This window comes from Leopardus geoffroyi, chromosome B3 (assembly GCF_018350155.1).
Source record: "Leopardus geoffroyi isolate Oge1 chromosome B3, O.geoffroyi_Oge1_pat1.0, whole genome shotgun sequence".
NCBI classification, from domain to species: Eukaryota; Metazoa; Chordata; class Mammalia; order Carnivora; family Felidae; genus Leopardus; species Leopardus geoffroyi.
In genome coordinates, this window is record NC_059337.1 from 61187026 (window position 1) to 62337279 (window position 1150254).

Consider the following 1150254-nt stretch of genomic DNA (forward strand, 5'->3'; position numbering starts at 1 on the left):
GGTACATAACTCGATTCACACAGAAATGTAGGCAATGCCACCTTGGCTTAGATTGGGTTTGGGAAGACATAATGAGACAAGGATGGGAGGGCAAGAATGCAGAGTCTGGTCTGGTTCTCTAGTCAAGAAATTGGTCAGCAGATGCAGGGGTAACCTCAGCCAGGGAATGAGGAACCATCACCAGGATTGAATCTGGGAGCCAACCAGACTGAGGAGTTAAGGGCCATTCCTTGACTCCTGACTCCTTGACTCCTGACTCCAGTTTGGCTCTTAATCCTAGGTAAGGAGGGATCTGAGTCTATTTCTACTGCATTCCCATCCCATCTCCAACCCTGGCCCAAGATGGCCAGAAACACATTTCTAGGTCCTGAGGGTGGCCAGTTTGGAGGGATTTGGCCATAAGAACACAGCTATGAGCCCGATTCATTCTGAAGCTGGGCAGAAACACAGGAGCAGGAACATCATTCCTCAACTTGTCAAACTCTCTCACCATGCAAAAGAAGAAAAGGGTGGCCACCAAGGTTGCCATGTATGGCTGTATAGGCTATATACTGCCCAACTCCAGGGGGTGCCATTCATATGAAGTGATGATATGAATTTGCCCCGTGGGGTTCTACCATAGGGCAGCCCTGGGCCCATAGTCTTAGCTGAATGAATGTGAGAAACGAGGCTGGTTCAAATATTAGGCCCCTTGCTTCTTCAGATATATCTCCAGACATTCACAAGAGTCTCCTACAGAGAAAGGGAAGAGGTGCGGGGTGGGGTGGAGGGGTAGGGAAAGAAAGAAGGAAGAAAGGAAGGAAAGGAGAGACAAAGAAAGAGAAGAATGAAAATAATTTTTCTTTTTTTTTAAGTTTATTTATTTATTTTGAGAGAGAGCGAGAGAGCTTGTGCACAAGTGGGGAAGGGCGGAGAGAGAGAATCCCAAGCAAGTTCCACGCTGTCAGGGTGGAGCCCAATGAGGGGCTCAAACCCATGTACCGTGAGATCATGACCTGAGCCGAAATCAAGAGTTGAATGCTTAACTGACTGACCCACCCAGGTGCCTGGAGAAGCATTTTCTTCAATCATTGGCTGGCACAACCCTGGGAGGTGGACCTCAGGTATTGGTAGGTGGCTGGTTGGCATGGGTGTACCCCCACCTTCTCCAGAGCTCAGGCCCTGCAGCTTATTGCCTCTCTGCTACTCCATTCTTTGGCTGAGAGTTTAAATGGAAGCTCCCTCATTTCAGATGGAGTCATTTTTGGAGAGGAGGAAAGGAGGATTACTTGCATTACTCTGCGTGTGTCCATTTCCCCCTCGACACTCCCTCTATGGTGGGGGAACATGGAACAGGGCAGGGAGTCCAGGACTCTTCTCCTGGGGCTGTCCTGCAACTCAGTGAGATTGATCACCAGAGTTTAGGGTTGGGGATTAATTTTTTTCCATTAGGACAACTGAGGCACAGGGAATATTAAGCAATTAGGAGCCCACACATATTAAAAACCTTTGACTTTAGTCAGAATTTGGCTTTGAAAAAATATATATAATAGAAGGCCATTTAATTAGATTTTTCATTTTATCTATCTATCTACCTATCTATTGAGCTTGTGCCTGCATGCTTGAGCTGGGGAGGGGCAGAGGGAGAGGGAGAGAAAATCTCAAGCAGGCCCCATGCTCAGCATGGAACCTGACACGGGGCTTGATCCCAGGACACTGGGATCATGACCTGAGCTGAAATAAATCAAGAGTCAGATGCTTAACCAACTGAGCCACTCAGGTGCCCCTAGACGGTTTAAAGGTCTAATTGCTGAGCTTTGGCAAAGTAAGTGATAAAAGGAGGCAAGGTTTGGGGGAAAGTCAGAGAAAGATTGAGAGAAGAAAATATGAGAAAGGAAGAGAGGCAGTCAGGTGGGCAGGGGTGAGTAGGCTGTGGAAAGGAGGTGGGCAATTGCTTTTGAGACAGTCTCTGGCTGCTTAGCTGGTGTTTGTGAGTCTTCCGTTGCTCTTTAGCCTTTGACCTCAGAGTGGGTCCCAAAATGTCACACAGTAGAATCACTTGGGGAGTTTAAACAGTACAGTTGTGTAAGCTGGGCCTGTTCTGGTCTAGCAGACCAGAGGTCTGTTCTACCCATTTCCACTCAGTCCTCTGGACTCAGGCTGAAGGCTCCACAATAGGGCCCAGGTACCCCTGTATCTCTGGTTCAGGCAGGTATCACCTAAGCCTCCTGTTTTTTGCTTTCTCATTCATTTTCCTTTCCTCCACTATCCCCTTCCGCTAGTATGAAAGTTCTACTTTCTGTTGCTAGAATGCTGATGGTTTCCCTTGTAAATTTTATTAAACTATAATTTATAAATAATATAACACACCCATTCTAAATGTATAGTAAATATACAAGATTAAGTGTATGGTTCAATGAATTTTAACAAATTTACAGGCACATGTAACCATCACCACAATCAAGATATGGAACATTTCCAGGAGCACCTGCGTGGCTCAGTTAAGCATCCAACTCTTGATTTTGGTTCAGGTTTGTGAGTTCGAGCCCCACATCAGACTTCCATGTTGACAGCACAGAGCCTGCTTCTCTCCCTCTCCCTCTTTCTCTCTACCCCTCCCCATATGTTAGCGCCATCTGAGTTAAAGGAGCACCATTCACATCAATGCAGTGAAAACAGGTAGTTTTTAAGATCCTACTGGAGAATTTAAATTGAAAAATGTAATAGCCAAAAGTTAAACAAGTCTCCAACAGATGTATAAGGAGCTGACTGGATACAGAGAAATATTATATTTGTGAACCAGAAAGCATGCAAAGAAAATGCCCCAAGAACACAGCACAAATGAAAAGACAGAATGTGTAAAAGGCAAGTTTAGTGATATAGAGATTCAATTCAGATACTTCTATATTCATTTGAAGGGAATTCCAGAAAGAGATAATGAAGAAGAGTAGCATTTTGATAAAATTGGTAGATAATTTCTTAGAGCATCAAAAAGACACAAATTGAGAAATTGAGAGAGCTCACTGATAATTCTTTTTAAGGTCATACTTTAGAAAAATCACGTTTTTGAAAGTCAAAGACAAAGAGGAAGCCCTAAGAGTTCAAGACAAATTACCTACAATGGGATGAGAATTCAACCAACATCAGATTGCCTATCAGCGATATCAAATCAAGAAGGCATTAAAATCTGAGTAAATGTAAGTTTGTGTCAAGAGTTTTATATTCAGGGGCGCCTGGGTGGTCAGTCAGTTAAGCATCTGACTCTTGATTTTGGTTCAGTTCATGATCTCACAGTTTGTGGGATTAAGCCCCATATCAGGCTCTGTGCTGACAGCACTGAACCTGTTTGGGATTCTTTCTCTGCCTCTCTCTCTGCCCCTCCCCTCTTCACACATACACACACACACACACACACACACACACACACACACTCTATCTCTCTCAAAATAAATAAATAAACTTAAAAAAAAAGTTTTATATTCAACCAGACTATTATTTGTGAACCAGGGCAAGCAAAGAACATTCCAGACATATAAGAACTCAGAAAGTTTACCCCCAATAGACCCTCCATTAAATATCTATTCAGTTTTGAAATCTAACAGAAATAAAAATAAAGGAAGAAAGGAGTTATGAGAAGCTATAATGGGCAAATAAGTAAGTAAAACATATTGTAAAGTTGAAATAAATATTTCTATTTTGAAGTTTTTAATACATGGGAAATAAAATTCAAGTAAGAGCCCAAGGTAGTTTGTACAAAGTTTGGGTGGGTGGCGAGCCAGATGTAGGGCAGAAACATAGAAAATGTGTTAGCATGCTCAGGTTCTTGTCTTATTTGGAGAGAAAAAATGGAGATTGACCGGCTTTTTAAAAGTGCTCTTTAAAAATAAAAGTTGAGGGGCACCTAGGTGGCTCAGTCACCCAGGTAACCATCTGACTTTGGCTCAGATCATGATCTCGTGGTTTGTGGGTTCAAACCCCACATTGGGCTCTGTGAGTATACAAGAATTGAGTTCATACCATGCATACTTTTAGACCACAATGCTATGAAGCTTGAAATCAACCACAAGAAAAAGTCTGGAAAACCTCCAAAAGCATGGAGGTTAGAGAACACCCTACTAAAGAATGAATAGGTCAACCAGGCAATTAGAGAAGAAATTTAAAAATATATGGAAACAAATGAAAATGAAAATACAACAATCCAAACACTTTGGGATGCAGCGAAGGCAGTCCTGAGAGGAAAATACATAGCAATCCAGGCCTATCTCAAGAAACAAAGAAAATCCCAAATACAAAATCTAACAGCACACCTAAAGGAAATAGAAGCAGAACAGCAAAGACACCCCAAACCCAGCAGAAGAAGAGAAATAATAAAAATCAGAGCAGAAATAAACAATATAGAGTCTAAAAAAACTGTAGAGCAGATCAACGAAACCAAGAGTTGGTTTTTTGAAAAAATAAACAAAATTGATAAACCTCTAGCCAGGTTTCTCAAAAAGAAAAGGGAGATGACCCAAATAGATAAAATCATGAATGAAAATGGAATTATTACAACCAATCCTTCAGAAATACAGGCAATTATCAGGGAATACTATGAAAAATTATATGCCAACAAACCGGACAACCTGGAAGAAATGGACAAATTCCTAAACACCCACACACTTCCAAAACTCAAGCAGGAAGAAATAGAAAGCTTGAACAGACCCATAACCAGCGAAGAAATTGAATCAGTTATCAAAAATCTCCCAACAAACAAGAGTCCAGGACCAGATGGCTTCCCAGGGGAATTCTACCAGACATTTAAAGCAGAGATAATACCTATCCTTCTCAAGATATTCCAAAAAATAGAAAGGCAAGGAAAACTTCCAGACTCATTCTATGAAGCCAGTATTACTTTGATTCCTAAACCAGACAGACACCCAGTAAAAAAAGAGAACTACAGGCCAATATCCCTGATGAATATGGATGCAAAAATTCTCAATAAGATACTAGCAAATCGAATTCAACAGCATATAAAAAGAATTATTCACCATGATCAAGTGGGATTCATTCCTGGGATGCAGGGCTGGTTCAACATTTGCAAATCAATCAATGTGATACATCACATTAATAAAAGAAAAGATAAGAACCATACGGTCCTGTCAATCGATGCAGAAAAGGCCTTTGAAAAATTTAGCAACCTTTCTTAATAAAAACCCTCGAGAAAGTCAGGATAGAAGGAACATACTTAAAGATCATGAAGCCATTTATGAAAAGCCTACAGCTAATATCATCCTCAACGGGGAAAAACTGAGAGCTTTTTCCCTGAGATCAGGAACACGACAGGGATGTCCACTCTCACCGCTGTTGTTTAACATAGTGTTGGAAGTGCTAGCATCAGCAATCAGACAACAAAAGGAAATCAAAGGCATCAAAATTGGCAAAGATGAAGTTAAGCTTTCACTTTTTGCAGATGACATGATATTATACATGGAAAATCTGATAGACTCCACCAAAAGTCTGCTAGAACTGGTACATGAATTCAGCAAAGTTGCAGTATACAAAATCAATGTACAGAAATCAGTTGCATTCTTACACACTAATAATGAAGCAACAGAAAGACAAATAAAGAAACTGATCCAATTCATAATTGCATCAAGAAGCATAAAATACCTAGGAATAAACCTAACCAAAGATGTAAAAGATCTGTATGCTGAAAACTGTAGAAAGCTTATGAAGGAAATTGAAGAAGACATAAAGAAATGGAAAAACATTCTGTGCTCATGTTGGAAGAATAAATATTGTCAAAATGTCAATACTACCCAAAGCTATCTACACATTCAATGCAATCCCAATCAAAATTGCACCAGCATTCTTCTCGAAACTAGAACAAGCAATCCTAAAATTTGTATGGAACCACAAAAGGCCCTGAATAGCCAAAGTAATTTTGAAGAAGAAGACCAAAGCAGGAGGCATCACAATCCTAGACTTTAGCCTCTACTACAAAGCTGTAATCATCAAGACAGCATGGTATTGGCACAAAAACAGACACATGGACCAATGGAATAGAATAGAAACCCCAGAACTAGACCCACAAAAGTATGGCCAACTAATCTTTGACAAAGCAGGAAAGAATATCCAATGGAAAAAAGACAGTCTCTTTAACAAATGGTGCTGGGAGAACTGGACAGTAACATGCAGAAGATTGAAACTAGACCACTTTCCTACACCATTCACAAAAATAAACTCAAAATGGATGAAGGACCTGAATGTGAGACAGGAAACCATCAAAACCCTAGAGGACAAAGCAGGAAAAAACCTCTCTGACCTCAGCCGTAGCAATTTCTTACTTGACACATCCCCAAAGGCAAGGGAATTAAAAGCAAAAATGAACTATTGGGACCTCATCAATATAAAAAGCTTCTGCACAGCAAAGGAAACAACCAACAAAACTAAAAGGCACCTGACAGAATGGGAAAAGATATTTGCAAATGACATATTGGACAAAGGGCTAGTATCCAAAATCTATAAAGAACTCACCAAACTCCACACCCGAAAAACAAATAACCCAGTGAAGAAATGGGCAGAAAACATGAATAGACACTTCTCTAAAGAAGACATCCGGATGGCCAACAGGCACATGAAAAGATGCTCAAGGTCGCTCCTCATCAGGGAAATATAAATTAAAACCACACTCAGATACCACCTCACACCAGTCAGAGTGGCTAAAATGAACAAATCAGGAGACTATAGATGCTGGCAAGGATGTTGAGAAACAGGAACCATCTTGAACTGTTGGTGGGAATGCAAACTGGTGCAGCCACTCTGGAAAACAGTGTGAAGGTTCCTCAAAAAATTAAAAATAGACCTACCCTATGACCCAGCAATAGCACTGCTAGGAATTTACCCAAGGGATACAGGAGTGCTGATGCATAGGGGCACTTGTACCCCAATGTTTATAGCAGCACTCTCAACAATAGCCAAATTATGGAGATAGCCTAAATATCCATCAACCGATGAATGGATAAAGAAATTGTGGTTTATATACACAATGGAATACTACGTAGCAATGAGAAAGAATGAAATATGGCCTTTTGTAGCAACGTGGATGGAACTGGAGAGTGTTATGCTAAGTGAAATACGTCATACAGAGAAAGACAGATACCATATGTTTTCACTCTTATGTGGATCTTGAGTAACTTAACAGAAGTCCGTGGGGGAGGGGAAGAAGGGAAAAAAAAAAAAAGAGGTTAGAGAGGGAGAGAGCCAAAGCATAAGAGTCTCTTTTTTTTTTTTAAGAGACTCTTAAAAACTGAGAACAAACTGAGGGTTGATGGGGGGTGGGAGGGAGGGAAGGGTGAGTGATGGGTATTGAGGAGGGCACCTTTGGGGATGAGCACTGGGTGTTGTATGGAAACCAATTTGACAATAAATTTCATATATTAAAATAAAAAAAACCAAATAAATAAAAGTGCTCTTTAAAAATAAAAGTTGAGGGGCACCTGGGTGGCTCAGTCACCCAGGTAAGCATCTGAATTTGGCTCAGGTCATGATCTCGTGGTTTGTGGGTTCAAATCCCACATTGGGCTCTGTGCTGATAGCTCAGAGCCTGCAGCTTGCTTCAAATTCTCTGTCTCCCTCTCTCTCTGCCCCTCCCCAGCTCATGCTCTGTCTCTCTCAAAAATAAACATTAAAAAATATTTAAAATAAAATAAAAATAAAAGTTTAAGTATTAAAAGCTTAAGGAGAGCCCCAAACTGGAAATAATCCAACTTTCCATCAGCAGGTGAATGGATAAACAAACTGTGGTATGTCCACAAAATTCCTATTTAGCAATAAAAAGAAATGAACCACTGATACACACAACAGTGTGGATGAATATCAAAAGCACTATGTTGAGTGGAAGAAGCCAGACACAAAAAAGTACACACTAGATAATCCCATTTATACAAAACTCTGGAAAGGACAAAGCTGGTCTGTAATGACAAGAAGCAGATCAGTGGGCACTGGGAGCAAGGGCGGGAGATTGGTTGGGATGGAACCCAAGAGAACATTTTGGGGTGATGGAAGTGTTCCATATCTTTTTTTTTAAAGTTTATTTATGGATTTTTAAACATTTTCCTGATTGTCCTGTGAAATATCTACCTGGGGTAAGTTCTCTGTTTCCCCTATTTCGTAGATGTTGCCTTCTTTATATATTTGGTAATTCTTAGTTGTAATCTCATCTCAAAGGGTTCTATTCTATCTATAAGTGCTCTAGGTTGTGATGGCTCCTGGTTGTCATTGGCCATGCAGTTGGCAATGGTGGCCTCTAGGTGGCAGTGCAGGGTCAGGGGAGGAGATGGAAACAGTGCAGTGGCCCCGGGAGTGAGAGCCTTGAAGCAATGCTTCATCCCCTATGATCTTACAGCCAAGGCAAGGATGGCACCACCATACCTCTCAGGCTCCGATTTGACTTCTTATTTAGGGTTTCCTCAGAGTTTCTGATCCTTAAACAGCTCCCTTTCTTGTTTTGAATCATGGATTCTGAATTTATTAATCTGTTTTATCTTTTCCGTTGTTATTCTGATGAGTTTGGTGCTGGTGGTAAGGAAAATATTACAAAGGAGAATTTCCAATTTCAAGAAGAAAGAGGAAGGACAGGCTAAGATCACTTCCCAATATTAAAAAAAAAGTTTAGGGGCACCTGGGTGGCTGAGTCGGTTAAATATCAACTTCGGCTCAGGTCATGATCTCAGGGCTCGGAAGTTTGAGACCTGCGTTGGTCTCTGTGCTGACAACTCAGAGCCTAGAGCCTGCTTCGGATTCTGTGTCTCCCTTTCCCTCTGCTCCTCCCCCACTCATGCTCTCTCTCAAAAGTAGACATTAAAAAATTAAAAAAAATAAAATTTGATGATTTTTAATTGCCCAGTACATTTTATGAAGTTGTCTTTTAAAGAAACAATTTAAATTAACTATTGCACATCCTAAATAACGAAGAAATTTTAGCCATTATTATTACGCAACATTTTATTCTATTAACAATAGCTGAGTTTTTCTGACCACCAATGTATTTTTCAGTCCCCAAATGCGCCATCAATCTGAATTAATGTCCTATCTTCCGCGGGACCAATTGGATCGGACACATTCAAGGGTAAGGAGCCTCTTGGTCTGAGAGCTGCCGGCCTCACTAGAGCTCACAGAGGCCACTTGAAAGGTTCTGTGTGGGTGGAATGAAACCCGGTGTGTGACGTGCTGAGACTGTGCCTGGCACACTGTCTGTCCTCAGTACATGCGTGTTACTCTTCTACACTGGTACTGAGTGCTCTGAGCTGCTGAAGGTGGCCTCTTGGCTGTTTGTAAATGATTTGGTCCTCACCGCTCTGTACACACTGCCAGGTACATATGAGCAGCCTGGCTCAGACTTGGACTTGTTGCCGCCACACTGCTGGGGTGGAGGTGGCTGGTTATGCTGGGCACAGTGACCAAACTTCTGGTCCCAACCCTTCCTGGGCCAGGGGAAGGACTTGGTCTTTAGGGATGTTTCACTGGACTTGCTCCTCATCCTTGCCCCATGGACCTGCCTCATTTCCTCCCTCTTCCCGGCCTGGGAGAAGGTGTTCCACCTTCGTGTGTCCCTGTGTGCACATGTATGTGCTTTCTCCTTGTATTAGCTGCACCAGAGGCCTTGGTGGTGCTGGCCGACCTCCAAGACGTGAGGGAAAGGCCCTTGGATGGGAGCCGCCCAGAGGGTGGAGGTTCCAGTCTCACAAATCCCTGCCTTGCTGAGCTGGCCATATCACTGCCTCCACCTAGGGAGCAGGTATCTTGGTCAAGAGATGGGCTTGGAGTGGAGCCGGAGCCAGGGCAGGAGGGCTGAAAAGATGAGCCAGTAGCCAAGGGCAGGGCTTCCCCACTTCTGGGCTGCTGTTTTCTGATATTCCTGAATGGGAGACATGGGGCTCCTCAGCACTCTAGGTGGCTGGCAGAGCCTGGGTGTTTGGAGCCCGCTCAACCATTCTCCTCGAGCTCCCTGCAGACATTGACCCTAGTGTGCTCAATCGGTGATGGTACCAAATAGTGTCTTAGATTAAAGGAATTGGAATTATGGGCCTAAGGGACCACCTGGCCTTCCTCAGGCATAACATTCTTGAGTTAGGATTGATCGGGGCGCCTGGGTGGCGCAGTCGGTTAAGCGTCCGACTTCAGCCAGGTCACGATCTCGCGGTCCGTGAGTTTGAGCCCTGCGTCGGGCTCTGGGCTGATGGCTCAGAGCCTGGAGCCTGTTTCCGATTCTGTGTCTCCCTCTCTCTCTGTCCCTCCCCCGTTCATGCTCTGTCTCTCTCTGTCCCAAAAATAAATAAACGTTGAAAAAAAAAAAAAAAAAGGATTGATAGCTGAGGCGACAGCCTTCACACAGGCCTCCTTTGCTGGCCCCGCCAGGCTGGCAGGTGCATCTACAGAGTTTCATGCTCAGTAGAAGCCCTTGTGGACCCCTCTCCTGATCTGTGCCTTCCTCTGAACAAGAACTACTGCAGGCAGGCTGCCTTCTTGAGTCTCCTGGTGTCCCATATGATGGCCTACCTGTGACCAGGGCCACTATCCTGAGGTTTCTTGTCCCATTCCCAGTCTGTACCTGGCTTCTGGAGCCCTGATCCTGGAATCTAGGCCTGACCTGGGATCTAGCTTCTGATTGGAATTCCCAGAGAAGGCTTGCTGTGGGGTCAGGCTGACCCTAGGGAATCAAGAATGAGAGGCAGTTTGGAGTCCCAGGGCGAGAGACCCCTTTCATTGAGGGACAGTATGGTCAGGGGCTTGCCACCACAGCCTGCATCAGCCTGAGGTTCTGATGTTTCCCAAAGAACATGGTCCATTAGCAGGTAGATATGCCTTCTATGGTCTGAAGATATAAATTTGGAAATCACCAGTGTGTACATGTTACTTAAAGCCAAGGGACTGGAAGAGACTGTTAAGTGAATGAATATAGACAGAGGGAAAAAAAGGAAGAAAACAAGAAGTTTAAGAACTGAGTTGTGGGGACTCCAACCTGAAGATGTCAGGAAAGTGGTGAGAAGCAGCCATGGTAACTGAAGGAGAGCAACTGGTGAGGTAGGAGAGATACCAGGCTAGTGCAGTGTGCAGAAAGCCAGGAGGAGAATGCACTTGAAGGAGGGGAGCATCCCTGACAGCATCACACGCAGCTGAGAAGCTCAGTAGGGAAGGACAGAGGACCCATCTTTGAACTAGCAATGTGGGTTCACTGGGTGCCTCGACCAGCAGTTTGGCAGAGCAGTAGGAGAGAAACCTGACTGGGTCAAGAAAAAATGGGAGGAGAGAGATTGGTGACAATATAGGTAAATCTTTTGAGGAGCTAAGCTGTAAAGAAGAACAAAGAAATGGGGATGTAGCTAAAGGGAGATGCTATGTGGGGAGCAAGAGTTTGGGTTTTGACACTTGAAGGATTACTGTATGTTTAGTCACTGATGGGTATGATCCAACAGAAGAAAAATTGGTGTTGTGGGAGAGAGAATGGAAATTTTCTGAATGAGTGTCCTTGAGTAGGTGAGAGAAAATGGAACCTAGTAGACAAGTGGGTGGTTGGCCTTAGGAGATAGGTGACTGACCTCCAGTTACCGAAGGGAAAGCTCCCCTCTTTTTATCACAAACTCTTATTTTTAATAATAATATATTTATATATCCTCTAGTGAATGCTTATTTTGTGCTACACATCTTACATATGTTTTCTTTTACCTTCACAACAATTCTATGAGGGAGGTAATATTATTATTCCTGTTTTACAGATGTGGAAACGGAGGCTCAGACAAGTTACTTACCCAAGAACACTAAGGTCACAAGTAACCAGGTCTTGAACTCAGGGCTTAGTTTTTATTCCTACACCCAAGCAATTAATCACCATACCACTGTACATTTTTGAGCACTTACTTTTTAGCAAGCTCTATTTTGGATGTGGATGTGGAGAACATTAGGAGAGGTGCAAGTTAAAGAAAAGAAACGAAAAGAAAAGAAAAGAAAAGAAAAGAAAAGAAAAGAAAAGAAAAGAAAAATACTTTGCACCTGGGGAACTTTCAATAAAGCTGAGAGGCCTGGTAAGGAAGGACTGTGGACCCCCCATCACACTAGCAATGTGGGTTCATTGGGGCCCTCGACCAGCAGTTTTGTAGAGTGGTAGGAGAGAAACCTGACGGCTCAAGAAAAATGGGAGAAGAGATTAGTGACAATATAGGCAAATCTTTTAAGGAGCACACCCTTCAGCCCCATAGTGGGTTGGGCTGAGCCTCAGGGATAATATGTTGGGGCGGGGGGTGCAGGTATGTGAGTATCTCACACTGACTGACTGATGTTATACCCAGGTCCCAGCCTCTTCTGTGCCCCTCAGCCCCACCCTCACCTGGGTGAGGACCGTGACTTAGACAGCTGTCAGGCTCCCACCCACAGGCTCCCCTGAGAATTACATAAGGTACTTCCTGTAGCCCATGGGCCCACCCTAGGCTAGGCCCAGAGCCAGCTGGGAGAAACCCTGCTCAGTCCTGGGGCAGCAAGGTCCAGCAGGCTGTTAGTCACCAGCACAGGCTGTTTCTGTCCAATCTGCAGCACAGCTGAGAATCCTCCCTCAAACAGGTATCGGCTTTGGGGCCAGCCCCATGGCCAAATTCCAGGGATAGGACCTCGGAACTTAGCCGGTGGAAAAATTGAGAAGTCATTCGACAGTTTTTGTAGGAAGACACTCAGGGCTAAGAACAGAGCTAGTCCCTGAGGGGTGAACAGCCTGGTGCTGGCTACACATGTGAGGAGAAGAAAAGGAAGGGGTGGGTGTGTTATGCACAAGAATATTTCTTTTTCTAAAAATTTTTTTAATGTTTATTTATTTCTGAGAGAGAGAAAGAGAGAACATGAGTTGGGGAGGGGCAGAGAGATAATGAGGACAGAGGATCCAATACAGGGCTTGAATTTACAAACTATGAGATCATGACCTGAGCTGAAGTCAGATGCTCAACCAACTGAGCCGCCAGAATGCCCCACACAAGAAGACTTCCTGAAGGAAGGGGCCCAATTGGGTCACAGAGGACAGTCAGAGGAGGGGAAAGGGAACATCAGGGTGAGGGAGCAGTAGGTAGGGAAGAGGTCATCCTCAGGGAATGTGAGGAAAGGAGGTGCAGAGAACAGGAAGGGCCAGGCGGTAGAAGGCCTGTGAGTCAGAGGCAGAAGGGTTTGGACTCAATAAGATCCACAAGTCAGAACTCCTGCACATTCTCCATTGAGGGTGCATGTCTGTGTGACAGGGATAGGAAATAAGGCAGGGGTTCAGAAGATGGAGAGTGGAGACAAGGAAGCGTCTTTGAAAGCCCTGTAAAGGGGGAGAGTTCAGAGGGAGACAGCGTGGAGAAAACACAGGTCTCAGACTCCTTCTAGAACGACAGGAATATGGGAATTTGTGACACATCAGAGACTAAAAGGAGAGGAAAATCGCAACATGGTTCTCAAGGTGGGCCTAACACTAAAGGAGTGATGGTGTTGAGGGGAGACCTGGTGCTGGAAAGTTCTGGATGATTTGTCAGTTATCAACTTACTATCTCTTAGGGTTCCAAATGGTGCCCCCTAACTTTCTATGCCCTGTGATTGACAACAGGATTCCCCTAAGCATCTCTCCTTTAGGGCCCGCACGATGTTAAGCTCCTGAGTAGAGGGCACAGGAGAGACTCTCCTGCTATTTTTGAGGCTGGGGACCAGGTGTGGGGGTAAGAGCACCCAAGGGGCCTGCCCAGGCCACAGGCCCAGATGACAGCCATCTCCAAACTCATAGCCTCAGCCTGGCCATAATCTTTCCACAACCTTCTTAGTGAGGAAATCAGAACCTCTGAGCATGCAGAGGTCTCCTGCCCGCACTGGTGCCCAGCCCCTGCCTCACACCCACATCACCAGTTGCTGGTCACCTGCTCCCCATTTTAAACTCTGGAGCAGCACCTACTGCTTGCTGGGCAACCCCAGACCCACTCTGGCCTGGCTGAACCAGCAATCTTGTCTGCCATTGGGTGGGCTGAACCCGCCTTCTCCAACAGTGTTAGGGGACCATACAAAGTTTCTTTACATCTTAAGTTACTCCTTTACCACAGCTAATAATTCTTTATATTATAATGAACTACTCTTGATTGGACCTACTTTCTGTTTCTGGTTAACCAGGATTTTGCTTTTTTGATTAAAATGAGAAAGCGTTTATAGGATATGATGAGACCTTCTCATTTGGTCCCCTATCAAATGAGCTCACAGTGCCTTTGAGAGGAATTGCATAAAACACTCCCTGTGGACAAGCAAAGTACAAAGCCATTCCTTTTCTGAACCAGCAAATTGTAGAAACATCTCTTCTGGGTGGATAAAATACTAAACATACCCCTTGTTTAATTCCGACCCAGCCCCATGCCAAGGCACCAACTTGATGACTATAGCAAGAGCTGTAGATTGGCCTCCACTCCTCCCACAGCTGGGTGCCTTTGTGCGGGGTAGTGGAAAAGAGCAACAAAGACTGGGGAGAAGGTAGATTGGGAACATCCAGGTCTAGGGGAGAAGAGGATGGATGGATGGATGGATGGAGAAGTGGACAGACTTAGGGGAGTGGGCTCAAAGGGAGAGCATCTGTGCACCAATGACAGTGCCTATCAGTTGTAGAAGAAAGACTGTCCAGACAAATGAGTAGGGTGGCCCATCCAGTTGGCCATCAGCCCGTGTCCTCATCCATCCTAGTATTTGGACATCATTACTCAGCAAAAGGAGAGGCAGCTTTTGGAATACTCACCTTCTTGTTCAAGGAGCTTGTTTCCAGGATTTATCAATCAGCTCTACCTCCTATATTTCTCATAATTAAGCCGATCCCAAGGAAGTTCTTTCCCCAAGCCCATGCACCCATTACTTACTTTGGTTTTGCAAGTCAGGGCATGCTCTGTACCTTGGTATGCCCAGTCTGCAGCTGTCTCTGAGTTCCGCCCTTACCCACGTCCCTGCTCCTCTATCTGAACTCCTACTTGATTTTCATTGCTTTGGGCAGTCTTTCCAGATATTTTATAGGTTGGGATTCAAATGTCTTTTAGTTTCATCAAGAGGGTTTGTGTTTCTGTTATTTTCTTCCATTGCTTTTGGATGATTTCCAAAGGGAAGATACTGAATTTACTGTGTACCATTTTAAAATCTTGTAAGGTTTTTGAAGTTTTGTAAATGTGGTGTGTATGAAATAGTATCTCTCTGTGGACTTAATTTGCATTTCTCTAAATACTAGTGAGTTTAAATATATTTTGTGTGTTTTTTGGTATTCTGGTTTACTCTTCTGTGATATGCCTGGTTATATACTCTGACCATTTTTCTATTCAGTTCTTTGTCTTTTTCTGACTGACATTATATATATATATATATATATATATATATATATATATATATGTATGTATTTTGATCTAATACATTTTGGCTAAATGTGTTGCAAATATTTTCCCTCGGTCTGTGGCTTGTTTTCTCAACTTTAGAAATTCTCTTTTATTAAAAAGTTTTATCTTCTAATGTAATCAAGTGTATAATTGTTTTCCTTAATGGCCTATGTTTCTTATTTAAGAAATCCCTCCTTATCCTGATGCTGTAAATATCTAACTCTTTTTATTTATTTATTTATAAATTTTTTAATGTTTACTTATTTTTGAGAGAGACAGAGAGACGGAGCATGAGCAGGGTGAGGGGCAGAGAGAGGGAGACACAGAATCTGAAGCAGGCTCCAGGCTCTGAGCTGTCAGCACAGAGCCTGACATGAGGCTTGAATTCACCAGCTGTGAGATCATGACCTGAGCCGAAGTTGAATGCTTAACCGACTGAGCCACCCAGGTGCCCCTCTAATGCTTTGTTTTTAAAGTTTATGTTATTATTTCTTTTGAGAGAGAGAGAAAGAAAGAGAGAGTGCGCGCGCACACACACACACACACACACACACACACACACACACGAGTGCGAGAGGGGCAGAGAGGGAGAGAGAGAGAATCCCAAGCAGACTCTGCACTGCCAGTGTGCAGAGCCTAATGCAGGCTCAAACTCACAAACCATGAGATCATGATCTGAGCCGAAGTCAAGAGCTGGTCACTTAACTGATGGAGCTACCCAAAAGCCCCTCTAACTCTTTGTTTTTAAAATCAAAGGCCTCTAATTAAGTTCTAGTAAGGCAACTATCCTTCCTGTTCTTCTTTAAAATTTTGTTGGCTAATTGCTTTCTTAGCACAGTGGACAGCACCTCAGTCTCAAAAAATTTTCTTGGCTATTATTGTTTTTTGGTCCTGCTGTATAAATTTTAGATTTAGCTTGTCAAGTTTCATTGAAAAATCCTCTGGGGCTTCATTTGGAATGAAATTAAATGTATAGATTATTTTAAAAATGTTTTTTTAATGTTTATTTATTTTTGAAGGAGAGAGATACAGAGCACTAGCAGGAGGGGCAGAGAGAGAAAGGGAGACACAGAATCCAAAGCAGGCTCCAATCTCCAAGCTGTCAGCACAGAGTCCAGCTCGGGGCTCAAACTCACAAACCATGAGATCATGACCTGAGCTGAAGTCGGATGCTTAACTGACTGAGCCACCCAGGTGCCCCAAGTGTATATTTTTAAAATTAAAAATTAAAATTAAAAAATGCATAGATTATTTTTTGAAAAAATTGACATCTGTAGATATGGAGTCTTTCTATGAAGAAACATAGCATTTTTTTTTTTCCAATTTTTAGGTCTTTGCTAATGCCTTTCAAATACACAGTTAAAATTGTGTCCATTCCTTGAATGCTTGGTAAGACCTGCCATAAAACAATTTGGGCCTTGAGTTTCTCTTTTGTCAGATTTCTTTTTTTTTAATAAGATGTTTCTTTTCTTTTTAAGTTTATTTACTTATTTTTGAGGGAGAGAGGGAGAGAGAGAGAGAGAGAGAGGGTGCGCACGAGCGAGCAACAGAGAGGGAGGGAGACAGAATCCCAAGCAGGTTTTGCACTGTCAGCACAAAGCCCGACATAGGGCTCAAAACTCACGAACCGTGAGATCATGACCTGAACCGAAGTCAAGAGCCAGATGCTTAATGGACTGAGCCACCCAGGCATCCCTCTTTTGTTAGATTTTTAATTTTTAGTTTATTGTTTAAAAAAGACATTGATGAGGGGCGCCTGGGTGGCGCAGTCGGTTAAGCGTCCGACTTCAGCCAGGTCACGATCTCGCGGTCCGTGAGTTCGAGCCCCGCGTCAGGCTCTGGGCTGATGGCTCAGAGCCTGGAGCCTGTTTCCGATTCTGTGTCTCCCTCTCTCTCTGCCCCTCCCCCGTTCATGCTCTGTCTCTCTCTGTCCCAAAAATAAATAAACGTTGAAAAAAAAAAAAAAAAAAAAAAGACATTGATGACTAGGGAAACACACAGTATTGGATAAGAGCTAGAGACTCGAGTAAAAACTCATGTTTAGCTTGATATAGATATTGATAGAAAGATATAGAAGTAATTATAGATATGGGTATATACATGGCTTGATATATATCATATACAGAGGTTTATATATACTTGTACATATAATGTATTAAATATATAACATATTACACACACATAAATTTGAGTAACAAAATAATACCATATTTATAATCCAAAGCATAAAATAAGTACTCATAAAGTCATACTGATACAAATAAATGATTGAATAAATATATCAATGGGAGAGAAGAGACAAATCTATTTCCTATGCAGAAGAATTCCAAATGATTTATATAGATAATCCTTGCCAAAGGAGATGGAACATAATTCCCCATCCCTTAAGCATGGGCTACACTTAGTGATCAAAGAGTACAGTATGAAAAGGGGGAATAAAATAAGTCACGATAGAGAAAATTGACAAATGTTACCTCAGCCAGGTGATCAAGGCCAATAGCAACAATGGAAAGACATGTTGATACTATGTACCCTTGATTTGATGTGAGGAAAATGGCATTTACCTCTGTGGTCTTCCTCCCCAAAAGCCATATCCTTAATCATGAGAAAAACATCAGACAGGCTTTAATCAAGGGACATTCTACAAAATACATGACCAGTATTCCTTAAAACTGTCAGGGTCATCAAAACCAAGGAAAAGTCAGAGAAACTGTCATAGACTAGAGGAGGCTAAGGAGACATAATTTACGAAATGTAATGTCACATCCTGGATGGAATCTTGGAACAGAAAAAAGACATTCAGTAAAAACCAAGGAAATCTGAATAAAGTATGGATTTTGTTAATAATAATGGAGGAATATTGGTTAATTAATTGTAACAAATGTCACATAAGATGTTGATAACAGGGAAACTGGGCACAAGGTATATGAGCACTCTGTACTATCTTCCCAACTTTTCTGTTCTAAAAAATGAAGTTCATTTTTTTTAAAAAAGTAAGTTTATTCTATGTTTCCTTTTGGAAGTGTGTTTCATATTTTTTAAATCATAGATTTTTAAAAAACATATTTTTGTAATTGATTTCTAATTATTTTTGCATCTTGGTGAATGAAAGGATGTTATCTGTATGCTGTCTCTAAGATTTTTGAGACTTACCATAAAGCTTTGTTCATGATCAGTGTTTAAATATTCCATTGTGGGGTGCCTGAGTGACTCAGTCTGTTAAGCGTCCAGCTTCAGCTTGGGTCATAATCTTGTAGTCTGTGAGTTCGAACCCTGTATCGGGCTCTATGCTGACAGCTTGGAGCCTGGAGCCTGCTATGGATTCTGTGTCTCCCTCTCTCTCTGCTCCTCCCCTGCTTGTGCTTTGTCTCTCTCTTTCAAAAATAAAAAAATTCTTGGGGCGCCTGGGTGGCTCAGTCGGTTAAGCGTCCGACTTCAGCTCAGGTCACGATCTCGCAGTCCGTGAGTTGGAGCCCCGCATCGGGCTCTGGGCTGATGGCTCAGAGCCTGGAGCCTGCTTCCGATTCTGTGTCTTCCTCTCTCTCTGCCCCTCCCCCGTTCATGCTCTGTCTCTCTCTGTCCCAAAAATAAATAAACGTTAAAAAATAATGAATAAATAAATAAATAATTCTTAAAAAAATTTTTTTTCCATTGTGCTTGAGAAGGTGTATTCTCTAAATTTTGTGGCTGTAGGTGGTATATCCATGTCCAGTAGATAAACTTGTTAATTGTTTTATTCAAATCTTCTATATTATTTTTTTAATTAAAAATTTTTTTATGTTTCTTTATTATTTTGAGAGAGAGACAGTGTGTGAGCAAAGGAGGGGCAGGCAGACACAGAATCCGAAGCAGACTCCAGGCTCTGAGCTGTCAGCACAGAGCCCAACGTGGAGCTCAAACCCCAGGACCAAGGACTGTGAGATCATGACCTGAGCTGAAGTCAGGCACCCGACTGACTGAGCCACCAGGCACCCCAAATCTTCTATATTCTTAATAATACTTTGTATGTTCTTACATTTCACTTGTCATCACTTTGTTTTGTTTTACCTCCTTTTTTTAAATTCCCCATGTTAGTCATCATCATAATAATTATTTGTAGAGTCAATATTTTGATTTACTATGTACTTCCTAACTTATTTTCCCATATGTACTTTTTGTGTGTCATCCTTTGTTCTAGTTCCTTCTTCCTGGAGTAATTCTTTAGACATGCTTGGTGAGGGTTGTTTTTGGTACATTTTTGTTGTTGATCTGGTAAGTTCTTCTTCACATAATACTCCATCCTGAGAAATAGTTTGCTGTGTTAAAGTCCTAATTTGGTAGTTTTTCCCTTTTAGCCTTTTGAAGATATTTTACATTCTTCTGGCTTCTGTTACTGCTGTTGAGAAGCCCACTTCAGCCTAATTGTCCATATTTTTTTGTAGGTAACTTATCTCTTCTTCCTGAAAGCTTTTAACACTTTTTTCTTGTATCTTTGATATTCTGTAGTTACCACTACAATGTGTCCAGGATGAATATTTTTATTTGTCCTCCAGATTTGTAGTGATTCCTGGATAATAGCTTATAATACTAATAATAGCTAACATCTATTGATTGTTAGCTCTGTACCAGGCACTATTTAAAGTACTTTAAAATGTGAACTCATTTCATATTCACAACAGTACTATTATCACCCCCATTTTATAGGTGATTTAAGTATCTTGTCCAAGTTACATAATGGTTAATGTTGAAGGTAGGATTGGAAACTGGGGTTCTCCCAGGGTTTCCCATGGGCTTCATGAGATCATGAATTGCTTTTTTGCTTAAGTCAGTTGGAGTTCGTTTTTTTTTTTTTTTATGTTTATTTATTTATTTTGAGAGAGAGAGAGGGAGAGAGAGAGAGAGAGAGAGCGAGCAGGGGGAGGGGCAGAGAGAGAGACAATGCCAAGTAGGCTTTGCACTGTCAGCACAGAGCCCAATGCAGTGCTCTTTCTAACGAACCATGAAATCATGACCTGAGCCAAAGTCAGGAGTCAGAAGCTTAACGAACTGAGCCGCTCAGGTGCCCCTGGAGTTTGGTTTCTGGTATTTGCAACTGAAAAAATCCTAACTAATCCATTGGGCAACTGGGTGGACATCACTGCTTACTGAAATAGGGAACACAGGAAGGAAGTTTCTCCTTTGGAAAAAGTAGGCATGTCCCCCTGGGTGTCAGAAAGTTTTAGAGACATCTCTGGAACTCATTATTGATGTATCCCCAAATATTTCCTGCCCCTGGGGGCTGGCAATATATTGTGATGTGTATTGTAAGTGGTTTATTATTAATGACAAATCATTAATGACAAAACATTCAAATATTTTCTTTATTTTTATTTTGAATAAAATTATTCATGTACTTAGTATTTAAAATATCAAATAGTTTTACAAAGCTTTTGATGAAAAAAAATTAATTTCCTGTCCTACCCTACCCACCTAGCAGCAGCTGCTTAGAATTCTTTTAGCTTTTTTTTTTTTTTTTGGTATTTACCACCATATTTCTAAACAACAATCCTCATACTGTTACTTCTTGATTTTTATTGTCTTTTTACTATGGAAGATAAGAGTTTAGTTCTGTTATCCTACCCTCCCTCAATATTGTTATAATTTTTGGTTAATATATATTGTTTATATTAATTTGACTATGTAGTATATGATTATATTTCTTTTAGTCTTAACTTTTAGTTTTCCTTGGAGTTAATACTTGCCTTTCTTTTTCATTTGCTTAGTTTTCTATGTTACTATCCAGAATTTGTCCTCAAACTCTCCACCAGAAGTATAAATCTCAATATGTCAGGTGGTTCATCAATTTCATTATTTTATCCTCTTTAACCTCCTCCTCCTTTTGATACTTCCTTGATGTCCCAATTTACTGGTTGCCTTAGAGGTAATATCCTGGAATTTCCCTTCAGCATGCTTCTGGATATTCCCTTTGACTTGCTTTTATGTTGGATCCACTTCCTTCCTCTTTGGTGGTTTATTCTCTCATTTTGGTGGGACACCAGCTATAGACCAGCAGCTTTGGCATCACCCCAAGAACTTGTTAGAAATGATAAATCTCAGACTCCACCCCTGATCTACTGAATCAGAATCTACATTATAACAAGTTCCCCAGCTGATCCATGTGTACTTTAAGGCTTAGAAAGCACTCTGATAGCTCATAAGAAAGGTAAAAATAATTTGAGAACTTGTATTTTTGTATATACCTATATTCTACTTTCACTTTTAACTGATAGTTTGGGAATAAAATTCTAAATTGGAAGTCACTTTCTGTCTGAATTTTCAAGGTATTTCCCATTGTCTTCTAACCTCCAGTGTTGCTGTTAAGTTTAATTACATTATAATTTCCAGGTTTTTTGTGTGTGACCTTTTTGTGTGTTTTTATATTAAATATTTTAATAGTATTTTTCGTTGTATTTTTTATATGAAATTTATTGTCAAATTAGTTTCCATACAACACCCAGTGCTCATCCCAAAAGATGCCCTCCTCAAGACCTTTTTGTGTTTTTTATTTACTTTTATATCCAGGTTTCTGAAATTTTATGATAATGCGCTTTGGTGAGGGTCTTTGTTGTTGTCGTTGATTATTATTCCATGTATTCAATGAACCCTTTTAATCTGGAGACTCTCTGGTTCTCAATATTTGTTGCTCAGTCGGTCATGATCTCATAATTTGTGGGTTCGAGCTCCTCACGGGGTTCCATGCTGCATGGAGCCTACTTGGGATTCTTTCTCTCCTTCTCTCTGCCCCTCCTTGACTCATCCATGTGTTCTCTCTCTCTCTCTCTCTCTCTCTCTCTCTCTCTCAAAACAAATAAACATTAAAGAAAAAAAATTTTTAAAAAGAACAGTTTCACCACATCTGAAGATTCCCTTGTGCCTCCTCTCAGAAAATAATCCCAAGCAAAAGTAACCACACTTTAACTTCCATCACCAGAGATTAATTTTGCCTGTTCCAGATCCTGGTAATCATAGATCCTGGTAGTATATAGTCGTCTGTGTCTGTCTTCTTTTACTCACTATTATGTCTATACTGGTACTTTGTTTTCAGTTGCTGGTCTTGTCTTCTGATTCACCATCCTTTTGTCTCCTCTTGGCTCTCCAGCCCCTCCCATCCCTTCTTACAACCCAGAACCTTCTCTGCTCAGCCTCCTGAAGGCTATGGGGTGATGGACCCATGCTGGGATGGCTCCTGTTGATGGGTGTGCACAGTTTCCTCCCTAATTATCCACAGTCGGCTCTTTGAACTTGGGCCAGTTGTACAGCTGCCACCCCATGCAAACATGGGCTCATTGTTCTGGAAGCTAAATGATGTGTGTAAAAAGAGTATGTATGTGTACATTCATGAGAGATCCTAGTCCAGATTCCTGGCTCTGTCATGGATGCATCCTTTGACCTGAGCAAGTCTGTTTCTCTGTCTCTGTTTCTCATTCCCCCAAGCCACTTTGATCCAACAAATACTGAGAGCTTTTCCAGGGTCAGCAGATTTTAGGCTGGTGAAAAGGAGACTCATTCTGACTTAGCAGTATCATCCCTCCACACTGGTGTGCCCCTCACTGCTGAGCTGCCTGTAGTCAGCCTGCTGCATGACCGGCTTCCCTGCCCCCACTGCTCCTTGCCCTCCATTTACATAAATACTAACATTAAATATATGTGGTCAGCATATGAACTAAATAAAAATATTTAAAATAAGAAACACTATATAAAAGGTAAATATTTAATAATAGAAAGTTGACAGAGACCTAATATTATTTGATATTTTTTAGAAGTATGTTCTTAAGAAACTCAGAATGTCAAAGTTATTATCTTGGAGTCAAGAGCCAATAATCCCAGTGCTGGAGAAGCTCTTTTGGAACCTATATAAGTCAATGTTAATTGACTGTTCAATTAAAAAAAAAAAAAACCTTTCAAACTTTAAACTTCCAAACTTCTAGGTTTCCTCTGAGTCCCTCAAATAAGGCCAGCTCTTATTTGATAACTTTGAGGCCATCTTACTGAAACTTGTTAATTATCATTTTATATAGATCATAATATTTTAATATCTAGCTATGTTTTTTATCCCAAAGATTAATCCCAGATTTGGCCATTGGCCAAAGAGGGGGAAGATGAGCAGGAGGAAGGGTCAAAACATTAAAAGCACATTTACATATATATTTAAAATCCTGTTACATGAGAAAAGATATCAACTGTAGCTGTGGCTGAGGAGCATGATGAGGGCCCAGGCTTGACCCCCAGCGCTCAGTTCCATCCCAAGTTACTCACTGCAGCTCCCTTGGAGCCTGAGGGAGGGAAGTGTTCTTGGCACGAGACAGAAGTCTCAGGGGCTGCCCTACTCAGTGGCAGGAAGGGGTCAAGTTGGCTGGGACTCCAGGCCTTGCAGATGGCATGGTATACCATATACCCCTCCTGAACCCAGGCAAGTTAATCATTGTCTCAGGGCCCTCCACCTTGGGATCGTTGGTTTGCTGGGTGTTTGCAGGAAAACTATCACATTTCAGATGAGTCAGTGCTGGGTGGAGAGAGAAGAGTAAATTTCATAGGAACTCCTGGTAGCAGAGCAGGACAACTGCAACTCTGGATGTGGGGTCTGGGTAGGGTTCTCACATGAAATCCAGTGGTGGTCAGGGGGTATTCTCTAAACCAATGAAGTTTAGAGAAAGGTTTTTCTTCTACTGAGATAAACTAACCCAGAGAAACAAAAATCATTAGAGGGTTTATTCATGCTTACAACAGTTTAGTTTTGACTTGTGTTTTGGAATGTATAAAAGACTTATCTTTTTAAAAAATTTTTGCCATTTGCAACAACATGGATTGAGCTGGAGGGTATTATGCTAAGTGAAACGAGTCAGTCAGAGAGACAGATATCAGGATTTCACTCATATGTGGAATTTGAGAAACACAACAGATGAACATAAGGGAAGGGAAGCAAACATAAGATAAAAACAGAAAGGGAGGCAAACCTTAAGAGACTCTTAAATACAGAGAACAAACTGAGGGTTGCTTGAGGGGAAGTAGATGGGGGGATGGGCCAAATGGGTGATGGGCATTAAGAAGGGCATTTGTTGGGATGAGCACTGGGTGTCATATGTAAGAGATGAACCACTGGGTTCTACTCCTGAAGCCATGACAACACTGTGTGTTAACTAACTTGAATTTCAATTTTAAAAAAGAAAATAAATAAAATTATGAGCTAAAATGTAAAAGTTACAAATATGATAAACTGAAAATGCTCACACATATCTCCAGTGTGTGGAAGGTTTATGAAAAGAGGAATCCAGGAAGAGAAGACCAATATGGAGGAAGCCAGGTGGGGGAGGCAGAGAAGTCCTGAAGGGAGGTTGGTCCAGGTACATTAGTAGTTCTTGAGAAATGTTCTTATTGGTTAACTTTACCCTGAAGCTCATGTACCTGCTACCACTGCCTCCAGACAAAGTTATTAGCTGAATAATGTTTGTTTATAGCTCTTCCACGGCTCTTTATTTTGAAATTCCAGAGGCTCTATTCTAGGTCAGATACCTGCCCTACCACTCCAGAACCTGCAGTGTAATGTCCCAGGTTCTGAGACACCGATGTGTTCCATTGGCTGAGAGACATGGAGTGGAGGACAGATTTATGCCTGACAGAAGCTTCCTCAGGTGGGGATCAGTGGGACATCGTAGGCGCTCAGTAAATATTTGTTGGATGAATGAATGGATGGGCTGGGTAGCATCCTGCCCATTGCTTAGAGAGAGGCTTATCCAATCCAATAGCCTTAGAATGGAGAGAACGACCAGTGCTTCTTCCCTGTTTGGTTTTGAGCAGTCCTGGACAGGAAATGGTCCTTTCTCTTTTGTCAACAGAGTGAATAACCACTTCCTCGTGAGGCAAGAGAGACCTGACTGTGCCTTGCTCTTGACATGGTGGTTAGTGCTGAATGCTGAAGCATGTGTCATCCCTGCCTTACACGATATATCTTGCCACCTGTCCCACCACCTGCTTCAGGACTTTTGCCTGGAATTGAGACTCAGCTGAGTATTAGCTCTGTCTCCACCTCCACCCCTGTCAGGTGCATCCTCTCCTCTATGACAGTGTCATTGAGTGCTTTTCTAGGGGAAGGGAAAGGGAGGGGAGTGACTGAACCCTTCTTCCCTGGAGTTAAAGTAGGTAATGGAGGAGCTGAGACCCAAATGAAAAACCCAGAACTAGATCTACTCCCTCAGGCAAGGCTTGATCCAGGGATTCTCTTATGCTCCTCCTTGCCTGCACTTTTGCTGGAGAGAGACCATATCATAAATGGTGGTTAAGAATACTGCCTCTGGACGAGATCCCCAGGGTGATCTGGAGGTAGTCCCTCAACCAATTCCTGCCTTAGTTCCCTCATTTGTAAAGTGAGGATAATAATAACACCTGCCTTATAGGGTTTGGGGGGGGGATGAATAAATATGTTACATATATATATTTATATATATGTATATATATAGTATATATATAGTATATATGTATATATATAATATATATTATGTATATATAATATATAATATATAATAATATATATAATTATATAATATATAATAATATATGTATGTATATATATACATATAATATATATTATATATATATATATATTTATAAAATGCTTTGAACAATGTGATATGTGACCTAGATCCATGTTCCAAGGAGCCTGAAGTTTGATACAAAATTAGGTGCAAAAGTATTTATTTAGAATGATAAAAGAGATCACACAAAAATAAAAATTTTAAAAGGCTGATAAATGCCAAAACAGCACAAAATCTTAAAAATAACATACTATTTATTCTAAAAACTGCAATTAACCTCTATACCTTTCCCTTTGCTGTTTGGTTGCACACTCTTTGATTCTTCTTTATTCAACACCAATTTTGTAATATCATTTTCTTCGTAGCAAATAGAAAGCAATCTTCCCTCTAGCCTGGTTGAGGATTTTTAAAAATTGTTAGTCATAGGGTAGTGGGATGGGTTAAAATAAGTGATGGGGATTAAGGAGTAGTACACTTGTTGTGATGAGCACCAGGTGTTTTGTCGAAGTGTGGAATGGCTATATTGTACACCTGAAAATAATATCACACTATATATCAACTAACAGGAATTTAAATAAAAACTTAAAAAAATTGTTGATCTGGGGTGTCTGGGTGGCTCAGCTGGTTAAGCGTTGGACTCTTGATTTCCGGTCAAGTCATGATCTCATGGTACATGGGATCAAGCCCTGTGTCTGGCTGGGTCTGTGCTGACAGTGTGGAGTCTGCTTGGGGTTTTCTCTCTCTCTCTCTCTCTCTCTCTCTCTCTCTCTCTCTCTCTCTCTCTTTCTCTCTCTGCCCCTCTTCTGCTTGCTCTCTCTCTCTCTCTCAAAATAAGTAAACTGAAAAATTGTTGGTCATATAGTTAATTATCGATAGTTTCTTTCTGCTTCACTTCTCTTCATTGGTAGTCTTATAAAACTTAGGATTGTTTGCAAATTTGGGAAAACCTCTGATTTAGTCACTATGGCTCTGTAACAACCCCCTAAACCTAATGGTATAAAACAGCAACAGCTTTATTAGGGTTATAGATTCTGTGTGTCAGAGATTCAGAAAGTGGGGCTCCTGCATGGCTCAGCCAGTTAAATGTCCAATTCTTGATCTCTGCTCAAGTCATGATCCCATGGTTCATGAGATTGAGCCCCCATGTCAGGGTCTGTGCTATCAGTGTGGAGCCTGCTTGAGATTCTCTCTCTCTCTCTCTCTCTCTCTCTCTCTCTCCAAACAAACAAACAAACATTTAAAAAGAAAAATTCAGAAGGGGCACAGGCTGGTGGTGACTCTACAGTTGGGTTGGAACCATTTGAAGGCTCATTCATCCCCAGACCTGGACCTGGGCTGGGGAATTTGGAGACAGGACTGCTGAGTCCAGTCCCCACTCATGGCCTCTCCACAGGGGTTGGCTTCCTCCCTGCAGGGCAACTTCAGGAGGACTTGGGCATCTCATATGGCTCTCAGCGGAAGAAGCTGCCTCACATTTTATGACCTAACCTCAGAGTTGAGCAGTATCAAGTTCCTTATCTCCTATTATTTAGAGAGTCTGCAGTCCAAGATTCAAGAGGAGGGGAATTTGCCCCCATCTCTTGCTGAGGGAGTATCAAGGTTCTATCTAGAAGAGCATGGAGGATGGGAGATATTGTTGCAACCATCTTCAGAAAAAAAAAATCATATCTGCTGCATCTTTCAAGCGTCTCTTATACCTGAGCTATTGTAGATGTGCTCATTAGAATAGGAATATGGTAACTTCCATTTCTTGAGATTTCTATCAGATAAAGGAAAAAAGACATTCCAGACATTAAAAACATCTCTGTTAGGAGAGGCTCTGTTTTCATCAGGTGTCAATGGAAGCTAAATCTTTCACTTAGGATTTTATATGTCTTGACTGGACGAATTTTCCACAGACTAGTGTCTGGCTTTGTGTATTTCACATCTTGTTTCTCTTCCTCTACCCTATTCTTCTTATACCTCAGAACAACCTCCAGTCTTGTACCTCTGTGTCACAATGCCAGATGAGTCCGCACAGTGGGAGGTGGGAGTATTTTTGGAAGCTATCCTAAACCACAAAGGTGAACAGTAACTTCAGTATACATGAAACTGACTACAACCCACATAACTATGTCCCAATAACTCAAAATTAATTTTATCTCTAACTCACCTTCTCCTTAGCCAGATCCTAAAAATACTTAGTCACATCAACGTGAACAGGAGAGATGAAAGAATGGGAAACCAGAGATCTCATCCAGTTGTAGTTTAGAAAGCTTACTTTTGCAAATTTTACTAATACCTATGAGTTAACACAAAGACCTAGTGCTGGGGTCCTCTCAGAGCCCTGGATGGGCATGTGCAAGAGGAGGGCCCAGTGTAAGCAACATTAGCTTCACAGTAAACCCCCCTCTGCCTGCATATAGTAAGAACTGCTTAAGCATTAACTATTATTGTTGGCTCCATTTTCTGAAAGCCCTACCCTTGTGGTGGCAGGATGTCTACCATCAGTAGCTCCAGATTCATATCCTGCCAAGTTCTTGTGAAGCAGGAAAGACAAAGCGCCTCTTTCAGTACTTCACGTACCAGGATTTCGTTTGTACCCACTTGAGTCATGGGTCCAACGAATTGTACACCTCATGTTGCATTCTTGCAGCTAAAGGTGGAAGAATACTCCCCACACGGTGGGGGTTGAGAGTAGGGAAGGGGCTGTTTTCACAGAGGCAGTTTGGGAAAATTAAAGGGTCTGTGCATGCTGAATAAGAAAAAAGATGTCCATTTCCTGTGAATGTAGAGCAAACTCTGAGAAGAGAGAGCGGAAGGAAAGGGGAAGGCCAGCAAAGGAGAAGGGATGACAGAATGGAAAATGGAGGTGTCCAAGGTCCTCTCCAGCTTGGCAGCTTGGGTAAAGGCCTGATAGACTAGACAGGCATGTCCATCCTCCGAGGATCCCACTGGCCTGGGTGAGCACCATGTGGCTTTAACCAAACCCTGCTGTGCCTGCTGGTCCTGTTTCAGACTGACTGGCCCCAAGTGTCCTCTGCCTGTCTCCTGTCCTCTCACCCTGACCTTTGTTCCTCTTGGTCCACCTCTCCCTGTCCCTGCTCCTTAATCACAACCTTTGCAGGGAGGTCTGGTGTGGGGAGATCAGCAGGACTTGTGCCAACAAATTTGCTTCCTGGTTCTTGGTCCCTCCCTCTTCCCACTTTGAAAAGGAACTAAGTAAAATGTTAAATCTTGGCACATAATTCATTTTCTTTTGTCCACTCTGAACTCTGTGGCCCCTCTATAGACCTGCTCCAACAAGGTAGTCACTAGCTATGTGTGGCCACTCTATTACACTTCAAAGGTAGCTAGTCTGAACTAAGACATGCTATAAGTTCTGTGAAAACTGGATAGCTACATGCAAAAGAATGAATCTGGACCACTTTCTTACACCACACGTAAAAAGAAACGCAGAATGGATTAAAAATCTGAATGTGAGACCTGAAACCATATAACTCCTCAAAAAAAACACAGGCAGAAAACTCTTGGATATCAGTCTTAGCAATATTTTTTGGTGTCTGTCTCCTCAGGCAAGGGCAATAAAAGCAAAGCTAAACTATTGGGACTACATTGAACTAAAAACCTTTTTCACAGTGAAGGAGACCATTAAAAAAACTGAATAAGAGAAGATATTTGCAAATGGCATATGTGATAAGGGGCTAATATCCAAAATATATAAAGAACACATGCAACTCAACACCAAAAACACAAACAATTAGAAAATGGGCAGAAGACCTGAATAGGCATTTCTCTAAAAAAGACGTTCACAAGGCCAACAGACACATGAAAATATGCTCAACATCACTCATCATCAGGGAAATGCAAATCAAAACCACAATGAGATACCACCTCAGACCCTTCATAATGGCTAATATTAAGAACACAGAAAACAGCAAGTGTGGGAGAGGATATGGAGAAAAAGGAACCCTTGTGCACTGTTGGTTGGAATGCACATTGGTGCAGCCACTATAGAAAACAGTACAGAGGTTCCCCAAAAAATTAAAAATAGAGTTACCATACAATCTAGTAATTCCACTTTAGGGTATTTAACTGAAGAAAATGAAAATACTAATTAAAAAAGATACATGCCTACTTATGTTTTTTACAGCATCATTTACACTAGCCAAGATATGAAATCAACCTAAGTGTCCATCAACAGACAAATAGGTAAAGAAAATGTGGGGTGTGTGTGTGTGTGTGTGTATGAATATACATATGAATATATGTGGTATATATATACATGAATATACATATGAATATTATTTAGTAAGAAAAAAAAGAATGAAATCTTATCATTTATCATTTGGAAAAACAGAGATGGACCTAGAAAGTATTATGCTAAGCAAAATAAGTCAAGACAGAGAAAGACCGATACCATGTGATTTCACTTATATGTGGAATCTAACAAACAAAATGAATGAACAAATGAAAGCAGAAACAAAAATCATAAATACAGAGAGCAAACTGGTGGTTGGGGCGGGGGTGGGGGGTTGTTGGGAGGATGGGCAAAATAGGTGAAGAAGATTAAGAGGTACAAACTTCCAGTTATAAAATAAGTAAGTCAGAGGGATGAAAAATACAGCCTAGGAAATGTGAACAAAAATATAAGCTATAAACTGTAAAACACGCAGTGGATTTTGAAGACTTAGTATGAAAGAAATGTAAAATATCTCCTTAATAATTCCATATGTTGATTATAGTTGAATCGATAATACCTTGAATGATTGGGTTAAATAAATGCATCGTTGAAATTAATTTCTCCTATATCTTTTTACTTCTTAAAATGTGGCCACTAGAAAGTTTAGTAAGACATATGTGGCTTGCATGACTTTCCTATTAGACAGTGCTGCTCTAGGCCTTTTTTCCAGAAGCATTCTCATGTCCGCATACCCACGTAATTCTGCACCTAATCTCAGGAACTATTCAGAGTGCCCCAAGTTCCATCCGTGGGCCCTAGCTCAAGCTGAGAATCTCTGAGTCAGGAATGCCATGGTTTTTACCAGGCTCAGCATCAACCACACCATACTGCACAGACGAAGTAAACTGAGCACAAAACTCTCCTCTTAGTCCAAAGAGCTGAGCCCAGGGACCCTGTCCTCTGGGGAGGTGGGGGTGCCTGGCCCTGCCATGCATGTGTGGAGGGCTGGCACTGGGGGTTACCTCATGGTAGGTGACGCTTCAGCTCTGCCTCTGTAGCTTCCCCTGCCAATCTGGTGGTTCCAGATGAGGTCCACATCAGTTCAGGGAGATGTTTATTCACTCAGCGAGATGTGTTTTTCAGGGATGGCTCTGAGACTGGCCCTGGTCATGGAGGGTAGGTGGGCTCCAGGCTAGGCTACGTCCAGCCTGGGGAAGGGGACACAGACTTCTAGTCCAGAAAGCATAATCCTGGGCTCTGCCACTCACCAGCTGTGGGTCTTTGTGCATTGCTTCATGTATGACTCACTTTGGAATAAGTTGTGCTTCATTCATAGCTGTCTACGTTTTACATTGACTTTTTCATTAGATTTTATAGCTGGCTCATACAAATTAGAAATATTTCCCATTCAATTATTTTTCACTTTTTTGAGACTTATTAATTTTCTTTTTCTTTTTTTGCCAATTCTGTAATAATACCTTTTAGATCCATTTGTGCTAAGTTAACATTAATTCAATTTCACTTGCCTTGAAAAACAAATCATATTGTTAAATGACATAGTGAACTGACAGTGAAAACACCGAATTCACGTCCTTTTAGGAGAACACTTCGTGCCACTGTGTACACTGAAAAGTTTAAACAGGTGACTTCACAAAGTCTTCTTCTGTGGTATCCATAGTCTAAGAGTTTCCTGCTTTGTCTCTCTTACCTTTATGTGGTAGGTTTGCCATTTGAGTCTAATGGAAGTCCCCTAAATTCCTAGGATTAGCCAAAGGAAGGGAGTGAGGGTACAGTTGAGGGTGAAGGGCTTAGAACCAGAGTCCAGAGCCCCCTGTAGCTCTTCAGGTTCTGCACAGGGCCGGCCACCCCAGCATCCCCAGGATCCTGGCGGCAGAGAGCTGCCGAGGAGGTCTGGCCTCTTATCTCCTCTCATATGCTCAGCCTTCCTCCCTGAGAGGCTCATCTGGCTCAGGCTGGGGCTGGGCTGCAGTTGCCACAGTTCTGCCCCTACCCTGGCCCAGACCTTCAGCCTCAGGGGAACCAGCTTCCTGCCACTGCTCCTAGGACTTGTCTCCCCTCCTTGCTGCATCTGCAATTCTGATGCTCCATGTCTGAAAGGGGTGCTCCACCTGCGGGCCCTGGAGCCCTGCCAGAGGTTTCTGGAGATGCTGGTTGGCCCAGCCTCTTGGGGAAGAGGAGAAGGTGCTATGCTAAAGGAGTGACTTGGGGGGGTGGAGCCCCAACCTGTTTATAGGATCATGGCTCCTCGGAGCCTGGCAGATTCACAGTCCCATTCCCTTGGAATAGTTGCTGCCAGCCAGCGAGGGAGCTGGCATCTTGGGAGGAGCTGGAGCCTGGGAGTGTCAGTATGGAAAGACTGACAACTAGGGGACCACCTGGCCATCCTCACCAGGTAACAGTGTTGCCAAGCCCTTGGGCATCGCTCAGGGCAGGGCCTGGGGCCAGGGTGCATTCTGAGAAGCCTGACATAGCTAACACCGAGGTAATTCTGACCTCTGGCAAAGGCCTGGGTCCCAGAGCTGGGGTCTCAGCCTAGGCAGAGGCCAAGGGTGGGAAGTAGAAGGTAAGGGGTTCTGTGTTTGGGGATGGGGAGTGGGTGGGGTGGATAGATGATCCACTCTCATAAAAGTAGAAGGCCTGGGAGACCAGAGCCTTCCCTCTCCACTGTGAGTGATCAGCCAGTAGCCCCCTTAGAGGCTCTTACCCTCCTTCCCACAAAAGCTCACAGGCTGCATCAAAGAACACAGTGGCTACGTGTCACCAGAGGATACCCCCACCAGGCCCATAGTTCACCACTGCAGGTAGTGAACTTCTTGGAAATGGTTGGGGCCAAGGGACCACCCTGTGTGTCTCAGGAGGTCTGCCAGGCCAACTCCCCACCCGCTGCCAGTTACTTCCCGGGCCCAAGAGATGAGGCTGCAACCAGGCCAAAGAGGTCTATAAACGACTAGCCCCACTCCTTCCATGTGCTTCCCCTTAGCCCAGATTTGTCTTCCTCTGCTGTGGACCAAGGCCAGAGGGACTGGCTCCTCAGGTCTCCCCTGGTGCCCCAGGCAGTGGCCATGACAGGGGCTAAGTGTGCTAAGCACACTGTCCTGAGGCATTTGCCTCATTCTTCAGACATTGCCAGGTCTCTGGAACCTTGACCCTGAGACCCAGGCCTGAGTCAGATCCAGTCCAGCAGTTCCAGACTGGTGTTTCTGCAGAAGACTTGCCTGACTCAGGACAGGGACCAGGCAATCTGGGGAAGGATAGAGAGACACCCCTCCATTGAAGGATGACACCCACTGCCCCAGCCCGTGTCAACCTGAGGTCTAGAAGACCACCCCCTCCAAGGTGGACATTAGTGAAAACGCCTTGATGGGGGGCTGGGAAGAACCCAAGGCTGCAGGAGCTGGTGGTGGAGGGTTTGGACAGCCCGGGCTCAATCTGCTCCTCCCGTCAGGAGCCTGAGCCCCTGAGCCTACAGCCTCCAGCTGTGGAAGTTTCTGAAGTATCTGTCTTCATCCTCGTCTCCCTGGGAAAGGCCAGGCATCTTTTCCTGCTACCCTTTGCCTGCTCTAGGCCCAGCCCAGGGGCAAAACAGAAGCTCAAGGTTCAGTGGCTCTGGGAGCTTGAGTCGGCCCACATGCCTGGAAAACACCTTTCCTGCAGCTGATGTTGTTGGGACTGACTGAGTCCCCAAGACCAGACCCTTTACCCTCAGCCTTCAAGTCGGCTCCTGGGGCAGCCTCAGTAGCGGCCTCACCCAGCGTCTTTCCTGCTGGAAGAGGGAACTGGAGCCTGCCCTGGCAGCAGGAGCTGAGCTGGCAGGACAGGCGAAGCATCCAGGACTTGCTCTGGAACGTGCCTGCTGTGAGATCTGGGAGCATCAGCTCAGCATGACTCAGGAGACACGGGGCCTGAGGCTGTTCCTGAAGTTTCCAACCTCCCTCTCTCCAACCTCCTCTACCACACAGGTCCCTGGGTGCCAACAGGGGGAAAGGCAGCCTGCTCATTTTTATCCTCCTGATGAAGACCCCATGGTCACAGATACTCCAGACCCCTATATGGGGACTCTAGCCCCCTTAAACTTCCTTGGGCCATATCTCCTGTCTTGAGCCGGGGTCAGCACTGAGTCTCTCCATAGGGAGGAGGCTGGAGGAGGCGCTGGGAGAAACAGTGGCTGACACTCTCAGCAGGGAGGTACTCCCAGGATCTTCCGGGAAGCTGGGCTGGGGGTTCTTGCTGGAGAAGCTCTCCATAAGCATCCAGGGTCAGTCATCAATTAAGGATTGATGGGATGATTTCAGATGGGAGGACATTTCAAAAGGGAAGGGGAAGCCGCAGTGCCCTCAGGAGAATCCTATTAGTTAGTTCAATATTCATATTGGTCTAAAACAAATCTATGAAATTCTGCTGTCTATATATCCACAGGGCAGTGGGGGAAAGTTGCATGCTTTTACAAAGAAGCAAAGTCCTGGGAAGGTAGAACAGCACAGGAGATATGAGCTCTGGCCTTAAAGATCTGGGTTTGAATCCTGACTATGTCACCTACTAACTCTGTGACCTACGGCGAGTTGACCTTTCTGAGCCTCAGTTCCCTCATCTGTAAAATGGGAGGAAAGCAGAATACTATCTTGTACTATCTTAGGAGGTTGTCAGGAGGATAAATCAAGTTGGAATACATAACATGCTTAGTACAGCACCTAGAAATATGACAAGCACTTAATAAACAGTAATAAGAGCAATTATCTGGAAACTTTACTTTTTTGCTAAGCATTCTACAGGTGTTAACACATTTAGCCTCTACTAATTCCACTACATATGAGGAATTGGAGGCACTGGGAGGTTCAGTGACTTGTCCAGGGTCACACAGCAAGTAAGCAGAGGACCAGGGTTTAGATCCAGCTATCGTGGCTGGGAGCCTGCCTTGACCACCCCACTGCACCTCCCTCAGTAGTAGCTAGTCACTGTAATTACTGTCACAGCCCATCCTCTGGTGCTCTGCAACATTGATGGTTTTAGGTGTGACAAGAAATAGGGTTTCACCCTGGAAAAATATCCCGCCAGGGAACAGTGGGCTTTCTGAGATTGAGCGGCTTTTGGTGACCAGAGAGAGAAATGGGCAACAATGCTCAAATTGGGCACGGTGACTGGCTGGAGAGGAGCAACTGGGGACACTTAGAAGCCCCATGTGGCTCTAGAGCAGCCCACAGGCTGTGGCCTCGACAATGAGGGGGAGCAGGGGCTGCCTCTGTCCTTGCCCTGTCCTGGAGTGGGACATGGAAGCACAGCTCCCTCCTGGGCCCCAGGACCCCAGCCAGCACTTCCTCTGTCCAGGCAGTGATAGAATCTGGGTGCAGGGAGGACATGGAACCAGGTGTCTAAAAAGCCATGAAATGTCTACCATTTATAAGCTCTGGCTTAAGGCGTGTAGGGTCAAAGTGTTGCTAGTGTCACTGGAGTTAAGCCCCAAGAAGGGAGAAACAAGAGGCCTTGCAGGGGGTTCGGGGTCGGGGCGGGGGGGGGGGGTTGGATATCACGTATGCTCTGCCAGAAAGCTGACAGGAATGACAAAGATACTCAGCATGAAGGCGCAGGACAGTGATGTGGGGACCCACAGGGTACTGGTCCTGAGCGACCCTGCTGTGGCCCATTGTCCTTTAAGTTTCTCTGTGGGAATAGAGAGCTGGTCTGTGGACACTGAGGCAGCCCCCAGCAGGCAGCGTCTGTGCAGAGCCGAGATGGGCCCTGGCAGGAGACTTCTGGATCACGGGCACAGAAGGGACTGATGGTGGGAGGGCACAAAGCAAGAAAGCTCCTTGGTGTCATCGCAGCACTATCTCCCCACCACATGAGGCCGAATGTCTATCATGCAAGCACAATGTCACCTCTACCTCAGCCCGCAGGGACTTGCTGTAAGAACCTTGAGCAGGGTGCCCAGTAACAGCTCCATAGCCAGGCCTCAAGAAGAACAGAAACCCTAGGCACCCGGGATCTAGGCAGTGGCAAGGCCCTCAGCAGTAGGGATGTGAGGATAGCCCCCGGGTGCCCTGTCCCCAGCAGGACTCGGTGCACCCTACTTGCCTACTGCTTGTCCTTCACCACCTCTGCTCCTTTTGCCCCTGTGCGCTTGTGCCCACTCAGTTCCTTCTTCCTCCTCACTGGGCTTTTTGTCTGTGGGCTAATGTGGCCTCCCCAGTGCCTTAGTTCACAATGGCCTCTTGCTCATGGTAATGGCCTGATGCTCTTGGAGTTTCCTATTTCACACTCAAGAGAGGGTGAGTGCCCATGGCTGTCACAGATGACTGGGCTTCCCAGGGCCCAGCCTCCCTGGTGTCGAGTCTCATGTCCTGTCCAGAGGGTTGAGGGGTGCTGAACAGCAGACTCACATGCTTCACCAAAGGGCTGCTCTCTCTGGGGGCCCTGGGTGGGGGGCAACCCCAAACTGACATGTCCAGTGTGGTGGCCATTCCTTGGCCCTCATTTCCCTGCTTTCACCACCGCACTGTGCAATCCTGTCCCTGAAGGGGAGGGGATCCCACAAATTCCACCCCCTGGGTGGCCTACCATGCCTTGACTGCTACAGCCTGGAACCACAGCCCCGAGGACAGTGGTGGGCACAGGCTATTTGGCCCCAGAATGCCATGCAGCATCATGGAGCATCTTAGGAGAAACCTCAGCACAGACTGGTGGGCTCAAGTTTGGGCAGGAAGGACTGAGTAGTCTGTTATTTCTCTCCAGGTGGAGGCCTCTGCTTGCTGGAGGCTTACTGTGAAGGTCCTGGAGGCCAGGAACCTGGGCTGGGCTGATCTGTGTGAGTAATAGTTTCCTGGGCTCCAGGGGTGCAGAGATGACCAGACCCTATGGGAAAGGCCCAGGCGAGAACCTGGGGGCTGGGCTGGTTGTGGCAGGAATTTGGTGAGTCCCCTGGAGAGGAGTATAAGGAATTCTCTCTGACACTGTTCTCTTGATGTTGGCAGTGAGTGAGGCAGACCCCTACGTGACCCTACAGCTGCCCACTGCACCTGGGACAAAGTTTAAAACCAAAACAATCACCAACTCCAGGCATCCTGTATGGAATGAGACCTTCAGTTTCCTGATCCAGAGTCGGGTCAAGGTAAAGGCCAGGGCCACCCTCCTAAGGACAGGCTATATCCTTCTTTTGGAACACATTTCCCTCCAGGGCTCAGTCGGAGACACTGGGGAGGTATCTTTGTTCCCAGCCTGGATATGGCTGTGTGGAAGAGAATGTGTGACCCAGCAGCTGGCTGTGAGTCTGACCTCTGGCAAGTTGCTGGTCCTCTCTAAGGCCATGTGTGGAAGGGAGACAGGAAGAATCCCTTCCTGATGGGGTTGTTGTGAGGTTAAATGAGATAAATGCATGGAAGCTCCTGGTACATATGGTGCCCTGGGGGACCAGCAAGCTGGGGTGGCGGTGGGGGCGGCGGGGGGTGGGGGGAGGTTGGAGGCGAGGAAACACTGAAAGGATTTTATTTTTTATAAAAAACAATTAAAGGGTGGGGGAGATTAGGAACTTTGCTGGATTTCCTTTTACTGCTTTGAAGTTTTACTATCCTTTTTATTTTGAAGTACAAAGTATGGAGGCATAATAATCTTTCCTGACCCTGGACATCAAGTAAAGTTTCAACAGGTGTGAAGTACAGTAATGAGTAAATAATGTGTCAAGTTGCTGTTCTCGGGTCCCTAGAATATTCTGGAGCTAAACGTCTATGATGAGGACCCAGTCACGGAGGATGATGCCTGCTTCAAGATTCTCTATGATGTCTCAGAAGTCCTCCCTGGCCAGCTGCTGCAGAAGACCTTCTCCCTGCGTCCCCAGGTGGGTGGGGGATCCCCTTGGGCCCCACCTCTCTCAGCTCCAGGCTGAGGAAGTTACAGTTTTGCCTATCTATTGGGATGCTGCTGGGTTGAATTCGTTCTGGAAAGATGGCAACCCCACCCAGAGATTGACACATTAATAGGAAAGGAAAAGGCTTAACTAGACTGTTACAGACTGAATCACTCTGTGGAGGGATTTTAGTCATCTATGGGAGGAAGGTTTCAGTGGTGAACAACTTCCTAATGTCCATCAAAACACAGCTCAGGGTAACTAACTCTTGGGGCAGTTGTGGGATCCATCACTCCTGCTCACTGCCTCTGATCTCCTGTGGTACCCAAGTCCTGCTTTATGAAGGCCTCTGCTCTTTCTCCAGCAGGTAAGGAGTGGGAAGGCAGGGTTCTGGGGTCAGATTCCCCACAAGAGGAACAGGAGATGGGCCCTGAGTGTCCTTAAGCCTCTTTAGGCTTGTGCTCATCCCTCTCTTCAGCCCTGCCAAGAAGAGAGAACTGCTCTCTGCAGACTTATCAGCTGTAGGTAACTTGGGCAGGTAGACCATCTTTCCCTAAGCCTCAATTTCCTCATCTGTAAAGTGGGAAGAATTGTTATACTGTGCATCCCTGAGACACTGCTCGAGATGAGACAGTGCGTTGTCAAAGAACTGTGTCAACTCCAAAGATAAGTGTAAATGTTGATGACTTGTTTATCTTTGATTTCAGGGACAGGAGGAGCTGGACGTGGAGTTCCTGATGGAAAAAACGTGAGTAACAATCACACAGTCTGGGGAGTGTCTCAGGACCCAGGATTTATTTAGGGAAATGTCTTTGACCCAGATTCTCCATCCCTCAGTCCCCACCCCTGCCAGTCTGGGTGAGGGGTCTTAGAGGAAAGTCACTGCTTCCTTGGCCCCACTGTCCCTTTCTTTCCTCACCTTGCACTTTTCAGAAGCACCTCCCTCATGAATGGTACCTAGGGCTTAGGGTCCCTCAGCATCTCCCCGGGGAGGCCCCAGGGAGGCTGGAGGCTGGCCTGTGAGGGGACAGCGCAGTGCAGGGAGTATTCACCTTTGCCAGGCTGAGCTCCCGATGTCTTAATTTTTCCAGGTCAGAACGCCCAGAAGACCTCATCACCAACAACGTCCTTGTGGTAACCACTCTCCTCAGGCTTGTAAGGGCATCTGAGGGAGGGGCCCCAGAGCTGAAACTAAGGTAGGAGGTGCAGAAGGGACAGGCAGGGACAGAGGCTTGTGGTACTACCACCCCTGGCCTCCCAGCTAGGTGGTTACCAGGGCTGTGATCAGGGGCTGGGGCTTGGAGGGGCCAGGGCCTTCAGGGAATATGGAGAGAGAGAGTTTGAGGCTCTGCTGAGAGGAGGTTGTAGCCCAAGGCTGGATGGCTGAGGGAGTGTTGGGGGAATTTTAGGTGTTCCTGACAGTGTTGTCACCTGTGATGGACTTAAGTTCTCAGCCTTGGAAGGTGGTGAGCGAGTCATGAAGGCCAGGCCAGGCTGGGGTGTTAGTGCTGAAGTAGCAGAGGCTCAGAGGGAGTTTCCAGTGTGGTTGCTTCCAATATGGGGGCTCTGGGATAGCGTCAGGGGGTCAGTCAGCTCCTCCTTGAGACACTGGACAGTCCTGGTCAGCTCTTCTAAAACAGAGCAAGCTCACAAAGCTGCAGTGGTAACCAATGCACTTTCTACTCAAAGCTCACAGGTGAGCAACACAGCCATGACCTGGGAGCAGGGCTGGGCCTAAGGTGAGGTAAGGCACATAGAGTCCCGAACTGAAGAAAGCATTTACCCTCAGGGTTGTGCAAGTGCCTGTTTGATGGGCTAGTATCACTTTTACAAATGCACGTTAAAATCATCATACCTAGGCAGCTGCTTTTTATCTGAGTGATGGAGACCAGTGGTGGGTTGATAAAGTCAGCAGGTCTACAGGAGAGCATCGGTAACAAGAGCCGGGTGGACTGTGGGTGTCAGCTGACAGGCATTACAGAGAATGAAAGGTATTACAGGCTCATTTGGCCAGCAGGTCAACAGGAGGACAGGCTGGAGGTACCTTCATTGTTAACATTGTAAAAGCTTCTCCAATCATAGACCAGTGGTTTGCACGCTACTGTTTGGGGGCGGTTATGGTAGAACACACTCTCCAGATTGAGTCCAGAGAAACACAGAGAAGAAAGAACGGTGTCTGAGGCTTGGGTGACCTTTAAGGATCTCCGATGTTGGGCAAATCTAGGAAAGCTGGGGGATAGGGTGTGCGGGGTGGAGATGGGACTCTCCTGGCTGCTCCAGAACACCTGACTTGGCAGTTGCAGCAGATTAGAGGTGTCTCGAGTCAGGGGTTCTGCCTCCAGTCCCACTCTGGCCCTCACTTCCCGTTCTGCGTGTGGTGGATTTGGGACAGAGGGGTTCTGAGAGCAAAGCCAAGGAGACCTCAGCTTTTCCTCCAGAGCCCCCTGCCCATGATGTGGTCTGCCCCAGGCCCGAGAGCTGTCATGCCTGGATATCCATCTGGTCAGCATTGGGAGCACAGCCACGGTCACAGGTGAGGCCTGCTCAGAACCAGGTCTGGCTTCTGCCTGAGGGTGGCTCAGAACCAGGTCTGGTCTCTGCTAGATGGGGTGACTGGAAACCTGTACAGAGTGGGAGGTGAGCAGCCGAGCAGAACTTGCCTCTTTCTTCTTGCCCGCACTGGACAAGGGCAACAAGTCTCCTCTAGGCAGGAGGGTCCCCTGACCTGGAGGAGGCTATGTAGCAGGAGGTAGGAGTCCCATGGGGGTTGTGGGGCCCAGAAGACTGGGGAGGGCTCTTTCCAGAATCCTGTCTACCGGCCCGGGGTTCCCAGGCCTTGGCCATGTTCAAGCAGCACTGCCGATTTCCCTGGGTCCCTGCCGGGATTCCTGGCTCTTGTTCCACTCGTGCTAATCTGCCCATTTTCTCCCTAGATCAGGATGAGCTGGAGTTGGTGCTGAAGGGCTCATATGAAGACACACAGACCTCTGCACTAGGCACAGCATCCTTCCGCTTCCATTACATGGCAGCCCAAGAGGCAGAACTGAGTGGGCATCTGAAGGTAGGTCTTTGCTTTGGAGCTCTCCCAGCCTTGGGCCAGCTCCAGCTGTTGTGAGCCCCTCTCAGGCCAACACCAGGCTCCGGTGGCCTTGCCAGCCTCCCCCAGTTAGACACTAAGCCCTTGGCAAGACAGGGAAATCACCAGGAGCCTCAAGTGGGCATGGGGGCTGTTATGCCTTGTCAGACTGTCTGAACTTTTCAATGGCTCCTGCAATGATGCTTTTAGATTAAAATCCCATATCTGTGCCCACAAGGCCTGGCCCTTGCCCACCTCTGTTGCCTCATCTTGGTCCACGCTCCCCCTCTTTATGATGCTCTAGCCATACTTGTCTCTTCTTGCTTTTCTAACATGCCAAGTGCTTTCTCTCTTCTACCTCTGACTCCTTTCAAGGCTGCCTGATCCTCTACTTCCTCTTTCTCCTTTTAGATCTCAGCTCAAATAGCACCTCTTCAGAGAGGCCTTCCTTGACTCCCCATCTGAAATAGACCCCACACACCCCACCTTTGGTTATTGTATCATATCACACTGCTTATTTCCTTTACAACATTTTTTTTCCTTTACAACACTTACTAATATCTGTTCATTACCCAATTCATTATAAATTCATACCATAATTCAGTTAGAACCATAAATATTAGCAGGAATTTTTATAATTAGTAATTGTAATTACCATAATTATAATAATTATAAATATTGTGATTATTTTCATATTATCAGAGAGGGACTGTGTCGGGATCACTCTCTAGACACTCAGTAAGGATTGGCTGAATGAATGAATATTTCCCTCCAGAGGTTGCAAAGGAATGCCTGGACTTCAGACAAGTCAGCTGAGCACCTCACTGTGCCTCTAAGGTCCTTGGCCATGGGAAAGGAGGTGACCATTAACGTTCCTGCTACAAACGTAAGTGGCTTCAACTGGATGGGAAGTGCCAGTGAGAATAAAGATGGGGAGCCCAGGCCTCCAGGGTCTACCCACTTTCCCTCCAGGGTCTAAGACAGCCTAGTTCAGTCTCTTGCTTTGATTTCAGGCCCCCGAAGTGAGGCTGCAGCTCAAGACTGAGGGCTGGTAAGGGACATTCATATCTGTGGGAGACAGTGAGGGATGATCATGGGGCAGGGGAGAGCTGTGCAAAGGCTGGCCTTTGGGGATGGGAGAAGGGAGGTTATTTGGCATCTGTTGTGGGCTTGGCCAACCGGTGGCTGAGCTATGCGGTGTCCCCTAACTCTTGGATCCTCTACTGCCCAGCCCTAAGGAGCTGGCTATGCACCTGGGCTTTGATCTGTGTGCAGAGGAGAAAGCTTTCCTGAGCAGGAGGAAGCAGGTGGTGGCCAAGGCTCTCAAGCAGGTCTTGCAGCTGGACAGAGACCTACAGGAGGATGAGGTTTGGGGGTGCAATACCTTGGAATGACCTTAAGGAAGTACCTGATTCCTATGCCCTCCCTAGACACTCTAGTCAGCAGACATGGGAGTGGACATGGAGCGGGGTAGGGGGTGGTGGTGAAGGGGGTAAGCTCTGGGGTTCTCACTCTCTTTGGGGATCTGTCCGGGGCTGAGATCTGTCACTTCCTGGGGGAGGGGCTGGGTACTAGCTCTAATCCCAACTCCAATCAGGCCCTGGCCATGAGGTCCCTTCCCTGGAGCCAGGAAGTAGTTTCATCCTGAGTCCTTGCTAAGCCAGCCTATTTTTGTGTGTGGTCCAGGTCCCTGTTGTGGGCATAATGGCCACAGGAGGAGGTGCCCGGGCCATGACGTCTCTCTACGGCCACCTGTTGGCCCTACAGAAGCTGGGCCTCCTGGACTGTGTGACCTACTTCAGTGGCATCTCAGGCTCTACATGGTGAGGGCCCTGGGGACTGGAAGACATAGATGATCAGGTCCCAGAGGGGAGTGGAATAGACACCAGGGGAACCTTCTCTGTGAGGAAGCCACATGGGTGTGAACAGTCCGGTCTGATGGGTGCCAAAAGTGACTTTCTCAAAAGGGAGGAAGTAGATGTTACAGAGGTCCTGCCATGGGAGAGGCATTGTAGGACATCATTCCATGCTACCGAAGAGGTATAAGGCAGCTGATTCAGAAGGAGCTGGGTTTGAGTCTCTGCAACACCACTTCCTGGGCAATTTATTTCCTCTCATTCTCAGTTGACTCATCTCCAAAATGGGGGTAATAGTAGTACATACTTCATAGGACTGTAATGGGACAGCCCAAGTAAAACACTTAACATGTATGATAAGTACCAGGAACTCCAAATTGGTAGCTCTCTTCTCTTTAATTGTTGTTACCTCATTAAATCCTTATAACACTCCCTAGGGTAGTTTCTCTTACTGCCCCTAACGCATAGATGAAGAAATTTAGATGGAGCGATACTATCTTGCCTGAAGACACCACTGCCTCCCTGTATCTGACTCTGCCTATGATGAGGTGGGGCTTTTCACTGTTAGAGATTCACTCCTTTGAGTCTTACTGAAATGTGACTTTAAGGAGTAAAAGAAGAGTAAACTCTGAGGAGTTTAGGTGATAGCTGTTGACATGCAGCATCTTAAAGGGCTTGAGGACAGGCCCATGAAGATGGGTGTAGGGTCTAGATCTGTTCAATACAATGCAGTAGCTGCTAGTTACCTGTGGATAGCAACCACGTGAAATATGGCAAGTCCAAACTGAGATGCATTATAAAATACACAAGGATTTTGAAGACTTAGTTTGAAAAATACAAATTTATGTCAATTTTTTATGTTGATTACATGTTGAAATTACAAATTTTAGATATATTGAATTAAAACATATTATTAAAATTAATTTTTACTAACCTTCTCTTTTTCAAAATGTACTTACTAGGAAATTTCAGATTACTTATGTGACTCACATTATATTGGACAGCGCTGATCTGAGAGAAAGCCCTGAGACACATTCTCAGGGATGGGCAGGGCCTTAGCTGCAGGAGTGCCACGTTGGGAGAAGTGGGAGGGAGGTGTTGCAGTGACCCAAGCTGGGCCTCCGTCTCCCTCCATATTGTCCCTTTATTCTCCCAGGACAATGGCCCACCTCTACGGGGACCCGGAGTGGTCACAGGGGGACCTCGAAGGACCCATCAAACGTGCTAGAGAGCACCTGGCCAAGAGCAAACTGGAGGCCTTCTCCCCAGAGCGCCTAGCAAGCTACTGCCGGGAGCTGGAGCTGCGGGCTAAGCAGGGCCACCCCAAGACCTTTGTGGACCTGTGGGCTCTCGTGCTGGAGTCCATGCTGCATGGCCAGGTAGGGCACCTGCTTGCCAGGCAGGGCATGTGTGCACCTGCGGGACCAGGGCAACCTTGCAGTTAGTCGTGTGTGCGTTTCCCACAGGTTGAGGGAGACGGGGATCTGTGGTTAGAGGAAGTAGGAACCACACTGTCTCAGTGTCTGCCCTACTTTGGGATGCTGCCTTTTTGAATCAGGCTATTCTTCAGTTCATTGCCACAAAATAGAAATGTATGGATCTCTCAAGAGCTTAGGGACCAGTCAATGCCAAAGTCAGTTCGGCAGTGAGACGAAAGTCTCACATTATGTTTGGATGTCAGAGAGATTGCTTGAGCAATTTTTATTTTATCAATACTGCAACATAGAATGTATTCTTCTTCTATATCTTCATGGCAGTGTTAAACGCACAGACTCTGGAGCCAGATTCCCTGGGTTTAATCTCAGTACCTCTTACTAGCTATATGTTCTTATGCAAGTTACTTAACCTCTCTGTGCCTCAGTTTTCTCATTTGTTCAGGGGGGATGAGAGAGAGCGGAGATTTAGTGAGAACAGTTCTTACCTCAAGGCATTGTGAGCATTCTGTAGTGCTTTGGGATAGAGTAAGCATTAAGTATTAGGTATTATATTTCTTTACTGTTATTGTAACACCATTAAGACAAAACTGAGGATATACATTTTTTTTTTACATTGCTTCTTTTTTTTTTAAATTTTTTTAATGTTTATTTCTGAGACAGAGAGAGACAGAGCATGAGTGGGGGAGGGCAGAGAGAGAGGGAGACACAGAATCCAAAGCAGGCTCCAGGCTCTGAGCTGTCAGCACAGAGCCCGACGCGGGGCTCGAACTCACAAACCGTGAGATCATGACCTGAGCTGAAGTCAGTCGCTCAACTGACTGAGCCACCCAGGCATCCCTTTACATTGCTTCTTTAAGGAAAGTTTAGTAAGTCAACTGTTAAATCTTACATTAACTGATATTGAAATCAGTGATTTTTTTCCCACTATTGTTTTACCACATATAATTATGCAAATGTTTCTTTTAAAGTATGTGGAACAACTAAAACACAAAAGGTCAGCATTCATAATTAAAAGTAAACTATCAAATATATTAGCAGAGAAAGGATTCTTGTCTTTCTTATTTTTGGGAATCAGGAGTTTGACCAGGAAAGATTTTTTATAAATGAATGAGTGCCAAAAATGGCTTTGCTTTGAATTTTTCTTTAAATGTTATTCTTGCTGGCAAGCACAATGCTATTTGGAAATTACCAACCATTCTTGTTTTGTATTTATTAGTTTAAAAATATTTATTATAAAAATCAGTATTTCTTATTTAAATATTATGATAATCTTCAGATTATCAAGATATAAAAATCCTGAAAAGAAAATGCATAAAGCAGAAAGAATAATGTAATGAATATGCACAATCTCGCCAACCAGCCTCAGAAATATAATGTTACAGAAAGAGTTGAAGCCCCCTGTGGCTCACTCCCCAGTCCCATTTCCCTCCCACCCCAGAGGGAACCACCATCCTGAATTTGGCTTTATCATCACACTCATATCTTCGGTCTTACACGTTATTGTATTGTATAATACAAAACATAAGTACATAACATACTTTACTTTTATTGTTTATCGTATTATACACCTTTTATTATACATCCTTAAGAAAAATATAATGTTACTTGCACAAATGGTTTTGTACAAGTCCCCTTGTGCACAAATGTTAGAGATTCTCTGAGCCTTGAAGATACACACCCAGCAGTGGACTTATCAGGCCATTGGGCACATGTATCGTTTGCTTTCCTACCTATTGCCAAATTGTTCTCCAAACTATTCTCCAAAAAGCCTTCATTAATTCACACCCTTACCATCAATGTATCATGGTTTCTTTTTCTTACGTGCTCTTTAAAATTTTAATTTTTTGATCATTTTATGGGTGCTGTACAAAATTTTGTTATAGCTTTCCATTTCCTTGATATTGATATATTTATTAATTAATAACAATATTAATAATTAAGAATATTTAATATTCAATAAATATTTAATTTAATATTTAATTTATAATATCTAAGTATAGAATAGAATATATAAAATATATAAATATAAATATAAATATATAATTTAATATTTAATAAATGTTTAATAAATTTAATAATTAATAAATAATAATTAAAATATCTAAATATAATTTAGATATAAAAATAATAAATATAATATTTAAAAATAATAATTAATATTAATATATTATTATCCATTTCTGGATATTAATCCTTTATCAGTTCTATTAGATTTTGACGCATAGTTTTAATATAATCCAGTGTCTCATTATGTTCTTTGTGGTTTGTGCTTTTAGGGTCTTGCTAGAGAAATCTTTCTCCCTCCTAAAGTTATAAAATCTCTTCCTATATACCCTTATTAAAGTGTTAAAGATTTGTTTTCCACAATTAGGACTTTAATCTACTCAGAATATGTCTTCAAGTATTATGTGGACTTGAATCCAATTTTTTTTTCCTATATGGATAGCAAACCTTCCTAATGCCACTTGTTGATTCTTCTTTCTCTACAAGTCTGCATTGCTACTTGTCTCACTTGTCAGCTCTCACACACTCACGGGACCCTTCCTGAGCTCTCTTCCATTCGAATGGGGCCGATTCCCTGTGCCAACACTACCCTGGCTTAGTGACTCCACATTTGTAGTACATGCCGGTATTTGACAGGGCTGACTTACCCCCACCTGCCACCTTGGTTTTTCTCAGAATTGTCTTGGCTCCTTTTGGGCCTTAGCTCTTCTATACGTGTAATGCAATCAGCCAGTCAAGTTGCATGGGAAAATTTTTGGAATTTTTATTGAAATGGCATTAAATTTATAAAACCAATGTAATTACTTGAAATGTTTTTATTTTATTAATATATCCTGTGTATTGTTTAGGTCTGTTATTTAAGTTCATGTTCTGGTGTGAAGATACAGGGTTTTATTAGTGGCTTTCCCATCTGGTGGAGGTATAGTTACTATAGAGTTGGGAGAAGCTTCTTTTAAGTTTATTTATGATGTGCTATAAAATGCAGTTTGATCTGAGGCTATAAAGAACACTTTTATTTAATTACCCTTTGATTCTCCAGTAATGACTTCGTGCATGGTTTTATGTACAAGGTTTATAGTCTTTTTTTAAAAGACAAACTTAATAAGGTTTTGGGGTTTTTGGTTGGGTTTTTTTTTTTTTTTGGTTCACAGGAAAAAAATCTTATGATATTGTTGAACAAACAATGTGTCCTTAAAAATGAGCACTGGTGTGGTTTTAAAATTTTTATTTCAATATTAAAGCTTTTCAAATAGTCTTTTTTTTTCTTAGTTATCATGCTTTATCTCTTAAAGCTAACATTCATTGTATGCTTTTTAAAAACTTTTTAATGTTTATGTATTTTTGAGAGAGAGAGAGAGGGAGTGCAAGCAGGAGAGAGGCAGAGAGAGAAGGAGACAGAAGATCCGAGGTGGGCTCTGTGCTGAGAGCAGAGAGTTTGATGTGGGCTCAAACTCACAAACCATGAGATCATGACCTGAGCCGAAGCCGGACACTTAACCAACTGAGCCACCCAGGTGCCCCCATTGCATGCTTTTTAAAATAATTATTTAATCAGAAAAATGTAGTATGTATTTCAAATTTAAGTTGCTGGGTAGAAGCATTTATTATCTCCCTGCTATACCAATCCATGGCTCCAAAAGTCATTTTACATGTCAGAAAATAGAACTCCATAACAAATCACAGTTTCATTAATATTAAGTATTATTAGAGAAATAGTATAACCTGAACTTTACACAGAACGACGTTATTAGTCTACACGCTTCTATAATATTGTCGTGGTTTTGTAAAAACCTGCTTGAAAATACACCAGTTATAATCAGTGCTTTTCAAACTATGCCGCTTACACATTTTTCTTTTATCTTTTGTTGGCAAGCACTGAACTGCTTAGAATCTACTCACCATTCCTCAGGAAGAAACTCAGTTTTTCTCACGTTTTCCTGAGTTAAGAAGGTCTTACGTGTTTTTCTTCAATTCTAGACAGAAAGACTTTGCCTTTAGTTCCGCCCCCTCCATCCCCCCACCCCAGTGCAGTGCCTAGACCACATGAACCCATGGCCAACACTGCACTCAGCTTCCACACCTCAGGGAGACTCCTGAGTCATCAGAGTGGTGCTCTGAAGGGTTGGGGATGCTCATTTGGAAACTGGGGGTCTGGAGATCCAGAGGCTTGCCACCACTTCCTGGTGAGCTATTAAAAGGAAAAAGAGGGGTGCCTGGGTGGCTGTCAGTTAAGCATCCTACTCTCAATTTCCACTCAGGTCATAATCTTACAATGGTGAGATTGAGTCCTGCATGGGGCTCCATGCTGGGTGTGGAGCCTGCTTGGGATTCTCTCTCCCCCTCTTGCTCTGTTCTCTCTCTTCCAGTCTCTCTGTTCCTCTCTCTCTCTCTCTCTCTCAAAAAAAAAAAAAAAAAAAGGAAGAAGAAGGCTGGGTATTATTTCAGGAGATGGTGGAGTGTGCTGACCCTCTCCCCCAGGTCAGAAATGGTTCATCTGGAGTAAATAAAGGACACATTTTCCCTCATCGTACAAGACAAAAGAGCAGACAAACAGGATGCCTAAATAAAAAGAAGAGAATTGGAGAATTATTACCCTTTGAGAAGGGAAATTGCAGGTATTGATCAAGCTCCCCCTCTCTTCACTACATACACACTTCACACCTGAGGGACTGACTTGTACGTATGACAAATAGTGCCAGGGGCTTAAGCTGTATTTGGGGATTCTTCCTGTGGTTTCCCTAGAACTCAAGTCCTATTGGGCACTAGTGCAGAACTAGGGGAAAAGATGATGCATCAGTGACAGAGGGCTGCAGGGGGAAGATGGGGGTACACCGGGCGTGTGGGGGGGCAATCTCCTCACTGGAAAGGTAGGGCTAGCATCCTGGGACGTACATCTGCTGATCATGAGAATCACCTGGCGAGACCAAAGAAAAAGCAAATTCCTAAGTGGTTTTTGCTGATTCTCAGGAGGAAACCCAGGAATCTGTATGTTTAATTTAGCACATTCTCCAAGTAAATCAGATCATAAGGGCTGATAGGGCAGTTTGGGAAACCCCTAGGTCTGGCTACTGAGTGTGGTGCCTTCCAGTTCAGAGGGCCTAAGAGAGGGACGGTGTGTCTGTGTCTGGCAGAAGCAGCCAAGACCTGTGGAAGCCTCATTCCCCAGGTGGGGCTCCAGCCAGCCACCGCCATTAACCTTGCTAATGCTGGAAATTAACCCTATTTGCATCCTTGGTCCGGGATAGAGGGAGACCTTTCTGTGCTCCTAGAACTCCGTGAGGCTCTGCGGAGGCTCCTCAATAAGGCGAGCCACAGTCCTTGCCATCAAGGCAGAACTTGGAGTTTTATTGAAGATAAAATTGGAAACAGAGGCAAGACTAATCAATCAATGGGGTACAACTTCAACTGTGCAAAGCAGGAAAGAAGGGGGTGAAGAGGGAGAGGCAAGGATGACCGGAAAGCATTTTGGAAGGGCTGAAACTTGAAATGAATTCATGTGAATCTAGAAGGGGCAGCCCATCCCCCGACAGAGCTTACAATGTGTACTGAAAGGGGATTCCTGTGTCCTTTCTGGAAAGCAATGTGTGCCTTTGTGTCCATGTGTCAGGGTCCACATCCACTCCACCCTTCAACCCATAAGGATGGGGCCAACGGAATCATAGGAGCAGGGGTAGGGTATTGCTGTTGACACGGTAGTCCTTGTGAATAGCATTCTTTTGAGACATGTGCAGTGCACAACCTCCATAGTCCCCCATGGTGACCCTGAATCTGGTCAGAATATGGGGGTGGGAGTGTAAACTGGATGGGTGCACCCACCCATGCCACCCAAATTCCAGCGGGGAGCTGCCTCCTCCCCCTCAGCCTATGCCTCCAGAATGCTCCCTTCCTCGCTTAAGCCCTCATGCCTCCCACCCCAGGTGATGGATCAGAAGCTGTCGGAACAGAGAGCTGCACTGGAGCGGGGCCAGAACCCTCTGCCCCTCTACTTGAGCCTCAACGTCAAAGAGAACCATCTGGAGACCCTGGACTTCAAGGGTACAGTCTTTAGTCCTGTCCACACTACCCTCCAACACACACACACACACACACACACACACACACACACACACACACACGTATGTGCATACCTCCTATGCACCCAGCAGGCCTTCAGAGGATTGAAACAGGAAACTCCTACACAGAGTGCTCAGCCTTCTGGAAGGGAGGAGGTTCTGATGGGCTAATGAGCCAGGGAGCAGAGCCACTCTCCTGGTTGTGGGGTAGTGGGGATGTGGTCAAGGGGCTGGGTGGAAGAATGGTGAGCCCAGGAGTCAGCCAGGCAGAGAGGAGGCTAAGGCCTGTGTGGGGGGCAGTGTCTTTGGCCCCTGTCAGAGCTGGGGCTCTCCTCAACCCACTCTCCTCTCATTCCTGCCTCTTGCTCCTATTCCTACAGAGTGGGTAGAGTTTTCACCCTATGAGGTGGGTTTCCTGAAGTATGGAGCCTTTGTCCCTTCTGATCTCTTTGGCTCTGAGTTCTTCATGGGGCGGCTGATGAAGAAGCTCCCTGAGTCCCGGATCTGCTTTCTGGAAGGTGAGTGGTGGTCACTCGGAAGATTCTAGCCAGTCCTGGGCCAGGCCTCATTGCCTAGACATGATTCCCATACTCGGGAAACTGGAGGTGGGGGAAACTGGAGTTGGGCTGTGTGGAAAAGCCATTGCAGGGGCAGCCCACCTGACTCCCCTCTTCCGTCCCCACCCTCGAGGTGATGGGAGGCAGGGTGCTGAGTCTTGAGGGTGACTTCGGTGGGGGTTTGACCTTCAGGTATCTGGAGCAACGTTTTGTCCCTGAACTTGCTGGATGCCTGGTATGACCTCATCAGCTCTGATGACACCTGGAAGCAGCATGTCAAGGACAAAATTAAGAACCTGGGTGAGAAGGGGGGACAGTGCAAGGAGCCTGAAATGAGTCTACTTCCTCTTCAGGTGCTTGGGGGAGGGCACTATCAGAGGGGAGGCAGGGCCAGGCATTTCCAGGCCTTTCACTGGACCAGTGTCTTTCTCTGAACCCAGAGGAGTCTCCTGCCTCCGTGAGGACCTCCTCACGGCTGGAGGCCTCCTGGCTGCAACCCGGAACAATGCTGGCCAAGGCATTTAAGGGCTTCCTGACAGGCAGGCCGCTCCACCAGCATAGCCTCAACTTCCTTCGGGGCCTCCAGCTGCACCAGGACTACTATAGCCAGAGAGACTTCTCTACCTGGGCAGGTAAGGGCCCCTGCCGTGTATCCCCAGGTGACAGGCTTAGGCTCCCAGGTGGAAATGGACCATGGCTAGGACCGGCGGGGGACTTGGGGGGAGGGGGGGGGGTCATAGCATTCCCTTCTGGGGTTGGCCTGCGGAAGGTCTTGGGAAGGGCTGGGGTGGTGTGTGCTTTCAGGGAGTGATTCCAGAAGTTAGAAGGGGACATGGAGGCAAATGTAGTATGAAAGGTAGATGATCTGTGGTGGAGAGGCTGCCTCTGACTATCACTGCCTCCCCGATCAGACTGTGAGCTAGACTCCACCCCTGGTCAGCTTACGCCTCAGGAGCCACAGCTCTGCCTGGTAGATGGCGGCTACTTCCTCAACACCAGCTGTCCCTCCATGTTCCGGCCAGGCCGCAGACTGGACCTCATACTCTCCTTCGACTACTCCCTATCCTCACCCTTTAAGGTGCTTCTGGTTACCTCATGGGAACCCCAGATACTCTCGTCAGCCAGGCCATGCTCCAGGGGCAAGCAAAGGGCCACTGGGCCACTGGCCCTGACTTCCTGAGTCCCCAAGGGGAAGGAAGGGTGTCAGGCTCTAACCCACAGACTCCTGCCAGGGTCCTTGGTTGGGAAGGGCTATGAAGGTGCTGGGGCCCTGGGCTCCCAGGACAGGCAGATGGGAGGTAGCTCACCACACCCTCCTCAAGAAGAACAGCTAGACAGAACTGGGAGGAGACCCTGGCCTGTCCACATCCATCCCCTCAGGCCCCCCTGTGGGGGGGGGGACCTAGGAACAGAAGTGGGTCCCCTACTGAGGCTCTCTAGGCTCTGGGATTTGAATAACCCAGATTAAAAAAAAAATTTTTTTTAATGTTTTTATTTATTCTTGAGAGAGAGAGAGAGACAGCATGAGTGGGGGGGGGGGGGGGAGGGGAGCAGAGAGAGAGGGAAACACAGAATCCGAAGCAGGCTCCAGGCTCTGAGCTGTCAGCACAGAGCCCGACATGGGGCTCGAACTCACAAGCCGTGAGATCATGACCCGAGCCAAAGTCGGACACTCAACCGACTGAGCCACCCAGGTGCCCCATAAATAACCCAGATTTGAATCCCAAGTGGGAGCAAAGATGCTAGGTCTATACCTCACCTAAAGATTTTAACCAAACAACATTGCAGACCACTGGAATCCTTCGCCTCCCTCCAAGGCACTAGACCCCACACGGGTCAGAACCAGGTTGTCTTGACACTGAGCAGTCAGTTTGGGCTAGAGCTATCCTAGCATTTTCAAGAGCACTGACCTGGGATGACCAGGAAGTAGCTGGTTCTCTTTGGGCCCCCCTCTCCGCAACCAGACGCTGCAGCAGACTGAGCTGTACTGCCGGGCCCAGGGACTGCCATTCCCTCGAGTGGACCCCAACCCTCAGGACCAACACCAGCCAACAGAGTGCCACCTCTTCTCGGACCCCACTCACCCTGGTACCCCTGTCTTGCTGCACTTCCCACTGGTCAATGCCTCCTTCAAGGACCACTCAGCCCCTGGTAAGGCATCCCTTCCCTTCCTAACAGCCTGGCAGCCTGGACCCTCAGAGGCACTGCCTGGGTCCTTCCCAGCACTCCTGTAGCCAGCAAAGGGAGGGGGTCTTCAGGCTAATCCCACCCAGTTTTGGACATGGCAGTGTGCTGACTTCTGTTGTGGGTGCCGCATCCTCACAGGGGCTCTCTGTTGGCACAGTCACTGTGATGCTGTCCTCTGTCATGACCCCAGGCACCCCTCCCCCAGCCTCCCGAGCTACACCTGGGCTCCTCAGCAGCCCTGTTCCGTGGTGGTGTGTGGGAATCCCTGTACCAGAGGTCTGCGTTGTCCCCGTCTGCAGCCATCTCCACCTGTGCTTAGGCCCCACCTTGTTGGACCGCTAGACAGCCAGGACAGAGAGGCCCCAGGCCCCTTGCTCTCAGATTCCCCTGAAGCTACCTGAGATTTCAGTTGGCTTCTGCCCTCCCACCCCAGCCCAGCCTGCCGTCTTTTCTCAGGAAGCTGGGACTCCACTCTGGGGCCCCTGAAATGTAAACCCTCATCACAGGCCTTCCAATCCTCACCTCCTGCCAATGGGTCAGACCTTTAACTCCTTCTGGTGGGAAAACTTAACTTCTGCCTTTGTACGTTATTCCTGGCTTGCTGGTTCCCATTCTAATTCCAAACCTTCCAGCTCTACCCTTAACAGGCTCAGCCCACGTTGCGGAATTCTCTTTCTCTCTCAACAAAGACTGGTTCTTACAAAGCAAAAATCCCTTTGGTTTTCAGACTCTTGGCTGAATCTTTCACTGACCTGACTTTGTTGTCCCACTGTTTCCACCTTGCCCCTGAAGGTGATACAGAGAGATACTGTGAGGTTCCCTTTATAGTGGAAGTGCATTGCTATGAGGAAGTGTGGGGAGCAGCAAACCCTTCAGATCTCAAAATAGTGCGTTTATATACTAGCCACATTTATATTTCTGGGCAAAGGACACAGGGCAGAGGAAAGCAAGGAGCCCCTTCAGTGAGGAACAGCGCCCCCCTGTGCCCAGTCGCAAGGCTTCATTCTGCCCACCCCTGGAGGCCTCTGGGTCCTACTCCTAACCCCTTCCCTCTCCGGACAGGTGTCCTACGCAGCCCCACAGAGCTCCCAGCTGGCCAGGTGGATCTCACTGGGACCACCTCACCCTATTCCCTATTCAACATGACCTACAAGGAGGAAGATTTTGATCGCCTGCTGCAGCTTAGTGACTACAATGTACGGAACAGCCAGGATGCCATTCTGCAGGCCTTGAGGATGGCCGTGAAACACCGGGCCCTGGGGGCCAGGCCTCCAACAGCACAGAATTAAGGCTGCTCAGGGACCCGGCACCCTGAAGACCCTCCAGGGGCTGAGGGCTTAACCCGAGCACAGCTGGCTACAGCCACAGCCCTCCAGCCCTCACCGGGCTGGAGTTCTGGGCTGTCCCAGGCCTGGGCTTCCTCGGCAGCCAGTCTCACGACCCAAATTCTCCCTCACTTTCATCGCTGGCTTGAGAGGAGCTGAAAGTGAGCTCCTCACCAGACCAGAGTGTAGAATAGCTGGTCCGACCGGACAGAAGTGCACGTGTGATTACTTTCATGCTGAGCAGAACAGATTTGGGGTACAGGCTTGAGGCTTGAGACTAGGAGTGGGGACAAGCAGGGCAAGGGATGGCCTGACTGAGAGGTGGCTCTGGCATCAGGAATCACAGTATGTCCTGAGAGTCCCCTCTTCGTCCCCTCCTCCTTTTTCTCATCCTCCTTTTATACTCTTTGTAAGCAACTTTAGTGAGCTATAATCCACATACCACATAATTCATCCATCTGTAGCATATGACTCTGTGGTTTTTCCTTGTGTGGCTTCCACCGTCATCATTTTGAGAAGATTTTCACTTCCCCGGAAGGAAGCCCCTCATCCCTTAGTTGTCAACGTCAACCCTCCCTCCCCAGCCCTAGGCAACCACTAATCTACTTTCTGTCTCTACAGATTTGCTTATTCTATTTCATATAAATGGAATCCTATCTTTTGCGTCTGGTTTCTTTCACTTAGCCTAATATGTTCAAGATTGATCTACATTGTAGCAGGTATCTCTGCTTCACCCCTTTCCAAGGCTGAATGCAATTCCGTTGTGTAGATGGCCCAACTTCACCTAATGGTCATTGGTTAATGGGCCCTTGGGTTGTTTCCACTTGTTGGCAGTTATGAATAATGCTTCTATGAGCAGTCATATACACACTTGTATGTGGACAGTGTTTTTCATTGCTTTGCATGTATACCTAGAAGTGAAATTGCTGGGTCTTGTGGTAATTTTCTGCTTAGCCTTCTGAGGAACCGCCAGCTAGTTTTCCAAAGCTGCTGCAACGTTTTCCATTGCTGTCAGCATTGCACGAGGGTTCCAGTTTCTCCACATCTTTGCTGACACTTGTTATACTCGTTATTTTCTGTCTTTTGCATTTTAATTGTCCATGTGGGTGTAAAGTGGTATCTTGGTATCTTATCAGCATTCCCCTAATGGCTAATGATGTTAAGGCTCTTTTCACATACTGTCGGCCTTTTGCATTTCTTCTTTTATCTGTTCAGATCTTTTTGCCCGTTTTGACTGGATTATGTATCTTTTTGTTATTGTCAGAGTTCTTTATATTTTCTACATACAAATCCCTGATCCCTGATATATGATTTGCAGGTCTTCTCCCAATCTATGGGTTGCCTCTTCACTTTCTTGATGATATCCTTTGAAGCATGGAAGTGTTTTTTATTGTGATGGTGCCATTTATATTTTCTTTTGCTATTTGTGCTTCTGGTGGCATATTTAAAAAAACCATCGTCGGGGCGCCTGGGTGGCGCAGTCGGTTAAGTGTCCGACTTCAACCAGGTCACGATCTCGCGGTCCGTGAGTTCGAGCCCTGCGTCGGGCTCTGGGCTGATGGCTCAGAGCCTGGAGCCTGTTTCCGATTCTGTGTCTCCCTCTCTCTCTGCCCCTCCCCTGTTCATGCTCTGTCTCTCTCTGTCCCAAAAATAAATAAACGTTGAAAAAAAAAATTTAAAAATAAATAAAAAAACCACTGTCTAATCCAAGGTCATGAAGATTTACACCTATGTTTTCTTCTAATAGTTTTATAGTGTTAGCCCTTACATTTAGGTCTTTGGTCCATTTTGAGTTAACTCTTGTATATGGTTTGAAATAGGGCTTCAACTTCACTTGTTTGCATGTGGATATCCAGTTATTCCAGCACCATTTGTTGAAAAGGCAGTTCTTTCCCCACCGAATTGTCTTGACACCCTCACTGAAAAATCAGCTCTCTGTGAACGCAAGGGTGTCTATCTATGCTCCTTTCATGGATCTGTTTGTCTATCCTGATGTTATACCACACTGTTTTGATGGCTGTAGTATGTAGTCCATTTTGAAATCAGCAATTGTGAGCCTTCCAACTTTGTTGGGCATGAATAAGGGTTAAGTAACTTAAACTCAAACGTGCAAAGCCAGCACTGAAACTGGAGATTTCCTTTCCTTTCCTTTCCTTTCCTTTCCTTTCCTTTCCTTTCCTTTCCTTTCCTTTTCTTTCTTTCTTTCTTTCTTTCTTTCTTTCTTTCTTTCTTTCTTTCTTAATACTTACTTATTTCTGAGAGAGAGAAAGAGAGAGAATGAGTGGGGGAGGAAGAAATACTTCAGGAGAGAGAGGGAGACACAGAATCCTAAGCAGGCTCCAGGCTCTGAGGTGTCAGCACAGAACCTGACGCACGGCTCAAACCCATGATCTGTGAGATCATGACCTGAGCTGAAGTTGGACACTTAACCAACTGAGCCACCCAGGCATCCCTGGAGGCTTTAAAATCAAGCCAGGCTGTCACACCACACTGCATGTTTGGGTACTTACTTTATGGCATGTCCTACTGTACAATGAAGAATTAACCATACCTGAACAGAGGTCAGGCCTTTGCTCTGGGCTACTGAGCGGTGATCTCTTCATCCCTTGAATGGCCTGCCTGACAGGAGTGTCTTTGTTTGCCTGGGAATCTGGCTGCTGCACAGCCTCATAGTGTGATTTGTGATGGGGACTCTGGAACAGTCGGTATTAGTTGCTGCCTCCAGAAGAACTGGGACTAAAGCCATGAGCCTGACAGACCAGTGGGGTTGGAGACCAAAGTCAGCCACATGGGCAGTATGTGATCAAGCCCCAGGAAAAACTCTGCACAAAGGCTCAGGTGATTCTCCCTAGTTGGTAATATTCTGTGGGTATTGTCGCACACTGTGGTGGATGAGGGCAACACCGTCGGGTCCATGACTGTGTTGGGACGGCATGACTGGGAGCTCCGTGTTTAAACCCCTCCTAGACTCTGCCGTGTGCATCTCTCCCTCTGGCTGGCTTCAGTCTGTACCCTCTCACTGTCAAATAAACGGTAATTGTAAGTAGAGATCTTTCCTGAGTTCTGTCAGTCATTCTGGCCAATTATCAAAGCTGAGGTGCTGGGGACCCTGGAATTGGTAGCCAGCTGATCTGAAGTGAGGGTCATCCCGGGACCCCTGAACTTCCAGCTGGTGTCACGAGGGCTCTCTTGTAAAGGGGATGTTCCCTCAAGCTGCAGTTTGGTAACTCCCTTGCAAGTGGGGTCGGAAGTCCGGGGCAGACTCGGCAGTCTGGAGGACTCTTCCCTCAACCTTGAGGTTTGGCCGACTCAGGGCACCTATGTTCTGGGGACTGACAGGGACACAAGTAGAAAAAAAAAAAAAAGAGAAGAAATAAAGAAAGACTCGTTCCATTTGGGGAGCTTTCGCTAAAGCCAGAGAGAGCCAGAGTTCTGTGCGTCCCAGAGCTGGCTGGACTGAGGCTCAAGGCCACCCCTGATGCATGAGTGTGCATGAGTGCGTGTGAGCAGGTTTGTCTCCCACTGCCACCGCCCCCCAACTAGCTGCTGTTACCCCAGGCTCCCTGATTACCTGAGGTCTCATCAGCCCCATCCTGATCCGAGTGAGGCCTACAACTCAGGCAGCTGTCAGGCCCACCCACAGTCTCCACGTGGATTGTACAAGGCTCTTCCTGCAACCTGAGGGCCCCTCCTGGGCAAGGCCCAGACCCAGGGCTTGTCTCAGGGACAGGAAGGCCCTCCAAGCTGCCTCGTCACTGCTCCTGGGTCTGTGCTGGCAATCTGCTCTCTGACCAACACGGCTTGTGGCAGTGGGGATGCAAAGAGTGAACTGAAGGATATTTTATTTTCCTGTTAAATTTGATTTAAGGTATAGACCAAATGAGAATAATAGTATAAAAGTAATTGCTTGATAAAATTCAACACAAATGTAAGATTTATGAAAAGCTCTTAATATGTTAGGAATGGAAGGGCATTTACTTAACCAGATATAGAGTATCCGTGATGCTTAATTCTATGTCAACTTGGCTGGGCCACAATGCCCCGATAGTTGGTCAAACGGTATTCCAGATGTTTCTGTGAAAGTGTTTTGGGGATGAGATTAACATTTAAATCAGTGGACTTGAGTGAAGCAGATTACTCTCCACGACATGGATGAGCCTCATCTAATCAACTAAAGGCCTTAATAGGACAGAGACTGACCTACCATAGCAAGAGGGAATGCTGCTGGCAGACTGCATTTGGACCCCTTGCCACTCTTCCCTGAGTTGCCAGTCTGCCAACCTTCCCTGCAGATTTTGGACTCACCAAGCCTCCATGATTGTGTGAGCCAATTCCTTACAGTAAATCAATCTCTCTCTTCCCCTCTCCCTTCCCCTTCCTCCTTCTCTTTCTCATATATATGTTTATATATGTATCTCCTGTCGGTTCTGTTTCTCTGAATAACCCTGACTAACACAGTATCTATTAGAAAGAAAAAACCTGCCCTGTCATCCTGAATGGTGAAATCCTAGACTAATTTCCATACAGTTCAGGAAGACCAGGATGCCTGCCAACTCCATTTCTTTTTTTTTTTTTTTTTTTTTTTTAATTTTTTTTTTTCAACGTTTATTTATTTTTTTGGGGACAGAGAGAGACAGAGCATGAACGGGGGAGGGGCAGAGAGAGAGGGAGACACAGAATCAGAAGCAGGCTCCAGGCTCTGAGCCATCAGCCCAGAGCCCGACGCGGGGCTCGAACTCACGGACCGCGAGATCGTGACCTGGCTGAAGTCGGACGCTTAACCGACTGCGCCACCCAGGCGCCCCGCCAACTCCATTTCTTGATAACTGTTTCCTGGAGCTCATTTCTGTTTCTGTGGGCTGGGAGTCCAGGCATGACATAACTGGTTCTCTGCACTCAAGCTGTGGGCCAAGCCATCACCGGCAATCAGCTCAAGGCTCAGCTGGGGAAGGGTCTGCCTCCAAGCTGACGCAGGTCAAGCCGGCAAGACTCAGGTCCCCATGGGCTGTTGGCCTAAGGCTGTCTCCTGGTTCTCTGTCACTAGGCCTGTCCACAGGGCAGGTCACAACACGGCAGCTGGCTTCATCAATATGAGCAAGCAAGGAGAACCACAGAGGGGGCCCGAGGGACATTCTAGGGAATGAAAATGACCAAACTCTGTGACAGATCAGATTCAGGGATATAAGGGCTGGGGGTGAAGATCCAAAGAAGATGCTGAAAGAGTTTGCAGCCTGAAAGAACCGTGGGTGGTGAGAAAGATGAGGAGCTTTAGACTTTTGGGCTTTGTGGTGGGCTTGGTTTAAGAAACTGTCCTGTGGGGGGGCGCCTGGGTGGCGCAGTCGGTTAAGCGCCCGACTTCAGCCAGGTCACGATCTCGCGGTCCGTGAGTTCGAGCCCCGCGTCGGGCTCTGGGCTGATGGCTCAGAGCCTGGAGCCTGTTTCCGATTCTGTGTCTCCCTCTCTCTCTGCCCCTCCCCCGTTCATGCTCTGTCTCTCTCTGTCCCAAAAATAAATAAACGTTGAAAAAAAAATTAAAAAAAAAAAAAAAAAAGAAACTGTCCTGTGGTGAGTTACCTTACAGGAATGTGGTCAGAACCACAGCCTGGCATTTTTGAGCATTAAACTCGGCAAATGCTATGGAGAACGGGAGCAACAAATGCTGACCCACAAAGTTCTAAGGAAGTCGGGCCCAGCTGTGGTTTCAAAAGGCACAAGGTAGCAAGGAGGAGAGTGACCAGGCTTCCAAAACCCACACAGTCAGAGTTCACAGGCCTGACCAGATCTCAGACCTTTTAGCTCATCACTCTTACCAAAGATAGAGAACTAACACCTGAGGATGTGATGGTGACTTGTCCAAGGTCATGTGATAGGTTCAGGACACTTACTGTTTATCTTGTGGTCATTACCCTTCTTTTAGGAATGGTACCCATTTCCTTGTGAGGCTCACCCCTCACCCCCACTCAGCCCACGAGCTTAGGACTCTCTCCCACAGCTTTCATGCCACGGTGGGCCTGTGGCCTGGTCTGGCCCTCAGAACAGCATGCTGCATTCCCCTGGCCACAGAGACTGGCTTAGAGGCAAGTATGTGGCCAGCCAGAGAGACACCAAGAAGCTTTTTTAGGGCTACAGAGGTGGGCACTTTCTCCCACTGGACTTGAGCCTGGGCAGATGTGAGGCCAAAGTGAGTGCCACCATCTGGCCCTGAGGAGGGAAGAGCCTGTCTGAGGATGGAGGGAAGACAGGAATCAGGCTCAGAGGTAGAGACACTGTGCTGTGTCACCAGTGTCAAGTCCAAGTTTAAATCAGTCCCCTTCCTGACTGTTCAGTCATTCATTCCAATGAATTCCTCCCCCGACCCAGCCACCATTTTTTGGCCTAATCTCACCTGAGTGGGGAGTTTTGTTGCCCACAGTCATGAATCCTAACTAATATACAAGAAGAGATAGTTTAATGGAGAGGAGAATGTTGGATTCAGAACCCTGAGGTGGGAGAAGAAGTAGGCCTTTGCTTCTAGGCAATCAATGAAGACTTTTAGGATCAGGTATATTCCCTAGAGTAACACGTGCACACATGCCCAGGACACATATATGAGACTGTGGCAGCACTATTTATGGCACCAAAAAGCTAAATCCAAATGGCCATCAATAGGGGAATGGATAAATAAGTCAAACAGTAGAATACTATACAGCAAGGAAAAGTAATGAACTATGGCTTTGCACATTGACGTGGATGAATCTCAAAAACGCGACATGGAGTGAAAAAAGAAAGTCCGATTACATTTGGATTAGTACCCAAATATCGAAAACTTGGCAGTATATTACTTAGGGGATATATACATCCGTAGTAAACATACAACAAGAGTTGGGAAAATGACAAACACAAATTCGGATTAGTTGTTATGCTTACAGAGAAGTTATGATTACACAGAGACACACAGGAGCTTTAAAAGCGTTGGCAATATACTGTGTCTCCAGCTGGAGTGGTAGGGGTGGTGAGTACTTGGGCACATGTGTTTTACGACTTTTGACATCAAATATGTGAGTGTGCATGATATATATTCTTTTGTATTATGAAACATTTCATAATAAAAATAAATAGAAGAGCCAGGATCAATATCCGGGATGCCATCATAGCAGCCAACAGGAAGGTGTTTCCACACCTGATCTGGCAGCTCACGAGCTGAACATTTCTAAATGTTTGCATTTTCTTGTTTAATTCTCACACTACCCCCATGAGGTAGGTACTGTTCTGAGAAGTAAGTTGTGGGGTGAGAGGTAGGTACTGTGCAGGTTGGGGGGTAGAGAGTCCATGAAATAACTTGACCAAGTCTACAGAGCCAGCAAGAGAGGTAGAGCCAGGATCGGAACCCAGGACTCCTGCAGAAACCACATGCTGGGCCACCCCGTGTACTGCCAAAGCCCATCCTTGGAGGCTGAACAAGCCCCCCATAATTCTCATTCCCAGTGCTGAGCTCTAGTAGCTACTGGATTGGCAGACATGTCACAAACCAGGAGGCCTAAAGAATGTCTCATCTCCCCACAGGCTCTAGAACAGCTGAATCTGTGTTGCAATTTGGGTCCAAACTGCCCAGGACTGGAAGGGAAAGTCACCCTGCTTGAGACTGAGGGAGTTCCTGGGACCTGGGAACTTCAGTGCAAAAATGTGGAAAATCCGAGCATACTAGGAAAGGTTTGTCATCCTAACACCTGGTCACGAGCAGTAAGCAGGACAGAGGACAGGCTAAGCAGACATTGTGCTGATGCAGGGAGCTGGAGAAAACACCACATGACTCTTGACCTTTAGGTGTATTAACCCATCCACTAGTACAACATGACCCAATAAATGTCTTAAGGCTCTACTGATAGAAAAATGTGTCCCCCTTGTGTAAATGGACAAGAGAAAGCGGGAGTGCGTGTCCCTCCCTCATCAGCAGAGAGAGATGTGGGAAGAAGAGCTAGAAGCATTTGCCTCCCGCCCGAGAGCCACAGAAGGAAGCACAGGCTCTTCTCCAGCTCCAGCCCTCCTTAGGGACTGGTCCGGTCTAGAGGGAATGACCCTTGAGTGAGCCATGAACAGTGAGGCGCCTCCCATTGTAGAAGGCGCTAGAGACCAGGATTGTGGGAAAGCTCTGGAGTCTTGAGAGGATTATTGGATTTCTGTTAGTCTGTTTTCTCAACTCTAAAAGGAGACAATAACCACGTCATAGCCTTGCTGTAAGGATTACACAGAACACTGTATGTGATGAAGTTGCTCTAATATCTTGACACACGGGTACTCAATAAATGAGAGTTGTTATTTTTAATGTTTTATCGTTATTTTCGACATGGATCTGTATCCTGATTGTGAGATTAAGACGGAGCAGTTTTATTTATATAAATGTCTCTGGTTCAAGTCAAAATTACATCCTGGGTTGTGACACTTGATACAATGCTTGGTTTGAAAAGCAGACAATTAACTTCTAAGAGGCATGGTTACAGTTCAGGCAGCCACCACCAGGGGACTTCGTTGCCCGATGACAAAATAAATAAATAAATAAATAAAACTAAAAATGAAAAGGCATGAAGTCGTAAACTGGAAAGTACACAGAGCATACTCATCACTCTGTAAACCTTTGCACAAAATATGCTTTACAACCTTAACTTTCTAGTTACTTTTCCACGATTAACTGCCCTAGCTCACGCCCCTTTATCTTGCCACATTTTCACAACTTACTACCCTTTGTCCAACTTAGTCTGTAAGTGTTTGGCTCTATTTCTTTAGATCTTCATTTTTCTTGTGAGGGTTCCCTTGTACATGTTTTTTTGTTTTTTGTGTTTTAACCTATTTCAATTTGTATTTTTCTATTGTTAATTTGTCTTTTTCCTTTTTTTTTTTATTCAAGTGAGTATAGTCTTGGCTTCAGGAGTAGAACCCAGTGATTCACTCATCTCTTACATATGACACCCAGTACTCATCCCGAAAAATGCCCTCCTTAATGGCCATCACCCACACCACCCACCTCCCCTCTAGTAGCCTTGAATTTGTTCTGGAGCTCCAGCCAAGAACTTAAGACAAGTAGAGGAAAATCTCGTCCTGCCCGCCACTATAATAGGCAAATTTTCATGGTCCACTGAAAAGACTTGCTTCTAATGAAAGTAAATAGAAAACCAGCTCAATATTATTCTATTGAAAAATCGATCAAGAAATTAAATTGGTTTGATTGAATCTGCTCAGAAAAGTACTTTTTTCCCTTTCTTATTTAAAATGTTAAATTTACATAAATTGATGTATTGTTATGTAAATTTAAAAATACATTCCCATTATAAGCAACTGGAACAGGACAGGGATATAAGCCTCCCCTCCCCTTCTCTGATTTCCATTTCCCACTCCTATTATCAATTTTAGGCTTTTTTTCATAAAACATTTTCTTTTCTTTTTTTAAAAGTGTTTATTTATATATTTTGGGGGGTGGGGTAGTGCATGAGCAAGCATGAGCCAGGGAGGGGCAGAGAGAGGGGAAGAGAAAATCCCAAGCAGGCTCTGTGCTGTCTGCACATAGCCCCACACCGGGGCTAGATCCCACGTACTGTGAGATCATGACCTGAGCCGAAATCAAGAGTCGGAGGCGCAACAGACGGAGCGACCCAGGTGCATTTTCTAGAAAAAATTCATCAACACTAGTATACTTCTCATTAAGATGCTTATATTTAACAGAACGAAGTCAAAACTTCCTCCACATTGTAAAGCAGATGCATGTTAAGGCCACACAGCGGGGCCACATGTGTTGTCCCTAGTAACTGCCTCAGTTTATTCTGTCACCGCTCGCCCTTAAATGCTGTTACGTCTTCGAATCATCTTCCACTTTCCCACTGTGTCCTTTCTCATCAGCATTTAGCAAGTCCCTGTCCTGGGCGGCACACTTTGCCCAAACACACTCCTTTCCTTAGATGAGGGAGAAGGCCACACAGGCGGAAATGAGCACAGCAAGACCAGCTGTAATGGGTGGGGGCGGGGAGCCGTTATAAATATTTAATTGTGGGGGCGCCTGGGTGGCGCAGTCGGTTAAGCGGCCGACTTCAGCCAGGTCACGATCTCGTGGTCCGTGAGTTCGAGCCCCGCGTGGGGCTCTGGGCTGATGGCTCAGAGCCTGGAGCCTGTTTCCGATTCTGTGTCTCCCTCTCTCTCTGCCCCTCCCCCGTTCATGCTCTGTCTCTCTCTGTCCCAAAAATAAATAAACGTTGAAAAAAAAAAAAAAGTACCTATAAATATTTAATTGTGTATATATTTAAGTTTAGAACACATTTTCTGTTAGGAACAATGCTGATCTAAGCCATTCTGGGCCAGCATCACCAGGAACCCTGGGCCACGCTGCAGCTCAGGGGAATGGGATCTTCTGCAGGACTGGTGGGGAGGGGGCCCAGGGGCCCTCAGGGGTTTCTGGACACAAGCTGCCAGGGCAAGAACATGTGTTTTGGCAGAGGTTGAAGTTCGTTTGCTTGCCTTTTATTTGTAACATGTAGGAGGTGGATTTTGCAGGGGACTAAGCAAGGGAAGCCTGGAGACATTCTTTATAAAGATTTCTTTTTATTTATTTACTTATTTTTGTATACAGAGAGAAAGTGCAAGTTGAGGAGGGATAGAGAGAGAATCCCAAGCAGGCTCGGCGCTGTCAGCAAAGAGCCTGATGGGGGGCTCGAACTCACAAACTGTGAGATCATGACCTGAGCTGATGTCGGACGCTTACCCGACTGAGGCACCCAGGTGCCTGTTACAAACACTTCTAAAAGAAAAACACATTCAGATACTCCCTGACACAGATCTGGGAAAGGTGTGAGGGCTGCTCTGGTCTGCTCACCAGGGTGGGGAGGGGGAGCCCCACCAGCACTAATGCCCCAGAGGGTCTGCAGGGAGGGGCTCCAGGACTCAAGTATAAGCCACCATAGTGGCTGGCAGTTTCAACTACTGTGACACTAGGGACACTGCCCAGTCACCTTCTGACTTGTTTCTTTTTTTTTTTTTTTTTTTTTGCCAGTTTTATTGAGATACGATTGACAAATAAAAATTATATATACTTAGGTTGTTCAAGGTTATTTTTTTTTAGCATTTATTTTTGAGACAGGGAGAAAGAGAGCATGAACAGGGGAGGGTCAGAGGAAGAGGGAGACATAGAATCTGAAACAGGCTCCAGGCTCTGAGCTGTCAGCACAGAGCCCGACGCGGGGCTCTAACCCACAGACCGCGAGATCATGACCTGAGCCGAAGTCGGACGCTTAACTGACTGAGTCACCCAGGCGCCCCTCAAGGTTATTATTAAAAGGTGTACAATGTGCTGCTGAGGATCTAGTGTTGTCTTCCCTGATAAACTTCCATCCTCCCTGGTGGACAGGGGAGGAAGGACACCTTTGTAAATGTATGTCCTGCTTTTAGGCAAATAAGGGGAGGGCAGAGAGCTTTTCCTGTATCTGCTTCTCCTCACTTGCCTTTCAGCTTGAAATAATCCTCATGCCATGTGGCAGATTTGGGGTGGGGAGAGGTGTGTGGAAATTGTGCTACTCTTCAGCACAGACAGAAAAGTGACACTTTACACAGGACTCTAGTCAGTTGGACTGTGGTCTGGCTGCTGCTGGGTTTCTTTCCTTTTTTTTTTTTTCTTTTCTTTAATGTTTATTTTTGAGAGAAAGAAAGAGAGTGTGAGCGGGGGAGGGGCAGAGAGAGAGGGAGACACAGCCCGAAGCAGGCTCCAAGCTCTGAGCTGTCAGCACAGAGCCCGATGCCGGGCTCAAACTCATGACCTGAGCCGAAGTCAGACACTCAACCGACTGAGCCACCCAGGCACCCCTGCTGCTGGGTTTCTGATAGTGCTGTTTAGGCCAGAGACAGTCTCCACTGGAAAACCATGGCCTCGGAAAAGAGAGACTTGAAACGGGGGAGCTCATGGGGTATCCCAACTAGAGAGCATGCTGGATCGCTGAGAGCCAACACAGAGAGAGATGAAAAGACACACATTTTGAATGTACAATCAATTTTTTTTAGAGAAAAAGAGAGAGTGTGTGAGTGGGGGAGGGGCCGAGAGAGAATCCTAAGCAGCACAAAGCCTGAATGACCACTACCCTGGTCATGACCTGAGCTGAATCAAGAGTCCAACGTTCAACCAACTGAGCCACCCAGGCACCCCTTGAACGTACATTTTATTTTACTTTTTTTTATTTATTTGAGAGAGAGAGAGAGAACGAGCAGGGGAGGGGCAGAGAGAAAGGGGGACAGAGGATCTGAAGCGGGTTCTGCAAGGACAGCAGAAAGCCCAGTTCAGGGCTCAAACCCACGAACCGAGGATCATGACCTGAGCCGAAGACAGACACTTAACCAAATGAGCCCCTGAATGTACGTTTTAAAGCACTTGTAAACAGAACATACCAAGGGTTTGGGTTTTGTTTTTAGTTTAGTGTTTTTATTTTTACCATGGAGCTATGATGCATTCTCTTTCAGCTGCCAGACACAGCATCTGTATTAAATCAAAGAAAGAGCTCAAACAAGAGACAGATTAAATTATTAAATTCTCTTCTGGGTTGTACCCCCCTCTGTCAGCCCTGAACACCAGGCCAGGTATCTATTTTCGGGGCTCAATAAAGAGATGCAGGGGTGTCAGCCACGAGCCAGAGAGTGACTTCGCCTCCATCAGGGGCCAGACAGCCTCAGCCACTTCACCTCCAGCCCTGCCTCCTCCTGCCCTCCCCACTGACATATTGAGTTTCACAACGTTAAAAATAGCTGCTGAGCTGTAAGAAGCTATCTCTGAGCCTGGATCCGAGCTCAGAAAGGCAGGCCTCCCTTAACCAAGAGCCGCCCTAGGTGAGCCTAATTCTAGCTCCCTCCAGGCTTTTCACACAGCACAAGAACAGTCTCTTCGCCAAAATAGGTCCGGAGTGGTTGAAATATTCACAGAAATGTGGGATTCTTTTAGCTAAGCCCTGACTTCTTTCACCTCCTTAATAATTCATCAGGCTTATTTATCTTCGGGAGGAATCCAATGGCATTGCTTCCACGTTCTTGCAAAACTCCCTTCAAATTTCCTGAGGATGTTCAGACACCTCGCCGTGAAGGACTAGCCCCACCTCCACACAGCCTGTGCTGAGCCCCAGTGAAGGGGACGCTGCCTTAATGACTCTCCAGACCTCGGAAGGCTGTCCTGGCCTGGGAACTGATGTGTTTGCCCCACAGGAGCTACAGGGGGCTGAAGAGAGCAGGTCAGAAAGAAATGTCAGTGAGTTTGAGCACACACAGGACCTGGAAACTCCCAGTCTCCCACCTCTGCTTCCCACGGCCCTTGGGGGCTCTCAGGTATGTCTGCGTTCCTGGCTAGAAGGTTCCTAGCTCCTTAAATTTTACCCCGACTTTGCTGGCTCCGAATAAGATCACCTGCATCACCATAGAGTTAAGAAGCTGTATTTTTGTTGATTTCCTTCTTTCCCAGAGGAATCCCTTCACCCCCACCCCCCCTCACCTGTCCTCACCTGCCTCCTTGACCCCAAGAGCTGTTAACTAAAACAACTACACCTGTTACGGAGTGCATTCCAAGTGCCTGACGCTCTGCTGGGGAGGGATTAGCATTTCTGTTTGTTGATGCGACCGAGGCTCAGCGGGATTGAGGTCACACACCTCGTCAGCCCAAGGGAGACCTGAGCTGGAAGATATTTCTATTAACACGGTCCCGAGGAGAGCGGACAAGGACCTAGCAGGGTCTCTGACACAGAGTAGGTGCTCAAACTGCACAATTAGCACCGTGGCAGAGCAGGGTCATAAATGTTGGGGAGAATGTGTAGATTTGGCCTTCCTGAGGAGCCCCACCTATCGGCTAGTGAAGAGAAAACCTTGAATAAGTAAGTCCCGTTGGTAATTTAGTGGGCTACAAAAATTGAACAGTGTCTGTAGGTAATTCTCAGTGGATCCAGATCTGCCCACCAGCTTCTACTCTGGGTGAGTGTGTGAGCTTCCTACAGAGGCTCAGTGACTGGAGAGGAGTCAAGGTTCTTGTATCCTTCTGGCAGCTACATTCTCAGCAATGGTGCCAGGCTGACTTCTGCAGCCATAAGCCTCTTCCTCCTGTGGGCCTGTACCTCGCTCATAAGGAGCACTGGTCTCTTTGCCTCCTGTAGGCCTTTCTGTCTCTACCTCACCCTCTTTCTGGCCCCAGCTTGGTGGGTCCATCCTGGGCCTTGACCCTGGGTTCACTTGCCTGGCCCCGATAGGCCCCACATCATAGCTGTGGTTGTCAACCAGCTTCCACCACGCAAGGCGACTGAGGGCTGCTGGGGGGATGACCAATCCTCCCAATCCTCCCAAGCATACCACTCTACCTCTTGACCAGGCTGACTGCCCCATACAATCACCAGGACCCCTGCCAGTGACTCCTCTCAGAGTCACAAGTGAAGAGTGGTCAAGGCTCCCACCCTAGTGCTTCCCTCAACCTCCCTGCCCCACACCCTTCCCACCATTCCTGATACCCTTCAGTCCTTGGGGAGTACCCACCAGTTTTCAAATAGCTCCTCATCTGCCCCCTGTTCTAGTCCTTGAAGGGTTTCCCTCTAGGACCACCATATGGATTAGACCTTTGTCTTTCTAGATCCCCATTAGAGGCCAGCATTACTAGGTAGCACATTGTCATCCAACAATACTTCGGCAAAAATCAGTTTATCGGACTAGCTTTGAATCAGTTTTCAGAGTACCACTTCCTGCACTGGATTCTTAGGTAACTCTTCCTGTGGCTTGTTATGCCTCTCTCGTCTCGAGAAGACCAGGAACCACATCTGGAGCACTTATTCATTGGCTGAACCAATATTTATTGAGCTCCTACTGTGTTCCCAGTGTTGTTCTAAGAGTGGGAGACAGAGCCCTGAGCAGGTCAGACAAGATCCAACGCTCCTGAAACTTACATTCTAATGGGGGAGATAGACAATAAGTAAATAGATGACTATTTCCATGTCACAGATAGCAGAACAAAATATGTGATAATGAGGGACTGGCAGCAAGGAGAGGACCTCAGTAGGATGGTAACATTTGAACCGAGACCCGAACAATGAGAAGAATGGTGGGAAAATGTTCCAGAGAGAGCAAATGCTAAGGGCAAAGGCCCTGTTGAGATGGGCACAAGGTTGATCTGTTCTGGAAACAGAGAGAAAACCAGTGTGTCTGGGGCAGCAGAGATCAGGGAAAGAGAGGGAGAAGTTGGTGGTAGAAGATGAGGTCAGAGTCTTAGGCTGGCCCAGATGCTACGGAGGTGGCTCTCGTGTCATTCTGAAGCAGTGGGAAGCCACTGAAAGGTTTTAATCTGAAGTTCGACTTTGTTTGATTTGTGTTTTACACGGATCACTTTGGCTGGTCTGTGGAGAATGGGCTGCCTGGCAGACAAGAGGGGACCCAGGGAGACAAGTGAGGAGGTTTTAGCTGCAGTCCAGGAGAAAATGGTGAAGGATTGATTGGTGGCAGTGGACAGCAGAAGTGGACAGATTCTGGATTTTTCTGGAGGCAGAACTGACAAGACTTACTGATAGACTGGATGCTAAATAAGACATCAGTGATGTCTCCTAGGTTTTTGCCTTAGCAAGTGGGAGGTACACTTACTCACAAAAGTGTGAAACAGGTTGAGGTGGAGGGGACTGGAGGTTTCTGTCTCGGACATTTGTTTTTTTTATGTTTATTTATTTATTTTGAGACAGAGAGTGAACAGGGGAAGGGCAGAGAGAGAGAGAGGGAGAGAGAATCCCAAGCAGAGAGATTTCAGCACTGTCAGTACAGAGCCTGATGCGGGGCTCGATCTCATGAACTGCGAGATCATGACCCAAGCAGAGATCAAGAGTTGGACGCTTAACTGACTGATATACCCAGGAGGCCCTTGGAAGTTTTAAATTTGAGATGCCTGGGGCACATGGGTGGCTCAGTAGGTTAAGCGACCAGCTTAAGCTCAGGTCACGATCTTGCAATTCATGAGTTCGAGGTCCGCATCGGGGTTTGTGCTGACAGCTCAGGGCCTGGAGCCTGCTTTGGGTTCTGTGTCTCCCTCTCTCTGCCCCTCCGCTGCCCCCTCCTGCTTGTGCTCTGTCTCTCAAAAAATGAATAAACATTAAAAAAATAAATACGTAAATAAATTTGAGATGCCTGTTATTTACCCAAGTAGAGATGTCAGGTGGGCAGCCTCAGGTACTCAGGAGATAGAGTAGGAAGATAATCCGTTTAATACATAAAGCAGAGTATAGATGATTTTTAAAGCCACAGAGCTGGATGAGATCTCCAAAGGATGGGATGAAGAGACGGAAGAGAAGAGGCGTGAGTTTGTGAGCTCTGCTTCCCACTTTCGGGATGCCTGGTGGAGGCAGAAGAGCTGGCAAGGGGGGGCAGACAGAACAGGCAGCCAGTGAGACCGGAAGAAGCCAAAGAGGAGGTGGTGTCCTGGGAGCCCAGAGACTTTCTCTATAAATGTCCCACCCTATCATCAGAGTAGGTTATCAGTAAAAAGCACAAATTTTGTGCCACGTATTCATGTCTTGTCTGGCATAGACCTGGAGCATTGAGAAATGGGCCACTGCCTGGCCAGCTGGCTGGCTGCTGGCCTAGGAGCCCACACAGCTCTCCTTATCTCTGACATCAAGGCTGATACCTCCTGGCTCCAGAGGCCTGGCGAAATCGGGCCCCACCCCTGCTGCTTCCCTGCTCCTGTCACATGCCCTGTGGCCCCGTGCCCACCCTTCTCTCCTGGCAGGGCTCACTGACTCGGTGCCGCCCGGTGCCGCCTACCTGGCATGAGGCAAGCTCATTCCCAGCTCTTCTCCTGGATTCTGCAGCTTCCCCTCCTGGAATGTTCTCCCTTCCATCCTCCTGCTGCCTTTCCTTTCAGGCCCAGCTCAGGGCTCAGTTCTCCAGTCTCTCCCCACCTGCCCTCTACTCTGCTACTTGGTGGATCGCCCTTCAGGACCACCTCTATGGTTACACCTTTCCTGGCCAGGTGACTGAAGCCCACTGGACGCCCCTGCTCTGCCCTTCATATCTAATCCATCTTCCTACCGTGTAGGATCTGCCTCGAAATCCCTCTAGCATCTCACCACTTCTGTCCATCTCTGCCCCTCACCCTGGCCCAAGGCACCATTTCCCATCTGAACCACCGCAGCTCACCTTCCCACCTCTAGTCTTGTCCCCTCCATTCCCCACACGGTAGCCAGTGATTTCCTTCACATCACTTCTCTGCTTAACATCCATCAGTGGCATCCAATCCCTCAGGATAAAATACCGAATCCTTACCAAGTCTTTCAAGGCCTCATGTGATTCAGCCAACTGCCCACCTTCCCAGACATTTCTCACCCAATCACTCCCTACTTACGATGCTCCAGACACACATGTTCAGCTCCTAGATGCGCCAGCTTTTACCACCTCTCGGCACCTTGCACGTGCTGTGCCTGCAGCCCACACGGGACGAACTCTGATCTGCCTTTAGGTTTACCTTAAAGACTGTTTCCTCCAGTGGGGCGCCTGGGTGGCTCAGTCAGTTAAGCATCCGACTTCGGCTCAGGTCATGACCTTGGGGTTTGTGAGTTTGAGCCCCGCATCAGGCTCTGTGCTGACAGCTCAGGGCCTGGAGCCTGTTTCAGATCCTATGTCTCCCTCTCTCTCTGCCCCTCCCTAGCTTGTGCTCTCGGTCTCTCTCTGTGTCTCAAAATTGAATAAATGTGAAGAAGAAAAAAAAAAAAAGCCTGCTTCCTCCAAGAGGTCATCCCTGACTCTTCCCACAATCAAAATCAGGTACCCTCTGCTAGTGTCTTTTTTTTTTTTTTTTTTTTTACGTTTCTTAGAGAGCAAGTGGAGTAGGGGTAGAGAGAGAGGGAAAGAGAGAATCCTAAGCAGGCTCTGCATTGTCAACACAGACCCTGATGTGTGGCTCAAACTCATGAACCGTGAGATCATGACCTGAGCTGAAATCAAGAGTCGGACACAGGGGCACCTGGGTGGTTCAGTTGGTTAAGCATCCGACTTCGGCTCAGGTCGTGATCTCGCTGTTCATGAGTCCAAGCCCTGCATCGGGGTCTGTGCTGACAGCTCAGAGCCTGGAGTCTGCTTCAGATTCTGTGTCTCCCTCTCTCTCCCCTCTCCCGCTCGCACTCTGACTCTCTCTCTCTCTCTCTCTCTCTCTCTCTCTCTCTCAAAAATAAACATTAAAAAAAAAAAAAAGAGTCAGATGCCTAACCGACTAAGCCACTCAGGCACCCCACTTCTAGTGTCTTTTATAGCACCCTGTGCTGTTCCTTGATCAGACTTATCACAATTTATAACTATAAATTCCTTTCTACTTCCTTGCTCATTGCCTAGCAACTGTACATCATGGAAGAGCAGGTGCCGCATCTGTTTTGACACCCAGAACCTACAGCATGGCACCTAGCACTAATAGGTGCTTAAAGCACATTGCCGTCAATGAACAAAGCTTTCTTTGACTTCTCCAGCTCCAACTGATCTGTAGGTTCTTTGCCTTCCAAGTGCACTTATAGCTGGTTCTTCCCAATTTATTTGTTTCATAGCAAAAGCAATAAAAATAGCAATAGCTATAATTTGTTGAGGTTTATGACATGCCAGACTCTGCGTGCCAGGTATGCATATGTGCGTGTGCATTTCTTGACAACAATCCTGCGAAATAGGTACTATTAACGTCACTTTACAGATCATGAAAATGAGTCTCAGAGAGATAAAGTAATTGCCTAATGCTACCCAACTAGTCAGTGTCACAGCCAAGATGCAGATTCAAGCCTCTCTGACTCCAAAACTCTTCTTTCCTCTACATTTGTCTGTTGGTGTTGTCTCTAGCTGGCCTGTGAAATTTTGTTGCTGTTGCATTTTGTCAGTGGCCTCTTTGCTTTGTGGTGGTTGTTGTTGTTTGTTTGATGGCTGGTTTGGTTTGGTTCTGGTATCTTCCACTTGTACATTGCAGGTGCTATGTTAATACCTGCTACTTATGAGGGTGTGTCGGTGGGCAGGTGAGAGCTGTGCAGGACAAAAGTTCTGTATTTCTGTCAAAGTCGCCCTGCAAGGTGAGTGCCAGGGCTGGGTATAAGGTTGGTGGAATGGATGGCCACCCATAGACCTTGACCTATGGGGGCCCAAAGGTCCACTTTCCCCTAATATCTCCCCCACCAGGCCAGGCTGGCCCTGCCCCTCCCTCCCCTCTTCCTAGTGAAATTCCCACCACTGGAGTTGCTTATATGCATGACTGTCGGAAGACCTCTCCCATAGGCTTGTCAAGTAGCTGCAGGGATTAACAAACTGTCCCCTGGATCTAGGGCAAGGCTGGATAGAGAGTTACAGAATCTCAAAGCTGAAACAGACCATCTAGATTCTAGAGCAATTTCCTGCACAGCAGAGGAATCTCCTCTGTGCAAGTACCCCTTGGATAATTCCAGCAATGGAAATTTAATACTTCCCATATGACTAAGTTCTTACTTACACTGAGGTCAAGTCTACCCACCCACAAAGGCCCATTTCCACCATCAGGCGTGACACATCAATGCAATCCTTTTCTCTAATTGACAGCTCTTTTCATACCGTGAGTCAGTTCCCATATTCGGCAGTTTCAGGACCCTGCTGTCCTGGGCTCTACTATCTGCTTCGGTTAAGTTTTCCATGAGCCATGGCTTTGCTCTCTGCCTTATCCCTTGGTGGATGGCCCAGCTGGGGGAAAGAGGAGGATCCAGATGGTGAGGTGGGAGGAGGAGGAGAGGGCCTCTGAGCACTTGAAGAAAAATTCCTCCCCCGAACAGACCTGCCTGACTTTGTCCTTACTCAGTGCTTCCTGTTGCTCTCAGAGAATATGCATAAAAGAATATACCTATGTACTTTTTACAGTTAACATATGCAGATATCTAGTATGGTGACCTGGCACATAGCATGAAATACAGCAGTTTTCTTTCCCTGTCTCTTTTTTTTCCTAAACATATAACATGTTATTTAACATATATCATTTTATCTATTTACCTAACATACAATAATTCTACTTTTTCTAAAAGTTGGTTTTCTGACTACCAAGAGCATGTAACACTTGTTCAGTGTAGACATTAGAAAAAATTTTAAGTTTAATAAAGAAAATAAACATTCCCAATAATCTCATCATCCAGAGATAACTTCTTGAAGCCTTGATATATTTCCTTTGAGTTCTTTTTTCTACGCACATACATACATAGAAATCGGTATTATTTACATATACATATATGTATACATGCAATATTGAGCTCGTATTGTAAGAACTTTCCTACCTATCAGCAAATGGTAATCATTTTCCTTTGCTGTTAGAAAAAAAAAGATAAAAAAAATGGCTACAATTATCACACCATCCGAGCATGATCATATCTGCCAATTTTTGATGCTATGAGTATTACCTCAAAGCCTAGAAAATATGCCATTAATATCTGAATTACAATGATTCCTCTCTCCTCTTTGCCAGCTTGGCAGAGAGATAGCACTATTTCCCCAAGATTCCACTCCAAGCAGCTCAGAATTCCCAGGCTGGTGTCCCTGTCACTGAGACAGTTTCCCTCTCACTTGTCTGCTGACTCTAGACTTCTCCTCAGAGGTATCTCTGCTGACTTGCCCAGACTAAGGAATGCACCTGCCCTGACAGGATTAATGAAGAGAACCCCCCCCCGCCCCCAGAAAAGTTACCTGATTACCAACTATCACCTGGTAATAAGGTTCTCTCAACCCCTCCACACAGGGAATCTGTTCCCCCACAAATAGACCCATCGTAGCAAGGTGAGCAAAGGAGTCTCAACATTACTCCTGTACCTTAGATTCCAATAAACTAAGCCCTGAAACTGAGTCCTAGACACTGGTCCAACCTCCTCTCATCTTTATGGGCATTTCCTCTCTGGGACTCCCATTGTCCTTCCTTGCCATCTGGCCTCAATGGTTTTCTTGAAGATCTCCTCAGTTCATCATATACATTTCAATAATTTCAATACCCAGTGGAAAGAGGTTAGGGTCCCAACCTTCTTTTTCCACCAAGAGACTTCTTTGCTCCTACTTAAATTTATGGATGCAATGAGATTCCTAAGGAAGAGAGTACTACCCAGCTCCACTCAGCAATGTCCGAGGCCCAAATGCCATGGATATATTAAGGAGGGGATGATTGCTATCTCCATCCATCAATGGCTTCTAAGTCACAGCCCTTGTTAGGTTAAATAAACAAACAACAGAAATGAAAAGCAGTTACAGAAATAATGCTACATCGAACATCACTGAGGATTTGTGTAAGAGTTTATGTACAATAAATTCCTAGAAATAGAATTGCAGAATATAAGTTCATGCAGGTTTTAAATATTAATGAAGATTACCAAATAGCCCTCCAAAAAGTCTATGCCAATTTACATTCTATCAACAAAGTCTTATAGTCTTCCCCACACCCTGACCAACGTGAAGCTTTATTGTTTCACCCCTGCCAATCTGATAAATGAAAAATGGAATCACTTTGTTGTTTTAATTTACATTCTTATTATTAGTGGTAATCTTTTATAGGCTTATTGCATATTCCAATGATCCCAACTTTGTTGAACATTAGAATCACCAGGGAAGCTTTTAAAAATCTCAATGTCTTTTGGGATGAGCACTTTTGGTATTGTATGGAAACCAATTTGACAATAAATTTCATAAAAAAAAAATCCCAATGTCCAACTCACATGTCACATCGATTATATCAGCTATCAGGGAGCCAGGCATCAATATTTGTTTAATGATCTCCAGGTGATTCCAGCATTTACCAAAGTTGGGGAGGTACTGAAATATGCATAAGTACCATGATGTTTGTATCTTTTATCAATTTTTCTATTGCATTGTTTGCTTTTTAATATTTATTTTAAAGAGCTTTTTCTTTACTGGGAAAATTACCCCTTCATGAAATTGACAAATATTTTTACAAATTAGCCTTTTATTATTATTTATGGTTGTTTTGACACAGAGAAATTTAATATGTATGTGGTCAGAATTATCAATTTGTTTCCTTCATTGCATCTCAGTTTTGTGTCTTGTTTCCTAACTAATGATGATAAAGCAATAACTAATTTATTTTAACGTAAAGAGTAAGGTATGGATCCAGTTTATTCTTTCTCCAGATGGCAAAATAGTTACTTTTTTTTAGAAAGTAATTTTCCAACATAATATCAAATAATCCATCTTTTCCCCTATTAATTTGTAATGCTATCATTTTTTTCACATGTAAATCTCTTATTTATTTTGCCCGAGGTTTACTTATTATACTTTCATTGCTATTATACATGGGATCTCATTTTCTCTTGTGGTTATGATTTTTATAGGAAAATTTACAATTTTTTGATTATTTTTTAATCAGCCATCCTTATTATGCCCTAAGTTCAAACAGACATGTACATACACTCTTTTTATAGTTATCTTTCTTTTTCTTTTAAGTTTATTTATTTATTTTGAGAGAGAGGACACATGAATGGGAGAGGGTCAGAGAGAGAGAGGAGGGAGAAAATCCCAAGCAGGCTCAGCACTGTCAGTGAGGAGACCGATGTGGGGCTCTAACCTATGAACCAAACAGTGAGATCATGACCTAAGCCAAAATCAGACGCTTAACTGACTGAGCCACCCAGGAGCCCCTATAGTTCTCTTTCTAATGACTGCATAGAATTTAATCATAGGAATATGCCATTATTTATTAAAATATCTACCAATATTGAACTTTGGGATGATTTTCCACTCTTAACCATTAAAAATTTAGATACAATTAACATTTTTAAGCATGTAGTATTTTCTTCTCTCAGTGTGAGTTTCCAAGAGTAGAATTACTTGGGCATAAACAATTTTATAGCTTCTGATAATTCCTGTTGTATCCTGATAAATATTGATGGTGGTTGGTTTGACTATGGTGAAGGAGGACTGAGGCAGGGGAATCAATAGAGAGTCCCAAGAATATGGGTAAGAGAAAGTAAAGGATCTTGAAAAGATGCCCAAGATTACTAATAATCAGGAAATACACATTAAAACCACAATGAGATACCATTTCATACCCACTGGATTAACAAAACTCAGAAAGTCAGTTGATAATCCTGGGTATACACTAATGGGAACCCTTTTCCATGGTGGTGGGAGTAGAAATCAGTAAAAATACTTTGGGGAAAAATTTGGCAATATCTAGTAAAATTGGTGGTAATATACCTTATAACTAAGCAATTTCTACTTCCAGAGGGATATACACTAAAGAAACACAACACATACAGGAATGCTGTAGTGTTTTTGGCGCTATTCTTCATTGAATCTAAGGTACAACATTCACTAAGGGAAAATATCGCCAATTAAAGTATAACCCATTGTTGTTTTTAAAAAGATTTTTTTTTATGTTGGGGAGCCTGGGTGGCTCAGTCGGTCATGATCTCACAGCTCATGACTTTGAGCCCCTCATGTGGCTCTGTACTGACAACTCAGAGCCTGGAGCCTGCTTCTGTGACTCTGTCTCTCTTTACCCCTACTCTGCTCATGCTCTGTCTCTGTGTCTGTCTTTCTCTTTCTCTCTCAAATGTTTATTTTTGAGAGAGAGAGAGAAAAGGAGAGAGAAAGAGAGAGAGAGAACGTGAAGGAGGGAAGGGGCGGAGAGAGAGGGAGACACAGAGTCCGAAGCAGGCTCCAGGCTCTGAGCCGTCAGCACAGAGCCGAATGCAGGGTTCAAACTCACCAACCATGAGATCATGACCTGAGCTGAAGTCAGATGCTTAACCAACTGAGCCACCCATGCACCTTCCCATTGTTGTTTTCAATAAGTATCTCTTAATTCAGAGATTTTTAAATGTGAAAAACGCATGCCTTAGAATTGATGAAATACAGTAATAGCAAAACTTAGATACAACTTAAATGTCCATCACACAAAAGATGCAGATAAGTTGTGGTGTACTTTACAGCCATGAAAAATCAAGGAGCAAGATCTATATTTGCCAATATAGGCAAATCCTGTAAACATAATATCTGGTTGGGGGAAAAAAATCCAAGTTTACTGTAGAATGCATATCCTTTATGTGATACCACTTATATAAAGTCTAAAACATGTAAAGTGATACCAAATAGAAATACAGACATATTTAGAAAAGAAATAAAGAGGGGCGCCTGGGTGGCTCAATCGGTTGAGTGTCCCACTTTGGCTCAGGTCATGATCTCATGGTTCATGAGTTCTAGCCCGACCTTTGACTTGCTGCTGTCAGCACAGAGCCTGCTTCGGATCCTGTCCACCTCTCTCCAGCTAACTCTCTTTTTCTCTCTCTCTCTCTCAAAAATAAATAAACATTAAAAAAAATTTTTTTTTAAGAAAAAGAATAAAGAAATGCCTTGGAATGATGGCTAGAAATCCAGGGTTGTGGTTCTCCTCTGAGGAGAGGGGAAATGACTATGTTACCACTGTTTTATTTTTTACTCTGAGTAGTGGATTCATAGATGTTTACTTTATTATTCTCTATACATTTTGCATGTCATAAAATTGCTTAATATTTTTTTAAAAGGAGAAACTGAAATTATAGGCTAAGCTAGGAAGATGTGCTTTGTGGGAGGCTGTTTTATTTGGACTGGGAAGCAATTTCTTCCTCCCTCCTTCCATCCTCTTGCAGCTGGATGTCTTTGGGTTAAAAGGTCATCCCAAAAGTCAAATGTTGAGCTCATTTGTGAATTCTTATCCCAGCCTGCTTAGGATACTATTTCCATTTCCTGTGGTCCTTCTGCCACCTGCTTCTTCTTATGCATTGTCTCGTGGGCCTGCCCCATCCTGCCTGCCTTTCCCTTCCGTCAACTCAGCCTTACTCACAGGTTGAGGATGGCTGCCTGTTTCCAACCCTAGCCAGGAGAAGGGGTGAGCTTCCTCTACCCCAGCTCTAGGCAGCAACAGTAACCAATGCTCTTTTCCATCCCAGTTTACCTGGTGTTGAAATGGAGTGGTGAAGGCGATCATCACTCCTCCCGTGACTAGGAAAGGCTTTACCTATGCTGGGGTGTCACAAAGGCAATAGGTATGTGAGTGGGAGGTAGATGTATTATAGGGTTGACTTGCAGAGTCAAAGACCAACAAGAGACCTCTGTAGATCCTAGGAACAAGGGGAGGGATTGGGGCAGATGAGAGAAAGAACTTGGAAGAGTTCTCATCCCATTTTCCCCCAAACAGTCCCCTGAAGACAAAAGCACAGACGTGTACCTCCCACCCTCAATGTGTCCTGGAGGAGATTTGGTTTTCCTAATGTGAAGGCATAAGGGACTCAGTTCAGGAGACAGAAGAGGACACAACACTGGGGTAGTTCTCCCCTCCCCTCTCCCTAATGGAGAGTCCCAAATAGAGACTTGCCACAGAGGTGGTGGTCAGGTGAATTAGCCAGAACTCCTTCAGCCACAAGTGCAGAATAATGGAAGCTGGATTCAAATAAGCATAAGATGGGTTGGGTGTGGGGATGCCTTTATTGCCTTGTGTAATTGGTAAGTCCAAGGTATATGAGGGCTTCAGGCATGGCTGAATTTAGTAGTCCAGAACACATTCTCAGAACTTTCCCTTTTTCTCCCTATCTCTCAACTTTGCTTTTTCTATGTCAGCTTAGTTTTTTTTTTTAATTTTTTAAAAAAACTTTTAGAAGAAAGAAAGCATAAGTCAGGGAGAGGGAGAGGGAGAGAGAGAGAATCTTAAGCAGGCTTCATGCTCAGTGCAGAGCCCTATGCAGGGCTCAGTCCCATGACCCTGGGATCATAACTTGAACCTAAATCAACAGTCTGACACTCAACCAACTGAGCTACCCAGGTGCCCCTGTGTCAGCTTAGTTTCTTATACTGAATCCTTCCATGTGGTGACAGTAACTCAAAGTTTACATCTTCCTTAGAGTTCATATCTAGATAAAAGAGTAATAGCTCTCGTTCCCTCCATCTCACTAATCTCCATCACTACCACCACCACAACCCCACCCACCCATAATCCTAAAAATAAGAAGGGCGGGGGGGGTGCGGAGATCTAATTGTTCCTGAACCAATCAGTGAATCTAAGAAGTTGGGGATACACTGGTGGTAGAGGCAGGCACTTCTGAGGAAGGAGGAAGATTCCCCATGATAGACAGCTCCATAAGATCCCCAGTGTTATTTTATCAGATGATGGGGAAAGGAATTCTAGGGGGCATTATGTCCATATACTAGGATCCCATATACAGACTCAATCACCCCTTAACCTCAGAATTGGCTTGAATATGTGAAATTGTTCCATATAGATTTTGTTCATATACTACAAAATAAAATCAGAATGCAATAAAATTATTTCCTCTCAAATAATTTTAAAGCCTAGGAGTGCTTATAAACACTCATAGATACAAATAATTACAGACTGCAGGTCTGGCATGCCAGGTATGTGTCCGCTTTAAAAAATATTTTCAAGAAAAGTTAAAAATAATCTAGCCAATCATCCTAGTTTTCCCAGGTTTTAGCACTAAAAGTCCCTTGTCCCAGGAAACCTCTCATTCCTTGGCCAACTGGGTCAGTTGGTCACCCTAAGTGTGTCTTTAGTTATTGTTTATAGCAGACAGGAGCTGAAGGCGGCAATCCAGGTACAACAGGGGCCTGGTCTGGACTCTTGGAATCCAGAGTCCTTCCCTCTGAGGATCTGCATCACCAGAAAGAAGACTGGAACACCCTACTCCCACTCACCAGACCCCTACAAACGCATGCGCACAGAGGGAGGGGGGAGGTGGCACCTGCACGTGGCAGGAGACGGCTGCAATGCTGCCAGCTCCCAGGCACTGGGGACAAGAGAGGCTTAAGCCCAGCCCCCTCCAGGGCCCACTGTGGACAGAGCTGGAGGACCCAGCTAGCAGCAAGAGGCACCTCTTCCAGACTGCTCCCAGGCAGGGAAAGGGCTCCCACCCCTCTCTGCTCCTCACAGACCCAAGGGTCCCTTCTGCCTGCTGTGCTTGGCTCACCCACTTCTTCAGGCTCGCCCAGGCACAGCCTAGATTATAGCAGTCAGGCCCAGGGGCCAGCCCCAGCTCCACCTCCAGGAATGCCCTTTGCCCCAGTGCATCCTCCTGGCAGCTCCCCTCTGCTCTCCCAGGTCCTGGAGCCCACTAGCCACCAACCAGCCAAGGCTTGTAAGAAGGCGGGGCAGGGCAGTGGAGGGCAAGAAGCCAGGTGGGAGTGCCCTGGAAGTCACCGCAGTGTCAGAGAGCCAGCTCAGCCACTCTCCACTTCCTCAGTGCAAATTCTTTAACTCAAACCCTGATCACTACCTCAAAATCATCCTAGTTCTCAGGGTACTTGGCCTGAACCAGCTATAAGGCTTACATGAACCCTTGAGTCTGGCAGGGCAAGCAGGGCTGAGGCTGTGGGGACAGCTGGAAATGGGTCCTTAGGGTCACATTCCAGGACCCCCAGGGGCAGATGACACTAATCCAGGCTGGTGTGACAGGACTTTATTCTCCAGTTAGGGTTCAGGGTCTCCCCGCAAGAGAGAGCACATGTGCATCCCCTCCCAAAGGCACACACCACACTCCTCACACTTTCAACTGGGGGAAGGGGTGGTAAGAGGAGTCACCAGCCCTGGATCCTGCTGAGAACAGGCCACAGGCTCTGTGTTCACTCACCCCCAGCGTCCTCCTCATGTCTCCCATCCCCCTCACCAAATATCAGTCTATTTTTAGTCACTTTCAGCGCTTCTCTGACCATATCCTTGGTTGTTCCTCATTTCTGGCATCAAACACACTGTGTTTACACTTTGGGGTCTATCATAGCTTATTCAGAAGGACACTGAGAATTCCCCATTTATTCTCAGTCTGAACTGGTGCCCAAGCATGGTGAAGCCTCAGTAGGCAGCACGGCAGGCCAGACCCCTGAAGGCAGCAGCCAGAAGGGACGCTGAGGCTCCCTGGTTCTGTGGTCTTGCCGTAGCTATGTCTCAGACTCACTGGAGATAATGAAAAGATACAGACTCCAGGCCCCACTCCTAGGATTCCAGACTCACTTAGTCCAACCTCCCATTTTACCGAAGAGGAAAGTGAGGCCCAGAGAGAGGCATCCATTTGTTTTGTATCATCCTGCAGAGCTGGAACTGGAGCCCACAGCTCCTGGTTTCCAGTCTAGGGCTCTGTCTGCCACCCCACAGCGCATGCCTGAACACTGACCTTGAAATCAGTAGGGAGCGAAGGCTTTCCTCAGCTGTGCTGGGACCTGTCAAACCCAGGAATTAGTATGAGGACACCTCTTGCTCACAGACCCTCGCAGGCCAACACCGCCCATCCCCTTGTCCTCTGCCCTGAGACGTGGTGGGGAGTGGCTCTCGGGAAGTGACTGCAGAACCTTGGTTCAGGGGCTTGACCCAGATGGAATCTGTGGGGAATTATGTTCCTCTGCTAGAACTGGGCTGTAACCAAATTCAGTCCAAAGACAGCACCAGTGAATGGGATAGACTCGAACCATCGGATACAGTTCTTAAAACAATGGCACCAGGGGTGCCTGGGTGGCTCAGTCAGTTAAGCGTCTGACTCTGGCTCAGGTCATGATCTCACGGTTGGTGAGTTTGAGCCCCGTGTCAGGCTCTGTGCTGACAGCTCAGAGCCTGGAGCCTGCTTCAGGCTCTGTCTCCCTCTCTCTCTGCCCCTCCCTTGCTTGTGCTCTCTCTCTCTCTCAACCTCTCTCTCTCTCAACCTCTCTCTCTCAAAAATATATAAATATTAAAAAATTTTTAATAAAAAAATTATAAAACAACAGCACCAGTCCAAGCTCACCCTGACACATTACTTCATAGCTGAATTTGGTTGAACCCTCCCCTAATCCTCTCCCTGTGGAGTCTAGGGTTCCCCCTGCCACCACCGTGCCCTGGTGGAGGAGATGATGTCAAGAGACTTGGCAGAGTTTGGGGGATGCTTGATCAGCCATCTTGGGACCAAGAAAAGTGAGGGCCACTTGTCATCCCTCTGTGGGAGAAGCCAGGAGCTCCCCACCCCACATATCTGCCCTGTGGGTTTTCCTAGGCTTGGCAGAAGAGGCTTGTGGGAGAGTAAGGCAAAAGGGAAGTGTGCAGGGAGAGGAAGAAAAGACTTACGAGCCTGCTCTGGATTCCTCCCCCTCCTCCATAGACAAGCAGGTCTTTTTCTTTCCCAAGTCCTATCCTCTTAGGTCCAGAGTAACAGCTAGAAAATCTGAGGCAGTCTGCATGGCACTGGAGCCCATAGGGCATTCGGGTAGGATGAGACCCAGCAGCGTTTCTCACAGGTGAAGAGGGAGAGGTATTTATCAGGGGCCTTTTGTAGACCATGGCTTGCCCTGAGGGGCCACACTAGGCTGATCAAAGAGGCACACCTGCCTTCCAACTCACCCAAACCACACGGTCCTGATGGTCACCTGTTCTACCCATAGGAGCAGGATTTGCTATATTTCTTAAACACCCTCTGCTCAGAAACTTTCCATGAGTTACCACTGCCTACAAACAATCGTGACTCTTGTACTTGATATCCAGGACTTACTTTCATCTCCTTTCATCTCCTTTCTGAGTCTTCATAGCCTTGCTTATGCTGTCTCTCCTGACACAAATGCCCTCTCCTGCTTTATTCATCAGGTCCCTACCCTTCCTCCAAAGGCAAGTGCAAGTTCTTCCTATGCCACGCAGCCTCTTCTGACCTTCCCAGCCCTGGGTGGTCATGCTCTCTGAGCAGCATATCTTCACACCTCTGTTCCTCGTACATGATAGGATCATCCTGAGACCACTTTTGTGATCTTCCTGTCTCACCCAATTAGTTTGTAGCTCCTTGGGCAGGGATGATGTCTTGGTATCTCTGATATTGCTGTGTATCACACCTCTTGTGGCAAAACCATCGCTAACTGAGGGTCAGCCACATGCTAAGACCTTCATCCCAGTTAGTCTCCATAACCACCCCACGAGGTAGAAATCATTATGCTTTCCATTTTATAGATGGAGAAATTCAAGTTTATAAGGATAAATTTACCCAGGTCCATGCAGCTAATATGTGGTAGAAGCAGAGTTCAAATGCAGTTGTGACACTTTAAAGCCCAGACCCTTAACCAACTATACCATGTTCAGTCAGGTTTGAGACAATGTCAGTGTTATCCTCACAGAGGTAAACCAGTGACAAAAAGTAAATGCAGTGTAGAAAAGGCTCCAGCCAGTTTTGTTATGTGAGAGAGAATCAGGAGCTGGAAAATAACACCTGTCATCTAGTTGAAACAAGAGGCCACAACTTTTAGTAGCAGGAACTTCCCAAGATTGAGAAATGTGGAGCTGTGGATGAAAGTAATTTGAGGATGCAAAGCACTCAGCTGGACCTTCACATTTTGTTACCAAGAAGAAGAACGGAAAATACTTGTGAGCCAGGCCTACTGACAGAACTAAGGATATAAGTATTATCTACATTGGGATGAAGGTTCTTTCTTATAATGTTTTTAAAAATATGTACATATTTTTATATGTTTATTTATTTTTGTGAGAGAGATAGAGAACAGGGGAGGGGCAGAGAGAGGGAGACAGAGGATCTGAAGCAGGCTCTATGCTGACAGCAGATAGCCTGATGTGGGGCTCGAACCCATGAACCTTGAGATCTTGACCTGAGCTGAAGTCAGATGCTTAAACAACTGAACCACCCAGGTGCCCCTATTTCTTGTTTTGTTTATGCTTATTTTGTATCATTTTGTATCTCCTCATCATAAAGTGGACCCACGTCTAGCTTGTTGGCCAGAAGTCCTGACACATCTCAACATATTAAGACACATCTCCCAACGTGTATATTGTTAGAGCCAGAAGTTCTGGAATCAGACTGACTTGCATCCCAGCCCTGTCACTTATCATGGTGACCCCAAGCAACTTACTCATCCTCTCCGTGTTTCAATTCTTTTTTTTCTTTAATGTTTATTTATTTTTGTAGGAAAGAAAGACAGAATGTGAGCAGGGGAGGGGCAGAGAGAGACACACACACAGAATCCAAAACGGGCTCCAGGCTCTGAGCTATCAGCACAGAGTCTGACATGGGGCTCAAACTCACCAACCACAAGATCATGACCTGAGCCGTAGTCAGTCACCCAACTGACTGAGCCACCCAGGCGCACCTCAATTCTTTTTTTAGTGAGATAATAATAATATCTACTTCATAGGTAGAATAGACTTTGTCACTTTTTATACATTCAGCAAATGTGAGCCATTTCATTTCTGTTGACATCTGCGTAATATTCCAGTGTGTGAATGTGCCCTAGCAATCAAACCATTCCTTGATTGGTGGGGTTAGGTGTTTCCAGATGATGAACAAGACAAGCAATGTCTCTACCCTTAAAGGGTTACAGGCTGATGGAAAGAGGCAGAAAGAATAATTGAACAAGATAATCCAAGATATGATACATTAAATCAAATCAAATAAGCAGAGTGACTCAGAAACACACAGGTGGGCCAGAGGCATACATGTTACGGAGGGTGGTCAGGCAAGAGCTGCAGGAAAAGGACATTTGAGCATATCCATGACCATGAAAAAGAGCAGTAACACACAGAGTCAGTGTCAAAGACTTCAGGAGGGAACAACAAGTGCAGAACAAGTGCAGAATCCCTGATGTGGGAAAGAGCTTGCCATGTTCCGGGTGTGGAGGGCCAGTAGAGCTGGAACTCACGTGTGAGGGGAGGAATGGAACAGATGTGAGCAGCCAGACCACACGGGTCCTTCCAGGGCATGGCAAGAAATGAGAGCAACCAGAAACTGGGAGGGTTTTACTCCGGGTTGCAATATCATCTAGCTGGTGTTTTTAGGAGACCACTTGTGCTCTTCTGTAGAGAATGGCTTATAGGAAGGCAAGAGAGGAAGCAGGGAGACCAGGTAGGCTAATGCAGTTGTTGCAATGAGTAAAGGCAAAGGCTTTCACCAGAGCAATGGCAGCGAAGCTGGGGAAAAGCTGGAGAGAAAAAATTTCCTCTGAGGATGTGGAGTGTATCCTCCTTGGTCCCGTGAGCCCCATACTTGCCCTCATGATTGGTTCTTATTTCCCTGTACCTACATACCCTTCTCCATTCTCTCCTCAGAAAGGCAACCATTATTCAACTTTCTCGGTGTTTTCCAATTTATTAGCTGCAGTGAAATCTCACTGGTGTTTTAATCTGCATTTCCCTGATTACGGATGATTTTGAGCATCTCCTCAAACGCCTGTTAGCTTTGTGGGATTGCCTTCCTACATAAACTGCAGGTTCAAATCTTTGGTCTATTTTTATGTTGGCACAGCCATTTTTTGTGTGGATTACATAAGAATTCTTTGTATATGCTACATAGTGATCCTTTGGTGATTTGCAGATGCATTGCAAATATCTTCTGTCATTCTGTCAACTATCTTTTAACTTTTTCTGCATGTTCTGAGTTGACAGAAATCCTTAATCCTTATGTAGAGATTTAGAAATTTTTTGCCTTATGGTTCCTGGTTTCCAAATGTTTAAGAAATCCTTCTTACCCCCCAAAATTGATTCTCCCACATTGTCTTCAACTAGCCTTATGGTTTTCCACTTCATGTGTTGATCCCATTTACAGCCTATTTTTTAAATATGGCAATAATGGGGATGTTGTTTAATTTGTTCTATTTAGTAAGCCACTCAGGTCCATGTCATCTGTTAAAAAGCTATTCTTTTCCTCTTGATTTGTGGTGCCAATTTTATCATTGATTAAGTTCCATTAAATATCAAGGCATGTCTCTGATCCCTCTATCTTTGTCCCATTGGTCTTGTTCTTGCGCCAGTGACATACTATTTGTCTAAGTGTGGCTTTGTACTTTATCTTAGAATCTGGCAGGCCAAGACTCTCTTCATTACCATTATTTTTTAATGGTGAGTTCATTATCCATGGATATTTATTAAGAGGAAAATATTGGGGATATATTTTAGAGGTAGTGCTTTTCTTGTGATATTTTTGCTTTACTGAAATTTTGTTTCTATATATTCACATCTGATAATACATCTTTATTGGCTTCTAGGCTTTGTACCTTATTTAGGAAGATTCTCTTCATCCCAATATTATATTAATGTTGTCTAATACCTTATTGTAACTTTTCTATGGTTTTATTTTAATGGTTAGATTTTTAATTAGTCTGGAATTTGGTTTTTGTACAGTTATAAAGTTGGGATCTAGTGATTTTATTCCAGGGCAAGCTAGGTTTTCCAATAACAAATAGTCCATCCTTTCATCCCTATCTGCAAGACTTCCTTTATCATACACTAAAATTCCATATATACATAGGATTGTTTCTGGGCTTTATTTGCTTTGTAGAAGGTATTGGAATCCAGAATTTGTTGACAAAGAATGGATAAGCATTGGATGCATTGGAGCAGAATGGCCAGTTGAAGGGATGGTTACAAAACTCACTGGCAAGCCAGGTGTAAGGGGCATGAATCCCTGAGAGGCAGAGGAGGATGAGAGACAGAAGCCACTGATGGGATGGGAAGGAAGGGACAGGCACTGAAGGCATCTTGAAAGGGGGAAGGTGAGGAATTCATCCTTGCTGGGTCCTTGGGGGAGTCACCTCACTTCTACCTGGCATGGAAAGAGGTCCCACAGATACCACCAACCAAGTTTCATCCCTGCATTTGGGCCTGGTCAGCCCTGTGTTCAGATCTCACCCTCAGTTTCACAAAATCACTTTAATATGTGGGCCAGAAAAGCCGGTTGTGGGGCCTCAGGCAACAGCGCAGTCAGGAAACTCCCAGTGTACCCAGCTGGGCAACCGAGCTGGCGAAGTCACCTCACCGGGCCCCTGAATGAGCCTACCACTAGGCCAGAGATAGGGATCAGATGGGTGGGGCGGGAGCATCCTCTAAGCTGTCCTGAGACAGTCTGGGCACACCCTCTCTGCACCTGGCTTCCCAGGAGGGAGAGCTGGGGACACCTGTACTTGACCCTTTCCTCACCAAGGATTGAGGCAATTATTATTTTTTTTCTCCTCCTAACATTGGGAGCCCTGACCATGGTGTCTCCTCCCTGGAGTCCCTGCTCACAGCTCCTAGGCACCAAGCTGTGGGACTCAGTGGAGTTAGGAGGGAGGGCACCTTCCCCCCATCTCCTCAGATGCCCAGAAGGGCATCTCTGAGCCATGACCTTGATAAGCTGAAGAAAGAGGGCTTTCCCAGATCATGGCTGTGCTAATCCTAAAGTTGTCAGGGTCCAGGATCTTCTTCTTGCCACCCTGTTTCCTTGGACAGCCAGGTGGTATGTTTCTGGGGGTGGCAGACTGCTGACCCCAAGGGCCAGAATTCCCTGCTGGTTCCTGCATTTCCAAGATCTGCAGGATCTAACACGTCTAGACCCCTTGATGCTAACACGTCTAGACCCCCTGTTCCCCATCTGCCTACCCGCCCTAACCCCTCCCCATGCAATCCCAGCCACAGCAGAGAGGTGTCCAGAAGGCGGAGCTCTGAGTCAGAATATAAATTCCCAATCTTGCCACCCATCTGGAGAGCTGACACGATGCTCCAGAGGCAGATGCCCGCCTGGCTCTCCCACTACCTACCAGACCTATACCAGGCAGAAGATGGCAAGCCTTCATCCCCCTGCGCCGTGGAGGTGAGGGAGCAGTGCTGGGTAGGTGGGGCAGAGGCTGAGGGCAGGAGACAGGCACAGGGAGGGCTGGGAGCATTGTAGACTCCGGAGACATAGAGCACCTAGGCTCAGCAGCCCTTCCTAGCACCTGGGGACATGGTCTGGCCCAGCTGGAACTCCTGGGGGGATGGCCCAGCTGGGGTTACCCACAGGCTCGACACTGTGCTGTGGTGTGGCCCAGAGCCATCTGGGGCCAAGACAGCACCTGGATAGATGGTGCTCAGCACTGCTAGGGGTGGATCTACACTTGCCTGTCCTAGCTGTGAGTGGACATTTACCCTACGGTCATTCTAAATTGCCATGCCTTGTGAGTGTGTGTTACAGTATCCCATGAGGACCCGTGGCATTGCCAACCTGTCACATTAGCCGCGAAGCCCAGCTGGGTCTGTGGTCAAGACTCCTGGGTCCATCTGATTCCTCATAGCCTCGTAGAGAGACCCTGGGTTCAAGGAACGGGTTGCCAGGGCTCCAGACCAGCTCCACCTCAGCTTTCCCATTTACCTCAAGCTTCCAGTTTTCCATAGGCACACCATGGCCAGGACTTTCAGCAGCAATTTCTTCCTCATTCCCCTCCTCAGGGTTCCCTCCCCCAGCCCACACTGAATCACTGAATGAGACAAGTGATGCCCTGAAAGTGTCTTGTCCTTTTGGGGTGGGAGATGGAGACCCTACTCAGCCTCCAATGAGCCCAAGGAGGGGAGCTCTGAGCTCCATGGTGCCTGGTGCCCCGCTGCCCTGGCCAGGATAGACATCACCTCCTGGGATGTGCCACTTTTCCCCCACAGCACCTCAAGGAGCTGGAAGAGCCTCTGGTCAGCGCATGTTCCTGCCTCCCCAGTCTGGATGAGCCTGTGGAACCTGGGCTGGGGGAGAGCTTCCACAGAAGGGACAGGGCGAGTGAAGCAGCTGAGGACTGCGCCTGTCCCTCTCAGGTCCCAGAGGGTGCAAGGCTCAGAGCTGGACTTCTTGCCATGACCTGTCACCTAGCCTGTGTGATTAAAAGGGAAAACAGCATGGTAGCTCCTCCCGGGAACCCCCTGGTCTGGGATGTTGCTCAGATTAGCTGGGAAACGTTCTGAGGTCCCATAAAGTCCCCATCCCAATGGTGTCGTCTTAGGGAGGGCCCACGCATCCGGGGAGGGATCACCAAGCTGTTCGGGGCTCTGATACAGGTGTTGCAAGGAACAGGCTACACCCAGCTCACTGGGGAGGAGGAGGCGGCACCGCCAGCCACGCCTGTCCTGAGAAGCCCTGGGGACAGATGGCCCACAGGCTCCCTGTGCGCTGTCTTACCCTCTCCCTCACCCCAGACCTCATGGGCTGGTTTAGTTAGGGTGTGCCTGGCCCGGGGATGGGTATCACACCCACCACCTCTGAAACAGGGTTGTCAGACCCTCTCCCCAACTCCCACCCCCACCTGGGAGCCTGTCCCTGGGATCCCATCTGTAACCACTCTTCTGACTAATTTGTGGTGACAGCTATACCTGGGGTGCAGGGTAAGCCCTGAATTGAGAGCCAAGGGCCTACTCCTGCCTCTGCTATTAAGTAGTCCAGTGTGTGACCTGGAGCAAGCTTTGAGCCATTTTGGTTAATTCTCAGTGAGAGCCAGCCTCCGGGTGGATGGAAAGTGTGCTGCCCTGTGGTCAAGTGGATCTGCACCTGAGTCCCGGCCCTGCCATTTCTGGGCTGTGTGTCCCTGTGTGAGATGCAGTGTCTCTAAACCTAGTCTTGTCCCCTACAAAGTGGGGATGGCAGCACCTTCCCCACAGTGTGGCTGGAGGGCTAAACGAGAGCAGACACGATGTAGCCAGCACAGGCTCAGGGCCTTGCATGTTGGAGGAGGGTGGTGAGTTGTGCTCCCCAACCTCTGCCAAGGTCATACCTATAAAGATGGGCATGGGAAGGGGTACTATTGACTTGCATAATAACCAGTCCTGAGGGAAACATCTTTTCCACAGGAGATTCCCCCTGTCCTATGTAGGTCTCAAGGGGGAAGTAGGGTCCTGAAGGGATCAGCCCCAGGAACCAAGGCCAGGGAGGAGGCTGGAGCTGGAGTCGTGTGTGTGACCGCAGCCTGAGTAATAGAGCCCTTTCTCCCACATGGCTTCCCTGAAAACTAGCAGGCTCGCCCTCCCTGTAGGTTATTAACATGTCCGAATACACTTCTGCATTGTTTGCCAAATAGTTTCTGCCTTGAGCTCCAACCCCCTGAGTACTCCCTGCTCCTTACCCAGGACCCCCCAATGGCCCCATGAACCGAAGGATTGATGTGCATCCCTGCTGCAGGGCTGCGGTCCAGCTGGTATGGTTTCTGGCTGTGGCTATGATTTCATCGTGATAACCAGCCAAGGTATCTTGTCCGAGGGACAGGCTTATCCAAGTCCCTAAAGTGGTTACCCTTACCACACTATAACCTGCCCCATGAACTTGCCATAATGTTGCCGGTGTCTGGCTCCCATCTGCTTTGTGCTTTGTTCTCTTGGATCTTGGTAATTGGATCAATTATCTCTGGGGCCATGAAGTTTTGCTTATCTCTAGCACCACTCCAGTTCAGCTGGTTATACCAGGAGCAAAATATTTACATTCATTTTTATCCAAGAAGGTCATTTTTCTCAGACCTAGTTCTTGGAATCATCTGGGCCCAAGACCTGAATCCCATGTTCCCACTGCCTACCTCTCAGCTTGGCCCCTCTGGGCCGTCTCCCAAACTCCCTGCCAGGTGCTGCGTCTCTGCTGGCAAAGATGTCAGAGTAGTTTGTAGAGCCCTTTGGAATTGAGTCTCTCCTGCAAATTCTTGAGCTAGAAGTTGTGATTTGAGACTCAAGGTAGACCACGAAGGAGCCCTCTAGGCTACTGGGAAGCAGAACTCCTCCAAGAACCCTTACACTTCGGTGTATACTGGCTCTTTAAAAAAAGAGAGAGGGGCGCCTGGGTGGCTCAGTTAAACATCCGACTCTTGGTTTCAGCTCAGGTCATGATCTCATGGTTTGTGAGTTTGAGCTTCACATCAGGCTCTGTGCTGACAGCGTAGAGCCTGCTTGGGATTCTCTGTCTCCCTCTCTCTCTGCCCCTCCCCCACCTGTGCTCGCTCTCGCTCTCTCTCTCAAAAGAAATAAACTTTAAAAAAATAAAAAAGAAAGAGATCATGAAACATATTGGCAGAAATGTAGCCAATAAAAGCATTACTGGTAGAAGGACTACCAGAGTTTGGGGATTATTGGAGGGCCTTGAGGGAATTCAGAGTGAAAAGAAGAAGCTGTTAGGAAAAGAGGTTCTAAGAGGAAAAGATGAAGGAGGAGGAGGTGAGGGCCAAGCAGCACATGTCTCTGCGTTGAAAGTTAATGGTTGCTTTCCTTTTTAAAAAAAAATTTTATGTTTATTTTTGAGAGAGAGTGTCAGAGTGTAAGCAGGGGAGGGCAGAGAGTGAGGGAGACACAGAATCTGAAGCAGGTTCCAGGTTCTGAGCTGTCAGCGCAGAGCCCGATGTGGGGCTCGAACCCATGAACCACAAGATCATGACCTGAGCCAAAGTCAGACGCTTAATCAACTGAGCCACCCAGGTGTCCCAAGTGTTGCTTTCAAGTAAGATGACAGCATGATCATGATTATGAGCAACAGGCTTAAGAATTAGAACTGGATTCAAACTTGGGCTCCTTTGATTCTAGCTGAGTGCCCACCATCAAAGGACTTGGTCTCAGATTCGCCATCTGTAAAGCGAGGCTAATAATAACTGCTTCGAGGGGTGTTGGAAAGATTGAGCAATACGAAACATAGAGATCACACACACACACAACGCTTAGCATGTGGCACACAGTCAAGGGATAGTAGCTGGTGTTGTTAGCCTTGCTGAGTTAGAATGCGAAGAGATGGTCAACCTCACCGGAAGGCATCAGGGTTAGATAGCGGAGGACTTTCCCTGGGAGGCAGGGAGACCTCGAGTGAGGTGCTGCGGGAAGCTGTGAGTGCTCATTCCCTTCCAGACAAGACACAGGGGGGTCAGGCAGGGCTATGGGCAGCCCTCCTGGAGGCAGAAGAAGGGCTGTGATGATCGAGAATCCTTCAATACTAGGGAATGTCCCTGAGGACTGACCCTTGCCTGAGCTGAGGCCTCTGGTGGCCCACATTTGAACTCTGGTTGCCATCTGAGAAAGTGGGCCACTGGGAACAGGCTTTGCCAGAACTGCTCTCCTGGGTGAAAACTGACTCCTGCTTCCTCACAAGATCATACCAGGACACTGCTGCGCCAGCTGGGGAGTGAGAAATGAGGAGCCCATCATGCCCAGAGTGGGTATGGCCAACAGCCACAGCCATATTTCCAAAGCCAGGAGAGAAGTGGTGTATGTGGCCTTTGCCTCGAGCCACCCAGCTCAAAACAGAATCTTGTTAGATCAAGTTATGGGCTGTGAGGATTTCCAATATTTCAGAGTTAATCTCACAAAAGGATTCCTCAGACCTGTATAGGACTGTCAGTTTGGCTTTTGTTCTGATTCAGAGGCAGCTGTTGGGAACTGAGGAGGAAGGGACCTGAAGTCTGACTTACACATCTATCTCAGGTTCTAAGTAGCAGCCTTCCCAGGCTTCGTTCTATTGTTGCTGTTTAGAATAAGCCCCAGAAGAGGCTGGAAAGACAGACATCAAAACGTGGACAGTTCCCCTGACAAGAAAAAAAAAATAATTGTAACTATGTGTGGTGATGGACGTTAACCAAACTCGTTGTGGTAATCATACTGCAGTATATATGTATATCAACTCATCTTGCTATATACTTAAAACTAATACGTTATATCTCAATTGTATCTCAATTTAAAAAGATAGCAATACCTCAATCATAGCAAGATAGCAGGACCTCAAGGTCTTAATGAAGGTTTTAAAATGTAAGGAAGGGGTGCCTGGGTGGCTCAATTGGTTAAGCATCTGACTTCGGCTCAGGTCATGATCTCACGGTTTGTGGGTTTGAGCCCTGTGTCTGACTCTGTGCTGACAGCTTGGAGTCTGGAGCCTGCTTCCGATTCTGTGTCTCCTTCTCTTCCTGTTCCTCCCCTGCTTGTGCTTGCTCTCTCTCTCAAAAATAAATAAAGATTAAAATTGTTTTTAAAAATGTAAGAAAAGTGACAAATAGTAAATATTCAGTAGATGTTAGTCATTGCAATATTATTATCTCTGATATATAACCAAGGCAGATAAACTATCTTTATACAGTCTGAGTTGAAAATAAAAGTGATTATAACATTTAAAAAAAAAAGTGAAAATAGTGATCTCTCTGAGTGGTGGGATGCTGGAGACTCTTTTCTTTTTCTTCATACTTTTATGTTTTTCCCAAAACCCCAACAATATTTTAAATAGAGAAGAATTGCATATTCTTAAAAAGGTGTAATATGATTTTGGCAACAGGGCAAACTATGTGGAGCGTGAAAGGTCCTAACTCACAGGCCTCTTTTTTTTTTTAATTTATTTCTTAATTTATATCCAAGTTAGTTAGCATATAGTGCAACAATGATTTCAGGAGTAGATTCCTTAATGTCCCTTACCCATTTAGCCCATCCCCCCTCCCACACCCCATCCAGTAACCTTCTGTTTGTTCTCCATATTTAAGAGTCTCTTACGTTTTGTCCCCCTCCCTGTTTTTATATTTTTGCTTCCCCTCCCTTATGTTCATCTGTTTTGTCTCTTAAAGTCCTCATATGAGTGAATTCATATGATTTTTGTCTTTCTCTGACTAATTTCACTTAGCATAATACCCTCCAGTTCCATCCATGTAGTTGCAAATGGCAAGATTTCATTCTTTTTGATTGCTGAGTAATACTCCATTGTATATATATATACCACATCTTTATCCATTCATCTGTCGATGGACATTTGGGCTCTTTCCATACTTGGGCTACTGTCAGTAGTGCTGCTATCAACATGGGGGTGCATGTGTCCCTTCGAAACAGCACACCTGTATCCCATGGATAAATGCCTAGTAGTGCAATTGCTGGGTCGTAGGGTAGTTCTATTTTTAGCTTTTTGAGGAATCTCCATACTGTTTTCCAGAGTGGCTGCACCAGTTTGCATTCCCACCAATGATGCAAAAGAGATCCTCTTTCTCCGCATCCTCACCAACATCTGTTGTTGCCTGAGTTGTTAATGTTAGTCATTCTAACAGGTGTGAGGTGGTGTCTCATTGTGGTTCTGATTTGTATTTCCCTGATGATGAGTGATGTTGAGCATTTTTTTCATGTGTCAGTTGGCCATCTGGATGTCTTCTTTGGAGAAGTGTCTATTCATGTCTTTTGCCCATTTCTTCACTGGATTATTTGTTTTTTGGGTGTTGAGTTTGATAAGTTCTTCAGAGGCCTCTTTAAATAGGGTCACTTGAGGGGCGCCTGGGTGGCGCAGTCGGTTAAGCGTCCGACTTCAGCCAGGTCACGATCTCGCAGTCCGTGAGTTCGAGCCCCGCGTCGGGCTCTGGGCTGATGGCTCAGAGCCTGGAGCCTGTTTCCGATTCTGTGTCTCCCTCTCTCTCTGCCCCTCCCCCGTTCATGCTCTGTCTCTCTCTGTCCCAAAAATAAATAAACGTTGAAAAAAAAAAAAAATTTAAAAAAAAAAAAAAATAGGGTCACTTGGTCAGATGGAGGAGTTCCATGCATCTTCCATGGGCACAGGCTGGGAGTGGATGGTAAACAGATTCCTCTAAGCCTGGTTAAAATTCTCAGGGAAGGGGCTTCAAATCATGAGATTCAAACAGGAGAAACATGAACAGAACAGGCATGAAGCCATCCCTTTCCAAGGTGTGCTGGCTCCTAATGAGGTGAGAAGTAAGCCCCTCACCTCAGCAGTCTTGGGGACCAGCAGTGTCCTCAAGAGCCCAGAAATGTGGACTGACTGTGAGGAGGCATCTTGGGTCTGAGCAGTGGGAGCCTGTGTCCAGCTTGAGCTGCTCTATCAGTTGTCATCACCTGAAGAATGAGTCCACTGTCCTCTCAACCCACAGGGTGGGGTCTCTCCATGCCACCTGCTGACAGTGAAGGTCATCCGGATGAAAAATGTCCGGCAGGCTGATATGGGTGAGTATCCGGTCTTCCCTCCTTCTCTGCGTTATGGGGCCTGGAAGGAGTCCTGCCCTGGCTGGAGAAACATCAGAGGTGTTTGTGTGGGGGGTGGGGGCAGGGTGTCTGCTACACTCAGGTTGTATTTCAGACTTTGGGGTTGATATCATTTTTCCAGGCCCCCCTCCTAGCTGTAACCTTGGCACTACCAGCCCCTGTAGGGTTCCTGGGTCTGAGAAAACTGTTTGCCTCACTCTCTCCTCCCCACTCCCCACTCCCTAACACCCATTTGTGGGACCAGCAGCTTCTCCCACACTGGGCACTTCTTGCTTCTGCATGCGTTTACGAGCTATTAGGGGTGAAGAAGAAGGAGAGCTCCTTCTGCTAGCCTAGTCTCCGTGCCCCTGCTCAGCACATGGATCCCAAACTGGGTTCTGGGGTTCATGGTGGAGGCCACATGGCACCAGCTCTGCAGTGTAGCCCCATGGACGTGGTTTGACTCACCAGCACTGTTTGTGCAGTGTTTTCTTACAGTCTTGACTTCACCCTCATCCCAGCCCCTCCTGCATTCCTGGTTATGGGGGCCCTGTGAAGTGTCTGGCTTCAATAGGAAATCAAGGCATCTGGGTGGGCTAAATGCTCCCCTCATGCTTGTCTTTTCAAGAAAGCAGGAGAGCCCAGATCCCCGTCCTGTGCTCCCCTCAACTTACCCCATCCAGAGAGAGGCTTAGCCCTCAAGAAGGAGAGAGCTCTGTGTCAAGGCCCCCTGGCTGTGGGGGTGTCCGCACTCACAAGAGCCACCAGGCTTCCCCAAAGCTCCATTTTACTCCCACTGCCCTCACCCTGGGATTCAGCTAGACTCAAGAGCCTCAGGGGGGCAAAGAATGCCGACAGCCATGACACCAAGTATACATTTTAATAAGGGAAGACTTTTACACCCAAAGTGATTATAGACTAGTAACAGGAAATGGCATTCTAACTTTGTCACTGTAGAATTTAGACCTGGAGGAGGACATTGAAAGCCGGGAGTAGCTAAGGAAGGCTGCTCTGAGGGCCTGGGGTCTGAAAGGGGCAGGGCATGGGCATCCAGAGGTCCTGGGAGCCCCATCTGCAAGAGGGGCAATCCTGAGGGAGGTAGAGGAGCCACATGACACCTGTGGCCAGTGGGGGTGGGGAGGGAGAAGGGCAGGCCTCAAAACAACATGTGCTCCTCCCACAACCTGAGGGTAGTGCTGAGGCCCACTCTGCATGTGAGGTCTAATGATTGCCTATGGTGGAAGCAGTGTTTGATTCCAGGTCTGGACTCTGGGGGGTAGAGGGAGGAGGAGCAGGGGAAGGAGGCTAGGGCCAGGCAGAGAAGGGATGGGGATCCAAATGATAGGGCACCTGAGTTCTTGAGGAAGGGATTGCATGATTTCCTGAGGTCATATGCAGATTGTGCTGAAGCATAGGTGGGGAGAGGCTGACTAATTTGCTGGGAAACTGTTGTAGCAATGCAGGCAGGAGTGTGTACAACAAAGGAGGGAGGGCCCTGGGGCTCAGGGCAAGCTAAGAGGGCACGAAGGACTCCAGCTGGACCCCCTGGAGGGCATGGTGTCCAGAGCCCATGCCAACGGGGGCAATTGCAGCCAGTGTCCAGTCGGGCCTAGCTTTGTCAAGAGGCTGGCAGGAGGCCCAGAGACTTCTCCTCAGGCTCCTTGGGACCTCCCAGGCCACCAGAGAGTGATCTGAAGAGAAGGGTTCCCTGGGTCCGGGGCCTGGCCACCTCTTTTGCCTTTCTTGCCAATGCCACCGTGGGTCACTGACAGTTCACCCACCCCTGGGCAGAGTTCACCCACTCCACCCACCCCGGGATACCCACAGCTTGCATATGCCCACAGCTGCACTCACCTGCCTCCACTCCTAGGGTGTGTGTGTCCCAACCCTTCGGGTCACACAGGTTGCACGCTCTCGTGGCATGCCTGCACCTGTGTGTGCAGACCTTCCCTTTGTCCAAGCCCCTTTCTTCTGTCTTCTCCTGCCACACCCATCCTCTACACATCCCAGAGGTGGGGATATGGGAGAGCAGGCAGCCAGACAAGAGGGCTGAGGTCTGGCTCCACCACCCTCCTCTTCCCCTTCCCCACACACCCCTCTGGCACACAGCTGCCTTTGGGGGTTTCCAGGCCCCTTTTGGGAACCCCTTGTTGTTTATGTTTCTCTCATTTCTCCTGGGGAACAGGGTGGAAGGCAGACATGGTGTCTGGGGGCTCTAGCCTGGGGCACGTTCCTGTAGACTCCACAGTTGACCTGGGCTGGGCTCTTCTGCCACCTTGCCTAATGAGGTTTGCAACTATCCTGATATCTTCTGGGTCCTAGATTACTCCTGCCCCAAACTTTTCCCTTCTAGCTTAGATCAAAACTGAGATCCACTCTGGTCCAGTCCTCTAGTGTCTGTCTGAGTTTCCTATGATTTCAAGGAGCCTGAAAGGGATGAGATTCAGTGATGACTCCCTTATCAAGGTACGCTCTGGCCAGCCCTGAGCCAGGACTGGATAGAGTGGACCTAGAAACCTCCTAGCTCCCAAGAGGTGTTATTCCTCTTGGGAAAAGAAAATTAAAACTCAAACCAGTACCCCAAGGGATGTGAGGCAGGTGTCTCCAGAGGTATTAGGAAGACAGTGTTCTCAACATCTGTAGATCTCACTGAGTCATCTTTGCCACCCACATTCCAGGAAAGGAAGCATGTCATTCAAATGACCAAGCCCTCTGTCACTCTAAGAGGAACAAGGATCAAAACCTATCAATGCCTAGGAAATCCCCTGCAGTACCTGAAATACTCAGATTGGGTCAGTGTTGCTTAACTCTTCTTTATTGCCAACATGCTGGTCACTCTCCTTATAGTCAGATAATGATGCCTGCTCCAGATTATCATCCAGGCCCCAGGCAGCCTTGCTCCACCAAATCATCTCTCCCTCCCCAGGATTTCACTCTCCTTCCCATTCTTGTGGAAATAACTGAAAAACAAATCAGTGCTTGAAGTGTGGGTGTCTGATCAATCCTGTCTCTTCCAGTATTTGTATCTTAACTAGAGATTTAAACCTTAGGCCAAAAATACTGAGATTTTATTTCATGGGCTTAATTGGAAAAGCATAGACTGATAATAGGAAAGGGATTTTGGAGGCAAAGGGGCCTTTACAGGGTCAATCAAATCATGCTAAGCAGATAGGTATAGAGTTGGTGGGGTCCCTGCCTGCAGGTTCCTACTGTACGGGAGGCAAACCTGAGGAGAATGTTTCAGGCTGAGGAGGAATGACGAATGTCCAGGAAAAGCCAACAGAGAGGTCCCGGGAGATCCTGGGGAGTCTCCCTATAGACAATTGGACATCAGCTTACATGCCTATATCTGTGGTGCCTCAGTCCAGAATTTGATACTGTGCTCTAAAGCAGGAAGTTGGGCTTTTCCATTCAATTCATTTATTCAGCAAATGTCTGGCAAGTGCCAAAACACAGAGTCCAGGCCTTCTTGGTGTTCAAGGTGCAGTGGAGACAGATGTTCTGACCTGCATTGTAGTGTGGTGTAACCAGAGCCCTGCCAGGAGAGGAGAAGAGGCTCTAAGCTAGGAGGAGTACCTGGCCCAGAGGTGGGGGCTCAGAGAAGGCTTCCAGAAGAGGCTCTTCCTGAAATCTGAAGAGGCTAGCCAGCAGAAGGGTGGGAAATGGCAGCAGAGGTGATGGTGGCCTGCACCAAGGCAGTGGCAGTACAAGTAAGAAGTGGGTGGTCTGGTGAGATCAGAGGAGTTAAACTGATGCCATGTGAGAGCCAAGGACAGCACTTGGTGTCTGGGCCAGACACCTGAGTTGACATGAGGAGGAGTAGGCTGGGCACAGAGGGGTCATCATTTTCTCTGCATCCCTCTGGGTTTTGGTCATTCTTTGCCTCTGGATTATCTGATTATGGCCTCTAAAAGCAGTGTCATCTTACCTTTATTGGGTGGGAGGAGAGCCATGAATTCCAATTCACTGAATGGCCAGCCCTCAAATATTAATCAGACATTGGAGATGAAATCAGAAGCTAGGGATGCTTATGATATAAACTGTGGTTCTTACCTCTGATAATGTTCTCAGTGTAGTGACAGCATGAGACCAGTCAGTCCAGGAGGACATTACTAATAATAACTATGAACTAGTTTGGATCAGTCCTATCAGAACAAAACTCCTATCTTCATACTAGCTTCACCAAGTAGAGGACTCTCTGACACTGGAGATTGTATTGACTTTTATCATTTCCTAAAAATCTGGTGTGTGCCCTGGGAATTTCTCCAGCAGATTGCCAGGAGAGTGACAAGGCAGTCATGGCACCTCTTCCTCCCTCCTCCCAGGTAGAATGGAGGGAGGGAACCAGGCTAGGCTGCTATTTTTTTTTTTTTTTTTTTTTTTTTTTTTTTTTTTTTTTTTTTGCCCTATGCCTTCTGCTGTTCCAACTAGAAGACCTGAGAAGCATTCCTCTACTTTAGGAGAGACTTTTAAGAATAAAGCCTTTGTACCTTCTCCAGAGCACATACAGTAATATCACCCTTGGGTTGTTCATTTCAAATGAGAAAAAAGAAGAAAAAAAAAAAGATACGGCCTCAGATGTGAGGGCTTCTTGGGTCACCTTCCTCATGCTGGGAGACTCGTGTAGGTATGAAGAGCCTGGTAGCTGCAGTTGAGACATTAAGCCATATTTAAATTGTGGTCCTTGCTTCTAGATTCTCCTGAGAGGGAGACAGAATCTGAAGCAGACTCGGCACGGTCAGTGCAGAGTCTGACTCGGGGCTCGAACTCACGAACCATGAGATCATGACCTGAGCCAAAGTCAAAAGCTTGACATCTGAGCCACCCAGGTGCCCCAGACTGTGCTCCTTCTAATCCTTGCTTGTCACCAGCCCAGAGGAAGAGTAGAGCCCTACTTTGGTTTCCCTGGTACCTTGGCTAAACAAGGGTTAAACTGGATTTTATGGGGCTGGTTCTTCAGCTCTTCCCTTGGCAGAGGAAAAATTGTGTGGCCATACCTTGTCCCAATCTAGCAAGCATTTGCTCAAAAAGCTGGGGTGCTTCTGAAAAGAGCCAGAAGCCTTCAGTGTCCATGAGAAGAATCCAGTGGGACCTGAATCCCCCTCTGTGAATTTTCTAGCCTGCAGGCTGTAGCCTTCTCGAGACCTCTGGGACAAAGGTCTCTGGAGATCCAGACCCTTGAGTCAGGAGGGTAGACAAAGGCTAAAGCTGAGACAAGGCCTTGCTCTGGAAGTGACTTGCCTGAAGTTTCCTTCTGATTCTACACTCTCCTCTCTGGCCCCGGGTTGATTCCCCAGTTTTCCCCCCAACCCTTGTCTTCCTTGGACAGTGAGCCAGACAGACTGCTTTGTGAGCCTTTGGCTGCCCACCGCTTCTCGTGAAAGGCTGAGGACTAGGACCATCTCCAACTGCCCAAACCCAGAGTGGAATGAAACCTTCAGCTTCCAGATCCAGAGCCAAGTGAAGGTGAGACTTGGAGGACAACACCTGTCAGCCCTGCCTACATTTCTGCTCCCCTCCATGACTGCTTGTCCTTCTGTTGCTTATGTGTCCTTCTTATGTCTATTTTCCTCCCACCTACTTCTCCTCCTCTTAGCAATCCATCTTTCTGCTCACCCACTCCTTTATTAGACCTGCCTCATGTTTTTCCCTCTGAGTCTACTTATCTTTCTACCTTCTTTCCTTTCTCTCTTGTCCTTCTACCTGATCGTTGCTGGAACTTGGTGCTCCCTGCCACAAAACTGAGTGTGCTTCCAGAACATGCTCCAAGTAGGAAACTAATGGAGGGGAAGGGCCATTCTATTCACTAGGTCTAAGGCCAGTCTAATTCCAGCTGGAGGGTTTACACTATCTTAAATCCTTTTTAGAAGGCTTTATTATTTCTAATTCCTTGAGTGTCCGTTCTTTCCTTTGTTGAGTTGTTTCATGGTGTTGGCCTTCCTCAGATATATGATGATTCTAAGTTGCGTTCGCATCTCCTATGGGAGAATTCTCCCTTGAGCATCCCAAGCAGAGTGCTCTTAAAACAAACTTGGCTTCATCATGGAGGTATTGACCCCAGTCTTGGGATACTTGAGGCTTGACATCTCCAGCTTACTGCTTCCACATTTTAGGATGATTCCTTATTTCTGGTTCATGATGAGTCCTTTTAACTTTCAAGAAGGACTTTATACTGTTACTATAAAAATATCTCTTCTATCATATATATGGTTTTGATAACCATATCATATATATGGTTTTTGGCATGGGCTCAGTTTGCCATCTTGAAAGCAGAATTTGAACTTCCTTTGTCTAAAGAGCTATGGGGCTGTTCATATGAATATGTGGGGTTGGTTGTGGGGCATGTCTGTGTCTCTAGAAAATCTCATTCAGTAGGGAACCTCCAGACCACCTTATGTCCACCTGGTAGGGACCAAAGGGGAAAACCCAGCCCCAACCCACATCTCCCAGGATCCTTGGAACCAGAGACCTCAGAGGCTAATCCATGTCACCCAAAACCACTGACCTCAGTGTTCAGCCAGATGACAGGGCAGCTGTTCAACTCTTAACATAGCTTTGGGACCACTCATAAGGCCTTATTAGGATCTGATAAACCAAAGTATAGAGTTCAAATACCTCACCCCAAGGCCATCAAGTGTGAGAATCACTGTAACCTGTCACATCACTCCCCTGGAGTGTTAAGGTGTTAGTTTCCCTGAACTGGGTTTTCTAGTTTTCTAGTAATTAATGGGCTGTCTTCAGCAACTGGGGTCCCAGTGCTGAACACAGTCTATGGCTTGGGGATGGTTTTGCTTGTTCTGCACTTCCATCATTCCCCAAGGTGAAATGACATCCCTCACACTTCACAGGCCCTTCTCAACCTTGCAAAAGAGCAAAATTATCCAGGAGAATCAGAGCAGAGAGTCAGGAAGTCTTCGGAGAGTTGGAAAGGAGGGTATAGACACTATCCCCCACCAGCCGAGTTCATTTTCCTACAAAAGTCTCTCATACCTGGGCAGGGAACTGCATGCTGTTCCCCAGACCTCAAACCCACCTCCTTGCTAGGGAATGGGTCCATGAAAACACAGTAACCAGACTTGCACCCTCCCTTTTCCCCTAGAACGTGCTGGAGCTGAGCATCTGTGATGAAGACACAGTGACACCAAATGACCACCTGTTGACAGTCCTCTATGACCTCACCAAGCTCTGCTTCCGAAAGAAAACCCATATGAAGTTCCCACTCAACCCAGAGGTGGGTGCAGGTGTCCAGTCCCTCAACCTCCTGCCTCATGAGGAGCAGCTGGTTATTTCTATGATGTCACTCTATGGGCTTCTCTCTGTCACCAAGTGAGGAAAAGATAGTACTGCTGGGTCAATCCCAGTGCTATTCTTACTAGTTGTGTAACCTTGCAGAATTTATTTAATTCCTCTGTATTCTGTTTCCTCATCTATCCAATGGCAATGATGATACCTACCACTTAGGGTCGTTGTGACAATGAAATGGGAAAACATGTTTAAGGCACCTAGCACTGTTCCTGGTACAAAATGGAGGTGTAATAAGTATTGGTTCCCTTTCTTCCCTCCGAGTCCTGCTGTTGGGATGGCCCAGGGAACAGGGGACAGATGAGGGAAAAGAAGAGTAAAGCTGAAAATCAGAGAAAGAGCTGGAAAAGACCAGGATATTACCCATTCAGTCATTCAACAGAACTTTATTTCCTACTATGTTCCAGGCACTGGGAACACAGCAGAGAATGAGTATCCTTGCTCTTGCCTGAATTACATTCTGGCAGGGAAATTAAGGTCCAATGAAGTCACAACTTCCTGAAATTATACAAGAGGTGGGAAGGAATAGATGAAGGAAGGAGTCCCTATCCTTCAGAGTTGAGCTTACAGGGGACAATAGTTCAGCTCTCTTTTGCCCAAGGTGCTGAGCCCCTTGGGAAGTCAGGAGAGCAATGGGAAGTGGGGGGTAGAAGCTAAAGGGGCATGTTCTGGGGAAGACAGGTACAGCCCCAGCTCACAGCTGCCTTCCTTTTATCCCTCTGCCAGGGCATGGAAGAGCTGGAGGTAGAGTTCCTGCTGGAGGAGAGGTGAGTAGGTCCCAGCCCCGTAGGACCCCACTGAAGTCCTCACTCCCCAGTGGCTCCAGGCACAAGCATTTCAGAGCCTAGTCTGCCTTTTTGCTGCCCTGCCCTCTTCCACACTTACCCCTGACACCCCACAGGGTGCATCAGAATCGCTTGAGGGCTTCTAAATACTATAGGTGCCCGGGCCCCACCCCTACTCACCCTATTCTACTGACATCAATATGGCTTCAAAGATTAAGAATTCTGGCCAAATTGCCTGCCTCAGCTCCCTTGCATTCCTGAGAGTGGCCTCTGGGAAGAATCCCTGCCACATGGTGATGGGGCCTCGTAGATGCCAGGCTGAGAAAGAGGTCAGGACCAGGGTGTCTCATCCTCAACCCCAAATTATTAGAATAAGCTCCCCCAAACCCTGGCCTGAAGCAGCCTCTCCCCCTCTGCACCCAACTCTAGAATCACATCAAGAGGATGCTCAGGCCCAACATATGGGGTTATTTCCCAACATTTTCAATTAGGAAAATGACCCAGGTCTTGGAGATATGACTATGCTGGGAACTCAAGTAGAATTAGGCCCCAGAGCTGGAAGATAGGAAAGAGAAGAGGACAAAGAGAGGAGGGGGGAAGGGAAAGGGAAGGGGAGGGGAGAGGTCTGCTCAGGATGGTAGTGTGCCTTGTGATTGGGCAAACTGGGCAGCTGACTCCTCTCCATAGCCTTGGTAGAGCTGAGCACCGCACCCTCCCCACCCCACTGCCACCCCTGCCATCTTAGGATCTGCAGAGGAGCAGGGGGAGGGTAACAAGAAGGCTTATCAAACTCCACTCCAACAGTCCTCTGCCTAGGGGCTCTTGGAACTCTTTGGGGTGCCTCATTTCCCATCAACAGCTGATTGACAAATCAAAATCAACTGTTTCCCATTGAAGAAAATCTGGGCTCTCTCCTCCAGTTCTTGATTTAACAAGACTTTTAGGGGGGAAAATTCCTTATAGCTTGCGAAATGAAACATGTCACAATTAGTAATAAGAGTTGATCTGGAGACACAGTCATCTTGGGCCTAATCTTGGCAAGGGAGGCTGTGGACTCCCCTAGACTAATTGTAACCTTGGAGGCTTATGTTCCTGACTTTATAACATGAAGACATTTCATATTCACCAGGCCCCTCTCTAGCTGGGTCATAAGTGTTTGTTAAATGCATTAATTAAATAAAGCGCAGACAGGAGAATGGGTCATTTTTGCCACCAGAACTATTTACTGCATCTGTTGCAGCTGGTGAGCTCAAGCCCCTCCCTGCTGTTACCTATTTACCCTCATAGTTCCTACAGCTGGGCATAAAGAAGCATTATCCCTGAAGAAAAAAAAAAAAGAAAGGAAATAAAGAAAGAAAGAAAAGAGGAACTCTTTTCCTTCCATCCTATACATCTATTTTTTTCCTATTCTATTTAAAATGTTTGCCACTTTTTTCCTTGACAACCCGCAGAGCTAATGATTCTTAAGCTGCTATTTTTCATAAATTTTCATTATTGACCCTATTTACATTTTTTCAACACCTTTGTGAGAAACCAGGCAAGAATGCTATAACTGACAGGGAGTTCTCATTTTGTTTTCCAGTCCCTTTCCACCTGAGACCCTCATCACCAACGGCGTGCTGGTGGTAATTGTCCTTCCAGGTGCCTGTAGCTCCAGAGGCCTCATATGGCTGCTGCTCCCAGGGGAACAGAAGCTGAGCCCCTGTCCTGGAGGCCGCCAGGAGTCAGACTAACTAAAGCAGGCCAATGGGGGGCTTGGATGGGTGGGGCAGGGACTGGGCCCCTGCTTCTGGGGAGGAGGGAGCTGGGGCATCCATACCCTGGCCCAGCATCCTGTGTCCCGCAAGGATGACCTCTCCCCTTGGGAGGTTCCCCAGTAAAAGCACCCACTTGGAAGCAGCCTCCTCCCAGAATCCGTCTCTGTCCCATTTCCCCCCAGCTCCGATCCCTCTATAAGCACAAGCTCAGTATTTAAAAGATTTTCATAATTCAGCTCTTGGTACAGACATCTCAGTTAAATGCATCTCAAGACTTAGGATTCAAGAAGATCTCCCCCCACTCCCCCACCACCAAATCAGCCTTTGGGAGTTCATGGTAAAGGAACTTGACTTTTAGAAGAATGTTTTGTTGGAAGTTCTCACTTCCAAAGCTCACAGTGCAATGTCCCCTCTTTTTATTTTGGACCAAATCCCTCAGGTTCCATCCCTGACCTGTAGCTGAGAACATGGCCCCTAGTAAACAGTGACCCTACATCCTAGATTTTTCAGGACAGCTTCATTTTCAAACACGCCATCTCTTAAGGAGATGAGAAACCTTGACTGGGTTCAGAAAATGTGGTCAGCACCATTGTTCCCTGGAGTCAGCCCCAAATCAGCCCAGCGCTGAATTTATCCCCTCATTCTTCATCTCCTCCCTTTGGCCTGGCAGAGGGAGGACGCAGCTTGTGACCAGATGGACTCTCCCTTCCTTTGTTTCAGTCTCGACAAGTCTCCTGCCTAGAGGTTCATGCAGAATGCAGGAGGCAGAAGAAGAGCAGAAAAAGTGAGTCCTTTGACCCCCGCTGCTGCAGGGGGGTGGAGGGGGGAACAGGTAGTCTTTCTTCCCACCGCTGCCCTAGGATCAGTCAGGACTGAGCCTGGCTGGGACTCCTCGGGATCACACCACCCTCAGGGGCCATGAACCCCGCCCCCTCCCCTGCTCTGGAAGGAGCATGCTCTTCCAAGTGCCCACATGACCCTCAGAACCTCTCAGGCCTGATGAGCGCCCTGGGCTGACGTCAGAGGCACATCCCTGCCCACTGTGCCCACACCGGTCTGCAATGCACTCCTGCCAGACCAGGGGTTCCTGGGTCAGGCAGGCACTGGCAACACCTAGGGCCCCTCTAGCTGCACCCCTTCCTCTGGTCAGATTATAATTCATGGAGGGTCCTAGGATTTTATGGCTGGCAGGGACCAAAGAGATCCACAATTACAAGACTCTTCAGTTCACCACGCCACCCCATCTCACCCATTCAAGTCTTCCAGTCCTGTCCCAAGAGAGGAGAGCAGCCTGGGCACACAGACATGGGGAAGGGTGGGGGAGAAGGACCCACACGCCCGAACGGGCAGTGCGGTGAGGTCCTGCTTCCAATGTAGTAGGAGGGGGACCAGTCCAGAGGACTCAGTATCTCAGGGCTTTCTGGGAACCTCATTTGTCAGCACCACACACAGCCTTGTTAATTGCAGATTCCTGGGATCTGCGTGGCCCTACAGAGTAAGACTCTGAGGCAGTTTAACCAGGGCCCTCGATGCTTGTAAACCCCCGTCCTGAGTTCCTCCAGCTCGGCATTTTCCTGATCCAGGCTGGGGGTGGGGGAAGGGGCTTCTAGGGGCTCAGGCCCGTTGTCCTCTCTTCCAGTGAAGGACCTCCTGGTGACAGTAAAGGAGTCCTTCGAGCACACCCAGCGCGTCTCGCACTGCCAGGAGCCCTGCTGCCCGAACCTGGCCTGCTTCCACTACCCCAAGTATTTCCAGCCCCAGATGCACGTGGAAGTGCCCAAGAGCCAGTGGAGCTGTGGGGTACAGACCAGTGGCAGTGGGGGTGGCGTAGGGCACCGGTGCGGATGGGGCTGCCAGAGGAGTCCCTCACCCCCCTCACAGAACCCGCCTATCCTTCCAGCCCTGCTGCTGCTGTGCGCGCAAGAACAGCCCTGTCTGCCAGCCCCTCGATTGCCTTCCTGACGGCCAGGCGGTGACCCTGCCGGTGGTAAGGGCCCGGGTGTGAGAAGGGGCCCCTGAGCAGCCTAGCCCGAAGCTCCTGCGGCAGACAGATGGGGAGAGCCTGGGGGGCGGTGATGCGTGGGGGTCTCTCAGGTGGGACAGAGGAGTTTTGGAGGAGTAGGAGGCTGTAAGCTGCAGCAGGGAACCAAAGAGAATGTGTAGAGGCTGAGAGAAGGATCGCAGAGGGAATTCAGAAGAGGGAATGAGGGGAGCTTGTGCGTGCATGTATATGTGTATGTACCTATCTGTGTGCACATGTGTGTGCTGAGTCAAGTCGAAGTGGACAGTATGGTGAGACTCCACTTTGTTAGTTGGGACCACTTGGCTCTAAGTTGTCTCTGCAAAGCTGTTCATCTTTCACTTCCCAGGGTGAGAACTGTGAGTTACACGTGAAGTCTACACCCTGGTAAAGTACCCTCTTTCTGTCTGCCCCTCTTATTCATCTTAGGGGGTAAAATGTGGTTTTGAATTGCATGTCCATGATGGCTAAGGAGGTTGAGCATCTTTTCATGGGCTTTTTGGCCATTTTTATATCTTTTTTGGAGAAATGTCTCTTCTCCACATACTTTGTCCATTTTTTAAAATTGGTTATTTACCTTTTATTGCTAAGTTGTAAGCGTTCTTTTTATATTCTGGATATAAGTCCCTTATCAGATATATGATGTGCAAATATTTTCTCCTATTCTGGAGGTTGTCTTTTTACATTCTTCTTGTTTATCTGGAGAGAGAGAGAGAGAGAGAGTGAGAGAGAGCAAGTGAGCGAGAGCGAGCATGCATGTGCAGAATCTTAAGCAGGTTCCATGCCCAGTGCAGAGCCCAAAATGGGGCTCGATCTCACAACCGTGAGATCATGACCTGAGCTGAAATCAGGAGTTGAATGCTTAACCAACTGAGTCGCCCAGGCACCCCTGTCTTTTTACATTCTTGATAATGTCCTTGGAAGCAAAGACGTTTTTAACTTTGTGAAGTCCACAGTGTATCTACATTTTTTCTTTTGTCACCCGTGCTTTGGGTGTCAGATTTCAGAAACCATTACCTAATCCAAGGTCATGAAGATTTACTCCCATGTTTTCTTCTAGGGGTTGTATACTGTTAGTTCTCACACTTAGGTCTATGACCGATTTTGAGTTATTATATACATTCAGCAGGAAATAGGGATCTGGCTTCATCCTTTTGCATGTGGATGTCCAGTTGTCCCTCTCCCATTTGTTGAGAAGACTATTCTTTCCCCCTTTAAATTGTCTTGGCACCCTTGTCAAATATCAAGTGACCATTTACAACTTGATTAGCCCTTGGACAAGTTATTTAACGTCTCTAGGTCTTAGTTTTTCTCATCTGTAAACTGGAGCAAAACCAAGAATACTGTCCACTCTTGCCTTGCTCTGAGGATCCAGTGAACACGTGTCCAGAGAACACATGTGAAGTACTCAGTGATCTGTCTGACAAGGGGGACACTCAGCAAATATCAACTGCTGTTGTTTTGTTATTTAGTTTTTGTCGAGGCCAAGGAAGGAGTTATTTCCTCACAGTTGTGTCTCTAGGACTATGCTTGACATGGAGGAAACACAATGGCAGAGCTCCCAGGCTCTGCCTTCCAGGACATGTGATCTGGTTAGTGAGTCAAGCTGCTAAGTAAGATTCAGGTCAGAAATTGTCAAGGTCCCTTCACCCAGAGCCCCTGGGGAGCTGAACCTGAGAATACAAGAGATGTAAGTAGGCAGATGGAAGAAGCTTCTGGTGAAGGCAAGGGCTGCACAAAGGCTCAGAACTGGGACTACTTCTGGGCTCTGAGAGTCAACAGACCTCTTCTAAGAAGTAGTAAAAGGTGAGGTTGGACATACCAGGTAGGGTCTTGACTGCCAGGCCAGGAGACTGAACTCATCCAGGGCAGGGATGTGATAAAAATAAGGCAACTGTTTGACATGCGGAAGCAGCTCCTGCCCCACCTGCCTTGTGGACCTGTAGGGGTGATAGGGTAACATCAGGACTATAAAGGGTTTTTGTCAGTTTCACAAACACACAGAAAGAGTATTAACTTCAGGAGCAGGAAGAACTTACCGAAGAATGAGAGCTCCACAGGAAATCCCTTACTGTAGAGCCTGGACCACAGGGATTGGCCACAAGGATCTCAGGGCTCCTTGTTACCCACATCTGGCCTCAGGTTACCTGGGGGTAACCTCAAGTAACCTGGTGGTATCCCTCAAGATACCGGGGGAAGCCTTTCTGGAGTTTCCAAATCATGCTGAGGAGGCAGGGTTTCATCGAGTCCTTGATTTTGTCGAGGACCTGTTTAGAGTGCATCACCTAAGGCTTTAGGGGCTGCTCGTTTGTCAGTCTCACTAAGTGCTGAAGGCAGAATGGGAGTTAAGCACAGTTAGCCCCATTTTACAGATGAGAAGGCAGAGGCCCAAGGTCACAGAGGTGGTATAGGGCAGAACCAGGCTTCAAGCCTGTGTCCAACTGACCCCAAAGCCATGTCTTCTCCATAGTAGTGAAATCTATAGGACCACTTAGCTGAGGCCCTCTGTCCCCGTAGCCCCCAGACGCTTGACGTGCGGCTGGGCTTCAGCCTATGCCAGGCAGAGCTGGAGTTTCTGCAGAAGCGGAAGGTGGTGGTGGCCGAGGCACTGAAACAGGTGTTGCAGCTGGAGGAGGACCTGCATACGGACGAGGTGGGTAAGCAGAGGTCTGCCGGCCCGGCTTAGTCCCCCTCTGAACTGAGCTGGTCCTTCAACACTGCTCCTTGCCAGCCACCCTCCAAGCCCTCCTTTGCCCCAGGGTGGCCTTGGCACTGCCTTTCCCGGGTGCCCAGCTGAGGGCTGTGCTGGAGGTGATTCAGTTGTGTGTTTGCAAAGGGAAGGGAGGGCAAAGCGGAGACAGAAGGGAAGGAGCCCCAGTGGCCCCTCCCCATGCACTAACAGGTCCTGAGGTCCTTACACAGGGACAAAATGGCCCCTCGCGGTCAGGAAACATCTGAAGCTCTAGCACCTCCCGCCAAAAGGCTCTGGGCTCTTTGTTCTTCCATTCTCCCTCCCCGCAAACATGCACAGATACAGGACCTCCAGAAAGAACAGCAGTCAGAAGCCTCAGAGAGGCAGCTTCCCCTCACTGGGCCAGCTTCTTCCCATGGGGCAGACAGTGTGCCTTTGTTAGAGCCTTTGTCATCTTGCTGGTATGGATCAAGGCCCACATCCCCCTGGGCAGCAGGTCACCCTGCAAGTGCGGACTCCTGAGGCTGACCCTGGGCGAGAGGATGGAGACCTCATGCCTGCGGAGGGCTGGGATGAGCCTTGAGGCGACAGAAGGATCTTACAATCCCCACTCAAAGACAGAGTACGTCTTGGCAAAGATCCTCCTCCCTGCCCTCCCATCTTTAGGGAAAAACTGCAAGGCATCTTAATCCTATATAAAGCCAGAGGTGACACCCCTGCTCCTTCCCACATCAACAATTCATGGATTTCTGCTGTTATCAGTTATAGTATACACTGAGCACATACTGTGTGCCGGGTCTGGGCCTGGTGTCCTAATATCATGTGCTTCTCCGGAGGAAACCATTAGGGAATCACACACTAGCTGGGTTCTGAAGCAAGTTACTCAGCCCTCTGGACCCCAGTGTTGCCGGCTGTTAACTGAGGACTAGACTAACAGCATTAAGAACTCTTCTGGCCGTGATGTTCTGATTGACCAAACTGTGTGAGGCTTCAGACCCTCACCAACTGTTGGTTTTGGAGCAAAGATCTAATCCTAGACCTACCGGGTGGCCCATCACTCTGAAAGGCCGTTTTCAGGCCACCCAAAGCCTCACTCTGGCTGTCCGTAGCCAGCTCTGCTTCCTCCATCGTTCTTTCTAAGCATTTGTCTGTCACTCCATGTCATCTCCCACCCAGCATTGCCTCAGCAGTCTGCCTCTCTATGCTCCCAGGTACCATTGATAGCCATCATGGCCACTGGGGGTGGAGCAAGATCCATGACTGCCATGTACGGCCACCTGCTGGGGCTGCAGAAGCTGAACATCCTGAACTGTGCCAGCTACATCACTGGCCTGTCAGGGGCCACCTGGTAAGGAGCTGGGTGCCACTGTCTGGTGGGGCCCAGAGAAAGCAGTAGATGGGCTGGCCTGGGGTCTCTGGTGAAGCTCTCCCCACCCCAAGGTAGAGGGACTCACAAAGACTGGGCAGCTCTACCACTTAGAGCTGTGTGACCTTGGGCAGAGGCTCGACTTCTCTGAGTCTCAGTTTCTGTATCTGTAAAGTAGGGATAACAATGGCACTGACCCCATGGGGTAGTTGTGAGAGCCTCTCCCAGTACCAGGTACCTTGAGGCTGTGGCAGGGACCCTGGAGCACGGTGGCCAGCTGTGAGTGAACCACTGCTGCCACTGACCCCATCCTGCCGGGAAGATGCTGTGCCCTCTCCAGCCATGCCAAGTATCCCAGGCTGGGTGGAGCTGGCCCAGCTCTGGCTGCGCACACTTCGGCCCACCCCCCATCCTCGCCCCTCCCTCTGTCCTGGCGGCTTCCTCAGGCTCCTACCTCCTTGCTCTCCGCTGATGAGCAAGGAGAGCGAGCCCCCCAAGGTGAGGCCAGCGTGACATCCACTTCTCCGCGGAAGTCACAGTTCCTAGGGCCCACGATGCTTGTAGAAGCCCACAAAAATGTTTTACTTTCTTTTAAGATCAGGAAAAAAAGAAGAACTTCTAGGATGAAGGAAATGTTTTAATAAATAACATTATTATATTTGTTTTTATACAGCAGTCATAAAACATAATTTTTAATGTCTTTATGGTGGAAGAGGCTCACTGATGCCATAACACAGCCCTGGTCCAGGGCGGCAGGGGCCCCGTGACCACAACTGCATTTTCTGTCAGGGACTAATGGGCGTCTGAGCCCTCATTGTCCCAAGCTGGGCCCCTCATCCTGGAGGAGCTCTAGGTAACTTTCATTTGAGCAGTGGATATGAACTTGCCCTAGGAAAACCAAGGGCTGCTGGTGCATCAGAAACTCCGAGGCTTCAGCCCAGATGGGACAGAAGGATAGCTGACATTTATTGGCATTGCCCATGGGTGGTACATTAAGGAGATAAATCCTGCTTCCATCAGGGTGGAGGGGAAGCTGTATCCTCCTGGCCCTGCTGGGCCAAGCAGAAGACTAGGAGGAACTTAAGGGGAAGGGGGGCAGGGGGGAAGGTCTCCTGGCCTGGGGAAGCACTGGAAAGTATTCTTTAAAATCAATCAAATAAATTTTTTTAAAAAACAATTAGGGGCACCTGGGTGGCTCAGTCGGTTAAGGGTCCGACTTCAACTCAGGTCATGACCTCGCAGTTCATGAGTTCAAACCCTGCGTCGGGCTCTGTGCTGACAGCTCAGAATCTGGAGCCTGCTAAGGATTCTATGTGTGTGTGTCTCTCTTTCTGCCCCTCTCTCGCTCATGCTCTGTCTCTCAAAAAATTTAAAATTTTTTTTAAATTTTTAAATCAATCATTTATAATGGTTTTGAAAGCTTTTTAAACATGTAAAAGTAAGAATGAATCTTATGGAGAGCAGGGTTCTTTTTGTTGATGAAATCCCTTGACTAACCCCCACCTTCCCAGACCAGAAACAAGCCCTGTGAAGGAAGAGGCCACTGCTCAGACAACAGTGAAGCCACAGACAAGGTCCCCCGTAGGATATGGGGTTCCTGGGTGCTGTCCTAACATAGACAGAAAGGTTGGGTCCAGGCCATGAAAAGGCAAAAACCCAGGGCTGGGGGGATCCCTGTGTTTGTTTCACTCTTTTACCACTGCCCACATATAAGTTAAGAAGAAGGGGAAATAAATCTTTAGCCGGCATCATAATTATGGGAATTAATGTGGCAGAGTGGAAAGAGTCCAGGGTTTGGAATCAGCCACGCCTGGGTTCAAATGTTGGCCTCACCGCTCCGCGACCCAGCCCTTACTTTGTGCCAGCTACTGTTCTAACCACTTTAAATTGCATGAACTTGTATAATCTTCACATTAACTCTGTGAGGTTAGGTACAATTATCATAATTCTCTCCATTCCACAGATGGGGAAACTAATGTGAGGTGCAGTTAGATAACTTGCCCAAGATGACACAGCTAGTGAGTGACAGAGTCTGGGTTTGAACCAGGAAGACCTGGTTCCAGAGTCCTCGCTTTTTTTTTTAATGTTTATTTTCTTTATTTTGAGAGAGGGAGAAAGAGAAAAAAGAGAATGCATGGGGGAGAGGCAGAGGGAGAGGGAGAGAGAGAGTCCCGAGCAGGCTCCATGCTGTCAGTGCAGAGCCCAATGCAGGGCTTGATCCCATGGACCATGAGATCATTATCTGAGCTGAAATTAAGAATCAGATACTTAGCCAAGTGAGCCACTCAAGTGCCCCCAGAGTCTTCTTTCTTAAGCAACATGCTCTACCTGGCATGTGGTAGGCAGTCAGGAAAGGGTGGCCATTGTGACTATGAATAATAATGTTCACCCCTTTCCTCCAGGCTTCTGACCTGGTTGGTCAGGGTCTCCCGTGACCTGTCCACCTTCTCTCTGGCCAGGGTCTGGTGTTGACTGGTCCAGGGCTGGCTCAGTTCTCTCCCCATGCCTATCTGTCTCCAGGACCATGGCTACCTTGTACCGTGATCCTGACTGGTCCTCCAAAAACCTGGAGCCGGCCATATTTGAGGCACGGAGGCATGTGGTCAAGGACAAGATGCCTGCCCTATTCCCAGACCAGCTCTGCAAATTCCAGGAGGAGCTTCGCCAGCGCAGTCAGGAAGGCTACAAGGTCACCTTTACAGATTTCTGGGGCCTTCTGATTGAGGCCTGTCTGGGGGATGAGGTAGGTACTCAGCTTCTTCTGGGGTCCGACCTGCCCTGGCTGATGTCCAGTTCTCTTTCTTCATGAGGGGGAGTCTGGACTTCCATTTCAGCGGAAGGAAGTTAGGTTAGACCTGCAGATTCATCTTTGGACCGTAGGAAGCATGAGGTGCCCAAGTGCACAATGGAAGAAGACGGTGGGATTGTTTACACATACCCTGTGAGAGTATGACTGAGACCCTCATGGTGGGGATGGTGTAGGTACAGTCCTGCAGAGAACAGCGTGTCTTCTGAGAGCCACGCGAAAAACACCAGGAGAGAAAATGGGGAGGGACCTGGAGGAGGCTGGCGAGTCATCAGACTGTGATACAAGTCTGACCCCAAGTGGAGGAAAGAGGGAAGAAGAGGTGGGTGGAAGCATCTTAGACTGCTGGTCCAGAAGGTTCAGCAAGGCTCTTGGAGAGTCTTCTGGACAAGTCATCTGTCAGAGGAGTTTCATGCCCTCCATGGGTGTGCATGGGCCTGCCTCACTATCCCTGATGTCGGTCAGGGGCTGGGAGCAGCCCAGTGGGAAGTGTGACCCCAGCAGAAACTCAGTCATGGATTTCAGAGCATAGCAGCTGAGGTCCTTAGTTGAAGATCTGCAATGCTCCTTCTCATGGCTACCACACGGAAGATGGGCCCAAGGAGGTTCCTTCTACCCTGAGATCTAACAATCAGAGCACTACATGCCCAAGAAGGGAAGCAGTCTGTGCTGGGGCTCTCAGATGCTGTGAGAGCCATGTGGGTGGTGGTAGAGCAGTGGCATCCCCTGGGGTGCTGTGTTCCTGGACATCAGGGTGAGCTCACAGCCGGACCCTTCCAGCTGCACAGGCCCCAGGGAGGAGCCAACTTTGGCTGCTGCTTGGCCCTAAAGCAGAACTTTCCACCCAATTTCTATCCAGACCCGTGGTTCTCTGCCCTGCTCCCAAAGGTATCTGAGGAGTTCTGAATTCAAAATAGAACTTGCCAGGAGACAGAAGGATGGAAAATTATTTTCTAGGAGGCTCCCTCTTCCAGAAAACCCAAACTATTTGAGAAACCAAGGATTACCTGAATCCCATCTTCAGAATGCATTCATTCCTTCGTGTTTTTCTGTCAACAAAATTAAGTGCCTCCTGCATGTCAGGGGGTTCAGAGTTGAGGCACTCAATAGCTTTTTTTAAAAATGTTTATTTATTTTGAGAGAGAGAGAGAGCACAGGTGCCAGTTGGAGAGGGGCAGAGGGAGGAGAGAGAATCTCAAGCAGGCTCCACACTCAGCTCAGAGCCCAACACGGGTTGGGATCCATCAGCCTAGGATCCATGAGCCTAGGATCATGACCTGAGCTGAAATGGAGAGTTGGATGCTTAACCAACTGAGCCACCCAGGTGCCCAGCGCTCAAAGCTTTTGATGGATCCCACCCACCGTCCCCCTCTTGATTACCCACCATCTAATCTGTCCTTATGATGCAGGCAGAAGCTGAGGGTACTGGCTTTCGGATTCAGGCAGGATGGGGTTTAAATTCTGGTCCTGCTCTGTGCTGTTCCTTAAATGGGAATTATCTCAACAAGTGGTAGTTAATAATTCTAACTCTACTTAATGCCCCATGTGCTGAGGAGGAAAAGCACCAAGGCTTTTGACAACAGAAGTATGAGTGTTGCCTGGCGTTTGGTGTGGGAGGAGCCCAGTTTCCCCGGAAAGCAAGTCTAGGGTTGATGTTGGGAGATCTGTGCTCCTCCACTCTGGCCAAGGCAGGAGGCTCTTTCCCTTGGGACTGGCTTCTTCTCTGAGGCTATAGTTTTCTGTACTTCCAGGACAGTCAGCTCTGCCGTGCCCAGATCTCTGGGCCACTATGACAGGCACCCTGCTTGCCTTTCAAGGGAGGCCCAAGTGTTATTTGTCCCACACATATGTTTACCACCTCACGCAGGTTCAATGGCCTTCACACACTTGAGTAACCGTGGATGGCCACCTAGCAGGCAGCTGCTTAGGGTCTAGGGTCAGAGCCTGGGCCTGTAAGACCTCAACTGGCCTTGTCTATACTGGCTGGTTCATTCGGGAAGTGGCCTGTGGCCCTGGCTGATCTGCAGGTTCCCACTCTGATTTTGCAACACAGATCTCTGGGGACTAAGTGGGACTGTGGCCCATCTAGTGCACAGTTTTCCAAGCCTTTCATTTAATTTTTTTTAAAGCAGCTCTTTTTCCCCTCCCAAACAAATTTTATGAGAGGCATGCCAAGTAGATAAGAAAAATGGACTTGCTCGAGTTAAAGTGGGGTGGAAATTATGGGAATGAAGAGGGACAATGGTGGCCTTTTCCATCCCTACCTTTTTATTCTCTGGTCCTTGAGACACAAGGAGAACCCTGGGACTCCCAGGAACAGCCCTAAACGGCAGATTCAGTCCCACTCCTGTCCATATGTCTGGGATGGTGAATAGCCCAAGCGTGGGTGAACATTCTACGGGTGCATTTTAAGAGCAGCTTTGTCCGGTGTCAGCTGGGACCTGGACAGAGGTCTGGTGGGCTCAGGAGCCAGGAAATGGTCTGCTGGAGGTCCAAACTGTCCCCTTAATTCTGCACTGCCTCCAGGCGGCTTTGCTTCTTCTCCTTAACCATTTCATCCCCTTCCCCCCCACCCCCCACAGAGAAATGAATGCAAACTGTCAGATCAGCGTGCTGCTTTATCCCAGGGCCAGAACCCCCTGCCCATCTACCTCACCATCAATGTCAAGGATGATGTAAGCAACCAGGATTTCAGAGGTAACACTGGTGGCTAGAAATTTATAAGGGGGTCCCTTCTCAGCAAGCAAAGGTACCCAGCACACATACCCCGCCGCCATAGTTTTGCCAACCTCTACATCAAAAGACTGCACTGACAACTGAAGAAATTGACTTTACTACCCCTTCTGTGTAGATGGATCAGTCTGGTGGGGTCTTGTGGCTTTTCTAGGAGCAGAGGTTTAATGGATAGGGAAGAGGTTCTACATATTTCTTAAGCTGCCCAGAAGGAGGGACTCTAGAGACCTGCCCTGTTTCGAGGTCAGTTGTGGTCTCCTTTTATCCAATTTGGTGGAGCAAATGAGCCATTGCAGGCTACAAAGTAGAGTCGTGCCCTGCCGGCAGAGGCTGGTCGCGGGCGCCCCCATGTGCCCTGCGAGGGAACTGCAGCCTCCCTGCCCCAGGCCCCACGAGGTCCAGAACCCCGTAGAAGCGGTGAGGAGGCGGGGCGGGGTTGTCCAAGCCTGAGACTGACACCCTGCCCTGTGGCTTCGTGTGCAGAGTGGTGCGAGTTCTCCCCCTACGAAGTGGGCCTGCAGAAGTACGGCGCCTTCATCCCCACTGAGCTCTTCGGATCCGAGTTCTTCATGGGGAGGCTGATGAAAAGGATCCCAGAGTCAAGGATGTGCTACATGCTAGGTGACTCCTGGCATCCAAGGTCCAGGGGCAGGCCCTCCCCCACCGCCCTCCCCATGCTGGGCAACCCCCACCCCCCCCCCTCCCCGCCGGCCCCATGCTGGGCAGGCCCAGCCTTTGAATTAGAGGAGTGACAGGGAAGCCTGCTCTGTTCCCCCAGGATCTCGTCCTGGGTGCTGCTGCCGATTTGGGTTATCCTTGAGCATGTGACCCTCCTGCATTTGCCAGCAAGCCCTCATCAGTCCCGTGTGTCCAGCTGCACTGTGGGGAGAGGGAAATCAAAGTCTATCCCACCTCCTGAGCAGCCTGACTGAAAGGGAACATCAAGGCCAAGGTGGAAGCAGTCAGTGTCTGGGTGGGGGCTCTGGGATAGAACTGCTCACGGCTGGCCTTGGTCCCTAGGTTTGTGGAGCAGCATCTTCTCCCTGAACTTGCTCGATGCCTGGAATCTGTCCCATACCTCAGAGGAGTTTTTCCACAGGTGGACGAGGGATAAAGTGCACGACATCGGTGGGTGACCCACTGGCTTCCCCTGTTGCTTGGGCGATGGGGTGAGGGAAGGATCACAAACTGAGGACCAGTCCACCTGCCATGTGTTTTAGCATCACCTCTGGTTCGCAGAGATGAGAAGGCAGCTAGGGTTAGGTCTTCCCTGCCCAGAGGGGAGAGCCATCGAGGCCTATTCACAAGCTTCAGGGGCCAGCTGTGGCCTGATGGGGGGTGGGGGAAGGGCTGGCAGAGTGGCACGGTGCCCAGGAGAACTAATGGGTTAGGGATCTATGAGCAAAGTTAAAGGTGGCTCTTCCAGATTCCCTATCCTCTCTGGGACCCCGCCCCCCTTGCCTGTCATCACCCCTCATCTCCATTACGCTTCCCCTGTTCTCTCGCCTGGGTCCTCCTGGCCAAGGCCTTAAAACTTAGGCAAGGAAGGTATGAGCTGCACTTACAGTGGCTGCCCTCTGGGTGCCAGGTAACAATGCATGGCTTCACCTGGGCCATCTGGGGACCCCAGGTCTTGTGACCTGCCTTCTCTCCTCCCTCTCCCCTGCAGAAGATGAGCCGCTCCTGCCTGAAATCCCCAAATGTGATGCCAACATCTTGGACACCGCGGTGGTGATCCCAGGGTCCTGGTTGTCCAATACTTTCCGCAGCATCCTCACCCATAGGTCCTTCGTGTCTGAGTTCCACAACTTCCTGTTGGGGCTGCAGCTGCACACCGACTACCTCCAGAACAGCCAGTTCTCCATGTGGAGAGGTAACCCGTCCTGGCTGCTTGCCTGCCTCTGCTTGGATAAAGGGGAAGTGCATGTTGAGGCTGCCCTGGAGAAAGGATGACAAAATCCCCCTGACCACGTTCATCAGGTTGGGTGGCAGTCTATCCCCATGGTGTATTCCGTGTTTGGTGAGGCTGTGAACGGTAGGTGGAGCGGTGCTCCTATTTAATTAGTTGACTCTGTACAACAATTTCAGCACGTAGAAGCTGGGACCCTGGTGGGGAAATGTGGGCCCTGAGTTTCTTCAGTTGTGCTCTGGGGGTACCTTTTAGTGTGAATGGCGCCTTAGAGGTGGGCAAGGATGGCCCAGCTCAAGAATCCCCCACATGGCGAGTTGGCAGAGCCAGGTCTTAAACTGTGGTCGTGCAATTTCAACTCAGTGCATCTCCCAGCGCCTCTGAGGCTCAAAGATTGACTTGCCACCATCATTTGTATTTTACTTGCCCGCAGCCTGCAAATGGCTGCTTTGGCCTGGCCTGATGATCCTCATTCTCACTGTCCGGGGCAGAAAGGACAGCTCTGAGCCCAGGGTCTGTACTGATTTATAGGGTGTAAACCCTGTAAACCCTATAAACCCCTGCAACCCCACAAGCAACGTGGCTGAGTCAGAGTAGGTTTTCTATGTGTATCCCATAAAAGATTTGCAACAGCCCCAAGATAATGCCGTTCTTCATCAGTCCACCCCAACAGGGCACTGTGACTCACCAGGCATCCTGGCTGCAAGTGGGAGGGTGGGAGGGCCAGTCCCAGGTGAAGGAGCTCCAGGCAGGGTATTAGGTCCCTACCAGGTGACTGTGACCATCCTGAGATCATGGTGCCAGTGCATGATGGTAACTGGATATCTTGGCTTTCAGACACGGTGCTAGATACTTTCCCGAACCAGCTGACGGGGTCCGTGAACCATTTGTGCCTGTTGGACACTGCATTCTTTGTCAATTCCAGCTACCCGCCCCTCCTTAGGCCCGAGAGAAAAGTCGACCTCATCATCCACCTCAATTACTGTGCTGGGTCCCAGACAAAGGCAAGTGTAACAGAGAAAGTCTGCATGAGCAGAGCGCTGTGCCCCTTCTGAGACAGGCCACTGAACGAGCCCCATGAAGCTGGGAAATGGGAGAACACGCATTCCCCACAGGCCCAAAGACTTAGCATCGGAGAAACTCAAGCTTCTGTGCCTGATATGAGGTTGGCTGTCCAAACCTCAGGGGAGGGCAGCCAGCTGACCTCCACATGCAGTGTGAGGTTTAAGTAGATTCGTGGAGCGAGTTCTAATTTTATTTCTGAGCAATTTTATTATCTGAGCATTTGCTGTATTTGGCAATTCTTAAGCTGCAAAAAAAAAAAAAAAATTTTTTTTAAATAACCTTAATAGAGTCCAGTCAATTCTAAAGTTTTGTACCATTTTGAGAGCTTATGATGTCCTATTTTCAAAATAATCACATTGCCCCTTTCCCTAGAAAATATGACCCTCCATGTAATTATATTAAGAACAGGGGATTCCAGGGGCGCCTGGGTGGTGCAGTCGGTTAAGCGTCCGACTTCAGCCAGGTCACGATCTCGCGGTCCTTGAGTTCGAGCCCCGCGTCAGGCTCTGGGCTGATGGCTCAGAGCCTGGAGCCTGTTTCCGATTCTGTGTCTCCCTCTCTCTCTGCCCCTCCCCCGTTCATGCTCTGTCTCTCTCTGTCCCAAAAATAAATAAACGTTGAAAAAAAAAATTTAAAAAAAAAAAAGAACAGGGGATTCTGATACTCTCAGCCCACTTGCTCTTTCTGTGACATCATTTTTATAAAGATGCTTTTTCAGAGTCGGCCCTTTGCCAGTTCCCAGGGCCATGCACATCGCACAGGAGCCTGACCAGACATGGCTATGCCTGGTGTGGCTCCAGTCACCCTCAGGCTGCCACCCCCATCTACCCAGGTTGTGTTTGGGTGAAGCATCATTGAAAGGGCTCCATCCACCTTCAGAAGGAGCTTTCACTTGGACACAGACCAACCTACTGCCTTAGGCTCTTTGTTCTAAAAATAGCACAAACAGGCAGAGTAGTTGGAGACCTGAGTAGTTAGCAGGGGAAATCAGGAAGCTGGATCTAAGAAGTTCATGTTTCTTACCCACCCCCACCATTCCTAATACTCAAACATGTCCTCTTGTGATATTCCAGCCCATGAAACAAACCTGTGAGTACTGCTCTGTGCAGAATATCCCCTTCCCCAAATACGAAGTGCAAGAGGGGGACGAAAATCTCAAGGAGTGCTACCTGATGGAGAACTCCCAAGAACCTGATGCTCCCGTCGTGATTTTCTTCCCACTCATCAATGACACCTTCCAGAAGTACAAGGCCCCAGGTAAGCCACCTCTGAAATTGGCTCCCACCACCTGCTAGCCTTGGGCCAGGAGCTCCTATCTTTAGACTTGTGCAGTCTTTTGACTTTACTAACAGGAAAGCCTGGCTTAGCTCTAATCTGAGTCAACTGTGGCTTTAGGAAGAAAGAAAGGCCCCCCACCCCTCCATGAGCCAGCAATGCCATCTTCTACTCTTTCAGTCATTCAGCATTTATTGACATCCAACTGTGTGCCTGGCACTGTGTCATGCCTGGGCGGCCTTAAGATGTGCAAGTCACATCTCTGCCCCTGAGGAGCTTGGAGGTGTGCGTGTGCGTGTGTGTGCATGTGTGTGCACGTTTTCATGCAGGTGTGTGCGCCCGTGTGGGCTGAGACAGGCCATAGGGAGAGATGCAGAAACAAGTCATTACAACCTTCCATGTATAGCAAGTGCTTCTGCCACCTCCAGGTGTGGAGAGGAGCCCCGAGGAGCTGGAGCAGGGCCACGTTGACATTTATGGCCCCAAAACTCCGTATGCTACCAAGGAGCTGACATACACAGAGGCTGCCTTTGACAAGCTGGTGAAGCTCTCTGAGTACAACATCCTGAATAACAAAGACAAGCTCTTTCAGGCCTTGAGACTGGCGGTGGAGAAGAAGAAACGCCTGAAGAGCCAGTGTCCCTCCTAAGTCCTAGGGAGCCTCACCGATCCTGTGTCTGCTCCCATGGTCAGAGGCACGGAGCCCATCAGGGCTGACTGGCCCACACACCAGCTCTGCTCTCTGGTGAGGGGTGCAGGCAGGCTGGCCCTGGCTTTCTATCAAAGAAATAAACATTTTTAAAAGTTGAGAGAGAGAGAGAGAAGGAGACAAAGGAAGATAACACAGACATGTGTTGGGATTTTATACCCAAGGCATTTTTTTAAACCTTTCCCTGCAGGGAAAAGGGCCCAATAGCCACAGGCTCCCACACATGTCCAAAGTGGCCTGAAGAAGAGGCTAGTTCCTAAGAAACTCGGCCTGCACAGTGGAGCTCAAAGCCCTCTCGACTCTACTGCTCTCTGCCTCCTGGCACGGAGGGCCTCCAGGAGTGCACAAGAGGACCTGAGGAACACTCTGTGTTCTCTGGAAAAACAACTTTTTAAATTTAAGGCAATTATGTTCTTGTGATTTTTATAGGCTATGATATTTTGTGGTTTTCATTTTTATGAATCAGGGTATTAATAGATGCCGTGATGCTAGAAGATCTAGACAGAGTGCTAGATATCCTGGTCTCTTCAACAACAAAGCCAAACAGGTGACTGATGGGTTTCAGCAGCCCCCCTGCAGCCAATCAGAGCCCCAGGACTGGTGATTCCTGAGATCCCAACCACGCAGCCCCATCTGGGCCCCCAGCTCCAATGAAATGCCAGGCAAAGCCCCAGTCTACAGCTCAGGTTCACGGAACAAGGATCTGGGATGCAGCTGAGGGACGTTTGAGTAGGTAAATGGATTCAGGCATCAGGCTGGCACTCGCTGACCAACCTGCTCCAGGAGCACTGCTGAATTCTCTTATCACCTTCCTCTCTGGTTTCCAGATGGGATTATTTATTTCTAAATGGGATTCCTCTTATTTATCATGTAAACACAATGGCCAGCACGTCCTACCTCTTGGAGAGTCACCCCCAAAAGAATGAAACTAGGAAGGATCAACCTTTAAAGGACTAGGTTATCCCTGAGGAAGAAGCCCGTCCTTGTAGATGGTTTGCAGATAAATCACTGGGGAAAGGCCCAGGACACAGAAGCCCAGTCAAAGTATCCAGGTCTCCCATCAGGCTGGGAACTTGACTAAAGAACTGTATAACCTGAGCCATTGAGATGTCCAGGCCGATGGAAGGTGTGCCCAGAAAGGCACGTGGTCCCAGCAAACATGGAACATAGGGCCCTCTTTCTTGGCCTCTATGCTCCCATAGGCAGTCCTCTGGTTGTTAGGAGATGGGTGACGATAAGTAATGAAAGTTTAGAAAAAGCAACTTCCAAAATACATCCTTGGTGGGCCACTGGTTAGAAATGCAGAACCTCAGGCCCCACCCCAGCTCTGCTGAATCAGAGTCTGCATTTTAAGGAGATTCTCACCTCCTCTTTGCTGTCCTTCCCCCAGACCCTCATCCCCATAATGGCTACACATATTAAATTTGAGCGGCGTGGACTCGCGCCATACTCTCCTATAAGCTGGGAAAGCAGGAATTAATCAGCTCACCTGAACCACTGGTAAACAAGGCTTCCAGACCTGCAAAACCGGTCCCCACCCAGATAATGCCGACCCGGACGCCACCTGTCTCCTCCACCAGAACAGCCAACAGCCTCCACTTTGACATCTTTTCTTAACATCTGCAGCAAACGGGCTCTCCTTAAATTAGCAGAGTAGGTCAGGCCACAAGACCTGTGTGTTATAAGATGAAGGCAGCCCTGCCTTAGATTCATCAAAGTGTGAGGCTTATAAAACCATTGTATTATTTGAGCACAGAATAAAATGGCCATGTGAGTAAACGCCGTTGACTCACCTTCATTCATTATCTGGTGCTGCAAAACATGCCTAACTCCTGCCCTTGTCCCCGCCTGGGCTTCTCACACACCAAGGCCAGCCTGCCGTGAGAAGGCCACCGTTTCTTCTGTTTTTAGAAGCCATGTCGGCAACCAATGGGACACCGGCTCTCGCTGCCTGGTGCCCTTTGAGGTTCAGATGGTTTCAGGAAGCACTGAGTGAGCAGAAGGACAGGCAGCCGGCCCCAGCTGAGCACCTACGGAGCACAGCGGTCACTAAACAGCCTCTGCTTTCCAGGAACTTAGATTTGAATTGGGGCAGGGCAGGATGGGGTGGGGGGGGGGGGGACGTGACAAGATTTTTATATGAATTTGAGAAATTAAATAGTGACTTCACTTCTGAAACAATGCCGGCAACGTCACAGAGCAGGAGAGGAGCCAGGACCACACAAGGGATAAGGACAAAGTGTTATAGACCCTGACAGAGGCAAGGGTACAGTGGTGGGGAGGCCAGGGAGGCTCCCTCCTCAGACCCCCTGCTCTCTGTCCGTCATACACTTAAATAGAAAAAAATTAAAGTCCTCTCTCCCCCAGTGTCCGTCCCTGCTTGTCTCCCCTTTACCTTCCCAGGAGACCGGCCAGGATGCCATACTGCCATGCAGCTCAACCTGTCCCACGGCGGATGTTTTCTGTCCCTATTTCCCCACAAAAACACTTCTCCCCAAGGTCGCCAATGCCCTAATTACCAGATACACTGAGCCAAATGGCACTGGCCCTTTACAGGCCTTATCTTACTTGATTGTTCTCAATATTTGCCACCGCAGACCACTCCTCCTTCCTGAAACCCTCCCTTCCCACGGCTTCCTTGCCAACAACCGTTCCATTCAGACCTGCCTGCAAATATTTATCACCCTCTCGCTACATGCCCGGTCACTGTTGTAGGCCCTGGGACAATGAAAACGATTAACAATTGACCCCACACCTCAAGGAGCTTCCTTCTGGTCCCACGTAGGAGGGCTTCATAAAAACAGCACCTTGCAAAACAGAGGGAAAGTTCCATATTAGCTGCGTACACACGGGGCACGCATTAAGGGTTGCCAGCCAGGCTCCCCCTAGAGGGAAGGGGCCAGATTTGCTGGACACCCATCCATCTTGGATTTCTTCCCACGTTTCAGCCCTTCCTCTGGTCTCACCTCCCCTGCTCTCCATTAACTGCTGGTATCCCCTCGGGTGCTCTCCTCAGCTCTCCTCTCTGTTCGCTCCATACTCTCCTTAGGCAAACGCCTCGACACCCAGGACTTCAATTACCACTTCCATCTTGAAAATTCTCAAACCTTTAGCTCTAGCCAAACCAGTTTCCTAAGTTCTTGATTCATATATTCAAATTCCATACCAGTTAGCATTACTTTTTTTTTAATTATTTATTTATTTTGAGAAAAAGTGTGTGTATGAGCAGGGGAGGGGCAGAGAGAGAGAGAGAGAGAGAGAGAATCCCATGTGGGCTCCACGCTGTCATCACAGAGCCTGACACAGGGCCCCATCTCAGGAACTGTGAGATCGTGACCTGAGCTAAAATCAAGGGTCAGGGGCGCCTGGGTGGCTCAGTCGGTTAAGCGGCCGACTTCGGCTCAGGTCATGATCTCGCGGTCCGTGAGTTCGAGCCCCACGTTGGGCTCTGTGCTGACAGCTCGGAGCCTGGAGCCTGTTTCAGATTCTGTGTCTCCCTCTCTCTGACCCTCCCCTGTTCATGCTCTGTCTCTGTCTCTCCCTGTCTCAAAAATAAATAAAACGTTAAAAAAATTTTTAAAAAATAAAAAATAAAAATAAATAAAATCAAGGGTCAGATGCTTAACCCACTGAACCACCCAGGTGCCCCTACTTTTTATTATATAATCAAAAGATCAAAAGTTAGAGTGACTTAAAGAAGATAGAAGAAATTTATTCCTCTCTTTCTTATTGGAGACCCAGGCTCCTTTCAGCTCGTCTGCCATCCTCAAGCTTGCCTTCCGGTCCAATACGGCTGCTGGAGCTCCAGCCATCCACAATGAACACACCAAACTAGCCCTGGTCTGCCTAGCTCTGAATTTCTTTCCTGTGACAGAAAGTTAAACTTTTATCTTAACAAGATAATGAGAATTACCAGTTGTTCCAATTATCTGTTGCTTAGCAAACAAACAAAAACAAAGCAAACAAAAACCCATAATATCATGGCCTAAAATAACCACCATTTTATGACACCCACAGATACTGTGGGTCAGGAATTCAGAAAGGGCACAGCAAGGACAACGCTTATACATGTGTGGGGCCTCAGCACAAATGACTTGGACTGCCTGGGGAGGACTCAGATGGCTGGAATCTGGAATAGCTAGAGCTGAAGGATCCGCCTCTGAGACAGTACCTTCATTCACAGGTCTGATGCCTGAGGGGGGAGGGCGGAGAGGGATGAAGGACAGCTTCCATTTGATTGACTGTAGTGCACCTTCATGTGACCTCCCTAGTATGGTGGTTTCAAGATAATCAGCCTTCTTAAATGGCAGCTCAGGGCTCCAAGAGTGATGTCACACAGTGGCAGGTGCATGGCATATTGTGACCTGGTGTCAGAAATCCCATACCCTCACTTCCACAGTAACTCTATTGGCAGAAGCTTTCACAAGCCAGCCTAGATTTAAGGGGAGGGGACAAAGATCCATCCCATCTCTTGATAGGAGGCATGTCAAAAAATATATGTGGCTATATTTGAAATCCCAGCCTGCAATAATTGAACCCTTAATGTTGACTTTCCCTCTCTTCCACTAAATGAATGTCACATTTTGGGTTCTATTACTGCAGACTCCATTTCCAGTAACAAATTCAGTGTTAGTTAGGACCTACTTTCATCTCTGACTAGGAGAGACCTGACAAATAGTGGCTTAAACACATGCCTATGAAAGAAGCCCAAGGGAGGCAGTCCACGGCTGGCACGGCGCTTCCATGATTCATCCCGGATTCTGCTCCTTCTAGCTCTGATTTACCATCCCGTACATAGTCCTTGGTCTCATAGTCCAAGATGAGCTCTGCAGCTCCAGCCATCATAACTATATCCCAGGCTACAAGAGAGAAGGGGAGAGCAAGATTGAACACTTTTCTTTCTAAAGGAGACTTCTTGCAAGTCCCACACATCCTTCAGGTAACATAGCAGCCCGCAGAACTTGGTCTTATGATCATACTGAATTGCAGATAGACTGGAAAATTTTGTTCTTACCTGGGCAGCAATGGGTCCAGCTGAAAATGAGAGTTCTGTTTCTGAACAGAAGGACAATTTAGAGGCAGCTGGCAGTCTTACTGCAAGTACCTACTGGACATCTCTACCTGCATGTCCTATAAGCTATATCTCCAAGTGGCAGCAGTGACCTGGCTAAGTGGCCACAGAGAAAGGAGAGATGTGTCTGGGAATGAAGGGGAATCTTCCCAGGCCACAGTACCTCCTCTAATCTCTTCAGCATGTGTCTCTCAGGCCTTGAACCACTCTGGAATTTAAAGTATCAGAATAAGACACTGGACTTGGTAGGCATTTAGAGCCAATCACTGAACACAATCTGGAGCAAACCTCGTGAACATCAAATTACCAAAAACAAGACGAAGGGAAAAAAAAAAGCTTCCACAAGAATTACAGTTAAAATTTCAATATAATGGGGCCCCTGGGTGGCTCAGTCGGTTAAGTGTACGACTTTGGCTTAGCTCATGATCTCACAGTTTGTGGGTTCAAGTCCCACATAGGCTCACTGCTGTCAGCACAGAGCCTGCTTCAGTACCTCTGTCCCCCCTTCTCTCTGTGCCCCTCTCCTGCTCATGCTATCTCTCTCTCTCAAAAATAAACCTTAAGGGGCGCCTGGGTGGCTCAGTCGGTTAAGCGCCCGACTTCAGCTCAGGTCACGATCTCACACTCCGTGAGTTCGAGCCCCGCGTCGGGCTCTGGGCTGATGGCTCAGAGCCTGGAGCCTGCTTCCGATTCTGTGTCTCCCTCTCTCTCTGCCCCTCCCCCGTTCATGCTCTGTCTCTCTCTGTCTCAAAAAAAAAAAAATAAACGTTAAAAAAAAATTTTTTTTTAATAAATAAATAAATAAACCTTAAAATTTTTTAAATAAAAATAAAGAAATAAAGTTTCCATATAGCAAAGAGAGTTGTTGAGTCTTACCAAAATATTTATTTTAAGAATTATTTAATTTTTTAATGTGTATTTATTTTTGAGACAGAGAGAGAGAGAGAGACAGTATGAACAGGAGAGGGGCAGAGGGAGAGAGAGGGAGACACAGAATCATGACCTGAGCCAAAGTCAGATGCTTATCCAACTGAGTCACCCAGGCACCCAAGAATTATTTAATACAACAAAAATCCAGGTAACTAATGTCACTCTCTGTAAAACTACCTGAAATAAGATTTAACCTGAAAAAAACCACAATTGGATTCATTTGAAAAGTTGACTGAAATTGGGATTGTTTTAGTCTGAAGAAAGAAAACCAGGGGCACATGGGTGGCTCAGTCAGTTAAGCATCCGACTCTTGGTTTCAGCTCTGGTCATATCACAGCCCTTGAGATCAAGCCTGGTAGTAGGATTGTCTCTCTCCCTCTCTCTCTGCCCCTCCTCCACCTTCATATCTGCTCTCTCTCTCTCAAAATAAACAAACTTAAAAATATATAAAGGGGCTCCTGGGTGGCTCAGTCGGTTGGGCGTCTGACTTCGGCTCAGGTCATGATCTCAGGTCATGATCTCATTGGGCTCAGTGCTGACAGCTCAGAGCCTGGAGCCTGCTTTGGATTCTGTGTCTCCCCCTCTCTCTGCCCCTCCCCTGCTCATACTCTGTCTCTCTCTATCTTTCAATAATGAATAAACGTTAAAAAAATTAAAAAATATATATATAAATATATACATAATATATATATAAAATATATATATTATATATATATAATATATATATATAATAACTAGAAAGAGGATCACAACTTGCAAATGGACGCAAAATGACTATTCTGGGAAGCACCAGTCTCTCTCCCACACCACCGAGGACAGATCAAGAACACAAAAACCAGGGCTGCAGCTTTATGAAGACAGAGAAGAAAGAAGAGTAAGACATTATGGTGTGTCCTCTGGGCCAGGCTCTTTCAGAACTTTTATTGTTTTTAAAGATTAAAGGCAATAATTTTTTCTTCCTTCAAATTTATTGCTGATTATAAAACAAGAACATGAGGGATGCCTGGGTGGCTCAGTCAGTTAAGTGTCTGACTCTTGACCTCGGCTCAGATCGTGATCTCGTGGTTCGTGAGTTCTAGCCCCACATCGGGCTCTGCGCTGACAGCATGGAGCCTGCTTGGGATTCTGTCTCCCCTTTTTCTCTGCCCCCTCTTTCTCTCCTTTAAAAATAAATAAATAAACATTTAAAAATAAATAAATAAAACAAGAACATGATTCTTGTGTAAAATCTGAAAATAAAAATGCTGAAGTGTATCAAGAAGAAAACTCAGATCATTTATCATTCCAAAACCCAGAGATCATTATTATTTTGGGGTTTATCCTTCCCAAATTTTCCTTAGATGCCTTAATTTTTTTTATAATAGTACAAAACTGCTATAGATTCATTTTTTTAATTGTTGGTAAAATATACATAATGTAAAATTTGCCACCTTAACCATTTTTAAGTGCACAGTCCAATAGTGTTAACTATGACCACATTGTTGTGACCGCCTGAATTTTTTCGTTTTGCAACACTGCAGCTCTATACCAAGGAACAAGTCCACATTTCCTCCTCCCTCCAGCCCCTGGTAACCACCATTCTACTTTCTGTTTCTGTGAATTTGCCTATTTTAGATACATCAGATAAGTGGAATCATATACTATTGGTCTTTTTGTAACTAGCTTATTTCACCTAGGATCATGTCCTCAAAGTTCATCTAGATTGTGGCATGTGACAGGATTTCCTTCCTTTTGGGGACTAAATAATATTTCATTATATATATAGCACATTTTGTTTATCCATTCATCCATCAATGGAAACAGGTTGCATCCACCTCCTGGCTATTGTGAATACTGCCTCTATGAACATGGATGTGCAAGTATCTCTTGGAGATCCTGCTTTTAAATTGTTTGGATATATACAGATATATACCTAGAAGTAGGATTATTGGATCATATAGTTCTATTTTTAATTTTTCAAGGGATCGCCATATTGTTTTCCATAGTAATTGAATGTATTCACTTCTGTAATCTGCCTTGTTTACACTTAAAAATATATTCTGTGGGGCGCCTGGGTGGCGCAGTCGGTTAAGCGTCCGACTTCAGCCAGGTCACGATCTCGCGGTCCTTGAGTTCGAGCCCCGCGTCGGGCTCTGGGCTGATGGCTCAGAGCCTGGAGCCTGTTTCCGATTCTGTGTCTCCCTCTCTCTCTGCCCCTCCCCCGTTCATGCTCTGTCTCCCTCTGTCCCAAAAATAAATAAACGTTGAAAAAAAAAAAAAAAAAAAAATATATATATATATATATATATATATATATATATATATATATATTCTGAGTATTTTCCCAGGTTATTAATATTCTTTTTATTTGACACAGCTTTCAGAGGCTGCATAGGAATCCATTACCTATCTAATTAATCCTCCATGGGGGAACATCTAATTATAGCTTTTCACTCTTACAAGTGTTATGCTGATAAGCATTCTTTAGATAAAGCTTTACATTGATTATTTCCTGAGGATAAAATTCCTGAGTCTAGAAGTATGAGCATTTCTAACAACTAATAAAGGTATAATTGATATACAATAAATCATACATATTTAAAGAACACAATTTGATTAATGTGGCCAGGTGTATACAACTGTCAATCATCACCACAATCAAGGTAATGAACAAATCCTTCACCCTCAAAACTTTTCTTATGCCCTTTGTAATTCTTCCCTATGCTCCTCTGCTGCTGGGTCATGTGATAGGTATACGCTTTACTTTTTAAGAAATCACCAAACTGGGGTGCCTAGGTGGCTCAATCAGTTAAGCATCCGACTTCAGCTCAGGTCATGATCTCACAGCTTGTGAGTTTGAGCCCTGCGTGGGGCTCTGTGCTGACAGCTCAGATTCTGTGTCTCCCTCTCTCTCTGCACCTTCCAGCTTGTGCATGCATGTGTGCTCGCTCTCTCTCTCTCAAAAATAAATAAACTTAAAAACACCTTTTTAAAATTGTCAAACTGTTTTCCAAAGGAGTTGTATAATTTTACACTTCGTTATCAGCGTATGACGGTTCTAGTTGCTCCACGTTGTCACCAACAATTGATACGATCAGTCTTCTAATTTGGGCATTCTAATAGGTAGGTAGTAGTATCTTGTTGTAGTTTTAATTTGCATTTTCCTAATGACTAGTGATGTTTAACATCTTTTTATGTGCTTATTTGCCCATACATCTTCTTTGGTGAAGTACCTGTTCAAATATTTTTTCCATTAAATTGAATTGTTTTCTTACTGTTGAATTAAGAAGGTCTTTTTATATTCCAGGTACAAGCCCTTTACTATAGATGTGACTTGAAAATATATTTTCCTACTCTTTGCCTTGTCTTTTTATTCTGGTAACAGTATCCTTCAAAGGTCAGAAGTATTTAATTTTGATGAAGTCCAGTTTATTAATTTTTTTCTTTTATGGATCATGCTTTTGGTATCACCAAAGAAACCTTTCCCTGCATAATGTCATAAAGATTTTCTACTATGTTTTCTTCTAGAAGTTTCATAATTTTAAGTTTTACCTTTATGTCTATAGTCATTTGGGGTTAATTTTTATATATAGTGCAAGGCATGGATCAAAGTTTATAGTTTTGCATGGGATATCCAATTGTTCTAGCATTATGCATTACAAGACTTTCCTTTATCCATTGAATTGCTTTTGTGCTTTGTCAAAAATCAAATGACTATATATGTGTGGGTCTATTTATGAACTCTATTCGTTATCATTTTACCAATACCACCTGTCTTAATTTACATAGCTTTATAAGTCTTGAAATTAAGTAGCGTAAGTCCTCCAACTTTGTTAATTTTTTCAAAGTTATTTTGGCTACTTTAGGTCTTTTGCATTTACACATAAATTTTAGAATCAGCCTGTCGATTGTTACAAAAATAAAAGCCTGCTGGGATTGCACTACATCTATATATATTAGTTTGGAGAAAATTGACATTTTAACAATATTGAATCTTCTGATCCATAAGCATGATATATGATATATATCTCTATTTATTTAGGCCTTTTTTTATTTCTCTCAGAAATGCTTTGTGGTTCTTAGTGTATACACCTTGTACAGTTTTTATCTGATTTATCTCTAAGTATTTAATATTTTTGAATCTATTACAAATGACATTGATTTTTTTTATTTCACTGTCCAATTCACTCCCATTATACAAAAACATAGCTGATTTTTGTATATGTATCTTCTATCCAGTACCCTTCCTAAACCCACTTATTAGTCCTAGTAGCTTTTTTTTTTTTTTGTAGGTTCCATAGAATTCTCTACATAAATAGTCATATCTTCTGCAAATAAAGACAATTTTACCTCTTCTTATTTAACCTGGAATACGCTTTGCTTTTCTGGATACTGGTTAGAACCTCTAGTGTAACATTAAATCAGAGTGATAAGAGTAGACATCTTTACTTTGTTCCTAATCTTAGAGAGAAAACATTCAGTTATTTCACCATTAAGTATGATGTTGCAGAAGACTTGAATGTGCATTTTCAAGATTTTTGATAAGTATGGACTCCAGAAAAGTGCCAGTTTGCACCATATCCAGCAATGTCTGAGATGGTACCTTTTTCTACACTCTTGGCAACATTAGGGATTGTCTTAAAAAAATAAAAGTCTGCCATTCTTTTTCTTTTTTAACTTTATTTATTTTGAGAGAGAGAGAGAGAGTGCAAGCAGGGGAGGGGCAGAGAGACAGAATCCCAAGCAGATTCTGTGCTGTCACTGTGGAGCCTGACTCAGGGCTCGATCTCACGAATCATGAGACCATGACCTGAGCCAAAATCAAGAGTCTGACCCTTAACCACCAAACCACCCAGGTGCCCCAAAAGTCTACCATTCTTAATGTTACCTATTTATTTTTAATTTATGTTTCTTTGATCATTAATGGAGGTTAGCATTATTTAATGTTTGTTTTGTTAGTTGTCAATGTCCTCTGCTCATTTTATAATGGAGTATTCATTTCTTTCTTAATAATTTTATGGTAGCTTTTTAAAGGTCTAATATCCTTCATTAAATATATTTCTTATATATGCCTGGCAATATTTTTCCCAATTTGTCTTTTGCCTTTTACCTTTGTTTATGAATTTATTTTTTATATATACTATTTTTAATAGAAGTTTTTAGAGCAGTCTTAGAATCATAGCAAAATTGACCATAAAGTACAGAGAGTTTCCATGCACCTCCTGCCTCCTCAGTACATAGCCTCCCACTACCAATATCCCACACCACAGTTCATTATAATCAATGAACCTAGTCTACACTGACACATCGTTATCGCTCAAAATCCATAGTTTACTTTAGGGTTCACTTTTGGTGTTATATGTTCAATGGGTTTGGACAAATGTATAATGATATCTGACCACATTTACATTATTGTACAGAATTATTTCACTACCCTATAAATCTTCTTGTTCTTCCTATTCACCCTTCCCTCTTTCTGAACCCCTGGCAATCACAGATCTTTTTACTGTCCTCATATTTTTGCCTTTTCCAGAATGTCACATAGTTACAATCATACAGCATGTAGCCTTTTCAGATTGTCTTCTTTTGCTTAGTAATGTGGATTTAAGGTTTCTCCATGTCTTTCCATGGCTTGATAGAGTGTTTCTTTTTAGCACTGAATAATATTCCATCATCTGGTTGTACCATAGTGAAGTATACCTAGTACAGGACATTTTGGTTGCTTCTAAGTTTTAGCAATTGTGAATAAAGGGTTATAAACATCCATGTGCAATTTTTGTGCAGACATATGTTTTCAACTTATTTGGATAAATACGAAGGGGTGCAATTTCTGGAGCATATGGTAAAGAGTATGTTTATATGGGTTTGTTTGTTTGTTTTTTAATACACTAAAGCTTTTACTTGTTTGTTGACAAACCTGTCAACCTTTATCTTCATAATTTCTGTGTTTGGTTTTGATCAGAAAAGCTTTCCCTTTCAAAATTTTATAAATCTTCACAAATACCTTCTTCTAGTAGTTCTATGGTTTTCCTTTATTTTCACATTTCAATCTTTGTTTTATTTTGACATGAGACAATATCTAAGTTCATTTTCCTTTGGCTTTCTTTTCACTTCCCTAGTTACATACAGCTTCCTCTAAATATTTAATCCACACAGCAACTCCAAAGGATTTCCCACTTTTACAAACAAGGAAACTGAGGCAGAGAGGTAGCTCGTTGCATTTAAAGCCACATAGCCATTAATATATGTAATCAGGATTCAGACCCAGGTCTTTTGATGCCAAGTCCTGTTCTCTCTTCACCACAGCACTCGCATTCAAAGTATAGCCCATGGACAAGCAGCATTGGAAACACCTGGGAGCTTATTAGAAACGCAGTCTGGGGTCTCAACCCATGCCCCATACCCCGGAGTCAGCATCTGCATTTCTATCAAGTTAGAGAAGTACTATTGTGCATCATACTCCCCCAAATTTAGGGTATGTCAGAATCACCTGGGAGCACTTGTTGAGCTCCATCCCTCCTCAGTATTTTAACTCAGTGGGTCTGGGGGTGATGACCTGAAATCTGCATTTTAACAAGTATCCCAGGTTATTCTTATATGCAGGTGGCTCCGTGGGTGACATTTGAGAAATGCTCTAAAACAACTGAGAAATATTCTCAAGCTGTTGCCTAGAACGCCAAAAGTGATGGCTGATTGCTTCTCCCAGTCTCGATGTTGATACGTCCTTTTAATCTGGAAACAGAGACAACTAAGAGGTAACAGTAACTCTTTTACATGTCAACATGTGGTAATTAGGTGGTAATAATGAGGATGATGATTAAATCTTTAATGTTACAGAAAATCAAATAAAGAAAACTAAGGGCAAGAGGCCTTCAATTCATCCAGAACTTAGCGGAGGCAGTGTGAAGTAGGAGAAACATCTACCCAAGCAGATTGGAGTCTTCTTCCCCTTAGTCAAATATTGTCAGTATGTCCTTGAGTCAAGATCTCTTCACTAACAAAATATGTAAATAATAACCTTCCAGAGAGTAGAAAGAACCTGTCTGTCAACTTTCCGAACTTTTGTCCCCAGTATCATAAGCCTGGGAAGAGTAAACTTCCTAGGAGACTCAGCAGCCTCCGGAGGCTCATTTTTGCCAGCTCAGATTTGCCCGGAAGCCGACGCCACCTGGCCAGAGGTGGGGCCCCGGCGACCTAAGGGGGCGCTTCCGAGACCAGTCTGAGCCCCGGGGCTGTGGAGACACCCTCTCCCCGCCAGTCCGCCGACGGACTCCGTCATCAATAATTCATTAAGAACCTCCTCTCCATTGGCTGAGACGCGCTGGCAGCGGCCCAATGAGGAAGGACTAGAGAGAGCCTTCTGAATAGTAAACGAGCTGTCGTGACGCAGAGACCAGCGATTGGCTGCGACTGCGCGAGGCGGGGCCAGCTCGGGCGGCGGCGAGAGGGGCCGGAGCAGCTCAGTGCCAGCCGGGGAGGGTCGAACCCTGAGCGGGGACTGAGCGCGGGGTGTGAGAGGGTGGGCGAGGGGAGCGAACCGGCGACGGGCGGACCGGCTGCATCAGGATGTTCAGCTGGATGGGGCGGCAGGCTGGCGGGCGCGAGCGCGCGGGCGGCGCGGACGCAGTGCAGACGGTGACTGGGGGCCTGCGCTCGCTCTACCTGCGCAAGGTGCTGCCGCTGGAGGAGGCGTACCGCTTCCACGAGTTCCACTCGCCAGCGCTGGAGGACGCCGACTTCGATAACAAGCCCATGATCCTGCTGGTGGGCCAGTACAGCACGGGCAAGACCACCTTCATCAGGTAACCCGCCCCGCCGGCTCCTCAATGCCGCCGGGACCCCTGCTCCCACCACCTAGGTGCTAGCGGTCCTCAGCACGTGTGCGCGTGTTGTTACCAGCGTCCCGCCGCCCTCGGACATCCTGCAGCGCCCACTTCCCCTGTGCGGAATCCCCTCGCTGCTGTTTCTCCCTCCAGCTACGGCGTGACCTCAGGTTCCCGCCCCTAGCGCGGTGCCCAGGTGCCCGCAGCCTCGCCCCGGGGCGCGGCCGCCCCAGAAGGGGCTGGCTCTACCCCACGCTGGCAGGAAGGTCCCTGGAACCCCTTCACTGTGTACTCTGAGCCTTCTTTCCTTGCTCTTGTTAAGGCACTCCTCTGGCTGGCTTTATCCTGTCACTGTGGCCTGGGGACCCGGGGAAGGGAGGGAGAAGAGCGAAGCTATAATAAGCATCTTCTTGATGAGCGAGTGAGGCCTAGGGCTAGAAATGGGGACAGAGGTGTGGGGTATCAGAATGGGCTCTTGAGTCATAGTTGGAGAATTAAGCCCCCAGCGCATGACGAATGAATGAATGGCAACAGTAGAGTGTATTTCCAGTGCCCCTTTCTTTTGAGGTCCTTGCTTGCCATCCCCCAACACATTGTTGGGGCCAGTGGGTAGAGAGGCCGCTTTCATTCAGCTCTTGCACAGCCTCGCCTTTATCCGACCAAAGGAAGTTAGCTGTGTGTAGCAGCCCCAGCTAGCGCCCAGTGGAACCAAGGGGGAGTGTCATATTACTATTCGTTAGTTTCCATTCCTTAGGTGGGTCATTCCTTCCTCCCTTGACAACTGAAAATATTTGTCATGCTTGCTCTGTCTCTAAAAACATGGGGCGCCTGGGTGGCGCAGTCGGTTAAGCGTCCGACTTCAGCCAGGTCACGATCTCGCGGTCCGTGAGTTCGAGCCCCGCGTGGGGCTCTGGGCTGATGGCTCGGAGCCTGGAGCCTGTTTCCGATTCTGTGTCTCCCTCTCTCTCTGCCCCTCCCCCGTTCATGCTCTGTCTCTCTCTGTCCCAAAAATAAATAAACGTTGAAAAAAAAATTAAAAAAAAAAAAAACAAAACAAAACAAAACAGTTACTGTGCATGCGCTAGGGTTCAAATCATATAGCTTTCTCCGAAGCGATTTTTGTTGGGAAATAATTTACATTGAAACAACTTGCCTTTTGAAGAGACTGTGTTACTTCTAAAGCAGAAGTAAGATACTTTTAAGACTTACTTTCTTTGGTTAGGAAACTTGTTTTCCTGGGTTAAACCCTGTGTCAGTTAAAACAAAGTGACTAATCATTTAAGGTTTGGGTCTAGGGTTTGGGAAACTGTAACAATCTCATCATTATTGATGTTCAATAGATGTTCAGAAAACTGCATCTATATTTGGATATATGCCATTTCTATTAAATAGCGGCCTCTTTTTCTCCACTCCAGTGACCTAAATAGTTCCTACAAATAGAGTACTTGTCACTACAGGAAATATGCTCAATCCAGACCTACAGATACACTATGAATGAAATGAGCAAAGCAAATATACTCTATGGAAATATCGTTCTAGATAGTAAAGTGAATGTAAAGGAAGACTGAGGGAAATAATTTTTAAGTTGATTTATTTGGTGCTTATTAATAAAGTGAAAATAGTATTCAGTATATCACCCCAGACACTCAAACCATAGAATTGTTATACTCACTGGTACCCTGAAAGATGACAAACAATACCTTTAAGGTCTTAGTAATATAACCAGTTTTTAAGTATATGGGAAAATGAAGTATTGTGACTGACAAGAGTGGGAGGTGGGCCTTTTGAAATATACAGGTCAAAGATAAGGAGCTAGCATTGTAATTACAATAATTGCAGACATTAGCAGTGACATATGCACAGCACCCTGGGCAGCTCCTCCTGTCTGTCTCTGCCATGAGGCTTTATTGTGCTGTGTGTGATCAGGGAGCCCTGTTGGTGCTGTACCCACCTGGATGTGATGTGGCCATCTCTCTGCTCTTATAGCCTCACTCTTCTTTTTCATCATTTGACGGGAGCTTTGTGGAATAGCTAAGCATAGTTTTAAGAAGGATTTTGAGATTTGACTCCTGGCAACATCATCCAAATGGACCACTTCTCAGGCACTGGAGCCATGTGCAACCTCAGGGTGAAGGAGGAGTCACCTTACCAAGAAGTCACTTGCTTTGGAGACCTTCCTTTACCTAAGTGACTTTGTCCTTAGGCAGTAGGCATAAACTGGACCTGTGAGGTTAGAAGGAAATCAAGGTGGACGGGAAGCTTGGTGAGGCACCAGAGACCTGAGTTTGGTTTCATAGTGGAGCTAGGAGGAAGAGATTTAACTCCTGGGAGGAAATCCCCAAATGAAAGGGCAGCTCCTCTCTAGAGCCTTCCCTGGCACTGGGAAGCAGAGGGGATGGCCCAGGGTGCTGACGATCCTGGATCCTGCTTGCATCCATGGCTGTCTTTTCTCTGAAACTGGTCAGTGGCTGGATTGTTTGCTACTAGCCATTGAACACTAGAAGTTCATACTTGGCTGTGGGATGCACTTATCCACATAGTAAAAGATTCTCATCCACTTGGCTTCGTGTATATCCCAAGAGGTCACTGGTAACACACAGCCTGCACTGATAGGAAGGAAACTTCTCTCATTCTAAAGCCATTCAGCAAGGCTTTTGGTGTGCATTGCATACCTTTACTAAAACTGTACTCTTCCTTCCTTTTGTCCCATGACTGGGAAGAAGTAAGAGCTCCTCTAAAACGTGGTGAGCCAGAACTTCGTCTGGAGTGAGGAAACTAAATGTGTGCCTTGTTCTAATAAAAACGTCTTCTAGATGGGGTGGATGAAGAGCCTGAGTGCTAAAAACTACACTTATTTTTGGATGTGTATGGAGGGAGAGTTGGTAGACCCTCCTAACATGGGTCACAAAACTGGCCCAGAAGGAGACTTCAGATGTAATGGAGCTATTTGTCAAAGTCTCCTTGGATAGAAGCAGAGCAGCTGATAAACCTATTGTCCTATTGACAATTTTATTTCTCAGAAGACAGAGAATGCTATGAGAGAAACCACGGGTGCTCACTCTGCCTCTAACCAGCAAGAAAGAGTTGGCCAAAAAAGGAGAAGAGACTGGCATGGGGGAAAGTGGCCATGTTGTCTTAGACTACATAACAGCCAAGGAAGGGTGGATATTGGGCTCAGTCAGACTTGCATCCAAAATCTGAGGAAAACAGATTTCACAGGTTCCCCTAGAAAATTCCTGGGCCCAGCTGATGTGAAGGAAGACATTTCCACTGAGAAGATGTGAGGCTCACTGGAAATCAAGCCATGGTTGCATATTTTGGTTTCAAAGAGCTCCATTTTGTCTCTTCCTCCTATATCCTGTCCCTCCCAGAAAAATTTATTCTAATGAGGAAAAAAGAGGGAAGTCACTCAAGAAACTGTATATGCTTTAAAAGGGTAGAGCCCAAAGCAAATTAGACAAGAGAAAGAAATAGAAGGAATGTAGATTGGAAAGAAGTAAAACCATCTCTTTCCACAGAGGATATGATCATATGTATAAAAAATCTTAAGGATTAAGGAAATCCTAAAAAAAAAAAAACTTTTAAAATAAGGAAATTCAGCAAAGTGTTAGGATATAAGATCAATATACAGCATCAGTTATATTTCTATGAACTAGCAATGAACAATCTGAAATTAAGAAAATAATTCCATTTATAATATCTAAAAGAATAAAATATTTAGAAATAAATTTAACAAAAGTAGTGTAAAACTTATGCACTGGAAACTACAAAACTTTGTTGAAAAAAATTAAAGAAAACCTAAAACAACAACAACAAAACACAGGAAAGACATCCATGTGCATGGATTGGAAGACTTAATATTTTTAGAAGAGCAGTACTGCTCAAAGTGATCTATGACTCTGTGCATTCCCTACCAAAATCCCAACTGCCTTCTTTACAGAAATTGACAAGCTGATTCCAAGATTCATTTGGAAACATGAGAGATCCAGAATAGACAAGACAGTCTTGAAAGAGAACAAAATTGGAGTTCTCATACTTTCTCATTTAAAAGCTTGCTACAGGGGCGCCTGGGTGGCGCAGTCGGTTAAGCGTCCGACTTCAGCCAGGTCACGATCTCGCGGTCCGTGAGTTTGAGCCCCGCGTCAGGCTCTGGGCTGATGGCTCAGAGCCTGGAGCCTGTTTCCGATTCTGTGTCTCCCTCTCTCTCTGCCCCACCCCCATTCATGCTCTGTCTCTCTCTGTCCCAAAACTAAATAAACGTTGAAAAAAAAATTAAAAAAAAAAAAAAGCTTGCTACAAAGCTACAGTAAACAAGACAGTATGATAGTAGCATATGGATAGACATAGAATGACCGAATAGAATCAAAAGTCCAGAAATAAACCCGTATGTCTGGTAACTTTGTTTTTCCAAGGGTTCCAAGACAATTCAATGGGAGAAAGAACATTCTTTTCAACAAATGATTGATGGTGGACAATTGGATATCCACTTTGCAAAAGGCATAGAGAGTGATGGCTAATGGGAACAGGGTTTCTTCTTGGGGTGATGAAAATGTTCTGAAATTAGATAGTGGTACTAGGTGCACAACTTTGTGAAGATACTAAAAGCCACAGAATTGTACCCTTTGAAAGGGTAAGCTTTATGGTAGTATATAAATTATATCTCCATTAAAAGTAGCAAACAATTCAGTCTTCCAACAGTTCAGCATCCTGTGATTTCTTTAATTTCCATAATTCTGCAGTTAGTTCCAGTCAGGTAATTTCTGCATCTGTATACAATAATTTAAAATAAAAATGGTTGCCAGAAAGAAGGCAAGCCAAAAAAAGTGGGAATAAGCTAAAAGAACACCTGAACTGGGACGCCTGGGTAGCTCTGTTGGTTAAGTGTCGACCCTTGGTTTTGGCTCAGGTCATAATCTCGCGGTTTGTGGCCCAAGCTGGGCTCTGTGCTGACAGCATGGAACCTGCTTTGGATTCTCTCTCCCTCCCTGCTCCTCCCCCCACTCTTCTCGCCAAGATAAAGAAATAAACTTAAAAAAAAAAAAAAAAAAAAACACATGAAGGAAAGGAACTGAGGAGTAGACATGAAGGAATTGAGAGTACAAATAGCTATCACACAATCCCCACAATATGTTTTTTCCCCTGTATATTCTTGTCAGTGTATAAACATGTTCATTCTTCTCAACACTCAAGTTAGTAAAATCAAATTATAATATTTTCCTATAAAATGTTTGATAAAGTAATTGTGTTTTAAAACTTTAAATATCACTTAAATATAGTGTTCCTAGAGGGGAAAGAGGGCATGAGTTGCATATGCAAGTGTGGAAACAAAGTTTATGGACAGTTTGAAGCATTAAGAAGCTGGTGGCCGGGAAGGCAAAAATGCCTTGGGCAATAAAAGGCCTTTTTTGGTAGGATTAGAACAAGAAAAAGAATCAGGAAGTGATAGACCCACTTCTTGGGACTCTTGCTATAACTTTCACAGAAAGCAGAACTCGTCAGCTGTTAGTCTTTTTTCTCCTTTTCTCTCAAAAACAAATGATCCAGAGACGGGAAAGGGAGCCCTGTGGTGTTTGAGGGGATTCAAGCCCAGAGGACGAGGAACCCTCCAGGGGCTGCACAGGCACGGCCCAGTAAATACCCAGGTCGGGGAACAGATGGCAGGGCCATTTAGCAAGAACATGTAGTTGTGCTCAAAGAACTGTATTTGGTACTTTTTAAGAAGTTATGAAGAATATGAGGAGTATCAGAAAACTTGAAGCAGAAAAATGGCCCCATTTTCAGAAAAAGGGGAGCATAGATTCTATTAAAGAACAAAGCTCTACTTCATCCCTTTGATAAGCTCTAGACTCAGTTATTAAGGCAAAGAGAAGTGAAGGCACTCCCTAGGAGTCAGCCTAGTTTTACCAAGAAAATCCTGTTAAGGAAACACCGTGAGCCCAGTTTAGCGGTTTTACTGTCAGCTAGGCACTGGGGCCCCTGGAAGCGATAGTCTTCTCTGCCAAACACCATGCCCTTTGTGGATCTTTCTGAAATGCCGACATATTTGATTTTTACAGAAGAATGGACTATCTATAATATATAAGATCATACGTGTATATCCTAGTGTCCATTTATTCAAATAATATTGGTTTCCAGGAAGGGCCTGGCTATCCCAGAACTTAGTTTCATGGGGAATATGGATAAGAATCCACAAGCTATTAGGGCTCTGAGTGACAAGAGCTATGACACTAGAAGTGCAGGCTGGGATGGGGGCATAGGAAGGACCCTTCATTCAGGCTTGGAGGTTGGAAAAGGCCTCCCTGATGACACAGCCTAAAAGCTGAGCCCTGAGGAATGAGCCAGAATTAGCTGCCCAAACGAGACCAGGAAATGAGGGCAAGAAGTGTCAACGATGAGGCCCAGGTTTCTTGGATAATTGGGTGGGCAGTGGAGCTATTATTCACTGAGATGTGGACACAGGGAGAGGATGAGTGGGGGCATAATTTGAGTTTACATTTAAACCCATATTGAAGTGGACACCCAGGTGTAGAGTCCACGAGGGGTTGGACATATGGATCTGGGAGTAAAAGGAAGAGTTACTGTGGAGACACGGGGACAAGGCACCAGAGAGGTGGAGTCACTGCCAGAGAAAGATGGGAATTTGGAGCCATTGTAGGGCTCTTTTCCTTGTGATTAACAGAAGCTCAACTGAAAAGGGCTTAAGTAAAAAGGTATGTTGTCTCATGAAACCGATGAGACCCGGGTGTGCTGGTTTCAGGCCTGGCCTAGGACTCTGAGTGGCACCATCTGGTCTCTGTCTCTCAGCTCTGCTGCCTTCTTCATGTTGGCTTCCTTCTCATGGCAGTTTGGGGTGGGCATTTGGCCATCTCCAAATCCAGACTCACATTCTGCCAGCTCAGCAACCCCAAGGGGAAAAAAGGAACCTTTTTCCCAACGGTTTCTGCAACAGTCTTAGGTTTGAGTCTCATTGATTAGCCCTGGTATCCATCCATGAACCAATTCCTCAAGCCAGGGGAATGAAATACCCATGCCTGCAGTGGGGTGGTCAGCCCCCAAACCATGTGGACTAAGAGGGGGGGAAAGGTGGCTCCTTAGGGTGCTGCTACAAAAAAGAAAAGCATTTGCTCAACAGATGAGACGTCAGGCAGCCCTCACAAACGCCACAGAAAGAGGGGGCATGGTCAACAGGGTCAGATGCTTTTGGGAAAAGGGTTGAAATGGATCTAGTGGATTAGCCATCAGGAGCCAGGGTGACCTTGGCAAGAGCCATGCCAGTAAGTGGTGGTGATGGAAGCCAGGTGGCGGTGGGTTGAGGAATGAGTGGGAGGCAAAGTGTCAAATATAGAAAACTCTCAGCAACTGGGTACTGGAGGGGAGGAGCCGTGCCCTGGTCTGGGGCATTCCAGTGAAAGCCTATTATAAGTAGATGGAAGGGGCCTATAGAAAGGGAGTAGCTGGTATTTCAGAAACCTAAGAAGGGGCAGGACTCAGAGCAGGGGAGTGGGGGTGCCAGGACAGGGTGAATGTGGTATCGGTGGCAGTAATCACATCTGGCAGACACTGCAGGTTAACCTCTTGTTCACTTGTTACATCATCTACCTGACAAATGGCAGCCATGCCACAGGATTAGGAGAAGTGTAAGGGGAAATGTATTTTGTTTTTGTTTTTGTTTTTTAATTATGAAATTCTCTTCCTTAACTCACATTTAGAAGCTTACTTCTAGAAGACATTCAGTATTTTTCAAAACCTTGGAAAAGTATGAACTAGAATGCTACAGTTCCTGGATCTGGCTGCTGGACAGAATCACTGGGAGACCAAAAACAGATTCTAGGGCCTTAATCCAGACCCCCTGAATTGGAATCTCTGTGGGAGAGGGTCAAAAACCTATTTTTGTTTTGGTTTGCTTTTGGTTTTTATAAACCACCTCTCAGAGTAATTCTTAGGTAGTTTCCTGCAGGAAATATTTGGGAACCACTGAAAGACAAAGGTTCAACTAATGGAATCATGATAGTTGAACCATTTAAGCTTGAGAAGTACATCAGTCTCAACCCAGAAGAGAGTCTCACTTTGATGGCCCTTCTATGGCAAGTGGTCCAAGCTCCATCTGTTCACATTTTTAACAAATGACCTAGGTGAAGACATGGAAGTCATGCTTACAAAACTGGTAATTATGCAAAAAATGCAATTTACTAAACAGCCCTTTTCGCTTAATATGATATGATAAACTTTTTCTTAAGTAATCTTCAGAAATAGCTTTCATGACTGCACCCTAGTCTATCATACAGCTTGGAACATTGTTTCTAATTTTCTGCTATTATCTATAATATTGCAGTGGACATTCTTGGCTTGTAAATCTTTGTGTATCTCGTTTTTTTTTTTTTTTCCTGTTAGAAAAAAGCCTATTCTGCTGAGTATGAATTACTACATCAAAAGGTATAAATATTTTTCAGGTTTATATATATTCCTGATTCTATATATATATATACATATACATATATATATATACACACATACATACATACACATATGCATATATATAACATATAAATAATACATGTTTTACACTAAAACCTTGGTTTGCGAGCATAACTCCTTCCAGAAACATGCTCGTAATCCAAAGCACTTATAAAGCAAAGCTAATTTCAAGAACCATTGGTTCAGTTGTGATCATGTGATATTCGGCATCACATACTACTTGTGTTGCAAGACATCGCTCGTTTATCAAGTTAAAATTATTAGAAATCTTTGCTCATCTTGCAGAACACTCGCAGAACAAGTTACTTGCCATCCAAGGTTGCACATGAAATAGAACATTGCATGTTTTATTCTGACTATGTCTATATACATATGTTCCTTTTTCAGAAAAGTTATTCCAAATTAGACTCCCACCACAGAGTCTAATATGAAGATTATTATTTCACCAAACTGTCAGTAAAACTATGCATTATTATTAAAAACAAATAAACGTGATAGGAAAAAATTTTTCTTAATTTGCCTTTTTTTTTTTTTTTACTGTGAAGTTGAACTTCTAAAATGTGTAGCCATCATCTCTGTTTCTTTGAGAGTTATTTGTGAACTTTGTCCAATTTTCCTTTGGAGTGCTAGACTTTATCTTTTTTTAATTTTTTTTAATGTTTATTTATTTTGGAGAGAGAGAGAGAAGGGGCAGAGAGAGAGGGAGGTGCAGAATCTGAAGCAGGCTCCAAGCTCTGAGCTGTCCACACAGAGCCTGATGCCGGGTTCCAACTCACAAACCGCAAGATCATGACCTGAGCCAAAGTTGGACACCCAACCAACTGAGCCACCCAGGTGCCCCAACTACACTTTATCTTGTAGATATTTAAATGTTTTGCTCAATAATGGTTCTTAGTCTTTTGTCATAATTATGTTTTTCCAGTTTGAGCTTTGCCTTTTTAATTTTTTATGATCATTTTTGACATGGAGATATATTTAATATTTGTGGTCAACTCAAACACTTTTTTCCTCTTTGATGATGTCTTTGATGTCCCTGGAAAATCCTTAAATATTACAGAATCCTTAAATTAAAAAAAATCTTTCCAATAGTTAACTCTTTAATCCACTTGGAAACACAATGAGTTATATTGGGATCTCTTGGAACCTTTCTCTCCTGTTGTGTTGTTCTGTTGGTAGATTCTTATGCCCAGACCATATTGTCTTAAGGATTGTCATTTTAAAACATTCTTTAATTAAATGGTAACACAGAACCTTCTGATCTCATTTCTCTCTATTTTCTAAATACTGTCAATCATCATTTCCTGTTATTCTTTCAGAAGAACTTTAAAACTACTTTATTAGATTCTTCCCAGAAAATCCCATTGGGATCCATTTGTATTGGAACTGCATTTATCCTGGTATTTGCTCTTCCCAAGCAGGAACTCAGCATGGCTTTTACTCAGACCTTTTATACCTCTCAGAAAGGTGTTTGATTTACTCATATAGGTTCTGTATACTCTTATTAATGCGTTCTTAGGTGTTTTATATTCCTTCACTCTTAATGAATCAGATTTTTTTCCTTTATATTTTCTAGATGGGTGCTGCAAGTATGCAAGATAGCTACTGATTTTTACACATTTTTGTTTTGTGTCTGTTCATTTGATTGCAGTTATTCTGACATTTTCAGTAGATTCTCTTGGGTTTTCTAGATAGACAGCTGTATCGATTATATTCATGATTACTTTTTTTCCTCTTCTGTTTCATCTTTTATTGTACTAGGAAGCCACATCCATATCAAGCTTCTAATTGTGATGATAGTGCTTTTGTTATTTCACCCTAAGATATGATGTTAGTTATTGGTTTAATATTTTACAAATTAATCACATTAAGAAATTATCTTTCTTTTACTAATTTGAAAAGAATTTCACTTGAAAAGAAAAAACTAGAACAGATGTTGAGCTTTTTCCTTTTACCTTTAACCCTGTGTTCTATGAAAGGCAATTATGGGAGATTGTTAATAGGTGTTCAAAAAGGGTTCTATGGTTAAGTAACTTTGGGAAGTGCTGTGTTCTATAGCCTCCTCATGTAGTTTTCCAGTGCTCCCAGATCAACCTAAACAAAGTCTGTCATCACATTCATAAATTACAACACCGAACATAGAAGACACTTAATAGATCTTCATGTGTGAGCAAATAAATGACTGGAAAAATTAACAGGACTATAAAAAATGGAGAAGCATGTTGCTTTTTATTCCAGTGAACCTCCACTCCCTTTCATCTCCTTCCCTTTCTTTCCTTCTCTTTCTCCTGCCCTCCTTCCAGAATAGCATAGAAGGCAGACCTGAGTAGCTCCGGGTACAGGCACATGTTAGACAGCAGTGTGCCTTAAGCACATCTCAGCCCTGCGTGGTTTAAATAGCATTCATAGCTGGAAAAATAGAACTGTGTAACAGCTTTATCCAGCAAATTCCAGTTTCTTGATCCCACAGGCTAATGTAGATTCCTTCGTAGGCACAGCAGTTTCAAAGATGATGTCATCCGAACAAGCAGCCCTGGCCGTAAGATGTCCATGATTTAACTAAGGGAAAAACAAAAATGAAAATAAAAGTTAGGTTTTACACTTAAGGAAGACATAGAGTTTTAAAATGGAAACGAGGCTTGGCCTGGCTTAGTTTTTCAGTAACTCAAAAAGATTAAAAATTTGAACGACGTGAGATGTTTGTGATACTTATCTCAGCATGATTTATAATAGCAAGAAATGGGAAGCTATATCAATGCCCAAGAGTAAGGATACAGGAAATTCATCTGAGAATAGTATGTAGCCATTAAAAAATTGTTTTCAAGTAATTTCTTTTTGTTTTAATTTTTTAACGTTTATTTATTATTGAGAGACACAGAGAAACAGAACATGAGCATGGGAGGGGCCGAAAGACGGGGAGACACAGACTCTGAAGCAGGCTCCAGGCTCTGAGCTGTCAGCACAGAGCTCGACGCGGGGCTCAAACCCACAAACCACGAGATCATGACCTGAGGCAAAGTCGGACGCTTAGCCAACTGAGCCACTCAGGTGCCCTGTTTTTAAGTAATTTCTGATGGCACAAGGCAAAACTAATGGTGAAAAATCTAGATGCAAAAGTATTTAAACATTTTGATCCCAATTTTATAAATAAAAAATTACATTCACAGAAAACTGACTGGATGGAAATATATCAAAATGTTAGAAGTAGTCATCATCTTGTGCTAATGCGGTCTCATGCAAGCTGCTTACCTTGTCCTAAGCAGGGCTAAAACACCTGCTCCAACCACAGTGAGGCTGAAGAGATAAAACACGTGTGAAATGCCTTATAAACAAACTGTACAGTGTGGTTTCATAATAATCTGTTGTTTGGTGGCGTCCAGAAGTGGTGGTGGTGGTGGTGACTTACTAGGAAACCATTATATATTCTTGACCATTTTATAAGACTTTTGCGATAACACATTTGATTCTTCTCTCTTTTCCATTTCTTGGTATTGAGCATGAAGATAAACAAAGGAAACTGCTTTAGAAACATCATTTCTAGATTCAACACAAATCAAACTTGAAGGACTAACCCTTTCTTTTCGGTTACTCTCCTAGTGAAATGGTAGATGGAGTACTATCAATAAAGAACACATTATGTAAAGCTTTCCAACACTTACTCTAAACTGAAATGTATTTAAACTCACAGGCTTGGATTTTAAAATAAGAAAATACAACTGCTTCTCCACTGAACTGAAAAGCTGTGCTTTATATATTTCTTTCACATCTATAAGGCTGAAAGCCTTAGTAACTAATACTCAAAAGAAAAAAAAAAATGACTGTTGCAGTTAGTTGAATGCTCTTTTTAAAAATGTCCCAGTCCGGGGCGCCTGGGTGGCGCAGTCGGTTAAGCGTCCGACTTCAGCCAGGTCACGATCTCGCGGTCCGTGAGTTCGAGCCCCGTGTCAGGCTCTGGGCTGATGGCTCAGAGCCTGGAGCCTGTTTCCGATTCTGTGTCTCCCTCTCTCTCTGCCCCTCCCCCGTTCATGCTCTGTCTCTCTCTGTCCCAAAAATAAATAAACGTTGAAAAAAAAAAAATTTAAAAAAAAAAAAATGTCCCAGTCCAAGGCACCTGGGTGACTCAGTCAGTTGGACATCCGACTTTGGCTCAGGTCATGATCTCACGCTTCCTGGGTTCGAAGCCTTTGCACTGACAGCACAGAGCCTGCTTCGGATTCTCTGTCTCCCTCTCTCTGCCCCTCCCCTGCTCGCAGTTTCTCTCTCTCTCAAAAATAAACAACAACAACAACAAAAAGTCCCAGTCCTTATCAATGAACTGAACGCTTAAACTATCTACAGATGCCAATGTATGCACAAACATTCCTAAAAATCTCATCATGACACAAGCCATTTCTCTAGATTTTGGTTTGAGAATTTAAAAATAATGCTCGTTAAACACCCCAAATAGATGTGGCATATTACTTTTTAGAATGCTTACTTGAATGGTTACTTGAATACTTACTAAAAAGTCTTAGACTTGTATATCTGCTATGATTCACAGAGCTCATTCCTGTAACCTGTTGCAGGCTCACTCAGCCTCTCAAGCTCTGATTTCGCACAGGTAGTGCTTTTGCAGGACTAGTAAGAAATCTAGGTTCTACAAAGCCACTTAACCTACACAAGCCTTAATTTTTTCCTTGTAAAATGGAGATAAAAGTAGAACCTACCCCATAAAGTGCTTAGGATAAAATAGTCTTTTCAGATAAAGACTTCACATAACAAGTCCTCGAAAGTTAGGTATACAGTAGCCGCCCCCCCCCCCCAACCCCTTATCCACTCTTTCACTTTCTGTGGTTTCACTTAACCGCAGTCCAGAAACAGATGATCCTCCTTTTGACGTATGGTACTAATGGTGTGTCACAATGCTTGCGTTCGGTCACCTCACCTCCTCTCACATGGGCATTTTATCGTCTCATGTCATCACAAGAAGGGTGAGAATAGTACAGTAAGATATTTTGAGGGAAAGAGAAAGACCACATTCACATAATTTTATTACAGTTTAATGTTATAACTGATCTCTTTTATTATTTGGTATTTTTGTTAATCTCTTACTGTTCCTAATTTATAAATTAAACTTTATCATAGGTGTGTGTAACAGGAAAACACATTGTGCAGATAGGGTTCAGACATGCACTGAAGGGCTTGGAATGTATTCCCTCTGTAAGGGGAGACTACTGTCTTACTAAAATAATTAATGCCTTTTCTGTTATCTTAAGGATAAGTCAGAACCTAGACAGAATGCCTGGATGAATACCCAGGGGAGACAAAATTGGCAGCTAGAGGGGCGCCTGGGTGGCTCAGTCGGTTAAGCGGCCGACTTCGGCTCAGGTCACGATCTCGCGGTCCGTGAGTTCGAGCCCCGCGTCGGGCTCTGGGCTGATGGCTCAGAGCCTGGAGCCTGTTTCCGATTCTGTGTCTCCCTCTCTCTCTGCCCCTCCCCCGTTCATGCTCTGTCTCTCTCTGTCTCAAAAATAAATAAACATTAAAAAATTAAAAAAAAAAATTTGGCAGCTAGAGTTTTGGAAGTCTATCATTGAATAATGCACCTTGTTTGTTTGTTTTCAGTTGTTCTTAAAAAAAGATTGAAAGGTTTTATTTTTTTTTATTTTTTTAAACGTTTATTTCTTATTAAGAGATAGAGAGAGACAGAGCATGAGCATGGGAGGGGCAGAGAGGGCAGGAGACACAGAATCCAAAGCAGGCTCCAGGCTCTGAGCTGTCAGCACAGAGCCCGATGCGGGGCTCAAACTCGCAAACCATGAGATCACGACCTGAGCCGAAGTTGGGCACTTAACCGACTGAGCCACCCAGGTGCCCCAAAAGGTTTTATTTTTTTAAAGTAATCTCTATACCAAACATTGACCTTAACTCACAACCCCAAGATCAAGAGTTGTGCGCTCTACTGACTGAGCCAGCCAGGCACCCCATTTTTAAGCCCGTCTTTGAGAAGAGTACTTTGAGGGACTTTCATTGTCCTGAAGATTTATTTTCCCCTTGTCACAAGTGACATTTTTTTTCCTATGACATTAAAAATCTTTTTTTTTTTTTCTAACGTAAGCAATAGAAGGAAAAAGACTCTGTCCACATATGCTCTCGCATGAGATCAGCTCCTTGAACCTAGGCTGGGCCAGTGTGCCCAGGAGACACTGGGACGAGGCCACGCCGTGGTCTTCCACAAACAGGGACGAGGAGATGGCAGATCTCCCATCCTCCCCACCAACCCCTCCCCCCAGCTACTTGGAATCCCAGTTGTCTGTCTTTTTCCACGTTGACGGCTTGGCTCGAGACTCCTGGAGTAATCACCACTGGAAGTGGCAGCCATTTCTGAGAACACAGGAAAAGGAGAACAAGGTGGAGCCTGGGACAAAAAATCCATCTGATGCACAGGATGCCTGTGCAGTGGGCTTGTTGGCTCTGAACTACAGTGAGGTGATGCTCTTCTAGAGTCTTCCTGTGGCCTCTTGTTCCTTTGAATTCTTGTTTTTGCAGATAACACCACCAAGTCCCCGGAGCTTATAGCTCTGAGAAAGCCTCTGATATGTCAAAGTTTAACACAGCTGGTCAGCCTTGTGCCTGTGGGTGACCTGTTTTTGTACATCGTACCTCGGGATCCACTCAGACTCTTCAAGGTGGCTGGTTTTGTACCTCATCGCTTTCTTCTCACGTTGTTCGTGTCGGATATTCTGTGTTCTGGTTGTTCTTAGTTCCCTCACTGCATAGGATTGTGCCTGCCTGCCCGGCAGTGTGACATAAGTGTATCTGAGTGTCACCACCCTCCAATGTAAAATTCCTGTGGGAAGTCAGCTTAGAGTGTCATATATTAACTCATGTATCTGACAGGTCCTACATAGGGTTGTATGGGGGCTGTGTGGAAGCCCAGAGCAATGGGGCTGAGCCTGGTGTAAAAGCAAAAGAGCCTCAGGCCAGGCGGGAGGAGCCCCAGGTTCCAAGCCCTGCACAGAGCGAGTCTGACCAGCAAGTCATTGCCTGCTCTAATCCACAGGTTCTTCATCTATAAAGACCCAGGGTTGAGCCAAATGATTCCTAAGAGAGTTTGGGGCTCCAGAGTTCTGAGTATGTGGATCGTGCGCCCTGAAGGAAATGTCAGCCTATCAGGAAAGAAGAGATAGGCCCACAAATAACACCAATCCCAGGTGCTCCCAAGAGAAGGGAAGTTGGGGAGTGGCCAGAAAAAAAAAAAGGTCCTGGAGTGCTCAGGGAGGGAGGACTGCCCACAGGAGGAGATGTTTTGCAAAGTGACTTGACAGAGTAAGTAGGATAGAGAGTAGAGACCCTGAGACATGATTCCCTGCCAAACAGAGGGAATGAAATAAGGGAAGTGAGGGGCAGAAATTTCCCTGGAAGAGACTAATCAAGGAGGGAAGAGAGCCTATAGTAGTTGAGGAGCAAGAACCCAGAGGGCAAGGCAGAAGGGGGTGGCTTGTGGGGGGAATGGAAGTCATCCAGGAAGGACTGGGTTCTTGGTGAAGGCTGTCGGCTTAAAGTGGTGCTTTAGAAAAGGAATCTGATCTTGCAGGACAGATGGGGGAGAGGGAGGCTGGGAGGCAGCTGGGCAGAACTAAGTGGCCAGAGTCCACAGGAGGTGTGATGAGGAGGCAGAAAAGTGAGGGACGGAGGCCAGAGCCAGATGGCCACCTGGATGAGGGCGAGGAGAAAGCTGGTCGGTCCCCAGACACTGGTTCTGCACCTACTATGTGCCAGGCACCATGTTAGATGCTAGGATATGGTGGTGACCCAGACGAACGAGGGCCCGTCTCTCAAAGTGCTCCTAACGTCCCGGGACAGTGACATGCCAACGAGAACATGACAGAATGTCAGCTACTGATAAGTGCTCTGAGTAGGTAATGGGGAGGTGGGCAGGGGGACCAGACTGGAGAGGCTACTCTGTCAGGGTAGGGAAGTGCCATGTGACATGCAGATATCTGCAGGAGGGCCCTCCAAGCCGTCCTGAGGTGGGAATAGCATTGGCCTATTGAAAAGGTGGTATAAAGGCCAGTGGAATCAGACACTCAAGCATGCATTACCTCATCCGTGTGCCAGAAATTGTTCCAAGCAAGTGCGAAGCATTAGTGAACAACAGAGACTAAAAGCCCTGCTTTCCCGCAGCATAACTCTACCAGGTGGACATAGGGAATATGAAGTCTTAAATACAATAAGTGAACTTTATATTATGGGAGAGCCATGGAAAGAGAACACAATTTTTTTTCCAAGTTTTTTGCTATTATAGATAATGCTGCAGTGGATATCTTCGCACAAAAATCTTTTTCATGTATCTGGGATTTTTCCTAAGGATAGATTTCAAAAAGTAGAACTATCCCCATTTTAAAGGCTTTTAACACAAAGTATCAAATTTCTTTTCAGTGAGGTTAGACCACCTGATTATATATAAAGGTGTTTATTTTACTACACCTTCACTAGTGTTGAGTATCATGAGCTCTTTCAGTGTTAATACATTATGTCTTTAATTGGTATTGCTTTCATAATGAAATTAAACACTGAATTTTGGCTGTTGATTATCTGTGGGAGAAAGTATCACTAAGCGAATTAACAATGTAAGCAAGCTATACAATACCTCTTCCTAGTTCTGCTTCTCTGCTGTAGAAGGCAAATATTTCTTTGTCAAATATATAACAAAGTATATTTAAGTATAGTTGAAAAATAATGTATTAAAGTTCCGTCTGGTAGGGTTGCTACTTAGGAAGTTCTAGCTCCAATCACATCATGACTTGAAAGTAAGGGGGCGCCTGGGTGGCTCAGTAGATTAAGCTTCTGACTCTTGGTTCCAGCTCAGGTTATGATCTCACAGTTTTTGCGAGTTTGAGCCCTGCATTGGGCTCTGCACTGCCAACACAGAGAATCCGCTTGGGATTCCCTCTCTCTCTCTCTCTCTCTCTCTCTCTCTCAATCCAACTTGTGCTGCTGTCTTTGTCTCTCTCAGAATAAATAAACTTTTAAAAAAAAACAAAAAAAAAAGAAACACCTGCTTTTCTTTTTTTTTTTTTTACACCCACTTTTCTTTAAACAATTTCATACTTTAGGGTTTTCACTGAAACCCCTGTTATTCCAAAGTTAGTGGGGATTCCTGTGCTTCTATATAAACAAAACATCAGGAAGTGTTTAAGACTCTCCTTGGCGATGATGGCCTGACTTATACACCTTTACATGTGAGTTACTGCCCCACTGAGGACCCATAGCTGAACTACAGCATCCCTTGGCCCCTCCACCCCTGCCTGAGCCCCATCCTCACCCCCCTGGTCCTGGAGCTGGAGGGCCCTCCCCCTGCCCATGCCTAGGAAGGCTGTGAGAAGGGGCAAGATTGCAGAGAGCCCCCCAACGTGGAACTCAACATCGGGTTTTCCCCCAAAAGGTAGTGCTACAGTTCTTGACTGCTTTGTCTATTTTATCCGTGTGTGTGACCTTTGCAGCCTATCTTGCAAGCCAGCCATTGCTGTTAACGTTGATTCTATGGGAAAGTGCCTGTCAAGTTTCAAACCAATACTTGAACATAACCTTTTTGTGAGAACTGTGTGTGCTGCAGGGAGCCTGGTGACACTGGCTGCTGTTCTTCTAAGCCCTGGCTCCTCTCCTCGGTCATCCTCCTTCCTCTGTCCCACAGATCTCAGATCTCCTGGCATATAGCTTCATCCAGGCCATGGGGCGTTGAAGTCTAAGTGGACTTGGGAGGGGTGTGCTCTGGACTTGAATTCTAGCTCTGCTGATGAATGACTTCAGACTTGAGATCCCAGAGGAGCTGTAAAATCTAAATTCCACATTCATGTGTGTATGTGAAATCCACAAACTCTACGTACACTCTACAAGTGCTGGAGTTTCACAGAACGTGAGATGCTGTTGCTGACTTCCACCAGTATTTCTAAGATTTGTGAGGAATTTCACAAGAATTTGTAAACATGAACATTTCTGTTCCTAAGCGTATTTATTTATTAGTCTACTAGGTGCCTGAAAAAGTTCTGAAATTATTTTAAAAAATTAAATTTGAACATGTTCTGAAAAGTAGCTCCTTCTCTGTGCAGCTTTTTTCTAGGGAGAATGGGGAGAGCTGGCCCCTCATTGTTAGGGCAGCCCCAGGACCATGCCGGAAGACAGCTGGGAGAGCTCTTATCTCTCACTTTTGAGGAGATACAAGATGGTGCTGCCTGTGGCCAGTGCCACCCTCTGCCTGAGGGCCCTGAACCCCCCTTGTGCTCCTCATCTCTGAGCAAACCACCAGCTCAAACCCAGGTTTAAACATTACCTGGAGATGGGGCGTCTGGGTGGCTCAGTGGGCTAAGCGTCTGACTTCGGCTCAGGTCGTGATCTCGCGGTTCTTGCGTTCAAGCCCCACATCAGGCTCTGTGCTGACAGCTCAGAGCCTGGAGCCTGCTTCAGATTCTGTGTTTTCCCTCTCTCTCTGCCCCTCCCCTGCTCATGCTCTGTGTCTCTCTGTCTCTCAATAACAAATAAATGTTAAAAAAAATTTTTTTTTAATTAAACATTATCTGGAGACAGCACAAGACCTGGGGTCCACCTGCCTACATACCATTTCCACTGAAACACTTACTGTGTGACTTTAGGCAAGTTGCTTAGCCTTTCTGATGCCCCAGTTTTCCCAACTGTAAAATGTGCCCACCTCAGAGTGTTACGGGGATCACAACACTCAGAACAACTGAACAACTGTGCGTGTGGAGGGCCTTTGTACTCCACATAAATAGTGAGTATTTGGTAAATGCTGTGCTATTATCCGATTGTCTTTTCACATTTCCTCAAAATGTAGGGGACATATTTAAATGTTATCTATTCTGGTGCTCCACAACTTCACAGGAAGATAGAAACTTTGGATGACATTGAAACTAGCAATGAGATCAATTAGATGTTTAGAATATAGCTTGCTAAGATCGCTAAGCAATTTCAATTTTGTTGACATAAAAAACGTAAGTCTCAGGGGTGGCCTAATTTCTTATTCTTAGAAAGATGGCAAAATTGTGTTGGACAGTTGGTAATGCAGTTCCTTCTATCCCTGGAAATAAAATCACAGGTTCTGGGCCAAAATTTGATCAGTCAGGACATTTATTCTTAATTTTACTTTTTAAAGTTCATTTGTTTATTTTGAGACAGAGAGAAAGCATGAGCAGAAGAGGGGCTGAGAGAGAATCCTAAGCAGGCTTCGCATTGTCAGCGCAGAGCCCAACAAGGAGCTCGAAACCCATGAACAATAAGATCATGACCTGAGCTGAAACCAAGAGTCAGATGCTTAACCGACTAAGCCACCCAGGCACCCCTAGGACTAGGGGCCTAAATGCCTAGGCACTCCAGGCTAGGACCAAATAGATTGTTGGCTGCAGGATTGGGGAGCTGGAGAAAGTTGTGCAGGGCGACGGATCATCTCCCTGGAGGGGCTGGGACGTGGCTCTGCCCTAACCACCTCAAACAGGGATTCTTCTCCACCACTCCCCACCCCCCCCCCATTATTTTTGACAGTCACTGTGGAGTGTTCTCTGAAGCTGTTGCATTTCCACCTGTTGCTTGGGAATGAGGGAAATGTATTCCAAAATACTCTTTTCTTCATGTTCCTCTTGGTTGCAAAGGAAGGAGGGAATAGTGTTTGCTCACCTCCCTGCCTTAACTACTCTTTAGTGTGTTCCTTCCTCGTGGAAAGGAAATCTTGGTCGCCAGGGAGGCAGGGAGGGGCTCTGAGTGGCTTCAGCTGAATGAAGTGCTGGTGGTGGAGGGGAGCTGTGTTAGGGCTCAAGCATTTCCCACAGAAAGCAGACTTTCCCCACCACTCTACTTCTGGCTACCTTGCCACAACCCCAGCCAAATCACTGAGCCAGTCTTTGGCCTGTATCACATGGGTTGGTCTTCTCAGCCCCCTAAAATAAGAGCCCTCAATGATATTTGCTAGGCCCACTGTGCGCAGTTGTACAGGTTAAGCCACGTGAAGGCACTTGGGCAGAGGGGCATGTGGGGGCGAGGGTGGAATCCAGCTAGCTTGCCAAGCTGTAAATCCTAGTGCAGGGCTGGGTCTACCTGGAGGAAGGAGCATCTTTTTCCAATTCGCACATAAGGCTAGTAATAGCCCTGGCAGTATTTAATCTGAACCCCTGCCCCCTGCCTCCTTCAACCCCATCGCCCATAGCAGCCTCTGTTGCTGCTGAATTCTTTGGAGATCATCTTCCATGGCCATGACCTCCAGGAACCCAAGGGAGCTGTAAAATGCACAAGGGAGGATGTGACGGCTACAGTGATTGGTAGTGACAAGGAGGGAGAGGGTTCATTATTTCATTCACTACACTGAGTGCCCTCTGTGGGCAGGTGCAGTGCTGGGTGCTGGGAATAGGCATCTAGCCATAGACACGGGCCAGCCTGCAGGGGCCCACAAACAGTGAAGTCCAGGACCCCTGGTAAACACTATGATGGCTGCAGGCACAGGGTGCCCTGGGCCCACAGAGGTGTGCCCAACACACTGGAAGGACAGGAACGCTTCCCAAACGGAGGTGGTCCTGAGCAGGCTCTAGCAGGATGCAACAGGAGCTGGCTGGGTACACTTCCCTGGGGTGGTGCCTATGGTGCCCATGGAACCTGAAACGGGAATTGTGCTAAGGAAAGGTACATTTTCAGAAGCTCCTGGAAGTCTACAAGATGTCTGACCTGTTACAAAGCCTCTTATAGGGGTGGGGGGAGACTTAGGTTGTAGATTTTAAGCTTTGAAAATTTGTCATTAGTAAAAGAGTAAAATGCCAGTCATTCTCCTTTTCTTGGGGTCTATATTCCTAGGGCTTTAAATGATTATGTTAAAAATTGGTAGCCCCAGGAAGCTTCCTGGCCTCTTGCTTTGTGACAACATGCCAAGTTTCTTTTCTTTTTCCCTCCCAGATACTTACTGGAGCAAGATTTCCCAGGCATGAGGATTGGCCCAGAGCCCACCACCGATTCCTTCATCGCTGTGATGTACGGGGAGACTGAGGGCAGCACCCCAGGCAATGCTTTAGTCGTGGACCCCAAAAAGCCCTTCCGAAAGCTTAGTCGCTTTGGAAATGCTTTCCTGAATCGGTAAGGACCAGCAAACTGCTATCTTTGGTCAACCTTTGTTTAAACCTTTTCTTTGAATTCTTGCCAATTACATATAAAGGTTCAAAAACAGAATGGAGCATGTCTGTTCTAGAACAGAGAAGCTATAGAGAATATGCTTATTGTATTCAAATATTTGAAAGATTATCATAGAAAATGATCATTTATTACCCATTCTGGGTAGCTTCAGAGGACAGAGCTAATCCCCAGGATTAGACATTATAAGGCTACACAGTACAAGGAATAAATTTCTAATAGTTTCAGCTGCACAGAAATGGATCCAGTTGCCTTGTGAGGAAGTGAGCTCCCCATCACTGACAATGTTAAGCGGTTGCTGCATGGCCACCTCTCAGGCATGGTATGCTGGGGCGTCCTGCACAGAGAACCTAACCCAGATGACCCCTGGGTTTCGCCTGACCCCCACATTCAGCCTGTTGATTATTCCAGGACAGGTCACCTTGCCTGCCTGGCTGCCCCTTAGGCTTCTCACTCCCTCACTCTGAGCTGCTTCCTTACTCGTTAAGGCAAGGGCAGGGGAAATAGAGGCAAAACCACACGAAAAGTTCATTTTGTTACTTGCTCATGATATTACAGATGTGAAGTCATGGGACACCTCGGATTCTGTCTTAACTGGAGATGAGCTTTATTTATACCACTCTGTACCCTTCTCCAGAGCTCCCAGTGATACAGAGGGATGTGGAGGCAAGAAGGTGTCCTGGAAGCAGCTGTGCGCTCTTGGACATGACCTGCTCTTCTCTCCCTCTCCTTCCTTCTCTTTGTCACTCCTAGCTTTTTTTTTTTTTTTTTTTTAAACCTTTTCCCTTTCTTCTCTCCTGCCATACCCCTCACCTCTCCCTTCCCTCTTTTATGAGTCTCATGCCTTAGACCGGTTACTCTGGGGGAGTGGTCTTGTGGGGGTGCCAAGCCAGGGAGGGGTCATCTCAACCCCTTTAGGAAGAGCTGACAGACAAAAGTCCTGAACTATACTTCTTTTTAGGTGGTTTAGAAAATAAGAATAAAGGCTTCTAGCCAACTGCTATCCTCCCAGAGGCTGAGGCACCCATCACCCAGCTCCAGGAGGCACCATTCACAAGGACTAGGGGATAAATTTGTGCCCAGGCACAAAGAGCCCAGGTGGCTCTGCCCAGGTGCCTCTGGGAAAAACTGGGCTCCACTGGCTTTCTTATGCTCTTATCACAGATTAAAGGAGGCATCCAAATGGCAGCCAGGGAGCATGGCAGTGGGATAAATAGAAATGCACAGATGATGTAGATGGGCTCACAGAGAAATTCCATCTTACTGCTGACAGTGGTTTACAGAATACTGTCCAGATGATTTTTTCCACCTGCAGGATGCTCTGGGAGGGACTTCCTCCTCATCTCCAGAACAGCCTTGGTTGCCACCAGAGCCTCTCCTGGGGGAGAAGTAGGGGTTAGAACCCAGGTGGGAGAACACCAGAGGGTCTCCTGAGACAATTGAGGGGAGGTGGGGCAAGAAGCTCCCCAATCAGGGCCTCCCGGGGCATCCTGGTCAGAGAGCAGGCTACAGCCAGGCCTCCTGTCTCAAGACTGGCCCCAGATGCTTCCAGAGGCCTGGAAAGTGCAGGGCACAAGGTCCTTCTCCATGGAAGATTGCCTGGGATCCTGTGGTTTCATTCCCACTGCCTTTAGTCTTACTCTCTTTTTGCCCAACAAAGGCTTAAAAAAGAAATAAGCTGCCACTTTTTTCAAATTACTATTTTATGGAGTCCATATTCACAAAGGAAAACCCTGGAAGAATGGCTGTTGGCTTGTTTTCTTTTGGCAGATGATTTACTTTCCCAACAAATTTATCTTTTTTCAAGTCCTAAACCTACAGCAGATATCTGAGTATGGAAAAGAAGCACTTAAGAAAATTTGGGGGGATTCCTGGATGGCTCAGTCATTTAAGGGTCTGACTTTTGATTTTGGCTCAGGTCATGATCTCATGGTTCATGAGATCAAGCCCCACATCAGGCTCTGTGCTAACAGTGTGGAGCCTCCTTGGGATTCTCTCTCTCCCTTTCTCTTGCCCCCAGCCAACTTGTGCTCTCTCTCTCTCTCTCAAAATAAATAAACTTTTTTTTTTTTTTAAAGAAAATTTTGAATGGCAAGGTCCATTATCTGAGATTTAAAACTTTGCTGAAAATAATCCATGCCTTATATAATCAAGTGTTAATTAAATTGAGAATACATAGAAAACTACTAGCAAATAATATATGGCATTTACTGGGTATCAGATATGGTACTTTACTTGCATATTAGCTGTAAATCGTCACCATAACTCTGTGATATGCATGCTGCTGTTATCCCCAATGTAGACAGGGAGAATTGATGCCTAGAAGTTCATCTAACTTCCACAGGGTCACTCAGCTGATATGCGGCAGTGCTGGGATTGGAGCTCAGGCCATATGGCCGAGAGTCCCAACTAGTGACCACCGAACTGCCGAATGGCATGACATTTGGACTGAGAATCACTGCCTGCTGCTCCCTAACTTTTAAGGCTGTCCCTAATATAACCCACTAACCATAATGATAAAAGTGATGACTATGTCCCAAATTAGAGATAAATGATTTTGTATACACTACTTTTCCTGCGTTGATAAAACAGTGCTACCATGGCTGTTTTACAAATGAGAAAACTGAAAGCAAAGAAGTAAAATGACTTACCCAAGAAAAGGCAGAGGCAAGATTAGAATTCAGTTTCCTCTTCCCTCCTACCACCCTCCACCTCATGAAGCACTGGCAAAGAAGTTTCTGTTCTAGCCATGCTGGTGGCCAGGCATATGTGAGGCTCACGTGTAAGGGATGTACCTCATCGCACTTAAGAGTAAACTGTATGACTAAGACATAGCCACACAACAGTGCTGTTGTTTCCCCCAGGCTTATGTAAGAAAAAATCAATTTGGGGCACCTGGGTGGCTCAATCTGTTAAGCCTCCAACTCTTGATTTCGACTCAGGCCATGATCTCTGGGTTTATGAGATTGAGCCCCACACTGGGCTCTGTGCTGCTAGCACAGAGCCCGCTTGGGATTCTCTCTCTCTCTCTCTCTCTCTCTCTCTCTCTCTCTCTCTCCCTCCCTCCCTCCCTCCCTCCCTCTCTCTCTCTCTCTCTTCCTCCCCCTCCCTCCCTCAAACTAAATAAACATTTTTTTAAATCAATTAGCACAGGGTGCTCAAATGTATGTATGTAATTACAGCATCCCTATGGGAACACCAGCAAGGCTAGCTGTAACGGCAGGCAAACTTCTTTTTACACAGCATACTTTCTGGGAACGAGGTCAAAATAACCGTACTTAGTAGGAATGGGAATTGGTTGTCCACAGGGGAGAATTTTTTCCCTAGACCCACCAAGCAACTACCATCACCCACGGGATAGGTCTCATTACCCTGGCCCTCTCACTATGGGGCATTGGCTTGAAGATATGCCCCCAAGGGCATCTTTAAAAGAGGTTAGTTAGTACTTCACAAGGTGACACCAGCCTCAAAGCATTAAGCAAGCCAGTGCAGCCTGCGTTTCAACATGTAAGGCTGGTTTCTAAGAAAGCAACAGAGGGGCTACGTACACTTTTGAGAAAAGAAGACAAATTCCCAGAAGGCAGCTTCAAATTATAGAAATTCCGTACTCAAACAGTAAAAGGAGTTGAGTCTAGAACAACAAGAGTTCTATGGAAACAACTTAAAAAAAAAGAGAGACAGAGCGTGAGCAGGGGAGGGGCAGAGAGAAGGGGAGACACAGTATCCGAAGCAGGCTCCAGGCTCCAAGCTGTCAGCACAGAGCCCGATGTGGGGCTCGAACTCACGAACTGTGAGATCATGACCTGAGCCCAAGTCGGACGTTCAACCGACTGAGCCACCCAAGGCGCCCCTGAAAACAACTTCAATGCAACATTCTGAAACTCCGCCATGCTACCTTACTTTCGAGAGGGATTCCACAGTCAGGCCTGTCGTGGAGCTGCTCCGTGGGAATGGCTCCACAGCCTGTTATCAGGAGGCAGTTCCAGCTCACACAGGAGCAGATGGACAACCAGCCCTACCCGAGGGCACGAGTCCTGGAAGGCTCCAGGGTATTTTGGTCAGTTCTAGAAGTGTCACATTTGGCATCTGACATTTCCCCCCAACCAGTCTGCTTTTGAATTGGATGTTATGTTTTTCCCTTAATCTACTTTTCTAAACAGGGTGGTTTGGGTTTTTTTTGTTTTGTTGTTTGTTTGTTTGTTTGTTTGTTTGTTTGTTTTAGTCCAGATAGCTGCAGACATTGTTTTTCGTTTAGGATCTAGTTTAGTGTTAATTTTAAATTGTAATCATCCACAGGCCGCCTGGGTGGCTCAGTAGTTTAAGTGTCCAATTGTTGGTTTCGGCTCAGGTCATGATCCCAGATCAAGCCCCACATAGGGCTCTGTGCTCATAGCACAGAGCCTGCTTCGGAGTCTCTCTCTCTCTCTCTCTCTCTCTCTCTCTCTCTCTCTGCTCTTTCCCTGCTCATGCTCTCTCTTTCTCAAAATAAATAAACTTAAAAAAATAATTGTAGTTATCCACAGAAGAAATTCTTAATCTCATTTACTTCCTCATTGCCTCTGTTTCCTTTTGAAAAGTAACTTTTATCAGTGGCCCTAGGGATTTTGAGCTAAAGGAATCTGAAGGGTACTTCTGTGCACCCGTCCATTTAGCCAGTCCTGATGATGGTGGTGATAAAAACAAAAACCCCACTATCTCACATTTGCATGATGATTTAGCAATAATAGAATACTTATGTGTAATTTTGGACTTATATTGTATTTTTTGCCTCTCTGTAATTAAATGAGACTTTAGCAGTGGAGGTTTTTGTTTTATTTTGTTTTGTTTTTTAAATATATGAATGTTACATAGTCACTTAGTCCCATTGGGAGTTTTTTTTAACAGATGTAGTTCAAGTATACAGCATCAGTCCAGATACAAACTGGCTCTGTCAGCTAATTTAGCCTCAGAGATTAAGGAAAATAGACTTTTGCCAAGAATCACCAGCAAATTTGTTTGTTTTTTTTTAATCTGAGTGATTAACTGGCTTTGTTTGTTTACTTCTTTGTTTTATGGCATGCTTATCCATAATAATCCCCCTGAAGCACTTCCCATTAATCTTTAACCTCAAGATTTGTGGTAGCTGCCAGGTCATTAACCGTAGTTCTTCATTGGCAGCTGCCTGTACGGCCTGGTCCTGACATTCCAGAAAACCAGTCTTTCTCCCTGGACTCAGGCAGACTTTCCCAGCACTCATGCATTGCACCTGGCATTCCCTGCTGTGGGAGTCAGGAAAGAGAGGCTTGGTTTAGAAAAGTATCCACCCTTAGGTTGGACCACATGAAATTGCCAATATTCCACCGTCTTTTACTTGTAAAAGATGTAAGTAATTCTGTAACAGTGGTAATTCTGTAAGATTCAATCTAAGAGGTAACTGTGGGCTTTTTATAGTCTGGATGTGAAATTCTTCCTGGGCAGTGGAAGGTTAGATCAGCTGTTTGTGATAGGACCATGTAACAAGAACTATGATATTTTAATGTAACAATTATCACCGGTTGGTTGTCAAAGTCTTTTCGTGTCTGGTGTGCTGTTTACTACTGTTTACTGGTGTGCCCTACTCTAACCAGTGAGTGAGCTGCGGTTGAAGAAGATGCTTTGAAACTGCACGATACTCTCTGCATTGTCAGCATCCATTTATTTGAACCTGATGACAACCTGGGAGTTCTCTGGCTGGTAGAATTGCTCAGACACCTAGAGCTTACAACATGAGTAAGCAAGGGCTTCTGCTTCCAGGCCCTCCAGCAGTGGGCCCAGAGCAAGTCACAAGGGAGCCTCGGGTGGGGAGTTCCAGGGCTACAGCACGTCACTCCCTTGTTTTGGAATGTCGCCCTCTATGATAAGGCACACAGCAGTGGCTCAAATGCACGAAATGCTGGTAGCAGCCTAGTAGTCGAAAACCTGGGCCTGAGTCCAAACTAGTGGGTTAGATACCAGTTCCATCACTTACAGCCATGTGACTTGGCATGTGCCCCAGTCTCCTCCTGCGTAAATGGCAGTGCACAGCCCCTACCTCTCAGGTTGTGGCAAGGATTAAGTGAGTTAATGTCTACAGAAAGTATCTAGAGCATTGCCTGATACATAGTGAGTGGGCAGTAAATGTTTGTGCCATTTTATTATTACTGTGACTGCTAGATATCACTATATTGCTTGGAAACCAAAAGCAGCATTAGGGCACTGCCTGGTTCTTTTTAAATATCGATCATCGAATTGGAATGCTAGCATTTAGAGGCAACTTAAAAATCTCTGATCCTCTCCCTTCCTTGGTTTACTAGGCAACAAGACCTTATAGCCCAGACTATTCCTTTATCCAGCCCCCTTTCTGCTACCCCTGAGCCTTTGGGGTGTGGGAGTGGCAGGGAATGGGGGTCAAGCACAGGGTTTGGGCTCATCCTCCCCTCCTCTTATCAGAACAAGATGCATCAGGTCAGCCCTGAATGAGGAAACACTCCGTAACGGCTTCTGTGAGGCTCCTGGGCTTAGCCAGCACATGTCTGTGTCTTTTGTGTGAAATGTAGAAAGCAAGGCACAGGTACATTTATGTTAGTCACTCTGGCAAGGGTAGGAAATCCATCTTGGGATAGCAAATCTGTGATTGGGAACATTTCAGCACACAAACATAAGCAAGAAAGGCCTGACAGAGGGCTGACGAGAAGACACCCAGTAAATAACCTTGTCTTTTACCTTCCTTTCTTAAAGCTTAAAAGTTAGACAGGATTGTTGTAACAGTGTTGCATTAGGGTTTTTTCTGGTTACAATATAATTATTTAAGAAAATATGTGTGGTTCCAACCCCAGTGTATGAGGCCTGCCCCCACATGGGGGTCTGAAAGCTGACTTCTGCTCTGTGCTCCCCCCTACTTCCCCACCCCTGCCCCCCACCCCCACCACCATCACCCAGTCCCTCCCCCTCCCCCTCCCCCATGAGGCTTCCTTGCTTTCTTTCATGGAGTGTAGTCTGTTTTTACACACATAGCCCAACCATGCCCTCTCAGGATGCTCCTGGAGAGCTCCCTGCTCCTCTCCGCCCCCCCATCTTCTCCCCCCTCTCCCCTGCCCCTCTGCTTCCTCCCTCCTCTTCCCCCTCCTCCCTTTTTCTGCAATTACCCCTGTGGGCCACTCAGCCTGCTGTCTTGTTTATTGTGTGGTAATGTCACCACATCTGACCGCATCTTGGTTTGTGGCTCACAGATTTTGTCTCTGCTATTGAGTCAGGAGGCAGGGGAGTTGTCGAAAGTTTGTCACTTTGCAGAGAGGGAGTGGACAGTTTATAAATTTTGAATCCCTCTGTTAACTTCACACTAGAATCTAGGGGTTTTGTGTTTCGGAAAAATTGATATTGAGTGTGAGCTTGTGGTTTTGGAGAAAGGTGAGCCTCTCACAGGAATACTTTACGTAAAATAGTTTCGCATATGTGCGATTCTTCGGCACTGTCAAATACCTCAAGCCGTCTAATAAAAAGGAAGGGACTGTGGTAAGAGACTGAATCGTTACTGACAAGAAACGCGGTCTACCGCGGATGTGCTCAGAACTCTGTTCCTACCTCCATTCTAAAGCATTACATGCGGTGGTTTTCTTTTTTTTTCTTTGTGAACTTACAAAGAACAAATGCTTCGTGATCTCTGTGTACTTTATTCTCATGGGTCTGCTCTCCCAGTGTTGGGCGGTGGGATTTACTTACAGGTCTGGAGGATGCACGATGGGCAGGAGAAAATCAGAAATGAGGGGCTTTTCTTAAATTAACTTGGCCCTTTATTTTTAACGTTGTGAGCTTTTTAACTTTATGGAATCAGTTCCACTCAGCTGACATCAGAAATATTAGTCTGTGGTCTCCAGCCAGCCATGCATTAACGATATGACCTCAAGATGTCATAACTCCTTTGTGCTTCAACTTTTCCAGCTGCAAAATGATGATAGTATCTTTTCCTACATTTTCCTGGGCTGACTTGAAAAGGTAGGAAAGAATGTGTAGGAAACTTGTCCTGAGCACCTTCAAAACAAGCTGATTTGAAATGTCAGTAATTGTACCTCTTGCTCAGGACTGCCCACCCCTCACCATGCGGCTGCGCCCCCACCCTGCCCATGGGGCTGTGCTAACCACGTGTGCACTGTGAAGGCCAGCATGGCATCCCTGTCCTGCATTCCCAGCATATTTACTTTCTGAGTGATCCCACCAGTTCCCCTGAATGGAAGAATTGAGCTTTCACAGAGGGTTTTCCAGCTTTCTGCCCACACAGATCCAGAAGTTAGCCATTTACAATACAGGAAAAGGGGAGGCACTCTCTCTGCAGTGTCTGCCTTAGAACAGACACAGTGCGTACCAGAGAACCACCTTGAGCCCTGCTGCCTGGGTGAAAAAGTATCAAAGTGTTTCCTTCCGCTACTCTAGAGTTACTCAGTATTACAGCTAAAAAGGACCTCACCAGTCCCTGTCCAAGTGTCTCCATTTATACATAAGGACACAGGCCCAGAGCTGAGATCTGTCCAGGATCCCACAGCAAATTTCTGACAAAGCCTGAGCTGAGCCTGCACCCAGTCTTCTGACCCACAGGCCATATTTTTCTTCCACTCCCCTCTGCTTCTGTGAGGCCAAAACCAGGGCAGCTGACAGCAGAAGGATTGGGATGAGAAGGAAGAGATGGTGACAGGCAAGTGAGGGCCAAGGAAAGAGGCTTGAGACGCTTGGCCAGGACTCTTCCCCGCCCCTGCCACTCTGTCCACTCTTAGGGTATCCCTTGGTTTCCAAAGCACGTGGAGGATTTGGGGTATTGCCCACAGGTGCTTGCCCTGTGCTGGGCCTGAAGCCTTATGGGCACCGGCCTGGATGCTGAGCCCCCAGGCCACTGTCCCAGTAGGGAGTGGGCAACAGCCGGGCAGGGAGCTTGGACAGTGGGCAGTGACCCTGGAGGAGTCATGAGATTCCCCGGGGAGGGAAGCCCGGGATGTTTGGCCAAGGAGCAGCCTGGAGAAGGGGCAGGCGAGGCTGACGGGCTTGGGTCAAGTTAACCTAGGGTTAAGGCCCAGCCCTGAGTGATGCTGAGTAAGTTACTTACCTTCTCTGATGTTAACAGGAATTTCTTCCTCAAGGGGTTCCTGTGAGGAACAAATGAGATGATGTTTGTAAACATCTATGTGTTCAGCAAATGTCAGCTCAAATCAGAATTAACAGTTAAGGATCTGGTGGCTGGTGGCAGCAGGTACCAAGGCACCTTCCCACACCTGCCCAAGGGTCCAGCATCCTGTCCCCATGGCCCCAGTGGAGGTGCTGTCAATGCCCTGCAAGTTCCCGCTGCAAAGACCATGTCGGTAACCTTGAGAGGCCAAGGAACTCTTCAGAGCTCAGAGATATGTAGTTTCTGATCCCGCCTTTGATCCCTTTCTTCCAGATTCATGTGCTCCCAGCTGCCCAATCAGGTCCTGAAGAGCATCAGCATCATCGACAGTCCCGGCATCCTGTCTGGGGAGAAGCAGCGCATCAGCCGCGGTCAGTGCCCACCCCTGTCCCAACCCTCCTCTGCTGCTGCTGAGGCTCGCTATCATGCCAGGGGAGGGTTTCTGTTTCTGTCGGATTCTGTCTACCCCACCCCACCCCCCCAACCGGGATGCCTCCAGCAGCCCTGGGAAGCCCAGGTGTCCAGAGCTGTAGGGCTCCGAGAAGCCACCAGGATGCATGGCATCAAAGGTTCTCATTTCAACTGAAAAGCTTTCTGGTAATCTCTTCGTTCCTTTAAACACTGCCATTTGCCACTAGTGCCTACCTCGTGTAAATCTTCTCAGAGGGGACATGCATATCACTACTAACCATTCCCTTAGACATGGAAATAAAGAAGGTAGGTAGTCACGGCCAGGGAGAGAAGCCCTTCCCCTGCTCGTCCTCCCTTCCCTGTTGGCACATGGCCGGTGGCCTCTGTGGCACCCCTGTGATGAGTCAGCCCTTATTGGTATCTGTGGAGCCAGACACTGTGCTGCATGCTGGGGATGCAGCAAAAACAGGTACGGTTAGTTTCTGCCCTCAAGGAGCTAATGTTCTAATGAGGAAGACAGATGTAAATCGAGTCGTCATAGGGAAACAGAAAATGAGACCTGAGGGGTGCCAGGGTGGCTCTGTCAGTTAAGTGTCTGACTTCGGCTCAGGTCGTGATCTCTCAGTTCGTGAGTTCGAGCCCCGCCCCGGGCTCGCTGCTGTTAGTGTAGATCCCGCTTCAGATCCTTTGTCCCCCCTCTCTCTTTGCCCCTCCTCTGCTTGTGCTCTCTCTCTCTCTATCTCAAAATAAATAAATAAACTTAAAAAAAAAAAAAAGAGAGAGAGAGAGAGAACTGGAATAAGTGCTCTGAGATGAGGGCCTTGTGTCGAGGGTGGAAGGGGACCTGGCCTGGCCTTGGGGTGTTGGGAAAGATGCCCCATGGAAGGGACATTTGAGCCAAGACCTGGAGGGTGAGTAGGAACTACCTAAGGGAGGTCTGCAGTGGGGAAGGAGAGACTAGAAGGTGTTCAGAGATGAACGGAGGGTAGAAAATGCTTGTGAAGGATGGTGAATTTGGGCTTCTTCAGCCACCTGAAAACAAGGCTGAGCCCTAACCTTGTCTAGCCCTGTGCACTGTGGTTAAACAGATGGGCCTGCTCTCTCCCCCGCCCTCCTGGAGAAGGGGCCATCAGGGGCGACCCCGAGGACATAGCTTGCTCACAGTGAGGAGATGCCTGGCCGGGAGGGTGCTAGGTTGGATTCCCGCAGTCACAGAGGCAGGTCAGGTGCCCCTGGCCCTTGAAACAAAGTCTAGTCCTTCAAGGCTTTGCTAGGAGGGAAAAGACAGAGCAGATGAATTGCTGCTTCCACTTGTCCCTGATAAGTCTTCACAACTCCTTGAATAGCAAGTCAGTAAAACTGTGTTTAGAAGTGCCAGTGCCAGGGTTGAGTGGTGACCTGTCTGGGGTCATGGCCCTGGGTTCTGGCCAGGCAGTGGACTCCCCCCGCCCTCATGAAGCAGAAGTACAGCTACGTAGGCTGCGGGGACACTCCCAGGAGCTAGAAAGCAAGGTCCCGAGATGGGTAAAGAGAGGCTCCCAAGGTCAGCAAGCCCTCCTTTCTCATGGCATTTCAGGAATGCTGACTTTGCAGCCTCCACGGACTCTCAGAGAGCTCGGGACCGCTTTGCTGGGCCTTCACCCATTCAGTCAGAGACTCCGTGGGCAATTAGGCCTCCCTGAGGCCTCCAAGTACCTTGCTTATAGAAAAACCCAGCATAATACTATTCTTTTCTCATAAATGTCTGTTACTTATATTTTCTGTCATAAAGGTAATGTTTGTTATAAAGGATTCAAGCAATGAATAGGGACATACAAAATCTGTCACAATTGACCATTGTTACTGGTGTTCTCCAGCTCCTTAGAGACTTTTTCCTGTGCATATACGAACATATTATTTTTAACAGAAATGCGATTTCCAAGCACATTTTCTACCACTTGATTTTTTGCTGTAATGGTCTTTCACAAACATCATTCCATGCCAGTATGTCCAAATTACTTTATTCCTCTTAACAGCTGTTTCGTTTCCATCAAAGGGACATAACATGGTGTATTTAACCAATTTTTGGATCTTGTGATGGCTAATAATCTTTCACTGTTACAAATAGTGCCACAGATAGACATCATTTTTGTACCTTTGTGCCTCAATGCCAATAGATTTTTTTTTTAAGAGCCAGTTTAGGACCACTCCTTTGGCACCATAAAAGTTGCTCTGCAGATAAAATGTTTTGTTTTAAAACGAAAATAAAGCAAACCCGTGTCCCGCAGCTTTTCTGGCCATCCATGTTTTACTGCATCTACCACTTGGCCAATTCTAATCACCCACATTCTTCAGGGTTTCTTCTTTGCTGAGCAATTACAAGTGTCTTTCAGACTATAGATTCTTTATAGTAGTGTAGCGTGGGGTGATGCTTTCAGGATGCTTTGAAGACCAGTTCTTTTTAACACTTTATAGGAATCTGATTCATATCCTGGCCCAGTACTTCCTCACATCCTGTGCACAGAAATAGCACATACGGTTCCAAGCGGGCAGTGTTCAGGCGGACCCTGCCACCCTGACAGATACAGCAGCTGGTGGGGAAGGACCGAGAGCTGCAAACAATGACAGCGTTCTGCACTGTGGCTGAAGTTCCCAAGCTTGAGTACCAGACTGTGTTTGGGACAGTTGGTGGCTGGAGTCAGTTTCAGCACATTAACTCCAAAGAGTCTATACTGCTTTAGAGCTGCTTTAGCTGACACTTTTGCAGACAGTGCTACATTCTGATTCAGACTCCTCCTGCTTCCATCCGTCCAGCTTCATAAATCACACCACCACCTTCACTGGTCGCTTATGTCAACATTGGATGAGGTGGCAGATACAAATTGTGACCCCGCAGGACATTTGGAACATCTGCTATTGACTTTATTAGCGGGGCTTTGACTTCCTTACGGCTGTTTTGTCTGTAAAAGAGGAAAGGTAGCAGCTGCTGTGCCTTCTCCTTGTCCCTTGGTGCAGTTGATGAATTAACCCTCAACAAGCAGGTCCCACTTTAGGGGCTCAGTCATTTAACCCTCTGACTCTTGATTTCGGGTCAGGTCGTGATCGAGCCCTGCATCAGGCTCTGTGCTAAGCATGGAGCCTGCTTGGGATTCTCTTTCTCTCCCTCCGCTCCTCTCCCTCACTCACGCGCACTCTTTCTCTCTCTGAAATTAAAAAGAAAAAAAAAAAGTCTCTTTAGGTGCGTATCCATAATAGCAGTGCGAAAACAGCCACCGTGTGCTGAGCTGTATGTCTGCACCAGGCTAATCCTGGGGGATTTGCTGTCTACGTTAAACCTGCTCATACTCACACACTGACAGAAGCTCGGCCCTGGCCAAGTAAACCGCCCGTGCCCTCACTCCCCTGGGAAAGCAGAGCCTTCCAACGATCACGAGAACTCTTTCCCCAGCTGCTAGGCAGATGGGTGACTGAGCTTGACATCTGGGGAGTGAACAGTAAACATTGTTGACAGGGTGCTACTTCTGGAGAATAGGCTCAGAGGATGGGTGCTTCAGGCAGTCGCCAAAAGCTGAAGATGTTGTGGGTCCACCCTCTAGCTGCAGGGCTCTGCAGCCCTGGCTGAGAGTGAGAGCACGCTGGGTAGGCGGTGCGGATGCGGGGGAGGCGGTGAGGGGCCGGTGACTGCTGAGCACCCCCAGGAAGACGTGCTGACTGTACCACACCCAGAGATCTCCCCATCAGCATAGGAAAAGGCCGATGGCAGATGGAGTGGTGAAGCATTGTGCTACCTTGCTGGGAGTTGAATGGGAAGGCGGGACTAGAACTGACAAGCTGGCCCCACATCATCATTGGCATCCTCCAGGAACCCCCACGGTGTTGCCCAGGCGTCCAGAGCTCTAGGGGCCAGATGGTCAGTGAGGGTGCAGCTCTAGGAAGGAATCCTGATGTGTTAGTGGTGATAGCAAAAATGGGGACTCTCGACACAGGGTTCAGTAATATAATCTCACCTCACCCGCAGCTCCATTCTTCCTGGCTCATTCCTGTCTCCTGACATAACTCTGGTTCCCTTGTATCTGGTGCTGAGTAGAGGGAGAATTGTGATCAGAAGGAGGACATAGTGTTCAGTAATGGCTCCTCTCTAAGCCAAAGTCGTAGGTGACGGGAAGAAACACTCAGCATTTCTACATGACAGTTCATATTTTGTGGTCTCAGGTTTGGGGCAAAACATGGCAGATCCACTCTTATGTCAGAAGTAACTTTTACCAAACAACAAGTGTTGGCGAGGATGTGGGGAAAAAGGAACCATCGTGCACTATTGGTGGGAAGGCAAACTGGCATACCCACTGTGGAAAGCAATTTGGAGATTCCTCAAAAAATTAAAAATAGAACTACCCTACAATCCAGTAATCACATTACTGGGTATTTACCCAAAAAACACAAAAACACTAATTCAAAGTGACACATGCATCCCTATGTTTATTGCAGCATTATCTACAATAGCTAGACTATGGAAGTGGCCCAAGTGCCCATCAATAGATGAATGGGTAAAGAAGATGTGGTGTGTATATATACCATGGAATATTATTCATCCATAAAAAAGTATGAAATCTTGCCATTTACAACAACATGGATAGAGCTAGTGAGTATAATGCTAAATGAAATAAGTCAGAGAAAGACAAATACCATATCTTATATGTGGAATTTAAGAAACAAATGAGTAAAAGAAAAAAAGAGAGAGAGAGAAACCAAAAAATAGATTCTTAATTATAGAGAACAAACCAATAGTGCCCAAATGGGGGGATGGGTGAAATAGGCAATGAAGATTGAAAGAAAGAGAGAAAGGAAGAGGGAGGGAGGAAGGGAAGACAGAAGGAAGGAAGGAAGGAAAGAAGGGAGGAAGAGAGGAAGGAAGAAAAGGAAGGAAGGGAGGGAAGGAGAGGAAGGAAGAAAAGGAAGGAAGGAAGGAAGGAAGGAAGGAAGGAAGGAAGGAAGGAAGGAAGGAAGAGGTGACCTTTACCAACTAGAATGTGCCTCAGCCCATCCTTGTCCTCATCAGAATCTTAACACCGGTCCTAGAAATCAGATCACTGGACCCCTTGCCTCCCTGCTTGGTTTTCACAGTAAAACAAGAATGTACAGTCAATATTTGGGGGGAGTGTTACCTAAATCTGTTTGGAAGCTCTATAAATAAAACCCACCAGGATAATTGATTTTGAAACAATATTTAGTATACTCCATATGGAAACCCATTATCCTTCAGATGTTCCTTGGTTTAATTATAGTTAGCAGAAAATCTTTAGGAACAAAGGATTGAGTTCCGTGACTAAACTGTAGCTTTCTTGGCTGACATAAAGAATATCCATCATGCATGGATAAAAATGTTCTGATATATTTATAATAATTTTATGCTAATCAAGTAATAGCTACCTAAAAGTCCTACAAGCTTTTCCTGATTCTTTTCTTGTAGCCAATAAAAGAATGTTTGGATTCTCAAGATTTTCTAAATTATTTGCTTGAAAGGTATGAGTAAAATGTGAGTCGGGTCACTTTTAGGAAACATCTTTTGCCCTCATGACAACATCCAGGTTTTTGACTTTATGTGATGAGAAAAGAGAGCACACTTACCCACACATCCTTATTTTCATTCCTACTCTCTTATTTTTCTGGCTCCTGGCCTGTTTACTTTCCAAAATACTGTTTATTCATGCTGAACCTAAACATCATCTAGGACTTATTTCTAGACGTGGCATGAACACAAGTGTGTTCCCAACTCCTGGTACAAACCTCTGGGTTCTGGTTCTCATCATAATGTCCCGGTCTGAGAAGGAGAACACTGTGAAAGAAACCTAATGGAGCATCTGGTGTACTTGCCCATCTATTTAGCGTGTAAGCATGCGGAGGCTCTGTTTTGGCAGTGAATAATTACCCCTGTGATTTCCTGAAAGCATGAGGTTTTGTGATGCCTTCAACAGACTTCACTTTGGTAAACAAAAGTAACACAATTGTCCTCTTTTAACAATTTACATGACTCTAGGGGTGCCTGGAGGACCCTAGGGTGGCTCAGTCGGTTAAGCGTTGACTCTTGGTTTCAGCTTAGGTGAAAACTCATGGTCCATGAGTTTGAGCCCCGAATCGGGTTCTGTGCTGACAGTGTGGAGCCTGACTGGGATTCTTTCTTTCCCTTTCTCTCTGCCCCTCCCCTGCTGTCTCTTTCTGCCTCTCTCTCTCTCTCTCTCAAAAATGAATGAATGAATGAATTTTTTTAAAAATCTAAATAACCCTTAAAGAAAAAACTCTTGGTCTTAATTTTCCAACAAATCTATCTGTTCCTCCAGGAACAGCACCCTGTCAATGAAAAATCTGAGAGTATCTTCTTCTGATGTCTAAGTCCTTCACTGTATAAGCCTTTCTCATTATAAGTCAACAAATACAACTGAGTAGATAGGAAAAAATAAAAGGGCAGAAAGTGTCCTGCTAGTAAACAATAAATTATGGTAGTACATTCAACAGAAGGAACCGAACTGTGCTTCAAATAACAGAACAATCACATTAGCTTCAAAAATCATTGACTGGTGTTTTAGTATTTACATACAGACACCCTTAAGTCCTCTTGATTTTAGCAACGTAAAGGAAGGCCCTCAAGATTAAAAAAGGCATCTGAAGACATATGACAGGATATGTGAATAAGCAGTTTCAAGGGTCTGACAACTCAGCAAAAGCTCCCAAAACATAATATCACAAAAGAACCCACAGACCCAGGGAAAGGGGATGTGCAAATCCAACCTGGAATTAATTAATAAAAGTGCAGGAAAAATAGCAAAGGTACAAACAAACTGTAATCAAGAGCGTACAGACACTCCTATTTAACAGGCCTTTGGAAGTTGGAAGACAAAAAGCCAGATTTTGAAGGTGGCCCAAGAAAGGAGAGAGAATATTTAGGGCTGCCTGATAAAAATGACTTCCTCTCTCAGGCTTAGGGACCCACAGGGCCCAGGGGGACAACAGACACATACACAAGAGGAAGGAGTCTTTTCCCTAAAAGAATGAGATATAGCTCAGGAGCATCCCAGCTTTTTTGCAACACCAGAGACTGCGGTGACATGAGCTCACTGGACATGTGGCCCTCATAGGTGCTATTCCTGTCCCCAACTCCCCACGCCATGATTGATGTAGGGCTTCTTGATTTTTTGTTTTGTTTCTTGGGGTTTGGGTCTAACCACAGTTCATGCTCTCTTAGGTCCTCTCCTTGTCCACTGTGGCTCCTCCCAGCTTCAGGGCATTCCCAGGCTTCATCAGCATGTCCTTGGACCTTCACCCTTGGATCTAGAAGTTGGGCAGAGAGGGCTCAAGAAAGAGCAAGCTTTGAGGCACACCAATAGAGACTGCCCACTAGATTGACAGCAGTTCATTAAGGAACAAGTTCCTCTGAGATGTATTAAGCTCTTATGTGCCGTGAACCAAGCTAGGAACTGAGAGCATAAAGGTGAACAAGGTACGCCCCTGCCTGGAGTGGCTGCTGCCTAGTGTGGTCAGCCAGCCAGTCACTGATGCACCAGATTGTCACCTCAATACACTTACTACCCATTCAACCAACGGCAGGACAAAAAATGGACATGGTCACTGCCCTTATGGAATTTAAATTCTGATGGGAGGGTCTGATAAGATCAGCAGGTGGGTGAATGAATAAATCATTGTAAATAGTCATGAGGTACAGGAAGGAAACAGATGAGACACCAAGTTCAACAATAGGGGCTGAGGTAGAGCTGCCCTACTCTCCAAGCTGACTATGGCTGAAAGCTCAGAGGAAACCGGTCTTCCGAGTGGGGTGGGGCAAGGTTTTACAAGTTTGTACTGACCACATTGTCTATTCAGATATGTCCCACCTGATATATAAGGAATATATAATATAATAGATATTCAGCTGTCAGATATTTACACATGGATTTCAGTTCCTGAATATTCATGTTTTGTTTTATTTTATTTTATTTTTTTCCCTGAGGTCTCTTCTGTTGCCTACATCAGCCAGTCTGTAAACCCAGAATCAAACAAATCACTTTCCTGGGTCCAGTCAGGGGACTGAAGTCCTGAATGTAGTATAGCGGGAAGCCTGGACAATCGAAACGGACTCCCTGGGTCTAGTTCGGCTCAGCCATGTACACCACTTGCATGGCCTCAGGGAAGTTGTGAGTCTCTCTGTAAAAGGAGGGTAACAGTACTTCATGCATCATGTTGTTGTAATTGAGTTAATACATAGAAAGCAGAAAACGATGCCCCACCTAGCACACAGTAAGTGCTCAATACATGTTAGCTGTTATTACTCGCATCATATTATTACATTATTGTTGTTGTTACTGTTGAAGGCCAAGGAGTTTTCAAAGGCTGAGTTTAATCAGCCTTTATATTGGTTTATATTGGTTTCTCACCTCTTGAAGTCTTCTGTCTCATAGAGTAGGACAAATTTTTGTCAAGTTATCTGAAATGTAGAGTTTGCTGTTTGGGGACTGAATATTCTATTTTTAGATAAGTGTTCCTTTTTCCCCACATACCTTGGTTATTTTATTGACGGTTAACTTTTAAATTTTGAAACCATATGTCCTTCTAGCCATAGAGAATAGATAGCACTCTAATTGATCATCCAGTTTAAAAAATATTAGATGAAAGAGAATTTTTTTATTTTTTTAAAGTCTATTTATTTATTTGGAGAGAGTGATAGAGAGCATGTGTGAGTGGGAAAAGGCAGAGAGAGAGAGAGAGAGGGAGAGAGAGAGAATCCCAAACAGGCTCCATGCTGTCAGCATGGAGCCCAACATGGGGCTCAGTCTCACCAACTGTGAGATCAGGAACTGAGTTGAAATCAAGAGTTGCATGTTTAACCAACTGAGCCACTCAAGCACCTCTGATGAAAGAAAATTTTAAAATAACAGACATTTTGTGTGTGTGTGTGTGTGTGTGTGTGTGTGTGTGTGTGTGTGATCTTTTTGATATTTTTTTATTTTAGAAGAAGTGATGGTAGGGGCACCTGGGTGGCGCAGTCGGTTAAGCGTCCGACTTCAGCCAGGTCACGATCTCGCGGTCCGTGAGTTCGAGCCCCGCGTCGGGCTCTGGGCTGATGGCTCGGAGCCTGGAGCCTGTTTCTGATTCTGTGTCTCCCTCTCTCTCTGCCCCTCCCCCGTTCATGCTCTGTCTCTCTCTGTCCCAAAAATAAAATAAACGTTGGAAAAAAAATTAAAAAAAAAAAAAAAAAAGAAGAAGTGATGGTATAAAAAGTGATGGGTAATGTTAGGGGCATGCTAGAGATATTCATTTAACACACATTTATACAGATTATACACGAGGTGCTAAGCACTGTCCTGGATGCCAGGATTCAAAATGAGTTAGACACAGGCCTTGGCCCGGATGCTCATACTCATTTGGGGTGGATGGACCTGCAAAGAAACCACTCTGATCCTGTGTGTTACAGGAGTTCTGGTAAAGAAGTTCAATGAGTAGGGGACCCCACCACCCCCCCAGTGGGTAGTGGACGGTAGGTAGTCAGTGAAGCTGCTAAGAGAAAGGATACTTCTTCTCCCTCTTCCTTTGTTTTTTTTTTCTTTTGCATTTTCTCTCTCTTTTTTAACAAGTAGTGGTTTTTTTATATATTTAAATATTTTTAAATATTTCTTATATATGTTTTTTATGTATATTTTTATAGTTTTTTTATATATTTAAAAAGTTGTGCAACCATCCCCACAACCAATTTTAGAATGTTTCCATCACCTCAAAAAGAACTCATTGTACTCATTAGCAATCACTATCAATTCTTCCCCACCCCCTAGACCCTGGCAACCACTAATCTACTTCCTGTCTCTATGGATTTGCCTATTCTGGACATGTCATGTAAATGGAATCAAACAATATATAGCCTTTGTATCTGGCTTTTTTCACTTAGCACAGTGTGTTCAGGGTTCATCCATGTTGTAATGGGTATCAGTATTTCATTCCTTTTTTATGATCGAGTAGCATTTCCTTGTATGGCTCTGTGACATTTTATGAATTTATCAATTGATGGACATTTGGGTTGTTTCCACTTTTCTGGCCATTTTGAATAATGCAGCTATGATTATTCATGTACGAGTTCTTGTGAAAACATACATTTTCAATTCTCTCGGGTATATACCTAAGAGCAGAATTTTGGGGTCATATTGTAACTCAATGTTTTGAGGAATGGCTCAGTTTTCCAAAAAGGCTGCATCATTTTACATTCCCACCAGCACAATATAAGCTTTCCAGTTTCTCTCCATCCTCATCAACACTGTTGTTTTGATTAGAAGCATCCCAGTAGGTATGAAGTGGTATTTCATTGTGGTTTCAATTTGCATTTCTCTGATGGCTAATGATGTTGAACATCTTCTCATGTGCTTTGTTAACCATTTGTAGATCTTCTTTGAAGAAATGTGTATGTAGATTCTTTGCTCATTTTTGATTGGATTGTTTGTCTTTTTATTGTTGAGTTTTAATATTCTTTATGTATCCTCTCTACTAGTCAGATATTGATTTGAGAATATTTTGTCTCATGTCCTGGGTTGTCTTTTCACTGTCTTTATGGTATCATCTGAAGCACAAAATTTTTTCATTTTAATGAAAGCTAATTTATCTGTTTCGATTTTTGTCACTTTGCCTAACCCAAGCTCATGAAAATTTAATCCTATATTTTTTCTAAGAGATTCATAGTGCTAGCACTTACATTTAGGTCATTGGTCCATATTAAGTTAATTTTTATTTATGGTGTGAGGTTGGGGTCCACCTTGATTATTTTGCATGTGTGTATCCAGTTGTGCCAGCACCGTTTGTTAAAAAGACAATACTTTCCCCCATTGAATTGTCGTGGCACCCGTGTTGAAAATCAGTTGGTTGTAAGGCACCTGGGTGGCTCAGTCAGTTAAGCATCTGACTCTTGATTTAGGCTCAGGTCATGATCTCATGAGATTGAGCCCCACGTCATGTTCTATACTGGGCATGGAACTTACTTAAGATTCTCTCTCTCCCTCTACTGCTCATGCTCACTCTCTCTCTCTCAAAAAAAAAAAAAAAAAGGACAAATCAGTTGGCTAGACCTATGGTTTATTTCTGCTCTCTCAATTCTATTTCATTGATCTATATGTATCTCACCTTATGAGACAGCACTTCTTGATCAGAGCTTCCAGGTAAGTCAGTGAGTTCATCAGCCAGCAAGTTCAGGGCCTTATGAGATAGGGTATGGACACAATGAGGTGATGGAGTGAAGCTTTTACCACAGCACCTGTCTGGTTCATAGTCAAGAGAAAGGTAACCGTGGCTGCCCTTCCTTACTATTGTTACCCTCTCCCACGCAGCAGAAAGGGTGTGTGCAAGAACAGGGGAAGATGTGTGAGCCGGGGTCCTTTGGTGGAACATGAGTTGTGCATGTGGCTGGAACATGGGAGTGTGGTGAGTGGGCACGTGTGACAGGAGACTGGGTTTTGTCCTGAAGGCCGCACGAAACACTGAGGAGTGTGAGGTAAAGGGTTGGTATGTTAAAGAATTCTGTAGAAGAGAACATATGTCCTCATGAAGCCATTTTTATATTTAGAGCTTGAGCTCAATGACTTGTTTCAGAGCTTTGTTTGAATTTGGCAGACAAAAAAGTGTCCATCCCCAGGGAATGGGGCTGACCACCGATGATTTGTTGGCAGATCCTGTTTGCTGGCCAGTGCTAAGGCCAGTTGGGGTGTGAGGTCTTGGACATCACTCGTTTCTTGGGCCTCCAACAGGAAATCCTGGTTCCTTTTTGTTTCGGGGAAGTTTGCTGACAAACGCATTCATGGCTCCTTTTCCGCCGCTGCCACAGGAAATTCCACACCACAAGTGTTGCTGCTTCTGTCCCTAATGGGAGCCCGTCATCACTGTGACTCAGAATGGCATTTACCAAGCCCTGGTAACTATTTTTAGTTTTTATGAATATTTTAAATGCACACTGGATCGTGAGGAACGACTGCTTCTACCAAAACTTCAAACCTACCTAGTCTTTGAAATGAAAAACAACTTTTTTTGGTGGAGAGAAGGTCACTTATCTTACTATCCTGTAGAGAGCAACTCATGATCATCAAACCTTTCATAGACGTTGGGATACAGAGGTTAATCAGAGAAAAGGTTTGCTCCTTACTCTTTTAAGTAATAATAATAATAATAATAATAGCTAATACTTACACAGTGCATTGTAAATTGCTTTCCATATAATATTAACTCATTTGCTCCTCACGAAAGCTCTATGAGGTAGGAACTCTTATCATATTTCATAGGAGAGAAGACTGAAGCACAAAGAGGTAAACGGCTTTCCAGAATGGTGGTAGCTTGTCTCAAAAGAAGCCTCATCCTCCCACCACCCCCACCACCGTGAACTGTACCTCCACATATTCATGCCCTCATGTAGTCTCCTCCCCTTGAATCTAGGATGGCCTTCGGACTCACTCTTTGAGGGGAATTCAGCAAGAGTGATGCTTCATGACCCCACATCTAATTCAGAAGTCCTGAAAGTTCCAGCTGGATCTCTGTGCAGCCAACTGACATCTAAAAAGTCTAACCACCCCAAAACCACCATACTGTGAGGGAAGCCCAGACTAGTCACATGGAGAGGCCAGGAGGCTCAGGTCACCTCTAGCCTAGCTGAGGTGTGAGGGAAGAAGCCATCAAGGACAACTAGCTCAGGTGAGCCTTCAGATGGTTCCAGCCCCAACTACCATCTGACTATCACCTCATGACACTCCTCAATCTAGAACCACCCAGCTGAGCCCAGTCAACCCTCAGACCTGAGAAAGTAATAAGTTGTTGTTTAAGCCACTAAGTTTTTTCTAAGTTAGTTTATTTTGAGAGACAGAGAGACAGCACAAGTGAGAGAGAGAATCCCAACCAGGCTCTGCACTGCCAGCACAGAGCCAGATGCGGGGCCTGAACTCATGAAACTGTGAGATCACTACCTGAGCTGAAACCAAGAGTCAGATGCTTAACTGACTGAGCCACCCAGGCAACCCCTACGCCACTTAGTTTTAAGGTGACTAATAATCAAAACAGCTAGTAAGTGGCTGATTCAAACCAGACAGTCTCGTTCCAGACTGTGTGCTTTTAACCACAGGAGACAAGGATACAAACCAGGAGAACATCTCTCTCAATCTCTCTCTGTCTCTCTCTCACACATACACACAAACACACGCACAAGAAGGCAGCACTGGGGAAGGATACCAGATGGGCCATGTTTTTGTAATTGATGCACTCCCCCTACAAACAACAAACCTCCTAGGTTTTTTACCTTCAGCGATTTTTGATGGTAGTCTTTGGGAGACCCCGTACACACTGCCCTGCATTCTCATTCAAAGGATAGTAGAAAGGGAAAGAGGTTTCCTTATATTGAATGTTTGCCATGCACCAAACTCTGCTGGGTTCCTCCTGGTCCATTTCTCCTTTTTCTTTTTCTTTTTTTAAATATTTGTTTATTTTTGAAGGAGAGAGAGACAGAGCATGATCAGGGGAGGTGGCAGAGAGAGAGGGAGACACGGAATCCAAACCGGGCTCCAGGCTCTGAGCTGCACAGAACCCGACGCGAGGCTTGAGCTCACAAGTCACGAGATCATGACCTGAGCTGAAGTCGGATGCTCAACCGACTGAGCCACCCCATCTCCTGGTCCATTTCTTAAGCACATACTATGTGTCAGGTATCAGGCACTTTTAATAGAACAAGATAGACCCTGTCACACCTTCCTGCAGTCTACACCAGGGAGGGCGATGGATGAGCAGAAATACAAAACAAATGCAAGCTCAAACAAAGACTTGAAGAAAGTAATTGCTGAGTCCCACAGCAGGGGTGATCCTACTTTAGATGGGGAGTCAGGGGAGGTGTCTCTGAGGAGGTGGCATTCAGGCTAAGACCTAAAGAGTAAAAGGACTAGCCTGGCAGGGAATTGGAGGAAGGGCATTGTAGGCAAAGGCCAAGGGTAGGTAAGACCTGACAGGTCCAGGGAAGGCTAGAGGCTCGTTAAGTAGCCAGGAAGTGGTGGGCATTGAGGTGGTGGGGGGGGGGGGGGGCACTGGTGTGAGCTGTTGGCCTGAGGGAAGCACATGAATTTTATTCTGAAAGAAATCAGAAGCCATTGAGGGATTAACTTTTTTAACCTTTTCTTGATTACCTAGAATTATTGCTCTGAGCGTCCGGGAGTTCTTGTACTGAGCAGTAACAGAACCAGCCCTGGGTCTGCCACTCCCCTCCTTTGGGTTTGTTTGGTTGCTTGGTTTTCTCTTCCCTGGTTGTCATGGTCATTTCTTCTTCGGTGGGACCCGTCCTTAGGTCACCATCTCTCCATCCCCCTTCTGCCCTGGAGTTGATGAGTCCGAATGATGCAATGAAGCCCTCCTGCTGGGATACTCAGGCTCCAGCGAACTTGTTAACAGGCTACTTCTGGCCTCAGCACAAACAACATGGGGGAGTGTGCAGTGGAGCTTGGAAAGCAGCCTGTCCAGGAGTTCTGGGGCAGGCAGATCCCCACTTTAGGAATCTGCGGTGGTGCTGAGTCTGCCCTTTCCTGTGTGCTCTGCTGCCCCCAAGCCAAGTGAAAGAAGGGATGATTACAAAGTTGGGAAACCTACCAAAATGGACTTGAGTTGTGCCCCACATTTATGTTTCAGTGTGAACGCTGCCCTCTCGGAGGCCAGGATGGAGGATGGGGTGGGGGTGGGGTCCTTGGATGGGGTGGGGGCAGCTCAGTACTCAGCTGGGCTCTGTAACTAACCAACATCCTCCCAGGCGAGGGCTTTGAAAGGAAGCGGAGGTAACTGCCCGCCCCACCGTGGTCCCTGGGCGACCCGGTGACTGCTGTTGCATTAGCCTCTTAGGCATCTGACAGGGAGTCCTGGCCTGACACTGCTGTCCTCTGCCTGTGCCTTCACTCCATGTAGGAGCACCCCCAACATCTCTAGACTTCTTTGAAAGTTAGGAGTTTTAGGAACCTCTAAAGAAAAATAAAGAAGAGATTTCTCATTTACATTTTCAGATGTTCAAAAGTTACTGCTATAATAAGGACATTCTTTTTTAATTATTTTTTTTTTTTAATGTTTATTTACTTTCGAGAGACAGAGCATGAGCAGGGTAGGGGCAGAGGGAGACAGAGACACAGAATCCGAAGCAGGCTCCAGGCTCTGAGCTGTTAGCACAGAGCCTGATGGGGACTTGAACTCATGAACCACAAGACAATGACCTGAGCTGAAGTTGGATGCTTAACTGACTGAGCCACCCAGGGGCCCAGTGAGGGCATTCTTGTTATGTAACCTCCATCCTGATTGTTATGTGTGGGAAAAGCCCTCTCCCCACAGTCACTGTGCACCAAAGGAGACCCCCAGACTGGAGGGTGGGAGTGATAGATTGAAAATGAAGGAATAGGGGCACCTGGGTGGCTCAGTCAGTTAAGCATCTGACTTTGGCTCAAGTCATGATCTCATGGTTTGTCAGTTCGAGCCCTGCATCGGGGGGGGTGCTCAGAGGCTGGAGCCTGCCTCGGATTCTGTGTCTCCCTCTCTCTCTGCCTCTCCTCTGCTCACACACTGTCTGTCTGTCTCTCTCTCTCTCTCTCTCTCTCTCTCTCTCAAAAATAAATATTTTTAAAAAAAATTTTAAATGAGAAAATGCAGGATTATAGGTGAAGGTGGAGCTGCATAGTGAGGAGCAACACTGGCTTGTGACGTTTTTCCACTTCCCTTGGCACTTCTACTTACCAGCTGGGTGACCTGGGCAAGTTATTCCACCTCTGTGAGCCTCAGTCTCCTCCTCTGTAAAATGGGAAGAAACATACTTTCTTCACAGAGTTAGATCTTGTGAGGGTCTGAATAATTGGTGTAAATACCTAAGTGTTCCACAGACTTTAGTAATGAAGCATGCATTGTGCGAGAGGCCCCAGAGTGTGGCCGGAAGTCAGGTCTCACGCACTGGCACTAGGCGGCTAGGCCTGTTGAGCCAGTGGATGTAGACGCATGCTGAAAATAGGGGCATTTTTGTTTCCCAGGGAAGCAGAGAGGGAGGCGGTGTGATGCAGGCAAGCTGTCTGTGGGCCCTGGCGGAGGCTGACCTCAGTTCAAATCCTGGCACCCCCACTTGACTGTGGGTTCCTCAGTTCATGCTTTTATAAAGGGACCAAATTCTCCCTCCCAGGGCTGTTTGAGGATAAAGTGACATAACAACTATTAACCATTTGGCAGTGGTTTAGCTTTGTTCGCTTCATGGAATTAATTGGGCGGTCCCAGAATAGATGGACGGAGCGTGCAAGTTAGCTCGGCCACATGCTCCGACGTTTTCCCAGGGAGAGCTGATAGTGGCAGGTACTGGGACTCAGTCCGGCAAGGACCTTGCTTTTCCAGGAAACCAAAAACGGAGAGGGAACGATAAAGGAAATATGTGAACTTGACAATAGGCCTGTGGAAAGAATGCCAGGGGAAGGCAGCCCAGGAAGGGAGCTGGGAAAACCTGCTGAAGACAGTGACCTGGACGAGGTGTCCTTTTGTGGCCAAGGGCCCCGGCTCTTGTCACTTTTCCAATTCTTTTCTCCATAATCTTCTTTCTGGTATCTGGGGATATTTCTCACACCCTCCATGACATAGTTTCCTCTAGAAACCCCCACTTCACCAGGATTATTTTAGCCTCTTTCACAAAACCACCTCCTGCTTGAATCCAAATCACAAAGTAAAGTGCAAATCAGACCATCATTCAGCATTTCACCTTTCTGTAGTCTTCTTCAGTATAGTGCCATGTTGCACAAGTGTGTATACATATTTGAGATGAAAAATTCAAGTTTCAGGAAGTTAGATGGTGAAGAGTGTCCCAGCCACACCCCCAGTTCCTCTTCCAGAGCAAACTCTGCCAGCAGTGTCTCGGGGTTCCTCCCAGAGCAGGAGAGTCCTGTATGCTGCTCTGCACCAAGAATTTTCCACTTAGCAGTAAATCTTGGAGCGCGTCTGTGTCAGGACCTTAGAGCTGCTTCTTTTGTCCATCGTGTAGATGTGCCCAAATTAACAGCTGGTATCCTCTTGACGGATGGCATCCAGACCATTTCTGATCATTGGCAGTTTGTTACAAACAGTGCTGTAGAATATAGTTTTGCACACAGTGCAAATATATAGTTTGTTGCACAGTAGGGTGCAAATGGAACTATATGATACAAAACAAACAAAAAACAAACAGACCCTTAAGTACAGAGAACAAACTGGTTGCCAGAGGGAAGGTGGGTGGGATATGGGTGAACTTGATAAAGGAAATTAAGAGGTACACACTTCCAGTTCTAAAAACTGGGCGCCTGGGTGGCTCAGTCCTTTGAGCATCTGACTTCGGCTCAGGTCACGATCTCATGGTTCTTGAGTCTAAGTCCCACATTGGGCTCTCTGCTGTCAGCGAAGAGCCCACTTCAGATCCTCTGTCCCTCTCTCTCTGCCCCTCCTCTGCACATACACGCATGTTCTCTCTCTCTCAAAAATAAATAAACCTTTAAAAATAAAATAAGTCACAGAGGTTAAAAGTACTGTATGGAATTGTCAAATCACTATGTTGTATACCTGAAACTAACATAATGTCAATTATACTTCAATGTCATGTCAATTATACTTCAATTGAAAAAAAAAAAAAAACAGATGCACTTCTAGTAGTGAAATTGCTGAATCAAAAGGAACCGTGGTCTTTTTACTGTGTTAGCTGGTGACAAAATGCCTTGTCTAGAAGATGTACCTCTTCACATTCCCACCAACGATACAAAAGTGCCTGTTTACACCACACACCCTCCCCAACTCAGGGCATTACTGATTCCCCTCCCCTTATCTTCCCTTTATCTTTGCATTATCTAATAGGTAAATGGTATCTCATTATAATTCTAATTTTCATTCTTATTATCGGTGTGGTTGAGCACCTTTGCATATTTACAAATATTTTCAAGGTATTTCCTTTCTGGAGGCATTTGACCATTTTGAAACAGCGGTGGGTAACTACGTGTACTTTTATTTAATAAAATAATTGAACCATTTTTTAAGTAAGGAACTCAGTGTGGATTAATATGGTCCCCACTGACTTGATCTGTCTTTCTATCTGTGACATAAACCCAGAAATAACTACCTCTGGGTAGTTTGGCTTTAGGAGCAGGTTAGCTGATAATTTAGCTGCTGGCACTGGCCTTCATGACTGGCTGTTGTCCAAATGCTCACAGAACACTCACGCAACACTGGAATTGTTTAAAAGGAGGAAAAGGGCAGGGCAGGGTATCGAGGGTCAGAAGTGGCTTGCAACTGTTTGTTGACCCCACCAGTTGTCATATTCTTGGTTTAACATTTCTCTTTAGAAAATGGTAGGTTGGAGAAATATTGTCTTTTTGCCCTTCTGAACCACGAAATGACAAGATGTATTGTCGAGGTAGGAGCTGTGTTTGTAAATATTTAGCCTCATCACACGTGGGTGGAGACTGTGTCTTACTGGCATTTTGCCTCCATTGGAAAATGAGGAATGGGCAGTCTCCATGGGTGTGACACTTGATTCCTGGATTCTCTTACTTGTCTTATTAGAAGGTTGGATCTGATGATCTCTTAAGCGTTCTTGAATGCCTCCAATTCTGTGATTTTCCTCTGGTAATTTCTTCCAGCCTAGAGTTGTTTGCAGTTGGGTGCCAAATTAACAAGTAACAAGTTTTTAATTAATGATTATTTTGATGATTAATGGTAATTTTATCATTAGATGTAGTCACTGAGTATTCCTATAGCCACCTGAGTGGTTTTACATTCTTATGCTGGTAATGTAACTAGCTGATACCTAGTATAGTTAACTTAAGATCTGGAAAGAATTCTTACTTTCTATATATATCAGATGGGATCAACTAACCCATCTGATATATATAGAAACTGAGGCCCAGCAAAGTGAAATGGCTGAACCAGGCTCCAGAACTTGTAGGATTTTTTTGGTCAATTTTCAGCAAATTCTCTCTGCAGCAGAGAGCCTAAAATGCCTCATAATGTTGCTGTCTTTTTCCAGGGCTCATTCCTCTTTAAATGGACCTGCTTCTTAACCTAACTTTTAGCCTGATAAGGAAAACAAGACATGAAACCCAATTTTCCCTTTGACTTGGTCACATGACCAGATGCCACAGCGTTCATCAGGCCCAATACTCAAATGGAACCTTTCTCCATTCCCCACCTGTCTGCCCTATGGTGTGATCCTTGATGTAAGGAGCTTCAGGGTCACATGGCCCCCATCTGTCCCATCGTTATCTTTACAACATCCCCAGAGGAAAAAGAGACAGGCTATGAGGTTAGCTTGTTTATTTTAGGAGGAAACAGACCCTGATAAGTTAGTTCACAGAGTTTTGGACTAAATTCCAAAGGAAGAAGGAGTTGGGGGAGGAAATAGAAAATAAACAACACCAAGCCCATCCAAGGACAGATTTGGTCCTTGATTTTATTTAAACTGTGGAATGTTCAGTGGCCAAACCCCCTCAGGCCAGGCACAGGAAAACAGGGAGCTCTGTAACCACAGGGATCTTCTTGTAGCCAGTTGTAGTCTCTCAGAGGTGGCCACTACCAGCTGAACACTTGGAGATGAACACTCCTTGAACTTCCACAGTGTGTGCAGATATGGAGGCCATGGAGTTTGTCTGTTTCTCTTCTCTGGCTATCTTGTTGGTTCTCCAGGACAGGGTTTAGTATCAGCCCCTCCCCACCCCCAGTGGGAGCCTGGACCCCCACTCACTGCCGACCCCTTCCCCGCCCCTATTTACCCCCAAACCACTTGCACATCTGATCAGCTTTGTGGAGAGAGCTAGGGGTGAAAGGAAATGGAGAGGCCAGCAAGAGCAAAGTGTCTGTGACTCCTCTCCTTACCAGCTTGTTTCCATGGCTCAGGCAAGTACAGCTGATGGAGGACTGCCTCTTCCCCCGGAGGTTATGTGTAGTGGCAAAAGTACTACTTCACCCACAGGCCTTCTTGAGATGGTGATAGGCTGGAAAAGGCTAGAAATCCAGACCCTAGCTAGAAACGCCATTATAGAAGAAAAGGAAAACCTTCCTTAGTAATATTGTTATCCGAGTCACATATGGACAAATAATTTTTACAGTATGCTTATTCTTATTACAAAAATAATATATATTTATTGTAGAACACTTATAAAACTACTTTTAAAAATATCACAAAGGGGCGCCTGGGTGGCTCAGTCGGTTGAGCGGCCAACTTCGGCTCAGGTCATGATCTCGCAGTCCGTGAGTTCGAGCCCCATGTCGGGCTCTGTGCTGACGGCTCGGAGCCTGGAGCCTGTTTCGGATTCTGTGTCTCCCTCTCTCTGATCCTCCCCTGTTCATGCTCTGTCTCTCCCTGTCTCAAAAATAAATAAAACGTTAAAAAATAATAATAATAAATAAATAAATACATAAAAATATCACAAAGGGGGAGCCTCAGTGGTTCAGTCAGTGAAGCATCTGACTTCAGCTCAGATCACCATCCTGCAGTTCATGAGTTTGAGCCCCACGCTGGGCTCATGGATAAAAGCATAGGCTGTGAGATGCAAGTGCCTGGGTTTGAAACATGGCTCTTAGGAAATAGCTGTGTGACTTTGGTAAGTTATTTAACCTCTCTGATTCTCTGTATCCTCACCTGTAAAAGGGGGACAATAATAGCACCTGTTTCATGGGGTTATTGTGAGGATTATGGAGAGTGTGCTAATAGAAAGCTCTCAGGGCAGTGCAGGAATATTGAGAGAGCTCAGTCATATTGACTGCCGTCTTTAATTTTTTGCTATCATTCTGTACCTACCCCCAATCACATTTTCAGAAACAGCCTTTTCCAGTTGCAGAGTAAACTCAGCCTGGAAATGATACAAGGACTCCTTGCACATGTTTAACTGAAGTGGCTGCTATTGTTAACAGTGACTATTTTTGAAAAAATATATTTAATACCTGAGCAATCCCAGATATCTGATGTTTATTTTGAGATGATTTGTACTTCCTACAATTAGTAACAGCTCTTTTTTTAGAAACTCACAGAACTATTTAAGCAACTAAACCCTCTAATGTGCTAAAAATCAGTTACACTTCTCATTCAAGTTAATTCACTTTGTTAATCAGATTTATTTTACTGTTTCATATTTTATTTATGTATGTATGTATGTATGTGTATATATGTATAATGTTAAAATGCAACCCACCCTCTTAAATTTTGAGTGTTCAGTACAGTATTGTTAACTCTGGGCACATCTTATACAGCAGATGTCTTAAACTTACTCCTCTTACTTAACTGAAACTTTGTGCCCCTTGATTAAGAACGTCCCATCCCCCTCCCCTGCACCGTGCCCCTGGCAACCACCATTCCACTCTATGATTATATGAGTTTGGTTATTTAAAAAAATTTTTTTTCAGTGTTTATTTATTTTTGAGAGAGAGAGAGAGAGAGACAGAGCATGAGCAGGGGAAGGGCAGAGTGAGAGGGAGACACAGAATCCAAAGCAGGCTCCAGGCTCTGAGCTGTCAGCCCAGAGACCAGTGCAGGGCTCAAACTCACAAACTGTGAGATCATGACCTGAACCGAAGTTGCACGCTCAACCGACTGAGCCACCCAGGTGCCCCAAGTTTGGTTATTTTAAATGTTTTTATTATTATTATTTATTTTTGAAAGAGAGAGAGAGAGAGAGTGAGTGAGCAGTGGAGGAGCAGGGAGCGAGGGAGGGAAACACTGAATCTGATGCAGGCTCTAGGCTCCGAGCTATGAGCACAGAGCCCAACGCAGGGTTCAAACTCAGAAAGTATGAGGTTGTGACCTGAGCCAAGGTTGGACACTTACCCAGTTGAGCCACCCAGGCGCCCCAAGTTTGGTTATTTTAGATTCCTGATGTAAACAAAATCATGCAGTATCTGTCCTTCTGCGAGTGACTTATCTCAGTGTAATGTCTTCCAGCTCCGTCCATGTTGCAGAATCTCCCTTTTTAAAGCCGCATAATATTCTGTTGTATGTATAAACCACATTTTTGTTATCTGTTCGTCTGCCAAAGGACATTAAGGTTGTTTCCATATCTTGGCTATTATGAATAGTACCGCAATAAACATGGGAATGCTAATATCTCTTTGAGATCTTGATTTAAATTCTTTTGAATTTAATTCTTCTGAATCCCCAGAAGTGGGATTGCTAGATCATATGGTAGTTCTGTTTTTCATTTTTTGAGCAATAAACCAAATTTCTTGAATACCTACTACATTCAATAGTAGGTACTGAGTACTGGGTATACAGTGGTGAATGGAATGAGAGAGTCTCTGCCCTCATAGAGTTTCTGTCTTATAATCACCAAATAAATATATCATTGGGAAGTATAAGGGTTATGAAAGAAAAATCATTGGTGCTATAAGAATACATCACAGGGAGGGGCGCCTGGGTGGCGCAGTCGGTTAAGCGTCCGACTTCAGCCAGGTCACGATCTCGCAGTCCATGAGTTCGAGCCCCGCGTCGGGCTCTGGGCTGACGGCTCAGAGCCTGGAGCCTGTTTCCGATTCTGTGTCTCCCTCTCTCTCTGCCCCTCCCCCGTTCATGCTCTGTCTCTCTCTGTCCCAAAAAAAATAAATAAACGTTGAAAAAAAAAATTAAAAAAAAAAAAAAAGAATACGTCACAGGGAACCTGATTTAGATAGTACAAAGTATCCTGTGGTGGGCTTTTGGGTTCCAAGCATGATTAAGACTTGGCCCCTGCTCTCAGGATGCTTATAATTTAGTGCAGTGGATGGGCTGCAGCAGAACACATATCTTCTTCTCAGGAAGAAATGGGGAGAGAGGATCCATTCTACTCAGGTGAGAGAAGGTGTCCCAGAGGGAAGTGACCCAGAGGGATGGGTAGCTGGAGATGGAGAAGGAGCAGGGCATTTGGAGCTAAAGAAAGTCTGGGCAAAGGTGCAAAGGCAGGGGGCTGCAGAATGCTTTTGGAGAACAGCAAAGAGCCCAGTGTGGTTTATGGGGAGAGGAGGGTGAGGTTTAGCAAGAGCCCCTGAGAAAAGGCCGGAGGGGTAATGTGGTGACTAGTCATGGAGAATTTGTAAACATTTGATCTAGAAGGAATCAGGGCACCCAAAGTTTTGGAGATTGTCTCTGAGTTCTGAGAAGGGTTGGGAATCATGTGAGGACGAGATTGGAAAGGAAGGATCCCGGGGACAAGAACTACAGTTAAGAGGCACCACCGGCACATTGACAATGGCTGTGTGGACAGTCTGTGCTAGACAATCGACTAAGTGCTGGAGGGACACAGAGATGGATATGACACCTAAGGGACTTCTGGGAGAGAGGCTAGTGTTACACAAACAAATCAGCCCAGTAACAGCTGCAGTAGGGATATGAGGGACCTGGCATTTGACAGGAGCTGCTAGTTCTACAAGGGGCAGGCCAGTGCCCTGCCAAAGAGGAGAGGTCTGTGCAGAGTCTTGGGCCATGTCCAACTGGGCAAGTGGCCTTGCCCACCCCAAGAATGGGGCCAGGGGCATGGGCAGGAGGAACCTGGCCTCAGTTCTGGCTGTCCTGCATTATCTTGCGTCCTTTTATTGACACACATCTTGTTTAAAACTCATGTAATTAGCAACTTGGCTCTGGGAAGGAACTTAAGCATTTTTTTTTTCCTGTTCTATTAAAAACAGACTGCCAAATTTGTTTTCTCAGGGCCCCCGCCCTATATTTACCTGAGCCAGGGGCAACTGTTCTAATCTCAGGTGTCATTTCCTGGTGGGTGCCTTCAGATGGAGACCATGGTTTCCATGGGGGCTGTGATGGAAGCCCCTGATTGGATAGAAGTGGCCCCTTCCTTCCTGCCCCCTCCTTTTGTTCCCAGAACATGGAGCCAGGATGCCAAGCTGGGATCTTCCACAGGACAAATTCTCTTTCTCAGCTATATAGCTTGTGGGTCCCTTTGCAAATAGAAACTACATTTTTAACCAGTTGGATTGATGACATCTCTTGTTTTGTTCTAGACGAATAAAAGTTCCATTAGAAGGTCTTATAGAATTGATGGGGCACCTGGGTGGCTCGGTTGGTTAAGCGTCCAACTCTTGATTTCAACTCAGGTCATGATCTCACAGTTCATGAGTTTGAGCTGTGCTCAAACATTGGGTTCTGTGCTGACAGCACGGAGGCTGCTGCAGATTCTGTCTCCTGCTTTCTCTGCCCCTCCCCCACTTGCTCTCAAAAATAAATAAACATTAAAAAAAAAGTCTTATAGAATTGAAATGTCTATAATTGAATGAATAAATGTTAAAAATACATTGAGCACCATGGGACAAGTCTGTTATGGTATTGATTCCTGTGCCCTTCATACATACTCATTAATACACACATACATGCACTACCCCCACATGCACACACACACACACACACACACACACACACACACACATGTTTGAATGTATCCCAGGGTCTGCTGCATTCTACCTAGCTGGAACAGATTCTCATAAACTCAGAGCATTCTCATCCCTGACCCATCACCGTGAGAAACTTTCTTATCACCTTGGCCAGAAGGTAGGACACTTGTGAAATTACACAATTCTCAAAGTTCCAGTGGATGAGCCAAATTTTACAATAACCTCTCTGGTGAAGACTGATTTCAACCAAAGCATAGGGCTCCTGCTTTAGTTAAATTCAACTCATGCCCAGCAAGATGCACTGTGCAGTCCCCTTGATGAACAGATTTCAACTTCCTTGTCCATTCAGCAGTTTTTGGAGATGTGTATCTTTAAATAAGTTTAGCAGCCTTGAATTTGTTCTCTCTTCCTTCCCTTCCTTTCTTATGCATTTATTTATGTCAGTTTGATTGAAGTATAACATAATAATGCAGTCATTTTGATTGTACAGTTTGGTGAGTTTTGACCAATGCACACCCGTGTAACCACTGCCATCATCAAGGAATAGAAACTTTCCATCCCCCTGAGAAGCTCTTCTTTGTCTGTGCCGCTTTGCAGTCAGTCCCAGCCGCCCTCAGCCAGAGGCAACCACTGATGTGCTCCCAGTCACTGCAGCTTGGCTCTGCCTGCTCTAGAATTTCCTATCAGTGTGTATTCTTTAGCGTCTGGCTTCTCTCACTCAGCATGGTGTTTCTGAGATTCACCCGAGCGGCTGTGTGTCAGTAGCTCATTCCTTTTATTGCTGGGCGGTATTCCACTGTACAGTTTATCCGTTCACCTGCTGAGGGACATTTGGATTGTTTCCAGTTTGGGGCTATTATGGATAAAGCTAGCAGCCTTTGTTCTACAGACATATGTCCCTCAGCAACCATTCCAAGCACATCCTGGACACTTGATCATTATTAGTTCATCCACTTTTGACTTTTCATTTAAAATGTATTGTTAAATTTCAAAGTGTTTATTGCACTTCTAAGTTCCAGAGAGAGAGGTGTCCCAAAAGGTTGTTTAAAGCCAGTTTGGGGAATTTGCAACAGTTTTCCACAGAAAACAGTCCTTCAGGAAGCATTTGCTGAGGGCTGGTCTTGGTGAGCACTGTCTTGGTACTGTAGAGAGCAGAGTAAAAGGGCCCCGACCCTTGGGTGATCACAGCCCAGTGGGGGAAACACCTGTGACCTCAGATGGTACAGTTCTCTGGAGAGCTACAAGACCTTCTCAGGAGCCCAGGAGCTGGGGGTGATTTTTCAGAGGCAAATGTTGGTCTGAGTCAGAGCTGTGGTATTTCCACTCAGAAGTGGGTGCCAGGTGGAATGGGCTATCTGTAAAAAATAACAGTGCATGTCTGGACCAAAAACAGTCAACTCCAAAAGTAAAGACACTATGTAGGCCAAACAAAATAGAGCCGAGGGCTTTGTTCAGTCTCAAGGCCACTGGTTTTCAACTTTGTTTTTTAAGTGGTAGCTCTTTCCCAGACCCCCTTAGCATAGTGTGGCTGAACTCTAGTGATGATAGCGACCTGACCACCCTCTGTAACAGAATCTTCGCGAAAATTCATTACTCTCCCCTCACTGGGTCCAGTGTATGCTCTGGTTATCCCGGCCAGTCTGGCTACGCACAGGACTTTTGTAAGCCAGGGAGTGTCTGTGATTAGAATCATAGCTTTATTTTAGGAGCAACTCAGGGCCTTTAAGACCAACTGGTAGAACTCCATCTGTTTCACAAACAAGAAAAGAAAGGCCTCTGGATCTTTGAGGGTCCAGCAGCTCTACAAAATGTGGGCAGTTCTGTGCTCAGTTGTGTCTTTCATTAGCTGTCTTCTGAACACTGATTCTTTCACTTGGCTCAAGCATCATTGCCCTGTCACCTTTCCCCTAATTAATTGCATTTTCTCCATGGCTGAAGACTATGCTTTGTCCCAACCAGGCATCCTTCAACATTTATTATGCTCCCACCATGCACCTGTTACAAAGGTCTTTTAAATAACCAGTAGAGGGGCACCTGGGTGGCTCAGTTGGTTAAGCGTCCGACTTCGGCTCAGGTCATGATCTCACGGTTCGTGAGTTCGAGCCCTGCATCGGGCTCTGTGCTGACAGCTCAGAACCTGGAGCCTGTTTCGGATTCTGTGTCTCCCTCTCTCTCTCTGACCCTCCCCCATTCATGCTCTGTCTCTCTCTGTCTCAAAAGTAAATAAACATTAAAAAAAAAATTTTTTTTAAAAACCAGTAGATAACTTGAAAGCTTTTGGAGAGCTTTCTAGATGTCAGAATGATTCTAAATGTCTCTAGTATGTTAACTTCAAAGCCCCATGAGGTATGTGGATGCCATTATTAGCCCCATTTTTACAGATGAGGAAATGAAGCACAGAGAGGTTAAGTAACTTGCCCAAGCTCACAAAACTAGTAAGTGATGGAGCCAGGATTAGACCCCAGGCAGCTGAGTCCAAAGCCTGTACTTTTTTCTTTTTTTCCAGCTTTGTTGAGGCATAATTGACAAAAACTGTATTTATTTAAGATGTACAATATGATGGTTTAATGTACATATATAGTGAAACGATTACTACAACTAAGCTAATTAACACATCCATCACCTAGTTACCACCTTGTTTCTAATTGTTTAATTTGCATCAACTTTACATAGTATAGAAATATGTATTTGCAAAAACAATAATCTTGATGAATATAGTCATAGTGCCTACTCTAGACTTATGTGAAGATTAAGTAAATGAATATATGTATACTGATGAGAACAGTGCCTTAGTAAGCATATTATTAGCACTAGCCATTATTATTATTGTCTATAACTTTCCAACTGTGATCACTCTTATACTTATGGTTAAAGCAGAAATATGCATGGCCCTCTTTACAAATTGATCATAGAGTTTCCTATCATTAATGATGTATTGACTTGTCTATCTTAAATAACTTGTAATGTACTCTCACAAGTTCAGTAAACAAAACCACTAGGTTATTTTTTTAAGTTTCTGAGTAATGATTTGGTAATACAAAATCATGCGTATAAGCACATAATATTCTCTTAGAAATTATAGAATGAGGAAATCCATATATATACTATCATCAGTAAATTTCACTGCAGTTGTTTGGTTCTTTCCGTATTCTTTGCTGGTGCCTAGATCTTTCCCCCACTGGAAGATAAAAACAGGTTAGGAAGGGGAGCCTCAAAAATCTTTTATCATAAGTGAACGACAGTAAAAGAAAAAAATCTGACCACTGCCTTCCCTTTGTTTCCTATGAACTGCTTTTGACTCAGGATTTATTGTTGTTGTTACTGTTTTTAATTGGAAGCACTTTGTCAGCAGATTTCTTAGGACACCTGAAACTAATATAAGATGATGTTATATGTCAATTATATCTCAATTTTTTTAAGTTTTGAAAAAGAGTAAGGCCAGTACAAAGCCCATACTCTTAACCATGTCTTGTGCGACCATGAGGAAGACATGGCCCCTGCGGCTAAAGAATTTATGATGCTTTGAGAGAGACCCATACATCCATCTGATTATAAAGTGTAAGCAAGAGGTTCAGGGAGCTCAGATGAGGAAGCAATTGAGTTCACCTAAAGCAGGGGTTGGGGTTGGGGGGAGGGCACAGAAACAATAATAAAAGTTTATATTTACTGAGAGTTTACAAAAGTCCCAACATTATACTGAGCATATTAAGAGCATTTTCTCATATAATTACTCAACAGCTCGATTTTACAGATGAGAGAATTGGAGCTTAAGGAAGTTAAGTAACATGGAACTGAATCAAGGTTTGGCCAGGTGTATTTGAAGGATGATAAGGATTTAGGCTAGATTTCTAGATCCTAAGCCAGAGGGGAAGGGCTCACCTGGACTAAGGTCCAGTGTGAGCAAAGACAGGATAACTTTCCTAAATCTAAAAATCCATCTTAGGGGCGCCTGGGTGGCTCAGTCAGTTGAGCGTCTGACTTCAGCTCAGGTCGTGATCTCACGGCTTGTGAGTTTGAGCCCGACGTCGGGCTCTGTGCTGACGGCTCAGAGCCTGGAGCCTCTTCAGATTCTGTGTCTTTCTCTCTGCTCCTCCCCCGCTCACACTCTGTCTCTCAAAAATAAATAAAAACATTAAAAAAATTTTTTTTTTATTTAAAAATCCATCTTCAAATAAGCAGATTTAAATTCCATGTTTCCTCAATTCTGTGATGCACCATCTAACCATCTATTGGTACCTTTTTAGAATAAAAAGAAACTACTTTAAATGTGTTTTGCTGACCAACAATAATGTAGACATAGCTGTACCATCCCATGCCTTGGTACTCAGTCCTGAAACTGCCAAACATGGCAATCATCTGGAGGGTTTGCACAATGTACATCACCAATTCCAGCCTCAGGGATTCCGATTCTGTGCTTTTAGGGAGGGGTCTACAAGTCTAAACTTTGGCAAGCGCCTTATATGAATCTAATACAAGAGCACATCTTGAGAATCAATGATCTATAGATCCTTCTGAGTCACTTTTCCTTCAGCGGGCAGATTCAATGACATCATTAATTTGAAGTCATTTCTTTAAAATCAGCTGGAATGTGGCTCTTGGGTGGCTCAGTCAGTTAAGCATCTGACTTCGGCTCAGATCATGATCTCACTGTTTGTGGATTTGAACCCCGCGTCGGGCTCAGTGCGGACAGCTCAGAGCCTGGAGCCTGCTTTGGATTCTGTGTCTCCCTCTCTCTCTCTGCCCCTCCCCCACTCACACTCTGTCTCTCTGTCTCTCAAAAATAAATAAGTGTAAAAATAAATAATAGAAAACTTTTAAAAAGTAAAATAAAATCAGCTGGAACTTTTTGGTAGATAGGTACTTGGTGCCTATCTTAAATCACAAAGAATAATTGAGCAAGACCTATTCAGCCTTAAAAAGGAGAGAAATTCTGACAAATTCTACAACATGGATGGACCTTGAGGACATTGTGCTAAATGAAATAAGCCAGTCACAAAAAGACAAATGTCGTACGATTCCAGGTATATGAGGTACCTAGAGTAGTCAAATTCATAAAGACAAGCAAGATAGAATGGTGGCTGCCAGGGCTGGGGGTAGGGAGGAAAGGGAAGTTAATGTTTAATGGATACTTAGTTTCATTTGGGGAAGATGAAGACTTCTGGAGACGGGGATTGCACAGCAATGTGAATGTGCTTAATGCCAATAAATTGTACACTTAAACATGGTTAAAATGGTAAAATAATAATAACAACAAGTGTGTATGGAAGAAAAATGAGCTGACCAACCTCTCCCAGCTGTGGCAATTCTTTGCTTAGTGACACTTAGTGTCTGAGACACTTAGTGATTTCTTCACCTTTGATTATACTCCCTAATATGTAACAAATAATCCTTTCACACCTGCATAATGACAAATAGAATACAGTTCTATCTACCTGTACCTTAAGTTTTCCTCATTACTTTAATTTTTTTAATGTTTATTTATTTTTGAGAGAGAGAGTGCGAGCAAGCTAGGGGCAGAGGGACAGGGAGACACAGAATCCGAAGCAGGCTCCAGGCTCTGAGCTGTCAGTACAGAGCCCAACGCGGGGCTTGAACCCACGAACCATGAGATCATGACCTGAGCTGAAGTCGGACACTTAACCGACTGAGCCACCCAGGCACCTCTCTCCTTGTTACTTTAAAACAAGAAAATGTGGCCATGCAGCCATTCCTCCAAAGATGAGTAATGGCTTCACTTACAGTAAACTTACATCTGGCAGCTCTATTCCCACTAGCTTTTTATTTCAATGAAGTATTGGAATGATGTCTTTGATTTATTTATTTTGTGTGTGTGATTTTTGCCTTCTTTTTTTCGAAATGAAGATTATCTTTATATTTTTTTAATATAATTTATTGCCAAATTGGCTAATATACAGTATGTAAAGTGTGCTCTTGGTTTTGGGGGTAGATTCCCATGGTTCATCGCTTACATACAACACCCAGTGCTCATCCCAACAAGTGCCCTCCTCATTGCTCATCACCCACTTTCCCCTCTACCCCACTCCCCACATCAGCCCTCAGTTTGTTCTCAGTTTGTATTTAAGAGTCTCTTATGGTTTGCCTCCCTCCCTCTCTGTAACTCCCCCCCCCGCCCCTCCCCCATGGTCTCCTGTTCAGTTTCTCAAGATCCACATATATATGAGTGAAAACATATAATATCTGTCCTTCTCTGACTGACTTATTTCATGGGGTGATGTCTTTTAAAAAGACATTTAAAATAACTATAGGAGCCCAAATTTAAGTGGAAGTTTAAATCCGTGGTAATGTCAAGGCCAGCCACTCAATCCGGGTGGTCCTTGGAGGAAGAGATGCGTGTCTCCATGGCTGAATTCGCACATGTGCCAGTGGTGACAGTAAGGGGAGTGGCAAGTCTCTCTTGGCACTGATTGTAAGGGTATTTCTGAATAGAAATACTCACATGTGGAGAAAATTATGTACCAGCCATGGTTTTTGGTAGCAAATCAAAGAAGCTAATTCTGGCTACCTGAGGCAGAAAAGGAAATTTGCAGAAAATCAGGTTTTTCACCGAGTTAATGGGTACATCGGAGAGCTAGTCTCGAAAACTAGCTTAGGAATCCACCACCACTGGACTGTCAACTCAGCTCCTCTGCCATGAATAAATTCTCATTTTCCCTGTGGCTTTGCATCCTTCTGTCAAGATTTAACACCCCCTCTGGTGGAAGGAGATGACTCTCTGGTTCTAGATCACCTGCCTGTACCGCAGACTGCCAACGAGTGGGGCAAGGGACTGTCTGCCACACCTTCAGCTTCTGTGATGCGCGGGGGACCCCACCCCTCCCAAGAGGAAGGGTGTTCAGCAAAACTCAACTTGCGTCCACTCCAGTGTCCACATGCAGCTCCTTCTAGTGGTCATTTCCAAAACATCTTACCTGACTACCAGGGCATAGCATCATCACTCACCTGCTGAGGGTCTCCTACCTGGGGTTTGGGGCTCTCTGGCACCCAAGTCTGTCTCAAATGACAGAACCACTTTGGGAGGCCTTATGTTCTGGCCCTGCAGGGACAGAGCTCAGAGTGAAATCTTGGCTCTGACTCCTTACATACTACAGTGTGACCCCGTTCAGTAGGTCTTTGATCTTCCTCTGTTCTAACCTGACTACTGATAGTGATCAAAATAAACTCTGGCCCACATTCTGACAATTACCTTTGCCTTCCTTGTCCCCAGGGAATCAGGGAGTGCCACCATGAAAGACAGAATAGAGAAGTGAAAAGCACAAACGGGAAATATACAAACATGTAATGATGATAAACAACCATATATAGGGCGGTGCTTTCCTCTGGGGGATGTGCTTGGGGAGGGGTCTACTGGGGGCTTCAGCATTTCTGAATGTTTTGTTTTCCTTATTAAAATTGTGTCTGAATCCTTTCTTTCTTCAACTACTCCCCTTACACCTGTTCTTCAAATTTATGGAAACTTTAGTCAATTGGCCCCCTTTATTTTTGAAAATAGATCATTCCCTAGACACATTCTTACCTACCTCAGATCCCTCAGAGTCAGTCAGTATCCCAAATTTGGTATTAATATTTTTGTATGTTTATATAGTATGTATCCATTGGCTCTTGAGTATTGCTTTGTCTTTTTAACATTTTAAGTGAATGTTATCCTACTGTACACATTCTTTTGAAACCTGATTTTTTACTCACCAGTCTTTTGGAGATTGGCCTGTGTTGACAAGTGAAAATCCAATTCATCCTCACTGCTGTATGAGTATTTTGTAATATAAATAAAGTAGACTTAAATTCTTTAAAGTATCTGAAGCAAACAAGGCCAAGTGTCAAAATTTATTAAAGTTATGGTTTGGGTATATCAGCATTCATCATATTGTTTTCGAGACTTTTATGTGTGTTTGGGAGTTCTCAAAATCTATTAAAAGGGGTGATAGTAACAAATAGGAGTCAGGAAAGTTGCCATCTGGGCTTTAACTGGGCTGCACTGAGACTGAGTCCACAGCTAATCAGACTGAGATTAAAAATAAACCTGGTCAGGATTATTTTATTAAAAATAAAACTGGCCAAGTCAGTCAGTTCAGCGTCTGACTTCGGCTCAGGTCATGATCTCCCGGTTCGTGGGTTCAAGTCCCGTGTCAGGCTCTGTGCTGACAGCTCCGAGCCTGGAGACTGCTTCGGAGTTTGTGTCTCCCTCTCTCTCTGACCCTCTCTTGCTCATGCTCTCTCTCTGTCTCTCAAAAATAAATGTCAAATTAAAAAAAAAAATTTTTTTTTAAATAAATAAACCTGGTGGCACTAGTCTCCTCTTATTTGCTTTTCATGGGCCTCTGCCTCCCCAGGGAGATGCCCAAAACAGGCCTTGACCATGGCCTGTGAGGTGTGTTTCTGTAGCTGCACGATTTGGAGTATACTGGCACATGGCCAAACTGAACTAAACAGAGTCTGTTGTGGGCCTAGCCATTTTTAAAAAGAAATTGGCAAAAGACATTTCACACAATGGCTGTGAGACATGATTTTTTTTTTTTTTTAATATTTACAACTTACTTAAGATATAAATAGTCCAAATGATAAATACTGGTCAAAGTTTGGGGCAGGCCAACCTTTGGCCTCCTTAACACTCTTAAAAACTTAGGAGAAGATAATTCTTCTTTTGTTGTGCTTACTAGACCCCCCATGAGACCTCAAGTGGCCCCCGGGTTTTCTTCCTTCACCATTTCTGCTTCTTTCAGAAAAGTGAGACTTTGGTAGAAGGGAGAACTTTTGACCCAGGGCCTGTGGTTTTACAGAGCCATTGATCAAATTTGCCATTCATCCCCAGGACTGTACCAGGTGAAATGAGAGACTCGTGGGGACTAAATGAAATGACAGATAAGGAAGTAAGCGATGCCCAATCAAAGTGCCCATGAGCACCTTTACAGTTCCTGTTTCTTCCCAGGGAAGGGTTCCTAGGGTCCTCAGCATTATCTCCTGAATGCATCCAGCCCCAGGGGACTCATGTGAAGTGATTTTCAGTCCATGGAGCCTCCACTGCCTCCTTGAAAGGAAGTGCTTTGTCCTTGGCAGCTGCCAGAGAACCAGTGAGTCCCCAGCTCTGCTAGTAAATGCGTCTTCTGAGCAGTCGGCCACACTGACGTGCCCTTCTCTCCACCTAGGCTATGACTTCTGCCAGGTCCTACAGTGGTTTGCAGAGCGAGTCGACAGGATCATCCTGCTGTTCGATGCTCACAAACTGGACATCTCAGACGAGTTCTCGGAGGCCATCAAGGCCTTCCGCGGCCAAGATGACAAGATCCGCGTGGTACTGAACAAGGCCGACCAAGTGGACACGCAGCAGCTGATGCGCGTCTACGGGGCCCTCATGTGGTCCCTGGGCAAGGTCATCAACACACCTGAGGTCCTTCGAGTCTACATCGGCTCTTTCTGGGCACAGCCCCTACAGAACACTGATAACCGCCGGCTCTTCGAGGCCGAGGCCCAGGACCTCTTCAGAGATATCCAGAGCCTTCCGCAGAAGGCGGCCGTGCGTAAACTCAACGACCTCATCAAGCGAGCGAGGCTGGCCAAGGTGAGCCAAGGAGACACGGTGGGCAGCAGGGGATGCTTCCCATTCTCTCCTCTCTAAGGGAAGGTGGGGGTGGGAGAGGTTCCATTCTAGGGGACCTCAGGAATGGAGCACAGAAAAGGTTAAGGAGGGAGCCTCAAGATCAGTACGTCTGTTTAGGTTCTGGCTCCTAGTCTGTGGTCTTAGGCAAATGAGTCAACCTTTCCAAACCTGTTTTCTCATCTGTAAAATGGAGCCAGTAAGAGCACATCATAGGGTGCTTGTGAGGATTCAGGGTGACCGGGCTTGCAGAGCACACAGGAGGGATCGATGAACTCACCACCTGGAAGCTGCTATTTTCTTAGCCCAATGGGAATGTAGCCAGCTGAACCAGAGGGGTGGCATTGGTGGGACCAGTATGGTGCTGAGATGCCAGCATTAGTCACCCTGGGTCTAAGGCGCAGAACCAGATGTTACTGCCTGGAGCCAAGCAGGAAGCTAGATTCAGCCTGGCCCACGGAGTGTGCTGCTTTGGGGGTGGCACCCCATCCCCATTCTGGCTGGGAGCCTGTAAGCATGCCCACCAGGCCTCTGGGCTCTTCTGCCTCGTAGCTGAACCTTTCAGCAGCCCCAGGGGTGGGTACCCAACAGGGTAAGTGGTCATCTGGTAACCACCCTCGAGTACTGTCATTGATTCTGTCACGTCTCTGAAGAGAGAACAGCACATGACTCCTCTAAGAAAAAGTATGGAGAAAAAGATGGTTCTTTAAAAGTTGTGTGCACATTTCATAAAATCATATTCCTTTGGGACGCCTCAGTGGCTCAGTTGGTTAAGTATATGACTCTTAATCTCAGCTCATGTCTTGATCTCATGGCTGTGAGTTCTAGCCCCATGTTGGGGCTTTAAAAAAAAAATCCTATTCCTCTACTGCTGGAAGTGCCCCCAGAGTTTGTCTAGTCTCAATGATCATCAGAAGCACTCTGGAGCTTTAAGCAATGTAAATTCCCAGGCCCTGACCAGGAGCTTCTGATTCAAGTGTGTCTGTGCATGTCTGTGTGTGTATATGTGAGTGTGTGCATGCGTGTGTGTGTGTGTGTGTGTGTGTATGTGTGTGTGTAAAGCTCCCCAGGTGATTATGATAATCAGCCACATTTTGAAGCCAGAGGTCTATCCACTCCTGCAGTTTAGAAGGACGAGGTAGAATAAGCAATTTCTCCAGCGTCACCTAATCCATGAGTAACAACACTAGAACCAAAAGACAGCCCTCCTGCTCTCAGCCTCGCCCTGTGCCTTTGTCGTGTCCGCTGAAACCAGTCCACAGGCCTGCCTCTCCAAATCCACTCATACCCTGGTCAGGGTACTTCCAGCTTACTTCCCCTTTGTCTTCTGGTGGCAAAGAAACCATGTCCCCTCCCTTATCCTCTTGCTGCACAGAGAGTGACTTCTGGTCTGGCCTTGGGGTCCAGCAGGCCAGCCTTTTAGAATCTATGACCCCTTGCCTCATTCAGTCTGTATTGCTCAGCACCCCTGGGCCGGGACTGGGGAGCCTGGATGGTAGAAGAGGAGGCCCCAAACCCCCCATTACAGAGTGGTGAGCTGTGTGCTGATTGAGGTGTGGACACCGTGCTCTGAGGAAGGGGTTTGGCCAGGAAAGGCAAGAGGCCTTCGCTGAGGGTGACAGGCGGGCAGGCGATCGGCCTTCTAACGCCTCCTCATCATTGCCCAGCAGCCTCTATCTTCATGCCAGGATGCTCACCCAGCAGCATCTCTCTATAGCCAAAGAGATGCCTCCCCGGTTGCTACAGCTCCACATGTAGGACCTCCATCTGCTCTTTTTCTCTCTGCTTGCCATCACTCCCGGTGCATGCTCGCACAGACTCCTGGATCGCCCAGCTGATCCCCAGTTACCGTGCACCTGAGAGCCATCATTCTTTATCCTTTCTTCCAGGCTGCTTCCTTTCTGGAGCTCTGGCCACTTTGTTCCAGTTCTGCAAGGCAGTGGTGCTAACCAGTTTGTAAATCCACTTATTTGCAGCTTTGCTGGTTTCTCTTGTGTGCTAGTCCTGGGCCTAATGCTTAGTGGCAGGAAGTCTGTTTTTTCCCCATTTGGTAACCCCTTAGCATGTGATATTTCTCTTCTTCAGCTGATACAGCTGAACTTACCCTTCAGGATACACAATACCCAACATTATTTTATAACCAAAGCAGAGATATCATGTGATAGCTTTGGAGATTTGAAGATTTTTTTTAACTATTTATAAATGCCCATGGACATTTCTATTTTACCAGTCACTGCTGAAGGCCTAGTGACTCAAGACACAGCTGTATTCGGTCACATAAATAAATAAAGAGCAAAGAGCTCACTGGGCGTGCCAAGTGCCTTGGGACTTCTCTGCCCTCCTTGAGCATCAGGCCCTCTGAATGGATCAGCGTGGCCATAGAATGCTGCTCTGTACTGACACTGGGAATAATGAGAGCCTTGTGTAGATGCAGGGGGTGGGGGGCAGGGGCGGTCAACTTGCTGAGCTTACTTCTAGGAAAAAAGCTTGTCTTTTTTTTCTTCCTAAGAATAGTATCTGGCTTGTTCCTTTTCATAAAGGAAAATGTGTGAAGTATGGATGTTTCCAGGCTGAGCCTCTCAGTGCCAGTGTGCTGGGCGGTACCATCCTGTGAAGGGGGACAGGAAACAGTTTCAGGCAGATAAGAAGCAGAACTCAACACAGTGGCCTTAGCCACTAACCAACGTCATCTGCTTTACACCATCTGCGATTTTATGGCCATTTGTAAACTTGTTGCCTAAATGGACAAGGAGTCAGTCGCCTGAGTTTTTCTCTTCTCAGTGTTTGTATTTCAGGAAAACGCTCTTTGATTTTGGTATATTGATCTTTATTTCTCTTGATCCGGTTTTGTAAGCCAACCTTACTGAGGGTCTGCAGTATTCCAGAAGCTCTACAATTTGTATTGCATGTGTTATTTCATCTGATCCCGCCAATAACTGCACAAAGCTGGGCATTATCTTTGTTTCTCATGCAAGGGAACTGTAGCTCAGAAAGGTGAAGTAACTTGCCCAAGGCCTTACAGCCCATAAGTTGTAAAATATAAATTCAAGCCGTAGTTAGTTTGACTCCTTGGTCTGGAAACCATTTACCTGAAATGCGGAGTGGACAACATCTATAGCTTCTCATCGTGTCCTTGCTTTCTGCATTAGTCTGCCATTCTGTGTATTCTATAAAATTGTTTATCCACAGGAAACCTGCAAAGTTTAGAGGTTCATCAAGCTGACAATTTGAAAACATGCGAAGGATAAGTTTTCAGATGTCACCTAGGAGATGTCAGATCTGGGTTGGGGTGTGCCCTGTATCTATTTATAGAACACCTTAATTCAACAGAAGTCACATCCCATCCAGAAGTAAAGAAGTGTTATCACTAATGTCCTGCTGGGTTCCACAGTGATCAAACTCAAGGTGTCCTAAAAAGGACACTTTAATAATTGAAAAATGGCACTCTTATCAAAGATCTCTTGAAATGTAATGGTTTCCCTGCTTCTTCTTAATATATATATTTTTTTCACAACTCTCTATTTCAAGGAATGAGAAAACCTTAGAGTGGGTTTTTTGGTTAACCTCAAAGATCACATCTTCATGATATCAGTAGGCATCCTTTTTTGAAGACTGTTTACAATCTAAAATGCTAATCAAAGCTCATTTCATGATTCTTTGGGCTATTTTGGGAAAGCCCAAAAAAGTATTTAAAAAATATAATTCAGTTTTATTCAGCTATAATTAAAATAGCCAAAGTAGGGAAATTAGGCTCTTGCAAACAAATCCCAAATAATAATGCTTATGGAATAAACGAACAAAAATAAAAAGTGAGGACTCCACCCTTTATAAACATTGCCCAAGAGTAGGAAAAGTTCCCACCCCTTTACAGATCTTCACCCAACAACAAGAAAAAAAACATTTAAGGAAGGAACAGCTAAAAGTGAGAAAGAAAAGGAGAGGTCAGTGATTTTCAGGGTTCACCCTAGCTCTGTGGCACTTAGTTTTGTCTTCAAGGCATGTTCTCCAGTCACGTGTAAAACCCAGGGCCCAGCTTTCCAATCTGTCTGCACTGCCAATTCCTTCTGTAGAGAAGTTAGATGTTTTGAAATTCGCCAAATGGACCCAGGCTAAGGTGTGAAAATCCTTCTACGGTGGCCGATGGCGACCCACTAATGCTTAGCCTACCAAGGGACTTTTAAAAATAGCTCCGTCAGCTGTGGGTGTGTGTGTCAGTATTTGTGTCCATGTAGGGAAGCCTGTCTCTTTGAAGGTTGACCTCAAATGAGTGAGTGGATGGGCCCCCTTGAGTCCCCTTTAAGCTGTTCAGAATCAGGTGCTATGGGTGCCAGCTTTGATTGCAACAGACTAACAAACCCCCTGCTCCATGGGAACCAAGAGCTGCCTTTTTCTGCCTCTTACAGTCTCACAGTCTTACTACCCCATGGGTCCACCTTTTGGGTCTCTACTGCATTAACTGATTTTTTCTATATCCCCATAAACCCAATTTTAAAATATGCTGATCCCCTGATGTTAAATGCTCTATGCAAGTTTTAAGCTGGGCCTACAAAGATGCAGGTCTCCAACAGGTTGTGTTAGCTAACAGATGAGGTCACATAGTATGACCTACACATAGCGTGGAACCATGTTCTCCCAGCCTGAATCCTCCCCTCCAAACTGCTCCCCAAATTCCATGAGGATTTCCACTCCTACTGACCATAAGCACTGGAAGCTTCCAGCACTCGCTGCCTGGGGTTGCCCTCCACACCCAGGATGGATATATCCAATATCACTCTGAGTACCTGCTTCTCCACCTTGGATATATATATGAACACTTGTCACTGGACACAGTTAATGCAATTGTAGCAGAGTATATATGTGAACTAGATATAACCCATGTATATTTAAAGGGAAAGACATCTCGGGGCACCTGGGTGGCTCATTCGGTTAAGCGTCTGACTTCAGCTCAGGTCATGATCTCGCAGTCTGTGAGTTCGAGCCCTGCTTGGGGCTCTGTATTGACAGCTCAGAGCCTGCTTCAGGTTCTGTGTCTCCCTCTCTCTCTCTGCTCCTCCCCCATTCATGCACTTTCTCTCTCTGTCCCTCAAAAATGAATAAATGTTAAAAAAAATTTTTTTTAAATAATAAAGGGAAGGACATCTCTTTTTGCTCATTGAGTTATAGCCCATAAAGAAACTGACACTGTGATCCACTTGATCTATCCTCAGTCATCACCATTGGATGAAGTGGGGCTTTCCCAGTTTTACACATAAGAATGTTCAAAAGCCAACCAGGGTTCAATGTCACTGACTTGTGAATGAAGCTCTTGGGACCCAGATTCATCCTATTACTATTCAAATACATAGAACTTATTAATATTTCAGTAACTATTAATAACTCAGTAAGAGTTTATTCATTATTCAGTAAGAACTAAACAACCACAAGCCTTCTCTGGCATTACGAACCCTCCAGCTGTTGGTCTTTGGCCATTAGGCAATAACAAGCAACATTTTTACTCCTCTTTCTGGTGTATCCAAATCCATGATCTCTTTTGATTCTCATACCAACAACCCTGTGAGGTAGGAGTTATAACTTCCAGTCTGTGCATGAGTAAGCTGAGGTGGAGGGCTAGAGTCACCTGGCATTGCTCAACAAGAGGCAGGGGTGGCAGGGCGTGAACCTGGCCTTCTAGCCCCAGGTCTCATCATGCCTCTCCTTCTCCTCTTTCTCTTCCCTCTTGTCTTTCCTGTCCCCCTTCTTCTCAGTTAGTTTTCTGTCATTATAAAGAGGAAAATATTTCAGACTGTTTCCACCTCCTTCCCCAGGACCATCGCCTGGTCTGGCCCTCAGTCCTGTGTTTATCTGGAAAGACTTCTTTGACACAGAAGGGCAGGAATGAGCCTCCAGGCTGTCCCCTCTGTTTACCAAAAGTCTTTAGAAAATTACAAGGTGCCATCCTGCCAGAAGAGTGCCGTCTTCACCCACATCCTATGTGGTGTTCATAGTGTTGTGTGCCATAATATAGGCATGTGTGTGTGTGTGGGGAGGGAGACTAAATGCCCTTCCCATGGTGTCCCTGGGAGTTAGGGACAATCAAAAGCCAAAGTTTTTGGCTCAAGCCAAAACAAAAGCCTCAAGTCGCAGTTTCCCACACTGTTGTCCCATAGGACACAGTTCATTTTCAATTCCAGATTTCCAACACCTTTAGTAACATTTTTTAATTCATACCCACAGAAAGCAATTAAGTCTGTAAGGACAGGAATGAGACAGTTGAATGCCAGTGCCGGCTTTGCACCTCCTAACTGGCTCTGTGACCTTGAGTAAGTCATATGAATTTCCTGGAACCAGGAGTTCAGTTAGGTACAGGGGGTCCCTTCCAGATTTAATGTTCCATGACTCTAAGGATTATAATTTACCTTATGACTTGATAAGCTTCTTAAAGGCAGGGCCCGTACAATAGTATCTGACCCTGTGTTATTGTCTTAGGATGTCCATGGAAGGGCAGGAAGGGTTGGCCATGCAGAGGCAACACAACAGGAGACTCTCACAAAATAGGCCAGTAGAACATTCTGGAAGTGGAGGTTGAGGCTGAGAGCAGACTGCAAGCATGAACAAGGTACCTGATGGTCCTGACTCAGTGCCAGACAAAGTGGAAGGAGGAAAGAATGGGGGCCTGGTGCAAGAACCGGCCAGTTCCTGTCAGGGCACCGGAGGCCTGGTGTCCAATGGCAGCCCATCATCCGGGAGCCTTGGTCATCAGCCAATGAACACCATGAGGGCTGAGGTGAGAGAGCAGGTGCCAGGCTGTGGGTGGAGAACTGTGGCAGGTGCACATCACCCAGAGTCAGGCCAAGTGAAGCAGTGTTAGAAACTGGTGCCAATCCTACTGGAGCTGGGGGCTGCGTGGGGAGTCAGCCTTCCCTGAGCAGAGGCCTGGCAACTCAAAAGGCTCACCTTAGGAGGTAGTGAGGGAAGCTTGAGGAGCCCTGCAGGGGTCTGACACAGCCCCCGGGCTGGGATCTGGGGTGGGGTTCCGTAAAAAGCCCTGGTAGATAGTAGACTATGCCGCTTGGGACCTCCTGCTTCAGTTGGGGCTGGTTCCAGAGTGGGGCAGGCCTGCGCATGGAAGAGAGAGGTATCCATAGGCCCAGTCCAGAGGTTCCAGTAGGACCGAGGCCAAGGAAATGACACAAGGATGGCTGGTGAGCAGCTGGTTCTCCACTGGAGTGTGGCAGACCCTCCAAGTCCTTCGATGTTAGCCACGGCCTTACCCCAACCCCACCAAACTGAGCCAGACATTCATTGTCCAAGGCGGGGAAATTACTAGTCTTACCACTTATTCATCATACCCTCAGGAATGCAGCTAAAGTCCAACACTCTAAATAAAGGATTCCCAAATTTGGGGTTTCTCTATCCCAAAGAATCATGTAAAAATTTTAAGCTGTTTTAATGTGAAAAAATAAGTAAATAAGTTTACTTGTAACAGAAAGGTTCAGACACATCTCTTCTCATCTGTACTTGTGATCAGTAGCCAGGCAGGACACTGTGTGTTTCTGTTAAATGCCCTTTATATAGATGGGAAAGTTAGCATTGTCTGGTCTGAGCATGTCAGCGTTTACATTACATACTTATTTTAAGTAGCAGAATGTTTTTGGCTGTGCCCAGTGTGTGTCCATACACAGAGGCTCTCAGCTGAGCTAGAGGATGTCTCTGCTTATCCCCTTTATTCAATTTCCATTCTTCCACAAGATTACAGAAGTCTGTTTTCTTTAATAGGATTTTCCCTAGCTGCATAGTCATTTTCTTTTGGTAATCACTGTTCTGCTTTTCATCCGTTCCTATTTTTAGTTATTTTCTTGACTTCTAAATTACTCTGTAGAATTCTGATACACAAACAGAGGTTTTGTAATGAACATTTCTTCACGTCCTAAAGTTGGAAATCAGCAGAAGAGTGGAAATGTTCAGGGGACCTGGGTGGCTCAGTCGGTTAGGCACCCAACTTCCACTTGGGGCATGATCTCACAGTTCGTGAGTTCAAGACCCTCACTGGGCTCTGTGCTGACAGCTCAGAGCCTGGAGTCTGCTTCGGATTCTGTGTGTCCCTCTCTCTGCCCCTACCCTGCTTGCACTCTCTCTCTCTCAAAATTAAATAAGCATCTAAAAAACTTTTTTTAAAAAGGGACACCGGGGTGGCTCAGTCAGTTAAGCGTCTGACCTTGATTTGGCTCGGGTCATGATCTCACGGTTTGTGAGTTGGAGCCCTGCATCGGGCTGTATGCTGATAGCACGAAGTCTGCTTGGGATTCCCTCTCTCCATCCCTCCCCCGCTCATGCAATCTCTCCTTCTCTCAAAATAAATAAATAAACTTAAAAAAAAGAAAAAAATTTTTAAAAAGAGTGGAAATGTTCAGGAAGGGGGTGACACAGCCAAGCAGAGCCATCCAAGCTGGGTTCACCACCCCTTGGGTGCAGTCCTGGGCCTGCTAGTGCCAGGTGATCAGGGTTTATGGAGCCTCCGCCTCATTTCCCCAGGGGTTCCTCTCCTAGAGGAAGGTGGTCCTATGCAGCTAGTCCTGTGCAGAAAAGAGTTCAGTGCCATCTTTTTTTTTTTTTTTTAAGATTTTATTTTTAAGTATTCTCTATACCCAACATGGGACTCGAACTCACAACCCCAAGATCAAGAGTTGCATGCTCCTCCGGCTGAGCCAGCTAGGCTCCTTCAGTGCCACCTGTAGAGATCCCGGAGTTCACACCCTCCATGGGGAGGTTACAGGAATTCTCTCATCTCACTGTCCACTGGGTACAGATTTCCATGCAGATTAACTATTTACGTCAGATCAGACATTTACATCAGTCTTCAGTTTCGTTTCCTGGTGCTCCTGGGCACCAGCCCTGCTGAAACTTTCTTTTAGGTCTTGTGGTTAATCACCAGTCTTTCAGCCCAGGCGCCACCCACCCTGCTCACTCTCTGCACAGACGCAGACACGGAATAGCCCCTCAGGCACAACTGAACTGTGCCAGAGACCTTCCCCAAGCCTGTCGCCCCATCCTATCCCCATGCAAGCACCACCAGCCCACTTAGGAAGCAGGGCACTCATGGCATTATTCTGGCCTCTCTGGTCTCCCAGAAACGTCATCAGCCCATCAGCACCACATTAGGTTAGCCAATGCTCATTCTAATCCTACACAGCTCCTGGCATGTGCAGTGGTCTACTTCCCTGCCTCTGAGATGTGTAGCAGCCACATACACGGCACTGCCCCAAATACGGCCCCTGTTGTGTTACTGCCACACCGCCATCCATGCTCTCCCTCTCCTGGACAGCCACAGCCCTCCTACCTGTCTTCAGGACCCAGTTTAGGTGTCATCTCTTCCTGACTCTCCCCTCCCACAGCCCTTATCTGTCACATTCCACTTCCTGAGGTCTTTTTCTGGCTCCTCCCCATCCCGGTCCTTCTCGGGGCGGGGGGGGGGGGAGGGGGGGCGGTTCTTGGCTCACTTTCCCTCAGTGGTCACAACCATTCCTGTGGCTCTGGTCACCACCTCTGCTCCAGCTCTCAAATCCAGCACCCAGACCAGCTTTATCTGGAGCTTGGGGCCTTCTTTCCAGGCACTCTTAGACAGCACCATCTGGGGGTCCCTCATGTACTCACATTCTACATGCCCAGAAACAGACTTGTAATGTGTCCTTTGTGTCTCACCACGTCCACCACCCTCACCCCCCGCACCCAGATCCTTACCCTCCTGTCCTGAGGGCTGTGGCCCTGAATATGGGAGCCTGTTATGTATTATGATGCCATCTGGTTTGTCTTTCTGGTACAGTTCTAAGTAACACGTCCTTACTGACATATACCCCTTCAGGTACATGCCTACATTATTAGCCACCTGAAGAAGGAAATGCCAAGTGTATTCGGAAAGGAAAACAAGAAGAGAGAGCTTATCAGCAGATTGCCAGAAATCTACCTTCAGCTGCAGCGAGAATACCAGATTTCTGCCGGGGACTTCCCAGAGGTCAAGGCAATGCAGGTACTGGGAGCCTATTGCAACATCAATGTGACCTTGTCTGGCTGGTTGCTGGGTCCACATTAGGGTTTCCTGGTTTAGGATAGAGAACGCCATGAATGCATCTTCCTAATGGTGATCCATGAGAACAGGCTTCTGAGAGTAAAGCAGAGATGGCCTGGCCCCCAAAAGTAACCAAAAAGGGACACATTTCAAGAAGTAAATTTAGGTCACATGAAAAAATCAGATGAGCATCCCTCTCAGGCCATGTGTTGGCATTAAGTAACACCTGTTTTGGGGAATCCCAGAACCTTAAGGTAACGAGAGCTGCCATTGACCTCAGAAGTCACCCCAGGCAGCCTCCACAAGCCTGCGCTGCGAGGCACTGTGGTAATACATGCTCAGGCAACAGTGCTTCTGCAGGCTCAGAGCCCTAATCAGAGTTCCGAGGGCTCCTGGGGCATGGCTGGCCTTCCCTGGGCACAGCAAGTTGTGCTCACTAAAGATTGTGCTTACGAGTCAGCATTGGGCAACTTTGGGCCTGATTTTAGGGTCTCCCTGAGTTGTGCCTGGGCAGCCCCAGATGAGCCTGAACGGGTGCTGCATTCAGCCTGGCCTGACCAGTGCGTCTACCGCCCTGCCGTGGTATTAGATATACACATCGATGCTGACCATATCTTCCCAAGTGAGGCCACCCACCTGGCTCCTCACAGAGCCAGACTGACCAGCTTTTTTCCACTGCAAGGACCTGTCTGCACTAGAGGCCACAGTCCTCTCTGGAAAGCAGACCAGGGAAAGAAAACCCACGTTGCCCTCTTTGACCCCCTCGTTTTCCCACATTTGGTGGAGATGTGGATTCTGAGAAATATGACTCTCACAGGAGGAAAACGAGTCTGCAAGTACAGTGAGGACTTATGGGGACCCACCACGGGGGCCGGTTGGGACGTCTGTGCCCTGCTTCAGTGGGTGGAGAAGGCCTGACCTGCCCCGATGGCCACCGCCTTGTGGGAACATAGGCCTGGATGGTTCACGAGAAGTTGCAAATCTAGATTTGTGCGTAAAGTCCCCTGGTTTTCAAATTTTAGCTCAAACTTTCAAAAAGTACTACATAGGCCAAACAGAGCATCCCTGCAATGCTGGCTGTACCCTGGAGATCTCTAGTTCTCTTCTTTTGCCTTGAGCCACAGAGGAAGACAGGGCTGAAAAAAGAGTCGTTGGAGATATACAGCTGGAAGGTGGACCTGTGAGCTGCCTGGCTGCCTCAGGAGGGCGTAGGAGAAGGAGAGATCATGGAGTGGAGGCAAAGATCAACAGGCATCAGGAGGGGAAGCTTTGACCTTGAGGAGTTTTTAATGTAAACTTTCTGTAAAGGACACATTAACATAGGAGCGGGTCATCCTTTTGTGATGGCAGGGCTCAAGGTGCTAAGTGCATGTGGAATATATGCTTTGGACAGATATGACTTAGCTCGCTTCAGAATAAATCCAGAATATCTTTTTTTCTTCCTGGAATGAAATAGGTATCCCTGTACTCAGAGGAAGAATTGGGTTTTTTTTTTTTTTCCAATCACAAGATGGCTGGGCTACTGGGGCCTCTGGAGCAGACTTCCCAAGCGGGTTCACCTTCACACCCTTGGGTTATGCCCTACACCACAAGACCAAACTGAGGGGACATGTTTCCTTGCATCCTTAAGATATTTTTAAAAAAATTTTTTAATGTTTATTCATTTTTGAGAGAGAGAGAGAGCATGAGCAGGTGAGGGACAGAGAGACAGACACACACAGAATCTGAAGCAGGCTCCAGGCTCTGAGCTGTCAGCACAGAGCCTGATACAGGGCTCAAACTCATGAGCCGTGTGATTATGACCTGAGCCGAAGTTGGACACTTAACCGACTAAGCCACCCAGGCGCCCCACATCCTTCAGATATGTTTAAAGGAAATTGGTTCCTTGACTGAAATGAAAGCTATGAATAAATACATCATGTGTACTCTGGCCTAATGGGGCTTCTGTGGCTCATTAGCCTGCCACCCACAGGAACATGTTGCTCCAAAGACCTGAGGCACCACTGAGCCCAGCAGGAAGCCACCGTAAGCCTCCTTTCAGGAGCTGCAACCTGTCCCCAGAGGAACTCCCATAAAGCAGGTAGCAAACCGCTACTGGCCATGTCAGAGGAAGCCCAGGCCTCTCAGCTGGAGCAGAAGGGCAGTCCTGAGGAAGAAAACAAGGAAGCCATGCGCCCCTCTTCTAGCATCTCAGGAGAGGCCTTAGCCCCTTCATTAGACACCTGAGTGCCTTAGGACTTGATGCAAGGAGTGCCACCTGACAGGTATCCTCATTCACCTGTGTTCATTCACTCAGTCACCAAGAAATATTAAGTCTACCATGGCCAGGCACTGTTCTAGGTCCCTGGAATAAATCAGTGAACAAATAACAAAAAATCCCTGCCCTGGATTACAGTATTTGCCACTGACTGTGGCCGGCAATGGAGTTTTGGCAGCAAAGCCTCCTGTTAGGACATGTGCTCTTTGTTACAACACTAACGCTGTTGCGCTTCCAAGCAGTTGATTTATTTATACAGTGGCCGTCTCCCTCATAAGGCTGTAGCTCCATGAGGCATTCAATGATCCATGTCTCGTTCACTGCCATACCCCCAGCACCTGGGATGTAGCCGGTGCCCAAAGAACAGGTGTTAGATGAGCTCACTGAGAAGTTAGTGTGTGTTTATATCATAGCAGGCGGTAGGGTAGTGAATTTCTCAGACCCTGACCTAACCCAGAAAGCCACAGGGCCTATGAATAGACCAGCAGTTTTCAGGGCAAGCCCCTGGAATCTGGAAGGGATTCCTTCATGGGAGAGTGGCCAGGCCCTGGTCACACCACCCCAGTCCCTTCAGGGACTCCTCGAGGAACAAGGCAGGCCTGGAGCCCATAGGGCATGCTTACCACCGCCTGATACTTCCAGCTAGTTTGCTGTCACCCAGGAAGCTTGGGGGGCTTGATGGTGTGGGTCAGGGCCTCTGTCATCTCTGAGTCTGTTGAGCATCTGACATCCCCTTCAACACAGGTGTTTAAGCTCACATCAACTACATCTGGGACAACACTGGGGACCTAAGTGTGGAGATCACTTTTTTATGATCTTTCCACATCTCAGGGTCACTCAGAGAGCTCGCCGATGCCAGCTTTAAGTCTCTGTTCTCCCTGTGCTCTCACAGACCAGGCTGGCTGGGGTGACTCTTAGCTGTAGAGATAAACTGAGTGTATTGTGAAGGCTTTTGCCCAGTGCTGGGAGAGGCCCACGACCTGCTGGTGAAGCAGCCTGTTGCGGGGGAATGTGATTTACCACACTGATAGGTGCAGACTGGAGAATGAGGAGAATGCTAGCAAAGCCACTTTTATTGCAGACTCACTTGTCCTCGGAGAATTTGGCCCCCTCAGCTGATGAGGTGGCAGCGTTTCAACAGCAGAGGGCAGCAGAGCCGTCCCCACCTGCTCAGCCCACCTGTAAATTGGAGAACTGCTTCTAGTGAATTCTGGGAGGAAGTGGGCAAGAGATAGCCCAGCGACAACTGGGCTGGGAACTGACCTTTGTAGCTTGGGAGGGAGAAGTTCCAGGATCCAGGGCTCAGTGGCTTTGATGGATACAACTGTTGAAGGGTATATCTTTAAATTCCCCAGTGTGTATTCATCCCAATAAAAAGATTTCTGTTTTGGAGAGAACTTGGTGGAGTGGCAGAGATGGCAGTGGTTTAACTTGTACCCCACACTCCCTGGTCAGGCCTTGGGGGTGAGGGGTACCCCAGGGATGAGAGTTTAGGGTTGATTTCCTATGTGCCCTCCGGGCAAGGGTGGCTGCTTGCTGTTACTTCCTGTCCACCCCTGCAAACATGTGGCCGTTTCTTCTTGCCAGCTTTCCAGAGGTTTATAGTCGAACCCTGCAGGCGGGTGGAAAGTTCAGGCAGACACCGCCCTCATTCGTCTGCTTGGCCAGACACAGGAGCTTTGTGTGCGCTCAGAGCTCAGGCTCATTCATGAGGAAATAGGGTAGGTGTCTGTGCACCCAGGGGAATCCAGACTTGTTTACCCCAGCAGCACTCAGATTTTTGTGTAGGCTGCCTGCTCTCTCCTCCTGGGCTTTCTCTTCTCAGTTCCCCCAGCTGACTGAGATACTGGCCATAAGAGCCCAAAGAGTTGGTAACATTGTTTAGAGCTGGTTTTGGGGTGAATTGCAGGTGACCACGGTCTGTCAGTGAGGATAGCGACACACAAATCAGAATGTGTCTAGAAACCAAGCCCACACCACACTGAGACCTGATGGCCCCAGAGTTTGCTGAGAAGAGTGTTGGAGGCACCTCTCTAGAGGTCTGTCAAGCCGTTTGGCTTTCAGCTCTTTCCCTCCATCTGAAGCTCAAGGTTCTGCTTCTAAACAACAGCACAGGATGTCTGCCCTGCTGGTGCACTCTAGAGACCACAATTTTGACTCTCCATTGGAAACAACCTAAATGTCCAACCACATGGGACAGGGTAAAGGCAAAATGGCCCAGCTGTACAGTTCAATATTAGATAGCTATTAAGATGAAGAATAAGATTGTATAAAAGTTATTATCACAGAAAGATGAGATACATTTTTTCTTAAAAATCCAAGTTGTCAAGCAGTGTGGTCTTAGTTCAGTTAAAGAGTGTTTGTGTGTGTGTGTGTGTGTGTGTGTGTGTGTGTGTGTGCATGTGTATATATATAAAAATGGCTAGAAATGTGTGCTCAAAAAACATTAGCAGAAGTTATTGCTGGGGGGCATCTGGGTGGCTCAGTCAATTAAGCATCCAACTTTGGCTCAGGTTATGATCTCGCGGTTCGTTGGTTCGAGCCCTGCATCAGCCTCTGTGCTGACAGCTCAGAGCCCGAAGCCTGCTTCATATTCTGTGTCCCTCTCTCTTTCTGCCCCTCTCCCGCTTGCTCTCTGTCTCTATCTCTGTCTCAAAAAATAAACATTAAAAAAATTTTTTTGAGAAGTTATTGCTGGGTGATAAGAGTTATAAGTGATTTACATTTTTTGTCTATCAGTTTTTTCCCAAATTTTTATAACAAAAAGGTGTGATGTTTATGATTGCACAAAGTTTTGCTTTTTTTTCCCCCTCCCTGCCTATCACATTACTTCTCCCCAGAATAGTCAGGTCTGAGGGGTATATGAAACCCCTTTTACTCAAGAGTCTCCCTGCCTCATCTCTAGAAAATTGTACACCTGGATGGCCCCTTGCTGGCCTTCTAGAATTTTCCTAACAGAAATACTTTACATAAAGTCCATATAAAAACTTGCATATCTAGAATTTTCTGCATTTATTTGGCAAAACTGCTGTTGAAGACATTTTTCAAAGATCATAAAAATCCACAGGTAACTCTCACAATTCAAACAAAGTTTGTTTTCTTGCAACAAACAGGTGGTTTGTTCCCTCAGACAATGAGGGGGTGTGCCCCCCAGCAACCTGGCAGCTGAGGAGAATAACTTTTCTCACCTTAGATGTCTGATGTAATGGTCCCTTTCACCTCTGTCTTAATTACTTAGCTTTTCCATTTCTTTTTTTTTTTTTAAGATTATGTATTTTAAAAGAGAAAGCACATAAGCTGGGAAAGGGCAGAGAGAGAGAAGGGGAGAGAGAAAATCCCAGGTAGGCTCTGTGTTGTCAGCACAGAGCCCGACACAGAACTCAAGAACCAAGAACAAGCATCCAGTGCTTCACCAACTGAGCCACCCAGGTGTCCCTTAGCTTTTCCATTTCTAATGACTTTCTTCTATTTCATGTTACCATATTTTCACTGTAAGGTAAGCCAAGTCCTTCTTGAAAGAAGGATCTAAAAAAAACTAAAAAACTAGAACGTTCTCCCTCTTTTATAGCATAAGCTCCCTGAGGGCGAGATTATGGCTCTTCATGGTTATATTATCCCCAGGCTCCAAAACAGGGCCTGGCAATAACAAATGCCCAGTAAATGTTGGATGGGTCAATGGAGAAAGGATGGATGGATGGGTGGATGGATGGATGGAAGAATGGATGGATGGATGGATGGATGGATGGATGGGTGGGTAACCAAGGAGAACCAGAGTAGGAGGGACTATTTCTACAGAGCTATCCACAGGGCTTGTGTGGCATCTATAGTCAGCTCTCCTCCAAATCAGGCAATTGTTGTCCTAGGACCCTCCCCAGTGCACATGTTTCTGCACTTCTGTCTGCTGATGGGCCTGTTCTCCTGGGTTGTGGAGCCTGGACCTGCCCTGAGCTGGCTGGTGATACTCAGCTCTATTGGCTGGATTTCCATTCGCCCTCCCCATCTCTACTCTTCTCCTACTTAGCAGTTTCAACTTTTACTTATTTGTACCTTAAACTACATTTTTTTAACTGATCCAAAACCAAAATCCTTAAATAATTGTTTTACCTAAATCAGTCCCTCTGACAAGCTTCATGTTACAGTACAAAGAGCATTAGTCAAGAGGCAGGAGCCATGGGGTCTAGTCCACCCTGTGTGCTGTCCGTAAAACAGAGTTATTCAAAGTTGCCCTTCCTTACTCCCAGCATTGTTGTAAAGATCAACAGAAGTGTATCATAAGATCACCTTAAAAGATAAAATGCTAAATCTCTAGAGCACTTAAAAAAAAAAAAAGGCAAGGTGCCCCTGCATGGTTCAGTCGGTTTGGAATCTGCCTTCCACTCAGGTCATGATCTCACGATTCATGGGTTCAAGCCCCACATTGGGCTCTATGCTGTCCTCTCAGAGCCTGCTTCAGATCCTCTCTCCTGCCCCCCTCTCTCTGTCTCTCTCTCTCTCTCTCTCAAAAGTAAATAAAAACTTAAAAAAAAAAAAAAGGAGGGGTGCCTGAGTGGCTCAGTCAGTTAAGCATCCAACTCTTCGTTTTGGCTCAGGTCATGATCTCACAGTTCATGGCTTCGAGCCCCATGTTGGGATCCATGCTGACAGTTCAGAGCCCGGAGCCTGCTTCGGATTCTGTGTCTCCCTTTCTCTGTCTGCCCCTCTTGGGCTCATACTCTGTCTCTCCCTCAAAAATAAGTAAACATTAAAAAAAATTTTTTTAATTAAAAGGCAAGGTTGAAGGAAGGTTACCTAAAAGCCCTAGGATTATCACTTGTGTGGCCACCAGCCAAAGATTAGCTACCATTAAAAAAAAAAAAAAAAAAAAAAAAGTTGCATTCCATGTATCTTGTTTCTTATTCTGAAAACCGCTCTTATATCTGGTAAATTCAGATGTGGGGTCCCCACCAAAGAGAAAGCTCTGGAACAGCCCAGGAATGGGATGTCTACTTAGAGGAGAATTCTGCCTCCAGCTATCCTACTCCCTATCTGCTTCCTTTTTTTTTAAGTTTCAAGTTTTTATTTAAATTCTAGTTAGTTAACATATAATGTAATATAGGTTTCAGGAGTAGAATTTAGTGATTCATCACTTACATAGAACACCCAGTGCTCATCACAAGAGCCCTCCTTAATCCCCATTATCCATCTAGCCCATCCCCAACCCACCTCCCTCCATCAGCCCTCAGTTCTCTATTGTTAAAGTCTGTTTTATGGTTTGCCTCTCTCCCTCTCTTCCCCCTCCCCCCACCATGTTCAACCTCAACCCAATCTCAGACGCCTCCAGTTACAAAAAAAGACTAAAAACAGTCCTCTCTGGAAAAAGCCTCGCCAACCTTTATGTGGGTAGAAGACACCCCTCTGTCTCCAATGCTCTGACTTACGGGAGAACAGATGGAGTTAAAGGAGAAGGCAAGTCTACTGGCCAATACTCTGAAAGTGACTGGTTGGGTACCAGTAACCCAGAGGATACCAAAAGAGACTGATATGATTCATTACCATCGGAAACGAAAGTGATTACGACAGCATTTATGTACACACAGGGTCTCCTTTCAAGTTTATGATTCCCCCACAAGACCTCAATTCTCATGCCCCCTCCCATCAAGGCAGAAAATCAGGGCAACAAGGAGGTGATAGTGATAAGTCCTTGCTGTGAGAGCTGTTTGTCAAACACCTCTCTCAGTCAGTCAGTCCCTGGAAGGCGGGTTCAGTGCTTGGAGGCAGGGCCACTGGCTGGCCAATATGCTGATTTTAGCATCATGCTTCTCAGTATCCTCATACGGAGTCCAGGACAAGTCATGCTGTAGCTTGCAGGTGCCAAGGAGGTCATATGGACAACTTGTCCCCTTTGGAGAAATAATAGAAAAATACTGCTGACCACTCTCCCGTTTATAAAGGTAATAAATGTTGCCAGGTTTTTTTTACTATATTACAAGCTACATGGTGCAAGTCAGCATCTCTGCGAGCATCTTCCAGTACCTTCCTGGCTTGTTCTTATAAATGTTGGATTTGCTCAGCTACGACTGTTATTTTGTTGGTGGCATTTGCTCGGATGACTTCGTCAGCCTCCTCGACCCGTAGCTGGCTGAACTCTTTGGTCTGCGGGGACTCCCCCTGACTGCCCCAGCGTTTTGGCGTCCCCCATGACAACAGCCGACCCTATCTGCTTCCTGAAGAAAGGGCATGTGACCAAGTTGTGGTTTTTCCTTTTGCAGGAACAGCTCGAGAACTACGACTTCACCAAATTCCACTCGCTGAAGCCCAAGCTGATCGAGGCAGTGGACAACATGTTGAGCAACAAGATCTCGTCCCTGATGCACCTCATCAGCCAGGAGGAGATGAGCATGCCCACGCAGCTCGTGCAGGGCGGCGCCTTCGACGGCACCACCGAGGGCCCCTTCAACCAGGGCTACGGGGAGGGTGCCAAGGAGGGTGCCGATGAGGAGGAGTGGGTGGTGGCCAAAGACAAGCCCGTCTACGACGAGCTCTTCTATACCCTGTCGCCTGTCAATGGCAAGATATCGGGCGTCAACGCCAAGAAAGAGATGGTGACATCCAAGCTGCCCAACAGCGTCCTGGGCAAGATCTGGAAGCTGGCAGACTGTGACTGTGACGGCATGCTGGACGAGGAGGAGTTCGCACTGGCCAAGCACCTCATCAAGATCAAGCTCGATGGCTACGAGCTGCCCAACAGCCTGCCCCCCCACCTTGTGCCCCCCTCCCACAGGAAGTCCCTGCCGAAGGCCGACTGAGGGGTGGGCCGCTCACAGGGCAGGCAGCGGGGGGGTAGGCATCAGGGACCTGTGCCTGAGGCCCGTGCCACTGCTGACTCACTGACCCTAGCCAAGGCACTGCCCTCTCTGTGCCTCAGTTTCCCCACCTATGGAATGAGGAGGGCACACACTGGACACTAGATGAGGTTCTTTCACCTTTAAAATTCCCTGAGTTTCTATTAAAATATTGGGAGGAGGGTGTGGATAAGGAGATTGAAGGGTTAAGAAAAAAGAGAAATTGACCAAAGAGTACTCCGAGGCCTGGAGAGACCTAGACGTGGAGGCGGGCTGTGCACAGCCAGACAGCCACAGAGTGTGAGCCGGGGGCTTTTCTGGAGCAGGGGGAGCCTTCCGCACTGGACCACATCATTGTGCACCTGCCTTGGCCCCTGTCTGTCCCTTAGAGGGCACCCAGAAGGAGCAAAGTTGATCTTATTTATTTCATTTCCTGTTGTATTGAGAGTGGAAAACAGCAGAGCACAGAGCGTTTCTGCTCTCTCCAGACCGCCTACCAAAGAGAAGACTGCTTCCCCTGGGTGTGAAAGGAGAGTCCCCTTTGCCTGTGTGCACCCCCGTCCCTCCTGCAGGCTCTAGCAGCACAGGCAACCAGGCCAGCAGAGAGCATTTGTGACACCCGACACCCCCCTGACTAGCCCACCCAGAGCTCCCCCAACCTGGGCCCTTCCCAGCAAAATTGCATTTGGTTAGGAATTTGGAAATCAGAACCTTTATTAGCCCTTGGCAAGATTTCTAGTATTCAAATCATGCTGGAGTCTGAAGGTTGGCTTTTCTTACTGGTCTGTCCAGTAATTTGTAGCAAAGTCTATTTATCATATGCAAACTATAGTAAAGGAATGAGGTGGTTCTCTGTAGTCATCAGTTAGTGTGGTGAAAGGTCCCCAAGGCCCCTTGGACGATGGCAGGATTTAAATTCAGCAAAACCATGTCTTGGTGCCTGCAGCTTGCTCGGTCTAGGGACACAAGGGAACGAGAGGTGAGCTTGCCCCAGGGTGTCAGGTAGAAAAGGTCATTCTCTAGCTTTAGACGCTATTTTTATAAAAAAAAAAAAAAAGAAAGAAAGAAATAGGCATCTTTATTATGTCCAGTTTTTCTTTCTTACAGGAAAAGCCTTTATACAAACAGGATGGCATCTTTCATATGAAACCTTTTTCTTTAAAAGGCTGTGAGGTTCAAACCATGCATGCCCCTCACAAGGCAGGATTGGGGCACATCCCGCACGTGGGTTCCTGAGTGTTCTGTCTGAGTCCTGGTATAAACCTCTCTGGTCCACACACTCCACTGCCTGTCAGATGGAAGTGGTTAATGCTCACCACCACCTTCCCTCCTTCGTGGGCTGCAGTTTGGGTATTCATTTCATCATTATTTACGCAATTAAAAAAAAGAGAGGCGCAAAATGGTGATGGCTGCACGGCATGGGGCCCCACCAGCACGGAAGTGAAATGAAGTCAGAACAGTCCCGCCTGAGCCTTCCAAAAACCACATTTTGTTTTTCTGATGTTACCTGTGATATCAGGGTCAGAAGTGCAGAATTAAGAGTCCATTTTTTTTTTTTGGGGGGGAAGTATTTATCCAGATGCCAGCCCTCGCACTCCCTAGTTCACTTTTTAAATAATGTCATCTTAAGAGAAATAAACTCATAATATGATTTTTAGTCTTAATGAGCACTTTTAAACTCATTAGAAACATAGAGGTTTATAATGTCACTACTCTCATATTAGCAGATGGGTTGGTGAACGCGTGAGGACTGCCCCAGGGTGTACCCACAAGGGAGCCCACCAAAGGGCAAAACAGAAAAGAGAGAATTCATTGGTCCAAAGGTTTAGAGGTGCCAAGGTTAGCTGATTTTCCACTCAGAACTATCCTGCTCCTTTAATCTTCTCAGTTGTCATATATAAACACATACACATACATACACCACATGAGTATGTGTTCTTGACACTTGTCAACATGCATATATGCAGATATGGCCAAGTGTCGTCTATGGAGAGACATACGGGAAAACTATATTAGAGGACCAGCAGACTGAGGTGTCTGCTTTCTACAGGAAAGGAAACTTCTCTTGGTGGTGGTGTGATCCCTACCCCATACGCTCAGGTGGGACAACATCAGGCAGCTGCATGCTTTCCCTGCTGAGAAAGAAAAAAGAAAAGAAGTCACATGCTCACTTTTCTTAACATCTCTTACAACATGAAGTCAGTCATCACGAAGAGTTGATTGGAAAGAGCAATGTCCCTGGAGGACATTAGGGATGGCTGCTAAGGCTGAGGACCCGTATCTTCCCAGGACCTGCACAAAGTTCCCGGAGTCTGTGTCCAGAACCTCTCCTCGTGCAGCAGGGCTGGGGGACGGCAGAGCCCTCCCGAATCTGTTCACACTGACCCAGCACGTGGCCCTCCCCACACCACCCAGTTTTCAAAGCACCCCCTCCCCGGAGTGTCTGCAGCTGGGCGGGGTAGTGGAGGCAGGTAAACTCTAGCACTGTGACACTCCCCACGTTCTCCACAATTCCACGGCAGAAACTCTGCTTTCACAAGATGCTGCATAACACAAACCTCTGCAGCCTTGAGTTCAAGAGAAAAAGCAAGTTCAGGCTGATCCTCCCGAAGACATCTTCCAAGTCGTAAGCCTACTAATGAGGCCCTCCTGAACCTATCTGCAAAGAAACATTGCACCAAGACCTATCAAAAACCTCCAGTTTCATGGCGACGTGGGGACGCCCAACCTGCTCCAGCCTCAGGCTCCAGCCCAGCATTGTACACCGATACCTTCCTTACTGCGCTATGCAGGGCCCAGGACTGGTCGCTCTTCAGTGGGGAGGGCCGTTCATTTAGCTGGCCCCCATCCCTCCAGGGCTGGACTGGGTTCCCCTTGGAGCCCTTGTCATTATGCAGCTATCACATCTTTGGATTTGGAGGCGTGACTCCTCCTGCAGGATGGCGGGCCTTTGAGGAGCTGAATTCTTGTGTGTCCGGGACTGGGTTTCCAGGTGGGTCAGAGAGCACATGAGGAGAAGCCAATGCCTCCCGCCCTCCTCTCGACCCCTGCTTATTTTCAGCCCACTGGAGAAGCCTCAGCAGAACCGTGGCCCCACTGCCGCTGAGCACAGCCCTTTTTCATGTTCCACCGGTTCCCCGGGGGAGCCGCCTCTCCACCACACCAGGAAGGTCTCGTACCGCAGTCCGTTGTCCAGCGTGGGGTTTCACCACCAGTCATGGCCCGACTGCCACCACTGGGACCTCCCCACTTTGCACCATTACACGCCTTCGGTACTCCCAGAGCAGTACCCCAGACGAGTTGTCTTGAAGGAAAGGAAAGCATTTAACAGCGGCACTGTATTTCCTCCGTGGAATGTAGCAGAGAAATAACCTTCTTAGGACAGATAAACACTGAGTTTATCCAGGTGAACGTGGGCCTAATTTAAGAGTGTATCAGGGGGGCGCCTGGGTGGCGCAGTCGGTTAAGCGTCCGACTTCAGCCAGGTCACGATCTCGCAGTCCGTGAGTTCGAGCCCCGCGTCAGGCTCTGGGCTGATGGCTCAGAGCCTGGAGCCTGTTTCCGATTCTGTGTCTCCCTCTCTCTCTGCCCCTCCCCCGTTCATGCTCTGTCTCTCTCTGTCCCAAAAATAAATAAACGCTGAAAAAAAAAAAAAAAAAAGTGTATCAGGTTACATGTCAATTAGCCAATGCAGTTAATACACAATGCTTCTATTTTTTTTTTTTTTTTTTTGTAATCCTGTTTCCAGGTGTCAAATAAAAAAGGACACAATCTGTTGATCAATAAACTTGTGAAAAATACGCTAGCTTTCCTCCATTGGCTCTGGCTTTCCCGTGACTGTGTGGCAGTTGTCTCAGCAGTAAAGCAGGGATCCAAGGCGTTAGGGGGAGGGTGCATTCCTGCTGCGCACCATCCCTGTGACCCCCAACTCTTCCCATGTCCTCTAAGCCAGGACATTCCCCAAAATGGGCCATCTTTAGCCAGAAAGCAACTCCATCTGCTCCCCAGCAGAGGTCAGGTCCAGGACCAAGCCCCAAGTGAGGATGACTGGAAAGCTGGACTGGAGGAACCACAGAGACAGACCCTTCCGAGGCTAGGGAGGGCATCACTGAGCATTCTCAAAGGAGAGAGCACCTGCCACGACGTCCTCTCCAGTTTGGAGGCAAGTCCCTGCGCCTGAAGCTGCAGTAGTGCTAGGGTTGGAGCCCCCTGGCTGGCACTGTTCCTGCCTCTTGTCACCTCACAGGTGCAGATACACATCCCCAGAGCAGACACCTGGGTTTTTCCTGCTGTCACCCATCTACCCTTGTGGTGACCCAGACCTGGAATTTCCTTCTCAGAGCACTCCCCCACTCAGTCTGAGCCACAAGCTTTGGGTGAAATAGACCCCTCTCCAGGTGGGTCCCAACTGTCTTGAGCCAATTAGAGTATTTCATCCTCTGGTCACAAATTCAGGAATGGACATGTGGCTCAATTCAAGCCCATGAGAGCCAAGCCCCTCAGACTTCCCTTCCAGCTCTTGAGGGGGTGTTCTCTCTTTGAACCAGGCAATGTAAAGAAGCAAGCCTATTGGTACAACAATATAAATGGCATTGAGAGGGGTTCCCAGAGACTGGGGACAGGGGAGAGAGGTTAGGCTCGCAGCAACCACCCTCTGGATCAAGAAGGTGAAGGAAACCTTGAAAAAGGCAGAGGGAGTCCAGGCCTGTGGTGGCCTCATTTGAACTGGGGATCAAACCTCACCTGGGGCGACAGAGTGCCTAGTCCTAGTCAGTTAAGTGTCAGAGTTAATTTCAGCTCAGGTCATGATCTCATCGTTCATGAGATAGAGCCCCAAGCTGGGCCCTGAGCTATCAGCACAGAAACTGCTTGGGATTCTCTCTCTCTCCCTTTCTCTCAGCTCCTCCCTGCACTCTCTTGCGCTCTCTCTCTCTCAAAATAAATGAACGTAAGAAAATAAAAAATAAACTCCTCACCTAAAGTCCTCCTCCTGCTGACATTTCAGACCTCTGGGCCAATACATTCCTTTTATACTGTTTACATTTGACTTGAGGTTTTAGTTATTTGCAACATGAATAATGCAAAACTATGTACTAACAAGGGATTCTCATTTCAGCAGGGGCTGCAATCAGTTACAGCAAAAGAGGAGCCAGTGCTTGCTGCACGCACAGTGGCTTAGCCGCATTCGAGCTCAGGAGGAAGAAACGCAGTTCCCCAGCGCCACTCAACAACCGAATATAACCACCTCTATTGAGCTCTGTGTGCAAAGCATCATGCGCTCCAGCCTGCCCTCTGGTGGTCACATCATACAAGATGCCCCAGGCCAAGGGTCTCCATAGGAGGAGAAACAAGCTGGGAAGGAAGGGGCGGGTGGCAGAGAACCTGCTAGAAGGAACAGGATTTTAACTGGGGCTGATAGGACAGGAGAATGTGGACAATGAAAACAGAAGGGACATTCTAAGCTGAAAGAGCAGCTGAAGCCCAGATGTGGGCAGGCAAGCTTTGGTCCTGTTCGGGCAATGGGGAGTCTTTTTTTTTTATTTTTTTTTTTTTAATTTTTTTTTTCAACGTTTATTTATTTTTGGGACAGAGAGAGACAGAGCATGAACGGGGGAAGGGGCAGAGAGAGAGGGAGACACAGAATCGGAAACAGGCTCCAGGCTCTGAGCCATCAGCCCAGAGCCCGACGCGGGGCTCGAACTCACGGACCGCGAGATCGTGACCTGGCTGAAGTCGGACGCTTAACCGACTGCGCCACCCAGGCGCCCCCGGGCAATGGGGAGTCTTCATGGGTATGAGCAAGGCTGAGTTCTGGGAGGTAAACGGGGGGGGAGGGCGGGGGAGGGCGGTGCATAGGCTGATGTGCAGGCAGAATGATGAGTCAGGGGACGGTGATGGGGCCCTGCAGGGGCAGTGCAGGACGGGGCAGGAGGGTAGACCCTGGAGCTCTTGGGGAGCATGGAGCACCCCCCACAGAGGACTGACTGGATCTGGGGCTATGAGCGAGGAAGAAGCCCGGGCTCATGCCAACATCAGGATGCCAGCCAGTGGCAGGAGGGACCTCACAGGGGGAGGGCAGTAGAGGAGGAAGCTCCTCCCAGATGCAGGGGAGCTGCCCACCCCCCACCCTCCAAGAGCACCATGTCTCTCACTCCCAGCCACGGGCCTGAGGTTCCAGGGTGCTTTGTCCTGCTCAACTGTCAAGGGCAGGCTGCCATGCTGCTCCTCTCATTGTCCTTGGCTGTCAGGGACAGTGGCCTGAGCCTCTTCTCAGAGTCTCCTGGGCTGCTGGATGAACCTACAGACACCCACCCCAGACCAGTGACTATTACCCCAAGTTTAGCCAGACATTCTGTGAAGCCACTCAAATTAGAACTCTCTGGCATGCAGTTCAAGATTGCTCAGGGAAGGAAAGAGAGTTGCCAGCAGGCTCCCCCCGCCTCCACATCTCATGCCCTGAGCCATGAGCCATGAGACTTAGCCAGTTCTGTGGAAGCACAGGTGCTGGGGGCCTCACCGTGAAGCTCCAAAGAGTGAACATTGTGTCTCTGGCTTTGGAGAAGACTGTTATTTCCACAGCCTTTGCAGCTCCAAGTTATTCCTTCCCAAGAGGAGAGCTCACTTCAGAAAGTGGCCCCTGGGCATGAGGGAGCACCCACCATTCGGCCCTGGGCCAGGTCAGGGCTTGGAAAGCCAAGCCCAGAGTCCAAGGACTCTCCTCCATCTATGGTGGCATTCCCCTGGACAGGATGGGAGGGCTATGGCTCAGCATCCCTCCCATCCCACCCCTGTGGGTGCTCACAAAGAGGCCCTGCAGGGGTGCAGAAGGGCAGTCCCAGACTGTGGGTGCAGAAGCTTCTGACCAGAGGCTCTGCCATTTGGATGCCTTTTACCTGGACTGTAACACCCCCACGGCACTCCCACCCAGAGCCAACTTGAGGCCCATCCCATGGGCCTCTGCATCTTGACAGCCAGGACCCCCACCTGACATTGGGGGCATCTGAGGTGGGAGGAGGATGAAGGAGGAGATCCTGGAGCAACAGTCTGGAGCATTCCTGAGCCACCCCCTCCCAGTCTGGGCCATGCCCTCTGGCAGGTGGGAGGACAATGCCGGCTGTGTGCCGTCACCCCTGCCCCACTCGCTCAAGAGGAGGGCCATGGCGTGGCCCCAGCTCCAGCCTTGGCCTCTCCTGTGGTTCTCTCCCTCCCCTGCTATCTGCCATTTCCATCCATCCAGTAGGGTCTCCTTCCAGGCACAGACAACACCAAGGTGAGCAGTTTCCTGTTTCCTTTCTACCTGCGCTTTTCATCCCAAGGGGCAGCAGCCCATCCCTGTGGTCCCAAGAATCTGGAAAGTGGGGGGGGGGGGGGGGGGGGGGGCAAAGGGCTCAGAGGCACTCAAGTGCAGGGCACCAGCTGGGAGCCCCAGAACCTTACCTGGCTGGGCCCCAAGTTGCAACCCCCCCACCATCAGATGTGGGGACAGTTCACGCTCCTCCTCCAACCTCCATGCCCCTCAACATCTCCAGCTTAGAGCAATATCCAGTGGCCTCTTGTCCCCATAAGGCTGCAGGCCCCAGGGCTGGTCAGCCTCACAGTCCCCAGCAGCTCCTTGGGGCTACAGGGTGCCTGAAGCAGGGGACCAGCCACAGAGCCCCACGGTAGTGCTCCCAGCCCTGTCCCACCATGGACTCCGCGTATGAGATGAGCCACATTCGCAAGCTCCAGGCACAGCACATGCGGATGCAGGAGAAGACTTTCACCAACTGGATCAACAACATCTTCCAGCACGGCCGGGTGAGTGTAGCTGGCTGTGTCCCACAGCCGTCCTCTGCTGTCCCCCCAGCTCCCTGGTCAGTGGCCTCTGGGGGCCCACTGTGAGGTCATCTGGCTGAGACGTCTCGCAGACCCCAAAACACAGATGAGTCCGGTGCTCCTTCCTTAAGGAAGACCCTCTGGGCTGTACCTCCCAGGTCCTGGGATAGGCCAGACAGGTGAGGGGGGCTGACCCTGTGCCTCTTCCCCACCCCTCCCAGGTGGGCATCAAGATCCAGAACCTGTACACAGAGCTGGCCGATGGCACCCACCTACTGCGGCTGCTGGAACTCATCTCGGGGGAGGCCCTGCCACCCCCCAGCCGGGGCCGCATGCGAGTACACTTCCTGGAGAACAGCAGCCGGGCTCTGGCTTTCCTCAGGGCCAAGGTGGGCACCGGGGAGAGGGCTTCTGGGCCAGGTGCTGGGGTGGGCAGCAGGGACAGGCTGCACTACCAGATCTTCTTTCCTGGGCTGGCCAGGGCAGAGCAGAAGATCTGGAGCCTGAATCCGGGAATAGCAGCTAGGATACAGAGATGCAGAAAGCAAAGCCCTTCCTTGAACAGTACTGCCAGCTTAGAGGGCCCCAAACCGGTGGGAGCAGAAACAGCCTTCATCCCCGTGGGCGGGACTGAAATATGCTGTTGACTGAAACGAGGGAATCAGAGAATTCTCAGCAGGCAGATTCCGTGTACTTTTAACTTCTCCTTTCCTAAATAAGGAAATTTACCAGGCAAGAGTCATGGTAAGTGGGCCAGCAGATCCTGGATGTGGGGTTGGGGGAGGCAGGCTGAGGGTAGAACATAGGAGAAGAACCCTGGAAACTGAGCCAGGCAGCAGAGGGTGCAGGTCTTCCTTAGAGAAGCTGGATCACTTAGCAGCGAGGGACCACAGCACACAGGAGGGAGGCAGAGTCTCCTGAAAGAAAGAGCCCAAAGAAATAGTCACTAAAAGGAGGCAAAAGCTCCAGGGACATGGAAGGACCCTCATGGCCAGTGTCGGGGGCTGGACAAGGGTCATTTATACTGAGAACCAGGTTGGGAAGCCCATAGGGCTCCTGGCCTCGGGGACTGAACCCATGAGGTGGCTGTTCCTGGAGGCTGCAAGCCACTGAGCTCGAACTGGCTGGGCTGAACCTGAGTGTCACTTAAGTCCTGGGTTGGAAGTCATAGCCCCTGGGAGCCTGGCATGCTGGAGAGAGGCCAGGGAGGTAAGAAACCAAAGCAAATAACAGGGGCGCTGCGGTCCCCAAGCACAGGGAGGAGCAGACAGCTGACAGTCACAGAATGCCATGCTCTTTTTGGCCCCAGGGACAATGGCCTGTGAACCAGCCCCCTCCCCTCCAGGTACGTGGGAAGAGTAGGAGCCCCATGGCCCTCATCAGAGGCTCTGCAGCTCCCCCCGAGCTTTGATACATAGCATGTCACTGATGCATAGTCTGTGAAGGTGACAGCTTGCCTCCACTGTACATACTGTTACCCCAACACAGGGTTGATGAGTAGCAGGATGTGGGGTGCACTCATTTCTGGAGACCTTGTCATTTGCTGGACACTCCATGCCAGGCTCTGGGGACCACAATCAGCAAAGCCCAGACCCGACTGCAAGGGGTCTGCAGTTTCAGGGAAGACAACTGATTTTAACCCAGGTCACCGGGCGCCGGTAAATGTTTAACAATCAGCTCTCGGGGCAGAGGGAATAAAAGCCCTCGTTTGTAGCACTTGCCGGTTTCTGTGGCATTGATACCCCCACCATGGCTGATTCCAAGCTACCGGCGGGGTATCACCAAACACCAAGCGGGAAGATCAGCCTTCCCAAGCTGGTATGAGCAGACTCCAACACCCCACTGACCAGATGCTCCAACTCCAACCCCAAGCTGAGGTGAGCGCAGAAGGGCTCAGGTGTGCCAGGAGAAGGCTGAGCATGGGGTGGACCCTTCAGAGACCAGACAGACACAACAAAGTGTACGCACGGGAGGACCCAGGGATGCAGCCTCAGCCACCAGGCAGGTGGTTGGCCGAAGCCAGCTTCCCGCCAGGTCTTATGGGAGTCTCTCCTCTTCGTTCTCCATTTAATGCATACTTATCCATTACCCACTATATGCCAGACGCTCTGCTAGGGAGACACCAGGGAACAAAACCAAGATACCCACCCAAGCGGGGTGAGGGGGCCAAGCATGTGTGTTTGAGCGGGAGGAATTAGTCCTTGGGTTGTGATTTTGAATAAGGTGGCCATTGAAAGTACCATTGAAAAAGTGCTGTTTGATAAAGACTTAGAAGAAGAGAGGGAAGTAGCCATGTGGCTACTGGGGGGAATATTTTCAGACAGCAGGGGCAGCCAGTACAAAGGCCCCAAGGCCTGTGCTAACAATCCCAAGAACTGCAAGAATCCTACAGTCCTCGGAGCCCTGGGATCCAGGAGAGGAAGATGGATCCAGAAGGTGAAGGGGCCCAGGTCCCGTGCAGCTTTGATGTTTATTCTGTTCCTTTCTCCCCTCATTTGCTCCTCCTCCCTGTCCATGTGGCAAGATCTAGGGCAGCAGGTTTTCAACTTTAGTGCATGGGAAGAACCCGAGGTGTTTGTCCAAATGCAGAATCCTGGGCCCTGGCCCAAGAGAGTAATCGGTGGGGCCTGGGAATCTGCCGTTTTAACAGGAGATGGAACACTAATGAAGAGGGCTGAGATTGAAGTGGGAACCAAGGACCCAAGCACCCCCTGGAGATTCCAAGATGCCCTAAGAGGTGGAGGCAGACAGCTGCTGTGGTCTATTGAGTTCATGTATTGACTATTTATGACTCCTTATTTCCAGCCCCCATGGCTGAACCACCGATCTTGGCCCGTGTTTACCTGTAGACCACACACAGGGAGTTCCCCACCCCAGTGGTCCAGCCCAGTTCACCAGGCTGGGGTCTTTCGCAGGACGACTTGAGTCCAAAGCTGCAACCATTTAGAAAAGCTTCACCTGCCTCACCTGTGCCCTGCCTATTTTTCGCTTGGGGACGTCCTGGGGCAGGACAGATTCCAGGACCCTGCCATCTGGCAACAGGTGCCCTGGACTTTAGGTTACTCTGAGACTCCTCTGGCACACGGGCTTCACAGCTGAGCCCAGCCAACTGTGCCCACAGGTGCCAATACCCCTCATTGGGCCAGAGAACATCGTGGATGGAGACCAGACACTCATCCTGGGACTCATCTGGGTCATCATTCTGCGTTTCCAGATTTCCCAAATCTGCCTGGACAGGGTACGTCCCAGCCCCAACGCCCAGCCACCCAGCCCAGCCCCAGCCTCCCCTCAGGTCCCTGGGGACAGAGCTTTTCCACCTGACTGTTAGGGTCCCCACAGCAGACCCTGGCATTCACACAATTAATACCCACTCTTCAACCATGGGCAAAGGATTGAGAATGTCAGAGAGACTGTAATATGTTGAAGTGACAACTAGGTTCACAAACTTCAGTCTGGGACAAGCCATTCACAAGTAGGGGGTTGAGGTGACTGCCAGTGCCTGCCTTTCCTGGTGACAACAGTGCCAGTTCCTGACTGGTTGTTCCCTACTTGGCACCGAAACCCTGTAACTTCCATTACACCTCTAATATGCTGTTGGGAGAAATTAAACATGTGGAGGGCATCCCAATCCCAGAAGTTTCCAAATCCCCAGTCACCTGAAGACCAAAGACACCATCCCCTATCCTCCTCTGTTCTACCTTTTGTTTTCTCAGGACTGAATTGGAAAGAGTAAAAACATAAAGTCCTTATATTTATCAATTTTCATAACTTTTCCAATTGGGGTTTCCAAAACCCCACCTAAGACTCAATTCCAATGCGTTAGAAAAGCCAACCTAGAGGATGAAATCCGAATGAAAAGAAGCCACAGATCTGGCTCAAATCCCGGAGGACCCTGAAGCCCATGATCTGACTGTGAGCCCTGGGAGAACAGGAGATTTGCCTGGCTGTGTCCCCAGAACCTAGGGCCTATGTGATGACTGAATGGATGGATGAATTTCTAGCTGGCCTCAAGCCCTTTCACGTAGCTACCCTCTCCTCCTCGGTCCCCCAAGCCAGCTCCAGGTGCCCCAGCTGCCCTTTGCTTGGGGGGGGGGGGGCAGCAGGTGCATCATCTCCTGACCAGTCACCCTGCTCCCTGACCGCTCAGGCTCTGCTCCCTGAAAAACAGACATAATTGGACCAGGTTGACTCTGTTCCCTCCCATGCCCATCCCTAGAACCTCTCCTAGTTTGTGTCTGCCAGCCTAGTCCAGCTGCTTAGGGCATCTGCTCTAGACCTGGACACTTCACCCTACACTGCTGCCCACCCAAGCTCTGGGGCCCTAAGGGCAAGAGAGGAGATGCAGCCTGCCCTGCTTTGATATTTTGAGTTTATAAATAGGAATTGGTGGAGAAGTGGAGCAAATGAAAGGAAGCACGAGTTGGGGGAGGAGGGGAAGGGAAGGAACTTTGGGGTGTGAGGGAGTGGGGGGAGGAGAGTACCACTGAGGCAGGAATGGAGGCTGGAGGGGGAGTAGAAGGGAGAAAGGAGGTGGGAAAGAAGCACTGAGAAGAGAGAGGGTGGGGCAGGGGTGGGGGCAGGTGGACCCGAGAGTACAGAACAAAGGAAATTCTTAGGAGGAAGAACAAGAAGGGTGGGAGGGGATTGAAACCCGGTGAAGATGTCCTTGCCCAGCGTGAAGCAGCAACACAGACTCTGCCCTCAGCAGCCGTGTGAGGCATCGAGGCGGTAGACGGGTGAGCTGCCAGCCTTTCCTGGTCAGGCCAGTCCCTGTCCTGTCGGTGGAGGGATGCTGGGGAGCTTCCTAAATACTCCTCTGCACCTCCTCATGTCATCCCTAGAGTGGAAATAGTGCCGGCTTCCTAGGGCTGCGTGCGAGTGGTGGAGAGCCCTGTGCATGGGCCCTGGACCTGGCTGGAAGGCAGCCCAAGGGGACCTGGAGCCAGTCTAACAAACCCCAGCCTCAGTTCCCTGGGACCCAGGGTCAGTTAGCACAGTGCCCCACCCATCAGAAGGGCCGAGAAACACACTTCTTTGGAAGAAGAAGCTTTCTCTCTCAGCCCCAGTCCCTGCCCACCACAAATGAAATCAAGTAAAACCAGGTGCTCCGAATAGAGGGCAGTCTGCACCTGCCTCCAGGCGGCGGGGGGAGAAGGATCACAACCAGGCCTGACCCGCCTCTCCGGCAGCCTGCCGGCTCCACTGCCTTCTCAGCTGTCGCATGCTGACCCACCATCCTGCCTGCCCTTCCAGGAGGAGTTTGGGGCCAGCGCAGCCCTGCTGTCTGCCAAGGAAGCTCTGTTGGTCTGGTGCCAGCGGAAGACGGCCTGCTATGCCAATGTCAACATCACCGACTTCTCCCGCAGCTGGAGTGACGGACTCGGCTTCAGTGCCCTTATCCATGCACACAGGTGCGCGTGAGGGAGAGCAGACCCAGCACCCTCCCAGCCCGACCTGGCCTGAGGCCGGCTTCAGCCTCCCTTCTGGAGGCCTTCACCACCAAGCCAACTACCGAGAATGGGTTTAGGTCCTCAACCTGCTCATCTCCCACATCCCTCTGGGCCCTGAACCCTGGGCCTGGGAGTAGAGATGGCTGATGGCCAAGGCCCTCGCCCTTTCCTAGGAAATCTCATGGAATTGGCCAGGTTTGCCTTGACCCCTGCCTTTCTCCAATGTCTGTGTCATCGCTGACTCTATTCTCAGTCCTTTCCCTCGCGAGTACCTGCCCTTTTGAGCTTCTCCCCCTACCCACAAGCCAGGCCCCTGAGCGAAATTAGCCCTCCTCTCTCTACAGGTGCCCTATTCCTTCATTAGGGTCTCAGGTTACCGGCAGGGGAAACCAATACCCGGGTGGCCAATAGGAGCTTGCTTGCCTTTGTAACAAGTCCACTTAAACCCAAGCAGTAAATTTCTCTGGTGACGAGCTTTGCCTGCTTTCTGTCCAGGCCAGACCTGCTTGACTACTGCTCCCTGCGTCCCGAGCGCCCACTACACAACCTCGACTTGGCTTTCCGCGTAGCTGAGCAGGAGCTGGGCATTGCTCAACTGCTGGACCCCGAGGACGTGGCTGCTCTCCAGCCCGATGAACGCTCCATCATGACCTACGTCTCCCTCTACTACCACCACTTCTCCCGCCTGCACCACGAGCAGACTGTCCAGAGGAGACTCGCTAAGGTTGGTGGAAGAGCAGAGGTGGCCTCGAGGAGAGATGAGCATGGGCTCTGGAGTCAGACCTAGGTTTAAAGACTGCGTCTGCCACTTCCTAGTTGTGTGGCCTTGGCCACGTCCCCTAACTTTACCGTGCATCCTCTGTCCATTGGAGCCCATAATGCTTGGGGTGACAGAAGGCTGCTATGAGTGCTTGGGAGTGTGAGCATAGTGCCTGGCAAACAGGGAAAGCCAGGTGAGCACCATCCGCTCCAGTCCCTCCCCTCTCTCCCTGCTTGTAGGCTGTTAAGCCCCTAATGAGATTGAAAAGCTCAGAGAGCCAGACTCTGCAAGGACAAGCACAGAAGCAGCTGTGCTGGGCGCAGTCCATGTTTTCGGGGCTCTCATACTCTCTGGGCACGGCGGCAGGCATGGAAGCCTGGGGAGGCTGTTCTCAGGGTTGGTGTCTCGGTTGGGCATGGGGGAGAAGATCCAGGCCAAGGGCTCTGAGCTGTTTCAGGGATGTGGGGGCCTCAGGAAAGGGAAAGGTGGCTCAGAAAAAGAATAGTACTCCCCAGAAGTGAGGCCAAATGGGGTAAAATAAGATGGAGGAAAGCAGGGCGGGTGCCCCACACTCCTGGGTCTAAGTGTGCAATGCAGGCAAACCTGATTCTCTGGGGGCTGGGAGGACCCCACTTTAGTGCAACCTCAGCTAGGGGAAAGAGCCTCCACCCACCTGGGCAACCTTGGCAGTCACCGAGCATCCAAAAGGGGAGCACCTCCATTCCAGGGCCTGCCCCGAGGTGCTGCCCGAGGCCTTCCCGTGCCTCCCCCAGATCCTGCTTCAGCTCCAGGAGACAGAGGAGCTGCAGACCCAGTACGAGCAGCTGGTGGCCGACCTGCTGCACTGGATTGCGGAGAAGCAGGTGCAGCTGGAGGCACGGGATTTCCCAGACTCGCTGCCTGCCATGCGCCAGCTACTGGTGGCCTTTGCCTTCTTCCGCACCCAGGAGAAGCCACCACGGCTGCAGCAGCGAGGGGCCACAGAGGCCCTGCTCTTCCGGCTGCAGACGGCACTCCGAGCCCAGAATCGCAGGCTCTTCCTGCCTCATGAGGGCCTGGGCCCCGCAGAGCTGTCCCAGCGCTGGGCAGTCCTGGAGCGGGCAGAGGCCTCAAGAAGCCAGGCCCTGCTGCGGAGGATCCTACAGCTAGAGCGGCTGGAAACCCTGGCCCGGCGCTTCCAGCGCAAGGCAGCCCTCAGGGAGAACTTTCTGACAGACACAGAGCAAATGTTGGACCAGGCCACAGCTGCCGCCCCGCCAGCCAGCCTGGCCACAGTGGACGCAGCTGCCCAGAGACTGGGCATGCTGGAGGCCAGCATCCTGCCCCAGGAGGGACGCTTCCAGGCCCTGGCTGAGATCGCAGACATCCTTCAGCAGGAGCAGCACCATGGCTGGGCAGATGTGGCCTGCAGGTGAGCCTGGGGTGCAGAAATCATCCTCAAAACAGGCTAAGGCCTTCCTATCCCTATGTTTACCTGTGCCCATTCCTGGCCATAGAGGTCTGATCTATAGGTTCAGGGCTCTCTTTAAAAGATCTAACTCCCACTGATGCCTGAAGTTCCAGCGCCCTCAATTCACCATTTTTAGTAAAGCACTGCCCTTTCTAGATATTTCTTATCAACTCATTCACTGAACAAGTATTTGTTGTCTACTACGTCCCAAGCACAGTTCTAGGCACTGGAGATTTAGTAGTGAGGAGGAGAAACCATAATGCCTCCCCTCACAGAGCTTACACACTACTAAGGAAAACAGACAAATTAAAATAGATATATAGTACGTGCAATAGTGATTTTTAAAAAAATGGTAACAAGATAGGGGATTATGAGGTGCCAACATGGGGGGCGGGGGTTAGATCAGGTGGCCAGAGGAGATTGACTTTTGAGCAAAGACCAGGAAGAAGCAGAGACCAGAAGAGGGGGCCAGCTGTAGAGATACAGGGACACACTCTACCAGGCATAGGGAAGCACATGCTTGCCATGTTTGGAAAATAGCATGGAGGCCACTGTTGGTCAAAGTGAACAAGTAGTGGTTGAGGTCAAGGAGGTACAGGGGCAAAGGGTGGGGGTAGAGATCATGCTGGGATCTGTAGGACACAGTAAAGATGGGATTTACTCACAGAAGGATGGGGAATTCAACACGGGAGGGCTGGAATAAAGGAGTGGCACAATCTGACTCCTGTTCGACAACGATCGTTCTGGATGCCATGTCAGGCACAGACTGAAGGGACAGAAACAAAGACCACTTATGCAGCTATTGCAATAATCTAGGCCAGAGAAGCAATGCAGGTGATGAGAAATGGTGGGATTTTGCATATATTTTGGATCCAAGAGGATTTACAGACAGATCAGATGCGGGGTGTGAGAAATTCAGTTATCAAGCCCTTTAGCCCAGGCACCTAGAAGGATGGAGTTGCTATCATTGGAGATGGAGATTGGAAAGGTTTGGGGGCCCTGAGCCACACAGACCCTCCATCTAGCTTCTCTGCCTGTGTTTAAGAAGCAGGAACACAGTGCCCCGACAGCCATAGGCTAGAATGCTCCAAGCCCCCAGTCACTGGGCTCAGGCTCCTCCATGACAGCCAAGCACCCCCACCAGGTGTAGACCCCAAGGTGGCTTCCCTATCCCAGCCCAGTGAAGACCCCAGCCCACCCCTTATTTTCACATCCTCTAGGCAACTGGAGATCACTGGGCGCTGGGAGCGACTCCTTCGGCGTCTCCAAGGGCAGAAGAAGCAGATGGCAGGTCTGCAAGCTGTGCTGAGCCTGCTGCAGGAGGTGGAGACTGCCTCCAACCAGCTCAAGGAGCTACAGGTGGGCCCTGGACCAGCAGGCCCCTGGGTGACACAGCACCAACACTTGTGATGACCCAGCACTCTGGGACAGCAGTGATCACTTGTCCATCCCTGGCCAGGTGCTGGCCAGCTCCACGGCCTGTGGGCAGCAGCTGGCTGAGACCGTGGAGCTGCTGCAGAAGCATGACCTGCTGGAGGCCCAGGTCTCAGCCCACGGGGCCCATGTGCGCCATCTTGGCCTCCAGACCTCGCAGCTGGACTCCTCCCTGGGTACTACTGTGGAGGTGCTGCAGGCCAAAGCCCAGGCACTGGCCCAGCTTCACGGGAGCCTGGTGTCTCTTCTAAGGGCCCGGTAAGAGCTCACCCAGCTCTCCTACCTTCTCTAGAACTTTTCTGGAACCCAATTTACCTCCTGCCCTGGTTAAAATACTGCTGACTTGGCAACTTCCTCCACATTGACCTTCACCTCTAAGTCTTCTGTTCCCCTGTTGAGTTATCAGGAAAAAGAAAACTCCTATCTAAGGGGGAGTGTCTGAGCCTGGAGGGGAGCCCCCTCCCCAGTCCCTTTGGTGCCCCTTGCCATCCCTCAGGCGCACCTTGCTGGAGCAGACCCTGCAGCAGGCAGAGTTCCTGCACGACTGCGAGGAGGAGGAAACCTGGTTGAGGGAGCACGAACAGCTGGTGGAGGATGAAGCCCTGGGCCGGGACCTTAGCCAGATCAGAGCAGCCCTGCAGAAACACAAGGTCCGTGTGACCCTGGGCCCTGCCCCAGTCCCCACCTGGCCCTTCCCTTTCCTTCCTTCACCCAGCTCTGCACCCTGCCAGGCCCTGGAAGCCGAGCTCCGCCACCACCAGGCCATGTGCACTGATCTCGTGCGGAGGGGATGCGACCTGGGAGCCCGCGGGCACCCCACGCGGCCAGACCCCAGGGAGCGGGCCCAGGCACTGCAGGGCGCGTGGCAGCGGCTCCGGGCCTCCACAGCCAGGCGGGGCGCTCGGCTGCAGGCGGCTATGCTCGTCCAGGAGGTAGTTAGGCTGCGGATGCGGGGGGCCGGGCAGGCGTGTGGGGTCGGCCCGTGCCCAGCCTGCCCTCCTGCCCGCAGTACTTCAGTGATGCGGCTGACGCGGCCTCGTGGCTGCGGGAGAAGCAGTCGGCCCTGGAGAGCGCGTCCCGCGGGCGGGACCAGACGGCCGCAGAGGCCCTGCTGCTGCGCCACCAGCGACTGGAGCGTAGCCTGCACGCCTTCAGGACGGAACTACGGCGACTGGACGAGCAGGCGCGGGCGGCCACAACCCAAGTGTCGCTTACCGTACGTGTGGGACAGCAGGGACCCAGAACTACAGGCCTCCAGCCCCAAATGCACACGTGGTCTGAGCACTATGCCCCGTCTCCCGAGACCACACACAGAGAGTGGAAATGGGAGGGCTTTTGTGGGCCCTGACCTGGGAATCTTAGCTTCCGGCTTGGGGTGCCCCACCCCTCCTCAGCAACTTCTTATTGGCTGCCCCAGTCCGATTAGTGGAATCTTGTCTGCATGCTTGTAGAAGTCATCCGAGGATAGTTTGGTTTTGCTCGTGTTGCCCACCAGTTTCCATGCATTAATCGGGTTCCTCCTGGAACCACCCCAGGTACAACCATTGGCCCCACCCTGCCAAGCCTCGTGTTTAGGGGAGTCTCCTCTGGACACACTGCCCTGTGTCCTGTCAGCACAGGTGGTATCTGCCCTGAGCTCTCCAAAGGAAGGCCCGAGGAACCTCCGGACCCGGAGTGAGGTTTCCTGCCACTCTGGGCCCCCAAGCACTCAGAAGATGGTCCTCTCCGCTGAGCTTGACCCTGACTTTGACCCTAACACCATACTCCAGACACAGGACTGCTTGAACCAGGACTATGAGGGCCTGGGGGCCCTGGCAAAGGTAAGTAACACTTCTTGTTCAAGAAATGTTCGTGGGAACACCTACTCTGCACTGGACCCTGAACCGGGAGTCCAGAGACAGAGCAGTTGACTGGACATGCTCGCTGCCCCCAAGGAGTTTACACAGGCAGAGGAGAAACAGGTCATTAGATGGCGGTGGGTGTGATGGAAGCCCAGGTCAGGCTGGGAGTCAGGGAGGGCATCTCTGAGGGGAGGCCATTTAGGCTGTGACTGGAACAAGGAGAGGTTGAGAGCAGGCAAAGCCAGGGGGAGGGCAGGAGAGATGGGGGAGACCATCCCCTAGGCAGTACCTATCGCCAGGCAGGCAGGAGGTCCTGGAGGAGTAAAGACCAGAGTGCCTGGAGCCTGGAAGTGAAGCTGGGAGTGGCAGATGGCTGGAGGAGAGCCTGGAGGGGAGAAGGGCGGGGCTAGGTAGAGCCAGGTCCCACAGAAGTATGGCTTGGACCTAAGAGCCAAGGGCTAGATCAAAAGAGCACACTCTACCAGGGCCCTTGACCTGATATGAAGCTCTTGTCAGCTTCTTCCCCTGGACCTCCAACAGAGGGCGCAGGACCCAGCAGTGGGGCAGGGGCCTTCTCTTGCCCTGGGGGGAAGGGTATGGGGACCTGCTCTGAGTGCCCTAGGGGGAAACTGGCCCTTGGCCCAACCTCTGGGCCGGCCTCTCCTCAGCACCGCAGAGCTCAGTTGGAGGAGGCAGTGGCCCTATTTGGCTTCTATGACTCATGTGGAGAGCTGCAGTCATGGCTGGAGAACCAGACCGCACTGCTCCAAATGCGGCAGCCCCAGGCGGATGACTTGGAAGCCACACGGCTCAAGTATAAGGTACTGCCCCTGTGGAGCCAAGGTGGGCGTCTTGGCTGCTTGGCCCTGCGGCCTTTCCATATTCCTGTCCTTCTCCCTCCCCGCCTGCTCCTGCCTCTCCGTTATTCACTCCTGTGTCCCACTTCTCCCTGTTAACTGTAGTCCTGTCTGGGAAGAACAAGCAAGGGATCTGGCCTTGAATTATTTTGTTTTTATTGAGGTATAATTGATACACAACCTGATAGTAGTTGGAGGTATGCAACATAATGGTATGTCTGTGTGTATTGTGAAATGTACCCCACAGTAAGTCTAGTTAGCATCCATCCCCACACATAGTTACAGAATTGTCTTCTTGTAATGAGAACTTTTAAGATGGATTCTATTAGCAACTTTCAAAAATGCAACACAGGATTATTAACTATAGTCTCCAAACTATATATTCCATCCCCATGACTTACTTACATCATAGCTAGGAATGGGCACTTTGTGACCCCCTTTACCCATTTCACCCACCGCCCACCTCCCCACTTCTGACAGCCACCAATATGTCCTCTGTATCTATCTTGTGTTGTGCTTTTTAGACCCCACATACAAGTAAGATCATACAGTATTTATCTATCTCTGACTTACTTAGCATAATGCCCTCAAGGTTCATCTTTTGTACAGTGGTATATATGTCTATCACATTTGGTTTTAATTTTGTTTTTTAATGTTTATTCACTTTTGAGAGAGAAAGAGGGAGCATGAGTAGGGGAGGGGCAGAGAGAGAGGAGGACAGAGGATCCAAAGTGGGCTGGTGAGCCTGGTGTGGGGCTCTAACTCACGAACCATGAGATCATGACCTGAGACAAAGTCAGACGCTCAACCAACTAAGCCACCCAGGCGCCCCTCTTTTTTTTTTTTTAAGGTTTATTATTTATTTTGAAAGAAAGCATGTGTACACCCACCAGCTCTCAACCAGGGTAGGAGCAGAGAGGGAGGGAGAAAGCAAGAATCCCAAGCAGGCTCCCTGATATCAGCACACAGCCAGACTGGGGGCTCAATCTCACAAACCAAACAGTGAGATTGTGACCTGAGCTGAAATCAAGAATCGGAAGCTTAACCAACTGAGCCGCCCAGGTACCCCTTTGCCGCATTTTCTTTGTCCATCCATCACTGGACGCTAGGTTGCTTCCATATGTTGGCTATTGTAAATAATGCCTGTAGGAATATGCGGGTATAGCTATCTTTTCAAATTAGTGTCTTCATTTTCTTTGGATTAAATACCCAGACGTGAAATTGCTGAATCATAGGTTGGATCTATTTTTCATTTTTGAAGGAACCTCTGTATTACTTTCCATAGTTGCTGCACCAGTTTATATTCCTACCAACACAATGGCTTCCTTTTTTCCACCTTCTTGCCAACACTTATTTCTAGCCATTTTTTAATCTTTTATTTAAGAAAAATTTGTTTAACGTTCATTTATTTTTGAGAGAGAGACAGAGACAGAGTGTGAGCCGGGGAGGGGTAGAGAGAGAGGGAGACACAGAATCTGAAGCAGGCTCCAGGCTCTGAGCTGTCAGCACAGAGCCCGATGCAGGGCTCAAGCCCACAAACTGTGGATTATGACCTGAACTGAAGTCTGACGGTTAACCGACTGAGCCACCCAGGAGCCCCTCTAACCCTTTTTTTTTTTAATTTTTTATTTATTTTTGAGAGAGAGTATGCACAAGCTGGGGAGGGACAGAGAGAAAGAGAGAAGTTCTGAAGCCGGCTCCACACTGACAGCAGAGACCCCAACATGGGGCTCAAACTCATGAACCATGAGATCATACCTGAACCAAAGCTAGATGCTTAACCGGCTGAGCCACCCAGGTGCCCCTATTTATAGTCTTTTTGAAAACAGCCATCCTGACTGGTGTGAGGTGACATCTTGTTGTCATTTTGATCTGTTTCCCTGATAAGGGGTGATGCTGAGCATCTTTTCCTGTGTCTGTTGGCCACCTGTATGTCATCTTTGGAGAAATGTCTATTCAGGTCCTCTACCTGTTTTGCAAGCAGATTATTTGTTTTGGGTGTTGCATTTATTGTTGTGTATGGTGTAAGGTAGGGATCCAGTTTCATATTTTGCACATGGCTGTCCAGTTTTCTCAACACCATTTATTGAAGAGACTATCTCTTCCCCATTCTTGGCTCCTTTGTCATAAATTAATCAACTGTATGTGCACGGGTTTATTTCTGGGCTCTCTATTCTGTTCCACTGATCTATTTGTCTGTTTTTATGTCAATACCACACTATTTTGATCATTATAAATAATTACTACAGTTTACTATAGTAAACTATACAGTTTGAAATCAGGGAGCATGATGCCTTAACTGATGTCTTGAGAAAGACTTTTTTTTTCTCAAGATTGTTTTGGCTATTCCACACAAATTTTAGGATTTTGCATTTCCGTACAAATTTTAGGATTGTTCTATATCTGTGAAAAATGCTATTAGAATTTTTATCAGGATTATAGTAAATGTATAGATTGCTTTGAGTGGTTTAGACATTTTAACAATGTTAATTCTTCTAATCCATGTGCACAGAATATATTTCCATTTGGGGGGGGGGGGTTTCCCAGCTTCTTTCATCGATGTTTTCAGCGTACAGGTCTTTTATCTCTTCAGTTACTTATTCGTCGGTTTTTTTTTTTTTAATGCAATTGTAAATGAGATTGTTTTCTTAATTTCTCTTTCTGGTGATTCATTATTAGTGTATAGAAATGCAAAATATTCCTTTATATTGATTTTGTACCTTGAAACTTTACTGAATTCATTTATTCTAACACTTCGTTGGTGGAATCTTTAGGGTTTTCTATATATAATACCACGTCATCTGCAAATAATAACAGTTTTACTTCTTGCTTTATAATTTGGATACCTAGCCTTGAATTTTTAAAGGGCCCTCCCAGCCCTTTAAGGACAGAGACCCCAGTCCTTCCAGAGGGATGCTGCTCAGACACCTGCACAGCAGAGCATATCAGGTCATTTGTAGTCTTGAGTGCGGTGTGGGAAGAGAAGAAACTCACTCAGGGCCTGGGTCTTCCTTTCCCCAGAACTTCCTCACTGCCCTGGCTGTGGGAAGGGGCTGCTTGACTGAGGTCAGCAGCTCTGCTGAGCAGCTGAAGCAGAGATGTCCTGAAGATGCCCCCAGAATTCAGCAACAGCAGGAGGAACTGAGCCAGAGGTAAGACGGAGGGAGCACAGAGCAGTGGGGACAGGCTGGATGCTTTGCCCGGGCCTGTGCGCCTGCTGAGGTGCCTCTGGAGATGCCAGGAGGAAACACCGGACATGTCAGAGACAGGGAGGAGAGGGCATAGGGACAGGCAGCCCGGCAGCAGCTATTGTGTGAACCCCCGGCTGCGGCCCCAGTATGGCTGTGGAGATGTCCCTGTGACAGAGACATCCCTGTTCGCTCTGCTCAGGTGGGGGCAGCTGGAAGCCCTGAAGAAAGAGAAGGAAATGCAGCTGGCACGCACCACGGACGTGTGCAGTTTTCTGCACAAGTGCAGATCCACACAGGTCCAACTGCGAGACCTGATACTCCGGCTGGAAACCCTGGAGCTGGGGCAGTCAGAGGACAGCCACCGTGTCCTGCAGCTGGCCCAGCAGAAGATGCTGGCACTGGAGAGAAGCGTGTACCACTTGCAGAGGATCACCATAAAGTACGGCCTGGGTTCGGGCCCTGGGAGGCAGGGGAGGACTGAGCAGGGTTGTGGCATGAGGAATGGGACCGAAATTGGAGCACAGGCTGGATGTGCTGTCTGAAGGGCAGGGGCGCAGGTGGGGACACGGCGTGAGAAAATGCTCATGGGGAAAGGGCAGGCCACACGGGCTTGCTGTCCCACGGTGAGGGGGAGGCAGGAGTGCAGAGTCAACACCACTTTGCCTGGGGACTCCGAGCCTGGACACCAGGGCAGGGCACTGACTGGGCCGTGGGCCCCATCTCCCAGAGCTGAAGAGGCAGGCCCCACAGAGAATCAGTGCCTGAGAGGACAGGTGGAGACACTGCAGGCGCTGCTGGAGCAGGTACAGCAGCACGTGGCCCGACAGGCCAGGGCCCAGGCCGAGGCACGGACACGGCAGAGCTTCCTACAGGACAGCCAGCAACTGCTGCTGTGGGCAGAGGGCGCCTGGGCTCGGCTGCACAGCGAGGAGAAGGCGGTGGACGTGGCCTCGGCCCAGAGGCTGCTGATGGAGCACGGAGACCTTCTGGAGGAGATACGGCTGAAGCAGGAGAGGTCCGGACGGGAGGCGGGATAGGATGTGCCTCAGGCTGGCTAAGGCCTGTGGGGACAGGACATCAGAGAGGGAGAGGCAGGAAGCAGGGCATCACTCAGGGTTGTAGTCCAGGCTGGTGTCCAACAGGTGCTTGGGGCAGGCTTTAAGGAGGGGGATGTAACCAACTGGTCCGGCATCCTGAATGCTTCAGGGAGGGACGCGGGGCAGAATCTGAACTTGCTGGAAGGTTCTGTCAAGTGTAGACCTGGCCATACCCCATCCAGGTGAACTTGATGGATTGTTTGAAATCAGGACAGCCTAGTCTCCCAAGCAATTCTGGGTAACCAGAATGGGAACCCCTGGAGTCAGATGGCTCAGGACCCCCTCCCCTCCCCTCCTCCCCTCCCCTCCCCTCCTCCCCTCCCCTCCCCTCCCCCCCCCCCCCATGGGACTAAGACACCCAACTTCTCAGCATGGCAAGGCCTCTCCTCCTGCAGGGGCAATACTACAGGTCTTCAGGCAGGCAGAGTCACCCAGTACAGTCTACAGGCTGTGCCCTGCACGAGAGACCCTGACAGGTAGCCAAGTGGTCACTGAATCCATCCCGTCCTTTGTGCTCAAGACTCTACGAATGGTTCAGGGCAGCATCAGCTCAGAGGAAGTGGAGCCTTCAAGCTGTGTGCCTGTGGGCCCTTTCTTAAATACTCATGGGCTGGCAGTGGCCTTGCAGTCAGGCATGTATGCGGTTTGAGTGATTTTTCTACTTGACTTTGCATCGGCATTGGGATGGTCCCCCAGAGCAAGTGTGTAACAAACTGGGAGCAGGGAAAGTATTGAGACCTCAGTAGTGTGCTAGGCCTGTTACATTCTGTGCATCACTAGTGGGCCAGGGCACAGCTGCCCCATGGAACAAGTGAACCAGGGGTCTAACCGGCCTCAGACCTCCTGCCAGCTACCCTTCTATCAGAGCTCCAAAATGAATGACCCAGTGAGAGGGGAGGAAGGGGGGTGAGAAGGAGATGGGGTATGACCTTCTGCCTGTCATCCTGGATAGGCTGCGGCAGCTGGAGGCCCAGGGCCAGCCCATTGCAGCCTCGGACTCTCCGGACTCCCAAGAGGTGGCCCGTGTTCTGAGGCTCCTGAGCCAGCGAGGCTGGGGACTGCAGGCCGCCTGGGAGCAGAGACGGCAGCAGCTGCAGGAGGGGCTGGAGCTGCATAGATTCGGCAGAGATGTAGATGACTTCACTGCCACTTGTGCCAGCCACAAGGCCTTCCTGCGGCAGGGCCACCTTGGGGTAGGAAGTCTGGAATACAGGGCTGCGGTGATGCTTCCCCATCACTGGAGGGAGCTTTGAAGTCAGTAGGCAGGGGTGGAGGGGTGCTGGCGGCCCTGGGATGGCAGTGGACAATAGGGTGCTGACCCCTGTCATCCCAAGCGTGACCCCAGGTCTCTGCACCCCCAGGAGGATGTGGGGGAGGCCCAGAGCCTGTTGCAGCAGCACCAAGAGTTTGGACACCTGCTGGGAATCCTTGGGCCTCGAGCAGAGGCTCTGCGGGCACGTGGCGAGAAGCTGGCCCAGAGCCGACACCCTGCTGCGCGCAAGTGAGCAAGGCCGGTCTGGGCAGCGCCTACCACCCTTTTTCAGCCTACAAAGCCTGTCACCCTGAGGCCGGGGGACAGTGTGGGGAGTGGGGGAGCGGCAGGGTGCACCCCGGGCTGCGGTGGGCCTTAAAGTGGAGCCCTCCCTAGACCCTCCCCCATTCCACCCGGCCTCCAGGGTCAGAGAGCAGCTGCAGAGCATCCAGGGACGGTGGACCAGGGTCCAGGAGAGGAGTGAGCAGAGGAAGAGGCAGCTGCTGGCCTCCCTCCAGCTCCAGGTGAGGGGGCCAGCCCAGGTGCACGAGGCCTCCCCAGGAGGAGTGCCTAGGAGTCTATCACTGCACTAACAGTTGTGCGCTCTACAGAGCCCTTGATAGTTTCCAAAGCGTTTTCCCACATGTTAGGTCCTTGACCCTCATAGGGCTTCTTGTGAGACAGGCATTATGGCTCGGATTTTTCCTGATGAAGAAAACAAGCTGAGGCCACACTGTTCAGAATCAAGACTGGACCCGAAGTCTTGATAGACCTCCTTGCCATCCCTCATCTGGCTGTGCCCCTTCCCCATCATTTCTGGCCGCACTCTAGGCTCATGCATGGGCCACGGGCACCAGCTGCAGATCTAGGCTCTGCCAGATACTTGCTCAGCCCCCATAGGGGCTCAGAGCTGCACCAGTCCACAGGCCTCCTCTACCATAAGCCTATTAGGAGAGAAATGATCACACATAATTTGATGTGAGCTGGGGGAGCAGGGACTGCTCAAGTGCTCCTCTTATCTGGGCACAGGACACCATGGGGCCCAGGCCATCAGTCCCCAGGCATCTTCCTACTGTGAGGGAGTAATGTGAGAGAGAAACATTTCCGTCCTGATCGCAGCTTCCCTGTCTCCACATGGGAGCAATAACCCCACCCACCCCCCCCCCCCCTTGCACACTAGGATTGGATTTGGGCCATTGGGAGTCTGTGAGACCCCTCCCCCTCAGCCCTGGTTGTAAGACCTATTTTCTCCTTGTTCTTGGGCAGAAATGGAAACAGGATGTGGCAGAGCTGATGCTGTGGATAGAGGAGAAGGGGCTGATGGCAGCACATGGGCCTTCCCAAGAGCCCAGCAACATCCTGCAGCAACTCAAGCTGCACAGAGCAGCTGAACGAGCGCTGCTGGCCACCTACGGGCACATGGAGGCCCTGCAGCAGGTGGGGGCAGTGGACACAGGGCACAGGGCCTCCTCCTCCTCAGACTCCCAGCCCAGAATTCCCCTTCAGATTCTTTACTGCTACCTCGGACATAGGATCCCCCAGATTCCTCCTCCGCTTGGCTGGGTACCTCTTTGTCTTGGCATCCAAACCAGCCCAGAAAGTATCCATCATTTCTTCCCCACCAACCTCAGCTCAGCCCAGCCCAGCCCACCCCCAGCTCCTAGGGCAGCTGCAATGCCTGCTACGTCTACCTGAACAAAGCCTTCTCTACCATAGTCTGATGCCTGCTCCCCCCACTCCCTCTGCTCTACTTGGTGGTATCAGAGGAAAGCCCTCTGACCTCTGTCCAGATCTGGGGCCACATGAAATTCTTGAGCCCTGGAAGCCTGTGGAACGCAGCCTGTAGCCAGCTACCCCTTCCCCCACCTCTGCCACCTGGGTCCAGCCTGCTGTGGCCGCTCATGGTACCAGCAACTCAACGAAACTCCCTTGGTCTTTGCGTCCACCCCAGGTTGGGAGACAGCTGTTGAGCAGCAGGCTCCATGCCCAGGAAGATGTGCAGGGCAGCCTCCAGGGCCTGAGTAACAAGTGGGAAGAGTTGAAGCACAAGATGGCAGAGCGTGGGGACCAGCTCCAAAAAGCTAGGCAGCAGGCCCAGCTTCTGCGGCTGCTGCAGGTCAGCTGGAGGGACAGGGCACGGGAAGGAGACTAAGCCTGCACTGAGCCAGGCAGGGTGGGAGCAGGCAGGACAGGAAGGGGGTGGGGGGAGCTGCGGAGCAGGAGTCTGGGGTATTCTACTAACTCTGGATTAGTCCTGGGAAGTCCTGCAGTCTTAAGAGGCCTCTAGCCTATGGCAAGTTGAGCCTGGCTTTGCCCTCCTGTAGGCCAATATAGAATCGTCTCCTGTGTACCCCATGTGTGTGGTCAGCGCAACTTGCATCCCCGTGGAGGAAGAAGCATGAGGGGGGACAGGAGTGGTCATGAGGCTCAGGGGGAAGGCGGGAGGTGGACAACGGTAGAGTCAGCAGGTCCTCGGTGCATCTGTTAAGCTGCAAGCAGCGTGGTGTCAGAGTCCACGAACTGGCATGCCGGTACTCCAGAGCTAGTGCAGCACCTTGCACCTTCCTCAGGATGCCAAGGAGAAGATGGAGCAGCTGGAGGGGGCTCTGCAGAGTGCAGAACCAGGGCAGGACCTGGGCTCAAGCCGGCGGCGACAGAAACAGCACTGCCAACTGGAAAGCGAGAGCCAGGCGCTGGCCAGCAAGATGGCTGCCCTCGTCGCCCAGGCAGAGCGGGGACTCACCTCCCAGACCGTCACGGAAGAGACCCAGAAGTACCTGCAGAGGTACCCGCCTGCTTGTTCCATCTTCACTCTGCTGTGTGCCACCCCCACCATGTGAACGTGAGGATTGATTCCACCCAGGGAGCCCTGTGGTGGCATCTGCAGGACCTGAGGTTCCCCAAATCTCTGTCCCTTACGAGAGGGGTCGTTTCTGGGATAGGAAGACCGGAGACCCCAGCTAGCCATACACACAACCCCAAATCGGAAGTTGTACAGGTCATCTGGGTGAAAGCTTGGGCCTTGAGCCCTCTCCAGCCGCTTTCCCCTCACCAGTTCAGGCTTTGCCCCATCCCTACTTTGTTCCTCGTGAGTCCCTGGCTGGGCTACACAAAGCACCGAGGGTCTTGTCCCCATCTGTTCCCAGCATCCGCCATCTCTTCTGTGTCCACCCAGATTCGAGTCCCTGCAGGAACATCTGGCCGCTCGGCACGTACAGTTGCAGGCCTCACTTGAGCTGTACCGGTTCTACCAGCTGAGCGACCTGGAGCTCACTTGGGTGGCTGAGCACATGCCCAGAGCCAGCTCCACCAGCTCCACCAGATGCTTGAATGGTGCTCAGAGACTTTGCCACAAGCATGAGGTAGTGCCCCCCGTTTTCTCCCGGGATCCCTGACATCCCATTCCTAGACCTTAGAAGCCCTCTGTCACTGCTCAGGGTGTCCTGGTTTCCAAGTCTCTGCCCTCAGTTATCCCCTGCCCAGCAGTGTGGTCTCGGTGGGGCCCGGAGCCGCATCCACGGCTCCGTTCCAGGCACCCCGTGACAAAGGGAACCCCAGAGGCGGCAGCTCCTCATGCTGTTCTGTAGCAGGTGCTCCAGGCAGAGGTGAAAGCCCACCAGGGACAGGTGCAATGGGTGCTGGGTTCCGGACGGAGCCTCGCAGCCTCGGGGCACCCCCAAGCCCAGCGCGTCATGGAGCAGTGCCAGAAGCTGGAAGGCCTCTGGGCAGAGCTGGAGCGGACATGTGAGGTGCAGGCCCAGTGCCTGCAGCAGGCTGTTGCCGTCCAGCAGGTAAGATGCAGAGAGCTCGCAGGATCAGGGGAAGTGGCAGAAGGGAGGCAAACTCTGTGAGTGAGGTGTGCAGGACTGGGACTCTTGGGGCACTGGGTCAATGGTGAGAACCTTGGCCCAGGAGGTTGGGTGGTCCCCATGTAGGCACAGAACCCTCTTTGTGCTGGCTGCTGGAGAGCCTGGCATCACGTCCACAAGGGGTGGTGGAGGGTCCTATGTGAGATCGTCAAGGTGAAGTGGCTTAATTCTTGGCAGTATTTTCTGGCTGCATCAGAGCTGGAGGACTGGGTGAAGGAGAAATGGCCACTGGTGAGCAGTCAGGACTATGGTGGAGACAAGGCAGACACTGCCAGGCTCATTGGGAAGCACCAGGTACCATGTTCCAGGCATCCCCCGCACAGTCTGCACTAGGGTGTCGATGAGCCATGAGGAGAGGGTTGTCACATTCCCAAAAGGCACATCTACTACTAAGAGGCACAGAGCCCTGCTCTTGCTTCCTGACAACACGGCCAGTTCCTTTCCTGCCCAACCCCAAATCATGCAAGACCCTTGCTCCTCCCCCGTGCTCCCTTTCTTCAGAGGCAAGACTTTGAAGAACCCCTGCCCCCCTTCTGTAGTCCCCTGACCAGTTTATACCCCTGTAACCTCAGGATTTCTCTGCCTTCTCTTCTTCCTCTCTTGCCCCAGTACTTTGTCCTCGCTTGGGGTCACCTGTTCTAACCCTCTCCGTGTTTTCCACAGAATTCTCCCTCCCACACTTTGAATGTCATTCTTTGAATTAACTAAATGCCCTCCCGAAACCTACCTTCCCCCACAAGCATTCTCTAGTTAAAGGGAGAGAGGCCTGGACCACCCTCCTCCTTCCTGGAATCGGACTCTCAGGGTCACACAGCATTAGACCCTGCAGCAGTGCTGGCTCGGGATGGCACTGAAACGTCCTCTTATCTGGGCATTGTTTTCTGTATAGCCCTCATGGTCAGTGTTTCCGTGTCCTGTGACTGAGGACTCTCAGCCATTCTTACGGAGTGTGCCTGGAGCTGTGACCTCGTGGAGCTTTGGTGTCCCAGGCATCCTGGGCAGCTCACTTACCTCTTTCCATCTGTGTAGACTGTATTGTTGGGGTCTAGTACAGGGCCTCCTGTGCCTGTGCCCTCCCTTCCTTTTAGACAGCATTTTACCCTTTCCCTCCAATTACCCAGCATTTACCCTTCCTTGCTAAATAGTGAGCTCTCTGAGGGCACCCTCATGTCTTCACTTTGATGGAACAGTAAGAGCTCCATCAGTATCGGGTAGGTAGATGGTGGACACATGGCTGACAGATGGGTTGGGGATGAATGGATGGGTAGATCATCAGGTGGGTAGATGGGTAGATGGATGGGTGTGAGGATCAGTGGGGGAACAGATGGGTAGGTAGATGGATGTATAGATGAGTGAGCCACCCAGAGCCACCCTGAGCTTGGCACGGGTCCACGTGTACCGGCAGGCCCTACAGCAGGAGCTGGTTCTTTATTGGAGCTCCATGGAGAAGCTTGACCAGCAGGCCCACACCCTCACTGGCCCCGGGGCCCCTGAGCAGCTGGAAGTGGTGCGGAAGAGGCTTCGGGAGCAGCTCCAGGCGCTGCAGGCTTTGGCAATCACACGGTAAGGGGCACCGTACCCACTCTGAGTACGGGGAGTCTAGCCACAGTTGACTGTTCCTGTACTGTGACCCTGAGTTGGAAGGAACCCATGGCCCCAGGCCCACGGAGACGCGTCAGATGAGTCCTTGTTGTGTGTTACTCACCTCCTTCCATCAAGTCCTCAGTGAGGGCCAGTGGAACTCAGCCCCTAGCTCCCTACGCTCTGTTCTTCCCCACATGTGCGCCTTCCGCTGCCCTGCACTGTCCTTCTTAGGCTGGATTCTTCCTGAATCCAGAGCCACAGGCTTGGGCAGAGACCACGAATAAACTCTTTCAGATTCCCTCCTTCAGCCCGGACAGCTGCCCCGGGGGAATTATGCAACTGACTTGTGGGAACTACGGGCTGTCCCTACAGGGGCCGGGAGCTGGAGGGGACTCTGAAGCTGCATGAGTTCATGGGAGAGGCCGAGGAGCTGTGGAGCTGGCTGGCTAGCCAGAAGCAGGTGGCCAGGGAAGGGGAGAGCCTCGGAGAAGACCATGAGCACATCCTGGTGAGAGAAAGGCCAGGGCTCGGTGGATAGCCTGTGGCGGGAGACTGAGGGCAACGGGACAGCCTGACGGGGCTGTGGAGAAGGGGGCCGCGAGGGTCATGAGCCCTGGCTGAGGACAGGCCTTCTGAGGAGAGTGTGCGGGCACAGTGGCTGTCCAACCCCTCTTTGCCCGACGACGGTCATGAGGCACTTGCTTCCTGGGCTGCTTGCTGCCTCCCCAGCAGGGGACCACTCTGTCACCCACTCCCTTCTTGTCCTCAGCACCTCCGCACCAAGTTTGCAAAGCTTCAGCACCAAGTAGAGTTGGGTGGACAGCGGGTGGCAACCTGCCAGCAGCTGGTAGAGAGCCTGCTGGAGCTTGGGCACCGCGCTGCCCCCGACGCCCACCAGAGGCAGCAGGACCTGCAGTGAGTGGCCAGTGGGCTAGGCCAAGGGTGCGGGTTTGAGGGGAGCGAGCGGTGCGGGCAGTTTCTGGAGTGCAAAGAGCGGGTAAGATGCTCTGGGGCCATGTTGGCTCTGCCTGCCCCCAAGGAATCTGGAGAGGGCGCCGGTCCCAGGGAGGCCGAGTGAACCCCGGGTGCCCATGGCCTGTGGAGGGAGGCAAGGCTGGGTGTGCAGGTCAGGGAGTCCTGCCCAGACCCCCAGGGACACTTTTCCAAACCACTGGCTCCCAGGACTCGGGGTAGGAGCTGTGCAGTCTGCCTACCTGCCACCTGGCTCGTGTGCCCCACCCCCTGCAGCCTGTGGCTTTGAGGCAACGCCATGATTTGTCCATGACCCCCAACATGGACACTGGCCATGGTGGAAGCCTTAGGAGCTCATTGAGAGTGGGCTGAGTAAATGAAAAAAGGAGAGAAGATGCAGCCTCTGCCCTCAAATATTTATAATTTGAATGAAATACTGAGACTGGAATATACGAGGTGGAAGAAGTACCACAAAGCATAGAAATCAAGTAGTAAGCATGGCAGCGGTGAAGGGCTGAATTCGTGGTAAAGCTAGAAAGGCTCCGGGAGGCAGGTTTGCAGGCAGGCCCCGTGGCAGGGAAGGGTGTTATAAAGGGGAGCTTTGGGCCAGTCCTGGGTGCAGCCCAGAGAAGAGGAGGGCTGAGCAGACTAGCTAATGGTGGAATGAGATGCCAGGCCAATGGGTGACCTCCTACTGCTGTTCCACATGCCTGGGGACAGGGCTTCCTGGTCAGAGCTGCGGGAGCTGACCCAGGCCCAGGGCCACCGGCTCCAAGATGCCGAGGTCACCCTCAGAGTTCACAGAGATCTGTCGGAAGCCCTCAGGCAGGTCCAGGTATGAGCCTGAAGGGAGGAAGAGAATTCTTTCTAGAAGTGGATCCGCCCCAGCCTCGGTGCCCCACCCTCTGTTCCTGATGACCTTGGCCATCTCCTCTCCTCAGGAGAAGACCACAAGCCTCCCCAATGATATGGCCTCAGACCTGCGTGGGCTGGAGGCCCAGCTGAGGAGACACGAGGAGCTGGAGCATGAGCTCCTGGGCATTGGGCGGCAGGTGAGCCAGCCTGACGGCCTCTCCCACTCAGGCCCCTACAGGCCACTCAGGCCTGCCCGTCTCTTCCCCTGGGTTTTCCCCACTCCCACGGGGCCTCCCCTTGGGCCTACCGTGCATGTCCAAGCATGGCCCAAGGAGGAGTCTGCGGGCCAGGCTGACCCTTCAGCCTCTAGGAGGACATGACCCTTCCCTCCGTATGCTCCACCCTGACCCCAGCTGCAGGAACTGTTGGAGACTGCGAGCAGGGTACAGAAGCTGGGTCGGGGACCCCAGGCCCATGCGGTGCAGCAGAGGCAGCAGGCTCTGGTGAAGGCCTGGGAGGCCCTGAAGCTACACACGGAGCAGCGCAGGACTCAGCTGGAGCGGGCGTGCCTCCTGGCCCGTTTCCACAGATCAGTGAGGGCTCCTTACTCTTGGGCAGTGTGTGTGTGTGTGTGTGTGTGTGTGTGTGTGTGTGTGTGTGTGTGTTTGTGTGTGTGTGCGCGCGCGCGCTTGCACGCACGCATGTATAATGGTGCATGTGCATCATAAACGAGGTCCTCCAGCTCTAGAGGGGAACCCAGTATGGACATGAGTTAGAAGAGCATCAACCTATCTATTTGTGAGTAGCTGGAGTTTGCAAAACATCTGTACTTTGTGTCACTGACCCTTCTTCATCCACGCAATGAGATGTTTGGACAAAGATCCAAGGTCCCTCCAGCTCTAACATTGTGTGTGTACGCACATCAACAGAAGGCAGTTTATAAGTATTAAATTAGAAATCCAGAGGACAAGGTGAGTGGCAAGAGGTCATGGTGCCAGGGAAGGCTTTGTGAGACAAACGAGGCCTTGGCCCTTGAAGAGCAGGTGAGTTTGGAAGAGAAGGGAGGAGAAGGAGTTTCTAAGCAGGAGGGGCACCAAAAGCAAAGGGTGATGAGTCTGGCAAATGTAGATGTTTAGTGGACCTGGAAGGATTAGGTTGGATGACAGCAGAGGAACCTGGTGACAAAAGGCCCCATGAGCCTCACCTGAGGCTCTGACCTGGGACAGCTCAGTTACTCTGATGTATGAGTGCATCTAGGCAGACTGTAGTTGGGCCTCAGAGCCCGGTTCTCTGCCACCCAGCCCAGATCTCACCCCACTCTCCCCCTCCATCTCTTGGGGACCCAGGTGCAGGAATACACCTCCTGGGCGGCCAGAGTGTGGCAGGAGCTGCAAGGAGAGGAGAGCTCCCGGGAGCCCAGCAGTGGCCTTCTAAAACTCGTCGCCCACCAACAGCTTCGGGCAGAGCTGGAAGCCCGGGAGGAACTGCACCAGAGGGCCTCCGAGCTGGGCCAGCAGGTGCTTCTGGCTGCAGGGACACCCATCAAGGAGGTGGGCCCCTTTTTCTGATGCTCCCCAGCTTGCCCTGACCTAGTCTGAGCCTGATCACCTCACACCCTGCCCCACTGTGCCACACTGGCCTCCCTTCAGCGCCTTCCCTCAGGATCTGCTTCGATCTTGTCCATGCGGCTCTCCCCAACGCAGGCTTCCCACATGCACATCCCCAGGTCCAGGAAATGCTGCAAGGCTTGCAGGATGAGCGGGAACAGATGTTCCAGGCCTGGGAACAGAAGGAAAAGAAGTTACAAGCCATGTACCAGGAGCAGATCTTCCTCAGGAAGTGTACCCTCCTAGATCAGATCCTCACGGCCCAAGAGGCAGGTCCCCCTCACCCTGTAGCACACATCCCCATGCTCCCTCCTTCCTGCTTCCTCTCCCTTCCACTGGCTTCCTTGCTTCCCGGGACCCTGGCTTTTTCCCTGATAGGAGGCCCAGAGGCTGTGTGCTGCCTTAGCACAGATGGCTGCAAATGGGGGTGGGGAGCCCCAGCTGTGTGGACAGTCCCTGAGGGCCTCTTTGACTTTTCCATGGGCTGATCCAGGTCTCCCTGAAAACCAGTGCCCTGGGGAGCTCAGTGGAAGAGGCAGAGCAGTTGGTGCGCAAACACAAGACCTTCCAGAAAGTTCTGACTGCCCAAGACGAGCAGGTAATAGATTCAAAGAGAACTTGGCATGGTCAGAAATTGGGGGTGACTGGAGGGAAAGGAGGCAGAGTCCAGGAACTTTGGAGAGTTGTAAATGGGGGACACGGAGTGATTGGTGCATACCCACAGGTAATGTTGATGTATGGGGGCAGCCTGTAGGAGTAGGGGTGCCTGGTTGGAACTGACTGAGCAGAGTTGGATGAGGGCCACACAGCAGGGATACCTGGCTCCACATGACTTGGTCACTGTGTAGCTGTGGGACTTGGTTCTGGCTTTCTGGGAGGACCAGCCAGCCCTGGGCCATGTCGGGCTGAGGGAAAGGCTTCCCTGTGAGCCTGCCCTTGCTTCAGCCTCCCAGTGTGAGAAAGCAGTGCACTGTGTCTCCGACCCTGCCCCGCAGGAGGCAGCTCTGTGTGAGCAGGCGAAGACCCTTGGGGGTCCCAAGGTGCAGGATGGGCTCCGCACAGTGCTAGAGCATCGGGCTCGAGTGAAGGACCTGGCGGAGAGCCGGGGACGTGCCTTGCACACCTCTCTGCTGCTGACTGGCTTCACCACGGCCGTGACCCAGGTCAGAGGGCCACCTCCAACCCAGTGCCTTTTGCTCGGGCCACATTTTACAGCGTACAGATGACATTCACCTTCATAGGTTCTTTCGGGCCTCACCGCACACCTTTGATAAGGACGCTGAAGTTTGGAAGGTCAAATGGCTTTCCCAGAGGCCTTGCTGGGACCCAGGACATTTAAGAGACACTATGAGCAGAGACCCCACTGCTTCCTGAGCTCGTGAGGGCTAGGGCAAAGAGAAGAAAGGAGGAAGGGGCAGGGAACCGAGTATCTAGGGCCTAGGAACAAGCCAGCCTCACCTCCAAAATGAGTTCCCACCCAAGGGCCCTGCCCACCCCTTCCCTGGGGTGGGGGACCAGCCGGGCCTGGTACGCGTCTTCCTGGGCTAGAAGCACTGGATCTCATTTCCCAGGCACTGCCTAGCTCAGCTCTTGGGGCCAGCAGCCAACTACCTGGGCACAGCTGAGAGTAGATATGCGGGACAGCTCTGTGGACTGAAGCAGTATCAGCATTATGTGACATGTCCCCACCCCCACCAGGCTCAGGTCTGGATCCAGGAGCGAGTCCAGCAGCTGAAAGAGCCAATCCGTCCTGGGGACCTGAAAGATAACTTGAGACATCTGCGGAAACACCAGGCCTTTGAGGCTGAAGTCCAGGCCCACGAGGAGGTGATAATCTCTGTTACCAAGGTAACAGCCAGGCCCTTGGCCCCAGTCCTACCCCAAAGTGTGGACTCTGGGTCACCAAAGGGAAAGGTCTTAAGCATGGGGAGGGGCGACAGGCAAGCTCTCCGGGTGTCCTGTCTTCCAGGATGGCGAGGCTCTCGTGGCACAGAGCCACCCTCAGGTAGGAGAAGTCTCCCAGACGCTGCGGGTCCTGCAGGAACACTGGCAGAAGCTAAGGCAGGCAGTGGCTCTTCGGGGCCAGGACCTGGAGAACAAACGGAACTTCCTGGAGTTTCTGCAGAAAGCAGACCTTGCAGATGCCTGGATCCAGGAGACGGTGAGATGCAGCTAGGCAGGGACAGAGCTGAAGGTGGGGCTGAGGGGCTGACAGGTGGGGGTGAGGAACCCCAGGCCTGCAGCTCCCTGGCTTGCCGATAGGTGGGAGCCCCAGCAGGAAGTCCCCCAAATCTCCACCTGCCCCAGTACTGCCCCAGGGGCTGGGCACACGTGGGGCTGGGACTCAGAGCGCCTCCCACAGACCCTCACCCCTCGGCCTCGGCAGGAGGCGATGGTGGACATGGGCGACCTGGGCCAGGACCTTGAGCACTGTCTGCAGCTCCGCAAGCGACTCCGCAAGCTCCGAGGAGTCTGGGCCCAGGTATGGGGGCCCTGCGGGGCAGAGGTCAGCCAACTCATCCCCAAGGGCCACTTAAAGGCTCAGAGTAGTGACCCCGTGTGGGTCTTACCCAGCTCGGTGCTTACTATCTGCATGTGCTTAGCCAGGCCCCCTATCTCACCAAGCCTTAGTTTCTTCATCTTTAAAATGGGGATAACACCTGCCTCCTAAAGGCATGTGGAAACTGACAAACTCTGAATAAATCCTGTAGTCTGGTTAATAGTTGTAACGTCTAGGGACACCTGGGTGGCTCAGTCAGTTAAGCGTCCAACTCTTGGTTTCTGCTCAGGTCATGATCTCGCAGTTTTGTGGGTTCGAGCCCCAGGTTGGCAGCACGGAGCCTGCTTGGGATTCTTTCTCTATCCCTTTCTCTCTGCCCCTCTCCCACTCGCACTGTCTCTGTCTCTCTCAAACTTAAAAAAAAAAAAAAAGTTATAATGTCCATTTCCTGGTTTTCATGTTATGCCACAGTTATATAAGATGTTCCCCTTGGGAATAGATGGGGGAAGAGTACGTGGGACTTCTCCATTCTACTTTTGCAATTTCCTGTGCATCTGTAATTACTTCAAAATAAAAAAAAAATGCATGTGTGCCTGCAGGTAGTGGGTAATCCTTCAACTGCAGCTGCTGGGACCCCTCATTCAGCCCCTCACCTTCTCCTCACTGCACCCCCCACACACACCCCAAAAATCTATTTCTCTTATGTGGAATAGATGAAAGAACTTAGGCAAATGTAGTCCTGCTCAGGTGTTAGAAACCAAACATGCTAACCTCCTCCCTCTTGAGGTAAGTGTGTATGACATTTGACAGGCTGCAGTGCCCCAACCCATGCTGCCCTTCTCTGGTGATGGAATTCACAGCCACCTTGACAGACGCTGGGGTAGAAAGAGGGCCAGAGAGACTCAAGGAGCTGGGCTCAAATCCTGGCTCTGCCACAGATGAGCCACGTTAGCCTCTAAGCTCTGCTCTGGCGTCTGTAGGAGAGGAACCCCCTTCCCTGCCCAGCTTGCATGAGATACTTCCTAGGGAAGTGCTTTGGAAATTTAAGCTCTACGAGCTGCTTTTCCTAGGGGCAGGACACCTGCAACCCTCTCCCTGCCAGGGACCTCTCCCCCTGGACCTGTAAGCCCCTCAAAGTGTCAGAGCAGTGGCAGCCTCAGCCTGGTGACTCCTAGGGGTGGAGACACTCCAACACCAAGAGGCTCACGCTCACCATTTCATTCCACCCCTTGCTTCGCTTTTCTCATCCTGAGAAGCTGTGTTTTAACTTTAAAGCTTCTGTTAGTCACCTCATGCCTGCCCACCCACCCTGCCCAGTTCTGACCCAGGAACATATTTTCTAGCCTTAGAGATGACACCGGGGCTGCAGGCCCCAAGTGCATCTTGCTCACTGCACCTGGCATGGGGTGCAGCTGTCTCCGCTCCCCAGACGTGTTGCTCCTCGCCCTCTCTCGGGCCCAGGCAGCCCCTCCACGCGCTGACTGCAGTGCCAAGGCAGGGCTCAGGATGGGTGCTGCCAGTGCCTTCACCCCACAGGACACAGTGGATGACACCCACATCAGGAGCATCAATGACTTGTCCCGGAAGCTCCAGAACCTGTGCCCTGAGCAAGTCAAGACCGTCTGCCAGCGGCGACACCAGCTGAACAACAGGCCAGTCCTGGAGCGGGAGGCGGTGGGGCTAGGAGAGGGAGGCAGGGGCTGGAGGGCCACCTGACTCAGCCTTCCACCCTCCTTGCCAGGTGGAAGAGTTTCCATGACAACCTACTCCGGTACCAGCAGCAGCTCGAAGGGGCCCTGGAGACACACACATTGTCGGGAAAGCTGGATGACCTCACTGAGCGGATTGGGGAAAAGGTAAGTAGTGAAAGACCACAGCAGCCGCCTGGGGGCACGCTCACCGGGAATCTACATGTGTCTCGCCTTTGGTCTCTCTCTCTTCAGCTTGGGCTACTGGAGGGAGATACTGCTAGGGGTCCGTCACGGTGGGGGTGGGGCTGTGCCAGGGGCTCTCAGGATGTCAACTTTGGGCCCCAGAAGCCCCCATTGCGGGCTTGGAGGCTGGCCCACCTGGCTTCCAGAAACGCTGTGAGTCAAGAGGCCAGAGCGCCACCACCCCCAACACACCCTTCCCTCTGTTGTCCCTGAGCAAGTGCAAAGCATGCAGGAGGTTTGCCCCGGAGCCCGTCAGCAACCACGGAGAAACGTGAGCTAGATGCTGCCAGAGGTGAAAGTGAGGTTGTGTGCCTCCCAGGAAGTCCCGTGTGGCACAGATGGTGCCCTGTTCTGGGCCTGCAAAGGGCTCTTGCCTTGCTGTCCTTACTCCTGCAGTTCCTGCCCTAGCCAGCCAGGCCTGTCCTGTCTGTCCATGCTGTCTGTCCATGCCTAGCTCTCCCCAGAGGCATATGAGTCACAGGAGGCTCCCCCCACAAACAGAGATTACTAGATCAGAAGAAACTCCATCCCCTAGTCTCTCCTGGGAATCTTCCTCCTTCACAGAAGGAAGGGGCCTCTGGTCAGTTGAGGGCACTGGGAAGGGAATCAGGCTGGGTACTTGCTTTTCACACAGAAACCCCACAGCCCCGGTGACCCACTGCATTGAGGGAGGAGCGGGGGCAAAGGCGAAGCCAATAATGCTGCTTTCCTTCCCAGGCCGCCCTGGTCCAGGCCCTGGACTGTGGGAAAGATCCGGAGAGCGTGCAGAGGCTGATACGGAAACACAAGGAGTTGGAGCAGGAAATGGGCCTCATCCAGGCCCAGGTGGAGGTGTGCATCTGGGTATGGAGGTGGGCCCAGGCCCGGGGTGCCTCCTCTGTGGGACGGTGGGTGGGCATATAGAGGGCAGGAGGGCTTCGGTACCTGAAAGCCAGCAGAGTGGGTACACCCCCTGTTGGCTGGGGCCCTCCTGCAGCCGGGGCTCCCCTGAGTGCAACCTGCCTCCCTGCCCCAGCCCCTGAGTCTGACTTCCCCCACAGTCCCTAGAGTGTGAGGTGGGCCGCCTCTGCCAGAGAAGCCCTGGGGCAGCCCATAGCCTCAGCCACAAGCAGAGGGAGATGATGGACAGTTGGTGGCAGCTCCGGAGTGGGGCCCAGAAGCGGTACAAACCCCCAGGCCTCTTTGTCTCACTGCCCTCACAGACTCAGCCCCTGCAACATCTCAGTCTCTACTCTCCCCGACCCTGGTTTCCCCTGAGTGCCTTCCTCCATTCATTTCGTATAACCGCTGGTATTGTCACTCTATTCGTTCCCAGCCCGTGGGCCCTTCTCTGGCTAAGGGGATTTAGGGATGGAAAGCACATGTGGGTGTGGGGGGGAGAGGGGCTCCAAGGCCCCAGGACTAGTGGATGAACCCTGTGAGCAGGAAGGAGTCACTGGATGCCTTGCACCAAGCCCAGAAACTGCAAGCCGTGTTACGGCACTTCCTGGTCTGGGCCCAGAGGCTTCGGGCTGAGATGGATGCCCAAAGCCCCCCCAGCAGCCCTGCAGAGGCCCGGCGCATGATAGCGGGGCACTGGGAGCTCAAGGTGAGGGTCAGGATCCTGGGACCTTGCCTCCTCCCTGCCCTTTCCCGTATACTCATCCCAACTTTCCCTTGGGTTCTTTCTCCCTCACCTGCCTCTGCCTTTCTCCTCTTCCATCCCACCCAGTCTGCTGTCTTCCCGCCTCTCCCCTCCCCACTGGGCCTCCTCCCTCCCACTCATGGAGCCTCAGCCTCCCGGATCTGAACCTAGTCTTGTTACAGGCCGAGCTGGACTCCCAGAGAGACAGCATCAGCCTGGCCCGAAGCACTGGGCAGCGACTGCTTGCAGATGGGCACCCATCCACCCCCGACATCCTCCAGGCCCTGGCTGGTTTAGACCAGGAGGTGAACACCCTGGAGAGGGCCTGGCAGGGGCACCAGCACCAGCTGCAGCAGGCCTTGGAGCTCCAGGTAGGCAGTCTCCATCCTGCCCCCACCCCTGGGCTGGGCGCTACCCCCATTGCCCCTGGTCAAAGCCAAACCCAGAAAGGCTGCCATACCGGGGCCTTTTCCCAGCACCTAGCAGCCACCACTCAGCTTGCACAGGCAGCTCTTGCCTGCCATGGACTCATTCTGTTGAACCAGGTTCTTGGTCCCTGGTCTGTCTCCTCTGGGCACAAATAGGTCCACCTGCAGTGATTGGACCCTCTGCTCACTTCCTTTTGCCTTTTCCTTTCTTGACAGCTGGTTCTGAGTTCTATGGAGCAGGTGGAAATTTGGCTCTGCAGCCGGGAGGACTGCCCAGCTAGTGAGGGTCTGGGGGTAGGTGCCGGCAGGAGTGAGGGGGCTTTACAAAAGCAGTGTTAGGGGTCACGTCAACCAGTGCTGTCTAAGCTCCTCAGGCCAAGGAGGGGGTCACTGAAAAGTTTGTTCCCCATGCATGTTTGCAGTTCTTGTGTGCCTGGGGCTAGGCCCCACGGGGATGTCATGGGAGCTTAGAGGGTGAGCCTCTGGCCTTAGACCCATTCTTGCCTCCTTCCCGCACTTCTCACCTCTGCCCTCCTCACTCCCTTGTACCGAGGTTTGCTCTTCCAACCTCTGTCCCAATCCCTGCGGCAGGCGAACCTGACTCAGGGGAGACCTCAGAAAACCTGGGGGCTAGCTTGTCCTGCACTGACCCAATCTTACCGGGAGTGCAGAGGAGGGAGCATTCCTGTTACATGAAAAAGCTCTACCTGCCTGGCAAATTGTGACAGCGGCCCTCATCCCTAGTACCTTCCATGGCTGAGAATCCCTGTCCTAAAGCCACATCCGGCCTTGGGGAGTTGGAGGGGTGTGTTGGGACAGAGTGCTCACCGTGTGGGTGAGTGTTTGGTGTAGGTGGGAAAGCAGAGAGCTTGGGATGGGAGGCGCGGCCCTGTGGACAGAATCCACTTCCCTGTTCCCGCCAGGACCCTTCGGCCAACGTGGAGACCCTCCTGTGGAAGCACAAGGTGCTTGAGCGGGGTCTGGAGGCACAGGCTGAAAAGATCAGTGCCCTGGAGGCCGCAGCCCACAGCCTGCAGCGGGGTGGGCACCCAGAGGCGCAGAGGGCCCTGGGCCAGTGCCAGGCCCTGCTCCTGAGGTACCTCTGGTTCCGGGCTGTGGGTGGGATAAGCCCCCAGCACTCCTGCCCAGCACAGCATATGGTCACCCAGGGGAGATAAAAGGGAGTTGTACAAAGAAGGGTGAACTGGGAAACCAGAGAATTGCCACATGAAATGGGACACGAGCACAGTGGTTAGGCGTTGGCCTTGCAGGGCTGGGTAGTCCCAAGCTCCTGTGTGTTGCCCACTCATGGTGGGACTGGGGCAGATTCCTCACTGAGTCCGGGGTCTACAAGGAGGGGGTAACTGTACCTGCCTCTGAGGGTTGTGGTGAGGACTGAGAAGGTACCCCTGATACCTGAGCACGGCACCTGCCACTCAGGCAGGTTGGCAGATTTCTGGTGTCCATTTAAATGAAGCTGGGCGGCGGGCAGGGCATCTGGTGGCTCAGTCGGTTAAGCGTCCGACTTCGGCTCGGGTCATGATCTCACAGTTGGTGAGTTTGAGCCCCATGTCAGACTGTGTGCTGACAGCTCAGAGCCTGGAGCCTGCTTCGGATTCGGTGTCGTCCTCTCTCTCTGTCCCTCCCCCACTCACACTCTGTCTCTGTGTGTCTCTTTTTCTCTCTCAAAAATAAAAAAAAATTAAAAGTGAAGCTGGCACAGTTTGAGACACAGGCTCTGCCTTTTTTTCCTCATAAAAGCCCATCTGGTTCCTCTACCTCATCCAGCTTCTCAGACTTTTAGATCAAGAGAGATTGGCCCAAAGCCAATGATCTCATTTTAACTTAATTCTTTAAAACCCTGTGTTCAAATGCAGTTTGTGAGGTATCGGGAATTGGGACTTGAACATAAGAATGTGGGAGACGCAGTTCAGCCCCTAACAGACACCAGTGAAGACGGAAGTAGAATGGCTCTCCATTTCAAAGGAGACGCCGGCCTCAGGGTGTATTGATACATAAGAAGGGCTGTCACAGGCTGGAAAGGCACGCACACACCCCAGCCCCAATGAGAGGACCTGAGGACCCACGAGACCCTCCTCCTGGCAGGAAAGAGGCACTCATAGAGCGAGCCGCGAGCCGTCGCCGCCAGCTGGAGGAGCTTGGGCAGCTGCAGACTTTCCTGCAGGACTCCTTGGAGGTTGGCCTGGGGTTGGGGTGTGGGTCGTGGTCGTGGGGGGGAAGGAGCCACCCCCGGGAGAGGGCAAGCCCAGAGGGTTGGGTCAAGGGGAGAGCCTGAGGCAGCCGAGCCTGGTCCTCCTTATGTGTCCAGGTGGCCACGTGGCTGAGGGAGAAGGACTTGGTGGCCCTGGACGAGGGCTGGAGGAACCCAGCTCTGCTGCAGACACAGCTGTGGAAGCAGAAGAGTCTCCAGGCTGAGCTAGACGCAAGTGTCCACCACCAACAAAGGCTGCAGGTGGTGAGGCCCTGGGGGTCATGGGACGGTCTTGCAGGCCAGAGCACGGGGCGACCCCACAGAACCCCGGCAGTGGCTCTGAACCATAGTAATGGATGGCTGACCTTCACTGAGTGCATTCTGTATACAACCACCATGCTAAGCACCAAAATGTAGCGAGAAGCAGAAGCTTTCCTGGGGCACCCTCTCCAAAAATAGTGCCTTTTCAAGATTTTTAAAGATGATGTTTTGATGGGATAGTTTTTAAATCTCTCTGGGAAAGACATCAGGGGACAGAGAAAGGCACAGCTAGCAGTCCTGTGGGTAAACGAGTCAAAGTGTAGCACCTTTTCCATTTACCGTCTCCCACCTAGAGAGCGCAGGTCCTGACCCCAGGCTGGCTCCCTGTCGTGTTAAGCGTCCTGTTAAGAATTTTTAATATTATAAACAAAATATTTAAACAGAACAACCACTGTCATCCCCATCATATGGATAAGGAACACGAGCTCAGAGAGGTTACAGAACTTGCCCAAGATCGCACAGCTAGCGCGCAGCCCGTAGCCCTGAGGCTGGCGGTGGAAGCCAGCACAAGTCCCAGGGCACCGGCAGTGCTGGGTCCATGAGGTGTGCCCTGTGTTGCTGTAGGAGGGGCAGAGGCTGCTGCAAGAGGGCCACCCAGCCTCAGAGACCATCCGGGAACGGCTGCAGGAGCTGGGAGAGCTCTGGGACAGGCTGCAGGCCAACAGCCGGAGGAAGGCGGCCACACTTCAGGAAGCTTGCGAGGTGGGCCCTGCGAACCATGGTGTGCGTGGGGGAGGCACTAGGCCTCTCCCTCTTGTGCCCACCTCGCACTCTGCCCCAGGCCCTGCGTCTCCGGCGGAGTGTGGAAGAACTAGAGAGCTGGCTGGAGCCTGTGGAGGTCACGCTGAGAGCCCCCATCCCGGGCCGGGACCAGCCCGGGTTGGACGAGCTCTTGGGGGCTCAGGGCGGGCTGGAGGCGGCAGTAGACAGGCAGGCCGGGCAGGTGCAGCTACTGCTGGGCCAGGCTCAGGTCTTGACGCGGGAAGGCCACTGCCTCGCCCCAGATCTGGAAGACCGGGCCCAGAAGCTGCTGCGGAGGTAGGTCCGGGCACATGCATCCTCCTCCCTCCCCCTTCCTCCCTGCCCTCCAGCTGCTCTCCTCCGGGCTTCCCCCCAACCCCACACTGAGGGGCATGGAGTGGGTGAGCTCTGGGCCACAGTCTGGTGCTGACACTGATGACCGTGGCCCCTACCTGCCCTGGCCCCACCTCCACTGCTGCAGGTTTGAGAGCCTTCAGGAGCCCCTGCGGGAGCGCAGAGAGGCCCTGGAGGCTCGGAGCCGCCTCTCGCAGTTCTTCAGGGATGCTGAAGAAGAGATGGCATGGGTGCAGGAGAGGCTGCCTCTGGCCGCCACCCAGGACTGCGGGCAGAGTCTGAGCGCCGTGCGGCACCTGCAAGAGAAGCACCAGGTGTGGGAACCATCCCCCCCCCAGAGCAGGGAGGGGCTGCCCTCAGATTGAGCCCACAACTCAGTCAGCCAGTGGTGCTTGGAGCTCTGTGCCTCTGGCGGGGCTTTGGGGGTACCCTAGGTTCGTTGTTGGCCATATGGACAGGGAACAATTTGGGGGCAGGTCTGTGGGAGACTGTGAGGCTTCTAGCACAACTCTGGGGCCCCCTGAGGAGCGTCCAGTAGCATCCTGGTCATGTTTTCCTCCGCCTCCACAGAACCTGGAGAGTGAGATCAGCAGCCACGAGGCCCTGACTCAGGCCGTGGTGGACGCAGGACACAAGCTAGTGCGGGCTGGGCACTCGGCCTGTGACGTGGCTGTCCGGGTACAGCAGCTGGAGAATGCCATGGGCTCCCTGCGGGCACAGGTGACGCAGAGGCGGCTGCTGCTACAGCAGGCTCAGGAGGCCCAGCAGTTCCTGACGGAGGTGAGGGGCCGATGTGAGATGCAAAAGGGCAGGGCCTGGGCATGAGGACACCCGGAGCGTACACAGGCCTGGAAGGTAACCCCCACGTGGGGCTTCAGGCTCTCTGTGCATCTTCACTTACCTGCACTAAGTGGTCCCCTGCCCCCAAGCTGTCGATGCTGCATGTTATCCGGAACACAGGCCCCTCCCTGGGTTCGGTTTTAGTGCATGTGCCATTTCTTCTAAACCAATGACTCTCAGCCGTTGCTCTGTATCAGAGTGACCTGGAATCTGTAAGAAATGCCGGTTGATACTCCGGTTCCATTCCAGACCAAACCAGAAATCTTTAGGGTTGAGAGCCAGGCACAGAGAGTGTAAAAGCTCTCAGGTGATTCCAGGGTGCAGCCAGGGTGAGAACCCCTGCTCCGAAAGTCGAGGCCATGAGCTCCAAGCGGGGAGCCCTGGAGGCCAGCACCCAGGGAACACCTCCTCTGTGCCACGCCAGCTCCAGGAGGCAGAATCCTGGCTGGAAGAGCAGGGCCGCGTCCTGGACATCGAGGATGTGGGCCAGAGTGCCGAGGCCACGCGCGCCTTTCTGCGGCAGCTGGAGGCCACCACGAGGGACCTAGAGGGGTTCAGCGTGCGAATTGAGAGGCTACAGCAGACAGCAGCTCTCCTTGAGAGCAGACAGAACCCAGAAAGGTGGGTGGGAGCCAGGCCCACCTAGGGCGGGGTGCAGGGAGGGTGCTCCCTATAGAGGGACATGAGGGAAGAAGGGCTCCAGCTGGGTTGTCCTTGTTGCCACAGCCCCAGGGTGCTGGCCCAGATGCGGGCGGCGAGGGAGGCCCATTCGGGGCTGCTGCAGAGGGCGGAAGGCAGGCGGCAGGGTCTGCAGGAGCAGCTACAGCTCCACCAGCTGGAACGGGAGGCCCTGCTCCTCGACGCCTGGCTGGCCAGCAAGGTGGCCACCGCTGAGTCCCAGGACCACGGGCAGGACCTGGAGGCTGCCAAGGCAAGTCACTCATGAGCAAACCTGGGAAGAGTGGATTGAGACTGCTGAGCAAGGGCAAAGAAAGTGTGCACTTGGGTGAGAGGGAGGCGAAGGGGTAAGCTGAGGGGAAGTGGGGAGTCTCCGGGCTCTGGGAGGATCCCTAGGGAACTAGAGCCAGAGCCCGGGGACTTGAGCCACTGCCTCAGTCGGTACTGATGAGGGACCTGGCAGGTACCGCCCAGCCCTTCATGAGGTTCAAGTGCTCCTGGACACCACCTCCAGAGTGAACCTCCCTGGCACTGTATTCTCGCAGGTGCTGGAAGAGAAGTTTGATGCTTTCAGAAAGGAAGTTCAGAGCCTGGGCCAGGCCAAGGTGCAGGCCCTGAGGGAGCTGGCAGGCTCCCTGGAGCTGACAGCACGCAGGCACAAGCCCCAGATTCAAGCCCAGAGGAGTCGCATCGAGGCGACTTGGGAGAGGCTGGACAGGGCAATGAAAGCCCGCACACAGGTGAGTGCACCGAGTGCACAGATACTCCTGTCCCTTTTGCCTGAGCCAGGGACAAGCAGGCCCGCCCAGGGGTGTGTGTGTGTGGGGGTGTGTGTGTGTGTGTGTGTGTGTGTAGAGGGAGGTAGTTGCCTCTAATCCCAACACTAAGCAGACGGGAAGTCTCAAAATCTTGCACCTCCACGGCACCCCAGCCCTCTCCACCAGTTTGGTTTCCTGCTGGTGCAGTTCATACCTCCAGGGAGAAACAGAACGCGGGTGTGGCCGGCTTCAGATCCCCTCAAAGCCTCCCTAAACACAGGCTTCAGGCTTTAAGATACATCCCACGTTGATCTCTCCTTAACCACTGGCACTTAGCTGGCTCCTGCGGCACACTCCCTCGCTCTCCTAACCTACGTGCCCCGTGTGATGGCTTCACTGTTGTTTCCACAACCAGGGTCAGCCACAGCTGCTTCTGTGAAAGCAGCCTGCCCCCAGAGCCCCCGACAGCCTCGGCAGCCTCCTGAGCTGACCGTCTCCTCCTAGCCAGCCACTCCCTGAAAACCAAACTCCTCCCTCCTCCCCCGTGGATGGACCCATCCCCTCCCCCGCTGCTTCAGAGGCCCCATTTCTGCCTTTCTGGTGATTTGTACACCGAAGACCCTCTTGTCACAGAATGCCCCCTGAGGCCCTGCCATGTCATCAGTAATGTCATACATTCATTGAGCACCTGTCACACTGAGGACGTTTTCTGTACCTGGTGGTCATGAGTGAATCACCAAGCCCACGGTCCTTGTTAGTTATGTATTTATTTACTTACTTATTTTGAGACAGACAGAGCGAGTGTGAGCAGGAGAGGAGCAGAGAGCAAGGAGATGGTGTCCCAATGTCAGCATGGAGCCCAACATGGGGCTCAAACCCTTGAACCATGAGATCATGACCTGAGCCAAAACCAAGAGTTGGACACTGAACCAACTGAACGACCCTGGCGCCCTGATCCTTCTTATTTAAAAGGACGTGGCCCACAAGGCCATGTCTCCAGCGAGATAAGGTCCTAGGAATGAGCTCAACTCAGAGCAAGCCCTCTTTCCTCTCACAGAGCCTGGCCACAGCCTGTGAAGTTCTTGGCTTTGAGCAGGAAGTGGCCCAGCTCCAGGGCTGGATGCAGGAGAAGGTCACCCTGATGGCGAGAGACATCTGTGGCCACAGTCTGTCATCGGTGCAGACCTTACAGCAACAGCACAGGTGCCTGGAGGTGAGGGCCCGTGCCCGTTGTCTGCCCCTCAGAGCCCTTCCCTGCAGGTGGTGGGTAGGGAGCCCCCAGAGGGGGGAAGAGAAGGCCCTCCCAGCCGGGAGATGCTTGCCCAGGTGGTGGAACAGAGTGGAGTTGGCCTGGGAGAGTCCGGGAAGCGGATCAGGACTCCTCAGAGAGGATCAAATGAAGAGCATCCATCGGGCTGCCAGGGTGAGACCTGATCATGCGTTCTGGTGGCAGAGGGAGCTGGCAGCTATGGAGAAGGAGGTGGCCCGGATGCGGATGGAGGCCTGCAGACTGGGCCAGCTACACCCTGTGGTTCGGGTGGGCCTGTCTGAGCAGCTGGCCAAGATGGAAGATGCCTGGGCCACCCTGGACGTGAAGGCCCAGGAGCAGGGTCAGCAGCTGGAGCAGGCCGCCCGGGGCCATGCCTTCCTCGGCCGCTGTAGGGAACTGCTGTAAGTGGCACCCTGCCCTGCTGTTGGCTCAGCTCTGCCCTGCGGGGTGGGGGTCACCCCAGCTCTTCAGGGAGCTGGGTTCCCCTGTCCCGTGCCCAGCTCCTGCCCTGCTTCCTGAGGCTTCCCTCCCAGCCCTGACAGCAGCTTTGTCTCCCTGCCCCCAGAGCATGGGCTCAGGAGAAGCAGGTTCTGGCTTCATCACAGGAGCTGGCTGGGGACCTGGTGGGGGCCGAGCAGCTCTTGGTGCAGCAGGAAGAGCTGGGGCAAGAAATCAAGGAATATTGCCTTCGGGCCCAGGACGTACGGCAGGAAGGACAGCAGCTGGTGGACAGTGGCCACTTCATGTCCCCCGAGGTATGAGCACAAAGGTGGGCCAGGGGTTGAGCTGGGGAGGGAGCCCAACAACCCAAGGAACCCCTAGCAGGAACGGAAACCCTCAGGAGGAGAAGGCAGGCAAGGGAGGCAGAGAGGGGGAGGGTCTGGGCCTTTCCTGGACCTGTCTGCTGGGCACCAGCCCCGCCGTGCCTCCGGGCTTCTGCTCCAGCGTCTGGCCCACTGCGCCACTTCCCACCAGGTGACAGGGTGTCTGCGGGAGCTGGAAGGGCAGCTGCAGGCACTGGCAGAGGCCTGCGCCCTACGCCAGGAGCGCTGCGAGGAGAACTGGGGCCTGCAGAAGCTGCGGCAGGAGCTGGACCAGGCCGAGGCCTGGCTGGCCTCCCGAGAGGGCCTGCTCCTGGACCCCAACTGCGGGGTGAGCCAAGGTCCCACCGTTGACAGGCTGCTTGATGGCAGCTGTGGCCAAGGGCAGGTCCTAGTCCTCCTCTGCTCCCTGAACAGCCACGCCAGGCTGTGGACGGGGAGGGTGCGGCTCTTGGTGCCCCTTGGAGCCGGGCCTCACCCTGACCTACTTCTCCCCAGCACTCGGTGGCCGATGTGGAGCTGCTGCTCCATGGACACCATGACTTAGAAAAGTCACTGGCAGCCCAGCAAGAGAAGTTTGCCCAACTGCAGAGGGAGACACAGGTGAGTGGAGGCTGGGGTGAGCATACACTGGGATCTAGGGACCTGAGGACTGGGGGTGGGAGCATCCTGGTCTTAGCCTGAGAGTCGGGACCTCCCCAATGAACGGAGCCCATATATCTGACCCCCCAGGAAAACCTGTTCTTTGCCCAGCCAGCTGCAGGGCCCTGTCACCTCCATGTCCTGGTAGGTTAGAGCCCCACCATGGACCAGGATGACAGGGAAGTCTCCTGAGCTGACGCAGGAAGAGAAGCCCAATGAGGAGATAGGGACTCTCCAGGTGGGAGGGATCCGGGGTGGCAGAGGCTGATCTGGCTCACCTTACTCCCCTTTCCAAGGTGGAACAGAAGCTGCTGCAGCAGGGGACAGGGCTGAAACCCAGGAGTGCTGGCCACTAGTTTACCTCCCTCCAGCATAGGCCTCTCAGAAGCTGGGGGCCAGTACAGCTGGCTGAGACAAGGGACCTGCAGCCAGGTGTCCCCATTGGGTCACACACACCCTTGGCCACCACTCTCTTCCTGGAACGTGCAGCCAGGCAGCAGGAGCCCAGTGGGGCTGGGGCTGTAGGGGTAAGGCCCACACCCCACAGCCAGCGCTGAGGCCCTGGGGGCTGGGGACACCGGGCAGAGGAACCGAGATTCCCCAGGAATGAAGTGGTCAAAAAGGGGTAGATTCCTAGCCCACCTTCCAGAGGGGTCCTGTCCTCTGTTGCTGGATGTTTCCTGGGCCCCTTCTTGCACTTTCAGGATGCAAAGGGTGCCCCCACCATGGAAGGATTTTTGGAGCTCAAGCAGCAACGGTCTGCAGAGAGGCAGGTCAGTACCAGGAGATTCCTTCTCCAGGCAGCTCTCCTCCACAGAACCACTTGGGCTTCGAGGGGCCATCAAGGCGTGGCACCCTGGCCCCACACCCCTGAGTCTTAAGACCGTTTCATTCTTTTTCCTTTATATATTTTATTGAGCAATTTGTACACCCAATGTGGGGCTTGAACTCACACGCCCAAGATCAAGAGTCACATGCTGTACCCACTGAGTCAGCCAGATGCCCCAAGATAGTTTCATTCTTAAGACACCTCATAGCTTCTGCCCCCCCGGGTGGGGAGCGAGTCCCTCTTCCTCCTCTTCCTGGTTTCCCTACATGTCATTCCCTGGCTCCCTCTTCCCCATGGACACCTTGGACCAGTCCAGGACTTTGCTTGGGAGCCTCTGGAGATAGACGGTCAGGCTGTGATAAGGCCAGGCTACAGCCTCCCCTCCACGCTCGGCTGATGTCACCTCACCCCCTTCTCTCCACAGCCCAGCTCAAGCCCCTGGGATTGCTGCTGTGGGACCCTGGGGGGCAGTTCCCTGAGCCTCTTCTGGGATAAGAAGACTGCAGCAGAAGTACTGGGCAGTGGAATACAGGTGAGGCAGAAGACAGAGAGGCCCATGGAGAAGAGTGGACATGGCCATTGTGACCCCTCTCGCCTCTCTTCTCAGAACGTGGCCCCCGTGGACACCCTTGATCTCACAGGAGCCCAGTGTGAGAGGCTGAGGTACTGGAGTGGCAGGAAATATGCTTTCTCCATAAGGTGAGGGCCACATGGAGAGACAGACAATGGCCCCAAGACATCCTGACCCAGCAGGCACAGCCTCACAAGAGCAGCCAAGAGGCTCGAGGTAGGGGGTCCCCCCCCATGGGAGGCAGAGTTTTGACCCATGGCTCTCTGCCCAGCAGGCTGAGCAGTGGGGTGGAGATCCCGTATGCAGCACCATCAGAACAGCATGCCTGGAGCTGGCATCGAGTCCTGAGTGGCACGGCAGGTAGGCACCAGGGCAAGCCTGGGGTGGGACTTGGGGCACAGATTCCCTGGACCCCAGGCTGTGGTTTCCTACATCCTCTCAGGCTATAGAGGTACGATCCTCTCTACAGCCGGAGAGGTAAGTGAGACTTTGAGAAAAGATACTAGGAATTTAAGGCCCAGAAAGGGTAAACAACTTGCCCAAGATCACACAGCTAATTTGTAGTAGAAGTAGGGCCATCTTTGACCTGTTGGCTGCCTCCTGGTCCTTTCCCACCCCCTTTGTGGAGTGTGCCTCTCTAACATCCAAGTGTTCCTAGGCTTGTTGTGCGACCCTGGGACCTTCTCGAACCTTTCAGTTCTCAAATAGCTCTGAATGTTCTGCCCTTGGGGTATCTACGGACAACGGCCAAACCCACTTCTATCACAAGGGATGCCTGGGAAGCACCCCTGCACCGGGAATCTCTTGGTCCATGTGGTTTGACAGGCTCCACCTGGACAGTGTATTCTGGTCATGTCACTGCCCAGGTGGGAGTCCCTTCCTGTTCCTCCCAGTCTCTCTGGGTTCTTGGCTCCATTCCTCAGTCTCTGGCCCCCTGGCATCTCTGAGCCTGTCAAAGGGATCTTGGATCTCCTCCAGGCTGAGCCTTTCTTAGCCCACCTGCGCTCAGCCTTCTAGGAGATGGGGTGCACTGGGAGGCCTGCACCACCCCTCCTGGTGTGTACAGAGCCTCCTGCAGCAGCTGTAGCTTAGTCTGTGTGGGCTGCTTTTCACAAAAATACCAGACTGAGCAGGTTACAGACAAGAACCATTTATTTCTCACAGTTCTGGAAGCTGGGAAGTCCAACAGCAAGGCACCAGCCGACTGCATGTCTGGTAAGAGTCGTCTTGTGGGTGTCCTAGTTCTTGCTGTGTCCTCACTTGGTTGAAGGGGCAAGGTTACTCTTTGGTCAGGCCTCCACCCTCATGACCTACTCACCTCCCAATACCATCACCTGGGAGTTCGGATTTCAACAGAGATGCAAACGTGCAGGGAAGTGTGATGTCTGCAGAGGGCCTAGCATCTGGGCCAGGCTCACCATTGTTCTCTCTGTGCTCTGCAGCCCACTGTCTGAGCCTGGTGCACCGAGCCAGACCTCTGGGCTTCACTGTTGAGCCCACTGCTGAGAGGGCGCCCAAGACAGCTGCCTCGCTCAGGTAGGACAGCTGGGTATACGGGCAGATGCGAGTCCTGAGCCCCATCACTGGCACAGATGCTGCCCTCTCAAGCCCAAGAGCCAGAGACTCAGACCTGCACTGCTAGGGTGAGGGGTAACGCCCATATTTGAGACCCTCAGCAATAGAAAACCCTAGCACCCGCCTCACCTGGTGTAAACCTCTGCTCACTCAGTAATGGCAACAGAGTCCAGGCCCTGAGGCTCCTCTTCCCCACAGCTTCCAAGGCTGGCCCCTGACCACCTCAGTGAGGGAGCCGCATGTGAGTGCCGACGGTCAGCTGCAGTCCATGGAGTTGCTGCAGGCTGCTGGCCTTGCCCAGGAACCTGCCCAAGGCTCCCACTGCCTTTCCTGCCCAGGCCGAGCCCAAGGTACAGGCCCCTCAGGGGTCCCTTTGCACATGCTAGAAAGCCTGCCTGGCTCTGTCCTCCGGGGCTCCCACCTTTCTCACCCCTTGGTCTCCTCTTCCTAAGACAGAAGCCATGTTGCAGGACAGCCGTACCCTGCTCTCTGCCTGCCCTTCCCTGCTCCAATGCGAAAGGAAAGCCTTACTGTCCTAGAGTGGGCCAGAAGCCAGGCGGTCATGCCCGTGCACAGAGACAGACCCCACCCTGTTGGGCTTGAGGGGCACTCACAGCACAGGGGAGGGCAGCGGCGGGTATGGTCTCTGGCAGTTCTGCAAGCCTGTCCCACAGGGCCCTCGGGCTCCACTTTAGGCTTCAGAGCACATGTTGCTGAATGAATAGGCTTCATCCTGGATGGTGGCTTCTAAGGCTACCAGGGCAATCATTTCTTCTCCTGTGACTCTAGCCCCATGCTCAGGACAGGGCCTGAGAATCACTGGGTGAGAGCAGACACAGGGAGCTCGGCCACAAGACCCAGTCCTCTCCCTTATGCCTCATACCCCACTGTCACTCCTGCAGCTGCCTGTCAGCTTCCAGGATCCACGTCAACATTAGTTCCAAGGGAGGCCAGAGCCCTTGCATACCAGGGCTCGACAAAGATTCTGGGGAGGCTAGGCCCTAATTTCACTCTGCTTCTTTGTTCTCCCAACAGGTCTGGGCCCTGAAGCAAACCCTGAGATGGCACCAAACCTCGAGGCTACAAACAAGGACAGCCTCTAGGGGAACAGAATGAGACGCTGCTGCCAGGCCCCTCAGGACCAAATTTTGGAATTGACGGTTCCTTGTTAAGAGGCAGCCTTCACCAAGGTCACAACTTGCTGAGGTTATGCCATTAGGACTTGCCTCTGGCTCCTCAGATCCTGGGGGTGGCCATCCCCACCGTGGGACAGGGGTGCTGTGTCACTGCCAGGGAGTCTGCTCACCTGTGCTCGGCCAGGGCTCCAGTAGCAGAGACTCCCTCCACCACCACCCCCACCCCTGCCCAGGCCAAACTGGCCGCCTCCCTGCTTGGAGAGCGTGGCTCCAGCAGGGCAGACATGGCCTTCTCTTCAGGGGAGGTTTGGACTGACCTGCTGTCTAGCTCGGTGAGGTACCCCTGGGGAGATGTTCAAACCAGTCCTTGCTATGTGCAACCAGGAGCATGGAATGACCTGTCTCTTCTTGGCAGCAATGACAGATAACCCATTAACATTATATGATCCTCTGTGATACATAAACCGCTCTATTTTACTCTGTACAACTATTCAAAGTAGCAAGGGAAAGGGTCACATGGCTTTGAACACTTTCGCAAATATGGCCAGTAACGGCCCCCAGGTCTACCTCTGGCCACCTCTGAATGTTCTCCTTGAAGAGGAAACCACCTCCAGCCTGAGGAGACAGGGCTCTCAGCCCTTTTAAAACCCTCAACCTACCTGCAAGTATGTGGAGAGGGTGCTGGTGGCTGCAGGGCCCTATCTGGGTAGGGCCAGGCACATATCTTGGCGGAGCCCCTCAGAGCGCAAGGGGGCCAGGGCAGGGCCATCCAGGCTGCGGAGGCTCTGGAACAGTTGGTGATGACGGTCTCTGCCCGACTCACCCAGAACACCCAGGTGGACAGGGAGTGAGTCTGACAAAGTGTCGGGAGGGAAGTGGGGAGTCCCGGCCGGGGCAGCGCCATCACTAGGGCCGGTGCTGCCGGCGCTTCCGTTGCACAGCTCCACGCAGGGCCTCCAGCAGCTGCTCCTGGTTGTTGCAGATGTTGTAATGTGTCAGGTGGAGCAGCTTGTCCATGTCCTCCGGGCTGTAGGTCAATTTCGAGTAGTGGTAGGGACTGTTGGATGAAGACAGGTTCACCTCTCCGGCCCCCTTCTCCTCAGGTGTCCGTTGGATGCCTAGTGGAGACAGTGTAGCAGGGCAGGGACAGGACAGGCACTGGGGATGGGGGGGGGGGGTGCACTGTGGAGAGACAGGATGGAGGGGCTCACCAGGGGCCGAGTACTCCCGGAAGGAGGCATCGACCAGAGGGAAGTGCAGCACCGCTGGGGCATCAGGGCGGTCTGGATCAGAAAACAAGCAGCACTCCGGAGGCTGGCGCTGCTCCTCTGGGCTGGGGGAGATGGGTGGGAAAGGGATGCCCTGCTCCTGGCAGAGCCGGCCCAGGAGCTGCAGTTGCTGCGGGGCAGCAGAAGTGGTGTCAGATGGCTGGGCCCCAACACTGGGCCAGTGGGGGTCAGCTGGGATGCATGGGACCTAGACACCAACTCAGACCCCCTGGCACTGGGCCAGACTGAGGAAGGGGCTCCAACCTCTCAGCTGCACGGGGCTGCTAACTGCTCCCAGGTTCTGCAAAAACCTTCACCGGACCAACACAAAAACTCAGAGCAGAGGGATCCAGAGGTCTAGACTGAATGGGGGTGGCAGGTGCCACAAAGGGGCATCACCAGCTCCTTCTCCATCTGGCTTCCTGAGCACAATAAGTCCCCCTGGTGGTAAATTCACAGGATCCACAGTTCATAGGACACTGTTCACAGAGTGTCACAGCCCCTAAGGGAAGCTGGACCACATACTGGCCTCCAAGGCAGACATCCCCAGAGGCAGGAGCCAGGATGTCAGGCCAGGCCTAGGGCAGCACGGTCTCCCACGTCTGCCCCCAGCTCACCTGAAAGGCTCCTTGGAGGTTGTAATCCAGTGACAGGATGAGGTCCACATCCCGTGTGGGCCGCAGAAGGGGCGGGAAACTGGTGTTGATAAGGTAGCCAACATCCAGCAGGCAAAGATGGGGCTCTGCAGGTGTCAGCTGGTTGGGGTGCCCATCCAGTTTGGTGGCTGGAAAAGTTGAGGGAATGGGGTGGAAAAGCAGCTATCATTGGTGCTAAGACCACCATATCCCTCTGGCCTAATGCTAGCTCCTTGCTACTGGCAGAATCCGACTCTGCCCTCTGGTCTCTCTTCTCTCCCACCAAAAGTAGGCCTGTCACTTCCCAAGATGCCACAGATGGGCCCTGATCCACAAATGAGAGGAAAAAGAGTAGCTGGTCCAAGCAGCCCAGTGAACTAAGCTCAAAGGAGCTTGGGGCCCACAGGTTGGAGAGTGTGGATGTCTGGACCAGGGACCCAAAGCTCAGGTGGTCATGGGCAGACCGTGGAAAGCTGGGACCAGAGAGAGAAGAGATACCTTTCCAGGTGGAGAAGTAAGGCTGTTGGAAATAGTCTTTGTGGAACTGAAGACCACGCAGGAAATTATGTGTGGCCTGGGCCAGTGGGCGCCGTGTCAGAAGGTCAGTAAAAAACTCAACAATCTTGCCGGTCCCCGTGGGAGGCTCTTCTATCTTCAGAAGAGGAACCTGTTCCTTGTCTGCTCAATTAAGAAGGAGGAAAGTAGGGCATCTTTTAGGAAATTGGGACCCCTAAACTTTTACCCCAGCTTCTGTGGACTCCCAAAGGCCTGAGAGCCACCCCCACCATCCTCCAGATCCAGCCCCTGTGGGGGCCCTCTCCACTTGCTCACAAGGAGCCCAGGCACCCACCCAAATTGGCCTGATCCTGTGCCCAGCGGTCCCAGAACTGGCTGGGCTCTGAGGCCCAGTATAAGCTGTCCTGGAGGCTGGCTGCATACAGATTGCTCCAGATACCTGAGAAAGGGGACACAAGAGGAACAGAAAGGACATGAGGGGGAGAGAGCCCCCACCCAGTCACAACCTGACTCTTGCCCACGGCCCATCCTAGACTGGGAAGCATCCCCATGACTGAGCTGAGGGTGGGTTTGGGGGGAGGGGTGCCTGCCATCTTCGCCAGGCCCGTTCTCCCCTCTCTCTCCACTTCCCTAACCTCCCAGGCCTCTCACCTTTCAGGAAGCAGATTCGGGACTCAGGAAGCCGCTTGGTCAGGCGCCCCATGAAGAACTCAGAGCCAAAGAGCTCGGAGGGGATGAAGGCACCGTACTTGGGAAAGCCAACCTCATAGGGGGAGAACTCACACCACTCTGCGAGGAGACCACACAGCTTCACTGCGGGGCTCAGAACTCCAGGACCCTCAACCACCACGGGCTTCACACCAGGGAAGCCTGGGGACCTAGAGGCTCAGGCTGGTTACAGGCACCCTGAGCATGAACCTAAAGGCCCCACCCCCATCCCAAAGCCTGAGTGACTCTGGTGGGATGATTAATAATCTCTGGAAGGCAAGGGACCTGGCCCAGAAGGGGAGGGTGTAACACCCATCTCCTACACACAGGCACGGCACCCTGCCAGCTGCGAGATCACACGTCTCCACTCCGGGCTACTCACCAGCAAATTCAAAGGTGGTCAGGTTCTTCTCCTTGGTGTTAAGGGCACAGTAAATGGGCAGAGGGTTCTGGCCTTGACTCAGGGCCTCTCTCTGGTCTGAGAGAGTATGGTCATGGGGCTGGTAGAAGGAGAGGATTTGAACCTAAAGTTGTGCTTTCTGGTGCCTGGGGCCTTTCCCATCTCTGCTGCCCAGGGCGGTTCCCCATCTTTGAACCATGCCCTGGCCACACACCCGCCCCCCTGTACCTCATCGTGCAGCAGGGCCTCACTAATGAGGGCCCACAGGTTGGTGAAGCAGGGCGGGTGGCCCAGGCGGGCACGCTCGGCCAGCTCCTGCCGGTACTGCTGCAGCTGGCTGGGAGCAAGCACGCCCAACTTGCTCTTGGTCACCTGTGTTTTCAGTAACTCGGTGGGCCCTGCCAGGTCCTTCTGAGACCATTCTGGGTCCTCGTAGAGGTTGGCCAAAGCCCTGGGAAAGCCAAAGCCCAGGAGGTCATCGCATACCTCGGACTCTCTATCCTAGAACAACAGACTAGCAGGTACCTTCCAATGGTCCCCCCAAGCACGTTCCTCTCTGGCACATCCTTTCTCCCAGTTAGGTCGGAGGTGCCTATGGGGTCCACAACAGCCTTACGACTGCCACCCCCAAACTCCTGCACTCAACGTGCTGCCAGCTCACCAGGTAGAGCCAGAGGCCCCTGTGATGTAGGAGATACAATCCAAGAGACCCAGCTCCTTCAGGCCAGCCAGATGCCCATACAGGGAAACCATCGCCCGGATCCCACCACCAGTGGCCATAACAGCTACCACGGGAATCTGGAAGAGAGGATAGCCAGGTCAGTCAAGGTCTGATCAGGGCTGTAGTCTCCCAAACATCCACCCCTTTCCCTCTTATTAAGAGAAGTCATTTCCCTAGAAGGTGTCCCAAGCTGATCTGACCCCAGCAGGCTGCCCTCAGGCTACATGGCTCACTGATGAGTCAGATGGGACCCAAGTCCCAAAACCTGGACCAGACCAAAAATCAAGAAACAATGAGAAAGGGGGTGCCTGGCTGGCTCAGTCAGTTGAGAGTCTGACTTCTGGTTTCGGCTCAAGTCACGATTTCACGGTTTCATGGGTTCAAGCCCCTTGTTGAGCTCCGTGAGGACAACACAGAGCCTGCTTGGGATTCTTGCTCTCTGCCCCTCCCCCACTCACACTGTCTCCATTTCAAAATGGATGAATAAACTTAAAAAAAAAAGCGAGAAGGAAAGCTAGCCCAATGGGGCAGCTTATAAGCTCCAGGTGCCTCATGCAATGCTCTGCATTTGATGGCATCAGGCTGCCAAGAACATCAAGGGAGAGGGAGGCACAGCAGGGCAGGTAGGTAAGAGGCAGGGCCAAGTTCCGGTCTGGTTAGGAAACATTCAGCTCTGAGCTCGAGGAAGACTGAGGATGCCCATCCAAGGCAGCCCAGCCCACAGACCTCATCTTCCTGTAAGTCTTCATCCAGTTGCAGGACCTGCTTCAGGGCCTTGGCCACCACCTGCTTCCTCTTGCTCAGAAAGGCCTGCTCCTCGGCACAGGGCCCGCAGCCTAGCCGCACAGCCAGCTCCCTGGGTCTGGGTGGGAAGGAAGGAACCATCAGGCAGCTCCCGGCCTCATTACAGAAAAGGAAGCCGGGTCTGCCTCACCTGAGAAGCCCACTTCTCAATCTCTCTCTCCTCTCCCCAAACGACACTCCTGCCCATGTCTGGACAGAAGCGTGACATGTGTGGGTATGATGGAGAGAAGGTGCACCTAGACCCAGGTGGGGACACTTGGGGAATGCAAGAAAATGGATTCCCACAACTATAAATGCTGGTGCCTAAAAAGGCCCCCGGGTGGGACCCACCACCACAGATCTACTTCCACCTCTCAGCTTCTCTCCATTACCCACCCAAAAATGACTCCAGCGGAGACAAGAAACAGTGTTCCCACCTCTTTGTGGCTAGTCTTCCAGGCATGTGAAGAAAGGCCAGGGTGGGTGACTTCTCTTGTCTCATGAAGATTATTAGCTACGGTCCACCCACAATCGCCACCACCCAAAGGGAGCATGATTTCTCTCTTGTGGCTTCCTGGCCCTCTCTGTGCCTCAAGTTCAAGTGCAGGTGCCTGCCTGCTCTCCCCCACGCCCTCTCCCCGGGACTAGCCGGCTCTCACCCGTCTTCTTTTCTCAGCTCCACCCTCATCAGGGGTTCCTAAAAACCATGAACACTTCAGTCACAAAAGTTGGCCACCATGTTCCTCTCATCCTGGCCTGAGCCACACCCCATGATGCTCCCATGCTCCCTCGGGCCTCCGGCCATCTCCAAAGGGACAAGGTCTGAGGCTTCAAGGCACCTCTGCTCAGAGGACCCCTCTCTCCTCAGAACCTGGCTCAGCACTTGTGCAAGGCATGGCCCTAAGACTGAAGCTCCTACCACCACAGGCCCCCTATAAGGCATGGGGCCCAGCCCTGCCTATGCTTCTGGCATTCTTCCTCCGGGTGATCAAGTACCTGGGACGTAGGGAAGACAAGCCTCACCACCTGGCCAGAGGGCAAGGCCCTCAGGGGCACCTTCAGGTGCTCTTGGGGGGTATCCTGTAGGAAGGATGAAAGAAAACCTAAGAATCACTTCTGTTCCAGCAGCCATCTCACCCATTGCCCCAGGGAGTGACAAGCAGCAGCAGGAAGAGGGACAAGAGGCCAACCTCGACCCCATACTCTTCCCAGTGTGCCTGATTCTGCCAGGGAGTGAGGGGGTGAGGGGCTCAGCATGAGCAGAAGGACCGGCTAGAAGAAAGAGGGAGAAAGACTCTGCAGGCCCCACCTCAGCAGCACACTACCTGCAGATGAATATCCAGCTCCTGCTCCCAGCAGGCCGGGCAATGGAAGCAGAAAGAGCCAGCACCCACAGCAGCCTCCTGCGGACCCTCACAGGACCCAGGAACCATGAGCTGAACTCTTCCCCCGGACTCTGGAAATAGGAACCAGAGCAGAGGGGCTGGGAATAAGATCCTGGCCCACAAAGGCCCAAGAGTGTCTTGCACAAGGGGCCTGAAGGGTACTTCCCCCCCCACCCCGAGGAGGAGGACTGGCACAGGCCAAGGCTCAGAGATGGAGCCCCCATCACAGCCTCTCCAAGGACGAAGGGGACACCGGTCCTGGGGAGCCCCAGCATGGATCTGCCCCTAATCTCTACCACTGCCTATGAAAGTCTAGGGCAGCTAATGTAAGGTCCCTTCTAAGATCCCCATAGAAAGAGGAAGACAAGGGGCACCTGGGTGGCTCAGTTGGTTAAGCGTCCGACTCCGGCTCCAGTCATGATCTCACCGTTCATGAGTTCAAGCCCCAAGTCAGACTCTGTGAGAACAGCTCTGAGCCTGGAGCCTGCTTCAGATTCTATTTCCGTCTCCCTCTGCCCCTCCCCCACTGGCACACTGTCTCTTTCTCAAATATAAATAAACATTAAAAAATTAAAAAGAAAAAAGAAAAAAAAGAAAGAGGAAGACAAGGGCAGAGGGCTGGGGGTTATCTTGGTAGGTGGGAGACTTACCCTTCCGGTCCCCTGCCTCCTCCAGTCGAACATGCAAGCAAGAGAGCTCCCGGGCCTGAGTCATTAAAAAAGCCCCTCAGACTTGAACCCCTGCCCTGTTAGAGGCCCCCACCTCCCAGTACCCTAGTTTTGGTCCTCAGCACTTCATTACCTTGGCCCTGAGTCACCAACCATTTGCCTGAGGTTGTATCCTCTTAAGGAACCAAAATCCCAGGGACCCCCCCCCAACTCAGTTCTACCCACGAATCTCCAAGGGAGGCCCAAGCTTCAGGGAGGGGGATAGCAGATGCCATGAGGGAGGAGCTTCGACTTACCACCAGAATGCCATTGGTGACAAGCTGCTCAGCACAGTCTGTCCTGAAAAGGACACCAGTGACCCTCAGTGCAAGTCCAGGCTCCCAGGTTCTCACCCCTCAAAGGGCCACGGCATTCCTCTACCACCACTGGATGTCTCAGAGGGAAGGGTGTCAGTTCTGGGCACGCTCTGGGTGCACTGGACTCTGCCCTTCCCCAAAAGAAGCACTCCCACCCAAGAAGTGCCCAGTGGCCCCTGACTCACAGTCTCTGTAGCCAAAATTCAACTTCTAGCCGCTCCTCACCCTGGAGAGAGGAAGAAAACAAAGTTAGAGAGGTTGAGGAGTGTAAGTGTAGATTTCAACACACATGCCAAGTGGGGCTGCTGGGGCCTGAGAGGTGGTGAGAGCCAATGTCCATCTCCACCCTGCTCTGTCCACTTTCTGGGTAGCTCCCAAAAGCTGCCCTTGGTTGAGGGGCCAAGAAAGAGGGTCAAGGATGGGATTATTCCTGTGGACAGCAACTCCAGGCTGACAGTAGCCTCTGGATGCCACGGAAGCCTGGACCACTCACTGGAAAAGAGGGCCATGTACCCAGCTCCCCTGCAAAGGATCTCCCCTCCCTGGGCTGAGGCTTTCCACTGCCCTGGGCACAGCCTTGCCTGAGCGCTCAGTGAGAAGCTCTCTCTGCGGAACTCCCCAGCCCGCAAAGTCCCCACGTCAAATAGCACCGACAACACGGGGTCATCATTGGTCAGAAGGTCCTGGTCAAAGACTTGCAGCTGCACCACATTCTGGAAGGGAACAGAGTAAGGGGCTGCAGGAAGGAGGAGTGGGATAGGAAGGTGAGTGGGGCCATGGCAGAAAGCAAGGGCTGGCAGGGACAACGGGCAGGGCAGGGGCTGACACCTGGCCCACCTTGAGCTGGCTGTGGATTCGAAAGCGAAAGCTCTGATTCCAGATGGGGTTTCTGCTGTTCTTGACCGTGCGTGTCTGCAGCCTATGGCTAGAGGCCGTGGGCAGCCACAGACTCACATAGCAGTCAGAGGGGGTTACTGCAGGAAGAAGGGACAAGTGCCTGCTGACAGCCAAGAGCCTTACCCAGCCCAGCTTCCCAGAGTCCATGACCTTCCATTATAGGCAGCCCTGGGAGGCCTGGAGACCCTCAGAATGGGACTGAGTCGGGAGGCAGGAAGAGCAAGAAGCTGAGGCACAATCCCACATTCCACCCAGCACCTCCTCTCGGCACCCTCTCCAGGACCCTTGCACGCCCAGCCCTACTTGTATCTCTTCCCACTGCCCTGTTCCAGTCTGAATCCAGTTCCAGAACCACTGTCCTCCCTGGGCCCAGCACTCACCTAGGTCCTTCGAGGGCAGGCCACAGGCCTGCAGGACACGAATGGTGAGCAGGCAGGTCCCAGGCACCTTTGCCTGCAGAGGAGGGACAGGTCAGGCTTGCTGCAGGCTGCTGGGCCCAAAGCCAACAAGGGCCAAAGAAGAAGCCAGAGTACCCCCTCCAGGACTAATTCTGAACCAAAGGGATCAGCCCTTCCCAGCCACATGGCTGCCCTCCACCCATCAGAGCTCTAAATGGAAAGGAGGCTATGGTATCTACTGATGATGCCTGCCAACACTTACACAACACTCTGGGCCAGCGCTGGCCCAAGGGCTTTATGTACATTAACTTCTTTAATCACACAACTATGCTGTGTGTAGGGACTAATTATGACCAATCCCACAAGGAAACTGAAGCACAGAAAGACAGAAAGCCTACATAGTCACTTGCCTGAGGTCCAGGGCCAAGACTGCACCAGGACGGCTCGACTCATGCTCTCTACCCCACAGCTTACTTGCTTCTAGCTACTGGTTTAGTGTCTTTTAAATCTTTCCACCCCACATTTCCAGCTACCCCTTGCTAAGCTGCCTTGAGGCGGTCTTAGTTGGCAGGAGGCCCGTGATGGGGCGGGCAGGGGGGAGGGGGAAACAGCAGAATGTAAGGCTACAGAGGGAGGGGAAGAGGCATGTCAGGACCCAGCCTGGCCATGGGCCCCTTGGTGGGGCTGCTCCCCTGGTTGAGCAGCTTAAACGGAGGCATGTTCTGGTTAAGCAAACCCTGTATCTGGAGAGGTAGAAGTGAGGAACACAGAGTTGGTTTTCAGCCTCTCCACCCCTGGCCAGGACTCAATTCTGGAAATGGGCTCTCTGCTTGACTATGAACAGCAGTTAGCAACTCAGACCACACACAGGTTTTCAAGTCCTCCAGGTGCTACAGGTCAGGCTAAAGAGGACCCCCAAGCAGGTCCATCCAAACCCACAAGCATGAGTCTAGGGATATAAACCATGGCAAGTGTGCCAGGAAAGCCTGTGCCAACTAATCCTGGCCTTCAGCCCTGCCTCAGAAGGGTCTTGATGGATGGAGTTGAAGGGCAGAGCCGGGGAAGCTCATCTGTCAGTGTCTGCCCTGGGGCCCCCACCCTCCAAGCAACTGAGTCAAGAGCACCTGAGCAGCCACTTCCTTCTGGGACCCCAGGACAGTAGCCCAAATCCATGGCCCTGAGAACTCTGCCTGGAGCCCATCTCTAGGGCAGGAAGAACTCAGGATGATCCTTATCCCAAGACCCAGCCCGTTCCCTGGCTTCTGCTCACCACCCTGGACCAAGTCTGGCAAACTCCCCTCTCTACACCTGGGGAAACCCACAGCTCCTCTTAAGAATCAGCATTAACCAGACCCCAGAGGGAACAAAGGTCAGCCTGGGGGCCCAGGGCCCCAGCAGGTCTTACCAGAGCCATGAGACAGACAGTCCTCAAGAGCCACAAATGACAGGCAGTGGGCGCAGGACCGAAGACTGTCGGCTTTTTAACGCAGAGCCAACAATGTGCCAGTTGGCCCCAAGCTCCTCCCTGGTCCCTCCCAACCGCCTCCGCTCCACCCAAGCCTCACACTCACTCCAGGACAAGCCACTTGTCAAGGAAATGAGGAACCTTAAACCTACATGGCCCCTGTAATGGGGGCCTACCACCCATGAAGACCCATTCCCTCTAGGTGTTACCATCAGCACCTACCCCACCCAACCCTGCTCTTGTGCCTGGACCTAGAAGGGCCACTGACATCTGGAAAGCAGGGAGTGGACCCAGGGCAGCACCAAGTGGATAAGCCTTGTCCCCTGTCACAGGGTCTTTCACAACCTCCGGTGCCTGTAGGACAGGAATGCCCGGCCCTGACTGAAGCACTTGGCTAATGTGAAGCGGGTGCCCCAGGTCCATCACTGCCTGGCAGGGGCGAGGTTTGTTTCACGAAAGAGCCCTCCCAAGCCCCGTGCCTGGCTGCCTCCACCCTCGGCGCCGGGTGGCTAGGATGATGAGGCCTCTGAGTGGCTCTCCGGGAAAGGGGCTCTTCCAGGTCTGGGTTGGTGCAGGGAGAGAGGGAGTCTGAGTGTGTGGAGACCCTGAGGCAGGGATGGGCAGGGGTTTCTGTCCCCTCCTACCTATGCTTGTTGTGGAAGAAATAGGGGTGACCCTCGGCACCAGACCCCACCAGCTTCCCTGGAGGTGGAGGAGAGCAAACAAGGCCAGAGCAAAGCTAGGCACAGCTTTAGAGGCCGAGACAGGGAGGTCTGCACCAGAGTTAAAATGAGACCTGCTTGCCCTGAGAGGGGCTGCAGTGGCTATCATGGGAGTTGGCAGCAGAGGTCCTCAGTCCCAAGCCTGGACCCAGGCCTCACCCCCAATCAGGGTCACCTTGAAATGTTTACCTGAACCTTCCAGCCCTCACCAGACCACAGAAGGCAACTTCAAGAGGGAGTCTCAGCAACATGAATCAAAGCCACCTTTTATTGAACACTTATTCTGTGCCAGCCCCTTATGGTCCTTAAAGATCTCTCTCCAAGCCTCACAACACCCCATGGGGTAGGACCCATCATTGTCTCTTTTACAGACAGGACACTAATGCTCCAAGGTGGTAAGTCGCCCACGGTGCTGGTAAGAGGCTGCACCAGAAGTCCCACTCCTCCTCCAGTACAGGCAGCTGCCTCACCTGTGTGGTAACTTCCTGGGAGCTCACACCCAGACCTGCCTGGCACCTCCTGGACTTCCAGATCACCTCCCCAAATCCTTCAATACAGATTCCAAGCTGAGCTGGGCCAGGAGTCAGCAGACTCTGACTCCAGTTTGCCTCTGGAAGTGACTTGGCCTGGGAGGGACACGACCTTTTCCACCACTTGTCGTTGGCAACATTCACCAGGGTTCCATCAGTCGAGGCCTGAGGCCTTAGTGAGGGAGTCAAGCAGCTGGAAGTAACTGTACTTAAGGTCATACTCCATGTCATACCAGTAGTTCACTGTGGGGAGAATGGAGACCTCAGCATGAAGGTCCCCCTCCAAACCTACTGCCTCCCAAACCCATCCCCCAGCAGCCCTACTGGGCAGCTCCTCACCAGCAATGCAGCCATGGGACTGCTGGACGTGGTGGAACCACAGGGCCGGCAGATAGAGCATCTCACCGGCCTGTACGGTGCAGTAAAGGGCCCGGGCCTGACCGTAACTGGGGTACCGGGCCAGATCTGGAGCCAATGGGTCCAGTGGGATCCAAGGTACCTGGGGATACAGTGGATGCCAGGGAACAGTCCCAAAGCCCCCGGCCCTCCAGCTCTGTCCCTTCCAAAGGTAAACACCATGAGCTCTGCCCTCTTCAGCACTGGGAAGGCCCAGACTTAGGGATTTTTCAGACTAAGGTGCCACCTCTCCAGCTCTTTTGTGCCTTCTCAGAGACACGGTTCCTACCCTTCTCCCTCCCCAGGTCCCAGGAACAAGGCAGATACTTTCTCCATGGCCTCTTCATCCACCACGTCAAAGGAGCCCTCTTCAGTGAGGTGGTAGGTTGCTGGTGTGTATAGCTCTGAAACCAGAAGGAGAAAGGTACAGGGACACTCAAGTGGCCTGCAGCTTGCCAGTTCCTCCCCCTTGTTCCCTGAGTGCAGTGGAAACACTGTGCCCACACTCCGGCCTGGCACACCAGCCTGCCCAGGGCCCTTGCTGCCCTCCCTCTACTTTGGGCCACCTGTCCCCCAGCCCCTGAGGGCTGAGTCCCCTACCATAGGGGATGAAGGGCCGGTCACTGGGTGGATGTAGCAGGAAGTGTTTCTCTCCAGAGACCACGCAGTAGAGGTTCTCATAATGGTCCTTATGTACTGCCAATACAAAGGCCCAGTGGGCAAGGTTATGAGGGGCAGGACACAGGAGGGGACAAATGACCATAAGACAGATGTGACAGGTGGTATAACAGAAGATCACACAAAGTCAAAGCCGGCTCGAGGGGATGCCAAGGAGTCAGGCAGAATTCCATCAGGGACTTGACATTTGCTTGACATTCATCTCTACCAAGGGGGGAATCCAAGCAAACAGTTTTCCTGAGTTCACCCCGACCTAGCTGCCCTTCAGGAGAGCTTTCTGGAGACCTAGAAGAAACAGTCTCCTCCACGCCCCACTGCCATGGGGACCCTCCCCAATCTGAGCTATCAGGAGGCGCTCTGTTATACCCAAACCTCAGAACCCCAGAATAAATCTTAGAAGACAGTCAAACTTCCATCTAGACCCAACCTTCCACTCTTGACCTCCTCTTCCCTCCTCCCCCACCTCTGTATTCCCCTGATACCTACAGGATGTCACTGCAGCCACATCCCCCAGCCAGAAGTTTACAGCATCAGGCATCTTTCCTGCAGGTCAGAGGTAAGAGATCAAGTCAAAAGGGACCATCCTCGAAGGCCAGGCTGGGAATAACCACCATACAGTGATGCTGGACCAGAACCTTGGGGGAGCCAGGGAGCTCACAGGGAGAGAACAGAGAGAAGGGGCAGAGGAGGGCCAGCTCCAGAAGGAGCCTCCTGCCCTGTGGCAGAAGAAGGGTGACCATGTCCAGTAGTTCAATGCAAAGTCGTGGCCTGGAGGTGCACCTGCGTGGCTCAGTCAGTTAAGTATCCAATTCTTGGTTTCGGCTCAGGCCGTGATCTTGGAGTTTCATGAGTTCAAGCCACGTGTGGGCCTCTGCACTGGCTGTGGATCCTGCTTGGGATTCTCACTCTCTTCCTCTCTCTCTGCCCCTCCCCCACTCACGCTGTCTCTCTCTCTCTCTCTCTCTCAAAACAAATAAATTAAAAACAAAAACAAAGTTGTGGCCTGGAGACTTGAGCATTTAGTGCATAGCACCTGAACCTGAGGGGCCAAGAGTATGGGCCAAGTCATCACCAAAGAAGCAGCAAGCAGGGCTGACTCCTGCTTGTCCTTCCCATTTCTTCCCTGCCCAGCCCCTGCCTCCACTCACCCAGTGCCTCGGAGGCCCAGGGCACGTGGGACTCTAGATCAGGCAGTAGCTGGGGCAGCTCGGTGAGCAGGTTGGAGCACTGCTTCTGCACGTAGAGGACTCCTGGGTGCTGGGCCTGGCCCTCTAGCACATCCAGCACGTAGCTCAGGGGCAGGCGACGCTCAGCAGGCATCATAAAGCGATCCCCTCGTACAGCATCCGCATAACCATCAGGGGTCACAGCCACACTCACCTCTATGGAGCCCACTGTGGCTCTGGAGGAAAGGACTTTCAGCCCATGTCCAAATACCGCAAAGTATCACCCAACATCCCCCCTGGGGCAGCCCCCACCTGAGATATGGGAAGGACCACTTCTGCAAAGCTGGCCAGTGCTGCAGGGCGTTGCGGATGATGCAAGGCCTATTGGGGCAGACCCAGTCCCGATAGAAGTGGAGTGGAGTGGGGGGCTCATCCAGGTAAGGCACAGCAAGAGGCACACTGAGCTCTGAGAGAAAGAAGGGGTGGGGGTAGGGTGGGGTTATGAACCCAACAGCACCCAGTTGCTGCCCCAATGCCTGTGTAGAAGATGCCCTCCCTGGGCAAGACACACTACTATCCCTGGATAATGCCCATTGATGACCAAGGGACCCTGGACAACCAGGAACTGAAAACTGAGGAGAGCATTTAAGGCAGAAAGCATGAAGCACCCACAAACACACCAGGATGGACCAGGGGATGGTGCTCAGCCCACAACCCACACCCTCCTTGGGACCATGTCCAGCCCTATACAGTGAACCCCACAGCTTTCCCACTCTGCAGTGTCCAACCTCATGGCATCCATTAGGAAAGGGAAACATGGAGGCAGTACATAGAACTCCAGAATGAGTGGTGCTGAGGCCCCAAGGCCACAGGCTGGTGTGGGTGAGTCAGGCTCTGGAAAGCACCCTCCAACAGTGATACTTACCAAGCTCTCGAATGTATTCAGTACTTGGTTTAGCCAATGGAGAGTATCAAGGGATGATCCTATTGTCATCTCAAGAAGATTACAACCTAACTGTGAAAACAAGATGCTACAGGAAACCATAGGAGGAAAAGTAAGGGCTGAACTGTGTTTTTGATCTTCCTGAACAGCATCACCATCCTCAGGAGATCCAAGGCTACCATGTGCATTTATAGTTGTGCAGTATGCCATCTGCACAGATGTCTATAGCGGCCCTGTATCACTTCTCACAAATCTATTCTTTTTGGCTCTTCCTTCTCCCTCACTTCTGTCCACCCCTATGGATTGTCTCTAAGTCCTATTGATTCTACCAACCACCCCCTCCTTCTTTCCTCTGCTGGTATCCATATTCAAATAACCTCCTTTGGGCCCTCAAATGTCACTTCAGTGAGGTTTCCTTCCCTGGCCACCCTTTTAAACTGTAACCTGTCCCCAACAATCCTACACTTCTTCCTTTTTTCCTTCTTTCATTCATCACCACCTAACATACTATATATCTCACTTATCCAAATTGTTTATTGATCTCTCTTGCTAGAATAGAACGTAAGCTCTATGAGGGTAAGGATGCAAATCTTGTTCATTGGTATACCCCCCAGGACCTAGAATAGTCCCTAACACACAGCAGGTGCTCAACAAATACTGGCTTAAAGGTTGAAACAAAGTCTCCAACATCTCCTGACGGGCTGATCGCTGCAGTGAACTAACTGGTTTCCTTGGGGTTTCATTCCACTCCCTCTCAAAGCATCCCTCACCCTGGCCCCCATCATCTTCCTAAAATACAATCTCATCTTGTCATACCCCTAGTTAAAAAAAAAAAAAATCCTTTGATGGCTTACCACTACTCCTTACAAATTATAATGTGCCTTGGCATGCATTCAAGGTGATACATGATCAGGCCCAACCTACTTTTCCAGTCTGGTTTCCTCCTGTCTGGTGCCTGCCCCTTACCACACTCTCTACTCAGGTGGTGCCAAACTTTGTTCCTACTGCTCCCACAAATGGGAATGCCTTTCTCCTGGCTTCTATAAAGGGTACACAGGGCTTTGCTTTGTTTGTTTCATCCTTGAGATCTAGCCTGAATGTCTTGGCCCCAGTGGGCAGCCACTGCACTAATTTTCACCTCTGAGGTCTCCATGCCAGTCATCTTTGCTTTACATTCAGTTGAAAAGTAAATGTCTTTAGCTCAAAAATCAGAACTGGGTGGGAAGACCCTGGTAGGCCCAAGAAAACATAAAAGGGAAGAGCTGGAACATGTGCTTGCTTCACTGGCCAGAGAGGTAAGATGGTACCTGCCAAGCAGATAAGGGAGCAAGGGAGAGCAAACTGGCAAAGGGCCTTCCCAGTCATGCCAGTCCATCAAAGCAGTCATCTTGGGAGGGTAATTTGGGGCTCAGTAAATCTATTATTCTCACTGGAATTCTTTTTTTTCCCACTGGAATTCCTAAAATGCGTGGAAACTGCCTTTCTTTTCACCGTTTGTATTTCCTGCCATTACTGAATTTTTACTGCCTCACCAATTAAAAGACTTCCTGTAGATAATGACTACTGCTCCCTTCTGAGGCGTTGATGTGAGAGAATTTCAAAAGGGATTCAAACAATTCCTTTGGCCCAACAATTCTTCTGCTAGAAATTTAACCAACAAAAATATTCACACATGCGCAGAATGACTGCTCCAGGCACACTGGCATGTTCCAGGTTCCAGGTTCACTGTTCCATGAATTCACCAGGCACACTCCTACCTCAGGGCATTTGCCCCAGTGCCCTCAACCTGCAATGCTCTTCTCTCAGATGTCTGTACAGCTCACTCCCTTTCTACAAGCCTGTGCTTGAATGTGGCTTTATCAAGGCAGCCTACCTACCCTGACCATCTTATTTCAACCTATATCCTCCACTCAACCCCTGGCCTGAGAACTCTTATTCTGCTTTAATTTTTTCCCCCACAACACTTATCTTCTAATCCATTTCTTCTACTATATAATTTACTCATTACTCATTTAGTGTGACTAGGGTTAATGATCTGTCTCCTCACTTGGAATGTAAGGTATGGGAGGGCAGAAATTTCATTCACTGATGTATCCTAAACACATTGATCAGAGCCTCACACATTGAGGTGCTTAGTATTTGAGGTGTTCCTAGTATTTGTTGCAACACTAGCAAAAAGACAGACTGTAAATGACCTAAATGTCTATCAATAATAGGCTAATTCAGTAAATTACCACAAGTACACAAGGTGAAAAAGATTGCGGAAGAAGGATATGCGGTGGTCTTCAAGATACCTAATAGTGCAAAAAAGTGTTTAGCAGACTAATAGTTGTAAACAGAAGGGTAACATATATATTGCTGCGTGTGTGTATGTGTAGATATAAACATTATTTCTGGAAGGATTCAAACTGGGGCCTCGAATGGGAGGGGTGCTTACTTCACATTATAAATCCGTTGCTTTTTAAACCTTGTGCCCGTGTTGTTAATTAATGGCAAAACAAAAAGCAAAAAAAACAAAAAACAAAAAAAAAAAAAAAAAACGGAAGAGAGGGAAGGAGCAAAATAAAAACCAACCAAGGGAAGAGCCAGTGATTACTTGTACAGCTGCCGACAATTTTCCCAAAGCTCTGCACCACCTTGGAGAAGTCTGTTCCTGAATAAAGCGTTCCAGCTGGGGTTCTGAAAGGGAACACCTGACCACCTCAAGACTTCACGACAGGCAACAGAAGGCTGCCCCATTATTCCGGGCGGGTTGACCGTGGGAAATACACCAGGGTGAAGACTGGCCCAAACCTTGGGAGTAGAATCAAGACACACCAGGAAGCCACGAGGACCTGCGAACACCGGAACAGGGGAGCTGAGGACCCAGCACGGGGGTAGGAGCGAGGTTGGGGCAGACGAGTGATCCGAGTGGGGCCAGCAACGAGTTAGGTGCACGAGCGTCTGCGCTCCTTGAAAACACGAACTAGGGGGAAATGTGGTGTCTGCGGCCCAGGAGGGTCAGGGCGCACCCGACTCCGGACTCTGCTTCCCCACATGCCCAAGGTCCCGCCCACGTCCTGAGGCAGCCCGGCGGTGGACGCAAGACGGTCGCAGTCTCTGCGCGAACCCACTCACCCCTGGCGGCGGCCGGGAATTCTCGTAACTCCCTCCGCACCGCGTCCAAAGCCGCCTCCGCCATGACGCCGCCGCCGCTCTGCGGCCACGCGCTCTCCCCTTGAGACCCCGCCCCGCCGCGCCCCGCCCCCGGCCGCGGAGCCTCGCGGCCTCGGAGCGCCATCCTCTCCCCCGCCCCCAGCGCACCCGGATTCTGCTAACCAAGCGGCGGGAGAGGAGCTGTGCTGTCTCCAGCCTGCCGCACTCGCTGGCATCCCAGATTTAACAAATGATTGTGTTTATTGATGAGTTCATACATCAATACAAATGGACGAGTTAAAAACGGCCCCTGCCCCGTGAGACCTCGGGAGGAGGGAAGCGCCCATGGCCTGAACAAAGTATAAAAGTTATAAATAAGGAGGTTTTCAAAACTGGGTCAGGGCAAATCTGTTCGGGGCGGGGGGGGGGGGGGGGGGGGGCAGTTGCCGGTGGCCTCAGACATGCAGAAGGGGACGGGCGCCGGCGGCCACAAGACCCCCTCTCCCACCTAAGCGCTCAGCTGAGGTAGGGAAAGGGCGGCCACCTTCTCACAAACCTTAGCGATAGTGTTAGCTCCCTCCTCTGAAGGACTGGTTGGCTGAGGATCTCCAAGAGCCCAGACTAGAGGGCCTGGCCTGAGCCCTCTTGGGGCTGATCTGTGGCTGTTGTGCCGGTTGGGGGAGTGGTAGTAGACTTCTAACCCTCACAAGGGCAGCTGCAGCCCTGCCAGGGTCCACCCTCAGCTGCAGGGGTTCTTGGGGCCAGGACTTCTTTGCAGTGTGGTCATGCAGGTGGTAGTAGTACAGAAGGGGGGGTGGGGTAGTGAACTAGGTTTCATCTGTTCTGGTGCACTGATGCAAACAAGAGCGGGGCACTCTACAAAAACCACAAAAACTACAAAAACTAAGTTGCTGCCTATTGACCCAGCAGGGTCCCAGGGCCTGTCCCTGGGAGAATAGGTTGTTGTGGCCTGGAGCTTCAGGAAAGCTACACTGACTTACCTGAGGCAGAGGGAAGCAGCAGGGCCCAGAGACACGTGTTCTTCACCCCAATTCCTCAACCACTGCTTCACTACTTGGTCCTACTCTACCTTAGCCCACTGTACCCTATCTCCTTCCCCTCACCCCTAACAACTGCCCTTCTAATTCTAATCTACCCCCTGCACTCTACTACGTACCTGTCCCACCTACCACCTTTCCAATGTGTCTCTTGGCCCCTTCTGCACTCCCATGTGCCTCCCCCTCCCCTCAACTTCCAGCATCCAGAGCATCTTGGGCGCCCAGCACTGCGTTTGAGGAGGCTCCTTCCACCTGAACCAGGAACCAACAAGCCATCTCACATCAGCTAGGTTGTGGACACCAAGAATCCAGAATTCAGGTTACTACATTCCAGTCCTTTTTGTGCTCCTTGATAGTTCCATATGAGCCAGGGTGGTGAAGCAGGAGTAGTACACAAAGGGAAACCAGGCACACATCAGCCAGCCAAGTACTCTAGCGATAAACACTCAACTTGTGTGTGTGTGTGTGTGTGTGTGTGTATGTGTGTGTGTGTTTGTGTGTACAGTTCTGTGGCTAAGGTCCTTAGAAGGTGGGCTGGTGCCCTGTAAACCATGAGAGAAGTTCTAACACAGGCTTCTGACTGGGCATCACTCAGGATGCAAGGAGAAAGTGGCCTCTGGGTCTAGGAGCCTGCTGGGGACAAGGGTTGGGAGGATAGGGAAAACCAAGGGGCTAAGAAGAGGAGGCCAGGGCTTTATGTTTGCCCAGCAGAGGGCTTTACTGTCCCGCAGCAACATCCCACAGCTGTCTCCACAAGTTCTGGCCAGAAGAGAAAGGGGGCACAGGGAGAGAGATAATGCTAGGGCTCTCTTAGAGGGGGGATGGGAGTGGAATGTGGGGGTTCAGGCCTTGACACCAACTCAAGCCTCCTGATGGCTAGGAACGCCCTGGAGGACTAGAGGGCTCTGCCCTACACAACTGCCAGGAAGTGGGGAAAACATAACCCCCTACTCTGGCAGCCAGGGGAGTACAGCTGGTGTGGGAAGGGAAGTGGAGGTAGATGTGAAGCTCCGCTGTTGGCTGAAGGGCACTGAATGCCACGTGGCCTCTCACTTCCACCCCACCAAATACCCTGTGTGTGCTCCACCCCAGGGAGCTGATCCCTGCAGTAATTTCAAATGGCTTCTAAGAAGAGAGGGCCAGCCCTTCCCGATTTCCCCCAGATGGGGCAGGCTGCCCTCCTACTCCTCACAGCACCAAGATGACAAAGATCTAAGACCTACCCTGCATGAGCCACTGAAGGGGCTGTGGAGGCAGGGGTTCCAAGAAAGTGAGGCGACAGGGAAATAAATTAATAAATACAGGGGCCCCATGAGGAGTAGCTGGGAAAACTGCTTTCCCTCTGAGCACTGATCCCTGCGATCCACTCCAAGCATCCCCACAGGTTTTGGAGAGTGGAGCAGGGGCTACAGTTTGGAATAAGGGAAGCATTCACTTGGAATACGATTCTGGAACTAGAGTCTGCGTTCCATGCGCCGCTCCACAGCCCGAAGCAGCAGCTCTGAGTATTGCTCTAGCAGGGCCTGTGTTTGCTCAGCCCCCACAGCCCCAGGGCTCCCACCCGGGCTGCACAGCACTGCGCCAGCCAGGGCCTCTAGCTCCTGCCTCACTGAAGAGAAGGTGTTTCTGAGGAGCTGGGTGATGCGACTTTGCTCTGCTGAGGGCGTCTTGCAGCCAGCCACCTGCAGGAGGACCCAGGAAGTGAGTTGGAGGAACAGTGGAGGAACACCCTGTCAATGGATGTATAAAGGGGAGGGGCCCCATCTGGGTCTAGCCTGCCTCCAAAGAAGGCCCTGCTGGACTGCCCCTATGTCTAAGTTGGCCAAATAGTTTTTGAATATGACAAGGGATACAATGAATAATTATACTGGGGCAACAGACATAAACTGGGATGGTCCTGAGCAAACTAGGACAGATGGTCTCTCCACCCTTACCCCCCAGTCTGAGAAAGTCTCCAGCTCTTAGGGCCAATAGGTCCGCGATTCAAGAGCCCCGGCCTAATGGCCTTTACCTCCCTCAGCTACTCTGCCCAGAATGTTCTTGATTGCTCCACCCATCTGTCAGTGGAAGAGCCTTAGCATGGTTGTTCGGGATACACAGGTAGCACTCTGTCTCCCCCCACGGTAGGTGCCCAACACGTACCAAGTGGTAGAGCCGCACAGCCTGGCGTACATTGCCCTGGAGCTCTGCCACAAGTTGTTCGCACTGCTCCAGGCTCACTGCTGGTTCTGGGAGAGACAGATACAACTCAGTTATGCCCAGCAAAGCTGCCCTTTCAGGCCTCCCACCCAGAGGTCACTGTTTGCAGGAGAGGCCTACCTGTAGGATCACACCACCTCTACTTGCCCACTGTCCCTTTTCTTGCCTCCTTCCTCCCCAACAACGCCCCTCCCCCAAATACCACATAGAAAGCAAGGTCCAGAGAGGAGGGCCAGCCCCAGCCCCAGGGGCCAGAAGCATTGAAGGGGCAAATGGGTCACAAGGAGAGCGTGAAGATTGGCAGGCGCGTCTCACCATCAGGGGTGTGACTTATGGACTGAGACAGGGGCAGACAGGACAAAAACACCAGAGGCTGGATGTACAGAAATGGGATGGAGCCAGAGAGGAGACAGCAGAGACAGGAGAAAGAGGATGGGGCAGGAGATGAGAGCTGGAGAGCTGTGCACACCTGAGTCCTGGCTCAGGGCTGCCCCTGGCCTGGTGCATTCCATGGGGCTGGGAGTCTTCTCAGGGGTTGGGGACTGCAAGTTCTCAGGGCCTCGGAAGAGGGGACTGACCGGCAGTTGCTGGCCACAGGGGCTGTTGGGCCCAGGCTGAGCCTGGCACTCTGTCCTAGGCTTGGGAGGGGCACCCTCCCCCAAACAGGCCCGCCTCTCAGATGTACTGTGAGCCTTTCCCAGGCCTGCTGGGGAGCCAGGCCAGTCCACCTCACCAGGGGCCCGGCCCTTGGTAACAGGTGAGAATGTGGCCAGGGTAGGACGATCAGGCAGTGGCTTTGGAATGTCCAGGACCAGGTGAGCCCGGCTGGGCAGGGCTAGCTTGCTGAGCGGTGAGACTCTAATGGGAGCAGGAGCTTGAGGTTCGGCCGCCAGCCCCAAGTTCTCCCCAACAGAGATGCTGCGGGAGATCTTGGCCATGGAACTGGTGGTGGGGTTCTGGTAGGAGTGAGGCTGAGAAAGACGGCCATCAGCCTGTGGCAGGGAGCGCAGGCCCGCGTGGGCTTCCATCTCCCGTAAGAGCAATGGACCTGGTGGAGGGGCCTCATCTGCAGAGAAGACAGAGATATACAGGTCAGGTGGTGAGGAGGACATCCCAGGTGCAAAGACTCAGCTCCCTAAGAGTTGCTATGCCCCACACATACCCACTAAGGGACACTCAGTGGCAAGCACAGTGACACATCAGAGCTAAATCAGGCCCTCCTTCCTCTAGCAAGCTCATGCGCTCCACACTCCCCACACCCTGGAGTTGAGCCCCCCAGGCTCCTCACCTTGTGGCACCAGGCTCTGCACAGACTGGGCTTTCTGGAGTCCACCCAAGGGGCTGGCTGCAGTCACTCTCTTGGGAGACCAGCTGCTATCCGGGTTGAGACGGCGTCGTGGCAAAAGCACAGGAACTGCTTGCTGGGGGCCACCATTTCCAGGGGAGGGCTCTGCCTCTGGGGGTGCTCCTGGAGGACTGGCACCACTGCCTCTCAGCTGCTCACCCGAAGCCTGCAGCATCTGGACTGGTCTCGATGGCAGCGCCAGGCTTGAGGAAGATGGAGACAGTTCCCTACAGGGAGGAAATGTGGAAGAAGGCCCAGAGGAGGCTTAGGAGTCCCCTTTGCCAACATGAGGAGAAGCGCTGGGAGAGAAGGAACGGCACAAAGCCAGCAGGCCAGTCGTCCCAAACTTGGGAGTGCAAAATACTGTTGAGCATGGGAAGACAGCAGCCTTGGAGAGAGGAGGGTGGCATGCTGCCCCAGAGCCAGGACTGGCCCTCTGGGGAGGGCCGGGGGGTCAAGTGAGCCAGAACTCCTTATAAGAGAGTAAGAGCTGCTGTGGGGAGAGGTACCTGTGTGGGGGGGTCTGCACTTGCAACAGGAATCGTGAAGAGATGCTCCGAGACTCTGTCCTCTCTGGTACCCGGACTGGGCCCCCTGCCAGGGTGACAGAAATGATGAAGTGAAGCAAGCCCTGGTGCCAGATTCTGCCTCCCCTAGAAGGTAACCCAGGGCATGGCCTACCCTTGTACCCTCCCTCTCATCCAGGCAAGGAGGGAAGGAGAGAAGACTACAGTGACCACATACTGGCCCTCTGACCACACCTGGAGCAGCCCCATTGGCCAGAGTCTCAAAGTGCTGTTTTAGAAACTGCTCCTGGTCTGGAGTATGGGGACTGCCTTCCTGTAGCCCATAGGAGCCAGTGCCTCCCTCTTCTTCCTCCTCTTCCTCATCACCCTCGGCTGGCTCTTCAAGGTCTGAGGAAATGCCATCCACACTCAGGGGCTCCGTGCTCTCAGAGTCTGGATGTGGGGAAGGGACAGAAGCATCATGCTGCACCAACCTGTCGCCAGAGCCTCCACTCCCACCTCAGTCCACTGACCTCCCTCAAAGCTGCAGCCTCACCTTCGTTGGGGTGCTCAGGGCTGGAAAGGCGGCTGCTACTATAATCCACAGAGCAGGCACTGTCAGGGCTGTGCTTCTCGGAAGCCCTGCTGCCTGGATACACTCTTCCCAGGGTCCCTCGGGCTGGAGCCTGCACCTGGAACTCACTTTCAGGAGGGCCAGCAGGGGAAAGAAGAGGAAGTTAGCAGGGGTGAGCAGCCCCACCAGACACCTGGCTTCCTTCTCCCCAACCTGTGAGTGGGACTGGGGATGAGGCAGGGGCGAAGTGGCAGGGAAGCCCTGAGTATCCTGGGCCAGCCCTCCCATATAAAGAATGCACAGGAAGGGAAGACTGCGTAGCCTCTGAAGTCTGATGAGGGAAGGACCCTTGCCTGGTATCCAGGGTGGGACTGTCACTCGGCTCCGGGTAGACAATACCATCTTCGATGGGTGCAGGCTCCAGATCTTGGGCAAAGACCCCTTCCTCTTGGGACAACAATCGAATAATGTGGGGGCAGGAACAGGGTTGGGAAGCCTGATGCCGAGGGGGCTTTTTGTTCTGGGAACACACAAAGGGGAAGTACTGAGGATGCTGACATGAGAAAAGGTCTGAGAAAAGAGGTGGAGGTGGGCAAGGATTTGGTGTGTATAAGTTCTGGGGGAAGCTGAATATTCCAACTCTGAGGATAGCTCCAGCTACTGTTCTTGAGCTTCTGGAATAACAATATTCTGTCACACTCCAGGCTGTCAACCTTCAGCCACCACTTAATATCATGAGCCCTTGAAGAAACCTGGCCCAGGGCAAAGGGTACCACCCCAATCACCACACCACACAACCTAGCCAGCCTGAACCTTTGCAGTCCAGGCTACCAATGTGCCACAGGAGCAGAGCAAGCATAGATGGCCCAGTGCTCAGGCCCCAGCTGTTGGCATAAGTCTGCCTAAGGCTGCTTGGAGATCTCTAGGTTGCTGGGAGAAAGCTGGCTCACCTGGCTAGCATGTGAGGTCTCAGGAGGGACCTGCTGACCATGTTTCCCAGGGCAAGACGGGGTCATGGCCAGCAAGTCTTGGCTAGGGTCTCGAGGGCTTGGGGCCAGTGTCTCCAGCTGCCGCAGGTCCAGCATGGAGCGGACACTCAGCTCGACGCCTGGCTGAGCCCAGCGGCTCCTTCTTCTGGGTCCTTGATTGGCCACAGGAGCTGGGGCCAGGAACTCCACCGTCTCCTGTGCCTGGTGTGGGGCAGGGGAGGGGGAAGTTAACAACCACCAAACAATAGTATCAGTGAACACTCATATATCACTTACTGTGTGCCAGGCATTTTATTTACATGTGTTCGCTCACTTAATCCCCACAACCACCTTCTGAAGTCAGTAGTATTATTCTCCGCATTTTTACAGATGGGAAAACTGAAACACAGGGGACTTAGATAACCTGTATAGTCCCACAGACAGTAAGGGCCTGCCTGCAGGTTACAGCTCAGGTAGTCTGGGTCCAGAATTCATGTTCTTAGCTTCACTCTATGTCCTGTCTTAGATGTTCTAGTCTCAGCCTTCGCCCGGTGTCATGGACACCTTGGAGCTGGGAATCTCTACAAAATCCCTTACTCAGAAGACAGTTCTAAGTCCATTCACGGCACCAAGGACAAACCAATAGTCCAGCCTTGAGCCCCTGGCCTGGTCAGAAGGCACCAGAGGCACCATGCCACTATTATTCCATGGAGCTGCTGCTAACAATGAAGGCACTGCCCCTTGAAGTCTTGATGTGGCCCAAGTGAACGCTGGGCTGCTGTGGGGCTTGCTCAGAAAGTCTGTATCCGCCTCTGGCTGCCCTGAAGTAGCTGCCCAGTCCTCTCACAGCCCTTTCCCTCCAAATAACTACTCTGGAAGTTCTGAGCTTACCTCCTAACGTGGGGTCTTTAAAACTAGTTCCTCCATGCTCTGGAAAACAGTGTGTGGAGGTTCCTCAAAAAACGAAAAACAGAACTACCCTATGACCCAGAAATAGCACTGCTAGGAATTTACCCAAGTGATACAGGAGTGCTGATGCATAGGGGCACATGTACCCCAGTGTTTATAGCAGCACTTTCAACAACAGCCAAATTATGGAAAGAGCCTAAATGTCCGTCAACTGATGAACGGATAAGGAAGATGTGGTTTATATATACAACGGAATACTATTTGGCAATAATAAAGAATGAAATCTGGCCATTTGCAGCAATGTGGATGCAACTGGAGGGTATCATACTAAGTGAAAAAAGTAGTTAGAGAAAGACAGATACCATATATTTTCACTCCTATGTGGATCTTGAGAAACTTAACAGAAGACCATGGAGAGGGGAAGCGGGGGGGAAAGTTACAGAGAGGGAGGGAGGCAAACCATAAAATATTCTTAAATACTGAGAACAAACTGAGGGTTGATAGGGGCTGGGGGAGAGGGAAAAGTGGGTGATGGGCACTGAGGAAAGCACTTGTTGGGATGAGCACTGGGTGTTGTATGGAAACTAATTTGACAATAAATTATATATGTATATAAAAAAACTAGTTTCTCCAGATTTCTATTCTCTGCATCTTTGATTTTCTTGAATTTCAGTTCTTTTTTTTTTTAATGTTCATTTATTTTTGAGAGGGTGGGGGGCAGAAAGAAAGATAGATAAAGGATCCGAACCAGGATCCACAGTGACAGCAGAGAGCCCGACACAGGGCTCGAACCCATGAACCATGAGATCGTGACCTGAGCCGAAATTAAGAGTTGGACGCTTAACCAACTGAGCCACCCAGGAGCCCCTCTTGCAGTTCTAACAGTTTGGCTCGGACACCCCTTTTCTACTCCCCACCTCAACCTGTTCTTTGTTCATGTTTACTCCTAGGCCTCCAGACAGCTGAACAAGTGGAGCACTTCTTCTAGTGGCGACTCACCCCTGCAGGCCACCCCACCCAGACTGCAGGAAGGAGACCCCTAGGCTTCATCATCTGTAACCTGGGACCAGTCAAGCTGCTCAGACTCTCCCACAAGGCCCTTTCTTAAACTCAAGGGGTGCAGCACGTGGGCAGGCCTAGAGAGCCCACTTTCACCTTCCTCTGCCTCTTATAACCTTGGAAGGGCATTATAACGATGGTGACTCACCCGACTCATCTCCCAGTGGGACAGGCTTCGGGGCAGGACTGGGCCAGGCACTGAGGCTAGACAGAGACAGGCAGTCAGAGAGAGTATCTCCAGCCCACCCATCCAGAGCCCTGGCTCCACATCAGCCCATACCTGTGTGGCCACAGTGATGCTCTGACTTCCTCAGCTCACCCTGATCTCACCCCCACAGTACCAGAAAGGGCATATCTGGCCACTGTGCCAACTGGTGCCTCTCTGGCCCTACATGAGACTTTCACACACCTGGCTCTTTCTTGGTACCCTTGGCAAGGATAGGCAGAGCTGGCAGTTCTTCTTCTTCAGTGCCTTCATCTTCTCCCTCCTTGTCACTGTCTGATGACAGAGCTGGTCCAGGAGACAGCATCGATGGGGCCTCATGCCTAAGTCCAAGACAAGGAAGGTCATGGAGAGAGGAGACTCAATGCAGGTAGAGGCCAACCTTTATGGGTCTTCAAGTAAGAAATGTGTGTTGGGGGGTACAGGAGTTGGGAGGTACAGGTGAATGTCAAGTCCAGAGCAGAAAGGAGTAGCACGGAGATCACAGCAAGCTGTCTAGATGCCCACCTACCACTCGCCCATAACCATACTCTGTTCTCACCGGTTAGGACCCGCAGCCCTTTGGGGAGAAGATGGTCCTTGTGGCTTGCCCCCTCGCTGACGCTGGCGCAGCTCGGCCAGACGCTGCCTCATGCTGATGGTCATCTCAGAGCTCAGGCGCCACACAAATATACAGCTGGATAGAGCCACAGAGTTGGGTGAGGGAGAGGTAGGGTAGGACCTGGGGTAGGTAGCACACCACTAGTTCCCCTTCCTCATGGGTTGTCAAGAAGACCAGGGCCACCCTCTAGCACCACATCAGGCCCAGCCAAGAAAGACCCCTGCTCAGCCCTACTTCCCAGAGACATCACTGATGTGAAAAGAGGGGAGGGAGCTGGGTATATGTGTGGCACAGAGGAAAAATCTGTGTCTCAGGGAAGCTGGCTTCTGCTCACCTGTCCCCTGACACAGAGATGAGATGTTTGCAGTCATTACTAAACTTCATGCCAGTGACAATCTCTGTGAGGAACAAAGAATACAGCCTATGAGCCACTCTAAAGTCCCCGCCAAGCTTCTGTCCCAACAGTGGAGGTCAATGGTTGGTGGGAGGGGTGGGGCGAGTAGCTCTGCTAGGTCCCCAGAAACTAAAGGAGGAAAGAGTAAAGTTCCAGCCATAGATTATTGGGGCAACACTTACCTGAGTGGCCAAACATGGTGGCCACACACTCGCCTGAGGAGAAGTCAAAAATGGAGAGGTTCTTGTCAGAACAGCTGGTGGCGATATAGATCCCTGAGGGGTCTGTCTGCACCTGAGGAGTGGGACACACAGCTGGCAGAGGACAAGGGAAGCACCAGTCCCTTTCCACCCACTACCCCTGTCCTTCCTTTCTCTGGTCCAGAGCCCATCCCGCTGGGCCCTTACCTTAATGAGAGTGCCGTCCTCACCCTGTGATCCTTTAAACAGCTTCTTCTGCTTCCCACTGCTGATGTTGAAGATCCTGTAAAGAAACACTCTTGTTCACATGAAGAAGAGGCCACAATCAAGCACCCCTGGATGACAGAGACCCCAGCATTCAGTCCCAGCCCTGTTCTCTCTGAGAGCCACTCCCCAACACCAAAGAGGCTACCACCTCTTGGGTAAGGCAAAGTGCTCTTTCTACAGGCTCAAGGGGTACAAAGTCCTAGACAAAAAGACAGAAATGGGGAGACAGCTGCTTAAAGCTGACCCCTCAAGTCACATGGGTGGAGGTCACAAAGGAAGGTGGTTAGATGGTTTGAGAAGGGGATGCCCACCGAATATTTCGGTCCTGGCAGCCGATGGCCGTGTACTTCCAGCTGGGCTCCACATCCATATCATAGAGGGTCGTCTTCCGTACCACGTGGTGCGTCCGTGTAAACTGTACTCCATCTCCGGACTGAAGGGGTAGAACACGTGGGCTCACTAGGCCCAGAGAGCCCGGCTTTCGCCTCCCTTCACCTCTTACAATCTCAGCTCAGGGAACGACTGAGATTCCCCAACCACTGCCCTATTCAGGGAAGCCCCATACCCTCACCTTCTGTGCAGTTCGGAAGTAGATGCTCTTGTCTGCTCCACAGCTGATCATGCGGACTTGCCCATCGCTGGCTATGGAGGAGGGGGGCCTAGCTATTACCACAGCTCTTACCACAAGGGGGCCAGCCCTTCCTCTGCCTTCCCTCCATACTGCCCCACTGCTGAACTATTCCACATGACCAGGACAACCAATTAAATCAGGACACTTCCTCCAAACCTAAGCTTTCTGTTCTCTCTGTCCTCAGCCAACCTGGTTGGCTCACAGTCACCTAGACTGATAGTCGACATTCCACCTGTCTTCCCATCCAGCTCCAGGCCTCCCAATTGCTGTCCCACACATCCTTGCGACTGGCACACCCTTCTCATGGAGGCAGGAGATAGGGGTGGAGGATACTGGTGGTAGGTGGCAAGATGTGTCTCAACTGCCCTGCCCCCACCTGCAAACTTGACAGCAGTGATGGAGGATGAGTGCTCGTCCAACGTCTGCTGCAGGCTATATTCACGGCCAGCATCTAGCACATGGATGAGCCGATCCCGGCTCGCTGACGCCAACAGCTTCAGACCTGGGGTTGAAAGAACTCTATCAGCCCATGAGTGCCCAGAGCAAACCCCTATGTGGGCCCGGCAGAAGGACCACAGGAAGTGAGCCCCATAACTCTGATCCAAGTGAACCATGCAGCAGGCATGGAGCTGTCCTCCTCTAAACCTGCAATACCAAGTGATTCAAACGATGTTCAGTCCCGCATCCAAGAGCCAGGATGGACGTAAGTGGCACTAGCAGGACTGGAGGGGCCCTGTGCCGTTCTGGGCTAGATCCCAGGCATCCTTCTTACCTGTGTCTGGCTTAGAGTACTCCAGGCATAGAATTTCTGAGTCATGGGCCTCCACCTTTAGCATCTCACTCAGGGACTGCAGCTCGTGCACTCTGCAAAGATGAGAGGGAAGAGGGTGTTGACAGGCTACCAGAGGAGAGGCTCACCCTCAATTCTCTGCTATACCTTCCCTCTAACCTGTTTTTAAAATTGTATTTTTATTTATTTTTGAACTTTTAGGTTTAGAGAAAAATTGCAATGAGTATAGAGAATTTTCATATTAACGGCAGTTCAAATACCAGAAGCAGAAAATTTACATTGGTACAGTAGTATTAATTAATTAATTAAAGATTTTATTTGAATTTCACCAGTTTTTCCACAAAGCCTTTTTTCTGGATCCAAGATCCTATCAAGAGTCCAAATTGCATTTAATTGTTGTTTCTCCTTATCACCTGTAGTTGGTGACAGTTCTTCAGTCTTTCCTTATCATTCATGACCTTGATGCTTTTGAGGAGTATTGATCACTCTTCAACACTCTTTAGAAAAGTATTGACTACTCTGTCCTACATACCTCAGTTTTAGTCTGCTTGATGTTTTCCCATGATTGAACTGAGTTTATGCACGTGGGGCAAGAATACCACAGAAACCATGCTATGTCCATCTTAGCACATATTATGGGCTTCATGAGGTTGACATGAAGATGTTAAGTTTACTCACTTGGTTAGGATGGTTTCTGCTGGGTTTCTTCATTGTAAAGTTACTATCTTTTCGTGTATATAGACATCTTGTTCCCCAATCTTTCAGAGCCAATTTTTCTAAAGCTCTGTCCTTCAGGACCTAACTCCCTCGGCCTGTGCAGTGGGAGGCAGTCAGTACCACTCCAGGCCTGGCATTACCTGAGCGTGCCTACACGGTCCCCAGAAGCTAGATGCTGTCCGTTGGGGCTGATACACACAGAGCGGATGCCCACACGGGGATCCATCAGGGACCCATCAGCTTTGTCTCCTCCGGGTAGCTCGGTGTCCAGCAGGGCCTGAGTGTTCCCATCCACATAGATGATCTTAATGAGGTCCTAGGGGAGCATGTCAGAATAGCAGGTGAATTAGGCAGGCCTGACCTAGTACAGCTGCAAAGGGAGAAGAATGCTGGACAAGATAAACCCCTGGCTCAAAGAGCCCAGCCAAACCAGAGCTGGAAGGGACCCAGTTCCTGAGAAGGGGGTGTGAAGGCTGAGGGGATGGGGGCATTAAGTAGGGAATAGATGCCCTAAGTCCTCAGGGCTCACATTGCTGAGGATGTTTCGGTGCAGGGTGGAGCCGTGTACCCCGGAGCTCTCTGTGTTCCACAGGCGGATGGTATTGTCTGAGGAACAGGTGATAAAGGAACTTGGGGGCAGGCAGGCCTGGTTACTGTCCTTCACTTCAGGGTAGACCTGAGGGGCAGAGGGAACAAAGTCAGATCTCCATGTAGAGGGCAGTCCTTTACCTGCCCAAGGAGATGGAAGGGAATGCGATTGAAGAGAGGATGCTGGCCAAGACTTAGCCCAGTGTTTGTTACATAGGAAGCAAGCCATAACTATTAGATACTCTGTATTATCACTAAGGGCAAAAACCTTAACAAGCTCCCGCTATGTTCCAGGCACTCTTCTACATCCCCCGCTTATATCATTTCATTTAATCCTTAGGACAACTGGAGTAATCAGGTACACCAGTTTACAGTTGAGGAAACTGAGGTTCAGTCAATTTCAGTAACTTGTCCAAGATCACCCAGCCCAGGATGAAGCAAAGCTAGGGATAGACAGGGATACAATGGAAGAAGCCTGAGATACATAAGCAGTAAAATTCAAGCTCAATCCTCAGGACCCATGAAGATATGCGGATACACAGGGATGTTGCTGGAGAAAAAAGGAGGCAGCAGGAATATGAAGGCATCCTCAGGGATCCCCACCTCCTGCCCCACAATGGTACCCCAGCAAACCTGGTCAGTCCCAAGCCAGCCCAGCCCACATACCTCCACACTCCAGACGCAGGAGGAATGATACAGAGCTGAGTACACCTTGCCCACTTTCTTGGGGTCCCTCACATCCCAAACATAAATGCTGTGGTCGTTGTATACACAAGACAGCCACTGATTAGTAGGATCAAAAGTCAAGGCAATGGTGTCTGGATACCTGGCATTGGCCACTCCAGAGAAGAGGCGACTGTGGGGAAGAGGACAGGGCAAACAGTGAGTAAGGAGCTGATGAAATGGAGGACTAAAAAGAATGAAAACAGAAGCCAAAGAGCAAAGGAAGGAGCAGAGGGAGCATGAGGAGCCCTCTCCAGACCTGCAGGGGGCAGCTGCCTGAGAAAGAAAAAGGTCTCTGACAGCTGTCAGCCAGGAGGTGACCCCTGACCCGGCACTAGTTGTTGGACCTCGGTGTTCTCGTGATGAACACAGTGTCAGAGAACACGAAAGTCAGACAAGGTACCTCTGCGGCCATGATGGAACAGAACAAAAACAAGACCCCTCTGTAATTGTGTCTGAGGACGGATAAACACACGTCACTGTATAAACCACAAAAATGACCGTACATTTCCATTCCCATCTATCATGATTGAATGCTACTTCTTTACCAATTACAGCTTTAGCCCCGTATCTTCCCTTCCACCTTTTAGATAAAAATTATTACGAAGTCTAATTGTAGAATTGCCTGTACTTCCTGACAGCATCTAACCAGAGCAAAACTTCAACACCTTGAACCATTCCTAAAATCATCTAATACAAGCCCAAATCTTACGATAAGCCCTACCTACCCTCCCCCCTTCCTAAGACACTCGCCGGTTTCCCACGGTGTGCAGCCTCCTTGGTTGCAACTAGTATCAATAAGCCCAAAGCTGTTGGTCTACAGAGGTGGTGCTGGCAATCATGGGGGCACTGATACACTCCTCAGTTTGACTCCTGAAGCACAGCCAGGGAAGGCTGGGCCCAAGGTGAGGCTCTGAATGGAGGCAGGGGGCCCACACAGCTCACCTGGCCTCAGTGACGCTGGCAATGTCTGTCCCCAGGGCGTGGGGCCGGGGCAGCGTGCTGAGAAAGTGCAGGTTAGAGGGGTTGAAGAGGCGCACGGTGCCATCAGCACAGCCACAGAAGATGTAGTCTTGGCTCACAGAGATGCAGTGGGCCACAGTAGTCTGCAGGCAGAAGGGCTCAGGTCAGCAAGGGTCACCTGCCCAACCCCTCCTCAAGAGTCACCTGCCAAGAGGAAGGACCAGCCAAGGCAGAGGCGAGGAAAAAGCTCCCCAGCAGCTCTGGCCTGAGCCCCTCAGCTGTCATCTAGAGATACCCCTCCCTCCAGCAGCAGGTGGCCAGAGGGCCTACAGCCACGTGCAATTGGGGGATGGGAGTCAGGGACCCTTCTAAGGCACGAGAAGTTTTGGCAAAGAGGACAAAGAAGGAAAAGCCCAGCAAAGAGAAAGAAACAGCATGAGAAAGACAGGAGGGTCTAGGTACCACTTACTGTGAAGCTGTCTGTATTCTGAGAAGAGGGAAGCAGAGGAAAGAAAGATGGAAAGAGAAAGCAGAGAGGAGGCAGTTATACAGATCTCCAAGGGCTGGAACTAGGCCAAGCTCTGGCTCCCACAAGCTTCTCTCTCCTGGGGTCCCCTCCTGCATGCGTGAGGGCCTAGACCCTGGTATGGAGCCAGAGGCATCAGATCTCCCCTGAGCTTACACACGGGCAGCCCCTACCCATTGGGACAGAGGTGCTTACTCTCAGCTCCACCCACTTATCCAAAAGCCTCCGATCGCTGAACTCGCACAGCAGCCCTGAGGACGTGATGCAAAAGGTGCTGTCGGCCTTCTTCCCTCGGCCACAGGCCACATCAGTGAACAGGTTGTTTCGCAGCTCCCCCAGCAGCCCTGAGCGGCCCAGCAGGGGCACAGTGGCGTTCACCTGTGGAGACACACCACAGTTGCCACCTGTCCACCCCAGAGCCTGCCCCTGCAAAATAGACCCTGGGGAGAAGGAGGGGAAGCAGCAAGGCCCCCTCACTCTTTGAGACTACTCCTTGGCCCGGACAGCATCTGACTCACCCAGAACTTCTGTATGGCCGCTCGGTAAGCAGAGAGGGGCCCAAGTGAACAGGGTCTCCTGGGGTGGGCTGAGCAGGCCCTGGCTCTGGGCCACTTCCAGCCTCAGCAGCTCACCTTTGAGGTCTTACTGTCATCGAGGTACCAGAATTTGATGTGCCGGTTGCCTGCAGTGACAAAGTAGCTGCAATCTTCAGAGAAGGACACTGCTGTCACCCGACTGGACACCTTATTGGAGGCCACCACAATGTTTTTCTGGAGGGAAAGCCAAAGGAAGAATCAAAATTCTGCCTCTTGGGGCTAAGAAGAAAGAGGTTTAGAGGAAGGAGGAGGGGTTAGATAGGATTTGTACTTAAAAAGGGCTCCTTTCCAAGATTTTTTGGTCAGAAAAAGAAGGGAGAGAGAAGAATTTCTTTCTAGAGCAGCTGAAGAGATTCCTTTCCTCCGTAGATCCTCAAAGGCATAAAACTAGCCCCTTTCTACCAATACACCTGGCTACACAGTTTTTCTTTTCTGCTTCAGGCTATTTTCTAGAATGAGACTGAGATTAGCAGAGTGGAGTGAAGGGGTTCAGATCAGCAGCTTCCTGGCTCCCTGACTGGTCCATGAACTCCCATGAGGCTGTCAGGCCAGCCCACCCAGTCTACTCACCTTCCAGGCCCAGACATTGACAATCATGTCATGCTGGTAGCCCACGGAGACAATGTACTTGGCGCTAGGGGAGAAGGCCACACAAGCCACGCCATATTTATGCTCCTGCAGCTCCGCCACCTGGCTATGCTCAGCCACGTCCCAAACCCGGACGGCAGGCATGTGCCCACTCTGCACGGAGGCAAGAACTGGAAGTGAGGGCCAGAGGCATACAGACTCCCCAAGCCTTTCAGGGTGGCGGTTCTCATCCCCCGCCCCTCCAGCTACTCAATAAAATCTCTCTAATGACCCCTGGCCAAGAGTCAAGAGGAGAGCGCTATTATGGGGCAAAGGTATTTTAAAAAACATGATAAATATCTCAGGACAATGATCATCAGGAAGAAAACAGCCCAGATTTTGTTCAATATCTGTGTCAGGGTGTGCACCTCTGTATTTGTTCAAAACTCCTTGAGTGATTCTTGATGGGTCTCCAGGGTTGAGAACCACTACCACTCATGCCTATTTCTGCCTCATCTGCCTCCCTGTAAGCCTGAGAACACAGAGGCATCCCTCATGTGCCCAGCAGGGGGCCTCTGGAGATAAGGAATATTTTAAGGCAGTGGTTTTTCAAAGCCTGCTTCCCAAACCAGCAGAATCTGCACTAGGCAACTCGTTAGAAATGTAAATTTTGGGGTCCCATCTCGGACCTATAAAGTCAGAAACCCTGGGGGCAGGCCTGACAATGTGTACTTCACCAAGCAAACCAGGTGATTCTCACTCAGGTTTAAGAACCACTGTTTTCAGGCAGAGCAAAGACTAGGATTTAGCATCTGTTCAGGAAGCCAAAGTGCCAGCAGCCCTAACGAGGCCTAGGATTGTAGCTCTCTGCTGAGGCCAGGCCACCCACCCACCTCAGAGGACTACAGCCCTCGTTCCTCACTCACCTCTCCAGTGACCAGGTACTTGCCATCAGGAGAGAAGGCCAGGGCAGTGATGGTTTTCCTGCAGGATATGAGGCAGGCTCAGATGGGCACTGACAGCCTAGCCTAAACCTGGCTCCCACAGAGTCCCCTCAAGAGGCAAGGTGAGCAGACACTAATGGCACACATAGTGGCATTTTGCTATCTGATCCTGGGCCCAACCAGGTCCCAGTCCTCAGACCCTCAAAGACCCCAGACAGTGCCCTTTTCACAACTCCCAGGAAATGGAGGTGCTCCCTGAGGGCCCAGCCCCATTTACCTGGAACTGTTGAGGATGTGGTGCTGTTTGTGTTTCCGGGGATTGAACAGCACGACCACACACCTGAGGAGATAAGGGAGACAACAGGCTTAGCTCCAAGCCACAGCTCCCCTAGGAGGCACCCAGGCCACCTGGGAATTCCCATCACTCAGCACAGGGAGCTGTGGAGTGCAAGTTGGGAGGGGCTCTGCTTGCTACTGAGGGCAACTGCTTTCTGGCAACCTCTTCTTGCTTCCCTTCCCCACTCACAAGGGCCTATCTCTGCAGCCCCATGAGGGGGAAGGCTCCCTGGAAGCCTATCCCACCAGGTCCCAAAATACAGTAACATCTCTGGCCATACCCACAAAGGGCAGCAAGGACACAGGCCTTCCCACAGCCCTTACACAGAGCCCAGGAAGGGGTGCAGGAGGGAAGAGCACACATGATTTGAGCACAGCAGCAGTCAGTTTACAGGCTTAGAGCCACATGTATGACAAGAGTTTGTACTCCAAGGAGGAGTAAGGCCTCTCATGTGTGAGCCCACATGTGTACCTGGCAGGAGCTGGCCCCATACTCTCTATGTGCCAGATGAGGAAGGAGGTGGGAGGCAGGAGGCCAGAGCCGCTGGAAGGCTCAGTAAGACTAGGGAGAGGGGCAGAGAGAGCCCAAGAAGGCCTGGGGAGGCCTGTTCAGTGCCTCGGAACTCCTGTGCCCAGCCCTGAGAATCCCCTGTGGCAAAGAGCCTGAGAAGGGCACTCCAGACTGCCAGAAGACAATCTGGAACTCCGCCCGCCTGCCTGCTGTGCAGAGAAGGGTGGGAGTACCCTCTCTGACTAGGCAGCAAGGTTGGACGGGATCAGGTTCAGACTGACTTTCCAGAGGCAGTTCCAGAGAGGAGGCCAGGTGACAGGAGTCAAAGCAGGAAGCCCGAAGCCATAGGCAGGCAGTGCTCTCTCTTAGGCTCCTTGACTGTCAGCAGGCCTGGGCCCGCTGCCCCTTCCACCTTACTACTTCATGAGTACTGTAAGTAGCTGACAGGAGCAAGCCTGAAGCCTGCTACACGGGGAGACACTGAGCAGAGGGTGACATCCCCCAGACCCAACCTTGTTTAATAGGAACTCCAATGCCTGCTAAAACTTGAAGCAAAGGCAAGTACAGGCTGCTAGTGAGTGCTTGGCACGTTAGGCTCCATAAACCACTTCAATATGCAAATTCTACAAGTAATCTCTGGGGTCACCAGAATCTCTGAGGTACTAGATATGCCCAGAACTGCCAGGCTGAGCAACAAAGCCTTGGAATTCCTGAGTCACATCATCTTCTCTTCTGACCCCTTCCCCAAATCAATCCTCGCTGTTTGCTTTCTCCTTCTCTCCCCATCTCCTCATCTTACCTTGTTCCCTTTTCTTCATTCCTTTCTCCTTTCTCTCTTTATACCAATCTCTAGTCTCCTGCTTCCCTTGTGCAATGCCATGTCATAGGGTTTGAAATATATGACAAAAGTCAAAGGCCCTTGGAAACTCTGTGCCGCATCACTCTTTCTCCCCTGTTCCCAAACACACACACACACACACACACACACACACACACACACACACACACACACATCCATGCACACTTGCCTAGCTTCTGTTACGGGCAGTCCAGGATACAGGGAACCTAATTCCTGCAAAACAGACTCATAGAACCTTAGAGCTGGAAGGAAGGACGGAAGGAATTAAATGCACTGTGCAGAGCGCCTGGGTGGCTCAGTCAGTTAAGCATCCAAATTTGGCTCAGGTCATGATCTCATGGCTCATGAGCTTGAGCCACACATTGGGCTCTGTGCTAACAGCCCAGGGCCTGGAGCCCTCTTCAGATTCTGTGTCTCCGTCTCTCTCTGCCCCTACCCTGCTCACACTCTGTCTCTCTCTCTCAAAAATAAATAAACATGAATTTTTTTTTTAATTAAATGCACTGTGCTAGGTGACTTTAAACATCACTGAGTCCAACCCTCCAGGATTTTGAGATGAGGAAACCCAGGCTCAGAAAACTCCTATAGAGAGCAGATCCAGGACTCCCAGGTCTCCTGACTCTCAATGCTCTTTACATCAAACACACGTGAGTGTCTGATCTGATCATGTCACTCCTGGACGATCATCCCTGGGGGGCTTCCAAAACCAAACTCCTTAAAGTGCCCATGAAGGCCCTGGGTGGTATGACCCCTGCCCACCCTTCAGCTTCACCATGAACCATGTTCCAACCACATTCCTTCACTCTCTTTAACTTGCTGTGCTCCTTTGCAAGAACTGTTTCCATTATCTAGAACATTCTTCTCTCCCTTTTCCAACTAGTTAATCTTTAGTCCTCTTTCAGATCTCAGGTCAAATGGCCTCAGTAAATGCTCTTGTAGCAAGTAGAGTGTATCAATCTTTTGTAACATTTATCACAGCTGCAACTTTACACTTATTTTAACGACCCTCCCACCAGATTGTACATTTCGTGAGAATGAGAACTGGGTCTGGTTCTGCTCACAGCTTTGTCTCCTGTGCCTAGCAGAGGCTGCCCTATTGCAGTTGTTCAAAAACCACTTATTAAATGGAAGAATGCCTCCCCTGGTCCACTAGCTTGGTCTTCTGGGGCATCCGTAGGCCCAGCTCTCCCTACTCCATACCCTGCCTATCTTCTATGGAGGGAGGGACTGAAGACATCTGGATCCTCAGAGGCAGTGTGGGGCCAGAGGGGCACTGTGGGCTCTGAAGGTAGATACCAGGGTTCTACCCCTTGCTCTGGCATGTACAGCCCTGGGACCCTGGGTAAGGCACACTCCTGTTTACTTATCTATAATAAAGGAGACACTCAGATCTAGCTTATCAGACTTCTGTGAAGATTAAATGATTTTTTCTGACACAGAGTAGGAGCCAAGCAAATGGCAAATGCTAATATTACTATTCCTTAAGCATGGAAAGGAAGCTGAAAGGGGGCTCCTGGCAGTGGGGAAAGAGGTGCTAAGAGACTATGTCAGGTTTTTCCTTTGGAAGAATGGAGGTGAGTCCTGTTAGGACCTCAGTAATGGTAAAAACTTCAAAGGAAGCTTTATTTTTTGTTCTGGGAAGGCAGCCAAGAAAGGAGAGCAGGATTAAGCTTGGGGAAAGAAAATATCTGCATCTTCATTCATTTAAGGGATAACAAGCTTAGAAGGTAGCAAGGAAAGGATGGGGAAACATGGAGAGAAATCACCTCAAGTGTCTAGGACAGCAGCAGAGAAGCATGGAAAGAAAATGGAAGTGACATCTCCTGGCTAAGTTAAGATGCACCACACAAGAGTTTCAGTGAACTCTGAACATGAACTTTAAACATGAACTCCTTTAGTAGCCGGTCCTCTGCTCTCCACGCAGCAGGGCTCAGTAATAAGAGTTACCATTTATCAAGCACTTTCTAAGTAGCAGGCACTCTGCCAAGCAGCCTAGATGTCTGGTTTTAGCTAATCCTTACAGCAACCTTGTGATGCTGGTACAATTATCCCCACTATACAGATGGAGAACCGAGATCAGAACAGTGAGGTAACTGGCTCAAGGCCACTCAGCTAAAGCTGAAGAGAGTCAGGACTCCAGAAGCAGTGCTCTAAGGAGTGCAGACTGCAAGTGAGTGGAGGAAAGAAGAGGAAAGTGAAGTTGAAGGTGAGAGAAGGGGAAACACATTGACCTAACATGCACGTGCTTGGACAGGAGCCTGTGAGAAAAGGGAAAGAAGAGTGGGGCACTTTGAGGGGAAAAAGGATTTGGGCTACAGAATTTTTTTAAAATCAGAACAGGGCAGATGAAAACTATAGCAGTTATAGTTCCAAGTTCATAGATTTAGATATTTGGATTTTAATACTTTATTCAGTGTGCAAAAATTCACACACACACACACACACACACACACACACACACTCACTCACTCATATGTACACCCTGGCCTGCCACCATCATGAAAAGCCTAGCAAGTTTTCCACCCAACCGATGTTTTCTAACTTTCTTATTATCTGTGCCGACCTACTGAGGAGGCCTGTCTCTGGAGGCTCATCTCTCTAGCAGGGACTTCTAGTCTGACTGGTTACAGGTTACCTAGCTTTCTGATAGCTATACATAAACCATGGCAAAGGGCTTCAGCTGAGGGCTGATCTGACTCAACCTGACCCAACACATATTCCAGCTGACCACACTCCAAATCCAGAAAAGGTAGGTGATGAGGGGTCTATGATATGCTTTTGAGTTTTCCCTTAAACCCATCATCCTAAAGCTGCATCGTGACTTTCCAAGGGCAGTGCATTGGACTGCTTAAAATGCTTTCCAAGTCACCAAACACAAATTCTGAGTCTTGCTTGACCACGACATCTTGTTTCCTCCTCCTGGCAAGTTCAGCTCCGTGGTGGGGGAAGGAAAGACAGCAGCATGTGTGTGTAAAAACACAATGTAGAGAGAAAGATTACTGACTGTGAGGCAACCCTTCCCTTCTCTAACACCCCCTACCCCTGCCATACACCATACACACACACACACACACACACACACACACACACACACACACACCCCATTAGCCTAGAAAAATCTCAGGTACGTCATTGAGGAGCTAAGCAAAGGAGAGAAACATGCAAGAGATAGACAAGCGATAGACCTCTAAACTGAAAATTTTAATTATTCAAATATGGAAACCTCCCAACATAGAGGAAGAAAGAGACCAACCCCATGGTCACAGCTCCACTTGTGGGGACAATAACGCAGGTGCTGAAATGACGGCAGAACTTGGCAAAGACATCCAAGGTTCCCACTAGCCCCACTGGCTGAGGTCCTCCCAACAACACTGATGTGGGAGCCACCTCAGTCTTCTCTGACCTTGAGCAAGCTCCCCATCTGCAGGGAAGAAGAGGGTGGGGTGCAGTTTGCATCAGTCTTTGGCCCTCTGCCTCCGGCCTCCTGGGCCCTTGACCTCGCCCAGCACAACAGGCAGTCATTTTCATGTGTGCCCTTGCAGCACTATTGGCTAGAATCCATGACAAGGGTTGGGCTGGCCCAACCGCCTGCCTGAGTCCTGTAATGAAGAACCCCAGGGTGCAGGTGCAAGGAGACAGTGAGGCCTCAGTCCCCTGGGGCCTCAGCCCGGGAGTCACGTGGTGGAGCACCAGTACCAGGTGCTGGGCCCACTGCCCAGGAACTCCTCTGAACCAGAAAGGGCCAAGCCCTCAACACACCCCTTCTCTGGACAGGTTCAAGCCTGCTGCCATCATGAAAAGCCAGGCATTCCCACAGGATCCACCTCCTACCAACCATCCTCCAGAAGGCAGAAACGAAAGAACCGTGGGATGAGCAACGAACACAGCAGCACATACAGGGAGCGGGACACAGTAGATTCGAGCAGTGACCCTGTGCCTTAAAGTTCTTTCAGACCAGGTAAAATCAGAGGGACAAGAGGTTCTTCAAGGCTAACTCAAATGTCACTCTCTAGCCTTATTTAACATTACAACCTCATACCCTACCCCCATTCCCTATTCCCTTTCACTGCTTATACTTTTTCCAAAGCACACATCAACCTGTAATATTCTGTAAAGTTAACTTTTTGGGAGGGAAGAGATCTATCTGCATCACTAGATTGCCAGCTCAGTGAAGGAGGTATTTTTGTCTGTTTTGTTTACATCCCCAGGGCCTAGAAGATAGGCACTCAATAATTTTTATTTATAGGCACTCACAATATTTGTGAATGAGTGAATACATCTTTAAGTCAGTAGCTATCAGATTTCAAAGCCAAGGAATCTCCTGATTAGCAGAACTGAGAACTAGGGACCTGGGGCAGGTACATGGTTCTCCCCTACCCTAAGGTTTTAGGGCTGACACTTGAGGGCAGCAGTATGATGGTGGAAACAACAAGAAAACTGGGGTCAGGCAGACCCATCTACTAGCATACTGTGTGATCCTGGGCATATTCCTTAACTTCTCTGACCTTCAGTTTCCTTCAGTTTCATCTGTAAAACAGAAAGAATAATATCTACCTCATGGAATTGCTGTGGAAACTGAAGAAGACAACGGACAGAGTTACCAGCATGGTGCTGCTGTCCCTCTTCTGGAAGGGTACTCTGGTACACCATTAACAAGGAAAGCACTATCCAGGGGGTCAGCACTTACAACAGGAACCCCAATTATGGCATCTCATACACGACCTGCTGGGCACTAGTGATTCATTAGGGTCCTCAGCCAGGAATGGAATTATAAACTGTCCCTCTGGAAAACTGTATAGCTTTAATTACTCTAAGAGATAATGAATGAGGGTGTTTCCGAAGGCATCCTCAGTTATGGTCCTCTTTAGGTACTTGCAATCCAATACCTTCCAAAAAAGTAATCCTCTTAGGCCAGGTCATGAGATCCATTGGCATCTCTGTTTCTGGGACATTTTACAAGTCCCTCCTCAAAAACACGAGAAAGGCTTGATGGTAATAACCCAGTGAATAACATGGTTACCTGTGTAGAGCTACCAGTGCATTTCTCTCTACCCAGAGGACTCTAAACATATCCCCTTCTGGAACAAAAGGTAAATCTCCGTGGGCTGCAAGACTTACAAGCCAGGTCAAAATGCAGTGTCTGACCACCTTTCTCTCACTCGTTATGATCTAGCCACCACTGCCACTGCTCAGCTCCTCAAACAAGTGAGTCGATCCCTCCTTTCCCTGGAACCTTTGCACTAGAGATTTCCTCCACCTGGTCCACACTGGTGTCAGATCCTCATGTGTTCATTCCTCTTTGTCATTCAGACAGCAGCTGCATTTTACCTCCCACTGAGTTTTATCCACCCAGTCTTAAAGTAGCCCCTTGTCCGGCCCCATCCCCCGCCACACAAACCACTAATCACTCACTTACTCTCCCTTCCATCACTCAGCTTTACTTTCTTCAGAACACTTACCATCTCTGTGATTATCTTGCTCATTTATTTGTTTACATGCATATTGTCTGCCTGTCCCTCTTGAACCTAAACCCCACAAAACAGTCACCCTTCCTGTTCTACTCATGGCTATATACCTTGTGCCTGGAATAGCACCTGGCCCAGAGCAGATTTTCAACAAATATCTGCTGAACAAATGAATGAAGGTATCTATGACCAAACCATTTGAGGAAGAAGTAAGGGACCTCAGTTTCAGGTGTGAGACTTACAGAACAACCAGAAGACTGGCAATGAGGAGACTGATGCTTGTGAGTGCCCCTCACACACAAGACTCACATCCACCAGGGCACAAAGTCCAAGCATCTTCTCTCGTGGCCACCTGGTCTCTCCATAGTCCCACACAATCCCTGGCAAACCCTCACTCAGGGCTTGCCACAGACAGTACAAAGGTACTTCTGTGCTCCTTCAGCTGAGATGCCACTAGAACACAGTTCAGGGAGAGATTTTTGTGGTTTCATACCTGGTCCAATGCTTTGGAGCTGGGGACCTCAGCATAACTTCCAATATGGGCTGAGGGAATGGAGGGTCTTCTCAGGAAATAGAGGTTTCCCCTCCTCCTCCCCAGTTAAAGCGACCAAGAGTCCTCCTCTGGGCTGCTGGATAGAGCAGGTTATCTTTCCAGGACACCCCCACTTCAGTAGCTGCCCTGCCCAGAGCAGTCACCCAGGCCAGACCCTGAACTTTGGCATTGGCAGTCAAGGGAAAGCCATTCTCAGAACTGACTGGCTCCCACCGTGGCAATGGGGACTATGCTGGGCTCTACAGCCCCTAAATCCTCCACTAGGCCAGAAGGGGCCCAAGTCAACTATGGATGTTCAACTAAACTGAATCCCTCAAAGAGGCTATCTGGGGACCACTTGGCCTCCTGCAGCAGGGGAGCTCGAAGTGTGACAGGTGAAGGGTAGGCTTTCTGTGGAGAGAACAGCAAAGGGAGGAGGACTCTGGAGAAGAGAGGCAGGAGCCACTAAAACTGAGGGGTCTCTACCCAGAGACTTCACCCACCTCTGCCTGACACACATCCCCCTCCACCCCACCCTCTTGGAGCTGTTTCATTTCCTTTCAGAAAACTTTGTTTTGGTTTGATATTTGCCTCTAGGCCTCTGGGAGACTTTTCTGAGCTTTGTTTTTCTTCTTGTTTCTAGGATACCTGAGCAGCTCCTAGAGCAACAAGCACAGTAGGAACCAGAGAGTGGGGGTGGGGTTAGGCTCACCAGCTAGGAAAAGAAGAAGGGAAAGAGCCTGCTTGGCTCACATACACTTTGGTGGCCCCCAGACACCCCAGAGCAGCAACGGGGAGCTCTAGCCCACAGCAAAATGAAAACATTCAAAAAGACGCCATTTACAAAAGGAGAACTTGAAGTTCTAGGAATGTAGAAGGTCAGGGAGTAGATCATGGCGATCACTGTCCAGGGCTGGCCCAAGCCTAGCACACTGAGGGAACCTACTAGATGTCACAGAAGGGAAGCTTCCATACACCACCTGGAAGGCTAATGACTGCCAGGCACACGTGCCAGGCTGGGACCTGCCCACAAACAGAAGCACACATCCTTAAAGGCACCAGGCCTGGAGACAGGGGCATGGGGGAAAGAGGTGGGGAGCAGGCGTCCACAACCCCTAGGGCAGGCACGCGAGGCTCAGCACGTACCAAGCAGCAGCCCAGGTCTTTCCTGCCTACCTCACATCCAGCCCCAGCCCCATCTCCAACAAGAAGGAGCCCAGCTTTCCCAGGCAGGGGCAGGCATGGGTGGAATCCCCCTGAGGCAGGCTGCACTGGGTAGGCAGCAACAGAGGTCATTCATCAACTTGCTTCTGGTCAGGGAGAAGGAGGCCAGCTCAGCCTCTACAGAGTAAAGCCAGTGTAGCTCCCACAGCACCCCCACTGCATACATCAAATGCCAAAGGGCCACTCAGGAGAGACACTGGCCTGAGGACTCAGGGACAGAAGTTTCCCTGGCACAGATTGAGATGCCCATAAATTGGGCTCTTCTCATTCGTATGGCAGGCAGACGGCTACACGAAAAGCAACCTTTAAAAATAAGCAGAAAGTCAGATCTTCCCCCACCCCATGCCATTTTAAGATTAAGAGCTCTGTAGTCAGACTACTTGGGTTGAAATCCCAATACAGACACTCACTAGCTGTGTGACCTTGAGCAAACCGCTTAACATCTCTGTATCTTAGTTTCCTTCTCTAAATGGAATAACAGTATCAACTTTACAGGGTTGCTCTAAGTATTAAATAAAATCATTCCTTGCAAAGTGCTTAACAAAGTGCCTGGCACAGAATAAATTTTTTTTTTCCTTTTTTTTTTTTTTTTTTTTTTTTTTTACTGTTTATTTATTTATGAGAGAGAGACAGAGACAGAGTGTGAGCTAGAGAGGGGCAGAGAGAGAGGGAGACAGAATCCGAAAGCAGCCTCCAGGCTCTGTGCTGTCAGCGCAGAGCCTGACACAGGGCTCAAACTCACAAACCACGAGATCATGACCTGAGCCAAAGTTGGACACTTAACTGGCTGAGCCCCCCAGGCGCCCCCAGAATAAGTTCTTGATAAAAGTAGATTTTGGATGAGATGATAAAACTAAGAAAATCACATACTGGTACAAAAACTACAAGAGTTGCTGTGGAAATCACACTGGGAAACTTGGCACTCCCCAAGCTGACAGTGGGGGAAGAAAGGGAGACCAGTGTGGCCTTCCCATTTTTGTGCTCCCACGCCTTGCTGGAAGGAACAGGGGTTGACAGAGAGACCCAGAAGCAGCAAAGTTGCCAAGCCTCCAAAAGAAACACTTCTGCAAAAGCCTAAAGAAACTATGGCTGGGGGGTTCCCATCTGCAGGAGCAGAGGAGTAAAAAGGTGGCAAGGGAAAGAACACCAGCCCCAAAACTCCACCTTTATTTCTTCCTTTTTTTTTTTTAATGTTTATTTCTTTTTGAGAGAGAGAGAGAGAGTGCAAGCAGGGGAGGGGCAGAGAGAGAGAGGAGGGGGCAGAGGATCTGAAGCAGGCTCTACGCTGATAGCACAGAGCCCGATGTGGGGCTCGAACTCATGAGCCGTGAAATCATGACCTGAGCCAAAGTTGGATGCTTAACCAAATGAGTCACCCAGAAGGCCGAACCCTACAGCTCTCCCATGGCACTGACATCTCTCCAAGTGATGAGAATGGGCAAATGTTCAAAGCAGTACTTTTCATAAAATAGCCAGAAAGTCAAAACAACCCAAGTGCCCATCAACTGATGAACAGAAAAAATGCGGGACATCCATTCAATGGAATGTTATTCGGCCATAAAAAGACAAAGTACTGATACCTACCATGACATGTATGAACATTAAAAACATTATGCTAAGTTAAAAAAGTCACACAAAGCCAAATATTCTACTTATATGGAATGATTCCACTTATATGAAATATCCAGAACAGGTAAATCTATACAGACTCAAAGTAGATTAGCAGTTGTTTAGGACTGCAGGTCTTGGGGGTAAATGGAGAGTGACTGTTAATGAGTATGTAGTCTTTTGGGGGTGATGAAAATATTCTAAAATTGACTGTGGTGATGGTTGCACAACTCTGTAGATATGCTAAAAAAAAAAAACCACTGAATTTTACGCTTTAAATGAGCAAATTGTGTGGTACATTACAACTCAATAAAGCTGTTTTCGAAGGTGACCAGAAGGTAGATATTAAAAATGGTGTTGGGAACTGCGTGTAAGATAAAGTGTGACTCTGTATGTGTGGGTGGATGGCCAAAAAGCACGACAGGATGGCAACAAGGACAACATTCAACAGAGAGCCTTTACCTGGCCCTGTAACTCCTTTACAAAAGTGGTACCAAAACAGTAACCAGGACACGTCTCCCAAAAGATACCAAAAACCCCTGCCCACCCTCACTGGTTTATTAGCAGGGCTTTAAACTCCCATGCAATAAGACTTCTTCCAGAGTACTTACTTACCCAGCTGGGTAGGCAACTAAACCGGATCGGGGATCGCAGGCAAGTCCTCTGCCTCCAGACACTGTTATTCCAAGCACCTTCTCCAAGGTCACCTGTTAGAGCAAGACAGAGAAGTGACACATGGACAGAGCCAAGTTGGGAAGGAGGTACTGAAGGTACCCACGACCGTCCAGCAAATGCCGACTGCTTTCTTCAAGAGAATGGGGCCACTGACTTCTCCAGGTTCTGGTCTGGCCACAGGCCCCTTGATCACATGGGGAACAGCCAGTGTGTACCGAAGGCTTTTAAGAGGGCTCACTCTGTGGGGACCATGGGAAAGAAAATGAAGCGCGAAAGCTCAGCTCATGGCCACAGAGGAACAAGCACTCCCCCAATCCATGAAGGCTCCATTTACAAGATAAAGCCGTGGGTCCCCACACTGGCCTCTTCTGTCTATGAGATTCAGAGGAGGTTACTAATCTTTGTGCCTTGGCAGGCATGAAAGAAAGGCTACTCTGCTCCACCAAGAGTCAGAGGAATGTTAGGTAGCAATTAGGTGACTCATAAGATCCCTGATCTTTGCATCCCATCGTGTTCTTCCCCTCCATCAGAGAACTGCACCTCCCCCCACCAACATCTGCCAGTTCATTCAGACTATGCGCCTGAGAGACAGAAACATGGTTTAATGCTGTGTTTTACAAAGCACAGATGTTCAGAGTGCTCTAATTATTATTATTAAGCCACAACTCCCACAGAGATGCAAGGGATATATGTGTAAAGTGCTCAGAGATTCTGATAGGACATGGCCACATGGGACATTCACAATCACTCTCACCATCCATACTGTTACCCTACACTGGCTACAGCCCCGGGGCACACACTGGACTAACCTCAATTAGTTCACTGGCCTTTCTGCTAGATGATCCCATGGGAGATTCAGGCTGCCCTGGAGCCTCTTCTCACCCCACCTCACTCTCTGCTACAGAACATCTTGCTTGTCACTCCAGGTCCAGTACCCTCTAGTACAGTCTGGGCTCGCTGCACTGGCCCTCCCCAGACATGTCCTTGGTCTCTCCATTGACTCAAAGAGATAGGCATCTGAATGCAGAAAGGTCATGTAAACAGGCTAGACTGTGCTCTGCTACAAGTCTCGGAGGCCTTAGGTGGTGTGAACCAGAAACACGTCAGAGGTGTTTATGTCTGTAGCAGGGTGGTCTACTCCTAGTCCAGGGCAGTTTCTAGAGAGGGGAAACCCAGAATCAATTAGGTGGCTTTAGGATCTCTCCTCCTCTCTTATCGTCTCAGCTGGAGAATTCAAAATCCTTCTAGAGGGATGGTATAAATTCTTATCTCCAGGGACCATTTTAGTTTGAATTAGTTGGAAAGAAATCCCCTATGGTGGCCAAAGACCAAAATAAATCTCCTAGGACATTATAGTTAAAGCCTATTCCCCAGGAAGGTCCCCAAGAGTCTTCTGTGCTTCCTGGGGATGTGGACCAGCAATTCCAATACATGTCTACTCACCGAAAGAGGCAGTTTATTCCCAGGGCACTATACCAACCCACAGCCACCTGCCAAGCACCACACTTGTCAGTTACCATGGGCCTACCTGAAGCACTAAACCTAGTGTGGGATAAATTAACTGTCCCCTACTCTCTGTGTTCTTGGTCATTCGCCCTACCTTATGCCTCCTTCCTCACTTTTTCTCAGCTTCATGATGCCCTGGCACCCAGTCACCTTTCTGAACGGCCTGAGCAGCAAGCAGACTGACTGGAGAGCACAAATACCCCTGGGGAAGTCCAGGGGACACTCAGTTCAGGGCACCACTCCCCATCCTGGCACTGTGCCTCCAGCTAACCCAGAAGGAGGGGTTCTCAGGAACATCCCTGCTGTACCAACTGCTTACAAGAGAGAGAGAGAAGAGAAGAGAGAGAGGAACCCAAGGCTAGCATTACCCACAAAAATGGAAAAGGTCAGCAGGATCAAGTGCAGTGAGCTAAAAGGCTGCTCAACTTCTATTCTCTTCCAGTGAATCATTTTAGGCAAGTCCTTTGGATCCAAATTTGCATCAATCCCTCCTTTATGCCTCAGCTTTGGTCCCAAAGAATCAGACCAGTCTGTTGATTCTCAGCTTTCCTTCCCTCTGACAGGAATTTGGGTAGGTGTTTTGTGGGCAGATGATCCAGCTCCACAGAAGATTCATTCTGAAACTAGCTTGGACTTTTCAACAGCAAGCTAAAGCAGGAAGGAGATGTAAGTTACTCACACCTTTAAGACCAGTGTTGGTCAAATATTTTTTGGCCACAAGCCACAGTAAGAAAGACAGTTTATGTTATGGCCCAGTACATAGATATATGTACATGTGCGCATGTGCATAAAAATGAAATCAAAGTTTCACAAAATAATACTTACTCTTATTGCATGTGATATACTTTATTTTCTATTACATTCTATTTCATTACAAAATTATTCTGGTCATGGCCCACTTTATTGATTTCATGACCTACAAATGGGCTGGAAGCTCCAGTTGGAGAAACCTGCTACAGACCATCTTTTCCCGCTGGGCCTGGGCTCCAGGCTCTGATCTCTGGCAACTTTGTGTTCCTCACGCACTTTCCTCCTAGGACTCCTGGCAGTGGGACAGACATCCGGGCTAGGAAACCCCATGCGCAGGAGTTTGCCTGGGCTCAAAAGTTGGCTTGTTTTCAAAGGATTTATGGTTTTTGGCTTTTTCTGACTTTCTGAACAACCATCCAAAAACAAAAAGGCAGTTTCCTTTGGCTCTGTGGAGTGGGAGGAGCAGGGGAAAAACATTCAGGGGCATCAGCTGGTTTTTATTTTATGTTCTAACTCAAACCAGCTTCCTGTTTGCAGGGAGGTTTTGGGCTGAACTCCACTTTCAAAGGATTTCAGAGAGTCCAAGGCTCCTGCAGGGCCTCCAACATCTAGGCTTATTTTAAAAGGCCCAGCACAACGGAAATTATAAATGGACTGTCTCCCCGTCATAACCTCCATATCCTCTCCTTCCAAAAAGGTGACGCAGCTCCCTTCTACCATAACAAATGACAGACCTGAGCGCCCCCTGCAAACATACCACCAGCTAACCACACCCAAGTTCAAGCCAGCTTCCACTGGCTCACGACAGCTGACGGTGCACTTCCTTTCCCACCTCCTCTTTCAGTGACAGCACGTTGACAGCTTGAAATCAACACAGCGGGAGTACTTACACCATGAAAATCAGCAAATTTACAAACCAGGGCTCTTTTTTGTCCCCTCAGAGAGGCTATAAACATTCAACAAGACACCACTAAGTTCAGGTCACTGTTATCTCTCACTTGGGCTACGGCTATAATTCCCACGTATTTTCTCTCCGCTTCAGGCCTTGCCTCCCAGAGTCTTTTTCTCAATATGGCAGGCCACAGTGATTCTTTTAAAATATATGAGATCACGTCATTACTCAGCTCAAAGCCCATGGGCTTCTCATCCTTAAGTTCAAATTCAAATACTTTTACCCTGTTTATAAGACCCTGAATCATCTGGCCTCTGGCTCCCTGTCTGACTTCGTTTCCTTCACCCTCCCCCTCTTCCTCCACCTCAGCCACCCTGGCTGCCTGAAGCACCTCAAGCAGATTCTAGCTTCAGGTTCTGCATATGCTATTCCCTCAATTAAAATGCTCTTCCCTTGCTTGGCTATTCACACAGCTAATTCACGCAGGTCTTTGCTCAAAGGTCTCCTCGTAGGAAAAGACTTTCCAAACTAGCTTTACTGTTATCACTCTATACCTAACTTACCCTGTTTTATCTTCTTCATAGCACTTAGATTCAGGTACAGACCCAACACTGATTATATTTCTGTCCACATACTTACCGTCTGTCTTACTATGCAGATGAGGATGAGCACAAAGGGAGCTTAATGGTACAGGTATTTCATTTCTTAAGCTGATGGTGGGCACACGTTCATTCTACGATTCCATATGTCTTTATTATATGTCTTAAGTATTGCATAGTAAAATTTTTTAAGGAGTCTTTTTTTATGTTTATTCATTTTTTTTGTTTGAGAAAAAGAGAGAGAGAGGGAGAGAGAGAAAGAGCTAGAGTGTGAAGGGGGGCATGGCAGAGAGAGGGAGACACAGAATCTGAAGCAGACCCCAGGCTCTGAGCTGTCAGCACAGAGCTTGACGCAGGGCTGAAACCTGCGAACCATGAGATCATGATCTGAGCCGAAGTTGGACGCTCAGCCAACTGAGCCACCCAGGTGCCCCACATAGTAAATGTTAAAAAGAGAGAAAAGATAGGGTCTAGGACGTGGCATGGGGTTCAGTACCTCACGAGCAACATCATTCTATAATTCACACCCTTGACTTTTCTCCTTATCCTTAAGCAATGGTGTTTTGACACTTACCCAACAATGTTGGGGGAGAAGGTACAAAGAACTCAAGAATATGAGTTTTTGTTTGATTTAGGTTTCTCACTTAAGTGCTTCCAAGACTGCACACTTTTACAATGTTCTGACATGCCGCTTCCAGGGGAAGCTTTCAAGGACCACTGTGTGTATCCCTTCTCCTGACTGCTAAGCATGGCAGCAGGTGATAGGCTAGGGCCCCCTCAGCCTAGGGCCCTGAGTAACTTTAATGAACAAAGCCCCTGTGCTGATACACACTGAATATGAGCATGAGCAAGAAATGAGCTATCTGTTAAGTCAGGGAGATTTTTGAGGTGATTTTGTTACCACAGCATGACATAGCCTGGCAATTTTCATACTTTTTGGTCTCACACACTCTTTGGTTTCTTTATACTCTTAGAAATTATCAAGGACCCCAAAGAGCTTTTGTTTGTATCAGTATATTAGAAATTATAATGAAAATATTTTAAAATATTTGTTAACTCATTTTAAAATAATAAATCCATACATGTTAATATTCTTATTAAAAATAACACTATTTTCGGGGCGCCTGGGTGGCTCAGTTGGTTAAGCATCCAACTTCGGCTCAGATCACGATCTCACAGTTCATGAGCTTGAGCCCCACATTGGGCTCTGTGCTGACAGCTCACAGCCTGGAGCCTGCTTCTGATTCTGTGTCTCCCTCTCCCTGCCCCTTCCCCACTTGTGCTCTGTCTCTCTCTGTGTCTCAAAAATGAAATGTTAAAAAAAAAATAAAAAACACTGTTTCCAAAACAAGAAAAAAATTCAGTGAGAAGAGTGGCACTATTTAACATTTTTGCAAATCTCTTTAATGTCTGGTTTAATAGTAAACAGCTGGATTCTCCTATCTACATCTGCATTCAATCTGTTGTGATATGCTATTCTAGGTGAAGATGAAGAAAATCTGGCCTCATTTGAATATGTAACTGGAAAAGGGGGGAATCCCATAGATCCCCTAAAAGGGGACGCCAGGGATTCTCAGACCATACTTTAAGAACCAGTGACCTAGTCCCTCGTGAACACTATAGCATTCTTCCACGTAAGGAAGCAAGCTCACTGGTGTGAGAGTTGCGGCCTCAGCATCACTTCAGAAACAGAGGCAAGGAAGAGGTCCTATGAGAAAATAGCTATCCTCAAAGTCTGGGGTGGGGCCTAAAGTTCTAACAGAAAATTCAGCTATAAACCCTCACAGCCCAAATGCCAGTGAAACACAGCCCAAAAGACACACCAGTCCAGGTAACTGATTATGTCCAGTGACTTGGGATACGACTGCTCCAGGCAGCTGGTACCCTGACACAGCCACACAGTTCTAGGAATACTGCTTCATGCACAAGTAAAAACTCAGAAGAGAGCACCCACGTCATAATCTACAGTGATCTCCTCCACATGCAAAACATAGCCTAGAAGCAGAGAAAATACTCAAGATGCGACCCAGCCTCTGCTTTAGCAGGTAGAGAGTGTTGAGATGGAGGAAAGCCTACACCAACCTGAGACAGGGTGTCATCTGTCCCCAGAAGTGAGGGTGCAGGAAGGCAGAATTACTAGAGATATACTGCAAAGGAGGGCTTGAATGCCCACCACTCCCAGCATGTACTAGGCAGGGCAGTATTGTATCCTCCTGAGAGAAAAAAGAAAAGCAAAATTATCCCTCAACTTAATGAGATAAAGGGATAACTTCATAATAGCCTATTCCCAAGAGAGAAGGAAAGCCTAAAGCCAACTGTTTAAGTGCTCTTCTGGCTCTCATTAAAGTAGATGGAAAAAACAGGTGGCTCAAAGGCAATAGACAGGGCAGTCACTCATACTAGATAGAATAAAATTTTCCAATGTGCAGATTGCAGCTTATTAATGAGACTCGAAATTGACTGATTTAGTGCGTAATGAATAAACAGAACAGAACACAAAATAGATCCCATGGCATGTAGTAAGGGCAAGTATTGATCATGAAACTTTTGTTTAGGGATGTGTGTGTTCTGGGTCACAATATAAAATGTATTTCTTGGGGCACCTGGGTAGTTCAGTTGGTTGAGCGTCAGACTCATGATTTTGGCCAGGTCATGACCGTCGGGCTCCATGTTGAGCATGGAGCCTGCTTAACATTCTCTCTCTCCCCTCTGTTTCTCTGTTCCCCCTGCTTGTGCACACACTCTCTCTCTCTTTAAAAAAAAATGTATTTCTTAATGTGGGTCACTCTCAAAAAAGTTTGAAAATCACAAGGATGTTATGGGAGATCCTAAGACGAAGAATACGTAGCTTCTACCCTCTACTCTCAAAATCCATTAGGGAAAATATAAAACAATCTGGTATGTGATAAGGGTCATAAGAAAGATTTATGTAAAGTGCTCAAACAGGAGGAAAAGAAATGATTTCTGAACAGGATCAGGGAAGGGAAACAAGGAAGCTTTCTTGGAGGGTGAGATGGTATTTGACCATGGCCTTGCTTGCTGTGAGGGTAGGATCTTGACAGGTGGAAATACAGAGAGAAGGAATTCTCAGTAGAAGAAGCTGCATGAACGAAAGTTTGGCAGAAGGAAATGACAGAGCAGGTGAGCAATGATGAAAGCAGATTGTGTTAGGAGAGTAAGTCAGGAGAGGTAGACTGTAACCAGACCAGGAAAGGCCTTGAATGCCAAACTAAGTGGGGTTATCAGTAGGCTCTGGGAAGCCACTGAAGGGTATCAAGCTGGAGACACAATCAAAGCTATGTTTTGGTGATGATGTATATGAGACAATACAGGCAGGGAGCCCAATTAGAAGGCTGTTACAATAGCTCAGATGAGAAGTAATGAGGATCTAGACTAGCATGAAGATAGTGAGAGCAGAAAAGACATGATGGATTCAAAAGTAATAAAGCAAATAGAATTGGCAAGCATGGCCACCACACAACTGTGAAGGAAGAAGACAGAAGACTCAAATTCTGAATCTCAGAGATAGGGAACATGAAAAGAAATGGTGCCAGGATCAGAAAGCAGACCTGGGTCTGGACAAAGGAGGAAGGATGGGAGCCAATGATGTCTGTTTTAGACGTGCTAAATCTAAGACACTTGAGGGATATTTAGCAGGAATCACAAACATTCACTTTAGCAACATAAACATGGAATTAAATGCTTGGGAAAGAGATCAGGGCTAGAAATGGGCATCTCAGAAATACTCACATGGAGGTGAAAACCATCACTGAAAGTACAAGAGAAGATGGGAAGGGAGAGAGAGGCTAAGGACAGAACCATGGAGAACACCTATCTTTAGAGTAGGGATGCTAGGCAATTAGAGAGAAAGGAGGAGACCCAGGAAGCCAGGGAAGGGGAGAGCTCCCAGAAAAGAGGGGTAGTTGATAGAAGTGCCAAAAAGAAGTGGAAGAGGCACAAAAAGGACTCTCCAGACTCTAGAGCCATCTGCCACACGGGTGGCACACAGCACAAAGTCCCAAGAGGCCCAAATCTCTAAACACGTGATCCCAGGAATCCTGGGCAGGGCCGTCTAAGCTTTTCTACTCACTCTCTCTCTTTCTCTCTCATCCCTAGATCCGATCAGTCCACAAGAGCTAGAGTAGAGGCACTAGTCAATGGAAGATCCAGTCTGTGGAACCAAGACAATGGCACTGCTAGAGAAGGGCTTCTTGCTTGAGCCCATGAACTAATGACTCGTTTGGATTTGCTCTTCTTTTCTTAGTGTGAGAGGCCACTACAGGGAGCCTTCGATGGCAAGTCAGCAGCTGCTCCCTTAAGAAAGACAACTAAGAGGCCAGAGCCACAAAAGACCAGGGTCATCTAGGATTTAGCTGATCTCAAATTGGTAAAGAAACTCCAGCAACTGGGAGGAAGTCGATCTCTGTGTTTGTTGCCACGTTTCGTTGCCACCAATTTCTTTTTTCCTCCTTCTCTCTTTCCCCACTTCTCAATCCCACTAATACAAGTTATAAATACCTGAGTTAGAAGTCATTCCAGCCAAACCATGGGCTTGCTGTTTCTATAAACAAGCATGTCACAGACCTGTCCATGGCAGAGCACTCTCCGCCTTTCCCTCCCTTCCCGCAGGTTAAGAATAACTATGCTTGTCTCTTGCCCACACACTACACTCTAATCTCACAAAGCAGATTCTCAACCAGATTCTGAGAATTGCTGCTTATGTAAAAGCCACAGAGGAAGCCCAAGGCCGACGGGCTTTGTGCAGAGACTTAGCCAGCTGGACGGAGACCCAGTGACTAGCCTGGGAAGGGGGGGCGGGGAGGCGGGTATCATGCCCAAGCTCACTCACTCCTGCTCCTTCAGAGTCCAAAGTGCCATCTGGTCAGAGGCAGGAAGGGACACGATGGCCACTCCAAGACTGTAGAACAGATCTTGCCTCTTCACTCTGCTCCCGGTCTCTATCCTGTCTGGCTGATTTGTAGTTCCAATGTCTGTACCACAAAGGCTCCCAGAAACAAATAACTTCCAATATGACAGAAAAACCAGGCTCCCAAGCTTAGAGTTCAGCATTCGTTGGAGCTGAGCCAATTCTCTGGTGCTGGGATTAAAATAGCCTCAGCTTCTAGGAAGGTAAATCTGCCACCGCTTGGGAGGAGGTGACCTCTAGCCATAAACCCCTGAAGACTAGAGAACAAAGGTTCCCAACACTGGCCTACCGATAGAATTACTCATAGGGTTTAACAGGGTTTTTTTGTTTTTTTTTTTTCAGATATCAATCCTGCCCTATCTCCATCCCTTGCCTCCACAAGATTCTCAATCAATAGATATAGACTTGGGTTTGAGAATCTGCATATTCAAGCTCTCCAAGGGGCTCTAATAATCAGGTAGGGAACTCTCAAATTAAAGCATTTTGCCTTCTTATTTCCAAATTTCAGTCCCTCCTGGGACTAAGAAGGAAACAACGTTCCAAGTATTTTCACAAGAATAGCCAGACCCAAGGCACTTGGGTGGCTCAATCAATTAAGTGTCTGACTCTTGATTTCAGCTCAGGACATGATCTCACGGGTTTGTGAGATCAATCCGCTGTCAGCACAGAGGCTGCTTGGGATTCTCTCTCCCTCCCTCTCTGCCTATCCCCCACTGGTGTTCACTTGTGCTCACACGCGTGTACTCCCTCTCAAAGTAAACAAATAAACATAAAAATAAAAGAATATCCAGACCCATGGGGTGTGAATGGTCTTATGCAGAGACAGGATCTACAGCTGTAAGAGCTATCCTTTGCTGAATGTGTACTCTGGGGAAGAACTGTGCTAAGTACTTTACAAGATTATCTCATTGAATACCCTTGACAAGTTTTTGTTTGTTTGTTTGTTTTTCTTTTAAGTAAGCTCTATGCCCAACATGGGGCTTGAACTCATGACTCCAAGATCAAGAGTTGCATGCTTCAGCCAGCCACCCCATACCCTTGACAACTTTATAAAGGACTAGTATCTCCATTTATAGATGAAGGAATCAGGTTAAGTAGTGAGTGCAAGAACCAGGATTTAGATCTAGGTCTGTCTGCCTGGTTCCAGAAACTTTGGTGATCTGAGGAGGAAGTTCAGTTTCTCCAAAACCACCAAAATGGTGCAATCTGTGAAAGAGTAAATGAGAAGTCACCAGGGGCGCCTGGGTGGCGCAGTCGGTTAAGCGTCCGACTTCAGCCAGGTCACGATCTCGCGTTCCGTGAGTTCGAGCCCCGCGTCGGGCTCTGGGCTGATGGCTCAGAGCCTGGAGCCTGCTTCCGATTCTGTGTCTCCCTCTCTCTCTGCCCCTCCCCCGTTCATGCTCTGTCTCTCTCTGTCCCAAAAATAAATAAACGTTGAAAAAAAAAAAAAAAAAAAATGAGAAGTCACCATGCCTTTGTGGTAGCATCAGGGACAGGTCTGAGAACCAAGGAAGAAGGCAGAGGGCACAGGATGCAGAGGGCAATAAGGTCGCCTCCTGCTACCTTTAACATATTTTAAAACACTAGCCAGTCTTTTTTTTTTTTTTTTTTTTTTAAAGTAGACTCCATGCCCAACATGGGGCTTGAATTCACAACCCGAGATTGAGAGTTGCATGCTTTACTGACTAAGTCAGCCAGGCATCCCTATAAATTAGCAGGTCTTGGGGTGCCTGGTGGCTCAGTCGGTTAAGCGTCTGACTTCAGCTCAGGTCATGATCTCATGGTTCATGAGTTTGAACCCTGTGTCAGGCTCTGTACTGACAGCTAGGAGCCTGGAGCCTACTTTGGATTCTGTGTTTCCCTCTCTCTGCCCCTCCCCTGCTTGAGCTCTCTCTCAAAAATAAACATCAAAAAAAATTTTTTAATTAGCGTGTTTTATCAGCAGCCAAAATGGATCTAAAAAATGGGTTATGACCTCTCCTCACTGAATGGTGGCAAAGAAAAAGAAACAGAGGTCTTCCAATGTCAGAGTATCCCACCTGGTCACAGCTTGCTCATGTCCAGCCAGCACTAGAACCTACAGTCAACATGGACAGCTGACACTCACTTCCCAGGCAACGGACATTACAATATCAGAAGCAGGAGAATCCAATTTCGTATGCAAATGGCGGACAAGGTGAGGGCAGCATCAGACCTCAAATCTGAGTTCTGGAAACCAGGGCCTCTAGCTAAAGCACTCAATTATAATAAAACCATCAGCATCCACCCAAGTTCAAAGAGCAGCTCTCTCTCTCTCCCAGTTATCAGCAAGGCAAGGATAGAAGGTACCTCAGTTTAAGCAACGAGAACAAGGGAAAAAAGTTTTTTTCCTCTCTAGAGTCAGTCCTCTCTACAGCAAGACCAGAACCACAAACAACGCTTTGTGAACTAAAAATCTGATCATCTGAAGAAGGGTCTGATCCCTCCTCATTCACCAACTCTACACGCCTGAGTTTTCTTAATCTCATGGTTTCCAAACTTTGTAACCAGGGAAAATACTAACTGTTCCTTATCTGGACTAAGTGTGCGAAGTGAATGCGTAATCTGGGTCAAAAAGGAGAATGGGGAGAACTCTTGGTACCCCGGTAATCATGCCAACTTGTGCCATGAGACTCCCCTGGGAAGAAAGAAGGTTTCTTCAACATGTTATTCTCTATAAAACGCTCACTTCCTTTCCAATCCAAACGCCAACACCCTGGATTAGGCCTTCAGCACCACATTCCTATATATAGCAATGGCTTTCTAATCAATTTCCTTACTGCAGACCCTGTCCTCCCTTCCCTCAACCTGTCAGAATAATCTTTCTATAGCAGAGCTTCGATCATGTCCCTCCCCTGCTCAAAAACTTTCAATGGCTCCTACTGCCAACTAAATAAATTATAAATGTCTTAGCCTAGCAACCACAGCTCTCTGTGAACTGATCCTACCTTTCTTCTATTTCCTACTACTCATCTATATGAATCATGTGCATTTGTCAATCTGGATTATTCACTATTCTGGAAAGGTGCTTTGGGGCTTTAGTTTACATTCTTATTCTACCGGGAATGCCCTTCCCTTCCACCACCCCCTACTGAAATCCTACCCTTCCTTTCAAGGACCAGCTCAAATATCACATCCCCTGTGACTCTTTGCATGATCACCCTGGCCAGGATGATTCCTCCCTCATTGGTACTCTTACAGAAGCACTTAATTTGCATCATTCAGATGGTATGTGCTACTTAGTACCTTGTACAGAAGTTCTTTATGGATCTGTCATCTCTCTCCTACTAGTCTCCTGGGAGGCAGAGGCTGTATCTACAACTCCATGCTTATAGCACAGCGCACAGTGTTTACTATGTATTTGTTGAGTCTATTTTTAATACTTTAAAAATATTTGTGAAAAGTCTTCGATTCATCTTACCCCGTAAGTTCTTTAAACTCCTAGAGAATTCCCCATCTCTCACAGCCAGCCCTAGAAGGTGGAGCAGGAAGCAAGATTTTGATACCTTTCCAGAAAGACTGGGGAAGGACTGAGTGGAATAATCCATGTGCTTTAAATGATTACAAACAAAACTGTTTTGTCCTTGACTTCAGTAAATACACGCACGGCATGGCTCTTCACAAATCTGACTTAAATTATAATTAAAGACTAAGCCTAAAAACATCAGAGATAACTTTTTAAATAAAAGTGATAATATTATTATTTTAAAAGAGTTTTACCTGTCCTTTATACTCAGAAATGGATGTAGCTATAAGCAGTTGTTCTGGATGTTGAAATTATGAATTTGTTTTCTTCCTTATGTTTCTCTATACTTCTTGTGTAAAAAATCTTCTCAGAAAGCACATGCACTTCAGAAAGTATTAAAAAATATTTTGTTTACCAAAGCTAACCAAGGAAATATTTCTGGAAGATACAAACAATGGATTTCAAATTCAACAAGTTAATGATGAATTTGTGAGAAAACATTTTTATGTCCTGTTATTACTTAAAAAAAACCCGAGTTTATTATTATTTCACATATATTTTTCACATTTGTGCATAATTTTGTGCTTGAATGAGCATAGATTTTTAAATTTAAATTTTTAGATTTAAATATGAAATACACATGTTTCAATTAGAGGATTTTATCTTTATTGGGTTTTTTTCTACTTACAAAAATAATACAGACTCACTGTAAAAATTTCCAACATTACAGAAATATAGAAATGCAGACAGTGAATGTCCACGATAATCTACTAACCCTCCCTGAGGTAACCAATATTAACAACAGTTTGGTATTTATAGCCTCACTTATTTTTCTATGCATATACTAACATACATGTTTTAACAAAAATATAAATAGTCATTAACATAAAAGACAGTTATACAATTTGCTTTTTGTCACTTAATATATCTTGAATACCCTTTCACATCAGTAACATCAGTACATATAGACTGACCTCTTTCCAGGAAGGTGAAGGTATTTCATTTTATGATGTATCCCAATGCCCTACTGATGGTTACTTGAATTATTTCAAATATTACACTATTGTAAATAACACCAAAAAAAAAAAAAAAGCAGTTATATACACGTTTGTGTGGTATGAATGTTTGCATAGAACAGATCCCTAGAACAGATCCCAGAATTGTAACTGCTAGATCAAAAGATATGAATCTATTAACTCTTTTCTTAATGGATATTACCAAACTTCCCTCTAGGAAGGCTGGATCAGTGTATGCTCTCACCAACTGTGGAAGGGTACGAATGCACTTGTTTCCCCACATCTTCGTGGATATCTTCTTTAAGTAAACATTAAAGAGAATATTTCACTCTTATTACATTAGACACTTAAAACAATGGGTTATAAAATTAACACATTTTCACTCTGCCTTTGAATTCTTAGTCCGAAAGGAAGCTCTAGGACTAATTCATTTCCTGAATTATTTCTCAATACAAATGAATTGGCTCCCAAAGAAGAAAAAAGTTATCTTTAGAGAAGCTATTGCTCTTAAAAAATATGCTCATCACTCCAGTGGTTTCTCATCAGACATAGTAAATTAGGTAAATTAGGACTTTCATCCCCATCCACCCGTGGTTTACTGGTTTGACTTTTTTAGTTCCCAAAACTCATATTCATAGCCCTGAAATAATAAATTACACAGTCGTTCGTATAAAAAAAAAATATTTGCAAAGCCTTCCTTTTGGTCAGGATTGTTAATACAAGTTAGAATATTGGCAAGAAAAAGGTACTGAGGATAGGTCACAATAAAAAGCTACACAGGGAGGATGATTCAATGCTGGAACAGAAGAGGCTGAACCTACAAAAAAGAACTTCTCACAAATGGAAACTTGAAAGAATAAAATCTTGCCAGAAAATTGGAAAAAAATTCCTTAATATTCTAGAAATCCATGGACCCTGATAATATTAGCAACCCCTTAACAGCTATAAACTTATTTAGACCTTACTATGTGCTTTCACATTCATTAAATCTCCTTTAATCCTCACAACAGCCCAAGGAGGAAGCCATCAGTATTCTAATTTTACAAATGAGAGAGAAGCCAGCTCCCTCCCCCACACATGCACACACACGCCTGACTACTCAATATACGGCTGGCTCAAGGAAATGCAGCACGGGCATCACTTGGGAGCTTGGTAAAATTGCAGAGTTCCAGGGTAGGCCTGAATCTGAATCTGCATTTTAACAAGACCACTGCCTCTTGCCCCTACCCACTCCTCTGTCTGCACATTAACTCTTAGAAACCATGTTCGCTAGCCAGTTCTGGGTTTGCTATGAGAGAAAGCGTCTAAGACAGCTGCTGTGGGGGCTTTGCAAAAACCCTGGGGAAGGAAGGACATCATGAGGAGAAAGGACGTGTTTAGAAAAGTCCGCAACAGGTTATATGTCATATGAAAACAATCTTAGATGTTGTGTGCTTTCCCAAACAGAACCTGACCAATGAGCATCAGGGTAACTAACAGAGGGAGGCCCACAGCCTGCCTGTTGCATACTTAGTTCTGACAAGCAGCTGCTTGCTTTTCTCCAACGCAGCAGTTGAGAGGTGGCAAGGGTCAGAGTTTCTGAGCATGCTCTGAGCTCCTCCCCCATGATCACAAACTGCCTGTGGGCTGCCCTCCACCCAATCCACCTGGCTTGGGGCTTCCTCTCCTCAGACTAACTGGGGCAGCTGCAGGAAAGCATGTATTAAGATCCCATGCTTTTTTACCCATGATGTTATCATCACTGCCTATTTGAGAAAAGAAATCAAAATAATACAAATTTGAGACGAGGTGAGGCAAAACACTTGCTCAAGGAACTAAGCAACCTTGGAGCCTTTCAACCAGAGTCAGGTGGGCAAATGACCTCATTTTTGCTCTTTTTCATGTTCACTGAACTCCATTTGGCATCATCCAGGTTGGCTCCGGCACGTGGCATTTTTAGATCCAGTTTTTTCCCCATAGAACATAGGCATTTCAACTCCGCGATTCTCCACAGCTTCAAAGATACGGTCAGTTGTGAGTAGGGACAGGAACAGGAATAACAAAGAGGTGGAGTACAGAGAAAAAGAAGGAGAGGTCTGGGGTAGGTAGAACTAGCAAGTAATCAGGAGTGTGAGCTACACAATCAACTGCCAACTAAGGGCAAGACAGGTTCAAGGGCCATGAATCCCACACACCCAAACGAGCAAGGCATCTGTTGGTCTCCACTGCACTCCCCCACCTCGCTCCAACCCCAGAGAGAAGCAGCAACTACTTTCAGCTTAAGGTCATCTAATGCCGCTAAACTGCACCCTGTCAACTTGACATTCACGTACCCACAGAACCACAAGTTGAACTGTTCCTAACGGTACCACAAGGCAAGGAGTGGAAATCGGGAGTTGGGGTGAGAAGAAAAGCAAGGATGTAGAGGTATAAAGGAGGGTTACCAAGGGATGACTCCACAGCAGTCTGAGATATTCATTATATCAACTTTTATGGGGAAAGTTGGGGGAAAGGTGTATTTTTTCAGGTACTGCCCTTTTCCAAGCTGAACGCAGGGTGCAACTCTTGGCTATAGCAATACTAGGCATACTTATATGCTCAGTGTCACACTGTGCACACGAAGACTCCCTGGGAGAGGCACAGAATCAAGATTAAGTGTGGGCTGGGCATCTGGGTGGCTCGGTCAGTTCAGCATCCGACTCTTGATTTTGGCTCAGGTCATGGTCTCACAGTTATAGGATCGAGCCCCACATCGGGCTTGGTGCTGGCAGAGTGGAGTCTGCTTCGGACTCTCTCTCTCTCTCTCTCTCTCTCTCTCTCTCTCTCTCTCTCCACCCCACCCCCGCTCATGCACATGTGCTCTCTCTCTCTCAAAATAATAAAACATAAAAAATATATATAAAGAAAGAAATTTAGAAAAAAAAAAAACATTAAGGTAGGCTTTGTAGTTGATAGCCGAGGTCTGAATCCTAGTCCCGCCACCTACTGGCTATGTAACCACCAGCTACCCACCTAACCTCTCAGCATCAGTTTCCTCACCTACAAAATGGTGACAGTGACAGTGTTTATTGTAGGGTGATGTAAAACATGAATGAGATAATATATGTAGAATGCTTAGCACAGTACTTACATAGCAAAAGCCAATAAATGTTAGTCATTATTACCACTACAAGTATTATTATTTCTAGTATGATTTTAGGAGAGTAAGATAAGGAAAGGAAGCACTGACAACAGAAGTTGGAAAAAGTGGTTCCAGTAAGCACACTGCCTGAGAATGTTGAATAGCACAAATTCATAACAGATGGGGAAAAAAAAGAAACTTGAAAAGCAAAAACATAGTCAAGATCAAGACCTTGGGATTTAAGTTAAAAAACCATATTAGGGGCACCTGGGTGGCTCAGTCGGTTAAGCGTCCGACTTCGGCTCAGGTCACGATCTCGTGGTCCGTGAGTTCGAGCCCCGCGTCAGGCTCTGTGCTGACAGCTCAGAACCTGGAGACTGCTTCGGATTCTGTGTCTCCCTCTCTCTCTGACCCTCCCCCCCATTCATGCTCTGTCTCTCTCTGTCTCAAAAATAAACGTTAAAAAATTAAAAAAAGAAATATATTAACCACATAACACATAAACCTCATCTCCACCCTCACCTACCTTGATGACACTGTTAGCATCACATCCTCAGAAACTGCCAACACCTTGGTAGTGCTCCATTTCTTGACTTTGGGTGGTGATTACGTGGGGGACTATATTAGAATTACATACAATATTATAATAGTTCACAAACTTTCCTGTATCTGCGATACTTCATAATTTTTTTTTAATTTTTTTAACGTTTATTTATTTTGAGACAGAGAGAGACAGAGCATGAACAGGGGAGGGGCATAGAGAGAGGGAGACACAGAATCTGAAACAGGTTCCGGGCTCTGAGCTGTCAGCACAGAGCCCGACGCGGGGCTTGAACTCACGGACCGCAAGATCATGACCTGAGCTGAAGTCGGACACTTAACCGACAGAGCCACCCAGGCGCCCCCTTCATAATTTTTTAAAGTGTGTTTTGTTTTTGAAGTGCCAGCACCTTTAACAGGGTCAGCTGAGTGTATGGGGAAATGAGCAGAGGCACCACTAAAGGAATATCAAACTCAAAGCCTGATGAGATATATGGGAAGTTAGAAATTGTAGGGCGCTCAGCATGAATGAGAAGCAATGTTCAAATCCAGGAGAACCTAAGAAACTCCCTTCTCAGGATTCCTCCACAAGAGAATGTGACACAGTGGAAAAAAAAAAAAAAAATCAGCCATGTGGTTTCACTAAGTGTTCCAAGATCTTAAGTAAATTTAAATCTCAGCTACGAAAGTAGGGGCAGGGAAGGGAAACCATCTTCAGCTTCATTCCAGTTTTAGGAAGAGATTAAAGTATATAAACTTAGAAATCTAGTCTAAAAAAAAAAACACTGTTTTATAGACCAGAGAAGCAACAAAAAGCATTACAAACATTCTGTGTGATAAAATGAGAGGGGGTGGAATTTATTCCCTAGAAGTCTAAGATGAGATACCCATCCTGTGATGTGAACTCAGTCTTCTGTAAGTGCCCTTCAAAACAAGAGGAAAATGATATAGCCAATTAAGAAGCATTGTAGACTTGCTGATATAACTGTTGGGAAGAAGGAAACCAAGGTGTGGGAAATGTGAACACTCAAAAATACCAACCCTAAAGATCCACAGTGCCCAATGTGTCTGTCATACTCACTTTATTTCTGGCCCTCCCCTACCGGAGCTTTCTTTTAATTTTAAGAGGTAACAGAAGTTAAGGTAAAACCTACAATGTGCACTCGATTCAGCAAACATCCAAGCAGGTGGGTTCTCACTGCACAACTCTACTGACAAGTGCTGTAAAAGGAAGCTGACAGAAAACCTGGCCTTGTCCGGCATTAAACAACGGAGCCCAGAGGAGAGACTTAACTTGTAGCAGTGGGAATGTGATGTATAATACAACAAATCCTACTGAAAACACCGTAGCTTGTTTTCTTACCAACATTGCAGTCAGCCATAGAGTAAAACCAACAGATACTCTGAGAACAACAATGCAACAGACCACGTTCCCAGGGAGGCTTAGTTTGAATAAACAAAGTCCCAAATTTCAAGCCCTGGACTGTCTTCCAAACAAAGGGGCAGTGATAACAGCCACAAGCCCAACTTTAGATTCAGTGGGTTGACAGAGAGGTCACAGAAGTCAGGCTGATGGCTCATTTCTACCAACATTTTCTCACGAGTCAAGAAATGAAAACACACAGGTGACAATGAGAAGACAGAAGTGAAGGCAGAGAAATCCCAATGGCCCCAAAGACATTCAAAATATGGGCAGGAAATAAGACAGTGACTCAAACTGATCCAACAGGGGACACCTGCCTTAAATTACAAGTGAGGGGGGAAAAGAAACTTGGAAAGCAGCAGTGCCGTCAGACTCTGAAATGAGTGAGACCAACTAGATGAGGGAAGGCTTTGCAAGACAACTTACATCCTGGGCTATTTTAGACAGCAAAGGAAGAGTTGGGCTGGTGAGAGAAGAATCCTCTCTCTCTCCAGTGAGAATCACTTTGAAGGCTGAGGGCAGCTGCAGGCACCGGAAGGAGAAATGAAGCGGAGATCAAAGGAACAAAACCAGGAGAACACCTCACACTTTTCATTGCACGCCACCTGTTTTGAGGATCTCAAGACACTTTACAAGCCTTACTTGAGGAATATATCAGTGACAGAAGACTCGGCAAGAAGTTGCCCAAGGTCATTCACAAAGGCTGGTGAGCGGCAGGGCTCCTGCCCACAGGGGCCCTCTATCCTTTGTCATCTAATTGTAGGTGGGGAGCCCAGGGAGTGTGTATTAAACACTAAAAACTCTGGGTTCCTATGAGTGCCAAGGGAAGTGGGTAGTGGAATGGTGACATAAAAAACTGGCCAGGACTCAGGGATATTATCATAAAGTTTCCTATTCCTGCCCACAGAGGAAATTCCTGCTGATCTGTCTTAGTAAGGCAATTATCAGTTCCTCATATCTGACCCTACAACAGGGCAGTTCTCTCAGATCTATCTCTGACATAATAGTTTACAGAGCAATCCGTCTAAAAGACACAGTGGAGATAACTATTCAAGGAAAAGAATATACTTAATGGACTAGCTTTCTATACCCTCAAGAAGCCTCAATGAGGACTTGGGTATGAAGCCAACAGACTTCAGGGTCCTAGCACTTAAGCCAGGGGTTCGTAACCCAGCAGTGGACTTCTGGTGGAGCTTAATATATCCACAACCACTAAACTCTATTCCCAGAGCTTCTGATTCCATATAGCTAGGATGGGGCCCAGGAATATGCATTTTTGAAATGCTGCACAAATATCCTATCTCACTGCTGTCCTGACTCCTCTCCTAAGTCGAGAGCCATCAAGCTTGAACCATTGATCCATGAATGCTTTGAAAATGAATATGCTTCCCCACCACCAAGGAGGCAGATTAAAGAGTCTCAGGACTGGGGCACCTGGGTGGCTCAGTCAGTTAAGTGTCTGACTTTTGATTTCGGTTCAGGTCATGATTTCAGGATCATGAGATCAAGCCCCACGTTGGGCTCTGCATGGACAGCATAGGGCCTGCTTGGGATTCTCTCCCTCCCTGTCTCTCTGCCCCTCCCCCGTTTATGCTTGCACTCATGCTTACACTCTATCTCTCTCAAAATAAATAAATAAACTTAATAATAAAAAAAGTTTCAGTACTAATACCTGGACTCAAACACTAAGCAAAAGCGAAAATTAGATTATTGCCAGTTTTTTCTCTTCCATGAAAATCCCCTACACAAACTCTTCTTAGAGCCACATATGAAAAGGCTCCACCATACAATGAGACATGAGCAAATTGTGGGGAAAAATGAGACAGAGAAAACATTAGAGCTGTATCCATAAAAACAGAGAACTAGAAGAAAGCTCCAAGTCATCTTACCCATTGTTTTCAAAGGAATAATACATACCCCAGACTGGATAAATGGCTATTAAGGAGGAGGAGGATTTCAAAACCTCTTCACTTACTTTTTCAAAATCTAACGGCTCTCCAGCACAGGCAGTCCTTTTGTAACCCTCAATGAAATCATGCCTGCTCGGCTTCATTCCATTTCTGTCCTTTGTTAAAACAGAAAAACGACCCAGCTCCTTCCACATAAAAATCTTCCGGAAGCTTGAAGAAAAGAGGGGGAGGGCTAGCTCCCCGGAGCACACACATGCTGAAGGAAAACACAGCCTCAGCTGAGATGAAAGGCAGAACTGACAACTGTACAGGATTTGAAGCTGCAAGGTGTTTACAACTGATAACTTTGAGTTACACTTCATCGAGACTCAGCAGATCTGGCATAAAACCTCAAATTACTCTTCTCCAATTCTATCTCAGTGCAGAGACTTCTTTCCCTTAGAGAAAGTTTAATACAAATCCCAGCTCTCAAGTACCCATTTCTCAATCAATACTCTCAACCCCCATTTCTACTGGCTTTCATTTCAAGCTTCTAACCATATTTAAGCCACATTTTCAACTAGGTCTCTCCTGAATTAAAAAGTCTTTCATGAGCACTACCTTCTGCATATATGTACTTCCCCTTCTCACTTGGGCTCTTCACTCCTAAATAGGCTACATCTCTACTTCTTTTTCAACATTATTCCTAATTTCAATTTCTCTTTAAAGAGGTCACAAATCTGCTCCTAATTATTTCCTATTCTTCTGGAATTCCACGTTTATCCCCACTATATTTGACATCATTCATTTATTCTTTTCATTCATTTATTCATTTAGTATTTACTGCATACCTGACACTATATTGTGATGTGAAAGAAATAAAAAGCAAGGCCCTTGACCATAAGAAATACAGATACACAGGGGCACCTGGGTGGCTCAGTTGGTTAAGTATCTGACTTTGGCTCACGTCATGAGCTCGCAGTTCATGAGTCTGAGGCCCGCTGTCAGGCTCTGTGATGACAGTTCAGAGTCTGGAGGCTGCTTGGGATTCTGTGTCTCCCTCTCTCTCTGTTCTTCCCCCACTCACACTCTGTCTTTCTCTCTCTCAAAAATAAATAAAGATTAAAAAAAGTAAAAAGTAAAAAGAAAGACATACAGGGGTGCCTGGGTGGCTTAGTTGGTTAAGCCTCCAACTTCAGCTCAGGTCATGATCTCATGGTTCATGGGTTCAAGCCCTGCCTTGGGTCTCTGTGCTGACAGTTCAGAGTCTGGAGCCTGCTTCAGATTCTGTGTCTCCCTTCCTCTGCCCCTCCCCCACTTGTGCTCTGTTTCTCTCTCTCTCTCTCAAAAATAAATAAATATTTTAAAATTTCACAAAAGAAAGAAAGAAAGAAAGAAAGAAGAAAGAAATGAAGACATACATAAAAGAACAATTAGAGATTGGTCCCAAGGTACGGGGCTACTCAGAGAAGGCTCTATGGCTCCAGCAAATATAGAGTTGGATCTAAAAGTAAGTGGAGAATTTGGTGAAAAGGCTACTTTAGACAGGAGGAACAATATGACTCAAAGCAGCAGGCTATCTGAGGTAAGAGCTCCATAAAGGCCCTCTGTCACCACCTTCTTTGCCCCATACAACCATCCTCAAAGGCCTATGTCTTCTGGTCTTCAAATTTTATTTCAGAGTTAGTTATCTGTGAATCACAAGCTTTCTGACGGCTACCATGATTACCCACAGCCAACGCACATTAGAGCAGCTCACTAAGCTTTATACATCAGATCCTAGATGGACTGCTACAGGGCAGGCTTTTAGAGTCATCTTAGGTAGAGTCTTCAATAAGGAGTGGGGGGTGGTCAGGCAACTGTAGGGTCCTAGGCACACAAAGACAGCAAATACTTTTGGGTGCTAAAAAAGAGACATAAGCCCTCTTGCTGTCAGACTATTCAAGAGTCATTCAACTTCAGCTAAGTATTCCCCTCATTCACAGCTCTAGGACAAACAAAGCCATTTAAAACAGTCGGAACCACTGAATTCCTATTTGAAACAGGGATGTTTAATGGTGATGCCACAAGGATTCTCTTTTTCACTGTCTTCCTAGAGAGTTTCTCCTCCTCTCTTGCCTCAGGACTCACAGTTCAAGCATCCCAAGCTCTCTGAAGTCTTTCCTAATTGCCCTAAGCTGATCCCTCCCCTGTGCTGCCCTTAACACCTCTAGGCTTACTTCTAAGACAAGCACTCAACATGCCATGTTGTAATTATTTGTTTGTTTGTCTGACTAGCCACAAGCTCTTAGAATTATTATTTTTTTAAGTAGGCTTCCCGCCCAGGGCAGAGCCCAACACAAGGCTTGAACTCACAACCCTGAGATCAAGACCTAAGCTGAGACCAAGGGTCCCTTAAGGTACTGAGACATGCAGGTGCCCCTAGCCACAAGCTCTTGAATGGCCAGGATATTTTACTCATCACTGATTCCACACATAACAGGCACACAATAAGCATTTGTTGAATGCATTAGTGATGAGTGATACGGGAAGTTTTAAAGAATGGTGACAGTACCTTCTGGATTCCAGACCAAAATTATAGTAAGTATTAACACTGAAGAATAAACTCCCATCATACATTTCTACTACCTATACCACTCTTGGCCAGAAAAAGAGGTCAAAAGATATGAGAAGATTGCTCTAATAGTGGTAGTCACTGTCAAGTTATCAGGCAAGAATAAGAGCGTTTGCAGCACTAAGAATGATCCAACATAGTAAGTGAGTGAACACTGTCAAATCTAAGACAGTGTCTAAGTTCCAGGCACATACTCCTACCTCTGCAGAATACGAACAATGAACTCCTATTAGACTCCTAATATAGGTCACTATCTCCACTGCCATGGAAACTTACAGCCAATTTCAACTGAATTGAAACATCCTGCTGAAACATACAGGAAAGCTGTTTCCCCTCTGACCAAATCCAAGTAAGGTTCTGCTAAAGGATAGAGATCTGAACTAAGTCCTCCCACAATCCTGCCATGTTGTACATTAGCACTCTAAATCATTCCTCACTGGCTTTATTCATCTCTGAAGAGATACAGGCGAGGCAGTAAAATGCTGCTGTCTCAAATGCCTCTCCCTGTAGCAATCCTGCACCACACAAGGCTACTGTGTTTATAGGCTGCTAATATGACACAAAAGTCTAATCTGATCCTGTGGGAACAAAGTCCCAGATTCTTTTAGGGATTAAATGAATTTAGTCTACTTTTGTATTCCCAAAATTGTGGAGGCTCAACAAAGTTGAAGAAAGCATAAAGCCAATACTCAGACAAGTGAGGGGATGGAAAGGGACTAGGCCTCTGAGGAACTTCTGCGGCAGGGTGGGATGTGGCTCTTGGCAGAGAGCGAATGAGATAAGCAATGTTCAAGGACAAACCAGGAGGTCTGTTTTACTGGTAGATACCAGGCTCCTTGCATGTTATCATTCCTAAGAAGCCAAGAGGCTCCAGTTAAATTAATTTAGGTTTCTAGAAAAGGCAAATAAATTTGTTTTGACCCCAGGCAAACGCATTTACCAAATCAATTCCTCAAACTAGGTGTTCATTCTGCTACTCCTGTCTTGCATAACCTCAGCTGTGACACTAACACCTGCAGCTACATTAGTCACAACTCAGCCCTTCACAGGATATGTGGCCCCACTACCCTCTTCCAAGATGGGAAACGGAGTCATCAATTATAAACTGGCTTCCCCAAGCACAGACTTAGTTTGTAGTGAGGCCACAACTGAATCCAGCTTGCCTTCCTCCTATTCGTCTTCGTGGAGAAATCTCACCATGCCCACTGCTGCTTCCTTTAACCTAAAACCCAATCATTGTTTTCTTAAGGGGCAGAAATGGGCACACTTGCTCCTTTAGAGCCAACAGGAGCTTCTAGTTCTCCTCTTTCCTAAGAAAGAGGAAGGCAAAAGAGGAACACGGAGCAGAGGAGGGGAGGCTTGGAAAGGGGTGCCTCCCAATACCAGGACTCACCTTGGAGCTGAGGTCTTCTCGCCGGTTTCCTGCCTTACTCCTGCGTAATTTGATGGATGGGGATCGAAGTAGGTTCTTGATCCGGCTGGTAATGGTTGACCCTTCCACAGCCATCATGATGAGGAGCCCCAGGGGACAGTTCCTGGCCCAATCTTGGGACTTGTCTCAAAAGCAGCACTGCCTTCCCATTCCACAGGTCCTTCCAGTATGCCCTCCCACTGACCTGAGATGGCAGAGGCCACCTTACCTTCTGCCTAGTCGTGTCTGCAGCTATTATCTTTAGGTATTACCCTCTCCCTCTTTCTCATACCTGCCTTCTAGCACCGCGCTGTTTGTTACATCTGAAGGACAAACCCATGAAAAAGGTGGGGGGGGGGGGGGGAGGGGGAAGCCTGAGCTGCGAAGAAATGCCAGGCCCACGCCTGCCAAAGGCGTTTAGCCGGAGGGATGGGATTGGCCCTAGCAGGGCTAGTGGTTGGTCTGGTCCCCGTTAATGCCCAACTGTTCCCATGGCAACTGCGGTGTCTAAAGAAGGAGGCCGCCTAGGCCACTGAGGAGTCCCGCCGGGGGCTTTGGACACCTGAGCTGGCGGCCGTGGGGACACTCGGCGCGGCGGGGCTCGCTGTGGCCCGGCAACCGGTTCTGCCACGGGAGCCTCCCTCCCCCACCCCGACCCTTGGCCCTCCGCAGGAGACTGGACCCTTCTCTTTCACTTCCCTCAGCAGCCCCAGCTACTCGCCAGCGCCCCCGCTCGGGCCCAGCCTCACCAGCCCCAGGGCGCGGGGGCCACCCCGCTCACAGCGCCCTCAGGCATCGCGCTCGGCGATTTCAGCTCCGCGGCGGCAGCAGCAGCAGCAGCTATGGTGGCACGAACGGCTCAAAACGCGAACTACCGCCTGGGCCAAGCTACGGGCTGGTGAGGCGGAGTCGAGGCGAGGGGGTGCGGTCTGTATCCAGGAGGGCGTTCTGAGAGTGGACCAGTAAGGCTTATGGAGGCGGAGCCAATGAAGCTAGGAAGCAGTGACAAGACTCGAGAACTAAGGGTTCCGCACAGGGCAATCGCGGGTATCGCTCCTAAAGGAAGGTCAACGAACGTGCCTTCAGAAGTGAGACAACCAGCCTTTTATGGTATTATCAGGCCTCGTCCTCCAGAGAACAGCACTTCCCTGAGTCCCAACAAGACATTAACCACGCCCCCATGGTGCTGCGGTTGGCATTTGAGAGGCCCGAGAGACCTTAGCCAAAACCAACTCCTTGCTCAAAATTACAAGATTGAGGTACAGCTTTAAGGGTCTGCTCCCATCGACCCCAAGTGCTGGGATTTAAAGCGGTTAGAATCGTTTCTGCTCACCGCCTTCCCGGCGCGTAGACCTGCGTGCAAATGACTCCTGAATAGCTCTTAAGATCGCTAAGAAGTGTTTTGAACTGGGCAACCTGATTGGCCATGATCGAAAAGGGGGCGGGAGATGACAGCCATGAACTGAGCTTCAGGTGTGCGAGGGAAGGGAGAGACAAGTGAATTTGCCTGTGAAATAACATGTTTCCTTTAGGCTCCAATGTCTCACCACGCTCTCCCACCTGGAGTTAACAGACTTTCTTGCTCCAGATCTTTTATTTGTTCATGTCAAGACTTGCTCCTTTTCCCTAGTACTGTTGCTTTGGCGAGGTCACTGTCAAGCTTGTTGGCACTATATTTAGTGATATATTTTTTTCGAGCTCATCCTGGGGGTGCGGAGTGGCGCGCGCACAGAAACACTCATATTATTCCATAGGTGTCTCAACCTGAGTTTATTTCCTAGAAGCCTTTTGGCCTCATTGCTACTTCAAGAAATTACCTATGGAAAGGTTAATGTGAGCCAAAAGACTTGGGCCCCAGAGAACCCGTACACGGATATGTCTCACCCTATCCAAATCTTTGGAACCCCTGGGGGAGATGACATGTCAGCAAAAGGATTAGGACCCCTAAACCCATTCCTTGTATAGCCATTTGGCAGAGGTATGCGCTTGTGTGTATGGTAGCCATGTACTTAAAAATGAGATCTGCAAAGATCACAAGTTGAAACAAAAATCAGGAAAGGCACCTAGATGGCATGAGGTTTCCTACCCTTCCACTACACACAAAATGGCATTTTCACATTTACTTCTCAAATCTGAAGGAAAGAAGCAAGGGTCAGCCACCAAGAGTATTAAATGGGGAGTTGGTTCTTTAAATTTCTTGCTACTTTTACCTCCAAGGGGGTAGCAGCCAATGTAACACTAATAAATAGTGCCACCTGCTGTCCTTACTTGTGTGCTACATGCCCCACCAACTGCTGCCTCCACACTCAAGAGTCTCCCTAATTCTCTCCAGATTTTTGTGTCCACTATTGGTTTTCTCACTTACCACTTGTGGCCAGGTGAATGGGCTTACAAAGTGTCATTGGTCATTTCCTGTCCAAAGGTACCCTGGTTTACCCCCTTAGAGAAAATGTTCCCCAAATTACTCTCATCTGAAGCTCAAGTTGTAGAGGCAAATCCAAGCTAATTTCATTGTCTAAAATGATCGAGGTGATAAAACTGAGAACAGTGTAATGAGATATTCTAAGTCTAGAATCTGGGTACTCCCGGTCCAAGGCCAAAACCACATATTATCAATTCTTCACCATTTAGTACATTTGTCTAGGTACCCTGCAGCTTCTGAATAGTCAATATGGGAATAGGATCTAGACTGTTCCCATGCTTAATTCCTCAGAAAATAGCAGGCCCAAGTCCAGTGTGAATAAAACCATTCTTCCCTTTTCTCCAAATAATTCCCAACCCACCCTCCAAATGCAGTTGACCCTTATATTAAGTATTTCACCATCCATACACTATTTCACTTTTTATTCTGCTTGTGTATGTCCTAAACATACATGTTTGTCAGATTTTAAAATTCTGTCTGGGAATGGATGTATACAATTGTCTGTTTTGCACTATGCTCATTAGATCAGATTTTAAAATTCACCCTAGGCTTAACATGCAAAAAGGTGCAATTATAAGACCCTGGAAAACTAACAGGCTAGAGTAAACATTTGCTCATCAATTCAATTATTTATTGAGCACCTTTACATGCAAGGCACTGTCGGACAGCTGAGATTGATGCTTGCAGTTGGAAACAGAATGGATCTCAAAACAATGCTTCCAAGACTGCTTTCTTATTTAACAAAATCTCTTCTAATAGCAGAGTTTGTATTGATAGAAGAATTTAGTAGAACTTAGATTTGTCTCAAAATTCCCAAATCATTTTGTGGTTTAGCCTTCTCACCCTCCACACACGCCTCCATTACACTATTACTCAATGGTTGTATATCTCTGCAGAGCAGTTCAGTCAGTTATGCCTCAGCTTAAAAGTTGTATATATCAAATTATTTCCCTCTTAGTTTCAAAAATGCATTTTTGACTGATCTTTTTTTTCTCCAAATGGCAGTGAGTCTTGTATACCTCAGCTTTAATCTCCTCTGTTTCCAGCCATTCATATTTATGTAAAATTTCATTAGAGGTAATACAACAGTAACATGAAGTACTGATGCCCTTACAACCACTTTCTTCAAAATCAACCATTTTGTGCAAGAAATGTACTCAGATTCTTGTTATCCATCATTCTCTACAGAAGTACCTGAAAATGTGCAGCCTACTCTATGCATTGTTTTTTAATGTGGGCATGAGGAACAAGGGTTATCACCATTTTTCAGACCCATCTGCAAAGTGCATTTACCTCTCAATTCACCTGATCCCATTCCTTCTTAATATCTAAAACCATTAGAATTAGAAGAGGAAAAAAAAAAAACAAAACAAAACACTGTACCATGTGATCTTAGAGTAGTGCAACGTCTAAAGGACCCCTTTAATAAATAAAATCTTTCGTAAATCGTGATACTAGTTAACATATATCTTGCTTTAAAAACATCTGTCCTTAGCCCCTGAGATTGTGTTTATGTCCTGTTATTCTCGAAGGTAACAGATATATTACCTTGCACACATTGGTATTATGAGGCTAGTCTTTCCTCACTGTTGAACAACTTCTTGAGACGAACATTTGCTGTCAATTTGTGGAAATTTTTGAAGTCTCCATGTAAAACACGCTACAAGGATTAGCAAAAATCTCTCCAAATGGCAGGTCAGAAACTTTGAAAACAGTAAGGAATTCCTATGATAAAATTACTTCAGTGGTACCTCTCTCAAATGACTCCAGGTATTAGATTTCTCTACTCCAACTCAGCACAAACCTCCCAACACCAAGTCCTCCTTTCATTATTATAACTGATTTATTTATTTCAAGTTTATACATTCTGCCTTCCACTCACCAAACTTCTGTTCTTACGTTTCTAAAAAAATAGTCATTTTTCAAAAGCAGAAAAGGAAAGATATATATTTAATATATAAAAGAAAAGGCTAAATCTGACATAATTATATTCTTAAAAACATTCCATTTATTTACAGATGTATAAAAAGGCGAATTATTGGTCTACTGAGATCATGCTTCTTATAGTGTTAGGGTGAGAGCTCACTATCCTCCCAGTTCCTCAACTCCTCTCACTCAACTACATCTTTCACAATCACACATGTCATTTTCATAGATCAGTTTCTCTTGGGGTAAGGTTAAAGGGTAGGAGTTTTTGGAGATTTGAGATTTCTGTCAAGACTGCCGGACTGTTCTGAAGATAGAGCCCTCCTTCAAATTAGCCTTCACAACTTACTCGTTCTAAGAGGTCTTGAAAACACCATTATCCTGGGAGTTTGTAATGACATCTGCAGCCTTCTTGCAGACCTGGAATCATCTCTCATTTCCATCTTTGTACATCTCTCATGAACAGAGTCAAATATCTTTGCATGAAGAACTGATTATTACCTCTTTACTTTCTTCTAAAAAGGGAAAAGTGTTCAGAAGCAGAATGGTCCTTCTTTTCCTGAGGATTATTCACTCACTTGCCTTCTCCTTGGCTGACCCTCAAAAGCCATTAACAAGAGCCTTGGGAAGTCAGGAGGAAATATGAGGACAAGACAAGCAAGTTAATAATGGGAAACTGCTATACCTGGATTAAAATACTAGGATCTCCAAGGTCAATTATTAGCAGGGGAGACAGGTGCTGGACTCCTTGGCTAAGGCATTGAATGAACTCTGCTGGGTAAATAGTGGGAGGGATAATGAGAAGCTAAGGGGCACTCATTACCTACTTCAAGCTTCTTCAGTAACTTTTAGAGGAGGGAAGGTTGAATGCTGATGAGCAGGTCTAGAAAGGCAAGTAGCACAATAACAACAAAGAATTTGCTCCCACTGCAATTGCAGAGGAAATTTTTCCACCCTTTTCAATCTAATTACCAGAGTTACTAGAAAGGGAACCAACCATGGAAGTACTAATTCACTGGCTAGAACTATTCCAAAGCTGGCCTCAACAACCTATATCTGAAGATCTGCTGAGTGGGATTTGGCATAAAGAAGGCAAGGGGGATGTAGAAGAAACAGCATCACCTAGGCACAGCCCAGGCACTGGAAGCTCTTGTGTTAGTGTTTCACAACACAAGCAAATCCTGTCAATGAAGACAGAACAGGGGTTACATTCCAAAATATAATTATTTAAGAAAGGCAAAATGCAGCAGCTAAATCCCAATCTATACATTTTCAGAATAGTGATTCTTGCCCCCAGGAGTTTCTAAGAGACCCCTCAAGTGCACCATGATTATTTACAAACTAGATAGGAAACATCATTTCTATACTCAATACAAATCTCATCTTCTAGGTTGAAAACTTCAGCCTTTGAGAAATCTATGAAAACAACTATACAAAAATATAAATATCTTTATCTTTACAGGCTGTCAGTCCTTCATACCCTGACAGCTTACGAGTGAAAAAGCTCTACAGATCATTGAATCCATGGTAGCAGGTAATAAAAAATATATCTTGTGATTCAAATACTGCCTCATTTCCCTGGTAAAGAGTGCCTACTGTGACTTTTCTTTCCTTTACATCCTGTGCAGGTAAAAGTGAATGAAACCTTCAAGCACCAGGAGGCTGGTTTGATTTGGGAAATATCCAGCCCCACAGTTTTTTTGTTTTGGCCACGGTCTCTGGTCTGGGCAGGGAATGCTTTTCATTCTAGCTGTCTCTTGAGTGATGTGATATGTGAAAAGGGGAGGGCTCCCTCCATGCCTACTTCCAAAATATGTATCCCAGGTAGAAACCCCTGGTACCGTGAAATGTCTTTTCAACACTCAGACAGTAAGGGAGAGCTAGTATTTTAACATCTGAAAATAATCACCTCAGTAATAAAAGTTAAAAGCATTCCTACTTTACCAGAAGGCTTGGATTTGTAATTCTGATTGAAAGATAAGGAAATGGAAGCTACTTGGGATATGACAGAAGAGAATATTTTGCTGAATGACACAAAGCATTTCACTTTGGTATTCCATGGTACCCATCCTCTCTCACCCTACTCGAACCACCAACTAAAAACTCTCTTCTGGATCCTTTGCCCGAGTGCATCACATTCCTTGGATTTCAGACTTAAGCCACATAAACAATAGCTATCCACTACAACTCAGCCCATAACAACTGCAAAGTCTCAAGCAGCTTTTTCTCTGGGAGGGAAGAACTAGGAACCACTATGGACCTAGAGTCTTGTTATGAATTCCTTGGGTAAGAGGGGCACCTCGTGTTCAGTAATGGATCACATCTTCTTAGAGAGGATGAGGAGACCCAGCACCACAAGTGAGGTAACACATTTTAACATGATCAGAATTTCATAGTAGTAATTTCTTATACCGAGGTCAGCACCCTACCCCCCTTTCTCTACCATCATCCACTGCATCAAAGTCAAGGATCACAGTTCCATGACACAAATAAACAGATGCCTACAGAGAAAGGAGGTTTCCCTCATAGCCTGGCTTCTGCCTGAGGACAGGAAAGTTCATTTCCCTGCAGAACTTGGTGAGGCCCCAGAGTTGCCCAATTTGGCCACAACAGGTGCCAATGTAGGCATCACCTTGCTCTCCCGGCATTCCTGGTCATTCCCTGTTAAGTTCATTTTGTGTCCAACTTTGGCAGCTATAGGTGCCAAACAAGGCATCACCTTGAGACCCTGACCATCTGTATCACTAGAAGGATTAGCTACTTTTAAACCTAGAGGTGCTAACTTTGGCATAGGCCTCCACAAAGTATCTGTGCTGTTGTTCTCTAGGCCAGCCTTCATGTGTAGGATGGGAGGTGAGGACACATTTTCAAGCTCTGCAGGGACACCAGAAGTACTCTTCCCTCCATCACTGGCTTTCCTGTGAGAAAGGAGGGAATCCTTTATCTCAGAGTCGATAACAATCTTAAGGACATCTGGCTCAGACGCTGGTTCTGCAAGTTGTTTTTCATTCTCAGAAAAGTCATCATCTTCCAAGTGCAAGAGGAGAGGACTGACAGAGTCACTCTCCCCTTGTACATCAGGCAACTCTTTCAAACCAGTTCCCAAGTGGCCAACCTGGAAAGTCGCTCGGTTCCCAGGAGGAAGTTTACTGATAAAAGCCCGTCGAGCATCCCCTGGGAACTCTGTATCCATAGAGCTGGGCAGTTCAGCCAGGCTAACAGAGTCATCATTTAGTTGCTGATTAAGAAAGGCAATCTCATTGAGCAGAGAAGTCAGTGTCTCATCAGTATCATCCTCATCTTCCATATTAGTTAGCAGTTCGCCGGGATCCAGCGCTGCTTCCTCTATAGCTGATGCTACCTTTCTCAGTTCCATCTCTATACTGGAGTCTTTGAGATCTTTCATCTTCAATTTATGAAATGTGGACTCCTTTGGCTTCAGTTTCTCCCGTCTAGATTCACACTCTTTCCATTTATATTGAATACCTCTCGTTTCACCAGCAATCTTTTTGGGTAAGAACTCTTGTGCTTCTTGCATACTGGAAACATCAACTATTTGTGGAAAACCAGAATCTTTATTTGCCAGAAAAACTGGTGTTGGACCCAGTGCCACTCTGCCATCTCTATGGCTGCCTCTGGAAGAGATTCTACCCGAATCTTCAAAGGAGTTATCTTCATTCCTGACAGTACTTTTCAGGTGGTCAGGTGGCTTGCCATCAGGAACTTCATGAGGATATTTGCTGCCACCCATATCTACCAAACCTCCCTCTGTGGCCAATGATGTCACATTAACAATTCTTGGCATCATAAATAAGTCGTCATTTTCTGGGGGGGGAAAAAAATTCATTTAGTTCTACAGCAGTAAGCATTCCTCTCTCATTCATACCCAATGACCTGAGATCTCTCAGAAAGTTGGTAGTCAAAATTCACCAGTTTACTTTTATCAAAAAGATGAAAGGAACTATTAGTTCTTCAAATTATGGAGACCTAGCTTAACAAGAAAATAGGTAGGGGCGCATGGTGGCTCAGTTGGTTAAGCGTCTGACGTCGGCTCAGGTCATGATCTCGTGGTTCATGAGTTCAAGCCCCGCGTCAGGCTCTGTGCTGACAGCTCAGAGCCTGGAGCGTCCTTCGGATTCTGTGTCTCCCTCTTTCTCTCCCTGCCCCTCCCCCACTCATGCTCTCTCTCACTCACAAAAATAAACATTAGGAAAAAAAGGAAAAAAAAAAAACAACCTGATAAAATAGGTAAAAGGACTAACCAAAGGACTGCTTAATATTCTTTGATATTAAAAGTTTTATTTAATATTTTATAGGAAAGCTCCCCGGTTAATTCTTTATACTGAGGCAGACATGCATCTTGATTCTGTTCACCCAATTAACTGCTACTCTGAGGGAAAAACGAAGCCTTAGAGGCAGCACTGTAAAAGAAAAGATGACCACTCCAGAATGAGTTTAACAATATTAGTACTGATAAAGATACCCTTCTGCCTTAACAGAAATTTAGGTGCCTGAAACCTAAATCATCAAAGTGAGACTTCCTTTCCAACTCTACTCCTTATCCCCAAAAGGGAGTCATGCTCAAACTGAATCCGGCTGGTAACCTAGGAGTGCACCATCTCAGAATACCACATAAGATTGATAAGTATTTGTCAACGCCAAAAACTAAACAATGACTCCTCATCTTCCTTTTACTTTCAAATATTTTCAGTGTTTTTCCTACTCAGAATTAACTAAAAATCACAAAAGAGTTCCCAATCCCATGTTTAAAAAAGAAAAAAAAATCAATAGAGCCAAACATGTTCTAAAAAGAGGGTCAGGGGCACCTGGGTGGCTCAGTCAATTAAGCGTCCGACTTCAGATCAGGTCATGATCTAGCAGTTTGTGGGTTCAAGCCCCACGTCGGGCTCTAGGCTGACAGCTCAGAGCCTGAAGCCTGCTTCAGATTCTGTGTCTCCTCCTCTCTCTGCCCTTCCCCTGCTCATGCTCTCTGTCCCTCAATAATAAATAAATGTTAAAAAAAAAAAAAAATTTAAAAAGAGGGTCATCTCTTTCCAAGGCAAATGCAAACATAAGAGATCTTATCGTTACAGAACACATTCAAAGGCTTTCTCTCTCACAGTGAGATATCAGGGATTAACTTTTTTACTACCCATAGAGGACAATACTTACAACATACCTGATTGAGCCACAGCACTGGTGGCAGCTTGAGGCTTCAGATCAGTTTCTAAGAGAGCAGGAGAAACAGTTACCACTGGTCCTGAGAATAAAGGACCTTTTAAGGTGAGCAATTGCCCTTGCGGAGTCATCACGATGTTGGCAGAGGTGTGTGGAGTGTTAGAGGGTGAGGTATTTTCTGTAAGGAAAATGAGAAATTTGTTAAGGATAAAAGGTCTGCAATTCATGCTAGTATAGCCTAGAAGCCGAGGCAATATCCCTAAAACCACACATTGACTTAAAAGTCAAAGGGTAAAATTTCAAATTTAGTTAGGGTGCCTCAACTGGGAATTTATTTTTTGACCACTTTTCACTGTGTAATGGGTTATCTGTCCACGGATTCTCCCAAGGGACAGAACTTATGTTGAGGAAAAGAGCTAAGGAACCACTTTTTCAACAGAATGGTCCCAATAGTCTTGACAGTGAATCAGGATAAAGGCATGCAAAATCCTATCCCCAGGCTTGCTTTCCTTATACACCTCTAACAAAGTACTTTAAGTTTCTAGCTCTCAAACCTCTAGCTTTTCCATCTATGAAATGAGGTGGACTAGACAAAATGATCATTAAAATCTTTTCGCAGCAATAACATCATTTGAATCTGCAATGTTAAAACTAACTCATATTTTAGTATCCATCACTACTTTTCTCTTAGATATCCTGGTTGATAAAATGGGCCACCCAAAGAGTAAAAAAGGATACACTATTCTCTAAGAATATAAACAAGTAATATAAAATCAATATAGCCTCATTTCCAAAATCAAGATAGGAGAGAACAAGAACTTAAAACCAATTTACTTTTGCTCCTTAACAGCAACTAATTGATGGGCAATCTGATGAAAATGGAGCCTGACTCAACAAAATTGATTTTTTTTTTAATTCCAATTTATTAGTTTCAGCACGACAAATAAAGACCCAAACTTCCTCAACTTGTGAACAGAATTACGGGGAAATCAAGAGTTTACGTATTAAAGTCTGAAAAGATGACAACTTAAAAAAATACTCACTGAAACATTAGAATAACCTGACTGCTATCAAAAGTAGGTTTTACAGGTTACCATAACTGGTAACTTCTTAGGATTTACTTGAATGTATAAAGTTAGAAACTAAAATCTAATGTGGTTAATATTTTTTATACAACCCATCTTTAATTCATTTGATTAAATCTAAAATTATGGCCAAAAAAAGACTCCGTCCACTGAATTAAACTGATGTTCACCTACATTAAGAAAAGCAAAACATGTCCCTCCTACCTGTGGCCTGGTCTCTTTTTCTGGAAAGAATCAAAGGTTTCCCCTTCCTGTTATTTATAAACATCTGTCCAACATCTACAGATGATGCAGAAGATCCTTCCTGCTGTTTGCTAATTCTGGCAGACACATCAAACTCATCTGATCCCATCTTCTTTTTTCTTTTTTGTGCCTCTAGTGCTTGTTGTTTTGCATAAATATACTCTAACTTCTTCAGGACCACTTCTTCTGTCTTACCTATAGGTTGATAAGGAATAAACCATCACACGGCTCATTATATGACCCCACATAATGAGAAATAGGGTCAACTGAAATCCAGTTGATTTAACTATATTCCCCAAAATTATGGAAAGCAAGAATGATTATATTCCAGAAGAAACATCTCACCTAATCAAAAGGTAACTCTACTGTTAACTCTGGGAACCAAGCCATAAACTAAGTAATATCTGAAAAGTCTACTAAGGATTACTCCTCACTAAAGACGTTATATTATATTCTTTACCAGAGATCATTCACATATCTCACCTGAAAGAGATGATACTTTCCGTATCAAAATATTCCGTTTTCGAGTCAGGAGATTTTTCTGTCCTATCAATTTGTCTGCCTGATCTGTTAGTCCCTGAATTTCGCTGAATGCCTACAAACAAGAAATTAATGTCATGTAAATTGATTCGCTCTTTCCTAAGAACAGGTAAGGCCTACTCAATTTCTTTAATGAAAAAAGTCTGACGAGTATTTTAGAAAACTTTATAATGTCATTTGAAACAATTCTTGATGCTTCGGAAACTTATCTGTTAAACTGCAGGAGGTTTTCTGGCTTATTCTTCTAAGAAACATGATTATTTCCAAAGAGCATCACTGAGTGGTTCACAGGTATTTCTACTACTACAAGGAGATATAAAACATTTTACTCTGCTTTGATTTTAATCAACTTTACTTTCCTTTTAAGATTTTATTTTTGAGAGACGAGAGAGACAGAGAGAGAGAGACAGAGAGAGAGAGACAGAGAGAGAGAGAGAGGGAGGGAGAGATATCAAGCAGGGGAGGAGCAGAGAGAGGGAGACACAGAATCTAAAGCAGACTCCAGGAGCCCAATGCAGGGCTCGAACCCACAAACCAGGAGATCATGACCTGAGCCAAAGTGGGATGCTCAACCAAATGAGGCACCCAGGCGCCCATAATAATCAACTTTAAAATCACCTCCTACAGGGCATGTGCATGGTGGCTCAGTCAGGTAAGCATCTGACTCTTGATTTCAGCTTAGGTCATGATCTTGAGGTTCGTGAGTTCAAGCCCCACATTGGAGCACAGTGCAGAGCCTGCTTGGGATTTTCTTTTTTCTTTTCTTTTCTTTTCTTTCTTTTCTTTCTCTCTTTCTTTTTCTCTCTCTTTCTCTCTCTCTCTCTCTCCCTCCCTCCCTCCCTCTGTCCCCCCTACCCCGCTCCTGTTCCCTCTCTCTCAAAACAAACTTTAAAAAAAAACCTTAATGGGTGCCTGCGTGGCTCAGTCGATTAAGCGTCTAACTTTGGCTCAGGTCATGATCGCATGTTCAAGCCTCGCATCGGGCTCTGTGCTGACATTTCAGAGCCTGTAGCTTGCTTCTGATTCTGTCTTTCCCTCTCTCTCTGCCCCTCCCCTGCTTGCAGTCTGCCTCTCTCTCTCGCTCTCTCAAAAATAAACAAACGTCAAAAATCTTAAAAAATAAAAATAAAATCACCTCCTAGTCTAAGTAAAGTCTGGCTGAAATAACTGTGTTCTACAGGAATATGAATGTTTGCCTTATACTCCTCCAACTTCTACTCAAAAGCAATTTAATTACCTTAGATATTTCAGATTTCCTTTTAAAATGGCTGGCAATTGTTAAAAACTATGTTAAAATATCACTTACATTGTGCTCTTCACTGTAGTAAACTGTTCTAGTGCTATGGAGAACACCAAAAGAGATTCAACTCTAGAGTCAACTAGAGTTTCTGACTTAATCTGAAGTAAAGATAGTTCTGCCGATTAAGAACTTGACTTCCAATAAAAAAACTTTGACTCAGCAGCTTAAGGGTTCTTCCCCTTACAGGATTTGCTGGGAGTTCACTAGTCCACATTCAAATGTTAAATACAAGCTCTACTTCAATCTCCCTCTTAGGGTGATGATTCTCTTTCTCATAGTAGCTCTAGAAGATTCTCTTAGTCAAATTCTCGTTTGTCGGTCATTTATAGAGAACACTTACCCTAGTGAGAATGAGACTTTTGGAAACCTTAGAAGAATGAAGCAATCCCAATGTAATCTTCAATTTCTCAAAGAGATCCCTCATTTCACCACGCCGGCGACGCTCATTGGCAGTGTGTGTCCGGCGATAATAAGCAAAAGCTTCTGCTTCTTTCTGTAGTTTTTCACTCCAGTAATCAGGCTTCAGTTTTAGAGGAATTGGTGGAGCCTATGCAAACAAAAGATAGCCACCTGATTATCTTTCATTTGTACCTGCCCTCTTCTTCCATCCTAAATGGCTCTGTTCCATACCAGATACCCACCATCTTCTGTCTGGACTATTGTTAACAACCTTTCAATACTGGTCATCTTACTATAAGTCTATCCTGCTGCAAATCTAACTTCAACAGTGTAAATCACTTTTCAGCTCAAATTTCAATTGTTCTCAAATGAGGAAGAAAGTGAGGTGAGGGAATCTAAAAAAAAGCTTATGCAAGTAATTTATTATTAAAACTTTTTTTCATGACACAAATTACATAAAAATTTCAACAGAATCTTAACTGATGGAAAACAGGTTTAAAATATTTTTCTTAAAAGCTTTAAGATCGTTTACAATTTGGTGATGGATCAACTATCATTCTTCTTAAATCACCTTTCTCTCCAACCATTCCAAAGTGCGAGAAGTTTCCAAAACACACTATGCAATCTCACACCACTTTGCCATTACACAGACAGATGGTAGCTTGCACCCATTCCTCCCACCCTATCCTCCAAAACTTAACATTTAAAAGTCAAACTTTGCATTTTTCAGCAAAGTCTTTCTTGACCCTCAGTATGCCTTAGACTTCTTTCTCTTATTTATTCTACTTCACTTTTACAAGTTACTTATCACTGAAAAGAACAGACGCATATAGGGTTTTAAATATAAATATTTGAAGAGCTTATAATGAAAACCAACTGTGCCCTATACATGTATCTGGATCCTTAAAAACAACAACTTTCTGTTTCTTTTAGGCTTTTTCTAGTTCCTAAATCTATACTCTATGTAAGAAACAAGATAAGGTTATTCTTTTTTTTTAATGTTTATTTATTTTTGAGAGAGAGAGAGAAAGAGACAGAGCATTAGTGGGGAGGAGCAGAGAGAGAGACACAGACACAGAATCCGAAGCAGGCTCCAGGTCCCAAGCTGTCAGCACAGAGCCTGATGTGAGGCTCAAACTCATGAGCCATGAGATCATGACCTGAGCCAAAGTTGGACGCTTAACCAACTGAGCCACCCAGGTGCCCCAAGCTTATACTTTCTAATTTTCAATGCTATCTATCTACTCTCTGCTATGCACAAGATTTAGCTCACACCACTGTCCCACCTCTTACAATCCCATCTTCCTAATATAGATGTATCATTAATTCTAATTCTTCTCTTGATCCCTTTGTAACTTGAGTATAATTCTATCTCAACTTCTCATCAACAGTGTCTCTTTGTAAAACGAGGATATCAAGCACTCATATCCTTCCACGTCTTCTTCCCTCTATTTCTCTTCTCTCTTTCACCTTCCAATTTGTCATTTCTACTTACACATTTTTTCAAAACTGCAAGTCTTCCATACTTTATTCACAGATTATAGAAGTTTGAAAAAAATTATTAACAGTGGCCACCATATTAAGACAATGTGACTACTACTCAAAGCGAGTAATAATGACATTTCCTGTCTTCTACAGTTTCTTGGTTTTGTTTTTCCCCTTCTGATGTCTCTAATTACCCTTTTTTTTTTTTGACACCGTTGGCCTTTATCACAATCCAGATAGTACCCCAAAACTCTTATATAAAATCATGGTCTCTCTAAAGTCAAACTCCTTGTGCATTATATAGTATGGGAAAATAAAAAGATACAAGATAGAAAATTAATATCAAGTTTAAATATAGCAAAACACTACAAATGATTTACACGTAATAATAATTAGGGTATAAACAATGGCTTGTGAATACAAGCTATAATAAAAATTCTTACACCTGAAAATATTTTAGGATGAATGAAAAAATACAATATAGTAATACATGCAAAATTATTACAATAATGTAATTTATGTATCCCCCCCCAAACAAACCCAGACTAATCACCCAGTGGTTTCTGAAAAGACTTAAATACCACTTTCCACCTCAACCCCAATCTCCAGAATTGTTTTTACCACTTAAATCAAAAAGGCAGAGTAACAACTGGAAAATGGTTTAAATAATCAAAGTCTGTTTCATTCATAATGTTAGTACAGATAAAGAAAAAAAAAACCCTTGATTAATTATGGTATAATGACGTCTAAGAAAAGCAAAGGAGGTTCCAAATTTAATGGCTCCATGAATTGCTACCCATCATTTCAGAGAATAATTTTTTAGGATACTGAAAATCATGAATCTCAACAAGAAAAACTGCCATGTTTTTTTTCACATCACACAGAGAATTAAGAGTATAGGATTCGTTTTCAAGTAAGCACGTCAATTTTCATCAACTCCATAACCATTTTAAATGTTCTAGAATATTCTATCATCTGGGAGTAGTAGAAAATTAAAAGGGGGGGAAGCATTTTAATACTATAATTTCATTAAGAAAAAGGAGCAGATTCTATTAACTCACTGGTAAAAAATTGCCATGAAAAAAGTCATAGCTAATATAACTAACGTTATTTTAAACCCTAATGACAAATGTTATCAATTTTATTAGATAATTGTCATTAAACATACTGTAAATACCTTTCGACTCCTTTCAGCAGCTTTTTCATCTGCAGAGATATGGGTACGGCACCTAGGTAAAGACAATATTTTCCAATGTCTTACTGAAATAGTAACCCAAGACCTATTTCACAGCTACACTAAACAAAACCATCCCAAATTGTTTAAAGTGTAACCAGCTTCTTTTTGCCAAGGCCCTATATATATGTGGCAATATAATTTAATTCAACAGTATGCTTTTCTTCCTCTGTGCCAAACAGTCCCTACAATTGCTAATTACTTTTTCAAACACAAAATATTTCATACATACAAAACTGTATCAACAAAATACATAATGAACAACCAGGTAACTACCACCCAGCCTGAGGAATAAAACATCTCAAAAATACAGGAGATCTTATGTGCAGCCCACCCAATCACATTCCTTCCTCTCTTCTTTCTCATAGGTGAACACTCCCAAAAAGAGTTTTTACCATGCATAGCTTTGCAGTTTTACTAGTAATGTATACCTAAATAAAAAATATTATGCAGCACTTTAAACATTATACACTATAGTGTATCTTTCTTTTTTATTTGGGGTGGGGGGGGGGATGCAGGGGAGAGGGGCAGAGAGAAAGGGAAAGAGAGAATCCTAAGCAGGCTCTGCCCTGTCAACACAGAGCCTGATGTAGGGCTCAAACTCACAAACCAAGAGATTATGACCTGAGCCAAAATCAAGAGTCAGATGCTTAACCAACTGAGCCACTAAGGCATCCCCCCCAATATAGTGAATCTTTCTTCATGTGATTTCACTCAACATTACATCTAAGATATTGATACACACAGTTCTAGTTCAATCATTTTAACTGCTATACAGTATTCCAAAGTGTGAATTTTCAAAGTGTGAAATTTCTTTTTCAGAATTCTAATAGTTATTTAGGTTATTTCCAAATTTACTCAATGGCAAACAATACTGCAACGTACAGTCCCATGCATGCCCCTTTGTACATACGCGTGAACTTTTCCAGGGTATACATACCAAGGAGTGGAATTGCTGAGTGGAACAAGTGTGTGGAAGTCAACTTTAGTCATGTCACACTACTCTCCAAAGTGCACCAATTTACATTTCACCTGCAGTATGTTCCCATCGCTCGACAACTAGACACAACAGTACTATCAGAAATCGCAATTACTTGCTAACCTTATGGATCTGAATTAATGAAGCCACTGTGATTTAACATGTATATCTCTAATTACTTGTGAGTTTGAACAAATTTGTATGTGTTTATTGGCTATCCGGGTTTCCTCTTCTGTGAACTGCCTGTAATATCCATTATGTACTTATCTACTCCATCAACTTTTTCTTAAGGACTTAAATAATTATTGCATGTCCTTGATACTAATCCTTTGTCAAACATGTACTGCAAATATTTTCCTTAGTCTGAATTTGTCTTTTCACTGTTTTCATGGTGTGCCGAGAGAAAATTAAATGTTTACCAATCCGCTCTTTTACAGTGTGTGCTCTTTGTGTACTATTCTTTCTCTCCATTTATTGAATTCATCTTCAATGTCTTGCAATAACATTTTATAGAAGTTTTACAAAGGTTTTGTTAATACTCCCTAACAGGTTTTCTGTTACTATTATAAATGGCATCTTTTGGATAACATGTTTGTTGCTCATGTTCAGAAAATCAGTTTTAGTATAATGAACTTCTCTCTAGCAATACTGCTAACTTTAAATCTAATTAAATTTTTACAAGACTTAAACTATTTCAATCTTAACCAGTAGGCAAATGAAGTAGCCTCCAAATAGCTCTGGAATGAAGAAAATTACTAGGCCTATTTCTCTATCCTTACACCTTCTCAGCATCACCAGAGACAAAGAATTACTCTTTCTCAACTCAGGGCTAGTTTACATCATGAATGAGATAATAGGAAAAAAGCACAATGTCTGGCACACAATAAGAACTCCTATCTTCTTTTCCATCGTTCTCTCACACCCCACAATCCCCAATACAAGGCTTACTAATGGAACAAACTTTCCTGAGCAAGTCATCATACTGTATTTTGGTCTCATCATGTGAACAGGTAAAAATTTTCCTAACCGTATCTTACCTGTTCAACTAGTAAAGTAACCAAATTTAGAATTTAATTCCTATTCTTAAAAGATAAAGGAACTAACCTCTGTTGAGTAGTCCGCTAGTGTCAGTTACTCCAGCTGCATATATTATTCTTATAGAACACTTCAAATTGGGAGCATTTTCCTCATTTAATCAGTAAAAACTCTGATTCAGATTAACGACTTGCCCAAGCTTAAATAGCTACATACAAAACTAGTATTTTAATACCAACGTGTCAGGCTCCAAAAACACAGGTTATTCATATTCACACATGGTCTTGTAGCAATAACCAAGGCAAGTTAATTACCTCTGAATTCCAGCTCCCTCCTCATCTACTAGTCAGAAAAAAGCTAGAGGAACAAAGGAACCAGGTCAGTTACCCAGAGTTCCTAAACGGAACATTTAGTTTTGTTTATGGTCACAAAAACAGTAACAAAAAACAAAAATCCAAAGAGAAATTAAGACTTACGGCTGTTTAAAAGTCTGCGTTTGGGCAGCTGTGGTCTTCATGTGAGCAACATTAATATCCTCAGAGAGCTCTTCCACAGTCTCTATGTCCACCTGCTCCTCATCATCCTCAATGTACTCTACACAGTTATTCTGAAATAAAGCATTCCAAAAGTCAATAAAATATTGGGAAGTAAGCACACCTAAACTTTTCAACTGAATGCTCCCCTTATAAAATCAACCAGGGCCCAACACTGACTTTATACCATGAATACAGGTGATCCTAAACTTGTTAATAGTAAGAAGGAATTAAGTTATGAAGACAACACATGTTAAAACTAACAACCAAGCACTGCATTAAAAATCATAGATACAGGGGCGCCTGGGTGGCACAGTCGGTTAAGCGTCTGACTTCAGCCAGGTCACGATCTCGCGGTCCGGGAGTTCGAGCCCCGCGTCAGGCTCTGGGCTGATGGCTCAGAGCCTGGAGCCTGTTTCCGATTCTGTGTCTCCCTCTCTCTCTGCCCCTCCCCCATTCATGCTCTGTCTCTCTCTGTCCCAAAAATAAATAAACGTTGAAAAAAAAAAAAAATCATAGATACATACTAGACAGACATTATTAGACTATATTGATGCTTCAGTGTTATTTCTAGCAGAAAAATTCAGGTTACAGAAATATTAAAGCTTCATAAATCTTAGGATTAATGAGCAATAAAGTAAAATCTGGTGAGTGGAAAAGGATAAACGAGAAAAATTCAGGTTCTATTTTAAGAGTGCTTCAGGACTGGGGTGCCTGGATGGCTCAGTCATTTAAGCATCCAACTTCAGCTCAGATCACGATCTCACGGTTCATGAGTTCAAGCCCACATCAGACTCTGTGCTGACAGCTCAGAGCCTGGAGCCTGCTTCAGATTCTGTCTCTCCCTCTTCTCTATGCCCCTCCTCTGCTCACGCTCGGTCTCACTCTCTCAAAAATAAACATAAAAAAAAAAGAGTGCTGGGGCGCCTGGGTGGCACAGTCGGTTAAGCGTCCGACTTCAGCCAGGTCACGATCTCGCGGTCCGTGAGTTCGAGCCCCGCGTCGGGCTCTGGGCTGATGGCTCAGAGCTTGGAGCCTGCTTCCGATTCTGTGTCTCCCTCTCTCTCTGACCCTCCCCCGTTCATGCTCTCTCTCTGTCCCAAAAATAAATAAACGTTGAAAAAAGAAAAAATTAAAATAAATAAATAAATAAATAAATAAATAAATAAAAAATAAAAATAAAAAGAGTGCCTCATGGCTAACCCCGTATCACCCACAAAGACAGACTCAATGCAGATATGAATAGAGAATGTAGCCCAGTCTTCTAAGCCTCTCAATCCCGCACAAGGATAGCTTTTGAAGAATTTCAGGTACTGAAAAACCCCAAGCTTGTCATACTTGATAATACAAAAAAAGAGTCAATCAGTAAGCATTTATTGAGCACCTATCATGGAAGCTTATTGTGTGTTTTATGTAAACAGTAGAACATACGGATTTTGGAATCTACAGATATTTTTAAGTCCACCTTTAAAAGTAGTGTTTACTATGCCAGAAACTAAAGCAGGAATATGTTATAATTGTAGTATACCTAAGAGACACAACTCAAAACGAAGCATCCCAATAACCTCATTAATTCTGTTTACACTTGATGGAAAAATTACTTACCCCCATGAATTATAGGTTCCATAAGCTGATAGACACTAAATGCAAGTCATCATTTATGTTTCCCAATTTAAGCACAATTTCAACAATGTATATTGAATTTAAACAATGCAAATAATATATATTAACTTTAGGAAGCTAAATCAACAGTGTCCTGACAGAATCTAAAGAGTTTGAATAATAATGTAGGTAAATGCCTTATATTTAAACTGAAGAATGTCTGCCTACTGCATGACTTTAACTGCAGGCTTTGTAAATAATATCCAATAAACTTCACAATGGAAGACTGAAATTAAATAGACTACTCACTACTTTCCTTACACTATTCCAATATAATAATCACATGCACAAAGATATCATAACGTGCCACACAAGTGCAAAAATACAATGTAGAATTTCGATTTTAGAGATCATTTAATATAATGCCCTTACTCTGAAAAAGGTCACTGTACCTTGTATGTCAGATTCCCTGTTAGGAAATCCAAGCAATGCCACCCTTGATTAAGACACAATAAAAGTTCTATTATAAGTCAGTTTTACTGATAGCAATAGTTTTCACTGGTTTTAAAGTTGGACTGTCTTTGGTCTGATGCTTACCCAGGCTGACTTACAATGGGAGAGTCTGCAAAAAGCAGAATTATAATTCTTAAACTCAATGAATTCAGATTCTTCAGCTACCTGTCCTCAAAAAAGATGAGGCTACAGATAGATAAGGCAAATGTATATACAATCATCTAATTGTAGAGCTAGATCCTCATTTTACAAATGAGACGACTGATGTACAGAAAAAACCAACATAGGAACATTAGAATAGTTAAACATTTTAGAGTTTTAAAATAGGAGTCTTTTTGTTATATTTTATCTGCATTAAGGCAGTTAGGCATTAACAGAGAAAGACCAGATAATACAGAGGCTGAATCTCATGGAAGTGAGATTCTAAAACAACCAACTGCATGAAAATCACCACAGAGGGCCATATTATCTGCTCCTAAAGAGAGGGACACAGTTTAGATTTGAGGGCACCCTATAGGCAGCTGGCTATAATATCCTTATGTTTTACATCAAACCCCACTGTCAGGCATCAGCAAATCAAAGCTTGCCACCTCTTTTTGTAAATGAAAGTTTCATTGGAATACAGCCACACTGTTTCACTTAGTATTGTGTATGGCTGCTTTCATGCTATAACAGCAACTGAGCAATTCCATCAGCAAGCCATCCAGCCTGCAAAGTCTAAAATGTTAACAATCCAGCCCTTTACAGAAAAAGTTTGTCCAACTCCTGCCCTGTATCATACTGCTTCTCACTTAGGTAGGATTACAACCTTAAATAGGAAGCCTACAAAAATGGCTTCAGAAAAATTTTGTGAAATTATAAAGGTCATATTACAAAGGAAGATGATGCAAATTCAGAATATAAATTCTAGAAACTAATTTTAGGAGATAATTAAAAAAGTAACTGAAGGCAAGGTTATATTAAAATATTGCATGGTATTTTTCATTTTTCTCCAAAAAGAAAAACATCTCTCTAAATGCAGGTAGGTAAGTTCTAAGGTCACCCATTCAGTTTTTTATATGTCTACCGGATAGGCTATAGTCACTTCACATGGAAAATGTAAAAAAAAACTGAGAAGAAATGAGAGCAGTAGTTTTAGAATTTCTTTTTTTTAAAACCTAACTTGAAAGGGACTCTCAAGCATCTATCCCCCAAAGGAATAAGCCAGCCTTCCCATACTAGTAGACAAGTCTCAAAGAACAATATAAAATATAAGCTCAATAAATGTTACCTGACTGACACAGCCTAAAAACTATAAAGTCATTTAATCATAATCTAAACCTAGGCATCCATTTCAATGTATCAGGTCTTAGTGATCTTCTGGGAAAGCTACTGTCTCTAATAAATCATTTAAATTCTTGAGGTTTCAGTCACAACAAAAATGGGCTCACCACCTTTTCTACATCATCAACCTCCTCACTCTGGTAGTCAGAAACAACATCCACAATCTCATCAATAGAATCATCGGTTTTCTCATTCTCCTCTTCCTCGTCCTCCTCTTCCAAATCCAAAACAGTCAAGTCGGCACTGCTTCGTCCACCATTCTTCTCTTGCTTTGGTTCTATCTGTTCTCCTGACAGCAGTAAGTGACCCTGAAAACGTCCTTCCCCTCTGCTCCCTTTTGTAGCTCTCCTTGGAACAATGGAGAAGGCTGTAGGACTAGAAATCCTACTCCAAGAATCACATTCAGTTTTTAAAACTCTGACATTTTCAGTAGTTCCACTTTTTCCAAGTAAATCAGAGATGCTTTGTTCTTGTTGAAACACATCTGAATTTTCCTGACAAGTCTTTATTTCTTTAATTAACTGCTCATCTGCCTCTTTCTTGCATTCTTGCTTAGTTCCAACACATTTCTGAGTCAAAGGGCCCTTCAGGTGTTTTCTCCACCTCTCCCTAATACTGTCCTTCTCCAGAGAGTCTCCACATCCCTTCTCCTTGGCCTCTGGCTGTGGATAAGACTGCTGCTCCCCAACTTTGCTCCCTGATAATTCGAGCTTACTTTCTTCCTTAGAGATGACTGGAAATTCATTTGAGTTTTCCTCTGGATTTTCTAACCCTTTCTGCTGTTCCACTTTCACATCACCAAGTTTTTTAAGCTGTACATTACTTGCACTTTGGACTGTCACATTGCTGGCTTTTTTGGAAATGGTCTTAACTTCTAGAACAGTCCGTTTTTCTTTGGAACTCTTATGATTTCGAATCCCAAGCTCTTCATCTCCATCTTTATAGTCTTCACCTATGTGTGACCCAGTGATATAGGAGTGCTCAGAAGGTTTAACAGTTATAGGACCTTCTTCTGTAAAGGATTCTTCATCCAAATTATCACCTCCATCTCCTAAAGAATCACTCAGGATTTCTACTGAGGCAGCAGCTCCTGAGTTTTGCTTTATTATATTAGCTTCAGAATCTATAGTTTCTCCTTCTGACTGCAGGGCCTTCTTAGTTTCCTGCTCTCTTTTTAAAAAGCTTGTTTCATCTTTCTGGTCTGCACTCTGGGACTCTTTCTTCATCTGAAGAGAAGCAACATGTTGAAGAATGGAACTGGGAACAGGCTTTTGTCCAGGGAGCTGTAACAAAGCAAAACTACCAGACTGGAGAGGAATAAGACTGGCTGTACCAACAGGCTGCCCTCCTGAGCTATAGGTTATTTTGGTTTCAGAGCCTGTTTTACTTGCAAAGCTCTGTGGTTCAGGAGGGGAAATCCTCAGGGTCAATGTACCAGACTGAGACACAAAACTAGGTCCCGAAGAAAGCAATGATGGTGCCTGAGTGATAACATTCACTGCTGGAGAAGACCCAACAGCCTGAATTACAGGATTCATAACAGAGAAAGCAGAGGACGAAGCAGAAGATGGTGGAGTCTCTGAAGGTTTGGAAGGAGTGGGTAACCGGATTCCCATCACGGAGCCTGGTAAAAGGGGAAGAAAAAAAAACAAAACTTTTTTTAATTACCACTGCCCACATCAAGACTTACAAGTGCTTTTCTTTCCGGACAGGTTAACTCTGAGACTAAAAAATCTTAGTGTACTAACAAGTCATATGGCTAAATGATTCCACCAAAGAAAAATTCATTAGAAAGATCTCCAAATTTATACCTGGGTTCCGAAACATGACAGGCTGTAAGTTGGGTTGAGTATTAGAGCCTCGAAGTTGATGCAAAGGGAGGAGCTGAACAATCTGCCCATTAGGATGCCTGAATAGATTCATTCCACTTGGGCTCCTCACAGGTTGCAAGACCATCCGATGCCCCTGAAGTTGTGTGTTTGGGGCAGTTCTAAGAGTAGGAGAACCTTGCTGCACTGGAATCAGCAATAATCGAGGTCCAGTACGTTTCACTGTGTTAGGAGAGACGTGGGGAGTAGCCACTGGAATCTGAGGGGCATTTTCTGAAAAACAAGAAATGAAACATCAGAATTTTCCTTTAATACATGTAGCAAAAAATTATTATGACATGGGATCTGACCACCCTACAAATAAATTCTAATATGAATTATATAGTTGGTGAAATCTTGTACCTCTATCATATATTAAATAATCTCATGGCTGAGAACAATTTATCTTAAAATCTAATTATCAACCAGACATTATAGGGCCTTATATTCAAAATGGTAAATTAAAAAAAAAAAAAGCAAGCAAGCATCAATTGTCATGAAGTGCATTTACAGAGATAATGTCTCTGGCCTAACGAAAAACACAGCAGGCCTCTAAATCTGGATTCCCATTAAAGTTAAACAGATCATTCAGATAAAATTCTCTTCTTTAACCTTAAAATTCAGGCTGTTAACACACTTACTGGACTTATGACTTCATTTCCTAGGTCATACTCAAGTAAGATAAAGTCAAGGACTAAAAGTCATGAGGTATAAAAAAAACTCCTTGGTTTTTAAAATTCACTGACAAATAACCAAAGTGTAAAGATATGTGTAAATTATTTTTCAAAAGGAAAAAAAAATACATACCCCCCCAAAAATGGAATGAAATTAAGAGAGACATCAAAAAAGCAGGGATATAGAGCCTGGTTAGGAAGAGGCAAAGGAATAGTTTTAAAACAAACAGAAAAGGCAAAAATTTAATGCAGAAGATGTGAACTTAAAAAATGTTCAAACCATTGATAGTATCAAAAGATGCACTTTAATGTTTAGAAGAGATTATTTAGAAATACTTAAGACATGGAAAAAAATAGTAGGGATAATCTACAGACAGATTTTTGGCTATGGGGATAAAAAGGTAGAAATAACAGTAATAGTAAGCATAAATAAAACCAATTTTACATCACCAATGAAATTAGTTTAACTTATTTAACATTAATAAATATTTTCCTCAGTTCATCACTAATGAGAAAAATCAACAAACCAAACAAATCACCTTAACATGTGATATTCTATCAGATAGGCGCTCTGCCCATAAAACATATCAAACTTCTAAAAGAAAGTTATGCTCCAAACATTTACAGGACAAATTATACAGAAGATCCAGAACTACTCGTGAAAATGAAATAAAATGCAAAGACCAAACTGTTCATGGCAGAAAAAGTGTGCAATTTAAACAAAAAACATCTATCTCATGTGAAGTAAGAAGAATGTTAAAGCATTCTTAATTTCCTGACCTTTTCTATTCAAGGTACATTTCAGAAAGTGATTCAAATCCAAAGTACTCCAGACCAGGGACTGAAAGCAGCCTTTAAAATACACACACTAAATATGTGATTGTTTATTCAAATGCAGGTGAGGGTGAGAAGGGAAAAGAGAAAAAGAAGGGAAGTTAAATGAAAAAGTCACAGATGTCTAAGTGTCTGAGTTGGGATCCTTTTTATGAGCCCAGAACAAAATTACACACACTTAGAAGTAGCATTTATCTGAGTCCACTCCATTTAAAAAAAGAGCAGACAAGAAAATTTGTTAAAATTAATTATTTCCTCAACTGGTAGTAGAGAAAGTATTTTTAGGTGGTATATGAATATAGAATAACACCATATCACATTGTGAGAAAGTAATTTTTCAATTTTAATCTGATAACACACAGAAGCAAACACCAGTCTTTGATATCACATCAGCATTTTCTAGCTTTCTTCACTAACAGAGAGAAAGAGTGCAAGCCACATGTTAACAAATGGTAGCTAGCTAGAATGTAATTCTTTTTATTATTATTGTTTCCAGGGTATTTATAGAGTTAACCCTATGTTACCATAAGTAATGTTAGTTTCCAATTACAGAAAAATTGCTTTTAAAAATATATTTAAGTAAACAAAGGAGTTAATTTAAATAAAAATATTAATAGTAATAGTACAAATGAAAATCAGAGCAAAATACATGAATGTATATTCTGAGTGACTGAAATCTGAGAATGAACTACAAAAAGCTAAACTATAGTTTCATGACAGAATTAAAAAGAAAGATCAGAACCCATACTGTTTAGAAAATATGATAAAATGACAAGATATAAACCTTGAGATTCAGCAGGAAATTAAAACAACTCAATCAACAACGATCTCACTTCCGAAATTACCTATTAAGCTAACCAGTTTTTATATGTTTACATGTGGGGAGAAGGCAGAAGACAACAAATTTAATACTGTGATTCAATTAAACTTTGAAAAGACCTCCTTTCTATAAACTAATTCCAAAGTCACTTCATTTCTGAACTATCAACAGAAATTTGGACCATGTCAATAAAGGCAGTATTTAATAAGAAAAATATCAATAACCAAGACAGATTTACTGCTATTTATTTCCCCTTAAATCTTATAAAGTCTCTCACTCTTTTACATAGTAATTCTCTTTGAGTCCACTAAGAGAATCATTTATTTTAGCTGGTTGACTTAGGATTCAATTAGGAAATAATAATTACGAAAGTATAGGATAGTCCTATTTCAAATTCACTTAACCTAAGCCAACGTAAGAAAAATTTTTAACTGAAAAGCTGATAAACATCTAGATTCCTAAACAAATAAATATGCCTTATTTCAATCTCAATCGGTTCATATACAATAATAAGTAGTAGAATAATATCAGTAGTATATGAGAGTTGGGATGATTCACAAATGACTTTTACTAAGCAAAAGGACCTAGAATTTTAATCTTATTCAAGGAGAAAAAGCCCTTAGCTTGGCTGAAGCCTGGGAGAAGCTCTCTGATCTCGCTTTTTTAATTACAAAGAAGCACCACCCCCCGAAAAAGGAACACCTACATTAGGGTTACTCAAAAGATGTGCACTCCTAGCTCTCAACACACAGCAGTGCACCTCCTCCTGTGCCCAACGTGATGGCTGCTCTACTGGCTCAGAGCTCAACTTCCACATACATTATTTCAGTATCCTTCAGCCAACATTTCCATTACAATATTTTTTAGTATTTTTATTCTCCTGGGAAAATCTCCAACCCCAGTAAACCACATGTCAAGGCTGTTCAATTTATCTCCAAAATAAAGTTGGGATGCCTGGGTGGCTCAGTCAGTTAAGAGTCAGACTCTGGATTTCAGCTCAGGTCATGATCTCACTGTTTGTGACATGGAGTCCCATGTCAGGCTCTGTGTAGACAGCATGGAGGATGTTTGGGATTCTCTCTCCCTGCCCCTCCCCAGCTCTTATCTCCCCCACCTCAAAATAAATAAACAAACAAACATTAAAAAAAAAAAAACAACCATAAAGTTAAACACAAAGCTGTATGGTAAACCAGCTAGTAACATCTAGGCCTTACCTGGTCTCTGGCTCACTGGTGGACTCCCATCAATTCCCGAGAGTATAATGGGAACAGAGCCCAGAGATGAAGTTGGTGTGGTCACCATGGAGGAAGATGCAGCTGTGGTCACCACGACTATGGAGGTGGAGGCAGTGGAAGCAACAGGAAGAGTTATAGTTGGAGGAGATGCTACCAAAGACTTAGGAAAAGCAACTGAAGCCACAGGGGTAGTTATCCCAGTCGTTTTGATAAGGTTCACAGTGGCTGTAGACTGGGTAGGTGTTACAGGGGTGCTGGCATTAGTTTCAGAAACCTCAACAACCCCTGCAGTGGTGGCACCAGAAGAATAAGTAGTTTCTTTAGTTCCCACGTCAGAAATAGCAGTCATAGGTGTCACAGCAGTAACATTCTCTAAAAATACTTGAGGAGTGGTAGTAGTGACAGCAGCAGTCACAGGGCTGCACACCTGAACTGGCTCAGAAGAAACCACAGGTGTGACGACCATTACTGGAGAAGGTCTGATACTGAACTTCTGTGGCCCTGTTAGGGGTTGGGGTGTGCTAACTCCAGGTATCTTCTGCTGCAGGGCTCCAACTTTACTCATCACAAACTGTGTGAACACACCACCAGGAGAGGGTCGAGCCGCTGCAAATAAAAATTTGCAGGTCAAAAATCTTCAGTTCTCATACTTTATCCTCTTAGTGATTGTGTTTATCAACATTTATTGTGCACCACTGGGTCAATTTCTTACAGGTACTACCTATCTGCAATATACGTGCCAATTTCCGCCCACAAAAATCAAACACTTCCCTCAACCCAAACCAAATCTTTATAATACTAAGAAAGGAATTAAAATTGTGTGTTCCTGCTAAAATTCTTTTGCCTATGCAATAAAGCCGAACTGCCAGGACACTAAAAAGATAATGTACAGCTCACAACTTCACCATCTAAAACAGTGAAGAAAGTTAAGATTTTTTGCCCTAACTCTAATTTTAAAACAGGTTTCCACCACTTCCTCCTGTCCTAGCACCTCCACCTCTTTATTATTGCTATCCTCTTATTAGACAGTTACAGTTTACACATTTCTAAAATGTTTAAAGACAGTTTCAAAAGAGGGCAAGATAGGACTGAAAATCACCAGTAAAAGCTATTTTTTTTAAAAGGTAAAATGGGTTCTTTTTAAGGCATACAATGCTTGTCCTCCATCTTCACACAACTCCAGCATTCAGCCAGAGATTTCAATTTCCCGTCAGAGGAATAAGAATACAGAACAGAAGCTTTTACTTAATAATCCTAAATAGAATTGAAACAACAAAAAGAAGAATTCAATAAACTGACTATATATACTCTAAATACTGAAAACACAAATGCTTTCAAAAAGGTAATTTATTAACAGATTCTAGCACTGAAATGTTAAACAAAAGAGGTTTTCATTCATTGAACAGGGATGAATACATTAAAGCAACACTTCCAAGCTTCTGTTTTACAAGAACCTTTTATTCTAAGCCTATACCACTAACTCAACCCACTTTGATTTGCTAGCCCCCTGGTTTCGTAAGTTCAAGGAACATACATATGATTGGTTACAAAAGTACCAGTGCCCATAAAAGAAACACTGAGTTAAGTAGTTAAGAGTATGTTTTGCTTTTTTAAAAACAAAATTAAAAATCTAAGTCTTTTCTATATTTATACAACCAGTCTAAAACTTGGGAAATAATTTTAACCACAATTCAATTTATCTAGTATCATAGGTCATCAGGGAAGTTACCAAAAAGAAAAAAAATTCAGGCAAGACAGACATCAAGAATAAGAATAATGCCAAATTCTACATTTCTCTCATTTTCACAAACTCCATACCTGTATCCACTGGTCAAGCACCAAGTCACAAGCCTTTCTAAAACATACATACAGTCCAACTTACCAATTGGTCTTTTTGCCGGGACAAATGCCTTCAGATTCTTCCCAGGGCGATTTGTTGTAGCGCCGGAGGAGGATGCCGTTTTGCAATTGGATGTTGAAGGCAACAGGGTACGTGGTTTCCTGGATGCAGCCACCTTGGCATTGGATGCTACCTTGGAGATGACAGTACTGAGGGTTGAGAGGTCCAGGACTGAGGGTCGCAACCTGCCTGTGATATAAGCAGCTAGCCTATTGGCTGGATGCAATGCCCCCATCTGTCCCAATAGCAACTTAGCCTGCGGGTAACTCTTACCATTAACCTGAAACAAGTGGCAAAGAGAAATTCTGTAAAGATAAAATTCTCTTGCTAACTTATCTCCCTTGATAGGGGTTTCATTTTTACAAGGTTTTAAAAGTCTATTATTCAGATGTAAAAGGAAAAAGAAATGGACTTTTTCCACTTGTCATATAATCTGAGTTATTAGAAGGTGAAAAAAAAAAGCTGCCATCTGATATTCTGAACTAATCTCATCTTCATTTTGGGTAGTTTGGAAACAGAATCTTAAAAACTCATCTTATCTGCTCTTACATATGCGAGAGATACAATTAAATCTAATGAATCATCCAACTGTTTTACTTAATACGCAATTCTGGCTAAACTATTAACAATCAGCAAAAATTAAGTAACTGTGTTTCACAGAATCTCTCTGAAAAAACCAGGGAGGCATAATGAAGCCCTCTCACAAGGGTCCTTTCAAGCATCCTTCATATTTGCAAAATAAACAGTGACTCTACTTTTAAGTTATAAGAAAACCATCGTTATAATACCTAAGCCACAAGGTCCCCTCAGTTTTCAAACTCAACTTTGAAGATATTGTCATCTCTTGAACAAAACTTGAGCTCAAGATACATGCTAGGAGAAACTCACTTATAACTTTAAAAACAATCACTGAACCATCAGAAGAAAGTTATCAATAACTGAAACAAAGATTTTTCATTTCCATGGAGTGACTGGGTGGCTCAGTCAGTTAAGCATCTAACTTCAGCTCAGGTCATGATCTCACAGTTCATGAGTTCAAGCCCCGTGTCGGGCTCTGTGCTGACAGCTCAGAGCCTGGAGCCTGCTTTGGATTCTGTGTCTTGCTCGCTCTCTCTCTCTCTGTCTTTTTCTCTCTTCAAAATATAAACAAACATTTAAAAAATTAAAAGAAAAAAAGATTTTTCTCTACTGCCTGAGTTGATACTGCCCATCTGGGGCAGCAAGATTGTTTTAAAAAATAAAGAACATAAACTTCCCAAGTTTCTTACCCATGTTCTCAAAGTCCTAGACTAGAGAAGACATCCTCTTCTGTCCTTCCTTCCCATCATTTAAAAGGGAGAGAGGGTGAAGTGTGGTGGAGAAACTCCTAGTCTCTAAATTAATAGGAAATCAGCACAGCAAATAGCTAAAACAAGCCACTCTCTCCTCAAAGACACAAAATAGTTTCTTCACTATGTACATGAAACTGTGATTATTCCCATACAGATTAGGAACACCTCTGCCTTGAGTCTGACAGAAAGAAGGTGATCTTTCCAGACTAAAGGAAACTTTACTATCATTTTTCAGGGTTTCTAGAGGTCTAGGGCAGATACCCCTATTTGCTCCTTTGGGACTTGCTCTGAAGACTATTCAACAGCTTTCCCAAAGTCTCCATTACAGTGACCTGACTGCTTATGCAAGTTCACATTTTATGATGGCTGTCTGAGTCCTAGACAGGAGAGGAGAACACAAATCTCTATACCTTTATTTCAGTGGGTCAAGTCTCACTAGAAATGAGCTCAGGTAAGTCTCTGTTCTCAAAATTATCAATGAATAAATAAACGAAGAAGAAAACACTGTTCTTATTATTAGGAGTTTAAGAAAGACCAACAGAAGCATTTATGTAGCACCATCAAGAATAAACTGCAATAAGAGGTTTTTAATTAAGTCTATCAGTCATATTATTAACGAAATAGTCCTTAGCCCAGGGAAGTGGTCAAGCTAGTAAAGTCAAGTAACCTTATCAGCAAGAATGTCATATACATTTGCTACTCTGATATAAAAGTGCATTTAATGTTACTGAGCAAGGAGAAAACCTTTTTACTATAATTACATTTTAATTCAAAACCTCTCTTTGCAAAGATTTTCTAGATGCCAGTGTACTTTTACTAACATAACCTGCCTGAATTACTAAACAGCAAGGACCTATTTATATTACACAGTGATTAGCAAAAATCCTATGGACCAAATAAAGGGAAAAAAAGTAAACTGTGGCTCAATTTTTTTTTTAATTTTATACATGTGAGTGACACTCTACAAAATTAAAATCTTCTCCAAGTTTCTGAACATATACTGCTACTAAATACCAATTTCACCCTGTTTTGTTTTGAAAGCTATGTGCTAATAATAATAACAAAAAACTAGACTGAACCCCTTACTATCCTTGCTTAGTTGTCAAAGTATCACTAGATCCCAAGGAATAAAGTTGTAAGAGTAGGAACTTTCTAAGACTAGACCTAAAATCACAAGCTAAAACAGGGCTCTACATTTCTATTTGTAAATGTGCCAAAAATTCACTCTAGGTATGCATCTAAACTAGGCCTATTACAAAAAGAGAAGATTTTGTCACCCAGTTCCCAGGAAATGTAAAGATAAATGATATAAAGCCCACTAAGGGCTCTGAAAAATCAAGATGTTACCTAAGTAAAAAAAATGTGCTACATCCAGATTAAAGATAATTCTCACCTGGATAAGCCCAGATGTGCTTGAACTGGGTTTACGCTTATAGGCCACAAGCTTCCCTGCAGGAGAGAGCCCTGCATAAAAAGGCAGACCTTTGCCTCCATGTAATCTCTCCCTTACTGAATCCAGGGCATCTGTCTGCACAGGAGAGATATCATCCATTTTCCCAGGGGATAATGGACCATCAGGAGTCTCTGATCCAGATTTCTCAGCCACATCATCTTGGTCTTGACATGATGGCATAGAGATTTTCACACGAGAAGAATAAACAGGAGGGTTCTTCTCACCCCGGCTCTTTCGCTGAGAAGCCAACTCAATGATGAAGCTGCCCACCTTAAGTGATTGTGGCATGTTGCTATTGATGTGCTGGGATAAGATGCTCAAAATCTTGTTCCGATCCTCCTCCCAGTTGCAGTCTGAGATGATTTCTATCAGTTTAGTGGGACCACCTGGTGACCTCTGATGCACATAGGAGGTAGAGGACTCTCCTTCATTGCAGGAAGACTTCCAGCTTCTTTCTGATAAAGAATTGAAAGATACTTCTGCATCACAGAATTTTGTACTGAACTTCGAAAAATTCTTATTTTCCCTGAGTTCTCAGAAAAGTGCCAAGGGCATAGAAATTGAACAAGTTGCCCAGTGTCTGAATCCCACGTACTTTCAGCGGTAATTTAACACTCACAAATTTGGGACTTTTCCAAGAAGAAGAAGTATTTTAGAGAATCAGACTATGAAAAGATACTCTGCTGTCTGGGGTCTCCAACAATTTTTTTTTTAAGTTTATTTTGAGAGAGAGAGCGAGCGAGAAAGAGTGAGTGCACGCATGCCCAAGCGGGCAAGGGGCAGACAGAGAGAGGGAGAGAGAATCCCAAGCAGGTTCCGCACCACCAGTGCAGAGCCCTATGTAGGGCTTGAACCCACAAACCATGAGACCATGAACTGAGCTGAAGTCAGACACTTAACCAAGTGAGCCACCCAGGGACCCCTGCGGTCTCCAAAAAAAAAGGGAGTCCCACCTTGAGACTGTTCTGAAAGCTGTGACTTTTTTTTTTTTTTTAAGTTTATGTCTTTATTTTGAGAGAAACGGAGCATAAGCAGGGAAAGGGGCAGAGAGAGAGTGGGAGAATCCCAAGCAGGCTCTGCACTGACAAACACAGAGTTCAAACTCACTGCGCAGAGCCTGACACAGGGTTCAACTCCTAAAACTGTGAGATCATGACCTGAGACAAAACCAAGAGTCAGAAGCTTAACCAACTGAGCCTCCCAGGTGCTCAAAATGCCATGACTATTATGTAAGAAAGTGTTATCTTGCAAGCAAAGCATGACCCATAACCAAGGTTAAGAATATTTATAGTTTACTGTTCTGCTATCCATATAGCAAAGATACTTGCAAGATGTTTTATAACATGTGATGGGTAGAGTCAACCCTAAAGAACAGCATAAGAGAGAATATTGTAGTTTAAAAAAAAAAAAAGTGAGGTCTACCTATAGTTTCTACTGCAAATACTTCTGAATTACTTCTGTGCCTCTTAGATATGATTGCACCATTTCTACATTGTATGCAGATCATTCAGGTACTTATATTCGTAGCAACATGTTAACTGGATGTCTGTTTTACTAGACATCTAGATTTCTACAGCAGAGCCTCCCAACCAATGTGCTCATTACAAGTATGTCAGGATATAGATCCCCTCAGACTTCAAGGTGGTTGTGTTCTCAAGCAGGTTCTCTCCACCCCAGCAGTCTTTTCCACATATCTCAATGTGGCATAAAAACATTACCATTTTGTGTATCAAGCCGTTTAAAAAAAATCGTTGGGAAGTACTGCTGCTAGTGTCTGAAGTGTTAAGAAGCAAAACTAAAAACAAGTAGGTAATGCCATAGCCACTACCTCCCATTACAGTAATTCTAGCCTTTGGTAGATAAATCAGTAATATTCCCTCCTTTCTCCCACTGTAGCAGCTACTGAGAGCCTGAGGGAAATTTTCAATAATGATGCCAATGTTGCTGAGGCTTGGAAAGAGGTTTAAAAAACCTCATCTTAAATGTCTCTTGCAACAACCCACCAAATCAACATGAATGAATTTTCTTAGGAGTGATAAACAGACCAAACAATAGGAAAACACTTATCTATTTTTAATAGAAAAAAAGGGGTAGGTAAAAATATTCTGGATTGGTACTTCTGGTATATGTCCCCCTCCCCCCACCCACAATTACTCTAAAATGAGACTTAATTTTCATACAGACCTTGTGATTTATCAGAATCATCCTCTAGGTCACAGGTGATTGGTTTCAAGGGCTGCTGTTCAGAATCAGGCTCCTAAAGAAAGGAATAACACAAATACTTCAACACATAATTTTATCAATAGAGACAAGAACATAAACATTAAATCTCTCAAAGAAGCCTGAAACAGTGAAAGATTTTAAGTGGCAACAACTTCACATCTATATGTACAGCTGCATTACTATCATTATACAACCCTCAGCAAAAACAAGTATTGCTCTCTAATGTCCTGTGACAGTGACTGAGTCAGCAAATTTACACCACACTTTATAGTGTATTGCAGTAAAGAAGGAAAACTATTTAATGTTTAATGGAACAAGTTTCAGTTATTTAGAAAATTCACTAATGCAGAAAGATATAAATCCAGGTAATTACAGATAAATAATTTAATAAAAAACAAATGTTTGAACTTTTAAAAATTACTTCAGCATCAGAAAGACGAGTACTTTAAATAACTTTAAGGGACTATTCTCTAGAACAGATACACAGAGAAACAAATTGATAAGCACATCATGTAAGACTTCTCTGCCCTCCAAGAATTACTCTAAATTATTCTGATAGCAAGGTAAATTCTAATACCAGCAACAGGTTAACGGAACTTAAAAAGACAAATTATGCAGTAAGTAATTCACCTTTACACTACAGTTCTCGGGACTAGACTGACATGAGCCCTGTTGCTGCAATGATGGGGATGGTGATGGTGACGGTTGTCTCTGTTCCTCTTTTTTCCGTTCGTATACTCGAACACGAGCACAAGTCATCATACTTTCAAAGTACAAGTAGACTGGATCCTTGTCCTCTTCCCGAATCTGTAAATTCCATACAACAAAACATTCCATATGTTGGAGGAAAAAAATATGCTAGACTCCAAAAGGAAAAGGATGTTTTAAACTTTCTGCTACAACATTTGAAATTTTTAAATGTAAATTTTAAGAAGTACAGTTATTATGGGCTGTATCTTGGAAAGTCAGAAAGGATTTGATTCTTTATCAAGAAATGTGACATTCCATTAGAGTAGCACTTCTCCAATTATCTGCAATGAAGGATTATTTCTTAATTACCAGTCCAACACAGACTGATCCTTTTGTAAAATAAGTTTCTAGAAAAACAAAAGATACGCAAAATACAAGCCCAAGTTGTTTAGTATTAGATTTAATACACATAAAATTACTCTATCAAGTTGCTGTTAAGTTTCTAAATATTTACTCTCATTTTCTAGACGTATTTCATCACACTCATAACAAATAGTTTTGGATCAGCACTGAGACCAGCACAGAGACCACACTGAATAGCATTGTACTAAAGCATCTTTCATCAATTTAATGGACTGGGAAGACTGAAATGGATTTAATAATCACAAATGCTTAAGCTCTTAACAGAACCATCAGCTCTTTGACCTATCAATCTTCATAGTCCTATGCCAACAATTATTTTAAATCTTGAACTTTACTGTTACCTGTATATTAAAAAAATAGCCTTAAAAAGATGAGTTATTTCTTAAAACTTTTCTTAATGCTTTCCCACTAACAATATGTAGTATATCTGAATTAATTATTCTACACTATTGGAATAAGAAGTTTCTTCAGAAGGCTTTTTTTCTCCCTCTCCCTTAAAAATTTGCTGGTCATGTTTAAAAACAAAACAAAATTGGGGCGCCTGGGTGGCGCAGTCGGTTAAGCGTCCGACTTCAGCCAGGTCACGATCTCGCGGTCCGTGAGTTCGAGCCCCGTGTCGGGCTCTGGGCTGATGGCTCAGAGCCTGGAGCCTGTTTCCGATTCTGTGTCTCCCTCTCTCTCTGCCCCTCCCCCGTTCATGCTCTGTCTCTCTCTGTCCCAAAAATAAAAAAATAAACGTTGGAAAAAAAAAAAAATTTAAAAACAAAACAAAATAAAAAACCCACAACTTTTTATGATCTTCTTGAAGAGAGATTTGGCTATCCTTAAGAATTACTAGCATTCACTCTACTTTTATGACATCTCTGTGCCAGCAATTAGGCTGATTAAATCAGAAAGACCGATGGCTTACAGACATATTACTTGAAAGCAAAATGATTCACAGAATATAAACCAAAAATATGGTTGAAATCCATTATCTTTACAAACAATTTTTGTAGCTTGCAATAAAAGATGAAACTCTGGGCTTACCACAGGATTGGGTTTGGGAGTATATGCCCGTGCAGGTTTAATTCCAGTGAGCAGTTTGCCCTTCACAGTAGTAGGTAAAACTTCTGGCTGAGGCAACAACAACGGCTTCATCGGCTCAATGACAGAAGGCGTTGGGATATAAACTGGCTCTGGATCTACTTCACCTTCTACTTTCACCCATAACGGGTAATGTCGAACAGGCTGTTCAGGCTCTGTTTCACATATAGCTTAACAAAAAGAAGAATGAGATTTCAGGTGCCTTTGGCAACAGAAGTCCACAGGCAACGCCAAAACAAAATGTGCTACCTCACAGAAAGCAGTAACTCATGAAAACAACCTAACAGATGCCCCCTAAAAAAATCTTTAGTTGTCATCATACACCTTAATTTATTCATCTATTAACCAAGTATTTGTTGAATACCTATTTTAAGTCAGATACTGTTTTAGGCACTAGAGTGAACATAGGTAGCTATGAGGAAAACAAAGTTCTTGCCCTCACAGAGTGTGCAATCCAGTAGGAGAAAACAAATTTAACATTTAATATCAAGCAATGGTAAGCACCACACCAAAAAATATAGCAGGGTAAGGAATGAAGAGTTAACAGATGCTATTAGATTTAGCATGATCAGAAAAGGCCTTCTGTTATCCTGGAAAAATCATTCTATACTACACTCTTTAATTTTATAAATAAAACAAATATTTATTGAACCTTACTCCGCACCTATTCTAAACACTTAATTATGTTTTAGCTCATTTAATTGTCACAACAGCCCCAGAGACATTATTATTCCCATTTTGCCAAAGCTGAGGTTAAGGAGTCCAACAACAAGAGGCAGAACCAGGATCAAACCCAGTCAATCTGGTTCCAGAGACACAGCTTGTCACTGTGCCCTCTGGTAACAACATGTATTCAAAAGACAGCCTGATCTCAGCAAAGAAACAAAAATAGATCAATGGAAAAGCAATGGAACCAGAGATGAAATCATACTGTCAAGAAGGTCTACACAAAGTAAAACATGTATCATTACTTAATCAAATTAAATGGAGGATCTAGGTTAAGAGGCAACCGGCTTTTATTCTCTAAGCAAACTTCCCATTCCCAAAGATAGCAGTAGAGAAACCAAAATTGTATTTTGCATTTTAATGGTCAGTCCTCAGAGAGAATGTAGCTGGTTCCAAACCTAAAATCCAAAATCTTTGCCTGCAGTAACATAAAACGTGACTGAGTAGCATTCACATTTAATTCAAATATTTAGCTCAGGGCGGCTGGGTGCCTTAGTCGGTTCAACAGTTAAACGTCCGACTTTGGCTCAAGTTATGATCTCATGTTTTATGAGTTCAAGCCCCATATCAGGCTGAGTGCTGACAGCTCAGAGCCTGGAGCATGCTTCAGATTTTGTCTTCCTCTCTCTCTGCCCCTCTCCCCCTCAAAAATAAGTAAACATTAAAAAAAAAAAATTTAATCAAGTATTTAGCTCAATTTATCTTTCATAATAAAGCAGAAATCGAAATTGCAACCTGATTTCATAAAGTATATTTGTTGTGAATATTAAGACTCCCCTAAAAAACAACTATCTAAAGGGTTCCTAAGGCTAACATCATTCAGAGCATAACCACAAAATGTTGAGTATGTAGAGGTTAAAACAGAATAAAATCTTCAGAGCTAGAAAGTGATTGACCCAATTATCTAGCTAGTTATAGCTGTTTCTGTGTAGGTAGATAAGGTTAGGGATCCCGGAGGAAAAAAGAACAGACATGGCTTTCTTAACATAAGTCATTTTAGGGCCCCACCCATTTTTGTGATCTATGCCATATCAGCATTACTTGTCCATGCACACTTCTTGCAGAATTTCCTACGGGTTGGAATTACAAAGAAACGCAAAAACCTCATAGTTAAGGATTTTAAGGGAACAAAGTGAATGCAAAAGCTGGTCTCTACCAGACCAGGAAACAGCTGAACTGTATCAATGGTAAAATTCTCAGTGCTGTTTCAAAAGTAAACATTGACCTATAGCACATTCTTGAGTTGTTTTTGCAGGATTTAAACCCCTTTGAGCACTCTGAAAGCGGACTAACTGGAGCAGAGAATTGATGATGCCAACCCTTGCTGACCCTCATGGCTTCAATCAACTAGGACCTGGATTCTGTCCATGAAGGGTGACTTTTACCCCAATTCTATACAGAACTCTCCTTTGTCAAGCCCCATTCACAAATATGCATGTGCCCTTAGCTTAAAACTTACCCAATTTTGTTGTTTGAGTGGGCACTACTTTAGGAAACATACTCTTGCTGTTCTCCTTACCTGTTACAAGTAAAACCTTTTCTTTCCCTGTTCTTTGGCCTGGTTGTGTCTTTTGGGTGGACAACCAACAAGAGGCAAACCCAGTTTCAGGTAACATCTATTATCCAACTATTATAACCTCATTCATTTATCACATAATTCACAAAGGCTTCTAACACCCAAGTATTCATGTATTTCAATGTCTACTATGTATCAGACTTTGCAGGTACGATAATGAACAACAATGACAAAAATCCTGGGCTTCATGGAGCTTACATTTAAGTTGGGGGAAGACAGCAAGACAGGCAATAAACAAGATTAATAAGGAAAATATGCTGGGTTGTGGTATGTGCTTATGAGGGGGGGAAAAAAGCAGACAGGAAATAAGTGGTAATGTATAGTGATTATTGTAGGACTATGTATTTTGAGGGAGGAGTGTTGCACTTTTCAAAAGGGTAACCAGGAATGCCTTCACAATGGAAATGGGTATTTACAAAGGCTATACCACTAATTTGATAACAACTTTATTGTTTAGTGTTGCTAATTATTTCATATACATATTAATTCTATTATAAAAATAAAAGTGCCTTCAGGGCAAACACTATAGACTTTGACAGCTTTCAATCTCTTTAAGGATTTTTTAAGCCTCTGTAAGTAAGGATTATACTAAGTAAAGGTTCCATTTCAACTTTTTCTTTTGAAAATGGCTACAAAATAGGTAGCACAGAAGTTCAGAAGAAACTTCTTAAAATATTTTAAGATATCTTAATTCCTCATGGAATTCAAAGACAACTCTAAAATTTCAAGTGCAGACAAAGGGGAAAATGGTGTGCTTATTGTAAACAAGAGAATTCATAAAAGGAGCTGATTGGGAAGGGTAAAGTTCAGTTCTGTTCAGGACATGAAAGACTGAAGTGCGAGCAACATCATCAAATAGGGCACACAATAAAAATCAGAAATGCTGAGGTACCTGGTTGGCTCAGTCCCAAGAGCATGTGAGTTTGATCTCTGGGTAGTGAGTTTGTGCCTCACATTGGGTGTAGAGATTTCTTACATGAATAAATAAAAACTTTAAAAAATCAGAACTGTCAATGGCAGAGACCACATCTGACGTCATGAAAATGGACAGACTCCCCACAAAGAACAAATCAATTCCTCATACTTCATCAGCCCACTGTCCACTTGCTTCCTTTACACAGCTTGGAATCCAAGATAACAGTACTTCTCCGCTCCCCTTCACAATATACTAGTGATCCTCCTACCCTTCATCTGAAACTCAGGAGAAAAGGAGCTACCAAAGGCAGAATTAAGGGGAGAACCAGAATGGCATATATCCAGAGCCAAGAACAGAAACCTGTTATCAAGAAAAGTGATATCGTATCCCCTAATTTCTATTCAAATACCTCCTAATGTTACCTCACCAAGGTCTCCTAGCATTATCACTGTCTTCCAGGTTCTCAATAAGCCTTTCTTCAGGACACTTAAAACATTATGGCACAATTGTTACTGTGGCACTTAAAATTACAGTAAATACATATCTATATATTTACCACATACCTGTTTTGTCAAACTGACAGTAACTTCTTAGACATGGGACTTCATTTTAATTGTATCTTACCTCCTGTCACTCTTAGCAGGGACCATAGCAGTTGCGCCATAAATGAACAGTTTTAGATACAGAAGTCCTAGAAAACTGCTATGCTAAGTCCTAGAAAACTGCTATGCTAGTAATCAGCATACTATATTCCTCTCCCTCCATTTTTGTATGTGTTTTAAACCTTTTTATTGTGAAATGTAATACCCAATTAAGTGCAAAAACAAGGTATATACAACTTAAAACATATTAACAAATATATACCTGTGTTAACACTATACAGGTCAAGAAATGAAATACTGCCAACAACCCCAGGAGCTCTTGCATGACCTTTCTCAGTCACAATTCCTTTCCATAAGAGAATCACTTACATGATAGCCTCCTCTCTACTTTCCTTTTTCAAGCCAAATAACACACCCCTAAATATCACAGCTTAATTTTGCCCGATTTTGCAAGTTATATAAATGTGACCACAGAGATATATTAGTCTGCCTACACTTCCTCTTCGCCCAACATATTATTTGTAAAATGCAACCATGCTGTTCCAGCTACCTATGTAATTATTTTTACTGTCATGTACTACTCTGATTATTCATACTATTATCCATTCTAATGTTATTAAAATATCTGGGGTTGTTTTCATGTTTTAGCTTCTATGAATCATGGTACTACAATCCTAAAAAAAGTACTTCTGCTGATTACTTTGCAAACAATTAAATCTAGGGCATGTGAATCATCAACTTTAGAAAATATTGCCAACTATTTTCCCAAGTGGTTATACCAATTAACATTTCCATCATAAAATTTTAATTTTAACTATTCTGGCAGGCATGCCATGGAATCTTGCTGTGGATTTGCTTTGTATTTCTCTGACCAAGAATGAGATGTTCAACATCCTTTTTTATGAAGTACCTCTAAAACTCTTGACTATTTAAAAAAAAAAAAAGTTTTTTTTTTAATGTCTATTTTTGAGAAAGACATTAGGAGCAGAAAGAGAGCGACACACACAGAATCCAAAGCAGGGTCCAGGCTCTGAGCTGTTAGCACAGAGCCCAATGCAAGGCTCGAACTCACGAGCTGAGAGATCATGACCTGAGCCAAAGTTGGACGCTCAACCAACTGAGCCACCCAGGCACCCCTTGACTATTTTTTATGGGACTGTTTAACTCTCATTAATATAGACATCTCTACATTTTCTGGACATAGGTCCTTAGTCAGATATTGCAAATATCTGTTCTCTCACTGTACCATACATTTTCACTTGCTTAACATCCTAAAGACATGAATTTCTCATTTTTAACTAATAAAGTGTATTAATCTTTAATGATTATTTTCTTCTATTAAACTGAAATCTTTTCCTAATGTGAGATCATACATATATTCTCGTATATTACAAGAGTTGGATTATTTAGCTTTTCACAATTAGGTCTATAATTTCACAGACATTATTTCTATGTATAATGAGTAAATAAATGAAGTTTTGGCTTTTTCCCATGTGGATATTCAATGAGGCTACTACAGTTTTAAAAGATCATCCTTTCCATATTCCTCTGCCATTTCCTCCAAATTAAGTGTCCATATATATACCTGAATCCACTGTATCCTCTCCATTCTGTTCTACTGACCTATTTACTTTATACTCAAGCCAGCATCACCCTGTACTACATGTGGTCATTTTATTAGTTTTGATATCCAATACAGCAAACTTTCCCACCTTGTCATTGTTCAAGATTACCCTGGCTTTACCCTGGCTATCTCTAGGTCCTTTGCATTTCCATATAAATTTTAGAACTGGCTTTTCAAGTTTCACATAAAAAACTCTGTCAAGATTTTGATTAGATTGTAATGAAATTACAAATAAAAATGAGAAGTGACATCTTTATAATATTGTTTCACTTGCTACCCACCCCTGAAAATCAAGAATGGGTGTTAAGGGGTGCCTGGGTGGCTCAGTTGGTTAAGCGTCCAACTTTGGCTCATGTCATGATCTCATGTTTCCTGAGTTCGAGACCCGCTTCGGGCTCTGTGCTAACACCTCAGAGCCTGGAGCCTGCTTCAGATTCTGTCTCTGTCTCTCTCTCTCTGCCCCTCCTCCGCTCACAATCTCGCTCACTCTCTCTCAAAAATAAACATTAAAAAAAATAAAGAATGGATGTTGAGAGGATTCTGGGAAGATGAAAGAACAGGTAGCACTAGGAAATCTGCCCATTTATAAACAACTGCACAGGCAAAATCTGCCTAATGTAACTATTCTGGAATCCTAGAGTCTATTGGAGGCTTGCAACTTCCGAGGCAAGACTTGGGACAGTAAATGGTCCTTAACTGTGGTCAATTTCAGTTCTTAACACAGTAGTAACTGCCCATTCCCCATCTTCATTATCTCTTCATTCATGTCCAGTCACTTAGCAGGCAGCGGCACGTGTGTTCCTGAAGTAGCCTGCACAAAGCTCGAGGGAGCCAGAGTGGGCAAAGAGAGTCCTATCCTCCATCAGGGGTCTATGCTCTGACCACTGATTGCTTCTGATCAGAGGTGCAAAGAGGTAGGTAGGCAGCCACTATTGTTGCACCTCCCCGCAATACTGCAAGCCCTTCCCCTTCTGTCTTAAGTGACTTCCAGGGAACCAGCACCCTTCACCCCCATCAATTTTCACTTTTTCCCCTTTGAAGAGCCAGATATTAAAGACAAGGACATTCAAAATCAACTGCAAATACAAGAAAAATTAGATAGTGACAATGCATGCCAACAAAAAGGCTCAGAGAAGATCTGAAAACACAAGTTTACATACACTTCAAGATGATCATTAGCACAGACTACCTACAACAATCAAAACAAAACAAAAGCAGTAACAAAATAAATAAACCCTGGAAAGGAGGAGAATCTGATTCCAGAATTACCACATTATTAGATTCAAATGTCCAGTGTTCCAATCACAAAAAGACAAATATTGAATGATTACACTTAGATTAAGTACTAAAAGTAGCCAAATATCATAAAGACAAAAAGTAAAATGGTGTTTGCCAGGGGTTGGGGGAAGAGGGAAATGGGGAATTATTCTTTTCAAGTGTTCAGTTTCAGCTTCAAAACATAAGGAAAGTTACAGTGATAATGCTTGTTACACAACAGTGTGAGCATATGTAGTACCACTGAACTGTGCATTTAAAACTGGTTAAGATGGTAAAGTTTATGTTGAGTGCATTCTATCACCATAAAAATAAATAAAAACAGAGGTGTGCCTGGGTGGCTCAGTCAGTTGAGTGTCCAACTCTTGATCTTGGCTCAAGTCATGATCTCACGGTTTGTGAGATGGGAGCCCCATGACAGGCTCTGCACAGACAGTATGGAGCCTGCTTGGGATTCTCTCTCTCTTCCACACTCTATCTGCCTGTCCCCTGTTTGCATGTGTGCACGCTCTCTCAAAATAAATAAACTTTAAAAAAAAAATTTTTTTAATGGATGTTGAATTGTCATCAGCTTTACAGCATTTCCTGATATAAAATTTCTTTCATGTTGTTAATGTGTTTTGAAATATTCTACATCATTTTAAATAACACGGTACCCATTCGTAAAGGTATATAAAACTTTAACACAGATTGTACAATAAATTCCATTTTTCAGTATTCAACAGCCTTCAATACTCCTATATAAGTAAACCTATTTTTTTTTACAGTTTTATTGATAAGTTTAGTACCACATATACAACATGATGAACTGTGACATACATATACTCCTGTGAAACCATCACTACAATGAAGATAGTGAAGGCAACCATCACACCTCCAAGAATTCCTTGTAACTGTAATTGGGTAACTTCTCTGTAATCCCTCCATCTTTCCCTCTGAGTCCAAAATCCATCCTAACCATTGTCCAGGCAACCACTAATCTATGTATTAGTTTCTATTTCTTTTTTACACAGACGTAATAAAAATGTTAACTTTAGGGGGTGAGATTGAAGCCAAGTGCTTATCATTCAGTGTAATTATTCTAAGATTGATCTTGTTCCTGAGTGTGTATCAATAGTTTTTCATCTTATTGCTGAGTAAGATTCCATTGTTTCTATCTATACCAATGTCTTTATCCATTAACCTGTTGATGAACACCTAGGTTGTTTTCAATGTTCTTACTATTACAGATAAAGCAGTTATGAATACCTATATACAAGACTTCATGTGACACACACTTTCACTTCTGTTGAGTAAATACATACAAATGAAATGACTCCATTGTTTGACAGACATATTTTTAACATTCTAAGAAACTAGCAAACTGTTTTCCAAAGTGACTATACCATTTTACATTCCCACCAGTTATGCACAAGAGTTCCAAAGGCTTATATTTTCATCAACATTTGGGATGGTCACTCTTTGTAACATTAGCCAGTTAGTGGTATATGGTAGGATCTCCTTGTAGGTTTTTTTTCTGGCTGGGTACAATAGGCTTTAATATATATAACACAGTATATAACATGGTAGGGATTCCCTAAGCCCCTCCTCTTCTTCGGGGGATCAGAGGTGGAAATTGTACAGACATCGGGAGATTCTCAGCATCTTGGGGGATGAGTTGGGGCAAGGATTCCCCACCTCTCTTTTCTAGATCTTGCTGGAGCTATTGGTCCAGGAGGCTCTTACTCCTTAGAAGCCATGCAGACCATAACGTCTACCACTCAGTTACCGTAGCCAAATTTATTCTCGTAACAAGAAATGAGTCTGGCAAAGCGGTCAATCATGGCAATGTTACCCGTAGCATCAAAGGTGGAAGAGTGGGTGTGAGGGTTAAAGTTGCAGAAAACAATCTGGTCCTCAGTACAGCCCAGGTTGCCCTTGAAAGGAGGCCCTCTGATACCTGTTTACACTGACTTTTCCCATCCTGTCTTGGGGACACAGCTGTCACTACACCAGAAGATGTAGCTATCTGTTGATCAGGGAGGAGGGCTACCTTATGGTTTTAATAAGCATTTTCCTAATGATGACTGATGACAACCATCTTTTCACGTGCTTGATCTAGTGTCTATATATGTTAAGTGTTTCAATTTCCTATTTTTTAAATTCTGCTGACTGCCTTCTTACTGAGTTTTTTAAGTATTCTGAATGAGTTTTAAGAATTCTTTATTATAGATACATGTCCTATGTTGGCTGCATGTTTTTTATAGTATTTCTCTTAGTTTATGGCTTCTCTTTTATTGAACAGATCTTCTGAAGAGCAAGTTTTTTTCAATTTCATTACACTTTTTGACATTTACAATTGTGGTTTTGATGTCCTATTCTAAAATCTTTATGAGCCACAGGTCACAAAGGATTTTTTCCCTTTATTTTCTTTTAGACATTGTATAGCTTAAAGCACTTATATTTAATTTAAGACATTAACTTTTAGATCTTGAGCTAATTTTTATCTATAATGTAAAGTTACGATTGAGGTTCTCTTTTTATTTTTGGAGGCAGGGAAGGGCTGTTTCTAGCTATCCAATTAATTGCTCCAGATCCACCTGTTGGGAAGATCATTATTTCCTCATTAAAAGGACTCGGAATTGTATCAAAAACTCACTGGTCTTGTATTTTTGTGTAACAACTTTTGAATTCTCTCTTCTGTTCCACTGATCCTTATGTCTTTTTTTACCCAAATTACTTTTCAGCTTTACAGTAAGTCTTAAAATCAGATAGTCTAAGTCTACCAACTATGTCTGCCTTTATCAAAATTGTTTAACAAATGACTATTCTAAATACTTTACTTTTCCATATAAATTTTATAAACAAGTTGCCAATTTCTAACAAGAAAAGCCTGCTGGGATTTTGACTGGAATAGCATCAAATTTAAATATTAATTTGTGGAAAAGTCTATCTTACCAAAAGAGTTTTCGGATGTATAACAACAGTCTACTCCTCCATTTATTTAGGTCTTTTAAAAGTGCTCTCAACAAGGTTTTCCAGTTTTTAGTAAAAAAGTCTTAGGCAACTTTTGTCAGCTTCATATTTAAATGTTTGAGTTGTTTGGATGCTATTCTAAATGGTACTTTTTATTTCAATTTCCAGTTGTTACTACCATATATATAAATATACAGTCTACTGATATTACTGTATGCTACAAACTCGCTAAACTAACACAGTTCTAATAGGTTTTTTGTAGATTCCTTAGGATTTTCCTGTCTATGAATAAAGCCAATTTTACTTTTTCCTTTCCAATCTGGATACATTTTCTATTTCATGCCTTACACCACTGGCTGAGACCTCCAATATGGTATTAAATAGACAAGGCAAAAGAAGACATTCTTCATCATTTCTAATCACTGGAAAAAAGCACTCTTTCATGATTAATATGTTGCTTGTACAGGTTTTCATAGCTGCTCTTTATCAGACTATGAAAGTTTCCTTCTATTCCTTCTATAATCTTTACATATGTTCATGAGAGATATTACTCTGCCATTTCCTTGTAATGTCTTTTGCTGGTTTTAGTTTCAGGGTAATGCTGGTCTCATGGAATGAGATAACTTTATGAAAGCATTTGTATAAGATGGGCATTACTTCTTCCTGAATGTTTTGACAATTCATCAGTGAACGGATCTGGACCTAAAGTCATTACTGTAGAGTTTTTCCCTACAAGTTCACAAGTATGGGGGCAGGCAGTTACTTATTTCTTAAGTGAGTATGGTAGCTTTGTGTCTTTCAGAAAACTTGTCCATTTCATCTAATTTACTGTCATAAAATTGTTCCTTTATTAAACTTTGAATGTCTGTAAGTAATATCATTTATCATTTCTGATACTGGTAATTTGTGTGTTCTTTTTTCCTAATCAGTCTGGCTACAGATAGCAATTTTATTGATCTTCCCTTTACATAGGTAACTTGTAGATACACATCTCCAACAAAACGCTGGGTGGGCTAAGAAAGCAGGAATGCCATGTTTTATCCTTTCTCTTGGTACCACCCACAGTAGCTAACTAAGCACAGTACCTTCACATCATCAGCATTTTTTGACCAAACAAAAGCATAAATATATGATAATCAAGTGAAGGCCAAATTTCAAAAATCATACTGCATACAGTAGGAAAAAAACATGACGACTTTTAAGTCAGACAAACTTGGGTTCAAATCTCTACCACTCCCTTAAAACCAAAGTGACCTTGGGGAAGGAGTTACATAAACTCCCTAAGCACTCAATTAGTGTATCTGTAAAATGGAAAAAACCTTCTTATAAAAGGTTGCAAGATTTAAATGATATAAACCCTATCAAGTGCTCTGCATAAAGACTGTTTAATAATGGTAATTTCCCTCTATTCACAACAATGGATTAATGGACCAATATTAGCAGAAAATCTTTAAGTCTACTACAAGGGGAAAAAATGTATTATTAAATGCCTCAATTTCATGCATTGTAAATATTAACTTTTAACTTATACATTAGCTACAGAATGAATACATAAACATGAAAAATCTCAAACTGTACAAAAGGAAACAAAAATGAAAAACAAGTCTTACACCATACCCAGTGTCACATCCCTACAAGTGATTACTTTTACATTTGTGTTCCGTTTTGGTGGTTATTACAGTAATCCTAAATTAAACATTTTGTCCTCAACTTCATGATTTAGCAGTAGCTAAAGACTCAGTGTGATGAAAGATAAGGAAATTAGCTTCCTAAAACTCTCAACTTGTGTCTGCTACACTTTTACTTTATATTGCTAATTTCTGTTCTAAAACTGTATTTAGACTTTTAGATATTCATTTATATCAATTCTAAAAACAAACAAAAAAATCAATTAGCTTACAAAAGTATGCCTATGTGATTAATCCTTGCAGAGTCAACTAATGTGACTGATTCCCTCAGCAGAGGAAATGTACTTCTATATTACTAAATTTGTTCACCTGATCCAGATGAACAGATTCCGTTTTCCTCTATCCTTCCAGACTGCTCAAAATTCTACCAAAAAATATACTGATTTTGGGGAGTCTGAGTGGCTCAGTCCATTAAGTGACTGACTCTTGGTTTCAACTTAGGTGACGATCTCATGGTTTGTGAGATAGAGCCCTGTGAGTGTGCAGCCTGCTTATGGTTCTCTGTCTCCCTCCCTCTCTGCCCCTCCCCTGCCACTGGTGTGCACATGCTCTCATTCTCTCAAAAAGAAATAAACTTAAAAAGAAAAAAAATTACTGATTTATAGTGGAACCATAATTTTCCTATACAAACTTTAACTTCCAGTGTTAATTGCATTTCCTTAAAATATCTACTGAAATGATAATATATCTTTTTTTTTTAAGTATGTTATGGTAATGATGAACTATACTGTTTATTTTCAAATGTTAAATCATTTGCATGACCTTCACCTAACAATGCATTATCCAAGTTATTTTTTATTTTGAGAGAGAGTGCAAGCAGGGGCAGGGCAGAGAGACAGAGAAAGAGAAAGAGAATCCCAAGCAGGCTCCATGCTGTCAGCACAGAGCCCAACTTCGGGCTCAATCTCCTGAATCATGAGATCTTGACCTGAGCCAATATCAAGAGTTGGACAGTTAACCAATGGAAACACCCAGGCATGCCTTAACCATGTTATTTCTTAAAATAATCAATTACCTCCTTAAAGATAGTTTTCTCAGCATCTTATTATTTTCCACTTTATATCAGACTAGTTGCTTCCTTGTCTTGCTATGTAGTTGTCATCCTAAGATCATTTTTCCCATCTTAGACGGGGTCCATTCTTCACTAAAGGTCATCTCCTGCTTCTTGAATTTCTTTTTCATTTTCCAGAGCACAACTTCAAGAAATTCCAAGAAGTTTCTAAGAAGCCAATCTCATGCATCATTATATGTTTTAATATATCTTTTTTTGTTTTGTTTTTTAACATTATTTATTACTTCTTAGAGACAGAGCACGAGCATGGGAGGGGCAGAGAAAGGGAGACACAGAATCTGAAGCAAGCTCCAGGCTCTGAGCTATCAGCACAGAGCCCGATGCGGGGCTCAAATTCGCAAACCGGTGAGATCATGACCTGAGCCAAAGTTGGACACTCAACCAACTGAGCCACCCAGGCGCCCCATAAAATATCTTTAAGCACAGACTTGATTTATAATTTTGTTGGCTGAGAGCTCTAAGTTGAACATTCACCTGATCCCCACCCGAATCAGGTTTTCAAAATAATTCAAACATCCAGTATAACAGCGTGGTCCAAAATCTGGAATGTATACCAAAAGCAGTTCTAAGAGGGAAGTTTATAGGAACACGGGTCTACCTCAAGAAGAAAAATCTCAAACAATCTAACTTTTACACCTAGAGGAGCTAGAAAAAGAACAACATATAAAACCCAACCTAGCAAAAGGAAGGAAATAAGAAAGAATAGAGCAGAAAATAAATGACAAAGAAACTCAAAAAAAAAAAACAAAACAAAAGAACAGACCAATGAAGCCAAGACCTGATTCTTTGAAAAGATCAACAAAACTCATAAACCTCTAGCAAGACTCATTTAAAAAATGAAAAAATTAAAAAATGACCCAAATAAGCAAAACTGATTAAAGGGGATAAATAACAATCAACACCACAAAAATACAAACAACTGTATCAGAATATTATGAAAACTTACTTGACAACAAATGGGACAACTTATAAGAAATGGATAAATTCCTAGAAACGTGTAACCTACCAAAACTAAAGCAGAAAGAAATAGAAAATTTTAAAAGCCCAGTTAACTGCAATGAAAGTCAATCAGTAATCAAAATACTCCCAAAAAACTAAAATTCAGTACCAGATAGCTTCACTGGCTAATTCTACCAAATGTTTAAAGACTTAATGCTAATTCTTTTCAAACTATTCCAAAAAATATAAGAGAAAGGAAAACTTCCAAATTCATTCTATGAAGTCAATTACCACCCTGATACTAAAATAGATAAAGATACCACAGAAAAAAGAACTACAGGCCAATCTGTCTCATGAATACAGTTGCAAAAGTCCTCAACAAAGTATTAACAAACAGAATCAGATGATATATTGAAAACAAACATAAACCACAGTCATGTGGGAATTTATTCCCAGGATGTAAAGGTGGCTCAATATTTGCAAACCAATCAACATGATACATCACATCAATAAGACAAAGGATGAAAACCATTATGATCATTTCAAAAGATGCAGAAAAAACATTTCACAAAGTACAACATCTATTCATGACAAAAACTCACAGCAAAGTACATCTAGGGGGAACATATCTCATAATAAAGGCCTTATATGAAAAACCCATAGCCAATATCGTACTCATTGGTGGAAAATTGAGAGCTTTTCCCCTTAGGTGATGAACAAGACAAGGAGGTCCACTCTCACCACTTTTATTCAACTTGGTGCTAGAAATCCTAGTCTTAGCCACAGCAATTAAGTAAAATAAAGAAATAAAAGGCCACTGGGGCACCTGGGTGGCTCAGTTGGTTAAGCGTTCAACTTTGGCTCGGGTCATGATCTCAGGTTCATGGGTTCAAGCCCTGCATCAGGCTCTGAGCTGACAGCTCAAATACTGAATGAAGCCTGCTTAGATTCTGTGTCTCCCTCTCTCTCTGCCTCTTCCCCACTCACACTTGGTCTCTCTCTCTCTCTCTCAAAAATAAACATTAAGGGGCGCCTGGGTGGCGCAGTCGGTTAAGCGTCCGACTTCAGCCAGGTCACGATCTCGCGGTCTGTGAGTTCGAGCCCCGCGTCGGGCTCTGGGCTGATGGCTCAGAGCCTGGAGCCTGTTTCCGATTCTGTGTCTCCCTCTCTCTCTGCCCCTCCCCCGTTCATGCTCTGTCTCTCTCTGTCCCAAAAATAAATAAACGTTGAAAAAAAAAATTAAAAAAAAAAAAAAAATAAATAAACATTAAAAAAATTTTTTTAGAAATAAAAGGCAGTCTGGGCGCCTGGGTGGCTCAGTCGGTTGAGTGTCCGACTTCGGCTCACGTCATGATCTCGCAATTTCTAAGTTTGAGCCCCACATCAGGCTCTGTGCTGACAGCTCAGAGCCTGGAACCTGCTTCCGATTCTGTGTCTCCCTCTCTCTATGCTCCTCCCCTGCTCACACCCTATCTCTCTCTCAAGAATAAAGAAAAAATTAAAAAAAAGAAAGGAAGGAAGGAAGGAAGGAAGGGCAGTCAAATTGGTAAAGAAAAAATAAAAATTTCACTATATGCAGATGACAGGATACTATATATAAAAAACCAAAGGACTTCATCAAAAAATTACTAGAATAAGTGATTTTAGTCAAGTCACAAAATACAAAACCAATGTAGAGAAAACTGTTGCATTCCTATATAATACTAATGAAGCAGCAGAAAGTGAAATTAAGAAGAGGAATCCAGGGGCACCCGGGTGGTTCAGTCAGTTGAAAGTCTGATTTTGGCTCAGGTCATGATCTCGTGGTTTGTGAGTTTGAGCCCCATATCAGGCTCATTGCTGTCAGCACAGAACCTGCTTCAGATCCTCTGTCCCTGTCTCTCTCTCAGCCCCTCCCCTGCTTGGGCTCTCTCAGAAATAAATAAAACATTTTTTAAAAAAAGACAACAAATCCACTTCCATTTGCACCAAAAACAATGCAATATCTAGGAATAAACTTACCCAAAGAGGTGAAAGCATCTAACTCTCGATTTCAGCTCAGGTCATGGATCTCACAGTTCCTGACTTAGAGCCCCACATTGGCCTCTACAATGGCACACAGAGCCTGCTTGGAATTCATTCATTCTCTCTCTCTCTCTCTGCCCCTGCCCCCAGTTCCCACACACTCTCTCAAAATAAATAAATAAACGTTAAAAATTTTTTAATTAAGTGGGAATGCAAGCTGGTGCAGCCACTCTGGAAAACAGTATGGAGGTTCCTCAAAAAACTAAAAATAGAACTACCCTATGACTCAGCAATTACACTACTAGGCATTTATCCACAGGACATAGGTGTGCTGTTTCGAAGGGACACATGCACCCCCATGTTGATAGCAGCACTATCAACAATAGCCAAAATATGGGAAGAGCCCAAATGTCCATCGATGGATGAACAGATAAAGAAGATGTGGTATATACATATACAATGGAGTATTACTCGGCAATCAAAAAGAATGAAATCTTGCCATTTGCAACTATGTGGATGGAACTGGAGGGTATTATGCTAAGTGAAATTAGAGAAAGATAAAAATCATATAACTTCACTCATATGAGGACTTTAAGAAACAAAACAGATGAACATAGGGAAGGGAAACAAAAATAATATAAAAACAGGGAGGGAGACAAAACAGAAGAGACTCATAAACGTGGAGAACAAACTGAGGGTTACTGGAGGGGTTGTGGGAGGGGGGATGGGCTAAACAGGTAAGTGGCATTAAGGAATCTACTCCTGAAATCACTGTTGCACTATATGCTAATTTGGATGTAAATTTTAAAAAATAAAAAAGAAAAAGAAAAAAAATTTAATAAAAAAAAAAGAAAAAACAAACAAACTAGATGTATCATAATTCCAGATTTCAAGTTATACTACAAAGCAGTAGTAATTAACACAGTATGGTGCTGACATAAAAACACATAGACAGCTACATGTCAAAGAATGAAACTGGACCACTTTCCTAAACTACATCACAAACAAAAGTAAACTCAAAATGGATTAAAGACCTAAATGTTAAGACCTAAAACCATAAAAATCCTTTAAGACAATAAAAACAGTAATTATCAGCTGTCGCAAAACTTTTCTATATATGTCTCTTGAGGCAAGGGAAATAACACAAAGTAAACTACTGGGACTACATCAAAATAAAAAGTTTCTGCAGGCATCTGGGTGGCTCAGTTCGTTGAGCAACCAACTTAGGATTTTGGCTCAGGTCATAATCTTGTGGTCGTGAAGATAGAGCCCCACGGCAATCTCTCTGCTAAGTGTGGAGCCTGCATGGGATTCTCGCTCTCCCTCTCTCTGCCCTCTCTTGCTCACGTTCTCTTTCTCTCAAAATAAATATTTTTTAAAAATAAAAATACAGTGGGGCACCTGGGTGACTCAGTCGGTTGGGCATCCAACTTCGGCTCAGGTCATGATCTCACAGTTCCTGAGTTTGAGCCCTGCGTTGGGATCTGTGCTGACAGCTCAGAGCCTGGAGCCTGCTTCAGATTCTGTGTCTCCCTCTCTCCCTGACCCTCCCCCGTTCATGCTCTGTCTCTCTCTGTCTCAAAAATAAATAAACATTAAAAAAAATTTTTCAAATGTAAAAATAAAAGTACAATAAAAAACTTCTGCACTGCAAACTGAAAGGCAATTTACTGAATGGGAGAAGATAACTGCAGATGACCTATCCAATAAAGGGGTTAGTATCCAAAATATATAAAGAACTGATACAACTCAACACCCAAAAACTGATACAACTCAACACCCAAAAACCAATAATCCAATTAAAGAATGGGCAGAAGACATGAACAGACATTTCTCCAGAGAAGACATACAGACCATGGCCCACAGACCATGAAAAGATACTCAACATCACTCATTATCAGGGAAATGCTATCAAAACTACAATGAGATATCACCTCACACCTGTCAGAATGGCTAAAATCAAAAACACAAGAAACGAGGGTTGAAGATGATGTGGGGGGAAAAAAGGAACCTTCTTGCACTGTTGGTGCAGCCACTCTGGAAAATAGTATGGAGGTTCCTCAAAAAGTTAAAAATAGAACTACCCTATTATCCAGAAATCATACTACTGGTATTTACCCAAAAAATACAAAAATACTATACAAAGGGACACATGCACCCCTATATTTACAGCAACATTATTTACAACAGCCAAATTATGGAAGCAGCCCAAGTGTCCTGATGAGTAAAGATGTGGTATCTATATATATATACAATGGAATATTATTCAGCCATAAGAAAAAATGAAATCTTGGCATTTCCTAGATGGAGCTAGAGAGTATAATGCTAAGCAAAAGAAGTCAGAGAAAAACAAATACCATATGATCTCATTCATATAGAGTGTTGCTAGAATGTCTTTATCTTCAAGATTAAAAAAATACTAATACATTAATAAATGGACTTAAAAATAGGTAATATCTGCAATTATTTGATGGGAGATTTATACTAGGGAATCTTTTCTCCCCCATATGGCTAGCCAGTTGTACCACTACCTACTGACAATAAATCCTTTCCTACTGGCTTAAAATGTCACCTATAATTTAGTAAACTGAAAAATATTTACATTTGGGTCTTCTTCTAGTCTCTGCTGCCTATTTTATAAACAGTGCCAGGCTATTCTAACTGCTATTTCAGTGTTTAAATAAGATACTGCCTCCATATACCTGAATAATCTTTATAAAAATAAGATTCAAAAGGTTTAGAATGAAATACAATATAGAATTATTAGTTTAGTTCTACCTATATCTCCTTAATGAGTTTTCTCCCATTTTGCACTTACGGCAACCCTTTTCCATTTCAAAATAACAAGAGTAAGTTACAGAAGCCACATAAATATGAAAACTGTGTTATCTGTAGAATTTATTAGTTTGGTTTCTTGGTTAATGCATTTGCCCTGTGTCTTATCCTTAACTTTAATTAAACTCCAAAAGCCAGCCAATTATCATAGTATTTTTTGTTTTTCCCACTGGTATAGAACATTATTAAGAAACATGACTTACTATGCTCTAGGAGCCATCAGTTTTCTTGTACTGTTAGGGAAGATGAGGAAAGGAGAGAAGGTATTTTTGTTACGACTGTTATGAAAAAGGAATAGAAATAAGGAAGAGTTCTTAGAGGTGAAATGTTACTGAGACCAAAGCCAAACAAAATTATACAGGAAAACTAGAAGACAAAGAAATCTTTCAGTCTGTTTTGAAAAAAGACAGGTAAGGAAAAAAAAAAAAAAAAACTATGGATGATTTAGAGGAATTGTAGAGGAAGAAAATGAGGAAGCAAAGAGTCAAACAAATGATGGAAAAAAGTATCTCGAAAGGACATGAAATTTCAGATTAAAAGATTCCACTGAATAGCAGGCAGTAATAACTTTAAGAAGATTTTATCTAAACGCATCCTTCTGACATTTGTACCATTAAGAATAAAGAAGGGGTGAGGGGCGCCTGGGTGGCTCAGTCGGTTAGGCGGCTGACTTCGGCTCGGGTCATGATCTCGCGGTCCATGAGTTCCAGCCCCGCGTCGGGCTCTGTGCTGACAGCTCAGAGCCTGGAGCCTGTTTCAGATTCTGTGTCTCCCTCTCTCTGACCCTCCCCGTTCATGCTCTGTCTCTCTCTGTCTCAAAAATAAATAAACGTTAAAAAAAAATTAAAAAAAAAAAAAAAAAAAGAATAAAGAAGGGGTGCCTGGGTGGCTCAGTAAGTTAAATGTCTAACTTCAGCTAGGGTCATGATCTTGCCGTTCATGAGTTCGAGCCCCACGTTGGGCTCTGCACTGACAGTTCAGAGCCTGGAGCTTGCTTCAGATTTCTGTGTCTCCCTCTCTCTCTGTCCCTTGCCTGCTCACACTCTTTCTCTGTCTCTCAAAAATAAACATTAAGAAGAATTTTTCTTTTTAAAGAATAAAGAAGATATCCTGAACCCTTTTAAAGGGAAACCACTTTGCCTAGGAAGGATTCAAAATCAATTTGAGGGGGATGCCTGGGTGGCTCAGTCAGTTAAGCGTCCAACTTCAGTTCAGGTCATGATATCACAGTTTGTGAGTTCGAGCCCCACGCTGGGCTCTGTGTGGACAGCCTGGTGCCTGCTTTGGATTCTGTATCTCCCCCCCCACCGCCCCGTCCCTCCCCTGCTCATGCTTGCACTCTCTAAAACAAATAAACATTTAAAACAAAAGAAAAAGAAAATCAATCTTAGGGGCACCTGGGTGGCTCAGTCAGTTAAGTGTCTCACTCTTGATATCAGTTCAGGCCCATCTCACATTCCATGAGATCGAGCCCCACACCAGGTTCTGTGATGACAAGCACAGAGCCTAGCCTGCTTAGGATTCTTTTTCTCCCTGTGTGCCCCTCCCTTGCTGGCACTCTTTTTCTCAAAAAAATAAATAAACATTAGAGAAAAATCCAGTGTTGAGTATGGAAAAATTGGCACTATCCAACTAATGGTAAATGTGTTCTTGGTACAACCCTAGAAAGATCTATAAATCTTTAAAGTTCTCTGTCACAGGAATTCCACTTTTTTTTTTTTTTTACTTTTTTAATGTTTATTTATTTTTGAGACAGAGAGAGAGGGAGACACAGAATCGGAGGCAGGCTCCAGGCTCTGAGCCATCAGCCCAGAGCCCGACATGGGGCTCGAACTCACGGACCACGAGATCGTGACCTGAGCTGAAGTCAGACGCTTAACCGACTGAGCCACCCAGGCGCCCCAGGAATTCCACTTTCAATAGCCTACCATGAACACGAATGTTCAACACTGTACTGTTTACAATAAAATACAAAAAGGCTAAATGTCCAAACAAAAGGACTATAATATGAAGCTATTAAAGCTAAAATTCTAATATAGATCTATACTTGTTGATACAGAAAATAGAACATAACTTTATGATAGCAAATTTATAAAGGTTATAATACCACATACACAGTAGTTTCATTTCTATAGGACCCTATGTATGCACACAAGTGTATTAACAGAAAATCCTGGAGGAACATACACTCAAGTATTAAACATCCACTGTGATTGACGTTTACACTGATATGACAAGCAATAGCAAATGTAAATATATACTGCCAAAAAGGGGAGTGTCAGTCCCCTAATAATCTAAGAAGCAAAAAAAATCTTCGGGGCACCTGGGTGGCTCAGTCGGCTGAGCATCTGACTTTGGCTCATGATCTAGTGGTTCAAGAGTTCAAGCCTCACAGTCGCTCACTGGGGTCAGCCTTTCAGCACAGAGCCCACTTCGGATCCTCTGACCCCCTCTCTGCCCCTCCCCGACTCATGCTCTCCAATAAATAAATAAACAAACAAGCAAGCAAGCAAAAAAATCTTCGATTACATGGCAAACTTATATTCAATATATTTGGACAAAAAAATACAGGAGAAAGGAAAAAATCAAGGATGGTATAATATGTAACTTGGTGGGTCTACATATTTTATGAAAAAGGAAAAATCAGCATTTCAAAATAGTATGTAACGCTTAGAACTCAATTATGCCCTTCTCCTATCCCCAAAACTCCTATCACATGGTGAATAGCTCCAACAAGGACCAGAGGCTTCTTGCAAATTTCTTCTTTTAGAAAATAATGAGATGTGTTAGTTGACTTCATTGTGGTAATCATCTCACAAAGTATACATGTGCAAACTTTCATGTTGTACACTTTAAGTACATGCAATTGTACTTGTCAATTATACCTCAATAAAAGCTGGGGTGGGGGGGAATGGAGAGAAAATTATGTATTATACTGATCACCTGTATACTGAAAGAACACGGGAAGAGAAGGGAAACACAATAACGGGTGAAACTTAAAGGCATTCTGAAGTCCAAATGAGAGAATGATTCAAATTTAGCACAAAAAACCTATCCACAAAAGAAAAACTGTATTTAAGAAATTATATTTAAGAAAGATGTGTGTCTGTGCCCATGTGTGTTTATGTTATCATATAAGCCACAAAGAAAGAACATTTAAGGATGAGAATTTCTCAAAATTCTTACTAGATCACAGATTAAAGGGTTAAAGTAACAGTATCATTTGAAATAAATAACCAACCTTTTCTAAAAAATGAAACTATAGTGTTTTAATTCTCAATTAATACTCACTGTATTCCAGCTTCTTTCTCCTCTTTTTCTCTTTTAATTGTTCTTCCTCCTCCCTGACTCCTTCTTCTCTTTCTTCTCTTTGCTCCTCTCCCAAAGCATCATAAAATACTGGATCACGATGAGCAGCCTTCCTCTGGAAATGTTTAGATTTGGATCCTCCTTTAACAAGTACAACTTTTCTTTTCAAACAAGTGCATCCGAACATGCAGTCTGGTCGGCGGCAGTGAGCAGGCTGGCGCTTCTCCAAAGCTAGACTGGAACACACGCAACCCAATCGACAGAAGTCATTGTTGCATGGAGGGGCTCGTTTCCTTATGATTGTGTGGATGGGTTTAGTTTTGAGAGATGCCTAAAGTTAAAACAGAAAATTGTAAACTGATTAAATCATGCTCCCATACCACCAACAGCTTACAAGTCATATATTGGTCTGTCTTTTCAGACTCTGAATACTCAGTATTAATGGCACAAGATTGGCAGATTTAAAGGACAAAACATGAATGTAACCAGGACTCTGAACAATCTCTCATTTAAAAAAAAATTTTTTTTTAACGTTTATTTATTTTTGAGACAGAGAGAGACAGAGCATGAACAGGGGAGGGGCAGAGAGAGAGGGAGACACAGAATCCGAAACAGGCTCCAGGCTCTGAGCTGTCAGCACAGAGCCCGACGCAGGGCTCGAACTCACAGACTGCGTACAATCTCCCATTTTAATGCATAGGAGAGACAAGAGAATATTTTAATTAATTATGAGCCAAAATATCAACAATGATGAATTTATTCTCAATAGAAACTACACATAATATTCTAAGGCAGAGGTTGACAAGACCCACAGGCAAATCTGGCCTGTTTCATAAATAAAGTTTCACTGAAACACATAATGTTTACAGTATAACAGCAGCACAGAGTCGAGTAACTGCAAAAGAGTGTGTATGGCCTACAAAACCTAAAATATTTACTCCCTGGCCCTTTAAGGAAATAGTTTGCTGACATGTGCTTTTTAGTAACTAATCAAAAATGGATAGAATAATATGTGCACAACTGTCTTTCAAAATGATTAATAATAAAGGGCACATTGTGTATTCAATCCCAACATCTGATGATCTTCAGGTCAGGAATTTAGTCACAGAATTTAAAAATGAAAGGTAAGGTACACAAATTTCATGACAAAAAAATAGTCACTTGCTATTGTACCATTTCACATGCACCAGAGGCTTCTAAAATAAGTGAATCAATAATAAGTGAAAAAGTCTTAATATAAAATTTTATAAAACTTTTATAAAAGCTTTTTCTCCATAGGTTTATAATATTTTTTTAATTTTCTGAAATGTAGTATGTTTTAAGGAGAACTTTCAAAGCTGTTTTAACACAATAAGCAACTGTACTTGCCCACATGCTAGAATATGAAATTAGAGACTTTCAGAATGGCCACATGACTTTATATAGGAGAGACACATCATCCAAAACCACAAATGTACTGTCTCCCTCTACTGGCAGGAGGGGATCTACACTGGGGTGTCTAGTTAGAAAGAATAATAAATATGGAAGACAACAGAATCTCCTTATTTATCACTAAGGTAACTAAATGCTGATCCTCCTGCCATAAAGCCCAGCCCCAGTGCCCCACACTAACCTAATTTTTCCAACCATAAACTAATATGCTTCTGGGAAACAACAGATACTTACTTGAGCAGTAAGTAGAGTTGTTAAGGATACATCTGCCCGCTCTTCAGTGATATAGGTCCTTGGTTTTCCTTCCCAAAGTGCACAGTCTTCCAGGTCCATTAGCTTCACTTGAGATTTAGACAAGCCTGCAGGGCGAGTTCCCTGTTGCTGCTGCTGCTGCTGCTGATGTGCCTGCCGCAAACTAATCTGCTTTGGAAATGTATTTTCATCTAAAGTTGGCACAACAAAGTTATTCACCTGATTTTCTGAGATAGTACTTGAAGAATTCTTGGCAGCCTTATCTCCTGGAATCACATGAGCATGTTTCTGCTTTGGTGAAACAGGGTATGGTAAAATGGATTTATAAGATGATTTAGTTCGGCCACTGAAAGTTGCCTGTTTGTTTTGAGACTTTGTCTTTCGAGAGGCAGGGGGCAAAGAATGAGGCTTCAAAGAATAGGAGGTAGAAGGGGAAACGGTAGATTGCTTCTTTAGTACACTGTCAAGTGTTCGTACATAGCTGGTACTCTTGGTGGGAAGCTGGTATACCACAGGAGATGTGGGAGCATTAGAAGAGAAACCCATGCTTGTTTCCATCAGCTTGCCTTCATTTTCCAAGTACTCATCAAGCTTATCACTGCAGAAAGCAGAACGGTTTTTCAGGGGACCCTCTGAATTTCCACCTAGAAATAAAGAGATGCAGATACTTTAAAATAGGGCCAATCTTTAGATCTCTAGGAAAATACACTTAAAAAGGCTGAGAGCATTAAGTTACAAGCCACTGAATCTTCCAAACTATCCCTCCTTAGAAGGAAGAAAAAAATATAAAACCAAGTGAAGAGATTGAATCATACATTAATTACATTAAAATCTGTTACCCAAAATTATCTCATTACATATATTTATCATTAATTTTTGTGAAGTGCTAACAATAGTAATAATTAACTGAAAGATAAGAGTCTACAACTTTTGACAACTTATAACCTTGAGAGAAACCACACTTAAGTAAAAACATAAGAGCAAAAAATGTATGTAAATCAAACCTCAAGAGAACACCAAAAGATTAACAGATTAACAGATTGCAGTACCTGCAAGTGTAGTAGACAGACAAGCATTATATTATTGTAACAATGTACAAGAATTCAAAGATGAGAAAACTATTTTGGACACAGGGTAAATTTATCTGGTTAGAATGTAAACTGCAAGTAAGAGCAGTGGGAAAAGCACTAAAAAAGATCAATACGCATATAGTCAAAATGTTTGGATTAGAAGTTTACTTGGAAATGTAATGTTTTAAGGAATCACTCTACAGCTCTTAAGTACACAGTTATGAAGTAATATTTGAGAATGATACTTACCAGAACTGCAGGAGTTACAGAAAGGAAATGCAATTTAAAAAGGGTACAGGGATTATTTAAGCCTGACATGGCTAGGGATATGGAACATGGGAAGGAACAGAAATCAGCAAGACAATTATTTTCAGTTTATCTGAAGCATGTAAAGAAGAGAGGATGAAAAACAACCATGACTTAACTTATAACACAATGCTTTGGCCACATGTTTCAGAACATATTTGCAATTTTTTTAAAAAGCTGATTACCTTCATTCCTAGATGCAGAAGCACTATGGAACTTTCCTCTCCATCCCTTGATTTTGGTGAAGTCATTGGTCTTCCCTGTCCTAGAAACAAAGGGAAATCCAGCATCTATAAAAGAAAAAGTAAAAAAAAATGACCAAAATTCAAACCAACCAATATTTAATATCTAATTAGTTACTAAGGCTATTTTTAAATTTATTTTGAGAGAGAAAGTGTAAGTGCAGTAGAGGCAGAGACAGAGGAGAGAGAGAATCTCAAGCAGGCTCTGCACAGTGTGGGTCTTGAACTCACGAAAAGTGGTATCACTTGAGCTGAAATCGAGTTGGATGCTTAACCAACTGAGCCACCCAGGTGCCCCGAATTATTCACTAAGACTTAATCTGAAATGTATAAACCATTAAGACTACACCACTAGGTAAAAGATTTAGAATATCATCCTAGAGGTGCACACACTCTCTCTCTCAAAATAAACATTAATAATAATAAAAAAAAAGAATATCATCTTACATGTCTCTAAACAAAGGTAGTTTTTTATTTATATCAAATGTTGACTTTACAAATGTTACACACTCACCAGGAGAAGCAGGGTTGGTTCCTGTAAGGTTCCAGAAAGGAAAGCTAGTGGCTGGAGCCAAAGGTAGCTGTACTCCCAAGTATTTAAGATCAATGCTCATTGTCGGATCCACTGAATTCAATTTTAAGCCCACTACAAGAAAAAAGAACCACAAATCACACTGGTTGGTTTTGGTTTTGTTTCTTTTTAACTTTTGGGGTGGAGAGAGGGGATATTACTAGAGATAAAGGGATAGAGGGAAGAGCAGAAATGAAATAAAATCAAAAAGTGGCAGACAGGCTTTAAGGTGACCCATGATCCTCACCTCCTGGTATTACACATTTGTGTAATCCTCTCCTCTCCTCCCTTGAGTGTGGGTAGGGCCTGGGCTTTATTTCTAATAGGCAGAATGTGGCCAAAAGGATAGGAAGTGTGTGAATAGTGTGTATGTGATAATATGAGTGCATGTTACTAAAACTGCAATGATATAAATTCTGCCAACAACCTGACAGAAAATGAAAGGAGATCCATCCCCAGTCAAGCCTCTGATGAGAAACCAGACCTAACATCTCAATTAAAGCCTTGTGAGACAGGAAGCAGAGGGCCCAGTTAAGCCATGCCAAACTCCTAACCCAAAGAAACTGGGACAGTATATGTGCTAACTTTATGGCAATGTGTTAAGCAACAATAGATAACTAATACATAAACATAGTAAAATTAAGATCATTTGTGCTTTAACCCTTTGTGATCCAGAGACTTTCTAGGGCCTTTAACACAAATTGGCCACATACTAAGCTTCTGGCCTGAATTATGGCTGCAAATCCCCTAATTATTATCAATGATACTAATGGTTAACTGAGCCTATAAATATTATGGCTTATTTGTGGTTACTTAAGAGGCAATCTTTGGGAAAGGATTTATTTAGCATATCCTTTTATAATTTTGTGGGGTTTATCTGCTTAACATATTAGATCTGAGATTTGTCCATGTTGACAGATTTATCTCTAGATCATTTATTTTCAGAGCTGTACACTACTCCAGATTATGAATATATAGTACTCCTAATTTATTCATCACTCTACTGGAGATGAGAATTAGGTTGTTTCCTATTGTTTTATTAGAGTACAGTTGACAATGTTACAATACCACTAACTGTATTTCTTATGCTGTACTTTTCATCCCCATAACTTACACATTCCATAACTGGAAGCCTGTATCTCACACACCCCTTCGTCTATTTATTTCCTACTTCTAACAATTATATTACTGGGCACCTGGATGGCTCAGTCAGTTAACCATCTGACTTGACTTTGGACATGATCTCACAATTCATGAGTTCAAGTCTGGCATCGGGTGAGCTCAGGCCCCACTACAGGTGGGCCCTGCTTCTCTCTCTCTCCCTCTCTCTCAGACTCTCCCTCACTTGTACCTTCTCTCCCTCTCTCAAAAACAAAAAAAATTACAAACAATGCTTTACAGTGTAATTATACATTGTGTACAAGTGAACATGTGTGAGACCTTCCCTAATGCATTTAGCTTTTCCTTGTGGCATGTGCCCAGGAATGGAATTGCTATATAATGGGGTCTGTTTATCTATCAATTGTATTGAATGTTGTGAGTGCTCAACATATTTGTGGCTGCCCAAAATATTTTGAATACGCTTCCTCTAGCAGATAGTTTTACCCATTAACTCCAACCTCTTCAAGGCAGGTATTTTAAAAACTCACTTTACAACTTCCCTTGCAGTTTGCATGCAGTCATGTAACCCAGGTTTTGCCAATCAGGTGTTCCCATGAAAGACCTCAATTTAGGAGAGAACACCATGAAGAGATACTCTGCAGAATTGTGTAAATGAGGGCAACAGTGTTTGCCCAAGAGTTTTTAAGTTTGTTTTTTGAAAGAGAGAGAGAGAGAGAGAGAGAGAGCGAGCGCACACCAAAAGGAAGGAGCAGAAAGAGACAGAATACTAAGCAGGAGTGCAGAGCCTGATGCAGGGCTCGAACTCACAAACCTTCAGATCATGACCCAAGCTGAGATCAAGAGTCAGACGCCTAACCAAATGTGCCACCCAGGTGCCTCTGGCCAAGGATTTTTTAGAGGTAAAAGCAAGCAAGGTCCTAGTTATAAGTATACTGTGTTCCGTGTCTATATTGAAATGGTGGTGATTGTCCATTGTTGTGGGACTGCTTATATGAGCAGTCTGCAAATGTACTGTGAGCATTTTTCCTGACTGGACAGTCCTAGGGGTCTGTTTCTCTGGCCTTTCAGAAGATTCTGTAAATCATCTGACACTTCTTAATAAATTCATCTATTTCATCTGTAGAGTGGAGTCTGATATTTACTGCTAAGAAGTTTAATGATACACTTCTTCTGAATCCTTCTGGTGTAATGGCACATAAGAAAATGATTAATTATACAAACTGGGAAAAACCTTGGGATGCTTGTAGCTGGAGGCAACTAGCTCTATAGTTATTAATTACCCTTGGTCATGCCTGGCCATTCTGAGATCACTATTTCAAGAACATATTATCTGTCATAAATCATAGATAACCTTGTGCCAAAATGCACTAGGTTAGGAACTTGTGTACTAGATAATGCCAAATTACTTTCAATTTACACGCCTTCCAGTAAGTAGTGCATGAGAACTCTTGCTGATCGTTTCTCTACAACATTTGATATCAGTGGACTTAAAAAAACTTGTTCCAATCTTTTGCTTTAAATTTATATCCTATTATTCTTAAATATGTACTCTTCTGTTACTAGTGACAATCTTGTAATTTAGATTTCCTCATTTGTGAATTATTGGCTTCATATTATTGTGGAGAAAAATGTTTACCTTAAATGTTAACAAAACTGAAGTAGTTCAAAGTATTAAGTATTGTAGTATTGTATTGTAGTAATAGCCATTAAAAAAGTGATGGTACAGGGGCACCTGTGTGGCTCAGGTTGAGCATCGGACTCTTGATTTCGACTCACATCATGAACAATATCACAGTTCCTAAGATGAAGCTCTATGTTGGGCTCTACGCTGACAGCACAGGACCTGCTTGGGATTCTCTCTCTTCCTTTCTATGTGTGCCTTCCCCTCTCACACACGAGTGTTTTCTCTATCTCTCAAAATAAACAGAATTTTAAAAAATTTTTTTATTTTTAATATTTATTCATTTTTGAGAGAGAGACACAGAGTATGAGTGGGGGAGGAGGAGAGAGAGGGAGACACAGAATCTCAGCAAGCTCCAGGCTCTGAGCAGTCAGCACAGAGCCCAATGTGGGATTCACATTCACGAACTACGAGATCATGATCTGAGCCGAAGTCAGTCACTTAGCTGACTGAGCCACCCAGGCATCCCTAAAAAATTTTTTTTAAATCATAGGTACAGGTCTCCAAAAGGCTTACATATTACTGGTCCCCTAAAAGGTGAAGGCATTAGATAGGTTATGAGCCACAAATTCTTATGGCAACTTGGGTATCCTCCACACAGAACTTATCTGAACAGAAGATTGCTAGATCGCGATTCTGTTTTAGTTTAAGTCCAATTCTTTAAAATTAATAGTTGTTGTTTTAGTTAATCACATGACATGATAATATTAACATCAATAAAATATGCTTTCCAGGGTCCCTGGGGGGCTCAAGTCAGTTAAGTGTCTGACTTTGGCTCAGGTCATGATCTCATGGTTAGTGACTTCAAGCCCCACATCTGTGCTGACAGCTCAGAGCCTGGAGCCTGCTTCAGATTCTGTGTCTCCCTCTTTTTTTTCTGCTCCTCCCCTGCTCGCACTCTATCTGCCCCCCTCTCTCTCTCTAAAATAAATATTAAAAAAAAAATTTTTAATAAGATATTCTTTCCAGAGGCACCTGATTGGCTCAGTTGGTGGACTGTGCAACACCTGATCTCAGGTTTATGAGTTTGAGTCCCACTGGGTAGGGAGATTGTTTAAAAATACAATCTTTAGGGGCACACGGGTGGCTCAGTTAGTTAAGTGTCTGACTTCAGTTCAGGTCATGATCTCACAGTTAGTGGGTTTGAGTCCCGTATCGGGCTCTGTGCTGACAGCTCAGAGCCTAAAGCCTACTTTGGATTCTGTGTGTCCCTCTCTCTCTCTGCCACTCCCTCACTCGCACTCTCTCAAAAATAAACAAACATTAAAAAAAGAAAAAGAACAAAAAAAAAAAACTTAAAATAGGGGCACCCTGGGTGGATCAGTTGGTTGAGCATCCAACTCTCGATTTCAGCTCAGGTCATTATCCTGGGGTCAGGGAATCATGCCCCACATCTGGCTCTGCAATGAGCATGGAGCCTCCTTAAGATTATCTCTTTCTCTCCCTCTCTCTCACTCTTTCTCTCTTTCACTCTCGAGTGCTCTCTCTCTCTAAAAAAAAATAAAAGAAATAAAAATTAAAAAATAAAATATTCTTTCCTCATGTTTCTAACAAATCAGGGAGAAATAAGAATAGGAGTCAAAACAACTGGTTTCTAATCTTGTGTTTGGGCTAAATTTCTCTTAGCTTTTGCTTCCTCATCAGTAAAATATCAATTCACCACACTGGGTTTTATGTTTTAAGTATTTACTGCACCTTTTCTATGAAATACTCTGTAATACAAATGGTAATAGAGATAAAAGACATTTCCCAAAATTCAAAGAGCTTTCAAAGTTAAAATAGGGTAAGTAAGTCCTAAGAGAGGTAAGTAAAAAGAAATGACATTTGAAAAGCCCAAGGGAATACAGTAAAATTTTACACAAGGTTTAACACTTAGGTTAGAATAAGTAGAATTAACTAGGAAAGGTGGGAAGGGACAGCAGAGTGGAACCAAAGAGCAAGATACTGCCAGAAATTCAAATGAGAACTGAATCCTAAAAATGGATGAAATGAGATACCCCAGTGCTTTGAGAGAAGAGAAAAATACTCATTATTGCAAAAAAAAAAAAAAAAAAAAAAAAGCCAGAACAGCTGCCTACATTGATGGTAAAAAGAAAGGAATTAAGTTGATAAAAAATGTACCCACACAACCAAGTAGGTAGACATGCAAAATCTAGACCCACACAAATTTAGAAACTGTTTTTCCTCTTTTCTTGTCTGTGTTTACTCGTATCTTAAACTTCCACCTACCCCCAAAAGAGACAGCAAGACCTAAAAACCACAAAAAGTGCACACCTATTTTAAATATGCGTATCAGGGGCACCTGGGTGGCTCAGTCGGTGAAGTGTCCAACTTCAGCTCAGGTCATGATCTCACGGTTTCTGAGTTCGAGCCCAGAGCCAAGAGCCTGGAGCCTGCTTTGGATTCTGTGTCTCCCACTCCCTCTGCCCCTTCCCCACTCGTGCTTTGTCTCTCTCAAAAATAAACATTAAAAATAAATAAATAAATAATAAACGTATCGATTTTTAGTCATAAAAGTAGAGAAGTCAATGGCACAGAGACAATGTTCAAAGTAATTCCCAATTTAGCTTACCTATACTATCCTGAAATGTTTGTCCTGCAAGAAAATCCTTCCCCAATTAACACATACATGAGACCTATAGACTTAGTTGGTTTCCTATAAGATTACATTGCATAACATAAATAATTCACAGAAAGCATATCTCAAAAAAAGCATAAAATTCTTTCCACATATGACATTTTAAACTAAATTATACTCCTAAATGTTTTTGCTTTTTCACCAGATTAGGAGCTACTTCTTAAAAACATATCATCACACCATTACAAAAAAAGACTCATAAAGACAGAATTGAAAAAAAAAAAGCTACACTTTAGGTTCAAAGGCAGTCACCTAGGGTAACCTGTAGTTTAAAAAGAAAAAAAAAGCCTGCTCCAGCTAAACCAACTAAAATATAAAGTACCCACAAAAACATACTCAAGAGGAATTAACTCCTACATAACTAAACGACACAGAAAAGAAAAGCAGATATATAGGGGAGCCTGGGGAGCTCAGTTGGTTAACCATTCAACTCTTGATTTCAGCTGAAGTCATGATCTCATGGTTCCTGAGTTCGAGTTCCACATCAGGCTCCAAACCATCAGCTGCTTGCGATTTGCTCTCTCCCTCTCTCTCTGTCCTCCCCTGCCCCACACTTCCTCTGTCTCTCTCAAAACTAAACTTTAAAAAAGGCAGATATATATAAAAGAAAAACTCCAATTAACCATTAATTAACACTACACTAAGAATGTATTTTTAACTAAAATCGAAAGTCATAGAGCTCTAGAAAGACTGCCATAAAGGAATTTAACATTGTAACTGGCAAAAATTAATATTGATATGATAAACAGGTTGCAACAACATGGATGGAGCTAGAGTATAATGCTAAGCAAAGTATGCCAATCAGAGAATAACAAATACCATATTATGTGGAATTTAAGAAACAAAACAATTGAGCAAAGGGAAAAAGAGAGAGAGAAAGAGAATTTAAGCAGACTCTTAAGTATAAAGAACTGGTCACCAGAGAGGAGGGGGATGGAGGGGTTAATTAAATAGGTGATAGCGATTAAGGTGTGTACTTGTACAATGCATTGGATGATGTATAGCATTGCAGAATCACTAAATTGGGACACTTGGGGGCACCTGGGTGGCTCAGTCAGTTAAGTGTCTGATTTTGAATTTGGTTCAGGTCATTACCTAACAGTTCGTGGGTTCAAGCCCCATGTCGGACTTGACACTGATAGCACAGAGTCGGCTTGGGATCCTCTCTCCCCTCTCTCTCCAGCTTGTGCTCTCTCTCTCTCAAAATAAACAAACTTTTAAAAAGTTTAAATAAATAAATAAAAGTTGTACACTTGAAACTAATATAACAAAGGATGTTAATTGGAAATAAAAACTTTTTTTAAATTGGAGAAAAAAGATAAATCTCTGGGGCAGAGGAATTCCAAATAATTTATCCACATACTCCACCCTCAAAAAGCAGAATATGGGGCGCCTGGGTGGCTCAGTAGATTAAGCATCCAATTCTTGATTTCAGCTCAGGATATGATCTCATGGTTCCTGAGCTTGAACCCAGCATCTGCCCCTGCACTGAAAGAATGGAGCCTGCTTGGAATGCTCTGCCCCTTCCCCTACTTGCCTTCTTTCTCTAGCTCTCTCAAAATAAATAAACTTAAAAAAAAAAAAAAAAAAGGAAGTGGAACATCATTCCCCACTCATTAAATATGGGCTTCCCAGTGACTTCCTTCCAAAGGTCGGTCAATGGAAAGGTCAATGATAAATCATGTTGATAAAATGTACCCTTGATATGATGGGATGAGAATGGCACTTCACCTCTGTGATCTTCCTCTTATGAACATATAACCTCAGTCTAACCATGAAAAAAATTCAGATGAATCTCAATGGAAGGACATGCTCCAAAATATTTGACGAGTACTCCTCAAAATTTTCAAGGACATTAAAAACAAAGAAAATCTGAATAATGTCCCAGCCAAGATTCTGAGATGACATGAGGACTAAAAGAGATTTCCTAGATGGAATCCTGGACCAAAAATGTAAGGAAATCCATATGAAGTATGGACCTCGGTTAATACTAATATATCAATACCATGTCACTAACTGTAACAAATGCACTATACTAATGTTAAATGTTAATAACAAGGAAAACTGAATGAACAGTATATGGAAACTTCTATGTTCCTAATTTTTCTACAAATATAAAACTTACCTAAAATTTTAAAAATATTAAATTGACATAAAACTGACTTGGCAGAATGAATGAGAAATGCTTCTACAAAAAGTACTTTTAAAGGTCAAAAACTGATGATAATTTCAGTTTGACAAAAATTAAATCAATTTGGATGTAGTGAAGACAGTATAGGAGAGACAAAAATATAGTTCTGTGGAAAACAAAATTAAAACTCTTATTTCAGCAACAAAACTAACACCAAAAACGGTAACTAACACCTTCTCAGGCTTAATATGTCTTCCACAACTTCAAAGCAAGCTCAAAAGTCTTTTCATGTTTTTCAAGTTTTCAGCTCAGAAAGATTTTTTAAGTCCTTTTGTTATAACAAGTAATGAAGGGCCCCTGGATGGCTCAGTTGGTTGAGCATCCACTCTTGATTTTGGCTCAGGTCATGCTCTCAGGGCCCTGAGATCAAGCCGGCATCAGGCTGCATGCTCAGCATGAAGCCTGCTTAAGATTCTTTCTCCCTCTCCCTCTCCTCTGTTCATACGCACATTTTCTCTCAAAAAATAAACAAAATTCTTAAATAATGAAACTCCACAGTTATTAGAAAAGCAAAGAAATATGACATTATTTAATTGAAACTTAAATTGTTTGAATCATCAATTTCTAGAAAGGGACCTTTCTGTGGGGACAGTGCAGAGACTACTTGGGATGTCCTCTCTCCCTGTCTGCCCCTTCCCCGCTCTCTCTCTCGCACTTGCGCTCTCTCTCAAATAAACTTTAAAAATGTTTTTAACTAGTAAAAAAAAAAAAAATCTAGTATCAGCTTCTATCATTTAGAAATTGAGCATCACTATACAAATATGCTGACTTCAGTCTACTGAACAACAATCTACAGATGGGACTGCCCCTTTAGAAGAGGCACCTGTGGGGCACCTCGGTGACTCAGTCGGTTAAAGCATCTGACTTCTGCTCAGGTCATGATCTCACGGTTCATGAGTTCAAGCCCCGTGTTGGGCTGTGCTGACAGCTGAGAGCCTGGAGCCTGCTTCAGAGTCTGTGTCTCCCTCTCTCTGGCCGAACCCGCACCACCACCACCACCCCGCCCGCCCCCCTCCCCCCCCACCCCCGCCCAGCTCACACTCTGTCTCTCTCTCACAAATAAATATTAAAAATTTATAAAAAAAAAAATAGAAGAGGCACCTGTGCTCTAGACTGCCACAGTCCAACCTCATCCACAAAATGAGGCTTCTTTCATTTGGGTAACCTGCTTAGTTTCCAGGAGCATTTGACTCTGAACCCCCAACACCGAGAAGAAAACGTTAGATTTGACTACAATGCATGTTAGGGAAGGAAAAAAACTCAAATCTTAACCAACCAGGAATTAACAGGCAAACAAACCAAAGCAAAAAGACCAGCAGGTAGCACTGAATATACTTACCTCTAGCACTAAGACTAAAACAAAGGTAAGGTTGACAGGTATTTATACATTATCAGAGTACATAACTAACAACAATAAAAAAAAATCCAAGTAGAAGGAAGAAAAAAATACAAGATAAATTAACTGACAGAGATTAAGAATATTAAATATAACAGCAGAAATGAAAACTGACAACAGGGATGGCCTGGGTAGCTTAGTTAGTTAAGCAGACTTTGGCTCAGGTCATGATCTCACAGTTCATGGGTTTGAGCCCTGCAACTCTGCTGTCAGCATATACCCCACTTTGGATCCTCTGTCCCCCTCTCTCTCTTTGCCCCTCCCCTGCTTGCATTCTCTGCCTCTCTCAAAATCAGTAAATAAACTTTAAAAAAATATATGAAAGCTGACAATAAATTATAATAAATGTTATTTACCAGTAAGACTATGATTTGACTGTAACTGTCGATTAAAAATCCATTGTACCTAGTCCTTATCACTTGGATTGAGATTTGCACACCTTAAGATCACACTGTCACAAGGAGTCTCATATTAAAGCAGAAGTTTTTCAAGTATTATGAGCTAATTTACAAATTGAATGATCATTTCATAAATCATTTTGTTACCATATAATGCTTAGACTCTCATATAAATGATGTGCTATATAATGTAAATCAACTAGACGTTCCTTTGAAAGGAAAACTAATAGTCAAAAACTGAATAAACTACTCCAAGAAGCACACCTAAAATCAGATATACAACAAGCTAAAAAACTGAGGCATGGCTTACAATCTTTCATTTACAGGGTAAATGGAAAGTCAGAGTTACTATGATGGTAATGAATACACAGTAGTCCCTCCTAATCCACAGGGGATGCATTCAAAGACCCCCAGTGGATGCCTGAAACCACGGATAGTACTAAACCCTACCCACACATACATACACAATGTTTTTTCCTATACATACATATCTATGATAAAGTTTAATTTATAAATTAGGGACAGTAAGAGAAAACAACAATAAAATAGAACAATTATAACAATAAACTCGAATAAAAGTTATGTGAATGTGGTCTTTCTCAAAATACACTGTGCTCAACATTCTTCTTGTGATGATGTTTGATGATAAATTGTGATGAAGTGAGGTGAATAAGGTAGGTGCTGTACCACAACATTAGGTTACTAATGACCTTCTGACGATACATCAGAAGGAGAATCATCTGCTTCTAATAAGTGAAACCATGGAAAGAGACTGCACATAAGAGGGGCGAGAGGGATTACTGTAGTAGATTTCATTCTTAAAATACAGGATTAAAGGGCGCCTGGGTGGTTCAGTTGGTTGAGCATCTGACTTCGGCTCAGGTCATGATCTCATGGTTCATGAGTTCGAGCCCCGCGTCAGGCTCTGTGTGGACAGCTCGGAGCCTGGAGCCTGCTTCGGATTCTGTGTCTCCCTCTCTCTCTCTGCCCCTCCCCAGCTTGCACTCTGTCTCTTCCTCTCTCAAAAATAAATAAACATTAAAAAAAAAATTTTTTTTAATACAGGACTAAGCAACATAATAAAAGCCAAAGACAATTTATTACAATAAAATATAACAGTAAAATTTTTAAAGTCCCAAGCAGTACATAAAATACACAAAATATGTTTACAGCCACACAATGAGAAAGTATTCTATTTACACACTTAAACATATTACTAAGTATATAAGTAGAACCCTGCCCTCAAAAGAAAACACACATAAGCAAAAACAACTAAAATTTACAAATGAGAATGAGGGAAGAAAATATGGAGTTATAAGACAGAGAAAAGAGAACACTTTCTTACTATGATACATTATTTACATGCATAAGATATGCTTCACAGACAGTATCTTCAGAGTTGGAAAGATTTTTGTTAGGATAAAAAGCATATTGACATGTTCTTAAGAGTAAGAATCAGAGAAAAACACAAGCTGAGAGAGGCACTAAAAGAAATGAAATTAAGGATGGGGGGAGAGGAGTAAAAACAGGGAAAAGGGGGAAGGAGAAAAGGGAAAGAGAGAGAGAGGAGAGAACAAAATTGAAAATTGGCTTGTATATTTTTTTAGACAATATTACCTTCTTGAAGACCAGGATGTATCACCTGCTTGTGCCGCAAGGCCTTCAAATCTTCTATCAATTCCTTTTCCAACTGGGAAATTCTTGCTCTGCAACCTACTCAGAAAACAAACAATGACATAAGCTACTATATATTAAAGAAAAACTAACATTTTATCTTTCATTTCTAGAGCCAAATCGGAAGTATCTCTCCTTTTATACTATTATATATACCTGGATCATTTGTGGTTGATGCCTGAAGACTACAGGGTTCTTCAGTTGTGCCATCAACTGCATGAATATCGAGAGCTTCCTATATTTAAAATAAGAAAAAAGTTCATATCATTTCTAAAAGTTTAAAAGTAAACCAGGAATGTTTTTTGATACTTCTGGTATTTTCTAAATGTTCTATACTAACAGTACTTAAATGATCAGAAGGAAAAGAAGAAGTCAAAAACTCTGAATATGCTCAGCTGACATAAAATGACGTTTATGCCAATTTACATACTGATTTCCTACAGTTTATATATATTGCATACTCAGCAATTAACAAGGAAAGAGGAAAAGACCAGCTAAAGAGAATTCAACATCTCTGTAAGCCAATTTTGAAATACCAGTCTCCTAAAAAGACCTAAAAGAAAAATAATCTAGTTGAAGAGTTGGGAGTAGAATAAAGAAACTATCCATGTGTGAGACAACAGTATTTATAAGACCACATTTAGTTCTCCGGGGGTACTCTGTTATTGATGAGTATCAGAGGATGGGGTATCCCAAAAAATTTAGTCAACTTTTCACGTATTTATGCTTTTTAAAGTCCATGATAATGTAAATGCCACAAGGATCCAATGATTTTTTAAACTCCAGCTAAACACAGTATAAAAATTAAAAATTGAGATATAAGTATACATAATCATTTAAGTCCATTCAAACAAAATATCTTAAGTGGTGCCTTGTAATAAAACCGAACATTTTGCAGATACTCCTCTCCGCACACATATACCCTCACATTAATAGCTGCATTTGAAAGAACTAGATTGAGTTATTTATCAACTAGTATATAATTCAAGAATCACTATTTGACCCTAGAAGGAAAGCTGAAAATGATCTTACCTTTGATTCAAAGGAAACAAAGAGAACACCATCCACATCTTCCAGATCAGGCTTCACATCTGGAAAGGTAATCCCAGGACCTATAGGAGTGGTCTTTGTAGAAGGTAAAGACTTTCCTGCGTTTTTAGGTGGTCTCCCTGCCTTAGAAAGTTTCAATTTTCGTGGCCTTCCTCTTTTTCCAGAGACATTTGAAGGGGTATTCTGATTAGCACTCACAACCTTGGTGACTGTTGAAATCTTAAGCATAGTTGTTCTCCTTCTGCCCAAGTCCTCTTTTCCGAAAAATGAGTCTCCAGCAGAATTCTTTGAACTGTCAGGTATTCTTTCTGTGGTAGTGCTGTCCGATATCTCAGGATATTTCCATTGAGGCTCTTTAAGTAAGGGATACTTCTGTACCACCCCAAGTTCTGGTGAATGTTTTCTAAGATCATTTTCTGATTCCTTGCCTAAGCAGAAGTCAGTCTCATTGGAATTTTCAACGTATGTAGGCAAATAGTCTAATTCTGTCAGTACAGAAGATTTATCTTTTCGAGATGTGGAAAGTATGTTATCAGGGAGCTCAGAAATCTTCACTGTGCTTTTAGTGACAGCACAGGGCTCCAGATAGACTACTGGCATCTTTCCAGCGTCTAACTTGAACATTTTAGCTTGAGCAACACCTGATGGGCTATTGGGTAGCCATTTAGAAGACGGATGGTCAGCTTCTAGGTTATCAACTTTATTGTGTCTCTTTAGCTGTTTCTCTAATATAGGATCATCATCACTGTTTGAGTATACATCTGTTTCTTCATCTGTCTCTTCTTGTTTTACAGTTACCCCTTCTGGGCACTCAGCAAGCTCATACTCATAATCATCTACAGGTTCCTCTTTAATAACAACATTGAAGTTTCCATCCGGGTCTAATGGTGATGTTACATGGGAGCCGTCTTCAAAATTGTTGGCAACAAGACTGAAGAGACAGGGGAGGGAGGTTAAAAAGGGCAAAATTATCAGTAAGACTCAGGAGTAAAAAAGAAAGACTACTGGAAACCAAGCAACACATAAGATTTTATGAGCCATTCTTCAAAAAAAAAAAAAAAGTGTAACTTAAGATTCTCAAAAGCAGTTTACCACCATCACACTTTTACAATTTTCATCAATTTCTCATAAAAAATATATAAAAATGAGTACAGTATCACTAAATCAAAACTCAGATATAACACTTATTTTTCAAATACACTCAATTTTGAAAGTCAGCTGGCACTGACCCAAAATTAAATTCTAGAACTAATCGACACATCAATTAACCACTGACAATAAAGAGCAAACCAGTGTCCACTACAATTAAGAACTGCAATATGGGGGGGGGGGGGGGGGCGGTGCCTGGGTGGCTCAGTCCGTTAAACGTCCAACTCTTGGTTTCGGCTCAGGTCATTATTTCACAGTTCGTGATTTCAAGCCCCATTATCATGAGTTTGAGCCACCAACTGGATGGGCCCTGTGCTCTCAGCACAGAGCCCACTCTGGATCCTCTGTCTCCCCACCTCTCTCTGCCCCTCCCCCGTTCACGTGTACCCTCTCAAAATTATACAAACATTGAAAAAAAAAAAAGAAAGAAATGTGGGGCAGCTGGATGGCTCAGTTGGTTAAGCATCCAACTTAGGCTCACATCACGATCTCACATTTTGTGGGTTCAAGCCTCACATTGGGATCTGCGCTGACACCTCAGAACCTAGAGCCTGCTTTGGACTCTTCGTCTCCCTCTGTCTCTGCCCCTCCCCCACTCATGCTCAGTCTCTCTCTCTCTCTCTCTCTCAAAACTAAAAATAAAATTAAAAATAAAAATGAATCGCAATATAGGGGGCACCTGGGGTGGTTCAGTCACTTTAAGAATCTGACTTCACCAAAGGTCACAACCTCATGGTTCCTGAGTTCAAGCCTAGCATCAGGCTCTGTGCTGACAGTGAGGAGCCTGCCTGAGATTCTCTCTCCTCTCTCTGCCCTGACCCTACTTGTGCCCATGCACACGCTCTCCCTCTCAAAATAAATAAACTTTAAAAAAAAAAAAAAAAAAAAGGAATTGCGACATGGGGGCAACTGGGTGGCTCAGTCCCTTGATCGTCCAACTCCTGATTTCAGCTCATGTCATCATCTCAGGGATGTTAGATCAAGTCCCACATCAGGCTCCATGCTGGGTATGCAGCCTGCTTAAGATTCCCTCACTCTCTCCCTCTCCCTCTGTTCCCCCCTACCCCTCCACTGGCACTGTCTCTCTTAAAAGGGAAAAAAAAAAAAAAAAAAAAAAAAAAAGAATTGCAATAAACAACAGGGAAGTACTTTCAAACTGCTTGATTTGTTTTGGGATAAAATTCATAAAACATAAAACATAACAGGGAGCATGGCTGGCTCAGCTGGTAGAACATGTGACTCTTCATCTTGGGGTTGTAAGCTCAAGCCTCATGTTGGGTGTAGAGATTACTAAAAAATAAAATATTTAAAAAAAACATAAAACAGGGGCGCCTGGGTGGCTCAGTCAGTTGAGCGTCCGACTTCGGCTCAGGTCATGATCTTGGTTCGAGCCCTGCGTCGGGCTCTGTGCTAACAGCTCAGAGCCTTGAGCCTGCTTCTGATTCTTTGTCTCCCTCTCTCTCTCTGCCCCTCCCTGGCTCATCCTCTGTCTCTCTTTCTCTGTCAAAAATAAATAAATGTTTAAAATTTAAAAAAACAAAACAAAACATGACATTTTAACCATTTAATAATGTACAAGCCAGCAGTATTTTTTAGTATATTCACAATGTTGTTGCCAAGTTATTTTCAACTTTGAAACGGAAAAACTCACTTTCAATGTAATGAATCAACCATTAACTCTTCCTAAATAAAAGGTTAGGGTAGCTGAAGTCAAGTACATACGACCCAGGTAAATTCAGTGTTTATAATTCATCACAAAAAAAAAAAAAAAAAATCATCTTTTTACTTTCCCCCTCCTATATGCAATGAAAGCATATAAATTGTACCAATGTATCTTGAGAACATGTTAATACTACTCACTAATCCAATTAGAGTCACTCATCTTGGTAAAATTTTTCATTTATCTCAAATACACAAAAGCAACCATAACAACAATGTACAGTTATTCATTTCTTGCACAACTTAAGATCTTGTTTGACCTTACTCAAAAATCCTTCAGTGGAAGACTTCCACTTCCAGTGAGAATGCAGAAGATTACAAAGATAATCACTTGTCTTAACAATTAGAAAACACCAGATAAATTTAAAAAAAAAAAATCTTTTTCTTCTTCTTCAAAGGCAATGAAGACCTACAGTCACAAATGCAAATAAACTGAATTCTAGACAGGGACCAGCCTTCTCTAGGAGACCCGCAGATTACTACTGCTTTCAACCCTGAGTACCATTTACACTGCCTGAAGCAAAAGTGAAGGAAGAAAAAGAGCAGTCATACACAAAGGATCTTTAGTCTGACACAGAGGAACTAGTCAAACTTTCAATGCCTGAGAATGGGCAGACTAGAATCTAGAGAAACCCAAACAGAAAACTAGTCCTTATTCCTACCAATTACCACGCCCCCACGCCCGCCCCCAGAAAAACAAGTGGTGATGCAGAAGCTGGCCTGAAAACTGAGAACCTACAGTCTCCCAGCACTTAGATTCCAAGTTCCTATCACAGAGGAGCACAATCCTTTCCTTAAAACATCTGAATCCATGAATGAGCTGAAATTTATTAAGCAAATCACCTAAGGGGGCCTGGATGGTACAGTGGACTAAGCATCTGACTCTTGATTTTGACTCAGGTCATGATCTTGTGGTTTGTGGGTTTGAGCCCCCACATCGGGCTCTGCGCTGACAGCTCGGGGCCTGGAGCCTGCTCCAGATTCTGTGTCTCCCTCACTCTCACTAGCCCTCCTCCACTCGTGCGGTCTCAAAAATAAATAAATATTAAAAAAAAAAAAAAAAAAAGAAGGATACCAAAAAAGGGGGGGGGGGTCAAAAATCTGAGGGACAACATCAAATGACCTAACATACTAGTAATTGCACTTTTTAAGAGGCATTAAGAAAGGAAAGCATTTGGAGAGAAAAAAGAACAAAAAAATTCCAAAAGTTGGGGCGCCTGGGTGGCTTGGTCGGTTAAGCGGCCGACTTCGGCTCAGGTCATGATCTCACAGTCTGTGAGTTCGAGCCCCGCGTCGGGCTCTGTGCTGACAGCTGGAGCCTGTTTCAGATTCTGGGCTCTGTGCTGACAGCTAGAGCCTGTTTCAGATTCTGTGTCTCCCTCTCTCTCTGCTCCTCCCCTGTTCATGCTCTGTCTCTCTCTGTCCCAAAAATAAATAAACGTTAAAAAAAAAAAATTTTTTTTAAATAAAAAAAAAAATATTCCAAAAGTGAAAGTTTTTTTTTTTTTCCCAACGTTTATTTATTTTTGGGACAGAGAGAGACAGAGCATGAACGGGGGAGGGGCAGAGAGAGAGGGAGACACAGAATCGGAAGCAGGCTCCAGGCTCTGAGCCATCAGCCCAGAGCCCGACGCGGGGCTCGAACTCACGGAACGCGAGATCGTGACCTGGCTGAAGTCGGACGCTTAACCGACTGCGCCACCCAGGCGCCCCCAAAAGTGAAAGTTTTAACCCACAGATCCAAGAAGCTCAGCCAATGCCAAGAAGAATAAATACAATGGCTTTCAGAAAGCCATACCTAGGCACGTAAAGAGGAGGCTGCCAAAAATTAAAGATCAAGAGAAAAACCTTACAAACATCAGAGGAAAAATGACACGTTATGGTAGAGAAACAACAGTAAGATGTTGTTTACTTAAAGACGTTATTTACCAAAAACAATTTAAGTCAGAAAACAATAGACTGATACCCATCATAAGGTCATGAAAGAATCAACCTAATGTTCTGTATCCAACAAAAGAAGACTTCAAAGATAAAGACATTTTCTAACAGCTGAAACAAGTCAGACTGTACAAGAACTACTGCCTCCTAAGGTCAGAAACAAGATAAGGATGTTAGTTAGCTCTCGCAACTTAGACTCAATTGTGCTAAAGGCCTCTACCAGGGTGATCAGGAAAGAAACAGAAATAAAAAATATCCAGACTGAAAAGGAAAAAGTGAAATTCTCTATTCACAGATGACATTATTTGTATGTAGAAAATACTAAGAAAACCACTAAAACACTACTGGAACTAATAAATGAGTTTAGTAAAACTACAAGATCCAAAACTAATACACAGACAGACATTATTTCTACAAATGAGAAACAAATATCACAAACGCAAGAGAAAAAAATTCCATTTACATTTACAATAGAAGCAGCAAGATTAAATTACTTAGAAATAAACTGAACCAAAAAGTATAAAACCTGTACAAAGAAAACTAAAAAACACTTTTGGAAAAAATTAAAGACAACTTTAATAAAAAAAAAAAAAAAAAAATACCCTGTGTTTATGCACTATAAGACCTAATATTGGTACAACAGCAGTACTCCCTAAAAGGCGATCCACAGATTCAACACAATTCCTATCAAAATCCCACCTGGAACTTGTATAAAAATCCAAAAGCTGATCTTACATTTCATATGAAAATGCAAGGATCTCAAAATAACCCCAAAAATCTTGACAAGTATGAATGAAGTTCTCTAAAACTTGTATTTCCCAATTTCAAAACTCACTATCAAAGCTATAATAAACATAACAGTGTGACGATACTGGCATAAGACTAAACACAGAGCTCAAATGAACTTAATTCAGAGTCTAGTAATGAACTGCACATTTATATTAAGTGATTTTCAACTGCCGAAGGTGCCAAAACAATTCAGTGGGTAAAGAATGGGCTTATGTTATTCATAGTAGCTAAAAAGTAGGGGGCACCTGGGTGGCTCAGTTAAGCATGTGACTCTTGATCTCACAGTAATGATCTCACTGTTCAGGAGTTCAAGTCCCATGTTTAGCTCTACAAGGATAGCACAGAGCCTCTCCTTGGGATTTTCTCTCCCTCTCTCACTGCCCCTCCCCCACCATATCTCTTGAAATAAACTTAAAATTTTTTAATAAAAATAAAAAATTTTTAAAATTAACTAAAAAATGAAAATAAAGTAAAAAGTAGAAATAGCCTTAATGTCTATGAACTGATCAGTGAATTAAGTAAAATGTGCCATACCCATACAAGATTATCGTTCAGAGATAAAAGAAATGAAGCACAGACACACACCAACATGGATGAACCTTCAAAATGTTATGCTAAATAAAAGACCACACATATTATATAATTCTACTTATATGAATGTCCAAAACAGACAAATCCATATAGACAAAATGGGGACAGTTGTGTGTGGATGGGGTGGGGTTGAGAAGGGGATGCAAAAAAAAAAAAATGGGGTGTGATGACTAACAGAGGGCAAGGAGTTTTCTTTTTGGGGTGATGAAAATGTCCCAAAATATCTGGTCATGGCTGTACAATTCAACTGAGTATACTAAAACCACTAAACTGTACACTTTAAAAGGGTGAATTTTGGGGCACCCAGGTGGCTCGTAAGGTTAAGCGTCCAAGTTCAACTCTTGATTTTGACAGTCATGATCAAGCCCCACGTCAGGTTCCACGCTGAGAGTGGTGCCTGTTTGAAATATTCGCACACACGTGGCATGCTCTCTCTCACTCACTCCCCCCCCCCACCCTGCCCCTATCCCCAGCTCAAGTTCTCTCTCTCTCTAATTAAAAAAATAAATAAATATAAGAGTGAATTTTATGGCAGTGAGTTAATCTCAATTTTTAGGAAGTTAAAAATATACACTAACGGAAGTTCTTTGAATGGACAGGAAATGAACCAATGTGAAAATGGATCCAAGAATGAATGAAAAATAGATGTGAGTAAATATAAAACATTTGTTATTTAAATGACTACTGACTGTTTAAAGCAAATAAAGTAACAGTGTTTGAGGAATTTATAACATACATAAAAAGACACAAATTATAAGAACTATGCTTATAATTAGCTCTTCAAGTCCTGCTATAATTGAATTCCACTTTTAAAATAAGGACACACACTATAATCTTTACAAACACTGCAATGCACTGAACTGTGTCCCTCTCAAATTCTTATGTTAAAGTTCTAACTCCCAATATGATTGTACATAGTCTTGAAGATGTAATTAAAGTTAAATAATGTCATAAAGATAGGGAAAGATCTCTCCCCACACTACATTAGGACAAAGCTGGAAGGCAGCGGTGTACAAGCCAGGATGAGGGCTTTCAAAAGAAATAGAACCCTGCCGGGGCGCCTGGGTGGCGCAGTCGGTGGGGCGTCCAACTTCAGCCAGGTCACGATCTCGCGTTCCGTGAGTTCGAGCCCCGCGTCAGGCTCTGGGCTGATGGCTCAGAGCCTGGAGCCTGTTTCTGATTCTGTGTCTCCCTCTCTCTCTGCCCCTCCCCCGTTCATGCTCTGTCTCTCTCTGTCCCAAAAACAAATAAACGTTGAAAAAAAAAAATTAAAAAAAAAAAAAAAAAAAAAAAAAAAAGAAATAGAACCCTGCCAAACCATTCTCTTGGTTCCAAACCAAGAACTGCTGGAAAACTAATTTTCACTGTTTAAGCCACAGTTGATGCTATTTTGTTATGTCAACCTGAGCAGACTAATAAAACCACTTCTAAAAATGGAATTGTCAAGATGTAATACTTAAAAACTAGCCATATTAGTGATAAAAATAAATGTAAATGAACAAAATAACCTAAATAAAAGTCAAAAGATTTTAACAGTGAACAAAAAGTTCCAACTATAAGCTGTTTAAACACACACACACACACACAATTTGAATATAAGGACAGACAGAGACAGATTTAAAGTGAAAGAAGGGAAAAGGTAAGTCACGTCAACAAAATGAGAAAGCCAATGTGGCTCAATAACGTCAAAGTAGACTTTAAAAATAATTATCATCAAAGATAAAGAGGAACCTTGTAAAAGTTTTATGGATTCAACTAATCCAAAAGACAAGAATCCTAAAGTATATATAGCTTCAAGATACTTGAAGCAAAAAATTTTTAGTACTGAAAAGAAAAACAGACAAGTACATGACTTTGGTGGGAGATTTTAACACACCTTTCTCAGTAACCGATAGGACATACAGACAAACAGACAATTAAGGAGAAAGAAGAAATGAACAATACTGTCATACTTACCTGAGAAAACTACCAAACACTACGTAATACATAAATTTTCAAGCGTGCACTTAGTATTTTTTTAATGTTTATTTATTTTTGAAAGAGAGAGAGAGAAAGAGAGCAAGCAAGCAGGGGGGTGGCAGAAAGAGAGGGAGACACAGAATCTGAAGCAGGCTCCAGGCTCTGAGCTGTCAGCACAGAGCCTGACGTGGGACTAGAACTCATGAACCACAAAACCATGACCTCAGACAAAGTCACTTAACCAACTTAGCCACCCAAGGGGCCCCAAGAGTGCACTTAGTATTAACCAAAACTAATCATATGCTAGACAATAAAGCAAAGATATGATAAATTTGTATTTCAAAGGTTTTAAGTTACATGTTCTCTAACAAGAGAATCAAGCTATAAATCGATACTAAGTATCAATACAACGTATCAAAATTTGCAGAAGGTACCTAAACCAATGCTCAGAGGAAATTTTATACCTTTAAATAAAAGGTCTAAATCAATTATAATAGTCAGGGGTTGATAAACTTTTTTGTGAAGTGCTAGATAGTAAAAATGTTAGGCTTTGAGGTCCATACAATCTGTTACAACTCTTCAACTCTGCTACTGTAACATAAAAGAAACACAGACAATATGTAAACAAGTAAGCACAACTGGATTCCAAATCATGGACACCAAAATTTGAATTCTAATTCGTTTTCACAGGTGACAAAATATTACTCTTCTTTTACTTTTTCCCTATTTAAAAATATATAAATCTTAGTTTGCAGGCCATATAAAACAAATGGCAGGCTAGGTATGGTTCTCGAGGTCTTAGTCAGCTAACCCCCATTCTAACGTAACACAGGCAAATTAAACCAAAAGCAAGTAAAAAGAAGGAAATAAAAAGGGGGGGGGAGGGGGTCAATGAAACAGAAAAGAGAAACTGAATTTGTGATTTGAAACCTGCCAAAAAAGAAAACTCCATGGATTCCCTGATGAAATCTAACACATAATGAATAATCTTGCACAAACCTGGGAGAATACAACAGTTTACAATTTATTTTTTAAGCTTATAAATTTATTTTTGAGAGACACAGAAACAGTGCAGGTGGGGGAGGGACAGAGAGAGAGAGAGAGAGAGAATCCCAAGCCAAGCTCTGTCTGAACATCTGTCTGAAGTCTGAAGTTGTCTGAACTTCTCCCTTGCAAAAATTTCACTTAAGTGGTGAAAAATGGCTTTTTCTTTACTTGTTTAACAGCTTTATTTATAAATTATGTAACATAAAATCCACACCTTTTTTCAAATTTCCTTCATCTATTTTACCCATCCCCCCACTAACCTCTCCTTGGCAACCACCAGTCTGTTCTCTATATTTAAGAGTCTGGTTTTTAGGGGTTTTTTCCTTCTACATTCTTTTCTGAAATTCTCTTTCTTAAATTTTGAGTGAAATCATATATTTTCTTTCCCTGATTTATTTCACTTAGCTTTATATACTCTAGATCCATCCTTGTTATTGCAAATGGCACAATCTCATCCTTTTTTATGGCTGAATAATATTCCATTGTATGTATTTACATCTTTATCCATTCATCTTTGAATGGACACTTGAGTTCTTTCCAAATCTTAGCTATTGTTAAGTAATGCTGCAATAAACATAGGGTAGCACATATCTGTTGAAATTAGTATTTTCATTTTTGGAGGGGTAATCCAATTTTGGGGGGTAATCCTCCAATAAAAGGATTAAGGGATCATGTGATAATACTATTAAAAAAAAATTTTTTACAAACTCCATACTGTGTTCCAGAGTGGCTGCACCAGCATACATTCATGTCAACAGTGCACAAGGGATCCTTTGTCTGTGTATCCTCACCAACACTAATTTCTTGAAACACTTTCTTACACCATACACAAAAATAAACTCAAAACAAAGACCTAAATGTGAGACCTGAAACCATAAAATTGCTAGAGGAAAACAAACACAAGCAGTTATCTCTTTGACATCATCTCAGAAACATTTTTCTAGATACATCTCTGTTGGTAAGGGAAACAAAAGCAAAATTAAACTACTGGGACTACACCAAGATAAAGAGCTTTTGCACAACAAAGGAAATCATCAACAAAATAAAAAGACAACCTACAGAAGGGGAGAGGATATTTGCAAACAATATACCCATTAGGGGTTAATACTCAAAATATATACAGAACTTTTACAAGTCAACACTAAAAAAATAGTAATCCAATTAAAGGTGGGCAGAGAACAGGAACTGACATTTTTCCAAAGAAAACCTACAGATGGCCAACACAAGAAAAATGCTCAACATCACAAATCATCAGGGAAATGCATATCAAAGCCATAAACTTATCACCTCACACCTATCAGAACGGCTAAAATCAAAAGCACAAGAAATAAAATCCACCCGTTTTAAGTGACAACTCAAGGCTTTTTAACAAATTTATAATTTTGCAATCCAGTTTCCTTCATCTTTTTTTAAAAGGCTAATAAGCAAAACAAGCCCTCTTTTTCCATTCCCTGTTATGTCAATTTTTAAATAAATTCATATAAAAATGTCATTCTCTATCAATTAATTAAGGATTAACATTTAATGAAAGTTCTCTAATTATCTTCAATTTCAAGATAATAACTTCCACGATGTAGAAAAAAACCTGTATTTTCTTTTCCCTTAGTCACACCACCTGAATTTTGTTTTCAGTAGCAGAGAACTTCATGAAGCTAGATGTTGGCTGTTACTGCAGTAATTGCTTTCACGTTTTCCTGGGAAATTAAACTTGTTCAGTTAGAAAGGTTCTCAGAAAGGATCTCTCCTTATCTTCCAATAAAAACTTTATGCATAATGCATGAAAATTTGTCTTGGCGGGAGGATTTTGCAAAGAACCCTGAAATTTCATACTTCTAAGAAGCCTCTATCCAAATAAATTAGGTGAAAGATTATTTAAGCAAGAATATAAGCAAAACCAACAATTTGTACAATTTAAAAAAAGGATTACTTTTTTGATAATAATCAATGCAACAAATAAACAGGATATGTGCCATTACTCTGAAACACATTTAAAAAGCTGTAAGTGCTATAGATAAAACCAGTCAACATTTACTGAGCACCTAAAACATGCCATTATATTTTCTTGGGCACAGGGATTATTGCCAGAACAAATAAAGCACAGTCATTACATTCAAGGAATTTACACACCAGTACAGGAGACATACAAGAAGACAACATGTTACTTAATAGATGCTATTATAAACATATGTACAAGTAACTACTGATGCACCTTAGAAGAAACTATAACAATGCCTTCCATGAAACTGGTTATTAGATTAACAGAAAAAAGAAATCCACTGGAAAATGGAAATGTAAAATGCAGAAGAAAACAAAGAGCTCCTAGAAACTGAAATCTGGGTTAGGGTGCCTGGGTGGCTCAGTTGGTTAAACGTCCAGCTCTTGGTTTTGGCTTAGGTCATGATCTCATGGGTTCAAGCCCCACATCAGGCTCTGTGCTGGCAGTGAAGAGCATGCTTGGGATTCTCTCTCTAGCCCCTTCCTCCTCTGCCTCTCCCCCACTCACGCTGTTTCTGTCTCTCCCAAAATAAAGAAAGAAGGAAAAAGAAAGAGAGAAAGAAAGAAAGAAAGAAAGAAAGAAAGAAAGAAAGAAAGAAAGAAAGAGAAAGAAAGAAAGAAAGAAAGAAAGAAAGAAAGAAAGAAAGAAAGAAAGAAAGAAAGAAAGAAAGAAAGAAAGAAAAAGAAAGAAAGAAATTAAGAAATTGAAATCTAGGGTGCTTGTGGCTCATTAAGCAACTGACTCGATTTCGGTTCAGGTCATGATCTTACAGTTCTTGAGCTGGAGCCCGCATCAGGCACGGTGCTGACACTGGGGAGCCTTCTTGAGATTTTTTCTCTCTCTCAAAATAAATAAATAAGCTTAAAAAAAGAAAAATCAGGGGCTGCTGGGTGGCTCAATCAGTTAAGCGTTCAACTTTGGCAGAGGTCATGATATCAAGATTCATGAGTTCGAGCCCCAAGTCCAGCTCTGTGCTAACAGCTCAGAGTCTGGAGCCTGCTTTGGATTCTGTGCCTCTCCCCCCGACCCCCACTCATGCTCTCTCTCTATCTCAAAAATAAACTTTAAGAAAAATTGTTTTTAAATAATAAAATTTTTAAAAATAATAGAAATCTGATTTTTTTTTAATGTTTATTTATTTTTGAGAGAGACAGAGACAGAATATGAGTGGGTTGGGGCAGACAGAGAGGGAGGCACAGAATCTGAAGCAGGCTCCAGGCTCCAAGCTGTCAGCACAGAGCTTGACATGGGGCTCAAACTCACAAACCATTGAGATCATGACTTGAGCTGAAGTCGGACGCTCAACCGACTGAAGAAACCATAACATGGTTGTAATCATGACTGTAATAAAAACTTCAGTAAGTGGGGCCCCTGAGTGGCTCAGTCGGTTAAGCGTCGGACTTCGGATCAGGTCACGATCTCAGAGTTGTGAGCTGGAGCCCCGCATCGGGCTCTGTGCTGACAGCTGAGAGCGTGGAGCCTGCTTCGAATTCTGTATCTCCCTCTCTCTCTGCCTCTCCCCTACTTGTTCTCTGTCTCTCTTGCTCTCTCTCTCAAAAATAAATAAAATGTAAAAAAAAAAAAAAAAAAAAAAAAAGTCTTCAGTAAGTTAGATATTAAATCAAGAAAACCTCATGTAAAGTAGAGCAAAAAGATAATGACAGGGAAAAAAAAAAGACCATATAAAGTAATCCAGGAGATTGAACATCCAACCAAAAACTTAAGTGGAAAATTTACCAGAATAATAATACTAAATATGTTCCTACAACTAAAGAACATGAATTTGATTTAAAAAAACACAGCACACAACAATGAGAACCACACCAAAGCTTATCAATGTGAAATTTCATAATATGAGAGATCAACAAAAGATGTTAAGAGCATCAAAGGAGCAGGAATCAAAAGGACATCAAACTTCTCAAGGCGGGGGTTGGGGGGGACTGGCAGGCTCAGTCCCTAGAGCACGAGACTTTTGATCTTGGGGTTGTTAGTTCAAGCCCTACACTGGTCACAGAGCTTACTAAAAAAAACCTCCGGGAATGCAAGCTGGTGTAGCCGCTCTGGAAAACAATATGGAGGTTCCTCAAAAAACTAAAAATAGAACTACCCTATGACCCAGCAATTGCACTACTAGGCATTTATCCACGGGATACAGGTGTGCTGTTTCGAAGGGACACATGCACCCCCATGTTGACAGCAGCACTATCAACAATAGCCAAAGTATGGAAAGAGCCCAAATGTCCATCGATGGATGAATGGATAAAGATGTGGTATATATATATATATACATACATACATACAATGGAGTATTACTCGGCAATCAAAAAGAATGTAATCTTGCCATTTGCAACTACGTGGATGGAACTGGAGGGTATTATGCTAAGTGAAATCAGTCAGTCAGAGAGAGAAAGACAAAAATCATATGACTTCACTCATATGAGGACTTTAAGAGACAAAACAAATGAACATAAGAGAAGGGAAACAAAAATAATATAAAAACAGGGAGGGGGACACAACAGAAGAGACTCATAAATATGGAGAACAAACTGAGGGTTACTGGAGGAGTTGCTGGAGGGGTTGTGGGAGGGGGGATGGGCTAAACGGGTAAGGGGCATTAAGGAATCTACTCCTGAAATCATTGTTGCACTATATGCTAACTAATTTGGATGTAAATTTTAAAAAGTAAAAAATAAAATTAAAAAAAAAAAACCTTCTCAACAGGTAACTGGAACACAAGGACACGTTTTCAAGCAAAGAACTCTATACCCAACCAAATATATAAAGCAGGAGGATATAACAAAGTTACTTTTCACCATGCAAGAAGAAAACTAAGGGTTGAAAAGGGCAAAGCAAGTTGAAAGGACACTACTATTTCCATCAGAAGTGATTTTATTTAAATATTCCAAAATTCTACGTACCATACATTCTTTCTGAGGGAACAAAAAGATGTACTTGACCAAAAAAAAAAAAGAGAACACAAAGCAATAGAGACAACTGAAGATACAGGAAATAGGAGGACCTATACAAAACAATGTTAAATGCAGAGTCAGCAGGATGACAGCAAAGTGAAATCCCGAACCTTTACAGTCTCAGAGAACAACTAGTTCAGATTGACAAAGGCAGACAAGAGCAACTCAAGATAGTATTCAGGAGACAAAAAAAATTTTACGTTAATTAGATGAAAAGTGTGTGCGTGTCTAAGTAAACTGAGAAATTTCAAGTTTAACTTAAGAATCTGAAAAGAAGTGGGGCGCCTGGGTGGCTCAGTTGGTTGAGCGTCCGACTTCAGCTCAGCTCATGATCTCACGGTTCGTGAGTTCGAGGCCGCATCGGGTTCTGTGCTGACAACTCGGAGCCTGGAGCCTGCTTCGGATTCTGTGTCTCCCTCTCTCTCTGCCCCTCCCCTGCTCATGCTCTGTCTCTCTCTACCTCAAAAATAAATAAAAACATTAGAAAAATAAAAAATAAATTTTAAAAAGAATTTGAAAAGAATTACCACTAGGCATATAGAAAACTAAGGGAAAGAAAAAATATGGTAACAATTACTAAAAAACAAAATTATACAAGAAAATGTGTTTATGATATACTATTTGGCTAAACAGTATAGAAAATTTATATCACAGCATTAAAAATGGATATTTTTGTGACAACTGTACTGACAAGGGAAGAAAAACTGAAAGACTTGGATAACATGTAAATATGATAATTAGTTGGCATTGCATATGATTTAGACAGAGACAGATATCACTAGAAATGACTGCAAGTGAAAAATCAAATTTCCTTTAGGAAGAACTCTAGGGGGTAAAGAGGAATGAAGCAAGAGAGTGTCTTTTTCACCATGTGGTTTTATTTAAGCTTTTTAAACTATGTGTATATACTTATCATATAATGAACTTGTCTGGTCTTCATCCAGTGTTCCTAACACAGAGTTTCTATAAAACCCTTGGAAATTCCTAAGTGATAGAAGAGTCTTTGCTAGGGGAGCCTATGTGGCTCAGTCAGTCGAGCATTCAACTTGATTTCCACTCGGGTCATGATCACACAGTCCAGGGATGGAGCCCCACATCCCACATCAGATGCTCTGGGCATGGAGCCTTTTTAAGATTCTTTCTCCCTCCCTCTCTCCCTCTGCCCCTCCCCATGCATGGGTGTGGGCACTCTATTCTTTCTCTTAAAAAAATAAATAAATAAAAGTGTCTGTATTATTCATGAGCCCACTGGATCACACTTAAGACTACGCTAATGAGGTAACTCAACAGTGAGGTCCTATAAAGCTTCATGATGGGGACTGGTCACTAGAAGGACCCACCCTGTGATTAGAGGATTGGGGCTACAAAGCAACCTGACCTGCAGGGAGGGGAAGGGCGCTGGAGAGATTAAGTTCAATCACCTGGCCAGTGACTTAGTCCACACCTACTTGAAACCTTAACAAAAGCGGACACCAAAACTCAAAGGCGTTTCCTAGTTGGTGAACACATCCATATGCCAGGAGGGTGACACACCCTACAGGTCTCCTGGGGAGAGAGCATGGAGGCTCTACATTTGAGACCCTCCTGACCTCACTCTCTATCTCTTCATATGAATGATTCTAATCTGCATCCTTTATAATAAACTGCTGTCATAAATACAGTCCTTCCCTGAGTTCTATGGAGTCATTCTAGGGAATTAGTAAGCCTGAGGGTGTTCATGAGAACCTATGAATTTGCAGCCAAATGTTAAGAAGTCCAAGTAACTTGGAGACACCAGTTAAGGCAGCTATCTGAAGTAGGGGCAGTCTTCTAGGGGACCATGTCTTCAAACTTGTGGAAACTAACACCAGCTCAGTTGTTAATGTCAGAACTAAACTGCAGACTGTAATAGTTGGGGTTGAAACAAAATAATACTATTTTTACTTAATATTTTCTTTTAAGGCAATCAGTAGACTCTGAAGAGTTAAACTGAGAAATAACAGTATCCAATTACTTTTAAAAAATTAAAAGTCTGACAAATAAGGGCAAAACTGGAGGGAAAGGCATTCCAACATTTATAAGAATAATGTCTGCAATAGAAACAAAATAATAAACACATCAAAGCAGGTAAGAACAATGACTAATTTTTTTAAAAGGTGGAGTAGAGTAGGACCCTAGGTGGAATCTAAAAGTCAGGCAACTACCATTACAAAGCTATACTAATTAAAACAACATGGGTTTTGCCAAAGGGTAAACAAACTAATCAAAGGGGAAAAATGGTGTCCAAGAAAAACCTCTCACATCTATGATCACCTGAGGAATCCCAATGGCTGGTAAGTATATAAAAAGATGATCAACTTTACCAACTTAGCAAAATGCAATTTAAAACCCCAATGCTCCAGCTTTCAGCACTTCTAAATATAGTACTAGAAGTTCTAGCTATAGCAATTAGGCAAGAAAGAGAAATAATATACATTCAATTTGGAAAAGAAATAAAGCTATGTCAATTCATAGATAACATGATCTTATATATAGAAAACTCTAAAAAATACACACATAGCAAGAAAATCAATAAATTCAGCAAAGCAAAGGATACAAAAATCAACATGTAAGAATGAATACTTTTTTTTTTTTTTTTCCAACGTTTATTTATTTTTGGGACAGAGAGAGACAGAGCATGAATGGGGGAGGGGCAGAGAGAGAGGGAGACACAGAATCGGAAACAGGCTCCAGGCTCTGAGCCATCAGCCCAGAGCCCGATGCGGGGCTCGAACTCACGGACCATGAGATCGTGACCTGGCTGAAGTCGGACGCTTAACCGACTGCGCCACCCAGGCGCCCCATGAATACGTTTTTATACTGAGCAATACACAATATAAAACACAGCAATTTCCTTTTCAAAAAGGAAATTAAGAAAACCATTCTATTCGCAATACAATCAAAAAGGATAAAATACAGGGGCGCCTGTGTGGCTGAGTTGGCTAAGCTTCTGACTTTGACCCAGGTCAGGATCTCATGGTTCCATGAGTTCAAGCCCAGCATTGAGCTCTCTGCTGTCAGCACAGAGCCCGCTTCAGATCCTCTGTTGCCCTCTCTCTATGCCCATCCCCTGTGCTCTTCTCTCAAAACTAAATAAACATTTAAAAAAAAAAAAAAAGCAAGAGTAAAATATGTAGGAATACATTTAACCAAGGAAGCAAAGACTTTTTTACATTAAAAAGTATAGAGTAGGGGCGCCTGGGTGGCGCAGTCGGTTAAGCGTCCGACTTCAGCCAGGTCACGATCTCGCGGTCCGTGAGTTCGAGCCCCGCGTCAGGCTCTGGGCTGATGGCTCAGAGCCTGGAGCCTGTTTCCGATTCTGTGTCTCCCTCTCTCTCTGCCCCTCCCCCGTTCATGCTCTGTCTCTCTCTGTCCCAAAAATAAATAAACGTTGAAAAAAAAATTTAAAAAAAAAAAAAAAAAAAAAAAGTATAGAGTAGGGGCATCTGGGTGGCTCAGTCAGTTGGGCATCCGACTTCAGCTCGGGTCATGATCTCACAGTCCGTGAGTTCGAGCCCCATGTCAGGCTCTGTGCTGATAGCTCAGAGCCTGGAGCCTGCTTCTGATTCTGTGTCTCCCTCTCTCTCTGCCCCTCCCCCGCTCATGCTCTGTCTCTCTCTGTCTCAAAAATAAATAAAAACATTACAAAAAATTAAAAAAAAAAGTATACAGTATTGCTGAAAGAAATTAAAGACCTAAACAGTGGGGTGCCTGGGTGGCTCAGTCAGTTAGTTAAGCCTAAGACTTTTTCTGCTCAGGTCTTGATCTCATGGTTCATGGGTTCGAGCCCCACTTCGGGCCTGTGCTGACAGCTTAGAGCCTGGAGCCTTCTTTGGATTCTGCGTCTCCCTCTCTCTCTGCCCTTCCTCTGCCTCTCAAAAATAAACATTAAAAAAATTAAAAGTGACCTGAATGGAAAGATATCCCATGTCCATGGATTGGAAAACACAACACTTTTAAGGTAACAACACTACCCAAAGCAACATGCAGATATAGTGTAACAATTATCAAAAACACAATGGTCTTTTTTGTAGAAGCTGAATTTCATACAGCATTTCCAGGGATCTCAAATAGCCAAAACAAGCTTGAAAAAAAAGAACCAAGTTGGGAAACATACTTCTCTATTTCAAAGCATACCACAAAAATTACAATAATCAGGGGCACCTGGGAGGCTCAGCTGGTTAAGCATCCAACTCTTGACTCTGGATTTCAGCTGAAGTCATGATCTCACAGTTCATGAGATCAAGCCCCACACTGGTTTCTGTGCTGAGAGTGGAAACTACTTAAGATTCTCTCTCTCCTCTCTCAAACTAAATAAAAATGAACTTTAAAAATTTTTTACTTAAATAAAAAAAGGTGAACTGAGGGCAAACTGTTCAAATTCATTTTTAATTGTGTTGGGTGATTATGATTAGACTATGGTTGGAAAATCAGTTATTATAGACAGCATTCACCAGTTACAACTATAAAAATACCACAGTGATAAGCAAAAACTGAAAAGAACTTTCCCTTGATAGAAAAAAACAAGACCTGGGGCACCTGGTGGTGCAGTCAGTTAAGCATCCTATTTTGGCTCAGGTCATGATCTCATGATTCGTGAGTTCAAGCCCCATGTCAGGCTCTGTGCTGACTGCTCAGAGCCTGGAGCCTGCTTCAGATTCTGTCTCCCTCTCTCTCTCTGCCTCTCCCCCACGCATGCTCTCTTTCTCTCTCAAAAATGAACATTTTAAAAAGCTTTTTTTAAAAAAGAAGAAACAAAACTAAATTGAGTAGCATTCACTCCAACAACAATTCTTAGAAAACACAAAGCACTGACTTGTCCATAAACAAGTCAAGGGAAACTCATGAACATGGGGATTCCAAACTCAAAGAATAGTAATTGTTGATAGGATTTGTATTCAGTGAGAAAGGGAAGGTAAAGGAAAAATACTGAGCTGGGATTTATTTCTGCCAAACTTGTGCTCCAACATTCCAAATAAGGCAAGTTTCTGGGTTTTAGTTCCACATGTTAGGAAGCTTGGAAGTTGCCACTATGTCCTAAACAAGTAAAATGCTAAACAGACTGAATAAATCACAACTCTTTTTGGACCCATAAGAGAGGTGAAGACACAGTGGCAAACTACTGAGATAGGTGAATACAGGGGGTCAGGGCTTTAGTAGAAGACAGACTGACAAGTAAAAACCCATTTTGGGAACCAGCACTGGAGTAGAAAAACCTGAATTATAACCAACAAATTGCTAGAGGCTCAGTGTGAACAAATATGAAAGTTAAAAACCCCAGTGGAACTCAGTCACAGAAGGGCCCTCACACTTTTATGAGTTTTACCTCCAGGAGCTAGACCAGGTGCTCACAGTAAATATCCTCTCATGAAGAAAAGAAAACCCAGCAGTGCAGGAGGAAGCACTCTGTTCCTAACAATGAGGCTTGACCTCTAGAGAAATTAGTTAACCAGAGCCTAACCTACTAAGTTTTTATTAGAGCTTAACTGACCTGGGAGAAGAGAAACACCCAAAAACTGCTACTTTAAAAAGATCAAAAAAATCAGTAAGCCCTTAGCCAGACTAATAAGAAAAAATAAAAAGAGAAAACAAATTACTACAATCAGAAATATACAATGTGATAATAAGAGTATATCACTACAGATACCATGGACATCAAGAAAATAATAAAGGATACTTTGACCACAAATTGGACAAACTAGATGAAAACGGACCAATTCCTTGAAAAAAAACAATCTGCCAAAACTCACACAAGAAATAGGCAATCGGAATAGGCCTCTATTAAAGAAACTGAATCAATAATAACCTTCCAAAACAGAAAGCACCAGGCCCAGATGGGTTCACTTGTGAATTTTCCCAATTACGGAAGCAATTAAATCAATTATCTAAAGGCTCTTCCAGATGATATACAGAGGGAATAATTCTAACTCGTTCTCTGAGGCCAACATTACCCTAATACCAAAACCAGACAAAGACATTCTAAGAAAATGACAGATTGTCATCTCTCATGAACAGACGCAAAAACCTTTAACAAAATAGCAAAATGAATCCAACAACATATAAGAAGAATTATACGTCATAAGCAAATGGGATGTATCCCAGGTACACAAGCCTGATTCAACATTTGAAAATCAATTAATGTAATCCATCACAACAGACTTAAAAAGAAAATTCAGATGACCGTATCAGTAAAATTGAAAAGAAGCATCTGACAAAATCCACCACCCATTTATGATTAAAAACTAAGTAAACTAAAATTGGAAGGAGATTTTCTCAACTTGGTTAAGAATATCCATTAAACAAAGCTAACATCATATGAAATATGAGAAACTAGAACCTTTCCCAAGTTCAAGGATATCTCCCCTCACACTTCAACATCATACTGGAAATCCTACCTAGTACAATAAAACAAGAAATGAAAATGAAAGTAATATAGACTGGCTGGGGAGAAAGAAAGAAAACTGCCTTGGTGTGCCTGGGTGGCTCAAACGGTTAAGTGAAGCCTGGATCCGGCTTCAGATTCTGTCTCCCTCTTTCTCTGCCCCTCCCTGGCTCACACTCTGTCTCTCTCACTCTTTCTCAAAAATAAATAAACATTAAAAAAAATTTTTTTTTAATAAAGAAAACTACCTTTGTTCACAAATAACATGATCATCTAGGTAGGAAATCCGAAAGGTTAACAAAAAACTTCTGGGATTACTAAGCTATTATAGCAAGGTTGCAGAATACAAGGTTAATATACAAAAGAGCACTCTCCTATATACCAGCAATGAACATGTGGATTTGAACTTAAAAAGAATTTGGGGTGCCTGGGTGGCTCAGTCAGTTAAGTGTCCAACTCTTGGTTTCAGTTCAGGTCATGATCCCAGGGTACTGGGACTGGGCCCCATGTGGGACTCAGCACTGACAGCACAGGGCCTGCTTGGGATTCACTCACACTCTCTCTCTCTCTCTCTCTCTCTTTCTCTCTGCCCCTCCACCACTCACTCATGCTCTCACTTTCAAAATAAACTTTTTAATAAATAAAACAGAATAGACCCCCATAAGTGTGGTCACCCAATCTTTGGTAAAGGAGCAAAAAACAACACAAAAGAGCAAAGATCACCTTCTCAACAAATGGTACAGGAATGGCAGGACATCCACATGCAAAAAACTGAATCTAGACACAGACCTTCCACCATTCACAAAAAATAAGTTAAAATGGATCATAAACCGAAATATAAAACACAAAACTGTAAGATTTCTGAAAGATATCATTGGAGGAAGCCTACAGGACCTTGGGTATGATAACGACATTTTAAATACAACACCAAAGGCAAGATCCATGAAAGAAATAATTGATAGGCTGAATTTCATAAAATAAGAAAACTCCTAAAAAATAAAAAAACTACTCTGTGAAAGACAATTATCAAGAGGATGAAAAAAAACAAGCCACAGAATGGGAGAATATATTTGCAAAACTCACATTTGATAAAGGACTGCTTTTCCAAAATATACAAAAAACTCCTAAAACTTAAGAAAATGTCTAATTTTAAAATGGACTACAAGTGCGCCTGGGTGGCTCAGTCGGTTAAGCATCCAACTTTGGCTCTGGTCATGAGCTCACAGTTCATGGGTTCAAGCTCCACATTGGGCTCTGTGCTGACAGCTCAGAGCCTGGAGTCTCCTTTGGATTCTGTGTCTCCCTCTCTCTCTGCTCACGCGCTCGCGCGCGCTCTCTCTCTCTCTCTCTCTCTCTCTCTCAAAAGTAAACGTTAATAATAATAAATTTAAAAAAAAAAATCCTAAGCCTAAAAATTCTCAAACTCTAAATCTAAATGAGCAAAAGGTTCCCGTTGTGAAATCCCATCTAATTTGCCTATAATTCTAAATCCTGAACCCAACTGATACTCATTACAAAAAAATAAGCTGTCACTTCACAAAATGTAAACACTATGGTATATTTTATAGTAGCTTGCATTTATCAATATCTCAAGTCAGCAGTCCACACAACCAATGTTTAATCCAAAATATTCCTTTTTATCTCTAAGAATAGAAAAGCTGTTAACCTACCTTTCAGTAACCTCTTGTTTCAATTGAGGAACTTCACCCAATGCTGAATCAATATCCATGAAGCCAAGAAAGTCCCGTTTTATATTAAGAGAAGCCTTCTCCAAACCCTTGCCTGATGTTTCATGACCCCTTGATAAAGGATCTGAATCTGTTAGCTGTACCTCTGACCCCTCACCTTCTATAAGACGGACCCGCTGACCAGGAGAACTGGGAACACTATTACCTTCCTGGTCAGAGCTGTTCTTTTGTTTTCCATCTCTCTGGGGCTTACTATTCAGCCCATCATCCCGGAACCCTTTAGCAAATGGATTGTAATCTATTTTCAGCTGGGTAATCTGAATGTTCTGATAAGCTGTTACTGCAAAGAATTCAGTCTGTGGGAAGGTAAAAGTATGGACACCAGGGCCATTTAATTGTATCACTTCAGTAGCCTTTTCTGCAGGCACCAAATGAAGTCTTGGCAGGTAGCGATGCATAGAGTGCAAGATGATATGCCCTTCTTGGTCCAGTGTGTTGTTGGTAAGTTTAAGTTTATAGAAAGATACTGGTTGATGCATCCAATAATGACCTGTGGAGGGAGATTCTGGGTGAATAAAAACCCTCCCCAAAACATGGGGCTCAGCCTTCCCACTTGGTTCCCACCAGCGACCATTCCACTTATAACGATGATTATCCACAGGAGATATATCCATGACAAGAATATACTTCATATTTGAATCTAAACCTGTTATCCAGTAACGACAGTATGGAAACATGCGTCTTCCCTGCTTGGTCAGAATCATCTCTGTGCTTCGATGATAGAATTCATTCCACATACTATTGTTATCCAAGGTGACAGTGATTCCTCCCACAGTACAATCAGCTGGAAGGCAAATCTTCCCTTTAGACTTTCCTGGTGATGACACACTGCTAGCCAAAGCACAGGCATCCCGATTAGTAACCAAAATTCCTTGATCGGTTTTGCCATTTCCTGGTTGTTTTAGGATGACAAAGAAGGTAGGTGCTGCTCCTGCCACTGTACCACCATCTTGATTAGCCAATAGAATCTGCTGTTTCTCCTCCATGATTCCAGGGGGAAACTCAGTAGTAAGATAATTGTAGTCACCACATAGTCACAGCAGACTTCCCAGCCTACAAAACAAGCAAAACAAAAAAACAAAAAAACAAAACCACTTTAATTAAGTAAACGTTTATTTAGTTAAAAATACAAGAATAATTATGCTATCCCCAAAACATATTCCTAAACTCTTTCAAGACTTTGGTTCTGCCTTTCTATCAATGTACTGACATTCACTTTGGATTATTGAATTATCTTTTTAAAATTCATTTTAATGTAACTACAGTTGACCCTGGAACACCTCAGGGATTAGGACCACCAACCTCTCCTTCCTGCATGCACAGGTGAAAATCTATATGGGGGTGCCTAGGTGGCTCAGTCAGTTAAGCATCCAACTTTGGCTCAGGTCATGATTTCACAGTTCGTGGGTTCAAGCCCCACATCAGGCTCTCTGCTGTCAGTGTGGAGCCTGCTTCGGATCCTGTATCCCCCTCTTACTTTGCCCCTCCCCCGCTTGCACTCTCACTCTCTCTCTCTAAAAAATAAATTAAAAACGTTAAAAAAAATAATAAAAGAAAACCTGTGGGCGCCTGGGTGGCGCAGTCGGTTAAAGCGTCCGACTTCAGCCAGGTCACGATCTCGCGGTCCGTGAGTTCGAGCCCCACGTCAGGCTCTGGGCTGGTGGCTCAGAGCCTGGAGCCTGTTTCTGATTCTGTGTCTCCCTCTCTCTCTGCCCCTCCCCCGTTCATGCTTTGTCTCTCTCTGTCCCAAAAATAAATAAACGTTGGGAAAAAAAAAAAAAAAAAAAAAGAAAACCTGTAACTTCTGACTCCTCAAAAACTCAATCACTAATAAACCATGGTTGACAGAAGGCTTACCATAATATAAACAATTAATATATTTTGTATATGTATTATATAGTGCATTCTTACAGTAAAACTAGAGAAAAACTAATCATAAAAGATAGAAAAGACATTTGCAGTACTGTATTATATCAAAAAGTGTACAAAAGAAAATACCCGTGAAAACGTAATGTCAGAATAAGAGACATACATAATTAAAACCATCCTGACACTTTTTTTTTACCCCATCACACCAGCAAAAGTCAAAATTTGGTAGAGGTGTTGGAAAGGGTGTAAATCAACCAGCATTCTCATCTAACCAGATGCTGAGACTGTAAGACAACATAATCTCTATGATACAGGGCAACATGAAAATATCAAAACTACAGGGGTGCCTGGGTGGCTCAGTCAGTTGAGCGTCCAACTTCAGCTCAGGTCATGATCTCACAGCTCGTGAGTTCGAGCCCCATGTCAAGCTCTGTGCTGACAGCTCAGAGCCTGGAGCCTGCTTCGGATTCTGTGTCTCCCTCTCTCTCTGCCCCAACCCACTCACATTCTGCCTCCGTCTCTCTCAAAAATAAACAAACATTAAATAAACAAATAAACAAACATAAACAATGTATAAGTTTTATGGACTCATACTCTATAAGATATATTAAGAGAAAAATGTTCCAAAGAATTATAGGTTATGTTACACTTCTTGATAAAATTAAAAACAAAAAGCTAAAGAAAGAATAGAGTATGTATTTGCTTCACACATACATACTATTTATACAGATAGAAAAAGAACTAGTGTTGGCTATATCAAGGGAAAACTGGGTGGGTGGGAAAAAACATACTGTAACACTGTAAATTTTTTACCTTGTGAACATACAATATATTTGAAAAATAATTAAAATTAGTCCTTATTTAACTAAAATCCCACATATAAGGGGGCATCTGGGTGGCTCAGTCAGTTAAGTATCTGACTTCAGCTCATGATCTCACAGTTCGTGGGTTCGGGTCCCGTATCAGGCTCTGTGCTGGCAGTTCAGAGCGGGGAGCCTGCTTCATATTGTCTGTTATTATTATTAAATAAATGAATAAACAAAGAAACATTAAAAAAATGAAATGAAATAAAATAAAATCCCACACATATGATTTCATTTATATGTAATGTCTAAAGCAAGCAAATCTGCAGAGATGAAAAGTAGATTAGTGGTTGCCAGGGGAAGGAGAGAGGGATAACTGGGACAACTGCTAATGGGTATGGGGCTTCTATTGGGGGTGACAGAAATGTTCAGTAACTAAAAATCTGTGAAGTGTACCCTTTAAAATGGTGAATTTTATGTTACGTGATTTATGTCTCAATAAAAAGTTATACAGAAATGTCAGGTTGTTAAATTCAACTGATGTGTTCAATTACCTAAATATTCTACAAGATATAAAGTTATCTCTAATTAGCATTTACACAAAAAAGATGCTACATCACTACTCCTGCATAAGTGGGTCAGTAATTTTAATTAATCAAATCAGCCTTTTATTGATGCTACTCACTTTAATTAAAAAGTCTAATTTTATCTTTCATCAGAGCTACTGACAAGCAGCAAAATCATATGATCTGAACTTTACCTCTTTTTAGAGAACTGGCCACATGACCAAAAAACTTAAAATATTCACAATTAGCCTAAGGATAATAGATATTTTAAAAGTCAAGACTTCAAAAAGGTTGGCTACTGTTTCCTATTATGGCTAAATATAAAAATAGAATCCCACTTCCTTACACTAAAGCACTAATACCCAGGAAAGATGAAAAAACAATTTCTTCTCTCATTTAGAGCTTATTTTTTTAAGAGAGAAAATTTAGGGTCATTCTTTTCAAAAGCTGCCTCAGGCTTAAGGCAATTAAGTTCACTGGTTTCCTAAAACTAGTAAGTTTAGGCAGCATCAGAGATTGATAAAGCAAAATAGACCTACAAGTAAAAAATAAGGGGACTATAAAATTAATAAAGCTTAGGGGCGCCTAGGTGGCCTAGTAGGTTAAGCATCCAACTTTATTTCAGCTCAGGTCATGATCTCACGGTTCATGAGTTCGAGCCTCACATCAGACTCCAGGCGCTGACAATGTGGAGCTTGCTTACGATTCTCTCTCTCCCTCCCTCCCTCCCTCGCTCTCCCCCCCCACCCCTCTCCCTCTCCATCTCTCTGTGCCCAACCCCCCCCATGCATTCTCTCAAAATAAACGTTAAAAAATAAGGCTTAGAAAATTCACAAAAACTAATACCTCTACAAACGCATATAATTCAAACTGCAAATTCCTATACTTAGTTGATAACGTTCAAAGTTTTTGTTTTTTTTTTACAAACCACCATTTTTGTGAGCAATTATGTAAAACATTCTTAAGTACATTTACTTAATACAACTAAGAACTTAGTGGCAAAGAACTACCTAAACATCTTTTTAGATATTCCAAACCTATGAATATTAAAAAGGGTTTAGAATTTCTTAAACATTACCGTCTATAATACTAAAATTAAAATCTTGGTTTTCAGATTACAGGTAAAACTAGGGCAAAGAAGTTTTAACTAGTGCTTTAAAAAAGCACTCTTAAAAATCTATGACATGTCAAATATTCAACTGACAGAAATCCCATTTAGTGTTACAGAATGCATTGAAGTAAATTTTATGCTAACTTCACATAAACACATTTCAGATTTTTCCTTTTGCCTAAACAAAAAAAAAAAAAATTAAGTACAGAAAAGTCAGCCCGCCCTATTTCAACTCTGTGCACAGATAATATAATTTTTTTAATGTAAAAATGTGTATGAAAACAGGAAAAATAATTTTCAGACTTAGTGATTTGTCCAAGTTGTTTTTTGAAAAAACCTTCCAATCAAAGTATTCCATGAGTTAGTTAAAATGCATTAAAAAACCAAAGACCTACTTTATGACCAAAACAATCTCCGTTTATTTATTTATTTATTTATTTATTTATTTATTTAGCTATACACTGCTACTGATATGGGAGAAAGGAATTGAGTTCTTACTCCATACCAATCTTTTTCTTGTTTTCTAGGTAGGCTTCATGCCCAGGGATGAGTCCAATGAGAGGCCTGAACTCAAGACCCTAAGATCAAGATCTGAGATCAGACCAAGAGCCTGGACACCTAACTAGCTGGGCCACCCAAGTGCCCCTCCATACCAGACTCCCAATATAAGCATGCCTATTCTTCTGGGATACTATATAGGATCTTATAATCAAAGGATAGTCAATTCAATATATTCAGCTATTTCAGACACATATATAACACTCTAAGGCTTTAACCAACTACAAAACTCAAATGTACTTTAGGAAGGATCAGGTTACTCATGCAGAAATAAATCTATTCCCAGCAAGATTTTTAAAATACCTTATATCTGGCTCTCTAAACACTTTAAGGAAGACAATTACAAAAAACAAAACAAAACAAAACCTCAGTTCAACTTTTCAATATCAAGCATTTATCTACGTAATAAAATTATAATAACGAGCCCAGGAAGTAAGTTTAGTTGTGGATGGCAAATACTCTAACATTCTGAATAAGTCCCATCAGAACACACACACACACAAGCTTTCAGAGAGAATGTTGTTTTCAGGTAAGTAATGTGGCAAGTGCCATAAACAAACTGTTACAATTTCAGAGTCCCTACCCTAAACGTCTTTTCACTAGTGACCTCTTGGGGAAATGTTTAACTACAAGAGCCATGACCCTCCTGCAACTTACAAAATACAACAGTTCATTAGGTAGTTACCCAATTCAATGATTCATGTACTGCTCCCTGCCCCACCCCACTCCCCCCACCCAAATAACACCCAATCAAAATACCATTACTTTTAAAAAATGACAGCAAATGGTGGCAAAAACAGTAAAATAGCCAACCACTAATTCTTCACCATTAGGTTGATTTTAATAGTTATCTCATTAGTAAGAACTTACTCCAGACCAAACAACATCCTGGGCATTTTATCATTACCACAGCCCTGTAGTAAAGGAAATCGCAAATACTACCTGAAATGCTTTGGTGTTAAGGCAAGAACTGTATTTGCCTAAGAGTATGCCCCCTTCCTTCTCTCCCCAAATACCATTAGTTAATACTAACTACAGGAACATTTTCTATTCCTAAGAATGGTCCTTTAACAACAAAGGGTTAGCAAGTTCTCAGGTCCCAGCAGTTACATAAGCAGAATTTGAAGAACTTTTATGGCAGAAACGGATAGTATCAAACAGCCACCCTGTTTTGAGTACCCAGGGCACTGAATTTACTCGTCTTAAACATGTGTTTTCTGTTAGCTGAACTCAACCCACTCTACTCACATAACCGCTGGAAACATAACCACATTTGGAAGAAACACCAACACTGACCCCATACCCTTGTAAGTGAAAAGGGCTCCTGCCAGTCCCCAGGAAGAGCAGTCGCCGTCGACTATCAAGGGCCCACAATCACCGCTTTTTAACTGCAGAGGCCAGCTGGCCGACAACCACGTGAAAAAATGCCGCAAGGAAAGCTCTTCCGGAGAAGACTCCCGACAGATCACGTGCCGCCGGCCGGAACCTGCCGAACGCTCCGCGGGATCCAGTCGCATTCTGTTACCGTGGAGACTACAGAACCAGCCACCCGGCCCTCTCGGGCCAGCCCCCTTCCCAGCAGTCGTCACGCCGCCTCCAGGCACTTTCCCTGCAGCCTAGCCGCGGCGTCGTGCCCAAAAAGAAGAGGCAGAACAGGCAGTATTTGCCAGGGATTACACCGCAGAAGCCTGAGAAGCTTTACAACACCCACTGGTGGCGCGCGGGTGGGCGCGAGAGTTCTCTTCATCCACGTGTCTGCTTCGGCGAGGCGAACCCTGGGAGTGTGGTCTTCCCTCAGAAGAAGGTGTACTTTGGTCACTCGCGTTCTGCCATCAGTCACCCCCTCCTTTGAGACCTCCCTCATCCCCCCTTCTTGCACCCTCCCCAGAAGGAGGCATCCCCGGGGTTCCCAAAGCAAAGCAAACATCTTCAAAGACATTACCATTTTCCACTCTTAATCCGGTATGAAATGATCTCTAACTTCCCCATACTCTTCGCACACACGTCCCTCAACTTTGGTTACTAGCGCTCAAATAAACTTAGTTATATCCCAGACCCACCTACCACTGAAAGCAGACACCTACTTGACAATTTAACAAACGCGGGAAACCTCATAAACAGAGAACTAACCAAAGGCTGCCCACGGAGGAAAAAGGAAAATAACACCTGCTCTTCCCACCTGTTTTCCCCGCCCTCATTTCTGCACTTACTAGCCACCGGTCTTTGTTTACCGAGTTCCCACTCCCGTACGGCTCACTTCCTCGCCTTCCTTACTAAACTCACGCGCGGTCCTGCCTCAAACAACTTGCCCGGAAATTACAAGCTAAAGAGACGTTTACACAGGTGTCAAAAAGCTGCACACAGCTCCTTAAAAAGCGACGTCAGCACCGTTTTCCTCAGAGTTTTTTGAACCCCGAGACCTGAGCTCTAAAATGCAAAGCGCACAAGCAGAGCTCTCGACCTAAAGCCCCGCGCCGCGCTGAAAGTCATCATGCGGAGCGTACCATGCGGTGCGGCACCCCACGCACGCGAGGGCAGGGCCGCGCCAAGGGCGCTTCTCACCCCGCCCGCCTCGTGGCCGCTCTCTCTGGCGTCGATGTTACCAGTGAGTTTGCTGCGCGACGCGGAAGTGAGGCCGGGGACGCGCGCGAGGTGACATGCGCAGCCTCGCTCAGGGGGCCACAGGCGCGCGCCAACGGCGCCCCGCGCAAGGCCGGGCCTGGCTGGGGCGTGCGAAGATCGCACAAGGAACGCTTCTCACGCTGTTCAAATCCACAAGCGCTTCAAACTCTCGAAAAACTCCAATCGGGCCAGTAGTAAAAGGACGCCCTCCACCCAGGCCCGAGAGTTACCGTGCGGGGCGTGGCCGGCCTCACCCGTAGTCCTTCACATCCCGCTGGGGGCGGGTTATTCTGTTCGGTTCGCACACCGTGTGTCCGCTCCAGCTGAAGAGCCTGCGCGCGCACCGGACGTCCACGTCACCGCGCACGCGCTCCTACCCGCTCAGAGCCCACCGCGCAAGCGCAAAAGGAGGCGCGAGCAGCACCTCCCTCGCCCCTCCCCCAACACCAGGAGGCCAAACGGCCCCGGAGCAGCGACAAGACCCTTGGGACCCGCCCCTGGAGCTGAAGCCGCTGGTTTTCCGGGTCCCAGAAACCGATAAAAGCCTAATGAAGCTTCCAGAATCAAGAAAGGCGAGGGAGGAAGAAGGCACCCCAATTCCCTCAGCCTCACACACGAAGGCTTCGTGAAAACCGTGAAACCTGCGCCCGCGGGCTTTCTCAAAAAAGTGCCCTCCACCGTTTCCCTCGGGCTTCTCGGCAGCCCCGCCCCTGCCGCACCCAGCCCCACCCACATCTGACTCCACAGCCCCGGGGGGCTTCCCGAGCTCATCAAAAGAATCCGTGATCGTCCTCCCCAATGTGCTGTAGGTTTGGATAGCGCCAGACCGTCGGGAAACCTTGAAGAAAAGACCGAGACGGGGGTGGTTGAGTCTGCAATATCCACGACCGAAGAACACTAGGAAAGTAGGAAGGAGACTGAAAACTCCGTTACCAAATGGGAAAGGAAGAAGAGTTGCCACTAACTTGACTGATCTAAAGATGAAAGCTGTCCTAATAAAACAGTAAAAGGTGGAAACAAGAATTTTGCACCACAGATTAAGCTTTCATGCCTGTGTTTTCAGTTTTTGTTTGTTCAAGATATTTAAGCTATGAAGTGCAAAGGGAACACTGCTGAATATTATGTCAGGCCACTGCTGAACTAATAATTAAGGAACAGTATTTCTCCCAAACTTCAAAAATTATTTTTTCTTCCCTACCCCTTATCAGCCACTCTTTCTTCTGAGCTGCTAACACTCAAGTAAAAAGGGAGAGTTGTTTAAACTTAGAAGAGGCAAAATAGAAGTCCGTAGTTAAGAGTAGAAATTGTGGTCCGTATTTCCAAACTATTCTTTCACTCTTAGAAGAATTAGCAAGAATTGGGAACATATTAATTGCTAGATGACTTAATACAAAACACTATGAAGAATGAGGGATTTGAAAGAAAGGAGCCAAGAGGAAGAGGCTTATCCCAACAGGACTGATCAGAGCTGGACTCCAGGCATATTAGGAAGAAGGGTCTTTTTTCTCTTCATTGGGCACTCCCTCTGCTGCACCATAGGAAGAAACTTCTGGAATTAGTATGGACTGGAAAATGTGTAGGCTAAAGATTACAGGCTTCTGAAGATCCTCTGAAATCCCCATTCAGGCATTGTCAACAGCATCATGAGCACAACAAATGAATAATATGCAAGATCCTAGGCAAAAGTGAAAAGTGCCAGTTTCTTTGACACCTTACTCCTCTTCCCTGACCCCAAAAACCTCTTTTCCTGCCTTGTCAGAATCTCCCACTTCTTCCAAGAATACCTTCCTCTCAAGGGTCTAAGGTTTCCTCATACAAAATTAAAGTCAGAAATAAAATATGTTGACTTAGCATTAAAGCATCTGATTCTAAGATGTAAATGACTGATTACTGGTTAACAACTATATGCAGTGGTAGTTACATCCCAAAAGAGACGAGTTAACATAAGTGGTATCACTCATTGGAGAATCTCAGGAACATCTTGGGAGACAGGGAAAGTGGAGATTTTCTTCCTCCCTACAACAAGCAAACATTATGAAATGCCAGATCTTTTCAAACCACCAGCATATTTTGAAGATTCAGCACTGGATCTCCTAGTGGAAAAGATAAAACTACCCATAGTTTTTTCAAAGTAGGGTCTGCCTAACCTGTAAAGGTCTAGAGATGTACCACCAAGAATCTGAGGGGTGCCTGGGTGGCTCAGTTGATTAAGCAACCGACTCCTGACCTCAGTGCAGGTCATGATCACAAGGTTGTAGGATTGAGCCCCACATCAGGGTCTGCACTGAGCATGGAACCTGCCTGGAGTTTTCTCTTTCCTCTCACTGCTCTCCCCTGCTCATGTGCACATGTTTATGCTCACACACTCTCTCTCAAACTTAAAAAAAAAAAAAAAAACAGGGCAGCAGGTGCCTGAGTAGCTCAGTCGGTTAACCATCTGACTCTTGATTTTGGCTCAGGTCATGATCTCACCTTTAGCAAGGAGCCTACTTGGGATTCTCTCTCCCCCTCTCTCTCTCTCTGCCCCTTCCCTGCTCATGAGCACATGCACTTTTTCACTCAATAAATGAATAAACATTAAAAAAAAATCTGAGAACTTATGTTGTTTTCATTTAGTCTAAAAATGATACTGCACACCATTTCAGTGGGCCATTTTTGGTTTAACATGCTAGTACCAAGTAACCACTTCTTGGTTGGCTTTTTCAAGTACCTTCTTAAAACGGCTAAACTCAACTTTTAAGGCAGTGTTTCTCAAACTTGGGTCCTTGGTTGTATTCTTTGGATAGATAGATATATATAAGAACTTCTTTTGGGGTGCTTGGGCAGCTCAGTTGGTTAAGTGTCCAATTCTTGATTTCGGCTCCGCACATGATCTCATGGTTCATGGTAATGAGCCCCCACATCAGGCTCTGTACTGGCAGTGAAGACCCTGCTTGAGATTCACTCTTTCCTGCTTTCTCTGCCCCTCCCTCACATGAGCAATGTCTCTCAAAATACAACAACAACAAAAAGAACTTCTTCCTTTAAAGGGCATTTTTATATAACCCAAGTGTTTAGAGTGCCAAGCTAAGTAACTGCTAAAGCTGACACTCCAGAGTTTCACCTTGCTATGAAAATTCTCTCATTTCAGGCACCTGGGTGGCTCACTTGGTTAAGCATCCAACTCAGTTCAGGTCATGATCTCATGAGATCCAGCCTCCAGTCAGCCTATTCATTTACAGTGTGGAGCTTGTTTGAGATTCTCTCTCTCCCCACTCCCCACCCCCACCCCACCCCACCCCCACCCCACCCCCCGCTCTGGTGCTTTCCCTCTAAAATAATTTTTTTTAATTTTTAATTTTTTAAATTTATTTATTTTTTGAGAGACATAGAGCACAAGTTGGGGAGGGGCAGAGAGAGGAGACACAGAATCCAAAGCAGGCTCCAGGCTCAGAGCTGTCAGCAGAGAGCCCAACACGGGCTCGAACTCACAAACCGTGAGATCATGACCTGAGCCGAAGTCGGACACTCAACCGACTGAGCCACCCAGGCACCCCTAAAATAATTTTTTTTTAATTAAAAAAAAGAAATTCTCTCATTCATCATAGCTCACCCTTGTTCATCCAGCCTAATATAAAAATCTTTCCCTTGGTTTCCCTTGGTTGAGCTTTCAAAGATATTTTACTAAATATTAAGGGAGGTAGGGACAGAGAATGCATGGAATATAAACACAAATTTGATCCGAGATTGCTCTATAAACACAAAGGCCCTATTCCACTTACATGCACATTTTTCCTATTCAAGTATTTGAATGCCTTGTATATGCTGAGGATAGAGGAAAGACTAGCATTTCATGCACTGTTCAGATGTGTAAACCAGAACTCTGAAGAGTCGGCACAACTTAACAGGATCCACTTTAAAAAATAACAAACTATACTCCTTATCCAATCTATTCATATCCAACTTACTCAGTTCCAGTATCTACTAGTGACATACTTCTCTCAAAATGACTAAAATCTTCAGTCTTGAGCATCTTAAATCTTTAGACCAAACCATCACCCACACATACCCCAAAATCCCTGGGTTGTAGTCTTATTTACAGTATCTTAACACAATAAAAACCAGCTACATACAGACTAGTTTACAAAAATGGCTTTTTACAAAAAAATTCCTTCACTAGCAATAAACTTGTGTAGTAGGCACAAGGGAAAAAAAAAGAGAATCATACTAGCTTACACACAACCCCATCCTTGCCTACCATTTAGCACTGCAACTAAAACCAACTCCTATCTAGGGGCATAATATGATTAGCTCCAATATCTGAAACCTGGACTAAGGAATTAAAAGTGGCAAAAAGTGGGGCGCCTAGGTGGCTCAAACGGGTAAACATCCCGACTTCAGCTCAGGCCATGATCTCACTGTTCATGAGTATGAGCCCTGCGCTGAGCCTGGAGCCTGCTTTGGATTCTGTGTCTCCCTATCTCTCTGCTCCTCTCCCACTCACTCACTCACTCTCTCTCTCTCAAAAATAAACATTAAAACAAAAATTTTGTTTTAAAGTGGCAAAAATCCTGCCTTCAAGGAGCTAACAATGTACTACATAAAAAGCTTTAAAACTTTCTTAACCAGCATAGTAATGTGATGAAAAGCATGTTTTAAAAAATGATGAGAGACGTTAAGGATGTAGAAGAGGATAGGGGCGCCCAGGTGGCTCGGTTGGTTGACCATCCGACTTCGCCTCAGGTCATGATCTCACAGTGGGTGGGTTCGAGTCTCACATCAGACCCTGTGCTGACAGCTCAAAGCCTGGAGCCTGCTTCAGATTGCGTGTCTCCCTCTCTCTCTCTCTGCCCCTCCCCGGCTCGCACTCTGTCTCTCTCTGTCCCTCAAAATAAAAATGTTTTAAAAAAAAAAAAAAAAAAGGATGTAAAAGAGGATAGAAATGTGACAGAATGTTATCAGCATTCATTAAGAAATGCCATTTCCCCTTGCTGCCTCATACCTTAAGCCCACATAATCATGTTCTTCACCCTCTGCTAAGATCTTCCCAGTGCTTCAACCCTAACTGCTATTTACCCACCCTTCATGCCTAAGCTAGGTCACCTCCTCAGAAAACTTTTCTTAACCTCCAAGATCAGAGGTGGTCTCCCTGTAACACGCTTTCACAGTACCTTATATTTCTTTTAGCACCTACCACAAATCTAACTATTTTTAAAACTATGTATTAATTAATGTCTTGCCCACTAGACTGTTAGATCAACTCTATTCCAGTACCTAACAATGCCTGAAACAGCAAACACATATTATCTGTTGAATAAATGAATATGAAACCACAGGTCCCAGTTTTCCGTGCAAGTATCAAATACTGACTGAACGTCCAACAATTTAGGGTCTGGAAAACAGGATCATAATATATCATTTAACCATACTCATGTTACATATGCAAACAAGCATTCTGCTTTGACCAATGTTTTCCAAAGGGGTACAGTTGTAATTAGAAAAAAACTAGTACCAAAATAATAACAACAAAACTAGTATCACTGACTCTCACCACAAATTATTTCTCCTTAGAGAAATGGATAAATATTTTTGACAGATACTTGGAGATAAGAATATTTTCCTAGGAAAGTCTAATTACTTATTGACTGTTTTTTGCCCGAATGGTGTTCAAATGACTATTACTCAGAAAACCAACAAAGGCAAATTCTTTGCAATGGAAGAAATATTTTGATTCTATAATTTACCATCTGATAATAAAAGCAACAAGTTGTAACAAAGACTGCCATCTGTATATACTCATCTACAAGAAAAAAAAAAAAAACAGTAAATATCTTCAGAAATAAAGAATACCTTGGAGGGGCACCTGGGTGGCTCAGTCAGTTAAAGCATCCGACTTCAGCTCAGGTCATGATCTCGTTTGTGAGTTCGACCCCCACATCAGGCTGTGTGCTGACAGCTCAGAGCCTGGAACCTGTTTCAGATTCTCTGTCTTCTCCCCCTCTCTCTGCCCCTCCCATGCTCATATTCTGTCTCTCTCTCTCTCTCTCTCTCTCTCTCTTCTCTCTCAACAATGTTAAAAATTTTTTTGATTAAACAAATAAAATAAAGAATACCTTGGTGAGGCACCTGGGTAGCTCATTCAGTTAAGTGTCGGACTTCAGCTCAGTTTCATTAAGAAATGCCATTGCCCCTTGCTGCCTCTTATCTTAAGCCCATATAATCATGTTCTTTACCCTCTGCTAAGATCTTCCCAGATGCCTCAAACCTAACTGCTATTTACCCACCCCTCATGCCTAAGCTAGGTCACCTCAGAAAACTTGTCTTAACCTCCAAGATCTTGCGGTTTGGCCCCCCCATCAGGCTCTGCCATTAGCACAGTGGCCACTTCAGATCCTCTCTCCCTCTCTCTCTCTCTTTCTCTGCCCCACCCCTACTTGTGCTCTCTTTCTCTCTCTCAAAAAGAAACATTAAAAAAAAATTTTAAGGATACCTTAGTAAAAGTGAATTTGTTTTACTAAGACCTAAAAGAAAAATGTCAGAAATCGGTAACATAAATGAAGTTTAAGAAGCTAGTTTCAGGGGCATCTGAATGGCTCAGTCAGCTAAGCCTCTACTTTTGATTTCGGCTCACATCATGATCTCAGGGTCCATGGGTTCTAGCTCCGAGCTGGGCCCTGCACTAACAGTGCAGAGCTTACTTAAGATTCTCTCTCCCCCTCTCTTTCTCTGTCCCTCCCCCACTCCCACATGCATGCACACATGCTCTCTCTCTCAAAATAAACTTTAAAAAAAGAAGCTAGTTTCAGATGAATTACAAAATAAAAAAGAATGGATCTAAAAGAAATATAAACAATAAAAGATGTCTACCTACTACTAAGCCCTTAAAAGAAACATCTTATCTAGGAAAGCATAAAAGGAAAAACAGGAAGAAATTTACCTAAGCTTAGAGCTGCATGGAGATTTAAAACACACATGAGAACTTACAAAAACAGAAAGTAGAACTACTGGCCAAAGAGGACTGAGAGACAGCAAGTAAATTTCACAGCTGGAATCAGGCAAAAATAAAGAAGCCTATGACAGAAAAAATCACTGAAAAACTGTCTGCAAATGCATGTAAAAGAAGCCATACTTACTTTACATGAAAGACCATAATGCTTCAGAGAAGTGATCTATGGTCAACACAGCAGTTCCTAGACTCCTGGGACATTACAGATCAGTAAATTTCCCCTCAAAAAAGATTTAGTTGGGGAGCCTGGGTGGCTCAGTCAGTTAAGTTTCAGACTTTTAGTTTTGGCTCAGGTCACAGTTCATGATATGGAGCCCCACATTAGGCTCTCTACTGTCAGTCCATGGGGCTCCACACTACCCTGTCTCTCCCCCTCCCCCGGTCATGAGCACGTGTGCAGGTACACACGGTGCTCTCTCAAAATAAATAAACTTTAAAAAAAATGTTTAGTTGACCATCAAAGGTGACCGAAATTTTTATGCTACAAAGTATCCTACCTACTATTACCATTCTTTCTTAAAATAATGGGTATTTTAAGACCAAAAATCTAGGAAGTACAGCTCATAATAAATCTTTTATTTTTAATAATTTAGATACATGAAAAATTTACTACATTGTCTTTATTTCATGATATACTATTGAAAACTATGCAGCAAGTATTTAGAAATAACTGCTGGCCATCAGGGTCCCTAGATAGCTAAGATTTGGTCTTCTGAGAAAAAATAACCTACAAAAGGCATAGGATGGGGTATAAGTCACCTTACCAATAAATTAAGAGTCAGCCTCTCCTCATCAGTAACAGAAAAGAAAAGGATGTTAGCCAGGAGATACAGCAATCCACACTAAAGAATAGCCACACGATTAGCAAGCTACTGTGAGTGTGTGCTGGGGAGGCAGTTGGGGGGGGGGGGGAGGGACATTGTTTCTGAAAACAAGATGATAGTTCCTGCGTGGTAGCAAGATGCTAGAACATTGTCATAGCTACATGAGAACAACGTAGTGAAACCAAGAACCAAGGTCAGACTGAGTGAACTTCCCAACTAATCACTACATACTTCAAAACTGTGGGACACCGGGGCACCCGGATGGCTCAGTCAGTTAAATGTCCGACTTCGGCTCAGGTCATGATGTTGGGGCTCGTAAGTTCAAGCCCGGAGTTGGGCTCTGCACTGACAGTGTGAAGCCTGGAGCCTGCTTTGGACTCTGCATCTCCCTCTCTCTCTGTCTCTCCTCTCCACGCTCTCTCAAAAATAAAAAAATAAACTGTGAGACACATAGTGGCTCATTGTGGCAAAAGAATAAGCAGGTTAAGCTATACTTAGTTTAAGTTGGGCTTTAGGCATATCAGAATATGGGAAAACGGTGGGGGGGAGGTTGCATTGTTTTACCTGAAAATTAAACCTAATGGGATTTTCAATATGACTTAAAAATTAACACCGTAAAAGGATTTTATAACCTTTATGTTTATTAAAAAATGTTAGCCATGATATAACCACTGGAGGGCAGGGAACACCTGTTAAAGAAGAGGAGAAAGCTGTATTGAAATAGAGAATATAAAGATTATTCAAGCACCTTGAATACATTATCCAAATTACTTATACAGTAAAATCTTGGATTGGAAGTAACTGGTTCTGCAAGTGTTCTGCAAGATGAGCAAACATTTCTAATAAATTTTAACTTGAAAAATGAGCAGTGACTTGCAATACGAGTAGTACACAATACCAAGTGTCATATGATCACAACTGAACCAATGGTTCTCTCTCTCTCTCTCTCTCTCTCTCTCTGAGGGGTTACGGGTGATCATCTCCCATGCTCGGATGCTCAGTCTCACGCCGCAGTATTTGACAGAATTCAGATTTTTCAGGACATTAGAAGGAGTGCTCACAACTGCCACTAGTGTATTTTTTGTCGCTTCAAAGCACCTATGGACAGTCCTTTGCTTTTCCATACAAGAGTAAGCTTGGGAATGCTTTGCTTCAGTCTAGGTCAGGCTGCCTACAGACCGAGACCCTTTCCTCTGCTGTCTTATTGCCAGTTACATTAAATACAGTATATGACAAGAGTTTATTAACACTGTACTGTAATCAACATCTGTGCAAGCGTATACAATGGCCCCCAGGCAGAAACAGGTTGAAAAGGCGGTAAGGAGTTGATTACAATGGAGCTTAAGGAAGAAATCATCAAGAAGTAGGAATAAGGTATTATGCGAGTAGCCGAAATTGCAAGATTTTAAGAAGTCTATGTCTGAATCTCATCTGCAGAGGAGGAGGAGAAAAAGGCGGAGGAAACCCTCACTTCAAATGAGATTAGGGAGATGTGTAAAATGTGAGAAATGGTACAAAATTTTGTAGAAAAGCACCACCTGAATAAAAAAGCACCACCTGAGTAAGACTGTAGCAGTGCGAGCAATGTGTCTGTTTAATGACAATGCAATGTCACATTTCCATGAAATCCTCAAAATGAGGCAAAAGCAAGTGTCACTGGACAGGTTCCTTGTTTAAGCTGCAAGAAAAAAAAAGACTCCATTGAGCCAATAGATAGCAGTGATAGTTAAAGTCATGCTCCATAGTAACCCTCCTCTCTCTTGTCTCCCTCACAGCAGCCATGAGGGTTTTCAAAGGTATGTGCAGGTTAATTTATTTTTCTTTATATTTTGTATTTTCAGTATCATAATCATTTTTATAGGACTATTTTTGGGTTCTGAAACAAATCATCTGAGTTTTTGTTATTTCTTATGGGGAAATTCACTTTGATACACAAGTGCTTTGGATTACAAGCATGTTTCCAGAATGAATTATGTCACAAACCAAGGTTTTACTGCATATAGACCATGAATCATAGAAATTACACAGAGACAAGATTTTTCATCCCAAGACTTAGTCCTACCCAACATTCTCTGGGTTATCTAAGCACAAATAAAATAAATAAGGATACAATCAGCTTAATAAATATTTGTTAAGCACCAACTGGGCACTGAACAAGGATTAAAGGAATGAATAAAAATAAGTCCCTTCAAGAAGCTCAAGTTCTAGATAAAGACACACTATGATCACATTGCAATACTGTTGTTAGCAGTTTGGAAAAAGCCTTCTAGAAATACTGTAGGAACACACACAACCTAGGGAATCTAGGAAGGTTACAAAGAAGAGTGGACTTTTGAGGCGGGTCATAAAGTAAAAATAAAGTTAATGAGAGAGAAAAGGAAGCATGGCAGGTAACATCTACACAGTCAGTAAATAAAGAACTGTAAAAATTATCCAGAATTTGGAGATAGGACTGCCTGTATAAAACACCGAAGTACAAGTCAATGCAACAGGTAAGATTAGTACCATGTAGAAGTAACCTACACTGTGAAACGCAATCGGACACTTAGGAAATATTTATTCAATCTACAACTACATGATGCTCGTGATATACATACATTCACTCAAACATTTATTTTTTTATTCAAGTATAATCAACGTGCAATGCTGTATTAGTGTCAGGCAAACAATAATAATGATTCAACAATTCTATATACATTTCTCAGTGCTCATCAAGATAAATGTACTATTAATCTCCTTTATCTCTTCCACTCATCCTCCCACACACCTCCCCTCTGGTGGCTCAATTGGTTAAGCATCCGACTTCGGCTCTGGTCATGATCTCACAGTTTGTGGGTTCGAGCCCCGTGTCGGGCTCTGTGCTGACAGCTCAGAGCCTGGAGCCTGTTTCAGATTCTGTGTCTCCCTCTCTCTCTGCCCCTCCCCTGTTCACACTCTGTCTCTGTCTCAAGAATAAACATTAAAAAAAACAATTTTTTTTTTAAAGAGTCTGTTTTGGTGCACCTGGGTGGCTCAGTCGGTTGAATGTCTGACTCTTGATTATTAGCTCAGGTCATAATCTCACAGTTCATGAATTCGAGCCCCACTTCAGGCTCGAGGCTGGCAATGCAGAGCCTGCTTGGGATTCTGTCTCTCTCCTTTCTCTCTACCCCTCCTGAACTCTCTCAAAAACAAAAGTTTTTTGTTTTTTTTTTTAATAAAAAGTCTAGGTTTTGGCTCTTTTTTTTTTTTTCCTGTTTGCTCATTTGTTTTGTTTCTTACATTCCAAATATGAGTGAAATCATATTCTATTCGTCTTTCTCTAAGTGACTTACTTTACCCAGCATTAAACCTCTAGGTCCAGACATGTTGTTGTAAATGACAAGATTTGATTCTTTTTATAGCTGAGTAATATTCCACGTGTATGTTTGTGTGTGTGTGTGTGTGTGTGTGTATACATATATACACCACATCTTCTTTATTCATTCATCTATCAATGGACATTTGATCTTTACTCTGTACTGTCAAATATTTATCAGGGTACTGAAAAGAAAAACTATAGAATAGAAGCATGGTGGAAGGAGGAACTGTCACCGAGGTATCAAGTAAGGCTTAGTGTTAAAGGATGTGCAGAAGGTGACAAAGCAAAGGAAAAGGCATTCTAAACAGAGAACAATTTGTACAAAGGCACGCTATATAAAAGACCAGAATATTCACTAATTCCTCAAGTCAAACATTTATTGAGCATTCATCATGTATAGATCTTAGAACACAAAGACAGACTTTCCTACTCTCAAGAGCTTGCAATTAATTATCAGAAACCCAATACTCCTATAACAAATCATCAATAAACAAAAACTAAAGCAAAACGAAGAATCCTATTAGTAAATATGGCTCTCTGCCCAGGGTACAATGAAAACACAAAAACAGGGCAGCTAAATTAGACTGAGGAAATTAGAGAAGAATTCTGAGAAAGTAAAAATGAGTAGAAATTAGTAAGGCATGAAAGAGAACATGCAAGGTAGGTACAGAAGAAAAGCATTTGAGACAGAAAGCAGCCTAGGTGAAGACAGAGGAACTAGAGAGGAAACACATTCAGGAAGCACAATTACTGTAATATGGCTACAATTAAAAATGCCCATGATCTGTAGAGAAGCAAAGGTATAAGGACTAGAAAAGGCAAAGGGAACCCTATTTATACAGTACACCTAGCAATCAAGAGTTGGGAACTTCATCTTATAGGAAAAAAAAAAAGAGTCATCCAAAGGATTATAAGATATAGGACATACTCAAACTCATGTGTTTTAAGAAAATTACCTGTGGCCACTGCTTAAGATGATGTAGACCAAGGCACCTGAGTGGCTCAGTCAGTTAAGCAATCAACTCTTGATTTCAGCTCAGGTAATGTTCTCACGGTTTCAGGGTTCGAACCCCACACTGGGCTCCGTGCTGATGGTGCAGAGCCTGCTTGGGATTTTCTCTCTCTCCCTCTCTCTGCCCCTCCCCTGCTCATGTCTAAATAAATAAACAAACTTAACAGAAAAATTTTTTAAAAATTTTTTCTAATCCAAATGTTTCACTCCACCTCCATTGCTGCCACCCTAGTCCTAAATGTCAACAGCTTTTACCTGGACTACTGCAACAGACTCTTTCCCCCACCCAATGGACTCAACTTGATCTCTAGGCATTCATTCTAGCTCTTCTCTAATCCATTCTCCACACAGCATCAAGTGACCTTTTCTGAAGATAAATCAGTTCATGCTGTCTCTGCCATTCATAAGCTTCCATTAGCTTCTCATTTCATTCAGAGTAAAATCCAAACTCTATAATATGGACTACAGATCTCTGTATTCACATCTTTTGTCCCCCTAATTTACCTTACTTCACGTACAATAACCTTCTATTTATCAAATACTCCAAACACTTTACTACCTCGGGCCTTCGCACCACCTTTTCTTTTACCTGAAATGCTTCTAATCTCCACAAATCTTTACCTAGTTAACATCAATTCATCTTTCAGGTCTGTCTAAATCCAACTTTTGTAGCAATGGTATCCCTACTCCCAAATCTAAATTCTCTCTCACAGTACCCTGTTCTGTTACTTCAGGACCTTCATCAATATATATATTTAGGATCATTTAATGTCTATCTCCTCCACAAATAATAAAAGCTAACATTTACTGTGCATTTTACACATATTAAATCATTTAATACTAACAACCAATGAAGCAGGCACTACTATTATCCTAATTTCAGAGATAAAACTGAGGTATAGACAGATTAATTTACTGTTAGTCATAAAGCACTAAGGAGTCATAGTTTGAACCCAAAGTTCACGCTTTTATTTTTTTTAATTTAGAAAGAACATATGGGCAAGGGAGAGGGACAGAGGGAAAGAGAGAAAGAATCTCAAGCAGGCTCCATGCTCAGCGCAGAGCCAAACTCAGGGCTTGATCCCACGACCCTGGAATCGTAACCCAAGCCAAAATCAAGAGTCATATGCCCAACTGACTGAGTCATCCAGGCATCCCCGAAAGTTCATGCTTTTAATCACTAGGCTATAGAGTAAGCTTTGAGAAAACAGATGATGTCTGTTTTGTTCAACACTATATACTCAGGGGAACATAAGCTGGTGCAGCCACTCTGGAAAACAGTATGGAGGTTCCTCAAAAAAACTAAAAATATAACTACCCTATGACCCAGCAATTGTACTACTAGGCATTTATCCATGGGATACAGGTGTGCTGTTTCGAAGGGACACATGCACCCCCATGTTGATAGCAGCACTATCAACAATAGCCAAAGTATGGAAAGAGCCCAAATGTCCATCGATGGATGAATGGAGAAGAAGATGTGGTATATATATACAATGGAGTATTACTCAGCAATCAAAAAGAATGAAATCTTGCCATTTGCAACTACGTGGATGGAACTGGAGGGTATTACACTAAGCAAAATGAGTCAGTCGGAGAAGGACAAATATCATGACTTCACTCATATGAGGACTTTAAGAGACAAAACAGATGAACATAAGAGAAGGGAAACAAAAATAATATAAAAACAGGGAGGGGGACAAAACAGAAGAGACTCATAAATATGGAGAACAAACTAAGGGTTACTGGAGGGGTTGTAGGGGGGTAATGGGCTAAATGGGTAAAGGGCATTAAGGAATCTACTCCTGAAATCATTGTTGCACTATATGCTAATTTGGATGTAAATTTTTAAAAATAAAAAATAAAATTAAAAAATAAAAAACACTATATACTTAGACCCTGTGTTAGATATAAAGCATTCACATATTTGCAGAATGAATAAATTAGTACATAATTAAAAGCCAAATGATTATATTTAGAGGCATATGTGAGAGGGATAAGAATAAAATGAGTTAGAGGCAATGATGATTGTGTCAATGTTGGACATGCTGAATTTAAGGCAGCTTAGGACCATCTTAGGTCACAACTTAATTAGAAGACAACAGGAGCACCTGAGTGGCTCAGTCTGTTATGCGCCCAACTTCAGCTCAGGTCATGATCTCCTGGCTCATGATTTCCAGCCCCACATCCGACTCTGTACTGACAGCTCAGAGCTTGAAGCCTGTTTTGAATTCTGTATCTCCCTCTCTCTGCTCCTCCCCTGCTCACACTTCATCTTTCTATCAAAAATAAACAAACATTTCTAAAAATTAATTAGGAGACCACAGATATCTACAGAGTCCAAGGAGGAGCTCTGGCGAGGGATATGAACATCCCAAACTGGTATGCAAAATTTGGGGTACGTGTGTACTTCTCTGGGGAGAAAGATCTATCTTTAATTCTTTTTAATTTTTTTTAATGTTTATCTATTTTAGAGAGAGAGAGAGAGAGACCGAGTATAAGTCAGGAGGGGCAGAGAGAGAGGGAGACACAGAATCTGAAACAGGCTCAAAACTCTGAGCTGTCAGCACAGAGCCTGACATGGGGCTTGACTGGGGAACAGAGAGATCAAGACCTGAGCCGAAGTTGGATGCTTAACTGAATGAGCCACCCAGAAGCCCCTCTTTAATCCAATTCTTAAAGAGATATGTAATCCCCCAAGTATTTAGGAACCACTGATCTGAGTGGAAATGTCTAATAGATATTTGATATGTAAAGGTATGAACTTTAGTTATATACAAAGTTTTAGGGAGTAAGTGAAGCCAGGGATTTGGAAAAGTTCGTCCAAAATGTATATAGTGAAAAAAGCTCAAAGGGTTAAGGTCAGATTCCTGGGAAAATAAACATTTAGAGGATAAACAGTATAAGCAGAATCAAAGAAGGGGCACCTGGGTGGCTTAATCGGTTACCCATCTGACTTCGGCTCAGGTCATGATCTCAAGGTTTGTGAGTTCAAGCCCCACATCCGCTCTGTGCTGACAGCTCAAGACATGGAGCCTGCTTTGGACTCTCTCTCTCTCTCTCTCTCTCTCTCTCTCTCTCTATCCCTCCCCTGCTCACTCACTCTCTCTCTCAAAAATAAACATTTTCTTTTAATGTTTATGTTTAATGTTTATTTTTGAGAGAGAGAGAGAGAGAGAGAGAGAGAGAGAGCGAGCAGGGCAGGGGCAGGGGCAGAGACAGGGAGACACAGAATCCGAAGCAGGCTCTAGGCTCTGAACTGTCAGCAAAGAGCCCAACACGGGGCTCAAACTCACAAACCGTGAGATCACGACCTGAGCTGAAGTCCAACACTTAACCAACTGAGCCACCCAGGCGCTCCCAACATTAACAACAAAAAAAAATTTTTTTAAGTAGAATCAAGGGAGGAGGAAGAGAAGATGTTACAGAAATAAGAAAAAAAATAGGTGAGAGTAGCTTCACAGAAGCTAAGGAGGAAAGAATGTCTCAAAGAATAAGAATGTGTTCAAGGGAACTACACATAGTTTCGTGGATTAAAATAAAAAGTAGTGGGGGCCTGGGTCGCTCAATCAGTTGAGTGTCTGACTCTTGATTTGGACTATGATCCCAGGTTCATGGCAATGAACCCTCCATTGGAGACTGCTTACGATTTTTCTCTTTCTCTCTCCTGCTCATGTTCTCTCTCAAATAAAAATAAATAAATCTAGAATAGTGCAGAGTGAGAAAGACAGGTTTGCAGTTATGGAATAACTGTTCCTTACTGTTACGGAATCAGTCACCAGAATAAAAGGTATGGCATACAGTACATGCTCAATGGTATTATAATAGAATTCTATGACTACAGTTGGTGCTCACTTGTGGTGAGCAGAGCATAATGTATAAACTTGTCCAATCACTAGGTTGTACACCTGAAACTAATGTAACATTGTGTATCAACTAAACTTCAGTAAAAAATAAGTAAATAAAAATAGCCCATGAACAAATTAGAGTATGCAAGAGGACATCCAGATTACCAGTAAGTAAATGGATATCAGGGTCTAGTGCTCTGGAGAGACACATATGAAGATATAGACTAGGAAATCATTGATGTATTTGGAAGAATTATATTAAATTAAATTGTTCAGAGAGCTCATCTGGAGGTGGCACTCTAATCAATCCATAAATGATCTTAGGGGAGGATGTCTTACAAAACTCCCAAAATTGTGAGAATTTTGTGTAATGTATGTATGGTAGCAATTTTCTAGAGCGAGTCCATTAAGATTTTAAGATTTTCAAAGGAGTGTATGACCTCCCCCCAAAAACGGTTAAGAACCACCAGAGCTGAAAGAGAAGAGGGGCTAGCAAAAAAGTAAATCTGGAGAACATCAGCATATTTTTACCTGAAGCTCATCAAATGAGATTAACAAACCTAAAGAACTAAAGTGTACAGGAAGAGAGTCTGCAAGGAACTCAGAAAATTAAAAAATAAATTTGGTATTATATACACTATATACGTATTTCTCAAACTTTTTTGTGATTCAACGTGAAAAATACAACCCTAACAAAGTACACACACAGATTACTGAAGTAATTTTCAAGTAACCTGGAATGACACAATATGACACTAACTTCCTAAAATGTTCACCACCTAACAACAGGGGAGAAAAGATTGGTGTTTATAAAAGGTAGGTTATTTAAGGGTCCTGGCCTTTTGTTTCTGCTTGTTAGTTGTTTGGAAGTGTCTCTGATAATTAGACATTTATCTTTAAGTTAATGTTTTCAGTAATTATATATATGTAAAACTTTTTATACTTTTTTCCTCAAGAGCCAAAACTAATACGACCCCTGGCTTCCCTATTTCACTAGTTTTATTTACCCTTGATCTATACTAATTCTCACTACTGGAAAAAGAGAAGTGATGGGAGGGTAGACAGATAAGGTTGAGCAATAATAACAGAAGAAACACCAAGACTCCAAAGAGTAACGGTATTTCTCTGAGTAGGATTTCTGAAATGCACATTTTAAGGGATTAAAGCTTTAAAAAGAAGGATAACAGCAGACACACCAAAGCAGTTCCATGAAGTGGTTAACAACAAAGATTCTGGAGTCCCAGTGAATCCCAATTCTACCACTCCCGATTGTGTGACTTAAGCAAATTCCTTAATTTATTGGTGCCTCAGTTTTGCATCTTTTTGTTTTAATGTGTATTTTTGAGAGAGAGAGAGAAAGCAGGAGCATGTGCAAGTGGGGGAGGGGCAGAGAGAGGGAGATACAGAATCCAAAGCAGACTGGAAGCTGTCTGCGCAAAGCCCGACGTGGGGTTTGAACCCACGAACCTTGTGATCATGACCTGAGCCAAAATCAGACACTCAACCAATTGAGCCACCAACGCAACTCTCATCTTTATTTTCTTTTAAAGATTGGAAGTAATCCTCTCAAAAATAAATAAACATTTGAAAAAAAACTACTTAGGCGTGCCTGGCTGGCTCAGTCAGTTAGGCATCCAACTTCAGCTGAGGTCATGATCTTGTTGTTCTTGAGTTCGAGCCCCACATCAGGCTCTGTGCTGACAGCTCAGAGCCTGGAGCCTGCTTCGGATTCTGTCTCCTTCTCTTTCTGCCCCTCCCTCACTCACACTCTGTCTCTCTCTCAAAAAATAAATAAACATTAAAAAAAACTATTTAAGGATTTTAAGTAATTTCTATACCCAACGTGGGGCTCAAACCCACAGACCACAAGATCATGACCTGAGCTGAATGAAATCATTTAACTGACTGAGCCACCCAAGTGCCCTTGTTTAATTCTTAACAAATTAACTTGTAACTTTAAAAATATTAGTCACATACTGTATTTTTAAATTTTTTTTTTTTTTAATGTTTATTTACCTTTGGGACAGAGAGAGACAGAGCATGAACGGGGGAGGGGCAGAGAGAGAGGGAGATACAGAACCGGAAGCAGGCTCCAGGCTCTGAGCCATCAGCCCAGAGCCCGACGCGGGGCTCGAACTCACAGACTGCGAGATCGTGACCTGAGCCGAAGTCGGACGCTCAACCGACTGAGCCACCCAGGCGCCCTGAGTCACGTACCGTATTTTTAAAGCAACTACATAAAATAAACTTTTAAAAAGATCAGTCTAAGGGGCACCTGGATGGCTCAGTCGGGTGAGTCTCAGGTGGTGATCTCATGGTTTGTGAGTTCAAGCCCCCATCAGTCTCGATGCTATCAGCCTGTCAGCACAGAGCAGGCTTAAGATCCTCTGTCCCCTCCCCTGCCCCCTCCCCATTGTACTCTCACAAAAATAAATACAAAAAAAAAAAAAAAAAAAAAGGATTAGTCTCAAGAAAGATTTTGCACTAGAAAACTTAGCACAACAGATTGAAAAGTCAAGATTTGTCAAAAATCACCACTCTAGGGGTGCCTGGGTGGCTCAGTTGGCTGAGCATCAGACTTTGGCTAAGGTCATGATCTCACAGTTCGTGACTTCCAGCCCCACATCGGACTCGCTGCTGTCAGCACAGAGCCTGCTTCCTATCCTCTGTCCCCTTCTCTCTGCCCCTTCCCACTTGTAGTCTCTCAAAAATAAACAAACATTTAAAAAAAAGAAAAAAGAAAAGAAAGTTAAGAGTCTTCAAAACTCACTACTCCAGGGCAGCCTGGGTGGCTCAGTAGGTTAAGCGTCCAACTCTTGATTTCTGCTCAGGTCATGATCTCACAGTTCTTGAGTTTGAGCCCCCCATCAGGCTCTGTACTGACAGTGTGCAGCCTGCTTGGGATTCTCTCTTCCCCTCTCTCTGCCCCACCCCTGCTTATTCTATCAAAAAATAAATTTTTAAAAAAATCACCACTCTAAGTTGATGTACAGAGAAACAACTGTGTCTTTTACTTGCATCATATGATGTACGTATATTTAAATATTTTTCTACAATAACCAAGACAATTATATATAACAATTTATAAAAATTGTCACAGAACCCTAAATTTAAGTCTTTTAAATTCATCCTGAAAATTAAAGTTGTTTTCTCCATTCTCCACTTAAACTTAAAATGTCTTTGGGTTCCTGGGTAGCTCACTTGGTTGAGCATCTGACTCTTGATTTGGGCTCAGGTCATGATCCCAGGGTCATGGGATCAAGCCCAGCATCAGGCTCGCTCTCGCTCTCTCTCTCTGTCTCCCCCTCCTCCACTTATACACACTCTCTAAATAGATAGCTGGAAAGATGCCAGCCAGGCAGAGGACATCGAACATCACTGTCCTCCTCCCCTTCAAACTTTTCCCAAAGCCCCTCAATAAAATGGTTTGATCTCTCCCCCCAAAAAAGTCTTTTAATATATAGATTGCTAACAGACACATGAAAAGATGCTCAATATCACTCATCATCAGGGAAATGCAAATTCAAATTACAGTGAGATATCACCTCATACCTGTCAGAATGGCTAAAATCAAAAAACACAAGAAACAACAAGTGTTGAAGACAATGTGGGGAAAAAAGGAACTATTGCACTATTGGTGGGAATGCAAATTGGTGTGGCCATTGTGGAAAATAATATGGAGTTTCCTCAAAAAATTAAAAAGAGAACTACCCTATGATCCAGTAATCTCACTAATGGGTATATTTACCCAAAGAATATACAAACACTAATTCAAATGAATACAGGCACCCTTATGTTTATTGCGGCATTATTTACAATGGGCAAACTATGGAAGGAGCCCAAGCATCTATCAAGGGAGGAGTGAATAAAAATGTGGTATATATAGTAATGGAATATTATTCAGCCATAAAATAGAATTAAACTTTGGCATTGGCAACAACATGAACAGAGACAGAGAGTATAATGCTGACCAAAAGAAGTCAGAGAAAGACAAATGCCCCATGAACACACTCATATGTGAAATTTAAGAAACACAGCTAAAAAGCAAAGGGCAAAAAAAAAAGAGACACAAACTAAGAAAGAGACTCTTAACTATAGAGAACAAATGGATGGTTAAACAGAGGGGAGGTGGATGGGGGTATGTGGAAATAGGAGATGGGATTACAGAGTACACTTATCATGATGAAAAAAAATTAACAATAGACAGGCACAATTGGGGGGAAAAAGGTTTTATTCACAAAGGTTTAAAGCCATTAACAATAAACTATCCAGAAAACATCCTGTATATAAAATTCTTCAGAAATAGTTATTTACAAAGTAATTCCAACTGGTGAAAAACCAGGACCCTGTAATAATTCAGTTGCTAAACTTCCATGAATTAGATATAATCTTAAAGTTCTATCAACAATAAATATTCTTTAAAGAAAAAAAAGATTTTATTTTTTTAAGTTAACTCTGTGCCCAATTTAGGGTGTGAACTTACAACCCCAAGACCAAGAGTCATATGCTCCACCAATCAAACCAGCAGGGCGCCTCATCTTTCAGCAATAAATATTCTTTATGAATAAAGAGAATTAAATAAATAAAAACATAAAATACTAAAAATTTAGATAAGGGGCACCTGGGTCGCTCAGTCAGTTGAGGGTCCGATTCGGCTCAGGGCATGATTTTGCGGTTGATGAGTTCGAGCCTCACATTGGGCTCTGTGCTGACAGCTCAGAGCCTGGAACCTGCTTCAGATTCTGTGTCTCCCTCTCTATTCCCCTCCCCAGCTCATGCTCTCTCTCTGTCTCAAAAATAAACATTAAAATTTTGTTTTTTAATTTAGATAAAATATCTTTTAAGAAAATCAAGAAAATAGGAAATCCATATAATTGCTGTTTATTACCAAAAAAATCAATAAAATAATCAAAAATCACTTTCATTTATACAGCTAACTTCATCAAAACATAAACTCGCATTTGTACTGATTCTTATCTTTCCAAGGCGTTGATTAATCTAATGCACCTCTAACAGTGAAGCTAGTAATAGTCTATCAAAAATACATTTTTAAAAATTAACAGTAAAGAATGAACAACCAGGGCACTTGGGTGGCTCAGTAGGTTAAGCACCTGGCTTTGGCTCAGGTCATGATCTCGCAGTTCTTGAGTTCAAGCCCTGCATCACGTTCTGTGCTGACAGCTCAGAGTCTGGAGCCTGTGTCTCCCTTTCTCTCTGTGCTCCTCCCCTGATCGTGCTCTGTCTCTGTCTTTCAAAAATGAATAAACATTAAAAGAATTTTTTAAAAAGGGTGCCTGGGTGGTTCAGTGGGTTGAGTGTCCGACTTCAGCTCAGGTCATGATCTCATGGTTTGGGAGTTCGAGCCCTGCATCAGGCTCTGTGCTGACAGTTCGGTGCCTGGAGCCTGCTTCCAATCCTGTGTCTCCCTCTCTCTCTGCCCCTCCCCAACTCATGCTCGAGCGCACGTGTGCGCGCGCTCTCTCTCTCTCTCTCTCTCAAAAATAAAAACATTTAGGGGCGCCTGGGTGGCTCAGTCGGTTAAGCGGCCGACTTCGGCTCAGGTCATGATCTCGCGGTCTGTGAGTTCGAGCCCCGCGTCAGGCTCTGTGCTGACAGCTCAGAGCCTGGAGCCTGTTTCAGATTCTGTGTCTCCCTCTCCCTGACCCTCCCCCGTTCATGCTTTGTCTCTCTCTGTCTCAAAAATAAATTAAAAAAACGTTAAAAAAAAATAAATAAATAAAAATAAAAAAATAAAAACATTTAAAAAAATGTTTTTGAAAAGAATGAACAATCACTACCACACACTTGCACACAATAAGAAGGAACAAAGTATTATTTGGTTTTCACCCAATCCTCATAAAGGATTTTGTACGATACCTATAAAAGGAGTATATCTAGTTTTCCTAAATCATCCCTGGGGATAAACTCCATCTACTTACAATTTCATACCACTCTAGTGAAGTTTCTACAACCTCATAATTTGTTAAGAATTGTAGAAACTGAAAGTTACAAATATAAAGACTTACTCATTTTCTATCTTGTGCAAAATCAGTCAAAATTAAAATTACAAACAAAACTAAAATAAGTACATCCCTTAAATTTATTCTACATTTACTAGTAAGTCAAAAATCTTAAAACATTTTTCTTATGGGGAAAGAAAATTCCTATTTGTATAATATTTTCACATAAAAAAGCCTACAATTAGAAACTCAGAAATCTAAGAGGTGAAGAGAACAAAAAACACAAAATTGTGGGGCACCCAGGGTGGCTCAGTCAGTAAAGAAGCCAACTTTGGTTCAAGTCATAATCTTCGTGGTTTGTGAGTTCCAGCCCCACATAGGGCTCGCTGCTGTCAGTGAGGAGCCTGCTTTGGATCCTCTGTCTCCCTCTCTCTCTGCCCCTCCCTGACTTGCTATCTCTCTTTCCCGCTCTAAAAAATTAATAAACATTAAAAAAAACAACACAGAGGCACCTGGGTGGCACAGGGTTAAGTATATGACTTTGGCTCAGGTCATGATCTCCCAGTTTGTGGGTTTGAACCCCGCATTGGGCTCTCTGCTGACAACTCAGAGCCTGGAACCTGCTTTGGATTCTGTGTCTCCCTCTGTCTCTGCCCCTGTCCAGCTTGCACGCTCGCTCTCTCTCAAAACTAAACATTAAAAAAATAATAAAATTAAATTAAAAATTAAAATTTAAGAACACAAAATTGTACAAGTCTTTTCTTAAATAAGTAAAAACTAAACTACATAAACTCTTATTAATCTCTTTGTCTTTTCTTTTTTCTCTTCTAAGGAACTATCAATCCTGACATAAACCAGTTGAAATGGTATGATTTAAGGATTGTCAATAAGATAAGAATGATTTATTTCTCTCAGAGACCTAACTCCATCAGCATGATTTTCCTCCCATTAAACTTATTCTTTTGGGTTAAGGGAGAAGTTGGCAAACTGTTACAGCCCACAGGCCAAGAGCCTGTTTTTGTTCAGTCTATGAGCTAAGAATGTTTTTACATTTTTAAATGGTTGTAAAGAAATCAAAAGAATGTTTCATAATGTGAGTTATAATTCAATTTTTTTTACTTAAAAAAAATTTTTAATGTTTATTTATTTTTGAGAGATAGAGTCCAGCAGGGGAGGGGCAGAGAGAGGGAGACACAGAATCGGAAGCAGGCTCCAGGTTCTGAGCTGTCAGCACAGAGCCCAATGTGGGGTTTGAACTCACGAACTGTGAGATCATGACCTTAGCAGAAATCAGACACTTAACTAACTGACCCACCTAGCCGCCCCATAATTCAATTTTAAGTGTCCATAAATAAAGTTTTATTAAAATATTGCCACATTTATTTATTTACATATTGTCTTTGCTGCTTTTACAAGGGCAAACTTCTGTATTTACAAAACCATATATGGCATTCTAATGGTTTTGTGCTGCTGCTCAGAACACTACTAGAAATAACAGTGATGAAGGTGTAACTTGAAAGCTTCCCAAGCACTATACTTACTGCCATACATATTTTTTAATGTTTATTTATTTTTGACAGACACACACACACACACACACACACACACACACACACACACAGCATGAGCGGGGGAGGGGCAGAGAGAAAGAGAGACACAGAATCTGAAGCAGGCTCCAGGCTCTGAGCTGTCAGCAGAGAGCCCAACGCAGGGCTCAAACTCACAGACCCCGAGATCATGACCTGAGCCGAAGTCAGACGCTCAACCGACTGAGGCACCCAGGCGCCCCCATACATTTTTTTTTAATGTTTATTTACAGACAGAGCTCGCTCAAGAGAGAGAGCACATGCTCATGCGCATGAGCAGGGGGGAGGAAAAGGAAAGAAAAGAGAAAGGAGAAAGAGAAATCCCAAGCAGGCTCCACACTGTCAACACAGAGCTCAACACTGGGCTTGAACACATTAACCATGAGATCATTACCCAGGCAGAAATCATAAGTAGGACGCTCAACCAACTGAGCCACCCAGGTGCCCCCATTTTTTCATTACTAGAGCATACCCTTCATGTCAAAACAAGATAAAAAGTGAGCTTCAAATATCATAATACAATGAAGTACAGATAATTTTATTATCAAATTAGATAGCAAAGCATTATGTTTATCATGCAATGCCACCACAGCTGTGCTGAGAATATAATCTATCTACATCAACATTACCAGACTAAGCACTCAGCACAATATTTCCAACTCACAGGAAAACACAGTCAGAAAAATTAGAAAATTTAAATAGTAGATCTCATCACAGCTGAATTTCTTCACAAAAATAAAAATGAAGATGCAATCAAAGTAAACTTCTGAGTGGCTCATTTGTTAGCCAAACAAGGAAAGCATCTTATATCAACAGTGAGTTAATTAAATCATGTTTGTAGCAGCCAAAGAAATGCATCTATAAAAATAAATTTATTTAAGATTACAAGCCTTTTGGCAAGAATAATAGCTCTAAGAGTTGAAGACAGTGGTAGCTGTGTCAGTAAAAAATATATATATATACTCTAGGGGCGCCTGGGTGGCTCAGTCGGTCAGGCATCCAACTTTGGCCCAGGTCATGATCTCATGGTTCATGGGTTTGAGCCCCACATCGGGCTCTGTATTGACAGTTCGGAGCCTGAAGCCTGCTTCGGATTCTGTGTCTCCTTCTCTCTCTGCCCCTCCCCAGCTCGCGCTCGCTCCCTCTCTGCCAAAAATAAATAAAAACGTAAAAAAAAAAAAGATTAAAAAAAAATTCTATAGATTAAGAAACAGGGCACCTGGCTGGCTCAGTCAGTAAAGCATCCAACTCTTGATCTTAGGATTGTGAGTTCAAGCCACACACTGGGTGTAGAGATTGATTATTTATTTATAGTAATTTATAAATAAATAAATAAGTAATCACACTATCTCAAGGCAAATGATTTTGAGTCTTACCTTGGTTCTTGATGAATCAACAAAAGTTACCAATACTTCTCAGTTATTATCATTTATTTGAGATGTTAATACAGTAACTAATTGAAGTAATTAAGTAATTACAATTAGCTTGTATGAAAAATCTGCATGGAACAACAATAGGCAAGAATATTTTCAAAGATTCTGGGACAACACTAATTCAGTACAACCTGAAGTAGAATCAGCTAAGATGAATTACAGCTGATGGTGGTAAAAATACATGTGGGCAGAAAAAAGTCTTAACTGGACAAATTTACAAAGCTCATGAAAATTTAGGGTGTTTAAAGCCTACAGTTATTCACTGCAATATTCACCAGAAAACAGTCTGCAGAAAACACCTATCACGTGTTACTCAACCAGTAGTATCAATAGTTAACGCTGGTGAGGAAAACAGTTAACTTTGTTCTCATGGACTTAACTGTCCTTTATACCATGAATTTTTGTCAGAAGTAGAAGATGAATATCCCAATTGCCTTACCATTAAGAAGTTGGCAGGCTTAGCAGTGGTAAAGCTTTACTACAATTTTTTCTAGTTGAAATTTTTCTGAATGAGAAAACTACCCTTAATTACTATTACTGAACACCAAAACAGCTTTAAAAATTAACTTTTCCTGGGGCACTTGGGTAGCTCAATCGGTTAAGCATCGAACTTTGGCTCAGGTCATGATCTCATGATTCATGAGTTTGAACCCCGCATCAGGGTCTATGCTGACAGCTCAGAGCCTGGAGCCCGTTTTGAATTCTGTGTCTCCCTCTCTCTACCCCTCCCCTGCTCATGCTGTCTCTCTCTCCTTCAAAAATAAATACACATTACAAAAAATTAAAAATGCAGCTCTTCTCAAAGTCATTTAAAAAAATTAACTTTTCCTACAGACTTGATAATGTTTCTCAATAAATTCAACCTAATATCAAAAGTGATTACCTGCAAAACTTATACTGAAACAAAGTCCTTTCAATGAAAATTAACATGATTTGAATCACCAGTAATGTCAAACTATATACATATACCATGCTGTCGAGTTAAAATAATATGCAAGATGTCCATTCCCATGCCACACATCTGTTAGAATGATTATCATCACAAAGACGAGATAACAAATGCCACCAAAAACGTGGAGAAAAAGGAACCCTTGTGCACTACTAGTGGGACTACAAATTGACACAGCTACTAGGGATAACAGTATGGAGGTTCCTTAAACTGAAAACAGAACTAACATATGATTCTGTAATTCCATTTCCATATACATATACATTTCTAGGTATGCATCTGCACCCCATGTTCACTGCAGCATTATTTATAATATACATGATAGGGAACAACCCAAGTGTTCATCAACAGATGAATGGATAAAGAAAATATGATACATACTTGAGTGTGTGTGTGTAGACTATATACTTGTGTGTATGAATACTATTCAGCCATTAAAAAAAAGAAAGAAATCCTGCTATTTGCAATAACATGGATAAACTTCAGCACATTACTTTAATCAGTCAGATAGACAAATACCATATGATAATACTTATATATACTTGTTAGTAGCTGTCTTTTTGGTTATGGCCATGTTAGTGTGAGTGAAGTGGTACCTTATTAGGGTTTTGATTTGCACTTCCCTAATCACTGATGACTTTGAGCATATTTCCATTTGCTTTTATTGACCATTTGTATATCTGCTTTGGTGAAATGTCTATTCAAATCCTTTCCTGATTTTTGAATTGGCTTTTTTGGCTGTTGTTGAGCTGTAAGAATTCTTTATATATTCTGGATATTAATCCACTATGAGATACATGATTTGCAGATATCTTCTCCCATTTTGTGGACTGTCTTTTCAGTATCTTAATAGGGTCCAAAAGCGAAGGTCATGAAGATTTTCCCTGTTCTAAAAGTTTTATAATTTTAATGCTTATGCTTAGATTATATATGTTTTGAAGATTTTAAGTAATCTCTACACTCAGCATGGGGCTCAAACTCACAACCCCAAGATCAAGAGTCTCATGCTCCACCGACTGAGCCAGCCAGGTGCCCCTAGATCACTGTTCTGTTTTAAATTAATTTTTGTATATGGTAGGAGGTAGGGGTCCAACTTCATTCCTCTGCATGTGTATAGCCAGGTGTCTCAGAACCACTTCATCTTCTGTGATCAAGTATTAATAAAGTATTTCTTCATATTTTGGGTAGTAGAACATTTCTTCATACTTTATAAACTGGCCTAAGCTCTCATTCAAAATATTATCATATGAAGTGAATACAGAAGGTACTATTATTATTGGAATATTAGATTTGGAAGGTATACCATATAGATTTTCTTCAATCCCTCTTTTTTTTATAAATGTGGAAACAAAGACCTAGAAAAGTTCATTGATGTCCAACATTGTATAGCTATCAGTTAATGATAATGCGTTAACTCAAGGGCTCCAAACGTCTTCTGTAGAGGACCAGATAATAAATATTTTAGGCTTTGGGAAGCAAAAGGCAAAATAGGGTATTATGTACGTACTTATATTAACAGGAGAAAAAACAAATTTCCACAAATTTTTTATTAATGAAATTCAAAATATAACCATATGTATATGTGTATATACACACACACATACGTATATATATGTATGTGTGTGTGTGTGTGTGTGTGTGTATATATATATATATATATATACACACATATACATATGGTTATATTTTGAATATATATACACACACACACATACATATATATGTTTGGTAATAGATGAAAACATTATGATACATGAAACTCAATCATAAAGGACCTCACATTGTATGAACCTATACAGATACAAAGTAGAATAGTAGTTGCCCAGGGCTGGGAACATTGGGGGAAATAGAAAGTAACTGCTAATGGGAATAAGGCTTCTTTTTGAGGCTATGACAACGTTCTAAAATTGACTGTGAGAATGGGTACACAACTATGAATACACTTAAAAACCACTGGCTGTGTACTTTAAATTGGTTAACTTTTTGGTATGTGAATTATATCAAAACTTTTTTAAATCACAGAAGTTTTATAAATAAATATTTAACAACAGAATACTAATGTCACAAAATTCAAATTCAAATGTCATATCATCTTAACTGCAAGAAATGAATTACAACACTTCTCTAGACTGAACTTTATTCATTTGTAAATTCTCATAGTGATTTTAAGGTTAGTGAGAACTTCAAGACAATTAAACAACGACCTCCAGGTTGCACCTAAACTCCTTAGCTTTAACATAAACAAGACCTCAATATTCTGGATTCACCTTTCTTTCTTATATGCCCTATACTTTACCTGAACGTTTTGCAGTTACAATTTCCACTACTATAGCATCTTCTCCCTGTCTTCATAGTCTATCAACATCATTCTCCCTAATCTCCTCCTACAGAAATCTTCTCATTCTTAGAAGTCTAGTGCTGTCATGGAGCCTATCTGGATGCCCTTGCTGACATAAACAATGGCCTTCTTCTAAATAATCTAGTTCTTGCCAGATTGATCAACAAAATCACAGCTCCCCCTTAAGGTAAAAGCTCCACCAACAGCCCCCTGCATATTAAGGAGCTGTATTGTGGCCTCTTATTTCCTGTTATCTCCTAATCCCCATATAAATTCCACACAACCCTGGCACACAGGCATGCACCTGACCCAAAAGGTTACCAATCCTGCAGAATGGCCATCAGCCTAGGAGAAAAGAGCTTGCTAAGAGCTTAGACCAACAGATATGACAGACAGATTCTCTTAGATGCAAATGCACTCTCTCTCTCTCTCAACTGAATAGGAAGCAGTAGGAGGGACTTGCATAGGTAGGAATCAAGAAGAGAATCTGAGCCATTTCCAGAGAAAAGTACTTAACAGAAAGCATACATGAGATGACACAAGGTAAGGAAAAGCATATACAAAGAAAAGGATGAAGTCAGGGGATGAATGAAACAGGAATGGTATAACCAGAGACCAAAAGAGACATTAAGAAAACCCAATAGAGGAGTGCCTGGCTGATTCAGATGGCAGAGCATGCAATTCCCGATCTCAGGGTCCTGAGATCAAGCCCATGTTGTGTGGAGAGGGGACAGGGGACAGGGAAGAGAGGAGTGGAGAGGAAGGGGTAGAGGAGAGGGAGAGGGGAGGAGGGGGAGGGGAAGGGAGGAGAGTAGAGGAAAGGAAACTCTAATGCAGGAAAAATGACAAATTCACACGCTGAAAAGGCTATAAGAAAATATATTCTCTATAGCTTCAACGGATTCCTCCAGTTCCTTAACTACATATATTCCAGTCTGTCTGAGGTGTGGATCCAAACTGTTTATCCTGGATTAATTATAGCATTCCAGGCTCCCTTTTACCATGTGGATGTGTGAAATGAACATCCAGTTCTTAAAGAAATCCAAATATGTCTTTGTCACCTGTGATGGAAAGAAGCATAACATACACCAAAAACAAAAACTAGGTTTATTCATCTAAGGAACTGCCAAAAGTACCTGCAACTGTGTCTTTAACAAAGCTCAGTAATGACTGCATTTGTTGTAGAAATACTAACTTAACAAAATCTCAGATATCCAGATTATTCTAAAACAGAAGCAATCTAGACCTAGAGGAAAAGTCAGACATAGAAGACTATTCCTCTGTACATAAAGGGGTCCAAAGCAGGAGAGATACTGATCCAAACCTACAAATACTAGTCACCCAGATACAGGCAAATCAGGGCATCACATTCCCCTAGCTATAACTAGATCAAAGATGGACACATGGCTCACCTTGTCAATGACAGTCAAGCATGGGACTTTTGAGTTATTGGATGAAGAGAAGTTCTTTCTACTACACCAGAACTGGAAAGACAACAACTAGAGCTATTTTAGTCACCCTCCTGCTATATGAAACCTAAAGATCAAATCAACACATAGTGGAGAGCAGATCTGAATTCAGAAAAGGAAAGAGACTAGGTCCTGGTAACAACATCAACATCATCTAAACTACCAAAGCCATACCTGAAGTCAGTGCTTTCCCTAGACTTTTCAGTAACCTAAGACAAAGTATTCTCTTTTCAAGCCAATTTGGTTTGGGTTCTTGGTCACTTGCAACCAAGATTCATAATTCATAAAGAAACTCTCCTGGGGCACCTGGGTGGCTCAGTCGGTTGAGCATCTGACTTAGGCTCAGGTCATGATCTCACAGTTCGTGGGTTCAAGCCCCTCGTCAGGCTCTGTGCTCACAGCTCAGAACCTGAAGCCTGCTTCAGATTCTGTGTCTCCCTCTCTCTTTCTGCCCCTTGCCCACTCACACACGCGTGCTCTCCTCTCAAAAATAATAAATATTAAAAAAATTTTTTAATTAAAAATCTCTCCAAAAATCCATATTCATTTCTCTTTAATTTTAATTATTTTCAAAAATTCTAGCACATTTTAAAATAAAAAAGTAGGGGCACCTGGGTGGCTCAGTCGGTTAAGCATCTGACTTCAGTTCAGGTCATGATCTCACAGCTTGTGAGTTCAAGCCCCGTGTCGGGCTCTGCGCTGACAGCTGAAGCCTGCTTCAGATTCTGTGTCTCCCTCTCACTCTCTGCTCCTCCCCTGCTCACACTGTCTCTGTCTCTCAAAAACATTAAAAAAAAAAAATTATTTTTAAATCAATCCGAGTCACAGCACCAAAAAAATATATATACTAAATTAAATTTAAAAATTAACCCATATCCCAACATCCTAAAACCATAGTTATTCATTTCCATTTGCTTCCAGTTTACATACACAAGCCATTCAATTTTAAACTGAAAATCACTCTATTCTAAAATGATCCTTGTCACGACATCCACCCCAGCATGGGCTTATAACCTTTCTACAAGCATCATGGGAATCCTTGGACACAGCCAGCCCTTGACCACATTCTTCCTGGAGCCTTTACCTAACGAGGGACTTCAACTTTGTTGAGGATATGAAATCTCTCACCCAGAATATGGCCTTTGTTACCCTTACCATTAACTTTATAAAAGCCTTTATCACCTCTATGCGATCAAGTCACATATTTTAAACCAGTTTCAGTATCAAAATAATTTGTGTCAAAGTTCAGACAAGTGAGCCCAATCAAAAACTTCCAACATGCAAAGGCAGTAATATCCCCACCGTGATCTACCTTTCTTGTCTAAATATCCTCAGCCCTGGTTCCTTCCATAATATCACTTGCCCAAATCTTTTCCATTATGCCCAAGAAAACAATCATTCTCTTGTTACCAAATCCCAGACTCCCTCAACCTTTTTGAACAATGTTCCTTCTACTTATTTACCTTCACTTAAACCTGGCTCTCCCATCAAGATTTTCTCACAGCTCTCTCTTTACTGCAGTCCATACCCCCACAGAGCCAGCAGTGATTGGCACTCACTTGCCTCTCTACTGCAGCTTCCAGATCATGATTATCCTCCTTTATGGTCCCCATGTTCCCCTCCTTTATGGTCCCCCCATGGGACCCCATGTTCCAGATATATCCTCTCCTCATCACTAGTATCTTCTGATCCTTTAGTCATAACTCCTCATTGACTGAGGGTCTCAAACTCACAGACAGAGAGATCATGACCTGAGCTGAAGTCAGATGTTTAACCAACTGAGCCACCCAGGCACCCCAGGTCACCACAACTTCATAATCATCAAGTCAAATTAACATTTTTCCTGTCTTTATTTTTCTCTTGTTTTTAAATTTGTTTTTAATGTTTATTTATTTTTGAGAGAGCGAGCGTGAGCAGGGTAGGGGCAGAGAAAGATGAAAACACGGAATCTGAAGGTTCCAGGCTCTGTCAGCATAGAGCCCAATGCGGGTTTCAAACTCACACGCATGAGAGATCATGACCTGAGCCAAAGTTGGATGCTTAACCAACTGAGCCACCAAGGCGCCCCCATTTTTCTATACCAATGTACTGTATTTGGCACTGTTACTGTTTCCCTCTTAAAATTTTCAACTCATAAGCATACTGGCTGGCATATGGTAGATACTCAAATATATCTTAATAAATTAATAAGGGTACAAAATGAAACAATACCATGAACTTTTCTGTCAAGAGAATGAGTAAGAGTCAATATCCCATGAAATGTTCATGGCAATTAACTGCAACATCAAGGGCCAAATCAGACTAAGCAACATCTATCAATAATGGAACAATTAGCTCAATTATATGGTTTTCTCCAGTCATCCCCAGCACTTAGAAATCATAAACAAAAACCCAGAACTGATGATAAGCAAGAGCAAAGGAATGGAAATGGTAACTGAACTTAGAGTGCTAAGAAAAGCACAAAGCAAAGTTTTTGGGTTTTTTATTTTTTTTTTTTACTAAATACCTTGTGATAGACTCCCTACACATAAAAACTATACCTGTAGGGGCACCTGGGCAGCTTAGTTGGTTAAGTGTCTGACTTCAGCTCAGGTCATGATCTCATGATTCAGTTCATGAGCTTGAGCCCCACGTCATGCTCTACACTGACAGCATGGAGCCTGCTTCAGATTCTTTGTCTCCCTTACTCTCTGCCTCTCTCTCTCACTCTTGCTCTCTCTCAAAAACAAACATTAAAAAAAAAAAAAAAAAATACCTGTACCTGTGTTAGAAATAAGCCCACTGACCCAATCAAAGGAGGGACATGAAGACTCAGAGCACAGTGAAGCGAGGCTTTAATCAACATTCTTGCAAGAGCTGGTGTCTGATGGACAGGCATACTCAGGGCAGTTACAACAATTTATTTCCTAGCATGCAAGTCCCTCCCCTGGTTCCTCACTGGCTGAGTACTACAGAGATCACAGCCTAACTCAAACGTCACCTATGCCCATGTAAGGTAAAACGTAGTCTGATTGGAACAAATGTACATTCCCTGAGGTGACACAGAGACTTTCAGTCCCTCTTCCATTTGTTCTTTGGCGCATGCTCATAGCAAAGCCCACTAAAATAAGCCTGAGAAACAGAGAGGGGGAGAAGAACCAGGAAGTGAAGTGTCTAAAGGTTTGGGACTTGGGGCGCCTGGGTGGCTCAGTTGCTTAAGCATCCGACTTCAGCTCAGGTCATGATCTCACAGTTCGTGAGTTCGAGCCTCACATCACGCTGTCAGCACAGAGCCCACCTCGCATCCTCTGTCCCCTTCTCTCTCCCCTCCCCAACTCGTGCTCGCTCGCTCTCTCAAAAATAAATAAACATTAAAAAAATTGTTTTAAGGTTTGGGACTCTACTGTGGGCGGGACTTGTACATATTTCCAATAGGTTGTAAACCCACTGTTAACTAGATAGCACAGCTTTTATTTGGTATTTCTGAAAGTGAATCATCTCCCCTACTTCTCACACCTATATGCCATGAGAACACAGATAAACTGGAAAAGAGCTAAGAATAAATCAATCTGAGGCACCAAATTCTTTTTTTTTAATTTTTAATGTTTATTTATTTTTGAGAGAGAGAGACAGAGTGCGAGCAGGGGAGGGGCAGAGAGAGAGGGAGACACAGAATCCGAAGCAGGTTCTAGGCTCTAGGCCTACTCGGGGCTCAAACTCACCAACCATGAGATCATAACCTCAGCCAAAGTCGGATGCTTAACTGACTGAGCCACCCAGGCGCCCCAAGGCACCAGATTCTTAAGAGTTCATAAAAACTTGAAGTTTTTTCAAAAGTTTTTTTCCCCATTGAGGCATTTTATTTGCACGTATGTATTACATCTTTAGAAAAAGAATCCCAGGATTTTCCCTCCTGTGTGTTTTTGTCTTGCTTCTTCATGGTCCATGATGCCAGCTGAGGGTGTCAGTACAATGAAACCAAACTGGCGGAATGGGAGATTATTCTGCCATCTTCTAGATCCTTGAGTTGTAAGTCAAATCTGGGGCTGATCTCTCCACACTTATTTAACCTGCCTGTGAGGTTCACAACAATTTTCCCAGCTCTGTGATCATCAATGATTTCAAGTTCATTAATGTAACCATGCTTCAGCATCACCATTAGAAACCAAATGACTTTGGAGCCTGACATAATAAGAACCTGGTGTTGGCCTCTCTTTTCAGCATTGTTAATTAACACTGTTAAGAGCATCTGCCAGAACATTCATGTGCATCATTATGGTGGCACAGAAAAATGGTGGAAAAAAGCTAAGCACAAATAAATCTGAGGCAACAAATCTTTTAAGACTTCATAAAAACCTGAAGTTCCAGTTTTTTCAAAAGTTTTTTCAAACATTTTCAGAAGTGAACAAGCAGAAGACACACATGAAAATTCAGAATTTCTGCCTTTTCATCCCAAACTTAAACCATTGAAAAATTCACTTTGTGTTGTTTCTAGGTAGATTTCTTCCCACACATTTTCCAAGAATTATTCCCACCATCAACATTTTAAATGATTTCAAGTGCTAATATCAGCAGCAGTTTTTATTAAAACATGTTCCTGCCTTGCAAAGAAACCTTTCCAGCTAGAAGACAAAGACTGAGAGGCCTAAGACTCTCACATTTTGGTCCTACAACACCAGAATCCTCAGCACCTTCTTGCTATTTCAAACATTCTGATTTAGTAAGCTTTATATACTCTATACTTTGAAAAAGCAAATGCCTTTCTCAAAACACTTTACTAACAATAAGCCATAGTTTTGTATAGCATTTTAAGCTTCTAAAGCATTTTAACATATACTTTCTTCATTTTTAACTCACATTCTCTATAAAACAGTCAAGGCAAGCATTAATATTCTTTTACAATAAGAAAACTAAAACCTAAGTTTTTCACTGATTATAATAAATCACATAGCTAAAAAGTGGCAATCAGGCATAATCACCTCCAAATTTTCTCTCTCCTAGTCCTATTTATCTCCATCCTATCCATCTGAAAGGAAAAGGTATCTCTCCTTTCTAAAACTAGTCCCCTACCAGACCCTTAAGCCTAGAACCCTCAACTGCTCACAGAATCAACTAACTCCTTTATCCAAACCACAATATCTCCCTATCCTGTAACTACATCTACACATTCTATACATATGTTCAACTCTTCCCCTTAAAAAAAAAAAAAAAAAACCTCAACTCTTCCTATCCCATAAGGTGTGACCCAATCTCTTTCCCTGCCAAACCCTTAAGAGTTGTACTGCATTTTCATCTCTTCACTAAAATATTAAAGGTCACCAGTGATTTTCTAGTGGCCACATCCAATAACCGCTTTTCAGTTATTATCCTTAGGTGTTCAATCTTTGTCCTAACCTAAATGACACTACTGATCACTCTACCCCTCCTAAAACTTGCATCACTCCTGGACTCTTGCTATGTCCCTCTCTCATTTTCCTACCACTGACTTCCTCTTTAACATCATTTGCAAATTACGTACCTACCTGTTGGTTCTCTTCTGAGGCCCTCCCCATGGTCCCAGCCTTTTCTCTTTGGCTAAAAACTCCCCCTGAACAATCTCTGCCACTTCCATGCCCTCAGTTTCTAACTATAAGCCTATGATTTCCTAAACTCTATGGTCTTAACACACCCTTTCATTCTTTGAGGAGAAAGCTAAAAGAAAACAGAAGTGATTATTTATCAAATCTCTGGGCAGGAAGGAGAAGATAGAACCATTTTCTAAGCTTAGAAACAAAGAAAATACAGATTTGACTGCATTAAAAATTTCAAGTTCTGTAAACTAAGACAAACAACATGGAAAATAAAGAAAATATACACATATATACTAATTATATACATCCATAAATCTATAACTTTATAAGTAAATGGCAAAATAAAGAAGTTTAGAAAGCAAGCAAGCTATTTTTAATTTTATTAAGTTTATTTGAGAGAGAACAAGCAGGGGAGGAGCAGAGGAAAGAGGGAAAGAGAGAGAATCCCAAGCAGAATCGTGCTGACAGCATGGAACCCAATGGGGGCTCAAAATCACAAACTGTGAGATCATGACCTGAGCCAAAATCAAGAGTCCCACGCCCAACCGACTGGGCCGCCCAGGTGCCCCACTTTCATAAAATTTTAAAAATGTCTTTGAAACCCCCCAAATCAAGAATTAGTACTATTCTAGGGGCGCCTGGGTGGCGCAGTCAGTTAAGCGTCTGACTTCAGCCAGGTCACGATCTCGCGGTCCGTGGGTTCGAGCCCCGCATCGGGCTCTGGGCTGATGGCTCGGAGCCTGGAGCCTGTTTCTGATTCTGTGTCTCCCTCTCTCTCTGCCCCTCCCCCGTTCATGCTCTGTCTCTCTCTGTCCCAAAAATAAATAAATGTTGAAAAAAAAAAAAAAAAAGAATTAGTACTATTCTAGATACATTTCTACTCATGTTCTAAAACTGCATTTGGCTTGTGTATATGCATGCATGTGCACGCAAGTGTGGTCTTATAACTTTGACAACCAGCAAGCTGATAGAGCTCGTCTACGTGGACTATCTACAGATTTTTTTAGTAGTCACAAGAACAAAGGTAACCAATATACAGAGCTTGTCTGGTGAATCTTCATTCTATGTTTTCTGGACAAACACACACAGTTCGTGGTAAGAAACATTCCTTATTCCCTTGGCTCAAACATTGCTGAGCCTGGTGTCAATGCACACATCTGGAGTTCCCATCTCCTCCAAGGCAAATTTATGGGTCTTTTTCAGGGTCCAAAGGGCACACTTTTTTTTTATTTTTTTATTTTTTTTAGAGAGAGCATGAGCAAGGGAGAAAGGGATAGGGGGACAGAGAGAATCTTAAGCAGACTCCATGCTCACTGCAGATCCAAAGGGCATACTTCTTGAAGTCCACTCCATGAATGCACTTGTTAATGGTGATAATGCATTCTCTGGTCACAACTTCATTGATGGCAGAATGGCCCTTCTTATTCTCAACACCATTCCTTGCAGGAGCCATTGTGCCAGCCCCCGTCAGAAAGGAAGAGCATGAGGTATTATTGCATTAACTTTTTAAATAACATTATGCTATGTTCTTAACACTCAAGAGTCACCTCTACCACATGTGAGGCACTTTTATAGGTACCAGAGGATACAAGAGTCTACAAAATAGATAAAAGTCACTGTCCCGCCCAATGTTTATACAGGATTCTAGTCTGGGGATAGGGAGAAGAGACAAAATTAAATAAAAAATATATACGTTAAATGGTGACTAAGTGCTATGGAAATGATGTAGGAAAAGGAGATTAGCAGCATTGCAAAGGGTCATAAGTTTAAACATTGTGGTTAAGGACTCACTGAGAAGGTGACATTTGAATAAAGAAGAGAATAAGCCATATCTCAGAGAATATTCCAGGCAAAGGCCTGCAGATGGAGGCTTTCCCGGAGTGTTTGAGGGATAACAAGGAAGCATTAAGGCTAAAGAACAGTGTTAGAGAGGAACAACAATTGAAAATGAGATCACATAGCTCCTGGGTTCAAGCCTCTCATAGGGCTCTGTGCTGCTGGCTCAGAATCTACAGCCTGCAATAGATTCTGTGTCTCCCTCTCTTCTATCCCTCACCTGTTCACACTCTGTCTCTCTCTCCTTCAAAAATAAAAAATTAAAAAAAATTTTTAAAGTGAGATCAAAGGAGTAATGGGGGGGAAGACGAAGCAGATTACCTAACGTCCACTATAGGCCCTGAGTATCTCTGCACATATTTTCTGAGTATGCTAAACCACAAGGCTTAACTGCCCTCTAATTCTAAGCCATTTCTGTAAGCTATTCACACACACAATTAATAAATTAAGTCAAGACAGGGTAATCACAGCTTGACTACCGTGTGACTGCTTGCCCCAAGGGGGTGATTTGGAGGTAGAAAAAGGTCAGAGTTCAGTTTTGGACAAATTTAAAATCCTATTAGGCATCCAACTGGAGATGCTGGGTAGGTAACTGAATACAAGACTCCAGATTTAGGAGAAAAGGCCAAACCTGAAGATACAAATTCAAAAGTCGTTTGTGTAAGAGACTAAATAAGCTGAGGAAATAAAGTTTTCTTATTTTGAATTTATTTTTTCTGTAGTTTTTCTTTTCTTTTTTTATTTGTTTAGAGACAGAGAAAGCACACAAGCAGGGTAGGCAGAGAGAGAGAAAGAGACAGGGAGGGAAGGAGGGAGGGAGGGAGGGAGAGAGAGAGAGAGAGAGAGAGGGAGAGAGAGAGAGAGAGAGAGGGGGGGAGAGAGAGAGAGAGAGAGAGAGAGAGAGAGAGAGAGAGAGAGAGAGAAAGAGAATTCCAAGCAGTGGAAGCCCTGTGGAGCCCTACTCAGGACTCTATGTATTCACCATGAGACCGTGACCTGAGCTGAAATTGAGTCTGACACTAGCGACTGAGCCACCCAGGCACCCCTCTTTTTATTTTTTTCTTTTCAAATTTTTATTTCAATTCCACTTAGTTGGGACGCCTGGGTGGCTCGGTCGGTTGGACTTCGGCTCAGGTCATGATCTTGTGGTCTGTGTGTTCAAGCCCCGCATCGGGCTTTGTGCTGACAGCTCAGGGCCTGGGGCCTGCTTTGGATTCTGTGTCTCCCTCTCTCTCTTCCATCCCTGCTCATGCTCTGTCTCTCTCAAAAATAAATGATAAAAAAATAATAATAAGTAAATAAATTCTACTTAGTTAACATACGTGCAATAATGGTTTCAGGAGTAGAATTCAGTGATTCATCACTTACATACAATACCAGTGCTCATCATAACAAATGCCCTATCAATTCTCGGTAGGAAATAAAGAATTTTTTTTAAATTTATTTCTTTTTAGGTTATTTAGAGACAGAGACAGAGAGACAGCGCATGTGCGCACGTGCATGACGGGGAAGGGGCAGAGAGAGAGAGAGGGAGAGAGAGAATCTCAAGCAGGCTCTATGCAGCCAGTATAGAACCTGACTCAGGGCTCGATATAACAAACTTCAGATCAAGACCTGAGATGAAACCAACAGTCAGACATTCAACCAACTAAGCCACCCAGGAGCCCCAAAATAAAGTTTTTTTTTTTTAAGATGATAATCAAGGTGTGAGCCCTGAGCACTCTAACATTGAAAGGAGGGACGTAAGGAAGAACTAGCACACAGCAAGAAGGACAGACCCTGAGACAAGAGTAGAACTAGGAGAATGTGATGTCCTGGAAAAGCAAGTGGGGAAAATGGTTAGGTTCAAGAACAAGAAAGTAATTAACTGTGGCAAAGCTGCTAACAGACCATGTGGAATGAGGAATGACTGATGGATTTAGCAATGTAGAGATAAATGGTCACAAAGTAGAACTCTACAGGAGCAGTGGGGACAAAAGCCTAACGGAATTTAAGAAAAAATGTGAGGAGATTAACTGTAGACACAAGACAGGAGTTTCACTCTAATTAAACACACATTTCTTGGGACACCTGGGTGGCTCAGTCAGTTAAGCATCCAATTGCAGCTCAGGTCATGATCTCACGAATTCTAGCCCTGTGTCAGGCTCTGTGCTGACAGCTCAGAGCCTGGAGCCTGCTTCAGATTCTGGTTCTCCCTTTCTCTCTGACCCTTCCCCACTCACACCCTGTTTCTCCTTATCAAAAATAAACATTTAAAAAAATTTTTTTTCATTTTTTTGGGGGCACCTGGGTGGCTCAGTTGGTTAAGTGTCCGACTTAGCTCAGGTCATGATCTCACAGTTGGTGGGTTCAAGCCCCGCATCGGGCTCTGTGCTGACAGTGCGGAGCCTGTGTGGAATTTTGTCTCCCTCATCTCTGCCCTTCCTCCACTTGTGCTATCTCTGTCTCTCTCAAAATAAATAAATAATCTTAAAAAAAAAATCTTTATAAAAAATAAAATGTGAAGGGATACCTACATGGCTCAGTTGGTTAAGCATCCTACTCTTAGTAGCAATTCAGGTTATGATTTCACGGTTTGTTTCGTGGGATCGAACCCTGACTCAGGATCTGCGTGGGATTCTCTCTCTGCTCCTCCCCACTCATGTGTTCTTGCTAGCTCTCTCTCAAAATAAATAAATAAACTTTAACAAAAATAAAAACGTTTAAGATAAACACTATAGATCTCTAGAAAGGAATACATCAAAATGTTAAAGCAGTGGTTATATTACAGCATTGTGCGATTAAAGCTGACTTCAATTTTTTTTATAATATTCCTACATTCTTCAAATGTTCAACAGTAAACACGTACAGTTTTACTTAATAGTTCTTTAAATGTTCATATCCTCCAACCAAGAAGCTATATCTAAGTACTGCTCCCAAGGAAACACCCCAAAACTTAAAGTTTTACACACCAAAAAAAATTTAATTTTTTTTAATCTTTACTTTAACATAGGCTCCACACCCAATGTGGGGCTTGAATGCACAACCCCAAGATCAAGAGTCGCATACTCTACTAACTGAACCAGCCAGGTGCCCCTAGGCACCAAAATTTTTATTATGGTTTACCAAAACAGTAATATTAACACCCAAGTTTCCAATAGTAGGGAATAGTAAAAGTTTAAGGTATGTTTCCTCAATTTAGAAGGATGTTGGTTAACTGGAAAATGCTTATATTAAAGTGTTAACTGAATAGGGGCACCTGGGTGGCTAAGTTACTTAAGCATCCAACTCTTGGTCTCAGCTCAGGTCATGATCTCATGGTTCATAGGATTGGGCCCTGTGATGACAGCATAGATCCTGCTTAGGATAGAATCTCTCTCCCTCTATCTGCTCCTCCCCTCTCTCTCTAAAAAAGTTAACTTTAATGTTTAAAATGTTAACTGAATGTTAATAAAAACTGAACACACAGTGGACTAGTCAGATGTGCTTCTCTCTTTGCCCACCTAATCTCCTCTAAAACAACAGCAAAATTATTTTCAAAAGGGAAAAAAGATGGGGCACCTGGGTGGTGCAGTTGGTTAGGCATGCACTATTGATTTCAGCTCAGGTCATAATCTTGAACATGAGTTCAAGCCCCGTGTTGGGCTCTGCACTGATCATGAAGAGCCTGATTGGTATTCTCTCTCTCCCTCTACCACTCTCCCTCTCCCTATCTCTCTCTCACTCAAAATAAATAAATAAACTTTAAAAGGGGGGTGGGGGGGAGGTGACAATGAAGACTAAAGAAAGATAAAGAAGAGACAAAGGATTATTAAAGGACACAACAAATGACGTCAACAAGTCTTGTAATGTAGAAAAATGTTCCAGTGATTAGCAGAACAGAGGAAGAGACAAATTAAATGCCTGGCAAGGGGGGTACCAAAAATGAACAAGCCATTTTACCCGATTGAAGAAATGTTTGAAAGCAACTGACCATTCACATTCTTTCATTTCACAAATGTTTCCTAAGTGCCTACTAGGTGCCAGATTCTGTAATATGCATAGAGTATAAAAAGTGAAAAAGTTCTTTAAGGAGTTCACCTCCTTATCATCTAGATTTTCATTCTGAAGTTTGTAAGCTTAGGCTAACATTTTGCCTGTCACTTAAATGTATACTGTCAGGAAGACGGAAGAAATTTTGCATTGAGCACACCAACTCTTTCTAGCTAATTCCAAAAAGTGATACCAAATGTCACTGCACACTTCCTCTGGAGGTACACAATTATAATTGATCAGATTACCAGATGTGTTTGGCAACCCTTACAATGACTCCGTATTTAGATTAAAAATGTAACTATTGGGTGCCTGGGTGGCTCAGTCGGTTAAGTGTCCGACTTTGGCTCAGATCATGATCTCACTGTCTTTGAGTTCAAGCCCCACATTGGGTCTGGTGCTGACAGCCAGAGCCTGGAGCCTGCTTCAAATTGTGTCTCCCTCTCTCTCTGCCCCTCCCCACTCTCTGTTTCTCTCAAAAATAAATAAACATTAAAAACAATTTTTTTAATGTAGCTATTAACACATTATTCAGTGCTTTTAGTGTTAACTGCTTTGGGCTTTCATGTTTCTAGAGATATTTATCATGTATTTCTTTTTCTATTTTTAAAGAGAATGAGTTTTTTTTTCTGTTTATTTATTTGATAGACAGGTGCAGAGACAGAGGAGAGAGAGAATCTTGCAGGCTCCACACTGCCAGCGCAGAACCCAACGTGGGGCCTGATCCCACAAACCTCGAGACCATGACAGGGGCCAACATCAAGAGTACAATGTTCAAAATCAAGAGTACGATGCTCAACTGACTGAGCCACCCAGGAGCCCCTATGACGTATTTCTTTTAGAGAAAAATTAAAACTTGATATTCTATCTTATGCAAAAGTGTAACTGACTTCACTCATCTTTTTTTTAATTTTTTTTTTAATGTTTATTTATTTTTGAGACAGAGAGAGACAGAGCGCGAGTGGGGGAGGGGCAGAGAGAGAGGGAGACACAGAATCTGAAACAGGGTCCAGGCTCTGAGCTGTCAGCACAGAGCCTGATGCGGAGCTCGAACCCACAAACCGTAAGATCATGACCTGAGCCGAAGTCGGACGCTTAACCGACTGAGCCACCCAGGCGCCCCTTGACTCATCTTTTTATCAGGTGAACCACAGCAGAAAATATTTCCATTCAGAGTGACCATGAGGTTATGGGACTGCTAAAGTGAGCAAGTGAAGGGCTTACATTAGTATCATTAAAGTCCATCTGCATCAACGAACTGGAGAAAGCAAATAGAGGTTAAAAGCAAGGTGACCACTATTAAGCATACCCCTGGTCAAAACTGGAAAATATAATAAAAATACCTCCTACTGGGAGAAAAACAAGGAAAACAAATACAATGATAATTTTCATCTTCCAGATAGAGATTATGTAACATTTGGATAATTTATAATGGTGATAATATCATAAAAAAAATCTACATGAAAAATTAGAGCCCATCATCCCAACTAAGTGGCTTCCTATATTATAACTTAATAGTTAATGACAATCTTCTAATAACAAGGTAGTTACTACCACTATTTATATCAACATGTCATAAACTAAGTGGTAGTGATATATTATCAAGAGCCTTTGCTTATACCCAGAAGACAACGGAGAGATTTACTAGATTTACTAGATTTACTAGATTTAAAAATTTACTAGATTTAAAAACCCTGGTACAGGGTTGCCTGGGTGGCTCAGTCGGTTAAGCGTCCGACTTTGGCTCAGGTCATGATCTAACAGTTCATCACGAGTCTTAGCCCCACATCAGGATCTCTGCTGTCAGCACAGGGCCTGCTTGGGATTCTCTCCTTCCCTCTCTCTCTGCCCTTCCCCAGCTCACATGCACTCTCTCTCCCTCTCAAAATAAATAAACTTAAAAAAAAAAAAAAAGTGGTAGTACACATGATCATGGATGGGAAGAACACTGTTAAAATGTCCATACCATCCAAAGCAATCTACAGACTCATGCAATTCCTATCAAAATACTAGTAATCAAAACCACAATGAGATATTTACCACTTCATACCCATTAAGACTATAATCAAAGAAACAGAAAATAACTTGCTTGCATTGGCAAGGAAGTGGAGCAATTCTAGAACCTTGTGCATGGCAAATGGGAATATAAGATGGTACAGTTACTGTGGAAAACAATTGGTGATTCCTCAAAAAGTTAAACAAAGAATTACCAAATTATCCAGCAATTCCATTTCTGAGCGTGTACCTAAAAGAACTGAATGCAGGAACTCAGACACTTCTACTGCAATGTTCATAACAATATTATTCACAGTAGCCAAAAGGTGGAAACCACCCAAATGTCCACTGATGAATACCTACACAAAATGTGGTATATCCATACAATGGAATATATTCAGCTTTAAAAAGGAAGAAAATTCTAACACGTGCTACAACAGAAATGAATCTTGAAGCCATTATGCTTAGTAAAATGAGCTGGGCAAAAAAGGACAAATATTTTATATGATTCAATTTATATGAGATACCCAGCAAAGTCAAATTCATGGAGACAGAAAACAGAATGGTAATTGCCAAGACCTAGAAAAAAAGAGAATGGAAAATTAGTGGTTTTAATGGTCACAGAGTTTCAGTTTGCACAGATAAAACAGCTCTGGAGACAGATGGTACTGATGCACAATGATGTAAATATTTTATGTACTATTAAAAATGGTTAAATTGGTAAATTTTATGTTTATCTACCACCAAAAATAAAGAAGCACTGTAGGTAAAATTTTAGTAAAATTGTGAAGATAAGGACTTTATCCTCTCCTTTGAAAAGAATCTGGTATAAGGATCAGCTAAGGTTAAATAACCTTTGTAAAGAATGAATAAACCATACTGCTGCAAATTTACTCACCCACCTCAAAGAATGATCCTGTATGTTTCTGAAATTTTATTTCAATACAAAGTTTGTTAAATAAATGAATTCTTTTCATCTAACCTGTGTCCATTAACTGTCCTGATTTTCTTTTTATATATACATATATGTTTATTTATTTATTTTGAAAGGAGGAGAGGGAGAGAGAGAATCCCAAGCAGGATCCACACTGTCAGTACAAAGCCCAAAACTCAAAAACCGTAAGATCATGACCCGAGCCGAAATCAAGAGCCAGGCAGTCAAGAGCTGAGCCACCCAGGCGCCCCTGCCTCATGCTTTTTTATAATGTTGATCTATTTTGAGTGAGAGAGGTGTCCTGATTTTCAAGATAACCCACACAGTGGTCTCAAAAAGTCCCTTCATCTTTTATTTCCCATCATTTCCTGCCATAAATACTCCCCTTCGATCATACTTTATACTGATCTTGCTCAGTAGGTTAAGCAACCAACTCTTGATTTCGGCTCAGGCAGTGATCTCAAGATTCATAATAAGCTCAAACCCTGCATCAAGCTCTGCACCAGCAGCATGGAGGCTGCTTAAGATTCTCTTCTCTCTCTCTCTCTCTCTCTCTCTCTCTCTCTGTCTCTCTGTCTCTGTCTCTGCCTCTCTCTCTCTGGGCCCTGGGTAGCTCACTGCGTTAACTGTCTGACTTTGGCTCAGGTCATGATCTCACAGTTCTTGAGTTTGAGCCCCCTATCAGGCTTTCTGCTGTCAGCACAAAGCCTGCTTCGGATCCTCTGTCCCCCCTCTCTCTGCCCTCCCGTTTCTGTGCTCTCTCTCTCTCTCTCAAAATAAATAAACATTAAAAATTTTTTAAGAAAAAATAATTTTAAAAATTTTTAATGATTTGTTTAATGTTTATTTATTTTTGAGAGACAGAGCATGAGTGGGGGAGGGGCAGAGAGAGAGGGAGACACAGAAGCTAAAGCAGGCTCCAGGCTCCAAGCTGTCAGCAGAGACCCAACCCAGAGCTTGAACTCATGAACTGCGAGATCACGACCTGAGCCAAAGTCGGAGGCTTAACCAGTGCACTGAGCTACCCAGGCACCCCAAAAATAATTTTAAAAATTAAAAGAATATGCTCAGGAAAAAAAAAAATATGCCAGGCAAACTCTTTCTTTAAAACCAAGTAATGATTTTATACTATGGTGATAGCAAAAAACAATGAAGCAATAAGGGAGGTTGCTTTAAACCTGGTTATCAGGAAAGACCTGAGAGGTGATTTAAATTGTGAACTGAATGACAGGAAGGAACCAGACTTAGAGAAGAACACTCAAGGCAAAGAGAAGGTAAGTCCAAAAGGCACTGAAGTGAAGACAAACAGCCCATTCAAAGAAAAGAAACAGCTTGTGTGGCTACACCTTAGAGAATGAAAGGAAAGGTGGCAGGAGGTAAGGTTGCAGAGATAGGGAAAGGTAAGATCATGTAGCATGTTGTAGACCACAACAAGGAATCTGAATTTTAGAAGCCATATTTTAACTATCTCATCTCTGTGCTTTAATTTCCACTCTCACTTCTTTGGGGGGGGGGGGGGACTTAAGTTTTTGTGTTCTTTTTTTAATGTTTATTTATTTTTGAGATAGGAGAAGGAGAGAGATGGTAAGCAGGGAAGGAGCAGAGAGAAAGGGAAGCAGAGAATCCCAAAAGGTTCCCCACTGTAAGAGGAGAGACCTACTTGAGGCTCAAACTCCCGAACCATGAGATCATGACCTGAGCCAAAATCAAGAGTCAGACTCTTAACCGAATGAGCCACCCAGGAGCCCCTCCACTCTCACTTCTCAATTTCAGCCCTTACTGCCTCACTTCAGGACTATACCACTATAATAATCTCCTAAATCTTCTTCCTAATTTTAGCTTCTTCCCACTCTAACCCATTCTTATCACTACAGCAAAATCAAACATTTTTATAAAAGCAGTGTTACGCATTATCACTCTTCTGATCAAAAACCTTCCAAGGGCAACAAGATAAAAACACCCACTCCTTAGTCAGAAGCTCAAAGTTCCCTGTAACAGTGCCTTAATGCTCTCCCCTTCTCTAACTGTACCTTCTATCACACCCCTAAACAAAATCTCATTCTAGCCAAACTGCTCCCTGACACTACATGTGTTTCCCACCATATGACCTTAGTTCACAGCATTCATTCTTCCACCTCCCCAAACTTCATACCCTTGACTCTTCTCTAAATCACCATTTTTTTCTGCAAAGTTCTACCTAAGTAGGGAGCAAGAAAGAAGAAAATTCCCACTGAGGAAATAACAAGAAGAAAGGCACAGAAGCTTGAATATGTACATGATAATCACACACACAAAAATAGTGTCTATGACTAGGTAAGGAAGACATGGTGAGATATAATAGGAGATAAAGCCATTCAGCAGGCGGGGTAAGAATGCTGTGACCTTATGCAAATTATTTAACCTCTCTGGCCTTCAGTTTCTTCATGTGCAGAAAGAAAGCAGTAACAGTGCCCACATCACAGTATTGTGGCAATTTATTCACTCACTCAGCAAACATTTCCTGAGCACTTACTCTGTACGCCAGCATTGTTCTATGAGATGTAGAAACAGCAGTGAACAAGACAGACAAAAATCTCTGCCCTGTGGTACTTAAATGTTAATAAAGGAAACATCAAACAAGCAAAATAAATATATGATATGTTATCTAGTAATAAATGCTACAGAAACCAAAAAGAAAAGAGGGAAAGGGAAAAAAAAGCAAGATTTGAATCAAGACATAGAAGAATTGAGGAAACAAGCCATGCAGGTCCAGACAGAAAACATCAGAAATGAAAGGGCATGATCAAGGAAAAACAAGGAGGCTAAGGAGACAGGCAGAGTGGAGGGTAAATGGTAAAAGATGGAGGTCAGAGAAGTTAAGAGGGGACCAGGTCAACATAGAACCCTACAGGCCACTGCAAAGATTTTAGCTTTCATTTTGCTAGAAATAGGAAGCCATTGGAGGGTTTTCAGCATGACATAACCTGACTTTAACAGCATTTTAACAGCCATCTCTGATTTAACAGCACCTGTCTAGCTGCTATTTTAAAATTATACTATAAGAAACCAAGGTCAGGACGAAGAGACCACTTAGGAAATTAAATTAGATAATGGCGCTTAACACAATGCCTGGCATAGAAGTAGGTTATTTTTCCAGGAATGGGGATGAATTTCTCACACCTTTGGACCAAACACTAGTAAAATAACCAGCTGAATTTAAAGCTGCTGACGTTTTAGTGTAAGGCAAATGTATCTCATAATCTTAAGCTCATCAAAATTAAAACCTTTTGTTTAAGTTTATTTACTTCTTTTTGAGAAAGCGAGCAAGCTAGCAAGAGAGGCAAAGACAAAATCCCAAGCAGGCGCCGCGCTACTAGCGCAGAGTCCCAAGCAGGGCTCAAACTCACAAACCATGAGACGATGTCCCAAGCCAAAATCAAGTCAGATGCTTAACCAAATGAGCCACCCAGGTGCCCCCAGAATAAAAATGTTTAAATGACAGACGCTTTTTATGATTCCCTATTTCCCATAAAGACAATGCAGAAGAAGTCTGATCTTATCCACGTTTACCAGCATGCCACTCTAAAGGCAAATGTCATAAAAAAAAAAAAAAAAAAAGAAAAGAAAAATTTAAGGAGAATTTTAGGAAATAAAGTATGCTTCTATATAAAAATATTTCAGTTTAACCGACTGAACCACCCAAGTGCTCCAATAAATTAATATTATTGATCAGTGAAGTATTTCCGTTTTCCCTCAGTTTATTAGATTCCTTGGGATTACATATTGCTATAACTTTCTGACTATGCCACCTAATCACTGACATAATTGTTTTAAATACATCAAACTTAATCACAGCATTGGTAATTTTTATGCATATTAATTCATAAAGGTTTTCCATTCCATTAATGTTACCTCCAAGAAAAATAACCTGCTCAAATGAGTTATTTAAAAATATTGTTATCAGTAGTAAATAAATGAAATATGTTCAAAAAAATAAAAATATTTCAATCTGGAAAAATCTGCTATTTCAAATGGCACCAATATTGGTTACCTCTATTGATCTAATTATCTTAAATTCTCAGAGGCAATATAAAATGCTGGGTGCAAGAACTGGCACTATTTAAAATAAAAAGGCAGTTATAACACCTTAAAACAACTGAAAAGTAACATCCAGTGCTGAAAAGCTTTCATTTTGAAAATATACATACACTTAACAGCTTTGAAAACACTATGACATTAACACAAATAATCCTGGTAAGAGGTCACCCAGCGGGGAGAAAGGTACACGTGTACTCTGACCTCTCTAACTCAGGGAGTACAACTTGAGACCAAATTCTATGTGACTCTTATTTTCTCTATTTTCCCTAGAGAGAAAGGGCTCAGGGCTATAGGACTGTCCCATTCCCATTCCTTTACCTTAAAATCTTCTAGTAACAAACACTTCAAGCTATCCCGGACTTTGTCTATGAAATCAAAACTCCACCAAAAAAAAAAAAAAAAAAAGACTCCACACCATAGGAATCCTGCCAAAACCACTGAAAAAGGCATTTCAGTTTGTAAAATGATGATTACATCACCATTTACTAAGTGCTTACTATATGCCAAGCATTGTTTTTAGCACTTTACATTCTTAATCTCATTAATCTTCAGAAAGGCCTGAGGTAGATTTTATTATCCCTATTGTACTGATAAGGAAAGTGATGAGAATTTAAGCAACCTGTTAAGAGGCATTCAGACGGGGGGGGGGGGGGGGGGGGGGGGGGGGCGGTGGCAAAGGGGTGGGGGGGGGGGCGCCTGGGCGGCTCAGTGGATTAAGCATCCAACTCTTGATTTTGGCTCAGGTTATGATCTCAAAATCATGAAATTGAGCCCCTCGTAGGTCTATGGGTGCGACGACAGTCTACGGAGCCTGCTAAGGATTCTCTCTCCCTCTCTCTCTGCCCCTCCCCTCTCAAAATTAATAAATAAAAACTTCAAAAATTCTGAAAGAAAATGACTTCCAACCTAGATTTCTATTATTCTATCTTCATGAATGGTAAAGGTCTATGATCAGGGTCATCAAACTACTTGGCCTAGTGTTTGTTTGTTGGTTGGCTGGTCTAATGTTTGTTTTTGTAAATAGTCTTACTGAAACACAGCCATGTTCATTCACTTATGTATCACCTATGGGTGCTTTTCTGATACAAGAGAACAGTTGAAATGTTGAGGCACAGACCCTCTAGCCCATAAAGCCTAAAATATTTACTATCTGGTCCTTTACAAAAAAAATTTGCCAACCCCTAGTCTATGAATATAAAAATCAATGACAACCAGGAAAATGGAGGGCCTATAGGAGTTGACAAGAATTTGAATATAATGTTGGGAAATCAGAATAAGACTATAATTCGCATTTTCCTGGGAAAAAAGAGGTTTGCAATGTCACTTGAAGACAGTGCCCAAGAGATCAGTTTCTGATTTTTATACAGGTACTTACCTCCTGCCTTTTCAGGAATTCTGAAGAAGGCCCCTAGGAAACATATAGTCATCATTAAATTATTTGGAGAATAATTGTAAAATGTGTAAATTTCCAGAGGTTTTATTTCTTTTATTCTCTGGCTACCCATCTTTTAAATTTTTTTTTTTTTTTTAAGTAAGCTCTATGTCCAATATGGGGCTCAAACTCACAACCTCAAGATCAAGAGTTACATGCTCTACCGACTGAGCCAGCCAGGCACTCCAAATGTTCTACTACTTATTACCACTTCTAGTGAAAGTGAATAGGGAAGACAAAAATACATGAAAGGCAAGCTGGCCAGTTCTAGTGTATCAGCAAGTAAACACACTGGGGAAAGAGTTAGCAATTCTTATAAAATGTATTAGGAAAACTAAATTTTTTTCTCTTAAAGATTTTATTTTCAAGTAATCTCTATACTCAACATGGGGTTCAAACTAACAGTCCCAAGATCAAGACTCACATGTTCTGAGTTAGCCAGATGCTCCTAGCAAAACTAAAATTTTAAATACCAACAAATTAAGTTCAATATAAGCCAACAGTGGGACACATCTGCAAAAAACTCTACAATGGAGGTATGGCATCCAGATCCTGAGAGGAAATAATTCCTCTATATGCTAAACCGGCTTGCCTAAATCTGGACTAATATATTGTTGGGGGCATCATCTTTTTTAACATTTATCTTATTTTTTTATGTTTTATTTTATATTTGAGAGAGACAGAGAGACAGAGCATGAGCAGAGGAGGGGCAGAAAGACGGAGACAGGATCTAAAGCAGGCTCCAGGCTCTGAGCTGTCAGCACAGAGCCTGATGTGGGGCTCAAACCCACAAACCATGAGATCATGACCTGAGCCAAAGTCAGACCCTTAACCGACCAAGTGACCCAAGAGCCCCTTTTAATGTTTACTTTTGAGAGTGAGAGAGAGCGAGTGTGTGCGTACACACACAAGGGGGGAGGGGCAGAGAGAGCGGGAGACACAATCTGAAGCAGGCTCCAGGATCTGAACTGTCAGTGCGACACGGGGCTCAAACCCACGAACTGTGAGATCATGACCTGAGCTGAAGTTGGACCCTTAACTGACTGAACCACTGAGGTATCCCTTGGGGAATCATGTTTTAAGAGGACCAAAGGAGGTCAGTAAAGGTGGTGAGAATATGCAGACCCTACAATGTATTAAACAAAGACTGAAATCATTGAGGGGCACTTGAATGGCTCAGTCAGTTAAACATGGGACTTTAGGTCACTATCAGGTCACTCACTCAGGTCACTCAGGTCACTATCTCACGGTTTCTGAGTTCCAGCCACAGGTGAGGCTCTGTGCTAACAGCTCAGAGCCTGGAGCCTACTTCAGGTTCTGTGTCTTCCTCTCTCTCTGCCCCTCCCCTGCTCACACTCTGTCTCTCAAAAATAAACATTAAAAAAGTTTTTTTTTTAATCATTGACAATTTTCTTAGTTTTTTGTTTTTGTTTAATTTTAATAAGCATTACCAGAGCATTAAACATTAAAGCCATTAATTCATTAAATAATCAACAAGTATTTATTGAAAAACTACTATAGGCCAGGAACTGTTCTGGGACAAAAATCCCTCACCCTCTTAAAGCTTACTTTCTAGAGAGGAACACAGAAAATAAAACAAGAAATAACATAATTTCAGATACCTACAATCTTACCACTAACCATAACTCTGAATTTCCATATGCACATATATATTTTTTATATATATTTAATTTTTTCATAACTTAAAGCAATAATCTTGGCATTTGGGGTTCTACTCTTCATTTACCATTAATTTGAGAACATATTTTCCAAGTTGCTACAGAGCTTTTAATTTGTATTTTTTTTCTTTTTTTTTTTTTTTTTTAAGGAGGCTTCAAGACAGTGTGGTGCTTGAACCCACAACCCCGAGATCAAGAGTCAGATGCCCTATCAAATGAGCCACCTGGGCACCCCTGTATTTTCTACTTTTAATACTACAATTTACTAACTATTCCTCTATTCTTTCACACATGTTATATCCAGCCTTTGCTGTATGTGCAACAAAGGACCAGAATGGCCATCACTTCCTTCTCCAGAGGAATGTGGGCAGAATAGGCAGTGAGCTGTTGGTTTTGCAGCAGGATGACAAAATTGATAGTAGCAGCCCACAACATTAGGACTAACATGCTTAAATAAGAAAGAAACAAGCCATATCCAATCACTCCAGGCAAAACCTCAAGTATAAAAAGAATTTGTGATGACGTGAGAGTAGGAGACCTGGGCTCTCTTCAGAACACTGTCTTGCTATTGGTAAGGATAGAATTCTGTGGCATGTGAGAGTACACCACCAAGCCCAGAGGAACTTCCTCAAATTCCTGGAAAGTCTATGCAGAACCAACAAATCGACATCCAAAAATCAGTCATGAGCCACTGAACAGTCCACAAGAATTTGCAAGGATTTGATGATAATTGGTCTCAAAATCAAAAATGATTTTCATTATCACTGCCTAGAAAATTTAAGATGTGAGAAGATAATTTTTTTTTACAAAGATAATGTAAAAGGGCCATTTGAAGGATGTCATGGAAGCAGGAATAAAATATTCCATATGCTCTAGAGGGTCCTGGAATGGAAGTCTCTGGACGGATGATTTCATGTCAGTACAAGGAAAAATCCCTGACCTCTAAAACCACACAACAATAATACAAGTTTCATCACAAAGTGGTAAGCTATCACCAGATATATTTAGCAAAAAGTGACTGATTGCCTTTTGTGGCTTTGTAAAGAAGACTCAGAATCTGACTGGGGTTTTTTGTTCTTGTTCTTTACCCGGATCTTCAATTCGGTTTGTTTCGTTTTATCAAAGTTATCCATGAACAGAGACTAAAGAGGTAAATACATACAACGGCTTTTTACAAAAGTCAGTTATCTTCCACTACAACAATTTCCCAATTCCCAGGGTCAAATTTTCAACTTTCATGGCTGATTCTTTTGGTATACACCTCCTTATCATTACATGCTTTTTTCTTCTTTTCTCCAGTTTTAGGCACTATTAACTTCCCACCATATGAGATCTAGCTCTCTTTCCTCTTCACATCTCCATGTACGTGCACACTTCCCATTCCCTAGTCTTCCCAATATAATTATATAATGCTAATTAAATCAACACTCAAGGTTCAGGGGCCCCTAGTGGGGCTCATTCAGTTAAGCATTCGACTCCTGATTTCAGCTCAGGTCATGATCTCACAGTTCATGGGCTTGAGCCCCAAGACTGGCTCTGCACTGACAGCATGAAGCCTGCTTGGGATTCTCTTTCCCTCTCTCACTGTCCCTCTCTGCTCTCTCACCTGCTCTTTCTCTCTCTCAAAATAAATAAACTTTAAAAAAAAAATCAAGGTTCACATAAATCCAAATCAAAAGTAGGCACGCAGTATACTTATTAGGCTAGGCTACACAAAGAGATCCCCAATTACCAGTCTGGTGAGTGAATATTCAGATCATTAATTAAGCCAGTTCCCTTCCAGAGTCATCCCAAGACTGAGGCTGACAGCAATTCTATCTTGAATACAAGGCTTCCGAGGCTGTCCCAGATGTTACATCCCATATAGCCACGGGAGGCAAACAAAAGAACACATGAGGGAGGTCAGGTCCACTACCATTCACATTCCACTAGAGAAAGTAAGTCACGCGATCTAATCAAACTACAATAGTAATTGGGGAATTCTGACTAGCTGTGTGCCCCCAAAAAAGGGAGAGCAAACTTGAGTACATAGTTAATGGTCTTTGCCCCATATACCATGATTACTTTTCTTCAAAAATAGTGAAAAAAATTGGAATGGACCTTAGAAACAGGTGGTAGAGGAAGAGGAAAGGAAGAAGGGAAAATAAATCAGTTAACTAAACCTAAAGGAAGGTTAATGAACATTCCAAAAAAAGGAGAGAAAAATTATAGGACGCCTGGAGGGCTCAGTCAGTTAAGCATCCAACTCTTGGTTTTGCCTCAGGTCAAGATCTTGCAGTTTTGTAGGATAGAGCTCCTCATCAGGCTCTGTGCTGACAGTGCAGAGCCTGCTAGGGATTCTCTCTCTCCTGCTCTCTCTGCCTCTCCCCTGCACACACACTCCCTCTCTCAAAATAAATCAACTTTAAAAAAGAAAAAAAAAGGGGGGGGGGGAGGGGGCACCTATGGGTAGCTCAGTTAGTTGAGCAACCAACCTTGGTCAGGTCATGATCCAGCCATTTGTGGGTTCCAGCCCAACACTGGGCTCGCTGCTGTCAGCGAAGAGCCTGCTTTGGATCCTCTGTCCCCTCTCTCTGCCCCTGCCCCACTTGTGCTCTTTCTCTCAAAAACTAAACATTAAAAAAGAGAGAGAGAGAGAGAGAGAGAGAGAAATTAAAAGGTGATTAATTTATTCAAGAAACATTCTCCTTTTGTTATGTACCACTCTCCACATTAAGTATAATAGACAACATACAGACTAACTGCAATGCAGTATCCTCAATTAGATCCTGGAACAGAATATGGACTTTAATAGAAAAACTAATGAAATCCAAGTCAAGTCTGGAGTTTACTAACAGTGATATAACAATATTGGTTTCTTGGTTTTGACAAATGTACCACAGTAATGTAAGATGTTAACATTAGGGGAGGGGCGCCTGGGTGGCTCAGCTGTTGAGCATCCTACTCTTGATTTCAACTCAGGTCATGATCATGCAGTTTATGAGATGGATCCCTATATCAGGCTCTTTACTTACAGCACAAAGCCTGCTTGGGATTCTCTCGATCTCTCTCTCTGTTCCTTTCCATTTGCACTTCTCTCTCTCTCTCTCAAAATAAATAAACACTTAAAAGAAAAAAATGTAAACGTTAGAGTAAATTGGGTGATGGGTATACAGAAATCCTGTATGATCTTTGCAACCTTTCTATAAATCTAAAATTATTCCCAAAAAAGTATTTTAAAACATCAGTAACAATGGTTCAACCACTGCAGTGCCTCAAAAAATTAAGCAATATGATTCAACAATTCTACTTCTAGATATACATTCATAACAATTGAAAACAGAGGGGGGCCTGGGTGGCTCAGTCAGTTAAGTGTCCAACTTCAGGTCATGATCTCACGGCTTGTGGGTTTGAGCCCCGTGTCAGGCTCCATGTGGACAGCTCAGAGCCTGGAGCCTGCTTCAGATTCTGCTGTAAACCAAAAAAATGTGGTATCTACATAGAGTGGAATATTATTCACCCCTAAAAAGAAATTCTAACACATGCTATGACACGGATGAACCCTGAAGACATTAGGCTAAACGAAATAAGGTAGTTCCAAAAGGACAAATATTTTGCATGATTCCACTTATGAGAGGTACCTACAGTAGTTAAATTCATAGAGACAGAAGTAGAATGTGGTTTCCAGGGACTGGAGGGAAAGAACAGTAAGCTAGTATTTTCTGAATACAGAGATTCAGCTTAGAAAGATGAAAATTCTGGAGACGAATGGTGGTGACTGGTTGCACAACAATGTGAATGTACTTAATGTCAAAAATCTGTATATTTAAAAATGGTTACAATGGTATATTTTATATATATTTTACTACAATTTAAAAAAAAATACAGCTGTATATAAGCACAATGACAGAGGTTTGAACAAAATATTTCCATCACCAGAAAAAGATCTAAAACAAATTGTGACTTCACTGAGATTACACCATCTAAGGTAGTTTTGAGCAAAACAGTCACATTAGGGAAGAATACAGAAGGTAGGAGGTACTGAGTAAGACAGAGGCACAGCAAGTTTGGTACACTAGAGCAGGGGTCAGCAAACTGCAGCCCTATAAGTCATGTTCTCCCATGGGTTTTTGTACAGCCCACAAACTAAGAATGGTTTTTACATTTTAAATGGTTGAAAAAAAGTTAAAATAAAATTTTATGACATGCAAGAATTAAATGAAATTCCAATTTCGGCGCCCATAAAGTTTTCCTGGAACACAGCCATAATCATTTGTTTACATGTTGTCTATGGCTGATTTCATGCTACCACAGCAGAGTTGCATAGGTGTGACAGAAACAATAAGACCCACAAAGCTTAAGGGGCACCCAGGTGGCTCAGTTGGTTGAGCATCTGACTTCAGCTCAGGTCATGATCTCACTGTTCATGAGTTCGAGCCCCGCGTTAGCTGTCTGTGCTGACAGCTTGGAGCCTGGAGCCTGCTTCAGATTCTGTGTCTCCCTCTTTTTCTGCCCCTCCTCTGCTCATGCTCTGTCTCTGTCTCTTTCTCAAAAATGAATAAACATTAAAAAAAGTTTATTATTATCTTGCCCTTTAGAGAAAAAGTTTGCCAACCCCTGTCCACAGGCCTGAAAGTAGTACATGTAGTACAGATAAATCAAAGCTATGTATGAGGGAGAAGCATGGCAAATGACATAAACTATACAGTAGCAGGCTGCATGTACTAAGCTAAAGAATCTGAACTTGTCTCAACTTGATTCCATTTATTCTGAGAAGTCACTGAAGAACTGTGTAGAGACTAATCTGATTAGATAAACCTTATGGAAAGACAATAGCCGCTTGCTTTTAAAGGTATCTAAGTTATTCATTTTATTTACTAAAAGAACAAAACTTTCCACTAAAACAAAAAGGCATAAAATAAAATAAGCCTAGATGCATATCAGTAAGGTTAACAGTGATAGCATATTAAAAATTTTTATCTCCTGGGGTGCCTGGCTGGCTCAGTCGGGAGAGCATAAACTCTTGATCTCAGGGCTGGGAGTTGAAGCCCCACGTTGGATGCAAAAAATAAAATATTTTAAAAACTTTTTTATCTCTTTCTTTGTGTTTATCTAGGTTTTTTAATTCTTCAAATCTGAATTATAAAACTGCTTTTGTAATCCAAATACAAAAATCAGTATTTTTAAACTCCTATTCACATACCCACAAAATTCGTTTCCTATGTTCTATAATCTTCTCCCCACCTTTAGATAGAAAAATACGTCTAGGAAAACCTACACACATAGAACAACTATTAAAGTATGCCACAGTCACACTTATAAAGGATAAATGACATTCTGCCTTTTTCAAATTATGTATAATATTTGCTTTGCAGACATGAAAAAATAAAATGTTTGAATCCAAGTACTGACAGGACAATCTCTTCCAACATAGGACTTTTGTTATATCCAACAAAGAGCCAAATCAGTATCTTAATGAAACTAAAGATGTTAAAGGATAGGAGAAAATGCAGAGTTTGAAAATCAAAATGTTGAAAACTGATGCAAGATAAGACTGCATATAACCCTGAGAATACAATTATGTACTTAAGAAATGCAAACTCCTTGATTTATACCCCAGTACTTTGCACTTAATGATACACTGCTTGTTAAGATTATTTTTTAATGTTACGTTTCAGTTCTTCCACTAAGTTGTCAGATATTCATGCGCAGAGAACCATGTCTTTTATTTCTTTTGTGAGTCCCCCACAACACCTCATACAGTGCCCATATATGGTAGGTGTTCAATACATGCTTAGGACTGAATGACAAAATAATTAACCCTACTTTGAGCTCACAGACTGAAACCCTCACACCTACAATTTACACCACTAAGCCTCCCTCTACGCAACAGTTTAATGGACATTCCTGGGGCGAGTACTGCTGATTCTACTGGATTTTTACATTAGGCTTCTTCCTAGCAAAGAGCTCAAAGTACACGTGTAATGTTAAAATAGAATTCCTGACTACTGAGAAGGTGGGTGGGAAAGTAGGCAAGTGAAGGAAGAATCTATTATAAAAGCTCGCCTCCAAAGAAATAAGCATTTTTCAGCCCTAGAGATTAAAACATTCCTAAAATGTCTCTGAATTAAGACTTCTGACACCATTTCATTAAACTTTGTACTAGCTAAATTCTATCACAATATCATTAAAACCAAAAACTGACCATTAAAAAAAAATCCTGAAAATCTCAGCTAACAATCTATACCACTGTGCATTATAAGATCTAGTTGTAATTATTTACTCTTTTCCCAAAACAAAACTTCCAATCTTTTTCAAAGCATTATGGTTGAACATCTACCACATGCTAAGCACTGAAAAAAAAACAAATGAATAAAAAAAACAGTCAAAATATCAACTGATTTTGTGATCTGCTATAAATTAAAGTACCAACGACAGAGCTGAAGAAGCACCATGCAGCGAGGAGACAACTTCTGTGGGAATTACGCACCAAATTTAAGCTGGACATTGAAGACTGAGCAGGAGTTTGAGGCAAAAAGTAAGAAGGGGAGAAAGAGTACTCCTGGCAAATGCAGGGCTATACACAAGCAGAGCACACTGGGCATGGCAGGATATGGAGGGAGAGGGAGAGTTAGACAATGATGGGTCTGGTATGAAAGCTATGCAAGTTGGAATTTATGCTCCCAGGTAATGGACACAAAGTGGAAATCTTCAGGTAGGCAGTGACAAAAATCTGCAGAATCAGTTCATAAAACAGAAAGAGGTCATATTACAATCATCTTAAAGGCATGATTTAATACTGTACCATATAGACAAAGAGGAGTATTGTGATGAAGATACAAAAGAAATCTAAGTATAACTTATTCCTCTGTCCATGCTTTCAACAGAGTCTCAGGGTCAGTCACTGGCCCTCTTTACTCCCTGCCTGATCTTATGAGACCCATATTTTTAAAACACTATATACAGGGGCACCTGGGTGGTTCAGTCGGTTAAGTGTCCGACTTAAGCACAGTCATGATCTCACAGTTTGTGAGTTTGAGCCCCGCGTCGGGCTCTGTGCTGACAGCTCAGAGCCTGAAGTCTGCTTTGGATTCTGTGTCTCCCTCTCTCTTTCTGCCCCTTCCCCACTCACGCTCTGTCTCTGTCTCTCTCTCTCAAAAAGAAATAAACATTAAAAAATTTTTTTAAAAAAACACTATATACTGATGGCATCCCCAATGTATATTATATTCACGGACCTGACTTTAACTCTAAGCTCCAGACTTAAACAGTCAACTGCTTCCTCAGTGGTTATTACTAGATATCTAGTAATATCTCAAACTCAACACTATACAATTCAACTCTTCATAGTAAACCCCAAACTAACTCCTTCTAGTTTTCACCTCTGTACATGGCACCAGTTGCTACAGCTAAAAAATTTATCATCTTTGATTCCCTCTTTCTCTCACCTCCCACAACTAACCTATCAGCAAATTCTATTCGTTCTACCTTCAAAATGTACCCTGAATCGGACCCCTTCTCACTGCATCACTGCCTCCTTGATCCAAGCCATCATACTGCATCTTACCATTCCAGTGACTTCCTATATGTTCTCCTACTATCCCTCTTATCTCTATAGCAGTCAAAGTGACCTTTTTAAAACATAAATTAGGCTGTGTCATTTTCCTTTATAAAACTGTCCAATGAATCCCATCACACTTAGAATGAAATACAAAGCCCTTCTGGTGTACCAGACTCTATACCATTTGAAACCACCAACTACCCAGTATCATTTCCTACCACTGTATCCCACCACCACCACTTCCAATTATTACTCCAGCAAGAATCTCCCAACTATAGCACACTAGCCTTTTCGCACTTCCTCGAAAATCACAAACTGATTCTCACCTCAGTCTTTGCATTAGTATTCTCTCACACCATTTGAAATGATCCATGGTGGTATGGCACACTCCTTATCATTCAGGTCTCTTTATGCTCAAGCCTTCATATTACGCTCAAGCGTTCAGAGATAATGTAGAAACATTACCTGACAACCTATCTAAAAGAACCATCAAACCCACCACCACCACTCACTATTCTCTCATAATATTTTCTTCACAGCATTTTTATAATATCGGAAATCATATTATTTATTAGTGTCTAACTAGAATATAAATTCCATGAGAGAAAGGACTTATTCACTGTTCAATCCTTAGACTTAGTATAATCATTGGCATACGACAGGGCTCATTATTTGTTGTTGAATGAACAAATTAACTTAATTGGTCTAATCTTAAGATTTTTAATTTATTTTTCATTCTGAGAAAGAGTATGCAACCAGAGGAGGGGCAGAGAGAGAGAGAGGGAGAGAAAATCCCAAGCAGGCTCCACACCATCAGCACAAAGCTCCATGCAGGACTTGATCCCACTAATCAAGAGATCACAACCTGAGCTAAAACAAAGAGGCGCTTTACCGACTGAGCCACCCAGGTGCCCCTGATCTTATTTATATTTTTCTCCTGTCATGCATAACTAATTGCTTCCCCACTTTTGGATTTAGATCTATTTCACGATTATCAGGCTTTTCTTCCTAGAACAGAGATATAAAATAGTTTAAAGACTGTTAAAACAAGCCATACTATACTAATGCCTTTAATTCCTTTCTATAATTAGCCCTGTCAGCAACTTGTTCAGTTATTTTGACTATAACTTCCATTATCCTCTTTCTACATTATCAGAATTTTCAATGTTCTGATTATACATGCTATAAATATTGACAGATATAACCATAAAGAAGGTTATAACATTTTTTGCATTGCAAGTAACACAAGTTGGTTTTTTGTTTTGTTTTGTGTTTTTTGTTTTTTTGTTTTTTTTTTTTTTAAGAAAAAGTACAGAAAAAGAAATACAGAAAAGCAAACATTTGAAAAACAAATTCAGGAGTGCCTGGGTGGCTCAGTCAGCTAAATATCCAACTTCAGTTCAAGTCATGATCTCACAGATCCTGAGTTTGAGCCCCGTATTGAGCTCTCTCCTGTCACGATGTAGCCTGCTTTGGATCCTCTGTCTCCCTCTCTCTCCTCCTCCACTCATTCTCTCTCAAAAATAAACATTAAAAAAACGTATTTCAAAATATGCTTTAAAAAAACTCACAAGCAGGTGATGAAGGTCAACACCAAGAGTAGTAAGTCATGCTGATAGTCTGTACTCTAACCCCAATCAATAATGAGAAAAATACCAAACCCCAAATGAGGGACACATTACAAAATACTGACCAGTATGCCTCAACACTGTCAAGACTATCAAAAATAAATTCTGAGTTCTTTTGCTCAGGCCCATGGCACTGGCAGAATGGGCAAATGTCATGGTCTTCATACTACCAAGAAGCTCCATAGCCACAGATGGGATCAGAAGTGGCATGGTAAACAGTACAAGCAAGCCCATTTGGGCACAGCCCTGCAGGCCAACCCTTTTGGAGGCACTTCCCATGCAAAGGGAATTGTGCTGGAAAAAGTAGAGGTTGAAGCCAAACAGCCAAATTCTGCCATCAGGAAGCATGTCAGAGTCCAGCTGATCAAGAATGACCAAAAAAAAAAAAAAAAAAAATCACAGCCCTGTACCCAACGATGGTTGTCTGAATTTTATTGAAGAAAATGATGAGGTTCCGGTTGTGGGATTTGGTCACAAAGGTCATGCTGTCAGTGACATTCCTGGAGTTTGTGTTATGGTTGTCAAAGTAGCCAATGTCTCTCTTTTTGCTTTGTACAAAGGCAGAAGGAAGAATCAAGATGATAAGTTTTGATAGTAAAAACATGACAATAAAATTTCATATGCCAAAAGACAGTCTGAGAAGCTATCATAGCTAAAAGGATCTCAAAGAGACATAATTACTCAAAGTATTGTGGCTGTGTAATGGTGCTAAAAGGCAATAGCTTCCTGTGAACTCTCTGGAGATGCCTTGGAAGATCAAGCAATCAGCTTTGTTTGTGAAGCTATAGCCATCTTGATAGCACATTCCTTATTTGTTTTCACTTTTTCCCTACCTCATTTCCTTTTCCCCTCTCACACCTTCTTCCCTGGAATTTCATCCATTAATAAAGAATTAGTATACCAGCATTATCAACAATAGCCAAATTATGGAAACTGCCCAAGTGTCCACTGATTGACGAATAGATAAAGAAGATGTGAGGGGCACAAGGGTGGCTCAGTTGGTTGAGCGTATAACTTCCGCTCAGGTCATGATCTCACAGTTTGTGGGTTCGAGCCCCAGATCGGGCTCTGTGCTGACAGCTTGGAGCCTGGGGCCTGTTTCGGATTCTGTGTCTCCCTTGCTCTCTACCCCTCCCCCACTCATGCTCTGTCTCTGTCTCTAAAAAATGAATAAACCTTAAAAAAAAATTTAAAAAAAGATGTGGCATACATACACACACGCACACACATGCACACGATGGATATTACTTGGCCATAAAAAAAAGAATGAATCTTGCCATTTATGATGACATGGATGGAGCTAGAGAGTACCATGCTAAGCAAAATAAGTCAGTCAGAGAAAGACAAATACCATATGATTTCACTCATTATGTAGAATTTAAGAAACAAAACAAATGAGGGGCATCTGGCTGGCTCAGTCAGTGGAGTATACAACTCTTGATCTCGGGGTTGTGAGTTCAAGCTCCACACTGTATGTAGAGACTAATTAAATAGATATTTAAAAAACAAAAACAAATAAGCAAAGGAAAAAACAAAAAACAAGAGACAGGCAAACCAAGAAATAAACTCTTAAACTACAGAGAACAAGTTGATGGTTACCAGAAGGGAAGAGGGTGGGGATGGGAATAGTTAAATAAGTGATGAAGTATTATGATAAACACAGGGGTGATGTAAGGAACTGATGAATCATTATATTGTAACTATATTACATTGTGTGTTAGTTAACCAACTGGAATTTAAATAATAAAAAGCATTGGTACAGTAAAAAATGTACCTGGAATAGAAAAAGGACATTAGAGGGGCACCTGAGTGGCTCAGTCAGTTAAGAGCCCAACTCTTGGTTTAGGCTCAGGTCATGATCTCACAGTTTCGTAAGTTCAGCCCCACATGGAGCTGTACATTGGCAGCATGGAGCCTGCTTGAGATTCTCTGTCTCTTTCTCTCTGTCCCTCCCCAACTCATGCTGTCTCTGTCTCTCAAAATAAATAAATAAGCTTTAAAAAAATACAAAAGAAAACAAAACGTCATTAGATAAAATTAAAGAAATCTGAGGCACGTGGGTGATTCAGTCAGTTAAGTGTCCAACTCTCAGTTTTGGCTCAGGTCACCATTCCGTGGTTCCTGGGTTTGAGCTGATTTTAGCTCGGGTCATGATCTCAACAGTTTCTGGGTTCGAGTTCGGCACTGAACTTGGGTTCATCAAACTTGGGATTCTTTCTCTCTCACTTTCCTTCTGCCCCTCCCGTGGTCGCACACACACACACTCTCTCTCAAAATTAATGAATAAACTTAAAAAAATAAAAACTAAAGATGTACCGCCTGGGTGACTCAGTCATTTAAGTGTCCAACTTTAGCTCAGATCATGATCTCACAGCTCATAGGTTCCAGCCCCATATCAAGCTCTGTGCTGACAGCTCAGCACATGGAGCCTGCTTCAGATTCTGTGTCTCTCTTTTCTCTCTCTCTCTCTGCCCCTCCCCAGTTTGCACTCTGTCTCTCTTAAAGATAAATGAATGTTAAAAAATTAAAAAATGACATCTTATACTACAGACTTTAGTTAATAATAAATCAATAATCATTGGGGTTCATTTTTTATAACATATACACCATACATAAGATGTTAACATGGAAAACTGGGTGCTGGATATATGGAAACTACATTGTCTTTAGTTTTTCTATAAATCTAAAACTGTTCTAAGAAAATGTTTTATTCTTTTAAATTCATACAAAAACCCTACCAAGCAAATGAAATCACCATTACTTTACATTTGAAGTATGCCATTTTAATTTTTTTTAATGTTTATTTATTTTTGAGAGAGACAGACACAGCATGAGCAGGGGAGGGGCAAAGAGAGAAGGAAACAGAATCTGAAACAGGCTCCAGGCTCTGAGCTGTCAGCACAGAGTCTGATACGGGACTCAAACTCACTGCGAGATCATGACCTGAGCTGAAGTCGGATGCTTAACCAATGGACTTAGCCACCCAGTCACCCCTGATGTATGCCAGTTTATTATTTTTATTTTTGACAGAGACAGAGTGTGAGCTAAGTAAGGGCAGAGAGAGAGGAAGAGACTGAATCCAAAGCAGGCTCCAGGCTCTGAGCTATCAGCACGGAGCCTGATGCAGGACTTGAACTCACAAACTGTGAGATCATGACCTGAGCCAATGTCGGACGCTTAACCAACTGAGCCACTCAGGCAGCCCTGATATATGCCATTTCAGACTTTTATGTAAATTTTAGACTTGTAGACACATATAGGCATAATCCTACAAAAATGTGATCATACTGCATATAATTTCATAACTTTTTTTTACTTAACAAAATATATGCTTTTAAGTCATTAGATCATGCCTATTGGCTATAAGGTATTTTCCTCTATAAAAGTACCATATTTACTTAACCAATCCCCTATTATTTAACATTTAAGTTTTTCCAGATTTAAGCTATTATAAAAAAATACTACAAAGACAACTCTTAAATAAACATCTTTACAAACTTACAAAAATAAGAGAAGCTGGTGAGTCAAAGGGCACACAGGTTTTTAATGCTTTCAATAGGGATAGCCAAAATGCCCTTCAAAAAGGATATTCAAAGATAAATATGCACTAACAGTAGCGTATGTGTGCGAATTTCCTCACTCCTATGCCAATACAATATTAACAGTTTATTACATACATGCAAACCTGCCAGACTACGTGGGGGACAGTGGAGCAAGTTGTTCTGTGTTACTTGTTTATAAATGAAAAATAATGTTTTTATCTTTATTATTTTCATTTCTCTATGTATGTGATCTATCTAGTCACGTCTTTTGCCCATCTACTAGACATATTAAGATTATACTTGTAAGTCCAACACATGATGCAAAAATTTCCCCCCCACCAACTGCCTAGCATTGCTCATCACTGGATCCCCTACACCTGAGAAAATGCCTGGCACATGGTAAGCAGTCCATAAATATGTTAAACCAATACTAAGCGAATAAATTTGTCTTCATAATGTTTTTACCAACTACAGATTGTTAATTCAAACAATATCCACCATTTTATGGATTCTGCTTTTACAGTCATGCTTAAAACAGCTCATCCCGTTTCAAGATTGGAAAAATGTTTATCCATTTTTTTAAAGTAGTAATCCTCTGACTTCACTTTTTTTTTTTTAAGATTTTATTTTTGGGGTGCCTGGGTGGCTCAGTTGGTTAAGTGTCCGACCTTGGCTCACAAGTCATGATCTCACAGTTCATGGATTAGAACTTCACCTCGGGTTCTGTGCTGACAACTCAGAGCCTGGAGCCTGCTTCAGATTATGTGCCTCCCTCTCTCTACCTCTCTCTCACTCGTGCGTGCGTGCTCTCTCTCAAAAATAAACACACATTTAAAAAAAAAAAATTGTTAAAGGTTTTGTTTTTAGGTAATCTCTAAACCCAACATGGAGCTCAAACTTACAACCACAAGATCAAGAGTCACATGCTCTACCAACAAAGCCAGCCAGACGCCCGACTTCACATTTTATATTTAAATATTTAATTCGTTGATTTCATTTACATTTTGATTCCATTTTATTCTCTTTTCAAACAGCCAAATGTTCCAACACAATTTTGAAATTCCTTCTCAACTAATGTGAAATGCCATCTTTATAATACTAGTTTTATATACTTCTAAATTTATTATTGTTTCACTACTCTATTCCAGACCTACTGCTGTTTTATCATAGTTTTATTTGTATAATCACTAGTACAAGTCCCCCCACACACACACACTTTACTTTCAAAATGATTCTTACTTTACAGATTCATTCTTCCAAATGAACTTTATAATCATTCTGTCAAATTTTCAAAAGGTAATACGGTTGGAATTCTGTGAAATTACCAGCCATATGAGCTAGTTCAAGTTAATCTCTGTCGCTATTTTCCTTGTTGGTAAAATGGAGAAAATAGTACCCACATTATATAGGTTAACAAAAGTAAATGAATCAAGATGTATAAAGTATTAAGCTAAAAAGATGTTAATTATCATAATTGTTCAAAAATGGTAACTACTGTTATAAAGATTACTCAAAAAAAGGTTTTCCAGATTGTGCTCCCACAAAATTCAAAGGCCCTTTAAGATACATCAAAGGGTAGGACAAAACATAAGAAGTGATATGAAAAATACATAATTAATATCTGCCTCATTTCATTAAAGCCCTGACCCTTGGTAAAATGAAGAGCTGGGAGCGAAAACCATGAAAAACATCAAAGGCTGGTGGCAAGGAAGCCTCAACAATTTTACAAATATTGGCCAACCAAGTGGAGAAGACTTCTAGGTCCTTCTAGTCAGTCTTATGGGGCATTAGCAAATCCCTTCTATTACTGGTTTCCAAGCTCCACAGTTAAAGAACAATACTACTTACCTCTTGATTTCTTTCCAGGAAACACAGAGACTAACCCTCTAAAAGATTACTTTTCAGATGACTGAGTGGGAAGGCACAGAGTATAAATGCAATTGATAAACATGGACAAATATGCCCAAAATATTACAAGAAATTACCTCCAGGTTTCCTACATCACTACAGTAATGGAAGGGATAGTGTGTGTGGGGGGGGGGGGGGGGGTTCTTCTTGTGGGGAGACAGGCTCGTCTCATTTCGTTGTTAATTCTTTTGTTATCTGCATAACACTGTGGGATTAGGTAGAGGTCACATACCACAGGGAGGACTTAAAAAAATCCTACACAGAATACAAATGAGAAAATGGAAGCCGAGAATGGCAACAGGACTTGATCATTACGAAAGAAGCCAAAGGCCTAGACGCAGAACCCCTAATTCCCAGACCACAGCTCATTCCACTACACCATACAGCCTCTCGCCGACGCTTGCCACGCTTCGAAGTGGGAGGAGCAAAAGCAGACGGATCAGACCGCAGCAAAGACGCTAAAGAAAACCACAGGTCGGCTCAGTCAAAGGCACGTGACTGGCCACGCCTCTCCCCTACCACCCTCCCCCTTCCCCGCGCCAGCAGCACGCGCTGCCAACCTCATCATGTGACCTTCACGCGGCCCCAACGCTCCCCCTGCTAGGCGACTCTTTCCAGCAGCCATTTTGCCGAGAACTTGTCGTCCGTGCTCGCAGAAGGGCAGGACGCCACGAAAACCCGTGGCCAGATTTTACAGGCTGCACACGCGCTTCGAAAGAGCGCTCGCGCCGTGAGGACTGAGCCGAACCTCATTGAACACGTCGCACCCCGGGGCGCCGGGGAAAGCTGTGGGTGCGCCTCAGCCTGCGATTGGCTGTGGCGTCCACGTGACGCCACTGCCCCCCCATTTTCCCCTACCCCCCCCCACAAAAACACCCAAACAGACTCTTAACACCTCGCGCCAAGTACACGCCACTGGGCGCGTGGGACCAACGGGGCGCGTGGCAACTAAGGCGCCTGCGCGTACCTGCCAGGGCCGACCGGAACGGGCCCACGCGCCGCTCCGCTCACGGGTCCCGGAATCCTCGCGCTGCCGGACCACCCGGCTAGTCATTGGCTGCCAGGTTTGGTCACGTGTTTAGCTCAGGCCCACCCCTAACCGCTAATCACCTGGCACCGTGCTCGAAGCGGCGCCGAAAGTCATTCGCACGCGGAAAGGGAGGGTAGTTAAAGGACCTCCTTTTTCGCCGCTTTGGAGTTACGTTCATAAAGGGGAAACGAGAAAGCCGGGTCTCAAAACTAAGTAAGCTCACACCTACCGGTTTAACTTCGCGTGCCTCTCCAGGAGCCGAGAACCATCGCCCTTGGGCGCTCCCCGATGCACGCCGGGATACGTCTGGCGCCCCTCAGTGTGCTGCAGAGCATGCCGGGAAAGGCACCTCTCCCGATTTCCTGGCTCTCACCTCCAGGGTGTTCCTTTCATGTCCCTTTGAAAGCCTGGTTCTTGGGCTGGGAATGAGGCGACTTCAGTAATTATGGGAATGTGACTGGATGTGAAGAGGCACTCTCAGTGCCCCCTTCCCCCACTTGTTCCCTTTCTGTGGTCTTGGGGAAACCGCTTAACCTTTCTTCATGGAGCGTGCATTTAGTGCCTGCTGAGTGCTTTTGTGAATATTGCAAAAAACAAACAAACACACAGTGAGAGTACTTGCCTACAATGAAACTACCAGCTTTTTATGGTCAGTGGAGAATAATGCTAATTTAAGTAGAACTTAACTGCAAATCCCACTAAGGAGTGGAAATAATGCTTGGAGTTTCTCTTAGGATAGAAGACAAGACTTTTCTTGCTAACCTTACAGCTATTGTTGGGGAAAGTGGGGGTGGACAGAGCAGGAGGCATTTTAAAGGGGCTAGAGATGTGGCCATATTACATTTTCTGGTTCTACTTGTTCTAGCTATGGTATATTGGAACCAAGAAAAACACCATCTGCTAATACTGAAAAAAGGTGGTCTTAGACCGTAAGGAGTTAATTTTGTAGTATTCACAGGCTGACCTCCAGGCCAAACCCTGATATTTTACTCCCAGAAAGCCCCCAATTAGAACAATTCATATCTCTTTTGCTATGAACTCCAGTCCTCAGCTCTTCTGATTTCAAAGCTATTTTTTCAGTTAACAAAGGGATGATTAAGCCTGGGGAATTTGACTAGCACTGGTCAGACTGACAAGAGTGCTGATTTATAAAGTAGAAATTAAATGTATTAATTAACAATGTGGTTACTGAGCCAAAACACAGTTTGGGGCACCCTTTTCTTATTTCAAGATAGTCAATAAGCCTATTTAATCAGAAAAGTATTGGGGCACCTGGGTGGCTCAGTCAGTTGAGTGTCTGACTTTGGCTCAGGTCATGATCTTGCAGCTCCTGAGTTCAAGTCCCATGTGGGGCTCCATGCCGACAGCTCAGAGGCTCAGAGCCTGGAGCCTGCTTTGGATTCTGTGTGTGTGTGTGTGTGTGTGTGTGTGTGTGTGTGTGTCTTTTTGTCTCTCCCCTAGTCACACTCTCTGTCCCTCTTTCAAAATAAACATTTAAAAAGAAAAGAAAATTGTTTTCTGACTATAAAATCAAAAGAAAGGGAATTAGATGATTACATGTAATAAAACCATAAGGGGCCCCTGCCTGGCTCAGTTGGTACAGCACATGACTCCTGATCTTGGGGTTGTAAGTTTGAGTCCCACCTTGGGTGTAAAGGTTACTTTTTTAAAAAAATCTTTAAAAACCTAAAACCATTAAATTATAAGCAAAACTATGTTAAACTTGAAGTTATAAAACACTCCAATATACTTGATTACATTCAATCCTAACAATGTCCACGAGAACAAAGTACTCTACTAATATTACCATCTCCTGAAACGATCTTGAGTGGGAAACTGGAAAATGTGTTTTAATATGTTCTCCAAATGATTTTGATGCACAAGTTTGGGGTCTGTTGGCTATAGTTGAAAGAGCCCAGGCCTTGAAGTCAGACCCATCTGGGTGAACCTGCATATCTCTCCTTTACTGTATGTTGACCTTGAACAGGTTTTTTAACTTTCTGAGCCTCAGTTCCTTTAACTGCAGGTTGGGGGCAATCACACCTATTCTTCGACTGTCATGATGATTCTGAGATAGAAATATTTAAATTTTTTAATGTTTATTTATTTTTGAGAGAGACACACAAATCTTGAGCAGGGGAGGGGCAGAGACAGAGGGAGACAGAATCTAAAGCAGGCTCCTGGCTCTGAGCTGTCAGCACAGAGCCTGACGTGGGGCTCGAACTCACAACCCCAGAGCCTGACGTGGGGCTCAATCATGACCTGAGCCGAAATGGGATGCTTAACTGACTGAGCCACCCAGCTACTCCGAGATAAAAATATTTTAAAACACCTGTCACAGTCCCTGATGCATTGGAGGCATTCTGTAAATGTGACTACTAGTTAATTGTAAAGGTTGTATTCTAACCAGTGTCCTGTACTCTGTCCAACAGCACACTCTTGAATCCTTTTTTCTCCACTATTCTGTTTCTCCCCTAGACAGTGCTAGAGGCACACTAACAGATTTTTACACTGCAGATCTTTTTTAGACTTTGGTGACTGTTGCCCATCTGTTGGTGCATATTGTTACATTATCTTCCGCCTTCGTTTCAAGTTTTTTTTTTTTTTTTCTCTTAACTAATGTTAAAATGCTGAACTGTAGACATTACTGAAGTAAAATAATGACGATACAGAGATACTTAGAGAGTGGAGGGGGCACTTAGAGAGTGGAGGAGTGTTTTGTTTCAAGTAGGTTAAAAATTGTTTACATTTAAATACCTCAGAGTGAAGACACCCTCAAAATTTGCTCTTCATTTATATAACACAATATTTTAGATGTTCCCTTCCCAGTCTCCTTCCAATGGTTTCTTTTTCAGTATCTTCATACGCTTCTAACAAAAAGAGGGTTTAGCTGAAGCGAGTTTCCCACAGACATCTGAAATTTAATATTTCCTAAGTGAAACTAATTACCCATCCCTTCACTTTACACACCAGCTACTACTGCCTTTCCTTACATAGGCAATTACACCACCATTCCAGTAAGTCTCTCGGTCTAGGAAACCTCCTAATGGAATTATAAGGATAATTCCTTATCTGTTCCTTCTCATCTGTTTACCACATTCAATTGGTCAAAAAGTTCTACTTCTAATACTTAAACATCTTTTAAGTCCAAACCCTAATTTCCACTTTTTCCACCATTATATTAGTTCAATCCTTATCTTTATCAGACGCTACAAATATAAATATTTCATTATAATGATAATAGCAAGTTAAAGTTGATTTCAGAATACAAAACGTGTCACTTGTACCGTTTTACAAGAGACCAGTAAAAGGTTTGCAATGTCCTACACGGTGAATGCTCTTTATAAAAATGAGTGAAATAAATTTCTTTAATATGAGTAAATATATCTAATTATATTCTGTAGGAAATTATATGGTCTGGAAGTTTTGGACAGATATTTTACTAAGTGCTGAGGAGTACTAGTAGAGATCTTGGAAGTATTAGTAGACATTTATATTATTTTCAAATATTTCTGGTTCCCCCAACTTCCTAGAACATGATATAATTGTTTTTTTCTTGCTCTGTTGAAGTTCAGAGTGACTATAGGGCTTGCTTTTGTATGTGAGTGTAAGTGACATGTATCACTTCTATGAAGAAGCTTTAAATACCAGTGTGCAGTTTACCCATTTTCTCTTTCCATTGGCCACAGCTACTAGCAATGCTCCAACTGGTGCTTACACTATCGGCATTGGGCCCATAAAATGGAAGACACAGAGCAAATACCCTCAGCCAGCTAGCAGAGAATATGTAGTATGAACAAGAAATAACTTGTATTGTTCTGAGACACGGAGATTTGGGATTGTCCATTAACACATGTAATCTAGCACACACTGAATGACATAGAAATGGAGGGAGTTGCTACAAGTGACCAAAATCCATTTTGTTAGACTCAAATTGCCAATGACCACGATGTAATACAAATTTAGAAACAGGAGAATAGGAGGGACAACTGCCTGATTATGGTATAAAAGAAGAGCCTGTGGGCGCCTGGGTGGCTCAGTTGGTTAAGCATCTGACTTGATTTCAGCTCAGGTCATGATCTCACAGTCTGTGAGATCAAGTCCTGTGTCGGGGCTCTGCGCTGACAGCACAGAGCCTGCTTGGCATTCTCTCTCCCTCTCTCTCTGCCCCTCCCCCTGCTCATGCATGTGTGAGCTCTCTCAATAAATAAATAAATAAATAAATAAATAAATAAGAAGAGCCTGAAGAAAGAACAGTCATTGGAACCTTGCTTTTCATCTCCCCTCACCACATAATCATTCTTCACAGACCAGCCAAAGTGATCTTTTAAAAATATTACTGAGATCTTTTCTAAGAGAAAGGTCTTAACTGATTACCCTATCTTAAGTGGACTGCCTCCACCCACTGGTCACCTTTATTTTATCACCCCTTTTCTTTTTTCTTTTAATTTTTTAACGTCTGTTTATTTATAATCTCTACACCCAATGTGGGGCTTGAACTCACAAGCCCAAGATCAAGAGTTGCATGCTCTTCCTACTGAGCCGGCCAAACACCCCTCACCCCGTTTTATTTTCTTTATGGTACTTCTCATTTTCTCAAAGTATCTTAACTATTTGTTTTATTGTTTTCCTTCTATCTCTACCCAAGAGAATGCAAACTTCATGAGAATGGAAGCCTCCTCTGTATTCTCAGCATCTTGAAAATTATCTGGTACATAAAACACAGCCAATGAGAAAATATCTGCAAACCATATATCTGATAAAGGTTTAATATTCAGAATATACAAAGAACTCCTACAACTCAGCAACAAAAACTCTTAAAAACTGGGCAAAAACCATAAGAGACTCTTAAAAACTGAGAATAAACTGAGGGTTGATGGGGGGTGGGAGGGAGGGGAAAGTGGGTGATGGGCATTAAGGAGGACACCTGTTGGGATGAGCACTGGGTGTTGTATGGAAACCAATTTGACAATACATTTCATATTTTTAAAAATAATATAATAAATAAATAAATAAAATGGGCAAAGAACCTGAATAGATATCTCTCCAAAGAAGATATACAAATGGCCAATACGCACATGAAAAGATGCTTAAAGGGGCGCCTGGGTGGCGCAGTCGGTTAAGCGTCCGACTTCAGCCAGGTCACGATCTCGCGGTCCGTGAGTTCGAGCCCCGCGTCGGGCTCTGGGCTGATGGCTCAGAGCCTGGAGCCTGTTTCCGATTCTGTGTCTCCCTCTCTCTCTGCCCTCCCCCGTTCATACTCTGTCTCTCTCTGTCCCAAAAATAAATAAATGTTGAAAAAAAAATTTAAAAAAAAAAAAAAAAAAAAAAAGAAAGGGGCACCTGGGTGGTTCAGTTGGTTAACAGTCCAACTTTGGCTCAGGTTATGATCTAACAGCTCGTGGGTTTAACCCCCACATCGGGCCCTGTGCTGACAGCTCGGAGCCTGGATCCTGCTTCAGATTCTGTGTCTCCCTCTCTCTCCGCCCTTCTCCGCTTGTGTGTGCTCTCTCTTTCTCTCTCACAAATAAACATTAAAAATAATAAAAATAATAAAAAATAAAAATGATAAATAAATAAACGATTGATAAAGTGCCTGGGTGGCTCAGTCAGTTGAGCATGCAACTCTTGATTTCAGCTCAGGTCATGAGTTCAAGACCCTGACTGAGCTCTGTGCTGAGAGCATGGAGCCTACTTAGATTCATTCTCTCCCTCTCTCTCTCTGCCCACCCCCCGTTCTCTCTCTCTCAAAATAAATAACCTTTATGAAAAAAATTAATAAAGTCCAATTTATTGACCTTTACTTTAATGGTTAGTTTTGTATCTTGTCTAAGAAATCTTTGCCTACCCAAAGTTGTAAAGATTTTTTTTGTGTGTTTTTTGCAGAAGTTTTAAAAAATATTTAAGTAATCTCTACACTCATTGTGGGACTCGAACTCACGACCCCCAAATAGTCACATGTTCTACCAACTGAGCCAGCCAGGTGCCCCTTACATTTAGGTCTAATATCTACCTCAAATTAATATTAGTGTTTGGTGTGAGGTAGGGTTGAGTCTTTGTTTTTTGTTTTTTGTTTTTTTTTTTTTTCATAAAAATATCAAGGTGATTCAACACTATTTATTGAAGACTTTTTCTCCCTTTGAATTACTTTGGCCCCTGTATTAATTATCTATAGCTGTGTAACAAATTACCCCCAAGATTAGCAGGTTAAAACAGCAAGTATTTATTGTCTTGTGTTTCTATGGTTGAGGTATCTGGGCACAGTTTACCTGGGTGCCTCTGGAAGAAAGATTCTCATGAGGTTGCAGGCAAGCTATTGGCCAGGGCTGCAGCTTATCTAAAGGCTTGATTTGATTCACAAGGAGCAGAGTCTGCTTCCAAGCTCATTCATGTGGTTCTGGGCAGACCTTGATTTTTTGCCATATGGGCTTCTCTGCAAGGCTGCCTTACAACATGTCAGCTAGCTCTTTACCAATAGCAAGCCACCCAAGATGGAAAGAGTGTGCCCAAGATGTAAACCAGAGTCTTTTTTCTGTTTTTAATTTTTTTTAATTTTTATTTTATTATTTTTTTCAAGTGTTTATTTTTGAGAGAGAGAGAGCCTGAGCAGGGGAGGGGGAGAGAAAGGAGGGGACACAGGATCACAAGCAGGTCCTGCACTAACAGCAGAGAGGCCAATTTGAGGCTAAACCGTGAGATCATGACCTGGGCCCACAGTCAGATGCCTAACCAACTGAGCCACCCAGGCGCCCCAGTCTTTTTTTAAAGCTAACCCCAGAAGTAACACCCTATCACTTCTGTCAGCCCACACTCAAAGGGAGATCACATAAGGGTGTTAGGCAGGAATCATTAGGGTCCATCTTAGAGGCTGCCTACCACAACATCTTTCTTTCAAAATGCAATTGACTAGGGGTGTGTAGGTGGCTCAGTCTGTTAAGCTTACAACTCCCCATCTCAGCTCAGGCCATGGTCTCACTGTTCCTAAGATTGAGCTCCATGTCATCAGGCTCTGCTGACAGTACAGAGCCTACCTGGGATTCTCTCCCTCTCTGCTTCTGCCCATGCACATGCTCTCTTTCTCTCAAAATAAAATAAACTTAAAAAAAAAATCAATTGACTACATACGCTTGGGTCTATTTCTAGGTTCTATTTTGTTTCATTGCCCTGTTTATTTTTCCACATACTAATGCCATGCTGCCTTGATTTCTGTAGCTCTATAGTAAGTCTTGAGATCAAATTGTGTGTGTGTGTGTGTTTTTGTTTTGTTTTGCTTTTAAGTAATCCCTATACCTGACTCAAGGCTCAAACTCACAACCCCAAGATCCACAGTTAGATGCTCTCCTGACTGAGCCAGTCAGGCACCCCTTTCAAAATTGTTTTGACTATTCTAGGTCCTTTGTATTTCCATAATTTTTACAACCAGCTTGCCAATTACTATGAAACCCCCCCGATATTTTATTTATTTATTTATTTATTTATTTATTTATTATTTATTTATTTGTAAATGTTTATTTTATTTTTTTTAAATTGCCTATTCTTTTTTTTAATTTTTTTAACGTTTTATTTATTTTTGAAACAGGGAGAGACAGAGCATGAACAGGGGAGGGTCAGAGAGAGGGAGACACAGAATCCGAAACAGGCTCCAGGCTCTGAGCTGTCAGCACAGAGCCCCACACAGGGCTCGAACTCACAGACCGCGAGATCATGACCTGAGCCGAAGTCGGCTGCTTAACCGACTGAGCCACCCAGGCACCCCATAAATGTTTATTTTTGAGAGAGAAAGAGCATGAGCAGGGGAGGGACAGAGAGAGAAGGGGACAGAGGATCCAAAGTGGGCTCTGCACTGACAGCAGCGAGTCCAATTCTGGGCTCGAACTCACAAACCCTGAAATCATGACCTGAGCTGAACTCAGACACTCAACCAACTGAGCCACCCAGGTGCCCCGAAAACCCCCCTGGCATTTTAATTGGAACTGCATTGACTCCATAGATCAATTGTGAATAACAAATACCTTAATAATATTGTCTTCCAATCCATTAATATGTGTTCACAATACAGACATCTGACAAAGAACAAACATCTGGAACATATAAAGAAGGCTTATAGCTCAATAATAAGACAGCAACATAATATATTTTTAGATGGACCTTGAACTGACACTTTACAAAAAAAATCTACAAATGGCTAATAGGCATACAAAAAAGATGCAAAATTCTATTGTCATGGAAATACAAATTAAAACTACAATGAGATACCACTCATACTTCCTAGAGTGTCTAAAATTAAAAGACTTGATGGGGGCGCCTGGGTGGCTCAGTTGGTTGAGCATCCACTCCTGACTTCAGCTCAGGTCATGATCTCACAGTTTGTGAGTTCGAGCTCTGCACCAACAGCACAGAGCCTGCTTGGGATTCTCTCTCTCTCCCTCTCTCCCTCCCCTTCCCTGCTCATGTGCTCTGTTTCTCTCAACATAAATAAATGAACTTTTAAAAAATTAAAAAAAAAAAAAAAGACTTGATAACTAGTGTCGGCTAGATTTAGAGCAACTAGAACTCTCATACATTGCTGCTGGGAGTATAAAATGGTAAAATCCTTTGGAAAGTAGTTTGACAATTTCTTTTTTTTAACCTTTTTTTCAATGTTTATTTATTTTTGAGAGAGAGACAGAGACAGAGTGTGAGTGGGGGAGGGGCAGAGGGCAGAGAGGGAGGGAGATACAGAAAATGAAGCAGCCTCCAGGCTCTGAGCTGTCAGCATAGAGCCCCATGCTGGGTTCAAACTCGAGAACTCTGAGATCATGACCTGAGCCCAAGTCAGACACTTAACCGACTGAGCCATCCAGACACCCTGACAACTTCTTTCTTTTTATTTTTTATTTTTGTTTAATGTTTATTTATTTTTGACAGAGGGAGAGGCAGCATGAGCGGGGGAGGGGCAGAGAGAGAGGGAGACAGAGAATCCGAAGCAGGCTCCAGGCTCTGAGCTGTCAGCACAGAGCCTGACTTGGGGTTTGAACTCACAGACTGCGAGATCATGACCTGAGCCAAAGTCAGACGCTCAACGGACTGAGCCACCCAGGCGGCCCACCCCAACAATTTCTTAAATTTTAACATATACTAGGGTTCCTGGCTGGCTCAGTTGGTAGATGAAGTGACTCTTGATCTTGAGGTCTTCAGATCAAGCCCCACATTGGACATAGAGATTACTTAAAAAATAAAATAAAAAAGAGGTGCCTGGGTGGCTCAGTCAGTTAAGCATCCAACTCTTGATCTCGGCTCAGGTCATGATCTCATGGTTTGTGAGTTCAAGCCCCACGTGGGGCTTTGTGCTGACAGTGCAGAGGCTTTTTAGGATTATCCATCCCTCTCTCTCTGCCACTCCCCAACTCCCTCTCTCTCAAAAATAAAAAATAAACATTTTTAAAAAATAAAATAAAATAAAATAAAAAATTTTTGACATAAATCTATCCTATGAACCAAAATTCAACTTCTTGGTATTTACTCAAAAGAAATGAAAACATATATCTTCAAAAAAAGTGTTGTGTAAGAATTTTTATGCCAACTTTATTCAAAATAACCAAAAAGTAGAAATACCTAATGTCCATCAACAGAAAAATGGATAAACATTGATTAACAGTGAGCTATTACTCAACAATAAAAAAAAATGAACTACTGATATATGTAACAACATGGAGGAATCTCAAAACACATGCTGAACAAAAGAAGCCAGAACTATAATAATACACACTATATGATTCCATTTATGTGACATTCTAGAACCAACAAAACTAATCTATGATATACTGGAAAAAGATGACCCAACTTCTTTGCCACTGTCCTCACTGAAAAGTGGGATTTATTTTTCCACCCCTTTGAATTTGGGCTGGCTTTTTGACTGCTTCCACCTATAGAATACAGCAGAAGTGATGCTGTACCAATTTGGGGTTTAAGTCTTTAAAAGGACTAGCAGCTTAGGGGCGCCTAGTTGTCTCACACAACTCTTGATATTGGGGTTGTGAGTTCGAGTCCCATCTTGGTGGAGAGTACTTAAAAAAATTTTTTTTAAGTTTTTGAAAAAGTGGGCACCTGGGGGCGCCTGGGTGGCTCAGTTGGTTGAGTGTCTGACTTCAGCTCGGGTCATGATGTCACAGTCTGTGAGTTCAAGCCCCGCGTCGGGCTCTGTGCTGACATCTCAGAGCCCAGGGCCTGTTTCAGATTCTGTGTCTCCCTCTCTCTCTGACCCTCCCCCGTTCATGCTCTGTCTCTCTCTGTCTCAAAAATAAATAAATGTTAAAAAAAATTAAAAAAAAAAAAAAAGCGGGCACCTGGGTGGCTCAGGGTGCTGTGTCCAATTTCAGCTCAGGTCACGATCTCCCAGTTTGTGGGTACGGGCCCCACATAGAGCCCGCTTCAGATCCTCTATCTCCCTCTCTCTCTGCCCCTCCCCTGCTTGCACTCTCTTTCTCCCTCTCTCAAAAATAAACATTATGGGGCGCCTGGGTGGCGCAGTCGGTTAAGCGTCCGACTTCAGCCAGGTCACGATCTCGCGGTCCGTGAGTTCGAGCCCCGCGTCGGGCTCTGGGCTGATGGCTCAGAGCCTGGAGCCTGTTTCCGATTCTGTGTCTCCCTCTCTCTCTGCCCCTCCCCCGTTCATGCTCTGTCTCTCTCTGTCCCCAAAATAAATAAACGTTGGAAAAAAAAAAAATTTAAAAAATAAACATTAAATAATAATAATTATGACAATAGATAAATAAATAAACAAATAAATAAATAAATAAGGGGTTCCTGGGTGGCTCAGTTGGCTAAGCATCTGACTCTTGATACTCAGCTTAGGTCATGATCTCATGGTTTATGAGTTCAAACCCTGCATTGGGTTCTGTGCTGATGGCACTTAGGCTGCTTCGGATTCTGTCTCTCCTTCTCTCTGCCCCTCCCCCATTTGTGTGTGCATGGGGGGAGGGGGCACGTGTGCACACTCTTTCTCTCTCTCGCTCAAAATAAATAAATAAACATTAAAAAATTATTTAAAAAATTAAAAATTAAAAATAATTTTTTTTTTTTTTTAAGGACTAGCACCTTCTAGTTCCTCCTTCTTGGAACCCATACTGTGAGGAAGTTCAAACAGCTGTGTGGAAGAAAAACAAAGTCCCTTATTGGCAGTCTTAGCTGCATTCCCAGCCAAGAGCCAATCCCAACTTGCCAGTCATGTGAGTCATCTTGGAAGTGGATTCTCCAACCTTAGTCAAGGCTCTCTTGGCTGATGTCACAGAAAGCAGAGACACAATGATTCCACTAAACCCTAACTAAGTTACAATATTTTGAGCCAATAAATGATTTTTATTGTTTTAAGTCACTAGGTTTTGGGGTGTTTTACATATCAATGAATAACCAAAACATATGGTAATATAAAAATCATATCACTAGTTGCCTCGGAAAAGAAGTGGAATCAGTTGCAAAACACAAAAGGGGATTTTCAGGAATGATGGAAATGTTCTATATCTTGATTGGAGTAGCAGTTATAAGGATATATATATATATATATATATATATATATATATATATATCAAAACTGTTGAATCGTAGACTTGAAATCTATATATTATAATGTATATAAATTACACCTAATGAAGTTGTTGTAAACAAAAATAATAACTTTGATGATTCTCTATTAACTAGAATATAAAGACTAAGATCCTCACTTGCTGAGGCACTCTTCACAAAGTAGCCCCAGCCTGAATTCCCAGGATATTCCCTTCCCAACCCTTACACTAAAGCTAAACAAAATGATTTGCAGTTCCACACGGCCCCAGGCTTATTGAGGTTGTTCTACCCTCCCGGTATGTCATTCCCCGATCTCAGGCTCCTCAAGTCCTAGTCATCCTGTGACACCCACCTTTCCCTATCCCTGTGCTGAGACTGTCTTAGTCACCACCTGCTCTTGCTCAAAGAACACTTTGTGAGAACTTTTATTATAATACTTATCACATTATAGTGTAAGTTTTTGTTTACATGTTTCTCTACTAGACTCTGACTTTCTTCAGGAAAGAGAAAACTTTTTTTTTCTTTTTAGTGTTTATTTTTGAGAGAGAGGGAGGGACACAGAGTGTGAGCAGGGGAGGGGCAGAGAGAGAGGGAGACACAGAGTTCAAAGCAGGCTGCAGGCTCTGAGCTGTCAGCACAGAGCCCTATGCGGGGCTCCAACCCACAAACCGTGAGATCATGACCTGAGCCAAAGTCAGACGCTCAACTGACTGAGCCACCCAGGCACCCCAGGAAAGAGAAAACTTCTGATTCATTTTTGTGTCACCATAATCTAAGTACTGGACAGGTAAGAGATGCTCGGTAAATGATTAATGAATTATTATACATTAGCCGGGGGCTCCTTTCATTATTTTACTGGTGTTTCCCAGCCTTCTGTGGTGTAGGTGTCTCTTGAGTCTCCATCCACTGCCATCCTCCATTATCTGCTTTTCCCTCCCTCTCTTTCTCTTTCTCACCTTTTGGCAGTCTCTAAAGGCTCACCCAACATCATGGCTGCAACCATTTTCTTCATTACAGATATCCCAAAAATCTGATATTAACAAATGTTTACTGAGCATTAAGGACACTATACCAAAGGCTGGAATACAAGGACTTATAAAAGAATCCAGAGTAAGTGAGGATTTGAAGGGTCCTAAACGTTGGAGACAAGAGAGCAAAAGGAACTGAATATCTGCAAGAAACTGAGTCTGTATGCCCTAGAGAATAAGGAAACATTAAAAAAAATTTTTTTTAATGTTTTTTATTTATTTTTTGAGAGAGAGAGCGTGAGCAGAGGAGGGGACAGAGAGAGAGGAGGACAGATATCCGAAGCAGGCTCCGTGTTGACAGGCTGACAGCAGCAAGCCCAATGTGGGGCTTAAACCCACAAACTGTGAGATCACAACCTGAGCTGAAGTTGGATGCTTAACTGACTGAGCCACCCAGGTGCTCCAAGGAAGCATTCTTAAATGGGTAAGTATGAAGGAGAAATTGGTTTGGGGAGAAAAATAATGAATTTTGTCTTAGCCACATTGGATGTCATACTATTACATTAGAGTGAAACAGTGTTATAAATAGAGATACAGAATTGTATTCATTTTTCAATGCCGCTCCCCCCCCAAAATATATACATATAGTTTTTGCCTTCATGAGACTTATTGAGGTGATAGATACAAATCAAAGGATTCTTTAAATAAATATAAAATTGCAATTTATAATAAATACTGCAAAGAGGAACATACTCCTATGAAATATATATAGCAGGTAGAATTGACCTGCTCAAGGCAGTTGGCAATGATTGTTCAAGGAAGAGAAGAAGTTGACTGTGGGAGGGAGGGAAAGGGTTCTAAGCAAAGGAATAGCATATGTAAAAGACTATAGCATAGAAATAGAAAGTAGCCTGGGTGGCTTAATCGGTTAAACGTCCAACTCTTGGTTTCAGTTCCGGTCATGATCTCACAGTTCATTGAGTTTGAGCCCCCAGTTGGGCTCTGCGCTGACACATGGAGCCTGCTTCCAATTCTCTGTCTACCTCTCTCTCTACCCTTCCCCAACTCTCTCTCAAAAATAAATAAACATTAAACTAGGAGAGACCTGAGCCTGTTTGAGAGTGAGAAAAGGGAGTGAGGAAAAAGGAATCCATTTAACATGTGAGGGAGAAAAGAATTCATCCAACCAGTTCCCTTGAGGAGATAGGAAACGATGGAATCCAGACACGGGTGGAGAGCACAGACTTAGACAATAAGCTAGTCTTGTCCTCTGAGGTAAGGAGAAGGAGGTGGTGATGGATAGTGACAGTGATTTTTTAGGGGGAGAGGAGTTTGGATGGAGTTCACGGTATTGACTTTTGTCTTCTCAGTAATACTAAGAGCTAACATTCACTAAGCATTCACCATGGCGCTGGCCTAAAAATTTTTATGCATTAACTCATTTAATCCCCACAGCGACCTCATAAGGTGGGTTCTGTTGTTATCCCCATTAACAATTAAAGAAAGAGTCCCTGAGAAGTGAGGTAACTTTAACAATATGAAAAAGGTAATAAATGGCAGAGCTCATTTTTCTCCCCACGAGGTGTGAAGGGAGGAAGGCAATTTGGCAAGATTAAAAGAGGAAGTGGTCAGAAATGAAGGAAATAGGGAAACTGGGGACTTGAAGAATATAAGAAAGTTTAGAATAGCCAGAGTGAAAATTATGCTACTGAGGAGGGCACTGTTAAATCAGACCTCTCCCAGAGTAGCAGGCGCTTATGTTCTCCTGCAAGAACTCCTCCACTTGAAGAATCCACATCTGAGATTTGGATAATTGCTCACTAAGTTTTAGGTGATTCGGCCTTTCTTTTCAGGTTCCTGGGTTCTGGGTCTACCCATTGGACAGGAGTCTCCTAGTAAAGCTGAAACTGGCAGGGAATTGTCCTATCAGAGCTGGGCCTGAAGCCACCCGCACACCTGGGTAATTTTACTGAACCTCATAAAGAGCATGTTTTATATTGCCATTAGAATTGGGGTCTCAGGGGGCGCCTGGGTGGCTCAGTTGGCTCAGTCGGCTCAAGAGCATCCGACTCTTGATTTTGGCTCAGCTCATGATCTCATGGTTGGTGAGTTTGAGCCCCATATCGGATTGTACTGGTAGCACAGAGCCTGCTTGGGATTCTTTCTCTCTCTCCCTCTCTGCCCCTCCCCTGCTCTCTCTCTCTCTCTCTCTCTCAAAATAATAAATAATAATAAGCATTAAAACCATTTTTTAAAAAGAATTGGGGTCCCAGGGGTGCCTGGGTGGCTCAGTCGGTTAAGCGTCTGACTCTTGGTTTAGTCTCAGATCATGAGCTCATGGTTTGTGAGATTGAGCCCTGAGTCGGGCTCTGTGCTGACAGCGTGGAGCCTGCTTGGGATTCTCTCTCTGCCCCTCCCCTGCTCTTGCTCTCTCTCTTTCTTAAAATAAACATACATTAATAAAAATAATAAAGTGAGTTTAAGAGGAAAAGATAATTTCTTGCTGAGCCCATTCCTGCAGCCCTTATCACAGGTGACAAACCTTTTTTTTTTTTTTTTAATTTTATTTATTTTTGATAGAGAGAGACAGAGCACAAGTGAGGGAGGGGCAGAGAGAGAAGGAGACATAGAATCCGAAGCAGGCTCCAAGCTGTTAGCACAGAGCCTGATGCGGGGCTCGAACTCACAAACTGCCAGATCATGACCTGAGCTGAAGTCAGACGCTCAACCGACTGAGCCACCCAGGCTCCCCGGCACCTGCTTTTTCAAAACCAAATTTGAATTTGCTGAAAACTTTTTATATGTTCCATAATTATTTACATCACCAAGGAAACTGGAAAATTTACAAGAAGCCAAACTGTCTCTATTCTCTTCCTCAAATGTCAGTGGTGTGTTGGCAAAGATTCCTAGAGGAGTGAGAACAGAAAAGCAGCAACACTAAAAAGCCAAAAACCTCCTCATATAGAGACATCAATCAAAAAATGCCAAAACCCAAATTGTACTTCACAGAAAGGCAAATTGGTTTCAGAATAGTTTCCAGGCAAATTTGCATCATTGCTATTACTTCCTCCAGCAATATTTTTTCACACGAAAACATTGTGAAGAATAGCAACTTCTTAATGATAAATAATTCTTTTGAAGTACGGACATACACAATTCAGTATTCCGGTTCACATGGACATACACACAATTCAATATTCCAGTTCACATGCACAGGTAAAGCTAGTTTGATGAGGTTTCATGACTCACAAGCATAAATAATGGCATAAATACATTACAAACCGGGAAGCCTAGAATTCAGCTATACAACCAATTGGGAATCAAACTCAGATACAAAGATGTACAGATCCATTGTTCCTGAGATGCGAACAAGGAGCAAACACAGCACAGAATGGAATTGGGTGTAAGAATGTGTCATGTGAATCCGCCCACGGACAACTCTGGGAGCTGTTCCGGAAATGGGAGGAGGCTGTCATCACCTCTCCCTCGGTAGCACCATGTGCTTCAGAAATCATTTTTGTTCTGGAAGTGCATTTTGATATGCCTGCTCCCTTCCCCCATTTCCTTCTTCCCCACTCTGGAAAACAAACTTGAGGCTCACTAACCTCTGCATTTGCTGTCCGAGAAAGGAAGCAGGGGGAAGTTTTGCAAACCCAGGGAAGCAAGGCTGCCCCGGGCATCGCCCAGACGGGCACGCTCTCTGACTCCTCCTGGTGGAGACGGAGGGAAGGCCAGTTCCTTACAATGAGGTGGAAAGAACGAACTGTGGCCATTTGAGAGACCTCCAGCAGAGGCCAGTTCAAAGGGACTGATGGGTAGGTAAGTTTTGACCTACTTCTTTGTTCCTTGTGGACAGACACAAGAGGAGTGACGAATGGCAACATCTAGTCCTTTACTGGAAAAAGAAGTCTACAGTTTCTCTAACCGTACTTTGCAAAGGTTCGGTAAAGATAAGCATTGCCTGACACTAAAGCAGACGCAGTTGAGGTCAAAACCATTACATTAACAACTTACCACTGCTATCAAGCTGCAGTCCTTGGGGCTTCTCACGTGTCAGCAAATACTTTTTGAAACAGAAGAAGGCAGTGTTCTAATTACTGTTTCTAATCAGAGACAGCTGTTGTGCATCCACACGAGCAAATAAATCACAGATTGAGGATGACTTGCGATTGTGCCGTTTAACCTGAAGCTCTCTTCATGTCTTTTCAGTAATCATCTATGTTGCCCTGAAGACCCACCAAATGTCTGCCTCTCCTAGCAGAAGAAGATACCTACAGACTATGAAAGGCTGTCTTTCCCCTGTTACTTCTGCTCCTGGACAGGCTAAAACCCTCTGCCTGAGTGTTTACGTCGTATTTCATTCCCTCTTAGTCACTGCGTAGCTACATAGATTTTGGTCTTTACAGTTCTACCAGAGATCAGCTCTTCTTTTCTCATTTGTTCTACTCTCCTGTTGTTAGAGTTATCTCACCAGAATCATACAGAAAGCCCTCCTTCCTACTCCATTATTTATTTCTGTACAAATTTCATGTTAATGCCCCTAACACACATACATACTCACTCGGTATTTATATGGGGTCCAGATGTTCTGGGCCCAACTAGACTTATTCTAAATGGATTTGCAGAGCCTGAATCCATAGCTCTTGGGGAATTTGGCCCTAGAATACTTGCTTAACTAAATGAAGAGAGAGCAAGGCTATGAGTTGTGAACATGCAAGGTGGACCATTGTCCAGAGAGCCAAAAACAAGACCAACTGAGAGGACAAACTTCATGTCAACCCCAGTGAACAGGTCATTGTTTTCCAAGTTCTTATTAACATTTCCAACTGGCTTAGGAGATCGAGAAATTCTGAAAACATACCAGTAGCACCCTTTCTGACAGTCAGACTGAGGGATTGCCAGCTTGTATGTTGAGGAAGCAATTTCGTCCTAGGTTACAGCCATCACAATGATCACCTTTGTTGTAATTTGCAATATGCAAAGCATTTTATGAGAGCGGATCCAATCTTTGCAGCACTCTAGTGAAAAGGCCGAGAAAGTGTTCTCGAGTCAAGAGGGTCCACAAAAGAGGACACAAAGCAGAATGAGAGGGAAAAGTCAAGAAAGAAAGAGACAAAGTGAACTGTTTTCAGAGAGCTGTTGGTATCTCAACCCTTGTGATATGGGACCCTCTGCTTGCATGGGGGTGCAGGAGTGCAGCAAAGCCACTTGGCTTTGCTAGTCTCCCCAGTTCTGAACTGCCAAGGGTGTTGCAGAGGAAACCCGGGAAGTTAGCCCATAGATCTTCCCAGGGATAGGGACCATGGAAACACTAGGCTTTACCATTAATTAAAACTGCAAGCTTCCTTCCTTATTTTCTCACACAGATTTCAAGGGTCACTGTAAAATGTTACCCAGGAATTTGGGTTAATATTGTTATGAGCAGAACCCTGCCTTTCTGCCTTTCCCTCCCGCCCTCACATTCCTATTTTTTTTCTGCTCCTGCTGTTGCTGCTGTTGCTGTTTGCCTTTTTCTCCTCCCTCAGCATCACTCACTTCCTCTCCCTCTTCTGCATGAGTCTTTCTCTCCCCACTCCTCCTCCTCACTGTTTTCTTTCTGTGCTCCTGCAGGAACCAAACAGTTCCACTGTAAGGACTCTGAAACACAAGGAACAGGCTGTGGTTGACCTTGTTGGTGAGTGGAAGATACCACAGGATACCACACTGGTGTCCCAGGGCCAGTCAACCTGGGCTGGGCCGGAGTTTCCCTGCTGGCCTGTTGGCAGCAACTCAAGGGAGTCCAGATGATTCTAGAAAAATCTCTGGCCCAACGATAGACAGGCAGAATTGATTTTAAGCCCCTAGAAATGTTGAATTGGAATCAGGTTGAATCTGGGACCCCTCATAGCTAACATAGAACATAACCTAAACCTACAAGGAGTCCAATGTTGCCTCCCTCAAGGGCCATTAAACCCTGAGCATAGTCAGGAGCTCCCTGGGACGGTGCTGGTGAGAGGGATGTCGGTGCTGGGATTGCAGACTGGCAGGCACACAGGCTACTTCTTGACGGTAGCAATGGGAAAAGCCCAGAAACTTCCTGCTGGAAAGGAATATGGTTCAAGAGAAGCTACTGTACTCCCAAGGACCTCAGGAAGGGACAGTGCTGGGCTGAACACATCATCTGCATACTTCTACTCCTGCATGGTGCCAAAATGCTGTCTTGAGACCACTGCAACAGTGGTGAGTACATGCACATACCTTCTCCTTGTGGAGAAAGATGCCCTTTCTGGTGCTGGGAGCTGATTACATTCTGGTTTAACATTTGTTTTAAAATATTATAGAAGGGGCACCTGGGGGCTCAGTCGGTTAAGCGTCTGACTTCAGCTCAGGTCACAAGCTCACGGTTCGTTCGTGGGCTCAAGCCCCGCATCAGGCTCTGTGCTGACAACTCAGAGCCTGAAGCCTGCTTCAGATTCTGTGTCTCCCTCTCTCTCTGCTCCTCCCCCGCTCGCACTCTACCTCTCGAAAATAAATAAATGTTGGGGCGCCTGGGTGGCTCAATCGGTTAGGCATCGACTTCAGCTCGGGTCATGATCTCACGATTTGTGGATTCGAGCCCCACGTCAGGCTCTGTGCTAACAGCTCAGAGCCTGGAGCCTGCTTCTGATTCTGTCTCCCTCTCTCTCTGCGCCTCCCCTACTTGTACTCTCTCTAAAATAAATAAACATTTAAAAAAATTTTTAATAAATAAATGTTAAAAACATTTTTTTTAAAGAATGTCTTCAAGAATGTTTAAAAAAATATGCATTATAAAAGGTAACATTGTGGCCTTATGGAGTCCATTTTTCACTTCCTCACCCCAACTGAGTGGATGTCTGCAGCTAAGAAAAGGAGTTGCACCAGTGAATGGGCAGGACTAAGGACCATGAGCTAGACCTGAGCTGTGTGAATCACCATCCTTGGGGTTGGAACAAAGGAACTGCCAGAGCAGCTAAGAGAAGATAATCTAAAAGACAAATCTAAAAGGCAAGAAGGTTTTTTGTTTTTTACCCAATTAATAATGATAGTAGAAGTATTTGGGATCCCTAAAGACAAACTGTATGGTCCAGACATGGGCAAAATGGCAATTATCCTGACAGCAGTAACTTCTAGAGAAAATAAGCTGCAGACTGAGTGAGAATAATGTAGTGGAGAGATATGACTTCTTCATCCAAAAAATTAAGAATTTGACTTGAAAACATGGTAGAGACAGAAGAATCCCAGAATCACAGAGCTAAGAAGGAACCTGAAGATTATCTACAGTCCTTTTTGTTTACAGGACTAGGATATACTGGGATAGAAGGACTATAGACAGGGTATTTCAAGTCAGAGAGGTAACAGGGGTCAGTAAAGGAAGTCCTGATCCTGGCAACCCCAGCAAAGGGCCAAGGAAGCTTCTGGGTTTTGCAAGATAAGCCTGAAGCCAAGGCGATCCATTTACTAAAGACCCAGATAAGACACAGCACAATGAAATTCCAAACTCTGGGACACAAAACCCTGCCCAAAGCAAAACAGGAATTACTGGGTACCAAGCAAGACAGGAGGGTTCTCTAGCATTCAGGTGGAAAACTAGCTAACAGATCCTGGTCTTCCCAGGATCTGAGGTGACACAGAAAGGAACAGAAGGTAAGAAACTCACAGCTGGGTTCAGTCTTCCTGGGGCTTTTGTGTGCTCTGGGAAAGATCCGGCCATGGAAAAAGTCAACAGCTTGAACATAGTCATAGGATAAGAGTTAGAACAGGCTCTAAATGAGAATGAGGTCTTTGTTTCTTTTTTTGAGATTTTTTTTAATTCAGAAGAATTCTCTGTGCATATCCCTATGTGTATACTTCTCCCTTCTACCCATATAGCATTTGCTTTAAGACAATGATTCTTGGGGCACCTGGGTGGCTCAGTCGGTTAAGCATCTGACTTCAGCTCAGGTCATGATCTCGCAGCTCTTGGGCTCAAGCCTGCGTCGGGCTCTGTACTGACAGCTCAGAGCCTTGAACCTGCTTCGGATTTTGTGTCTCCTCTCTCTGTTCCTCCCCTGCTTGCGCTGTCTCTCTCTCTCAAAAATAAATAAAGATTTAAAAATTTTTAAAAAATAAGATGATTCTCAAAGGGGTGGAGGGTGAGGAGAAGGAAGGGAAGATTCCTTGGGGAGGCAAGAAAGAAGGGGGTAGTAGGTATTTATAGTTTGTAAGATTACCCAGCTGATTCTGATATGTTGTTCCCTCCACCTCTTTGAGAACCCCTGCCCAAGAAGTCACCCAGAGGGAAGAAGAAAGCAAGCTGCTTTGTGGGGGTCAGCATGCCTTCTGTTGGCCCACAAAGAGGTGTAGCAAAGGGAATATGGTTTAAATTATTACCATGTTGGGGCACCTGGGTGGCTCAGTCAGTTAAGTGTCTGACTCGGTTTTGGCTCAAGTCATGATCTCGCAGTTTTGTGAGTTTAAGCCCAGCGTGAGGCTCTGTGCTGGCAGCCAGGAGCCTGCTTAAGATTCTCTTTCTCCCTCTCTCTCTGCGTCTCCCTCACTCACACTGTCTCTTTCTCAAAATAAATAAACTTAAAAAAAATAAAATAAATCATTACTATATTAATGGTGCATCCAATCGGGAATTACCCCAAACTCCTTTTAATCCATTCGTGCTGCTATAACAGAGTATCATAGACTGGGTCCATCATAAGAAACAGAAATTTGTTTGTTTGTTTGTTTGTTTGTTTTTCCATTGGTTATCAAGTGATCCTTTGTTGAAATATTTTCTTTTGTAGCCCTTAACTAGCTGGGCATTCCACTGCACTGCTATCGCTGTCATCTATGATTTCATGAGGGTGGTGGCCATCAACACTGCAGCCCACAGACTGGGCAGTTCCTAGGATCTCTTTGATGGTTCCAGAGAGTTCTCCAGCTAAAGGTCGGTGCCATATCTTTCGGGCAATGTTGACAATCTCATCAAAAGTGATATTTCCACTGTGCTTGTTTTTCTGCCTCTTTCTGCCTCTTGGCGGTTCCTTGAGGGCTTTGACAATCAGGGCAGAGGCAGAAAGTACCATTTCAGTCTGGGCCTGTCTGTGCTACATGGTCAGTTCCACTATAATCCTTAGACCCTTCTAATCACCGGCTGCCTTGGCAATGTCATTACCAACGCTTTCTGAAGCCAGTCCCAGCGGGCTGATCTTCAGGGCCAGGGAAGACATGGCACGGACTTCTCCACTGGTGTGCCTCAGATGTACGACTTTGATTTCATTGGGGTCGAACTTAGGCAGCATGGTGGAGGCGGCTGGTGTCAGATGCACCTGGATCAGGGACAACCAAAGACAGTTTTACCTTTGCCTCCCCCAAGCCAAAAGCCAAAAGAGAAATTTATCTCTCACAGTTCTGGAGGCTGGGGGTCCAAGGTTAAGGCACCAGCAGATTTAGTGTCTGGTGAGGGCTCATTTCCTGGTTCAGAGACTGCCATCTCCTTGCTGTGTCCTTATATGCTGGAAGGATCAAGGTTGCTCTCTGGAGTCCCTTTTATAAGTGCACTGATTCCATTCATAAGGGTTCCACCCTCATGACCAAATCACTTCCTAAAGGCCTCACCTCCCAATACTGACATTGAGAATGAGGCTTCAACGTAGGAATTTTGGGGGAATACGAACACTTACTCTTCAATCAACCTCAAAATCACTTTAGCACCACCCCAAGAAGTCCATGTTATTTAAGATATGGGTAGCTTACGGGGAGAGGGCATGATCCAAACTAAATTTTCTCTCCTCTAAAATTAGGATTATTATAAGAAAAAGGTAGTAGAGTTGTCCTTGATTCATTAATTCAGCTAGTCAACAAGCAGTTATTCAAGACTCTACTTGTTTTCTATTTCTGCTACAACAAATTACTAGGAATATAGTGTTTTAAAATAACACACTTCTGGGGCACCTGGCTGGCTGAGTGGGTGGAGTGCACAACTCTTGATCTTGGGGTTGTGAGTTTGAGCCCCATGTTGGGTGTAGAGATTACTTCAAAATCAATCAATCAATCAATCAATCTTAAAAAAAAATTTTTTTAATGTTTGTTTTCAAGAGAGAGAGACACAACGTGAGCAAGGGAGGGAAAGCAGAGAAAGAGAGGGAGACACAGAATCCAAAACAGGCTCCAGGCTCTGCACTGTCAGCACAGAGCCTGACGCAGGGCTCAAATTCATGAACTGTGAGATCATGACCTGAGCTGAAGTCGGAGGCTTAACCGACTGAGTCACCTAGGCACTCCAATAAATCTTTAAAATAAAACAAAATAGGGGCACCTGGGTGGCTCAGTCGGTTAAGCCTCTGACTTCAGCTCAGGCCATGATCTCCCTGTTTGTGAGTTCGAGCCCCGTATCAGGCTCTGTGTTGACAGCTCAGAGCTGGAGCCTGCTCCGGATTCTGTGTCTTCCTCTCTCTGTGCCCCTCCCCTGCTTCTGCTCTGTCTCTCAAAAATGAATAAATGTTAAAAAAATTTTTTTTAATTTGTTATAAAATAAAATAAAACAACACTTATTATCTACAGTTTGGGAGGAAAGAGGTTCAGAGTGGGTCTCACTGGGTCAAAGTCAAGGTGTTGGCAGGGCTGCTTTCCTAGAGGCTCCAGGGGGGGAATCTGGTTCCTGGTTTTTTCCAGTTTCTGGAGACTGCCCACACTCCTTTGCTCATGGCCCCTTCCATCTTCAAAGGCATGTCCAGCAAAGTCATGTCACACAGTCTGATTTTTCCCTCTTCTGCCTCCCTTTTCTATGCACATAGACTCTCTTGATTACATTGGGCCCACTAGACGATCCAGAATAATATGCTCATCTCCAGGGTAGTTGATTAGCAAACTTAATTCCATCTTCAACCTTAATTCCCCTCTGTCATGCCACCTAACATAGTCACAGGTTCCCGAGATTAACAAGTAGACATTTTTGGAGACATTACAGTCTGGGTAATATTCCAGGGACTGTTCCAGAGAACAGAAGGAGGACTAGTAAATGGCAAAGTGCTCAGTTTGTTATTGTATGTAAATTATACCTTGACAAAGCTTTAAAAAAGTTAATAGCGTAATATTCAAGACCCTTCATAATGCTTATAATAGTTATGAGTACTACTTACTAAGAGTTTACTATGTCTTGGGGCACCTGGGTGGCTCAATCAGTTGAGTGTCCAACTCTTGATTTCTGCTCAGGTCACAATCTCACAATTCATGAGTTCAGGCCTTGCTTGGGATTCTCTCTCCCTCCCTCCCTCTCTCTCTCTCAAAATAAATAAGCTTTTTTTTTTTTTTTTTTAATTTTTTTTTAACATTTATTTATTTTTGAGACAGGGAGAGACAGAGCATGAACGGGGGAAGGGCAGAGAGAGGGAGACACAGAATCCGAAACAGGCTCCAGGTTCTGAGCCATCAGCCCAGAGCCCAACGCGGGGCTCGAACTCACGGACCGCGAGATCGTGACCTGGCTGAAGTCGGACGCTTAACCGACTGTGCCACCCAGGCGCCCCAAATAAGCTTTTTAAAAAAAGAGTTTACTGTGTCTTTATATACATCACCAACAGTTACACTCCTTACAACCCTTTGAGGCAGGGGATATTCTATTCCCTTTCTATAGATGAAACTAAGGTTCAGAAAGATGAAGTGCACTGTCCAGGCTCATACCTCTAGTTAGTGGCGGAGGCGGGACTGGAACTTAGTCTGTGTGAACTCCACAGTCTGTGCTCAAACCTCCAGCCTCTTCCTTCAATACATCCTCCACACTCCACCAAGGCAGCCTGTGCTCCAGTTTCACAGATGGTGTCCCCAAACTGCCACATCCACTCCCACAACCATATCTCTAAATGAGCTGTTCTAAAGCTACTACCTCTGAGGAGCCCTCCTCGGCCCCCTCACAAGTCTTCCTGGGATCTGCCAGCTCCACTAACCACTTCTCATAGAGAAGTTTTCAGTCTGTTTTATGGTGGCATGTTACGGGTCACCTTCTTTCACTAGATTCTTCATCTCTCTGAGACTGAGAGCCTTTCTTACTCATTTTTGTATCCCCATAGTGGCTCATCAGTTCATCGTGCACTGTGCATTCAAATGTTTTTTGAGATACTTTGAGTCAAGATGGCTCTGTGAGTTCGCTCTCTTGGCACTCCCTCTGCTGTAAACACATAGCAGGGATAGATAAAACACAAAAAAGAAAACAACAAAATGATAGTGCTGAGCTCAAAAACAAGATTGTAATCTCTGTGGCCCTGAACTAAATAGAAACCTAAAGTCATGAGTAGGACTGAAGCCTCAGGGCTATGAGGATCCTAGTAGAGATGCAGGGGAGGCAGCCAGGCACTTAGGAGACAAAAAGTACTTCAGCCTAGGTCAGGAACTAGAGTCAGGCTCAGTGCTTATAGCAGGGGTTGGGGCAGTTTCTCCACCCAAGGGAAAAGACTGACAGACATAGCTGCTAAAAGAGTTCAGAGATGTAGGGACGCCTGGGTGACTCAGTTAAGCTTCGGATTCTTGGTTTCAGCTCAGGTCATGATCTCGAGGTTCATGAGTTCGAGCCTCGCTTCAGGCTCTGAGCTGACAGCATGGGACCTGCTTAGAATTCTGTCCCCCCCCTCCCCTCCCCCACTTGCTCTCTGTCTCTCACAAAAAATAAAAAATTAATAAACTTTAAAAAAAAAGAGTTCAGAGGTGTAGTTTATTTGGGTTATAAAGAAAATTTGGGTAAATAATAAAAGATTTAGGGTTGGATGACAATAAATGTAATATATGGCAAAATTAGTAGAGTGAGGGAAGACGACCATGGCAGCAAAATGCAACTGGGAGAGCCAACCAAAAATCCACGGATAACATCTCCATAAACAAGGCATTCTTCTGAATCCACAATTCAAGCTGGCAAGAATAAACCCTGTTAGCTACAAGACTTGTGTGGGATCAGAATCCGTGCAGAGGGAGGCAAAGGGAAGGAATTCGGCTTTCGGCAACCCTGAAAGCAGGCAAACCCCCAATCGACAACTCTCAGTGGAAGCAGGGAGGGGATCCTGCAGAGTCCAGCTCGCTGATGAGGACTCGCTGATGAAGATGCAATAAAGGTCTCATAGTGACGGGGCAGACTGGGTCCTACAAGCTCTCAGAATTACAAACAAAGCTTCCAAGGCAAAGCTCTTTAGGTCCTCAATAAGGAGAAGCTGCTGGGAATGAAATCCCAGGGACAGGGACAAATAGGAAGTGGGTCCAAATAAAAGTAAGGGAGGGAAGCAAGAGAGGCAAATCTCATAAAACATAAGGTTATTTATTTACTGGTTTGATTTATTTTAAAGCCACTCTATGAATACAACCAGAAAAGGAGCTCTATTCTAGAACTTGGAACTCTATATTGAAAGAACAGGCCATGTATCTGGGTAAATGGATCCAGAATGACCAATAAAAAGACATGGTCTATTGAAACTATTGTACTTGAAAGGAAAATAAATGGTTATTGGCATCCAGGCAAAAAAAGGCCAAGAGGAAAAAATTACATTATACTTTTTTGCTAGTTAACACTTTATCCGGAAAGTAATACAGTAACATGTTTAAGACAATGACAGAAAATGTGAACCACAGATTCAGTAGCCAGCCAAACTGATCTTCAAGTATCAAGGCTAGAGAGAAACTGTTGAGAGTACTGCCAAAACTCAGAGACTGCTGTTCTCATGAGCTCTTTTTGAGAAATCAACCAAAGGAAGACCAGAGCGACATAAAGACTGGCAACTAGATCGCAGTTCCAGGAGTAACCCAGCTCTGACCACACATAAGAGGTCAACACCTCACACCTTAGGAATATGTGGGGGAACAAGATGGAAGGGGCCTGGGTCCCTGAATAAGCATCTGGAACAAAGCTGCCTATAAGCCTTAGACTACTATTCACCTCCAGATGGCTGGGTGAGAGTGAAAGAAATTCCTATTTTGTTTGAGCCATTGTATTCTGTAGTCTCTTTGTTATATCAATGTACCATATAATTTAATAATGTAGAAACTGGTACATGGAAATGAGGTTGCTGCCATAACAATAATCTGCCAAAACGTAGGGTTTTGACTTATTGGAAAGGTAGCTTGTGACAAAGAACCAGATTTTGAAAGCTGGATATTTGGTGACATATCAGATTTTGGAAAAAATCTTCCCTGTAAAAATGTGGAAGACAGAGACCTATGGAGCTTTTAGCTCTAGGGAAAATGGGTGGAAAAAGCCATGTTAGTCAATACTGCCCTTAGACCTGCCAAGCAGGCTCCCTGCCACAGACATTAGCCTGCCTCAGGGAGTCCACGCTTTGATGTGCCTTCCCTTGGGTAGTTGGGAATGGCTGGAGCCAGAAATGCCAATTGGGTGGGAAATCCCAATTTGGAACCAGGTCCCACAGCAGTCTAGGTGATCAGAAATGCCTTCCTCAGAATTTTCTAAACCCATCTCTGATGCCAGGACACAACAACATCACCTAGGTAGAGACCCTGAGCCCAGACTGGACCTGGGTGGGCCCTAGGAACCATTTCTTCCCTTCAGAGCTCTCTTCAAATCTCTACACCCACCCATCCGTACCCAGGCTATAGTTGTTTGTCTTTTTTTTCTGAATTGAATTGTTCTTGTCTAGTCAGTACATGGTGCTGGGATTAAACATGCATAAGAAAAACAATTAAATTACCTTACACCATACACAAATATAAAGACTTTGATTTGAAAAGAAAATCTTTAAAACTTTTAAAACAATATATAGGAAACAAACTATATGACCTTGGGGGTAGGAAATAATTTATTTTATTATTTATTTCTTTATAAATAAAAATTTTACTTATTTATTTAATAAACAGGGAGAGGGGGAGAGAGAGAATCCCAAGCTTCTGACAGTGCAGAGCCGAATACAGGGCTCGAACTCACAAACCATGAGATCATGACCTCAGCCAAAGTCAGATGCTTAACCAACTGAACCACCCAGATGCCCATATTTTTTTATTTTTTAATTTATTTTTTTAAAAATATTAATGTTTAGGGGCGCCTGGGTGGCGCAGTCGGTTGAGCATCCGACTTCAGCCAGGTCACGATCTCGCGGTCCGTGAGTTCGAGCCCGCGTCGGGCTCTGGGCTGATGGCTCAGAGCCTGGAGCCTGTTTCCGATTCTGTGTCTCCCTCTCTCTGCCCCTCCCCCATTCATGCTCTGTCTCTCTCTGTCCCAAAAATAAATAAACGAAAAAAAAAAATATTAATGTTTATTTTTGTGAGAGAGACACAGAGCACAAGTGGAGGAGGGGCAGAGAGAAAGAGGGAGACACACAGTCTGAAACAGGCACACAGTCTGAGCTGTCAGCACACAGTGTGATCCAGGGCTCGAATTCATGACCTGAGCCAAAGTCAGACGTTTAACCGACTGAGTCATTCAGGCACCCCTCCTATTTTTTACTTTTTATTATGTATGTATTTATTTATTTTATTTTATTTTATTTTATTTTATTTTTTTTGCATTTATTTTTGATAGAGAGAAACAGAGCCCAAGTGGGGGAGGGGCAGAGAGAGACAGAGACACAGAATCTGAAGCAGGCGCCAGGCTCCGAGCTGTCACCACAGAGCCCGATGCGGGGCTTGAACTCACAAACTGCGAGATCATGACCTGAGCCAAAGCTGAACGCTCAACCAACTGAGCCACCCAAGGCGCCCCTACTTTTTAAATATTTTATTTTTTAGTAATTTCTACACCCAATGTGGAGCTTGAACTCACAACCATGAGATCAAGAGTTGCATGCTCCAGGGGCTCCTGGGTGGCTCAGCTGGTTAAGCACCAACATCGGCTCAGGTCACAATCTCATGGTTCATGAGTATGAGCCCCGAGCTGGGCTCTGTGCTGACAGCTCAGAGCCTGGAGCCTGCTCTGTCTCTCTTACTCTCTGCTCTCTTCAGCTTGTACTCTGTTTCTGTCTCTCTTAAAAATAAAAATAAACAGGGGCGCCTGGGTGGCTCAGTCGGTTGGGCGACCGACTTCGGCTCAGGTCATGATCTCACAGTCCGTGAGTTCAAGCCCCGCATCGAGCTCTGTGCTGACAGCTTGGAGCCTGGAGCCTGTTTCAGATTCTGTGTCTCCCTCTCTCTCTGACCCTCCCCCGTTCATGCTCTGTCTCTCTATGTCTCAAAAATAAATAAACGTCAAATAAAAAAAAAAATTAAAAAAAAAAATAAATAAATAAAAATAAACATCAAAAAAAAAAAAAAAAAAAAAAGAGTTGCATGCTCCACTGACTGAGCCAGTCAGGTGCCCTGGAAATAATTTCTTAAGTCACAAAAAGCTATTAAGTAAAATATGCAATACATTTGACTACATTAACGTTTACACTTCTGTACAAAAAGAAAAAAAAAAGTGAAAAGTTGCAACCAAGAGAAGGTTTTGGCCTCATATATAGCTGATATGCAATTGATCCAGAATACATAAAGGATTTCTATAATTACTAAGTAAATAAAAATGAGCAAAGACAAATCAAAGAAAGAAAAATCCAGTGTCCCATAAACATTCGAAAAGATGCTGACTCGCTAGTAATTCAGGAAATAGAAATTAAGACAGAAATGGATTATCATTTCACATCCATTAGGTTGTTAAAAATTAAAATATCTGACAATACTAAGTACTATTGAGATTGTGGACCAAAAGGAACTCTCAGTTACTGCTGGTGAAAATGTTACTGTTATAGCCACTGTGAGAGCCTGGCAATATCTAGCAGAGTTGGAGATGTGCATTCCTAAAAACCAGCCTGAAACTCTCTCTTGTGTATATAAGACCTAAGGAAAAACATGCATTGCAGCATTGTTCAAATTACCAAAAGTAGAAACCAAATGTCCATCAATAGAATGAAATGATTGTGTTGTGATCATACAATGGAGAAGTAACAGTTTAAATGAATGAACTAGACCTACATATCAAAGTGGGTAAGTCTTAAAAATAAATTGATGTATTTTTATTTCATATATGGGTATATGAATGTAGTGAAAAGAATAAAACATGCAGGGGAAGATAGATACCAATTTCAAATAATGCATGTCTGGGGAGAGAAAGGAGAAATGGGAATGAAATCAGGGAGTAGTTCCTGGGAGGCTTCCACCGTATCTACAACGTTTTATTTCTTTCCAAAATATCAAAATCAAATATGGAAAAAGACTGAGATTTGTATTTGTCTCAAAACTTTTCCGAGCATTCAAAATATTTTATTTAATGTTTATTCATTTTTTGAGAGACAGAGAGACAGAGCACAAGTGGGGGAGGGGCAGAGAGAGGGAGACACAGAATCTGAAGCAGGCGCCAGGCTCCGAGCTGTCAGCACAGATCCCATGGCGGGGCTCGAACCCACGAACCACAAGATCATGACCTGAGCTGAAGTCAGTCACTTAACCAACTAAGCCACACAGGCGGCCCCAAAATATTTTCTAATTGAAAAAATATTGAGGGTTTGGGAACTCCTGGCTGGCTCAGTTGGTAGAGGATGTGCCTCTTGATCTCTGGGTTGTAAATCTGAGCCCCACGGTGGGTGTAGAGATTGCTTAAAAAAAAAAAATCTACCCGCAGTGTAGAGCCTGCTTGGGATTCTCTCTGCCCCTCCCTCACTCAAGTTCGCTCTCTCAAAATAAATGGATAAACTTAAAAAAAAAAAAAATCTTAAAAAAAAGTAAGGATTAGTGTCCACCCTATATAATTGTTAAGATTAAATATGTTAATATTATAAGATTATTTTGAAAAACCCCACAAAATGGGGGCACCTGAGTGGTGCAGTCGGTTAAGTGACTCTTGAGCTCAGCTCAGGTCATGATCTCACAGTTTGTGAGTTGGAGTCCCATATCAGGATCTGCGCTGATAGCCCGAAGCCTGCTTGGGATTCTGTCTCTCCCTCTCTCTGCCCCTCCCCAACTTGTGCTCTCTCTCAAAATAAATAAACAAAATTAAAAAAAAAAAAACCACAAAGTAAACAGTTATGTTCACTACCTAAGCTAAAACATACTATGGTTGAGAATTAAAAATAATGAAGTTTACAAAGGTACAGGAAGAGTAGCTGGTATGCAGTATGTGCTTGAACAGAGACTGTTAGGAACAATGATTATAGTGTCAAATAGTTTCTAGGTATCAAAAAAGGGGCATGACCTGATTAAAAGAAATAATAGTAGGTTTGGAAGAAAGCTGCCCAGTTCCAACAATATTCACTGTATTTCTAGAAGACCGCTACTGGTGCACTGTGAAAGTCTATTTCCACGAGGTTTGACACTTTTCTCATCCCAACTTTGCAACTCAGGGTAATGTGAGATAGTGCTGGTAGAAATACATGCTCCATGTTAGGATGGAAGTTTCAGCAACTAAGAAATGATTCTGGCTATCCTTTTTTTTTTTTTTTCCATTTGTTTTTTTTCTCGGTAGCCCGACGAAGGTCCCTCAAGGTCACAAAAAAGAAAGCATTTCCTAACAAACAATGAAGACTTAAATGTTTTGAGGACCAATATATTTTCAACCATTTTATATATTGATGTTATACATATTTCATTTTAATAAAAGATTTCTGCTACCAAACTTAAAAAATATGAAGAATTGTTTGTTGAAGTGGACTATGGGTTTGTTTGCTTGCTTGCTTCAGCAATTTCCTCGGACTCTTCACCTACAGTTTGGTCAGTAAGCATCTGCAGACCCTGTTTCCGTGTGGCATCCCCACGGCTCCAGCCACCGGGCTAGGTTTTCCGGCCTCCGCTCTGCCCAGATGGCTCCAGCCACCCCCGCCAGCTCTCTCCTCCTCTTCCCTCCCAGGGCGCCTACTGTCCACATGCTCCTTAGCTCTTTCAGGATAAACTCAGGGACGCTTTCCTCGTTTCCCAAAACCTAAGCTCCTAGGGCGGAAAAACTGGAGCTCACAGTTCCTTTACATTCCTCGCGGCCAAGTCAATCCTTCAATGAAATTTTACTCCCAGGAGAGAAAAACCTTGGACCGCTTTTAACAATGAAGCGCCGGCATCGGCGCTGGTGCCCTGCTCCGAGTGGCGGGAGGCCCCACCCAGCTGACCTGGAACTGCCTGGCTCCCCCCACCCCCCCTCTGAGTCTCTGGGCGCCCCCTCTGGGGAAGCGCTCTCTAGGCCGCCGCAGCCCGGTGCCCGCCGGCCAACCGCGCTCCGCCGCGGGCCTGCAGCTGGGACCGCTCCACGCCGCGGACAAAGGGGCCTGTGTCCTGCCGCCGCCCCCCCGCCCCCCGGCCGAGCCTTTCCCAGCCGGCCGCCGGGAGGCCTCCGCAAAGGCCGGAGCAGAGCGAGCCCGCGCGTGATCCTTCGCGTGGCCCCGCGTGTGGTCCGGTCCCCAGTGGGCCCGCCAAGCCGTTGGGTAGGCCGCGCTAGGCCCCGGCCCCAGTCTCCGCCCCAGGCTTCCCTTGCCAGAAACTCGGGTAGAAGAGCCCCCACCCGACATATCTGGAGCCCTTGAGCCAAGTTCAGGCAAGGCCATCTGACTTGGGCCTTTTGGGTTCTCAAGGGTCAAGATGTAAAATTCCTTTCTCCCTTTTAATGATTCAGGGTCTTTCTCCACTTGTCTGTGTCTTGGGGAGGGGGTGGCAGGGGAAGGGATAGCTTCTCCTTTATGCTTTACCCCAGGAAAAAACAGTAATTTGAGGGAAAGGTGAGAAATTGTGCCTATTTACTGAACCACGGGTACGTGCCAGGCCCTCCTCTAGGCACAGATCCTTTGTCTTAATCATCAAAAGGATTTGTAAAATAAATATTATTTTCCCATTCTACCTTTCCATTTTTAGAAAACTGAGGTTAGGATTTGGGGCTAAGATGCTGGGGATACTGCAATGAATAAAACAAGATGCTGTGCTCACTCAACTTACATGGGGAGAGGGTGGATAATCACAACTAATTAATTACAAAAGGGGAATGAGAGCCCCAGAACAAATTCCCCAGGTGCTGAGGGATGGGACTTTATAACAGGCAGAGTCACTGGTCTGGGTTGAGAGAGGTCAGGAAGCTTCGAACTGTTGCAGCAGTCTGGGGAACAGGGGAGAGAGATCTGAGGATGCTGATGGCCGGAAGAACCCATTCAAAAGAAATTGGGAGAATGGACTCAATAGGACTTAGAAAACTGTTAGTTGTGGAGGGTGACTAAAAAGTCAATCCAGTCTTTCTACCACCTCTACCCTCTAAGTCTGGGGCACTGGAAAGAGGAACTAGGTAAATCCCTGGGTTCTTATCCTGACTGTCCCTTCTTGCTGGATGACATCATAGACAAATCACTCTGTAAAGCCTTGGGAGACCTGCAGTCCTTCAGTAGACTGCAGGCATGCTATCCCCTATGAGCTATCCCCATATGCTAACACCTATGATGCTGTTCCTTAAACCTTGAGGAACATTGCAAAAAAATATAAGAAGAGCACGTAGGAAAACTACACAATACATCTACAGTAGTCGTGCTGGCACATGGAAATAGAATATAGAGTCTAGAAATTAACCCAAATACATATGTGAACATAGTATATAACAAAAGAAGTATATAAATACATAGAGATGGATTATTAAAGAAGTGTGCAGAAAATATAGATCATTCAGTATACAGTGTTGGGACAATGGATAGCCATCTGGAAAAAAATAAATTTGGATCCATATCTCACTTCTTATTCCAAAATACATTTTAGATGACTCAAAATGAAACCGTGAAAAATAAACTTTAGAAGCACTAGAAGAAAATGCAGGTTTTTAAAAATAATCTTCTTGCATGGGGCACCTGGCTGGCTTAGTTGGTAAAGCATCCGACTATTGATATCAGGGTTGTGAGTTCAAGCCCCATGCTGGGCGTGAAGCCTACTTGAAAATAATAATAATAATAATCTTGCAGTGGGAAGTCCTTTCTAAGTATGACACAAAACCCAGAACCTATACACATACACACTCAAATAACCACAGCAAAAACATCATCTACACCATGTACCACAAAAGAATAATTTCCTTTATATAAAATGAACACTTACAAATTAGTAACAAGGGACCAACAACTTAGTAAGAAAGTCTATGACAAACGGTTCACAGTAAAGATCAAAATGGCTAAGAGCATATGAAAAGGTGCATCACTTATAATAAGAGAAGTGCAAACTGAAATTACAATGAAATACTGCTCTCACTTACCAGATGGACAGAACTCACCTTGGATTCTTGGGTTCTTGGCAGTATCAACCACAATTTAAAATGCAAATTCCTTCAGCAATTTTTCTTTTAGGAATTCTTCTATAGATACATCCCTACAAGTATGCAATGATATGCCTAAAAAGTTCATTGCAGCACTATTTATAATAGCAAAATATTGGAAACAACCTAAATGTTCAATGTTAAGGAGCAGAGATGCATACGTACAGCTAGGGAAAAGTTTCATAATAGAGGCTCCGGAGGGTATACTAGATTTGAATTACATCCATAAAATGGAAACAGTAATTGTATCTACTGCACAAGGTTGTTGTGAAGATTACAGTTAAAATACCGAAAGCACTTAGAACAATATCCAGAGTATATACCATTAGCTATTTACTTATACATATTGTTAATAAAAAGAGTAAAGGGGCAAAACAACATGTACAATAACCTACCACTTGTGCAAAACAAAAATACAAGTGTATAGCTTATTGAAAATTTCACAAAAAAATCAGTAACAGTGGTTGCCTCTGGGAATAGAAACTTAAGAGCTAAGCACAAGGCAACTTATTTTCATTGTCTGCCTTTCTACATGTATTTTTTTAGTATTTATTTATTTTTGAAAGAGCGAGTGAGCAGGAGAGCGGCAGAGAGAGAGGGGGACAGAGGACCTGAAGTGGGCTCCATGTTCGGGCACCTGGGTGGTTCTGTTGGGCATCCCGCTTCGGCTCAGGTCATGATCTCGCGGTTCGTGGGTTTGAGCCCAGTATTGGGCTCTGTGCTGACAGTTCAGAGCCTGGAGCCTGTGTCAGATTCTCAGTCTGCCTCTCTCGCTTTGCCCCTCCCCTGTTCACACTCTGTCTCTCTCTCTCTCTCAAAAATAAATAAACATTACAAAAAAAAAGTTATTGAAGTGGGTTCCACGCTGACAGCAGAGCCCGATGCAAGGCTGGAACTCACAAACTGTGAGATTATGACCTGAGCCGGAGTCAGTCAGACACTTAACCAACTGAGCCACCCAGCTGCCCCTACCTTTCTATACTTTAAAAATTGTTTACCATGGGTATTTGACATCTATTTGAAAAAATAATATTTTAAAGTAGAAAGATATCAATCAGAAACACATAAAAAGTAATTAAATTTTATAAGATGTAGAAATTAAATTATGCTCCAATCTTTTCCATTAGTGTTATTCTGTTAGAATGATTCTATGTTGCAGTAACTGAATGAGTTTGCAAATACTTGGTGCACCCTTTCAAATTATTGATGGAGAATAGTGCTTGCACATCAAAGTGTGGATCAGAAGCATCAGTATCACCTTAGAGCTAGTTAGAAATGCAGAATCTCAGGCCCCACCCCAGACCTACTGAATCAGAGTCTACATTTTAATAAGAGTCCCAGGTGATCTGTCTGGGGATCTTGTTTGAAGTATGAGAGGCACTGAGCTAGGTACATTAATAAAAAACAAAAATATAAAACAGAACAAAACCACTGTTCTACTCTTGTCTCTTTTTGACCCCCACTTCTCAAAATTGCTGTGGTTAGATGATTCTGGAAAACACACTGCAGAGTGCAAGAAAGCGCACACAAAATAATCCAACCTGTATGACTCTATATGAACTTTAAAAAGAAGTACTTTAATCCATGATGTTAAAAATCTGGATAGAGGTAACCTTTGGGGAGGGGGGAGGAGGCAGAGGCTGGGGCAGGGCCTAAAAAGTTGCTTCTGGAGTGCTGGTAATGTTGTCTCTTGACCTGGTTGCTGGTTATTTGGATCTGTTTGTGAAAAATTCTTAAGGACTGTGCACTTCTGATTGGCATATTTTTGGGGGATGAATCCTCTACTTCAAAAAAAAAAGGTTTTTATTTATTCTTTCAATGCTTATTTATTTACTTAGAGAGAGGAAGAGCAGGAGGAGGGGTGGGAGAGGGATAGAGAACCCCAATCAGGGCCCACACTCACTGTGGAGCCCAACACAGGGCCTGATCCCATGACAATGAGATCATGATCTGAGCCAAAGTCAAGAGTCAGACGCTTAACCAATTGAGCTATCCAGATGCCCCCCAAAAAAAGGTTTTTAAAAACTCCACTATCATGGGGTGTCTGGGTGGCTCAGTTGGTTAAGCTTCTGACTTCGGCTCAGGTCATGATCTTGTGGTTCGTGGGTTCGAGCCCTGCATCGGTTTCTGTGCTGACAGCTCAGAGCCTGGAGCTTGTTTCATTTTCTGTGTCTCCCTCTCTCTCTACCCCTCCCCATTCTCTCTCTTCTCTCAGAAGTAAATATTAACATTTTTAAAAATTTAAATAAAAAAGCCTTGTTGGTTAAGCAACCGGCTCTTGATTTTGGCTCAGGTCATGACCTCATGGTTTATGAAAAGGAGCCCTATGTCAGCCATTGACAGTGTGGAGCCTGCCTGGGATTCTCTCTCTCTCTCTCTCTCTCTCTCTCTCTCTCTCTCTTTCACTTTACCCCTCACCCCCCCGCCTCAGTCAAAATAAATAAACATTAAAAAAAAAAAAATGCCATTATTATCACCTACCTCAAACCCCTTGATCATGGGGGGCCAAGACACTTGGGGAAAAGAGACTGAGCTGAGAAAATTATTTACACAGATTTAATTACTGGTAGATGACTCTCACTTTGTCACACACACACATACTCATATCATAACTCTTGTACATTTTAAAAGATACCTAGTACTGACCTGCATTCACCCAAAAGATAATATGATTATGACAGAGCTGTTTAAGGTGCTCTCTGGAATGGTAGGGAGGGAAAAAGCAGTCTTTAGGGGACTCTTTGATTTAGTGGGTTTCAAGCCTGAATTGATTGACCATTCATTAACTACATAACATTGGACAAGTTACTTATCCTGCATTTCTGTCCTATAGGAGGATGATAATTATATTCCCATCTTACAGGAATGCTCTCTGTATTAAATGAGATAATACAGACGAAGTGCTTGGCACAGTGCCTAGCACATAACAGGAGCCCATTAATGGTAAATAATGATTTGAGAGTAAAGGTCTCCTCAATCAAGAATTCTCAAACATTACCACACAGATAATCGTTACAGGCAGTTAAAGCCAATCACAGCAGGAAACATTCTGAAAGCCATTTCCCTGGAAGTGAATTCAGGTCTTATGATCCACGTGGGAACCAGAATCTGGGATGCCAGCAACAGGTTTTTCAGGATATTTGCTTTCAGAAGCACCCGCCTCATTCCACTGCTCTCAGCCAGCAGGGCAATACCTGTGTCCCTCCCTGTCTTCCCACACCCCTCCACACAGAGAGGGGCCCAGTTCTCACGCCTCCTGCTACATATTCTCATGAGTTTGCTCTGAAAGCTTCTAACCTAAAATTTTCCAGTGGAAATACTTGGAAGCAAACTTTATGCTCTTATTTCTAATGCTTACGAGGCATGCCATTCTCTTAGCCCATTTCTTCCCCTGAGTTTCCCCTGGCTCCCAGCAACAATGTAAAGGTGAGAACAAAGGCTCCACACCCAATGATAGAAGGAAAGTCTGACAGGGGTAGGAGACAGCCAAAGTAGTCTTTGTCCTTGTTCCAAGAAAAAGAACCTTTCCATAACATTTACATTTTAAAAGATCAAGGGTGGTTATCTCTAGGTGGTAGGATGATTTTCTACATTTTCCTAATTGTCTCCAAGGACTATGTATTATCTTTATTTATTCTTGAGAGAGAGGGTGTGAGCAGGGGAGGGGCACAGAGAGAGGGAGACAGAGAATCCGAAGCAGGCTCCAAGCTGTCAGCACAGAACCCAACGCGGGGCTTGAACTCAGAAACCGCAAGATCATGACCTATGCTAAAGTCGGACGCTCAACCAACTGAGCCACCCAGGCACCCTATGTATTATCTTTAATGTGATAATATTCTTTGGGCTCTTCTCTAATTACAAAAGCTTTTTTTTAAAGTTTATTTTTGAGAGGAGAGTGACAGAGAAAGAGAAAGAGCACAAGTGGGGTAGGGGCAAAGAGAGAGTGGAGAGAGAATCCTGAGTAGGCTGTGCACTGTCAGCACGGAGCCCAATGTGGGGCTCAAACTCACAAACTACCGACATCATGACTTGCATCAAAACCAAGAGTCGGACATTTAACCAACTGAGCCACCCATGAGCCCCTAATTACAAAAGCATTTTGTGCTCAATGCAAAAAATTTGGAAGGCACAAAGGAAAACAAGTCCCCTTAACTCACATCATGTAAAGATAACAGCTGTTAACATTTTGGCATATGTCTTTCCAGACTTTTCTCTATGTAGAGATGCTTCATTTTTGTGATCTGGAAAAAAGTAAACAGTTAAGAGACAAAGCCTTGAGTCTTTAGTTCTCAATTTTATTTCTGTTTTTAAACAGCTTCTAACGGCTTGGAAATATCCCTAACAGCAAGGGCCTTGCCCCATGCAATCCAGGGGGCTCCCCTAGCAGGGCTGGGGTCCAGGCTCCAGTAACTCCCCCTCACCCACGTCAGCCATCAGGCCTATTTTCTCTCTTTCTCTGGAGACTTGGGACAGAAGAGGGTCTCCAGAGAGGGAAAATTGGGACTAAGGGATGGATGCTGCGTGGAAGGACTGAGCTCAGACACAGCTGCCTTTGTTAGTCTTAGGATATTTTGGGATTTGGTAGCATGCTCAGACAGACTGTGGGAGGGCGTAAAGAGGGGCTCCTGGACTCCTCTCTGGCCCCACGCATTTCTGGGCAGGGCCTACAGCACCCCTTCCTCTTGCCAGGCTTAGTGCACTGCCCTTATGGGCTGGGCAAATGGTAGCCGGCAGTAATCCAGCATGCCTTGCTGTGACCTAGTCAGTAAAGCTGCACTTTACTCCTGGCCTAGGCAGGGTAGGTGGGTCATCAGGAAGGGGATAACGATTCAGACCTGAGAATGCCCCACTGTCTCCTACCATAGGGCTTGGGACCTGCCTGTATCAACCCCTTACCAACTCTCACCTAAAGGGAATAATACAAGGGCATCTCTTTGTGAGGAGGAGCAAACCTGGGCATTTAAACCCCAAGCACGGGCAGAGCTAGGCCCCTGATCAGACACCTCAATGCATGCACTAAAGCAGCAGGGGCAGCTCAGCCAGAGAGTAGGGGCCCACAGGGCTAGATCTACCCTCCCCCAAATCCTCTCCACACCCATGGTAGCCATGGAAACATAACCTCCCTCCCCTCCTGCCAGCTGCCTGGGTTTAGACAACCAGGCCTGGCCCACCTCCACCCAGCCAAGGCCTGAACTGACACCAGGCAGGCCAGAGTGGCCGCAGGAAGAACTGGGATTGGGCGATTTGGTGAGTCCAGGCTTCCAGCGCAGCTTGGGAGGACTACCACAGGAGCCTCCACACCTTGCTGCCTGGGCTGGGGTCAGAGAGGGCTTCCTCAGCCAGCGGCAGGCCAGCAGAGCCAGCAGCATGGCTCGGGACGCCCTCTTCCTGTGGGCTAACAGCTACTGTGGGGCAGTAGCCCTTGCTGCAGAAGGAGCAGCCTCTGGCCCTCACTGATGGGGCTTTCTGGCTGCTGCTCCTCCTGCGCAGGCTGCTCAGCTAGCCCCCCAGGGCTGAGGATGTACCGATAGTCACTGGGGGTGCCCCCCATCGCCCCCACACCACTGCCATCCCCAGCCCCGCCGCTGGCCTGGTCCCTGCCAGGCAGCTCCAGGCGGCCTCCCTCCGCAGGCTCTTCGGCTCTCTCAAGGTTGATGTACAAGGGGTCCTGGCTGGTGGACAGCACTGACAGGTGGCCCAGGATGCTCTCCAGCTCCATCCGTAAGCATGTGAAGCTCGGGCGCTGCTTGGGGTCAGCGCTCCAGCACTGGTACATGAGCTCATACCTAGGCAGACCGAAGGGTATGGGGAGATAGTGAGGAGCCCAAAGGGGAAGCTGAGTCCCCTTAAACATACAGAACCAGGAGTTTGAAAACTTTTCTTTAACACACCCATATAAAGCACTTACTATGTATCAGGCACTCTTCTAAGTATTTTACATGTATTATTTAATTCGCACAAATAAATGTGTGAAATAAATGATCCCGATTTCACCAATGTGGAAACTGAGGCCGAGAGGTTAAAAACCTTGACTAAGGTCACACATGTAGAAGCAGGTAGAAAGTGAGGCTCCAAGAGTCCCTCCTATGTTATATTGGGAGGGGGCACTAGGAGTGTTTTTGTCTTGCAGAACACAGCTTGGAGTCACTGTTATTTTAATGGGAAGGATTTGAATAGCCGCCCTTTGTCCTGAATCCTCACCCACTCAGGCAGACCTAAATCTTCATTGTTCACGGACACCTTTGAACCTAGAAAAGCTTCCAGCCCTCTCCCCCGGGCAGGAACACTTTTTACATACACATTCAGGAGCCTTACAGATTCCCTGAGGTCTTATCCCTGTTCCTGGGGAATGCCTCAGGCTTAAGGAAGAGAAAAAAAAAAGAACTAACTGAAAGAGGCTGAGACCAGATCCAGGCAGCGCAAATGCCTGACTCCCTTGTGCCCACAACAGAAGCCCTAAATGCTCCCCACACACTAGCCTTCCTGACAAGGGCCCCCAATGATGGGAGGAATGGTGCCAGATTTCGAGGAGGCCATGGAAATGGTCGGGGCCATGAGTACGTGGCCAGGCTGGGATACATTGTCAAGGCTGTGCTAGGAGCCAACTGGCGCCTGTCCACCAGGCTGCCTGGTAGGAAGCCAGCGCCCGCCCTATTGACAACAGTAGCTCCAGCCTGGGAGGCAACTAAGTCGGGCCTGGTCCCCACTGCTCAGCAAAGCCTCTACAGCTCCAGATCTTCCTTGTGGCTACAGCCACAAGGAGACCTCGGAACCTGCCAGTCCTGAGCTGTGCTGAATAAGTAGGAGGTGTATGGCCTGGCTAGTGCGCTCAGATTTCCCTCTGACACACAGTCCAGGCTCAGGGCACTTCAAGCTCACTGCCCTAGAGAAACAGGACTCCACCATTCGGGCTGAGACTTCCTCTACCTGTCCATGTTTCTTGGACCTCTGGTGGTCCAACCCCACAGCAAGAAATAGGGAGCAGATTCCTTCACTGGATCAATGTGGATGCCCTCCCCCCGGGTACTAGTGAAAAGGTCCTCCAGGGCGCCAGGGAAACTCTGGCTTGCACAGTGTGGGAAATAACACTAGAACAAATTCCATTTGGTGCCATGGTTAAAAGGCACATATTCCAAAATCACAGGGATCTAGGTTCACATCCCAACTCATCTACTTAATAGCTGTATGACCTTGGCCGTGTTACTTAACCTCTTTAATCTCAGTTCCTCATCTACAAAACGGTGATAATGACAGACTTTTCCTAACAGGGTTAGAGGGGGATTACCTGAAAGAATGCCTGTAAAGTACCCAGCTAATGCTGGTAACATTGTCTTCCAGTCACGAGGGGCTCACAACACTCCCCTATTCAGTGGGTGTATCCCTACCCTGCCCCACTCCCAAAGGCTCCAGGCTCCCAGAAAGGAAAGAAGGCAGTTCCCTTCTCCCCAGGATCTTAGGTCTCTCCACTCCCTCAAGAGGAGGCCAACCTCCCGCCCCCAGCGCCCCCTCCTTGTCTAGCAAGGAATGTGATAGAGCAGCAGTTTTTTCTTGCCCTGATGCAGCCCTCTCTGAGGGGGAGGGAGGGCTCAGCCTAGGAGGTTTTCTTAGACTAGCTGGGGACTGAGAAGTAGCGGGGGTGGGAAGAAGGTGACAGAAATTTGCACTGTTGCTCAACCCTGTACCTTCTGCCCTCAGGGTTCCTGGTTCCTCCTGAAAACTGGAGAAAACATGTAAGAAAAGGTAGAACAAGAAACACAGGATGGGAAAGGGAGAGAGAAAGAAAACAGGAGGTGGCAGATAAAGAGGCAGTTTGGGGTCCCTCTAATGACAAGGACCAAAAAACAAAAGGTCCAATTGAGGTTCTGAGCTCCCACTGGACCAGCAGCTGTGCTGGCAGCCAGCACCTGAACCCCCAAATTCCTATTTCCTCCCAGAATCCCCTTCCCAGGGTACTCACACATCCTCTATACACTCTGGAGGCTGTTTCAGGCGGTTCCCGCCGATGAGGTAGTTGTAAATCTCAGCGTTCTCAATGCCAGCATATGGCGTCTGCCCACGCGTCATGATCTCCCACATGGTCACCCCGAAGGCCCACTGGGAAAGAAGCGAGGTTGGAGGGGAGATGTCATTAGGCTCCCTGAGCTGGGCAGAACCCTAAGATAAGCACATCTTAGAGCATAGAGGTGTTATAAGGGGGCAGCCAAAGCCCAGAGACCTGGCTAGGTCCCTGAGGATTCTAAAGGTCCACCCACGGTCCCTGAGGATTCCAAAGGTCCACCCACACACTGGGCCACACTGCTTATGTTACCACCAGGCCTCACTGTGCTCCCCGGCTCACCACGTCACTGTGCACAGTATATAGGTTGTCAGCCAGGCTCTCCAGGGCCAGCCACTTGACGGGTAATTTGGAGGCACAACCCTGGCGATAGTAGTCCCCGCTATAGATCTTCCGGGAGAGCCCAAAGTCAGCCACACACACCGTCATGTCTTCTGCCAGCCTGTGAGGGGTGTTGGAGGGTGGAGTCAGCCTTCCCTCATGCTGGCAGCCGTACTAAAATCAGAGTATCTTTGCTCCCCAGCTGTCCCCACACATAGCAGATACAGTCCCAGGTGAGAACTGACCATTAGTCTTCCTGTCATTAGCTGCTCGTTCCCACCCAAGCCCTCCGGAATTCACATACATGCAATTCCGAGCAGCCAGATCTCGGTGGATAAAGTTCCGGGAGCTCAGGTACTCCATGCCACAGGCAATGTCCACCATGAACCGGACCAGGGTCTGCAGGGGCAGGTTCTGGTGGGGCAGACAGAGCAAACTCAGGCTGGATCTGCCCACCCAGCCAGGGCAAGATGAATGGGGTTCCCTGGCCAGAAAGCCTAATGACTGTCCTTGGAATTAATGAAAGGAGGGGGATGGAGGGACTTCCCAAGACAAAGAAGTTTTGGCAGACCTGAGAGAGAAACAGCACCCAAGAGTCAAGGCACTCCTCATGTGGGATTCCACAGATCTCTTCTCTCAGAAAGGGCCCTTGCCCAGACTACAATGCCCAGCAGGGCTCTGAGGGAGAAGGAAGCCTTCTAGCATAAAAAGGGTAAAACCCAGCCTGCCTCTTCCCCACCAGCTTGATCAGCCCTGCTCACCAAGCCAAATTCTCTCCCAGGGTCTTTGTCCCTTTCCAACTCCTGGCCATTCCACCCCAGGCACTCACAAAGGGATTCTCCCCAATCCGGGAGGCGAGCAGGAAGGCGTGCAGGTCCCCATGCTTCATGAAGGGCAAGATGACCATGGGGATAGGGAGACGGCCTTTGGCTCTGCTTCGGAGGCTCACCCCTGGGGACAAGGGAGAGTCAGAAGCAGGGCACATAAACGTCAAGAGACAGCTTAGGGGTCTGTGTGAGCCTCCCAACTGCTAGGTCCTACCTCTAGCCCTGGCTCTGTTCCTTCTCCATAAGTCCACAGTGGCCTGGTGACTACTCAAGATTTGGCTGCCCCTAGATCTCTGGAGCATCTTCGACTTGTCCCCTCCTTCTCTGCCTCTGTTCAAACGGGCAGTCTTCATGTGCAGACCTTTGGTACAGGGCCTGCACACTAAATTCCTTACCTGAGTCTGATCAGATTTCAGCCAGGACTCTCCTTGCTATTTTGCTATCTGCTTATTCACCACGTAAGTCCAAACTTCTCTCCCACAGGCTGCCCTCCCACCTTGGCGGAACACAGTTTTAGCTCTATTGTATATCTGCCTCCCCTAAGAAGGAGCTCACCAACAAGCTTGGCCACATGTGGGTGGTCAAATTCCTTCATGCAAGCCGCTTCCCTGAGGAATTCTTCAATGTCGCTGGAAGCAATGATGTCAGCTGGAAAAAAGGATAGGAAAGAGGGAATGAGGGAGATGTGCCCACAATTCTGATCCAAGACTCCTAGGCCTTGTCCTTCCTGGGCTTCCCAGGGGGTTCAGGAAACAGACTGGCATGAGCAGGAGAAACCCCCATGGAGTGGGGCTATCCAACAACCTCTCTGCTTGCTAATGGTCTTCCCTTTGGTTTAGATAGTCCAGAAGCTCAAGCAACCACAGCTTTAATCTCTCTGAATGAGCTCAGAGGAGTCACTGCTGATGGCAGAGAGCAAAGGCTAGGGCACAAACTTGTGTGGGTTTATGCCTTTGAATTATTCACGGGGCACAGGCAGCATCCTACTTAGTGATGAGTAACTCTTCTTGGAAAGTCTAAGGACCCAGCAGAGCCTGCTTCTGTATCAGTCACCCCTTCCACTCCTCACTCCACGTCTACTACTCTTCACTCACCTTTCAGCATCTTGACAGCCACTTTCACAAAGGAGCCATCCTCTTGCTTCAGCTGGGCCTCCCGCACTGAACCAAACTCTCCTAGGAACCGACCCAAATGACGGTGAGGCCACCTTGCCCTACTGCCTCCCACCCCCTTTCCTCCCAGGTGACCCTCCACAGGGACACAAATCACTAGACTCTGGGGACATTGCAGGAGGCTCCTTTGTCTGCAGCCAAAGGGAGTATGCTGGGAGTGCTCCTCAGTCCTCCTCATCCCCAGCCACCATTCCTCCAAACATCCCAAACTCAGGCATTTACAAACAGATCCTGTTTATAGGAACTGCCCTAAATCTACACCCCCAAAGTGACAGGAGCAACCAAACACACCCAGATATGGCAAACTCCACTCCTGCCAATCACTGTGCAGCCCCACACACCTTTGCCCAACATCCGGCCTAGGGTGAACTGCTGCTCTGGGATGAGCACATCCTCCAGTTTGTCCTTGAGTTCATCACTGATGCCCAAGCTGTCCACTGTGGGGAGAGGGGTGGTAAGAAAGGAGAGGGGCCTCTCCTGCTCCTGACTCGTACCCCAGGCTCCACCCTCAGTGCAGACATGAGCTTAGTTTAGCTCTCCCATAGCTGGGGTGGAGACATCCATGAGGGTAGATCTCTGTGTCTTTTCTACTACCGTGTGCTCAGGACTCATCAATGTTCAGATACACTGGTCAAATTAATGAGCTAGCAAAAAGAATGTAGTTAGGGGCTCTCTCCCTCTCTCTCTCAAAGATAAACAAATAAACATCAAAAAACAGGGTGGCTCAGTCGGTTAAGCCTGTGACTCCTGATTACAGCTCAGGTCATGATCTTACGGTGGGGGGATCAAGCCCCTCATAGATGGAGCCCTTTGTCAGGCTCAGGGCTGGGTGTGGAGACTGCCTGGGATTCTTTCTGTTCCTCCTCAGCTCAGGTGAACTCTCTCCCTCTCTCTCAAAAATAAATAAATAAACATTAAAAAAGAAAGAAAGGAAGAAAAAAAGACAGTCCATTTTTCCTCCTATGATTCCCCACACTCACGTGTGGCTTCGATGCGCTCAGGCCTTTCCCGATTGAAGGACCGGGCTGCCCGGAAGTGAACGGCTGGCTCCCCCCGGGCCATGACACTGTCAAAGGCTTGCCTAAGAAGAAACCCAGGACTTGGAATCAGCTCCAAGATCTACAGTCACCACTTGCCTCTCCCTCCACGTCCTTACCCCCTTACCCGAACCGTGTCTCCTTCCGCCTCTTTCGAAGCAGGATGAGGGCCAAGGCAGCAGCCGTCACTAGGGCTGTCAGTACACCCAGGACTACAGGCACCCAGGATGTACGGCTATGGGGAGGGCCCTGCTGGCCTGTGGGAGACAGGGGGAGTGGCATGAGCTAGGCTAACATAAAAGAGTCCCTTTAGGGGCGCCTGGGTGGCGCAGTCGGTTAAGCGTCCGACTTCAGCCAGGTCACGATCTCGCGGTCCGTGAGTTCGAGCCCCGCGTCGGGCTCTGGGCTGATGGCTCAGAGCCTGGAGCCTGTTTCCGATTCTGTGTCTCCCTCTCTCTCTGCCCCTCCCCCGTTCATGCTCTGTCTCTCTCTGTCCCAAAAATAAATAAACGTTGAAAAAAAAAAATTAAAAAAAAAAAAAAAAAAAAAAAAAAAAGAGTCCCTTTAGAATTTTCCAATGATGGCCATCTGGTCTGGTCAAGAGGTTCTCTTAAGTCAATAAAAGTCCCAAGTGGAAAGCAGCTCCGAAGGAAGACCCAAGAGTTCCTACCTGTCAGTGATCGGCCCTGGCTATTGGGACTTACAACTCGACCGGAGATTCCTATGCTAGTCCTGTGGCAGGGGGAGGAGAATGACTTTTAGTTTAAATACCAACCCTGGCCTCAACTGCTGAGTCTTTGGGTCTATTAGCAGGAAAGGTACTGCCAGTCTCCTTCCACCAGTCTAGGTTGCCCTTGAAAGCCTTGCTCCCCTGTGCCCTTCCCCTGCAGGCCTTACCTGCATGGTCATGAGAAGAGACCACCAGTGGCTGACTCCAAGGCCCACAGCCAACTGCATTGGAGACGCACACACGCACAGTCAGGTCCTTCTGGGGATCCCAGCCTGTCAAGTTGGCCCTGGTCCCCTCCACTGTCAGCTCACCCTGCAGCCAGGAAAAGCCCCCATCCCATACTTGAGTCTGAGGAAAAGGCCTCCAGCTGGGGCCTGAAAGTCAGAAAAAGGTCTAGCTAGGAACGCAGGAGGCAAGGGACACTGTGGGTTCAGGGGCTTCAGGAACACAACATGCTGGGAGTCATCACATTCCTGCTCCAGGCTGCAGAGGCCTCTCCTGAACACAAACAAGGCTCAGTCCTGGCTGGCAGAGGTGGGGGATGGGAGGGAACTAGGCTTGGGATAAGATGGTCTTATCTGCACCCTCCCCTCCCCAATTGGTGCAGGAATGTGCTTCCTGCTTTACAAACAAAGCAGCCACCCACCGGATGCAATCCTAACTGGAGACACCATCCAATAAGGAGGGAAGAAGCCTGCAGGGGGAGGTGGGGAAAAGTGGACTCCCTCTCCCTCAGGTGGTGGGAGGCTGAGCCCACCAAAGTCCCCAGGCCCACCAAGGACGGGCATTCAGAAGCTCTAAAGGCCTTAGAGCCCTGAGAGCTGACTCTGGTACACCTGAAGAATGGAAGCTTGTCTCCCCTTACCTGGGTGCCCCTTACCTGGGTTCCGTTGTCTTGAACCCAGGACAGTTTATAGGGTCCCAGGGGGCCTTCCAAAGGGCCCTCAGGGATCACTTCTTCCCACTCCAGGATGAGGCCTGAGTCTGTGCGGATGGCATGGAGGTTCTGAGGAGTGCTGGCTGGGGCTGTACCCGAAGAGAGAAGGCTACTAAGAGCCCTGCCCTTCCCACTATCACTATCCCATGCTGGCCTTTGGAACCAACTCCCAAGAACTACACAGCTCAGAGAGCTACAGGTGGGGTTTAAAGCTTGCCTCCCAGTCCTGACTGCTCTCACTTTTAATCCTGTGGAGGACCAGTGAGTAAAGACAGGACCCACAGCACCCTGCTAGGTACAGTGCTGCTCTTGGTTACTGCCTCAGGAGCATCCTTCACCACTTCCCCCTCAAAGCCCCACCAGCCTCTTTGCAATTGCTAAGAGAAATACAAGCAAGTTCCTATCATAGGATCTTTGCACTTGCTAAGCCCTCTTCTGCATTGATTTTCCCCCAGTGTGGCTCCTTCCTTATCACTCAAACCTCAGTCTCTTTACAGGGGGTATGCCTGGACCACCCTGGGGCACTCTTCATCAATCTTTTCTGGTATTAACTGATCTTTTCTAATCTGCTTGTCTGTTCCACCCCCCTAGAACTAAAGCTGCATGGGAAGGGAGCTGGATTTATCTAGTTCATAGGTATGCAGCAGACACTCAGTGTTTGCTGGATGAGGCAGGAACCTCTTTTTCGGGTAGCTTCTCTCTCAAGCAACCTCATTCAGAACTGGAGCGAACATCACCTCTTCCCCACTGGAGCCCTGCCCAGCCACTTTGCTAAGTCCCTTACCTAGACCCTTTGTCCGGAAGGGCACCCAGTCAGCATATGGAGAAGGCCCCAAGGCGTTGGCACAGCGCACCCTGAGACTGTAGTTGGTGGCAGGTGCCAGGTCCCGGAGCAGGCAGGTAAAAGGTGGCACAGGGACCACAACAGCCAGGACTTCCCAGTCTCCTGGTGCCTGTGTCACCTACAGAAAAGCAGCAAAGTAATGAGGGAGAGAGAGGAGATAGAAAATGGGATTGTGGCATAGGCATGGGGGGTGGGGGATCTTGAGTTAATGACTCCTCTAAGCCTATCAGCAAACACTTGCAACCCACCCCCTCCCACCGCCCACCACTCCAGTAACACACCAGGTTCCACATCTCCATGCATTTGCAAATGCTGTTCCTTTGCTTGAAATGATCTTGCTTGCTCTTTATAGGAAAGTCCAACTCATCTTTTAAGATTGAGTGCAAATACCACTTTTTCTGTCAAAGACTTTCTCATCTACTCCAGAAAACTCATGCCCTTTTATGCTCGGTTCATAATTGGGTTATAAGAGTTACCATGTATTGTAACCAGTGCAAAGTCTCAGTTTCTCAAGGGCAGAGTAACTGAGAGCCTAGGGGCACCATGAACCAAGACTTCACCTTACATTTTGGGGGCCCAGGGCAAGAGTACAAATGGAGACCCATGTACCATGGGGCTAAATATTTAAATGTTATAAATCAGCTAACAAATTATTAAATAAAATATTCCCTGTCTTCGTATATTGACAAATAAAGCTTCCAAACAACCTGGAAGGTCAGGTTTGCATTTATAAACCTCTGATTCCTTGAATTCCCAAGCCAGAATGTGGTGGCACAAGAAGACGAAGCCTCCGAGCCAAGGGTCTGTACCGAGAGGAACATCAGATGCCCGGGTGTGGACAATGTTGCCTGCATACCCATCCCCCACAATGGCTGCCCTTTGGACTTAGAGGTGCACAAACCAAAGATGGGCCAGGCCCTGGAAGCAGACTGGGGACCATAAGGCAAGACATCCCTAGTATCTAGAATATGGTGTAGTGTGGCAGTTGGGGAAAGGGAAGGGGGTATCCTCATGATCTAGATAGGCATATCCCCTTGGCTCTACAGACTCCTTGCCCAGGGGCAAGGGGTGCAGCCAAAGAAGGGCCACAGTGGCATCCTCTAAATGGTATAGACCAGAGTAGCAGGGACCTCTCCTGCCAGGGGCAGGGGACTGCCTAGAACAGTTTCAAAGTGTTCATTAAATACCTTTGAGTAAACAGATGAAAATAAGGCTTCATGCATTGCTTCTTGTTTTTGTTATTACCTCACCCAGATTTTCCACTCTCTGGTGTTTAGAACCCCTCGGATCCCCCTGTTCTCTTTGGCATGAGTCAGGGGGTGGGGCATAAGGGTACAGGTATCAGCTAAATCAAGGGTTTGGGTTTTTGCTGACATAAGAAAAATCCTTCCAGGCATCCCAAATCTGCTCTAGTGATCTGCTTTCCAGACTGAAGAATGTACGGGTTAGAGCCAACTTGCCAAGTCACTTGGTTGCCAGAGTACCCTATAATAAGGGACAGTGGGTTGAGTTGTTCCTGGTAAGACAGCATCACCTGAACAGGGCTAGAAACCAAGTCCTATGGTCAAAGTAGGTAAAAGTGATACCACCGTGAACAAAGTGCCACCAAGGCAGCCACAGAACGAACATGGCCAGGAGAGTCTGTCCTCACTCTCAGCCTACCTGGACCGTACATGATTGGAGCAGAGCCAGGCCATCAGCACCTGGTGTCCAGGCCACACTAGCATTGCTGCTGGAGAGCTTTGTCACTGTGATGTTGAAAGGGGCTGCGGGCAGTGCTGTGGACAGGGAGTGAGAGTCAGTGCCCTGGAGTTCAGTGCCCAGCAAGGATATGAGAAAGCAGAAGGCATGGGAGTCAAGCCTTGAGTCCCTCCCTAAGGTCTGGAGTTTCCCCCAACCTAACGATGGCTACTCAGCACTCCCAGGACCACAGTAATATACAAGCCAAGCAACCAGTAAGGGATAGCTGCTCATACCCAGGAGGGTGCGTTGGCTGGGGAGAGAGGTCGCCTCTCTATGAATCAGGGGCCCTGTCTGACCAAGGAATAGGGTAAGACAGTGGGTGCATGTGGGGACAGCGCCTCGGCCTTGAGAGATACAAATGAGAAGCTGTCCCTGCAGCCATAAGCCATTCCTCCACACACTGGCTCTCTCCCTCCCTTTTCCCTCCCTTTGTGCATACCAACCCTTTGGATCTCCTCTATGAACCTGCTAGGCTGTTTTCCCCAGCCCCATTCCCTCCACAGGGGCTGGCAGAAGCAAGGTTGGGCATGAGCCTTGACCATCTCCTGCTCGCTCCCTCTCTCCCTCCCTCGCAAGGACTCTGCTTCGTGATGGGAAATCTGCTGTGACGTCAGGTTTCTATTCTCATCTCAGCCACGGCAGGGTCTCAGGTGCCCTCACTAGGGATGGAGCTCTGCCAATTAACCCCTCATCCCTCAGATCCCAGCAGGGCTGCTGGAAGCTAGAACACCAAATGACTGTAACTTCATCAGCTGGCTGAGAACGCCCCGGACTCGCCCACTCTCCTTCCCTCCCTCCCTCCCCCCCACCAGTCCTCCAGCCAGTCTTCCTACCTTGAAGGCGAACGGTGGCTGGGCGAGAAGAGGCCAGGCCTTTAAGGTTGTGAGCTTCACAGGAGAACACTGTGCTCTGGGTCACCCCTGAGGCCAGAAAACCTCAGTCAGCGCTCCCCAAGCAGCAACTTGCATTTATTCTGGGACCAGGGAAGGGAGATATGTAGGCTCTGGATCTGAGTATCCTAGAAGTCCCTCAAGCCAGAGGAAAGGGCTAAACAATGGGATATGTTGGAAACAACGGGACTTTGGAATCTAATGCGCCTGGATATAAACCCCAATGCTGGGGCTCTGTCTTCTCATCTCCCAAATGGGAGAATTGTGAGAACCAAATGACGTAACACACATAAATTGCATGGCACAGTGAACACTTGAGGAATGTTCTACTACTCCCCCCCCCACCTCAATCCCACCTCCTGAAGATAGCACAAAGCTCCCTCCCTTTTCTGTTCACTCCTTTATTGCACATTCCAGAGCCCTTCTTTATTTGCTCTATGCAGTATCATTGTTACATTTGCAGATTCTTTGCCTTGCAAAAGTTCTCAGTTCTTTATGCATGTGTCTTGTCTCCCCAATTACACTAATTCCTTGGGGGCTGGACTGATGGCTTCTATTTCTTTTGTATTCCCTAGATCCCCCGTGGTGCCTAGCACAGTGTGATTGATGTGTGGAGTAGGAGTTCAGTGAGTGCTTATTATCAGGCTGGCTGTCTGAGGTCCCAACCACATACATCTGGAGAAAACTGAACCCAAACTTCCCTCTAATCTGCTCCAGCCCAGCACCTCCTGATCAGGTCCCGCAGCCCACCTCTTCTCAAGATTCATATTGCTAGGGCACTTGGCACAACAGAACCTGTCCCTCCCACCTTCCAGTGTGTGAGACCAAGCTCAGATTCCCAACTTTTTTGGTCAGTTCAAGCCTTGACCAGGAACTTTAGCTTTATTTCACAGATAAGTGAACCTCACGAGCCTCAGTATGTTTGTGAGGATCTTGGGGTCCAGGTGGGTGTGCATTACTGCTTTGGGTGTATCTGTGTGGAGGTATGGATAAATATAGTTATTTGAGAAAATGTCTAGAAATTTCTGGAAAGGGCCATTAGGAGAGGCGGCTCCTGTATCTTTGTGCTGCCACCCCCCACCTTTCCTTCTCCCTGCCATTCCCCACTCTGCAGCCCTAGACTCTTGTCTTCTAGGCAAGTCTGCCAGACACTCCTCCTAGTTCTGCGTGGGCTGGTTCCTGGCTCCTTCCCTTGGGAGGGGTGGGGGGAATGGGTGCCCCTGGTTCCACACGATTCCATCTCCCAGGGCCAGCTGTGCATGGCCTGGACTACTGTGAAGGACAGGAAGAGGCTCCAGCACCCTCCAAACACACCCAGCAGGATCACCACTAATCGGCCCATCTGCCAGCCTAGCACACCTGACTCAATGAGCTTAGTAATGGTGGAGGTCAGGTACCCAGGCACTGGGGTGTTTTATGGACACTCACAATACCATACCTGGTGATTTACACAGATTTGAACTCTGCCAGCCTCACCACCCCTGCTCAAAGCCCCTCCTGATGCTGCTCACCTGTTACATTTAAAACAGAAGGAGAGGGAGCAGGTCCCCCAACCTTTGTGCCTCCTCTCCACCAGACAATGGTAACAGGTTCAGGGGGACCCACAGCCTCACAAGACAGCTGGAAAGGGGCATTGGGTGGCACTGCCAGATCTTTTGGCTCCACAGTGAAAAATGGCACACCTAAGGAGAAAGGGGGGTTGGGGAATGAGCCTTGCCACCTCTCAGTTTCCAACCACCCCAAACCACAAGTTTGCTACCATTTGTAGCCCTCTATGCAGAAGGTCCCACAGGCCCTCATGATTGGGTCAACTGCAGAACAGGCCATCTAGCTGGAGAGGGAGCTTCTCTTCTTTGGGAACCTTAGGAATATACTTTATGCTGTCCTCTTGGGCATGGGAGCTTCTCTCTTCCCAGACCTGCTCTGACAGCCCTTCTCAGAGCAAGGGAGGAGGCAGAGGGTGGGGAGTGGGGGAGGGCCAGAAAGGGAGGGGGAGTGGGCGGAAGCTTTAGCAGAGTTCTGCTGGCAGGCCCCAGATCCCGTTCAGGGGCCTTTGTTACTTTCTTAGTCACTTTGTTTTCCTGGGCTGAACAGCTCTGAGCTCCCGCAGCTGCAGATCCTTCCTCCCCTCCCCCATCCCTCCTGGCCTGGCCACTTGGCAAAACAGGGTCCAGCCCCAAATGAGTGGTTGAGGCTTGTTGCTCAGACAACTGAAACTGACTGCATCCCATAGGTTGTAAGTTCTAGTTGCCCCCTTGGCTCTGAAATACCCAGATTCCAATGGGTATGGTGTTCCAATGTCTGGGGAAGGCCTGGAGCCTGGTCAGTCAGGCCCCAGAGGGAGTTGGGCAGCCCAGCTTCCACCAAGCTTTCTTCTGCAGAGGTGTGGTCACTAGCAGACAGCACCTGCTCCAGGCCAACATGCCCTGTGTCCCTGCCTCCTCACCTTCTACCGTGAGCCACACTGGCTGGGAGGTCTCGGTTTCTCCCCCATCCTCCACCTGGCACCAGTACCGGCCTGCATCAGAGCGCTCCACTGACTTCAGGCTGTGGAAACAGGACACCAGGCTCGCCTCCCAGGGTCAAGAGGGGAAGCTGTGCTGAGCAGACTCAGTGGGTTCAGCCTGCCCCCACTTCTGGATGTTTCCAAACAATGCCGAGAAAAAAAAAAACAAAAACAACCCAGACCTCTGGACAGCAGCATTGCCCCAGTTCCCAAGCCCCCCCATAAAGCATAACCTGCCCCCAGGCTGGCATGCCACACCTTCCCCCACAGTCCTGCACCTGAGGAAGCCAATCCAGTGCTGCTCACTGACTGGGATGTACACCTGATCCACACTCTGGACCACAGCCCCGTCCTTCACCCACTGTATCTCAGGCTCCTCCATTCCCTCCACACTGCAGTTGAGCTTCACCGGCTGCCCCTGAGATACTGTCAGCTTCACCGGGGCTCCCATGAGCTTCAGGCCTGAGAGGTGGGAAGGAGAAGGTGTCAGTATGCTTGAGAGGGCCCCTGTCTCTGGAAATATCACCTATTCTCTTCCAGAACGTAATTTCTGGGTCGGAGGGCTCATTCTCAGCTAATGGTCAAGAAAGTAGATGTTGGACAGGGTGGGAAGGAAGGTGGCCTGGGCCTTGTCTGGGGAGAGGAACATGACAAGCTCTCCAGGCACCATTTCTGCCACTGCCAAGTTCCCCCCAGCTCTAAGATAGTTACCTCTTCCACATACTTCGCTACTGGGCAATGTTAAGTTCAAGCCCAACCACCAGAAGGAAGACAAGCCAGGCTGAAAAGGTGGGGCATTCTTATACACCTGGGGCAGGGTACTGCCCTGGGAATGACTGCTGCACCCATCTAGTGCAACAAGCGGCCAGCTCTCTGCCCAAGGTCTCAGGCCAAAACTCACACTGCTGCTGGCACCCCCCTACCTCACCCCGCATCCCACCTTGGCAAATGAAAGGAGGCTGAGGAAGAGAAGGAGGGGGTGCTCCCCTGAAGTGGAGAACATATGGCTACAGAACCACGTCAGATCAAACACATGGCAGCCTTCCTGGCAGCCACCCGCTCTATTAATACCTGAATCTGTGCAGGGGCGGGTGCTAGGGAGGTAGGAGGTAGAAGGGAGGGGAGGGGCCCTGAACAGGGAGTCCAAGACCCCTGAGCTACTGTCACACCAACAGGAGCCACCCCGTGGAGCACTACCTTCTGCAGGCATCCACACACACAAGCGCGTGCACGCGAACACACACACACACACACACACACACACACACACACCCCTCCCTCCTGGTCTTCTGGTATGTTTTTAAGCAGAGAGGGGCAGGTGAACTATCCACATAGCTGAATCCAGTTCTGCTTCTTCCTACCCTTTGCTGCGCAACTCTAGGCAAATTCCTGGGCTCCCTAATTCTGAGATCTACCCTTTCAGCTTGTAAATACTTGTCACTCTTCCCCTTCCCTTCTCTGAGAATCTGATATACCAGGGAGTGCTGTCTCAAAACAAGGTGCCAGCTCCATGGCTGCTACTTTAGCCTGTGTCACAGGGCCAGTCACAGGGCAAGGAGGGATAACCTCACACCCCATACACACCCAACAGTCCCAGAGGGGTGTAGTGTGAACTTGGAGATGCAGAGTGCTGTGAGGAGCACTCCCACAACCGGCAAATGCCTCAGTGGCCATGTGGGAACAGGAGGCTAACCCCCACAAAGACCAGCAACCTTCCTCCAACCTATCCTTTCCAACAATCCCCGCTTCAGGAAGCTTTGAGTGGGTACAGGACCTAGAGTATGTACAGATGTTTTCTGTGACTGGGCACCCTCACAGCCCCTGTACCCTCAGTGGTGCAGATGTGCCTCCTGGCTGTTCAGTCCAGCTCCAGTGGTTTCAGAGTGGGACCTTCGTGTGTAGGGAGGACAGAATTGGGGTCTCCAGGACTGGGAGCGGAGAGTAAACATCTAGGTACGTCGAGGCGGGAAAATCCAGTCCCGAACACCCCCCTCTGACCACTCAGCCCACAGCCCCACTCCTTTCCCTTCCACCCGAAGAGCCCCGGACGCCAGAAAGTTGGGGGTGGGGCCCCGGCACGAGAGCCGGCAGCGGACCCCGCGCAGAGCCGACCCCCCCCCCCGTTGCCCCCAATCTCGGCCTTCCAGCTCCGGTCCCCCCACCCAACTCTCCGGCCCGCCCAGGCCCGGGTCTCGCTCGGCTGCGGTTCCTCGGCGCCCACCCGGCCGCGCCCCTCCGCAGCCCCCAGCGTTCCGCCGCCTCCCGACCAACCCCTACCTGCGGCCGCGGGCTCAGCGAGCAGCAGAGCGGCCAGACTCGCCAGCAGCAGCAGCGGCGGCGGCAGCGGCGGCGGCAGCGGCGGGAGCCCCAGCCGCCCCATGCTCCGCCTCAGCGCCATCGGCGGCGACGCCGCACCATGCCGGGCCCGGCCCGCGAGCGACAAGGGAGGAGAGAGGAGGGAGGAGGCACGGAGGAGGAGGGACGAGAGAGGAGGACCGCGGGAGGGGCGGGGGCCGGTCCGGGGGCGGCGCTGGGGCCCGCGCCTCCGAGACCCGCGCGCGCAGCGAGTCTCGGCGGCCGCCGTCAGCAGCGCGGGGTCCCCGGGGCCGCTGATGGGCCACCGCGCTCCTTCCACAGCCGTCGCCGCCGTCGCCGCCGCCGCTGATTCATGTTCTCCGAGCCGCCGCCTCCTCCCCAACCAGCCCGCCCGCAAGCCTGAGCTCGTACCGCCCCCCCGCGGAGCCTCGGGCGGCTCGCTTCGAGCGCCCACCCTGCTGCCGCCTTCCCGGCCCGCTCCCGCCCGCGGGCCTCCCCTACCGCGGCGGCAGCCCGGGGCCAGCTTCCCCAGTGCCGACCCGAGGATCTGCTGGTGCCCGGGTGGCGCAGCCAGCCACGCCCCTCCTTTCCCTAAACACACTCCAGCATCGTTTCAAACCTAGCACTCCTGATCCTGCCGTCAAACCTCGCTCGAGCCTCTACCGCACCCCAATTTTTTGTCCAGGCTGTGATGCCGGAACCTCGTCCCCCCTCTCAGGACATAAAGCATCTCAGTCCCCTAGATTCCCAACCATCAGAGCCCCGAAATCGTGACTCAAGGCTTCCCCCACTGGACTAACACCCCTTCGTGCTTCTTTCTTGAGGCTTTCAACCAAATTTCCCCTTTTCCTGCGCCATTTCCCACCCCTTTATCTCCAAGATCTTGAGCCTTGGGTCTCGAGTTCTCCAAGATCTTTTTGGTAATCTTCAGGTTTCATCTGACATCCCCATTGCTACTCTACATAGGCCAAAGCCCAATGGCCCATATCTTTTAGGGCTGTCATTCTTCCTAGTTGCTTCCTTTGCTTCTATCCCCCATCCCCTAGGACATGGTGTGGAAGTTGGCTACGTCCTCACAGAATCCAATAAAACATTAGCTATTATTAGTAGACCACCTTGCACACAATAGGCATTCCATAAAGAAACAGACAGATGTCTGTTAAATTAATTCATAATTGCTTCAGAGCTTGGCCTGCCCCACAACCAGTAATCACCGGGGGATGGCTGTGCTCAAAGACATCCTGTCAGGAAGATACACAGCTGATTCCAAATGCAGCCTACCAAGAGTTTCCCTCCCCTTGCCCTTGCCTCTACCTGTCCCCTGGAGATTACTCCAGAGGGCCCTTCCAGAAGTGCTGGGTAAAGAGGAAGGACAAACCACTTAGCCTCCTGTTTCCCATAGCCACACTGAATCTTATCAGGGATTCTCCTGAGCAGCAGGGGCCTGCCTCTTCCTCCACTTGGCCCCATCAGTGCTTGCTTATTAATTATACTAATGACAACAACAACAGCAGTGCTGGTGGCAGCCTCAGACCCAGCTGGGGGCGCCCCCAGGTGGCAACACAGGGAGAGATTCCAGAAGGGCTGTCAGACTTGGCAGGGGCCTCAAGTCTGGTTTAGCTGAGCACTCTGCCAATTTTCTTGGGTACTGTGGGTGGGCTTCAGGACCCTTTCTTAAAGGAAAAGACTTGCTCCATTCCAGAATCCACAGCTTCTGAGTTTGGGCTGAGTTGGATCAGGGTAGGCAGACAACAGTCTGGAGCTGAAGCCAGGTTCGCCAGGGTCATGCGACTGTGGCAAAGTGGCTGCAAGACTGCAGTACAGTGGCTGCTGCAGCTCTACGCTTAAGCACTTGTCACTGTTTGAGGCCATCTCCCCCACCTCTCCTCTCTCCAGGGGATTTCAAGTTTCCCGTGAAAGGCGGCCTCCTCCTATTGACTCTGTTTGACATTGGAAATACCTCTCCTAGAGGATGTTGAACCTAGAGCCCAAACCCAACCTTCCACTTTCTTTTCTCCCCTCATTTCCTCCCCACCATTTCCTGAACTCTGACAGGGAATCCCAGCCTAAGGACCATCCTTTCCCATCAGTCAAAATAGGCTTCCTGGATATGTCATGGACGCCACTGCATTCTGTACTCATAGCCTTCACAAACTTCCTATCTCAGCTGTAGGCCTCAGGCACATCTCTGTCACCCTGGGGCAGCATACTTTCCATGTGGGGCCAGGAGCCCTGAGTCCCTGCTTCCTCTATACCTGCTTTTGAATCCTTATCAATTCTTAGTATTTCTATTTACAAGGTAGGGGGTACTGTGGGGTCTTGGTCTTCTGACTTGCCAGCTCCCACATAGAGTGCTTGCTTTCCTGAGCCCTTGAAACCCATTCTTCTTACCTATCTACCCCATCTCTCTCTCTATGTATCTCTGTCTCTCTCTCTTTCTGGCATGGAACATGCTTAAAGGGTATGTGAGCAGGTGTGATTTTGTGGAAGAAGTGTGTAGGTGGGTAAGAGGGTGTGCATTGTGATGTACGAGGGAGGGTGTGCATTTGTGCAAACTCTAAATGTGACTGACACTTTGTGGGTGGATGGGGAGAAAATTGTGTGTGTGTGTGTGTGTGTGTGTGTGTGTGTGTGTGTGTGTGTGTCTGACGGAGGTTGGCTGCCTGTGCAAATTCATGCCTGCAAAATCTCCCTTCCTTTCATAAATGCATTGCTTCCAATGAAACTAATCAAATCAACAGGAAATGTATTTGACATAATGCAGGAGCAGCTGTCCCAAGAGTTCCTGTCCTCAGAACAGTACCAAAGCCAGCTCTGATCTATCCCAGGGGAGTAAGAAGGGGATACAGGGAGAGGAAAGGCCAGCAGCAACCCATTATTATGGACGGAGCTAGGTTGGGCCATGGCATCTCCCTACTTGGGTGAAGTAAGTATCTGCCCACTCTGCCTTTTATGATCCAGTACTGCTCAAGGAGGCCAGGGATAGATAGAGAGGACACAGACAAACCTGGAAATAAAAATAAAAATCATCTGCCCATAGTAGCAGAACTCCCTGATGGCAATTTCCAGCAGTTTCAGGAAGCACCTGCTTCAGCTTCCTTTTCAGAGTTAGGACCTTCCTGTCCTCGCTACTCAGGCAAGAGTGGGTGGACCAAGAAGTAACCAAGGTGAGCGATGGGGTCAAGGTAGTCTCACTGCCCTGTGACCAAGGACCCATTATTTCCCAGCTACTAAGAAAGAATGGATCCTTGGGACCCATTGAGAGTTGGGAAATTCCACTTAGGGAATGGGAAGGTCGAAGACTGTGCTCTCCATCACCTTAGAGAAGGCAGGGAATCCACTCCAGGCCTTGGAGGAAAACTGCCTGCAGCTGTGATGCCAGTTGCGCCTGCAAAACACCCCTTGCCTGAAGCTCCTGAGTCAGAAACAGTGCCATTCCTTGCCCAGCTGAAGATGAAACAGAAAGGTAAATCCCTAGGAGAGACCGAACTTGGATGTAGAGTCACAGAGGGACTTTCAAATGGTCAGAGTTTTTCCCCAAAAGCAAACTTAGGAGGTAGGAGAGAGCAATAAGTTTGAGGTTTCTGAAACAGCAGGTGGGTCTAAATGTGTGGAAGAAAAAATTTGTCCTCTTCAAAATTTCACCTAGGGAATGGGGTGCCTGGGTGGCTCAGTTGGTTAAGCGTCCGACTTCGGCTCGGGTCATGATCTCACGGTCCGTGAGTTCGAGCCCCGCGTCGGACTCTGTGCTGACAGCTCAGAGCCTTGAGCCTGCTTCCGATTCTGTGTCTTCCTCTCTCTCTGACCCTCCCCCATTCATGCTCTGTCTCTCTCTGTCTCAAAAATAAATAAACATTAAAAAAAAAATTTCATCTAGGGAATGGCCCTGAAAGGAAGAGTTCCATGTGTAAGGGCCTTTGTCAACTGACAAAGGAAATGTATGTGTGAGCGTGAGTATATTTGTTTGAATGCCCTATATCTAGCTGTCTGTATTTCTCTTTTTGATCCTCTTTAACTACAGCCTGGCCAGTGACTTTTTTTTTAACTTTTTATTATGAAATATTTTAAATATATATATATATATATATATATATATATATATATATATATATGAGTAGAGACCAAAGTACAGTATAATCCCCAATATAATTATCACTCCACTTCACTGATTATCTTAGCCAATGGTGTTCTGTTTTCCCATTTTTTGTTGTTTTCCTGGAGTTCTTAAAAGCAAATCTTGGGGCGCCTGGGTGGCTCAGTCGGTTAAGCGTCCGACTTCAGCTCAGGTCATGATCTCATGGTCCGTGAGTTCGAGCCCCGCGTCGGGCTCTGGGCTGATGGCTCAGAGCCTGGAGCCTGCTTCCGATTCTGTGTCTCCCTCTCTCTCTGCCCCTTCCCCGTTCATGCTCTGTCTCTCTCTGTCTCAAAAATAAATAAACGTTAAAAAAAAAAAAAAAAAGCAAATCTTAGCCATATTATTATTTCAGCTATAAATATTACACTGTAGCAGACTTAACAAATAAAAACCTCATCCATATATAAATTCAGTTGCTTATGTATAGAAACATTTATAGATATGCGCATATAACAATATATAGATATATTTCCTTTGTCAGTTGAGAAGGGCCTAAAAGTAAGACACCCCAGTAGCAATGAACATACCTAGCACCCAAATTTTGATTTCTAATCCCACTTCCCAATAAAAGGAACTAAGGACTTTTAGAGAAATGGCTGATTCCAGGATTGGGCACAAAATATACAAAATGATCTCGGAGCATCTTACAGGGCCAAAAAGAACTGCTCAAAAACCCAAACCCAAACCCTCCCCCATCCTCCCCACACACAATGATGGGGTCTATCAAAGGGTCAAATATTTTGAATAAATAAGTTAATGGGGAGCATAGACAAATCTCTCATGCAGAGGAATTACAAATAACTTAGGTAGACACTCCACCCTTAAGGAGAGGAAGCAAGCCTCCACATTCAAGTGTGGGCCACGCAGAGTGACTTCCTTCCAAAGAGGATGGGATTGGAAGCAGGGGTGGTACAGTACAAAGATCTGAAATTTCCTCAGCCAGGCAATTAGGTGATTAAGGTTAACATCAACAGTCGTAGGTCATATTGATAGTAGGTGCCTTGACACAATGTGATAAAAATAGCATTTCATCCCTGTGTTGTTCTTCCCCAAAACCTATAACCCCAGTATTATCATGAGAAAAACATCAGACAAAACCCAACTGAAAGACATCCTATACATTCTACCAGTACTATTCTGTCCAACTCATCAAAAACAAACGAACAAAAAGTCTACAAAACTGTCAACACCAAGAGGAGCCTAAGGAGACATGACAACTAAATGTTCTTATGGAACAGAGAAAAGACATTAGGGTAAAGCTGAGGAAATATGAATAAAATATGGACTTTAGTTGGTAATAATGTATCAGCATTGGTTCATTGGTTCTAACAAATGTACCATTGAATGTTAGATGTTAAAAATGGGAAACTGGAGCACCTGACTGGCTCAGTGAGTAGAACACGTGACTCTTGATCCTGGGGTCCTGAGTTCAAGCCCCAAATTGGGGGTAGACTTTACTTTAAAAAACTGGGTGGCTCACTTCGTTGAGCAACTGACTCTTGACTTCGTCTCAGAGTGGAAGGATCCTAGAATTGTGGGATGGAGCCCAGCATTAGACTCTGTGATAAGTGTGGAGCCTGCTGAAGATTCTCTCTCTCGGGGCGCCTGGGTGGCGCAGTCGGTTGAGCGTCCGACTTCAGCCAGGTCACGATCTCGCGGTCCGTGAGTTCGAGCCCCGCGTCGGGCTCTGGGCTGATGGCTCAGAGCCTGGAGCCTGTTTCCGATTCTGTGTCTCCCTCTCTCTCTGCCCCTCCCCCGTTCATGCTCCGTCTCTCTCTGTCCCAAAAATAAATAAACGTTGAAAAAAAAAAAAAAATTTTTGAAGATTCTCTCTCTCTCTCTCCCTTTGCCCCTCTCCCTATCCTTCTCTCTCTAGAATAAATGATGAAGTAAAAAATAAAAAATGGGGGGCATGCCTGGCTGGCTCAGTTGGAAGAGCATGTGACTCTTGATCTCAGGGTTGTGGGTTTGAGCCCCATGTTGGATAGAGATAACTCAAATAAATAAATAAACTTTATTTAAAAAATGAGGGGCACCTGGCTGGTTCAGTTAGTGGAGTGGACAACTCTTGATCTCAGGGTTGTGGGTTTGAGCCCCATGCTGGTTGTAGAGATTACTCAAAAAAAAAAAAAAAAAATCTTAAAAAAATGGAGAAACTATGTTTTGGGTAAATGGAAACTCTTTGCAATTTTTCTGTAAATCTAAAACTAGTCTAAAATAAAGTTTATTTTTCAAAAAAACACATCCATACCCAATAATTTTTTTAAAAATCCTTAATATCATATAAAACCCAGTATGTGTTTAATTTTCCCCAACAATCTCAAAAAATGTCTTTTTATATTAGGTTTGTTTGAATCAGAATCCAAAGAAGGGCCATATATTTCATTGATAATCTCTTATGCATTTGTAAATCTATAAGAGAAGAATCTATTATAGAAGAAACTGGGTCATTTGTAGAATTTTCCACAATTTGGGTTTTGTTAATCGTATCCTCATGTTATCATTTAACATGTTCCTTTAACACCCATATTTCCTGTAGATTAGTAGTTAGATCTAGATGCTTCACTAGATTTGGTTCCAATTTTTTGGCATGAAACTTTCTTGGGAAATGTTTTTTACTTCTAATTGTATCACATCGGGGACACGTTATGTCCAGTGGTCTCACTTTTAGTGATGTTAAGGTTTGTTGTTCATAAATTGGCAACCTGATCCATCATACATAAAATCCTAATCAACCTTTCACTTAACAGTTTTGTTTTTTTAATTTATTTATTTATTTTGAGAGACAGAGAGTGCAAGCAGGGGAGAAGGGCAGAGAGAGAGGGAGAGAGAATCCCATGCAGGCTTTGCACTGTCAGTACAGAGTTCGATGTGGGGCTTAATCCCATGACCCTGGGATCATGACCTGAGCTGGAGTCAAGAATCAGACGCTCAACCAACTGAACCACCCAGGCACACACCCCCCCCCCCCAATAGTTTAGCAGTCATTAATGATAGTTGCCTGGAGCGATTATTTCATTAGTGGTTGCAAACAATGATTTTCTACTATCAGTCTTCCAGCATTTCTGGTTCCAGTTCTCCTCCCTCACTCCCCATAACTTCTGACCAGGCCCAGGACTATTTTGGACCCCAAAGATGGCTAAATACTAGTAGCTGAAATTTACTGCTGCAGTTGAGACCAAGAGAACTAAAGAATGATTCTATAGAATACTTAGAAATTTGTTAAAAATGCAAATTTGTTTGGGTCCTATCCAAGACCTACTGATTCAGAAACTCTTGAGGGTGAGGCCCAGTAATCTGTTTTAACAAGCCCTCAAAGTGATTTTGATGCCTGCTAAAGTTTAAGAATGAATGGACTAACACTGGCTTCCCTAACATAGCCTTCAATCAAGCAGTGGTTTACTAAGGTCCTATTTTCATGGCAATATGCTGGGTGCTGAGCACTATGGATGCAACAAAGAGGGCCTGGTGCCCCCAAGGAACTCAGTCTATTCAAGAGAATAGCATACATGCTTGTAAAAAGGTGGCCAGTAATAGTTGATAATTGGCAGTGCATTCCCAACAAGCCACACAAGTGGTGCAGGTGTAAGATTTCAAGGAAAGTTCAGTGAATAGACCTGGTTGGCAGGGGTTTTAGAGTTCACTTCAGCTTGGCCTTAAAGGGAGGGAAAGACTTTGGGGGTAGGGTGTGGGAGAGAAGAAAGAGAGGATTTCCAAGAAGAGACACTGCAGTGAACAGAGGCAGGATGCTCAGGAAGGGGATCAGGAGACTGTTTTCTTCTCTCTCCTCACCACCATCACTCCTACAGTGTTTCTTTCCTTAAGCCTTGCCTTTCCTTTTACATGCTTACCTTCTTGGTCACCCATAAATGCACTGGGGAGGTCACCTTGGTGTTTGTAGGTTGCTGGGTGCTGCCCACAAACTTGGGTGCTGGGTTTAGGATGTGATTATCCAGGCTGGTGAGTGCAGAAGGATCGTCTGAAGTACACTTTGCCTTCTGTCACGGGTGTCGTGTGTGTAGAAGGGCCTGCGTCTGCTGCACATCCGAAGGATGAGTGTTCTCAGTGTTGGCATAGAGTTTACCTGGTGGGGTAATGCAGGGCAGGACAAGCCGTGCATCTTCCCCCTCATGGGTCCCGAGCGCAGGGGCGTCTTGGCTTGGCTCGGCCGGAAAAGCATGCGACTCTTGACCTCCGGGTTGTGAGCCCAGGCTCCAAGTTGGGTGGAGAGATTACTTAAATAAACTTAAAAAAAAAGGGGGGGGGGAATGGGGGGGGTCTTGGGCGCCCCGAATGCAATCCCAGAAAGGGTGGAGCCAGGCCCTGGAAAGGCGGGGCTGGGCTGCGGGGCGGATGTTCAAACCTGGTGGCGGCGGAAGCGTGGCACTTGCGGGGCAAGATGGCGGCGCCCAGGCGATCCTGGAGGAAGTAAGGGGCTGCGCTAGAGGGACGGATTTCAGGGTTCCCCGGGGGAGGACTCTGGGGTAGGGTATCCAGCTTCCTTGTTGGAGCCTCCCTGAATGTATCTGCTCTGCACTGGAGTGGCCGCGGCCTCTTCGGTGTGGAGATCCCGGCCCCGGCCCACCATCAGCGGGCTGCATAGGCTGGGATCCGGTGATTTCTTTGCTGACTCGAGTGGTCCGGGAGTGTCCGCGACCGCAGAGCCCTAGGCGCAGTTGTGAGGCCCGACAGTGTACAAGTCTTGTACTTCTTTGGTGAAATTTATTCCTAAGAGTTTTTGTTCTTTCTGATGCGATTGTCAGTGACATTGTTTTCTTAATTTCATTTCCTGATTGTTCTTTTTGCTGGTATATAAAAATACAGATGATTTTTATATGTTGTTTTTTATAGCCCAAGGTTTTGTTGTTGTTGTTGTTGTTGCTTAATAATTTGAACACCTTTAGGCCAGGCATGTTCTCTCCAGTTTGATACAGAATCATTACTCCTTGGTATGACATTTATCTGCCTGTCTCCTGATGGCATTTTTCTTAGGTTCCCTACAGCTGTTCCTGAAAATTTTTATCATCCACAGATTGTAAACAACCTTAAGTCGGCAATAAACTTTGTTGTTAGGCTGGTGACATCAGGGAGGGCTATACAGGGAGGGAATGACAGTAAGGTATGAATGAGAAGAAATGAGTTGGTGTGAACCCAAGAAAAGAGTTGTCTCTGATACACAATAAAGAGAATCAGGATTCGCTTGCAGAGGGCTATCAACTTTATTGCTTGTAGGTGTGAATGAGAGAGAATCACCACACCAAAGCAGTGCTGGAAAGAGTTGCTCTAGAGAGGCAGCTGGAGTGTCAAGATGCTGTCCAGACCAAAGCCAGGGGAGTCAGAGGCGGACCTGCTGCGTTTCCAGAGTCAGTTTCTTGCAGCTGGTGCGGCTCCAGCAGTACAACTGGTGAAGAAAGGAAGTAGGAGAGGTGGCGACACTAACCTGGACCATCCTCTGCTACAAGATCATCGGGATGTGGTGACGCTGGACAGTGAGTGGTTGTGGGTGTCAGGCTGAGGAACAAGAGAGGATATGACCTGAACGTCCTCTCCCTCTTCCTGATGTGGCTGGATTTTTCCCCGTCATTATTTCAGACACTGCATAATCTCTGTTGCTGCAGCCCCATTTTACACATGCAGAAACTAAGGTTCACAGAGCTTAAATACCTTGCCCAAGGTGACACAGCTTGAGTCAGAGCTCCACAGCAACTGCCTTTCTTTCTTTGGCTTCCTCCTGCCCTCAGTCTCTTCCTGGAAAGGTGTGGGTATCCTCACATCTGAGGTTTTTTTTCTTTCCCAGATCTCCCAGATTTGCCCCCAGCTTTGGTTCCTGCTCCCCCGAAGAGAGCCAGACCCAGCCCTGGCCGTCCCCCACCTGAACATGAGGATCCGGAAGAGAGGCTGAACAGGCACGATCAGCACATCACTGCTGTCTTGACTAAGATCATTGTGCGTCTCACCCTTGTTTAGTAGGACAAGTTTTCCTAGGACAGCAAGGATATTTGGGTAGGGGTGGTGAGCCTTAGGAGTAGAGGGTGATTCAGAAAGGTGGGACTTTATTCCCCCTGCAGTCAGTTTGGGGTCTGCTTTAGAAACGCTGTCCCCTAAGAAGCAAAGTGGGTCCATTTCTCCCTAGAGAGAGACTCTAGTCATACAGAATTGGGGCTAGGGGGATAGTGTCCAGTCTGGGGAAAGCTTGGTATTTTCACTACTTTGTGTTTTGTTGCTGCAGGAACGAGATACAAGTTCAGTGGCTGTGAGTCTGCCTGTGCCCAGTGGTGTTGCTTTCCCTCCTGTGTTCCATCGCTCACAGGAGAGACAGGTAGGCACGGTGCTTAGATGGTGCTTAGGGGACATTCAGATGAGCCTCTTCCTTTTTTTTTTTTTTTAATGTTTATTTATTTTTTTGAGATAGAGACAGAGAATGTGAGCCAAGGAGGGGCAGAGAGAAAGGGAGAGAGAGAATCTTAAGCAGACTCCGTGCTATCAACACAGAGCCTGATAGGGGCTTGTGGGGCTGAGACTCACAAAATGTGAGTGAGATCATGACCTGAGCTGAAAGCAAGAGTCCGGCACTTAACCAACTGAGCTACCCAGATGCCCCATAGTGCACCTTCCGCAGGCAGAGAATCTGAATAATGATAAGCAACCCTCTTGTTAAAGCAGCACCATGCTAAGCACTTTACATGCGTTACTTAGTCCTCATAACAGCCGCGTAAGGTAGGTATCATTATCCCCATTTCCAGGTGAGGAAACTGAGACCCTGAAAAGATAAATAACTTGTCCAACACCACACATCTAATAGATACAGGAGCCAGAAATCCAACCCAGATTTGTCAGACTTCAAGACCTGTCCTATAGAGCACTGCTTTTTTGAGAACTAGGGTTGTGACCCTTGGAGATTAAGCAAGACCCTTTTATCCCTTTGTTCCAGTGGCCTTAGTGTAAAGAGTTTGAGAAGAGGACGGGGTAAGGAGCATCAGTCACCTGGGTTTTCTTTTTGCCCATAGGGGAAGTCAGCAACATCTGGTAAGAGAAGCATCTTTGCCCAAGAAATTGCAGCAAAGAGAGTGTCTGAAGCTAGGGTCCCACCAGTTAGAGAAGTTGTGTCTACCCTGGATCCACTAGAGGGTAAGCTGAGGTTGAGGAGGCTTGCGCTCGGCCTTTTTCTAATACATAATCATAGAGTCACCTTTGAGTATGTGCCTTCTCCCCCTCAAATATGAAGGCATATTTATTTATTTTGTGGGGGGAGAGAGAGGGAGAGAGAGAGAATCTTAAGTAGTCTCCACCCAGTGCAGAGCCCAACATGGGGCTCAATCTCAGGACCGTGAGACCATGATCTGAGCTGAAATCAAGAGTCAGACACTTAACCAACTGAGCCACCCAGGTGACCCAGGAAGGCACATTTCAGTGGCATTTGAGCCATCTGAAGAGGAAGCTGTCCCTTATCCCTACATACAATATTGGGTATGGATGGCTTGGGTCCACATCTGAGTCTTAGATGCAGGGAGAGTGCAGGCCATTATTCGGCTCTAGGAAAAAGGAAGGAGTCAGAGATATCTGGCAGGGACTATAAAATAAAGATAAAGGCCAAGATTCCTTTAATGATGCAAATTATTAACAGAAGAGCTGGAGGCAGGCTTCTGGAGGCAGATGACTGGACATCTAAGAGAAGAGTCAGAACGTAGGATATTTCTTAGGGAAACATCCCTCAGAAAGGGGAAAAATGAGTGGAGAGGTCACCACCCAGCCCAGCCTATGTTTGTGTTGTGGGAGTGTGGGCTGTGGGGAGGGCCCTCCACTCTTTGCCTGGGAAATCTCTGGGGCCTCCCTCTGTCTCCAGGACTAACGGGATTAGGCTTGGGTGAGGCAGTGAAACTAATCATGCACTTCTTCCAGGTGCTGCATCCTGTGAGGCACTCACACCTAGGGAGCAGGGCTACCAGCTTCCATGGGGCAGCCACAGCTTCCAGGGACCCAATCTAGTCACAGGGAAGGGGCTCAGGAGCCAGGACGCTGAGCAGGAAGCCCAGACCATCCATGAAGAGAACATAGCAAAACTACAAGCCATGGCTCCTGAAGAGATCCTGCAGGAACAGCAGCGGCTGCTAGCTCAGCTCGGTATGGCATATCAGTCTTTGTAGCCGAGGCCAGGCTAGGAAGGGACTGCCACTTATTAATGAAGGCTTACTGTGTATGCCAGGCTTTTTGCTGAGTACTTGAGTGCATTATTTCATTCTGTCCTCGAATGGTTCCTGTAAGTACTAATTTCATTTACTTACGAAAAGAAACTGAGTCTCATAACTTGAAGAAATTCTCCCTCAGGTCATATGGCTGGTAAAGAACATGGATGAGATGTAAACCTAGGTCTGTGAGGTCTGACAGTCCCTGCTCTTAACCACTATACTGTGTATCCTGTACTACTCTAGTGTAATGTACTCTAATGTAATGTAGTTATGCTCTATCTAGTACGGCTATGACATGTTCTATTATATGACACTCAACTCTGCTATACCTCCCTCCTAGTATCTATTCACCAAAACAGTAGCACCAAGTCAGTCTTGTTCCAAAGTGTGTATCTAGCACCTTAATAGAGCATACATAGATTAGGTTTCAGTAAATATTTGTGTGTAAATAAATTAGCTAAAAGAGAGAGGAACTGTTCCCCTAAATGCCTTCTCTTTGGCCCTAGTCAACATTCATTCATTTATTCGACAGCCACTTACTTTGGGCCTCTGATCTGGAGCCAAGCACTGGGATAGGTGGAAACCTGGGCCAGGGGACTGTGAAAGATGGAGAGAAGGGTGGGTGGGCAGGTCTTAGGGAGAGGTGTGGGTCATTGAAGCCCCAAGAGAGCCCAGGGGGTTCAGGCCAGGAGGAGGAAATGGCTTGTCCTGGCCTTGGCACTCATAGGCAGGCAACATTCAGCAGGCGTCAGGTCTGTACAAGGCTGGGGAGGATCCACCAACACCCACTGTCCCTTCCATCCTCTTCCCTAGATCCCAACTTGGTTGCCTTCTTGAGGTCCCACAGCCATGTCCATGACCAAGCAGGAGAGAAGGCCACAGAGGAGCAGAGACCAGGAGGACCCTCTGTTGAGGTCACTGGAGAGGAACCCATTGTGCCGACTTCTCCAAGTGAGCCCAGGCAGGAAGATGAGCTGGAGCCAGAAGCCCCAGGTTTGGAAAAAGGGGTACATCTTTTGGGGAATAAAAGTAGAGGGAAGTATCCCTTCTAGGCTCTGCAGATGGGAAAAGAAGAGAATCGTCTCTGTCCTTGACATCTAATATTAATCTTCCATTATCATCTGGAAATCAGTCTTCATTTGCTGATGCATATATTCTTCCTGCATATGCTTCCTGTTTTCTTGCTTTGTTGCCACTCCTTCTCGCTCTTCCCTGGTAAGCAGCAGCAGGGCATGATGGCTGAATGGCCCCTCTCCCTGCAGATCATCTCCAGCCTGCCTTTGCAAGAGTTGCCCCAGCTCTGGCTCTAGCCACCCTACAGTTTTCTGCCTCTGCTGTCAGTGTTATGAGCAAGACGGCAGGGCCAGGGTGATGATGGGAGAAGAGTCTGACACAGGCCTTACGAACATGCCAGACCCAAAGCAGAGAGGCCAGTGGGAGCACTCATTTCCCAGGACCTGGATTATTTTATTAGTGATTAACAAATGAAGAAATTGAATTATGGAAGCCAGGAGCCTCCTGCCCCTCCGTGAGCTCCAGGCCAGCTGAGCAGGTCGGGTGGGGGGGAGGGGGGAAGCAGGGGGTTGTCCTGGGTGTGTGTTTCTGTATCTTGCCCTGCAGAAGCAGGATAGCTGTCCCTCATTGCCCCACTCCCCTGCTTCTTGAGAAGGTCGGTACTAGACAGTTGAGAGCTATGTTGTCCCTGATATATGTGGTCTTCCCTTCTTCCTCTGCTCCCTCTCTTTCCTCTTCCTTACCTCCTCCACTTTCTCTTGCCCCTCCCAGCAAATCCTTGGGATGAGCAAGGGGCTAGAGCCCTGGACTAGGTGTGTTCTGCCATATCTGAGACATTTGTCCAGTTCCCAGGGGTTCTAGCTGCTGGGCCATGCTACTTAACTGTAGCTGAAGGCAGAGGCTGCCAGACCCTTGGGCAGAGGTGCATGTGGCAACCGCTGGGTGATGGCCAGGACCCCAGTAGACCACCGAGCTGAGCCCCTTAGGGTTTACTACTCTGCTTCCATCTTCCTAGCTCTGGCACCACCTGTGACGCCCCACAAAGAATGGCTGCACATGGACACTGTGGAGCTGGAGAAGCTCCAGTGGACCCAGGACTTGCCCCCACTCCGGCGGCAGCAGACGCAGGAGGTGAGGAGGGCCAGCTGACCTACAGGGGGTGGAGTGGACCGGAAATGGGGCTGGGGCTCTTGCACCCAGGACTCAGGCCATTTTCTTCCCCGGAGCTGGAGAAGCATTTCTCCTTTGTGCTCCTCCTCCTCTCCCACCACCCTGCCTGGCCCCTGGGGCCAAAGAAGTTCCATTTCCACTCAGGCGTAGAGTCAGGACCGGAGGCCCGGGAGATGGGTGAGGAGTGGGTATGGGTAAGTTGCTGCATCCCCAGCCTATAGTCTTCTTTCTCTTCCCGTTAGAGGATGCAGGCCCGATTTAGTCTTCAGGGAGAGCTTCTGGCCCCTGATGTGGACCTGCCCACCCATCTGGGCCTGCACCACCATGGAGAAGAGGCAGAGGTGAGGCATGGGGCCCAGGGAGGACTGGGCAGCTCTTGACAAGTGGAAAAGGACCTCTGGTCAGTTGCCTTGGACCTTCTGTGTACTCTATTCCAGTTCTCAGCCTTGGTGTCCATAGGTTATTGGGCTCAAAATGTTTCTCCTCATTCCTTCACATTCCAGTCAGTTGCCTGAACTTGCCAGTTCTATGTTGCCTCGTCTGAGGCTTTCTAAAGGAGAGCCTTGCTCCCTCTTACCTGCTCAGTCACCATGTCTTCCACTCTCTTTCCCCGTGCCTCGGAAAGTTTCCTGGCTCTCTTCTGCTCACAGAATAGTCTTGGCTCTTTAGCCTGGCAAGACAGTCCTCCGACCCTCTATCCCCGCTGCCCCTGTAGCTCTGCCTTCCTCACTCCTGTGCCATTCTGGAGCCCACTTGCCATGTACGCCGTGTGCTCAAGGACCTCCAGGGCTTTTTCTTCAGGCCATCAAAGCTCTACCCACCCACTGAGACCTCATCACTTTTCCAGGTCCCCCTTTTCTCTCTCTCTCTCTCTCTCTCTCTCTCTCTCTCCTCTTCTCTTGTAAATTAAACACTGATTACTGAATTCTTCCCTATCTGCCTTATGGCATGGTTACTCGTGTGCAAGTCCCATCTTCTTTACCAGTTTGAGGATCCATGGAGAGCAGAGGCAAGAGATATCACTTACTTATCTTAGCCTTCCTCTGGACAACTAAGTCAGTGCCTGGAATGGAGGCATTTCTGTGTATTGGTTGGGGTGCTGCCCTGTGTCCTGGCTGCTGATTTCTTGTCCCTGCCCCAGAGAGCGGGATACTCCCTGCAGGAGCTGTTCCACCTCACGCGCAGCCAGGTGTCCCAGCAGAGAGCACTAGCGCTGCATGTGTTGGCCCAGGTCATCAGCAGGGTGAGTGGACTGCTGGCCGGTCCTGCCTGTCCCCACACCTCCTCCCCCAACCATAGACTTCCCCACCTCCTGCCCTTTTCATTCTGGCCCCATAGCCCATACACCAACTCTCTCTGGGGCAGACTGGGAATGGGATAAACCCAGGGTCATAGGTGGGCAAGTGAAGGGTTTAGGACAAAGACTCTAACTTCTACATCTTCAGCAAAGTTTTATCCTATCCCCAAGGCCCAGGCTGGCGAGTTTGGGGACCGGCTAGTGGGCAGTGTCTTGCGCCTCCTCTTGGATGCTGGTTTCCTCTTCTTGCTGCGCTTCTCCCTGGATGACAGAGTGGACGCAGTCATTGCAGCTGCCGTCCGGGCTCTTCAGGCTCTGCTCGTGGCTCCTGGAGATGAGGTACAACACAGATAGGAGTAGGGCTTTGAGGCATCAGCGTTCCTACTCCTGTTGCTGGACATGCCCTCACTGCCAAGGCTTTGCCAGGCAGAGCAGAGAATGGGATGGCAGCACCACTGCCTTCTTCTACGGGCCCCAAAGCCCAGCAGCCTTGCCTTTCTGTTCTGGGTGGGTGGCTGCTGCTGCTGCTTTTTCTGGGCCTGACTCCTTCCTCTTCTTCCCACACCCTTCTCTCTCCTATGTCAGGAGCTCCTCGATAGCTCCTTCTCCTGGTACCATGGAGCTTTGACGTTTCCTCTGATGCCCAGCCAGGAGGACAGGGAGGACGATGAGGATGAAGATGAAGAGGCCCCAGCAGAAAAAGCAAAAAGAAAGAGCCCTGAGGAAGGAAACCGGCCTCCATCTGACCTGGCCCGACATGACATCATCAAGGTAAAATGCTGGGGCAGCTGCACCTGTCGCATGACCTCGAAGCGAGCACATCTTAGGCAAGAGGGGTCATTAAGGCCTGGGGCTCAGTTGCTTTTGGCACTGGGTTTATCTCTCTGATCACCAGGGGCTTCTGGCTACCAACCTGCTGCCACGGCTGCGCTACGTGCTAGAGGTGACCTGTCCAGCCCCTTCTGTGGTCCTTGATATCCTGGCTGTGCTCATCCGTCTGGCCCGGCATTCCCTGGAGTCAGCCACAAGGGTAAGAATGAGAAGGAGACAAGGAATGCACAAAGAGCCTAGCTGACCCCATTGCTGACCCTCAGCCTCCCTACTTCCCTACTTCCCTTTTCTTCCTGACCCCCACAGGTCCTGGAGTGCCCTCGACTAATAGAGACCGTGGTTCGAGAGTTCCTGCCCACCAGCTGGTCCCCCATGGGGGTGGGGCCTGTCCTCAGTCTACACAAAGTGCCCTGTGCCACTGCCATGAAACTACTTCGTGTCCTGGCCTCGGCTGGTAGGAATATTGCTGCCCGGCTGGTGAGCAGGACAAAGGTCGAGGGATGAGGGGCTTAAGACAGGGCTGGGTTGGGGGCTAAGCATGGCCTCTGGACTCTGGGTAACTCGCTCATGCCATCTTCCTTTTCTGATCTCTGATCCAGTTGCTTAGAAATGCAGTAGGAACCACCAGCCAGAAACCTAGTCATCTAGATTATAGTGTATCCTATAGGCCTACTTGTGCTTTCGTTAACTGATGGGCCCAGACCAGAAGAGCCACTTACAGTTGGGCGGCCATCACCCATAGCCAAGTAGCCCTAGAAAAGGGGCCCAGCAGGGGCTTGCTAAAATGAAGGGGGGGAGGGGCAGAGAGGGAAGGAAGGTGGAGTGGGAGGGAGGGATGGATGAGATAGTTTCATCCTGGTCCAGAGTTAAGACCCTGTAGCACGAGAGTGGCCTGGAACAGGGTTGAGTTGAGCCAGTCTCCATAGTAAGAGAACCTGAGGCTACTTGGGCTCCCTGCTGATTGTGATGTTCAGACTCTCTGCCCTCTCACCCTCAGCTGAGCAGCTTTGATCTCCGGAGCCGCCTGTCCCGCTTTATAGCAGAGGCTCCCCAGGAAATGGCCTTGCCCCCAGAGGAAGCTGAGATGCTGAGCACTGAGGCCTTCCGTTTGTGGGCTGTGGCTGCCTCCTATGGCCAGGGTAGTGACCTTTACAGGTGAGGAGACACAAGAGTAGGCTCTCTTACACACCTCTCCGGTTCTGCACTCTGGCCTAATCTGATGACTCAGCCTTGCTCAAGGTTTCAAGCTCAGAGGGAGGCTGAGGATGAGGAAGAGGGGATTCTGGGAGGAATGAAGAAGGCTTGGGGGCCAGGACTAGCCAGAGGACAGTAGAAAAAAGCCGAGTTAACTACATTCTGTGCACAACAGCCTTAGTAGCTTGGTGAAATCAGATTTAAATCCCTTGTTGGAAGGAAGCCTGGAAGGTCTACCCTCGTTCCCTTCAGCCTCCAGCCTTCCTTCCCTCTGAAGCCTTCCAAGAGTGCCCAGCCCTGGGGCCTCTTTCTCCTGAGCCTCTTAACCAAACTGCAGGTCCTTGGGGCATTGCCTTGCTTTGTGTCATGTGTCTCCATGTCCAGTGTCTTTGGACACTGAAAGGCAGTAATCATTCTCCCCCAGGGAGCTATACCCAGTGCTGATGCGGGCCCTGCAGGCTGTGCCAGAGGAGCTCAGCACCCAGCCCCCTCAGCCCCTGTCTGTGCAGCGGATAGCCTCCTTGCTCACTCTGCTCACCCAGCTGACCCTGGCAGCCAGTAGCACTGTCCCTGAGTCCAGCAGGTACGTTATAGCTCTGAGCTTCAGGACAGGTGGGAGCACTCCTCCAGAGTGGGTGGGTAGACCTTATGGAGGAGTCAAGGCAGCCAGACCTTGACTGTGACCCCTTTGGCACTCCTGTAGTGACTCTGCTGAGGCCAGTCTGTCGGCCACCCCTTCCTTGATCACTTGGACACAGGTGTCCGGGCTCCAACCCCTTGTGGAGCCCTTTCTAAGACAGACCTTGAAGTTGCTGCCCAGATCTGAGAATTGGCATGCTCTAGGCCCGGTGCCCACTGCCTGCCTACTCTTCCTGGATGCATACTACCAGGCCTGGAGCCAGCAGGTGAGTGTTGCCTGCCTACCTTCCTCCATATCCTGGGCGCCTGCCCCCATCTTAACACACCACCCTGTGTCTCCCTCTGTCTCGACCTCTCCACTCCTACCTCCCCATTCCACTTTTTCCTATTCTCCGCCTTTTCCCTCCCACCTTCCTCTTTCTGCTTCCATATCCATTGGAGCTGTCAGGGAGCTGTGTTGGTGGGAACCAGAGAACCCCAAGCAGCAGCTCTGTCTCCCTGGAGACTTCATGCTCTGAGGACAGAGGGTGTCGGGGCAACCTCAGGGTCTTTTCTCTCTCCAGAAGGGTCAGAAGGCAGAAGCCTACAAACACTGACTCTTGGGCTCTTGGAAGTTATGGGCTTGGCCTGGGTACACAGGGTCTAGGAAAATGCATCTCCTTTTGCTGTCAGCTCATTGAGCCCCTTGGTCTTCTAGCCAAGCCTGTGCCCAGGGGATTGGCTTCAGGATATGGAGCGCCTGTCAGAGGGGCTGCTGCTACCCTTACTGCACCCACCCACTCTGGGCAGCCTGTGGGATTCTCTTGGGTATGTAGTGTGTGTGTGTGGTTGGGAGGTGGGGGCAGTAGGGAGGAGGCCGTTTGACTCCCTGTGGGACTCCTAGATCTAGCTCCCTGGCCCATCCCAAGTAGAACTTCTCAGCCTGAAGGAAACCTGAGTCCCTAGCAAGCAGCACTTGAGGGCTTTGAGGAATGTGGGTACTGGTCCATATAGCCAGGTTCCTGTGGGCCTTGGTCGCAGACCAAGCAGCTCTTTTCTAGCCTGGTGTACATCAGGCCAGAGCCCCCCTCAGCTTCTTCATTCTGCCTCCAGGTGCTGCTCCCCTCTCTGCAACCCGCAGTTCTGTGTTCCGGCCCCTGAAGCTCTCCCCAGCCTGGTGTCACTGGGCTGCACAGGAGGACGCCCCTCTCTCAGTCTGGCTGGCTCAGCCTCACCCTTCCCGTTCCTCACTGCCCTCCTGTCTCTCTTCAACACCTTGGCCCGGATCCACAAGGGGCTATGTGGCCAGGTGAGACATAGGCACCTGGTTAGGGGTTGGAGGCTGGGGTGGAGGGGCAAGATAGGAGTCAGAACAAAAGGGTGAGGGTATCACTTGAGGCAGAAAGGTCTCTCTTGCCAGCACCCATTTCTCTGAGTTTGGCTGGGGAGGGGGCAGCCACCTGGGGAACTTCAGGAGAGAGATCAAAGTCACTTTAGATCTGAACAAGTTTGCTTTCCTCCAGCTGGCTGCCATATTGGCTGCCCCAGGACTCCAGAACTACTTCCTCCAGTGTGTGGCTCCTATGGCTGCCCCACAACTCACTCCCTTCTCTGCGTGGGCCTTGCGCCATGAGTACCACCTACAGTACCTGGCACTCACCCTGGCCCAGAGAGCGGTGGGTATGCCCCAGCCCCCTCTCCACCTCTGTCCACAACCCCCCCATAATTCCCACCCCTGCAGTTTGTCCCATCTAGATGTGCCCAGGATCTGTACCCTTCAGTATATATCCTCTTTGCATGGACTCTCACTTCCCCTTGCTCTGTTCCCTCTCACATCCCATCCACCCTCCTACCCCTTGCTCTTCTGTTCATAGGCAACAGTCCAGCCAGTTCTGGCGGTCAATGCTGCTCTCCATCATAGTATGGTGTTGGCCCTGCTGAGCCGACTGCTGCCTGGAAGTGAGTACCTTGCCCATGAGCTACTGCTGAGCTGTGTATTCCGTCTGGAGTTCCTCCCGTAAGTCCAGGGTTGGTGACATCAACCCAGCCCTTTGAGAGGCTGTTGTGGCTATTGACAGAGCAGCCCTGAGTTTGGAGCTAGAACACCTGGGTTTAATCCTCTTTCTTGCATGGATTGTACTTCACCTATTGGAGCTTCCATTTTCTCATCAGTAAAGTGAGGATGAAGATATCCACGTTAGAGAATTATAATGTGATTTCAATGTGACTGTGTGGCTAAAAACAGGTGCATAAACTAGCTATACTTGAGTAATAGCTAACAGTTACTGAGTGCTAACTTTGTGTCTGGCATCTCCTTAAGTATCTGTATTTTAAGTGTTTCACTTGTACTATGAGATAGGTATTTTTATTATCCCCATCTTCCTATGAGGAAACTGAGGCACAGAGAAGTTCCGTAAACCTGCCCCTAAGCAGCTGACTTTAGTATCCATTCTCTTAATTTACACACACAACATAGAAAGTGATTAGGGGAACAGGGAGGAGCAAGATTGGACCTAGAAACCTCTGGGAAGCCCTGGAGAGCTGGCATGGTGTTCAGAGTGCCGTGGTTCAAACCCTCATTTTTGGCTTTTGGGTTCTATTGCAGGGAAAGAGCATCAGGTGGTCCAGAGGCAGCTGACTTCTCTGATCGGCTGTCCTTAGGGAGCGGCAGGGACTCTGCATGTGGGCGAGGGGCTCTGCTGGTTCAGGCCTGCCAGGACCTCCCCAGCATCCGCAGCTGCTACCTGACCCACTGCTCACTGGCCCGAGCCAGCCTAGTAGCCTCTCAGGCCTTGTACCGAGGGGAGCTACGGCACATCCCAGCCCTGCTGCTTCCTGTGCCTAAGGAGCCACTGCTGCCCACCGACTGGCCTTTCCTGCCATTGATCCACCTCTACCACCAGGCCTCAGACGCGCCCTCAGGACTTCCTCCTGCTGACACAGTAGGCACAGCTATGCGGGCTCTGCAGTGGGTGCTCGTCTTGGAAAGCTGGCGCCCCCAGGCCCTCTGGGCTGTGCCTCCTGCTGCCCGCCTGGCACGGCTCATGTGTGTGTTCCTGGTAGACAGTGAGCTGTTCCGGGAAACCCCAATACAACGTCTGGTGGCAGCTCTCCTTGCCCAGCTCTGCCAGCCTAAAGTCCTGCCAGACCTCAAGCTGGATTGTCCGCTTCCTGGCCTGACATCTTTCCCTGACCTCTATGCCAACTTCCTGGAGCATTTTGAGGCTGTCTCTTTTGGGGACCATCTCTTTGGAGCTCTGGTTCTCCTTCCCCTGCAGCGTCGGTTCAGTGTCACTTTGCGCCTCGCCCTCTTTGGGGAGCATGTGGGAGCCTTGCGAGCTCTGGGCCTGCCTCTGACCCAGGTACTTTCTCAGCCCAGCACAGCCTGTACTGTACTGGCCTTCCTGTACTGGGCCTTGGGGGTGGTCCTGAGCAGTGGGGAGCTTTGGTGGCCCTCAGGTTCCTTATCTCACTTCTTGGGGATTTTGAGGAGATTAAGAGACTCCACGAAAGGGGTTTAACAGAGTATGTGGCATATAGTACGTATTGGATATTATTAACAAGCTACAGCTCGTTGTTCATGTTGCTACAACCTAGATAAGAAACGTGCTACAAACTAACGTAGTTCAAAGTTATTCAGATTTTAGATGTTAGGTCAGGATTCAGAAAAGGGAAATATCAAAGTGGGCTTTCCATAAGCAGAAGGCTTTGGAAAAGAGTGAAGATTGACCTGGGCACTGAAGGTTGGATAGAATTTGGATTGTTGAGGATGAAGGACAGAATGTACCTAGTGGAGGGGCGCCTGGGTGACTCATTCGGTTAAGTGCCTCTTGATTTCAGCTCAGGTCATGATCTCACAGTTGTGAGATCTAGCCCTCTGTTGAGCGTGGAGTCTGCTTGGGGTTTTCTCTCTCTCTCTCTCTCTCTCTCTCTGTCTCTGTCTCTGTCTCTCTCTCTCTCTCTCTCTCTTTCTCTCCCAACTCACAAGGTCTCTCTCAAAAAGTAAAAGAATGTACCTAGTGGAATAGCATCAGCAAAAGCTCAGAGGCAGGAAGGAGTAGAACAGGGTAGGAAGAGGGAGGAGTCTAGAACAGATTTTAGTTTAAAATCTTGGAAACAAGGCTAATAAAATCTTAGAGGGCCTCAAAAATCAGGCTAAGGTTTAAACTTACAAGCTGTAGAGAGTTATTATTTTTTTAAGGTTTGAGTTTTTATTTTCATCATATCTTATTCTGGTAAACTTTTTAATTTTTTCTAATGTTTATTTATTCTTGAGAGAGAGAGAGAGACAGAGCACAGGTGGGGGAGGGGCAGAGAGAGAGGGAGACACAGAAAATGAAGCAGGCTCCAGGCTCTGAGCTGTCAGCACAGAGCCTGATTCGGGGCTCGAATTCACAGACTGCGATATCATGACCTGAGCTGAAGTTGGATGCTTAACTGACTGGGCCATCCAGGCACCCCTAAACTTTTTTTTAAAGTTTATTTATTTTGAGAGAGAGTGAGAGAGTGAGCAGGCAAAGGTCAGAGAGAGATGGAAAGAGAGGGAATCCCAAGCAGGCTGCACACCATCAGCAGAGACCCCGATGTGGGGCTCGAACTCATGAACCAAGAGATCATAACCTGAGCCAAAATCAAGATTTGGGCAGTTAACCGACTGAACTACCCAGGTGCCCTATTCTGGTAAACTTTAAATATTTTAATAAATACATTTACCATGTATATAAAATGTAAGTATTTTATATAAAAAAACAAAAAAGTACATTTTTAAGGATTAGTCTTTTTATGTACATATATATTTTTTATAAAATTGGGATCCCTGCATAATGTTTTCTTCATTTAATTTTCTTCATTTAATTTAATATTACATAATAAGCATTTCCCAATCATTAAATATTCTAAGAAATCAACATTTTTTACTATGTAATAATTCATCGTGTAGGTGCATCTGTTTATTTTATCAACCCCTTGGTGGGCATGAAAATTGTTTCTAATTTTCTGCTATTTGAAGTAACACTATGACAAATACCACTGGAGGTAAACCTTATCTCTTTCTTTCATAATTTTTTTATGTTTGTTAATTTTTTTTAATTTAATTTTTTTATTTTTTAAAATTTACATCCAAATTAGTTAGCATATAGTGCAACAATGATTTCAGGAGTAGATTCCTTAGTGCCCCTTACCCATTTAGCCCATCCCCCTTCACACAACCCCCCCAGTAACCCTCTGTTTGTTCTCCATATTTATGAGTCTCTTCTGTATCATCCCCCTCCCTGTTTTTATATTATTTTTACTTCCCTTCCCTTATGTTCATCTGTTTTGTCTTTTAAAGTCCTCATGAGTGAAGTCATGATTTTTGTCTTTCTCTGACTGACTGATTTCACTTAGCATAATACCCTCCATTTCCATCCACATAGTTGCAAATGGCAAGATTTCATTCTTATTGATTGCCAAGTAATATTCCATTGTATACATATACCACATTTTCTTTATCCACTCATCCATTGATGGACATTTGGGCTCTTTCCATACTTTGGCTATTATTGATAGTGCTACTATCAACATGGGGGTGCATGTGTCCCTTCGAAACAGCACACCTATATCCTATGGGTAAATGCCTAGTAGTGCAATTGCTGGGTCGTAGGGTAGTTCTATTTTTAGTTTTTTGAGGAACCTCCATACTGTTTTCCAGAGTGGCTACACCAGCTTGCATTCCCATATGTTTGTTTATTTTTGAGAGAGAGTGCAAGCAGGGGGAGGGGCAGAAAGAGAGGGAGACACAGAATCCAAAGCAGGCTCCAGGCTCTGAGCTGTTAGTACAAAGCCTGACATGGCACTTGAATTCAAGAACCGCGAGATCATAAACTGAACCAAAGTCGGATGCTCAACCGACTGGGCCACCCAGGTGCCCTAATCATTTCTTTTTTTTTTATGTTTTTATTTTTTTAAGTAATCTCTACACCCAACGTTGGGCCCAAACTCACAATCCCAAGGTCAAGAGTCGTATGTTCCACTGACTGAGCCAGCCAGGTGCCCCTCTCATAATCCTTTCTGCATGGAATTAAGAGTGATTTTTTAGAGAGTTACTGGTCCTAAGAAAAGGAACTTTTGAAAGGTTTCATAATATAATCAAGCAGGTGAATGTGACATTTTGAAAGTTTTAGGTAGATTAAAGTAGTGGTAGGCAGTAGAAATTCAGTACTGCTTCTTAGTTTCCCAGTTTTCCCTGCTTCTCAGCTCTTTAGTCTTTAACCTTGATCCTTGTGATAGACAGGAATGGCTGTCTGTCCAGGACCTGATCTCTGCCCTCATGATTTGGTCCATGTGACCACCAGCCATCCACCCTGTTGTGCAGTGATAGACATTCCACCCTCACCCTCAGCATGTCTCATTCCCCCTGTCACAGTTGCCTGTGTCCTTGGAGTCCTATACGGAGCCTCCTGAAGACAACCTGGCCCTCCTTCAGCTCTACTTCCGTGTCCTGGTTACTGGTGCACTCTGCGCACGCTGGTGCCCTGTACTCTATGCTGTGGCTGTGGCTCATGTCAACAGCTTCATCTTCTCCCAGGACCCAAAGAGTTCAGTAAGTTATACTGAAGGGAGGAAGGGAGACTGTGATTGAGCTGCCTCTGGGTCATCTGGGGAGGAGATGAGGGCCAGACAAGGCCAGTGATGGGTACAGCCCTTGGCCCAGTGTCCCCTGTCCCTGTTCTGCCTCTAGGACGAGGTAAAGGCTGCCCGCAGGAGCATGTTGCAGAAGACTTGGATGCTGACGAATGAGGTAGGATGGGGCACATCCTGGAGGGTGGGAAGAGAAGAGGTCTTGGGGCACAGAAATCTCAATAGGATCTCACTACCTACTTCATAAAGTTTCTGCCCCTTTTGCAGGGTCTCCGGCAGCACCTTCTCCACTATAAGCTCCCTAATCCTGCCCTCCCAGAAGGCTTTGAGCTATATCTCCAGCTGCCCTCTCTGCGTCAGCAGTACCTCCAGAGACTGACCTCAGGGATGCTCCAAAATGGGGAATCAGAGACCTAGTATGGCTGCTACAGATGAAGAGATGGATACGGTCTCCTGGGGTTTACCAACACGGGCCTGGCCAGACAGAAGGGTTTTGTGGCTTAAGGGTGGGCAGGAGACAAGGGAGAAGGCTTGCTTTCCTGGGAGCAGGCTGTGAGCTTTTTTGGAGCAGAGTGAGCCCTCCCATTATATCCTGATGTCTGAAACTCAGGATCTGGTCTGTATGGAAGTGAAGGGTAACTTAATTACTTGCCCCTCTCTTGGAGACAAGACAAACTATGTACATGTCTCCTCCTTCCCCTGCCCCAGACCAGATACATAAATGCTGTAGATGTGTACTGAAATAAAAATTTTTTGTATCTCCTGGGAATCTGATTTGGACTGATTTCAGATGTTAGTTCAGGATTGGTATGGAGGGATGGGCTATCCTAGGGGAGAAGCTGGGCTCCTGTGAGAGATGGGAGAGCTGAAAACAGAGCCTACGTCTGGGAAAACAAAAGTGTGGGTCCTAGTTCTGCAGTAGAGCTGGGCCAGAGTAATGCTCTTGGGAAGGGGTACTTCTGGAAGGACTCTGAGCAGTCCACTTGATGTATAAGTATCCTTAATGAGGTCGGCATCTTGTCTCCTTATGGTCTGTTAACTGCTATCTGAGATATGAAGAAACCCGAAATCAGACTGCACTAGCTGTCTCTTCATCTATTTGGGCTGCTGTAACAATACCAAAGACTGAGTGCCTTATACACAACAGAAATTAATTTCTGTTCTTGGGGTTGGGAAGTTGGTCAAGATGCTGGCACAGTTGGTCTCTAGTGAGAGCCCACTTCCTGGTTCGTAGACAGCCTTCACGTGGTGGAAGGGAAATGAGGGTGGAACCCTCATGACCTAATCACTTTCCAGAGGCCTTGCCTCCAAATACCCTCACATTGGGTATTAGGGTTCAACCTACGAATGAGGCAGGGATGGAGGGCACAAATATTCGGTCTATTAGCGTTGTCACACAACACCCCTTCCATTGTGGACTTGAGTGGTAGTAGGTAAGGGCTGTGAAGGAGTGGATCAAACCATGAATTCTGATTCATTGGTTCATCTCTTGATAGAGTTTTTAGGTTCTTTCATCTGAATTCTAACACTCAAGCTTTCTTAGAGTGTCATTTTCTGTGTGGAATTGCCTATAGTGTGTTTACAGGTCATCAGAGTGAGTGCAGTGTGCCCTATCAGCAGGCAGAGAGAACCCATTTCCCATAAATGGAGCTGCTGCACACAGAATTCTCCAGTAGGCTTATTAAGCAGCTACTGCATCTGCAAACAGCAATAGTTCCAAACTGTCTTCAGGTGTGTTAAATCGATTGCTAGGCAGTACACCAGTGTTCCTGATTGAGTAGACCTAGGGTGAAACCCAAGAATTTGCATCTCTAACAAGTTCCCAGGTGGTGCTGACGCTGCTATCCAAGCCCAAACACACACTTGGAGAACCACTGGCTTACCAGAACCTTACCAAAGAAATTTTGTGACCTCATAGTAGGATACCAACAGAGCTAAATAGGGTCTGAGGACTAGAGTGTTTACAAAATCACTGTAGTGTCTTTATCTAGCACTATATACTCAGAGGCTTCACCAACAGCTAACTACTGTCACTTCTTTTTTTCCCCAGCGCTTTATATTACACACAGGCCTCAGCCTTTAAAATTAGTATTTTGGGGGGCACCTGGGCAGCTCAGTTAAGCGTCAGACTCTTGATTTCAGCTCAGGTCATGATCTCATGGTCCAGGAGTTCGAGCCCCACATTGGGCTCTGTGCTGACAGTGCAGAGCCTGCGTGGGATTCTCTCTCTCTCTCTGCCCCTCCCCTGCTCTCTCTCTCTCTCTCAAAAATAAATAAGGAAAACTTTTTAAAAAATGAATATTTTGGAAAAAGAATAAAGAAGACACAAAACCACCTGATGGCTAAGCAACCTTCACAGTTACATGGTTTCTTGCGGTTTACAGAGCAATCCCTCTTCATATGATTTTATAGGTGGTGGGGAAACCGCCTCAGAACAGTGTGATGGGAACAGCGCCACCCAATGACTAGAAATGCTAGTACTAGCACTTAGATCGTTAACATTAGGATTCAGGCTTTCACCCCATCACAGTAAGAAATTGTACAGAGTTAACACAGGCAATCGATTGTATGAGGTGAACCCAGAGGCGCATGTTTCTGAGAGTATCTGGAGATTCGGCCTTTCAGTCACAAAGGCACTGAAAAGACACAAGTAATGACAAGTAATGCTGCCTAACTTGGGGCTGTTTAAAGAGCACTTCCTATGTGTTTTACACACACACACACCCCACCACCAATGAAGCAGTCACCACACTGCTCCCGATGTGGGAGTTAGAAAGACCTAGAAGCTTGGGCAAGGTATCTAGGGTGTGGCTTGCCTCAAAAGGGTGGGGGACACTTTCTCCCCTACCTTGCACTCACCTCATTCTCTGAGACAGCCAGCAGCCAACCCAGTGGATCCAGACACGGAGCCCTTGGATGTGTGCTCCCAAGCCTCTTCCTGAAAGCGTGGGGACCTCCCTGCCCACCTGCCCCACCCTCCCCTCCTTCAGCATGGGAGTGGCCAGGGTCTTAGGTGGGAGTGGCCAGGTAGGCTTTAGGACCATCAGTGTCTAGCAAGTAGCTGGAGGCTCCTATAAGGGGAAGACAGGCAAAGTGGCAAGGTCTGAGCCTACAACCCTCAGTGCAGCAGGCTGAACAAGCCATGGGCTGCTTGAGCTGGCTGCTGCTATGGATTGGAGCCATGCGTAAGTACCTTCTGTCTGTCAAGGAACCACCTGGCTAGAGGCATCTTCCTAGGCTTGGCAAAAGCAGTGAAGGCAGACAGGTCCTGTGGCTCCCACAGAGGCCTGGAACCCTCAAGGCCAACACTTCTGGGTCAGTGCTCCAGGAGTGGGCCCAGAAGCAAGGTGCATACCTCAATCCAAGGTTCCCCATCTCTCACCTTGGGAAGGAGGGACAGGCCCTGGGGTCTCAGCACCGCCTGGGGGTGAGACTACCTAGCTAAGTCAAGGAAAGGGTGGGGGGCCTGCAGGAACAATCTCAGGGCAGCCCCCAAGTCATTCACAAGGACTCCCCAGGGGAGAAACTTGCAGAGGTATCAGCCAGCACTCCATGGGGCTTCAGCAACTGCAGTTGGTGGGGGCCTGCTTCCAGATGCTGGTGTGCTCTGGCTGAGTGGCGATAGGAGCATGGCTGCGAGAGGCAAGTGTCTGCATTTGTCTATCTTTATCTTCTGTCTCCCATTTAACATCCTGCCCCCTCTCCCAACCCCGCTATCTCACTGTCACCTTTCAGGAGCCAGTCTCTGCTCAGGCACCTTTTCCATCATCCTTGCCCCTGTGGCTGCCAGCTCCAAGCCCCCAAGATGGAATATCACCACCCCACCTAGTGGCTTGGAGCCAGCTTCTCCCCTAATTCCCCCAGGTAAGCTCCAAACTCCTTCCTCCCTCTCCTCTGCTCACCTTACCAGTCTAGGGCAGGTGCTTATATGACCTTTTCCTCCTTCCCTGCTTCCAGGCACTGAAGGGCCTTGGTTATTCTTCTGCGGGACAGCGGCTGTGGAGGACCCACACAAACTGTGACAAGTGGTACACAGGCAGCAGCCTGGTGGCGACAGTGGGGGTCCGAAAGACTCTGAAAGGCGTACATTTGTGGTGGGACAGGGCACTGACAGGTACCTGTAAGTGCAGAGCAGGGAGAGGTGGGTGGTGACCTTCCAGTCTGAGGTTCTAAAGTCAGGGGACCAAGGGCCTCATGCACACCACGTTGTCTTAGAGTATTCTACAACCATGTGCGCCCTGGAGACTTTGTCCCTTCTTCCAGCAGAACCGGGGGAGGGTGGCAATAGTCTCCACGGAGTGAGCCAGTATCTAGGAGCCTGTTCCCACCAAATGGATTGCCCCTAACCACCCGCGGCGCCAACGGGTGCCTTGAGCCTCCCCTCATCTCCATTACGCCTGCTAAAGTAAGTGTAAAATCTAATTTTCTGGTGTGTAACCCTGGGTCTCCCCTATCCTTCAAAATCGACTACAGCCTAAGTCCCTGAGATAAATTCTGGAGCCGCTTCTGTTTCCGATCTCTGCCCCAGACGGGTAGCCCGACGACCGAAGATGCAGGGGCTGGGGACTGAGCGCCTGCTCTCCGCAGGACCTCAGCTTACGGAGCCGCGGGGAGCAAAGGCGCCAAGAACCACCCGTGGCGGGCGCAGGGCGTCTTCGTCTCCGCCCTCTTCTCCCTTGGTCGCAGGGAGCCGCTTTACATCCTAGTGGGGCAGCGGGGAGAGGATGCCTGTCCCCGAGTAAGCGGGGCCCGTGGGAAAGGGCGGCTCAAGCTCCGCAGGAGTAGGGCTAGGGCCGGGCACTTCACGGTGTTGAGACAGCCGCACCGCGAAAGGAGCATGGGGCCCCGCTGCATCCGGCGCCCCATGTCCCCAGGGGAGCCGGCAGAGCCAGCGCGTCTGTCTCGGAGAGACTCGGACCGCTGAGGAGCACGCGGCGACGGAGGGGGCCGAAGGGGTCCCGGGGTCGCGGCGCTGGGCAGGAGGCGGCGGGGCGCCACCTACATCTTTCGGGTACGTGTTTGCCTCGGCGCGCTCAGCACCCGCCCTCAGCGCTCCGCGTTGGGGTCCCAAATCTCCTCCTGCGAACGCGCTCACACACGCTCTGCGTCCCGGACTTGGGGTCCCGTCCTGGTGCACGGGTCCTCCCTCGACGGCTGGAGGGCGCGCCCCTCAACGCGCCGCCGGCCCCATAGCTGCGCGTCCGCGAGCTGGAGCCACTGCTGGTGGCGGCCGGAGGAGGCGGGCGGGCCTACCTGAGGCGCCAGGACCGAGGCTGCCCCTGAGAAACTGGAGAGCCGCTCAGCGACGCCCAGAAGCAGCGGGGGAAGCGGGGCCGTGGGGAGAGGCGGGGGTGCCCCCCATCTTCGCTGCCAGTCATCTCGCTGTCGCCCCGCAGGTGGAGGGGGCGGCTGGACGTCGCGGGCCGGGCCCCCTCTCCGCAGGCCGGCCGTCCACTGCTGGAGGGGGCGGGGGGCGGGGGGCGGCCAGGGCTGCGCAGAGGCCTGGGCTACACTTGGCCGGAGGCTTCGGGGGCGGCGGCAGGGCCTGTACTGCGTGGTGGAGGCGGCGGCGGCGGCGGCTACCCGGGCAGGTGCTCTCTTGGGGAAGGCAGCTGGGCAGCTCCCAGGGTTAAGTGAAGTGAGAACCTTAGAGTAAGCCCTCTAAAGGACAGGTGGGAAAGGGCTTGAGCCCTGTCCTGGGCCAGAGCAATAAAAGTAATAGCTCTTAGAAAAAAAAGATCAAATAAGTTGCAAGCAGACAGAGCTCATACGAGCAGACAGGACTCCCTAGATTTTCATTTAAATCCAGGACTTTTTTCATCACCACAGGTCTCCTTGTTCTACAGCAGCCGCAAGAGCTTAGAGCTGGCTGAGTTAGCAAGCCGAGCAGAGAGGCAGGAAGTCAGGGATAATTTAAATCAGCAGTTCTCAAAGTGTGGTTCCCGAACTAGTAGCATTAGCACCACCTAGGAAGTTACAAATGCGAATTCTCAGCCCCTCTCCAACCTACTGAATCAGATACTCTAGGGAAGACTCCTAGCCATCTGTGTTTTAATCAATCCTCTGGGTGATTTTAATACACTCCAGAGTTTGGAAATTACTGGTGTAAAGAGACAGAGCTTTGGGGTCTGTCTGAGCCATACTGTTCATGAGTACTTTATACACATCTCCATTATCACAAAAATGGAACATGTGGTTTGGGCCTCTTCCATTTTATATCTGAGGACATGAAATCAGAGGGTTTTAGGTGGACCAGGAGGTTGCCCCAGCTCAGATTGTCCCTGAGCAAGGCCTTCAGGTTCCAGCTGATTATGCCCATCCCACCTCCCTGGCTCCTGGCTCCCACTTCTGAGCTGGCAGCACCGGTATTGTAATGCTAGTGTAGAGAGGGCCACAGGGGATTCTCGTTAGGGAGACAACAGCTTCCCTACTGTTCCCAAGCCAGTTTCCCATCTGTATGCCTCTGCCCCCTTCCTCCCCCATTTTGTAGCCAAACACTCTAACACTTTCAGTTTCCAGGCCTCGGAGACTGACAGCCTCTGGGTTGATGGAGAAGATGGGGTATCCTTCATACACCCCTGCAGCGAACGCTTTCTGCGGCCTCTGGCAGGTATTGGCCCCTACCTCCACCCCTCAGCTTTCAGCTGGGTCTAGCCTTCTTCCTCAATCTCTGAGCCCACTCCCATCTGAACCACCAACTCTGCTCTGAACCACCTGTTTCTTGGACAGCACGGGAGTTGTCAAGAACTGGGTGGTCAATTGTGATGCCAGTATGAGGCCTTCTGGGGTGCTTGTCAAATATCTCCTACTATGAATTCTTTTTTTTTTTTAATGTTTATTTATTTATTTTGAGAGAGTGTGTGAGCAGGGAAAGAGCAGAGAGAGAGAATCCCAAGCAGGCTCCATATTGTCAGCACAGAGCCTGGTGTGCCCCTCCTGCTATGAATTCTTAAACTCAATCCTCCAAGCTCCAGGATCCCAGAAGAGGGAGTATATGGACTTGACAGAGTCCTGCAAGCCCTTCCCCTACCCCTTCAGTGCCTCTGGTGTTGCTCATTGTTCAAAGTCCAGGGCTAGAGTTAACCACATAGCTGGAAAAAGTATGTCTGTCCCCCACCTTCACCCTGCAGTATCAGTTGTTTTACTCATAGTCATGGAGAGCCACAGAGAGGTAGAGATCTGACTGCTCCTCAACTGTAGTCATGGCCATTGCCAGTGGCAGGCAGAGCTCTGGTTAGCCAAATGCATGTGCCCAGGGGGCATGGAGCTAGCTGCAGGTAACATTACATGCATGGTACAGGTAAGTCCTGCCTTTGTCCAAGGTCTGGACTCCTGGGGCCATGGGCTGGGAGGAGCAGGCTGCTGGGAAAGATGACTGGTATGTGCCAGGCACCATTCTAGGTGCTGGGCAGGAGGCTGGATATGCATCAGTGCATGCTCTGCCCTCAAGGAGCATGTAGTCTAGTGGTCTAGTATGGGAGGGGTGATATCTACCTATCCACCTATGTACCTACCTATTTATTTATCTAGATCTAGATTTAGAAATCTATTAAAGTGACAATTGCCATGGGAGGTTTAAAATGTTTTAGGAGTTCTCAGAAAGGAAAGGTTGCTTTTGTCTAGGATAAATAGGGAAAGCATCATGGAGAAGTTAACAGTTTGGCTGAGTCTTGAGGTCTGGGTAAAATTTGGGTAGGGGGACAGAGAAAAGCTTCCCACTGAAGGCATCTCTCTTTCTCCCTAGACCTGCCCACCTCACCAGGCCCTCTGGTTCTGTTGGTGACTGTTGTGACCTCTACACTGAGCCTCCTTATGGTGTGTGGGATTCTTATTCTGGGTAAGCAACATCCAACAGGTATGGCTGCCCACCTTGTCACTGAGCTGCGCGGGGTCACAGGGACAGACGAGGATGATTTCAAAACCCTTGCTTCTGGGGCACCTGGGTGGCTCAGTTAGTTAAATGTCCGACTTTGGCTCAGGTCATGATCTCACTGTTTATGAGTTCAATCCCTGCGGTGGTCTCTCTGCTGTCAGCATGGAACCCTGCTTCAGATCCTCTATGCTCCCTCTCTTTCTGCCCCTCCTCCACTAGCACTCATGTGCCCACTTTCTCAAAACAAAACAAAACAAAACAAAACAAAAACCCTGCTTCCAGCAGAGCAGTGGTGGACTCCTCTAGGGTTCTAAGAGTAGAAGCAGCTGTGGAGGCCCAGGGAAAACATTTGCCTTAATGGACGTCTGGAGGGATGTCCTGGGCAGAAGGGTAGCAAACAGTGTGGGTATCTTCTTGCCATCTTCTTCAGTGAACCATAAGAAGTGGCAGGGCCTGTGGTAGATGAGGCTGCACGACCCTGAGCTCAAGCTGAGCTACCTTCAAACCTCCACTACCAGGACACCACAACCTCTACTACTGCCAGGTGGGGTTTGGCCCCGCCCAGCCCTGGCCTCTGCCCCCAGGACTTACAGAGGTTTCCCCAGCCAATGTCACTCTGCTCAGGTGAGTTCTCCCCCTCCTTCTGAGAACCTATGCACTCTGAATCCCTCCCTCCTCCACCCCGTTCCCTGCTGTGGTGAATTATGGTTCCCAGAGAGAATCTGGCCTCAACCCCTCTGTGGAGGAGACAGAGGCCAGAGAATTTCTAAAAGGCACAGTGACCTGTATAGGTCAGTTGTCATCCCCAGTCCTGGGATGGTAGGGACCCCATGATTTCTTTGGAGCAAGTATCTGCAAGGACATAAGGAAAACCTCATCACAGACTCCCACCCTCACCCTAAGTCCATACCTGCTCTCTCTTCTCCCCTAACTCTGTGCTAGTCAGCATTGCCTCTGCAGGGCTTGTACTTGGGGAGATGCCATGATGCAGAAAAGCCTCAGAGTTCTCAGATAGGGCCACCTGGGTGTATAGGGAGTGACAAGGGAGGTAAAGGAGGCACTAGACCCTCCAGGACCCTTCCCCAGGCCCAGCCACCCTCTCCCTTCCAACCTGTCTTCCTGCAGAGCACTGGGCCATGGCGCCTTGGGAGAAGTCTATTGAAGGACTGGTAATTGGCCTTCCTGGGGACCCCAACCCCCTGCAGGTGGCTGTCAAGGTGAGAGGGGTGGAACTCCTGGCTCAGGGTAGAGCAGGGCTCCATGGGGGGAGGAACAGTTGCTAGAGCTAGGATCAACTGGCCTCCTGAAATGTCTGGGGGAGCTCAGGAGCCCTTTTCCTCCCCAGACCCTGCCAGAACTCTGCTGTAGTCAGGATGAGCTGGATTTCTCACTGCATCAGGTGCACCTGGGCCCAGGGGCAGGGGTGGAAGGTGGGCACTGAACTGCCTGCCGGGACAGCTTCTCTTCACCCTGGAGCTGAGAAGTAGCAGTTCTAAGGATACAGAGCCTGTCTCCACTTTTGTGGAGCCTAGAGCCTGGTTTCCTTCCCTGTCAGTGACTGGGGTATGTGCACCTCCCACACAGCACATTCAGCCATCAGAACATTGTGCGCTGCGTGGGGCTCAGACTCTGGACTGCCCCTCGCCTAATTCTGCTGGAGTTGAGGTCTGGAGGGGACATGAACAGTTTCCTGAGGAACAACCGGCCACACTTGGTAAGACCCTTCTCCCAGCCCTCTTGGCCCATCTAAAGACCCTGTCCATGTGTCCCAAAACAAGCATGGACTAACACACCCTCTGCCCTACCCAAGGCCACCCATCACCTCTGGCCATGTGGGACCTGCTCCAGCTGGGTCAGGACATAACCCAGGGCTGCCACTACCTGAAGGAAAATCCACAGGTTGGGAGTGATCCTGGCTCAGAGCGGGTGGGGGAGCAGCCCAATCTCTAATCCCCAAGGAATAGCTTTTCCACATAACTTTTATAGAAATAGTTCAGGGTCAGAGCTTCTGAGTTCTGGCAGTGATTTTTTTTTTTTTTTTTTTTTTTGCCTGCAGGGACATTGCTGCCAGGAACTGCCTGCTGGGCTGCACTGGACTCAGCCCAGTGGTTGGTACTGGGGACTTCAGGATGGCAAAATATGATATTACAGGTGTGGGGTCTAGGGACGCGGGGAAGGCTGCTGCTGCTCCAAGATATTTACCAGCACTCTGGTGGCATTTGAGCAGCATCTCACTCCCCTCCTCCCTCCTGTAGAACCAGTTATTAGGGGTGGGGGTGGGGGGGTAGGCTCTGCTGCCAGTCAAGTAGATGCCTGAAGAGGCCTTTCTGGAGGGCATTCATTTTCATATCCAAGACAGACTCCTGGTGATAACATGCCTGCCCCCTTCCCTGGCCTTGGGCCACCTTACATGAGGGAAAGGGAAGGCTGTGTCTAATGGGCTTCATTGAGCTTCCCCCACTCATGATGCAGGTCTTTCAGGGTCCTGTTCTGGAAAATCTTATTAGGCTACATGACCTACCCTGGGTGCACCAACCAGGACATACTGTACTTTGTCACTGGAGGGGGACAGACGGGCCCTCCCAGGGGCTGCCCAGGGCCTGTGTGAGTATGGAGTGTTGTCCAGGGATGGAGGTCCTTCACAGCCATGGGTGGGCACAAAATCCTACCTTTCTCCCAGGCACTGTACCATGACACGGTGTTGGCGGCACCAACCTCAGCTGTGCCCCTGTTTTGCCAGCATCTTGGAGCATCTTCAGTACTGCATTCAGGTGTGCCCCCTCACCTGCCTTGACCATCTTGATCTCGAGGGTCAGGAAGGAAGCCATAAAACAAAGCTGCTCCCCTGCCCTTCTATTACAGGACCCGGATGTACTGAATTTATTCCTGCCAATGGAGCTACTGCCCACTCTGGATGAGGAAAAGGCTTCTGGGTTGGGGAGCAGGTCTTTGGAGGGCCTAAGATTCCCCACGGGCCCAGGAACTGAATCTGGAGAGCTTAAAGAGCTGGATAGGGAGCCTCCTTGGCCCCTGACTGCCCTCAAGTCCCAAGACCCCAAATCCAGGGACCTCCAACCTCGGAACCTTTGGAATCCCCCCTATGGCTCTTGGGCCCCAAGGGGCCCTGAAGGTGAGGACTCAGGCAGTGCCCATAGCAATGGTTCCTCCCTGCACTCTTCCTCAGGCTTCTAGGTAGCTTGTTATTCCAGTAGCCTCTGTCCCCTGCAGTCTGTACTGCGTGTCTGGGCCTGTCTCAGAGCTGGCCAGGCACCAGTGGACTCCCCATCCTGGAAACCAGCCCAGGCTTTCTGGAGAAGAGCTTGGACACTCCCAGCCTTTGATCTTTGGGACCAGAGGTTGAAATCGCCTCCCTCAGGAAGCCTTCTCTGGATTACCCTTCCCTCCCCCACCCATAAGTGTCTTTCATCTGGGCAGCCCTCAACCCTACAAATGCCTCTAATAAGGAGCTCTTCTCATACCCTCCAGTGATCTGCCTAGACATGAAGGATGCTAGGGAAGTAAGAAAGGGACCAGAGGAGGGAGGGGATGAGGCCTGAGTCACCAAAGCTGGTGTCTTTGAGTTTTATTGGCAAAGGCTGTCCATTGTAGTGTGGGAGGTTAGACCAATAGATCTAGTGTCTGCGAAATAAAATTCATTATCTGGCCTCGCTAGAGAGATATGCAGCCCCCTCAAGAGAGCTGGGCTGAGGAAGGAGGCCATTGTCCCAGCCAGCCTCCCTACCCCCCCTCCCTGGGTTAATTAGTGCCATCGGTTCTGGGAACTCTGGGGCTTGTATGGGAGACAGCCCCCTGCTCGTGCAGTGCGTCCCATGGTGGTTGGCACTTGGCCTTCAGAACCGTGTGAACCTCCCGGCACCGCAGGGTTTCAGTCTCTGGCTGCATGCATGGTGTGGACGTGGCCGCAGGTCCATCTGTCAGAACCAGGGCCCAGCCTCATCTCTCAGCCAGGCTGGCCAGGATGCTAATGAGATTGTCCAGCCCCAGCAAATAGCCGTCCTCGCGGTTGCCCTCCTCCCAGGGCCGCCGGTGGTCCAGGGTCTGGCCGTCGGGGAGGGGCGTGGTCTTGCCGAAGTCAATGAGCCACACACCGGCGCGATGGCAGTGATCGTGCACGAAGAGCAGCGAACTGCCGATCACCTGTCGAGCCCCACATGGTCAGGCCACGGCCCTTTCCTGGAGAAGCCCCCCATCCAAATCCTGCTGTAGCCCTCACAGACCACAGCTCCCGCACCTGAGCCTACCCCTCTTACCTCGTGCCTCCTAAAGAACTCAGAGACCTCCAGGGTGTCCCGGATCTGCTGCAGGCGGTTCAGATACCTCCTCTGGAGAGAACAGGGTAGGAGAGGAAGGCAAATTAATTAAACACTAATTGAGCCTCTGCTAATATTAGGGGCCACGAAGCATACTTGGCTTGGCAAATACCGTGGTGAGGAAGACACAGGCCCCCAGGTGGGATAAAAGCTACGATGTGGGGGGGTGGGGAGCGGGTCACGGCAAGGGAGCTAAACCGGATGACCTAGGGGCATCCCTCGTTTTCAGGTTTCCCCAACACCCCAGGGTTCTAGGATCCGGCGCTCACCAGCACTTCCGCATCCCCTTGCACAAACTCCTCGAAGACATGAATCACCTGCTCCCGGCTTCGTGTCGTCTTGAAGTCGGTGCTGCAGGAGCCATCAGCTTTCTGAAGGAGATGGGACAGGAAGGCTCAGGGTCCCCGTGTCTCTCCTCAGCTCAAGGGGAGAGGATCAGACTAGAGCAGCAATACCTCCCAGGACGTTAGTTGCAGGGACGGCAGAAAGGCCGCCAGAGGGTGCCTCGTGGTGGGGGTCAACAACAGGGCAGATACCGCACGGCGGGGTTAGGGCTGAGGGAGGGACAGGGTTCTGCAAAGCGAAGCGGGACTGGCCCACCTTGATGCCTTCGATGCGGAAGCCCAGTGTGGTGCTGGAACTGATGCCTTCTCGCCACTGCATGTAGCGTGGCTTGGTGACCGCGCGCTGCGCGTGCTCCTCCTCGGTAGGAGCCGCCGGGTCTACCGCCAGCATCTTCTTGTACATGTCCTTCCGCAGCTTAGGCCGCTCGCGGGCTTTGGTCAGCTCCTCTTCCAGGTAAGTCCTGCGGAGGCGCGGGCAGCGGCGGGGCATAAGAGGGCGCACACCTGGACCCGGTCCAGCGCGGCTTTGGGCACCCGGTAGAGCGCTCATCCCCTCCCTGTGTGCGCGCCCAGCCAGGCATGACACGTGTACCTGACGCCCATCTTGCAGTCAAGTACGCAGGGCCCATCGAAGCCGTCGAGCAGGTCCTGTAACTGCAAGTAGCTCTCGCCGTCGCGCTCCACCACGCCGTGGAAGGCGGGCACGCAGCCGCGCAGCGCGTCCGCCATGAGCCGCGCCAGGCAGTAGCGCTCCGGCTCTGAGCTGCGCTTCAGGATCAGCCCGCTGGTGCCAGCCGCCTTGAAACTCCCTGCAGACTGGCACCAGTTAGCGCTGCCTGGTTCCTTCCTACTCCAGACACCCACCCACCTCACCGGCGCCTGCCCTGTGCTCACCCGTGTGCCCAGCCAGCTGCACCCAGGCATAGCGCCTCTTGAAAGGGCTCATGACGGGCAGATTCACCATGGTCCGGATCTTCTGCCAGTGGCTTTTCTGAAAGCGACACGGTCCAGCGTGCACGTTGGCGTCTCAGCAGTGCTTAAGCCCTCCCTCCTTTGGAATAGGGTCTCCTGCCCCAACCCACCGCAAGTAGCTAGGGCCCCACGGTTCACTCACTCACTCAGTCACTCACTCAGTCACTCAGTCAGTCAGTCAGTCAGTCACTCACTCAAGGAAAGTTTATTGTGAGCCTATGTGGAGGACACTGAGATGGGCACAGGGTGATGGCAGATATCCAGCTTATGGACTGTGCTGAAAACAGCCTTGAATTTAATGCCAAAGGGCTCAGGTTTGCACCCCACTCCTGCTGCTCTGAGCTGTGTGGGCAGGTTACTAAAGTGCTCTGTCAAGGATTTAGAACTTTCATGAGCTTGAACATCACCTGATGGTCACCCCGGTTAAGAAACGCAGACGCTCAGGTCTGCCCCAGGGGGAAATTCTAAGTAGGTCTGGGTGGAGCCAAAAATTTGCATTTCTAACATTGCCTCAGGAGATTCTGGGGGCTGAGAAACAGGCCTCTGAGTGTCAGTTTCTTCATCTGTAAAATGGGGAAATAATCACTCTCCCTGGGTAGTTATGAGTAGTAAATGAGGCTTGAGTGTGACAGGCTCCATCCTCCCCAGCCCCATTCCTTGGCATGAAGCAGAAACTGGACAAATTTGGATTCTTGTTTCGTTCACTTTGGACCATTAGTTACTCTCATTTAGGGAGACAAACATGGAAACAAACTTTTGCAAAGGCCCAGGACAGAGAGGCTAGCCTGGCAGGGCCTGGGAAAAGAATGGCTTAGGGCTCTCTGAGACCCTCTTGCTATTCCTGATGCCTTTTCACTCCTCACCAGTTGGCAAGGCTCGGGGCATCCTTGGTCTTGATCTAGACCCAGAAACCTGAGCCTTGAAAATGGGATGCAGAACTGAGAGCCTATCATTTTAGATGAAACCGGGAAGGAAATGTAGATTTTGGTGTGCTTCTTGCCTCATGACCATGGCTTCTGGCCTCCACCCAATTCAGAGAGCAGCTCATACTCTGGACCTTTCCTTTTCCCACCCAAAACTCATCAGCCCTGTGTCCACCCTCTAAAGTACACAGGTTTGCTCATCCAAACTGTGTGTCTGCTGCCTCCTCGTAGGGGTACTTGCGTCAGAGGAGTTGCATATGTGTTGCAGGAGTTATAGGGCTGGAACACAGAAATACAGCCTCCCTGATCAGAGAGAGTTCCAAGAGGGAGAGGGAGAACTTGGCCTAAACAGGGGAAGTCTGCTGCTTTCCCATGGGGAGGAGATAGGGGTTAGTGACAGGGCACTGGAATCATGCGTTCTGTCACTTTTTAGCTGAGTGAACCAAAGTGAGGATTTCATCTGTGTGAGCCTGTTTCCTCTGGGAGGATAGAGCTGCTGCCATAACACGAGCCACCATTTACTGACCGCCTACTGCCTGCCAGGCGCTTCTCATCTTCCATCAGAAAGCACTGCTCCTACTTTCCTACTGAAGTCCCTACATGGCACACTAGGGTGTGATCACGTGTCCAACCCCCAGGGATCTGGGGGTGTAGCCAGAAGCAGCCCACTAGAAACATGACATCTCTTTCAAAACTCCTTTTTTTTACTCTTTAAATACATGCAAGGTTTGCATTCTGCTGCATAATAAATCCAAGTTTTATTATAAAACTCTCCCACCTCCAAATCTTCAAGTAAAATTCCAGGAAGATGTATGCGCCATGTGTATTCAGTGGCACCGTCCTATACCCCCTTCTCCCACTCATGATTTTCAAATCACTCACATGCAAAGCAAGAGCATGGGGTGGTAGCATTATTGCCATTTTACAGAAGGAAATCAAGGCTCAGAGGAGTTAACATCCCCTCACTCCCTGCCTCCAGCCTCCTGGCTTCTGGCTGAAGTTCTCTACCAGCCCAACCTCCTCCCCCATGTCCCAATTACCCCATCAGTTTCCAAAATCCATTCTACCACCCCAATTCCCTTTGGGGGTCAAATGGGACTCTGCATGAGAAAGAGCTTTGTGTAAGATGAAGCAATCTGCGGCCACAAGGTGGGCTGTCTGCTCTCTGGGGAAACACTGAGATCTGCCTGCAAACTCCTCTCTGTTGGCTGGACATCTCTGTCTTCATCCAAAGGAATGGGTTTAATGGGATGGTTTCAGGCAGCTTTAGGGGCCTACTGACAGAAGCTTGGGGACAGTGGGGCCAGAATGGACTTGGAGGGTATATCTAGATCTGTAGCCACCCCAGGGGAAGAGGGAGCCAGCCCTGGGTTAGGTGAGATGGGAGAACCACACCATCCCTTCTTCTGGGATTTTGTGGGAGCAGTGGGTGGGGATGGAAGGTGGGAGGTGGGCCCAGTAGAAGAAGATTTAGTGCCTGCAGTCCTGGGCTACTGTCACTTGATTGATGCATGATAACACAGCACTGATTTGCTTCCAAGCTGAGGTAAAATGGGGTCATCACCTATTCTCCTCCAATTTTGTGAGGATCATATCAGCCAAGAGTAGCAGCAACTAAGGCTGGTTCCAGCCATGCAGGTTACAAGGGGGTTTCATCTGAACCCTCCCAGCCACTTCCTGAGGTTGGTAGGACAGAATTTAGCTCCCCTGCCAGTGAGGGATATGGTCAAACATGGAAGGAGTCTATGCAAGTATCAATGAACTCACCACCATCCATCTTAGGGAGCTGCCTCCTCCAGGGAACATAATGCAGATAAAAATGCATGTATTCAAAAAGGCTCCTGAAGAGTCATTCTTTAGTGGGTGGGCGGGAATTTTGGCACATGAACAACAGCAAGGAAGATATTTTTGAGCAGGTAAGGCTTTTATTATATGGATATCAAAAAGCAGATTTGTTATTTCTAGCTGGAAGCAGGGCCAAAGCCCCAACCTTGGGCCCAGCCTACCCTCCATAGAAGTCTGGGAAACCAACTCACACCCATAGGCTGCCTGGGCATCTTGGGGCAAAAAAAACCAGGAGAGCTGATTATGTGAAAGAGTCTTTGAGGAAGTCACAGGGGCACCTTCTGATCCTCACCCCTGGGGCTAGACAGGGACCATCTCTCTCTGGGAAGGGTTTGGCTGGACATTGGCCTCACACCCTCCTTTGTCCAAGCTCCATTTGGAAGCCCTGAGGACTCCTGCTTCTTACAGCACACCAGATACTCATCCCCATTCTTCCTGACTCTGGCTCTGGCTGCCTACCTCCAGCCATTCAGTCTGGGGCTGAAGCACTCTGCCAGCCCAACCCCCTCCTCATGTTCCCATTGCCCTATCAAACCAGCACTCCCTGTGGTGGTGGTGGTGGTGGTGGTGGTGGTGGTGGTGGTGGTGGGAGCAATCAGTTTAAATTTATAAAATGATTTGCACTAAGGTATAAGTGACCCACGATTTCACCCTCCCAGGGGCATTTGCTTTTTAAAAAGGAAGTCTGTTAACCTAAATTCTGCTCTATAATTAGTGAAAAGTGAAGTGTGGGAGTTCTGGGTCCAGGACAGGATGGCATCAAGGTCTCTTTACCCATCCTAGAGCACTGAAAGAGGAGAACCAAATGAACAGGAGCCAGATACCCTCCCTACAGCAACACCCCAAAACTGTTTTAAGAGGCAGGCAAGGCCTAAGAGGACAGTCATGCTGGCTGCTCTTGGGGATAGGCCCCCAACTCCTCTCCTGATCTGTCTGGGTTTCTCTGCCCGTGACTTTTCCCTCTTCCAGAAGAAAGGCCCCAGGAAGGAGGCAGGCTGCCCAGTCCCAGGATAGTACCCTGCCGGGAGCCCAGCTCCAGGCTCTGGGCAGGCTGTGTGGTGCTCCTAGGAGCTGGGGAAAGATGTGTCAGGCAGAGGCAAAGTGGAGACTTTCAGGGCCGCCTCTTGCTTCCAGCTATACCATTATCTACCCATGCCCTAGTGTCAGGGCCTGGCAAGCTGGGAGCTCCCGAGCTCTGCTGCAGGACCCTTCTCCCGGCGCATCCTTCACCGTCAGCCAACCGATGGCCTCAGCTTCCTGACCGGGGAAGCCCTGAAGGCAGCCTAGGCGGGCACTCTGTGCCGCTCCCCGACCGGCCGTGAGGCAAAGTCCGCGCCTGGCCCTTCCACGCGGGCGCAGGCAGCCTCTGTCAACACCTACTGGCTTATCTGCCGCCGCCGTGGCTGTTTGCCTTCGGGGAGGCCCCGGCGGGCTGGGGGTTGGGAAGGCCTGGGAGACGCAGCCTTGGAGCTGTAAGGGCCCGCAGCGGCCATCTGCTCCAGCTCCTGGCTGCGCCGATAGAAGGCGAAGCTCGGCGAGGGAGAGGCCGGCCGAAGACGCCTAGGGCACAGCTGCAGCTGGTCTTCGGAGTCTTGACCCCAGGCGGGGTGCCTATGTTGCAGGCAGGATTGGGCCCCGGGCCGTCCTCCGACTGTAGGCGGAAGAGGGAAACGGGGGCGGGGGGTGGGGGTGGGGGTGGGGGGGAGGCTTCCCTCCTGGCGTCCTGGCGTCCTTTCTCCTGATCCCGCCTCTCAGCTGTCAGAGATCTGACCCGGGGAACGGTGCACCCAGAACTACTGCTCCGGATTTCGGAGGAGGTGGGAAAGGAGTCCTCTCACTGCCCCACATTCCACGGCTTTGGAGATTCCTCGATGGCACCCGCATCCCTCTGTGAGCCAGGGTTGTACTAGGAATGATCACGGATCAGGGAGGGGTATCCTTTTCATCCGCGGAGGAGAGAGGGACTCCCCGCACCCTACACCTGACTGCGGCGGGGTGTGTGCGTGTGTGTGCGTGTGTGCGCGTTTGTGTGTACCTGCTCTATGAGACTTTTCCCTCTTGTACCTTACAAACCACGCTGCCTTCTGGAGAATGTACGTCTCAGCGGGTAACTGATTCACAGATCCACTGCAAGTCGTTACAGGGTCTCCTCCGCCTCATCCAGTAGGAACGAGCGGCGAAGCCCGGGTTCAGCAGGCAGAGGCCGCTCCTCAGGGCTCTCCCCACCGCGCCCAGTGTCCGCCGCTCTCACCGCCCTTCTGGGCAGGCTCGGAACCACCAGAGCCTGCGGGACGCCCTTCGCCTCTCCCTCCACTCCAGGGACACTTGCATAACGTGGATCTAGAGCAACTCCTTCGCGTTGACCGCGGGTAGTTATTTAAAGTATTTGGCCTTGGTTAAAACGAGGGGGTCAAGATGGCTATCCCGGGCGCCGCACACCCCTGAGGGGCAGGCATGGGAATGACTTCGCTGCACCCTGGCCGGGGTTATCTGAGGGTCAAACCTGGCACCGGAACAGCCAGGTTACCGGAGTAGGGACTAGCGGGCGGATCCCGCTTTTCAGCCTCAGTTTACCTCCTCCCGGCTTTCCTTAGGAGCAGGAAACCCGGGGAGGGCTGCGTCCCACTCCCTACCGGAGCCCCCAGCCCCAAGCCCCTCCCTTCTCTGCGTCCACATCTTGTGCGGGTGCCGGGAGCAGACGGCGGCGGTTCCCGAGCAGAGCCTGGAGCGCCTCTCCACTCCCACTCAGGAGAGGGAAACCGTGGCAACGGCGGGGGGTGGGGCCGCCGCGCGGGAGAGGGGGTGGGGAGAGAGGGAGACTCCTTCACCCCTCTCTCTTCGAGAGTTCGCGGGGCAAGACCAAGCCCCTCCGATCCCTCAGCCCCACTTCGCAGCCAGCAAGTCACGATCTCCACCTCCGCCCTACCCGGTGCTCGCGACCGGTCTCAGACTCCTCCTCCCTCTCTTTCTTAGACGCCCCAGGGCCCGGGCAGCGACCCGCAGGTGGAAGCCGGGTGAAAACTGCCAAGGAGGGAGGTCAGCCCAGCGCGTCCTTGAGAACCCCATGCTGCTGCTAAGCAGGACCCCAGGCGGAGGGAGCTTAGCCCAGAAGTCGGCGCTCAGCCAGCTCAGAGCTGGGTCGGCCGCACGCAGCCCCCGCGCCCCGCGCTGGCCCCGCCCCCGCGGCCCATACCTGACCCACGTCCTCGCTGGCTTCCAGCTGCACGTTGCCGCGGCTCCGGCTTTCGCTGTCGCTCAGCAGATCGTCCTCTGAGTCCTCGGGCAGCGACGAGGAGCCAGTAGAGGAGAGCGACGAGGTGGAGAGGCGGCGCGGCTGCTGCAGGTGTGAGGAGCCCACGGCCGGGAGCCAGCCACCCTCCGGCTCCGGTGGCCCCGGGCTGGTCGGGGGTACGTCCGGCTCCTCGGCTGTCACAGTCAGCTGTGGGATCACCGGGGCAGGGGGAGCCCGCGGAAGCCCGTTCGGGACCTGTCCCCCACGCCTTTTGGCCCCGCGGGCCCGGGGCTCCCCTGCGGCGGCGGCGGCAGCGACCGCCGCGCAGCGCGCCTCGAAGAGCAGGCGCAGCTCCCCGACACTCCGGCGCGGGGCCCGCTCCAACCCTGGGCTGCAGGGCCCCGCGCCCCCCGGCCGCGCCATGCTCGTCGGGCCCCCGGGCAGGGTCATTTCCCCGCACGCGAGCCTCAGCGAAGCCCACCAGCCCGCGGCGCAGCGAGGACTGGAGACGCTCAGCGCCCCCGGCGCGAGACTGCCCCGAGGCGGAGCCTGCGCGGCTGCCCGCCTGGGCCCCGCCTCGGCCGCGCCCCCCGCCCACTCCTTTCACTTTCAGAGAAAGCGCGGGCCTTCAAGGGCTCCCTGTTGCTCCTCCAGGTGACCGGGAAGCTCAGACCTCGTGGACACAAAGTCAGGGCCTGGCTTTCGCAGCCTCTCTGTCCCCGCTCTCGAAGAGACCGGAGGGGTCGCTCCGCCCCCGGGCCCTACTGCCTTGGAGCTGGTCCTGCTCTCGCTCTTCTACCCAGTCCCTCCGGCTCCTTTCCACGATCCATCCTGGGCCAAGGATTCCTGGTCTCCGGGCTTTCCTTCAGCATGGAATGCAAGGCCATCAGCTTCCTGGGGAAGCCTCACCCCAGGGCGTGCGCCCAAGTGGGGACTCTGTCCTGGGCAAGACCTGAGGCTTCTTCCCCCCAAGCTCCCCACTTGTCAGCTGGCAGAGAACAAGGTCAGGGGGGCGGGGCCTGAATCTCGCGGCGAGTCCTGGCGCAGTCCTGGGCAGCATCCCTTGGCTACTGGCTGGCGGGGGCTGTGCCCTTCTGACTCCTCTTTCTGTGGAATTCGGAGCGTGGAGTCTGCTGTGTGATCCTAAGCAAGTCATTTCACCTCCTTGAACTGTTGATTCTTTTCCGCAGGGTTGTCGTCTATCTCACAGGATTGCTATGAGAATAAAATAAAATGAAAGATGTAAAATCTATACTATATGAGAATAGTTTTAGTGTGGGTGGTAGGAAGAGCCAGTCTCAGGTTCATCACACTCTAGATGTGATCTTTGACGTCTCTTCCCTTTGTAAATTCAGGAAAACCTCACCTGACCCAGAGTTGTGGCTGTGACAGGGGAAGAAAGCCACGACGCTGGCTCATCCGTGGCATCGTGGTGCAGTATTTGGCCACTACACAAGTTAGTGGTCGGCTGAACTGCAGGGCTGCTTTAAGTAGAGTTTGTATTTCACAGCATTTCTTGTCTTCCCCCAAAATGCCACTGGGGAGGATCCCTCCTCAGGTGCCTCGTGCCTCAGGATTATTGGGGACCCTGTGGGGCAGGATGCCCCAGAGGGATTGCCTCTGATGCTGATGAAGACCAAAAGAAGCTCTCCTTCCCCTCATCTCCCTTCAGCTAGATTCAAGGATGGCCCAGGAGGAGACAAAAGGAGGGTTCAGAGAGAGAAAATGGAAAGCTTCAGCAGAGCAAAAAGGAGAAGGTCCTGGGGGAATTGATGAAGAAAGTAAAAGTGTGGAAGTATGAGTGGAAGGGAAGGAGAGAAAGAAGGAAATACAGGAGTTTGACTATTCAGAGAACCTGGGAAATCATATGGCTACTTTCTCTGGGCACAGAGATCTAGAGGAGCCTGGGTGTGTGTGAAGGGTGTACTCTAGAGCTTGATGGCTCAAAAGCCATGTCTCCTGCACTCACTTCCCTCTTTCGGGGCTACCTTGGTCTCTGGTGGGACTGGTACTGCCCTCAGGGTAGGGGCAGGCTGGGGGCAAACCCAGGATGGGGAGAGTCAACAAGGACTCGCCAGAACTGAAAAGGTGGGAGGGAAATGAGAGGAGGGAACATGCACTGTGCACCTGTCAATGTTTGTGATATATATATATATATATATATATATATATATATATATATATATATATGACAATGTTGGAAGCACAAGTACGCCAGGAGCTGGCTGCCAAGAGAAAACTCAAGGGCAATTCTTTTTCTTCTTCTATTAGGCACTTGTCCTAAGCCCAGAATCCAAAGAAGAGCTCTTTGCCATATTTTCCAAGTATCCCTCAGTGTAAAGGTAAGGGCAAACTTGGGAATGGGTATTGAAATGAGAGCTAATTTCATAGACTTTTTAGAAAATGTTTATTTATTTATTTAGAGAGAGGAGGGAGCAGAGAGAGAGGAAGAGAGAGAATCCCAAGCAGGCTCCCTGCTGTTAGCACGAAGCCCAATGCAGGGCTTGACCTCACAAACAATGAGATCATGACCGAGAGTCAGCAGCTGCTTAACCAACTGAGCCACTCAGGGGCCCCAATTTCATAGACTTTTAGAGTGGGAAGGACCTTTAGGTGCATCCTGTTCTCCTCAAAACACAGGAGAAGTAACAAAGGAGTTAAATGGCTCAACCCAGGAGGTTACAGTCTTTGCACAAGGCCACACAGCTAGTTGGTGGAAAAGCCAGAGAGTCTTGGCTAGATCCACTGACTTCTATTCCTGTGCCGTGCATACTTTCTTTTATTAGCATCTTATAGTTCAGTCTCTAGTTCCTTATCTGAGGAAGGCAGAGTCTGCCTCCACCTACTACAGGCAGAAAGCATAGGGGCACATACTGGGGCAGAGCCAGGGGTCCCGATATAGCAGTGGGACAAGGTCAGGGGGCTCTCATGTTGTCTTAGTTGAGCCAGGAATGACCTTTCAAATCCTGGAATCATGTTGTTTGTGCCTCAGTTTCCACAGTTCTTGAAGCTGTGAGTAGATGGCTACCCGTAGAGTGCTGTGGAGAAAATCAGACTACTATATAGATGGAGGAAAGGCCTCTTGGGTGTTGCAAAAATGGGAAACGGGGGCATAGAGGAATGTTGCAAGGTTTTGATGGACATGAGGTGGCTAACCTGAGATAGGCCATGTGCGTCTCTCTGCTTTATTCACAAGGCCAGCTATGTGTCTGACGAGAAAACTGATCTCTCTTCTTCTGTGGCATCTCAGTTCAGGGATCCTCCTGTACCCTTGAGGCCTTCTGTCTAGAGTGTCTGAGTCTTCACTCCTCTCCATGGCTTTCGGGATTTATCAGGCCTGGGAGCTACATCCCTCCTAGGCAGTAAAGACAGTGGGCACAAAGCTGGGAAAGGGGGAGGCCTGGAAAATAGGGTGTGTGAGGTGAGGGTTTTCTGGAGGCTTGGTTTCATTCCCCAACCTGCCTTATTTAGCTCTACCCCTCTCTCCCCACCCTGAGGGGCAGGAGTAAAGTCACTGCTCGCCATTCCCTGCCAGGCACAGGACTAATTTCTTCTTCCCAAGAGCCACAGGCAGGCCCTTTCACCTGAGGGAGAAAGGACAGAGCACTGCCTTTGCTGTGAGGGACCTTGAAAGCTTCCCCGGAGAAAGCAGAGCCTCTATAGTGTGTGCATGTCTGTGTTTCGGGGGCAGGGTGGTGGCAAATCTTCCTCTGGACCAAGTGATACAGGTTCTTATTCTGGGTAACAACTCCTAGATGTGCTCTGTGAGACCTGGTGTCCTCCAAGGGACTTCCTGACCCCAAGATTCCAATATTTTGTGACAATACCTGTGATCCATTCATTGATTCACAGAGAAAACAAACTTCCCTTGAGCAGTTTCCTCAAACCAGGCACTGTGCTAGGTGAAAAGGATACAAGGAGTAGTTCCTATAATGACCTCCCTTCATTATATGGAATGGTGGTGTATCATTTTACATTGTCTTCTGGAGAAAGGAAACCAGAAAGGACCCATCAGAAAACAGGCCCCAGGGTGCTACATGGCTCTTTTTCCAAGGGGCTGTCACTAAGACCTTGCCCTTTCAGGAGCTCCATGCATCCCAACCATTCCCCATCCTGTTCAGTCTGGGGCCCATCTCTGCCCAGAACAAACTAGAGAGGGTGCTGGAGGGCTGGCCAAAGCCAGGGCCAATGGCAACTTGAGGGTGGGGTTAGAATTGGAGGTCTCCTTCCTCCTGGGAAGAGGAGTGAATGTCTGTTTTCACCTGACAGCCCCAGACCCTTTTCTTTGAGAAGGTTTCTCTTCCTTCCCCATGCAATCTCTGACCTCATTATGGATAGACCTGATGGGAATATTCTGGGATTTCGAGCTAGGCTAGTTTAACAGGGCTGGGGATCCAGCAGCCTTTGCTGACCCTTCACCATCTGAATCACTCTGGTTTAAAACAAACAAAATGTGTCACCGTGCCTGTGTATGCGCAATAAGAACATTTTCTCTCCTGACACACTTCAGAAACAAGGTTTCCCATCCCTCCCAGGAGCCCGTGTTCCTGTGGTTCTCCCTCCTCCCTCTCTTCATAACTCAGAACCCGCAGGATCTCTCCTGCGGCCTAGTGGAGGCAGAGGGGACCGAGAGCATATGAGGTCAGGGATGCGGGTGCCGGTCGGTCGAAGGAACTGCTCTGAGAATGCTGTGGGTGCCCGTCGGCCGGTCTCTGTCCCCGAGGTCCCCCCCAGGACACCTCCTTGAATCTTGTGCCCGAGGGCGTGGGTGCCTCCCCTAATTCCATTGGTGACCTCTCTGCAGCCTGACCTCCACCCCTAGTGCTAGGCGGCCGACTCCACAAGGCATCCGGTGGCCGGACAAAAAGAGCCACCGGGAAGTCGCGCGCAGGCCCCAAGACGCGGGTGTTGAAAGCCGAGGCCCCGCTCCCAAACTCGGGATGTCGCCGGGAAGCGCATCCTGCTGGCGTCCACGGCTGGAGGTGCGCGCGCAAGTGCGGGCAGCCGGCCCCAGTGGGCGAGCCCAAGTCAAGGGTGTTGGCTCGTCCGGGCTGGGCAGCACACTAGCCCTGGGGTGAACGGGCCTACCTGCCGCAGCCGCGTTTCTCGCTGCCTTTGGTCGACCCCAAAGGACTGGGCGCTGCGGTCCGGGGACAGGATGGGAGGGACAGGTGGGACCGAATGCCCCAGAACGCGTCGGCTCCGCTGGACATCCGCTTGCCCCCCTTCCCTCCACCACATTTACTGGGCGTTACCTAAGTGCCAGGTGGCGCTGGGTGCTGCGGATATGCGGCAGACCCAAGTAGCTAACAGGCTCAGGGTGGGGACTCATAAATTATTACCTGGTGAGTGCTGCTCTACATTACCTGGTGAGTGCTGCTCTACGGAGAGCCAGTAGAAGGTGCTCCCAAACCAGATTGGGAGGGGAGATCAAGGAAGGCTTCCAGGAGGAGGTGACCTTTCAGCTGAGCTCTGTAGGGTGAGGAGGTGTTCTCCAAGGAAAATCAGTGGAGATAGACCAGTGCATTCCAGGTGAGAGGTGAATGTGTCTGCGGCTGAGCAAGACCTGGTCTCTGCCTACACTTTTTTTGTTTCTTTTTTAATAGTTTATTGTCAAGTTAACTAACATACAGTGTATACAGTGTAGTCTTGGCTTCGGGAATAGATTCCTGTGATTCATCACTTACATACAACACCCAGTGCTCATCCCAACAAGTGCCCTCCTCAATGCCCATCACCCATTTTCCTAGCCTCCCCCCCACCTCTTCCACCCATCAACCCTCGGTTTATTCTCTGTATTTAAGAGTGTCTTATGGTTTGCCTCCCTCTCTGTTTGTTAACTTATTTTTCCTTCCCTTCCCCTATGGTCTTCAGTTAAGTTTCTCAAATTCCACATATGAGTGGAAACATGTATCTGTCTTTCTCTGACTTATTTCACTTAACAAAATACACTTCAGTTCTATCCACATTGTTGCAAATGGCAAGATCTCATTCTTTTTCATCAGGGGTAGTATTCCATTGTGTGTATGTATGTATATATACATACCACATCTTCTTTATCCATTCATCAGTTGATGGACATTTGGGCTCTTTCCATAATGTGGCTATTGTTGATAGCACTGCTATAAACTTTGGGATACTTGTGCCCATATGAATCAGCACTCCTGTATCCTTTGGATAAATTTCTAGTAGTGCTATTGCTGGGCCGTAGCGTAGTTCTATTTTTAATTTTTTTTTTTTTTGTTGTTGTTTTTGAGGAACCTCTACACTGTTTTCCAGAGGGGCTGCACCAGTTTGCATTCCCGCCAAAGTGCAAGAGGGTTCCCCTTTCTCCACACCCTTGCCAACATCTGTTGCTTCCTGAGTTGTTAATTTTAGCCACTATGACCAGTGTGAGGTATCTCAATGTGATTTTGATTTGTATTTCCCTGATGATGCGATGAGCAATGTTGAGCATCTTTTCATGTGTCTGTTCTGCATGCACTTTTCAAACCAGGGTCACTGACAGCTGAAAAAGAAAAAAAATTCCTTTGATATTTTAAAGAAGGTATCGAGATAGTCCTTGTGGGAAAGATCAGAACATTTTCTTAGTCATCTTTACACATATTTTCCAGTTTGGTACTGCTTGTATGTTTTAATTACTCTTGGTGGTGGTGAGTAGGTCAAGCCCACAATCTTTGAGATTGCTGGGGTGGTGGTGAGGTGGGAGTCTTCTGAGCCACTTTCAGACTGTCCATTCTGGAGAGAACATAAGTAGCAAGGGCAGGCCAAAAAGCAGCTCTGCTTCCCTGGACTTTCCCCAGACCAGCTCCAGTGCCCACGCTCGTAATCTCAACCTGAAAGCAAAATTTCTTGACCCTGGAGGTGGTTGCTGCCAGGAGTTCCTGAACTAAGTGCTTCAGCTTCTGGAGGCTCCGCTGCCCCCCACTCTGCCTGGTTTCCTACAGCTTCCACCTTGTCCCTCAACTCACTGCCCACACTATCCCAACCCCCCGCCCCCGCCACTCTGCCCCTGAAGTCTCTCCTCCCAAGAACAGTGGCCTCTGCTCTAACAGCAGCATTATTGAACCCCTTCTGGGGAAAGGTACACTTAATCTTTAAGACCACTCTGACAGATCTTAGTTGTAAAGATGGGAGGTTTGTGGCTCAGAGGAGTTAACTAGCTCAGGCCTAGGTAGTAAGTGGCAGAGCAGGGATATGAACCCTGTACTGAGCCTGCAGTGTCCTGTGGCTCCTGGCTCTCCTTTGGGTCCAGAGCACCATCTGGAATCCCTAGATGTGCCTATGCTGCGGTAGCTGAGCCCCCACGCAGAGCCAAGAAACTCCAGCTCCAGGTTCTGCTCAGCCAGGACTGGGGCTGGACTGGGGAACCCTGCAGAGAAGGCAGGCTACCCCTTGGCCCTCTTTTAGTGCTGCTGTTCCCTCCAGCTCCCCAACACTTTCCTCCTCAAGGGAGCTCAGAGGACCTCAGTGGTCAGTGAAGCCACGCAAAAACTCCATGCTGGGGGTTGATGGTTTCCTAGTTCCCAAGAGGTGCTGGACACTGCCACCCAGGATTACCCAAGGAAAGCTGCCCACACCAAGGCCAGAAGATGAAGTTGACTGACCCTGCACCTCTTGCCCTTCCACATCTCTCTGCCTATGGCAGCTTCCTTTCTGCCCTCAGGTATGCCTGCCCCAAGGCACTGCATCCTGGGAGACGCAGATAGGGCTGTTTTCTGCTCAGAATCCCTGCTCCCTAGGGCCTAGCTAGCCCACTGCTGCCAGCACTCAGGTAGCGGGAGTGTTGATGAGTTGGGAGAAAACCTCATTGGGCACAGCTGCTGGGCAAGTCCTAAGGACCCACCTCTCCCAATACCAGAGGCAGGCTTGGACTGGGATCCTATCATTGTCACCTCACACCTTCCCATCTATAAAGGGAAATAGATGATCCAGGATTTTGCTTCCTAAAGCATGGTCAGAAAGTTTTGAGACACATCCTCAGCGAATGGGGGAGTGGAGGCGTTCCAGATCTCCCTAGCTTGGGGGATCGATGAAAGGCTATCAGGATTTTCTCCATGGTCACCAGTCCCTGGGTTCCCTCTGCACACTCATGATAGGCAGGAGACAGCATAGCAAAGGCCAACTGAAAGCTTGGAAGCACCAGCCTCTCACTAGGGCCAGGCAGTGTTATCAGGGCCCTACCTAGTTCTGTTAAAGGTTGCTGGTATCTTCCAAGATAGGAAGTAAACCAGGCCAAGTGGAGGGCTCCCTGGCTGTAGACAACTACCATACTAGAGAAGCTTCTGGGTAACCAGGTTGCTAAAGAGTTGAAAGCAGTCACTTTCACTTTTGGGGGGTGTTAGGCTAAGAGAAGGGGAAGGAGGGAAACCAAGCAAAAGAGAGGCTTTCTTGGACTTTGAAAACATGACTTGGAGAGTTGCCACTGAGGATGCAATCCTTGGATGAATTCCGATCCCCTTGTTAAAACAGGGTGTAAAGTTTATTTACAATTATCTGTACAGTTTGAGTGACAGCTCGGGACTTCACAGAAACAGAACAAAAGCATTCTTTCTGAAGGGAAGTTGCAGGCAGACTTTCCCTGCACCTGTCAGAAGCGAGACAGACAAACAGACCTATACATCATGAGCCAGGCATATGGACATTGGCCTTTTTGCCTCTTGGAAGGAAGTGAAAAATGTGTTAAACAGCCTTAGGTGCCGCACCCTTCAACACTGAAACCACATGGAGTGGGGGAGGTGTGGAGTAGGGAGCCATGGCAGCAACTCCCCAGCATAAGAAATACCTCAAGTGAACAGCCAAGAAGCCCAGCTGGGGGTGGGGGTGTGGGGGCTGTGGAGGAGGGGTGTGTAATAAAGCCAACATCTTCTGCCTGGTCAAGATCTTGGTTCAGAGGCCCTGCCTCAGTGGAGATTGGAGACAAATTCTCAGTCCTGATTCCAATCACCAAGGAGACGACTCAGGTGATAAATTGGTTGGCTTCTCTCCTCGCTGTGTTTTGGCATCTCAGAACGAAACTTTTGGCAGCTGTGTGTGGGGAGGTAGTGGCAAAGTGGCTACAGTGTGATGCAGTTTTAATAAAAATTTTATTACACAGCCATAATGTAATCGACACTTCTCCAAATCCAAATGATACTAAATACAGATCTACATGGTGGATCAGAATGACTCCAGCAAATTATATGGATTCTATAATTTCATGTCTTTTAAAACCAGAAAGAAAAAACAGTCCAGGTTTGTCATGATAGGAGAGGTCCCAGCAGCTTCCAGGGCTCTGCCGGAGTCTGGGCAATGTTTAGCAGTCTGTGATTCCACATTTACACAACAGTCTATAAAGGGTTTCGGTCAATGGACTATTCAAGTATATATGATTTTAATGAGTCCATTGCCCACCTTAGCCCAACCGAACTGCGTCACAGCTACCACAGAGCTATGTTACAGTCACAGTTTACCAATTTTACAGTCACAATACTTTTAAAAAACCATCCATTGCTGTTTTTTTAAAATAAAAAAAGTGTAAACTAAGTTAAAGCAACACCGAGGCTCTACTAAACCCAGAAGAGTCACCAAGTTCATTTTGTATGTTTAAATACAATGTAAGTCCATGATTTCCCATCATCCCACTTCCTTACAGAAAAGTAGGGTGATGAAGTACAAAGCAGAGCTTCTAAATTCCTCTCCCTCTTGTGGGACTCAGCAGCTCTCAGCTGTTTCTTTAGCTTAGTTCTTGGTATATATAGTCAGCTGTACTTTGTTCTGAAAAGATTTGTTAAATGCCACTTTTATTTACACTTGGAGCTTTACACCTGAGAATGATTATCAAGCAGTCAGCTTATCTCTTTTCAAACATTTCATAAAGACATACACACTTCTTTGCTGGCCTCACCCTAGCTGCACAACAATATATATGCTTACCATATATATATGTATACACACACACAAAACTGCACATGCTTGTAACATTTGCAACCTAAATCTTTTTGTGTTCGTTCTCTCCACATTCACGTTGAATACTTTCTCTTAAAAAACAAAACATTATTCTTTCCGAAAGAGCAAAACAGAATCACTAGGAAGAGACAAGAACATGGGGTGGGAAAAAGACACTCTATGTTCAGCCGAGAAGCTGTAGGCTGTACCCATGGGTTGAGCAAGACACCTGCACTGCCTTCTCTGCTACCTGGCCGTGGGCTTCCCTCCCACCTGCCAGGACACAGCCTACAGGGCAGGGGGCAAACTGGGGTGTTTTCTCTGAGGTGGGGGAGGTGGGAGGGGGGGGAAGATGTGGGGGAGGGTATGTTACACAGCTACAGCAGTCAGGCCTGTTTAGTAAGAAGAATCACATTTAATGAGTTTCTTTCTTGCAGTTTCAGATGCTCATGTACAGCTGAAAAAAATCTGAAACAGCTATAGACCCATGACAGACCGATACAAAGAGTACTGCATTTTAAAAAAATGATAAAAAAATCCACGCACTTACAGACACACACAAACACACACGTACGTACGTACACACACACACACACACACTCTCTCTCTCTCTCAAACAGCCCCCCCTCCCTCCCCACAAATGTACACTTTTTGGAAACTAAATTGGATTTGAAAACCTCTCTTCTGCAGAGATGGAAAGAAGAGAAAGATGAGGAGAGAGGGAGGAGGGCTGCAGGTGCCCAGTCCCCACTCCCTCCACAAGTGTCCGGTGCCAAATGTTCAATGGTTGGGTCCAAGGCAGCCCGCGGAGGAGGCCGCCCAGTGCTGCTGCTGTCGCCCCCAGGGGCTACAGCAAGAATCCCAGCTCCACGCTAATACTGAATGTGTGCAGAGTGGCCAATGAACTGTGCTGGTTTTTTTTAAAAAAAAAAAAAAAAAAAAAAAAAGGCAAACACAAATCTAAAGACATGGATAAAACCCAAGAGAGCCCAGGCCCACACTGGGTGAGAGGCCTAGGGGGTTGGTGGGAGATGGTGCAGACAAGGGAGGTCTATACAGCAAATGGTTTATATTACAGATGACTGGCAGTTTAGAGTCTCTTCCCAGTTCTACTGCTGCTCCAGCCCAAAGAGGGCAAATCAAAGGAAAAGAGGAAAGGTGGGACACTGTGATGGGGCATGCAGGGTCAGAAGCAGCAGGCTGGGTGCGCTCAAATAAGCCCTCGCCGTTTTTTGTAGTCTTCCAAGTTTAGAGATCTCCTTGGAGCCCCATCTTTGGCTGGTGGAGCCTTGGAGGTGATGGCCAAAGCCTTTGACTCTGTGGGAAAGAAGAGCAAATTGGCATCTGAGGCGCCGACGAAGTCCTTTGAGTCTCCTGCTTCACTCCTTCCAGTCGGGTTGACTGTCCCTGCTCCCTCTCAAAACATGCCCACAGCCCCGCTTACTCTGGCCTCTATAAATAATGATGAGCAGACACCTGCACTTTTTCCCTAAAATCAGGCCTCCCCACTGACCGAGAGAGCCATGTTGCCATCTGGTCCTCAGCCATCACCACTCCCCCCACCTGTACCTACCTGAGCTGGGAACTTGTAAATCAATCTTCACATCGAAATCATGTACTTTGAACAAATCTTCTGAGAGGTCACTGGCTGACTTAGAATTCAAATCTTTATCCTTTCCCTGACCCTGCAATGTGAAGAGAAAAACTAATTATAAAAGCATAAACACAAGAGGACTTCAAGAAGCAGCGGTCACTAATAGTAAAAAAAAAAAAAAAAATGCTAAGGCCCTTTTCTGATTCCTTCCCTCAGAGGGAGGACAGGAGAGGCCATTAAGGTGGTTTCTTTTCTGAAGCCTGAAAGAGGAGAGGGAAGGCTCATGTTTGTGGTGTGGGGCAGAAAGGGTGGGCTTAAGACAATAAGTTACTTTCTGACCCAAGGTTTCAGGAATTCCTGGGACAGTGTGGACTCCACAGGAAAAGACCTAACTTAGGCAAAAATCTGCTTCTAAATTTTCAGTTTCTCTACTTAACATTCTAGTTTTCTTTTTTTAAAAATTTCTTTAAAGTTTATTTATTTTGAGAGAGCGAGCCAGTGTGAGAGGGGCAGAGAGAGAGAGGGGGAGAAAGAATCCCAAGCAGGCTCCACACTATGAGCCTGGAGCCCAACTCAGGGCTTGAACTCATGAACCATTACATCATGATCTGAGCCGAAACCAAGACTTGGACGCTTAACCAACTGAGCCATCCAGGTGCCCCTGACATTTAGTTTTCAAAGAGCTTTCACCTTTACAACGGTCTGATGCTTATGTGTCATCAGTTCCTCCTAGTACCCTGCGGAGCAGCAGGATATAGAGTACTATCCCCATTTTACATAGGAGAAAATGTGGCTCAGAGGGCTAGATGTCAGTTGCCTAAAGCTGTAATCAAGGCCTTAGTTAAGTAGTGGTGTTGGGTTTAGCACTTAGGTTGTCTGGCTAAAATTCAGTGGCTGTTTATTACATTTGTAAACAATCAGGACGGGGAAAGGGCTGCAAGTGAAAGGCTATGTTCCTCCAGGTGGGAGAGATCAGGCCCCAATGAAGCCAAGCGTCTAGGCCACAGGACAGTGCTGCACTTGCCTTGCTCATTTCCTTTGGAGCATCTGGTAACACTCCAGAACCGTATTTTGCATTCAGCTGGGCCAATATGGCAGCTTGAACAGCCGGGTCTCTGGACTGAGAGAGAAAATCAAGTTATTTTAGAGATTTAACTCTCACACAGTCCTACCCGCCGACCACCACTAACATCACAAGCACCACAGTGGACCCATCAGCAGCTCAGTGGGGTTTTCCTCAAGGCAGCAAAAAAGAGGCAATTGAAAGCTTTGAAGCCCAGCCCAGACCAGCCTGGCCCTAGGTGGCCCAGCCCACACATTCCTAACGTCTGCCACATTGGTAAACCCACCCTGCCAAAGGAGGGGTTAGTCCAGACGTTTCTACAAATCCATGCCAGGTTTTCACTACCTATATGTCCTATAGCAAGATTAAAAAAAAAAAAAAAAAAAAAAAGAGATAGCCAGACCCAAGACTTTGAGGCAAGCAAATCCCACTAAGACAACATTATTTTTAACTTCCTTATTAATCTCCTAATGGAATTCATTTTATGTCCTAGAATCTAGGTCCTGACTAAAAACGTCCTCTTTAGGCACTCACATTAGAAACGATGGTAGGTTTGCACTGCCGCCTGGTAAAGGGATCCATCTGTTGGTTTTTCATGTTGTGACTTTCAGCCTGAAACAGAGAGCACGCGTTACAGAACTGCGTCTCTTTCCCCGTCTTCACTTATCCTAGCTTACACATACGTAACAGTCTTTGCAAGAGCTTAAAAGAGTCAAAGTCATGTATCATCCTCTTCTCTTCAAGAACACCAGACCAGATATGGGAGCAACAACAAAAGAACAAAACTGGAAACTGAGAAAGACGAACACCTGTGGAGCAGAATCTATGGGATGGGGAGGGATAAGAAGGGCAGAAGACTGCTGCTTTTCACTATAAATCAATGTCTTATGGGTCTATGTGTGCACACAAACACGTGGATGTGAAGAGTACATGTTACTTCAATAATTAAAAAAATTAACTGGAGCAAGATATATAGAAGATTTCATATCATTTTATTAATTAAAATGGTCTTCAGTGATCCAAATAAAGTTGTTTACTCACCACAAGGGCCTTCTCAGACTCTACGATGTTCCACTCCCGGTTCCGCTGGTTGATGTAACTGTGGGTGAGTAAAAGGGTGAGTCAGTGGGTTGGGGAAGGAGGGAGGGAACCACTGAGCCCTGACCCCTGACCCTGGAGCCTCATCCAGCCAGTGCAAGCACAGCATGTGCAAGGCCACGGGCTCACCTGATAACTGTGGCAAGGTCTGTGGGTCCGGGATAGGAACCCAACCAAAACAGATCTGTAACATACCTGATGGCAGATATGTTCTTGGTCCGCTGGCGGTCCAGGGCCTCTGCCCGTTCCTCTAGCTCATTCAGCTGGTCTTGGATTTGTTTGGCCTTGTCCTGATCCCCCAGGTCCTCAGCCATGGCCTGCACAAGAGAGAAGTGTGAGTTTTTGGCTATGACTGGCTCTGTAACAAGTATCCCCTTACTTTCAGCACAGGCAAGACATCTCACGCAGTGAACAAATGACAGGAGATATGAAAGAACGCTGAAAACAAACTTTACAAATGCAAGGTATAATTCTTATTACAGTAGTCATATAGTCATATAGCTATCTGGCTCTGGGCCCCCGGTTGCAGCGATATCTAACATTAACCTTGGAACCCAGGCCCCATGGGGCTGACTCACCCTAACAAGGCTCACCCCATCGTGATGTGAAGAATGGAAAGCCACCCACCTCAGCTGGGTTTGGCAGTATCATTTGTTCAGACCCAGTGCTGATATTACCCTGGGTTCTGTCTTATTACACACGAAACTAAAGGGACTTTCTAGAAAGTAAGGGGAACAGAACAGACACAATCAATTTCAATTTATAGAAAGGAAAATGGCCAAGGGATGCTGCCTCACTGCCTGGAAAGCCCTGTGTTGCTTATGCTGGAGCCCAGCATTTCCCCCCAATCCTGCCACCACTAACTTAGCAGAGGATGAACAAGTCTGATTTCTACACCTTTCAGGATGAGGAAAGAGGTTCAAATACAAGTCCTCACCTTTTCCTTTAGCAGCTGAGTCTTCTTCATAGCATAGTTGGGTGGAGCTTTCCTGAACCTTTCTTTCTCTTTTACAATCTGTACCAGAGAGGAGATACCAGCAGTGAGGTATTCCTAAACTAGTTTTGTAGACAGGCTAAATGAGCCCATTTTGGAGGCAAGCAGCTAGTTAAGAGGGGGCTGCTCTTCCTACAGCAGTGTCATGCCCCAGAGAGAGAAAGCGAGTTCATTCCAAGGGATACTATGCTGCTTCCAGGGTCACGGAGATTCTTCTGGGACAGTCTGAAGGAACATGCACCAATAAACAGCAGCAGCCCAGGGACCTGGTACTGTAAGGCTAGCCACTGTCCAAGAGAACAGAGATCAAAGAATTTTACCAAAATGTTTTGGAGAAAGGAAACTCATGAAGGACCAAGCCTAGCAGAATACAGATCCTTGAACTCTAAATACACGTCTTTACTCTAGGATTTCAAATGAGAGCGTATAGAGAAAATCTTAATGAATTATAAATAAAGTAGTAATATCAATATTCTCTCATCCTTATGCAATCCTTATGCAGAGTTAAACATATCAAGATATAGGGAAAGAAAAGAAAGTCATGATCTTCTCTAACACTGGTTCTTACTGAACCTCCAATCTCTGGGGTACCAGGTTTCTTACCTCTTCAATGTCCTGATCATTGAATTTATAATTAAGAGCTTCTTTAATAGACAATTCCTTCTTATTGATTTCATCTAGAGTGGGCAACTGCATGCCAGCAGAGAACATCTAGACCAAAACATGATAAAAGCTTATTAAGGGATTTTAGAGACTTTCTCAGGGTCTTCATGAAAAATTGGTAGGTGCTATCTATCTACTTACCGCCTCTTTCCACTTCATGAATTCACTTTCAGTGAATTCCTGGTTTGAGACAAACTCTAGGCGGAACACTCGTTGGTCATTGCCATGCCTACATAAAAAAGAGAAAGCATCTCCAAGAATGGGTATGTTAACTGCAGTATCAGCAAACAACCCTACCAGACTGTGAACCACCTATCTCTGTGGTTCTCAATCCTATCTGCCCTTTAGAATCATCTAGGAAGATCTAGAAATTCCAATCATCTAATCATCTAGGAAGATCTAAAAACTCTAATGCCAAAGCATCACTCTAGCTCAACTGAATCAGAATCTCTGGGAGTAGGAACCAGGCAATGAAATTAAACAAACAATACCTCCCAGGCTGTTTAATGGGCAGCCAGGATAAAGAATCACAGCTACCACTGGAAAAAAAAAACAACAACAAAACGACTTGGCTAGTGCTTCAAAAGTCCATTTATAATAAAATGTTACAATCAACTGGCAGTGAGAATATGATATACTATGTAGATATTTGTTTTTTGTTTTTAAAAAATTTTTTTTTTTCAACGTTTATTTATTTTTGGGACAGAGAGAGACACAGCATGAACGGGGGAGGGGCAGAGAGAGAGGGAGACACAGAATCGGAAACAGGCTCCAGGCTCTGAGCCATCAGCCCAGAGCCCGACGCGGGGCTCGAACTCACGGACCGCGAGATCGTGACCTGGCTGAAGTCGGACGCTTAACCAACTGCGCCACCCAGGCGCCCCACTATGTAGATATTTGAATGACAAGGAAATACCATTCCTTAGAATATTTTTTAATGTTTACTTATTTATTTTTTTTTGAGAGACAGAGAGACAGAGTGAGAGTGGGGGAGAGGCAGAGAGAGAGGGAGACACAGAATCTGAAGTAGGCTCCAGGCTCTGAGCTGACAGCACAGAGACCGACACGGGGCTCGAACTCACAAACTCTAAGATCATGACCTCAGCTGAAGTCCGATACTTAACCGACTGAGCTGCTCAGGTGCCCCCCCACTGGCCCTTTTCAAGAAGACCAAGAAAGATGACAGTGCCAGGAGAAGAGAATGGAGACCACAGAGACCAAATTAGTCCATGCTACAGCTGGGTCTATTATCTGTTATTTTCAGTGATCCTGGCAAACTATTTCTATTCCTTTTCATATAGGGTTTCTAGAATTTTCACGCTCTAAGAGGGCAGGGATTTTCATGTTTTTACTTTGTTTCTGCCTCTATCCTGATGCCCAGAACAGTGGCGGATAGCAAGCACTCAGTAAATATGTTACTGAAGAGAAACGAAGTCCTGAAAGGTGGCTTGACTTGTCAGAAGATGAGGTTAGTGACAGCCAGAAATAGAAGCAAGCCTCCTGACCACGGTCACCAAGGAAATGCCTGCAGGGCTCTGGGATGAGGGGAGCTTGACATTTTCCTTCTCTATGTCCCACCACGTCTTGTCCCGGATCTCCCCTGTGAGAGGGAGACACCCTACCTTTCCCTACGGGCAAAGGCAGAATATAAGTTTCCCCTCTAAGTCCCCACTGGGCACAACAGAAATTTACTGTAACAAGAAACGTCACACTGGGAGAGAACAACAGCTCCAACAGGCAGTGCCTGTGCTGAGGCTGCCGCCGCCGCACCTCCCCTACCGTAGCTGTAGCCCTTTGTTTGTTCTGGTGCCACCAAGCTGGTAGACCTTGGCGGTTTCCACAACACCCGTGATCTCAGCCACCTAAGTGAAAGGACAGAGACACCAGTTAAAAACAGACTCTTTCAGAGCTCTCCACACCACTCTCTCTGGCTCTCCTGACCTAACTACAAAGAGTGACCCTGCACTAAGAGGAGCCCACAGCTGCCAGACGTTCTGGGCACCTTCCTCAGGTTTACAACCCAGATGGCCAAGCACCAGGCGCCCCACGCACAGAGTGAGTGAGCGCCAGGAGAGGAGGTGGTTAGCCTGGCAGGGCCCATTAGGAGCTTCCCCTCTGACCCAGTCCTCCCTTACTAAGGGGATACACTTGGGATTTCAGAGGTCAGTGTTATCAATCAAACATGAAGACCATGGAGGTCACTTCTATTTGTCAAGCTTTCCGGGATGTGGCATGGCTGCTGGTCCTCACAGAAGGAGGTAAACACATATTAAAACCATACAACCCAGGATAAAACAAACAAAAACAAAAAGAAAAAACATCAAACAGCTATGTTCCAGCCATCCAGATCACAGAAGCAGTGCCAGAACTCACAAAACCACCTCTATTAGGTCAGAGGGTGGTTTTTTTTGTGTTTTTGTTTTTAAACCTCAATATAATTCTGTTTCAGAAGTCTCTTGGTATGTAACATGGAAATTTTTCATTTATTTATTTTTCAAATGAACAAAGCTTCCAGATTATGTAACAACCAATGAATACTCCCTTCTTGCTGTTTCCCTTCTTGCTTTTATATGGAAGGGAAATAAAATTATTCTAAATCCAAACCCCCCCACCCTTGGGCTCCAAAGACCGTCAATAGTTCATGCAGGATCTCTGGTCACTTCAGACTGTCATTATTCTATGGGCGTCTCAATTAGAGTCTATTTTCCCATCAAATGGTGGCAGAAAAGTGACAGATCTGTGTCATTCAGCAGCTCCTATTCCAGTTGAGAATCATTATATTTAAAACACGGACAATTGTCCAGGAAAGAAACACCAACCCGGTAAACTGGTTTGCTGTTGTGGTTTCCAATGCCAATCCGTACAAAACATCCTGTGACAGTTTTAGCAAAGAAGGGCATGTGACACCAACGTTCCAGCTTATGCCGTGATAATCGAACCCGATTCAATTCCTCGGGTAAGGAGACGGGTTGTGATTTGGGAGGGATTTCTTCTTTCCTGTGAGGAATAAAGGACACTGAGAAAAGTGTTCCTCATAAAAACAGATCAAGATACATAAATACTACCAGTTTCTTAAGACTTGACTTGACCAAAGTACATGTGATTAACCACCGAAGAAATAAATGAAGCAACAGGAAAGAGTGGTAATAGAATCCTGTTCCTAATGGTACTGTGAACTGTCTTCAATGATGTGGTCATCCCAGATAACCTATCAGAGTAAGAAAACAAATGGAAGCTCCAAGATGGTCTGAGGATGACATGAAGTCAGTTCCTACCTGCCAGGCCCAGACAAAATGTCCAGGGGTGCAGTTAGCTAAGAGCAAAAGGCAGGAGCATATTTTCTGGGGAACTCAGCTCTGCAATTGAAGGTGCTAAACCAAATCAAAGTTCACCATCCAAACAAGACGATTTTGGAAACTACACTAAGCTTCTTCCCAAAGAACCCACCTAATCCTGACTACTAGACCAAAATATACACAGCTTACTCCTCTTCTTCATCAGATGACGATGTTCTGGATGAGCGGTCTGACTTTTCACTGGACTTGTCATCCTCTTCCTCTTCCTCATCATCAGAGTACACCTCACTGGTTTTTAATGGCTGTTTTTTAGCGAGGAGCTCGGCTAAAATCAAAGGGGGGAAATGTTTACCCATGTTCTCTCAATAAGAAACTGAAACATCTTTCATACCTGAAGAAGAACTGGGACATGGAGCCCTGTCCTCTGTGGATTGCACTGTGATTACTTGGGTTATATACAGAGGCGAGTTAAACTAGAGTTAAATCATTCAGGCACAAGCCTCAACAGACAAAAAAAGGGGCTGGATGCTTGTTGCTAAGTGGGCAGAAAGCGTCACCAACTCTATGCACAGGTGTCTGTTATTACACTCAAGACACCTAAAGATGGGCAAGAAAGATGGGGAAAAATTTTATGATGTCTTTAGAGGGTCTTGGAGAAAAACTTTACTTTCAATTTAAAGTGGTCTTTTGTAACAATCCAAATGTCTGCACAGGGGAATGGCTGAATCACCTCTAGTACAGCCACCCAAATGGACCACTATGCAGCTATAAAAAAGGAACAAGTCATCACACTAAATCCTGAGTCAGAAAATATTTTTTGGAGGGGCAGACAGTAGATACTTTAGGTTTGTGCTTCATGTGGTCACTATTTCAACTACTCAACTTTGCAGCTGTAGATAAAAACCAGCTATAGACGGAGTGCCTGGGTGGTTCAGTCAGTTGAGCGCCAACTTCAGCTCAGGTCGTGATCTCATGGTTTGAGTTACAGCCCTGCACTGGGCTCACTGTTGTCAGCCCAGAGCCTGCTTCAAGTCTTCTTTCTATCTCCTTCTCTCTCTGCCCCTCCCTCGTTTGCACGCTCTCTCTCAAAAATAAACGGACATTAAAAAAAAAAAAAAAAAAAAAAAAGCAGCTACAAACAATTATGAAACAAATGGGCACTGCTGCTTTCCAATAAAATTCTATTTATAAAAATAGGTAGTCTAGGGGTGCCTGGCTGGCTCAGTCAGAGGAGCATGAGACTCTTGTTCTCAGGGTCATTAGTTTGAGCCCCATGTTGGGTGCAGAGATTACTGAAATAAAACTTGAAAAAAGCAAAACAGGGCACCTGGGTGGCTCAGTCGGTTGCGTATCTGACTTCAGTTCAGGTCACGATCTCACATTTTGTAAGTTCGAGCCCCAAGTTGGGCTCTGGGCCTGCTGAGGATGCTCTGTCCTCTTCTCTCTCCCTCTCTCTGCCCCTCCCCCGCTTGTACTCACTCTCTCAAAAAATCAATAAAACATGAAAAAAAGAAAAGTGACCTGAAACAGAAGGAAAAGAACTTTCAAAAACAAAACAAAACAAAACAAAACAGGTAGTCTACCAAACACCGTGTGACATAAAAACTAAGGAATAACCTCTAAGATCTATAGTTGAGTGAAAACAGCAAGGTAGAGGAAAGTATGTATGGTGAGCTACCATTAACTTAAGATGGAAGGTGAATCTGTGTTCTTTTATTTAAAAAAAAAAAAAAAGGAAGAATGTAAAAAAAATTTTTTAAGTGGTTGCCTGTTACAGAAAGGAGGCCAAGGGTGAAACAGAAAGGTATAGATGTTAAACTTCTTTGAATATACCTTGTTTAGTAGCTTTGACGCTTTGATTTGGAACCTTGTATTTCTTTCCTTCTTTCAAAATTTTTTTAGAGAGATAGCATGCATGTGGGTGGGAAGTGGGACAGAGGGAGAGAGAGAGAATCTTAAGCAGGCTCCATACTTAGTGTGGAGTCCGAAGTGGGACTCAATCCCATGACCCTGGGATCATGACCTGAGGAGAAATCAAGAGTAGGACGCTCAACCAACTGAGCCACCCAGGCACCTCCCACTTTTTTTTTTTTTTTTAAAGTAAGCTCTATACCCAACATGGAGCATGAACTCACAACCCTGAGATCAAGAGCCACGCTCTACTGACTGAGCCAGATAGGTGCCCCTAGAACCTTGTATTTCATGTAATCATGGAACAAAATAATAATAAAAAGTTACCTCTACACATCACGAGCAAAATGAAATACAGTATTCAACTGATAGCACAATCACACAAATAGGAACTGTAACAGGTAACTTTAAAATGCATTCAAAAGACAGACATATAGATCAATGAAATAGCCCAGAAAGAAAACCTTGCATATGGTCAAGTGATTTACGACAAGGGTGTCAAAACCACTGAATGGGGTTGATACTTTTTGAAAAGTGGTGCTGGGAAAATTGGATATACCATGTGCAAAAAAAACAAAAAAACAAAAAACAAAACAGAAAGAAAAGAAAATGAAGTTAGATCCTTACTTTACACCATATGTGAATCAAAGGTAAATGTAAGAACTAAAACTATAAAACTCTCAGAAGAAAGCATAGGGGAAAGCTTCATGACCTTGGATTTGGCAATGATTTCTTAGATATGACACCAAAAGCACAAGCAACAAAAGAAAAAAAATTAAGATAAATTATACTTCATCAAAATTAAAAACTGTATCCACTTAAGGATACTATCAAGAGTGAAAAGAAACCAGGGTGCCTGAGTGGCTCAGTTGGTTAAGTGTCCGACTTCGGCTCAGGTCATGATCTCACGGTCCTTGAGTTCAAGCCCCGCATCGGGCTCTGTGCTGACAGCTCAGAGCCTGGAGCCTGCTTCGGATTCTGTGTCTCCTTCTCTCTCTGACCCTCCCCCATTCATGCTCTGTCTCTCTCTGTCTCAAAAATAAACATTAAAAAAAAAATTAAAAAAAAAAAGAGTGAAAAGAAATCTAAAGAATGGAAGAAAATATTTGCAAATCATACATCTGATAAGGGATTAATATTCAAAACATTTGAAAACTTAAAACAAAAAACTAAGAACTTGATTAAAAAATGGGCAAAAAGGGTGCCTGGGTGGCTCAGTGGGTTAAGCATCTAACTCTTGTTTTTGGCTCAGGTCATGATCTCACAGGTTGTGAGATGGAGCCCTGGGCATGGACCCTGCTTGGGATTCTCTTTGCCTCTCCCCCATGCCCATGCTCTAAACAAAATGAAACAAAAAATGGATAAAGGACTTGAACAGACACTTTATCAAAAAAAGATACCCTAATGGTCAATAAGTGCATGAAAAGATGCTCAAAAGCACTAATCATTATGAAAATGCAAATCAAAACCACATGAAACACCACTTTATTTTTTATTTTTATTAAAAAAATTAAAAAAAATTTGTTTTATTTATTTTTGAGAGACAGACTAAATGCGAGTGGGGAAGGGCCAGAGAGAGAGAGAGAGGGAGACACAGAATCCGAAGCAGGCTCCACGCCTGACACGGGGCTTGAACTCACAAGTTGTGAGATCATGACCTGAGCCAAAGTCAGATGCTCAACCAATTGAGCCACACAGGCACCCCCAAGAAATTTTTTTAATGTTTATTTATTTTTGAGAGGAAGAGAGAGAGAGAGCGAGCTGGCGAGGGGCAGTGAGAGAGGGAGACACAGAATTCAAAGCAGGCTCCAGGCTATGAGCTGTCAGCACAGAGCCCGATGTGGAGCTCGAACTCACAAACATCGACATTATGACCGGAGCTGAAATCAGACGCTTAGCTGACTGAGCCACCCAGGTGCCCCTGAAGTACCACTTTATACCCACTAAGATGGCTATATTCAGAAAGACAATCAAGTCCTGGTAAAGATGTGGAAAAAGTAGAACCTTTATACATTGCTGGTGGGAATGCAAAATGGTGAAGCCTCTTTGGAAAAGAGTCTGGCAGTTTCTCAAACACAGAGCTACCATATGCTTCAACAATTCTACTCGTAAGTAAATACCCAAGAGAAATGAAAACATATGTCTACCCAGTGACTTATACTCAAGTGCTTACAGAAGCATTATCCTTAATAGTCAAAAAGTGGAAAGAACCCAAATGTTCATCAACAGGTGAATGGATAAACAAAATGCATATATTCATTAATGAATCAATGTATATTACAACATGAATAAATCTGGAAAAAATTATGCCAAGTGAAAAAAGCCAGACACAAAAGACTGTATGTCACAGGATTCTAATTACATGAAATGTCCACAATAGGCAACCCTACAGAGACAGAAAGCCAATTAGAGGTTGACTAAGACTGGGGAGTGATAGGTCTGGGGGGTGGTGATGGCTACAGGATACGAGGTCTCTTTTTGGGGTAATGAAACATTGTAAAGTTTATGGAATTTTATTGCACAGCTCTGTGAACATACTAAAAGCCACTGCCTGGTACACTTTAAATGAGTAAACAGTATACCACCTTTGTTATATCTCAATAACACAGTTATAAACAAAACAAAACAAAACAAAACAAACTTCTGCTTTCTGATTCTGAAATGGACTTATCAGTATGAAGCTCACAAGGATAAAATTTATCTTTTAAAAAAGATCCAACCTCTGTGTACTGAAAAGGCTTAGAAATCACCACCAATCCAGTAGCATGAGCACTCATGAGGAGCATGAGTGGGGGAGAGGAGGGAGAGGAGGAGGGAGAGGGAGGGAGAGAGAGACAGAGAGACAGACAGAGAGAATCTTATGCTGAGCATGGAGCCCGACGTGGGGCTTGATTCCACAACCCTGGGATCATGATCTTAGCTGAAATCAAGAGTCGGACGCTCAGCCTACTGAGTCACCCAGATGCCCCTAAGATGGGACAATTTGAGAATACATAATAATTGCAATGGATTAAAATACACAAAAGTACGTTTAAATCCATTAGTTCACAAGGATATTCAAAATAAGCAAACAAACCTCGTTGGTCACCTCTGGAAGTTGCTGAGGTACTATCTCAATCTGTTGAAAACTAGTAAATAAAGGGGGAGAAAAATCAACCATTTATTCTGCCTTTCCTATACAAAATGTTCCTGATGATAACTAAAGAGCTGATGAGAAGTTTACAGAGGTAAGTGAAGAAAGAAGACAATAAATGAAGAAAGAATAACAGATTAGAATATCATTATTTTGTAACTCATAATGTATTAAAACAGCTAGGTAATGATTATCAGTGGCTGTGGGGAAAGAATGTACGACTATTTCCAATTCTTCACCCTTCTCTGTACCCATGCCCTTTGCCATATGTCTTGATAGTCCTCCCAGCCATTAATAATGGGCCTGGTCATGTGACATGCTTTGGCCAATAAAACATGCACACACCTGACACTGTGCCTGCCAATTCCAAGTCTAAGGTCTTAAGAAGCATCTCATGTTTCTGCCTGCCCCTATTACACTTCTGCCATCACCATGAGAAGAATGTGCCCTAGGTATCATCATCATGAGAAAAATGTGCCCGAGGTCAGAGGAAAAACAGATAGGTATAACAGACCTGGTCCCAACCTGCAGCCTGGAGACAATCCAGGCTAACTTGTACATCAGGTAACCCTCTGCTGAACTGCAGATGCATGAGCAGGAGCCAATGAGTACTTACGAGTTTGGAATAGTCTTTCATTTCACATTATTGTGGTAAAAGCTAAGTGATAGAGCTGGTAATATCATAAAATGAGAGACAATCAGATATTATGTGTCTCCTGATGGAAGAATGTAGCACCACCTAAAACTTAGCCTTTCCCCAAAAAACAAAAACAGAAACAGAGCAAGTCTGAATTTGTCCAGTTTTCTAACTAGAAATTACAGGAAATTCAAGAGATTAGAGCAATGCATTTAATACCACCGATGGGATGCACCCAGCATCTGAGAAACTATAGAACAAATGACCTAGTTTCTTCAAAATAGGCTGCAAGGGGGAAAAAAAGAGATGTATTGGAAAATCTATACAGATTAAGTGACTTCAGGGACATATTCACAAATCACAATGTGTGGATTTTGTTTAAGATCCTGATTCAAACAACCAAATTCGTATTAATGATACAACTGAGAAATTTGAACACTGACTAGATAATTGAGAATACTGAGAGTCACTGTTACTATTTTTTACATGTGATAAGGATATTGTAGTATGCTTAAAACAAGAGTCTTTATCTTTTAAAGCCACATATGGAAATATTTATGGGTGAAATACAATGATGCTGTGATTTACTTCAAAATAACCCAATAAAAGAGGGGAGTATAGATTTAACAAGATTGGTGATGAGTTGATTGTTGAAGCTGGATGATGGGTTCATGGAGGTTCATTAAACTATTCTCTGTATGTGTTCAGCATTTTCCATAATAAAAAGCTAAAATGGGGGGTGCCTGGGTGGCTCAGTCGGTTAAGTGTCCGACTCCCGCTCAGGTCCTGACTTCATGGTTTGTGAATTCGAGCCCAGCATTGAGCTCTCTGTTGTCAGTGGGATTCTGCTTGGGATCTTCTGTCCTCCTCTCTCTATCCCTCCCCACCTGGTTCTCTCTTTCTTTCTCTCTCTCTCAAATTAAAAAAAAAAAAAGCTAAAAAGGGGGGGGGGGGTGTCCTAAAAGGGGGAGACATAAAAATGGGCACCAAAAAGTCAAATCATACAATGAGAGACACAAAGTAGCCATTACAACATTTTCCCCACTGACCTGTTCTGTTCTTTCGTTTTTCTCGCTCTGCTTTTAGCTCTTCCATGGCTTGAGATTTCTTATCTAGTTTCTCATCCCGTTTGGAACGCCGTTCCTTGTTGTGGGATGTTACCTGGGAAGGGAAAAATATGTAGGATGGCTCTTTTTATTAATAGCTAATGACAACATTCTCTAAACCTAACGATTAATCATTCCATTTTCCAATGTGAATCTATACTGGCTCTAGAAAATGAAGCTTGTTTAAGGGGAGAGAGCATCCCCTAGTGGAAAAAGAGAATAGAGCAGTAAAATCAGCCCCCGTCTTACCTGCCCGACAATCAGAAAACCTAAGAATTATAGGAATAAACACTTTCTGGAAGGACGCCCTAGATCACAGCTAATATTTTTTTTGACACTGTCAACAAAGCTTTTTGTGATGAATGTAGAGACGACTAATTTTCACAGCTACATTTATTACCAAGTCCAGGATGACATACACCTGAGTGAACATCATAACCAATCTGGCTACCTGGGACAGGACGTTTATCAACTTTCCCTTAAGGGATGCCCACCCAGCAGTGAGTTCCTTTTTTAAACGCAGACTTGAGTAAACAATTCCTGAGGAACTGAACAGCACAGCTAATGGTGAAATGGTATGTCCAGAGATTAATGAACCTATAAGATGAAGACAAATCTTGCACTAATTGAACTAGGCTGATTTATATAAAACCATTAAAAAAAATAAAACCACCTTTTACATACACACACACTCAAAGCAGAGGTTTATTTTTTGGGTAAGCAAGAACCACTGAATTTCCTACCTGAGATTCTTGAATCTGTGTCAGCTTTTTCTTTTCCTGCTCCTCTTCTTGTTTTTTCTTTTTTTCTTTCTTTTCTTTCTTTTTGGCTGTTTTTAGTTTTTTCCTGATTTCAAATCTGGTTAAAAGGTATTTGGTTTTTAGATGGCAATGAAATATTCACAAAAACCGATTGCTATTAGATACGAGAAAGGAACTACCTAGGGGGAAGGAGTTAAACTTTTGGTTTCCTGCAAGAAAACTCCAATGTTCCTCATAAGTACATTAAAAATATTGAACCTAAGTACACCAAACATAGTTGAAAGCATTAAGTTGGAATAGACTTAAAATCAAAGAAAATATTTAGGATACTGTTGTATCCTGTTGGTAACACATAGCTCTTCTTCAACCTTCACATAACAGTTGATTTCTGGATAAGTGTAATGATGTCCTATTGGAAACAGAATGAAACCACAGAGAGCCACTATCAAATTTTAAAGGTGTTCAGGAAAAGGCTGTATCTTAAAAACACCATTCTTGGGATGCCTGGCTGGCCCAGTCAGTAGAGCGTGAGACTCTTGATCTCCGGGTTGTAAGTTCAAGCCCTATGTTGAGTATGCAGATTACTTAAAAATAAAATCTTTAAACAAAAACAAAAGCAAGGGGTGCTTAGGTGGCTCATTTGGTTGAGTGTCTGCCCCCTTATTTTGGCTCAGGTCTGGTTGTCACAGTTCGTGAGTTCGAGGCCCCACATTGCGTTCTGTGCTGACAGTGCAGAACACTGCTTGGGATTATCTGTCTGTCTCTCTCAAAAATAAATAAACCTTAAAAAAGGGGGGCGCAAAAAACCCCACCACTCTCCATCTTTCATTAGGAAAAATGCCACAACGCCACCTCCACACCAGCAAACATAGTGAATAAACATACTATTGTCTTTAACAAATGGTAATCTAGGCTCCTTTCCTATAACAAAAATCAGGCTTTTATAAAACAAAACTATTTTTTTGTACGTAAATGTAAGGAACATCATGGAAGGAATAAAGGAATATAAGAAACACTAAACTCTTTCCATAACCCTTTAAAATAACCCCGTCAATTTTTTAACTTAATTTTTAACACAGTACACAAATTTCTTTTGTTATGTTCATAATTAAGGCTGTTAATGTACTTTTATAAGGAAATATAAAAGAGAACTGTTAATGAATTCACTGCTTAAGATTCTCTTTCTCTCTCCCTCTGCCCCTCCTCCACTCATACACTCTCAGGTGTGTGTACACATGCTCTCTCTCAAAAAAATAAATAAAAAATAAAAATTAAAACAAAAAAAAAAGATGGTGGCTGCTGGCTCAATTGGTAGAGCACGTGACTCCTGACCTCAGGGTTGTGAGGTCAAGCCCCATGTTGGGTATAGAGCTTACTTGAAGAGGAAGAAGAGGAGGAGGAAGAGGAGGAGGAGAAAGAGGAGGAGGAGGAGGAGGAGGAGGAGGAGGAGGAGGAGGAGGAGGAGAAGGAGGAGGAGGAGGAGGAGGAGGAGAAGGAGGAGGAGGAGGAGGAGGAGGAGGAGGAGGAGGAGGAGGGGAAGGAAGAGGAGGAGGAGAAGGAGGAGGAGGAGAAGGAGCAGGAGAAAGATTTCAAATCAGTAACTTAACCTGTACCTTAACAGAGTGGAAAAAGAAGAGCAAACTAAATGTAAACCAGGCAGAAAAAAAGAATTAATAAAGATTATGGCAGGAATTAATGAAACATGGAATTGGAGTACAATAGAGATAATCAAGGAAACCAGAAGTTGGCTATTTGAAAAGATCAACAAAACTGATAAACCTTTATCTAAATTGGCCCAGATAAAATGACAGAAGATTCAAATTACTAAAATCAGGTACGAAACAGGGGACAACACCATCAACCATACAGAAATAAAAAAGATGCCATAAGGGAACACTATGAACAACTATATGGCAACAGTAGGTAATTTGGATGGAATGGGAAAAATCTCTAGAAAGCCAAAAACCATCAAAACTGATTCAAGAAAAAGACAGAAAAATCTAGACTGATCTGTAATAAGAGATTGAAATAGTGATTTTAAAACTTCCCACAAAGAAAAGCTTATGCCCAGATGGTTTCCCTGAAGAATCCTCCTAAACATTTAAAAAAGAATTAACACCAATTCTTCACAAACTCTTTCAAAAAAAAAAAGAAGAGGAAACACTTCTCAAATCATTCTGTGAGGCCAGTATTACCCTGACACCAAAACGAGACAATGACATTAAAAGAAAAGTATAGCTTAATATCTCTTATGAATACTGACATAAAACTCAACAGCAGAAAATGAAACCCAGCAACTTATAAAAAGGATGATATACCATGACCAAGTGGGATTTATCCCAGATATGCAAGGTTGGTTCAACATAAGAAAATCAATCATTGTAATATATCGATTATTAATAAAGCACAAAAATCTCACAACTATCTCAACAGACCCAGAAAAAATTTTTGACAAAATCCAACAACCTGTCTTGATAAAAACTCTCAACAAACTAGGAATAGAAGGGAACTTCTTCAAATGGACAAAAGCCATCTATGAGAAACCCACAGGCAATATAACACTTAATGATGAAACACTGAACGCTTTCCACCATAGATCAGGAATAAGACAAGGATGCTCTCACTCTTCCTCCTCAACATGATACAGGAGGACAAGAAAAATAAAAGGAATTCATATTAGAAAGGAAGAAATAAAATTTATTTTTAAAAATTAATTTTAGGGGCGCCTGGGTGGCGCAGTCGGTTAAGCGTCCGACTTCAGCCAGGTCACGATCTCGCGGTCTGTGAGTTCGAGCCCCGCGTCCAGCTCTGGGCTGATGGCTCGGAGCCTGGAGCCTATTTCTGATTCTGTGTCTCCCTCTCTCTCTGCCCCTCCCCCGTTCATGCTCTGTCTCTCTCTGTCCCAAAAATAAATAAACGTTGAAAAAAAAAAATTTTTTAAAAATTAATTTTAATGTCTTAATATTTATTTTTGAGAGAGAGAGAGAGATAGAGAGGGAGAGAGAGGGAGAAAGTGTGAGCAGGGGAGGGGCAGAGAGACAGAGAGACAGAGAATCCAAAGCAGGTTCCAGGCTCGCAGCTGTCAGCACAGAGCATGACTCAGGGCTGAAACCCACAAACTGTGAGATCATGACCTAAGCTGAAATTGGACGGTTAACCAACTGAGCCACCCAGAAGCCCCCAAATTTATCTTTTTTTGCAGATTACATGATCTTATGTATAGAAAACCTAAAGGAATCTACTAAAAACTAATAAATGATCTCAGCAAGTTTGGAAGGGAAAGATCAATATACAATAATTAACTGCATTTCTATATATTACAAGGAGCAATCTGAAAATGAAACAAAGAAAACAATTCAATTTATGATAGCATCCAAAAGAATACAACATTTAGGAATAAACTTAACAAGTGCTAGCCTTCTACACCAAAAACTGTAAAACAGTGTTTAAAGAAATTAAAGAATACCTAAATAAGTAGAAAGATACCAGGTTCATGGAAAGAGTTAATATTGTTAGGATGGCAACATTTCCAAATTTGATATATATACAGATTCAACACAATTTCCCAACTGTAAAAATCCCAACTGCTTTTTTCACTTTTGCAGAAATGGACAAGCTGATATTACATATTTCATATGGAAATGCAAAGGGCCCCACATAGCCAAAACAATTTTGAAAAAGAAAAGCAAAGTTGGAGGACTCACACTTCCCAAGTTAAAAATGGACCACACGGCTATGGCTACAGTAAACAAAACCATATAAGACAGACATACAGATAAAAAGAATAGAACTGAGAGGTAACAAATAAACCTATATATGTAAGGACTGATTTTTGAAAAGTGTGTCAAGACTGTGGAAAGGAAGCGTCTCTTCAAGTGGTATTGAGACTAACTGGATGCCTAGATGCCAAAGAATAAAACTGGATGCCTACCTCACAACACATAAAAAAATGATCTAAAAACGGATCAATGATCTAAAACTCTAAGACTCTTGGGGCGCCTGGGTGGCTCAGTCCATTGAGCGTCCGAGTTTGGCTTGGGTCATTGTCTCACAGTTTATGAGTTCAAGCCCCACACTCGGGCTCCCTGCTGTTAGCACAGAGCCTTTTATGCTACCTACACACCCTTAAACAAAAAAATTTTTAAAAGAGGCAGCCCTACAATAGGTGAAGAACCTAACAAGGATCTCATTACTGAACATAGGATCTCACTACTGGTGCTGTTGGTTATAAAATGGGATGCTAATGGTGTTTACATATAAAGATTGTTATTAAGATTAAATGAGATCCACATAAAGACTTATTAAGTGAAAAGGAGAAAGTTACTGAGTTACACCACTGCACTGTCATATAGCTAAACAAATGAACTACAAAAAAAAATCTCAATTTTCTGTGTATGGCTCTGAGCTTCCATCTTATTTATCATTTCTGTAAACATTTCCTCTAGTCACTAAAAAAAGGCACTGACTCAGTCAACTGCCTCATTCATATAAGGTGAAAAATATAAAAACCAAGCTGGAGATAAGCCACCCCTTACTCTCGAGTTACTTTGTGATTTTAATATAGGGCTTTGATGGCCTTAGAGAAGACCCTCTGCTCTCTACAGTAAAGAAATACAAACTTTAAGTCATCCCTAACCATCTGGGCAATTCCAGCAGTTTTCTGTCCTGTTTGTTCCCAAACAGGTAACCTCAGAAGCATTTATACTCAAAACAAATGTCTATTACTTGCAGCTGACTGAAAGCCAAACATTCTTGCTTAGGATAACTTACTATACTTAATACGGTCTCCAGAAGGGAACCCAGGCTCCCAGATGAAATGGAACTAACTGCTATCAGAACAAATTCTGTTTTTCTTTCATGACATTAAGTAGGCAGAAAAGGTTCCTACTTCTGAGGACAATTTTATCTCTAGAGACAAAAAGCGCGTTTATTTATTTATTTAAAAAAATTTTTTTAAGTAATCTTTACACCCAACATGGGGCTTGAACTCACAACCCCGAGATCAAGAGTCACATGCTCCACTGACTGAGACAGCCAGGCGCCCCAAAGCATGTTTATTTTTACCGTGAGATTCTGTTATGAGATAAGGAAGAACTTTTACCATTTAAATAAGGCAAAAGTAATTCAGAAAACAACGAAGCAGCTTTTAATGTTTGAGACTATCAAAAAGCAATTTAATGTTTGAGACTTTAAAAAAAAATACATAGGGGCGCCTGGGTGGCGCAGTCGGTTAAGCGTCCGACTTCAGCCAGGTCACGATCTCGCGGTCCGTGAGTTCGAGCCCCGCATCAGGCTCTGGGCTGATGGCTCAGAGCCTGGAGCCTGTTTCCGATTCTGTGTCTCCCTCTCTCTCTGTCCCTCCCCCGTTCATGCTCTGTCTCTCTCTGTCCCAAAAATAAATAAAACGTTGAAAAAAAAAAATACATAAACCATGCTGAAAAGATGGTCAGATATGTAACTCAGAAATCATAAGAAGTTCTAAGTCTTGAATCCTGGGATGATGGGCTGCAAATGTGAATTTTGGAGAATTATTTTATCATTAAGAAGTCACAACCTTACCTTTTTTTCAACACCTCCCTCTTCTCTATGCGGTTGAACAGTTCTTGCTCTCGCTCCTTCTCTGTCATCTGCTCCAGACGGGCCCTGTCTTCCTCATCACCCATGAGGTCTTCTCCATAGCCATCATGGAACTCTTCATCTTCTGAAGAAGAGTCTGAATCTGAACTGGAGGAGGAGCTGTTGCTATCAGAGTCTGACACTTCACCTACAAGGCCGAAATGCAAGATTAAGTTATGCTACAGAAGACTAGGGCCACACAGAGGACCTCCCCACTCCCCGCAACCCAGTGTTGATAATCACTATCACCCTGCTTTCTTTTTTTTTTTAATAAATTTTTTTTAACGTTTATTTTTTATTTTTGAGACACAGAGAGACAGAGCATGAACAGGGGAGGGTCAGAGAGAGAGGGAGACACAGAATCCGAAACAGGCTCCAGGCTCTGAGCTGTCAGCACAGAGCCGGACGCGGGGCTCGAACTCACGGACCGCGAGATCATGACCCGCGCTGAAGTCGGACGTTTAACCAACTGAGCCACCCAGGCGCCCCATCACCCCACCCCCTTTCAATAAAGTGAGCTCTACACTCAATGTGGAGCTTGAACTCATGACCCCAAGATCAAGACTCACATGCTCTACCAACTGAGCCAGACTGGTGCCTCATATGCCATTGAATTTTTGAAGAGTATAAGCCTGAACTATCTAAGAAAATTCTGTGAGGTGATAACGAAAATACTGTCTATCTGAACAGAAGCCACGTGTGGCTACTGAGCAATTGAAATGTGGCTAGTACAACTAACTGAAAAACTCAATTTTAAATTTTATTTAATTTTTAACTAATTCAAATTTAAATGGATTCTGTTGTCAAATGTTCTCCAACTTGGGCTGGCTGGTTTCAACAACAAACTATTCAGGTTACAAATTTTTGGCAATAATCCATAAGTGATTTTTAAAGTATCTTTTTAAAATATTTCATCAGGAAGCACCTGACATATGTTTGTTCTATTAGTAGTGGTAGTTATTTGGATTACTTGGTTAGGTAGTATCCCCCAGATTTTTTCCTTTGTAAAGGCACCCTTTTCTCCTTTGAAGTTAAGAAGGTACTTTGAGACTGTGTAAACAGCTTGTTCTCCAACAAACTTTCATCCAGTGGTTTTAATACTCACAATTCTTAAGTAAAGCAATTGTTACCATGATGGTTGAAACACAGTGATCTTCTATCATTTCTTCTACATCTATTAGTTGGCATTAAAAAAATTCAGTGTTTTAATGAGTCATGACACTGACTGGTGAATTCCCAATGAAACTGGATCTTGACAGGATAAGCGGTGATGGAAAAAGGCAGTATACATTACAAATGAGTATAAAGTTAAACCAGAAATTTAATAAGAACTCTGCTTGACTCAATTTGAGCAAACCTTCACAGGCATGTGCTTAAAACCAGGTTGGACTAATTCTATACAAGCCAGTTTGTACATACATATTATTTCTTAAAAGAAATGTAAAGTTTATCATTCTAGTCTTGGAACAAGTTCACTTTCATTCTAGTATTAGCAAAAATTCTGGACTTGATTTCAAAATAAGAACATTAAAAAAAATTTTTTTTAATCTTTATTTATTTTTTAGAGAAAAAGAGAGAGAAAGCAGGGGAGGGGCAGAGAGAGAGGGAGACAGAATCTGAAGCAGGCTCCAGGCTCTAAGCTATCAGCACAGAACCCGACACAGGGCTTGAACTCATGGACTGTGAGATCATGACCTGAGCTGAAGTAGGACACTCAACCAACTGAGCCACCCAGGTGCCTCAAGAACATTTTTTTTTTTTTTTCAAACGGAGTCTGTATCTGGTTCAGGGATTTTCCTCCCTGGCCAGACTATGCATGTGTAAAGGAAAAGAAATGAAAGGGGCGCCTGGGAGGCTCAGTCGGTTGTGTCTGACTTCAGCTCAGGCCATGATCTCGCTGTCTGTGGGTTCAAGCCCCACATTGGGCTCTGTGCAGACAGCTCAGAGCCTGGAGCCTACTTCGGATTCTGTGTCTCCCATTCTTTCTGCCCTCTCCCGCTCTGCTCTGTCTCTGTCTCTCAAAAATAAAAAAACATTAGAAAGGGGAATACACTCAGGGTAAAGTGGGTTGAGACTCTAATGCAGAAGTCCTCATAGGTTTCCTGGATGGGCTTCAGGGGTCTCACTAACCCTTTGGAATTGTATCTGTTTTCCTTGCTTCATTCAGATTCTCAAAGGATCCATGACCACTGAAAAGGTTATGGACCACTGCAATAAAGACAGGGGCGATGAGGGGCGCCTGGGTGGCTCAGTCGGTTAAGCATCTGACTTTGGCTCAGGTCATGATCTTGCGGTCTGTGAGTTTGAGCCCTGCGTCGGGCTCTGTGCTGACAGCTCAGAGCCTGGAGCCTGCCTCGGATTCTGTGTCTCCCTCTCTCTCTGACCCTTCCCCATTCATGCTCTGTCTCTCTCTGTCTCAAAAATCAATAAACGTTTAAAAAAAAAAAAAAAAAAAAGACAGGGGCGATGCTGTAATGCAGGCCCCTTCCCCCCCATTTCTGACTCTGTAGCTTCAACCTGGTAAGAGTGGGGGTTCACCCCCAGGTCTGGGCTGATTGGCTCACCTTCCTCAGGGGCTGAGCTCTCAGCAGAACTGTCTTTATCCGAACTGCCCGAGGAAGCAGTTTTGTTGGCTTGTTTCTTCATGGTTCCTTTCTTCTCTATTTTTCTGGCCTTTCCTTTCTTCTTATTTTTATTGCTCCCAAATGTCCACTACAAGCAGAAAAGAAAAAGGAAAACTGAAACAGGCACTTTATTGGGAAAAGCTAGAAAAGTCAGGAGTTGAGTCTCTGATATTCATCAAAATGATTACAAGAGTCTCTACTATTTTTGACCCAAAACAAATATACTTTATATGAAGAACGGTATGGATTTTTGAAACCCTGGTTTTAAAACTTCAGGACTCCCAATTTGTAATTTCTGAGAGATAGTAGATAATGGATATAATCAACATAAAATTTAAGTAATGTTATTTTTTTAAAATCACAACAGAAATACAAAGATGTGAAACTTATGGCAAATCAACTGAACTAACTAAGTTGGTACAAAACACAGCTTCTAATGCTTCCTGTGGCAGAGAGGCAAGTAATTGCTAGGGGTTGGTATGTGCAGGTTTTATACACAGGATGGTTTAATTCTGGAATGGGTCCCAGGAAGGCAGGGAATAAAGCTTGTTACAGGAGAAAACTGTACAAAGCACAGAAAGGATAAGGGCCGATCCCTAGCATGGATGGGAGCACTGGTACCAACTGCAAGGAGGCAGAGAGTAGACTGTTAAATATATATACATGTGTTTATTTTTCTCTTTTCAACCTCAATATATAACACTACAACATGATGTTTAAATTGTATCATCAACAGGAGATGTTACGTCTAAATAGAAGGATCTTGAAATTTGTGTTATCAAATAACAGGCAGGTAATACACAATTACCTCAAGGCCAATAAAATTGCCTTCATCAAGCACTTTAATTATAAAAAGACTATGTGATTACTTTAAAAATTCACAAATACTATTTGGTTATATTAAACCATACCTCTTTATTTTATGTAGTACAAAAAATAATCCTTGTCTTTCCAGCATCACATTGAATAGATCTGGTATTAATATAAAATGTCTACATTTACTATTTAACAAAGTCTTTGCTTCTTCTATAATGTAATCATAAATTAATCTCCTACCTCACAACAGTTAAGATCAGAAGTAAATTTATTTTGGAGGTGTATTTTGGGGGCAGGGGGAGGGATAGTTCTGATGGTGTTTCCATCTTAGAAATATTGCTGTGGGTGCCTGGGTGGCTCAGCTGGTTAAGCACTGGATTCCTGATTTCAGCTCAGGACATGATCTCATGGTTTGTGAGACAGAAACCAGCACTGGGCTTTGAGCTGAAAGCGCATGTGCTTGCTCTCACTCTCAAAAATAAACAAACTTGAAAGAAAGAAAGAAAGAAAGAAAGAGAGAGAGAGAGAGAGAAAGAAAGAAAGAAAGAAAGAAAGAAAGAAAGAAAGAAAGAAAGAAAAAGAAAAACGTTCCTTCTGAGCTATTCTTTTTTTTTTTTTTAATATTTATTTATTTTTGGGAGAGTGCAAGTGGGGGAGGGGCAGAGAGAAAGGGATAGAGGATCAGAAGCGAGCTCTGTACTGACAGGGTGACAGCAGTGAGCCGGGTGTGAGCCTCAAACTCATGAACTGTGAAATCATGACCTGAGCTGAAGTTGGACGCTCAACTGACTAAGCCACCCAGGTGCCCCCTTTATGAGCTATTCTTAAGAACCCACACACTGTCAGATTAAAATATTGTGAAGGGGATTTTAATCTTTTGATTTTTTATTTTAATTTACTCTTAGTTATTTTAATTGCTACTTATTTTTGTACTTAAGAGTTAGGAAGAAGGGAAAAGTGGGGGAAAAAACCCAGCCACATGTTCTAGAATGATATATTAAATGAATGGACAGCAACTCTTCTTTAGAAGTGAATTTATCTCTCAAGCTTTAACATCTCAACACCTACATCACTATTTAGAAAGAAATCCCAAAGCTTCTCCTCTGAAGCCTACTTTTCAACCATTTCACATTTTAATCACTCAAGGAAGATAATTTTTAGGTCAGTGTGAAAGAATCCAAAAGAGGCCAAAGGGTTCAATTTCTTAGTTAACTGAGTTAAAATGTATCAACTTCCTATGCCGAAAATATGTATCTTTCTACAGGCAATAATGCATAAAACACCTTTTGTACTGTCTTTGGTAATAAGAAATAGCACAACAACAAACGTAATAGGTAGTCAATATTTATTGGTTGGTTATGAAACCTCTTCCAGTGTCTTGGCCCTTTGTACTTCTACCACTGAGAATAGGAAGAGGCTCAGAGGGTAAAGGTTAGCTACCAACATCACACACGTGTTAAGGGTGGCTAGGTCTTGGGGCACCTGGGTGGCTCAATCAGTTAAGTAACCAACTCTTGATTTCAGCTCAGGTCATGATGTCGTGGTTCATGAGAGCAAACCCCCTATTGGGCTCTGCACTGACACCGTGCAGCCTTCTTGGGATTCTCTCTCCCCCCGCCTCACTCTACCCCTCCCTGGCTTGAGCACACGTGCACATTCTCTCAAAAATAAAACAGTAAATATTACCAAAAAAAATAGAAGAAAATAAAATGTTTTCACTTAAAAAGGGCTTTCCTGACCTGGCTAAACCTGAGCAAGCAAAGGGAACCTTGTTTTTTTCCTTCCTACAATTTCAAAAGAAGTGAGACAATAAAGCGACCTCATCTCCCATGACGCTGACTCAACAGGGTCTGTCATGCCACTGGTGAACAACCAAGTTCATTTATATGTGACAGGGTTTTAGGCGAATTGTAATACCATAGGTGACTTTACTTTAAAAGATACAAATTCTAGGGGCGCCTGAGTGGCTCAGCTGGTTAAGATCTGACTCTTGATTTCAGCCCTGGTCATGATCTCAAAGTCATGAGATTAAGCCTGTCAGGCTCCGTGCTGATAGCATGAAGCCTGCTTAAGATTCTCTCTCTCCCTTTCCCTATGCTCCTCCCCTGCCGGTGTATGTGCAAGCGCTCTCTCAAAAAAAAAAAAAAAAAAAAAAAGAGAATTTTTTTTTTTTTTTTTCAAAGAACACAAATTCTTACAAATGTGCCTTTCAGGACTGAGAGGCTGGACTAAGGTGTTTGTATATTTACTTTCTAAAAAAGTATCCAATTTTCGATAAATCTTTAAAATCGAATTTTAGGGGCGCCTGGGTGGCTCAGTTGGTTAAGCATCCGACTTCGGCTCAGGTCATGATCTCACGGTTCATGGGTTTGAGCCCCGCGTCGGGCTCTGTGCTGACAGCTCAGAGTCTGGAGCCTGTTTCAGATTCTGTTTCCCTCTCTCTCTGCCCCTCCCCCGCTTGCACTCTGTCTCTCTCTGTCTCAAAAATAAATAAACATTAAAAAAAAAATTTTAATTAAAAAAAAAATAAAATCGAATTTTATTTTGGGGCACCTGGGTGGCTCAGTCAGTTAAGTGTCTGACTTCAGCTCAGGTCATGATGTCACGGTTTGTGAGTTTGAGCTCTGCATCAGGTTCTGTGCTGACAGCTCAGAGCCTGAAGCCTACTTCGGATTCTGTGTCTCCCTCTCTCTCTGCCCCTCCCCTGTTCATGCTCTGTCTCTCAAAAATAAATAAAGATTAATAAGAAAAAAAATTTTAAACCCATTTATTTTATTTGAGAGAGAGAGACAGTGCGAGTGGGGAAAAGGCGGAGGTGGGGGGGAGGAGAGAGGGAGAGAATCCTAAGCAGGCTCCATGCCACCTGGTCAGCACAGAGCCTGACTGGGGCTCAAACCCAAAAAACCACAAGATCATGACCTGAGCTGAAACCAAGAGTCCAACCCTCAACTGACTGAGCCACTTAGGAGCCCCAAAATCTAATTTTAAAAACAATATATGTTCATTATATGAACCTTTGAATACATAGGAAAGCATTTTTAAAGTTAAAACAACAACAACAACAACAAAAAACACTTGTAGTTCACCACCCAAACATAAACAATCACTTAAAATCTGGGGGCCAGTCTCATTATTACTCATGTATTATTATTTCGTAGATAAAGACTTCAAATGAGTTCCAATAATCTTCCAAAGATTTTTTTTTCTGGAGAATAGATCACATTTATTTTTGTTATTTTATTTTATTTTGATTCTAGTATAGTTAACATACAGTGGTATATTAGTTTAGATCACATTTGTCACATTTTACATTTACTCTCATAAACCACAGGTTCCTGAATGTTTCTGGTCTAAGCACCTATTTAAAATATTTACTCAGCATCTCTTCTCCCAAGATCACAGTCTCTGATAAACCACAAAGGACAGTGTCAAGGCTTATGGCAAGCGACATCAATACAGAAATATCTTAATCCAGTTATATTGCCCAGAGGTTGCTCCCCTGTCCCTGCAAAAACCTTACTCTGTTGACTCTAAGACAGAAGGAATATTCTTTTACTGTCAGAGTGTGGTAGGTAGTAAATGGAAGTCTAAAGAGTAAAGGACAGGATTAAAAGGGATACTCTTAGGCTTTCCCCATCCAGCAGAGAGTACAGGAAATGATGAGGCATTTTAAAATTTGTTTTGGGTACTGTGACTCTACTGAAAGGCAGGCTCTGCTTTGACCCTGAAAATGCCCTAAAATGCACCACACAGAAGGCAAGAATGAGAAGATGAATTCCTGCTGATGGGCATCTGAGTACAAAGGCCAGGGCACCCCCCAGTGACAGGTGCTCAGAAACAATCTGGGAAAGGGCAAGGATATGTTATCAGTCAGGACTGTCATATACATGACCTCCTGTTCTCTCAGGCATTCTATATGGAGGTGGGCTGACACACACCACCAAGAAAGCATCATGTATGCAGGCAGTCAAGAAAACCTAAAACAGAGACTGGAATGAAGGTGTTTTCTTAACTACTAAAAGAGATTAGCACTTTGACTCTCACTGATGTAATAACTACTATAATGGCAGCATTATCTAATGATATAAGGGAGGTTAGTACTACAACCCTGTGCCAGCCTGAGTATGTGAGGGTGGTATAAGCAGGTCCTACTCTGAGAAGCAGCTGACTTCACTGGCACCCAGCTGACAGACAGGAAAGAACATGGGATGGCAAGTGGTTGCTTTGGACTTGGATAGATGGAGATGCTGAGGACTTTGAACATCCTGAGGCAGAAAAGCAAAGAAACTTCAAGATTTCAGAGAGGCTGGGTACCTAGATGGCTCAGTTGGTTAAGCATTTGACTCTTGATTTTGGCTCAGGTCATGATCTCGTGGTTCGTGAGCTCGAGCCCTTCATCAGGCTCTGCACTGACGGTGCAGAGCCTGCTTGGGATTTTCTCTCTCCCTCTCTCTGCCCCTCCCCTGCTCTCGTTCTCTCAAATTAAATTAACTAAATAAACTTAAAAAATAAATATATTTCAGAGAGGTTATCTCTAACGGGCAAGGAAGATCATATTCTAGGTCTCAGAATCCAGAGAAGAAACCACTGTAGGTCAGTTACTCTGAAATGAATTTACAAGTAAAATGAAATACACTGAGGTGAGTAGTATTCAAGAACAGTTGGACTAGTGATAAACCACACTGGAAGTGGGGGTAAATGGAATTCAGCCCTAGCCCTCAACCTGAGACTACTTATCTCTAAAGTAGAAATAATAATACTGCCTTGACCACCTATCAGGGTGGTTTGAGACTCAAAGGAGACAGAATAAGAGAAGTACACAGCACACTCCAGAATCCAGGAAGTTCTATATTAAGGTAGGATACTACTATTTTATGATGGGAAAAGGAAATCAGAACTTCTGTTAGCCTGTTTTCACAAGTGAAATAGGGGAATCCAGATGATCTCTATGACTGCGTGGGTTTTTAAAGGTGTAGGATTCTTCATAAACTGAGCATTATACTAAGTCAAAGCAACTATCTAAAGGATTCTGTAATCATTATTCTAGACCTTGACAGTGGCCAGCAAAGAGGTATATGGGGAGGACATGGTTCCTGATTTATGTTTTTTTTTCCCCCTGAAGGTAGATAAGGGTCAGCAGAGTTGAAAAGTAAATGCAATGTAAAAGAATATTAAAGAGTATGAAAGATACAAAGAATATGAACGATAGCTCGGCTTTCTTCTTCCTTCTGTGTAATTAATCTGACAAAGTACAAAAGATACTACTGTATTCTGTAATCAGGCATCACATGTATTTAACTGGAAAACAGAGAATCCCTAAACGCAGTCACAAAAACTTACAGTCTGGTATAGAGACAAAAACAAAAGTGAAACAGAAGTCATAAAAAAAAAAAAAAAAATGTGAAAGATAATCAGTACCTCCATTCCACTGTTTGGTGGAAGTGTCAGAATGTAAACAAGTCTGAGCAAGTGGTCCATGAAAATCACTTCATTTTTCCAAATTCTAATGAGGAGATTTTATGGTGTCTAGATAAAAGAGGTGCTATTGCCTGGTTATCTACATAGCCAAGAACCAAGAAGTACGTTTAAGGGAGAAAAAAAAAAAAAAAAAAAAAGAAGGCTGTAAGCAATCCAAATAGCTGTTGCTAAATTCAAACACTAAAGCAGAGTTTTCCAACCTAAACTCTAGAGGGTCACCTGGTCTCCTGACCCCAGAGCAGATCAGATGCAGGAAGATGGGAGCAGAGAGACTACCAAGAGGGGAGAACGATGGCCACTTCTTACCTACGTTAACAGAGGAGAAAGAAAAGGCATAAAATGCATAAACTACACAGCTCAGTTATTTTCAAAGTCCATATTTCACAATACAACTGCCATTCATAATAGTTGACTAAATCAGCAAGAAAAACTATATATACTAGTACCTATCAAAAATTTCTTCCTGATCATGGTATCTCCCCTGCCAGGTAAGTATTCAAAAATTTCTTCAAGTATAGTGATTTTATATTTTAAATTTTCAAAGATTTAGTTTCAGTACTGGGGTAATTCGTCTATGTGGAGCATCTTGTTCCAGAGATATGCTGTGTACAAAAACTTCAATAAACCAATATACACACAGGGAAATATTAGCTTAGCAGTGAAGGCCTTTCTTGAGAGCATGTGCTAATTAGGTATTACCTGTATGGTAAAGCAATCACAAAATGCTCTTGGATAGCTAAGTCAACTTCCTAGAGAAGCTGTTACTAAATTTATTTAAAAGTAAATAGTTCATCGTATAGGTAAAAGAACATCATGGGATGCTTGGGTGGCTCAGCTGGTTAAGCATGTGACTCTTGGTTTCGGCTCCAGTCATGATCTTGTAGTTTTGTGAGTTTGAGCCCCGAGTCAGGATCTGTGCTGGCGGCGTGGAGCCTGCTTGGGATTCTCTCTCCCCTACTCACACGGTCTCTGTCTCCCTCAAAATAAATAAATAAAAATTAAAAAAAAAAGTTAAAGAACATCAAACTGTTATAGTATACAAATACTGGAGGGGCACCTGGGTAGCTCAGTCAGTTAAGCGTCCAACTCTTGATTTAGGGTCAGGTCGGAGCTTGTGGGTCATGGGATCGAGCCCCATATCAGGCTCTAGGCTGAGAACACTCTCCCTCGCTCTCTGCCCCTATCCTGTGCACATGCTTTCTCTCTCTCAAAATACATAAACTTAAAAAAAAAAAAAAAATACTGGAGGAGCACCTGGGTGGCTCAGGAGGTTGAATGTCCGACTCTCAATTGTGGCTCAGGTCATGATTTCATGGTTTGTGGGATTCTCTCTCTTCCCCCCTGTCATGTGTGTGTGCGCTCATGTGTGCTCTCTCAAAATAAACAAGCATTAAAACAAAACAAAAAAAAAATACTGGAACCAGCCAAGAGATAACAGAGTGGGGAAAAAGAGCAAAACTAAATCCAAATGAAAGAACCTGAAAGATCAGATAAGAAAAAAAGAGAAGGAAGAAGCTTCAGAAAGAAATACAGTAGAGCAAAATGAAATGGGAGAAAAGCAAGAAGAGCAAAGTCTTCGAAAAGGCAAGTGGGGGCATAACCATCAGCAGGAAGATGGACAGAAGTTCTGGGGAATAAAAAACAGGTGTGACAAGTACTGAACTACAGGGCTGAGCCAAATGCTTTTATTTCTCAAAAATGTTGAAAACAAGACTATACATGAAACTTTTAAAAATAATTCTTGCTTAGGCAGAGGGTATTAGGAGACAATTCAGCTATCTCCTTACTTTGACTAATGTAGTTTTATTCAACTCTGAATAAAAAAGGATTTTCTTGGGTTTTGATGTGATTTTTACAAGCAAGAAAATTGAAGCTTCCTTATTTAGTTTCAGCTGTTTCTAGGAGATCCACTGTACTTTTTTAAGATTTTTAAGTAATCTCTACACCCAATATGGGGCTTGAACTTACAACCTCAAGATGAAGAATCACACGCTCCACCAACTGAGCCAGCCAGGCGCCCTAAGATCCGCTATGTTTTTAAAAAGGATTCTGAACTACTTGATTTAGGACTCAGTTCCTCCTAACAAATGGACTTTTTTGTTTGGGCCTTTTTTTTTTTAAACCTCATCTTGTCAATGAGCAATTGCTAGCTCTCTCCTCCTGACCTTGTTATTTTTCCTCTCTGCCACTCCTGTTTGCACCCTTACTGGCTCTTTCCCTATCAAATGCTTTCAGGGACAGGAAATGACAGCACCCGAACATCACACTATAGCACTGTGACCTACCTACCACTGAGCTGTGCGTTCCAATTTCCCAGCTTGGTCAATATAAACCTTACAGAAAGAGTCCTGCTTCTTATTTTTACATGTGCCCCCAAGATATCACTGAGAATAATCTCTTCACCAAAAAATAATACACAAGCATATTCTCTTTCATTAAATTTAGGTTTTCCTCCCTGCAAAGATACTATATGCGAAACATCTACTACTCCCTCCCTACTTGCACCTTACACTTAATGTACAACGTGCCCACTTTTTTCTGCATAGGAAATGTCCATAACTTCTCTTTATCCCCCCCGCCCCCACACCTTCCCCTGCCCCAGGTCAATTAGCTAGATACTTTCAGGCTCTAAAGTCAGGGCATGTCTCTTCTTATAACAAACCACCACCCATTAACCTTCTAACTCAGTTGTTCTTGACCAGTTTTCTGTCCTAGCAAATCTGAGGGGACCAACATACTTCTATCTGTATTCATGGCTTACTAATGACAATAAATAATAAAAGAGATGGAAGGGGAGAAAGGATGGGAGATGTATTTAAAAAAAAAACTCCAGAGTAGCCTCTGGTACAGAGTTCAGATCATAGGCTCCCCACCTGAGAAATGCCACTCTAACGATCAAATTTCAAAAAGGCTAGGTCATAAGGATATAAGTGCCATAGCAGAAATCAGGAGACATAGTAAATTAGTTTAGTATGTGAAGTAATACAAAGATGTATAAATATTTATTGTGAGAGAGGGAAAAATAAGAGGCTCCATCTCAAACTTCACATTCTAAGGATCTCTCAGAAGTCCCCTACCGACCTTAGAATATCTTTAAGGCAGCCATAAATCTGAGTTCACAGTAATACCACTGAGTTTTCCAGTAGTTGTCAGGATTTTAAAAATATATATTTTAATCTTTTTGGACAGTTTGCTTAACTGTCCAAAATAACGAAATACTCACCCTAACTTTGAGGTGATCTGTGCTAAGCTATTAGCTTGGGTGAAAGACTGATGATAATGCAAACCAAAGTGGCACCTTTCAGAATGACTATGTTATAGAGGCTGCTATTCCCAGTGGGGTGGGGGAGAAAGTGAATGGAGTAGAGTTGCAAGCAGCAGGTGGGCCTGGGACCCGGAGGCAACAGCAAGAATTAAGAACTTTGTGAGGGAAAGTCACTCAAAGTTTCATTCCCCACTGAGCAGGGGGCAGCTTGTGTCTCGGCTTTTTCTCTAATAAGTGCATAAATTGTTGGGTAGCATTCTAAGGTGAGGACATTCAGACTTGGTTAAGGAGCTATGAATGACAAAAGGAACCATAAGCTGTAAAGGTTTTTATAGACGCTGGATGACTCTAGTAAACGTTTTGGACTCCTCTAATGCAGTGGGGTTGACACAGACTCTACCCTCCCGGTAGAAGCAGTTAAAAAGGATAAGGGGACTCCCTACAATAAGTGCATACCTGGGACTCTGATATAAGACAGGAAAATACCTCAAAGGATACTTATTGCTTGTATCTTAAGAAAATGCAAAGACCAAAAACATATTACAGGGTATTCCAGACTCAACACGAATTCAAACTTCACAGGATATTGTCAGGGAGGTGGGGAGTGGAGGTGGGGGACAGACTCACAGAAGCTGACTTTTGAAACAGGAAAAATAAAACTAGTTGATGTAGGAATAGTGGGAAAGGGAATTATTTCAGGATTTTCCTGTACTGTCTAAATATTTTTTAAGAAAAATGAAAAAGCAAAAACTTATTTCAAAGAGCCCACTGCTTTTCTAACAGATTTATTTTACCAATTTGAGAGGAATTACAGTTCCACCATTAAAAATAAACAGAAAAAAACTCACACTCACTACCTCTTGCTGTGGAAAACAATTTTAGGTCTATTAAATTATTTAAGATTAAGAGAACTTAACTACAGTCGACCAGAATGCAATCATTCCTAATTTAACATATGCAGGGCACTGGTAAACACTGTTCTGTTAATTAAACTTCATTATAATAAAAACATGTTTTACTTTAGTGGAACTTTAAAACAAAGTAAGTACTCCATTAAAAATATTTCCTAGCAGAAAGTAGGAAAAAACCTCTCTGACCTCAGCCGCAGCAATTTCTTACTTGACACATCTCCAAAGGCAATGGAATTAAAAGCAAAAATGAACTATTGGGACCTCATGAAGATAAAAAAGCTTCTGCACTGCAAAGGAAACAATAAAAGCTAAAAGGCAACCGAGAGAATGGGAAAAGATATTTGCAAATGACATATCAGACACAGGGCTAGTATCCAAAATCTATAAAGAGCTCACCAAACTCCACACCCGAAAAACAAATAACCCAGTGAAGAAATGGGCAGAAAACATGAATAGACACTTCTCTAAAGAAGACAACCAGATGGCCAACAGGCACATGAAGAGATGCTCAACATCGCTCCTCATCAGGGAAATACAAATCAAAACCACACTGAGATATCACCTCACGCCAGTCAGAGTGGCTAAAATGAGCAAATCAGGAGACTACAGATGCTGGAGAGGAGGTGGACAAACAGGAACCCTCTTTCATTGTTGGTGGGAATGCAAACTGGTGCAGCCGCTCTGGAACACAGTGTGGAGGTTCCTCAAAAAATTAAAAATAGACCTACCCTATGACCCAGCAATAGCACTGCTAGGAATTTACCCAAGGGATACAGGAGGACTGATGCATAGGGGCACTTGTACCCCAATGTTTACAGCAGCACTCTCAACAATAGCCAAATTGTGGAAAAAGACTAAATGTCCACCAACTGATGAATGGATAAAGAAATTGTGGTTTATATACACAATGGAATACTACTTGGCAATGAGAAAGAATGAAATCTGGCCTTTTGTAGCAACGTGGATGGAACTGGAGAGTGTTAGGCTAAGTGAAATAAGTCATACAGAGAAAGACAGATATCCTATGTTTTCACTCCTATGTGGATCCTGAGAAACTTAACAGAAGACTATGGGGGAGGGGAAGGGAAAAAAAAAGTTAGAGGAGGGAGCCAAACCATAAGAGACTCTTTTTTTTTTTAATTTTTTTTTTAACGTTTATTTACTTTTGAGACAGAGAGAGACAGAGCATGAATGGGGGGAGGGTCAGAGAGAGAGGGAAACACAGAATCAGAAGCAGGATCCAGGCTCCGAGCTGTCAGCACAGAACCCGATGCGGGGCTTGAACTAGTGAACCACGAGATCATAACCTGAGCCGAAGTCAGACACTTAACTGACTGAGCCACCCAGGCGCCCCCATAAAAGACTCTTAAAAACTGAGAATAAACTGAGGGCTGATGGTGAGTGGGAGGGAGGGTAAAGTGGGTGATGGGCATTGAGGAGGACACCTGTTGGGATAAGCACTGGGTGTTGCATGGAAACCAATTTGACAATAAATTTCATACTAAAAAAAAATATTTCCTGGGGTGCCTGGTGGTTCAGTCCATTAAGCATCTGACTCTTGATTTCAGCTTAGGTTATGATCTCATGGTTCAGCAGATTAAGCCCTGAGTCTGCCTCTGCGCTGAAAGTATGCAGCCTGCTTGGGATTCTCTCTCTCCCTCTCTCTCTGCCCCTCCCTTGTGCTCTCTCTAGTTCTCGCTCTCTCCCAAAATAAATAAGTAAACTTAAAAAATATATACATTTTCCTAGACTGCAGGGTTTGAGATTCAACAGAAAGGGGATATCTGGCCTCTCTCCAGGAAATTACTAAAAGGAACAAAGTACTTACTTTATTTATTATGATAGAGACAGAGCGTGCACATGCGAGTAGGGGAGAGGGGCAGAGGGACAGAGAATCTTAAGCAGGCTCCACACTCATCATGGAACCAGATGCAGGACTCAATCCCACGACTCTGGGATCATGACCTGAGCCACACTCAAGAGATGGGACACTCAACCAAATGACCTACCCAAGGACGCCTGAAAAAAAATATTTTAAATCAAAAGAGGAACATGTAGGAGGGCTTCAAAGAACTTTCCCTTTGTCTCTCTCTTCCATTAAAGTTCTAGATCTTTGGGGCGCCTGGGTGGCGCAGTCGGTTAAGCGTCCGACTTCAGCCAGGTCATGATCTCGCGGTCCGTGAGTTCGAGCCCCGCGTCAGGCTCTGGGCTGATGGCTCAGAGCCTGGAGACTGTTTCCGATTCTGTGTCTCCCTCTCTCTCTGCCCCTCCCCCGTTCATGCTCTGTCTCTCTCTGTCCCCCCCCCAAAAAAATAAATAAACGTTGAAAAAAAATTTTTTAAAGTTCTACATCTTTTAGGGCTTTTTTTTGGTGGTAGACAGTTTGGGAAAGTCACCTTGGTTTAAACAATGAACAGCTGGATTCTCTTCCTTAAAAGTTACAACCACCACTCTGAGGGCATCAATTCAATCCATCCAAAGAAAACTTATCTTGCTAAAGTATTTCCCACTAACATATGGCATTCTTTTTTTTCTTTTTTTTAACTTTTTTTAAGTAGGCTCCACACCCAATGTGAGGCTCAAACTCACAACCCTAGGATTAAGAGTTGCATGCTCTGCCAACTGAGCAAGCCAGGTGCTCCTAACATATGGCATTCTTGACAGAATTTCTCTTCCAGGAGGGCTCAGTCAGTTAAACGTCCAACTCTCGATTTTGGTTCAGGTCATGATCCCATGGTTAGTGAGACTGAGCCTTACACTGGGTTCTGAGAGCACAGAGGCTGGTTGGGATTCTCCATCTCTCTCTGCCCCTCCCCTGTTTGCAAGCAGGCGCATGTGTGCATTCTCTCTCTCTCAAAATAAATGAACATCTAAAAAAAAAATAATTTCTTTTCTAACACGAACATGGAAAGAAAAAGTTGAAATAAATAAATATAAATAATAAAATAATAAATAAAATAAAATAAAATAAAATAAAATAAAATAAAATAAAACAAAACAAAGAGATGAAGACTAACAGGCTGTGCCTCTTCTTTTGCAACAGGGCTAGAAATAAGCAAGTAAACAATGGCCACATGTGCTCTGCAGAGGGGCCCACTAGGTAAATGACAGTACAAGGTAACATGACAATTCAAGAGCTTTCTTTACACCATTTTCTTTCCCTAAGTTCTTGCAGATCTTAGGTAGTAAAATCTCAGGTTAAGGAACAGCGGCTGTCAGAAGCCATCAGATCAGGACCCTCAAATACCACTCAGTCCCTGGGGCCAAGCCCCTGCACACCCACCTCATCATCGCTGTTGGACGTCTCAGAGTCTGAGGAGGCTGCAGGCTGACTCACAGGTGGCTCTTTCTCCTCGGAATCACTGCGCTTTCGCTTTGCCAGGGACAAAAGCTCCTAACAGGGCAGAAGTAGACACAGGAATTTTGTTCAACAGAGAAAAACATTCAAGGACAAGAAATGCCCACCTTCCCTAGATCTCTTCTACCTCTTTGTGCTTTCCATCGAAAAATGCCACCATGGGAACTTTTACCACACAAACAGACTAAGTGCCAGTATTCCTAACCATTAAAGAAATGTTTTCAAAAATCTGCCCCTTTCTTCTTAATGGGAAATGTATGTCTGAAATGGAAAAGTGACTAGAAAACTGAACTGGAGGGTACCCCCAAATTGCAACCTGCTACATAAGCACCAATTCTGAGGAACTGATAGAAGAACCATGTTTTCAAAGGTAATCTGCTCATTGATCTTACTGGTATAGCTAACTAATACTCAAAGCATCCTCTTACTGTAATTCATGGGAAAATTAGCATTTGTGGGCTGTTCTGAATAAGCTGACAAACTCCAAGCTTCTAAGATCATTTCTTATTTTGAATGCTTGAATCAGAAAAAACGAGGTATATTTTTGGTGTTTAATCCCAAGTCTGATAACAAGCAGTAAGTGTGCTGGCTTCTACATGAGAATCCTAAATTGATAACCCAAATGTTTCCATTCACCACCTCTGCCTTGTCCTGGTCATTGTGACAGATTAGAAGGGGAAGGATGTGCCAATAAGTGTCATGGCTACAACCAGAATTTGCTCTCTTACATGGTTCCTTTCTCCAGTTACTTCTTGCCAACTCAGACCAGTCACCCAAAAATGCCACAAAAGGAAACTTCTGTTTCTTGATCTCTGTAATATCAGTACCAGTCCAATGTTATACTGTACTTACTTGGCGTCAGGTGCTTTTCTAAGTATCTAACATTTAATACTCACGACAACCTTGAGGTAAGTTCTTTTATCATTCCCATTTGAAGATAAAGAAACCAAGCAATAGGAAGGGTTAAGTAACTTACCCAGGTAACACAGCTAGTACATGAGAGAGCCAGGATTCAAACCAGTGGAAGATAGAATCCTAGCTCCTAATTCAGTCAAGGTCTACCAGTCTAAAACATTTTTTCCCTTCTGCCAAAAAAGAGAAAAATACAACTAATAAATACTAGCAGTATTATTTCCTGATGATGGTGGTGCTATACAATTATACGTCAAGTGCAAAGATGGATTTTAAAATAAAAGACTGCTACAAAGTATCTATTTTCCTCTTCCAGTCTCTTTCTATTTTAGGAGTATACTCTCCTTGGCCAGAATGAGAAAATGACCTTCTCAGATTAACAGCTGACCCGCTCTCTTCTTCATATGCAGTCATGAAATGTTACTCTTCTCATTTCATTAACGAGAGCTAGCATACCAACTTTATGAAAAGACTGAAGATCGTAAGAACATTCTACTTATTCACTCCGAAATAGTAACTTCTATTTACCAAATGCAAATTACAGCAATGTGTGTATGTGTTTATGGTCTTTTAAAAAACTTGAGGGGGTGCCTGGCTGGCTCAGTCAGTGGAGCAAGTGACTCTTGATCTCGGGGTTGTGAGTTCGAGCTCCACACTGGGTGTAGAGATTACTTAAAAATAAAATCTTTAAAAAAATTAAAAACTTGAGATATAATTTACATAAAGTACACTTTATCCTTTCTTAGGTATACTATGGATTTTGACAAATACTTACAGTTTAACCACTCCCACAATCAAGATATAGGGCAGTTCCATCATCCTCACAAATACCGCTGTAATTTGCATTTGGTCAAGTGGAGTTACAGTTTTGGTGTTAAAAAAAAAAGACTGTTCTTTCAGGAAATTAATGCTCTTTTCAGGAAATTACTGCTCTTCACATCCTTTCCTCCATCCCACAACAACCACAGACCTGTTTTCTGACCCTACAGACAGATCTACCCATTGTAGAATATCATATAAATAGAATCATATAGTATGTAGCCTTTTGAGTCTGGCTTCTTTACTTAGCAAAATACATTTGATATTCACCCACGTGGCGGTATATATCAATAGTTTATTTCTTTTTATTGTTAAGGAGTATTCCATCATGTGGGTGTACCACAGTTTATTTACCAGCTGAAAAACATTTGGGTTGTTTCCATTTTGGCGTAATTCATGTTCATATACAGGTTTTTGTGTAAATGTAAGTTTTTATTTTACTTGGATATATACCTAGAAGGGGTATTTCTGAGTTACATGGTAATTGGCAGATGGCCTCTACTATTATCTCCCTTGCCACATTACCTTAATGCAAATTTATAAAATTCAGAAAGATTTCTGATAAGTTATCTCTTTCCTGAGGTTCACAAATGCACTAGAAATCTGTTTTAACACCAACTCACTATAACAGGGATGTGGATACCTAGCAATCAAATCCTACCCTGAAACATTAACTATTACAAGCAGCAGGCATCCATTAAAAGTTACTGTAACTAAAGTGTTAAAATGTTAATACTGCCTTCCTGTTAAAGAAGTTCCACTCTAGAGGTGCCTAGGTGGCTCAGTAGGTTGGGCGGCCGACTCTTGGTTTTGACTTGGGTCATGATCTCATGGTTCGTGAGTTCAAGCCTGGCATCAGGCTCTGTGCTGTCAGTGTGGAGCCTGCTTGGGATTTCTCTCTCTCCCTCACTCTCTGCCACTCCCATGGTAGAGTTTATGCTCTTTCATCAACAAACAATTGCATCTGATAGACACAGTCTCTCTTCTCCTAAGACATTCAATACCATATTACAATAGTATGGTGACGGCAAAGACCTTCCTAACAGTGTGAAAGACACCCTTTCCATAAGTTAAGAATTGCACAAGAAGTTAATGGGGGAGCACGTGGCAAGGCTACTCTACAATTAAGTCCCTTAGTCTACTGAGGGCTTGTCAAGTACAGCTCAACAGACCAAGGTGCAACGGAAAGTCTTTCCAACATGCATACGTGAAGAGACCATCATCAGATTTACTACTTGTAGGGGATGACGGATCCAACACATGGACTTGAAAAAGCCAATCTAAAACTGATTCATGCACATGCATGGGTCCAGCTGCAGCTCTCTCCTGCCAGCCCGATTCAACTGTACCACGCTGGTTGAGATGTTTCTGTGTGTCCAGTGGTTCTTTCTCACCACTGCCCCTGTCTTTCATCTCATCCAGTGAAAACCTTCAGACTTTAAGATGAACTAAAGATCTGCTTAAATTAAGGCCAATGCCCAACATAGTATACGTATGGCTGTGCAGGATACCACATCTGGCCTCTAGAGCAGTTTCCTCAACTTGCTTAAAAGCGATATTTAACATTAAATCAGATTGCCAAAACCAAGACACTAAAATAAAGTAAGTCTAACTGCACTAACGTAATGTTTATTAAAATAGCACCATTCCGGTTAAGATTAGAATTCTAATCCATCAATACATGAAGACTCGTAAACCTTAAGATTTCATTCCCCAACCCCATCACTCACACTGCACTTTTTGTGATGTTATGCTGGGATCGATCAGTAATAAAGCAACTTAGCTCTCTCTTACCTACTTAAAGGAAATTAAATCTCCTCTCTTTAATCAAATCTCCCATGATCACATGAAAGTGGGATACATAGTCTACACCCCACAAGTGAGAATAAAAGCCTACAGGGATAAGCCTCAGAGGTTTTTATGGCTAATTAGCATGCTGAACTCTTTCTCACTTATTCATTCCACAAATATAACTACTGTAAATAATTACTACCGGCTAGTGTGACCAAACATCTTGGTTTTCTCAGGACTGTCGTGGTTTTAGCACCGCAAATCCTGAAAACTCTAGGAAATTCCTCAGTTCCAGGCAAACAGGGACAAATGATCACCCTATTATGAGTACCTATTATGTACCACCAAGCCCCGTAGACAGTCATCAAAAAAGACGGGGCACCTGGATGGCTCAGTCGGTTAAGCGTCCAACTCTGGCTCAAGTCATGACCTAATGGTTCCTGAGTTCGAGTCCTACATCGGGCTCTCTGTTGTCAGCACAGAGCCTATTTCAAATCTTCTGTCCCCCTCTCTGCACCTCCCCTGCTCTCTCTCTCTCTCGCTCTCTCTCAAAAATAAGTAAACATGAAAAAAAAATTTTTTTAAGATATATAGTCCTTGACCTCGTGGAATTTAAAATTGAGTGAGGGAGACAGACAATAAACAAGAAACAATTCACTATATCTTATGATAAGTGCTAAGAAGAAAGTGAATCAAGTGAATGGGGAATGTATCAAGATACGGTGATCTATGGAGGCTTCTCTGAGGCAATGGCATTTAGGCTGAGACTAGAAACTCTGAAAGAGGAAAGAGAGGGGCAGTTTTCTGGACAGAGATCTCCAGATGGAATAGCTAAGGCCCCGAAGCTGGCAACAGCTTGGTGTATTTGAAGAACTGAAAGAGAACCAGTGTGACTGGAGCTTAGCAGGCAACAGGGAGAATGGAGTAGGGCTGGTGAGAGGTAAAAAGAAACCAGATCATTTCAAGGTTTATAAAGCAGTATCAGGAGCATGCATCTTATCTGAAGGCAATGGGGAGCCATCAAATTGTTTCAGGGGGAGTAACCATCTTCAGACGGATTTTAAAAGAGCACTCTAAATGACAGAGGAACAGATCAGAGGGGCCAGGGTGGAAGTGCAGGAAGGAGTCAGAAGGAATCCAGAGCAGTGTCATCAGAGTGGATGGTGACCTGGATAAGGACAGGGAGAAGAGGGAGGACTAGAAAGATACTGAGGGAAGAGTGGTAATTCACACAGGTTTAAATTTGCGATGTTAATTCTTATTCTTTCTTTCCTATCAAAACTGTAGGTAGAATAAGATTCCAATGGTGGACACTGGTTTACTTTTCAGGAGTAAGAAATGGAGCCATTGTGTGTATGTATGTTTCTGAGACAGGGAGGTATATCTGGTTTGTTGGGAAGTGTTTCAACAAGCATCTACCATTTTTTTTTTTAAGCATCTACTATTTTTATTGAAAGAAAACAAATCAAAACAATGAACATATACACCAAAACCCTTCTGAAGTAATTCCAAAGTGGGAGTATAACAATCCTTTATGTTTCTCATGATTGGCACTAAATGTGGCAACGTATCCTTCATATTTCCAGCCAAGTAATTATAACTGTAGATAAAATACTGAGTTCCATATATGTCCACAATGTTATAAAACTGACAAAATCACTTTTCAGCCTGTTCAAAATGTACATTAAAAAAATTCTATTGTTACTTGTTCTTATCTAGTTCCCTCTTCTAATATACTTCCTAAGTAATGCACATTTCTTCTACCCCTTAAAGGGATATTAGTATTAAATCAGAGGGGTTGGAGCAAGAACTCCCAAACTGACACTATCTCCTGTCTCTAACTCTTCTGTAACCAGAAAAGTCAAAAAAACTTTCCACCGTGGATATGCCAAGAAGCATCTGCATATTCAACAAAGGTTTATTAAGTGCCTACTCTGTGTCAGGCAGGCATTAATATTATTATTTTTAAAAATCTTCTCTTTAGTGGCACCTGGGTGGCATAGTTGGTTGAGCGTCTGACTCTTGATTTCAGCTCAGGTCATGATATCTCAGTTCGTGGGTTCGAGCTCCACATCAGGCTCTGTGCTGACAGTGCAGAGTCTGCTTGGGATTCTCTCTCTCCCCCTCCCTGCCAGCCCGTGTACATGCTCTCTCTCTCAAAACAAATAAACTAAAAAAACAAAAACAAAAACAAAACAAAAACCCAAAAACCTGGAGAGACAGGAATATAGAGAAGATTTTTTAAAATGTTTATTTATTTATTATGAGAGTGGGGGAGGGGCAGAAAGAGAAGGAGAGACAATCCCAAGCAGGCCCCATGCTGTCAGCACAGAGCCCAACGCAGAGCTGGAACCCATGAACCTCAAGATCATGACCTGAGCTGAAGTTGGACACTTAACTGACTGAGCCACCCAGGTGCCCCTCCAGCTTTTTTTTTAACGTAGGCTCCATGCCCAACATGGGGTGCGAACTCATCACCCCAAGATCAAGAGCCGCATGCTCTACCGACTGAACCAGTCAGGCCCCAAGCACACATTATTTTCAACTACCCACTTGACATTTCCACTTAAATATCTCACAGACAACTTTAATCTCTACATCCAAGAATGAATCCATTTCTTCACCTTTTTTTTTTTTTAACGTTTATTTATTTTGAGAGAAATAGAGAAAGAGTGTGCCCACACAAGTTGGGAGAGGGGCAGAGAAGGGGAGAGAATCCAAAGTGGGCTCTGCACTGACAGCAGAGCATCCCATGCGGGGCTCGAACTCACAAACTGTGAGATCATGACCTGAGCCAAAGTTGGACGCTTAACCAACTGAGCCACCCAGGCACCCCCCATGCTCTTTACCTTTAAACCTGCTCTTTCCCAAGGTTCCCCATCTCAGGCCAGAACCTTCTCTTCCTCACCTTCAACATTCAATCATCAAGTCCTCTCATTTTATCCTTAATATTATGTCCAATCAAATCTCCTTTCTGCTGTCTCTGTAAGTACCATACCAGCACAAGTCAAGCATTCATTTAACAAACATTGACAGGGTATCTGCTGCATACCAGGCACTGTCCTAGGTGCAGGAATACTACAGTGAACAAATCACCTTGCCTACCTGGAACTTCCATTCTAATTGAACTTCTGCTCTACACCATCTCTCACCTGAACTCCTCTCTCTACCACCTAACTGGTGTCCCTTCTCTAGGTTACTCTCCACATAACAGCCTGGGGAAACTTTTTAAAAGACGAATCTGAACACCTCTTCTGGCTTAAAATCCTTCAGTGATTTCTCATTACCCTCAGAAGCAAGTCCAAAGTCCTTAAAGTTGCCAACATGGCCCTACCAACAACTTTAAAACTTTTTAACCTCAGCCCACTGTAAGATCAATGATACCTCATGAGCCAGTGTACAAGAAACATAGGTTTCAGAAAACAATACTCCTTTTTACTAAGTCTGACACATGATGTTTTCTTTTTTAAAAATTTTTAGTTTTTAAAAGTTAGTATCTATACCCAACATAGGGCTCAAACTCACAAGATCAAGAGTCATGTGCTCTACTGACTGAGACAGCTAGGTAACCCTGATGTTTTCTATTTGATTCAATTTCATTTTCATTTTTAATGCTGGTTGTGATTCATTAAACTGACTTTTCCATCTTCAAAGGGTCCAAATAGAGACTACTGCAGCTTCATTTGTACCTTCTCTCTCCAACTTGTTATATTCCAGTCACTGTGTGTTTCTTTCAGTTTCATTAGGGTGCTAGGTCCTTCCTGCCCCAGTGCTTCTGTGCATGCTGGTCCCTCAACCATGAACACTCAACATGTCTCTGTGCTCTTCGGTCTCCTAATCTTTTCCTTAACACATATTCCAGGTCTCAATTTAACTGTTACTCCCTCCAGGGTCACACTCTCACAATATCCTTGCTCTTCGCTCATAGCCTCTAGCAAAACTGAGGAAGTGACTCTCTGAGTGAGCAGTGTTTGCCCTGCCACAGGCTCAGCCCTGCCCTCTCCTCTCCTCTCCTCTCCACCCCCCATCCCCCCACCCCTCCCACCCCCCACTTTTCTCTAAGCTCCCTGAATGTGGAAACTGTTTCCATTTTGTTCACCCAGTAATTGCTCTGGTGCCTAGCACTGTCTAGCACACTTATTGAAAGATAAACAATCTCTGCCCTTGAGGAACTTATAGTCTAGGAAAGGAGCAATAAGTAGTATGCCAACAGACTTGGGGGTGAAAGATCTGTTTTGAATTTTTCTTAAAAGCCTGTTAAAGCTCCCATGGGACTCTATCTTCTCTGCACAGAAAAGGTGAGTGAAATTAGCAAAGGAGTTACATCAAGCTGAATGCAACACTATGACACAAATTAAAAAACTTCAGTAGTCAACAGTGACACTTCTCACAAGTTCTTCATCCTAGACTTCTACCAAATTCTGCTCTAATATAAAGAAGACTATATGAGAGGCACAACTTTTAAAGTTCCCAACTTTTATGGGGAAGGTTTACGGAAGGATACTTTATAACAATGGTATTTTTTACATATGTCTAAAGATAACTCCTTAGAAAATACTTAGGGGCCTATTGTTCAAAGACAAACTTAATTATTGCTACTTCAAGTATCATGAGCAGAGAAAAAGAGGACATGACAACATAATCACCATTTGAAACAAGAAAGGAAATTATGAAATAAAGCGTTCTAGTATGCATGTAGCTTAATTTTTTTTTCTTGAGAAAGGCAGAGTAAAGTTTTTATAAATACTGAGTTGTATTGATCTGAATAAAGAACTCTTATTACTTTATTACCTTTGGATACTTTCCATTTTCTAAGACCCACTGCATAAATATTATTCCATTAAGAGTGACACACATTATTTCCATGGAAGTACATGATGGGGTAAACAAACAAACTAGGTTTGTCTCAAACTCTTCCAAGAGGTGCCAAAACCAAGTATCTTCAGGATTTGCAATTCTAAAATGTTGAAGAAAGGGTGTGCCCAACATAAAAAAATAAGGTCACTAACAGGTCATATGTTAAAAGAAATCCTTCAAATTCTCAAAGGTCTGAGTTTTTAAAATCTTTTAAAGTTAAAACAATTTTAAACTACTTCGATTCAGTTACTACACACCTTCCTTCCCATCATGAAGAAAGGAAAAAGAAACAGGCCTCAACAAAAAGTATCCCAACAATTCAAATAGCTTCAGAGATTTAGAAAAGCCAACAGCTTTGCCATCTCAAACATCTCTGTTGAGTTTCTTCAGTTCTGCACACACTATGGCCAGGACAGGAAGCTATTTCTCTCCCAAACAAACTACTTAGAGTGTCTTATTAAAAAGATTAACTTGCACGCAGACAGCGGTCTCAATCATTCACAAAAATAAGTACCTGGGCTGTTCCTAGTAAAAATGCAGAGTCAAGGGCTCTATCCAAAGAGGGTCTGATGGGAGCCCCTGCAAAGTACATTTTAAATAAGTAACTCCCGCAGCTTCTGACACAGGTGGTCCTCCTTCCACCACCAGGAAGAACCTGTATAGAAGGCTCACCTGCCTCACTTTCAGCAAGGACTAAGACGGATGTACGGATGTAGTATTTCTAACATAATGGCTTAGGTTCCCACCGGGAAAACCCAGGGACAAAGGACCTCTTTTCTAACTGTGCTTCACTCACACTAGACCTCAGATTTGTAACAGTATGGCCTTTTCCACAAGAACCTTACACTAGACAGCAAACATGATGTTACACCCCCAATGAAGACCCAGAACCAGATGGAGGAGCCCAAGGCTATCTTGGTTATAAAGGCCCAGGATGCATTAATTTTGTTCTGAGGATTCCAAAGACCCCCAAACCAGCCTGACTTGGAACTTCTGCTAAAGGTCTCTGGTGATAACTTATAGAAGGGAGAGATCTTTGTTTTTGATTCCTCTGAGAGTCTGACACAGCACTGAATAGATAGATACAAGGCACTGGTGCCTCTGTTAGGATGTGCAGGGAAAGGTAATTTTGATCTGGTTCCCATCTGATAAAAGAATGCCAATGAGAGTGGTTGCAGAGGAAAAAGTTGAAATTGCTGTTAAATTGTATTAGGTATTACTTAGAAATATTATGCTAATTTCTTTTTATAAATAGATAAAGCTGGATTTAAAGTTGCAATCCCTTCCAGTGTCTACTACGGATAGGCTCTTTGTGGATCAGGTAGAACCTCTCTATCAGAAAAGGAAACTCTCAATTCATTTCATTTGTTAGAATTCTGTGGAAAATCACTACGGACAGAGTAATTTGCAGCTTAGTTCATTCATCATCAGTCTCAGAGCGCTTTACTAAGGAAGCGCCCAAATAATCTTTTTAAGTGATGTAACAATATCCTCCAAACTATTCAATGGACTTTACAAACATGGATTCTAGCAACATGGAAAATGACCATGAAACATCATTCTCATTTTGCACCATAAAAAATTAAAAGACTAACAGATTAAGTTGGTATAGTGAAGAGTATGGGCTTTGCAGTCGTGCAGATATGGAGTTCAAATTTCAACTATACCACTGGCAAGTTGTGTGAATCTAGGTAAGTTACTTCTTCAATCTCCATTTTCCTCATATGTAAAATTGAAAACATGGTACCAACTTCACCATCATTTGAAAACGTGACAATGGGGGCGCCTGGGTGGCGCAGTCGGTTAAGCGTCCGACTTCAGCCAGGTCACGATCTCGTGGTCCGTGAGTTCGAGCCCCGCGTCAGGCTCTGGGTCAGGCTTTGGGCTGATGGCTCAGAGCCTGGAGCCTGCTTCTGATTCTGTGTCTCCCTCTCTCTCTGCCCCTCCCCCGTTCATGCTCTGTCTCTCTCTGTCCCCCAAAAAATAAATAAACGTTGAAAAAAAAATTAAAAAAAAAAGAAAACGTGACAATGTAAATACTCAATTGAGGTTGACTAGTTCACCCCAAACACTACGTAAATGGTAGCTGATGTTATTAGAAATACCTACATTTCTAGATCAGAAAAAAAAAGTTCTAATCCTAAGTGCCAGTCTAAAATTATCAACCAAACTTTTCCAAACCAAGAATATATTTTTTCCAAGAATATATTTTTTATATTTTTGTAAATTTCAGGAGCCTTTCAGTTCCTACCCCCAAACAGGTTTTCCTCCTTTGATAAAGCCCCACTACTTTCCCACCTCCTTACCACCATTTTCAAAACAGTCCTCTTTTCAATACATTTTCAGTCCCCCCCCCAAAAGTCCACCCCTTTCATGCCTTAATACTTCAGTCCTGAGACCTGTGGCCTAATACAAACCCCCCAACAAGCCATTTACACAAAAGCCTTAGTTTGCAAGTGCTTGTACCAATATTAATTCTTACAAATACTTGATCCTTGTAATAGCCCAATTAGATACTCAAGGTTAATGTTGTATCTAGATTTTACAGTTACAGCCGAAAGATACATAGCTAAAAAACAGCATGGCCAGCCTGGAACTCAAAATTTCAGATTCTAAATTCACTACTCTCTCTACTCAACTTATAAAGCTACTACTTCTTGAATATTCTTTCTTCATACCATTTGTTCACAAAACATGGCAAGAATCCTCTGAATCTTCTAGTATCACTAGAGCACTGCTATAAAGGACAGCTCCTCCCTACAGTATTTTCTAGGATATAAAAACAATTCAACCTTAAGACAGTGAGACCAAAAGTTACTTTCAATGGCTCCTGCACAATCTTCAAATAAGAAAGAATTCTGGGATGTTGCATGAAAAGAGCCCAGAGGCCTTAGCCATAGTCCTTCCATATCCTTCTATCTATTTCTCCACTTCTGCCCACTTTCCTCCTCCCAAGAGTTTTCTTCGGTCTGACATCTCAACAAGGACCCTTCTCAACCACAAACGACCCTAGTTGCCAAATAGATTTGTGCCTACAGCTAAGTCTTTCTCGTCAAGCACGGCAGAGGTTCCCCGGAAGGTTTAAGAGTGTCTCTACTCTCGGTCTACACCTCTTGTCTGAAAAACTTCATCTTCCAGAGCCCACACCTTCTCGCCCCCCACCCCCACCACCCCACACTCACCCTTGCACCTCCTCCCAAATCTCCCAGGCTCTTGGGTTGGCGGGCAATACTTCCTATCTCTCTGGGCTCGGATCGCCCGGCCTGCAGCCCGCCGCCCGCCGCTCCGATCTGGCCCCAGCAGATCACGGACCGGTCTGGTTCCCCAAGCCAGAGGCCCACCAGCCTGGTCCCTGCCCCGCCTCCCGGCCCAAGGCGCCAAGTCCTCGGGGCTCCTTCTCCAGGCCCCGGCCGGACTCCGAGGGCCCCGGGCGCTGCGGGGAACACAAAAAGGAGGTGGCAGCGGAGGTCAGGGCACGGGGCGGGCCGGGAGCTCGGGCCGGGAGGCCCCGGGCCCGGCCAGCTCCCGGCTCCCGTGGCCCGGACTCAGCCCTCCCGCTCCGCCGGCCCGCGCCTCCGCGGCCTGCCCTCACCTGATCGAGGTTCTCATCGCTGCCGCTGTCCTCCGTGTCCGAGTCGATCACGACGCGGCCTTTCCGCTTCTTTACCATGGTGGTCCCCCGGCTCCCACGCCGGACGCCGCCCGGACTCCCCTCTTGCCCGCCTGCCAGTGGGACCGCCACTGCCGCCGCCGCCGCCGCCGTTCGACCCACACAAAGGCGACCGCGCATGCGCGCTCCGCTCCGCCCCTGGCCCCGCCCCCCGCTCGTCGCACGCCGTTCGCCGGCGCCCGGCACCCCGCCCTACCCCACCCCCGACGCAGCGTGGGAGGCGGAGCCCCGTACAGGGCTGGGTTCCGGGCAGTGGACAGCGGTCCCATACCCTGCGCGGGCGCCGGGAAACCTTGGGTGTGTCTCTTCTACCGGCCCGAAGATTGGTGTGCTACGTACCTATCGTGGACGGGGCCTGCGAGCATCTGGGTCCTCTCTGACAAGTCTTCCAACTGGCCCACACTGATTGAATGTCAGGGCGATGTCAGGGACCTCCCGCCTGGAAGACACAAGTTGGCTGGACCATCTTGAAGGCATCTGTCGGGGATTAAGCCTGCCTACCTGGGTTGTGCAAGTGACACCTGTGCTGGAACCTGGAGGATGCATCCGAGTTACCCAAAAGAAGAGTAGAAGGAAAGATGTTCCAAGCAGAGAACCGCGTGGACAAAGGCCCGTAGATAATTGAAAAAAAATTGGGTTCAGGGACAAAGTTCATTATGGAACACAGAATATGATGTATGTGGAGGAACGCAGCGGCCACATTATTCAGTGCCTAATAAGCTATGATCAGAATACTGAACTTCAGTATTGAAAATTTTTAAACTGAAGGATGACATTATTAGATTTGTGTTTTAAAAAGATTACTCTGAACGCAGTTTGATGAATGAATTAGAAGAGAGGGAGCCTAAGGGCTAGGAGACCACTTAGGCTGTTGGAGTCATTATGGCAAGAGATGATGGTGCCCCAAAGTAAGGAAGAGGCACTGGAAATGGAGAGAAGTGGATGGATTCTGGATAATTTGGAAGACAGAATTCCCAGGAATTGAATATTAGTTGGAAGAGGGGTAAGACAAAGTCCAAAACACAAATAATGCTTAGAATTTGGCTTAGGAATCTAATCGTGGTGGTGAGTGGGTGCTTCATCAAGATAAGGAACATAAGTGTAAAGGAGGTTTGGGAGACTGGTGTATGCAGGAAATAAGTTCAGTTTTTTACCTGTTGAGGTTAGCTGGTTAAAAGGACAACTTCAGAGACACCTGGCTAGATCAGTAGATAGAGCATGCGACTCTTGATCTTGGGGTTATAAGTTTGAGCCCCATGTTGGGCAGAGAGATCACTTAACAGAAAAGGGCAATTTCAGAAGTGATTTCTTTGTGGGATTTTGAATATAGGGTAGAGAGCATAAGCAATAAGAATTTGAAAATGTTCTCAAAAGTTTTTGGGAGACCATTAATTCTTTATTCTGGTAGTGAATTTAGGAGGGAGACCCCAGTCTTCTCTAGGCATTACTGGGCACAGGCAAGTTGATGAATCCTTGCTCTCTGGCTCCCTTTTTCTTTTCCCTCATACTGTATAAATTTTATTTTCTCCTATAAGTTACAATACATGTCACAAACATGCATGCCGTAAAGTGATAGTAAAAGAAAATATACCAGACTTAGAGGAATCCCTGGAAGTAAACACATACCTAGATGTCCAATTTGCTTCCAGTTAGCTTGAAAATGTGTTCAGGATTAAGGTAGAGAAAACAACCTAAGGCCCAATTACCTCTTTACTCCAAAAGAGTTTTAATAAGATATAACCCCTAGACCACTCTCCTCCAACGTATCCTTGGAACTGAGCCCATAGCCAGAATGACTCAAAATGACCAGGCTAGTTTTTAGCTACCCTGAATTTCAGTGGCTTTCTGTGAGGACCCTCTTTAAATGTGTTAATAGAAAAAGACCAGGAGCGCCTGGGTGGCTCAGTTGGTTAAGTATCTAGACTTCTGCTCAAGTCATGATCTCACGGTTCATGACTTTGAGCCCCACACATAGGGCTCCATACTGACAGTGGGGACCCTGCTTGGGATTCTCTCTCTGCCCCCCTCTCTTTCTCTCTCTCAAAAAAATAAACTTAAAAAAAAAGTCAATGTCCCTTGACTGCAATTAACAAACATATGTTCTAGGGCACCTAGCTGGCTTAGTTGGGATAACCTGTGGCTCCAATCTTGAGTTCATGAGTTCAGGCCCCATGTTGAGTGTAGAGATTACTTAAAAACTCAAGAAAAAAGGGTATGTTCTGTCTTTGAGTGAAATCTGTTGATTTCAATCTTTCTGTGAGGGATCTTCTTTTTTTTCTTTTAATTTTTTTAATGCTTATTTATTTTAGAGAGGGAGGGGAGGGGCAGAGAAAGAGGGAGGCAGAGAATCCGAAGCAGGCTCGGTGCTGACAGCAGAGGCTCAGCGGGACTCAAACTCAGGAACTGTGAGATCACAACCTGAGCTAAAGGTGGATGCTTAACCAACTAAACCACCCAGGTAGCCCTTCTAATAATTCATGGGAATTATGGAGTTGAATTATGGAGCCCTTCTAATAATTCATGGGAAATATGGAGTTGGTCCATATTGAGCCTAGACGGTGTCTAAATTGAATGAATAAATATGCTGTGCTCTAAACTTCCTCTTCATTTGGTTCCTGGAGAACCCAACCTGTGAAAGTTATCCCTCAGTAAATGAGAATAATGATAATACTTGCCTCTTTGGGTTGTAATAAGGTTTAGATTAGTTAACATATGTAAAAAAGTGCTGAGAATACTTCCTTGCATCAAGTAAGCCCTGACATAGAGTAAGCCCTCAATAAATGTCAGCTAGAATATTTTTTCCTGATTGTAAAAATTATTCCTACTGGGGCACCTGGCTGGCTCAGTCCATAGAGCATGCAAATCTTGATCTCGGGGTCATGATTTCAAGCCCCACATTGTGTGTAGAGATTACTTTTTAAAAAAGTATTCCTACTGGGGTGCCTCGGTGGCTCAGTTAAGCATCCTGAACTCCGCTCAGGTTATAATCGTACAGTTGGTGAGGTCAAACTCCACATCAGGCTCTCTGCTGTCAGCACAGAGCTTGCTTTGAATCTTGTGCCCCCCGTGCTTACTGCCCCTTCCCACTCATTCCTTCTCTCTCTGCCTCCCTCAGATAAATAGATTAAAAAAAAAAAAAACAAAACAAAAAACTTAGGGGCACCTGGGTGGCTCAGTCGGTTAAGCAACCAACTTTGGCTCAGGTCATGGTCTCGTGGTTTGTGTATTTGAGCCTCACACTGGGCTCTGTGCTGACGGCTTGGAGCCTCGGGCCTACTTCAGATTCTGTGTCTCCCTCTCTCTCTGCCCCTACTCTGCTTGTGCTCTCTTTCTCTTTCTCTCTCAAAAATAAGTAAACATTAAGAAAAAATTTTAATAAAATAAAAAAATTTTTTAACTTAAAATATTCCTATTTATTGTAAATAAATTGAAAGACAGAAAAGTATAAAGGAGGGGTGCCTGGATGGTTCAGTCAGTTAAGAGTCCGACTCGGGCTCAGGTCATGATCTCATGGTTCGTGAGTTCGAGTCCTGCACCTGTGCTGACAGCTCAGAGCCTGGAGCCTACTTTGAATTCTGTCTCTGTCTCTGCCCCTCCACTGTTTGTGCCCTCTCTCTCTCTCTCTCCCTATATATATATATATATATATATATATATATATATATATATGTATGTATATGTATGTATGTATATATATATATATACACATACATACATATATATATATGGATATATATAAATCTCAAAAATAAACATTTAAAGAAAAATTTTAAATAAAACTTAAAGAAAAGTATAAAGGAAAAACAACTATGTAAAATTCTACCATCCCAAGATATCCGCCCACTCTACCAAAACAACTGTTTGCATGTGCATATATTTATTCAACACATACTTACCAAGTACCTACTCTATGCCTGACCTCGGGCACTGAGCTAGATACTGAACAAGATGAATAAGTGATCAAGACAAGATCCTTGCTCTCAAGAGCTTACCTTTATACACACACACACACACACACACACACACACACACACACACACACATTACAAAAGGCATGCACTTAAAAAAATATTTTTTTAATGTTTATTTATTTTTGAGAGACAGAGACAGAGCATGAGCGAGGAAGGGGCAGAAAGAGAGGGAGACAGAATCTGAAGTAGGCTCCAGGCTCTGAGCTCTCAGTACAGAGCCTGACACAGGGCTCAAACTCAAAAACCATGAGATCATGACCTGAGCTGAAGCTGGACACCTAGGGGCGCCTGGGTGGCTCAGTCGGTTAAGTGTCCAGCGTTGGCTCAGGTCATGATCTTGCAGTCCTGTGAGTTCGAGCCCCGTGTCGGGCTCTGTGCTGACAGCTCAGAGCCTGGAGCCTGCTTCGGATTCTGTGTCTCCCTCTCTCTCTCTGCCCCTCCCCAGCTCACGCTGTCTCTCTCTCAAAAATAAACATTAGAAAACAAACAAAAAAGAATACTGAAGTCGGACCCTTAACTGACAGAGCAACCCAGGCGTCCCAGGCACGCGCTTTTAAAATGCTCTGAAAACCTCCCTTTTTATGGAGACCACATCAGAGCACAAAAGACATTTTTAACATCTGTTGTTTAAGAAAATGCATAATGACAAAAACTATGGATTTACTAACAATTTTAAATGAACTTATATTCTGTTCCTTACAACCATATCTAAAAATATACTTGAAAATGGTGATACATTTTCAAGTACAACCAAGGGTGCTTGGTTGGCAAAGTCAGTGTGACCCTTGATCTTAGGGTTGTGGGTTCGAATCCCACATTGGTTGTAGAGATTACTTAAAAATAAAATCTTTAAGGGGTACCTGGGTGGCTCAGTCGGTTAAGCGTCCGACTTGGGCTAAGGTCATGATCCCACAGTTCATGGACTCAAACCCCGTGTCAGACTCTATGCTGACAGCTTAAAGCCTGCTTGAGATTCTCTTCTTCTCTCTCTCTCCCTATTCCCTGCTCTCTCTCTCTCTCTGTCTCTCTCTCAAAATAAATAAATAAATAATAAATAAAATCTTTTTAAAGAAAAGAAAGAAAGAAAATGGCCATGTATGTATGTGAACGTTGAGAGAAGGATGGGGGAAACCATTACTGGATATGTTTGCTATGGTGTTGCAAGGTCCTCCTTTTGGTTACCTGACCATCTCTTAATGAGTTCAGGGTCTGAAAACTGGCTCAGATCCAAAGATGGGCAGGAGTGTCACTTTTCATTGGAGCAACTGCCCTCAGCCTCTGATCACCCAATCTTGATTTCTTCTGATTGAAAATTGAGGAGTACCCCTATAGTCCTTGCAGATGCTGTATTCTGTTAACCATCTCCATAGTTCTTTGAGGCTCAGGACTCCCTGGCTGCACTGCACCCTTTCTGCTTATTATAACAATTGCATCTGCCTGGTTTCTGGTAGTTAAGTGCTGCCTTATGCCCTCTTGTTTCAAGTTCCTATCACCCCATTGCTGTTAGTGAGCCTAGTTTTCTAACAGTCTCTTCTACTGTCAGTCCTGGCCTGCATTTTTAGTATGCCCTGAACTTTCAGTGATGCCCGTGCACCTTTTTACCATCCCATTCCCTATGGCCTTGGTAAGTGGAGTATCCTCTTAATCTTCCCATGGAACGTCATCATTCAGTGGGATTTCCAATCTTCTCCAGTACATCTACTTCACTGTTGTTCTCTGAGTTTTTAAATCCCTTTCTACACTATCTTGTGTTGGCAATTTTTTTTTTTTTTTTTTTTTACTTCGTGTGGACTGTAGTTTTCCATGTTTCTATAGAGTCATTCTCGTAGCACATTTGCACCATTTCCTGGGTCCTTGGCAGAGTGATAAATGCTGTAACTCAGGAGAATGCTCCCTAATCAATAAACTCTCCCTAATCCAATTTTATGATCTGGTCCTCGTGATCAAGCACCTGCAGAATCCAGTCCCTTGCTACCCTCCTAGCTCCTGCCATTACATGCTTGGCTAGTTCTTGCAACTTCTTTGGGGGATAATGCCTTAATGTGTTCCTCCCTTATGAGGTCCAATATGTCCCCCACTGGGTTATGTAGTGTTTAACCCTGGTTATCTACCTAGTATCCCTGAGGGAGGTGAGAGCAGATTTTGAGAAGGGTACATGCAGTCTTACAGGGTATAGTCTTCTGCATTGTCTACAAACAAGAGGGGAGTGCTGGGTGATGGACTATTTTTGCATGTTCAGAGGGTTCAGGAGAATCTAGGAATTCAAGATCTTCAGGGGCACCAATCAGATATCTCCATCCCATATATCATGTCCTATTATTTCCCATCGTGGGTCTTTAGCCAAATTACCTTACTTGGGAATTTAACATTATTGGATCTTAGACTATTTTGATGATTATTCTGGGCCTCAGCTTTCCCTGCCCTCCCACTATAGGTGTTGAAGCCCTCTTCATACGCCATTAAAGAGGCCCTCTGGCTTTTACACTTGGCTTTCCATAACAGTGACCCAATTTCACTATTCTTATAGTTAGTATGGCCCCCATATTTCATCTGATACATCAAACCAGCTAGCACATTCCCTTCTGCCAGCATAGTATCCCTATTCAACAATGATAAGATATTTAACAATTGGACCACCAGATGTTCACTTCCAGCTGTGTGGTAAGTGACCCTGTTTCTAAACATTTTATTGCCTGCTTTCTCAGATCACTCCTACCAATCATTGTAAGTTGGGTTCTCCAAAAAGCAGACTCTGAGGTGGAGTTTAGTGTGCAGAATATTTATTAGGGAGAGTACCTAGGACTGACAACCACAGAAGGAGGGAAAAGTGGGAGAAGTATAGCTGCAGTGTGTACCTGACAAGTGTCAACCAGTCACATGGGCAATCCGAAGCCAAAACAGATGGTCCCACACTGGTTTGAAATGGCCAGAACTTTATAGCCCTGCCTTAGTCATTCATTAGACGTAGGCCATGTGGAAAGGCTGTGACCTTGAATACAGGGTCTTTCTGCAGCATAGCCAAATGCTGAAGTATCTGAAAGCTACAGGCCATTTTTGGGCCAGCAAGTCCCTCCTTACTGGATATCAAATCTCTGTGTCCTTCCAGAAACTGAGGCATGGAGAGGTTCCCAAAGCCACACAATTAGTAAGTAATGGAACAAGTCTGACTCTAGGATGGTGCTCTTAAAATTTTTTTTAACATTTTTATTCATTTTCGAGATACAGACACTAAGCGCCAGCTGGGGAGGGGCAGAGAGAGAGGGAGACATAGAATATGGCTCTAGGTTCCAGGCTCTGAGCTGTTAGCACAGAGCCGGACGTGGGGCTCGAACCCACAAATCATGAGATCATGACCTGAGCCAAAGCCGGACGCTTAACCAACTGAGCCACCCAGGCACCGCACTAGGATGGTGCTCTTAACCACCGTCAGCAGTTCTGTGCCTCTCCCTCGTCGGGTAGACAAGCAACTACAGCCTGCTTACCTAAGGCAATCAGAACCAGCACAGTAGAAATAACTTTAGTGTAAAACGGGTGGAGGAGCGAGATCATACATGTGGTCAAGACGGGGTAGGGAGGTATAAACATAGTAGCCAAAAGTGGGTCTAGGGATGGGAGAGTTTTCTAATGCCTTTCCAGGGCTGCAGGAGAGGGGCCCTGAGCCCCTAGTCACATTCTCCTGCAAGCCCACGAGTGACATTCTAGACTTTCATAGTTTGGAGAAAATGTCACTTCACAGCCTCCAAATCCATCTGCATCGAAGCCCCTGTTCTCTAAGCAGCCCCCTAATCCAAGAAGGCTTTCCCTCATGGGGATAGACTGTATTGCTTGGCAGACAGACATACTGCTCATGGTAAATTGTTAGTCAATATTAGAAATCATTCTGTCTTTGGTTAGTAGGACTGGTTTACCAGAGCCTGATCACTTTTCAGTGATAAAATGAGCAGGCATACTTTGAGGAGAGGTGGCCATCTGGGGAGACTCTGAGCTCAGTGTTCCCTTCAGCATAATGCCATGCTTTTCTCTCATGGCTCCTTCCTCTTTCTCCCCTCTTACTTCTCTGCCTTGGACTGGATGACTGTCCTTTTCAACCTGAAATCATCCTCCAATACCCCATTGTGTGAATTAAATCATATTTTCCTACCCACACCTCTCATGTACTTCCGTGTTTCTGTATTACTCCAGGAGTGTGGCATGGTAAAACTCCTTTGCTGCACTGTGGATTGATTGATTGATTGATTTAGAAGAAGAAGAAGAAGAAGAAGAAGAAGAAGAAGAAGAAGAAGAAGAAGAAGAAGAAGGAGGAGGAGGAGGTGGAGGAGGAGAATGAGGGGGAGGAGGAGGAGGAAGGAGAAGAAAGAGAAGGAGAAGAAGAAGAAGAAGAAGAGCCTAAAAGAGGAGGAGAGAAAAAAGAGGAAAAGATGAAATCAAAAGGGAAGGAAGAAGGTAAATTCCTGCTGTATTGAGGGCAGAGCTTAAGGCCAAGGTTTCTTTCAGTGTCTCCTCTAAGCTCTTTCTTTATTCATTCAACAAGTGTGTTTTTTGGATGCCAGGAAGTGCTACATCTGTTTCTAGGTTTTGTTCCCTTGAGTAAAATATAATTTGGAGAGTTGCGGGAGAATGTGAGCCTGTTTCAACCACTCCCAGGCCGTTTTAAATTTATTTTTTTTTATTAAAATTTTTTTTAATGTTTACTTTTGAGAGAGAGAAACAGAGAGACAGAGCATGAGCAAGGGAGGGAGGGCAGAGAGAGAGAGACAGACAGACAGACAGACAGAATCTGAAACAGGCTCCAGACTCTGCACTGTCAACACAGAGCCCAATGCAGGGCTTGAACTCAACAAACTGTGATATCATGACGTGAGCCGAAGTCGGATGCTCAACCAACTGAGCCACCCAAGCACCCCTAAATTTATTTTTTGAAATAAAAAATTAATGTATATCGATTATAAATAAGAAATATAAATACAGAAGTTTATAAAGTAAAAAAGAAGCTCTCATCCTCATTCCCCTTCTCTTCCAATCTCATTCCCCAAGAATAACTCCTAGGACCAGTTTGGTATATATTGTTCCAGGCCTCTTAGGACACATGTGTAAGCACATCCAAAAACAGGATCATGCAACATGTACTATCCTATAATGTAACCTCTCCCAGCAGTGTTAGTCTGGCCTGACAGCCAGGCCAAGGGGGCATAAAGGAGTCAGAAAACACTATGTGAGACTACAAGTTAACATCTACCTCCATCAGCCTGAGCACATGACTAAGTTGTACATATCCAATGAACCTGGGGCTTCCTTGCATGTAAGTGTTCCCTCTGGTGAGTGAGAACTGATTTTAAGATGTTATGAGTTCAGCCCTCTCTCTGGCCTCTCTCAGTATAGCTGCATGATTAATAACCTTTGGTTCCTACCTTAGCACACATAACAGATGTGTATATTTGATATGTACATACCCTGATGGGTCCTTTGTACTCAAAAAACCCCCACAAAACCCTCTAGAAGGCATGTCAGAATGCCAGGAAGTGAACAGTATGTTTCCATAAGGATAACCTTATATCTTTAAATTTTTTTAAATGTTTATTTATTTTTGAGAGAGAGAGAGAGAGAGACAGCACGAGTGGGGGAGGGGCAGAAACAGAGAGATACAGAATCTGAAACAGGCTCCAGGCCTGTCAGCTGTCAGCACAGAGCCTGACATGGGGCTCGAACTTGGGAAGAGTGAGATCATGACCTGAGCCGAAGGGGGATGCTCAACTGACTGAGCCTCCCGGGTGCCCAAACCTTGTATCTTTAAAATTATTTTTATAGGGGTACCTGGATAGCTCAGTTGGTTGAGCATCTGACTCTTGATTTCAGCTCAGGTCATGATCCCAGGGTCGTGGGATCAATCCCTGCATCAGGCTCATGCTGAACATGGAGCTTGCTTAAGATATTCTCTCTCTCTCTGCAGCTGGGTGGCTCAATCAGTTAAGCATCAAACTCTTGATTTCAGCTTAGGTCATGATTTTGTGGTTCCTGACATGGAGCCCCATGTCAGGCTCTGTGTGACAGCATGGAGTCTGCTTGGGATTCTCACTATCCCTCTTTCTCTGTCCCTCCCCTCCATGCACATGTACTCTCTCTCTCTCTCAAAATAAATAAATAAACTTAAAAAAAAAATTCTGTCTCTCCCTCTGCCCCTCTCCCCCATTTGTGCTCTCTCTAAAAAATTTAAAAAATAAAATTATTTTTGTAATTATTTGCCAACTTTTTTAGTATGATTATTCTTGAGACCTATATCATAAGTGTAATTCAGAAACACTAATACAAATGAATTCCATACTTTAAATTCTTTATCAAAAGCCAAACTTGTGGCTTATTTAGCAACAACCAGGATTCCCTGACTTATTACATTCTGGTGTCAAACATTCAATTGAGCACCTGCTCTGTGCCAAGCACTGAACTGGGTGCCAAGGAAACAAAGACGAACAACACATCATCCCCATTTATGATCTAATAGAGTGGTTACTGAACTTTACTGAGAAGCACAGCCAAGCTTACTTTCACTCGTGGAAAGTCTGCTGTGGATCTCAGAGACACTCTGGGGCAACTGTCCTCTTCTTGTTGGATTAGTGATGCGGGTTGTTTCGATGCTATGGTGCATCCATCTCAGTATACACTTTCACAGTAACTGCAGCAGGGGAAGAGAACGTTGGATGGTCTTAAAACTGAAATGAAACACTGGCCTGAAATTGATAAATGTCATGTCTGTTCACAATCCATTGGCTAGAACTACTTGTATAGTATGGCTGCCTAATTGTAAGGAGGCTGACAGGTATAATCCTCCAATATGCCTGGAGGGGTAGAAAACCTGGATGGAAAACCCTGGAAAATTCTACCTTATTAATATGTGTGTATACACTTGCTCATAACAAATTTAATTTCTTTTTTTTTTAAGTTTTAAAATGTATTTATTTATTTTGAGAGAGACAGAGACAACACTAGTGGGGAGGGGCCGAGAGAGAGGGATACAGAGAATCTCAAGCAAGCTCTGTGCTACCGGCACAGAACCTGGTGTTGGGCTTGAACTCCTGAAACCGCGAGATCATGACCTGAGCCGAAACCCAGTGTTGGACACTTAACTGACGGAGCCACCCAGGGGCCCCGACAAATTTCATTTCTTACTGTGGGTCACAGTAAAAAAAATCTTTGAGAAACTACTTTACTGCTTCCTTCCCTCTGCAGGGTCCTCACCACACCCTGCAATCCAAAGAAGTGCATAGAGTTGCCAAACCTGCATTCAGAGGCCAGTTCTACCACCTCTCTGCTTCTGTGGACTTAGTCGGGTCACCTAACTTCTCTGAGCTTCATTCCCCTCAGAGGTAAAAAAGTATCTGCCTTACGATATTGTGGTAAGGCATAAAAGACATGATATAGTAAATATCTGGGTCTAGGCTTGACTGTGGGTGTTAATTTAGTCAATAGAAATTGTCACCGTTCTGCCAAGCAGAATTCTTACATTTCTCCAGATATAATGTCTGTTGCATAATGCCATGCCTTTGCGCATGTGTGCTTCCTTCTCTGGGTTGATTTTCCTCCTCTCTGCCTGTTAAATGCTTTATCATTCAACACTCATCATGTCCTTCCCCTCAGAACTGTTCCTTAAGGTGAGCAAATAAGCAGATGTGATACAAAGTAGTGGATAATGAGCATGTACCCTGGAGATAACTGGCAGTCATGGTGTGAATCCCAGCTCCACCATTTCACCAGCTATGACAGGCCTGCGACCAGCAAGTTACTTAACATCTTTAAGACTCAGTTTACTCACCTGTGAAGCAGGTTTAATATTAGTACCTACTTCGCAGGACCACCATGAGGATTAAAAGGGAAAATGCCCCCAAAATGTTAAGTTCAATGTCTGGCCCATAAGTGTTCATTACACTCTTCATGACCCCGTCCCTGTATCTGGTACCTGCCTCTGCTAGAATTCCAATCAAACTGTGCTGCTATTATTCGTTTGGTGCCATGCCCTATACTAGACTATGTCTTGCTGAGACTGTCCCAGACTTCAACAATAACAGCTAGGGTTTTTTTTTTTTTTTTGAACACTAATAAAAAATCCTAAGAAATATGCTAAACACTTTACATATATTATGTCAATTCATGTTAATTGGAAAGTGTATCAAGGTCCTCCTACCTACTAAGGTTGGCCAGGACCGGACAACACTTTTGCCTCTTTTCTCTCTGCCACATAGGTAACTGCAGGGCTTTACTCATTCATGTCCTGATGCACAGCAGCTACAATGTCCTCTGGTTCCACTTCTCCAGATGATACTTTTAAGGTCCATCTCACTTTGAGTGAGAAGGTCTCTCTTTGCAATGGCTGTTCTTGGTCTGCTTCACTGTGTTTCTTTTGACATGTTATCTTTTCAAGGCATTTGGCTGCCTTATGTCTATAAAAAGACCGTCCTCTGTTGGCTCCATTTCTAATTTGGATGGGTTTTAGTTTTGTTATGAACAAAGCTACAGTTAAGTTCTGGCAAAGCCCACTACCTGGGAGCTCCTGGGAGGCTAAGAAAGAAGGCAGCGCAGACCTGGCTGGATTAACCAAAATAATAATTTCTCTCAACCCTTTGTCTTTATTCTCTCCCATAATGCCTCCACCCTCTCTTTTGCCTGCCATTCTCACATCCTTCCGTCTTGATTTGATCAATTTCCCTCCCTTCAGCCTCCCTTTCCCCACTGCTAAGGAATACCCATGGGGTTTCCTACACTTAAACAGTTAATGAATGGGGAAATGCAAATGAGAACCACCATGAGATATCACTGCACATACTTTAGGATGGCTCTTCTAAAAAAAGAAACACAAACAGAAAATAACAAGTGTTGCTGAAGAGGTAGAGAAAATGATTCTTGTGCATTGCTGGTGGAAATGTAAGATGGTGATTTCTCAAAAAAAATTTTAAGTAGGCTCCATGCCCAGTGTGTGGCTTGAACTCATGACCCTGAGATCAAGAGCCTCATGCTCTACTCACTTAGCCAGCCAGGTGCCCCGATTCCTCACATCTTAAATATTAGAATTACCATATGGGTTTAATAACCAAAAGAGTGAAAGCAGAGGCTTGAACAGATATTTGTACACATATGTTCACAGTAACATTGTTCACAATGCGCAAAAGGTGGAAATAAGCCAAGTTGCCATCAATAATGAATAGAAAAACAAAATGTGGTAAGTACATGCAATGGAATATTATTCACCCTTAAAAAGGAAGAGAATTCTGGCACATGCTACAGTACGGTTGAACCTTGAATATATTATACCAAATGAAGTAAGTCAGACACAGAAGAGCAAATATTGTATGACAAGGCACCCCTGTCATATACTTTAAAATATAGATCTTTGGGGCCCTTGGATGGCTCAGTCTGTTATGTATCCAACTCTTGATTTTGGCTCAGGTCATGATCTAATGGTTCATGAGATCGAGCCCTGTGTCTGGCTCTGCGTGGACAGCACAGAGCCTGCTTGGGATACTCTCTGCTCCTCTTTCTCTCCCTCTCCCTCTCCCTCTCTCTCAAAATAAATAAATTTTATAAAAATATAAATAAAAAATAAAAAAGCTCAACAAAAAGAGGTTGGAAATGTATTCTGGGATTTAGGGAAGATGAAATTGTACATAACTCATATCTGAAACTAAAAAGAGTCAGTGGTGGAGGCAGCTGTGGAAGGTTCAAGGCGGTAGGATAACCAGGCAAGTGTCAGTCTAGAAAAGTCAAAAGCAGAATTTCAAGAAGTAAGAGGTGGTGGAATGGAAACAAGTGGTGGGGGAAACTTGGAAAAGTCAATTAATTGTATTCGGTGAGGCCTTTTGGAACCTTGGAAAAGACTGGAATTAATTGCCGGGGGTTACAATTCATTCGAATACTTGCTAAAAGCTTAATTCCTGCTAGCACAGTGCTAATTGCTGAGGACAGAAGAACAGCATAGCTCTGGACCCAAGAAGCTCACAGAGTGGCAGAGGAAGTGAGAAGTGAATACTTAAGACACAATGTTGAAAGTGCTTAAACAGCGGTGTGCAATGGATACAGAAGTTCTGGAGAGTGGGCGGCCCCACTGGGCAGGATTTGGGTAGGACTGGTACGACGGTTTGCTGTCCAGGTGCGTGGTGGGTCTCCAAAGATTCCGGGGGGGGGGGGGGTGGATTCCAAGGAGATCCAGTCCTCTGAGGCCATGGGCAGCTTTTAGGTGCTTGCGGGGAGAGGCGGCAAGAGGGGACCCTGGCGCCCGGGGGCGAAAGGACTTTAGCAGTATTTGGGTCCTGTTTGAAAGATGAGAGGTGGAATTTGCAGCCTGAAGCAGGGATGCAGAAAGGGAAGGAGAAAAGCATCTCTAAACTCTCCGCCACTTTCTCACACAGGGCAGAAAAGATCAGGAGGGGGTAAACGGAGCCCTTTGGGAGGCTGTTCGACCAAAAGCCTGAATTCGCCGGGCTCCGGAAATCTTGTTTCTCTTCTCCGGACTGCGCCTCGGCCGGAACTCTAGTGCCCTAAGGTCTGGTTTGGCGCCGGACTGGAAAAGCAGACGGACGCACACGAAGAAAGTGGAGTACCCGGTCGGGAAAAGCGGAGATCCGGGTGGAAGTCACTCGCGCGCTCCGGCGGGGAGGCCAGCAAGCACCGGCAGGCTGTTAGCGCGTCCGGGACGTGGGAGGGCCACACAGCCCCAGCAGGTGAGGCCTGACAGGGCTGCCTCTCCGTGGCACGGTCCCGACCGTTCCCCCGAATCAGATCCGGAGTTAAAACACAGGGGTCGAGGGTTAGTTTTGCCACTTACTAGCTGTATGACCTCGGTTAATTTATTCTTGGGACCTCCGTTTCCTCGTCTTTGTAATGGGAACAGTTATAGCACCTCTCTCAGGGTTGTTGTGAGGAGTGAATGAAATACACTTAGAACAGTTTCTGGCACATGGTAAGCCCTGGGTATATAATCTTTACTAAGACTACTCTCTTTTAGCTCAGTGGGTTCCGTTGCCGTCAAAATTCATCAGCTTCGGCACCGGATCATCCATTTGATGGGTTTTACTTTATGTTTATTGGTAAAAATACAAAGCAAAATTTTATAATTAAATTTATGTTATTAGAGAAGTAACAGCACTATTAAGAGTGTGGAAAATAGGGTGAATAATGTTACTCATAATCCCATCCTATATACAGCTTTAAGCCTTTTTTAGCCACCCAAAACTTTTTTGTCTCTGCATTTTTATGCTTGCAATATTTGTATATATGCAGTTTGGATTCCTCCTTATTTGCCACTTAGTGTAGCCTATGGTTGGGGTTCTCGAGAATCTTTTATGATTGTACAAATTCCATTTTATAGGATTATCATTTGTTTCCCAAATTCCTTAATATATAGAGATAAAATTATTTAAGCACAATCGGTGAGGGAAATTGAAATATTACCTGTGATTCCAGGACCTCAGATCAACTGTTTTTAATTTCCTGGTTCCCTTCTTTTTTTAGTCCATGTGAAAATATACTGTTTGCATAGTTTTCATTTATTCAGCAAACATCATTGGGCATCAGTTATGTTTAAGCCATGGTCCTTATGATTAAGGAGGTCACACTAGTGAGGTAGACAGTTAAAAGTGATATTCTAACATTATGTAAGGGCGAAAGAGGGGTATGCACGGATTGTCAGGAGAATATGGAGGAAGAGTAATGTCATTGCCCCCTGGTGGAAGGCAACCAGGAACATGACTATAGTTGAACATGAGCTTATTACTTATTACAGTGAGAAAAAACACGTACCATAGGAAACCATGTCACATCTAAGTAAGAGAGTGTTAAAAGGGATTTATTATTGGATTTAGGTTTGTGTTAAGTGATTTGGGGGAAAGTAGTCTGGAAGTGGAGGTAACTATGACTGGGAATGTGAAGTCTTATCTATCTAGTGTTAGGCTAATGCCATGATTGGTCAACATATACCAGTCATTCAGGGCACCTGGGTGGCTCTCGGTTAAGTGTCCAGACTCTTAACTTTGGCTCAGGTCATGATCTGTTTGTGGGATCAAACCCCGCATCAGGCTTTGCACTGACAGTGAGGAGCCTGCTTGGGATTGTCTCATTTCTTACTCTCTGCCCTGCCCCCCTCACTCACAGACTCTCTCTCTCTCAAAATAAATAAACTTAAAAAAGATATGTTAGTCATTCATATTAGCCAAGATAGTAGAATATTTGGTCATTTTTGTGGTTTCAACAGTGTTTTGTTTTGTTTTTTTTTTTTGTATGTGTTCAGACAGGATTACAGTTGGTCTTTTTTAAAAATTATTATTTTTTTAATTTTAGAGAGACCGTGCACAAGCGGGGGAGAGGGGCAGAGGGAGGGAAAGTGAGAATCTTAAGCAGACCCCACACTCAGCACAGAACCTCACAAGGGGCTTGATCCCATGACCTGAGCCGAAATCAAGAGCTGGACGCTCAGCTGACTGAGTCACCTAGGTGCCCCTACGGTTGGTCTTGATGGAGCTGAGGTTATTGCCCATGGATATGAGGCAATAGATCGGGACTTGGGCACATTTTGGAGGGCCTTGTGTACTATTTTAGGAGTTTGAATTTCTGGGGAGGAATTGCTGACTTATTATAAGGGGAGTGCAGTCAGATTTAGACAAATCCCTTTTGTTGCTTGTCAAAGGATAGATTGGGAGAAGTAGAGGCGATCAGAGTCAAGGAGATGTGTTAGAATTTTGCTACTTAAAGTATCCTATGGACCAATGACAAGGGCATCGTTTGGGGGCTTGTTAGAAATACAGAATCTCAAGCCTTATCCTATACCTACTAAATCAGAATCTGCATTTTAAAGTGATTTAAGAAAAAATTTTTAATGCTTATTTTTGAGAGAGAGAGAGACAGAGAGAGAGACAGAATCCGAAGCAGGCTCCAGGCTTTTAGCTGTCAGCACAGAGCCTGATGTGGGGCTCAAACTAATGAATTGCAAGATCATGACCTGAGCCAAAGTCAAAAGCTGGATGCTTGGGGCGCCTGGGTGGCGCAGTCGGTTAAGCGTCCGACTTCAGCCAGGTCACGATCTCGCGGTCCGTGAGTTCGAGCCCCGCGTCAGGCTCTGGGCTGACAGCTCAGAGCCTGGAGCCTGTTTCCGATTCTGTGTCTCCCTCTCTCTCTGCCCCTCCCCCGTTCATGCTCTGTCTCTCTCTGTCCCCAAAAAAATAAATAAACGTTGGAAGAAAAAAAAAAAAAAAGCTGGATGCTTAACCCACTGAGCTACTGAGACGCCCCAATTCATAGGCACTTAAAGTTTGAGAAGCCGTTTGTTGGGAAGTTACAGTAGTCCTGGTAAGAAGCAATAAGACCCTGAACCAAGACACTGGTTGAGGAAGTGGGGAATTGTGGAGGTATTATTTAACATATATTACAAGTCTCCTGCATGCCTGGCACCATCCTGGGAGCTGGAAGTACCACAGTGAGAATGGTCTCCCTCGCCAGACTGGAAGTGTCTTGATGGAAGAGACTAATGAAGAAATTGCAGTAAACTGTAGTAGGGAAAGTATAAGCCCAGGATGCAGTAAGATTACATCAGAGGGATGCAGGTGCTGGTGAAGTTGAATCGTCAAGGAAGGGTTCTTGGAGGGGTAAGGGATGTTGAAGCTGAGTTCCAAAGGATAAGGTAGCTAGGCAAAATCTGTGGAGGGCATTCCTGGCCTAGGAACAGCAATCAGCCAAAGACTGAAGCCCAGAGAAGTGGTTGGCACTTGGTGGACCACAGGTGTTTAGCCAGGATTGGAGTAGAGAGTGGGATGTGACTAGAGGTGAGGTTGGGGAGATGAATGGAGGCCAGATGTGGAGTCTTCTATACCCTGTGGAGAAAGTTGGCCTTTATTCTGAAGACCATGAGGGAGCCCCACATGTGTTTTAATCAGAGAAGATAAATGATCAATTTTATGTTTTAGGCCCTTCTAGATGCTGAGAGGTGGGATGAGGTAGAGGTGGTGGCTGTAAGCCTGGAGACAGGGAGCAGAGTGCAGTGTTCTAGAAGAAAGAAAGTGGTGATTCCCCTGATGTGAGGAGTGAGGGAGGAGGGGCACTCTAGACGATTGACCACTCCTTGGTTGTAGTTAGGGTGGTCTGGGCGCCATTTAGTTGTAGACTACTAGGCAGTTGAAGCAGGTGAGCCAGATTGTTGGATTTTGGCATTTTTGAGGCTTTTTTTTTTTCTTTTAAGTTTTTAGTGTTCTGTTTATTTCCTCATTCAGCACCATGTTCTGACTAGTGGATGAATTTTTGTTTTTGTTTTTCCTTTCTCCTGGTCTTTGGGCCAAGATAGGAGAAAGACAAAGACATTGGCATTGCATCTTTTATTTCCTCTTAGGGGTAGCTGGAGTAAGTAGGAGAGAGAACTGTTTAGCCAAAGCTGTTATTTTACTAGAGCTATAGAACTTGTGTTGCTGATGTTTTTACTAGAAGCAGCAGCATCTAGTGGAAGGACTCAAGGCTAGGGTTCTAATTCTAGCTTCCATGCTGATTAGCAGTGTGAGCTTAGGCAAATCATTTCACCTGTTGGTGTCTGTTTCCTAGAGAAAGGAAATATCTCCCTGGCTTGTCTTACAGGAGCCTTCTGTGCCTTAAATGAGATAATATATGCCAGGTGGTTTGAAAACCTTACTGGATCAGAGAACGCTCTTGTAGTCTTCATTCCATCTGATCTTCAGAAGAATACCTTATGGTAAGTAGAGGAGGTGTTAACACAGCCTTACCCCTGAGGAAATGGAGGCTTCAAAAGATTAATAGCTTTACCAGAGGATAAAGAGCTTTATTAGGTTTAGCCGTATGAAATTGCCAATATTCACAATGTTCATAACCTAATAAGTGGGCATGTTTTCTGACTCCACATACAATGTACCCTGTAGTCCCTGTTTGTATAGATGAAGTGCTAAAATGTTGTCAGTTATCCTAGGTCTTGGAGTGAATTAGTTGAGTATTTTATTTTAGGTATCAATGATTTCTTTAAAAATCCAGCATAAGAGCACCTGGGTGGCTCAGTTGGTTAAGCGTCCGACGTCGGCTCAGGTTGTGATCTCAGGTTTGTGAGTTTGAGCCCCACGTCGGGCTTTGTGGTGACAGCTCAGAGCCTGGAGCCTGCTTTGGATTCTGTATCTCCCTGTCTTTCTGTCCCTCCCCCACTCATGCTCTGCCTCTCAAAAAGTAAATAATCTTTAAAAAATTAAAAAAATAAAAATAAGAATCAGCATAAAAATTTGGTTTAAGGTCAACACAACCTTTTGAAGTACATACTTGAATTATTTTGAGGTAATAATTAACTCCATGAAGGGGGCCTGTGTTTCTCTTCCTCTTCTCATTTTTTCACGAGGCAGGGGGATACTTTCTTTATATACTGCGTAAACAGGCTTATGTTCATAGTAGGCCCTGGGGAAGTGTTTATAGAATTAGAAAATAAGTTCATGAATTTCACAACACATGTCTTTGTTGAATTTGAAATTGTGATGCAGTCATTGCTACCCTGGTAACTCTTCAATGTCTTTTCCTTTCTAGGTGGAACTGAGCTATTTGCTGAAGCTTCTTTCCTTTGTAGCCCAGGGAGAAATTTACATTTTATCTTACTATGGCTTTGGTTCACAAGTTTCTGAGTAGCGCTTATATTTTCAGAAAATGCCTGAAGCCAAGTGTTTCCTCATGTCCATTTTTGGGTAATCGCTTTGCAGACTATTGTTCTAGTAGTCTTCAGAAACCTGTGGCTGCTCCTGGCAAAACCTCCTCTCAAAGGAATACTGAAGGGGATTTGCAAGGACATCACCAGAGAGAAGTTGCTTTGGATATAACCTCTCCAGAGGAAAAGCCGGAAGTTAGTTTTGATAAGGCAATTAAAGATGAAATAAAGAACCACTGTAGGCGTTTGAAGGATGATATTGTGAATTATTGGATCGGCCCTGAAGGCCGCCCCCTGCATGAGGTCTTGCTGGAACAAGCCAAGGTTGTCTGGCAATTCCGTGGAAAAGAGGACTTAGATAAGTGGATGGTGACTTCTGATAAGACAATTGGAGGCAGAAGTGAAGTGTTCCTGAAAATGGGCAAGAATAATCAGAGTGCACTGCTGTATGGAACTCTGAGCTCTGAGGCGCCTAAAGATGGGGAAAGTGGCCGCAGTGGGTACTGCGCAATGATATCCAGGATTCCAAGGGTAAGTGAAGTCCCAGAGCCTCAGTTTTCCAGTGAACGGGGGTGAATTTCATTGTAGTATGAACTGTAGCAGATAGCTTTTTTTTTGTTTTTTAAACAAAATACTTTTTTTTTGAAGTTTATTTATTTTGAGACTGAGAATACGAGTGGGGGAGGGACAGAGAGAAAGGGAGGGAAAGAGAATCCTATTGCGCCGCTCGAACTCAGGAGCTGTGAGACCATGAACTGAGCCAAAATCAAGAGTTGGATGCTTAACTGAGTCACTCAGTTGCCCCTACAGATAGCTTTTGTTTCTATGAGTGAAAACACCTGGTAGGTCATCTGTGTCAGTGGGGTTAAGTGACTACGGGGCACAGGTGTAAAGCAAAAGCATAAGGGGGAAGTGGTTCCTGAGGAGGGGGCACTTGTTTCTGGGCATCACTTTGGGTCAGGGTGGGACATTCTTATGTTTGAGGAGCTCTGAGAAGTCAGACATTTGAACAATGATCTCGGGAGATGTGCGTCTTCTCTAATAGACCACAGTCCCTGTGATGGCCAGAGGTTCATTAGGGTGGATGTAGGGTCAGCATGTAGTTTTTATTTGTTTTTTTAAGTAAACTTTTTTATTTTAGAAAAGTTTTAGTTTTACTGAAAAATCGTGCAGATAGTACAGAAGGCTCCATATGCCCCTCACCCACCTTCTCCAATTGTTGCTATCTTACATTGCTTTCGTACATTTGTCACAATTAGGAAACCAACATTGGTACGTTACTATTAACTAATTCCAGACACTATTTGTGTTCCAGTAGTTTTTCCACTTGTACTTTTTCTGTCCCAGGATCCCAGCCGGGACACCACATTATGTCTAGTTGTCATGTCTCCTTAGGCTCCTCTACCATGTAATAGTTTCTTAGTCTTTCCTTATTTTTCCTGAGGATTTGAGAAATCCTGGTCAGGTAGTTTGTGGAATAATCCTCAATTTGGGATTTTCAGATGTTTTTTCTCCTTGTAAGACTGGGTTTTTGGTTTTTTAGGAAGAATACCACAGAGCTGAAGTACTGTTTTCATCACATCATATCAGGAGTACATGCTAGCAATGTGACTTATCATTGATGTGTTAACCTTGATCCCCTGGTCAGGATAGTGTTTGCCAGATTACTCTGTTGTTACTATTTGTTTTTCTTCTTTCCATACTCTTCCTTGGAAGCAAGTCACTAAGAGCATCCTACATTCAAGGCATGGGAGCAGGGCATGGGGTTAAGTTCTGTCTACTTAAAGGGATGGTGTTTTCATATATTATTGGGTATTCTTCAGAGAAGAAGTTTTGTTTTTCTCCGACTTTATTTAGTCAGCCAGTCATTTTGTATGGACTCATACTTCGGGTTATAATCCAGTGCTATGTTATTTATTTTGTTGCTCAAATTGTTCCAGCTTTGGCCATTGGAAGCTCTTTCAAGTTGGTTTTTGTCCTTTTGACATGCCTCCATTTTTTTTGTTTTTTAGAACTTTTTGGCACTATAAGATGCTCTAAGCACATTTTGTATTTTCTCTGTCCCAGACCTAGAACTAGCCATTTCCCAAAAGAGCCCTGATGCCTTTTTTTGGAGAATGGTATTAGAAACCCAGATCTGGGTGCTGAGTATGCTTGTTGCTACTGGGTTGACAGTACTTCCAGGACCTCTCAATGGACACAGCAGGAAATACAGGGATGTATACCAATCGTGGAAACACGTCTGTAACTATTTCTGTACAAGCCAAATAGGAGTTCATACCGTGCTGACTCTAATATAGTACCATGTGGTTCATTTTCAGCTTCTCCCTCTTATCTATAACTTCGTACTGTAATAGTGTGACAAACCTGTCTCCCATTAGTTACCATCAACTTACCTGTTAATTCAACCCCAGTGTACATGCAAAACAGTTTCAGAACTTTTAAATTTTTTTAATTAAAAAAATTTTATTTATTTATTTTTAATGTTTGTTTATTTTTGACAGAGAAAGAGAGTGTGAACAGGGGAGGGGCAGAGAGGGAAGGAGACAACAGAATCTGAAGCAGGCTCCAGGCTCTGAGCTGCACAGAGTCTGATGCAGGGCTCAAAATCACAAACTATGGGATCATGACCTGAGTCAAAATCGGATGCTTAACCAACTGAACCACCCAGGCGCCCCAGCAGTTTCAGAACTTTTAACCCATAACCCTGTGAGAAACAACTTTACCAACTAGAGTACACTGGGTATATATAGTTTCCTTTGTCTTTAGTTTTACAGTTTCCCATCAGAACATTATTTTCTAGAGTTACTTAGGTTAGCTCCTTTGTCTCACAACCAGTCTATGGCTTTTTGCAAATTTGCTGACTGGGTGTTGTTTCAGGGCTACCTGGACAGGCTCCCATACCTGGCCTTGGCCATAGCCTCTGGATGTTTGCTTGGCTATTGTACTCTAAGGAGAAAGGCAAATGTTAGTTACCAGGGTCCCTCTCTCCAGATAATGATGAGAAAGAAAGGTATGTGTTCTTTCAGAGACAAGTATGCATACAAAGATTTTTTTTTTCTTTCCAGTGCCTGAAATCCACAGAATGGATTTGGTCATTCCACAGTAGAAAATAATTCTATGGCTGGATAAACACTGCGGAGTAATGAAAATAGGCGATACAATTTATTAAGTGTGCCTTGCCAGTCCTCTTGCTACTTTGTGTGTGTGTGTATATATACACACACATATATATATATATATATATATATATATACACACACATACACACACACACGTACATATACATATGTACACATATATATACATATATACATATATATGTATACATATATATATATATATATATACATGTACATATACATATATACATGTATATACATATATCCCTTTAATTCCTCAAAACAATCCTGTAAAGCGTGGTCATCCTAATTATATAGATGAGGAAACTGAGGCTTTGGGAGAGTTAACAACTTGTCTAAAGTTACACAGCTAGTAAGTAAGATAGTTCATATCTGAGCACTGCTATTCTCGAAATCAGATTACCTTTGAGAATGCTGTAAATAAACACCTTTTTAAGTTAACACTAAATTCCATTTTCCATGAGAGACAGTATAGGTAGTTGTTAAGAATACAGATTTTGGAGGGGCACCTGAGTGGCTCAGTTGGTTGAGTGACTGCAGCCCGGGTCATGATCTTACAATTCGTGAATTTGAGCCCCGCATTGGGCTGTTTGCTGCCTGCTTCAGATTCTGTGTCTTCCTCTCTCTCTCTCAAAAATAAATAAACATTAAAAAAATTTTTTTCTTTTTAAATATAGATTTTGGAATTAAATGGCACTGGATCTACCATTTCCTAATTGAGTGCTCAGTTTCTTCATTTGTAAGCTGGAACACAATGATAGTACCTATCTCAGAGGGCTGTGAGGATGAAATTATGCATTCACAGTGTTTACGTAGGTTTTCAGTGGATGGTAGCTATTGTTATAAAATAGCGATTTTAAAACTCGAGCTCTTTCATAGTTTTCTGACTTATAGGAAGGCAGCTGTCGCTGCCCACTCAGAATCCATTACTTAATAGGACCAGGGGAAAAAAAGGTACATACAGCAATTCATTTCCATTCATTGATACATATGAGTGCCTACCATATATCAACACTGTCCTGGGCCAATCATGTCCTGAACATTACCTTTGAAGCATAAATACGGGGCACCTGGGGGGTGCATTTGGTTAAGCGTCTGACTCTTGATCTCGGCTCAGGTTAAGAGTTTGAGCCCTGCGTTGGGCCTTGTGCTGACTTTGTGGAACCTACTTGGGATTCTCTCTCTTTCTGCCTGTCCCCTAATTGTGCATGCATACATGCTTTCTATCTCAAAACAAGTGACCATTAAAAAAAAGAGAAACATAAATACTATGTCAGTATTTTATGCTAAAAAAAATAATCCCCAGATTTATCTGCCTCCTTATGGTAGAAGGGCAAACTAGGTAGAAAAATGCCAGTGGATCCTTTTGATACTTCAAAAGATGACTAATTTTGCTAGTGGTGGAAAATGAGATGAACTTAATTTTCCTTTCTGCACCTTAGGGCCCTTTCGAGAGAAAGAAGTCTTATGATTGGTCCCACTTCAACACTCTGTATCTCCGTGTACGTGGAGATGGTCGGCCTTGGATGGTGAATATTAGACAGGACACGGATATAATCCAGAGGAAGAATCAAATGTACAGTTACTTCATGTTCACCCGTGGGGGGCCCTACTGGCAGGAGGTCAAGGTAACAGCATAAGTCTTTATTGTGTATGAAAATGAAGTCTTTTGAAATCATGGCTATCCTGTAGTTTTTTGTTTTTGTTTTTTTTTTTTCCTTATTAATCCCTTTTGGAAGGTGTGGAAAGAGAAAGAAGGAAGATGATCTAGGGGTGAGATTTATATAAGTGATTTTTTCTTTAATTAATATAAATGTTAGTTTCCTAACCAGTAAACATTTCTCATAAGGATATGGCCAGGTCCATGGTAAATCATGGGTACATCTCTGCTCTGTGCCCAAGTAGATGTTTCTTCTTAAGTTTCCACCACATCCCCTCTTCCAGGCAACTCTATTAAGCTAGTATCCCTAGCTTAGGAGAAAGTCTTCTTAGGAGCAATAAATACTTCATATTTTTACAATCAAAATTTTTATTCATTTTTTGGTAATATAAAGCACTGTTACTTTGTGAGAGTAAGCTTTAAGAAGGTAAAAATGTTCACCTAGAGGAAAAGAGGTAGAAATTAAGGGAATGAATTTCAATTTCCCATTCTTTTCTTCTGTCTACTGAAGGTTTTTAATACATAAACTCCAAAGAAAGTCCCTGTTTTGCTTATACTTAAACCTAAGGGTCATTCTAGATTGCTTTCTCCCTTACCCCACATATAGTCTGTTTAGCACATTCTGTCACCTGTACTGTACCTAGAGTCTGACCATTCTAGCCATCTCTCCCACTCACCCTAGTCCAGGCCTTTGGATTTACTACAGCAGCCTCTTCATGGTTTTGCCCCCTAAAATTCACTTTCCACTCAGCTGCCAGAGTGATCTAACACATAGTGCAGACTACATCAGTCACGTGCTTAAAACCCTCCAGTGGCTTCTCATTGCAATTAGAATAAAGCCCAAACTCCTTAACATGGTCTACTGGGCCTACAGTATCAGACCCCTGTTTTTATCCTCAGTCTCCCTGCCTACCTTCTTCCTCCATACTGGCCCCTTTTCTGTTTTTCACACCCAACAAGCTTACCTCCATCTCAGAGCCTGTGTACTTCATGTTGTATCTGCTTGGTAGGCTTTTCACCTGCTTGTTCTTCCTTGTCATTCACCTCTCAGCTCAAAAGGCCTCAGAGATGCCTGACCCCTGTAGCTTGAGTTGTATCCTCTAACCCAGTCACTAACACTACCCTGTTTACTTTTTTCATAGAACTTATCACTAAGTAAAATTATTTTGTTCATTCACTTGTCTCTTTATTACCACTTTCTACCCTGCACCCCTGGAACATATATTCTGTAAATTCTGAGAGCAGGAACCTTGTCTGTATTGTCTCCCCTGCTGTCTCCCCTGCACCTGAGCAGTGCCTAGCATATAACAGACACTTGATGCATATTTCTGCATTAATATAGTTACATAAGCAAAAAATTACTACATATGTAACACTTGTATACGAATAGTATATATAACAAATTATTATTACTTTAGAATGTTTAGTTTTGAGAGAGAGAAAGAACACGTGAGCAGGAAAGAGACAGAGAGAGAGGGTGACAGGATCTGAAGCAGGCTCTGAGCTGTTAGCCCAGAGCCCAAATAAGGGGTCAAATCCACGAACCATAAGATCATGACCTGAGCCAAAGTTGGATGCTTAACTGACTGAGCCACACAGGCGCTCCAATATAATGAATTATTAAAACTAGGATTTCATACAGAAAATTTGGAAAATCCCGAAAAGGAAAAAAAATTAACCACTACCCAAAGGTAAAATACTTTTGGTGTGTACCTTCCAGATCTATCTTTTCTTTTCTTTTCTTTTCTTTTCTTTTCTTTTCTTTTCTTTTCTTTTCTATTCTCTTTCTTTCTTTCTTTCTTTCTTTAATTCATATCCAAGTTAGTTAGCATATAGTGCAACAATGATTTCAGGAGTAGATTCCTTAATGCCCCTTACCCTTTTAGCCCATCCCCCCCTCCCATAACCCCTCCAGCAACCCTCTGTTTGTTCTCTATATTCAACAGTCTCTTATGTTTTGACCCCCTCCCTGTTTTTATGTGATTTTTTTTTTAACGTTTATTTATTTTTGAGAAGAGAGAGAGCATGAGTGGGGGAGGAAAGAGAAAGAGGGAGACACAGAATCTGAAACAGGCTCTAGGCTCTGAGCTGGAGCCCCCCGACGCAGGGCTCCAACTCATGGACTGTGAGATCATGACCTGAGCCGAAGTCTGATGCTTAACTGACTGAACCACCCAGGCGCCCCTGTTTTTATATGATTTTTGTTTCCCTTTCCTTGTGTTCATCTGTTAAATTCCTCATATGAGTGAAGTCATATGATATTTGTCTTTCTCTAATTTCGCATAATACCCTCTAGTTCCATCCATGTAGTTACAAATGGCAAGATTTCATTCATTTTGATTGCCAAGTAATACTCCATTTTGTGTGTGTGTGTGTGTGTGTGTGTGTGTGTGTGTATGTATGTAGACACATATACACACACATGCATGCGCGTACACATATATTACCGCTTCTTCTTTATCCATTCACTCATTGATGGATATTTGGGCTCTTTCCATGCTTTGGCTATTGTCAATAGCCAATGTTTACTGCTGTAAACATTGGGGCAAATGTGCCCCTTCAAATCAGCATATCCATATCCCTTGGGTAAATACCTAGTAGTGTAATTGCTGGGTCATAGGGTAGTTCTATTTTAATTTTTGAGGAACCTCCATACTGTTTTCCAGAGTGGCTGGACCAGTTTGCATTCCCACCAGCAGTGCAAAAGAGATCCTCTTCCTCTACATCCTCGCCAACATCTGTTGTTGCCTGAGTTGTTAATGTTAGCCATTCTGACAGGTGTGAGGTGGTATCTCATTGTGGTTTTGAGTTGTATTTCCCTGATGATGAGTGATGTTGAGCATTTTTTCATGTGTCGGTTGGCCTTCTGGATGTCTTCTGTAGAGAAGTTTGTCTTTTGCCCATGTCTTCACTGGATGATTTGGTTTTTGGTTGTTGAGTTTGATAAGTGCTTTATAGATTTTGGATACTAACCCTTTATTTGATATGTCATTTGCAAATATCTTCTCCCATTGCATTGGTTGCCTTTTAGTTTTGCTGATTGTTTCCTTCCCTGTGTGGAAGCTTTTTATCTTGATGAGATCCCAATAGTTCATTTTTGCTTTTGTTTCCCTTGCCTCTGGAGACATATTGAGTATGAAGTTGCTGTGGCCGAGATCCAAGAGGTTTTTCCTTGCTTTCCCCTCTAGGATTTTGATGGTTTCCTGTCTTACATTTAGGTCTTTCATCCATTTTGAGTTTGTTTTTGTGTATGGTGTATGACAGTGGTCCAGGTTCATTTTTCTGTATGTCACTGTCCAGTTTCCCAGCACCATTTGCTGAAGAGACTATTCCATTGGATATTCTTTACTGCTTTGTCAAAGATTAGTTGACCATACTTTTGTGGGTCCATTTCTGGGTTCTCTATTCTATTGCATTGATCTGAGTGTCTGTTTTTGTGCCAGTATCATACTGTCTTGATGATTACAGCTTTGTAATATGTCTTAAAGTCTGGAATTATGATGCCTCCAGCTTCAGTTTTATTTTTCAAGATTGCTTTGGCTGTTTGGGGTCTTTTCTGGTTCCATACAAATTTTAGGATCATTTGTTCTAGCTCTGTGAAAAATGCTGGTATTATTTTGATAGGTATTGCATTGAATATGTAGATTGCTTTGGGTAGTATTGACATTTTTAACAATGTTTGTTCTTCCAATCCAGGAGCATGGAATGTTTTTCCATTTTTTTGTGTGTTCCTCAATTTCTTTCGTAGGCTTTCTATAGTTTTCAGTGTATAGATTTTTCACCTCTTTGGTTAGATTTATTCCTAGGTATTTTATGGTTTTTGGTGCAATTGTAAATGGGATTGATTCCATGATTTCTCTTTCTGTTGCTTCATATTGGTGTATAGGAATGCAAGTGATTTCTGTGCATTGATTTTATAGCCTGCGACTTTGCTGAATTCATGGATCAGTTCCAGCAGTTTTCTGGTGGAATCTTTTGGGTTTTCCAAATAGAGATTATGTCATCTGTGAAGAGTGAAAGTTTGACCTTCTCCTGGCTGATTTGGATGCATTTTATTTCTTTGTGTTGTCTGATTGCTGAGGCTAAGACTTCTAATACTATGTTGAATAACAGTGGTGAGAGTGAACATCCCTGTCTTGTTGCTGACCTTAGGGGAAAAGCTCCCAGTTTTTCCCATTGGAGGATGATATTAGTATTGGGTCTTTCATATACGGCTTTTATGATCTCGAGGTATGCTTCTATCCCTACTTTCTTGAGGGTTTTTATCAAGAAAGGATGCTGTATTTTGTCAAATACTTTCTCTGCATCTATTGAGAGGATCATGTGGTTCTTGTCCTTTCTTTTATTGATGTGATGTATCACATTGATTATTTTACAGATCTTGAACCAGCTCTGCATCCCAGGTATAAATCCCACTTGGTTGTGGTGAATAATTCTTTATTGTTGGATCCAGTTGGCTAGTGTCTTGTTGAGAATTTTTGATCCATGTTCATCAGGGAAATTTGTCTATAGTTCTCCTTTTTAGTGAGGTCTTTGTCTGGTTTTGGAAATCAAGGTAATGCTGGCTTCATAGAATGAGTTTGGAAGTTTTCCTTCCATTTCTATTTTTTGGAACAGCTTCAAGAGAATAGGTGTTAACTCTTCTTTAAATGTTTGGTAGAATTCCCCTGGAAAGCCATCTGGCCCTGGACTGTTGTTTTTTGGGAGATTTTTGATTACTAATTCGATTTCTTTGGTGGTTATGGGTTGGTTCAGATTTTCTATTTCTGCCTGTTTCAGTTTTGGTAGTTTATATGTTTCTAGGAATTTGTCCATTTCTTCCAGATTGCCCATCTTATTGGCATATAATTGCTCATAATATTCTCGTATTAATGTTTGCATTTCTGCAGTGTTGGTTGTGATCTCTCCCCTTTCATTCTTGATTTTATTTATTTGGGTCCTTTCCTTTTTCTTTTTGATCAAACTGGCTAGGGGTTTATCAATTTTGTTAATTCTTTCAAAGAACCAGCTCCTGGCTTCATTGATCTGTTCTACTGTTTTTTGGGGGAGTTCGATAGCATTTCCTGTCTTGTGCTGGGTTTGGGTTTTATTTGCTGTTCTTTTTCCAGCTCTTTGAGGTGTAAGGTTAGGTTGTGTATCTGAGACCTTTCTTCCTTCCTTAGGAAGGCGTGGATGCTATATTCTTCCCTCTTATGACTATCTTTGCTGCATCCCACAGGTTTTGGGCTGTGGTGTTACCATTTTCATTGGCTTCCATGTACTTTTTAATTTCTATTTTAACTTCTTGCTTAGCCCATTCATTCTTTAGTAGGATGTTCTTTAGTCTCCAAGTATTTGTTATCTTTCCAAATTTTTTCTTGTGGTTGATTTCAAATTTCATAGCATTGTGGTGTGAAAATATGCATGGTATGATCTCAGCTCTTTTTGTACTTGTTGAGGGTGATCTATTCTGTGAGGGTGATCTCTTCTGAAGAATGTTCCATGTGCACTTGAGAAAAATGTGTATTCTGCTTTAGGGTGAAATATTCTGAATATATCTGTTAAGTCCATCCAGTCTAGTGTGTCATTCAAAGCCATTGTTTCCTTGTTGATTTTCTGTTTAAATTATCAGTCCATGGGGCGCCTGGGTGGCACAGTCGGTTAAGCGTCCGACTTCAGCCAGGTCACGATCTCGCGGTCCGTGAGTTCGAGCCCCGCGTCAGGCTCTGGGCTGATGGCTCAGAGCCTGGAGCCTGTTTCCGATTCTGTGTCTCCCTCTCTCTCTGCCCCTCCCCCGTTCATGCTCTGTCTCTCTCTGTCCCAAAAATAAATAAACGTTGAAAAAAAAAATTTAATGTGTTTAAAAAAATAAATAAATAAAAAAATAAATAAATTATCTGTCCATTGCTGTAAGTGGGGTGTTGAAGTCCCCTGCTATTATGGCAATGAGTTTGTTTGTGATTAATTGATTTATATATTTGGGTGCTCACATGTTTGGAACATAAATGTTTACAATTATTAGGTCTTCTTGGTGGATAGACCCCTTAATTATGATATAATGACTTTCTTCATTTCTTATTACAGTCTTTATTTTAAAATCTAGATTGTCTGTTATAATTATGGCTACTCCACCTTTCTTTTGGTGACCATCAGCATGATAGATGGTTCTCCATCCCCTTATTTTCAATCTGTCTAAAATGGGTCTCTTGTAAACAGCACATAGATGGATCTTGTCTTCTTATCCATTCTGTTGCCCTGTGTCTTTTGATTGGAGCATTTAGACCATTGATGTTTAGAGTGAGTAGTGAAAGATATGAATTTATTGCCATTATGTTGCCTGTAGAGTTGGAGTTTCTGGTGGTATTCTTTGGTCCTTTCTAGTCTTTGTTGCTTTTGGTCATTTTTTTTTTTGTTTGATCTTTCCTCCCATCAGAGAGTCCCCCTTAAAATTTCTTGCTGGGCTGGTTTAGTAGTCGAACTCCTTTAATTTTTGTTTGCCTGGGAAACTTTTTATCTCTCCTTCTATTTTGAATGACAGCCTTGCTGGATAAAGAATTCTTGGCTGACACTCTTTTCTGGCCTGCCAAGTTTCTGTGGATAGGCCTGCTGTGAACCTGATCTGTCTTCCCTTGTAGGTTAAGGACTTCTTTTTCCCTTGCTGCTTTCATGATTCTTTCCTTGCCTGAGTATTTTGTGAATTTGACTATGATAGGCCTTGTTGGTGGTCAGTTTTTGTTGAATCTAATGGGAGTTCTTTGTGCTTCCTGGATTTTGATGTCTGTGTCTTTCCCCCAGGTTAGGAGAGTTTTCCGCTATGATTTGCTCACATAAATTTCCCTTTTTCTCTCTGTTCGTCTTTTAGGACCCCTAGGATTCTGATGTTATTCCTTTTTTTTTTTTTTTTTAAATGTTTATTTTTGAGAGAGAGAGACAAAGCGTGAGAGCATGAGCGGGGGAGGGGCAGAGAGAGAGGGAGACACAGAATCCAAAGCAGCCTCTAGACTCCGAGCTGTCAGCACAAAGCCTGATGCGGGGCTTGAACTCATGAATTGTGAGGTCATGACCTGAGTGGAAGTCAGATGCTTAACCTTAACACTGAGGTACCCAGGTGCTCCTGATGTTATACCTTTGTAATGAGTCACTGAATTCTGTAATTCTTATTTTGTCCTCTTTTGCCTTAGCTGCCTCCTTTTTTCTACGTCATTATTCTCCATAAGTTTGTTCTCTGTATCACTGATTCGCTGCTCTGCCTCATGCGTCCTTGCCACCATGCCATCCATTCACGATTGCAGCTCAGTTATAGCATTTTTTTATTAGATCCTGACTAGCTTTTACTTCTTTTATCTCCGCAGAAAAGGATTCTAATCTATTTTCAACTCCAGCTAGTATTCTTATAATTGTGATTCTAAATTCTGGTTCAAACATCTTGCTTATATCTGTGTTGATTAAGTCCCTGGCTCTCATTTCTTCCTGTTCTTTCTTTTGGAGTTTTGTCATTTTGAAGGAAGAAAAGGAATTAATAAAGTAAAAAAAAAGAAAAAAAATTTAAAAACAACACAAATCAAATGAAGGATGGTAGATCTTAGGTGTGTTTTTGTTTGGTTGTTGAAAGAGCTTGATAGAGAAAAAAGGGAAAGATAAGAAAAAAATGGGAAAAAAAAGGAAAACGTTTGAAAATTTGAAAAAATGAATACAATAAAATAGAATAAAATGAAATGATGAAAGTAAAATAGAATTTTAAAAATTTACAAAAAAGTAAAAAATATCATAGAAAAAATTAAAAATATTTTTAATAAAAATGGAAAATAAGTTCTTTCTCTTGTATTCAAGAAAAGAAAAAAAATTGAATAAAAGGGCCAGCGAACAGAATAAAATACTATTGAAATTACATCTGGTTTCCTGTAGAAGTCAAACGATGAAGCACTTTATAATCTGTAAACTAAGCTGGTGGAGAGACTTGTGTTCCTGAAGAGCACGGTTGGCCTAGTTAGGTGGGGCTTAGTGAATGACTCTGTTCTCCACTAGATGGCGCTGCTTGCCTTACTGGGATGGATTGTTGTGGTGTGTGCAGGCGTGTGGGGTGAAAATGGCATCACCCATTTCTCCCTAACTAGCAATCAAGCATCCCTCCTTTGACTAGGGATTCTGTCCACTCCCCACTTCTACACTGTCCATGACCAAGCCGTCAGGCTGCTAGGTGGCACCTCCCTCCTGAGCTTTATCTCAGATGGGGCTGTGTTTCCCAACACCTCACTTCTAAGGGACTGCAGACCTGCTCAGACCCTCTGGGGGAGGGTCTCGCTGAGCAATGCCTGGGTTCCAGCTTGCTCCTAGGAATGTTCTACAGACTGTGCTGCTGTCGATGCCCAGAGACTGCAGCTGGGTGCCAGCCCATCCCAGAAAGTTTGCATGATTGTGTAGCAGCAGTGTTTTAGGGATTATGGTAAATAACAACACACATCTGGCACCAGGCTTCACCCTTAATGACCTTGTTCCAGCACCAGGGAATGTGGTTATTCTCTGGGGTCCTTTGGGACCTTTGCCTGTGGGGAGGCTGCACAGCCTCTACCAAATGTCCTCCCAGAAGGGGAACCGCCTCTCCTCGTGTGGCCTGAGGACCCCTTGGACCTCAGTCTGCTCCTGGGGATTCGCTCTTCCCACCAGAGCTCCACCAGGTATCCAGCTATGAAGTTTCAGACTCTGCACTCCTGCTGTTTAGAGTCTTAATGGAATTTAAGCCCTCTCCTTTCTCCCTTTTTTGTTTAGACCCTTGTGGCTGTTTCCACTCTTCCTTTTTCTCTGCAGCTGCTTTTGGAGGGGGGTGCTTTTCCTATACTCTCCCCCTATCTTTGTGCTCTCTCTGCCAGCAAAAACAGCTCCCTGCCCTTGGTGGTTTCTCTCTCCTCCATTTTACCTCTCCGCACTGCATACCTTGCAGTTCTGTGGTTCAGGTTGTGCAGATTGTTGTGTTAATCCTCAAATCAGTTTTCTAGGTGTGCAAGATGGTTTATGGTTGATTTGGCTGCATTTCAGGGATGATAGATGCAAAAAAAACTTCCATGCTTTTCCGCCATCTTGGCCCCTCCCCCCAGATTTTTCTGTTTCCGCTTCAAAAAATTTTTTTAACAAAAATGTTATTGTGTCAGTGCTGTTTTATAACATATTGTTCACTGAATTTCATATACAACTTCCTGCTGAGATACATTTTTATATCATTTTAAATTTCTTTATGATATTTTACTATATAAATAGAAGACAGTTTAGTTAGTTGTTCCTCTATTACTGGACATTTAGATTGTTTTCAGAGATTTTCAGTGTTGTGCCAAACTCTGAAGTAAATATCCTTAATTATTTTCTTGGGATATATTCTCAGAAATAACATACCTAGAATAAATGGTATGTACATTTTTTAGGGCTTGCACACTGACAAATTATTCTCTGGTATTATTGCTATTTAATTGTTAACAATTACTTTCTTCCCTGAAAATACATGTAGTCCTAACTTTGGCCAGAAAGAATAGTTGTTTGCAACAGCTCTCTTTAAATTATTAAGGGAAAGTGTTGGGGAAGAGATTTTTTTTTAATTGAAGTGTTATTGACCTACAATGTTAAATTAGTTTCAGGTATACAACATAGTGATTCACCATTTATATACATTACTCAGTGCTCATTACAATAGGTGTAGTCACAAGAGGTTTTTAATTAAATGTTACTAATTGCTGTTAACTTCTGCATGAATAATTCTCCCTTAGTAAATAGAAGTGAGATGCTTAAGTATTTACTCTGATTACGGGGAGAAAACAGAGGAAAATGATGGAAAAATTATAAAATTTAGCTTACTGTCCCTTGGAAAGAGAGAACAACTGTTCATCCTTTTCTTTTTATGCAAGCTTTTAATGCAAGATTTAATGTTTCTTCTTAGCTTTTTTATCCAGCTAAAAAAAATCCAGTTCCTTTGATGTAGACAGTGTTCTTAGAGAATTGTTGTCAAAAAGATAGAAGAGATTAGTTTGAGGGGACAGTAGGGTGGATGACACATGTTCCTTGAATGGCAACCAGGTAGCCTTGATTCCATTTCCAAAATATATTTTGAATAATGAGGTAGATGAAGTGTGAAACTAGGGTACAAAATGAAAAATTGATGGGGGGTCCCCCCCAGGTTTGTCTGACAGGAATGAAGAGAGCAGGTGAAATAGGGTGTGACTGCATTTAAATCTGCTATGTGAGCAGTGTGATCTACTGCAGTGGTGGGTTGGAATCTGAGCTTTGAATTGAGACTTTTATGTCCACAAGTGTTTTTGGTGATAAGTAATCTGAACAGCACATTAATTTTTTGGTTCACAAGTCAAAAATCTAAAATGATGTACAGTGAGAAGCCTCACTCCCACTCATGTCCCTGTTGACTCTTCCTGCCCACCCGCTCTAGGGAGCCGCTCTGTAGTTTCTTGTGTAGTTGGCAGTTTTGTTATGCAAATATAAGCAAATGTGAATACATGTTCTTATTTTGTCTAATTTTACTCAAAAGTATAAATAACAAACTTTGTACGTTTTTAGTGTTTTTTTGTTTTTTTTTTTTAATTTAAATCCTAGAGAGCTTCCCTGTCGCTTTGTGGAGTTATTTTTCATTATTGTTATTTTGTTTGGCATTAAAAAAATTTATTTTTTAACATTTATTTATTTTTGAAAGAGAGAGAGAGTGGGAGGGAGCATGAGCAGGGGAGGGGCAGAGAGAGAGGGAGACAGAATCCGAAGGAGGCTCCAGGCTCTGTTAGCACAGAGCCCAATGCAGGGCTCGAACCCACAAACTGTGGGATCATGACCTGAACCAAATTTGGACTCTTAACCGACTGAAACACCCAGGCACCCCTGGCATTTTCTATTAAATGGAATTCCCATAGTTGATTCCTGTATTAATAGACACTGGGTTGTTCCCAGTTGCTGTGGTAAATTGTTTTGTTTTAAGTTTGAGAGGGAGACAAACATGAGTGGGCAAGGGGCAGAAAGAGAGGGGGAGAGAGAGAGAATCCCAAGAGGGCTCCACACTCTCCACACAGAGCCTGATGTGGGGCTTGAATCCATAAACCGTGAGATCATGACCTGAGCTGAAATCAAGAGTCGGATGCTCAACCTACTGAGCCATCCAGGAACTCTCCAATTGCTCTAGCAAATTTATTATTATTATTTTTTTGAGGCTTTTTAAAAATTTATTTTTATACTGTGTTCTGTCTAGATTTTTCTTAATTAAAAAATTTTTTTTAAACATTTATTATTGAGAGACAGAGACAGAGCATGAGCATGGGAGGGGCAGAGAGAGCGGGAGACACAGAATCTGAACGAGGCTCCAGGCCCTGAGCTATCAGCACAGAGCCTGATGTGGGGCAAAGTCACACACCGCGAGATCATGACCTGAGCCTAATTTGGATGCTTAACCGACTGAGTCAGCCATGCGCCCCTTAATTTTTTTTTAATGTTTTTATTTTTGAGAGAGAGAGAGAGAGAGAGAGACAGAGAGACAGAGCACAAGTGGGGGAGGGGCAAAGGGAGAGGGAGAGACAGACTCTGAAGCAGGCTCCAGGCTCTGAACTGTCAGCACAGAGACCGACATGGGGCTTGAACTCACAAACTGTGAGATAATGACCTGAGCCGAAGTCGGACCCCCAACCGACTGAGCCACCCAGGCGCCCTAGATTTTTTTTCCTAATACATTGTAGAGGTCTGCCATTGCATCCTGTGTAGATCTACATGAAAAGAAGCAGCTGTACAGTATTGAATTGTGTGGATGCAATGTAATCTTTTAACCATTCCCCTATTTTTCCTTTTTTTTTTATTAGAAAAAGCTGTACCATTACATATTTGTCACAGTCTATCTGTAACATAAATTCCTAAAAGTGAAGTTGGTAGGTCAAAGTTACAGCATTTCAAATTTCGCTAAATATTGCTGTTTTCTATTGCTGTGAGCGATTACCGTAAACTTAGCAGCTTCAAAAGACCCACATTAGCTCACAATTTGATAGGTCATGAGTTGGGACTTGGTATGGCTGAGTTCAATGCTCAGGGCCTTAGAAGGCTAAAATTAAGGTGTCTCCTGGGCTATATTCCTTTCTGGAGGCTCTGGGGAAAAATCCACTTACAAGCTCATTAAGGTTATTGGCCAAATTCAGTTCCTGTGATTGTAGGACTAATGTCCTGGTTTCTTGACCGGTTGTCAGCTGAGGACCACTCTCAGCTCCAAGGAGCTGCCTGCATTCCTTGCCATTTCGTTTCCTCCACCTTTAGAACAAAAAGTGGAGGATCTCCCCCACTGAATCGCTGATGCTTTTAGGCTCTTTAACCAGTCCCTCCTGTAGGCTCAAGTGATTAAATCGGGCCTACAGTGGATAATCTTCCCTACATTAAGGTCTGCTGCTTTAGGACCTTACTTGTGCACAGTCCCTTCTCAGCAACAGAGGTTAGCATGAATACCTGGAAGAGGGTGTGTGTATACAGAAGGGGGCTTCTTGGAGTCCTAGACTCTTGCCTCCCAGTTGCCGGCCACTCTAAGAGTTGTACCAATCTGCACACCTACCCGCTGTATACAAGTGGGCCCATTTTCCCTCTTCCCTGTGTTTCTATTGGTTATTAAACTTTAGTTATTTGTGAAAGTTTTGTGTTTAAGATATTAGAATTTTGTTCATAAATGTTACACATATTTATCCTTTGTCTTTGCTGTCAGAAGGTTAAATTGTACTCTAGTGTATCATTTTTCCTTTGGGATTTCTGGCTTAGAAAGGTTTTTATCTGTTTTCTTCTAATACTTCATTTTTTAAAAAAATGTTGGTTTATTCTTGAGAGAGAGACAGAGACACAGAGCCTGAGGGGGAGGGGCAGAGAGAGGAGGAGATACAGAATCTGAAGCAGGTTCCAGGCTCTGAGCTGTCAGCACAGAGCCCAATCCGGGGCTCGAACCCCCACTAATTGTGAGACCATGACCTGAGCTGAACCGATGGAACCACCCAGGAGCCATCTAAAGTTTTTTAAATTTTTTTTTCTTTTTTTTTTTTTTTTGTTTTAATTTTTTTTTCCAACATTTATTTTTATTCTTGGGACAGAGAGAGAGACAGAGCATGAACGGGGGAGGGGCAGAGAGAGAGGGAGACACAGAATTGGAAACAGGCTCCAGGCTCTGAGCCATCAGCCCAGAGCCCGACGCGGGTCTCGAACTCACGGACCGCGAGATCGTGACCTGGCTGAAGTCAGACGCTTAACCAACTGTGCCACCCAGGCGCCCCTAAAATTTTTTTTAAAGATTTATTTTTGAGACAGAGACAGAGTGCACGTGGGGGAGGGGCAAAGAGAGGGAGACACAATTCAAAGCAAGCTCCCAGGCTGTGAGCTGTCAGCACAGAGCCTGATGTGGGGCTCAAATTCACGAACCTTGAGATCATGACCTGAGCCCAAAGTCAGATACTTAACTGACTGAGCCACCCAGGCGCCCAACTAATACTTCATTTTTAAAAAATGTATATCGATGATCAAAATGACTAGCCACTTGTCATAACTGCATGTATTAGAATTATAACGTTAGAATTAAATAACATTAGCATTAAACTATTATCGTTGCAATTCCATACAACTGTCTCACTTGCTGACATTTGAGATGTTAAGTATATGGTTTCTTTTTCAGATTCCTTTCTCCAAATTTTTCTTCTCTAATCAAGGAAGAATCCGGGATGCCCAGTACCAGCTTCTGCTTGATAAGGTAACATTTTCCTGTACTTTCACTCAGAACTGTTCCCTTTAGTGAAACAAAACTCCTGTGAGGATCATTTCAGTTCATTTTTGAGGGCTGGCAAATGAAAGCTAAAAATTCTTGAGGCCATGCCTGTTACTCCCATATGGAGGTTGACTCAGACATATCTTGTGAGCCAAACCTCCATCCTGCAGGAATTTCCTATGGTCGTCATCATTTCAGCCTGCTCACAATTTATTTTAGCTCCAAAATAGTGAAAAGTATTGAAGTTTAGGAGGGCTACAAGGAACCTCCATTAGACATACATGCTGACCTTACCAGTCTGAAGTGGCACTACTTTGGAGAGGGAAGAGAAAGTAGAAGGTAGAAAATCAGCCCTGCACTTAGGATTTGCTACAGCATTTGAGAACTCTGGTGTACTTGCTAAGGGCTGATAGTGTAAAGACCCAGCTATGTTAAATTCTTTTTTATTCTATTTATTTATTTATTTATTTATTTATTTTCAACGTTTATTTATTTTTTTTGGGACAGAGAGAGACAGAGCATGAACGGGGGAGGGGCAGAGAGAGAGGGAGACACAGAATCCGAAACAGGCTCCAGGCTCTGAGCCATCAGCCCAGAGCCTGACGTGGGGCTCGAACTCACGGACCGTGAGATCGTGACCTGGCTGAAGTCGGACGCTTAACCGACTGAGCCACCCAGGCGCCCCTTAAATTCTTTTTCTTTTAAACGTTTTTGAGAGAGTGGAGAGTGAGCCCTGCGCATCCATGCTAGCAGAGAGAGAGGGAGCTGAGAGATCATGACCTGAGCCGAAGTCGGACGCTTAACTGACTGAGCCACCCAGGTGTCCCAAGACCTAGTTATATTAATCACCTCAGGAACTTCAAAACTCCAGGAATGGTATCAGTATATGAGATTTTGATCAATTTCTGTATTTTCAATGTAGATCTCTTCTGTTGGATTCACCCTGGCTGATAAAGTGGATGGTCCATTCTTCCTGGAAATAGATTTTATTGGAGTTTTTGCTGATCCAGCCCACACAGAAGAATTTGCTTATGAAAATTCTCCAGAGCTTAACCCAAGACTTTTTAAGTAGTAGAGATGGTATGGTAATTTTGTACTACCAAACTGCATAGTATCATTCATGATGACAGAGACAAAATATTTAACAGCTTCCCATTAACGGCTGGTATGTATTCCCTGAGACAAAGCTAAATGCTGTTGCCAAGAAAGGCCCCATAGTGGGAGACACAGCCTGAAACCAGGTTCTAAGCAGTACTTCAGCTTAAAGAATGCAAGTCCCGATGTGGAGATAATAGGTAAAGAACTTAACTGTTTTGGGTTAGAATGATTCCTGTTAGGAATTATTCCTGCCCAAGTTGGTATTGTCAAAGCAGGGTGTCTCTAAGATGATTGTTGATGTCTTTGTCTCTCTCTGTTCCTCATTGGTTTCTTATGTTTTCTAATCCATCATTTGAGGAAAGGAGACTGTTAAAGATTGCTATATAGGGGCGCCTGGGTGGCGCAGTCGGTTAAGCGTCCGACTTCAGCCAGGTCACGATCTCGCGGTCCGTGAGTTCGAGCCCCGCGTCGGGCTCTGGGCTGATGGCTCAGAGCCTGGAGCCTGTTTCCGACTCTGTGTCTCCCTCTCTCTCTGCCCCTCCCCCGTTCATGCTCTGTCTCTCTCTGTCCCAAAAATAAATAAACGTTGAAAAAAAAAAATTAAAAAAAAAAAAAAAAAAAAAAGATTGCTATACAATTCAGTGATTTTTTAGTATATTCACAGAATTGTCAATCCTTACCATAAGCTAATTTTAGAAAATTCTATCAAGCCTAAAAAGAAACCTTAATTGAGTGCCCTTTGCAGGCACTCATTCTCCCAGCCCAGGTATCTATGGATCTACTTTCTTCATGAGTTTATCTTCTCTGGATATGTCTCCTACAAATAGAATTCAATAATATGTGATCTTTTATGTCTGGTGGTTTTTCATTTAGCATAAATGTCTTTGAGATTTATCCATGTTATATCATGTTATGGTGTACTAAAAAAGAATGAGGTACTAATAATTTTTAATCCATTCATCCATTAATGGACAGCTGCATTTTCTCTACTTTTTGGCTACAATGAATAATACTGGTGTAAATAGTGCATACAAGTTCTTGTCTGGACATGTGATTCTACTTCCCCTGGGTATATATATACATAGCTAGGAAAATTGCTGGCTCATATGGTAGACATATATTTAACATAATACCAGTCTGTTTTCCAATGATCTCTACCTTAATAGCAAAATCTGAATATATTCAGCACCCAGGAATATATCAATGTTCTCTGGGCTCACATATCTAATGGTAAGTATAACAGAATTGGTATGTGCTGTGAAAAAATACAGAAGGAAGACATGATCATTTCTTAGGGTGGGAAGAGGTGGTCAGGAAAGAATGCACAAGGAGTACAAGTAGACACCTGTTAACCTCTTAGCTGGTCAACTCAATCTTGGAAACCAATTTATTTACAAACAATCCATCTACCACCATGAGAAAACAACTATGAAAATCTTAATTAGTACAAAGCTCAGAAGCTCCACTTAGGTTCAACAAGCATGGCTATGGTGCTAAGCAAGTCGTCTTTTTCCATAAAGTGAGTAAAAGGTCAGTTTCACAGAGCACAATGATCCTTGAAGCAGCAATCCTCAGATTTCATTATGGCCCTGTATGTTTTTAAATAAGCAAGGCTAGAATGAGCAATAGAGTTTTTAAGAGTATGTTGAGTGACAGATGCCAATTATATTAAGTGATCTGAACTAATGTGCATAGGTAACCAGATACTTCACATAGGTAGAATATTAATGCCATAACCAACCCAAATGGCCCCCAGTTTGATCAAGACTACTAGATTCTCTAGAGGAGCAAGAAGTGAACTTTCTCAACTTACCCTATTCATACCTTTTTATTGGTGCAATTTCTACTAAAGCTTGTGGTAGAACTACCTACCATCAGGGTAAATGCTGTTGCCTAGAACAGGATTGCAATTAATATTAGAATCAGCACATGGAACTTGACATGAAAAATCTAGGTCAGGAATCTATAGGATGAGTCTCAGTTCAAAAGTGAATTGTACAGAGACTTAAGTAGAAACCACGTCAAAGAATATCTGAGCCTTAAAGTTAATAATGTCTTCGGAGATGTAGCATGTTAAGAATGCACCGACACTACATAAATAGTGAACAAAGAACAGAAAAAGGTTTTTTGACTAAAGCGGGGAAGACAGTAGAAAAATATTTACAAAAAGTGTTCAGAATAAGGTAATATTTACAAGACATCAAAAAATTAATCTTCAGCCATAATGAGGCCTCTTCGAGCTCCCAAAACCTTTGCTTTCTTCTCCTTTCGTTTTTGCTCATGTTGCTTCCGTTGTTCTTCCCTAAAGAGGGACAGGTACACATTTGGCTCTAGTGAAGCTCAAGAATCCACCTGTTGTCACACTCCTGTCCAAGCTTACACTGACCTCCTGCACACTTGCACAGAACACACTCTCATCGGACACTGTCCTCTATCTAGTGGTTTGTCTGATAGAAGCCATATCTGTAAGTCATTTGTGTTAAAGGGCTACAAACTGGTATTTTTCCTTTTATGTTAATGCGGCACCCTACAATTAAGCATGAAACTGGGACAGAACGCACCTTGGTGCCTTAATTTGTTTTAAATAAGAAATCTCTACTTTTGGAAGTTAGAGGTCAGGCTCAAAATCATATAGTGTGGTGAAAATACTTGAACTAGAACCATAGTCTACTGAATTAAGCCACTGTACTTTTCTGTAAGGAACTGGGGATTCAGACAGGGGGAGTCAGGATTAATGATTTTTTTTTTTTTTAAGTTTTATTAAAGTAATCTGTACACCCAATGTGGGGCTTGAACTCACAACCTGGAGATCAAGAGTTGCATGCTCTTCTGACTGAGCCAGCCAGGTGTTCCTATGTTAACAATCTTAACAGCAAAGTTAGTAAAGGTCTTGGTGGCAGCTGGCTATAGGCAACTCAGATGATGGGCAACCCTGCATCAGTAGAGTTTTATTTGGGGAAATGACTCCACCAGCACCTGCCGCAGCCCACTGCAAGCTCTGGCTTTAACTTGGTTTTCAAGCAAAAGGAAGTCGCTTAGGATCATCCTGGGATTTCCCCTAGTGAAGCCTAGTAACCCAGGTTTCCCCGGGAGTGAAGAATTACATCTATCTGTATACTTAGGTGCTCTGGGCACTTGGATTAGGGGCTGGAGGGTTGTCCAGGTGTCCTGTTGGGGCCAATAGGTCATGTGAGAGAACAGTGTCCCCTTCTGTATCACCTACAGAGCTTTGTAAACAGTGCAGTTACTTGGGCCCCACCTCCCACTTAATAAATTAGAAACCATTGTGGTGGGGCTTAGGCACCCATACTGTTAGGCAGTTCTGTATGTGATTCTACTCCTACTCTTCCTAAATACCACATTATCAAAACTTTCTGTCCCTCAGAGGCTTTCTTTTTATCTATAGTCTTTCAACATTAAAAGAACTATAGACCTGCATAATTATGTACTCACCTAGTCTGGAGAGGAGGTTGTTTGTAAGTTTTCCTGTGGAAGCTAACTCTGTTTACATGCTCCTTCAGAGAATTCTTTTCTTTAGATTGTCCCCATGGTTTCAGTTTTCCTAGTTTAGCAAAGACAAAGAGTTAGGAAGATTCTTGTATTTATAGTCCCAATTTTATTCTCTATCTGGGACTACTCCTTTTCAGTATTTACACTTTGTTTTTATAGATATTTGCCAGCATAGTTCTATTAGCTTTAATTTCATATTCCACAGATCCAATTTGCATTTTTTTCTCCTAAAAATAAAAGTATGTCCTACTTTTTAATCCTTGGAAAGTCACAGATAGTCCTCATACTACAAAAAAAATCTTAATACTAAATCCAATTACATAGCACATTAAAAAAAGCCATCACAACCAAGTAGTTTATCCCAAGGTTAAACATATTTAATATTATAAAGTATTTCATCTAGGCAGTATGTTATTACTGTTAGCCAATAAAAAGTATTTGGAATGGAACGAGTGGGAATACTTTGTTAGCTTTAGAACTGGGACCAAATTTCCAGAGGTGTATGTTTTACTTTATTTGTATAGCTAATGACCTATCTTTGAGTGCCGAAGATTATTATTTGCAGTTTCCTTTTTTTTTTTTTTTTTTAAAGTTTGTTTGTTTATTTTCATAGACAGGGAGGAAAAGAGAGAGAATCCCCAGCAGGCTCCCCACTGTCAGCACAGAACCCCACTTGGGGCTCTAACCCACATATCCCAAGATCACGACCTGAGCCGAAACCAAGATTTGGACGCTTAACTGACTGAGCCACTCAGACGACCGTGTAGTTTCCCATTTTATGAAAAGGAGTTTCACAACCATCTAATCATTTGATCCTTCAAAACAAATTTAAAATTTTTTTATAAAACGTTTTTTTTTAATGTTTTTTTATTTTTGAGAGAGCGAGCAAGCAGGGGAAGGGAAGAGATAGAGGGAGACAGAATCCAAAGCAGGCTCCAGGCTCTGAGCTCTCAGCACAGAGACCGATACTGGACTCAAACTCAAAAATCGTGAGATTAGGACCTGAGCCCAAGTCGGAGACTTAACTGCCTGAGGCACCCAGGCACCCCTCATTTGATGATGTAATATTTATTTTTCCTTTCCTTAAGGAACTAAATGACTTGTCTAGGGTATAGAAATAATAAGCAGCACAGATGAAGCTCTAAGCCAGGTTTTCTATTGTTAGTGGAAGTTACTGGTGGCCAGAATCATTCCTTAAACACTTTCTGAGCACCTGGTATGTGCCAGGAACTTTTCTAGGTGTTTGGGACATAGCAGTGAAGTGAGAGCAAGGATTTTTGACTGCTTAATCGAATTCAACAGCATATAAAAAGAATTATTCACCATCATCAAGTGGGATTCATTCCTGGGCTGCAGGGCTGGTTCAGTATTCACAAATCAATGTGATTCATCACATTAATAAAAGAACAGAACCATATGATCCAGTCAATAGATGCAGAAAAAGCATTTGATAAAATACAGCATCCTTTCTTAATAAAAACCCTCAAGAAAGTTGGGATAGAAGGAACATACTTCACATATAAAAGCCATTTATGAAAAGCCCACAGCTAATATCATCCTCAATGGGGGAAAAACAGAGAGCTTTCCCCCTGAGATCAGGAGCACAACAGGGATCTCCACTCTCACCACTGTTGTTTAACCTAGTGTTGGAAGTCCTAGCATCAGCAATCAGACAACAAAATGAAAGAAAAGGCATCAAAATTGGCAAAGATGAAGTCAAACTTTCACTTTTCACAGATGGCATGATACTCTACATGGAAAACCTAACAGACTCCACCAAAAGTCTGCTAGAACAACTGATACATGAATTCAGCAAAGTTGCAGGGTACAAAATCAATTCCATTTAAAAGAATTTTTTTTATATTTTTACATTTATTTATTTTTGAAAGAGTGAGACAGCATGAGTGGAGGAGGGGCAGAAAGAGAAGGAGACACAGAATCTGAAGCAGGCTCTAGGCTCTGAGCCAGTGTTCAGCACAGAGCCCAATGCGGGGCTCAAATCCACGAACTGTGAGATCATGACCTGAGCCGAAGTCGGACACTTAACCGACTGAGCCACCTAGGCACTCCAGAAATCGGTTGCATTTTTATACACAAATAATGAAGCAACAGAAAGAGAAATAAACTGATCCCATTCACAACTGCACCAAGAACCATAAAATACCTAGGAATAAACCTAACCAAAGATGTAAAAGATCTGTATGCTGAAACTATAGGAAAGCTTATGAAGGAAATTGAAGAAGACACAAAGAAATGGAAAAATATTCCATGCTCATCGACTCCAAGAATAAATATTGTTAAAATGTCAATACTACCCAAAACAATCTACACATTGAATGTAATCCCAATCAAAACTGCACCAGCATTCTTCTCAAAGCTAGGAACCAACAATCCTAAAATTTGTATGGAACCACCTAAGACCCTGAATAGCCAAAGTAATATTGAAGAAAAAAACCCAGACTTTAGCCTCTTCTACAAAGCTGTAATCATGTAGACAGTATGGTATTGGCACAAAAAGAGACACATCGACCAGTGGAATAGAGAACCCAGAATTGGACCCACAAATGTATGGCTAAATAATCTTTGACAAAGCAGGAAAGAGTATCCAATGGACAAAAGACAGTCTCTTTAACAAATGGTGCTGGAAGAACTGGACAGCAACATGCATAGGAATGAAACTAGACCACTTTCTTACACCATTCACAAAAATAAACTCAAAATGGATGAAAGAGGATAGGAAACCATCAAAACACTTGAGGGAAGGGGAAGGCAAGGGAATTAAAAGCAAAAATGAACTATTGGGATCTTATCGAAATAAAAAGCTTCTGCACTGCAAAGGAAACAACAAAACTAAAAGGCATCCGATGGAATGGGAAAAGATATTTGCAAATAACATATCAGATAAAGGCCTAGTATCCAAAATCTATAAAGAACCCACCAAACTCCATACCCGAAAAACAAGTAATCCAGTGAAGAAATGGGCAGAAGACATGAACAGACACTTCCAAAGAAGACATCCAGATGGCCAATAGACACATGAAACGATGCTCAAGGTCAGTCCTCATCAAAGAAATACAAATCAAAACCACACTGAGGTACCACCTCATAATGGTCAGAGTGGCTAAAATTAACACATCAGGAGACTATAGATGCTGAAGAGGATGTGGAGAAACGGGAACCCTCTTGCACTGTTGGTGGGAATGCAAACTGGTGCAGCCACTGTGGCAAACAGTGTGGAGGTTCCTCAAAAAATTAAAAGTAGAACTACCCTTTGACCCAGCAATAGCATTGCTAGGAATTTATCCAAGGGATACAGGAGTACTGAGGCATGGGGGCTCTTGTACCCCAATGTTTATAGCAGCACTTTCAACAATAGCCAAATTATGCAAAGAGCCTAAATGTCCATCAGCTGACGAATGGATAAAGAAGATGTGGTTTATATATACAGTGGAATACTACTTGGCAATGAGAAAGAATGAAATCTGGCTATTTGCAGCAACATGGATGGAACTGGAGGGTATTATACTAAGTGAAAGAAGTCAGAGAAAGATACCTTATGTTTTCACTCATATGTGGATCCTGAGAAACTTAACAGAAGACCATGGGGGAAGGGAAGAGGAAAAAAAAAAGTTACAGAGAGGGAGGGAGGCAAACCACAAGAGACTCTTGGATACTGAGAACAAACTGAGGGCTGATGGGAGTTGGGGGAGAGGGGAAAGTGGGTGATGGGCACTGAGGAGGGCACTTGTTGGGATGAGCACTGGGTGTTGTATGGAAACCAATTTGACAAATTTTAAATAATCCTTGCTCTCTCTGGCTTACTTTTCAGTGGTAGAGGTGGATTATAGTCAGGTAACATGTATCAGGTGAAAGTAACATGCTGTGAAGAAACAGAAAACAGCAGTGTGTGAGGCAGGGAAGGGAGGAAAGCCCTCTGAGTTGGTGACAGTTGAGTGAATGCTGCATTAAAACAAGGGAGGGAGCTGTGCAAAGGGGTGTGGGACTAGTATTCTAGGTGGACCAGAGGGATAACAAGTTCAAAGACCTGGAGGTAGGAATGAGCTCAGTCTGTTTGAGGGGGTGAAACACCAGTGTTATTGGCACAACGTCAGGGGAGGAGGTGATGAAATCAACTTGGGGGAGAGATGAGAACTCTTAGGAGGTTCTGAGCAAATCAGTGACGTGCTCTGATCTGTTTTTCAGGTTGCAGTGGGGCCTAGAGGCTATTCCAAAAGTCTAGGAGAGATGATGATGACCTGGATGAAAGGGAGTTGCAGTGGAGGGTGAAAATAGTTGGGGTCAAAGATCTATATCAAAGGTAGAGCTCAAAGGACCAGCTGATGCACTAGGTATGGGGTCTAAGAGAGCGAGGAGCCAGAGGACGCCTAGGTTTCTCCCTGACAACTCAGTGAATAGAGGTGCCAGGGCCACATATGGGAAAAAGAGGGGAGGGCTGCGGGGTGAGAGGAAAGTAGTTGTTTTGCTTTTGGACTACAAATGACTTACCTCTAAATAAGATTTGTTTACTAATTTAAAGATAAACACTATTGGACATGATTTGTGGGAAGTCTTCATGTTTAAAGTAATTTTAGAAATCACTGCAAGATACAGATGCTTTAACATATGCCCAATTTATATGGGCATTTATATGGCCAATAAAGGTCCCAGGTTGTTGGACTGGCAGATTCCAGCCTGGAATCACTTGAAAGTTTAAAAAAAAATTCATTTACCCACAGGCCAATTTCCAAGTTTCTTGATTTTGCCTGAAATTTTCTTTGCCCTAACACTGATTAGAAGTTATGTCTTTGGATTAACAAAAATGTAGGTGAATCAATTATTTAGTATTTGCTTAGTGGACAGTCTTTTAATCATGAGTCATGTGGGCCCAAGGGGAAGGAATTCTAGGGGATCACGTGTGAGAATCTTTCACATCCTCAGATCTGCAGAACTATTTAATCTTAAGTCTATTGCATGTCTTGTATCTCAGAACATTCCCACATACCTTTGTGTGGCTCGTAGTTGAGGGGACGAGACAGACTTGCTTTGAGATCAAATACTGGTTTCTTGTTGGAGACTGGAGTCTGTGCTGCTTCAGTTGTCAACTTGAATGGGGTAACAACTACAAAACCAAAGAACAACCCCCCCCAGGGCTTAATTAGAAAAAAGATCTATAAAGTTCTTTATTGAAGTGCCACTTCTTAATATTGGGAATATCATCTATAGATCATCAGTTTGGTTAAAAGGAAAAGGGGGAAAAAAGAATAACCAAGGAAAGTTAACCACTGAGATTTGCTTGTGACTAGCTCCCCAAATAGTCTCAATATTATGGTATTTCCTAGGGTCAGCTGGGTGTTGAAAATCCTGTTTAAAGAAGCGGATCAATTTTCAACCTGTGTCCCTGATATTATTTATCCTTTAAAAATATTATACATTAGGGGTGCCTGGGTGGCTCAGTCGATTGAGCGTTCGACTTCGGTCGTGATCTCGAGGTCTGTGAGTTTGAGCCCTGTGTCGGGCTCTGTGCTGATAGCTCAGAGCCTGGAGCCTGCTTTGGATTCTGTGTCTCGCTCTCTCTCTCTGCCCCTCCCCTGCTCATGCTCTGTCTCTGTCTCAAAAATAAATAAAACATTAAAAAAAAAATTAAAAATATTATATATTAGTAGTAACATTTTCTTTCACACAAATAGATATAAAGCCTGCAAGGAACCTTATCACATATAGATGAAAAGATCCGTGGCTCGGGTTGTTATTAAAAGATGTGAATTCTTTAAAAAAAAATTTTTCTTTAACATTTATTTTTGAGATAGAGTGTGAGTGGGGGTGGGGCAGAGAGAGAGGGAGACACCGAATCCGAAGCAGGCTCCAGGCTCTGAGCTGTCAGCACAGAGCTTGACGCGGGGCTTGAACTCAGGAACTGTGAGATCATGACCTGAGTCAAAGTCAGACGCTTAACTGAATGAGCCACCCAGGCGCCTCAAAAATGTGAATTCTTTTACCATAAAGTTAATATACAAAGATGGTAGGACTCAGCCCAATTTATACTAGAGTTGGGCACATTTTATAATTCTTTTCCATCACAGGCTGCACTTGGCTATTGTCCTATGTTAGCACTTGCGTGTATACGTGAATAAGCCACCAGTGTCTAGGACCACTCAGTTAAATCCAAAAATCACAAAACCCCTGTGCTTAAGAGATCTCATTGTGTCACTATCAGGTGCCAGTGGTGGTGGGAAACACTGGGGCTGCCCACAATGCTGATGAGAGTTTAAATGGGTACAATTCAACCTGTACAGTAGCCATCTGCAACCCTGCTGACCAGCAGTCCATCCTAGGTCTACAGAAGCTCTTATATGTGTATGGGAGACATGGTTAATAAGAATGGTCCTAACGCTATACATAATAACAAAAGTTGGAAATATCCACATGTCCATGAGGAGTAAAACAGATACATTGAAATACATCCGTACCAGTGATGATGAATAAACTTTAGCTCATTTATCAATACGGATGGTTCTTGAACATTATGCTGAGTGAAAGAAGCAAATCACAGGGAAAAGAAATCATACAATTTTATTTCCTTTACATAAAACTCCTATCTGTTAGGGAAAAAACTATCCCATCCTAACTGGGCACACCCCTGAGTTACCATGAGGAGAAAGCTCTGAATATGGTAAACATTTAGTTTCTGCCTCATGTCCTTATCTGTGACCATTTCTGAGTCCTTTCTCATTACGAGGTAAGGGCTGCTACTCTGTGACCCCAGCTCTCTGTAAAATAACACAGTCGTATCTTAGCCAAGTCCACTCCATTTTTAGTACTGCCCTCTGCCCAGTCCCCTTTCTCCCATACTGTAAGATTTAGAATGTTATATGGACTGGTGCCTAGATGGCTCAGTCAGTTGAGCATCTGACTTCGGCTCAGGTCATGATTTTGTGGTTCGTGAGCTCGAGCCCCACATCAGGCTTGCTGCTGGCAGCACAAAACTTGCTTTGGATCCTCTGTCCCCCTTTCTCTGCCCCTCCCCCTATTGTGTGCTATCAAAAATAAACATTTAACAACAACAACAACAACAAAATATAATGTTATATGGAATGTCTGCTTGCTGGTGTAAATTAAAGGTTAGAATGGGAATTAGCTCATTTAAGGAGGAATCATAAACTTACTGTTCCCACCATTTTGGACCTTTTTAAAATATAGTTGTCAGTCTCTCATTATTCTATCTTTAAGGTATGACGAAATTCTCAACAGTCTCCACACTGATTATTATCGACACTGTACTCTCCTTTGGTCTGAAGCTCCAGGTAGGGGGCGCCTGGGTGGCGCAGTCGGTTAAGCATCCGACTTCAGCCAGGTCACTATCTCGCGGTCCGTGAGTTCGAGCCCCGCGTCGGGCTCTGGGCTGATGGCTCAGAGCCTGGAGCCTGTTTCCGATTCTGTGTCTCCCTCTCTCTCTGCCCCTCCCCCGTTCATGCTCTGTCTCTCTCTGTCCCAAAAAAAAAAAAAAAAACAAAAAAAAACGTGAAGCTCCAGCTGGATTGCTCTAGTCTTGGGCAAGCTGGCAACCCTTTCTATGTGATCAAGGCTCTCTCCTGACACATTCAGTAGGACTCTCCGGAGAATCTTGACATACTTAATTCTAATACAAGCCTCAATCTGCTGGTGGGACTTTTTTAAACTTCATACCACTATTGCAGTATTCTTTTGAAAACCAACTGGTCAATGTAGGTACTAATTAAGTAGACTTTGTGTAGAAGAGTATCCATATGGCTTATTCTGGCTTATACAATTTACTGGTCCATAGTGCGTCATTTATTCCATGAACTCTGGAATCCTGTTTCAGAGTCCCAGAAGACCAAACAGAGGCTGTAATGCATACTCTGATCCTCCTTCTCATCCCTGAGTTTGAGAAGGAGCTGAATGCTCTTCAGGGAGGGTTACCATCTTAGGACTCCTCCTAGACAGGATAGAGTCCTCAGGCGGTAATCACTTTTTTTGTTTGTTTGTGTGTCTGGCATTTTCCTCACCAATATAAAATGAAAAATATGCTATGGTCAAATTTTTGCTTTTGATTTTATGGATATGGAGTAGCTTTAAGTAAACAGATATAATACTTAATTTCAGGAAGTTACATGCTTAAAGATGAACCAGAGTTTTTGTTCTGTTTTACCAGAAGCAGAATTCCCCTTTGTGGTCTTCAGCTTGCATGTCTGAAGCACAGCCTGGCCTTTTGGGGTACTCCCAGACATAGTCACATGTGGAGACTTCCTGGCTGGAGTCTTGGTCAGTGACCGTTTATGCTCATTATCTTTGGTAGCAGCTGAAAACCTAAACAGGACAGTGGGGTACAAGACATTAGTGCTTATGTCAAGAGTAACTTGTATCAAACACACACCTGTCACCAAGTAGCAAAAGGACTCAATAAATATTTATGTGAATGAACCTCTTTTGCAGAGTAAACATTTTAAAACACTGATACTAAAGCAAATCATTTATCAACTTTTCTGGTAAAATATGGTTTTGTATTCTCTGCTCTCCTTGCCTTGACCAATACAGGACAAGGCAAAGCTCAAAGGAGCTGCCGGGGGGTTCAAGTTACAGTTTAGGAAGTACTTTCTCCTCCTGATGATGTCAAGTCAGAGGGAACAGGAGACTGCTATGCCAAATAAGTAACGGGAACAGATCTTACATCTTCCTAGAAGAATGCCATTTATTTGAAATGTACATAAGCCCATTGTCTACTCTTGGCAAATTGCCATAAAGACATTTCACTGTTTCTATGATGCAGAGTTTTTCTACATTTTAATGTCTGAACTTGGGATGTGTTTAATAATTTGCAACACATCATAGCTGGCAGTGATTTTTTCTTTTTTTTAACGTTTATTTTGAGAGGAAGAGAACACAAGATGGGGAGAGGAAGAGAGGGTGATAGAGAATATCAAGCAAGCTCCGCACCATCAGCACCGAGACCATTGTGGGGCTTGAACTCACAACCCGTGAGATCACGACCAGAGCTAAGAACAAGAGTTGGACACTCAACCAACTGAGCCACCCAGGTGCCCTGGCAGTGATTTTTTTTTAAGGTCCCTAAGATAATGGTGAATCTCTGGTTGATGGGGTCCTTAGATTCAGTGAAATTCAGAAAGGACAGATATTAATATACATGGTGGTGATGGTAGAATTAACAGATGAGAACTTCTGGACTTCTACTAAAGATATAGTGGTAATCCTGAATCAACACTCAAAATTATTACAAAACATTTTACAACACAGTTAAGAAAACTGAATGTCAGGAGAAGTGCCGTGAAATCCAGGCTGCTCTGTATACTGCAGTGTAGCAAATATTTACCCCTGACCATGGTGTCCTTAAGTAGTATTAAATACAATCCAAACTGCCAACTATAGCTACTTCATATTCCAAGCTAACTCAATAAATAGAATTCTAAACATCAGGGCATTTTTAAACTCTAAAAACTACGTCAGGGGTGCCTGGGTGGCTCAGTCAGTTAAGCGTCCGACTTCGGCTTGGGTCATGATCTCACTGTTCATGGGTTCAAGCCCCGCGTCGGGCTCTGTGCTGACAGCTCGGAGCCTAGAACCTGCTTTGGATTCTGTGTCTTCCTCTCTCTCTGTTCTCCCCCTGCTCTCACTTTGTCTCTCTCAAAAATAAATATTTTTAAAAAATTAAAAAAATTAAAAACTATGTCAAATAATTGCATGTGTTGGGGGAAGTGTTACCAGGCACCACCTCTATTAGATGCTGCAAATGCCCTTGAAAAAGGAGAGAACCAGGGATACGTGGCTGACTCAGTTGGTAGAGTGTGCAACTCTCAATCTCAGTCTCAGAGGTGAAATCTCAATCTCAATGTGGGTTTGAGGCCCACACTGGGTGCGGAGATTAAGAATTAAAAAAAAAAAAAAAAAGAAAAAGAAAAACAACAACCTAGGAATAAGTTTAACCAAAGAGGTGAGATATCTATACAATGAAAACTATAGAAAGCTTATGAAAGAAACTGAAGACGACACAAAAAAATGGAAAAAGATTCAATGCTCCTGGGTAAGACAAACAAATATTGTTAAAATGTCAATACTACCCAAAGCAATCTACATATTCAATGCAATACCTATCAAAATAACACCAGCATTCTTCACAGAGCTAGAACAAACCCTAAAAATTTGTATGGAACCAGGTAAGACCCCAAATAGCCAAAGCAATCTTGAAAAAGAAAACCGAAGCTGGAGGCATCATAATCCCGCACCTAAGATGTATTACAAAACTGTAATCATTAAGACAGTATGGTACTGGCACAAAAACAGACATTCAGATCAATGGAATAGAATAGAGAACCCAGAAATGGACCCACAAATGTATGGCCAAATATCTTTGTCAAAGCAGGAAAGAATATCCAATGGAATAAAGAGAGTACCTTCAGCAAGTGGTGCTGGAAAAACTGGACAGCAACTAGCAGAAAAATGAACCTGGACCACTTTCCTATACTATATGCAAAAATAAACTCAAAATGGATGAAAGACCTAAATGCAAGGCAGGAAGCCATCAAAATCCTCGAGGAGAAAGCAGGCAAAAAACTCTTTGACCTTGGCCACAGCAACTTCTTACTCAACACGCCTCCACAGGCAAGAGAAACAAGAGCAAAAATGAACTATTGGTACCTCATCAAAATAAAAAGCTTCTGCACCATGAAGGAAACAATCAGCAAAACTAAAAGGCAACCGATGGAATGGGAGAAGATATTTGCAAACGACATATCAGGTAAAGGGTTATTATCCAAAATCCATAAAGAACTTGTCAAACTCAACACCCAAAAACCAAATTATCCAGTGAAGAAACAGGCAAAAGACATGAATAGACACTTCTCCACAGAAGACATCCAGATGGCCAACTGACACATGAAAAAATGCTCAACATCACTCATCATCAGGGAAATACAACTCAAAACCACAATGAGATACCACCTCAAACCTGTCAGAATGACTAACATTAACCACTCAGGCAACAACAGATGTTGGCGAGGATGTAGAGGAAGAGGATCTCTTTTGCACTGCTGGTGGGAATGCAAACTGGTGCAGCCACTCTGGAAAACAGTATGGAGGTTCCTCAAAAAATTAAAAATACAACTACCCTATGACCCAGCAATTGCAGTATGAGGTATTTACCCAAGGGATACAGATACGCTGTTTTGAAGGGGCGTAAGCACCCCGATGTTTATAGCACTACTGACAGTAGCCAAAGTATGGAAAGAGCCTAAATGTCCATTGATGGATGGATAAAGAAGACGTGGTATATATATACATATATATGTATATAATGGAGTATTACTAGGCAATCAAAGAGAATGAAATCTTGCCATTTGCAACTATGTGGATGGAACTAGAGGGTAGTATGCTAAGCGAAATTAAAGAAAGACAAATATCATATGACTTCACTCATATGAGGACTTTAAGACATAGAACAGATGAACACAGGGGAAGGGAAGCAAAAATAATATAAAAACAGGGAGGGGGACAAACATAAAAGACTCTTAAATATGGAGAACTGAGGGTTGCTGGAGGGGTTTTGGGAGGGGGGATGGGCTAAATGGGTAAGGGGCATTAAGGAATCTACTCTTGAAATCATTGTTGCACCATGTGCTAACTAACTTGGATGTAAATTAAAGAAAAAAAAAATGTTTCAGTATTAAAGAAAAGGGGCCTGAACATCTTCATCTCTGTGATGCTTATACCTGATGGCTATCTTGCTATCAGGAAAGGCACAAGAAACAAGAGGGATCAATGAGGCATGATGGCCATGACACTGTAGTACCCAATGGGTTATAATATTTCTACTTTAGGACGAGTCAACTTAGTTCACTGCACTGAGAGATTTTCTGTAGGAATTTAGCTTCAACTTTACTTTTAAGTCAATGGAAAAATTTTATGTATCTTTGCAGGCATGCATTAAACTAACAAAATGAATATCCATATATATTTTCTATTTTATGAACCAAATATGAGCTTAGAGAAATTTGATAAAATAAGAAAACAGAACACAAATTTAAAGAAAGAAAGATTAGACTTTATAAAAATCATCTGTTGATCTTTCTGTTCTGATCCTCTTTGCCTTCTTTTTCACCAACATTGAAACACATTTGATGCCATCTACCTGAAATGTACACGAAGCAGTAAAGCTTTGAGATCTCGTCCTCTTCTTACCTGACGTTCATTTTAGCTGCTGACAGAACAGGACGCTTGGTGGACCCCTTCCCGCACAAGGTGCTGCGGCCTGCGGCCCCCTGCGAGCGTTGCTGGCTGGTGGGAGTACAAGCCACAGGGAGTCTTCCCCTGAGAGGAACTGGGGTCGCCACTTTTCCCTTAGTGACAGGAGGCTTCTGAAGAAAGACACCCACAACCTTGTTCAAGTTTGGCTTCTTAGAGGATACTGTCTCCAGAGCACCCCCATTCATCCCCTTGTTCTATCCCAATTTTAACCCCACTTGTTATCTTTTCTTCTCACCACGTCATCCTATTCCTACCTGCCAGGTGGGCAGTGCCTTGCAACTTGCCTTGGTATGGTAACTGAGTTAGGAGTAACTTCTGGTTGTGCTGAGTCATGTGTGACAGAAAGCCTTTCCAAGCTGCCATGAACCCAGGTATTTTCTGACTAGAGGATGTGGCTAAACAATCCCCTGTGGCCAGAAAGGAGGATAAGTAGCTTCCCTTGGACATATGGTATCTTTGAGAAGGTGATACGCAGTTTATTAAATATAAACTTGAAGAACCACCTATTACATAATTAGCATGAGTAATCTACAAGTGACTCCACCCCTACCCCAATTATCCTCCAGTGGTTTCTTAAAAAGTTCTTTAAAGAACAAAGAAACAAAAAAACTAAAACCAAATGAGGGAGAGAGGGAAATGCTCCCTTTGAAATGACTGGGAAGAGTCCTCCTACCTCATCTTTTTTTTTTGATATTGTCAAGGCACAAAGAATAACAATGTCTTCCTATCACTAGTTTAAACTCTGTTGCAAGCAGAAGAAGTACAACTTTGTTAACGGACAACAGTTGTGGGACTACTGAAATTTTAAGATAGAAAAATACTGATTATATCCTAGGAAATAAAGCAGTAAGAGAATTATGTTAAATTCTCATCTCAACATACAAGCAGAAGAGATTCTTAAGTGGGACAAAGTTAAAACCAAAATATTTACTAAGTACACATCTGTACCATAAGCCAAGAGCCCAGGTTAGACGTAACAAGCACGCTCTTCTATTTAACCACACTTTTTATGTCTATCTTTCCCCGAAGATTCCCAGTTTCCCTGCTGTGTCTCCTCACAGTTCACCTGGTGTCAGGACCATCAACTCTACACCTTTGTTTGAGCAACTTAAATTGTAGAAATGATCCTACTAGCCCTTATCAATCTTTCTGACTTTTTCTTCAGGTAGAATATTATACCGTTGATTGTAGTAGTACTAATTCATTTTGTTAACAATGCATGTAATCAATTCCTCCCTTTCTTTTACCAATAAAAATCCTATTCAGTCTTAACAAAGCAAAGAGCTCAATCATACATCTACACAAAGATGTGGGTTAAGGATTAAATATAGGGGAAAATAATAAAAGCAGTAAAAATAACTAAAAGCTCATTTTTATGATTTTTGGAATAGGAGGGACATAGCAAAAAAACTCAGACCCTTAAAAGGAAAAGGTGGGTAAATTTAACTAAAAAAAGCCTTTCACAAGATAAAAGACACCATTAATATAGTTAAAATATAAACTGTAGGAAAATATTTGCAATATATTATAGCATTAATATAAATGGGTAATAAATGCATTAAAAATTGAGAAAAAAATTCACCAAAAAACCCTCAGCCAATTATAACATATAAACATATAATGATGAAAGAAATGCTAATTCAACTGGGATTTTTGTCACATCATATTAATAAAGATTTTAAGATTTCATCATTTCCACTGTTGGTAAAATAAACATGCATCTCGGGGCACAATGTTTCTGATGTTTGTAGAAAAAGCCTTTGGTGACTAAGTCAAATAGGTTTCCCTGCTCTAACCATCAAAGTCAAGATCCTGTCTAGGATCTCTTATTTATGATTATCTAACACTATCCAATGACCAATCCCAAAACATGTCAACTGTTAATAACAACTTCCTATCAGCTATAGTGAAGTCACTGTAATTATTTTTTATTTTCCAGTTTCCAAACAGATCATACCAAATAACCCATGATAGATCTATTCCTTGTACAGTGGGAAGTGGGCATGAGATTTTAGAAATAAACTCATTCAGATGGGGTATCAGTAAAAAATAATTTACTCATGTATTCAACACATCTTCAGGCCTACACACAAGTTTCCGATTGAGGTAGTTGTTCTGCCCTTAATTTTCACCTGGAAATTAATTCACCCGTATTACGTAGTATAGACAACTTGACTTTCAATCAAGTATTTAAGTAGACCTAGCCTCATGGTAAGGGAAAGGACTAGCCCTGCTGCAGGCATATTTGCAGCTAGCTCATGCATATACAAAAAAAGGAACTACATGTCTACTTTCTGTAAAGCATCAGTATGGACCTCCTGTCCAGGTATTCAACCCTTGCTAAAGTTTAAGAAAATGTTACTACGGGACACTGAGTATCTCTTGTCTGATTCTCCACCCAGGGTGTTAGACGGAAGCATTCAAATGCCATGGCTTGGCTTTGCCATTGTTAACTGGTTGATAAATGGTGTCTTCAACTATGTAACAGTGGTTTTATAAATAGTTTAAATGAATGTTTGTTACTGTAGATTCAGCTTCTCACTAAGAAGCTTATGGTTTATGTTTCTTTTTTTTAACTTTTTTACTGTTTATTTTTGAGAGAGAGACACAGAGTGTGAGCAGGGGAGGGGCAGGGAGAAAGGAGACCCAGAAATCAAAGTGGGCTCCAGGCTCTACAATGTTAGCACAGAGCCCGACATGGGCTTGAACTCACAAAATGAGATCATGACCTGAGCCATAGTCGGATCCTTAACCAACTGAACCACCCAGATGCCCCATTAAAAAAAATTTTAGGGGCGCCTGGGTGGCGCAGTCGGTTAAGCGTCTGACTTCAGCCAGGTCACGATCTCGCGGTCCGGGAGTTCGAACCCCGCGTCAGGCTCTGGGCTGATGGCTCAGAGCCTGGAGCCTGTTTCCGATTCTGTGTCTCCCTCTCTCTCTGCCCCTCCCCCGTTCATGCTCTGTCTCTCTCTGTCCCAAAAATAAATAAACGTTGAAAAAAAAAAATTAAAAAAAAAATTTTAAATTCATCACCCAGTGTGTTTCTCTATTGGCCTATGTATCAGAAAATACAAAACTCAACGGAGTGACTGATACAGCAGACACTGTCCCTGCTAACAGTGTTCATGCTCTGCCCCTTTTATTTTTTTTTAAAAGATATTATCCGAGTTTGAATCTTTTAAGTTTATTTATTTATTTTGAGAGAGAGAGAGAGAGAGAGACAGAGAGAGAGACAGAGACAGCATGAGTGGGGGAGGGGCAGAAAGAGAGAGAGAAAATCTCAGTGCAGAGCCCAATGTGGGGCTTGAACTCATGACCCATGCAATCACGACCTAATCCAAAATCAAGAGTCAGATGCCACTGAAGCACCCATCTTGTTCTGCCCCTTTTAAATCAATTTTATACTGTTTTGTGTTGTAACACCACAGACTGCTTCCAATTATTTTTAATAAGCAGGTTGTATGTATTATTAAATTCGAAAATAAATGTCTCCCAGCCCTCTGGGTGGCACCTCTTTAATACCAGATACCATGTAAGGCCATAACAGGATGTCATCAACTCACTGCTCTGCTAACTCAACCTCAAGGTTGAGTTCACCTTTTCTTACTTGAAGGGACCTTGAGTCCAGCAGGACCTGTAGAGGGGCCCCCAGGGAGCTCAGTTATCAGGAAGCCTCTAAGTTAGCCAGTAAAAGTGATTCACTTCCTTTTTTTTTTTTTTTTTTTTTTAACATTTATTTATTTTTGAGAGAGACAGAGCATGAGCCCAAGAGGGGCAGAGAGAGAGAGGGAGACACAGAATCCAAAGCAGGCTCCAAGCTCTGAGCTGTCAGCACAGAGCCCGATGCAGAACTCAGACTCACAAACTCGAGATCATGACCTGAGCCAAAGTCGGATGCTTAACCAACTGAACCACCCAGGCACCCCTGGAATTCATTCTTTATAGTGAGGACTCCCTGTTTAATTTGGAGAGTTTTGAAAATTCTTATGGTGGGGGGAATCAATTTCAGATGATAAATATACATTAAACTCAAATCCATTCCAATGGTAGAGTAATAAAAAGCTGGCTGTATTAGCTAAGGTACCAAGATTAAAATCAAATGGTTCAGTACCATTAAGAACATAATTTTAGGGACACCAGGCTGACTCAACTGGTAAAGCATACAACTCTTGATCTCGGGGTTGTGAGTTTGAGCCCCATGTTGGATAGAGATTAAAAATAACAACAACAAAAAGTAAAAAAGTATACGATTTTATCGGCATACCTTCAGTTCATTAAATGAATTGTGTTCTTCAAAATGTTTCTTTTTTCTCTCAATATATTGATCAATGGACTCCATTTCCTTAAAACGAGCCTCATGAAGCTTCTTAAAGTCTAGAATGTTCCCCAAAATATGAAAGTTAGTAACAAGACAATTCCATTTATTCATCTTCCCTTTGTCTTTCTGTTAATACTTATTCTCTTCTCTGCATCCCTGTCAACTTCAACATCATCTTTGCTAAAACTTTAATTTCAAGTCTTTTAGTTCTTGGAAAGTCAGGAACAAATTATATTCATCTCATAACCTATCAAACACTTACCATTTTTCCATTGTCCATTTTACTCCTGATATTTGGTTTAATCCAAAGAATAAGAGTAATAGGTTTGCCTCCCCCCTCACCAATTAATCAAATGGCTGCCTTTCCTTAGTCATAAATTTGACATTTTATAATGCTTAGAAAGCTTGAGATCAAGGATTGACAAACCTTTTCTATAAAAGGTCAGACGGTAAATATTTTTGTCTTTGTATACATATGTATACGTGTGTATGTGTGTGTGTGTGTGTGTATGTGTATGTGTGTGTATATATGGTAGAGATCATACCATATGTGGCCCCAAAGACAAAAATATTAACCGTCTGACCTTTTACAGAAAAGGTTTGCCAATCCTTGATCTCAAGCTTTCTAAGCACTATAAAATGTCAAATTTATGTGTATGTATGTATATATATATATATATATATATATATATATATATTTTTTTTTTTTTTTTGTAACCCTTTAAACCCTTTATAATCCTTTAAAACCATAAAAACCATTCTTAGCTTAAGGGTTTTAAGGCAGGCCATAGTGGGCAGTACTTGGCTGATCCCTGCTTTGTGCTATTCTGATTAAGAATATCCTAGGGGTTCCCAAAAATAAATAAATGTTGAAAAAGAATATCCTAGGGGCGCTGGTCAGTCTGAAATCTTGAGGTCATGTGTTCAAGCCCCAGGTTGGGTGTAGAGGTTACTAAAAAATAAACAGTAAAAATAATACACATAAAAATATCAACATTAAAAAAAACAAAACATAAACTTTCATTCTACCTAGATTTGCTGAAGGTCAAATAAGCTCATGTTATCTCTGTTCCAATTTGTTAACAAAAGGATGACTTAAAGTGATGGTTAATTTTGTCTGTCTCAAAGTTTCCATGGGTAATTGTTCAGATAGCTTTCAAAGTCTTTGGTAACCTAAAATGTTAAGGTTTTGCTTGCATGATAAATTCAGATTGAATTCATTGGATATCTAACCAGAGAGAGGCTAAAATATGAATTACTAGGTATAGGTTTGTGCTTGACTTGTTGCAAGAAAACTAAGGATATTTGGAACTGTTGAAAAACATGCTTTGTGCTTAATGGATTCATAAGTTCGCCATCTAAAAAAAAATTCTGATGTAACAGAGTTCACGATTGGTTACTACTTAGGTTTCACTGGAGACTAAGGTTTCTAAGAGTTAAAATTCTGCTAAATGTAGTTAAAGCTGATAAAAATAAGAAAAGCAACTCTGTGTGTAGCTAAGTAGGAGATATGAAAGAAAGATATAAGAAATGTAAATGTATTTTTGTTGAAGGTAAAAGTAAGTAACTTTGTCCTAAATGAGACTGGTTATTTGGAGCAAAAGGGCTTGGGACAAAATCTAAATGCAAAGAAAAGTTGTAGAAGGTTCGTGAAGGAAAATCTTTAAAAAGAAATTTTATGTGTGGTCAGGACAGAGTAAGGTTAAAATAAATGGATTTTAAAAGTACACAGGGCTAAGATTAAAATTCCTTCTTTGATCCAAAGGCTGGGAAAATAATGGCAATACTCTTGATGCTGGCCTCCAAATCCTCCACATTTGTGTTGTTCTTGTTTAGCAGAGGAACGGATGACTCTGCCATATGAGGGATGGGTGATATATGAAGGGCTTTTACTAAGATACTAAACTTAACCCACTGTATGCCAAAAATGGATATCCACATGGCTGAAACATATTCATGTGGGCATTGTTGAAAAAGGCAGGGAATAGACCTTGACTTTGGCCCTTTAACCCCTTCCCTCAATGGCCAATGATTAATACATAAGTTACTGTTGGGCCAAAATAAAATTAATACATTCTATGACGACCAGGAAAGTCTTGCTTGGTCACAGTCAGACTTCGGCTCAGGTCATGATCTCATAGTTCCTGAATTCAAGCCCTGCGTCAAGCTCTGTGCTGACAGCTCAGAGCCTGGAGCCTGCTTTGGATTCTGTTTTGTTTTCTCTTTACTAATTGGGTAAAGGCCTTCCCCTACAAGACAGAAAAGTCACAAAAGTAACAAAAATTCTGCTTTATAAAATAATACCCAGGTTTGGCTTATCTAAAAATTTGCAAATTAATTATGGTAAATGGCTGCCTTCATTCTTTCTCTAGAACTCCTGGCTCTTAAAAAAGTTTTACACATTAAAATAAAGTAGACTGTCTGCTTATACTCAGCCAAAACTCTAAATTAAACACCTCACAGGCATCAGATGCTTTAAAAAAATTTTTTTTTTAATTAAGTTAGGGCCAAACTCTTGGAAAAAGAGCCACCATTGATTACTTACTGCTTCTGCTTCTCTATCATTTGGGTTATGAGAGATTCCCTGACATACGTTGTTTACAAAGTCAGGGTCTCTCCTAGATTATTTGACAGGTTTGGAAACTGTAGACATTATCTTAAGATGCCATCTTGCTGGTCAGTATCATCTTTACCTTGTGTTTTTCTCTTTGTGTCTGCTAATGTTTACGCCGCCTTCCTGTACAACTATACTGTGGGCCACTCGACCAACCTTTGGGTAGACTCTAACTGCTGTACCCCTACACCATCCCTTATCAGCTTGAAGAAGCCAGAATGTTCATTGTTCCTGTTACCTAACAGTAGTTACAGGCCCTATTCCAGGGGAGAAATAAATAGGAAAAGAGTTAATATTAGGCAGGGAGAGATAAGGGATCTTCAGGGAAAAAGACTGTAGCTGCAAATCGGAGGCGTCCCCCCACCGCCCCATTATCAAGGGCATAAAGAGGGGATCTAAATGAGATAGACAATCTAATCCTAAGACAACAGATCCGGGCCCTTGGGTCTACCCTAACTACCTTACACCAGTGTGTCAGGGAACGAGTACCTATGAATCTGACCACAGATGCTCACCCCTTTACACCAGGAGATGCAATATGGATAAAGGAATGAACTGTTCAACCCCTAAAACCTCTCTGGAGGGGACCGTTCACTGTCATTTTGTCCACCCCTATTGCAGTAATGGTAGTAGAAGTGGGTCCCTGGATTCACTACAGCAGAGTGAAGCCAGCATCTCAAAACTGGGAGTGCATTCCTGATCCATCAATGCCATGCAAGCTGACCATACGGAAAAAGCAGTCTGCAACTCTGGAGCCTCCAGGAGACTGCAGCCCTGCTTTAGTCACTCGGGAAGCTGACTAATCCACGCACAGCAGAAGCTACAGGAGTTGACAGTCCAATGAAACAAAAGACTATCCTTACCTTCTCTATGTTTCCTTACTGTGATGCACTGTCACGCCTTGTTTCTCACTATTATTGTGATTTTTGTTCTACTGAGGCCGCCACAGCCAGCTAGAAATGTGGTGAGAAGTTTCTGTTAACACTCACCTTCCTTTTGTGGACAGGATACTTCGTTGGTACCAACATGGGGAAATGATGGCCATAAGAGACTAAAAAAATTAGATCCCCACAAACCTTATAGTAAAACAAAATACCCCAGTCCTACTACCAGGGTTTGGCTTCTCAAAAGCCCAATTATTGGTAAAAACTGTCTTGCCTAGTGGAGAAAAAGTTCATCATCATCTCTGTTAAAAACTTAACATGGGGCGCCTGGGTGGCTCGGTCGGTTAAGCATCCGACTTCGGCTCAGGTCATGATCTCACGGTCCGTGAGTTCGAGCCCCGCGTTGGGCTCTGTGCTGACAGCTCAGAGCCTGGAGCCTGTTTCAGATTCTGTGTCTCCCTCTCTCTCTGCCCCTCCCCTGTTCATGCTCTGTCTCTCTGTCTCAAAAATAAATAAACGTTAAAAAAAAAAATTAAAAAAAACAAAAACAAAAACAAAAACTTAACATGCCTAGGCCAAAGATTTTATAACTCAACTGCCAGAAAAACCCAATGGTGGGGGACCCCAGATCACCTTGAGCCAGATCCCCACCCCTTGTCTAACTTCTCTCATCTCCGACAGGCCTGGGACAATGTCATCGCAGCTATCAAACGGCAGGCCCCAGGTGGACCATACTAGATATGTGGAAGGACAGCCTATATAGGACAGCCTATATAAACCTCTAAACCAAGATGATGCTCTTTGACCCTAAATAGAGGGGTCCAAACATCAAAGTGGGGAATGTAGTAAGGTCCCCTCCCTAAGGAAAGAAAAAAAACCTCAAGGCAATCTGGCTGTATGCCTACGTGACAATAGCCCTCACAACCTTGTAATAGGCAACCACTTAATAAGACTGCATGTTTGTGTGTTACCATATATGGGAAACAAAGAAGTAAAAAAATATATAAAAAACTATGCCACATGGTGTTCGGGGCTCAGTTCTTTGGGTACGAACCCAACTGAGTGGTGCCGGTAGGAATAAAGTTGCTTCCTGGAAAGAAAAGCCTCGGTATCACTACTCTGTGCAAGAATTTTGCTACAGTTAAACTAATCAACAGATTTTCAATGTACATGAGACAGCCTTCTATTGGAAAATGTCATCTAGGACTTTCACAGCTAGACAGAAGTCAATGCTTGGCTTTAAAGCTTCAAAGGACAGGGGCACCTGGGTGGCTCAGTCAGTTGAGCGTCCGACTTCGGCTCAGGTCAGGATCTCATGGTCCGTGAGTTCAAGCCCTGCGTCAAGCTCTGTGCTGACAGCTCAGAGCCTGGAGCCTGTTTCACATTCCTTGTCTCCCTCTCTCTTTGCCCCTCCCCCACTCATGCTCTGTGTCTCTGACAAAAATAAACATTAAATAAATAAATAAATAAAAATAAAGCTTCAAAGGACAGGTGGACTCTCTCATTAGAAGTTACTGCAGGACAACTGGGTGGCTCAGTCAGTTAAGCATCTGACTTTGACTCAGGTCATGATCTCATGGTTGGTGAATTTGAGCCCTACCATCGGGCTCTGTGCTAACGGCTCAGAGCCTGCTTCAGATCCTCTGTCTCCCCCCCACACTCTCTCTCTACCCCTACCCTACACATGCTCTGTCTCTTGGTGTCTCAAAAATAAAAATACATTAAAAAAAAAAAAAGTTACTGTCTGGGGTGCCTGGGTGCTCAGTTGGTTAAGGGTCCGACTCTTTAATTTCGGCTTAGGTCATGATCTGTTTTTGAGTTCGAGGCCCACATTGGGCTCCATATTGACAGCACAGAGCATACTTGGGATTCTCTCTCTCCCTTTCTCTGCTCCTCCCCCACTTGTGCTTTCCCGCTTTCAAAATTTAAAAAAAAAAAAAAAAAAAAAAAAGTTACTCCAGCCGGTGACTTGAAGTTGAAGCCAATGCTTATTTCCCATGTGAAAATCCTAGGGCCGTTAAGAATTATATGGCACTTACTCTGCCTATGGTCTATAAATGGAACATAGCCTTGATGATAGCACATCTATTTACAACATGATTTACTGAGTATTTTAAGCCTAGTATTGAGACCTACTGCTCAGAAAAAAAGATTTCTTTAAAAGAGTGACTGTTTATTGGCAATGTACCTGGTCACCCAAGATCTCTGTGGGAGATGTACAAGATTAATGGTAGTTTCTTTCTTTTCTTTTCTTTCTTTCTTTCTTTCTCTCCTTCTTTCTTTCTCTTTTTAACATTTATTTTTGAGAGAGAGGCAGAGCATGAGTGGGGGAGGGACAGACAGAGAGGGAGACACAGAATGTGAAGCAGGCTCCAGGTTCTGAGCTGTCAGCACAGGGCTCGAACTCACCAGCTGTGAGATTGTGACCTGAGCCCAAGCTGGCCACTTAACTGAGTTACCCAAGCGCTCCAGATTAATGGTATTTTAATGCCTGCTAACATAACATCCATTCTGTAGCCCATGGATCAAGGAATCATTTGGACTTTCAAGTCCTATTTGAGAAATACATTTTGTAAGGTATAGCTGCCATAGACAGTAATTCCTCTGATGGACCTGGGCAAACTGAAATCCTTCTGGAAAAGATGCACCACTCTAGATGCCATTAAGAACATCTGTGATTCGTCGCAAGTAATCAAAATATCAACACAACCAAGTTTGCAAGAAGCTGATTTCAACCCTCAAGGATGACTTTGAGGAAACTTCAGTGGAGGAAGTAACTGCAGATGTGGAAACAACAAGAGAACTGGAATAAGTGGAGGCTATATACATATAACTGAATGGCTGCAATCTCATGATAAAACTGTAATGGGTGAGGAGTTGCTTCTTATGGATAAGAAAGTGGCTTCTTGAGATGGAATCTACTCCTGGTGAAGATGCTGTGAAGATTGTTGAACTGACAACAAAGGACTTAGAATATTCCATAAACTTAGTTGATAAAGCAGCAACAGGGTTTGAGAAGATAGACTCCTCTATTTTGAAAGAAGTCTATTGTGGGTAAAATGCTATCAAACAGCATTCATTGCTACTGAGAAATCATTCGTGAAAGGAAGTCAACTGATGAGGCAAACTTCACTGTTGTCTTATTTTTAGAAACTCCATAGCCACTCCAACTGCCATACCAAGCATTCAACAGTCACCAATACCGAGGCCAGACCCTCCACCAGGAAAGAGATTACTACTTGCTGAAAGCTCAGATGATAGTTAGCGCTTTTTAAGCAATAAAGTATTTTTAAATTAAAGATATGTGTATGTTTTTTTGAGACATAATGCTATCACACACCTGACAGACTACAGTACAGTGTCAACATAACCTTTACATGCACAGGGGAAACAAACTCATTTGATTCACTTAACTGCAATAATGGCTTTACTGCAGTGGTCTGGAACTGAAGCCACAGTATCAGATATGTCTGTATCAACCTGATGAAAAAGGTGGTATAACCCACTCCCACTGTAAGCTGAGGAAGTGAGTTTACTGAGGATAAGTTGCCCGTGGTCTCACAGTGAGAAAATTAGAGAATGAGAATGCAAGCCCCAGTTCCAGCATTCAAGGTTTCAGCTGTTCTGGTGCACCGCCTATTTGGAATTAGCCTGAAGGGGCCAACTATTACTTTGTTTCTTTGTGTGCAAAACTTACTTGGAGTAGTGCTTACAGTTCTTTTATTTTTTCCAGGTTTGGAAAATCCATCTGTGTAGAGAGGCCTCTTTTTTTCCGAAGGAACCTTTGAATCTTCATTACCTGAATCCAAAGATACACAAATGATGAAAGATTCCAAAACAAGTTCTTCCAATTAAGAAATATCTAGGGGTGCCTGGGTGGCTCAGTCGGTTAAGCGTCCGACTTCAGCTCAGGTCACGATCTCGCGGTCCGTGAGTTTGAGCCCCGCGTCGGGCTCTGGGCTGATGGCTCAGAGCCTGGAGCCTGCTTCCAATTCTGTGTCTCCCTCTCTCTCTGCCCCTCCCCCGTTCATGCTTTGTCTCTCTCTGTCTCAAAAATAAATAAACGTTAAAAAAAAAAAAAAAAAAAAAAGAAATATCTAGAAGGTAACATGGGGCATTTTCATTTGACAGGGTCTGCCAAAGTGGTGGAAAAAATGAGCACAAAGAATGAGTTACAGCATCACTACAATTTTAGCTCATATGCTTCAAGTAGCCAAAAATTTTATGCTTCCTGTACAGAGGTTATATAAATATATCAGAAATTTAAGAACACTTTTTCAAAATTTTGCTATGAACAGATTATTGTTATAACAAGAACGATACAATCACAAAATCCTGGGGCACCTGGCTGGCTCAGTTGGTTGAGTGTGCGACTCTTGATGTTGGGGTTACGTTCAAGCCCCACATTGGGGTGTAGAGATTACATGAAAACAAAATCTTGGGGAGCCTGGGTGGCTCAGTCGGTTAAGCAGCCGACTTCGGCTCAGGTCATGATTTCGCGGTCCGTGAGTTCAAGCCCCGTGTCGGGCTCTGTGCGGACAGCTCAGAGCCTGGAGCCTGTTTCAGATTCTGTGGCTCCCTCTCTATGACCCTCCCCCGTTCATGCTCTGTCTTTCTCTGTCTCAAAAATAAATAAACGTTAAAAAAAAAACAAAAAACAAAAAACAAAATCTTAAAAAAAAATTACACAGGGGCGCCTGGGTGGCTCAGTGGGTTAAGCGTCCGACTTCGGCTCAGGTCATGATCTTGCGGTGAGTTCAAGCCCCATGTCGGGCTCTGTGCTGACAGCTCAGAGCCTGGAGCCTGTTTCAGATTCTGTGTCTCCCTCTCTCTCTGACCCTCTCCCATTCATGCTCGGTCTCTCTCTGTCTCAAAAATAAATAAACGTTAAAAAAAAAAAATTACACAATCCCACCAAGCAAATAAACACCATTAGCATTTTGACATATTTCCTCAGGTCCTCTGCTTCTATACTTGTTTTGTTTTTGTTCTTTAAATCCAGCTGAAATCATGGTGTATACATTTGTGACTTTCCCTCACTGACTTTCCCTCCTTCACCACTTTCCACATTCTGCCATCTTTTCAATTTGAGGCAATCTACTAAAAAATATCCAGGGGTGCCTATGTGGCTCAGTCAGTTAAGCGTCCAACTCTTGGTTTCAGATCAAGTCGTGATTTCATGGTTAAGGAGTTCAAGTCCCACATCTGGCTCAGGGCTGACAGCAGGGAAGCTGCTTGGGATTCTCTCTCTCCCTCTGCCCCTCCCTTGCTCTCTCTCAAAATAAATAAAGATAAATAAATATCTCTATCTCTATCTATCTATCTATCTATCTATCCATCCATCCATCCATCCGTCCAAGTGGATTTTCAATAAATGGTACTTATTTATAAATATGTCACTCATCCTGAAGGTGACCCAATACATCCATAAAATATACAAGAATGACTGGATAGAGCACGAAGGACTGCAGAGGCTTCTGCTTGGACCTTGGCTCTAAAACCAGAAAGGAAAAGTTCCATGAAATAGAGGATATTTAGAGTCAGAATCACTCCTCACCAGATTATTATAAATAATAAAATATTATAAATAGAAAAATAGCAACTTCACAAGGAGCAACTTACCAGTGTGATAACCTGCTAACAAGCCATCACCTGTGCCTTCTACGGGTGCTGATGGGAGGACCACCCTGCAGGATTCCTACCCTAAGTGCATGATCCAAATCTAAACCTCAGCACACATTAGACAAACCAAGGCAGAGGACTTCCAAAACTGGCCTATGTTAAAAAATATAAACTGTTGGGGCGCCTGGGTGGCGCACTCGGTTAAGCGTCCGACTTCAGCTCAGGTCACGATCTCGTGGTCCGTGAGTTCGAGCCCCGCGTCGGGCTCTGGGCTGATGGCTCAGAGCCTGGAGCCTGCTTCCGATTCTGTGTCTCCCTCTCTCTCTGCCTCTCCCCCATTCATGCTCTGTCTCTCTCTGTCTCAAAAATAAAAAAAAAAAAAAAGTGAAAAAAATATATATATATAAACTGTTAAAAAACTATTAAAAAATTTAACTGTTTGGTTGACTAGGCAAAAGGTCTTTGTACCTGTGTCTGGAGTAGGCCAGAAGGAGTTGATGGACAAAACATGGACTCTCCTCATCAAGAAGCAATCAACTACCCTAAGCTTTCCAGCTACCACTCTTACTCTGGTTTTTCCACAATACGGAAGAGGTCTCAAAGGCTTAAACTTTTGTTTTCATTGTAGACACTTAGGAGTTCTACAGCATGGTGTTATGGGTTGAACTATGTTCCTCAAAAAGTTATGAAGCCTTAACTTGTAGTAACCATGATGTGACCTCAAGAAAAAGGGTCTATTTTGTGGTACTTTGTTATGGCAGTCCTAGGAAATGAGCGCACATGGCTACCCCCCAGGAATTTCAGGGTTTTTTTTGTTTGTTTTTTTGGTTTTTTACTTATTTGACATACCATCTGTTCTACCTTTTCCTGAGGAAACTGCATTCTCCTCTCCTTGGCTCTCGTCTGGTGGTGAAGGAACTTCTCCAACCGTTCTGAGTTTCTGGTTTTCCTGCTTCTCTTGATTCTGGAATTCAATGGGATCACTTATCTTTATCTCTGAATGATCCTGGTACAATTTTAAAAGGGAATGAATTATTTAAATAAGAAGTCACCACTGCCTTCCAAAAATAGGCACCCAAATTGCAAAGAAGGAAGACGAGTAGGAGAATTAGGTTTCTGAGTGACAGATTGGCTCTTGAGAATGTGAATTTGGGAATAGGACAGACATATGAGGGACCACTGAAAAGCATAAATGCCAAGATTCGATCTCTTAGGGATGAGAAATTAACAAATAATCTAAATGGATAGTCTAATGACTGAGGGAGTATACAGAGCTAGAAAATAAAAATTAGGACTGTGTCTTGTAAAGTTATATTTGCATAAGAAGACAAAAAAGAAGAATAAAATCAGAGTCCTCTCAAGGCAAGTGAAGCAAGCGAAGGAAGCCCCTGGCTAATCATATGACTATTCTGCTGAAAGATCAACCCAAGAGTGATCACTAGGTCTGAGGCCAGTTGAAAAGAAAAAAAAACCACCTTATTTGATGCTGGTTTTTCTTTCCTTCTTACTTACTACTCATCATTAAGTGAATACTTTCATATTTATTCAACAAATACTTAATTTGTGCTTAATCCTAAGTGCTTCCCAAGAGCCAGTACTCAGAGTGTGATGAGGACCAGCTTAGACTTGGGTCTGAGCTTTCATGGACCTCACAGCATGCAGAATTTACAACCATCTGGTACCATAAAGGAATTCAGAGAAAGCTTCGTAAGAATACACCAATTTTGACACAGGCAGTACCCAAAATGTTCACACTTCTATTCACCTGGGAGTCAGGGTTTCTGTGGACTGTCCTGCGCCTTCTCCTCATTTTGGTGACATGGTCAACTGGCAACCTCTCAGCTTGTTCCTGGCTGCTGATCTGCATCTCAGCCTCATCACAAGAGAATGCAGAAATTTGACTTCCATCCTGAAGAGAAAGACATTAATCTGCCATGTCCTATTTTTAGAGTTATGATGTTCACGAAGAATCAGAATTTAAACTGAATAAAAAAACTATTTTACAAAAGGTAATTTTAATACTCTCTTGTACTGAATTATAGTCCAGGACAAGAATTTTAGAGTATTCCAAAAGAAATAATCACATTTAACAACCCCAGCTTGAAAAAAATAGTGTAAGAAAGCATTCAATGTTTTCTTAGTGTAATTAAGCCAATTAGCATTAATTTTTTGAGTATATGCTATTTGACAGGCAGTATGCTCTAACTAATAATTACAGCTAATATCACATCTTTACTGGGCTTAGTGTTTATACAGGTTATCTCATTCATTCCTCAAAGCCTAGGACATAGGTAGTAACATTATCCCCAGTTTACAGATGGAAAAATTGAGGCTCAGAGTCCAAAGTAACTTGTCAAGGCCAAAATAAGGGAGTAAGGTAAGAACAGCACCTGTACAACCATAAACTAAAAGTAAAGAGCTAAATTATCACAACAGGGTGATAAAGGTACCAAAAGATAACATACAAACTTGCTTATTTTATAAGAACTCATTGAGGGCCTGGGTGGCTCAATCGATTAAGCATCTGACTCTTGATTTTGGCTCAGGCCATGATCTTGCTGTTTGGGAGTTCAAGCCCCATGTTGGACTCTGCACTAACAGTGCAGGGCTTGCTTGAAATTCTGTCTCCCTCTCTCTCTGTGCCTGCCTCTATCTCTGTCTCTCAATAAACATTTAGGAAAAAAAAAAAAAGCACAGTATAATATTTGCACTTATTAGTATTAATGGCGGAAGACTGGATTCATTATTCAACACATGATACAGAGACAACGATGCTTTTTATCTTTGTGGGGAGGGCAAGGAACCTTAGTTCTTTCACACCAAAAGGAAATGTGGATGGGTACAAGATTTAAATGTAGAAAGGAAACTATAAAAGCACTAGGAAATTGGGGTATGTGGGTGGCTCGGTTGGTTGAGCGTCTGATTTCAGCTCAGGTCAAGATCTCACAGCCCATGAGTTCGAGCCCCACATCTGGCTCTGTGCTGACACTTCAGAGCCTGGAGCCCTGCTTTGGATTCTGTGTCTCCCTCTCTCTCTGCCCCTCCCCTGCTCCCTCTCTCTCTCTAAAATAAAATAAATGTTAAAAAAAAAAAAAAAAAAAAAAGCCCTAGGAAACAAAATAGGTGAATATATTATCATGAGTATGAGGAAGGCCTTCTTAAACATGTTCTCTTACCTGAAGACTATAAAGGATAGGCTTGATCTGTTCCTGGTGTTTTTGTTTTTAGAAAAATTCAAACGTTTTTAAATAAACTAGTATTAGACACATACGGCTAAAAAAAAAAAATCCAGTACTGAAAAGAGTATAATGGAAAGCAATTGTTTCTCTGCCCTACCCTTCCCATTTCTAGGGCTTAACTTCAGGTAGTCATTTATGTATCACTCGTGATTTGCTAGTGGGATATTCATTTGTATTTTCAGTCGCTATGTTTAGTGCCTCTCATATACTGAAATCTAGCTCCTGCCCCACTCTCACCTCCCATCTTCTTCCTGACAGCATGCCACCACCTCAGTCATTCTACGAGTCACCTTTGCTGCTTTAAAGATTCTAAGCCTTTCAATCTTGTCTCACAACTACACAGTATATCCTGTAAATTCCAAGTGCCGCATCCTTATGCTTCCCTTCATTTTGTCCTCCTTTTCTCGCTCACTGTCATCTATTTCTCTTTAAGTTGTGAACATTTATAGCTTGTTACATAACCTTAATTGAACCATCTGTTCCTTGTCTGTGTGCCTGGATTCCAAGAGCTAACAAATCATTAAGTTCTTAAAGCTTTTGTTGTTTTCTTGATCATCTCAGTCTCCTTTAGGGTCTTTTTATTTATCTTAAGCTCTCTCACACTGGTGACTGGTGCTGTCTATCCTATTTCAAAACAAGGAAGACCTCATTAGAGGCTTGGATGTTTGGGAGGGCCTGTTACCTGGTGCAATCTGATGTACAAGGGTCCTTAGGTGGGGAAGAAGCTATTATGTAGAAGAATCCTTGAATGCCAGAAGGCAGAGGACTTTGCTTAATAACACTGACTTTCCTTACTGAGAAACCTTCCAATATTACAAACTGTAGTTTGTAGTGACACCTGGTGCTCTGCTTGTGGAAGTGGTGGGGTGAATGTTTTATATCCTGATTTTTCAATCCATTTCACTATGGTGCCTGGACCCCACCCCCTGAGAGTTGATTTGGTTGGCCTGGGTTTGGTAAGACCTATGTATCAGCATATTTTATTTATTTTGAGAGAGAAAGAGTGTTAGTGGGGGAGGGGCAGAGAGGAGGAGAGAAGGGGAGAGAGGGAGAGAGAGAGAAAGAATCCCAGCAGGCTCCATGCTCAGTGCATAGCCCGATGCAAGGCTCAACTGAACGACCCTGAGATCATGACCTGATAGGAAATCAAGAGTCAGACACTCAAATGACTGAGCCATCCAGGTGCCCCAATTTATCAGCATTTTTAAAAATCTCCCCAAATGATTCTCCCATACATCCTGCAATAAGAACCATAATATAAAACAAATTTATGGGGAGGCAAAGAATAAGAAGGTTTTGAGAATGCCAGGTTTTAGAGGTAAAACATTACAGAAGTAAAATAGTTCCAAGTCATAAAGGGTCCAGGATATGCCAAGGAAGAGGATGGCTGATGAAGAGTGGGAAGCAAAGTTACAGGAGTGAGGGAACAAGCAGGCAAGGACAGTAAAGAACATCCATATGGACCTGTGAATTCATTCCAAAGAAAGTCAGGGCATGAGGGGACGAGGAAGACAGCAAGACACCAAATACCAGAAAGCAACCAGGGAGTCGGCAAGTGACAGCTGAAAACAGATAAGCATAAATTCAAAGAAACAAGGATACATGAGAATAGGAAGATGCTATCTGTATCCCACCTCCCAACTCCCTGGATAGTCATGGGGAAGCAAAAGAAACTGCTTCCACTGTAAAAGTGTTGCCCTTGGGTTACCTGTATTTCTGGAATCTAAAGAGATACTTTTTTTAAGTTTACTTATTTGTGAGAGAGAGAGAGTGATCGAGTGAGAGAGCAGGAGAGGGGCAGAGAGAGATGGAAAGGGAGAAAATCCCAAGTAGGCTCTGCACTGTTGCACTGTCAGTGCAGAGCCCCACAGGCATTTAACCGACTGAGCCACCCAGGGGCCCCAAGAGATGCTCTTAAAGTACTTATTTATCTCTCCCACAGGGACTCCCTTATTAACAGAGTGCAAGACAGGTCCCCTAATTGTCCTTTTTTTTATGTTTTAATGTTTATTCATTTTTGAGAGACAGAGAGGGAGGGAGGGAAGGGCACATAAGCATGGGGGTAGGGGCAGAGAGAGAGAGAGAGAGAGAGAGAGAGAGAGAGAAGAGACAGAATCCAAAGCAGGCTCCAGGCTCCCAGCTGTCAGCACAGAGTACCACAGGGCTTGAACTCACCAACCTCAAGATTATGACCTGAGCCAAAGTTGGATGCTTAACCAACTGAACCACCCAGGCACCCCTTTAACTGTCCTAGTTAGAAGCCTGTTAGCCCAACTCCCAGAGATTGCTTATTTTTCTTTAATGTTTATTTTTGAGCCAGACAGAGATAGCACAAGCAGGGGTGGGGCAGACACAGAGAGGGAAATACAGAATCTGAAGCAGGCTCCAGGCTCTGAGCTGTCAGCGCAGATTTCAACATGGGGTTCGAACCCACAAACCATGAGATCATGACCTGAGCCAAAGTCAGAGGCTTATCTCACTGAGCCACCCAGGCACCCCTGAGATTGCTTGTTTTAATCCCATGCATTTTATGTTAGTCTGGGAGGCTGACAGTGATCAGGAAGGTATGTTCATTCCTGAATGCACCATGATGTACCTATAATACACTTGTCTAAATCCAAGACTGATGAGGCGCATCTGGTTTAGACAACGGAATCCTTGGCACACAGCCACACTAACCCACATACAGCACTTCCCCAACCCATATAGTTAAGGCTGACCTACAGTGTGAGAATAAGGCTTCCAAAATGTGCCATGTCCCACTCACTCAGATGTGATCCATACCTGTGCACTCCCCTAGGTGATGATTTGGGGGGGTCTGGAAGTTTGCACATCTATCAATCCTTGGTAACATTAATGATCTCTTTGCCATGCATTTGGACTGTGTTGACTCTTTCTGTAGCCTTAGTAAATAAACTCTGTCTATATCAGGTCCCTCATCAATCTAAGCTCACTATTGATATATTAAGAATTCTTGGGGCTCCTGGGTGGCTCAGTTGGTTGAGCATCTGACTTCAGCTCAGGTCATGATCTCAGAATTCTCTCTCCCCACCCCACCCTTGCCCTTTCCTCTACTTCCTTGCTCTCTCACGATAAAGTAAAAAAAGAATTCTGACTTAGGAATTCTTTATCTGATTCATGCTTTTGTGAAATTTTTTCAAAATGAAATGGCCCAAAATGCAGAATTTGAAAATAGGATAATTTTAAATTTCGTCCATTAATTGTTATCCAAACTAAAATCTTGATTTCAAATGGCACTACAATCAAGTTTCCTATATATGGAAGCAAGGGAGGGAGGAAAGAGATGGGAAGGGAGGGGAGGGGCAAATGGGAAGATGGGGGTACAGGTGGGGGGGGAGAGGGGGCAAGAGGTGGGGGCAGATTGAGAGTAATATGATGTAGAATCTTAAAGCTAGAATTCAAAATTAATCCTTTTTTTTCTGTTTTAAGTTAATTAAACCAGGAGCCAAAAGAATTTTAAATATTAATAGTTTTAAATGTTTATAACTTGGAATATAATTATAGAGATGACAAATACAGAGAGGGGAAAAATTACATTTTCGGTTCATTTTTATATTTACCTTCATTTCCAGATAGATAATGGATGCTCTTCAAAGCCCGGGGCCGTAAGGCCTTTCCCTATTTTCCTCCATTTCAAGTTTAGAATCCTGGCTCTGTCAAAACCTTTGGTGTAGGTCTGAGACAGACAGGAAAGGCTCTCTCCCATTAGCTCTGGTTTACAGTTCACCACACAGGGCACTTTCACAAGCCCTACTCACAGACCCTTTGACTCTTAACATTCAATTCAGCCAAGCAGATGTTATTTCCATTTTAAAGAACAGAAAACTAAGAATCTAGTCATTTGAGTTTTCCAAGATGACACAAAAAGAAACGACAACTGCTATTTAACCTGGATTTTTTGGGTTTCAAATCCTGTTCCTTCCCTGCTCATCCAAGGCTAGTTCTTGTAATGACTGCCAACTAATAATTAACCTTTGCATTTGTATGAGAACATCTTATTCAACAGATTACCTGCTATATGCAGTTTCTCTATAACAAACAGTTATTATGAAAGGATTTACTATTACCAGTAATTATCTCTTTGGGGTAAATATCACGTCTTAAGTCATCACTCATTAACTAAATATAATTGTTTTAATATTTAATATGTGATAAAAATATTACTTACCTGATTCTCATTTTCTTTTTTTGCTTCATGTTGAAGGTGGACTTTCAAGGCTTTTAATAATTTGCCTGCCTGCAGGAAGGTTAAAGACTTTATCAGTAGGGCCAAAAATCAAGTAAGCAAGAAAGATAATAACCTATCTTTCCCATTTTTGAGGATAATTATTCTCCTGGTCTTGTATTCCTCAAGGCAGCCTCTGGGCAGCCTCTGGGAACAGAAAGATGACCAACACAGAATTGGCCCCACATAGATTTCACACCAGAACGGGGAAGCGAGACAGGGAAAGAGGAAAGGACCACAGAGGCACGGGGCTAAGAACCAGCATGGGGAGGCCTAGGCTATTGTACAGAAACACAAATGGGCACAGTCACCAAGATCTGGACCACGAGTCAGGGTCAACTTCAGGAGGTAACCAGACACACCAGTTCTAAGACAAAGACATGATGTCTGTAGCTGCTGAGGTGTGAAGGATGAACAGGACAGCAGTGGCTACAAGGAAGAGGTAAAGAAATCACATGGGAAGGCAAGAATGAGGGTGGTTTGTGGAACTTGAATTCAAAGTGGCCAGAGCATGGAGCTGCTGGAGGGATGGTGAGAGAAGACCCTGGGAAAGTGGGCAAGGACCAATCCTGCCAGGCCTTATAAGCCTCTTGAAAATACAAACTTTACCCTTAGAGTAAAGGGCATTGTCTGAAGAGTCTGCAGCAGCACAGGTTTTTACCAATTTTGCTTTATTCAAAACTGTCCCACTCTGGTAGGACATTGTGCAGGATGTACTTGATGGCAGGAAGACAAAGTCAGGAAAGCATCTGGAAAGCTGTTGTAGGAAACTAGAAAGGACTGTGGCCTGAACTAGAGCAGGGTTAAGGCACTATGGACAGATTCAAAACCTTTTTAAGAAGTAAAATCAGTATGAACATAGGGGTTGAGGAATAGTGAAACTTTATTACACCTAAGTTTCTGGCTTGGGCATCTCATGGAACATGGTGGGGGTCTCTCAGATGAAGAATGCCAAATACAGGCAGGCTTATAGAGAAGGATGGTTAAAGGGCTCCTGAGGAAAGGGACTCCTATTTTCTCTTTCCAGTCCAGGAAACCTCCCATTCTTGAAAGAGAAATATCAGGGGCGCCTGGGTGGCTCAGTCGGTTAAGCGTCCGACTTCGGCTCAGGTCATGATCTCAGTCTGAGTTCGAGCCCCGCGTCGGGCTCTGTGCTGACAGCTCAGAGCCTGGAGCCTGCTTCTGATTCTGTGTCTCCCCCTCTCTGCCCCTTCCCTGCTCACACTCTGTCCCTCTCTGTCTCAAAAATAAATAAACATTAGAAGTTTAAAAAAAAAAAAGAAAAAAGAAAAAAGAAAAAAAAAAAAGAGAAATATCAATCTGATTGGTTATGTTTTCTTGTGCTGTGAAAGATCAAGCATACTGGTTATGTTGTCTTTTCCTCCTCCTCCACTCAGCCAGGCAGTTGAAAATCAGAGATTTCCTTCTCAAGGTGGGCTCAGCCACCACTTCTCATACCATTTATCATTGGCCATGTGTCCAGGAGAGAACATCAGAGATCCAGATTTGGTTTAGGCTGTAGGGGACAGGAGAGGCTGTGCTTAGGGTGTGAAGCCCATCCTCCAGCCCGGTTCACCAGTATGCCCTATAAGTTATTAGTCACCATACTGGCTAGTAATAGAGTGGTACCTATTTTCTACCTGCTGTTGTTTCTTGAACCTAAGGGTCTTCTCTGTGAAGGGGATGATTGGCATGGCAAAATTGAGGCATTCTTGGTTCTTCTATCAAATTTTTGCCACCACTTCATTGGGTTTTATCTTTTTTTTTTTTTTTTGGTGGTGAGAACACTTCACCTAAGATCTACCTTAGCAAAATAATAATAATAATAATAATAATAATAATAATAATTTAAGAGGTAAAGAGAATGTAAGTTGGGGGAGAGGGGCAATGGGAGAGAGAGAATCTTAAGCAGGCTCCACGCTCAGCACAGAGCCTGAAGCAGGGCTCCATCCCATGAGCGTGAAATCATTACCAGAGCCAAAATCAAGAATCAGACACTCAAACAACTGAGCCACCCAGGTGTCCCTAGCTTAGCAAATTTTTAAATATACGATATAATATTGTTTGTCATAGGTTCGAAGTTGTACAGGTTTCCAGAACACTCCTTAAAATGCCACGAAAATACCAAGCTTGTGATAATGATGAAACGAGGTGCCTGTGGCAGAGCCAAGTCAGGGCATCTAGCTGACTGATGTTATGGGGTGATGCTCACAAGAACCAAGCAGGAAGTGCAGGTGTTAGTATACACATGCATTCACTCAACAAGCACTTATCATGCTGCACACTGTCCCAGGCACTGGAGAGAGAGTGGTAAATGAGACAGACAAGGTCCCCGCTCCCCAGGAACCTCTACTGATGGACCAGTGGGGAAACAGACTTTCTTAAAATTTCATTTAAAAAAAATTTTTCCCCCAACGTTTATTTACTTTTGAGAGACAGAGTGTGAGTAAGGAAGGGGCAGAGAGAGAGGGAGACACAGAATGCAAAGCAGGCTCCAGGCTCTGAGCTGTCAGCACAGAGCCCAATGCAGAGCTCAAACTCATGAACTGAGATCATGACCCGAGCCCAAGTCAGACACTTAACTGAATGAGCCACCCAGGCGCCCCTAAAATTTCATTTCAAGAGAAAGAGAGCTCAAATGGGGAAGAAGGGCAGAAGGCAAGAGAGAATTTCAAGGAGGCTCCATGCTCAGCACAGGGCCCCACATGGGGCTCGATCTCATGACCCTAGGATCATGACCTGAGCCAAAGAGTCAGACACTCAACTGACTCCTGAGCCACCCAGGTGCCCCAGCTGTTTTCTTTTTTAAACATTTCCCTCCAAATCAGGATCAAACCAAGTATGTCACCTTACATTTGCAGGAGTCTGGATTTTATTTTAGGTGTGAAGGAAGTCAATCACCTTGATTACCAAGAGACTACTACAGTGAGTCAAGAGTACAGGTGGGAAAGCAGCAGGCTGAGGCAGTGGTCAAGGGAAGAGGGTGTCTGGCCCAGGTCTGCAGCACTGGAGATGGTGTCCAGATGTCAGATTTCAGGAGTAATTGGGAGGAAGAGGCTACGAGGATGGATGTGGATCATGAAGAGAAGAATCAAGAGTGTTCTAATGTGAGACCCCACTAAAAAGGAGAACTATAGATCCATTTCCCTGATGAACATGGATGCAAAATCCTCAACAAGATATTAGCCAACCAGATCCAACAATACATTAAAAAAATTATTCACAACGATCAAATGGGATTTATTCCTGGGATGCAGGGCTTGTTCAATATCCGCAAAACCATGTGACTCATCACATCAATAAAAGGACAAGAACCATATAATCCTCTCAATAGATGCAGAGAAAGCATTTGACAAAATACAGCATCCTTTCTTGATAAACACCCTCAAGAAAGTAGGGATAGAAGGATCATACCTTGAGATCATAAAAGCCATATATGAACGACCCAGAGCTAATACCATCCTCCATGGGGAAAAACTGAGAGCTTTCCCCCCAAGGTCAGGAACAAAACAGAGATGCCCACTCTCGCCACTGTTACTCAACATAGTATTGGAAGTCTTAGCCTCTGCAATCAGACATCACGAAGAAATAAAAAACATCCAAATCAGCAAGGAGGAGGTCAAACTTTCACTCTTCGCAAATTACATGATACTCTATGGAAAACCCAAAAGATTCCACCAAAAAACAGCTAGAACTGATTCATGGATTCGGCAAAGTTGCAGGATATAAAATCAATGCACAGAAATCACTTGCATTCCTATACACCAACAATGAAGCAACAGAAAGGGAAATCAAGGAATTGATCCCATTTACAATTGCCCCCAAAACCATAAAATACCTAGGAATAAGTCTAACCAAACAGGTGAAAAATCTATACACTGAAAACTACAGAAGGCTTATGAAAGAAATTGAAGATGACACAAATAAATGGAAAAAGATTCCATGCTCCTGGATAGGAAGAACAAATATTGTTAAAATGTCAATACTACCCAAAGCAATCTACATATTCAGTGCAATCTCTATCAAAATAACACCATCATTCTTCACAGAGCTAGAACAAATGATCCTAAAATTTGTATGGAACCAGAAAAGACCCCCAATAGCCAAAGCAATCTTGAAAAAGAAAACCAAAGCAGGAGGCATCACAATCCCAGACTTCAAGCTATACTACAAAGCTGTAATCATCAAGACAGTATGATACTGGCACAAAAACAGACATTCAGATCGATGGAACAGAATAGAGAACCCAGAAATGGACCCACAAACGTATGGCCAACTCATCTTTGACAAAGCAGGTAAAAATATCCAATGGAATCAAGACAGTCTCTTCAGCAAGTGGTGCTGGGAAAACTGAACAGCGACATGCAGAAGAATGAACCTGGACCACTTTCTTACACCATACACAAAAATAAACTCAAAATGGATGAAAGACCTAAATGCAAGACAGGAAGCCTTCAAAATCCTTGAGGAGAAAGCAGGCAAAACCTCTCTGTCCTCAGCCACAGCAATTTCTTACTTGACACATCTCCAAAGGCAAAGGAATTAAAAGCAAAAATGAACTGTTGGGACCTCATCAAAATAAAAAGCTTCTGCACAGCGAAGGAAACAATCATCAAAACTAAAAGGCAACCAACAAAATGGGAGAAGATATTTCCAATATCAGATAAAGGGTTAGTATCCAAAACCTATCAAGAACTCAACACCCAAAAAACAAATAATCAAGTGAAGAAATGGGCAAAAGACATGAATAGACACTTCTCCAAGGAAGACATCCAGATGGCCAACTGACACATGAAAAAATGCTCAACATCACTCCTCATCAGGGAAATACAAATCAAAACCACAATGAGATACCACCTCACACCAGTCAGAGTGGCTAAATTTAACAACTCAGGCAACAACAGTTGTTGGCGAGGATGTAGAGGAAGAGGATCTCTTTTGCACTGCTGGAGGGAATGCAAACTGGTGCAGCCACTCTGGAAAACAGTATGGAAGTTCCCCGAAAAATTAAAAATAGAACTACCCTATGACCCAGCAATTGTACTACTAAGTATTTATCCAAGGGATACAGGTATGCTGTTTCAAAGGGACACATGCACCCTAATGTTTATAGCAGCCCTATCGACAATAGCCAAAGTATGGAAAGAGCCCAAATGTTCATCAATGGATGAATGGATAAAGAAGATGTGGCATATATATATAATATATAAATACATATAAAATATATAAACGTGTATATAAAAATTATATATAAATATGTAATATTTATATATATGATTTGTATATATTTATATATATATAAATTGTTTATTTATATTATTTATATATAAATTATATATATTTATATACACATATGTAAATACATATCATACACACACACACAATGGAGTATTACTCGGCAACAAAAAGGAATGAAATCTTGCCATTTCCAACAACATGGAAGGAACTGGAGGGTATTATGCGAAGCAAAATTAGTCAGAGAAAGACAAATATCATATGACTTCACTCCTATGAGGACTTTAAGACACAGAACAGATGAACATAAGGGAAGGGAAGCAAAATTAATATAAAAACAGGTAGGGGGACAAAACATAAAAGACTCTTAAATATGGAGGCAAACAGAGGGTTATTGGAAGGGTTGTGGGAGGAGGGATGGGCTAAAAGGGTAGGGGACATTAGGGAATTACTCCTGAAATCATTGTTGCACTATATGCTAACTAATTTGGATGTATATTAAAAGAGTGTTCTAATGTGGGTTTCAATCATCTACTGAGACTGGGAAGAGATCTTAATTGTTTTGAAGTGGCCATGCTGTTTAAGATGCACTTAAAAATAGGAGTCGGCACCTCAGGAGAGAGGTCCCACTAGAGACATAGAGTCATCAGTTCAATATGAATTTAAAGTTATGATAGTGGATAAGGTCACCTGGGGGAACGCACAGTTAGAGAAAAGACACAACTCTGGGGCACTCTGCATTTAGAAATTTAGCAGAGGAAGAAGCAAGAGAGAAGGCTAGAAGGAAGTGCTGGTAAGATAGGAAAAAACTTATCAAATAAGCCTACAAAAGAAGTGGTTTAAGGAAAAAGGAACATTAGATCCTGCCAAACAGCAGAGGAAGATAGAGATGAACTGTATGCTTGGTAAGGTGCAGAGCATGGTGGCCTTGGTAACAGCAATTACAGTGAAACAGAACAGAGAAATCAGGCAGCAAAGGAAGGACAAGGGGTCATGAGAGAGCTTTGTTTTATTTTAAGATGGGGGATATTACGACCTGATTGCATATATCATCGAAATGAGCAACCAGAGTGGGAGAAACTGATATAGGAGAGAGGAGCTAACTGCAGGCACATAGCCCTGGAAGAGGGAACAGGATCCACAGCACAAATGGCAAGGCTGCCCTCACACAAAGGCAGAGTTCTTGGGGATTGGGGACAGGCGCGGGATGGCTGGATAGTTTGATGGTGGAAAGAGGAGGTAATTCTTAGCTGATTGTGTCTATTTTTCCATGACCTATGAGGAAAAGTCAAATGAGGGAAGGGAGCCAATTTGAGGTGAGAGGATATGAAATAAGGGTCCTCAAAAATAGAGAAGTTAATGACTACCAAGGGAATATAGGGGAATCAAATGCTCATTTTATGATTTATGGTCATAAATTTAAGTTCAGTCAGCAATATCGGGATTTTCTCCAGGCAGGGTCGGCTGGTTAGGTACAAAGATTAAGCACCTAGCCAGGTTTAATCAGGCTTGGAATTTGGGCAGGAGAGGAAGGGGAGCTACAAGAGAATGCAGATGGCGCCAGTCTTTGTAATCTAGGCTTGTTTGTGAGCAGGAAAGCCAGGGCAGGAGTGAGAAGGACCAGTGGCCACACAGTAAATACCAATAACTGACTCCTTCATTGAGACACTACTCTCAATGGTAAAGCACAAAAAAAAGGGCTAAGATTTTTCCTTCTAAATTTATTTTGAATGTTACCATTCTGATGGAATTTATTTAAATCTTATTCTGTTTAGTGTTTTAAAATAATCAAAAAAGGGCTGCCTGGGTGACTCACTTGGGTAAGCATCTGACTCGTGATTTCAGCTCAGGTCATGATCTCAAGGTTCATGGGATCAAGCCCCTTGTCTGGCTCTGCGCTGACAGTGCAGAGCCTGCTTGGGATATTCTCTCTCTCTCTCTCTCTCTCTCTCTCACTCCGCCCTTCCCCTGTTTGCACACACAGTCTCTTTCTAAATAAACATTAAAAAAGTTTTTTAAATCATCAAAATGATCATCTAATCTTGATCACTGCTTAGAGCAATTTGTTCATATTTTGCTTATATACTCTGAACTTAAAAAGCCAACTGATTTAACAAGCTCTTAAGCTGTACAAATCGTAAATAATTTAAAACATTTTAGTTATAAGAAGTTACAATCACATATAAAGTTGAGAGCATAGTCTAATGAACTCCCATGTATCTATCACCCAGTTTCAACAATTATCAACATTCTGTTGTTCTTACTTCATCTTATTACCCTCTCTTTGTCCTAGAATATTTATAGCAAATCCCAGGTGTCATAACATTTCACCTATAAGTACTTGGCATGTATTACAAGAGAGAAGGCCTTAAAAAAAGGGGGGGGGCGCCTGGGTGGCTCAGTCGGTTAAGCAGCGGACTTCGGCTAGGTCATGACCTCGCGGTCCATGAGTTCGAGCCCCGCGTCGGGCTCTGTGCTGACAGCTCAGAGCCTGGATCTTGTTTCAGATTCTGTGTCTCCCTCTCTCTGACCCTCCCCCGTTCATGCTCTCTCTCTCTCAAAAATAAATAAACGTTAAAAAAAAAAAAATTAAAAAAAAAAAGGGGGGAACATAACAATACCATAATACTCCAAACAATTAAAAATATCTTAATACCTAGTCCAAGTTTAATTTTCGTCAACTGTCTCAAAAGTCTCTTTTTATAGTTGGTTATAATCAAGTAGTGTATGGTCAACTTTGGGGAAACAGTACCTCTCAAGAAATATTTATTGAGGGGTGCCTGAGTGGTTGGGTCAGTTGAACATCTGACTCTTGATTTCTGCTCAGGTCATGATCCCAGGGTCATAGGATTGAGCTCCACATCCAGCTCCGTGCTGACCATGGAGCCTGCTTAAGGCTCTTTCTCTGTCCCTCTGCCCCTCTCCCCTGCTTGCTGTCTAAAATAAAAAATAAATTAAAATTTTAGGGTGCCTGGTGGCTCAGTCGGTTGAGTGTCTGACTTTGGCTCAGGTTGTGATCTCACAGTTTGTGGGCTTGAGACCCACATGTGGCTTTGTGCTGACAGTGCAGAGCCTGCTTGGGATTCTCTTTTCTCTCTCTGCCCCACCTCCCACCCCTGATCGTGCTCTCTCTCTCTCAAAAATAAACACCTTAAAAAATTTATGGGGCGCCTGGGTGGCGCAGTCGGTTAAGCGTCCGACTTCAGCCAGGTCACGATCTCACGGTCCGTGAGTTCGAGCCCCGCGTCAGGCTCTGGGCTGATGGCTCAGAGCCTGGAGCCTGTTTCCGATTCTGTGTCTCCCTCTCTCTCTGCCCCTCCCCCGTTCATGCTCTGTCTCTCTCTGTCCCAAAAATAAATAAACGTTGAAAAAAAAAAATTAAAAAAAAAAAAAAATTTAAAAAATCTATTTATTGATACCTACTATGTGCCAGACACTGTGTGCTAGAAAGGCAATGGGGTCTGTGGTGGCCTGAAATACTTTACTATGCCACTCTATAAAAACAGGTGACTAATCAGCTAATGCAGATTAGGTGCCTCAAGAGACTACAGGTGAGGCTTTTAGGAATCTATCTCTCTTGGAATATCTCTTTAGAGATCCAAATGGTTGTGGGGCCTTAATGTCATCCAGAGCTCTGAACTCAGCAAGCCTCCACTGTAACTCTCTTGCCACCCTCTAGGGCATTAATTTAGCACTGCCAAGAAGTGATTGAAAATAATTATTCAGCATCTCCTATATAAAATGCACTGTGCTTAGTGTTGTAAGACTTCCAAGGAACATGGATGAGATTCTTGTTCAAGGAATTTAACTTTTAGTGAAGATAATTTAACACACAAATAACCAGAGGTGAAAGCCTAAAAGTGCTCAAAGAGAGTACTTGAAATTAAACTGTGTTAAAAGCACACAGAATTCCTGGAATTACTGGGGTAGTGGACCTATAGCCAAGGAACTGAAGAGGAGGAGACGAAGTGCCAAGTCAGTGATATTTCTGATGGACTCTGAAGAGCATTTGAAAGTTATTAATGCAAATAAAGAAGAGGGAAAGACAAGGGGATATGGGACCAAAGGACCAAAATTAGCAAAGACAGAAAGAGGGACAAAGGTGTCAGGTGTTCAGAGACCAGTACAGTTTGGATGCTGTCTTGGATAAGATTCCAGCTAGAATGCAGAAAGCTGATGGGATTTAAGGTAAAGAATTAAGGCTTTATGAAATGGTATTGGGGAGCCATTAAAGACTAAAGCTCAGAAATATCTCCAAAGACACTCCTTTATTTAACTAAGCCCCAACAAGTACCTGGGCACTAATTGTTTTGTTTTAATCACTTAAAACCATTTGTAATACCTAATTTAGGCATTCACTCTGTAAATACCACACCCACACCCTGCAGAACAAATCTCGAGTACCCTAAGAATTTTGTGTGAAAACTCCACCGAAGAATATATAAACCCCACTCCCGAAATGAATCCGCACAGTTCCCCCTCGAAGTTTTACAGCCTCGGAGACAAAATTCCAGAGTACGTCCAATAAAACCAAAACAAACAAACGCTTGCGAAGTCAAGGCCTATGTGAGCCCCCAGAAAAGTCAGCCTCAAAATAAGGTGAATACTATGGCTCCCTCTCTGTTTGCCCAGCTGGAGGGACAGCTGCCTCATTCCCCGAGGTTCCCGTTCGGTCTCTTCCCACCACCTCTCCGAGAACGCTCAACCTGCCCCGCGGGTTACCTGCTACGTACCCTCAGGTTAGCCCGGAGGCCCAGACTCTTGGCCAAATTCTGCAGGTCGCTGTATTTGAAGGTGTCCAGCTCCTCAAAGGAGGGTACAGTCATGTCGAGCTGCATCCAAACGACCTGGATAGCACGGACACTCTAAACTAAACAGCACCGTTCAAAGCTCTGGCGCCACTTTGAGCGTTGACTAAACCGAACTTTATAGGGAGTTTAAATTGAAAATGCTGTACTTCTATTGGTTAAAAATGTCTTGAAGGCGGGGTCTCCTGGCGTTGACCAATAGAAACGAAGATTCCCCTCCCAGCAGGCCTGCGATTTTCCCCCACCCCTCATTAACACTTTGGCGCCGAAGGGCGTGTCCAGAAAGCGTGCGCAGGGCAAAGCCTAGGCTCACGGTGTCCAATGAGGATACAGGAACTGTGTGTGGGCGTAGTCAAGTGTCTGTTCGAAGCTGAGGCGGGGGCTGCAGAAAGATGGCCGCTCGGCCGAGGCGCCGTTGTCACTCACTTTATGCGATGCTGTCGCAGGGTAACGTTTGTGATGGCGCCAAGAATTCAACTGAGGAACTCTCTTGTACAACTTCTATGGAGTGGGACACGCAGGTGGTGAACGGGTCCTCGCCGCTTGGCCCCGCAGGCTTGGGGGCGGAGGAACAGCCATGCAGACCGCAGCTGCCGTCGTGGCTGCAGCCCGAGAGGTGCGCCGTGTTCCAGTGTGCACAGTGCCACGCAGTACTCGCTGACTCTGTGCACCTCGCCTGGGACCTGTCGCCGTCCCTCGGGACCGTGGTATTCTCCAGTGAGTGGGGACGGAGTCTGAAGAAGACAGGAGGAAGGCGGAGAGGGTGTTCCCGCTTTGTCACGGGATGGTTGAGAGCAGGGTGGTGAAGAAAATGGGGTGAAGATTTGTAAGGAAATTAACGCCTTTGCCAAGAGTGGGGGCAACTTTTCATGTTTTTTGTGGCCATGGTGAATCTGTTTGTAGCGGGTAGGTTTTCCTTTTCAAGGCTTCACAGATATTCATTCTGACCTCTATTTATTTACCCAGGAGTCACAAACAACGTGGTTTTGGAAACTCCCTTCCTAGTTGGCATTGAAGGTTCGCTCAAAGGCAGGTATGTACTGAGAGTTCTCCTTTGGTTTCTAGCCCCTATATTAATAACACGGAGAAGCGGGGAACCGACGTGCACAAAGGAACAAGAAAAGTTTATTCTATCCATACAGTGTATTTGAGGGATGTTCCTTTTACCTGTTTGAGACTTGTAGGAACTTGTCAGTGAAATGGAAAAGTTGGTTGTAGTTGTGTGCACATTTTAACATCTTTCTGAGGGCCACATCTCCCTAGTGGTTTGTGCAAGGGAAGTGAGGCTAAGAAAGTAATGTCCAGTAGGGAAAAAGGGAGAAAAGTACCTTTTGGTGTGTAGCGAGAATCACTATAAACTACAATCCTTTGAGATAAGTAAAACTTTTAAATTTGTATTTTATCTGCAGTTCGTAATAAGCCATGGCAGGACTAATTCTTCTGTAACCTGGGAACCTGGGGAAAAACACAAGTTGAATCTTATGTACTTGAATACTGCAGGGTAAACTCTGCATCCAGTCTCTGCTGTGATCTACAAGTGAACACAAAATACTCAGATAATTTATTATTAGAAGGCTCCTCAATTTTGAGTGTTGGCTTTAACGGCAAGACAGTTCATTCTGACCACAGTTTGGTTCAGTTTTTGGGTTAAAGTACGGGAATTGTTACTTTACCCAGTAATTGGAAAGACCTTTGCAGCTCCCTTTTCCCAATTGAAAGATACTTACCAGAGTGTCCTCTTCCCACCTAAAGGGAACAGGTAGGAAAAGAGTGGTGGCTTGCTTGGAATTGGGTCATTTGGGGCCAGAAGCAGATGTTCTCCAAATATCTTCTTAAAGTAGGATAAGGCATCTAGGCACTTGGTATCCAGTACTGTGACCATTAGCCACATGTAGCTATTGAGTACTTACAATGTGGCCATCCTGAATTGAGAAATGCTATGAGTGTAAATATACACTAGATTTTGAAGACTTAATACAAAAAAATTAATAGTTTAAAAATATTGATGACATGTTGAAATGATATTTTTGATATATTGGGTAGCATAAAATGTATTAAGGCTAATTTCACCTGTTCCCCTGAATTTAACAAGACTAATAGAAAATTTTAAATTACTTATGTGCCTCACATTATGTCCCTTTTCGGCAGTACTGATGTAGATGGTTTAGAAAACACTGGAGGGAAATTCCCATGTGTTTGTATACTTTTAGAATAAGGAGAGCCATGGGACTTGGTAGGAAGAGATTTATTATCAGGAAATGGTTCCTGTGATTATGGAGGGTGAGAATTCCCAAGAGCTGTAGTTGGCAAGCTGGAGACACAGGAGAGCCAGTGGTTTAGATCTAGTCCAAGTCCATAAGCCTGAGAACCAGGAAAGCCAAAGGTGTAACTTCCAGTCCAAAAGCCAGAAGGGTCTAGACAGAAGAAGAGCCTACTTTTCAGTTCAAGTCCAAAGGCTAAGGAAAAAACCAATGTTCCAGCTTAAATCAGTCAGACAAGAGGAGTTTCCCCTTATTCCTGAAAGGGTTAGCCTTTTTGTTCTAATTCATCAGACCTTCAGCTGATGAGATGAGGGCCATCCCAAATCAGTCTACTGATTCAAATGTTAATCTCATTCAAAAACACTCTCACAAACACGTTCAGAGTATTTGACCTAACTGGGCACCATATGACCTAGTTAAGTGGACACATAAAATATAACTATCACTTGTTAACTTGGCAGCCACACGCATTTCCTAAAACCATACGAGACTGCAAATAAAGACAATACCAAGGTCATAATTCTAACATGTTACAACTGTCCTGCATACAACTGAAAACATACTAATCCCTTCTCTGGAAGAGGAAATAAAGTCCTTGAGTGATGTTTACATTTCTCCTTGATATCTCATAATTTATACTGTAAAGTAAAATTAATATAGTTTGATATAGTATGATATAATAGTATGATCTTATGTTACACAGTAAGGGAATAAGAGAGAAGAAAAGAGATAAACATGCAAAAACACAGACATACTCATAACTAAGGAGGAAATACTCATGACAATCACAGTCCTCATTTCTGTAACTGGTTACTAGGTCATAGCTGATATTTATAACTAACTTCTTCCACTACCCATATATATCCCCTTGCCTTCAGCAAGCACTCAGCTGGTCATAGTTCTTTGGTGTGGTAATGCATACCTTCATTTTGAAGGACTTGAGCCATTAGCAGACTAATATTCAATGAAATATGTTATATTGCACACACAAGCATATTTTGGGAATTTTTTTCACATTTTGCTCTGTTCCATATATTAGTTTCTCTGAGACATTTTTCTATAGGTACTGTGATTTGTCTGATACCATTAATTCCTGCATAGGAATTAATTTAAATTAATGCAACTTTCTTTCTTTTTTTTTTTTTAAAGTTTATTTATTTATTTTGAGAGAGAGGGAGAAAGTGGGAGAGGGACAGAGAGAATCCCAAGCAGACTCTGCACTGTCAGCGCAGAGCCCAATGTGGGGCTCAAACTCATGAACTGTGAGATCATGACCTGAGCTGAATATCAAGAGTTGGATGCTTCACCGACTGAGCCACCCATGTGCCCTGATGCAACTTTATTTCATGGCTTGCTTTTTGGTTACTATACTCACAAATATACAGTACTACATGTGTGGTATGGGACTTAATTTACCAATGAATTTGGGATATTATGTTTATTTTTTTTAGTGTCCGTTGACATGAATTTTTTTTAGTCAAGTGATTTTTATACTCTATTAATGCAATTTTACTGCATAATATATTATGTTTACAAAAATAATTTTTTCCTGTATCAAGCTACTTTAAAATTATTTTCAAGGGGTGCCTGGCTGGCTCAGTTGGAAGAGCTTGTGACTCTTGCTCTTGGGGTGGTGAGTTCAAGCCCCATATTGGGGGTAGAGACTACTTAAATAAATCAATTTTAGACTGAGAGAGAAAACACACGCAGTAGAGGGAGAGGGAAAGAATCTTAAGCAGGCTCTGTGCCCAGTGTGGAGCCCAACATGAGACTCGAGCCCATGACCCTGAGATCATGACCTGAGCTGAAATCAAGAGTTGGACGCTTAACTGACTGAACCACCTAGGAACCCCAATAAGTAAAAAATTTTAAAAAAAAAATTGTTTTCAGTACATGCATGATGAAACACACTTAGTTTTTTTCTTAAAACATTTCTTTGTATTATTTGAATATGTCTTACACACCAGCAAATATGGTTAGTGAGTTACCCAAGTGGTGTAACTGTTTCCTCATCCAGTAATCTTTCAGAGGATAAAAAAAAAAAAAGAAAAAAAATAGATGCCTTGGCTAGGGTAATAAGATTCCCCCCCCCCCCCCCCCGCTCTATTGGCATTTTGTCTGGGTATTTTTAAGTTAATTTTTTGTTACATCTGCATAAGAAAATTCTTGATTTGAGTTCTATTAATTGTTTAGTAAGCCCCAATCAATTTAATTATTTTCCTTATACTGGAAATTGGTTTGATGGTAGCTAATTTGTATGGTTATGTGTAGTTTGTGGGGTTTTTTGTTTATTTATTTTTGAGAGAGAGAGAGAATCCCAATCAAGCTCTCCTCTGTCAGCACAGAGCCCAAGGCTCCTGAGATCCTATCATGACCTGAGCTGAAATCAAGAGTCAGAGGCTTAACCTACTGAGCTACTCAGGCGCCCCTGGTCATGTATAGTTTTATATGTTTAAATATTAATCTGATTAGTTAGCTCTTTTTCTGCTTTTCAAATGTAAATTATTCTATTGAACTGACAATTATACATCCATAATTGCTTTTGTGGCCAGAATCCACAAGAGAATCTGTAATCTAGGATGTAATTTTATTAAAACCTGAGTTAACCTTTTATGAATGTGACATTTCTTCAGGCTCGGTCCTATTATAGCATAGTTTTTAGGAGACATAGTTTCCAGAGACTGGTTATTTTATATTTCTTCTCTGATTTTTTTTCTTACCCATATTCCATTTTTTCCTCTAGCATTTACAACCTTTTATTCTGTACTTCCTGTGGGATTCCCATTGGTTTCCATTTGTATTCTACCCATGCTGCTCTGGCTGCCTTGAGAGGTCACTTCTGCCTTTCCAGTGACAAAATGATATGGTGAGTAGACTTAGACATTCTTTATCAAATACATGTTAAAAGAACTTCCTGAAAAAACAGAATGTGTGTACCAAAGAAAATGCTAAAGCCAGGCATTGTCGTTTACACAAAAAGATGGGCAGTGGGACCAAAATAAAGTCTCATAATGTTATGCTCATTTTAGATGTCTTGTAATCATACCATGTCTTATTAATCATACCTTGGAATAAATGAGAGGATATTCTTTCATTATAGAAACTTCTGGAATGTAAGCTTTTGCAAAATAATGTTGTAATAGACACTTACTGATTTGTGCCCAGCCTCTGTTTCTCTCCCCATAGAGTGGGACCTTGTATCCTTATTTTTATCGTGTGTGATAGATATCATTCCCAGGTGATGGGATCAAGAATGAATACCTCACCTAAGCTAAGCAAATTAGGCTTTCTACTCTAGGAATTTGAAATAAGGACCCAGAGACATTGGTCATTTGTAAATGGTACTGGTGCTGAAGTTGGGAAATGAAAGCTCTAGGTTTAGGATAGCTATTTTCTATGTTGTACATGTAGATGCAGAGAAATCTTGTCTGGAGAAAAGAATGATGCAGATAGATACCCACAGGAAGGTAAAAAAAAAAAAAAATACTGACCATGTGGCCTCATAGAATCAGACAAAGTACACTACTTATTTTTCCTTCTTATGTAGTACTTTTGATATTTCTTTATCTTCCTAATACTACTTTCACTTAAGCTTACTTACTTACTTACTTACTTATTTATTTATTTATTTATTTTACATGTATTCATTTTTGAGAGACAGAGACAGAGCACAAGTGGGGGAGGGGCAGAGAGAGAGGGAGACACAGAATCCGAAGCAGGCTCCAGGCTCTGAGCTGTCAGCACAGAGCCTGACGTGGGGCTCGAACCCATGAGCTGTGAGATCATGACCTGAGCCGAAGTTGGACGCCCAACTGACTGACCCACCCAGGCACCCCTACTTTTTTTTTTTTAAAGCTTACTTTTTTAATGTTTATTTTTTGAGAGAGTGCACACGTGTGCAAGCTCAGGGGAAGAGCAGAGAAAGGAAGACAGAAGATCAGAAGCAGGCTCTGTGCTATCAGCACAGAACCTGATGTGGGGCTCAAACTCACGAACCCCTGAGACCATGACCTGAGCTCAAGTCGGACCCTTAACCAACTGAGCCACCCAGGTGCCCCTCACTTAAGCTTTTTTGTTTATTATAACAAATTGAAACATCTATTATAGTCTTTTCTTGATCATTTAAAAAAAAAAGTGGGGGAGGGTTGCCTGGGTGGCTTAGTCGGCTGTGCGTCTGACTTTGATTTCAGCTCAGGTCATGTTCTCATGGTTCGTGATAGAGCCCCATGTCAGGCTATGTGCTGACAGTGAGGAACCTGCTTGGGATTCTTTCTTTCCCTCTCTCTGCCCCTCCCCTGTGTGTGCACGTTCTTTCTCTCTCTCAAAAATAAATAAACATTGGGGCTCATGGGTGGGTCAGTCAGTTGAGTGTCCGACTCTGTTTTGGCTCAGGTAATGATCTCACAGTTCGTGGGTTCGAGTCCCACATCGGACACTGTGCTGGCAGCAGGGAGCCTGCTTGGGTTTCTCTCTCTCTCTGTCTCTCTGTCATAAATAAACATTTAAATTAAGTAATTTAAAAAAATAGCCATTGATGACCTACTTTATGTGTTTATGCCAGATATTAAGCTTACCTCACTTGAGTTCTTAATAGAAGAACACTGGGTCTCAGAGAGGGGAGCTGAGATTTTAATCTGTCTTAACACTAAAACTCATTTTCCTTTCATTGAACATGAAGTTTCCTTTTTCTCTTTTTATGTTTTTACTTATTTTTGAGTTAGAAACAGCATGAGTGGGAGAAGGCCAGAGAGGGAGAAAGAATCTGAAGCAGGCTCTGCACTGTCAGCATGGAGCCCATTGTGGCTCAAACTCACAAACTTCATGACCTGAGCCAAAATCAGACCCTTAACCAACTGAAGCACCCAGATGCCCATCCTTTTTCTCACTTAATGTGCTTAGATAGGTGTTTCTAGGTGAGTTTTGGGTGACTAAACAATAAAACTCATAAAGCCCATCTTTCATTCACAAGGTTGTTCAGTGTGCATTAGGTATACTATTTGTTCCTCGGTGCAGTTTTTTTTCTTTACTGCAAATTTTCAACAGAAAATATATACTTCAGATGGATTGATAACTTACTTTCATTTTCTAATTTCTTAAGTAATTTCTTTAAAAAAATTTTTTTTAATGTTTATTTGTTTTTGAAAGAGAGAGAGAGAGACAGAACACAAGTTGGGGAGGGGCAGGGAGACAGGGAGACATGGAATCTGGAGCAGGCTCTAGGCTCTGGGCTGTCAGCACAGAGCCCAACACGGGACTTGAACCCCCCAGACCGCGAGATCATGACCTGAGCCAAAGTTAGACCCTTAACCTACTGAGCCACCCAGGCACCCCAAATAAGACCTAAGTTTAAAGAGGGTGAAAAGTTATTTCTAACTGTGTGCTATTAGTAACCTCAAGTCTTCTTCAGAAAGTTATAAGTAGTTGTTCCAGGTGAGCTGTAATTGAGTTTTTGCAGAAGGAAGTTAAGTTTTTAGTAACAAAAATTTTTAATGTAAATTTTAAAAGTATAATAGGATTTTAAGTAATTTCTTTAAAATAAGGAGTTGGGACTCAAAGGTCAATATATTCTTTCTGATTAAGTAGAAATTAGGAAAGTATAGGTAGCACAAGTCTGGAAAGATAATAAATCTATGTGTGTCAGAATGAATTTGGTTGCTAGGAAAAATTAAACCTGACTGATGGTGGCTTTAACAAGTAAGGGTGGGGGTGGTTGGCCACCCCAGGAGTCTTCTAGTGGCTTAGCCACCATAGAGCTCTGGGTGAGCATCTCTGGTTTTCTCGGCCTTTTCTTCTTGTAGGCTGTGACAGTTATAAGCATTACATTCAGCTTATAGACAATAGCATCCCCAACTGGAAGGAAAAGGATATGGGAAATGGGAACACAGTGAATGGTCTCTTTAGCAAAAATTTCCTTATTATTGGCCAAACTATGTCCCATGATTGCCTTAAGGCAGGAGAGGAAATATGTGATAGTGGAGAGTAAGATTGCACACTTGGCTCAGAGCAGTTATTATTCATCTCCTACTATTGGGCATACTCCTGCCCTAAATGAAATCTGGGTTCTGTTAGCCAAAAACAAGTTAGGAATGGCTACTGGATAGGCAACCAACAGTGTTGTCACAATATGATTACTTTTCTTCTAACTGCTACACGATCTACTGGTGGACTGTGAGGCTTATACTCATCAGAATTCCTCATAGGACCCTGGTTTTTGTCTTTAGTTTGTTGTGGGGTTATTTTGTCTCCTGGCTGGCAAGGGGTGAGATAAAACACACAGTCTCTCTGATTTCTTAGTTGAGGATTTGTTTTTCCTAAAAGACACATTATGAATGCTGAAATGGAAATCTGTAAGAAGGTGGTCCTTGCCTGACATGTTATTTTAGAGGGCAAGTTTGGTTCACTAATAATCTTATCTGTAGTATGATACTAATATTTTCTTTCTATATTTTCTATCCAGCTATCTCTTAAAAACAAAGGCCATAGTAAATGCATCTGAGATGGATATTCACAACTTATCTCTACCAGAAAAGATTGCAGAGGTAAAATTTCATGATGGTTGTATATTTACTATAATACAGGCATACCTCAGAAATATTGTGGGTTCAGTTCTAGACCACCAGAATAAAACAAATACCATAATACAAAGCAAGTCACATTAATATTTTGGTTTTCCAGTGCATATAAAAGTTATGCTTATACCAAACTGTAGTTTACCTAAGTGTACAATAGCATTTTCTAAAAAAAACAACATGCATGCCTAAAAATTCTTTGGTAAAGGGACTAAATAGCAGAAGAAAAGAGAAAGAAGTAGAAAAAATGTCCCAGGAAATAGTTGAAAAATTCCCAAATTTGATGAAAAACATAAATTTCCATATCCAAAACCTCAATGAGCCCCAGGTAGGATAAACACAGAAGAGATTTATTTATACCCCAACATATCATAGTAAAAATGTGGACAAAAAAAAAATCTTGAAAGCAGCAATAGAGAAATGATTCACCAATCCAAGGGTACCCCCAAACAAAGGAGAGGCTCTAGAGTTACTTGTTTAAGTCATAGTTCCTGATGAATTTTGATTGTTTTTGTATCTTGGATGATAAAAATGAGATTTAGTGTATGGTGCAAATTATGTCAGAAATAAGACTTTTGCTAACCCGACTTCAACAGATATCCTCCGTAATTCTGTATTTCATATTTTATGCTGAATAATACCACTAAGTTTGGTTCTAGATATAGCTATTCATAGGTGAAAGAACTATTGAAAATTGTCTAATTACACCAAACATATGTTCTTAACAAGGCTACTTTTGAAGACCATTGGCAGAATATCAAACAAAAGCATTTGTTACCGGAAACAAAGGAAAAAAGTTAGATTCTTGCCACTAGGAAAGGAAAGGAAGACTAGTTGATGCTTCTCTCCGTAAGCTTTCTTACTCCACCTTATTCTGAATGTCTTCCTTTCCAGTATTTGGAGTTTAAACCTGGTGATAAGAGGTAGATAGGAGAGAGACTGAAGCAGTGACACTCAGCAATGGCTGGTCTTTTTTCACATGAACTTTGTATCTAAGGATCTCATTGTGCTCTGAGTTTGTACCATAAAGTTCTTTCAGAAATAGAAGAAACATATTTATGAAATATGTTGAGACATTGCCAACTCCCAATCACTAGTTTAAATTTGAAATGGCTTTTAGAATCACCAAATTGAGTGTTAAGCTTAAGATGCCCTGATACCTATTTTTTTTTTTCCTAGCTGAAAGAGAAGATAATGTTAACTCATACTCACTTAAATTCACTGATGAAGATTCTGAAGGAAGTAACTCCTGACCAGCCCAAGCCAGAAAACTGATCCAGAATCAGAGTTTAAGTATTAGGGTCGGTAAATAAATAAATTAATAAATAAATATTTTTTTTAAAGTATCAGGGTGAGTCCTTGTTGCTGTCTTCAACAACAGGTGCTGTTTGATCAATTCGCAAGAAAGATTGGCTTCAAGAATGGATGAGAAATGTGGTTTATTAGGATTTTGTCTAGGCCGATTGTCCAGATGATTTGTGAAGCCTGTTCTAGAAGATGAGAAACTAAAGAGCCTTCTGTCTAGCTTTTGTTTGCTTGTTTTAATGTTTATATATTTTGAGAGAGTGAGCAAGCATGAGCGGGAGAGGGGCAGAGACAGAGAATCCCAAGCAAGTTCCACACTGTGCTGTCAACGCAGAGCCTGGCATGGGGCTGGCTCCCACAACTGTGATATCATGACCTGAGCCGAAATCAAGAGTCAGACACTTAACCAACTGAGTCTCCCTGGCCTACCCTGTCTAGGTTTTATAGCTATTTGTCTTAAGAACTTATTTTAGCTTGTAAATTTCATGAATGTTTATTTCTGAAACCCTCTTTTGCTGCAAATTTAGGTTGATGGGGAGACAATGTCCCGTGAATGCTCTGATATAAAGATGTGCAGTTGTTAGGTAAAGACTGAGAAACCACGTTTTTTCTTATGTAAAATACAGGTACATACATATTTTATAGGTAATATTCAATAAGTTAACTGGAAAATATACAATTTATCTTTCTCTTTTCATTTGTAAACTGAGCTTAACCAGGTAATAAAGGAATGATAAACATCATTCACCAAAATGCTGTTTTTTCATATTTTGCTTTATGTAGCACATGGGTTCAGTAGCTTATCATATTATTCAATAAAGATATTGTACTAGCTTCTGGGGATAACAGTTAAGCCAAAACAGCCACTCTCTACCTGCACAGAGCTTATGGTCTCAACAGAGATGGACATTCAAATAACCACATGAATACATGTGAAATTACTAGTGTAGTAAGGATTTTGAAGAAAAGGGACATAGAGCTACAAGCACATACAGCATGTAACGGACCTGGTCTGGAGGTCAAGAAAGACCTCTCTGAGGAAGTGACATTTCAGCAGTGGTCTTACAGAGTAGGAGGTAATAAGGTAATGGAGGGAGAAACATGTGCAAAGGCCCTATAAGGTCCATAAAAGAAGGCCTGCAGGAGTTACACCAGTGGTCAGAAACCAGTGGTGCGAGGACTTACTGTCCTCCTGAAGGATGGTGGTTGTTATCACAAGAACAGTGGAAGCCCTTGAAGAATTTTAGAGGAAGCCTGTGATAGGATTGGTTTTACTTTTGTAGAACCTTATTATGGTTGTCTTGTGGAGCATGGGTTATAGGCTCAGCAAGCAGACCACTGAGGGACTGGCAAGAGCACAGTTGAGACATGATATAGCCAGGTTGACTTGGTTCAGCTGTAGCTAGCAGCATTTAAAAAAAATTTTTTTTTCCATTTTATACTACATAAAGGACATTTCCCTTTAAAAGTATTTTAAATTTGGGATGCCTGGGTGGCTCAGTTGGTTGAGTGTCCAACTCTTGATTTCGGCTTAGGTCATGATCTAGAGCTGTGGGATCAAGCCCTGTATCTGGTTCCACACTAAGCATGGAGCCTGCTTAAAATTCTCTCTCTCTCTCTCTCTCTCTCTCTCTCTCTCTCTCTCTCTCTCTCTCTCCTGCCCCTGCCCTGTTTGCACCCTCTTGCTCTAAAATTTAAAAATTTTAAACAAAATTCTGACTTGCTTTATGCTTTTGAGTTGCAAAATCTGATTCCATAAACAAGGGTGAAACCTCTGGCAACAAATAGTACCAGAAAAACTCTTATTTTCTACTCAAGAATGAGACATAAGAAATTAATACTGTATTGAATTATCCTGTTGTGTGTGTGTGTGGGGGGGTATGTTCTTATGTAGCTATTTTCCATAACCTCTGGATTTGCTGATTTGGCAGACAATTAGAAATTTAAATGCTCGAACTTTACATCAAATTAAGCTGGCTGGTTTTAAATAGGTTTTTTTCCCCAAATACAAATTATGTGCTTATTCTAGAAAAAAGTTCAAACATAGATGTATGACAGTGAAAACTACACTTCCTTTCCACCTTTAAAAAGCATGGGATAGCAAGCTAGAAAGTGAGCATGCTCTGGAACCAAACTATTTGGATTCCTATCACAATAGGATAGTGATACTTCTAGTGATATTTTAGATACTTCTAGCCATAAATGTAAAGAATTTACATAAGCTCTTCTTATAAAATAGGGATTAAAAACTAGGGCTGGTTTTTCCCTCTTCTGGAGATGGCATCATAGGCATTCACAATGGTCCAGCATTTGACATCCCATCTTATGCTGTCCTACAATACAGCCTCTAACAAAACTTAAGGTGTCCCAAACCCCTGGAATAGAATAATTTACTGTTACACCAAGGAGACTGGGAAGGCATCAGAATCAGCGTGTGGTGTGTGTGCTCAGGCTGGCTTCAAGGAGTTCATGCTGTGAGACCTACAGTTCTTAGGTTGTCTACAAGGAGAAAACAGCAGGGCCTAGGGTGGTTCCACATGTGCTAAGTGTGTTTGTGATAGGATCAAGCATGCTTTCCTTATTAAAGAGCAGAAAATCATTGTGAAAGTGTTGAAGGCACAAGCACAGAGTCAGAAAGCTAAATGAAAAAATGAAGCCTTTTGGTCTGGGGCGTCTGGCTCTCAAGGTCATCATCTCATGGTTTGTGGGCTCAGGCCCCACATTGGGCTCTGTGCTGGCAGCATGCAGCCTGCTTGGGATTCTCTCCTGCTTCCTCCTCTTGCTTTGTCTTTCAATATAAACTTGAAAAAAAATGTTTAAATCAAAAGGCTTGTTCTGTTAAAAAAAAAAAACAAAAACCAGGGCTGGGGGCACCTGGGTGGCTCAGTTGCTTAAGCATCCTACTCTTTATTTCGGCTCAGGTCATGATCTCGGTTTGTGAGTTCAAGCTCTGTGTCAGGCTCTGCACTGACCATGCGGAGCCTGCTTGGGATTCTCTTTCTCTGCCCCTCCCTTGTGCTCTCTCTCTCTCAAAATAAATTTAAAAAACCAAGAAACTACGGTTGTAGTGAAGAGTAAATGAATTAATGAATACATCTAATGTAATTACAGCAGTGCTTAGCACAAACTAAGTGTTCAATAATCTTTATGCATGTGGATATACATATATAGACATAAAGGCAGTTATATCTTTCACATTATTCTACCATCTGCTTTTGTCAACTTTCCATACCAGCCCATATGCAAATTATTTAGTATCTGCATGATTCAATGATATGAATATATCAGAATGTAACCATTTCTTATATTGGATCCTTGTATATATCTTTGCATAGTTGTACTGGTATTTCTGTAGGAGTGATTACTAAAATGGGCCAAAGGGCATATGCATTAATAATTTTGATATTATGCCTTCCATACACTAGTTGATACTCACAAATGGCTGAATTTTTAAACAACCCTTTTAAATGATACTTTTAGGTGGTATGAGTCCCTATGAAAGTCTAACAAACATCAATGACTGATATTAACAGATTCTAAGGCTACTTTGCTACAGTTTGTTACTGAGCATTGTATATATATTGAATAAAAGTATTTTCAGAATTCCATATAGTCATGAGAATAAAACTACATACTAAAGTTCCTCCTGAGTTGTAAGCATTTAAGCTCCTGAGTTAACAGAAACTATTTCCATTTTTGTAATCCCAACATCTAGTACAGTACCTGGGAATGGAGTGTATCAGTATATATCAGTGTGTGTTAGTCAAAAATCAAAAGAATTATTACATTAAGTAATCGTACCTCAAAAGCCACATAGCTTTTGTTCCTCTCCATTTGACAAGAGCCAATCCCAAGGAAGTTTGTAACATCTACTTTTTAAATTTTTTAATGTTTTTTTAATTAATTTTTGAGAGAGACAGAATGCGAGTTGGGGAAGTGCACAGAGAGAGGGAGACACAGAATCCGAAGCAGGCTCCAGGCTCTGAGCTGTCAGCACAGAGCCTGACATGGTGCTTGAACTCACAAACTGTGTGAGATCATGACCCGAGCCAAAGTCTGAATCTTAACCAACCTAGCCACCCAGGAACCCCTACTTTCTTTAAACTTGAAAACACTTTCCCCTAAATTAAGAAGCATCTCTTCTTACAGTGTTAAGCCTCTTTAGTTAAGGTAGCTAATGTTTAAATACTCAATGTAAAAGCATTTTAAATGTTATATATTTCAGATAGGAAGGATTCTCTGCAATAGTTTTATCATTATTGTACTTAGCTCAGTAATTCCTTACCAGAAACTAAACATTTGTTCATACCTAGCCCTAAAGGTGGGAATGACAAGAGTTTATTTTATTTTATTTTATTTTATTTTTAATTTTTTTTTCAATGTTTATTTATTTTTGGGACAGAGAGAGACAGAGCATGAACAGGGGAGGGTCAGAGAGAGAGGGAGACACAGAATCGGAAACAGGCTCCAGGCTCTGAGCCATCAACCCAGAGCCTGACGCGGGGCTCGAACTCACGGACCGCGAGATCGTGACCTGGCTGAAGTCGGATGCTTAACCGACTGCGCCACCCAGGCGCCCCGGGAATGACAAGAGTTTAAATGGGATGCCTCTTTGTTCAAATGGCTGCCAGTCCTCTTGGTCTACAGCAGAAACTGCTACAATAGGTTATCGACACCCAGGTCTTTTGTCTTTTCTGACATCTGGAGCCTACCTCAGCCTATGTCTCTGGTTTGGTTCCTCCCATCTTAGTAATCTGCATTATTAGAAATTACCTCTTCCAAGTAATGAGTGACACACAGTGAAGTTTCAGTGCATTCTTAGCCCATGCTGCTTTATTGCCAAAAAATATATATATACACACACACAGGTACAGAGTTTCCAACTCGTATAGCAGTTCCCTTTTACATCAAAGAATAACATTTCTTCTGAAATCCCAAGGATGCATAGATTAAAAAAAGCAAGCTGCCTTTTGTAATACTTTCAACATTCAATGAAATCCTTTTAACATTTTACCAATGGTGCAAGTGAAGAAAATGCAGAACAGCAAGTAAAAACAACTGTACTTGTAGGACAGTAAATAAAAATATGTGAATGATACCCTAATATGACTGTAAAGGATGGGTGGTTTTAAGGTAAGTGCCAAGACTATTACTGTTGTTGAAGGGCTGACGATAATGTATTGCCACAATACTGTTCTTATACCTGGGAGAAAACTGATGGCATGGCATACTATCACCAAAGGAGAAAAAACCTTTTGAAAATTGCAACCTTAAGAGATCTACTTTGATTTTAAAGGAGGTTTAGGAGTTAAGAGTTCCTAGAGAAATCTGTGATGCTTGGTTTTCCAACTATTTTAATATGCTTTTGTGGAATAATGGGAACAAAGAGAAACTTTCTTCGTATCTTTACTGGTTTCATTGGTTGACAACATTATCAATAAGTGGCAAAGAGAAAATTTATATATGGGATATGACATCTCACTTCCTATACTTAAGTGGAGACTAAACACTGCAATGACTATAAATATAATTCAGTTCTGAACTACTAGAAAGTCACAATTCCCACTTAAGCATTCCTAAAGGTATTTAGACCAAAACCCCACAGCAAACAGGTTAAAATGACTTTAGAAAAATTATTTTTCAATCAAACAGGAAACTTGGGAGAGGCCTAGTGAGAATCATCTATTCTAATTCTGAATTCTCTTCTGTTTAGGCCACTCAGATATGAATTCCATTTGTACATTATTTTTCACGATCATTTGCACTTATAATGGCTATTTCTAAGGAATATTCTCAAAAGTTTTAAGCTATCACAACAAACTGATCTATTTTCCACATCAAGTAAGAAAATGAATGGCAAGGATTTTTGTTGTTGTTTTTATGAGAAAACCTGTTCCTGTTCACCTGGGATCAAAAGCTTTAGGCAACAAATTATGCAGTCTAAGCAAAAGATCATGGATAAAGCCCTGGCTATAAATTTTAAAAACACAATACATTTATATAATATAGTAACAAAAGAGAACCCAAGTCACAGATTTGTCAACATTTTTAGCACTGTTTCTACAAAATCGAACAGTCTCCTTTGCGGGAACCTTTATGACTGGTCAGTACCAGTACCATTCAGAAGAGTTGGCTGGTTACCTGAAAATGCTGGAATATCTGAAATAGGATACTGAATTCCAAGATACTAGTTTTAAGAGATCCAAACTTAAGCCACATAAATTTTATCACACAAATCCCCATACTTAACATTACTTTCTATAATCTACACTGGTATTCCCTACTTTCCTACGCTTTCTGAAACTCTGCACCTTTCTGATTACTAGAGCCATAGCAGCTTATTTATTCATTCCACATGCTTAGTTTGTGCCTTAGTTTCGTTTTTAAACATGCTTGGGGACTAAGGGAAGCAGGCAAGAGGTGAGAGGGTGAGCACTGTCATGCTCTCTATTCCTGACAGTTTGAATGTCTTGTGGTCGCCCCTGTTTATCTTCTAGCTCCCATTTTCAATGGAAGTTATGATAATCTTTAATTAGAAAATGAAAACGAATAATCCAAACAGTAAATTCAGGCTATTGGTTTAAGTCTCTATTGCTTCATTAATAAATGCATATATATATGTATCTACTAGTCACCATATAACACTGGACATTTTCAGTCATGCATTAAAATATTAGTACTCTAAAATCAGAGTTACGGGCCTGCCACTCTTGGTTGCTTCCACTTTCATTCAGACCCAGTTTTAATAAACATTCAGAAAAGACCCCTTGATTCAGAGGAATTAGGAAAAATAACAAGCATGCATGCCAAATTTCAACTGAAAATGTGGGTTAATAAAGTGATTGCTTAGAAATGCAGGCAGGGCAGGTGCTCCACATCACAATGCTATCTCAATAGAGGTACAAAAGTCACACACAAAGAGGTTAAAATCAGGACCACTACTCAATTATAAAAGGCTTAATTGCAAATCCTGGCCCTTTTGGGTAAAGAATGCTGTAAAAACTCTGGGAAAAGAAAGAGAATTGAGCAGTTAAGTTTTCTTGGCCATTTATTGACACCTATAGCATAGAAGAGCATAGGTGGTGTAGTGATGAAGATGTTTTTAGGCAGAATGGTTTCTGATTCACATTAATGAGCTTTATCTGCACAGCCCCCTGGGGAAAGAGTTTATGAACAGCAGAGCTAATAAAATGTAAACTCAAAATCAATGCCCTGAAATTTAGCATAGACTTCTGCTTTTGAAAACTGTTGACCAAGGGATCCTTCCAAATAGGGTATGGTTAATAGCCAAGCAATGTTCTGAATAAACTAGAAGCGATTTGCTTGCAACAGCAGCACCATGAGAATGTAAACTCCTGGAGGCCAAGGGTCTCTTCATATTTTGCATATCACAGGTACACAAAGAGTAAACATGAGACCACAACATTAAAAATAACTGCATACTCAGAGACTACAAAAACTTGTAACACATTTTAGCATTTACAACTATAATGTGGCTGTTAAGAGTAGTCTTTAATTGTTCTAAGTAACTAAGTTGACATCACTATAATACACAGCGGTGTCCTCATGATCGTGCAGATGAGTGAATATTGCTTGGTTATTCCAATGTCTCTAACACCAACTGCTGGCGTAAGACATTAAAAGAGGAGCTATAATCAATTTAATATAGCCTTCTCCCCATCCTTTGGAGTTGCCATATAAGAATTAAATATTCAAGAGGCACTATTTTCTTAAATCCACTCCATTTTTAGTTTTTTCCCTGGGAAAACAAGGGAACATAGACCCAATCTTTTCAAGGAACTTCAAGGTGCTAATGGCCAAAATGAACTATTCCACTATTATAGCCTGATGTGAGGTGTGTGATTCCCCAGATCAAGAAACTAGTTTGCTGGGCTCTTTATTAAATTAAAATAAACAGTCACAGGCCGAAGTCCTCAGCACAGCTACATCAGACAGGGTTTAAAAAACCAACATACTGTGTTTGGCTATTCCCTTCAACCCTTTGCTTTACATCTTTAAATTCTAACTCCCCTACCACTCCCTTACCACAGCCATAAGGAAAACCCAGCTATCCAAGTTCTTGGCTTGTTTTTAACCCAAACATACACACACAACAAACTTTTCATTTTTTAAAATGCACCCGGAAAACTAATGGAGAAAAGAAGAGGTGACAAACAACAAAGTATGCTATTCTGTAGATGCCTGTTGCTGACAAGAACATCAAGCAAAGTCCCCACATGATGGCTTCAGTGGAGCTACATCAGTAGTACATTTGTTTCCAGGTTAACCACTAGAAAAATTTCATTCAATGGCTCTAACCCTCTGCTTTAGGAAACAAATAGGGTCTCTAACCTTTAAACTTACACAAAAGTTGCTAATTCTCACACAATGATATATTCATATACATTCAGTTTTATAAGTACCTTTTATATGTTCTTTGTCTAAAACATCTTTTTCCTTTTGTGCAACTCTGTTGATCGCAGAGCTTCACAACCTCAAGTAATAATATTTATTCAACTGTACAACTTTGCTAATACAATTTACTATACATGCAAAACTGTTATTGCTACTAAAATTCTACCTCTTGAAAATTATTCATTTTATGGCTTTTATTTTTTATTTTTTGCAATAGGAAGTATCCTTTCCTATATACTGTGCTATTTTGATATTTTGCATTCATTACCTTTTCAGAGGTATTTTTAAAAATGTTTAAATGCTTTTCAGAAATGGATTCTCCCAGGTAATAAACTTCTTGAGCCAAGAGTACAACTACTTTAAATACACTATGAGAATCTAAACCTGGGTCCCTGGATATCTGCTGCTGCAAAGTCTATTTGTTTAAGCTTGCTTCTGTACAGGAGACATACCTCATTAGTTTTGCATTTCACATCATGGTAACTGTAGAACCTGTGTCAATAAATCCTGAACTCTCAGAATACTGAGTTTTAAAAATCACCTCAGAAAACTGCCCTTCCAAGTTCTCAAGGCAGCTTTTAGAGGTAGGAATTTCTCTTCCACAGAAAGCTACCTTAGGCTTTCAGAACAAAACTTTTATTTCCACAAGGAAAGTAGAAAAAAGTGAAAGCTGTCTGAGGTGGCTTACTCTATCTAACCAAGCAAAATAGACAGTTATTACAGGGCAACCTGGGTAAGCTCTATCTAGCTACATTCCAATTCTCATAAAAAGGTCTGGAATCCCATCAACACACAATTCAGATTCTGAAACAGGAAAAGCCCGTGACAAATTAATGAAGGACACTGAACTACTGACCAGTGTTCTTCGGTAACAAGTAGCATGCTGCAGACAGGAAATGTAAATTGTCTGCAGATTAGAAAAGCACTTGATTAACATAGCATCTGAGTAACACATGCAAAATATAAAAGAATTTCTTGATGCAAAAGGAGTGGATTAAATAATAATAAACCTACGAGACACACAGTGTGAAAAAACCTAAGAACAGTTTCATCTCAAACAGAGCAAAAAAGCAGAATCATGAAATGGGGACTCATTTTGATTTGAGGCTTCTTAAGACACAAGGGCAGCTGGTTTCCAGCTACCTCAGAGAAAGCTTAAATAACCTCAAACATAGTATTTCACATTGTGATCCCACATTTCTATTCATAAATGAGTCTTTTTGGCCTTAATCGTCTTTCCCCAGAGAGAAGATCACGATTGAGATATTTATGAAAAAAGAAAAGGTCTCAATTTTCCACTCATTTTACACTATTGGTTATTATCAATAATTCATCCTGAAGTTTAAATTATTACTAGGCTCATGCACTAACCCCTAACATGGCACTACAATATGCTACCAAGCACTAATGCTTACAAAACTATACACATCTCAAAATGGAAGACATTGGTGATTTTGTTGTTCTTAAACAACTTGTAACATTTGTCCACAAGTATTAAAATATACATATATATATATTTCTATTGCACATATCCCGTTTTTGTTGAACTTTTTAAAAAGAAAAACAGCCAGGTGACATGGATGAACAAAGGGAACGAAGTAGGCATATTCTCGCCTAAAATTACAGCCTTTGCCATCAAGAAGGGGACAAAATAGACCAGGGGAGGGGGGGAATGTAGGTGTATTTAGTAAACCCTGGGCTAGTACAATTGGCATGTACCATTTTGGTAGATGCCATCTGGTGACAACAATTAAAGATGCAAGAACAACTTGAACGAGATCATTCAGCAGTGGTTCTTTTAGGTATGAAATAAAAAATACAAAGCAAATGGAGAAGATGAGTCTGATACATATTCAACAAGTGGGCCAGAGATGGTTTCACTGGTGCTGACTGTACAGAGTCCCTATCCCCTGGGCCAAATGACCCTACCCAAAACACTGCAAAAAGGACACAGGGCAGATGGATAACAGACAACAGAAGATATAAATTCTCAACATACCAGTGAGATTCATGTATGTAGGTTCCATTCTGTCTTTAACAATTCCAAAATACTAAAGGAAAATATAAGTTGGCTAAGAAGTCAGAGAAAAATTTAAGTTACCTTTATCCGAAGTTACTTCTATGCTTTACCACTCAGTATTTATCTTCAAAGGAAATTATACCTTATCTATATTACGTGAGTATTTTACGAAAAAGCTTTCTTATGACAATTCAAATAGTTTGACCAATTTAGCTAATCATTAAGAGTGCTCAACATTTCCCATTTTTGGTCATTTCCATCACTGCTAAATTTTGGTAAATCTGCTCTAAGTTTTCAGCATCACAGCATGTATGGCCCTAGGCAAATTCCCTAAGTCACAGATAGGATCTAAGAAAATGTGTTCTTAATTGCATCTAAGAAGTTTTAAGTTCTCTCTCACAAAGACCCATACGGTTTTATTCTTTTTATGTAAAGACCTGACAATTCAGACACTGGTCCTCTGTTGATCTGGAAGCAAGAACAGCTTTCTTTACACAATAGTCTGTTCATCACATGGTGCAGGTTTTAAGAGAAAGAAGGAAGATCCGTATTTCTTACTGAACTATTTTTCTTGCTTGAGGTTTTTTCCAGACCCTGAACTTCTTCTAAATCAACCACAAGTTTGGGAACATTGCTTTTGAGGTCCGTTCTCTGATGAGAAAGTTCAGTTCCAACTGCGTAAAGTTACCTGAGTCCCAGACCTGACAGCCTCACCTAGAAAAACAAACTAAACACTTGAGTACCCACCTTGGATCAAAGGAAAAAGGCTATTTAAATTTTTAGAAAAATCAAGCTACAGAATGTAAAATGCCATGAAGTCAGATGGAGCTGCATAAGGCATTTTTGCTTCTTTTTCTCAGGAGAAAGGAATCTTATGGAAACTCTTCTCATCCCCCTGCCCTCCATTCCTCCATGTCCAAAATTGAAGGCAGGTCATAATGTAGGATCCACCATATTTTCTGAACAGAAAAACCACTTAAGCCACTCTTCTTCCTGCCTTAGCAGTATGGAAAACCAAGTCTCAAGTGTTATGTAAGACTGCACAAAAAAGAATGAAGTGATTTGAAATATAACAGCCTCTCATCTGAGCTAGATGAACAGGGTTCCATCACTGGACTTGAAGTTGTTCTGTTTCCTTTTCCAACCTTTCAGTAAACCCAAGCATGGATTCACAGGGTTAACAAATGCATAATGTGGTCCAAAGACTTCTGAGACAGAAGCCAACAACAGCTTCCTTCTCTAAGAGAAAAATCCCTCTTCTCATCAAAATGTAGATTTACACATGTGAAAATGTGTAGTTTACAGAGACTCTGTTAACCCTGCAGTATCTTGTTTTTATGCTTCTTTATTACATCAAAGGTTTTATTGCAAAATTAGACCTTTGTTCTTTTCCAGCAAATGTACTTCACAGGATGAATTTAGATATTTAATATGTTAATTTTTAAGCATCTCTTTCATTTCATATTAGAACACATATTTGGAATTTACTCTTGCAGATTCAACTGTGCTTATGACAGTGGCTGAAACTGGAAGACATTAAAAAAAAAAACCTTATGTCATCCATACTTGCTATTTATTTAGTCTTCTTGTTTGGAACAAAAGGTAAAGAATTTAAAAAATGCCAACATCTAAGCACCTGTTTGAAATTAAACATCAGCCCCAGCTTCCAAAATAATTTCTTTATAATTAAGCAAAAGCAGAACATGCATGTCAGTTGCTTCTTTCTTCCTGGAGCGCTCAGCAAGACGACTGCATCCTAGGAGCTTCTCTATGTTGAATCTGAGAAGTGGAACCAAAAGAAAAGCAGCTTTTTCCAATCCATGGAGGTAAAACATGTAGAGAAGAGATATCCACATTTCAAGAATAGGGAAAGTGGCTGGGTAAAAGAAGAAGGACTACCTACTCCAGGAGAAACACAGAATACCTGGAAATACAAAATAAATTAAAAACAGGGAGGTTAAGACAGGTACTTCTGCATGAGCTTACTTTTAAAAATATTTAAAAACACATAGAAAATATATTTTAGATTACACACTGTCTAAAAGAAAATGTCCAACCGTAACATCGAATTCAGTATTGTCATCAGAAAAGCAGAAGCATTAGTCAGAAAAAATATATAAGCACAACAGAAAAAAATTACATTTATATAAAAACTTGTATTATAAAACAAGACACACACATATCCATTTCCTATTATGCAAATGGAGTAAGGTGCCTCAAGTTTTTATAGCCCTGATTCTACACAGAACATGTGTGTTTAAAAGCAAATAAACCTGGGGCGCCTGGGTGGCGCAGTCGGTTAAGCGTCCGACTTCAGCTCAGGTCACGATCTTGCGGTCCGTGAGTTCGAGCCCCGCGTCGGGCTCTGGGCTGATGGCTCAGAGCCTGGAGCCTGTTTCCGATTCTGTGTCTCCCTCTCTCTCTGCCCCTCCCCCGTTCATGCTCTGTCTCTCTCTGTCCCCAAAATAAATAAACGTTGGAAAAAAAAAATTTTAAAAAAGCAAATAAACCTTAAAAAAATAATAAAGTAATAAAAGCAGCTGTACTCCCAATTTGATAGAACTACTTGTACTCAAAGCTGTATCATCTTAGAGAGAAAATTTTTTTTAACGTTTATTTATTTTTGAGAGACAGAGACAGAGTACAAGTGAGGGAGGGACAGAGAGAAAGGGAGACACAGAATCCAAAGCAGGCTCCAGGCTCTGAGCTGTCAGCACAGAGCCCGACATGGTATGAACCTATGAACCGCTAGATCATGAGCTGAGCCAAAGTCGGACGCTTAACTGACTGAGCCACCCAGGCACCCCTGTATAATCTTTACTTTAAATTATCTTCCACAACTTAAGACTAACAGTGAACAATAAAAATTTTGTAAAATAGAGGCGCCTGGATGGCTCAGTCTGTGGAGCATGTGACTCTTGATCTCAGAGTCGTGAGTTCTAGCACCACGTTGCCTGTAGAGATTACTTAAGTAAATAAAACGTAAACTCTTTTTTTTTTTTTTAATTTTTAATGTTTATTTATTTCTGAGACAGAGCATGAGTGGTAGAGGGACAGATAGAGAGGGAGACAGAATCCGAAGCAGGCTCCAGGCTCTGAGCTGTCAGCACAGAGCCCGATGCGGGGCTCGAACTCACAGATGGTGAGATCATGACCTGAGCCGAAGTCGGTCGCTCAACGGACTGTGCCACCCAGACGCCCCAAACTTAAACTCTTAAATACAAAGAAGAGGGGCACCTGTGAGTTTGAGCCCCGCATCAGGCTCTGTGCTGACAGCTTGGAGCCTGCTTTGGATTCTGTGTCTCCTTCTCTCTCTGCCCCTCCCCCACTTGTACTCTGTCTCTATCAAAAATAAACAAATGTAAAAAAAAAAAATTTTTAGAAAAAGTACAGAGAAGAAACTGAGGGTTGATGGGGGGGCGGTGGGAGAGGGGGAAATGGGTAATGGGCATTGAAGAGGGCACTTGTTGGGATGAGCACTGAGTTTTGTATGTAAGCAATGAATCACAGGAATCTACCCCAAAAACCAAGAGCATACTTTACATACTTTATATGTTAGCCAATTTGACAATAAATTAAATTAAAAAAAAAAAGAAAAAAGACAGGGTGCCTGGGTGGCTCAGTTGGTTAGGCGTCTGACTTCGGCTCAGGTCACGTTCTCATGGTTCGTGGCTCAGGCCCCGCGTCGGGCTCTGTGCTGACATCTCAGAGCCTGGATCCTGCTTCGGATTCTGTGTCTCCCTCTCTCTGGCCCTCCCCAGCTCACGCTCTGTCTCACTCTCTCTTTCAAAAATAAATAAACATTAAAAAAAAAATTTTTTTTTTAGGGGTGCCTGGGTGGCTCATTCAGTTGAGTGTCCGACTTCAGCTCAGGTCATGATCTCACGGTTTGTGAGTTCGGCCCCCCATTGAGCTCTGTGCTGACAGCTCAGAGCCTGGAAACCTGCTTCCAATTCTGTGTCTCCCTCTCTCTGGCCCTCCCCAGCTCACGCTTTGTCTCACTCTCTCTCTCAAAAATAAATAAACATTAAAAAAATTTTTTTTAATTAAAATAAAAAAGAGAAAAGAAATGCAACTTATTAGATAAAATCAACTTGTATCAAGTTTGAGAATACTTTCATGGTACTGTTACTAGAGAGCAACAAAACTAACACTGTAATAAATGAGGTTTTGTGATAAAAAAAAAAAAAAGAAAAATTACTTAATACACAGTGTTGCCAAGAATGCGATGAAACAAGAACTATCTTAGGCTGGGACAACCTATTAAAAACATTTTCTGTAATGTGTAGAAAAACATGCATAAGGTAGATCAGAATTGCACTGTTTGTAATTATAAATAACAGTAACATCCCAGATGACCTTCTAGTCAGAACTGGCTACATTAATTATGGTACTTGTAAGCAGTTGGATACTATACAGCAGTCAAAAAGAATAAAAAAAGCTCTCTGTGTATTACTATGAAAATTTGGTAAGAGAAGCAAAAAGAAAAATATGGATCAAAGTTTGTCATATTCTCCTTTTTGGATAAAAGGCAAGAAGTGGGAAATGTCTTTGTATTTTATTTTATTTTATTTTATTACTATTTTTTTTTTGTATTTGATTTTATATGTGGAAAGAAACTCTGGAAAGGTACATAAGAAATTAATAAAAATGGTTTTTTATTTAGTAGTAGCAGCTGCAGAAACTGAACCAAAAAAAATTAATAACAATAATAATAATAATACTTAAAAAAATGTTTTTGTAAAATATAACCACAAGTAAAACAATGTGTACTATACCATGGTCACCAAATAGAAGTATGTAAAAATATCATCACTTCATTGCTAAATATAACACTTTTTAAACTGCAAATATGTGCAAAAGTAAATCAAACAAACAAGGACAATATTAATGTAATTCCATGTACATGAGGTACCTAAAACAAAGTAGAAGAGGTAACTAGGGACTGGGGGTAGCGGGGAAGGGAGTTAATTAATTTCTGCTTGGGAGGATTCATAAATTCTGGAAACAGTGGTAGTGGTTACACAATATAAATATACATTTTTTAAAAAATGTTTATTATAAATACACTTAATGCCACACAATTCTACATTTAAAAGTGGTTACAATGATATATCTTATGTATTATTTTACAATAAAAAACATGTAACAAATGCTTATGAAAAGCTGAAATAAATTAACTTACAAAAATGGCCAATAAGCAACTGGCTAACTCGTCTTCCTGGGCCTCCATTTTTACTATGTCACATAAAAAAAATACCTCAACTCAACTGAATTTGAGTAACCCAGGTTGAAGACAAGACAAAGTCTTAAATCAAAAATCACAAAAGGAAAATTTAAACTAACTTTAACATGGGGTTCCTGGGTGGCTGAGTCGGTTAAGTGTCAGACTTTGACTCAGGTCATGATCTCATGGTTCTTGAGTTCGAGCCCTGCATCAGGCTCTCTGCTGTCAGTTCAGAGCCCACTTGGAATCCTCTGTCTCCCTTGTTCTCTGCCTGTCCCCCTGCTCGCATACACATGCTCTCTCGCTCTCTCAAAAGTACATAAACATTAAAAAAAAATTCTCTAAAATAAATTAATTTATTTTCACTATTTGTAGATGAACCAAATAGTGAGCACCAGGATGGCTCAGTTGGTTGAGCAGACTTCAGCTCAGGTCATGATCTCAAGGTTTCTGAGATCGGGACCCACATCAGGCTCTCTGCTGTGGGCGCGGTGCCCACTTCAGATCTTCTGTCTCCCACCCCTCCCCCTCCCCCTGCTTATTCTCTCAAAAATAAAATAAACATTAAAAAAAAATAATAAACGCAAAACTACTTTTCGGGGGGGGGGGGGGAACTCTAAAGACTCCACCAAAGAATTACTAGAACGTTATGATGTATGAATTCAGTAAAGTCTCAAGATACAAAATCTGCGAATACAAAATCTGTTGCCTTTCTATATACTAATAATATATAGTAATAATAATATATATAATATTTAATAATAATGAAGCAGCAGAAAGTAATTAAGAAAACAATCCCATTCACAATTGCATCAAAAATAATCAAGTACCTAGGAATAAACTTAACCAAAGAGGTAAAAGACCTATACTCTGAAAACCACAGAACAGTGATGAAAGAAAATGAAGAAGACACAAAGAAATGAAAAGACATCCCATGCTCATGGACTGGAAGAACAAATAGTTTAAAAAAAAAATTTTTTTTAAATGCTTTTATTTTTGAGAGAGAGACAGAGCTCCAATGGGGGTGGGGCAGAGAAAGAGGGAGACACAGAATGTGAAGCAGGTTCCAAGCCTGAGCTGTCAGCACAGAGCCCAATGCAGGGCCCAAACCCACAAACCTGTGAGATCGTGACATGAGGTGACATGAGCCGAAGTCAGACAACTGACTGAACCACCCAGGAACCCCTGGAAGAACAAATATCGTTACAATGTCTATACTACCCAAAGCAATCTACAGATTTAATGCAATCCCTATCAAAATACCGACAGCATTTTTCACAGAACTACAACAATCTTAAAATATATACAGAACATAAAGGACCCTGAATAGCCAAATCAATCTTGAAAAAGAAAAGCAGGGGCACCTGGGTGGCCCAGTCGGTTGAGTGTCTGACTCTTGATTTCATGGTTCATGAGATCGAGCCCCGTGTTAGCTTCTATGAGCGCAGCCTACTTGGGATTCTCTGTCCCTCTCTCTCGGTCCCTCCCCTGCTTATGATCTGTTTCTCTCTCAAAATAAATAAATAAACTTGAAGAAGAAGAAGAAGAAGAAGAATAAGGAGGAGGAGGAGGAGGAGGAGGGAAGAAGAAGAAAAATAAAAGCGAAGTTCGAGGCATTACAATTCTAGACTTCAAGTTTTATTACAAAGCTGTAGTAATCAAAACGGCATGGTAGTGGCACAAAAACAGACAAATAGATCAATGGAAGAGAAAAGAAAACTCAGAAATAAACCCACAATGATATGGTCAACTAGTCTTCAACAAAGAATATCCAATGGAAAAAGTCTCTTCAATAAATAATGTTGGGAAAACTGGACAGCTACATACAAAAGAATGAAACTGGACTCCTTTCTCATATATATATATATATATATATATATATATATATATATATATACACACACACACACACACACACACACACACACACATACATACATGTACACACACACACACACACACACACACACACACAGGAGCACGAACATGCACAAGTTGGGGAGGGGCAGAGAAACAGGGAGAGAGGGAGAGGGAGAGAGGGTGAGAGAGAATGAGAATGAATCCCTGGGCAGAGGCTGATGTAGGGCTCGAACTCATGAACCATGAGATCATGGCCTGGGCCAAAGTCAGACACTTAACCGTCTAAGCCACCCACATGCCCCTGGACCACTTTATTACACCATACATAAAAATAAGCTCAAAATGGATTGAAGACCTACATGTGAGACTTGAAACCATAAAAATCCTTGAAGAGGTTAATAATTTCACTGACATCAACCACAGCCAACATTTTCCTACATATGTCTCCTACAGCAAGGGAAATAAAAGCAAAAATAAACTACTGGGACTATACCCAAATTAAAAGCTTCTGCAGAGCAAAAGAAATAATAAACAAAACAAAAAGGCAAACTACTCAATGAAAAAAATTTTTTGCAAATGACATATCTGATAAAGAGTGCCAAAATATATAAAGAATTGATACAACTCAAAATACCAAAGAAACAAATAATCCAATTAAAAAATGGGCAGAAGACCTGACTAAACATTTCTCCAAAGAAGTCATGACACATGAAAAGATGCTCAACATTAGTCATCATCAGGGAAATGCAAATCAAACTACAATGTGGGGCACCTGTGTGTTGCTCAGTCAGTAGAACATCCAACTCTTGATCTCAGGGTCATGAGTTCAAGCCCCACATTAGGCATGGAGCCTACATTAAAAAAAAAATCTACAATGAGGTATCACCTCACACCTGTCAAAATGGCTAAAATCAAAAACACAAGAAACAACAAGTGTTGGCGAGGATGTGGAGAAAAAGGAATCCTCTTGCACTACTGGTGGGACTGCAAACTGGTGCAGCCAATGTGGAAAACAGTATGGAAGTTCCTCAAAAAGTTACAAATGGAACTACCTATGATCCAGTAAATGCACTACTCAGTATCCACCCAAAAAGTACAAACACACTAATTCAAAGGGATACAGGCACTGCTATGTTTATAGCAGCATTATTTACAATAGCCAAATTATGGAAGCAGCCGAAGTGTCCATCAACAGATGAATGGATAAAGAAGATATAGTGTATATATACAATGGAATATTACTCAGCTATAAGCTTAATGAAAGCCAAAAAGCTGAATAAGCCAAAAAGAATGAAATCTTGCCATTAGCAACAACATGGATGGAGCTGGAGAATATAATGCTAAGCAAAATAAATCAAAGCAAGACAAATACCTTGTGATTTCATTCCTATGTGGAATTTAAGAAACAAAACGAATTAGTAAAGGAAAAAAAGAGACAAACCAACAAAGACTCTTAACTATAAAGAACAAACTGATGGTTACCAGAAGGGAGATGGGTAGTGGGATGGGTGAAATAGGTGATGGGGATTAAGAAGTGCATGTGCCATGATGATCACTGGATGATGCAAGAAATTGCTGAGTCACTATATTGTACATCTGATTCAATTATTATATTGTACATCCACTATAACACTGGATATTAATTATATTGGAATTAAAATAAAGGCAAACATAAATTAATTCAGAATCAAATCAGGAGAAAGAGAATTACAGAATTTGCATTGATGCAAAAGTAGAAGTAAGAGTAAAAAATACAGAAGAACCACAAAGGGCCTTTAGAACACCACAGGCAACAGAGCTGTTTCATTATATAAGCTTACTCAGGCTAATTCAAATTTTGCATCAGTCATTAGAGTGTTCTGTATAGTTCAATTATAATGACAAGATAACCGGTAGTAATGTTGACGAAGAAAGAAGATACAAGCTAGTTCTTTCCAGGAGTAAATATGCTAAAAGAATTCTACGCAAACCAAACACCAAAGAAGCCTTTAAAAAGAGCACCTTTTCTGGGAATGCAAACTGGTGCGGCCACTCTGGAAAACAGTATAGAAGTTCCTCAAAAAATTAAAAACAGAACTGCCCTACGAACCAGCAACTGCACTACTAGGTATTTATCCAAGGGATACAGGTATGCTGTTTCAAAGGGACACACGCACCCCAATGTTTATAGCAGCACTATCAACAATAGCCAAAGTATGAAAAGACCCCAAATGTCCATTGATGGATGAATGGATAAAGGAGATGCGATATATATATATATATATATATATATATATATATATATATATACACACAATGATGTATTATTCGGCAAACAAAAAGAATGAAATCTTGCCATTTGCAACTATGTGGATGGAACTAGAGGGTATTATGCTAAGTGAAATTAGTCAGAGAAAGACAAACATATGACTTCACTCATATGAGGACTTTAAAATACAAAACAGATAAACATAAGGGAAGGGAAGCAAAAATAATATAACAACAGGGTGGGGAACAAAACATAAGAGACGCAAATATAGAGAACAGAGGGTCACTGGAGAGGTTGTGGGAGGGGAGATGGGCTAAACGGGTAAGGGGCATTAAGGAATCTACTCCTGAAATCATTGTTGCACCATGTGCTAACTAACTTGGATGTAAATTATAAAATAAATAAATTATAGAAAGAAAAAAAGAAAAAAAAGCGCACCTTTTCTTAATAGGGAACCTATATAGAGTGTCTTATAAACAAATTCCTTTAGGGGCACCTGGATGGCTCAGTTAGTTAAGTGACAGAGTAGATTTCAGCTCAGGTTGTGATCTCACAACTAGTGGGTTCAAGTCCCATGGTGGGCTGTGCTGTTAGTGCAGAGCCTGCTTGGGATTCTCTCTCTCCACCCCCCCTCTCTGACCCTCTACTACTCATGCTCTTTCTCTCAAAATAAAGAAAATTAAAAAAAATTGCTTCAGCAATACCTTCTAATAAAAATGTATGGGGGCGCCTGGGTGACTCAGTCGGTTAAGTGCCTGACTCTTGGTTTCTATTGTGGTATAGTAGTTGGGTGTCAAAATAGTGACCAACTGAATGAGAAGGAAGTGACAGTGAGGGACTTCTGAGACAAGGTCATGGAGGGGGCTATGACTTTTACATTGTTCTCTTGGACTGCTTATTCTGGGAGAAGCCAGATGCCATGGACATTTAAGCATCCTTAGAGAGGCTGACACTGGCAGGAATGGAGGCTTTCTACCACCAGTATGAATTTATCAGCCATGTGAATGAGCCACCATGGAATTAGATAACTGTCACCCCAACCAATATCTTGACTGCAACATTAGAAAAGAACCCAAGCCAGAAAACCCCAGCTAAACTGCTCTGTAAGTCCTGACCCACATAAACTGTGAGAGATGATACATGTTTCCTGTTGATTTTATCCATTGAGTTTTAGGTAATGTGTTATGCATCAATAAATAACTAATCCACTTTACTTCCTCTAAGGACAGGAAGAGTGATGTATTCTGGGAGTTTAACACTCCTTTCTTACTTCACTTATGTAAATTCAGAATACATTTAAAAAATACAATGCATATCCTTATTGTTCCAGTTAAGTTTTGTGTTTTTTTTTTAATGTTTACTTTTGAGAGAGAGAGAAGGAGTGCAAGTGGGAGAGGGGCAGAGAGAGAAGGAGACACAGAATCCTTAGCAGGCTCCAAGCTCTGAGCTGTCAGCACGGAGCCTGATGTGGGGCTTGAAATCACATGCCATGAGATTATGACCTGAGCTGAAGTAGGATGCTTAACTGACTGAGCCACGCAGAAGCCCCAGTAGTGGAATTTTTACTTACCTTTTTTCAACTTCTTTTGGTGGTAAAATACACATAACATAAAATTTATCATCTTAACCCTTTTTAAGTGTTCAGTTCAGTGGTATTAAGTACATTCATATTGTTGTGCAAGCATCACCACCCCAACCGTCTTAACTTTTTTCATTTCCAAAACTGAAATTAAATTAAGAACTTCCAATTTCCCTTTCTGAAGTCCCTGGCAACCAACACCCTACTTTCTGTCTCTATGATTTTGACTACTCTTAAGTACCTTTTATAAGCAGTATATATTTTAATCCTTAACGCAGCTGTACATTGAATGATTCCCATGTAATACAATCAAGGTATAGCACTAAGTAGATGTTCTGAGTTGAAATGTGTTCTCCCCAAATTCATAAATTGGAATCCTAATGCCCAGTCCCTCAAAATGTGAACTTATTTAGAAACAGAATCACTGCAGATATAATTAGTTAAAATGAGGTCGTATCGGGGGCAGCTAGGTGGCTCAGTTAGTTGAGCATCCAACTCTTTTTTTTTTTTTAATTTTTTTTTTTTTTTAACGTTTATTTATTTTTGAGACAGAGACAGAGCATGAACAGGGGAGGAGGGGCAGAGAGAGAGGGAGACACAGAATCCGAAACAGGCTCCAGGCTCTGAGCGGTCAGCACAGAGCCTGACGCGGGGCTCGAACTCACAGACCGTGAGATCATGACCTGAGCCGAAGTCGGACGCTTAACTGACCAAGCCACCCAGGCGCCCCGAGCATCCAACTCTTGATCAGCTCAGGTCATGATCTCAGAGTCCTCAGATCAAGCTCTGCGTTGGGCTCTGCACTGAGCTTGGCGCCTGCTGAGGACTCTCTCTCTCTGTCTCTCCTTGCTCCACATGCACATGCACTCTCTCTCTCAAAAAATAAACAAACATTAAAATGAAGTCATACTGGGGCACCCTAGTGGCTCAGTCAGTTAAGTGTCTGAGTTTGGCACAGGTCATGATCTTGCAGTTCCAGAGTTCGAGACCTGTGTTCAGATATGTGCTGACAGCTCAGAGGCTGGAGCCTGCTTCAGATTCTGTGTCTCCCTCTCTCTCTGCCCCTCCCCAACTCACACTCTCTCTCTCTTTCAAAAATAAACATTTAAAAAATAAAAATAAAATAAAATGAGGTCATACTGGAACAGAGTGGGCTCCTAATCTAACATGACTGGTATCCTCATAAAAGAGAGAACTTAGAACACAGACACACTCACAGGCAAAATGCCATGTGAAGACTGGAGTTATGCTGCCATGAGCCAAGGAACCACCAAAAATTAGAAGAAACACATCCTTCCCTAGTACCTTCAAAGGAAGTATGACCCTGGGGTGCCTGGGTAGCTCATGGTTCTTGGGATCAATCCCCGTGTAGGGCTCTGAGCTGACAACAAGCAGCCTACTTGGGATTCTCTCCCTCCCTCTCTTCCTGACCCCAATACCCCCACTTGCTCTCTCGTCTCTCTTGAAATGAATAAACTTAAAAAAATTAAAAAGACAAGAAAAATAAATAAAAAATAAAGGTGTACTGAAAAGCTTTAGAAATTAAAAATTAGAATACCAATATTTATCTATAATTAAAACTTAAGTAAATATATTCGAGGAACACCTGGGTGGCTTAGTCAGTTAAGCCTCCAACTTTGGCTCAGGTCATGATCTTACAGTTCATGAGTTGGAGCCCCTCACTGGGCTGTGCACTGACAGTGCAGAACCTGCCTGGGATTCCTTCTCTTCCTTTCTCTGCCCCTGTCCCACTCTCTCTCTCAAAATAAATAAATAAACTTAAAAAAAATAATAATATACTCTAAAATCTGCCTAATAACATTTATATTTTATCAGTTGATCTTCAATCTAATTAAGTCTGTACCTTTTTTCCTTTATCCAATAAAAATTACTAGTTTGGGCAAATGATCATTTTTTTCTTTTTTTATACTTAATACACTGATTTTGTTGAGAATATAAGATTTAACTTAAATGTATATAATTTCTAATCACTTGTGATGCTCATTTTCTGTTGAAGCTTATTGTTCCACTTCTATCTAGCTATGTTTTGAGCTGCTTAAACAGTATCTGAAAGCATTAGCCACTATTACTCACTTGCCAAATCCTGAGTTCAGAATTTTATTTTCTTCTCGAGAGGAATATAAAAGCACCTGGAAGCCAAAGAAAATGTTCTTCCTGTGATAAGGAAAAATAAAAAAGAGCATTACAGAAAGGATACAGCCCTCACTTGTGCTATATGCCTCTGGGGGCAAAACTATTCCAATGAACCAAGGTATTTTAAAAAACATCACTATCAAAAACTACTCAAAAGGAATAGAAAGAAGTTACTCTCTATCTGCACTGGCCCTCATTTTATACAGATTTTATAATTTTAACTAATTTCAAAACTCTTGGATCAGTGGTTCTCAAGTTTTCAAGGAACACAGTTCCCACTGAGAATCTGATGATGCTATGGTCCCTCTTCTCACAAAAGACCTGTGTTTTACTATAGATGACCACACCCCTGTTTTAAGGTAGGAAGGAATAATGTTCTATTCCTTTCCTCTGCCCCATGTATCTTCTTTCTTCTTCTACATGAAATCGAAGGGAAAAACAAACAAAAAACAAAAAAACAAAGACTCCTGAGAAAAGCAAGAGAAAGGTCTTATTTAGAAGCCATTTCTTTACCTGATATTTCCAGCTTTGCTAAATCAAGAGTCAGCAAAGACCATACCAGAAACACTCATTCGTATTGTGACATGTCAGTCGAACCAACGTGCCAATTTTAAACAGGCTTCACCAATTCCGAAACCTACCTGTTCGGTAACTTTCGAAGAATTTAACTGAAAGACCGAATGAGAGGTTATAAAAACCCAAATTACAAAGAGACCCCAGACACAAGAACCGAATACTGAGAGTATTACACTTCGCGACCCCACCACATCACACAAATTGCGTTCTAGTAATATCTCCAAAACTCTCATTCTCTCTATAAAAGATAAATAAATAAAAATTGTACACCGACTTTTAGCTCTTGGAAACAAACAACGGTGAATTCTACCGAGACCTTGAGACAGCCGAGATTAATGCGCCATTAAGCCACTACCAGGTCATGCAAGGACAAAGGTGCTTACTCGCATCTTAAAGTTTGAGAGATGGGAGTGGGAACGAATGGATGGGTAACAAGAGAACGTGAATGATACACACAAATTAAATCCCGGGGTGGGGGGGCTTGTTACACCAAATCTCAAGGTCAACGGAGAAGGGACACTAATTATTCAAGGCCGCAACAAGCCTCGATAGATGTCGGAGACTCACGCAAAACAGCGGGCAGGAAGCCGTAAGGCGAGGGATATAAATAAATCAATAAAATAAACATATTCTTTAAAAGATAAAGCTTTGGACAACGCAGACGCTGGTAGATATACACCCGCGTGGGTGCAGTCAACGGGGAATAAGCCGAAAACACAAAGGCAGCCAAAAAGAACCGAGAAGGGCATCGGCGGGTCGAAGTGTCGGTGAGACACACCCCGGAAGGCTAGTACCACCGCCCTGAGACGGCGCAGAAGGAAATCCGTGTCAGGCCGAGGCCCGCGCCAGCCGCAGGCAGACTCTGCGCGCTCCCGTCCCCTATCGCACTGGATCGCGCCACCTCCTGCTAGTTCCCTCATCGCCGGCTTTCTCGGCTTACCTCGCACCAGTCAGCAGAAGCACTCGACCGTCCGGGGGCCTCTCCGCCCCCGGCCCAAAGGCCGGCTCCCGGCTGTGCGCCTCACTCCGCCATCTTCACTCCATCCCAAATCCGCCAACCCTGCGGCAGCTGCTTCCACAAGCCCCGCCCCCGTCTCTGCCGTTGAGTCCTCACTGGATAACGACTTGCGCAAGCGCCCTCTTTTCCCGCTGTAGGTTGGACGGAATGTACGTCAATCAATAACGCCGGCCCATCTCTTTTCCATCTCTCCTTTTGTCGGATTGGGTCCCAGGGTTGAGGTAATAGGAAAAGACGTTGTTGTAATTCACTTGTTAGGAATGTAAAATTATTTCCACGTAGAAGATGTGTCACTTCTTGGAAGGGTAGTCTGGTTAGGCCGTATGACTTTTTAAAGCCACCGTTAGGTTCAACTATACTGCTAATAATTTCATTCTCGGGCCGGGAGCTTTTAATCCTGCGCATGACACCACACCTAGGCAGACAATTTAATAGCTCCAGTTTCTATCTGACTGTCTGACCTGTTTCTACTCCTAAAGGATCCAAACGTCAGACCGCTGTTTACAGCTCTGGTCAGTACACGAGAGCAGATTAGGGTCCTTCTGCCGAATGTCATACGTTATAACTGACAGTTTTGTTGCTTCCTACACTCAGCTGTAGGGCTCTTCAGATATTTTCTTCAAGGATTGTTCCGAGAGGCGGGTAGGGTAATTAGAAGTTACTCTTAGGCTGTGCGGCAGAGGGCTCCCGTGTAGGAGGTGTAGGTCCTCAAACACCAGTACGACTGTCAAACGGGCTGCTTTCCAGAAGAATGGATTCCTAAGGCTGCACCTCCCTGAGATACAATTTCCAAAGTCCTCGGATGGAGCCAAGGAGTTCTATTTTTACAGAAACTTATAAAGGGCAACTACGGGAAAACCTACTGTTAATATCATACCTAATGGTGAGACTTCATACTTCCCCTTTAAGATCAGAAACAAGGCAAGGAAGGACACAGGCTCCCTTCACCTCTATTCAACATGGTACTGGAGGGTGTGTGTGGCCAGTACAAAAAGGCAAGCAAACAAAAGGCATCCAGATTGGAAGAAACAAAACTATCTTTATTTGCAGGTGACGTGATCCTCTGTAGAAAATCATAAGGAGTACACACACAGGAAAAACAAAAACAAGACTAATGGAACTTATATGTTTAGTAAGATTGCAGGCTACAAGATCAGTATACAAAAATCAACTGTTATTTCTCTACATTAATAACAAAAAATGATATTAACAACGCATTCAGAATAGCATCAAAAAGAATAAAATACTTAGGAAAAAATTTAGTATAACATGTTGAAGATTTATACACCAAAAATATAAAACACACCGAGAGAAATTAAGATCTAAAAAAGTAAAGAGACTTTCCATGTTCATGGATTGTTAGACTCAATATTAAGATAACAGTTCTCAAATTGATTAGGTTCAATGCAATACCTAACAAAATCCTAGCACTCTATTTTTTTGTAGAAACTAACAAGCTGATCGTGAAATGTATAATGAAATATAAAAGTCCCAGAATAGCTAAGACAATTTTGAAAAAAAAAGTCAGAATTATACTACCAGTTTCAAAACTGACTACAAAGCTATAGTTATTGAGACAGCGTAATATTCATGAGAATGGGACTACAGAATCCATAGAATAGATTTGAGGATCCAGAAACAAACCCTTCGATTTATAGTCAAATTTTTAAAGTTTATTTTCTTTGAGAGAGAAAGTGTGAGTGGGGGAGGGGAGAGAGAGAGAGGAAAAGAGAATCCCAAGCAGGCTCCTTACCATCAGCGCAGAGCCTGATGTGGGGCAAGAACCCACGAACTGGGAGATCATGACCTGAGCTGAAGTTGGATGCTTAATTGACTGAGCCACCCAGGCACCCCTATAGCCTTTTTGACCAAGATGTCAAGATAATTAATTGGGGAAAGAGTAGTCTCTTTATTTGTTTATTTTTTTATGTTTATTTATTTTTGAGAGAGAAAGAGACAGAGCATGAGCAGGGGAAGGGCAGAGAGAGAGGGAGACACAATCCAAAGAGAGAGGGAGACCTTGGAATCCAAATTCCAGACTCTAAGCTGTCAGCACAGAGCCCAGTGTGGGACTCAAACTCATGGACAGTGAGATCATGACCTGAGCCGAAGTTGGATGCTTAACCAACTGAGCCACCCACGTACCCCTCGGATAGTCTCTTCAATCCAGGATATTGGCAGGGTCGATTGATATTTAACTCAGTTATTAAAATATTAAAATGCTTCCACACTTGCTCTAGAGTACCATTGTCCCAAACCCAAGTTTTCCTTGCCTGCCTCCTCTTATACTCAGGACTCTCCCGAACATGCCTTCTATCAGCAACCGAAGGGTTTACTGCCCAGCATAGCAGAGGATCTCTGGGACTCAGCTTTAACCGTACATTCTGATAGATCAGTGCAGTACTAGCTAAAAAATATTTTGAAAATCATTCCCCAATATAGATAGTTTTCTTCCTAGGGCACTGGCAAATAGAAAAGAACCAAATACAAAACCATAAAATAGTGTCAACAGGAATTATACAGAGTGTTTCTCATTTATTTCCTCTTCCTAACAATCATGTCCTTCATGTTTAAAAATTCTGCAGATATACCTATGTGTGTTCCTATAAACAAACACACACACACATACACACACAACAAAAACAAAAATAAAAATAAAAACTACTTTTGTAAAATACTGTTATATATACATGGAGAACGTAGTAATTATGTTATGAACCAATTAGGCAGGAATTCTAGATCATCTGAGTAAACCTCTGTTGTAATTTAGTAATTCTGCAAGATTCCTGACAAAAATGTTCATTAAAGATTTTGCTTAAGCAATTCTAGCAACTAAGGGCTAGGGAATGCACTAGTATTGGCAATATCCTGTTCCTCATTTGAATAGTATTATAATTATTAAGAAATTCTTCCTTGGGGCACTGGGCTAGCTCAGTCAGTGGAGCATGTGATTCTTGATCTTGGGGTTATGAGTTTGAGCCCCATGTTGGGGGTAGAGATTACTTTAAAAAATAAATTTGAATTTAAAAAATAAATTCTAGGGTTGCATGCTTGGCTCAGTTGGTTAAGCGTCTGACTCTTGACTTTGGCTCAGGTCATGATCTCACAGTTCATGAGTTTGAGCCCTGTGTTGGGTTCTGTGCTGACATCATGGAGCCTGCTTGGGATTCTCTGTCTCCCTCTCTTTCTGTCCCTCCCCTCTCTCTCAAAAATAAATAAATAAACATTAAAAAAAAAAAAAAAGAAATTCTTCCTTACAAGTTGGAACCTATAAACCTACCACTTCCATCCACTGTTAATAAATCTTATATATAATGCTTAATGTGTCAGGCACTCATTTAATCTTCATAACAACCCATGAAGTTGATACTGTGATCATCATCATCTTAACAGTTGAGGAAAAGGACACAGAAGGGATATGTGAATCACTGAAGTTCATGTGCCTGATTAAGGGGCAGAACCAGGATCTGAACCCACCTAATCAGTTTCCAAAGTCCATGCTCTTTTCCCCCCTAAGTCTATGCTCTTAAATTATACATTAGACTACCTAATTCTGTCATCTAGAAAAATAACATGAGAGCCTTTCAAGAATATATCCTTAACTACCTGGATATAGCTACTTTCTTTTCTTTTCTCTACCTTAAAGCCTCAGTTCCTACAATTGTCCTAGACAGTAAGTTGTCCTGAACCCCTCACCACATTGTTCCTTGGGAATACATCAGTTTGTCAATGACCTTAAAAGGTGATGGTCTTGGGGGCACCTAGCTGGCTCAGTTCGAAGAACATGTGACTCTTGATCTTGGGTCGTGAGTTTAAGCTCCACAAGGGATGTAGTGATTAAATAAATAAAACTTAATACATAGGTTTCTCTTTCTTGCCATCTCTCTTTTTGGCTTAAATATAGGAATTGATATTTATGCTTATTAAAAATCTAGATTGCTGGGGTTGCCTGACTGGCTCAGTCAGAGGAGCATGTGACTCTTGGTCTCGGGGTTGTGAGTTCAAGCCCTATGTTGGGTGTAGAGATTACTTAAAAATTAAACCTTAAAAAAAAGTCTAGATTGCTGGAGAGTAAAATGATTTAGAGTATCCACTCTGCAATCAGAGTTCCTAGGCTTGAATCCACGCTTTACCACTAACTAGCTGTGTGACTTTGATCTTGGGAAAAAACCATTTAGCTTCTCTGTGTCTTAATCCCTTCACCTGTAAAATGGTGATAATAATGATAACTTGCCTCCTACGGTTGCTGTGGGGATTAGAGTTAACATCTGTCACACATACAGAACAGTACCTTGCATATAGTAAATGCCACATAAATATTAGCCACTATTGATTGAACACAAACTCTTAAGATGATTTAGTCTCTATTCTTCCATGGAGGTACTTGTATTAACCATTTTTACAGCTTTATGTTACTTAAAAAAATTAGTAAACATCACACTTCTATGTCTTTGTCGTTGGATGCTGAAAAGGACTGGATGATAGAAAAGTGCATGGCATGACAGATTTTCCTTAAATCCAATACTTTTATTTTAAATCTTTTATTTTAAACAGCTATATTGAGCTATAATTCACATACCATACCATCCACCCATTTGAACAGTACAATACAATGGCTTTTAGAATATTCACAAAATTGTGCATTCATCAACACAATTTTAGAATATTTTCATTACTCCAAAAAGAAATTCTATACCTCCTGGCTGTCACTCCCCAATCTCCCATCCAGGCCTTGGAATCATACAGTATTTATCCTTTTGTGACTGACTTATTTCTTAGCATAATATCCTCAAGGTTCATCAATGTTATAGCATGTGTCAGAATTTCCTTCCCTTTTAAGGCTGAATGATATTTCATTGTATGTATATACTATGTTTTGTTTTTCCATTGACGTGTCAAGAGGCATTTAAGTTGTTTCCACCTCTGGCTATTCTGAAAAGTACTACTATGAACATGGGTATATGAATTATCTCTTTAAGATCCTGCTTTTAGTTATTTTGGGCATATGCTGATAAGTGGAATTTCTGGACTGTATGGTAATCCTATTTTTAATTTTTTATGGAACCGCCATACTGTTTTCCATAGCAACTGCATCCATATTACATTCCTACCAACAGTGCTCCAGGGTTCCACAATTGGGTTGTCTTTTTACTACTGAGTTGTAATTTATATATTGTAAGTACAAGTCCCTTATCAGAGATATGATTTGCTAATATTTTCTCCCATTCTTTTCACTTTCTGTATGGTGTCCTTTGAACCACCAAAACGTTAAATTTTGATGATGTCCAGTTTATCTACTTTTTATTTGTTGTACTTTTGGTGTCCTATCTGAGAAACCATTGCCTAATCCAAGGTCATAAAGATTTATGCCTATATTTTCTTCTGTAAGTTTTAGCTCTTACACTTAGGACTGGATACATTTTGAGGTGGTTTATTTATTTATTTATTTATTTATTTATTTATTTATTTATTTTGGGACAGAGAGAGACAGAGCATGAACGGGGGAGGGGCGGAGAGAGAGGGAGACACAGAATCGGAAACAGGCTCCAGGCTCTGAGCCATCAGCCCAGAGCCCGACGCGGGGCTCGAACTCATGGACCGCAAGATCGTGACCTGGCTGAAGTCGGACGCTTAACCGACTGCGCCACCCAGGCACCCCTGTTTTGTTTTTTTTTTAATGGTGTGAGGTAGGGATCCAACTTTATTCTTTGCATGAGGATATCTAGTTGCCCCAGTTATACCAAAAGACTGTTGTCTCCCCCACTGGATTGTTTTGGCATTCCTGTTAAAGATCAATTGATCATATATGTGAGGATTTATTTCTAGACTCACAATTCCAGTCCATTTCTCCATAATCTATTCTTATGCCAATACCACAGTGTTTTGATTACTCTAGTTTTGTAGTAAGTAAATTTTTAAACTGGGAAATGTGATTCCTCCAATTTTGTTCCCTTTCCTGAAAAAGAAAAATGTTCTCTTAACACCGGTATTTATTTATTTATTTATTTTTGACAATGATCTTTTAGATTCTTGGTGCATGATTATTCAACTACCATCTACAAATACAACTATAATATAATCAAATATTCTCCATCTTCAACATATAAATACTTATCTCATTGATCTGATGTATAAATTTAACAACTGTTTGAAATAAGTGGAAGGAGAATAATTTGGCATATTCAATTATTTGCCAAACATATCAGCACCCTGGTTACCATCAAATTCTTTTCCATGTCTTCACAAACCACGTAATGACACATTCTAATATTTTCCCAAGGAATAGCAGTGTCTGACTGGCTCAGTCAGTAGAGCATGCAACTCTTGATCTCAGGGTTGTGAGTTCGAGCCCCACATTAAATGTAGAGATTCTAAATAAATAACCTTAAAAAAATAATAAAAAGTAAAATAAAATTTTCCCAGGGAATAATGTCAAACAGATGAGTGGATCATTAATGAAATCTTCTCTTTTCCCCTTTTGCAAACTTTGCTGATATCTGCCTCTTTCTGTTCTCTAGCCATCCCCCAATATCTATGATATCTCATAGATTAGAACTCCTGGGCACAGGTGAGGAGTGCACAGAATACAGTTATTTTTTGCAAACACACATTGTATGCTACCCAGATTTGTGATTCTGTCTCTACACCTGCCAGGAAGAGGCAGCAGGCAGCACAAAATACATCCAAAATTTAGCACATGCATTCTTCTGAAAATGAGTTTTATTCAGAAATTGAGTCAGTTCTTAGAAAATGTTTCATAAAGGGGCACCTGGGTGGCTCAGTCGGCTAAGCATCTGACTTCAGCTCAGGTCATCATCTTCTGGTTCACGTGTTCGAGCCCTGCATCGGGCTCTGCACTCACAGCTCGGAGCCTGGAGCCTGCTTTGGATTTTGTGTCTCTCTCTCTCCCACTGTCCCTTTTCCACTCATGCTCTCTTGGTCTCTCTCTCAAAAATAAATAAAACATTAAAAAAGTGTTTCATAAAATAATGGAAGTCTCCATGTCACCTTTCTCCCAGCTGTCATTCTGCAGAGAATATTTTAATAACTACTAGAAATTTGCTCTTCCATTATTGGCAGAACCACAACTCCTACACTCAAGAAATTCAGCATCATGGAGAATAATGCTTTCTCTCCATAATCTATACAGTTGTTTGCAGATATAAGCCTCTAACCCATGTCACCATTTGATGTCACTATCAATCATTTCTTTTTCAAAAGTGAGAAGGAAAAAGATATGACATCTGTATAAAATCAGACAGGAGTCACTGAGCTCAACCAGGGCACATAGCATTGAGTACATAGATTCAAGTACAGCCTGAATGGCATGAAGTAATGTTAAAAATTTCTTTTTATTATCAGTGATGTTTCACTTAATTTCCATTTTATTGAAGTTTACACCCATAAAAACCAGCACTTTTTAGACCCTTCTTAATGACTTGAGGTCTTTTTTTATAAACTCATGCTGCAATGCCTTTGGGGTTAATGACCTATTTAGGATTAGTCTACACAGGACTGTTTACTGAGCTTTTTAGTTTTTTATATGGTCTCCTTTGTCAGGAGCCCTTCCTGGTTGTCAGCATACTATTTTTTACTGTAGCCACAAGACTGCTGTTCCTATGGCCATGATCAGTAACATTAAGTTTTCTCCAAAACGGTCACTTCATCTATTTTGCACTTTCACTGAATCCTAACATTAGATTCAACGTGAAACAAAACTAACACCGTGCAAGTCATTGGAATGAACTTTTGAGGCAGAGGGATGGGAAAGGACAAGAGGGTATTGTGTTAGAATTTGTATGACTGATTCCAGCTATTATTACTGCTTTGGGTCCTGTAGCATGCCATTAAATCTAAAAAGAGATATTCGTACCCTACAGACGAAGCAGTCACTGAGTCTTAAAAGATATGAAAAGCCGTGTAACAACAACTGGGTATAATACGTCACTGAGGCTGCACAGGCATGAGGGACAACTTAATATCATGCAATAAACACACAGCCTACTTTTAGAGGTCTTTTCTATATTTAAAAAGCCAGGGAGTCAAGAACAGAAGTGGAATCCAACCTGGAGTGAATGGAAAGTGACTGAAGTAACAAAGCTGTGCCCAGAGACACACAGTACACACCCCTAGGATGTGAATGTCCCCACATCCTATGTCCCGGCAGCAGTAGAGCAAACATGCATTTGATAGTACAGATGTAAACCTGAATAAAGGAAACACAGTTTGGGATTTCAAACTTGAAGAAGGGGACTGAGTTCTATAAAATTCTTAGAAACACACGGACAAAATCAAGTTATTTTGTTTTAACCACAAGTATTTATTGATGGATCGAAGAATACAATTTTAATGGAACAGTAAGGCACAACTGTGGATTCAAACAGTTTGCTATACAGCCAAAAGGAGGAAAAAGCCATAAACTTAGGAACTTTAAATATGCAAGTCAAGGAGCCTCTGAAGTACCTCTCTAACAGACCAGTGTCAGAAAATTCTTCCCTTTTATACATTTCCTATAATACATCACTTGATCACAAAGTTAGACCGATACTTCATTAAGAATTTCTCAGTCATTTATACTTGAGTCATCCAGCCTGGCCACTCCTGTTTCCCACCCTTCCCAATCCCTTTGCAGCATTTCTGTTTTTAAGCAATTCCCTTCTTGGATAGCCTTCCAAAGCAAGGAAACAAGCAAGCAAGCAAGCAATCAATGAGTCAGAGAAAATCAGCCAAGGGCAGATATATAGACATAAAGACTCATAAACAGATGTTAGGATGACAACAGCCTGATTCAGACAGGTCGATACCAAGCTGGATAGGCAGAGAAGTTGCTCTGGCTCATGCAAAAGCCTGTAATGCCACTTCAGGTCGTGCCACTGGTGGCAGACTCCTTGTTTCCAAGATATTAGTGGTTTACAAGAGGAGATAGGAAGTCAACGTAACCAGGTAGCTAATAATAATACATTCAGTGCTTTGGACCTCTTTTAGGAGCCGACTATGGCTTCTAGCATTAATATTTGCCAACGGTAAAATTCAGAGAGAATTTTGTGCAAAACATCAAGACACTGAAGATAACCTTTAAATCTCTTGGACTGGGATGAATTAGGCACTTCCATTACACTAATCTTCCAGTTTGGAAATGTGAAATGAAAAACATTCCAGGGCACATAACACTGAGGCATAAACCATGCTGCAGAAGTGGGGATATACCAGGCTTTTAGAATGCCCAGACTCCTTGTCCAAAAAGCCATGAGAAAGGCCCCAAGCATATTGGCAGAGCAGCCATTCTGGTGGTGATGATGCCCCCAAACTAAATAAACCTGCAGGCATATGGCTATTTTCTGAAGAGTCAACACTGTACTAACATGAGTAGCCACGTAGGTGTGTATATTGATAATCAGAGGCCAGAGGTAGAGCGATCTGGGCAAGCCACCTAGCACACTTGGCCCTACACCTCTCACCAAGGCCACTACCTTTCAAGAAGAACAGCCCCAACCAACGGCCCTTTGATGACAGAGTGCAGGGGACCAGAGATGATCATTTTTCTGAGAGAAATGTTGGTTATGGAAAACCTCCTGGAGAGGTAACATCCCAGAGACCCATTTAAGAATGAAGATAGACAAAAACTGCCAGACCACTGCACTATCCTGCCAAGTGAAAAATACATTTAACAGGCATAGCTTAGGGTGCCAAGTAGAACACAGGGACTGAAGCTTAAAGAAAAGCAGGGAGACTGAAAGACAAAGTGAATGATCTGTTGGGTCAGAGAGAAGTAGAAAGCGAGGGATGAAAAAAGATATAAAAAAAAGATGAAGGAGCATGCCAAAGCCTGGCTGGAGGGAAGGCAGCACGGTTTCATCTACATCCAGTGAAAGAGCTTTGCTGGTTGGTTCTTGGCAGGAGTCCCTGTCTCACTTCTCAGACTGGATGGACATGTGGCATTCAGCAGCAAACCAGGGGAGATGGTATTTAGAAATGGAGATAACTGGCGAATGATACTGAACAGAAATAGACGGGTGTACCATTCTGTAATGCCCTGTTTATACACCAAAGGCAGGTTTGTGTTGACAGACCGTATTTGGGGTTCTCATGCAACAGCAGTAGTACTTTGGGAGAAGGTGGAATGATGGGGTGGAGGTGGGGCTGGTGGTGAGGAGGACTCTCAAGTTCCAGTTCTTAAATACTCAAAAGCAAGAACAGTTTGGTCTCAGTCCTTTAGTGAAGAAATCGGATGCTCATTTTCTGTTCTACGTCCACCTTCTCCAAAACCTGGAAAAAACAAAACAAAACAAAACAAAACAAAACCCAATTACAGTTATGCAGGTCAAAAGAGGAGATACTGTCCCAAGTTCTTATCTGAATGTTTTTCTCCCTCCCTCTTGTACAACAATTTTAAAGCTTTTCAACATTTTCAAACCAAGAGGTGACTGACTGACCTTAACAAACTCTGTAAAAGAGATGGCGCTGTCCCCATCCTGATCAGCCTCCTGGATGGTCCTGTCTGCAATGCTGCCCAGCTGCTCATCTGAGATATTTACTCCGACCATCATACGTAGCACCTGCAAGACCAAAAACCAGGAATTAGAGGAGACTTGGGGGTCAGGGGAACTCTTTTATGAAGATTAAAGGAAAATTCACTCCCACCCTCTTTTCCTTTGATGTCCTTAAATACAATGGCCAGAAAGCTGAAACCCTTGTCTTCTCATCTAGGCCATTCTAGATAAAGATGTGAGCAGAACTCTTTGGCAAGGTCACTGGAAAGGAAGGCAAAGTTTCACTGGGGGAGAGTCGTTTGCATTTTGCTCTTCCCGTTCTTCCTGTCTGGAATATAAATATGATGCTTTGGTGGCATAGCAGCCATCTTGCGACTATGGGGTGAAAGTCGTATGTGCTATGCATGCCAGAGCAAGAATACAGAAGCCTGATTTCTGGACGTCACTCAGGTACAGCACCAACCCAGATAATCTATCCCAAGATTTCTTATTACATGAGGCAAACTAGTTCCTTATTGGTTTAAGTCAGTTTGGTGGAGCTTTCTAGGAACCCCACATGAATGCAGTAGTCCTCTTTGAAGCAGTGGATTATATTAAACCAGCTATTTCTCAAGTATAACCAAGAAACATAAAGACCCTTGAAGGCTTAAATACTAAACCCTTCTTTTGAGAAAAATAACAAAAATATTTAAAGGGCTATAGTAAAGAGAATTTGAACACTGTTTCACCAAATTTGTTTCACACATAACCAAGAACTCCCCTCCCCTCAATTCTTTAGGGCATAAATATACTCTGGAAATTGCTACTTTAAGCACAATAAGCAACCGTAGTGATATGAAACGAGGGACAGGGTGCTTTTGTGATGTCTCACATTACTGTAGTCAGCCACCTCTGTCTTCAGAGATAAGAGTTGAGTTTTTCCACAAGAAAGAAAGGCCTTCCAGCCCAGCTGTTCACAAGCCTTCCTTTCCCCCACCTCTTACATCCTTATCCAATCTCATGACACAGACTTTTAAAAGTAAATTACAGGATTTTCTGAAAAGAAAAAAAGAGCTGAAATATGGATTTGCATCAACACTGGTTATTTCTTTTCATAAACTGATTCTTGAAAATTGGAAGGTGTACATTTGGGGTACAAATTGTACCCCAAATTGGGGTACATATTGAAGGATTAATAGAAAGAGGCAATCCTGGCAAAAATAATAAATGGACAAGTCATTTGCCATCTTCCCCGATCGTCTGTGGCTGACTAGACAAATTCATCCTCAAATAGCACCTTCTTCAGATCTGCATCCAATTATTCCTGAGGTGTTTTATTTTTAGAATTAGAGAACTGCATTGAGCATGTGTGCTCTGTGGGGATAGGAGTGGTGTTGTCTGAGGAATCACTCATACAATCTGTTCAAGAGGACAAGAGGGTCTAGAAGTGGCTTGATCCAGGTCCCAGCGACCAGTGGCCCATGTAGTCGTCCAGGCCTCTGTGCCCAGTCAGCTATCCACAGTGGCACTGAGGGCTGTAGTTGGAAGTTCATTAGCAAACAGGGCTTTCATTATTCCCACTTGGTTAATATCTGCTAAGGTTTGTTGTATATTCCTTTCATCAGTGTAAGAAAGCTCCCTTCTATCTGTTTTTATGTCTTTTTTTTTTAATTTAATATGTAAAGATTCATAAATTTGCATGTCATCCTTGCAGGGGCCGTGCTAATTAATCTTCTCTGTAACATTCCAATTTTAGTATATGTGCTGCCAAAACGAGCACTTTCTATGACTTCTTAAAAAATCATGAATGAGGGTGCCTGGCTGGCTCAGTCAGTTGAGCATCTGACTCTCCATTTCAACTCTTGATTTAGGATCGGGTCTTGACCCCAGGGTTGTGGGGTCGAGTCCTGCACTGGGCTCTGCACTGAGGGTGGAGCCAGCTTGGGATTCTTTCTCTCTCCCTCTGCCCCTCTCCCCTGCTTGCGCTCGCTCCTCTAAAATTTAAAAAAAAAAAAAAGGGGGGGGGATGCCTGGGTATCTCAGTCAGTTAAGTGTCTGACTCTTGATTTTGGGCTCAGGTCATGATCTCACGGTTTGTGAGATCGAGCCCCGCAATGGGCTCTGTGCTGACAGCATGGAGCCTGCTTGGAATTCCCCACCCCCCTCTCTCTCCCTCCCTCCCTCCCTCCCTCCATCCCTCCCTCCCATGTGTACGTGCTCTCTCTCTTTCAAAATAAATAAATAAATTTTAAAATAAAAAAAAAAAGGATTTAGGGGTGCCTGGGTGGCTCAGTTGGTTAACTGTCCAACTTCAGCTTAGGCCATGATCTCACAGTTCATAAGTTTGAGCTCCATGTTGGGCTCTGTGCTGACAGCTTAAGCCTGGAGACTGCTTCAGATTCTGTGTCTCCCTTTCTCTTTGCCCCTCCCTGGCTCACGCTCTGTCTCTCTCCCTCTCAAAAATAAATAAATCAAAAAAAAAAAAAAAAATTAAAATCATGAATGGATGATGAATTTTGTCAAATGCTTTTATTCTGTGGAAAAGACCGATTTTTCTTCTTCAATCTGTTAATATGGCAACGTATATTTATTTTCTAATTAAAAAAATATTTTTAATGCTTATTTTTGAAAGAGAGAGAAAAAGAGACAGAGAGTGAGCAGGGGAGGGGCAGAGAGAGAGGGAGACACAGAATCTGAAGCAGGCTCCAGGCTCTGATCTCTCAGCACAGAGCCCAATGTGGGGTCCGAACTCACAAACTGAGAGATAATGACCTGAGCCAAAGTCAGATGTTTAACAGACTGAGACACGCAGGCACCCCTTTTAATTTTCTAATTTTAAACTAACTTTGAATTCCTGATATAGACCCACCTTGGCCAGAATCCAGTATCCTTTTTATACACTGCTGGATTTAATCTGTCAATATTTTGTTTAGGATTTTTACATCTATGTGAATGAAAGGGATTGTGCTGTAATCATCTTTTCTTTTTTTAAAGTTTATTTATTTTGAGAGAGAGACAGTGAGAGAGAGGGAGGGAAGGGCAGAGGGAGACAGAGAACAAGAGAATCCCAAGCAGGCTCCGCCCTGTCAGCACAGAGCCTGACATGGGGCTTCAACTCCTGAACCATGAGATCATGACCTGAGCTGAAATCAAGAGTCAGATACTCAACTGACTGAGCCACTCAGGTATCCCTGTAATTTTCTTATGCAGTCTTTATAAGGTTTTCACATCAAAGTTATGCTAGCCTCATAAAATGAGTAGAGCAACTATCTTTATTGCAGTATAATTGGTATACAATAAACTATACATATTTAAAACGTGCAATCTGTTAAGTTTTGACATATGTAGACACACAGAAAACCACCACCACGATCAAGATAATGAACCTATCTGTCATCTCCAAGAGTTCAACCAGGACTTTTTATAAAAATCATAGTAGAAAACAACCACTCAGTCTTCCCTTAGGATAAACTCACCACAGACTTTTAAATATCCACTGAATGAATAGTTAAGAATTGCATATCACCAAATATTTTAGACATGGAAGTGTCCAGGAAGATGAAATTTGTTTTCTTCTCACTTTGGTAACATGTTCATATCCTCTTCCTGCTAGGGTAAAACTAGTTCTCTGTCATCTCGACAGCTCATGAACACATTTGTCCTCAAGTCAGTTTGGCCCTGAGGAACACTCTGGTGGCACTGACTGGCATTCTGGCCATATGATCTCCCCACTCCCTGCCTCTGGCTTTTTTAAAATCCTAATAATAGAAAATAAATCAACCCACCACTCCAAAAAATCTTGTGGCAGCCAGATCTGGGCCGCAGGATGAAAACATTAAACTATAGAGCAACTGCCTCTGCCTTTTCTCCTCAGAACTCAGAAACCCATATATAGCAATTTTAAATAAACTCTTCTCATTGAAGAACGATATCCCCAACTCAAAAGCAAAGAACGTTAACATTGACCTGCAGACTGTTTTGAATTTTGTGCTCAGACATAGAAATATAGAAATACCTTGGGTTGGTCCTTAATTTGGCCTGAGTAATCTTCAGCTTAGAAGACTTCTCAGGACACTGAGTGAGTTCAGATTTACTTCAGGGTGAGTGGAAACCACTTTACTTTTTAGGTGTATCTAGAAATAGAGAAATCTCCTCATGGAAATTCCTGAATGTGTTAGCCTCCTAGGGTCCTCCAGATTTGTAAGTATTAAAGAAAAGAGAAAAGGAGAACTTTCTCCCCTCTAACTGTGTATTTAAGGAAGGCGGGGAGAGGAAGGGGAGGGCGATGCTAAGAGGATGAAATGCTAGTAGTCACTGCTAGTGCAAAGACAGGGAATTGTCTTCAGAAGCAACAAAAGACAGTGAACAGGTGGCTCAGCATACACCGGCCCAGCAATAGCTCCTTGACTGTTACGTCAAGGCCAAGGACAGACGAGACAGCAGCATTTACCCAAGTGTCATCAGAATTACCTGGATGTCAATAAGCTGACGTGACAATAACTGAACTATCTGACTTAGACCATCTCGCATAGTTTAGCTCTGCTGGTCAGCACCCAAAAGACATTTAGTTAGCTTTTAAATAGCAGAGACATCTGTCTTTGAGAACTCAATGAGCCATTTCAAGTTTCCCCAGGTCATCTGGCTCTGACTTATAGTTAGGACAGGATTCTGCACCAGCAGGGCAAATAAATGCTTACTCAAAGAAAGAACAATTCCTGCCCAAAAGAGTAAGCAGGCAGAGGCCCCAACAGTTGTTCGCATGCATGGCAGCTCTCCCACCTACCTGTAATAGCTCATCACGGGAAATCTTGTCATCTTTATCCAAATCATATAGTCGAAAAGCAACTGGTAGGGAAAAACAAAAAGTTACTGGAAATTCAGTAGTGTTTTGCCCCTTCTCAAGGAAGTAAATATGTAAAGGACACTAGACAGAAATTTGACAACAAATAGTTTTTTAAGAGCAGTGGATTATTTCCAGAGCTTTTAAAGACATAACACTTAAGAAATTGAAATGCATCTCATAATTGATGGCATCCTAACCTTGATAAAATATGTCCCTTCTTCAGGCAAATCAGAGAACTTAATAATAAAAAGAAACAATTGCATATCCTTTTTTTTTTTTTTTTTTTTTAACATTTATTTATTTTTGGGACAGAAAGAGACAGAGCATGAACGGGGGAGGGGCAGAGAGAGAGGGAGACACAGAATCGGGAACTGGCTCCAGGCTCTGAGCCATCAGCCCAGAGCCCGATGTGGGGCTCGAACTCACGGACCGCGAGATCGTGACCTGGCTGAAGTCGGACGCTTAACCGACTGCGCCACCCAGGCGCCCCTGCATATCCTTTATCTTACCTTAGAATGTTTAAAAAACAAACAAGCCCATTAGTAGTTCTATACATGAGGTCATCTCACAAAACCCATGCACCGCTCACAGGGTGCCAGCCTTAGGTGCCACGCAGGCAAAGAGGCAGACTACACAAAACAGTGCTCTGGGAAAATGGCCACTTTGGGAAATTTGTGCCAAATTTCAAGTCACTGTCTTCCATGCTGGAGCCCTGAAAATAAAGAACTTCAGCTGCAAATAAAAATGCTGAGAATCTGATGGTCTCCTGGCCTTACCATGTTTCCCTCCCGTTAATAATAAATACGTTTTCTGGAAACTAGGATATGTAAGAGACAATTCATGTTGCTGAAGAGCTACCACTGCATGATTTTACTGGCACTATGAAAAATCACAATGAGGAGGTGACTGCCTTGTAATTATAGCTGAACGGAGTGCGGTTTTGAGGCTTGGATTCGCTTACAGTACGCCACTAACATTTTTTGTTTTGGGTAGGGTTCTGTGAATACTAAAAAGCCAAAATCCACTTCTCTAATTATTAAGATACAGATTTAGGTCTTGTCCTCAGCAGCTCATAAGCTAGTAGAGGAGAGCAACACACACTACTCACTTCACTACATTTGCAGTGTTATCATACATCTGAAATGCTGGGGAACAAAACGTATGGCACGTATGCCTTTCTGGTTCAGTAACATTTGAACATAGTCTTGAAAGACAGACCAATCTGATGACAGATGGCATTCTAGGCAGAGCTCACACTAGGTACAAAGGCATGAGAACCCGGGTTAGTATCTATAAATTTAAACATCACCCCTCCTCCACTCCTTACCCCTACCGCTGCCAAAAGGAGGCGAGTCCACTAAACGTTAAAAAATTTTAGAAAAATCTAACCTGCTCGTTATAAGGTACATATTAGAATTCTAGAGGAGAGGGGCGCCTGGCTGGCTCAGTTGGGAGAGCATGCGACTCTTGACCTCAGGATTGTGAGTTCGAACCCCACATTGGGTGTGGACATAACTGAAATAAATAAACTTTTAAAAAATTCTAGAGGGGGAAATAACTGGGAAAGACTTTCTCTGATGTGTTTTCTCTTAATTTGGTTAGTTGATTAACTATCTTTACCAAATTTGAGAATTTATATGCTTAGGAGGTTACTATTTTTTTTAATTAAAAAAATTGTTTTTAATGCTTATTTATGTATTTAATTTTTTTTTGAGAGAGAGAAAGAGAGGGACTAAGTGCGAGCAGGGGAGGGGGAGAGAGACAGGGAGACACAGAATCTGAAGCAGGCTCCAGGGCACAGAGCCCAACGTGGGGCCCGAACTCGTGAACCACGACATCATGACCTGAGCCAAAGTTGGCCACCCAAGCGACTGAGCCACCAAGGCGCCCCATGGAGGTTTCGATTCCAAAGGAAAGGAGACAAAGATCATTAGTATTCCTGAAGGAATATCTGTTTAAAATATTCCCCAAAGTGAAAACACAGACACACACATACCCCTGTACATGCTGTCAAATGTGTTACCTATTAAGCAATCTTCAGGATGATTTCAGAAGGGAAATCTATATATAATCCACATATAGTTATGCTATATAACCCATAAGTAACTTTCTGAATTTTTTTAAACAACATTTTTTGGTTTCTTTTTTAAAACAACCATTTATTTTCATTTTTTAAAAAGTAATCTCCATGCCCAATGTGGGGCTCCAACTCATGACCTTGAGATCAAGAGTCGCATGTTCTACTGACTGAGCCAGCCACAATTTTTTAATCAGGTACCTGTTATAAACACACCCCTTTCGGGGCACCTGGGTGGCTCAGTCGGTTGAGCATCCAGCTTTGCCTCAGGTCATGATCTCATGGTTTGTGAGTTTGAGCCTGGCATCAGGCTCACTGCTGTCAGCACAGAACTGGCTTCAGATCCTGTCTCTCCCTCTCTCTGCTCCCTTCCTGCTCGCGCTCTCTCTTCCTCTCTCAAAGATAAGTAAACATTAAGAAAAAAACAACCCACCCCTTTCTGCCAAGGTATTTACAGAAGCTAGAACTGTTAATTCTTTTTTTTTTTTTTACGTTTATTTATTTTTGGGACAGAGAGAGACAGAGCATGAACGGGGGAGGGGCAGAGAGAGGGAGACACAGAATCGGAAACAGGCTCCAGGCTCTGAGCCATCAGCCCAGAGCCTGACGCGGGGCTCGAACTCACGGACCGCGAGATCGTGACCTGGCTGAAGTCGGACGCTTAACCGACTGCGCCACCCAGGCGCCCCTAGAACTGTTAATTCTTAAAACCTAGCTGCCAAGGACTGAAGGTTTCTATCCCCCCAATCCCGACCAAAATTCCTATGTTAGAACCCTCAATCCCCAATGTGATGCTACTAGGAGGTGGGGCCTTTGGGAGGTAATTAGGGTTAGATCAGGTCATGAGGGCGGGGCCCTTGTGATGGAATTAATGCACTTATAAAAGGAGGAGACAGAAAATCTCTCCTTCTGTCTGTCTCCACCTCTTTCCCCATGTGAGAATAGGGCAAGAAAACGGGAGCCCCTTTTGGGTGAATCAGGACACTCGCCAAAGAACCTGACTATGCTGGCCCCCTGTTCTCAGACTTCTCGTCTCCAGAAATGTGAGAAATGTCTGTTTAAGCCACCCAGTCCATGGTATTCTATTACAGCAGCCTGAGCAGACTAAGACATCAGGTAAAATCAGAGATTACCTGAAAGGACCTTTCAGAAAAAAAATGCAGCAATAGTAGTTATTTCTTAACTGACTTGGATTCCAATCAGGCAGTTCTGGCCCTGAACCAGCAAACACATTTTTCCCAAGATAACAAATGATCAAATGCGCAAATGACCGAGCCTTTTTGTTAACAATGCTCTATTTTCTCTTCTCATCTCTCCCTCTCTTTCTCTCTTTCTTAATTAAGTAGGCTTCATGCCCAGTGCAGAGCCCAACACAGGGCCTGAACTCATGACCCTGAGATCAAGACCCAGGACACTTAACTGACTGAGCCACCCAGGCACCCTTCCTCTTGTCATCTCTCTTTCATCTCCCTATTCTTGGTCCTGTGATTTGGACTCCCCTAATCTTGAGCTGTCCATGGCTTTAATCTAGTTCCATGGCTTTAAATGCTTTCTAGTGCTCATGATTCCCAAATGTGCAACTTCAGCTTCGACCTCTCCTCTGAGCTCCTGACATGGATGTCAAAGCAATATGGTGGGGTGCCTGGATGGCTCAGTTAGTTAAGCATCAGAGTCTTGATTGCAGCTCATGATCTCACCATTCTTGAGTTCAAGCCCCATGTCAGGCTCTTTGCTGACAGGGGAGAGCCTGCTTGGGATTCTCTCTCTTTGTCCCTCTCCCACTTCTCAAAATAAATAAATAAATTTAAAAACGACACTTTAAACAGTGCTGGGCACACAGTAGGAGCTCAATAAATGTCACCTCCCTACCATTACCTCTCTGCCCTCCTTTCTCTACACTCACTTCTTTCTTGGGACAGCTGCTTTGTTCTCTGAACAGATCAAGTACTCATGGACCCTACTTGCTCCCTGTGCCTACAGCTCTCTTCTGTTCTCTGCATGGCTGGCTCATTCTTAGCTCAGAGAGGCTTTCACGCACCACTCCTTATATACAGTGACATTCCCTATCACTTTCTCATCTCACCTTATTCATTTCCTTCACAGAACCTGCCACAGTCATAAAGTCATAAGATTTATTTCTTTACCTGTCTTTTCCCATATATAGTCTGACTCCTTTATGAGATCATAAGCTCTATGAAAGCAAAGACCTTATCTGATTTATGCATCATTGTATCATAGACCTAAATTAGTACCTGGCAAACAGCACTTGCTCCAATATTTGCTTAATGAAAAAATCAAATGAATGATTTTAGTCAAATCTTTACTTTTTAATCTTTCTTTCTTTCTTTCTTTTAATGTTTATTTTTGTAAGAGAGACAGACAGATCATGAGTGGGAGAGGGGCAGACAGACGGAGACACAGAATCTGAAGCAGGCTCCAGGCTCTGAGCTGTCAGCACAGAGCCTGACGCGGGGCTCGAACCTATGAACCATGAGATTATGACCTGAGCTGAAGTCGTGTGACTTAATCGACTGAGCCACCCAGGTGCGCGATTCTTCTTTTTTTAAAAAAAGGCTTTGGTAAAATATACATAAAATTTACTATTTTGACCCTTTTACAATGTACAGTTAAGTACATTCACATTGTTGTGTGACCATCACCACTATCCACTCCAGAATTTTTTCATCTTCCTCATGAAACTCTGATCCATTAAACAATAACTTCCCATTTCCCTTTATCCTTAGCTTGACAACTTTTTCTCTATGACTGTGGGCTACTCTACGAGCCTCACCTAAGAAGAATCAAAGGGTATTTATCCTTTTGACTTTTTTTTAAGCATAAGTAGATTCATCCAAGTAGCGTGTGGCAGAATCTCCTTTTTTGAGGCCAAATAATGTTCCACTGTATGTATACAATGCATTTTGTGTACCCTTTCATCTGTTGGTGAACATTTGGGTTGCTTCTACCTTTTAGCTATTGCGAATATGCTGTTCACTATTTCTTCTTGGCCACTTTCCCTAATTCCACTTTACCAATACTCCTATCATCCAAATAAAATAGCTTCACGCAGACAACTTACTTCCCTTCCCACATCATTCATTATGAAATCATTAGGAGGCCGGGATGGCTCAGTCGGTTGAGCATCCAACTTCGGCTCAGGTCATGATCTCACGGTTCCGTGAGCTTGAGCCCCGCATAAGGCTCACTGCTTTAAGCACAGAGCCTGCTTTGGATCCTCTGTGCCCCTTCCCCGCTCATACTGTTTCTCTCAAAAATAAATAAAGCATTTAAAAAAAGAAATAATAAAAATTAAAAACTGAAATCTTTTAAGAAGACAATTAGAACATCAAAGGGAAGCTTATAAACCTCTCCCCTACCTACCACACTCTGGAGCACCACAAGGTGGGGTGAACCTTTCATGTAGGACATTATAACCTCACTGATCTGAAGAGGAGATAGAGCAATTAGTAACCGTTCCCAAGAGACAGAGCAGTAGTACTATGTGTGCTTAGGTATAGCTCAGCCTTGGGGGTTTCCCTTGACATTCGTTCACTGCAGCATAAGAAAGAAATAAGACAAAGTGTGCTCTCAGAGCTCCTGTTCTGTGTAAAAGATGGATCATAATCAAACTTGGTTCCAGAAACTCATATTTTAAAGTAATACACCCCCTATGGAAGGGAAATGTGTCTTAGTGGCAAATATATCACTAGATATACAATGTTCAGTTGCTCTCAGTCTACACCAGGAAGCACCATCTTGCTGCTTTCATAGCTCTGTGGGAAATTCAGAGAAAACCAATATATAAACATAAGTAGACGTCCAGGACTCTCCTATAGGTTTGGTTTCATCGATCTAATGACGTGAATGTGATCTCAACAGATAGGCTGCAACAGAATTCTTTTTTTTTTTTTTTTTAAAGTAGGCTCCACGCCCAGTGTGGATCCCAATGCAGGGCTTGAACTCAGGACCCTGAGATCAAGACCTGAACTGAGATCAAGAGTCCCGACACTTAACCGACTGAGCCACCCAGGCGCCCCAGATTGCAAAAGAATTCAATTGGTTTTCAGCTTCCTGTAAAAGTTGGTTTGAAAGCCAAGATTAAAGTAATGGTAAAAACTATGGATAACTTGCACAGCACTTTGCTATTATTCTATCTCATCCTAAAGTTTGCCATTTCTGTGGCATTCAGATCTTCCTCCTTCCTAACAGACTCGCATCTACAGCTGTCTGTCTCATTTCCATCAGACGTGAACAGGGAAACACATAGCCTAGTTGTTGAAAGCCATCATATGACCATGAGGAGCCATGCCTTTGGATGAAGCAGATCCTAAGGATGGCAAAGTAGAGCAATAGAAAAAACACAATAAACTCTGACACTTGCCTCCCCTGACTTGTAAAGTGAGATAATACATTTAACTTATTGTCCAATCCAGATGAGTCAGCTAAAGGTATCCTAACTGATACACCAAGTAACTTCCAAATCTGTTTGGAATATTTTCTTTGGGGTCAGTGTGAACTAATGTACTTAGACCACAGCAATTTATAAAGGAAATAAACTACAAAGAAAGGACTCTATAGATGTGTTGCATAAAATATCTGGATCAAGCTATGGGAATCCAAAGCTAATGAACTGCAGTTTTTTTCTCTTCTTACTATTATCTGCTTGCTGAGTAAAAGGTCTATAAGGCAGAAATTTTACCACAAGGGGTTCAATTTGCTTTACGTACTTGTTTATCTGTTTCTTCTATTGCAGTAAAATACACATAGAATTTACCATCTTAACCATTTTTAAATGTACAGTTCAGTGGCATTAAATACATTCACATTGTATAATCATCACAACCACCCATCCCTGTAACTCTCTTCATCTTGTAAAACTGAAACCCTACACCTTTATTGTTTTTTTAAAATGTTTATTTCTTTTTGAGAGAGAGAGCAAGAGCACATGCAGGGGAGGGGCAGAGAGAGGGAGACAGAGGATCTGAACTGGGCTCTACACTGACAGCAGAGAGCCTGATGCAGGGTTCAAACTCATGAACCATGAGATCATGACCTGAACCGAAGTAGGACGCTTAACCAACTGAGCCACCCAGGCACCCCCCGTATACCTTTAAATAATAACTCCACATTCTCCCTTCCCCCTATCCCTTGCAACCACCATTATATTTTCTGTCTTTAAGATTTTGACTACCTCTAAGTCCTCATAGAAGTAGAATCATACAGCATCTTTTTGTGAGTGGCATTATGCCTCAAGTGGTATAATGTTGTAGAATATTTCAATTTTCTTCCTTTTCCAGGCTGAATAATATTCCCATGTATTTATATAGCACATTTTTGCCTACCCATTCATTCTTGGACGGACACTTGAGTTGTTTTCTCATTTTAGCTATTGTGAATAATGCTAAGAACATGACTGCCTGTACAACTATCTCTCCAAGATCTTGCCTTCGATTCTTTTGGATATATACCTGGAAGTGGAAGTGCTAAATCATATGGTAATTCTATTTTTAATTTTTTGAGGAACCACCATACTGTTTTCCACAGTGGCTATACCATATCACATTCCTGCCAACAGCGGACAAGGGTTCCAATTCCTCTGTATCCTTGTCAACACTTGTTATGTTCTGTTTTTATTTGTTTTTTGATAGTACCCATCCTAACGGGTATAAGATAGTATCTCATTATAGTTTTTGTTTGCATTTCTCTAATAATTAGTGATGTTGAACATCAACATCATGTGTTCGTGGGCCATCTACAAAGCCTGATGTGAAGCTCAAAGTCACGAACCGTGAGATCATGACCTGAGCCAAAACCAAGAGTCAGACACTTAAGCTGAGCCAGCCAGGTGCCCCCAATTTCTCTAATTTTTTAAATGTTTATGTATTTGTTTTGAGAGAGAGAGAGAGTCAAGCAGGAAGGGGCAGACAGAGAGAGCGAGACACAGAATCCAAAGCAGGTTCCAGGCTCTGAGCTGTCAGTACAGAGCCTGGTGATGAGCTCGAACCCACAGACTGCAAGATCATGGCCTGAGCCGAAATCCGACACCCAACCGACTGAGCCACCCAGGTGCCCCAGATATAGCCCTTAAAACATTCATTCTATGAGATTTAGCCCAACATTTTTCAGGTTATCAGTATCTCTTCTGGCTCTGATTCTGTGGTGTCTTGTATTCACTATGCCTACAAGTTTACAGTCAACCAGAAACTTGATATATTTGCTTATTTCAGATTCAATGAAAGTCACTGATGAAAAGAACAACAAAAAGCGAAAAGAGCCCTGCAGCAGACCACTGGGAACCTCTTTCTGGTCTGACACACATTCATACCTTTTGGGTATTCTAACCTACTGCTCCATTGTATACAACAAAATACTGACAAAGACTTTATTAAGTGTTTTTCTAAAATCTACTTTACATTAACAAATGCCATGAAAGAAATACACAAAGAGAAACATGTGGAATGTGTTTCTCTATTGCTTTCACCAATGCACTGTTGGCTGTTTTTTCTTTTTTTTCTTACTTATTTTAGAGTAGAGACTCACAGGAAGTTACAAAAAAAAAATACATAGGAAGGTCCCATATACTTTTCACCAGCGTTCCCTGATGTTTAATATCTTGCGTTAACTATAACATACCATCAGAATCAAGAAATCGACAGTGGTACAATCCACAGAGCTCACTCAGATTTCACTGTGTGTGTGTGTGTGTGTGTGTAGTTCTGTGCAATTTTATCCACCTATGTAGTTTTGTGTAACCATCACCACAGTCAAGATACAGAGCTGTCTGAAACAGATTCACAAATACAGAGACAAAATAGTAGCTGCCAGAAGGGAGGTGGGTGAGGAGATGAGCAACAGGTGAAGGGGATCAAAAAGTACAAACTTCTAGTTATAAGTCACAGGGATGTAAAGCACAGCATAGGGAAAATGATCAGTAATAATTGTAATAACTTTGTATGGTGACAGATGGTAACCACACTTATTGTGGTGAGCATTTCATAAAGTATGCCATGCATACATATGACATTATGCATTTGACATAAATGTCAAATGACTATGTGGTACACCTGAAACTAATATATTGTATGTCACCTATACTTCAATAATAATAAAAAAGATAGACAGCTCTAATGTTACACAGCCTCTAATGTTACATCCTGTTATTTAATATATAATACAGAAGCACATAAGCCTACATATTTGACTTTATGCATTCAAAACTATTCTGAGATAGCGTCAGTAGGATTCACCAGACCGCCAAAGGAATTCATGACTTGAAAAAAGTATAGCCCATGCTAGAGAGGGAATTCAGGTAAAAGGTTTGTGTTAGGTCCGATGACCTTTAAAGTCTCCTCTAATCCTGGATTAGAAAAGCAAGCATAGTTTTGTGGAGCACAGAATGTCTCTTAACTGTCTTCTCCTTAACCAACTCACTTGATTCATGGACGCTCCCCTTCCCTCTGCAAACTGTCCGAATAGATGGGGTGGCTCACTGCATACTCGTAGCTAATGGGCAACACCTGAGTGTCTACTCCACCAGCTGAAATGGATGGTCACCAAGAGTCAGATGTATCCACTGCCCTAAAGCTGTGTTATGTGTACTTAATTTAATAAAACTATATAATAAATACAAAGTGAAACATGTACGTGGAAACAAAGTTATTGTTTTTACGAACATTAGATTACTTCTGAAAGGCTCAAAATTAAGCTACTGAAAAAAAAACAACAACTGCTGCTAAGTGTGGCAGAACAACTGTAAAAGATTAAGGAAAAAATGTAAACACCAGAAAGATTCTATTTGCGGAGTGCTTTACAAGTATCTTTAAATTCTCTTTCCACTTGAAAGAAACTGCAACCAGAAACCCCAGACTATACATTATGGATGTGCTTTATACAAAAACATCACACAACTCCCATCTGCAGACTTTTATGAAAACAAAACAAAAAGTCTTAGTCCTTCATCAAAAGATTGGGCAGTGAATGCGTTTTCAAATATTTTAAGGTAAAATAAAATGTTAAATCATGTATACTCTTCTATGATTCCATGCCATAGCTGGCTTTTTCAATTACTGATCAAGTCCTGGTCTGACCACATTGAATAAGAAATTTTCCATTATGCTAATGCCAGAATCAGGCAAACATGTACTAAATATACGCTGAAACTTAAAAATAAATTGTTTTTTGATGTTTATTTTTGAAGTAGAGAGAGACAGAGCATGAGCAGGGGAGAGGCAGAAAGAGAGGGAGACACAGAATCCGAAGCAGGCTCCAGGCTCTGAACTGTCAGCAGAGCCATGAGATCATGACCTGAGCCGAAGTTGGACACTTAGCCGAATGAGCCACCCAAGCACCCCTATGCTGAAATTCTTAAAACGTTAAGACATAGGCTTTATCTCAAGTAGTATTTAGTCTTGAAAGGAGAAATGGGAATTCACTAACAAACATAAAGTATTCCATAAATTTGAGAACAACTCATTAGAGTTCTATTTTCTTCTATACTGTTTTGTTTGTACTTAAGTTTTCTGCTCTTCAGTAAGGTACCCGATATTGTGGTAAAGAAGAATAGTATTTTGCTATTTTGGTTCAAAAATCTTTCCTGTCCTATATAACAAAATTTATTTCAGTGCTTCTGAAACTCTTTACCAAGACAGGAGTGAAGTTATAGTCCTATAGCCAGGGAGATCTGAGGATGTAGCCCAAAGGCCATAAATTAAAAGTTTCAGTTTCAATTACCCATGTTTCATTTTTCTTTTCTTTTTTTTCTTCTTAAGTAATCTCTATGCCCAACATGGGGCTGGAACTCATGACTCTAATATCAAGAGTCACACATCTACTGACTGAACCAGCCAGGTGCTCTGCACCTTTCAAATGTATGTCAATTTGGCATTATATTCTATGATTTATCTATATTTATTTCCATATTAAAAAGCCTTTTATTTTACTATAAATCAATAAAATCCAATATAAACTTGATGGGCCCCATTTATTCTGTGGCTTCAAAGACCTCTCTGAATACCACTGTACACTCTTGCAAGAAAAGCTTGGGCTCATCAATGCAATACAATCTCAATTTCAACTTACGTTGAATGAAAAGAGAAATTCAATTTCAATTTCTGGAGAAGTGTTGTAAGGGATTGGCAATACCATACATGACCCAAAAAGGGCAGAGGGAAATATAACAAGTGTCCAAGGAAAGGAGGCAAGAGGCATGGGGACAAAAGTTAAATCTTGCACTAAGACAGCTGTCTACCCCTACTCCTACCCCAGTAGCAACCAAATTCTAAGATAGGCTGAGGACTGCCATTCTTCCTTACAGGTGGGGCTGGGTTTTATTCACTGTTGTTGCTCTAGCACTTACACACTGCCTGGCACATGGTAAGCATTCTATGAATTTTAAGGATAATATCAGCAGCTAACTCTTACTGCCGGGCACTATTTGAAGTACCTGACAGTACAATTCATTTTATCATTACAACATCCCTATGTGAAATCCCGTAACATCCCATTTTACAGAAGAGGAAACCAAAGCCCAAAGTTTTTAAGTCATTTGCCCAAAATCACATGGCCAAAAAGGGGTAGAGCTGAGATTCAAACCCAGTCAGTTTAATTTCAGGGTCTGAGCTCTTCATCACTATACTCTTGTAAATGCTTCTTCGATGAATGAATGAGTAAATACATGATTTGTAAGAAATGAAAGCAAATATTTTAAGGCAGAAAACTTTATCTCCTTACAGTGCAGTTTGTTGCTTCGGCTATTGAGTGGTTCTGGTCCATTCACATCTTTGCTCTTTTCATTATCCTCAATGGGTCGAAAATGAGCCAAAGTTCTCATGAATCCACGGAAGTTTACCTGGTCCTCTCTGATTGGGAAATGGAACAAACAGAATACCATGTCAATCAGGGTAATTCTTTCCTAGGAATTCAATATGCTGGCAACAGCTTTAGCTAGAGTGCGTTGAAGTCCATTTAACGAGGTCTTTCCCCATATGCGTGATTCTTTAGGATTCATAAAATACCTTTATTAAGCATCAACCCAACCTTGTGAGATAGGTATTATTTTTCCCACATTATAAATGATTAACCAGACTTGGAGAGGTAACCGAATTTAGCAGGGTCAGAGTCACCTACTGATGTTTCTTGTATCTCTTTTCCCAAGGAAGATTTTGAGTAGCACCAAGGCTACACTATCAGGCAAGCCAGGACTTGAACTCACTGCTGTAGTGGGTTTACAGTGAGCAGTAAATTAGCCATGTCAACCCAATGACTCCCCAGCCACCTCTCGTGTTTCCCCTGAAATCACATACACCTATACCACATATTTTAAGGTTAAGGCATATTATGGAAAAGCAACTTCTAAAATAAATATTTTGTTATAAAAGCAATAAATACATTTTTGGAAATTTGGGGGGAAAATAGAAGGAAAAATACCACTCCTAGCTCTATCAATCAATTATAATCATTAATATATTTTCTTCCATTTATTTTTCTATGCATTCTGGGTAATTGTGTACATACTGTATGCATACACAATTTTCTATCCTGTTTTAAACTTTTAAATCTCCAATCAACATAAACACTTTGAAACATTTTAAACGTCTGCAAAATAATTGTGTTATTTGTCATGATTTTATTATTCCCTCATAACTGGATAGATTTTTTTCCCCATTTCTCATGATTATGTTTGGAATACTCATATATAAAGCTTTTCTGGTACTTACAATTAGAGAAAATTAATCATGCCACAGGCAAATCAGTAACCCTATGAGAAATAATTGTAGGGGTGCCTGAGTCTAAATTATGGTTGAGCGTCCGACTTTGGCTCAGGTCATAATATCGCAGTTCTTGAGTTAAAGTCCTGCACTGGGCTGTCTGCTGTCAGCGTGGAGCCGGCTTCAGATCCTCTGTCCCCCCCATGCCCCTCCAGCATGCGTGGTCTCTCTCAAAAATGAATGAACATTGGGGCGCCTGGGTGGCTCAGTAGGTTAAGCGTCCGACTTCGGCTCAGGTCACGATCTTGCGGTCCGTGAGCTGGAGCCCCGCGTCGGGCTCTGTGCTGACCGCTCAGAGCCTGGAGCCTGTTTCAGATTCTGTGTTTCCCTCTCTCTCTGACCCTCCCCCGTTCATGCTCTCTCTCTGTCTCAAAAATAAATAAACGTTAAAAAATTAAAAAAAAAAAAAGAATGAACATTTAAAATAAACTTATAAGAATTCTAAAACTTGAATGAACAATGTTATTTATTTATTTATATTTTAGAGAGAAAGAGAGAGTGTGCACACACAAGCAAGGGAGGGGCAGAGGGAAAGGGAGAGAGAATCTTAACCAGGCTCCATGCTCAGCAGGGAGCCTGATGCAGGGCTAGATCCCATGACCCTGGGATCATGACCTGAGCTGAAATCAAGAGTGGGACACCTAACCAACTGAGGCATCCCATTGCCCCCAATATTCTTTAATTAAAGGAGAATATCCAATGTCATATGGTTACTTATCTAAGGTAGTCATGGAAAGAATAGGTTGTCTGGTTCCTGTGGCTACCTAAAAGTAAATCCCACTCTTTTCTTGCCCCATTGAATAGTTGTCATACGTCAAGTCTCTCAAGTGCCAGGCAGAAACACACTGATCAGACTTTCTAAGGATGGAGTTCAAAAGCTAGCTCATGAGCTCAATGTACTCAAAAGAATGACCATCAGTTTTTAAAGTTAGCTATATATTGCTAATGGAGCAGTATCTCATAAAAAAACATAAGATCTGAGGAATCAAGTAATATTGAATAAGATTTGAGTTATATGCCAGAACAAACAGGTTAATGAGTACATATATTATTGACATATGACTCAAAGGTTAAAGGAAACTAAATACTAATGCTCCATTTTCAAATCTCATTAAAAAAAAATTCCACTTGCATAAGAATAGAGAAGAAACAAAAAACCCAGAAACCAAATCTCTGTATCTTATTAAGAGCAAAAAGCAGAAGAGCAGCTTGTTAAGAGCTTAGTGGTGTAGCCCAGTGTGGGCCTCAACTTCCTCATGTGCACCTGCCTACTGTCTCTAGCAGAATGTTGCATAGGATGGCGGCCAATACTGTAGTCACAACAAAGGTGGTTGGGCCTTATAAAACAGCTTCCCAAGAACCGCTTCTTCAAATAATCAATGGTCACCATGGAACTCTGAAAAAATTGTTGGCAAAATGATTCTACTAGGCTTACTTTTCATTCCAAAATGTTTGGATACGAAGCACAGTTGTGAAAGTTATCTCTGGACAGGGTCAATGTTCGGTATGGACTGAAGAGGAAGTGGAAAAAAATGCAAGAATTCAGCACAAAAACCACACCTGAAACAAACAGGGTAGTTTCTCAGGGAGAGAAAAAGGAGAAAATGAAGACAGGCAGGAGATTCTTCATGGTCAACATGAATCTGAAGAGAGCAGGTCTCAGTTTGATTAGATTCATGTCTTCAAATAAACTAGCTGCTAGTCTTTCCCCTCTGTCACTCAAATGTACTAAATGCCCAACTTCACAACTTGCAAATTTCTTTGCTCCCAATTCAGAGTTCTAAAATTTCCTCTCCAAGTATTTTATCTGATAGTATCCTCGCTGACACTTAGTCTCATTATTAAGAAACTGGCAACCGCTGAACTTGTTAAAGTCCTTTTGGGTCACACAGATAAGTTACAAGGAACCAGGAAGAAATTGTTAAAGAGATTACTTAAAACAATACATAATAAGCTTTATTCAGAAAAAAGTACCTAATCAGATGGATAAATATTTACCCAGTACTTTGATGGCAGTGTATTAGGTAGTGAAGCATATCAAAAGCCATTAGACCAACCTAAATCTATTTGACAAACTGTGTGTGGTGGAGAGGACTGCATCCTTAGCCAATGTTGTAAAAGAAAAATAAAGGCTGTGAAAATGTTCCACATTAAAGGAGGCCAAAGAGACATGACAAGAGACCCAGACTGGATCGTGTGTTGGAGTGGGGGTGGGGGGGAGTGCTATAAAGGATATAAAAATTGGCATATGATTGATCTATTAAGATAAAATAGGCAATGGGAGAAACAGGTGAAGATGGTCAAAGGGTACAAACTTCCAGTTATAAGATGAATAAGTTCTGGGGATGTAACACATAGCATGGTGAGAATAAGTAACAGTATTATATTGTATACTTCAAAGTTGCTAAGAGAATAGATTATAAAAATTCTCATTACACAAAAACAGTCCCTATGTGAGGTGATAAACAGATGAACTAACCTTATTGTGATAATCATTTTTCAATATATACATATATAAAATCACTGTGCTGTATATCTTAAACTTATTCAATGTTTATATGACAATTATATTTCAAAAAAGCTGGAAAAAAGAATAAAATACATAATATTTTATACTAATATTCCAGCAGCTGATAGGTGCTGTAGGTATAAATTACACATAAGATTTCAAAGACTTAAGATTAAAAAAATATAATGTATTAATTTAAAAATATTGATTATATATCGTATGATAATATTTTAAATATATTGGTTAAATAAAGTATATATTAATGAAGTTAATTTAACTTATTTTTTTTTTTAACGTTTTTATTTATTTTTGAGACAGAGAGAGACAGAACATGAATGGGGGAGGGGCAGAGAGAGAAGGAGACACAGAATCGGAAGCAGGCTCCAGGCTCTGAGCCATCAGCCCAGAGCCCGATGCGGGGCTCGAACTCACGGACTGTGAGATGGTGACCTGAGCCGAAGTCGGATGCCCAACCGACTGAGCCACCCAGGTGCCCCTAACTTGTTTATTTTTTACTTTTTTTATGTGGGTACTAGAAACTTTCTAATTACATATGCGATTTGATTTTATTTTCATTGGCTTGAACTGAGAGAACACATGCAAATGAGGCAAAATGTTAACAATGTAACAACAGATAAGTCTGGGAGTTCTTTGTATTATTTTCAATTTTTACAAATTTCTATAAATTTGAAATTATTTCCAAATACAAGTTTAAAAAATTTTAGTTTTACATTAAAGATAAACATAGATTAAAGACAGAAGTTTGAAAACAGGCTTATATACCTATTTGAAATTTAAAAATGGGAAGGAGGGTAGAAGAGAAGAGATCTTCTAGATATGACTAAGTTAAGGATGCCCCGTATAATCAAGAGGATCACGGATCTGAGATGACCCAACCAATATCATTATTTCAGATTAGCCTCAGAAAGGAAGCCCAACAACTGCAGGGACTCACCCCTCCGGAAAGAAGGCATTGATGATCCGGTCCCCCAGTGGGTTGATGGCAAGTTCTGGAATCCGTTGGAAATCTTCCCGGCTGCCAAGAGAATCACCTTGAGTTAGAGATTATTGGCCCTTAGCAGGAACTCCTTTAGTCATGCCAGAGTACAACCTAGCAAGATCATTACCTCATGGAATTTACTTCTGTGGCAAATTATACCAAATAACTGCAAAGAATCGCACTTTAGTAGCTGCCAAGTGTTTCTCACACCAACTCAGGAGTGGAAGAGGCCAGATTTGACTATGCCACATTCCAGTGAATTCAGCACACAAGTTACGTCAATAAACCAACTGATGAACAAATACTGAGCTGTCCCTGTAAATCATTCTTTGAACATTACCATTTTGTACTTGGTTATTAGGTATGGAGAGTGAACAGCAACGCAAAGTATTAAACAACACAGAGTCTGTGGGAGGTAGCAAAAATTCTGTACTCTCGGTGAGATCTACAGCACCTGTGAAAGGCAAGGAATTCTTAGGCAGTGTCCAAGGAAAGAATAAAATGTGACCACTGATTTTCACACTTCCTTGCTCCGATTCTGGCTCTTCTTCCATTTCTCCTACCGACTCAGAGCTAGAGAAGTATTTAAGTTTCGAACCTGGCAAGGGCAATCATCTTCTCACAGCTTGGAAGTTACACTGAAGTGAGTATTATTAGCTGCCATTCACTATATACACATCATGTGTCACTCTGTTTATACACATTATCTCGTTTCTTCAAGGCGTTTTACCTGTACCCTTTTAGAGCTGAGGAAATTGAGAGTCAGTGAGATAAAGTAACTTGCCCTGTGCTACTGAAGTAGTAAGTGGCAGAACCAGGATTTAAATTTAAGTCCCTATGTCAAAGCACATGCTCTTTTTCTTAAAAACACACACACTTCTTTCCCATATTAAACTTTCTGAAAGAAAGGTGCTCTCCCCAAAAATGTTCAATAAGTATTTTCTAAAAACTTCTTAGCTGATATCCTGTGCCAAGAACATAAAGCTGTCTAGAACATATCTGTGCTGTATTCCTCAAAAATATGAATGTCATGAAGGACAGGGAAAAGCAGAGGATTGTTCCAGATTATAGGGGACTAAAGAAATGTGTAACTGAACTCAATGCATGATCCTTAACTAGGAAAAACATTCCTATGAAGGATATTACTAAACCAATAGGTAAAAATGGAATACAGGCCATACAGAACATGGAATTACATAACAGTACTATATCAAAATGCTAAATTTCTTGACTTTGACATGAGAATGTCCTTGCAATAGGAAATACACACTGAAGTATGTGGCAAAATGTTAATTGCTAAATCTGAGTATCAGGTATGTGAAAGGTCTTTGCATTATTCTTGGAACTTTCCTGTAAGTTTAAAATTATTTCCAGATAATGGGGTGCTGGGTGGCTCAGCCAGTTAAGCGTCTGACTTTACCTCAGGTAATGATCTTGCAGTTCGTGAGTTGGAGCCCTGTGTCAGGCTCTGTGCTGACAGCTCAGAGCTTGGAGCCGGCTTCAGATTCTGTGTCTCCCTCTCTCTCTGCCCCTAACCCACTCGCATTCTGTTTCTGTCTCTCTCAAAAATAAACATTAAAAAGAAAGAAAGAAAAAAAGAAAGAAAGAAAGAAAAGAAAGAAAACAATTTCCAGATAAAAAGTAAAGAAAAAGAATAATATAAACTTGAATAAACCTGATTCTTGCCTTCAAGATGTTTACTAACAGAAGAGAGAGACCTTATTCCTCTACCTGCTTTGTACTAAGTGCTAATGAAATGTCCCTATTTTATCCAGGAGCCTTCAATGCTCTTGCTCCTCTTAGAATGGTTTAACATTTAGATGGTGCTGAATTAATTCAAGAAGCTCATCTCCAGCACAACTGGTGGTGACACAGGTAGAAACTGACCTGGGAACTGAGCACAAAGCTCTGGAACAATAACTCTGGATTCTAATCTCCCCCTCCCCCCCTTTTTTAAAGTTTATTTATTTTGAGAGAGATAGAGACAGAGAGCAAGCACAGGCCCCAGTGGAGGACAGATAGAGAAGGAGAGAGAGAATCTGAAGCAGGCTCCATGCTGTCAGCACAGAGCCTGAAAGTGGGCCTCGATCCTACGAAGCCTGAGATCATGACTTGAGTCAAGATCAAGGGTGGGACGGTTAACCAACTAGGTCACCTAGGCACCCCTGGATTCTAATTTTCCTTGATTCCTTAGGGTAATAATTTTTATATCAATGAATGAACCAGAAGAAGCGATTCTTAAGATAAATGGGTTGCTTAAGATGATAAAAGATAAAGGAAACTACGGAGGTCTTGATTATTTAATTCAATAAATGTACTAAGCTCTTATTACATAATTTATTCTGTAATACAAAGTCCACATTATCACCAAAGTAGTTCTTCTTCTTTGACACAGGTTAAGAAACAATAACTACTTCCTTCTAAATGAAGATTAAGGCTCATTTGAATTTCATAGCCACATACCTCAGTTTAATGTCTAACAAGCTGAAGTAATTTTAGCTGAAAAAAGGCACAGTTTAAATACCAGGTCTAGTATCAGGTGGAGAGTACACAACCAAGCCTGAACTTCAGTCTCAAAGGGGATCTAGACTTGGACTTCCAATGTCAGTAAGACCTAACCCTGTCCTTTGACACTTTTTAAAAAAATTCTACTCCTGGAATTTAGATTGTATATACAATGCAGTTCCATAAGACCAAGAGGAATACTATTGATAGTATCAAAATGAAAATGAAAGAATAGAAAATAATCGTTTGTAAACTGTTAATATACAGTTTATTTTTATTAGTTGTTCTATAGTAGAATGGAGATCAAGGCAATTTCTCTAAAACAACTTCTTAAATTTGTCCACTAACACAAACTTAATAGAGAAAAATATATCCTCTAAGCAGTACACATCCTACGTGTAAGATTTTGTACAAAATTTGTGTGTACATTAAAAAAGCATGCCAAGGGGCTTCTGGGTGGCTCAGTCGGTTGAGCATCCGACTTCGGCTCAGGTCATGATCTCGCACTCCGTGAGTTCGAGCCCCGCGTCGGGCTCTGTGCTGACAGCTCGGAGCCTGGAGCCTGTTTCAGATTCTGTGTCTCCCTCTCTCTCTCTGACCCTCCCCCGTTCATGCTCTGTCTCTCCCTGTCTCAAAAAAATAAACGTTAAAAAAAAAAATTAAAAAAAAAAAAAAGCATGCCAATATTATAGTCTATCTCATACCTAAGAAAATATTCCTCAAAGATATTTTAAGATACATATATATATATTTAAATTTTTTTAAATGTTTATTTATTTTTGAGAGAGAGAGAGAGAGAGAGAGAGAGAGAGAGAGAAACAGAGTATAAGCAGGAGAGGGGCAGAGAGAAAAGGAGACACAGAATCTGAAGCAGGCTCCAGGCTCTGAGCTGGATCCTGAGCACAGATCCTGACACAGGGCTTGAACCCACGGGACCACAAAATCATGACCTGAATCCAAGTTGGACACTTAACCAACTAAGCCACCCAGGTACCCCAGATATAATATTTTTTTAATGTTTATTTATTTTTGAGAGAGAGTGAGCAGGAGAGGGACAGAGAGAGAAGGGGGCACAGAGGATGTAGAGTGGGCTCTGTGTTGACAGCAATGAGCCTGATGTGAGCCTTGAACTCATGAACCATGAAATCATGACCTGAGCTGAAGTCAGACTCTCAACCGACTGAGCCACCCAGGCACCTCAAGAAAAGATATTATTACTAGAAGTAGGCAAGTCTGAGAACAGAACCATATAACAGCATTCTTTGTGGCCAAGAAATTCCCAGTGAAGAGTGGTTTTCCAGACCTTCACCAGCACAGTGATGTTTGAGAGACTTTTAGTAACCAGAAGTGCCAGCCCTCTACACAGATCTTCACTGTGCAGGTTCCTTCTCTTACTTGGAGAATTAGCCTTACAGTAAACTGTTTGTATTTCAGGATCCTGGGCGATGCTTAGATGACTTATACACAATGAGGACATTAAAATCTGTTAATAGGACACACTTGTGGGAACATATTAAGAAATTTAAAAGCATTCCATATTCAAGTGATATAATAGAAATGTTATTATTTATATTTAACACAGAAATAACTTCCATTATTTAAAGCATGTAATTAATTTTTTAGTTTATTTTTTTAGTAATCTCTATACTTAAAACCCCAAGATCAAGAGTCACATGCTCTTCCAATTGAGCCAGCCAGGCACCCCCATTTAATTAATATTTTAAATTAAATTGATAATATAATTTTGTTGTTGTCTTGATAATAGAGTGATTTTCTTTTTTTAATGTTTTACTTTATTTTTTAAGTTTATTTACTCATTTTGAGAGAGAGTGTGTGTGCAAAACTGGGGAAGGGTAGAGAGAGGGAGAGACAGAATCCCAAGCAGGCTCTGCACCATCAGCGCAGAGCCCAGTGTCGGTCTCAAACTCACAAAGCGTGATATCATGACCTGAGCCAAGCCCAAGAGCTGGACACTCAAAGAACTGTGCCACCCAGGCTCTCCATAATAGAATTATTTTCATGTAAAGTGTCAATAAGTGCCAAATCTAAACTTTGTTAGTTGCTGCAGCATTCCAGGGCCAGATTGGCTCATCTGCAAGGCTACGTGTGACCTCTGGTTGAATATGTTGGGCACACACACATTTACCTTCTCTCATTCTCTAAAACCCCCTGAAATGTCAGCAGAAACACACACGTGATCAGAATATATCCGTGACATAAACAATCAGGGTGGGAGGCGTGTGCTAGTAACCAAGCGACTGTGACAAATTCTGGAAGTAGAAAATAAGTGCAAATGTAGTGACAAGTAGTCAGAGGAGGGCCCACGAAAAGGCTGCAACACAGCTGAGAGCCATTCTGCCCTGCAGAATCTCAGCAAGGCACCACATTCAGGACTGCCAGGTAAGGGAAGCCACATTCAGGGTAATTACAGGAATTTTTAAAGAATAGGCCAGCTGCCCAATGCTGCTGACGCCCATCTTAACAATATAAAACCATTTGATCTGTTAGGAAAGAAATGGAAAGAGCTACCTGGGCAGGGCTGAATTCAAATATGAGAAGTTGGCCTCTGAGGAACACAGTCCTTTTATTTGAAGAAGGGAGGGGGGGATCTGTACCCTTGCTCCTTGACCATATACCCTAAAGTGAGGTCTACCAACTGGCCCTGCTCAGAGAATAGAGGACTTGAAGTCAGCCCTTCCATCCAGGAAAGACCTGTGGTGAAAGCAACCGCAAACAAACCCATGCCAATTTTCTATAGTAATCCATGCAGGCTTTTTCATAAATATGAATGGACAACCAAAGTTCACCCAATATTTTGGGAAAATTAATTGCACAGAAGAGTAGGATCAAGATGAATACAGATAACAATAATTCAGGGAACACAAGGAAGTTCTAAAAGATTCTAATAAGTAACCCCATAGACATTTGATAAGCTTTTGCATCTATAAAGCAAAAATAAGTTACCATGATAGAATAGAGGTCAGAGAAAAGAGAGATCTTTAGAAATTAAAAATAGGCTGTGGACTAATAAAAAAAGTTCATCAAAATAACTGAAAAATAAATTCAAGGATTTCCTTCAGAAAGCAAAGGAAAAAGTCAAAACAGCCAGAAAATATGAGTGAAAGTTGAGTCTTTGTGGTCCAGTAAGCAGCCAACAGATAAGCCATAAAGACCAAAAAGGAAAAGAGAGGGGCGCCTGGGTGGCGCAGTCGGTTAAGCGTCCGACTTCAGCCAGGTCACGATCTCGCGGTCCGTGAGTTCGAGCCCCGCGTCGGGCTCTGGGCTGATGGCTCAGAGCCTGGAGCCTGTTTCCGATTCTGTGTCTCCCTCTCTCTCTGCCCCTACCCCGTTCATGCTCTGTCTCTCTCTGTCCCAAAAATAAATAAACATTGAAAAAAAAAAAAATTAAAAAAAAAAATAAAAAAAAAAAAAAAAAAAAAGGAAAAGAGAGGGGAGGAAATAATAAAAGAAATAAAAGAAGAAAAGTTCCCAGCTAATGGATGTATTTTTAGATTGAGAAGGTTCACCTAATACTGAGCAGTGAATAATGAAAAATAACCCACAAAAAGGTACATCTTTGTGAAGTTTCAGAACATCAAAAGGAGATATTTAAAGGTTTCAGAAAGGAAAATAATCTGCTAAAAGAGTGAGAATTAGACTAGCATCACAGTTCTCATCTGTGAAACCTATTCTGAAATAACTAATACCAGTGTGTACAAGGAAGTGCTTGTCTGGGACACTGAAATCATCTGTCCTCTGAATAAAGTCAAACAAGAAAATAAACCTTAAAAAGCACTCAGTGTTTAAGCAGATAAACAGCTACCATTCAGGACACAATCTCCTAAAATTTACAGGTAGTCTTTTTTTTTTTTTTTTTTTTTTTTGTAATCCACTCTGACAAATTGCTGTCTTTTAATTGCTATATTATTTTTTTTCATTTTGTTTTAATTAATTTTTTAAAATTACATCCAAGTTAGTTACCATATAGTACAACAATGATTTCAGGAGTAGATTCCTTAATGCCCCTTACCCATTTAGCCCATCCTCCCTCCCACAACCCCTCCTGTAACCCTCTGTTTGTTCTCCATATTTAAGAGTCTATTATGTTTTTGCCCCCTCCCTGTTTTTATATTATTTTTGCTTCCCTTATGTTCATCTGTTTTGTATCTTAAAGTCCTCATATGAGTGAAGTCATATGCTATTTGTCTTTCTCTAATTTCACTTAGCATAATACCCTCTAGTTCTATCCACTTAGTTGTGAATGGCAAGATTTCATTTTTTTGATTGCCGAGTAACACTCCATTGTATATATATATACCACATCTTCTTTATCTATTCATCTATTAATGGACATTTGGGCTCTTTCCATACTTTGGCTATTGTTGATAGTGCTGCTACAAACATTGGGGTGCATGTGTTGGAGAAGGGAATAAAGTACACCAAAGATGGCCAATGGGGCTAAAACAAACTCTGGTCTCTAGCTTAGAGACCTCTCCTCTGGGTTCTTCTTCCTTTGTTTGCTGCGCGCGCGAAAACCCCCACAGATATGGAAGCTGACAATTATAAATTACCCTCCCCACTTGCATTTGGCACTCAGATCTTTGGAGAAACAGTCTCCTCTGTCTCCTCAGTCTCCTCTGAGCCCCCCGGTGTTAAGTAAATCTGTGATCCACCAAGATCTCCAAATGCTGCCGCTTGGTTTTTCCACCAGTGTTCCAACCTGGTTCTGTAACACATGTGCCCCTTCGAAACAGCATACCTGGGGGCACCTGGGTGGCGCAGTCGGTTAAGCGTCCGACTTCAGCCAGGTCACGATCTCGCGGTCCGAGAGTTCGAGCCCCGCGTCGGGCTCTGGGCTGATGGCTCAGAGCCTGGAGCCTGTTTCCGATTCTGTGTCTCCCTCTCTCTCTGCCCCTCCCCCGTTCATGCTCTGTCTCTCTCTGTCCCAAAAATAAATAAACGTTGAAAAAAAAAAAAAAATTAAAAAAAAAAAAAAAAAAAAAAAAAAAGAAACAGCATACCTGTATCCCTTGGATAAATACCTAGTAGTGCCATTGCTGGGTCATAGGGTAGTTCTATTTTTAATCTTTTGAGGAACCTCCATACTGTTTTCCAGAGTGGCCACACCAGTGTGCATTCCCAACAGGCAGTCTTTTTTTAAGTGATATGTAACAACACAGCCAACAAGCAATTCCCAGTAAAAACTTTCTTGCAGAGTTTAGCTGGTTTGTACTATCCCCTGTAGTCAACCTAAACTGCATGATTTAACATCGAGGAATATTTTTCATCATGGGATTATTTCAGAAAAAGTATTTTTTTAAATGTTTTTATTTATTTTTGAGACAGAGAGAGACAGAGCATGAGCAGGGGAGGGGCAGAGAGGGAGACACAGAATCTGAAGCAGGCTCCAGGCTCTGAGCTGTCAGCACAGGGCCTGACGCGGGGCTTGAACTCTCAGACTGTGAGATTATGACCTGAGCCGAAGTTGGATGCTTAACCGACTGAGCCACCCAGGAGCCCCCAGAAAAAGTATTATGTGACAAAGAGTCAATATTAAAATTGCTCAAAACAGAGGCTATTTTTTAAGCAAACTTTTACCAAAGTATAACATACCTACAGAAAAGAGCACAAATCACAAGTATTTGGCATGATGACTCTTACCAAGTAAAGATTATAACCAGCACCCAAATCATGAAATGGTTTATGATCTGTACCCAAACACCTCCTTCATGCTCCTTTGGTCTCTAGCTGCTCCCCTCCACAAAGGGTAATCACTATCCTGACTTCTAACACCATAGATTAGATCAATACAGAAGATATTTAAACAAAAGAAATCATCTTTGTATTCAGGTGCTGATCAGGCTCTCATCTTGACCTGACCTACAAAGGACCACTTCAAGACCCCTTACGGGACAGATGCCATTTCAGGAAGATCAATTTTAACAGCAGTGGTAGGAACATTTGACCTAAAATAACGGCCTCTGAAGAAAATGAGATTTGTGAGGTTACGGTATATTTTTACAGTCTATGAAATACCCATCTGAAAGGTGATCCATGTAAAAAAGTCTACAGGAAAATTCCAAAAATCAATTTGGTAAATACTGTTTATAATACTCCCTTCTTGAAGAGGCCCAATTCACTTAAGCATATTAAAGATGCCAGGAAAACCCATAAAAAAGAAGCCTGTTAAACCTTGTTTACCAAGCTTTGCACAGTTCATTTATTTAAAAAAAATTTTTTTTAAACATTTATTCATTTCCTGAGAGAGAGTCAGAGTGTGAGTAGGGCAGGGGCAGAGAAAGAGGAAGACACAGAATCCAAAGCAAGCTCCAGGCTCTGAGCTATCAGCACAGAGCCCCACACAGAACTCAAACTTACGAACTGTGAGATCATGACCTGAGTTGAAGTCAGACGCTCAACCAACTGAGCCACCCAAGCACCCCGTATTTATTTATTTTTTTAATGCTTATTTATTTTTGAGAGAGAGAAAAAGAGAGAGACAGAGCAGGAAAGGGGGAGGGGTAGAGAGAAAGGGAGACACAGAATCTGAAGCAGGCTCCAGGCCCTGAGCTGTCAGCACAGAGCCCGATGTGGGGCTCGAACACATGAACCGTAAGATCGTGACCTGAGCCCAAGTCGGACGCTTAACCAACTGAGCCACTCAGGCGCCCCAAGCTTTGCACAGTTTAGTCGATAATTATGTTTCTTCTTTTTATGCAACACCTATTGGCAGACCAAGGAACTGGTATTCTATAAAACATACTTTGGGGCAAATCTCTGAAAGCACTTTGCAGAAGCTCAATTCCTAATTAAAGCCTTCCAAAGTTTCTGCTTTATGTTCCCACTGGGACTGACACTACAAAAGAAAATGCTGTGGATGATACATGGTATAGCTTCTGACTCTGCTGAATTTGGCTTCAGGTCCCAGACAGGGGAGCATCATGGAAGAGGAAAGTAAAGAAAATGTAGAAAGGAAAATATTTCTGCCAAAAGCATTCTTAAGAAAGTAGATCCTATTCTAGGGAACAAAAGATTGGTCACTTGCATTTGGATGAGTACCCTGAAAAAGTCAAGACAGGACTTGACCTGGGTTTGGCAGTGAAGGCTAGAAAGAACTAAATTATGCTATACTACAGAAGATTTTAGAGTCTAGCAGGTATTCTCTACGGCTAGAGGGAGTAGAAGAGAAGATGGGGCTGGGGAAGAGGGTAGACAATCTAAGGGATGGCCAGAGGCGGAGATGGTAGTGTCAGGAAGCATAGCCAGAGCAATGCCCTGATAGTAGGTGGGTCCAAAAAATGGTTTACATACAATATGCTATTGGTTTACTGTGGAGTACAATAGGGTAATTTCCTCTTATACTCAAGGCTTGGGATAATCCCATATTTTGATTCACACCACATGGAGATCAAAGCACAAATTTAAGACCTAGGGCTTTGTAAAACTGAGTACAAAAAATCAGTTAGATCTAGGTAACTAGGAAATAAAAAAATATCGCATCACTTTCTACCACCTCTTCCCCAACCAAGAATGTGTAAAACCAGCACTGAGAACAGTACCCAGCACATCACAGACAGTCAATAAATACCTATCAGATGAGTAAATTAGTTCACTGGCTTTCCATAGAGTATGAAATGGTGTTTTAGCAATTGAGCAAATCTTACCAAGATTTAAACATTTTTTTTTTAACCTCTATTTATTTTTGAGACAGAGAGAGACAGAGCATGAATGGGGGAGGGTCAGAGAGAGAGGGAGACACAGAATCTGAAAACAGGCTCCAGGCTCTGAGCCATCAGCACAGAGCCTGACGCGGGGCTTGAACTCACGAACCGCGAGATCATGACCTGAGCCGAAGTCGGACGATTAACCAACTGTGCCACCCAGGTGCCCCAAATCTTACCAAGATTTTAATGAGTAGGTAACACTAGTTGACACCTGCAAAATTTTCACCCTAAGAAGAAACAACTCCTTTTATGAAAGTCTTTCCATTGTTTTCCTGCAAATAATGAAAGTGATCAAAACACACAACGACATTTACAGATCACTCAGTTTCCACAAAGAAGAAAAGGACTCAAAATGCATGTGAATTCTAGAACTTTACGTAGTGGTTAAATCTGAATTTATGAGGAAGATGTAAACCTAAACTCAAGCAAATTATTTAAGTATTAGAACTGAAAGAAAAAAAGGATTTTAGTCTGATTTCTTTTTTTTAAGTATGTGTATATATTTAAAGTTTGTTTATTTATTTATTTACTTTTGAGACAGAGAGAGGGGGAGACAGAGAGAGAGAGAGAGAGAGAGAGAGAGAGAGAATATATCCCAAGTAGTCTCCGAGCTACCAGCACAGAGAGCCTGATGTGGGGCTTGAAACCATGAATTAGGAGACCATGACCCAAGCCAAAACCAGGAGTTGGATGCCCACCTGACTGCACCACCTAGGCAGCCCCTGATGTATTTTTTCAAGTACAAATGTACATAGTCTCTTCAACCAATGGTGCTAGGATAAGTAGACATCCACATGCAAAAAACTAAAGTTTGACTTTTACTTCACACCACACACACACACACACACACACACACACACACACACACACACACACGATAACTCAAAATGAATCAAAGACCTAAACAGAAGAGCAAAACTATACAACTACTAGAAAAAAAACGCAGAGGTAAATGTTGATGACCTTGAATTTGACAATGGTTTCTTAGATAGGATACCAAAAGTACATGGACCAAAAAAGAAATTAGATAAGTTAGACTTCATCAAAATTTAAAACTTTTGTGCTTCAAAGAATACTACAAAAGACAATGAAAAGACAAGCCACAGAATAGGAGAAAATATTTGTAAATCATATATTTGATAAGGGTCTAGTGTCTGCAATACAGGAAGAACTCTTGGAAATCAACAACAACAAAAGACAAACCAATTAAAAAATTGGCAAAGGACTTGAAAAGGCATTTCTCCAAAGAAGACATACAAACAGGGTTGGGGGGGGTGGGTAAATGGGTGATGGGCATTAAGGAGAGCATTTGATGGGATGAGCACTAGGTGTTATATGTGAGTGATGAATCACTGGCTTCTGTTTCTGAAACCAATACATTGTTAACTAACCTGAATTTAACTTAATTAATTAATTAAAAAACAAAAAAGGTCAACCATGAAAAGATGCTCCTTATCAATAGCCAGCAGGGAAATGCAAATCAAAACCACAATGATAAATCATTCATACCCACAAGGATCGCTAGAATTAAAAGACAGATAGTAAGTGTTGGTGAGGATGTAGAGAAGTTTGAACACTCAATACATTGCAGGTAGGAATGTAAAACAGTGCAGCCTCTGTGGAAAACAATTTGGTATTCTTCAATAAATTAAGCACAAAATTAGCATATGACCTTCAATATTACTCCTAGCTGTAAACCCTATGAGAATTAAAATATATATTCACACAAAATGTTCACAGTAGCACTATTCATAACAGTCAAAATGTGTGAAAAACCTAAATGTCCATCAACGTATCAACGGATAAACAAAATGTAACATATGCATATAATGGAATATTACTCAGCCATAAAAAGAAATGAAATATCAATACATGCTGTATTATTTAACCTTGAAAACACCATGTTAAATGAAAGAAGCCAGTCACAGAAAGCCACATATTGTATGATTCCATTTATATGAAATGTCTACAGAGAAAACAATGGATTAGTGGTTGTCCCTAGAATAGAAAGTGACAGATTAGGGGTGCCTAGGTGGCTCACTCAGTTAAGCATCTGACTTTGGCTCAGGCCATGATCTCGTGGTTCATGCGTTCAAGCTCTGCATCGGGCTCTGTGCTGACAGCTCAGAGCCTGGAGCCTGCTTCAGGTTCTGTGTCTCTCTCTCTCACTGCCTCTCCCCAGCTTGCCCTTGTCTCTCTCTCTTTCAAAAATAAACAAGCATTAAAAAATATTAAAAAAAAAAAAAAAGTGAGTGCTTAATGGGTGTAAGGTTTCCATCTGAGGTGATGAAAATGTTCTGGAACTAGATAGTAGTAATGGTTATACAACATTATGAATCCAGTTAAGGCCACTGAATTGTGCACATTAAAATGGTAAATTTTAGGGGCACCTGGGTGGCGCAGTCGGTTAAGCGTCCGACTTCAGCCAGGTCACGATCTCGCGGTCTGTGAGTTCGAGCCCCGCGTCAGGCTCTGGGCTGATGGCTCAGAGCCTGGAGCCTGTTTCCGATTCTGTGTCTCCCTCTCTCTCTGCCCCTCCCCCGTTCATGCTCTGTCTCTCTCTGTCCCAAAAATAAATAAACGTTGAAAAAAAAAATTTTTGGGGCGCCTGGGTGGCGCAGTCGGTTAAGCGTCCGACTTCAGCCAGGTCACGATCTCGCGGTCCGTGAGTTCGAGCCCCGCGTCAGGCTCTGGGCTGATGGCTCAGAGCCTGGAGCCTGTTTCCGATTCTATGTCTCCCTCTCTCTCTGACCCTCCTCCGTTCATGCTCTGTCTCTCTCTGTCCCAAAAATAAATAAACGTTGAAAAAAAAAAAAAATTAAAAAAAAAAAAATTTTTTTTAAATGGTAAATTTTATATTATGTGTATTTGCTTCAATAAAAAAAAAAAAGAAGAAGAAAAAGCACCCAGTGTGGTCTCTGCACATGGTAGACATTCCATAGTTGCTGACTTTAATGACTAAAAAGCATGATTTGAGTCAATCCCAGCTTCTAGCGACACAAACACAGCTCTATGGATTTATCACAATTCTCTAGCTATTCTGTCCAAAGATTATGTACAAAGGCTTAACAACTATATTTCTTCCCCGTTTATACTACATCCCCCAATTGTGCTAGAAGTCTTCCAAAGAAGTCTCAAACTACTTCTTGCTTACTGTCAGCCACTAGAAAAGCTACTAGCTTTTGGTTAGTCAAAGCTATGCTTGCTATTGAGAGTTAGGTTGGGGGCTAATGGTAACAAGATATTTCATTGGACTATGATAAGATGATTACAAATATGAAGTGGTACAACACCACATTACTCTGAAATCATATACTTAACTCTAGACAGTTTCTCAACTTGGGCATGTTTTATATTTAGGAAGAATAATTCTTTGTCATGGGAGGGCCTATCATGTCTGTTGCATGACATTTAACAGCATTTCTGGCCTCTATACACCAGACATCAACAGCAAGCCCTAGTCATGACAATCAAAAATGTATCCAGACATTTTATCACCCAGGGGCAAAAGACCCTCAGCTGAGAACCACTGCTCTAGAAAGTATTTTTTTAAATGTTTATCCATTTGAGAGAGAGAGAGAGAGAGAGAGAAAGAGAGAGACACACACAAAGCAAGAGCGAGTGGGGGAGGGGCAGAGAGAGAGAGCGGGACACAGAATCTGAAGCAGGCTCCAGGCTCTGAGCTGTCAGCACAGAGCCCGATGTGGGGCTCGAACTCATGAACTGTGAGATCATGACCTGAGGTGAAGTCAGACATCTAACCAACTGAGCCACCCAGGAGCCCGGAGAACCACTGCTCTAGAATGAAACATTGAACATCTTATCTAACATTAATATAAATAAACTGATGTATCCTAGGGTTATAGGGTTGGATTGGGAAATGAGAAGAGAGGACAAAACAATCTAGACCACCTAGGTGGTTCCTAGGAGCAGCATGAAGGCTGGCTGCCCAAATCAACAGAAGTTAAGAATAAAGCAACAAGCACCTAGTGATAAATGTAAAGCCACTGTTCTGCTTATTTAACTCCCTTGTGAATCGATGGTGCCCAAAGACAGTGAAGAACTTGTCCCTCCTATCTGCACTCTGGATGCCTATTACCTCTGCCCTGTTCAGACATTGCCCCAAAATAAAGAGGAAATACAGACGGAACTGCCTACCTGAGAGTCCCATTCTCTCCTTTGTCCAGGCTGGTGAATCGGCTGTAGAGGCGGGTGATCTGACTGTGGGAAACTAAAGAAGACAAAATTAGTCTTAGTTGGAGAAGTCACCCTCCACTCAAACTCAACTCGAGTGTGGACCTTCAGAAACCAACTGCCTTTCTGGTTCTAGTGCACCATATACTTCAAAGAGAGTAAATGGGGATATGTCTCAACTGTAACTCATTTCTAGTGTCAAAACAGGAATTTTAAAAGCTAACAAAATGGAGTTAGAAAGTACATAAATCAAGAGCAAAACAGACTCTCAGGAATGAAGCCTAGTCTTCATTAGGACTATATATTAAATGTCAGGTGGTTACGATTTAACAAAACAAAGCCAAATTTAGTTTAAAAGGAAACTGTGGGGTGCCTGGGTGGCTCAGTTGATTTCTGCTCAAGTCATGATCTCATGGTTGTGGGATCAAGCCTTGTATTGGGCTCTGTGCTGACAGCCCCGAGCCTACTTGGGATTCTCTCTAAGATAAAACAAAAAGAACAACAACAAAAAAGAAATTGTGAAACTTTCACCTTTTCACCTGACTCAGAGACTATGAAAACACATGGTTTGATTAAAAACACATACCTATTAATCAGTAGGATGTTTCGGGCTGGCAATGCCAGGTCGGTAATTTGTACTGAATTAAAGACTGGGGCAGATTCTGTTTTTATTTTTTTTTGTTTTAGTTTATTAACGATTTTATTTTTAAATAATCTTTACACCCAGTGTGGGGCTTGAACTCACAACCGCATGATCAAGAGGTGCATGCTTCACAGACTGAGCCAGCTGAGCACCCTGGGGCAGATGCTGTTTTTAAAATCTGGTTTGCTCCTGCACAAAGCATTAGCAGCTTTCTTTTCCCTCAGGACTGACATTTAGGTAAAAGACCACAGGGTCAGGTCAGCCTCTTTTCTGTGATTGCAAGAGCTCCACTGAGTTTCCAGTAAAGGAATGGGCTCTGAGAAAGCAAATTAGGCAATCTGTAAAAAGTTCAGCTTATCATCATACGACATCTACAAGGACGCTATTGTGTTCGTCATTTTTTAACTCAAGCACGAGCTGGCAATTAAAATGAGGTAATAACTGCAGGTACACAGTAAGAATTTGAAAATGCCAATAGGAATTTCTGGGAAATAGTTTTGTTTCCTGGCTGATGGGAGGTAGCAGGGGAAAAATAGGTAGAGTTATCAAAGGAGAAAAGAAAAGAGCCAAAAAGGGTGTGGCAAGTGTGGACTTTGTCCTAGGTTGTGCTTTCAGGGGTTTAAAGGGGTGACTGGAGGAGTTTTGATAGTAGTCCTCCTCCCCCCAGCTCAACAAAATCTGCTTGCAGTTTTAGGAACAATGGGACAAAGCAAACCGGGGCACAGCGGGAGAAGCAGGAAATGAGTGGCCTAGAGCTAGGATGAGAGGACACACTAGGGGCAGCTTGAATTCTTCAGCATCAGGTTTCACCCAAACTGGGCTCTCGGGTAATAGCTCTCTAGAGAGCAGAAAAAGAGACAGAATCAACCCCAGCCAGCGCAGAGCCAGCAGAGGTCCAAGCACTGAGGAAGCGGCTGTGGACCTCCTGCCAGCTGGTGCTTTCTGGTGGGGGTCAGGCTGACACCCTGATTCCGTTCGTGGCACCACTGTCCACCAGTGAGGGGCGAGCAAAAGGGGCTGTCAGGAGAACTAACCTCATCCCGGAGAGGAAAGTGTTTGGCAAAGTGTCTGGCACAGGGTAAGCACTCCAGGTTAAGCACTATCATCATCATCCTCACGTCGTGAACCTGAAAGTACAGTATTGCTGCTGCACTAATTCATCTCTACCTCTCTCCTGACTCTGGCAGCCATAGCCATTTTCTTCAGGAACCTGACCTGTTTACCCGGGCTCTGGCCGCGGGCCTCAGAGGTTGCTCTGGAACTGAAGTTCCCTTTAAGTTTAACAAAAACAAGTCAGTTGAAGAATGACTAACTTTCCTCAAAGATTTTTTAAAGAACAAAACTTGTTCACAATCCCAACACCACTGTTTTCATTTCTTTATATACCATCTAATATCAGCCACTCGTACACTTTACTAGTTGTAATAACTTTTCATTTATTAACTCATAATTTTTCTATATTGCTTTTGAGTCCTTTTTAAGAACTGCAGAATATCTAGTCCACTGGATCAGTTTTGAGTACTTAGAGTACTATATATTTCAGACTACTTTCCTTAAACAAGGAAAATATTCAATTGTATTTCTTTTTGTACTAGTTTTTTTTTTTTTAAGATTTTATTTTTGAGTAATCTCTATACCCAACGTGTGTCTCAAACTCACAACCCCAAGATCAAGAGTCACATGCTATTCAGACTGAGCCAGCCAAGTACCCCTTTTTTTAATTTGAGAAAATAATCTGCACACATTATCATAAAAATGGAAATAGTATAAAAGTGTACACAATGAAAAGTCTCCGTTCTCACAACCAAGTTCCCCAGTCTTCCTTGCCAGAAGCAAACACTGTTACCAATTTTTTGTAAATCCTTCTTGAAATTCCATGTATGTGTATGTAAGTATGTATAGCTAGTAACACAATTTTAAAACTGGCAGTAATGTTGTCATCTAGTCTAACTCCTTCACCTAACAAATGAGCTATCACATCTTTCCAACATAGATCATCTCAAAGAACTGAGCACTGAAACCTTTTAAAGTAGGATTTTGAGGGGCACATGGGTTGCTACGTCGGTTTAAGCATCTGACTTCAGCCCAGGTCATGATCTCATAGTTTATGGGTTTGAGCCCCGAGTAGAGCTCTGTGCTGACAGCTCAGGGCCTGAAGTCTGCTTCAGATTCTGTGTCTTTCTCTCTCTCTCTGCCCCTCTTCTGCTCACATTCTGTTTCTCTCTCTTTCTCTCAAATATAAACAAACACTAAAAAAAAGAAAAGTGTAATATTGAAAATTCCCTTAGTAAGTTTTGGTATGGTATTACATCCCATATTTCAGAAAAAAAGATCAGCTTATGGCTGGTTTCCTTAAAAATATGGAACATTTCATGAATTTTCGTCTACCATAAAACTGTTACCTTCCAGGAGAAATGTATCTGTATAGAAATCAGTGGAGAAATGAACAGCCAAATATCAACTTCTAACATAACTCAGTATGGTCAGATCACAATCTGTCTCCTAAACTTCAGAAGTAATGTTTATTAACAAGAAGAAGAAGGAGAAGAACAAGGAAGAGGAGGGGGAGGAGGGGAAGAGAGAGGAGGTGGGGGTGGTGGGAGGAGATAGCAAGCTTTAATTTAGGTGCTAAATCCACCATGACACAGAATATAAAGCGATCTCCAAGGTGTAGAGCTCAGAGCAACTTCAAGAAGCAGAAAGGAATTGGAACTGCCACAAACAAAGGCATGACAAGTTTCCAGGAAACTATTTTCAACAGAAGGCACTAGGCTAATAGGACAGGTGTCCCAAACCTGCACCAATTCTTGGTAACCCAAAGGAAGTCTCTGGAGTTGATCTCTCAGAAAAGGCTGTGTACATGGTCATGTCTTGAATGAAGCTGTATTTTTCTCTACTAATGGGCATTAATTATTTTATGTTGTTGAAAAATTACTTGAAAGACCCTGCCAATCTTCCTGACTACAAACCTATCTATCATCGCTGCCTCATGCTTAAAGGAGGAAGGCATTTCAGAGACAAGGCCAAGCACTACGCAGGAGACAGAGGGAAGAATAAAATGAAAAGGGAATAAGAAAAGTATTTTTCCCTTGCCTTTATCCTAAATTGTAATGCAGAAGAACAGACTGATAACCTAGGTAAAGCATTCTAGTGCAACTAAAGGTAACTCCAGATGAAAGATTGAGAAGTTTAAGTCTGAACTCCAACCATTCCTTCTGAACACTCCACACTCCAACACTTTCCATTTCCCCTGACCAGAGGACTTCAAGAGGTGGCCTACTCTCTAAGGAAACCTGAAGATTAAAAGAGACTTAAAAGGCATTAAAAAAACAAAACAAAAACCTCTACCTTATAATTGGGGAAATTTGAATATGGACTAAATGGTAGATCATATGATAAAATTGTTGTCAATTTTTCTTAGGTATGATATAGTACTGAGGTTACATAGGAAAAAAAATACCTAACCTCAGGAGATGCATGCAGAAATATTTAGCAGTGAGGAGTAATATCTGCCTTTCAAATGGTTCACCAAAAAAAACCCAAACAAAAAAACAAAAATGACAAAAAAAAAAAACAAAACCATAAATACATATATACATATATACATATACATTTATTTATACTTATTTATTTATTTATATAATGTTACTGTTGAATTGAGGTGGAAAGTATATGGATGTTCATTACACTACTGTTTAAGTTGGTTGGGGCAAATACAGAGCTTTACAAATTACTGAACCTCAAACCAGCTAAAAGTGTTAGTTATATGTGCATTTCAATTTCAATAGGAACCAGAAGATAGGACCTTCAGGCGACAAGGCTTGGCAGGTGAGGGCCATGAAGAGGTCTTGCATCCTTAGATGGCAACTGCATGAAGTTGAATTTTCACTTAGATTCTAGCCCAGGAAATTATTCTCAAGCAATTGCCTTTGTCATGCTGTGCTCTTTGTCCATACAGAAAAACCTACCAGTACACCTTTTCAAACAAAGAAAACCTCACCAGCCTCCACACCTTCCCCATACCACATGACACATACTGGAACTAGAGACTAAAATGACTGTGGGGTGCCTGGGTGGCTCAATCAGTTAACTGATTAACTCTTGATTTCAGTTGAGGTTGAGCCCCACATCTGGCTCCACACTGAGCATGGAATCTGCTTAAGATCCTCTTTCTCTCCCTCTGACCCTCTCCCTTGCTTGAGCACATGCACTCGCTCTCTCTCTCCCTAAAATTAATTAATTAATGTGCATTCATTACTACTCCATTGGTTTGAATTGTTTCTCACAGATAAGTGGCTATTTTTAAAAGATGGTTTCAAGCAATCCACAGCCAGTTTATTGCTACAGTTAAAAGAACTAAGTGTGCAGATTACAGAAACTCCCAAAACCCTTGTGACTTTCCCCCATGACAAGTTTTATTCAACTGAGTTTTAATTTATGAAAATGTGGAACTGTGAAAGAAGGTAACAGAACAAAAAAATCTATAGCAAATGTTTTATGACAACACAAAATGCTTTATTCTTCTTTATTTTTATTTATTTTATAAAGCTTTATTTATTTAAGTGATCTCTATACCCAACGTGGGGCTCAAACTCACGACCCCAAGATCAAGAGCCAGATGGTCTACAGACTGAGCCAGCCAGGTACCCCCCAACACAAAATGGTTTAAAGTTTTTTTTTTTTTTTTTTAAGTCAGTACTTTGTTGTTGTTGATTTATTTTGAGAGACAGAGTGAATGGGGAAGGCACAGAGAAAGAGGGAGAGAGAGAGAATCCCAGGTAGGCTCTGAGCTGTCAGGTTCTGAGCTGTCAGCCAGATGTGGAGCTTGAATTCGAGAACCATGAGATCATGACCTGAGCAGAAACCAAGAGCTGGTCGCTGAACCTACTGAGCCCCTCACAGGTGCCCCTAAAGATGTTATTGTCGTTGTTTTTTTAATATTTATTTTTGAGAGAGAGAGAGAGAGAGAGAGAGAGAGTATGAGTGTGGGAGGGGCAGGGAGGGGCAGAGAGGGGAGGGCAGAGGATCCCAAGTGGGCTCCACACAGACAGCAGACAGCTCTAGGCAGGGCTCGAACTCACAAACCTCAAGATCATGACCTCAGCCGAAGTCACATGCTCAACAGACTGAGCCACCTATGGGCCCCATAAATGTTTTACACGGTGTTTTTTAAACTGTTAGAAACGTCAAGATTTCTATTCCTTTAAAAGTTTTATTTCTATAGAGTTGAGAAAATAACATCTGTACTCGATTCCTAGACCAATGTCCCCTGAAAATAGGAAATGTATACAATGCTATCACCTCCCCACTTACATAGCTCTACACATAGTTTTATACTAGCACATGCAAATATTTTCCCAATAAGATGATTCTTATCTACAGTTCAAAATAACAGCTGACACTCACCTGGTAATTCAATTATCAGGCACTATTCTAAGTAGTTTACATAATTTATTTCATTTAGTCCTCAGAGGAATCCTATAAAGTAGGTACTATTATTCTCATTTGAAGATGACAAAACTGAAGCTAACAGGTAATTCTTACCTAGAATTAGTTTGCCAGACATTTAAGAGATTAAATTTCAAATACCGGCTAAACCAGTTACACTTGAATTCTAATCAATTTAGACTTCTGGAAAATATGTTTAAATATAATCATTAATTCCAATGCAAACCTTTCATATTGAATATAAAGTCAGTTTTCCTCAGTTATACTACATTTTCTTACTGACAAAGTAAGTAGTGAAATGCCTTACTACTTGTCCTTAACTTGAAAGTGTTTCTGATTGATAGTTCCTCAAACTCTTAATGGAACAAGACACAGACAAAAATTGGACAAATTCCACTTCTCCACTTCACCCTCAGGTATCTGTTTTTAGTCATCTAAACCTTTTGCATCATGCTAAAATTACTGCTTTAAAAATCAACTCTGCTGTTAGATACTAACCAGATAAACTGATGGCTCAACTCCCAGGGCAGAGGAATGACTCTGTAGCAGGCTGAGGGACAATGCTCTTGGAAGCCACCCAAAATGCCCTAGGTTAATTTACCTAAATCTAATCCGTTCATGCATTCATCAGGGCCCAATTCCTGTGCTCCCCAAGACCAGCCCACAGACTCATCTTCTCTGACTGCTGGAGGTGGGTGGCACATAATTTCAGCTACATTATGTCATAATGCTAATCATAACTCTTAAAGGCATCTTTTGTCGGTATTTGCTTTGAGTACCTGGCATAGTACAAATACAGATAATGCAAAAAGTCAGTAACCTGTTGTTTCATTAGGCTTTCTGGTTCAAGGTACATTTGCACTGATTGTGGTTGAGAATTTCAGTCAGGCTTGATTCACTTTTTGGCAACTAGGAAAACAGCTCTTACAGGAATATGTAGTTCTGTTTCTCCACAAGCCACACAGTAAAATAATTTAACAGTTCTATAGCAGTTCAGGACCTTTCCATTTGGTCAAATGTAAATAAACCCAAATGGGATTAGTGCTCCCTTCATCTTGAGGCAAAAATAGCTTTTTCTCATCCACACTATGGCTTACATTTCCTCATTATGTGACTTTCTATTTTAAGTATGAATGCTTTAATTCTGGTGTCACCTTAGACCTAAAGTAGTTCCAGTATTTCTAAGTGTGGCCGGAGCTCAAGGCCACAAAATTTAATAAAATGTTTGCTGACTCCAAATTGCCTGTATTTCTACTCTTGGGAGTCTGATTGAGTCATAAAATGACCATAAGGTCAAGTGGCCAAACAAGTATTACACATTATAAGTGTAATAAACATTAAAAAAAAAAAAAAAAGTGTGATGGTGTTACACAGAGCTTCTGAATCCCCAAAGCCCTGTTGACCCTATGTTCTGGTTAATGAGGAAGAGACTGGACTATAAAAAATCAGTTCCTAGTACAAATTTACAATGAGATTTTGGAGCACATCCAATTTCCATAGCAATTGCATAAAGTACATCAGCGTAGTAGAAATCAATATATCTGAAATTAGAACAACAAACGTCTTCAGTGTAAGCAAAAACTGATGGTCACAGTATCCGTGTTATCCCCACATGTCCAGAATGAAAGAAGTCTCACACTCTCAGATCCCTGATTCTTTAAAGGTCTCCTGTCACTAGGTCACGTCTTCCAAAGCCTTGCTATATGATCTTGCTTTCTAAACTTATTTTTACAGTTGTAGAAAGAATTTATTTGTGATTTCTCATAGTCGACAGTGGCTTTAAGTGCTTGCCCAGAACCGTCACAGGAACGGAGTATGTTTTCTACAGGATCCATCCAGGGCTCCTGAATTCGAGGTTGGTGCAATGTAGGATAAAGCAAAGGAGTTGGGGGCGGGGGGCGCTTTCATGAGCAGGAAGAAGAGAAAAGAGCGGTGCCTGTGCTCTGAGGATGATGGGTGCTCTCCGTCTTGAGGGGAAAGGACAGCCCCACAGGAGCCTGAGCCCACGGCTCTAGCCCTCGGCCACAAAGCTCCAGCGCTGGAGGCTGCCCAGGACCCCGGCAATCGCTGGGGCCACAAAGCTCCAGCGCTGGGGCTGCCCAGGCACCGCAGCTCCAGACCTCAACGACAGCCGTCCTCGGTTCTGAGACCAGCCAGAGGCGCCCGGCGACGTTCCCACCCCCTACCCGAACTCACAGCCAGTCTCCTTCTTGATCTCCTCGAGCTCTTCGTCCCGCAATAACGTGGAAGCCCGAGACCCCATCACCGAGCCGGAAGCTGCTCCGGGAGCAGGGGCGCCTGAAGCGACAGCGGCGACGGGAGAGAGGGAGGGAAGGGAGAGAGGCCCAAGGGTCAAGAGACGAGAGGGCAGTGTTCTTACTGCGGACCAGGGAGGGAACCCAGAGGTGGCGAGCGGAGGAGGGCGGTCCGAGGACCAACCAATTAGGAGCGAGGCTGCACCCGGCGCAGAAGTCGACGTTGACGCTTTTAGCTCCAGCCCCGGAATGAATCAGCCCAGCGCAGGGCCGGGTATTCCTAAGCGCAGACCACGCCCCCGGAAGCATGATGTTACCGGCCTTAAAAAGGCAATGCCACTCTGGCTCTAGCGACCGCAATTAAAAGGGCAACGTCGTCGACCCATAGTTTTACAACAAGCTAACCTGAAGCAGGCAGCGTAGGCAACCCGTTTCTCGCAGAACTCAAAAAGTGGAAATCCCACCCACAGGTGGCAGGGACTGCAGAGAGAAACAAAAATATAGACAAAACGTCTCCTGGGGCAACGCTAGGGTGTGTCTCTTGAGAACTGCATGCTGGGAGTTGCACCTCCTTTTTTCTGCAGGCCCTCTCACCTCCTGGCCGCTGGGGACGCTCGGGAGCCAGCTTCAGGGCTGAGTGCCGATTGGCTCCTTGGGAAACAGCAGGCACCCCTGGTTGCGTCCGCCGGGCGTCCGATCCTCGGTGTGGGTGTTCGGCGCCGCGTTTTTCGGTTTGTTTTCGGCACTGTCTTTTGGTAACTGCCAACGCCAGCGTAAAACTCTCCAAGAGTTCTTCCGTAAAAGCAGCCCATTCTTTTTTAGCTCAAGACTGAAGCTCGAGGGAGTCACCATTTGCGTGAAATTGGGACAGGATTTCCCAAACTTCCCTTCGGGGGAGAAAATCTATCGGCGGGCGAGATTAAATTCTCAGCGTATGGTCCGCCATTTACTTGAAGTTCTTTGTTTTGCCTTAACAATGAGGGATTTTGCATTTTATTTTTATGACATTGTTTTCTGGAAAATGTTTAAGCCATCCGTTAAATTAGTACACCCTCTCCGGTGAACCAGTTCTTTTCCTGTGGCTTCAATGCCTTTTCACCCTCTCCCCACCCTTTGAGTGTTGCTTTGTACAGAACCCCTTTGAGATGCGGAAGAACCAAATTCTGACCACTGTCACTTAGTATCTACACTACTTTTAAGCTTTACCTAAGGTTTTGACGATTTAGCATGAGGCCAAAGTTCTAGTCTCAGTGGGTAGTTTCCGTGGTTGACTTGCTCTTGTCTGATCTAGTGTTGTCTCTCTTCAACTGCTCTGACATGGCAGCTGGATTGGTCATGCATAAAATTGTAATAGTTCTAACGGTTTAGTTAGTAAAACTGCCAAATTCTGGAAATGTTACTAATGTAGAAGAGACCAGGAGAAATTAGATCCCAGAGATTTCTGGGTGAGCAGTTATGGCAGCATGTATTGGCAGGTATTTTGCCAATATCAGTTTTTTGGTTTTTTTCCATTTGCTCTTTAAGAGTTTTTGGTTTGTTGGTTGGTTGGTGTTAAAAAGATAAATGTATATGCCATTTAAAAGCCTCTAAATGTTCTGCTTGTTCCATTTAGCTAAGCAATGAAAGGTAGTATTACCTCATATAGACCAAGAACCCAAACCTTGCCTGAAGTTTTATGGTTTTCAATTTCCCATGTATAAATTAGAGTTGATGCTTGCAATGGTCCTTTCCCCATTATTCTAAAAAGATGAGTGAGCAAAACTGGATTACTCTCGTGTTTTTATTTTTCTTGTTCCTTCCAGGTATGAGAAAAGGGAAAATAACCTCATTCCCCCCAAAATATTTTTAAAATCATAGATCTCTTTTATTTTCAAGTGGTTGGGCGCTTAAAGAAGATTGTTTGAAGACTGCCTTTCCATCAAATAGCATGGATCCCAGCAGCGACTACCATTTCCTCAATCAGATTTTGTGGAGAAGGGTGAAACTCACATTGGTTTGTGGCATCTTTGAGGGAGTACTCCAGCATGTGGACCCTAACAAGATTGTTGTCCTGAAGAAAGGTCTCATTTTATTTCTCATCGTCTTCTGCTTTTTAAACGATTAATAGCTAAGTTTGGGTGATGGCTCTGGGCTTCATTAGCAACTGGGAGGGAGTCATTCCTATTCTAGGAAAGAGGTAGGAGGAAGATTAGAATGCTATTTTCCCCGACAGAAAACGTGGCTATATATGCTGGTTTGTCCCCACTTCTATACTTATGTTTACATGATAGTGGAAATTTTCAATGTGTAGATTCTTTTTTCATTGGGTACTTTTTAATTTCTTGCCATATGTGTCTTGAAATTAAAAATCATCGCTCGATTCGATAGAATTCCTTTTGGCTTCAACAGACAAATTCACAAAGACAGGTAGATTTACTTTTGGCTTCAACAGACAAATTCACAAATTAATTTTTCTCATGCAAAAACAAGTGTAGAGATAGGCTGCTGAGGAATAGTGCAGTGACTCAAAGATGCCAGGAGGGACCAGGTGCCTTGTGCTTTTGCCACCTCGGTGATCATCTGTCATTATCATGGTTACAAGGTAGCCTCTATATCTCCCAGCTTCAATTCTGTTCATTTTAAGGGTTGCAACTCAGGAACAGCCAAATGGAAGAGATGCATTGGCAAAGTTATATGGGAAGGGGCTCAGAATTTCCATGCCCTCACTGGGTGTACCACCCTCTTAGTTCCTACATGTGTTCACCTTGAAAGTCCAATATATAGTTTTTATTCAGCTAGAATATTGACTTGCTAGGATAGTTGTTTCCCTGAAAGAGGTTTCAAGTTCACAATTGAAGCTTGTATACGTGGCATTTGAGAGATTAGTGTTATTCTTAAGCCATGTTATAAGTTAAAATAGACCTTTGTGGACTAGGGTGGGACTATACCAGACTTTTGCAGTATAGTAACTCATTCAGTAATCATTTGTTTTTTTGTTGATTTTGCTTTTGAAATTTATTTTAAGTAGGCTGCACACCTAACATGGGGCTTCTACTCATGACCACGAGAGTGAGAGTTGCGTGCTCTTCCAGCTAACCTAGCCAGGCATCCCTCAGTAATATTTTATTGATAGTTTATTTTATTGATTTATTTTGATATTGATAATATTTTATTGATTTATTGCAGGTACTATGACAGATACCAGGGATATAGATAAGGGTTATATGGTCACTGTCCTCAAAAAACTGAGTCTAGTAAGGAGACAGATAAGCAAGCAGAAAGCTATAATGCAGTATGATATCCTCTTCTGGTAAAGGGAAACACAAGATGCCATGGAAACACAAATGGTTCAGTTAATTTTTTTTTAAGTTTATTTATTTATTTTGAGAAAGCAAGAGCTTGTGTGTGTGGAAGGGGCAGAGAGAGAGGGAGAGAGAACCTAAGCAGGTTTGCACTGTTAGCACAGACCCCAGTGCAGGGCTTGTACCCACAAACCATGAGATCATGACCTGAGCTAAGATCAAGAGTTAGATGCCCAACTGAATGAGCCACCCAGGTGCCCCAAAGTTTCAGTTAATTTAGATCTGGGCGTGGTAGAGTTAGGATAGTAGGGAAGGTGTCCCAAAGGTGAGTAGGATTTAGCTAGGTGGGAAAAGAGTGGAAGGTGTTTCAAGCCAGTCATTGTCAAACTTTAGCTGTGGATCAGAAACACCTGGAAGACTTGTTAAAACACAGATTCCTGGGCCCCCCTCCCAGAGATTCTGATTCTTAAGGTCTGAGGTGGGGGCCAACAATTTGTATTTCTAACAAGTTTCTTGGTGATGCTGATGCTTAGTTGGGGAACCACACTTTGAGAGAACCATAGTTTTATGCAGAAAGTAGCAGCATGTACAAAAAATGTAAAGACATGAAAACTTGGTGCATTCAGGAAACCTAAGTAAATTTCAGTATGAGGATGTAGTGAGACTCAAGAGTGGAGAAGTAGACATGGGACTAATCAGAAGGCCTTAGCATATCATAGCATTTGGACACTTCTGAAAGCAATGAGGAACAATTTGAAAGACTTTTTTCCTTTTTTTTTTATTAAATTTTTTTTTTCAACGTTTATTTATTTTTGGGACAGAGAGAGACAGAGCATGAACGGGGGAGGGGCAGAGAGAGAGGGAGACACAGAATCGGAAACAGCCTCCAGGCTTTGAGCCATCAGCCCAGAACCTGATGCGGGGCTTAAACTCACGGACCGCGAGATCGTGACCTGGCTGAAGCTGGATGCTTAACCGACTGCGCCACCCAGGCGCCCCGACTTTTTTCTTTTTTAATTTTCAGTAGGCTCTAGGCCCAATATGAGGCCTAACTCCCAGCCCCGAGATCAAGAATGGCATGCTTTACCGACTGAGCCAGCGAGGTGCACCATAATTTGAAAGATTTTTTTAAGTAGGAGGCATCTAAATTTTCAAGCTTGTTGCCTGAAATGTTTACTCCTGTGTTAGTTGGGAACAATGCTCAGCTACTAGAAACAAACTCAATCCAGTGGCTCAAACTAGGAGTTTATTCTCTTATATAAAAGAAGACAGGCATCCCAGTGCTACTGTGACTCTCCCCAGAGTTGAGGGAGATCCAGATTTTTCATCTTTCTGCTCTGCCATCTTTAGCCCATGCCTTCAAACCTCAAGATCATGTGATGGCTGGTAGAAGTTACAGGAGGAAGAGGACAGAGAGGTAGGGCAGTGTTCCTCCCAGCTGAGTCAGTCCCCTTAAAGAGATGCCCTGGAGGTCCAAGAAACCACTCCTGTTTGTGGAGAGACTAAGCAGTTTGCTAGCCTGAATAAATGGCGTTGAATGGACAACAATCAGGATATGCCACATAATTGTTCAACAAAGTGTTCAGTCTAGATAAAATATAGACTTTAATTATATAGTCTTTAATTATACTGATTTTATATAGTTGACATAGTAAGCTAGGTATGTTATATGCTTTTTTTAGTTAACACAATAACAAGCTTTTGCTGGTGTTATTTGAAACTCCAATTTAATGGCCAAACATTTTATTTTATTTTTTTAAGTTTTTTTTCATTTTTTTTTATTCCTCGAATTCCGTTTAGTTAAAATACAGTATTATATTAGTTTCAAGTGTACAATAGAGTGATTCAACAATTCTATATACACAACCCAGTGTCCATCATGACAAGTGCACTACTTAATCCCCAACAACTAAATAACCCACCCCTCCATCCCTTCCCCTCTAGTAACTATTAGTTTGTTCTCTGTAATTTAGAGTCTATTTCTTTTGTTTTGTTTTGTTTTAATTTTTATTTATTTACTTTTAATTTACATCCAAGTTAGTATATAGTGCAACAGTGATTTCAGGAGTAGATTTCTTAATGCCCCTTACTCATTTAGCCCATCCCCCCTGCCACAGACCCTCTAGTAATCCTCTGTTTGTTCTTCATATTTAAAAATCTTTTATGTTTTGTCCCGCTCCCTGTTTTTATATTATTTTTGCTTCCCTTCCCTTGTGTTCATCTGTTCTGTGTCTTACAGTCCTCATATGAGTAAAGTCATATGATACTTGTCTTTGTCTAATTTTGCTTAGCATAATACCTTCATTTTTTTAAATTGCTGTGTAAAATACGTACACACACACACACACACACACACACACACACACCACACCACATCTTCTTTATCCATTCATCCATTGATGAACATTTGGGCTCTTTCCATACTTTGGCTATTGTTGATAGCGCTGCTATAAACGTTGGAGTGCATGTGTCCCTTTGAAACAGCATACCTGTATCCGTTTTATAAATACCCAGTACTGCAATTGCCGGGTTGTAGGGTAGTTGTATTTTTAATTTTTTGAGGAACCTCCATACTGTTTTCCAGAGTGGCTGCACCAGTTTGCATTCCCACCAACAGTGCAAAAGAGATTCTCTTTCTCCACATCCTCGCCAACATGTGTTGTTGCCTGAGTTGTTAATGTAGCCATTCTGATAGGTGTGAGGTGGTATCTCCTTGTGGTTTTGATTTGTTTTTCCCTGATGATGAGTGATGTTGAGCATTTTTTCATGTGTCAGTTGGCCATCTGGGTATCTTCTGTGGAGAAGTGTCTATTCATGTCTTTTGCCCATTTCTTCACTGGATGATTTGTTTTTTGGGTGTTGAGTTTGATAAGTTCTTTATTGATTTTGGATACTAACCCTTTATGTGATATGTCATTTGCAAATATCTTTTCCCATTCATTCGGTTGCCTTCTAGTTTTGCTGATTGTTTCCTTTGCTGTACAGAAGCTTTTTATTTTGATGGGGTCCCAGTTATTCATTTTTGCTTTTGTTTCCCTTTCCTCTGGAGATGTGTTGAGTAAGAAGTTGCTGTGGCCAGGATCAAAGAGGTTTTTGCCTGCTTTCTCCTCAAGGATTTTGATGTATCTTACATTAAGGTCTTTCATCTTACATTTAGGTCTTTCATCCATTTTGAGTTTATTTTTGTGTATGGTGTATAAAGTGGTCAAGGTTCATTTTTCTGCATTTTGCTATCTAGTTTTCCAAGCACCACTTGCTGAAGATACTGTATTCCATTGGATATTCTTTGCTGCTTGGTCAAAGATGAGTTGGCCATATGTTTGTGGTTCCATTTCTGGGTTTCCTATTCTGTTCCATTGATGTGAGTGTCTGTTTTTGTGCCAGTACCATACTGTTTTGATGATTATGGCTTTGTAATACAGCTTGAAGTTCGGGATTGTGATGCCTCCTGCTTTGGTTTTCTTTTTCAAGATTGCTTTGGCTATTTGGGGTCTTTTCTGGTTCCATACAAATTTTAGGATCATTTGTTCTAGCTCTGTGAAGAATGCTGGTATTATTTTGATAAATATTGCATTGAATATGTAGATTGCTTTGGATAGTATTGACATTTTAACAGTATTTGTTCTTCCTATCCAGGAGCATGGAATATTTTTCCATTTTTTTATGTCTTCCTCAATTTCTTTTATAGGCTTTCTGTAGTTTTCAGTGTATAGATTTTTCACCTCTTTGGTTAGATTTATTTCTAGGTATTTTATGGTTTTTGGTGCAGTCGTAAGTGAGATTGATTCCTTGATTTCTCTTTCTGTTGCTTCATTGTTGGTGTATAGGAATGCAAGTGATTTCTGTGCATTGATTTTATATCCTGCAACTTTGCTGAACTCATGAATCAGTTCTAGCAGTTTTTGTGTGGAATCTTTTGGGTTTTCCATGTAGCGTATCATGTCATCTGCAAAGAGTGGAAGTTTGACCTCCTCCTGGATGATTTGGATGCCTTTTATTTCTTTGTGTTATCGGATGGCTGAGGCTAAGACTTCTAATACTGTGTTGAATAACTGTGACGAGAGTGGACATCCCTGTCTTGTTCCTGACCTTAGAGGGAAAGCTCCCAGTTTTTCCCCATGGAGGATGATATTAGCGTTGGGTCTTTCATATACGCCTTTTATGATCTCAAGGTATGATCCTTCTATCCCTACTTTTTTGAGGGTTTTTATCAAGAAACAATGCTGTATTTTCTCAAATGCTTTCTCTGCATCTGTTGAGAGGATCATATGGTTCTTGTCCTTTCTTTTATTGATATGATGAATCATATTGATTGTTTTGCAGATATTGAACCAGCCCTGCATCCCAGGTATAAATCTCACTTGGTCTTGGTGAATAATTTTTTTAATGTATTGTTGGATCTGGTTGGCTAATATCTTGTTGAGGATTTTAATAGCTAAACATTTTACAGTATAGTTTTAAAAATATTTACTATAGGAACACCTGAGTACCTTAATTGGTTAAGCGTCTGATTTTGGCTCAGGTCATGGTCTCATGGTTTGTGATTTCAAGTCCTGTGCCAGACTCTGCACTGGCAGTGTGGAGCCTGCTTCATATTCTCTGTCTCCCTGTCTCTGTGCCCTGTGTATACACACACACTCTCTCTCTGTCACTCTATTTCTCTCTCAAAAATAAATAAACATTTTGTAAAAAAATAAAATAAAAATATTTAGTGTATTTTATAATTATAAAATAAAATTTTTATTTGTAGACTATATATATATTGTAACACATTATGAAGTACAATTTAATATTGTTATTATATATGTGTATATATATATAAGTATACATATATATATATATATATATATACGCATTTTTTTTAAGTAGACTTCATGCCCAGCACGGTGCCCAATGTGGGGATTGAACTCACAACCCTAAGATCAAGAGTAGGACACTTGGGGCGCCTGGGTGGCGCAGTCGGTTAAGCGTCCGACTTCAGCCAGGTCACGATCTCGCGGTCCGTGAGTTCGAGCCCCGCGTCGGGCTCTGGGCTGATGGCTCAGAGCCTGGAGGCTGTTTCCGATTCTGTGTCTCCCTCTCTCTCTGCCCCTCTCCCGTTCATGCTCTGTCTCTCTCTGTCCCCAAAATGAATAAACGTTGAAAAAAAAAAAATGTTTATAAAAAAAAAAAAAAAAAAGAGTAGGACACTTAACTGACTAAGCCAATACTTGGTGCTCCAATACTTGTTATAATTTATAATTATTTTCTTAGGAATAGTTCCTACAAGTGAAATTAGTAGGTAAAAGTTATAGATATTTTAAATATTTTTGACGCATATTTCCAAATAGTTTTTCTAAAGGGTTGTGCCTTTCTACTTCACTACTAGCTATGTGCAAGTGATACTCAGTAACATTGGATATTTTTAAAAAAATTGCTGATGTGTATCTTTCCTAAATCCTTGCTAGTTTTATAGGTAAAAAGTGCTATTTCATTTTGGCCTGTTTGTAAAATATTTCTAAAGAAGTTGAACGTATTTCTTGACACTTGTTTACTAATTTTGTATACTATTTGAACAAAGCAGGAGTATTTTCACTATGACGGCAGGAAGGATTGAAGTAGGGAGAAACTATAGGCAGAGAGCATAGGCAGGGAACTAGTTTGACAACCAAGGGATCCAATAAAGGGAAAATGATAGTGGTCATAGCTAAGGTTCAGCAAGGAAAGGAAAAGAGAGAGACAGATTCTAGGAATACATAAGAGATGGGATAAGTAACCTGGTAATCAATTGGATAATTAGAGAGCAATGGAAAATGACTCCTACATTTATGACTGACTCAGAAGATTACATGTATAGTACTATTATTAATTGATAGAAATGGGAAGAGAAAGTTTGTTGGTTATACTGGGAGGAGGTAATGATTTCAGTTTGAGAATGTTACAGTCAGTCTCCTAGGAAATGTGAGTGGAACTGAGAGAAATAATCCATGTTGTAGAAATAGTGAGTGTTGGGGGTGCCTGGCTAGCTCATTTGGAAGAGCCAAATGACTCTTGATCTCGGGGTCATGAGTTTGAGTCCCACATTACGTATAGAGATTACTTAAAAAAAAAATGGTGTCAGGATGTCAGAGGTGGTAGAGGCGGGTAAAGAGATTGGGAGGAGCAAATGAGGGAGACAGCGTAACATTGGTTAGGAGTTGTGTATTAAAATAACTGAGGCCAAGGTTTGAATCCTGACCCTGTCTTTTCTTAGTAGTGTGACCTTAAACAAGTTATTTAACTTTTCTGAGTCTCACATTCTTCCATAACAGAGAGAATGAAATGCCTCTCTCGCTATGTTACTGGAGAGTCAAATGTGGGCAAATAATTAGCATGGTGCCTAGTTCGGTATGCTCAGTATGATAGCTCTAGGAAATTAGTAGGAAAAGAACTAAACTTGAAGTGTGTCCTATAAGGCAAAGAAGAAAGGAGAGAACAGTATTGTCAAAGGATACATGGGAGACAAGGGTGATAAGACTATAAACATTTTTTTTTTAGATTTGAAAAATAGGCAGTTGGTGATTTTTGACCTCAGTAAGAATATATTCAGTGCAATAGTGAGGGTGAAACTCGATTATTTTGGATTGCTGAGCAGCATGGAAATATACAACTGCTGGGAGCACTTCCGTCTAGAAAAGTGACACCAGGGATGCCTGGGTGGTTCAGTCAGTTAAGCTTCCATCTTTGGCTCAGGTCATGATCTCATGTGGGTTTGAGCCCCACATTGACAACTCAGAGCCTGTAGCCATCTTCAGATGCTGTGTCTCCCTCTCTCTCTGCCCCTCCCCATCTTATGCTCTGTCTTTCCCTCTCTTTCTCAAAAATAAACATTAAAAAAAATTAGAAAAGCGACATCATTTTAGACATGACATCTAAACTTCTCCCTAACTCACCTATCTACTCACGTAAGAGTCTGTATTTGAGCCAGGAGATGGATTATTGTCCTTACCAGTACTTGTGAGCATGTAGCATGACAGGAAACAGGGTGTGGACTCTAGAAGTACTCAACTGCCTTAAAATTTTATCCAGAATTAGGTGGGGGAAAAAAAAACAATAGTAATATAACAAATAGATAGTCCTTAGCCTCAAGAGCCTTAGAATAATTCTTGGGAGAAGTTTAAATTCACTCTGCTACCGCTGCCCTTTAAGTTCCTCTTGGACCATTGTTCCCTCTGTTCTTTTTTTTTTTTTTTTTTTTAAGTTTATTTATTTATTTTCAGAGAGTGTGAGTAGAGGAAGGACAGAGAGAGAAGAGAGAAAATCTCAAGCAGGCCTCGTGCTGCCAGGTGTGGAGGCCAATGCAGGGCTCAAACTCACGAACCATGAGATTAGGACCTGAGCGAAAGCCAAGAGTTTGTTGCTTAAGCAACTGAGCCACCCAGGCACCCCCAATCTGTTCTTTATACCACTTGTTACAAGGCTATAGCTTTGTAATTTATTATTGACTCTTCATTTCTTGGGGGAAAATAATTTGAAGATTTTTATAAAACTCAGATATGGCACTTTTGGGGGGCATTATTTTCTTAAAATTTTAGGAAAATATTATCTTTTTTAATAACTAAATGAATCATTTTCTGTAACAGTGAAGAATGTGGAGACTGGTCGAAGTGCTCCAGGAGTGAAGATGTTTTTTGGGCACGAGATTGTGAATGGTGAGAGATGCATGTTCCCTGACTGCAGGGATTGGGATTTGCAGTAGCAGTAAACTCACGGCTCCACCTCATTCCAACATTTGAAAACATATGAGATGTTGTATTGCCTTTAATATTACATTTATGAATTTAAAAAAAAATTTTAATGTTTATTTTTGAGAGAGAGAGAGAGAGAGACAGAGTGTGAATGGGGGAGGGGCAGAGAGAGAGAGGGAGACACAGAATCCGAAGCAGGCTCCAGGCTCTGAGCTGTCAGCACAGAGCCTGATGTGGGGCTCAAATTCACAAACCATGAGATCATGGCCTGAGCCGAAGTCGGATGCTTAAATGACTGAGCCACCCAGGTGCCCCTGCGTTTATGAACCCTTAAAGTTGGTATTTGAGAATTGACCTTCATCTTACTTTCTCAGAGGGTACCATGAGCAGAACAGTTCTAGAGAATTTTAATCATCTTAATTTTACAATGTGAGGACCACTACTGCTTGTTACTAGAGACTCAGCCAGTAGACAGTTAGGAATCTGAACAGAAAAGAATCTTGCTCAGCAATTAAATTTAACAGTACAGATTCACAGTACATTTGCAGTCCCTTATCTGAAACCTGAGGACCAAATGTTTCAGAATTCACAATTCGGCATTTTTGGAAACCCTAACACCAACTAGATACTGTTTAATATTACATTAACATTGGAAGTGGGTCTGGGAACAACTCTGTAATAAAACCGGGAAACTGCAGATAATCCTCCTAAGTGGAATAAAATAGGAATATAAATAGTATGTCAGTTCAGGTTTTGCTGCCAAAAAGAGATACAATTTTTGGTTTTCAGAGATTTTTGGATTTTGGAATTGCAAGAAGAAGCTCTGTTTTTTATTTTGCTTTTGTTTTGTTTTTCTGTTTTTTGGGGTTTTTGTTTATTTTGCAGCTCTCTTCTTCATTTCTGCCAGCAAAAGCCATTTAGCAAGAGTAGGTCCACTTGTTTGCCAAAAAAAGAGTAGATATGGAAGCTCTTTTGGTCAGTGTGCTTCCAAAAAGCCAAATAGGATAAGAGAAAAGGGGAGCAAGAACTGTTCCTCCTTTCAAGAAGTCTAAAGCAGAAAGCCTTCCAAGGAAGAGTAAAGATCAATGTGGGGAGAATGGGAGATCAGGGACCTCGTGGAGCTGTTCATTTCTTACCAGTGGGGCAGATATGAGGAAAGGGAAGGACTCCTGTAGATGACAGATTACTGCTGTTTGAAAGATTACTTTGTTTTGTGAGAGTAGAATTCAGAGAGATGAAAGTCTCACCAAATTAATGACTGCCAATCTAGCCCTACTTCAAGGCAGCCAGCTATCTGTCCTTTCTCACTGAGTATGCTACTATAAACACTCTCTGTCCCTTGAACACCTTTTTGTAATGGCTGTGATGGTGGTAGTAGTAGTGGGATTCTTTCTTTAAAAAAAAATAAAAGATTTTAAGTAATCTCTACACCCAACATGGGGTTCAGACTCACTTCCTGAGATCAAGAGTCACATGTTAACAACTGAGCCAGCCAGGTGCCCCATAGTGGGATTCTTTTTTTTTTTTTTTTTTTTTTTTTGAAACTAGATTCCTTTTTTTTTTTTTTTTTTAATGTTTATTTATTTTTGACAGAAGAGAGAGACAGAGCATGAGCAGGGGAGGGGCAGAGAGAGAGGGAGACACAGAATCCGAAGCAGGTTCCAGGCTCTGAGCTGTCAACACAGAGCTCAATGCGGGGCTCGAACTCACAAACCGCGAGATCATGACCTGAGCTGAAGTCGGACACCCAACCGACCGAGCCACCCAGGCGCCCCTACATTCCTTTTTTAAAGTTCATTTTTTTATTTTGAGAGAGAGGGGGAGAGAAAGAATCCCAAGCAGGCTCCGCACTTACAGTACAGACCCCGACACGGGGCTCAGTCTGTGAGATTACTACCTGAGCCAAAACCAAGAGTCAAATGCTTAACCAGTAAGCCACCCAGGTGCCCCTATGTAGTGGGATTCCTAATTGTGTTCTATTAGCCTTTGCCCTGGATCAAAGCTCTGGACTGCAACAAAGCTAGGCTGTGGATGAGTTTGCAAAGAGAGGCAAAGGGATCACTACTACTATCTCCCTAACTCAAGAGAGGGCTAACCACTGACCAGCTTTGTGAACTGTACATGTGGATTTCATCTCTTCCTAAATCCTTTCTCAAGACTTGGCGTTTTTTCATAATTTTTAAGTTCAAAGGGCAGTCTTCTCCTTCTTTTCCCTGTGGTTCTGTCAGCCACGGATTGAGACTTTTTCCACTTTCCCTGAAAAGCACTTTGAATAAGAATTATTAAAGTGATAACTAACTAGAATTTAAATAAAACCTCAAACAAACAAAAATAAATTTAAATGGGCCCCTAGGTGACTCAGTTGGTTGAGCATCCAACTTTGGCTCAGGTCATGATCTCACAGCTCTTAAGTTCGAGCCCCACATTGGGCTCTGTGCTGATAGTTCAGAGCCTGGAGCCGGCTTCAGATTCTGTGTCTCCCTCGCTGTCTGCTTGTCTGCTGCTCATGCTCTGTCTCTCTTTCTCTCAAAAATAAGTAAACATTAAATTAAAAAAATAAATTAAAATAAAATGAGGGGCACCTGGGTGGCTCAGTCGGTTAAGTGGCCGACTTCGGCTCAGGTCATGATCTCGCGGTCCCTCTCTCTGACCCTCCCCCGTTCATGCTCTGTCTCTCTCTGTCTCAAAAATAAATAAACGTTAAAAAAAAATTAAAAAAATTAAAAAAAAAATAAAATAAAATGAAGAATAATAATTGACTACTCAATATTTTCAATGACTTTCACTTTCTCTGCCCAAGACTCAACACATCTAGAGAGTGCAGGGGAAGGAGACATTTGGAACATAGTATGGCCCCTTAGTGGATTTTCCCTGACTAGTACCTATGTATACTTAATTGACTCTAAAATGCCATTAATTATAAAGTGCACTATTAAAAAATTTTTTTTAATGTTTATCTTTATTTTTGAGACAGAGACCCAGCATGAGTGGGGGAGGGGCAGAGAGAGGGAGACACAGAATATGAAGCAGGCTCCAGGCTCTGAGCTGTCAGCGCAGAGCCCGACGCAGGGCTTGGACGCAGGGCTTGAACTCGTCAACTGCGAGACCATGACCTGAGCTCAAGTCGGACGCTTAACCGACTGAGCCACCGAGGTGCCCCCGTGCACTATTACTTTTCACGTCCTAAGAAAGAAAAAGCTGCCAATTAAACTGTCATGTGCACTTATTATAAATAATATCCAATTTCAGAGCTGTTTAAAATGTACATCTTAGAATCAATAATAACAATATTGCCTGCACTGTTAGATTAAAAATAAGTTGTTTCAGAATCTGTGAAAGGTTTCTCTCATATTTTTTTGGTGATTTCTAGTCTAGCTTTTACTGCTTTTACTGTCACTGAACTATTTATTAAGGCAGCAGTCTGTGAGATCTGTGAATGATTTGAGAGAAAACATCCAAAGAGTACATAGTGTGAGGAAAGATGTATCAGTGGTGGGAATGAATAGGAAAGAAAATCTCTGGAACCAATCTGCAGAAGTACACAGGTGCCCTGGAACAAAAGGGTAAAGAGAAAATGTAGAGCACGTTCTATTCCTTCTAAATGACCAAGGAAGCTAGGTTGGCAGGGAGATATTAGGTATCTTCAGTACTTTGGGTAGGCTTTTCTGCTCTATTTATTGCTGCCTGATGAAGACCTCTATGGACTAACGTTTCATTTCCAATTACTGTTTGTGATACCTCATTAGACTGTGGGTGGAAGGGGAGTGGTTAATTGCTTTCAGATTGGACCCTCTGTTGGAATCCATTTGGTTATTTTACAGTGGAACTGCTGGATGAAGTGGAACAAGGTGCAGAGAGAGAAAAGGCATCTTCTGTTAGGTATGATGGAGTAATTTTCTTAATTGTTATCTTACCCAAATGTACACATTAGGGTAGAAAGCCTTATCTCTAATTCATGATCTAAATAATTCCTCAAATGGCCTGAGGTAATAGAAATGAGAAGAAATAGATGTTTCTTCTATCTTTTGATGGCACCTTTAAATCACTGTGTGGCTAAATCTGTGTAAGGCATCAGCAAACAAAGAACAAGTTCACCTGAGTGCTGTTTTTTGTAAGCATAGTCTAAATACAGAAAGAACAAGGATGGATAAAATGAAAGGTGAAGATCTAAACATATGTGAGCCTTCTTCTCCTGTCCCTGAGTCACCAACCACCTCTCTGCTGAATCACCTCAAGTATAGCCCATCAGGTAAGTACTGGGGCTCTGAATTGTCTAGGCTAGCTCTATCGTGGTCTAGAACTCTTCAGAGTTGACGTAACTGTGAGTCAAGGTTCTGTATGGAATGCTCAGCAGGGCCATTGCTTCTAGGCTCTGAATTAAGATAAAATACTGTGATTCATTTATTTATTTAATATTTTAGGGTGTACTATATACCAGACATTGAGGATACTGAAGTGTAGTATCTCTGCCCTCGTTGAGCTCCATTATAGGAAGCAGGCACTAAATAAGATAAATCAGTATAAAATATAGTATGCTGGTGCCAAATGCTAAGGAGAAAAAAAAAAATAGAAAAAAGGGAAAGAGTGTGTGAAGAGAGTGGTTTTACAATTTTAGGGTGTTTAGGACAGTCCTCACTGAAATGGTGACATTTGAGCAAAGGCCTGAGGAGATGAAGGATTGAGCAGTGTGTATCTGAGGGAAATGTTTTTTAGGCAGAAAAAAGAAGAACTACTAAGGCCCTGAGATAGGAACGTGCCAGGATCTTGAAGGAATAGCAAGATCAGTGTAGCTGGAGCAAGGAGAAAGATAGATGAAGTCGGGTAGGCCTATCATGGAGGTCATTGTAGATCATTGAAGAGACTCAGGCTTCTACTCTGAAATGAGAAGAAAAGCCATTGGAAGATTTTTGGTTTTATCATTTCTCTAATGACTAAGAATGTTAAGGATCTTTTCGTGTCCTTATTTTCCGCCTGAATATTTTTGGTGAAATGTCTGTTCATATCTATTGCACATTTTCTTATTGGATTGTTTTATTATTATTCAGTGTTGGGAGTTCTTTATATATTCTGGATATAAATCTTTCCTCAAATATGTGCTTACAAATATTTCTGCAAGTCTGTAATTTGTCTTTTTATTCTCTTAAAGTATGTCTCAAAGAGCAGACATTTTTAATTTTGATAAGGTACAATTTATACATTTTTTTCTTTTATAGATTGTACTTTTGATATCAAGAAGTTTTTTCCTCAGTCACAGAGGTTTTCTCCTATGTTTTCTTCTAGAAGCTTCATGATTTCAGCCTACATTCAGGTCTAGGATCCATTTTTACTTAATTTTTGTACACGATGTGAAGTATGGATCAGCATTTGTTGTTTTGTTTTGTTGTTGGATGAAAATAGCCAATTGTTCCAGTACCCTTTTTTGAAAAGACTGTTATTTTCTAAAATTACCTTTGCACCTTTGTCAAAAATTAGTTTTATATATATATATGTAGGTTTATTTCTGGGTGCTATATTCTGTTAGATTGATCTATTTTTCTGTATTTATACCAATATAAGACTATTTTGTTTATTGCTTTTTTAAAAACTGTTTTGTTTACTATTGATTGATGATAGCTCTTAAAATCAGGTAGTGTTAGTTCTCCAACTTTGTTCTTCAAAGTTGTTTTGGATATACTATGTTCTTTGCATTTCCCCATGAATTTTAATTTTTTTTAATGTTTATTATTGAGAGACAGAGAGACACAGAGTGTGAGCAGGGGAGGGGTAAAGAGAGGGGAAGACACAGAATCTGAAGTAGGCTCCAGGCTCTGAGCTGTCAGCACAGAGCCAGATGCGGGGCTTTAACTCACAAACTATGAGATCATGACCTGAGCCGAAGTCTGTTGCCTAACCAACTGAGCCATCCAGGCTCCCCTTCCCCATGAATTTTAGAATCAGGTTGCCAAAAAACCTTTGAAATTTTTACTGGGATTGCAATGAAATTAGTAGATCAGTTTGGGGAATATTGGCATCTTAACAAAATTGAGTATTCCAGTCTCTTAACCCCGTGTATCCATCCCTGAGATCTTTAATTTCTCAGCAGTGTTTTGTAGTTCTCAGTTATAAGTTCTACACATCTTTTGCTGTATTTATCCCTAAGTATTTCACATTTTATATTATTATAAATGACATTTAAAAAAATTTCTACTTCCCACTGGATAGTATTGAGCAGAAGAATAACATGATCAGACTTCTGTTTTAACAAAGTTATTCTGGATGCTATATAGATCCTGAGAGAAGGACAAAAGTAAAAGCATGAATACCTGTTAGGCTATTGAAATAATTTTAAGACGAGTTGATATGGTAGCTTGGACCCTAGTGGTAGCAGTATCTTAAACAGTGGTGGAATTCTGGATGTATGTTGAGGCATAGCCAATACAGTGTACTGGCATGTTAGATGGGGATGTGAGAGAAAGAAGGGAATCAAGGGTGAGTTCAGGGATTTTGGTCTGAGTAGCCTGAAGTATGGAGAGTGATTTAACTGAGATGAGAACCATGCTGGGTGGAACAGGTTTGGGGAGATGATTAAGAGTTTTGGTCCACTGAAGTCTGAATGTAAGCGTAGAGATGAGGAGAAAGGTCTGACACGGAGATACAAATGCAAGAGTTAGCCCATAGATGATATTAAAAGCCTTGAGACTAGATGAGATCACCAGAAGAGTGAGTATGGATAGAGAAAAAGTGGTGTGTGGACTGTCCTATGCCACTCCAAAGTTTTAGAGGTTGGAGATGAAGAGAAACTGTATGTTATGTTATACCTCTAAGTATTTAAATTGCATGATTTAAAAACGTAAGTAAGGACCCAGAGAAATCCAAAAGTATGGGCTATGGCCCATCTCCAGGACTGACTTGTTTTAAAGCATTATTTTTCTTTAAGTTTATTCATTTATTTTGAGAGAGAGAGCCTGCACAAGCAGGGGAGGGGCAGAGAGAGAGAGAATCCCAAACAGGCTCCACGTTCTCAGCACAGAGCCCAACAAAGGGCTTGAACTCACAAACTGTGAATTTATGACCTGAGCCAAAATCAAAAGTTGGTCGCTTAACCGACTGAGCCACCCAGGCACCCCTAAACTGTTATTTTTTTTTTATTATTATGAACATCCTTTTAAAAAGGACATGTCTAGGTGAGTGTATGACTTCGGCTCAGGTCAGGATCTCGCAGTTCGTGAGTTTGAGCCCTGTGTTGGGCTTTGTGCTGACAGCTCAGAGCCTGGAGCCTGCTTCGGATTCTGTGTCTCCCTTTCTCTTTGTTCCTCCTCCACTCCCACTCTGTCTCTCTCTCAAAAATAAATAAAGATTAAAAATAATGATTTTCGAAAAGGGCATGTCTTAAAATATTGAAGACATAAATCTATGAGGAGGGAAACATTACTGGATTTTCACGGGAGATGATTAAATAATCTAATTCATCAGATTATCATTGGTGGGGCTTTTGTTTATTCTCATTTGAGAAACAGGATGCTAGAGTGTTCACTGTGTAATGGGCTGATGCAGGTGATAATGAAATAACATCAGACCTTTGAGTTGCAATAGAGGAGGAATTTATGATTATGGCTAAAATTAGTGGGAGGGCAATTCTATTGCCAGAGAAGACAAACATACCTATTACCATCATTCTCCTGCAGAAGAAGAGGAGGTGACATACACAGTCATTGATCAGTTCCAGCAGAAGTTTGGTGCTGCAGTAAGTATTGACCTTCCTACTATTGTCTGCATGTAAGTATCATGTTTATGTCTGATAAATTTGTCTCTTATTAAAGGATCATTGATATTTTCCCTAATAATTCAACAAAATAGGGGCGCCTGGGTGGCTCAGTGGGTTGGGCGTCCGACTTCAGCTCAGGTCATGATCTCACCATGATCTCACAGTCTGTGAGTTTGAGCCCTGTGTCGGGCTCTGTGCTGACAGCTCAGAGCCTGGAGCCTGCTTCAGATTCTGTGTCTCCCTCTCTCTCTGACCCTCCCCCGCCCATGTTCTGTCTCTCTCTGTCTCAAAAATAAATAAGAACATTTTAAAAAATTAAAAAAAAATAACAATTCAACAAAATATATGAGTGCCTGCTATATGCCAGGCCTCGTTCTGAGGTCTGGGGTAAATAATAATAAAGACAGGGGCGCCTGGGTGGCTCAGTTGGTTAAGCCTCCGACTTCGGCTCAGGTCACGATCTCGCGGTCCGTGAGTTCGAGCCCTGCGTCGGGCTCTGTGCTGACCACTCAGAGCCTGGAGCCTGTTTCAGATTCTGTTCCACTTATTTCACTTATTTCCATTGTCTCCCTCTCTCTCTGACCCTCCCCTGTTCATGCTGTCTCTCTGTCTCAAAAATAAATAAACGTTAAAAAAATTTTTTTAAAAAGATAATAAAGACAAAGTTCCACCCATCAGGGAGTTTACATTTTAATGCAAGAAAATAAACAATTGCATATTACCCGGTGAAAGTGCTATGAAGAAAAATAAAGTGTGGTTTGAGGAGTAGAGTACAAGGAGTTCCTATTTTATATAGGGTGGACAGAGAAAACCTCTGTGAAGAGAGGACATTGGAACAGAGACCCCAAAGAAGGGAACTAGCTATTGGATATTTAGGTAAAGAACTTGGAAAAAGCATAATTATCAAGTGCAAAGACTCTGAGGATGAACTCTGGAGGAACAAACAGCAGGGAGGCAAGACCACAGTGAAGAAGAGAGATAGGAAATGGAAAGGGTCAGGTAGAAGATTGGGCAGGGCATTTTGGACCATTATAAGGATTCTGAGTTTGACTTGAGTAGGATAAAAAGCCATTGGCAGTTTTAGAGGTGAGTCAGATATTTTTTTTACTCCTATTAAAAAAAATTCATTCTAGATTCTCTTTTTAGGCATCTATAATCATATATTCAGACATGACAGTATTCAGCCTAGCGTACAGTTCACAGATGGACTTCAGGGGAGTCATTAAGCTTTCTGTTTAGATGCAAGCTTATACTTGTGCATGGGTACATTTTTTTTAATGGGAGAGCATTAGCTTTCCATGGATTCTTTTTTCTTTAACCACTTAAATGAGATGTAGTTCACATGCCCTAAAATTCACCAATTTAAAATGTATAGTTCACTGGATTTTAGCATATCTACAGAGTTGTAAATATGTCACAAAGAATTTGAAAACATTTTCCTTTTTTTGAAGTTTTTTTGTTTTTGTTTTTAAAGTAATCTCTACACCCAACGTGGGGCTCAAACTCACAACCTGAGATCGAGAGTCACTTTACCAACTGAACCAGGCCAGGCACCCGTAGACATTTTTAATACCCCCAAAAGAAACCCTACACTTGGTAGATGTCACCTCCATTCCTCCCCAGTCCCCCGCCCTCGGCAACTTTTCTGCCTCTATGGATTTGCCTGTTTAGGACATTTTTTATAAATGGAGTCGTACAATATGTAGTCATTCGTGACTGGCTTCTTTGGCTTAGCATATTTTCATGGTTGATGTATTTTATAGCATGTATCAGTGTTTCACTTATTTCCATTGCCAAATAATACTCCTTTATATGGATATACCATATTTTATCTATCCTTTCACCGTTTGAGTTCTTCCCACTTTTTGGCTATTATGAATAATGCTGCTATGAACATTCATGTACAAGTTTCTGTTTGCACATATGTTTTCATTTCTCTGGGATAGATACTTACAAGTGCAATTGCTGGATCATCTAGTAACTCTGTGTTTAACTTTTTGAGAGTCGACCATTGTTTTCTAAAGGTGCTATACCATTTCACATTGCCACCAGCAGGATATGGGGATTCCAATTTCTCCACATTCTTACCAAAACTTGTTATCTGTCATTTTGATTGTAACCATCTTAGTGGTGTGAAGTGGTATCTCATTGTGGTTTTGACTTACATTTCCATGATGGCTAATAATGTTGAACATTTTTCATGTGCTTACTGCATATTTATATATCTTCTTTGGAGAAATGTCTATTCCCTTGCCCATTTTTTTTTACATAGGCTTCACACCCAACTTGGGGCTTAAACTCATGATCCTGAGATCAAAGAATCACATGCTTTACCAATTGAGCCAAACAAGTGCCCCTCCTTTGCCCATTTTTAAATTGAGTTATAAGAATTCTTTATATATCAACATATTCTTTGAAGGGTCAAATGATAATAACAAAAAATGAGGTAAGAACCTGGAAATTTGAAGAGGTTGTTGGAAATTCTTGTCAATAGGGAAATTCAGGTTTTGTTTTCAAAGTTCTGCCGCCTTCTTGCTATTGCCTGAGGATGGAACTAAAATTCAGTCCCTTTTTTTAATCATTGATGGAAGATACTCAATGCAGAACACTATGCTCTCTAGAGGAAGATATCATGCTAGTGAAAGTTACCATGTCCTTCTATTCTTGAGTAATTTGCCTGCCTGTAAAATGGGGAGAATCTTGTATCATATAGATGTTTTCATAGGTTATGGATTAGGGATTTTAGAAGTGTATAATGTTTTGAAATAGGATAAGATTATAGATAATTGAAGGACCAGCATGTGTTCTTGGAATACCATGACATCAGTTTTGAGTCACTTAATGAATCTAAGACTTTAAGGGACCTATTGAGTTCTTGTTTCTCTCATTCTGAACAGTATATACTGTGAGACTCAACCACTATGTGAGTTCCCTTCTGGTACAGTAAATTGCCTGTGTCAGGGCAGTGTTCTTTGCATGAGGAATCTGGTCATAAGGATAGAACTCTTTTGGGGGTTCCTGGGTGGCTGAGTCGTTAAGTATCCAACTCTTAATTTCAGCTCAGGTCACAATCTCATGGTTCAGGAGATTGAGTCCCACATCGGGCTCTGTGCTGTCAGCCCAGAGCCTGCTCAGGATTCTCTCTCTCCCTCTGTCTCTCTCTGTGCCTCCCCCTGTTCACTCACACACTCTCTCTTTCTCTCTCAAAATAAATAAATAAACATTTTAAAAAAGACAGAAATCTTTTGCTATAGTATCAGTGATAACAAAAGGTATCTGAGTTTTCAACTCTTAGCATCTAGAATATGATTTATTTTCCAGTTGTGTAACAATTTTGCAAAAAATAAAAAGAGGATTAGAAATGTTCAGTGTTGTGTGTGTGAGAGAGAGAGAGAGAGAGAGAAGCAGACTTGTGTTTTGGGTAAGTCAAATTTTGTAAGTTTAGAAAACATTATCCCACTTTGTTAATTGCTAGCCATTTTACTTGTGCCATTCATGATGTCATACTTGGAACATTTATTCCCTAGAGATTTTCTTCCTTTTTCTCACCAGATGCTTCACATCAAGAAGCAGAGTGTCCTGAGTGTGGCAACAGAAGGTGCTAATGTGTGTCGTCATGGGAAGCTGTGTTGGCTTCAGGTAAAAGATACTTTAAACTTTTTATTTTGAAATAATTGTGGATTTACTGGCAAATTAATTTTAATTGTCTTCTTAATGTCACCTCAGTGTCACTGTCCTATAACTTGTTTGGAATGTCTTTTACTCTTCTAGTACTTTCTCTTTTCAAAAGGAAAGATGGGCACCTGGGTGGCTCAGTCAGTTGAGCGTCCAACTCTTGATTTCAACTCAGGTCATGATCCCAGGCTCATGGGATTCAGCTCCAGGTTGGGCTCTGCACTTAGTGGAGCCCAATTGGGATTTCTTTTTTTTTTCAACGTTTTTATTTATTTTTGGGACAGAGAGAGACAGAGCATGAACGGGGAGGGGCAGAAAGAGAAGGAGACACAGAATCGGAAACAGGCTCCAGGCTCTGAGCCATCAGCCCAGAGCCCGACGCGGGGCTCGAACTCACGGACCGCGAGATCGTGACCTGAGCTGAAGTCGGACGCTTAACCGACTGCGCCACCCAGTCGCCCCTCAATTGGGATTTCTTTCCCTCTGTCCCAACCCACTCACCGCTCATTCTCTGTCTCTAAAAATTAAAAAAATTTGAAAAAAAGGAAAGAGCTTCTGTCACTTTATAGGTTCACTTTTATAATCATCATTGCTGTGCTCATCAAGGCTCTGTTTGAGGTCTTCTTTCCCAGCTCTGTTCTCTCACCTTAGATCTATGAAGAATTTCAGAGGCGGCTGGCTGGCTTAGTGAAGTGTGCGACTCTTGATCTTGGGATTGTGAGTTCAAGCTCCACGTTGGGTGTAGAGATTACTTAAAATAAAATCTTTAGTTTAATTAATTTTTTAAAGTAGTCTCTACACCTAATGTGGGGCTTGAACTTCCAACTCCAAGATCAAGAGTCACATGCTCTACCAACTGAGCCAGCCAGGCGTCCCAAAAATAAAATCTTAAAAAAAACCCACAAAGACACGTGAAGAATTTTTATTTTACCTTCTGGTTGGTAGCATTCCACAGCAGTATTCTGCCACATCATTTTCATTTTCATGGACCTGGGAGATGTCAGGTAAGGATCCCAATTATGTCAAAAGATGTTTGTAGTGAGCCTTGAAAAGTTATAGGATGGGCTTTGGATCAACCTCGGCAGCATCAGTTTTTAAGGGGGAGCAAGAAAACAGGCTGAATATTCTTTGAGTCAGGAACTACCTCTACCATTGAGATTATCAATTTTATTATTATTGGCTATCTGCCCACTTCTCAGGGTTACACTGAAGTATGTATCCTAAATAATTCAATTCAAAATATGAAAAAAATTATGTGAGAACCTAGTCTCTTGGCATCATTTTATGGTGAAAAATCAGAAACCACTTTAGTTAACAATAGGAGACATTACTGTAGATTTGATAGATCTTACACAGCTGCCAAAAATTGATGACGAGTACAATGTAGAAAAATGTTTGAAAAATTATGAGTGGAAAACAGCAGGATATAGAACTGAAGGCATATTCTCAGAACCGTATACATTGTTTGCATATGAAAAATGGAAAGGAGCAATGTGTGGCATGTATTGGTTCACCGAAGAAATGTCTAAGCTATCCATGCTCCTAGTTCTGTTCTAGTTGATATGTGTGCAGTGGTGAATCTGTTCTCTCACAGAGTTTATAGTCTAGCAGAGAATTATTCTCCAAACTTTTATAATGTGCCTATTCAGTTCGTACAGTTAAGGAGGTAGAGAAAACACAGGGAGTGTCTATTTTAGGTGTCATATTCTAGCAGACAACATGAAAGATCTGAGAATGGGTGCCAGGTAGGCCTGGAAATTGTAGCTATATCAACAGCTCCTAAAATGACAAAGATGGCATTAGACTGCCATGTCACTGGCTCTCTAGACCTTATTTGATCTCCCTTTGCCTTCATTCTCTGACTTAGTAGATTATCCAGCAATATAGTACTGCCTTTGTGACCTTTATGATCAGAAACAATCTGAAATTCTTATAATTGTATAAAATTGATCTAAAAAGCCATGTTTCACATCCTACCATTTGTGGCACGTTATTTATTGCCTTTTTAAAACTGCTAAAGGGCAGAGATCTTGTCTTATGAGTAGTATTTTTTTCATCTTTATTTGAGAGAGAGAGTACGTGCGTGTGTGCTTGGGTTGGGGGGGTGGGCAGAAAGAGAGGGAGAGAGAGAATCCCAAGCAGGCTCCTCACTGAGCTTGGAGCCTGATGTGGGCCTTGACCTCACGACTGCAAGATCACCACCTGAGCCGATACAAGACTCGGAGGCTCAACCAACTGAGCCACCCACATGCCCTTTTTATGAATAATTTTATGTAACACCTGACACAACCATGCATATTATGAGACTCAGAGAAATAGCATTTTTTGTTATTAACAATGAAATGCTGTTCATTCCCTTTCAACCTATAATCCTTGGATTACTAAAATGCCATGCTTGAAAGGTAAAACATTAAGTTTGAGATTGTAAAAAGCAAAATGCTAAATCCACTAGCTTGTGTGTCTTTCTGTTCTTTTGAAAAATCACAGTGATAGTTTTTCTTAGATTAATTTAAACTTCTTTTTCCAGGGGCGCCTGGGTGGCGCAGTCGGTTAAGCGTCCGACTTCAGCCAGGTCACGATCTCGCTGTCTGTGAGTTCGAGCCCCACATCAGGCTCTGGGCTGATGGCTCAGAGACTGGAGCCTGTTTCCGATTCTGTGTCTCCCTCTCTCTCTGCCCCTCCCCCGTTCATGCTCTGTCTCTCTCTGTCCCAAAAATAAATAAACGTTGAAAAAAAAAATTAAAAACAAAACAAAACTTCTTTTTCCTAAGAATCACTGAGTGCCTATTGTTTACTTTAAAAGTGACAATCTGAGAGGGGCATCTGGGTGACTCAGTTAAGCGTCTGACTTTGGCTCAGATCATGATCTCATGGTTTATGAGTTCGAGTCCCACATCTGGCTCTGCACTCACAGCTCAGAGCCTAGAGCCTGCTTTGGATTCTGTGTCTACCTCTGTCTCTGCCCTGCCCCGCCCCGTTTGGGCTCGGTGTCTCTCACTCTCTCAAAAATAAATAAACCAAAAAAAACAAAAAAGTGAGGATGTGAGGAGCGCCTGGGGGGCTCAGTCAGTTGAGTATCCGATGCTTTTTTCAAAAAATTTTTTAAATGTTTATTCATTTTTGAGAGAGAGAGACAGAGTGTGAGCAGGGGAGGGGCAGAGAGAGAGAGGGAGACACAGAATCTGAAGCAGGCTCCAGGCTCTGAGCTGTCAGCACAGAGCCTCATGTGGGGCTCGAACCCACAAACCGTGAGATCATGACCTGAGCCAAAGTCAGACAGTCAACTGACTGAGCCCCCCAGGCACCCCAGCATCTGATTCATGATTTTGGCTGGGGTCATATTCTTGTGGTTCATGGGTTCGAGCCCTGTGTTGGGCTCTGCACTGGCAGTGAGGAGCCTGCTTGGGATTCTCTCTCTCCCTCTCTCTCTGCCCTCTCCCCAGAGACCATCTCTCTCAAAATAAATAAATAAAACTTAAAAAAAATAAAAGTGAGGATGTGAAATATTTTATCACATGTCTTTCTTGATCCTCAGATCCCCTTCCCTAGTTCTTTTTTATCCTTTGTGTGTCTGGATGGTCTTTTGTAGGTAGCCACAAATAGCCGAGTTTACTTATTTGACATTTTCCTTCTGGGAAGTCGTGCTTTCAACAATGGACTTCAGATGGTACTAGAAGACAAGAGAATTTTGAAGGTGAGTGTGTAAGCTGATTCCTCTGCTATTAAGATTAGCAACCAGGTTCTAATTACTCTGTCTTTGTCTTCTGATTCCTTAGGTTATCCATGATTGTCGTTGGCTTTCTGATTGCCTCTCTCATCAGTATGGAATTTTGCTGAATAATGTCTTTGACACACAGGTACATGCGGGGAAACCATAGATTCAGTCCAGCATATATAGCTTTTATAGGAAATAGGGCTTATCTGATGAGTGATTGAATTTTTGTGTGTGCCTCATTCTTGTCCACTTGTCATTTGGTGAACTGTGAAAGCACTACAGAAAAGTTACTTAAAATTATTTAGGATTTTTTCCCCTCATTTTGCTCCAGAATTTGTCAAATAAGAAGCAAACTCTGGGGCACCTGGATGGCCCAGTTGGTAGAGCATGTAACTCTTGATCTCAGAGTCATGAATTTGAGTCCCACGCTGGGTGTAGAGATTACTTAAAAAATAATAATAATAAAATCTCAAAATTAAAAAAAAAAGAAGCAAGCTCAATATTCTACAGCATTCAAAAACTCAAAGGATTTGGAGGTCATTCAGAAGTCTGACATGAATCACTTAATGTGAGGTAAATAATCACATCTGTGCCTTTAGCACATATGTATCAGTTAGGATTGATGGCTAGTCAGCATGTAGCTCAGAGAAGCAGGTTGTCTTAGATATGCCCCCAAAGCCTATTCTAGGCCAAAATAGCCTGAATATATGTGGTTTTTCTCTGCTCTAAAGAACTCTAGAGAAATAAGAAATCCTTAGTTTATACTAACTAGCTCTTAGAGCTCATGTGTGCTTCTGGTTTGGCTGTGAGAATAGTAAAACCGCTAGTTTTCATTATGTTTTCTTTAGGTTCTTCTAGTCTTCTAGGTTTATGCCAGTTAAAGGGACATGTTGAATACATAAGCCTAGCGCCTTTGGAGAGGTTTAAAATAATGAGTTAGCCAGTTATCTTTTTTTTAATGTTTACTTATTTTTGAGGGAGAGAGAGAGAGAGCACGTGCACATAAGTGGGGGAAGGGCAGAGAGAGAAGGAGGCAGAGGATTCAAAGCCAGCTCTGCACTGACAGCATTGAACCTGATGTTGGGCTCAAACTTAGGAACCGAAATGTGACATCATGACCCGAGCTGAAGTAGACACTCAACTGACTGAGTCACACAGTCATCCCTCATTTTATTATTATTATTATTATTATCATTATTATTACTACTATATTTTAAATAATCTCTATGCCCCAGCCAATTTAAAGAAATTTTTTATTTTTTTCAATATATGAAATTTATTGTCAAATTGGTTTCCATACAGCACCCAGCGCTCATCCCAAAAGGTGCCCTCCTCAATACCCATCACCCTCCCCTCCCTCCCACCCCCCCATCAACCCTCAGTTTGTTCTCAGTTTTTAAGAGTCTCTTATGCTTTGGCTCTCTCCCACTTTCACCTCTTTTTTTTTTTTTTCTTAAAGAAATTTTTAAGTTTATTCACTCAGAGAGAGAGAGAGAGAGAGAGAGAGAGAGCGCATGCACACATGCGCGTGTAAGTGGGGGAGGGGCAGAGAGAAAGAGGGAGAGAGAATCAATCCCAAGCAGGCTCTGCACGGTCAGTGCAAAGCCCAATATGCGGCTGGAACTCAGAACTGGGAGGTCATGACCTGAGCTGAAGTCAGACGCTTAAATGACAGCCACCCAGGCACCCATATTTTTTTTAATTTTTAAAAAATTTTTGGGGGGCGCCTGGGTGGCTCAGTCGGTTAAGCGTCCGACTTCAGCTCAGGTCACGATCTTACAGTCCGTAAGTTCGAGCCCCGCGTCGGGCTCTGTGCTGACAGCTCAGAGCCTGGAGCCTTCTTCGGATTCTGTGTCTCCCCCTCTCTCTGAATCTCCCCCGTTCATGCTCTGTCTCTCTCTGTCTCAAAAATAAATAAACATTAAAAAAAAAAATTAAAAAAAAATTTTTTTTGGGGGGTGTCCGGGTGGCTCAATCAGTTAAGCATCTGAGTTCGGCTCAGGTCATGATCTCACAGTCCGTGAGTTTGAGCCCTGCATCAGGCTCTGTGCTGACAGCTCAGAGCCTGTAGCCTTCTTCGGATTCTGTGTCTCCCCCTCTCTCTGAATCTCCCCCGTTCATGCTCTGTCTCTCTCTGTCTCAAAAATAAATAAACGTTAAAAAAAAATTTAAGAAAAAAATTTTTCTGGGGGGTGTCCGGGTGGCTCAATCAGTTAAGCATCTGAGTTCGGCTCAGGTCATGATCTCACAGTCCGTGAGTTTGAGCCCTGCACTGGTCTCTGGGCTGACAGCTCAGAGCCTGGAGCCTGCTTTGGATTCTGTGTCTCCCTCTTTCTCTGCCCCTCCCCTGCTCACACTCTGTCTCTCAAAAATAAACATTAAAAAAAATTTTTTTAAATAAAAAATAAAAATGTTTAAATTAAAAAGTGTTTATTATAGTGAGAGAGAGTGCAGGCAAGTGGGGGAGAAGGGCAGAGGGAAAGAGAGAGAGAGAGAGAGAGAGAGAGGAGAGAGAATCTTAAGCAGGCTCCATGCTCATCAGGGAGCCCAACATGGGACTTAATCTCATGACCATGAGATCATGACCTGAGCCCAAATCAAGAGTCAGATGCTTAACCAACTGAGCCACCCAGGTGTCCCCTAGCCCATTATTTTTAGCAGATATTCCTAAAAGTTCAATTTTATGTTGTTAAATGTAGTTCATGTTTGCTCTTTATATATCTGCTCATGATGAACTTTATACCATTTCTCTTGTTTACATGTTCCTTGGACCTTCTTTCAGGATCTTTCACTATATGGAGATTATGTCTGGCTTCCTCCAAAATGTAAGAGAGAAGGGTGCCTGGATGGCTCAGTCAGTTAAACGTCCAACTTTGACACAGGTCACTATCTCCTGGTTTGTGAGTTTGAGTCCCGCCTCAGGCTCTCTGCTCTCAGCCCACTTTGGATCCTCTGTCTCCTTGTCTCTCTGTCCCTCCTTCCCACTTTCTCTCTTTCAAAAATAAATATGTATATTAAAAAAAAAGATTCTCTGCCTCTGCCCCTCGCCTGCTTGTGTGCACACATGCGTGTGTGTGTGTGTGTGTGTGTGTGCGCGCGCTCTCTTTCAAAAATTTTAAGTGGTGCCTGAGTAGCTCAGTTGGGCATCTGACTCTTGATTTTGGCTCAGGTCATGATCTCATGGTTTGTGGGTTTGAGCCCCTCATTGGACTCTGTGTTGGCAGCGTGGAGTCTGTTTGGGATTCTCTCTCTCTCTCTCTCTCTCTCTCTGCCCCTCTCCTGCTTGCTCTCTTTCTCTCTGTCTGTCTCATAAATAAATAAATAAACATTTAAAAAATTAAAAAAGAAAAACTTCTTTAAAAAAAATAAAATGTGGCAGGGACACCTGGGTGGCTCAGTCGGTTAAGTATCTGACTTTGGCTCAGGTCATGATCTCACAGTTTGTGAGTTCGAGCCCCACGTCAGGCTCTGTGCTGACAGCTCAAAGCCTAGAGCTTGCTTCAGATTCTGTGTCTCCCTCTCTCTGCCCCTCCCCTGCTCATGCTCTGTCTCTCTTTCTCTTCCAAAAATAAATAAACAAATAAATAAATAAATAAATAAATAAGTAAATAAATAAATAAAATGGGGGTGCCTCGGCGGCTCAATCATTTAAGAGTACGATTCTTGGTTTTGTCTCAGGTTATGATCTCACGGTTCATGAATTCAAGCCCTGCATCTGGCTCTACACTGATAGCGAGGGGCCTGCTTGGGATTCTCTGTTTGCCTCTCTCTCTGCCCCTCACCCACTCATTCTCCATCCCTCTCTCAAATAAATAAACTTTGAATTAAATTAAATTTTTTTAATGTAAGAGAATTTCTCATTGTTCTCCTGAGGCCATTAGGCTTCTTTTTTTTTTTTTTTAATGTTTATTTTTGAGAGAGAGAGAGAGAGAGAGAGCACAAGTGCAAGAGGACAGAGAGAGAGAGGAAGACACAGAATCCAAAGCAGGCTCCAGGCTCTGAGCTGTCAGCACGTTAAGCTTCTTGATTAGACCCCATATGGAGACGTTGGCATATCTTTCCATATTTTCTTTTCACATTTCCATAGTACAAGAAGCAAGAATTCAGAATTTTTCCAATTTTTTCCCTTTAACACAATGTATTGATTTCCTATTGCTTTTGTAACAAATCACCACAAATTTAGCAGCTTAAAGCAAAATAAATTTACTCTTTTACAGTTCTGGAGGTCAGCAGTCTGAAATCATTTTCACTGAACTAATGTCAAGATGTCAGCAGGGTTGGTTTCTTTTGGAGGCTCTGAGGGGAGTCTCTTTCTTTGCCTTTTCAGGTGTTACCTGTATTCTTTGGCTTGTGGCTCCTGCCATCTTCAGAGTGCACCACTGCGACCTCTGCTTCTATCACCCGATCGCCTTCTCCCGTGACTATAATCAAATCTCTCTGCACCTCCCTCTTATTGTTTCATTTAGGGCCCACCCATATAATTCAAGAGAATCTCCCTACCTCAATATCCTTACCTTAATCACTCCTACAAAGTCATTTTGCCATATAAGATAACATTGACAGATTCCAGGGGTTAGGACATGGATGTCTCTGGGGGCCATTATTTAGCCTGCCACACACAGATTAAATAATATGTTCAATTCTTAATTTTTTTAAAGATTTTACTATTTTTAAGTTATTTTTACACCCAGCATGGGGTTTCAATTCACAACCTTGAGATCAAGAGTCGTCAAATGCTCTACGAACTATGCCAATCAGGTGCCCTTCCATTTCTTAATTTTATTCACTTTCCTTACCAACACTTTGCCAGAGTTGCTGATAAGTAATACAAACACCTGTTGAAATTTATTTTCCTTTCTCCATTGTCTAAAGGCACCAAAGAGTAATAGATAACTGTAAGGCAGGCAAATAAAAGGAGTAGAAGACAAAGTAGACAAGGATACATTAAAGTTGGGTGATCCTTTTCCTTTTTTTTTCCTCCTAATTTTTTAGAATAAGTTGACTGAACATCTTTTCTGTTGGCATTATCTATCATGTGGGTCTTTGGGGAAAATGGTATTTAATGACATTTTTCTAAATATATTTCTATTTATGCCATGAGATAGGTCTCTATAAATATTCTATATTGTACAGACAAGTCTTTTTTTTTTTTTTTTAATGCCACAGGTAGCAGATGTCCTTCAGTTTTCCATGGAAACAGGTGGCTTTCTTCCAAATCGCATCAGTTCTTTACAGGAGAGTTTAATCAGACACCTTAAAGTAGCCCCTAAATATCTCTCCTTTCTGGACGAGAGACAAAAATTGATTCAGGTGGGTATTAAAGAATGTCCCACATGACATTAATTTTTTCAAGTATTTTGTGAGCAGGATTATCATCATATTATATAGACAACTGACAGTTGTTATGTAAGCATATGAGCGTTGCCAAAATCTTAATTGTTTCAAATGGAAATAGTTTGTGATCTCAAGTGAATAAAAGCCAGGATTCAGATTTGTACTCTGAAATAAATTTGCAATTCTCCAGGGGAAGAGAATTCCCATATTGTTGGGAATATGGATTAAGGTGATGGAAGAAAAATAATCCCAATTATTTCTCCAAAAGTAAGGTAAATTTTCCTTAGTTCCTAATAGCTCTGCCTACAAACTTAGTTCATGACTATATTGGCCTCAGTTTTGGTCCTATAATGAAGTCTACTTCAGTTTTGAATGAGAAGTCCTGGTTGATTGATGGATCAATTGATTGATCCATCTCTCTCTCTCACGCTCCCACTCCATCTTTTCCCTCTAACATACACACACTCATACATACATGAGTTGTGTGTGTATATTTTCGGAAGACTAGCCAGAGTGTGAAGATAGAAGATAATAACTGAAGAAAATGACAGTAACTCCTAAGCAACTCTTGAATAAACATTTACTTTCTTTAAAGTTTTGCTTATTATTCAGAGAAAATTGTTTTGGTGTTTCTAGGAAAATCCAGAAGTGTGGTTCACACGACCTCTTTCACCATCTTTACTGAAAATTTTGGCCCTAGAGGCTACCTACCTACTACCCCTTCGTTTGGTACTCCTGGATGAGATGATGTCTGACCTAACCACCCTTGTGGATGGTTACCTAAACACCTATCGAGAAGGGTCCGCAGATCGCCTGGGAGGCACCGAGGTAGGTACAGCTGTCTGTGACTGTATTTTTAGGACTTCCACTTCTGTCTTGGTCCTCGTGGAGGGCACAGTGATGCCCACTTTTCACAGCTACAGCAAATCCTGAGGCCAACTTGGTAATAAATATTTTTGAAGGGGCTATAGCTTGGGCTTAATTCATCTCTTTGAGTATTTTTCACAATATTAAGTTATGTTCTGTCAAGGAATGAATAAATTTAAGATTTAATTACTAATTTTTAAGAAGCCAGCATAATGTAACAGAACTGTAGACCTGGAGTTGGCAAACTATAGCCCTAAGGCCACATCTGGCCCACAGATTGTTTTATGCAGCTCAAAGGTAAGAATGGTTGTTATAGTTTTAAAGGATTGTTTAAAAAAAGTGTATGCAACAGAGAGCATTTGTGGCTAAAATATTTATTATTTGGCTCCTTACATAAAAGGGTTACAGTCTGCTGCTATTAGCCATTTTCACTTAGGAATACTGAAGCAAAATCCTAAATAAAGTAATAGCATTTTTGGTATGATCCCTACTTAGATGTATTATACTAATACATCTTTTAGTATCTTTTAACGTGCTGCTGGTTTCTGCTTTACTATTAGCAAATTATCCATTTTACTGGAACAAACAAAGTCTTATGATTATCTCATGCATGCTGAAAAAAAATGTAACTTTCCTGTATTTTGCTCTCACTGTTTAACAACAACAAAAAATTATAAAAATTCTTGCATACCTGGTTTGATTGGAGAATTTAAATATCTCTCATTTATCATCATAAAACTAAGGAGTTTTATAACTTTATTTTGTTCTCACTGTTTAGTGCTGAAAAAATTTGGTAATATTCTATATACATTACTGATTAAAGTTGGAATGCCTGATAAAACATATATCACAAGCAAGAAGTCTACATAATGTTTGATTGGGAACACTAACAGCATTCCCATTAATATCAAGAAAATACAAAAATTGTGACTACCACAACTACTTTAACATTTTTTTTTGAAGCTATTAGCCAATTAAATTTGAAGGAAAAAAAAAAGACAAACTACAAAAATTGAACAGGATGAATCACAATTATGCCTGGCCTATGATACAACTGAAAACTGAGGAAAATCAATGGAAAAAGATTACCACAAAGGAACAATTTAGTAAAATGAATACTGATATAAAACGTGATAGCTTTCCTACATCCATACACACAGCAAGAAAACATAATGGGAGAAAACATCCACTTATATGATTGTAACAAAAGGTAGAATACCTAGAAATAAATATTATAAGAAATGTGAAATATAGAGATAAAGAAAACATTAAAATATTACTGCATGACATAAGAGGACTTAAATGAATGGTGACACTAAGTATTTTTAGCAATCAGTTATTCCTGAATTAACTTTTGAATTTACCTCTATTCTAAGAAAAATATTAACAGCAGCTTTATTTTTGCAAACTATGATTGTAGTGTTTATAAAGATAAATATAAATAATAATCCTGTCAGCTATGAAAACATTTAAGTCTATATTAAAACAAGTGTGGGGCACCTGGCTGGCTCAGCCAGTAGAGCATATGACTCTTGATCTCGGGGCTGTGAGTTTGCCACTTTGAGTACAGAGATTAGTTAAAAACAAACAAACAAAAAATTAAAAATTAAAAGTTTGTGACTGGTACGTGTGTAGGCAGATCAATGGAAAATAGTAGAGAACCCAGCAGTAGCTCCAATATATATCTATCGGTATGGTTGGGATAAAGGTAGAATTTCCAATTAATGATAAAAAGATAATTATTCAATAAATGGCTTTAGGCAATTGACTAACTATTGTAGGGGAGGAGATCAGAGTTGGATTACTATTTCTTTTATTACCAAAGTAAACTCCTTGGATCAAGTATTTATGTAAACAGTGAGATTATAAAATTATTGGAGAAAAAAGAATTAAAAGAAAATTATTTCACAATAAGGAATGCTTTTCTTCCCCCCACCCCAATTCATTGAGGAATAATTGATAAAATTAATTGTATATAGTTAAAGCGTACATTGTGAAAATTTGCTATACATATACATTGTGGGAATCATTATTGACACTAAGATAATTAACACATTTGTCACCTCATATAGTTAACTCTGTGCGTGTATGGTGAAAATGCTGAAGATTTGATCTCAGCAACTTTCAGTATACAATACCAAATTATTAACTATAGTTACCATACTGAACATTAGACCTTCAAAATTTATTTTTCTTGTAACTGAAAGTTTACCCTTTGACCTATATCTCCCTCTTTTCCCTTCCCCCCCCATCCCCTTGCAACCCCCATTCTATTGTTTCTATGAAATCAGCCTTTTTTTTTTTTTTAATTCCACATGTAAGTGATACCATACAGTATTTGTCTTTCTCTGTCTGGTTTATTTCACTCAGCATAATGCCCTCTAAGTGCATCAATGTCACAAATGGCAGGATTTTTTCTTTTTTATGGCTAAATAATATTCCATTGTGCGTGCATACCTGTGTGTGTGTGTGTGAGTGAGAGAGTAACATTTTTTTTTATCCATTCATGCATTGATAGACACAAGTTGGCTCTTATGAATAATGCTACAATATAAAGGGAGTGCAGATGTCTCTTTGAGATAGTGCAGTCATTTCCTTTGTATATATACCCAGATGTGAGATTGTTGGACTGTATGGTAGTTCTATTTTTAACTTTTTAAGGAATTCCATACTGTTTTCCATAATAGCTATACCAATTCAATTTCTATTCCTGCCACCTGTGCATAAGAGTTCCCTTTTCTCCACATTCTTGCCATCATTTTGATAATAGCCATCCTAACAGGTCTGAGGTGACAACTCATTGTGGTTTGGATTTGCATTTCCCTGATGATTGGTGATGTCAGATACATTTCATATACCTATTGGCCATTTGAATGTCTTCTTGGAAAAAACATCAATTCGGGTCCTTCATTCATTTTTAAATTGGATTACCATTTGCTATTTTGCTACTGAGTTGTATGAGGGAATGCCTTTCTATGTAATGCAGAAATACTCTGAAATCATAAAAGATGAATAGATTTGAGTTTAAAATTTTTGTTTGGTGAAAATACTGTGAAGAAAGTCAAAAGGCAAGCAACCTGGGAAAAATTATTTGCCTCGTGTAACAAAGAGAACATTTTCTTAATATGTTCTTTATTGTAGCATTTATGTAATGACAGAATACTGGAAACAAGCCAAATATCCATCTATATGGATTTGGTTAAATAAATTATGGCATATCCATACAGCCCTTAAAAATGCTACTATAGAAGAATGTCCAAGGTAAACTTTATGGCTTAAAAAATCAAGATGCAAGGGCACCTGGGTGGCTCAGTCAGTTAAGCGTCCAACTTTGGCTCAGGTCATGATCTTGCAGTTCGCGAGTTCGAGCCCTGCATTGTGGAGCCTGCTTTGGATTCTGTGTCTCCCTCTCTCTGCTCCTCCCCCACCCATGCTCTCTCTCTCTCTCTCTCTCTCTCTCTCAGTAATAAACTTTAAAAGATCAAAATGCAGAAGGATATATAACACTGTTAACCATTTGTATAAAATAATTTTTAGAAGAGTTATCAAAATAAAAGTTTGAGAGAAAACAAAAATTGAAAAATGCAATCCAATGAGAAGATAAATATTTAGTAAAGGATATTTATACACACATAATCACAGATGCATAGACTATCTTTGGGAGGCTACATAAGAAATTGCTTTTTAGAAAGTGCCCTTGCTAAGGCAATTGGGACCACAGGTTGGAGGGAACACTTCTCATTGTGTAATCTTTATACATGCACACACACATGCATAACACAACACACACACACACACACACACACACACACACACACACACACACATAACTGTGGATTCAAAATATTTAAGTTAAGGGGCGCCTGGGTGGCTCACTCGGTTGAGTCTCCAACTTGAGCTCAGGTCATGATCTCATGGTTCGTGAGCTTGAGCCCTACATCAGGCTGTGCACTGACAATGAGGATCTTGCTTGGGATTCTGTTCCTCTCTCTCTGCCCCATTCCTGTGTGCTTGCGCGCTCTCTCTCTCTCTCTCTTTCTGTTTTCTCAAAATAAATAAACTTAAAAAAAATAAAGTTAAAATATATTTGTTAATAATAAAAAAAATAGTACTACTATAGTTGAATACACTAGAGGGAGCTATAAGAACACATTTGAGTTGTTCCTCACTTACTAAATACTTTTAAGTGTAGTGCAAGTGATTTTAAGGACCATATTTAGAAGTTTGGTTACAGCAGACTTGTGTTGTTTTCTTTTCTTAGCCTACATGTATGGAGCTTCCAGAAGAGCTTCTTCAACTCAAGGATTTCCAGAAGCAGCGCAGAGAGAGAGCTGCAAAAGAATATAGGGTGAATGCACAGGGACTCCTAATAAGGACAAGGGTACATCCAAAGAAATCAGTGCCAGAGACAGCAGGGAAAGAGGGAAAAGTAGGGTTTTCCTTACTTTGTAAAAATTCTGTACTAGATGAAACTCATCATGTAAATTTGCTGAAAGAAGAATCTAAGAATAAACAAACTTCAACAGAACCTCAACATGTACCTCCCATGAAGGAAGAAACCAACGAGGATTCTATCAATAAACTCATTTGCCTTGAGTCAGAGAGGCTAGAGGACCAGAGAATAGCTCAAAAAGAACACAGTAAGACACCCAAACAGGAGTTTCAGACAAGTTTATCTTTGAAAGAGGAGATAGAACAGTTACTGATGGTGCAAAACCAGGAAGATCTAAAATGCACAAAACAAGATATTTCAGTGTCTCCTTCCCTTCCTCAGGAAACCAGAGTCTCTCCAAGTGACACCTTTCATCCTTTTAGAAAAGCCGTGTTTCCTACGTTTCCTCCCTGTCCAGCCTTGGAGAAAACTGATTCTTGGATAAATCTCTCTCCAAATCTGTCTTAGAAATGTGCGATTTGTTTTTGAGACCATGAAGGTGGCTCACTTCTTCTACCAGCAGTACCTTCCTCAGAGCTTAAGTTTGTCATGTTGGAAATTTAGTTTTGCCTCAGTCATGAAGGAACGCCTTAGGGAAAATGATATTCTATTGCTTACTTCTACATGCCTGGAATTTGATTAGGATGGGAATGAATAAGTTAAATAATGGAAGAAGTAAATTTTTTTATTATGTCACTGTGCGGAAATATTCCCAGTGGTCAGAGCAAATTATTTCTGATAATTTGGGTTTGGAGGATTTGAGGAGGGGAAAAATCTCGGACTTAGTATCTGGAAGCTATATGCTTTTAAACTTTTTGTTTTGTTTTTGTTTTTTTGTTTTTATTTTTAATAATTTAAGCTCTATGCCCAACCTGGGGCTCCAACTCACAACCCCAAGATCTGAAGTCACATGCTCTACTGACTAGCCAGCCAGGCACCCCTACTTTTAGACTTTTGTTGTATTTTTTGGTCTGAAAAAGGTTGGTAAAACTTTTGCCAATAAGTTTAAAAAAATTGGGAACTGATAACTTTACCAGTACTTTTTTCCTTAGTAATATTTTCCTAAAATATTAACTTTAATTTATCAATTATACCTCAAAAAAGCTGAGAAAATACCGACTTTTTAAAAATTTTAATGTTTTGTCTGTTTTGTGTCATAGACAGACACTAGTTAATGTTATTAACAGGCATCAGTATCCCAGTTTTAATTTCTTTTGATTCCCTTTACTTTTAGAAGGTTTTGTCCATTTTTGTAAGAAAGCAGGGGCTTCTTTTGAGTATGTTTATTATGTAAACTTGAAGTTTGATTCCCCTCTTTTGCCTGGAGTTGGTATACTTTTTTTTTTTCTTAATTAAAAAAAATTTTTTTTTCATTTTAAGTAGACCACACCCAATATGGGGCTTGAACTCACGAACTTGAGGCTAAGAGACACATTTTCTACCAACCAAGCCAGCCAGGCACCCATTTGGTATACTTTTTTAGGGTGAAAGGAAGGCAGCTTGTACGGAGCCCTTTTTATATTGAATACTTGCAAGGTGCTCACGTTCTATTGTATACAATAACCAATAAACCTGTTTTGGCATTGGATTATCTCTTTTCTTCGTTTTATCACAGTAGGAATATGTTAGAATATGTCTGGATTTCTCGGTCCGGAGTCCAGTCTAGAAATCTATAAGTTGACTCTCATACAGGTTCTATTATTTATTGTGCTTCTAGGAAACTTAGGGACAATCTACAATTAGAAACATCCTTGTCTGCACTCACTGATTCTATTATGAGTGCCATTGAAAGTCTAGTTGTGCCCTTCCAAACTCCAAAGCCCAGATCTAGTCTAAACTCAAGATGAAGTCAGGCCCAAGAACAGTCAGGCCCAACAGCCCTGCTGTTCCTGTGTCTCACTTTTTCCTTAGTTTAGAAGGTCATGTGGGGCCAAGATGGCTTCTGCTTCATCTTGGGTAAATACATCTTCAGATGTATTTCAGATGTATTTCAGAATGTGGTTAATCTAAGTTTACTCTGGAAAGGGTCTGAATTCTTGTAAAATTCCTAGAATTGATTTAACTTCTTATGGAACTACTAAATTACTACACACAACATATATACATACAGGCTACTAACAAAAATGAAATATTCTTCATATTCAAAAAAAGCTTTTTTGTTTCATTATGTTTGTTTTGGCTGTAATTTTTAAAAAATTTTTTAATGTTTTATTTATTTTTTTTTTAATTTTTTTTTTTCAACGTTTATTTATTTTTGGGGCAGAGAGAGACAGAGCATGAATGGGGGAGGGGCAGAGAGAGAGGGAGACACAGAATTGGAAACAGGCTCCAGGCTCTGAGCCATCAGCCCAGAGCCTGACGCGGGGCTTGAGCTCACGGACCGCGAGATCGTGACCTGGCTGAAGTCGGACGCTTAACCGACTGCACCACCCAGGCGCCCCATGTTTTATTTATTTTTAAGACAGAGAGTGACAGAGCATGAGTGGGAATAGGGCAGAGAGACAGGGAGACATAGAATCTAAAGCAGGCTCTGGGCTCTGAGCTGTCAGCGCAGAGCCCGACACGGGGCTCGAACTCATGAACTGTGAGATCATGACCTGAGCTGAAGTCGGTCACCCAACCGACTGAGCCACCCGGGCACCCTGTTTTGGCTATATTTAAAAAGAACTTTTGGGCTGTGTTAGGCCTTTGTTGTGCTGCTCAATATGGTAGTCACTAGCTGTATGTGTGGCTATTGAAATTTAAGACTAAATTAATTAAATTTAGAAATTCAGTTCCTTGGTTGGACTTGCATATTTCCAGTATTCAGTAGTCCCATATGCCCAGGGACTATATAGTATTGAATGTCACAGATGAAGAGTATTTCCATCGTTTGAGAAAGTTCTTTTGGACAGTGCTAGTTGAGAAGTACTTTGACTCCCAGAACTAAATGAAACTTTTGGGTTTCATCACAGTATTTTCTCAGTGGACACTCATATGCCTGGAACTGCAGTGTTCTCCACATCCTCATTCTAGCCTGGAGTGCCAACCTAAACCCCATGTATGTGCCCAGCTCCTACTGTGAAGTTCTCTTTTGAAGAGAACTTTGGCTAGAGTGAAAAACCCATGGGGCACCTGGGTGGCTCAGTTGGTTGAGTGGCCCGAGTCTTGATTTCCTCTCAGGTCATGATCCCAGGGTTGAGGGATTGAGCCCTACTGGGGCTCTGCGCTGAGCATGGAGCCTGCTTAAGATTCTCTTTTCCTCTTCTCCTCTCCTCTGTGTGTGAATGCACTTGCCCTCTTTCTCTCTCTCTCTCTCTCTCTCTCTCTCTCTCTCTCTCTCTCTGTCTCTGTCTCTCCCAAATAAATAAATAAATAGAGTGAAAAATCCCTGTGTTGTTCAAGCCTTGTCAAGTGCTCTGTGCCATTACTCGGACTTCTTGTCTCCATTTGCCCAGAATTTTGGGAAATCCTAGGTTCTTATCCCCACCCACTATTGACTTCTTTAGTTACTCTGTATTTTTCTAGTTGAGAGTTAATAAACCTACTAAATGGTTTCCCAAACTCTTGGGGTCTTGCTGCAGTTTATACTAATTTCCCACATCTCTTGTACTCAGATCTGACTTCTAATCTCACCTTTCTGTACATGACCTACAATTAGAGCTTCTTATATGTAATCTGACCCTTTTACTTTGGGAATTAGGAAACGGAGTTCAATGACTTCCCTGGACAAAAGTGCACAGGATAGAACCAGAGTTGTTTCTTGGTCTATTCAATATTCTTTCACCTATATTATGAAAAGTCACTACAGCAGCTTTGCCTCCAACCTTGCTGTGGGCTTGGTAAATCCTAACACGACACAATAGAATTTTAATGCCCTATAGACCTCTCATTGTTTTGATACAAGGCAAGTCCCACTAGCAAGCTGAGATGAGGCCCCGGGGTTAAGTAGGGGGCCTCTGGGTAATAAGCAAGGTATACTTGCTAGGCATTTATTATAGTAGTAACACAAATAAATACCTTACAGGAAATTTAGAGAATAAGGAGAAAAAATACCATCTCACATTATATAATCCTTCCTAGTATTTCGGTGGTTTTTTTTTTCTTTTTAATTTTTAAAACTTTTTTATTTATTTTTGAGACAGAGAGACCAAGTGTGAGTGGGGGAGGGACAGAGATAAAGGGAGACACAGTATCTGAAGCAGGCTCTGGGCTCCAAGGTATCAGCACAGAGCCCAAAGCGGGGCTTGAACTCACCAATGGGAAGATCATGACCTGAGCCCAAGTCAGATGCTTAACCAACTGAGTCATCCTGGCGCCCCTTGGTGTTTTTCTTTGAATCTTATTTCATTCTCTTCCTCTCTGTCTCTCTCCCCCCTCCCGGCCCACAAACTTGAAACAGTCATAACTATAATGTAAATACACTTAGTTTGTTTTTTAAGTCATATATTTTTCCATTTCATTATCCTAACAGACAACATTTTTAGTAGATGTTTAATTTTATTTTGCGAGAGAGAGAGGGAGAGAGAGGGAGAGCGAGTCTGTGGGGGGCAGGTGATGTTGGGGGGGGGGAAGAGACGGAAAGTGAGAATTTCAAGAAGGTTCCATGTACAGTATGGAGCCCGACTCGGGGCTCAATCCCATAACCCTGGGATCATGGCCTGAGCTAAAATCAAGAGCCAGATACTCAACTGACTGAGCCACCCAGGTGCCCCAGTAGATGTTTACTTTTATTTTTATTTGTTTAGTAGATGTTAAATTTTAATATTCATGTACTATTAAATAGGATTGGGAAAATACAGGAAAATAAAAAATTTACTCTTATTTCTCTAACCCAACAGTAAAAGCACCTTTGTTAATTCCAGTGTTTATGCATAGGATTTTGGCTCCTACACAGTTGTAATCATAGATATGTGAATATTCTACTTTATGAATGTCTTCCTATGCTGTTGCACAACTTTGTAAAGATTTTTTAATGACTACATAATATTTCTAAGAAAATGCTGTATGGTTTATTTAACTATATTGTGATATATTCAGCTTGTTTCCAATTCCTTATTTCATGCTTTTTAAAGCTATCGCAAAGCTTTTTCTATGTTTTGAATAATTTTGTTACAGTGAAATTGCAGAAATAGAAACAGCAGGTCAAAGAGGTTTTCTTGTTTTTGTTATTACAAAAATTTTTTTAAACCTCTTGCTAGGGGTGCCTGGGTGGCTCAGTTGATTGAGCATCTGACTTCGCTCAGGTCATGATCTCACAGTTCGTGAGTTCAAGTCCTGTTTGGGACTCTGTCCTGACAGCTCAGAGCTTGGAGCCTGCTTCAGATTCTGTGTCTCCCTTGCTCTCTGCCCCTCCCCTGCTCACACTCTATCTCTCTAAAAAATAAATAAACATTAAAAAAAAAATTTAATGGAATGCAAGGCTGGTACAGCCACTCTGGAAAACAGTATGGAGGTTCCTCAAAAAACTAAAAATAGAACTACCCTATACCCAGCAATTGCACTACTAGGCATTTATCCAAGGGATACAGGTGTGCTGTTTCGAAGGGACACATGCACCCCCATGTTTATAGCAGCACTATCAACAATAGCCAAAGTATGGAAAGAGCCCAAATGTCCATTGATAGATGAATGGATAAAGAAGAGGTGGTATATATATATATATATACAATGGAGTATTGCTCGGCAATCAGAAAGAATGAAATCTTGCCATTTGCAACCATGTGGATGGAACTGGAGGGTATTATGCTAAGTGAAATTAGTCAGAGAAAGACAAAAATCATATGACTTCACTCATATGAGGACTTTAAGAGACAAAACAGATGAACATAAGGGAAAGGAAACAAAAAGAATATAAAAACAGGGAGGGGGACAAAACAGAAGAGACTCATAAATATGGAGAACAAACTGAGGGTTACTGGAGGCGTTGTGGGAGGGGGGGATGGGCTAAATGAGTAAGGGGCACTAAGGAATCTACTCCTGAAATCATTGTTGCACTATATGCTAACTAATTTGGATGTAAACTTTAAAAAATAAAAATTAAAACAAGTTAAAATAAAAAAAATTTTTTTTAAGCTCTTGCTAAGTTACTTTCCAAAAGTGTTAACCAATTATATGGCCACCTCCAATTTTTGTAGTAATGATGCATCATTGAGAACATTAGATTTTTTTCTTGAGAGGCATGGCATACTTATGACCTTTACAATTCTAACTTCTTCATTTATAAATGCAAAGTTTCCTGTCAAATTTTATAACTTACCTGCATTGGATATTATGAAAATTAATGAAAACATAAATATTTGGGATGGTTGAATCTCAATAAATGTCCCTGATCTCTAAGTAAGGATAAAGTTACAGATAAAATATTTAAATCATAGAAACCCTAAAATAAAGCCAAAGTCTATATACTCATGATAAAAAATATCTTTGAAATGTCTTCAGAGCTCTCTTTAGGGATATTATAGAAAGTGATGTTTATTGTTATATGAAACAATCTTAGCTAAATTGCTAGGCTCACCCTAAGACAAAGTTTGATAAATTCTTTTCCATATTCTCTTAGGATTTGAGCCGGATTTGAGCCAGTGACTTTACAATTTAATAGACCTCCTCAAACAGGAAGAGCTGTCAAACTGTAATCAGGGCATAATCAACAATCTGATCTTAAAATAACATAAGTCATTGCAAAAAGAAAAAAGTCTAGACTATGCCTCAATTTAGTCATGAGTAGCATTTCTTAAACAATGGGTTGGAATAGAAAATATCAGAGTGTATTGCACATAGTAAGGGAAAATATTGTTTCGTGAAACTCTTTTTCTTGGTTGTATGCCTGGGGTATGTGTGCGTCTATTGCTGGTTGCAGTAAAACAAACAAACAAAAACAAAACTATTAAAGATAAGCACAGAAGGAAATTTATATCTTTTTTTTTAATTTTTAAGTTTATTTATTTATTTTGAGAGAGATAGAGACAGCATAAGTGGGGAAGGGGCAGAGAGAGAGGGAGACCAAAAATTCCAAGCAGGCTCTGCATTGTCAACATGGAGCCCAATGCAGGACTCGAATTCATGAAACCATGAGATCATGAGCTAAAACCAAGAGTTTGGACGCTTAACCAACTGAGTCACCCAGGCGCCCCGGAAATTTATATCTTTATTTACCTAGTAAACATGGAAGATCTTAAGTCAATGATCTCAGCTTCTATCTTAAACTAAAAAAAGATTAGTAAACATGAGGTAAGTAGAGGATAAAATGAGTAATGTTAAGAGTAGAAATCAATACAACCAAAAGTAGACAGAGAAAAATCAATAAAACCAACACCTAATTGGTTGAAAATATCAATAAAATCGCTCGACTGTTAACTATATTGACCAAGATAAAAAACGAAACAAAACAAAAACACAAATCACCAATATCAGGAATGAAAGAGAGGTCATCAGTATAGATCTTACGTATATTAAAAGGATAACGGTGGACTACTGTGGACAGTTCTGTGCCCTCAAATTGAACAATTAGTCGAAATGGGCAAATTCACTGAAAAACACAAACCACCAAAATTCAGTGAAAAGCACAAATCATTGAAAAACATAAATCACCACATAGAAAACCTTAAAAGAATGTTTGTAAAATTTTGTTTTAAAGATTTTATTTGAAGTTGTTTTTGCAAGATTGTTATATTTCTGTATGAATGTATTTTTGAAATGTTTATTTAGAGAAAGAGGGGAAGAGAGTGCATGTGTGAGTGGGGAAGGGGCAGAGAGAGGAAGAGAGAGAGAATTCCAAGCAGGCTCAACACCGACAGTGCAGAGCCCAACGCAGGGCCCAAAGTCATAAATTGTGAGATCTTGACCTGAGCTGAAATCAAAAGGTGGTTGCTTAAGTGAACGAGCCACCCAGGTGCCCCTGTATGAATGTATTTTTTATTGGAGTAATATAAAAGAATTTTTATTTAAAAAAAAAGACAATGGGGTGCCTGGGTGGCTCAGTCGGTTGAGCGACTGACTACAGCTCAGGTCATGATCTCACGGTTTTTGAGTTCAAGCCCCGTGTGGGGCTCTGGGCTCTGTGCTGACAACTCAGAGCCTGGAGCCTGCCTCTGATTCTGTGCCTCCCTCTCTCTCTGCCGCTCCCCCTCTCATGCTGTCTCTCTCTGTCTCAGAAATAAACACTAAATTTTGTTTTTTTTTAATTTTTAACGTTTATTTATTTTTGAGGCAGAGAGACAGAGCATGAACAGGGGAGGGGCAGAGAGAGAGAGAGAGAGAGACACAGAATCTTAAACAGGCTCCAGGCTCTGAGCGGTCAGCACAGAGCCTGACTTGGGGCTCGAACTCACAGACCGTGAGATCATGACCTGAGCCGAAGTCGGACGCTTAACCGACCAAGCCACCCAGGCGCCCCCAAAAAATTTTTTTTAATAAAAATAAAAAAAGACAAGAAATAGAAAACCTGAATGGTCTAAGTCAGTTAAACAAATTTTATTCATAATTTGAAACTTTCCCTAGAGCAAACTTTGTACCCAGGTAGCTTTACTGGTGAATATCTAAGGAAGCAATAATAGCAATACTTACAGGAAATAAAGAAGGAGGAGTCACTTCCCACTTCATTTTATGAGGCCATAAATATGATATTACTCTGATACCAAAACTAGACTAATATTGCAAGGAAAGAAAACTATACTCCAATATTCCTCACAAACATATATGTACAAATCCTTAACAAAATATTAGCAAATAGAATCTAGAAATATATAAAAAGGATAATACATCATGACCAGTTGGGGTTTATTCCAGGGACACAAATATAGTTTCACATGAAAATATAATCCATGATATTAACAGAATAAAAGAGAAGGACCATATGATTGTCTCAATAACTACTGAAAAATACTTTGGATAAAAATATACATCTATTCATGGTAAAACAAAACAAAACAAAAACCAAAAAAACAAAAAAAAACAAAAAAAAAACCTCTCAGCAGACTAGAATTAGGTGAGTACTCCTTTTACCTAATAAAGTGCTTTTAAAAAGCCAAAGGACTAGGCAACAAAAGAAAAAAAAATAGACAAATTGGGCTTTGTGATAATTTTTTAAATTTGTACATCAAAAGACACTGAGGAGAGTAAAAAGGCAACCCACAGAATGGGAGAATAGATTTAAAAATCATATCTGATAATGGATTCATATCCAGAATATATAGAGAACTCCTAAAATTCAACAATGAAAAAAACCTGACTCAAAAATAGGCAACAGGCTTGAATAGACATTTCTCCAAAGAATATATATAAATTTCCAATAAATACATGAAAAATGCTCAATATTGCTAATCATTGAGAAATGCAAGTCAAAACTACACTGAGATGCCACTTAATTCCCGTTAGGATGGCTACTATCAAAACCCAGAAAATAGGGGTGCCTGGGTGGCTCAGTCGATAGAGTATGCAACTCTTGATCTTGGGGTTGTGAGTTTGAACCCCACAAAGAGGTAGAGTTTACTTAATAAGAAAGAAATAAGGAAAAGAAAAGAAAAGAAAAAGAAAGAAAAGAAAGGAAAATATCAAGTGTTGGTGAAGATGTAGAGGAATTGGAACCCTTGTGCACTATTGGTGGGAATGTAAAATTGTATAGTTGCTGTGGAAAACATTATGGTGTTCTCAAAAAGTTAAAAATAGAATATCAAATCTTCAATTTTACTTCTAGGTATATACCCAAAAGAATGGAAAACAGGGTTTTGAGAAGATATTTGTGCCCCATGTTCATACCAATATTGTTCACAATAGCTAAAACATGGAAACAACCCAAGTGTCCATTGACAGATGAATGGATAAGTAAAATGTGATATATTATACAATGGAATAAGATTTAGCTTAAAAAAAAAATTCTAATACATGTCACACATGGATGAATCTTGAGGACATTATGCTAAGTGAAATAAGTCAGTCACAAAAAACAAATATGCGCTATCTAAAGCAGTCAGAATCATAGAATCAGAAAGTAGATGGTGGTTGCTAGGGGCTGGGGAGAAGAAGGAATGGGGAATTACTGTTTATAGCTATAGAGTTTCAGTTTTCCAAGATGAAAAGAATTGTAGAGACTGATGGTAGTCATGTTTCTACAACAATATGAATGTATTTACTACCAGTCCCCTGAACATGTAAAATGAACAAAGTGGTAAATTATATATGTATTTTATCACATTTTTTAAAACTGGGGGGAAAACCCTATTACTAACATCACATGTATAATGTTGAAAGCCTAAATGTTTTCCACATATCATTGAAAGCAAAGAAAGAACATATGCTGTCACTACTTTGACATGTACTGTAGTTACTAAGTAGTGAAATAAGGCAAGAAAAACAAAAGCATATAGATTAGAAATTGAAAAAGTAAAATTGTATTATTACATGACATGATCAGGTGCATATAAAATACTAAAGAATCTACAAAACGCTACTAGAACCCATAAGTGAATTTAGCAATGTCACAGATACACTGTCAATATACAGAAATGTGAATATACAAAAAATACTATCAAAGAACAATCAGAAATTGAAAATTTAAAAATAGTACCATTTATTATAATGTCCAAAAGCGTGATAGCCTTGATATGTTTAATAAAATATGTTCAAGACCAGTGCATATTGAAAACCACAAAATGTTGCTGAGAGAAATTAAAGAAAATGTAAATAATATTTTTTTTCCCTTTTTTTCAGGGGGGAATGTTATTCCTTTATTTAGGTCTTAACTTCATACAAGAATATTTTGTAATTTTCAGTATATAAATCTTGTATTTCTTTTGTTAAATTTATTTCTAAGTATTTTATTCCTTATACTATCATAGATGGAATTCTTTCTTTTTATTAATCTATTTTTTGAGTTAGTTAACACACTGTAGTCTTGGCTTCAGGAGTAGAACCCAGTGATTCATCCCTTACATATGATACCCAGTGCTTATCCTGAAAAGTTCCCTCCTTAATGCCTGTCACCCATTTAAGCCACCCCCTCCAGCAACCTTCAGTTCTTTCTTTGTTATTTAAGAGTTTCTTATGGTTTGCCTCTCTCTCTGTTTTTATCTTATTTTCCTTTCCCTTCCCCTATGTTCATCTACTGAGTTTCTCAAATTCCACATATGAGTGAAATCATAGGATATTTGCCTTTCTCTGACTGACTTATTTTGCTTAGCATAATACACTATAGTTCCATCCATGTTGTTGCAAATGGCAAGATTTCATTCTTTATCATCACCAAGTAGTATTCCATTGTGTGTGTGGTATATATCTATAGATATAGATATAGATATAGATATAGATATAGATATAGATATAGATATAGATAGATATACACCACACCTTCTTTATCCATTCAACAGTTGGTGGCCGTTTGGGCTCTTTCCATAATTGGCTATTGTTGATAGCACTGCTATAAACATTGGGATGCATGTACCCCTTCAAATCAACATTTTTGTATCCTTTGGATAAAATCCTAGCAGTGCAATTGCTGGGTTGTAGGGTAGTTCTATTTTGCTTTTTTGAGGAACTTCCATACTGTTTTCCAGATTGGCTGCACCACTTTGCATTCCCACCAACAGTGCAAAAGGGTTCCTCTTTCTCCATATCCTCACCAATATCTGTTGTTTCCTGAGTTCTTAATTTTAACCATTCTGACTGGTGTGAGGTGGTATCTCCTTGTGGTTTTGATTTGTATTTCTCTGATGATGAGCGATGTTGAGCATCTGTTCATGTGTCTTTTGGCCATCTGGATGTCTTCTTTGGAAAAGTGTCTATTCATGTCTTCTGCTGTTCATTGGATTATTTGTTTTTCATGTATTGAGTTTATTAAGTTCTTTAAAGATTTTGGATACTAATCAACAAAACAAAAAAACAGCCAATGGAATGGGAGAAGATATTTGCAAATGACACATCACACTTTTTTGTTTCGTTGATGGTTTCCTTTGCTGTGCAGAAGCTTTTTGTGTTAATGAGGCCCCAATAGTTCATTGCTTATATTTTCCTTGCTTCCTGAGCAAGATCCAATTTTATTCTCATGCAGGTTGCTGTCCAGTTCTCCTAGCACCGTTTGCTAAAGAGACTGTCTTTTTTCCATTGGATACTCTTTCCTGCTTTGTTGAAGATTAGTTGGCCATATATTTGTGGATCCATTTCTGGGTTCTCTATTCTATCGCATTGATCTGTGTATCTGTTTGTGTACCAACACCATACTGTCTTGATGATTACAGCTTTGTAATACAGATTAAAGTCTGGGACTGTGATGTCTTCAGCTTGGGTTTTCTTTTTCAACATTACTTTGGCTACTCAGGGTCTTTGGTGGTTGCATACAATTTCAAGATTGTTTGTTCTAGCTCTGTGAAGAATGCTGGTGTTATTTGGATAAGGATTGCATTGGATGTGTAGATTACTTTGGGTAGTATTGATGTTTTAACAGTATTTGTTCTTCAAATCCACGAGCATGGAATGTTTTTCCATTTCTTTGTGTCTTCTTCAATTTCTTTCAAAAGCTTTGTATGGTTTTCAGCATACAGATCTTTTACCTCTTTCGTTAGGTTTATTCCTATGTATTTTATGGTTTTTGGTGAAATAGTAAATGAGATCGATTGCTTGATATCTCTTTGTATTGCTTCATCATTGGTATATATCCTGAGACTTTGCTGAATTCATGTATCAGCTCTAGCAGTTTTTTGGTGGAGTCTTTCGGGTTTTATGTCATCTGTGAACAATGAAAGTTTGACTTCTTCTTTTCCAATCTGGATGCCTTTTATTTTGTTTTGCTGTCTCATTGCTGAGGCTAGGACTTCCAACACTATGTTGAAAAACAGTGGTGAGAATGGACATCCCTGTCATGTTCCTGATCTTAGGGGGAAAGCTCTCAGTTTTTCCCCATTGTGAATGATATTAGTTATGGGCCTTTCATGTATGGCTTTTATGATATTAGGATATGTTGCTTCATATCCCGGCTTTCTTGAGGGTTTTTATCAATAAAAGACGCTATATTTTGTCAAATGCTTTTTCTGTATCTATTGACAGCATCATGTGGGTCTTCTCTTTTCCTTTTTTTTAAATGTTTATTTATTTATTTATTTATTTAGAGAGCATGAACACACATGCTCAAGCAAGGGAGGGCCAGAAAGAGAGAGAGAGAGAGAGAGAGAGAGAGAGAGAGAGAATCCCAAGTAGGCTCCACTCTGTCCTCCCAGATTCCCATGCAGAGCTTGATTCAATGAACCACAAGATCATGACTTGAGTCCAAATCAAGAGTAGGATGCTTGGGGCACCTGGCTGGCTCAGTTGGTTGAGCCTCCGACTTTGGCTCAGGACATGTTCTCATGGTTTGTGGCTTCAAGCCCTGTGTTGGGCTCCATTCTGACAGTGTGGAACCTGCTTGGGATTCTCTTTCTCCCTCTCTCTCTGCCCCTTCCCTGATCACACTCTCTGTCTCAAAAATAAATAAACATTAAAAAAAAAAAAAAAGAGTAGGATGCTGAACCTACTAAGCCACTCGGGTGTCCATAAGATGTAAATTAATGGAAAATATACCATGGCAGGCTTAGTATTATTAAGATATCAGTTATTTCCATATTGATCTATAGGTTTATTACAATCACAGTCAAAATCCAAGCAAATTTTTATTTGGAAATTGACAAGGTGATTCCAAAATTTATATGGAATGCAAAGGACTTAGATTAGCTAAAACAACTTAGAAAAGGAAAAATAAAGGTGGAGGATTTGCACTACATCATTAAAAACATCATCATAACAGTGTGGTCTTGGTTTTAGGTAGTCACAAAATCAATGAAAGAGAATATTGAGCCCAGAAATAGAGCACCACATATAAGCTATTTATTTTTGACAAAGGTTCCATAGTAAATTCAATAGGGGAAAGAACTGTGTTTTGAACAAAATTTTGTAAAAACAACTGGGTATCTATATGAAAAGAGGAAGCCAGTCTTTATCTCATAACACACAAAAACAACTCAAAATGAATCACAGACCTAAATGTAAAAGCTAAAATTATAGGGGTGCCTAGCTGGCTCATTTGGGAGAGCATGTGATTCTTGATCTCAGGATCATGAGTTTGAGCCCCCCATTGCGTATAGAGTTTACTTAAATATAAACTTTAAAAAAAAGCTAAAATTTAAAAAACGACAAAGGAATCAAAGAGAATCCTCATGACACTGAGACAGACAAGAATTTCTTAGGAAACAAAATGCCCAAACCATAAAGAAAGAAAACAAAACAAACATGACTTGGATATCATTTAAAATCTAAAAGTTCTGCTCTTTGAAAGATACTTCAGGGGCCCCTGAGTGGCTCAGTTGGCCAAGTGACCGACTCTTGATTTCAGCTCAGGTCATGATCTCAGGCCTAATATTCCCACCAGTGATGTATGAGAGCTCTGGTTGCTCTATATCCCCACCTGTATTTAGTGGTGTTAGTTTTTGTTTGTTTGTTTGTTTTTGTTTTTTAATTTTAGCCACTGCAGTGAGTGTGTGGTGGTATCTTGTGAGCTTAATTTGTAATGAGATTGAGTCATGCATCAGGCTCCCTGCAGGGCATGGAGCCTGCTGAAGATTTTCTCTCTCCCTCTCTCTCTGTCTCACCCCTGCTCATACTCTCTCTCTCTCTCTCCCAAATTTTTTTAAAAATATAAATAAAGATACTTCAAAGAAAATGAAAAAGCAAGCTACAGACTGGAAAAAAGAATTTGCCATACATATATTTTGACAAAAGATTTGCATTTAGTATATATACAAAAAATCTTATAAGTCAGTGAGACAATCTAACTTAAAAATGGACAAAAGATTTGAACAGAAACATCACAAAAGAGGATAATGAATGGCCAGAAAGCACTGTATTATTTTATTTATTTATTTATTTATTTATTTATTTATTTATTTCTGAGAGATAGATGGGCTGCAAGGTGAGGGGCGGGGGGAGAGGCAGAGAGAGAGGGAGACCCAAAATCCAAAGCAGGCTCCAGGCTCTGAGCTGTCAGCACAGATCCTGACGCGGGGCTCGAAACCATGAACTGTGAGACCATGACCTGAGCTGAGGTCGGAAGCTTAACTGACTGAGCCACCCAGGCACCCCAGTACCATATTATTCATTCAGTATCAATTATCAGAGGATACAAATTAAGCTCACAAGATACCATCACGCACCCATTGCAGTGGCTAAAATTAAAAACAAAAAAACCCCACAAAAAAACCTAACAGTACCAAATATAGGTGAGGATGTGAAGCAACCAGAGCTCTCATACATTGCTGATGGGAATGTCAAATGGTACAAACATTTTCAAAAAAGTTCTGGCTATTTCTTCAAAGTTTAATATTCATTTACCATACAATCTAGAAATTCAACTCCTGGGTATTTATGCATCAATAAAGTTGATTTTTTTTCAGTTCTAAGAAAGGCTGACAACATCAAGTGTTGTAGGATATGGAACAACCAGAACTATAAAATGCTTGTAACCACTTTAGACAATGGCTGTCAATTTCTTATAAAGTTATTACCTGCTTCTCGAGATTTATTCCAAGAGTAGTGAAAGCATATACCTACACAAAGACTCAGACACAAATGCTCATGATAGCCTTATTTTTTTAAGGTTTATTTAAAAAAAATTTTTTAATGTTTATTCATTTTTGAGAGAGAGAGAGAGAGAGAGAGAGAGAGAATCCCAAGCAGGTTCCACACCATCAGCACAGAGCTGGATGCAGGGCTTGATCCCAGGAACCGTGAGATCATCATCTGAGCTGAAATCAAGTTAGATGCTTAACTGACTGAGTCACCCAGACACCCTGATAGCCTTATTCTTAATAGCCCTAAACTGGAATCCAAAATTCCAACCATAGGCACTTGGATTAAAAAAAAAATAGTGGTATATCCTTATAGTGGACTAGTACTTAGCAATAAAAAGGGACAAGCTACAGTGTACACAAACTGAACAACTTTCAAATATTTTTGCTGAGCAAAAGAAGCCAGATGCAAGAGTGCATACTGTGTCATTCAACTGAATGAAGCTCTGGTAAAAACAAAACTAATCTATGGTAACACAAAACCGATCAGTAATTGCCTGGGAGTAGAGGTAGGAGTTGAGGATTGACTACAAAGAGGCATAGGGAATTTTTTTCAGGTGAATGGGTGTTCTATATCTTTATTGTGATGGTGGTTATACCAGTGTATACATTTATTGAAACTCACTGAGCTGTACATGCATAAATATTATTGTATATAAACTGTGCCTCAATAATTTATTTTAAAACATTTGGAAGCCACTGTTCTAGTGTGTATAGGGGAAATAATCATTAGGATTACAATAGTCTGTTAAGTGATACCAATGAACAGAAGCAAATATATGTTGCTAATTGTGAGAAATAAGGACGATGATTCATTTTCAGAAATACCAAATAAAAGCAGTGCTGTCTAGTTAACAATAGGTTTACAACCTGTTGGGAAATATGTATGAACATACTGATCAATTAATCAACATTATTGATTGAGTCCCAAACCCTTAGACACTTCACTTCCTAGTTCTTCTTCCGCTCTCAGTTTCTCATGCTAGGAGATTTGCTTGCTAGAAGATAAATTGTCTGCTGTAACTGCCCCAAGTGTACCTATCCATCTGACACCAGCTCTTGCAAGAACATGGATTAAAGCCTCACTTCACTGTGCTCAGAGTCTCGGCATCCTTCCTTTGATTAGGTCGATGGGCCTATTTCTAACACTAATGAAATCAGATAAAATTCAAACAAAATTTAAAAAGAAATAGTAATATATGCGCATAGTTATAAAATAAACAGTACAGAAGGACTTATAATGAAAATGAATATCCCCCTGCCTCATCCTTGACCAGCCTCAACACTTTTCCCCAGAGACATGCACTTTTAATATTTTCATTTCCCATCCCCTTTTTCCTCAATGAACTAGAGAGTAAACTGGTAGATATGATCAGTTCATGAAATGCACTTGTGATGTAAACCAGAAGGGCCAATAACTTACACAAATGCTCCTCATCTCTACATTGCATCAGTAGCCTCTCTGATTTGTTTGAGAGACTTCCACAATCTGGAGTTCTCGAATTCCCCAGAGTGCGAATTGTTTATAGCTTGAAAGCCACCTGATGGCTAAACCCTTAATGTTCTAAATAAAAGCTTTGTAATGGAAACAAATTCTAATGAAAACATTCCTTAGGAAGAGCCAAAACTGCAAGTTCCAGGAATGAGGGAGATCAGGGAAAATGCTCTCTTCATTATTGTGTAACTTGTTGAGATGCCATCCATAGTTTACTTTTTAAGAAGCCATTGAAATAGCAAACTTTGGATAGAGTCAAGAAAACTCTTTCTCAGCCCTTCTTTATGAGAAGACATAGGTACATAAAAGAAGTAAAATATAAATGAAAAGATTACATGTGTGAGTAGCTCATATTCATACTTGCCTCTAAAATATTGAGCACTGCACTGTAGCTGTGAGGCTCACTTACTTCAGTGTTCAACACAGAAGGCTTTATTTCTGCATTCATTAGCGAACATTTTGGAGTGCGTTTTTGGAGCCAGCCACTGAACTGGCTTTATCTCTTTTAACAGAGATAAAAAGACACATGGGGCACTTGTGTGGCTCAGTTGGTTAAGCGTCGGTCTTTGGCTCAAGTCATGAGCTTGCAATTGGTGAGTTCGGGCCATGCATCAGGCTCTGTGCTGACAGCCCAGAGCCTGGAACCTGCTTCGGATTCTGTGTCTTCCTCTCTCTCTCTCTCTCTGCCCCACTCGTGCTCTGTCTCTCTCTTTCTCTCTCTCTCAAAACTAAATAATCATAAAAAAAAGAGAAAAGACACAGTCCCTAGTCTCAAAGGACAAAGTCTAGTGGGAGACATGTACAAATATTATGATTGAAATAATCGTTATGTTCAAGGTGTGCCAGAGCATTGGTGGTGGGGATGGGAGTAGGGGAGACAGAAGAGCCTTGGAGAGGAGATAGCACTTGCCCTGGAACTGAGATGTGTGACAACAGGCTTCTTAAGAGTTAGGGGAGGGGCGCCTGGGTGGCTCAGTCGGTTGAGCGTCCGACTTCGGCTCAGGTCATGATCTCGCTGTCTGTGAGTTCGAGTCCCGCGTCGGGCTCTGTGCTGACAGCTCAGAGCCTGGAGCCTGCTTTGGATTCTGTGTCTCCCTCTCTCTCTGACCCTCCCCTGTTCATGCTCTGTCTCTCTCTGTCTCAAAAATAAATAAACATTAAAAAATTAAAAAAAAAAAAAAAAGAGTTAGGGGAAATACGCATTTTGGATAAGAGAACTAAAAGGAACTCACTATTGCAGAGGGGAAAACACATAGGGTATGATGGTGACAGGTAAGGCTGGGAAACAGGGTCTGTGTATCTGTTAAGTTTTTTTGCTCATAAGCAAAAAACCAGACTTGGCTAATGTGAACAAAAAGAAAATTTATTGGAAAGATCCGCGGCTCACAGAATTGACGGGAAAGCGGGCGAAATAAGGGTTGGAAATAAGATCAAGAGCAGCTGCAGAACTCTGGGCAGCAGGAACCACTCAACTGTCTGAGTGAATGAGTGCCAATACATTTTTTCCCCTTCCCTGCATAATTTGACTCAGGACTCAAAATCCTGAGAGAGAATGTAATTGACTATATCATACACCCACCCATTTACGTTACCTAGATTTATTGTCCCAATCAACATTACCAACACTGGGGAAAAGGTAATTCTCAAAAGAAATCTTAAAAAAAAATTTTTTTTAATATTTATTTATTTTTGAGAGAGAGAGAGACAGAGTGCAAGTGGCGGGGGTGGGGGGGCAGAGAGAGGGAGACACTGAATCAGAAGCAAGCTCCAGGCTCTGAGCTGTCAGCACAGAGCCCAACGCAGAGCTGGAACTCACAGAGTGAGATCATGACCTGAGCCGAGGTCGGAAGCTTAACCAACTGAGCCACCCAGGCACCCCAGTTCCCAAAAGAAATCTTAAGTGCACTGCCAAAGAAAGGGGGAATTGAGGATATATGTTGTTGAATTTAGGTTTTATCCTGTAGAAAACCATTTTATCCCATAGAAAATGGGTTTTATGCCATAGAAAATAGGTTTTATCACATAGAAAACCACTGAGGAATTATGAACAAGAAACTAAATGATCAGGAAAGTAGATTTTAGAACATCCTGGTTTAAATTGGAGGATGGACTGTCACTCTTTATTTCTCTCTTGTACCTCTCCTCAGATGTAAGCAATCACCAGTCTGAATATTTCAGATAAATGTAATCATACACATTGTGGTATTTTGTGACTGTCTTCTTTCATTTAGCGTAATCTTTCTAAGGGTCATATATGTTTGTATCATATAGATGTACTATTTATTTATTTATTTGTTTGTTTGTTTATTTATTTATAAAGTAAGCTCTAGGCCCAATGTGGGGCTTGAACTTACCACCCCAAGATCAAGAAGTGCATGATGTACTGACTGAGTCAATCAGGTGTCCTGTACCATGTTTTATTTATCCAATCATCAGTTGATGGACATATGGGTTGTTTTTACATTTTGGCTATTATGAATAACGCTACTATGAACATTTGTATGTAAGTTTTCATGTGGACAGTTTTCATTTCTGATAGGTATGTATACCTAAGGAGTGGAGTTGCTAGATCATATGCTAAGTACATGTTTAAGTTTTTAAGGAACTTCCAGAGTGTTTTTCAAAGTACACCGTTAGCCTCAAATTATTTTAAACATTTCTTTCACTAATATTTTAGATGTATAATTGCTTTTAGGAGATATGCATTTTATAAAAGATTTAATTTTTTTTTTTAATTTTTTTTTTCAACGTTTATTTATTTTTGGGACAGAGAGAGACAGAGCATGAACGAGGGAGGGGCAGAGAGAGAGGGAGACACAGAATCAGAAACAGGCTCCAGGCTCTGAGCCATCAGCCCAGAGCCTGATGCGGGGCTCGAACTCACGGACCGCGAGATCGTGACCTGGCTGAAGTCGGACGCCTAACCGACTGCGCCACCCAGGCGCCCCTAAAAGATTTAATTTTTAAGGAACTTCTACACCCATTGTGGGGCTCGAACTTATAACCCCTGGATCAAGAGTCACAGGCTCTTCCGACTGAGCCAGCCAGATGCCCTAGGAGATACGCATTTTTATAGCATAGTAAAATAAGGTGAACATTCTCGTAGCAACAACCCACGTCATGCAAGAGAACTTTGTTAGACATCTCAGAAGATGCCCAACATGCGGAAACTCAATCACAGTCCCTAGCTTCTCTCCAAAAGTAAGGGCCATCCTGATAATTCTATTACATCTGTGTCTTTTCCACATAAAGAATTCGGGTTCCTAAGGGCATGAGGGTTGTTAGAATTAGACCATCCTATAACTACTCATTTGCTTTATCAACTTTACACAGGCAGAGGTTTCATAATAGTAATACTAGTACCACTACCACCACCAAATTGTGATTACTAAAATCAAAGAACATTTTTCTGCATGTATTCTCCCTATCTCCCTATTCTTTCTGATAGTGGCATTATATCTACATTTTCCAATCATGTAGCTGTTACATACTATAATCTAACTCTTTCACTTTCCTTTAGTCTTAGTTCTGTAAGAAACCATATGATTAATGTTTACTACCAGCTCTTATGTCCATGACTCTCTAGTCATTTTGATTGTCTGAAGCTCCTCTAGTAGATTCACTAACAGGGGCTCATGGAAGCAAACTTCCCTGAGTTCGTGCATGATGTAATAAATTTATCTGCCCTTTATATTTACAGCTCAGTTTTCCTGGATATAAAGTCCTTGATTCTTGTTTTCTTTCTCCTAGTATCTTAATTATGTTATTCCATTTTCTTCTGGCACACCATGTTGCTATTAAAATCTAGGTATACTAATCTAATGCTATTTCTAATTTTATGTCACGAGGTCTTCTTGGCTGGATGCCTAAAGGAATTTTTTTTCTCTTTATTTAAAGCTAAATAATTTTACTTGATCATATGTTGATATTGGTTATCCTGGATGACCATTTTGAGATACACAGTGTGCTATTTTTTTTAAGATTTTATTTTTTTATTTTAACGTAATCTCCTCTCCCAATGTGGGGCTTGAACTCATGACCCTGAGATCAAGAGTTGCATGCTCCACTGACTGAGCCAGTCAGGCTCCCCTACAGCATGCTTTGTTTTTGTTTTTGTTTTTTTTTTAAGTAGACTTCAAGCCCAGGGTGGAGCCTACAGCATGCTTTTTATATATGCGGTTTTAGCTTATTTGTTTTTTAAATTTCAGGAGTGCTTTCTTGAATTATATTTTTAGTATTTATTCTCTTCCCTTGCTTTGTTTTTATTCTTTAAAGGCTTCTGTTTTCTCGGGGCACCTAGATGGCTCAGTCAGTTAAGCATCTGACTCTTGGTTTCCACTCAGGTCCTGATCTCATGGTTGTGGGATGGATGGAGCCCCACATCTGTGCTGTCAGCACAGAGACTGCTTACGATTCCCTCTCTTCCTCTCTCTTTGCCCCTCCACTGTGTGTGCATGTGCATGCACACTCTCTCAAAAATAAACTTCAAAAAAGTCTTCTATTTTCCATGTGTTGGATATTCTTTGCCTGTCTTCGGTATTTGTCATTTTTTTCTCAAATCCTTATATTTTCTTCATTTCTTTTTTATTGAAAGACTGTTCCTCCTTTTCACCCTCTTTTTCTTAATACATCACTTGTGTTTATTTGCTTATGTGTTACTTCTACTTTAGTCTTTATTTTTAAAATGATTTATTAAATTGTATTTTTAATTCTCGGGTTCTGTCACCTCATTTCTGAATATTTCTAATTCTTATGTTCTTTATTATCTTGGATAATACTTTCAATGCCTTTTAGCTTGTTATGCAATAGCACTTTTTGAGTGTTGATCTGTTTTTGAGTATGTCTCATTGGCATGATTTCATTCAGAGATTATTCTGCTTTTCATTCTCTTTTTTCCTTATAATAAACTTGTATGGGATTTGAGTGGCATGCTTTTTTTTTGCCTATATTTATGTGAAAGTAATTTTCTTAAAATTTTGGTAGGATGCTTGATTCATTTTGTTTTTTAACTTCACAGAGCTCCCTGTTTTCTTGTTTTTGTGTAATGTTAAAACTATTTTGAGGGGCGCCTGGGTGGCTCAGTCGGTTGAGCGTCCGACTTCGGCTCAGGTCACGATCTCACGGTCCATGAGTTTGAGCCCCACGTCGGGCTCTGGGCTGATGGCTCAGAGCCTGGAGCCTGCTTCCGATTCTGTGTCTCCCTCTCTCTCTGCCCCTCCCCCATTCATGCTCTGTCTCTCTCTGTCTCAAAAATAAATAAAAATGTTAAAAAAAAAAAAAACTATTTTGATTTGCTTTCTGAGATTTCCTGGCTCTATTTTCCTGCCCCACTTTTATCTTGACTCCTGTTTTCCCTGTTGACTCCATTTCTAGCAGTTTCTACTCAGTGTAGGATGCTGTCCTGGAAGGGAGCCATGGTTGCTTATTTTCTGGAGTATAGGGTCTAGGCTGTTCCAGCCAATATAGACCTTCATATTGTGGGACCCTTACACTCATTTGCTATTGGATTGGGCAAAACCCTCCTGGTTTCAGCCATTTTTCTCAAATTGCCCCTTACTTTTTTTTTCCTTTTTGAGAGAGAGAGAGAGGGAGAGAGAGAGAGAGAAGGAAAGGGAAAAAGAGAATCTTAAGCAGGCTCCACATCCAGAGCAGATTTCAACACTGGCTCGATCCCACAACCATGAGATCATGACCTGAGCTGAAATCAAGAGTTGGATGCTTAACTGACCTAGCCACTCAGGTGCCCCAAGGCCCTTACTTTCTAATGAATAATATTGGCTATTTTAGGGGTTTCTTTTTAGGTCTGTCAGATGTCCCATTGTTCCTTTTTTTTTTTTTTTTTTTTTTATGGATCCCAATAGCTCTTGGTGGTTTGTCCTCACCTGCTTGTACAGTTTACAGATACTTTATCACCAAGTTTTGTTGTAAAAATTGTTCAAGGGTTTGAGATTTTGATATTTAATTATTCTGTTTTTTCTGTGGGAATTTAAAAACTGTGCCACCACAACCACTGCTGCCACCTTCCCAGAATCTTGGTATATGCTTCTGTTTTCACTGAAAATTCTAATATTGTGGCTTCCTTCATGGGTGCACTCTCTCTCAAATCACTTGCTCTGAGGTGAAGTCAGTTGTCATGTCAGTAGAACCCTCAGGCAGCCCTTTGGAGAGGTCAACCTGGCAAAAAAAACTTAGAACTCCAGCCAATAACCTATGGGGGACTGTGTCTTGCCACCAACCACATGAGTAACCTTGGAAGTACATCCTCCCCAGTCAGGCCTTGAGATAACTGCAGTCCCAGTCAACAGCTTGACTAAAACCTCAGGAGAAACTCTGAACCATAGCTACTCAACCAAATGGATCCTGGTTTCCTGATCCTAAGAAATTGTAAAATAATAAATGTTTGCTGTTTTAAGCTGCTAAGTTTTGGGGTAATTTGTAATCCAATAATGGATAACAAATATATTTATGAACAGATGATTCCACTTTGTGGGCCTAGATGTCTCAATGAATTCAGTGATGTTTTTCTAACATCTTACTTTTTTAAAGTTTGTTTATTTGTTTTTGAGAGAGAGAATGTGAGTGTGAAAGAGAGCAGAGGAGGGGTAGAGAGACGGGGAGAGAGAGAATCCCAGGCAGGCTCTGCTCATAGTGCAGAGCCCAATGTGGGGCTCAAACTCATGAACGGTGAGATCATGACCTAAGCTGAAACCAGGAGTAAGACACTTACCTAACTGAGCCACCTAGGCACCCCTTCTAACATCTTATTATAGACAATTTCAAACATACAGCTGAGTCAAAAGATTTTATGGTAAATACCCATAGACCTACCACCTAGAGTCTATCAACATTTTTTTGTGGCTTTTAATGACATCATATAGAACTTGTAGAGCAGATATTCCATTTATAATTGTTCAAATATTTACAAAATTATGGATTCCAAGTTTGCCACTTTTTTTTTAAAGCCTTTTTTCTGTTTTTACTTTATTTTTGAGAGAGGGACAAAGTGTGAGCAGGGGAGGGGCAGAGAGAGAAGGAGACACAGAATTTGAAGCAGCCTCCAGGCTCTGAGCTGTCAGCACAGAGTCCAACACGGGGCTCAAACTCACAAACTGTGAGATCATGACCTGAGCCGAAGTCGGACGCTTAACGAATTGAACCACCCAGGCACCCCCAAGTTTGCTACTTTTCAAGGCAAACTGTTCCCCTTTTTAGACGGTTCTGTTTATTTAAATGTTTTCCCTTATTTTGAGTTGAAATTCACTTTACTGAATTTTTCATCTGTTTATCCTCCCATGGTACAATGGAGAATAAATCCTTTCCTTTTTCCAAGTGGTAGCTCTTTGTTCCTCCAACCTAGGTGTAGTAGAGCATTCTTGCTGTTGATAATCTCTGGACCGCCTCTTAATCCACTGTTAACTTCCCCTCTCCTCCATCAGCTGTGTGATTAATTTCCTGTGTTAAATTTCCTCTGTTTCAAATACTTAGGGTGTTTTCTGTTTACCAGTTAATCCTCACTGATATAGGGTTATACCACATAATTTTTGAGATATGTCATAAGAGGGTACCTGTAGTGCTTGCCACAAGCATGTGTGATTTCTCCCAGAGGCAGGAAATGGTATCGTATGGATATATGTTGTATTATCTGTGCCCTGCTAGCCATGTCATGACTGAGGATATAAAGACACTTTATTTTCAGAGATGCAGTTGGAATTAAATGAGGAAAGCTTGAAATGATGATATTTTAGAAAATGGTTTATTAATGAGTTCTAACTGTTGGAAAGGAAGTGGTCTGGGGGTGATATCCTGTAAATGAGATTAGAAGAAACTCGATAACCAGAGAGGAATTACGAAGCGAAAGTCAGGTAGATGACTGAAAAGCTGAATGTACATTGAAAATCTCCCATCAGTAAGAGGAAAAAAGGGCCCAATCATGATGGAAGGTACACACTAGTAATATCCTATGACTCATTGTTCATATTTAAAGAACAACGGGGAAATCAAAGCATCGTCCATTAGTAGCGCTTCTTATCATGTGACATCAGTTAAGTATAAAATTGTAATTTTCGGGGGTGCCTGGGTGGCTCAGTTCGTTAAGCATCCTACTTTGACTAAGGTCATGATCTTACAGTTCATGGGTTCCATGAACCCGTGCTGGGCTCTGTGCTGTCAGCTCAGAGCTTGGAGCCTGCTTCACATTGTATGTCTCCCTCTCTCTCTGCCTCTCCCCCATTCACACTCTGTCTCTCTCTGTCTCTCAAAAATGAATACACAGTAAAAAAGTTAAAAAAATAAAAGTTGTAATTTTTCTAAAATCTTAACAATATATCATTTTAATTTTCATTCATCTCTATACTACAGGTGCTGAATGAATAAGAGGAATCAGGGAAGAATGAGGAATAAATACATGAATTTCAAAATGTGTTTCTGGGAATTACCATCATGCAACTATGATCCCAACACTACATAAAATAGTGGAATAAATATTTTAAAAGAAAAATATGTAGCCTCTAAAGGATGAAGGAATTCTGACTAATCAACAGTGAGGAATTATAAATAGTGGACCTTGCCAGATTGATGTGAGTGGTTTTCTGGGGGGTTTTTGGATTATTAATTCCAGGAATAAGAGAAGAGAAGTGTTAGATATTCTAGATTAGGCTATCAGTAAAGCATTTTGATCTAGCATCTTGTGAAATCTCAATTACGAAATTAACTTATAGTGATTTCCAGGTGAGAGGGGTAACTGGAAAATTTCAAAGAAGGCTTAGAGGAACAAATGAGCAATGACAGGGAATTTTTAAAAACTTTTTTGTTGTGAAATATACATAGAAGTTTACATAATGAAAACTCACCATTTAAAGAAAAACCTAAAATGAACACCCAGTTCGAGAACTAGAACATTTTCAGTACCATAGAGTCTTACCTTGTATTCCTTTTCTATCACAATGCCCTCTACATACCCACCTCCAGAGGTAACCGTTATCCTGGCCTTTATGGCAAACACGTTCTTGCTTTTCTTTACAGGTTCACCGTCCGACTATGAATTCCCTAATAGGCACGCAGCTTTGCCTGGTTTTGAACTTTATATGCATAGAATCATAAAGTATATGTTCTTTGGTATTGGCCTCTTTTCATGCAATATTATTCTGTTGTTATATGTTGTCCATGGCCATGTCTCATTAGTTTTCACTGCTGTACGGTATTTCATTTTTAATGTATACCACAATTTATCTATTGTTGTGTCTGGAGGGAACGACAGGAATTTCTATGGGTGAAAAGATGATTTCTCAAGTCAGTGTTTTTCAGAGTCTGTCTCAGACCTGCCAGCATCACAACCACTGTGTGCTGATTTATAATCCAGATTCTGGGGGTCCTCTCAAGCCCTTCTGAATCAGTCTCTGGAGCGGGGAATCTGCCCTTGAAAAGCTAAAGTGAGCCCCCTGTAGCAATTTGCTCCACAAAACTAGCATTGTGTGAAGTTTCAACCCACTACAACAAATACACTTGTGGCTCTATTCTCAGATACTGGTGTTCAGTAAATTTAGGGTGAATCCTGAGAATATATATAGTTAAAAGATAGGTGCAAATCCTGCAAGCGCAGGGTATGTTTGGACATACCAAGCTGTCCAGTGTGACCGGCAATGAGAATTTTTTTCCCCCAGCAATTTATGAAAATATTCATGGAACCCTCTCATTTATTCTATATTTGACCAGTCTATTATTTATTTACTCTATGCAAGCAGTATGCTCAGTATTGTGAGAGTGGGAAGATAAATTAGACATAGCTTTTATGTTTAAAGCTTAAACTAAAAAAAATTTTTTTTAACGTTTATTTATTTTTGAGACAGAGAGAGACAGAGCATGAATGGGGGAGGGGCAGAGAGAGAGGGAGACACAGAATCAGAAGCAGGCTCCAGGCTCTGAGCCATCAGCCCAGAGCCCGATGCAGGGCTTGAACTCACGGACCGCGAGATCGTGACCTGAGCTGAAGTCAGACGCTTAACCGACTGAGCCACCCAGGCACCCCTAAAGCTTAAATTTTTAATTGTTAATCTCTGTACCCAACTTGGGGCTTGAACTCACAACTTTGAGATCAAGAGTCGCATCCTCTTCCAAGTGAGACAGCCAGGCACCCCTATGTTTATGGCTCTTACAATTGGAAAAATAAGATGTGTGGAAATAATTGTTGTAATGACATGGCTCTCAGATTCACATGCTGGGACCTTCTAGAAAGGCCTTAGAATAGGGGAGAGCAGGATGAAGCATGGTGGGCTAGGATGAAGTCCCATCATTGAGTCCAAATAAAATCATTTTGCGGTCAGTCTCTGAAGGTCCCAAAACAAAGGTTTCAGGACATGGTTACAGGATTTCTCATTAGCAGATACTGGCCAACAAGTAGAAGAGAAAGAATCATATGAGTTAGTGTAAGTAATGCTGCATAAAGGGATAGTTAGCAACTTTGTAAGGGGTCAGAGTGTTGACTGAAAAATAGGTTCCTGGGGCAGGATGCAACCCTGGAAGGAAACTGGAGTGAGAACCAGGGACCCAGGCCAGAGTCTTTGTCTAGACTGGTCATGCACATTGGTGGGGTAAACAGGAAGACTCAATTCAGTGTTCCTGCAGACATCCAAGACTATTCACACCAGGTCAAGGACAACAGACTATATCCTTACTAGAGGAAAAGGAACAGGAACTGTGCCAGGCAAGGTCCTCATTAGTTTGGGGCTGATGGTGCAGAATCTGCAGGTAGCAGACTCTGAGTGCCTACAAATGTCTGGGGCAGGGGCTGGAATAAGCAGGAAACAGTTCATAAGAATGTGATTTGATCCAATTTGACTAGAGTCAATAAGAGAAAAGAAGGAATCAGGAACAGTTTCATGGAGGAGTGAGAATTGGGAAAGAACTTGAGAAATCAATGCTAAGTAGGGAAAATGAAATTTACTGGTCAGGGTTGGCGAGGTCACTTCTGGAGCCCTTCTCAGGATTAGGAATATGTAGCAATTCATCAAAATCTTGGCTCAGTGACAAAGTTAAATATTTTCAATATTTGTGTGCAGTTGAATCCTAGAATTTTTTCAGAAATCTGGAACATATGCCATTTGATTCCTGTGGCTTTTCCCCTGGTATCTTATTATAAACATGTCAAACATACACACACACTATTTTACAGTGAACACTACATCCACCATCTAGATTCTACAATTGCCATCTTATTGTTTGACGTTTTTCAGAGTAAGTTAGAGACAATAGAACACTTTGCCCAAACACTTGAGCATACATAATATTAAGTAGCATTTGGTATTTATGGGTTTTTTTTTTAGATAAAATTTACACACCATGAAATGTATAATCATAAATGTACCATTCAATGAGTTATGAGAAATGTTCATAACTGTGTAACATCAAACTTCTATGAAGGTTCAGAAGATCCTGAACAATCTAGAAAGTTCTCTCATGTCCCTTCTAAGAAACATTACCCAACTTCCAGAGGAAATCTCTGTTCTGATTTTTTCCATCATAGATTGATTTTGCCTATCCTAGAACTTCATATAAACATATTGTACAACAGGTACTCTTTTGAGTAAGTCTTCTTTCATTCAGTATAATGTTTATGAGATTTATCCATGTTGTTCCATGTAGTTCTTCTTTGTTGAAGAATAGCATTTCATTGTATGGTTATACCATAGTTTATGTTTTTTGATTTGAATGGTTTTTGACATAATTTCAGATTATAGAAAAGTTAAAAGAATAGCACAGAGAATTCTGGATAGCCTTCACACAGGTTCTCCAAATGTTAACATTTACCTACATTTGCTTTATCTCTTTTCCCCTCCCTGATTTTTTTCTGAATTATGTCAAGTGGTATTCTTGATGCCCCTTTCCTCCTTAATACTTCAGTGTCTATTACCTAAAACAAACAAGAAATTCTCTCATACTAACAGAACATTTAACAACTGAAACTTTATATTTCTTTTCTTTCTTTTTTTTTTGAGAACATATTCATTCACTTAATCCATAACAGCCTTGTAGATCGAGTACAATTTTATTATTATTAAAAAAATGTTTTTTTAATGTTTATTTTTGAGAAAGAGGTAGACAGACAGAGTGTGAACCAGGGAGGGGCAGAGAGAGAGGGAGACAAAATCCGAAGCAGGCTCCAGGCTCTGAGCTGTCAGCACAGAGCCGGACGCGGGGCTGGAACCCACTAACTGTGAGATCATGACCTGAGCCGAAGTTGGATGCTCAACCAACTGAGCCACCCCGGCGCCCCTATTATTATTTTTTTTAAGTTTATGTACTTATTGGGGTGCCTGGGTGTCTTGGTCAGTTGGGCGTCCAACTTTGGCTCAGGTCAGGATCTCATGGTCCGTGGGTTCGAGCCCCATGTCAGGCTCTGTGCTGACAGCTCAGAGCCTGGAGCCTGCTTCGGATTCTGTGTCTCCCTCTCTCTGTGCCCCTCCCCCACTCAAGCTCTGTCTTTGTCTCTCTCAAAAATGTTAAAAAATTTTAAAAAAATGTTTCTGTACTTATTTTTTTTTAGTGTCCTCTGTACCTAACGTGGGGCTCAAACCCATGAGCCTGAGATCAAGAGCTTCATGCTCTTCTGACTGAGCCAGCCAGGAACCCCTGTTTATATTCCATAACATGACTTTCTTTAAGAATATGGGCAAGTTATTTATTTGTTTGTTTATATTTTTATTTTTAAAAATATTTTATTTTTAAGTATTCTCTATATCCAACATAGGGCTCAAACTCACAACTCTGAGATCAAGAGTTTCATGCTTTACTGACATAGCCAGCCAGGCACCCCTTTTTATTTATTTATTTATTTATTTATTTATTTATTTTTAAGTAGGCTCAGTGCCCAACGGGGGTTTGAACTCATGACTCCAAGATGAAGAGTCACATACTCTATCAACAGAGCCAGCCAGGTGCCCCTAGGCAAGTTATTATTTTTTTAAGTTTATTTATTTATTTTGAGAGAGAGAGAGAGAGAGAGAGAGACAGTACGCCAGTGTGTGTGTGCACCGCGTGAGTGGGGGAGGGGCACAGAGAGAGAGAGAGAGAGAGAGAGAGAGAGAGAGATAATCCCAAGCAGGGCTTGTGCTATCAGTGCAGAGCCTGATGCGAGGCTCGAACTCATAAACTCTGATATCATGACCTGAGCCAAAGTCAGACACTTAATTTATTGAGCCACCCATGCACCCCCTAGGCAAGTTACTTCTTAATTAAGCTTTTAATGTGAGATAATTATAGAGTTGCATGCGGTTGTAAGGAATAATACAGAGAAATCTTACTCTTTACCCAGTTTGTCCCATTGGTAATATCTTGCAAAACTATAGCATAATATCAAAACAAGGATATTGACATTGATACAGTCAAGATAAGGAACATTTCCATCACCAGAAGGATCCTTCATGTTGCCCTTTTATAGCCACCTTAATTTCATTCCCACCCCTATCTTTTCCTTAGCCCTGGAAAGCAGTAATCTGTTCTCTATTTCTATAATTTTGTCATTTCAAGAAATTATATAAATAGAACCATACATTATGTAACCTTTTGGATTACGTTTTTTTCACTCAACATAGTTCTCTGGAGATTCATCTAGGTTGTTGCATGCAGCCATAGTTCCTTTTTGCTCAGTAGTATTTCATGGTATGGATCTGTTGAAAGGCATCTGGGTTGTGTTAATTTTTTACTGTTATGCATAAAGCCACTATAAACATTTGTATACAGTTTTCCTGTGATTATAAATCTTTATTTCTCTGGGAGAAATGCCCAGGAGTGCAACTGCAGGGTCTTATGATAGTTACATGTTTAGTTTTTAAAGAAACTGTCATATTATTTTCCAAAGTTGTCATACCATTTTGCATTCCCAGCAGCAATGTATGAGTAATCCATTTTCTTCAAATCTTCAGTATTGCTTGATGTTGTATTTTTTATTTTAGCAGTGTGAGTTGGGTGAGGTGGTATCTCATTATGATTTTATTTTGCACTTCCCTAATGGCTAACGATGCTGGATATCTTTTCATGTGTTGTTTGCCATCTGTATATCTTCCTTGTGCAAATGTCTCTTTTGTCCACGGATTCTTTGCTTTTGTATTGCGTGCTATTTATATCGTTTCCTACTTAGGGGCGCCTGGCTGGCTTAGTTGGAAGAGCATGCTACTCTTGATCTTGGAGTCATGAGTTCAAGCCCTATGTTGGGTGTAGAGATTACTTAGATAAATAAAAAAAAAAAAAAAGATTGTTTCCTATTTACTGTTTAGTTTGTTGTTCTTATTGTTGTCTCTGTTGTTTAAAGTACGAAGAGCTGGCATTGTTTTTCTGTTTGTTTTGTCACTAGATGTCTTGGATGAGTCATTCAAGGAATATCACGTAGTCCAACCTGATGTAACCTATCCCTTTGTGCACTGATGCAAACACTGGTGGCACTTAACTGAGGCCTTATTTCCAGATCAGATCATGCAGATTTGAACAAAGGTGGCAAGAGTAAGAACCTCGACTGAATTTTCATTAGTGTCTTCAATAGAACTGCTGGTGACCCATCTTGCTTTCATAGATGCGACAAGGCAAAAGGCTACTATTGAGTTTTGAGAATTGTTAATGTATTTTAGATACTTGTCCTTTGTCAGATATGTGGTTTGCAAATAAATTCTTCCAGTCTGTCGTATCTTTTTATCCTCTCAACAGGTCTTTCACAGTTTATTTCATCAGTTTATTTTTTTTTTCATGTTTATTTATTTTTTTAGAGAGATAGAGCAAGCAGGGAGGGGCAGAGAGAGAGGGAGACAGAGAATTCAAAGCAGGCTCCACGATGTCATCCTGGAATCTGATGCGGGGCTCAAACCCACGAACCATGATATCATGACCTGAGCCAGAGTCAGATGCCTAACCAACTGGGCCACCCAGGCACTCCTCATCCGTTTATTTTTATGGATAATCCTTTTGGTTTCAAGTCTGAAAATTCTTTGCCCAGTCCTATATCCCAAAGATTTTCTGCTATAGTTTTCCCTGAGAGTTTTGTAGTTTTACCATTTATTTACATTCAAGTCCATGATCCACTTTGAGTTATTTCATTATGTAATGTGAGACTTAGGTCAAGGTTCATTCTTCTGCCTACGGGCATCCAGTTACTCTAGTTGATTCTAAAGGTTACTTTCTTATATTGATTTGCTTTTGTAATTCCGCTGTTCTTTGTTACCTTGGATTAAGCAATGGTTGCCTAGATATCACATCAAAAGCACAAACCACAAAAGAAAAAATATATATGAATTGGACTTCATCAAAATTAAAACATTTTGTGCTTCATAGGGTATAATGCTAGGTTTTTACCTAAGTATTTTTTTTTCCTTGAGTGATTTAAATGGTATTATATTAAATTTTTTTTTAATGTTTATTTTTGAGAGAGAGAGAGAGAGAGAGAGAGAGACAGAGTGTGAGCAGGGGAAGGGCAGAAAGAGAGGGAAACACAGAATTTGAAGCAGGTTCCAGGCTCTGAGCTGTCAGCACAGAGCCCAATGTGGGGCTTGGACCCACAAACTGTGAGATCATGACCTGAGCTGAAGTAGGAAGCTTAACCGACTGAGCCACCCAGGCACCCCCAAATGGTATTGTATTTTACCTTCAGTGTCTACATGGCCATTGCTAGTATATAAAAATGCAGTTTATTTTTATATGGTTATCTTATATCCTAAGATCTTGCTGACCTCCCATATTGTTTCTTAGGTTTTCTTTGGTAGATTTTTTTTTTTATGCAGACAATCATGTAATCTTGTCATTTGAATATAGGACAGTTTTCTTTCTTCCTTTCCAATTGAAATGCTTTTATTTTTTTTTAATGTTTAATTTTGAGAGAGAGAGAGAGAGAGAGAGAGTGAGAGAGAGGGAGGGAGGGTGGGGGAGGGGCAGAGAGAGGGAGACAGAGGATCTGAAGTGGGCTCTGTGATGACAGCAGAGAGCCGGATGCAGAGCTTGAGATCTGCGAACCCTGAGATCATGACCTGAGCCAAAGTCGGACATTTAACCGACTGAGCCACCCAGACGTCCCTGGAATGCCTTTTATTTCCCTTACTTGCCTTAGAGTAATTCTAGAACTTCCAGCATTCTGCTGTCTCAAATATTTCCTCTCTATATATTTGGAACATCAGGCAGTGATTGTCTTAGTCCATTTGGACTGCTAATACAAAATACCACAGAGTGGGTGGCTTCTGAACAACAGAAATTTATTTCTCATAGTTCTGGAGAATGGAAGTCCAAGATCAGGATGCCAGCTTTGTCAAGTTCTCACGAAGATCCTCTTCTTGGGTGCAGATTACTGACTTCTCAGTCTATCTTACATGGTGGAAGAGCTCACATGGCTAGGGAGCTCTGTGGGGTCTTTTTTTTAAGTTTACTTATTTATTTTGAGAGAGTTAGGGAGAGAAAGAGTGGGGAATGGGCAGAGAGACAGGGAGAGAGAGAGGATCCCAAGCAGGCTTCTTGCTGTCAGCAGAGAGCCCAACATGGGGCTCAGACTCACCAACCCTGAGATCATGACCTGAGCCTAAGAGTCAGAGGCTCCACTGACTGAGCCGCCCAGGCACCCCTGTGGGGTCTTTTTTTAAAAAGGCACTAATTCCATTCATAGGAGCTATGACCTCACGACCCAATCACCTCCCCAACCCCCCACCTCCTAATACCGTTACCATGTGCCTTAGGTTTTCAACATATGAATTTGTAGGGACACAACGTTCAGCCCATAGTAGTAATATAATATAATTTTTGCTTCAACTGTCAAACATAATCATGAGGAATGTACATGATAAACATGCCACAAACACTAAATCAAACAAAATCAAGAGGAGAAGTAAAGCCTAATGTTATTTACCTGTATTTTTACTTAGCATGTTCTTTTTTCTTTCCTGATGTTCCAAGGTTCCTTCTATAATTTCTTTTCTGTTTAGAGAACTCCTTTAGTCATTCTTTTAGCAGAGGCCTGATGACTACATAGTCTCCTAGTTTTTCTTCATCTGACAATATCTTGATTTCCTCTTCAACCCTGGAAAATATTTTCACTGAGTATGGAATTCTGAGTTGCCACTTCTTTCATCATTAGAAAAATATTGTGCCACTTTCTTCTGGCCTTCATGGTTTCTGATAAGAAATTCACTGCTATTTAGGGGTGCTTGTGTGGCTCAGTGAGTAGACATGTAACTCTTAATCTCAGGGTTGTGAATTTGAGCCCCATGTTGGGTGTAGAGTTTACTTAAAATAAATAAATAAAATTACAAAAAAAAAAAACCCAGAAATTCACTGTCATTTGAATTATTTTTCCTGAACAGGTAATGTGTCATCTCTGTCATTTTAGCGTTGGCTCTGTCGATTGTCTTTTTTTCATTCAGTTTGAGTTCTTGACTCTTGGTGACTCTCACTTGAGACCTGGACATTTTCGTATTATGTCTTTGAATATGATTCTGGGTCTTATGGCTTCCTTTGACACCACTCCAATAGGAGAAGGGGGCAGTGTCATCTTATTACTGTCAGGGGGAGATAGAAATCCAGGTTCTTCACTTGGTTTCCATTGATATCTGAATGTGGGGACTCCCTGTTATGCTAGTGGGAGGTTTGAGTTCCATATCTCCACGTGGTCTCCACTGATGCCATGGGGTAGGAGTCCTTGCTACCCCTAGATGGGATGAAAGCCCTAGCTCCCTACTTGGCTTTCTTTGCTGCTACCTCAAAGGGGTGTTAGGGCACCTTGTTATAGGCTGTAAGAGTGAAAGGCTAGACAGGCTCCCCAGTCAGCCTTTGCTGGTGTGGATGTGGGTGCTGGGCCATAGTTTTGTTTTTTGTTTTGTGTTTTTTCCTGTGTTATTTGGCTGGAGTAAAGTGGTATTGTGTAAAAATGTTTTGTCTTGCTAGGTGGCCCTTTTTCTGCTTCTTTGGCTGAAAGATTGGGGCTTTTGTTGGGGCTTTTTGGTTTGTACCCATTATTTTCAAGGTTACCAGGGACTTCAGATCCAAATCTGATACATGAGACAAAAAGAAATCCCAGGGATCTGCTACCATGTTGTTCCTGGGGTCCTGGGGTTCCTTGCTGGTTAATCTTCTCTCTACCATTCAGATTCTTATGTTTGTTTTTTTATACAGTGTTTAGGGGTTTTAGTTGTAATGAGTAGGAGGAATAGGGACGTTTGTCTACTCCACCTTCCTGTAAACCCAGTTAGTTTTTTAAGCTAATGTCTCTCAATTTTACTTTCTCTGATATTAGATTTAGGTTATGTTAGTTAAGCTGTAGTTCCACAGAAGTGATGCTGAGTTCTTTCCTGTGCATCATAGCAGAAGGCTCATGCTGTCAATATCATTACCCGTGATGTTATTTTTCCCTTGCTTTTGTTCACTTGCTTAAGGTGATGTTTGCCAGACTCCTCCACTCTGAAGTTACTTTTTTGTAGTATTTTGTAGGGACATACTTTGAGACTGTATAAATATCCTCTTACTCTTCAAACTTTCACCTGCTAGTTTTTGCCACATACAGTGATGATACTTGTCTGAATCAATTATTATGATGATTTTCCAATGATGGTTTTCTAATCTTATCATTCCTTCCTCATTTATTAATTTACATTTAACCAAAAGAAGAGCTCTTCTTTCTCCACCATTCATTCACTAATTCATTCATTTATCTTTATCTATTCATATCAGCTTATAGAGTCTTATAAATAATAATTCTTTACTATCAGTATTTATTTTGATGCTCAAATTGTCCCAGATTCGGCCAGTGGAATCCCCCTTTAGTTATTCTTAAGTCTCTGTGACATGTCTTTATCCAAAGACAAGATTGGGGCATCTGACTGGTAGAGCATGCAACTCTTGATCTTGGGGTTGGGAGTTGAAGTCCCACATTGGGCAAAAGATTACTTTTAAAAAAGCTAAAAAAGGGGCGCCTGGGTGGCGCAGTCGGTTAAGCGTCCGACTTCAGCCAGGTCACGATCTTGCGGTCCGTGAGTTCGAGCCCCGCGTCAGGCTCTGGGCTGATGGCTCAGAGCCTGGAGCCTGTTTCTGATTCTGTGTCTCCCTCTCTCTCTGCCCCTCCCCCGTTCATGCTCTGTCTCTCTCTGTCCCAAAAATAAATAAACGTTGAAAAAATAAATAAATAAAAAAATAAAAAAGCTAAAAAATTAGGGCACCTAGGTGGCTCAGATGGTTAGGTGTCCAACTTTGGCTCAGGTCATGATGTCACAGTTTGTGGGTTTGAGCCCAGCATTGAGCTCTGTGCTGACAGCTCAGAGCCTGGAGCCTGCTTCAGATTCTGTGTCTCCCTCTCTCTCTGCCCCTCCCCCACTCATACTCTGTCTCTCTCTCTCTCTCTCTCTCTCTCTCTGAAAAATAAACATTAAAATTTTTAAAAAGCTAAAAAATTAAAAAAATAAAAAAATAAAAAGCTAAAAAATTAAATTAAAAAGAACCCCAAAGACAACATGATCACCTACACAGAAAATTCTAGAGAATCTATAAAAAAGCTACTAGAACTGTGAGAATAACAGTGTTGTAGGACACAGATTAATATATACTAATCACATTTCTTTTATTTATGTTTATTTATTTTAAGACACAGAGAGAGAGGTAGGGGCAGAGAGAAAGGGAGCAGGAGAATAGAGAATCCCAAGCAGGCTCCACGCTGAGAGTGCATGCCAGACACAGGGCTTGGACCCACTAACCATGAGATCTTGACCAGAGCCGAAACCAAGAGTTGGACACTTCATTGACTGATCCACCCAGGTGTTCCCACATTTCTATGTAATAGCAACAAGTAACTGGAAATTAAAGTGTTAAAAATGCCATTTACAAGAGAAAAAATAACATGAAATACTTAGGGATAAATCTAACAGATTTGTATTTTGAAACTACAGTTGATGACAGAAATTAAGGAAGACTTAAATAAATGGAGAGACCTTGTTTATGTGTTGAAGAGTCACTATTGTTAAACTATTAATTCTTCCCAAATTTGGGGGTAGAAACTGGTCAGCTGATTCTAAAATGTATATGAAAAAGCAAAGGCTCTCGAATAGCCAAAACAACTGTGAAAAAGAACATAGTTGGACGATTTTACTATCTAATTGTAACATTTATTCTGAAGCTATAATAATCAAGACTGTGTGGTATTGGGGTGTCTGGGAGACTCAGTCGGTTAAGCTTCCAACTTCAGCTCAGGTCATGATCTCACTGTTCGTGGGTTCAAGCCCCATGTCGGGCTCTGCGCTGACGGCTTGGAGCCTGGAGTCTGCTTCAGATTCTGTGTCTCCCTCTCTCTCTGACCCTCCCCTGCTCATACTCTGTCTCTCTCTCAAAAAAATAAATGAACATTAAAAAAAATAAGACTGGGGCGCCTGGGTGGCGCAGTCGGTTAAGCGTCCGACTTCAGCCAGGTCACGATCTCGCGGTCCGGGAGTTCGAGCCCCTTGTCGGGCTCTGGGCTGATGGCTCAGAGCCTGGAGCCTGTTTCCGATTCTGTGTCTCCCTCTCTCTCTCTGCCCCTCCCCCGTTCATGCTCCGTCTCTCTCTGTCCCAAAAATAAAAATAAACGTTGAAAAAAAAAAAAAAAAGACTGTGTGGTATTGGTATAAATATATATATCAATGGAAAAAATTGAGTCCAGATACAGACTCACATATATGTGGTCAATTCATTGTCAACAAAGATTCTAAGACGATTCAATGGAGAAAGGATAATCTTTTCAGAAAATGGTTGTGGGAACAATTGTACATCCATATGTAAAAAAAAAAAAAAAAAAAATGAACCTTGACACTTGCCTTGCAACAGATTATAAAAAGTAACTTAAAAAGGATCACAGACCTAAATCCTTAAAACCTAAGATATAACTTCTATAAGAAAACACAGGAGAAAAATCTTTGTGACATTAAGAAGATATCATAAAGAGGACACAACAATGCAACTCAGTAGCAAAAGACCTCCAAATAATTCCATTAAAAATGAGGAGGGTTGGGGCGCCTGGGTGGTTAAGTGTCTGATGCCTCACCAACTGCGCCAGCCAGGTGCCCTTCCAGTAGCATTTCTGGTTGAATTGGGGATAAGTGCCGGAGCCAAACTCTAACATGACATGGATCAAGGCATAGTAGGTCACCTGTAAGGAGTTTCCACTGAAGCAAACATGCTTTGAAGCCTTGGATTGCCTCTACATCCAACTAGTCAAATTGACAATCCTTGTGTCTTTTTTTTCCCGGGGAAGGGCAGATTGTTTTTATCACCGAGTTTGAGTGAAGATTGAGTTTCTAAGTTCGGTCAATATTATAACTAGAGTGTGCTGAAATATACTAGCCAGAATTTTTCCCTTAAAAAAAACACATTTTCTTACAGAAATGTCTAATATATTTAAAACTATGTAAAATAGGGGTGCCTAGATGCCTGAGTGAGTTAAGCATCTGACTCTTGATTTCGGCTCTTGATATCATGGTTCGTGAGTTTGAGCCCCACATACAGCTCTGCACTGACAGTGCAGGGCCTGCTCCGGATTCTCTCTCTATTCCTCTCTCTCTGTCCCTCCCCTGCTTGTGCTCTCTCTCTCAAAATAAATAAACAAACTTAAAAAATTATGAAAGATAAAAAACATTGGGAAAAAATTTAATAGTATGTAAAATGGTATAATAAACTCCCAGGTACCCATAATTATACTTGCAGAACATTCTATCATTCTTGTTTCATCTTTTCACTTTTTTCTGAATCTTTTTATTTATTTATTTATTTATTTATTTATTTATTTATTTTTTTTTTTGAGAGAGAGACAGAGAAGAGTGAGCAGGGGAGGGGCAGAGAGAGAGAGGGAGAGAGAGAATCCCAAGCAGTCTTCATACTGTCATCACAGAGTCCAATGCAGGGCTTGAATTCACGAACCATGAGATCATGACCTGAGCCAAAACCAAGAGTCGGACACTTAACCAACTGAGCCACCCAGGTGCCCCTGAATCATTTTAACACAAATCCTAGGTTATATAATTTCTCCTGTAAATATTTCAGTATATATCTCTAACAAATAAGGCCTTAAAAATAATCACACAAATTCTTTCATAGAACAAAGACACTTACAAATTAGTTTGTGAGGCCAACATTACCTTGATATGAAAATCTGAAAAGGACATTGCAAGGAAAGAAAAATACAGACTGATATTCCAAGCTCACCGGTCTGCCTATTCCTTGAGGGAGTAGCCTGGTATTTTATCAGTAGCAATAATTAGAACAGCAATGTCAGCCTGATATGTTCCTGTAATGATGTTTTCTATGAGGATCTTGTGACGTGGGTTATTAAATACAGTTCAAAATTTCATGAGGGAGATATTGATGATGGTGTCATGTTCATGCTCAGCCTTCAGTGTCTACACCAAGGTGTCTCCACATCACCAGCCTCCTTCTCCAACTCTCAATGGTTCCTTTCTTTCATCACATTTGTAATTGAAGAGATGGTCGCCGTATCTAAATCTACCTTCCTGATGACTTTGATATTGATGTGGTTCTTCTAATTTCCCACTTGTTTATTGGATGGCAAACCCATGGCAAAAAACCACTCCTCTTCTGTCATGAATTGGCTCAGTTATCTCCTCTGAAAACTCTTCTGATAAGTCTGCTGGCAGTTACTGATGCCTCCTCTCAGCTTCCCAAATACAAACTTCTTATACTGTACTCATCATGTTATGCTGTGATTATTTAATCTGATGTTCCCTTATTAGACTATATACCCAGTGTTTGGCACATTGCTTGGCATACAGCAATTAGCTCAGTAAATATTTGCTGAATGAATAATAAGAATACAAAGCTAGAGGGGCGCCTGTTGGTTAAACCTCTGACTTCAGCTAAGGTCATGATCTCGCAGTTCAAGAGTTTGAGCCCCGCATCAGGCTCTGTGCTGACAGCTCAGAACCTGGAGCCCGCTTCAGATTCTGTGTCTCCCTCTCTCTCTACCCTTTTCCTGCTCATGCTCTGTCTCTCTCCCTCTTTCTCAAAAATAAATAAGCATTAAAAAAATTAATTAAGCATAGTAAGAGATTAACAACAACGATAACGATAAAATAGGACAATTATAACAATATACTGTAAAAAAAGTTACATGAATTTGGTCTCTCTCTAAATACTATACTGCCCTCACCCTCTTGTGATGATGTGAGATGACAAAATGCCTATCTAATGAGATGAAGTGAGGTGAATGATGTAGGCATTGTGAAGTATATAGTTAGGCTACTATTAACCTTCTGAGAATCTGTTAGGAAGATCATTGGCTTCTGGATTGCAGTTGACCTCAGGTAACAAAAACAACAAAGTGAAACCATGGACAAATTGGGACTATTGTATAATCGTTTTTTGAATTATAAAGAGTAAATAATAGATACTTAATCAAACCTCAAACACACCAGACGTGTTAAAGTAATAAATAAGAGTCCTTTAAAAAGATGCTGACAAAGGGAACCTGGGTGGCTCAGTTGAGCGTCTGACTCTTGATTTCCACTTAGGTCATGATCTCTCTGTGAGTTTGAGCCCCGCACTGGGCTCTGTGCTGATGGTGTGGAGCCTGCTTGAGATTCTCTCTCTCCCTCTTTCTTTCTGTTCCTCCACTGCTTGTGCTCTCTCTCTCAAAAAAAATAAATGATGCTGCCTATTTAGACTTCTTTAGTGTATAGTGGTGCCTATATCCCCTTGGCCTTACCTGTACTAAGCTTAATCTTTGGTAATTAGGTAAGTGAAAAATAGTATCTCAATTCAAAAGAAAGTATTTACTTGCTTTTAAGTGAGGTTGAGAATCTTTTCATATATTTATCAACCTTTGATATTTATTTTTCTTTGTTGTTGTTTTTTAAATATTTTATTTTATTTTTTTTTTACATTTATTTATTTTTGATATAGAGAGACACAAGTCGGGGAGGGGCAGAGAGAGAGGGAGACACAGAATCCGAAGCAGGCTCCAGGCTCTGAGCTGTCAGCACAGAGCCCAACACGGAGCTCAAACTCACAAACTGCGAGATCATGACCTGAGCCAAAGTGGGACGCTTAACCGACTGAGCCACCCAGGTGCTCCCCTAAAGATTTTATTTTTTTAAAAAAAATTTTTTTTTTTCAACGTTTATTTATTTTTGGGACAGAGAGAGACAGAGCATGAACGGGGGAGGGGCAGAGAGAGAGGGAGACACAGAATCGGAAACAGGCTCCAGGCTCTGAGCCATCAGCCCAGAGCCCGACGTGGGGCTCGAACTCACGGACCGCGAGATCGTGACCTGGCTGAAGTCGGACGCCCAACCGACTGCGCCACCCCGGCGCCCCTAAAGATTTTATTTTTAAGTAATCTCTATATCCAATGTGGTGCTTGAACTCACAACCCCAAGGTCAAGAGTTGCATGCTCTACTGAGTGAGCCAACCAGTCTCCCCTTCTTTTTCTTTTTTAATTACTTCTTTTTAAATTTTTTTTTTTTTCAACGTTTATTTATTTTTGGGACAGAGAGAGACAGAGCATGAACAGGGGAGGGGCAGAGAGAGAGGGAGACACAGAATCGGAAACAGGCTCCAGGCTCTGAGCCATCAGCCCAGAGCCCGACGCGGGGCTCGAACTCACGGACCGTGAGATCGTGACCTGGCCGAAGTCGGACGCTTAACCGACTGCGCCACCCAGGCGCCCCTAATTACTTCTTTTTAAAGTGCATTCATGTATTTTGAGAGAGAGAGAGTGTGTGTGTGAGTGAGCACAGGAGGCACAGATAGAGAGGTAGAGAGAGAGAATCTCAAGCAGGCTCCACACTGTCAGCATGGAGCCTGATGTGGGGCTCGACCTTATGACCCACGAGAACATGACCTGAGCTGAAATCAAGAGTCGGATGCTTAACTGACTGAGCCACCCAGACTCTCCTTTAATTGCTATTTTTAAAATTATAGATGTATATTTTTAGGTGGGCTGCACGCTAGGTGTGGAGGCTTGAACCAAGGCTTGAACCAACATGGGGCTTGAACCAAGTCCCTGAGATCAAGACCTACATTGAGATCTAGAGACAGATGCTTACTGACTGAGCCACCCAGATGCCCCATTAATTATTTTTTTAATTGTGTGTGTGTGTGTGCATGTGTAAGTAGGATCTATACCCAGTGTGAAGCTTGAACTCAGGGCCCTGAGATCAAGAGTTGCATGCTCTATGGATTGAGACAATAAGGCACTCCTTTTTGTTGTTTTTTGCAAAGCCACATCTCCAGTGCTAGAACCGTGCCTTGCAAATATTAAGCGTTCAGCAAACACTTACTGAACAAATGAATGAATTGTGTGTTTTCTTCTTTGCCTCTTCTCCTCTTAGGCTGTTACTTTCTAAAATTTGGTACATAAATGCTCCTTGTATATTAAAGAAATTGGCTTCTTTTTGTGACTTATGGTGATTTTTAGGTTAGGTTATATTGTTTTTGTTATATTTATCAGCATTTTTATTTTCTGACTTCTCTATGTCATCCTTTTATGGCAGGCTTAAAAGGGATCCTTCACTCCAAGGTTAAAAATGTTAATCAGTGCTTTCTTCTAGCACCTTTTGGTTTTATTTTACCATTTGACACTTATTGTTTTGGCTACCTAGAGGAGCACCCTACATTTTTGGATACTTGTTTTCCCCCTCTACAATCCGATGGTTCTGGAAGTGCCTGTCTATTTTAACCCACTGCTCCAGTTCAGCCCCTTGGGGATTAGAAGCTCCTTGTACATGTATAGGAATCTTACCCGTCATACCATATGTCTTATTACTTATGTTCAGATCGATCACTTGGTTAAGGTGGTTCTGCCAAGCTTCACCATTGTAAATTTACCACCTTTCTCTTTTGTGCTAAAATGTATCTTGGGTGAGACACTTTGAATCTACGTAAATCCTTAAATTTTCACCCACGAATTTAGCATCCATCAGTGGATTTTGTCTGCAAGAGTCACTACTGTAGTGTTTGCTTAATGGCAATTTTTGTTATCTCTCTTACCTTCTACACTTAGTAAATGGAATTCTACTCTAAGAAAGAGTTGTCTTGGGGTGCCTTACTGGCTCAGTCAGAAGATTGTGTGACCCTTGATCTCGAGCCCCACATTGGGTGTAGAAATTACTAAATAAATATGAAAGACCTATCTCTTCTCCCTCATTCATTTAAATAACCAATTATTGGGGTGCTTGGGTAGCTCAGTTAGTTCAGCATCCAAGTCTTGATTTCAGCTCAGGATTGTGGAATTGGGGCCCCTGTCATGCTCTGCAGTAAGTGTGGAGCCTGCTTGGGCTTCTCTTTCTCTCTCTTTCTCTCTCCTCTGTCCCTGTCTGCCCCTCTCCTCCACTCACGCTCTCTCTAAAAATGATAAACAAAAAACCTCAATTACTGTATCAGTATAGATGCACATTAAAAATAAATATCTATAGGTCAGAATGCAATATTATCGTTACGTATCTTCTGTTTTGGCTAGTAAGAGCCCTTTCAGGTTGGCTCCTGTTTTTGTGATGTCCTTTTTTGAACATTGTTTTCTGGCACCACAAGATATTCTAGGCTCATCTTGAATCAATCATTTCTCCAAGGTTCTCCTTGTTCTTTTTATTGGAGAATGGTGTTTAGAAATAAGTACCCGTGTACTAGGTATCTTTATTGCTTGTAGATACCTATAGCAGACAGAACTAGCAAATATATTTATTAAATTTTTTTCAAATATATTTATATTAATCCACACATACCCACCAATCCATATTTCTGTACCTGTACATAAATTAAAACCATAAACTTATACTAATACCTCAGATTCCAACAATCTAGCACCACAAGCTTAATTTTAGCTTTGCCCTTTTACTTAGTTAATAACTTTTTTCTCTAACATTGAGGCATTCAGCTCATGATCTACAATATATTTGTTTAATTCTAGCGTACACATTAGTTTCAAATTGCTAACCTACCCCCCACACCTCTGTGAAAAATAGTACATGGACCACAGCATTTATGTACAGTTCATTTGGTCTTTTTCTTTTCTTTTTTTTTTTTTTTCAACGTTTTTTTATTTATTTTTGGGACAGAGAGAGACAGAGCATGAACGGGGGAGGGGCAGAGAGAGAGGGAGACACAGAATCTGAAACAGGCTCCAGGCTCTGAGCCATCAGCCCAGAGCCTGACGCGGGGCTCGAACTCACGGACCGCAAGATCGTGACCTGGCTGAAGTCAGACGCCTCACCGACTGCGCCACCCAGGCGCCCCGGTCTTTTTCTTTTTTAAATGTTTTGTTTGGGGCGCCTGGGTGGCTCCATTGGTTAAAGTGTCCATTTGTTAAGTGCAAAGTGATCATTAAAAAATATTATGGGGGTGCCTGGGTGGCTCAGTCGGTTGGGCGTCCGACTTCAGCTGGCGTCATTATCTTGTGGTTCGAGTGTACGAGCCCCATGTCAGGCTCTGTGCTGCCAGTTTGGAGCCTGGAGCCTGTTTCGGATTCTGTGTCTCCCTCTCTGTCTTCCCCTCCCCCGCCCGTGCTGTTTCTCTCTCAAAAATAAAATAAAAATAAAACATTAAAAAAATATTCTGTATGTTTTGGGGCACCTGACTTGCTCAGTTGGTAGAACATGTGACCCTTAATCTCAGGGTCATGAGTTCAAGCCCTACATTGGACATGGAGCCTACTTACTTAAAAAAAATTCTGTATTTTTTATTTTCTAATGTATTTTATTTTTTAATTTTTTAATGTTTATTTATTCTTGTGAGAGAGAGACAGAGCTTGAGCAGCGCAGGGGCTGAGAGAGAGGGAGACACAGAATCTCAAGAAGGATCCAGGTTCTGAGCTGTCAGCAGAGAGCATGACGTGGGGTTCAAACTCACCAACTGTGAGATCATGACCTGAGCCGAAGTCAGACACTTAACCAAATGAGCCACCCAAATGCCCCTCTAATGTATTTTAAACATTACCCTGATAAAATTAAATACTGCATATTGAATGGTTGTGAAAACATTCAAGCCAAAGAGACTCTTCCATTTGGATAGTAAACAAAATGTTACGATGAACTTTAATGTAAAATCATATTTCTGAAAAATATTAAATCTCAATTTAAATCCAAATTCCCAAGAAATCGTGGATCAAATTTTATATGATGTACTAAATCTCTGAGGCAAAGAATGTACATACTTTATTTATTTCTTAGTGTTTATTTTTGAGGAAGAGACAGAGTGTGAGCAGGAGAGGGGCAGAGAGAGAAGGAGACACAGATTCCGAAGCAGGCTCCAGGCTCTGAGCTGTCAGCACAGAGCCCTGTGTGGGCTCGAACTTACCAACCGCAAGATCATGACCTGAGCTAAAGTTGGACACTTAACCGACTGAGCCACACAGGCACCCCAAGAATGTATATACTTTTAATCAAGAATGTAAGATTGTAGGGATGCCTGGCTGGCTCAGTTGGAAGAGTATGCAACTCTTGATCTTGGGGTTGTGAATTTGAGCGACAAGTTGGGTGTAGAGATTACTAAAAAAAACAAACTATTAAAAAAATGTAAGACTGCATTAGAGATTGGAAAAAGCTGGACTTTAGTGTGAGAATCACAGATGAAAACAGAGTTGTACTTCAGAGGTTTTAGGACAGATGCAGGGAACAAAATAATGCCCTCTCCCTCAGGATGTCCACAGAACCTGCAAATGTTAGGTTATATTGCAAAGGGTAATTAAGGTTTCAGGTGAATTTAAGGTTGCTAATCAGTTGATTTTAAAACAAGGAGATTATCCTGGATTATCTTGGTGGGCCTGATATAATCACGAGGGTGCTGAAAAAGGGTAAGAGTTGGCTGGACACGATGTGAGAACCCAACCTGCCATTGCTGGCTCTGCAAATGGAGGCTTTGGAACTGCAAGCCAAAGAATGGGAGCAGCCTCTAGAAGGTAGAAAAGGAAGTAATTCTCCCAAAGAGCTTCCAGGAAGTAAGGCAGCCCTGCCAACACCTTGAGATTTTAGCCCATTTTGAGACCTCTATCAGTCTTCTGATCTATAGCACTGTAAGATACTAAATACGTGTTATTTTAAGCCACTGCATTTGTGGTAATTAGCACAGCAATAGAAAAGAAATAAAACAGTCAACCCACACTTGAACTTTAAGACTCTACTACCTGCATTTTGGTCCCTCTAGGGGATTACTGACTTTATCCCCTTTATTCTTTTCCTTTTGGTCTATACTACAGTCAGCTCATTGTTACTCAAATATTATCTTAGTTGGTTTTAGGTGTTTAATTTTGGGAGTATGTGAAACATAACTATGGTTTTAAGAATCAGTCCTTTACTGGGGCGCTTGGGTGGCTCAGTTGGTTGAGCGTCTGACTTCAGCTCACGTCCTGATCTCACAGTCTGAGTTTGAGCCCCGCGTCGGGCTCTGTGCTGACAGCTCAGAGCCTGGAGCCTGCTTCGGATTCTGTGTCCCCCTTCTCCCCTCTCTGCCCCTCCCCGGCTTATACTCTGTCTTTCTCTGTCTCAAAAATAAGTAAAAACATTAAAAAAAAAAAAAAAAAAAAGAATCAGTCCTTTACAACAGGACTCCCTGTTGTACACTCCCTCCTCAATCCTGCTGCCTTGTTTCCACTCCTCCCCTTATTCCCACCCTCCTCTCCTGCCAGACACCAATCACTTTAGTTTATTAGCCCCACCCCGCCACCCCGCCAATGAGCAAATACTTGCGTTTCCCTACGTCCCCTTCTTTCTTACGGAAAGTACCATACTTTTGCCTTTAAGCAAAATTAACTTTTTTCAAAATTCACTTTTTAAAAGTGCAGTGAATTTAGCACATGTAGAAGTCTACTTAATGACCTTAAGGAAATGCTGTTCTGCTTAAATGCTAAGGGCCAGATCTAAAGGATTTAAAGCATTAAATGTGAGGAAACTGAAATACTGCAGCATAGTTCACTTGTAGGAAAATCTAATCCTTATCTTCAGTTAGGCTTCACTAGGTACTTCTAATCACAGATCCTGTTAACTGAATCTCACTAACTTTAGTAAACGTGGCTAGCACGGGGCTTGCACTGTGGAGCTGGAACAGACATCAGGCTCATTCGGTGGGTGTGAGAACAGAAAGACATTTCCGGTGACAGTTTTATGTGTTCCCAAGTCCTTGATTCCTAAAGATCCACCTAGGCATTTACCTAACGAGGCCACAGCATCGTGATTTTGGTCCCTAAGCCTTAAAGGGAAGCCCAAACCTGTACCGTATTGAAAGAGTGGCTCTACACAGCAGGTACTTTCCCAACCCGCCTACAGTGGCTGCAAACAGGATAAACCATCACACCGGAGCCTAACCCTTCCCTCAAGTGATCTCAGTGTTCGGTGGCCTCTAACAAACTAATCATAAGCACCCTCCCAACTCCTGCCTGCGGAAACAAATACTCCCAGGATCCCAGGCCGTTTCGATTGACGTTACTTCCGGGGAAAGTAACCTTTCTCCGGCGGTTGCAGGACTGGAGAGGTCTCGCGACATTTGCTCCCGCGAGATCTGCTTGCTCACTCTAGCGATGACATCCTCCTCCTCCTCCCCGCCGCCTTTCGGCAATCTTCGCCAGTCCCAGCCCCGACCAATCTGCACTCAGATGGCATGGATCAGGGTCTCCCCCCGAACCCCAGTCCGCTCTGGGCGTCAGGCGGCAGCGGCGGGGTGCGAGCTGCACGAGGCCGACGGCAGCGGCACTGCGAGAGGCCACGGGCTGGCGAAGAACAGTGAGCGTGGGCGGGGCGGGGGTAAGCTAGCTGAGTAGCGGCTCGATTGTTCTGGCCTGGCTATGGCGCCTCTCCTCCCCCCCGCCATGGCTCCCCGTGTCCCTGCTCCGCTCCTCTCAGTGAGTGAAAGTGGCCGCCGCCGCCGCCGGCCCAGCGCCCGCAGCCGCCTCAGCGCCGCCGCCATCTTGGGGTCCCAGGAGCCGCCGAGGGAGCGAGCTAGGAGCGTCCACGCCCAACGCAGTCACCGTCCCACAGCCTCAGAGAGCGAACCGCGGCTCCACCGTCGGCGGGGCGACCCCCCCCTTCGGACCCCGCCCGCACCCCGCCCCCCCTCCGCCGCCGCCGCGGCGGCGGGGCCCGGCGGCCCGAGGTGAGGCGACTTGACGTGGGCGGGCGAACGGAGGGGGATTTGTGTAGGCCCCGTTGCGCCCCTCTCTGCGGGCGACGACTGGGCCGCGTCTTAAAGGGGCCGTCGCCCCCGGCCCTTGGATTTGTTGGGGTTAATAGGGAGGATGGGTGTGGACACTCCCCGTAGTGTTGGGACCTCAGGGACCTGGGCCTCGTCCTTCCCCCTTTTATACCTCTAGAGGCCTGGGGTCACGCGGTGACCTCAGATAGCCGAGGAAGCCCGTGGGGCGCCCACACGTGGGGAGTGTGTTAGACCAGGTGCACGTGGGACCCGGTGGGGCGGTGTCGGGCTAACACGTGTGTGGGTTTGGGGGTGGGGTGGGTCAGGGCGGGGGCTAGGCTCGAGTGGGGACTCCGTGAGGTCTTTATCAGTCCTCTTAAACAAATGAGATCTAAGAGCTTGATAGTGTGTCAGTTTATGGGGAGCAAGTTGGGATGTGGGTGAATGGTGCGTGCTGCTTGTTGGTGTTAGGTGGGGACAGCCTAACACGTGCACATACTTAGGAGTGCGTAGGGGACACCCATTGTGGTCTTTTAGGCTTTTGTAGGGTGTCCAGGCAAGTGTCATCCTATTTTGACATTCCTTCTTGAGCTAGCTGATGAAAACTACTACTTCCGTAATCAGCGAGGGTGGAAGCCCCCTACAGTTTAGGAGTGATAGAGCCTAAGAATGCACTCACTATTTTAGTTTGCAGCCAACTGTTCGCAGATTCTTTGATTCATACATACACTGCCTAGTTTTATGTTCGGGTACTTGTTGGTAGGAATGGGAGATGGAATTAGCAGGTTACTTGTTGGGAGGAATGGGAGAAAATTAGGAGGTTGACTTTGCTAAAATCACAGGTAACAGCTTAGTTTTCCAGTCAGTGACTTTCATGATTGCCTTTCCCAAGGAGATTTTCATTCTGGTTTGCTAGTGGTGGCGTTTTATTTTCAGGCAACAGCTTTATTGCAATATAATTCACATACCAAAAGACTCAACCTTTTTAAGTGTACGCTTCTGTGATTTTTAATATATTCAGAGTTAATTGTACATCTTTCAACTCTATGTAATTCATCACCCCAAAAAGCCACCTTAGTAGTCACTACCCCATCAACCCTTCCTGCAGCCCTTAGGAGCCACTAATGTATTTTCTGTCTTTGTAGATTTGTCTATTCTGGTTACTGGGTATAAAGGGAATCGTACAATATGTGTCTTTTTGTGAGTGGCTTCTTTCACTTAACATGCTCTCAATGTTCATCCATGTGGTAGCATGTGTCAGGACTTTGTTCCCTTTTGCTGCCAGTAATAATCCGTTCCCTTTGTGTTTTATGCTTGAAATTCTCAAGCTCTTCCTATAAATCAACAATTTGAGGTTATTAAATGTGGTAAAAGTCACATACCTTACTAGATAATAAAGCAAATTTGTGTTTTTTTAAGGGTTAAATTCTGTTATTTTAGTTTACTGTGTTCTTTTCCTCTTTATTTTGTTTCAGAAGAATCCAAACTAATTTTCAAAGATCCATGTCTTTTAATAGGTAACTGTAAAGAGCACAAACGTGATTAGAAAAGCTTATGACTGATAAAAAACAGTGTTGAGTACATCAAGGTGAACATCTGATTAAGTCTAAGCAACAGACAATAAACTATGGTGTTATGATTTCACGTAATAAGAGTTTGTCATGGTACTACCAAGGAAAGATATCATAACAGCTTTTGACCGCTGTTGCTTGTGTAGACATGGGGCTAGAGAGGCAATAATAGACATCTTGCTGCCCTCAAGAAGATTAAAACTGGCTTCGAGGTTTAACGTGTCAATATACAAGTTCACACAAAATGTAAATGCTGGGGTACAATGAATTTTCGAGAGTTCAGAATGGGATAGGTTTAATAGGAAATTGAATTTGTGTGGGAAAATGACGTTTTAAAGTTGAATCTTAAGCATAAACATTTTGACATGATAGGCTGTAGCATACAGAGAATGAGAAGAGTTGGTAATACTAAATACCTATTATGGGTACTAATCCTAATCTTGAGGGCTCTGGTCCCACCTAATACTATCATCTTTGGAGTTAGGATTTAAACATATGATGGTCGGGAGAGGGTCACAAACATTCAGACTATGGCTTACATTAAGTTAGAAATTCACTTATAGAAGCATTCGATTCATTTGCTAATCATGATGTGGTAGGTTTGTTAGGGTTGAAAAGATCACAAAGCATAATGCCTGGATTTAATAAGTACATAAGAGAGATTTCCATATATGTTAGGTCAGAAGTAGGAGATCAGTAATTATAAATGTAATTGACAGATATTAAAAAATCATTGGGGGAGTGCCTGGCTGTTTCAGTTGGTTGAGTGTCCAACTTCGGCTCAGGTCATGATCTTGCGGTTGGGGGTTCAAGCCCCGTGTTGGGCTCACTCTTGTCAGCACAGAGTCCACTTTGGATCATCTGTCCCCCACTCTCTCTCTCTCAAAAACAAACATTTAAAAAAAGTAAAAGTAAATAAATCTTTGGAACTAAATGCTATTCATATTTTTAAGGGACTAAAAGACTGTGAATCAACTGTGTGACGTGATTTTATAAACCTTCACTACCCAAGGATTTGACAGCCTGTGTGACAGTCTATTGAGCAGGGTTCTTAACATTTTTTATGTGCCCTGGACCCCTTTGCAGTCTAAAAAAACCTGTGAACACCTTCTCAGAATATGACATTTAAATGTATAAAATATAGTTCACGTATTTATGATGTAAGAAATACGCTTTTTATTACTGAAACAAATAGTAAAAGTTGGGGTGTGCTGCTTACATTCAGAAATGAAAGAAATGCTATTTTCAGTTACAGTTTAGCAAAAATAAGAATGTGAATTTTTCCCCATCCAAGTTTATGGACCCTAGTTTAAGAAAGCCTTTGTCTTAGAGAGGCCTGGATGCATAGATAAGTGATTTCATGTGGGGCAAACCAGTGGTTTCTATAACAAGAAGTAGGATGCGGACTCTTAAATTCATATTCTCAAGAACATGACTTCTTATGGGAAAAGCAAGTGATAGTTTAGCTAAGGGGAAACCTGGTAATGTGATGGAAAGACATTGTTTTTAGACTAAAAAAAGATTTGGGTTTGAGTCCCACTTAACCCCTGGGTAAGCTACTCAACATTTTTGAGTTTCAGTTCTCCTTATCTGTAAAATGGGAATAATAATTTTCACTTCTGAGATTAAATGATATGTTAACTGTAAGACAGCATATTGATGAATGTTGGTTTATTTTTGTCTGTGAGGAAATACGCCAAAAGCTATGACATATATTTATTTAAAAAAATTTTTTTAATGTTTATTTATTTTTGAGAGAGAGAGCATATGCACCAGTGGGGGAGGGACAAAGAGAGAGGGAGACACAGTCCTAAGCAGGCTTCAGTCTCTGAGGTATCAGCACAGAGCCTGATGCGGGACTGGAACTCACGAACTGTGAGATCATGACCTGAGCCGAAATTGGACTCTTAACCCACTGAGCCACCCAGGTGCCCCATACATTCATTTAAAAAAAATTTAAGTTTATTTATTTTGAGAGAGAGAGAGCATGAGCACAAGCACGGGAGGGACAGAGAGAAAGAGAGAGAATCCCAAGCAGGCTCCTCCGTGCTGTCAGTGTGGAGCCTGACTTGGGGCTTGAATCCACGAACTGTGATACTGTGACCTGAGCCAAAATCAAGAGTCGGACCCTCAACTGACTGAACCACCCTGGCTCCCCTATGTCCCCTATGATACACATTTAGTTTTGATTTGGGAGAAGGGAAACTATGTAGTAGGAACAACCTGTATGGTATATGGGATTGTCTCTGCGTATTCAAGTATAGAGTCATCTTTTGATAATGGTACTAAGGATATTCTTGTAAAAGAACAAATAAGGTACCTTTGGGTTTGTATGTGACAGCTAGCTCTTTTGTGTAAGAGGTTAGTAGCTAAGTAGAATAAACAGGATAAATCTTTCACAGTTTTGTGCAAGAACAGAGAAATGGCTAGTAAACATCAATATGGTAAAAAGGATGTTCAGGTGCTCAGTTTATTCCTGAGAATGTTGCCTGAGTGTTGTCAGAAAGGCCGACAAAATGTTAGTCATTCCCTGGAAAGGCATGAAAAAATAAACGGACTGCGTTATCTTGGTACAAAACCACAGTTACGTCTACTCTTAGACTATAGAATGGATTTCAATTACTGCACTTCAGGAAATAATAAATTAAGGGGTGCCTAACTGGACCAGTTGGAGGAGCATGTGACTCTTGATCTCAGGGTCGTGAGTTCAAGTCCCACATTGGGTTTAGAGATTACTGAAAAATAAAATGTCAAAATAAACAGGAGGGAAGTTTCCAGAAAATGGCGGTGTTAATGATGAAGGCAATGGTAGGGCTTACATGTGAAGATAAAGAAATTTGACTCCATATTGAAATGATGAAGACTGGGATGGACTATGATTAAATTAAATTGAATTAGATAAAAACATGCATTATAATCCTGGAAAATTAGAATCAGTTTGAAGGATGAATATTGTTTGACAGGTGTATAATGAGTGGTTTGTTTATGAAACTTACTAGCAAGGAAGATGGTTAAGGTTCAAGAACAAACCAGACACAATGTTATGGTTATAAAGCCAGAGACTTTTATAATCCAGTCCTAGTTCATTTCAGGTCAGCAAGCCATTTGATGATGCTTGTACCTAATGGTTTATGTAACTCCTTATTTTGTTCATTAGATAAATATTCATTGAACACCTAATGAGTGCTTTTTGATTTTCCCAACAACAATTTGTTGAGCACCTGCCACACTCAAGGGACTGTGGTAGATTCTGGGGATGTACAAGAGAATTAATCCACTTGTATGTGTATGTGCGGAGAGTACAGAGGGGCTCTGCAAAGATAAACACAGGGTTATGCAAACTCTAGGGTGCCATGGGGAAGTATAAACCTAAATATTTCTTTTGAGTTGTTGATAGGAATTAGTAGTAGTTTTTTGTCTTTTTAAAAAAAAATGCATTCTTTTCATATGTTTAAAGGCCCTGTTCTACCTTGTTAACAGAAGCACTGTAATCCCGTGGCAGTATATTACACCGAGCCCCTTCTAGATCCTAGAGCCAGGTAACCTGAGTTCGAATTTTAACTCTCTTATTAACTGTATGATCTCTGGAAAGCTATTTAAGCCTCACTCTCTTCATCTGTTAAATTAGGAGAGTAATAGTATCTACTTCATAGAGGGTAATTGTGAGAAATAAATGAGTAAATTGCTTAGAATGGTCTCTGGCACATAGTTTCTCCACAAGTGTTAGCTGTAATTACAAGTAACATTCTTTTTTGACAGTTTAATTAGCTTAATCTAAAATTTTAGTTTGTAAAGTGTTGAAATCAGAACTTTTTTGAGTAGGAAGAGTCTCAAATCTTTTTTAAGATAAGGCAGGGAAAAAATACACCAATAAAGAAAATAGTTACAATGCACTAACCTTTGTGTTTATGTAATGAATACCACTAGATGTCAATATTTAAGATAACTCAGAGATGTGGTATTTTGCAACATGACATATTTTAGTTCAGGATCTAAAATATTTCTGTCCTGCATGTTATTCTAATGTTAGTAATAGTTTGCCTTTTTTAGAATCATTCTTAGAATATAACAGAAGACCAGGCTCTGGGGTAGGGCTCGGGAAAGTTTTTCTGTAAAGGGTCAAATAAATCATATGCTTTGCTGGTCATACCTTCTCTGTTGGAGCCATTCAACTCTGCCCTTCATTTATGGGCACTGACATGTTAATTTCATAGAATTTTCATGTGTCATGAAATAATGATTTTCTTCCCTCACTTATTTAAAAATGTAAAAAACATTCTTACCTATCAGGAATAAGAAAAGGGCAGTGGGCTGGATTTGATATGCAAGCCATACTGTCCTGACTCCTGCTCTAGAGTCTTTACAACTCTGGCTAGGAGATCTTGTGCAAGTTAGTATAAAGCCTAATGCCATCTATTAAATAGGGATAATAATAGTGTCTACTTGATATGGTTCTTAGAAATAAATAAGATAACCTGTTAAGTGCTTAGCACCATCCTTGACACATGGTGTTAATAAACGTTATATATTATTACTTCTTACTAAAAAACTTTTTAAATTTTTATTTATTTTTGAGATAGAGATAGTGTGTGAGTGGGGAGGGGCAGAGAGAGACAGCGTGTGAGTGGGGAGGGGCAGAGAGAGAGAGGGAGACACAGAATCCGAAGCAGCTCCAGGCTCTGAGCTGTCAGCACAGAGCCTGATGCGGGGCTCGAACCCGAAACCACAAGATCATGACCTGAGCTGAAGTTGGACTGAGCCACCCAGGTGCCCCTATAAATGTTATATATTATTATCATCTCAGTGAACTCCTCATTTTATAATGAAGCTGTTGGAACCTTGAGAGGATAGCTGATAGTCCTAAAGTCTATCTGTGGCTTGTTGATAGCATTAAACTTACAGTTTTTGACTTCAACTTCTCTGCCCAACCATGCTGCTTCCTTAGAAGATTGTAGTACTTTGTAATTTATTTTTAAAGTAAGCTCCATACCCTGTGTGGGGCTTGAACTCACTACCCTGACATCAGCAGTTGCATATTCTGACTAAGCCAGCCAGGTGCCCCTGTAGTTAAAGTGCTGCTTGATAAAACTATTATTTTGGATATTTTAATGGTGGATACATGACATTATGCATTTTTCAAATCCCATAGGGCTTTACAGCACAAAGTAAACTTTAATGTGTACAAATAAAACAAAAATCATTTTGGAGGTAGAGAGATCCCAGGAAGGAGTGCAGACTGTGACGAGAGAATTTAATTGTGTTAGAAATATATGAAACAGCCTCACTGAAAATGGAAGGGAGGTGCTGACCTAAGTAAACTTGGAAGTGAGTGGAATCTAAGACAAAAGGAATTGCACATAAGCACTGTAGTCTAATTGATAAAAGTTGTGGGGCACCTGGGTGGCGCAGTCGGTTAAGCGTCCGACTTCAGCCAGGTCACGATCTCGTGGTCCGTGAGTTCAAGCCCCGCGTCGGGCTCTGGGCTGATGGCTCAGAGCCTGGAGCCTGTTTCCGATTCTGTGTCTCCCTCTCTCTCTGACCTTCCCCCGTTCATGCTCTGTCTCTCTCTGTCCCAAAAATAAATAAACGTTGAAAAAAGTTGTATCCCATGAAGGTGCAGGTTAATTCTGATACTGATATACATGTATATTGCAATTGAACAATTAAGTAAATGGATGGCAAGAGACAGGTTTCTTCTCACTGTTAGAGTGTGAATTTACAGATAAGCAAGGGACGGAGGCTAGAATGATTCATGTGGTAAGAGATTGGAGTTGGGGACATCAGCATGAACTCATATTTTTAGCTTAACACAGATGGTTACATATTGAAATAGTCATGTATGTGTATGTATACATGCTTGGATTTATACCCACACATATTTCTGTGCTGTGTCCGCTGAGAAGGTTGAAGGAAACCCAGTAGCAACACCTAGTACCTAGATCTTCATTTCCAATACCATTTTTTTTAAAGATTTTTTAAAAAGTTTATTTTTGAGGGAGAGGGAGGGAGGGAGAGAGAGAGAGAGAGAGAGAGAGAGAGAACAAGTGGGGGAAGGGCAGAGAGAGGAAAACAGGATCTGAAGCAGGTTCTGTGCTGACAACAGACAGGAGCTTAAACTCTTGAACCATGAGATCATAACCTGAGCTGAAGTTGGATGCTTAACTGACTGAGCCAACTAGGTGCCCCGAAATTTTAATTGGTATTTTAATTGGAATTGCATTGACTCCATAGATCAATTGTGAATAATGTTGTTATTTAATACAAGGAACAAGAGCTCCTTGGAGAAATGACTGATTATGGGACTGGGCAGGAAATATACAAGATGAGCCTGGAACATCTTGTAGTGCCAGAAAGTAGGGAAGTACTCTAACACGCATCACCACAACAACACAATTGCATGATAAGGATAAGTCAGAGGAGCACAGGAGCCTGCTGAGAACTCTCAATGGCCAAAACTGGTACGATTTGAGCAGCAAAGTAAACAAAGCAGCATTGGATTATAACTCATAATATAAAATCAATATTTCCAAGTCTGTAATGTTGTAACTAAATGAATAAATGAATATCCTGCTTAGAATACTCCATTAACATAGTGTTATGCCCCAGGAGCCTCTGGTTTGCTTGAGGTCCTTGCGACAATACTGGAGTTTAAGTATGTGAGACTTTGGAGTCAGACTTCTTGGATTTCAGACCTGGCTCTGCCACTTCTGGCTGTGTAAAATGGAAGTTATAATAGTGCCTGTGTCATAAAAGGATTAAATGAATTCATGCAAATATAAAGTGCATGTACGTATAAAATATTTGGCACATAGCTCTCAAAAGAATGTGTATATAGCCTCTTTATTACAGTAGTATTTGATACAAGGTCAGAAAATTTGGAATCCCACTTGGAATTGTTTGTAATCAAGTCTCCCTTCCCACCCCCCAGGCTTCTGTTGAAGAGAGGAAAAAGTCTAACTTCAATTAAACAAGTGTTTTATTGAGCACATAGTTTGATGTAAACATACCTACCTTGTTCTAATTGACTGTAGACTGTATAATGACTGTATAATGAAGAGAGTGAGAGTAAATGTATTTAGTGTTAATAAAATCATTACACACCTAAGTGACTTAAATGTTTAACAGTTGAAAAGCAAGATTAATTTATAATTTAGTATATAGTTCAACTCGTGCTTATTTACAGATGTTTGTCCCTAAGATGAATTACCTGAACTTAGGTTTCTCAGGCTTCTTTGGAGAACATAGTTCCACAGAATTTCTCTGTTAGTGTGTCACTTCCAAAATGAAAATTGACTTTTAGTATAAGAAAACTAAATATTGTGAATAATGGAAATATTGGCTGTTTATGGACGATGTCTCTTACTTAAAAACAATTTTTTTTTTTTTACATTTATTTGTTTTTGAGAGACGAAGCACAAGCTCGGGAGGGGCAGAGAGAGAAGGAGACACAGAATCTGAAGCAGGCTCCAGGCTCTGAGCTGTCAGCACAGAGCCCGACATGGGCCTCAAACTCACAAACTGTGAGATCATGACCTGAGCCAAAGTCAGACGCTCAACCGACTGAGCCACCCAGGCGCCCCTGGATGTCTTTTACTTTTTATTCTCAATAATGACCTTTTACCATCTCTCCTATGATAATGAAGAATTAACTGTATGGAATCGATAGCTAAATTTTCCCAGCACTTTGTGAGGGATCCCTCTTTTTCACGAGTAACTATTAAGCTAATGCTGTCTTCCCTTTGCTGAGGAATGAACTGAGTTTGTTAAGATTTCTGGGTTGTCGATCTCTGTCCTTTAATTTGTCTCATATGGAAGCATCTTTTTCTCATCTGTCTCATTTCTGGAAAAGGTAAGTGTCTTCATGGATCTAACTGTAAAAGTTGTTGAAATCACTGGTTCTTCAGTAAGATCTCTTCAGTTTTGTTTTCAAAAAAATTGCTTTTGAGTTTATTTATTTTGGGGGGGAGGGGCAGAGAGCGAGAGAGGGAGGGAGAGAATCCCAAGCAGGCTTTGTGCTGTCAGCATAGAGCCTGACACAGGGCTCGAACACATGAACTGTCAGATCATGACCTGAGCTGAAATCAAGAGTTGGACACTCAACTGACTAAGCCACCCAGGTGCCCCTGTTTTCAAATTTTTAATGTGATGAATTGTTATTAGTTCAGTTTGGGTGTTTTTCACTAGAAGAAAAAAAGAATGGGACTCCTGAGGGACTCAGTCACTTAAGCATCTGACTTCAGCTCAGTTCATGATCTCATAGTTCCTGAGTTTGAGCTCTGTATTGGGCTCTCTGCTGTCAGCGTGGAGCGTGCTTTGGATCCTCTCTCTCTTTCTCTCTCTCTCAAAATAAACATTAGAAAAAAAAAATTTTTTTTAATGTTTTATTTATTTTTTTTAAGACAGAGACAGAGCATGTTTAGGGGTGGGGCAGAGAGAGAATGAGACACAAAATTGGAATAGGCTCCAGTCTCTGAGCTGTCAGCGCAGAGCCCGATGCGGGGCTCAAACTCACAAACCGTGAGATCATGACCTGAGCTGAAGTGGGACACTCAACTGACTGAGCCACCCAGGCACCCCAGAAAAAAATTTTTTAAGTCACCATGTGGAAAGGTCCATTTGATACCTCAGGAAACATTTCCTCACTTTTGGATTTTTTGATTAGTAATATATAAACCCTAAATGCTTAATAAATAGGGGTTGAGCTTGTTTGACTAAAGATTCTATTTATACTATGGAACTCCATAGAGGCAGTTGCAGTAATAGGCTTTTTTTTGTTTGTTTTTTTGTTTTCATTCTGATAAGGTGTTTATTCCCTATCTTGGTGAAGATACTCTTCTAGGAAGTTGAAATCATACTTTTCTAGAAGAAATCAAATGCATTTTAAATTTTTTCTTTTTGGTAACATACTTCATTTTGGCATAATAGTAGTCCAATTTCATTAATGAAGAATACTAGGAAAGGGAAAATGTGGGTAAGCATTTTTTCTTACACTAGACCTGTGGGGTAGGCCAAAATATTTTCTCTTTGTCTTTTTAGAGATTTATGAAAGGTCTTTCCTTTTTTGGCCAGGGGTTTTTCATTCTATTTAAAATGGAGGTGTTGGGCGCTTTGGTGGCTCAGTCAGTTGACTGACTCTTGATTTCGACTCAGGTCATGATCCTAGGATTGTGGGATCGAGCCCCACGTTTTCTCTGTGCTGCGTGTGGAGCCTGCTTATGATTCTCTCCCTCCCTCTGCCCCTCACCCTGCTCATGCCATCTCCCTCTTTACAAAAAAAGTTTAAAATGCAGGTGTTAATTATTTCTGAAACTTTGTGCTTTGGGTAAACTCTGGGCTTGTTAAATTGTTAGACTGTTCTCAGGCTCTTGCAGTAATCCCTTTGAGCAGATTGTTTCTGGCCTGCTTGTAGAGGGCTCTGTCTGCCTCTGTTCCTTGAGGACAAGTTTTCTCATTCAGTTTCTGGTATATGATAACCTCTTAGTGAATATTTGATGGTCTGAAAGGAAAGTTTTGGTTCAACTAGGATTTTATTTAAAAGATTGCTCTGTGATTGATTTACTTCTCATCTGCCATGTGTTAGGGTGACTAAAAATTTATTGTTCAAAGGTGGATACTTGTGAAAGTGAAAGGAGAGGGATTATTAGTAATTTTGCTTAGGACAAACAGTAGGCATGAACTTCTGTCTTGGGCAAACCAGCTGGGAGGTATGGTCACCCAAATCACGAGGCTTCTTTTCTTTGTTTTTGTTATAGCAGTCTGGTGGTGAAGAGTTGGGAATTTGGTGTTAATCAATAATAGATCTGAGTTCTTATTCTAGCTTGGGCAAATTACTTGGCTTAACTAAAATGAGAATAAGTTTTGGGGAGTGTGAGTGGCTCAATTGATTAAGCGTCTACTTTGGCTCAGGTCATGATCTCTTGGTTTGTGGTTTTGAGCCCGGAGTTGGGCTCTGTGCTGACAGTGTGGAGGCTGCTTGGGATTCTCTCTCTTCCTCTCTCTGCCCCTCCCCCACTCACGCTTTGTCTCTGTGTCAAAAATGAACTTAAAAAGTAAAAAAATATTAAAATGAGAATAAGATTTGAATTACTGTGAGGATTAAATGGGCTAGTATTAGGAAAGCATCTGAGACAGAAAAGCCCCCCATGCTAGTGTGCTCTTATTCAGTGTAGGTCCCTCGTCCTCTCTTCCCATCATTCTGTAACTAGAGTTTTTGCTTTCAACTGAGGCTGGTTTTGAGAGGTTTTTTTTGTTTGTTTGTTTTATATAAATGTTTGTTTATTTTTGAGACAGAGACAGAGCATGAACAGGGGAGGGGCAGAGAGAGAGGGAGACACAGAATCTGAAACAGGCTCCAGGCTCTGAGCTGTCAGCACAGAGCCCGACGTGGGGCTCCAACCCACAATTTCTAGCCACGTCCCTTAAAAGTATTTTTTTGTGCTCCTCCAGTCCCAGTCTAAGGTAGATACTAAAAGCTCCCATAACATATGCTGTGCTTAACTAGTATCCCTTACTGATAAAATAAAAAATAATGTCTTTCCTAACTCTCTAGTATTTTACGGGAAGCAACAATTTAATATATTCTAAAAGGAGCAAACTAAGTAATCCCCATTTCTCTTAGTTGGTTATGTCTCATTGTGACTGTTCTTAACCCTAGATCTTTCTACATTATCTTCTCATTTGGTAAGTAAGGAATCATATGCAATACCAGAAGCAGCTGGAAGTCTTAGTACCAGAATAGTTCCCTCTGGTTTACAGTGTGGATGCCTGTACTAATGCACAGAGTCTATGAAAATACGTATTTGGGATATCACTCCCTCAGCTGATACATGATTTGGAAATCTTTTCTCCCATTTGTGGGTTTTCAGTTTCTTAATAGTTTTGTTTATAGCACTAAAGTTAATTTTGATGAAATCCAGTTTATCTTTTTTTCCTTTTGTTGCTTTTGCTATTGTACGATATCTAAGAAACCATTACCTCATTCAGGGTTATGAAGATTTATCCCTATGTTTTCCTTCTGTGATCTCTCCCGGGTTAATTTTTGTGTGTAAAGAGATACAAATTCATTTTTTTGCATGTGACTTTTCTAATCATAGCACCATTTGTTGAAAAGGCTGTTGTTTTCCCATTGAATTATCCTGACAGCCTTGTTTGTAATCAGTTAACTCTTAATGTAAGGGTTTATTTCTGGACTCTCAATTCTGTTGCATTGATCTGTATGTCTAGCCTTATGTCATACCACAAATCTTAACTATTGCAGCTACGTAGTAAGTTTTGAAATTGGGAATATGAGCCCTCCAGCTTTGTTCTTTATTGTCAAAATTGTTTTGACTATCTTAGGTCCCTTGTATTTCCATATGAATTTTAGGATCAGCTTATCTATTTCTGCAAAAGAGCCAGCTTGGATTTTGATAGGTGTTATATTTAATCTAGATACATTACCATCTTCAAAATATCAAATCATTTGATCCAAGAACCATGGGATATCTTTTCATTTATGTAGTTCTTTATTTTTTTTCAATAATGTCTTGTTTTCAGTACATATATAAGTCTTGTAGTTCTTTGGTTGAATTTATTCCAAAGTATTTTGGCTTTTTTGTTTTGCTTTTTTTTTGTTTTAGTATTTTTAAAGATTTTATTTTTAAGTAATCTCTACAATCAACATTGGGCTCAAACTCACAACCTTGAGATCAAGAGTCGGGTGCTTTACTGTCCAAGCCAACCAGGCACTCCTGTATTTTGTTCTTTTTGATGCTATTGTAAATAGAATTATTTTCTTTATTTTATTTTATAATTGTTGAATGCTAGTATATAGAAATATTATTGATTTTTGTATATTGATCTTGTACACTATATGATTACTGAGCTTGTTATAATAATATTTTAGTGCATTTCTTAGGATTATCTATTTAGATAAGATCAGGTCATCTATAAATTTTTTTAATGTTTATTTTATTTTTGAAAGAGAGAGAGAGAGACAGAACATGAGTAGGGTAGGGGTAGAGAGAGAGGGAGACGCAGAATCCGAAGCAGGCTCCAGGCTGAGCTGTCAGCAGAGTCCGATGTGGGGCCCAAACCCACAAACTGTGAGATCATGATCTTTGCTGAAGTGGGAAGCCCAAGTGACTGAGTCACCCAGGTGCCCCCAGGTCATCTGTAAATAATAGTTTTGCTTCTTTCCAGCCTGGATGCTGTTTGTTTTGTTTTGTTTTCCTAATTGCTCTGGGTAGAACTTTAAGTAGAATTTTATTTATTTAATTTGATTTTTACTTTATTAAAAATATTTTTTTAATGTTTTATTTATTTTTGAGAGGCAGATACAGAGCCCAAATGGGGAAGGGGCAGAGAGAGGTAGACACCGAATCTGAAGCAGGCTGCAGGCTCCAAGCTGTCAGCACAGAGCCTGATGAGGGGCTTGAACCCACGAACCATAAGATCACGACCTGAGCTGAAGTCAGATGCTTAACTGACTGAGCCACCCAGGCACCCCTAATTTTATTTTTAAGTACAGTTTTGAATATGAGTTGTGAGAGTAGGCAATCTTGTCTTATTCCTGATTTTAAGGGAGATAGCATTCTTTCACATTAGAATGATGTGAGCGTTTTGTAAGTGCCTTTTATCAGATTGAGAGAGTTCCTTCTATCTCTAATTTATTGAGTGTTTTTATTTTGAAATGGCATTGGCTTCCGTCAAGTCATTTTTGTGTTAATTGAAAGGCTTAGGTGGCTTTTATACTTTGTTCTATTAATGTGGTATATACTGCATTGGTTGATGTGTAAATGTTACACAAACCTTGCATTTGTAGGATAAATTCTACTTGTTAATTATGTGTAATCCTTTTTATATGTTGCTAGAATCATTTGTCAATATTTTACTGAAGATTTTTGTTTCTATAAGGGATATTAGTCTGTAGTTTTCTTATGTCTTTGGGTGGCTTTGGAATCAGGGTAATGCTGGCCACATAGAGTGACATGGCAATTGACCTTTACTCTTCAGTGATCGGGAAGAGTTTGTGAAGCATTGATACTAATTGATACTAATAAACAAACATATAAATGTTTGATACAATTCACCATTGGAGCCATTTGACCTGGTTGTTTTTTGTTTTTTTTTTTTTTGTTTTTTGTTTTTGGTGGGAAGTTGGAAGTATTAAATTTTATATGATTGTCAAATTACTCATTTTCTGTTCTTTTGGTTGGAAATACATAGAAGGATCTTCCATATCTTAAAAAAATTTTTTTGTTTTAAATATTTATTTATTTTTGAGAGAGAGATAAAGTAGGAGCGGGGGAGGGGCAGAGAGTGAGGGAAACACAGAATCCAAAGCAGGCTCCAGGCTCTGAGTTGTCCGCACAGAGCCCCACAAGGGGCTTGACCTCTCCAACCACAAGATCCTGACCTGAGCCAAAGTCAGACGCTTAACCGACTGAGCCACCCAGGTGCCTCAGAATCTTCCATATCTTAATCTGCTGTTCCCTCATCAAAGATATAGATATTTATAACTAATGACTAATACAGTCAGGAGTGACACATTCCTTTTTTTTTTTTTTTTTTTTTTTTTTAAGTTTATTTATTTTGAGTTGGGATGGGCAGGGAGAGAGGGAAAGAGAGAATCCCAAGCAGGCTGCATGCTATAAGTGCAGAGTCTGACACATGGCTTGAACTCAGTAGCAGTGAGATCATGACCTGAGCTGAAATCAAGAGTCAGATGCTTAACTGATTGAACCACCCACGCACCCCCACCTTTTTTTTGGTTTTGTTTTGTTTTTTTTTATAAAGGAGCCACAATATCGTATATTTATCAAACTCCTCCTTTCCTAAAGGTCTTTAGTTTCTTAAAATGTGTCCTTAAAACATTCCTGGGGAGAGCTTAGGCCAGGACAAGTCTCCCCACATTTGGAATAGGGAGCCTGAAACCCACCAAAGTGCATTAGCTGAAAGTCACGACTGTCGGAAGACAGAGCCCAGAAGTGAGTCTGTATGTCCCACTTGTCAGAGGTCAACTAGCTAAGCCAGTGATTGGTTCCTAGCAATTTGGATTTCCTGGTCCAGTAAAATTTCCAAATAATTTTAGGGACTGACAGATATGCTGGCCCTTTTTTTTTTTTCTTTTTTTCTAAGTAAGGACATTTAACAAAACAAAACACTAATATCACCATTATGGCTTACAATAAAGACATTTTAACTTCCAAATTTTTAGGAAAACTATCCACCTCAGAATAAAGGACTCTTCTTCCCAAGAATTTATAGTTGGAGACAAATTTATTGTGACACTTAACGTGATCTAACACTCAACAAATAATCATTTTTTTCCTAAACTCCAATGGCACATTATCTGTATATCTTTTAAGTGACTTCCCAAGTGTATTTTTTTATTGTTATTTGAGTCTTATCTCTTCTATTAAACTGAATTCTGAAGGAAACAATTTTTTCTACACTGCACTTTAGAGTTCAGCAATTGAATGCCTGAGTGAATGAAATGTTACTCTTAATGTTCATATGAAAATTATATCTCACTTCTTTTTGGTCTTATTTCCATTTATGAAAATAATACGAAGTTCATTTACTTGGCCTGGTCCTGCTATTTGTGCCATAGTCCTACAAATTATCAGTATAACCTGTGGATCTGATGCAGTAGATCACTTTCAGTCACAACAAGTTTGGGCTATAGAGTGTCTGAGTTATAGGGGAGCTGAGGTGGGAAATTCAGTTATTTTGTTCCCTTAATGTTTGGCCTTTTGTATAAGCTACAGCCTGTAACCTACAGGCTGTCTTTAGTCCTGCAAATGCTTCATAGCTATAGTTCTGTTCCTAAGAGCTATAACTTTATTTGGCCTTTTCTGTATTAGTTTTGGTAAATTTAGGAATTACTTCTTAAAGGCAGATATAATTGAACTCTTTATTTAGATATTTGACTGAATCATTGATGCCCTATCTAGTCTTCTCTGAGCTATTTTGATTGGTATTTTGCTAAAAAAGTCAAATAAGTTTGGAATGCCTTTTAGAGAGAGATTATGAGCACATTAACATATTGAAGACTAAAAAATCTTAGGCCTAACTTTAATGCTTTAATATTTTCAGTATTAATGGACATTTAATATATTTTTTTAAGACTTTATTTAAAATTTTTTTATTATATTATTTTTTTTAAGTTCGTTTTATTTTGGGAGAGATAGAGTGTGAGTGGGGGAGGGACAAAGACAGAGGGAGAATCCCAGGCAGGCTCCCTGCTGTCAGTGCAGAGCCCATGCAGGGTTCAAATCCATGAACAGAGAGATCATGACCTGAACTGAAGTCGGACACTCAACTGACAGCCACCCAGACACTGCTAAAGATTTTATTTTTAAGTGATCTCTGTACCCACCATGCAGTTCAAACTTCCAACCCTGAGATCAAGAATCGTGCACTGTACTGACTGAGCCAGCCAGGTGCTCCAATATCTTGATCCTAGTATTCAGAGAAGCAAACTTTGGGAAGTGCTTCTGCAAATGATTGGTATGAAACCAATTTTGGGCATGGTCTATAAAGAGGAAATCAGAGGTGAAAATAGATTTAAGCATGCAAAGTTTAAATGGGTAGGTCTTAAGACAAATAATTGTTAATGGCCATCATTGCAGTTTGTAGTACTTTATGAAGTGGTCATTATATATCATGTTCTTACCATTGCTGTTAGACAAAAAGGTAAAAAGCCAACTCTTCTCTCTTTAAAAATTGAAAGAAAAAATTTTTAAACCAAACTAAAAGCTGTTTAGGCTATCATTTGAACAGTGCTTCTTAGCTCATCTCCATCTAGAGATAGGGTGACTTTCTCTCCAAGTAGTTATCTTTGTCAGGCTTATCATTTGGGAGAAGATAAAAATCCTGTCCTCTGGTTAGCATTGGCATTTGGTGCAGGTATCCTTCAGATTCTTGTCTAGCAGTAACACCTTGCTCTCCTCTTACCTCTTACCTCTTATCTAAAGCTTGTCTGAGATTATTTTTATGTGGAATTGCCTGAAAGATTTTTAGTACATGCATTCTCCTGTTCAGCAAGTGTGGATAATGAATGTTTGAACCCATTCTGCTTAACTTTCTGTTACTTGACTACTTTCGTATCTTTTCATTTGTTTTATTCAAGCTTTCATCCCCCAAGTCATGTGTCCAGGATGGAGTAGAGGCCTCATATGGTCATGACTATAGATGATCTTTATGTAGAATGTAGCAGAAATAGAGTTTTGGGGGCTTCTGGGTGGCTCAGTTGGCTAAGCATCCAGTTCTCAATTTCGTCTCCAGTCATGATCTAACAGTTCGTGAGTTTGAGCCCTGTGTCAGGCTTCATGCTCTCAGCACGGAGCGTGCTTGAGATTCTCTCTCCCTCTCTCTCTCCCCCTTCCCACTCACACATGCTTTCCTGCTCAGTAAATAAATAACAACAACAAAAAGAACTAGAGTTTTGTAGCTTTGACCTTTGATTTTTAATTTGCATGAAAAAGCAAATTAATGTGGTCATTTGTAAATACTAGAACCAAAATAGATTCATGAGATAGGGACTATTTGCTCAAATAGTTTATAGTTTAGGAAGAGAAATAAGGCATGCATGTATACAGTAAGTAGACTGTAATATCATGTAAGTGCCAGGCTTTCAACCATTTAGAACTTCAGAGAAGAGAGAATAGTCTTACTTGGGAATAATCTATGAGTGTTTCCTGCAATGAGATATTTCATTTTGTCTTTGAAGGATTTTGGTTCAACTTGGTAAGACTTTTCCTACAGAAACATAATTTGTAGGACAAAGGCAAGGCAGCTTCCATAAAGACATTGCAGTAACTAGACAGTGCAAAGCAGTCATTCTGGGATCACACATGGGTACACAGGTGAGGAAATATGATGTATGTGAGTATGATTTAGGAGTAGACACTTTACCATGGATATCAAACTGTAGTCAGGGCTTCTGAAGTATGATCAGAGTCCAGTTGGAGGATAACCAGGTTTAAAGAGCCAGAGTTCAGTGTATGAAGCAGGCCAATCAATGGTGAATTGGCTCTAACAGCATATGTTAATAGTCCTTTCAGTCTTTGAAATGGCAGTATGTGGTCAGATAAATTTTAAAGAACACTTGAAGATTGGGATGGGTCTGACAGGAAGTTAAGAGACATCTTCAGGGTATTCTTAACTTGTCTGGAGTGTAAGAGGGTAGTAAAAGATTAAATTGGAAAGGTAAGTTGGAGCCAGATGATAAAGGTCTTTGAATTTCAGGCAGAGGAATTTAGACTTTTTTGAATTTTGGAAAGCTGTTGAGGGATAACAACATAATCAGAGCAATGTTTTGGGAATACTGATCTGGCAGTTGCTGTGAGGATGGATTAGAGCGAGAAGAACCCGGAGGTGGGATGCCAAATTAGGAAGCAGTAATCTAGGTGTGAGATGATAAGAACCTAAATGAAAACAAGGACAGATTCCAGACATCATCCCTAGAGAAGAATTAAGTAGACATGGAGATTGTAAACAGAGAAGTCGAGAGTGATGTAAAAATGATTAACAGATTTTGAGTCTGCATAGCTAACTGTTGTATAAATAGGAAAGACAGATGAACTAGCTGGTATAGGGGCAGATGAGAAGTTTTGAGTTTGAAGGGTTCAGTGGTGTATCAAGGACAGAATCCAACAAGCATCTAGAAATGTGGATTGTGTACTTTGTAAGATGGAAGCCAGAAAGTCAGCCATATACAGCGGTATTAATCCAAATTTGGAAGTAGGTGAGATTTTCTAAAGGATAAGGATAGATGACAGAACTGTAGTAGACTCCACATATAGAATAAAGTTTCCATTAAGGAGGTAAGGAAGGATTAGTCCAAGAAGTTGTCAGAGACCTGGAGAGTATCCAGAAGTAAGTGTTAGCCAACAATATTGACTTCTGTTTATCCATTTTGATAAATAGTGCTTTATCAGAGAGAGTGGGTCTTTTATCCTTTTCAGACCCAACTCTCCCTTTTTATGAAAATGCTTTATAGTATTCTCTTTTCTATCCTGAAATGAAATCTTCAGATAATATTTTGTAGAAAAGTATATATACATTTATATGTAAATATAAATTTAAAAAAAATTTTAACATTTATTTATTTTTGAGAGACAGAGAGAGACAGAGCATGAGCAGGGGAGGGGCAGAGAGAGGGAGACACAGAATCCGAAGCAGGCTCCAGGCTCTGAGCTGTCAGCACGGAGCCCAACATGGGGCCCGAATTCATGAACCATGAGATCATGACCTGAGCCGAAGTTGGACGCTTAACTGACTGAGCCACCCAGGCGCACCTATGTGTATATAAATTTAAAAGGCAGTATAATGCTCCAATTATACTACATTGGAAAAAATAAAGTAACTTATAATAATATGTGTATTGTATGTATTTTAAAATGTGACTGCATGGGCATGACCCACAGTGGATGACATAATGAAGTAGTCCTGTCTGTGCATCAGTATGTAGAGTCACCTTGACTGAAGAGTTAACAAATGTAGACTGATAGTCTTTTTTTGTGGCTTTTATTTGTGACTCAAATACTACAAGGAAAAAGTACAGAAAAGAATGAACTACAGTGGAATAGAAAAGATTGGAGAGATTTGCTCCTCAAGCCCTTCCAAGAAAGAGAGAATGAGTTTATAATTTTGAGGAAGAGAGAAACTGCAATAGTCTTTGTAGAGAATGAGAAACAATTGATAAGAGGTGGGTTAAACGGTTGTTGAGAAATGTCTTGTGCTCTGTTGAAGTTGGAAAACAGCTGGTGGGTCAGGTTAGCATGGCCCTGTTGTTTCTTTGTGGAGAATAAGAGACAAATGTAGGAGATGAAAGTATAGGTTATTAGAGAAGCAGCTGCTTTTTTTTACCCCCAGATTTTAGTTTTAAGTAATTGCTGTACCCAGTGTGGGGCTTGAACTTAACAACCCTGACATCAAGAGTTGCAGGCTCTACTGACTGAGCAAGCCAGGTGCCTCAGAGAAGCCCCTTTTAACAGATGGCCAAGGCATTTGGGTTGAATAGAGAGGCCACCAATCTTAAAGGCGATTAAAAAATAATGGAGGATGGTGTTGATGGATGATTGGCACCACTCTGTGAATGTACTTAATGATACTGAACACTTAAAAATGATTAAAGTGGTAAATTTTAGGTTATGTATATTTTACCACAATAAAAGGAATCTAATTGAACACTTTAAAAATATTCCCTTACTTTCCAGGTATCATGATAAGACTACTTCTTGTGGAGATATGTCAGAAACTTCATACTTGTAGCAACTTCTCTTTTTTAAACTTGTGGAAATAAGAGAGTGCATCATGCTTGATATCTCTGCCATCAATGGTGATATTTTACAAAGTCATTCTGGGAGAATCAGACTACAGGATTGATGCATACTGAGAGTCACATGGGGCCACATATTATTGAGCATTGTAATAGAAGTAACTTTGGTCTTTCTTGGACAAATTGGTTTTGACTTCATGTTCGTGTACAGCTTAGTTACTGAGGAATTATATTTGAAAATAGTTCTTTTTGAATCACCCAGTATTACTTTGTAGTCATACTTGCAAACCTCCTTAATTAGGACCATTTTCATTATCAGCCAAAATAAATACATAAGGTCAGTTATTTTTTTTAAAGATTTTATTTTTAAGTTATCTCTGTACCCAGTGTGGGGCTCCAACTCACAGTTCCGAGATCAAGAGTCACATGCGGGGCGCCTGGGTGGCGCAGTCGGTTAAGCGTCCGACTTCAGCCAGGTCACGATCTCGCGGTCCGTGGGTTCGAGCCCCGCGTCGGGCTCTGGGCTGATGGCTCAGAGCCTGGAGCCTGTTTCCGATTCTGTGTCTCCCTCTCTCTCTGCCCCTCCCCCGTTCATGCTCTGTCTCTCTCTGTCCCAAAAATAAAAATAAACGTTGAAAAAAAAAAAGAGTCACATGCTTCAACGACTGAGCTAGCCAGACACAATGAGATCACTTATTTTTTAGTAAAACCTTAGGAAGAGGCCAATTAGCAATTTTATATGCTTTAATTTATATGTATGCACATCAAGATGAATTACATATATTCTCTTGGAGAATTTTGCTGTATTTTTAAAAGCGTTTCCTTGAAATCTTTTGCAGTGGGTGCATGTTAGTTCCCACAATGAAAAGTAGAACCCATTAAAGCCTTATAAAAAAGAACTTTTAACATTCTTTTCTCTTTGTGTTAACAAAGACTGCTATTTTACATATGAAATTTACCTCATTTAAATGTATAGTTCATTGATTTTAAACAAACTTACAGAATTGTATAACAAACAATACAGCATGTGTTTAGCACATTTCCACTTTCCCTAAGAAAGAAGTCTCATATCCTTTTGCAGTCAGTCTCCTTTTGCATACACAGCCAACCACTAATGTACTTGCAGACTCCATAGATTTCCTTTGGTGGTTATTTCATGTAAGTGGAATTCTATAATATGTGGTCTTTTCTGTCTGGCCTTTTTTTTTTTTTTTTTTTTAAACTCAGCATAATGTTTTTGAGGTCCATTCATGTTGTTGTATGTATCAATTGTTCATTCCTTTTTATTGCTGATAATACTCCATTGTGTGGATATGTATTTTGTTTATTCACTGGTTGATAAACATTTGGATTGTTTTGCTTTTTGAGTATTAGGAATAATGCCACTGAACTTTCACATTAAAAGCTGTGGGTAGACACGTGGGTAGACAAGTGCTAGGTCATATGGGTAGCTCTATGTTTAAAATTTTAAGAAAGTGCCCAACTGTTTTCTATAGTGGTTATAGTATTTTACTTTAAAAAAAAAAATGTTTATTTTGAGGGAGAGAGAGCGCAAGTGGTGAAGGGGCAGAGAGAAAGAGAGACAGAGAATCCCAAGCAGGCTCTGCAGTGTCAGCACAGAGTCCGATGCAGGGCTCGAACCCACGAACTGTGAGATCATGACCGGAACCGAAATCAAGGGGCAGATGCTCAACTGACTGAGCCACCCAAGTGCCCTTGTAGTATTACATATTTTAACCAGCAGTGTATGAAGACTTTAGTTTTTCCACATCCTCCCAAACAGTTGTTGTAATCTATCTTGTTTATTATAGCCATTCTGGTGAGTGTAGTGTGGTTCACTGCCATTTTGATTTGCATTTTTTTGATGTTGAGCATCTTTATGTGCTATTAGCCATTTGTGTATCTTTCTTCGTGAAATGTGTATTCAAAGTCTTTTGCCCATTTTTTAGTTGTCTTCTTACTGAGTTGTTGTAGGAGTTCTTTATATATTGTGGCTACAAGTCCGCGCCCCCCCCCCATTGAAACCTAGTAACACTTCCTGATATAATTCACCTGAATACAAAGTTTAGATTAAATAGGTTATATACTGAAGATTTTTGCTATCAGAACAGTTCAGAATCTTAGCTTTATGAGCTTCAAGCCTTGCCACCCTTGTTATAAATTCTGCCAGTGAGATTCTGTTTTGAGTGAACACACAGTAGTTTCAACCTAGCATCCAAAAGGGTTTTCTTCCAACATGCAAACACTATAAACAAATTAATTTGTTGCCTGCCTATTTCAACTAAAAATTATGACCGTTTCTTTTTTTTTTTTTATTTAAAAGAAAATTTTTTTTTACATTTATTTATTTTTGAGAGACAGAGACAGAGCACAAGTTGGGGGAGGGATAGAGATAGAAGGAGACACAGAATCTGAAGCAGGCTGCAGGCTGTGACCTGTCATCACAGAGCCCAAAGTGGGCTTGCGAACCGTGAAATCATGACCTGAGCCGAAGTCGGACACTTAACCGACGGAGCCACCCAGGCGCCCTATTGACCATTTCTTCTTTAATAATTCTAAGTCTAAATTTTAAAAACAATATTGAATTGAACTTTAGGTAAGGCTATTCTACTATTAACCTGTTATTCTGTGTTAGTGTCTTTGTAATGAAATCAGCTAAAAAATGGTGGTTATTGACAGCTTATATTGGCCATTTATTGACCTTGAACTAAGGACTAATCTGTTTAGCTTAACATAAATCCTAGTTGTTAATGCTTTTACAAAACCCTGCACCTCAGTGAGCAAGAATGGTTTCTAGAAAGATATTTCAAATAATGCAAGTAAAATTTTAAAGTCACCTGTAATCCTTGTGCATTTTGTTTAAATTGTCTTGCTTTTTCAAAACGTGTTTATTTATTTTTATACTCTGAAGAATTGGTGCTTTGGAAATAATTTGGTTCTTGGGATTGTGTTCTTCTTAACACCAAAGTATAAACCTGAGCAAACTGAGTGGTAGATCCTGTCTGGAGAGACAGTTTGCTGAGATTAAAAAAAAGACCGGTTTAGGAACCAGGAAACCTGGCTCTGCAAAAGAGCTCATTGATTGTGAACAAATTATTTAATCTTTATGGTTTTAGTTTCCTCATCTGTAAAATGACCCAGTTGGACTACATAATCTCTATGATCCCTTCCAACTCTGAATATTTGAACACACACTGTTTGAAAATACTCTGGCGTTTTTAAAAAAAATTAATTTAATTTACTTAGGGCACCAGCAGGGGAGGGCTGAGAGAGAGAGAGAGAGAAAGAGAGAGAGAGAGAGAGAAGAGAATCCCAAACAGGCTCCATGGTGTCAGTGCAGAGCCCGACATGGGGCTTGATCTCCTGAAAGCAAGATCGCGACCTGAGCCGTGATCAAGAGTTGCACACTTAACTGAGTGAGCCACCCAGGTGCCCCAATACGCTGGTATTTCTTATAAAGCCTTTTCACATATATTTACTGTTTATTCTTAAAAGATTTCCCTGAAGTAGAGAAGGCAGATCTTTAGAGGATACATAGAAAAGTTAGATATCATCTTAAAATTATTATTACTTTTTTTAGATTTCCACAGCAATTTATTGTTCGTTAGTTTTACAGCCTTTTCATGAATATTCATGTAATTATTTTTTATATTGAAGTATAGTTGATATACAATGTTATATTAGCGTCAGGTATGCAACATAGTGATTTGACAGTTCTACACATTACTTAGTGCTCACTCTGTTGGCTGTAGTCACTATCTGTTACTGTTACTAAGATATTATTGACTGTATTCTCTATGTTATACTTTGCATTTCCATGACTTTATAACTAGATATTTGTATACAAGTCCTTTATCAGATACACAACTTGCAGATATTTTCTTCTCCTGTGCCTTGTTTTTATCTTTTTGCTAATACTGCTTGAATTCCAAAAGTTTTAAATTTCCGTGGCCTAATTATCAGCATTTTTTTTTAATGGATTGTGCTTTTGATGTCATATCCAAAGACTTTTTGATTAACCAAGATCATGAAGATTTTCTCCTGGTGTTTTTTGGTAGAAAATTTATAGTTCGGGGTTTACTAGGTCTCTGATCCATTTGAGTTAATTTTTATGCATAGTGTAAGGTAAAGGTTTAAATTAATCTTTTTGTAAGTGGATATCCAGTTGAAAAGACTGTCTGTTCTTCCATTCAACCACCTTATCACCTTCACTGAAAATTGATTGGAAATGTATAGGTTTATTTCTGGATTTTCAGGTTTGTTCTGTTGGTCTATGTGATATCTTTATGCCATTATCACACTGACCTGATTATTGTGGCTTTTTAATATTTTTTTTTAATTTGTTTTTAATCTTTATTTTTGAGAGAGTGAGAGAGAGAGACAGAGTGTGAGCAGGGGAGGAACAGAGAGAGAGGGAGACACAGAATCCGAAGCAGGCTCCAGGCTCCGAGCTGTCAGCACAGAGCCCGACGCAGGGCTCGAACCCACAAACTGTGAGATTATGACCTGAACCGAAGTCACACTTAACCAACTGAACCACCCAGGCACCCTTAATATGTTTTAAAGTCAAGAAGCATAAGTTGTTCAACCCAGTTCTTTTTCAAAATTACTCTGGTTATTTTGGTTTCTTTGCATTTCTATATAAACTTAAGAATTAGCTTGTCAGTTTCTGAAAAAGAAAAGTGTGATTTTTTTTTTTTTTTTTTTAAAACATTTTTTTTTTAATTTTTTTTTTCAACGTTTATTTATTTTTGGGACAGAGAGAGACAGAGCATGAACAGGGGAGGGGCAGAGAGAGAGGGAGACACAGAATCAGAAACAGGCTCCAGGCTCTGAGCCATCAGCCCAGAGCCCGACGCGGGGCTCGAACTCACGGACCGCGAGATCGTGACCTGGCTGAAGTCGGACGCTTAACCGACTGCGCCACCCAGGCGCCCCAGAAAAGTGTGATTTTGTTGGGAGATTATGTTCAATCTATAGATTAGCTGGGGGAATTTTTTAACATTTCTTTAAGAAGAAACATTATATTAGGAAACTTCTAAGAACTATAATAAAAAGAGAAGACCACTCCAAGATGTTATGGTTTCCTTTAACACCGTAAGGTAGCAAAAAAAAAAAAAAAAAAAAAAAAAGCACAGGCTTTACCTTTGTTTTTCACTCTTATACTCTCTTCCATTTTTCTAAATCATTTCTAACACTTTCAAGAATGTTTATAAGTGTGTAAAATACTCTGCTAATGTATCTGTTCCCTTGTAAATGGAATACCTCACACATGTACAAGTGTAAATAAAAAACGAAAAAGGGAACAGCTGTTTTGAAGGTGATGCTGAGAACAAGTGTCCTCTATGAGGTGTACAAGAGAGAGCTTGTGGAGTAGATTTTAGATTGTGAATGATTGTTAATTGTAGGACAGAAGTGAAGTAGGTGTAAATTTTAAGGTACTATTTCAAAGAAGTATATGAATTTTTGTTGTGACACATGACAATATTTCTATATTTTGATGTTCTTATTCTTTAAAAAAATTTTTTTCGGGGCGCCTGGGTGGCGCAGTCGGTTAAGCGTCCGACTTCAGCCAGGTCACGATCTCGCGGTCCGTGAGTTCGAGCCCCGTGTCGGGCTCTGGGCTGATGGCTCAGAGCCTGGAGCCTGTTTCTGATTCTGTGTCTCCCTCTCTCTCTGCCCCTCCCCCGTTCATGCTCTGTCTCTCTTTGTCCCAAAAATAAAAAAAAAAAAAACGTTGAAAAAAAATTTTTTTTCAACGTTTATTTATTTTTGGGAGACAGAGAGAGTGCAAGTAGGGGAGGGGCAGACAGAGAGGGAGACATGGCTCCAGGCTCCAAGCTGTCAGCACAGAGCCTGACGCGGGGCTTGAACCCATGAAGCTCAGGATCATGACCTGGGTCGAAGTTGGACGTTTAACCAACTGATATGCCGAAGTGCCCCTTGATGTTCTCATTCTTTTCACTTCTGCCTTTGTATTAGGAAACAGTGCGTACTGAGAAACTTTATTAAGATCTTTCTATAGACTACTATTTTCTTGTCATGTGTTCTAGAAGGTCTGGTTTCTCTTCACATTGATGGCATGTAGGGAAAATAAAAGGAGAATAAACAGTATTCGTATTTTATTGTTTCTGTAGCCGTGAAGTCGGAGACCCTTGTGCATGAAGACAGATTTGTTCTATGGCCTCGGAGTTGGGTGCCGGGGACGATGGCGGCTGCACTGAGCTGGCAAAGCCCCTCTATCTTCAGTACCTGGAGAGGGCCCTCCGGTTGGACCATTTCTTGCGACAGACATCAGCCATCTTCAACAGGAATATTTCTAGGTATGCCATTACATGTTCCCAATGTTTGACCACATTTCTGATTCCCATTATCTCTTTAGTTTTAGCATTTATGTATTTTATGGTTTTTGGTATGTGTGATATTTTTTTCTTCCTTCTTTCAAATAGAACGCAATGAACTTATTTAAAGGATCCATTTCTTCTGTCTACTAACCATAAATGAAAATATTCTGCTGGGTCAGCTGTGATTGTAGATTTATCATTCTTTAATTTATAGTGATGAAAGTGAAGATGGACTGGATGACAGTAATCCTTTATTGCCCCAGTCTGGGGATCCCTTAATACAAGTTAAGGAAGAACCTCCAAATTCATTGCTTGGTGAAACTTCTGGAGCAGGCAATTCTGGAATGTTAAACACATACTCACTGAATGGAGTTCTGCAGTCAGGTCAGTGTGGTATGAGGTCCCTCTTTGGACTATCCGTTCTCTTGGGGCAGTCGTCCTTTCATTTTTTGTTGTTCTTTATGTTTCTTCACACAGAATCAAAATCTGACAAAGGGAATTTATATAACTTCTCTAAGTTGAAGAAAAGCAGAAAGTGGCTAAAGGTAAGAGATAAGGCAAATATTTATAATTCAAATAACCTACTAAAATTACAAATAGAAAGGAAAGTTATTGACTCATTCTGGCACATTGGCAGAGATTTTTCTAGAGAAGAGTCTTCTATTCTGGGTGTAGTTTTTTGAAGAGATCATGGAGAAAAATGTAGAGGCCTCAATGAAGTTCACTTTAGCAATCATTTCTGAGTATAGAGTACTGTGAAGAGCAAGGAGTAAAAAAAACTGAGATCTTTGCTCTCACTGGGTCACAGTGTCATCAGGGTTATTAATGTCCTTTTCATTAGTTACTGAGTAGTTCAACAAATGGTGATTGAATACATCGTATCTGTCTGATACTGTTGTAGACGGACAGCATTCCTGCCCTGTAGAGCTTACATTCAGATGGGGGGAGGTAGTGAGTAATGTCTGTAAACAAAGAAATAGAAATGGCTTTTTTAAAGAGGTAACATTTCAGCTGATTTCTGAATTATCAGGACTATGTGAATGTTTTACATAAGAGCATTTTTTAAAATTGTTTGAGAGAGAGTGCGGGAGTGGGGAGAGAGAATCCCAAACAAGCTACACATGGTCAGTGCAGAGCCTGACCTGGGGCTCGAACTCATGAACTGTGAGATCATGACCTGAGCTGAAATCAAGAATCAGACACTTAACCCACTGAACCACCCAGGCACCCCTCAGATAAGAGCATTTCAGTCAGAAGGAACACAATTGCAAACTTCCTGACACAGGATGCAACACAGTATGTTTGGGGGAGAATGAAGGCTAGTATGGCTGGAGCACAATGAGAGGGGATGATAGAAGATGAGGTTCAAGAACCTGATTGTGTAGGGTCTTGTATAACAAACATGTTAAGGAATTTGTATTTTAGTCTGGTAAATTTCTGTGAGTGTTCATAGGCAAGGAAATGGTATAATCTTGTTGATATTCTTACAAGATAACAGTCATTGGCCCAACTGAGTTAGCATTTCTTCTATTGAAACCAATATTTTCTCTATTGCTTAATTTTCCTGTGAATAGCTCAAAGTAATTTAAAGGTACTCTTTCATTGTCATCACTAAGTCCTTTAAAAGGTTCTAATTTGCTTCATATCAGCGTGGCTCTCGGGAATGCAGAAATCTTTGTTTAGCTTATCACATTTGTAAAAATCGAAATATAATTGATATGCCATAAAATCTACCCATTTAAAGTATATAATTTAGTAATTTTTAGTGTATTCATAAAGTTTTGTGTAGCCCTTACCACTAATTCCAGAATATTTTCATCATTCCAAAAAGAAACTGCACTTATTAGCAGTCACTTCCCATTCTCTACTTCCCCCACCCCTGGCAGCCACTAATCTGTTTTCTTTCCCTATGGATTTGCCTATTCTGGACATTTCATATAAGTGAAGTCCATATCATACACAGTCCTTTGTACTTAGCTTCTTTCACTCAGCATAGTTTTCAAGGTTCATTCATGTTGTGGCACAGATCAGAACTACTTTCCTTTTCATGGCTGAATAACATTTCATTATCTGGATAATATCAAAATCAATTAATATTTTTTGGGTTGTTTATCCTTAATTAGCCATCACAGCTTGCTTTCTATATTCCTTTATACCCAATAGATTGTTTCTTTGTTTTTAGTTTTTTTGCCTTGGTATTTGACAGTTAAAATATCTTATGTTAAGTGTAAGTACTTAGTGATATCAGGCTTTGTTGCTGTTTACAGCATTTCCATGTGTTACTGCTCTCGAATTCATGCATACTAGGTTCAGTTGGTACCTTTTTCTTTTCCACTTAGATTGGTAAAGGATAATGTAAGGGAAACTGGAATGACTGTCTTCCAGCTATTTCTGTCCTTGTGTTGGGGAAAAATGCTTGGATTATAAACGCAATTACTTCATAGCAAGAGATTCCATTTCCATTTCCTCCCATTTGCAGAGCATTCTGCTAAGTGATGAGTCCAGTGAGGCAGATTCTCAGAGTGAAGACAATGAAGAAGAAGAAGAAGAGGAAGAACTCAACCTCAGCAGAGAAGAACTTCATAACATGTTGCGGCTGCACAAATATAAGAAACTTCACCAGAATAAGTATAGTAAAGACAAGGAGGTAAAGGTTTCAGGAGAAATCTCAGACCTTCATGCCGGGTATTTAGCCTCTGGTTAACATTCATTGAAGATATGTCAGTATCCTTTTTTTTTTTAATGTTTATTTATTTTCGAGAGAGAACAAGCAGGGGAAGCGTAGAGAGAAGGATCCCAAGTAGGCTCCATGCTGACCGTAGAGAGCTCAATATGGGGCTCAAACTCACAAACTGAGATTGTGACCTGAGCTGACACTTAACCAACTGAGCTACCCCAGGCGCCCCATACATCATTTTACTTTTATCTATCTATCTATCTATCTATTTATTTTCGTGTTTGTTTATTTTTGAGGGAGAGGGAGGCAGACTGCAAGTGGGAGAGGGGCAGAGAGAGAGAGAGGGAGACACAGAATTGGAAGCAGGCTCCAGTCTCTGAGCTGTCAGCACAGAGCCCGATGCGGGGCCTGAACCCGCAAAATGTGAGATCATGACCTGAGCCAAAATCGGCCACCAGGTACCCCTTACTTGTATGTTTAGATCTTGATGGTGGTGGTTGTAATAAAAGCTTTATTGAAATGTATTTCATATACTAAAAATATTTACCCTTTTAAAGTGTATAATTCAGTGGTTTTTAGTATATTGATAGAGATGTGTAACTGTTGTCACTATATAATTCCAGAATGTTTTCTCCAGAAAGAAACCCCAATCCCCTTAGCTGTTTCCTCTCATTTTCTCCATTCCCCTCAGCCCCAGGCAGCTACTTGTCACTATAAATGTGCCTGTTCTAGACATTTCATGCATATGGAACGATATGTGATCCTTTGTGTCTAGCTTCTTGCTTAGCATGTTTTCAGAGTTCATTCAGTAGCATGTACCTGTACTTTATTCCTTTTTATGGCCAAATAAGATTCCATAGTATGAACGTACTGCATTTACTTATCCACGTATCACTTAATGAATTAATTGGATTGTTTCTACTTTTTGGCTTTTATGAATGATAACTATGAAAAATGAGTTGTTTCCACTTTTGGCTGTTATGAATAATGCTGCCAAGAAGATCTGTATACACGTTTTTGGTGTGGACATATGTTTTCATTTCTCTTGGGTATATACCTAGAAGAGGAATTGCTGGGTCATATGATATGATAACTCTGTGCTTACTTACCCTTTTGAGGAACTGGCAAACTATTTTCCAGAGTGGCTGCACCATTTTAAATTCTTGTGGTTCCTTTTATAATGCAGTTGCTCTTTGGAAGTGTTCCTATCTTTAAAAACTCCCTTTCTGGGGCGCCTGGGTGGCGCAGTCGGTTAAGCGTCCGACTTCAGCCCGGTCACGATCTCGCGGTCCGTGAGTTCGAGCCCCGCGTCAGGCTCTGGGCTGATGGCTCAGAGCCTGGAGCCTGTTTCCGATTCTGTGTCTCCCTCTCTCTCTGCCCCTCCCTCATTCATGCTCTGTCTCTCTCTGTCCCAAAAATAAATAAACGTTGAAAAAAAAAATAAATAAAGGGGCGCCTGGGTGGCACAGTCGGTTAAGCGTCCCAACTTCAGCCAGGTCACGATCTCGCGGTCCGTGAGTTCGAGCCCCGCGTCGGGCTCTGGGCTGATGGCTCAGAGCCTGGAGCCTGTTTCTGATTCTGTGTCTCCCTCTCTCTCTGCCCCTCCCCCATTCATGCTCTGTCTCTCTCTGTCCCAAAAATAAATAAACGTTGAAAAAAAAAAATTTTTTTTTAAATAAAAAAAATAAATAAATAAAATAAAAAATAAAAATAAAAAAAAATAAAAACTCCCTTTCTTTGCATACTAACATTAGATTAATAATAGTTTTAAGTGGCAACTATTTGAGTGCTGTTACTTCTGATTTTTGTCAGAAGTGTGGCACTTTGTACATAATAAGCAATAGCATATTTGAGGCCCTGAAAGCATTCCAGCAATTATTTACCATCCAAAGTACGTTCAGAAAACTGAATAACATGCTCAAGGTTATAAACCTGCAGAAGTAATAAATAGTAAGATATCTGGCTTTTAGACTTCTTTCTTACTCTCTCTGTCCCTCCCCTGCTCTCTCGTTCTCTGTCTCTTAAAAAAAAAAAATGAATAAACGTAGACTTCCTTCATAAAGTACAGTGCTAGGCATTTGGTGCTTGAAATAGTTTGTCTTTTTTTTTTTTTTTTTTTTTTTGAGTATAGCTGACATACAGTATTATATTTCAGGTGTACAACATAGTGATTCAACATGTCTATACATTATATTATGGCCACAAGTGTAGCTACCATCTGTTACTGGATAACGGTATTACAATATCATTGACTGATTCCCTGTGTTGGACCTATTATTTCTGTGATTTACTCATTCCATAACTGGAAGCCTATACTTCCCACTCCCTTTTACCCATTTTGCCCAACCCCCATCACCCTCCCCTCTGACAACCATCAGTCTTTTCTCTTTACAAGTCTGATTCTGCTTTTTGTTTTTCACATTTCAGTTATGAATGAAATCATGTGATATTTGTCTTTTTCAGTCTGACTTAATTCACTGAACATAATGCCCTCTAGGTCCATCTACGTTGTCACAGATGGGAAGAGTTTATATATATATCCGCACATACACATACATGCACACATATACATATATATACATACACACACATGTACATATACATATAAAAACATATGCCACATTTTTATTTATTCACCTATCAGTGAACACTTAGGTTTCTTCTATATCTTGGCTACTATAAATAATGCTGCAGTAAACATAGGAATGCATGTATCTTTTTGAATTAGTGTTTTTATTTTCTTTGGGTAAATACCCAGTAGTGGAATTATTGGATCGTATGATTCTTGTTTTTATTTTTTTTTTGAGGAACCTCCATACTGTTTTCCATTGGATGACCAATTTGCATTCCTACCAACAGTTCACAAAGATTCCTTTTTCTCCATGTTCTTGCCAATGCCTATGTCTTGTCTTTAATTTTTTTTTTATATTTTATTTATATTTGATAGAGCACAAGTTGGGGAGGGGCAGAGAGAGAGACACAGAATCTGAAGCAGGCTCCAGGCTCCAAGCTGTCAGCACAGAGACTGACGCGGGGCTCGAACTCACAAACCGCAAGATCATGACCTGAGCCGAAGTCGGACGCTTAAGCGACTGAGCCACCCAGGCGCCCCCTGTCTTGTCTTTTTGATACTAGCCACTAGCCGTTCTGACAGGTGTAGGGTGATAATCTCATTGTGGTTTTGATTTGCATTTCCCTGATTAGTGATGTTGATCTTCTTTCCATATGTCAGTTGGCCATCTGTATGTCTTTTGGCAATTGTTGAAGTTCTGTGCTTATTTTTTAATCATATTGATTGGTTTGGGTTGAGTTGTACAAGTTTTTTATGTGTTTTGAATATTAACCCCTTATTGCATATATAATTTGCAAAAATATTTTCTGACTCATTAGGTTGTCTTTTTGTTTTGTTGATGGTTTCCTTCACTGTGAAAACCTTTTTATTTTGAAGTAGTCCCAATAGTTTATTTCTGCTTTTGTTTTCCTTGCGTTGGGAGGCACATCTAGAAAAATGTTGCTATGGCTGATGTCAAACTACTATGTTTTTCTCTAAGATTTTTATGGTTTTAGGTCTCAAATTTAGGGTTTTTAATCCGTTTTGAGTTTAATTTTGTTTGGAGTGGTAGAAAGTGGTCCAGTTTCATTCTTGTGCATGTAGCTGTCCAGTTTTCCCAGCACCATTTATTGAAGAGACTGTCTTTTCCACACTGTATATTCTTGCCTCCTTCGACATAGATTAGTTGGCCACATAAGGATGGGTTTCTTTCTTAGTTCTCTCTTCTGTATTATTGAAAGTTTTTCTTTAAGTATGCTTTACACCCAACATGGGGCTCCACCTCAGGACCCTGAGATCAAAAGTCATGTGTTCTACCAACTGAACCAGCCAGACACCTCTTATCTCTGGGTTTTCTGTTCTTTTCCATTCATCTGTATGTCTCTATTTGTGCCAGTACCATACTGTTTTGATTACTAAAGCTTTGTAGTATATCTTGAAATCTGGAATTGTAATACTTCCAACTTTGTTTTTCTTTCTCAAGATTGCTTTGGCTATTTGGGGTGGTTCCGTACAGATTTTAGTGTTATTTTTTCTTTTGTGGAAAACGCTGTTGACATTTTAATAGGGATTGCAGTACTTGGCTTTTTTTTTTTTTACTTTATTTATTTATTTTGAGAGAGGGCGAGAGGAAGCAGGATGGGGCAGAGAGAGAGGGAAAGAGAGAATCCCAAGCAGGCTCTGCACTATTCATTGTGGGCCTTGAGCTCACGAACTGCAAGATTAGGACCCGAGCTGAAGTCAGATGTTTATCTGACTGAGCCACCTGGCTGCCCCAGGTCTTTTTTTTTTTTAATTTAATTATTCTTGAGAGAGAGAGAGAGAGAGAGAGAGAGAGACAGAGGAAGAGAAAGCGTGAGCAAGGGAGGGGCAGAGAGAGAGAGGGAGAGAGAGAGAATCCCAAGCAGGTTCCACACTATCAGCACACCTGACACGGGGCTTGAACCCACAAACTGAGATCGTGACCTGAGCCAAAATCAAGAGTTGGACACTTAACCAACTGAGCCACCAGGCACCCCTACTTGGTCTTTTTTTAATTGAAGTAAAACATACATATGGGAAACTTTATAGATGTTATTAACTATGCAGTTTTTTTTTTTTTTTTTTTTTTTTTAACGTTTATTTTTGAGACAGAGACAAAGCATGAATGGGGGAGGGTCAGAGAGAGGGAGACGCAGAATCCAAAACAGGCTCCAGGCTCTGAGCTGTCAGCACAGAGCCTGATGCGGGGCTTGAACTCACAGACCGTGAGATCATGACCTGAGCCGAAGTTGGCCACTTAACTGACTGAGCCACCCAGGCGCCCCGTTTTTTTTTTGTTTTTTTTTTTAAATATATGAAATTTATTGTCAAATTGGTTTCCATACAACACCCGGTGCTTATCGCAAAAGATGCCCTCTTCAATACCCATCACCCACCCTCCCCTCCCTCCCACCCCCCATTAGCCTTAACTGTGCAGTTCAATGAATGCTCATTCAATTTTGACCATTGACAGAGGACCTTGTGCTAGTTATCCATGTCACTTTTCTGTCCTAGTTTCAGTTCTTAGACTGGCTGTAATCTAGGAAAGAGATTCAGTAGTGGACTGCTTAATTTTAATTTATATTCATATTTATCCATTGGTAATAAGTAAGACAAAATGAATGTAAGCCTAGCGGGTCAATTGAAATGCAGTGTTTGAAAGAATCTGTCTCTGGAGAGGAAAAAAATTTGATTATTCATGTGTTAGAATTCTGGCAACATAGGCATTATCCATAATATTGGCAGGCTCTCTTAGTGGGAGATAAAGAGTGAAAAGACTTGAAAGAATTAGAATGGTTGGGAATTCTCTGAATCAGATAGAAGACTAAAAGCCAGAGTAACAGCTATCAGAACCATAGTAAATCTTAGGACCTGTTGGTAATAGAAATACAGTTTATTTCTTGTTGATGAATACCATGAGGAGCTCTTTCTGCAGTTAATTGCATCTCTCAAATATGTGTCAGGACCAAATAAATATTCTGGTGGAAATTGAGAAGCATGAAGCGTTTTCCTCTCTTAAGTTATTTTCAGCAACTTGCCATGCACATGGCTGATGAACCCATTTTGTTTTGAAGTAAGGAAGTCATTCACTTTGAAGTACTAAATCTTTGTGGGTCTTTTTGTGGGAAGAAGACCATGTTTTAGGAGCTTTGGTTTTTCTCTGGCTCAACTTTTTGTAGTAAAGGTGATTTGAAGGCAGGCTTCGAACACAGACCAGCCCTTCTAAGCCTCACCACTGTCTTTGCTTTTGCTTCAGTTGCAGCAGTACCAGTACTACAGTGCAGGCCTCCTGTCCACGTACGACCCTTTCTATGAGCAACAACGGCACCTACTTGGACCCAAAAAAAAGAAATTCAAGGAGGAAAAGAAACTTAAAGGTGAGCATATTGACCTGCCTTCCACATTTACTCTTTAGTTTCAGGGTTGTGTGTAGCCTGTTGGTACATTTGGACTTTGAACATAATGCATGTAGTAGAGACTTGCTGTATCTGAAAAACCCTAGGCCTCCCTATCTAAGTCCTATTATTAACCTTATTTCATATTTGGTTTATGATCTCTTCTAGAATTATAAAGACATAAAACTGCAGATTCGTAGCCAAAGGTTTAAGTCAGTTAGTTTATTCCTTCTTTCTTCTACATACTTTTCCAAATGTTGAAAATGTTCTGGGAGAGGAAGAAGTTGATTAGGCACAGGGAAGTATGAAGAGCAACCTGAAGTGTTGGGAATAAGTTATGATTGTTGTTGTGTGTGGAAATTCAAAATAGATCACCTCTCTATCTTGTGTAATGCTTATCTGCCTGTTTGCCAGGAAATGTGCTTTCCTCCCTTACTGAGCTCTAGGCAGCTGGAGATCAGAAAGGAGGTAGGAAGGGAAAGTTTTAAACTCTGTGTACAAGTCAGATTTTGTTCACCTAAAGGTATGAACTCTACTCAGAAATTCTTTTAAGCCTTCTCCCCTTTCTCCCACATCCTCCTAGTTTATCTCTGTATTTAAAAAAAAATATTTTGTATATTTATTTTTGAGAGACAGACCACAAGCAGAGGAGGGGCAGAGAGAGAGGGAGACACAGAATTTGAAGCAGGCTCCAGAGAGCTTAGAGCCTGATGCAGGGCTCGAACCCACGGACCGCGAGATCATGACCTGAACTAAAGTCAAACGCTTAGCCAACTGAGCCACTTACGCGCCCCTCTTTGTATTTTCTCATCCTCTGCAACCTCCCCTCCCCACCCCACCCCACCTCTCAAATTAGTTTTTTGTGCCATGTGTGATTTTCTCTTCACAGGCCATGATGTCCTATCAGTTAGCACATTTTTTCTTTCTTTGGTTTTTTCTTCAATCACTTTACATTGCCACCAAGTAGAAATGTTTCCTTCCTTTTGGCCATTACTTGAGTTCGTGGTACTTTATAAGTCTCCCTTCCTATTGTTGGGTGCAACAGAAATTCAGTTTTTAGGTTTTATTTTGTGTTTCTCTTTCATGTAAACATAGGGAGTATCCAGTATTCTTCCAAGGTAGTGAGATCTTTCTCTTGGAATAGTCATAGGCCCGAATACATAAAGAGGTAAACATTGCCAGCCTCACTTGGAATGAGGAAGGAACCTTGAATTTTTTTAAAGTGATGAGGTTGTTTGTGGCTGTCTTCTGTGGAAGGGCAGAAATGCGACATTCTCAGAGTCTGTTTCCTTTGCAGCCAAGTTGAAAAAAGTGAAGAAAAAAAGGCGAAGGGATGAAGAACTTTCCTCTGAAGAATCTCCTCGTTGCCACCACCACCAGACCAAAGTCTTTGCCAAGTTCTCTCATGATGCACCTCCTCCTGGCACCAAGAAGAAGCACTTATCTATTGAGCAGCTTAATGCTCGTCGTAGAAAAGTATGGCTCAGCATTGTGAAAAAGGAACTACCAAAGGTACGTGAGTGCCTCCAGCATAGATGGCAGGTTTTGTCTCCCTGCCCTCTAAAGAGGAGCTGTTGGAGCTAGATACCTTTACAGTGTTCAGAAAGGAAACTAATCTGATGGAATTAAGATAATGCTGAATAGTACTCTTATTAGTTGACTGTTTTTTTCCAGATTTTGATCAGAATCCACAAGACAATTAGTTGTTCTGTGGTGTTTATTGTCCAAAAAATGGAGGGAAACCTCTCTGAGAGAGGAAAGCAGTTTTCTTACTCATAGCAGTAGAGATTGAACAACAAGTTGATAGGTGATAGTAGAGGAAATTAAAATGAAATGGTGGAGTTATGTTTCTTAGAGAATTTATAAATATTTGAATGTTACTGAAGAATCACAGACGTAAGAAAAAATGTGAATGATTCAAGAGAAAGATGTTTAGGCATTCTTTTTTCTATTTTAATTTGGTTTTGGTAATATTTTATTTTGATATAATTTCAAACTTGAAAGTTTCAGGAATCGTACAAGGAATGTCCATATACCCTCGACTCAGTTTGCATTTTACTTAATTAGTTGCTTTATTAATTGAGTGTAGCCTTAATAGAAATATGAATAGGGTATTTTCTGAATTTAGAAAAACTGATACTAAACTCAAGGAAAAGAATCAATATGCAAGAATTGCCAGGGAACACTGAAAAAGACACATCAATCATTAAAATATACCGTAAAACCTCTATAATTCATCAGTGTAGTACTGCCACATGCCTAGGCAAATAGATCAGTGGAATGGTAGAGTTAAAAAATTTTTTTTCTAATTTATGTATTTTGAGAGAGAGTGAGCATGTGAGCAAGGGTGGGCAGAGAGAGAGAGAGAGAGAGAGAGAGAGAGAGAGAATCTCAAGCAGGCTCCACACTGTTAGCACCAAGCCCGACATGGGGCTTGGTCTCATGAACCATGAGATCATGACCTGAGCGCAAAATCAAGAGTCAGACGCTTAACTGACTGAGCCACCCAGGTGCCCCTAGACTAATAGACTTTTTAAAAAATGGTGCTGGAACAACTAGGTAGCCATTTGGAAAAAGATAAAAGTAGATCTGTTTCTCACACATATACTCTGAACATACTAAGGTTCTTAGTATAAAAAATGAAATCATACAAATACTAGAGGAAAAGGATTACATTCCTATTTAACCTTGGCTCAGCAAAAGTATGACTCAACATCCAGAGGCAATGAAAGAAAACATTTGTAAATTTGACTAAATACAAATAAATTTTTTCATGACAAAAGACAGCTGACAAAGTGGGAAAGACTATTTACATTGTCACAAAGGGCTCGTATCTCTAGTATATAAAGAACTTTTGAAAATTGAGAGCCAAAGAACCACAAATTCAGTAGGCAAGTAAAATGACGGGAATAGACAATTCATAAAGAAAGATACAAAAATGGCTCTTAAATATTAAAAAGGTTCAAAGTCTCATAATTAGAGTAGTCTAAAATAACAACCTAGATACCATTTTTCACTTATCACAATGGCAAAAATTGGAAAATACGATAACACATTCTCTTAAGAAGGCTATGGGGAAACAGACACTTTTATACATTGCTGCTAGAAGTGCAAATCAGAGAGCATTATTCTGGAGGGTAAATTGGCAATACCTAATAATCTCCATATGCAGTTACCTTTCAAACCAGCGCTTCCACTTCTAGGAATTATCCTGAGGCTAAACCTGCAACTATACAATGTAAACAAAGTTACTCATTACAGCATTATTTTTAATTGCAAAATAAACAACTTTAATGCCTATACATGGGGCTTGAATTGAACTCTGGTAGATATACACAGTGGATTGTTATGCTGCTGTTAAAAAGAAATAATGAGGAAGACCTTTCTGAAGTGACATGGGATAAAGACATAGTGTTAAGTGAGAAAAGCAAAACAAAAGCAGGCATCTATAGTATTTACCTCTCATATAAGCAAAACAAGAATATAAGAAAATACACAAATTCTCATTCATGCAAAAGACATTCAAGAAGGATAAGCCTGAAATTAAAGTGTTGATTTCTTATAGCGGGCAGGTGGTAAAAATGTAGAAAGAAAGGAAGGAATGGGAGCAGGTTAGCAGGGATGAGGGGCAGTCTTTGAGTACATCGTTTTGTATGTAGGGCTGACTTTGAAAATCATGGTAATGTTTCATATACTTCTCATATACACTGATAATAAAACAATTGAAACCAGTCAGGGTGTGGGAAGGGAATTAGGTTGAGGGGATATGTGGGCCAAGTGGAATAAAAACAGGAAAAATGGTGTGCTTGGGTAGCTCACTCAGTTGAGTGTCCAACTCTTGGTTTTGGCTCAGGTTCTGGTCTCATGGTTCGTGACTTTGAGCCTAGTGTCCAGGCTCTGTGCTGATACTGTGGAGCCTGCTTTGGATATTCTCTTTCCCAGTTCTCTCTGCCCCTCCCCCACTCGTGCACACACATGGTGTCTCTGAAAATAAATAAAATTAAAAAAAAAGTCAAGAACAAATGTTAACTGTATCAGAAATGAGTAATATATAATCAAGTTGCAGGGATTGGGGAAGAAAAGGACTCCCTGAAGTAACTGAAGAAATCAGTATTTTGACTTGATATGTAAGGCTAGAGACCAAAAGAATTGTACGTAAATGCTATGATTGACATAGTAAGTGTTTCTTACAAAAGAATGGGTTAGAATTTTGAAACTACTCTGTATGTGTACTAGAATTGAACAAATAAGTAAATATGTTGTAGATGACAGCCAGTTTCTTGCTGTTGGAAACATTTAAAGTGAAGCCTTTGAAATATGATGGGAGCCAGAGCTCTCAGTACACACACACACACACACACACACACACACACACACACACACACAAAGATGTGTACAGAAATATAGTTGTGTGTGTGTGCATAGGTTAGTATGCATATATACTTAATTTCTAGCTAGCTCTTTGCAGAGAGTGCCTAGATGCAGCGATATCCCAGTAACAATTAAGTTATCTAGTTCCCAGATCTTGATTTCTCAATAGTTTTTATTCTCTAATAAAGTTAAGGAGGTACTTGAAGAAAGATGGAAGTGGGGGATTGTCAGAAGAACACAGGAGCCAATCTGAAGGGGCTCTTCATCACCAAAGTTAGAATAATTGAGCAATGAAATCGATAATAATAATACTGAATTTTAACACATAGAATAAAAGAAATATCAGTGAGTCCATACTGTTATAAATAATTAAATAAGAAAACAGATAAGGTAGAAGGAACAACTCTTCCTTGCAGTAGAATTCCAGTTAATAGGACAGAAGGAAGTAGAGAATCATCATTAACACAAATACCATGGTAATAATTGTTGCAGACTGGATCCATTGATGAAGGCTAAAATCAGAGGACGAAAGATACAGGAGAACCAGAGCTTGCACATACTGAAAGCATCTCCCCAGCATATACATCTCAGCACAAAAAGAAAGATAGTGATAATCATGGGTAGTTACTACCATGGTAAGGTGGTAGAATCTACTTTAACCAAAAGATCTAAGTAACACTAGTAATAGAAATTTTGATATTGTGAACTTAATTTGATGCCCTGAGAAGAACATGTCGTTTCTGGGGTATTCTTGCCAAAATGTGTAATGTCATTCGGATCATGAGAAAACATCAGAAAATCACAAACTTTGGGGAAATTTTACAAAATAACTGATTAGTGCCTTTCAAAAGTGTCAAGGACATGAGAGAAAGATTGAAGAATGTTATATATGCAGGAAGAGAACTGAGGAGAAAAGCAACTAAATACATTGTGGGATCCTGTTACAGGATCCTGGAACGGGAAAAGGATTTTAGTGGAAAAATTGTTGACGTTCAGATAAGACTTGTAGTTTAATATTTTACCAGTGTTATTTTCCTTTCTTAATATAGTCAAACCTTGGTTTGCGAGCATAATTTGTTCTGGAAACATGCTTGTAATCCATAGCACTTGTATGTCAAAGCGAATTGCCCCATAAGAAATAATGGTATATGTGCTGCTGAAGCGAGCACAGAAATAACGGAAACTCAGATGATTCGTTCCATAACCCAAAAATATTCGTATAAAATTAACTACAATGCTGTAATATAATACAAAATAATAAAGAAAATACAAAATATAAAGAAAAATAAATTAACCTGCACTTGCCTTTGAAAGCCTTTGTGGCTGGTTTCAGGGAGACGAGACGAGGTTATTGTGTAGGACGACTTTCACTATCACTAATAGAATCACTGCTGTCTCTTGGCTCAATGGAATCTTTTTCTGCATGGGGGCTATCGTATATGCTTGCATGGATGTTGACTACAGTACAATAATAATAAACTCATATACTGTATTTAATGTAACTGGCAATTAGGCAGCATAGGAAAGGGTCTATATCTGTAGGCAGCCTGACCTAAAATGAAGCAGAGCATTCCTAAGCGTACTCTTGTTTGGAAAAGCAAAGGACTGTCCATAGGTGCTTTGAAGTGACAAAGAAACTAGTGCCAGGTGTGAGCACCTTCCAGCATTCTAAAAAATTGATGATTTCTGTCAAACACTGTGGCCTGAGACTGAGCATCCGAGTATGGGAGACAATCACCCACAATCCCACAAAGAGAGAGCGAGAGAGAGAAGATCCATTGGCTCACTTATGATCATGTGATGTTCGACATCTCACACTACTTGTATTGCAAGACATCACTCATTTATCAAGTTAAAATTATTAGAAACGTTTGCTCATTTTATGGCACACTCGTAGAGCAAGTTACTCTCAATCCTGGGTTTTACTGTGATTGTATTCTGTGGGGCACCTGAGTAGTGGCTCATTCAGTTAAGCATCCAACTCTTGTTTGGCTTAGGTCATGATCCTGTATTTCCTGTGGAGCTCCTTGCTGACAGTGGGGAGCCTGCTTGGGATTCTTTGTCTCCCCCTTTGCCCCTCCCCTGCTCATGCTCTCTTTCTCTCAAAATAAATAAATAAACATTTAAAATAATTGTATTCTAGTTATGTAAGATGCTAAATGAGGAAAAGCAGCAGGAGCAATATAAGGGAACTCTGTATTATTTTTTGCTACTTTTCTGTAAGTCTAAAATTGTTTCAAAACAAAATGTTTTAAAATGATATGGCAAGAGTAATGCAAGGAACTGCCATGTATCCTTTACTCATATTTAGCAATGTTTGCTTTGTTTGCTTTTGTTACATAAATGCATACTTTTTTCTCACCCATTTTGAGGGTTAGTTTGACACTTTGTACTGAACTTCCTTGTAATTCAATGTGTGTTTCCTAAGAAAAAAGACATTCTGTCATACAGAACCACAGTACAGTTATAAAGATTATTATCTGATCCACAGACCATATTTAGATTTCATCAGTTGTCTATAAAGGTTGGGGCTTTTTTTTTTCCTGATTGAATCCAGGATCCAATCTAGAAGTACATGTTTCATTTAGTTGTCACATCTCTTTAATCTCCTTTAAATCTGACATAGTTTCTCAGCCTTCATTTTTCATAACATTTTTATTTTTGAAGAATATAGGGCTATTATTTTGTACAGTGTTTCTGAATTTGAGTTATCATTCTTCATGATTAGATTTGGGTTATTCATTTTGGGCAGGATTACCAAAAGAGTGATATATCCTTCTTGGTATATCACATTGGGAGGCACATGACCCATTGTTCCAATTTGATGGTATTAGCTTCGATCCCTTGGTATGTTTGTGCTTCTTAACAATTACCATCCCCCCCCCATGCCAATTAATATGTATTTTTGGAGAGAAGAACATTCTTGATGAGAGAAGTTATAGGGAAATCCTCTTTGTACCTGGTGAATAGACTTCAAAATGATGCCCATCTAGGGTGCCTGGTTGGCTCAGTGGGTACAGCATGCAACTCTTAATCTCAGGGTCTTGAGCTCAAGCCCTACATTGGGTGTAGAGATTACTTAAAAAAATAAAAATAATTTTTAATTTTTTTAAATGTTTATTTAGTTTTGAAAGAGAGCATGAGGGGGAGAGGGACACAGAGAGGGAGACACAGAATCAGAAGCAGGCTCCAGGCTCCGAGCTGTCAGCACAGAGCCCTACGTGGGGCTCAAACTTATGAACTGTGAGATCATGACCTGAGCTAAAGTCGGACGCTCAACCGACTGAGCCACCCAGGCGCCCCAAATAAAAATAATTTTAAAACATGATGCCCTCCTTATGATCAAGAATTCCATAGGAATATTTGAGATTCTTGTCTTTTTTTTTTTTTTAGTTTTTTAACGTTTTAATTCATTTTTTGAGAGACAGAGAGAAACATTGTGAGCAGAGGAGGAGAGAGAGAGACGGAGACACAGAATCTGAAGCAGGCTCCAGGCTGTCAGCACAGAGCCTGACGCAGGGCTTGAACTCACGGACCATGAGATCATGACCTGAGCCAAAGTTGGCTGCTTAACCGACTGAGCCACCCATGCGCCCCAAGATTCTTGTCTTTTAAGTAGCAATAGCTGCTTAAGCATTAGTAGGAGAAAGTTTTGATAAAGGGTGTAAAAATTCCTGTAAGCAGATCATCTGAGGTGCAAATTTTATAGAAATGGCTTTTAAGCCGTCTAACTTCGTACCCACTGTTTCTTCAGATTTAGTCACTCACGTATGCCTGTGCTATGTCTTCTCCCATATCAACTGGATCATCATGGGAAATCAGGTTTTTTATTGAGGTTCTTTTGTTTTAACTGAATTGGAAGACAGAATCAGCTCATGACTGGTTTGTTGGGTGCTGAGTCATCTTGTGTTAGGTCTGCCTTAGAATTTTTTGTTAGAGAAGATGAAGCTTAGCGAAGCTTAAGTGTTGGCAGAAATTAATAGTGGCAGCAGATTTGTTCTGGTTGGAGGATAGAAACACAAACTGGAAGGCTAGTTTACCGTTGTAACAATTCCTGTATGTCATTGCCTGCTATCTCAGCTTCTTTGCAGATGGGCTTTGCAAAGCGGTGTGTATTAGTGTGGTACTAGGGTTTAGGGCATGTTGTTACATTTTCCACTTCAGGCCTAAAATATAACTTAAATTCTTTCTAAAGTATACAGAAGACTCTGTTTAAGGCAGCCACAGCACTAGCTTATTCTTCCTAATGCTGCTTTAGTAGCTTTGTGTGTGGTTCTCAGTTGGTGCATTTGGATGACTTTATTTTTTAACCCTTCAGGAGTTGAATAAAAGACAGCGTCAGTCTACACAATCTTATTTCAAAAGGACTCCTAAATGATATAATTGTTTTTAAATATTTTAGGCCAACAAGCAGAAAGCTTCAGCTCGTAACCTGTTTCTCACCAATAGCCGAAAGGTAAATTGTAGTTTTATATTTCCCGTTTTTTGTTATGTTGGAATATGTCTACGTTTGCTGCTCTTGTCTCTTGTGACCTGGTAGAATACCTTAGGTACTGTAGTAGTACCTAAGAGAATTTCTGGATGTTCTCTATTTTATAAATAAAATTGCTCTTCCTCACATTTCTGGTATTTGAACCTTTTTGAATGAGACCATAGCCTGCTCTTAATTCCTTCGGCAGTTCATGTGCTCAGTCTCTTTATCTAAGAAATGATGGTTAGTAATATTAATACCTTCCTTTAGAGGGAAGTAACACAACTTCTTTTGAGATCTGTGAGATCAGATGAGGTAATGTTATTGGTTCTGTTTTCCTGGGCTAATCTAATCACTCATCCTCAGTTTCCTCATCTGTAAAATGAGGATGTCTGTACTACCAACTTTGTAGAGTTTATGTGAAGAAATAAATTAGTTTAATGATGTTAGGCTTAGAGTGGTGCCTAGCATATAATAAGCATTAATTGCTACTATTATTAACGTGTATGATAATACTTTGTAGCTTCCCAGCACATCTCGGGTCATTATACTTTTTTTTTTCTTTCCATCTAAGGTGCCAGTATGTGTATAAATTTTTCATTCCATGTATTACCTCAGGGTCTGTGTCTGGACCTTAGTACTGTGCAGGGACATTAACCACATTGTGGCAAAAGGAGATGTGGTCGTAGAAAGACTGTGTGCACTGAACTGACTGAGGAATGCTGTGGTTTAGAGCTAAGGGAAGACTGGCCGTGGTGTTGGGTCCTTCTCCTTTGTGAGAATGCTGTTGTCATCTGCAGCTCGCCCACCAGTGCATGAAGGAGGTGCGTCGAGCTGCCTTGCAGGCCCAAAAGAACTGTAAGGAGACCTTGCCTCGTGCCCGCCGCCTCACCAAGGAGATGCTTCTGTACTGGAAGAAATATGAGAAGGTGGAGAAGGAACACCGAAAGCGTGCAGAGAAGGAAGCCTTGGAGCAGCGCAAGTTGGATGAGGAAATGCGGGAGGTAGGGCAGTAGTATAAAATTTTGAAAACCCTGATTGCTCAGCCATATCAAGAGATTGGTGTATACTACATAAATTGTAAGGTAATGAAATCATTGGAAAAAATACATTTTAAGACATAATTTTGAGGATAGTAATTTTAGTCCACTAAAGCGATTCTGTTTTTATCCTTCAGTAAGGCCCTCTCTCCGGCCTTCACCTCTCTTTGTATGCCAAGTTTTTCTGTTCTTTCTTAGCCTTATTCCTCTTTATATTTCTGGTGGACCAAAAAAAAAAAAAAGAAAAGAAAAAGGATAGGGATGAACAAAAGAAAACGGCTTACAGCTTATCTTGGCTTGGTTCCAGGTGCTGGCTGCAGTTTCTTCCTTGTTGGAAGAGCGGGGCTGGTTGCCAAATTTAGGGCCAGATAAGAACAATAGACAAACTAGTCCAGTTTTGGGACCCATCCCCCCACTCCTACATGCTTCACTGTTTTAACTTTCAGCCAGTATTCCTCTAAGCCTGATGTTAGTTAATATGTAGGTGAGTAGATTGTTCAGGGAAGCCAGAGGAGAAAGTAGGAGGACAAAGTCATTATGTTGTCATTGGCAAACCGGTTTGGTTGTGTGCAGGGAAGATTGAGGTCTGAAGAAAGAAGGCAATCAAGGGATGGGAGGATCTTTTCTTTCAGGTATAGGCAGTAAGTACTCGTGTCAAAGCAGAGCTGTGGCCTCTTCTGAGCTCTTGATCTTTTATCTTGTCTTTGAGGGTGAATATGGATTTTGCCAAGTTTCTTAAGTCTCGTGGGTAATTTTTATCTTTGTATGCAAGATAAACATATTAGTGTGTTAGTAAACATTTGATGCTATATGGAATACTTCCATGTGAATTTATAGACATTTGAGAGTCATAGGTCTTGAAGTTTTGCAAGCGACCAGACGTATGTATGATCTGAGTTTGTGAAGCATTCTCTCAGTTTGGTTGATAATTAACTGATGGGTTTCATTCATGTTTATGTTTTATGTCCTTCTCCGAACCTTTGAAATAAAACTATTTGTGATGGAACTTTATTGTTCCTTTAATTTACTTTGCTCATTTAAACATGTAGTAGTTGACTGTTGTAAAGGAGGTGTTACTCTTTTTTGTTTTAATTTAGAAAGGTTTTCTCGATAGTACTTTAGCTGTAATCAACCTGTATTTATTATGAAAAATAACTCCCATTTTCTCTCAAATTCTCTTTCAGATTTTCTTCTCATTTGAATCTGGCTCAAGTACTATAAAACCTTAAAGAGAAAGTATAGTTTTATATAGCATACCTTAGGACTAGTCTCCTTTCTTGGCTAAGTTCCCTGTTATATTTTTGTTTTTCATTTGGGGAGGTGGACCAAGGGTAAATCAACTCTACTTCATATGAATTTTATTATAAAATAGTTAATGCAGAGTAGTGACATGTGCATTTGATCTGTATTCATATTTTATAGGTCATCACAGATGAACTATACATTGTTTTTGGGAGTATTTTCTTCCTTTTTCATCTTATTCTTAAATATCTTCTGGTTGACTTTCAGAATAATTTATAGCCCCTAGTCACTTATTTTCACTTTCGGTGATAAAGAAGATCTTTTGACATGTTTACATTTTTTACAATACTAAAACTATATACAGGTATCTACCACCTAGGTTATGGAATAAAGCTCATTGGTTGAGTTTAGTTGGTATCTCTGCACCACTCTAGGAAATTGATACAGTAAAGAAATAAGCATTTTAGAAACAGAAGCTTAATGGAGAAAACATTTCATGTTGTAAATGAGAGCAAAACATATGTTATTAAATATAAGTGAAGACTATTCCTTGCTTTTAGTACCACTGACTTGGTTATAATAAAACTGTGCGTTAACAATTCTTTTCTAAAGGTAAAGAATCTATAATAAAGAATTGTATGCAAACTATATATAGATTTTATGAATTCTGTTGATCACCTCTTGTTGTATGTGATTGATGATTTGACTCTGTTTTCACTTTTAACTTTTTTCCCCTTTAGGCCAAGAGGCAACAACGAAAACTGAACTTCCTAATCACCCAGACAGAGTTGTATGCCCATTTCATGAGTCGTAAACGAGACATGGGTCATGATGGAATCCAGGAAGAAATCTTAAGGAAACTGGAAGACAGTTCTACCCAAAGACAGATTGACATTGGTGGAGGAGTGGTAGTTAACATCACACAGGAGGATTATGGTGAGTCCTGCATCAGGAGGTAGAGGAAGTGGGTACCTTCTATTTTTTCATACCTAAGGTTTCTTGCAAGTTTTGTCTTGATCGGTAAGCAATGATTAGTAAAGGGGAATTTATTGCACTGGAGTAGGGAAAGTATGAATAAAATCAACATACAAAATAACTTTTTTTAATTAAAGAATTTGAAAAGGAAAGGGTGTGTTTATATGATCTTATAAGTTTGGGAATATTTTATATGTTTTGATTTGTTAGTAGGAATGGAGGCTATTGAACCAGAAGAATTCAGTGAACATGTCTCAGCAGAGAAAATCATGTCTCTCTTAACAAGATTCTTGGTGATATAAGTCAAGCATGAGAAAGAGACTGTTCAGTTTTGGTATTTTTGTGTCCACAGGGGGAGGGATGAATTGGGGTGAAGTTTGAGAGTAATTTCACAGAGAATAGTGATAAAGATCATGTTGAGCTCAGAATAAAAAGAGTGAGCGTTCCTGCGTGGGTCTTAGGGGTTACACATGTCTTGATTTCTTCTTTGGGGATAATTTTCACCCAGCAGAAATCTATCACAGTTTTTAATCCCTATTGTTATGCTTTTCTTTGCTTTGACATTGCTTTGTGCAAAAAACCCAGGATTGGGAGCCTGGAGCTCAGGTGGTTTCTGTGAGCTGGCTTTAGCTACTGGAGACATGGCACCCCTCTGCCTTCATTGCCACTTCTAAGTCCTAACCTTTGTCATAAAACTTGAGCCTTTCTGTTCTCTCACCCTCTGTGAATTTAGGGATGAGTAGGTTGGGGGAGTTAGGGATTGACAGTGTCAATGTGAATTGCATCTTTGAAGGAGATCAATTAATGACTTGCGATAATCTATAAGTTTTCCTTTTCAGATAGTAACCATTTCAAAGCCCAGGCCCTAAAGAATGCTGAAAATGCTTACCATATTCATCAAGCTCGGGTGAGTCTTACAAATGAAAAGAACCTATGATGCGCTCTGGAAATACCCCACAACCTTTCATTTGGGTTATTTTCCTTTCGGTTTATTCCTATTTCCAGTGAGAAACACTGGCAGATGTGTGTATATGTATGTGACTATGTGTTGGGTGCGGGCTATGTCTCCATTTAGATCAATAGGAATAATTGAGGAAGGGTGGAAAATAAGCATTCACTTGTGTGAGCTTTAGGAGTGTGTTGATTGAAGCGAGGATAGTATACCTATTTTTTTGTCCTCTTGAATAATCATGGGTAATAGAGTGTGAAATGCATCATGGTTGTTTAGTGAAGAAGACCATACTGGTGCTTGTTAAGAGAGCTATACCATTGCCTTAAGAAAACTGCTAAGTTAGGACCTTCTTTCAAACCTTAGTAATAGCTTGCTTATTCATGATGTAGTGATATTTCATGAAATCAGAAGGATATGGCAGTTAGATTGAATTAAAATAAGTAAAGAAAGTAAAGAATATACTGCATAGGAACCCTATTTAACAGGGTCTAGGTCAGGATAGATACAAAGTTGACCTTCTTCCCACCAACCCCAACCAAAGAAATTTTATGTCAGATTTTTAACAAATTTCTTGATGAAGTGAGTAATCATGTAGTATGGCTTAGGTCTGTTTATTATAAGAGAACTTCTAATATAATTGTTAAAATAGTAATGTTTCATATATCATTCTAGATATATAATATATTACATAATATTATTAGAAATTTTGTTCCAGTTACCACACAATAGATATATTGTCATTATGAATTTGATTTGAATTCCATTTTTCCCTCTTATGTTTTTCTTCTAATATGTTTTTATTTTCCAGACAAGGTCATTTGATGAAGATGCAAAAGAAAGTCGAGCAGCTGCCCTCCGGGCAGCAAACAAGTCTGGTACTGGGTTTGGGGAGAGTTACAGCCTGGCAAACCCATCTATCCGAGCTGGTGAAGATATTCCACAACCTACCATTTTTAATGGCAAATTAAAAGGCTACCAGCTGAAAGGCATGAATTGGTTGGCAAATCTGTATGAGCAGGTGAAGTTTAGAACTGTGTCATACCCACTCTGTTTTGTTACGTGTTTTTCTGATATCATTGGTTCAGAGTATTGCGAAATGAACACGAGATAATGTTTTTTTTTTTTTTTAATTTCTTTTTTTTAATTTTTTTTTTTTTTCAACGTTTATTTATTTTTGGGACAGAGAGAGACAGAGCATGAACGGGGGAGGGGCAGAGAGAGAGGGAGACACAGAATCAGAAACAGGCTCCAGGCCCTGAGCCATCAGCCCAGAGCCCGACGCGGGGCTCGAACTCACAGACCACGAGATCGTGACCTGGCTGAAGTCGGACGCTTAACTGACTGCGCCACCCAGGCGGCCCCAAGATAATGTTTTAAATTTCATTCCTTTTAAAAAGTTTCATTGACTCTGACAAGAGTCAGAAAGATGTTTCTATATTTTTAACCTGAAATTTTGTTTGAGAATATTTGTATTGTGTACATAGTTTGCCTTAAGTGGTCTTGGTAACCTGATTGATTGTGTTTTTTTGCCTGGATTATATTTGCTGGAAAACTGGCTTTGGCCTGTTATTCAACTCATGATATCACCTCAGGTATCATAATTCATAGTTGTAGCTGTAGAGTTGACAAAAGGAATCATTACAAGCAGTGGGTAATAGTGGTGAAATGATATTTCTAGTCATTTTTGTTTAAACAAGTCTAATAGTTTGGTTAGTTTTTTGGGACAGTATGTTGAACCCCTGTGTGATGGAATGTAAGAGGTACTGACTATGTGTATTTTTTTTTTCCAGGGCATTAATGGCATTCTTGCAGATGAAATGGGTCTTGGCAAAACAGTACAGAGTATTGCCCTCCTGGCCCATCTGGCTGAGGTGGGTAGATGCGGTCTTTGTCTTCCCCACTCTACATTCTGGGGTGAGAATCAGCCATTATCAAGCATTATGTCATGCTCTGTAGCATACCAGGACTGTAGGACTTACTCCTTGCCTTCAAGGTCATTACAAGGTGACATAGTGTGGTGAAACATTTAGGTTTTCAACCCTGGAACAGTTTTTGAGAGTGTGTGGTTTAAATAATGCCCCTCGCCCCCTGTCCACAATCATTAGAATAATGGCAAAGGAATGGTAGTTAGACCAGAAGACCCAAGTTCACATCTTAACTCTGTTTACTGAGAATGTAAACTTGAGCATTCTCCTCATCTTTTTTGCTTTGACTTCACTTTAATTTTCTGAGGTTTAGTTTCTACTTCTGCAACTTGGGGATAATACCTACTTAGAGGAATTCTATGAGAATTAAGTGAAAATAAGTGTAGAAACATTTTGAGAAAAGCAAAAACTCCAATACTAGTAAAATTGTTATCTAGTATAGGGGAAAGCAGCACATACAAGTCAGGATGTAGTAAGTGCTTTGTGAGTGATACAAATTAGGACCTTTAAGTGGTGGGAGTTGGGAGTAATTGCTTGGTATTTTTTCCCAAGTGTTTTTCTGAGCAGATTCCTTCCATGTGTTGTTATTAACATAGGCTATTACTACTGAATATGCAAATGTGGGATCTAGACACCATTTCTCTTGTTATAAAGTATTATGGATTCTTTTTTTTTTTTTTTTTTTTTAATTTTTTTTTTTTCAACGTTTATTTTTATTTTTGGGACAGAGAGAGACAGAGCATGAACGGGGGAGGGGCAGAGAGAGAGGGAAACACAGAATCGGAAACAGGCTCCAGGCTCTGAGCCATCAGCCCAGAGCCCGACGCGGGGCTCGAACTCACGGACCGCGAGATCGTGACCTGGCTGAAGTCGGACGCTTAACCGACTGCACCACCCAGGCGCCCCAGTATTATGGATTCTTAAACTGCTCTTGTTAATTATAATTTTGAACTAAATATCTTCAGTTTTTCTGCAGTTAGCTGACCCATTTTTTCTCTTTCAGAGAGAGAACATCTGGGGACCTTTCTTAATAATTTCACCTGCTTCTACACTTAACAATTGGCACCAGGAGTTTACAAGATTTGTTCCTAAATTTAAGGTAAAAATCAATCCAGGAAAAATTTCTTTTGCTCTTTAAACTTTGTGACTTTTCTTTTTCTGCCTTACTTGTTTAAATTGTTTATAAGAATTTTTAGTTTCTTGCATTTTTTTCCAAAATGCTTTGGAATGCATACATTGCATTGTTCCATTTGAAAGTAACTGATGGAAGCAATAAGAGAGCATATTACATCCTTTTGTTTCATAAGTGAGAAAGCCAAAGCCAGTTTGAATGATTTGTTGGTTTAGGCACATGGATTGATGCTCCTGGTCAAACTGCCATAGTAGGAAATATCTACCTTGCTGGTTTAACGTAGATTTTGGCAAATCATATCATCAGGGCACATACTCTATAATTTATGACATTGTCATACCCCCTCCCAATATATGCGTAAAGAATGCATTTTCTCATTACTCCAAAGTCAGATCTTTAGCCTGAGTTTAGATAGTAAGAAAAATAGTAAGATCGAGGTCAGAAGTGATCAGTAGGGAAGTATGTTGTATTAAGTTGGTTAAGATGTGAACAAGATTTATTAAACAGGTTTTAATTGTGGAAAGTTATTGGGATATAAGAAAGAATGGGTAGAGGTGCCGAGTGGCTCAATCATGTTCTCAAGGTTTGTGGGTTTGAGCCCTGCATCGGGCTGTGTTCTGACGGCTCAGAGCCTGGAGCCTACTTTGGATTCTGTGTCTCCCTCTTTCTCTCTCAGCCCCTCCCCTGCTTGTGCTCGCTTTCTCTCTCTCTCTCCCAAAAATAAACGTTTAAAGAAAAAGAAAGAACAGGTAGGGTTTATTATAGTGTTTGCAGGTAAAAATGGGGAAATTAGGTAACTGTGTGTTCTGTCCCTAAAGTGACATAATGATAATGAAGTTTCATGGTAAAGAGGATTTTATGGAGATTGTATATCAGGAATTATTGAGGGGCACCTGTGTGGCTCAGTCAGTTAAGCAGCGGATTCTTGATTTCAGCTCAGGTCATGATCTTGTGGTTCGTGAGATTGAGCCCCACATTGGGCTCCACACTGACAGTGCATGGAGCCTACTTCTGATTCTCTCTCTCCCTCTCTCTGTCCCTCCCCTGCTTGCACTTGCTCTCTCTCAAAATAAGTAAATAAACTTAAAATTTTCTTTAAAAAAAATTATTGATATGATCTGTCTGATTTGGGGTGTCCATAATCATGGGTTCCATTCAATTTAAAGGACACAGGATAGGGTGGATGTGGGAGTCTGATGTTTTTCTGGTTTAAGCGTTGTAAGGAATAAGGAGACATGCAGGGTATTCCACTTTGGGATACCTTTGTGGCTATGGCTGCACCTTATTGCCTCAATTGTAGTTAGAAACTATTTACAAGGCACATTAAGTGTATAGCTTTTAACATGGCAGACTCGTTTTTATTTTTAATTTTATTATTTTTTTAAACATTTATTTATTTTTGATAGAAACAGAGCTTGAGCAGGGGAGGGGCAGAGAGAGAGGGAGACACAGAATCTGAAGCAGGCTCCAGGCTCTGAGCTGTCAGCACAGAGCTCGACGTGGGGCTCGAACTCACGGACTGCGAGATCATGACTAGAGCCAAAGTTGGAAGCTTAATTGACTGAGCCACCCAGGTGCCCCGACTCATTTTTATTTCATTTCATTTCACTTATTTTTTAATTGATTTATTTTGAGAGCCTGTGAGCAGGAGAGGGGCAGAGAGAGAAGGAGAGAGAATCAAGCACTGAGAGTGCAGAACCCCATGCCAGGCTCGATTTCACCAACCCCCAAGATCATGACCTGAACTAAGATCAAGAGTAGGGTGTCCAACTGACTGACCACCCAGGTGCCCCATTGGTTGACTCATTTTTAAATTTGTAAGGAGGAGATGAGATCATTCTAAGGTAGTTGGTTGAATATTTTCTCTAGAGTTGTTTGCTATGTGGAATATGGAGCTGCTTTTTTTCTTCATTTATTCATTTTTTTTTTTTCTTTTCCAGTACATGTTCAACAATCAGGAGTTGAAAAATTCAGTCTTAAAAATTTCTACCAGGGGCGCCTGGGTGGCTCAGTCAGTTAAGCGTCTGACTTCGGCTCAGGTCATGATCCCACAGTCCATGAGTTCAAGCCCTGCATCAGGCTCTGTGCTGACAGCTCAGAGCCTGGAGCCTGCTTCAGATTCTGTGTTTCCCTCTCTCTCTGCCCCTCCCCTGCTCATGCTCTGTCTCAAAAATAAATAAAAACATTTAAAAAAAAAATTTTCCACCAAACCACTTAAGTTTTCAGTATTAACTTTACTGACCATTAGATGGCAATGTCAAACTACTTATGTCATTGATACCTGTCCTTTGATTTTATGCCTCTGCCTGGAACCGAGCTTTCATGTTCATGTTGAGCTTACTTTTGAATAAGCCTTTGGGGGCCTATTTTAGTTGCCACTGTTTTTTTTTTTTTTTGTCTCATTTTTTAAAAATTGTGATAAAATGCACATATATGGGTGCACCTGGCTCAATCAGTTGCTAAACATCCAACTGGATCTCAGGGTCATGAGTTTGAGCCCCATGTTGGGTGTAAAGTGTGCTGTTTTTTGTTTTTTGTTTCTTTTAATGTTTATTTTTGAGAGAGAGAGCCATAGCGCAAGCAGAGGAGGGTCAGAGAGAGAGAGTCACAGAATCAGAAGCAGGCTCCAGACTAAGCTGTCAGCAGAGTCCAGTGTGGGGCTTAAACTCACGAACTGTGAGATCATGACCTGAGCTGTAGTCAGACGCTTAACCGACTCAGCCACCCAGGCGTTCCATGAATAAAGTATACTTTAAAAAAAACAAAAACCACACATACATAAAATGTGCCACTGTAAAGTATACAGTTTAGTAGTAATAAGTACATTTATGGTGTGTGGCGCAATGATGGATGCTGTCTGATTGCAGAATTTTTTCATCATCCCAAACAGAAACCTCTTCCCCATTAAGCAGTCACTCCCTATTCCCCTTTCCTTCCAACCACTGGCTACCACAAATTCACTTTCTATCTCTGTATTTTTTATTCTGGATATTTCATGTAAATGGAATCATATAGTAGGTGGTTTTATTTTTGTTTTGTTTTGTTTTTTAAATCTGGCTTCTTTTCACTTAGCATGATATTTTCAAAGTTCATCCGTGTTATAGCACACGTCAGCATGTCATTCCTTTTTATGACTGAATAGTATTTAATTATCTAGACAAACTATATTTTGTTTATCCATTCATCTCTCAATGGATGTTTGGATTGTGTCCACCTTTGGCTGTTGTTAATAATACTGTTAGGAACATTCATCTACAGGTTCTTTTTTTTTTTTTTTTTTTTTTTAATGTTTGTTTATTTTTGAGACAGAGAGAGACAGAGCATGAATGGGGGAGGGTCAGAGAGAGAGGGAGACACAGAATCTGAAGCAGGCTCCAGGCTCTGAGCTGTCAGCCCAGAGCCTGACGCGGGGCTCGATCTCACGGACCGTGAGATCATTACCTGAGCTGAAGTCGGACGCTTAACCGACTGAGCCACCCAGGCGCCCCTCATCTACAGGTTCTTATTTGAACACCTGTCCTGTTTTCAGTTCTTTTGATATATATCTAGAAGTGGAATTGTTAACGCATTCTGTATTTTATTGAGAAATCTGGCACCTGTTAATTTTGTTGTTTTTGTTCAGCTTACGAGCTAAAAATAGCTTTTCTGTTTTTAAACTGTTGACTTAAAAAGAATATTTCATAACAAATGGGATATGAAATTTAAACACATATAGTTATTTGCTTACAGAAAAGGTTTAATGGTCTCTTCTATATTGATTCATTGCTTCAATTTCCATTGCTCCTTTAGGTTGTCCAGAAATGTGTCCACCTCCCTGCAGAACATAGTTAAATGTAGACTGTACTCAAGTTTATAGTTAGTTTACATTCAAAAGATACTTAGGTGTATGATGATAGCATCTGAATGTTTATTTTATGTGACAGGTATCTGAGCAACACTTGTTTTAAGATTCTAGTATGACCATAGACTTCCTCTTTTTCCCCATGAAATATGATTTATGTTTTTTCTATAATGTACCATTTTCGTTCCTGAAAGTGGCTATTTTGTGTGTTTCTATTTCATTCATTTCTGCTTTTTTTTAAAAATTACTTTTGTCTGCTTTTTTGTGAACTTTTTTCTTTTTCTAACATCTTAAGTGGAGCTTAGGTGCTTGATTTTCAGCTTTTTCCAGTAAGTGTCCTTAAGGGTATTAATATCTTCTTGTGCATGACTGTAGCTATCCAGAGTTTTGATGTGTCACATTTTCATTAATCTTTAATTCAATATAATTTCTAGCTTATGTTGCAAGTTTTGTTTGATTCATGGCTTAATTAAAAGTAGTTCCTGGGGTGCCTGGGCGGCTGAGTTGGTTAAGCATCCGACTCAGGTCATGATCTCGTGGTTTGTGAGTTCGAGTTGTGCGTTCAGGCTCTATGCTGACAGCTCAGAGCTTGGAGCATGCTTCAGATTCTGTCTCCCTCTCTATCTGCCCCTGCCCCTTCTTGCACTCCGTCTCTATCTTTCTCAAAAGTAAAAATAAAAAAAAATTTTTTTTAAAGTGTGGTTCTTAATTTCCAAACAGAGGAATCTTTTTGTTACTAGATATCTTTTTGTTACTAATTTACAGTTTAAACCCACTGTGATAAGAAATTAGGCTTTGTGTGATTTTGATCCATTGAAATCTTTTGAACTTTCCTTTCCCACCATATGGTCAGTGTTTATAAATGTCCTATATCTGTTTGAAAATAATAAGTATTGTGCAGTTGTTGAGTGCAGCGTTCTGTGTGTGTTGGTTAGGTTAGGTTTTTTAAGTTCTTCTGTATCTTTACTGATTTTTTGGTCTGCCTCTTCAATTACTGACTGAAAGAAGTATGTTAAAATTTGCCACAATTAAGGATTTTTTCACTTCTGTTCTATTTTGCTTCTTTACTTTGAGACTGAGTTGTATACAAGTTTACAGTTACTTTGTCTTACTGGTGAATTGAACCTTTTATTATTATGAAATCCCTCTTATTAAGACTTTTTGCCTTAAATCTGCTCTTTCTGGTATTAAATAGATCAGCTTTCTTCTGGTTTGTATATGGTATCGCTTTTTCATTTAACCATTCTGTTTCCGTTTAAGGTTTTTTTTCCTGCCTTTATTTGGAGCATTTATGCTTTTAGTGTAGTTACTGATACATGGAGTTTAAATCTTCCTTACCGTTTTCTTTCTTCTTCTACAACTTTCCTTTTTCTTTTTTCTTGTGTCCTTTGGATTGATTATATTTTACTACTCTTCTCATTCCTTTTTGGAATTACTAATTTCTTTTTGGAATATACTAATTACATATTCATTTTATTCTTTAGTAGATACCCAGGAATCAAGGAACATGTATCCTTGATTTAAAAAAAAATTTTTTTTAACATTTATTTATTGCTGAGAGACAGAGACAGAGCATGAGCAGGGGAGGTGCAGAGAAGGAGGGAGACACAGAAGCAGGCTCCAGGCTCTGAGCTGTCAGCACAGAGCCCGACGTGGGGCTTCAACCCACGAACTGGGAGATAATGACCTGAGCCCAAGTCGGATGCTTAACAACTGAGCCTCCCAGGTGCCCCATTTTTTAAAAAGTAGTATAAATTAATACTGTTACTGCTTTCCAGATAGTAAAAGGGCTTTAGTATACTTTAACTACATTCTCCTTCTCTAGACTTATGTGCTATTGTAAATATTTTATCTTTCAAACCCCACCAAATATTTTATTATCATCTATACTTTTTAAATTTATTTAGATTTACTTATATTACTCACGTATTCTGTGTTTTCGTTGATCTTCATTTCTTCCTGTATATTTTTACTTCATTGTGGCTGAAAGTTTTCAAAACAACAATAAACATCAAGCTACAGGTCCAAGAAGCACTTTGAAAGGCAATTATACCTAGAGATACAACAGAAAAAGTGAATTTCCCATTCTTTTCTTGCTCCATGCTTTCGTGTAAATATTTCCTTCTGACCTATCATCTATTTCACTGATTCTCTCTTAGATGCATCTAATCTGTTATTAAACCCATAATTGAATTCTTAGTGTTAGTTACTGTATTTTCCAGTTGGGGAAATTCTCTTTGGTATTTATAATTTTTAATACACCACTGAAATTCTCTAGCTTATCTTTTAATTCCAGGAACAAATTAGCATCTTTTTAAAAAGTGTTCTTTTGATATTTCATTGTCAGGATCTCCTCTGTATTTATTTCTTGTATCTGTTTCTCATACTTGTTTTCAGTCATATTGTCTAATCTTTCTATATATCTGGGTATATTTTGTAAATTTTGTTTGTTTATATTTTTATTGTATACCAGACATTATATAGGAATGATTGTAGAGGTCATTGTGGGCTCTGTTTTCTTCTTCCAGATTGTGGATTTATAGGTGTTTGGGGTTGGGCATTTTGTGTTTGTTTTGTTTGTTTTGCCACTAGTAATTGAGGGGGGGGGGCACTAACAATCCAAAAGTCCCCCCTTAAGCTAGTCAGGAATTGAGATGATTCATAGCTGGGATTCAGTACTTGTTAAGGCAAGTCTATATTTAATTGACTTTTACTACCCATGGGTATGTATCCTGTGATTCTTATCTTAAGGCCAGGGAGGTGGGTGGTTATCAGAATCCTTCTTCCTTAAACTACAGTTTTTGTTCTGTAGGCACTGTATCTCTTAAAACAATATTCTGTTTAATTTCTTAGCTTCACAACTGGAACTTTTGGAAATGATCAGCACCTTTTGGAAGGACATGTACCACGTGTTAGGCTTTCCTCTCTGGACTTTGTTTCCTGGATCTTGACTCCATAATTCTCCACTGCATCAGTAGCTTTCTCATGCCTTCAAACCAATGTTTTGTATGTGTGTTTTAATTCAGTCTATAGGAAGAGGGCTAGTGGCAGTGACAGAAGAGGAACTCCTATATTCATTCTTTAGGTTCTTTTTATTTTTATTTATTATTATTATTATTATTATTATTATTATTATTATTATTATCAGTATATGAAATTTATTGTCAAATTGGTTTCCATACAACACCCAATGTTCATCCCAAAAGGTGCCCTCCTCAATACCCATCACCCACCCTCCCCTCCCTCCCACCCCCCATCAACCCTCAGTTTGTTTTCAGTTTATTTTCTTATTTTTTTTTTATTTTTCAATATATGAAGTTTATTGTCAAATTGGTTTCCATACAACACCCAGTGCTCATCCCAAAAGGTGCCTTCCTCAATACCCATCACCCACCCTTCCCTCCCTCCCACCCCCCATCAACCCTCAGTTCTCAATTTTTAAGAGTCTCTTATGCTTTGGCTCTCTCCCACTCTAACCTCTTTTTTTTTTTTTTCCTTCCCCTCCCCCATGGGTTTCTGTTAAAGTTTCTCAGGATCCACATAAGAGTGAAAACATATGGTATCTGTCTTCTCTGTATGGCTTATTTCACTTAGCATCACACTCTCCAGTTCCATCCACGTTGCTACAAAGGGCCAGATTTCATTCTTTCTCATTGCCACGTAGTACTCCATTGTGTATATAAACCACAATTTTTTTATCCATTCATCAGTTGATGGACATGTAGGCTCTTTCCATAATTTGGCTATTGTTGAGAGTGCTGCTATAAACATTGGGGTACAAGTGCCCCTATGCATCAGTACCCCTGTATCCCTTGGGTAAATTCCTAGCAGTGCTACTGCTGGGTCATAGGGTAGGTCTATTTTTAATTTTTGAGGAACCTCCACACTGTGTTCCAGAGCGGCTGCACCAATTTGCATTCCCACCAACAGTGCAAGAGGGTTCCCGTTTCTCCACATCCTCTCCAGCATCTATAGTCTCCTGATTTGTTCATTTTGGCCACTCTGACTGGTGTGAGGTGATATCTGCTTTAGGTTCTTTTTAAATCATCTGGGAGCACCCAGCTGGTTTATTCAGAAGAATATAAGACTCGTGGTCTTAGAGTCGTGAGTTTGAGCCCAACATTCGGTGTAGAGAAAACTTAATAAACTTTAAAAAGTAAAAATAAAAAAAAATAAAAACATTCAGAATTAACATTTGTGCCGATACTTTTAAGATTATAAGTAGGAAATAATCTGTATAATGGTCCTTTTTCCAGGTGCTACCATACTGGGGAAATCCTCATGATAGAAAAGTTATCAGGAGGTTCTGGAGTCAGGTAACTTTCAGCTTATTATATATATACATACATGCGCCCATATATACATACATATGCAATCGTTTCTGCAATTGATCTGAGGAATTTCCTGTGTGTAAAATCTTACATATATTTCTAGGCACTAAGCCAGTGTACTTTTTTATCTTCTACAACACTTTTCCCATTATATAGACCATTGGCTGCACTTGCAGTCTAGGATTAAGTAAGAACTCTTTAGTAAGCTGAAGACTAATTTTAACATGATCCGTAATTAAGGTGAGTACTTAAAAAAGTTATGGTTTCATTTATTGCACATCTACCATGTAGGAGAAGCACGTCTTTAGGACTGTTTTGAACTTCTTGATCTTAAAAATTAGTGTCCATTTCTCATTATCTTATGAATTATTAGGTATCTATTTTCATTCTTCGCTTCTTGTATTTACAGAAGACCCTCTACACTCAGGATGCCCCTTTCCATGTGGTAATTACCAGCTACCAGCTGGTGGTGCAGGATGTAAAGTATTTCCAGCGGGTCAAGTGGCAGTACATGGTATTGGATGAGGCTCAAGCACTCAAGAGTAGTTCCAGGTAACATGATTAATAGAAACCAAATTTTATAGACTGAGGCCGTACAAATGTATAGATATGTGGTAGAGACATATGATATGTACACACATACAGATGAATAAAGGACGGAGAGGTTTCAGAACATGGCATGATATGGTCTCTGCATAAGCCATGTATCTGACCAGAAGGCATTTTTCATGGGATGCAAATATTAATGTTTAGAATACAAGGATTTCTCTTCCATTTCTCTATTTAATAATTACTATATCTTAACAAGTCTTTGTTCGTAAGGAACTTTTTTTTTTAAGTTTATTAATTTATTTTGAGAGAGAAGGAAAGCATGAGTTAGGGAGGGGCAGAGAGAGAATAAGAGAGAAAGAATCCCAAGCAGGCTTTGCACTATCAGCACAGAGCCCATTGAGGGGCTCAAACCCATGAACAGTGAGATCATTACCTGAGCTGAAGTTGGACACTTAACTGACTGAGCCACCCAGGTGTCTCTTCAAAGGAACTTTTTTGTGGGAGAAGTCTTGTCTGCCCTTTGATTCAGGGATTATTTTAGACAGGAGGTCTTAGTGGGAAGTAGAATATTTTGTTTTGTAGACTGTAGGTTCTGTCTGTTTTATGCAGGTTGTCCTAGTCCCTGGATGGTTATTAGAGCCACAAGAATCTTTTTCTTGGAAGTTACGTGTTTAAAACATTGTAGGGGTACCTGGGTTTCTCTGTTTGCTAAGCATCAGGTCATGATCTTACAGCTCATGAGTTCGAGCCCTGCGTTGGGCTCTGTGCTGACAGCTCAGAGCCTGGAGCCTGCTTCGGATTCTGTGTCTCTGTCTCTCTCTGCCCCTCCCCTGCTATCCCCCCCCCCCCAAAAAATAAACATTAAAAATTTTTTTAAATAATAAAAAAAAATACTCTAATACCTTCAAAGTCAAAAACTGAATAGTAAGTCAGTGCTTGACTTTAAAGCGGTATTACATGTTGCATTTCATGCATTCTTACTAACTCTTGGTGAGCCCATAAGGCTTTCTTAGAAATCCATGTTAACTGACAGGATGGTACTTTCTATTCTCTCATGGGCATTACTTCATATTATACTCTTTTGAAGTAGGATGTGCTTACAGCCAGGAGTGGTAGACTCATTTTGCATTTTCTTCTCACACCTTTCCCCTTTCTCCATTGATCTCTCTAAACTGACACTGTAAGTGCACAGATTAATAATTATAAAGCTTTTTACTATAGATAAGTACCTTATAAGTAAATGGCTTGTGTCAGCAAACTGACCAAAGATAGTAGAGCACTTTGTCAAGCCAGAAAGGATCCTACCCTGCCTATTTGAGGGCTATTTTTCCTAAACCCTAATACCATGTTTTCAGTATTCAGGAGTTATTTCCTGTCCTCAGCTTTGTTGAATAATATTTTTTAGTATTGTCTAAGGTTGAGTGCTTGATTATTCTGGATGTTCACTAATTTTTTGGAAAGCATTTTTAGAAATACAGGGTCTTCGTAGGGTGAAGAAAGATTTACCGCTCACTTGGAATTTGTAATTCACTTTATTGGACAGTGTTCGTTGGAAGATCCTCTTGCAGTTCCAGTGTCGGAATCGGCTTTTGCTAACTGGGACCCCAATTCAGAACACCATGGCAGAGGTAGGCATTAGTAGAAGCTTCAGTTTTATGTCTGCAATAAACAGAATGGTTCTAAGCACAGAATAGAATTCTTTCCCATGCCCACCTGGAGTGTTACTGCTCTGTACAAATTATAATCCCCACATAAAAGGAAGAATTTGTTGCTTGCCGTAAGTGGGGTTTTTTTGGCATCATTCCTATTTTCTAATTCTCTGGCAGAGGCAGATAATTTATTCTTCTGTAATTATGGAATAAATAATGAACATATTAGGAATGTAGCCCATCTAATGTAGAGATGTTTTTATGATAGAATATTTGAAAAGCTAATATTCTTTGGCACTGAGAAGCACTAAAATTCCTTATTTAGAAAAGGTATATTGATTATCTAGTACAGGGGTTAGAAAACTTTTTGTAAAGAGCCAGATAGTAAATATTTTAAACTTTACAGGCCATATAGTTGCTGTTGCAGCTACTTAACCTTGCCATTATAATGTGAAAACAGCCATGGATGATACAGAAATGAATAGGTATGGCTATGTCCCATTAAAACTTTTTATAAAAATAGTTGGCAGGAAAAAAATGTGGTTGGCACAGCGTTGGAACCATAGGCCATTATTTACTGACCCCTGATTAAGAGTTATTTTAAGCAAGTTATGCTACCACAGATTGTGTTCAGTTGTGAAGTGGATTTTTTAAATACATGAGACTATTTAAAACTTTCCCACTACAAGATCTGAGCAGTACTTGCACTTTTAGACTTTTAGTGTGAAATTAATTGAAAAATCTCATTTTGCTATAGCAACCTATAGAATTAGGGTTGATTGATGAGGCATGTGCATACATATTCCTTCTTTCTTGCCCACTGACTCACACTTACACCTGCACCTAGACACACACACACACACACACACACACACACACCTGCAGATTTCACTCTGTCCAAACCCTCATTACATCTTCACCGTCATTTTGTTGTCCTACAGTTAATTTCACTTTTCTTTTGTTTCCAGCTCTGGGCCCTGCTACATTTCATTATGCCAACATTATTTGATTCACATGAGGAATTTAATGAGTGGTTTTCCAAGGACATTGAGAGCCACGCCGAAAACAAATCTGCCATTGATGAGAGTGAGTGCTTTTATGAACTTTCTTTCTTTCTCTCTACCAGTGTAGGCAACCACATAATTGAATATTTTTTTTATGCAAAGAATTTTTCCTTCAGTATTCATAGAAGAATCTGAGGAAAAGCTATTTCTCTTATAAGTTAATTATGTGCTTTGTTCATGTTTAAAAGAGCCAAAAGAACTTATACAGGTGAGGCTGCTGTCCTATTGACTAATCAAGGTAGAACAGGCAGAGTTCATAAAATACCACATTTTGGCTTACAGAATCCCCAGTTTCCATATAGATTCTGAAAAATTCATATCGGAATTATATTCTTTATGAAATGGGGTAAGGCTTTTATCCTGTAATAAAAACAGAGGCGTCATTTTTGTTATTTTCTATGTTAGGATTTGTTTCTACTGTTAACATTTTAAACCTTATCTATCGATACTTTTAACCTTGTTGAATAATACCTTTTAAGAGAGTTATGAGGTGTTTATTACATAGATATGAACTGAAATCTACCAAGTATAGAGAAGTCCTAAAGTAATCTCTTACACTACTACTTGATAATTTGCTGACATGCTTTGAAAAAGTTATTTTGGGGAAACACTAGGAGTCCCAGATAGCTTCCATTTGACCTATACGAGAACTCTGTTACTGATGAAATGATCCTAAAACACTCTAAAGGTGAATTCTAGTAAAAATAAAGTATTCCTTGTTGGTCTGAGTAAATGGTAGAAAAATGAATTTGCCCCAATGACTATAGGCAAATGCTGTGAAAATTCAGACCTCTAGGTTTCCCACTTAGGGAAAAGATTAAGTCTCAGTCTCCTTTCAGAGTTTCTTTAAGCTAAAAGGTGTAGGAACAGTTTAGTGAGAGATGATTGTGGTATTTCTTTTGTTTCTGTTAAATCCATATAATGTATTTGTCTGGTGGCCTCCTGGCATTTCAGATCAGCTCTCTCGCTTACACATGATCTTGAAGCCATTTATGCTGAGGAGAATCAAGAAAGATGTGGAAAATGAATTGTCTGACAAGGTAAGAAAAGAAGACTTCATTAGTTTAAGCCTTGATAGGCAACCGCCTTAGGGTTCCGGACCAAAAAAAAAATTCCTTGGTAAATGTTTAGTTGAAGGTAATTAATTTGATTAAGAGAAGACCTTTACACTTGAATGGATCAAGGAATACTTAAAATGAGTCCGACAGCCAAAGCAGGTAATAACTTTTTCTTTTTTTTGTTTCATCTTTTATCGTGGTGAATTTGAAGCATTACAAAAGTAGAAAAACTAGTATAATGAACCTCTGTAACCACCATACAGCTTCAACAATGATCAGCTCATTGCCATTTCCACCTATCTAGATTATTCTGAAACGTTTAAGTCCCCCATGTCTTTTATTTCGTTTCAAATATTTTCATATGTGTGTCCAAAAAATTAGTCTTTTTAAAAAACATAACCATATATTATCACCTTTGCTAAAAAAGATAACTATTCCATTATAGTATCACATATCCAGTCATTCCTCAGATATCCCCATTTGTCTTTGTGTATGTGTTTCTCTCCCTCCTTCTCCCTCCAACATCTGCTCCCTGCCTCCCACTTTCTCTGGTAAAGAATTAAAGATTTTTGGAATAAGAATCCAAGCAAGGCCCACGCATAACATTTGGGTGATAGGTGTCTTAAGTAACTTTTAATCCCTCCCTACTTTTTTCCTTTATTGAACTAACTGAGTAACTTATCCTGTAGAATTTTCCACATACAGGATTTTGCTAATTGCATCATTGTGTTGTTGTCTAACATGTTCTGTGGTCTCCTGTATTTCTGCAACCTGAGAGATTTAGAAGTTTCGTGTGCTTCAGGTTGTAACATTTTTTCTCATACTAAGCTAACAGTTTTGATTTACTGGGGCACCTGGCTGGCTTATGGCTTAGTCAGTGGAGCATGCGACTCTTGATCTTGGGATTGTGAGTTTGAGCCCCACGTTGGGTGTAGAGATTACTTAAAAAATGAAATATTAAATTAAAAAAACCTTATTTTGGTTTATATCTTTTTTTGAATCCTTACTAGACTTCTGGTGTGTGTGTGTGTGTGTGTGTGTGTGTGTGTGTGTGTGTGTTTAATCTCCTGTGAATTCTTCCCATATTCTCCTTTGTTTTCTTCTCCCAGTTTCCAGTCCATCAGAGTTTTTCCCCATATTTTATAGATTCCACCTATTCTCATAATTCTACTCTTTATCTACAAGGCATCTTCCAAGGTTCTCGATAACATCAGGTGATTCTCTGTCATTGCCAGAAGTTTGGATTATTTTGAAATTAGTAATGCTCTTTGGAAGATTTTGTGGGGGTGTACACCTTTATTATTATTATCATTTTAAGTTTATTTACTTATCTTGTGAGAGTGCAAGCAAGGGAGAGGCAGAGAGAGGGAGAGAAAGAGAATCCTAAGCAGGCTTTTCACCGTTAGTGCAGAGCCCAGTGTGTGGCTTGAACTCACGAACCGTGAGATTATGACCTGAGCTGAAATCAAGAATCGGATGCTTAAGCAGCTGAGCCACCCAGGTGCCTGGGGATGTACACTTTTAAAGACAAATGTATCTTTGTACCTTTGTTTTATTTATTTTTAATAATTCTTGATGTTTGTTTTGTGAAACTGGCTGATTTTAACTAAATAGCAGTGTTGCACAGGTATACCTTATGGAAGGAAAATACTTTTTAAAACAGTGAATCCTTTTATGTATCAGAAAAGGCCTGGGGCGCCTGGGTGGCGCAGTCGGTTAAGCGTCCGACTTCAGCCAGGTCACGATCTCGCGGTCCGTGAGTTCGAGCCCCGCGTCGGGCTCTGGGCTGCTGGCTCAGAGCCTGGAGCCTGTTTCCGATTCTGTGTCTCCCCCTCTCTCTGCCCCTCCCCCGTTCATGCTCTGTCTCTCTCTGTCCCAAAAATAAATAAACGTTGAAAAAAAAAATAAATAAAAAAAAAGAAAAGGCCTAAAAAACTTATAGCAGTGTCATAGTTTCTGTTATTTGGTGGTGAGTAGGGAGGTGATCAGAAGATGTAGTATGGTTCTTAACCACTGTGAATAGTGTTTTTCTCAAAATTTCTTAAATATCAGTATTGTTTCTAATCTGTTTTTAGATATATTCTTTTATTAAACTCTTAGTGCCTGCTAGCCACTGGTACATAAAGATGTAGTCTCCAGGTTCCATTCAGATTTCCAGGGGAGATGAGTACATAAATAAGTAATATTATGTTTTAAGAGGAACAATGATTGTCTATGTGAAGTATAATGGGAACACAGATAAGGGAGTAGTTCTGTTAGGGAAAGTTAGAGAAGGCATCAGAGTACAGATGACATGTGAGCTAGGTCTGAAATAATGAATTGGCATTTACTAGGAAAATATGGTGAGAAGGAGGGTGCTAGGCCACAGGAGCAATGTGAACAAAGGTAGAATAACATTCAAATATGCAGCATGTTTAGCAGACATTATTCAAAGCAGTGTTGCTAAGGTATATAGGAAGACATGGTGATGAGACTGGGACAGGAGGGTTAAGAGTATGGGAGATCTTCTCTGCCTAGTGGCCACTGCAGAATTTCTAATATTTTCATATAGGCAGTAATGTACGTTGAAGGATATCCAGCAGTTGGAATTACCTTACAAGATTCGTATGGAAAGTTTCTTAGAACCAGTAAAGACTGTAGGCAGGAAGATTAGATATGATGAGATTATGCAGTAAGACATTGGGAATGGTCAGAATGGGGGATTTGAGGTTAATTTCCTGTTGGAGTTGAGGGACTTCGGAAATGACAGAACATGAGCATGAGAGAAAAATCAGAGCTGATTAAAGTTTCTTTTTGGGCAGCTAAGTGAATGATAATGCTGCTAATCAGTTTAATAAATTATGGTAAAGATTTTTTTTTCCTGCCCTCTCTGAGTGGTACTAGTATAGTAGGTAGTTGAAAATATGGGGCTGAAGGGGCGCCTGGGTGGCCCAGTCGGTTAAGCGTCCGACTTCGGCTCAGGTCATGACCTCGCGGTTTGTGAGTTCAAGCCCCACGTCAGGCTCTGTGCTGACCGCTCAGAACCTGGAGCCTGTTTCAGATTCTGTGTCTCCCTCTCTCTCTGACCCTCCCCCGTTCATGCTCTGTCTGTCTCTGTCCCAAAAATAAATAAACGTTAAAGAAAATTTTTTTTTAAAAAAAAGAAAATATGGGGCTGGGGATGTTTGGAAATATGTTTTTGCAAGTCACTGCAGTGGTCAGAGTTGGTGCTATTTGGAAATGGAAGAGATTGCCCAGGGACAACATGTAGAGTGAGTGACAGGGAAAAGCGTCAAAGAAAGAATATTTTTCTGGATAATTAGCCACATAACAGGCTCATAGAGAGATACTGAGTTTATAGAGGTATGTATATTATCTTTTCAGCCATAATCTGGCTTGTATGTGTTTTCAACTTTATGCTGATACTGAATTTTTTTATAGTTTTTCAATATATATATGTCCTTATTGATTTTCAGATTGAGATTCTAATGTATTGCCAACTAACCAGCCGACAGAAGCTGCTATATCAGGCACTCAAGAACAAAATTTCTATTGAAGACTTATTGCAGTCTTCTATGGGCTCTACCCAGCAAGCACAGACCACCACCAGCAGCCTCATGAATCTGGTCATGCAGTTTAGGAAGGTAAGATTTTAGGTCAGCTGCCTTGGAGTTGTCTTCATTAACTCATTTCAAGAAAAAGGCTCTAACTTTGATGCCAAATAAACAAAGCCTGTTAAAAAGAGATGAAATGAGAAAGCATATATTCATAAAGGTAAACATTCAGGCTTTGGGATTCCCCATGATTCCTAGAGTGATGTGTGTACATGACAGTGGTGTCTTATCACTTCCCTTCCTCTTAGGTGTGTAATCACCCAGAGTTATTTGAACGACAAGAAACTTGGTCTCCATTTCATATTTCCCTAAAGCCATACCAGATTTCAAAGTTTATCTACCGTCATGGACAGATCAGGGTTTTCAACCATTCACGAGACAGGTGAGCAAAAATACTAATATTAAGGGTGCTTAAGGGTGTTTTTGTAAGTTGGGGTTTTGTCGCTTAGTGCTTTTGGGGTTTTACTGGAGAGTGTTTGAGTTCCCCAACAATGAGGTATTTAAGCAAAGGGTGGACAGCTATTTATTGATGGATATTATGCTAGTAATCTGTACAATATCAAAGGTTTAACTGGTTGACCTAATGTCTCTAGACACTTCCAGATGCCTTTCTGAATGTGGAACGTGTGTGTGTGTGTGTGTGTGTGTGTGTGTGTGTGTGTGTGTGTGTGTATGGTGTGTGTGTGTGTGAATATGTACTTGAACCAAGAGAGGTCACCAAAGTTCTCCGCCTCAGTACTGAGATTATTTTGTGTGTTTTATTTTACACTTGGTGTGGGAGAACTGATTGGATTTCAGATTAATTTACCTTCCTCCCGGAATCAGCATTGACAAATTTGGTAAAGGTGAAGTGGTTGTTAATATAATATGCCAGTTCTATTCAGAAAATACTTGCATGGGTCAGTTCTACACCTGTGAGTGAGAGTAGCCTTAGCTTCTGGATTTTTTAACAAGCTCCCAATGGATGCTTAAGCACACCCACATTTAAGAAGCATGGTTTTAGAAAGTTCATTCTTTAGAAGAACAATATAAGCAGCATTATCAAAATAATTATCAACAATATTTAGTCTAACGAAACTGAAGTTGAGGCACATTTCTTGGGTTTAATTTTTTTTTAATGTTTGTTTATTTTTGAGAGAGTGTGAGTGAGGAGGGTCAGAAGGGAGGGAGACAGAGGATCTGAAATGGGCTCTGCACTGACAGCAGCGATTCCAGTGCAGGGCTCGAACTCACAAACTCACAAACCACAAGGTCATGACCTGGGGCGAAGTTGGGCGCTTAACTGACTGAATCACCCAGGCACCCCATCTTGGGTTTAGAATTCTTTGTGTTAACTCCAGGCTTTTTATTCAACTAGATAGGTGGGGAGAAACGGGAAACCTACCAGAGCTGTAGCACTGTTTTGTGTAGTATGTGGTAACTTACAGCTTTGAATTGTGATTCCCTGAAATAAAATGAGACGACTTTGAACTTGTATTACCTTTTTATATGAATATTAATTACTTAGTACTTTCTGACATTTATGCCATGATTTCTGTCTGGTAATATGGCAACAAACCTCTTAAAAGTAGAAGCAGTTTCAAATCTAAAAGATTCTCTTTAGTTTTGAACCTCTAGTTAACTTCCCAGTATTTATATTGAGTTTGGATTCATTTTATTTTACTTCACAGGTGGTTAAGGGTTCTTCTTTCTCCATTTGCACCAGACTATATCCAGCAGTCTCTCTTTCACAGAAAAGGTGGGTATTTTAATATTTGGGCAGGAAAATATACCAGGGATTTGCCAGAATGCTCTTTGATTTGCTGAGTGACTGATTTGCAAGTAGTAATGGTTTTGCTTACTTGCTGGGTCTGTATTTATGAAGTCTTGATAAACTTTAAGTAAATTAGTTGTCTTCATCTGTAGATGCTATGATTTGTGGCTATAACAGGAAGCAGTAAAAAATTATTACATTGACCTTCCACCTTTATTTTTTACCTGCCTCTTAAAGACTTTCTTAAACCCTTGAAACTTGACAGAGACAATGCAGGACTATCATTAATGTGACTTAGTTCCTTCCTGCTTAGTCTAAGGGAAAGGAGCAGCTCAGCTTTGAGCATTATCTAGAGTATTAAGGCAAAGGTTCAGAATCTTCAGCTCTGTACTTATCTTTCTCCTGCCATAATAAAAAGAGAAAAGCAATTAGACAAGCTACCAAAAAGCCCAAAGGTAGCCAGTGAGCCAGCTCCATTCTGCCCCATTGTATGCCATATCTCATAGGTCTGCCTCTCCCACTTGTGATTGTAATACAAAAATATGATGCTGTGACTTACATCGTAGTGGCTGAGACAAAACCTTTGGATATCTTTTCGTTCTTAAATAAAAACTCAGCAGTTCAGTAGGCTTTAGTTGACTTGCTTGCTATTGGGTTTAACTTTGTCCTTTGATATTCCAGGTGTTAATGAAGAAAGCTGTTTCTCCTTCCTTCGCTTTATTGATGTATCGCCAGCAGAAATGGCAAACCTTATGCTTCAGGGACTTTTGGCCAGGTGAGAAGTTTGCTTAATTTGATGACAGAGCAGTTGGGGATAAATAGGGAGAGAGGTTGGACTGTGAAATTAAACATTTAATATTATATCATCTTAACGAGCCTTTTTTTTCCTTGTTAAGGGTAAAAATTGTTATAAGGGAGTTCTAATTTTCTTTGGTCATTTAATAATTGCATGATACTTCATAATATACCTTATATAAAAATTATTTAGGCTTCCCCCTCCCCCAAATGCTACCAGAAGGTCTTTAAGTCGTCTTAATTTCTAGTTAGTTTAGTATGTTGTATTTGCTTCCACAGGGCAAATAATGGCCATTGAGTCCTTTAGTTAGTAGTGATTGCAGCATAGCCTACCTTAAGTCTTCTGGGAAATTTAGTTCTATGTTTTTTTTCTCTGGAATAATGGCTTTCACTTAATGTTATTATTTTGTATTTACATAATAAATAGTGACCTTGTTAGAAAAGGCTATTTTCCTGATATGAGGATGTTTTTATAATAGAATTTTTGTGATAAAGTTAAATATTCTTTAAACGAGGAGCTTTACGGAGGATTTTAGTTTTCATAGTAGCAAACCAAGTCATGCCAAAGATAGAATTTATGGAAGAAAAGTACGAAACAGCTTTATCTGAAAGAAGGAAAGAACTATTTGTAAATGTTCAAGATTTACAAAAGAGACATGTGAATGAAAGACAAGGTTCCTCGCTGCTATGAACTACCCTCAAACCTCCATGGAGCACTGAATAAGCATGTCTGCTGTGGTTTGTTTCAGATGGTTAGCTCTTTTCCTGTCTCTGAAAGCCTCCTACAGGCTCCATCAGCTGCGCTCCTGGGGAGAGCCAGAAGGGGAGAGCCAGCAGAGATATCTGAGAAACAAGGATTTCCTTCTTGGGGTTAATTTTCCACTCTCCTTTCCCAACCTTTGCAGCTGCCCTTTGTTAAAGGTAAGCAATTATTTCACCATCACTTATCCATGTTAGTACTCCCCTTTCCTTTGCATCACTAAAAGTAATAATAAAGTAAGTGAGGGCCTGATGAACCCAAAATTTTCAGAGGAAGCAGTGTACTGAGTTATAATTTAATATATTGATGGTGTGTGTGTGTGTGTGTGTGTGTGTGTGTATCATGTGTCTATGCGTAGGCGTATATTTAATGTGTATTTTGCATATAATTTTATTATAAAGCGCACAGATATTAAATATACAACTCTTTAAATTTATTCATGTGTATACACTTGTGTAACTACTAAATTATACCTAGATTAAGGTATAGAACATTTCCAGCACCCAGAAGTCTGCCTCAGACATCTTCCCATTTGATACCTCTAGTTCAGAACAAACCAACTATTCTTTCATCATAGGTTATTTTTACCTGTGTTCTTGACCTTAATGTAAATAGAATTACCCAGTATGTGCACTTTTATGTCTAGCTGCTTTCCCTTAATATTGTGTGATTCATCCATGTTGTATTATAGCATTTCTTTTTAATACCATGAAGCATTCTATTGTCTGAATAGACCACAATTTATTAACCTGTACTACTGTTGGTGGATATTTAGGTTGCTTCCATTTTGGGGCTATTGTAAATAAAAATGCAATGCATATTCTTGTACATGTCTTTTGATAAATGTAAGCACTCATTTCTTTGGGGTTTATATCCAGGAATGAGATTGCTATATCATCAGGTATATGTAGGTTTAGATTTAGTAGCCACTGCCAAACAGCAAAATGGTTTTAGGAATTTATACTCCCACAAGCAATGTGAGACGTGTGCTACTGTTCATCATCCTTGCCTGTACCTGATATTGTCAGTCCATTTTGTTCAATTTGCAGTGTGATCTTGTTGTGATTTTAAGTTCTATTTCCATGAAAAATAATGATGTTGAATACCTTTTCATATATAATTGTTTGGCCATTGTAGAATAGGTAAGGGAGAAAGTGACAGAACATAAGGGTATACATGTAGGTCCATATCATAAGGGACACCATCAGTTACTGCAAGGATTTGGATTTTATTTTGAATGAAATGGGTAACACTGGAGAATTTTGAGAAGAGATTTATATATTTATATGTTACAGTCCTTCAACAGAATTAAAAGTTTAGAAGGCATGGCATTATCCTTGTGTCCTCTAGAAAATTTAATGGGTCATTAGTCTTATAGTTAATTGCTATTGAATGCCCGATATTCTTTGGTTGAATATGGTATTTGCCCCCTGTACACTGAAGAACCCATGTGATCTCTGTTTCCCCAATTGGTTTCTCAAGCATTGCTCCATGTGCTTTTTTGGACTCTGGAGATAAGACTGGTAATGTAAAACAGACAGTAGAATTAGATTCCGGTCCTATTGGAATAATGTAGTCAGTGGTGGCAGGGTGACTTCTATTAGTGAGATACTGTCTGATAAAGAGTTGCTTAACTTCCTATTGACTGATTTCACCTACGTTTGGTAGTTTTTTATTACTCTAGTTATAAATAGTTGCTAGTTTTATTTTTGGTACAGAAAGCACCATTTTCTTAAGAGTTTATTATGTATTCTTACGTAGATACTTGCATCTTACTTAACACTCACATATGCCTTCCCATATGTGTATTCAAACACACTGTAGTGTGTTCAGTGCATGTGTTCAGTGAGGTCCTTGTATCAATTAATTTCCTGAGGGGCACCTAGGTCAGTTAAGCATTGAACTCTTGATTTTTGTTCAGGTCATAATCTCACGGTTTGTGACTTCAAGCTCTGTGTCAGGCTCTGTGCTAAGAGTGTGGAGCCTGCACACGTGCTTTCTCTCTCAAAATAAATAAACTTAAAAACAAAATGTATATTCTGAGAAATCCAGATGTGGGCAGTATGCCTTATGGGAAATTGGTAGTGAAATCTTTAAGTTTATCTAGTTGAAGTTAGATTTGCTTTCATTTCCTCTTTAATTTCATGTTGTAAATGGATACTTGCTGCCATAGTGGCTTACTATGTATACTAACTTGCTGAACCCCAGTAGGTTGCAGGTAGCTGAAAGCTAATTCTTTATGTGTAGAAACACCGTTCTGCTTTCGGTCTCATCATCCTTATCTCCAACACGTATATATTGATATATCAACCAGGCAGTCTGTTTTGCCAGAGTTTGTTGATCTATTCTAAGAAATTGCTGCTTTCAACTAAGCAGAATTATCTTTACGTGGTATCTAGCCTTAAAGGTTAACATAACTTCTGAATTAAGAATTATTTTGTTGAGACTCCATATGTAACAATAAAAATATAATAAAGCTCATTATATCTGTGGCCTTTGAAGTGTGACCACAACTCAGTATTTTTTCTTAATATTTTATATCACCACCTGATAAGCGTATAGATATACAAAATATTACATACACATACATAACTCTTTGTAACGGTATTCACAAAACAATACTTAGCCTTCATGTACAATGTACTGATTTTTTTCTCTTTTTTTTTTTTAACGTTAGTTAAACCTACTAAAAAATGACATCATGACTCTCACTGCTCACAGTTTGAAAACTACAGCATTACACGGCTCCATAATATTAGAATAGCCAGAGGACTAAGTAAAGAGAGTCACCATGTAGAAGATTCTGGATCATTCTTTTTAATAGTAAGAAAAGAAAGAAACTAACATTTGGAGCTTATGAAGAGTCTCACTTTCTGAATATGGAAGAGAAGACCAGATGTTGCTCAGAAAGCAGTATGCACATTTCACTGTGTAGTTACCCTGACCTGTAGTTAGCAGTCAAGGTCCATCTCTTGGTATATTCTGGTACGTACCTGTTATATCCCTGGTATTCAAAGATTATATAAATAAAGATAAGTAATTTTTTAAAAGTCTTTAAAATTAAAATTTTTTTAGTGTTTATTTTTGAGAGAGAGAGAGGGAGACAGGATCCCAGGCAGGCTCCACACTGTTAGCACAGAGCCCATTGTGGGGCTCGATCCCATGAACAATGAGATCATGACCTGAGCTGAAATCAATAGTCAGATGCTTACTGACTGAGCCACCTAAGTGCCTCAAAGATAAGTAATTTTGAACGAACCCAGCTGATTCAAACTTGAACAAAATAGTTCATTATTGGAACTATCCCCCAAGAATGACTTTGTTAGAATGTGTCTATTACTACTACTTTCCTGTTTCTCACACTGGCTTCTGTGAACAGATTTTTTTTTATTCAAGAAGCATTTATCTAGAGAACATTGGTTTTGTCTGTTTTGCAAAGCAGAGTAGAGAAGGACATTTAGGACGCCTAATCTTTTATTTTTATTTAATTATTTTATGTTTTTTAAAAAAAAAATTTTTTTTAACGTTTATTTATTTTTGAGACAGCATGAACAGGGGAGGGGCAGAGAGAGAGGGAGACACAGAATCTGAAGCAGGCTCCAGGCTCTGAGCTGTCAGCACAGAGCCCAACGCGGGGCTCGAACTCACAGACCGTGAGATCATGACCTGAGCCGAAGTTGGACGCTTAACTGACCGAGCCACCCAGGCGCCCCAATTTTATGTTTATTTTTGAGAGAGAGAGAGAGAGAGAGAGAGAGACCGAAAGAGAGCGTGAGTTGGGGAGGGGCAGAGAGAAAGGGAGACACAGAATCTGAAGCAGGCTCCAGGCTCTGAGCTGTCAGCGCAGAGTGTACCACGAAGATCAGACTCATGATTTTTGAGATCATGACCCCAGCTGAAGTCAGATGCTCAACCTACTGAGCCTCCCAGGGACCCTGGATGCCTAATCCTTTAGAACAGATGTCCAAAATTCATAAGTTAAGAATATAAAAGTTAAAACTTAAGATGCATAATATTTTAGCATACATACACACACCTACATACACTTTGAGGGGCGCATGGCTTAGTTAAGCGTCTGACTCTTGATTTTTAGCTCAGGTCATGATGTCACGGTTCATGGGATTGAGTCCTGCGTTTGGCTCTGCAGTGACACCATGGCACCTGCTTAGGATCCCCCCCCCCCCATCTCTGCCTCTCCCTCGCTCATGCACATGCTGTCTCTCTCTCAAAATAAATAAACTTCAGGGAAAAAAAAATACTTTGAAATTTCATAGTCTACTCTGATTCTGGCAGTTTTCCATTAAAAAAAAAAAAGATTGACAAAAATGAGTCTCTTTTCAAAAGATAGCTCATCAAATATTGGATAACAGCATTGAGGTTTAAATGTAATGATTATCTATTGTGCTGATGTTTGAATTTATCAATTGATTTTTAAATACAAGGTCTTGGGCTCTTTTGTGTGGGATAAATACATCATGTGTGCTTTGTGCCTTTCATTCATGATATGACTTGTTTGCTGTTCTTGAGGTTTAAAAAAATACTTCTGGCACGATGGATATAATTTACAAATCTTGTGGAAGATGACTTTATTTAAATAGGGATCTTACTATGGAATCTCAGAATTTTTTATTTTCACAGAAAATAGACTTATAACTGCGTTTACTATTTTCAGTAAATGTCCTAATAGTATAACGTGAGAGGTATTTGCTATAATTCAGATGGTGAATTACAAACTTAGGAAGGGCAAGAAAAGTTTTGAAAGATTAGAAAAAGACTGACATAAATGTGGAGTCCATCTTTAAAAGTCGGAGTGGCTGGGGCGCCTGGGTGGCGCAGTCGGTTGGGCGTCCGACTTCAGCCAGGTCACGATCTCACGGTCCGTGAGTTTGAGCCCCGCGTCGGGCTCTGGGCTGATGGCTCAGGGCCTGGAGCCTGTTTCCGATTCTGTGTCTCCCTCTCTCTCTGCCCCTCCCCCGTTCATGCTCTGTCTCTCTCTGTCCCAGAAATAAATAAACGTTGAAAAAAAAAAAATAAATAAAAAAAATAAAAGTCGGAGTGGGAGGAAGAAAATTTGGGAGTGACACGCAGTACCCTACCAAAGTTATTAGGGAAGTTAAATTTTTTTTCTAACAAAATTAGTGACTCTTGAACTCAACAATTCTAAGAAAAGCTAACTTGATTCTGAAAAGAGCATTTGCTTTGCTTTAGTAGATAACAAGCCAAATGGATTAGAGAGACAGAAGTAATAGGTGTTGTATGTATATTAAACTTTTTATGTCTTCTTTTTTGTTGCCTTGGCTGTCCTTCTAGAGATATTAACATCCATATGGGGAAGTGCATAAATCTTAAGTGTACATACAGCTGGATTACTTCACAAAATACTATTGGAACTCTACTCCAGAAGTCCCTTGTGCCTACTTCCTTCCATTCATTCTTCCTCTCCACTACCTTGACCTCCCCACAAGAGTCACTGTAGGGAAATATTTGGTTGTTATAACTCCTTTTGTGAATATTACTGTATGCAGCTTTTAGTGAAAATTCATATGTATTTTGTGGGATATATATCTAGTAGTCAAATTGCTAAATCATGGAGTATGCATATGGTCATCTTTAATAGATAATGTCGAACAATTTTCTAAAACAATTGCACCAATGTTTTTGTTCTCATTAACATTATATGAGAGTTTCTAGTTGCTCCACATCCTTGCCAAAATGTATTAGTTATTGTTTGTTCATTTTAGCCCTTCTTGGTGGTGGTATCTCATTGTGGCTTTAAATTACATTTTTCTTATGAATAATGATGTTGAATATTTTTTCTACTGCTTATTGGCCATTTGGATAACCTCGTTTATGAAATTCTTATTCAAGACATTGCTTATTTTTCTATTAGGGTATCTGTATTTTCTTAGTGACTTGTAGTTCTTTATGTATTGCAGATTTCTTCTCCCCTGCAGCTAACTTTTGCAAACTCAACAGTGTCTTTTGTTAAATAGTTAGCATTTTTGTGTCGTGTTGAAGAAATCTTTACCTATACAAAGGTCATGAAGATAATCCTGTATGTTTTTCTTCAAAAGTTTTTTTGATGTACCTTTCACATTCAAATCTACAAGGAATTTTGGTAGTTTTTTAGTCTGGTATAGGTTATCTTTTTTTTACATATAGATATCCATATTCATTTGACCCAACTCTGTTTTTTGAAAAGACCATCCTTACTGCACCCAGCATCGTTTTTGCCAAATCAGTGGCTGTATCTATATGGGTCATTGTTCCATTAGTCCATTTGTCTATCCTTGAACCAGTACCACTCTTTTTTTTTTTTTTTTTTTTTTAATTTATTTACTTTTGAGAGAAACAGACACAGCTTGAGTAGGGGAGGGGCAGAAAGAGAAAGAGAGAGAAAGAATCCCAAGCAGGCTCCATGCTGTCAGCACAGAGTCTGATGCGGGACTCGAACTCACGAAACCATGAGATCATGACCTGAGCCAAAATCAAGAGTCAGACGCTTAATGGACTGAACCACCCAGGTGCCCCAAACCAGTACCACTCTTTCTTAACCTATAGCTTCATAATAAGTCTTAATAACTGGTAGTACAGATCCTCTAGCTTCGTTTTTCTTCAGTATTGGCTTTGGCTGATCTTGGCTCTTTGCATTTTTATATAAATGTTATCTTATTATTATTATTATTTGTTTACATTGTTATGTAAATTTTAGAATCAGCTCATAAACCTTATTTTTTTGTTTAATGTTTATTTTGAGAGAGAGAGAGAGAACATGAGCAGGGGAGGGGCAGAGTGAGAGGGACAGAGAGAATTCCAAGCAGGCTTTGTGCTGTCAGCTCAAGGCTGTCGCGACCACAAGATCACAGCCTGAGCTGAAATCAAGTCGGTTGCTCAGCCGACTGAGCCACCCAGGTGCCCCTAGAATCAGCTCATAAATCTTATTTTAAACTCTTTAGCATTGTAGATACACAGGCCACTGTTCTCCAAATGTTTTTTGATTATGTCCCCCTGTTAATTAAACAGACTTAACGCATTTTGCCAATACCTATATATTATTTAAAATGTTATACATGTACTAACATGTTACTGTTATTTACATTGTGAATTTTACATTTGAAGTTTTTTTGGAGACTATTTGGACAGTAAAAGAAGCCTAATTGAGTAAGGAATGGTGATGGAGGGGAAGACCCAGTATTTCCTTGAGGAAATACTCCCTTTTCTTCACAAACCCTTCTCTCTTTCTCTTCATGCTATTTTTTTTTCAACGTTTATTTATTTTTGGGACAGAGAGAGACAGAGCATGAACGGGGGAGGGGCAGAGAGGGAGGGAGACACAGAATCCGAAACAGGCTCCAGGCTCTGAGCCATCAGCCCAGAGCCTGACGCGGGGCTCGAACTCACGGACCGCGAGATCGTGACCTGGCTGAAGTCGGACGCTCAACCGACTGCGCCACCCAGGCGCCCCAATCTTTATGCTATTTTTAATTGTAGGATACCACGAGCCAATTGGATTGAGTGAAAAGTGTGCATTGATTTGTGTCAGAAGAACTTACTGATTGAATGAATCTCTAGTGGTAGAATGTGATCTTGGCTTAATGGTTAATGTTCCTTTTTTCTGCTGATTCAGGCTACCTTCAGAGTAGCCTCCTCTCAGTGTTAGTCTACACCCGCAGAGATCGCATGTAATCAGTGTTGTTGACCACCCTGTTAGCAATATCTGCTGTGAGCAAGGTGTGTTAACAGGTTAAAACCTGTTTTCGGGTTTGAAAAATTATTCAGGTATGTAGTAAAAACACACACAAACTTAAGGACTTTAAAAACACAAATGAGGGGCGCCTGGGTGGCTCAGTCGGTTGAGCGTCCGACTTCAGCTCTGGTCACGATCTCGCGGTTTGTGAGTTCGAGCCCTGAGTCAGGCTCTGGGCTGATGGCTCAGAGCCTGGAGCCTGCGTCTGATTCTGTGTCTCCCTCTCTCTCTGCCCCTGCCCCATTCATGCTCTGTCTCTCTCTGTCTCAAAAATAAATAAACATTAAAAGAAAATTTAAAAAAACAAAACAAATGATTCACTTTAAAAGTGGAAAGAAGACAATTAACTGCCAGATTGATGGTAGATGATTAGTGGTAAAGTTTAGAATGGGAAATCACCTTAGATTGAAATGGACAAAAAGTCTTTGTAGAAATTGTATTGTTTTAATTGGATTTTGAGTGATAGGGATCTGGGTGGGAGGAAGAATATTACAAGTTAAAGACTGGAACTAAAATAAAAGACAGTAGTGAGAGAAAGGGCCAGAAAGGTAAATTGTAGGAATCTTTGAATGCCAGTCTATTGGGTTTAGATATTAACCTAGGAGACTCAGCCTTTTCTTGGCTTACTTTCTTGATGCTACAGTTATAGCCTAGGGGAAATTAACTTTTGGTGACTGCTATCAAGCGATGGGAGGGAGTACTCTGATAGCCAGTTTCATGAAGGCCACTTAATCACTCAAATCAGTAAGCACACCAGTGAGGGATCTCGGTCATTGGTATTTGATGAAAATTAATCTCAGAGTGTGGTGTCAAGAAATATTGGACACAGGAGTCCATGTTAAGGAGAATGTTGAACAGAAGTTGTGAGTATCAAGTACTAAGGACTCAACAGAAATGGTTGTAACTAAAAGATTATGAAGCAGGGGTCAAGGGATTCTGATTTATTTCAATATGGAGGAGCATTGTCAGTGAAGGAATCATTTCCAAAACCCAGAGTTCAAGAGAAGATCCAGAGAGAATGATAAATTCTATATTAAATGTAAAGCAAACACACAGGAGTAAGATTAGTAAGTCTTTGTTGTTATGAGTGCAGATAGAACGCAGAAGCCGTAGGGATTTATTTACAAGGAGAAAGATGCTGGTTAGGAATTGTGGAAAGTAGGTAGTGAAGTGTGACAGTCAAAAAGAAGAATAGGAAGGTATTTCAGGAAGGCCACTTGGGTTTAAGGCAGAGTTGCATTGTAGGAGAGAGGAGACTCAGATTTGAAGACTAAAATAGAAAAAGGCAGCAAAGAGGGAGATTGAACATGCAAGAGAGACAATTGATGGGGATGCAAAGTAGTTAAGTATCCTTTTTATATGGCAGAAAACTCCAGTGAATACTGTTAGGAGCTCTGTAGTTAATAGGAAGGTACTCTCTACCACAAAGAATATTTTACTCTGAAACTAAGCTTAACATGAAAAGAGAAAGTGTTGTTAAGCAGCAGTTCTGTCCTTTTATTTTTCATCATTCCTTTTCCTTGCCCAAGTGAGAATGCAATTTAGCTGTTTGGACATTTTATATAGTAGTCCCTCTTGTGTTTGGGGCCTTGTACTTACAAAGTTAAATGAATGTTTCCTGAATGACTTAGTATTGGTGTGTTGTGTTTGTGTTAGTTTTTCCTTTGGAACTTGGTGTGTATTCTCATCTAAGGGAATGTCCTCCAGCCTGAAATTAAGTATGATCTTAACTTCAGTACTTAAAATAGAATTTTGTGAAGAGTTATAACATTTCCTTGGAGGTTGAGAAATGTGGTAGGATTGGTAACTTGTTTGATCATCCATTGATTTTATCAGTGGATACATTGATTGCACATCAGTTATTTTCACCCTGCAGTTGTTTTTGATCAGGAGCTTGGGAGCAGCTTGGGTTGGTGGTTCTGGCTCAGAAAATCTTAGAAAGTTAAAGTCAAGATGTCAGCTAAGGTTACAGTTATTTGAAAGATTGACTATAGCCATAGGAGCTACTTCCAAAGTAGCTCACTTACATGCCTAGCAAGTTGGTGTTGGCTGTTGGCTCAAGGCCTCAGTTCCTTTCTGTGTCGACTTTTACATGGGGCTGCTTGAGTATCCACATCCCAGATAAGTGATTTCAGAGAGAGAAAGTGCAAGAAGGAGCCACACTGCCTTTTATGACCTAGTTTTGGGAGTTCTGCAAGGAGAGTAAAGTAGGCTTTACCTTTTGAAGAGAAAGATACCAAAGAATTTTTGGACATATCTTAAAATGACCAGAGCCTCTTACTGCTGGGCTGATGCCTTTATAGTACTTTTTTCATGATAAAGTTTGTTTTGGTATTCCCAGTTCTGAGATTTTGGCCTGGGCTATTGATGGGTTCAGACTGTGATGTGACATCACGAAAGTTCTTAAATTCTGTTGCTAAGGATGTTGGTATCGGGCGCCTGGGTGGCTCAGTTTTTTAAACGTCCGACTTTGGCTCAGGTCGTGATCTCGCAGTTTGTGAGTTCAAGCCCTGCATTGGGCTCTGTGCTGACGGCTCAGAGCCTGGAGCCTGCTTCAGATTCTGTGTCTCCCTCTCTCTCTGCCCCTTACCCACTCATGGTCTCTCTCTCTCTCTCTCAGTAATAAATAAATGTTAAGAAAATTAAAAAAAAAAGAAACGTTGGTATCTCTCCCTGCTCTCTGTATCACTCATGTTGTCTACAGTTTTATTAGCCACAACAAATGTCAGCTGGGGAAGATACTAAATACATAATGGTATCTGGCTTTCATTTTCAGCAGGAATTCATTGCTCAAATGCCCTAAGTCCTTGTAAGCAAAATTTTTTTTATTGCAAGCTCTGTGTATTCTGTATCTTGCATTTTCATATGATTTGCCAAGTTAGTTCTGATTATGGAACTTTGATTATTTGTAAACATAATGGAAAGATGATATTTTTCCAACTCTTTGTTTTGCCTTAGTTTATGGTACTAGAAAATGGAATAAATAGCTTTGTTTCACTATGCAAAGTAAACACAAATTGTGTTTTAAAATTTTGATGGAAGTGGGGTGCCTGGCTGGCTCAGTCAGTGAAGTATGTGATCTTGATCTCGGGGTTTTGAGTTCATGCTGCACATTGAGTGTGGAGATTACTTAAATAAAATATTTAAAAACAACAACAGTAAAGTTTTGATAGGAAACCTGCAACTTGAATCCAGATTCCATGTTCAAGATCAATTTTAAAGGTAAATTTTGGGGTGATTCATTTTTTTTTCTTATGTAATCTTTATGCCCACTGTGGGGTTCAAACTCATGACCCTGAGATCAAGGGTTGTATGCTGTACCAACTGAGCCAGCCAGGCACCCTTGGGATTATTCTTAAGTGGACAGACCTGAAAGAAAAGAGGAGGGAAAATGGTAAAATTGGAAACACGTGTCAGAATTCTTTTTCTTGTGCTCTTCAAATAATTTTAAATAAAATTCCTTTGGAGCTACCAAATTAGCTTTGAATTAATTTTCCAACATTCAGCTTTGTCCTCTTAATGCAGAATATTCTTCATTCTCTTTGGTGCTTTCATTTGTTTTATAAAGAGTAGTAATTATTGTTCCAGCAGCCTGTCCTCTGAATATAGTTTCTTGTCATCAGATCCAGGTAAAGGCTTTGTTGTTATTCCTCTAAGGAGACAGATAATGAGTGTTGACTTAGCTACATGTTGTCATCTTGTTCCTGGTAAGCTACATCAGATCCCATACTACTTAGTCATTTAGCAGTCTAACCCAGTCCTTGCCTCTTTCTTTTCCATCATGGATGTGAATGAATCTACATGGTGAGAAGCTTCCCCCCCCCCCCCCCCCCCGTATGCCTGTAAAACCCTTGTTCTCACTCTGCAGTGAATGTTAAGTTTGAATTTTGTGTTGCAGAGTTCACGAAGTACCGTTCTCATAATACTGGCTTTGGGATAATATATAAACATGAAGAAACTAAGAACTAGGCTAAGCACACAGATCAGATGACACTTAGGGGTGTTTTAAACAAAGTTTAGGGCCTTTTAAACTCGACGCGAATGCTTGTCTGGTATTTCTTTCTCTTGTGATGCTTGTGCAGCAAAAGTCAGCATGGTTCTCTGTGTTCCACTTGATTTTTTTTTATGCACTGCCCTGCTTTACTGGTGAGAATTTTAAGAAGGAATAGTAAGTAATTAGTTCATATTTTTCATAAATTCGTTCTCACACACCTCCCTCCTGTGGGCTCTGGCCAGATCTCCTTTCTTGTACAGTTTTGTAGGGTTTAAAGAGTACAAGTCTCACACATATGAGTCTTTTTCTCTTTTTAATATTGTTTTGCGTAGAAGAATAAGGACAAAATCAGAATCTAAGATATATGGCACTTAGTCATCTTTTGGGGGGGGCAAAATGGATCTTATGCTGTATCCAGTTAAAAGTGATGACTGGCAGAAGTAGAGTACAAGGTATCCCCCGCTTTTCAAAAGCTCAAGCTTACGCCACTTCACTTTTAAGGAAGACCTGCATTCATACCTGTTTCACTTACTAAAAGAAATCGGAAAAGGATTTTTGCTTTTACAGAAAAAGGGCAAAAAGCGGAAATAGCGTTCAGCATTTATTTCACATTACAGAGGTGGTATGCACAGGAGCAGAGTGTGTCACTGCCAGTCTCCTTTCCCGGGAATGATACTCAGCATCAAACCTCCATAGCTCTGTACTGTGTGTCTGTGAGCATCTGTGCTTTATCTCAATTTATTTTGTGCATCTGTTAGCAAGATGTGTTCTAAGGTATCAGAAAAGCTTAATTAAGAGAGGTTATTTTTTGGGCCTGGGAATGCTCAAAAATTTTTCCATAGAGAGTAATGATAATTGCTTCTTGACTTTATGCCATTTCAGCTTATGAAAGGTTTCACAGGAAGTCTCTTTCGGGTGGCAGGGGAAAACCTGCACCAGTCTTGATTCCATCTCCTATATCAGTTTCAGTGAAACTGTTGTCATGGTAATGGTCTACATAGGCATCATGTGTGTTGGAAGCTTTACATACTCCACAGCTCTGTGAACTAGCTCATCAAACTTAAAGTGCATTTCAGATTTTGCGATTCAAAGTACGTAAAAAAATAAAATATGCGAGAGGATCTAAACATAAAGAATTGTTTTTGAAAAGAGTGGTGTTTAAGTTTTAAACACTGTTCTCTATTAAATGCTTGGAGAGCTTTGACTGCCTATTAAAGAAGAATCCCCCAAACAGGACATTTTCAAAAACTCATCTGCTAAATGTTAATTTGCAGCTACAGTATTTATATCTGTCATTATTTCTTGTGTCCTGAAAGCTGCCAGTGCCTCTTGTGGAAAGCCCTGGGAAGCTGTTATATTCACCCTTTTTCTGTACTTTATTTTCTCCCGTTTTGTTTGGTCATTTAAAATATCTGAAAATAGAATCCATGTAGTCTAGCAGTTGATCTATAAGCACTACACCCTTTCATTTAAAGTGAGACCTTTTCTCACAGACTCTTAATTATAGAGAACAAACTGATGGTTACCAGCAGGGAGGGAGGCTGGGGGAGGGATGATGGGGATTAAGGAGTTCACTTGTCATAATGAGCTTCCAGTGATTTATGGAATTGTTGAATCACTGTATTGTATCTCTGAATCTAATATAACACTGTATGTTAACTAACTGGAATTAAAATAAAAACTTAAAAAGCAAAGAATAAAGTGAGACCTTTTCCTCTGTATGTTTGATGTATTCTTCAAAAACAAAAGCAGAAAATTAAGTTCTGAGTCATGAGGAGCTAATGTTAACATAAATCTTCCTTTTAACTTTAAACAAGAAGTGGAGAATAAAGTATGGCCCCTTGTTAAATGGGTGAGTCTGTATCTGAGGGAAAAGCATCTTTATGTTTTGTGTGCTACACTGTGGCAAGAAGCGTACAGCTGTGGGGTCTTTCTGCCCTACTTATTTCCACTTGAGACTTTTTCACGGTACCAAAAGACTCTACAAAAGCCTGACTTCTCTGCTATGTGCATACTGTGGTTCTGATAGCAAGACACACACAGCTGCCAGTGCCTACAGGTTAATGAAGACACTCAAGAGCATGAGGAAGAGACAACAGAACAGCAAAACCTGTGACCACATCATAACCAAATCATGTCTCCCATAGTGTGACATTGTTTCTTTTTATTTGTTTTTGGCCAAAACAGACTAAAGAAGAGATGAACCTTCTTTTCTGTCCCTCTTTCACCTACCTGCCCGAGCATCTTATGCAATGATGTTTAAGGTGTCCTTCTTTGTTAAGCATTAAATTTTTTTTGTGGGTGGCAGTGTTTAAGCAGCTGATGTTGTTCTGTGAAGGGAATGTGGGTAATGTGGTTATAAGGACTACCTGTGCTAAGAGAGAATTGATGGAACCAATGTTAAGAGAAAATAACCTGAGTAAAATATACTAGGAGTGGTCAGGTTTCTCTAAAGCTAAGGTTGTAAACGAGCATTTTGAACTAGTTAATTTTTTTTTTTTAATCTAGAATCAGAAAGCTAAAAATCATCTTACCTTAGTGAATTCCAATGAGAATACCATCTTAACCTAGCTCATATAAGACAAGTAGACATATTCTAATTTGGGAATGAGCACTCCCAGGAGTAGAATTATCATTAGACTTTTTCCAGAAATATATCAAAGATAACATATTGTGTTGAAAGGACTCCCTACAGTGAATGCTGTAACCCTAATAAATAACTACAATGTTGAAGAGAAAATAGTTGAAGGAAATGTTCATTCTTTCATCTTTTACTTTTATATTCTAGGAATGAAGTAAGAAACAGGCTTTGTTGAATTTTGCCATTTGAGAATACTTCAAACGACTTTAAGAGATCCCTGACATGGGGTGCCGGGTGGCTCAGTCAGTTAAGCATCTGACTTCAGGTCAGGTCATGATCTCACGGTTTGTGAGTTCCAGCTCCACATCAGGCTCTCTGCGGATAGCTCAGAGCCTGGAACCTGCTTCAGATTCTGTGTCTCCCTCCCTCTGTCTCTCTCTGCCCCTCCCCTGCTCGCTCTCTGTCAAAAATAAACATAGAGAAAGAGAGATCCCTGACACATTGTTTAGTTACTGCTCTGTATTTTTTTTTTTTTTAAAGTTTATTTATTTTGAGAGCAAGAATGCACACTCATGGGCCAGTGGCGGGGGGGTGGGAGGAGCGGTGGTGGGACACAGAAGGAGAGCGAATACCAGGCAGGCTCCATGCTGTCAGTGCAGAGCCCGACTCAGGGCTCGATCTCATGAACTGTGAGATCATGACCTGTGCCAAAATCAAGAGTCAGATGCTTAACCGACTGAAGCCACCCAGGTGCCTTTAGTTACTGCTCTTTAGAAGTTAGTAAACAATTCAGAAGACTTAAGGTCAGCTACTACTGCTACCTCAGCCACCTGGGTGGCAGTAGACACCATATCTAGCAACCCTGAACTACTATTGTATTTCGTTGATGTAAACACTAATTACTAGAGTCTTAACCACTTCTCTTCACCCCCTAGGAGGGGCAAGAGGGCTTACCACCAATAATAAAAAATGTGCTTGCAAAAAACAAAATTCAGTACCTTTGTCTATGCATTAGGATTTGGGTTTGTTTTTTGTAAGTGCATGTTCTTAGCTATCCATTGTTTCATATTGGAAGAACAGGGTGATACTCGACCTAATAATCTTTGTAATGATCCTCACCCTAGGCATTCAGAAGATAATGGACATAAATATGTAGCAAAGTGGATGAACTTAAAAGATGCTAGCCAACATAAAGCTGAGAACACAGATACTGTTGAAAAACTATCAGAAGGTTAAAATTCTTTTCCGGGTAATGACAGAAATATGAACATCTAGAGAAAAATATCAAATACATCAAAACTGTGTAGGCCCATTGTTATAATAAAGTATTGTAAAGGCTTCCATACATTGTGGTTAGAAACCACTGGAGATGTCCCAGCTGTACTGAAAACAGTTAAAGCCTTTCAGTTTGTTCAGGACCATTATTCTGATTGGTTCATGGAAGCAGATTATGATACACATATCCTGCTAGACAACTTGAGATGACTTCCCTCATGCTGATCCTGAAGAGCGCATTTATTTTGAGAAAAATTATGAACAAACGTAACTGAGGAAAGAAGCCTTGAAGAGATTTGGTTTTGAAAGCTTTTAGTACTGAAATTATAACTATTATTCTTCTGTAGAGGGTCCTAGTTACTATTCATCTTGCAGTTTGTTTTCTTGACCTTGTAACAGTGTATAAATTTGACGACTTTATATGTATTATCTTCATCTATATGGTTATTTAGGTTACCAACCTGCCTTATCTGAGAAAACTATAAAGAAAAAAAGTGAAGTCATCAAGAATGAAGATCCAAAGATAAAATGTCTAACATTGCACTGAGGAAAGATTTGCATCTGCAATAAAGAACACTGAATCCCACTGACACATTCTTTTATGTGAACGTACCAGACTTTTAAAAAGTCTTTCACAGGAATGGCTGTAAACTGAAACTTTAACATGAGCTTTTAGTCTGATTAAAGTGTATTGATATAGTAATATATATGAAGAATTTATGTTTTTAAAATGATGATCTGGTAAAGGTAGTAAAAAATTATTTCCTTTTCCTGAGCACTTGTATTGGTGTCACCAAATAAAACAGCTCACCTTGCTGGAACTATAATTGCCCCTTGAACAGCACGGGTTACAGTTGCTGATCCCCTGCAGTCAAAAATATGCATATAACTTTGGACTCCCCCAAAACTTAACCACTGATAGCCTGCTGTTGACAGGAAGCCTTACCAATAACACATAATTTGTATGTAATATATGTTATATACCGTATCGTTAAAGTAAGCTAGAGAAAAGAATGTTAAAATCATAAGGAAGGGTCGCCTGGGTGACCCAGTCAGTTAACCAACCGACTCAGTGTCAACTCAGGTCATGATCTCAAGGTTCGGGAGATAGGTCCCCATATCATTCTCCATGCTGACAGCGCAGAGCCTGCTTGGGATTCTCTCTCTCTGCTCCTCCCCCACTTGCTTGCGTGTTCTCTCTCTCTCTCTCTCTCTCTCTCTCTCTCTCAAAATAAAAAAATTGTAGGAAGGAGAAAATACATTTACAGTACTGTTCTGTTACTGCTGAAAAAAAATCCATGTATAAGTGGACCCACACAGTTCAAACCCATGTTGTTCAAGGGTCAGCTGTACACTGCATTGTTAGTATACACACATGATGCTAAGCAGATATACCTTAAAATTTTGGGAAGAAACGTTGGTCATCGTGTTTTTTTTTTTTTAATAATTTTTTTTTTTTTAATGTCTGTTTTTGAGAGAACATGAGCTGGGGAGGGACAGAGAGAAAGAGAGAGACAGAGGATCCGCAGTAGGCTCTGTGCTGAGAATGAAGAGCCTGATGTGGGGCTGGGACTCACGAACTGTGAGATCATGACCTGACCTGAAGTCGGACGCTTAACTGCCTGAGCCACCCACACGCCCTGGTCATCATGTTTAACTTAAGACATGAGTTTGCATCCATGGTATAACAAATGAACCAGACTTCCCCCTCATATGCATTGTGTCGTCTAATGAACGTTATGTTCTTAACTATTTTATAATTAATAGTATCTTTCCCAGGAAAAGGTAGAATCAGAAGTGCCACTTGCTTATGGTATATTAATAAAGCCATGTTTTAAAATTAGCATGGACTCTGACTATATTATACATTTGGTTCTAAATACTGGTTGTTTATTAGGATTCATAATGTTTACTAGAAGAATGTCTTTTAAGTCAGATGTTTAATATGTGACATTTTTTTCCGTTTTGCTTACATTAAACATAATTTGCATTATGGTACTAATTTGCATTTTTGTTTTGTAGTCTCTGGTTTTCAGCAGCCACTGCAAAGCAGTAAGTGGCTACTCAGACCAGGTCATCCATCAGCGGAGATCAGCTACCTCCTCACTTCGTTGCTGCCTGCTCACTGAACTGCCATCTTTTTTGTGTGTGGCCAGTCCACGAGTAAGTGCCACAAGAGGGAAGAAACAAAATAGATGATACTTGAAGAAATAAACCAACTTTTAAGAGATCCATTTCTTAAACACAAGTGTTTAAGCTGTTTGGACCTTGAGAAACATTAATCCTCAGTATTTAGAAAGCATACATGGTCCTGGCTTTGCCAAGACAGCACTCCTCCCTTTAAATTTTGTTGGTTGGAGAACTATTGTATGGTAAATAGGAATGGCTTCTTTGCCTGACCAAGTCTCTCCTGTGTAGTTCCTCTCATTTAGTCAGGAAGGAGCTCTGAACTATCATGGGAGCAAGCCATCTGTCACGTAGGTTATCACCAAACAGCAGGGTCAAGGACAGTGGAATATTTGATAAGGAGAGGGAGCTGTTTGTTACCTGCATTGAGGTTTTTGACGGTTTTTCAAGGGAGGGGGCTACATTGGGAGGGAGATTTGATCTGTCCTTATCGCTTCAGTGCAGTCTCCAAATAACAAAAGGAAACCTAACACTCCAGCATCAAGAAACTTCTTCATCTGGTGTCCTCTCACTTTCCTTAGCAGCCCTGCTGAGACTGGTTCACAAGTATGTTCGCCCTAAAAAGTAACTGTTGTTCTGTGTTCACCATTCAGCAGTCCTAGTCTTATTTGCAGATTGGGAGCAGTGTCTGTTATGGTTTCAACGTTGAGCAACTGTTAGTTGCCTCTTAACACCCCATTTATCAAAACTGGGCACTCTGGTGATATCTGACAGCATCACTGCAAAGGCTCCTCTTGGCCCAGTGCAGTGTTTTACTCTGCTTACCTCTTGTGCTCTTTCTTGTCCTTATTATTTTTTTTAATTTTTTTTAACGTTTTTTTATTTATTTTTGAGACAGGGAGAGACAGAGCATGAACGGGGGAGGGTCAGAGAGAGGGACCGCGAGATCATGACCTGAGCCGAAGTCAGCCGCTTAACCGACTGAGCCACCCAGGCGCCCCTTTCTTGTCCTTATTGATCAGAGCCAGACCGAAGCTCTCTTACAACACCAGAAGAAGTATATGAAGGGAGAGGGACAGAGTAGAGATGCACTAGACTCTGGTTAGAGCAGAGGACAAGTATCTGTCTTCCTGGCTCGTTTCCTTTTGCTCTGGGACATCTTCCAGTTAGCACGAAGACTCTTTAAGAGGCTGACATTCTTTCTTTCTTTCTTTCTTTCTTTCTTTCTTTCTTTCTTTCTTTCTTTCTTTCTTTCTTTCTTTCTTTCTTTCTCTCAGGGCACGAGTCCGGGGGAGGGGCAGAGAGGGGCCTCCAAAGTAGGACAGGCAGCGAGCCCCGCTGTGGGGCTCAGACTCTTGAATGATGAAATCCTCGCCTGAGTCGAAGTCCGACTCTCGACTGAGCCACCCAGGTGCACCAAGAGGCTGACATTTCTTACCCTTCTGTGTTTTCTCTTGTTTTCTGCACTCATTCTAGAAGGCCTACTGGTTTCACAGTTCTCTTTAAAGAAGGTGGAGCCTTTTGAATCTTCTTTAGTGATATTTTTCTGTCAGTATTTACATCTGCTTGCATCCTTTATTAAGTTATCAAAGGTCAGAATCTGGCAGAGGGTCCCAAGAAAGTTGATGAGTGGAAACAAGATGGTAGTACTGAGTCGCACTGACTCCTGCCTGCCTTAACTTCTTCCTACTGATCCTGTACTACATGAACTTGATTCCTAGGCCACCGTTAACTTTGATTTATATTGGCTATCTAAATAGAAAATATTTAGATTTTATATGTATCCAGTTCTTCAAAGCATTTTTGGTCTTTGAAGCTTAAGTTGATGTAGGGAAATTCACTTTTTCTAGAAAACATCCAAGGTCTGGTGTTTCTGTAGAAAGCAGTCTTTAGACTTCATAGTTGTGTAGTTCGTTGCCTTCTCACTCTCCCAATCTGATGTATATACTTAGAGACCTAATAAGAGGAAGTCTGGATTTCTGAGAGGGATCTCTAGACATTTTCACTTCTCATATCCCCAATGTTCTATAGAGCCAATTAAAAAGTGAAATGCCTTGGACCATCATTGCATTTACAGGCATGAAGATTCCTCATTTGTTCCACTCAGAGCTATATAGCTAACTACTCTGAAGAACAACTCCACTCTCCCAACATTCTCAAACACACATACCCAAACTGTACTACTAGAGACTTGTTTTCTGAGGAGCCCAAAATCTAAACTATCATGCCAGATGCTGCTTTTTCCCTAAAGAACAATAAATAATGAGTAGCTTAGAGAAGACCATAGTAGCATAAAGGTGTGGTGGCAGGCAGGGAACAGAAGGAAACTTTTTTTTTTTATCATTTGGCTGAAGGGCTCCTCCCCAGCACCCTCCTTTCTCGCTCAGCGCCTTTATCTATAATTGTGTGTAGAGTTTCTTCATAAAGTATGTGCTGAACTTGAAATGAGAATAAGTAACACCATGGTTATGAGGACAGGAAGAAGAGTTTTAAATATGTCTGAATATTTTATAAAGTCATACACAAGCTTTTACCTTGATCAGGCCTAGAGTGAATAATCATGTGATTCCTTAGTTATCTTATATTGATTTTTAACCCATCTGGGGTAGGGACAGACTGATTTCCTTTGAAGTCTTAACCTTGGCCTTGAGCTTAAACAAATTAATGTCCTTGGCATGTGCTGTGGAAACTTTAGGGTCGGTTCAGGAAGAACTGTGCCATTAAGGAAGGAATTATAGGATTTCTTTTCTCATTAGCTAAGGAAATAATTCTGCAACATTAATAAACTAAGACCCTGGAAATCCATCTTACCAAAAAAAAAAACTGAAGCGCTTGGAGTGGTCACGCTTCTTAGAGCTAGAGCAGGAATATACATGTCATCAGGAAGGACGCGCTAAATGCTTGAGGAGACAGCCCTTGAAGATCCTATAGTTTAGGAAGTTAATGAAGCAAGAAACAGAGGTTAGCTCATGTGAGACTAAAGGGAGTATGCATTTCCATTTGTGGGGAGTTAAGAATGGTATGTCATGCTTCATCTCCCCCTGTTTCTGAACAGTCAGGAAGGCCACTGGGGTTAGCAGAATGGGTGGAGGCTGTCTAGGATAGAGCTGACTAGGGAAGCACAATTTAATTAGAAGTGGACTTGTTTGCCTCTTTTTGTGCCTCATGAGTTCACTGCTTACGTACTTACAACATGACATTCTGTGATTCTGCATATATCTTGATCCAGGGCTCCTGCCAAAGAAGCTTATTAAAACATTAAAAAATATTTCACTAAGAACACGGCCCCGCAAACCTCCTAGTTTTCAATCCTGGACTTGGAAGGATATCAGCAAAATGAAATTGGAAAATAGGTGAAAGTTTATAACTGGAAAAAGTTGTTTTGGTTTTAAACTATAAGAGTGCTGGGTCACCTGAGTAGCTCAGGCAGTTAAGCGTTTGACTTCGACTCAGGTGATGATCTCACGGTCCGTAGGTTCGAGCCCCACATTGGGCTTTGCACCCACAGTGCAGAGCCTGCTTAGGACTCTGTCTCCCTCTCTCTCTGACTCTCACCTGCTTATTCATATTCTCTCTTTCTCTCAAAAATAAACATTTTAAAAAATAATAAACTATAAGAGTGCCAAGGAGTGAGTTCTAGACAGGAAAAACATTCTCCCTGTGTCCTGTTCTCCCCCTATTCCTTCATGCTGAGTTTCTGGCTTTTGAGTTTTCATCTGGACCATTTGGGCCTGACGTCTTATATATAGTTCCAGTATAAGTCCTGCCTTTCTATAAAATAAACAATAATGATAAAAACAAAAACAGTTATATTTGAGCATAAAATTGGACTGTATGAGTCTCTCATTAGAAAAGACTAAATATGCTCTACTCATCCAAGAGTGTATATAGTATAGAGAATTGGTCATACTTCTGTAGTTCATCCACTGCTGCTTGTACCATTGTTATGAAAGTACAGCTACTACTGATTGTGAGGTTCTGAGACTCATACCCTAGATGGTAGATACCTGCTCTGGTCCAGGATCTGCTGAGCTGCAGCCAGGACAGACCATCGTGGGAGAGATCCAATTTTTATCCACCTGCGTTTTACTCTGTCTTTATTTACCTGTGCTCAGCTTTAGGTGGGAAAAAGGAATAACTTGAACGCAAAAATACCCCTTTTTGAGTGGGCAAAGGTAGTATGAGATTACCAAAACCTGCTCCTAGTACTGTGTGTGAAAGTGATTTATGTGTGAACTTATCTGGGTTTTGGAGCAGTAGGGGCCCTGCTTGCTCTGACCTTCCCTGTAGTTTGATATGTGGACTGTAGATGGCACTGCTTGCTAGCAAACTCAGTTCAGCTTCATCTGTAAGCCAGAGTAGAGCACTCTTGTGGCTATTAGTAAATGATGCGCTTTCTCTTGTTTATGGTATTCCGTAGTCTTCAGCAGAAGCACCTGCAGCCTCATAGTCAGCTAGCTGACTGTTAATGTAAACCAAGGCAGTATATCTTTTTTTTTTTTTTTTGATGTTTATTTTTTTAGAGACCTAGAGTATGAGCAGGGGAGGGGCAGAGAGAGAGGGAGTCACAGAACCTGAAGCAGGCTCTAGGCTCTAAGCTGTCAACACAGAGCCCGACATGAGGCTCGAACCCATGAACCATGAGATCATGATCTGAGCCGAAGTTGGACACTTAACTGACTGAGCCACCCAGGCACCCTGGCAGTAGTTATTAAGGCTTAGCCTGAGGTTCTGTAGTGCTCGTTAGAAACCTAGAGCTTTTGGCTTTTTCCTTAGGTCTTCTGGATTAATATCTGTGCTTTAGATAAACTCCCAAGAAGATTCTTAGGCATACAAAAACTTGACAACCATTCCATTGCCCTAAAGATTGATGGGCGTGAAAATAGAAAAGTTAATAGCAAGATATATTTTCCTAAATGTCTAACTTCTTGGAAATAATAGCAACAATGAAAGTAGCTACTTAGGTACAACCAGTGTTTTATGTTCTGGTCTCTCCTATACCTCTGCCCTTGCTTCTTATACCCAGTTTTCCCTCATCTTTTGGTCTAGTTCCAGGGTTTTTCTGAGCAATTTACTGCATATAATGGGGCTTTAGCATTATTTTCAACCTGAACTTGCAGATAATCAGAGCCTCCAAATTTTAACAGACGGTAACTTGGGCTCCTAATCGGATGATTTCACAGCTATCTGAATACACAGATGCTTATTAACAGTGGGAATAGACCCAGATCGCTAAAGGATTATTAAAAAGCTTGTTTCTAAATTAACAGGAGCCTTCTATTCCATTGGGGGGCAGCATTTCAGTGTGGTTGCACCTTGTGGTGTGATAAGATTTTGTGCCTAGCCTCTGTCCTAGCCAAGAAATGAATCCACTACTCTTTGGCAGTTGCTTTCTCCACCTGCCTCTACCGTGTCCCAGCTTATGGCCTAAAAGAAAGGTTCTTTTATCTTCCATTAGGTTTGTCAATTAACAACCTGGTCAGGGAAGAGAGAAAGAAGTATTGATAAATACAGGAGCTTTGCCACAAAAGCATTAAAGATAACCTCATATGCACTGGACCCATAACTCTTTAGTTCTTTAGTAATGACTGCAGAGCTCCAGCTCCCTTTCTGATCTCGCCATTTTGTGGATGGCTAATAGAACTTCACTGAAAACACTATCCAGCAATGAGGGGAGGTGGCAGAGTAATCAGATCTATATATACACCTGTGATAGAATTATTCCTGACTTGGTATCCCAGTTTTTCTGCAAACTCCAGCACTCTTTGGATCTTTAGTTTGCTGCAGGTTCATGTTGAAGAGGTTGACCTTTTACGTGGACCAGCTCACTAGGTCATTATTAACGGCAGCTTATTTGTCAGAACAAAGAAGTTCAAACCACTAGCCTAAAAATTATCCACATTTGTCTGATTTCAGAGTTGAAGTGTAGGAAATGTGAAAGCTATCTCATGTGAATCTTTCACTGTAGGTTACCGCAGTGCCATTGGATTCTTACTGCAATGACCGAAGTGCAGAATATGAGCGGCGAGTGCTGAAGGAAGGAGGGAGTCTGGCAGCCAAGCAGTGTTTGTTAAATGGGGCCCCTGAACTGGCAACAGATTGGCTAAATCGACGATCCCAGTTCTTCCCAGAGCCAGCTGGAGGACTGTGGAGCATCAGGCCTCAGAATGGCTGGTCTTTCATCAGGATTCCAGGTAAGTTCTCTGTTCTCTTGGAATGTATTCCCAGTTCTGGCAAGTGGGGGAACCAGAGACATACTCCATGTGGTAGTTTCAGATATTTGAAATTCAAAGTTTTGGGCTTGTTTCCTGTTTTGCCTTTAGTAACTTTATAGATAAAAAATACTTAAGTAATTTATGACTGAAGAGAGAAATGTTTTTTCGATTTGTGCTTACGTACTCTCCTTTGACAAGCTTACAACTGAGATAGGAATGCCACCCTTTAAAAGGGGGAGGGGGATAGAAATAAACTTGGTAGGAAAGGTTCCAGGTTGAGTGAGTACAGTTGTCTTGTGCTATTGCCAGTGGAGTGAATGAGAATGTCGTCACTCACAGAAAGCCTCGTTGAAGTAGCATAAACAGTGTCCTGCACGGAGCACTAGAGATCTGAATGATAACCAGAAGAAAAACAGTGTGTTTTGTGCCAAAATGCTAGCGGATTCCCAGACCTCCTAGAGTCAAGGTCGAGGGTTGAAAGGAAACTAGGTTTTCATCTTTGCTTTAGTGAGACTACTGTTAAGGAAACTGAACACAGAGTTCATAGGCTTATGTTCTTTGCTTACACCTGCTGGCAAACTGGAATGGTAGTTGAGAGCTACCGTGTTAGTTTTGGTTGTCCAGATTCTCTGATATTTTGAATGTATTCTTCTTACTGGATATGATGGAAGTGAACTAGAGCTAAGCATTCAAAAAGAATCTTCCAGGTGTCAAAGGACTTAGGGTCAGCCTGGTAGGAGCTGTGGGGGTGCTTTGAACTAGAAGATGCCATTTTGAGTTTATGAGAGCAGCATTGTATGTGTCCTCGTAGCAGTCTTAGAACACCTGAAAGCATTGGGTGAAGGTGTACTGTAGGAAAACAAAGGGAAAGCCCAATTGTAAAACAGGCCTGGTTTGTAGTGGGAATAGAGGAATAAAATCTACCGGGTCTGGAAACCATAGAATCCCAGGCAGAAGATGAGCACAGGTGTTGAAAGAAGCAAGACAACACCTTGTTTCTTCTTTCTCCTTCCTTGACTGTGGCTCCTAAGTTCCCAGTACAGGAGTAGAAGGCTTATTGCTGGCGCTGTGGGAATCTCTTGTGGCTTTTCCTGTTCTTTGAAAGAAAAATGGACCTTGTTTAAATTGCAGGAAGTGTCTGAGTTCTTTTCGCATCGATAAAAAGCGCCAGCCTCACTGGCTGTTTACTGTGAGAACCAACCAGCTCCTCACTGACCCCATTGTGCTCTGTAGACTGGCTGGGGCAGGGCAGTGAGGGGTGGGGGTGCAGGGTCACTGAAACCTGTATTTTATCTCTTTTTTCTCTATACTTTTACATTTTCTGTTTCCTTAGGAGGGGTTGGTTCCATTATAGTCCCCGAGAGACCAAAATCTCCTGGATTTCTTTCACACCTTGAATGCATCTCCCTGTTTCACCTGGAGAAAGATGCACAGTCCTTTAAAAATTCTCTCTTGGAAAAAGGAGATATTATTTCATCTGTTACCCTAATTTTACTGCCATGGGATATATTCATTTTCTAAGTAGGCTCTTACACAGCTGTGTTCAGTAAGAACTTGTGTCTAAGTGAATACTATAAGACTGTACTGCAAGATTGTAGAAAATATTGCAGGAAGGTAGGATAGGTCTGTTCAACATGTTTTGAGATCCTGTTTTAAGAGAGGTTTGCCTTGGCACAGTCAGCCTAATTTCTAGGGAATCGTGCTCTTCTTGGCTCTGTGCCCTACTTAGTAACAGGTGGTGCTGTTGTCTAGTGCAGCTTTGGTAGCTTCTAAAAAATTGGGTAATGGATGCCAGGCCCAGAAGGTACCAATGTTTGCACGGAAAGAAACCCATTTTTTCTGCTTATCTTCTAAGGACAAGTACTGGGGGCTGACTTCTCTGTCTAGGATGCTTAACAGAGAAGGAGAGAAATATTGTTCATTGCTAAAGTATTTTAAGACTATTGCTGCAGTGTCTTTCTTCTTAGGCCTTTTCTTTCAGAGTGGTCCAAAGAAATCCAGCCCATCTATTTTCAGTCCCCACGTACACAGTAATCGCTAACAACAGGTGCCACTCTTAATTCTTTTGGGTGCATCAGAGTTCTGTCCTTCAGAGTCTGTATACATCTTCATCTCTGAGCCTTCCTAATCTTAGCATCAGTTTGCTCTAGTTAGCAAAGTAAAGTAGATGTGGGAAGCAGGAATGTGTGAGAACCATTGAATCATGATTTTGAGATGAAGCTTCTCAGTATGCAGTCACAAGAGATTTATATATGCTTAAATATTTTGGTTGAGGGAGTGGATGTGAATGGAGAGAGAAGATAAGCAGGCTGCAGAAATCTGATGAGCTTAGCTTGCCCACTCTACTCAATGACTGAAAAATATATGGACTTTTTTTTTTCACCTTCCTGTGCTTTTAATGAAAAAAGAAAAAAAAAAGAAAGAAAGAAACTATTGTCTAAAGCTGATTGGTAGCTCTGTGGGGAATGTTTAGGAGCTATCAAAATTGAGGGATCCCACGAAATCCAATTAAATGAGAAAGGTAAGGTAATCGTGACAAGAAAACCTGAGGTTGTTAGGAAAGCATTGCCGCTTGGTCAGATTTGGAATTTGTACAGGCCTCCTTGTCTGGTGCCAGGGAGAGGGCTTAGCATTCGGCTCTGTCCCAGCTGCAGTCATTTGATTGTGTTGGTAAGGAGACCAACAAAAAGAAGAGCATTTCAATAATCTAAACAGGACCAAACAAAGAGGCTGAACAAAGGTGTGTGCCATAGCTTGGGGGGGAGGGGGGGCGGGGGTGGCGGAGGGAGAGATGTGGCCTGGCAGCATTCCGAAGGTGGGAAAAGGCAAGCTGCAGTGCTGAGGAGTAAACATCCAGGGCCTGTGGCTTTGTAGCAAAAACAGAGTGGCTGATGATTTGTTATGGTGCTGTCAGCACATCCGCTCTTGTTCGGTTTATACAATAATTGTGCACTTGGCAAATAGTGGCGAGAACAGAGAAATCTCCATTCAGAACTCTTGGATTGCTCTCAACAGCCAGCCTCTGCAGTTCTGAGAGGAAAAAACCATGGATTCAAACCCAGAAACTAGGGGTAGACAGCATGTTTTTTTAATAGTTTCCTTTTTTACTTCTGTTGCTTAGTTGTCTATGTAATATGTCTATCCTTGGTCTCTCTCTTGTTGCATCCCAGAGCCACTTCCACATGTACTCTTAACTCTCCCAGCCCCTTAAGCCTCATTTCTTCCCCTCTTACTAGCAGTGATTGTTCGGGGCATGTTTATGGACCAGTCTGCAAACAGGAAATTCTACTTCCTGAAATGTGATGGGAGTTGAATGATACTGAATGGATAAGATGAATATTTGGGAGTTAAGTGTTCTGTAAAGATCTCTGGCTAAAATACTCTTTTTTTTTTTTTTTTTTTTTTTTTTAATGGGAAGAGGAGAGAGAAAGCGCAAGTTAGTGAATAAAAGCAGTTTCTATTTCACAGAAACCCAGTCTTTATTAAATTACAGTTTAGGATAATGACATTTACCAACCAACCTATTTGAAATCATCCAGGAGAAGGAGTTTGGATTTAAACAAAGGGACAGAAGTGGATATGTTTATTTGCATTTCTCAATATTTAAGTGTCTCTGGGGATAGGCAAGAGTAGCCCTTGTTTCTGTACATTCTCATGCTTTTAGGGGGTGTAAACCATATAGCCGTAGAACTAGCAGAAACAGACATCTAGAGATAGGATGAACAAGGAGAAACAGGTCACTTACAGCATGTATGACGTGGACAGCAGAAACAGACATCTAGAGATAGGATGAACAAGGAGAAACAGGTCACTTACAGCATGTATGACGTGGACCTCTTGGATGTCCATGTGTACCTGCTATCCCCTGAATAAGGACATGGAGCAGGGAAGCTTTTGAATGCCTTAGGAGCAGATGTCTGTCAATTGCAAGGGAACCTACACCTCCCTCTTTCAGGATACTGCTTCCCAGAGCACTACTGGATCATGATTTAACAGTGCTTTGGATTCTTCTCTAGAGTACTTTTCTGCTCTCATGGTGATAAGCATCCTGGTTGTAATTTTGGCTGCATACAGCTTTGCAGTGAGTGATTTTGCTGCCTCAATTAAATACAGTTTCCCCCCTCCTCCCTCCCTTTTCTTCTCCCCAGGCAAGGAGAGCCTCATCACTGACAGTGGAAAGCTGTATGCCCTTGATGTCCTCCTGACTCGGCTCAAGTCTCAAGGACATAGGGTCCTTATCTACTCCCAGATGACCAGGATGATAGACCTGCTGGAGGTAGGAGAAGGAACCTTGGGGACCTAGGACACCTTGACATTTCACTTGCAGGAATCACATATCTATGACTCATGTCAGTCCTGCCTAATAGAAACCTAGAATTTGTCTTTGTGATTTTAGTGTCTATAAAGGGAGAAGAAGCAGCTCCTGGCAGATGTGAGAATATAAAAGGACTTTTACCTCCTTCCCTACACAAGTGAAATAGAACACCCCCTACTCCTTCCTTTATTGGGGAACAAATTTCCTAATGTTAAAGTAGATCAGAGCCTAGGAATTACTTAAAAAGTCCTCTGATGGGGAGCCTGGGTGGCTCAGTCAATTAAGCCTCTGACTTCAGCTCAGGTCATGATCTTGCCTTTTCCGAGTTTGAGCCCCGCGTTGGGCTCTGTGCTGACAGCTTGGAGCCTGGAGCCTGGTTTAGATTCTGTGTCTCCCTCTCTCTTTCTGCTCCTCCCTTGATGGTGTGCGCGCTCTGTCTCTCTCTTTCTTTCTGAAAAATGAATAAACATTAAAAAAAAAAAAGTCCTCTGAAATTCTATATGGAAAACAAGATTTAGGATTAGTTTTCTAAGTAAAAAGCCAGAGAACAGCAATTCAATCTGAGTTAATGTAGTGGTCTCAACTTGGATACATACTTCATTCTCTTGGAGGAGCTTTAACAAATAGTAATGCCTTGTCCCATCCTCAGAGATTCTTATTTAATAAGTCTGGAATGAGGCCTAGGCATCAGGATATTTGAAAGCTTATGAGGTGATTCTGACATGCAACCAAAGTTGACAACTGTAGGGTTATGGTGAAAGATACAGCTTGTCTTACTGTATATGGCGGCTTCTGTTTCTTTAGTTGCTTCCAGGTTGACATTCTCTCTGCTTTTTTGTCTCAGTGGAGACTAATTACTTAAGAGAGAGGAAGTCATGGAGATCAAACAGGAGAGTGAAAGTGAGGACAAATAATCACAAACTACCAGGATTAGTGTTTAGAGCCAGAAAGTTGGATAGCCACTGGCCAGGAGGCTAAAGCACCTGGATGTAAGTAGTGTATAAATTTTCTCATGTTTTTCCATGGGCTTTACATTGCTAAGGCTGCATATTCTAACCCTGCTACCCCAGGGAGTATTGGACCATGATAATCCCTATCTAGGAATAAGGGACTAGGGATCATATCAGCACAGATGGAATGAAAGGTAGCATAGGGAAGAAGTTTTAGGTTCTTTGGAAGCCAGACCTGGCTTGCTGAATTTTGTGATAGTATTTTTGTGGTCTTTTTAATAATCTGGCAACATCTTTTAGCAAGAGACCTAACAAATGATATTCGAGGTAACTTGAATCGCTATGTCTGGCATTTAATACAGTGTTCAGCCCCTTCATTGCTGTCAACCGGTTGAACTTTCTGGTTTGTCCTATGGAATAGGTCACCTATTTCTATATGATGGAAAAATGTTGGTGGGTGTAAGTCAGTATAACAGAAGTAATTAAGCAGTTGTTTGATGCAGATCTTAACTTATGTTAAGGGTCCTAACAGCAGTAATCCAAAATAAAAGGACTACCTGTATCTTTAATGTTCTGTTCAAAATGATGCCAATAGCCAAAATAAGATGAGTAACTTTACTTTTTTGGGGCTCTTTTAGATAAAGTGCACTTGCCTTGTCCTGAAGAGTCAGGGAAACATAGATGAGGTGTGGTGATACTGTACTGCCGTGAATTATAGAAAAAGTAATATGCTAAAGATTTTTTAGGGAAAATGATGATCTTTTTTCCCCAAGGTTATGCCAGTATGTTATAGAGTCCTAAAAGTTGCTTTTAGGAAAGTGCCAAGGGTAATTGGGGTAAGCTACCAAAAAATAAGCTAGCTCTAGTAGATGAAGATGATTTAAATGTGGTACAGTCCTATATTGTAGTTCCTCATTCTGTATATTATACACTTATAGGTATTCATAAATATTACTAAAATAAGTGATTCAGAGTATGATAGTGAGTTTTGTTAAGGATGAGAGCTATAAACCCTACCCAATAGAGTCACTTCCTCTCTGTAATGCAGCAGGGCTTTGGGAGTGGTTGGGGGGATATGGGTATTGTGGGTAGGTTTTGCAAACATGGCAGCTTGAGAACCTCTTCTAAATGTAGTTGCATCTCTGTTTGGGGAATTCTGAATTAGGGAAAACCAAGTTCAAAGCCTGAACTTCATAACTGCTAACATTCCTTAGCTGTATGGGTAACATGCCTCTAGGATGATGAAGCCAGAAAATGTTGGGACTGTTTACATGTTTTACTGAAAAACTAAAATGAAACTCTTATCTGACTTCCTTAATACTATATTATCCTTTTTTCTGTTTATTTGTTTTTATATTATTTTACTCCAGTGAACCACATTCTGTATTTCAGGAGGTTAATCCTCTAAATCTATTTTGTGGGCATAGAACTAAAATGTCCACGATGTTTTATATATGTCTAACCATTTATTGAAATATAATCCTATTGTGAAAAATATATATGATTCTATTGTGGATCTTGGGACAATGCAGGATTAGGTCTATATTTCTTTACCTTTTCAAAGAGTATCATGGGTTTTTAAGTCATTGTCATAATAGAAGTTTCCACTGTAGGGGCGCCTGTGTGGTTCAGCTGGGTAAATGTCCAACTTGAGCTCAGGTCATGGTCTCATGGATTGTGGGTTCCAGCCCCATGTCGGGCTCTGTGCTGATAGCTCAGAGCCTAGAACCAGCTTCAGATTCTGTGTCTCCCTCTCTTCTCCACTCATGTTCTGTGTGTCTCTCAAAAATAAATAAACGTTTAAAAAAAAAAAAAAGGCTTTCACTGTAAACATTCGTTAGAACCACGTATCAGCTTTTTTTTTAAAGTTTATTTATTTATTTTGAGAGAATGCAAGTGGAGGAGAGATAAAGAGAGAGAATCTCAAGTGGGCTCCGCACCGTCACTGCAGAGCCCAATGCAGGCTCGAACACATGAACCTGAGCTGAAGTCGGTTGCTTAAACTTAACTGAGTCATCCAGGTGCCCCATAGCCATGTATCAGCTTTAAAACGTGACCTGGCAGGGGCGCCTGGGTGGCTCAGTCGGTTAAGCGTCTGACTTCGGCTCAGGTCATGATCTCACAGTCCGTGAGTTCGAGCCCCGCTTCGGGCTCTGTGCTGACAGCTCAGAGCCTGGAGCCTGCTTCAGATTCTGTGTCTCCCTCTCTCTGACCCTCCCCCGTTCATGCTCTGTCTCTCTCTGTCTCAAAAATAAATAAACATTAAAAAAAAAAAGTTTTAAAAAACGTGACCTGGCACATGAACGCTGAGGATCATATTATAGAAAGGCCCTTCCAATCTGCATAAATGCTTTTTCCCTTGAGTACACTTGACCTTTTCTTTAAAAAAAAAAAGTACCTTGACCTTTGCCTTCCTTCTTCATTCTCAATGTGTTGTAGGTTTTGTTTGGTTAGTTTTAGATTAAAAAAAAATCCGCCCCCCCCCCCCCCCAGCATTTTCTTTTTACCATAGCATGTTACACCTTGTATATAAGAGGGAAAGAAAAGCTTTCAGTAAAGCAAGACATGGAAACTCACATTGGGGGCATTGAAGCTCTGTTTTGTAACTGTGGAGCACATCAGCATCTCTTTCATCCAACAGCCTCTTTGGGCTTTTTGTTCTGTGCCTTAGCCTTGGCTATCTTTTTTACTGTTTCTAGGACTCAGAAGAACCAAAAGACAGTAAAAATCCACATACTTCTGTATGACCAGGTTTGTATTTTGTGAGAAATACTAGTTCTGGGCACTTAGTATTTGCTCAGTATTTTTTGAAGTGACTGATAGACTCTTTCTCTTGCTCAAAAATCTGACTTTAAGTTTCTTGTGAATATATCAGATCTTATTCCAAGGAGAATTCTATATTCACAAATGTTTTATTCTTTCCCATGGTATCCAAATACCATTTCTGGATAGGGGATAAAAAAGCAGGCTGCTAAATTTCCGGGGCCAGAAGTTTTTAGTGTGCCACAGGCAAAAGTCAAAGCTTTGAATAGGGGAGAATATTTTAGATCACTAAATATTGTGCTATGGATTTATTTTATATTTACTGAATCACCTGTAAGGTCTTTGCTGGTGAGGGTACTGGGGGGAAACAGACATGGCCCCTTTGCAGTTAGGATGATGGCATCCACCTGTATGTCAAACAAAACTTTTCCTGCCACCACCATTTTTACCCTAGTTTGGAAACTCCCCGACCCCCACCACCATATTCTGATAGTTGCCGAAAGCTTTTAACTCACTACAGATGACTTACATCATCTTTGGGTTGTCTCATTTGAGGTTCATTCCTGTTACATCAAGCAACTGAGTCTGTACTTTAAGGAAATAAGCTTCAGTATTTTCTATGCAATACAAAAGTATTTGGAACGGGTCAGCCAGCTGGTGCTGTATGTGGTGTGATTGTTAAGTGTTGTAACCCAGACAAATCTTGAACTGCACCAATACATTAAAATAGTGCAATACAGTATTAAATCCAGATAATCTATAGCTAATGATGACATTTGAGACACTAGGTTGTGTAACTTGCCCAGTTAGCAAGTACCTCCTAGAGGAGGATTCATCCTTAATAGATGTTCTATCATTTATGAGCTGGCTTCTCTTAGAAGTCCCAAATTACCTTTGGGAGCTGTGATTCTAAACATACTGGGAAGCTTGGTATTCTAAAGCTGCTCCATGGAATGAAAAGCAAATTGGGATCAAGCATTCTGATTACGTTTTAGGAATGATGGAAGGAAATGTGTCAGCTTACAACCACACTATGTTTATTCTGCTTCATTCATTCATTCATTTCTTTTCCATGCTGACTGTGAGCAAGGCATCGTGCTAGGCAGATGTGAATGTAAGTTAAATGTGATCTTTGATTTCGAGGAGTGTATCTAGTGGAGGATATATACCACATACAACACACACACACAGCTATCAAGTGTACCCTGATACCAGTGGCCAAAATGAAGCATAAACAGAGCTGAAGATAGCAAAAGGGATACATTTATTTCTAACTGGGTCACTTGAAGAAGGGTTCACATAGATAGTGACATCCGAACTGAACTTAAATAGAATTTCAACCATCAGGGAGAAGGACATTCCAGACTAAGGAAGCCAGGTGTACAAAAGCACAGAGATGGGAAGGCACAAGACATTTGTGGGGACTAGCTCATTGTGATTGGATCATATGGTGTAGGAGAAAAGGGAATAACACAAGTATTATGAAAGCAGATTATGGTGGGCCTATGTGTCCCTTGTGATTAGGTCTTGCTCCAAAAGACTCTTTGTATTAGATAAGGGAAGGATGGCTGCCATATTTCACTCATTTTGCAATTTGCTTGGACAGTAGAGAGGTTGTAATAGACATTGAGATGAGCCTTACTTTTTGCTGGTGCTAGGCCCCAAAGATGGAAAGGGGCGTGTTCAGAAAAATAAAGTTAGGCCAGGTCTGCAGGTTTGTGAATCATACCAAGTCTTTCCCCCAAATTGTTTTGGGAAAGTGAAATTGGGTTTAAATGAACAGCAGAGGCAACTTTGAAATAGAAAAGACTCAGAATGGAAGATTCATGTTAGGGATATATAAACATTTGCCTTTAGTTTTTCAAATGCCCAGTTATCCTTTTTTTTTTTTTTTTTTTTTAATTTTTTTTTTTTCAACGTTTTATTTATTTTTGGGACAGAGAGAGACAGAGCATGAACGGGGGAGGGGCAGAGAGAGAGGGAGACAGAATCGGAAACAGGCTCCAGGCTCTGAGCCATCAGCCCAAAGCCTGACGCGGGGCTCGAACTCATGGACCGCGAGATCGTGACCTGGCTGAAGTCGGACCCTCAACCGACTGCGCCACCCAGGCGCCCCTAGTTATCCTTTCTTTATGATGATAATGGATGGAGGTTATGGACAACATGTTTAAGAACCATATAGAGGCACCTGGGTGACTCGGTTAAGCATCCGACTTTTTGTTTCAGCTCAGGTCATGATCACACGTTTCCTGGGATTAAGCCCTGCATCAGGCTCTCTGCTGAGAGGCTCTCCCTCAAAAAAAATGAAAACTTTAAAAAAAAAAAAAAAAAAAGAACCTTACATGGCTTCTCCCTCACACACCACCACCACCTTTTTCCCCCCTACTGTTTCATGTGAGAAGCAGTACAGGGGTTAAGCCAGAGGCTCTGGCACCAATTAACTTGAGTTCCATTACCCACTGCCTGTGTAACTTTAGAGACTTAACATCTGTAAAATGGGAGGGACGATAATAACACCTACCTTAAAGGCTACCGTAGTGAGAATTAGATACGCAAAACCAGGTAAAATGTATAGCATAGTGATTGTCACTTAGTAAACATTCATTAAGTGCTAGCCATCATCATTACCACTACTGCTTCAGGATGAACCTAGTCCCTTTGTGATACATCTTTGGGTGTGTGAAAGTTTGCTTTTATTTAGTATACTTTAAAGGAGAGGTACTTGCTGAAGCTATTTTGAGTTATGCTGATACCTCCGCAGCTACTGTTTTATTTTCTTATTTAAAAAAAATTTTTTTAATGTTTATTTATTTTTGACAGAGAGAGAGAGACAGAGCATGAGGTGGGGAGGGGCAGAGAGAAAGGGAGATCCGAATCTGAAGCAGGCTCCAGGCTCTAAGCTGTCAGCACAGAGCCTGACGTGGGGCTCAAACTCATGGACCATGAGATAATGACCTGAGCCGAAGTTGGACGCTCAACCAACTGAGCCACCCAGGTGCCCCTGTAGCCACTGTTTTAAATGTGGCTTTATAGATATGATCCAGAACTGTCCTGTCTTCTCGATGTGTATTCTAAGAGTGGTTTTCAAATTGGTGGGGTCGGGTAGAGGACAGAATTCCTAGGTAGAGATGAAGCAGGTGGGGCCCTAGACTCCCCCTTCTTCATCAACCAGAATAATAATGCATTTTATCTATTTTATATTAGGAGGTTTTCATACAAGATTTTGCTTGGAAAAAACAGTTCCAGGGTTTTTAAGATAGTATAGGATATGATCCACAACAGTGTTTATCAAACTTAAATGTACTTACAAATAACATATTTAAATAAATTTTTTAATGTTTATTTTTGAGAGAGAGAGACAGAGAGTGTGAGCAGGGGAAGGGCAGAGAGAGGGAGACACAGAATCCAAAGCAGGCTCCAGGCTCTGAGCTGTCAGCACAGAGCCTGATGTGGGGCGCAAACTCCCAAACCGCAAGATCATGGCTTAGGCCAAGGGCAGACGCTTAACCACCTGAGTCACCCAGGCTCCCCAGGTAATACATGTTAAAATACAAATTCTGACTCATTAGTTATAGGATGGATCTCTCAATTCTGCACTTTTTTAAAAGTTTATTTATTTTTGAGAAAGGTGGGGGAGACGGAGGGAGAGAGAATCCTAACCAGGCTCTGCACAGTCAGCACAGAACTGGATGCAGGACTCAAACTCACAAACCATGAGATCATGACCTGAGCTGAAATTAAGAGGTTGGGTGCTTAACTGACTGAACCACCCAGGCGCCCCCCTCAATTCTGCATTTTTGTTTGTTTTTTAATGTTTATGTATTTATGGGGGGGGCGAGGTACAGAGAGATAAGAAAGAGAGAATCCCAAGCAGGCTGTGCACTCTGTGCACAGAGCCAGACACAGGACTTGATCCCACAAACTGCGAGATCATGACCTGATCAGGAGAGTGGACACTTAACTGACTGAGCCACCCAGACACCCCCCTCAATTCTGCATTTTTAACAAACTGCTGGTATTTCCAAGTGCTGCTTCTCTGAGGACCATGCTGCAATAGCAAGATTCTAAGGGACCATGTTCTGCCTTCTTTTTGTAGCGGTGGTTATCAGCTGCAGATACAGGTTATCTATTGCACTCATCTTTGGAGCTTTAAAACAAACAAACAAACAAAAAAAAAAAAACCACTCCGGGCCCTAGCCCAGACCTACAGAGTCTGAATTTCTGGGGTGGTTCCAGGCACATGTATTTTTAATCCTGGTTGAGAATCACTGCTTAAATACCAGTAGTACATCTTGTCCATAACCCCTTTGGCTTCTTCAATAGTTTTTTTTGTTTGTTTGTTTGTTTTAATTTTTTTTTTAACGTTTATTTATTTTTGGGACAGAGAGAGACAGAGCATGAACAGGGGAGGGGCAGAGAGAGAGGGAGACACAGAATCGGAAACAGGCTCCAGGCTCTGAGCCATCAGCCCAGAGCCCGACACGGGGCTCGAACTTGCGGACCGCAAGATCGTGACCTGGCTGAAGTCGGACGCTTAACCGACTGCGCCACCCAGGCGCCCCCTTTTTTTTTTTTTTTTTTTTTCAATAGTTTTTAAAAATAGTATCTGCTAGAATTGTATAGCTCTCGAGACTTCCTAAATGTTAAAAGCCGTGTTTTTTATTTTATTAGTTTAAGCAGTATTAGAATTTACTTTGGTTGGTAGTTAGTGATCCACAAGAATCCACTTGAGAGTACTAATGTTCGTATTTGTTTATAAAGGAGGATACTAAATTATGAGACCTCTGGAAGAGAAAGAAGGTCTATATTTGGCTTCCCTTCTGTCTTTGCTTCTTTTAGTGGAACAAAAAGAATTGCTTTACAAGGCTCTAGGAAATCTAATCATTCTGGTGGATCATTTTCTAAGTCTTCCCTAAATACCAAAAGGGACTTGAGTGAGAGATACCTTGGTGTATACAGAGTACCATGTATAAGGAAGGACTGGATAATGGTTGGTCTTTCTGTCCTGTAGCCCTCTTTAATGCACAGGAGTGCTAAGCATGACATAGTTCCTACAAACCACAATAGTCATCCAACAAGTGGAAATCAGCCAGCAGTGGCCCTCAGACATGGGCATAAAGTACAAAGAGTTGGGGCAAGACTGGGAATGTTTAAAATGAATCTTGGAAAACATTGTGATGGGAGTACGTAGGTGGCTCAGTTGATTGAGCATCTGACTCTTGATTTTGGCTTCCGTCATGATCCCAGGGTCATGGGATCGAGCCCCATGTCAGGCTCTACTTGGAGCCTGCTTGAGATTCTCTTTCTCGCTCTCCCTCTGCCCCTCTCCCCTGCTTGCATGCTGTCTGTCTGTCTGTCTGTCTGTCTCTCTCAAATTAAAAAAGAAAACGAAGAAAACATTTTGATGTAGAGATTGTTAAATGGAAATAGATATATAGCGTACATATATATTTTTTGGACGTAGATTTTTTTTTCAAGTAGGCTCCATACTCAGCACAGAGCCCAGTGTGGGACTTGAACTCACAACTGTGAGATAAAGACTTGAGCTGAGATCAAGAGTCGGTTGCTCAACTAACTGAGCCACTGTGGTGCCCTTGGAGATAGATTTTTTTTAAATAAATTTTCAAAAGTGCTGGAGTTACTTATCAAACCATTTATTGTTAGAATTTGTATTTTGATTTAACAAAATAGAATTCAATTTTATACTAAATCATTAGATGTTGTTAAGATCATAGAAAAACTGAACTAAGAATAGAAGTGGGCACAGGTCTTGAAATTAGTGGTTGGAAGAAATGAGGCATTTCTTTCCAGATTATGTATCTTTTCTAAACCACCTAGAATTTTAGACATCTAAAATGGCTTTGGTATAGCCAGAATTTTTGAATGAAGAAAATACTGAATTGCTTTTTTATCTCCACCTTTATCTTTTTAGCTGTTTTTCTGTGGTATAAGGATGTAGACATTCCTGTATTCTTCATTTAACTGCTTTTTCCCTGTCCATTTACTTGTTTTGAAGCTGCTTACTGAAATCAGATCTAAACTCATCTAAGCCTTCTGAAATCCCACTGCTCCCCTGGGTGGGAGAGCAAAGGCTTAAAGCAGTAAACGGAAAAGATTGACTTTTTTTGCCTCAGTAACAAGCTCTGTAGTCAGTGTTGGTTTGAATATGGTCTAGGATTAATATCTCTGGTGTTGTGTTGACCTTGATACATAACTGATGTCAACAGCAAGATCTATAAGAATATTTCATTCATCAGTGCTCTCACTAAGGTTAGAAGTTCTGGTTCAGAAGGCAAGATTGCCTGTGCAGAAAGCCTACCTTGTGGTTAAAGTCCAATCTGTGGGATATATGTGTGTATAATCTAGTTATTTGGTTGTTCTGGATGGCAGCATCCCCTGACTGTATTAGCTGCCAAGGTATAGTGAGCCTCTAAAGACTATCATCGTGCTCTCATTTTTTCATTTTTTCCTGAATCCCTCCTTATCTAAAACACCCACTACTCTTCTGCCATTAATCCAGTTCCAACAGGGCCGTACCACTAAATATGAACTTGAAGCTCTTCTTTGACTGAATATGTTCTATCCCTCTTTGATTATCAAAGCCCTTGAAGAATCACTTGAGACAAAGAAATAGTAAAAATATATGCAAAGCACAATGAAGATGTGTGCCTCAGTGAGCTTGTCTACTTTGTTGACCAGCCTCACCTCATAGGTACCATAGCCAGAGTCCTCTGCCAAGCCAAAACGAAAAAGCCAAGGGTTTTTTGTATTCACTTGCTCTAAGAGTAGACTACCACATTCACTACATGAACTGCACCCAACTGTAGCAACCTTGTGTGCTGCAATACCCAGCCAGGTATGATATGAGTTACCTGTGAGAATTTTGAAATAAAAGAACATTTAACCATAGGAAAGTAATTAATACAGACATGTTCCAAATGTAGAAATAACTAGTCTTTTTCAGTAGGGAAAGTTACTTTAGAACTGATCATTGTTTCATGGTATTTCTTACAAATAAGCAGCTGTGTTGAGTTTTTGATAATGGTTCCTCTACAGATGGACTTTCTGAAGTGTAATCCATATTATTAGGGGTGAAGAAAGAGGAAATCAGTGCTCATTTGGCCATCATCTGTAAGAAGAATTGCAGCTTCTAAGAATGGCAATATGTTCTCTCCATTGCATCTCTTGAAGTTTCTTCTCTATTCTTAAAAGTTGTAATTCCTTTTATAGATGATGTTAAGAACATTCTCTGCCATGGAAAGTTACCTTGTCTTCTGTTCACTCTGATGCTTAGGCCTCCCTTAACAATGATGCATGCTCTGCTGGGAGAAGGAAACTTAGGCTGTAAATTCAAGGATATTGGTCAGCAAGGATATGTTGGGGAGAAAAGCACTAGGGTGAGTGTTACTTATGGAAAGAAAACTGGATATTCTGTAGCTGTGAGAAACATCTGGCTGCTGACTGAAAGGCCATTTTTGTTTGGAAATTTCATTTTGTTTTGTTTTCATGAAACCTACTGAAATCTGCAGGAACAAGATTAGTTTCCAAGTTGAAACTGAGGGTGGCTGTACTCTTCATGTTACCCTCAATTTTCACATATTGGCAATAAATTCATTTACAAATTAAATTCTTGTACTTTTAAGATTAGTCTCTCATTTTGGATATGATGACTTGCCCCAGTATGGATGAGGTGGTAGGTAGGTAGATGTTGTGGGAATTAGAATACAGTAATTTGCCTCAGACTTACATGTTTTCACTCTGATTGGCAGGAATACATGGTTTACAAGAAGCATACCTACATGAGGCTTGATGGTTCCTCCAAGATCTCAGAGAGGCGGGACATGGTTGCTGATTTTCAGAACAGGTAATGTTAAGGGGAATTACAGAAATTCGCGTTTGATTTACCTCTAATGCTTAAGATGATGAGTTTAAAAGAAATGTCAGCATATCTCAGGTTGTTAAGCAGTTGTGTTCTGCCATTTTAAGAGGTAGCTAAATCTGTTGATAGTGGTTCAGATCTATATGTGCGGGAGAGAGAAAAATGAATACTCGATAATTCCTTTATTCAAAATATACCTTCTTACCAAATCAGCACCCTTTTCTTTGGTCAATAAAAGAAATGATTTCTGAGTGTAAACCAAGATCCTCCTTTATGTGGAAAATGTATGTGTAGAAAGAAGTCCACAAGGCTATATTCTAAATGTTAACCATGGCTATCTCTGGATATTGACTTATAGTTGATTATTAGTTTGTTTTGCTTACCTCTTTTGTGTAAATTTAAAGAAAAATACCTTCCTTTTTCCTGCTTTCCCTCTAGCATTGTAGTAATACATAATACAGTGCAGTATGACAAATTGCAGTGATGTGCAATCTATTCAGCTGGCAGCTCTCAGTTACAGTACTTCTCCCACCTGATAATGAGCCTATGAAATTTCAAGTACTGCCTGCTGGATGCTGATGGCTTACAGAGCCATAATTATCCTAAGTGCAGGTTCTCATGTAATAAGCAGAGTCTGGTTACTGCTCCCTAAAAGCGAAGCTCCACTAGCTACTAATAGGGCTGCTAAACTTCACCCTTATATTTTCTTCCCTAGACCTGGATAACTAAAGAATAGAGTAGATCTTAATGTGCTGCTGTAAATCACAACAGTTGTGTATTTCTGGGCTTTAATTGTTGTAGTCTATTAATACTTAACTTTTGAATTCTTGGGAAAAAAATTAGGCACATAGCCATTTGTATTTAGGTTACTATTTTTAATTTCTTTCATTTCACTTTTAAAGCATGGTTTACTTCATGGCTCAGTCAGTTGGGAGTCTGACTTCGGCTCGGGTCATGATCTCACAGTTCGTGGGTTCGAGCCCTGCATTGGGCTCTGTGCTGACAGCTCAGAGCCTGGAGCCTGCTTTGGTTTCTGTGTCTCCCTCTCTCTCTGCCCCTCCCCTGCTCATGCTCTGTCTCTCTCTCTCAAAAATAAAATAAACATTAAAAAAAAAATTTTTTTTTAATGTAAAACAACTTAGCATAAAACAAATTCATAGTTCAGCATAGAGTGCCCTGTGATTGAAAATTTTGCTCCTTTATAATGAAGCACAGGTAAGATAAACCCTGTTTTGGTTTACAGTCTGTACTCAAGCCAGTAACTCCTAAGTTGAAATTATACATGTGAATTAAAGTGGCTGTTTGGCCGACAGTGGAGGGGAAGATCTGCTTTGGACCTATTTGAGTTTGTTACCTTGGAGCAACTGTGTGTGGCTGGCCTAACCTAGCTTCTTACCTAGCAGAAGCTATGGGCAGATTTTTAAATTGATTATTTGAGACATGTATATCCATAGTACAGCTGACTCTCAAATAACGGGTTTTAACTCCATAGGTCCACTTATACATGGATTTTTTTGATAAATATGAAACACTACTGTGAATGTATTTTCTCTACCTTATGATTTTCTTAATAACATTTTCTTTTCTCTAGCTTACTTTATTAAGTAAGATTACAATGTGTAATACACATAACATACAAAATGTGTATTAATCAACTGCTTATATTATCGGTAAGCTTCCAGTCCACAGTAGGCAATTCGTAGTTAATTTTGGGGGGAGTCAAAAGTTATACCCAGATTTTTTACTGTGCCAGGAGGTTGGTGCCCCTAAACCCCTTGCATTGTTCAAGGGTCAACCATAGTGCCTCTCAACCCCATCATATTGTTAATCGTCCTGGCCTAGAAAAAATTTTTTGCCAGCTGATCTTCATCCTTTCTTGATTCTGAAATCAAATGAAACATATTTCACTTTGTTCTTGCCTACTCCAACGTAAAAGCTTCAACTCTTAGATATATCCCTCTAGTCTTTAATATGTATGTGGTTATATTCACATGTTTGATAACCATATTATAGATATGATTGTGTTCCCCTTAACATTATATCATAAACATCTTTATGTATCATTTAAAAAATCTTTGTAATAAATTTCAGTGACTAATATTTCATTACACTGGATATTTATACTGTATTTCTGTTGTTAAAATGTTGAGTGAGTATCTTTGTTTACAAAACTTTGTCATCATTTTAGTTTTCTTAATACAGATTCAAACAAGGGAAATTACTGACCGTAAGGGGATATGAACATTTAAGACTGTGCTGATTGTTATATTGCCTTGTACAGAGTTCTGATTTAGAGTCCAACCAGAGCTGTAGTATGTTAACATGTAATGATTTGGTCTTCTGAGTTGTAGAGGTACAGCTCTTCTAGCGGACCCAGTGGACGTGAGATCCCAGACACTGTATATTTTATAGTGACCTTCTAGTGAAAAAAATCAGTAGATGTATCTAATTTATTACTTCTAAAATCTTTTATTGAACTTGTGGACAGTTGTTTTAGCACTCGCAGTATCGTGTGATAGTTTTGGAAACCTTAGCTCTAAAAGAAGGGTGTTTTCACCATTAACTGTACTAGATGTGCTTAATAAATACAGGACTTTCTTTGGGGAACGTTCCTTGAATTTCCAGACCCTACAACTGTGAGTCAGTAGGAAGCAGTGAGTTTTATTTAGGATCAACATTTGAGTAACCATCATTTTAACACCTGCGTCTAATATTAGGCAAAATGAAACAAACAGACGAATGTGTCTTTCCCTGCCTACATTATGAGCTAGACAGATGACAGAGTTGGGATTGCAGCTAGAATATAATCTCCTGCTTCTTGTATATGGAGTCCGAACTGTGCCAATGCTATCAGAAGCTTATCAGACAGACCCCTTCAAATGGGAAAAAATTCTCAACTTGTAAATTTGAGTGGCTGAGGTAGCCCAATATAGAGAAAAAGACAGGTGTTTTTGCAAATGAAGAAGTCTGCCTTGCCAAATATTTTCATTATTATTAATGAAAAGACATCAAAAGAAAAAAAAAAGTGGTTTCAGCTAGAGAGCCCTGTGGCTCAAAGGTCAGCCAGAGTAAACAAGAACTCCTATAAAAAGCCATTTACATTCCCTTCATACAAGATTTATTTATGAGGGATCCTTCCAGGAAAGAGTCTGACTGAGACTAAAGACTGTTTGGCCAGGATGTCCTGACTGGGCAACATTCAGAACATGTGATCAGTGCATGATCCTAGAAGCCATTCACAAGGTCTTTGCTCTAGAGTGCCTTGGCCTTTCCTTCCCTTCCTCCTACCCCATGACATTTACCAAATAGACCCCCCCCCCATTATCTGATCACTTGGGGTGACCCTTTGGAAAATATGAGAAAAAGTGAGTGTAGCATCAAGTTTTCTTGGTGAGAGTGTTGTAGACTTCCAGTGTTGTCTTTCATTCTGGTCCTTTTTTCATTCAGCAGGTCTTCACTGCAGTCAGTCAGGCTACATACCCAGCACTGTTTGGGTATTCTGGTGCAGAGTAGCCTCAGTGGGTCATTAAATGAGAATAAGAGTGAGACCTGAGCATATCTTTGCTACATGATTTCATAGGGTCCTTCACAGACCACCCAAAAGCCTGGTCTCAAAGGCATGTTCCAACAACAGAAACCCTGAGTTGAAATTCTTTTTCAGCCCCCTAGAGGGCACCCAAACCATCATGATGCTTCAGGGATTCTGTTTTCTTCTGTTTAGTCAAAGTCCCCAAAACATTAATTCACATTATCAATACTAGATTTGTTAAGTTGAAAAGAACTTCTCAGCAGTTTGATTTAGGTGTTTTTGTTTATAAATGATCCAGTACTGTTATCCAGAATGAACAATAATTTAACAACCCAAGGTTTCCATAATCCTTATTTTTCCATTACTATGTGATAAAATGATATTGAATACAGCCAAAAAGTTACCATCTGCCTTATCATTAAAAGGCATCTTCTGTTTTCTTTTTTTGAGGTGTCTTTTCCGTATATAGTTAATATCCCAAAAAAAGTGTCTTCTAGCATTATATTTCTAAGTGTTGCTGTTGACTTATTTTTACCTACATTTCCTTCACTGTTTTCCTATACATGGTCCTTGTTTATAAATCATTACCATATCTGGGGAATTATCTCTCTGGCTGTCCAGACTATGGAAATGACCCGTCTTTCTGTCTCTACCCTTTCTTTTTTCTTTTTTTTTTCTTTTTTAATGTTTGTTTATTTTTGAGAGAGAGAGCAAGCAGGGGAGGGACAGAGAGAGGAGAGAGAGAATCCCAAGCAGGCTCCTTGCTGTCAGCACAGAGCCCAACATGGTGCTTGAGCTCATGAGCTGTGAGATCATGACCCCCTGAGCCAAAATCAAAAGTCAGGATGCTTAACTGACTAAGCCACCCAGGTACCCCTTTGCCTCTGCCCTTCCTTATATTGCAGTTCCCAATTGCTTTCTACCTCCCTCCCTGTCTCATCCCTCTTCCCCTGCTTGCTCCCCTTGGTCAGGGTCTGGACTTCTTTAGGAATAACCAAAAGAGTCCTAGCTGTTGGGTGCTTCTATCAGCTCTCACAAGGATGTTGGAGAGAACCTTCTGACCCCTGCTTCTGTATCCACCAACGCAGGAGAGAGAAGTATGTGGAAGAGCAGTCCTCTCAGGGCCAGAGGTGGGAAGGACTTTTCTGTAGAGATTAGTACAGCCCTGGAAAGCTCTGTCAGTTTTTATTTGCAGCCTCATGGTTATTTTCTTGTGGGCTGTAAGGTGTCAAGCTTCCATTTGTATCATCTCATATCTGTAAGAAAATATGTTTGCAAACTAGCGTGTGCCTTTTAAGTTTTTGATTTGCCCTATATGTGTTAACTATAAAAGAGAACTTCTGGGGCACCTAGGTGCCTCAGTCGGTTAAGCATCCGACTTCAGCTCAGGTCATGATCTTGCAGGTTGTGGGTTCAGACTCCGTCTTGGGCTCTGTGCTGACAGCTCGGAGCCTAGAGCCTGCTTCAGATTCTGTGTCTCCCTCTGTCTCTGCCCCTCCCCCATGCTCACTTGCTCTCTCTCTCTCTCTCTGTTTCTCAAAAATAACATTAAAAAAAATTTTAAAGAGGACTTTTATAAATTAAATAAATAAAATTATGAAATAATTAACTTGTTAACATAATTCAAGGATAAACTAGTAGAACATTAGTGAGAGTATAGAACTTTTGGAATCCTGCCTTATAACAGGCCTGCAGACATACTTTATTATTATGCCTACCTCTAGGAACCTTGTATTACCTAAATACAAATAGTGGACAGATTTCTACTAGGACCAGCACAGCTTAGTGATTAACAAGGAGGCTTATTTCAAAATAGTTCCTTCACTGATACTCATGTTTACTGTTGATATGTCATCACTTAGTCACTTCACCTATATTCAGAGCATCCTCATTTTATAGTCCAGGAAACAGACTTTCAGCAGTTAAATGACTTTACCAAGAAAGAAGAGCCCTTGAGAACATCCTGGTATCACTGTTTGCTTTTTTTTTTTTTTTTGAACCAACAGAATAAAAATTCATTTTATGTTGGAATTTAGTACCTCTATGCCATATCTGAAATTTGAGTCATCTGCTCTTCAGACTGAGCCAGCCAGGCACCCCTATATTACAATATTTTTAATCTGTTCTGTTCCTTTATTTCTTTAATGCGGTCCGATCCACCAAACTGATTTCGTGACCAGTAATAGGTGTGACTTGCGATTTGAATAACACTTGGTATAAATGAATTTCTAGTTGCACTCTTCATTTTAGTCATGAAGAAAAGGGATTAGCAGCTTGATTTGAAGGACTGGAAAGTTCGCTTACCAGTATAATGCCGTCCTTTTCCCTCAGAAATTTTCTAGAAAATAACTTCGTATGGCAGGAACATGAAAATGCAAGATAATCTTAAATTACATGCAAGAATTGGGTTCAAACTGAGCCCCTAATTGTATGTGCCTACAGAGATAAATCTTGTAGTCCAAGCCTGCTCACTGTGATCTGGCACAGTCCTTGGTCCTAGAAGGTATTCAGTAAATATTTGTTGCGTGAGTGACAGTGGCACCTATTGGTTTATTTGTAATTCTGGGTTTCTTTAAAAGGATGAAGGAGGGGCACCTGGGTGGCTCAGTTGGTTAAGTGTCCGGCTTCGGCTCAGGTCATGATCTCATGGTCCGTGGGTTCGAGCCCCGCGTCGGACTCTGTGCTGACAGCTCAGAGCCTGGAGCCTGCTTTGGATTCTGTGCCTCCCTGTCTCTCTGACCCTCCCCCGTTCATGCTCTGTCTCTCTCTGTCTCAAAAATAAACACTTTGAAAAATAAAATAAAATAAAATAAAAGGATGAAGGATGTAAAGAAAAACTGAGGCAACTACATCTGATGATTTCTGTATAAGGGCTATGTTGCCATTCATTAAAAAAGTGCTTTAATTCTAGCCTGTCTTCATAGATCGATCATAAATTCAGCTTAATACAGAGAAGGCATGACCTGGGTCTTAGTCCTGACCTCAGGTCATTTTTCTGGGACTGACTTTATTCATCTGAAAGTGAGTGCTTTGGGAATTATAATCATTAGTTCCCAAATTACTGGAAGTCATGATTCTCTGGGGAAGCACGAGGGAATGTTGATTTATTTGTCCCCTCTGTATGAACTAGGAATGGTTTGACTTGTTTAAAACACGACTATTACATGACTACTTCCATGATAACTTGTATGTCTGTTATATTTGTTACATCTTTATAAGTATATTGCCTATCATTATTAGTGGGCAGCAGAAGTATATCTGCAGATTGGAAGATGACAACCTCGGGTTGATTTTTATGTTAGAGCACCTTGATACAATGTGTCAAGAAATGTGGGTCAGGCATCAGGCGTAGGTAACCCTTTCTAGCCCTAGATACTGGTCTGTATCCAGAAATCCCTGTCTTTTGTCACATGCCATTTTTCTTTTTCAGTTTTCCCTTTTAACCTGTCTTCTTCCCTTTTCTGCAGGAATGACATCTTTGTGTTCCTGCTGAGCACTCGAGCTGGAGGACTGGGTATCAATCTCACTGCTGCAGATACAGTAAGTAATGAGAGCACAATATATCAGACAGCAGGTTGTCTACTATAAATATGTTGTTCAGTTGGTGTTATTCTTTGCTTTGTGTCACACTTTTTCTTTGCCTCATTATGTTAAAAGACAGTTGCATTTTGCCTAGAAATAGGACTTTAGCTTTCCTTCTGGACTTTTCTCTCCATTCTCTTAAATTTCTTACACATTCATTCAACAAATATTTAGTGAATGCCAACTATGTGTCCAATACTGTCCTAAACACTTAGAGTATATCAGTGAATAAACAGAGTAAAAAAAAAAAAAATCTGTCAATCCAGTCAAATTATTTTAGAAACTATAGCAGCAAATCAGAAATGATTGTTTTGTTACTCTTCTGCATTGATTCCACCATGGGAAAAACTCATACTTTTGTATCCCAAACTTTAAAAGAGGGTTGGAAAGCAATGAAATTGGTAATTTAAAAAATAAAGACATTCTATCAAATTATCTATCCTTTCATATGCAGTCTCTTTGGAAGAATACTTCAGTGACTGAAAAGGAAAAAACATTGGGGCGCCTGGGTAGCTCAGTTGGTTGAGCATCCGACTTTGGCTCAGGTCATGATCTCACCATTTTGAGTTTGAGCCCTGCATCGGGCTCTGTGCTGACAGCTCAGAGCCTGGAGCCTGCTTCAAATTCTGTGTCTCCCTCTCTCTCTGCTCCTCCCCCAACGTGTGCTCTGACTCTCTCTCAAAAATAGATAAAATGTAAATAAATAAATAAATAAAAAGTAAAAGAGCATTCATTTTGAATCTCAGAATTATTGCCAGGATTCAAATATATATATATATCTACATATATTTTTTTTAATTTTCACTTATTTATTTTTTGAGAATGAGAGAAAGAGAGTACAAGTATGGGGGAGGGCCAGAGAGAGAGGAGAGAGAATCCCAAGCAGACTCTCTTCTATCAGCGCAGAGCCTGACGTGGGGCTTGATCTTACGAACTATGAGATCGTGACCTAAGCCAAAATCAGGAGTCAGACACTTAACTGACTGAGCCATCCAGGCACCCCCAAACATATTTTAAAACACTTTCAGTAACCCTGAGACATAAAAATGCATAAATGGGAAATTGTTTTGTAGAAGGCATGACTATAAAAATGTCATTTTAGGGGCGCCTGGGTGGCGCAGTCGGTTAAGCGTCCGACTTCAGCCAGGTCACGATCTCGCGGTCCGTGAGTTCGAGCCCCGCGTCGGGCTCTGGGCTGATGGCTCAGAGCCTGGAGCCTGTTTCCGATTCTGTGTCTCCCTCTCTCTCTGCCCCTCCCCCGTTCATGCTCTGTCTCTCTCTGTCCCAAAAATAAATAAACGTTGAAAAAAAAAAAAATGTCATTTTATGTGGCTGTGATGCCTCTCTGTGAAGTACAGAGCATGAAAATTCCCAGGAATAGAAGGAAGATGCAAACCCTAGAGAGTCCTGGAGAAATGAGGTGTGTGGGGGAAGAGGCTTGAATAGACTCATAAGTTGTAGAACTAGAAGCAGAGCCTGTGTTTCCTAGTCTCCATTCCTAGGCTCTGTCTGCTTTCTCCTTATTAACTATTATACCGTAAAACTGCCTGGCCTCAAGAATGAAAAACAGATTCTGTAACAACACTAAGTAGAATATCAACCATAGGACTCAACTGTACCATCCTTGGCATGTAAACCTTAGCCATTTTACCAAGTTTGGACAAGGCTCCAGGACCAGAGGACCACTAAAAGCCTCGTAGGGTAGATGCTGTATCTAATATGCACATCATCAGCCTCAGTTTTCCTAAAGGAAGGCTGTCGATGGTGGTAGGTGTGTTCTTATGGGTTCTCTGAGGTGGTGGCTCACGTGTGTCATATCAGATAGCAGAAATTTGGCTTTCTCTTTACTCCTTGGTTTTCTGCTCTACCTTGTAAGCATTCCATACAGCCCAAGGTTAGTCATACTTCAATGTAAATGCAGGAGTCACCACTTTCTCCTAGTGGATCTTTTGGACTCCAGTCTCAGCCCTTAGCCCCATATTTATTCTCTTGGTTTATTTATACCCTTCTTGATTAGTCATGCCACTCCCTTTGCCTAGAACTCTTGAGGGAATCTCCATCATCTACAAGATAAAGGATAAACTCCTTTACGTGGCTTACAAGGCCCTTCATTTTGTGGCTTTTATCTTCCTTTCCAGTCTAATTGCTACATTACTTCCACCTTCCAAAATTTATGTTCCAGAAATAATGATTGACTTGTTTCCTAAACATACCATACTGTATCACACTGCTGCATGAACTGTTTCCTCAGCGCCTCATCTTCCACCTGGTAAACTTGTGTTTGTTCTTCAAAACCCCTTTCATGATCAGGGGTTGTTTTATATGCACTGGTATAGCTTCTCTAATAAGGTGATACTTGAACTGAGATCTGAAGAAAGTAAGGAAGCAAGCCAAGCATATATCTGGCAGAAAGAAGAGCATTCCAGGCAGAAGAGATAAGTGCAAAGCCCTGAGGTGAGAACGTGCTTGCCATGATTAGGCAATAGCAAGCGGCCCTTTGTAGATGGGACAGAGCAAATGAGAAGGAGAGGTTGTGAGATGGGTGTTGTGGAGCAGATCCTGTAAGGCACGGTGGGCTGTAGTAAGAATTTTGAGATGGGAGGCCACTGGGAGAATTTGAACAGAGGGGTAACAGGATTTGGCTTGGGTTTTAAATGTATCCCCCCAACTTTGGGGGAGTGAGGTGGGAAGAGCTATAGGGAGAAAGGTAGAAGCAGGAAATTCAGTTAGGAGTTAGACACAAGATGATGATGACTTGGACAAGGATTAAAGCAGTAGAGATGGGGAAAAATAATAGGAATCTGCATGTATTTTGAAGGCACGGCCATTGGGGTTGGCTCTTACACTGGATGTGGGATGTATAGGAGGTGTCATGGAAAACTCCAGGGGGTTTGACCTAGGCACCTGGAACGATGAAGACACCAATTACTTATTAAGGGAAAGGTGAGAAGGAACAGGTTTGAGTGGGGAAATTAAAGAGTTTGGTTTGGGGTATATTCAGGTCAAGATTCTTAACAGACATTAAGGGGCAAAGGCACCCAGGCAGCAGGGTCTGGAGTTCAGTAGAAAGATTGAGGCTAAAGATGTAGTTTTTAAATCATTAGATCCTAGATGATATTTAAGGTCATGACGTTGGATGAGGTCACCTGGGAAGTCTAGCATAAGTTCATGTGATTAAAATGCATTTCCCTTCTCAACCTGCCGATCTGAGGTTTGGTCTATGGTTTTTAAGGAATAGTTCTTCGAGTTATTTATTTGCATGGTCAGAAAAAACAAAGCAGATTTGAGTGGGGAGATCTGCATTATGCTTCCAGTATTTACACTTTACCCTGTGGAGGTAAGGAGCTCCTGCCGTCCTCAAAGAACCAAAGTAGGCCTAACCCATAGCTAGAGGAGCAGAAGTAGGAATTCTCTTTTCATCCTAGCAGCTAGAGAAAAGCTCTGTATATTGAGTTCCCAATTCCAAAATAATTTACATTTAAATTTGAGGGGAGAGCTTGGGGACTCCCTTGTAAACTAGAACCTCCTGTAATACTTCTCAGTAAAATGAGACAAGATTGAAATGAATTTCTAGTTATGCTTTGGGAGCAGTCAAGGTGTGTGTGTGTGTGTGTGTGTGTGTGTGTGTGTGCGCGCGCGCGTGTGCGTGCGTGATTAGACAAACAATAGGTTAACTGCTTGCCTGGCATTCTTCCTTTGTCCTGAGATTTATTTAGCTTTGGAAGATCCCCAGAACCATTTATGGACAAGGAAGAGGTTAGTCAGCCTAAAATGTCAGGAAAAACTTAATGTCTTATGATTGAGAATGCATATATAAACATGTTTTTGTAAACAATGGGACTCTGGCCCACTCTGTTAGTAAAAACATGATTTTAGCATGTGATTAATGGCCCCTTAACTGTGTTTTTCGTGTATTCTTTCTGAAGTAGGTGTATCTTTACATTTGACTTTCTTTAGTGAGGAGTTGTTATAAACTGTACTATTTGTTCCTGTGTAAGACCTGTTTTAAAGGCTCGCATGTAGAGAGAGAAGGGGGAGCTTTTCTCCCTTGGTAGCAGTGTGAGAATTCCTATATGTCCCATGGGACAAGATGGGACTTCTTTCAGCCCTCCCATTCTCTTGCGTCAGAGTTTCACCCTCCAAGTGTTGGTCCAACTTTTTCTAGTTGTTTCTCTCAGATTTTTCCTGTTTTCTGTTTCACTCCATCATCCCCTGAAACTCCCTGTCATTGACCTATAAAGCCAGGCACCTCCACCCTCTCTCAGCTCTGACCTTGCCCCTCCGCCATACCTGTCCAGCTTGGAGTGTACAACTTCGTGAAGGTGCTGTCTAGTAATGTATTTCCCCTTAGTCATTGCTGGGTCATGCTTTGTGGCCGTGCGTAGACTTGCTTTAATTTTCCCCGGCTAAGTTATTTCTTATCCTTTAATTGTTGTTTGTTTTCTCTGGAATGTCTCACTGAGCTCCATAAACCTAATTACCAAATATAGGTGTCATCTTTTTCCCACTCCGGGGCGTATTGTCTCCCCCCCAGCACCCCTCCCTATCACCCCTAGTTCATGTCATGGTTGATTCAGTGTTCATTTTATTGTCAGTTAGACAATAACCATATTATTGGCTTTGTTTTTAGTTCTCTCATTCTTGTTCTAACCTTAGAGCTTATACATACTTCATACTCTTTTTTTCCTGGGTATTTTTCTTGACAGAATCTTAACTTTATTCTTGTCCTCCCAAATTCCCCACCTCTTTTAACCTATTTAAATGATAATTAGCCACTAAATGTGTAGGGGTTGTTTTGAAGTTAAATTTCAGACCTGTCTCCCATGCTTTAATGTTTTTACTGTTTATGAGTTAAAAAAAAAACACAAGTTGAATCAGGTTTGATTGCCACTGAGACTTCTAGGAAAAAATGTAAACGTGTAAGGAAGCACCTATAAAATGATTCATAAGATTGAATTTCCCATTGTGAATTGATGCTGTACCATTGCCTCAGGCTTAGGTAACTAACTAAAAGTATTATCTTTTGGATGTGACATCAGCTGTCATTTTCCACATATGTAGATATTTTAGGTATGTTGGGCAAGTCGTGTTTCCCCCGAGTCCACTTGGAGTCCTCCTTTTCATTTAACTCTGTCTTCTCTTCCTTATTCTCTCTGAAAGTTTAAAGTAGATTTTCTAGAATTTTGCATATCCTATTGAATCTCTAAAATATCCTGTGATCAGGTTTGCTATGCTCCTTCCTTTACAAATGGCAAGCATTGTGCACTTTGAAATCCTAGGTCTGTGGACACTATGGATTAACAGTAAGTTTTCACACTAATTTTTTTTTTCCTTTGGCACAGTTTGTAGTTTCTCCCCAAGGATTCTTAATGCTAAAAATTAAAGGATTATACCTTATGTAAAACCCAGACAAAAGGAGCAGCATAAGAAAGAGCCACAGGAGGTATTATTATTATAAGCGAGAGCTTTGAAAATGCCAGTGTAGGGGCGCCTGGGTGGTGCAGTCGGTTAAGCATCCGACTTCAGCCAGGTCACGATCTCGCGGTCCGTGAGTTCGAGCCCCGCGTCGGGCTCTGGGCTAATGGCTCGGAGCCTGGAGCCTGTTTCCGATTCTGTGTCTCCCTCTCTCTCTGCACCTCCCCCATTCATGCTCTGTCTCTCTCTGTCCCAAAAATAAATAAACGTTGAAAAAAAAAAATTAAAAAAAAAAAAAAGAAAATGCCAGTGCCTTTTGTCTATCTTCACTCAAAGTCTTAATTCTGCAGAGAATGGCAGAATTGCCTCGTATTTTAAATGAGAGAACAAATAAATTCATTTGGAGTGAATCACTCTTCAGTTTACATTTTTAGGCTTAATCTAGTGTTGATCAATCCCCTTAGAGATTAGTCTAGTATTCATTGACTAGTATTTGTGGAATTCTACTTGGCAGTGATGGATGGTATCTGTTCTACAGTAAGACTAGATAGGGAGTTTTTTTTGTTTGTTTTTTTAAATAGGCTCCATACCCAGCGTGGGGCTTGAATGCATGACCCTGGGATCAAGAGTCAGATGTTCTACCCACTGAGCCAGCCAGGTGCCCCTAGATATGGAGATTTTTTTACATAATACACATGAAATAATTGGTTACCCATGGAAAATAGTAAATAAGTGGGAACTTGGACCAGGATAGGCAATGCAAGGTATTCTTAATAATGCAAGTTGTGGAAGCAGACTGTTAAGACTGTGAGCTCAGGCTAGTCTCTTCCTGATTTATAAGATGAAGGAAACATACAGGTTTTTGTGAAAATTGAGTGAAATATGTATGCACCCTAGTGCCAGATATGTTGTAAGTGCTGAACAGATTTTAGCCATTATTATGTCTACTTGGAATCCATGAGAAATAGGAAAAAGGGACATTGTTACAGGCAAGAGAAACAGGGAGGCCAGGATGCCTGGCTGACTTATTTAGTAGAGCATGCGATTCTTGATCTCAGGGTTGTGAGTTCAAGCCCCACATTGGGCATGGAGCCTACTTTTAAAAAAAAAGGAAAGAAAGAAAGAAATCAGGACTTCCTGACAGTGGGAAACTTGAACTGAACCTATAAAGGACCAATTCAGAAGTGAGAGATTCCAGGTCAGAAAAGCAACTTGAGCAAAAAGTGGTGCAAACAAACATAAGTGAGGAATGCTGAAGAGACTTTACAAAAGGGAAGGAGCGTGTTTATTTCAGAAAAGAATGGTGATGAAGTTGGCTTGGTATAGCAGGGTCTGACTATTGAGGGCAGTTTGGACTTGGTGTGTTATCACATAACTGGCACAGAGGTAGAGTGGCCTACAGTGGTATCCAAAGTAGACTGAAGAAGAGAGAGACTGAGCCCTAGAAAGCCTGCCGGTCTGACTGCCGCAGTGAGCCAGGCACAGGTGGTGAGGGCCATTGCATGATAGGGACAGTGAACTCTAAAAAGGATTAGTTCATTTCTCAAGAAGCAGGGGCTAGATTTGGTGACTTGCTTCTATATAGATGAGGGCACATGGGAGAGACTAAGGATAATTTGGAACTGGCTTTCTTTCAGGATGCCCCCTGTATTCGATAGTAGCCTTAGGGCTAAGAATTAGGAGTCTGTTAATTGTAGGGTTACTCATAGGATAGAGGAGAGGGGAGTACATTTTGTTGTCATTTGTGTTTGTTGTTTAGCAAACTAAAAGTAGCTGCCAGGGATCCCTTTTTTTAAACATTTCTTTGCTGAATTCAAGGGACAGGAAATAGAAGCTAGAGAATGCCAGGAAATCCATGCCTGTCTTTCTTACCATGGTAAGCTTAGTGTTAAAAAGAAGGCTTTCAGGAGCATCTGGCTGGCTTAATCGGAAGAGCATGGGACTCTTGATCTCAGGGTTGTGAGTTTGAGCCCCACGTTGGGGTTAGAGATTACTTAAATAAAAACTATAAAAAAGGGGGGGCAGGGGTGGGCCAGAGAAGGCTTTCATATCCCTCACCTCCCAGGCCTACCACTTACTTAGGCTATGTGATCTTGGATAAATTCTGTAATTCCTATGTGCCTCAGTTTCTTCATCTGTAAAATGGGAGTCTTAGTAGTACCTAAGTCATAGTGATTATGGGATTTAAATGAGTTAACACACATAAAGCACCTAGAACAGTGACTGGCAAATGGTAAGCACTAAGGGTTAACTATTAATAGTATCTCTGTTCCCTTTTTTTAAATGTGAAAACCCTGAAAAAAAAGCTAGAGCGTATCTATTTTGCCCCGGGCAAGTGAAGGGATGGCTTGGTTTTATGAGTGGATATTGGCTTATCTTACTATCATAGAAAAAAATCTGGCATCAAACTATTGCAGATGACGAGCGACTGGGTTGCTCTCAGAATCCATGGTTTTTCTGTGAGAATGCCTCAGTCTTTGCTGTATTTTTGTCCTGCCTGTCCAGGTGATTTTTTATGATAGTGACTGGAACCCCACTGTGGACCAGCAGGCCATGGACAGGGCCCACCGCTTGGGGCAGACAAAACAGGTTACTGTGTACCGGCTCATCTGTAAAGGCACCATTGAAGAACGCATTCTACAGCGAGCCAAGGAGAAGAGTGAGGTAAGCACAAGGTAGAGGGAATACTGTACTGGTGAAGAAATTGAAAAGTCCAGCCACATTTACCGGGCTAAGATGCTTGCCTTTCGTTCATCACGAAGGGGCGAAAATTTCTTCTGAATAGAAAATAAAATCAGGGCCTGTACTGCTCTGGCTATTCATTCCTCATTCCTTTCCTATCTAAATGGCTTCTACAGCCTAGATAGGGCTATTGTTCATGTGGCAGCGACATCAGTCATAGCCCTTGTGTTTCACATACTTTCACATTCAGGGGAAGAAGGGGCTCTCATCATAGGACTCCCGATTTGACAGCCTCTAATTTGTATGCCAGATTTGTTAGTTTCCAAAGAAATGATTATTTGGGGTTTGTGTATTTTTTTTTAATCTTGATTTCAGTATTGGATCTTCTAGCTCTCAATTAGCAGTCCCAAGCAAAAGAAGTTCTCATTGTTCTTTGTGTTGGACAAATAATCTGGATGATCCAGTGAGATGAATGAGAGGAAATGGGGAATCTAAGTGCCAGAGGAGCAGATTGAGAAAGATGTTGCCTTCTTTCTGAATATTTGCCATAAGGGAATGGGTGCCTGGTAGTGATGTTTCAATCTGCTTTGGTATAGATTCAGCGGATGGTGATTTCTGGTGGGAACTTCAAACCAGATACCTTGAAACCCAAAGAGGTGGTTAGTCTTCTTCTAGATGATGAAGAACTGGAGAAGAAATGTATGTACTCTAAACTAAAGCTCTTTCCTCCCTGCAAAAGATGTTTCTCTATCCCCACATATCTGAAAATGGTAGAGGCCCTTGGCTATGCGCCATGGGTAAGCAAAGCCAAAGACTGTATTTGGGGAGAAACATTTTTTATGTTAATAACTTGTATTAAAACCCAAACAAGAATGTGTTATGGAGTAGAAGGCAAAATTTGCATGTATTTTAAAAGTAATATGACTTTGAATTCATTTACATCAGGGAAGCTGTATCCCTAGACTCCTCAGCAGTGACGAATTTCCTCTGTTCTGCCCAAAGAAATGTTTTTGTTTTTGTTTTTGTTTGATGTCTGAAAGAGAATTTATTTCTTCGTATTATTTTTGATTTAAATTCAACTTAGTTAACATATGGTATACTGTTGGTTTCAGGAGTAGAATTTAATGATTCATCACTTACATATAACAGTACTCATCCCAAAAAATTCCCTCCTTAATGGCCATCACCCATTTAGCCCATCCCCCCCCCCACCTCCACTCCTGCAATCCTCAGATTTCAGTCTGTGTTTAAGAAACCCTATGTTTTCCCTCCCTTTTGGTTTTTACCTTATTTTTTCTTCCTTCCCATATGTTCATCTGTTTTGTTTCTTTTTTTTTTTTTTTTTTTTTTAATTTTTTTTTTTCAACATTTATTTATTTTTGGGACAGAGAGAGAGCATGAACGGGGGAGGGGCAGAGAGAGAGGGAGACACAGAATCGGAAACAGGCTCCAGGCTCTGAGCCATCAGCCCAGAGCCCGACGCGGGGCTCGAACTCACGGACCGCGAGATCGTGACCTGGCTGAAGTCGGACGCTTAACCGACTGCGCCACCCAGGCGCCCCTCTGTTTTGTTTCTTAATTCAACATGAGTGAAATCATGATACTTGTTTTTCTGACTGACTTATTTTACATAACAAAATACACTCTACTTACATTCACATGGTTGCCAGTGGCAATATTTCATTCTTTTTCATCGCCAAGTAATATTCCATTGTGTGTGTACCATATATAGGTATACCTGTATACATACATACAGGCTTTTTCCATAATTCAGCTATTACTGATAGAGCTGTTATGAACATTGGGGTGCATGTGCCCCTTCAAATCAGCATTTTGGTATCCTTTGAATAAATAACTAATAGTGCAGGGTCGCCTGGGTGGCGCAGTCGGTTGAGCGTCCGGCTTCAGCCAGGTCACGATCTCGCGGTCCGTGAGTTCGAGCCCCGCGTCAGGCTCTGGGCTGATGGCTCAGAGCCTGGAGCCTGTTTCCGATTCTGTGTCTCCCTCTCTCTCTGCCCCTCCCCCGTTCATGCTCTGTCTCTCTCTGTCCCAAAAATAAACGTTGAAAAAAAATAAATAAATAAAAAATAAACAAACATTAAATAACTAATAGTGCAATTGGTGAGTCACAGGGTAGTTCTATTTAAAATTTTTTTTTAATTTTTTTTTTTTTTTTTTTTTTTACTTTACATCCAAATTAGTTAGCATATACCAAAGAAATGTTTTCATGGAGAAGTTTGAGAACCATACTTCTATAACACTTCTTCCATGTATCTCTGGCTTTGGAGAACAATTGGTTTCAGAATTACCTTATGAGCCCCTGAGTATTTCATAGCATCATACAAGAAAGCATAATGAGGTTTCTTTCTTACAGTGCTCACATTTACCACCACCTTCTAAAAACCTTTCAGTACTCTCCAACCATACTTGATCTGTACAGTGCAGAGATCTTAAAAGGCTGAAAAGAAAAAGAAGAAAGGCAAGGAAAGGCCCACAACATTGAAACCAAATAGTAGTTGGAACCCAAAAAACTGTTAAGAATCCAAGAACTCTGTTCCTTCTCCAAGTTAAAAAAAAAAACAGCAGTTATCTGTCTTAGAAGTCATACCCTGGAACACAAATATCAGGGGGTATGGCCACCTTAATTTCAGAGAATGAAGATTACAGTTAACACAGGTACTTCATCAGATCTTTACAATTTTCTTGATAGTGAGGCTGCGGCAAGAAGAGAAACGGCAGCAGGAGGAAACCAACCGAGTCAAAGAGCGCAAGCGCAAGCGGGAAAAGTATGCAGAGAAGGTATCTCAAGTTTGAGGTGGCCAACAGGGACCGGTGTGGGGCAGAGTGGTGCTTACAAAAAGGCTTTGGGTACATGGCTTGTCATCTTGGTTACTAGTTGGTATCCAGCTCCAGCAGCTATATGTGATAAGTAACAACAGTTCTATGCTGATTGACATTTGATCCACAGAAATGAAGCCTTGTTAGACCAGTACCCCCTACACAGACCTGCTGTCTCTGTGGTCACATGTAATTATGGAAATCATTTGTTGAGACTGTTACAGAGCAGAAGGCTAAATGTGGGTAAGATGGATCGATCTTACATTATCAGATTCCATAGAATCTTAGGGCCTAAGATGTCATTATGTCCAATCCTACCATAATTCTGCTAGTGTTCCATTCAACGTCATCTCCTGTTAGCAAAATAAATCACTGCCCGGTCTGTTCATCTCTTTTTGTCCAATTTATGCCAAAAATTCAGGCTGTGTTTTGTCTCCCTTTTGACATTTCCCACTTGAGCCCACTAGGCTAGCTGCTAACTGGGATGTAGTTCCCCTACATTTCTCCCAATCTTGCTGTTTCTACCAGAATATTATTTCAGTGATCTTTTTTTCTTAATACTTTATTTATTTTTTGAGAGAGCATAAGTGGGGCAGGGGCAGAGAATATGAAGTGGGCTCTGCCCGAGCAGGCTAACAGCAGCGAGCTGTCTGTGGGGCTCAGACTCATGAACCATGAGATCATTACCTGAGCCAAAATCAGATGCTTAATCAACTGAGCCACCCAGGTGCCCCTGTTTCAGTGATCTTTATTCCTGGTCTTTATTGACAAGTAAATCGAAGTGAGGCCTTCAGGATTTATTCTAGTTGCAGGAGTCAGCCCATTGGTTTCTGACTAGGTTCCCAGAGTTACGCCAAGGATTGTTGGTTCGGAACCACTTTGCTACGTTCCAGAAAGTGCTTCCTAATTTTTTCTAGTGGGCCTGGCTTACCATTGGGTAAGCCCTTCATCAGCCCTTGTTGAGCCTCTTGTCTTCAGCAAAATAGCTGCCATGAGCTTCAGACATCTTGATAGCTCTGGGCCCTCAAGTCCAACAGTTGTCCATGCTTCATTTCCCTGAACTGTTTGGTTTGTCTGAAGCCTATTGTCTGGCCACATGTTTAAATTTGTTCTGTCTTAAGTGGAGGTTGACTTCTTCCCCTTATCCAAGCTTGTATTGGGCCTTATGTCCCTTTTCCTTCTTTTGTAAAATCTACACCCTCAGTTGTACCTTCTGCTAAGCAGAACTATTTTTTTTATTTAAAAAAATTTTTTTAAGTTTATTCATTTTTGAGAGAGAGACAGAGCATGAGCAGGGGAGGGGCAGAGAGAGAAAGGGAGACATAGAATCTGAGCTGTCAGCACACAGCCTGATGCAGGGCTTGAACTCATGAACTGCGAGATCATGGCCTGAGCCAAAGTAGGACGCTTAACTGATTGAGCTACCCAGGCACCCCTAAGCAAAACTATTTCTGACCTGAAGGTTAGAAAGTACTCACTAAATATAGTATTCACTATATTTACAAAGTTGAAAAATCCAAGAACTATGTATGACTCCACTCTCAAATCTCTAACCCATTACTTACTACTGTTTAGAATTTAAGTAGCTTTAACATTCAGAAACAACATCAAAGAAGAAAAGGTGACTTTCTAATATAAGAAATTGTAGGGTTTTCTGAATTTGCGTCAGAAGCCATCCCCACTCTGAGCACAGAAGTTTCAGATAAACCCCCAGTGGTAGTATAAACTACGCAATGACATTAACCCTAATATAGATGTAGATACAAATGTAGTTAGATGCAGTGGGTGAATGTGATTCCAGAATTTTCCAAGCACATTCAATGATTTCAGGTCCCTAATCTGTGACAGTACCCTACTGAACTTGGTTCTAGAACTGCTTAATGTAGCTCAACCCATAAGCAATTACATGTAAACTGAGAAAATGACAAAAAAAAGTTTCTTGGATATGATAACTTTCATTCTCCTTATGCATATTTAAAAAGAAGGCAGAGTAAAAACAGATGTGCAGAAAATACACTAAAGGCACTGGCCTCCCTCTTGTAGGACTGAATCTGTTCATCCCCTCTAAGTGCTACAGCTTGGACATGCCGGAAGCTGACCGTGGAGCTCACCCCCATGGGTGAGGCTTAGTGCGGCTCTGATTCAGTGTGACTGGCCTACTTCTCAACTCCGTATTATTGGGGTAGAATATACATAAACTCTTCTTGAGCTATTCTCTCCTCCTTCCATAGGAGTTTTTTCTTTCCTTAAAAGTATGCTAATTGAAAACAAAAAACAAAACCTGGAAGTTTACAGAGAGGTTTCTATCCTCACTTTCTTTTCCAACTCAGCTTTTCTTTTTGATGCCTGTCTTCATGCTTTTTCCATATTTCTTCATTTGTGTGTTCCCAGAAGAAAAAGGAAGATGAATTGGATGGGAAAAGGAGAAAAGAGGGTGTGAACCTAGTAATTCCATTTGTTCCCTCGGCTGATAACTCCAACCTTTCTGCTGACGGGGACGACTCCTTCATTAGTGTGGACTCGGCCATGCCCAGCCCTTTCAGTGAGGTGAGTCTCCTTTTAGATGCCTTCACAGCAGTAGAGACTGCATCCTGACATTGTAGCCTTTGCTTCTCCTGGAGTTCTCCTGCCTTGGGGAAGGGGGCTGCACATGGAATCCGTAAGGAGGAAAGGAAATGAGGACAGGCTGGCTTCTCTGGAGCCAAGGCAGGGGATTTCACCCTCTGGAGTGAAGCCAGGAAGGAGAGAAATAGCCTAAGAATCACATCCTCACGTGGGTACAAGGGCCATGGGCTGTGGGTACCAGGAATGGTGGTGATCTCGATCCTTCTTCCTCCAGATCTCCATCAGCAGTGAACTGCACACTGGCTCTATCCCCCCCGATGAGAGCAGCAGTGATATGCTGGTGATCGTGGATGACCCAGCCTCTTCAGCCCCCCAGTCTCGAGCCACCAACTCTCCCGCTTCCATAACGGGCTCCGTTTCAGACACCGTGAATGGTGAGTGATCCTGCTGTCTTATATAGCTTGGGCCTGGTCCTCTGCCTCAGGAGAAGCATTGGTTTGGTGCTGGCCAAAGTCCCAGTTCTGTCTGAGATCATGGCATTTTCTACTGTGTAAAGAAGAGTCAAGTGGAGTAAAAACAAAAACTTACAGGCTCATTGTTTCAGTAGCCCTGTCAACTGAAAGTGAGAAAGAACTTGATAAAGATTTCAGACTTGTTTGTTTTCTAGTCAGCCCTGTCTTTCATATTTCACCTTCATTTTTGTTAGTTTTTAATTAAAGTTTGCTTTTCTGGGCCTTTCCAGTGTTGGTTCTGTGGGGCCCAGTGTTGTTGCTGTTTCTCGAGGAGTTCTAGATTTAAATCTTGGGAGTAAAAGTTGACTCTCCAGGGCAGGAGCATGTTGAGGTGTGCACATGAATCACAGAGAGCACGCCCCTGAGGTTCATTTAGTAATGAACTAGTTTTAGCTGTTTAGAATTCTTACTAACTCTGTGACTCCTTGGCCCAGCCACTAAATGGGGACAGAGACCTCCCTGGAAGTCCTGAGATACCCTGAGAGCCAGCCCTCCCTGTTAGGGGAAAATTCTGTTAACATCACATGTTGACTTTTTTACCTCTTGGTCCATTTGTTCCCACAGGAATTTCCATTCAGGAAATGCCAGCCGCAGGACGTGGTCACTCAGCGCGAAGCCGAGGCCGCCCCAAAGGTTCAGGAAGCACAGCCAAAGGAGCAGGGAAAGGCCGGAGCCGGAAGTCCACTGCAGGCAGTGCTGCCGCTATGGCAGGAGCCAAAGCAGGGGCTGCGGCAGCGTCCGCAGCTGCCTATGCTGCATACGGGTACAACGTGTCTAAAGGTGCGGAGGCCTCAGGGGGCAAGGGTGAGCTGCAGGCTCCATTCTGGTGAGGGCCAGTCTGGAGGGTCTATTAAGCATTCTGCTGGGAGAGCAGGTAGGGCACTCCCAGGCCAGAAAGCTCCTTCCCAAAGGCCACCTTGGGTTCTGCTTCTGCACTGAGCAGTCCTGACTCTCCCCTTGCCCTTGTGACTTACTACAGTTTCACCTTTGAAGTGGACGTAACTAGGAAAGGAGAGAGTTGTATTTCTGGACTATACTATTTTAAACCATCAGAATTCTTCCTGCTTTGAGAACTCATTTTTTTCCCCAAGACCAGCATTTCACGTTTCAGTAGTCCAGGCCAGCATAGTTAACATTTACCTAAGTATGTGTGCTCCATCACTCGTGCTTTGTGTGCATGGACCCCACTCTGGAGTCTATGGTAGAAGTGAGAAGGGAAGTTTTCCATGGAATACATTTAAACAGCAGTGCACAGCAGTATGCTTATACTGAGTGACAAAAGAGGGGAGGCCTTCATTGTAGTTGTAGCCTGGAAAAACGAGGAGCCATGGGCCTGAATATGAAGTTGCCAATCTGTAATTCAGAAAGAAGGATGACACAGATTTGGGCCTATCAGGGGTCACAAAGTAGGTCAGTCAGGCTGTGCTTAAGAGGAGCAGTAGCAGTCAAGAGTGGAAAAACAGGGCAAGACCTGGTGGGGATGGGCTTATGAAGTGTGTGATGAGGGGCTCTGGAAAGAGTGGGAAAGGAAGTGGCTGTGGTGAGCATGACACGTGGAGGATGATTATAACCATAGCTGATAGGACATCTATGACTGACTGCTTGACCTCTCTCCCCAGTCACAACCTAGGCTTCATGTTTAGCTGATAGTGTTGTTGTAGCAGCTACGGTCATTAGCTTATTAGTGAGTGTTAGCTGCCCTCCCCCACTTCCTCCTCCTACAGGAATCTCTGCTTTCACGTATTTTCTTCATTCAACAAATATGAAGTATAATAGGCTAGTCCAGCATTTCTTAACCTTTTGCCAGCTCATCACATCCTTGAAAAACAACAGTCATACCAGCAGCCAAGGCTGCCATGGCAGGCTATCTCACCCACAGATGGGCAGAGCATAACACCCATCAGACTTTCTTCTGGAGACCTGGTCTGAGAAGAGGCAGGAGGGGTAAATGAGGCAGCAGGGGTAGAGTTCACAAGAAAAACAACAGTGCTTGGTAACTGGGAATGGACTGATTGACAGATCTCCTGCAGCTCCACTGTGGATAGGAAGAGACAGCCGTCTGCCCACCGAGTGCTTAATACGCTTTTTTAGGAAAGTAAAATCAGTCCACAAGAAACAATTGACACATATTAGACACTGTGTTATCAGGTGTAAGTGGATTTGGCTCATATGAAGGAAAAAGAGTTGTCACCCACGGAACCATCACTGAAGAGGAGCAGTTTCAACTGGGTCCTTGAAACTGCAGGTCTTGGGGGAGTAGAGGACATCTTGTGAAGTTAAGAAAGAAGTAGCTATTCACAAGCGGTGTCCCAAGAAGGAAGAAGGAATGTGTAAGAGAATACATTAGCGCCTAGGAAGTTACATACCATCCTGTAGCCTTGGTTTGCCCGCATTGTGTAATGTGTGCTGTGTCCTTGAGCACCAAGGAGACATCTTGTCCTTGTGGATGAGATGATGTGGAGAAGGCTGGGTAGGTATCATTTTTCTCTAAAAAACACATCCCTCTTACTGAAAAGACAGTTGACAGGAAAGCAAGTAAGAGGTTGTGCTAAGAAGAGGTTGGCAAGGAGTGGCAGGGAGAGGGGTTCTCCACAGCCTCACCTCCAGCCCAGACTAACCAAGGTCAGGCACCAGGGCAGCTCAGACAGGCCAGCTACCTATACACTACTTGTCTCTTTCTCCATTCCCACAGGAATCTCGGCCAGCAGTCCTCTGCAGACGTCCCTTGTTCGGCCTGCTGGCCTTGCTGACTTTGGACCTTCAAGCGCCTCTTCTCCCTTGAGTTCCCCTTTAAGCAAAGGAAATAATGTTCCCGGGACTCCCAAGAGCCTCCACTTGACCAGCAGCCTAGCCCCAGATTCCCTGGTCCGGAAACAGAGCAAAGGCACCAACCCCTCTGGAGGACGGTAACTACCTGAACCCTCTAGCTTCTTTCAACCAAACGAGGGGCTAGAGTCCTGGCCCGCAAGTGGTCTTTGGATGGCTTGCCCAGTGCAGCATCTTACATCCCAGGTCAGAGGGCAGAGATGACCAGTTGCAGCAAGGGAAGGACAGGCAGGTGCTTGGTGTGAGCACTTTTCTCACCTGTGTCTCAAGAGGAATGCTATGGGGTGGCCTATAGGAAGAAGGCCCAAGGACAGAGATCGGCCCTGCAGCATCTCAAATGAACTTTACAGCCACGTCTTAAACCTCGCACTGGGGAAGAGCCTGACATAGATCCCCTTTAGATGCTCAGGCACACAGTCTCCATCCCCATTCACTCTTGGGCTCTGGCCGTGTCCCTTGCAAAAGCTGTGCAAGTGCTGTGAAGAACCTTCCATAGTGGAGACCACTCTTAGGGCTGTGATTTCCTGTAGGGCTAAGAAGGGAGGAAATCCTGTATCTGGCATCCTCAGTCTTTGGGCAGCTCCCCATGTCTCCAGACCCCATTTGCCAGAGTGTCAGCACTGAAGAGAACATTGAGTGCGAGAAGGTAGTGGCTTGTGAGGGTGACAGAGGCTAGAGGAGGCATGCCGGAGGCACTTGTTTTCCCAGCATTTCCTCCCCTGTCCTGCATGGTTCACGCCAGAGAACCTTCAGGTCCCACCAGCAACCGTAGCAGCAGCTTCCACCCCAGGACTCCCAGAAGCCAGTAAAGAGACCAGGAGCCACCTCAATCAGCAGGACATCCTCACTGCCCCTCTTGCAACTCCCCTTGCCCTTCCTGAATGCACAGTCTCCCCACCCCTGCCCTTCAGCCCCCTGCTTGGCTATATGCACTGTCTGTATTGCACTGAGAAAGGAAGGGACAGCAGGAGTGAGGTGGAGAGGATGGAGAAAGGGCAAAGCTCAGCACCAACCCTCCCGGCCCTAGCCCCACCCGCCTGAGCTTGCTTCCCCCCAGAAAGGCAAAGGGGTGGTGTTTGCATGGGAGGTGTTCCTGCCTGCCCCCAGCCTGATGTCCCTGGTGGAGCGGGTGCTTCCGGGAGGGCCAGCCTCTAATTTGCACACCTGAAAATCGCGGAATTGAGTTTAGACAGATTGATTTTTAAAACTTTTTTTTGGAGTAGGGTTGGTAGGGGAATCATTTAATTTAAATCATTGAGATTCCCCTGCCCAAACCCAGACTCTTGTGTACAGAAGCTATTTAGAGGGAATCAGAAAAATGCCAAGCCTTTTTTCTCTTTGAATGTGCTGTCTATTTTTATAACTGAACTTGTATATATGTACAAAGAGAGACACATCTTTCTTTTACTAACTGGAGAAAAAAAATCTTAAATAAAATGGAGTGAGATAATTTTATGTAAATCAGGATGTCTGTGGTCTTTGCAGCTGCCTCGGGGCACAGTAGGGTTCTTAGAGGAATGTGACTGGGTAAAGGGGACACAGAGCCCCAACATCCTTCCTGTGGTTGGAGAGGACAGGTCGTCATTGGGACAATTTAAAAAAAAATTTTTTTTTTTTACATATATTTATTTTTGAGAAACAGAGCACAAGTGGGGGAGGGGCAGAGAGAGAAGGCGACACAGAATCCGAAGCAGGCTCCAGGCTCTGAGCTGTCAGCACAGAGCCTGATGCGGGGCTGGAACCCACAAACCGCGAGATCATGACCTGAGCTGAAGTCGGACGCTCAACCGACTGAGCCACCCAGGTGCCCCATCACCAGTGGCATTTTTAATCAGGCTTAGGAATTTGCCTCCAGCCATCAGAGAGGAGGCTTGACCAGTGCCTGGCATGCTGAGGCCCTTGGAGGGTGAACTCATTATGACTCAGGACCTAGACTCTAAGACTCAGGTGTGGACAGCTTGGCCTGGTCCACCATCAGATAGTTTCGTGGTGGCAATCTTAATACTGACAGGTTCTTGCTCCAAAAACCGCAAGTGAGAGATGATCCTGGCAGTGTGTAATGTGTAAAATATCCAGCTAATAGGAACAAGTTTATGGTCCCACTATCCAAAACTGTGGCATGTGTACAAAAATACGTATATAAACCCCAGAAACCAGCCCATTGGCAGTTCCAGTACACAATCTATAGATCTGTTAGCAGAAATACTAACAGACTGTGAATACTGACAAACTGTGAATGGAATTCCCGTGTTCTCAGAGTTAGCCGTGTTTGTAAGAATCATGAAAGAAAATAGAGTGAAATATGTTTCAATGATTCCAAAGACATCCAGGCTTTGAAAACTTACTTCTCTCATCAGTTGGTAAAAGGGCAAGTTCCCAGCCTCGACTGGCAGTTGGTGTTTCTCTGACTGAGCTAAAACACTGATATGCTCTTGCATCACCTCTGAGCAGGGCTCGTGCTGTTCCCAAGTGTGCTGGCCGTGTGGCCCCCCGAGCCTTGGCTCACCCTGCACACCCTTGATCGCAGAGGGCTGGGTACTGAGCAGCAGCTGCTCACCCAGTCACAGGATCAGCCTTTTCGTTTTGTTGATCTCAAGTAGCACTGTTGTGTATGCTCCCTCTTGTTTTCCCTGCTGGTAACTTTGACCAATGCTTCACACAGAACAAACTAGCATCAGTTTCCCAATTAACCAGTGGTCTCTTGTTGTCACCGATGTGGCTTCTGGTCAACAAGCCCACTAGGATGGTCCTCTCCAGTTCTCAGCAAGGCCCCCAATGACATTCCTGCTGGAGCCTTGCCAAGGTTGGCAGTGGCCACCTCTCTGGAGACATGACAACTCAGATTCTCTCACGGCTTCGTCCAGATGTGGTAGGCTAGTTGCCCTTGCCTGAAAAAACATGTAAGATTTGGATTAGAGACCTCAAATCTTCTCGATTCCCAAACATGCTGCCATACTCCCCTTTCACCCATTTTTAATCCAGTCCCTAAAGAAACAAAGCTAACATTTCATAATGAGAAACACTCACAGCCCTAATGTTCCTCCTCACCTGTCTCTCCCTTCCCTGAGGATAGATGGATGAAACTGGAACCTAAAAAGTGAAGACTCCAAGCTCATTAACCAGTCCCCAGGTTATGACTCATGCTCTGTCTACCCACTTTCTGAAGACTTGTACATCTTCCATGTGAGAGAGCCCAGCTCTCAGGAACCCAGGGAGCCAGTACCCTAAAATGGAAAAAGGCTGGGGGAGGGCTCTTGCCTGCTAAAAGAAGCATCCCCCAGGAAGCCTAGAAGCCCAGGCCTTAGAGTGCAGATCTGGTGTGGATCACAGTGAGGGCTGTCTCTTTGGCCGAGGTCACTTTGCCACATGAGCCAGCTCTGAGGACCCCAGGTGAGTGAATTTTAAGACCGTGAGTCTGTATGAACAGCCCTGGAAATGGAGGGTGTGCAGTGGGCTTACTATCCCTGTTTCTGTGTGTAGGGACTTGTTGAGGCACCCAGGACTCTGGAGACATACCCAAGGCTTGTTTGTGTCTGTGGTCCTGAGGTTGGGCTGGGCAGGAGGCAGGGCAATGCCGACTGAGCAGTGGGCGGGGTTCTTCACAGCCTTGCCCTGATGTCTGGCAGCATGTTCCATCAGAAAGCCATGCTGGCTTGCAAGTACAGTCCACATGCCCTCACCTGTGCCCCTTGCAGCAGACCATCTGTTATTAGAGATCTCTTTAGCTCCTATCAATGCCAAACAGGGAGCTGAGGTGAGATAGTAGGTTTTAGCGGGTCTCAAAGTTTTAGAGATCCCCAGATGTGCCTCAAGGGCTGCTGTGAGTGAGGAGAAAAGCAGCATGGCCACCCAAATTAACCAGTACAGTGTGGAGTTCAACTATTAGGGAAAGAAAAGGATTTGAAACCTGGATCATCCCTTAAGGCAGTTTTTCCTCCAACTTAATATGCATGAATCACCTTGGGATCTTGAAATGCAGATTGAGTTTTAGAAAGTCCAAGATGAGACCTACAGTCAACTGCATTTCTACTACATCCCAGGTGATGGCCATGCCGCCAGTCCTTGGACCACACCTGGAATAACGGGCCTTAGAGCACGTTCCACCTCTGCCAGTCCCAAGTAAGCCACCTCTGTGTGTTGCCACCCCAGCCAGGAAACCTTGTGAAGGAAATAATAACTTTGTTTTTCTCTTATTCCGCCTCATCCACCTAATGACAGAAAATGAAATCCTAATATTTCCAGGAAAATTCAGTCTCATATGCGTTTTCTCCAGTGTTTTGTTTTTTTTTAACTGTTAATTCATGATCTTCTCTAACACACTTCTCCTCTGGGTAGCACCTCTGTTAAACATGTTAGGTATGAGAGGTCTCATCTGCTGCTGTTCCTCTGTCTGGTGTGGCTTCCAGCCAGAGGTAGCCTCTTTATTTAAAAAACAAAAATTTTTTTTAATATTTATTTTTGAGAGAGAGACAGAATGCGAGTAGGGGAGGGGCAGAGAGAGAGGGAGACAAAGAATCCGAAGCAGCCTCCAGACTCGAAGCCGCCAGCACAGAGCCCGAGGCAGGGCTCGAACCCACAAGCCGTGAGCTCATGACCTGAGCCGAAGTTGGTCGCTTAACCGACTGAGCCACCCAGGCGCCCCAAGATGTAGCCTCTTTAGTTGCTGGCAGCTACTGGAGTGTCTGTGATCCCTAGGCTCACTTTCTGCTGCCTTTCTTGTCATGGCCACCAGACTCCTCAGGGTCAGTTAGCTTTCTTAGCTCATTGCTAAACCCTTCTTAAGGGTGTGGGGAAATTTGGCCGCTCCCCCAAGCTTCTTAGAGACCGGACCCCTGGCTTGTGGTGAAGCCGTGTGATTTGGGAGGCAGCTGTGGTCAGTGCTGGCTGCCCACAAGCATCTTCACAATGCTCGTTTAGACAACTTAGATGGGGCAGGTGTGTGGAGGGCAGAGTCTGTTGCAGAAAACTCAGGGCCTCTGGCTGCCTTGAAACTGTGCGCGTGGGCACTTGCTCTATCTATGGTGGCAAATGGTGATCAGAAAGACCCCTATGTGGAGGCTCCTGAGGACTGGGGTGGCAGGAGCTTGGGCTGTTTCAGCCCTCATGGAAACGACCCACCCATTTGTCACCCCGCAAGCATCTGGGCCAAATAGTGCTATGGAGATGCCAGTCTCAGGTGACAGTCACCAGGGATGGGTATAAATGGTGGAAGGAAAAGGGAAGAGAGAGGACATGCCTGAGGCCCACTTCCTGGGTGTTGAGGGCTGGATGTCTCACTAATCACCAGGCTCCCAGCCTCTTCCTGTGTTCCCATTTCTACTTTGCTTCCGGTCCACAGACTTGGTGGTTCCCCTTTCCTCTCTGAAACTGCCACCTTGGGGGTGCCTGGCTGGCTCAGTCAGTAGAGCATGCAACTCTTGATCTCGGGATTGTTGAGTTTGAGCCCCATGTTGGATATGGAAATTAAAATTTGAAATTTTAAACTGCTACCACCCACTCTCTCATTCCACCACCACCCGCTCCCCATAATGGCAAGAGGATGTACCCCTGGTTTTCTCCTAGAAATACTGCCAAAGATAAACCTCTTGCTTTTTTCTATGTTAAGGGTTTTCTTGGTCATCAAAACAAGGACACCAGGTAAAAGCAGAACTGGACATAGGAAGTCACAAAGCCCAAGATGTCTCTCGCAGTTCTCATGGAGCCTTTGGTTCCTAGTTCCTGGCACCTGGGGGAGAGAAACCAGGATTCCAGAGAGAGAGGCCCCCCAACTCTTCCCTTCCTCATAGGTAAGAGTTCCTTCCCAAAAGGCAGGAGAATGTGCTCCTGTGAGCACCCCTGCAGGGCCCATGCCTCTGCTCTCCCATGGGATTTCTGTGTCTTGGGACCCAAAGCTCAAGAATGAAGGCCTGGCCCCAGGGGCTAGAGTGGCCTCTCTGGGTCCAACCTGGACTGGGGATTGGGCCATAGCAATTGGGGATTCCATAGCCTTGGGGATTCCCAAGGCAAAAAGGAAGCTCCTGTGAAAGTTATAGGAGACCATGGCAGTTTTTCTAAGCTCCCCCATTCCCAGCTGGTGATCCCCCAGAGAGCAGCTCTGTGAGAGAATAGCCAGGAGCATTCCAAATGTTTTACCTCCTCCTCCACCATCGCAAACCGCAAACCCCACCCTAAATCAGGCCTACCTATGGCTGTTCCTTCTACCAGAGAAGAGAGAGGGGGCTTCCTTCCCATTTCCCAGGTATGGGAAGCACCTTGTTTAAAACAAGATAAAAAAAAAAAATTTTAATGTTTGTTTATTTTTAAGAGAGAGGGGGAGACAGGATCCCAAGCAGGCTCTGCACAAAAGCGCAGAGCCCAATGCAGGGCTTGAACCCACGAACTGAGATCATAACTTAAGCTGAAGTCGGATGCTTAACCAACTCACCCACCCAGGCATCCCTAGAACTCTTTTTAAAAGGTTTTATTAATGTCACTGCTTAAACACACCATACCTAGTAAACCTGTCTTAACATTTCCCGAGGCCCTGGGTTATGTGAGGATCTTGGTGCCCAGGCTCACTGCAAAGTGACTAACATGTGCACAACATTAAATAGCACCAACAGCTACACTGGCACAATTCTTAAGTCTACTTTGAAGATGGCCTCTGCCCCCTCACTGTTTTTGTGCCCATATGAGGTAGCCCTCTCTCTTCTAACTTTTTCCAAATTCTGGAGGGTTTGGAAACCATTTTACCGGATTTGGAACTTCTGAACCAATGAAAAGTACTCTGAAGGAGGAATTGTGGAGTCTTCTAGGAATGATGTAATTGAGCTTCAGTACATGCCTCCTGTTTGGCCTGTTTTCTGGCCCTCCGAGGGCCTCTAGTAACTGAGCTCTTGATAAGACAAGTGTCTTAGATAAGCATGTTCTGGTTTTTAACCAGTTCACTAAAGCTTGCTGTCTGTACTTTTTTCTCTCCTTTTTTTTTTTTTTTTTTTTAATGTTTATTTATTTTGAGAGAGAGTGGAGAGGAGCAGAGAGAAGGAAAGAGAATCTCATGCAGGCTCTGTGCTGTCAGCGCAGAGCCCGACCCCAGGGCTCAATCTCGGGAACCGTGAGATCATGATCTGAACCGAGATCAAGAGTCAGATGTTTAACCGACTAAGCCATCCAGGCACCCCCTCCCCCTTTTTTTTAATTACCCTTAAAAAGCAAAAAAAAAAAAAAGTACTGATTAACTTAAATGACAAGGAACAGCTTTGCCAAGGGGTCTAGGCAGCTCACTCTTAGAAGGCAATGTGAGGAAATACAGTCCATCATCCTAGGTTAGGAAGAGCAGGGAAAATGAAATGGGTTCCTCAAAGGCCAGTGTCATTGAACCTGATCTGATCTCCTCCTCTCCTCTGTGCCTCATCTTTATGGGAACAGGCTGGTCATCCCTAGGGATTAATTGCAGATGTCCACTGGTTCGGCCATAAATCCTCTGACCAAATAATATTGTTGCTTACGTTAGTTAGGGTAGCACACACTGCTATAACAGAGATCCCACATGCAATTGTTCAAATAAGTTATAAATCCATAGTTTTCTCACATAAGAGTTTCAATCTGTTGTACACACTAAGGTCCCACGTTCTTTTCATTCTGTTTCTTGCCATCTCCATGCATTGTCCTCATCTTCATGGTCAGTCAGTGCTGGTTTGCAAACACATATGATGGGGAAAGACTGGGGAGGAGGTTAACCTGCTGTCTTAAGGGTTAGACCTGTAAGTGGCTTCTAGCACTTTGTCTAACATTCTCAGAACAAGCTTTAGACCCAAAGACCCACCTAACTGCAAAGGAGGCTGCCATACAATTTAAGAAGAAGAGAACAGATTTGAATGGACAGCTGTTAGTCCTCCAAACTAACACTCCAAAGGAAAATGGGCAAAACCGTTTATTAAAGATTTATTTATTAAGCACCTTCTATGTGCTGGACCCTGTACATGCATAGAAAATGTACACACACATGTGCAAATGTTAATAATCATACAGGGAAATGTTCAACCTCATTAATAAGCAAAGAAATACAAAATAAAACAATGAGATTCTAAGCTTTTCCTATCAGATTGAGATTTATTAATTTTTTTTATAAATCTTTTTTTAAGTTTATTTACTTATTTTGAGAGAGACCGAGACAGCACAAGCCAGGGAGGGGCAGAGAAATAGGGAGAGAGAAACCCAAGCAGGCTCCGTGCTGTCAGCTTAGAGCCCGATGTGGGGCTCCAGCTCACGAAACGTGAGATCATGACCTGAGCTGAAACCGAGAGTCAGATGCTCAACCGACTGAGCCACCCAGGCGCCCCGGCTGAGATTTATTTTTAAATGACAGTTGCAGGAGTTGGGGGAGGATACAAGGAAATGCGCTTTGTTACAAATCCTGGTAGAATCAGAAGCTCATTTACTGTGAGATTCTGTAGTGTAAGCCTCAGGTCACCTCACTTTGTGTGGGCCTTTTTTGCACAGATGGCATGGGGCACTGCTTCAGCCTAGGAGAACCCCTCTGCCTTGGAAGAGGCGGTCCTGGAACTGTTCTTCAACCTCCAATAAAACTCTGCCATTGGCCTTCATCTAGTGTTCAGATCCCACTGTTAACTCCAAGGAGAATGATCTGAACAAGACACTGTTCCACCTTGATCTCGGCTTCTCAGCCAACAAGCCGCCCAAGGACAGGCATGGTGGGTGGCACCAGAACAGTAAGGCCCTAGCTGACTGGACCATGGGAAACCATGTTTATTGAGATCAGTGAGCGATGCCTAGACTGAACAGGCATCTCTGAGAAAGTTACAGAGGTAGCAATAGGACACCCAAAACTATTAAAAAAAAAAAAAAAAAAAGTATGTTAAACATGCCATAAAAAAGACATTTCCTTCCTATTTTTTCTATAGAAACTGCAATTGCAATATTATTGCTTGAAAAGGCAGTCAAAGAATATGCAGCCCTTCATACCCAATGACTATAATAAAACCGATAATAATAAGTGATGAGAGGGGCGCCTGGGTGGCGCAGTCGGTTAAGCGTCCGACTTCAGCCAGGTCACGATCTCGCGGTCCGGGAGTTCGAGCCCCGCGTCGGGCTCTGGGCTGATGGCTCAGAGCCTGGAGTCTGTTTCCGATTCTGTGTCTCCCTCTCTCTCTGCCCCTCCCCTGTTCATGCTCTGTCTCTCTCTGTCCCAAAAATAAATAAACGTTGAAAAAAAAATTAAAAAAAAATTAAATAAGTGATGAGAATATGGAGAAATCGGAATCATTCATTGTTGGTGGTAAAGTAAAATGCTACAGGTACTTTGGAAAACAGTTTGGCAATTCCTGAAAAAGTTAAACATAGTTACTATGATGGTTGATTTTATGTATCACTTTGGGCCACAGAGTACCCTGACATCTGGGTGTTTCTGTGAGGGTGTTTTTGGATGAGATTAACATTTAAGTCAATAGACTGTGTAAAGCAGACTGCCCTTGCTCAGTAGGTGGGCCTCATTCAATCAGCTGCAGGCCTGCATAGAATAAGGCTCATCCTCCCTCCAGTAGGTGAGAATTCATCCTGACTGACTGCCTTTGAACTGGAATGTTGGCTTTCTCCTGCCTTCAGACTGGAACTGAAGTGTTCACTCTTGCTGCTATCTCTTGCACCTGACTCCACCATTGGCTCTCCTGGGTTTTAGCTTGCTGGCTTATCCTGCAGATCTTGGGACTTGTCAGCTTTCATAATCACACGAGCCGATTATGCTAGATCTATCTTATTTATCTCTGTGTAGGTTAGTCAACTAGATAGATAGACAGATAAACCTATTGGTTCTGTATCTCTGGAGAGCCCTGACTAATAATATACTTGGGAATTCCATTCCCAGGTATAAACCCAAGAGAAATGAAAAAATTCACACAAAACCGATACACAAAGGTTCACAGCAGCATTATTCTTAAATAGCAAAAAAGTAGAAGCAACCCAAATGTCCATCAACTGATGAATGGATAAATACAATGTGGTATGTCCATACAGTGCATTATTACCCAGCAATAAAAAAGAGTGAAGTGCTGACACATGCTACAACATGGATGAAGCTTGAAAACGTTATGTTAAGTGAAAGAACCTAAATACCAAAGATCATGTATTACATGATTGTGAAATTTCCAGAATAGGCAAATCTATAGAGACAGATTTAGCGGTTGCCTAAGGCTGGGGGATTGGGTGGTAACAGGTAAGGGGTGTGAGGTTTCTTTTTGGGCTAATGAAAGTGTTCCAGAGGTGACTGTGATGGTAATTGCATACCTCTGTGAGCCATTGAATTCTACACTTTAAAGGGTGAGTTGTGTGGTTTGTGAATTACATTTCAATAAAGCTTTAAAGTAGGGCAGGGGAGGGGGTGGGGGGATGCAGCCAAAAATAAAGGGAAAAAGTGAAATTGCTTGTTAACCATTTGTGACTTTTTTACCTACAAATATGGCAGTTTCATATGTTTCAAGCTATTGATAATTTTAAATATTACAATTTTGAAGTATTTTTCAGGATTTTTTTATTCTTAATATTTACTTTTGTACTTTTTTTTTTTTCCTAATGTTTATTTTTGAGAGAGAAGAGAGTGCAAGCAGGGGAGGGGCAGAGAGAGGGAGACGCAGATTCTGAAGCAGGTTCCAGGCTCTGAACTGTCAGCACAGAGCCCTATGTGGGGCTCAAATTCACAGAACTCTGAGATCATGACTGAGCTGAAGTCGGACACCCAACCAACTGAGCCACCAGGGCACCTCTGTATTCTTTTTCTTAAAGAGAGGTTTTCCCAAATTGCTTAAGCTTTAGGACTCACATACCCAGATCCCAGGGTAGGAATGTAAAGTGATAGAGTCTTATTTATAAGGGACAGTTTGACCATATGTACCATGACTTTTAGAAATATCCACATCCTTTGACCCAGCCACTCCACTTTTAGAGATCTATTTTCAGGGGATAATCAAGTTTGCTGTAGGGCAGGGCTCTTCAGTCTTAATGAGCAGTCTCCTGAGTGGGGCTCTTATTAAAATGCAGACTGCCATTCAGTAGGTGTGGGGAGGTCCCTAAGATTTTTGCATTTCCAATTAGTTCCAGATGATGTGGAGCCTGCTGGTTCACAGACCCCAATCTGAGTAGCCAGGCTGCAGAGGACATTTTTTGGCTGCCTAGCCAGCATTTTCCCTTCCTGCTTTTGTGCAAAAACCACAGGGGTAGGCCTAACCCCCACATACATACCCTGCCACCATGACCTAGGCAAGGATGGGCCAGACCCCAGCCCCAGGGCAATCAGCCTATTTCCCTCCTGCCTAGCTATCTTGTCATAAATTGGCCAATCAGAGGGAAACAGGACCTGAGCCCTCACTCTGCTCTCCCACCTCCTCAGGTGTGAACTTGAAAGCCTATTGCCCCAGGGGCTAAGAAGAAGCCAACCTGAAGGAGAGGCCAGAAATGAAGCAGAAACCCTGAGAGAGCCTTTCCCTGACGCTCCTTTTAATTCTGGGTTTTGCCAGTAACTCCTCTTAGGCTAAATTAAGCCCACTTGACTGGATTTTCTGCTATATGCAATTAAAATAAGAGGTTCATAGCAGCATAATCAAACCTTGCAAAAGGTTGGAAACAACTCGAACGGAAACTATAGGATTGGTTATATAAATGTTTGTACATTGATATGGTGGAATATTAGCCATCAGCAATCATATTTTCAAAAATATTTGAGGACATAGGAAAATCCTCACAATTTAATGTTAATTAGGCAAAAAGGTGTAGACACAAGGTAGTAGAACATGATCAATTTTGTCTTTTCACTTACCTATATATATAATAAAGGTTTTTAATAGAGTAGTAAGAGGTTAGACTAGAAGGAAGTAAACTTCCCTGGATGGCAGAATTATGAATTTTTAATGCTTCCTCCCATTCTATATTCCAAACTTCCACTGTGATTATGTGTTCTTTTTATATATAATTATAATAAGTGCTATTAATAAAAGCAAATGTCTTAGGGAAATTCAGGGAAAAAACTCAAAAGCAGTAAGAAATACTTCCCAGAAATGAAAGCTTTCTTACAAGATGTCCCCCTCTTTCATTTGGTTCACGTGATAAAATGATAACATTACGGTAACGCCCCTGCACACATACAATAATGTTTTCAAGGGGACTTTAGAGAAACTGTACTTCAGGCAAAGGCATGCGCTGCTATTTCAAATACCATGGGGAAATGGTTTAAGGCAGGTATGTCCTTCTTCATGCCTCAAATTAGATTCTGAGCATTGATAGGGCCCCTATTTCTGTTTGCAAGGCTGATGTTCTGGTTTACCTGGGCATAGGGCCAGCTTTTCCTCTGGGTAGGAAAGGGAGCCCGCCACCCAGACAAGTGCTCTTAACCTCTCAGGGCTGTTTCACCACGTCTTAATGCATAGACACCCCCCCCCCTTTTTTTTTTTTTTCAAATCTGCATTTTATTATCTATTTGAGTTATTTACTTATGAATAAGTAATGAATTTGCATCGTTCAAAATCAAAAACATACAAAAGGGTGTAAGAAGTCTTTTTCATCCCATCCCCTGGCCTCCAGTTCCCCTCCTGGGAGGCAAACTGCGTTGACAGTTTTTGGTGATTCCTTCCAGACATTTCTGTGCTTTTTAAAAGACATGATTGTATTCATACTATGTATCTAACTTTGTATGCTTTTTTTCTCACTTAACATTATACGGTAATGTTGAGAGAGTAGTGTAAAGAAAGTAACAGTAGCAAATACTCTTCCTAGATATTCATAGTGACTGCAAATATGCCATCGAAGAGGGTGAGCCTTCTGGTTGTCCTACTGCTGGACGGTTAGGGGTTTCCCCCTGAAAGTTCTCTGATTCTGTCCATATGAATCTACCCACCTGGGTTCAGCCAGTAATTGTATTTGGTTTGGACAATGATTGGCTTTTGGCCCCCCTGGGACACAGGGCTCTGGGGTGAGGAGGAGACCCAGGGCCCAACCCAAAGGGATGAGCGGAGTGGTCCCTGGCCTTCAGAGGCTGGCTGTGTGGTCCTGGCCAACAGAGGAGATATATTTAGCTGGGTCAGAGGCTGTTGACTGTGTCATGACCCAAGAGGATTGTGCTGTTGGTAAACAAACCAAAATGGAGTGACCTCAGCCAGCCCTCCTTCCTCCTTCCTCTCCCCAACTTGCTGGCAGGGCAGGGCCTGAGAGAGGTAGAGGAGGGCCCTGCCAGGGAGAGGGCTTGTTCAGGGGGGCCTCCTGCCAGGCACCCAGCAGCAAAGTGGCCTGTCTCACTGCCCCAAGTTTGTTTTTGTCATTTCCCTCCTTCCCTTTCTTCACCTGCCTTCCCCAACTCGGCAGAGCCTGGACAGCCCCAGCAGCACTCCATTCCTCCTCTGCCTCCTCCCCCTTTTCCCTTTCTCCCTCCACCTGGTCACCCTGATTTGTCCTCAGTGCTCTGCAAAGTAGCCGAGTTCATTCACGTAGTCATTCATCCATGTCAGCTCATTTATCTGTTTATTTGTCCAGCAACTGTTTTTTTGAGGGCCTGAGAATAAGCCAGGCTCTGTGCTAGGCACCAAGGATATAGCAATGAACAGGAAGGTGCCAGCAATGACCCTTATGGAGCTTACACTCTAGTGGTTAGAGACAATCCAGTACCTAATTAGGTGTTGGTGGAAAATAATAGCGTCAAATAGTGAATTAGTTTAACATTAAGAGGGTTAAGTAATAAGCAACATTCACAGAGTGCTTTAAAGTGTACAGGTTTTCACCGATAACACACCTAGTCCCAAGAATGTGAAAGGTAGTTATGATTATCCATCCCACTTCAGAGATGAAGAAATGGCAGCTCAGAGATATTCAATAACCTGGTCAGGGACTCACAAGATACATGGAATCCAGTCCCTCTGACCCCAAGCTCATGTCTGTCCTGAAAAAGGGGAGCCACTGGAACTGGATGGGAATTGGCAGCTCTTGGTTTTGCATTTGCTAAGACAGAGGCCCAGAGAGAAGGAAAATGCCTTGGCTAAGACACAGTTTAAAACAGGGATTAGAGGGGTACCTGGGTGGCTCAGTCAAGTTAAGCTCTGGACTTCAGTGCAAGTTGTGAACTTGCAGTTTGTGGGTTTGAGCCCTGCGTTGGGCTCTCTGCTGTCAGTATGGAGCCTGCTTCAAATCCTTTGGCCCCCTCTTTCTCCGCCCCTCCCCTGCTTGTGCTCTCTGTCTCTCTCAAAAATAAATAAAGAAACTTTGAAAAAATAAGGGGCGCCTGGGTGGCTCATTTGGTTAAGTGTCCGACTTCTGCGCAGGCCATGATCTTGCGGTTAGTGAGTTTGAGCCCTACATCGGGCTCTGTGCTGACAGCTCGGAGCCTGGAGCCTGCTTGGGATTCTGTGTCTCCCTTTCTCTCTGCCCATCCCCCGCTTGTGCACACACGCACATTTTCTCTCTCTCTCTCTCCCTCTCTCTCTCAGAAATAATATATGAATAAACTTAAAAAAAAAAAATTAAAACAGGGACTAGAACCTCTGGATCCCAGGTCAGTACTTGTTCTTTGCCTCTGAAGAGCTAGCTCTTCAATGCCCTGACCAGGCCCTGGCATTTTCAGGGTAGGGAGTATCATAGTAGGTCTGTCCCCTTTCCTCCCTTGCACTCCTACCCAGCTCACCCCCTCTTGTGAGGAGACAGCCCAAGAGTGCCTTCCCCAGCCCCATCCTCCCCTCACCAGTGCCTGCCTGCCCAAGGCTTTTGCTTAACAAATGCAGTGTGAGCACCTACTGTCAGGCTCTGTGGGGTGCTGGAAGGTAGGCAAGAAACAGTGCTATCAAAGCTGCAGGAGAAAAAGTGTCTCTGACACCTGACAGGGCCCCACAGTCAGGTCTTGGCAGTTAGGTAGAGGAGGGGCAGGGAAGGCTTCCCAGAGAAGGCGACATCTCATGAGCCCTGAAGTCTGAGTGACAATTCCCCAGGCCAGAGCTAGCAGCGCAGGGACTTCCAGGGTGAGGGAACAGAAGGTGCAGGACAAGGTCAGAAATCACCCCTCATGTCACAGGCATGTTGCAGGTTTCTTTCGGGTCAGCTCCCATCTGTTCAGTGTGTGTTGTGCTCCCGGGGCTGCAAGTGGCCTCTGAGCAGGAACTGGGGCTCCCTTCCTGTGGAAACCCCCATGGGCGAGGGCCTGCTCCTGTGGACAGATGACTCAGGCACCCCACGTAAGCAGCTCATCAGCTTTCACCCCCAAGGACTCACCATTCCTCCCAGCCAGAGCCATCAGCATATCTGACACTCCCCGTGTCCTGCACTCCCAACCTGGCGCAGGAGTATGACTAGGCCCAGGAGGGGCTGTGCGCGGCTGGAGGCTTTGACTGCACTGGGGGGAGGAGGGGGGGAGGAGCCACAGGTGAATATAGTACTGTCCGCTTTCTCCCTGCCCCCACCCATCACCAGTACCCTCAGGCTGTACCTGTGAAGCCAAGCTCCCCCTCCTGTGGGGACTGGGAACAGCACCCCATGAGAAGGACAAACAGCCCTCTGGCTTAGCGCCCAGAGCAGGGAGGAGGAAGCAAGGGCATAGAAGTTGCCCCCTACCGTGAATGCCCAAGGCTAGCCCTTCTCCTCTTATGTGTTTAGGGCCTGACCTCTCTCAGACAGGAAGGGAGAGGGAGAGTGGCCAGGCCAGTATGGCAGCCACCAGCGTGGGTCAGCACTGCCCCAGTCAGGTACGTACTAGGCTGACCATGCCCAGCTGGTTTGCCCTTGTCCTTGTGGTTCCCTGTCCCACATTCTTGGGCTGTGCACATAAATATTCAGGTGGAATATTAGCTAGGGGAGGCAGCTTGGCACTTCCCCTTGGTTATGACGGAGGCTTTCACGGGTCTTTCTCTCCAAAAGGACATGTGACATTGCTTTCAGAAGGGTGTCACATTAAACTCCCTTCCCACGTAGGTCCCCTGAGCTCCTATGGGACTGTGTGTTGTGCTATGTGCTAGGATGCGCAGTTAGTGGGGGCAGACCTGCGAGCAGGGCACACCAATACAACGTGTTGGGTGCAAAACAGAGGTTGTGGGGGGGCCCAAGGAGGGGCACCAGCCGCAGCTTCTGGAGGCATGATGCTGGGACTGAATTCTGAAGGATACAAGAGGCATGGGCAAAGTTGTCAGGCAAGGAAAGCAGTGGGAGCAAAGGCTTGGTAGCCACAAATAGCATGAGGTGGGGGTGGTGTTGCTGGGGGGGGGGGGGGGAGGGGTGGGAGGCAGTGCCAAGGCTGCAGAGAAGTTTATCCTGAGGGCCAGGAAGGACTGCTGAGGTTTGTTAGTGCAGAGGGTCATGGCCAGGGTTGCATTTTACATTATGGAAAATGAATATCCAAGGAGAAAGTGGGAAGGTAGATCAGTTTGGACGTAAAAAACAATCATCTAGGGAAGGAGGGCACACATTAGGGCAGTGGTGGTGGGGTGAACATAAGAAGCCCTTAGATCCCAGACAATGGGAAGGTTTGAGGAAGAGGGCTGGGCCCCACATGTAAGTTTGGGTGAGAGGGAAACATTCACCCTGGGCTACACCTTACTGTTGGGCCAGTTGTCCAAGTAGGGGCTGAGCAAAGGATCCATAACAAAGCCCAAGAGGACTGAAGCGCCAGGGGAAGGAGCAGAGCATGAGAGGTGAGCGTGCAGTGCTGGGTCCAGGACTAAGGAAGAGAGACGTGCACAGGAGGAAGAGGGTGTGTGGGTGTAGAGCTTCCCTCTCCCTCTTGCAGGGGAAGGACCAGTGACCAGGGAGCAGCTCTGTGGCTGAACCTTCAGGATGTGTCAAGTTCTCTCTCACACCCCAAGAAATGCCCAGGCTGAGGGTAAGGGCAGGTGCAGACCTAAACCAGGAAGGGCAGGCCTGGTGGGGCCTTTGCCAAGGGCAGAGCAGGAAAGGGCATAGGAGAGAGGCCATTCTGGGCTGCTGAGCGAGGGGTGAAGGTCCAGGAATAAGATGAGGAGGGCAAAGGGAAGGCCGATCAGGGGCTTTGGTCAACACCCTCTGACAGCCAGCCAGTAAAGCAAAACTTCTCAGTCCCAGTTTCCACAGCTGCCATGCAATTTATTGTCCAAACCTGGATGCTTTTGAGAGTGAAAGTGATAATTATTCCAGGACAACAGGAGTAAAGTAGGCCTGTCCTGGGCAGTGGGATGTGTGGTCACCCTAGCCTGGAGCACAAGTCTGGTCCTTGTGCTCCAACCCTGGCCCACAAGGACACCCTCCCTGTGACTGTTGCCTCCCCTAACCTGGCCGGGGCACTAAAGCTGGATTCACACCCTGGAGCACCCCAACCCACCTCGGAGCCAAGCTTGCAGAAAGGCAGGGTCTCCCCCATCCAAGGTCCTTCTCCCCACACCCTCTGCTTTCCTGATGACTCACATGGGTGCCGCCACTGTCTGGGGGAAATAGCAACCCCCAGAGGAATGTGGTCCTTCCTGGTGCCCAGTGGGGGACAACCTGGAGAACCCCTAGGAGCCTGTCCACCCTAGAAGGGTGCGTGGAGAGGCCAGAGTGGGGTTCACCCATGTCCCCCTGCCTGTCCATGACCCCCCTGGCAAAACCCTGGGATCCCCAGCCTCCTCCCTCCTACTTGCCCCCCATTTCTAACAGGCTGCCAGGAGGTGTACCCACATTACCAGTTCCTGGTTCTAGCTCAGCCCTCCCCAGCCCCTGCCTGGGTACATGGCAACAGGTACACAGCAGGTCTTGCAGCCTTCAAATCATCTTCCCTGACACAATACTTAAACCCAAGCCTGAACACAATACTCCAAGTAGACAAAACAAAAAGAACAAAAAGACCCTTCCGTGGGAGGAAAAACAAAAACATCACTATAGAACTCAACTTCCCTACAAGATAAAGTCTAACACTTCCTCTATGAACAGACTGCAGAGTAGCTCTCAGCCTTGTCGCCAACACCGCAAGGCTTCTCGCACGCAGCCACCTACCAGCTGCTCTCTATCGCTTTCCCCTTTGCTTGTGCCATCCCCACACACCCGGAATGCCTCCTCTGCCTGCTGGATTCCTGCAGCTTCTTTAAGGCCCTCCTAGACCTGACCACCTCTGCCCCAACCCAAGTTCCTGGAGTTGCCCTTACCCAGACCAGGTGTGAGGGCACTCCTGTGCCTCCCGTCTTCCACAGCGGGAGCTTGACCTACCATAGACTCAATAAACAGCAGTTGAACTGGCTGATCCTTCCTACTCACTCCTGGTTCTCCAGAAAGGTACCCTTGGAGATGGACAGGTTGATTCCCGAGTTGCCTGCTAACTCTGAAATCCCTTAATGCTGCAGCCTAGGCCTCGGCACTCAGCCATCACTCTGTTTGAATCCCACCAGCAAAAAATAAATAATTTTTTTTTAATGCCACTATACCAGAAGTCCTGAGAAATGGCCCCGGAATGCCTGTGGATCCCCAAAACCCTCTCAGGAGGACTGCAAGGTCAAAATTATTTTCATAGTCAAACTAAGAGGTTATCTGCCTTTTTACTCACATTTCCTCTCAAGTGTAGAGTGGAGTTTTCCATAACTTTATGAAAGGTGGATTTGCAACAAAATGAATGCAGAAACAAATGAGAACCCAGCTGCTTTCATCAAGTAAAAAATTAAGAACATGTAAAACAGCGCTGTTCTTTTCACTAAATTTGCTTGTTTTGGAAAAGATTCATTTTTCCTTAAAAATGTTAAAGTTTATTTTAAGAGAGAGAGTACCCAAGTGGGGGAGGGACAGAGAGAGGGAGAGAGAATCCCAAGCAGCACCACTCAGAGTTTCAGTTCCACAAACTGTGAGATCATGACCTGAGCTGAAATCAAGAGTCAGACCCTTAACAACTAAGCCACCCAGGCGCCCATAAAAATACATTAACATGTAATAGATTGTTTTTATTTTTAGTAATACATTTTACACTTCTCCATTTTAATATCTAATACACTAAATGTTGCCAAATGTTATATCCCAGGTAAACAACAAACCCTGGGATCCTCAGTTTTTAATTTGTAAAGAAGTCCTGAGACCCCTACATCCTCATACCTTCCATCACCCCTCTGTCGCGTCTCTCAGCAATTTCTTTTTTTGTTTTTGAGAGAGACAGAGCACAAGCAGGGGAGGGTCAGAGAGAGAGGGAGACACAGAATCGCAAGGAGGCTGCAGGCTCTGAGCTGTCAGCACAGAGCCCGATGCGGGGCTCGAACTCACGAACCGCAAGATCATGACCTGAGCCCAAGTCAGACACTAACCAGCTGAGCCACCCAGGCACTTTTTTTTTTTTTTTTAATATTTATTTATTTTTTTTTTTAATTTTTTTTTTTCAAAGTTTATTTATTTTTGGGACAGAGAGAGACAGAGCATGAACGGGGGAGGGGCAGAGAGAGAGGGAGACACAGAATCGGAAAACAGGCTCCAGGCTCCGAGCCATCAGCCCAGAGCCCGACGCGGGGCTCGAACTCACGGAGCGCGAGATCGTGACCTGGCCGAAGTCGGACGCTTAACCGACTGTGCCACCCAGGCGCCCCTTTAATATTTATTTTTGAGAGAGAGACAGAGCGAGCATGAGTGAAGGAGGGGCAGAGAAGGGGGGGAAGACAGAGGATCTGAAGTAGGCTCTGTACTGACAGCCCAGAGCCCAATGTGGGGCTCAAACTGAGCTGAAGTCTGACACTTAACTGACTGAGCTACCCAGGTGCCCTAGCAATCAATTTCTTGAGTGATCTCCTTCCCCTCCTACAGGTTCCCCAGCTCTGTGGCTTCATGCCACTCTTCTGAAATTGCTCTGAGGCCACAGAGCACCCTCTGCTATTTCATCTAATGGATGATCGTCTCTCTTTATTGCCCTGACCATTCAGCAGCATCACCCTGGTTCGTCTCCTATCTTTCCAGCTGCTTGCTCTCCACTTTTCTTGCTTCACTCAAGCCACCAGGGCTGAGCATGGGCCCTGTTCTCTTTTCTCCCCACTTCCAAGGCTTTCAAGTACTGTCTCCGTGTGTATGGCCTCCAGATCTCTTACTCCAGCCCATGTTTCTCTCTGAATCACAGACCCACATTCCCCAGCTGCCCCCTGAATATCCATGTGGATGCCATTGCCCTACACAGGCACCCCCAGATCAAACACTCATGCAGAGCTGATCTCTACCCCTGCCCTTCCAGACCTACAACTGTACTAGCAGCCCTGGACCTCTACCCGTCCCTCGCTCTCCCCTTCATCCAGCCACACCCAACCCTGCCAGCCTTATGCCCTGGCAACTCTGAGATCTATCCTCCCTTCTGTCCCCACTGCCTCACCTCAGCTCAGGCCACCTTCATCCTTCCCTAGGCTGTCTTTGGCCTTCCTGCTCCAACCTGACAGAAACCAGGGCTCCTCTTAAGCAGTTTTTTCACTCAGAATTCACAGGAGGCCCCCACCGACCCAGGAGGGATGCCACCTCTACAGCACAGCTAATCAGGCCCAGCCACAGGATGTGGTCCTGCCACCTGTCCAGTCCCATGTCCAATCCCCCATGCCACTCTGTCCACTCTGTCCCAGCTAGCCTGACCTTGCTTCCTTCTCTTGCACAAGTTGTTCCTTGCCTCTTTTCACCAGAGACCCCTTCGCAGGCTCAGACCTTGGCCTCATCATTCCCTCCCCCAGAAAGCCTTCCCTGACCACCACCTCCATGTCAGGAGCCCACTCTTGGCCTCCCATCACAGCACATTTCATGCTAAATGGTCCCATTCAGAGTCTCTTAGTACCCTAAGGAGGAAGATTGCTTCACTGCCGTATCCCCAGTGCCCAGGTCAGTGTCTGGCATACAGCAGTTTAGTAAATACTTGAATGAATAAGGCTTGAAGAATGGGAGCCCATGTACAGCTGACAGGAAGCCCTCCCCACCCCTGCTCGGTAGAGAGCAGGGCTCTGTTCTGAGCACCCAAACTGGCTGTCTTGCCCTGCCCTGGCCCAGGAGGCGCTGTCCAAGTCTCCCTGCCACCCGCTGCCCCCTCCTGCTGTGTTGCCTGACAAATTCCCAGAAGAACTTGGCTGGACTCCACACTTCTCCCATCAATGGTAAGACATGAGGCCACCAACACACCGGGCACAACAGCTGCCCAACTTGGTCAGAGCTGACCCCTCTGGGGACACCCAGACCAATCCAGGGCACCAGCCATAACAGCAGCAGCAGCAAAACATACCACATAGCATCCCAATGTAAACTGATGCTCAGGGGACTGAAGAGTTTTTTGGATGTCACTAGGCCAGTGAGGCTGGGGTGCAAGCAGGCTCTTCTGCTGCAAGAAGGTGGTCACCTGGGCCCTATACCCATTCTGCAGGCCCAGGACTAGAAGCTGAGCCCACTGAGACTTCATTCTGAGACCCTGGGGCTGGGATTTGCACCTGCGGATCAGGGTGGGGAGGAGCAGCCAGGGGCACACAGAGAGGGAACAAGTAGCAGCCAAGAGGGCACCCTGGCAACTCATTCCATTGTGAGCAAGACTCCTGGCAGGCCAAGTTAACAGAGAAAGCACAGATCACACCACAGTCCCAGAAGACAACAGTAAACACAATTTTGATCTCAAAATCACAGGGCCACGTAGGTCCTCGAGGCCAGAGTTCTCTGCTATCAGCACTACTCAAGTCATCACCACCCTACTCTAACCCACATGCTCCTTTAGCAGGAAGCCAGGGGACCAGTCATGCTGTCACGAAGAGGCAGCAGCTAGAGGAAGACCTGGTGTGACTCCTCCAAGCCTGCTGGCCTATTTGGGGCAGCTGAGAGCAGGAGCAGGGCACCAGGTCTGTGGGAGGAACACTGCCTACAGGACTGCCGAGTAGAGCCACATGGGCTGAATTCTGCACGACACTTAGTTGTGAATGGTGCCCGTGAGAGTGCTGTGCCCTGGCTGCTGGTCCTGCCTGCTCAGCTACCTGGAAGAGAGGGATGGAGACAAAGAGGGAGCCCCTGCCCCTCTCATGAGCCTTCCAGGGCTTTACCGTCTTACTTGCCCCAATGTCCCATCTGAAGAAAGAACCACAATGCAGCACAACACAGATAATAAGGGATCAGTTTATGGATAACAGTATCGGTCAGACTGAGAAGGTACCAGGCCTTTAGTGAGGAGCTATAGGCCTCAACAGACAAGAAAACAGAGGGACAGGGAAACAAAGCCAGATGGCTAAAAGAGGCCCAGGCAACTGTGCCTGGGCTCCAGATCCAGTTCTGCCCTAGGAATGTGGGAGGAAGAGGAAGAGCAAGACCCGCAGGTGCCTCAGTTGTTGTAAGGCCCCCTTCTCTTCAATCCCTCCTGTCCCTTACCAGCAGGCTGGGACTTTTCACAGGTGGTATATTTCCAGGGCTAGGAACAGTTGGTCTGGGGATGGGGAGCCAGTGGCCTGGGTGGTATGGGGTTAGCAGCAGCACTGGGGGGAATCTAGTCAGGCACCGCTCAGCAGGGCCCCTATGTCCAGGGCAGGCCCCCCACCCTGCCCACTACACCAACATGGTGCAATAAATAGTTTCAAGTAGTAAGTCAGTGTCAGGCAGGAGAACTGGAGACTGCTGGGATAGGCAGGGGCTTAGGGAGAGAAGCTCCCAGCCACCCACCAAGTCCTCTCGGTGACCTCCAGCTGTATCAAGTCCACTGTGTCCCACAGGAGTAGGGATGTGGCCCCATGTCTACGTGGGCACTCCCTGTAGGGGCTCAACCCCTCAGACCAGTGCCAAAGCCTGCTCAGTGGGGCAGAAACAGGGCAGCATGGTGCCCACAGCGTCCACGATGGCTGCCAGGTGTTCATCCTGTGCCTGGGGCCCACAGAGCTGCATGAAGTCTGCCAGGCGTAGCAAGTACTCGAGGTTGTGACCAGAGAAGCCGCGACAGGCCAGGATCTGAGTTGCAATGGCCTCTTCAGGCGCAGGGCCCAGGTAACCAGGATTTTGTGGGGTGGCCACATAAGCCAATGCCTTGAGTGGTTGGTCAGGGTTATCTTGGGGGTAGAAGGTGACTTCCTTGGTATCATAGCCACCAAGCACTGCCTCCCGCACGTTCAGGTACTTCAGGGCCTCGCTCACCTGCTCACCTTGAACCTGGTATGCCACACCCCAAGTGCAGCCCTAGGAGGAAACACGGACACCGGGGTCAGTCAAAACAGCTCCTGGCTGGTCCCACCTCAGGTCTGCGCTCTATAAGGCAAGTGGGCAGAGGACTGATGAGTCATCTAGTAGCAATACATCAAGCTCATTCTCCCTTTGTTAACAAGGGCTGACAAGGTGGTCTGCCCTCAAGGCAGAAGAGGATTCCTACTCAGAGTGTGGCTTGAGAACCAGCGGTATCATCTGTACACTTAAGTCGAATGTGAGGAATTTAAGGCCTCACCCTGGTCCATTTAAATTGAAATCTGCATTTTAACAAGGTCCTCAGAGGGTTCTTATGAAAAGCACTGAGCTAGACCACCCTTCCCCTCAGCCAGTGTGGCACCTAATCTAGCCTGCAGCCAAGGACACATAAGCTCTCTTAGACCCTCCATGCTAGGCCCTGTGGGGTCTCTCTCTTGACTTGGACACTTACCTCATGATCTTCAAGTAGGGTCACCACACGGCCAGGCTGAGGAGAAAGGAAAGATTTTGAAAAAGATAAGTTAGGAATCAGCTCTGCCACTGGTACTAAAGGAAACCCTTATTAACACTGCTGGCCCAGGCCTCAGAGAACCCCACGCATCCAGGGGAAAGTGGAGAGAGTGATGCATGACTACAGGAGAAACAGACACATGGCAGTGGCCCAAACTGATAAATCAGAAACATTCATCAACATTGTGATCCACAGGATCACAGATTCCAGCCATCACAGTGATCTACTGGGCACCAAAATTTAAGCCACAAAGCCCAAGCACAGGTTTATACACTTCCTCCACCAGCACGGAGGCACCGGCTGCCCAGAGAACCCCAGGGCACTGGTGCCCACTACCCTGCCCCCAACTCCTGCATTCCCTTGAGCATAGTCAGATGCTCACCATCTTGTCGCTGCCCCGATGGAAGGTGTCTCCCTGCCAGAAGCGGCGGCTATAGCCGCGCACGAAACCCACACGGCTGTCACTGTAGGCGAAGTCGGGCCTCCACACGAGAGAGCCGTACCCGAAAATCCACAGAGCTTGGGGGTCACCGTCATCCCGGGGGTGCTGCACCGGTGACGAAGTGGGCGGCGAGGCGGGAGGGGTGTTCTGGGCTGTGGACTCCTGCTTCATGGTGCCGGGCACAGGGACGAGCCCGGCGGCCTCCGGGGCTGGTCTCCGGCGCGGGCACGGAAGGACCAACGGACGCGCACACCTGGCCTGGCACCGCTTGGTCGCTCCAGCTGCGCGGCCCCTTCGGAGGCGCCTTTTAAACCCTCCGGCCAGGAGGGCCCCCGCCCACCGCGCCAGCTGTCGCGGTGATTGGGGCGGGGCAAGTCCCCTTTTGACCAATCACCTTCGTGTTTTGCTTCCCGGTTAACCGCGCCGCCCTCTGAGTGGGTAACTGAGGGACCTGCCCCAGACCCAGCTCGACCGCTGATTGGCTCGGTTCCACCTCTGTAGCAAATCTGGCAGGAGTGATGCAACCGCGGGGGAGGTTTTCCCAGCTCCGGCATGCAGCAAGGGCACCTCGGATTGCGTCAGGCGGCGGGCAGTGGGCACCGACGCGGGCACTGGTCGTCTCTCCGGCAGCCCCTCCATGCTGGGCCCCTCAGCAACCAGGACCGGCGGGTCACAGGTGGGCGTCGCCTCAGCATCCCTGCGGGTGCACTTGGTCGGGTCACTGCCCCCAGTTAGCACGGACTCATTACCAGGGCCTGTGCAGGGCATGTCCCGCAGGAGCTCTATGGGAGGCGTAAGCGCACGTCTCTGGGGCTCCTCCGCCTGGGAGCACGTCACGTACTCTAGAGAAGCAGTTGGAGACACCTTCTGCATTCCACACAGGTGCCTCACGCGGTTGGCCCGCGTGAGCAAATGGAGAAACTGAGTCACGGGGCTGGCAAGTGGTTCTGCAGAAGCTGCAAGGCTGAGTCAGGCCGGGCGCCGGGAACTTGCGCGCCTCACGTGAGGGGTACGCCCAGGGCCAGTTGTGGAACCCTCTGGGCCCAGGTAGGCTTGGGGTGGAGCACTTGCAACCACCTATATCACTTTGGTGGTGGTGTCCAGACCTGTGGAGAGAGGCCATAAAGACAGGCCTCTGTCCTTCTCTGCCCTGAGGCGAGAAGTTTAGTTCTGCTCAGACCTGAAACTTTTGCAACAATGATTGGGTTCATCCTTAGGCACAGAAGTTCCAGGACCTTCTGTAAGCGGCAGGCAACGCAGCCAAATTGACGCTCCCAGACGACGGTGAGCAGCTACCGGCCTTCTCTCTTGGCTGTTGGCCTCCTGACCCAGGGAGGGTCTGCAGGCTGTCTGGGTTGAGCCCTCTCAGCAGGGGCAAAAGGCTGCCCCTGGGGATGTCTCTGGCTGGAAAGGGGGAACAGAGGCAGCAGCAGACCTGCCCCCCCCCCCCTTCCCACACACGCACTGCAGAACAGCCTCCGGGAAACTGCTAATGAGGTCCAGGGTGAGCCCTCTGGAAGGCGAAATGGGCAATATTGCTTCTCATTATATTCTAATTAGATGTTTAAACTAAAAATCACCTGCACACGTAAAGTAGTCATTCCAAAAGTGTATAAGATACACACAAAAGTGTCTAAGTTGCACTTCAGTGTGTAGAGTATGAAGCTAGTTCTGTAAAAGCAAAATAAGTTACACATTAATATTTGTAAAAGAAGTAATCTGGAAGCATATACCTAAACTGTTAACAGAGCCTGTCACCAGAGAAGAACTTGCAATATTAAATGTAAATGTTTATGAAAAAGTTTGTTGGTGGTGGTAGCTGTTGTTTGTTTGTTTGGGTTTTGTCTCTTACAAGGAGCATGAATTACTTTTCCAATTGGAAAAAAAATACAGGCAAAATGGTTGTTTCTGGTCATTTCTTTCCCTCCGTTCTCCATGTTCACTCTCCCCTCTTCTGTACCCCCCATCCTGTCCCCTTTAGTCCATATGGCCGCCTCCTTTGCTACTAGCTTCTTAAGAAGAATATCCCCACCTCCTCTACCACCTTTCAGTAGTGGGATAGGAGGCAGGAAACTGGTACCAACATATTCCTGGAAGCATCTAAATTTGCACAAACAGTGCTTTGAAACAGCAACTTAGTGATACAAATCAAAAGTCAAAATGTCCCTGGCCTTTGACCCAATACTTCCACTCCAGGAAATTATTCAAAATATGGGAAAAGTCATATGCCTAAAGATTTTTCAATGCATTGTTATTTATTATAGCAAAACAAAAGAAGAGAAACTACCTAAATATCCCAAAATAGCTAAACATTTAAGTAACTTATGGGATTACTCCGCGTGGTGGAGAACTACACACAAAGAGAATAACTTAAATATGTAGCAATAGATGATTAAATAAATTTCATATAGACATAAAAATAAAGCTCTGTGGTCATTAAAACAGATGTATGCCTATACTTATTGACATGGGAACCTATCTGTGATGTATAATTCAGGGAAAAAACAAGTTATAAAATAACATAACTGTTTTAAACTTAAAAAGTCTATAGTGTGTATTTGCATAGAAAAAAATCCAGAAGAACACATAAAAAGTTCAGTGATTACACTACATGAGATTTGCACTTTCTTTTTTATGCCAATTCAGATGGTCTGGGATTGTCTAAGAGAACATAAACCACTTCTATTTAGAAAAGAAAAAGTCAAAATAAAAATGCATTATGAGGGGCACCTGAGTGACTCAGTCAGTTCTCACGGTTGTGAGTTCAAGCCCCACATTGGGCTCCGTGCTGGGTGTGAAGCCTAGTTAAAAAAAAAATCCACTAGGAAAACAATGTAGTAAAAATGCCTAGGACTACATAGTCAGGCAAAAATGCATAATAACCATCACATGCACTATGATTAAAACTATTAAAACAATAACAAGATACATGAGGAAAAAGAGGGGGGCATCATATACTAGTGATGGATGTGTTGCAGGTGATTCTTTGTTTTTCAAGGCTTATGAAATGTAATTTTTAATAATAAAAGTTTAAAGGGTAGGTAAGGTTTTCTGGGGGCTAAGAGGCAGAGAGTATATTGGAATTACCTGGGGAACATTTTCAAGATCAGACCTCCTCCCAACGGAACAAAGCCGGCTGGTGAGGTCATCAGTAAGAACCACTTGCTCCAGGAAAGTTAGGCCCTTCCTCTGTGCTTCCACACCCTCTTACCTCGCTTCTGTTTATCGGTCCCCTCGACCTCATGCCTATAACAGAAATCATTTATTGAATGCTTACCATGAGCTAGGTAGTTCGCTAAATGCTTTACATCCGTTCTAATTACAAACTTCTCCCCCACTTTGTGAGGGAAGTATCATTTCACAGATGAGCAAACTGAGCATAGGGAAGTTAGGTAACCCACTCGTGGTGATGCCACAGCAAGGCAAGTTGTGGAGCCTAGATCTAAAGGCAGGCAGTCCCACCCCAGAGCCTCCTTGCTGGTAAGCTTTGCATATCCTGCTTTCTGAGAACCTGAGAGCTCCCTGAAAGCAGACTTCATCTTTTAAGCCCCCAGGGGACCCACACAGGACTGGCTCATGGAAGGTTCTCCATAAAAGTAGGTAGAAGAAGTGGAGCTTTTACTTTGAAAAGGCCAGGGCAGCCTGGGGTTCAGAGGAGGAGGAATCTTGCAAGACACAGGTTCAACCTTGACCTCTCAAAATAGGAATCCCCACAAAAGTTGGCCCAGGGGTCTTGGCCACCTTCCTGGGAACAAGTCTTGCCTGTTTCCATTCCTCACTTATCCTTGCCAACACGTGTCTCCTTCCCTTCCAGTGGGACACTCCCAGGCAGTAAATCATCCCACTCAGCAGTGCCTCTGTAACATCTGCAAGCAGCCATCCCCACTTTGTTCTGAAAATCCCCTCAGGAAGGGGCTGCAGATGTCATACCCACAGAAGTACCAGCTCATGAGAGGATCACCTCCACCTCGAAGAGTGGCACATGATTTGCACATGAGGCACCCATGATGGCTTCCTTTTTTCGTCCTTTCCCAACTTAATTTTTCCTTATTGTTCCCCTTCAGGCAATCACTTCTCATTTCCTTATAATCTGTTCCTACTCACTTCTTCCAGTCACTGCAATCAACTTCTGGTATCATTGGACACAATCATCTGAAACAAGGGAAGGATGTGTTTGGAAGCTGGGGGAAATCATACTAATTTATTATGCTAACCGATGAGGTTACTTGATAAAGCTGCTGATCCTCAAGGGATGAAAACGCTTCCTAGACATGGGCTCTAAACCCAGCTTGCCCAGATTTGAGCCCAACTCCATCATTTACCATCAGGCTCACTGTCTCTCGTTCTCAGTTTTCTCAACTGTGAAATGAGGAATAATAGTATCCACCTTGTAGGTTCTGATGAGGATTGAAAGAAATAAAACCTCAGGGGAACCTGGGTGGTTCAGTCGGTTAAGCATCTGACTGGCTCAGGTCATGTTTTCGCAGTTTGTGAGTTCCAGCCCCACATCCAGCTCTGTGCTGACAGCTCGGAACCTGGAGCCTCCTGCAGATTCTGTGTCTCCCTCTCACTCTGTCTCTCTCTCAAAAATAAACATGAGAGAGAGAGAAAGAGAGAGAGAGAGAGAGAGAAAGAACACCTCAGCCAGCACCTGGCTCCTTATTTTTACTACAAACTATACACTTTCCATTTTATTCAGGATAGAGCCATAGTCTACTATTGTGATTTATAACAAGAAATATATATTTGGTCTTCATCCTGTTCCTGGCACAGAGCTTCTAAAAGCCTTGGAATTTCCTCAGTGATAAGAGTGAGAAAGGTGATAAACAAGCTCATATCAACCACACCTGAGTTTAGTTTATTTGTGTGTGGGGGGGGACTTTTGGGAAGTCCCTAAGGGGGGGGGGGGGGAAAGGGCTGGTTGCCAGGGAAACCAGCCATGTAATTAGAGGGTTGGAACTCTCAGCCCCAACTTCCATCCTCTGGGTAAGGGAGAGAAGGGCTAGAGATTGAGTTCAGTCACCTGTGGCCAATGATTTGATCAACCAATGATTCAATCAACCACACCTATGTAATGAAGCCTCCATAAAAACCCCAAAGGACAGGGGTGTGGTCAGCTTCTGGGTTGTTAAATTCACGGGGGTGCTAGAAGGATGGCCCCCTGAAAGAGGACCTGAAAGCTCTGGGCCCCTTCCCGCATACCTTGCCCTATGGGTCTCTTCCTTCTGGCTGCTCTTCAGTTATATCCGCTTATAATAAGCCAGTAATTTAGTAATCTGAGTTCTGTGATCCACTCCAGCAACTTAATCAAACCTAAGGAGGGAGCTGTGGGAACCTCTACCCTATCTATAGTGGTTAGAAGCACAAGTAACCTGGACTTTTCACTGGCATCTGAGGTGGAGGCAGTCTTGAGGGGCTGATGCCGTCACTAGGCAGATGGTGTCAGGACTAAGTTAAATTGCCGCATGTCCGGCTGGGGTGGCAGAATTGCTGGGTATGTGGAAAACCCACAGGTCTGGTGTCAGAAGTGAAGTATGGTCATAGCAGAGTATTGAGAATAGATGAAAAGCACAGGAAGGGTTTGTTTTTCTTCACTCTACCTCTCGAGTCTGACACAGGTCAGAAGAATTGAGTAGGTCAGGAAAGTGGTCATGGTATTGTTATTGATTCAATGGAGGAAGCCTCCGGTTATCTCACCCTCCGGTCTTGCCATACAATTCACAGAGTGTTCTAGCAAATAGGGTGCTAAAGGAGTGTTTTTAAAAGGCAGGACGGGTGACAGTCTGCCCCAAGCCCATTATTAATAGAACGGTTGCTTGAGCTGAGAGATTTTCTGTGCATGCTTGGAGGGGAGGGATGCTAAAATAAATGAGGGGCACCTGGGTGGCTCAGCTGGTTAAGCATTCGACTCTTGGTTTTGGGCTTAGGTCATGATCTCACAGCTCATGGGTTGGAGCCCTGCATCGGGCTCTGCAATGACAGCACAGGGCCTACTTGGGATTCTCTCTCCCTTTCTCTTTGTCTCTCCCCTGCTGGTGCATGCACACATGCACCCACACTCTCTCTCTCAAAATAAACTTTAAAAGATAAATGGGGGCACCTGGGTGGCTCAGTCGGTTAAGCATCCGACTTCGGCTTAGGTCATGATCTCATGGTTTGTGGTCTCGAGCCCCACATTGGGCTCCACGCTGACAGCTCAGAGCCTGGAGCCTGCTTCGGATTCTGTATCTCCCTCTCTTTCTGCTCCTCCCCCACTCAAGCTCTCTCTCTTTCTGTCTCTCTCAAAAATAAACATTAAAAAAATTTTAAAAATTTAATGAATAAAATAAATAATGCACAATCTATGAGGGGCTACACCTCCCACAGACTTCTGGGAGATAAGCGTGTCCTCACTTCCTTGGCCCATGTGCAAGGACATAGGTCCTGTCAACACTGGCAAAAGGATGGGAAGAAGAATGGCTGAATCCCCCAATACAGTCTGCCTCAGGTGAGGGAGAAAAGACAGCTGTTGCGCTGGTTATGCCGGCTGGATCCAGGGCCAAGGGGGGAAGCTTACTTGGTTCCCTGTCTACAAAAGCAGGGACTGGAAGGATTCTCCCTTCCTGTGTCCTGACAGAAGGGTGCATGGGATAGTGGGAAAACCTGGCTCCACTTCTAGCTTCTAAGGAGGGAGGATAGGTGCTGATAGGGCACCCTGGTGTGGCCAGCGTTCCAATTACTCAGACCTCAGACCTCCGGCGTAGACCACCTGGAAGGGGAGGGGCCAGGGCTCCAGCAGAGGGCTGGGATGGCTGAGACTCTTTCCTGATTCTGAGGAGTGAGGAAGGTGCCTTTTGTGGCAGCAGGAAGTGGCTGGATGCAGGGCTGAGGAGAACGGCAATGAGGAGCATGTCAGTGGAGTGGCAGGGATGCTGAGGAGGCCCATGGGACCAGAGCCGAATGTCAGACCCCGCAGAAATGCTACAGTGAGGTAAGACCTGGCTTAAGAGAATCTAGAAAAACAATCTATGTGGAGAAGTATATGACTCAGGCCCACAGAGAGCCAAGAAAGTAAAGCCCCTTAAATGGGAGCAGCTGGGACACCATCCCCCATGAGCCTATTGCAAATGGGAAGGAGATTCTAGAAACTTTTAGATAGAGGAGGAAGCACAGAGTGAATGGAGTCACTGGTGGAGAGGATACCGAACAGACTGGGCCTAAGATGATGGGCCTGGCCTGATGTTTGCCAGGGTGGGCAAAGGACAGCAATTCTTGGACAAGCCAAGTGGCACGGGCAGTGCTAATGCCCATGGCTTGCTTTGCCTCCAAACTGAGCAAGGAAGCAGGAAGAGTAGAGACAGACAGGCTGGCCATGCCTGGCAGGGCTTTGGCTCTGCCCTGCAGGGGGTGCCATGACATAGGACAGGCTCCTGCCCAGAGCTGACTTGTGGCTAAATCCAGACTCTGGAGGTGCTAGTTACCTTGTGTCTGCCGTAGCTTTGACTGTCTTTTTGGATCCTGCATTGTGGACTCAGAGGGTCTTTGGGCATGAAGGGAACAGGCTGAGCCCACTCTTGGCCTGAGTGTTAGAAGGGTACAGTGCCCCAGAGGCCAGGGAAAAGGTGGCAAAAGACACTTGTGACAGATCTCCAAGGGAAAGAGGACTATTGAGGACTTGGGGTCCTGCCATCCCTTCCCGGAGCCAGGGTCCCCTTTCCCCTATTCCCACATCAGAGGCTGACCTAAACAAGTAGTGTTCCTTGAAGACAGGGGCACGTCAGGAAACAATGGTGGAGACAACCTGGGATCTCAGTCACCTCCTTGATCCTAAGGCTACTGCTGGGACTATCCAGCCAGCCTCCAAGCTCCTTTCTAGCCCACCACCCATCCTATGGGCTGGGAGAGTAGAAGCTCCAGAAAATCGTTTGTTGGCATAAGCTTGAGAAGGATTAACCACCATTGGGGAACTCATTGCTGACGAATATTTTCATACACCAACTCATTCCAACCTCATAGTAATGTGCAAGAGGTATTAGCATCCCCTGAGAGGTTAGAGATAATTAACTGGATGGTTAGCCTCCTTGGGCAGAGACCATGTTTTATTGCCAATGACTGGCGTATAAAAGGTGCTCGATCAGTGTGGAAGGAATGCAGAAATAGATGGACTTGTGTCCCAGGTCACCTGGCAATGAGAAGTGTTGCTGCAAAGGAGCTTCAGTCTCCCAACTCAGACCCGGCTCCCTTTCCAGGGCTGAGGACTGGGGGGGGGGGGGGGGGGGGGGGGGGGCGGGCTGTCTGTATGCGAAAGAATCTCGCTTCTCTGGATACCCTGAGGCGTATTTCCGGGAGGCTTGCGCTGAGCTCTCTTCAGTTTACTCCCTCGGGGTGGGGGCCTGTAGAGAGCTCTGAGCCACAGAGACAAAAACTGAACTCGTGGCCGCCGCCCCGTCCCCCGGCTAGTCTCGTCGGGCCCCAGGGCTGAGAAGGGCTGACCCCGGACCCCCGGCGAGAGACTGCGGCCCCCAACCGTGCGCAGCCCCGCCGGCCGCGCAGCGCCCTCTGGTGCCGGGCAGCGGGGACCCGGCAGTCCGGCCCGCTGGCCCGCCGGCGACACCCGCTTGCCGCGGCCCCGGCCCCGCGTGGGCTCCCAGGCCGGGGGCGGGATTAGGGGAGGCAGGAGGTGGAGACTAGCGGGTGGGGGCGTCTCCGAGAAACTCGCGGCCTTCGGCAGCTTCCCGGCCCGGGAAGTGAGCCGGGGTCGGGAGGCAGCAAACAGGAAGTCGGGCTGTAACAAAGAGCGCGGGGGGCGGGGAGCTGCGGGACCTCCGGGGCGCCCGGCGGCGGCGGCGGCTGCGGCAGGTGGAGTGCCGACACAGCGAGAGCGCCGCACCTGCATTTTCCGCCGCGCGGGGCTCCGGGTCTGCCGGGATACGGCTGGGCCAAGGGGCCGAACCGTGCGCCCTGGGCGCGGCCACCCGCGGAAGTCGCATCCTCTCCCCGGGAAGGGACAGTCACAGTTCCCTGAGTGAATCACTTCCATCCCCTTCCCGGAATGCGGCAGGCCACGTGGGACGGAGGGCTGGGTTCGCCGATCCTGCTTAGGAAGGGCTGGGAGAGATGCAAGGACAGGAGAGCCTTGTGTGTGGGTCCCCATCAGAGATGTAGCATCCATCCATTACTGCCTGAGTGTGATGGCCTTATCTAACCTAGGATGGAGGGGGCGGATAGGAAACACTGTCCTTTTTTCCTACCCCTTAACCAGTCTGACCTTGGTGCTAAGGCAGGGGAGGGGGCCCTGGTTTAACAAGTAGGATAAAGGCATTCCTCCGGTCACAGCCTCTTACTGACTCATCTCCCCACAGAGAGATGCAGGTGGTTAGGAGCCAGTGGGCCCTGGAAAAGCAGCTGTCCCAGAGCTGGAGGTCACCATGGGGCCAGATTAGCCTTTGAGCTGGGCGCTGCCTCCAGCCTGTTAAGGAACCGCTGAACTCTGATTTCTCTTATGAAATACTCAGGCGAATGAAACGGGCATTTGCTAAACCATGGAGAGCATTTCCCAGTGCTCTGTTTGGCTTTGTTTCTGTCAAGCCTGGGACCTCTCCTGTATACCTGAAGACTCCATCAGGAAAGTCTTGGGTTACCTATGAGAAGGGGCTGGACCCTCAGGGCGTGACCTCCAGGCTAGGGATAGGAGGGCTTCTGCTGTGGCCTGTTCACACCCCAGCTGCTTGGCCCTGCTTCTTCTATGTCACTAGAAGTGGGGATACAGGTTGGAGCTGCTGAATCCGAACCTGTTCTTAGATCCCCTTTTTCCCCAGAAAGCCTATGTGGTGGGCTCTTCCGGCTCCCTGGCTAGGGTATCAGAGCCAATGAGTGGGTCTGGCTAGTCAGCTACCCTCCAAGGCTCTTCTCAGAGGGGCTGACTGCTGGTGAAGCTCAGCACAGCCTGGCTGTGTGGACGTGCAGGCTCGCGGGTGTCCTACCTGTCCCCCACATGGGAGCCTCGTCATCTGCCTTGTGTCCCAGCCCAGTTTCCCCAGCCCCCAGGGCCCGGGAGCTGCTTTCCTGTTTCATTTTGGGCAGGAAGAGTGAGGTCGTGTTGTTCTTCCCCCTGCTGCCGGCTCAGGCTGTGGGAACGGTTCCCTGAATGCTTTCCTGTTTGATACCCTGTGTGTGCAATGAGGGGAACAGGGAGCAAGAGTGAGGCTTGGAGCGTGTGGGTGAGTGTGGGTGAGCTGAGGTCCCTTGCTCCCAGGTCTCTGGCATAAGCTCCCAGGTCAGGGAGGTCGAGAGCCCACTGCAAGAGGGCACTGCACACACTTGGACTCCATGGGGAGCATCTGGTAGGCCTATGTTGCTTTACTGTGGACAGGCTGAGCTGGGAGCATCTGCTTGGCTTTTTGCCAGTAGCTCAATTTTTTCGTCATTTATTCTCCATGCCGTATGCCTGTGCCTGTAGAGAGAGGACTGTGGCCCCCTAGGGACCACCCCTAGGACCATCCTGCACCTTAGAGGAAGACAGACATGAAGTAGAGACTGAAACTCGCTCATTAGTGCCTCAGCCAGAGAAACCTGGTCCCAGGGAAGGCTACCTCCTCCTCCTCTCCCTGCAGTCTTCAATAAATTCCTGCAGCTCTGGGCAGACCAGGTGTCCAGACTCAGCACCCTTGCCCAGCTGCAAGGAGTGCAGACCTAAGGTAAGGCCCTCCCCACCAAGACCAGTGCCCTACTGGACTGAGAAAAGAATATGTAGGTGCCAGTCCATCTAAAACCCTACAGTGGCAGGAGAAAGGACCCAGATGTCATTATGGTTCAGAGACCCCATTGTCCAATAAGTGAATCCTTTTGAAAAGGGGAAAACAGGAATTTCCCCAAATTACTGTATCTCCCAGGCTGACTAGGGAGCCCCACAACTTTCAGGCTTAAGGAAAGAAAGGAGGATAATTCAGGTCAGGGGGCATATCCCTCAAGTTATGGTGGAAGCACAGGGGGAAAGCCAGCAGGCGGGGAAGGCTGGCATAGGCCTGGGACTGGATGGTGAGATGGGGCTCTGCAAGGACTTGGAAGGAGCCCGCCAGGCCAAGCCCAAGTGCATGCACAGGTCCTGGGGGTTCTGGCAGGGCGGCCAGCAGCAATATGAGAAGGGGAGTCAGGATAGAGAGAGGATTCCCACTCTGCCATCACAAAGACAGGACCCAAGAAGTAATAAACTCCTGTACACGTCTGTTCCATATTATAAATACACATTATATACAAAATAATGTTATAAAATGTAGAAAGGTCAGTGCTTCTGATTCTTAAATTATCGAAATACTAGACTCCAAAATAAACTACAAAAAAAACAAAATAAAAACTCATATTATTGATTTCTGAAGATCGGCTTCAAGGGCGGTCTGGGGGCAGTAGTGGGTGTAGGCTCAAGGCTGTAGGAATGGTTTGAGGGACGAAAGGGCCTAGGCGGCAACAGCACCTCACTTCTCCCTCGCTAGAATTTCCAGCATCACTGCCCTGAGCTCCCCAGTTGGGCCTGGTGTCCCTGGCTGACAGATGGGGCATGCCCTCCACCTGTCTGCTCACAGGAACCCAGAGGCACGCAAGGCCGGAGGCTGTGGAAGCCAAATGAGTCTTACCAACAGCCCTTCCCAGAGGGCCCTGGCCAGGGAGAAGCTGGAGCGGAGTTATGAGCAAGGCCCACATGCAGTGGTTGCAGGCACGGGGCAGAAAGTGCTCCTCCCGCTTCAGGCGCTCACCTCACCTGCAGGGCAACTCCTGCCAAGAGCCGTACCTGGTGGTATCCTGGCCCACAGATGGCCCTGCCCATACTGGCCTCCTCTCTCCTCTCTGATTTGGACCCAGCTGTCACCATGGAGCCTGGGCCAAAGGCACTTTTGGAAACACAGATGCCAGTGGAGGCCACAGCAGCTCCAGGCCCCAGGGGACCACAGCCTCTCCCTCTGGAACAGAGGCCAGATCCCCAGAGGAGCCCTCTGAAGGCCACAGCTGGCAGGGCAGGTCCCAGTGGCACCTCTCCTCTCTGTTCCCCTGGCTGGCACGGCCGCCAAGCTGATGCCAGACAGACACCCCAACGCGTGGAAGGGTACTGCATCTCTTGGCAAGTTCACAGTCTGTCCAGGTCATGCCATTCCCTCTTCCTCCTGAGAGCAGCACGTTGCATATTAAGAAATGTCCCATCCAGGATGCAATGTAAACAATGCAGAAGGAAGATCCAGCTGCTGGGGCAAAGCTGGGATGTCCTGGGAAGGCTCCTGCCTTATACCTGGGGATCATGTGGAAAGCGGGGAGGTAGGTTACCCTGGAGCACTGGCACTGCCTCCAAGGCTACCCTGGGCCTCCCTGAGAGAAGCCACTCAGCCAGCTGGGGTAAAGAGAAGAAGGTGGGGCAGCCCTTCCCAGACTTCTGCCCTGATACATGCACTGCCTGGGAGCCTGTGTTCGTGAGGTGGGCCGGTGGAGGAAGCAGCAAGAAGGGGCAGGTAGGGCACACTCTCACCAACTGCTTGAAAGCAGTGCCGGGGAGCTGGCCAGGTGCCGTGGTTGCCCAGCCCAGCACTAACATAGCAAGAGGAGGTAGGCCCAGCTCCTGTTTCACACCCTCTGTGGCAACGAGGCCAGCCGGGACCCAAGAGCCACTGAACCTGGCCTGCCAAGGAGGGGTTCTGACCCACCCGGGGGTTGAAAGTAACCAGGCCTCTTTCCCATCCCCAAATGGCAGGTGGGGACACGCTGGAAGGGAAGGCGAGCCCAGCACTCACCTCTGTGGCAATGACACATTCGTTCCTCTCTTCTGATATCAAACACACAGACTGGTACATGGATTCCCTGGGGGAGCATATCGCTGATATCCGACACTCTGGCTTTTCACTGAGGGAACACAAGACAGGCCGGTGAGGGAGGGATGGGAGAGGGATGGGGGGGGGCAGATGGAGCGCTAACTTGGATGATGGAGAGCCAAAGGGCCCTGGCAGGGGTGGCTCTGAGAGGACACAGGGACCAAGGATGCCCAATGCTAGCCTGGGGGAGCAGTTAGGAACAGCCCCTTATGAGAGCCACAAGACCCCCAACCTTACCAAGGTCTCAGGCCTGAAAAAAAGCCAGCACTGCCTCTACAGGCAAGCCATGCAATGGAAAGATGGAAGTCAGAAGAGACACAGTGTGGACATTTGACATTTGTGAATGAATGGATGAATGAATGCATGAGGAAGAGGCATGAAGGACCCCTGGCAGAAATCTTGTTGGAGGAGCTTTCTGTCAGTAGCAAAACTCCCTGTTTGTTTTAAAAGCAGTCAGAGGCCTGGTGCCAGCCTTCTGCCTGCCCTGGGGAGCCCAGGGAGTACCATGCAGGGCTCTGTGGCCAGGCCCTGGGCCTCCAGGCGCTGCTCACCTGTGTAACCTCAGTGGCGCCTTCTCCCCTAAGCTCTTATCACTGTGGGGATACTTCCCCGCCATGGTCCCTCGCCCCAGAGGCCCCGGGGCCAGATTATAGTCCAGTGTGTGGTTCTGTTGTTTGCCACAGTTGGACTTGTCCAGGCCACAGTCCACTTCCAGCTCCTTCTTCTGGTTTGTGTTCTTGAGCTGGGCTGCAGGGATCAGGTTGTCCTTCTGGAAGTCTGACAAGTTGTTCATGGCCTCCCTGCCACCATCATCAGGCCGCCGAAGTCGCAGCTGCCGCACTGCCACTGCCACCATGCCCAGCAACACCAGCACCACCACCAGTCCCACGCCCAGAGAGACAGCCACCCAGGGGAAGCTGGGTGGCATGCTCATAGGGAACTCGCAGCGGCTGCCCACAAAGCCATAGGGACAGTTGCAGATGAAGCTGTCCTGGGAGAGGCCAGGGTAGCAGGTGGCCCCATTGAAGCAGGGTCCTGAGACACAGGCGTCACCAGGAATAGGCACCTCGCAGCGCCGGCCAGAGAAACCAGCAGGGCAGGTGCACATGAGCCCATTCTCTAGATCATGGCAAGTGCCGCCGTGGGCACAAGGGCTGCGGGCACAGTCGCTGATGGGGAGTTCACAGTGGAGGCCTGTGAATCCAGGACGGCAGCGGCACATGCGGTTCGGACCACGGTTCACGCACTGGCCCCCTGTGGGTATATATGGGGCACAAGTCAGCAATCACCTTGGAACCCCCCCTGGTACAGTGGGTAAGTGCCCTACCCCAGATCCCACTACAGAGAGCACTGTACCAAGGGTCAGGAGACCTGGGCTTGAGGGTGCCTCTGGCTCTGTATGCCTCAGTGAGCTCATGTATAAAAACTACTGGCATCTTACAGAGCTTCACAGTAGAATCGAACAGGTATGCTTGGGGTTGAATCTCAGCTGTCTCCCTCAAGCTGAAGGGAACCTGGCACCTGTTGCTTTGCCTTATTCTAAGCCTCAGTTTCCTCACTTGTTAAATTAAAGTGTAATGCTATCCCCTCCATAGGAGATCTCTGAGGGCTAGGTAGAATGACGCATGAAGGGAGGCGCACATGCCTACTATATAGTCAATGCTCAAATAAACGTATTATCAGTTAATAGAATTAACACAGTGATTAGCTAGAGAACAGACTTCATCTCAGCCCTTCCGACTCGTCTCCAACTCCTGAGGCTTCTCTCCTGCGTGGAGCTATCTGCCTGCCTCACGGAAGGTCACCAGGAGGCCAAGGAGACAAAGATAACCAGCATGACTTGCGCCCCTAAAAGATGCTGAAGATTTTATTTTTAAAATTTTTTAAGATTTGATTTTTAAGTAATCTCGACACCCAACACGGGGCTCAAACTCAGATCAAACTTGGCCAGATCACCGCCAAGAGTTGCGTGCTCTACTGACTGAGCCAGCCAGGTGCCCCAAGATGCTGAGCATTTCAGATGTCTTGTGCCATGCCAGGTTCCAAATGGCCACGGGGCAAGGTGACACCTTCAATAGTAGGGCCCTGACTGTGCCAGCCTCCCTCTAGAAGGGACACAAGATCTCACATGTCCCTCTCCCGAGCCCAGGACTTCCTGGGGAGGGCCAGAGGCCACCCAGAGCCAGGAGAGGGCTCTGATGTGAGGATAAGAAGTGAAGCAGGGTACCCATCACTCTTCCTCCTAAAGTTTGCACCCACTGCCCACCTGCTCCTCTTCCAAAGCCACCCAGATGATTACATAGGCTCTTCACTGTCCAGAGCAGGTTGGGACCATCTCAGCCTGCCTAGAGGGACAGACCCGGCATCGCTCCTCTCTTGACCCTCCCTCACCAGAAGGCGCTCTTAGTCCTAAGACTGGCCCACTAGGTTAGCAAGGCAATAAGACTCACCATTGGCACATGGGTTGCTGGTACACCTGTCCACCTTCTTCTCACAGTTGGAGCCCATGAAGTTGGGGGGGCATTCACAGGCATAGCTGGCCCCCTGGTTGCGCTCCCGGCAAGAGCCCCCATTGAAGCAGGGTGAGTCTGCACAGCTCAAAGTGCTGTGTTCACAGTGCAAGCCATAGTAGCCCGGGGGACACAGGCAGCGGTAGCCATCCTCCTGGTCCTGGAGAGAGACCAAAAAGGGGCAAAAGTCAGACCCTGGGGGGGTAAGGATGCTAGGCGCTAGACCCCACCTGCCCACAACGTCTGCCCATGGCTGCACGTCCACTGGCCGCCTGGGGTAGGCATGCCTGGCCACTGCCTGGCCAGATCACCGCCAGCCTGAGGCTCACCTTACAGCTGCCTCCATTGCGACAAGGGTTGCTATCACACTCGCTGAGCTCCAGTTCACAGTCCACGCCAGTGTAGCCTGGGCGACAGGTGCAGGTGTAGCTCCGCTGCCCACTGTTGGAGCACGTTGCCCCGTTCTTGCATGGAGAGTGGTGGGTGCAGTAATTGAGATCTGTGGAGGCAGGAACCAGCCAGCTGAGGAGGGCTGTAGAATGCTCCCTACCTCCAGGCTCCATGTAGTGCAGGTTCACTGTCGGTGTTTGGCCCAGAGGCTTCAACTCAAAGTTGTCCTGACCCAACTACCCTCCCTCCTCCTCCAGTCATGTACATCAAGGCACCTTGAACCACATCTGACTGGTCCAAGCAGCCAAAGTTGAAAAAAACCACAGATGGGACAATTGCCTGCTAGGAAGCTTACAACCACTGGCCACCAGGGAAGAATGAAGAGAAGGAGGAGGAGTGGACGGCAAGGCCACATGTTGAGGGGGAAGTCAGAAAAGGTTTCAGGGAGGAGGGGCAGCTGAGATTCACCCGGAAGGAGGGATAAAATTTTAACAGGTAGAAATGGTAGAGAGGGGCCAACGCCACTGTAAGTAGCAGCCAGGTATTTTAAAAAGGGAAATGTGTTACGAGAGTATTTTGAAATATAAGTGTTTGTTTTCTTATTTGAGAAGGACAGGGAGGAAGCAAATGTAGAGCAAATATAGAGACTGTAAGGGCTATGTTTACATATGATGAGTATATGACCGTGTCACCTGGGAGCAAATGTGGGAAGAGGAAAGAGAATGGGCAGGAACCAGGTGTGTATGTGTGTTTGGGGTAGGGGAGAGGAGGGAGAAAGCAACACACACACACACACACACACACACACACAGAATACAGGGGCTGAATTCCAAGCCCCTCATTGCCAGCAAGTCAGAGCCTAGACAAGTTCTTTCTATCCTGGCAAGCCCCCGCCCATCCCTCCCAAGCCTGGTGCTGGTGTCTCCATGGCAGCAGCCACCCTATTTGACCCTGAAAATGGGAGACACATGCTGCAGCTGGCTACCAGGATGAAGGAGAAGAGGCTCCCTCCCCACCCCCCCACGGTTGGGGCTGGCAGACTCCTGTACAGCCAGAAGAGTGACCAGCCGCCCTCCCCAACCCAGAACTTGACTGTGGGCTCAGGCAGCTGCCTGGCAAGTGCAAATGGGGAAGAACAAGGGAGGCTGTTTCTGCCCACAGCAAGAAGTCGGTTAGATGTCACTCCGCCCAGAGGCGCAGCTCACCCACAGCCTCGGGGCAGCTGGTGGGCACACCCCACCAGACAGCTGTTTGAGGGAGAGCTGCTCAAACAGGGCTGGCAGGTAAGCAAACACTTAGGGGGTTAATAGGTAACTACAAGGTAGAAAGAGGAACTAAGCCCAGCATCCCTCCTCCTTGGCCTTGCTGGAATTTGAGTGCAACTTCCAGGCTGCCAATTTGTCATCCTCTGGGCTTCACCAGCCACCCTGCCTCCCCAGCACCTGAGCAAGAAGGACCCACAATCTCATTCTAGGCCAATTGTCAGGATCCTTAAAAGTCCCAAACTCCTTAAAGAATACTGGGAAAGCCAAGTCAGTGGTGGCCATGTAAGAATTGTGACACTTCTGGTTCCCACCCCGTGCCCATCTCTCTCATGCCCTCTGCATCTCTCTTTGCCCTGACTCACCTTGGTCACAGAATAGGCCCCCCCAGCCCTCATCACAGGTGCATTGCCAGGGGATGCTGCAGGTGCCATGGCGACAGCCATTGTGGGGGATGCACTCGTTGCACAGGCGTCCCTGCCAGCCTGGGCGGCAGCTGTTGAGCAAAAAGAAAAGCTGACCATGAGGTGAGGGCTTGGCCAGGAGACAGTTCCCTCCTCACTACTTCCTGTCTCCTACTCACATGCATTCTGCTGGCTTGCTGCAGTAACCATTCTGTTCATGACAGCCAGAAAGACAGACAGCTGAGGAAAGAAAACAGAGCTGGGTGAGGGTGGAATTCCAAGGACTCTGAAGCCCGACTCTCCCTCTCCTGGCCCTGGGGCTGCCCCCCAGCTCTACTGGGCTCACTTCCCACTCCTGGCCTCCCAGAGGAGCCATGGGGGCATAAAGGGAAACAGTGGCACAGGGAAGGAGAATCCAAGCTGGATGGAATGCAGTAACAGGGTCATTTGGACTCTGGCAAGATGGGGAGGAGCACTAAGAAGAGAGAGGTCAGAGTCCACACCTGTCCTAAGCATCCCCACCTGTTCCTGAGGCCCAGCTAGTGGGCAGCCCAGACCTGCTCAGTGAGGGAGGTAGGCTGTGGCCGGAGAGAGGCCACTGTGTTTGCTCCAGGGACCCCCCCCCACCCCCCCCCCACACACACATCAGGTAGACAGGAGCTTGGCTGCTTACGCTGTTCGCAGTACTCCCCAGTCCAGCCGGGTAGGCAGGACAGGCTGCCATCTGGCTGGCACACGTAGTGGCCGAAGTGGTCATTACGCTTCTTGCACAGGCGTGAGCAGCTGTCCCCATAGTAGTTGTCACTGCAGATGACCCGGTAAGAGTAGCGCAGCCTCGTGGGAGGGCTGGTCTGCTCGTCCAATAACCAGTTCTTGCCCACAGCTAGGGAGCCCTGGATGGCGATCTTGCTGATAAGCGCGTCTGGTGGCAAGGCCTCTGAAGGGGCAGAGGGCTAGGTCAAGGAAGGGCAGCCAGTCCCTGAGAGTGCCAGCAACTGCTGGATCAAACCAACAGTCCAGATGATCCCCACCTGCCAGCAAGCACAGGCCAGAGGAACCCAAGCGACCCACTGCTTAGCTTCTAGGTGTGTGTGTGTGTGTGTGTGTGTGTGTGTGCGCGCGCGCACACACACACACACACACACGCGCGCGCGGGTGGGCGCTGAATGCCTGATACCATTCAAAAAAGGGACAATAGAAGGGTGTTAAGATATCCCAGTGTTCTGGAGGCAGACAGACCAAGAAAGAGGAAAAGAGGTCAAAATGAGGAAGGAAAAAAAAAAAAAAAAAGAAAGAAAAAGGAAAAAGAAAAGAAAGCCAGGCTGGAAGGACACTGTGAGCAAGGGGTCCTCTGGTGTCCATTCAAGGGTTCTGTCCTCAGAGATGGGTAATGCTTTTCTTTTTCCTTTTCAAAGTGAGAATTGTTGTGCTGCTGAAATATCCTTTTCCTCTGTGTCAGAACAACATCCCAAAGCCATTATTCCCTTTCCAAAGGAGCGGAATTCGCAAAAGGTGTAAAATACAGGAAGGGGCCCGTCAGCGGCGCTGGCAGCTTCGGCCTTTCTCACCGCCGTGCTCCCCGCGTTCCCACGCCAAAAATAACCCGCAGGAAACGCAATTGTGCTCGGAGTCCAGGCAGCGGGCGGAATCCGAGCATCCAGCGCGGGGCGCAGTTCCAGGCTGAGCTTAGCGTCCTGCCCCCCCCACCCCACCTCCACCCGCACTTCCCCCGCCTTTTACAGGTTAACTCTTTCGGCGCTGCGCTGTGTCGCCCCCCTGTGGCGGCAGAGCGAGCTACTCACCTGGCCTCAGGTCGTCTCCTGGCGCGTGCCAAGCTTCGATGATGAGTGAGAAGGTACCCTGGAGGCCAAAGGAGGGGGCGGGGGAAGACAGAGCGTGAGATGAGCAAGGGGGGAGATGGGGGTGCCTTGCGGCAGCGGGTTTAATTAATCTAATTGCAGGATACAGTTACGGCTCCCGGGTCAACATAACGTGTCTGCGCGCCGCATCGCGCGACCAGGGAATATGAGAGGAGAACCCCGAGTGGGACAAGGGTTAGGAGATAGGGGTATGTTAGCAAGTCATTCGAAGGTGGGAAACGCGCCGGGGTAGTAGGTAATAAAAATCATCCCAAGAGTTGGGAGAAGAGAGGCCTTAGAACTGGGAAGAGGGAGCCTGGTGAGAGCTTTCCTGAGGATGAGGTCCCAGGAGAGAGTCGGAAGAAAGTATCAAAAGAGAGCGTCATTTGTTTTTTGTTTTGTTTAGTTGGAAGCGAGGAAATCTGGGGAGAGGGCTTTGGGCCCAGGGAGCCCCCTTCACGTCTTTCGTGACCTCCCAATGCTCCCAGGCTGTGCTCACCGGCCAGGTGAAATTGAAAGGGAGTTGAAGAGGGTTGCGTCCCCCGCCGCTACTATCGTCCCCGACGGCGAAGGAGTTGGTGCCCAACACAGGCGTCGAGACGCTGCCAAAGGTGCAGGGCCCGGGCGAGACGACCGCCTGGAAGTGCTTAAGGCAGACGCGGAAGAAGGTCCTGCAGCCGGGTTCGCACGGCCGCCCGCTAGCCAGTACGCCGCGCTCGTTGGCAAACTCCTGCAGCTGCAGCTGGAAGACTCCGGAGCCGGCTGCGCGCTATTGCACAGAGACCGAGGGAAGGAAGAAGGGGAGCGGTCAGCTCGGCAGACGCCCAGGGCTCAGGCTCAGGGAGCGGCGGGAGGGGGTGGAGGGGGCGCGGGACGTTACCTGCTGCCAAAGTGTCACCAGCAGCAGTAGCGCCCAGCTAAAGGCGCTACGGGACGCGGCTGCCATCCCCTGGAGCGTCGCTCTCTCCCCGCGCCCGCCCTGTAGCTGGCTTCGTTTGGGACGCCGCTTTCCCGCGCGTCTATCCGCCAGAGGGGTCCCTGAGAAGCCAGGCTGTTCTGGGGCTTTCCTCCCGCTTCGCCTTCTCGCTAGCTCTGCTCCAGCTGCGGCGGTAGGTAATCCAGGTGAGGGCGGCTGGGCGGTGGCCGGACTGAGGACGTGTCCTCGGGCTAATCCTGGGGCTGCAAGCGGGCTAGTGCCCGGGTACAGCGCACTGAGGCGGTTCGAGCTGCGGCTCTTGGCCTCGTGTTTCCAGCTTGCGCTCTGAGCCGCTACTGAAACCTGCGCGCTCGGGAGCCTTCCTTATATATATTGGCTCCTCTCTTCGCCGCCTGTCACTCAGAACCCATGGTCACTCTCCCCTCCCCTCCGGGCCTCCAGCGCTACAGCCCCAGCACGGCCTGGAGGGGGCCTCCGCCCCCGCCATCCCCCGTCTCCGTCAGCCAGTCAAACACAGGTCCCCGCCCCTCAGTGGCGCTCTCAGCCCCTAGGTCCCCTAAGTCTGCGCGTGCCAAAGTGACCAGTTCTCCGCGACCAAGGGGTTACGGGTCGAGACCCCGGCAATGGGAGGAGGGGGAGGGCCTGGGGGAATGGGGCGGGAGGTGAGCGAGTGGTTCCCGGATGGTCTTGGAGGCGGAGACACTGGGGAGTCCCGGTAGGCGGTCTGTCCGCAGCCTGCGCTAGTTACCTTCAGCCTTTGAGCAGGTAAAAGAAACTTAAGCTCGCAAAGCGAAAATAGCACGGAAGGACTGGGATCTTCTTCTTCCCGGAGCTTCGGAAGCTGTAGTCTCCTCGTCCCGCATCCTGTGAGCGCCCACCCACCTCGCGTCCCCAGCGCAGCAGGGAAGCCAGCGGACGCTTTAACCTCTCAGTGACCACACTGGCCAAGGCGAGGGACTTGAGTCTAAGACTGTGGGGCTCTCAGGGGCTCCCACCCTCCACCTGGTAGGCGTCTCCCTCCCTACTTGCGGGGGGCGTGTCCAGCGCGTGCCTTCTCCCTTCTGCCCCCAGCCTGGGTTCCACTGGTGCCAGCTCCTAGACGCGTGGTCTGGGAGATGAGGGAAGGGGGCGTGGTCCCCGAGGTCTGAGAAGGGGGGGGCGCGTCCTCAGCTGTATGGTAATGAGAGTCTGACCCCGCCTCCAGCGCCTCGCCTCACCTGGGTTCTGCTTCAATTCCACTGCCCACCGTCTCCCCCCACCCCAGCAGCCCCAAGCCCCTTCCCGCGTCCTGTCGCTCCGTTGGGGCAGGGTGGAACTCCCCCGGCTCCAGCGTTGGCTCAAGCCACTGGAGAGTCCTGGTGAGGGGCTGAGGTCGGGCAGACCCTGGTCCTCTCCTCCTAGGGGCAAGATGCAGAGTGGAACTGAAAGCGCGCGGACTAATTTGAGTTTCAGGCGGCTTCACCCGTCTCGCCTTCGCGGCTCCCTTGGGTGGCCCCACTTCTCCGAGCGGCGGCAGTGCAGCTGCTTTCCCGGAACCCGGCATGATCCCCGGAGGCCTTAGACCGGGGAGAGCCGCCTTCTCCCAGTCTCGGGGGTGCTGGGGATCTCTCTCTCTCTGCGACGCTGAGGGCAGCGGGGGCCCGGTGGCTTCAGCTGTCAGCCCGCCCGCACAGCGATGGCTGTCGTCTAGCGATAAGATCGGCGCGGGGGTGGGGGGGTGGGGGAGGGGAGAGGCGGTGGGCAGGGACGCGGCGCGGGCCCGGGGGGGAAGGTCGTAGGGGGGGGTGGAGGTACGGCAGTGGAGCACAACAGCTGCCTATGCCTCGCACGGTCTGATTTTTTTGAGTTGTGGGTGGTGTTGGAGGATTGGGGGGAAGGATGAGAAACAAGAGGTTGGGAGCGTGGGTTGGGGGAGGGGCGAGATGAGGAGATGGGCTCCGGGGTCCCCCACGCACGGCCACCCCTCCCAGCCACCATCTGGCGCGAGCGGGTTGGCGTGGGGAACCGAGGTGGGGCGGGGGGCCGGCAGATGGGCCCAGGCTGCGCTCCAGAGTTAATGTAGGTTATGGGCAGGCGGAGTCCCCAGGCCCGAGGGAGGGGGAGCCCAGGGCTTGCCTCCCAGCGATCCTGACAAGTGGGTTCCCCACCCTCTCTCCACCCATACTCTATGATCCCTAGACCTGCCGAGGATGCCAAAGAGTGTTCCTCGCTCTCCTCTGAGCTGGCATCCATCCCTGCCTAGTTCTGTCTGCTTCCACCTCCAAATCCTAGCCTAGGAGTTCAGAAGAACTCACTCCTTTTCTGACTCTGGCGCTTGTCTGACCCTCAAGAGACACATCCAGCCCTATGGGATGCATCTTGCTCAATACTGGTAGATCTGGAACACTCTCTACCCCTGTTACACATCCTGATTAATGTGCCCCAAAGCACTTTGCAGATAGTCAAGGACCAAACAGAGGTATTATTATCCTCAGGGATGCAAAATGCAAGAGATCCCAGAGACCTAGAAATCCTCTTTGAGGAGGAAAGGGTTACATTCTCCTCATCATCAAAAGGCATTTATGAAGCATCTATTTGCCACTTGGGCACTGTCCCAAAAGTTCATTATCCTGCTAAGATGCCACCCTTGGCCCTGAAAAGTCACCAGTGCTCCAGTCTGCTGGAGTCCCTCTTTGCCCACATTTGCTGAGCAAGAAAGGGTCCTGCTGCAGGCCCAGAACTGAAATGCAAATATCCACAGCTGGGACTCCTCTCTTTTTCTCCCACTCCAGACCAGAAGAACCCAGCATGTGTCCTGGGGGCCACCAGGAGCAGGAGGCCATGAGGCCATCGGAGGCTGCAAATCACATGGAGTTGGACCCACCTGGGTGTCTACTGCCCCTGCCCCTATGCTGATGCTTGGCATGGGTGCAAGCCTCAACTGACATAGGCTCCCCTGGACTGACTGTGGACCTTCTAAAAGTCCACCCGCCCTCATCTGGACTCGCGCTGACAACGTCAGGAGCCGGAGCAGGGTTCAGTCCTGGCATGGTGCAAGGCCCACAGCCTCCCCTGCAGGGCACTTCTGCTTCTGTTACCCTCTCCTTTGGCCGCTGCACACAGCCCCCCAGCAGGCACCACCCGCACCTGGGACTTTGAAGCGCCAAGGTCGCCTTCCAGCCATGCCCCTAAGCTGGCCCCGGGTTTTCGGGGTACAACAGGGGCTGTATAGAGCCTCTGGACCCCTCCCCCACTAGGTAGCCTTGCTCGCCCCGCAGCCCCCGAGCCAAGAGCGCAGTTCCGAGGCTTCCAGCGTCTTTTCGCCTTCCCCCTACTCCCGTTTTCCGCCGGGCAAACTGCGCCCAGGTAGAAGCACGGCTGAGGCCTGGCCACAGAGCCCGCTGGGCAGGCCAGGGGCGGGGGAGCGGGCCTGGTTTGGGCGGGGCGCTTAAGCCTTGAGGGGCGCCGCTGCGGTCGCAGCAGAGAAGGGGCCACGTGCAGGGAGCCGCGGCCGGGGAGCTGCACAGAAGGCGGGGAGATTTGCAAACTGTTGCTGCCACATGGCTGCTCCTTTCGATCCATTCACATTGAAATGAGGCCGGCGCGTGCCTCATCTGCCGCAGGGCGCTGCCACGCGTCAGCCCGGCCCGCCGCGTGCCAACTGGGGCAGTGGGGCTGGCAGGGCCTGCCAGTCGTGGGGGCGCAGCCCGAACCCTGAGGCCAGGAGGGGGGAGGGGAAGGGAACCGAGTTATCTTAGCCGCTCAGGCGCCGCAGTTTTTCGCGGACCTTGGCCCTGCAATTGGGATCGAGCCGACGAGAAAGGCCCGGGACGGACGGGTTTCGGAGGGGGGCCAGGATCGATGCCGCCGCTCCCCGCAGATGCGCCCCGGCAGCGCTACTCTCCATCTGCCGCTGCTCGCACCTGCCGGTCAATAAATCGATTTTACAATTTAATGCAGCAGCTTCCCGCCCGCCTGGGACAGATGCCGCCGCAGAACCACCTCCGCCCTCACCCCTCCCCTCGAGGGGCGCCAGCGGTTAGGGCAGGGATTCCCGCTCGGCAGGCGGTGCCCCGCGGGGCCTCCTTCACCTTTCTCAAGTCCCTACAAGGAACTGCGCAGGGTCTTTCCCGCGGAACAGAGTGGGTTTCCCATAGGACAGGCCTGAGCCTGATGGAGAAGAAAAGATGATGACATAGCGGTGGCCTTGAGGACTCATTTGGGGGCTTCATGGGGGAACAGGATGCAGTGGCTGATGATAAGATGTGAGAGCCCTTGTAAGGAGAAAGGGGTAGGACCTGGGGCGTGGACGTCAAGAGACACTGAGTCCTGAAGCCTCTCCATGATAGCGATGCGGGGAGGGCTGAGCTGGAATGGGGGCCTCTCCCCAGCGCCCGCTCTGGCTGAGTCTGGTGAATAAGCATAACATGGACCTGGTTTTTGGCACTTCTCAACCATGTGATCTTGGGGCTTGTAATTTATTTTAATTTAATTTAATTTAATTTAATTTTTTAATGTTTATTTTATTTTTGAGAGGGAGGGAGGGGGAGAGAGAGAGAGAGAGGGAGAGAGAGAGAGAGAGAGAGCCGGGGAGGGACAGAGAGAAAGGCAGACACAGAATCCAAAGCAGGCTCCAGGCTCTGAGCTGCCAGCACAGAGCCAGACATTGGGCTCGAACCCATGAACTGCTAGATCATGACCTGAGCTGAAGTTGGCTGCTTTACCAACTCAGACACCCAGGCACCCCTTATTTTTTTAATGTTTATTTATTTATTTTTGAGAGAGAGATAGAGACAAAGAGAGAGAAAATGAGTGTGAACAGGGAAAGGTCAGAGACAGAGAACATCCTAAGCAGGCTCCACAGTCAGCGCAGAGCCTGATGTGGGGCTCAAACTCAACAAACATGAGATCATGACCTGAGCTGAAATCGAGAGTCCAATGCTTAACTGATGAAGCCACCCAGGGGACCTATTTTTATTTTATTTTTTTAAAAGTATTTTTAAATGTTATTTTTACGTAATCTCTACATCCAACATGTGCTCAAACTCACAATGCCAAGGTCAGGAGTCACATGCTCTACTGACTGAGCCAGCCAGGTGCCTCTCTTGGGGCTTGTAATTTAACTCTGACTCAAGCCCCTCAGTTTTCTGTGCAATGGGGATAATAATAATAGTGACTAGGGAGAGTGACTGAGGGACTATATCTGATTACACATTTGCAGGGCTCAATAAACATTAGTTGCCTTTCCCTCAGGTGACATCCTGACAGCCAAGGGCAGACTTGGAGTAGAAGGGAGATCCCTGACATCAAATGAGGTCCAGGAGGAAGGGAAGAAAAAGGGATAGCTGGAGGCAAATAGTCATAAGGGATGAGGCAAGAAAGCAAAGGGCAGAAAAAAAAGCAAGGAAAGCCAGGCATGGAAAGGAGGTGGACCTAGTAGAAAACCTTGACTGTAAGAGTCTTTTGTGGGAACAGGATATGATAAGGTTCTTGGCTGGAGGGAGAAGACTGAAGCTTGAAGAATGGGTTTGGAGAAGAGATGAAGGTTGGAAGAACCAACTGCCCATGGCCTTGACCTTCCAGAGATATTTCTCCTGCTAGGGCCAAGTGTGGGTCTTAAGATGGCAGCCCTCCTCCTTCATAGTGGTGTTTTACAGCAGAGGTGTGTAGGAGGAAGGAGAAGTCAACTTCTGAATTGCCCTGGTCATTGAGGCTCCTGGCAACTCAGGGGACTCAGCCCTCCCCACATCACCGAGAGGGCTGGGTGGTCCAAAGACTGGGCTGGACTGTCCACTGGATAGTGGCTCATGACTGATGACCCAACGTTTCAAAGAATGGATGTCTGAATGGGTAAGATCATTGAGCATGAGGCAGAGTGCCTGCTCTGGCTCCTCGTGAGACCAGGAGGGCCTCTCACCTTCAATCTCCTTGGTTCCCAGGAGCCCAAGGTCTGAGGCTAGCCCCACACTCTGTCTCCTTTGCCTTCTTGGAAGACCAGGGCCGCTGGCACCTGGAGCTGGAGTTATTGGTGTGGTCAGGGCCCTCTCCTTCTAGGAGAACATTTTAGCATGCAGAGACAATGGGCTCAAGAGAGGAGAAGCTGAGGCCCCCTGACCTGAGAAGCCCCTCTTAATTGTATAAGAAGGAAGCTCTCCCCAGGCCTTCTGTGTGCTGATCAAGAGAAAAGGAGAGAAAGGAGGAGCAGGGTGGAAACCTCCTAGCTGAAAGCAAGGGTCCTCACTGGTGGTGATCCAGCAGCTGCCCCAGCTTCGTTTGCCAAACCCAGGGGATGCCTGGAAAGCTAGGGTCAGGAGCCATGCAGCGGGTATTTCCAGACACAGAGGAGTCCGGGGTTTATGGTAGCCTCCACGGCAACTTTCCCAGAGCCCCTGGCTTCCCCTTCCCTTGCTCCTTCCTGTCCCCACCCTAGTGAATGAACAGGGAGGCTCAGGGCAAGAGAGGGAAGGCTCAGAGAGGCCTCTGCGTGGGGACCCTCAGGCTGCAGGCCAAGCCTCAGCCTACCCTTGACTCCTGCCCAGATCCCTCAGGGTGCAGAGGACCCTGACAGGTGGTTTACAGGCTAGAGAGCAGAGGGTACAGGGTAAAGACACTGCTAAGCATGATGGGACTGAGAGAGAACCTTCTGCCAATTTGTGCTGAAGGATGGAGGGAGTGGGGGCAGCGCCTGAAAGCAAAGGTTCATCTGGGCCCTAGATCTTGGACTGGCTTCCCTAGCTGAGGTTTTTCTTTCCCGGAAGAAGCCTCCTCATGCACTCGCTCTCATCCTCTCTCCCCTGGCTGGCCTGTCTCCACTGTGCTCTCCTCTTGCCCCTCCCCAGCATACAGATCACTTATCTCTGAAACCTCTCTTCTCTCTAAACTTTGATAGGTGGGAAGCTCTCCCCAGCCCCACTCTCCCACTCGGCCCTCACTCCCCTCTTCCGGCTTCGGCATTCCATTACCATCCAGGCTCAGTGTTGTCCCTGGCCCCTTGGTGTCCCCAGGTCCTTGTGTGACCTTCACCTTCCTCCACCACGCAACAATTCATCTCCTGGAAGGAACTCTGACCTCTCATTTCTCCACACAGCCTCTGATCTCTGATCCCAGCTGCTACTCAGGACTTGAAGCAAGCAAGAGATAGGGTACAGGCAGCCCTAGGAACCCGGGAGTGGGGGCTACTCAGACAGCCTCCCTGGAGGGAAGGGTCAGGCCTGAACCAGGAAGTGCTGTGTTTCAAATACTCTCATGGAGAGAGAAAGACATCAGGGACAGGTGCCAACTCTGAACAGCTGCCTGAGCAGGCAGGGCATGGCTCCCTGGAGAAGGCTGAGGAGGAATCTGACTGCCATGGTCAAGTAGGTGATGGGTCTTTAGCAAAGGATGGTGACTGGCTGTCTCCTTCTCCTCCCATGGTCAGAATGAGAGGAAATGGGCTTCCATTAAGGCAGGAAGGACTTAGGTTAGACATATGGGAGAACTTCCTATGACAGTGTCTACACTATGTATCCCAGTTATTCATCCAGGTTGAACTCTCCCCTGGAGTTGACGAGAATTGCATGTTGATGCTTGCTAATAAGTAACTTGCCTTGCCTGTGATTAGCAAAGAATCTCCAGCCCATAGAATTCTTGTGTTCAGACTGTCCCCAGGGAAGAAGTCCAGAGAGGCCTGGGAGGCACCAGGACCAGAGCATTCTCTCAGCCCCAAGAAGTTTTTTGGACAATCTTAGGCTACTGTGAGCCAATGCCACTTTGCCTCTCCTGCCCCCAGCCTTCTGGCCACGACTCTCGAAAAACAAGCCTTATGGAGCTGTCCAGCCACACAAATTTTGCAGCAAAGGGGCTGGCTGGATTTAAGGTCTGGGACCTCATAGAGAGTTTCTAGAGCAATGGTGAATACTCAGGGCCTCCAACACCAGGGGTTTCAGTAACAGCCTCAGTTAACTCTATACATTTAGAAATAGGCTTTGACTCTCTATTGTACCCACTCACCCCAGTCTCCTGAGTCCTGCTTGAGCAGCATGAATACTCCTGTCATTGGAGCCATTCTGCCACCAAGATCCCTGTGTTGCCTTATGGCCAACTCCCCCCCCCCCCCCCCCCCCCGCCGCCTCTTGCTTCCCCTCCTCTCCTAGGTGGCTTCATCACTACCACCATTACCATAGCCCTTCTCCAGGTAAAGAGAAAGCTAGGGAAACCCAGGACAAATCATCAAACTGCCATCAAAAGAAGAGAATGCAGGGGTGCCTAGGTGGCTTAGTTGGTTAAAGTGTCCGACTCTTGATCTTGGCTCAGGTCTTGATCTCAGGGTTTGTGAGTTCAAGTCCCATGTTGGGCTCCATGCTGGGTGTGGAGCATACTTAAAAATAAAATAAAAAAGAAGAAAGAAGAGAATGCAGGCAAAGATGTGTGCACCCCATGGCTGGCTTTCTCAGGGCCACATGTGTACGTGAGTTTCGGTCCATCAGTCAGCTGGTTTTGGAAGAGGTCTACCATGTGCCTAGCACTAGGCTAAGGGCAGTGATGCCAAGAGGAACATGGGAGGTGGAGATGGTATCAAGGCCCGTGAAAAGAAATGTGATGACCTTTGGAACCAGGATTCAGAGAGGGAGTGGGGCTTCAGGGGTGAAGAGTGGCTTTGTGGGAGAGGAGGATTGCACTGGGAGTGGATGGAAAAAAAAAAAAGAGTGGATCTTAGAGAAAGAGGGGGCATTCCTGGCAGGGAGAATGGAGAGAGGAAAAGTATCAGGGTGGAAATGAAGTAGGTAGAGCGGGAAGAGATTTCACCTGTGGAGGGTGGGACCTGAGGTTAGATAGTTAGTGTATGGAAACCTAGCAGACAAATTTAGACTTGACTGAGGGGCACTAGGGAGCCTGTGGGTTCTTGAGCAGAGGAGGGCGGTCAGCCACCACCTGGCAGTGGCATGCAAGGTGGTCTAGAGCAGGGAGGTACGAAGGGAAGGTTAGAGGCAGCTAGGAGACTATCTGCACCTCTGGCTGGTAGTCAGGGGTGCACTGATGCCAGGGTCCTGCCCCTGAGGTGACTGGATACCTGAGAATGCCAGACCCCTGATGACCTGCTGGGATAGACCCCACACTTTTCTTACCAGCATCTGCGTTCTCCTCACAGCCCTCACTTTCCATCCAGATAGAGCCCTGCAAACATGACCAGTACCAGGGCTCCCCGGCTCTGGTACTGAGGGTGGGGGCCACTCTGGCCATGCCACTTTCCCTGAAAGTCCTTCCCCCTTCCTCCTTTTTCTCTCAGAGCCTTGAGGCTCTGCCCAGACTTGCCTGGAAGAGGAGAAAGGGTTGGATCAGGCCTGGATCCCACGAAGGAAATCCATAGGTGTCTCAAGAGGCTCAGGGTGAGGTGAGCTCTCAATGACATCTAGACCAACCCCATATTCTGTAGCCAAGAGGTTGAGTGTCTTCAGGGATAGGATCCTCACCCCCTCCCAGGCTGATCCTGCTCTTTAGATAGTTCTAGTTATAGAAAGTACATCCACTTATTGACTCAAAAGTCCTGCTGTGGTCGTTGTGGGCTGGTGGTGTGGGAGGACTCTGGGCTGGGCCTCCCTGAGGAGGAAAGACACTGCCACAGGGAGAGTCCACCAGTCTCTTGGATCTGGGGTGGCTCTGCTGTGTCCTGTGAGCCCCCTGCCGTGCCTGCTTGGCGCCCTGGGCTGGAGCAGTTTAAGCGTGAGAAGCCCCGGTCAGTTCCCAGCTCGGCCCAGGGGTGGGGCAGCCAGGGTGAGGCCAGCCCTGGTCAGCCCTTCTCAGCCTCACCGGAGAGGCCAGGCTCAGGTCAGCTTGTCGCAAGGGCCGTCCCTCCCCAAGCTGAGATCATCGCCCTCCGGCCTCCATGGCAGCCCCCACCCCCAGCTGAGCTCACTGCCCTGGCCCGCTGGGGGACATTGTTGTCCCCGGGCCCCTCCCCCGGGCTCAATGAGCTGTTTGTTGGCATGTCCGGCGCGGGCAAGGGGAGGGCGGGCACAGGGCGCCCGCACACAATGGGGATTCCGTCCATTCTGAGGTGGCTGCGGGAACCAGGCTGGCTTTGTCCCTGGGACCCTCATTCCCACCATTTAGCGGAGCCGGAACTCCAGGCGGAAGGCCCCGTATAAGAACAACAATGTCGTCACCCTGTCTGTGGGGGAGGGTGCTGCAGGCCAGGGCTCCTGGGACCCAGAGGATCCACCGTCTGGGACAGCCTGAGGGGCACATGGGACAGGCCTTAGGGCTGAGGCTGTGCCTCAGATCTGAGGGAGGCTGAGGCAGATGGGTACTCCCCTACTTGCCTTGCCATTCCATCTGCAGCCTGTGGCAAGCATGGAAGGGGGCTCCCTGGCACCTCCAGCCACGCTCAGCTCCTCCATGTGCAAAGGTGAGCCCTAAGGTGCAGAAGGTACTAATGCATCCTGTAAGCCCTATTGCGTGGTGTGCCATGGAGGGGCTGAGTTAGGGGCAGCCTGACCTGCAGGCCTTTGTGCATCCAACTTGGCCCAAAGGCCTTTGCTCAAAGCTGGGCTCGGGCCCATTTCTGGGCCACTAGCCTGGTTAGCCTGCCCCTTCGGAAGTGGCGCTGGCTGCTCAGACAACAAGTGTTTATTTTGTAGTTGCGGGGGGGCGGGTGGACAGGACGTCATGGCGTTTCCCTCCTGCCTAGTTCTGCAGTGGTTCTCACAGTCTGGGCACTGGTGACATCACCAGCCTTTCCTCCTCAGCCCTGGCCTCCTTGCCTCCCCCTCCCACCCTACCCCATGCATGGTCTGGCCAAGCTATACAGTTCTGAAGCTCCTGCTTCCGGTGCAGGCACTTCTGAGCAAGTCCCCATGAAGCGTGTGAGTAGCCAGGAAGTATCAGACCATCCCCTTGTCACTGCCCTTGGCTTTCAGGCTGAGCCTAGAGATAGCCCCTCTGTGTTCACCCTCACTGGAATGGTCGGTGTCCCACCCGGGCACGCGCCTAGTGCGATGCTGGCCCTTTAAGGGTCTTGGGAAGCCAGAACAACAGGAAATCCAAACGGCCTCATTAGGCAGCTCGGAGCTCAGCACAGTAATTAGTGCCCTGAAAACAAAACAAGGAAAAGCAGGTGGTGGTGCCCCCCCTCAATCTCGGCTGCCCCCGGCATGGCCTGTTAGTACCCAGAGCTAGGCAGCTGGGATTGGAGCCCCTCCCTTCTAAGCCCCCTCACCCCAAGCTCCTGAAGCCTGCTGCCCACTGCCCAGGCCAAGGGTCAGAGCCTAAGCTTCTGGGGAGCAGGCAGTGGCTTCTCAGCTAACTGTTTCCCCTGGGGAGATGGAAGCCCCAGGGGCAGGTGGGGCTTCCCCTTTCCAGCAGCCAGGTGGCCACTTGTCCATAGCATCCTCCACCTGTTTGGAAAACGCTGTGGTGGGGGCTGGGAGCTGGGTTGGGCTCCTCCATGGGGAAAAGGGAGACTCCTGGGAATCCCGGGCCAAGAAGGCCCCCTTAGGAGAAGGGAAAAGCCTGTTCTGTGGTCCTGTCTCTCAGCATCTCTGGTGATTCTCCAGGTGGGCAAGACCACTTGGGCAGAGGGGATGGTAACCCACAGTCCCTCTGGACAGACCCTGGGAACTTCCAAGCCCCCTTAGTTGGTAAAAGCCTGGCCAGGAGCACAAAGGGACCTAGGGAGTTCTCTTGAGCCAGGCTGCACGCCCTGGCTCATTTTATCCCTTCCCCGCGCCATCTGATACAATGGAGCCTCACACTGTCCCTGACCCCTGAGATATCTCCCTTTATTTGTACAGCTAGGGAAAGGACATACTATGCTCCTTTTCAGGAACAGATATTCATTCAACAAACATTTATGAAGTAGTTGCTATACTCCCTACACTATACTGATAGGGTGTTCCTAAGCCAGTTTCAGAGAACTCATTGTGATAGCTCATTACAGTCCTTCTCTATCTCCCTCCTTCTCTCTCTCTCTCTTTTAGTTTTTTTTAATGTTTATTTAGTTTTGAGAGAGACAGAGAGAGACAGAGTGCAAGTGGGGAAGGGGCAGAGAGAGAGGGAGACACAGAATCGGAAGCAGGCTCCAGGCTCCAAGCTGTCAGCACAGGGCCCCATGCGGGGCTCAAACTCACAAACCATGAGATCATGACCCGAGCCGAAGTCGGATGCTTAACCAACTGAGCCACTTAGGTGCCCCAGTCCCTCTCTTTTTTTTAAAGTAATTTCTGAGCCCAGCATGGAGCTTGAACTCACAACTCTGAGATCAGGAGTTACATTCTTGGGGCCCCTGGGTGACTCAGTGGGTTAAGTGTCTGTTTCGGCTCAGGTCATGATCTCACAGTTTGAGTGAGTTTGAGCCACATTGGGCTCTCTGCTGTCAGTGCAGATCCTGCTTTCAGGTCCTCTGTCTCCCTCTCTCTGCCCCTCCTCCCGCTCATTCTCTCTCTCTCCCTCTCTCTCTCTCTCTCTCTGTCTCAAAAATAAACATTAAAAAAAAGTTTCTGCTTCAGAAAAAAGAGTCACATGCTCTGTTGACTGAGCCAGCCAGTCACCCCAGTTCTTCCTTGTCTTGAGAAGGGCCTTTGAGAGGAGGGACTGTGGCTCTCTCCAGGTGTATATCTCCCCATAGACCTAGCACTTAGGTGATTGGTACATGTTTATGAACAATCAAAAATGAACCAGGAATGGTCTCTCACTTCAAAGGGTTTACCATGTAAGCCCAGTATTTGGCAGGGCACAACAGCAGTGCCCTGGCAAGGCCCCCAGCCCTTGTTGATCATTACAGCTCCTGTGCTCACAGCCCAGACCGCCAGGAGAGCCCTAGGCTTTGTGCAGAGCAAGGACTGAGGGCATATGGAGGAAGGAACCTCTGGCCTTCCTAAGAATAAAGCTGGCTCTGACCCTGAGATGTGGGGAGGAGTTGCCTGGGCTGCAGGCTATGTGGAGTGGGGGATGCTGAGCACGAGACTCAGAGTCAAGTCGGCAGGTTGAGTGGGGAAGGTAGCCAGCCTACGGCCAGTGAATGGGGCTGTAATTAAGCTGTGGGTAGGTTTCTGGTCACGCTGCTGTTGGCTGAGAACAAAGGCTCCAGGCATCATTGCCCAAGGGGGAAGAGAAGGAGCAGAGGGAAGGGGCAGCGGTAACCCAGAACCTCCTATTGGGTTAGGCAGCTGGCCTCCAGCTGGTCAGGGAACTTGGCAGGCACCTCTGGAGGCCATCAGCTAGGTGATAATTTCTGAGGAGCTTCAGTCTGGAACCAAGGGGCCAGTGCTGATGGCAGAGGTGAAGGGGACAAGCTAGCAAGTGACCAAAGGGTCACAGGGTCATGGAACAGGGGTTCTCAGCCCTGACTACACACAAGAATCCCCTGAGCAGCGCCCTAGAGATTTTGATATGCTCGTTCAGAAATGAGGCCTAGGAGGCACTGGTATTTTCTAAAAGCTCCCTAAATGACCCATGTGCATCGCCTCTAGGGTTGAAAACCACCTCTCACAGGGAGCACAGAGCCCTGCTTTAAACGGCCTCATTTGCCTCTCCCCAGAGCCCCTTGTGCTCAGAGGCCACACCCACTGGACCAAACAACCCAAGTGCCCTGGGAAGTGGGCAACAGAGTCCTTTAGGCTTGGGGGTGGAGCCGTTGGAGAAGTCCTCCCCTTCTTGGACCCCCGACCCCAGTGGAAAGTTACCCTGGGAAGCAACCTTGGGGCAGATAAGGTGAGAAGCCTGGGGGGGGAAGGGTGTCTGTGGGGTGCCCATAGCCTCTCCAGGCCCCCAAGCAGGGACCCACCTGCTTACCCCTCGAGTTCCCCAGGCCCAGGACAGCACCAGGGAGAATAGACTGGGGACAAGGAGGGAAGAGAGGTAGACTCCGAGCACCTGCGCTGATGGGGCCTGATCCCGTTTGGGACGTGCGCGCTCTTGAATCATTTCCCGGATATAGCTCAACGGGCCAGACTTCAAGGTTTTGGGGGGGAAATCTTTTTTCCAAGTTCCTCGATCTGTCATCCCCCTCCCCCGCTGGCCGGATAGGCCTGGACCAGTGTCCTCTCTCAGCTCCCCCTCAGCCTCCCAGCTCGGGCTTCTCCACTGAACTCCCTGGACATTGTTTCCCGCCTCAGGAAGTCTCTGATGCCCTGCGCTGGATTTTGTTTTCCTTGTTATCGGGACAACTAATATTTTTTCCTGTGCGGAAAAAAAAAAAAAAAAAGAGAGAGAGAGAGAGAGATTTTCCCAAGCAGATTACAGCTGTCAGGGAGGGGGGAGGGGGGTTGGAGGTTGAGCCCTCCCCTCACCCTCCCCTTCTGCCATGCTTACGGGGCTGAAGTCTTAAATGAAGGAGGAAGCCCTGGCCTCAGAGCCTGCCAGGCTCCTTGGAGCAGGGGGCAACTCTGGCCTTGGCAGAAAAGTCAGACCCTGATCCCCTGCCTGTGGGGTGCCTAGTCCATGCTAAGAGGGTTGACTCATGGCTGGGCCTCATTTCTGAGGCCAGGGAGAGGGTCCTGGGCTCGTCTTCTCTCTAGGGAACAGAGAACAGCAGGCTACCCCAGGTGCAGGGGGCAGGACTCGAAGAGAGACAACCTGGGAGGAGTGGGAACACACAGGAGACCCAGCTCTGTCAAACTGTGTGGACTTTGGGCAATTCCCTTTCCTCCCTGCACCTTGGGCTCCTCCCCTCCATCAGGGACCGATTGATACCCCCCTCACCTGTCTAAATGGTTATGTTGTGAGAATGCAGATGAGATGAGATAAAGCATATGATTCAGTATCAGAAGTTCTTATGACTCAGGTCAGGAGGGTTAATGGCAGGTGTCTCAGTGCCTGTGTGACCTGCATGAAGCCCCAACAGTCAGCAGACCAGAAAACAGAGGCTGTCCCTGAACAGGCTCTTTTGGATGGGCACACCCCGGATGTGCATGCACGCGTGCGCACAAACATGAAACACACACATACACAGGCCTATGCATTCTTCCTTGACAAATGCTCACTTTCTGCAATGGGGTGCTGTGGCCCTAGGGACAGGCTAGCTGGGCCTCTGGGGTAGGGAGCTGAAACATGACTACCATGGTGCCAAAAGAGCCTTACTTGAAGACAACCAAGATTCTTTTCAAGTTAACAACAAATAAAAGAGCCTCAGATGTGGGTTACTCAGTTGTTTGTGATTTCCAAAGTATTAAGAAAATGAGCTGCCCCCCATGACCTGTACCCTCCTGCAAGGTGGGACAGTCTGCTCCAAAAGAGGCCGTCCTGCTTTCATCTATCAGTCAGTTTGATGGGCTCTGCAGTGGGCTGAGTGCAGGAGTGGGCAAGGCCATCCGTCCAGAGGGGGGAGGAAGTAGGAAGATGTCTACCAAAACGTATCTTTTATCTAAAAAATAAATTGGGGGCTCCTGGAAGGCTTAGTGCATTAAGCATCCGACTCTTGGTTTTGGCTCAGGTCATGATCTCAGGGTTTGTGAGTTCCAGGCTCCGCCCCTGACAGTGGAGCCTGCTTAGGATTCTCTCTCCTTTTCTTTCTGCTCTTCCCTGCTTATCCTCACATTGCACGTACTACTCTCTCCCTCACTCTCTCAAAAAGAAACTTTAAAAAATAAAAACAAAAAATAAATCGAACTTTATTAATATTTCATATGTGTTTTGACAAGAGTGTATAATTTATACAGAAATATTCATAAAACAGTTTGGAAACCACTACCATGGGAGGCCAAAGCCCTGTGAAGGCTTCATATCCTATCAGAAGCCCGTTTCAGATTGGGTACTGGATGAGGAAAGGGAGCTGTGGGGGAGGGGCTGGGGAGCTCTGGATACAGAATTGCTTGGGCTCAGTCAGATTACCGGATGCCACCAGCAGTGTGCACCTTCCTGGCCACCCTGTGGCCTCCCTTTCCCTGCCCACCCTTCCAGGCCAGCCTAAACCCCTATAGGGCTCTAGGGGCAGCTTTTCGCTACCATGCTTTCTGCAAGGGAAAGAGTGGTCCTGTGTGATACTCCCCTCACCCCCCGGGGCTGGTTGAAGTGTGCCTGGGGTCCCTGTAACTGCTCTGTGTGCTGTGTCACCCCCAGGAGAAAAGTCCCTGGCGGGAGGCAGCCTTTTGCCGGGAGGCTGTTTCCTCAACCAGCCAAGGTAAGAAGTGGGGGATTTCCAGCCCTGTCCACGGGGCTGACTTTAGTACTGGGGGCTCCTCTCCTTGCTCATGCAGCCCAGACCAGGGTGAGGACAGAAACTCCAGAGTTAGGCCTGCTTGTTGGCAGGTGGGCGTAGGGGCAGCAAAGTCAGCTAAGCCCACAAGCCTCCAGCTTCTGAGGAGTGGAGCCCAGGACAGAACCCCAGGGCTGCACCTGGGACCAACAGGAACCCAACCTTGGAAGACCCCGACAGGCATCTTGCTGGGGAGGGGATGCTGAATATCCAGATCCGCACTTACTCATGGGCCTGTGGGGAATGACTCAAACTGATGAATGCCCCTGCCCAACCCCAGCCCGCCCTGGTTCTGGTGGTAAGGGGAATGACAGGTCTCAATCTCACCCGTTAAGTCTCCCCTAACTGGCCGGTACTTCCAAGGATGCTGTAGTCGAAGGAGGCAATGTGAGCCCCTCAGGAGCTAGGGGACAGAAGCCTCACATCCCAGACATCCTTCCCTGAAAGCTTGTCCCTTAGGAATAGGGAGCCATACCCTAGCAGCATCCCCTGTTTTCCTGCACAGTAGTCAGCTGGGCATGGTGGGTGGGTGCAATCCTGGAGGCTGAGTGGAGGGACAGGTAGACACTTGTGATGACCTGGTGATGGTGGAACAATGTCCCAGCTCCAACGTTGGCTCACTCAGACCCAGATATGGGCTTAAGAAACTAGATTGGGGTGCCTGGCTGGCTCCATCGGTGGAGTGTGCAACTCTTGATCTCTGGGTTGCAAGTTTAAACCCAAAGTTGGGTGTAGAGGTTATTAAAAAATAAATAGTTTAAAAAAAAAAAAAAAAAAGGAAAGAAAGAACTAGACTCTAACCCCACCTTTATGGAGATTCTCCTGTGCCTCAGACACTTGCGAGTGTCATTTCATTCCTTGGCTTGTATATGTTTGCTGTGTCCCCAGATGTATATGCTTTGTGCACCCTACACATGCTTGTATCTTGTGTGATTGAGACGTGCCAGGTGGAGAAATAGGTTGGGACTCACGCAAAGTCCCTGAGCAGGACAGTATCTGAGGGGTGAAATAAGAAATCCAGGGGCGCCTGGGTGGCGCAGTCGGTTAAGCGTCTGACTTCAGCCAGGTCACGATCTCGCGGTCCGTGAGTTCGAGCCCCGCGTCAGGCTCTGGGCTGATGGCTCAGAGCCTGGAGCCTGTTTCCGATTCTGTGTCTCCCTCTCTCTCTGCCCCTCCCCCGTTCATGCTCTGTCTCTCTCTGTCCCAAAAATAAATAAACGTTGAAAAAAAAAAGAAATCCAGCCACAACCACTGCAGGCTAGCGGCATGTCTGATCTTCTGAGGAAGGCGTTATCATCTCCATTTTACAAATCAATAAACTGAGTGAAGCTTCTAGAAGTTAAATGACCAGACTGAGGTCACACAATGAGCACATCCAGGCCAGGATTTGAACCCAGGTCAGTCTAAGGCCAAGCCAGAGATCTCTCTACTAGGCTCTCTTGGCCTGGTTCTCCTTAATTACACTCCATTGCTCCTTGTCTCTAAGGTCCTGGCTGTGGTCTGAGGTAACAGGCCTTTCCCCTCCCCTTCTTCCTCCCCTCCAGTCTGGGTGGCAAAACAGAAGTTGTTCAAGGCCGCATGGAGCCCAGGACACTGTGCCCGGACCTTCACATCCAGCCTGTCCCCAGTTCGGAGAGGGTCTGGCTGGCCCCGTGCAGGATCAGCTGGGGCTGAGCTAGGGCAGCTGTTTACTGTAAACAGAAAGCTCCTGAGGAAGGAAGGAGGGGAGGGGCTGGGGTCGCCATGGAGACCCAGACGGAGCAGTAGGGCCTCCCTCAGGCCTGATCCACTAGCATTGCTAACGCATCCCTTCCCCTTCTAGAGTCCCGGGAGGCCCAAAGAAGGTCCAGACAGGGCAGTCTGAGCAGGAGAGGCAGGGGCAAACAGGCTGGACCTTAGAGCTGTACCCTCTGAGAACACATTCCCACCTCATTATGTATTTCTACTTATTATCAACAACAACTAATGTTTATTGAGCTTTCAAAGCATGCCTGAAATTAGGCTCTATAGAACACGTTTTCTTATTTAACCCTAGTAACAACCAGAAGGTAGGTACAACAATAGTGTCTAATTTATAGATGAGGAAATTGAAGTTCAGAAATATTAAACCATCTGTCAAGGTCACAGAGCTTACAAGTGACAGAGCAAAAATTTTAGATCAAAAGCTCTTTTTACCAAAGCAGTTAGGAGATGAGCTAGCCCGTAACACTCTGAGTCCCTCAGCCGATGGGGAAACTGAGTCCCTTGGATGCCAAGGGGACTTTCCCAGGCTTCTGGCGTTAGTCAAAGAGATTGCTGGGGACAGAACTGATGTGTTCCAGCCCTAACCACTAGACCACACGGCTTCTCCATGGCTTGAGCTGGGAAGGTCCAAAGAGAAACTCCCTTTCCAGCCCCAGCCTGGAGTGTAGACTCTTCCCCAGCTGACAGGCTGCCCCTGTGAAGGCCAGGCTGGGCCAGGGTGCCGTGGGGGATGCTGGGGGGTTTCTGCCCACACATATGGTTTCCAGATTCTAGGGGATGAAAAGGAGGCCCTTAGAGGCGGAAATGGGGGATGTGTGATGACAAATTTAGACTGATTGCTTAAAAAAAAAAAAAAAAAAAAAAAAGGCCAAGAAACCCTAAAAAATAAAAGCAAAAATTCCACTAGAAAACCAAAGGGAATTATTTGATTGTGAAACTGAGTGCCGTTGCCGTGAGGTGCCGCATGGTTTGGTGTGGAACAGTATCAAGGATCCTTTCAACTTTGCACAGAGGATGGCGGGAGAGAGGAGGCTCTGTCTGCTGTTCTTGGCTTGGCCCACTGAGTTTTGGGACAGGGATGGAGTTCAACAAGATGCCTGGGAGGATGTCTGGAGTTGAGGAGTACTCGTGGGGGCACTCTCCTATAAGACTTGGGCCCTTCAGGTAGCCAGACTCCAAGGGTCCTGCTGGCTTATGGCTCAGGGTCCCCATTGCTCACGTAGGGAGGGTCTAGCTGGTCTGTACCAGACAGCATGTGAAAGGGTGAGCTGTAAGGTGGGGGTTTGGGGTATCTCTGAGTTCCAGCCTTAAAGGGAAATGGCCAGGAACAGAAGGTAAAAGAGAGGACAGCTGCCTGGAATTCTGGCCTACAGCAGGCCCAAGGGGTCAAAGGTCAAGGGGGGGACAAGGGGGACTTCCTGAGGTTCCCAGGGGAGTGCCAGCCCGCCAGCCAGCCAGGCTGTTGTGCAAGCCCTGGGCTGGACCATGAGGGCAGGCTGGCAGAGGAGCCACGCCTGGCCCAGCCCCCTCAGCCTATCCTATCTGTCCCCTGGAGTGACAGTAGTGTCCTCTCTCCTCCAGGAAACCAGGACCCCATCCCCGAAGGCAGCCCTCCTGTCCCACCACAGACGCCATATTCTATACGCCTATATTCCTTTCTCACACTCATCCTGAACCTCTTTCCCAGATCTGCCATCTTTTAAGAAACCAGAAAAGCCTTCTGAAGCAAGCCTCTTTCTTCCAATTCCACTCGGATTCCTGAAGAGAAGATCAGAGGGGTTTTTTGAGGAAAGAGCCAAGATAGGGCTTACAGGGTCCCAGCTCCAGAGGAATGAGGCACAGAATGAAGTGGAAGAGAAACAAGGCAACAGGAATCGCTCGGGGGCCGGTCCTGGGCTAACCCTGCAGGTGTGCAGCACTGGCGCCCTGTTCTTGTTTCAGCTACACTCCCCCAAGTGCTGTTACATATATATATTGTTTAATGTTTGTTTATTTATTTTGAGAGAGAGAGAGAGAAAGAGCTTGAGCAGGAGAGAGGCAGAGAGAGAGGGAGAATCCCAAGCAGGCCCCACACTGCCAGCCCAGAGGCCAATTCAGGGTTCAGACTCACCTACCGTGAGATCATGACCTGAACCAAAATCAAGAGTCGATGCTTCACTGACTGAGTCACCCAGGCGCCCCCAAGTTCTGTTATATTTATTCGCATTTTACAGTGAAGAAATTGAAGTTCTGAGGGCATGATTAAACTGACAGCTGTTAAATGGCAGAACAGAGACTTACACTTGGCTCTTTCCAGATCACCCTCCTGTCCCTCAGCTCAACGCGCTTTGGCTGGAGATGGAGAGTGAACATAGCAAAGCCTGGAAGCACATTGGCTCCCGATGGGCACAGGGTCACTGTTGACTGATGCTGAATCTCATGGAGAAGAGACAAGATGCTGGTTGGAGCCTCACATCAGCCACCAATTTCTCCTCTTACATTCAGCATCTGTAAAATCAGGAGGTGGGATTGGCACCTCAAGGGTTTTCAAACTGGGTTCCTCAGCATCCTGGCACCCCATAGAGATTGGGGTGGGTGGGGGGGAAAGGACAGTAAATAGAGGTGTGGGCTTCCCAGCCCAGCTTCTACCAAGGAAACATAGCATATCAATTTCAGGACATCCATGAAGACTTTTATTTGAACAGGAGCATCTGAGGTCTCTGCAGCTCTCACCTTCCAGGAGGCATGGTCTAGGTCGTCCAGGTCCTCAGCTGGCGGGAAGCCAGAGGATCTGGTAAGGGAAGTAGGGTAGACCATGTCTGGGCTTCTAGCCCTGTGGGAGGAAGCAGGTTGAAGTCAGAGCTGTGAGATCAGGCAGAGGAGGTGAGTTGCAGGGATACACAGCACCTGCCTCCACACCTGGGAAACACAAACACACTTTTGGCCAAGGCAGACTGGGAGCCAAGAGCAGCACCCATTTTCCCGGGGCCACAGACCAATGCCCCTTTCTCTTCTTCTGCTGGGCCTGCCTGGGCTTGTTCTCAGTGGACACCGGTTGCTGGTCACCAACCTAGGGCCACCCTAACCTCCCGGTGACCTCATGGTTCCTGACTACTCAGCTCAAGAGCTATTTCAAGGCGAAAGCTGAGAAAAGGTAAAGCAGCTCAAGGAGAGGAAAGCACCCAATCAGAGGGCATTCATCGAGAAGCACTAATCCCCTTAAGAGAAGAACCCTACTTTGTGTCCCCTTTATCGGCCTTCTGAGACCAAAGTTTGCCCCTCTGCCTCAGTTTCCCTTTTGGAAACTGGGCATAAGAATGGTGTCTGTCTCCTGGTGGCATCAGCAGGTATAGCTCCCTGAATATCATCATCTCTGTACTCCAGGTGGGGGAGAAAGCTGAGGGCTCTGGCTGCCCCCTAAATAGAACCGCCTCACATCCTCCATCTATCCCACTGCCCACCCCAGGACTGCCTCTGACCACCATTCACCCTCAACCTGCTGCGGGGCCCAGCCTCACTCCACATAATCAAAGCTGCCAGCAGGGTCCTTTGTGGTGCTGCTCCCGTGTGGCACTGCCTAGGGGCCCCACCATGGGGCAACAGATGGACCTATGGTCTCTACAGAACAATGGTGGGGGAGGGGCTCTGGCATCGCCTGCCCCAAACAGGAAGCACTGCATGAGCTTCAAAGAACTGGCAGGGCCAAGGGGCTGAGTGGCTGGAGCCAGTGCCAGGACTGGCGGCTGCCTAAAGAGATGCCTGCCAGCCTCAGGATGCCCAGCCTGCGGTGGGGGTGGGGCTGCAGTGGCAAGGGCAGCTGGGTCTTGGACAGAGGATGCCTTGGACCCTCCTGGCAGTAGCCTCTGCCCTAGGAGCATGTTGAGAGAAGGGGGCTCCAAGCTAGGCTGTTTCCCGGCTCTGCTGCCACTCACCAGCAGGGCTGCAGGTTCTTTCCCAGGCCACAGTGGCTCTGGCCCTCCAGCAAGCAACCATGAGGGGCAGGGCTGGCACCAAGCCTGCCGCCCACTCCCTGCCTCCTGCTCCCAGCTGCTCTGCTTGGAGCCTTTTCCTCTCCACTTCCTGTTCACACAGGGGGGGGCGGGAAGTGGAGGGAGGAAGCTGGGGGGAGGCGTGTAGGGGGGACCCATTGAATAAAAGGAATTAACCGTTTCCCTCCTCTGACCTCTGGGAATTTCCGCCTGTGAAAGTGTCTCGAAGAATCTGCAGAGCTGGGGGAGTGGGAAGGAGGTATGCCCCTCTTGGCCCCCTCCCCCTCCCCTGGTGGTGGTGGGGCCAGATAACTCCCTCTGGGCCCCCTAACCTTTTGTTTCCCTGGCGCCAGGGGGGCAGCGCCAAGGGCAGCCTGGAGTCTGGTGGCCTCCAAGCCCCCTCCCATCCAACGGGGTTGATGAGGGCCCAGCCTGCAACCTGAGCCCTGGGGTGGGAGAAGGGGGAATTCAAGACTTGGTGGTCCTGGGGGAATAAGCTCACACCCATGCTGGCCAGGCCTGGAGCCCTGTGCCCTCCCTTCCAGGCTGGTGCTCTTGGCCAGTCTGCACTGGGGACAGGAGAAGGGAGGGCTGTCCGGTGGGAAAGCCAGGCCTCAGACGCTAGGCTGTCACACCCTCCGACAGCCACTCCCCATGGAGCTGTGGAAAGGAGCTGGTGGTTTCAGGAAGCCAGTCGACAGCGCCCCCTCGTGCCAGCTGACGACTTGGCCAGGCAGCCCCCCAGGGCCCTCTCAAGGGCGGGCCTCAGGAAGCACCTGCTCCCCAGGACCAGTGACCGCCCTGAGTCTCCCCCAGGTGGCTTCCTTGTTTACAGGCCTCCTGCCCTGATCTCAGCGTCACTGCCTGTGGCCACTCCTCCTATTTCCAGTGACAGCTCCAGGAGCAGCTCATTCATCTTGGCCCCTGCCCACGCAGCTGCTCCCCCTCTCCACCCCCTTCTGGCCCTCCCCAGGCTTAGGGCCAAGGCCCTGAGGGCCTCCTCTCTCCCCTCCACTCCAGGCCTTGCTTGGTTTCCAGGGATCTAAGGGCTGTAGCTTCCCGTTGCCCTGACTCAACGGAACCCCATTCTGTCAGTGCCAGGGAAGCCTGTGGCCTTTTTTTCCAGGAAAGAGGAAGCAGCCTAGGACCAGATGGGCAGGCTCAGAAGACAGAAGGGGGCAGGGGCATCCCAGGCTGTCTTAGCCAAGTCCACTGGGAAGAGGGAGCAATAGGGCAGTGTTTGTTTAACTAACATGTATTAGGCACCCATTATGTGCAGAGACAGAAGACCCGAGCTGTTCTAAGTAAGCAAGTGACCATGCAAGTGGCAGGTCAAAATTTAGACCTAATATTCACTGACAGTGGGAAATGGTAGGCCACATGGGGAGAGGAAGGGAGCAAGAGCCGCCAAATCTTCGAACAGAGGGAACAGGATTAGGATGCTCTCTGCCCACCCAGGGATTACCAACCCCTCCCTATTTGCTCCCTCTTGCTTTTGGGAGAAGACGGAGAGTCTGAGACTCATCAGAGACGGTCAGCTTCTAGCCTGTCCGTTGGCAGAGGCCATGAGGAGACAGGGTTGTTCTAGTGGTTGAGGGGACTTGGCAGGGCAAGACTCCACCAGGACTGCAGGAGATAAAAGTCTTGGAAAGGGTTAGGTGGCAGGAGAGAGAAAAGCATGTAGTCACCAGCCAGGTGGCTTGACCCCAGCCTGATTCCAGGAAGACACACTTGTTATTTTGTTTCAGTCTGAGCAGCTGATGGACCACACCTATAGAGCTGAGCAGTGGACTGTGAACCCCAGTCCACAGGGCAAAGGGTGCTCGCTGATGTCACGGGAAGGCCCTGATCCAGACTCCTTAGGGTAGCCACAACTAAGAGTGTATGTAGTCCAGAGGGGGAGGGCGGGTCACAGAAGTTAGATGAGGAAAAAAAATCTATCTGCCAAATGCCATGGATGGTGGCAGGGGCAGTCCTACCTCCACACTGGATCTGAACATTATGGTCAAATACCAGACAGTGGTAGGGCAGTATCAAAGCTGGCAGAAGCCGGGAATGCAAGGATCCAGGTTGGCAAAGAGAAGGGCAAGCAAAATCTCGCATGTATAAGGGCTAGTGAAGGGAGGAAGAATGAGGGCTTAGATTCATGGTGAGGCAGTGCAGATTCCCAGAACATACTAGAAAGGAACAGACTGAGGAAGCACTAGTGGAGAAAGGGACAAGAAATTAGTGCCCTCAGCTGCCCGTGTGAAGGATTCTGTGGGGAGCAGTACCACCTGCTGGCCAAAGGGAAGAACAGTGCTTGGTCTGAGGATGGTGGGCCACCATTCCCAGTTGGAGCCTGGAGAAGGAGAGGATGGAGCAGAGGGACAAGGAAGCGAACAGACAGAAAATATGTCAAAATCAGTCACATCACCAGGTGAAGAAGCGAGGTCCAAGGCTGGAAAGTGTTCAGGGTCCCAGCAGCATCCCTGTGGCCTCCTATGCCCCTGGAGATCACTCACGTGCCACTCAGGCCAGCATCAACAAAGCCATCAACTCCAGGACCACCAGCACAGCGCAGGCAGTTTAATGTTCCCCACTCCATCATCATCTCCCACTGTCTTCCATGAGGCCCTGTCCCCCAGGGCACGCCCACACACCAGAGCCCTAGAAAGTGTACACAAGACACGCCCACCACCAGCACCACCTTTCCCCACCCTCCATGCCCAGGACTTGGAGGGGCTGCCTTTTCTCTCTGGGACCTAGGGGCAGACACAGGAGAGGCCTTCCTCTGAAGGGGAAGAGCCACGCAGTGAAAAGGGAGGATGGTACTCTCGCTCTAGAAGGTGAACAGGATGTCTGTGGGGAGTAAAAAGGAAAACAGGACCGTTAGAGGGGAGAGGGTGATGGGGTCAGAATTCTGACTTCTCCAGGCTAAGGCCCCCTGTTGGGAGGCAGGCAGATGGCCTGGCATAACAGTGGCCCTAAGGCCGCTCTGAAGAACCGGATAGCAGGAGATGATACCTCTCGGTGACAGCTATAATTCCACTCTTCCCAACAATGGGGCGAGTCTCCAGATGGCGGAGCGCAGACCAGGGTGTAGCCTTCCCAAGAAGGGGCACGTGCCCCCGACGGCCTGCCCACCCAGCACAACATCCTCCTACAGCCAACTGAGGTGCTCCTCCTCATAGCGCTGGGGGTCGATGAAGGGCCGGTCAATAGAGCGGATCATCAGCTCCCCACAGTACACACACTCAGCGGCCACCAGTTCATCTAGGTCAGCCTTGAGCTGTTCCCGACTGGGCCCCCCAGTGGCAGCCCCACCCTCGGCCTCCTTTGCGCGGGCAGAGCCCTTGGCAGGGGCTGGAGCAGCCCCCAACTTTCGCTGCAGCTCCTCGAGCCGGGCCTGCTTGTAGGCTGGCAGGCCAGGCCGCACAGCCTGCAGCAAGCAGTCAGCGTGGAACATGTGGCCACAGAGGAAAAGGTAAAAAGGGCGGTTGAGCAGGGGGAAGTCGCAGGTAGCGCATTTGTCCTGGGGCTCCACTGTGCCGTAGCGGCCCCGCAGCTCCTGCAGATCTCGCCGGATGCGCTGGGCGCTGGCTGTGGCCTCTTCCATCTCCCGCTGCAGCTCCTGGATGTGGTGGTTGTAGGCCTTGAGCGAGCTGCAGATCGCCTCCTTGAAGTGGTCGATGGTGACGAAGTCAGGAAAGAAGGGCAGCACGTCCTCAATCTTGAGCAAGGGGCAGCTGGCCAGGCAGGCCATGGCCGTCTGCACATCTTCCTCCTCCTGCACTACGTGTCGTGCAATCTTCAGCCACAGTTTCTTGCGCAGTTCCTCGTCTTCCTCAGGCAAGTCAGCACACTGTTTGGCTAGGTCCACATCCACCTGTGGGGAGACCACGAGTGTTAAGGTCAAGCCCCCTGCCCTCTACGATACAGATTACGGGAGAGACAGGTGCCCCAGGAGAAGCTGGGCCCGAGGAGAGGCCCCAAGGCAGGATTCCCAGCATTCCGGGAGCAAGCAAGGTGAGGGCTTCTGGAGGCCAGGACAGAAACCTGTCTCAGTAATGGGTATGTCCCTGTCACAGCTTTGTAAAAGCTAATTACGACAGTTGGGGCTTTGATTTTAGCAAATTTAAAAATCACCCTGGAGTATATTCAAAATACAGATTTTTGGGGGGCACCCGGGTGGCTCAGTCAGTGAAGCGTCCGACTCTTGATCTCGGCTCAGGTCATGATCTCACAGTACGTGGGACTGAGCCCTGTGTCGGGCTTTGAGCTGACAGCACGGAACCTGCTTGGGATTCTCTTTTTCCCTCTCTGCCCCTCCCCTGCTCACTCTCGCTCTCTCTCAAAATAAAGAAATGATCTTAAAAAAAAATTTTTTTTTAATACAAATTTTTTGGGTCTCACCTCAGACTTTCTGATTCAGTAAGTCCTGGGTTCAGACCCGGGAATTTGTATCTTAAATAGCACTTCGTGTGATCCTAAGGCAAGTGATGACTCAGGATTGAGAAGTGTAACTCGGCACCTTCCCCTTCTGCAGTCGTGGCTGTAACGCAATAGCTAGCATGAATGTAGAACTTACTGTAGAGGAGGCACTGTTCCGAGTGCTTTTCATACACACTACTTTAATCAACTCTAGGAGCTAAGTACCATTACCATTTGTGGCCGAATCCTCTGAGGCAAAAACAGGGTCAGAAATCAGCCTGAGGTCACACAGCTTACTAAGTGGCAGAACCAGACTTCAAACCCTGACCTTAGAGTCAACATTCTTAACCTCTACACTAAAGTACCTCTCTGCAAGAAATGCCAGCACCCTCTAGCCACAGCCCCCCATTCCAAACCCTCAGCATCTAAAGCAACTGCTCTCCAGGTCCTTCTACTGAATGGGGTCAAAACGCATTGGCTCACCTGCAGGGCCAGGTCCACAGCCTCCTCATACAGTTCTAGGACCTTGTAGACATGGACACAAGCACGGTGGTGGCCGTGCTCAGCACAGAGCCGCAGCGCATACTTGAGGTCATAATGCACACGGTGCGGGCTGGCCCCGGCCTGCTCGAGGTAGGCCAGCAGTGAGGCGGGCTGGCCTCGGGCATACAGCGACAGCAGGTAGTTATGAATGGCCTGCTCAGTCTCGCCCAGCTCATTCACGCAGAACTCCATGTAGCGGATGGCCTGGCTCACCTGCTGGGCCTCGCCACCCTGGCTATAATTCACCAGGGCAGGAATGAGCTGCCGGGCATCTAGCCGGCTGCCCAGCTCGATCCAAGCATCCACCAGCTGGCGGGGGATGTGGCGAATGAGGATCGGTGAGAACTTATAGAAAAGCTGAGGGTCACGGTGGCGAGCAAGCACGGCCAGGGCTTCCTCGTAGGCCTCGTGCTGGCAGTGGTATGCCACCACTCGCTCATAGTCCTGCATGATCACGGCAAAGTACACCATGTGTTCTGTGTCTCCATGGCTGGCAAGCAGTTCATGGATGGAGGCCCGGCTGGCAAAGAGCCACTCCTTGTGGCGGGGGCTGCTGAGGAAGGCCCGGAAGCGCTCCCGTGTTTCCCGGTAGAAGTTCAGGGCCTCAGGATCACCCTGCAGAGCCCCGAGCCGGCTCAAGTAAAGCTCCGTCAGCCAGGTGGTAAGCAGTGTGGCCTGGGTACGCTCGGCTGGCTTCAAACTGGCCAATTTTCGCTGCAGGAACTCGGCCAGAGCCTCCTCCTGTCGGGCCTCCAAGAACTTGAGGGCAATCTCCTCAAAGTAGCTCTGGGTCAGGGCGTAGCAGCGGGCACTCTCCAGGTAACGACGCTGGCGAAAGCAGTAATCAGCCTCCCGGGCCAGGACTGTGTCCAGGCAGTCAGGCCGCTCTCGACAATACTCTTTGGCCAGGTCAAAGCGGTTCATGTCCAGGTAGGTGCGCCACACATCCCGGGCCTCCCGCTGCACATGGTAGCGGAAGACGGCCCGCTCAGTGTAGGCCCACAGGTGGCCCGTGGAGGAGTCCTTCACCATGTGCTTCAGCGGCCCAAACTTCTCCAGGAAGTGATCCCGCAGCACCACCTGCCCTGTCAGCGTGCACACTGCCTCCACCCGGTCCGCCAACAGCAGCAGGAAGTGGAACTGGGTCAAGACGACAGCCAGAGGTGGGCTGGCCCCAGGACCTACACCCTCTGGGTACTCCCAGACTCGCTCCTCACTCAGCAGGGAATCGGGGCGCCCACAGTCCAATGCTCCATACAACACGCCATCCCCCATCATCCAGGCGAAGGCCCGAGGGGCAGAGCGCAACTTGGGGGTATAGAACGCCAACTCACTGTAGCCCAGACTGCTGGGGAACTCACGGAATGGGGGTGGGTGGTCAGCGTAGGCAGCGAAAAGCCCTGAGAAGCCCTGGGCCTCAGTTCCCTCTGCTGCTCGACCTATGAACTGAAAGAGGCGCTGCCGAGTTGTGGCGATAACAAAGCCGCGCCCATCGGGACCCCGCTCAGCCTCAAGGGAGCATACAGGCGCTGGACCTCCTTCTTCATTTAGTACGTACAATGGACGGAAGTAAAGATCTGGGGCAGGGCCGAAAAGTCCACCCTCGCTGGCTGAGAGCTCTGCTTCGAAGATATGGCCTTGGGCAGTGCCGACCAGGATGGGGCCTGTGCTGCTCTCGGTGCCCAGTGCCTTGTTCCAGCCCACACTCTCCACCAGCTGTCCTTTCCAGCGTGCCAGTGGCCGTACCTTCTGTCCATTACGGTTCACATAGAGGACCTCAGTGCTGCTCAGAGCAATCAGCAGGTGACAGCCTGGAGTGGGGAAGAGTATGGCACTCTACAGAATGCTGCCATTCCCACCCTCAGCCTCCTCCTTATCCCCACCACTCTCAGATCCCATCCACCCAGGCAATGACTTACCCTCCGCTCAACCAGTCTCCCCGCCCCCCGCCCCACCAATCTCAGACCTCCACCACCAGTTACCAGTGTGGTCCAGAAACATCTTGTGAACTCTGGCATCATCCTTGCGTCCCAGCTCCACATGGTTGGGTTCGTTGGCCTTGCCCAAGTCAATGCTGTCAGGACAAGAGTCACAGCATCACTCCAGAGAAGGGCAGATCCTTTTTTGGAATCACAGACCTCTTTATAATCTGATGAAAGCCACAGGCTCTCTTCCCTGAAATCTATACACACATATAAAATTCTGCACACAATCTCAAGGGAACTCTGAAATACACACAGGATCCTACTTAAGAACCTTCAGCTCTGAGAATTCCCCTACCTCATTTTGAGAAGTCACTAAATAGAAGTCTTTTCCCTCTGCTCAGAAGATCTACAGTGCATCTGGGAAGACAATGCAGGGGTATCCCAGATTGCTGGGGTAAAAAAAAGAACAAATACTAGCTAATGGTTACTGAGTACTTTCTATATACCAAGCACCACGCCAAGACCTTAACCAAGTATATCTCAATCTTCACAATAACCCTGAGGGGTGCTCCTGTTTAAATTATACTTCCCTTATTAAAACCATTTTCAGGGGCGCCTGGGTGGCGCAGTCGGTTAAGCGTCTGACTTCAGCCAGGTCACGATCTTGCGGTCCGTGAGTTCGAGCCCCGCGTCAGGCTCTGGGCTGATGGCTCAGAGCCTGGAGCCTGTTTCCGATTCTGTGTCTCCCTCTCTCTCTGCCCCTCCCCCGTTCATGCTCTGTCTCTCTCTGTCCCAAAAATAAATAAATAAACGTTGAAAAAAAAATTTAAAACCATTTTCAAATTATATACCCATTTTTAACTAAAGAATCAAAGCAAACAGGGGCGCCTGGGTGGCGCAGTCGGTTAAGCGTCCGACTTCAGCCAGGTCACGATCTCGCGGTCCGTGAGTTCGAGCCCCGCGTCAGGCTCTGGGCTGATGGCTCAGAGCCTGGAGCCTGTTTCCGATTCTGCGTCTCCCTCTCTCTCTGCCCCTCCCCCGTTCATGCTCTGTCTCTCTCTGTCCCAAAAATAAATAAACGTTGAAAAAAAAAATTTAGATAAAAAAAAGAATCAAAGCAAAGATGTATAAAGAGTTAACAGTTTTCTTCTTAAACCCATCACTCTCCATAGACAAAACTGATTTTAAGGTCTTTCTCCATCCTTACAACATAGACTTGTTTTGTCACTGTCTTTATATTTTTACAAAAATCACTTCATGTTGTGTACATACGTGTGTATATATATAAATTTTTAACTTGCTTTTCTCACTTAATGATATTTCATGAACATTCCACAGTATCAACAGATACAGCTCTATCTAACTCATTGTTTCAATAACTGCATAATTTTCCCCTTCATGGCTCAACCATAATTTTATCATCATTTTCCTGTTGATGGGCATTCAGTTTGGGTCCAGTTTTTCCGACCATAAATAACTCTGCAGTCAACATCCTTGTATCTACACCCTTGCAAAGCGGTACTTTTCTTTCTAAGATTACGTATTCTCCAAAGTGGGATTGTTGGGTCCAACTTATAGACATTTTAAACTTTAACAGGCATTTCCAGAACACTTTTCCAAAAGACAGTGGCAAGTTATACTCTCACCAGCAGCGCGTGAGAGTCCATTTCTGTGTGTCTTCACCAGCACAATCTATTACTATTTTTAATTTTTGTCAATCTGATAGGTTAAAGAAAACGGTACCTTACCTTTATTTCCCAAAGGTTGAAAATATTTTTAGGTGTTTACTGGCAATGTAGAGTTCCTCTTCTGTAAACTGCTTGTTTATATTCTTTGCCCTCCCCTTTCTACTTAAGTGTCTTTTTCTTATTAATTTGTAAGGGCTTTTTAAAGAATAGGGATGTAAATCCTTAGTCATATGTGGAAACACATCATTTTCCCACCATCTTTGGTCATGACCAGATTCAAATGCTTTTTTTCTTTATTATTATTTTGAGTAATCCCCACACCCAATGTGGGGCTCAAACTCACGATTCCAAGATCAAGAGTCACATGCTCTACCAACTGAGCCAGCCAAGCACCCCTCAAAGGCTTTTTTGTTTTTATTTTGTCATTACTATGTAGTCAAATATACCTGTCCTTTCTAGCTTGAGTAAGAAGGTCTCCCTTCTGCCCAAGAACACAGACATTTATTACATATTCTTTCGATATTCAGTTTGTTTTTCATATTTAAATAATTATCCCACCTAGAATTTATTTTTGTGATACAGATCCTTAGCTGTTTTATTCCAGATGGTTATTCTAGATAAGCATTTTTTTCTGACACCCTTGTTATATAGTATTCCCACTTATGTATGTATGTATGTGTTTATTTCTAATTTTATTGAGATATATTATTTCCATTTATAGTGGATTTACTTCAGGACTCTAGACAGTTCCCCTGATCAATGTGACTAACTTGTGGGTTAGAACTATCTTTAACAGATGACGGGACACGGTTAGAGAGACTGGGTGACTTGTTCAACATTCCCTGGCTGGTACATAGGAGAGCTGAGCTCTGATCCAGATCTACCTGATTTTAACTACTATACTACATTAGTTCTTTGGTAATGGATATTTCCTGAAAATTCCAAATCTACTGTAGTTTCACCTGCCCAGAATGAAAGAAATGCCTCAGTCAGTTAATAGTCCCCAAATACCACTAATCCACTCCCTACTAAGTCTTTCGAGCCCTCACTTACCGGAGCAGTGTATCCTTGCCCAGGCTCATGCAGAGCTGATTGCAGGAGACAACAAGACTGGTGATACGCTCAGAAGGGGTAAAGTCAATGCGCTGCTTTGTGAAGATGGGCACTTCCTTCTCCAGCTGGGCATTCACATACCCTACAGGAAAGGAGGGAATTAAAGGTGAGCTATGGAAGAGATGGAGGAAGAACAAGGAGAGGCCACAAAAAAAATTGTTTTCCTCTCCACCTTCCCAACATACTCCTACCCCAAGCCCTCAGTTAAAAGTTTGCTATCAACATATCAAGTAGTTTGCTAATCATCTCCAAATGAGGGCTCTGGGCTCCTTCTGACAGCTGTGAGGGGTGGGTTCTTTGAACCCTTATAATGCTGTTGCACCCTCATGTACCCGTCTCAGTAGAAAGGGTTGGGCATTCTCCCTTATCAATCTCGGGCCTAGCAATCTCAGCTCAACTAAAGTAGTCTAGATCCACTCTCTCCCCTCCTCCCTACCCATGCAGTAATGCTCTGAGTGAGTCTCCAGAGGAATGAAGGCAGAGGAAGCCCTGGGGAACAGTCCCAATCAAGCTGTAGCTTCTTTCTCTAGCCTTTATTCTCATTTCTTTACCAATGCATACCTAGCACTTCAGACCCCTCTGCCAACTCTGTCCTACTTTCCACAAAAATTTCCCCTCAAGGCCAGCCTGCACCCAGATCTAGCAAAGGCCTAAAATAACTTCATTTTTCCCTGTTCAGTGAAAAAGTTCCCTCTAGGACCAGCCCTCCTACCCCTACAACATTCCCCTTCCACCATTTTCTTTGCCCACTCTCTTCCTCCCACCTCCAGAAAGGGCCTGGTAGGCAAAACACAGGCTCTGGCTGAAGCCTGGAGCCTATTCTCACTTCTCTCAACCGGGGCCCTGTAAGCAAGTCACTTCCTTATGTGGGTCCCACTTTCCTTGTAGAACCCGAGTGGCAGGGCCTAGATCACGAGACTGCTCTTGCTGCTCTTTTAAACTTCGACCATCCACCAGCTGGGGGCCAAGAGAGCCTGAGGAGAATCAAGGGCCTAGGTCTGGACTGTATGTCCAGGCGGTGAACCGGACCCTTGGAGCTACTCTCCCCGTTCCTCCCCCGCAGGTGCCAGGTGTGCGGATAGTGTGAGCGGCTCCCTCCCCTCCCTTACCCGAGTGGGGGATGCCCACGCTGGGGCAGCCGGGCTGAAAGACGGCTGAGCGGGACAGGGAGTCCTCGTATTCATCCAGGATGGACGCCATGGTGCCTCTGGGCCCTCCGTTCCGGGCCCAGGGATTCCAACAGCGCTCCCCCCAGAGATCCCCGTCGCCTTAGATTGGAAACTGCGTCTCCGCAGCCTCGACAAGTCTCTGACAGATCCTGCAATCCGCCGCCCCCTTCTCCTCTTTAAGATCCTGAGGATTTTCTCGCTCTCGCCTTATAATGAGCGAGAAGACTTCGGAGCCCTCTCCCTTGAATCTGTTGCAGTCCTGCACCCCGCTCCCACCCCCAAAAGATCACTGGTTTCCTTTTGCAGATCCTAGAAGATCCCAGCCTCGCCCCAGCTGCTCAGCTGACTCCCGCCCCCGGGACGCGCGCCTATAACGTAACTTCCGGGCTCTCAGAAACCCGCGGTTGCTTGCGTAGGAACTTATCCCGACCCGCCACTGGGAGGCGCAGCGAGGGCTGCCGGGGCCAAGGCGGGGCCAAGGCGGGGCCAAGGCGGGGGGCGGGACAGGGACAGGGCCCTGGCCCAGGCCACTCTTGAGGGAGGGAGCCGGAAGTGCTGTGGCAGCTTTCGGTTTGGGGCGGAGCCATAGACGCGTCACAGCTGCAGTCCAGCTAGGCGGTGAGCTGGCGCTGCTGAATACAGGCGCTCCCCTCCAGGACCCTGCTGCAGTTCTGAATTTTGACACAAGGAGGCAAACCCAGTGCTTTTAGGCCCTTCACCATCCGCGCAGCTCATTCCAGCCCCAGGCTCGGAGCCATTCCTCAGTTCCTTTTTTGCCCAGGCATTCCTCTCTCAGACGGTCTCAGCCTCCGTGTCCAGCTCTCGCTCCGACCTCTCCAAACAGGCTGCTATCCTAGGCCCTCAGGAGAACCTCCCGTTCTTCAATCGAATCGCTCTCTTGATCCTACCTTCACAAGACATAGGCAAGCAGTCCTAGCCTCTCTTCTACATTTAGGGGACCACCAGCTTTCAGGAAGTGACAGAGCTGGTGACCTGGCCGACGGACGCCAAGTGCTACCTAACCTGCCTCTAAGCGACTCCGTAAAGGCTCTTCGGTGTGGGGAGAGACAAAAGGGGCGGAAGAAAAGACCAAGCACAGCTAAGGGGTGCCGGACTGCTTCCATTCAGAATAGTGTTGAGCACTTACTTTGTGCTTAGACTTGGGCTAGGTGCTGGAGTCACAGAGATAAGTAGGATACCGTCCTTGAAGGTCATAAACCAGCAGGGGCAATGGACCAGTAAACAGATAATTAATGCTAGAAAAGCGATGGATGGATTTGTTCAGAAGCTCACTCATTCCACAAGTGAGCGCACACTCTCTGCCAGGCACTTTTCCAGGCTTTTGGGGGCACTACAGAGATCAAAATGGACAAAAAGTTTCAGCGCTCGTGAGGCTTACCCAGACACATGGCCACAACGCTGTGGGAGCACAGAGGAGCAAATACCTGCAACGCCTGGCAAGAACGCGGGACAGGTGACCTTGAAGGCAGGTGGGGAGTCCAAAGCGACCGAACTTCGAGGCTAAGAGTGCGGCTCCAATTCAGTTTCCCTCTTCCACCCGCCTAGCCCATCCAGACGGATTCTGTTCCCTTCTGGGGCACAAGGACTGTATCTTGTTAAAGTGGAAGGCTATTGGCCGGGGTCACCACTATCCTGGCTTTAGCGGGTAGCCTGCGTGAAATGACTAAAAGCGCCCCTTTTACTCTCGAAAGCGTCCAGGTTTGAAGCGTTTATTGCGTGGTCACGCTACTCTCCGAACTTCCCTGCCAGGTGCACAGAACTGAACCCTCACCAGCTTCCACCGAGTGCTTTCTGGACCTGAGTGGACCCCGCCCAGGAAGGGGCGACAAATTACGCCTTCCGAAATAACTTTCTGTGGCTCCTAAGTCCCGCTTTTCCCGCCTAGAACCTACAGGAGCGATGCCGCTCTCCCAGCCAGGGGCACTGCCCTTCTGGCTAGGTCCGAGGAGGGAAAGTGCCAGAGCTGAGGCGCGGACAAGAGGTTACCGCCCTGGGGAAAGTGAGCCTGGCTCGGGAGAAGCCCTGCTCGGTGCGTAAGGCTCCATCCCACATCACCTGCCGAATGCATTAGGGAAATACAAATAGGTCCAGCCAAAGGTCAGATAATAAATAATAAAAGGCACACTTACTGAGTATCAACAATGTGCCAAGCGCTACCCTAAGATCATAACAGTCAATGTTATTTCATTTTACCCTTCCCCTAATGCTATGCAGCAGGCACTGCTCTTTCTCCCGCATTGCAAAAGCAGAAACTGACATTCAGAATGGTGAAGCAATTTGTCCAGGATTCATGTGGGTAGGAAATGGGGAAACCAGGAGGCAGTATTCAAGTAAGAGCAGATGCTGAGGAGCTAACCACCACACTGTCCATTTCTCCAATGCAAGCTAAAGGGAAGAGGGTATAGCTGATTCCCCAGGACAGGACTGTGCAGAGGAAATGACCCCCTTGCATGGAGCCAGCCAGCATAGGAGGGATGTGTCAAGGACACAGAGTCCATACAGCCACCTCCTCACCGTCCCCAAAGCCTCCCTCCTGAGTTTCACTGCTCTCCAGTATGTATAGGGTGGGCCTAAGTGGGCTTTGCTTACTACAGACTCAGTACACACTCCCTGTTGAGTTGATGACAGCAGTATTCATTCTCCCACCTTATGTTGAACTTTGGAGTAAGAGCAAGACCAGCATTCTTA

The 1150254-nt window shown here is 44.0% G+C and overlaps 21 protein-coding genes, 6 long non-coding RNA genes, 1 other non-coding gene and 4 pseudogenes across 73 annotated transcripts; 17 read left to right on the forward strand and 15 right to left on the reverse strand.

The window, feature by feature from the left end:
- Positions 1–32347: 32347 nt before the first annotated feature.
- PLA2G4D (phospholipase A2 group IVD) lies at positions 32348–55076 on the forward strand. Its single transcript, XM_045448075.1, has 20 exons — positions 32348–32484; positions 36819–36891; positions 37058–37194; positions 37786–37917; positions 38634–38674; positions 39018–39060; positions 40396–40459; positions 40860–40987; positions 41778–41888; positions 42016–42053; positions 42234–42369; positions 42689–42825; positions 44015–44237; positions 50216–50333; positions 50731–50868; positions 51100–51207; positions 51348–51539; positions 51819–51985; positions 52872–53058; positions 54157–55076. Exons 1-20 carry the CDS (start codon positions 32440–32442, stop codon positions 54381–54383), a joined length of 2445 nt encoding a protein of 814 aa, XP_045304031.1. The 5' UTR covers positions 32348–32439; the 3' UTR covers positions 54384–55076.
- A 12125-nt stretch (positions 55077–67201) lies between these two features.
- On the forward strand, positions 67202–127878 carry PLA2G4E (phospholipase A2 group IVE). 4 transcript variants are annotated; one of them, XM_045448078.1, is made up of 20 exons: positions 67202–67736; positions 95976–96048; positions 101396–101532; positions 103166–103297; positions 104095–104135; positions 105736–105778; positions 106631–106694; positions 107550–107710; positions 107811–107897; positions 108280–108317; positions 110448–110583; positions 111834–111970; positions 114509–114731; positions 117377–117491; positions 118011–118148; positions 118548–118655; positions 119197–119400; positions 120274–120440; positions 121575–121758; positions 127146–127878. In XM_045448078.1, exons 1-20 carry the CDS (start codon positions 67557–67559, stop codon positions 127154–127156), a joined length of 2379 nt encoding a protein of 792 aa, XP_045304034.1. In that variant the 5' UTR covers positions 67202–67556; the 3' UTR covers positions 127157–127878. The 4 variants fall into 4 exon arrangements, with proteins under 4 accessions (XP_045304034.1, XP_045304032.1, XP_045304033.1 ...); XM_045448076.1 differs by lacking the exon at positions 127146–127878 and adding an exon at positions 122205–124264; XM_045448077.1 differs by lacking the exons at positions 67202–67736; positions 127146–127878 and adding exons at positions 88851–88966; positions 122205–124264.
- LOC123581933 lies at positions 96014–125728 on the reverse strand. Its single transcript, XR_006704092.1, has 3 exons — positions 124881–125728; positions 124279–124515; positions 96014–96109 (listed from the first exon to the last, which is right to left on the reverse strand). It is a non-coding gene; the product is annotated as an uncharacterized LOC123581933 (long non-coding RNA).
- Positions 127879–135858: 7980 nt separating the features above from the next.
- EHD4 (EH domain containing 4) lies at positions 135859–222965 on the forward strand. Its single transcript, XM_045448105.1, has 6 exons — positions 135859–136267; positions 157691–157867; positions 167343–167440; positions 200996–201408; positions 211283–211447; positions 219992–222965. The coding sequence occupies exons 1-6, from the start codon at positions 136032–136034 to the stop codon at positions 220526–220528; spliced, it is 1626 nt and encodes a 541-aa protein (XP_045304061.1). The 5' UTR covers positions 135859–136031; the 3' UTR covers positions 220529–222965.
- A 3430-nt stretch (positions 222966–226395) lies between these two features.
- On the forward strand, positions 226396–273835 carry SPTBN5 (spectrin beta, non-erythrocytic 5). The gene is given in 68 exon segments (XM_045448106.1): positions 226396–228361; positions 228601–228768; positions 231501–231617; positions 233633–233790; positions 234325–234553; positions 235363–236000; positions 237260–237398; positions 237499–237731; positions 237970–238123; positions 238205–238405; positions 238483–238689; positions 239093–239293; positions 239983–240135; positions 243193–243323; positions 243562–243801; positions 244090–244377; positions 245412–245652; positions 245821–245960; positions 246136–246235; positions 246978–247148; positions 247663–247827; positions 248282–248496; positions 248887–249073; positions 249302–249502; positions 249758–249874; positions 250986–251143; positions 251537–251672; positions 251934–252079; positions 252857–252971; positions 253078–253188; positions 253405–253584; positions 254338–254541; positions 254718–254867; positions 255092–255196; positions 255594–255761; positions 256297–256446; positions 256568–256759; positions 256985–257080; positions 258635–258750; positions 258840–258954; positions 259750–259863; positions 260073–260194; positions 260458–260620; positions 260839–261027; positions 261301–261378; positions 262008–262180; positions 263191–263281; positions 263414–263560; positions 264182–264319; positions 264399–264655; positions 264840–265026; positions 265283–265492; positions 265977–266173; positions 266279–266483; positions 266776–266970; positions 268046–268201; positions 268442–268659; positions 268824–269013; positions 269234–269410; positions 269578–269682; positions 270018–270248; positions 270426–270494; positions 270975–271213; positions 271393–271481; positions 272286–272336; positions 272564–272657; positions 272895–273046; positions 273732–273835. Coding segments are annotated over 68 exon segments (11352 nt in total). The 5' UTR covers positions 226396–228250; the 3' UTR covers positions 273800–273835.
- LOC123581939 (bifunctional peptidase and (3S)-lysyl hydroxylase JMJD7) lies at positions 272256–291834 on the reverse strand. Of its 3 annotated transcripts, XM_045448104.1 has the most exons (25): positions 291585–291834; positions 287837–287990; positions 287507–287760; positions 286845–286901; positions 286281–286376; positions 286008–286084; positions 282550–282622; positions 282110–282246; positions 281854–281985; positions 281458–281498; positions 281213–281255; positions 280899–280953; positions 280189–280319; positions 279860–279943; positions 279523–279560; positions 278807–278942; positions 278021–278157; positions 277588–277810; positions 277342–277459; positions 276903–277040; positions 276586–276690; positions 276234–276413; positions 275718–275884; positions 275044–275230; positions 272256–274950 (listed from the first exon to the last, which is right to left on the reverse strand). In XM_045448104.1, exons 1-25 carry the CDS (start codon positions 291745–291747, stop codon positions 274739–274741), a joined length of 3138 nt encoding a protein of 1045 aa, XP_045304060.1. In that variant the 5' UTR covers positions 291748–291834; the 3' UTR covers positions 272256–274738. The 3 variants fall into 3 exon arrangements, with proteins under 3 accessions (XP_045304060.1, XP_045304058.1, XP_045304059.1); XM_045448102.1 differs by lacking the exons at positions 286008–286084; positions 286281–286376; positions 286845–286901; ... (1 more) ...; positions 287837–287990; positions 291585–291834 and adding an exon at positions 283973–285340; XM_045448103.1 differs by lacking the exons at positions 272256–274950; positions 275044–275230; positions 275718–275884; ... (14 more) ...; positions 282110–282246; positions 282550–282622 and adding exons at positions 285009–285527; positions 285624–285783.
- Positions 291835–291844: 10 nt separating this feature from the next.
- MAPKBP1 (mitogen-activated protein kinase binding protein 1) lies at positions 291845–347218 on the reverse strand. 5 transcript variants are annotated; one of them, XM_045448097.1, is made up of 31 exons: positions 344294–347218; positions 320101–320192; positions 309228–309290; positions 308933–308990; positions 308010–308180; positions 307476–307613; positions 307039–307221; positions 306787–306804; positions 306300–306460; positions 305298–305487; positions 304573–304719; positions 304184–304359; positions 303309–303400; positions 302913–303038; positions 302477–302547; positions 302217–302338; positions 301846–301921; positions 301621–301732; positions 301379–301442; positions 300985–301119; positions 300630–300766; positions 300369–300424; positions 298235–298474; positions 297638–297804; positions 297267–297412; positions 296966–297163; positions 296714–296798; positions 296148–296431; positions 295329–295925; positions 294803–294888; positions 291845–294342 (listed from the first exon to the last, which is right to left on the reverse strand). In XM_045448097.1, exons 1-31 carry the CDS (start codon positions 344408–344410, stop codon positions 294115–294117), a joined length of 4536 nt encoding a protein of 1511 aa, XP_045304053.1. In that variant the 5' UTR covers positions 344411–347218; the 3' UTR covers positions 291845–294114. The 5 variants fall into 5 exon arrangements, with proteins under 5 accessions (XP_045304053.1, XP_045304054.1, XP_045304052.1 ...); XM_045448098.1 differs by lacking the exon at positions 306787–306804 and having other exon boundaries at positions 344294–344516; positions 345061–346071; XM_045448096.1 differs by lacking the exon at positions 344294–347218 and adding an exon at positions 340373–341275 and having other exon boundaries at positions 296966–297118.
- Positions 347219–347342: 124 nt separating this feature from the next.
- MGA (MAX dimerization protein MGA) lies at positions 347343–515263 on the reverse strand. Of its 14 annotated transcripts, none has more exons than XM_045448087.1 (24): positions 515157–515263; positions 440416–441546; positions 418171–419119; positions 417295–417373; positions 417082–417177; positions 405982–406113; positions 405411–405515; positions 403832–404493; positions 402149–402497; positions 380589–380815; positions 379077–379253; positions 378408–378480; positions 376164–376678; positions 373422–373572; positions 371519–372145; positions 367920–368210; positions 366219–367732; positions 362614–362744; positions 360067–360118; positions 357346–357552; positions 355649–355760; positions 355127–355360; positions 353839–354015; positions 347343–352484 (listed from the first exon to the last, which is right to left on the reverse strand). In XM_045448087.1, exons 2-24 carry the CDS (start codon positions 441477–441479, stop codon positions 351217–351219), a joined length of 9192 nt encoding a protein of 3063 aa, XP_045304043.1. In that variant the 5' UTR covers positions 441480–441546; positions 515157–515263; the 3' UTR covers positions 347343–351216. The 14 variants fall into 14 exon arrangements, with proteins under 14 accessions (XP_045304043.1, XP_045304038.1, XP_045304042.1 ...); XM_045448082.1 differs by having other exon boundaries at positions 373422–373719; XM_045448086.1 differs by lacking the exon at positions 515157–515263 and adding an exon at positions 514865–514972.
- Positions 481615–482194, reverse strand: LOC123581944 (annotated as a pseudogene).
- On the forward strand, positions 508311–509420 carry LOC123581943 (annotated as a pseudogene).
- On the forward strand, positions 515056–526280 carry LOC123581946. The gene is made up of 2 exons (XR_006704097.1): positions 515056–515140; positions 525995–526280. It is a non-coding gene; the product is annotated as an uncharacterized LOC123581946 (long non-coding RNA).
- Positions 526281–536057: 9777 nt separating this feature from the next.
- On the reverse strand, positions 536058–552894 carry LOC123581942 (annotated as a pseudogene).
- A 6-nt stretch (positions 552895–552900) lies between these two features.
- Positions 552901–570411, reverse strand: TYRO3 (TYRO3 protein tyrosine kinase). 3 transcript variants are annotated; one of them, XM_045448101.1, is made up of 20 exons: positions 569967–570411; positions 567968–568151; positions 567630–567730; positions 566695–566865; positions 565127–565213; positions 564213–564328; positions 562491–562668; positions 561635–561795; positions 560937–561081; positions 560167–560296; positions 559983–560083; positions 559344–559439; positions 558925–559005; positions 558386–558478; positions 557833–557954; positions 557308–557417; positions 556965–557124; positions 556584–556720; positions 554114–554412; positions 552901–554060 (listed from the first exon to the last, which is right to left on the reverse strand). In XM_045448101.1, exons 1-20 carry the CDS (start codon positions 570085–570087, stop codon positions 554029–554031), a joined length of 2625 nt encoding a protein of 874 aa, XP_045304057.1. In that variant the 5' UTR covers positions 570088–570411; the 3' UTR covers positions 552901–554028. The 3 variants fall into 3 exon arrangements, with proteins under 3 accessions (XP_045304057.1, XP_045304055.1, XP_045304056.1); XM_045448099.1 differs by having other exon boundaries at positions 552901–554412; XM_045448100.1 differs by having other exon boundaries at positions 552901–554412; positions 561650–561795; positions 569967–570408.
- Positions 570412–578460: 8049 nt separating this feature from the next.
- Positions 578461–595831, forward strand: RPAP1 (RNA polymerase II associated protein 1). 4 transcript variants are annotated; one of them, XM_045449971.1, is made up of 25 exons: positions 578461–578568; positions 579373–579629; positions 579938–580086; positions 580370–580459; positions 581148–581268; positions 582040–582261; positions 583140–583319; positions 584356–584471; positions 584753–584851; positions 585652–585753; positions 585979–586146; positions 586393–586578; positions 586703–586837; positions 586945–587115; positions 587636–587793; positions 588257–588415; positions 588536–588737; positions 589169–589278; positions 589564–589759; positions 589974–590126; positions 590325–590467; positions 591056–591812; positions 594854–595030; positions 595169–595228; positions 595336–595831. In XM_045449971.1, exons 2-25 carry the CDS (start codon positions 579449–579451, stop codon positions 595483–595485), a joined length of 4185 nt encoding a protein of 1394 aa, XP_045305927.1. In that variant the 5' UTR covers positions 578461–578568; positions 579373–579448; the 3' UTR covers positions 595486–595831. The 4 variants fall into 4 exon arrangements, with proteins under 4 accessions (XP_045305927.1, XP_045305930.1, XP_045305928.1 ...); XM_045449974.1 differs by having other exon boundaries at positions 591056–591392; XM_045449972.1 differs by having other exon boundaries at positions 578510–578624.
- Positions 595832–598210: 2379 nt separating this feature from the next.
- On the forward strand, positions 598211–606419 carry LTK (leukocyte receptor tyrosine kinase). Its single transcript, XM_045450799.1, is given in 25 exon segments — positions 598211–598253; positions 598685–598873; positions 598876–598932; positions 599640–599806; positions 599943–600054; positions 600057–600079; positions 600262–600326; positions 600328–600421; positions 601588–601678; positions 602220–602372; positions 602813–602905; positions 603372–603472; positions 603474–603565; positions 604067–604100; positions 604102–604158; positions 604287–604340; positions 604497–604654; positions 604750–604840; positions 605230–605277; positions 605279–605307; positions 605414–605545; positions 605622–605712; positions 605804–605905; positions 605907–605994; positions 605997–606419. Coding segments are annotated over 25 exon segments (2301 nt in total). The 3' UTR covers positions 606134–606419.
- Positions 606420–606509: 90 nt separating this feature from the next.
- ITPKA (inositol-trisphosphate 3-kinase A) lies at positions 606510–615095 on the reverse strand. Its single transcript, XM_045449976.1, has 7 exons — positions 614550–615095; positions 608511–608607; positions 608209–608425; positions 607873–608077; positions 607542–607643; positions 607213–607284; positions 606510–607099 (listed from the first exon to the last, which is right to left on the reverse strand). The coding sequence occupies exons 1-7, from the start codon at positions 615036–615038 to the stop codon at positions 606896–606898; spliced, it is 1386 nt and encodes a 461-aa protein (XP_045305932.1). The 5' UTR covers positions 615039–615095; the 3' UTR covers positions 606510–606895.
- Positions 613035–628139, forward strand: LOC123583128. 3 transcript variants are annotated; one of them, XR_006704742.1, is made up of 4 exons: positions 614399–614764; positions 615243–616345; positions 616860–616930; positions 627784–628139. It is a non-coding gene; the product is annotated as an uncharacterized LOC123583128 (long non-coding RNA). The 3 variants fall into 3 exon arrangements; XR_006704743.1 differs by lacking the exons at positions 614399–614764; positions 615243–616345 and adding an exon at positions 613035–613725; XR_006704744.1 differs by lacking the exons at positions 614399–614764; positions 615243–616345 and adding an exon at positions 613035–613725 and having other exon boundaries at positions 627917–628139.
- Positions 623656–675021, reverse strand: RTF1 (RTF1 homolog, Paf1/RNA polymerase II complex component). Its single transcript, XM_045449975.1, has 18 exons — positions 674811–675021; positions 662765–662875; positions 648952–649099; positions 646331–646535; positions 640754–640868; positions 639954–640065; positions 633413–633548; positions 632747–632924; positions 631707–631789; positions 630069–630156; positions 629868–629975; positions 629208–629285; positions 628466–628587; positions 628214–628271; positions 627707–627784; positions 627134–627229; positions 626089–626200; positions 623656–625832 (listed from the first exon to the last, which is right to left on the reverse strand). Exons 1-18 carry the CDS (start codon positions 675006–675008, stop codon positions 625726–625728), a joined length of 2133 nt encoding a protein of 710 aa, XP_045305931.1. The 5' UTR covers positions 675009–675021; the 3' UTR covers positions 623656–625725.
- Positions 675022–686080: 11059 nt separating this feature from the next.
- On the forward strand, positions 686081–714519 carry NDUFAF1 (NADH:ubiquinone oxidoreductase complex assembly factor 1). 3 transcript variants are annotated; one of them, XM_045449982.1, is made up of 7 exons: positions 686081–686247; positions 689251–689562; positions 693455–693569; positions 694397–695042; positions 699097–699282; positions 712957–713031; positions 713969–714519. In XM_045449982.1, the coding sequence occupies exons 4-7, from the start codon at positions 694467–694469 to the stop codon at positions 714116–714118; spliced, it is 987 nt and encodes a 328-aa protein (XP_045305938.1). In that variant the 5' UTR covers positions 686081–686247; positions 689251–689562; positions 693455–693569; positions 694397–694466; the 3' UTR covers positions 714119–714519. The 3 variants fall into 3 exon arrangements, with proteins under 3 accessions (XP_045305938.1, XP_045305937.1, XP_045305939.1); XM_045449981.1 differs by lacking the exon at positions 693455–693569; XM_045449983.1 differs by lacking the exons at positions 693455–693569; positions 699097–699282.
- Positions 714520–715492: 973 nt separating this feature from the next.
- Positions 715493–761176, reverse strand: NUSAP1 (nucleolar and spindle associated protein 1). 4 transcript variants are annotated; one of them, XM_045449980.1, is made up of 11 exons: positions 760819–761176; positions 750794–750862; positions 745131–745274; positions 744227–744329; positions 741441–741542; positions 734192–734301; positions 729862–730037; positions 725822–725979; positions 722657–722773; positions 717598–717706; positions 715493–716446 (listed from the first exon to the last, which is right to left on the reverse strand). In XM_045449980.1, exons 1-11 carry the CDS (start codon positions 760921–760923, stop codon positions 716353–716355), a joined length of 1287 nt encoding a protein of 428 aa, XP_045305936.1. In that variant the 5' UTR covers positions 760924–761176; the 3' UTR covers positions 715493–716352. The 4 variants fall into 4 exon arrangements, with proteins under 4 accessions (XP_045305936.1, XP_045305935.1, XP_045305934.1 ...); XM_045449979.1 differs by having other exon boundaries at positions 744215–744329; XM_045449978.1 differs by having other exon boundaries at positions 744227–744371.
- LOC123583134 lies at positions 724841–726093 on the forward strand. The gene is made up of 2 exons (XR_006704746.1): positions 724841–724955; positions 725185–726093. It is a non-coding gene; the product is annotated as an uncharacterized LOC123583134 (long non-coding RNA).
- Positions 761177–761285: 109 nt separating the features above from the next.
- On the forward strand, positions 761286–771069 carry OIP5 (Opa interacting protein 5). Its single transcript, XM_045449984.1, has 5 exons — positions 761286–761610; positions 761860–761926; positions 765898–766020; positions 769612–769693; positions 770903–771069. The coding sequence occupies exons 1-5, from the start codon at positions 761286–761288 to the stop codon at positions 770996–770998; spliced, it is 693 nt and encodes a 230-aa protein (XP_045305940.1). The 3' UTR covers positions 770999–771069.
- Positions 771070–773192: 2123 nt separating this feature from the next.
- LOC123583133 lies at positions 773193–773689 on the forward strand (annotated as a pseudogene).
- Positions 773690–804423: 30734 nt separating this feature from the next.
- Positions 804424–850811, reverse strand: CHP1 (calcineurin like EF-hand protein 1). Its single transcript, XM_045449986.1, has 7 exons — positions 850500–850811; positions 842177–842249; positions 827745–827825; positions 823244–823371; positions 811378–811439; positions 806559–806681; positions 804424–806391 (listed from the first exon to the last, which is right to left on the reverse strand). Exons 1-7 carry the CDS (start codon positions 850564–850566, stop codon positions 806338–806340), a joined length of 588 nt encoding a protein of 195 aa, XP_045305942.1. The 5' UTR covers positions 850567–850811; the 3' UTR covers positions 804424–806337.
- Positions 808266–808374, reverse strand: LOC123584531. Its single transcript, XR_006705499.1, has one exon. It is a non-coding gene; the product is annotated as a U6 spliceosomal RNA (small nuclear RNA).
- A 134-nt stretch (positions 850812–850945) lies between the features above and the next one.
- Positions 850946–888900, forward strand: EXD1 (exonuclease 3'-5' domain containing 1). Its single transcript, XM_045449985.1, has 12 exons — positions 850946–851313; positions 852434–852618; positions 861441–861509; positions 865367–865424; positions 865667–865794; positions 869210–869268; positions 872842–872928; positions 876554–876658; positions 876741–876821; positions 881846–881989; positions 882650–882841; positions 887142–888900. Exons 1-12 carry the CDS (start codon positions 851111–851113, stop codon positions 887778–887780), a joined length of 1950 nt encoding a protein of 649 aa, XP_045305941.1. The 5' UTR covers positions 850946–851110; the 3' UTR covers positions 887781–888900.
- A 46027-nt stretch (positions 888901–934927) lies between these two features.
- On the forward strand, positions 934928–1079604 carry INO80 (INO80 complex ATPase subunit). 11 transcript variants are annotated; one of them, XM_045449989.1, is made up of 39 exons: positions 934931–935436; positions 940504–940585; positions 962451–962636; positions 962872–963041; positions 963135–963202; positions 965137–965304; positions 971163–971283; positions 972599–972813; positions 980075–980128; positions 980944–981147; positions 983166–983361; positions 984240–984307; positions 985161–985370; positions 986143–986223; positions 987281–987376; positions 995507–995566; positions 995991–996133; positions 997677–997761; positions 998751–998868; positions 999801–999886; positions 1003360–1003527; positions 1003746–1003879; positions 1005168–1005235; positions 1005932–1006025; positions 1006795–1006966; positions 1024425–1024565; positions 1030498–1030723; positions 1034893–1035020; positions 1046542–1046636; positions 1053648–1053720; positions 1061683–1061841; positions 1062456–1062558; positions 1064570–1064658; positions 1067089–1067244; positions 1067537–1067696; positions 1068339–1068554; positions 1070467–1070680; positions 1076206–1076386; positions 1079504–1079604. In XM_045449989.1, the coding sequence occupies exons 3-38, from the start codon at positions 962494–962496 to the stop codon at positions 1076384–1076386; spliced, it is 4863 nt and encodes a 1620-aa protein (XP_045305945.1). In that variant the 5' UTR covers positions 934931–935436; positions 940504–940585; positions 962451–962493; the 3' UTR covers positions 1079504–1079604. The 11 variants fall into 11 exon arrangements, 9 of the variants coding, with proteins under 9 accessions (XP_045305944.1, XP_045305943.1, XP_045305945.1 ...); XM_045449990.1 differs by lacking the exon at positions 940504–940585; XM_045449988.1 differs by lacking the exon at positions 940504–940585 and having other exon boundaries at positions 934928–935436; positions 962872–963202; positions 1067092–1067244.
- A 13026-nt stretch (positions 1079605–1092630) lies between these two features.
- Positions 1092631–1094960, reverse strand: CHAC1 (ChaC glutathione specific gamma-glutamylcyclotransferase 1). Its single transcript, XM_045449996.1, has 3 exons — positions 1094585–1094960; positions 1094143–1094178; positions 1092631–1093688 (listed from the first exon to the last, which is right to left on the reverse strand). Exons 1-3 carry the CDS (start codon positions 1094813–1094815, stop codon positions 1093287–1093289), a joined length of 669 nt encoding a protein of 222 aa, XP_045305952.1. The 5' UTR covers positions 1094816–1094960; the 3' UTR covers positions 1092631–1093286.
- Positions 1094961–1095165: 205 nt separating this feature from the next.
- Positions 1095166–1096548, forward strand: LOC123583140. Its single transcript, XR_006704750.1, has 2 exons — positions 1095166–1095691; positions 1095862–1096548. It is a non-coding gene; the product is annotated as an uncharacterized LOC123583140 (long non-coding RNA).
- A 9278-nt stretch (positions 1096549–1105826) lies between these two features.
- Positions 1105827–1115174, reverse strand: DLL4 (delta like canonical Notch ligand 4). Its single transcript, XM_045449997.1, has 11 exons — positions 1114780–1115174; positions 1114399–1114668; positions 1113843–1113900; positions 1112714–1112977; positions 1112220–1112280; positions 1112002–1112132; positions 1110314–1110483; positions 1109925–1110144; positions 1108026–1108728; positions 1107397–1107505; positions 1105827–1106900 (listed from the first exon to the last, which is right to left on the reverse strand). The coding sequence occupies exons 1-11, from the start codon at positions 1114843–1114845 to the stop codon at positions 1106895–1106897; spliced, it is 2058 nt and encodes a 685-aa protein (XP_045305953.1). The 5' UTR covers positions 1114846–1115174; the 3' UTR covers positions 1105827–1106894.
- A 286-nt stretch (positions 1115175–1115460) lies between these two features.
- LOC123583143 lies at positions 1115461–1118770 on the forward strand. The gene is made up of 2 exons (XR_006704751.1): positions 1115461–1115841; positions 1117608–1118770. It is a non-coding gene; the product is annotated as an uncharacterized LOC123583143 (long non-coding RNA).
- A 20463-nt stretch (positions 1118771–1139233) lies between these two features.
- VPS18 (VPS18 core subunit of CORVET and HOPS complexes) lies at positions 1139234–1147912 on the reverse strand. Of its 2 annotated transcripts, none has more exons than XM_045449998.1 (5): positions 1147486–1147912; positions 1146317–1146458; positions 1143633–1143724; positions 1141591–1143461; positions 1139234–1140562 (listed from the first exon to the last, which is right to left on the reverse strand). In XM_045449998.1, exons 1-5 carry the CDS (start codon positions 1147574–1147576, stop codon positions 1139837–1139839), a joined length of 2922 nt encoding a protein of 973 aa, XP_045305954.1. In that variant the 5' UTR covers positions 1147577–1147912; the 3' UTR covers positions 1139234–1139836. The 2 variants fall into 2 exon arrangements, with proteins under 2 accessions (XP_045305954.1, XP_045305955.1); XM_045449999.1 differs by lacking the exon at positions 1147486–1147912 and adding an exon at positions 1145324–1146225 and having other exon boundaries at positions 1146317–1146432.
- Positions 1147913–1150254: the final 2342 nt, after the last annotated feature.

Excerpts from the sequence above, each read along its gene's own strand:
- LOC123581939 (XM_045448104.1), bottom strand. The coding sequence starts at position 291,747 with ATGGCGCTCCGAGGCCGCGAGGCTCCGCGGCCGGGGGCGGGGCGCGGC. Across the intron at positions 287,761-287,836 it reads TGGTCCTTCCCATATCTCAG|AGCCACAGTGGGCTCCATAG; the intron begins GTGGGGGCTGCC and ends CCTTTCCTCCAG. Across the intron at positions 277,811-278,020 it reads GGGGCCTCTGGCTCTACCTG|GGCTTTGGCCAACCTCTACG; the intron begins GTGAGCTGGCAG and ends TGGCTTTCCCAG.
- MGA (XM_045448082.1), bottom strand. The coding sequence starts at position 441,479 with ATGGAGGAGAAACAGCAGATTCTATTGGCTAATCAAGATGGTGGTACA. Across the intron at positions 378,481-379,076 it reads CCGAGAACTGTAGTGTAAAG|GAGCCTGATTCTGAACAGCA; the intron begins GTGAATTACTTA and ends TCCTTTCTTTAG. Across the intron at positions 362,745-366,218 it reads AGGTTGATGATGTAGAAAAG|AATAACTGTGTAGAGTACAT; the intron begins GTGGTGAGCCCA and ends GCTTTATTTCAG.
- PLA2G4E (XM_045448076.1), top strand. The coding sequence starts at position 67,557 with ATGACTCTCCAGACCTCGGAAGGCTGTCCTGGCCTGGGAACTGATGTG. Across the intron at positions 118,656-119,196 it reads GGATAAAGTGCACGACATCG|AAGATGAGCCGCTCCTGCCT; the intron begins GTGGGTGACCCA and ends TCTCCCCTGCAG. Across the intron at positions 120,441-121,574 it reads GTGCTGGGTCCCAGACAAAG|CCCATGAAACAAACCTGTGA; the intron begins GCAAGTGTAACA and ends GTGATATTCCAG.
- EXD1 (XM_045449985.1), top strand. The coding sequence starts at position 851,111 with ATGCTGGGAGTTGCACCTCCTTTTTTCTGCAGGCCCTCTCACCTCCTG. Across the intron at positions 865,425-865,666 it reads GAAAAGGCATCTTCTGTTAG|TCTAAATACAGAAAGAACAA; the intron begins GTATGATGGAGT and ends TTGTAAGCATAG. Across the intron at positions 865,795-869,209 it reads CCTCAAGTATAGCCCATCAG|AAGAAGAGGAGGTGACATAC; the intron begins GTAAGTACTGGG and ends ATTCTCCTGCAG.
- RPAP1 (XM_045449971.1), top strand. The coding sequence starts at position 579,449 with ATGCTGTCCAGACCAAAGCCAGGGGAGTCAGAGGCGGACCTGCTGCGT. Across the intron at positions 589,760-589,973 it reads ACAAGGGGCTATGTGGCCAG|CTGGCTGCCATATTGGCTGC; the intron begins GTGAGACATAGG and ends GCTTTCCTCCAG. Across the intron at positions 595,031-595,168 it reads CCCAGGACCCAAAGAGTTCA|GACGAGGTAAAGGCTGCCCG; the intron begins GTAAGTTATACT and ends TTCTGCCTCTAG.
- INO80 (XM_045449987.1), top strand. The coding sequence starts at position 962,494 with ATGGCCTCGGAGTTGGGTGCCGGGGACGATGGCGGCTGCACTGAGCTG. Across the intron at positions 987,377-995,506 it reads GATTTGTTCCTAAATTTAAG|GTGCTACCATACTGGGGAAA; the intron begins GTAAAAATCAAT and ends TCCTTTTTCCAG. Across the intron at positions 1,067,245-1,067,536 it reads TGCCCAGCCCTTTCAGTGAG|ATCTCCATCAGCAGTGAACT; the intron begins GTGAGTCTCCTT and ends TTCTTCCTCCAG.
- MAPKBP1 (XM_045448094.1), bottom strand. The coding sequence starts at position 340,669 with ATGAAGTGTAACTCAAAGTTATCAGTTGTAAACACCTTGCAGCTTCAA. Across the intron at positions 309,291-320,100 it reads TTAGTTGCCTACCCAGCTGG|GTGTGTGGTCGTGCTGTTCA; the intron begins GTAAGTAAGTAC and ends TTATCTCCTCAG. Across the intron at positions 300,425-300,629 it reads GGGTACCAAGAAAGAGCCAG|CCTCAGTGCCTGGCCCAGTC; the intron begins GTGTGTGAAAGT and ends GTCTCTGTCTAG.
- DLL4 (XM_045449997.1), bottom strand. The coding sequence starts at position 1,114,845 with ATGGCAGCCGCGTCCCGTAGCGCCTTTAGCTGGGCGCTACTGCTGCTG. Across the intron at positions 1,113,901-1,114,398 it reads CTTTCAATTTCACCTGGCCG|GGTACCTTCTCACTCATCAT; the intron begins GTGAGCACAGCC and ends TTTGGCCTCCAG. Across the intron at positions 1,112,133-1,112,219 it reads AGCAAGCCAGCAGAATGCAT|CTGCCGCCCAGGCTGGCAGG; the intron begins GTGAGTAGGAGA and ends TTTGCTCAACAG.
- EHD4 (XM_045448105.1), top strand. The coding sequence starts at position 136,032 with ATGTTCAGCTGGATGGGGCGGCAGGCTGGCGGGCGCGAGCGCGCGGGC. Across the intron at positions 136,268-157,690 it reads GGCAAGACCACCTTCATCAG|ATACTTACTGGAGCAAGATT; the intron begins GTAACCCGCCCC and ends TTTCCCTCCCAG. Across the intron at positions 201,409-211,282 it reads AGCGAGCGAGGCTGGCCAAG|GTACATGCCTACATTATTAG; the intron begins GTGAGCCAAGGA and ends ATACCCCTTCAG.
- NDUFAF1 (XM_045449982.1), top strand. The coding sequence starts at position 694,467 with ATGGCTTTGGTTCACAAGTTTCTGAGTAGCGCTTATATTTTCAGAAAA. Across the intron at positions 695,043-699,096 it reads TGATATCCAGGATTCCAAGG|GGCCCTTTCGAGAGAAAGAA; the intron begins GTAAGTGAAGTC and ends TCTGCACCTTAG. Across the intron at positions 699,283-712,956 it reads CCTACTGGCAGGAGGTCAAG|ATTCCTTTCTCCAAATTTTT; the intron begins GTAACAGCATAA and ends TTTCTTTTTCAG.
- OIP5 (XM_045449984.1), top strand. The coding sequence starts at position 761,286 with ATGGCCGCTCGGCCGAGGCGCCGTTGTCACTCACTTTATGCGATGCTG. Across the intron at positions 761,927-765,897 it reads GAAGGTTCGCTCAAAGGCAG|CATTTACAACCTTTTATTCT; the intron begins GTATGTACTGAG and ends TTTTTCCTCTAG. Across the intron at positions 766,021-769,611 it reads TCCAGTGACAAAATGATATG|CTATCTCTTAAAAACAAAGG; the intron begins GTGAGTAGACTT and ends TTTTCTATCCAG.
- VPS18 (XM_045449998.1), bottom strand. The coding sequence starts at position 1,147,576 with ATGGCGTCCATCCTGGATGAATACGAGGACTCCCTGTCCCGCTCAGCC. Across the intron at positions 1,143,725-1,146,316 it reads GGCAAGGATACACTGCTCCG|CATTGACTTGGGCAAGGCCA; the intron begins GTAAGTGAGGGC and ends TTGTCCTGACAG. Across the intron at positions 1,140,563-1,141,590 it reads CTGTGGACCTGGCCCTGCAG|GTGGATGTGGACCTAGCCAA; the intron begins GTGAGCCAATGC and ends GTCTCCCCACAG.
- CHAC1 (XM_045449996.1), bottom strand. The coding sequence starts at position 1,094,815 with ATGAAGCAGGAGTCCACAGCCCAGAACACCCCTCCCGCCTCGCCGCCC. Across the intron at positions 1,094,179-1,094,584 it reads ATCGGGGCAGCGACAAGATG|CCTGGCCGTGTGGTGACCCT; the intron begins GTGAGCATCTGA and ends CTTTCTCCTCAG. Across the intron at positions 1,093,689-1,094,142 it reads CCCTACTTGAAGATCATGAG|GGCTGCACTTGGGGTGTGGC; the intron begins GTAAGTGTCCAA and ends GTTTCCTCCTAG.
- PLA2G4D (XM_045448075.1), top strand. The coding sequence starts at position 32,440 with ATGGAAAGACTGACAACTAGGGGACCACCTGGCCATCCTCACCAG. Across the intron at positions 42,370-42,688 it reads GAGACCTACAGGAGGATGAG|GTCCCTGTTGTGGGCATAAT; the intron begins GTTTGGGGGTGC and ends TGTGTGGTCCAG. Across the intron at positions 50,869-51,099 it reads CCGGATCTGCTTTCTGGAAG|GTATCTGGAGCAACGTTTTG; the intron begins GTGAGTGGTGGT and ends TTTGACCTTCAG.
- TYRO3 (XM_045448099.1), bottom strand. The coding sequence starts at position 570,087 with ATGGCGCTGAGGCGGAGCATGGGGCGGCTGGGGCTCCCGCCGCTGCCG. Across the intron at positions 567,731-567,967 it reads CACTGGATTGGCTTCCTCAG|CCTGAAGTCAGTGGAGCGCT; the intron begins GTGCAGGACTGT and ends CTGTTTCCACAG. Across the intron at positions 559,006-559,343 it reads AGGCCGGATGTTGGGCAAAG|GAGAGTTTGGTTCAGTGCGG; the intron begins GTGTGTGGGGCT and ends GTCGGTTCCTAG.
- CHP1 (XM_045449986.1), bottom strand. The coding sequence starts at position 850,566 with ATGGGGTCTCGGGCTTCCACGTTATTGCGGGACGAAGAGCTCGAGGAG. Across the intron at positions 811,440-823,243 it reads CCGAAGCAACAAACTGCACT|TTGCTTTTCGACTATATGAT; the intron begins GTAAGGAGATAA and ends TTTCCCTACCAG. Across the intron at positions 806,392-806,558 it reads CTTTTACAGAGTTTGTTAAG|GTTTTGGAGAAGGTGGACGT; the intron begins GTCAGTCAGTCA and ends TGTTTTTTCCAG.
- RTF1 (XM_045449975.1), bottom strand. The coding sequence starts at position 675,008 with ATGCGCGGTCGCCTTTGTGTGGGTCGAACGGCGGCGGCGGCGGCGGCA. Across the intron at positions 629,286-629,867 it reads ATGATCAGGACATTGAAGAG|ATTGTAAAAGAGAAAGAAAG; the intron begins GTAAGAAACCTG and ends TCTCTGGTACAG. Across the intron at positions 627,785-628,213 it reads AGTCTGAGAAGGCCCTTGTG|GCTGAAAGTCACAACATGAA; the intron begins GTGAGTAAACAA and ends TCTCTGTTTCAG.
- ITPKA (XM_045449976.1), bottom strand. The coding sequence starts at position 615,038 with ATGACCCTGCCCGGGGGCCCGACGAGCATGGCGCGGCCGGGGGGCGCG. Across the intron at positions 608,608-614,549 it reads CCAGCGAGGACGTGGGTCAG|AAAAGCCACTGGCAGAAGAT; the intron begins GTATGGGCCGCG and ends TGTCGCTTTCAG. Across the intron at positions 608,426-608,510 it reads GCAGCTGGCTGGGCACACGG|GGAGTTTCAAGGCGGCTGGC; the intron begins GTGAGCACAGGG and ends GCCAGTCTGCAG.
- NUSAP1 (XM_045449977.1), bottom strand. The coding sequence starts at position 760,923 with ATGCAGCTCGACATGACTGTACCCTCCTTTGAGGAGCTGGACACCTTC. Across the intron at positions 741,543-744,214 it reads AGGAAAAGGTAGAACAGATG|GTAATGAAGATTCAAAGGTT; the intron begins GTATGTCAAATA and ends CTTTGGATTCAG. Across the intron at positions 717,707-722,656 it reads CAACTACGAGCCACACAAAG|GAAAACTGAAACCATGGGGA; the intron begins GTATGTGGGAAT and ends TTGCTAAACTAG.